The 1120620-nt window shown below is 36.1% G+C and overlaps 3 protein-coding genes and 9 long non-coding RNA genes across 22 annotated transcripts; 6 read left to right on the top strand and 6 right to left on the bottom strand.

The window, feature by feature from the left end:
• Nucleotides 1-17161: 17161 nt before the first annotated feature.
• On the bottom strand, nucleotides 17162-32640 carry LOC126820714 (uncharacterized). Of its 2 annotated transcripts, none has more exons than XR_007680104.2 (3): nucleotides 32135-32640; nucleotides 18130-18238; nucleotides 17162-17300 (listed from the first exon to the last, which is right to left on the bottom strand). It is a non-coding gene; the product is annotated as an uncharacterized LOC126820714 (long non-coding RNA). The 2 variants fall into 2 exon arrangements; XR_007680102.1 differs by lacking the exons at nucleotides 17162-17300; nucleotides 18130-18238 and adding exons at nucleotides 24286-24484; nucleotides 25527-26782.
• Nucleotides 18304-23574, top strand: LOC126820710 (uncharacterized). Its single transcript, XR_007680098.2, has 3 exons — nucleotides 18304-20411; nucleotides 22736-22855; nucleotides 23390-23574. It is a non-coding gene; the product is annotated as an uncharacterized LOC126820710 (long non-coding RNA).
• On the top strand, nucleotides 23603-65654 carry LOC130013053 (uncharacterized). Its single transcript, XR_008788342.1, has 7 exons — nucleotides 23603-23824; nucleotides 28923-29131; nucleotides 48374-48477; nucleotides 55933-56594; nucleotides 57014-57161; nucleotides 57531-57593; nucleotides 58289-65654. It is a non-coding gene; the product is annotated as an uncharacterized LOC130013053 (long non-coding RNA).
• A 2772-nt stretch (nucleotides 65655-68426) lies between these two features.
• LOC126820655 (zinc finger CCCH domain-containing protein 14) lies at nucleotides 68427-424044 on the top strand. 7 transcript variants are annotated; one of them, XR_007680058.2, is made up of 17 exons: nucleotides 68463-68689; nucleotides 75895-75937; nucleotides 113224-113338; nucleotides 115146-115186; nucleotides 133356-133763; nucleotides 160782-161056; nucleotides 161193-161335; nucleotides 193265-193374; nucleotides 214901-215071; nucleotides 216320-216536; nucleotides 241379-241560; nucleotides 249267-249399; nucleotides 280099-280238; nucleotides 300588-300718; nucleotides 303038-303166; nucleotides 330387-330436; nucleotides 422580-424044. XR_007680058.2 is itself a non-coding variant. In XM_050548756.2 (17 exons), the coding sequence occupies exons 1-16, from the start codon at nucleotides 68654-68656 to the stop codon at nucleotides 330403-330405; spliced, it is 2289 nt and encodes a 762-aa protein (XP_050404713.1). In that variant the 5' UTR covers nucleotides 68465-68653; the 3' UTR covers nucleotides 330406-330436; nucleotides 422580-424044. The 7 variants fall into 7 exon arrangements, 4 of the variants coding, with proteins under 4 accessions (XP_050404716.1, XP_050404714.1, XP_050404713.1 ...); XR_007680057.2 differs by lacking the exon at nucleotides 422580-424044 and adding an exon at nucleotides 401873-401940; XM_050548756.2 differs by having other exon boundaries at nucleotides 68465-68689; nucleotides 303038-303162.
• LOC126820696 (uncharacterized) lies at nucleotides 253246-257063 on the bottom strand. Its single transcript, XR_007680083.2, has 3 exons — nucleotides 256970-257063; nucleotides 253718-253810; nucleotides 253246-253297 (listed from the first exon to the last, which is right to left on the bottom strand). It is a non-coding gene; the product is annotated as an uncharacterized LOC126820696 (long non-coding RNA).
• Nucleotides 392099-401940, top strand: LOC126820713 (uncharacterized). Its single transcript, XR_008788344.1, has 2 exons — nucleotides 392099-400177; nucleotides 400315-401940. It is a non-coding gene; the product is annotated as an uncharacterized LOC126820713 (long non-coding RNA).
• A 2824-nt stretch (nucleotides 424045-426868) lies between the features above and the next one.
• On the bottom strand, nucleotides 426869-440447 carry LOC126820721 (uncharacterized). 2 transcript variants are annotated; one of them, XR_007680111.2, is made up of 4 exons: nucleotides 439977-440447; nucleotides 438688-438757; nucleotides 432144-432282; nucleotides 426869-427277 (listed from the first exon to the last, which is right to left on the bottom strand). It is a non-coding gene; the product is annotated as an uncharacterized LOC126820721 (long non-coding RNA). The 2 variants fall into 2 exon arrangements; XR_008788343.1 differs by lacking the exon at nucleotides 432144-432282.
• Nucleotides 440448-474030: 33583 nt separating this feature from the next.
• On the bottom strand, nucleotides 474031-663646 carry LOC126820661 (probable tubulin polyglutamylase ttll-15). Of its 3 annotated transcripts, XM_050548783.1 has the most exons (16): nucleotides 663400-663646; nucleotides 663050-663091; nucleotides 652065-652298; nucleotides 626426-626581; nucleotides 611909-612028; nucleotides 593712-593787; nucleotides 563140-563209; nucleotides 560946-561029; nucleotides 541275-541359; nucleotides 541002-541080; nucleotides 524347-524455; nucleotides 518240-518306; nucleotides 515607-515734; nucleotides 477616-477712; nucleotides 477336-477452; nucleotides 474031-477028 (listed from the first exon to the last, which is right to left on the bottom strand). In XM_050548783.1, the coding sequence occupies exons 2-16, from the start codon at nucleotides 663074-663076 to the stop codon at nucleotides 476897-476899; spliced, it is 1581 nt and encodes a 526-aa protein (XP_050404740.1). In that variant the 5' UTR covers nucleotides 663077-663091; nucleotides 663400-663646; the 3' UTR covers nucleotides 474031-476896. The 3 variants fall into 3 exon arrangements, with proteins under 3 accessions (XP_050404740.1, XP_050404741.1, XP_050404743.1); XM_050548784.2 differs by lacking the exons at nucleotides 474031-477028; nucleotides 477336-477452; nucleotides 477616-477712 and adding an exon at nucleotides 509355-509886; XM_050548786.1 differs by lacking the exons at nucleotides 474031-477028; nucleotides 477336-477452; nucleotides 477616-477712; nucleotides 524347-524455 and having other exon boundaries at nucleotides 515674-515734.
• LOC126820723 (uncharacterized) lies at nucleotides 659101-660666 on the top strand. The gene is made up of 3 exons (XR_007680113.2): nucleotides 659101-659290; nucleotides 659551-659605; nucleotides 660572-660666. It is a non-coding gene; the product is annotated as an uncharacterized LOC126820723 (long non-coding RNA).
• A 5215-nt stretch (nucleotides 663647-668861) lies between the features above and the next one.
• On the top strand, nucleotides 668862-1006877 carry LOC126821486 (AT-rich interactive domain-containing protein 4B). Its single transcript, XM_056101477.1, has 23 exons — nucleotides 668862-668997; nucleotides 689396-689506; nucleotides 705692-705757; nucleotides 716016-716109; nucleotides 721098-721177; nucleotides 729395-729480; nucleotides 746349-746582; nucleotides 767576-767655; nucleotides 781862-781962; nucleotides 787476-787548; nucleotides 793581-793770; nucleotides 834526-834685; nucleotides 852361-852693; nucleotides 860454-860719; nucleotides 873918-874038; nucleotides 886859-886926; nucleotides 898409-898526; nucleotides 909015-909186; nucleotides 913779-913841; nucleotides 941468-943357; nucleotides 967352-967489; nucleotides 986296-986442; nucleotides 1005379-1006877. Exons 1-23 carry the CDS (start codon nucleotides 668995-668997, stop codon nucleotides 1005411-1005413), a joined length of 4629 nt encoding a protein of 1542 aa, XP_055957452.1. The 5' UTR covers nucleotides 668862-668994; the 3' UTR covers nucleotides 1005414-1006877.
• A 40122-nt stretch (nucleotides 1006878-1046999) lies between these two features.
• Nucleotides 1047000-1049343, bottom strand: LOC126820680 (uncharacterized). The gene is made up of 3 exons (XR_007680064.2): nucleotides 1048489-1049343; nucleotides 1047862-1048012; nucleotides 1047000-1047542 (listed from the first exon to the last, which is right to left on the bottom strand). It is a non-coding gene; the product is annotated as an uncharacterized LOC126820680 (long non-coding RNA).
• An 8906-nt stretch (nucleotides 1049344-1058249) lies between these two features.
• Nucleotides 1058250-1060635, bottom strand: LOC130012989 (uncharacterized). The gene is made up of 3 exons (XR_008788252.1): nucleotides 1059794-1060635; nucleotides 1059160-1059310; nucleotides 1058250-1058840 (listed from the first exon to the last, which is right to left on the bottom strand). It is a non-coding gene; the product is annotated as an uncharacterized LOC130012989 (long non-coding RNA).
• Between the last annotated feature and the right edge of the window lie 59985 nt (nucleotides 1060636-1120620).

Here is a 1120620-nt window from a genome sequence, read left to right as displayed (position 1 = left end):
TTGGTGAAAAAGCATTTCAGCTATTTGAACATGAACTTATAGCAAAAGACGTCAGTAAACATGGTCTACGCTACTCAGAGGAATTGAAAAAATTTGCAGTAACTCTACATCTTTACAGCCCCCAAGCATATGAGTTTGTTAGACAGTACCTTCACTCACCCCATTCTGCTACAATTGGGAAATGGAGTTCCAGTTTAAATTGTGAGCCTGGATTCTTAACAGAAGTTGTACTGCACTTGAAACAGATGATAGAGAAGAGGCCAGCATTAAAGTATTGCACGGTCATGTTTGATGGTATGGCGCTGAAGAAAGAGACAGTCTATGACCCAAAGTCTGGAAAATATTCAGGGTTTGTGGACAGTGGGAATTTTCAACCATCCAGTAGCGACAGTTTAGCAACAAAGGCACTTGTTTTTATGGTAGTCGGTTTGTCCGGACACTGGAAATTTCCTGTTGCTTACTTTTTGACTGACCATTTGTCTGGGAACACACAGAAAGAAATACTTAAACAGTTAATAATTATTTGAACAGAAAACGGTTTGGTTGTTAAATCTGTGGTCTGTGATGGTTCCTATGCCAATCAAATGACAGCCAGTCTAATGGGATGTTCACTTCAGACCGAAAACTTACAACACTACTTTCCACATCCATCTGATGCCACTGATAGAAACCATTATATTTTCGATGCCTGTCATTTAATCAAACTTGTGAGAAATAGCTTTGCTTCATCTCGGGTATTCTTTCATGAAAACGAAGAAATTTCCTGGAAATATTTAGAAAGACTTAATGAAATCCAACAGAGAGACAATTTGAACATCGCTAATAAGTTAAAAGCGAAACACATTGAGTGGCATCAGCATAAAATGAACGTAAGATTAGCCGTCCAGACGCTCAGTTCGTCAGTTGCCGATGCTATAGACTTTTTGAGACACGATCTTTGCTTGCCCTATTTTACAGGTAGTGAGAAAACAACAGATTTCATTCGAAAGATGGACATGTTATTTGACTTTATGAATTCCAGATCACCTTGTGGCAAGGGATACAAGCGTCCAATGAATTTGAATAATTTTTCACATCGTAAAACCATGCTTTTAGAAATAACAAGCTACATGGCCAATTTGAAAGATAAAGATGGGCAATATCTGTGCAAAGGGCGAAAAAAAACAGTTTTTGTTGGTTTTATGATCAGTATTCAATCTGTTCTTGATATAACTGAACAACTCCTTAAAATGCCATCACCTTTTAGGTATGTTTTGACTTATAAGATGTCCCAATACCATCTAGAGATGTTTTTTAGTCGGGTGAGAAGAAGAGGAGGGTGGAACAATAATCCAAATTGTCTTCAGTTTAAATGGTCTTTGAGGTCGATTTTAATGAAGAATTCTATCATGCCTTCAAAAAATGCCAATGTTGCGTTTTTAGAACCTACTATGGAGTTATTTGATGACTCTACACCCGCTGCTGTTCACCATACAAATGGGCAAATGTTAAAATTCGCTAATCTTTTGTCGAGTTCTTCGGAGTACCCCGACCAAGTCTTGCATTACATGTCGGGATACATAACTAGAAATGTTATTAAAAACTGTACCTGCCTAGTTTGTTGTGTTATACTTCAAAGTCAAACCGGAACAGTTTCTAAATTTGGATCATTAACAGTACGTAAAGACAGAGGAGGTTCGATTTACGCCCCAGATGATATTTTTACAGTTGTGAAAACAGCAGATAGGATTATTAGGTACAAATTACAATTGATGATATTTTTAATTTTCATTTTATTGCTGTTTTTTCATACTATGGTCGGGCAGTCCTCAATGACTGAATAAATGAATCCGGTGTTCGATCCCCAGAAAATACATCGGGCTTTTCCAGCGGAGATTTCCCTTGTCAGTGGTGCAGACGGAGTGTCTGGCAAGGTACAGTGTCTAGTCGTTCGGATGTGACGAAAAATCGGCATGCACGTAAAAGAGCCTTTAAATTAAGTGGAAATCGCGATATAAAGAGTAGGCCGTACCGCCGCTGTTCGGGCAAAATTTCCCTCATAGTGCACTATGTGGTGTATGCCCGTCTTCATTAGCCCGGTTGGTGCAGAACAGTAGGACGTTAAACCCCATTTCATTTCATAAATATTTTTTTCGTTCTGGAAACATATTTCCTTTATTGTTGTTGTTGTTCTAAAACATTTCTATACAGGCCATTAATTTCTCTTCACTTTTCAGTTCCATAATTTCTCAAAATAAATAAATATAGCATTTTCCGTTTTAATCCAGTTTCTTAATCAATAAATAAATAGATAAATCAATAAATAAACTGTTTTAGGAGAAGTTTACTTGAGTCAACTAATCCTTTGGCAACTAACAACAACATCATAAGACAGATTCAAGCAGAAATATTAACAACAGTCAGAGGGAAACATTTTCTCGATTTTAATGATCACTTTATGGAGACCGATTTCGCTGAAGACGACCATTTTGGCCAGCTTGTTAATAAGCTATCTGGCCTATTCTGCAAAACACTCCTCCATCATCATGGAAGACTTTACACGGAAAGATTTATTCTTGAAAACAAGGGTCAAAAAGGCACAAGCTGACGAAGACCGTCCTGTTTTTAGGACAGTAAGGTAAGATTTCAATTTATATATTTTATTTATTTGTCATATTTACTGTGGAATATACATTCGGGACATAATTTAAAATATCAATAATGGAAATTAAATTGAAAGTGAAAGTAGAGTACGAGATCGCTGACAATGACATGTCACTTTTCATTCCATAATTTTCTAAAACAAATTAACAAATGAATAAATAAAAATACAACATTTTCTGCAGGCTGTTTTTAGTTTCTCTTCCCTTTTCAGTTCCATAAATTTCTAAAAATAATTTACAAATAAATAAATACCGTTAAATAGAAATACAACATTTTACGTTGGCTATTAATTTTTCTTCACTTTTCATTCCCTAATTTCCTAAGATAAAATAATTAACAAATAAATAAAAATACCGCTGCGGGCTATTGATTTCTGTTCACTTTTATTGTTAAAAAAAAAACCCATTCATTTCTCTACACTCTTTATTAATTAGTTCCATAAATTTCTAAAACAATTTAACAAATTTACTGTATAGGAATACATATTGTGGACATTGCACTAATTTAAAAGATCAATATTTTAATAAAAATTAAAAGAAAAAGCGAAGGTAAAGTATTTATTAGTACTGTAGAGACACTGCGGTCGAGATGCCTGACATGTCAAATTAAATTGTTCTATAACCTTTACGTGGAAAGAGGGGCCCGGAGATAAGTCGGTCCATGGATCTTTATTATTATTTTTATCAAACAATAAATATTTGGGTGAGATAATTTAAAAAATTAATATTTGTGCACGTTTTAAAACAGTTTGACACAGATTGATTGATGCGATAACATAGTGAACATCCGGGTATTTACGTTCATACTCCCCGGAACTAACATGGCGGCCGTCGCTCCATTCCGGCACAAACCTTTAACGTTGTAGTCATGGGAGTCACGTGATCAGTGCGGACTCTAGTTTCTATATATAACTCTATGGGTAGAATAATAATACCATAGCCTTATGTACATACACATTAGCCAATCAGATTTCGTGTCTACGTCTTCAGAGTCTAATGACGTAGGCTGGCAGTTTTAGGCGCGATACGACATCTTGAACCAGATTATTAGAAGAGTACTGTACGAATTTACCTGTATAATACGGTGGCTGATAAGGGACATGAAAAATAATATAATTTTGTTTTTTATAATTTTCACCCAAGTCAATTTTAATTTTCACCCAAGTCAATTTTAATATAATTTGTTTTTTTTATAATTTTCACCCAAGTCAATGTTAATATAATTTGTTTTTTATAATTTTCACCCAAGTCAATTTTAATTTTCACCCAAGTCAATTTTAATATAATTTGTTTTTTATAATTTTCACCCAAGTCAATTTTAATGTAATTTGTTTTTTATAATTTTCACCTTAGTCAATTTTAATATAATTTGATTTTTATAATTTTCACCCAAGTCAATTTTAATATAATTTGTTTTTTTTATGATTTCCACCCAAATCAATTTTAATTTTCACCCAAGTCATTTGTAATATAATTTCAATTCTGTTGAATTTCCACCCAGCGCGTGACGTCATCTCAATTAGCCTCGTTTCCAATGTAATGTATTATGTTTTATTTTATATGGTTCTCATACTGCAATTAGCAGATTGCAATGTATTATGTTTTACCTTATATCAAATAGATATTTTATACGCCCATATTTTCATATGGACGTATATTGTCGTCACCCCTGTCCGTCCGGACGTCCATCCATAATTTGTTAGTGGACACTATACAGGTCACAATTCGTATCCGATTTTGACGAGACATGAAATATAGGTTTATCTCCAAAAGATCTAAGTTCCTTTCGATATTGGCATGTATCGGATCGAAACTTCATGAATTATGGCCCCTGATTGTACGAAAAGTCACTTTTTTAGCGTGTGGACACTCTAGAGGTCACAATTATCATCTGGTTTCTTTCGATATTCGCACTTATCGGATCTTAACTTTCTGAATAACGACCCTTGATTGTACAAAAATCTCGTTTTTAGCTTGTGGTCCCTCTAGAGGTCACAATTTGTATCCGATTTAAAAAAAAAAACGTTTGAATATATCACCGATACGCCCTAATGATGAATGAGTTCGAATTTCCTGAAAATCTGATCGAAACTGCCGGACAAAATGGTCGCCCCTCGTATGCAAACTTTGAGAGAGAGAGAGAAATGGGGTTTAACGTTCACTCGACACAAACTAGGTCATTACGGGACTAACATATGATTTAATTTTATTTCAATAATTCGCTTGCGCGTAGGTGTCTTTAGCAGTGGGAGGAAACTGGAGGACCCGGAGAAACCCCACGAGGTTGGACGCAAACTTTGATGAAACTTAAAATATATATCCCAAATATCTCAGTCCATGTCGATATTCGCGCATTTCAGACCATAACTTTAAGGATTATGGCCCCTGATTGTGTGAAAAATAGCTTTTTTTATTGCTTGTTCTCAATCCACCTCTTGCAAAATATGGGCGTATCTTGCCTGGCAACCGCTGGCTCTCATACTGTAATTAGCAGATTGCAATGTATTATGTTTTACCTTATATTAAAGAGATATTTTTCTCATTCTGTAATTACATGTATCAGATTGTAATAGATTATGATTTACCTTATATCAAATATTTATTTTTCTCATACTTTTATTATCAGTTCTTGTTTAAATTATATATGTCACCAGAAAAGCCATTATATGATTTGATGAAACCCAACTGTTATGCGAAATTTCTTGCCTACCGAAGTTAAAATGTCCGAAGTTAAAATGTCCGCTCTGTCAGAAACAGTATGCACAGTCCATCTCACGTGATCATACGTCACTTTCCATATACGGCCTTCATGACCATAATTATATGCTAATGACTTGAGCATGGGAAAAAATGTCTGATACAATCATAGACCGCGTGTTGCGAAGGATGAACATTAATTTTACGCTCAAACGAGAAAAGCAGATGATTATCGACTACATTGTTCAAAAATCGGATGTAATGGGATTTGGCAAATCCTTAAAGGCTCAATACCACTGTTGTTGTAACTGAATAACATGTCCCAATCTTTATTCTGGTCAACAAATTGTACTATTTTACAATATTCCAATTAATTGATGATACAAATTTCATCTTAACACACCTAATTTAAAAAAATTGGAAAAATTCAACTAAATCATTTGAAAAGTCTAACGTAAAGCTTTTCAAATGTGACTTGGATTTAAAAATATTTTCGAACCCTCTATCTAGACAAGTAAAATAGGATTTAATGGATAATTTACACAACAGGTAGGATACTTAAACATCTAATACTAAAAAAGTTACCGAAAAAGTTTTTCTTATATTATAGGCGGTTACAGACAGGATCCAGGATACATATTTTTGATTCTGCAGGCCTTTCTGAGTATTTTTAACGCTATGAAAGTTGCTTTTATACAGCTAGGAATATTTATGCCAGGAGATGGAACATATCGGCCTCTTCGCCCATGTATAAATCATTGGAATTTGTACGTTTAGATTGTTTCATTTTAATGTTTGTTTTACAGATAACTTTCTCTTGCATGCAAACCACTTGTTGTTAAAAGATAGTTAAAAAGTTATATACAGTAGGCATGGATCTTAATTTATGTCTCTTGTCTATTACAGGGCTCGAAACGTGCAAAAATGCCAATGCGCCACGTATGATAATTCTAATTAACGCTGGAGTATGATAATTCTAATTTCTATTGAAAAATAAAAAGCATATCTTAAAAACATATCATTGCCCCCTACTACACGAGTGGAAAATTGATGATAAAATATATCCTGTTTATCTTCAGATTACTGACTTATCCGACGTAGGAGTCGATCTGGTTTGTGTAGGGAAGAATATGGAAGGTAACCAAATAATGTTTGGGCATGGAAAGGTAACCAAATCATGTCCTCGGACTGATCTTGTTTGGCTTATACATTAAACCACTTGGTCTCATAGTAAGACATCCTGAATTATTATTTCATCTACATGTCAGATGATACACAATTGTACATTTTTTTTATTATTATTAATTTATTTATTTTTTTTAATTTCTCATCAATTCCAACATAAATTGAGGGTAGCCCCTTAACATTTCATAATTTTGCAAAATAAAGACCACCCTAATGTTTATAGATTTCACTGTTAACAAAGCAACAAGAAAAGGAGAAACAAAAGGGCCGTCAAATTTTGACTAGGGAAATTTTAAATAAATGCTTGCATGTTAATCTGTTTTATTGCGCATTACTAATTAGAATAAATTGTGTTTCAAAGGACTCTAATGATATGAGATTGTAGTTTCTCTGGCAGAAGCCCACGCAGATTAGTGATAAAAATATCTACAAACGTCATAATAATGTATTTCCAACAAAGAATGGAAAAATGAATCACCTTGTTTCTCTGGCAGAAGCCCACTCAGATTAGTGATAAAAATATCTACAAACGTCATAATAATGTATCTCCAACAAAGAATGGAAAAATGAATCACCTTGTATCTTTAATTTATTAAAGCTAAAGCAATCGGCAAGGAAGGGTCGTTCATGCCCTACAAGAATATTAAAGATGGCACTATACATATCAGTGGACTGCCAGCGAAATAAGATGTTACAGCCATCGTCCCAGTATGGTGCAAAAAAACTCAAACTGATAATGGGGTGGATGCGATTAAAATTGTCAGGTAAATGTGCTCTATTGTTAATTCAAATTACAGTTGGAAACTCCCCCCCCCTCCCTTTTTTTATCAATCGGAACGGCACGCGGGCTTTACTTTAGCTGTCTCTCCCGGCATATGAATCATTAATAATCAAATGAATATGATCCACCTACTGTTGTGTTGAAACATTGAGAAGCATTCTGTTTTAAGTATTTAATCTTAATTTTCACGGTAATTAGTTGTGTCAGTTTCTAATATGTCAAATTTCAAATGAATGATTATCATATTTCCATGGAAAGAGATTACTCTTTAAAACAATTATTAGTCTGGAGCATGTCTTGCAGACTGTTCAAAATATATTTTATAACTTTCTATTTCCAATCAATGTTTTACCTTTGCTTATATATTAATTTCAGTGATTATAACGTACCTGATGAACAAGTTGAAGAAAATCCAGATACAATACAGAGATCGAAGGTACTAATTTCCATATTATTGTTTATGTGTGATGCGTGTATACTTGTGTATCTGTTTTCGCAACCCAGGTCCGTATACATCATATTTAGCCATTTCTAGTACGCTGAATAATTACATATGATATGACAAAAAAGGCGGCGTTTATTGTAGTGGCAGTGTATGGAGCCGAATCGTTGCCATATTAATAGAAAATATCATGATTAAAATTGCAAAATTATCATAGTCAAAATGGTAAAAATGGCCATTTTCGAGATTTTTCACATGTAAAAATCATATAACACTTAATACATTTTAATGGATATTTACCATAAAACAAAATTGCTCGACGAAAGTTAAACTAAAATTTTTAATTTTGTTTTTTCCCTCTCTACTTTTTGCCTTTGCAAATTCACTGTAAATTTTTCATCTTTGCATTTTCAACTATCAGATTTTCTCCATTGCATTTTCGACTATCACAATTTCTCCAATCTAACTGACCATATAAGGAAAGGGGCGTGTTTCCGAGTTCGGCCGAAGATGACGTCATAACTCATCTGTTTTTATCGTCTGGACTAAGATTAATGCTTCCTGATAGGGACTATGGGCACACGACGTCATAAATCTACGTTGATATAAGCGGCTGATGCATTTGGAGTTCTTCGGTTAGCTGAGAGAATAGTAAGAGCAGGAGGACCGCATCACACATAAACAATTATACAATTACACAATACAAACCCGTGGACACGACACACAATATAGGCTACACATATATTTCAAACAATAAGCATGTCAAATCAAGTGAATGGATCCGGCGTAGGCCTACTTGATTTTGACTTACAAAAACACCTGGTGATTAATTAATTATATAAAACAATATTTTACGTAATATGTTATTTGTAGGTAATTGTTTAATTGTAGGTACCATAGAGGTGTACTTTATTTGAAGTACTTGTACGCCAACATCAAATGATGACCTCATATCTGTAATTTTATTGAAGACCACATAAAACTTATTAGGCCTACATACTGGTTACGGATACTTGTTTTAAAAAAAAAATCCGCTTTGCAAAAGTATAAAAGGCTAATGATTAAAATTAAATAACTATTACTAACATGTTACCATCCAACCGTCAATAATATAGGGTTTTGTTTTTTTAACTCTTGAGTCTAGATTGAGAGGTACATATAGGCCTGATTAGGCCCGCCTTGTATTTTAATTAATACAACTTTTGTTTCTAGTTGTATTTTAATTAATATAACTTTTGTTTCTAGTTTCGCATTATTTAACTCCCACATTATCAACTAAATATTGTAACTGTTCTTGTGGAATAAATAACTTTGACGGATTAACTCTTCCTGGCGAAAGATGATACTCTCTACCATGCCCTATTTATCTTGTTTGCAATTTATTACATCGTCTAATAACTGTTAAGCTTTTTTTAAATTGGTTAAGGCAGCCAGGCACCTCTTTTGTAGTTTCACCGTTTTTCAGATATAACGCCAGAAATTCGCTCACATCCATGTCAATGTGCTGTCAAAGATTTATCCGGTCTATTCTATTAAGACAATGGAGCCAACCTAAAGGTTCGATGATATAACTCATTAAACAAAAAGTGGTTCGACATGACAATGAATTTATTTCATTTCTCCCTAAAAATAAAAAAAAAATAAAAAAAAAAAATAAAATCGGACAATTCTTAAGAATAACCCAATGGAGTAGTAATTTTAGCCGAGACGATAAATACTGATGTCTTATGACGTCCACTTCGGCTGCACCCGGAACCACACCCACTGTTCGTTCGATTGGAGAAATTTTAGTGGTGGAAATTACAATGGAGAAATTCCGATAGTTGAAAATGCAGATTAAAAAGTTAGAGTGAATTTGCAAAGGCGAAAAGTAGAAAGTGAAAAAACATAACTAGATTTTTTGGTTTGTTTTGATACTAATATAGTGATTTTGTGTTATGTGATATTAAAAAGTGAAAAATCTCGAAAATAACCATTTTGACTATGATAATTTGTCAATTTTAACTACTATATTTTCTCTTAATATGGCAACGATTCGGCAGAGTTTATTATATTGGCAATTGAACTTGACAATCGAGGCAGCGTTTATTATATTGACAATGGTACTTGACAATCTAGGGATCGTTTAGTATATTGGTAATGATACTTGACAATCGAGACAGTGTTTATTATATTGGCAATGGTACTTGATAATCGAGAATATGGACGGTGCGGGGTTTGCGTCTGGCAGCGATCGGTAATTCATGATGATTGTCATAATGTTTCCTGGTCAAAAGTTGAAAGAGTCATAACTTCGCTCAGAAAATCAATAAAGTAATTTGACTGAAAATTTCAATATATTCATTCATTATATTCAATTAATTACATCTGACCTCGGAAGGGTCCACAACATTGGAACGAAACTTCCAGGATTATGGCCCCCGATTGTACGAAAAATGATTGGAACTGAATTACGTGAAAATCGAACCCAAACTGGTTGACAAAATGGTCGCTTCTCAAAATGACGCTTTAAATCCATGTTTATATCACAAAGATGTCGGAACCTTTCGATATTAATTATTTGCGCATATCGGTTAGTATCTTCCTGGATTATGGCCCCATGATTGTTCGAAAAAATCGCAATTTTAGATTGTAGACCCATTAGAGGACCCGATTTTGATTCAGGTTTAAAAAAAAACCGTTTAAATATATCACAGTGACACCTTAATGATGATTGAATTCAAATTTCGTGAAAGTCCAACCGAAACCGCCCAACAAAATGACCACTCCTTGTACGCAAATAGTGTAGAAGTATGTAATACCAAGGTTGTGGACCCTCAAGAAGTCACAAGTTTTATACGAATTTATAATGAATCTTTGAATGTATGTTTTTGACCGAAAGATCTTTGAATGTATGTTTTTGACCGAAAGATCTTTACAGTTTTTAAAGCGTTTTCTTTTATATTTGATGTCAAAGGATGTCATTGCCCTGTCCTCAAATACACCAGTTTCATCTGAATCGGACCAATACATGTGGCCTCTGGAGGGTCCACGATAATCGTGCATATTTCACAATTATACGTAAAAGTTAGGGGGCCAATGTTGAACCAAGACGCTACAGTTTTTATACGCCCACATTGAAATGTGGTCGTATATTGTTGTCGCCCCCGTCCGTCCGTCCATCCGTCCGTCCGGACGTCGGTCCGGCGTCCACAATTGCTTGTGGACGCTCTATAGGCTAAAGTTAATATTCGATTGACTTTAAATTTCTAGTCAGTGTTTAAGGTCATGAGACGAAGAGGCCTATTGATTTTCAGTGATTTTCGATAATTAATGCCAGAGTTATGGCCCTTGATCACTTCAAAAAATCTTGTGGACGCTCTACAGGTCAAAGTTAATATCCGATTAACTTTAAATTAATACACAGTGTTTAAGGTCACGATACGAAGAATCCTATTGATTTTCAGCAATTTCCGATAATTACTGCCAGAGTTATGGCCCTTGATCACTTCAAAAAATCTTGTGGACGCTCTAGAGGTCAAAGTTAATATCCGATTGCCATTAAATTTATACACAGTGGTTAAGGTCATGAGACGAAGAATCCTATTGATTGTGGACGCTCTATAGGCTAAAGTTAATATTCGATTGACTTTAAATTTCTAGTCAGTGTTTAAGGTCACGAGACGAAGAAGCCTATTGATTTTCAGTGATTTTCGATAATTACTGCCAGAGTTATGGTCCTTGATCACTTTATAAAAACCAAAAAGATTCTAATTGTTTTAATATATAATACATGTATATATAGATTTTAATATATTATAAATGTTTCATTACCGAATAAAGTAAAAATTTACGACAACTCTTGTTGACTGCCCGGACGATATAGCTGCTGTGGGCGTATGTTTCGTTGCCTGGCAACCTATCTTTAAAAGTTATTTCTCTGTTCTTGAACTTTCTCTTACAAAGCAAACGCTTGATTATTCATTTGTTAACTACCATAAGTATTAATAAATTATCTTCAACTTTGTTTTATTTTTATTTTTCAAGGAGCAAGAAAGCGCTAAAAAAACAGTCACTAATAATACCAGAAGGAGACGAAGCTATGACTACTGGTAAGGTTTGTTTATATTTCCGAAAACCTTTGGAATTTTATAGCGGTTACAGTTTTTAAAGTTGTTTTTTTCATATTTGGTGTGAAATATACATATAAAGGTTAGGGAGGAGCAGAATCGAACCTAGAGGTTACAGTTCAATTTTTAAAACAATTTTTTTTTAATATTTGATGTCATTAATTGGGACAATGAAAGGGTAAGTCCCGTCGATTTTCCTTGTTCTTGAACTTTCTCTTACAAAGCAATTATTATCTTATTATCTTCAACTTTGTTTTATTTATTTTTTCAAGGAGCAAGAAAGGGCTAAAGAACAGTCACTAATAATCCCAGAACGAGACGAAGCTATGGCTACTGGTAAGATTTGTTTATATTTCCGAAAACCTTAGGAATTTTATAGAGGCTACAGTTTTTAAAGTTTTTTCTTTTATATTTGGTGTCTTAAATTACCGACATGCTTATTACACCTACGTCACAACCTGACTTTTAGGTGATTTTAGTTGTCTGTACAAAACAAATTGAATTATTTATTGAAATAAACAGAATCTTAAAATTATATTTTTCAGAATACATGTATGAAGTATAGAAAGTTATAAAGAGAAGAAAGAGAAGAGGGAAATACGGTTTTTATTATTATTATTATTATTATTATTATTACAGCATATTTATAGTGCACCCTTTCATATAACATGTTCAGAGGCACTTTACAAAGTGACAATGTAAATCACACATAAACAACAAGATTATGGGCATGTTAACGATTGTATACAGAGTCAGTTAAAAGCCCGATTAAATAAATGTGTTTTAAGTTGTTTTTTAAAAGAATATAGAGATGTACAACATCTTAAACTAAATGGTAGATTATTCCATAAAACAGGTGCTTGATAACTAAAAGAGCGCTGACCATAAGAGACTAGTTGAACAGTTTTGGGCTTTAAAAGTAGTTTATCTGATGTACGTAATGTTCGGCCAGGTGTATAAAGTTCTAAAATATCTGAAGGTAAACAGGAGCTAAATTATTTAAACATTTAAAAGTAAGTAATAAAATCTTAAAATCAATTCGATATTTAACAGGTTACCAGTGTAAATTATATAAAACAGGAGTTATGTGGTCACATTTCTTAGTTAAAGTAACAAGTCTAGCCGCAGTATTCTGTACTTTTTGTAATTTATCTATAAGCTTTAAAGGTAAACCAACTAAAAGTGAATTAAAGTTATCTAATCGAGAAGTGACCAGAGAATTAACAAGTGACTTAGTGGCCTCTACAGTTACACATTTACGTATTTTACCTATATTTCTAATATTAAAATAGCACAATTTACAAATATTATTTACTTGAGCTCCCATAAGCATAAAACTATCAAAGATAGCGCCAATATTACGAGCAGAATAAGATGAAAATATATCACAATTACCAATTACAACAGGGGGGTTATCGTGTGCAGATTTATTTAATTGATGCCTTGAGCCTAATAACAAATATTCGGTTTTATCATCATTCAATTTTAGAAAGTTTTTTGACATCCATTTTCTAATTTCACTAATACAGTTCTCAAGTTGCAATTTTGATAAATTGAAAGAAGATGGACAATTAGGTGTAAATGAAATATATAATTGAGTATCATCGGCATACAAATGAAAGCTGGGACCATATTTTCTGACAATATCTCCTAATGGTGACTTATAGAGGGTAAATAAAATCGGACCAAGAACAGTGTAGACTTTTTAATTAAAGGGGTAACATAAGCTCGTTTGAAAAGGGGAATAGTAGCGGATGATATACAAGAATTAATAATATTGGTAAAAACTGGAATAACTTCGTCTAGACAGTCCTTAAGAACAGAAGTCGGAACAGGGTCTAATGAACAAGATTTAGGAGCAGACGATTTAATTAGCTTTAAAACAAAAGATTCACTAACCAAGTTAAAATTTTCTAAATAAACAGAATCTTCTAACTTATCAAAATCATGAGCGTTAAAGTCAATAGTTTTATTTAAATCATCAAGTTCAGTTCGTATTTTCTGTATTTTTATTTGAAAGAAATCAGAGAATAAATTTGCAAGTTCAGTGTCATTATCATTGTCCGGGAGGATAGTACGCTCAGCATTATGGTCCAAAAGGAAATTCACAACTTTATACAGGTCTTTTTGTCTGTTTTCGCCATTTTCTATTTTATCAGAGTAAAATTTAATTTTAGCATCTTCAATTAGAGGAAAGGATGGGTTTGAGCTGTAAACGTCGCGCTGTTAGATGCACACAATAAATATCTAGAGGAAAGTAGGGATTTGGGCTGTAAACGTCGCGCTGTTAGATACACAAAATAAATATCTAGAGGAAAGGATGGGTTTGAGCTGTAAACGTCGCGCTGTTAGATGCACACAATAAATATGTAGAGGAAAGTATGTATTTGAGCTGTAAACGTCGTGCTGTTAGATACACATAATAAATATTTAGAGGAAAGGATGGGTTTGAGCTGTAAACGTTGCTGTTAGATGTTCACAATAAATATCTAGAGGAAAGGATATGTTTGGGCTGTAAAATTCGCGCTGTTAGATGCACACAATAAATATCTAGAGGAACGGATAGGTTTGAGCTGTAAAGGTCGCGCTAATGAACTGATACAGTAAATGTTTGGTTGGAGGGGGGGATTTGGGCTGTTAAAGTCGCTCTGTTAGATGCACACGATAAATATCTAGAGGAAAGTATGGGTTTGGTCTGTAAACATCGCGCTCTTAGATGTACACACGCTCCTCATTTTATACATGTATATAGGTTTGTAGTTTATGATGGACTAAATAATTTGCATCAATAAATCAAGTTTTTATTATTATCATTATTTTATATTAATACTATTATCATACATTGTTCTAGTACATGATTACATTGCATCTTATATATCTCTAGTATGATTACACTATACATCTTACATAGCTCTAATATATGATTAAAAAATTCTAGTATATGATTACACTATATCTTATAAAATTCTAGTATATGATTACACTATATATCTTAGATAGCTCTAGTATATGATTACACTATTCATCTTATGGAAGTTCTAGTATATGATTACACTATACATCTTAGATAGCTCTAGCTCTAGTATATGATTACACTATTCATCTTATGGAAGTTCTAGTATATGATTACACTATACATCTTAGATAGCTCTAGTATATGATTAAACTATACATCTTACATAGCTCTAGTATATGATTACACTATTCATCTTATGGAAGTTCTAGTATATGATTACACTATACATCTTAGATAGCTCTCGTATATGATTACACTATATAGCTTATGGAAGTTCTAGTATATGATTACACTATACATCTTAGATAGCTCTAGTATATGATTACACTATACATCTTAGATAGCTCTAGTATATGATTACACTATATATCTTATAAAATTCTAGTATATGATTACACTATATCTTATAAAATTCTAGTATATGATTACACTCTATATCTTAGATAGCTCTAGTATCATCTTATGGGAGTTCTAGTATATGATTACACTATACATCTTAGATAGCTCTAGTATAAGATTAAACTATACATCTTACATAGCTCTAGTATAAGATTACACTATTCAGCTTATGGAGGTTCTAGTATATGATTAAACTATACATCTTACACAGCTCTAGTATGATTACACTATACATCTTACATAGCTCTAGTATATGATTACACTATACATCTTACATAGCTCTAGTATATGATTACACTATATATCTTATGGAAGTTCTATTATATGATTACACTAGATCTTATATACTTCTACTCTGAAATCTAATCACACAGTCTTTAATAGTTCTAGTATCTGGTTACACTGTGTTAACGTTGTACATGTAGTACACGATCACATTATATGCACTATATAATCCTTATCATTCAAATCATCATCATCATCATCTGTATACTGACTTCACTATAACTACTTTTTGAGTCATTATTAATGTCAGTCCCCTCCAATATATCAAGCATTTCATGTACTGTCAAGGGAATTTCTACTGGAGAAATACGATTAAATATTAAGGATGATTTCCAACGTTTTTCTAAAATATAATGATGGAAATGCAAATTATGGGACTTTCCTTTACTCGGCCTGCAAGTAAACTGATTAAGACTGTGAATACTATTTAATATCGAATTACTTTGCATCTGAAAGGAAAAATACAATATTTAAAACTTGTATGGAACAATAATTTTTAATGCGAATGAACAAATGTCTGTGTTAAAGTTTAGTAAAGATTAAACAATGAAGGACACCGTATTTTTACCCTGAATTGTGTCTAAGGACACGTTTGTTATATGTTCTGGTGTTACACATCTATATATTGTTATGAGTCCTCATTCATACCTGCATGTTGTGGACCCTTCCGAGGTCATATGTAATTAATTGAATGTAATTTCAACTTTTGACCAGGAAACATTATGACAATCACCATGAATTACCGATCGCTGCCAGACGCAAACTCCGCACGGTCCATATTCTCGATTATCAAGTACCACTGCCAATATAATAAACACTGCCTCGATTGTGAAGTATCATTGCCAATATTGAATATAATAAACGCTCCCTAGATTGTCAAGTACCATTGTCAATATAATAAACGCTGCCTCGATTGTCACGTTAAATTGCCAATATAATAAACTCTGCCTCGATTGTAAAAGACCACTGCCAATATAATAAACGCCGCCTTTTTTTGTCATATCATATGTAATTATTCAGAGTACTAGAAGTGGCTAAATATGACGTATACGGACCTGGATTACGAAAACAGACGCACAAGTATACACGCATTATACACATAAACAATAATATGGAAATTAGTACCTTCGATCCAGTATTGTACCTGGATTTCCTTCAACTTGTTCATCAGTGACGTTATCATCACTGAAATTAATATATAAGCAAAGGTAAAACATTGATTGGAAATAGAAAAGTTATAAAATATATTTTGAACAGTCTGCAAGACATGCTCCAAACTAATAATTGTTTTAGAGAGTAATCTCTTTCCATGGAAATATGATAATTATTCATCTGAAATTTGACATATTAGAAACTGACACAACTAATTACCGTGAAAATTAAGATTAAATACTTAAAACAGAATGCTTCTCAATGTTTCAACACAACAGTAGGTGGATCATATTCATTTGATTATTAATGATTCATATGCCGGGAGAGACAGCTAAAGTAAAGCCCGCGTGCCGTGCCGATTGGTAAAAAGAGGGAGGTGGGGGAGGCGACTGTAATTTGAATATTAACAATAGAGCACATTTACCTGACAATTTTAATCTCATCCACCCCCATTATCAGTTTGAGTTACCTTGCACCATACTGGGAGAATGGCTGTAACATCCTTATTTCGCTGGCAGTCCACTGATATGTATAGTACCATCTTTAATATTCTTGTAGGGCATGAACGACCCTTCCTTGCCGATTGCTTTAGCTTTAATAAATTAAAGATACAAGGTGATTCATATTTCCATGCTTTGCTGGAGATACATTATTATGACGTTTGTAGATATTTTTATCACTAATCTGAGTGGGCTTCTGCCAGAGAAACTACAATCTCATATCATTAGAGTCCTTTGAAACACAATTTATTAAAATTAGTAATGCGCAATAAAACAGATTAACATGCAGGTCAAAATTTAACGGCCCTTTTGTTTCTCCTTTTCTTGTTGCTTTGTTAACAGTGAAATCTATAAACATTAGGGTGGTCCTTATTTTGCAAAATTATGAAATGTTAAGGGGCTACCCTCAATTTATGTTGGAATTGATGAGAAATTAAAAAATAAATTAATTAATAATAATAATAAAAAAATGTACAATTGTGTATCATCTGATATGTAGATGAAATAATAATTCATGATGTCTTACTATGAGACCAAGGGGTTTAATGTATAAGCCAAACAAAATCAATCCGAGGACATGATTTGGTTACCTTTCCATGCCCAAACATGATTTGGTTACCTTCCGCCTATAATATCGTGCTTTGGTTTTGTCTTTTTTACACCCCCCCCCCCCCCACAAATCACAAAGAACTTATATTGTGAACATGAGCGTTCATAAGTTTGACCTTAAACGGGTAGCCTATGGCGATGTAGCTACGCGATTTACTATCGAAGAAAAGGTCAGATATCCGCCAATAACCTGACCACATTAAATGTTGGCGTAAAAAACAGAGAGGTTTAAACTGTTTATAAAGATTAAACCTACTTTAATTTCTAACATGCTTAAGGTTATGAATATTCATAGAAGGTCAAGATTGTTACCTTTGTTTTCGTGTACATACAGATTAAAAGCTGTCATGCCACGAGAGTAGGTTACTTTTCTGGGATATATTCTTCCGCTGACAGTTTTTGGGTAGTTTCCAATCCAGTTCTGAAAAATATAAGAAACATTAAACGACTGATATGTTGTTTTTCTAATCAAATTAACCATTGAAAAGAATCTCTTGTCTAATTTATTATACTCTCTGACAAATTCATGTTAGTTAGAAAATAGTTAGAAAAAAAATAATAATACAAAATTTATAATAATAGCCTATGGTGTTGCCAGTTAACGAAGGTGTGTCTATCAGCCTTTCAGAGAGAAAGGGGACATCGCGCGCACAAATCAAGTGAATGATAACTCCAACCCAGGGTGACGTGCAAATACTATAAATCTATAGTTTGGAGGGGAAGTCCCGTTCGGACAGTTACCTCGTGATGTAGGTGATCTCAACTAAAAATGAAAAAAAATGAAGACAATCCATTAATGATACTGTCAGAAAACACTGTAGGAGATGTGTAATAAACTTATAATGCTTAAATCAAGGAATCGGAATTATTTACACCCGTGAACCATACTCCTGGTTTTGTTTTAAAGAGCCATTTTAAAGAAACTCTCGAAGTATTTAATTTTACAGGGACTCGTTTGAAAGAAAACTATATCTTATATAATTAAACATACATTATGCAAGAGCTAAATCTGCCTATTGCAGGTATTTCTTTAGGCCTGAAATGTTATCTAAATTATTAATTAGACATTAATTAACCTATTCAGACCATAATCAACTCTAGATGGCATCGCTAGCCTGCGATCGTAAGTGGATGTTGAGCCGATTTACTGCATAACCTTCCTTTACGATTTAACGATTAAATGGATAATCGAGACTATGCAGTTTATCGTACTGACTTTAGTAATAATGATAGAGGCTAGGCGGAAATTTCAAATGCTTAGTTCTCGGTTCATAACTTCATAGTGGATCAATTTAAATGAAATTTTCAGAAAATTGCCATTACATTATCTAGTTTTTAACTATTATAGTGAGAACTGCCAACTCGTTATCGAATCTGCCATAATGTATCTTTAAATATTAATTTCAATACCAGTGAGCTGTTGTGTTGAACTGTGAAATGAGAACATTAAAGTGGTAGCCTACCATGTCCGTTCCCTTTTAATTAAAAGTTATTTATAATCTAACCGAATTCGACCGTATTAATAATAGGGACTAAGGGTCAAGGTAGGCCATAATATCTTCGTAGTGAGACCGATATTGCCGCTTCTGTAAAGCAAATAGGCTACTCACGAATAGGCCTATGGAACGTCGGGTGTAAACATCAAGGCCACCTGGAGATTTCGTCATGGTCATGAGATGTAAACACTACGGGTCAGGCAATTCTCTATATAAAACCAATCCAAAGGAATTTGGATATATCTCCTGTAGAAACTCAAGAGGTAAATATCTTTTGACAAAATATTTATTGTTATCAACATGAACATTTGCATGAAAATTTACTCTTTCATTACTACTGCACAACTTACACTTTATGATAAGAATTAGCGGTACGAGTTCATCTTGAAATACAAAAATATGCTTACGTTGACAACCATTTTCTGTAAGTCTAATGGAGAATGCAAAACAGAAGTCTGTTTCGACTGTGGTGAAGACATTCCATTAAGTCGTATGAGAATGCATATGGAAGAGATGCATGAGGTGAAATTTTTAGTTGCAAACCTTTTGTACCAAATGAATGATTCTGATCTTTTCATATCATATTAAACACCTATCTTTAAACCTGTCAGGGGACAGCTGTCTAGTCGTTCGGATGGGACGAAAGACCGAGGTCCCGTGTACACATTGGCGTGCACGTAAAAGATCCTATGGCAGTTGGAATTCGATATAAGAGTAGGCCGTAGCGCCGCTGTCCAAGCAAAATTTCACTCATAGCACACTGTTTGGCGTATGCCCGTCTTCATTAGCCCAGGTTAGGAGCAAAACAGTAGGACGTTAACCCCATTGCATTTTTTCTTTGTGTTTTCCCAATTGTGCAGTTATTATCTTTAGAACACGGATAATGATTCTATTCTATTATCATTTGATTCCTAACTTTGCTGATTATTTTCTGAATTCTAATCGATTAGCAGATTGATGTACATTTAAATTATACGATCAGTAAAATCCCCGAGAGGCATAGAAGTAAAATTCAGTTATGATTTAATTTACTTAGGAAGAACTTCCAGTTATAAAAAAGAAGAAAAGAAACAGTACACCTTTGCATGTCAAATAGAGGTAAGCATTAGTTTGAAATTTGACTAGTAGGGTAACCGTAGGTGCATATTGAAATTGACTTTTCAGTCTGTCTTTAAAGGACAATATTGGTGCCAGTCATTATCACATATGTGATAGAGCTGGTTAAACACATTCCAAATATAATTTTAACACAGAGATCATTCCTACGATAGCTGAGTAATACAGGTTTCCTGAATCGGAAGTGACGAATGCCAAAGGAAAACACGAGTCACCTCTCTATATAACTGACTGATGTGACGAGTGATAACAGATACACGGCCGAATTTCTGCTCACTAATAATTCCTTCGAAGACCAAAAGTTGTTATATGGGACTGTAAGAGGATACCCGAAAATTCAATAAAGTAATTAAATGTCATTAGATAAGAGAACACGAGAAAAATAGAAATAGTCCGTACATTCCCATGTTTATATTCATTCAATACCTTATAAAAACATGGTAATGCACAGACTTTTTCTCTTTTTTTTTTTTCGTGTTCACTTATCTAGTGGCAGTTAATTCTTTTTATGAATTGTCAGATATCGTCTCACAATCTCACACAACAACTTTTGGTCTTCGAAGGAATTATTAATGAGCAGAAATTCGCCCGTATATCCGTTATCACTCGTCACATCAGGCAGTTTTATAGAGAGATGACTCGTGTTTTCCTTTGGCGTTCCTACTGTTGTGTGATACGTTACGATAGAATTGTCCCTATCGGATCCACTGTTGTGTGATACGTTACGATAGAATTTCCCTATCGGATCCACTGCTGTGTGATGCGTTACGATAGAATTGTCCCTATCGGATCCACTGTTGTGCGATGCGTTACGATAGAATTGTCCCTATCGGGTCTTTGATCTGGTACGGGCTGATACGTTCGGATATGTTTCTATACGATCTGACCACAATATATGATAAGACCTGATAGGACCACCACGATTACTCCCGATTTCATTCGTAGCGCGAATCGTGATAGTGGGAACCTAGCATAAGAGATACAATCTACTGCAAAGATTTTATGGAGCTTTTCATCGGGAATCTTGCATTACATTTACAACTATTCACGGACTTTATTCTTTTCAGCATGATCAGGTTATTAAGTTGTAGGCCTACATACGTGTGTGTTGATCTGATACTTATGTTAAAAATGCATTATGTAAGAGCTAAATCTGACTATTACAGGATTTGATTTTGGCTTCAAATGATATATACCCGGTAAATAAATTATTATTTATACATTTATTCACATGACCAGCCTATAAATCAACTCTATAGACCATCTGATTGCACAGATGTAAACAGATTACACCAGCTCTTTATCTAAATATTACATAATACATCTTTAATTATTTTATTAAATGAATCTTGTTCTAATTAAAATTTCATCAAGCTATATATGTGACTTTTTGGTAGGAATCAAAGAAATTAATCGATGATAATAAAGAAATGTAACTAGAAATAGATGTATTCATTTTACAGTTTATGCATTGGCATTTATATATGCTCACATTATATTGATAATATTTTATATTTTATTGTTTAATATTTATTATCATATTATTAAAGATACATTATGCAAGAGCTAAATCTGCCTATTGCAGGTCTTTATTTTGGCTTCAAATGTTATATAAACGATTATTTGAATATTTATTAACATAGCAAGCATCTTTTACTTGGTAACAATTTGTTATCTAGTTGAATGCTATTTATTCATTTGATATATTTTTTGCTCTACTAATTTTTAACTAACATTTAGTCACAGTGGTATGATCAGTGGGGCTGATGAGGTAAAAAGTGACTAGTCCTTTGACTCCTTTGGATTGACACAATAAACCAAGGTCCCATGTGCACAGTTGCAGTGCACTTTAATGTTCTTGATGAAAACATCAATATCAGCATGTGGATATGCCACTGCCCAAGTAAAATTCCCCATATTGCATAACTTACCATAGAATAAAATAACTTGTGTTTGTCTTGATACATTTCTAATTTAAAGGAACGTTAAGAATTATAAAAATGCTCAAAATGAACAGATATGTTGTTTGTAGACAGTACGGCAGCATTTCAGTGAGGAGTGGGATATAAGATAACTATTAAAAATGGTGCAAGAGATAAAAGAAGTATATATAAAAATTATTAAAACAATCAAATGATATGTACCATAGCATAAAACAATGAAAGGATGAATGTCAGTTCATAGATATAATGCGATCGTCGGACAGAAAGATATACCATTTGGGGATAATCACACTACGATAATATTCAGAAATTCAATTATCAGAAAAAGATTGTGTATTGCGATTTTCAATTTGTGTATTTCAGGTGTAAGTTGGAAGAGTGTCCTATTTGTTTCTGCTCTTTTCCACTGGATAAGATATCTGTCCATTCTTCAGAATGTAGTGTTGTGTGTGATGAAATAACCACTGAGCAAATTCATCCAAGGTAGGATTTATATACAATATTCAATGGGACCAGACTCAGACTATTATCAATGTAGAGCTATAAAGCAATAATTTTCTGCATTAGAAAACCTGCTTTGTGCCAAGAATAGTCAGAAATACTAGTAGTTGTTTTTATACGTCCACATTTTCATGTGGACGTATATTGTCGTCGCCCATGTCCGTCCATCCGTCCACAATAGAGGTCACAATTTTCATCTGATTTTGATGAAACTTGAAATACATGTTTTTAGCTTGTGGTCCCTCTAGATGTCACAATTATTATTCGATTTAAAAAAAACGTTCGACTGTATCACCGAAAAACACGGTGAGGTTGGTGGGGTTCACATTTCGTGAAATTCGGACCAAAACTGCTCGCCCCTCGTACGCAAACTGTGTAAAAATATGGTATATCAAGGCTGTTGTTTTTAAATACATATTAGTATGCATGACTTGAAATATTTGCCTGTCTAGTTAGCGCCGATAAATTCCAGAAAATTTAATTTTAGAAATGCTAATTAATTCAAATATTTTTCAGATTTGAAACATTAAAAGATGAAATGGAAAATAAAAGAAATCAATTAATGTCAGAAGATATGTGGGTTATTTCGGTCTTAAGAAAATCTTTCAAAGAAACCTCATCTGATCAGATGCAAGAAGCTTCAGAAAAAGAATGGGAAAGATCGTTAAAAGCAAAATTCATTGGAGAAGAAGGTGTCGATTCTGGAGGACTATCAAGACTACACCTGTCTTCAACAATAGTTCCTTTAATTTTAATTCAACGTTACTGGAGGGAAAAGATTATGACCTTGTAGGTAGAATGGTGTCTAAAGCTATACTATCTGGACATCCAGGACCAGGTTGTCTTAATAGTATTGTTACAGATTATATATTGTATGGAAATATTCCACAATTTAGTGATGTAGAAACAGACATGGTAAAAAGAGCTGATGCAGTAGCAGCAATTAAGTCCGTAAGTAGATCTACAGTTAGAGGGTATATATTGTTCTTTGTAGGACTGGGTGATGTACAGGTAATAAGATATATACTAAGTACCAGTACATGATTGAATACTGTAAGTTATACGGTCTCAAAAAGAATTACTGGAATATTTCAATTCTATTTTTTGAAATATTTTAGAATCTACTATATTATGTGATTTTATACACAAGGTCCATTTAAATTAGCCAAGATTACAATATTGTGATATTCCAAGAGCTCAATACTGCCAATCTCTATTTTCTTGTTCTAAGGAATACATAAGGTAATTCTCTAATAAAGAAGATCTGTAAGATTTTAGGATCCAAAATGAAGATGTTACAGATATTCTGATTATGTCAGGATTTCTTAAACAGCTAACAATGGAGAATAAAACAGAAGCCATTACAGCAATTAAAGCCTTTTTTATATTCTATCAAGTGATGCCTTGCATCTTACAATTTATGGAAGGTATTTGCCTTTGAAGGTTTGACAGACGTGTGCAATAATTTCAACCACCGTACTGGTTGATCGAAGCTAAGTCTCGGTCCTCCATATTTGATTAAATCAAAGTATCGCTGAACCATTCTAATCCTGGTACATCACTGTCAGTCAACAAACCTTCCTGGCATACTCCATACAACTGAATATCTGACTGAAACAGAAATTATCAGTAAAAAATAATAATAATGAAACATGCATAATTTGGCTATTAAATTATTAAAGTCACCTTCAATTATAAGGAGTTGTCTGGGGGTTTTATATTTTATTTTGAGTTTAATTTTGAAGGCGCTTCATGGCAGAAAAATAAGGTTGTCTTTTTAATTTCTATGAAAAATGTTTTTTATTTATATAATCATAAAGTAATGGGTAATGGTAATTAATTACTTTCAATGTAATGGGTAATGGTAATTAATTACATTGCTAAAAATGAGAAAGTAATTGTAATGATTACATTTAAAAAGTAATGGTAATGTAATTAATAATGGCCCCAGCCCTGGAACCCCCTAAGAGGACTTGATTTTTATCCAAATTTTGACGAAACTTTAAATATCTATATTTAGATATCAAAGATCTTAGATGAGTTCGATTTTGGCACTGTAACTTCCTGGATAATTTTCCCTGATTGTACGAAAAATTGTGTTTTTTGCTTGTAGACCCTCCATAGGTCATAATTTTCATTTTATTTTAATAACCATACAGCTATATCTGCCTTATCTCTTAATCGTGGATGACTTCGAATTTCATGAAAGTTGGACCAAAACTTCTTGTACAAAGGGCCCCTCCCCTTTACACAAATAGCCACAAAGCATACAAGAAATATACCAATCTTGTCAACCCTCTAGAGGTCACATTTTTTGTCCCATTTAGATGAAACTTTAAATATTTTTCCAGTTCTCTTGCAAAATGTGGGTGTATCATGCATGGCAACGGATTGTAATGATTACTATTTGGATTTGTTTAATTTTATATTTTAATTAGTAAAAATAATAAATGAATAGAGGTATTTTATATTCATCATATTACTAGATTCACACTAAAAAGCAGTTGGGGAATTAAACTACAACTTCTACTCTTTTTTTTATTAGAGACTAGAATTTAATCTGTTCAGAATATTAATCACGTTTTTGAATTTAATTTTGTTCATGATGAAGACATTATCAAAGCATTTAACATCTCAAATTTATGGTTCTTACATTCTTTATGAAGCATTGTGGTCATGAGAGGATGAACACTATCAATATTCCTTATCAGTTTTGGTCAACACCCAAGTTTTCTTTTGAATAAGCTGCTGTTGAGACATGGCTGCTGTGTGGTTGTCCATGTCCATGCTTTGCATGGCTAACTTTTGGTTATATGCTAGATACTGGCATGCTTTCGTTTGATGTAAGGAAGAAATGTATACAACGATAAGATCACTATATAATATAGATTTACTGACAATTTACATGCATTGATATTTTTGTCTACCTATGAATTAATCTCCTCATGCACCTTGGGTTTTATTCACAGGTTTCATAACTGCAGGAGAGAAATTCTAAGTTGTACTTAATTTAAGATTCATATAAAAAAGGTTTAGAATCGTGATAACTAAACAGTAAAAAATGTTACATGTGTGAATTAAAAGCAATATCAAATGTTCCTGGAAGAGTCAACATACTCTGCCTTGCCATAACTACGTGTACACTTTCTAATTATTTAAATATACATTATGTAAGATTTAGATAAAGAACTAGCCATTCTTGCTATAATAGTTCGAAAGTAGATGATGTAAAATGACTAATTTGAAAATTTCATTCAAATTACTCTATTGCAAGCGAAGATATTAGCCTTTGAAGGTTTGACAGACGTGTGCAATAATTTCAACCACCGTACTGGTTGATCGAAGCTAAGTCTCGGTCCTCCATATTTGATTAAATCAAAGTATCGCTGAACCATTCTAATCTATCTAATATCGGAGAAATCTGATGCCATCGAGAGTTGATTAAGGCCTGTATCAGTTAATTAATGTCTAATAAATACATTAGAAAACATTTCAGGCCTAAAGAAAGACCTGCAATAGGCAGATTTAGCTCTTGCATAATGCATGTTTAAAGACATGAGAAAAGCTATATCACAATCTATTCAATAGGATAAAAAAAACTTGAAGGGTCACTTTAAGACTACCTTAAAGCTCTATAATATGAACAAATACATGTATGAACAATAACACTTTAAAATGAAATAGTTAATCTGATTGAAATTATACAAGGCTTTCCATAAGGAAATTCAGAGTTGACACGAATAAATCAATTCCATGATTATTGGTATGTGACAAAGGATTTACTGTTGTTATTAAATCTCTTCTCTTTTCATCAGTTAAAGATGTTGAAGTTACACATACATCTACTCCTGGTACATCACTGTCAGTCAACAAACCTTCCTGGCATACTCCATACAACTGAATATCTGACTGAAACAGAAATTATCAGTAAAAAATAATAATAATGAAACATGCATAATTTGGCTATTAAATTATTAAAGTCACCTTCTTCGGGATTGTTAATATGAATAAAAAACCTCAGTTTATTGTCTCAATTATAAGGAGTTGTCTGGGGGTTTTATATTTTATTTTACCTCAACAGCCCAACTTGGTATACCACTGACCAAGTGGGGCATAACTAGATTTACCTCAGACACTAAACTTTCAACTGGGTCAAGAATCTGTCCCTCTATCCACATCTGTAATGGAGTTCTCTGATTAGCTGTTCCCAATGGTCTTCGTATAAATGCCCCCCCTAAATTCATCAATATGATGTTGTATTCTAGGTATAGATACATAGTGTAAAGCCTATAAATGGACTTCATCAGTAGGCTGAAGTACATTTTCTGCTTCCATATAACAAAATAATTTGTAGAAAAATGATATACATCCTGTCCACAAATCACACCAGAATCTTTCTATCCTAAAAAAAAAAAAAAATAGGTTGCCAGGCATACAGCAGCAAAATCACACGAGTCATCTACAAGCAAGAGAGAGAGAAATGGGGTTTGACTCCACTTGACACAAACTAGAAAACCACAAGGTTAGACAGGCGATACAACCCCTTGTCACATACAAGTGTGGGATCGTAACCACAAAACTTAAGTCAATGACAGACCTTATGTATGATGCATAGTGCACAAGTTAGATCATTCAGCCACCCAACCCCTCTAGATCATTTTTATACGCCCACATGGAAATGTGGTCGTATATTGCCGTCGCCCGTCCGTCGTCCACAATTTCTTGTGAACACTCTGCAGACTACATTTATCAACCGATTGTTTTGAAATTGATATATGTTGTTTGCATTAGCAGTCGGAGGAAACCGAAGGACCCGGAAAACCCCCCAAAAGGTTGGACAGACGACGCTACAACTTGTCATGTACAACCGGGGAATCAAAACCACCCAACCCCCCAGTTTATCTGATTTTAATGAAACTTGAAATGCATGTTTATAACCCAAAAATCTTGGTTTCTTTTGATATTCACACATATGGGATTGTAACTTCAAGAATTATGGTCCTTGATTATACGAAAAAAACATGTTATTATAGCTTGTGGTCTGTACTCTAGCGGTCGCAATTTTTATTCAATTCAAAAAAACATCCTAAAGATTGTCGAGTTCGAAATTAGTGAAAATCGGATCCAAAATGCCGGACTAAATGGCCGCCCCTCCTATGCATATAGTGTAAAAATATGGTATATCAAGGTTGTGGACCCTCTGGAGGTCATAATTTTGATCCTATTTTGATGAAACTATAAATTTATGTTTTTATCGCAAAGATCTTGATCCCTCTCAATAATCGCGCATATCCGAACGTAATTTCCTGGATTAAGGCCCCTGATTGTTTGATAAATCGCATTTTTATACGCCCCCATTTTCATGTGGACGTATATTGTCGTCGCCCCTGTCCGTTGTTTGTGAACAGTCTACAGGTCACAATTTTTATCCGATTTCAATGAAACTTGAAATATAGGGTTATCACCCTAAGATCTCGGTTTCTTTCGATATTGGCATGTATCGGACTGTAACTTCCTGAATTATGGCCCCTGATTGTACGAAAAATCGCATTTTTAGTTTGTGGACCCTATAGTGGTCATAATTTTTATCCGATTTAAAAAAACGTTTTTGTATATCACCGTTACACCCTAAGAATTGGTCAAGACTTTCGAACATAACAATTGAGGTAGTAGAATGTTTAAACTTGATGTAGATGTTGATTAGCATTTCGAGCTAAGGCTAAACAGAGGTAAGCAATTTCATTGGTCGATGCTTTGGAACAAGATAACTTTGATTCTATCTGATAGAGAGTGATGAAATTTAGTGTATAGTTGATAAACAGTTTGATTGCTTGATACTTTTGATTAATGTGTCATCTATTTATTTGGCGATTTCGGCGGGGGACATCAGCCTCACTGTTGGCTTGTTTCAAATTAAATGTGAAGCATTTGGACAATGAGAGGATGAACCCTATTGATTTCTCTGTTCTCTGTCCATCTCTAGCAAAATGTGAGCTTATCTGGAAATGTGCAAAGTCTTCATTTATATTTTTTTTTTTTTTTTTTCTAGTGTGTGTCAACAATGGAATCAACTTTAATGATGATCAGTCACTGGAAGTTTTAGAGATGTTCTTCTCTGGTTTTCCTCAAATGATTGGTTTAAATCATTTTCCAAACTTACAAAGTCTAACAATTATAGGGCAGTCCATACAGCGAATTGAAGGCTTGACTATTCTCCAAAATTTGCAACAGCTGTGGTTGTGTGAGTGTGAAATCACGGTAAGTTAAACTAATGCTGTTAATAGTGTTATCATTCAAGAAATTTCCGTCCATTGGACGCCAATGTTAGTCAAGAATGTTTCCTTTTTACACCCATTCTACAGTAGATATCGCTTCTGACTTCTGTGATAACTTTCATAATCTACTGAGCTATCACTTTACATGAAATAAAATCTATACTAAAGAATTTTATTTATTGTGCGGGTAAGAAAGGCAAAGTCTTGTACTCTTAGTCTTATACATCATCGACTTTGTTGAAACTTGAAATGTAAGTTTATAACCCAAAGATCTGGGTTCCTTTCGATATTCTTGCATATCGGACCGTAACTTTCTGAATTATGGCCCCTGATTTATCTGATTTAAAAAAACGTATTATTATATCACCGTTACACCCTAAGGACGGCTCAGTTTGAATTTCGTGAAAATCGGCCCAAAATTGAAAGACAAAATGGCCACCGTTCGGTCTCAAATTGGCGTAAAAATATGGTATATCAAGGTTGTAGACCCTATAGAGGTCACAATTTCTATCCGATTTTGTGGAAACTTGAAATGAAAGTTTATAACCCAAAGATCTTGGTTCCTTTCGATATTCGCACATATCAAATTGTAATTTCCTGAATTATGGCCATTGATTGTAGGAAAAATCACTTTCTTCTTAGCTTGTTCTCTATCCATCTCTCGAAAATGTGGGCGTATCCTGCCTGGCAGCCGCTGGTTAATAATAATATCTGGGTTCGTCTTGAAATGAACAATGGCTTCCCTTTCTTCATAGGAAAGATTGTTTCTCTGGAAATTTATAATCACTGTGTTGAAGATTTCTAAGTTTAAGTTTGCCCCTGGGTTGGGGGTCCAAGTGCTTCTTGGTGCGAATCCTGTCAAATTATTCTTCATACTTAAAGACTTGGAGCATAATCAAATATCAAATTAATTATTGCGACTGCATGGTAAAATAGGACGACATTATACCATTAGGCCTACCTAGTACAATCCTAGTCTAGGTCGAGATTTTGGTTTTCCAATTCCTGACCTATTTCATTAATTATTCATACTTACTTGTGAAAACTAACGCCCTGTGCTTTCGTCGAAGGATTCATGTTGATAAAACGAATATTGAGCACCAGGTAGAGTTGACTGATAACACAAGACTACAAGAATAAGGGAGACCACTCGCAATCAGTTACGAATCATAGCTGGATAACCGCGGCACAATATGGCAACTCTCGTAACGTGAACAATTCTTTTGTTTGTTTTTTTTAATTTTTTTAGAAAATAAAAAAAGAATATTTTTTTTAGAAAATAATAATAAAAAAAAAATAGAAAATAAATTGTACATGAAATAAAAAACAAAATTATAACGATAAAAAATATACGGTGGCTGATTTAGGACACGCAAAAAAAATATCTCGAGCGCTCAAGATTTCCAGATCTCTTGAAAAGTACCATTATAATTTTATATTTGGAATGACGAAAAGCAATCTGATTAAAATACAGATGTATATTTCGTTTCATTTTTTTTATACTTTCGATGGCCTACCCTACATGAAGGTCTGGCCAATTGTACTGGAAGGTCGCGTCAGTGGTCATACGGGCAGCTTTTGACCCTATGTTATCATACATTGATTAATCAATCAGTGATGACGTTTCTAGGGATTTACCCAGTTCCGTGCAGAGCATGCCAAGAATTCGCCTTAACAGACCATTTCATTGGCTAATTCCTCACATCAACTAGACGGTCTGATGATCGAGAAAACACTTTTCAGGTCTATTTTAAACCAGTTGGTTTCTGTACCCAAAATTACATTTTGCCCGCCGCCCCATATAATGAGAATCTTAAACACATATTTAGAGATGTGCAGCGGAATTAAAGAGTAATGTTTTTGCCAAGCTCTAAGAAAATCATTTAAACATACATTATGCAAGAACTAAATCTGCCTATTGCAGGTCTTTCTTTAAGCCTGAAATGTTATATAAACTATTAATTAGACATTTATTAACAAAACAAGACCATAATCGGAAGATTTTAACCAGATTAAAACGGTTCGCCATTTAAAAATTTAATTTACAAATGGTAAAGCGAGGCTAAGTCACGATTATACAAGTGCCTTGGTTACCACTATGCTCACATCTTGTCAAAACTACAAACAATGATAACTTGGCTGAGAATGAAGTAATTTGAATGGAATTTTCAATTTCCAGCTCTTTATTAAACTCTTAACTAATGTATCTTTAAATCAACGTGAACTCATTACCCGCCAATTTAGCCCCCCCCCCCCCCACACACACACATACACACTTCCACACGCACACCTGCTACCCTCACCCTACCTCCCCACAAATCAAAACAGTTGTCCAGGGGCATCATATACACTTCTTTAGAGATGGACAGTCCTAGAAATTTATGTTATCAATACATAACATGAACATCATTTACGTCAAAAAACTGGTCTCATAAATTCACAGCTCAGGTGGCGATTTCCCCCCCCCCCCTTCAGCCACCGAACTATAAGACTAATATGAAATCCACACTCATCATCGATATCCATGGTATGCATTGCTTTGTTCATATCTATCTCAGACATAACCTGTACAAAAATAATTTTTATCGTTGTATGCCTAATTCGTATTTACTTTTAGCAGAAGAATAAAACTGTTTACGGTCACTAAATTTTATACGGGCTTTATCTGCGAAATATGCATTATCATTATGATATATGTATGGCCCATTGATCAGTCAAAATAGTTAAAAATAACTTCCCATAGCTACATATAATACGACGAGTCTCGACGACCGACATTTTAGGGGCTAGCTCACCAAACTAGGCGTTGATAAAGAATGTTCCTCGGAATTCTTTTTCGAGTCACATTTTCCCTTTATAGTGGTGCATATTATAGCTAACGGTTCACAAGTAACAGCGTCTAATCTTGATGAATAGGATTGGTACATTATAACATTTTGCGGTCGTTATAAATAACCCCACAATATATATATTATTCGATGCTTACCTTTCGTCTTTTGGAGACTGGTGAGGTACTAATAAAGGCTGTATTGAGATCCGATTCATATTCTTCAATAATGGTAAGGGTTGAATATCTATCCGGCAAATTGTAGGAATGGAACCTGGAAAAAGTTTTTTTTATCTGTTTGCGTGTTACGAAAACTTCAATTAAGTTAGGCCGCAGCCCATAGCAATCGTTTGCAAAATGTTCACTGCATATCACTGTTGTGACTGTAGGTTGCCAATCAGGATTTGATTTGTTTACAAACGCAATCCACTCTTTCCATAAGATTTCTGAATTTCATCCTTGGGAAATTTATGAAACGCCAGTACATTATGCCCCCTTTTTTGCTTTAATTTCCACAACTCTCAATAACACAACGATAATGAGGCATCTTAAAATACACTTCGAAATATTCTAGTCCCAAATATCTAATCTATTACAATTCAAGACGAGAAAGGTCGGCTTTTGTTGTTGTTGTTAGTTAGTTGTATTTTACGTCCGCTTCCACCGAGGTGATATCGCTTTTGAAAATGCTTTGACTTAGTTATATAGTGATATTACGAGTTAATTGGCCTGACAAATACACACTTGTCAACTGGTGGTGTGTTTATACAGTGATATATTATACAAAAAGAGATATATATTGTATAGATAATGTATATACTATGTGTAGTGCCTGTGACATCACCAGCCAATCAACCGGATTAAGGTCGTTAATGAAAATTAGAAAACCGTTTTTGGCTGTCGGATACTTAAACGTTAATAGCTGAATTAATTTAAATCAGATTGCCGTAAAATGGATGTAGTAATCATTGGCTACATCGTCCACAATTTCTTGTGAACACTCTACAGACTACATTTATCAACCGATTGTTTTGAAATTGATATATGTTGTTTGCATTAGTGAGATGAAGAATCCTATTTAATTTCAATAACTTCCGTTAATTTCTTCTGGAGTTATGGCCCTTGTTTCACTTTGCTGCACCGTGTGAATGCTCTAACGACAAAAGTTATCAACCGATCTGTATGAAATTTATATGCATCATTTAAATTAGTAAAACAAAGAAGCCTATTGAATTTCAGCAATTTCCGTTAATTACATCTAGGGTTATGGCCCTTGTTTCACTTTGTTGAATGTTGTGAACGCTCTTATGACAACAGTTATCATCCGATCTGTTTGAAATTGATATGCATCATTTAAATTAGTGAAATGAAGAAGCCTATTGAATTTCAGCAATTTCCGTTAATTACGCCCTGAGTTATGGCCCTTGTTTCACTTTGTTGTACCTTGTAAATGCTCTAACGACAAAAGTTATTATCCGATCTGTATGAAATTTATATGTATCATTTAAATTAGTAAAACGAACAAGCCTGTTGAGTTTCAGTTATCACCTAAATTAGCGAAATGAAGACGAACAAGCCTATTGAATGTCGGCAATTTCCGTCAATTACGTCTAGAGTTATGGCCCTTGATTTACTTTGGTGAACTTTCGAACAACAAAAGTTATCATTCGATCTGTATGAAATTTATATGCATTATTTAAATTTAAATTTCAGCAATTTCCGTTAATTACGCCCTGAGTTATGGCCCTTGTTTCACTTTGTTGTACCTTGTAAATGCTCTAACGACAAAAGTAATTATCCGATCTGTATGAAATTTATATGTATCATTTAAATTAGTAAAACGAACAAGCCTGTTGAGTTTCAGTTATCACCTAAATTAGCGAAATGAAGACGAACAAGCCTATTGAATGTCGGCAATTTCCGTCAATTACGTCTAGAGTTATGGCCCTTGATTTACTTTGGTGAACTTTCGAACAACAAAAGTTATCATTCGATCTGTATGAAATTTATATGCATTATTTAAATTTAAATTTCAGCAATTTCCGTTAATTACGCCCTGAGTTATGGCCCTTGTTTCACTTTGTTGTACCTTGTAAATGCTCTAACGACAAAAGTAATAATCCGATCTGTATGAAATTTATATGTATCATTTAAATTAGTAAAACGAACAAGCCTGTTGAGTTTCAGTTATCACCTAAATTAGCGAAATGAAGACGAACAAGCCTATTGAATGTCGGCAATTTCCGTCAATTACGTCTAGAGTTATGGCCCTTGATTTACTTTGGTGAACTTTCGAACAACAAAAGTTATCATTCGATCTGTATGAAATTTATATGCATTATTTAAATTCGTAAAACGAAAAAAGCCTGTCGAATTTGAACAATTTCTGAGGATTGCTTCCAGAGTTAAGGCCCTTGTTTTAGCTTTTAGAACCTTGTGAACCTTCAAACAACGAAAATTATAATGTCATCTGTATGAAATTGTCTATTAAATTCCCCTAATTACCTACAAAAGAATAAATATGTGACAACCCTTGTCGACTGCACGGACGATTTAGCTGCTGTAGGCATTTGTTTTGTTGCCTGGCAACCTATCTTAAACTTTAGTGGTGTCCATGCACAGGTCATATTTTTAGCTAGTTCCTACCTCTGATTGTGAACGCTTCTACACTGTATATCCATGTCCTCTGTTTGCTATCATATATTCAGCCACTTTGATGTTCTCTCCACCTTTATCTGATCGAACTCTCTGTGGTAACCCGTAGTTACTGACAGCTTCTGTGGAAGCTTCCAAGACTGTCTCTGATCTGTTGTTGCTGCTGATCTTAAGATATGTTGGTAATCTTGAGTATCCATCTATACCACCATGGACTACTAAACGCCAACTGAAAATAAAATACCAGTAACATTAATTAATTGAACACTTAAATTTCTAGTATTTATATTACATGTACTAAGTGTATTGATGTACAGTAAAACAGAATGTGTATATTTCTAAAAAATGTAATCTTAAAAGTTAAAAAAATATAGACAACAGCTGACGATTTGAATGAAACAATCATCAAAAGGTAGACAAGTGGTGTAAGTGGTCACTTTTGCATGGGCACACAGTTCGGTATACATGTAGGGTACCAAACAGTTTCACAGTGATAATGTGAAAGCCTTTTTCATTGGTGGCCAAGCAAATATTTACTGCTGATCAGTTTACTAGAGTACCAGTACAGGAATCAATGAGAAGAGCTGACATTGAAAGAGTGTTTATTTTTAATAAAAAGAAATTGTTTTCGAATCAAGTGTGCAGAATTTAAATACGGTCTGTATTTAAATATTTCCCATAATATTCGAAATTAAAAACACAATTTATAATTCAATGTTGATCAATTTCAATCAATATTGATGTTGTTATCTTGCTGCGAAACTATAGTATAGGATCCTAATATCCAATATTTAGGACACAATAAACATTTTATAATCATTTACATGGTTTCGGGTGTTATTTTGTAATAAACAAATAAAAACATATCGTACAACACTATGTAGAACTAGAAGTAATTAGTAAAGGCTGATTCACAAACGACAAAATATAATAATTTAAAAAACGTGTAAAATGCACTAAGCAGGCGTAAACGACTGCCGTTCAATTTGAACTGTTCACATACGTCACCGGAATTACAATATTTTTTTTCAGAAATTGAATATAAATCACTTTACAATTTACATACATTCATATTACATTTATGTGCTTTAATTTTGCGTTAAAAGAAGAAACACGTCTTGTACAAACCTGATGAGTTTATGGTATCCATCAATGTGCCAAAGTCAATTTGGTGCACGTACACAATACTTTCGTCTGCGCACTGGATTCAAATACAGTCTTCTGTATAACACTCCTTCAATGTCAACTCTTCTCATCGATTCCTGTACCCTATAAAACTGTACTTTATGGCCTCTCATACTTCTATATCCAATATTTGGATAATTATGTAGTATATTTTGAACTGTAACATCCAACTCATCATCAGTCACCTGACTATAATTAGCTGTGAGAGAAATGTCATATTCTGATAGTCTTCTGCAAATTGTCCTTTTGCTTACATTAAACAGATTAGCTATATTTTGAATCTTGAAATCATTGCTTACTAAATATTCTAATTGCTCTTGGGGGATGATGAAATATGGTCTACCTGTACAACCTCGAACATGTAGCAGGATCGATGGACGACGGACTATCCACCTTTCCAGGTCGCGGGTTGAACCAAAAGAGACAAAACAGGAACAATTTATTTACAATACACACACGAACAAAACAGGAAATTATTTACAATAGAGCAAGTAGAAGAACCTTGAAATAACAAAATGAATAAATTAGCAAATATATATAAAGGATATAGCTTCTAATAACCAGTTATATAATATAGAGATATATTGCCTATTACAGGTAATAAGAATGGAGCATTTAGAATTATTATACATAAATAACATATAATAGCAAAATGAGAAACTAACTTAAACTAGAAACATACCCTGATAAAGGTGTTCTTAAGAAATGAAGAATTATAGAGCTAATAGACGGAGAGAAATAAAAAACTACCGAGAACAAATTGCAAAAGAATTTCTTTCACTGGAATCTAGTAAAGGGGTGTCTAAAGGACTCCCAACTCAAAATTGTCCGCTGAAACCCTGTAGCGTTTTTCATAATTAGCATAAATCCAAGATGGCCGCCAATTGGACTTTCTGGCCTCCATATCTTGGAAACGGCCCGTTTTAGAGCAATAAATGTATTATCATTAGATACAAAAGTGATATCAACGAATCGGAAAATAAAATTATCACAACGCCAGCAGGTCATAGTGTGACTTGCCATGTTTTAATTTGCAAAATTCAAATATTTTTCATATATATTTAGCCAGGTGTGCCGCTATTTTTTCATGTGTTCCAAGGTGTGCCGTTGGCAAAAAAAGGTTGAGAACCATTGTGTTAAGCTCTGGTGATTGACTTGCAATCCAGTCTGGGTTTTCCCCAGATATTTGAAACTTTTTTTGCTAATTTTGTGAAAAGTGCCGTATTTCGCCATGGATACGTGCATAATTTGCGACAATAACCGAAATAATGGTGGGGATGCTGTCAAGCTCACCACCGAGGGATCGAATGTAATCAATCAGGCTGCTCAGCTTTACCGGTTGGACATTTCGGTTACCCCTCCTAATGCTCATGTGCATGTACAGTGCAGATAGAATTTCACTCACCAGATTGAATTCCAGTCCAGTCAGTAAACAAACTAGTTCTCGGCCCGCTTTTTCTTAGTTCTCCAAGACACCAGAACTCACGTCAAACCCGCTTATTCGGTATCAGAAAGCATTTTGTCCGGTCGTCAAATCTCAATATTTCGAGTGAATCTGGAAATTGTCTATAAAGTTTTTTTTAGGATTGATTTTAGTAGCCTATGGTGTCCTCTTTCAGAATCCGCCGGGTGAACTCCGGTCACCCTTGAGCGTTTTGCGAAATTCAAGATGGCTGTCAAATAATCCCCCATAACTCACATAGTATTTATTCTAGGACGATAATTTTTGGGTTTAAACCTATGTTACTCGGGTCAAGGAATACACTGAAATCATTCATTATGTTGTGGGGTGATTAGATGATAGTAAAATCCAAAATGTCAGACAAATTGGGCCATCATTATTTCACCAAACCAAACTATATCTAGAGACAAACTACATATTTCTGGATAAAGGGGGCACAAGCTGTTTTGTGAACATTTAAACAAATAAATTCTACCCACAAAACACGAAAATAACCCCCCACAAAACTAGGCAATATCCAGTTTAATCCTTTGGTCGTATTTCTGGCTGCAACCTAAGACAATACAAGCACAAAATACTGTATATTCTAAGCCATCCGTAGTGCATCTACAAGCAAGCATTCTTGTATCCACATCTGATGTGACACATGGCAGACCCCGGAGCAAGTTGGCCGGTTGTAGTGTTATCAATTTAGTATCCTTCACCCAGCAATAGCTTGTTGATGAGCTCTTTTTACGTTCCCTGTAAATGCATCAGTCATTGAGCAAGACTACCATGTTTGAGTGGGGATGACGACTTTTAGATGTCCATACCCACCAACGTGATTCTTGTCAACTTGCAAATCGACGCCTGAAACACGCTGGATGGTTTCGGCATCCGAAACTGAAAATATATCGTCATCATCCACATTTAAACCATGTAGTCTTGCTCCAACGAATGATGCATTCGTATGGAAAGTAAAACGATGTCACCACCATGCTATTGTGTGGCTTTCATTGGAAGATAGCAATCCACCTGAACTTGATCCGGAACTGTATTGCTGGGTTAAGGAGACTAAATTGAGAAAATTACAATCCGTCAAATTGCTCCTGTGGCTCATCAAATGCGGATGCACGAGTGACGCTCCAAATAGTACGCTTGCTTGTAGCTGCACTAGGGGTGGCTTAGAATGTATAGTATTTTGCACCTGTGAAGTCGCAGGTTGCAACCAGACAGAACCAGACACACGACTAAAGGATTAAACTGAATATTACCTAGTTTTGTGGGGGTATTTTCGTTTTTTGCGGGTAGAATTTGCATTTTAAATGATCAAAACACAGATTGTGCCCTTCTTTTCAGGACCGTCCCATGTGGCCCTGGACCCCCTGTTAGGCATGTATGTAGTGTTATCGTATCAATCATATGCTTCTATGTCCATAAATATATAGTTTGGTTCGGTGAAATAATTATTGTCCAAACCGCCGCTATCGAGTTAATGGGCCATATTGTCTGGCATTTTGCATTTTACTATGATCTAATCACCGCACAACATAATGGATGATTTCAGTGTATTTCTTGGCCCCAAAAACATACGGTTAGACACCAAAATTATCATCCTAGACAAAATAGTATGGGGGTTACAGGTGATTATTTAAAATGACGGCCATCTTGGACGCCATCTTGAATTTCTCAAAACTCTCAAGGGTGACTCAGGTCCAATCGGCAGATTCTTAAAGAGGCACCATAGGCTACTAAAATCAATCATAAAAAAGTCTTTGTGTACAACTTCCAGGTTCAGCCATAGTTCTGCCGGACTAAGTGTTTTGGCGTCAACATAACGTCACAATGCCGTCATGACGTCACACCATGACCTGCTGGCGTCGTGATAACCTTTTTTTCCGATTCGTTGATATCACTTTTGTATGTAATGATAATACATTTATTGCTCTAAAACGAGCCGTTTCCAAGATATGGAGGCCAGAAAGTCCAATTGGCGGCCATCTTGGATTTATGAAAAACGCTACAGGGTTTCAGCGGACAATTTTGAGTTGGGAGTCCTTAAGACAACCCTTTACTAGATTCCAGTGGAAGAAATTCTTTTGCAATTTGTTCTCGGTACTTGACAAACAGAAATTATATCTCTCCGTCTATAATGTATGATGAAAACCATATATACATGTACAAAAGAACGAAACACTAAAAGATAAAACAAACACCAAATTAGACATACATTTTAAAATATAAGGTTTTACTTATTTAGATTGAATATACATGTATTATTTTATTTTAACTTATATCAGAATAAAACAGTATTTAAATTAGAAAGGAATTGTCTTCTATTATATTGTCAAGTCAGGTTAAACAAATATAAACCTACCTGAGTTAATGAAATCAGTGCTGTAGAAGAAATTGATGTATTCAAGATGGAGATATAAGAAAAAGTGACTAAAGGTGAAACAGGATGTTAGGATAGTATCTAAGTTACCGATTACTACTCACTCCAAATAAGGTGGAAACTACAGATGACATAGAAAAGCAAGACTACAAGCTATATGAAGTGTCTAGTTGAACAGGACTATTAAAGAACTGAGTTAACTAACTACATAAACTAAAACCATACACAGGATGAAAGAGGCTACTTCTTAATACTAAATATATAACAACTGACAACCAAATATACACTACTACACTATCCCCCCAGCACAAGAAGTGGCGTCCCGACACGAACAACCCTAAACACCATAATAAAAACAACAGTATACATAATTATACAAAAATAATGAACCAATCCACATAACCAAAATCATAATCCATAAACAAAACCAAGTCGTCATCAAGTAAAACTGTAAGCAACTGATAATGGAATTTATAATCTAACTAATAATGCAGAAATTAAAAAAAATCGTTATTAAAATACCAGTAGATACAACTAATATAAATCAAAGCCAAACAGTATTCTCTAAAACCCAAGCATCAGATTTCATCCAAGAAGGTGGTTTTAGAGCGGGAGCCCAGGGGGTTAACCTAGCTGAAAAGTGTACCAATTTTCTCCTATATGGTATCAATGCATGTATATCAGGTATCATCAGAATGTAAGTCTGCCGGGTTTCTGGTGGTGGGTGTGGTATTCCACGCCCAAAATGTCATGCCCCCCAACTAGACTAGATTAGCTCAAAAGTGTACCACATGGAAATCGTACAGCAGTGTACAGTACATCTTCAGGTGTTACAAAAACACTCTAACAGACATTTCTAGTGGCGGGATACCTCTGACAGAGCTATGTAATTGTCAGACGTTAAATTTTGTAGTGGTAGAGTATCCCTGACAAGAGTTTTCTAATTTCTAGACCACAGCTAGGCTAAGATTAGTTGAAATCTGTACCACCTAAAACAGCTTTGGAGTTGTTCAGTACCACTACAGGAATCATGAATGACCACTGCCTGACAGTTTGTGTGGTGGGTTAGCCATAACAAACACGACCAAAATGCCCCCCCCCCCCCACTACGATAGATTAACCGGCACTGTTCACGTGGTCAAAAAAATTAAAAATTGTGCCAGGATGCGTAAAATACTAATACCTAGCACGTATGGAAGGGGTGATACTCTGCGTTTTCAGAAACAATTTTTTTTTTCAAAAACGCATTTTTAGCCCCGTAAAACGTTTTATGCCCAAAAATCAATTTCTTGTAACCGCAGTTTATCGCATCTTCCATACGTGCTAGATATTAGTATTCTACGCATCCTGGCTAAAAATTTAATATTTTAGAACACGGGAACAGTACCCGCTAATCTAGTCTAGTTGGGGGCGTGGCATTTTGGGGATAACCCATCGCACAAACTGTCTGGCAGTGGTCATTCATGATTCCTGTGGTGGTACTGTACAACCCCAAAGCTGTTTTAGGTGGTACAGATTTCAGCTAATCTAGCCTAGCTGTGGACTGGAAATTAGATAACTCTTGTCAGGGATACTCTACCACTACAAATGTCTGACAATAACATAGCTCTGTCAGAGGTAACCCACCACTAGAAATGTCTGTTAGAGTGTTTTTGTAACACCCGAAGATGTACGGTACACTGCTGTACGATTTTCATGTGGTACACTTTTGAGCTAATCTAGCCTAGTTGGGGTGCATGACATTTTTGGCGTGGAATACCACACCCACCACCGGAAACCCGGTAGACTTACATTCTGATGATACCAGATATACATGCATTGATAACATATAGGAAAAAATTGGTACATTTTTCAGCTAGACTGGCCCTTTGGGCTCCCGGTCTATTTACGTTGTCGTTTAGGAGCTAGAACTGGTTGTGAAATATCATCAGAGGAAATATCAGGATCAGGTGGAGAAATTGAATCATCTGAATTATCAGTAACAGTAATATTAGGAACGGTCTTATCAGGAATATCTGGAACAGTAATATGAGGAATAGTAATATCCGGAACAGAAATATCAGGTAACACGTTGGTAACACAAACAGAAGAATCGGATGAAATATTAACATTTGAATTATTATCCTTCGTGTGAGGTTGAGAAATGGGAAAATCAGGAATACTAACATCAGGTGAAGAACGAACACGTGGAAGTGGAACATTTAATCGTGGGGCAGGAATAGGTCGACCAGAAGAACATATCGGAAGTAGAAGATTTCTGTGTAGAGTACGTCTTAATGAAGTGTCAGCCTTCTGAACTACAAAAACTGAAATTTTAACATCTGGTTGTGAAATAACTGTATAACAATCATTCTCCCATTTATCTGTAAGTTTATTTTTACCTCTGATCTGTACATTACGAACTAACACAACATCACCAACATGTAGATTAGCACCTCGGGTTTACACATAATAATAAAGGTTTCTGCTTCTTCTGCGCTTTCTGAATATTTTCTGTGGCAATACTGTTCACGGCTTTAAATTTATCTTGAAGTTCAGAAGCAAACTGTTTATAAGAACTACGTACATCAGTAGCAGAAGTATCTCCAAAAATTATATCAACAGGTAACTTAGGATTTCTACAAAACATCAAAAGATAGGTTGCCAGGCAACGAAACATACGCCCAAAGCAACTAAATCGTCCGGGCAGTCAACAAGGGTTGTCGTATAGTTTTCCTTTTTTCAGTAATGAAACATTTATAATACACTAAAATCTGATTAAGAGCAACAACTCACGAAGTAATTATCAGAAAACTATTAGAATTTGTTTGATTTTTATAAAGTTCTGCCCCATGCTAACGTTTTGTATGCAAAGCTTTTAATATCATGGATTTAACTGTTCAAGTCATAAAAATTCATTGAAAATCAATATACTTGTTCGTCTCAAGATCTTAAACTCTGTGTATCAATCTGAAGTCAATCGGATGGTAACTTTAGCCTTTAGAGCGTCACAAGATTTTGCAAAGTGATCAAAGGCCATAACTTTGGCAGAAATTATCGGAAATCGTTGAAAATCAATAGGCTTCTTCGTCTCAAGACCTTAAACACTGTGTATAAATTTAAAGTCAATCATGTCTAGTGGAATTATAAATAAAAACTAAATAAGGAACATGATCTTTCCATCTACCTTTCTGTTCTTCAGTAAGAGTACCTAGCATATTTGAAAGTGTTCTGTTGTGATGCAGGACGGATGGCCTGACAAGTACAGCTGTCTAGTCGTTCGGATTGGACGAAAAACCAAGGTCCCTGACATCTTCCCTTGACAGTTGGAATTCGATGTAAGAGTAGGCCGTAGTGCCGCTGTCCGGGCAAAATTTCCCTCATGGCACACTGTATGGCGTATGCCCGTCTTCATTAGACCAGTTCGGAGCAGAACAGTAGGACGTTAAACCCAATTTCATTTCATTTCAATTTATGTGAATAGTTCACTTGCGCTCACAGGGGTCTTTAGCAGTGGGAGCAAACCGGAGGACCCAGAGAAAACTCACAAGGTTGGACAGGCGACCCTACTCCTTGTCACGTACGAATTGGGAATCGAAACCACGGCAGTTGACTGAACCCCCTATACAGATTACACGAATCTGTCATTATAACTAATATAGCAATGCTAAATACGACACAGTATTTCAAGCATTTATATTTTGTCAAACATAGAGATTAACATAGTTAATAATTCTACTGATTTTGGAAAAGTACAGTTCTTGTTAACTTTTGTCTTACACATTGTCCCTGTAGTGCTAAATTAGTTAATCTCACCACATGAAATCTTCTTAACTTTATGAACTGACTACAAATTAATTTCAACAAATTATAATAATGCGTGTCTATTCCTTTACATGTTTCTGTGAAATGATCATTCGGATGAGAGAATAAAGTAGAAGGTAAATTCATCATAACTTTAGATACAACAACATTTTCCCATTCATTTGGTTTAACATATTTGATATTGACAAAAGATCTGAGTATAACTTCACATTGTCGAACAATCTGGATAACATCATTTGATGGAATGCATAGTCCTCCATTGTTTGTTATATTTAGAAGCCCATATTTGGTATCAGTTTTAGGTTTTACTAAGGCATGGGCACAGGGCACACACTGAACTTTAGACATCAATATTCTAACAACCCAGCCAGCTATATTTTCAAGGAAACCCTCTACAAATGAACTGATACCTCTGCCATTGATGGGATAATCATGGTCTGCAAAAGCATTTTCAAAGGTAATTATTTCTGTGTTGTTGACTTCCAAGATAGAGGTTATGTCTTGTGGTACACATGAGGTGTTGCAATCGATTGTTCCGCTTACACCAACATGACCTAGTAGAGATCTATATGCATTCGAAAATTGTACTGCAGATGGATTGTTGTTCTATCCCCCATATCTCCTAATGGCAGAAAAAAGTAGCTCAAGGTGATCTTGTGACAATTTTTAAGTCAACAAGTATTTCAGTGCTGTGGATTTGATAAAATCATCTCTCTTGCAAGACCAAGACGGCTTTGATTGTTACACAAGAAACCAATGATACATATCTTTCTTTTTCCATGGCAGACTTTCTGACCAGTCATGTCTTTTAAGTTTAATAGTACAGAACTGGTGGATAACAAAAAGGATTCAAAAGACTAAAAAAAAATTGCATTAATGGGATGCTTAAAACCTTTTGCAGCTGGCGTTCTACTGTTGAAAATATCGAACATTCGATCAACCATGGCAACAAGATTGATTGTTCTTTGACAATTTCCTAAATCTTCACAGACTGAAGAAGCAAATTCTAGGGATTAGCAACCGAACTACTTAAAACTTGTATACTGCTAATTTAACATTCATTTTTTGATTGGTAAATTCTATGTGCTTCTTTGTTAGCCTATAGCTGCTCTTAAGCCTTCATTTCGTTGTAATTCCTCAAGTCTTTTTATGTCTGACCACTTTGCTGTACCAAAAGTTTCTTCCTGCAGTTTTTGAAGAGAATGGAGAGCTCCACGGAAGTTTTTGAGAAGATGACAAGCATCAAAGAATATATATATATATGTTTAATTATGGATTAGATGGATCTTGGAAAGTACTTCTGATGTTGTCAGGGTTTAAATTGCCTCCTAAAATGTTTGCCATTCTTTGGTTGGTTGGATGCCCATCCATCACAATAGATGTTACTCTAATACAAATTTGGTAAAGTGATGATATTGCTGTCAAAAGAAGCTGGCTTTGTATCTCTGCTGATATTCCATCAACAAGGAAATAACCTAGTGGTACTTTCCAGTGACCTTGTAAACCAACAGCTAGTATCACTATGACTTCACGTGCCTCAACTGCATCATTTTCAACTGGTCCAGAACCTAAATTAACAAAACCAACCATTTGACCGTTATTTGCATCCCAATCAATGTGTTTTCTTATGGACATGCCATCAATCATCAGACTGCGGTGTTTGTAGGTCCATTCATCACTTTGAACTTTTTGCTGAAGCATGTTTATAACTTGACTAGAGAGACCTGGTTTATGTTACTCAGCCACCTACAAGTATACAGAATAGAGAAATATATGAATATGATGAATGAAGCGTGCTATAAATGACTTGTAACATTGGCACCTGCTGATCATGCTCGTTGTTATTGCACAGAAAACCCACCCCACTTCTCAATATGATTTCTACTAAAATTAGCATAAATCAGCAAAAGTGTGCAATAATAATGAAGATGTCTAGTATTGCACGGTTAAGCCCCACCAATTAGTTCCTTATCTATGATAAAATAATAAAGAAATAACAAGCTCTTATTGTTCTATAGCTTGTGTGATTTTAAATTCTGTTACAACAAATACTTTAAAATATCACCATAAGACTCAGTTATTCTAAAAAGGTACACGCAATGTGTATATGTAAAGTCAAACCTTTATATCAATCAATCATTTGTTGAGCCTTTTCTGATAATTTCTTTTCATCATGTAACAACACTACCAATTACCATTTATGCACGTTTTTCTCTGCGTTTGGTTAAGGCAAGTTGGTGGACTGTACGTGTTTTCCAGTCTATTGGTGGCATCTTCTAATTTTTCTTTCATAGTATTTAAATCATGATGGTAATTGTGTTCAATGGATGGTAACTATGATGGAGATGATCTTTCTTCTATAACTCTTGAGGGCTCTACATCTACTCTGGCCCTTTTGCTTGAAGAGGTTTGTCTTGAAACAATCTATAAATAAATGAAAAGGGTAAATGAGACTACACTCGGGTGGACGATGTACCTTTTCAATCCAAATTGCAAAATGACCATCTGAAATGAAATGAAATGAGGTTTAACGTCCTACTGTTCTGCTCCTATGCTGGGCTACCTCCGAATTACTTCCCTTGTTTTCCTATTCCCCAGCATGGAATAGCTATCTTCAAACGTTTGAATTTGAAGTTGAAAATGATATTTTTGCCAATTTCTCAACTGGCAATAGTGAAGTATAGGATTATTCTTTAACAAGGTAGGACTGTTTATAGATACCATCTATTTTAGGGCTTTATTTTAATACATTTTAAAAATATAACTTAAAAATATGAAATTGTAACTTTAAGGCAAGTTGGTGGACTGTACGTGTTTTCCAGTCTATTGGTGGCATCTTCTAATTTTTCTTTCATGGTATTTAAATCATGATGGTAATTGTGTTCAATGGATGGTAACTATGATGGAGATGATCTTTCTTCTATAACTCTTGAGGGCTCTACATCTACTCTGTCCCTTTTGCTTGAAGAGGTTTGTCTTGAAACAATCTATAAATAAAAGAAAAGGGTAAATGAGACTACACTCGGGTGGACGATGTACCTTTTCAATCCAAATTGCAAAATAACCATCTGAAATGAAATGAAATGAGGTTTAACGTCCTACTGTTCTGCTCCTATGCTGGGCTACCTCCCAATTACTTCCCTTGTTTTCCTATCCCCCAGCATGGAATAGCTATCTTCAAACGTTTGAATTTGAAGTTGAAAATGATATTTTTGCCAATTTCTCAACTGGCAATAGTGAATTATAGGATTATTCTTTAACAAGGTAGGACTGTTTATAGATGCCATCTATTTTAGGGCTTTATTTTAATACATTTTAAAAATATAACTTAAAAATATGAAATTGTAACTTTAAGGCAAGTTGGTGGACTGTACGTGTTTTCCAGCCTATTGGTGGCATCTTCTAATTTTTCTTTCATGGTATTTAAATCATGATGGTAATTGTGTTCAATCCTCAAACTACTCAACATTTGTCTGAGGAGGAATGACTTCGCTTTTAACGACCAAGTATACCTTCAGTCTTCCGGAACTGCGATGGGAAAACGATTTGCCCCGAGTTATGCAAATCTCTTCATGGCGGAGTGGGAAAGGGAAGTTCTGCCACTCTGTCCATTAAAACCAGATTTCTATGGGCGGTTTTTAGATGACGTTTTCATAGTCTGGACCTACACACTAGACGAATTTTGGACGTTTTTCAACATTCTGAACAATCATCATCCATCTGTCAAATTAACCGCAAATGTAAGCCATAACAGCATAGATTTCCTTGATACTACCGTTTTTAAAAGTAACAACACCAAAATCACAGGCCAATTGGAAACTAAAGTATTTTTCAAAGAAACCGACACACATCAATTATTGTTCAAAAGCTCCTTTCACCCAAAACATACATTCTCTGGCATCATAAAATCTCAGATTCTCCGTTTTCATAGGATATGTACTCAGAAGACCGACTTTGAGTCAGCATGTACATTGGTATTTAGCAAACTAAGGGAAAGGGGATACTCCAAACGCTATCTACGACGTATAAAAAACAACACTCTAGCTGAGCTTGCCGCCAAAGAAACAAATAATATACAATCAGTACATAAAACCAAAATTTGTGGCCATCCAAGATGTCAAACATGCAAAATCTTAAACATATTCGACCATTTCCATAACAAAACATCTGGCACAAAATTCCCAATATTAGACCAACTTTCATGCAGTAGTTCAAACATAATTTATCTAATCTCATGCAGAAAATGTGACAAGCAATACGTAGGGGAGACTCAAAATGCACTTAGGGAAAGAATTAACGGTCACCGGTCTGACATAGTCACCAAAAAAGACAAACCTGTCTCAATTCATTTCAACCAGCCAAATCATGACATTTCTGATCTCATTGTAACGCCAATAGAAAAGACCAAGAGCGACTTTGAAACTTCAGAAGAAATTAAAACGTTTAGGCTAACAAGAGAAAAATTCTGGATTGACAAATTGAAAACAACAGCCCCCCTAGGTTTGAATATTCATACGGCTAGCGCAATAGCTCCTTTTGTAGTTCCATTTAGCGCAACAGCAGCAAGTGCGTCCAAAATCATCAGAAAACACTATACTGATCTCCAAGAAAATCACCCGAAAATATTCACACAGAAACTTATAATTGCATATTCTAAAAATAAAAATCTGAACGACATCCTAGTGCACAGTAAATTAGATTAAATAAGACCAGTCTCCACCCTGACCCAAAACAAACCATATATCAAATCCTATGCCTAACCGTTAGTAATTAAAATCAATTAGATATAAGAATCCCTAGCCGTAACCCGGTGATGTGGAACAAACACGATTTTTTTTAGAAAATCCAATCCGTTGTAGGAAACACACTAATGTGGCTCTCTCCCGAGAGCCTCAAATTTATTTTCTTTTTTCTTCAGAAACAATAATACCAGAATACCAGAAGCACCACCCAAGGAAGACCATCAGCACCACCAACACCAATAAACAGTGAAATCGCCTTTGTATATAAATCTAAAGTATTGTATGTATTTTAATAAAACTAGGAAATATCACGAATTAATTTTTCATCATCCTAGGTCAGTGCTTATGTGGAGACTTAACCTCTCCCCCCAAATTCTTAAACCTAACACCTTTAAAATACAATAATATGCCATTCCAAAATAAATAACCCTATCACCCTATCTGCATATTTCACTTCAATAATTCACTTGCGCGTAGGGGTCTTTAGCAGTGGGAGGAAACCGGAGGACATGGAGAAAACGCACGAGGTTGGATCCTCACTAATGACAATGATAAAAGCAAATGAAATGAAAAGGGGTTTAATAAATATTGAGAATATTTTTTTTTTTAGAAATATTTTTAATGAATCAATTTGATTTGAAGGGCAAAAGAATGAAAAATGTGTATATAATCCTTATATCACAACTTTGGGTTTAAGGACCCCCCCCCCACACACACACACACACACACACACACACACATAAATAAAATATGTTCATAACTTAAAAGTAGTTTTGGGGTTTGTTTTTTTTTTAAAGAAAATCTGTCTTAAAGACCTTTATATAAAAAAAATACTGATTTAAAAAATACAGTCTTTGTGTGTTTAAAAACTTCATATATTTCAGATGGTTGTCACAAAATTTCCAGTAGCTTTCTCAAGTACAACTATCAGGAAAAAAAATAATAAAAAATATATTATGTACCAACATTTATTACTTTAAAAAAATGGGCGTGGCACTTTCATAGTAAAATTTTAAAAAGAAAAATGTGAACACTAAAGTTTCCAATTAAGCCATTTTTATGAACCGTAGAATGCACTATTTTAGAGCGTTAGCTTTAAAGCATTGGAAATCTTATTGGAATTACTATTATTAAGTATTATACTAACTAAACTATATTACTAAATTACTATTAGTGTAACCGGGTCTAATTCAAGCAAAAGACGAGGCTGTTTAAATCTTTATTAAAAACCCTGTAAAAATATACATACATAGCATTAACAGCACCAACATTTAATTTATAATACATATAATACACTTTAAAACACATCAAACATTACACTGTATTATAATTATACTATATATTTAATTCTATACTCATATCTTTACAGTAATAATTTCTATAATTATTAGATAATACCTATATAAAATAACATACCCTAGAAGGGGTTTTAAAGATCTTTGTGTTGAAACAACACAACCATGTAACACTCTAGCAGCTAGAAGGTATCCTATATAAACAAATGATTCTATGATTATTCTATGCTAAAACTAAACTTAAACTAAACCTAATTACTAAATGTTAATACTTATCGCTTAAGAGCTGTTGAATATGTATAAATGTATTTTACTGTGTATGTAAAGAATAATATATGAAATAACTAATTTACACATCTTACAGACAATACCAATCATATTCAAATACACATACCTTAATTCGATGAATGAAGACTTGACCAAAAGAATCTTCAGTAACTGGAACAACTTATAAAACTTTGAGCACAAATACAAATTTAAGATTTAGAAGATAATCTTATACATCTGACACATTTAAAATCCTAAGTTAAACTGATTTCAATTGTTACCACTGTAACCCAGGAAGTTGGGTTTGTTAGGAAAAGTATCCAAGGAGATGATGAGGTGATAGTCACTGATGTTGTTACAAAGACCTGTCCAGAAGCTGAACATCCAGTGACTATGAATATAAGGGTTCAAAGATCAGATGAAAGTGAAAGTTTGTTATTGTTTATTAAGCTGTTGTCAGTGTAGTGCAGTGTAGACTAAAACCTATTATATAATTAAAAAAATCAAAATTCCACACTATCACATTCTCCCCTCCTAAAAGTAATGTCGTCCCGACAATTAAAACAACTAAAACCAAAATATCAAACTACATTAAAACTAGCATATTTAACTAAAACCCACATATTGTCCTTATAGCTTCGCACACAATTCTTCTTCGTTCAGGTGGTAAATTAACGAAATCATCTAAAGTCAGGTACCCAAACAGGTTTTCTGGACTCATGACCACTGAAGGCGTAATGTTCATGATGTAGTCCCCACCTTGGTATTTCTGTGGTAGTTGCCTGTTCCTTGTTGATCATCGTGGAGGTTCTGGGGAGTCATCTTCTGAACTAGGTAAATGATCAGACTGGAATTCCACATTACTTTCATGAGTTCCTTCCACATCCTCACTCACCTCATGTTGTCTCGTGGGGCTAGCTGGCGGCGAAGGAAGTCTTCCCCGATCCACAATCACAACATCATCCTCATCTTCACTCGACTCTACCTCCGGCTCTTGAATGACAGCCGTCTTCCTCCTGGGTTTAGGTACTGGTGCAGCACAATCAGGTAAATCGAAAGGAATGGAACCAATTGGAAGAAGGTTATTCCGATGAAGCATCCGAACTCTTCCAACACCATCTTCTCGTTTCACCTCATAGACTGGTATATCGGGATTGGGTTGTTGTATCACCGTGTAGACCTGTTCTTCAAATTTATCTGCGATCTTGTGGCGTCCATCTTTAAAAACTAACTTCTTTACTAATACCCCATCACTTTCTTCTAGTATTGATTCTGTTGCTCTTCTATCATAGTTCTTCTTTTGTTGTTCTTGAGATCTTCCGATGATTTCTGAAGCTAATTGGTAGTAATATTCTAGTCTCTTTTTCAGGTCTTTCATATAAGTTCTGTATGATGTTATTTCCGATTCGTTGACAATGCCAAGTAAAACATCCACAGCGAGAAATGGCTTCCTCCCAAACATAAGTTGAAACGGTGAAAAATGGGTGCTGTCATGCTCTGTGCAGTTGTAGGCATGTACCAGGGAAGGCAGATACTGTTTCCAGTTTAATTTCTGTTCTACTTCCAAAGTTCCCAGCATTTTTAATAACGTCCGGTTGAAACGTTCACACATTCCATTTCCACTTGGGTGATATGGTGTAGTTCTGGTCTTGCGCATACCTGTTAATTTGCAGAGTTCTTGGATGATGCGGTACTCAAAACTTCCACCTCGATCACTGTGTATCCTTTTTGGAAAGCCGTAATGGACAATGAAATTGTCGAAAAGGATCCTTGCTGTTGTTTTGGCATCCTGGCTTCTTGTTGCAATTGCCTGAGCATACCTGGTAAAATGATCAGTGATGACTAAAATGTTTGAATATTTCCCTTTATATTCCTCTAAACACAAATAATCCATACAGAGAATCTCTATAGGCTGTGATGATCTAATATTCACTAGAGGCACTCGAGAATTGGTAGAGGACTTGCGCATGAGGCATCTCTTGCCATGATGATGTAGGTCACCTGGGTCGTGACAGAACTCTAACACTTCTGAAAGAACGAGTATTTTGGCCACGGATGTCTGCAGATGTCGATGGATATTTGAAGTCTTGCAAGAGATGCATCATGCGCAAGTCCTCTACCAATTTTCGAGTGCCTCTAGTGAATATTACATCATCACAGCCTATGGAGATTCTCTGTATGGATTATTTGTGTTTAGAGGAGTGTAAAGGGAAATATTCAAACATTTTAGTCATCACTGATCATTTAACCAGGTATGCTCAGGCAATTGCAACAAGAAGCTAGGATGCCAAAACAACAGCAAGGATCCTTTTCGACAATTTCATTTTCCATTACGGCTTTCCAAAAAGGATACACAGTGATCGAGGTGGAACTTTTGAGTGCCGCATCATCCAAGAACTCTGCAAATTTACAGGTATGCGCAAGACCAGAACTACACCATATCACCCAAGTGGAAATGGAATGTGTGAACGTTTCAACCGGACGTTATTAAAAATGCTGGGAACTTTGGAAGTAGAACAGAAATTAAATTGGAAACGGTATCTGCCTTCCTTGGTACATGCCTACATCTGCACAGGGCATGACAGCACCCATTTTTCACCGTTTCAACTTATGTTTGGGAGGAAGCCATTTCTCGCTGTGGATGTTTTACTTGGCATTGTCAACGAATCGGAAATAACATCATACAGAACTTATATGAAAGACCTGAAAAAGAGACTAGAATATTCCTACCAATTAGCTTCAGAAATCATCGGAAGATCTCAAGAACAACAAAAGAAGAACTATGATAGAAGAGCAACAGAATCAATACTAGAAGAAAGTGATAGGGTATTAGTAAAGAAGTTAGTTTTTAAAGATGGACGCCACAAGATCGCAGATAAATTTTAAGAACAGGTCTACACGGTGATACAACAACCCAATCCCGATATACCAGTCTATGAGGTGAAACGAGAAGATGGTGTTGGAAGAGTTCGGATGCTTCATCGGAATAACCTTCTTCCAATTGGTTCCATTCCTTTCGATTTACCTGATTGTGCTGCACCAGTACCTAAACCCAGGAGGAAGACTGCTGCCATTCAAGAGCCGGAGGTAGAGTCGAGTGAAGATGAGGATGATGTTGTGATTGTGGATCGGGGAAGACTTCCTTCGCCGCCAGCTAGCCCCACGAGACAACATGAGGTGAGTGAGGATGTGGAAGGAACTCATAAAAGTAATGTGGAATTCCAGTCTGATCATTTACCTAGTTCAGAAGATGACTCCCCAGAACCTCCACGAAGAACAACAAGGAACAGGCAACTACCGCAGAAATATCAAGGTGGGGACTACATCATGAACATTACGCCTTCCGTGGTCATGAGTTCAGAAAACCTGTTTGGGTACCTGACTTCAGATGATTTCGTTAATTTACCACCTGAACGAAGAAGAATTGTGTGCGAAGCTATAAGAACAATATGTTGGTTTTAGTTAAATATGCTAGTTTTAATGTAGTTTGATATTTTGGTTTTAGTTGTATTAATTGTCGGAACGACATTACTTTTAGGAGGGGAGAATGTGATAGTGTGGAATTTTGGTGTTTTAATTATATAATAGGTTTTAGTCTACACTGCACTACACTGACAGTAGCTTAATAAACAATAACAAACTTTCACTTTCATCTGATCTTTGAACCCTTATATTCATAGTCTCTGGATGTTCAGCTTCTGGACAGGTCTTTGTAACAACATCAGTGACTATCACCTCATCATCTCCTTGGATACTTTTCCTAACAAACCCAACTTCCTGGGTTACAGGGGTAACAATTGAAATCAGTTTAACTTAGGATTTTAAATGTGTCAGATGTATAAGATTATCTTCTAAATCTTAAATTTGTATTTGCGCTCAAAGTTTTATAAGTTGTTCCAGTTACTGAAGATTCTTTTGGTCAAGTCTTCATTCATCGAATTAAGGTATGTGTATTTGAATATCATTGGTATTGTCTGTAAGATGTGTAAATTAGTTATTTCATATATTATTCTTTACATACACAGTAAAATACATTTATACATATTCAACAGCTCTTTAGCGATAAGTATTAACATTTAGTAATTAGGTTTAGTTTAAGTTTAGTTTTAGCATAGAATAATCATAGAATCATTTGTTTATATAGGATACCTTCTAGCTGCTAGAGTGTTACATGGTTGTGTTGTTTCAACACAAAGATCTTTAAAACCCCTTCTAGGGTATGTTATTTCATATAGGTATTATCTAATAATTAGAGATATTATAGAAATTATTACTGTAAAGATATGAGTATAGAATTAAATATATAGTATAATTATAATACAGTGTAATGTTTGATGTGTTTTAAAGTGTATTATATGTATTATATATTAAATGTTGGTGATGTTAATTCTATGTATGTATATTTTTACAGGGTTTTTAATAAAGATTTAAACAGCCTCGTCTTTTGCTTGAATTAGACCCGGTTACACTTATAGTAATTTAGTAATATAGTTTAGTTAGTATAATACTTAATAATAGTAATTCCAATAAGAATTCCAATGCTTTAAAGCTAACGCTCTAAAATAGTGCATTCTACGGTTCATAGTGTTTACTATGAAAGTGCCACGCCCATTTTTTTTAAGTAATAAATGTTGGTACATAATATATTTTGTTATTTTTTTTCCTGATAGTTGTACTTGAGAAAGCTACTGGAAATTTTGTGACAACCATCTGAAATATATGAAGTTTTTAAACACACAAAGACTGTATTTTTTAAATCAGTATTTTTTTTTATATAAAGGTCTTTAAGACCCCAAAACTACTTTTAAGTTATGAACATATTTTATTTGTGTGTGTGTGTTGGGGGGGGGGGGTCCTTAAACCCAAAGTTGTGATATAAGGATTATATACACATTTTTCATTCTTTTGCCCTTCAAACCAAATTGATTCATTAAAAATATTTCTAAAAAAAAAAAATCTCAATATTTATTAAACATTGGACAGAATTAACCCATCCTAATACCTCATTAAATGTAAGAAACAATTTTTTTATATCTGTTGATCGTATTGGTTCATTCTATATGTTGATTAGCATCAAATATAATTTTATACAAATAATAACATTCTTTTAAAGAAATTATTTGTTTTGAAGGCTAAAAATACAGTTTTTGCCAAAATTAAGTTACTTCCTGTTGTTATAAGGAAAATGTTAAATTGGTTTTATAAAATCAAAGATGACATTAGGCATCAAATTGCAAACATTTTATGAAAATTGAATAATAATTGGCACATGTAAGGAAAAAAACCTTGAAACGTCACTTGTGGAAAATCTTCTATTTCTCCGCAAATGTACACATACTATTTTGTGATGATAAACGTCAAAATTGTCAAAAAGGTCAGTTTTGGACAATATAGTGTCACTTCTGATAAAAAATTTCAATTGTAACCAACCAGGAGGTTCGAGGTTCGATCCTGGTTTGGCTGAGATAGTTCAGCATTTTCCTGTATGGTTCCATCTTATCAGTGGTGTTGGGCGGAGAGTCTGTCTAATCGGTGTGCAGATTGCATTTAGTCAGTGATGCAGGCCGGACAAGGACAGCTATCTAGTCATTCGGATGGGATGAAAAACCAAGGTCGCGTGTACACATTGGTGTGCACGTAAAAGATCCCTTAGCAGTTGGAATTCGATATAAGAGTAGGCCGTAGCCGCTGTCCGGGTAAAATTTCTATCATAGCACACTGTAAGGCGTATGCCCGTCTTCATTAGTCCATCGAGCAGAACAGTAGGACGTTAAAAAACCCTTTTCATTTCATTTGCTTTTATCATTGTCATTAGTGAGGATCCAACCTCGTGGGTTTTCTCCAGGTCCTCCGGTTTCCTCCCACTGCTAAAGACCCCTACGCGCAAGTGAATTATTGAAGTGAAATATGCAGATAGGGTGATAGGGTTATTTATTTTGGAATGGCATATTATTGTATTTTAAAGGTGTTAGGGTTAGGGTTGCCCGGGCAAAATTTCCCTCACACCTCACAGTATGGCGTATGCCCGTCTTCATTAGCCCAGCATAGGAGCAGAACAGTAGGACGTTAAACCTCATTTCATTTCATTTCAGATGGTTATTTTGCAATTTGGATTGAAAAGGTACATCGTCCACCCGAGTGTAGTCTCATTTACCCTTTTCTTTTATTTATAGATTGTTTCAAGACAAACCTCTTCAAGCAAAAGGGCCAGAGTAGATGTAGAGCCCTCAAGAGTTATAGAAGAAAGATCATCTCCATCATAGTTACCATCCATTGAACACAATTACCATCATGATTTAAATACCATGAAAGAAAAATGAGAAGATGCCACCAATAGACTGGAAAACACGCACAGTCCACCAACTTGCCTTAAAGTTACAATTTCATATTTTTAAGTTATATTTTTAAAATGTATTAAAATAAAGCCCTAAAATAGATGGTATCTATAAACAGTCCTACCTTGTTAAAGAATAATCCTATAATTCACTATTGCCAGTTGAGAAATTGGTAAAAATATCATTTTCAACTTCAAATTCAAACGTTTGAAGATAGCTATTCCATGCTGGGGAATAGGAAAACAAGGGAAGTAATTGGGAGATAATTGTGTTATTATTTCCGGTGTGAAGATTTTTAGGTGTGAGAAAGATAACCTATGATCGTATAATAGTGAGTTGACAACCTATTGAGCAAAAGACATAGAAATAATTATGTTTTGAATTTCTTAGAAAATATGAAATTGTAACTTTAACCAAACGCAGAGAAAAACGTGCAAAAATGGTAATTGATGAAAAGAAATTATCAGAAAAGGCTCAACAAATGATTGATTCATATAAAGGTTTGACTTTACATATACGCATTGCGTGTACCTTTTTAGAATAACTGAGTCTTATGGTGATATTTTAAAGTATTTGTTGTAACAGAATTTAAAATCACACAAGCTATAGAACAATAGTGCCGTGAAAAAATACCATTCATATTTTTTAAAGGAATATTTCCTTCAGTACACATTTTATATGTTTATTACATGCATGCTAAAATAAATTGCTCTAAAAATTTAGAATCAAAAATATATTTTCTATCCAACATACCCTGGATGTTGCATGGTACATAACAGGCATGTCCCTTTATAAAACCTGTGGTCATTTGTATTCATAAATGCCTCCAATACAACTATTAAATTGCTGTTGAAATGGTTCAGAATTAGAAATAAATTAATAATAAACAACTGAATTATGATATTTGTGACAATTTTAGATATTCCTGTTGACCTGTTCACTAAACCTGCTTCTGAATACTCTGAAGACCAAAAGAAGTTTTCAACCACTCTGTATTTTTATGGACCGAAAGCCTACAACTATTTAAGAAGCAAGGTCAACTTACCACACCAATCCACGATTAGAAGGTAATTACTTTTTCTCCATTCATATCTTACAAATTGTGGGTGTATCTTGCATGGGAACTGGTTGTTTTTATTGCTTCTATATTTGTCAGTATTTTATTTTACATTTTGTACTTGGAATATTGCCATTTATTGTCAGAATATTATTATGAAATGTGAAAATAATGAAATTTATAATTTGCTGGGAAAGTCTGTATGATCAAGGACTCTATTTTGAATTGATCATTGGCAAAATTTCACAATAATAACAAGTATTATAGATTTATATTTTTCTCAGTTTTTAGAATTAAGGATTTATTGTTTTTGTTTTACTAAAAAAAATCTTTGTATCTTTTAATGGTTGTTTCTTTATGACTAATTTTACTTTTACAGTTTATTCCAGACTACACCAAACTAAAGTTTATTTATTATTCCATTTGTTTGAATGATACTGTTGTACGTTAATATTTTTTTGTTTTATTACTTTTAAAAAAAATAATTAAATAATGGATCAAATATTACTTTAAATTGACTCTTTGAAATTGATGTTCCATTTTCATTAAATGTGCATATATGAAATGCTTCATCGAGCACATACATGTATAATAATAATATGTACAGTATTTATGATTGCACTTGCATATAATGTCATGCATAGTTTTGTGTTATCTACCTAGTGAAGGAAAAGGTACACAGTTCTTAGGATTGAGGCATTGACAGCGAACGTAAAAGATCATAAGAGTAGATGGATTCGCCACTGCCCAGCCCAGGCAAAATTTTCCCACATTTCGCAGCTCAATATAGAATGAAAACAAAACATGCCGTTGTCCCATTATAAACAACACCAAATGATGACATAAAAATAATTGTAACATGGATGGGAAATCTTTCTTTGTTCTTTTCGTTGAATAAGCAGATTGTTTTCCCTGTAGTAGATTGGGTGGGTCTTAACCGTGCAATACTAGACATCTTCATTATTATTGCACACTTTTGCTGGTTTATGCTAGTTTTAGCAGAAATCATATAGAGAAGTGGGGTGGGTTTTCTGTGCAATAACAACGAGCATGATCAGCAGGTGCCAATGTTACAAGTCATTTATAGCACGCTTCATTCATCATATTCATATATTTCTCTATTCTGTATACTTGTAGGTGGCTGAGTAACATAAACCAGGTCTCTCTAGTCAAGTTATAAACATGCTTCAGCAAAAAGTTCAAAGTGATGAATGGACCTACAAACACCGCAGTCTGATGATTGATGGCATGTCCATAAAAAAACACATTGATTGGGATGCAAATAACGGTCAAATGGTTGGTTTTGTTAATTTAGGTTCTGGACCAGTTGAAAATGATGCAGTTGAGGCACGTGAAGTCATAGTGATACTAGCTGTTGGTTTACAAGGTCACTGGAAAGTACCACTAGGTTATTTCCTTGTTGATGGAATATCAGCAGAGATACACAGCCAGCTTCTTTTGACAGCAATATCATCACTTTACCAAATTTGTATTAGAGTAACATCTATTGTGATGGATGGGCATCCAACCAACCAAAGAATGGCAAACATTTTCGGAGGCAATTTAAACCCTGACAACATCAGAAGTACTTTCCAACATCCATCTAATCCAGAATTAAACATATATATATTCTTTGATGCTTGTCATCTTCTCAAAAACTTCCGTGGAGCTCTCCATTCTCTTCAACAACTGCAGGAAGAAACTTTTGGTACAGCAAAGTGGTCAGACATAAAAAGACTTGAAGAATTACAACGAAATGAAGGCTTAAGAGCAGCTATAGGCTAACAAAGAAGCACATAGAATTTACCAATCAAAAAATGAATGTTAAATTAGCAGTACAAGTTTTAAGTAGTTCGGTTGCTAAATCCCTAGAATTTGCTTCTTCAGTCTGTGAAGATTTAGGAAATTGTCAAGGAACAATCAATCTTGTTGCCATGGTGGATCGAATGTTCGATATTTTCAACAGTAGAACGCCAGCTGCAAAAGGTTTTAAGCATCCCATTAATGCAAATTTTTTTTAGTCTTTTGAATCCTTTTTGTTATCCACCAGTTCTGTACTATTAAACTTAAAAGACATGACTGGTCAGAAAGTCTGCCATGGAAAAAGAAAGATATGTATCATTGGTTTCTTGTGTAACATTCAAAGCCGTCTTGGTCTTGCAAGAGAGATGATTTTATCAAATCCACCAGCACTGAAATACTTGTTGACTTAAAAATTGTCACAAGATCACCTTGAGCTCCTTTTTTTCTGCCATTAGGAGATATGGGGGATAGAACAACAATCCATCTGCAGTACAATTTTCGAATGCATATAGATCTCTACTAGGTCATGTTGGTGTAAGCGGAACAATCGATTGCAACACCTCATGTGTACCACAAGACATAACCTCTATCTTGGAAGTCAACAACACAGAAATAATTACCTTTGAAAATGCTCTTGCAGACCAGGATTATCCCATCAATGGCAGAGGTATCAGTTCATTTGTAGAGGGTTTCCTTGAAAATATAGCTGGCTGGGTTGTTAGAACATTGATGTCTAAAGTTCAGTGTGTGCCCTGTGCCCATGCCTTAGTAAAACCTAAAACTGATACCAAATATGGGCTTCTAAATATAACAAACAATGGAGGACTATGCATTCCATCAAATGATGTTATCCAGATTGTTCGACAATGTGAAGTTATACTCAGTTCTTTTGTCAATATCAAATATGTTAAACCAAATGAATAGGAAAATGTTGTTGTATCTAAAGTTATGATGAATTTACCTTCTACTTTATTCTCTCATCCGAATGATCATTTCACAGAAACATGTAAAGGAATAGACACGCATTATTATAATTTGTTGAAATTAGTTTGTAGTCAGTTCATAAAGTTAAGAAGATTTCATGTGGTGAGATTAACTAATTTAGCACTACAGGGACAATGTGTAAGACAAAAGTTAACAAGAACTGTACTTTTCCAACATCAGTAGAATTATTAACTATCTTAATCTCTATGTTTGACAAAATATAAATGCTTGAAATACTGTGTCGTATTTAGCATTGCTATATTAGTTATAATGACAGATTCGTGTAATCTGTATAGGGGGTTGAGTCAACTGCCGTGGTTTCGATTCCCCATTCGTACGTGACAAGGAGTAGGGTCGCCTGTCCAACTTTGTGAGTTTTCTCTGGGTCCTCCGGTTTGCTCCCACTGCTAAAGACCCCTGTGAGCGCAAGTGAACTGTTCACATAAATTGAAATGAAATGAAATGGAGTTTAATGTCCTACTGTTCTGCTCCGAACTGGTCTAATGAAGACGGACATACGCCATACAGTGTGCTATGAGGGAAATTTTGCCCGGACAGCGGCACTACGGCCCACTCTTACATCGAATTCCAACTGTCAAGGGAAGATGTACACGGGACCTTGGTTTTTCGTCCAATCCGAACGACTAGACAGCTGTACTTGTCAGGCCATCCGTCCTGCATCACTGACAAGAGGGGGACCACTCTGGAAAATCTGGATGAACTTTCTCTGCCAATGCAGGGATCGAAAACCTGACCTCCAGGCTAGCGAGCCAGCGTCTTACCAAATAAATTGAACCATGTGTTAGTCCCAAAATGACCTAGTGTGTGTCGAGTAGACATTAAACCCCATTTCTCTCTCTCTCTGTAACCTGTATAATTCAAATATATATTTGTTTGGTTATTTGTAAAGGTACTCCCAAACTCCAAAATGCATAGACATGAAAGAACTAAGATGTGAAAATATTACATGTATAAGTAAAATATTCAACCTTTTACACAAGTCGCAATTAATCAGTTAATATATATATGCATTTGGTTGTGGCACAATTTACCCAAATCCGCATAAATCAAATGCGATTTCCAAGAAAATTTTGAAATTGTAAGCAAATCCATCATTATTCTAACTCATATCACAATAATTTATATCGATATTTGATAATATACAGCTCTTTATGCTAAATTGTCATTTTGAAATTAAAATCGTAACGGTCTTGTAGTAGTAGTTAGTTGTATTTTACGTCCGCTTCCACCGAGGTGATATCGTAGACAATAACATGTTATGTATACAAGGTGCAATAATTTACAATGTGATTAGTGAGAAAAATAGGATAATTAGGTTTTTCATATATATGTACATAGGACAATAGACAACAGTAGGATAACATGTGCAAAGGACGATAAAAGTGCCAGTAGAGGTTCACAGACATACGAATTGACGGAACAGACATGGACAATGATGGACATTTTCACAGACATGAACATGTTATGTACATATATATATTTATTGGGTCGTTTGGGTTGGTCTGGTCGTTCTGTTCGGTAGAATGGCAGGGCGGTGCAACTCTTCCTTGGGGCTTTGTTGGTGAGTCTGAGTCCTGGTCCATTCTTCCTTCCATTTGGGTTTGTTGTCCGGTATGGTGGCGTTGTTACATCTTTATTTCTGTTATTCATTCCTTTTATTGTTGGTTCTCTGAAGGAAGAATCCAGCACCTGAAAAAGAAAGCTAGAGAAAAGAGAGTATCTGGTCTTACTGCGGTTTTGTGGTTATTTCGTCTAGTAAGGCTTCGGGAGGGGGGGGGGGGGGCGGGGATCATTATAAACTAATAATAAGAATAATAAGTGGAATAAAAGAAAATAGATTGTTAAATGAATTGCAGATAAATAATAAGAATAATAAGTTACTCATGAATTATATTAGTGGTAAATTAATGGTAAATATATTGTTGCTTGACATAGATTTAAAAGATACTGGTTGATTCTTGATTTATTAATTTTATCGGAGGTTTATTGGTAGTGTAGGGCGGTTTACGCTTCCTTCTAGAGGCCATTTTTATGTTCCGTCCTACTGTTAATTTAGTAATTTTATTAATTGATTTATTAATTTTATCTGAGGTTTATTAGTGGTGTAGGGCGGTTTACGCTTCCTTCTAGAGGACATTTTTACGTTCCACCCAACTGTTAATTGATTAATTTTATTAATTAGTTTATTAATTTTATCGGAGTTTTGTTAGTAGTGTAGAGCGGTTTACGCTTCCTTCTAGAGGACATTTTTACGTTCCACCCAACTGTTAATTGATTAATTTTATTAGGGTTTCACACTGCGTAGCCACTATTGTTTTTGTTCGGATTATTATTCTTCTTATTATTATTATTATTATTTTTCCATTTGAGCATATCTCAGAAACTACTTGTCGGATCGATTCGATGTCTTCGGTTTTACTGGGAAAGTGGGTTTGACTTAAATTTTAAAGCTTTTTCCAACGTTCTGCGACAATGCGAAATGTCCGAAATCACCGAAGTTGTCGTTTTTCGATATTTTGCCGTAATGTTATCAATTATTGTCGGATTGTAATATTTGATACATTTTGACATAGCCAGAGACAAGGGACATAGCTACAGTTTTTTGGATTTTTTATTTTCGACGAATCTTAGGGGATATTAGGTGCCAAATTTTGAAAATTTAAATTTTTACAAAAAACTTCTTTATTAATGAATATTTTTATGTGGTAATTTACTTAGGGTTAAAGAGTTATCTGATTTGACCAAAAATGGCAACATTTTTTGTCACCGTATTTTTCCTTGGCCCCCATTGGCTAATTCAGTTTTTCAGTCCTGGATTAATTATTTATTGTTCGATTTGTATAAAACAAAGTTCATATGCTCCGTGGTCCAAAATGTCATTTTTTTTTGTTACCGGTACATTTTCCTTTCGATAGCGGAAGTGACGTAAATTTAGCAAAAACTGCAAATTTGAGAGTTCGGTACCACTTTTTGAAAGCAAATATTATTTTTTTCAAATCTGGTATGACTGAAAGGGTGTGCCCTGTTAAGGCGTAAAAATCATCGCGCTCAGTTTTTTTAATTTTTATTTCGTTTTCGGATCATTTCGATTTAAAGGCGAAAAAAGGTGAAAAAATGAGCTATTCAAAACCCATTCAGGCTTTTCATATTTTAATATATTTTTTCGAAACTTTCATAAACTAGTAGCAATAATCCATACGAAGAGAATGTATGTGAAAATTAGTTTGTAATATGAGAAGTTGCCGAGAAATGGGCAATTTTGCATGAGTCACACTTTACGCTAGTTTGCCTGTGAAAGAGTCAATTATTATTCGATTTTCAAAAAAATGACACCATTTGATGCGTTATGTCAATTTTAACAAGGTCAAACCAATTTAACATTTCCAATGTTACCGGAAATGACGTAATTTGGGCAAAAATTGTATTTATAGCCTTCAAAACCAGTATTTTATTCAAATGAGTCGTATTTGTTATGTGTTTAAAATTTTGATATTTGATCCCAATCAACCAATAGAATGAACCCATACAATCATATAGGTATCACAAAATGGTTTCTAACTTGTTCAGTTGCGAAGAAATAGACGATTTTCAACAGGTAACTTTTCAAGGTTTTTGGTCCATAAACGTGTTAATTATTATTCGATTTTCATAAAATGTTCACCGTGTGGTACCTAATGCCATTTACGATTTCATACAAGTAATTTAACACTTTTACTGTCACCGGAAGTATGTCATTTTGGCAAAAACTGTATTTTTAGCCTTCAAAACAGATATTTTATTCAAATGAGTCTAATTTGTAATGTTTTTAAAGTTATGATATTTGATTCCAATCAACAAATAGATTCAACCCACACGATCATACAGATACCAAAAAATGGTTTCTAACTTGTACGGTTGTAGAGAAATAGACGATTTTCTACAAGTCCCTTTTCAAGGTTTTCGGTCTATAAAAGTGGCAATTATTATTCGATTTACATAAAATGTTCTCCACGTGATGCCTTATGCCATTTCTGATTTCATAAAACTAATTTAACATTTTCATTATAACCGGAAGTAATGTAATTTTGTCAGTATCACTTACATGTAACAAAATGTATACAATGAATTGATATTGCTGGATTTGGTTGATTCTGCGTACATTTTATTTGATGTGTGCAATGCTTATATGGAAACCTGTTTAATGGTTTCATCGGTACCGGAAGTGACATATGTTCAAGGGTAACGGGGCACCGGTGAAGCCCGTCATTACTGCGTCGCAGTTTTAGTTATTTTATGTATTTGGTCATGCCTGTATTTATTAGTAGTGTAGGGCGGTTTACGCTTCCTTCTAGAGGATATTTTTACGTTCCGCCCTACTGTTTGATTAATTTTATTATTTTATATATTTGGTCATCCCTATATTCTCAATAAAATCCCAGAGAAGTTAGAATGTCCAGTATCTATCGTCAGGTCGTGGAGAAAGGAGAGATTTGAGACAGAGAGTTTTTCCCCTCTCTGCTAGATTCTTAATTACGGATTGACGTTCTTTATTTAATTGATTACAGTTGATTAGCAGGTGTGACGTGGTCGCAATTTGTCCACATGGGCATTTAATTGGTGTATAGGTGAAGTCTTTTATTACGTTTATCGTTTTAAGCCTCGTGATGAGTTTGCATATTTTGATTGATGTAAACCTTGTCTACAAGATTGCTATCAATTTGATAGCGATGAGTATTCTCTTGTTTTAGACGGGTCTTCCATGCATTTTTAATTTTATCTTTAGCTATGCTTGTGAATTCCTGACTGCTGTATTCTAAATTTTCTATATCATTTAATGACAACCCTTCCTTGGCTAGCTTGTCAGCCTGTTCATTGCCGAAGATATTGATGTGGGAGGGGATCCATGCAAGGACTACCTCTCTTCCGTTGTTTTTGATTGTTTGATTAATATCCCTAATTTGGTGGATTATGCCCTGTCTGCTTTTGGAATAGTCTATTCGATGGATTTGATGCTACTTAGGGAGTCTGACAAGATAACGGCTTTTTGGTGTGTTTGGGTGGCTAGCCATTCTATTGCAGTTTTAATGGCCATCAATTCTGCGGTGTACACAGAACAATGTTCTGGTATCCTTTTCCTGATGTTTAGCTTTGCTTTGGGTTTGAAAATGCCGTACCCTGTTAATCCCTGTGTATTATTTTTCGACCCATCTGTATAGATTTTGAGATAGTCTGTCCATTTGGTGTCTATTAGTTCTAATGTTAGTGCTCTAGCCTCTATAAGCGTGTTTGTTTGTAACGTTAATTAGGTGCGTGTTGATGTGTCAAAATTCCCCCTAAATACGCAATTTCCCAGTAAGTTTGGAAGTTGTAACCAAGGGACATAACTTGTGTATTTCACGAAATCACTTGCTTGTTTGTAAATTGCATTTTGCGGTACAGTTTTGAAACAAATTTTACGATTTTAAATTGAAAATGTCAATTTGACATAAAGAAGGGTATATTATCAAATACATGTAGATATAAAATATTATAATCAGAGTTGAAATAATGTTGGATTTGGGTACCGGTACATGTGAATTTGGGTAAATATGTGCTATCGTGCATTTGGCACATATGGCTGTCATTGAGCAATGAAATGTAAAACCTGTGCTAAAAATAAGATGAAAAAAATTATTCATGTAATGGTGTATTTGTAATTAAATCTAATATTTGTTCATATTTGTATTCTTTGTGTTTTCCAAAAATCCATTTTCGGTCAAGAAAAATTAACTCTTTTTATTGGAACAAATTCTTCCAACACACTTATATTTATTTACTTATTTAAACCCCCGAGCCCTTTACACTGACCGTTTCCAAACATATTTCGGTGTTTACAATTAGTTCGAATGGTATTATTTCCAGCATCTTACTCAGTAATTATAAAGTAAAGATGATTAAGAATGCAAGTATCCATGTAGGTTATTGTCAAGTTTTATACTCGCAGATAAAACAAAACAAAGGAGAAGTTTTATACTCGCAGATAAAACAAAACGACAGTTGGGATTATTTATTTGTGAGATATATGGTAACAGCTGTCTTAGTTGTCTTTCGTTTTATTTACTAGTTGATCGGCGATTGTTGAGACCGCGATTAACACTGCTAGTTCTCCTTTGTTTTGTTTTATCCACGAGTATAAAACTTGACAATAATATATTGTTGAAAATTTGTGTTTTTCTTTTATCAAATAGTAAACGAGCTTGATTGACCGACCACTGATAATGTTTTTTCGTGAAACGGTATAACTGCAATCAACACACGGCCGCCATTCTCGATGATTGACAACTCACGTTTTTCCTCATCCACCAAAGAACCGTTAGGTTTTTTTGAACATACTGTAATAACATTGGGATTATCAGTTAATCAGCTTTAATTATCCCGCTTTGATCGTTGCCATTTCTTATATTTTCCACAAAAAAACTTTGCCTTGTACGAACTAATTTATCGATTGGTATTGCCATCTACGACAAGCATGTCAACGTGCAGCTCACGGATTATCGTTAACAATTTCTAGGGGCTTGTAAAAAAAGATTGCATGTCGTGTAAATATTTATTTTGTTTTTTGTGTAGGTCATTTTCAAATAAATTCATCAGCATATTATTCGTTTTAAATAAATTTATAACTTTTATGAGAAACGATGATTATTAAAGAACCGTAAGTGCAACTAATGTTTTATTGATTTAAACAATATTTTATTCAAATAAGATAAGTGTTGTATACATCTACAATTCTGAAGGTAAGGATTCAAAAACAAGCCAAGGCTTATATTAATTCGTCTCCTTATATATTAAGTATACTACAAATACAACTGTGATATATACACTTCTCATACAAATACATTTAACGGTACAATATTTAATATTCACACTAATCGTGCATGCAAGTAATTTAACAGTTAGTGTCACTTACATTGCCTTACTATTTCATAATACGCTTGCCTTGCATCATGTTTTGTGGACGTCAGATGTATATTAACCGAAAAGTAATTAATTTAGATGGTATTTTACGATGGTTATTGTAGTCTTTTAGATAAATGTATAAATGTGTGGACTGTATTGAAAATGTGCGTATTTATTTGTAAGGTATTATTGCTATCACCATTGGTTAACGTTTGTAAGTTAATAAAAATATTTGGTAATGTATTTATAGTTTGGAATCTAACATTGGTAAATTTTGGACAATATAATAAATAATGTTCCGTATCCTCTATGTAGTGGCCACATGAACATGCTGGGTTGTCCGTTAAGTGCATGACGAATTTATGGTAGTTTAAGTTACTTTTATTGTGACGCAGTTTTGTATGGATTATTTGAGAAGAACGCTTTCCGGTGTAAAAATATTTAGGTACTAATTTATCATCATTGGTTAACTGTGCTTTAAAAAGTTTTATACTAGGGCATGCTTTCATATGCTCGGGTAAATTATTCCAGTCTTTTATTACGGACGGTAAAAAGGAGTTTTTATAAAATGTAGTATTAGCAAGAATATTTCTATATAGTTGTGAATTCCGCGTTTCGTAAGGGTTTACGTCCGAAGATTTGTGAGGAACTAGAATAGACAAGTAACCTGGAGTTATTTTATTCACCATTTTGTAAAATAAAATTAGTTTATGACGATATCGTCTAGTTTCAAGCGAAGTGAATCCGGATTCTTTATACAATAGATAATGAGATGTACCTCTCACTAATCCAGTAATTGTTCTAAGTGCATCAAGGTTTAAGTTTTCAAGTACAGTACTTTCGTGTTTAGTACAGTTATTCCAGATTACGTCACCGTAATCGAATAACGGTAGTATAAATGCTTTATATATTGTCTCAAGAGACCTTCTGTTTAAACGATATTTTAAACTTCTGAAACAATCTATAAATTTACTCACTTTAGTCACAATATAATTAATATGAGCAGTCCAATTACAATTACTACTTAAATAAACTCCCAGATGCTTGTGGTCTTTGATATCAGTTAGTGCTGTTCCATCAAAGTAAAGATCAATACGGGTAGGGTTTTGTTTTCTCGAGAATGTAATAGTTTTTGTTTTCTGCGGATTAAAGTTAATTTTCCAACTTTTCGACCAGTTACTTAGTTTCTTAAGTCTTCATTTAGAAGGGATTGACATCCTATTGGATCATCGATTACCATGTAATGTTTTATCGTTTGGTTGAGCCTTTTACTAACCACGTCTTTCATGTTAATAAATATTTTCTTTCGTGTTTTGAATTGGCCTATTTCTAATAAATTATCCCGAGTCCCAAACGTCGTAAACCCGAGTCCCAAACGACGTATACCCGAGTCCCAAATGTCGTGGTCATATTTTTTTGAGTCCCAAATGACGCGAGTCCCAAATGACGTGAGTCCTAAATGACATGTAATCCGATTGGTCATGGCGGCCAATGAACATTTAGTAGTCTGCGCGGTCTATCTATATATAGATTACGTCACTGATTGCCGCCATCATCGCCATTGAAGTATATAGCGACTGGTCCAAGATCCAGTATTCTGCCTATTTTTACGGAGTGGTAGACCAACATTTTCCCGATGCGCATGCGCGACGGGAAGTGCCGTAAAAATAGCCTCCCTGCGCACATTGGATTACGGATCCGTAAAACTAGCCACTTTGTTTTATTGAAACACTACAAAATCGTATTATTCTGCAGCAAGAAAGTGACTTAAAGATAAGCATGGAGATAGGCACTGAAATTAGCCATAAAATTAGGGTAATTGCTAATGGAATTTTCATCATGTACTAATCATGGCCGAGTTGCAAAGTACAATTGCGCAGAAGAGAAGTGCGCATCACGTGGCTGGATGTGTCTATTTATATATTATTATATCGTCTGTTCTATTAATAAGATTATAATGAAATGAAATGAAATGAAATGGAGTTTAACATCCTACTGTTCTGCTCCTAACCTGGACTAATGAAGACGGGCATACGCCATACAGTGTGCTATGAGGGAAATTTTGCCCGGACAGCGGCACTACGGCCTACTCTTATATCGAATTCCAACTGCCAAGGGATCTTTTACGTGCACGCCAATGTGTACATGGGACCTCGGTTTTTCGTCCCATCCGAACGACTAGACAGCTTTCCTTGTCAGCCCCTCCGTCCTGCATCACTGACAAGGGAGAACCACGCTGGAAAATCTGGATGAACTAAGATTATAATGTTATCAATGGATCGCCTGTTGTCTTTTATATCTATTAAAATAGGTTCGTCCGTCTGTCCTTCTGTTCGTCACACTTTTTGGGACACAATAACTCTCTTTCTAATTGACTCTAATTGAGCTAGAATGTTCAAACTTGGTGTAGGTGTTTGTTAGTCCAATGCCTGGATGAAGTTCGAAGATGAGCATTTTCTGCTTAGGGTAAGCAGAGATAAGAAATTTCATTGGTTGATGCTTTGGGACATGATAACTTCAATTCTAATTAAGTGAGAGTGATGAAACTTGGTGTATTAACATTTCGAGCTGACGCTAAGCAGAACTATTCGATTTCATTTGTCGATGGTTTGGGACAAGATAATCTTGATTCTATCTGATAGAGAGTGATGAAACTTAGTGTATGGTTTGATTCCTCGATACTTTTGAAAAAAATAAATGTGCGATTAATTAATATGTGTCATCTATTTATTTTGGGATTTCGGCGGGGGACATCAGCCTAACTGTTGGCTTGTTTATATTGTAACGGTTTGTCTATCCTATCCTCTAGTAGGCTATTATAAAGTTGGCAGTGGTGCCAATGACGATCCTATAATTCATCACAAAATGAAATTATGAAATCCAATTGATTTTCAGCGTGCCATATTTTGCTTCCTGATCATTGTATTCATATAAATTGGGTATCATATGCCAGTCCAATTCTCATGCCACCCAACAATACATGTACCTTAATTTGTTTAATCAGTTGTTATTGTATTTTCCCAAAAAGATCAATTTTTTGTGTTATTTTCAAAATTCAAACATTATTTCGACTACTTCCGGTTTACAGATGCTTGTCGACATAGCTTTCTCAGTTGGATTGGGCGTATGGCTTCATGTTCCAGAAGTTTCAGAAACCACCATTTGTCCGTAAAAACAAACTGAAGCTTACAAAATGGACAGAAAATTCGAAAAAAAATCGAAAAATAAAGGGTGATAACTCTGAATGAAACTTATATTACTGTGATCAGATTCACTCCAGCTATCCAAAAATGTAGGTTAAATTTGAAAATTTTGAAAAATAAGAAAAATTGTCTCGTAAACAATGTTTTTTCAATATTGAACGATAGAAATCAACAACGAAGTTACGAAATTGCAACATGTGAAATTACTATGGGAAAAGGTTCAGGGCTTCCGAAAATGTTTTTTGCTTGAAAATAGGTAAAGAATTGACAAAACTACAGCCGATTTTCAATTTTGAGGCACCGTACAAATTCAACTACATGTACTTCTGGTCTGCACAGAAGTTTCAAAATTTTTTATCAAGTAGCCACCACCCAGTTTCCCAACAGAAAACTAGGTCCCAGATCGATATCTGTTCTCGATCATGGAGAAATAGGCTCCCGCGGGAAATAATAATAATAAATAATAATTTTAGTAATAACAATATAGGCTAATTCCAGCGTGACAGATGGGACAGAATAGGTGACCATGTAAAATGTCAAGCCCATTCTCTATATGATACTAAGGATAGAAGGGAATTTAAACATGGTATTTCCTAGCAGAGAACATATAGTATCATATAAAATATGAAACTTAACTCAGTAAAACAATCTCTAGATGTCATCACCTAAACCATGACTGTGACAGACGGGGCATTAATTTGCATCCAGTTTTCAAAGGATTTATTAAAAACAAAAATTCTATCTCAATTGAAAATTAAACTACATTGTTATAATGATGTCAGGTATCCCATAAATTAAGCATCATATCTGGGGCAAGGATGAGAGCAATATCTTAAAAATATACTTTTAGGGGTGAGTTTTTATGCGTGACAGACGGGACAAAGTCATTGTGACAGACAGGACAAATTTGGACAAGAGAGAATGCAAACTTATTTGAAATGATAAAGAAATTGGGAGTAAATGATGAGTGATGAAAACTTGTTTTGGATGTTTGAAATCCATTTCATGCTTCTAATGGAGATGTTTAACCATTATGTCTCATTGACTATGACAGACGGGACATTAATTTGCATCCATATTTCAATGGATTTATTCAAAACAAATTTTCTTTCTCAAATCAAAATTAAACTACATTGTTATAATGATGTCAAGTTTCCCATAAATTAAGCATCATATCTGTGGCAAAGATGAGAGCAATCATGTTAAAAATATACTTTTAGGTGAGAGTTTGTATGTGTGACAAATGGGACAAATTTGGATAAGAGAACTTATTTGAAATGATTAAGTAATGATGAGGGATGAAAACATGTCTTCTGATGTTTGAAATCCATTCTATGATTCTAAACTGTTATCTCTCAGTTTTTGGAACCATTTCGTATCATTCAGAACTTGTTTAAATTCATTTATTTTTTAAAACAAACTACATATATATATGACAAATATAATATAATACTGATTAGACAATTCATAATAGAACAAAGATTGCTGTTTAAAAATTATTTCGCATGATAAAAAAAAATAATCTGGAACATGTACTTTAAAGAAAAATCAGAATAAATTTATAATAACAATTAAAGATGGTTAATCTTGAAGTAATTTGTCATGCCCTGAACGAATATAAATATTTTAAATTTGGTATATTTGGATATGAGGGCTTCAGATACCTAATCTTCAATTCTAAATCAACATTTTAAAAATTCAAAAATTTCAATTTGGAGCAACTATGACTGGGGTTTCCCAACGTTTTTGGAAGAATTAGTTTGTTGATAATTACAACTGAACTATCAAATAATAAAAAGAGTTCAATGACAAATGATCTATTAAAATTCAACAATGTTATTACAAGCTTCTTGAACTATTTGAAGGTAAAAAAAAGCAGATTAAAGCAGGAAATCAGCATTATAAACTTGTGTGACAGACGGGACACATTTAAAATACAATTTTCACTCTGTTGATTCATATTAGATCTAATTAGTTATATGTTCTGAATCGGCCATATAAAGAAGGAGATAGCTATTATTGTTAAACTTTTAAATATTACCTAGTTCTGTTAATACAGAAACTTTTCAGTGTATTCTGTGACAGACCGGACAATAATTTATTGTTACGATTTTCAGCTTGAAAGATACTTTAACTTACCCTTAAAGAAATTATATACACTGCACAGTTTATTACTAGTTCATATGATACAAATATGCCACTATCATCATTTTCTACCCCTGTTTTATTACAACAGAGCAAATTAAATTTAGGCTGCTAAATCATAACTTTTTTTTAAAAAATGACCAACAACTTTGACGCCTGGTATTTTGGGGATAACGTAAGACAGATAAAATATCAACCCAATTTAAATAACTTCAACATAATTATATTGAAAAGAAATTGCATTGAACTTCCTCCTTATCATTTTATTTTTGTTCAAGTGTGGAACATTGGCCTGAAAGCCTAATAACTAGATCTGCCAGGCAGATATGAAATCTTTCATATTAACGGTCACTTCCTGTCATGTCATGGGTTGTATAAAGAATCACAGCAAGAAAAAATAATCATTAAAATCAGTCGAGTTCATGCGATTTTTCACTCTTAAACTCCTTTGTTGGCACGAAAAACATCAAAGGCAAAATTCAAAATTGTTACATTTTCAAATATCAAAAATTTTACCCTGATCCCGGCTATCTAGATATGTATTCATTTTGATTATAGGAGACCTATTCTTCAAACTACAGCCTATTGTGTTCATTTTCACGTCCGTTAATGTGGATGTTTCACTTTTTTCCATAAACAATTAAAAATGTTGACCATAAATTGACCGAAATCAAAATTCTGCTCTGACGTTTTTTAGGCATTCCTTCAAGGATTCAGAAAATGTAACTCCCATGTCTGTAAGTAAAATATTGCAAAAGCCTTAGGGATTTTTCCATTTCAAGATGGTGGCACTTCCGGTTCGATTGAATGACTTCATATTTTGTGTACTCATCAGTAATGTCTTAGCTAGTACAGAAAAAAAAAAAAATTAAAGTCAATCTGACCTATATTTTGTCGATTTTTTTTTAAAACTTTGATCCTTTATTTCTCCAAGGGGAGATAAGTTAGAAAAATTCTAATAATATTTTTCAAGTTGCATCAGTAAGATCTACTTTCATTCCAAAGTTCATGAAAATCGTGCAAATATTAAAGAAGTTGTCAAGTTGGTCTCAACTTCCAGGGCGAAATCACAGAGACGAATTTTCGAAATTCGAAAATCTGAAATTGCAGATGAAAATGAATTTTGTCAAGGTACTCAAAGAAAAAATAATTAATAAAATAGGTAAAAAATCCACAAAGCTACGACTATGCATCGTCAGTTGATTCGTTTGTAAATTTCGGTGATTTCGAATTCGTAAAACTTTTCGAAAATATATTTATGCAAAAGCCACCACCCATTTTTTTTTTGGGGGGGGGGGGGGTGTAGGTCATAGTTTCAGGAAGATCCCATGGTTAGATTCTGAGAAATCCGATTTGTTGACAAAACACAAAAAAAAAATAATAATAATAATAATCTTAACAGAAACAATAAGCTTTCATATGTAATATGAAAGTTTAAAAATTATAATCCGAACAAAATCAATAGTGTTTCACACAAGGTACGCAGTGTAAAACCCTAAATAGAAGATTTTCGAAATTACACCCTCTAAAATTCATTCGCCAAAGCTCTCGCCAGTACCACTGGTTCCTAGTGGCACCAATCCTATCTAATGGTTGATTTTAGATTGCATGTACATGTGGTGATGTAACATGCTTAGCATTAACCAATTTATCATCAGGTTCTCAAAAATCATATTGATTTAAAGTCAAATCTGTAGGAGGTTGATGTGTCAAAATTTCAAAGCAGGAAGTTTGTAATTTGATATTCCATTTTATGACTGTACCTCAAGTCATCAATTCACAGATAGCTTGTTTATCTTTTAATGTCTCTGTGCATTATTTACAATACATGTACATGTATAATAAAAATATCAAGTTTTCCTCTAAAATGTCCTCAAATCCTATCTTATGGTTGATTTTAAATTGCATGGACATGTGGTGATGTAACATGCTTAGCATTAACCAATTTATCATCAGGTTCTCAAAAATCATATTGATTTAAAGTCAAATCTGTAGGGGGTTGATGTGTCAAAATTTCAAAGCAGGAAGTTTGTAATTTGATATTCCATTTTATGACTGTACCTCAAGTCATCAATCCACAGATAGCTTGTTTATCTTTTAATGTCTCTGTGCATTATTTACAATGCATGTACATGTATAATAAAAATATCAAGTTTTCCTCTAAAATGTTCTCAAATCCTATCTTATGGTTGATTTTAGATTGCATGGACATGTGGTGATGTAACATGCTTATCATTAACCAATTTATCATCAGGTTCTCAAAAATCATATTGATTTAAAGTCAAATCTGTAGGGGGTTGATGTGTCAAAATTTCAAAGCAGGAAGTTTGTAATTTGATATTCCATTTTATGACTGTACCTCAAGTCATCAATCCAAAGATAGCTTGTTTATCTTTTAATGTCTCTGTGCATTATATACAATACATGTACATGTATAATAAAAATATCAACTTTTCCTCTAAAATGTCCTCAAATTGATTTAATTCATTATAGCTTTGTAAATACTGAACAGAATTGAACCATTTTGGACTGTAGATTGCAAGTGATTTCCAACTCCTTCAATAATTTCATAGATTTCTTTGATAGGCATTTAGTAATTGAACATATTAACACAAAGTACAATTTTATGGATACACAATTACTGAGTTTAATATTATGCATCATTTCGGCGAGGATACTCTCGTCTTTATCAAATAAATGATACAAATATGTGAATAGTAGATAAATACCGGGTGACACAAAAAAAGCCTTCATCACCTAAACTTGAATAATGGAGAGGGGTTGTCAGGGACCTCCAGTGGTTCCAGCAGGATGGTGCCACCCCCCACACCTCAAACGAATCATTGGCATGGCTACAGCAGCGTTTCCCTGACCGACTGATCAGCCGCAGGTGTGACTCGGAGTGGTCGCCGTATTCACTGGACTTGAACGCCCCAGATTTTTATCTGTGGGGATACCTTAAGGACAGGGTGTATAGCAACAACCCCCAGACTATCCCTGATCTGAAGGCAGCAATCACAGCAGCAGTAAAAGCGATCCCAAGGAAAGAATGTGGGAGTGTCATCGAGAACTTTGCGCGCCGGATCCAAATGTGCTTGCAGCACCGGGGAGCTCATTTAGAGCACATTTCTTGAGCGCCAGTTAAACAAAGAGTTTTTGTGGTACAGACTTGAAACTTTGGAGATGTCTGCTACATAGACTTAACCTAATGTAGCTATTTTTGCGTTAATCTAAATAAAATTTTGGAAGTTATTCGATTTTTATTGATGAAGGTTTTTTTGTGTCACCCTGTATTTACAGCATATGCAACAAAAATAGTATTATAAACTCGGTAATTGTGTATCCATAAAATTTTTACCTTGTGACAACGTTCATATACTTTAAGTATGTTAAATATCTAAGCTTACACTAGTTATATCTTATAATCCTAATCACAGACAAAGTGTTGAATGTTCATTCCAGAATTATCTGGTTGAGTGGATGTTCATGCATGCATATTTATTTTAAACCTTCCTCTATAATTGTGCTCATTTCATTGAGCCATATTGAAAATAATTTGATTTGTTCATATTGATTTAAGATTTTGAGTAGACTCAGCATTTCTGATTTCCCTATTTTGAATTATTAAAGTTTTCTCAAATCTGTTCACTTTTCATCATTTTTTTTTTTCAGTCTGCAATAAAGGCAAAGTTAGTAGAACTTGGAGCCTATGTGGGTGAGTTTTAATATAGATCTGTTTTCTCTTCTTGGCACATACTATTGTAGCAGGGTAAATCTTTGATAATAACTAAAGACTGGAACTATCCATGAGACTATTTATTACCGGAAAATATTTAACATATATGGAGAACAGCACGTCCAACAAGCAGAGTAACTGTCCTGGAAACGGGATGAAACCTAGAATGCTATATAAATGTACAAATCAGTATTTATAATAAAATAGTATCTAAGGAATTAACAATATACCCCAACTATACTAATAACAATTAAAGAGAAAAGATTAAAATATAAAAGACATTGCAATAAAATAAAACAATAAGGTAATAATTAAACTCATTGTGTCAGCTGTCAACTGTCTGTCAATAGATTAGTAGCTTAACGTCTTATTAAAACGAGGGATTAAAGCTACAAAAAAAGACATGGGCAGTGGATAATCCAGAAATTTAATTAGACGCCGATATTTGTAATAAATGATCAGCGATTAAAGACAACATCGTCTTGTGTATGCAATGAATTCTCCTCCGACTTCGCTTGCGTTGCTAGGTACTGAGAGAGGTAAGTCATGTGACACAAACATTACCTCTTTTGATCGATTTTTTATAGCCAAGGTATTCCCCGACAATTGCAATGTTTTAAGAAGGATTTGAAGCAAAATTAATTAGTTGAATATGTTTTTAGTCCAAGTATATCATCAAATCACCCAGTTTGTACCCGGGAATGTATCTTTAACAGAAATATAAGAATAATAGAAAGTTTAATTGAATAAATGAAAAATGAACGGAAGTCGAAGGAATTATTGAAAGAATAAAATAGAAACAGTTCATAAATTTATCACCATTATACTATCACACAACCTATTCAATGTATTTGTGCCTAGAAGAAATACATGTTCATTTTTACTTCATTGCCATGTACACAGACTTTATGTAATGTAAGCTTACGAGAGCCTATAGGGCTCAAGATAGTTATAACAAATTTTAAGAAAAAATTCTGAAAGATCATCTGTGACATACATTCGTACCTACAATGACGGGTGCCAAGGACCATCTTATGTCTTTGACACTTTTTAAACGTACAATGGTCTTTTTATGTATTTGTCCAGATCTTTAGCCAAACTGTGTCTCCAAAATTCAACAAAGTCTAAAGTAATCTTACCCTGCAGGCACAAAAAAAAAAAATTAAATTCATTCATAAAAAGAGAACCTCTAGTGGTAGTTCTGAAAGACCAGAGTCCCAACATGTTTAAACATGCCAGTGGTCAGGGTTGCAAAAATCCATTAGCCCGACTCCCGGGGCTACCAAAAATAACTTAGCTGTACTAGTCCCTTATATTGGTTTGTGAATTAATCTAGTGATATGTATAGGATATTAACCTACCCAAGGTTGATATGGCAGAGAACACAAGGGTGAAGCCCAAGTGTTCTCTACCATATCAATCCGAGGGAGAGTAGGTTTATATCCTACATATACAACGCCATTTCACCCTAAGATTGAATGGGTTCTTCCATTCAAAGTCAACAATGATTGGATAACTGTTAGTAGTTTCCGTCAAATAAGGAAAATTACCGAATTAATCACGTGCAATTACTTTCATGTTTTTGTTTATACGTCAACATTTTGGAGAATTGAACGCAAAACAAAATTGATAGTAATACGAAGTCAGATGAATAATCAATCCTTTTAAGCCAACATATTGACGATGGAATAGATGTGAATGAAAATATCGATGAGAATCTATCCAAAGCCTGAAGAAAATTTGGATTAAAAGGCATTCTTTTCCGATAATTCTGACAGTGAACCCATATTGAAGGTTTTCGGTATGTTCAGAGAAGGATTTGACCAACTGTTTTAAAATACTTTATAAAGGAACTCTTGAGCGATAAATAATTTCAAGTCTAGGAGGGTGTGGACGGAAAGAAAATTCTGAAAGATATCTTAGACATGGAGTATGGATAACCGATTTAAATATGCCGATAAGTACGCCGTCTATTACGGCCCAGAATGTTACAAACTGTACCATAACAATTTTTAATTGTCAAAAGAATAAAAAAAAAAACTTCTGTGTTTTTTGTTTTATTTCGATCATCTATGTCATCAGCGGTTGATATGAGCTGAATATATCGACCTAAGATGACGTCATTAGCGGTTGATATGAAATATCAACCTGTCATGACGTCATCAGCGGTTGATATGAACGAATATATCAACCTATGATGACGTCATGACAGGTTGTTATGAGATATAACTGCTATGGACATCAAAGAAAAAACTACCGCCAGTTGTATATAGATAAATAAACTGTAAGACATCCCACATTTATTTCTCCAATTCCACAGAAAACTCAATCATAACAATAGATTTTCTGTATAAAACTTAGAGCAGTATAGACATTTTTAGTACCTCCTCGATTCATTCATTCTTGACATTTTTCTCCACCTTGCACGCTTTGACAAGTCATGTATTCACCAGTTGAAATCAGGTTGATTTTTAAAAAAAAAGCCTACATAATATTTGAAAGCATGCCATTGGATTTTCAAATACAAAATAATTTTGATTATTTAACATGTCCGGTATTTCCAAAGAATTTATGACCTGTGTTTGTTACACACGCCATGCTGAATGGTACCAGTGACCCGTGTGTCGTCAACTTTGACCTTATCAACACACAGCATGGTGCTAATATAAACAATTTTACTATCCTGTCTATTTTAATATCATATCAGCACATCAAACTGATTTGTTTTCCTTTTTAGACAGTTTATATAGTGACCAGAATAATAAATACTGTAAAAAAAATTAATTTGTCAATCAGTCGAGGCTGTCCCATGCTTTACAGTGAGTGCTAATAATAACCTAACGCACTGTATACAAAACTTCGAGTGGGAAAGGACAATATTGGTGCCAGTCATTGTCACGTATGTGATAGAACTGGTTAAACACGTTCCAAGTATTATTTTATCACAGTGATCATTGCTACGATAGATGCGTAATCAATGTTTCAACAATTGGAAGTGACGAACGCAAACGGAAAACACGAGTTATCCCTCTATATAACTGACTGAATTGACGGGTGATAAAAGATACATGGGCGAATTTCTGCTCACTAATAATTCCTTCAAAGACCAAAAGTTGTTATGTGAGACTGTGAAAGGATATCTGACAATTCATAAAAAAAAAATTGACTATCACTAGATAAGAGAACATGAAAGAAAAATAGAAAAAGTCTGTGCATTACCATGTTTTTATAAGTATAGAATGAATAAACACACGTGAATGTACGGACTGTTTCTATTTTTCTCGTGTTCTCTTATCTGTGTGTCTGTCGGTCCGTCCATCCGTGCATTGTCCACAATTTCTTGTGAACGCTCTAACGCCAAAAGTTATCATCCAATTGTTTTAAAATTGATATATGTTGTTTACATTAGTGAGACGAAGAAGCCTATTTAATTTCAATAATTTCAGTTTATTACGTCTAGAGTTATGGCCCTTGTTTCACTTTGTTGCACCTTTGTGAACGCTCTAACGACAAAAGTTATCAACCGATCTGTATGAAATTTATATGCATCATTTAAATTAGTAAAACAAAGAAGCCTATTGAATTTCAGCAATTTCCGTTAATTACATCTAGAGTTACGGCCCTTGTTTCACTTTGTTGAATCTTGTGAATGCTCTAATGACAACAGTTATCACTTAATCTGTATGAAATTTATATGCATCATTTGAATTAGTGAAATGAAGAATCCTATTGAATGTCAGCAATTTCCATCAATTACTTCTAGAGTTATGGACCATGTTTTACTTTGTTGAACCTTGTGAACGTTCGAACGACAAAAGTTATCATCCGATCTGTATGAAATTTATATGCATTATTTGAATTAGTAAAACGAAAAAGCCTGTCGAATTTCAACAATTTCTGTAGTTTACTTCCAGAGTTACGGCCCTTGTTTCAGTTTTTCAAACGATGAAAATTATAATGTCATCTGTATGAAATTGTCTATTAAATTCCCCTAATTACCTACAGAAGAAAAAACATGCGACAACCCTTGTTGACTGCTTGGACGATTTAGCTGCTGTGGGCGTATGTTTTGTTGCCTGGCAACCTATCTTTTGAATTGTCAGATATAATCTTACAGTCTCATATAACAACTTTTGGTCTTCGAAAGAATTATTAGTGAGCAGAAATTCGCCCATGTGTCTGTTATCACTCGTCACTAAAGTCAGTTATATAAAGGGATAACTCGTGTTTTCCTTTTGCGTTCGTCACTTCCGATTGTTCAAGCATTGATTACGCATCTATCGTAGCAATGATCTCTGTGATAAAATAATATTTGGAACTGTTTAACCAGTTCTATCGCACATGTGATAATGACTGGCACCAATATTGTCCTTTAAAGACGTTAATTTCCCATGATATATTACAAATGACAAGTGCTATATGGAGTTTTTATGTGGTCTTTAGTGAAAGAAAACATTGTTATGGGTACAAATCCTGGTTTTGAAGGTCAGATATGATATGAAAACGAATATCGGTTTGTATATTGTCGTCGCCGCCGTCCGTCCGTCAGTCCGCTCTAGAGGCTAAAGTTAACATCCAATTGACTTTAAATTTATACACAGTGTTTAATGTCTTGAGACGAAGACGAAGAGGCCTATTGATTTTCAGCGATTTCGGATAATTACTGCCTGAGTTATGACCCTTGATCACTTCAAAAAATCTTGTGGACGCTCTAGAGACTAAAGTTAATATCCGATTGACTTTAAATTTATACACAGTGTTTAAGGTCATGCGACGAAGAAGCCTATTCATTTTCAGCGATTTTGGATAATTACTGCCATACTTTAAATTTATATGCAGTGTTTGAGGTCATGAGACGAAGAATCCTATTGATTTTCAACGATTTCGGATAATTACTGCCAAAGTTATGGCCCTTGATCACTTAACAAAACAGACGCCCAAATATTGAAGATCAAAGCTTGTACCGTGTCCAACTACGGACTAGTGGAAATTAATGCTGGGCTAGTGTCGGACAGTAGACTACTAGCCCTGGGCTAGTGGATTCAAAAAAATTTTTACGCCCCTGCCACGGTTGTAAAAATCCACTAGCCCGACGCCCCGGGCTACCAAAAATAACTTGCGGGCTAGTGATCTATTTAGCGGTACTAGTCCTGGACTAGCGTCCTTTCACTGGTTTGTGAATTAAACTAGTGACGATATAAACTGCAAAACGTCCCACATTTATTTCTCAAATTCCAAGGAAAACTCAATCATAACAGTAGATTTTCTGTGGTAAAACTTAGAGCCGTATGGACATATTTCGTTCCTCTTCTATTCATTCATTCTTGACATTTCATTTTTCCACTTGCATGCTTTGACAGTTCACGTATAAACCAGTCGAAATCAGGTTAAAAACAAAAGACTCCCTTATACTTTATATTAGATTAGTTCTGAAATAAATATTTGAAAGCATACCTTTGTATTTTTAAATACAAGATAATTTTGATTATTTAACATGTAATTGTCAGGTATTTCCAAATAATTTACTGCACGTGTTCGTGTTCATGTCATCAACTTTGACCCTATCGGCACACAGCATGGCACTCGAGTGATAATATAAACAATTTTACTATCCTGTCTATTTTAATATTATATCAACACATCAAACTGATTTGTTTCCTTTGGAGACTGATTATAGAGTGACCAGGTTAATAAATGTGGTAAAACAATTAATTTGTCAGACAGTCGAGGCAATCTCATGCTTTGCAGTAAGCGTTAATAATAACGGAATGTATATAAATCTTTGACCGGGAATTAAAGGACGTTAATTTATCGTGATACATTACAAATGACATGTGCTATACAAAGTATTTATGTGGTCTTTAGTTGAAAAAAAAACATTGTTGTGGCTACCATTCCTGGTTTTGAAGATCAGATATATGAAAACAAATATCGGTTTGTAATTGTTTGAACCGTTTCACCAGTGCAACCGAACCATGACCGGTTAACCGAGTAGCCGTATACATCCTTCAAGATACATTATGGGAGATTCGATAACGAGTTGGTAGTTCTCACTATAATAGTTAAAAACTAAATAATGTAAAGGCAATTTGCTGAAAATTTCATTCAAATTGATCCATTATGAACCGAGAACTAAACGGTTGAAATTTCTGGCTAGCCTTGTTCATCATTACTAAAATCAGTACAATAAACAGCATAGTCTCTATAATCCATTTCATCGTTAAATTGTGAAGGAAAGTTATGCAGTAAATCGGCTCACAATCCACTGAAGATCGCAGGCTAGCGATGCCATCTAGAGATGATTATGGTCCGGATAGGTTAATTAATGTCTAATTAATAATTTAGATAAAATTTCAGACCTAAAGAAAGACCTGCAAAAGACAGATTTAGCTCTTGCATAATGTATGTTTAATTATTAGGCAATCAAGTCTATGATCTTTATTAAAAAAGATAGGTTGGCAGGCAACAAAACATAAGCCCAAATGTTGAAGATTAAATCTTGTACCTTGTCGAACTATGGACTAGTGGATATTAATGCCGGGCTAGTGCCTGATAATAGACTACTAGCCCTGGCCTAGTGTATTCAAAAAATTTGTTTACGCCCCTGCCATATTTACAGTATTACCTATACCATACTTATAGGGTGTCAGGTTTCTTTCAATAAAAAGTTTTTTTTTATTTTCAAATCTTCGAAAATACAAATAGACGATCTCCATTATTATTACCGTCAACATTTATTTGGTCCAATATGACTAAATCAGCTATTCAGTATTCCCACCCACAATGCAAAAATTTAATCTGAAAATTTCCCTAGTATAAATGCCAATTTGCATGCATATTTGAACCCAAAGTTACAAGGAGTATTTCTTACCATTGTCCTTTATTGTCCCCCGCCTTTCGAAGAAAGCAGGGGACTATTAAAATGAGTTTGTCTGTCTGTAAGCAGACCGATAAGCAATTTGATTGGTCGAGACTTTGGAACACAATAACTCTCATTCTAATTGAGCTAGGATGTTCACACTTGGCGTAGGTGTTTATTAGGTGAATGCCTTGATGGTGTTCGAAGATGAGAATTGTCTGCTTAGGGTAAGCAGAGATAAGCAATTTGATTTGTTGATGCTTTAGGACACGATAATTTAAAGTTCTAATACAGTGAGAGTGAGTAGTTTTATCAATGATAAACATTGTCTGCTTACGGTAAGCATAGATAAGCAATCTGATTGGTTGATGCTTTTGGGCACGATAACTTTGGTTTTAATTAAGTGAGGGTGATGAAACTCTGAGTATAGCGTCATTATATAATTACCTTGACTAAGTTCGATGATGAGAATTTTCTGCCTAGGAGCGATAAGCAATTTGATTGTTCAAGACTTAGGATAACAACTCTGCTTTTAATTGAGATAGAATGTTTATTAGGTGAATGTGTTGACGGAGTTCAATGATTAACATTTCGAGCTAAAGCTAAGCAGAGCTAAGCAATTTCATTGGTCAATGCTTTGGGACAAGATAACTTTTATTCTATTTGATAGAGAGTGATTGTAGGCACTCCTTTTTGTCTTTTGGTTGGAAGAATATCATGAGCTTGTAACTGGAAAACCTGGACTGAGCACATGGGTTTTTAGCAGCCATATTTAGGGTGACCCGTGCACTCTACAGAAAGTTGGTCTCGACACGGCTAAATGTGCACGCTTCAGTTGCGTGTCTCGAACTGATTTCTGACTACCCCGCACTCTCTTTGAGTCGATAAATAGCCATGGCACGTGCAATTCTCTACAAATATATCAACTATTACAGCCGTAAAAAATCTATTGTTGACGATTTTGAATAGCAGTAAAATTTAGCTTCTTGGTTATTACAGCAGCTTTAGAAATCACGATTGTTTTATTTTTTAAATTGCTTTATCATTAACTGTACCGTTAAGAGCGGCTTCTTTTGGTTTAGTACAAATAATATCTCTGAAACACTCAGGTTAGACAGGGACATGATACTAGCAGTAGTTTAATTTTACTTTTACAAGTTTCTTAAAACAATTGTTGAGTTGTCTAAAGTGCTAATTTCTAAATTCAATTTCTTGTTCTAGCTTTCTGTTATGTTTCGTAAAAAAGTAGTCTTGATTATCCCGACCTGTCAATCAGACGTAGAATGGTCGATAGACTGGTTAAGCGAGACTAATTTCAAAACAAGGGCACGTAACCTATCTTTTACTCAAAAGTGTCGGGATGTTATGGACGACACTTGGAACCAGTTTTCAGTCTATTATTTATAGATGATTAATGGTCATAGCTTATTAAGTACAACATGATCGTTTAATTAGTGACTATAATTATGTGAAACTGATTTGAGGCTTGGCATATATATAAATATTGTGGCGTAATTGTCGAGATATTTGGAGATATTTATTTATGGTGGGTCCACAATTGTTTGTGAACAGTCTACAGGTCACAATTTTTATCCGATTTCAACGAAACTTGAAATATAGGTTTATCACCCTAAGATCTTGGTTCCTTTCGATATTGGCATGTATCGGACTGTAACTTCATGGATTATGGCCCCTGATTGTACGAAAAATCACGTTTTTAGTTTGTGAACACTGTAGAGGTCGCAATTTTTATCCGATTTGGTTTAAACTTGAAATGTATGCTTATAACCCAAAGATCTCGGTTACTGTCGATATTCGCGCATATCGGACCGTAACTTCTTGAATTATGGCCCCTGATTGTACGAAAAATTGTGTTTTTAGCTTGTGAACCCTATAGAGGTCATAATTTTTATCCGATTTAAAAAACTGTATTATCATATCACCGTTACACCCTAAGGACGACTGAGTTAGAATTTCGTGAAAATCGGGCCAAAACTTACAGACAAAATGGCCGCCGTTCGTTCTCATATAGCGTAAAAATATGGTATATCAAGGTGGACCCTATAGAGGTCACAATTTTTATCCGATTTTGTTCAAACTTGAAATGTAAGTTTATAACACAAAGATCTCGGTTCCTTTCGTTATTCGCGCATATCGGACCGTAACTTCCTGAATTATGGCCCCTGATTGTATGAAAAATCACGTTTTTAGCTTGTGGACCCTATAGAGGTCATAATATTTATCCGATTTAAAAAATGGTATTATTATATCACCGTTACACCCTAAGGACGGCTGAGTTCGAATTTAGTGAAAATCGGCCCAAACTGACAGATAAAATGGCCGTCCTTCGTTCTCAAATAGCGTAAAAAATATGGTATATCAAGGTTGTGAACCCTATAGAGGTCACAATTTTAATCCTATTTTGATGAAACTTGACATGTAAGTTTATAACCCAAAGATCTTGATATTTGCGCATATCGAATTGTAATTTCCTGAATTATGGCCCTTGATTGTAGGAAAAATCACTTTAGTTTTAGCTTGTTTTCTATCCATCTCTCGAAAATGTGGGCGTATCCTGCCTGGGAGCCGCTGGTTATATTTTGGAATAGTTTCTAGTTTTGTTACTATAATGGACAGGAAAACCTGTTGATATGGACAATTTATGTTTTTGTCCTGCTATAATCTAATGGCCTTAATGCGTATATTTTTATACAGCTGGTCTCCTTAAGGTGGAAACCTATATTCCACAGAACAATGAGTGATGAAGTAGATAATTGATGGGTTTCATTATTAAAAAGATAATGTTTTTTGTAACAAATTTCGGTCAAGTGGGATGACGTGTATATTTGTAAGTACTAGTTTTTGCGCATTTGAGGGGCACGATTCAATCTTCTATATCGCTGCATTTGTTACAATATAGCGATTTTTTTTTTTAGGGTTTCACACTGCGTTTTTGTTCAGATTATTATTCTTCTTCTTATTATTATTATTATTAGGCTTTCAATGGTGAAAGGCTATTGTTATTACTAAGATTAATATTATTTTTTTTTTTTTTCATTTCGCCTATTTCTCAGCAGCTATAAGAGATAGAGGTCTGAAGTTTGATTTTTTCTCGGGAAACTGGGTGGTAGTTAGTGCTTAAATGTAAAACAAAATTTGTGCGCATAGCGGAAATGCGTCAAATCTTTAATGTGCACGCAAATTGAAAATCGGCCATAATTGTGTTAATTCTTAACCGATTTTTCAGACATTTACATTTTTGGATAGCTGGAGACATTTCTGAGCAGATAGCAGTTCAAAAACGTAGAGTTTAGAAACTTTGTCGCTCTCATTTTTGCGGTGAAAATTGGAAAATTTTCTAAATTTTCTAAAATTGTTATTTTTTGGAATTTTGAAATTCGACTTACATTTTTGGATAGCTGTCATCAATCTGATTCGAGCAATATAAGTTTTGTTCTGAAATGTTAACTTTGATTTTTCACTTTTTTTTCGCATTTTGGTCAAATCATAGAGTTCTTATTTTTTTAAAACAATTTTTCTGAAACTTCAGGAATATAAAGTCGAAGGACCAAACCAGTCCATGAACTATAAATGAAAATCCTCTAATCACCGGAAGTAGTCAAGAAAGGTATCCAAAGTTTGACAAAATTCAGAAAAATGGGTGCCTGTGCGGAAATTATTTATTGTTCGATTTGTATAAAACAAAGTTCATATGCTCTGTTGTCTCAATTGTCATTTTTTTTTGTTACCGATAGTGTTATCTGTCGGCACCGGAAGTGGCATAATTTTACCAAAAACTACAATTTTGACAGTTAGGTACCATTTTTCAAAAGCAAATATTATTTTTTTTTTTAAACTGATATAACTAAAAGAGTGTGCCCTTTAAAGGCGCAAAAAACGCTGAGCTTAGTTTTTTTAATTTCGATTTCATTTTCGAGCAAATTCGATTTAGAGGTGAAAAAAAATCTAAAATTAACCTCTTTACAACCCATTCAGGCTTTTCAAATTTTAAAATATATCTACGTAACTTTTATAACCTTGTAGCTATAATCCATACGAAGAAAATGTATGTTAAAATTAGTTTGTAATATAAGCAGTTGCCTAGAAATGGGCAATTTTGTATAAGTCCCCGTTTTCGTTATTTTGCCTGTAAATAGTCAATTATTATTGGATTTTTATAAAAAAGACATAAAGGATTTTTCTGAAACTTCAGAAATATGAAGTCGAAGGATGAAACCAGTCATTAAAGTAAAAATGAAAATTTTCTATTCACCGGAAGTGGTAAAAAAGTGCCCAAACTTGGACAAAATTCAGAAAAATAGGTGCCTGTGCGGAAAATGTGACGTATTCAATGTGTTTTTGCAAATTAAATAATGTTTTATATCATTTAATAGCCAATTGAATTGTCTATCAGATGCTACTACAGCGACAAGTTTCTATCAAAAATTGAAAAAGTTATAGGACTTTGAAAAATAAGTTTTTTTACGATTTCGAGCAATTTTAAACGCATGTTTCTCGGAAACGCCGCCAACAATTTTATTAAAAATTTCTCAGTCGAGACTCTAATGGGTGGTGTATTGTGTCATGAGTAGTCGAAAAACGAGATTGAAAATCAAAAACATATTTTTACGATTTGGAGCATTTTTAGAGATATTTTTCTCGAAAAGTTCAGAAAATATTTTTTGGGAACTTCTGCTACAGAGAGTCTTATCGGCAGTGTTATTTATACAACCACTGTACAACAGTTCCAAATATCAGGAGTAGGAGAACAAAGGGGTCGAAAATTGAAAACAGCATCTTTCATTGTTAAGGAACTCATATCTGTAGGTATAACCAACGTATAACCAACGTATAGAGCATATTCGAGAGTGCTTTTTCTTTCACAGTGACGATATTTTGAACTAAAATTATTTCAACCTAGAGTGTTTACTTCTATCCAAAATATGGTTTAGTAACCCTGTAACAGAAATAGTTGATTGCTGTGTGTAATAATTAGTCTTCGATTTAATATTGTTGCTTCTTTGTAAACATTATCTCATAACCGTAATCATCGCGACAGAAATCGACGGCTGGCGCTGTTTATAAACAAGTCCAATTTGTTAAGTGGTTGCAGTAGTATCGTGCAGTAGTACAAATATTGCACTTGTGATATAATGCGTGACGTTGTTTGAGCATGGACTCTTAACTGTAATTAATATTAAATTTTTATATGTTAGTGACGTCAAATCTTGAAACCAGAAAATCGGCGATATTTCACTGATTATTCAATCAATTTTTGAACCAGTTACATATTTGAGTCACTGACATGAACGCGATTCCGAAGTCCCGTGTACACATTGGTGTGACTGTAAAAGATCCCTTGGCAGTTGGAATTGTATATACGAGTTGACTAGCGCCGCTGTACGGGCAAAACAGAACAGTTAGACGTTAAACCCTATTTCATTGCATTTGATATTAATATCTATTGCGATTTCAGTTTTTACCATAACTTAGGTGTGGACTAAGACATTGCTTTTCGTCCATTTCGCGAAACTGTTCTTTTTCCATTTCGCGTAGATCTGAGAAACTGTAAGAAGTGATAGAGAGCGAGAGAGAAATGGGGTTTAACGTCCACTCGACACAAACTAGGTCATTTCGTGACTAACATATGGTTTAATTTTATTTCAATAATTCGCTTGCGCGTAGCGGTCTTTAGACTTTAGCAATGGGAGGAAACCAGAGGACCTGTTAACAGCCGAATTAAGCTACCATGTCGTTCTCATTTTTTCTTGAAAATTTACTAAAATTGTTATTTCTTGGAATGTTGAGTTTTCGATTACATATTTGAATTGCCGGCGTCTGTCCGATTCTACCAATCTAAGATTATCATGTTGTGAATTGTTCAACTATATTTTTCACTTTCCTTCTATCTTAATGCGCATGCAAAGAACATGTCAATATCTGAGTTATGCAAATGTGTGTTTTTATTTGGGGGGAGTGGTTGGGATAGTCTTTGTCATGCATCTGGCGACCGTGTGATGCCTTTTCTAACGGTGAAAGCCTTCAGTCTTGCCAGCAAGTCTAGTTATTATTATTATTTTTCCATTTGAGCATATCTCAGAAACTACTTGTTGGATCGATTCGATGTCTTCGGTTTTACTGGGAAAGTGGGTTTGACTTAAATTTTAAAGCTATTTCCAACGTTCTGCGACAATGCGAAATGTCCAAAATCACCGAAGTTGTCGTTTTTCGATATTTTGCCTTAATGTTATCAATAATTGTCGGATTGTAATATTTGATACATTTTGACATAGCCAGAGACAAGGCACATAGCTACAGTTCTTTGGATTTTTTATTTTCGACGAATCTTAGGAGATATTAGGTGCCAAATTTTTAAAATTTAAATCTTTACAAAAAACTTTTTTATTAATGAATATTTTTATGTGGTAATTTACTTAGGGTTAAAGAGTCATCTGATTTGACCAAAAATGGCAACATTTTTTGCCACCGTATTTTTCCTTGGCCCCCATTGGCTAATTCAGTTTTTCATTCCTGGATTAATTATTTATTGTTCGATTTGTATAAAACAAAGTTCATATGCTCCGTGGTCCAAAATGTCATTTTTTTGGTTACCGGTAAAATTGCCTTTCGGCAACGGAAGTGACATAAATTTAGCAAAAACTACAATTTTGAGAGTTCGGTACCACTTTTTGAAAGCGAATGTTATTTTTTTCAAATCTGGTATGACTGAAAGGGTGTGCCCTGTAAGGCCGCAGAAAACATCGGACTCACTTTTTTAAATTTCGATTTCGTTTTCGGGTAATTTCGATTTAAAGGTGAAAAAGGGTGAAAAAATGAGCTATTTACAACCCATTCAGGCTTTTCATATTTTAATATATTTTTTCGCAACTTTCATAAACTAGTAGCAATAATCCATACGAAGAGAATGTATGTGAAAATTAGTTTGTAACATAAGCAGTTGCCGAGAAATGGGCAATTTTGCATGAGTCCCTTTTTACGCTAGTTTGCCTGTAAAAGTGTCAATTATTCGATTTTCATAAAAGTGACACCATTTGATGTGTAATGTCAATTTTAACTAGGTCAAACCAATTTAACATTTTCAATGTCACCGGAAATGACGGAATTTGGGCAAAAAATGTATTTATAGCCTTCAAACCAGTAATTTATTCAAATGAGTCGTATTTGTTATTTGTTTAAAATTTTGATATTTGATTCCAATAACTAATAGAATGAACCCATACAATCATATAGATATCACAAAATGGTTTCTAACTTGTTCAGTTGCGAAGAAATAGACGATTTTCAACAGGTAACTTTTCAAGGTTTTTGGTCCATAAAAGCGTCAATTATTATTCGATTTTCATAAAATTTCCAGTGTGTGATACCTAATGCCATTTACGATTTCATACAAGTAATTTAACACTTTTTCTGTCACCGGAAGTAACAGCATTTTGACAAAAACTGTATTTTTAGCCTTCAAAACAGATATTTTATTCAAATGAGTCTGATTTGTATTGTTTTTAAAATTATGATATTTGATTCCAATCATCAAATAGATTAAACCCACACGATCATACAGATACCAAAATATGGTTTCTAACTTGTACGGTTGCAGAGAAATAGACGATTTTCTAGAGGTCACTTTTCAAGGTTTTTGTTCTATAAAAGTGGCAATTATTATTCGATTTACATAAAAATTTTCACCATGTGATGCCTTATGCCATTTATGATTTCATAAAACTAATTTAGAATTTTCATTATCACCGAAAGTAATGTAATTTTGTCAGTATCACTTACATGTAACAAATGTATACAATGAATTGATATTGCCGGATTTGATTGATTCTGCGTACATTTTATTTGAAGTGTGAAATGCTTACATGGAAACATGTTTAATAGTTTCATCGGTACCGAAAGTGACATATGTTCAAGGGTAACGGGGCGCTGGTGAAACCCGTCATTACTGCGTCGCAGTTCTAGTTATTTATTTTTTTTTTCCACTTGAGCATATCTCAGAAACTATTTGTCGGATCAACTCGATGGCTTCGGTTTTACTGGGAAAGTGGGTGTGACTTAGAGATTAAAGCTATTTCGAACTTTCTGTGACAATGCGAAATGTCCGAAATCACCAAAGTTGTCGTTTTTTGAAATATTGCCGTATTATTAACAATAATTGTCGGATTTTAACATTTGATACATTTTGACATAGCCTAAGACATGGCAAATAGCTACGATTGTTTAGATTTTTGATTTTCGATTACTCTTCGAAGATATTAGGCCCCAAATTTTGAAAATTTAAATTTTGACAAAAAACTTTTTTATTTATTAATATTTTTTTTATGGCGCTTTACCTATAATTAAAGGGTCATGTAATTTGAGCAAAAATATGAAAAAATTTTGTATCGATAATTCACCTTGGCCGCTATTGGCTAATTCAGTTTATGGGTTCTAGGTTAATTATTTATTGCTCGATTTGTATAAAACAAAGTTCTTATGCTCAATGGTGCAAAGTCTTAACTATTTTATTACCGATAAAGCTTTCTATCAGCAGCGGAAATGACCTAATTTTGACCAAAACTACAATTTTGGCGGTTAGGAACGTCTTTTCGAAAGCAAATATTATTTTTTTAAAATAAGTAAAAAGTAAGAAGTTGCGCCATGTAAAGGCGCAAAAAAAGTCGGAAGCGTTTTTTTTAATTTCGATTTCATTTTTGCGCCATTTCGATTTAAAGGTGAAAAACGGTGTAAAATTGAGCTATTTACAACCCATTCAGGCGTTTCATATTTTAAAATATTTCTTTGTGACTTTCATAAACTTGTAGCATTAATTCATACGAAGAGAATCTATCTCAAAATTAATTTGTAATATGAGCAGTTGCCGAGAAATGGTCAATTTTGCAAGTGTCACATTTTACGCTATTTTGCCTGTAAAAGAGTCAATTATTATTGGATTATCATAAAAGTGATACCATTTGATGCATAATGTCAATTGTGACTAGGTCAAACCAATTTAACATTTTCAATATCATCGGAAATGACGTAATTTGGGCAAAAACTATATTTATAGCTTTCGTAACAAATAATTTATTCAGGTGAGTAGTATTTGTTATTTATTTAAAATTTGGATATTTGATTCCAATCAACTAATAGAATGAACCCATGGGATCATATAGATATCATAAAATGGTTTCTTACTTGCCCGTCTTCAATTAGCCCTACAGAAGAGTAGGACGTTAAACCCTATTTCATTTCATTTCTAACTTGTTCAGATGCGGAGAAATAGGCGATTTTCAACAGGTCCATTTTCAAGGTTTTTGGTCCATAAAAGTGTCAATTATTATTTGATTTTCATAAAATTTTCACTGTGTGATACCTAATGCCATTTACGATTTCATACAAGTAATTTAAGATTTTCATTATCACCGGAAGTAATGTCATTTTGGCAAAAACTGTATTTTAAGCCTTCAAAACAGATATTTCATTCAAATGAGTCTGATTTGTAATGTTCTTAAAATTATGATATTTGATTCCAATTAACAAATAGATTGAACCCATACGATCATACAGATACCAGAAAATGGTTTCTAACTTGTACGGTTGCAGAGAAATAGACGGTTTTCTACAAGTCACTTTTCAAGGTTTTTGGTCTATAAAAATGGCAATTATTATTCGATTTACATAAAATTTTCACCATGTGATGCCTTATGCCATTTCTGATTTCATAAAACTAATTGAACATTTTCATTATCACCGGGAGTACTGTACACTTACATGTAACAAATGTATAAAATTAATTGATATTGCTGGATTTGGTTGATTCGGCGTCCATTTTATTTGATGTGTGCAATGCTTATGTGGAAACCTGTTTAATGGTTTTATTGGTACCGGAAGTGACATATGTTAAGGGTAACGTGGCACTGGTGAAACCCGTCATTACTGCTTCGCAGTTCTAGTTTAGTTTTCAGTTTATCTCAGTTTTCAGCTCGGAAGTTCGGAAAAAAATCATTTTTTTTGTAACAAATTTCGACCGAGGTGTTATGACGTGTATATTTGTAAGTACTATGTTTAGCGCATTAGGGAGAGCCGATTTAATCTACAGTATCGGCCCTAAATTTCTGAAAAAAAAATCATCTTTTTCGTAACAAATTTCTGCTGAGCTGTTATGACGTGAATATTTGTAAGTACTATTTTTAGCGTATTAGGGAGACCCGATTTATTCTACTGTATCCCTGAAATTTTTACAATTTAGTGATTTTTTTAAAATTCAATGGGTTGCTCGCAATTTCTGAAAACATCGATATATGAAAAAAATCGATTTTTCTGCCCGATGAGTATTGATCTCGCACTTCGCCGTGTAAATTGCAAGAAGCTTTAATGACGCTGGTTCGATATGACGTCATTGTGGTGAAGTTGTCGAAAATATCCTTTAGCTTTCAAGTTAACAAAATAAAATGCCCGAAATCCCATTACTGTTTGGTATTTTTCAACGTGCGACAGTTGATCAGTGTAATAAATGTGCTTGATCACTTTTCTGTGAATGCAACTGGTTCAGTCTTTATGGGCATTCGGTGGAATTTATTTTGCAAAAACAGGTTGCTGTATTCTCGCAACAGGTCGATTGTGCGCTTTGCGACTTCTGGTGATCCTATGCAATCTAATTGGGAATTTTATCGTTTCATTTCTGTTTCTTCTGCAGCAAAATCTTAAATTCGCGTGTACACATCAAAATGTGATGTCGGTTCCGAAAGCACAAAACTACTGCTATATTTTGGAATATTTCCTAGATGTTGTTAATGTAACAGACAGAAAAACGTGCTTATATGGACGTTTTATATTTAATACTTAACGGGGATTTGGTGGCCAAATAGTGAACACGTGCGCGCTGTATCATTAGGTCTGTCATTTAGTCAACTGGTGTGGTTTCGATTTCCCGGTTCTAGATGATAAGAAGTAGGGTCGCTTGTCCAACCTCGGAGGTTTTCTCTGGGTCCTCCGGTTTCCTCCCACAGCTAAAGACACCTACGCGCAAGCTGGTCTCCTTAAGGTGGAAACATATATTCCAGAGCTGCCAACCTAAAATGATTTCAATGAGTGAGATTTAACCAAGCGGAGCCCCCTAGCCGAAAACGGATTTAGCACTTTTAAAACACTTTTGGAGACCGGAGAATAGAGATAAAATTATTCACAAAAGAGATACATTTTAAAAGTTTTAATGCACATCATATAAACACAAAATTCATTATTGTTCAATTTTTGGAATGATATCTGTTGTAGTCCATTGTTGCCCCTTTTGCTGCTTTCATTAGATCTTTCGGGGGCTCCCGCCTGTGACATGGTGTTGATTCTGGGTTGGCCAGTTTCACAGTTAGGAGCGACATGAGAGTACCATCAACTGATAGACTATTTCGGAAGTCGTTCTTGTTTTTCCTGACCATACTGAATACTCTCTCTTCACCAGCATTTGAATGGGGTATTACCAATACAAGTTTGGCTACAGCCGACAATTTAGCAAATCTCAATCTTCCTCCAGCATGGACCATATGCCCAAGAAAACCCCAGATGACATCCATGCGAATGTATTCTTCCTGCCTTCCTTCTTTCACAGTAGCCTTGTCCCATACAGAGGCAGGAATATCTGTGTCATCCAGAAGCTGATAATCTGTGAACTATTCCTGCAGGGCAGCACTTTCTTGTGGGGTGGTGTAGGGTAACAGATGGCTGTATCTTCTCTGGAAAAAAAACAACATCTTCAAAAAAGGCTGCTTCTCTAGCCACCACATTAACAAATCGGGCATGCTTAAGCAGGTCATGTTCATCTTGCCAGGGAAGCTTCTGTACAGCTTCACTGGCTGCCTTGGTGTAAAATGCCCTTACACCCTTGAAGAAGGCTTTCCTCTGATCAGGGGAGATGTCTCCTTCGTCCTCCAGCTTAGAAAGTGTCTCCCAAGTCTGGCATCCAATGAAGACATTCTCATCTTCTTACTGATTGTCGATGGGAAGGAAGTCGACATCAGTCAGAACAGATAGATTCGTTTTGATGACATCTATTCTTACAAATTTCCCTAGCAGCTTTTTTAGAAATGATGTCATCTGGGGATAAACAGCATGAATACATGGGTCCTCTCTTTGCTAAAACTTAGTGAATGTTGTGAAGACTGGCAGCACAGACTGGTAAAACAGAAGATACACCTCTGTCATTTGATCTTGAAATATGTTACGCAATCGCTTGAATCTTGCTTGACTCTCCTTAGTAGATTTAAAGTAGCTCTTTGTCCCTTCAAATAGATCAAGATTCCTAGCAACAGCCCGCTCAAGACTAAGCCATCTTGTGTTGACATGTTTTATAACTTGCTTGTATTTGGTGTCACAAAAGTTACAAAACTCAGCTAAAATTGACTTCCTCTTTGTAGACTTATCGAACCAATAGTAGATATCCACACAAAAGTCTTCAACATCAAAGCCAACTTTACTTTGAAATGTATCTGATGCCCGGCAAGCCAGGTTATGCACTAAGTGGCAGGGACATCCAACGAAGTAGCACGATTCAGTCTCCTGTGTTACCCTAGTCTTTATGCTATTTCTTTTGCCTAAGTTTACACTGGTGTTGTCAACACCAAAGGCAACACAATTCTCCCAAGGAATGTCATGCAGGTCAATTTTTTCCTTAATCTTGCTAAAAATCCCTTCAGCTGTGGCTGATCCTCTGCCAGACGTGCAGCACATATCCTGAAGATCGAACTTGACCATGCTGGTGTTCACATCATATATCCTGACAGTGAGAGGGTTCATCTTCTCCAAGCCTGTGTCATTTGATCCATCAACAGCCAGCGAGTATGGATGAGTCTTCATCTGGTCAACAAGCATTGCTGAAAGTATAATAAAGTGAATCAGTAAGAATAGAGAATCCCTTTAAAACTAAATATCATCTAGACAAATAGAACACTTTAACATGAATTAAGTAAATGATAAAGACTTCAATAGAATTGTAACATTGAAATTATTATGGAGAACCCCTATGCCAAATGGTCTCCATAACTTTGAATTACTAAACATTGGTCTTAAAAGATTAAAGAGATATTATAAGTATTTAGAAAATGTTTAACATTGTTATAGTTTGAGAAAATAAAATATGACAGTTGACTGATTTAAGATGTGTAGATAATAACTTTTAATATTAATGTCAGAACACAAGTGGTCATAAACAATGCAACCACATTTAATACAGTATTCTTACATCGAAAGTGAGGTGCAATGGCACCATTCAGGATACAGGTTGTCTTGGTCCGAGCAGATGCATAGTTCTTGGCAATCTGAGAATCTGGGAAAATGTCGGCAAAGATAGGGCTGAGATGGTCAGTGGAAGCAATCGGCAGGTTATGTTGAGCTACAAGATGTGCAGTCTTCACTTCAGCACGAGTTACCTAAAATAAATACAGTTAATTATTTTTAATATGCTGTAAAAACATTCTAAGTTACAAAAAAAAGATCCGGAAAAAGTGATCGAATTCAATTAAAACAAACATACCAAGCAACTCATGAACATCAATACACATGCCTTCTGAAAAAAAAGGAAAATTTGTCATGCTTTTAGTTATAAAAATAAATAAAACTGGTTAAAAGTGTGAACATGCTTTCAATTTTTTTATTATTTTGTTTTGCATTTTTAGATATTTTAGATTTACAGGACTATGCATGATTTAATATGCAATTTGAATTATGAATTCAAAATGTTCCAAATTCTTACTTATTTATTTACATTAAATTATATTGAATTTTATTTTTTGCTTCTTTGACTTGCGTACCTTGTCGCTGATGTTGTTCGGTGTTGAAAATGCAGATAGAGTCGATCTCGAAGAAAACTTGATTTTTTCTAGTTCCTTGTGTGATTTTCCCATGACATGTCGCTCAACATCCCGTAGGCCTCGATGTTTACAGCTGATACTACGATCACAAACCGAACACCGAAAATAGTGTTTGTTGTTTGATCGATCGGCGACGATACAAGGAAACTTGTTTGTCCAGGCGGAATTAAACTTTGTATCGTACTTAGCTGCACCAGTAAATTTTGTTTTTTTTAACTTGAGAAGGCTTACAATCTGAATCGTTGTCAGTGTCACTCATCTTGCAGGTTTTTCTCTCACTGAAACGCGTGGGAAGGATATTCCAGTTTCTGAACAATGGTAATGAAACAAATAATTTCATTGGCTGATCTAACTTATCCAGCCAATCAGTGGTGTCGTACTTAAAACAAACCGGAAAAGAGCGACTCGACATTCGGAATACATCGGGTTTGACTAATTGCATCTGATCAATGTGCATCCGAATGTAACTCGTACGTGGAAATCCTTTTTATTTTAATTTTGTACTATAGTTTTGAAAATGTGTGAGATTTCACTATGTGCTTGTGAGAGCGTGATTTTGATTAAAAATGCGTGATTCTTACGCCAAATGCGTGACAGTTGGCAGGTATGATATTCCATAGAACAATGAGTGATAAAGTAGATAATTCATTGGTTTCATTTTTTACAAAAATAAATTTTGATCTTAACAAATTTTTGTCTAAAAGTGTGATGACGTGTATATTTGTAAGTACTATTTTTTGCGGATTAGCGCGACCCGATTTAATCTACTGTACTGTACTGCTGCAATTTTTATAATATAGTGTTTTATTTTGATTTTTCAATGGGTTGTTTTTAAGGTTATCTCGGTTTTCAGTCTGAAATTTTGGAAAAAATCAATAAATTAAACAAATCGATTTTTCTGCTCGATGAGTTCTGATCTCGCACTTCGCCGAGTAGTTGCAAATAGCTTTATGGTGAAGTTATCAAAAATATCCTTTTGCCTTCACTTCAACAAAATAAAATGTCCAAAATCCCATGACTTTTTGGCCTTTCCAACCAGTCTTCAAACATCGATCTTTATTCAATCTTTTTTTCGGGAATTGAAATACGTGTAGCTTTAAATTGGGGGTATGGATAAAATAAGATCACTGTAAAAATGTATGTGAATGCAGCTGGTTCATTCGTTATGCGCATTGGGTTGAATTTAGGTTGCAAAAACAGGTTGCTGTATTCACGCACGCAATTAGCACCGGGTCGATCATGTGAAAATTAATCGGAAATTTTATCGTTCGATCATTTCTGTTTCGTCTTGCCCAAAATCTCGAATTCGGGTGTACACATCAAAGTGTGATGTAAGTTCCAATAGCAGAAAAAATACTGTTATATTTTGGAATAGTGTCTAGTTTTGTTACTATAATGAATGGGACAGGAAATTGTGTTTGTATCCACATTTTATGTTTAATACTTAAATTTTTGTCCTGCTATAATCTAATGGGGGCCTTAATGCGTATATTTTTATACAGCTGGTCTCCTTAAGGTGGAAACCTATAATCCACAGAACAATGAGTGATGAGGTAGATAGTTCATGAGTTTCATTATTACCCAGCGGCTACCAGGCAGGATACGCCCACATTTTCGAGAGATAGAGAACAAGCTAAAAAGAAAGTGATTTTTCCTACAATCAAGGGCCATAATTCAGGAAATTACAATTCGATATGCGCAAATATCGAAAGGAATCAAGATCTTTGGGTTATGAACTTACATTTCACGTTTCAACAAAATCAGACTGAGCCGTCCTTAGGGTGTAACGGTGATATAATAATACTTTTTTATACGCCCACATTTTCATGTGGACGTATTATGCCGTCGCCCCCGTCCATCCGGACGTCTGTCTGTCTGTCTGTCTGTCAGGACGACTGAGTTTGAATTTCGTGAAAATCGGCCCAAAATTGACAGACAAAATGGCCGCCGTTCGTTCTCAAATAGCGTAAAAATATGGTATATCAAGGTTGTGGACCCTATAGAGGTCACAATTTTTATCCGATTTTGTTGAAACTTGAAATGTAACCCAAAGATCTCGGTTCCTTTAGATATTTGCGCATATCGGACCGTAACTTCCTGAATTATGGCCCCTGATTGTACGAAAAATCGCGTTTTTAGCTTGTGGACTCTATAGAGGTCATAATTTTTATCCGATTTAAAAAAATGTATTATTATATCACGGTTACACCCCAAGGACGACTGAGTTCGAATTTCATAAAAATCGGACCGAAAATGACAGACAAAATGGCCGCCCTTCGTTCTCAAATAGCGTAAAAATATGGTATATCAAGGTTGTGGACCATATAGAGGTCACAATTTTTATCCGATTTTGTTGAAACTTGAAATGTAAGTTTATAACACAAAGATCTCAGTTCCTGTTGACATTTGCGCATATCGGACCATAACTTCCAGAATTATGCCCCCTGATTGTACGAAAAATCGCGATTTTAGCTTGTGGACCCTATAGAGGTCATAATTTTTATCTGATTTAAAAAAACCGTATTATTATATCACCGTTAAACCCTAAGAACGGCTGAGTTCGAATTTTGAGAAAATCGGCCCAAAACTGACAGACAAAATGGCCGCCGTTCATTCTCAAATAGCGTAAAAATATGGTATATCAAGGTTGTGGACACAATAGAGGTCACAATTTTTATCCGATTTTGTTGAAACTTGAAATGTAAGTTTATAACCCAAAGATCTCAGTTCCTTTCGATATTCGCGCATATAGGACCGTAACTTCCTGAATTATGGCCCCTGATTGTACGGAAAATCACGTTTTTAGCTTGTGGACCCTATAGAGGTCATAATTTTTATCCGATTTAAAAAATCGTATTATTATATCACCGTTACACCCTAAGGACGGCTGAGTTCGAATTTTGTGAAATTCAGCCCAAAATTGACAGACAAAATGGCCGCCCTTCATTCTCAAATAGCGTCAAAATATGGTATATCAAGGATGTAGACCATATAGAGGTCACAGTTTTTATCTGATTTTGTTGAAACTTGAAATATAAGTTTATAACCCAAAGATTTTGATTCCTTTCGAAATTCGCGCATATTGGACTGTAACTTCCTGAATTATGGCCCCTGATTGTACGAAAAATCGCGTTTTTAGCTTGTTGACCCTATAGAGGTCATAATTTTTATCCGATTTAAAAAAACGTATTATTATATCACCGTTACACCCTAAGGACGGCTAACTTCGAATTTCGTGAAAATCGGCCCTAAACTAACAGCCAAAATGGCCGCCCCTCGTTCTCAAATAGCTTAAAAATATGGTATAACAAGGTTGTAGACCCTATAGAGGTCACAATTTTTATCCGATTTTGTTAAAACTTGAAATGTAAGTTTATAACCCAAAGATTTCGGTTCCTTTCGATATTTGCGCATATCGAATTGTAATTTCCTGAATTATGGCCCTTGATTGTAGGAAAAATCACTTTCTTTTTATGTTCCAAAAGCAAAAAAAATATTTTGGAATAGTTTCTAGTTTTGTTACTATAATGGACAGGAAAACGTGTTTATATGGACATTTTATGTTTAATACTTAAATTTTTGTCCTGCTATCATCTAATGGGGGCCTTAATACGTATATTTTTTATACAGCTGGTCTCCTTAAGGTGGAAACCTATATTCCACAGAACAATGAGTGATGAAGTAGATAATTGATGAGTTTTATTATTAAAAAGATTATTTTTTTTGTAACAAATTTCGGCTCAAGTGGGATGACGTGTATATTTGTAACTACTAGTTTTTGCGCATTTGGGGGACACGATTCAATCTTCTACACCGCTGCAATTGTTACAATATAGCGATTTTTTTTTAGGTTTTCAGTTTATCTCGGTTTTCAGCCCGAAATTTCGGAAGAAATCATGTTTTTGGTAAAACATTTCGGCTGAGATGTTATGACGTGTATATTTGTAAGTACTATTTTTAGCGCATTAGGGAGACCCGATTTAATCTACAGTATCAACCCGAAATTTCTGAAAAAAAATCATCTTTTTCGTGACAAATTTCGGCTGAGGTGTTATGATGTGAATATTTGTAAGTAATATTTTTTAGCGCATTAGGGAGACCTTATTTAATGTACTGTATCCCTGATATTTTTACAATATAGTGATTTTTTAAAATTTCAATGGGTTGCTCTTAAGGTTATCTTGGTTTTCAGCCCGAAATTTCTGAAAAAATCGATATATGAAAAAAATCGATTTTTGTGTCTGATGGGTATTGAACTCACACTTCGCCGTGTAAATTGCAAGAAGCTTTAATGACGTATTCTCGCAACAGGTCAATTGTGCGCTTTACGACTTTTGGCCATCCTAGGCAATCTAATTGGGAATTTTATTGTTTCATTCTGTTTCTTCTTCCGCAAAATCTCAAATTCGCGTGTACACATCAAAATGTGATGTCGGTTCCGAAAGCACAAAACTACTGCTATATTTTGGAATAGTTTCTAGATGTTGTTAATAAATCAGACAGGAAAGTGTGTTTATATAGTCCGGTAGCTGAAGGGGGGGAATCGCCACCTGAGCGGTGAATTTATGAGACCAAGTCTTTCTAGACCAGTTTTTTGCGTAGATTCCGAATCTGGGTGGTGATCAGGCGTTTGAGGGGGCGTTTTCGAGATATAGGGGGTGAAATGTCTACAATGGGGGTGGGGGTTTGATGTCATTTTGTTGGTATAATATATTAATAAAACATAAATTTCTAGGACTGCCCATCTATAAATAAGTGTTTATGATGCCCCTGCCCAATTGTTTTGATTTATGGGGAGGTGGGGTGGGGGTAGCAGGTGTGCACCTGTGGAGGGGTGGGGTGGGGATAAAATTGACGGGGAAATGAGAGAGAGAGAGAGAGAGAGAGAGAGAGGAATGGGGTTTAACGTCCACTCGACACAAACCAGGTCATTTCGGGACTAACATATGGTTTAATTTTATTTCAATAATTCTCTTGCGCGTAGGAGTCTTTAGCAGTGGGATGAAACCGGAGGACCCGGAGAAAACCCCCGAGGTTGGACAGGCGACCCAACTCCTTGCCACGTACAACTGGGGATTCGAAACCGACGGGGAAATGAGTTCATGTTGATTTAAATGATTTTTTTCTTAGATCTTGATGAAACATCTAAATATGTTTATAAGATTCCTATTGTATGGGGGTGGACACCGGGGTGAGTGCCATTGGGGGGGGGGGCGATGCGGGTGATGGCTGGTGGCAACATGTATTTTTGTGGACAGAAATCATATCGTTCATAATTGAGCTTAAAGTGGTATCTCGTTGGCGTTTTCGTTCGAAATATTAAATTTTAATGGTACTTTTCAAGAGATCTGGAAATGTAAATCAAAAACACATTAACTCAGAGATATGTTTAGTTGTTAGTTTATTCTTAGTCTTCATCAGAAGATTCAAAATCAAAAGTTCATATGAGCGAGATAAATATTTTCTTGGGTGCTCGCATATCCTTTGAATATGCTTCAGAAACCAATTCACATTGTAAATCTTCATTCCAGCCATGTAGCAAAAGACCACGTGTACGACAAGGTGGTAATAAAGAAAGGTCTGTTATTTTTTCACCCAGCAAATCTTATTTCTAGCGTCATCTACTGATGCAAGTCGTCTTTCGCGATATTTTCTATCATTGCCCGTCTCATTATCGATCAAAATTTGTATATTTGGTTCATCGTTTGCGAAGAGATTGATTGGGATGTCTAATTTGCCCGAGCAAGAACGCAAAATACAATTTGTTTCAGCACCTCCATTAATTTGCAATGCGAAGAGGAGTAGGTAAGATATTTTGGTGTCCTCGTGGTTGGTTGTCAGTTTTAGGATATTCTCGACACTTTCAATACTAGTCTTGATATTTTTTGATCCAATCAAGATTAGTATTGGAAGTGTCGAGAATATCTCGGCCTACGGTACATGCTTTCGGTGGTAATGACTATCTGTCCTTCTTTTTCAAGATAATCCCAACTTTCTAACAATTTTTAAAGAGCTGAGAAAGACAAATGATGCTTCTAATGACGTAATTGCTGGTTTAGAAAAAATTGTTTGTACATGTACTAAATGTACCTTGTACGGCGACAACCGACTTACATCAGTAGATGACACTAGAAGAAAGATCTTCTGGAGGAATTTTAATTGTGATGAAAAATAACAAAACTTTCTTTATTACCATCTTGCCTGAGTAGTCTTTTGCTGCACATTAAACGCAATAATTATGTTGCAGCAATATGGAGACAGGTTGCAAAATTAATGATCAAACAAGGTAACTCGGCGAAACAAGGCTGGAATGAAGTTTACAATGTGAATGGGTATCTGAAGCATATCCAAAGGATATACACAGGCTGTTGATCAGCCATCAAGAAGATATCTTTCCCGCACATATTATAAGAATAAACTAATATCTAAATCTGTGTTTTTTATGTACATTTCCAGATCTCTCGAAAAGTACTATTATAATTTAATATTTTGAATGACGGTATTGGCACTGAACAAAATTCTCGAGAAAACACTTTTCAGGTCAATTTTGAACCAAGTGGTTTTTGTCCCCCAAAATACATTTACCCTCCCCCCATACAATGGTAATCGTATACACATATTTAGAGAATTAAAAAGTAATGTTTTTACCAAGCTCTAAGAAAATCATCAACGTGAACTCACTTCCCGCCAATTGTACCCCCTCCCCCAGCTCTTCTATACACACACACCTGCTACCCACACCCCACCTCCCCACAAAATAAAACAGCAGTTCAGGAGCATCATTAACACTTATTTAAAGATTGGCAGTCCTAGAAATGTATGTTTTATTAATATATTATGTCAACATAATGACCCCCCCCCCCCCACACACACACACACACACCTGCTATCCCCACTTATGAACTTTTGATTTTGAATCTTCTGATGATGACTAAGAATAAACTAACAACTAAACATATCTCTGAGTTAATGTGTCTTTGATTTACATTTCCAGATCTCTTGAAAAGTACCATATTAATTTAATATTTCGAACGAAAACGCTAAAGAGATACCACTTTAAGCTCAATTATGAACGAAATGATTTCTGTCCACAAAAATACATGTTGCCACCCGCCATCAGCCGCATCAACACCCCCACCCCCCGCCCCGCCCCACGGGCACTCACCCCGGCGTCCACCCCCATACAATAGGAATCTTATAAACATATTTAGAGATGTTTCATCAAGCTCTTGGAAAATCATTTAAATCAACGTGAACTCATTTCCCCGCCAATTTTATCCCAATCCCACCCCTCCACACCTGATACCCCTACCGCACCTCCCCATAAATCAAAACAGTTGCCTCATAAACACTTAATTATAGATGGGCAGTCCTATAAATTTATGTTTTATTAATATATTATGCCAACATAATGACATCACCCCCCGCCCCCCATTGTAGACATTTCACCCCCTATATCTCGAAAAAACGCCCCCTCAAACGCCTGATCACCACCCAGATTCGGAATCTACGCAAAAAACTGTTCTAGAAAGACTTGGTCTCATAAATTCACAGCTCGGGTGGCGATTCCCCCCTTCAGCCACCGGACTAATATGGACGTTTAATGTTTAATACTTAAAGTAGCTAAGTCTCTAACTCAATATTATCCAAAACCTTCGACAATGAAAATACGAATTATTGGTCAAGTTTAATCAACATTTGTGTTGTGATCTTACTGGGAAAAGATGGGCTTCTGATATCCAATATTTATGGCAAAATAAACATTTTACGATTGGTACACAAACCGTGTACCATGATGCATTTCAGCGCAATTTGTAACAAGCGACTCGGAAGAACGAGGTTAGACATATTCCACAAGTCATGTCAAACGGTGACCCCATATTCTTATCTGGAGAGCATGTGCAATAAATACTATCAGTGTAGACTGGAATAACCAGACGCTAGAGATTGCCATTCGATTGAGACTTCTGGCGTATTTCGCTGAACATAACTGCTTTGAAATTAGAGTAAAAACGGAAACTATTGAATGTAGATAAGTTTATTTACATTCATATTACATTATTATATGGGTTGCGACCCATTTGTGTCAATTTGGGAAATTTATCGCTTCATTTCTGTTTCTTCTTCCACAAAATTTCAAATTCGCGTGTACACATCAAAATGTGATGTCGGTTCCGAAAGCACAAAACTACTGGTATATTTTGGAATAGTTTGTAGATGTTGTTAATATAACAGACAGGAAAGCGTGTTTATATGGACGTTTAATTTTTAATATTTAACTGGGATCTGGTGGCCAAAAAGTGAACACGTGCACGCTGTATCATTAGGTCTGTCATTTAGTCAACTGGCGTGGTTTCGATTTCCCGGTTGTAAGTGACAAGAAGTAGGGTCGCTTGTCCAACGTCGGAGGTTCTCTGGGTCCTCAGGTTTCCTCCCACAGCTAAAGACACCTACGCGCAAGCTGGTCTCCTTAAGGTGGAAACATATATTCCATAGTACAATGAGTGATAAAGTAGATAATTCGTTGGATTCATTATTTGCAAAAATAAATTTTTTTCTTAACAAATTTTTGTCTAAAAGTGTGATGACGTGTATATTTGTAAGTACTATTTTTTGGGCATTAGCGCGACCCGATTTAATCTACTGTACCGCTGCAATTTTTATAATATGGTGATTTATTTTGATTTTTCAATGGGTTGCTTTGAAGGTTATCTCGGTTTTCAGTCTGAAATTTTGGAAAAAATCGGTAAATTAAAAAAATCGATTTTTCTGCCCGATTAGTTCTGATCTCGCACTTCGCGGAGTAGTTGCAAATAGCTCTAAAGACGTGAGGCCGACATTACGTCATTTTAGTGAAGTTATCGAAAATATCCTTTTGCCTTCAATTCAACAAAATAAAATGTCTGAAATCCTATGACTTTTTGGCCTTTCCCACCAGTCTTCAAACATCGATCATTATAAATATTCAATCTTTTTTTCGGGAATTGAAATAGCTTTAAATTGAGAGTAAGGATAAAATAAGATCACTGTAAAAATTTATGTGAATGTAGCTGGTTCACTCTTTATGCGCATTGGGTTGAATTTAGTTTGCAAAAAACAGGTTGCTGTATTCACTCACTGAATTAGCACCGGGTGGATTGTGCGCTTTGCGACTTCTGGCGATCATGTGAAAATTAATCGGAAATTTTATCGTTCGATCATTTCTGTTTCATCTTGCCTAAAATCTTGAATTCGGGTTTACACATCAAAGTGTGATGTAGGTTCCAAAAAGCAGAAAAAATACTGTTATATTTTGGAATAGTTTCTAGTTTTGTTTCTATAATGGACAGGAAAACGTGTTTATATGGACATTTTATGTTTAATACTTAAATTTTTGTCCTGCTATAATCTAATGGGGGCCTTAATATATATATTTTTTATACAGCTAGTCTCCTTAAGGTGGAAACCTATATTCCACAGAACAATGAGTGATGAAGTAGATAATTCATGAGTTTCATTATTAAAAAGATAATGTTTTTTGTAACAAATTTCGGCTCAAGTGGGATGACGTGTATATTTGTAAGTACTAGTTTTTGCGCATTTGAGGGGCACGATTCAATCTTCTATACCGCTGCAATTGTTACAATATAGCGATTTTTTTTTTAGTTTTCAGTTTATCTCGGTTTTCAGCTCGAAATTTCGGAGAAAAAAAATCATGTTTTTCGTAACAAATTTCGGCTGAGATGTTATGACGTGTATATTTGTAAGTACTATTTTTAGCGCATTAGGGAGACCCGATTTAATCTACTGTATCAGCCCGAAATTTCTGAGAAAAAAAATCATCTTTTTCTAACAAATTTCGGCTGAGGTGTTATGACGTGAATATTTGTAAGTACTATTTTTGGTGCATTAAGGAGACCCGATTTATAATATAATGATCTTTTTATTTTTCTTATAATTGCTTTTAAGGTTACGTCGGTTTTCAACCCGAAATTTCAGAAAAAAATCGATAAATAAAAAAAAAAGATTTTTCTGTCCATTAAGTTCTGATCTCACACTTCGCCGAGTAGTTGCTAGAAGCATTAATGACGTTGGGCCGACATGGCGTCATTTTGGTGAAGTTGTCAAAAATATCCCTTTGCCTTCAAGTTTTCATGTGGACGCATATTGTCGTCGCCCGCAAATCTGTCCATCCGCCCCTCCACAGTAGTTTTTGAACACTCTATAGTTCACAATTTTTATCTGATATCATGAAACTTGAAATATAGGTTTATCTCCCTAAGATCTCGCTTCCTGTCGATATTGGCATGTATCAGACCGTAACTTCATGGGTTGTAGCCACTGATTTGTAAGAAAAAACACGTTTTTAGCCTGTGAACACTGTAGAGGTCACAATTTTTATCCGATTTTGTTTAAACTTATAATCTAGGTTTGTAACCCACAAATCTTGTTTCCCTTTCGATATTCTTGCATCTTTGACGATAACTTCCTTAATTATTTCCCCTGATTGTACGAAAAAGCGCGTGTTAAGCTTGTGGTCCCTCTAGAGGTCACAATTATTATCCGATTTAGAAAAAAAAAAAGAAAAAAAAGCAGTTTCAATATATCACCGTTACACTCTAAGTTCGTTCGAATTTTGTGAAAATCGAACCAAAACTGCCGGACAAAATGGCCGCCACTCATACGCAAATAGTGTAAAAATATGGTATATCAATGTTGTGGACCCTTTGGAGGCCACATTTTTGAACTGATTTTGATACAACTTCATCTTTATATCACAAAGATCTTGGTTCCTATCAATATTCGCCCATATTAGATTGTAACTTCCTGAATTATGGCCCTTGATTTTACGAAAAATTGCGTTTTTAGCTTGTGGTCCCTCTAGAGGTCGCAATTTTTAGCCTATTTAAAAAAAAACTTTGAATATATCACCATTACACCCTTATCATTGGTGAGTGTGGATTTCGTAAAAATTGGACCCAAACTGCCAGACAAAATGGCCGTCCTGCCTGTGCAGCAAATGGTATATCAAGGTTGTTAACCCTCTAGAGGCCACAATTGTTATCCGATTTTAATGAAACTTTCTTTAAATTTACTTTTACATCACAAAGATCTTGGCTCCTTTCAATATTTGCGCATATCAGATCGTAACTTTCTGTATTATGGCTCTTAATTATACGAAACATCACGTTTTTAGCTTGTGGTCGTTTAGAGGTCATAATTTTTATCCGATTTAAAAACAAACCGTTTGAATATATCACTGTTACACCCTAAACATTGTTGAGTTTGAATTAATTGAAAATCGTACCAAAACTGCCAGACAGAATGGCCGCCCCTCCTGCGCATATGTAAAAGTATGGTATATCAAGGTTGTGGGCCCTCTAGAGGCCACAATTTTGAACCAATTTTGCTGAAACTTTAAATTTATCTTTATATCACTAAGATTTTGGCTCCTTTCGATAACCGCGTATATCCGAACTTAACTTCCTGGATTATGGACCCTGATTGTTCGAAATATCAATGTTTTTAGCTTGTGGTCCCACTAGAAGTCACAATTTGTATTCCATTTTAAAAAAAAGTTTTTAAAACATTGTTACGTTTACACATCAATGAAGGTTGAGTTCGAATTTCGTAAAAATCTGATCAAAACTGTTGGACAAAATGGCCGCCCTTTAACTGATTTTTATGAAACTTAAAATATGTTTATATCCCGAAGATCTAGGTTCCTGTAGATATTCACACATATCGGACTGTAACGTCCTGGATTATGGCCACTGATTATACGAAAAATCGCTTCTTTTTAATTTTAGCTTGCTCTCTATCTATGTCTTGCCAAATTTGGGCTCATCTTGCATGGCAACCACTTGTTTGAATTGTGTATGTAAAGTTTATCATTCTAAGCGACCAATTTTTAGCTGAAATTTTTATTTTGACGCGCCACAGGAAAGTAATTAGACGAGCCAAATACAAATTTTCAAGACCTTTCTTCTGAAGTCTTTAAGTTGTGTGAAACAACAGAAGAGATGGGTATGTTATATATCAGTGCTTTCCTTATGTTTACACTATTATGTTATACAATTTATTAAGATTTTCGTGACTGAATATGATTTCGTAAATTGATAAAAGTTATCTTTATTTTTACCGATTGGTGTAATTCCGTCTCGCTAAGTATGATATTTATTTTTCTAAAAATGTTAATTTTGGTCATATCTCTATAAAAACTCATTTCCTATGTGGAAACGCATTCCAGTATTGAAGTATGTTCTAAAAATTTTCTCATCACAAATATAATTCCCAAATTTATGCGTGACAGAATTACATGTTTCTTTCGTGACGGAATTACAATTTTTTTTTCGAAATTCAAGCATTTAGTAAGTATGGAATTTTATTGCATTATATAGTTTCATATATTCTTTGAGTTATAGCCACACCTACAGCATAGAGACAGCAAATACGAAAAGAAAAATTTAAATCAGCTGTAAATCAGGTGGATTATGATAATGTTGATAGGGAACGGACCAGAAATCTGAGAAGTCCATATAAAATGAAGAAACCTGAGAGGAATGTTTGCTCCAAATGGATTTTGCAGAAAATTTCACATATATATAGCTAGGCGAGATCCAATCCACACATTGGAAGCTATGTCGAGTGATGATCCTATATCAATATTTTCCCTTGCTTCGTCTGTACCGCAATATTAGATTTTGCGCATGTTACAAAATATAAAAAAAAATATACATAAAGACGCTTTAATGCGTATATTATGCAAAAATATACAAAAAGTCGCCTTAATGCGCATATTATGCAAAAATATACATATGTCGCCTTAATGCATCTATTATGCAAAAATATATATAAAGTCGCCTTAATGCGTACATTATGCAAAAATATACATATGTCGCCTTAATGCGTATATTATGCAAAAATATACATATGTCGCCTTAATAAGCCGGGCTACCGCGATCACCAACGGCAGGAATCGAGAATCCATCGTGTGAAAGAATTAGACATCCATATAAATGCGTTTTCCCGTCCGCTAGTAACAGCTACTATATACATTGATCTTATTTTATCTATTTGTCAATTCAAAGTTTTTTCAATTCCCGAAAAAATAATTAAAAAGATAATGATCTATGCCAAAAATCTGTCACACATTGGTTTATTGGTTCAAACTATAAGTCATTGAATTTCGGGCATTTTATTTTTTGACTAGAAGGCAAAAGGATTTTTCCCCCAAAATAAAATATTTCTTTTTTTATTTTCATAATTTCTTTCTACTAAAAGCTGGTCGGCTCATCGTCAAAAGAATTTTTGACTAGAAAGCAAGAGGATTTTTTCCCAATAAAATAAAATAATTCTTTTTTTATTTTCATAATTTCTTTCTACTAAAAGCGGGTCGGCTTATCGTCAAAAGAATTAGAAAGACACTGTTTTGGGTTAACCAATGTGATGTCGATGACTTTACCAAAATGACGTCATGCCGCTTCCACGTCATTAAATAAGCTACTTGCAATTACTCTACGAAGTGTGGGCACAAAACAGTGTACTCATTCCATTCTACTCCACTATTCCCTGGGTTAATTCATAGGGTTTCCACGATTTCAAATTATCTGCCCTGGCCTAGAATGTAGCTACAGTCTACGAACCAATCAGAAAGCAGTTTACAAACCAATCGTTTCGCCTTCGTTTTTATAAGGGTAGATAACCATATTCATGTCCATTTACTGAATGATTTATGTAAATAATGTATATATTTATAATCTATTTATATTTAATTTTATTATCAAAATCTGTTGTATGTGTTGTTGAACGATTCTAATTAAAACTAATGACCCTACATTATTATATGAACGTCTGGTCTTCATTAACATAATATATAATTGGTTGTTAATAATTACGCATTTAGAAGAGGCCAACTCCTAACATTGTCCAATGAGTTAATTACCTTGCCAACTTCCTTTTCAAATAACAATTTATAGGATTGGTCGATAAAAATAGCACGATCATCAAGAGCGGATAACTTGAAAACGTGTCTCCCGCATAGATTAACCCAGGAAATAGTGGAGTAGAATGGAATGAGTACACTGGGTAACCGAGGATGTGTGAGAGGATATTATTCATTTTTTCGGATCCTCTTAAAATATTCATATTTCCTCTAATCTTATTTTTTACTGACGGATTGTTTGGGTTCTGAGTGATAATAAGTGGGAGGACTTTTTCTGGCGATTGATCATTTACCTGGCGCAATTCCGTTATTTCAATATCCTTGGCTCTCTTTATTCCATTGTAGGGGCGGATCTAGGAATTTTGAAAAGGGGGGGGGGCGCCGCAAAATGAGGGCACTGACCACGGAGACGGGGCACGCTGCATCTGTAGCCATTCCAAGAGCTATTTGGCTGATATTTTCGTCTAAGTAAACGTTCGGAAATCATTGAAAAGAGCCTTAAAATCGAGCAAAAAAGCCAGTTGAACATGCGGCTCGAAAATTGTCCAGGGCGAGCGAGGCATTATGATGGGGAAAAAGACGAATCTATTCCCTAGCCACTTCACTATTTAAGCCTTGTAACTTGTACTTTGTACTGTCCACACATGAAACAATGCTACATCAAGTTGCACTCATGCGCATCGATGATGCATCGATGTATACGTCGCCAATTCCACAAGATGTCTGTCTATAGTCACTCTATAGGATTAGGGTACCGTCAGCTAAACAACAAGAATTCGTTTGAAAGTGGAAGCATTAATTAGACCAGACTGGTGTGTTTGAATCAATGGTTTGAGTCATTTGGGATCCCTGCAACGGGTTGGGAACGGACATATTTGGGTCTGAGAAAAGGCACTTTCAGCAGTAAAAAAGGGCACTGTCGAAAATTAGGGGGGGTGCGTGCCCCTCGCACCCCCCCCCCCCTTAAATCCTCCTCTGCATTGTTAATCAAGTGATTTGGATATTGTTGTTTTAAGCAGAAATGATGTAACTCTGTAAGGTTAATGTCTTAGGTTAATGTATTTCATAATTGTGCATATTCTTCGAGCTAGGTTGAACGGAATACTCTTTTTTGTGTGTTTGGGGTGGCATGAGTAAAAATTGTCAAAAAATCATTTGAAATTTTGTTTGAGTATATTTGTTTCTTCGCTTGAGTATTTCTATCTGAATAGTTCATATAATTTTTGTTCTAGGTATCCCATGACTAGCGTTGCGTAGGTCTGGGCCTTTTTTGTTGGTAATCTACGTCATCAAATTTAAAGGTATTCTCTTTGAGGATGATTTCTATAGCATCTAGAATAAATGAGTTGGAAATCATCTCCCTGTTGCCTCTGATTCGTTTAGCCAGAATGAAATTGCTTCTTTTCCTAGATCATGTGGAATACTAGTGTATAGACTGACGACATCAAAGGATGCGAGTATTATATCTTCTTTCACTTTTTCTGGTAGATTATTCAATATATATATATATATATATATATATCCAAAATTATTAGCACAACCACAAATATATATATATAATTGAAATTAAAGATGGCAAAATAAGACTACATTTTTATGCTAACATTTTCACCGCTATGGCGGCTCTTCAGGCATATTATTCAAGTGTGTGATTTGAACGTAACTTAATTTCCAGCACGACTTGCTTAACCAGGCTGATATTTAAATCTTGACAAAATAGCTGAAAGTAAAAAAGTTATTTTGCTCATGGACTTATTTATTCATTTAAAGGAATATCAGTCTATTGTTCTGAAATTATTATTTTGATAACGAATTGTGATACGGCCATTGATTGTACATGTCGTGCATCATGGATTTTTAAATCGTCGTAGTTCACCGATTCATCGATGAATCATTGCAGTCTTAGAGTATAATTCTGTACTTTGTCCTAAAAAGAGTTAAAGGATATTAATAATAATAATAAGTCTGAAAGCCTAATAATCACAATAGAAGAATAATAATCTTAACAAATACTAGTGTTTCAGACAAGCTACGCAGTGTGAAACCCTAATAATCTTAACAAAAACAATAGTGGTCCACACAAGCTTACAAGCTACTATTGTGTATTCAATAATGATAGGAGTTATAATTATTCATGCTTTTACACCAGTAGTGACATCTTCTACAGCTAGTTACATACCTAGTAATTAATAACAACTGTATAATTTCTAACCACTTTCTATACATACTAAAAACATTAGTTTATAATATTCTTTGAGAGGCATTTAGTAACTGGAAAGGGCAATAACATTTAAGAAATAAGTTATATTTCTACACCTGCAAATATCCAAACTACTGTATGTCAGAAATACGCTATATTGAAGTAAGCATAAGCATTACTTAATACTGTTTTAAAGAGTTTGAATTATGTTGTGCATTCCACTCTGTATGTGACATGTAAATACATTATCAGGGTTAGTCCTGTTATGTCAAGCCCATAAAATGGGTAATTGTGTTTCAGGCAAAAATAGCTTCCCTGGTACAAAGTTTTACTTTATTCTCCTTTATAAGTACTTTCAGTTAACTTTTACAGTAGCAAGTAATCATATACATGTATGATTAATTCTTTTTTAACTTGCAGATGAAGAATTACCAGATTATATCATGGTGATGGTGGCCAATAAAAAATCCCCCAAACAAATGACAGATGATTTGGAACTATTTCTTGGTTCAAAAACGGAAGTCTTTACAACATGGTAAGATTTTATTTGCCACCACTTCATCATTTGATTACAATCTAATTTTATAATGATCTCTATAAGATAAAAAGTAAAGTTTTAGAAATGTACATACACAACACTCTGGGCCTATTGAACTTCTATAAATCATTGTGATTTGCTGATTCCCCCAACTAATATTCACATTGACATCATCGCAAATTGGTAGTGTCCGGGTATCGATAGTGAATTGCTAGCATGCTGACAGGATAAATTACTTCTATATACGCCCACATTTCGAAGGAAGCAGGGGACTATTAAAAATTGGTTCGTCCGTCTGTCTGTCTTCCACTCACACTTTTTTGGACACAATAACTCTCTTTCTAATTGAGCTAGAATGTTCAAACTTGTTGTAGGTGTTTATTAGGGTAAGCAGATATAAGCAATTTGATTGGTATACGATAACTTTAATTCTAATTAAGTGAGAGTGAGGACACTTGGTGTATAGCTTTATTACATCAATACCTTGACTAAGTTCGATAATGAACATTTTCTGCTGAGGGTAAGCAGAGCGATAAGTAGTGTTGAAACTACTATTCGGATATCCATTAACGAATAAAAATAATAGTTATCCGAATTATTTTACTATCCTTTACAGTCTTCTGACATTCCGTATGCTCTATATTTAGCCATTTTTACATCTGATTACTTTGAAATTTTCCCCAATGCTATTGATCACATACGCATCTTTGAACATAAATGTTAATATCACGCGTATTATTTAGCGATAGTAACTAATAAAAATATTAATGCAGTGCAACGAAAACAGTAGTCTAAATAAAAAAATATTCATTCATTCCTCGCGCTGGTTTACGCTAGATAGAAGCTACTTCTTGGGTTTACCGGATACAAGTTAACACTGTGTTTAGACTTCCCGCAATGAAATTTATTCATAATGACCTAGGTCACGTTTATTCTCACTTACTGATTGGTTGAATAGCAGTAGATTATCAGAATGAGGCAAATGACCATGGCAGAATAAATGTTAGATGTTTTTATTTTACTTTTTTCATTCGTGTTGATTGAGCAAAAATGTTAAGTGGGAGGGCCGCAGATTACAGGAGTAGTTATACACAAATTTATTCACCTCATTGATTTTTTTGGATATCATGGATAGTCTTAATAATTGCAGTTAAAGGTAGGCACGTTTTTTTCTTCGCGACTCAAACAATTTGCAAATCGAAAGTAAGATTTCATACTCGGCATACACAGACACTCATAAACATTGAAATAAGTAAGAAATTATGAGTATATGAACTTTTGATGTGATTTTGTTCAAGAATTTCACGTTTCCGAATTATCCGAATAGTATTCGGATAGCAAACGAAAGTATTCGGATCACAAATCTTGATCCGATTCTCAACACTATACTAGCTATAAGCAATTTGATTGGTCGAGACTTTGGAACACAATATCTCTCCTTGTAATTGAGGTAGAATGTTCAAATTTGGTGTAGGCATTCATTAAGTGAATGCCTTGATGGAGTTCAACGATGAACATTGTCTGCTTTGGGGCACAATAACTTTGGTCGATGTTTTGGGACAAGATAATCTTGATTCTATCTGATAGAGAGTGATGAAACTTAGTGTATAGTTTGATTGCTCGATACTTTTGAAAAAAATAAATGAGCGATTAATTAATATGTGTCATCTATTTATTTGGGGATTTCGGCGGGGGGGGGGGGTCAGATATTGTCGTCACCCCTGTCCATCCGTTATGGGGAAGAAACAAACAGATAATGAGGATGTTTATACATGAGACTTATATGTGGATTTTGTTGTTATAGGCTACATGAATTACTAAAGAAACTGCAATCTATAGGTGGAGGTGAGATATATTTTGTTTGTTTTTATACGCCTACATTGAAATGTGGTCGTATATTGTTGTCGCCTCCGTCCGACCGGCGTCCACAATTGCTTGTGGACACTCTAGAAGCTAAAGTTAATATCCGATTGACTTTAGATATATACAAAGTGTTTAAGGTCATGAGACAAAGAAGCCTATTGATTTTTTGAGTGATTTTCGATAATTACTGCCAGAGTTATGGCCCTTGATCACTTCAAAAAATCTTGTGGACGCTCTAGAGGCTAAAGTTAATATCCGATTGACTGAACAATGGTTTCTTTGGGTTGTATTCCTGATTGTTTTCAAATTTGAGTGAAGTCTGTGTCACTACAGACCCGGGACTGTACAGCGCAGTGGACGCTTACGGCAAGCCCCCGGATCCATTCACTTTTTTTGAATTGTCTGTTTGATTGTGTTTTCCTGAGTATGATGTCTTGTCCGTGTATTTGTTTTTGTGTAAATTTTGTGTGGTGCAGTCCCCCCACAGTTTCTATTTAAATTTATACACAGTGTTTAAAGGGGAAGACCAACGATTTTCAACAAGGTTTCCATAAATCTTAAATATATATTGATAAAAAATCTCCTGTGTAACATTTATAGATCTGTATCTAGAATATTTTTATGGATTATACATCTTATATTTTGAGATCTTTTTGACTTGGTTTATTACTGTCTCGTGAAAAGTTAGTGAAGCGAAACATGGCGTTCAAACTGTGTGCAACCCTTGGAACAAATGTCAAGCTGTGGTTGTTTCAAACTTTAATGACTGGATTAAATGTTTATTTTATAGATTTTTAGCATAAAAAATAATGTTAAATTTTTGTTAAAATGTCTGTATTTGTGACCCGTGCTGGCAAAATGAGTCTGAATGCTAATAATGAGCTACAGACAAAACAAGTGAAAATATTGATTTTGATCGAAATTGAGATTTTCACAAAAATGAGTCGATATACTATCTATATGAGATTTACATGTGTCATTTAAATTAGTCAAGAGAAGAATCCTATTGAATTTCAGCAATTTCCGTTTTTTACTTCTAGAGTTATGGCCCTTGTTTTACTTTGTAAACGCTCTTACCTCTAAAGTTAACTGGCGATCTGTATGAAATTTATGTGCCATTTAAGTTAGTAAAAAGAACAATCCTATTGAATTTCAGCTATTTCCGTTCATTACGTCTTGAATTATGGCTCTTTTCACTTTATTGAAACTTGTGAACGCTCTAATTCCAAAAGTTATCATTGGATCTTTGTGAAATTTATATACATTATTTAAACCAACGAAGTCTATTGAATTTCAGCAATTTACAAAAATTACTTCTAGAGTTATGGTGATTTGCGAACCTTGTGAACGTTTGAATGACAAAGGTGATCATGTGATCTGTATGAAATTTATATGCATTATTTAAATTAGTAAAACGAAAAAGCCTGTCAAATTTCAACAATTTCTGTAGATTACTTCCAGAGTTTATAATCTGATATGTATGGAACTGTCTTGTAAAGGCCCCCAATTACCTACAAAGGAATAAATATGCAACAACCCTTGTCGACCGCTCGGACGATTAAGCTGCTGTGGGCGTATGTTTCGTTGCCTGGCAACCTATCTTCTCAGCGAAACTAGTTATTTTTGAATGCACGCAGCAGAACGACCGGTCAATCTCCTTATGTAATATACTAAGCAGCAAAAGAAACATCAGGTTGGTATGTTACTCTGAATAGACGCTTTGCATAAAACTTGCCAAATTTTTTTATTGTATATTTGTGACCACATCTCCAACTTGCTTGAATCATTCACACTACAACGTCGGCAGCATGCCACGACTCACGATCGCTCAGAGGAACTAGGTGCTTGGAAGACTCGACGCTGGCCACACTGCCCAAGCCGTTGCGAATCACTTCCAGGTCAATGTTCGGACCAACTACAGGCTTCAGCAACGCTTTCAGGCCACGAACACCATGGATGATCGCCCCCGAACTGGTGGACCAAGGGTTACAACAAGGCGACAAGACCGCCATGTTTTGCGGCAGCACATGCAGAATCCCTTCACACAGGCACCTGAGAACACATGAAAGACCCATCAGTACCAATACAGTGCGACAACATCTTACCAGAGAGAACATCATTTGCCATAGACCTTATGGATCGATCCTCACCCCTCACCATCGATGTGAACGTCGTTTGCCCAACAACCCCAGAACTGGCGACACAGGCAATGGAGAACTGTTCTGTTCACAGATGAGAGTCTGTATTGCGTATCAACTGCAGATGGCAGGGTCAGAATATGGCGTCGATTTGGCCAGCGTTATTCTACCCAATGTGTCATGGAATGAGACTAATGGGGAGGTCGAATGCATAATGGTTTGGGGTGGAATCGGCCTGAACCAGAGAGTGGGTCCTGTGGTGTTCGAAAATCTTGGTCCAGGGAGAGGAGGCGGCAGTGCGCTACATTGATCAAGCTCTCTCAGACCCCACGTCGTACCACATTTCGCACATCATCAAAACAACGAAGTCAATGTTATGACTTAAACCCAATCAAACTTGGTGTAGGCTTTCATTAGGTGAATGCATTGATGGAGTTCGATGATGAACATTGTATGCTTACGGTAAGCAGAGATAAGCAATCTGATTGGTTGATAACTTTAGTTATAATAAAGTGAGAGCAATGAAACTCCGAATATAGATTCATTATATCATTACCTTGACTAAGTTCGATGGTGAAAATTTTCTGCTTAGGCTAAGGACCAATAAGCAGTCAAGACTTTGGAACATAACAACTCTGCTTTTAATTGAGGTAGAATATTTAAACTTGATGTAGATGCTCATTAGGTGAATACCTTAACTGAGTTCAGTGATTAACATTTCGAGCTGAAGCTAAGCTTTGGGACAAGATAATCTTGATTCTATTTGATATAGAGTGATAAAACTTAGTGTATAGCTTGATACTTTTGAAAAAAATAAATGTGCTATTAATTAATATGTGTCATCTATTTATTTTGTTGGCTTGTTTATATATATGGCCTAAGTATTACCGTTAATCCCATCTTTAACGAATACAAACGAGTTTTAAAACTGATACAATACATAAATATACTCGTTCAGACACCCGGCACGGTGCACTGTGGTATCATGGCTGTGTTCAGGGCACACACTCTCAGGTCGCAATTTGCAATAAAAAAAAAATGTAAGTAGTGATAAGAATTTGATTTTGGCGTTAATGTTTTGAGGTATTTCCGATTCTTCCTTCGCCTGTCCAACCTTGTGGGTTTTCTCCGGGTCCTCCGGTTTCCTCCCACTGCTAAAGACCCCTACGCGCAAGCAAATTATTGAAATAAAATTAAACCATGTTAGTCCCGAAATGACCTAGTTTGTGTCAAGTGGACGTTAAACCCCATTTCTCTCTCTCTCTCTCCAATTCTTTCTGTTAAGTGGCAAAAAAAATCTTAAAATTCTAATTGTACCGGTGTATTAATATTGCTAGAATTTTTGCTCTTATAATTAATGATAGCATTATATTGTATTAATTAATATCTTAGTTGATTCACATATTTGTACTTAAATCAAGTGAGCGAATGAGTGACAGATGATTACATATAAAAGAGTTATAATGTGGTAAACATTCAATTCTAGGTTGATAACAGATATCTTATGGGAAGTTTCTCCAGTAAATTTCCATTACCATATAAGGGTGGGTTTCGACGTTATTTGGCTGAATTAACCAATCTCTCTAATTTTTTACATCATATTTGACCAATTAGATTTAGATAATTGAAGGTCCAAAATCCAAGCTACAAAACTATCATATTTGTGAGCAGACAGCAGACATGTTCTGGAAGGGAAAAGATGTAGCAGTTTCTATCAGCAGACCCGCCCAGCGAGCCTGACTGGCTAGTGTTTGAGAATGACTTTATTCTATTATGCATTGTACCATATGTAAGCAGCTGTGATATATAAAATGTAAAAATGAACTGTTGCATTGTTATTCCTGGAATACATACATCTTAAGAAAACAGTAAGAAGTAAATGCACAACGTGAAGAGGAAGCAAAAACAGCTAGAGACAAATTCTAGGCGATCACAAGGCTACTAAAATATGTAGTAAGAAAAGATGCATAGGTCATACGTAGGATGTGGCAACCGGTTTGATCAATGCCCCTCTCCACGTCTGACAGAAGACCCATGGGGCTACATATTTGACTTGGTGCACGTGACTACGAGATCGAGTACCCTGGATGAAATTTGGAAGAAGAATACATATTTGATTTGGTGCACGTGACTAAAACATTGAGTACCCCGGAAGAAGAAAAGGAAAACAAATTGGTGGAAAAAAAATCTGGTGGAAGAACAATTTTTTGGGGTTAAATCTAGGGATGTAGGTATAGTTTTTCCTGGGAAAACTAAAATTAACGGCGCATTAAATTGTGAGATTATCGCACAGTCATTAATACAAGTTTAATACGTGGTTAAGGTAAGAATAAGACACTTTTTATACGCCCACTTGGAAATGTCGTATAATGCCGTCGCCTTCCTGGGAAAACTAAAATTAACGCCGCATTAAATTGTGAGATTATCGCAAAGTCATTAATACGAGTTTAATACGTGGTTAAGGTAAGAATAAGACACTTTTTATACGCCCACTTGGAAATGTCGTATAATGCCGTCGCCTCGGTCCGTCGTCCACAATTTCTTGTGAACACTCTACAGACTACATTTATCATCTGATTGTTTTGAAATTTGCATTAGTAAGATGAAGAAGCCTATTTAATTTCAAGAACTTCTGTTAATTTCTTCTGGAGTTATGGCCCTTGTTTCTTTTTGTTGCACCTTGTGAACGCTCTAAACGACAACAGTTATCAACCGATCTGTATAAAATTCATAGGCATCAATTAAATTAGTAAAGCAAAGAAGCCTATTGAATTTCAGCAATTTCCGTTAATTACATCTAGAGTTATGGCCCTTGTTTTACTTTGTTAAATCTTGTGAACGCTCTACTAATGGCAACAGTTATTAACTGATCTATATGAAATTGATATGCATCAATTATATTAGTGAAACAAAGAAGCCTACTGAATGTCGGCAATTTCGGTTAATTATGTCGTGAGTTAATGCCCTTGTTTCACTTTGTTGTACCTTGTGAATGCTCTAACAACAAAAATTATTATCTGCTCTGTATGAAATTTATACGCATCATTTAAATTAGTAAAACAAAGAAGCCTATTGAATTTCAGCAATTTCCGTTAATTACATCTAGAGTTATGGTCCTTGTTTCACTTTGTTGAATCTTTTGAACGCTCTAATAACAACAGTTATCATCCGATCTATTTGAAATTGATATGCATCATTTAAATTAGTGAAAAGAAGAAGCCTATTGAATTTCAGCAATTTCCATTTATTATGCCATGAGTTATGTCCCTTGTTTCACTTTGTTGTACCTTGTGAATGCTCAAACGACAAAAGTTATTATCCGATCTGTATGAAAATTATATGTATCATTTAAATTAGTAAAACGAACAAGCCTATTGAGTTTCAGGAAATTTCTGTTTATTACATCTAGAGTTATAGCCCTTGTTTCACTTTGTTGAAACTTGTGAACGCTTGAACGACAAAAGTTGTCACCAAATCTGTATGAAATTCATATGCATCATTTAAATTAGTGAAATAAAGAAGCCTAATGAATGTCAGCAATTTTCGTCAATTACTTCTAGAGTTATGGCCCTTGTTTTACTTTGTTGAACCTTGTGAAGGTTCGAACGACAAAAGTTATCCGATCTGTATGAAATTTATATGCATTATTTGAATTAGTAAAACGAAAAAGCCTGTCGAATTTCAACAATTTATGTACATAAATTCCAGAGTTACGGCCCTTGTTTCAGTTTTTAGAACCTTGTGAACCCTCAAATGACGAAAATTATAATGTCATCTGTATGAAATTGTCTATTAAATTCCCCCAATTACCTACAAAAGAATAAATATTCGACAACATTTGTCAACCGCTCGGACGATTTAGCTGCTGTGGGCGTATGTTTTATTGCCTGGCAACTAAGGATGTAAACAGTCACTCGGTTAACCGGTCACGGTTCGTTTGCACTGTTGAACCGGTTCAAAAAATTACTAATCGGTATTTGTTTTCATATGATACCTGACTTTCAAACCCAGGAATGATGGCCACAACATTGTTTTCTTTCACTAAGACCACATAAATATTTCAAATAGCACTTGTCATTTGTAATAAGTCTCGAGAAGTTAATGACTCTAAATTCCCCAGCTCAAAGTTTTGACATTTGTATACGATATTAGCACTGGCTGCCAACCATTAAAGGACAATATTGGTGTCAGCCATAATTACATATGTGATAGAACTGGTTAAATACATTCCAAATATAATTTTAACACAGAGATCATTGCTACGGGAGATGTGTAACAAGCACGTGAAGAAACGGGAAGTGACGCCAAACATGACAAACACGAGTTATCCTTCTATGTATCAGACTGATGCAACAAGCGATAACAGACAAACGATCAAATTTCATTTCACTGATAATTCCGTTGAGGTTGAAAAGTTATTATATGGGATGGTGAGAGGGTATCTCACAATTCGAAAATAGAATTGGCTGTCACTAGATAAGCGAAAACGAGAAAAATAGAAAAATCCTGTGCATCCCCCCGTTTTTATTCATTCTGTTCTTAATAAAAACATGGTAATGCACGGACTTTTTCTAATTTAAAATATTTAAAAATATATTATCAAGTCTTATTTTGGCACACCAAATATTTTGATAGAAAATTTTTATGGGTTAACCGGTTACGGTTGGGTTTTTAACGACCAGTTAACCGGTTCAAGAATTTTTGAACCGTTACATCCTTACTGGCAACCTATCTTTAGATAAGTGGGAGATTATACAGTAAATTGTATCCGTATATAATTTTATTTAATTAAATTTTGCTTTAGAAACGTAATATAAACATTAAATATATATTTGCTAAATGCTATTTTGTGTCATTTATTAAATTTTGCTTTAAATTGTTCATGCGAGGTGATTAAGAATGTGTAATTTGACATGATCTCTGGTTATTATAAACAATAGTTTTCACATTGTGTTAAATTTGACGTGTGAAAGTCACGTGATTTCACTGGTGCGTTGAATGAAACTATTTGGCTTGAGCTGTGCACTATGATGGAATGGGTAACGCGCGGCCTGTTTCATGTATTGGTGTATTAGGTCAAAAAGGTCACATAACTGTGACGGGGAAATATAAAATAATAATGTAATTCTTTGGCGGAATTCTAAAACACAGACAGAAATTATAAAATTATAAAATTGTAGATTACTAAGTTAAGGTCAAGAGGTCAAAGTTAGTTTGGAGATTTATAATTAAAGAGACACATCAGAGTTTAATTAATAATTAAATAAAGTTTAACTTTAATTAAAAGTAAGAGTTAATAATAGTTAGTTTGGAGATTTATAATTAAAGAGACACATCAGAGTTTAATTAATAATTAAATAAAGTTTAACTTTAATTAAAAGTAAGAGTTAATAATAAAATTAGGCATAGTTAGTTCTTAGTCTGATGGCAATGACATGTTTGATTGACGGATAAAATTTGAATTTTGTCTCAAATTAGAAGAAAAAAAAAGACAGTTTCAACTTGACACTATGGTAGCTGAAACAGACCAATAGAAATCCAAGAAGAGGAAAAGGTATACCAATTTACCAAATTGAGATTTCCAGTGACAGAATTTAAAGTGAAACCTGAACTTTATAAATTAGAAGTGAAATTAGGACACCTGAAGATTTAAAAAAGACAAATTGTGTTTTCTGTGTTTAGGCTTAGTGAATTTTCATAGGATTTTGCAGTACAGTGATGAACTTTTGCAGATCTTTTGCATGCGATTTTTTATTTTTATACATCTCCATTTCAACGTATATTGCCGTCCGCCCGTCGTCCATAATTTCTTGTGAACGCTCTAACACCAAAAGTTATGATCCGATTGTTTTAAAATTGATAAATCTTGTTCACATTGGTGAGATGAAGAAGCTCTAATGCCAAAAGTTATCATTCGATCTTTGTGTAATTTATATGCATTATATAAATTCGTGAAACGAAGAATCCTATTGAATTTCAGCAATTTCCGTTTATTACATCTAGAGTTATGACCCTTGTTTCACTTTATTGAACCTTGTGAACGCTCTGTCGAAAGTTATCATTCAATCTGTCTGAAATTTATATGCATTATTTAAAATAGTGAAACCACGAAGCCTATTGAATTTCAACAATTTACAATAATTACTTCTAGAATTATGGCCCTTGTTTCACTTTGTTCAACCTTGCTAATGCTCGAATGATGAAAGTTATCATCCAATATGTATGAAATTTATATGCATCATTAAAATTTTACGAAACAGAGGTCTATTGAATTTCAGCAATTTCCGTCATTTATTTCTAGAGTTATGGCCCTTGTTTTACTTTGTGAACCCTGTGAATGTTTGAATGACAAAAGTGATCATCCGATCTGTATGATATTTATGTGCATTATTTAAATTAGTAAAACGAAAAAGCCTGTCAAATTTCAACAATTTCTGTAAGCTACTTTCAAAGTTGAGGCCCTTGTTTCAGTTTGTAAAACCTTGTGGACCCTCAATGCTTAGTTTAGCTTATCTCTTCCCTTCAAAATTATGAAATATTCTATGCACACAAGTAGAGTATTTTTGATCTCTTTGAAGTAATCTATATCGAACCAGGCTTCCAAATCATCGGGAGCCACGATGTCTCGGTGAGTAAATCACTGGCTCGGTAACCAGGAGGGCTCAGGTTCGCTCCCGGAGTTGGAAGAGAAAGTTCCTCGGGTTTTCCGGCGTGCTTTCCACCTGTCATTTGTGGAACAGTCTTAATGGGATGAAAACCCAATGGCATGCACCAAGAGTAGGGCATAGCGCACCTGTCCATACATAATCCACTGGCATTGCACACAGCAGGGCGTTAAACTTTATTTCAGTTCCAAATCACTGGTTTTGTGTTAGGAAGTAGGAGGACTCTTTGGGGATTTGGCGAACGATTCATCGCCCTTATTGATCTCATTCTATAATTTGGTGCACAAACTGGGCGGTTTTTGATGAATCTATTAACTGAATATGTGTATTAGATTATAGATGGTAAGCTCAGTTTCTTTCCTTTTGATGGCAATCTATTAACTGAATATGTGTATTAGATTATAGATGGTAAGCTCAGTTTCTTTCCTTTTTTCATCATCAAATCTGAATGATACCGGGTCCTTAGTGCAGGTTACCACACATTTCATGTGGCACGACTACAGACCGCAATTATCAACCGATTTCAATGAAACTTGCAGATTATAATGACATTAATAATATCTCAGAGTAGGCAAAATTTCGACCACTTCCGGTTAGCGGTTTTGGAGATATCAGGTTACCACAGATTTCATGTGGCACGGCTACAGACCGCAATTAACAACTGATTTCAATGAAATTTGCAGATTATAATTACGTTAATAATGAAATGTGTGGTAACCTTATATCTCCGAAACCGCTAACCGGAAGTGGTCAAAATTTTGCCTACTCTGAGATATTATTAATGTAATTTTAATCTGCAATTTTTGATTGAAATCGTTTTGTATTTGCAGTCTGTAGCCGTGCCACATGAAATGTGTGGTAACCTGATATCTCGGAAACCGCTAACCGGAAGTGGTCGAAATTTTGGCTACTCTGTGATATTATTTATGTTATTATAATCTGCAAGTTTCATTGAAATTGGTTGGTAATTGTGCTATGTAGCCGTGCCACATGAAATGTGTGGTAACCTGATATCTCCGAAACTGCTAATAGGAAGTGGTCGAAATTTTGGCTACTCTGAGATATTATTAATGTTATCATATTCTGTACGTTTCATGGAAATCGGTTGATAATTGTGGTCTGTAGCCGTGCCACATGAAATGTGTGGTAACCTGATATCTCGGAAACCGCTAACTGGAGGTGGTTGAAATTTTGGCTACTGTGAGATATTATTAATGTACTATAATCTGCAAGTTTCATTGAAATCCGTTGGTAATTGTGGTCTGTAGCCGTGCCACATGAAATGTGTGCTAACCTGATATCTCCGAAACCGCTAACTGGAAGTGGTCGAAATTTTGGCTACTCTGAGATATTATTAAAATAATTATAATCTGTAAGTTTCATTGAAATCGGTTGATTATTGTGGTCTGTAGCCGTGCCACATGAAATGTGTGGTAACCTCTGATATCTCGAAAACTGCTAACCGGAAGTGGTCGAAATTTTGGCTACTCTGAGATATTATTAAAATAATTATAATCTGCAAGTTTCATTGAAATCAGTTGATAATTGTGGTCTGTAGCTGTGCCACATGAAATGTGTGGTAACCTGATATATCGAAAACCGTTAACTGGAAGTGGTCGAAATTTTGGCTACTCGGAGATATTATTAAAGTAATTATAATCTGCAAGTTTCATTGAAATCGGTTGATAATTGTGGTCTGTAGCTGTGCCACATGAAATGTGTGGTAACCTGATATCTCGAAAACCGCTAACCGGAAGTGGTCGAAATTTTGCCTACACTGAGATATTATTAATGTAACTATAATCTGCAAGTTTCATTGAAATCGCTAGGTAATTGCGGTCTGTAGCCGTGCCACATGAAATGCGTGGTAACCTGATATCTCGGAAACTACGAACCGGAAGTGGTTGAAATTTTGGCTACTCTGAGATATTATTAATGTTCTGTAAGTTTCATGGATATCGATTGATAATTGTGGTCTGTAGCTGTGCTCAGTGATGGGATTTCGCCCGTATATTCCGAACTTGTCCGAATCTTTTTTCCAAACGCCCAAAATTGTCCGACCGGGAATATGCCCAATGGGACATCAAGACATGGTGAATAATATTCAAAATTCCGAAATTAATATAGTTTACTGAGTGTATAACTACCACTCAACCAGATTATCGTTGTTAATACGCTGGATTGATTAGGTAATTAAGTGATCAACGTATTTATCGTGTTATACGGTCTATAAACCTACCTTGATTAACTACTTAATCTGCCTTGATTGACTGACTTAATCCTTTGTCGGACAATTCATTAATCTAATCTTAAACAGAAGCCATTGTTTCCCCTTTGTCGGACTATTCATCAATCCATTATAATTTTAATCTTCGTGTTAACCTCGTGGTTTCTGCATTGTAGGACATTTTAATCGCATTGATGTGAGCCGACAATATGTATAAACTAGTCATCGAAGTCACATATTGTAAGAGTATATATAACGCCCAGATCAATAGACAGTCATTATAATTCATCTGCGATATCACTTCGGTGCAAGCGAGCGTTAAATAAAGCTATTTCACGCACACGCATATCCGAAAAATACTAGATATTGCTAGCACGCGGTTACAGCACTCAGGGAAACCTCGGCAGATTCTGTTACTCTACATCTAGCTTCGGCTGTATGACGGTAAGTGATATGTACCTACGAACTTGCCGGTTTTAGAAGGAAGTTATCAAAATTGCATTGTTCGAAGTGTGTTTAGAATTTTCAGAGCAAAGTTGTCCTTGTTTGAAAGAAATCTGATTAAACTTAAAAGAAAAAAAGCTTCCGGCAGTTAAAGTACGATAACTGTTTTTGTGTGTGGTCTAAAAATTGCCATCTTAAACAGCGATAAGAGTTATGTCCCTTTATTTTCGGTAAAAATGTCCGACAAGAAAATTTTTGAAATCCCATCACTAGCTGTGCCACATGAAATGTGTGGTAACCTGATATCTCCGAAACCGCTAACTGGAAGTGGTCGAAATTTTACCTACTCTGAGATGTTATTAATGTTATTGTTATCTGTAAGTTTCATTGAAATCGGTTGATAATTGTGGTACGGAGACTTGCCACATGTGGCAAATAGTCTCTGGATTGTCTTACCACATGAGGCAAATATCCCCAGCCAACTTAAAATGTATGTGTATATGATAAATATCTCGAATAGCCTAAATTTTCTTTCAGAATTGTCGAGAATGATTTACTTTTGTACCTATGTTTGAAAGAAAAAATGTCGTGTTTTGGGGTTATATAAAAAAGGCACAATTTCACATGTCCTCAAGGGGCCACCATATAGTAAACAGCGCCACCTGTTACCATAATGAGAGTTAGAATTATGACTTATCGCAACAGGTTAAAAGGGAGTCATAATTGCAACGCTCATTATGCTAACAGATGGCGCTGTTTACTATATGGTGGTTCATTTGGGACATGTAAAATCCCACCCTTTTCATAATCCGTCAGACATAACAAAATTTTTCTGTCAAAACTAATAAAATATTTTACGTACAAAAGCAAATTATTCTAGATGTTTCAGATGAATAAATAGGCTACTCTGTCGTGCATTTGCCCTAATACGACCATACCGATTGATTTAGCATCTTTTTTTGTAATATTCGTTCTCGATATTTTTGAGAGAAGTAATAGGCCATTTTTTTCTCTAAAGATATATAAAATGTTTTACGTACAACAGTAAATTATTCTGATAATATTTGAGTAATATAGAAATACACCAGTTAACAGAGTTTCTTTGTTTTCTGTTTGTATTGGTTTATAAACAATATCTTATTTTATTTGAGATTGGATTGAGAAACAGGAAATGATAATTCAGATCTTAACTTACAGCAAAAGCCGCCCGCCACCCCCACCGTCCCGTCCCCAACCCAACGCACACACACACACACACACGCTGTGAATTCCCTAAGCAAGCTTCTTCCTAATCTGTGCAAGAAATGGACGAATAACAGTGAAAATCGATAGAGCCCCCCTCCCCCCCCCTTGTCCCAAATGCTTCACATCGAAGATGAAAAATATCTTTTTAATAAACTGCAGCTTCCATAGAGTTTACACGGATTTTCCGCAAAGGGAGGTTGCAGAATGCTGAATATCGATAGAAAACTAAAATAATATCAAAAATAATTTACTTGTGTGCGTAAATTATTTCATAATTTTGAGGGGAAAAGATAAGCTAAACTAATCATTACCTATCTATATTTATTTATTCACTCTATTGCATGAAGTTAAGAGTTATTACTAAATATTTTATTGTTCTTTTAGAAACAAAATAGGCCAAATCAATCAATATAGCAGTATTAGGGAAAATGCACTACAAGGAAGCCTATTTATTGATTTAAAAAATATCTAGAATAGTTTGCTTTTGTACACATAAAATATTTTATGATTTTTATACGCCCACATTGAAATGTTGTCGTATATTGCCGTCACCCCTGTCAGTCCGTCCGTCCATGCTTCCATCGTCCACAATTTCTTGTGAACACTCTACAGACTACATTTATCATCTGATTGTTTTGAAATTGATATATGTTATTTGCATTAGTGAGATGAAGAAGCCTATTTAATTTCAAAAACTTCTGTTAATTTCTTCTGGAGTGCTGGAGACTGCTAATAAGTCTGGGGAGTCTGAGATTGAGGAGATTGTGCCCCCCACTCCGCAACCGATTGGTGGAGATCCACCCAAAAATGCTAACAATGAACGTTCTGGTAAGGGCGTTCCTAAAAATTCAAAACTTAATACCTACCGTAGTAGGAAAGGTGACGAGGATCCTGTCGGAACATATAACAGGTTCGGGATACAGGACAATCAAATGGATGTTTTTATACGCCCAAATTGAAATGTGGACGTATATTTTGTCGTCGCCCTCGTCCGTCCGTCGATCGTCCACAATTTCTTGTGAACGCTCTAACGCCAAAAGTTATCATCCAATTGTTTTAAAATTGATATATGTTGTTTACATTAGTGAGACGAAGAAGCCGATCTGTTATCAACCGATCTGTATGAAATTTATATGCATCATTTAAATTAGTAAAACAAAGAAGCCTATTGAATTTCAGCAATTTCCGTTAATTACATCTAGAGTTACGGCCCTTGTTTCACTTTGTTGAATCTTGTCAATGCTCTAATGACAACAGTTATCATCCGATCTGTTTGAAATTGAATTGATATGCATCATTTAAATTAGTGAAACAAAAAAGCCTATTGAATTTCAGCAATTTCCGTTAATTACGCCGTGAGTTATGGCTCTTGTTTCACTTTGTTGTACCTTGTGAATGCTCTAACGACAAAAGTTATTATCTGATCTGTATCCTATTGAATTTCAGCAATTTCTGTTTATTAATTCTAGAGTTATTGCCCTTGTTTCACTTTGTCCAACCTTGTTAATGCTCGATTGATGAAAGTTATCATCCGATATGTATGAAATTTATATGCATCATTTAAATTTGTGAAACGGAAGTCTATTGAATTTCAGCAATTTCCGTCAATAACTTCTAGAGTTATGGCGGTTGTGAACCTTGTGAACGTTTGAATGACAAAAGTGGTCATCTGATGTGTATGAAATTTATATGCATTATTTAAATTAGAAAACGAAAAAGCCAGTCAAATTTCAACAATTTCTGTAGATTATTTCCAGAGTTGAGACCCTTGTTTCAGTTAATAGAACCTTCTGATCCCGGACGATTTAGCTGCTGTAGGCGTATGTTTCGTTGCCTGGCAACCTATCTTTATCTGTCGGGTTATAAAAAGGGGAGATTTTCCATGTCCCCACTCAGCCTCCATACAATTGTAAACAGCGCCATCTGTTACCAAACTGAGCTTAGAATTATGACACCTTTATCACGTAACATTTGTGAAATGTCATAATGTTAACGAAACAAACCAGGCTACAGTAAATTAAAAGTAATAATGGTAGGGTGACCCGTGCACTCTACAGAAAGTTGGTCTCGACACGGCTAAATGTGCACGCTTCAGTTGCGTGTCTCGAACTGATTTCTGACTACCCCGCACTCTCTTTGAGTCGATAAATAGCCATGGCACGTGCAATTCTCTACAAATATATCAACTATTACAGCCGTAAAAAATCTATTGTTGACGATTTTGAATAGCAGTAAAATTTAGCTTCTTGGTTATTACAGCAGCTTTAGAAAATATGTTTGTTTTATTTTTTAAATTGCTTTATCATTAACTGTACCGTTAAGAGCGGCTTCTTTTGGTTTAGTACAAATACTATCTCTGAATCACTTTCTTTAGCAGGAACATGATACTAGCAGTAGTTTCATTTTACTTTTACAAGTTTCTTAAAACAATTGTTGAGTTGTCTAAAGTGCTTATTTCTAAATTCAATTTCTTGTTCTAGCTTTTTGTTATGTTTCGTAAAAAAGTAGTCTTGATTATCCCGACCTGTCAATCAGACGTAGAATGGTCGATAGACTGGTTAAGCGAGGCTAATTTCAAAACAAGGGCACGTAACCTATCTTTTACTCAAAAGTGTCTGGATGTTATGGACGACACTTGGAACCAGTTTTCAGTCTATTATTTATAGATGATTAATGGTCATAGCTTATTAAGTAGAACATGATCATTTATTTAGTGACTATAATTGTGTGAAACTGATTTGAGGCTTGGCATATATATAAATATTGTGGCGTAATTGTCGAGATATTTGGAGATATTCATTTATGGTGGGTCACCCTAATAATGGAAATAAAACAAAATACAAATTCTAACTGCAATATTTAAAAGCTATGTCATATAATATAATATTTCTACATGTGTAAATAGCCAATTTAACATGCGTTAATAAGAAGTTACATGCATAGAAGTAAGCACATTAGCATACGCATTACTAGGTTAGGAGTTAGAATTATGGGGGAAATTCCGCTCCATACCCGAGCACTAACACAAAGGTGCTAATTAATCGGTGAGATTAACAGAAGTTATTCCCGCAAAAGTTATGATATACTAAACCTAGATTACTAATTTATGGACTATTCTCTTTTGTTCTAAATTATAAAATGAAATGAAATGAAATGGGGTTTAACGTCCTACTGTTCTGCTCCTATACTGGGCTAATGAAGACGGTCTAAATTATAACACTGAGAGTAATATTAAACGAAAATATAACAAAAATATGGCGTGGTTGCTATGTAATTTTGTTTTAGAACATACCAACATCTTTAACTTGCTTTTTCTCAAAACTACCTTTTCTGACTTGGGCAACTTAAAACAGATATAGCTCAGCCAATTTGGCCCGGTTCATACCAACTATACATCATTTTGAAGGTATTGAGGTGGAGACTGTAAAGATAAGAATAACTAAAATTTTAAAATTTCCTCATTGCGACTGAATTTGCCACCACGGGTCACATTTTTATATGCCCACATTGAAATGTGGACGTATATTGCCGTCGCCCCCGCCCGTCGGACCGTCGTCCACAATTTCTCGTGAACGCTCGAACGCCAAAAGTTATCATCCAATTGTTTTAAAATTGATATATGTTGTTTACATTAGTGAGATGAAGAAGCCTATTTAATTTCAATAATTTCCGTTTATTAGGTCTAGAGTTATGGCCCCTGTTTCACTTTGTTGAACCTTGTGAACGCTCTAATGCCAAAAGTTAACATACGATCTTTGTGAAATTTATATGCAATATTTAAGTTATTGAAACGAAAAAGCCTATTGAATTTCAACAATTTCTGTTTATTATGTCTAGAGTTATGGCCCTTGTTTCACTTTATTGAAGCTTGTGAACGCTCTAACTCAAAAAGTTATCATCCGATCTTTCTGAAATTTATATGCATTATTTACATTAGTGAAACGAAGAAGCCTACTGAATTTCAGCAATTTCTGTTTACTACATCTAGAGTTATGGCCCTTGTTTCACTTGACTGCACCTTGTGAACGCGGTTAAGGCCATAAGTTAGCACCCAATCGTTTATATGCATGATTTAAATTAGTGAAACGAAGAGGCCTATTGAATTTCAGCAATTTCCGATTATTACGTCAAGAGTTATGGCCCTTGTTTCACTTTAATGAACCTTGTGAACGCTCTAACGTCAAAAGTTATCATTCAATCTCTCTGAAAATTATATGCCTTATTTAAATTAGTGAGACGAAGAAACCTATTGAATTTCAGCAATTTCCGTTTATTACATCTAGAGTTATGGCCCTTGTTTCACTTTATTGAACCTTGTAAACGCTCCAACACCAAAAGTTATCACCCAATCTTTGTGAAATTTATATGCATTATTAAGATTAGTGAAACGAAGAAGCCTATTGAATTTCAGCAATTTCCGTTTATTATGTCTAGAATTATGGCCCTTGATTCACTTTATTGATCCTTGTGAACGCCCTAACGCCAAAAGTTATGACCCGATCTTTGTAAAATTTATATGCATGATTTAAATTAGTGAAACGAAAAAGCCTATTGAATTTCAGCAATTTACAATAATTACTTCTACAGTTATTGCCTTTGTTTCACTTTGTTAAACCTTGTTAATGCTCGATTGATGAAAGTTATCATCCGATGTGTATGAAATTTTTATGCATCATTTAAATTTGTGAAACAGGTCTATTGAATTTCAGCAATTTCCGTCAATAATTTCTAGAGTTATGGCGGTTGTGAACCTTGTGAACGTTTGAATGACAAAAGTGGTCATCTGATGTGTATGAAATATATATGGCGATTGTGAACGTTTGAATGACAAAAGTGATCATGTGATCTGTATGAAATTTATATGCATTATTTAAATTAGTAAAATGAAAAAGCCTGTCAAATTTCAACAATTTCTGTAGATTACTTCCAGAGTTGAGACCCTTGTTTCAGTTTGTAGAACCTTGTAAACCCTCAAACGACAAAATTTATAATCTGATCTGATTAAATATTACCTACAAAGGAATAAATATGCGACAACCCTTGTCGACCGCTCGGACGATTTAGCTGCTGTGGGCGTATATTTTGTTGCCTGGCAACCTATCTTATAAAATATATGTCCATACACAAATTATGTAAAAAAGGTCTTTGTTATGAGGTAGCGGAGGGAAATTTGAGTATGTCCACTTGTTTAATACTTTTTAAACTTCAATAAATTGTTTTGTAGGTAATTTGAGCCTCTCGAGTCTCAATAACTTCATCAATTACTCATGAATTTATAAAATTTGGACAGGGGCTTTTTTGTGGTCCAAAGACTATGCGTATTCCCAAAGGATGTGAAAATATAGGGAATTTAGTAGATTTTTTGAGTATTCATATTTAATTAATATCTTTAAAAACCCAAATTTTAAATTTTATTTGTTTATAACCATCAGATCCAAAAACAGATATAAAACCTGAAGGCCAGCAAATGGACTCATCTTCTAGTCATAAAAGGAGTAAACATGAAGGAAAAGACAAGAAGACCAAGGAAAAGAAAGGAAAGTGTGAGAAATCTACAGATCATGGAATTGTTATTAATGTTAAAAATGAACCTGGAGAAATATCTGATAGTGAAGACATCTTGACCATAGAAGAAAAAGATGATGTTACTGTAGAGGTAGATGATACTCCTATTCGACAAACAGCTGATGAATCAGTAGTACAAACATATGATGTACCAGTACTACAGATATCTCAAACAGCAGATGAATCATTGAAGAAGACACTGGAACCAATAGAAATAACACCTGAACATGTGGTAGATGATGTAGAACCTGAATTATTAGTTAGAGCTGACACAGGTAAAATATTGAACGGATTACCAGACAAGAGATATTGAAATTATTACTTACTAAATTAGTAATATTGAAATTATTACTTACTAAATTAGTAATATTGAAATAATTACTAAACTACTGTATACAAAACACAGTGTATTATGTCTTCACCCAAATTTGGTGTAAAGCATAAGGGTCATAAGTGGACGAACTGTATCGAAATGGAAATGTGGTCTGTCTACTGACCGTCTGTCATCAACAGATCACTCTACAGATCTTTTTAGAATTTATGTATGTTGTGGATTGAAGCCCCCCTCAGACCCAGTCCCAAATTACATATTATCTGAATTTTTTTCGCACCTACGGCGCTAAAAGCTCAGTTACCTAAATATTATACCTAGCTGTCCGAAATTTTTGTCCGCCTTTGGCGCTTGATTCCTTTTTATACACCCACATAGAAATGTGGATGTATATATATTGCTGTCGCCCCCATCCGTCGTCCACAATTTCTTGTGAATTTCTTGTGCAGGCACAATCAAACTTCATCACATAAAGCCTCTCTTAGGAGACTGGCCAAGCTCCTATAGCACTAACAGGAGGGATGAGGTTGTTTTGTGTCGCTCTCGCATAGGTCATACATTTTTAACCCACATTTTCATCTTGAAGCAAGAGCCTCTACCAGAATGTGAATAATGTCATATTCCTTTGACAGTTAAGCACATTCTTATTGAGTGCAAGCATCTCAAGGATATTTGTTTTTATTTACATATATAATTACAATTTTGTGATATTTCCTTAATTTGTCTTATTAAATTCATCATGTGTTTGGCGCAATATAGCCCAGTTGGAGCTGACGTGCCATTAAACTCCATTTCATTCATTAATTCAATTCTATCTCCAAAAGTTATTATCCGATTGTTTTAGAACCTTGTGAACGCTATTACTCCAAAAGTTATCATTCAATATTTGTGAAATTTTTATGACACAAGCCACGATAAGGTGTAGAACTTCAGATGAAAAGGCAGTTAAATTTAAATTAATTTTTTCCAATTCTTTGGGGGTCAAAAACTTGTATTAATAATTCATCTTTCAAATTTTGTAATGGAAAAGATAACTTGTCGTCTGTTTTTGTTTTTGTGCAAATACATATTTTGCAGACCAAGCGAGCTTGTAACAGACGTGACATGTCCAATTAATATTTGCCCCAAATTTGCTAATAAATACTGGCCGAGTTTATTTGTAGTGTGATAATATCAAAACTGATAACTCTTCTACACTCTTTCTTGGGCATGATTTCATTGTTATTCTCAGCCGATATGTTACAATATTTGATGAATGATTATTTTATTATTAAACTTTACTGCTCTGTACTGTTTTATCAATATTGTACAAAATATTTGTAACGGACATGACTCCCTACTATGTAACGTATGTGACCTTTTGTAACAGACGTTACTATTGACCCAATTAATAGGGTGAGGTGTATCTGAGTACAATGTCGGTGTTTTAACTGTTTAACAATCTTTTCCATTTTTAGTTTAAGGACATTTAAAAAGAAGACAATCTATGTAATTTAATAAAGACTCATCAATTTCTTTAGGTTATCTTAGCTTCTTGTAACGGTAGTGATGTTTGACATTATCAATTTCATCCACCATCACATCCGTTACACGTATAACCGAAGGTCAAACTGTTATTAAATTTGGGTGAGTCTTTCATTTTTTTTCGATCACCCAAATGTGTGGAGCGGCTCTTGATTTTGAGCGCAAAACAGGTGGCTTTGGCATCTCTAATGTCCTCAATTTTTGCCAAATTCTTGTAATAATATAACGGACATGATTTTGGCATAACGGACGTGCCGACAACAAAAGTTTATGGACGGAATTTACATATCGGGTCCCCGCGTCGGCTGTTCTTAACCCTTTCCATGCTAGACCCTTTTTTAAGGAAAAAAAGGGGGTTGGAAATGAATGCCAAACAGTACTTATGGAAGCTTTTATGAAAAATCTTTTTGTCTGTTGGGATGGGCATAAGGTTGGGCTAAGTGGATAAAAAAATAGAATTTTGGAAATTTGCATAATAATGTAGTCACGTGACGTCATGGCGGCCATTTTGGATTACTCATTTCTCACTAAAGCTAACACGAATACGAATTTTTCTTCATGAAATACTTATGAGATATTGTTTTTTTCACTGGATTTTGATAAAGATATATAAAATGAACAAAAATATCAATAGCAGCCATGAGCAATGCCACCACGAACACGCGCATCACGTCTCCCGCTGCCATGACCACGTGCGGATTGCAATACCTTGTTTTCACTTTCACTTTCACTTTCATCCCCAAGTCCAATATCATGATATCATTATCAATATAGTCAGTCAATAGATCTACACGTTCGGGACTCAGGAATTGCCTATGCTCTTTACGATCCAGCAGGTCAGCATTATTATCAACATCAGAATTATTGTCAGAATCTACGGCAGACACAGGGCTATCGTGTTCACATTGGGCTTGTTCATCATGCACGGGAGACATAGCCACACGTACTTCATAATACCAATCACAGTCCTCACTACTATCATTATCAAGTAACTGGAAACAAATTATGTGTATCACCCACCTTGAAATTGTCCACGTGTTGGTCTGCAAGACGTCATTCACGACTTCGTCGAGAGTGCATCGTCTACGTTGTCACTATGCACTTCGCCATTTTACGGTTTGCCGCTTTGAAACACGTGGAAATATGTTCTAATGTATAGAAAATACGGGCTATACTATATACCGGAAAACCAACGGAAAACACCATGTTATACTGAATACCGGAAAAACACTAAATACCGGAAAACACACTAAATACCGGAAAACACCCTAAATAGGTAACCCAGAGAAGGGCTATACTATAAACCGGAAACTAACCCTAACCCTAACCCAGGCACACGGAGGACCAGGCTCCTGGTTACCTATTTAGGGTGCCAGTCTCCAGGTTACCTATTTAGGGTATTCTCCGGTATTTAGTGTGTTTTCCGGTATTTAGTGTTTTTCCGGTATTCAGTATAAAATGGTGTTTTCCGGTTGTTTTCCGGTATATAGTATTGCCGGAAAATACAATAGATGGCACTTGCAGTTACGGTACTAATTTTAGCGAGGGCTTTACTGAGTACACGGTAATACCGGGTACGCATATTTTAACGACATTTTATAATACCTGGTACTACCGGGTAGACGCAATGAAAGGGTTAATTACCCGCAAAATCGTGAGGTATACGAACAGTGTGTAGGACAAGGGAGCTAATAACTGCGGGAGTGACATAGATTTAAAACAGGACAGGAAATATCGAACATCATAAATGGAAATAATGGGTGTGATTCTTTGACAGAATCTCAAATGGACGATCGAAAATCTGAAAAGTTTCTTCTCAAACGTCTCTAGATCAACAGAAATTCTTACATCATATCACTCAAGTATGCCTCTTCATTTGTAACATAAACATAAATATAGATACAGGTGGTGAGCCACTCTTTCAATAAAATAAAACATCAGGTTTTTTGGCTGGAATTTATAACGTTAGTTACACACTTTTTTAAACAATTTTTTTATTGAAAAATATTAAGATTGTTGGAATTTGACACTTCTGGTGGATAGAAACATCCCTTACTTCATTTTAAGATACAATTTTGAGATTTCAACTCATCTCTTCAGTATCAAAATACTTTCCTTTTTTCAACACCATCAAGTGGGACAAATTGAGACCCCAAAAAGGGGGGTATTTTTTTTTTTGGCACAGTTCCTGCATAAGATTTACTGTTTGCTTTAGTGTGTTACGTTTAATTTGATCAGGAGACGTGTTCGTCAACGTCAACCGATAACACTACAAGAATTGGCCCTGGCACTGCAAGAGGAGTAGGTCAGATTGCCCCAAATCGTGATTGGATGGTTGATTAGGAGCATGCCACGATGAATTGCTGATTGGTGGAGCAATTACTCATTATTAAGACAAAAATCAAAATATTTTCACTTTTGACGGTGTATCTCTTTGCGAGTGAAATGGGGCAGTCAGATAAGCTGCCCATATGAACTGTTTATGTTCATGTGTAGGCAATTGGCCTGTTATTAACATACACTGGTTACCTCTAATAAAAACAGCAGTGCATTTCCGCAGTTTTGTATTGTTTCTGAATATCCCCGACTTTTTTGGAAGCGTATATTTATTATACGCCCACATTTTCATGTGGAAGTATATTGTCGTCACCCCTGTTTGTCCGTCCGTCCAGACGTCCGGCCACAATTTGTTTGTGGACACTCTACAGGTCACAATTTTTATCCGATTTCAACGAAACTTGAAATATAGCTTTATCTCCATAAGATCTCGGATCCTTTCGATATTGGCATGTATCGGACCATAACTTCATGAATTATGGTCCCTGATAGTACAAAAATCACGTTTTTAGCTTGTGGACAATCTAGAGGTCACAATTTTGATCCGATTTTGATGAAACTTAAAATGCATGTTTATAACTCAAAGATCTTGGTTCCTTTCGATATTCACGCATATCGGATCGTAACTTCCTGAATTATGTCCCCTGATTATACGAAAAATCGCGTTTTTAGCTTGTGGACCCTTTTGAGGTCATAATTTTTATCTGATTTAAAAAACCGTATTATTATATCACCGTTACACCCTAAAGACGGCTGAGTTTGAATTTCGTGAAAATTGGCCTAAAACTGACAGACAAAATGGCCGTCGTTCATTCTCAAATAGCATAGAAATATGGTATATCAAGGTTGTGGACCCTTTTGAGGTCACAATTTTAATCCTATTTTTATACGCCCACATTTTCATGTGGACGTATATTGTCGTCGCCCCTGTCCGTCCGGACGTCCATCCACAATTGTTTGTGGACTCTCTACAGGTCACAATTCTTATCCGATTTTGACGAAACTTTAAATATAGGTTTATCCCCAAAAAATCTCGGCTGCTTTCGATATTGGCATGTATCGGATTAAAACTTCATGGATTATGGCCCCTGTTTGTACGAAAAATCACGTTTTTAGCTTGTGGACCCTATAGAGGTCACAATTTTTAACCGATTTTGTTGAAACTTGAAATGTAAATTTATAACACAAAGATCTCGGTTCCTTTCGATATTCGCCCATATAGGACCGTAACTTCCTGAATTATGGCCCTTGATTGTACGAAAAATCACGTTTTTAGCTTGTGGACCCTATAGAGGTCATAATTTTTATCCGATTTAAATTACGTTTTAGTAAATCGCCATTATACCCTAAGGACCACTGAGTTCAAATTTCGTGAAAATAGGCCCAAAACTGACAGACAAAATGGCCACCCCTTGTTCTCAAATAGCGTAAAAATATTGTATATCAAGGTTGTGGACCCTATAGAGGTCACAATTTTTATCAGATTTTGTTGAAACTTGAAATGTAAATTTATAACCCAAAGATCTTGGTTCCTGTCAATGGTTGCGCATATCGGACCATAACTTCCTGAATTATGGCCATTGATTGTATGAAAAATCATGTTTTTAGCTTGTGGACCCTATAGAGGTCATAATTTTTATCTGATTTAAAAAAACGTTCGAATATATCACCATTACACCCTTGAATTTGAATTTCGTAAATATCGTACCAAAGCTGACAGACAAAATGGCTGCCCCTCGTACTCAAATAGTGTAAAAATATGGTATATCAATGTTGTGGACCCTCTGGAGGTCACAATTTTCTTTTGATTTTTATGAAACTTGAAATGTAAGTTAATAACCCAAAGATATTGGTTCCTTTCGATATTCCTGAATTATGGCCCTTGATTGTATGAAAAATCACGTTTTTAGCTTGTGGTCCTTGTAGAGGTCACAATTTTTATCTGATTTAAAAAAAATGTGTAAATATATGACCATTACACACTAAGATCATGGATCCTTTTGATGATCGCGGATACCCGAGCTTAACTTCCTAGATTATGGCCCCTGATTGTTCGAAAAATGGCATTTTTAGCTTGCGGATTCTCTAGGGATCACAATTTTTTTGTCAGATTTTAAATATTTCACCATATTCCACCATAATGAAGGTTGAATTCGAATTTTGGGGAAAATCGAAATGAAACTGCCCAACAAAATGGCCGCTCTTTGTTCGCAAATTGTGTAAAAGTATGCAATACGAAGGTTGTCTACCCTCTTGGGGTCACAATTTTTGTCCGATTCTTTATATCTTTATATCCCAAAGATCTCAGTCCCTTTTGATATTTGCGCATTTCAGACCATAACTTTCTGGATTATTGCCCCTGAAAGTACAAAAAATCTGGTTTGTTTTTAGCTTGTTCACTTTGAAATATCTTGTGAACGCTCTAGAGGCTAAAGTTAATATCCGATTGCAGTATTAGCATATATTATCACAAAATATGAATTATTATAATCATACAGTATCACAGAAATGGGAATCACAGAATCGGTAAATAATCATAAAGTATCACAGAATCAGTATATAATCATACAGTATCACAGTAATAAGAATCACAGAATCAGTACATGTATATGATCAAATTATTATAATCATACAGTATCACAGAAATGGGAATCACAGAATCGGTAAATAATCATAAAGTATCACAGAATCAGTATATAATCATACAGTATCACAGTAACAAGAATCACAGAATCAGTACATGTATATGATCAAATGTACACTATCACAGAATCAGCATATGCTCATGTAGTATCAAAGTAATCAGAATCACAAAATCTGTATACAGTCATACAGTATCACAGAATCAGTATATAATTCATGCAGTATCAAAGAATCGGTATATAATTATAACTCATCCCTAGTATCATTTGTATTTTTTACGGTAACTCTCTGTAATTATAAAACAAAATAAGGCAAGTTAGCTTTGGCATGAAATGTCTATACAAATACATGTATGCAGTAAATTAATGAGTGGATGATAGCACATGCCATGATTGTGATTAGTAAATGCTAATTTTGTTTGTCCAAAATACTAATCAACCCTGAAATATCACATCAAAACTATTCTGACATGTTTACAACCAGTGTCTCAACTGGCACTGCATTGAAGAAAGTAGTTGTAGCACATGCAAGAATAGATACATGTAGCAGTGGGCAAATTTTGAAATCTATATTTATAATAATAATTTTTGAAATGATACCTAAATAAAGCTTTGCATTATATTGCAAATTCAACAGGTAGACATTATTTAATCACAATTTCCCAAAATGGTAATCAAAACCGGAAATTGATAATCAATTGCCTAACTTAACCTCTTTTAATTGGCAGTTCTGCAAATTATGTTCGAAAAAATATCAAGAACCCTGGCCGCAATAACATTAGAATATGTGTTATGATTCCTGATAAATGTATGACCTAAAAGTTTTAGTGGGGGGTCTCAAACATCAAATAAATATACACACTTTAGATACTGCTCTGCTTAGATTTTTGCAAGTCTATTTAGATCTCATCATAGATAAGAGAAATCTTTTGACTGCAGTCACACTTAAGTTTTGGACTTGTGATTTTCTCTGGCCCGATGAAGTTTCACAATTACTGGCAGACTGATGGACTGACTTTCATGGCAACAATATTCTTTCAAATTGAAAATATAAAAAAAAGGTTGATTACCTCAGCATATTTGAGGGTATCCCCAATGGAATCATTGATCTCTTTAATAGTACTGTTTATATGTAATTTTTTACAGGCTTCTAAAATCAAATTTAGGATTAGTTAAACATGTGTTAGGGTGCATTTGAAACCAATATTTCAAAGAACAGCTTTTCCACTTCAACAGCTTTAATTTTTATATGTCCATATTTTCATGTGGACGTATATTGTCGTCGCCCCTGTCCGTCCGGATGTCCGTCCGTCCGTCCACAATTGTTTGTGGAAACTCTACAGGTTACAATTTCTAATCCGATTTTGACGAAACTTGAAATATAGGTTTATGTCCAAAAGATCTCGGCTGCTTTCAATATTGGCATGTATCGGATCGATACTTCATGGATTATGGCCCCTGTTTGTACGAAAAATCACGTTTTTATACGCCCACATTGAAATGTGGTCGTATATTGTTGTCGCCCCCGTCCGGCGTCCACAAGCAATTGTGGATGCTCTATAGACTAAAGTTAATATCCGATGTGGATGCTCTATAGACTAAAGTTAATATCCGATTGACTTGAAATTTATACACAGTGTTTAGGGTCAGAAGATGAAGAAGCCTATTGATTTTCAGCGATTTTCGATAATTACTGTCAGAGTTATGGCCCTTGATCACTTTGAAAAATCTTGTGGATGATCTATAGGCTAAAGTTATATCCGATTGACTTTAAATGTATACACAGTGTTTAAGGTCATGAGACGAAAAAGCCAATTGATTTTCAGCGATTTCCGATAATTACTGCCAGAAAATTCTTGTGGACGCTCTAGAGGCTAAAGTTAAGATCCGATTGGCTTTAAATTGATACACGGTGTTTAAGGTCATGAGACGAAGAAGCCTATTGAGTTATGGCCCTTGATCACTTTGAAAATTCTTGTGGACGCTCTAGAGTCTAAAGTTAATATCCGATTGACTTTAAATTTATATACAGTGTTGAAGGTCATAGGACGAAGAAGCCTATTGATTTTCAGCGATTTCTGATCATTTTTGCCAGAGTTGAAGACCATGAGACGAAGAAGCCTAGTGATTTTCAGCGATTTCCGATAATAAGAGTTATGGCCCTTGATCACTTTGAAAAATCTTGTGTAAGCTCTGGAGGCTAAAGTTAATATCAGATTGACTTTAAATTTATCCACAATGTTTAAGATCTTGAGACGAACAAGTATATTGATTTTCAAGAATCTTCATGACTTGAACAGCTAAATCCATGACGTTAAAAGTTTTGTATACTAAACGTTAGCATGGGGCAGAACTTTATAAAAACCAAACAAATTTTAATGGTTTTCTGATAATTACTTTATGAGTTGTTTCTACTCTTAATCAGATTTTAATGTATTATAAATGTTTCATTACCGAAAAAAGTAAAAATATGTGACAACACTTGTTGACTGCCCGGACAATATAGCTGCTGTGGGCGTATGTTTCGTTGCTTGGCAACCTATCTTTAGCTTTTGGACCCTATAGAGGTCACAATTTTCCTTTCGATATTCGCGCATATCAGACCATAACTTCCTGAATTATGTCCCCTGATTGTACGAAAAATCACGTTTTTAGCTTGTGGACCCTATAGAGGTCATAATTTTTATCAGATTTAAAAAAACGTATTATTATTTCACCGTTACACCCTAAGGATGACTGAGTTTGTATTTCGTGAAAATCGGCCCAAAATTGACAGACAAAATGGCCGCCGTTCGTTATCAAATAGCGTAAAAATATGGTATATCAAGGTTGTGGACCCTATAGAGGTCACAATTTTTATCCGATTTTGTTCCTTTCGAAATTCGCGCATATCGAATTGTAATTTCCTGAGTTATGGCCCTTGATTGTAGGAAAAATCACTTTCTTGTTAGCTTGTTCTCTATCCATCTCTAGAAAATGTGGGCGTATACTGCCTGGCAGCCGCTGGTTTCATTACTTACAGAAAAGACAATACATGTACATTATTTTTAATTAACTTTTACTAAAACTTTTAAGTACATATCTAGTTAACAATCAAACAATCACTATACAATACCGTAGACTCTACCCTTCAATATGTATGAATTAAATTCAATTGGCTGACAGTTTTAGTTATCAAGGGCAATAACCTTGGCAGTAATTATCTATGGAAGGATAACGTTGCCAATATTATTTCAATGCTCACAGTGCAAAATGCAAGTCAGCAATTCAAAATACGTATTTTAGTTTTACAATTTGAAATTTCCATTGCTCCATAATACCAATGTCACTGTGTTAAAATACAGAATACATTTTTCAATAATACAAAATACAATATAATTGTTATTTTGCACATTACACTTCTTCATTTTGCATAATAGACATGGGGGATCACGTGACTAAGTGGGTAAGACGCTAGCCTGGAGGTCGGGTGTTCGATCCCTGCATTGGCTGAGAAAGTCCATCCAGATTTTCTGGCGTGGTTCCCCCTTGTCAGTGATGCAGGACAGAGGGCCTGACAAGGACAGCTGTCTAGTCCTTCGGATGAGACGAAAACCGAGGTCCCGTGTATACATTGGAATGCACGTAAAAGATCCCTTGGCAGTTGGAATTCGATATAAGAGTAGGCGATAGTGCCGCTGCCCGGGCAAAATTTCCCTCATAGCACACTGTATGGCGTATGCCCGTCTTCATTAGCCCAGGTAAGGAGCATTCCTACCACTAATTGCTTCATGCCACAAAGGAGTTACTTTGGTTTTGGTTTGCCCCAACAATGCAAACGTTTCGTTAAATGCTACAATTCGACGAGTAAAGGCGCACGTTTTAACACCAGGCATACGAGGTAGCATTATAACTTTTTGAAGATCTGCTGAACCATAAAAATATGTCTCGTCCAACGAACTCTTTTCAACATCAGATTTATATGCTATCCTCGTTTCATCTCTACGCTTGATGTGATGATCATGATTTAAACACTGCTCACAATCCTTTATATCGCTTCCATCTACATGCGTTTTCTTGTGTTCCTGGAATTTCTTACACTCTTCACATTCTTCCGAACCCAGCACAGTAAAACTTATATTCTTGGCCACAACGCACTTTCTGTAACTTTCAATGCTAATTTTCTCAATATTTTGGACATAATGCTCGTGCATATCTTTAATTGTAATTTCTGAAGGTAAATATAACCGGTTTGGGGCGTGTTCTCTTCTATAATGGTGAACAGACGGGTTGTATCGAAATATATGAGCGAATATTTTAATCTGGTCTAATTTATTGTTAGGAACATGTTTACCTCTTTGATCAGAATTCGGATTGAGTGAATCAGATGGGGCACTTTGCAGGCATCTCATAATAGCGCTATCACTTTTTTGGTCGTATCCTAAAGTACTAAGAAAAAATGGTTTACACACATCATGAAGTCCACCAGCAGATTCTTCAGCTCTCTGAAAACGGTATGAGTAAGTATATCGTCTTCTTGAAGTCGCACGTTCAGTAGTGACTCGTTTAATGTTGGACTGCTGAACATTATTCCACACCCACTTTCTTCAATCATAAAAATTCATTGACCAAAATTGTTTGTGAATCTGATTACGATCATCACTTCCAAAGACTTTTGTGCACCCCTTTTTACATGAATCTTTGCAGGGTGGCCTTATAGGATGTGCCAGCTTGTCTCTCCATTCTTTCACTCTCTAAACGCAGTCTTTTCCTTTTGGCTACAATTTCTTCTTCTGGTTTTTTGTCATCTGGTATATTTAATTGATCTGGTTCTGGTTCCTGATCAGTCACTAAAACTTCGATCTCAACACTTTCTTGGGTATCAAAGATGTACATCTCAGCTTTTTTATAAATCCCTTTCAGAATATTAACTACATCTTGGTACACTTCTGCGGCGCGTGCGTCCTCCGCTGGTGGTGCTGGTGCCTCCTCCTCTGGTGGTGCTGGTGCCCCCTTCGACTAGCTACAGGACTATCCGGCTCTTCTGAACTGTCACTTTCATCATTGGGCAAATACTCGTCTTCACTGTCTACTAAATCGTCAGAGTCATCATTCATTAAAATATTTAATACTTCAGAAGTATTTATTTGTCTCTTCGCCATGTTGACGTTTAGAAACAAACCCCCACAGGCTTCAAAAACCGCGGGACAATATGACGTAAGATACTGAAGTCATTTCCGGGAAAGTCAAGGCCAACATTTGGTCAAGGGCAAAACGACGTAACCAACAATACGGCGTTTTTCCGTTGTCTGCCGTTGGCATTATACAATTTACGTCGGTATGTTGCTTGGAGATTTACATGAAAGAGAAACGATACGTTAATCTACCTTTGTCAGATGTTAGAAAACTGTCCGCGCAAAAAATAAAGTATACGAAAATTATATTAATTTTTATGAACTGCAGTGTTAGGCAGCTAGTGCAGTATGTCGGTTTCTGTCTTAGTGTCTTGTTATTCGAGTCTAAATAGTAAACAAAGCAAATGGCGTCAAAGGGATGAAGTTCTCTCTCGTTAGAAATTAAAAGGTCGGTAAAATAAAAAGTTATTGATCGATTCGGCTGAAATTTGGTGTGTGGTCATTGCTAGTCCCCCTTAACATCCTCTAAAAATTTCAAGTGCCTACGACCACGGGAACTGGTAGAGGTACGAAAGTGCAATAGCGCCGACAGCTATGTTTACTATAGATACCCCCACCCACGTCATTTAATAGAGGTTCGTACCACCGACTTTGTCAGTGATGCAGGACGGAGGGTCTGACAAGGGAAACTGTCTAATCGTTCGGATGGAACGCAAACACGAGGTCCCGTGTACACATTAGCGTAGTTGAAATTCGATACAAGAGTAGGCCGTTTATAGCGCTGCTGTCTGGCAGGGCTGTCCGTAATTTTTCACAGATCAGTTTTGCTTATAAAATATAATTGATATTTTATACACGTTGAAAGTGTTGAGAAATGTGGATAAATCTTCGTGTCAATATCCAAAATGACAGGCATATTAATGATTAATAATAATTTTTGATTACCAACGGACACAATATGTATCGCAAATTGCGCTGGGAAACTGGTTGTCGGCAGAGTCAAAGTTAAATTTTGGACTAAAATAATTTAGCTTGAACATTTGCTTTTAGGGAAAAATCTTTAATTTGATGACTTTAAGGCCCCGGCTACCTCAACTTAATCGTCAACGGTAAACCAGAAAATCGCCTTCTATTTTACCTCAGAGGTCAAAGTCATATCAAACTTGTTAAAAAATGGAAATTAATAATGAATTTTCCTCGACCTTACTGTGAAACCTGTGGTAAAGTCAGGTAAATGGACCTTTGATATGTTAAAGCCCATGTAGTTGCCTACCGAGAAGTGACCTTGAACTTGAAAAAAGCCCAGAAGGTCATACCACGACAGGCCAATTTGCATTTGACCTAATATCCAGATTAAGATGCAACTTTTGGCCAAGTTCAAGTTCATGGGCCAAAAGAACATAAAATGACCATCAAATCTGCTGAGTGAAAAAAGAGTCAGAAATAAAATTTCTTTTTCAAGGTAAATGTTTGACCCTTTGGTTTTGACCTATGGTATATATAATGACATTTCGTAAATGACCTTGAACTTGACCTTACCTCCCACATTTACTAAGCTATAACTCAAAACGGAAAGGCCCTTGTAGAAACATGTCCCAGAGGTCAAGGCCATGGTGTTGGTTACGTAGAGAATTGTCATTGTTTCAGCATAGTTATTTTTTTTTTCGTTAAATTTCAAAATTGTTAGATTAGGAAACAGAACGTTTTAAAAAACAAAATCCAATATAACCAATATTACGTTACAAACAAATATATTAATAACGTTCAAACAATCATAAGTTAAAACGCTACAAAAGTTACGTTAAAAAACGTAGCTTATTGACGTTTACAGGTTGTCTGACCAGGCTTGGGAAATAATGTTGAATCAGATGGTTCATTTAAACATTTCTAAAAGAAAATGTCACTAGAACGATATTAATTAATGTTTAGTAACGTCTTACAGTATCAACGATGTAACGTAAAAAAACGGGGTTGAAACATTAATCTAATGTTTTAATGCAACGTTTGCCAATGAACATTAAAATAACATCCAAAATAACATCAGGTCATTGTTAAAGTACAGGAAAAAGATGCAATATGGAAATTGTTTTACAAACTTTATTGGAAGTTATTTTTTTGTATTTTTTGTCTTAATTTCAGCTTTTTTAGAATGTTTTAAAAACTATATATAATATAATCAATATAACGTCACAAGCAAATATATTAATAATGTTCAAAGAATCATAAGTTAAAAAGCTACGAAAGTTACGTTCGAAGAACATAGTTTACTGACGTTTACAGGTTGTCTGACCAGTCTTATGAAATAACGTTGAATCAGGTGGTTCATTTGACGTTCTTGGAACAACTAATCTGAACGTTTCTAAAATAACGTGAATAGAACGGTATTAATGAATGTTTCGTAACGTCTCACAGTGTCAAGGATGTAACGCCAAAAGAAACGTTGTTGAAACATTCCTCTAATGTTTTAATACATTTGTCAATGAACATTAAAACATCCTAAATAACGATAGGTCACTAGAACGATATTAATTAATGTTTAGTAACGTCTCACAGTATCAACGATATAACGCCCAAAAAAACGGAGTTGAAACATTAATCTAATGTTTTAATGCACAGTTTGCCAATGATGTAAAATGTAAAAAAAGAAGTAAAATGGAAATACGTTTTGAGAACTTTATTGGAAGTTTTTTTTGTTTTGGTCTGATTTCAACGTTTTTACATTAGGAAAACAGAACGTTTTAAAAACAAAATTCCAATATAATCAATAAAACGTCACAAACAAATATATTAATAACGTTCAAAGAATCATAAGCTAAAACGCTACAAAAGTTACGTTAAAAAAAACATAGCTTACAGACGTTTACAGGTTGTCTGACCAGGCTTTGGAAATAACGTTGAATCAGATGGTTCATTTGACGTTCTCGGAACAACTAATCTGAATGTTTCTAAAGTAAACGTCAGTAGAACGATATTAATTAATGTTTAGTAACGTCTCACACTATCAATGATATAACCTTATAAAAAAGGGAGTATAAACCTTCATCTAATGTTTTAATGCAACGTTTGCCGATGAAACATTATAAAAACATTCAAAATAACGTTCGGTCATTGTTGAATAAAGGTAAAAATAAAACGTCAAAAGACAACATTCTGGTGATGTTTCTGGAACCTTTATAAAAAGTACAGTCTATCTCTGAACCCTTTTTGAACGTTTGAAGAACGTGCATAAACAAACATTCTGAACGCAACCATATAAGGACCAATTACGAATGTTACCAAAACATTTTGTGTTTGCTGGGTAGGCATCAAATGGTAAAACAAAATTGAAAATCGAATGATAATTAACTTTTTTTACAGGCAAAATAACGTGAAAAGTGATGCATGCAGAAATGCTTATTTCTCGACAACTGCTAATATACTAAACAGCAAAAAAAAAACGTCGGTATGATTTCAAAATCAGAGAGGCACTTTAATCAAATCATTCTAGATAACGACTTACTAAATGGATCCAAGCAATTTTTGGTGAACAGTATGTTGACACCTTAGTGATTAATTCATCACAATTCCAAGACATTACGAGAAGGTTTACACTATACGACTGGTACCGTGGAATCTCGGGTAAATAGCGTTATTATCTAATCTATGTAGAATTATTCATCAATATCATTGAATTTGGCCTAATAGCATTCAATTTGTCCTGGTATACAAATTAAATCTCAACGTGCAATTTTGATAACAAAGCGTTAATTAACTAGTGTTTAGTTTGTCGACACGTGTGTAATTATAAACATCCAATTTCACATGCGTTGTTCAGATTTTAACGAAATGTTTATATTGAAGGAGTTGTAATATAGTAATGCTGCCGTGAAAACGTGTACATGTACATGTATAATGTACAGGCCGGTTTGAATAACAACAAAATGAGTTCGGTAATCTCGGGAAAACATTTACCGGCATTCTGGATCGGTTAGGATTTTTTCTAACGCACTGTACATGCATATAACGTCAGCCAAAATGTATGCAACAATGAACTTATTCAATATCCGCTTCCACCGAAATGAATTGGGCGACATTTAAAGTAGATGTATATTGTCACAGCGGAGATTTGTCGCCGATTAACATAGACAGACTAAGAATATAGTCCCAAAAATGGCGCGTTTCTGACCACGTGACTTACCGTTAAGCGCCCCGTGGAGTCGATCGAGTGCTCTATGAATGATTGATTTAGATTAACTGAAGCTGCTAGCTCATCGTATGACGTATATAATAATTGATGGATTACATCTAAGTTATAGACGAAGATCTAATGATATGTTGTAAAAAAATTGTAAGTTGTTCATTGTTGCATACATTTTGGCTGACGTTATATGCATGTACAGTGCGTTAGAAACAAATCCTAACCGATACAGAATGCCGGTAAATGGTTTCCCGAGATTACCGAACTCATTTTGTTGTTATTCAAACCGGCCTGTACATTATACATGTACACGTTTTCACGGCAGCATTACTATATTACAACTCCTTCAATATAAACATTTCGTTAAAATCTGAACAACGCATGTGAAATTGGATGTTCGGCAACAGAATTGAATACCTTGCGTAATTGGACACCTTGACTAATTTTAATCACAACTCGGGAAATTGAACGGTCCAACTTATTATTGAACAGTCGTGAAAATTAAGCGGGACGCTTATAATTACACACGTGTCGACAAACTTAACACTAGTTAATTAACGCTTGGTAATCAAAATTTCACGTTGAGATTTAAGTTGTATACAAGGACAAATTGAATGCTATTAGGCCAAATTCAATGATATTTATGAATAATTCTACATAGATTAGATAATAACGCTATTTACCCGAGATTCCACGGTACCAGTCGTATATTGTTAGAGTCTGTACACAGTCTATACATCACCATTTGGTGTGTCCACCACGGGTGTCAATAAAAGCAATGCAGTGTCTGTACATGGAGTGGACCAGACGATTGATGAACACCATTGGCACCTGGAACCACACTCTCAGAAAAGCCTGGCACAATCCATCGGCTGTGTTTGGTCTTGGTACGACGTTATTAAGTCTCCTCTGAATTTCACCCCAAAGATGTTTAATTGGGTTTGCGAAATGTGGCATGACAAGGGGTCTTAAAGCTTGATCAATGTAGCGCACGGCTGTGATGCCGCCTCCTCTCCCTGGACCAAGATTTTGGAACACCACAGGACCCACTCTCTGGTTCAGGCCGATTCCACCCCAAACCATTATGCTTGGACCTCCCAATGAGACTCGTTCCATGACACATTGGTCAAAATAACGCTGGCCATGTCAACGCCATATTCTGGTCCTGCCATCAGCGGTTGATTCGCAATACCAACTCTCATCTGTGAACAGAATAGTTTTCCATTGCCTGTGTCGCCAGTTCTGGTGTTGTTGGGCAAATTGTAGATGTTCATGTCGATGGCGAGGGGTGAGGATCAGTCCACGGTAAGGTCTACGGCATGGTGAGATGTCGGCACACTGTATCGGTACTGATGGGTCTTCCGTGTGTTCTGCTGTCTGATGAGCTGTCTCAGATACCTGTGTGAAGGGATTCTGCACATGCTGTCGCACAACATGGCGGTCTTGTCGCCTTGTGGTAACCCTTGGTCTACCAGTTCGGGGGCGATCATTCGTGGTGTTGGTGGCTCGAAAGCGTTGCTGAAGCATGTAGATAGTCCAAACATTGACCTGAAAGTGATTGGCAACGGCTTGGGGAGTGTGGCCAGCATCGAGTCTTCCAAGCGCCTGGTTCCTGTGGGCTGTCGTGGCATGCTGCTGACGTTGTAGTGTGAATGAATCAACCAGGTATGGGTGTGCATTTTATAGGGCTGGTTCCGGTGAACAGCATGAGGTACATGAAAATCATGGAGAACACATTACCATCCCAGAAGTCAGGTTGCATTTTGAGAACATTTCCTGGGTTCGATTCTGTGTTTGGATCGTCAAAGACACATGTCAAGGATTTTTGCCCATACAAGTGTCAATTATTATTCAATTTTCATTCAATTCTTTACCATGTTCATTGCCATCATTTTGGCAAAAACTGTATTTTTAGCCTTCAAAAGAAATATACATGTAGTATTCAAATGAGTCTTAAGTGTCAATTATTATTTGATTTTCGTTCAATTTTCATTCAATTCTTTTTAGCCTTCAAAAGAAATATAATATTCAAATGACTCTTAAGTGTCAATTATTATTCGATTTCCATCATTTTGGCAAAAACTGTATTTTTAGCCTTCAAAAGAAATATAGTATTTAAATGAGTCTTAAGCGTCAATTTTTATTCGATTTTCATTCAATTTTCATTCAATTCTACACCATTTTCATTGCCATCATTTTGGCAAAAACTGTATTTTTAGCCTTCAAAACAAATATAGTATTCAAATGAGTCTTAAAGATGGGTTCCCGCGTACAAACTGGATGATTTAATGGTATATATGAACTAAAAACATATTCAAACTAATTAATTTGTCATAATTTTGCTTCAAATCCTTCTCAAACATTGTAATTGCGAAGGAATGTCCTGCTATAAAAATTCGATCAAACCAGGTCACGTTTACATCACTTGACTTACCTCTCTTGGACGTCGGAGGAGAATTCATTGCATACATAAGACGATGTTGTCTTTAATCGCTTACTATTAATTACAAATATCAAATCCTAATTAAATTCTCGGATTACCCACTACCCGCGTCTTTTTCTGTCATTTTTATCTCAGAAAGTGTTGTACGTCTAACTCTTCATTTAGTTTATCAACTTGTACATCAAGCGCTCAATGTTCGCGTGTGACCTTTGACATCCCGCGTGTAGAAATTCCTAATTGTCGGGCTGTTGATTAGGGGAACCCTTACATTTTTGTCCTGTATACGTTCCATGAGTGTTTTTCGGGGAATCCAGTATTTTTCTAGTAAGATTGGATATCTCTACTTTCCATATATACCAAAATTACCATACTTTTATTGAAAATAACCACCCAATGACATCCCGCGTGCAGAAATTCCTAATTGTCGGGCTGTTGATTAGGGGAACCCTTACATTTTTGTCCTGTATACGTTCCATGAGTGTTTTTCGGGGAATCCAGTATTTTTCTAGTAAGATTGGATATCTCTACTTTCCATATATACCAAAATTACCATACTTTTATTGGAAATAACCATCCGATAAATACTTTTCTGGGAACCCATCTTTAAGTGTCAATTATTATTCGATTTTCATTCAATTTTCATTCAATTCTTCACCATTTTCATTGCCATCATTTTGGCAAAAACTGTATTTTTAGCCTTCGAAACAAATATAGTATTCAAATGAGTCTTAAAGATGGGTTTCCAGCGTACAAACTGGATGATTTAATGGTATATATCAACTAAAAACATATTCAAACGAATTAATTTGTCATAATTTTGCTTCAAATCCTTCTCAAACATTGTAATTGCGAAGGAATGTCCTGCTATAAAAATTCGATCAAACCAGGTCACGTTTACATCACTTGACTTACCTTACATGACTTGACTTACCTCTCTTGGACATCAGAGGAGAATTCATTGCATACATAAGACGATGTTGTCTTTAATCGCTTACTATTTATTACAAATATCGAATCCTAATTAAATTCTCGGATTATCCACTACCCGCGTCTTTTTCTGTCATTTTTATCTCAGAAAGTGTTGTACGTCTAACTCTTTGTTTAGTTTATCAACTTGTACATCAAGCGCTCAATGTTCGCGTGTGACCTTTGACATCCCGCGTGCAGAAATTCCTAATTGTCGGGCTGTTGATTAGGGGAACCCTTACATTTTTGTCCTGTATACGTTCCATGAGTGTTTTTCGGGGAATCCAGTATTTTTCTAGTAAGATTGGATATCTCTACTTTCCATATATACCAAAATTACCATACTTTTATTGGAAATAACCACCCGATAAATACTTTTCTGGGAACCCATCTTTAAGTTTCAATTATTATTCGATTTTCATTCAATTTTCATTCAATTCTTGACCATTTCATTGCCATCATTTTGGCAAAAACTGTATTTTTAGCCTTCAAAACAAATATAGTATTCAAATGAGTCTTAAGTGTCAATTAGTATTTGATTTTCATTCAATTTTCATTCAATTCTTGACCATTTCATTGCCATCATTTTGGCAAAAACTGTATTTTTAGCCTTCGTAGTCCGATTCGGTTTGTTACATAATTCCCATCCATCAGCTTTTCCGGTAGAAATTGTGGAATAAGCTTTATGTATGTTTTGATGTTTAATGACAAAAAAATAATGTTGACATTCCGATCAAAGTTGCACCGCATAACTCGCTTAATTCTTCAAAATGTGTTATACGGTCTCTTTATTTAGAAGGCAGCTGCGAGGAAGAGATATATGCTTAAAAATCTCGCCTCACAAGGTGTTACATACATTAAACGTAGTTCCATCAGACGTAATGGTAATATTATCCAAACAAACACCTATAAACCAGATCTTCCTAGGGTGATCAAAACTGATTTTCTTGCCATTCCAGTTACCCCTTACATCCCAAATCCATTGCGTTGCTTTCATTATCAACGCTTTGGACACAGTAAAAACGTATGTAAGGGGAAAGCAAACACCTGCTGAATTTCCAGCTGCTACAGAATCCTCGTCAAAGAAGAAACCTCCCAATTCCCCAAAACCTGTAAATGTTTCTCTCAGCACCCAGACTGCTAATAAGTCTGGGGAGTCTTAGATTGAGGAGATTATGCCCCCCACTCCGCAACCGATTGGTGGAGATCCACCCAAAAATGCTAACAATGAACGTTCTGGTAAGGGCGTTCCTAAAAATTCAAAACTTAATACCTTCCGTAGTAGGAAAGGTGACGAGGATCCTGTCGGAACATATAACAGGTTCGGGATACAGGACAATCAAATGGATGTTTTTATACGCCCACATTGAAATGTGGACGTATATTGCCGTCGCCCCCGTCCGTCCGTCGATCGTCCACAGTTTCTTGTGAACGCTCTAACGCCAAAAGTTATCATCCAATTGTTTTAAAATTGATATATGTTTTTTACATTAGTGAGACGAAGAAGCCTATTTAATTTCAATAATTTCAGTTTATTACGTCTAGAGTTATGGCCCTTGTTTCACTTTGTTGAACCTTGTGAACGCTCTAATGCCAAAAGTTAACATACGATCTTTGTGAAATTTATATGCAATATTTAAGTTAGTGAAACGAAGAAGCCTATTCAATTTCAACAATTTCTGTTTATTACGTCTAGAGTTATGGCCCTTGTTTCACTTGTGAATGCTCTAACATCAAAAGTTATCATCCGATCTTTCTGAAATTTACATGCATTATTTAAATTCGTGATATACGAAAAAGCCTATTGAATTTCAGCAATTTCCATTTATTACATCTAGAGTTATGGCCCTTGTTTCACTTTATTGATCCTTGTCAAAAGTTATCATTCGATCTCTCTGAAAATTATATGCATTATTTAAATTAGTGAGACGAAGAATCCTATTGAATTTCAGCAATTTCCGTTTATTACGTCTAGAGTTATGGCCCTTGTTTCACTTTATTGATCCTTGTGAACACTCTAACGCCAAAAGTTATCACCCGATCTTTGTGAAATTTATATGTATGATTTAAATTAGTGAAATGAAAAAGCTTATTGGATTTCAGCAATTTACAATAATTACTTCTAGAGTTATTGCTCTTGTTTCACTTTGTTAAACCTTGTTAATGCTCGATTGATGATAGTTATCATCCGATATGTATGAAATTTATATGCATCATTTAAATTTGTGAAACAGGTCTATTGAATTTCAGCAATTTCCGTCAATAATTTCTAGAGTTATGGCGATTGTGAATGTTTGAATGACAAAAGTCATCATGTGATCTGTATGAAATTTATATGCATTATTTAAATTAGTAAAACTAAAAAGCCGGTCAAATTTCAACAATTTCTATAGATTACTTCCAGAGTTGAGACCCTTGTTTTAGTTTGTAGAACCTTGTAAACACTCAAACCTCAAAATTTATAATCTGATCTGTATGGAACTGTCTTGTAAAGGCCCCCAATTACCTACAAAGGAATAAATATGCGACAACCCTTGACGACCGCTCGGACGATTTAGCTGCTGTGGGCGTATGTTTTGTTGCCTGGCAACCTATCTTTGTTGAAATACATGACCCCAAACAATATCATAGAAGTCCTGTAAACCCCCCTGATCATGGCTAATTCCATTATGCAATGAAATTGTCGTGAAGTTAAATCTTAATTCAAAAATTTACTCACTTAGCTATTTGTTTACAAGAAACTTTTTTTTAAAGAATTCAGATGTCTTATCTCTCAGACATTTTGTTGCCTATCATCATTTTGCTAATAATTATGGTAGAGCACACAGTGCTGTTTCCATTTTCCTTAATGGAAATATTCTGCAGAGTAAAGTCGCCCTTAACTCGCCTTTACATACAGTTGAGGTTAGGGTGACTCTACATATTCCTATCACAATTTGCTCTGTATATTTACCACCAAGTTTGCATCTGAACCCCACAGATCTTGATGACCTTGTTGCACAACTTCCTCTCCCATTTATTATTACGGGAGATTTCAATGCTCATCATTCACTCTGGGGTATTCCAGACGATAACAACAGAGATAAACAAATAGCGGACTTAATTAACATTAATAATTTGTGTTTGTTAAATAATGATTCGCCTACTGCCACAGCTTCTTTTTCTTCCCTCGATCTTACCATTTGCTCTCTGTTTCATGGTTTTACCTGGAGAGTAAATGAAGATCTGTGTGGCAGTGATCATTTTCCGATCTTGATAGAAAATAATGGACCCTCTCTTGTTGAACGACCGCAGAGGTGGAAGTTGCATAAGGCTGATTGGGCTCTTTTTGAATCTTTGTGTCTCTTCTCTTTTGACTCAAAGGAGCTAGAAGATGCAGATGAGCCCATGGCCGTATTCACTTCAATTCTGCAAGATGTAGCTGAGCAGGCTTTTCCAAAGACCATGACTCAGCCCAAACGTTTCAATAAACCATGGTATAATAAAGATTGCAAATCCGCTCTGAAAGAGCGTGATCGTATTTTAAGACGCATTGAGAATCAAACTTCCATGAAGAATCTTGCAGCATACCAAATGGTCCAGGCGAAGGCCGGTAGAACCATATGCCAGGCAAAGAAGTCTTCATGACAGGGTTGTGTCTCTAGGATAAATTCCCGTACGACACCCAAATCGGTATGGGATAGGATTAAAGGTAAAAGTAGTGCATTATCAGTTAACCATCTAAATGTTGATAATACCACCTTAACAACATTTCCTGATATTGCTAATTCTCTGGCCAGTACATTTTCATTCAATTCATCATCCAATTTCTCCTCTGATGACTTTCGGTGCATTAAAAATCAGCAGGAGAAAAGGCGACTAAACTTCAAGTTCCACAATGATGAATGTTATAATGATCAATTTTCTATTGCTAAACTCCGCAATTCACTTAAACGAATTCGGGATACTGCAACTGGTCCAGATGAAATTCACTACCAGATTTTAAAACATCTACCTTTTTCTACACTTTTAATATTATTAGATCTTTATAACCGGATTTGGGTTGATGGGGTTTTCCCTCCTTCGTGGCATGAAGCCACAATAATTCCCATCCCTAAACCGGGTAAAGATCATACGAATCTTACCAACTATCGTCCGATTGCTTTAACTAGCTATATTTGCAAAAACCGTGGAGAGATTGATCAATCGAAGGTTTGTTTGGTACCTTGAGTCCAACAACCTTATTACTGACCTCCAATGTAAATTTTGGTTCCAGAGGAGCACTCTTGATCATCTCGTTAGATTTGAAACGTTTGTCAGGCATGCTTTCATCCAGAAACAACATTTAGTTGCTATATTTTTATACGTCCACATTTTCATGTGGACGTATATTGTCGTCACCCCTGTCCATTCGTCCACAATTTGTTTGTGGACACTCTACAGGTCACAATTCTTATTCGATTTTGACGAAACTTGAAATATAGGTTTATCTCCAAAAGATCTCGGTTCCTTTCGATATCAGCATGTATCGGATCGAAATTTCATGGATTATGGCCCCTGTTTGTACAAAAAATCACGTTTTTAGCTTGTGGACCCTATAGAGGTCACAATTTTTATCCGATTTTGTTGAAACTTGAAATGTAAGTTTATAACCCAAAGATCTCGGTTCCTTACGATATTCGCGCATATCGGACCGTAACTTCCTGAATTATCGCCCCTGATTGTACGAAAAATCGCGTTTATATCACCGTTACACCCTAAGGATGGCTGAATTCGTGAAAATCGGCCCAAAATTGACAGACATAATGGCTGCCGTTCGTTTTCAAATAGCGTAAAAATATGGTATATCAAGGTTGTGGACCCTATAGAGGTCACAATTTTTATACGCCCACATTTTCATGTGGACGTATATTGTCGTCGCCCCTGTTTGTCCGTGCGGACGTCTGTCCACAATTTGTTTGTGGACACTCTACAGGTCACAATTTTTATCCGATTTCAAGGAAACTTGCAATATAGCTTTATCTCCCTAAGATCTCGGTTCCTTTCAATATTGGCATGTATCGGATCTAAACTTCATGTATTATGGCCCCTGTTTTTAGCTTGTGGACACTCTAGAGGTCACAATTTTGATGAAACTTGAAATGCATGTTTATAACCCAACGATCTTGATTCCTTTTGTAATTCGCGCATATCGGATCGTATCTTCCTGAATTATGGTCCCTGATTGTACGAAAAATCACGTTTTTGGCTTGTGGTCCCTCCAGAGGTCACATATTTATCCAATTTAAAAAAACGTTTTAGTATATCACCGTTACACCGTAATAAAGGTTGAGATCGAATTTCGTGAAAATCGGACCAAAACTGACAGACAAAATGGCCGCCGTTCATTCTCAAATAGCGTAAAAATATGGTATATCAAGGTTGTGGACCCTATAGAGGTCACAATTTTTATCCGATTTTGTTGAAACTTGAAATATAATCTAAAGATCTCGGTTCCTTTCGATATTCGCGCATATCGGACCATAACTTCCCAAATTATAGCCCCTGATTGTACGAAAAATCGCATTTTTAGCTTGTAGACCCAATAGAGATCATAATTTTTATCCGATTTAAAAGAACGTATTATTATATCACTGTTACACCCTAAGCACGGCTGAGTTCGAATTTCGGGAATATCGGCTCAAAACTGACCAACAAAACGGCCGCCCTTTGTTCACAAATAGCGTAAAAATATGGTATATCAAGGTTGTGGACCCTATAGAGGTCATAATTTTTTATCCGATTTTGTTGAAACTTGAAATGTAAGTTTATAACCCAAAGATCTCTGTTCCTTTCGATATTCGCCCATATCGGATCGTAATTTCCTGATTTATGGCCCCTGATTGTACGAAAAATCATGTTTTCAGCTTGTGGACCCATTAGAGGTCATAATTTTTATCTGATTTAAAAAACCGTATTGTTATATTACCGTTCCACCCTAAGGACAGTTGAGTTTGAATTTTGTGAAAATCGCCCCAAAATTGACAGACAAAATGGCCGCCGTTCGTTCTCAATTAGCTTAAAAATATTTTATATCAAGGTTGTGGACCCTATAGAGGTCACAATTTTTATCCGATTTTGTTGAAACTTAAAATGTAAGTTTATAATCCAAAGATCTCGGTTCCGTTCGATATTTGCGCTTAACGGATCGTAACTTCCTGGATTATGGTTCCTGATTGGTCGAAAAAAAAATTTTTCGATTTTAAAAACCGTTTAGATCACTATTCCACCATAATGAATGTTGAATTGAAATTTTGGAAAAATCGAAATGAAACTGCTGACAAAATGGCCGCTCTTTGTATGCAAATTGTAAGTATGTAATTCAAAGGTTATGGACCCTCTAGAGGTCACAATTTTGATCCAAAAATCTTAGTCCCTTTTGATATTTGTGCATTTCAGACCATAACTTTCTGGATTATGGCCCCTGATCGTACAAAAAATCGTTTTTGTTTTTAGCTTGTTCTCTATCCATCTAGCTTGCAAAACGTGGGCGTATCCTGCCTGGCAGCCGCTGGTTTCTTTTATCGTTAATCCCTTATTAATAATTTAGACTACAACTACAATCAAATAATTTGTTTCTGAGGCCTTTCTATCACATTCTAAGACAAAAGTATTAAAATCTACACCACCGATAAAATCTGAAACACTGTTATTTTAGCTTGTTCTCTATCCATCTCTTGCAAAATGTGGGCGTATCCTGCCTGGCAGCCTCTGGTTTCTTTTATCGTGAATCCCATATTAATAATTTAGACTACAACTACAAAAAAATAATTTGTTTCTGAGGCCTTTCTATCACATTCTAAGACATAAGTATTAAAATCTACACCACCGATAAAATCTGAAACACTGTCATTTAATATGGACGGTAAATACATCATTTGCTGAAAATTTTAATTTAGAAATATCACTGTTTTACCAAAAAATTTTAAGAAGAAACAGTACAATTTTTAACTGTCAAAACATTGAACAGGATGGAAACAAATGATTGAAAGTCGTCTGTTTATAAGAGAAGGAACTCTCATTAAGCTAGTAAAGCTGCATTAAGCTAACCGAAAGGTCGACAGTTGTCAGCATGGGTCCTTAAAGTAGTTAAGTCTCTAACTCAATATCATCCAAAGTCTTCATCATTGAAATAAGAAATATTAGTCAATTTAAATTAAAATTGATGTTGTGATCTTACTAGGAAAAAATGGGCTTCTGATATCCAATATTTAAGACAAAATATACATTTTAACATTGGTACACGAATCTTGTAACATAATGTGTTTCAGCACCATTTGTAACAAGGGACTTGAAGAACGAGGCTAAACATATTCCACATGTCATGTCAAACAGTGACACCACGTTCTTGTCTGGAGAGCATGCACAGTAAATACTATCTGTGTAGACGCTAGAGATTGCCATTCGATTGAGACTTCTGGCGAATTTTGCCGAACAAAACTGATTTGAAATTAGAGTAAAAACTGAAACTATTGAATGTAAATCAGTTTATATACATTCATATTACAATATTATATGCGTTGCAACCCATTTGTGTCAATTTCTAGGTCCCAAATATTAGCGATATAGCTCCTTTAACGGTAATGTTATAAGTGTCGATAAGAGTCGACATGGGACAGTTAAGACTAGCGTTAAAAAGGGCAAAATGTAAGAAGGGCCTGCATGAGGCCTAATGTTTTAACCTTTGATTTCTATTGATGGAGTGGTAAAATACTGCATTAAATTCTCTCTCTATATGTAGATGAATTTACAGAAGAATTGCATATAGAAGAAGAAAAAAATGCAGTCGTGAAAGCTGAAATTCAGTCTACTTCATCTTCTTCTAAATCTTGTTTATCTCGAACTAAATGTGAATCAAGTAGAACAGCTAAGATAAAGAAGACAACATTAATATCTACACGAGAAATTATAGATTCTAAATGTGAGAAGAGATCATATATAACATCAAGACTAGGTGTAAAACTGGACACTAGACCACAAGCTGTAGCTTCTCCTATTAAACAACCTACTTCTGGAGTAAGTAAACAAACATTATATTTACAGTGTTAATAACACTGTTATATTTCTGTATTAACAGATTTGTTTAAGAAAATTGAATTGAGGAAATAAAATAGATAACTATTAATATTATTAATAATATGGATTATTACAGCAAATAGCTATCAGTAGTAAAAGACAAGGACCAACATCAGTAGTGGGAAATGTTATAGATAATAATGATGATGAGGAAGAATATGATCCATTGAATCCAGCTGTTGGTAGTGTAGCTAGTGTAGTTAAAGTGACATCCAGAAAGTAAGTTGATTATTTATCCCCCACCAAACCAAGTTAGGGAGGATTTTTATTGAATACTAGGATTGGGAAACATTCAAAGCCTATTTTATCCCTCTCTCCAAATTTTACATGTGTACAGAAATAAGACAAAATGAAAATTATGTACACTATTTACAAAATATAAATTTCCTGGATTCTGATTGGTCCTCTTACTTTCCTGGTGCGACTCACTGCAAACGAATATTTCCTAGGAACTACAATGCCTTTGCAGTGGGAAATTTTTTTACACCTTAAAACTTTATTCCACTTAAATTTTTCATTACAGGCTTCTATTGATTTAAATGGGATCAAATGAACAATACAGACCTCTAAATTCTAAATAGGAGGTGTTTATCTCCTAAACACATACATATAACTTCATTCAATTTCCCATCCATTCACTGTAACATTTTTATACGCCTCCGTCCGTCTGGCTTGTGGATGCTTTAGAGGCTAAAGTTAATATCTGATTGACTTTAAATTTATACACAGTGTTTAAATTCATGAGAGGAAGAATCCTATTGATTTTCAATGATTTCTGATAATTACTACCAGAGTTATGCCCCTTGATCACTTTGAAAAATCTTGTAGACTCTCCATAGGCTAAAGTTAATATCTGATTGACTTTAAATTTATACACATTATTTAAGGTCATGAGACGAAGAATCCTATTGATTTTCAACAATTTCTGATAACAACTACCAGAGTTATGACCTTTAATCACTTCGAAATATCTTGTGGATGCTCTGGAGGCAAAAGTTAAAATCCGATTGACTTTAAGTTGATACAGTGTTTAAGGTCATCAGATGAAGAATCCTATTGATTTACAACAATTTTCGATAATTACTGCCAGAGTTATGGCCCTCAACCAATTTCAAATATCTAGTGGATGCTCTGGAGGCAAAAGTTAATATCTGATTGACTTTAAGTTTATGAACAGAAGGTCATGAGGTGGAGAATCCTATTGATTTTCAAGGATTTCCGATAAGGTCATAAGATGAAGAATCCTATTGATTTTCAACAATTTACAATAATTACTGCAGAGCACGAACTAAGCTTCACTGATCACCAATTTGGAACAACGTTGTCCTAGATGTTATATAGCAACTGCTAATAGCGAGACTTTATTAGGGGCAATAAATTTGATCAACAATTTCATTGTGACTAAACCAACTTAGAATTTATCAGAAAGAACAGTAATATTATTCCCAATACATTCACTGTCATGACTGTAGATTAATAACGATGTGTTGTGTATCCTTATTTAAAAATTGTTATTTGTCAGCCACACAAATGCCTCTATGAATTATGTACATTAGCTATATTTTAATTACATCAAAGTTGTATTAGAAATTACTGTTGTCCTGAAATATTTTTTTTTTTTTTTTAAAATCATTACATGGGACTCAAATAACCAGAAATATTTAAAATTAAGCTATGTAAGTTTAAAACTATGACTTTAAAATATAGTGAAAATGTCAAAATCAATCACTTCAGTAATAAATTGTTGTTGCTGAAAAAGGTCCCTATAAAGACTGTAGCCCAAACCTTTTAACACAATTTTACATATCCGATGCATTGAAGAATAGCTAATGTCTTATTTAACTTTGAATGGTGTGAATATAAAAACATAACAAATATAGGAATATTTACTGAAATACGCAACAAACCATCTATAATCCTTATAAGACATATAGAAATAGATTTCACTAAAAATTAAAACACATGATTATGGATGTACTACTTCTGAAATTTATTATCATATCATGATAATAAAATTCAGAAGTAGTACATCCATGTAAGTGTTCTAATTTTTTGACAAACCATCTGTCTCTTTATACAAAAACTTTGTTGTGGGTCAGTATTTTTGTCCCCCACCTTTCAAAGAAAGCAGGGGACTATTAAAATGGGTTCGTCCATCCGTTCTTACGAAATAGGGGTTATGGGACGAATTGTTCGCCCAACAGCACATTATGTATTATGTGACTGTCACATAATAAATTGGTAGATATCGTCAAAAATCACTTCAGCAAAGGTCACGTGACCCCCACACAAAACTGCAACATAATCATATGGTTAGTTTTTGTCTGTTTTATTGGACGTCCGTAGCTCCTTTAATAGAGTTATCTCCCTTAACTCGGGTGACGCTTTGTGCTCCATATTAATATTTACAACAGTGGCGCAACAGGAAGTAGACCACCCACCATCTTCCACTACCCCACATGACGGCATTGTTCAACGAGTAACTGATTATGGCAAGTCGATTTGCAGATCCCATTCAATCACGTTTATGGCAAAAATTATCCTATTTGTTTTCACGTAACCGCCGTATTTACCACAACGATTTACCAAATCGATTGTGAAAATCTTCCAATTTGCTTGCCTGCCTGCCCGATTGACGATTCAATTTCCAAGATGACGTCCCCGTCAAGACCCGACGTTAGGCCTAGTTGATTTTATTTTGAATTTCACGTTAAAATACATATTACGGACATTCCTAATACGAATACGGGGCATTTGGGCACAGTCAACTGATTCAACTTGTCATTTTTATACGCCCACATTTTCATGTGGACGTATTATGCCGTCGCCCCTGTCCGTCCGGACGTCCGTCCACAATTGTTTGTGGACCCTCTATAGGTCACAATTCTTATCCGATTTTGGCGAAACTTGAAATATAGGTTTATCTCCAAAAGATCTCGGCTGCTTTCGATATATCGGATCGAAAATTCATGGATTATGGCCCCTGTTTGTACGAAAAATCACGTTTTTAGCTTGTGGACCCTATAGAGGTCACAATTGTTATCCAATTTTGTTGAAACTTGAAATATAAGTTTATAACCCAAAGATCTCGGTTCCTTTCGATATACGTGCATATCGGACCGTAACTTCCTGAATTATGGCCCCTGATTGTACGAAAAATCACGTTTTTATCTTGTTGACCCTATAGAGGTCATAATTTTTATCCAATTTAAAAAACCGTATTATTATATCACTGTTATACCCTAAGGACGACTGAGTTCGAATTCCGTGAAATAGCGTAAAAATATGGTATATCAAGGTTGTGGACCCTATGGAGGTCACAATTTTAATTCGATTTTGTTGAAACTTGAAATGTAAGTTTATAACCCAAACATCTTGGTTCCTTTTGATATTCGCGCATATCGAACCGTAACTTCCTGAATTATGCCTCCTGATTGTACGAAAAATCGCGTTTTTAGCTTGTGTACCCAATAGAGGTCATAATTTTTATCCGATTTTAAAAACCGTATTATTATATCACCGTTACACCCTAAGGAGGGCTAAGTTCGAATTTCGTGAAAATCAGCCAAAAATTAACAGACAAAATGGCTGCCGTTCGTTCTCAAATAGCGTAAAAATACGTTATATCAAGGTTGTGGACCCTATAGAGGTCACAATTTTTATCCGATTTTGTTAAAACTTGAAATGTAAGTTTATAACCCAAAGATCTCGGATCCTTTCGATATTCGCACATATCAGACCATAACTTCCTGAATTATGGCCCCTGATTGTACGAAAAATCGCGTTTTTAGGTCATAATTTTTATCCGATTTAAAAAAACGTATTATTATATCACCGTTACGCCATAAGGACGGCTGGGTTCGAATTTCGTGACGATTGGCCCAAAACTGACAGACAAAATGGCCGCCCTTCGTTCTCAAATAGCGTAAAGATATGGTATATCAAGGTTGTGAACCTTAATCCTATTTTGATAAAACTTGAAATGTAAGTTTATAACCCAAAGATCACTAGCTGGCACTAAGGTGCTAATTAATTGATGAGATTAACTGAGTTAAGTTAATCTCACTAAAGTTATATTATACACAACAGACTACTAATGTATAGATTGTTCTTCATTATAACACTATCATGTGAATATTATGCCGTATGTGTTGTGGATGTTTCGTTACGAAAGGAGTGCATTTTCGTCGTCAGCACCCTTGAAATCCTAAATAAAAAACATATTAAACGACAAAATATAGCAAATAAATTGCGGAAATAGTTGGATCAAATTTTTACTGCGATTTTCGTCTTCAGCACCACTGAAAACCCATGGAAAGATATATTCAACGATAAAACAGCAGATAAATGGCCTTGTTGCTATGGGATTTTGATTTGGAACATACCAAATTTTTGACTTGCTTTTTCTCACAACTTACTTTTGTGAGTTGGGTAGCTTCTAATGGACACAGCTCAGTCAATTTTTGCCCAATTCAAACAAACTACACATCAAATTGAAGGTAATGAGTTGGAGAATGTGAAAATAACAATAACTCAATTTTCAAAATTTCCTCATTGTGACTCAGTATGCTGTGGGGGTCACATATGTTGTTTACATTAGTGAGATGAAGAAGCCTATTTAATTTCAATAATTTCCGTTTATAACGTCTAGAGTTATGGCCCTTGTTTCACTTTGTTGAACCTTATGAATGCTTTAATGCCAAAAGTTAACATCCGATCTTTGTGAAATTTATATGCAGGGGACTATTAAAATGGGTTCGTCCGTCTGTCTGTCCGTCTGTCTGTCCGTCACACTTTTTGGGACACAATAACTCTCTTCCTAATTGAGCTAGAATGTTCAAACTTGGTGTATGTGTTTATTAGGTCAATGCCTTGATGGAGTTCGAAGATGAGCATTTTCCGCTTAGGGTAAGCAGAGATAAGCAATTTGATTGGTTGATGCTTTGGGACACGATAACTCTCTTCCTAATTGGGCTAGAATGTTCAAACTTGGTGTATGTGTTGATTAGGTCAATGCCTTGATGGAGTTCGAAGATGAGCATTTTCCGCTTAGGGTAAGCAGAGATAAGCAATTTGATTGGTTGATGCTTTGGGACACGATAACTTTTAATTGAGCTAGAATGTTCAAACTTGGTGTATGTGTTTATTAGGTCAATGCCTTGATGGAGTTCGAAGATGAGCATTTTCCGCTTAGGGTAAGCAGAGATAAGCAATTTGATTGGTTGATACTTTGGGGCACGATAACTCTCTTCCTAATTGAGCTAGAATGTTCAAACTTGGTGTATGTGTTGATTAGGTCAATACCTTGATGGAGTTCGAAGATGAGCATTTTCCGCTTAGGGTAAGCAGAGATAAGCAATTTGATTGGTTGATGCTTTGGGACACGATAACTTTAGTTCTAATTAAGTGAGATTGATGAAACTTGGTGTATAGTTTCATTACAGTAATACCTTGACTAAGTTTGATAATGAGCATTTTCTGCTCAGGGTAAGCAGAGCGATACGCAATTTGATTTTTATATGTGTCCTCTAATTATTTTCCTATTTCGGCGGGGGACATCAGCCTCACTGTTGGCTTGTTTAAATTAGTGAAACGAAAAAGCCTATTTAATTTCAATAATTTCCGTTTATAATTAGATATATATATTTACAGACGAATAATAATTGTCCATGTAGATATGGTGTTTTTTCGCAGGTAAGGGACGGATGAGATCAAGGACAACTTGTTCACTTTTATTAAAACTATCAGTAGTAGGTCCTTATTTTCCAGTATAACAAAAACCAGTATGAGACTGAGAGTCACACATAACATAGAATTTCAAGCCCTACTTATGAGGTTTATTCGGGATATATTGTCATTAAAATACACGTCCTTTGAAGGGACACAAACTTTCGTCAATACTAAGTTTTTGGTCTGCCTCAAAATGTGTGAGAGATGTTGGAACAATTTTATCCATCATTGCGTCATAGGCCTCACTTTATATAAGGGATCATAGTTAACACTTGTTCTCTCTAGTTGATCGGAATTATTGTTATAATGAATCATGCCTGGAAATTACTGGTCGGACAATGTCTTGTCGAATTCTGTGACTTGTCAGGTGAAACTTCCAAACGGTCTGTCATTTTGTCTGAGGAAAAATTTATCGGCAGATTTTCGCCATTTTCGGAAAATAAAAGTACGGTAGACTGCTACCTTTCGTGAATTTCTAACTTTACTTGTTATCGTACATGTAGCTCTACATTCTATAACTTGCATGTCACAATCTACAGTTGGAAAATGCACATAAGTCTATTAATCCAAAGTATTGCTTTTTTATCTGAAAAATGTCACAGTCTAGTCAATCAACCACGTGGGCTTGCTTCTGGCAATACTGTATACCGGAAAACACCGGAAAACTACCAGAAAACACCCATGTTATACTGAATACCGGAAAACCACTAAACACACTGAATACCGGAAAACACACTTAATAGGTAACAAAGAGCCTGGTCCTCTGTTTGCAGAGAGTTAGGTTAAGAATTTGGGGGAGAAGTTAAGTCTCCAATTAAGCACTGACCTAGGATGATGAAAAATTAGTTTGTGATATTTCCTAGTTTTATTAAAAATACATACAATACATTAGATTTATATACAAAGGCGATTTCACTGTTTATTGGTGGCGCTGATGGTCTTCCTTACATGGTACTTCTGGTATAGGGCCGATAGGTAAATCCCGCAAAATTGCGAGATTTCACGAGAAATTGAACTTCCGGTGACATGTGCCAATATCACGCGATTTTGTTAGCCTGATAATGTTGAAAGCAAGCGAGTGAAGGGGGTTAAATATTTATTCATTTGTGCCTTACTTCAAACAAAGTTGTGATCTTCGCTCACCAGTTACTATTTATATGAAAAACAATGTCATAAATTATGCAAGCCGGAGAGTTGTGGAGATTTATTACACTATACCACTGGTACCGTGGAATCTCGGGTAAATAGCTTTATTATCTAATCTGTGTAGAATTATTCATAAATATCATTGAATTTGGCAAAATAGCATTCAATTTGTGCTTGTATACAACTTAAATCTCAACGTGCAATTTTGATTACCAAGCGTTAATTAACTAGTGTTTAGTTTGTCGACACGTGTGTAATTATAAGCGTCCCGCTTAATTTTCACGACTGTTCAATAATTAGTTGGACCGTTCAATTTCCCGAGTTATGATTAAAATTAGTCAAGGTGTCCAATTACGCCAGGTATTCAGTTCTGTTGCCGAACATCCAATTTCACATGCGTTGTTCAGATTTTAACGAAATGTTTATATTGAAGGAGTTGTAATATAGTAATGCTGCCATGAAAGCGTGTACATGTATAATGTACAGGCCGGTTCGAATAACAACAAAATGAGTTCGGTAATCTCGGGAAAACATTTACCGGCATTCTGTATCGGTTAGGATTTTTATATGCCCACATTTTCATGTGGACGTATTATGCCGTCGCCCCCGTCCGTCCGTCCGTCAGTCATGGATTATGGCCCCTGTTTGTACGAAAAATCACGTTTTTAGCTTGTGGACCCTATAGAGGTCACAATTTTTATCCGATTTTGTTGAAACTTGAAATGTAAGTTTATTACCCAAAGATCTCAGTTCCTTTCAATATTTGCGCGTATCGGACAGTAACTTCCAGAATTATGGCCCCTGATTGTACGAAAAATCACGTTTTTAGCTTGTGGACCCTATAGAAGTCATAATTTTTATCCGATTTAAAAAAACGTTCTATTATATCACTGTTACACCCTAAGGATGAATGAGTACGAATTTCGTGAAAATCGGCCCAAAATTGACAGACAAAATGGCCGCCGTTCGTTCCCAAATAGCGTAAGAATATGGTATATCAAGGTTGTGGACCCTATAGAGGTCACAATTTTTATCCGATTTTGTTGAAACTTGAAATGTAAGTTTATAACCCAAATATCTCGGTTCCTTTCGATATTCGCACATATCGGACCGTAACTTCCTGAATTATGGCCCCTGATTGTACGAAAAATCACGTTTTTAGCTTGTGGACCCTATAGAAGTCATAATTTTTATCCGATTTAAAAAAACGTTCTATTATATCACCGTTACACCCTAAGGATGACTGGGTTTGAATTTCGTGAACATCGGCCCAAAATTGACAGACAAAATGGCCGCCATTCGTTCCCAAATAGCGTAAGAATATGGTATATCAAGGTTGTGGACCCTATAGAGGTCACAATTTTTATCCGATTTTGTTTAAACTTGAAATGTAAGTTTATAACCCAAAGATCTCGGTTCCTTTCAATATTCGTGCATATCGGACCGTAACCTCCTGAATTATGGCCCCTGATTGTTCGAAAAATCACGTTTTTAGCTTGTGGACCCTATAGAAGTCATAATTTTTATCCGATTTAAAAATCCGTTCTATTATATCACCGTTACACCCTAAGGATGACTGAGTTCAAATTTCGTGAAAATCGGCCTAAAATTGACAGACAAAATGGCCGCCATTCGTTCCCAAATAGCGTAAGAATATGGTATATCAAGGTTGTTGACCCTATAGGGGTCACAATTTTTATACGCCCATCTCGGTTCCTTTCGATATTCGCGCATATCGGAACGTAACTTTCTGAATTATGGCCCCTGATTGTACGAAAAATCGCGTTTTTAGCTTGTGGACCATATAGAGGTCATAATTTTTATCCGATTTAAAAAACCGTATAATTATATCACCATTACACCCTAAGGACGGCTGAGTTCGAATTTCGTGAAAATCGGCCCAAAATTGACAGACAAAATGGCCGCCGTTCGCCCCAAATAGCGTAAAAATATGGTATATCAAGGTTGTGGACCCTTTAGAGGTCACAATTTTTATCCGATTTTGTTGAAACTTGAAATGTTTCCATATTCGCGCATATCAGACTGTAACTTCCTGAATTATGGCCCCTGATTGTACGAAAAATCACGGTTTTAGCTTGTGGACCCTATAGAGGTCATAATTTTTATCCGATTTAAAAAAACATATTATTATATCACCGTTACACCCTAGGGACGGCTGAGTTCGAATTTCGTGAAAATCAGCCCAAAACTGACAAACAAAATGGCTGCCGTTCGTTCCCAAATAGCGTAAAAATATGGTATATCAAGGTTGTGGACCCTTTAGAGGTCACAATTTTTATCCGATTTTGTTGAAACTTGAAATGTAAGTTTATAACTCAAAAATCTTGGTTCCTTTCCATATTCGCGCATATCAGACTGTAACTTCCTGAATTATGGCCTCTGATTGTACGAAAAATCACGGTTTTAGCTTGTGGACCCTATAGAGGTCATAATTTTTATCAGATTTAAAAAAACATATTATTATATCACCGTTACACCCTAGGGACGGCTGAGTTCGAATTTCGTGAAAATCGGCCCAAAATTGACAGACAAAATGGCCGCCGTTCGTTCTCAAATAGCATAAAAATTGGTATATCAAGGTTGTGGACCCTATAGAGGTCACAATTTTTATCCGATTTTGTTGAAACTTGAAATGTAAGTTTATAACCCAAAGATCTTGGTTCCTTTTGATATTCGCGCATGTCAGACTGTAACTTCCTGAATTATGGCCCCTGAATGTACGAAAAATCACGTTTTTAGCTTGTGGACCCTATAGAGGTCATAATTTTTATCCGATTTAAAAAAACGTATTATTATATCACCATTAAACCCTAAGGACGGTTGAGTTTGAATTTCGTGAAAATCGGCCCAAAACTGACAGACAAAATGGCCGCCGTTCGTTCTCAAATAACATAAAAATATGGTATATCAAGGTTGTGGACCATATAGAGGTCACAATTTTTATCCGATTTCGTTGAAACTTGAAATGTAAGTTTATAACACAAAGATCTCGGTTACTTTCGATATTCGAGCATATCGGACCATAACTTCCTGAATTATGGCCCCTGATTGTACGAAAAATCATGTTTTTAGCTTGTTGACCCTATAGAGGTCATAATTTTTATCAGATTTAAAAAAACGTATTATTGTATCACCATTACACCCTAAGGACGGCTGAGTTCGAATTTCGTGAAAATCAGCCCAAAACTGACAAACAAAATGGCTGCCGTTCGTTCCCAAATAGCGTAAAAATATGGTATATCAAGGTTGTGGACCCTATAGAGGTCATAATTTTTATCCGATTTTGTTGAAACTTGAAATGTGAGTTTATAACCCAAAGATCTCGGTTCTTTTCGATATTCGCGCATATCGGAACGTAACTTCCTGAATTATGGCCCCTGATTGTACGAAAAATCCAAGTTTTTATCAGATTTAAAAAAACATATTATTATATCACCGTTACACCCTAGGGACGGCTGAGTTCGAATTTCGTGAAAATCGGCCCAAAATTGACAGACAAAATGGCCGCCGTTCGTTCTCAAATAGCATAAAAATTGGTATATCAAGGTTGTGGACCTTATAGACGTCACAATTTTAATCCTATTTTGATAAAACTTGAAATGTAAGTTTATAACCCAAAGATCTCGGTTCCTTTCGATATTCGCGCATATCTTAACGTAACTTCCTGAATTATGGCCCCTGATTGTACGAAAAATCACGTTTTTAGCTTGTGGACCCTATAGAGGTCATAATTTTTATCTGATTTAAAAAAACATATTATTTTATCACTGTTACACCCTACGGACGACTGAGATCGAATTTCGGGAAAATCGGCCCAAAATTGACAGGCAAAATTTCAAGGTTGCGGATATTGAATAAAGCCATTTCACACACGTGTACATTACATGCGGATGTCATATATTTATACAATGTCCACAAGTGTGTTAGGCCTACATGTAATTCTCGCCTTCACTCCGTTATAATTTTCTTATTTTGAGTACAATTTCTGAATGATTCCATTCTTTTGTACGTCCAACTTCCCAAATTCCTACTGCATATACATGTACCCTGTGTAACTGCAATCTATAAGTTTATACATACATGTATATGTTTACGTTTAAAATCTAGATATCAGAAGCTCGAAAGTTATACTAGACGGTGAACACGCAAGTTTCTTGATTGAATCTGCATTTGCTTTTGTAATTATAACTGTATGTAAATCGTGATTATATACTATTCAAAAAAAGTAGGGGATATTTGATTTTGGGGGCATAATACTAAAATATGCAAATGACTACGAAAAAAAGTCACTATAGAACCTAACAGAAGAAACATTTCCAGTTACGCCCAAACGCACCAATAGCTACCGCATGGAATGCAGGTGATGCTTGGGATCATCATGGGGGTCCAACCCAAGATTTGCACGACTCTGACTTTGAATGTTACAGTCATTGTGGCATTGAATTCCAGGGTGGAAACATCAGTTTAATTGTTTTAGTGACCAGAAAACAAATCGTGTCATCACAGCAAATCAGATCAGCGCTCGTCTTCAAACAGACACTGGTGTGAGAGTGAGTGGCCAGACGATTCGGAATCGACTGCATAGGGGTCACCTTCGCGCCCGACGTCCTCGCGTGATCCCTTGTTTGAGAGATCATCACATTCAGGCAAGACGTCGTTGGTGTAGGGATCGTCAACACTGGGATAATCGACGCTGGAGCAATGTGATGTTTTCAGATGAGTCAAGGTTCACTGTTGATTTTTTGGACAGACGTAGGAGGGTGTGGCGTCGTCGAAACGAGCGCTTCCAAGACGTTAACGTCATCAGACATGATCGATTTGGGGGTGGTTCTGTTATGGTGTGGGGAGGCATCACTGTTGCTGGAAGAACGGCTTTACATGTTGTTGCAGGGCGTGTTACAGGCCAGTACTACCGGGACAACATCTTGGCAGTCCATGTTGTGCCGTTCGCACGACGTCATGGCCGCCGTTTCATCTTCCAGGATGACAACACAAGATGTCACAGGGCCAGGATAGTTACAGGTTACCTCCAACAACAGAACATCACCACATTACCTTGGCCAGCACTGAGTCCCGACCTCTCCCCCATCGAGCATGTCTGGGACATGCTTGGACAGAGGTTACGTCAACGTCAACAACGTCCTGCCAATGTCCAAGAACTTGCTGCTGCGTTGCAACAGGAATGGGACAATCTGGACCAAAATGACCTTAGACGTCTCATTAGGAGTATGCCACGTCGGATCAATGCTTGTTTGGCAAACAGAGGAGGATTTACCCGTTACTGACTTGGTTGTGATGCTGTGATAACTTTGCTGTTTGACCCCGGGTATCATTTTACCCTTATAATGGTCAGTCTGTGCCTTACTTAGTCTAACGATCATTTGGAATAAATCGATGAATGTGAACTTCATTTCATTTTGTCATTTGTTTCTTCGTCAGTTTCATTAGGTGACTTTAATAACACTTAAAAATCAAATATCCCCTACTTTTTTTGAATAGTATAATTATAAACAATGCATTTATATAACTGTACGGCTTGTTTTCAGATCCCATAATTGAATATTGTATCTTTATAATATGTAAATATTGAATAAATATTGTTAGAAAAAAAAGGAGAAAAAAAAAACAAACCTGCATCTATATTGCATAATATCGGACGCATATTTATCCTTGCTATTTGGACCAACCCAAAGGACCACACGGACTTATTCATTTTAAAAATATAATACAGACAATATGTTATTAATGATTTTAATCATTAATAACATATTGTATCATAATACAAAGAGGCGAACAATTTATAGGTGAGTATATACATAACTTTAGAATATCCGCTGCCGGTAAGTACATATTAGCAAATATATATCTTTATTACATCAACAATTTAATTGTTTTTCTTTGATGTGCTTCATGATGAAACAATGCGACGGGTAAGTACATAACACTTTATTATTTCAAAGAAAACATATGCATACTAAAACAAACACTATTATCAATTATTAAAACAACACTTTATTATTGATTCGAGTAGTCATATTAATACAAACACAAATATAAACGTATTAAAACAACACTTTATTATTGGTCCGAGTGGTCCTTTTGTATGGTCCGAGTAGTCTTTTTTGTTTCGTCCGAGTGGTCTATTAGTTGGTCCAAGTGGTCATGCATTCGTACAAAAGAATGGAATCATTCAGAAAGTGTAGGCTACTCAAAATAAGGGAGTGAAGGCGACAATTACATGTAACACATCGTGGACATTGTATAAATATATGACATGCGCATGTAATGTACACGTGTGTGAAATGGCTTTATTTAATATCCGCTTCCACCGAAATGAATTGGGCGACATTTAAAGTAGATGTATATTGTCACAGCGGAGATTTGTCGCCAATTAACACAGACTAAGAATATAGTCCCAAAAATGGCACGTTTCTGACCACGTGACTTACCGTTAAGCGCCCTGTGGAGTGGATCGAGTGCTCTATGAATGATTGATTTAGATTAACTGAAGCTGCAAGCTCATCGTATGACGTATATAATTTAAAGTTTGGATTTTATAGCAGCCAATAATTGATGGATTACATCTAAGTTTTAGACGAAGATGTAATGATACGTTGTAAAAAAATTGTAAGTTGTTCATTGTTGCATACATTTTGGTCGACATTATATGCATGGACAGTGCGTTAGAAAAAAATCCTAACCGATACAGAATGCCTTAAAATGTTTTCCCGAGATTACCGAACTCATTTTGTTTTTATTCAAACTGGCCTGTACATTATACATGTACACGTTTTCACGGCAGCATTACTATATTACAACTCTTTCAATATAAACATTTTGTTAAAATCTGAACAACGCATGTGAAATTGGATGTTCGGCCACAGAATTGAATACCTGGCGTAATTGGACACCTTGACTAATTTTAATCACAACTTGGGGAAATTGAACGGTCCAACTAATTATTGAACAGTCGTGAAAATTAAGCGGGACCAGAGGTCGCAGTCACGCAAAAATCCGCGTATTTCACGCATTTTTTTAAAAAAAAACCCAAATATTGACGGATGCTGCGTAATTTACACGCAGAAAATTTCCCTGACGTGAGAATAGTTAGATTATTCTATGTCGTAGTTTGTACAATTTATGTGCATCACCCGGCATTTACACACCTCTACTGTACGTAGTCTCCGTAGTTTTTTTAAAATTTCCTCTTATTTCATTCATAAGTTCATGGCAGTAAGCTTACGTAGCTATCCTATTGGAAGCAATAAAGCGCATTTCATACAAGACATGGATTGGCTAGAACAAGATATACTGTTTACATTCAGCCAATCAAATGTTGGCTTTCATAGCAATAGTTTTCTCTTTACGTCCTGTCGAAGTGAAAGATTGAAATGACTGCCGTCAACTATAGACATGTCGTTAACCTCCAGTCGTCATTAGACTAAATACAGTAGGCATATCAATGAAATAAGGACGCTTAAAATAGGGTTGTTCACAAAACCACTTTACATGCTTCTATACTGAGTATTTTGAGAGGCTCTTCACGCAGATGTGGAGGGCAAAAACGCAAAATTTTGGAATGTCTGCGTATTTTTACGCAACTCGAAATTGATCTACTGCGACCTCTGAGCGGGACGCTTATAATTACACGCGTCTCGACAAACACTAGTTAATTAACGCTTGGTAATCAAAATTGCACGTTGAGATTTAAGTTGTATACAAGAACAAATTGAAGGCTATTAGGCCAAATTCAATGATATTTATGAATAATTCTACATAGATTAGATAATAACGCTATTTACCCGAGATTCCACGGTACCAGTCGTATAGTGTTAGCTCTAAAAATGACGAAGTGACGATCGACTGACTGCCGTCTGCCAGTACGATAAAACTCTGTCGAGTCCTTAAGCAGGTATGTTGAAAATCCATTATCATTAGTTAGGCCTATAATTTGTACAATCTAGGGCCTAGTCATCGTTCCATTTATTTGAGAAAATATAAATCAAGCGATTGAAAAATAATAATTTAGTGACTGTTCATTAATACCGGGGACCCAGAAAAACAGTGCTGGGCTTGGGCTGTCACATTGACTCAGCTACGGAAATACCAAACACTATTGTTTACTGTATTCATACACGTATAATATATTACAGATTATCTTTTGACTTGGAATAGACATACACACATTCACCCACTTCCCGGGGGATCACGTGGCTAAGTAGGTAAGACGCTATCTCGCTAGTCGTATAGTGTTAGCTCTAAAAATGACGAAGCGACGATCGACTGACTGCCGTCTGCCAGTACGATAAAACTCTGTCGAGTCCTTAAGCAGGTATGTTGAAAATCCATTATCATTAGTTAGGCCTATAATTTGTACAATCTAGGGCCTAGTCATCGTTCCATTTATTTGAGAAAATATAAATCAAGCGATTGAAAAATAATAATTTAGTGACTGTTCATTAATACCGGGGACCCAGAAAAACAGTGCTGGGCTTGGGCTGTCACATTGACTCAGCTACGGAAATACCAAACACTATTGTTTACTGTATTCATACACGTATAATATATTACGGATTATCTTTTGACTTGGAATAGACATACACACATTCACCCACTTCCCGGGGGATCACGTGGCTAAGTGGGTAAGACGCTAGATTTTCCGGCGTGGTTCTCCCTTGTCAGTGATGTAGGACGGAGGGGCTGACAAGGAAAGCTGTCTAGTCGTTCGGATGGGACGAAAAACCGAGGTCCCGTGTACACATTGGCGTGCACGTAAAAGATCCCTTGGCAGTTGGAATTCGATATAAGAGTAGGCCGTAGTGCCAATGTCCGGGCAAAATTTCCCTCATAGCACACTGTATGGCGTATGCCCGTCTTCATTAGCCCAGGTTAGGAGCAGAAAAGTAGGACGTTAAACTCCATTTCATTTCATTTCACCCACTTCCCAAACCACTGAACTTCAAAAAGTAATAATATATTTAAGTGAGTGCCCTTTATACTTCTTATTTTACAAAGTTTTGGAATCAATAAAAATTAAAAAGGAAAAAAAAATGAGATGTAGATCTAGCTGAATACTATCCAATTGGAGAATAATGTGCAGCTAAAATTAAGCAGAAGATCAGTCGAATTTGGCATAGTATTAGTATTTCTTTGTGAGAAGAATCACATTATAATCATGAAGATATGAATATCAGATTTGTACATAAATGAGGGCCTTTTGGGAAAATTAAAAGATGCTGGTTGAAGCCTAAAGAGAGAGAGAGAGAGAAATGGGGTTTAACGTCCACTTGACACAAACTAGGTCATTTGGGGACTAACACATGGTTTAATTTTATTTCAATAATTCGCTTGCGCGTAGGGTCTTTAGCAGTGGGAGGAAACGGGAGGACCCGGAGAAAACCCACAAGGCTGGACAGGCGACCCTACTCCTTGTCATGTACCACCGGGGATTCAAAACCATGCCAGTTGACTCAATGACAGACCTTGTGATACAGCAAGCATGTGCTAACCATTCGGCCATCCAACCCCCCCCCCCTTTGAAGCCTAAAGGAACTCTTTAAAAACCCTTTTCAAAGTCTTGTGCAAATTCCAACTACCTGAACTCAATGGTACATGTACTTCCTTGGCACCGAGTTTGATTTGATTATAAACCCACATCTGTAAAGTTGTAGCCAGTGAAATCTGAGAACTGCCTTTTAATTTAGGCATAACTTGTAACAAAAACTGCATTTTTATTAATTCATGTGTAAAAATTATTTGTGGACACTGAAATCGCCTGAAGAAATATTATGTTCTAACATACTAATATGTATTTTTTTTTTTTCAGCCCACCAATATAGAAGCCTCTGACTTACTTTTATGAAAAATTTTCATTTGATGACCACAGGGATTGTTAAACTGATAAATTTCAAACATGGAAGGACAATGTAAATATAATGCTTAAATAACCACCGACTGAGTGATTGATTCATCCATAAATCCTAATTTTAAAACAGTTGTTTGCATTGAACATATGCAGGCTTGTTATTTGAGTGCCTGAAAGACTTTGAAATGCATATTTCTTGTAAAGAAATCGTGTAAAGAATTGGAATACATTTAACTCTCAACTGTACATTAGCCACTTTTAGTTACACTTTTTTTTGTTTTGAAATAATTTCAATAAATATATTAAATGAAATCCTTCGATTATTGTGAAATATTTCTATCTAACTGAATATAGGTAGAATGTACTAGGTATAGAGACTATCTACTCATGAGATTATGAATTTTCCTCACTCAATGAAATGAACCTGATATTTGTATAAAAGTCAATTTCTATTATACATAGCCCTCATGTGTACATGTATTCAGTAAACTGAAAAAATTAACAATTTTTAATTGAATTTGACTCGCACCCCCCTTTATGTTGGCATAAAACCATTTATTGTAACTTTTATACACAGATCACTATTTCCAAAATATTTTTGGGGATTTATTCATATAAGATATTTTCACATTTCGCCACATTTATCAATATGTTCATGAAATATTAAAGTGGAATTCCATAAATAGGTTACATAATCCCTTTCAATTGGCAAAATGTATTGAGCTGAAACTTTCCGACAAGTTATGTGGGCTATTTCTTTAATTTGTCTATCAACAGGTATCCTGTGAACTCTCAGAATTTTCCTTTAATTTAAAGAACATTTATTTTTGCCTTTAAATGTAGGTAAGACTTGCATGTACGTACATGTAAATCGAACATTTTACAATGCAACTCTATTGAATTTATGTGTATGTAGCATTATGTCCCTTTTAATTTTAAACGTACACTAACAAATGTATGATATTACTACCATACTGTTATAAGAAACGTAGTGGGCTACATAAATGCATTGTTAAGTTAAATTTATCCAACCATTGGCAATGAAATCTAAACATGTAGCCTACACAGTGAATGTAAATATGTCATACTTTATTTTCGACATGTAATTGGTAAAGTTTCTCTTTAATCATGTAAATTATTAAATGTGTGCAACATTTCTTGCCATATAAATCTATACAAATTTAAGGTGCAATGTGAATGCAACTATGGTATATTTTCTTAAGCAAATTTTCGAAGTCACAAAAAGTTTAGCTTTTACACAGTTTGAACTATAAGGATAAGGATAGATCAGCATAGTAATGTCTTTGGATTTTGTGGGTCTATTATATTGCAAATGTAAATACACATATAAGCTTCCAAATCCACAACTATTCACATTTCCAATTTATTATGTCCACTAAAAAACAATTAATTATTTCGTTATGATTCGCAGACCGACAAATGTTCTTGGTAGTCTATGAGAAATAGTCTTGATATCTAATTCACTCTCTATTTTAAAATAGGCTTCTTTTCAAATATCAGTTTGCTTGTAGGTTCCATAATATTTACAATGCTACCTGAAATGTAGAAAATTGAAATGAAATAAAATTAAGAATATTTGACTGAACAGCAACTCCACAGCCTACACTTTATCGAATGCAAAATGTCATTGGTTCTTTTACGTGCATGCCAACAGACCCATGATTTTTCATCCCATCAGAATGACTAGACATTGTTCCTAGCCGGACGCGCCGTCCTGCACCACTGACAAATGGTGAAGCCAGGAAATTTTCTCGAAAACCGGAATCGAACTCAAAATTTCCTTGTTAGTGAGCGAAATGAAATGAGGTTTACGTCCTACTGTTCTGCTCCGAACTGGGCTAATGAAGACGGGCATATGCCATACAGTATGCTATGAGGGAAATTTTTCCCGGAGAGCCACAGTACGGCGTACTCTTATATTGAATTCCAAAGGTCAAGGGATCTTTTACTTGCATGCCAATGTTAGACGGGACCCCATCAAAATGACTATACAGCTGTCCTTGTCAGGCCCTCCGTACTGCATCACTGACAAGGGGGAACCACGACGGAAAATCTGGATGAACTCTCGGCCAAATGCAGGAATCAAACACCCGACCGCCAGGCTAGCGAGCCAGCATCTTACCCACCGTGACCCATTACTGCGCGAACATCTTACTCACTATAAATATGAATTAGTGTAAAACATGAAATTTTGCATCAATTGTTGATTGGGAAGCATCAGCAGTGGAAATGAATGTGTTCTGAATTAAATGAAAACCATAGGGAATCATGATGAAATAGGGTTAACGTCCTATTCCGACTGGGCTAATGAAGACAGGCTTACACCATACAGTGTGCTATGAGGAAAATTTTGTTACAGCCTACTCTGTCGGGAATCATGATGAAATGGGGTTAACGTCCTATTCCGACTGGGCTAATGAAGACAGGCTTACACCATACAGTGTGCTATGAGGAAAATTTTGTTACAGCCTACTCTTCTATCGAATTCTAACTGCCAAAGGAATCTTTTACGTATTCGCCAATGAGTAGACTAGACCTCAGTTTTTCGTCCCATCCAAATGACTAGAGAGCTGTCCTTATCAGGCCCTCCGTCCTGCACCACTGACAAGGGGAAACCTTACTGGAAAATGTCGAACTTTCTCGGCCAACACTGGGATTGAACCCATGACCTCCCGGCTAGCAAGTCAGTGTCTTACTCACTTAGCCACAATGGTTCCCCAATCATGTTAGATAATTATTACATGATGGTACTGTTATATAGGGAAAGGAATCATGTTAGAGGTATTCCTTTCCCTATATAAAAGTGCCATCATGTTATCATTGCTAAGGTAAATGGATGTTGCTAAGTATGCCTAACATGTGTAAGAATTCTGTCACAATTAGAACCGTATATATGCCTACCTTTAACAGAACAGTCACCAAGTTCTATTTATACTGGTATAGCCTGTCACAAACATTTTTCCCTTTTCATTCACCTGAGGAAATAAATGTAATAGTAATAAAAATCAGACAAGTGTGCTGTCATATAATTTAAGATCTTGCATATCATGTGTCCTTATTTATTTTCTTTGATAGTTGATTACTGTTTTTTTAGAAATAGGTTGGCCTATATCATGAGGACTAGTATTATCTTAATTTTACAAATCTTCACAAACTGATGTGAGGCATCCTGCCTGCATATTGTGAGATCGGTCTGTCAAGTAAAACCAGAAAATGGAAAAAGGTACTAAATTATGAGCCCTAGGCCTAGAGTAGATCATGAGGTCTAATATTTAAACTTAAGAAATCTTAACAAAATGAAAAATCTTCATGAGGCCTAGTAGTAGTACAATTTTATTTTTACAAATCTTCGGAAAATGCTGTGAGATCGGTCTGTCAAGTAAAACCATAAAATGCAAAAGGGTACTAAATTATACTGAATATAGGCCTAAGTAAATTTAAATATTTTAACATTCATCCATATTTTTTATTTGACAAATTACCTACTTGTACTTCTTGAATCAGAACACCTTCCACGTGTGCTACGGCCATTTTTCGCCCATCCTCTCTGCGCTAAAAACTTGAATATTTCCCCACCGTCATAATTATTATAATCCATCAATCTGGTGAAATAAAACACATCGTAAACTTGTAAAGTTTTTAACTTGTCGAAAAATTCAAGGGAGATCGTGATACGCTAGCATACATAGTCAAGTTTTTTATTTTTTATTTTAAAACAACAGTGGGCCTACTACTAACATTAGGTCTATCTAGGCCTATAGCATATTTTCCATTTGGCATTGTTGGTACTTGGGATTATAACCCATGTGAATAATTCTTAAATTTATATAACCATTAAGACATTAAAATGTAAATTTCACGCAGCACTAAATGTGCAGGCGGAGGAATAATGTACCGGTAATGGGGTTTGTTTGTAAACAAATCTAAGCCAGATCACTATCTGTCGCAAAAGGCTAAAACTGTGAAACCAAGGCTTGGGCTCCTATTTCGAGATTAATATGAAACATTTTATTAACATATAATGTTTAAATAATTGATTTACATACCTTGATAAACAAACTAAAATATCTGTTATTTTTCTTTTGTAAAATGATAGTAATTGGTGCCGAGAATGCTTCATTGATTCCCACTCAATGTCTTGCAAAGCATCGTATTTTCCGCCATTGCTCGGTACATGTCACCGGAAGTAGATTACCGACGAAATCGTCGTGAGACTTAGCGGCCCTATTCTAGTATTTTTGTTTCTGAAGAAAAAAGAAAATAAATTTGAGGCTCTCGGGGGAGAGCCACATTAGTGTGTTCCCTACTACAGATTGGATTTTCTCAAAAATCGTGTTTGTTCCACATCACCAGGTTAGGGCTAGGGATTCTTATATCTAGTTGATTTTATTTACTTACGGTTAGGGATAGGATTTGATATATGGGTTGTTTTGGGTTAGGGTGGAGACTGGTCTTATTTAATCTAATTTACTGAGCACTAGGATGTCATCCAGATTTTTATTTTTAGAATATGCAATTATAAGTTTCTGTGTGAATATTTTCGGGTGATTTTCTTGGAGATCAATATAGTGTTTTCTGATGATTTTGGATGCACTTGCTGCTGTTGTGCTAAATGGAACTACAACGGGGCTATTGTGCTAGCCGTATGAATATTCAAACCTAGGGGGGCTGTTGTTTTCAATTTGTCAATCCAGAATTTTTCTCTTGTTAGTATGACCAGGTAGAATTAGAGCATAGTTAATTTGAGGCCCCAGCCATTATAGATTAGCCTGAAGCCTAATCAAAGTCAATTCTGTAATTATATTAGAGAGACATTGTTTCATAAATTATTATCTATTGTCCAGTTAATCCAGTATAAATTAAGGTATTAAGGATTATAAAGTTAGGGTTACTAAGAAACAATGCTAAGGTGTAAAAGTCCTGAAAATTGTATATTAGGATAGAAGGCGAGAACCACACAGGCAGGCAAGGGACATACTGAAGGGCAGGTCTCTGATAAGTTATTTCTTAGATGCTGTTCCTTATTAAGTTACTTAGCCTGTGGGTCAGTATTATGTATATATATTATCATTGTTAAATATTGTTACAGAATATAAGATTATACTAAGAGAAGTGAGTTATTGAATTATTGTATGTTCAATCGTACACCCCCAACTAGATTGAACATACAACCCATCGTCGAAGGTTGGACCATAAGCAGGTCCATAAACCCCGGATGATATATGGTGAGATAGCCAAGTCGATCTGTGAGTATCTCTCAAGTCGTGCAAGTGGTTTTTTTTTAGTCTTACACCCCCATCAAGACAAAAGAAGATAATTGCATCTCCTAGATGGAGCGTCAGATGATTTACAATATAATGTTTGAAGGCGTCCAATTGGATTTTACTAGAGATGAAGGACATGAAAATCCAACGAAATGGCTACAGAAGTTTGAATTTGCATGTGAAATATTAAATGTAGCAGAGGACAGCAAGGTTGAATTCTTTTCTTCAAAAATAACAAACAGAGCGTCAGTGTGGTTTTAGTCAGTTCCTACAATGATAAAAATGGATTTTAAAGAATTGGAAACTGCCTTTAAAGATGAATATGGTCATGAAGTTATTGTTGATTATAGACGAGAACTATGTAGAAGGAAACAGCAATGCGGAGAAACAGTAGCAGAATATATTTATGAGATGAAGAAACTGGAAAGCTGCTTGGATTCGCCATTACCTGATAAGGTTCTGATGAATGTAACACGGGCAGGAATGTTACCGCTGCTACAAGATCAAATGGGAAGGACACGCACAAAAAACATGCAAGAATTAGAAAAACTGGCCCATTTTGCTGAAAAATATTTTATAATATCTGATTGGATGGATCATATGCTCATGGACAAAAATGCAACTACAAAGCCTACTAATGTAGAGGCATCAACAAGATTAACCAGTGGCAATACTGATGAAAACAATGAAATTGGTAACATGTTGTTGAAAATGCTAGAGCATGATGATGTCAGTGTAGAACCAGAAGAAGTGCCTGACTGTGGTACTGCTAGTATATTAATGGAAGACAGAAATGAAGAAACCGTGAAAGAAATTAAAAACAGAGAAAAAACTTGTCAAGAAATTTTAACTAATGAAGAAGTCAATACCATGCCAACAATAGTTGAAGACATTAACAACGGTGATGCATTACAAATGGAGAATAGTTTTATAGAAAAGGGTACTACGAGTACAGATACTGAAGACAGCAACGAAGTGATATTAGATTTAAAATTAGATGAAAACATTCAAAATAGAAAAGTTATCAAATCTGAAAAAATTACAAGTTCTGTGTTGAAAATATCACCTAAAGAGATATGTGAACAAAACTCTAAAGATTTTCTGACAAGGTCTCAACCTACTTATTTGGAGAGCAAAGTGTTACCGGAAATTCAACCAAACAAGAAAGTTAGGTGCAGAAAACACATGAAAAATCAGACTAAAAGCAATTTTTGCAAGGTGAAAAATCGAACAAAGGGAAACCATCTGATTTCTAACCGATGCACAGGCTTTAAAAATGCACACAAGGCATTTCATAAACCTGTGATTGACTTCAAAATGTCAGAATTAAGCAGAATTGATAAATTGGATAAATTAAGATCAATTGTACATGTTAAGTTAAAATGCATAAATTAGATTCAACTTAAGAGAGTGTTTCATTGGCCTTGAAAGACATTGGAATAAAGGCTGCTCACCTTTAATTCGATGTCTTTAGACCATTTTAACTAGCCTGAGCAACTAGATAAAATGAATCTTAATAAAATTATTTAATATCATCTCTCATCTATTCAATATATATCAAGAAATCAATTTAATATGAAGTACAATCTTTTCTCAACATGATTAATTAGATAGAGAAACAGAATAAATTTTTCTACGCCCACATTTTCATGTGGACGTATTATGCCGTCGCCCCTGTCCGTCCGTCCGTCCACAATTGTTTGTGGACTCTCTACAGGTCACAATTCTTATCCGATTTCGACGAAACTTGAAATATAGGTTTATCCCCAAAAGATCTCAGCTGCTTTCGATATTGGCATGTATCGGATCGAAACTTCATGGATTATGGCCCCTGTTTGTACGAAAAATCACGTTTTTAGCTTGTGGACCTTATAGAGGTCACAATTTTTATCCGATTTTGTTGAAACTTGAAATGTAAGTTTATAACCCAAAGATCTCAGTTCCTTTCGATATTTGCGCATATCGGACAGTAACTTCCTGAATTATGGCCCCTGATTGTACGAAAAATCACGTTTTTAGCTTGTGGACCCTATAGAAGTCATAATTTTTATCCGATTTAAAAAAACGTTCTATTATATCACCGTTACACCCTAAGGATGATTGAGTTCCAATTTCATGAAAATCGGCCCAAAATTGACAGACAAAATGGCCGCCATTCGTTCCCAAATAGCGTAAGAATATGGTATATCAAGGTTGTGGACCCTATAGGGGTCACAATTTTTATCCGATTTTGTTGAAACTTGAAATGTAAGTTTATAACCCAAAGATCTCGGTTCCTTTCAATATTCGTGCATATCGGACCGTAACTTCCTGAATTATGACCCCTGATTGTACGAAAAATCACGTTTTTAGCTTGTGGACCCCATAGAAGTCATAATTTTTACCCGATTTAAACAAATTTATTCTTATATCACCGTTACACCCTAGGGACAACTGAATTGGAATTTCGTGAAAATCGGCCCAAAATTGACAGACAAAATGGCCGCCGTTCGTTCTCAAATAGCGTAAGAAAATGGTATATCAAGGTTGTGGACCCTATAGAGGTCACAATTTTAATCCGATTTTGTTGAAACTTGAAATGTAAGTCTATAACCCAAAGATCTCGGTTCCTATTGATATTCGCGCATATCGGACGGTAATTTTCTGAATTATGGCCCCTGGTTGTACGAAAAATCGCGTTTTTAGCTTGTGGACCCTATAGAGGTCATAATTTTTATCCGATTTAAAAAAACGTATTATTATATCACCGTTACACCCTAAGGACGACTGAGTTTGAATTTCATGAAAATCGGCCCAAAATTGACAGACAAAATGGCCGCCGTTATTTCTCAAATAGCGTAAAAATATGGTATATCAAGGTTGTGGACCCTATAGAGGTCACAATTTTTATCCGATTTTGTTGAAACTTGAAATATAAGTTTATAACCCAAAGATCTCGGTTCCTTTCTATATTTGCCCATATCGGACTGTAACTTCCTGAATTATGGCCCCTGATTGTACGAAAAATCATGTTTTTAGCTTGTGGACCCATTAGAGGTCATAATTTTTATCCGATTTAAAAAAACGTATTATTGACAGTTGAGTATGAATTTTGTGAAAATCGCCCCTTCGTTCTCAAATAGCGTAAAAATATGGTATATCAAGGTTGTATCAAGATAATTTTTATCCGATTTAAAAAACCGTATTATTATATTACCGTTCCACCCTAAGGACAGTTGAGTATGAATTTTGTGAAAATCGCCCATTCATTCTCAAATAGCGTAAAAATATGGTATATCAAGGTTGTGGACCCTATAGAGGTCACAATTTTTATCCGATTTTGTTGAAACTTGAAATGTAAGTTTATAACACAAAGATCTCACTTCCTTTCGATATATGCGCATATCGAATTGTAATTTCCTGAATTATGGCCCTTGATTGTAGGAAAAATCACTTTCTTGTTAGCTTGTTCTCTATCCATCTCTCGAAAATGTGGGCGTATCCTGCCTGGCAGCCGCTGGTTCAGTATTGTATAATAATTATAATGTGAGTTAAATGTTTATATATGAGTAGGTATTGTAACAAGGGTCATACCAGAATTAGATGTACATGTATTGCCAAATAGATGTTATTTAGTGTAAAGTTATTTACATTGTTGAGACTTAGTATATATGAAAATTTATTTTTATTATGGATAGTTAGCAACTTTTATGATCAAATTTTTACTTTGATTAAAATGCACTTTGTTTAGGCTAGATATAATCTTATAATTATATGGATTTATTAGTTAATGTGAGATTTACAAGTAGGTAGGATACATTGTCTTATTGATAATTATTTTAATGTACAGTAAGCATGTAAGCGTATAGTTAAACCAGTAAGAAGTAAATTTTATTTATGTACATGTATCAGTACAGTGTCTTATTTAAGTTATTTCAATGGACATTAATTAAGCTTATCTAATCAGTTGAAGTTAAACTTTATTTTATGTTTTTGTATTAGGAATTTTAGGTATTGAGAATATGGATGTATTGAGAATTTACCTCTTATATCAAGTACACTACTGGTATTTCATATGATTACACGTACAAATAGCAGATGTCTTTTAATTTAGAGCTGAGTTCAGCTCTAGCGGGAAGGTGACCATATATGACCAGGTAGAATTAGAGCATAGTTAATTTGAGGCCCCAGCCATTATAGATTAGCCTGAAGCCTAATCAAAGTCAACTCTGTAATTATATTAGAGAGACATTGTTTCATAAATTATTATCTATTGTCCAGTTAATCCAGTATAAATTAAGGTATTAAGGATTATAAAGTTAGGGTTACTAAGAAACAATGCTAAGGTATAAAAATCCTGAAAATTGTATATTAGGATAGAAGGCGAGAACCACACAGGCAGGCAAGGGACATACTGAAGGGCAGGTCTCTGATAAGTTATTTCTTAGATGCTGTTCCTTATTAAGTTACTTAGCCTGTGGGTCAGTATTATGTATATATATTATCATTGTTAAATATTGTTACAGAATATAAGATTATACTAAGAGAAGTGAGTTATTGAATTATTGTATGTTCAATCGTACACCCCTAACTAGATTGAACATACAACCCATCGTCGAAGGTTGGACCATAAGCAGGTCCATAAACCCCGGATGATATTAGCCTAAACGTTTTAATTTCTTCTGTAGTTTCAAATTCGCTCATTAATCATGTAGTTCAATTCTTCAAAAGACATCAGACAGATCAGGGATAATTGAAAGGGATTGGGATTCTATAGTGAACAAGCCAGTGAGTCAGTACATTCTGGCTTTGGAGCTCGGTGAATAATTAGAGTGGTTCATATGGAATCTGCGTATCCTTTTTTTTAGTTTATTTTTTCACGAATTTGGGGCTCGTCCACAAAAGGGGTCTATAGAAAATTTTCATTCAGTCGTTTTTTGGTATATCCACATGTGATCATTAATTCTTTTTCATTTTTTCGACCCTGCAGACATTTCAACATACCATAGATAAAAATAGATAACATTCAAGTAGGAAATTCTTTGATCAAACTCTCCAGTAAAGTAAAAAATCTTTGAGGTTATTTAGGTAGTAACAACAGCATATGAACCATCTTACTAAAACATGCTACTATCATATCAAGAAGATTAGTAGTATTCGTCATCTTCTCACAACTGAAGCCACATCTACACTCGCTCGCTCGCTAATTTTGTCACGATTAAACTATTGTAACAGTCTCCTCCTCAGCGTCTCAAAAGAATTATTACAAAGGCTGCAAAAAATTCAAAATTCAGCGGCTCAACTAGTCAAAAAAATTCCTGTTAGATCCAGTATAACCCCTGCATTAAAATCACTTCATTGGCTCCCTATCGCTGAAAGAATTGACTTTAAAATTCTATCTATTGTGTATCGTTGTTTAAATAGAACTGGTCCTACATACTTGAATGATATTTTCAGACTTTACAAACCACCAAGAAATCTTAGATCTCAGTATCAACTTAACTTAGTTGTGCCTACATGGAAATGGAAATCATTTGGATTCAAGTCCTTAGAAGTTGCAGCTGTAATTAGGTGGAATTCTCTACCTGTATCTCTCAAATCTGCCCCGTCACTAACTACATTTTAAATCCTGTTTAAAGACCTATCTGTTTGACAGTTCATACAGATGAACTACCTGTATCTGTCAAATCTGCCCCGTCACTAACAACATTTAAATCCTGTTTAAAGACCTATCTGTTTGACAGTTCATACAGATGAACTACCTGTATCTCTCAAATCTGCCCCGGTCACTAACTACATTTTAAATCCTGCTCAAAGACCTATCTGTTTGACAGTTCATACAGATGAACTACCTGTATCTGTCAAACAGATGAACTACCTGTATCTGTCAAATCTGCCCCGTCACTAACAACATTTAAATCCTGTTTAAAGACCTATCTGTTTGACAGTTCATACAGATGAACTACCTGTATCTCTCAAATCTGCCCCGTCACTAACTACATTTTAAATCCTGTTCAAAGACCTATCTGTTTGACAGTTCATACAGATGAACTTTTACTTTTGTTAGCGCTTTGAGCAGACACTTTGTTCTGGAGTTTAGCGCAATATAAGAATCCTTATTAATTATTTATTACGCATGCTCTCCAGATAAGAATATGATGGTCACCGTTTGGCATGACTGGTGGAATATGTCTAGCCTCGTTCTTCAAGTCCCTTGTTACAAATGGCACTAAAATGCACTATGGTACACGATTCGTGTACCAATAGTAAAATGTTTATTTTATCTTAGATATTTGATATCAGAGCCCCATCTTTTCCCGGTAAGATCACAACATCAATGTTGATTTAAATTGACAAATAATTCGTGTTTTCAATGTCGAAGACTTGGATGATATTGAGCTAGAGACTTGACTACTTAAAGCAGAAATTGCAAATTTTCTAAGAAAGTCAAAACGTAATTATTTCTATGTCTTTTGCTCAATAGGTTGTCAACTCACAATTATACGATCATAGGTGTCATTCTCACACTAAAAACTCATTACACAGGAAATAATAACACAATTACCTCCCAATTACCTCCCTTGTTTTCTATTCTCCACCATGGAGTAGCTTTTTTCAAACGTTTGAAAATGAAGAGAAAAATGATATTTTTGCCAATTTCTCAGCTGGCAATAGTGAATTATAGGATTAATAGGATTATTCTTTAACAAGGTAGGACTGATTATGGATACCATCTATTTTCAGGCTTTATTTTAATAAATTTTAAAAAAAATATAACTTAAAAATTTGCAATTTCCGCTTTAAACTTTACCCTCCACAACGTCCACAAGATTTTTTTTTTAGAGTGATCAAGTGCCATAACTCTGTCATTAATTATCGGAAATCGTTGGAAATCAATAGGCATCTTCGTCGCATGACCTTAAACCATGTGTATAAATTTAAAGTAAATCGGATATTAACTTTAGTTTATAGAGCATCAACCAGCAATTGTGGATGCCGGACCGACGACAATATACGACCACATTTCAGTGGGGGCGTATAAAAATTGTATTTTAAAATTTCTTTAATCATAAATCATCAATTGACCGCAGGCACTAAACAAGGCAGTTACACTATGCAATTGGGGGGGGGGGGCATCACTGAAATGTTTGCCCTGGGGCGCCACATAGGCTTGGGAGGGCCCAGTATGAACATAGGAGAAGATCGCTGCGACCATTAATAACACCAGTGCTACAGGTGGGATGTTGTTATTGGCATTACACTGGCTGAACACTTCTTCATGAACCGGAGATAAGTTATTTACTGTCAGTGCGGGGGGTTGGATGCCCGAATGGTTAGCACATGCACGCTGTATCATAAGGTCTGTCATTGAGTCAACTGGCATGGTTTGAAATCCCCGATTGTACATGACAAGGAGTAGGGTCGCCTGTCCAACCTCATGGGTTTTCTCCGGGTCCTCCGGTTTCCTCCCACTGCTAATTAAAGACCCCTATGAGCAAGCAAATTATTTAAATAAAAGTAAACCATATGTTAGTCCCAAAATGACCTAGTTTTTGAAATGGACGTTAAACCCCATTTCTCTCACTCTACTCTCAGTTAATATCCGATTGACTTTAAATTTATACACAGTGTTTAAGGTCATGAAACGAAGAAGCCTATTGATTTTCAGTGATTTCCGATAATTACTTCCAGAGTTATGGCCCTTGATCAATTCAAATAATTTGTGGTCACTCTAGAGGTCAAAGTTAATATCCGATTGACTTTAAATTTATACACAGTGTTTAAGGTCATGAGATGAAGAAGCCTATTGATTTTCAGCGTTTTCAGATAATCACTACCAGAGTCATGGCCCTTGTTTACTTCAAAAAAATCTTGAGGACGCCCTAGAGACTAAAGTTAATATCCGATTGACTTTAAATTTATACACAGTGTTTAAGGTCATGAGACGAAAAAGTCTATTCATTTTCAGCAATTTTAGATAATTACTGCCAGAGTTCTGGCCCTTGATCACTTTGGAAAATCTTGTGACGCTCTAGAGGCTAAAGTTATCATCCGATTGACATCAGATTGATACACAGAGTTTAAGATCTTGAGACGAACAAGTATATTGATTTTCAATGAATTTTTATGACTTGAACTGCTAAATCCATGATGTTAAAAGTTTTGTATACTAAACATTAGCCTTGGGCAGAACTTTATAAAAACCAAACAAATTCTAATGGTTTTCTGATAATAACTTAATGAGTTGTTACTCTTAATCAGATTTTAATGTATTATAAATGTTTCATTACCGAAAAAAGTAAAAATATGGGACAACTCTTGTTGACTGCCCGGGCGATTTAGCTGCTGTGGGCGTATGTTTCGTTGCCTGGCAACTTATCTTTATCATGGGTTTTAATGGCTTAACACTCATTAAAGATACATTATGGGAGATTCGATAACGAGTTGGCAGTTCTCACTATGCTAGTTAAAAACTTGGTAATGTAAAGGCAATTTGCTGAAAATTTCATTCAAATTGATCCACATTGAACCGATATCAACATTACTAAAGTCGGTACGATAAACAGCATAGTCTCGATTTAATTGTTAAATCGTGAAGGAAAGTTATGCAGTAATCCACTAAAGATCGCAGGCTAGCGATGCCATCAAGAGTTGATTATGATCTGGATAGGTTAATTAAAGATACATTATGGGAGATAAGATAAAGAGATGACAGTTCTCGCTATAATAGTTAAAAACTAGATAGTGTAAAGGTAATTTGCTGAAAATTTCAGTCAAATTGATCCACTATGAGCCGAGAAAGAAGCGGGTGAAATTTTTGCATAGTCTCGTTCATCATTACTAAAATCATTAATATAAACAGCATAGTCTCGATTATCCACTTTTTCTGATTTAGTTATCAGTGGCCGTTAGCAGCATATAGGAATCTAATCAAGCCAACATCGAAGGCTAGCCTTGACATCAAGAGTTTATTATGGTCTGGATAAGTTAATTAATGTCTAATTGATAATTTAGATAACATTTCAGGCCTAAAGAAAGACTTGTAATAAGCAGATTTTGCTCTTGCATAATGCATGTTTAATGTCTAATTAAAAATTTAGATAACATTTCAGGCCTAAAGAAAGACCTGCAAGGCTGACCTTAAAAATATCTTTGTTTCGCCTAACGCGACCGACTAACTAAAACCACCCCCGACTTAAATTATTTTATTGCACTTTTCCACGATCTTTTTATTTTATTTTGTGTGTCAACCTGAAATATATCATGAGAGTTATTTCCCTATACTATGGCTATGGTTTGATTCATTATTGAACCTGGTTGATCAAGACGAAAGCGTCATAGGTGTCGCTTCTCAACAAAATGGTTGCAGACGAATACACGTCCATTCCCACGAAATAATTCTGCCTCTATGTCTGTGGTGCGTAGTTTTAAACATGACGACGATATTTTCAATATCCGTTTTCGAGAAAAATGAAAGCACAACGCGCACTATCGTTAAAAACGTGTTGAAGGAGTTTCACACTTCAAGTTCGTGGCTAATCGTATGCGAGTCGGGCATCACGAAAAATCCCGATGTCATTGATTTGTTTGCCAATAAAGAAGACGAATGTTTCCACCCGGAAAATTATTAAGCTGTCAAATTAGCTCTTAAGTTTAATAAAAACTTTCAGTTCGTTACTTTTTACGTCAGACCCCAAATTCATTAAACAAAATTAATGAATCTGTAGTATACAGCTAATAAGTTTTCTGTATTGATTTCTCTGACTTTAAAAAAAAATCTGAAAAAAAAACCGACCTACCGACCCTTCTCCTCGATTGTGGGTCGGGTTTGGTGAAACAAAGATATTTTTAAGGTCAGCCCAATAGACAGATTTAGCTCTTGCATAATTTATGTTTAATCAGTGTTGCATCTTTCTAAACAAAACATCCCTGTTTCCATGCTGATAGATCAGATGACCCTTCTTAAATCAACACTATTGTTCACTATACCATAACCTATCATCATGGCAAATTTGATGCTTTTACCATAAAATGCACAATTATTTCACTGTTTGGATAAAATAACATTTAGAAATTAAATTGATTGTTTTTGTTAAAAACCACAAAAATTCATAATTTCAGGTCAAGTGTACCTAGATTGTTACAAGCAAATAAATCTTTATTATTGAGAGCTGTAACAGAAGCAGAGAAATCAATAACAGTGAAAAGAGCTGTTAGTAAACCATTTAAAGGTAAGTAAAAATTTGTTGAATGATTTTGATTTTGTTGATTTGAATATTTTATTAGCTAAAAATGTAACAGTTTATTTTAACCATTTAAACATAAGTAAAAATTTGTCGAATGATTTTGATTTTGTTGATTTAAATATTTTTATTAGCTACTAAATATAATGTAACAGTTATATGTATAAGGAGTTAGTGTGGTATGACAGTCATCAAAACAGCTCCCGTAGGATTTGTATGCTAAAATTGATTATTTTGTTGTTTTGAGTTTATTAGGGCCCAAGCTATCCATAAATGTCAGGGTTCAAATTTTCAGACCCTTGGACCCCTCTGGGAGAGGATTTTTAAATCGGGACCCCTTTGAACGAGATTATAGGTATTTCTCCTCCAAAAAAATGGTTGGATTTTCATGATCTGAAGTTCATTCTGGTGGTGTTTTTCATCGTGCCGATCCCATCTATGATACACTTAATGCGATCGGAAGTAGTTTTCAAAAGAAATCCTAACAAGCCAGAAGTCGCCAAAAACGAAATCAACGAAATTCCTATCATCCTCGTCCCCTTGCACATCCCTTATCATACTGGTACGCTCCCTATCAAAACCCTTGCACAGAGATGTACATGGCTATCGCCTCCCAAAAAATGGCTGGATTTTCATGATCTGAAGTTCATTCATTCAGAGGGACCCCTTTGAACGAGGACATGGCTATCTCCTCCAAAAAAATGGTTGGATTTTCATGATCTGAAGTTCATTCTGGTGGTGTTTTTCATCGTGCCGATCCCATCTATGATACACTTAATGCGATCAGAAGTAGTTTTCAAAAGAAATCATAAGCTAGGAAGTCACCAGAAACGAAATCAACGAAATTCCTATCATCCTCCTCCCCTTGCACATCCCTTATCATACTGGTACGCTCCCTATCAAAACCCTTGCACAGAGATGTACAAGGTCAACCATTATTCCGGAAACTGCACCACTGCTTATGGAAGTTCTAGTAAATAATATTTGTAAATTGTGCTATTTTAATATCAGAAATATAGGTAAAATACGTAAATTTGAAACTGTAGAGGCCACTATAAGTCACTTGTTAATTCTCTGGTCACTTCTCGATTAGATAACTTTAATTCACGTTTAGTTGGTTTACCTTTAAAGCTTATAGATAAATTACAAAAAGTACAGAATACTGCGGCTAGACTTGTTACTTTAACTAAGAAATGTGACCACATAACTCCTGTTTTATATAATTTACACTGGTTACCTGTTAAATATCGAATTGATTTTAAGATTTTATTACTAGGGTGACCCGTGCACTCTACAGAAAGTTGGTCTCGACACGGCTAAATGTGCACACTTAAGTTGTGTGTCTCGAACTGATTTCTGACTACCCCGCACTCCCTTTGAGTCGATAAATAGCCATGGCACGTGCAATTCTCTACAAATATATCAACTATTACAGCCGTAAAAAATCTATTGTTGACGATTTTGAATAGCAATAAAATTTAGCTTCTTGGTTATTACAGCAGCTTTAGAAATTATGTTTGTTTTATTTTTGTCCCCCGCCTTTCGAAGAAAGCAGGGGACTATTAAAATGGGTCTGTCTGTCTGTCTGTCTGTCTGTCTGTCTGTCTGTCTGTCTGTCTGTCTGTCTGTCTGTCTGTCTGTCTGTCTGTCTGTCTGTCTGTCTGTCCGTCCGTCCGTCCGTCCGTCCGTCCGTCCGTCCGTCCGTCCGTCCGTCCGTCCGTGGTCCGTCCGTCCGTCACACTTTTTGGGACACAATAACTCTCCTTCTAATTGACCTAGAATGTTCAAACTTGGTGTAGGTGTTTATTAGGTCAATGCCTTGATGGAGTTCGAAGATGAGCATTTTCGGCTTCGGGTAAGCAGAGATAAGCAATTTGATTGGTTGATGCTTTGGGACACGATAACTTTAGTTCTAATTAAGTGAGAGAGATGAAACTTGGTGTATAGTTTCATTACATCAATACCTTGACTAAGTTCGATAATGAGCATTTTCTGCTCAGGGTAAGCAGAGTGATAAGCAATTTGATTGGCCAAGACTTTGGAACACAATAACCCTCCTTCTAATTGAGCTAGAATGTTCAAACTTGGTGTAGGTGTTTAGTAGGTCAATGCCTTGATGGAGTGTGAAGATAAGCATTTTCTGCTGAGGGTAAGCAAAGATAAGCAATTTGATTGGTTGATGATTTGGGACGCGATAACTTTAGTTCCAATTAAGTGAGAGTGATGAAACTTGGTGTATAGTTTCATTACATCAATACCTTGACTAAGTTCGATGATGAGCATTTTCTGCTCAGGGTAAGCAGAGCGATAAGCAATTTGATTGGCCGAGACTTTGGAACACAATAACCCTCCTTCTAATTGAGCTAGAATGTTCAAACTTGGTGTAGTTGTTTATTAGGTCAATGCCTTGATGGAGTGTGAAGATAAGCATTTTCTGCTTAGGATAAGCAGAGATAAGCCATTTGATTGGTTGATGCTTTGGGACACGATAACTTTAGTTCCAATTAAGTGAGAGTGATGAAACTTAGTGTATAGTTTCATTACATCAATATCTTGACTAAGTTCGATTATGAGCATTTTCTGCTCAGGGTAAGCAGAGTGATAAGCAATTTGATTGGCCGAGACTTTGGAACACAATAACTCTCCTTCTAATTAACTTGGTGTAGGTGTTTATGAGGTCAATGCCTTGATGGAGTGCGAAGATCCGCATTTTCGGCTTAGGGTAAGCAGAGATAAGCAATTTGATTGGTTGATGCTTTGGAACACGATAACTTTAGTTCTAATTAAGTGAGAGTGATGAAACTTGGTGTATAGTTTCATTACATCAATACCTTGACTAAGTTCGATGATGAAAATTTTCTGCTTAGGCTAACGAGCAATAAGCATTTTGATTGGTCAAGACTTTGGAACATAACAACTCTTCTCTAATTGAGGTAGAATGTTTAAACTTGATGTAGATGTTCGTCTTGACTGAGTTCAATGATTAACATATCGAGCTAAAGCTAAGCAGCGATAAGCAATTTCCTGCTTTGGGACAAGATAACTTTGATTCTATCTTATAGAGAGTGATGAAACTTAGTGTTTAGTTGATAATCAGTTTGATTTCTGGATACTTTGGAAAAAAACAGATGTGCGATTAATTAATATGTGTCATCTATTTATTTGGGGATTTCGGCGGGGGACATCAGCCTCACTGTTGGCTTGTTTAAATTGCTTTATCATTAACTGTACCGTTAAGAGCCGCATTGTTCTAGCTTTCTGTTATGTTTTGTAAAAAAGTAGTCCTGATTATCCCAACCTGTCAATTAGACGTAGAATGGTCGATAGACTGGTTAAGCGAGACTAATTTCAAAACAAGGGCATGTAACCTATCTTTTACTCAAAAGTGTCTGGATGTTATGGACGACACTTGGAACCAGTTTTCAGTCTATTATTTATAGATGATTAATGGTCATAGCTTATTAAGTACAACATGATCGTTTATTTAGTGACTATAATTGTGTGAAACTGATTTGAGGCTTGGCATATATATAAATATTGTGGCGTAATTGTCGAGATATTTCGAGATATTTATTTATGGTGGGTCACCCTATTATTACTTACTTTTAAATGTTTAAATAATTTAGCTCCTGTTTACCTCTCAGATCTTTTAGAACTTTATACACCTGGTCGAACATTACGTACATCAGATAAACTACTTTTAAAGCCCAAAACTGTTCAACTAGTCTCTTATGGTCAGCGCTCTTTAAGTTATCAAGCACCTGTTTTATGGAATAATCTACCATTTAGTTTAAGATGTTGTACATCTCTATATTCTTTTAAAAAACAACTTAAAACACATTTATTTAAATAGGCTTTTAACTGACTCTGTATACAATCGTTAACATGTCCATAATCTTGTTGTTTATGTGTGATTTACATGGTCACTTTGTAAAGTGCCCCTGAACATGTTATATGAAAGGGTGCACTATAAATATGCTGTAATAATAATAATAATAATAATAATAATATAACCAATTTCTGTGAGTTCAGTTAAAACACAAGGGTCAGACAGAGTAAGATTCTGCACAGGAACATACATGCCTTTGTCCAACTGCCAGCCAGTTTGTTCAATGGCAGGAAGGTTCAGGGATCTGGTCACGTACGACTTGACGCGCCCGGCGGTGCAATTCACAGATTCACTAATTATCACGCCTTCGAAAAGTTCTTAAAACAGTTGATTACAGAGTCGTCACCATCAAGCTTAAGTTATGCACAAACCCATATTTTTATACGCCCACCTGTCCGTCCGTCCACAATTTGTTTGTGGACACTCTACAGGTCACAATTTTTATCAGATTTCAACGAAATCTCGGTTCCTTTCAATATTGGCATGTATTTGACCGTAACTTCATGGATTATGGCCCCTGATTGTATGAAAAATCACGTTTTTAGCTTGTGGACCCTATAGAGGAAACAATTTTTATCCGATTTTGTTGAAATGTAAGTTTATAACCCAAAGATCTCGGTTCTTTTCGATATACGCGCATATCGGACCGTAACTTCCTGAATTATGGCCCCTGATTGTACGAAAAAATCTCGTTTTTAGCTTGTGGACCCTATAGAGGTCATAATTTTTATCCGATTTAAAAAAAACATTTTAGTATATCACCGTTACACCCTAAGGATGGCTGAGGTCGAATTTCGTGAAAATCGGACCAAAACTGACTAACAAAATGGCTGCCCATCGTTCTCAAATAGCGTAAAAATATGGTATATCAAGGTTGTGGACCATATAGAGGTCACAATTTTTATCTGATTTTCTTGAAACTTGAAATGAAGTTTATAACCCAAAGATCTCAGTTCCTTTCGATATTAGTGCATATCGGAACGGAACTTCCTGATTTATGGCCCCTCATTGTACGAAAAATCGTGTTTTTATACACCCACATTTTCATATGGACATATTATGCAGTCGCCCCTGTCCGTCCGGACGTCCACAATTTGTTTGTGGACACTCTACAGGTCACAATTCATATCCGATTTTGACGAAACTTGAAATATAGGTTTATCTCCAAAAGATCTTGGCTGCTTTCGATATTGGCATGTATCAGATCTAAACTTCATGTATTATGGCCCCTGTTTGTACAAAAAATCACGTATTTAGCTTGTGGACCCTATAGAGGTCATAATTTTTATTCGATTTATGAAAACGTATTATTATATCACCGCTGCACCCTAAGGACGACTGAGTTCAAATTTCGTGAAAATCGGCTCAAAATTGACAGACAAAATGGCTGCCGTTCGTTCTCAAATGGCGTAAAATAATGGTATATCAAGGTTGTGGACCCTATAGAGATCACAATTTTTATCCGATTTTATTGAAACTTGGTATGTAAGTTTATAACCCAAAGATCTTGGTTCTTTTCGATATTCGCGCATATCGGACCGTAACTTTCTGAATTATGGCCCCTGATTTTACTAGAAATCGCATTTTTAGCTTGTGGACCCTATAGAGGTCATAATTTTTATCCGATTCAAAAAAAGGTATTATTATATCACTTTTACACCCTAAGGATGGCTGAGTTCGAATTTCGTGAAAATCGGCCCTAAACTGACAGACAAAATGGCCGCCCTTCGTTCTCAAATAGCGTAAAAATTGGTATATCAAGGTTGTGTATCCTATAGAGGTCACAATTTTAATCCGATTTTGTTGAAACTTGAAATGTAAGTTTATAGCCCAAAGATCTCGATTGCTTTCGATATTCGCGCATATCGGACCGTAACTTCCTGAATTATGGCCTCTGATTGTACGAAAAATCTCGTTTTTAGCTTGTGGAACCTATAGAGGTCATAATTTTTATCCAATTTAAAAAAACGTATTATTATATCACTGTAGCATTACCAAATGACGTGACGCCAAATTCAATGACAACGTTATTTTGGCAAAAAGTTGTCTAAAGACACTGCCTAAAGCTACCTCAAATAATAATGAAATCATTTAAATTTTGCATACTGTATTAACAATAGAATTAACTTTTTAATGATACCGAACATGTAAACTTTGTTTTTATTGATGACACGGAATACTCTTGGGAAGTTGACCCATTTTGTTTAGTGAAAATACCACGTCAAAATGCGTACCGTCTTTCCGTTGAGCAGTCACCTAAAAATAGCTTGAGTTTTCTTATTTTACGTCAGAATGAGATCATATTTGGCAGCCAAGCAGACGAAGATTCCCGCAAGACAACGCAACTTCCCTACGGAAATTGATTCTATAGCAGACGACACATTGAAGAGTCAAAGATTGCGAAGCGAAATTTTACACAGTTTTGGTGCTGCGGCTCGTAATTTTTTTGAAGAGGTATGTATTTTATAATATCTTCTTAAGTTATATACACTGAATTAGTTTATTAAAAACCATATTAGTCAGTATAAAACGCGATCTAAATAGACCGATGAGCGTCAAAACGGTACTAGTTCTATGCGGCCATTTCAAGTGTGTTTTGTCACGTGACGCGCTGGCAATAGTTTTATTTAGCAGCCCACTATTCTTCCGAGTTTTAGATACAAAACGCAATTTATACCCATCATGAAATACATCATTAAAACGACAATTAAATTATCTATAAGTATAAATTGGTAAAGTTTTATAAAATTGTTGATGGTTGTAGAATGAACGAGTTGAAGATGTGTTTACGGCAAAAGAAATAACATCAATTCGATAACGTCAAATGCATTGTTGTTACGTATGTTGTTATTGAACTTTTTGTTTGTTTTCATTTTTTTTGCTTTCATTTTCTGCAAATATTTGTAACTGTAACCAATATTGTAACTTAAATAAAACATTGATGATCATGGAAGAAGGAATTTTAAAAAATTATATTATCAAAAACTTGCAAATGTAGTTTATTATGTACGCGACCTTAGGCCACTTGGACTTAGGCCTACCTTATAAAAATAATTTTTTATACGCCCACATTTTCATGTGGACGTATTATGCCGTCGCCCCTGTCCGTCCGGACGTCTGTCCGTCCTTCCACAATTGTTTGTGGACTCTCTACAGGTTACAATTCTTATCCGATTTTTTTGAAACTTGAAATGTAAGTTTATAACCCAAAGATCTCGGTTCCTGTCGATCTTCGCGCATATCGAACCGTAACTTCCTGAATTATGGCCCCTGATTGTATGAAAAATCGCGTTTTTAGCTTGTGGACCCTATAGAGGTCATAATTTTTATCCGATTTAAAAAAACGTATTATTATATCACCGTTACACCCTAAGGAAGGTTGAGTTCGAATTTCGTGAAAATCGGCCCAAAATTTACAGACAAAATAGCCGCCGTTCGTTCTCAAATAGCGTAAAAATATGGTATATCAAGGTTGTGGACCCTATAGAGGTCACAATTTTTATCCGATTTTGTTGAAACTTGAAATGTAAGTTTATAACACAAAGATCTCAGTTCCTGTCGATATTTGCGCATATTGAATTGTAATTTCCTGAATTATGGCCCTTGATAGTAGGAAAAATCACTTTCTTGTTAGCTTGTTCTCTATCCATCTCTCGAAAATGTGGGCGTATCCTGCCTGGCAGCCGCTGGTTAAATTTTTTCTTGCGAACTTGGCCTAGCCTTCATTTAACAGAAAATTATCTTACTAGTTAGATAATAAATTCTACTAAAAAATATAATTATTTAACTAAGTTAAACAATATTTTTCCTCTTCTTTACACAGATGGTGAAATTAAAAAGGAAAAAACCCAAAGATTACATAGGAAGTTTTGCTGATGCTGTTGGCATTACTTTAATAAATTTAGAAATTTGTGAGTTTCCTGCAGTTCTGGGCCCTTATTCATGAAAACTTAAATTAAGATACAATCGAAATTTTAAGAAATACTGCAATTCGATTGGCTGACCAATATGCAAATTGGATATATGCAAATTGATTTTATTGGTCAGCCAATCGAATTGCAGTATTTCTTAAAATTTCGATTGTATCTTAGTTTAAGTTTTCGTGAATAAGGGCCCGGGATCTAACTAAAGGTGTGGTTTTAGACCTCTATAGAGGAGTTTGTGAGAAGGAAAGGATAAAAAAATCATACAACTTATAACTTTGGACAGGTTGGATAAAAAAGTTAACCAACATACCCAACAATGTACACCCAAGTGAAATTCAGAAGTTTATTGAAGATCTGCACAGTAAGCGAGATAATTTGAGATGTAGACGAAAAGATGCAGAAAGGATCAACTTAGATATCTCTAAATTTTGTTTCTCTTCACTAAATTTGGTAACTGAAGATATCGGTACTGGTGCAGAGGAAAGTACTTTTTCTATAGTCAATAATTTAGATAGTGAAATTACAAAAAAGAAGAAATACATATCAAGACTTAATAACAAATCTGCAAAATTGAAGAAATCTTTTATCGACCTAAAAATCAAGTATAGACCAAGAAATGTAAATGATAGGGAAGAAAGAAAAAATGACAAACTCAAGTAACTCAAAAAACAAGTATTGAATTTACAAAAAGAAATAAGATCTTTACAAGTAAATAACAGAAAATTACAAACCAAATGCGTATTTTGGAAGAGAAAATACAAAAGAGTTCTATCAAACGAAAGTCAAGAGAAGAGGTTAAACAAGCTTGAACAAGAAATCACATCAATCAACACCCGTTATGCTTTGGAGGAGAGTGAAGTACATGTACCTCCATGTACGTTGACTGAACAGGGGATATTTTCAGATGATTCCCAACGATGCATTAATGAGCTCTTGTCGTACAAAGTGGCTACAGATAAAATTCCCGGAGTTATTGAAAGTGTCCTGAAACATATCGTCCACAGATCAATAGAAAAAAGTAAGACAAACTGTTCTTTATGTTTCTGATGAAGGCCAGTACTTGGTGAAAAAGATGTATGCTGATTTAATAAATTCATCTGAACATTTTGGTATTCACAAAGATGGAACATCGAGAAAAAAAGAAGAAGATTTTGGGAAACTCACTTACACTGTCAAATTCAGATGTGCTGCCCCTTGGCTTTCGACATGTTGCCACTGAAACTGCTCGAATTATAACAAGCACCACTCAAACAGGATTATCGGAAGTTGCATCATGTGGACAGACTGCTGTTGTGACGGATATTGTAAGAAAGCTCTCTTACAGGGCTGCCAATGAAAAGTTGTCTAATCACCAAATTACAGAGTGGAAAAATGACTTGTTAAAAGAGTATGATGCTGAGGAAGACAGGAGTACAATCTACTCATTTTATTGCATGGTTCATGTTCTTCTGGGCTACCATTTCTATGCAGTGAAACATCTAAACCGTATTCAGAAAGAATTAGAAGATAAGGGAATTAAACTTGGAAGAGACCAGACAGTTTTATACAGACAAGAAATCGCAGGAGTGTGGACTGTTCGATTTATTTCCAATTTATTGGGGCCTGTTCCTGATGAGAAGAATGGTTTAAGAGAACGATGGTTAGCATACTGTAGAATCCACAACATCAAGTCTTTAATTGGAAGTTATAAAGACAACAGATTTAATTGTCTCTTTGAAACATCTGCCCATGTGCTATTCCACAGGAAAGACATACTTAACTTCTTCAGTGATCTTCAAACTTCAAACTTGAAGGTAAAGTCAGCAAATCTCGAACTGATGGATGGTAAAATAGTTGCCATAATAACTTCGTTGGCTTCAGTTTATTTCAAGATCAGTGGTCCATACTGGGATGCTATGACTAGTGGAAACTGCAACTACCCAGTGCTTCACGTTTGAAAAAAATAGAGGAGCCATAAAAAGCTCTTCTAAACTTACAACAGCTGAAAATCGCTCCTGCAAAAATAGCACTTCTCAACTCAAAATAGAGGAGCAATCCATTATTTAGAAGGACCATTCATGTATTTCATGCTATACTTTGACCATAGATGAAGCCATTTATTGACCATTAATACTTAGAAAATAAAGATATGTGTTTTGATATTTATTAGAATAAATAAAAAGAAAAATGAAATTTCAATATCAATCTTTCTCTCCTATACTGACTTGATGCAGTCTGGTTAAAACACAGATCCTATTTCGTTTTTATAGTTCAAAATTTCGTTTTACTTGTCTTTACTACACTTGGATCTGGAAGACTTGTTATTTAACTCATGTTCTGCTTGAAATGAGGGGTCAGCTAATCGAATGGTCTGTCGAATCGAGTGTTTGACCTTTTTTGCCCGGAACTGTGGGTAATCCACTAGTAACATCAATGCTGATTGGTTAATCAAATGTCTGACGTCATAGTTCAAGTGACCTATCGCTATAACTTGTCAGATCTTCATGTAGTGTAGGCCATCGAAAGTATAAAAAAACGAAACGAAATATAGATCTGTATTTTAATCAGATTGGACTTGATGAAAACCATAAACAAGAGTCACAGAAAAAATCTTAAGTTTAACTTTGACGCCCTGATAATCTTGGCACAAAGTCTGCACCATAACAATTCGATGTTTCCCGTTTTGTCTCCAATGAAAATATAACCATTGAAAAAATTCAGAACAATGTTCGCAAATAAAGTATATGTATAATTACTATAATTTACAGGACAATTTGAGAAAATTAAACAATTTGGTCAAAAGAGTATTTTATACCATCCTCGGTTACCCAGTGTACTCATTCCATTCTACTCCACTATACCCTGGGTTAATCTATGGGGGAGACACGTTTTCAAGTTGTCCGCCCTTGGTGATTGTTCTATTTTTATCGACCAATCCCATAAATTCTTATTTGAAAAGGAAGTTAGCAAAGGTAAGTAACTCTCATCGGACAATGTTAGGAGTTGGCCTATTCTAAATGTGTAATTATTAACAACCAATTATATATTATGTTAATGAAGACCAGACGTTCTTATAATAATGTAGGGTCATTAGTTTTATTTAGAATCGTTCGTTCACAGAATTTAATGTCTACGTGATATCGTACACAAGTTATTGTGAATGTGTGTGTGTATGTTTGTTGTATTTTACGTCCGCTTCCAAGTATAGGTTCAATAATAATAAACACTAGCAGGATACCCGGCTTCGCTCGGGGGTCATAACTCCAAAACTGGAAGTGGTAGACTAACGCCACCTGTCCTATGTTACTGCCCGGTCCGAGCTACCCCTATTCCCCAAATTTCAGACTCGGGGCAGACCTAGTGTAGCCGCCAACCCCGAACAGACAAACAGACAGACTCGGGGTAGATGTAGCCGCCAACCCCAAACAGACAAACAGACAGACAGACAAACGACAGTCACAAATATTAGTATAGATAACAGAATGACATATTTCAGACAAAGAACGAATAGTAATAATAATAACAAAAGTCAAACATATAGATGTTATACATATTTGAAATCAATCACACATACTACAGATTTTGATAATAGAATCAAATATAAATAAATTCTAAATATATACATTGTTTACATAAATCATTCAGTAGATGGACATGAATATGGTTATCTACCCTTATCAAAACGAAGGCGAAACGATTGGTTTGTAAACTGTTTTCTGATTGGTTCGTAGACTGTAGCTACATTCTAGGCCAGGGCAGATAATTTGAAATCGTGGAAACCCTATGGATTAACCCAGGGTATAGTGGAGTAGAACGGAATGAGTACACTGGGTAACCCAGGATGATTTTATACATACATGTATATAATTTTTAGCGTAAATAAGTCGGAATGTGAGAAATGAATTCCAGGGGGCGCGATAAATTGTCCTCTGCACGTGATTAATAATAGTATAGTGTCATGTACAGGTGCAACGACGTGTTTGATATTCCATTTTATACCGATATTTTAGAATCCGAATTCTACATATTTCTCTACGGCAGGGTCATAGACCTCTAATTTAAACTTAAAACATGATTTGAGACGCATGTTTTATTAAGCGGAATCCACATCAAGACTTACAGCTAGTGTGGCAATTCGCGCAAATTTTTAGTCCTGCCGATGTCGAAGAAATTAATTACGATATTCACATGGATCAAAATAAGAATCAAAACCATTTAATCGTGTTTGTGTGCATGGATAATGTGTGATGTGGAAAATTATAAATGACAGGTCAGTTAGTAATGTAGTGGACACATTAGCCGAATCAATCGGCGCCGAATTTTATTCGGCCGAATGGGTGGACACACTAGCCGAATGCTTCACCCTATTCAACCTGTCGATTGCATCACCTTTCACGTCACATGATTAAACCTAGCGGCGTCTATGTCTTCAATCTATCACGTGACTTCTCGATATGAGTAGTGATTGGCTAATGAATTCTATATTCGACCGAATGCTTCGGCGAAGCGGACACACCAGGCGAATATAATTCGGCCGAATATATCAAACCTGTTTGATTCGGGCGAACGAGGCGAATTTCGACGCCGATTGATTCGGCTGAATCATTCGGCTAGTGTGTCCACCGCTTTAAGGGACATTTCAAGGCCTGTCTGATTAAACTCAATATTTATTTCTATTTATGTAAATTATTTTCTTTTTTGAAAACCATTAAAAAACACCCACCCACACTTAGGCCTATAGGCTACTTATTATAGAACATCGCGTGAGAAGCTCGAATCGTCGATGCAACTGCGTATGTGATCAATTGAACATTTGGAAAACTGTTCTGACTGTATCTATTTTCTTTCTTTTCTGTACGTATTTATTTTAAGGTTCAATAATTATTCTCTGATTCGACATAATCATTGTTTTTTTGGTCATATTCAACCAAGAGGAAATTTCAAAACAATGGCTGAATGTTCACTACACAACTATTTTTTTCATTGGTTAGAGGGGTCTAACCGCGGGAAAATTTACTGTTACTATTGGCTGACAGCATGCATGCACGAATCAAACAATCTTATTTGCATATTGCATGCTTTATAGTATAATGGCTGGATCGGTAACCTCAACGACCAACATGTATTACCTTTTATTAGTGTGGTACTGAGTTTGCCATTATATACAATAAAAATAAGGAATATTTTCACGTTAAAAAAAATATTTACTTGACGCATCGTAGGTTTCCACTAATTTTCAGCACCCAGAATCAAATTTAGCGATATTTTCCTGTGGGCCAGAAACACAATTCCCATTAGACAATTATTCGAGGATTAGTTAAATGGGCTTTATTTGCAGTTTGGGGTTCGCTTTTTGACAAATGTAAAATATGACGAGAGCGATTTTATCCTCGGAGGAGAGCGATAAAAAGCTCTTCTATTTTGACGATTGCGCGAGGCAAGAAGAGCGAGAGCGATCGCTCGCGTCAAACGTGAAGCACTGAACTACCTCTCATTACATGAGTATGTTCAACCAATGTACCAGAAAATAATGTTATGGGTGAAAGATCCACTGAGCATCTTGAATGTAAATGATGATCCTTTGTTTGAAGATTTTCCTGACAAAAGAAAGTCTGTCATGTTCCTGACATCAATGCAACAGCCATCCGAAATAGAATTTTTCCTCAAGTGTACAAGTGGTATTTGTGAAGGTATGCTTGAATGTTGCAACAACCAGCTTTCAGATTTCCTATCTGGTCGTATGAGTAGACCTGTCGAGAAGAAAAAGGAACAGTTAGTATCGGGAGCACCGCTGCATAATTTGATTTGTGAAACTCTCCACTACCACACAAGTTTATTACTGTTTAAATCAAACAGTAAGCGTCTGAGTGACTGGCTAGATAAGAAGACTGCTGATTAAAGAAGGGTGCTCTTCAGAGAAGCAAGATGCGAGGGTTTGAAACTTCGTAAAACTCATAAAAAATTTGAAACTGAAATAAAAAGAATTTATGTTTTTGCTGGACTGCTTCTTTCTCCAGTACCAACAAGTGGTGGTCGACTGTTTTCACTACCTCAAACTGAAGCTGTTGAATTATCATACACAAAGTTCAAAGCAAAGTAAGTAAATTATTTTATTACTAAAAACAAAAACGTAAATTTTAAATATCTGTATTAAAAACTAAATAGCAAAAGAGGATCTTTAGGTGGTGAACTGAAAGATAAAGAAAAGTACATAGTAAATTCAAAACATGTTACATATAAATTATTTTCTTGAAATATTATTAAGAAAAGTGCATAGTATTTAGTATTAGTAAATTTCAAAAAATGTTAAATATAAATTATATTCTTGTTTTTCATTTTCAGGCACTGGTGAAGTTGAAACGTCTAACTGTCAACTCCTTGTTATTTTACTCCAGAAATGTATTTATTTCATTATTTTTTGATTGATCCTGTCTGATGAATATTTTAGAAACTTATAATAAGACTGGTCAGTTGCACATATACTATTCAAAAAAAGTAGGGGATATTTGATTTTGGGGGCATAATACTAAAATATGCAAATGACTACGAAAAAAGTCACTATAGAACCTAACAGAAGAAACATTTCCAGTTACATGTGACGCCCAAAAAATATGCAAATGACTACGAAAAAAGTCACTATAGAACCTAACAGAAGAAACATTTCCAGTTACATGTGACGCCCAAACGCACCAAAATCTACCGCATGGAATGCAGGTGATGCTTGGGATCATCATGGGGGTCCAACCCAAGATTTGCACGACTCTGACTTTGAATGTTACAGTCATTGTGGCATTGAATTCCAGGGTGGAAACATCAGTTTAATTGTTTTAGTGACCAGAAAACAAATTTTGATATGCGTCGGCTTACCCAAAATGAAAGGTTACGTGCCCATGGCATGCTACAGATCGGCACAACACAGGCGGTTGTGGCGCGGACGATGAATGTTTCTCAGTCTGTCATAAGCAGGCTATGGTCCAGATACCGTGATACACAATCTGTACAGGACAGACCACGCTCAGGTCGACCAAGGGCGACAACTCAAGCCGTGGATCGATTTATCCGTACCTTGGCCTTGAGAAATCGTGTCATCACAGCAAATCAGATCAGCGCTCGTCTTCAAACAGACACTGGTGTGAGAGTGAGTGGCCCGACGATTCGGAATTGACGGCATAGGGGTCACCTTCGCGCCCGACGTCCTCGCGTGATCCCTTGTTTGAGAGATCATCACATTCAGGCAAGACGTCGTTGGTGTAGGGATCGTCAACACTGGGATAATCGACGCTGGAGCAATGTGATGTTTTCAGATGAGTCAAGGTTCACTGTTGATATTTTGGACAGACGTAGGAGGGTGTGGCGTCGTCGAAACGAGCGCTTCCAAGACGTTAACGTCATCAGACATGATCGATTTGGGGGTGGTTCTGTTATGGTGTGGGGAGGCATCACTGTTGCTGGAAGAACGGCTTTACATGTTGTTGCAGGGCGTGTTACAGGCCAGTACTACCGGGACAACATCTTGGCAGTCCATGTTGTGCTGTTCGCACGACGTCATGGCCGCCGTTTCATCTTCCAGGATGACAACGCAAGATGTCACAGGGCCAGGATCGTTACAGGTCACCTCCAACAACAGAACATCACCACATTACCTTGGCCAGCACTGAGTCCCGACCTCTCCCCCATTGAGCATGTCTGGGACATGCTTGGACAGAGGTTACGTCAACGTCAACAACGTCCTGCCAATGTCCAAGAACTTGCTGCTGCGTTGCAACAGGAATGGGACAATCTGGACCAAAATGACCTTAGACGTCTCATTAGGAGTATGCCACGTCGGATCAATGCTTGTTTGGCAAACAGAGGAGGATTTACCCGTTACTGACTTGGTTGTGATGCTGTGGTAACTTTGCTGTTTGACCCCGGGTATCATTTTACCCTTATAATGGTCAGTCTGTGCCTTACTTAGTCTAACGATCATTTGGAATAAATCGATGAATGTGAACTTCATTTCATTTTGTCATTTGTTTCTTCGTCAGTTTCATTAGGTGACTTTAATAACACTTAAAAATCAAATATCCCCTACTTTTTTTGAATAGTATATTATATAATTTGACTGCCAATCATCCAGATTACGTTATCTTAAAAACAAAGACGGCCGCCACGTGCCACCCCCTTTTTATACGCCCACATTTTCATGTGGATGTATATTGCTGTCGCCCTTGTCCGTCCACAATTGTTTGTGGACACTCTACAGGTCACAATTCTTATCCGATTTTGACGTTGGCATGTATCGGATCGAAACTTCATGGATTATGGCCCTTGTTTGTACAAAAAAATCACGTTTTTAGCTTGTGGACCCTATAGAGGTCACAATTTTTATCAGATTTTATTGAAACTTGAAATGTAAGTTTATAACCCAAAGATCTCGGTTCCTTTCGATATTTGCGCATATCGGACCATAACTTCTTGAATTATGGCCCCTGATTGTACGAAAAATCGCGTTTTTAGCTTGTGGACCCTATCAGACGTGTCAACCCCCAGGTATGAAAAAACAGGAGAATCCAGGAGGTTTTTTTTTCATCCAATAACTTCATTTTTATTAATCATAGGCTAATACTTTAGTACATTTTACACTAGCTGTGCACTCGTTTTTGCTGCATACAACAATGAACAAATGAAAATTCCTTTTGTGTTTCGGGTCAATAATTTAAATGACAGAAATTTTTTTTTTTTTAAATGTTTTGTGAAAATATACATAAAATGTTACCCAAAAGACTTTAATAGTATACGGTAGTCCAAAATGTGTTTTCAGTCATATCAATTATCATAATAAATAAGTAATTTACAACTGAAATCCGCAAATAATAGCCAGTTAAAAATTATGAAAATCGTAATAATTTGAATGATAATATTTAAAATATTTATAATCTTAATACAGTAGAATCTGCATTAAGCAGCCACCCAAGGGAATTTTCACAACTGACCGCTTAAGGGGAGTGGCCTCTTAATAAAATCTTGTTGCTTTTTGTGCCGACATAAATTAAATATTACGCTTGGATGCATTGGAAGCGGTAAATTTGGCCGTCGCTGAATCTTGCGCCGAACGAAAATTCTTTACTCAAATCTCGGACATAACTTAACGGGAGTGGCCTCTTAATAAAATCTCGTTGCTTTTTGTGCCGACATAAATTAAATATTACGCTTGGATGCATTGGAAGCGGTAAATTTGGCCGTCGCTGAATCTTGCGCCGGACGAAAATTCTTTACTCAAATCTCGGACATAACTTCTGTAAACTTGTCATTTTGTACCAACCTTCGATACTACTGTCTACCATTGTGATGCATTCGATAATATTTATCCATTTTTGTGAAGAAAATCGATGAATTCATTTTATTTTATCAAAAAAGCACATGAACAAAAAACATCGCTAATTTTATCTCCTATTTACAGGGGGTGTAACTCTGTATGTAATATTATAGGAGGCGCTAAGAGAGATACTAGATGATCGTGACAAAACTCGGTACTTTTATTTTATTCAATCAGTATCAAATAATGTGTCGTTACGCGTGAAAACAATGATCAGGTTAGTCGTTTAATAAAACAAAAGATTAATTAACAGATAATCCCGGGTTGATTGTTATGTTTACATTTCTTTTTACCTGATCAGTGGGGGTCCAGTTAATTAACTACTACTCACGGGATTAGCGGGGGTGTTACAAAGAACGACAAGATGGTATCATTCAACAATGGCCGTTGAATGGGCGATGTTTTGTTGAATTTATTAGTAAAATAGTGACCGCTGGCCGCGTTAGAGGAGTGACCGTTGAATAAAGAGATGAAACAACAGAATTTCTACGGGGGGAATTTATCGTGACCGCTTACAAGGAGATGTCGCTGAATAGGAGTGGCTGCTCATACAGATTCTACTGTATACTATTAAAAAAAAGTAGGGGATATTTGATTTTGGGGGCATAATACTAAAATATGCAAATGACTTCGAAAAAAGTCACTATAGAACCTAACAGAAGAAACATTTCCAGTTACATGTGACGCCCAAACGCACCAATAGCTACCGCATGGAATGCAGGTGATGCTTGGGATCATCATGGGGGTCCAACCCAAGATTTGCACGACTCTGACTTTGAATGTTACAGTCATTGTGGCATTGAATTCCAGGGTGGAAACATCAGTTTAATTGTTTTAGTGACCAGAAAACAAATTTTGATATGCGTCGGCTTACCCAAAATGAAAGGTTACGTGCCCTTGGCATGCTACAGATCGGCACAACACAGGCGGTTGTGGCGCGGACGATGAATGTTTCTCAGTCTGTCATAAGCAGGCTATGGTCCAGATACCGTGATACACAGTCTGTACAGGACAGACCACGCTCAGGTCGACCAAGGGCGACAACTCAAGCCCAGGATCGATTTATCCGTACCTTGGCCTTGAGAAATCGTGTCATCACAGCAAATCAGATCAGCGCTCGTCTTCAAACAGACACTGGTGTGAGAGTGAGTGGCCAGACGTCCTCGCGTGATCCCTTGTTTGAGAGATCATCACATTCAGGCAAGACGTCGTTGGTGTAGGGATCGTCAACACTGGGATAATCGACGCTGGAGCAATGTGATGTTTTCAGATGAGTCAAGTTTCACTGTTGATATTTTGGACAGACGTAGGAGGGTGTGGCGTCGTCGAAACGAGCGCTTCCAAGACGTTAACGTCATCAGACATGATCTATTTGGGGGTGGTTCTGTTATGGTGTGGGGAGGCATCACTGTTGGTGGAAGAACGGCTTTACATGTTGTTGCAGGGCGTGTTACAGGCCAGTACTACCGGGACAACATCTTGGCAGTCCATGTTGTGCCGTTCGCACGACGTCATGGCCGTCGTTTCATCTTCGAGGAAGACAACGCAAGATGTCACAGGGCCAGGATCGTTACAGGTCACCTCCAACAACAGAACATCACCACATTACCTTGGCCAGCACTGAGTCCCGACCTCTCCCCCATCGAGCATGTCTGGGACATGCTTGGACAGAGGTTACGTCAACGTCAACAACGTCCTGCCAATGTCCAAGAACTTACTGCTGCGTTGCAACAGGAATGGGACAATCTGGACCAAAATGACCTTAGACGTCTCATTAGGAGTATGCCACGTCGGATCAATGATCGTTTGGCAAACAGAGGAGGATTTACCCGTTACTGACTTGGTTGTGATGCTGTGGTAACTTTGCTGTTTGACCCCGGGTATCATTTTACCCTTATAATGGTCAGTCTGTGCCTTACTTAGTCTAACGATCATTTGGAATAAATCGATGAATGTGAACTTCATTTCATTTTGTCATTTGTTTCTTCGTCAGTTTCATTAGGTGACTTTAATAACACTTAAAAATCAAATATCCCCTACTTTTTTTGAATAGCATAATATCAGATAAAAAGCAGGCTACATTTAGTCGAAAGTAGCAAATTTCAATCTGTAAAACCGATAAATCCTGTTTTCTATGGCTACCATCGCGTTAATGGAAATCCCCAGAAACGTGCCGTCAGAGTGGTATTTTCCTGCAAGTGTCTCCCGTACATAAATGGTAGTTGCGCTTATATTTCGATAACTTTTGAGTCAGATTATTTGTATATATTGTGATTGATATCAAAGTATTATAATACAATTGCTAGTAATATATTTAACTGTAAATGTAATCCAAAATCGCAGATTAAAAGTTGGCTAAATTTCAGTCAATAATGGCTTCCGATTTCACGCTAAAGTCACGTGGCATGAAATGTTTACTCATACTCATTGCCGGAGAATTGTCAAAATCGCATAGATAGACGTTTACTAGCCATGGGGTAGAATGATGGTTATGGAAAGAACCTTGTACAGGTCTCTTATTTTATTTGGTTCGCTCATGTACTCTATATCATTTACGTTATTTACTCCAAACAATTCACAAACACACGTTGGGCTGTCAAGCGTACGTATTACCGGAATTATAAGTTTCCGGTCAAATTCAGCCAATCATGAGGTCGATTTATGAAACGGATGTAAGGGAGTTACCTCCCTTTGAAAAAGTAAAACTAGAATCGGCAATATGGCAATTTTCCGTGAGAAAATTCCTCCCGCACAGGAGATCGGGAGAAAGGTCCCGAATCCGTGAGTCTCACGGAAAAAAACAGGTTAGTTGACACATCTGGACCCTATAGAGAAGTCATAATTTTTATCCGATTTAAAAAACTGTATTATTATATCACTGATACACCCTAAGGCCGACTGAGTTCGATTTTCGTGAAAATCGGCCCAAAATTGACAGACAAAATGGCCGCCTTTCATTCTCAATTAGCGTCAAAATATGGTATATCAAGGTTGTTGACCCTATAGAGCTCACAATTTTTATCCGATTTTGTTGAAACTTGAAATGTAAGTTTATAACCTAAAGATCATGGTTCCTGTCGATATTTGCACATATCGGATAGTAACTTCCTGAATTATGGCCCCTGATTGTACGCAAAATCGCCTTTTTTAACTTTCGGTCCCTCTGGAGGTCACAATTATTATCAGATTTAAAAAACCATTTGATTATATCCCCGTTACACCGTAATGAAGGTTGAGTTTGAATTTCGTGAAAATCAGACAAAATTGCTGCCGCTTGTATGCGAATAGTGTAAAAATAGGGTATATCAAAGTTGTGACCCTGTAGAGGTCGCAATTTTAATTTGATTTTGATGAAACTTGAAATGCAGGGTTATAACCTAAAGATCTTGGTTCCTTTCGATATTGTCGCATATTGAATCGTAACATCCTGAATTATGGCCCCTGATTATACGAAAAAATCGCCTTTTTTTAGCTGGTGGTCCCTCTGAAGGTCACAGTTATTAACTTGAAAGGCTACACCACACAAAATACAGAGATCTAGACATAGATGTTATCGAGCGAGTGTGTGTCATTGGAAGTCATAAGTCTCAAGATCTGATTGGACTTTGCAGCTTCTCTGGTGCTGACTGGAGAGGTAAATTTGTGGGCATCACAAAGAAACATGGGTTAGACCAAAATGAGGCTTGATAGGGATGACCCTGTTATCATCTATTTCAAGGAGCTTGTAGAATGTATCATCTCAACTGAGCTGGTGAATGGTGACTTGCCTTGGCAGGTCAAGGAATTGGAGAGATTTGTCTGCCAAGTCGACTCTTCATCTATTCCATTAAACCTACCAGCACTTAGATGGCAATTGTTCAGTTCAGAAAACTTGGTGGGAGAAATGCTTTCACTGACTTGTGCTGCATTGTTGCCCCATATCCCAGGAACAAAGTACACCGTGATACGCGACAAGTCGTACCTGACTAGATCCCTGAACCTTCCTGCCATTTGGCTGGCAGTTGGACAAAGGCAATTATGTTCCTGTGCTGAATCTTGATCTGCCTGCCCCTCGTGAAGCAATTGAACTCACAAAATGTGATTGTAAAACAGGCTGCACAGGGCGATGCAGTTGCCACAAAAATTTGAACCCCAACATTTTTGGATAGCTTGGTCCAACAACAACCCAAAACAACAAAAAAATCAATTTTAGCATACAAATGCTACAGGGTGACATGTCATACCACACTAAGTGTAAATTGTTTATTTTAACCAAACATAAGTAAAAATTTATTGAATGTTTTTGATTTTGTTGATTTGAATATTTTTATTAGCTACAAATGTAACAGTACATTTATAAGGAGTGTAAATTGTTTACTTTAGCTGCTACTAGTCAAATGGTAGTACGACCATTAAGAAGGGATGAACCTGTGGTCAAACAACCAAAACTACAATTAACAACTAAATCACGCCAACAAGATATATATCGTAGTATGAAATATACTATAGATAATGAAAATGATCAACCTAAATACGTAATTAGAAAAGAAGAAGGTAGAGTATTAACTTACAAATACTGGTAGAGCACGGGTATCGCGACAGGAACATGGCATATGCACAGAGGAACATTGTAGAGCGGATTCCATTCGGTAGTGGCTCTATCATGATATGGGCATGCCCGTCATATGACTGCAAGCTTCCACTTTTACAATCATTCTCTTCTCACATGGCCAATCTTCATAGACAACAATGCAAGACCATACCGAGTGCGTGCCCTTTTTATATGCCCGCATGGAAATGTGGTCGTATATTGCCGTCGCTCCCGTCCGCTCGTCTGAAAGCCTATTGAATTTCAGCAATTTCCGTTAATTACGCCGTGAGTTATGGCCCTTGTCTCACTTTGTTGTACCTTGTGAATGCTCTGACGACAAAAGTTATTATCCTATCTGTATGAAATTTATATGTATAGTTTAAATTAGTAAAACAAAGAAGCCTTTAGAATTTCAGCAATTTCGTTCATTACATCTAGAATTATGGCCCTTGTTTCACTTTGTTGAATCTTGTGAACGCTGTAATGACACCTGTTATCATCCGATCTGTTTGAAATTGATATGGATCATTTAGATTAGTGCAACGAAGAATCCTATTGAATTTAAGCAATTTTCGTCAATTAATTCTAGAGTTATGGCCCTTGTTTTACTTTGTTGAACCTTGTGAACGTTCAAACGACAAAAGTTATCCGATCTGTACGAAATTAATATGTATTATTTGAATTAGTAAAACGAAAAAGCCTGTCGAATTTCAACAATTTCTGTAGATTACTTCCAGAGTTACGGCCTTTGTTTAATTTTTAGAACCTTGTGAATCCTCAAACGACAAAAATTATAATGTCCTCTGTATGAAATTGTCTATTAAATGCCCCTGATTACCTACAAAAGAATAAATATGCGACAACCCTTGTCGACGGCCCGGACGATTTAGCTGCTGTGGGCGTAAGTTTTGTTGCCTGGCAACCTATCTTTGATTTTCTGCATCAGGGGGCCGTTGCAGAAGCCCTGACCTGAATCCTATTGAGCATCTCTGGGACATTTTTAACCATTTTCAAGTTGGTGTGAAATTTATATATAATGTTTATTCATAGTTACTTTTTGGGTTAATACGCTGAACTTTCCTGTGAGCCCGCTAGAGACTAAATTCATACACACTGGTCATATATGTCATTTGATCGTCTCTAAATTTATACAAAGTGTTAGGGTGACAAGATTGATTCAAAATGTGGTGATCATATTTTTCATTTATTAGTATTTCAGCCCGGGTTTATAACTAAACCAATAGATAATCGTGTTGTAGAATATATACCACAAACAATTACTATAAAAGAAGAAGCAGTCGATTCTAGTGAAGATGATGTTATAGAAGTTATACCACTAGCAGAGCCACCACAAGCACCTATATTGTTAGAAGATATAGATGAAGAATTTGAAGCTGAAGTACCACCAACAAGCCTTAATCAAGACAAGTAACAAGCTTTTGTTTCCAGAGCAGAAATTAATTTAATACAGTCTATAACAAAAGTTTAGGGTCATCTTGTGAATAACCTCAATTTTGACAATTTTGATTCGATCGAAGAATTGTAAGAGCTTGTTTTGTCCTAGTGGAATGAAACTTTGTATATGCGATCTAGAATATATGCGCCGACAACTGACGTTGACGTTTCATACGACGACGTCGCGGTTGATAACGACACAGCACAATCATGACGTCATCGACCAACCTGCATAATTTGGCCAATTTGAGTGAATTCGTTCACTGTTTGTAGGAAGACACGAACGGATGAGAAAGATATATGATAAGTTGTGGATACAACATGCAAGTGACATTATGCTTGGATATGTCTGTGTCACATTATGACGTCAAAGGGTCGATTGTGAAGTCATCAAAAATGCTTGCGTTGCAACTATTTTTAGATGAACCACAGTGTTTCTAAAGGCCTACTCTTGACCAGACTCTTTTCCCACTATGACGTCACAAATAATTTTGTTGTCACAATTGGTTTTGTTGTCACAATTGGTTTTGTTAGCAAACGGCGTTCACGTCCATTTTCACATCGCAAATCATTCAAAAATTGTTGAATTTCGCCGTTGAGTTTGCCTTTCCTTGCGTAATAGGACGTAAATCGTCACTGACGGATGTCCAGCGAGCACATTTTTGATGACTTCACAATCGATCCTTTGACGTCATAATGTGACGCTGACATAATCCCAGCATACTGTCACTCAAATTGGCCAAATTATGTAGGTTTGTCGATGACGTCATGATCGTGCTGTGATGTCATCAACCACGACAGCATTGTATGGAGGTCAACGTCAGTTGGCGGCGGACGACGCATATATTCTAGACCGCATGTACGAAGTTTCATTCCACTAGGACAAACAAGCTCTTAGTATTCTTCAATCGAATCAAAATTGTGAAAATTGAGGCAATTTCACAAGGTGTCCCTAAACTTTAAAGAATTAGTCACGTTTTTGCCTATTTCTCCCTCACATGGATTACAAAACTATTTTACCATTTCTTACCACTTTCAAGCATTCGTCAAATAAAACAACAGTTAATGCAAGCTCCTAGATCAAAAGTGAATACTATTTATTTAACAGTGTTGGTTACTATTAGATGTTTTGATGGCCTAGCCTATGACTAGCATTACTAAATGACTTGACGTCATTGTGTATGACGTTAATTTTGACAAAACAAAAAGTTGTCTTAAGACAATTGCCTGAAGCTACCTCAACTAATAATGAAATTATCTCAATTTTACATATACTTTATTAACAATAAAATCAACTTTTTAATGATAAACCGTTTTATCTAGTGAAAAAAATGGGACGTCAAAATACATTATGTTTTAGTGATGAGCGGTCGTCTAAAAATAGCAAATATTTTCTCATTTTAAGTCACAATGAGATCATATTTGGCAGCCAATCAGACGAGGATTACCACAAGACAACACAACTTCTCTTCCGGAAATTGATTCTGCAGCAGATGACACATTAAAGGATCGAAAATTTTGAATTGAAATTTTACAAGGTTTTGGTCCTGCGGCTTGTAGTTTTTTGAAGAGGTATGTATTTTATAATGTCTACTTAATGTATTTCCACTGAATTAATCAATATAAAACTTTTGAGTCAGTAAAAAATGCCATCTAAATAGACCGGTGAACTTTAAAATAGTACCAATTCTAGCGGCCATGTCTTTTGTCACATGACACGCTGCCAGTGTTTTTATTGAGTAACCCGCTATTGTTCCAAGTTTTAAATACAAAACGCAATTTATATCCGTAATGAAATACATCATAAAACGACAATTAAATTATCTATAAGCAGAAATTGATATAGTTTTATAAAATTGATGGTTGTAGAGAGAAATGCGCTTTCATTTTCTGCAAATATTTGTTACTGTAATTAATATTATAACTTTAGTATAACATGGATGATCTTGGAACTAAGAATTTTAAAAAAATTATCATCAAAAAGTGGCAAATTTAATTTCAAATTTTTATCAAATATACGCGACCGTATTTGTTTGACTGACCTGATGAAATAAATAATTTTTAAAAATTTCCTCACAAACTTGCCTATATTTAACAGAAAATGACCTTTCTCTCAGTTTCTTAGATATTTACATACATGCCATTGTGAAATTGGTACAATAAAATAATTATATATACTGTATCATTACAAATATTTATTTAAAATCTATCAGGTGCAATCACCCAATTGTAATTCCTTGATGCACCATGACCAACTAATGTACAATGTCTCTGTCATTTAAAATGGTTCAGATTGTAGCAAGTAAACAGCTATATTTATCAAATAGATTTCTATGAAAAGATTAACATAGATCAAAAACACTATTAAAATATAATCATTTAACTATTTTAATCAATAATTTTCTTTATAGATGGTGAAATTAAAAAGGAAGAAACAAAAAGGTTTTATAGGAAATTTGGCTGATGCTGTTGGTATAGAAAGTTGTGAGTTTCCTGCAGTTCCTGATCTAACTAATGGCGTGGTTTTACTTTTAGACCTCTATAAGAGAAGTTTGTGAGAATGAAAGGATAAAAAAATCATACAACCTACAAGTTTGGACTGATTGGATAAAGACGTTCGCCAACATACCCAACAATGTGCACTTAATTGAAATTAGAAGTTTATTGAAGATCTGCACTGTAAGCGAGATAATTTGAGACACATGCAAAAAGATGCAGAAAGGATCAGCATATAGATTTCACTTGATTAAATTTAATAACTTAAGATATTGTTACCGGTACAGATGAAAATACTTCCATGGTCAAGAATTGCTTAAATTGTGAAATTACAAGAAAGAAGAAATACATATCAACATAATAATTTTGCAACTGTCCTGAAAATATTGTCCACAGATCAGTAGAAAAAAATCATTTACATCAAAGACAAACAGCTCTTAATGTTTCTGATGATGGTATTCACAAAGATAGAACTACGAGAAAAAAAAAGAAGATTCAGGGAAACTCACTTACCGTGTCAAATTCAAATGTGCTGCCCATTGGCTTTCAAAATGTTTCCACAGAAACTGCAGAAGTAATAACGAGCACCACTCAAACAGAATTATCAGAAATTGCATCGTGTGGAAAGACTGTTGTGATGGATATTGTAAGAAAGCTGTCTTATGTCATGTCTGACAGGGCTGCCTATGAAAAATTGTCTAATCAGCAAATTACAGCAAGGAAAGATGACTTTTTAAAAGAGTATGGTGGTGAGGAAGACGGGAGTACAATCTGCTCATTTTATTGTATGGTTCATGTTGTTCTGGGCTACCATTCGTGTTTTATGTAATAAATATCTATCTATGCAGTGATATATCTAAACCATATTCAAAAAGAATCAGAGGATAAGGGTATTAAGCTTAGAAGATTTCCGATTTATTGGGGCCTGATCCTGATTAGAAAACGGTTTAAGAGAAGATTGGTTAGCATACTATAGCATCCACAACACTAAGTCTTTAAATGGAAGTTATAAAAACAACAAATTTAATTGTCTCTTTGAAATATCTGCCCAAGTGCTATTCCACAGGAAAGACATACTTAACTTCTTCAGTGGTCTTCAAACTACAAACTTGGAGGTAAAGTCAGCAAATCTCGATCGAATGGATGGTAAAATATTTGCTATAATATATAACTTCATTGGCTTCAGTTTATTTCAAGATTTGTGGTCCATACTGGTGATCTTGCGAAAAAAGTGATTACTATGTAAGATTTCAAAACAACTAAAGTGTCATTGGATAGCCCCAACAATGGACGATCATATGACATCTAAATGGTAAAAATTCGCTGGTTAGGCAATATATAATGGGACGCTGAAAATCTAGTATTTTCATTTTTGGGGGCTATTCAGATGCTTTCATCCCGAAAACTTCTCTTTTTTCCTTTCTTAAACTTCTGTTACTTAGAGTCCTAACGGTGGTCTAGGGTGTGAATCCAAATTTAAAAGCCTCAATATAGTATAAATGGTCCAAAAAGAGCCACAATGTTTGAAAAAAGTTGAAAAATTGTTATATCTTCTTCTAATGGTATAAGGGGGATCACGTGGCTAAGTGGGTAAGACGCTAGCTCGCTAGCCTGGAGGTCGGGTGTTCGATCCCTGCATTGGCCGAGAAAGTTCATCCAGATTTTCCGGCATGGTTCTCCCTTGTCAGTGATGCAGGACGGAGGGGCTGACAAGGAAAGCTGTCTAGTCGTTCGGATGGGACGAAAAACCGAGGTCCCGTGTACACATTGGCGTGCACGTAAAAGATCCCTTGGCAGTTGGAATTCGATATAAGGGTAGGCCGTAGTGCCGCTGTCCGGGCAAAATTTCCCTCATAGCACACTGTATGGCGTATGCCCGTCTTCATTAGCCCAGGTTAGGAGCAGAACAGTAGGACGTTAAACCCCATTTCATTTCATTTCATTTCGAAGGGTATAAGGGAGATAAAACATTAGTATCAGACTACTTTGCTAAATATTGTTAAATATCTTCTAATTTTCCTTTCATTTAAAAACTGTCCAATGGATCTTTCTGAAACTTCTGGTACAGGAAGTTAAGTTCCCATACAACGTGTTAAATCTATCCCGACAGTGATCCGTAAACCATATGTTAGTCCCGAAATGACCTAGTTTGTGTCGAGTGGACGTTAAACCCCATTTCTCTCTCTCTCTCTCTGTTGTTTTTGGTTTATGCCCGACCCCCAGTGGTTGTGCCATGTCCATTTCTTGTATTCATTGTTTGTCGTCTACAGGCCGCAATTCTTAACAGATCATTTTGAAACTTTGCATACCTATTCCTTATACCCTAAGGATGCCCCCTATTTGTTCTTTGTGTCACTGTGAGTTGCCTACAGGCCACGATTCCTAATGGATTATCTTTGAACTTTGCATATTTATTCCTTATACCGTAAAGACAGCAACTATTTATTTTGGTGCTTGCCCCAACCTCCTGTGGAAGTGTCACACCCACTTTTTTGTTAGTATTTTGTCTGTAAATTTGGCAAAATAAACCCAATGCCTAGCCTTCTTTGCTTCTTATCATGTTACAGCCATTTCATATTTCATTCTCTTCATTTTAAAAAGTACCACATCAATCAATGCTGGAATGTGGACGTATATTGCAGCGTTAGCGATGCTCTTGTTTTTTTTTTTGTGTATTTTTTGCAAATCGGATTTCTCAGAATCTAACCATAGGATCTTTCTGAAACTTTGACCTACCCTCCCAAAAATGGGTGGCGGCTTGTGATTAAATATATTTTCAAAACATTTTACGAATTCGAAATCACTGAAATTTACGAACGAAAAAATTGACAATGCATAGTTGTAACTGTGTGGATTATTGGCCTTTTTTAATAATTCTTTTTTCTTTGAGTACCTTGAAAAAAATCATTTTCATCTGCAATTTCCGATTTTCGAATTTTGAAAAATTCGTCGCTGTGATTTCGACCCGGAATTTGAGAACAACTTGACAACTTCTTTAATATTTGCACGATTTTGTTGAATTTTGGAATATAAGTGGATCTTACTGATGCGATGTGAAAGATGTCATTAGACATTTGCTAACTTATCTCCCCTTGGAGAAATGATCAAATTTTTGAAAAAATCGATGAAATATAGGTCAGATTACCTTGAATTATTTTTTCTATACTAGCTACGACACCACTGATTCGTACACAAAAAATGGACTTTGTAGCTCAATCCGGAAGTGCCACAATCTTGAAATGTGAAATATCCGTAAGGCCTTTTTGATATTTTACTTACAGACAAGGGAATTATATTTTCCGAATCCTTGAAGGAATGCGCATAAAATGTAGCGCTTCGAATTTTGATTTCTGGCAAATGATGGACGCCATTTTGAATTGAAAATGAAAAATAGTGAAAAATCCACATTAATGGGCTTTGAAAGCATACACTATAGGTCGTGGTTTAGGGAATCCGTCTTCTATTATCAAAATTATTACATTTCTAGATAGCCTGGCTCAGACACAAATTTTTGGTATTTCAAAATTTCCAATTTCCACTTTTGACGTTTTTCGTGCCGACAAAGTTGTTTACAGGACAATTTTTTTCTTAAGATTCTGTCAAGCTTATATATCTGAAATCACCAAATGTTAATGACGAAAGAATTAACCTACATAGCTGTAACTTTGGGAATGTTTGACCTATTTTACATATTCATATTTCTTTGGGTACTTTGAAACATTTACTTTCAATCTGCTATTTTCAAAATTCAAAAATTACGTCATTGACATATTACTTCGGAAGTAAATACGAATATAACAACTTCTTTAATATTAGCATGATTTTCAAGAAATTTGGAATAAAAGTATACCTGATTCATTTAACTTAAACGATGTCTTTAGAAATTTTCTCACCTTGGAGAAATGAGGGATCAAAGCACGATTTTCTTGATATTAGGAATGAAACTTGAAAGATTGATTCATTTAACTCGACAACGGCTTGGAAATACTTGGAATAAGCTGCCGTTTCGTGAATTGGTTTCCTATTTCCGAAGGTTGATTGCACAGCATTTTTTTTAATGTTAATTTTTCAAACTTACAAACTTGATCTAAATATTCGAATAGCTGAGATCAATCCGATTCCAAAAATATAAGATTCATTACAAGTTATCTCAGTTTATTGTTCTATATTTTCTCAGCATTTTTCCAACCATTTTTTGCTCATTTTCTGATCCTTCTGGGTTTAAAAGACTTGATCTATTTTTGAGAAAATTTTGCAACGGAAAGTAAATCCGATTCCAGCAATACGATCTCAACAATATCTTTTTATTTTTAGATTACCTTTTGGCCAGGGGGAATGGTTCTCGTTATATTTTAGCAGTCAATTAATTGACTCGACTTCACTCTTCAGCCTGTTTCAATACAGATATCCAGATCATAAAGCCATCACCGTTAATTATATCGATAATTCACCTTTTAACCTAATTCAAGTGGTCTGGGGATATTAGACTGAACCTCATAAGTGTCGTAATCTGGTGGGGAAAAAGTAAATCTCCGACATAAGACCAATTCAGTAGATTATATTTGAACAGTTTCTGACATTTTGGGGGTTTCATGTTTGCGCAATTTTGTCCATAGCATGTTTTTGATTTTGTCTGATATATGGAAACACCTGATGTCCCAGCCAGGTGACTTTATTCTAGCTCTTTGAACTATAAAAATATCTTTCAAGTTTTAAAATAAAAAAATAAAATGATCCGTATTTTAAACTTCTGGAACGGGGGAGTCAATTTGATTACAGCAATACAAGTAATAGTTATATACCTTGTTTTCTCGGTGTATGGGTTGATACACCATCTCTTTTTTGAGTGGGAAGATCTCCACTCAAAAAAGAGACGGTGTATCAACCCATACACCGAGAAAACAAGGTATATAACTGACTTGTACTAAATACTTTTTCGAGAAATAGAGATTTTTTCTATTTTTCCCAATTTCAAAAGCATTTTTCATTTCACAAATTTATCAAAGTTTCCCATTCAGAGCCCCCCAATTATCTCATCGCAAACGCTTATTTCTACTCGGGTAAATGATGTCAGTACACCACACGTGCATTTCACGGTTTAAATCAGGTCAGGGAAAATGTTCATAACAGTGATATTGATTGGTTGAGAAAAGCAAACGTCATCCAATCATTTTGTACAAAAGCCATTTAATGTTGTTTTGCCAACATCCTGGCTGCGTCGATTGTAGGGGATGGCAGAAATGAATGCGGGAATTCGTCGAAGAATCCTACTTTATAATGTCACAGATATATATTTCTAAGACCGAGAATATCAGCTCTGCAAGAGATGTCAATGATAGCGAAGATTTAGAAGCCCGATCCTTCACAGAACAAGAAATTAAAGCCATACAGATGAGTCGAATTCCGCCAAACAAGAGGAAAAATACCAATTGCATAGGAATATGGTGACACTTCGAGATCAGTACAAAAGATTGGGTTTTTATACGCCCACATTGAAATGTGGTCGTATATTGTTGTCGCCCCCGTCCTATAGGCTAAAGTTAATATCCGATTGACTTTAAATTGATACACAGTGTTTAAGGTCATGAGACGAAGAAGCCTATTGATTTTCATCGATTTTCGATAATTACTGTCAGAGTTATGGCCCTTGATCACTTCAAAAAATCTTGTGGACGCTCTAGAGGTCAAAGTTAATATCCGATTAACTTTAAATTTATACACAGTGTTTAAGGTAATGATTTTCAACGATTTTCGATAATTACTGCCATAGTTATGGCCCATGATCACTTCAAAAAATCTTGTGGACGCTCTAGAGGTCAAAGTTAATATCCGATCGACTTTAAATTTATACACAGTGTATAAGGTCATGAGACGAAGAAGCCTATTGATTTTCAGCGATTTCCGATAATTATTGCCAGAGTTATGGCCCTTGATCACTTTGAAAATTCTTGTGGACGCTCTAGAGGCTAAAGTTAATATCCGATTGACTTTAAATTTATATACAGTGTTGAAGACCATGAGCCGAAGAAGCCTATTGATTTTCAGTTCTAGAGGCTAAAGTTAATATCCGATTGACTTTAAATTTATACACAGTGTTTAAGGTCTTGAGACGAACAAGTATATTGATTTTCAATGAATCTTTATGACTTGAACAGCTAAATCCATGATGTTAAAAGTTTTGTATACTAAACGTTAGCATGGGGCAAATTCTTATGGTTTTCTGATAATTACTTAATGAGTTGTTACTCTTAATCAGATTTTAATGTATTATAAATGTTTCATTACCGAAAAAGGTAAAAATATGTGACAACTCTTGTTGACTGCCCGGACGATATGGCTGCTGTGGGCGTATGTTTCGTTGCCTGGCAACCTATCTTTAACTTTTTTGATAAGGAAGGTACATTTGCTAATTTCCGCACAGATCAATTCATTAACTTCGCGAGGTATTGACATCCGCTGACAGACAAAAACAAGAACAGCCATTAAATGAAGACGAGTTGGAATTGTAGAGTTCTCAAGTTTGTAGTGTAGAAAATGCCAATGGATTAATTTATACTAGTAATATATTTGGATTACGTGCTGCGGATGAGCATAAAACGCGACAAAATGTGAAAGTATTTAGTGTTGAAAATGCCAAGAGATTAATTTATAATAGTAAAATATTTGGATTATGTGCTGCGGATGAGCATAAGCTGCGACAAAATGTGAAAGTGCGACTAGATATCAAAATGTAAAAAAATATGAGACAAAATGTAAGAATATAACTGAGAGTGACGCACATTCGAAAAGTGATGAGACAGTTGAAAATGATGACTCTTTTACCATAACATGTTCAAAACGGGTTGTAGATGTTCAAATAAATATGTAAATCATGATTTTGTTATTTTTGTCCCTTTTCAACTGATACATGGCCACTTTTCAACCGATACACTTTTCAAAAGTGGCCTTCAAAAGTGACTCTGTATCGGTGTATACCCTCCAATTTTCATCAAAGATTCGAGAAAAAGTATGGGTATAAGTCTCAGTTATTTCCCTTTATTTTCCAATTTTATTTTTTACACCGGGTGCAATGTTACTCACTATATATACGCATAAATATCAGCATTTTCCAGCGTTGTTACGCCTTGTCAGTAGTACAGAACGGAGGCCCTGACAAGAATAGCTATTTAATCGTTCTGATGGGTCGATCAACTGAGGACCCGTCTATAAATTGGTGTCCATGTTAAAGATCCCTTGGCAGTTGGAATTCGATATAAGAGTAGGCCAAAGTGCCACTGCTCGGGCAAAATTTCCCTCATAGCATTCTGTATAGCGTATGCCTGTCTTATTTAGCCCAGTAGAAGCAGAACAGCAGGACGTTAAAGCCTATTTAATTTCATATTATTAACCGTGCAGTTTTTTTTGTTTTGTTTTTTTTGTGTTTTCTGCAAATCGGATTTCTCAAAATCTAACCATAGGATGTTTTTGAAACTTTGACCTACCCCCTCAAAAATGGGTGGTGAGTATTGTTTAAATATATTTTCAAAATGTTTTAAGAATTCAAAATCACCGAACAATGCATAGTCGTAACTTTGTTGTTTATTCACCTATTTTACTAATTTTTTTTCTTTTAGTACCTTGACGAAAGTCATTTTCACCTGCAATTTCAGATTTTCGAATTTTGAAAATTCGTCGCTGTAATTTTGTTCCGGAAGTTAAGACCAATTTAACAACTTATTTAATAGTTGCACGATTTTCATGAAACTTGAAAGATGTCATTAGAAACTTTCTAACTTATCTCCCCTTGGAGAAATTAAGGATCAAAGTTTTCAAACAAAATCGACGAAATATAGGTCAGATCACCTTGAATTATTTTTTCTCGACTAGCTACGACACAAAAAATGGAGTTTGTAGCTTAATCCAGAAGTGCCACCATCTGGAAATGTGAAATATCCCTAAGGCTTTTTAATACGTCCGTCCGTCCGTCCATCCACAATTTATTTGTGGACACTCTACAGGTCACAATTCTTATCCGATTTTGACGAAACTTGAAATATAGGTTTATCTCCAAAAGATCTCGGCTGCTTTCGATATTGGCATGTATCGGATCAAAACTTCATGGATTATGGCCCCTGTTAGTAAGAAAAATCAATTTTTTAGCTTGTGGACCCTATAGAGGTCACAATTTTTATCCGCTTTAAAAAAACGTATTATTATATCACCGTTACACCCTAAGGACAGCTGAGTTTGAATTTCGTAAAAATTGACAATCAAAATGGCCGTCCTTCTTTCTCAAATAGCAAAAAAATTTGGTATATCAAGGTTGTGGACCCTATAGAGGTCACAATTTTTATCCGATTTTGTTGAAACTTGAAATGTAAGTTTATAACACAAAGATCTTGGTTCCTTTCGATATTTGCGCATATCGAATTGTAATTTTCTGAATTATGGCCCTTGATTGTAGGAAAAATCACTTTCTTTTTAATTTGTTCTTTATCTATCTCTCAAAAATGTGGGCGTATCCTGCCTGGCAGCCGCTGGTTGATATTTTACTTACACACACGGGACTCATTTTTTCTGAATCCCAAAAAACGTTCAGAGCAGAATTTTAATTTAGGTCAACTGATAGGCACCATTTTGAATTGAATTTGAAAAATAGTGAAATATCTACATTAACAGGCTTGTAAATAAACAGAATAGACCGTAGTTTGTTGAAATCGTTACCTATTTCTGAAATTAATACATTGGTTTAAATCAAAATTTAACCAATAGCATATTCTTTGTACGGGATGAAAGCATCGGGTGTTTTCACCAATATTTAATTGTATGTCATCTTCACAATTATTAGTTTAAATATAGCATTTACTTGACAATTATTACAATTTTCATCTGGCCCTAAATCGAGTTAGTGCAGACTTTTTGCTTGGAACTCTCTGGATTTGTGTTCCTGGTGTTATAAGCTTTCCAAAAATGTATAGTTTGTTTATTTGGGAGGACCATGTAGCGGAATTGTGTTTCTAATCAAGCTATAAATGTCGCATTTTTGGTATTTGAATATTCGAAAAAATTTGATTTTCGCCCATGACGTTTTCCGTGCCGACAAAGTTCTTTAGGGGTGAAAAATTCCCATTAACGGCTTGAAAATAATCGAAATAATCTGGCGTTTCGTGAATTGATGCGTACATAAAATATGAAGTCTATCAATCAAACCGCAAGTGCCACCATCTTGAAACATGAAAAATCCCTAAGGCTTTTGCGATATTATACTTACAGACATGGGACTTACATTTTCTGAATCCTTGAAGGAATGCCTAAAAAACGTTCAAAGCAGAAATTTGATTTCGGTCAACTAATGGTTCGCATTTTGAATTGAATGTGAAAAATAGTGAAAAATCTACATTAACGGGCTTGTAAATAAAGTTAATAGACCGTAGTATGTTCAATGCGTCTCCAATTTCTGAAATTAATACATTACAGGAAAGCCTGGTGTTTCCTGAATTCGTCTCCTATTTCTGGAATTAATACATTTCTGGTTAGCCTCCTTCCAAGAATGGGTGGTGGCCTTGAAGTCAATATATTTTCAAAACATTTTATGAATCCGAAATCACCAAAATTTACTGTTGAAAAAATTGACCTACACAGCTGTAACTTTGTGATTAAGTGATCTATTTTACTAATCCTTTTTTTATTTGAGTACCTTAAAACATTTACTTTAAATCTTCTATTTCCGATTTTCGAAATTCGAATATTATGTCATTGACAGCTCATCCTGGAAGTAAAACCAACATTATAACTTCCTGAATATTAGTTCGATTTTCATAAAATTAAGAATGTAAAAGTAGACCTTGTTGATCCAACTTCAACGAAGTCATTAGAAATTCTAAGTTACCTCCCCTATGAGAAAATAGGGATCAAATTTTTTTTAAAAATCGACAAAATATAGGTCAGATTGCCCTGGAATTTTTTTTCTATACTAGATAAGAAATTACTGATGCGTACACAAAATATGAAGTCTATCAATCGAACTGGAAGTGCCACCATCTTGAAACGCGAAAAATCCCTGAGGCTTTTGCGACATTATACTTACAGACATGGGAGTTACATTTTCTGAATCCTTAAAGGAATGCCTAAAATACGTTCAGAATCAGAACAGAATTTTTATTTTGGTCAACTGATGGTCACCATTTTGAATTGAATGTGAAAAATCTACATTAACGGGCTTATAAATAAACTCAATAGACCGTAGTATGTTCAATGCGTCTCCTATTTCTGAAATTTATACATTTCAGGATAGCCCGGGATCAACGTTGAATTTTTGGTGTTTGAAAATTTCAAAATTTCACCTTTGACCTTTTATGTGCCGACAAAGTTGTTTGCAGGACAATTTATGTCTTTAATTTTCAAAATTTACAAATTTAACCTAAATATTCGAACAGCTGAGGTCAATCTGATTAAAAAAATATTAGTTCCGTTCAAAGTTATCTCATTTATTTTTTCGATATTTTCCTGGCTTTTTTAGTTCTTTCCCGTCATTTTTTTTGTTACCAATAGAGTTTCCTGTCGGCACCGGAAGTGAGGTAATCTTACCAAAAACTACAATTTTGACAGTTTGGTACCACTTTTTGAAAGCACATATATTATTTTTTCCAAATCTGATATAACTAAAAGGGTGTGCCCTGTAAAGGTGCATAGATTCTTGAGCTCAGACTTTTTAATTTTTTTAAATGTTGTCGTATATTGTCGTCGCCCCTGTCCGTCGGTGGGTCCGGCGTCCACAATTGCTTGTGGACGCTCTAGAGAGGCTAAAGTTAATATCCTATTGATTTTTAGCGATTTCTGATAATTACTGCCAGAGTTAAGGCCCTTGATCACTTCAAAAAATCTTGTGGACGCTCTAGAGGTCAAAGTTAATATCCAATTTACTTTAAATTTATACACAGTGTTTGGTTTAAACAGTTTGTAAAGATGATGTAGTGCTCGCAAATAATTTCAATAATTTCTTCATTAATAAGATTGATACCATTCGCAACAGTCTCAGAACATCGTCTCCTGTAGCATCACAAGAATACAGTGGCACGAAAATATCAAAATTCAGGGTCGTTACCGAAATTGAAATTCAAAATATTATTCGTGAATCTAAGTCTACGTCCTGTGAGCTTGATCCATTACCTGCCAATTTATTTTTGCAACTTTTGCCTATCTTATCTCCGATTATCACTGATATTATAAATTTGAGTCTGTCAACAGGAAGAGTTCCAAGATGTTTTAAACAAGCGGTTGTAAAACCTCTCCTGAAAAAACCCTCACTTGATGCAAATACCCTTCAAAACTACCGTCCTGTTTCCAATCTGTCATTCTTTCAAAAGTCCTTGAAAAGGTGATTAAATGTCAACTGTTACAGCATTTAAACTCACATAACCTTTTGCACAAGTACCAGTCTGCTTACTGACCAAAACACAGTACAGAAACTGCTCTGATTCGTGTTCTTAGTGATATTCGATGGGCAGTTGATAACGGTGACATATCTCTGTTGCTACTGTTAGACCTCTCTCCGCTGCGTTTGACACAATTGATCACAAACTGCTCTTAAATCGCCTCGCCCGCAACTTTGGTGTTGAAAGTACAGTTCTCTCATGGTTCGCCTCTTATTTAACTGACCGATATCAATCAGTTGTTATCCGTGCATCTCACTCCTCAGAAGCTGAATTAACATGTGGTGTACCACAGGGTTCCGTCCTTGGTCCCATTCTGTTTACTCTGTATACTACTCAGTTAGGCAACCTCTTAAGTAATGAACAATGAAACACCATCTGTACGCTGACGATACCCAGTTATTATATAGTTTTCCACCCAATAAATCTACATTCAACCTAACACTATCTCAACTGGAAGAGTGTTCCCACAAGATCAAGACTTGGATGAATTCAAATATGCTCAAGCTAAATGAAAACAAGACTGAGGCCGTAACATTTGGAACAACAACAAAATTGTCTAATTACAATACCAGCCCCATTAAAATTGATAACTCCAGCATCTGTATTTCATCCTCAGTGAAAAATCTGGGAGTGATTCTTGATCCAGCTTTGTCTATGAATAAACAGATTGACGACGTTCGTTCAAAATGTGTGTTCCATCTCCGCAATATTGGTTCCATCCGAAATCTAATTACTCCTTCTGCCACGGCAACACTAGTCCGTTCTCTTGTATTTTCCCATTTGGACTATTGCAATAGTTTACTTGCCGGAATTAATAAAACGTCAATTTATAAACTGCAGCGCATACAAAACAAGGCAGCGCGGATCGTAACACAAACTCCATTGAGAGACCGCATCACCCCTGCACTTAGGTCACTTCACTGGCTTCCAGTGCAAGCAAGAATTGACTTTAAATTGATATCTCTCACATATCAATGCATATACTGTGAAATGCCATCTTATCTGAAAGAACTGGTGGTACCTTATGTGCCATCAAAAAATCTAAGATCAAGTACTAAGAACAACCTTGTCGTCCCAAAATATAAACTAAGCTCCTTTGGAGCTCGCTCATTTAGTGTTGTTGCTGCCAATATGTGGAACTCGCTACCTGAAAATCTTCGATCCAGTCCATCATTAGACTCCTTTAAATCCAGATTGAAAACATACTTATTTGAAAAATATTTGCAAGAGTGATTATGTGTTTTTTGTAGCGCTATGAGCAAGACTATATATGGAATTAGCGCGATATAAATGGACTTATTATTATTATTATAATTAAACATATTTTATTACCACAAAGTAAATGGATCGGACAAAAGTTACATAAACTTTCAAAAAGTACATGAAATTATTCAAGATAACAAGGGGTGCAAAATATGAAGAGAATTGCTGGGGAATAAATCTCAAGATTGACGAAGATGATCATAAGAAAACCATCTGAGAATTATTCCAGTGAGTGCAAGGATCTTGAAATTATAACCCCATTTGCAACTATCTTACAGGAGAAAATATCGAAGGGTTGCAAGAGCTGTTGGTACAAGGTTATTTCAAGCTTAAAGGTGTATTTCCAAATAGTAACTTAGGATAAGAAGTCCTTATTAAGGACCACTCTTAAACCATTGGTGAATGTTCGTTTACACCTCACTATAGAATCTATATGGTATTGGAAGTACCATACAGTGTTTAAGGTCATGAGACGAAGAAGCCTATTGATTTTCAGCGATTTCTGATAATTACTCCCAGAGTTATGGCTCTTGATCACTTCAAAAAATCTTGTGGATGCTCTAGAGGTCAAAGTTAATATCCGATTGACTTTAAATTTATACACTGTGTTTAAGTTCATGAGACGAAGAAGCCTATTGATTTTCAGGGATTTCCAGTAATTAATGCTAGAGTTATGGATCTTGACCACTTCAAAGTTAATATCCGATTGACTTTAAATTTATACACAGTGATTAAGGTCATGAGACGAAGAATCCTATAGATTTTCAGCGATTTCCGATAATTACTGCCAGAGTTATGGCCCTTGATCACTTTAAATAAATCTTGTCGACGCTCTAGAGGTCAAAGTTAATGTCAGATTGACTTTAAATTTATACACAGTGTTTAAGGTCATGAGACGAAGAATCCTATTGATTTTCAGCGATTTCCGATAATTACTGCCAGAGTTATGGCCCTTGATCACTTCAAAAAATCTTGTGGACGTTCTAGGGGTCAAAGTTAATATCCGATTAACTTTGAATTTATAAACAGTGTTTAAGGTCATGAGACGAAGAAGCCTATTGATTTTCAACGATTTCCGATAATTACTGCCAAAGTTATGGCCCTTGATCACTTCGAAAAATTTTGTGACGTTCTAGAGGCTAAAGATATCATCAGATTGACTTTAGATGATAATTACTTAATGAATTGTTACTCTTAATCAGATTTTAGTGTATTATAAATGTTTCATTATCCAAAAAAGTAAAAATATGCGACAACACTTGTTGACTGCCCGGACGATATAGCTGCTGTAGGCGTATGTTTCGTTGCCTGGCAACCTATCTTACCATTTGATGCCCAATGCCAATCTTGACTAGGTCAAACCAATTTAACATTTTTACTATCACCGAAAATGACGTCATTTCGGGAAAAACTGTATTTTTAGCCTTTAAAATACATATTTTATTCATTTATTTAAAATTTTCACCATATGATGTCTTATGCCATTTATGATTTCACAGAACTAATTTAACATTTTCAGTATTACCGGAAGTAATGTCGTTTTGGCAAAAACTGTATTTTTAGCCTTCAAAACAAATATTTTATTCAAATGAATCTGATTTGTAATGTTTTTAAAATTATGACATTTGATTCCAATCAGCTAATAGAATGAACCCATACGATCATACAGATACCACAAAATAGTTTCTAACTTGTACGGTTGCAGAGAAATAGACGATTTTCTACAAGTCACTTTTCAAGGTTTTTGGTCTATAAAAGTGGCAATTATTATTCGATTTACATAAACGTTTCACAATGTGATGATGCTATTTCTGATTTCATAAAACTTATTTAACATTTTCATTATCACTGTAAGTAATGTAATTTTGTCAGGATCACAAATACATGTAACAAATGTATAAAATGAATTGATTGCTGGATTTGGTTGATTCTGCGTCCATTTTATTTCATGTGTGCAATGCTGTGGAAACCTGTTAAACGGTTTCATTGGTACCGGAAGTGACATTAAGTTCAAGGGTAACTTGGCCCCGGAAGTGACATAAGTTTAAGGGTAACGTGGCACCAGTGAAACCTGTCATTACTGCATCTCAGTTCTAGTATCCTCTGAATAATGTTGTTATTTACATCAAAGCCAAAATGCACGAAAGTGAACATAAGCATTTCTTGACTATGAAATTGATATTTCTATAGGGACTCATATTTTGATAATGTCACAGTACCTGAAAATAATAATAGACCTATCGTACACGCAAAATCTTATTTTAATTCACATGTTAAATGAACACGCGTACAGCTGTGGCGACTTTTTTGATGATTATCCAATCAACAATCTTAATCTCCTGACCACTAGCTGGCACTAAGGTGCTAATTAGTTGATGAGATTAACTTATAATATACATGTGCACAACAGACTACTAATGTATAGATTGTTCTTCGGTATAACACTATCATGTGATATTATGCTGTATGTCTTGTGGATGTTTCGTTACGAAAGGAGTGCATTTACTACGATTTTCGTCGCCAGCACCCTTGAAATCCTAAATAAAAAACATTAAACGACAAAATAGCAAATAAATTGCGGAAATCGTCAGATCAAATTTTTACGATTTTCGTCTTCAAGCACCCCTGAAAACCCATGGAAAGATATATTTAACGACAAAACAGCAAATAGATGGCCTGGTTGCTATGGGATTTTGTTTTGGAACATACCAAATCTTTGACTTGCTTTTTCTCAAAACTTACTATTGTGAGTTGGGTAGTTTCTAATGGACACAGCTCAGTCAATTTTTGACCAATTTAAACAAACTATACATCAAATTGAGGGTAATGAGTTGGAGAATGTGAAAATAACAATAACTCAATTTTCAAAATTTCCTCATTGCGACTCAGTATGCTATGGGGAGGGGGGGGGGGGAGTGTATCACATATACCTTATCGTTAATTTTGTGAGAATGACTCGTAAGATCCAAATAACACGCTTACAAGCCTGGATGTCATTTTTTATAATATAATGATACAATTTATGTAGAAATGACCAAGTTACACCTCTGTACCGTTCAGCTAATAAATTCTGTCAAATGTACAAACCCGATTCCTGATAAAAAAAACCCCCAATATAATTCAAACGTCAACCCGTAGTCCGTGTAGAGCACAGAGTCGGCAATCTCGATCAAAGGAACAATTCCTTTTATACATTACAAGCATGCACAAGCTTATTCAGAGTTCATATTGGACAACTTTTGGTGTCAAGGCGTGCAGTTCGGTTGCTTTATTCAAAAAGATAACGGATATTAAACTGTAAAACTGACCAAGCTATATCCGTTTGAGGTCGCACAAGTCAGAAAGATAGTTTAGAGAAAAGGCAAGTTAAAGATATCATTATGTTCTAACACTAAATCACAGAGCAACCACACCATATATTTGTTCATTTTTGTTTAATATTTCTCTTGGTGTTATAATTTAGAACCAAAGAGAATAGTCCATACATTAGTAATGTAGGTCTTGTATATAAAATCTTTTATGGGAATAAATTCTGTTAATCTCACCACTTAATTAGCAACTTTGTGTTATAGTGCTCAAGAGATTAAGAATGTTGATTGGGTCAGTAGAGCGTAAAACTATATAAATTTCTGGTAAGTTTATTGATAAACTGTATCATTAAAAGAAAATTTGTTATCGGTGTAACTATTGTAGAAGAACTCAAACGAAAATTTCGGATATGTAACTGGCCAACTTTAAGACATAAAAATAAAAATGCTCTATTTGTTGAAAATATTTTAACAAAAGTTTCGCTATAGTGTTCGTAATTTCTTGAAATTTATCGTGTTTTGAATTGTCTCAGTTTTGAATATGTAATATAGTGATGGAGGACGGAGGGCCTGACAAGGACAGCTGCCTAGTCCTTCGGGTGAGACGAAAAACCAACGTCCCGTGTATACATTGGAATGCTCGTAAAAGTTCCCTTGGCAGTTGGAATTCGATATAAGAGTAGGCGATAGTGCCGCTGCCCGGGCAAAATTTCCCTCATAGCACACTGTATAGCGTATGCCCGTCTTCATTAGCCCAGGTTAGAAGCAGAACAGTAGGACTTTAAACCTCATTTTATAAATGTGTGTTGTTGGTTTTTTTTGATAATTTTCAATGTGTTTTTATACGTATTTCTATCAGCCTTAGTTTTAATAAAAAAAATTAATCGTACGGGATATCTACATGACTTTCGAATTTCGCACAAGAGAGATATCCCAAGATCAAAAGTTGTACATGGTTTTACTATTTCACCGTTGCATGCTATGTATCGGTTATATTTCGTCGGTGTCATTCTAAAACCTCGTAAGTCTGATCAACAAAATTTTACAGGAGGAACAAATAACTTCATAACTTATCAGATACTTGGCGGAGTGGCTTAACATTTTCTTTTTGTACCTTTGAAAATAACCCCTATTAGATGTTCTGTCAAATATAAGCAGACGTTTGTTCATTTTTATGATTTTGGACTTACGAGGTTTTCACCCCAAAATCTGTTTTTTTCTTACGACATACGAGGTTTCTGAACGTTTTTGTACCAGGACTGTATGATTTACGAGCTTTTGTATTCGCGTTGCTAGAGATAAATTGGGCATAAAAATGAAGGGAAATCATAAGTATTTTATTATGCCATTCTCTTTTCGGGTATTGACAGTGGGTAGGTAGGGGCGGCAAGTTACGTGCGAATTTCGGCAACAGTTAGATGCAAAGTAGACCCAAAACCTCGATACCTTAAATTGAGGTCTAGGTGTTCAGGAGGATAAGTTAATTGAGGGATATTGCATGCAGCTAGTTATATACATTGTATGTTTAGTGGGGTAAGTGGCGTGAGGGATATGGCCCACAGGTAGGTCTAGATGCTCAGTGGGGTAAGCTGTCTGGGGCGTATTGCCCACAAGTATGTCTAGATGCTCAGTAGGGTAAGGTACTTGAGGAGTATTGCCCACAGGTGGTCTAGATGCTCAGTAGGGTACGCTATTGATATGTATTGCCCACAGGTAAGTCTAGATGCTCAGTGGGGTACGGTATTGATGGTTATTGCCCACAGGTACATCTAGATGCTCAAAAGGGTAAGCCTAGGTGCTCATGGTGCCATTTACTGGAAGGGTATTGCCTACCGGTAGGTAAAAATGTTCAGATGGCTAAGTTACCTGAGAGATATCACCTATAGGTAGGTCTATATGCCCACTGGGATAAGTTACTTGATGAGTTTTGCCGACAGGTATATCTAGATGCCTAGTCGGGTACGTTACTTGGGGGTTATTGCCCACAGGTAGGTCTAGACGCTCAGTCTGGTAAGTTATTTGAGGAGGGTTATTGCCCACAGGTAAGTCTAGATTCCTAGCGGGGTAAGTCACTTGAGAGATATTGCCCACAGGTAGCTTACTGTGGGGTAAGTTACTAGAGAGAGATTGACCACAAGTATCTTACTTAAGAGGTCCTGCCCACAGTTAAGTAAGTTACTTAAGGGCTATTATACCCACAGGTAGGTCTAGATGCTCAGTAGGGTAAGCCTAGATGCTCAGTGGGGTAATTTACTGGAAGGGTATTGCCTACCAGTAGGTAAAAATGTTCAGACGGGTAACTTACCTGAGAGATATCACGTATAGGTAGGTCTATATGCCCACTGGGATAGGTTACTTGATGAGTATTGCCCGCAGGTATGTCCAGATGCCCAGTCGGGTATGTTACTTGAGGGTTATTGCTCACAGGTAGGTCTAGATGCTCAGTCTGGTAAGTTACTTGAGGAGGGTTATTGCCCACAGGTAAGTCTAGATTCCTAGCGGGGTAAGTCACTTGAGAGATATTGCCCACAGGTAGCTTACTTAAGGGATACTGCCCACAGTTGATTAAGTTACTTAAGGGTTATTACCCACAGGTAGGTCTTTTGTAGTGGCTTTTGTATTTTCAATATAGAAGCGTAAAACTGACAAACATGGGCACTAAATAAGATTTATTTGACGTAGCCTGGCAGTAATGACTTGGTATTGCCTTTACCTTATTTTGTTACTAAAAAGAGATAATCTCCACCTTAAAAACAATACAAGCAATGATATTATTTACTCCCTATAAATTATGTCTACTATGACACATCTTATTACAACAATTATCCTGCGAAATTTTGTCATATATTATACCGCTTTAAGGCCTTTGACACCGTCATCGATAACACGTTGCCGAGATACGAGCATTTAGAAAAGAACAAAATCAGGCCAATCGTGATACAAGGTTTGGTCACACGCTAATAAAATGAAAAGTATTTATCGCAGAACTCTGATTTTTTTATATAGCATGTATTTTATGTTAATAAATTAAATTATGCAAAAAAGTGATTTTTGAAAAAATGCCGACTTACGAGGTTTTGGAATGACACCGATGATTTATCGTGTACTACATAAAACAATTTCTAAAATATTAATGGACACTTCCGTGCTCATAATTTCGGTTTACTTGTATGTATGAAATTCCTTCTTTTTTTTGTAACGTACGATCACATTGTATATCGTGCCTTATTATTGCATCGTTATATATATATTGTTTAATAGTTACTATTTCACAAATGTAAATAGATATTCACACAATTCTTCAGTGCTCAGAATTTCAGCTTGTATATATGCATGTGTATGAAATTCAATATTATCTGCTATCATATTATCTGTTTCAATAAAATTAGTGAAAACAGATTGGTGTTGATGATCTTTTTTTAATCATTAGTTGTCATCCCAAATTTAATAATCCAAATTTACTACTATTTTCGTCTCCAGCACCCCTGAAAACCCATGGAAAGATATATTCAACGACAAAACAGCAGATAAATGGCCTGGTTGCTATGTGATTTTGTTTTGGAACATACCAAATCTTTGACTTGCTTTTTCTTAAAACTTACTTTTGTGAGTTGGGTAGCTTCTAATGGACACAGCTCAGACAATTTTTGGCCAATTCAAAAAAACTATACATCAAATTGAAGGTAATGAGTTGGAGAATGTGAAAATAACAATAACTCAATTTTCAAAATTTCCTAATTGTGACTCAGTATGCTTTGGGGGGTCACATTTAACAAATAAATCATGCTATAACACTATTCTAAACCTGTATCCATGATTAAAGATCAGGGCCCTTATTCACGAAAACTTAAACTAAGATACAATTGAAATTTTAAGAAATACTGCAATTCGATTGGCTGACCAGTAAAATCAATTTGCATATATCCAATGAAGTTGCAGTATTTCTTAAAATTTCGGTTGTAACTTAGTTTAAGTTTTCGTGAATAAGGGCCCTGTTTTTCGTCAAATATTAAGATTTCGAAATGTTCACAATTAAACAGAATTGACAATAAAAACAAAATGACAATTTACTACGGCATATTATGAAAATCTTTTCAAAAATAAAGCCACTGAAATTACAAAAGAAATTTTAAAGTCGTTTTAGACTGCAAACTGTTTTCCAAAGGTGATTGCATGCTTTTATAAATAGAACAAGTTGGCGACACATGGAGCCTGTGCTCTCGATCTATCATCACGTATATAAATTACATAATAAAAATTGGATCCACTTGACCCGTAGTTCATTATTACCGGGAGAAAAATGATAAACTATTTCATACAATCGTAAACAATAGAAATATTAACACGTGTTTAAATTTAGCTCTTCTTATAAAGCCCCTATTTCCATATTAAATCTAAAGTCTGTATTTTGCATGCAAAGACAATTTTGTGACATAACGTTTGATCGAACGCGCATCAAAAATATTAGGTCATACATAGTTCGACAATGGGCAATATCAACGCGGGAGCATGTCCCTATTTGCATTAGTGTTATTCGATGTGTGAATTATCATTTGTTATACATGTGAACAAATTAAACCCACAAAAAAGACAAATATATAAATAACTGCAGCTCGACTATGGTACGAAGTATAAAACACGTAGTATTCATCAAGTAAGGGAATATGTATAAGAACGCACATATGTCACTACAGCACGTATAAATCCATGTATAAAGACCTACACTTAACAAAGATCGATCTGCATGAAACATGGTCGAACAAGAAATCGCACGGTAAATTGGATTTAACACATACACGTCAGATTAAGCCTGCTAGTCCTTGATAAAACACCTTTGGTACAATTATAACACGCTTTCGAGAAAACTCACCAAACAAAGACTACACACCGTGTCAGTCGTTTTTAACCCGTCCGTTAATTAACACAGTACAGAAAACGCACCGTCGCAGAGATTTTCACCCCTAGCGATAATTAAATCACCTTTCAGTCAATTTCTCACCCCTGTTAATTAACACACCATATTTACATATGTTAGCCTCTTCGTATTAGATTTGTTGTGATAATTAGAATTTTACCGATATTCATACAAATTTACCAAAATGAGTTGATATCTATACCCTAAACGTACAAATAACACTATTACTACTTCTCAGTGTGATCACCATATAGTGATAGATTTGAATCTTAAACAAGCCATATCTATATTAAGTTTATGGAGATCAACATGCATATTTCTCCAGGCTCTCTTGTAAATTTCGCAAAAAGAAATTGTATGTAGTTTCATTGTTAAAGCCGCATAAACATTTTGGATCTGGAATCAGATTTGCATTATACAAATCAGATTTAAGAGTACTAGATTTGTTGCTTAATCTACTATGTAGAATATCAAATTGTCTTGTGCCTTCTAAATAATGCTTAGGGGGACAACCAGAACTAAAACGAAACTTTTTAAGTTTTCGTTTGAGTATTGTTTAATGGTCGAGAGCGAGACATTAAGTAATATATTGTAACAACAAGAGGACCGTCAGGTCCGAGTGTTTTTACAATATATTACGCAATGTCTCAGCTCGAGACCATTAAACATCTTAAAATACAGACACTCCGCACGTGCATTTACAGTGAAATACGTCACTCGAGTCTAATATTTGACAAGGTACGATTGGCAAGTTGCCCGTACGATTATTTGAAATAATGGTACGCCAACATCAAAGGGTGACGTCACATCTGTATTTTAAATACTGATATTGCTGTTATTTCTATTAGGTTAACTTCTATGTGGCAGGTGATGTCAATTAGCCAATCAAATTAAAAGAAAACACACACTTGCCAATGACATCATTTCCATGCTTCCCCAGCCTCACTGTTCCAACTAGATTTACTATGCATTTTAACACTGAACAAACATTATGAATATTTATGACTAAACTGATTCTACATGTATAATAAAAAAATAAATATACTCTTATTTCTAAACTCATTACAATATATCTCCTTTGCAGGTCTTGGGGGGTTGGATGGTTGGATGGCTGAATGGTTAGCGTGCGCGCGCTGTATCATACAGTCTGTCATTGAGTCGACTGGCGTGGTTTCGAATCCCCGGTTGTACGTGGCAAGGAGTAGGGTCGCCTGTCCAACCTCGTGGGTTTTCTCCGGGTCCTCCGGTTTCCTCCCACTGCTAAAGATCCCTACGCGCAAGCAAATTATGTAAATAAAATTAAACCATGTTAGTCCCGAAATGACCTAGTTTGTGTCGAGTGGACGTTAAACCCCATTTCTCTCTCTCTCTCCTTTGCAGGTCTAATAATAATAATGTTTATTTTATTTTATTTTTCAGGCGAACATTTAATCCTAAATTTGTTGTGACATTGGATGGTGTTGATCCTGATGCATTTACTGGCGATACAAGAAATGAGTCTGATATAGCTATGAGTAATATAGTACAATCTGAAATTACTGCAAATAAAGTTAACCCACCTAAAGTTAAACCGTTTAATATTAATCTTAAAGACTCAGATGGTAAATTGTTTTCTATTGAATGTATTTGAGAGGCCTCTTTTATGGATCACAAAATGAAATTTTGCTTAACTGCCTTAAAACAACAAATCCGACATTCAAACTTTTTGTCCTGCCTGTCGAAGAAAGCAGGGGACTATTAAAATGGGTTTGTCCGTCTGTCAGTCTGTCTGTCTGTCTATCTGTCTGTCTATCCGTTACACCTTTTGGGACAATAACTTTCCTTCTAATTGAGCTAGAATGTTAAAACTTGGTATAGGTATTTATTAGGTCAATGCCTTGATGGAGTTCGAAGATGAGCATTTTCTGCTTAGGGTAAGCAGAGATATTCAATTTGATTGGTTGATGCTTTGGGACACGATAACTTTAGTTCTAATTAATTGAGAGTGATGAAATTTGCTGTATCGTTTCATAACATCAATACCTTGACTAACTTGAACAGCTAAATCCATGATATTAAATGTTTCGTATACTAAACGTTAGCATGGGGCAAAACTTTATAAAACCAAACAAATTCTAATGATTTTCTGATAATTACTTAAAGATACATTATGGGAAATTTGATAACGAGCTGGCAGTTCTCACTATAATAATTAAAAACTAGATAACGTAAAGCAGTGATGGGATTTTACCCATATATTCCGGACTTGTCCGAATCTTTTTTCGAAACGCCCAAAATTGTCCGACCGGGAATATGCCCAATCAGACATCAAGACATGGTGAATAATATTCAAATTCCAAAATTAATATAGTGTACTGAGTGTATAACTACCGTGCAACCCGATTATCGTTGATAATAGGCTGTTTGATTAGGTAATTAAGTGATCGACTATTTATCGTGTTATATCGTCTTACACACCTACCTTGATTAACTACTATTCTGCCTTGATTGGCTGAACTAATTCTTTATCGGACAATTCATCAAATCAATCCTGAACAGAAGTCATTGCTTCTCCTTTGTCGGACGATATATCAATCCAATAAGAGTGATTAGAAATTTAATCTGATTAACCCGTGATTTCTCCATTGACCATTGTCTGACGTTTTAATCTCCTTTGTGTCGGACAATAACACGTAGAAATTAGTCATATATGTCACATATCCTGATAGTATATAACACCTCAAATCAACATACATTGTATCCGATAACTTGTCTGTGATATATTTTCGGTGGAAGCCGAAGTTAAATAAAGATATTTCACACACATGGCGCTTATAGAGTTCAGTAATTAAAATGAAAGTACAAATCTCGCGAGACACGTGAAATTAAGAGATGTATACGTGCTGAATCCAATACGCCTGATGTTCGAGAAAAGATTCAATTTTGATAGCATATTGTCGGATTTATGATCATATTTTGAAGGGGGTTATGTCTTTAAATAAATAAATAAACACGCTAAGAAATGTTGACGAATATTTCGATTGGAATGATGTAAGTGGTTAATTGTTTTAGACGATAGCGCGTGCATGACCACCTCCTCCACTGTTTGTTGATATTTTGTCTGTAAATGATATTAATATGCAATTATTAACAGATTTTGATCCAATTCGGAATGATCCAGCATAGGGTTGTACCTATATATATTGGTCCATGTCCAGCCCCCCAGGGGCAGAGCCACACCCAATTTTTTTGTCTACAGATCATTTTGGAACTTTTATTTATTCCTTATACTGTAAGGATAGCAACTATTTATTTTGGTGCATGTCCCGACCCCCAGGGGTATGGTACTACATCCACTTTTTTGTTAGTTTTTATCGGTAAATACTCTACAGGTTGCCATAATTAACAACGAGTGGGACGATTTACCCAATACTATCCAATACCATCCCAATACCACCACATACTACCCAATACTACAACATAAGGATGCAAAATAGACACATCATTTGATTTTTTTCAAAAATAGAGAGTTATATCGAGGGAAATGTACTTCAAATGTGAAACCAATGTATGGCTGTTCCATTTGCCTCCCTATACCACCCCAAACAAGTCAATAATAACCCAATAATACCAAATACTCATCGAATACTACCCAATATGATCAAATATAACAACCTAATATTGTCAAATAACAAACTAATATTGTCTAATAACAGCACATTAGTATAATTACTGCAACGAATATTTGATATTTTGCAGAAAATTGAAATGTTTACCCAGTTATCTCCCTTTACGATCAGTAAATAGATTTCGATTGCTACTCGGTTTAATCATCTTCTTTGGCTTTGCAGTTGGTTTCCAAGATGACAAACTTAAAATAAGAAAAACAAGTATGACGATATACCATATTTTATTCTCAAAATGACCCATCTGTCTCTTACTACTTGATAGGGTCGTCTTGTTAAACAAGGTGGGTTTTCTTGGGTTCCCCGGTTTCATCTCACTGCTAAACACCCCTTCGCGCAAGCAAGTTAATGAAATAATATTGAACTATATGTTAGTCCCGAAATTACCTAGTTAGTGTCGATTGTTTGTATTTATTTTAAAATTAATGCTTTAATAAAACATTTGCATCATGTTTATATTCATTTTTTCTTGTCAACTATTGCGTATTTACTTACTGCAATAACTTAATCGTTTACATGAAAAAATAAATATAAACATATGCATATGTGGGAGGAAACTGGTGACCGTGTCTATTCATTTAGGTGGTAATGACATCGCTGCGACATCGTCACCTGTGGATATATACCGTAGAATACTTAGAATTTATTCAATAGTGACAATATTCAAAGAATCCGTGAAATTTTGACAAGAAGGAGTTTGTCAAAGGTATCTGGTTTCGAACCGGAATCATTTAAAAGACAAAGGATACGTGTTAATAACTCATTAAAAGACAGATATAAAGATAAATTTGTGTGCTTTCCTGACATATTATACCCAAATGATTTTTTACAGGACCGCATGCACTTGTAGACAGCGTGTCATCATACTAAAGTCACAAGGATGAAGAAATAATTATAGTATAAGAAGACTTTTGGAGTTGGCCACGAGACCGTTAAATGAACATTTTATTTAGATGGTTGGCTGTTTATTTTATAAACTGATTTTATTTTAATTCATTTTCAAATCTTTGTTAACTTCTTTTAAAACTCTTTTTATTTTATGTTATGTTTTATATTGATATGCGTTTAACCTGTAATATTGTATGAATACACTATAGCGGAGGCATCTATAATAACCTGTTTTCTTCCTTATTTTAACTTCGTCGTCTTGGAAACAAACTGCAAAGCCCAACAAGATGATTAATCTGAGCAGCAATCTAAAATCTAAAAGTATTTGGTAGTATTGGGTTATTATTTGCTTGATTTGGGTGATATAGGGAGGCAAATGGAACAGCAAGACATCGGTAATCACATTTGAAGTACATTTCCCACGATATATCTCACCATTTTTGAAAAAAGTCAAGCAATATGCTCATTTGGCACCATTTTGTTGTAGTATTGGTAGTATTGGTAGTATTGGGTAAATCGTCCCGCCGATAATTAACAGATTTTGTTCAAATTCAGCATTTCAATAAGAGGGTCATGATTGTGGTCATGACAGGAAAATCCTATCGATATTCAGTGTTCCGTGACTTTTCGTTCCCAAGTTATGCCCCTCTTTCTGAAAACCTTGTGAACGTGATAGAGGCTATAATTTTTAACAGATTGTTTTCAAATTTGGTATTGAGCATTGTGGTCAAAACATATTCAGTGTACCATGACTTTCTGTTTCGGAGTTATCCAACAATAGTGACAGCAATAGATTTTGTAGTTTTGAACGGATGTTTTTCAAATTTGGTGGAGAGCATGAGGTCATGAGAGGAAGAACCCAATTGATATTCAGCCTTCTGTGATTTTTTTGTTGTAGGGTTATCCCTCTTTTCCAAAAACATTGTGAATGGATAGAGGCTAGTTTTTAACAGATTTCTTTCAAATTTGGTGGGAAACATTGGGGTCATGAAAGGATGAACCAAGGTTCTTAATCCATTTTGAAATGAACCAGCGAGAATTAGGTCAAATGAAGTCCCGGTAGGAAATAGGGTAATTATCAGCTTCCATTCCCTTTAATATAACCAGAATTACCACAAAAATAAGGACATAGGCCTATAGCAGGGACGTACAATATAAAAACATTTATATTTTCACAAAATTTTGTCATTTCTCATAAAATTATCATAAAATGGAAAAATATCATAAAAAATATAAATTTTCTCTATTTCTCATAGAGTTATCATAAAATGAGACAAAACCTTTTTCAAAATATAGAATTATTAATAAATTTCTATACTGATAAATCCGGATGTGAATAAGAAAATCATCAAGCCATTTTATGCCCCCCAGCTTGCTGCTCTTTCATTTTATATTTGGCAAGTGTTCAGTCAATGTTATGTGGGTATATGAACAAAGGAGAAGATGACTGCGACCATTAATGCCACCAATGTTACTGATAGAAAGAGCCACGGTGGTTAAATGTGTAAGAGGCTGGCCAAGAAAGTGCATCACAATTTTCCATCGTTTCCTGTTGTCAGTGGTACCGGCTGGAGGGCCTGACAAGGACAGCTGTCTAGTCATTTGGATCGTACGAAAAAACCGAGGTCCCATGTACACATTGGCATGCACATAAAAGATCCATTGTCAGTTGGAATTTGATATAAGAGTAGGCCTTGGCTCCGCTGTCCGGGCAAAATTTCCCTCAAGGCATACTGTATGGCGTATGCCCATCTTCATAGCCCAGTCGGAGCAGAACAGTAGGTCGTTAAACCCCATTTCATTTCATTTCAGTTTTTATCCGCATAACACTGGCTGAACACTACTTCATAGATAGGAGATACTTTATTTACTGTCAGTGCAGTTTTATAAAAAAAAATCATAATATTTGATAATGATAAAAACAGAAAAAGAAGCTTTCATAAAAATATAAATTTTTGACAGAATCTGTGTACGGTCCCTGGGATTATCAAAATTACCGTTAAATGTGCTAATTACTCGGATTATGAACTATGAACCATGTGACCGATTCTCACTAAGGTATGACTCTTATTGTACCCGTCAAGAAAGTTGATTGACTTCTTAATCAACAGGGGGGGTGGATGGCTGAATGGTTACCGTGCGCGCGCTGTATCATAAAGTCTGTCATTGAGTCGACTGGCGTGGTTTCGAATCCCCGGTTGTGGGTTTTCTCTGGGTCCTCCGGGTTTCCTCCCACTGCTAAAGACCCCCTATGCGCAAGCGAATTATGTAAATAAAATTAAACCATATGTTAGTCCCGAAATGACCTAGTTTGTGTCGAGTGGACGTTAAACCCCATTTCTCTCTCTCTTAATCAACAAATAATAATTAACCCATTGTAATTTAACAGAAAGTAGATTGATTTATGATACTATAGTGACCAGTTCATTGTTTTACCAGTCGGCATGATTGAACATCAAGCAGCTAAGGCTGACAAAAAACAGCCAATTAAAATCCTTGGGATGAACACTATCTATATTAAGCTTTCTGTGACTTTTCATTTTAGAGTTATCCCCCCCTTGTGAACATGATATAATATAGTATTTAACTGATTTTAGTAAAATATGGTGTGAAGCATTGGGTTCATGAGAGGATGAACCCTATTGATATTCAGCATTCTGCAACTTTCCGTTCCGGAGTTATGTCCTCTTTTCTGAAAAACCTTGTGAACTTGATAAGGGCTATAGTTTTTAGGGAATGGGAGCCGTGGTGGCTCAGTAAGATGTTGGCTCGCTAACCTAGAGGTCCCCTGTTCGATCTCAGTGCTGGCCGAGAGAGTTCATCAGGATTTTCAGGCGGCGTTCACCCTTGTCAGTGGTGCAGGACAGAGGGCCTGGCAAGGAACAACGTATGGTCATTCAGATGGGATGAAAAACTTGGGTCCCGTGAACACATTAGCGTGCACATAAAAGATCCCTAGGCAGTTTGAATTCGATGTCAGAGTAGGTCGTAGCATCTCGTTGTTACCCCAGTCGAAGCATAACAGTAGGACGTTAAACCCCATTTCATTTTTTATACACCCGCATATTGGATCGTAACTTCCTGAATTATGGCCCTTGATTGTATGAAAAATCCTGTTTTTAGCTTGTGGTCACCCTAGAGGTAACAATTTTTGTCCGATTTAAAAAAATGTTTGAATATATTATCATTACACCCTAATGATGACTAAAAATCAGACCAAAAGTGCCAGACAAAATGGCCGCCCCTCGTACACAAATAGTGTAAATATATGGTACAGTATATCAAGGTTGTGGACCCTCTAGAGGCCACAATTTTGATCCGATTTTGATGAAACTTAAAATACATATTTATAACCAAAAGATCTTGGTTCCTTTAGATATTTGCGCATATCGGATCATAACTTCCTGAATTATGACCCTTGATTGTACGAAAAAATTGCCACCCCATATGCAAATAGTGTATATATGGTATATCAAGGTTGTGGACCCTATAGAAGTCACAATTTTTATCCGATTTTGTTGAAACTTGAAATGTAAGTTTATAACCCAAAGATCTTGGTTCCTTTCGATATTCGGGCATATCGGACCGTAACTTACTGAATTATGGCCCTTGATTGTACGAAAAATCGCGTTTTTAGCTTGTGGACCCTATAGAAGTCATAATTTTAATCCGATTTAAAAAAACGTATTATTATATCACCATTACACCCTAAGGATGATTGAATTCGAATTTTGTGAAAATGGCCCAAAACTGACAGACAATATGGCCGCCCCTCGTTCTCAAATTGCATAAAAATATGGTATATCAAGGTTGTGGACCCTATAGAGGTCACAATTTTTATCCGATTTTGTTGAAACTTGAAATGTAAGTTTATAACTCAAAGATCTTGGTTCCTTTCAATATTTGCGCATATCGAATTGTAATTTCCTGAATTATGGCCCTTGATTGTAGGAAAAATCACTTTCGTTTTAGCTTGTTTTCTATCCATCTCTCGAAAATGTGGATGTATCCTGCCTGGCAGCCGCTGGTTGTTTAGTTTGTTCTCTATCCAGCTCTTGCAAAATGTGAGTGTATTCTGCCTGGCAGCCACTGGTTTATATTTGGCTTGAAGCATTTGGGTCATCGATCAATATCCACAGCCTTCCGTTCTGGAGTTTTCCCCCTTTGGCGAATACCGTGTGAACGTGATAGAGGATAGGTTTTAACAGATTTATTTTCCTATGATTTTGGAAGCAATGGGGTCATAAGAGGCTTTGCTCATGCAACATCCAAGTTTTCCTTTTGGATAACCTGCATTTGAGACAAAGCTGCTGTGTGGCTATCTTTTAAAAATGAGATTGAAAATAATGCATTTTTAAAAAAAAGTAAAGTGAATTAAGTTAATAAATTTTCCAAAACAAACAAAATTTTCCAAAAATGTGTAGCATATATGGCCATAACAGCATCCCACCTTATTAACCTGTCTATTGGTTGTCTTTAATTTCCATCCTATGGAAAAGTAGAATCCTAAATTTTGATATAATTAACTTTCATAGTATTTCACCTTTGTCATGAAATTTGTTAGCACCTAGTGCATGTAATTAATTATGTTCTAATCTTTTTGGAAATTTTATGACTGAGCTGCTGTTAGGCGCATGTTTCATTGCCTGGCAAGCTATGTTTTATAATGTACACCACGCAATTAAAAACATTCTACACTAACAAATCAATTACATTTGTTTAGTAGACCTACTTTATAATGTAATTTTTTTAAGATGAAGGTGATGGAGATTGTGATGTAGAAATGACACCATTAAAACAAGCTAAAGCAGCAGAAAGATGCAAATTTTGGCCAGCATGTGTCAATGGCAATTCTTGTCAATATCATCACCCTACTTTACCTTGCAAGTGAGTTTATTTATAATTTATTCTGAATCAATGTATTATATTCCATTGAAGACACACATAAGGATTTAAACCTATTTGCGGACATGGCCCGAACCGAGGATGACCTCGATCAGAACTGGCTATCCAGGCATACTCAGAAGCCCCAAAATAGATATACCTGTAAAAATCACTTGATTATAATTCATACCTCGATAAAGCGGTTCTGTATCGTCGGGGTGTATCGGTGTGTTTAGCGTTTTTTATACGCCCACATTTTCATGTGGACGTATTATGCCGTCGCCCCTGTCCGTCCGTCCGTCCGTCCACAATTGTTTGTGGACTCTCTACAGGTCACAATTCTTGAAATATAGGTTTATCCCCAAAAGATCTCGGCTGCTTTCGATATTGGCATGTATCGGATCGAAACTTCATGGATTATGGCCCCTGATTGTACGAAAAATCACGTTTTTAGCTTGTGGACCCTATAGAGGTCACAATTTTTATTCGATCTTCTGAAACTTGAAATATAAGTTTATAACCCAAAGATCTTGGTTCCTTTCGATATTCGTGCATATCGGACTGTAACTTCCTGAATTATGGCCCCTGATTTTACGAAACCCTATAGAGGTCATAATTTTTATCCGATTTAATAAACCCTATTATTATATCACCGTTACACCCTAAGGAAGGTTGAGTTCGAATTTCGTGAAATTTGGCCCAAAATTGACAGACAAAATGGCCGCCGTTCGTTCTCCAATAGCGTAAAAATATGGTATATCAAGGTTGTGGACCCTATAGAGGTCACAATTTTTATACGATTTTGTTGAAACTTGAAATGTAAGTTTATAACACAAAGATCTCAGTTCCTTTCGATATTCGCGCATATTGAATTGTAATTTCCTGAATTATGGCCCTTGATAGTAGGAAAAATCACTTTCTTGTTAGCTTGTTCTCTATCCATCTCTCGAAAATGTGGGCGTATCCTGCCTGGCAGCCGCTGGTTATCAAGAAAAATTGTCATGTGTATCGGCTAAATTTAAGATGTCCTTCTTTATGCCAATTAATACAAGGTCCTTGGTTAATGGTTACACAACACACACACACACCCATACAGGCAGATTATGGTTTTGCGGGACCATGACATTTTACATTGTTTTGGGGACCATGGTAACCCCTACTGCAATTAAGCCATAAATAGACTCAGTTACCTTTAAGGCGGTAGTGTACCTCCCCGAGCCTATGCTAAAGTCGATATCTTTAGTGGTATGCTAGATATGTGATATTGATAAATTGGTGGCGCAAGAGGACCATTCTAAAAATAGAAACTGTGTATCAAGAAGTAAAGTTGAGAGGGGGGATATGGGGACCAACATAACACCCACTTGCATATTAAAAGTATTACAACAAAAAGAGGACCTAAGGAACACACTCACACCAGTAAATATTAGTAAAATCTGAGGACCTTTATTTTCACACGTTCAGTTTTTTCACTGGATTCAGAGACCAGTTGAGTGTTTCAAGTTCAGTAGAAACTTATTAGATCTGAGGACCTTCCATTACACATGTTCAATATTTTAAAGTGTTCAGAGACCACTTGGCTGTTTCAAGTAAATAGTAGATCTGAGGACCACCAAACACTCATAATAATTAAGTACTTTAAATAGATAAAAAAAAAACACTTGTTTAATTACAGGAAAGAGAGAACAAGGCATTGGTTGTCCCCCCTTAGACCACAAAACTCAGTTTTATCAAGAAATAAAGTTGAGAGGGGGGATGTAGGGATCAAAATAACACCCACTTGCATATTAAAAGTATTACAACAAAAAGAGGACCAAAGGAACACACTTACACCAGTAAATATTAGTAAAATCTGAGGACCTTTATTTTCACACACGTTCAGTTTTTTCACTGGATTCAGAGACCAGTTGAGTGTGTCAAGTTCAGTAGAAACTTATTAGATCTAAGGACCTTCCATTACACATGTTCAATATTTTAAAGTGTTCTGAGACCACTTGGGTGTTTCAAGTAAATATAAGTAGATCTGAGGACCACCAAACACTCATAATAATTAAGTTCTTTAAATAGATAAAAAAAACCCACTTGTTTAATTACAGGAAAGAGAGAACAAGGCATTGGTTGTCCCCCCTTAGACCACAAAACTCAGTTTTTCCAAAAATAAGTGTTTCAAGTAAATGTTTAGTAGATCTGAAGACCACCAAACACCAATAACTATTCCTTTCATTAAATAAAATGTTACTTGTTAGGCCCCCATATGCATGTTTTTCCCTCCACAACTACAACTTTCAATTGTTTTTGCAAAAATGCACATACCACTAATAGTTAAAAGGGCAAATTTCCCTCATAGCACCCGGCTTGGTGTATTGCCCCATCTTCATTACCGGGTACGGTGCAGAAAAGTAGGATGTTAAAACCCTGTTTCGTTTCATTTATACTAGGCAGGAGAGGTGGGGTGGTACCCTCCATTATATATATCTTTGCCTTTGTTTTATTTAAAATAATATAAATCCAATCTCTCACTGGCTCTCATTACGTGATCTCTTATCCGACCTACTCTCAGGAGTTTTGAGCAAAGGTAGATACCTTACTTGAATGAACATCAATTCTAATGAGGACGGGATGTAAAGACCAGCATTTGACTGTTACATACTGAGAATACCATAACAAAAGGTATCACACATGCGTCTCACAACAAGGTAAATCTCGCAGAAGGTCAGGAATGGGACAACATTCAGTTGCGTATTGAGGGGTCGGGGAGTGGGATGGGTCGGGGAGTGGGATGGCCCTGTGGTCTAGACTGTCAATCTAGCTGGTTGGTCATCTCCGGCTTGCAGTTGTGGGTTCGATCCCTGGTGTGAGTAAATAGAGATAGGGGTGCCGCCTTGGGTTCACTCTGGGTAGTCAAGTTTCCTCCCACAGCAAAGACATGTGCACATGAGTTAAATTTGATAACGACCCAGTTGGTGTTGAGTGGGCATAAAACCCCATTTCATTTCAATTCAGTTGCATATTGAAAATATTAAAACAAACAGGAGGACTAACTTCTGAATATCTAACTGTATTTTATTAAAGATTTAATCCATAATTGAAGCTATTTTACAAATACGAAAATGATTGAATTTTCCTGATCATATAGGCAGATAATGACAAAATAGAAGTGTACAATATGGTTTATCTACTTAAAGAAACCCAACTTTCTAGTAACCCAACAAACATTTTTCAAGAATTAACAGTAACCATGAAGATGAAATCAAAGATTTGAATAACAAAGAAAACAGCACTCCTGGTGTACATTTGAACCAAACATATGAATAATTTGCATTCATATTATGCTAAACTAAATGGCAACAAATAGAAATTAATTCCTCTAATAGAAGCCTTTCTAAACCTTTTTTTTTTTAGGGGGGTTGGATGGCCGAATGGTTAGCACGCGCGTGCTGTATCATAAAGCCTGTCATTGAGTCAACTGGCGAGGTTTCGAATCCCCGGTTGTATGTGACAAGGAGTAGGGTTGCCTGTCCAACCTTGTGGGTTTTCTCCGAGTCCTCCGGTTTCCTCCCACTGCTAAAGACCCCTACGCACAAGCGAATTATTGAAATAAAATTAAACCATATGTTAGTCCCAAAATGACCTAGTTTGTGTTGAGTGGACGTTAAACCCCATTTCTCTCTCTCTCTCTAAACTTTTTTTTTTTCTCTATTAGGTTCTTAACTTGGCTTTTTACATGTACCCAGTTACAAGAGCATAAAATACCATGACTAGACTTAATCGCTTCTTCGCATTTCTTTTTACCAACACCTGATAACTGTAATTTGCTTATATTATCACTGAAGAATTTTTCAATGGTAACTCTTTTCAGCTTGGGACCATGACTTATGTGGACATTTCTTCCCACCACCACCTGTAAATATTAAATAGTTAACATAAGACTAAAATCTTTCCATCCACATCTTAATTTTAATCCATTGTGTAAAACATCATAACAAAAATTCTCGATAAGAATGACAATGCTCTGAAAGAACTAAAACAAGAAACCCCAAGGAAACCATGGGCGTAAAATTGGTGTGTAACATCTAATCCTCTATTTTGAAGTAGCGATGGGCTTATGTCAAAACAATTCCTTGTACTGATTAAGATGGGTTACATGTAAGCCATGTTAATTCTGTACACAGTAAGAGCAATACAATATTGATGCCATAACACAATTTACACATTGCGTCATTTTACATTGCGTCGCAAGCACATTATCCACTGAGCCACCACTGACCTCCAAGGGAACAATGGAAGCAGTTAAAGATACGAACGAACTTCAGCAAATTACCTGGGTTTCTTTTTTCTTTCAAACTGGTATTTGTTGTTTTAGGAATCCCTCTATCCACTGTTAAACAACTTGGCACCTGAGAGGTATGGTTAACTGAAATAATAAATACAATTGCCATAAATATACGATATTTCATTATTTCTCAATCTGAGTCAGATTAAAAATTTACATGACAAGAGGCCTGTTCTTGGCAAAAATTCTTCATATCTATTACCCAACTTATATGTTGATTTATATTTCTATACTCTTGAATACCGTCGTTACTCAAACAATTACTGCATAGTAATTTCAACGCTACGTAAACAAAATCTTGAACATAAACATGCTGGGGGTGGGGGTGTGAAATGAAATGAAATGTGGGTTTATGTCCAATCAACACCAACGGGGTCATTTTGGGACAATTCTATGATACCTTTATTTTATTCAAATCAGCACATGTGCAGGGCCTTTGTGGGAGGAATTTGGAGTACCTGGAGTAAACCCATTGGGTCGAGAAGGTGCCCCAATTTCCAAACCACATACACTCGCACCAGTGATCAAACCCACAACCACAAGCCAGAGGTGACTAGCAAGCTAGAGGTTGAAGCGCAACACTCTACACCACCAGGTCATCCTATCCCCCCGGTTGGGGTAGGAGCATAATTTGCAAGGTGAAAGGCTTGTTGTGGGAGGAGCCACAGGCGTGACACTGGGTTGGTCTTGTGATACCTTGTGTTCATTGGGTAAAAGCTGAACTGTTGCTTTAAATAAAAGAGGTACAAAATAAATATTAAAGATGGGTTCCTGCGTACAAACTGGGTGATTTAATGGTATATATATTTTTATGATAATCAAATAATAATTGACACTTTTACAGACCAAAACCTATATCTCTGCAACCGAACAAATTAGAAACCATTTTGTGATATCTGTATGGTCATATGGGTTTTTGCCCAAATGTCGTCATTTTCAGTGACAGTGAAAATGTTAAATTGGATTGACCTAGTCAAAGGTGGCATGAGGCATCACGTGGTAACAAAAATTGAAAATCGAACGATAATTGACTCTTTTACATGCAAAACAACGTGAAAAGTGACGCATGCAAAATTGCCTATTTCTTTGCAACTGCGCATATTACAATCTAATTTTGACATACATTGTCCTCGTATGGATTAATGCTACAAAATTATGAAAGTTGCGTAGAAATAATCTAAAATATGAAGACGATGAATGGGTTGTAAATAGCTGATTTTTACTACTTTTTTCAACCTTAAATCCAAATGCTGCAAATACAAAACTGATATAAAAAAAAACCCAAAAAAAACTAAGCCCGACATATTTTGCGCCTGCAGTAGGAGGATTCATCTTCATTGATAAGATTTGTAGAAATCAAGATTTTTCCTTAGGAAAAGACCTCCTGGCCCGCCAAAATTTAAATTTTAGGCAAAATTACGTCACTTCCGGTGCCGACAGAAAACTTTATAGGTAGAAACAAGTTGAGAATTTGCACCAAGGAGTATATGAGCTTTTGTTTTATACAAATCAGGCAATAAATAATTAATTTAGAACCCATAAACTGTAATAAAAATGCGAAAAGTCTTGATCCTGACGAAATTGGTTATTTCTTTGCAAAAGAAGATGTTAGAAGCTAATTTTTTGACATATTTATGATCGTATTGATCCAATCTATATTTCCATTGAAATGAAATATCATAATGGTAAACGAATACTAAATATAACTCACTTCAAAAAAATATTTGTTTTGAAGGCTAAAAATACAGTTTTTGCTAAAATGACATTACTTCCGGTGTGAATGAAAATGTTAAATTAGTTTTAGGAAATCAGAAATGGCATAAAGCATCACATGGTGAAAATTTTATGAAAATCGAATAATATTTGACACTGTTATAGACCAAAAACCTTGAAACGTGACTAGTAGAAAATCGTCTATTTCTCTGAAACCTTACAAGTTAGAACCCATTTTGTGGTATCTATATGGTCGTATGGGTTCATTCTATTTGTTGATTGAAATTAAATATCATACTTTTAAACAAATAACATACATGTATATGACTCATTTGAAAAAATATCTGTTTTGAAGGCTAAAATTCAGTTTTTGCCCAAATGACCTCACTTCCGGTGACAGTAAATGTGTTAAAATGATTTAATCTAGTCAAATGTGGCATTCGGCATCAAATGGTGAAAGAAAAATTGAAAATTGAATAATAATTGATTCTTGTACAGGCAAAATAGCACGAAATGTGACTCATGCAAAATTGCCTATTTCTCGAAAACTGCTGATATTACAAACTAATTTTGACATACATTCTCTTTGTATGGGTTATTGCTACGAGGTTATGAAAGTTACGATGAAATATGAAGACGGTGGATGGGTTGTAAATAGCTTAATTTTACACCTTTTTTCACCTTTTAATCGAAATAGCCGGAAAACGAAATCGAAATTTAAAAAACTGAGTCCGATGATTTGTGCGCCTTTGCATGGCGTATACTTTTGGTAATATCAAATTTTGAAAAAATAAGATTTGCTTTCAAAAAGTTGTACCGAACTGTCAAAATCTGTCAAAATTGTAGTTTTTGCTGATTTTACTTCACTTCCGGTGCCGACACGAATCTTGACCGGTAACCAAAAAAATTTTGGACCATGCAGCATATGAACTTTCTTTTGTACAAATCGAATAATAAAGAATTAATCTAGGACTGAAAAACTGAATTAGCCAATTGCGGCCAAGGAAAATTACGGACACAAAAAATGTTGACATTTTTAGTCAAATCGGATAACTCTTCAACCCTGGTTAAAATGCCATATAAAAATATTCATAAATAAAAAAGTTTTTTGTAAAATTTTAAATTTTCGAAATTTGGCGCTTAATATCTACGAAGATTTGTCGACAATCAAAAATAAAAAGTAGCACAGCTATGTGCCTGGTCTCCGGCTATGTCAAAATGCATCATATGTTAAAATTCAATGATTATTGTTAATACTACGGCATTCTTTTACAAAACGACAACTTCGGTGATTTCGGACATTTCGCGTTGTCACAGAATGCCTAAAATAGCTTTAATCTCTAAGTCACACCCACTTTTCCCAATAAAACCGAAGAAATCGTATCGATCCAAAATGTAGTTTCTGAGATACAATCAAATTGGAAAAAAAAAAATAATAATAAGAAGAAGAATAATTTTAACAAAAACAATAGTGTTTCACACAAGCTACGCAGTGTGAAACTCTAATTAATGCTTAAGTTGACTTACATTGCATCATCAGAATTACAATTAACATCCACAAAGTTGTCCCCAAATCTCTGTTTAAGTTGGACTGGCCATACCCCTTGACATCCAGGCCCACATGTTTATTTTGTCATAAATATTGGATATCAGAAGCCCACCTTTTTCTGTTAAGATCACAACACCATTCGTGTTTTCATTGTCGAAGGTTTTGGATGATATTGAGTTAGAGATTTAACTACTTTAAATATAGCGATAATTGCATTTTTTTAAGTCATATGTTTAAAATATGTTTAAATAAAGACTTAAAATACATGGCTTCTATATACACACAGTCCTACCTTGTTAAAGAATAATCCTAAAAATGGCATCATTATCCCTGTCTGTTTAACCGCGGACCTTGACAATCGAGACAATTTCCCCTTCCGTTGTGTAGACATAGTTTTCCAGTGAAAAGAAATGATACAATTTCCCATTCGGCAAACCTCGACAGACTCGCTGATATTCTACATCTAGCGCAGAAAAATACCGTAGTGTTCCGCGTGACAATTTCTAAATACCGTCCGCGAATAGAAATTATTTCAAATTTTATGTGAATGTTTTTTTAATTGCTAGAATGATTCCTATGATTGTGTACGTAGTAGATATAGAAATAATTATGTTTTGACTTTCTTAGAAAATATGCAATTATCGCTTTACTTTGGGAAATACAATGACAATGTAGAAATGGTTCCACTACTGATGTACGTCTTCCGCCTTACCGATACATACATAATTGTAGCTAAATGACAATGGTGCACTTTTAATTCTATCTATGTCATGAAATAGAAATATTCTATTTCTGAAATAACGATTTTAGTTCAGAAATAGGGAAAACATGGGTCAATTTCGATTGCCCATTGGCGCAAGACAAACCTCCGAGACATTTTTAATTTATTTCAACATCACAAGATTTCGTTCTACTGAACACCAGAATATTAGAATATGTTCACCATTCATACAAATACATATATATAGGCCTAGACTCAATCAGTCAATGACTGAATCAATGATACTAGACCCAAATGATCAGATGATAACTTAAATTAAATGACAAGTTATTGATAGTCTACTACGTTGCATATTATGTCGAAAAAGTCGATCCCAATTTTTGTACATGACACCAAGCATAACAGTTAATATGACCAGAACAACAAAAGTGGAAAATGGTCAGCAAAAAAATAACATGAATATTTCTAACTCGACTAAACATGGTGCCTTACCGTGATTGTTGTTGTTTGTTAGTTATATTTTACGTCCACTTCCACCGAGGTGATTTAAGCTATTATTAATATGGCGGAGATACGCTTACAGTATGCGCATGCGTGATAAATGACGTAACTGAGCTGTGTGAATATGAACTGACATGGGAGGTAATCAGGCTGGAAAACACACCCTTTCACCCAAAGGGTTGGTATTTTACGGTTAACCGTGCACTACCGAGATATTCTAAAAATAAACTCGACAGGGGGTGGAAAGTAGATTACACCGGTTTCTAAATTCGAGGACCGATTTTGGTCCTCGAAAACCCAATGGTCCAGCAATTGTTGGTGTGCAAGCATACAAGTGTCCCCCAATTCAATGATCTGCCCACTCACACACACACACACCCACCCACCCACACACACACACACAAATGGTCATGTGACTGTCAATTCGCAGAGTGACGAACGTCACTTCGAATAGTATGTGATAACGAATACTACATAATATTCGTGGTATGTGGTGTCTTGCAATCACCAACACATATGTTTTGGTTAATGCTGTGTCTTACAATTATAAGAGATAAGGTGGCTATGAAGACCTGGTTATCCCGAATGTCAGTGACTAGTTTCGTTCGTATTGAACTCTTCAGACTGATTGGACTCACGTATTGGGCGTTTTTATTTATACTATACCGAAACCCCAGTGGGGTTTCTATGGTTACTAATTGGCGGGGTTACTGGGGTTGACCCCTTGGCGGGGTTTGCGAATGTGTTACCGGGGTCGGTAGCTCGCTTACCGGGGTTGTACAGAGGTTTGACAAATTGGCGGGGTGCCGAATTTGTTACCGGGGTCGCTAGCTCGCTTACCGGGGTTGTACTAATCGTTTAGATTGAAGTGCTAGTGTCCATAATTTTGCTAACTAGGGTGCCTTGGGTTGGTTTGTAACATTGTTACTTGTCATAAACCGGTCCAGAGCCGATCGTGTTGATAAGACTCTGCTTATTTGACATTGACATATAACCGAAGGTGAATAGGCCTACTCATCCAGTTAACACAACGGACAATCTCACATCGGTCCACATAAGAGAGACACATGTCAGTCGCCTCCAACTTCTGATTTCCAAGGCATTATAGTCTAAACCTTGACTCTCATACCAATAAACCATTTGGTACTATTTCGTACCTATTTTATATTAAAGCCCTTGGGCGCCATGTTGAATCACACAGTATTTAACGTTCTAAAACCTAAACACTTCATGGAATCAACGACAAATCTAAACTTGGGCACTCAAACTATTTTTATTTTTGTATCACGCTGTGTCTTACAGTCAGTAACAGGTACATGAGGTGATTTAAACATTATACATGCTGTGTTTAACAGATAAACATGTTGTCTTACTAAAACGATGTGGGTTTTAGTAATAGATGTGTCAGTCAGTAACAGATAAACGGAGTAACATATACATGTCGTGTATCACAGTCAGCAACAGCTGCCAACAGAATCTTAGAATTCATAACTGTTAGATGTCATGTGACAGTTACAGTCAGTAGCAGAAGCATGTACATGTTGTGTTGCATGGATAGTAACGAATATAAGTACACAGGTGTCTTACAACCATAACTCGGGTAAAATCATACAACCAGTAGTAACAGGTGCATGCCGTGTCCTACGGTCAGTAACAAGTATACAATGTGTAACAGGCTCACGGGGTGTCTTATCAATACATACACACTTTGTCTTACAGTCAGTAACACACGGTCTATTACAGTAACAGATGCACCCGGAATCTTTAATCAGTAATTTATGCACATCATGTATAGATATGTCAGTAACAGATACACAGGATATCTTTAATCAGTAAAAGATAACAGATACACCAAGGATCTTTATTAATCAGTAATAGATACTCCTCGTGTATAGATAGCTGTCAGTTACAGATAAATAGGGCATCTTTGATCAGTAATAGATACATGTACACCTTCTGTATAGCTACTAGTAATAGATAGACATCGTCTATAATGGGTCAATCACAGATACACAGGGTATTTTACATTCAGTAATAGGTACATGTTTTGGGTTTTAGTAATAGAAGGATACCATGTCTTAAAGTCTGTCACGCCACTCTTCAGACACAATAAATAAAACCAGCGGCTGCCAGGCAGGATACGCCCACATTTTTCGAGAGATGGATAGAGAACAAGCTAAAAAGAAAGCGATTTTTCGTACAATCAGTGGCCATAATTCAGGAAGTTGTGGTCCGATATGCACGAATATCGAAAGGAACCAAGATCTTTGGATTATAAACTTACATTTCAAGTTTCAACAAAATCGGATAAAAATTGTGACCTCTATAGGGTCCACAACCTTGATATACCATATTTTTACGCTAATTGAGAACGAACAGCGGCCATTTTGTCTGTCAATTTTGGGCCGATTTTCACAAAATTAAAACTAAACTGTCCTTAGGGTGGAACGGTAATATAATAATACGGTTTTTAAATCGGATAAAAATTATGACCTCTAATGGGTCCACAAGCTAAAAACATGATTTTCCGTACAATCAGGGGCCATAATTCAGGAAGTTATGGTCCGATATGGGCAAATATCGACAGGAACCGAGATCTTTGGGTTATAAACTTACATTTCAAGTTTCAACAAAATCGGATAAAAATTGTGACCTCTATAGGGTTCACAACCTTGATATACCATATTTTTACGCTATTTGAGAACGAACGGCAGCCATTTTCTCTGTCAATTTTGGGCCGATTTTCACGAAATTCGAACTCGGCCATCCTTAGGGTGTAACGGTGATATAATAATACGTTTTTTTAAATCGGATAAAAATTATGACCTCTATAGGGTCCACAAGCTGAAAACGTGATTTTTTGTACAATCAGGGGCCATAATTCAGGAAGTTACGGTCCGATATGCGCGAATATCGTAAGGAACAGAGATCTTTGGGTTATCAACTTACATTTCAAGTTTCAACAAAATCGGATAAAGATTGTGACCTCTATAGTGTCCACAAGCTAAAAACCTGATTTTTCGTACAAACAGGGGCCATAATCCACAAAGTTTCGATCCGATACATGCCAATATTTCAAGTTTCGTCAAAATCGGATAAGAATTGTGACCTGTAGAGAGTCCACAAACAATTGTGGACGGACGGACGTCCGGACGGACAGGGGCGACGGCATAATACGTCCACATGAAAATGTGGGCGTATAAAAAGTCATTTAATTCACCAGACCTTGTTTTATTCATCCCTTTACACCGGGCTACTTAAATTTACACATAACTACAATGATAAGTTCAAAACAACAATTGGCTAACTGCCTATAAACTTCTACTATATGGCTTACTGCCAAAAAACCTCTTCACTCAATTCCTGCCATGCCATGTGCTTTTTTCTCTCACTCACTACTTACTTCAATTATGCTCTTGTCTCTGTTTTCCAGACATGGAAGTGTACATTATCATTACTGAATAACTAGTGAAGGGGGATAACTCCAAATAACATCTTACTAAACTTGGACTCAGAGCACAACACAGGGGCCTGACATTCCCCCAAGTTTGGACCAAATGACACCCTCGTCATTTCAAAAGTTATGATCTAAACTACATTCATTCTTATATAAACTACAAATTATTTTCTATTTTCCGTACGCACAAACGTTACTGACAAAGTTTTCTAATTACAGGACTCAAATATACATGTAAAACTGTATCATAGTTATAACAAGGTCAATTAATTGCAACTTAATATACATTGAAGGTACATGTACACAAAGTTAATCTTCTAATCTAACTAGATAATGTTGACCTACGTAACTCGGCCGAACCGGTTTGTATACGCATATCTTGGGACTCCCTTTCACCGATTACAGACGTATTATCTTCAAATTTCAGAGTTTCATGCTCAGAAATATATGTACCAGTATAGGAATCATCTATGTCATTTGCATCTATACTCGAACCGCAATTATAATCAGATTCAAGATTAACAAATCCTATTAACTTGTCTTCACTTTCTGAGTCACTAGCCCCTACACGTACTTGAGGCTTTGTATTTTTAGGACAATTCGATCTGTTGCTTTGATGTCGTTTAACTACTTCATCACTATTATTAGACACAAGTTTGCGTACTTCTAACTTTTTCAATTTATTATGGTGTAATAACTGCTTAACACTATCTTCACGTTCAATAATATATACCACAGGATTGTCACAAAGATTTCTTATGACCCGACCTTTCATTTTCCATTTCAATGTAACAGGATCTTTGATAAGAACGCTATCACCTGGCTTTAACGGCTGAAAGTGCAGATGTTTTTGTTGATTATTTTTATTTCGCTCATGGGTTATGACCAATTGTTACTTGGCAGTTTGAATAGCTTTTAACAAGGTTTTCTCAAATGTCCGTGCATAATCGCCAGCACTTTGTACATCATGTTTAGCTTCTCCACTGGGAAATAACATATCCTCTGGTAACCGAGCTTCACAACCTCTGTGCAAGAAATTAAGTGTAAATCCCGTTGAAGAATGAACTGTTGAATTATATGCTAAAGACAAAAAGGGTAGCATTTCAACCCACTTACTATAGGTGTCACTATATGTTTTTATCATTGTTTTTAATGTACAGTTCCATCGTTCCATTGCTCTATTACTCGAAGGCGAATATGGCAAGGTTGTAACTCCTTTAATTTGTAACAATGTTAAAACTTCGCGAAAAAGTTCACTAGTAAAATTGCTTCCTCTGTCTGACAGAATAGTGACAGGTAACACACTCTGTTTACAAAAGTATTCATTTACCAATACTCCGGCAGTTTCTCTCGCAGTCATTGTTCGCAAAGGAAATGCTTGTGAGAACTTTGTGAAATCATCCATAATGCAAAGCGCATATTTATTTCCTTCCTTCGACATTGGAAGTGGTCCTATACAGTCTATGCACAATTTTTCATCCGGACCAGATGGTCTACTTGGGTCCTGTAAAGGTGGGACTTGTATACTCATTTTACAGGCAACACAAGCTTGACATGATTTTATCCAGTTTATGCAGTCATGCTTCATACCTATCCAAAAGAATTTTCGTTTAAGTCTACTTAAAGTGTTACTAACACCACGATGTCTGGCTAAAATGTGATCATGGGTGAGTTCTAAGATTTTGAACCTATACTTTCCAGGCACTACAAGTCTAAATGTGTTTTCTTCAGGATGAACATATGGACGCAATTGTTTCTTTGTGTCACTTTCATGAAGATCATCTATTGAACACTTTTCACCACACTTGACCCACTTAATAACTTCACTAAGCACTGTATCTTTCATTTGCGCAAAAGTCATCTATTCCTTTGCGCAAAAGTCATCTATTCCTTTGACACACAAGACAGCCACAACAAATCGTTCATGAAAACACTATTTACTGATGCTTCTTTCTGAATGCAGTCCTTACAGTTCTCATAAGGTGGATATCTCGATAGTGCATCTGTAACACGATTCGAAACACCAGGTCGATGTTGAATTTCAAAATTAAAACTTGATAAAACTTCAATATATCTTACTAGAATAGCTGATTGCTTGGAGGTAGTTGACATCAACTAAGTAAGAGCTTGACGATCGGTACGCAGTATCAATTTCGTTCCTAACAGAAAATGCTTGAATTTTTTTAACAAAATAGACCATCGATAGAGCTTCTTGTCGATGAGCACTATAATTTTTCTCGGGACCATGAAGTTGTCTGGAACCGAAAGCTATTGGTCGATCCATTCCATTTATTTCCTGTGATAATACTGCTCCTAAGGCAAAACCTGACGCATCAGTCGTCAAAGTAAACGATTCATCAAAATTGGGGTGAGCTAGCACTGGAGGTGAAAGTAACGCTTGCTTTAATTTATTAAAGGCAATGTCTCTTTTCTCAGTCCAATTCCAGAGAACTTTATCTCTGGTGAGTTCAGTTAATGGAGTGGAAATGGCTGCAAAATTCTTGATAAATTTCCTGTAATACTGAAGCATCCCCATAAACTTCCGTACATCTTTCACATTCCTGGGACTTGGCCAATCTTTAATAAGTTGTATGCGATCAGTATCCATTTCTATTCCTCGGCTTGAAATTCTGTAGCCAACGAAATTGGTTTCTCTTTTAAACCATTCACATTTTGTGGGTTTTATCTTCAGATTATGTTCGCGAAGTCTGTCTAATACAAGTCTAATGGCATCAATATGAGACTGTTTATCAATGGAGGCAATGATAATATCATCTATGTAAATATGGCATACTTTCCCAACTAGGTCACCTAAAACGGCCTTCATCATTCGGCAAGAGCTACCAGAACTTCGGTTCAGGCCAAAAGGTGTTCTTCTGAATTGGAATGTTCCTTCCTGGCAAAGAAACATTGTGATCCGTCAGTTTTCCGACTCCAGTGTTTGTTAGTGGAAACCAGACTGCAAGTCTAATATTGTAAAGTACTGCATACAGGGGCGTAAAAAAATTTTTGAATCCACTAGCCCAGGGCTAGTAGTCTACTGTCAGGCACTAGCCCAGCATTAATATCCACTAGTCCATAGTTTGACAAGGTACAAGATTTAATCTTCAATATTTTGGCATGTTTTGTTGCCTGCCAACCTATTGTTTTTAATAAAGATCATAGACTTGATTGCCTAATAATTAAGGATGTATATGCTATTCGGTTAACCAGTCACGGTTCGGTTGCACTGGTGAAACGGTTAAAAAAACTACAATCCGATATTCGTTTTCATATCATATCTGACCTTCAAAACCAGGAATGGTAGCCACAACAATGTTTTCTTTTACTAAAGACCATATAAACACTTCATATAGCACATGTCATTTATAATTTATCACGGTAAATTAACGTCCTTTAATTCCCGCTGGAAGATTTGTATATGTTACGTTATTATTAGCACTTACTGCAAAGCACAAGATAGCCTTGACTGATTGACAAATTAATTGTTTTACCTGGTCACTCTATAAAGAGTCTCAAAATGAAACAAATCAGTTTGATGTGCTGATATAATATTCAAATAGACAGGATAGTAAAATTGTTTATATAATCACTCGAGTGCCATGCTGCGTGCCGATAGGGTCAAAGTTGACGACACACGGGTCACTGGAACCATTCATCATGGCTGTGTCTAATGAACACATGTAGTAAATTCTTTGGAAATACCTGACATGTTAAATAATCAAAATTATCTTGTATTTAAAAATACAAAGGTATGCTTTCAAATATTTATGTCAGAACTAATCTAATATAAAGTATAAGTGAGTCTTTAGTTTTTAAATCAACCCGATTTCAACTGGTTTGTACATGACCTGTCAAAGCGTGCAAGATGGAGAAATGAAATGTCAAGAATGAATGAATAGATGGGGTACAAAAAATGTCCATTCGGCTCTAAGTTTTACTACAGAAAATCTATTGTTATGATTGAGTTTTCCTTGGAATTTGAGAAATAAATGTGGGATGTTTTACAGCTTATTTATCTATATCGTCACTATAGTTTAATTCACAAACCGGTGAAAGGGCACTAGCCCAGGACGAGTACGGCTAAATAGATCACTAGCCCGTAAGTTATTTTTGGTAGCCCCGGGCGTCGGGCTAGTGGATTTTTACAATCCTGACTGCATATCATTAAACTGGCTAAGAATATCTTCAATGTTTGTGATGGAAAAAGTCTCATTATAAATCCTTATTCCGCCATCTTTCTTTTGGACTACTACTAGGGGACTTGACCAAACACTATGGCTCTCTTCAATGATACCTGCTTCTAACATGGTTTTAAGTTCTTGTTTTAACAGGGGGGTTGGATGGCCAAATGGTTAGCACGTGCGTGCGCTGTATCATAAGGCCTGTCATTGAGTCAACTGGCGTGGTTTCGAATCCCCGGTTGTTCGTGACAAGGAGTAGGGTCTCCTGTCCAACCTTGTGGGTTTTCTCCTGGTCCTCCGGTTTCCTCCCACTGCTAAAGACCCCTACGCGCAAGCGAATTATTGAAATAAAATTAAACCACATGTTAGTCCCGAAATGACCTAGTTTGTGTCGAGTGGACGTTAAACCCCATTTCTCTCTCTCTCTCTCTTGTTTTAACAGATCTTTCAAATGATATGGCACTCATCTAAGCAAAGATTGAACAACCTGGGCATCTTGCTTTAACTGGATTTTATGAGGCACTATAGCACATTCACCCAGGTCCCATTTGTTTTCAGGGAACACATCATTATATTCCTGTAGTAATGTTACTAATTTGTTTTTATACGCCCACATTTTCATGTGGACGCATATTGTCGTCGCCCCTGTCCGTCCGTCCGTCCACAATTGTTTGTGAACAGTCTACAGGTTACAATTTTTATCCGATTTCAATGAAACTTGAAATATAGGTTTATCACCCTAAGATCTCGGTTCCTTTCGATATTGGCATCTATCGGACCGTAACTTCATGGATTATGGCCCCTGATTGTATGAAAAATCACGTTTTTGGCTTGTGAACACTGTAGAGGTCACAATTTTTATCCGATTTTGTTGAAACTTGAAATGTAAGTTTATAACCCAAAGATCTCGGTTCCTGTCGATATTCGCGCATATCGGACAATAACTTCCTGAATTATGGCCCCTGATTGTACGTAAAAACACGTTTTTTTACTTGTGGACCCTATAGAGGTCATAATTTTTATCCGATTTAAAAAAACATATTATTATATCACCGTTAAACCCTAAGGACGGTTGAGTTCGAATTTCGTGAAAATCGGCCCAAAACTGACAGACAAAGTGGCCGCCGTTCGTTCTCAAATAGCTTAAAAATATGGTATATCAAGGTTGTGGACCCTATAGAGGTCACAATTTTTATCCGATTTTGTTGAAACTTGAAATGTAAGCTTATAACACAAAGATCTTGGTTCCTTTCAATATTCGCACATATCGGACTGTAACTTCATGAATTATGGCCCCTGATTATACTCAAAAACGCGTTTTTTGGCTTGTGGACCCTATAGAGGTCATAATTTTTATCCGATTTAAAAAACTGTGTTAATATATCACCGTTACACCCTAAGGACGGCTGAGTTCGAATTTCGTGAAAATCGGCCCAAAACTGACTGACAAAATGGCCGCCCTTCGGTCTCAAATAGCGTAAAAATATGGTATATCAAGGTTGTGAACCCTATAGAGGTCACAATTTTTATCCAATTTTGTTGAAACTTGAAATGTAAGTTTATAACACAAAGATCTCGGTTCCTTACGATATTCCCGCATATCGGACCGTAACTTCCTGAATTATGGCCCCTTATTGTATGACAAATCGCGTTTTTAGCTAGTGGACCCTATAGAGGTCATAATTTTTATCCGATTTAAAAAAACGTGTTAATATATCACCGTTACACCCTAAGGACGATTGAGTTCGAATTTCGTGAAAATCGTCCTAAAACTGACAGACAAAATGGCCGCCCCTCGTTCTCAAATTGCGTAAAAATATGGTATATCAAGGTTGTGGACCCTATAGAGGTCACAATTTTTATCCGATTTTGTTGAAACTTGAAATGTAAGTTTATAACTCAAAGATCTTGGTTCCTTTCGATATTTGCTCATATCGAATTGTAATTTCCTGAATTATGGCCCTTGATTGTAGGACAAATCACTTTCGTTTTAGCTTGTTTTCTATCCATCTCTCGAAAATGTGGGCGTATCCTGCCTGGCAGCCGTTGGTTATTTTCAGGTGTAACATCCATATGTTTCCAGGCAACTATATTCTCCATGTTTTCATTCTCAGTGTTCACAGAATTAACAATATTTGGTTGTTCCATCATAATGCGATTAACCATTCTAAGGGAAACTTCATCTAAATTAACATGGTCATGATAGAATGCTTCAACTTCTTCAATTTTACCGATATTTTTACCTCTCTTTATTGAAATATTCTGACCCGTGGGATTGCTTACACTCACATTCACTACATTATTTTCTGGTTTAACAAAAGCGTCTGTAACTGCTAGGCCAAGCTCATCACTTAAAAAATCATTTGTCGTCACAGTATATTGTCATAATCTCATAATAACATTTTTTTTTCGGAATAGGTTTAAGTGCTTTCAGTGGCACACCATCTGATGAAACTAATTTAACAGTTTCATCTAAAACAACTAGAATGTTTTTATTCAGTAATAGTAATTACTACCATAAACGAACCCACAACAGGAAGTGTTTCTTTAGAAGCAACAGACAATGTCATTTTTGTCGGAGTTAATTCAATGTTCGGTAAGTGGCTGCGGAACCACTCTAATGAAACAATACACACATCTGCACCTGTATCCAACAGTGAAGACGTCAGGAAACCGCATATTTTCAGGTTTGCAAAAATTCCTTTTCCTACTGCAAAACTCGACAAAACACCAACATTATCCTCTAACTTCTCTTCTTTTGTCTTTCTGTAATTTATGTCCTTCCATACCATTTCCAGTTTTATTTCAGGATCAGATTGCTGCAGCTTTTCTCCAGGTGATTTATATTCATGCCGGTCTGAGTTTCTATTTGGATTACCAGTAATACTAGTTTGCTCAACTTTTCCAGGGGGGTTGAATGGCCGAATGGTTAGCACATGCGTGCTGTATCATAAGGCCTGTCATTGAGTCAACTGGCGTGGTTTCGAATCCCTGGTTGTACGTGGCAAGGAGTAGGGTCTCCTGTCCAACCTCGTGGGTTTTCCCCGGGTCCTCCGGTTTCCTCCCACTGCTAAAGACCCTTACGCGCAAGCGAATTATTGAAATAAAATTAAACCATGTTAGTCCCGAAATGATCTAGTTTGTGTCGAGCGGACGCTAAACCCCATTTCTCTCTCTCTCTTTCAACTTTTCCAGAATCTGTTGGGAGTCTTTGAAAATGTTCATTTCGTGGATATAGACCTGCACGATCTTGGCTCCGTACACTCGGGCATTCACCTTTATAATGACCCCAACCATAACATTGAACATTCTTATTCCGATCAAACTGTTGCGATTGATTCCTGTTAAACTGATTATCGTCAATTCTGGGTCTCCAATTATTAACTTCTGGATTTTAAACCTTGTCATGTTGGTGCATTTCATAATTCTGGAAACGATTTCTGCTATACCTGAAGTTCCTGTTTTGTTCTGAACCTATATTATTTAGTCTTGGTTTTCTTGGATAACTTTGATTCCTCTCCTGTTGACGATATAGATTTGTATTTCCGGAATTCTGCGAATCTGGCAGGAATACTTCAGCTTGATCCATAAATCGTGCAACATAATCTGGATCTTTTTTCACAGAAGGCTCTCTATTTAATTCACCTAGAACACTCTTCAATATTCTGTCTTTTATGCACTGAAGAAATTTATCTGTTATTCTACTGTTCATTTCAGGGCTTACTGAAATTGAAATATTTCCATCATCATCAAAATCTATTTCATCACAGTGTGCTTAATAGTCCAAACTTCTAATCCTGTCCATCAAGATCCAATACTTTTCATCATTTTTCTTCTCAATAACTGCTAAGGCTCTTGCAGCATGTGATTTGTCTGACTCGGTACAAAAAAGATCCATTAATTCCTTCCGGAAGGTAGGCCACACATCCCAATCCTTGACAGCAGACCCTAATAGAGATCTGGCTGATTCTATGCATTGCAAGATAAACAAATTTGCTTTTATATTTTGAGAAATTATCCGTATTCTGCATTCCTCCTCGAACACCTTTGAGAAATGTACAAGAGTATAACCTTCACGTTCAAATGAACCAGAAAATTGACACTGTGGCAGAATACACTGTAGTCTGGGTTGATCGAAGGCTCAATAAACGGGCCCTGTGTGTGAACTTTGACTTAAAGGCGAACTTGGGGAAGGCTTTTGTTAGGTAGGACTAGCAGAACTATCACCATTGATGGGAAATGCAAGAATGAGTCAAATAGCGACGATTATCAAGTGAGAAGGTGGTCCACCATTTGCTACATATTATGATATTACCAGCGTCAAAATGCTCTAAAGTGATCGATGAGTATAATTGTAAGCATATCTTACAAATAATATCAAAATTGAGTATAATTGTAAGCATATCTTACATATAATATCAAAATTTATATCCTGTCTGGGATTTGATTCCGATACCTTCACGGTACCTGAAAACAACAAGAGGGATTATAAGATTTAAATACAATGAAATACTAACTATTACATTATTATCATGTCGTACTGAAGTTAGAGGACTAAGTTATTTTTCTACAGTATATTTCAAAACAAGAAAAATGTCGTATTCGAAATACATGTATGCGAAAATTTGATGCCTTTGGTTGTTCTTCTTCTTCTTGAATTTGTTAAATTATTAAACGTATTACAACACAAACTGCCATCAGAGCAGGAAGTACGCTTCGCTGAACTTCAACTTGGATCACCGTTGACCTAGATGTTATATAACAACTGTTAATTGCCAGACTTTATTAGGGGTAATAAATTGATCATCGCTGCAGATCAACAATTTTAGTGAATGTGTATTAAAAACCTGGGGTCTTTTTCACGATTATATCTTTAGTTAATATTTTGAGAAACAGGGCCCAGGTACACTTAATTTATCAGAACACAACAATAGTTTTCTTAAATGAACCTTGATTTATTAAAATTCAAAATATGACTCTGTAAATTAATATAGATGTGTTGTGTATCCTATTTCAAAACCGTAGTTTGTCAAACGAACAATTAATTACATCAAAGGTGTATTAGAAATTATTGTTCTGAAATAGTTTTCTTTATCAAATTTATTAATTAAGCTGTTAAAATGTCAAATTCTGGACATAATGCACGTTTCTAAAAGTTGAAGACTTTTATGACGTGGGACTCAATTTAGCATAATATATGGCCGGAAATATTACAAATGAAGCTATTTAAGTTTAAAACTATGACTTTAGAATACATGTATAGTGAAAATGTTGAAATTGATCACAACAGCAAAAAATTGTTTTTGCAGAATTAACAGATCTTTAACAAATAAATCCGTACCCACGATTAAATATTAAATATTTAGATTTCGAAATGTTCACAATTAAATAGAATTAACAATAAAAACATAACCACAAATTACTACGGCATTTCATTTCATTTTCAAATAAAGCGACCGAAATAACAAAAGAGATTTTAAAGTCGTTTTAGACTGGAAACTAACTGATTCCCAAAGGTGATTGCATGCTTTTATAAATAGACACATGGAGCCTGTGCTCTCGATCTGTCATCACATTGATAAATTACATAATAAAAATTGGATCCACTCGACCCGTAGTTTATTAGTACCAGGAGAAAAATAATAAAGCTATTTCATACAATCGTAAACAAGAGAAATATTAACACATGTTTAAATTTAGCTGTTCTTATAAACCCCCTATTTCCATATTAAAGGACAATATTGGTGCCAGTCATTATCACATATGTGATAGAGCTGGTTAAACACATTCCAAATATAACGTGCATTTATACTTCAGTGGTACGCACGATGATATATAAACAAATTAAACCCACAAAAAAGACAAATATATAAATAATTGCAGCCCGACTATGGTACGAAGTATAAAACACGTAGTATTCATCAAGAAATGAAATAGGTATAAGAACGAACATAAGTAACTACAGCACGTATAAATCCATGTATAAAGACCTACACTTAACAAAGACCGATATGCGTAAAACACACGGTCGAACAAGAAATCGCACAGTAAATTGGATTTAACACTTACGCGTCAGATTAAGCCTGCTAGTCCTTGATAAAACACCTTTGGTGCAGTTATAACACGCTTTCGAGAAAACTCACCAAACAAAGAATACACACCGTGTCAGTTGTTTTTAACCCGTTCGTTAATTAACGCACCCAGTACAGAAAAAACACCGTCGCAGAGATTTTCACCCCTAGCGATAATTAAATCACCTTTCAGTCAATTTATCACCCGTGTTAATTTACAAGGTGTGTCTACAGATTTTAGCCTCTTCGTATTAGATTTGTTGCGATAATTAGAATTTTACCGATATTCTTACAAATTTACCAAAATCGGTAGATATGTATGCCCTAAACATACAAATAACACTATTACTACTTCTCAGTGTACATAAACATTAGATGCCTTGTGTCAAAGCCAGTAACAGATACATGTGGTGTCTTACAGGAACATATACACATAGTTTCCTATAGGAACATAATATACATGTGGTGGCATCTTATTTGACAAGTTCCTACATTTAAATTTATAACATTCCAATATAATTTGTAAACAAAAAGAGAAGATTCTGTGGTCTAAGGGGAGACAACGCCTTGTTGCACTCTATTAGAATGTACAGTACCAACACCAATAACTTAAGCAAAAATTTTAAATAATACACATCACGACCCCCTTTTACAAAATACAATCTATTATTAGAAGTGTGTTTTTAGTCCTTGGTCCATAGGTTCATGCTTATGTGACCAAACACACTTGCATCAAGTGTCGATCCGCATAATTGTTGGCAGTTAATGTAAAGTATGTGCCACGTTCCATTCTAATAGTAAGTGCAGGGGGACTGCACCACACAAAATTTACACAAAAACAAATACACGGACAGGACATCATACTCAGGAAAACACAAACATACAGACAATTCAAAAAAAGTGAATGGATATTGTCATTAAGAAACATTTCTGTTTATGTTATAATCAGCGCTTTTAAATTATGTACCTAAATTCAAGGGTCCTTGTTAATGGGGACCTACAACAAATGCATGTGTGTGACGAAACCTGTCAATCGAGGTCCATTGACACACACGTAAGTTTAATGACAGGCATTTGAAAGCATTTGTTAATGTTCGTCATATTTCATATTAACAGATATCTAATACATTTATTTATTTACTTCTTTCTTTGTCCACCACTTTTTGAGGTAAAGCTCCCTTCATGTGTCCAAAATACAATATATTAATAGACGTGTGTTCGAGTCCTTGGTTTGTAGATTCATGCATATCAGGTTATGCATATTCCTCCATAATTGATGACATTTGAATTTAGGTAAATTATGTCACGTACCAATATACTTGATTGATACAGTTTCTTATGGTCAGTAACAAATAACTATAAGTACTTCTCGGTTTTTGAAACAGTAGGTAGAACAAAATCAGTTATCGTAAATTATATGTAAGAGTTTAAAATCAAATGTCCTCGATGATGGGGGCCGACAACTAATGTACGTGTGTGATCATAGTCTGTCTAGTAGATGTTAACCTATCAGTCAAGGTCAATTATCACACACATATGTTAAATGATAGACATTTAGGATCAATTGTGGTGTCCTACAGGAACAGATACATAGGGTGTCTTACAAGAACAGATACCCATGGTGTCTTACAAAAAGATGTACACATGGTTTTCTACAGGAACAGATACCCGTGGTGTCTTGCAGGAACAGATACACAATGGTGTCTTACAGGAACATATACACATGGTTTCTTACAGGAACATATACTCGTGGCGTCAAACATGACCTTACAGAAACATACATATGTTGTGTCTTGCAGAAACATGAAGTTACACATGGTGTCTTACAGAGATAGAAATTACGTACGTAATCAAATTTGTGTTGATGCAATGAGGTTACACCTACGGGCATTTGACCAACATTCCAGTCCGTGGGAATCTCAACTTCCGGTGAATACATTTCTGGGAATTTTCTCAAGCAGTGAGCTACTGTTGAAGTGTTTTTTGTAACGTAGTATTATCTAAAGAGTTACTGTGTTGCACATTTGCGGTGCTTAGATTTTTACTGTGGCTTATCTGTTTTTTGTAAGTTGTTCGTGTGTTTCGATTTCTAATCAATATACTTTTCTTTGTTTGCCATGGCACTCGGATTATGTTTTGTTTTGTCACAATGATCGGGTGCCAAAAAATGGCGGCGGACAATGTCACAATAGGCTAGTGCTCTCAACGCGAACACTTGAGATAGAAAAAATTGTACTGTCAGACAGGCTTGTCTGTGTTGTTTTTTTTATTGTGAGCGTGTGCTCCGAGTTATGAACAAATTCCTGGCAAATTTCTTTCCTTTGTTTGCCAGTGGAACTTGGAATTTTTGTTCTCTTGATGACGCGGGTGCCAAAATGGCGGCAGACGACACTGGCAATTCTCGCGCTCGCGACGACAAACGAGAACACTTAAGATACCGAGTAGGAATAATTTTACAGTCAGACTTGTCTGGTTTTTGTGTTTTGCTTTTGTGTTCCGAGTTGCCAGAGGAACTTTGATTCAATTCCTCACAATGAAGCGTGGGCCAAATTAACGGCGGACAACAACACCGCTCGCGACCCGAATCGGAAGATTTCTCGACTTCCGCTTGTGTCAGGTTTTGCTACAAAGAAAACTGTAAGCTACTTGTAATGGTGGATCCCCATCATAGATTAGAATATTTAATTGTCCATGGTTGGCTGCTATTTAATTGTCCATGTTTGGCTGCTATTTAATTGTCCATGTTTGGCTGTTATTTATTTTTGTCCAGGTTTTGGCGACCATTTATTTGTCCAGGTTTTGTTGCTATTTCATTGTCCAGGTTTCGCTGCTAATAAATTGTCCATGTTTGGCTGAACTGTTTAGTCCATGTTTGACTGAATTTCAATTGTCTATGTTTGGCTGAGCTTTAATGGTCCTGTTGGCTCGGCCTTTATATTGCCATATTTGGCTGACTTCTTTGTTTACCCTTTACAGTTGTTTTCAGATTCAAGATGTCTAAGATAGCAGGCGGTAAGAGAGCAGGTGGTACCTGTACTGATGAGAGAGGTGGCAGTGATAGTTCGCCAGATGAGGATGCCGTCCTGCTTCTGCCAAGCTACCCGGAAATAGAAGGGATAGTGTGGGTGGTCCCATGATGACAACAGCAGACCGCTTGTCAGAAATAATAATCCAAAAGATGGTCGATCAGGGTTTGGTGATACCCACCTCCAGTATATGTACATCTGTTTTACACACCACCAGATCTACCCCAGTCACGGAGGCCCACCCTACCAGTGTCTTGGCATCTCAACCAACACCTGCCAGTGTATTGTCATCTCAACCAACGCCAATAGTCGCTGCTGATCCGCGAAGTTCCACAGTCACAACAGAGGCTGGCAGATCCCTGACTTCAAGCTCAGTTTTTACTGTAAACGCTGCCGCCCGGTTCCAGCAGCAAGCTGATGCTACGGGAAAAACGGGAAAAAATTAAATGTGACTTGTGGCAGAGGACGAGCCAGTTCTTAGAATATCATCAGCTCCAAAACCCAAATCCCTTAGTTTTGCTCAATGGCAGCGAGCTTTCGCAATTTTGATGGACATTTTGCTGCAGAAGGATCCTGGCTCAGCCTCGGCTCTCCTTAGTTATTAGGCGCTTATGACTGAGTTGGCGCAGACTTATGGCATGTGGCATGGAATTTTTATGATACACAATTCCGCTGCTTACGCCAGTCGAGGCCACATTTGTCATGGGGTCAAATCAATGCCGATTTGTGGCTTAAAGCTACGACTCTGCATGGTGCACAACTGGGAAAAAAGTTGGGCACGACATCACTTGTGATGTGTCTGGCCTGTTTTAGTCTGAATTAAGCCCAACTGTTGTTGAGCAAGGAACATGATGTCAGGGTAACTATTAATTGTTGCCAATTGGATTAGTCATGTTTCAGTCATTTAATATAAGAAATTGACATTTTACACCACCAACTTGAGTCTCTTTTTATACGCCCACATTTAAATGTGGTCGTATATTGTCGTCGCCCCCGGCCGGCCGGCAGTCGGGCGTCCACAATTGCTTGTGGACGCTCTAGAGGCTAAAGTTAATATCCGATTGACTTTAAATTTATACACAGTGTTTAAGGTCTTGAGACGAAGAAGCCTATTGATTTTCACCGATTCCCGATAATTACTGCCAGAGTTATGGCCCTTGATCACTTCCAAAAATCTTGTGGACGCTCTAGAGGCCAAAGTTAATATCCGATTGATCTTAAATTTATACACAGTGTTTAAGGTCATGAGACGAAGAAGCCTATTGATTTTTAGCAATTTCCAATAATTACTGCCAGAGTTATGGTACTTGATCACTTTAAAAAATCTTGTGGACACCCTAGAGGCCAAAGTTAATATCCGATTGACTTTAAATTTAGACACAGTGTTTAAGGTCATGAGACGAAAAAGCCTATTGATTTACTGCCAGAGTTATGGCCCTTCAAAAGATCTTGTGAACGCTCTAGAGGCCAAAGTTAATATCCGATTGACTTTAGATTCATACACAGTGTTTAAGGTCATGCGACGAAGAAGCCTATTGATTTTAAGCAATTTCAGATAATTACTGCCAGAGTTATGGCCCTTGATCACTTCAAAAAAATCTTGTAGACGCTCTAGAGGCCAAAGTTAATATCTGATTGGCTTTAAATTCATACACAGTGTTTAAGGTCATGAGACGAAGAAGCCTATTGATTTTTAGCAATTTCCGATAATTACTGCCTGAGTTATCGCGCTTGATCACTTTGAAAAATCTTGTGGACGCTCTAAAGGCCAAAGTTAATATCCGATTGACTTTAAATTTATACACAGTGTTTAAGGTCATGAGACGAAGAAGCCTATTGATTTTCAGCGATTTCCAATAATTACTGCCAGAGTTATGGCCCTTAATCACTTTGAAAAATCTTGTGGACACTGTAGAGGTCAAAGTTAATATCCGATTGACTTTAAATTTATACACAGTGTTTAAGGTCATGAGACGAAGAAGCCTTTTGATTTTCAGCGATTTCCAATAATTACTGCTAGAGTTATGGGCCTTGATCACTTTGAAAAATCTTGTGGACACCCTAGAGGCCAAAGTTAATATCCGATTGACTTTAAATTTATACACAGTGTTTCAGGTCATGAGACGAAAAAGCCTATTGATTTACTGCCAGAGTTATGGCTCTTGATCACTTCAAAAAAATCTTGTAGACGCTCTAGAGGCCAAAATTAATATCCGATTGGCTTTAAATTCATACACAGTGTTTAAGGTCATGAGACGAAGAAGCCTATTGATTTTTAGCAATTTCCGATAATTACTGCCTGAGTTATGGCGCTTGATCACTTTGAAAAATCTTGTGGACGCTCTAAAGGCCAAAGTTAATATCCGATTGACTTTAAATTTATACACAGTGTTTAAGGTCATGAGACGAAGAAGCCTATTGATTTTCAGCGATTTCCAATAATTACTACCAGAGTTATGGCCCTTAATCACTTTGAAAAATCTTGTGGACACTGTAGAGGTCAAAGTTAATATCCGATTGACTTTAAATTTATACACAGTGTTTAAGGTCATGAGACGAAGAAGCCTTTTGATTTTCAGCGATTTCCAATAATTACTGCTAGAGTTATGGGCCTTGATCACTTTGAAAAATCTTGTGGACGCTCAAGAGGTCAAAGTTAATATCCGATTGACTTTAGATTTATAATCAGATTTTAGTGTATTATAAATGTTTCATTACCGAAAATTAAAAATATGTGACAACTCTTGTTGACTGCCCGGACGATTTAGCTGCTGTGGGCGTATGTCTCGTTGCCTATCTTTGTACAAGCTGGGGGCGATGTTGTAAGGGGCTGAAAATACAAACATATACATGTGGTGACCTACAGGAACATATACATGTGGTGTCTTCAGTGATGGGATTTCAAAATTTTTCTTGTTGGACATTTTTTCTCGAAAATAAAGGGGCATAACTCTTATCGTTATTTAAGCAGGCATTTTCAAACCACAATTAAGAATCATATGTCAACAAAATATTCAAATTCATACGTAATAAAAAATAGGTACACCTTGTTATATTTCATGTTTATTTCCCATACAATATTCCAATTTATATCAATAATATTCCTACAAAATTATGTGACATCGTAATAGAATGGAAGTGTGTCGATTACTACCTATTTCAAATTCCTCCAAAATTGCCGTATTTTTCAGGTCATAAGTCGATACATTTTACAGCATTTTTCATACATCTTATACTCCATTTAGACTTACATACGGAAGGCAAAAAAATGGCATCCCGAAATTTATTGGACAGTAACCAGTGACACCAACTGCAAAATAATCGCATTCAACTCTAGCATGCGCTATTGTCTAAAACAATTAACTATTTACATTATTCCAATCGAAATATTCGTCAACATTTCTTAGCGTGTTTATTTATTTTTTTTATAAAGATAAACCCCATTCAAGATATGATCATAAATCCGAGAATATGCAATCAAAATAGAATCTTTTCTCCGGCATCAGACGTATGAGATTTGGCACGCTTACATCTCGTAATTTCACGTGTCTTGCGAGATTTTTACTTTCATTTCATTTATTGTACTATAACCGCCATGCATGTGTGTGAAATGGCTTTATTTAACTTCGGCTTCCACTAAAGCACCGAAGAAATATCACAGACAAGTTATCGGATACAGTGTATATTGATTTGGGGTATTATATACTATTAGGATATGTGACATATGTCTAATTCCTAGATGTTGTCGGGGGATCATGTGGCTAAGTGGGTAAGATGCTGGCTCACTAGCCTGGAGGTCGGGTGTTCGATCCCTGCATTGGCCGAGAAAGTTCATCTAGATTTTCTGGCGTGGTTTCCCCTTGTCAGTGATGCAGGACGGAGGGCCTGACAAGGACAGCTGTCTTGTCGTTCGGATGGGACGAAAAACCGAGGTCCCGTGTACTACTACTTATTGGCAGTTGGAATTTGATATAAGAGTAGGCCATAGCGCTGCTGCCCGGGCAAAATTTCCCTCATAGCACACTGTATGGCGTATGCCCATCTTCATTAGCCCAGTTTAGGAGCAGAATGGTAGGACGTTAAACCCCATTTCATTTAATTACATGTTGTCGGCCAACATCAAGAAGATTGAAACGTCCAACAATGGAGAAATCACGGGTTAATCGCGTAGATTAAGTTTATAATCGCTCTTATCGGATTGATTTATAGTTCAACAAAGGAGAAGCAATGACTTTTGTTCAGGATTGGATTGATGAAATGTCCGCCAAAGGATTAAGTCAGCCAATCAATGCAGATTAAGTAGTTAATCAAGGTAGGTGTATAGACGGTATAACACCAATACATTGATTACTTAATTACCTAATCAATCCAGCCTATTATCAAGGATAATCGGGTTGAGTGGTAGTTATACACTCAGTACACTACATTAATTTTGGAATTCTGAATATTATTCACCATTTTTTGATGTCAGATTGGACATATATTCCTGGTCGGACAATTTAGGACGTTTGAAATATAGCGTTGGACATGTCCGGAATATACAGGCGAAATCCCATCATATTTAGTCATTCAATACATTTACTAGAATACTAAAAATACTTGAAATTTATCAGTCTGTTCGATTAGTCAGTAAAAGATACAAATCGTATCTTACAGTTAGAAATGTATGTTACATTCTACAGCCAGTAAAACACTAGCCATGTCCAAGAGTCAGTAAAATGTGACGTGTCATAAATGACACACATTTCATGTCTTACCTTTAGTAATAGATACATGTTGTGTCGTACCTTTAGTAATATAAGCATGTTGTTTCGTACATTTATTGATGTATACATTTTGTGTCTTACATTTAATAATACATGTCAGGTAGGAACTGCAATAATTTCCAGAGTTATTTCCCTTTAAGAAATCTATATTAGCACCTTAAAGAGGCTTCAATTATGATCGGATCTTTCTAAAATTGATATGATGATTAAGTTGTTAAGTTTATAACTGCTGGAGTGACTTAGCTGCTAAGGTGCATATGCTTGGCAACCACTATATCAATGGTTTTAGGATTATTATTAAGAAAATTGTGATGTTAACTTATGGAATGCTTGTGGATTTCTTGGCAGCTGATAATAATCTTGTTACTATCTTTATTTCAGAACATTTCCACATTGTAAATTTGCTGACAAATGTTTGTATATACATCCAAATTGTAAATATGATGCCAAGTGTTCACGGCTAGACTGTCCTTATACACATGCGACCAGGCGTTCTACAGGTCCACCTGTTGTACCACAAGGTAAACCAAACTATTTAATTGATAGATCATTTGATGTTTTTATACACCCAGATTTTCATGTATACATTCTACAGGTCACAATTTTTATCCGATTTTGACGAAAATTGAAATATAAGTCCATCTCCCAAAGATCTTGGTTCCTTTCTATAATATATTGGCATATATCGGACCATGAATTCATGGATTATGGCCCCTGATTATACGAAAAATGACGTTTCGCTTGTGGACACTTAGAGGTCACAATTTTGATCCGATTTTGATGAAACTTGAAATGCATGTTTATAACCTAAAGATCTTGGTTCCTTTTTATACGCCCACATTGAAATGTGGACTTATATTGCCGTTGCCCCCGTCCGTCCGTCGGTCCGTCCGTCCATCGTCCACAATTTCTTGTGAACGCTCAAACGCCAAAAGTTATCATCCAATTGTTTTAAAATTGATATATGTTGTTTACATTAGTGAGATGAAGAATCCTATTTGATTTCAATAATTTCCGTTTATTAGGTCTAGAGTTATGGCCCCTGTTTCACTTTGTTGAACCATGTGAACGCTCTAATGCCAAAAGTTAACATACGATCTTTGTGAAATTTATATGCAATATTTAAGTAAGTGAAACAAAGAAGCCTATTGAATTTCAACAATTTCTGTTTATTATGTCGAGTGTTATGGCCCTTGTTTCACTTTATTGAACCTTGTGAACGCTCTAACTCCAAAAGTTATCATCCGATCTTGTGAACGCGGTTAACGCCATAAGTTAGCACCCAATCTTTGTGAAATTTATATGCATAATTTAAATTAGTGACACGAAGAATCCTATTGAATTTCAGCAATTTCTGTTTACTACATCTAGAGTTATGGCCCTTGTTTCACTTGACTGCACCTTGTGAACGCGGTAAACGCCATAAGTTAGCACCCAATCTTTGTGAAATTTATATGCATGATTTAAATTAGTAGACGAAGAAGTCTAGTGAATTTCAGCAATTTCCGTTTATTATGTCTAGAGTTATGCCCCTTGTTTCACATTATTGAACCTTGTGAACACTCTAACGCCAAAAGTTATCATCCGATCTTTCTGAAACTTATATGCATTATTTAGATTACTGAAACGAAGAAGCCTATTGAATTTCAGCAATTTCTGTTTATTATGTCTAGAGTTATGCCCCTTGTTTCACTTTATTGATCCTTGTGAACGCTCTAACGTCAAAAGTTATCATCCGATCTTTCTGTAATTTTTATTCATTATTTAGATTACTGAAACGATGAGCCTATTAAATTTCAGCAATTTCTGTTTATTACGTCTAGAGTTATGACCTTGTGAAAACTCTAACGTCAAAAGTTATCATTCGATCTCTCTGAAAATTATATGCATTATTTAAATTAGTGAGACGAAGAAACCTATTGAATTTCAGCAATTTCCGTTTATTACATCTAGAGTTATGGCCCTTGTTTCACTTTATTGAACCCAATCTTTGTGAAATTTATATGCATTATTAAGATTAGTGAAACGAAGAAGCCTATTGAATTTCAGCAATATCCGTTTATTACGTCTAGAGTTATGGCCCTTGTTTCACTTTATTGTCCCCCGCCTTTCGAAGAAAGCAGGGGACTATTAAAATGGGTTCGTCCGTCTGTCTGTCCGTCTGTCTGTCCGTCTGTCCGTCCGTCTGTCTGTCCGTCACACTTTTTGGGACACAATAACTCTCTTCCTAATTGAGCTAGAATGTTCAAACTTGGTGTATGTGTTTATTAGGTCAATGCCTTGATGGAGTTCGAAGATGAGCATTTTCCGCTTAGGGTAAGCAGAGATAAGCAATTTGATTGGTTGATGCTTTGGGACACGATAACTCTCTTCCTAATTGGGCTAGAATGTTCAAACTTGGTGTATGTGTTGATTAGGTCAATGCCTTGATGGAGTTCGAAGATGAGCATTTTCCGCTTAGGGTAAGCAGAGATAAGCAATTTGATTGGTTGATGCTTTGGGACACGATAACTTTTAATTGAGCTAGAATGTTCAAACTTGGTGTATGTGTTTATTAGGTCAATGCCTTGATGGAGTTCGAAGATGAGCATTTTCCGCTTAGGGTAAGCAGAGATAAGCAATTTGATTGGTTGATACTTTGGGGCACGATAACTCTCTTCCTAATTGAGCTAGAATGTTCAAACTTGGTGTATGTGTTGATTAGGTCAATGCCTTGATGGAGTTCGAAGATGAGCATTTTCCGCTTAGGGTAAGCAGAGATAAGCAATTTGATTGGTTGATGCTTTGGGACACGATAACTTTAGTTCTAATTAAGTGAGATTGATGAAACTTGGTGTATAGTTTCATTACAGTAATACCTTGACTAAGTTTGATAATGAGCATTTTCTGCTCAGGGTAAGCAGAGCGATACGCAATTTGATTGGTCGAGACTTTGGAAAACAATAACTCTCCTACTTTGATTGTTAGACTATAAGTAAAGATATACTGTTTGATTGTTCAATACTTTGTAAAAGATAATTTGTGATAAATTTATATGTGTCCTCTAATTATTTTCCCATTTCGGCGGGGGACATCAGCCTCACTGTTGGCTTGTTGATCCTTGTGAACGCATTAACGCCAAAAGTTATGACCCGATCTTTGTGAAATTTATATGCATGATTTAAATTAGTGAAATGAAAAAGCCTATTGAATTTCAGCAATTTACAATAATTACTTCTAGAGTTATTGCCCTTGTTTCACTTTGTTAAACCTTGTTAATGCTCGATTGATGAAAGATATCGTCCGATATGTATGAAATTTTTATGCATCATTTAAATTTGTGAAACGGGTCTTTTGAATTTCAACAATTTCCGTCAATAATTTTTAGAGTTATGGCGATTGTGAACGTTTGAATGACAAAAGTGATAATGTGATCTGTATGAAATTTATATACATTATTTAAATTAGTAAAACAAAAAAGCCTGTCAAATTTCAACAATTTCTGTAGATTACTTCCAGAGTTGAGACCCTTGTTTCAGTTTGTAGAACCTTGTAAACCCTCAAACGACAAAATTTATAATCTGATCTGATTATTACCTACAAAGGAATAAATATGCGACAACCCTTGTCGACCGCTTGGATGATTTAGCTGCTGTGGGCGTATGTTTTGTTGCCTGGCAACCTATCTTTAGAACCTTGTGAACCCTCAAACAACGAAAATTATAATGTCATCTGTATGAAATTGTCTATTAAATTCCCTTAATTACCTACAAAAGAATAAATATGTGACAACCCTTGTCGACTGCTCGGACGATTTTGGTTTACACCATGCTGACAAAGTGGTATAGACACGTGAATTCACAATACCCTACCATGAATAAAAAACATGAAATATGAATTTACTTTGAAAAGTTTTCTCGGGTTATCAAAAATGACCGGCAGTGAAAATTTTGAAGTGGAAGTATCCTATTTAAAAACTGCAATTTGTCAGCGATACAAACGCCACAATGGATTATGTACATTTGCTAAAGATATTTTAATTACATCAATGGTGTATTAGAAATTACTGTTGTTCTGAAATAATTTCATTACGGTTGAATTATTCTTTGATCAGGAATTTCTTTATTACATGACTTTGATTTCCATTCACAATAAGCCGCACGCCGATATCTCTTTTTCGGGACTGAGAGTTAGATTTCTTTATGTTTGACTAATTGTCCAAGAAGGGTCACTTTTGAAAGAAGGGAACCAAACATACCCTAATGAGAATATATCAGGAAGACATGTAAATCGGCAAAGAGCAGTTTTGTGTGAAAATATGATTACAATATAATGGCAGCTTTGAAAACAGATATGTTAATCTGATATCAGTGGAGATTAGAATATATCGGATAATCAAATTGCTTTGATTATCCAACGATACTGCGTGTGATCAATTTTAAGATATGTGCATTTATAGTTCAGTGGTACGCACGATAATATTTAAACAAATTAAACCCACAAAAAAGACAAATATATAAATAACTAAAGCCGGAATTGGTACGAATGAAATAAGTATAAGAGCACATATATGTAACTACAACACGTATAAATCCAGATTAAGCCTGCTAGTCCTTGATAAGACACCGACTTACGCCACCTGTCGACTACCTAATGTCTAGTCACTTTTTCTAACGACGACTGTTGTCAGCCTCTTTGATGTAAAGTTTTATTGATCAAGAAAGTTATCAAAAAAGGCCAATTGGCTTCCAAAAAGTAGTTATCCAATAAATATATAGTTTGAACTAATTACTAGAATCATAAAATTTGTAGGTCACATCAAAGGTTTAGGGGTTATAAAGGTCGTAAACTCGTGAGACAATTTGCCCATCAACGGCTTCTGTCAGCCTTTTTGATGTATTGTTTTATTGATCAATAAAGTTATAAAAAAAGACGATTGGCTTTCCAAAAGTAGTTATCCAATAAGCATATAGTTTGAACTAACGATTGAAGTCATAAAACATATTCCTCACATCAATGGTTTCGGGGTTATAAGGTTGTGAACTCTCGAGAAAATTTGTGTCATAGGGCGCCATTTTGTATACGCAAGTTTAATATTTTCACGCTCGTTCATCTAATAATTTCTTTGCTATGGAAAGTGATCCTGATTCAGAATTTGAAGGAATTTTATCAAAGGATATTTATTTACATGTGAATATTAATCTCAGTAATGACAAATGTTCCGGGGAAAGTGATTTTTCCGAGATATGAAACAGAGAAGAAGATATATGTGATATACGGCGTACCAAAATGGCAGCCACTCATCTTCGTCGAATTGCAATATCCCAGTGCTCACTCTTTTAATAATTTCTTTGCTATGGAAAGTGATTCCGAATCAGAATTTGTAGGATTTTTATCAAAGGGTATTCTAGATGTGAATATTAATCTCAATAGTGTTCGGGAAATTGTTTTTACCGCGAATATAAACGAAGAAGAAGATGACCCAGATACGACTTACTACGAAAAAAAATTAAAATGTCAGCCCGTGGTCGGCGAATACAATACCGACTTTGTTCAGCAAACTAAGTTAAATCCAGTGATTTTTTCAACATTTTTAGGACATTTAAATGAGGATAAAAATAGTTTGATTTTTTAATTTGCTCATTGTAGTAAATCTTGCACACATGGGCGTACATAACGATTTTGTTTGGGGGGGGGGGGGGGTAGCCAAAATGTGACCGACTGATGCACATACCCCCAGTATGAGTGACGCAATCAGGAGCCGCGCACCACAGGTGCGAGTTTTCTAGGGGCCATGTGCAGAGCGGGTCTAGAAGCTGGGAATAGGGGGTGAGGTAGGGGTGGTTCCAAATCTAGGGTGCCATCCACAATCCCACCCCACAATGAATGCCAACAAAATACTGGCTATAACATTAAGCGTCCTAGTAGAACATAGACAGTATAATTATATAGTTGTTCGCCGATCGTTGTCTCGCCAGAAAGCAGTTTTATTTAAGTTGACATAAAGTTTATGTCATATATGATGATTGTGCCTAGACTGAGCAACCTGAGAAAATTTTGGAAAAATTGAGTCCGTATCCTAGCACTTTAGGTCATTGCTGGGAGAAAGTCTTATGGACGAGAGGACCAGAAATGTGAGTCAATGGGACATAATCTCGAGATCTGCCCGTCAATTCCGCCTGTTTTGCAAGAGTTGACATAACATTTGTATAGTCTGACGCCCCACGACCCACGCACCAGTATAACTGGGCAGTTCACTATAACCGTGAATATGATAGTGCTGAGACAGTATAAGAAAACAGAGGAATAGAAGAATGATGTTATAATGGAATCGAGCGCCGCAGACGCGAAAAAATTTCAGATATGTAACCAAGCTTTTAATTTTTCAGGACTGGGCCTGGAAATTTTAGTCATTGTCATGGCAAATGGAACCAAATTCTCGCTAACGAGAGGATAAGAAATGAGACAGAATCTTGTGGCCTATCTGTCAATTTCGCCTGTTTTGTAATTGGTTGTTTACCTCATTAATTCATTTAGTCTGAGACCGACTGCGGTTTGTACTTTTTTTGAGACCGACTATTTTTTTGCCATTGGGGAAAAACATTTCATAGAACAACATACTCACAACAGAATAAGAGTGACAAACATTTTTTCAAACATGACAAGCAGACATGGTTATTTTATACTATAGTTTTGTGTGACGTATGCAATTTAGGCTCACGGATCTATTCTGGCATTGTTTGTTTACCTCATTAATTCATTGAGTCGCCGATGCATAATTTTGAGACCGACTGCAGTGACTGCACTTATTTTGAGACCGACTATTTTTCTCTCTGGGGGAAATTTTGTCCATAGACCAACATACTCACAACAGAATAAGAATGAAACACAACATTTTTTCAAACATGATAAGTTGACAAGGTTATTTTATACTAAAGTTTTGCGTGAGTAGCGTGACGTATGCAGTGAGCACTTATTTTGATACCGACAGCTCTTATTTTGCTACCGACTGCACTGATTTTGCGACCGACTATTTTTCTTCCTGGGGGGGGTGTACCCCCCCCCACACCCCCCACATTTACGCCCCTGCTTGCACATTTTGATCGTCAATTAGATGAATGCCTACGGAAGCATGCTATGGCCTGTTGTACAATGTGCGTGTGCTAAACATTGTTGAATTTAAATAAAGAATAACTTTGTTGTTACTTTGTATTAGTGCTTACTTTGTATTAGTGCTTAAAAGTTTGACCATTTTGATGCCCAATTATAGATCTTCATTTGAATATATGAAAATTTTTTGACTGGAATAACAGTTTGTGTGTTATATTGTGTTCTCTGCAATATATTGGATTAATGGATAATCCTTTAATTATTGTCTAGTTAATTGGCTTAGGGAGAGACAGTAGTAGATAATTAAGTCTAGGGGGTCAATGAGTTAACACACCGTATCTACAGATGTTAGCCTCTTCGTATTAGATTTCACTGAGAACTGCTAAAGGGTGAATCTGTGCACAGCCACCCTATAATTCACAATCATCGTTGTTATTTGTACGTGTATCGAAAGAAAATTAATTTTCCAACTATTACTCAGTATTACCGCGTTAAAACTGTAAATAAGGTGTGTCAATTAACAAGGGTGAAAAATTGTCTGAGAGGTGAGTTAATTAACGCTAGGGGTGAAAAACTGTGCCACAGTGTGTTTTCAGTAGAGGTGTGTTAATTAAGCGACCGGTAAAAAATGAATGTCAATGTTGTGTATTGTTTAATTGGCGTGTTTTCTCGCTAGTTGCGATAACTGCATCAAAAGGAGTATAATCAAGGACCAACAGGCTTTATCTGACACGTACGTGTTACATCAAAATTTACATCATTCGACCGTGTGTTTTACGCAAGTCTTTGTATAATTAAAGGCAGGTCTTTTGACAGGCGTGTGTGCTCGCTATGATCTACGTTTCTCTTATGTGTCTTTTGTATTGTGTACCATATATATAAAGTAGAATTTAATGAAATAAAAATACGGATCTATCGTATACGGAAAGGCGAATGTAATGTTGTCATTTATAAATACCCAGCAGTCAGCGCCCAATTTGAATATCCATGGGAATATAGAGAGAAAATCCAGCAAAAACAACATAAATATATTTCTGCTTACTAGTCTCTATCATCCAGACAAATCCCGTACGTTGAAGACTAGGGGGTTCTGGGTGACCGAGACTATTTTTGAACAGGAAACGACATTTGGTAGACTTCGTTTTTTTCCGAATACCGTGCATATGACCCAACCGTCACATTACTTGGCCTATAACATTATTTTTATACGCCCACATTGAAATGTGGTCGTATATTGTCGTCACCCCCGTCCGTCCGTCCGTCGGTCCGGCCGGCAGTCCACAATTCTCTAGAGGCTAAAGTTAATATCCGATTGACTTTAAATTTATATACAGTGTTTAAGGCCATGAAACGAAGAAGCCTATTGATTTTCAGCGATTTCCGATAATTACTGCCAGAGTTATGGCCTTTGATCACTTCAAAAAATCTTGTGGACGCTCTAGGGGCTAAAGTTAATATCCGATTAACTTTAAATTCCGCCAAACACGAGGAAAAATACCAATTGCATAGGAATATTGTGACACTTCGAGATCAGTACAAAAGATTTGGTTTTTATACGCCCACATTGAAATGTGGTCGTATATTGTTGTCGCCCCCGTCCTATAGGCTAAAGTTAATATCCGATTGACTTTAAATTGATACACAGTGTTTAAGGTCATGAGGCGAAGAAGCCTATTAATTTTCATCGATTTTCGATAATTACTGTCAGAGTTATGGCCCTTGATCACTTCAAAAAATCTTGTGGACGCTCTTGAGGCCAAAGTAAATATCCGGTTGACTTTAAATTTATACACAGTGTTTAAGGTCATGAGACAAAGAAGTCTATTCATTTTCAGTGATTTTCGATAATTACTGTCACAGTTATGGCCCTTGATCACTTTGAAAAATCTTGTGACGCTCTAGAGGCTAAAGTTATCATCCGATTGACTTCAGATTGATACACAGAGTTTAAGAGCTTGAGACGAACAAGTATATTGATTTTCAATGAATTTTTATGACTTGAACAGCTAAATCCATGATATTAAAAACCAAACAAATTCTAATGGTTTTCTGATAATTACTTCATGAGTGTATTATAAATGTTTCATTAGCGAAAGAAGTAAAAATATGCGACAACACTTGTTGACTGCCCGGACGATTTAGCTGCTGTGGGCGTATGTTTCATTGCCTGGCAACCTATCTTTTACATTCCGGTGATCTTAATCTCTATACCTACAAAGAGCCCATTTGTGGATATAGTTTTACGATGAACTCGATGACCTTAAACAATTTTTTTCTTTAACAAAGTTTGGTAAAAGAATTAAAAAAAGTAAAATAATTTAGAGAGAAAACTGAATAATATTTGCTTTTTAAAAAAAAAAAAAAAAAAAAAAAAAAAGATCATTTATTTGAGACCTTAAAGATTGGATGTTTGGCCAAGTTCAAGGTCGTGGTTCAAAAAAACATTAAATTCCTTTCAAACCATCTGAACTGTCTCAAGGTCCTAGGCCAAGGGCAAATAGGTGAAACTGGCTTTGAAATAAAACTTCTAAGGTTAATTTTCCATTCTCCGCCTTGACCTATAAATAACCTTCCATAAATGATCTTGAACTTGGCTTTACGTCCCATATTTATTTAGCTATATCTCAAAACACAAAGGCCCTTGGTAGATGCATGTCCCAGATGTCAAGGAAAGGCCATGGAGTTGGTTTAGTAGATAATTGTCAGTGTTTGAACACACAAAAAATAACGGCCACAGATGCAACACCGAGGTACAAAAGCCCAAGATACCTATTACAAATGGCCTTTGAAAAATATGCGTCAATCAAAGAGCAATCATTTTGAAAAAAAAGATGGTAGCCCTAATTAAGGCCCAAACTAGTTTGCGGCACATCTATCCGGGCTACTTCGGTAAATTATGTCCGGAGAAGCAATGAAATGAAATGAAATGGAGTTTAAAGTCCTACTGTTCTGCTCCTAACCTGGGCTAATGAAGACGGGCATACGCCATACAGTGTGCTATGAGGGAAATTTTGCCCGGGCAGCGGCGCTACAGCCTACTCTTATATCGAATTCCAACAGCCAAGGGATCTTTTACATGCACGCCAATGTGTACACGGGACTTCGGTTTTTCGTCCCATCCGAACGACTAGACAGCTGTCCTTGTCAGGTCCTGCATCACTGACAAGGGAAACCACAAATTACAAATGGCCTTTAACAAATATGAGTCAATCGAAGAGCAATCATTTTGAAAAAAAAGATGGTAGCCCTAATTAAGGCCCAAACTAGTTTGCGGCACATCTATCCGGACTACTTCGGTAAATTATGTCCGGAGAAGCCTACCCACGGTATAAGAGTCCGACCTTATACCATAAACATCTCCTGGTGTGTGAAATCCAGATTAAGATGGGACTTTTGGCCAAGTTCAAGTTCATGGGTCAAAAAGAACATTAAAGGACCATCAAATCTACTGAGTAGACTCTGAGTATGACTCCGAAATAAGATTTCTTTTTCATGGTAAATGTTCGAAGCTTTGGCTTTGACCTATTGTATATATAATGAACTTTCATAAATGACCTTGAAGTTGACCTTACCTCTCACATTTACTTACCTATATCTCACAACGGAAAGGCCCTTGTAGAAACATGCCACAGAGATCAAGATCATAATGTCGGTTACGTAGAGAATTGTCAGTGTTTCAGCATACTAAAAACTGATGGCCACCCAAGGAACAGTGAAGTACAAAATACCAAGATTCCTATTAAAAATGACCTTTAATGAATTTGGTCCAGCTAAAGAGCAGCCAATTTGAAAAAAAAGATAGCAGTCCGAATTAAGGCCATAATCAGTTGATGTCTGAATATTTGGAACATTTACTGGTTAGATTTGGTTCTGTTATGTTGAAAATATGTTGTGCTCGTCTATGGCAGCCATTTTAGGTCATAAACTTTATGCAGTGACCCACCCTTTGTCAACTTTCATCGATTGATTATGACGGTGTGGGTAGTGCAAAAAGTAAGGGTCTACGTCAAAATTTAACTTTTGCAAAATGTTTGGACTTTTCGTATGACTTCTGATGACCTTGATTATTTTTTTTATCAATGTTGAGGATTTTAAAAATGTACATGTAATAGATTTTTGTCGTACTTTGCCAAAATTTTATATAGGGAATAATGTCGATGTAGAATTTTCGAATTACCTCCGATCACCTTGAAAATTTATATTCTTAAAAAAAAATTTGTGTACTGTTTGTAATACGAATTGAAGTCGCATTTCAGGATTGGTCAAAGAAGTATCAGATGGTTCATCCGGAGTTCAAATCTGAACGTTTTAAAAGTTTACAAATGTCACTAGATCGATATTAATTAATGTTTAGTAACGTTTCATAGTAGCAACGATGAAACTTCAAATAAAACATTAAACATTAAGATTTTTCGACTGTTTCGTTTAATTTAACTTTTTTAGATTATGAAAACGCAACGTTTAAAAAACTAAGATCCAATAGAATCAATATAAAGGCATGAATACATATATTAATAACGTTCAAAGAATTATAAGTTAAAATGTTACATACTTTATTTTATAAGAAATAGTTTATTAATGTGTACAAAAGGTCTGGTTAGGCTTAGGAAATAACTTTGTATCAGATGGTTCATTTGATGTTCTTGAAATAGCTTATTTGAACGTTAGTAAAGTAAACGTGAATAGATCAATACCAATTAATGTTTTGTAACTTCTCACAGTTTCAACGACAAAACATCAAATAAAATGCGCTTGAAACATTAATCGTAAGTCTAAATGCAGTTTGTGTCAGTAAAATATTTAAAAAAAACATCTAAATATAAAATGTTTTATGAACATTTTTGGACGGTTATTTTTGTTCGTTTAATTTAAAGGTTTATTCTATTAGGAAGATGGAACGTCTTTAAAAACTAAAATCCAATATAACGTCGCGAACAAATATATTTATAATGTTCAAAGAGCCATAAGTTAAAACGGTACAAATATACACTAGAAAAACATAGTGTACTAACGTTTGCAGGTTGTCTGACCAGGCTTGAGATATACCGTTGAATCAGATAGTTCATTTGACGTTGTTGGAACAAGTAATCTGAACGTTTCTAAAGTAAACGTCACTAGAAGGATATTAATTAATGTTTAGTAACGTCTCGCATTAATCTAAAGTCTTCATGCAACGATTGTTTAACGAAACATCAAAAAAGCACTGGAGGGTTATTTTTGTTCATTTAATTTAAACTTTTTAGAAGAGGAACACGGAACGTTTAAATGTAAGTATAAAATCTAATATCAATATTACGTCTAGGATATTACGTTTTATCAGATGGCACATCCGAAGTTCTTTAGAACATCAAATCTTAACGTTTTAAAAGTAAACTTAACTAGATATACATTAATTAATGTTTAGTAACGTTTTACAGTGTAACGTCAAAGAGAACGCGATTCAAAGTAAAGGCACATATCTAGTAAAACATTCAGAAAAACATTTTTTCCATTAAGATGTAACACGAAAATACAACGTTTTCAGTCCGACTTTCATTGTTTGTTTAATTAACATATTTTAGATAAATAAGACGGAATATTTAAAAAATACTAAAATCCAGTTAAAATCAATATAACATCTTTAATAAATAATTTAATAACGTCCAAGGAATTATAAGTTAAACCATTACATAAGCCACGCCACGTTAGAAGAAAATAGTGTACTAACGTTTACAGGCTAACCATGCTTAGGAAATAACGTTCTATCAGACTGTTCGACGTTCTTGGAACAACTAATCTGAATGTTGCAAAAGTAAACGTTACTAGAACGATATTAATTACCGTTTAGTAACATCTCACAGTCTCAACGATGTAGCATCTAATAAAACGTGTTTGAAACATTATTCTAATTTTTAAATGCGAATTGCGGGGGGGGGGGGGGGGTATTTGTTTAGTTAAACGGTTTTAGATTAGGAAAACAGAACGTTTTAAAAACTAAGATCCAATATAATTTTTATAATTCGGAAATAATTTGGGATTATAAGTTAAATTTTATCTACATTAGAAGAAACTAGTTTACTAACGTTTACAGACTGTCCGAACAGACTTTGGAAATAGGGCCGTATCTGATGGTTCCTTTGATGTACTTGACATAACTAATCTGAACATTTCTAATGTAAACGTTCATAGAACAAATTTAATTAATGTAAAGTAATGCCCCAAAGTATAACCGATGTAGCGCCAAATAAAACAAGTCTGAAACATAAATTTAATGTTTCAATGGAACGTTTGTCAATGAAACATTGCAAAAACGTCTAAAATAACGTTAGGTCATTGTTAAATTACAGGAGAAAGATGTAAAATAAAAATAGAACGTTTTACGAACTTTATTAAGCTTTCATATGTAATACATATGAAAGCTTATTGTTTCTGTTAAGATTATTATTATTATTATTATTATTATTTTTTTTTTTTTTTGTGTTTTTCCTGCAAATCTTATATCTCAGAATCTAACCGTGGGATCTTTCTGAAACGTTGACCTACCCCCCCAAGAATGGGTGGTGGCTTTGGAATAGGTATGTTTTTAAAACGTTTTACACATCCGAAATCACCGAATTTTACGAACAAATGCATTTGACCTACTTTGTGACTTTTTGACCTATTTTACTAAAAAAAAATTCCTTGAATCATTTACTTCAAATCTGCTATTTCGGATTTTCGAATTTCAAAAATTCGTCGCTGTGATTTCGAACCGGAAGTTAAAATCAACTTGACAATTTCTTTAATAGTTGCACGATTCTCATGAAATTCAGTATATAAGTAGATCTTACCGATACAACTTGAAAAATGTCATTAGAAATTTTCTGTATTATCTCCCCTTGATGAAATTAAGGATCAAAGTTTTTAAAAAAATCGACGAAATATAGGTCCGATTGCCTTGAAATTGTATTTCTTTACTAGTTACGACACTACTGATTCGTACACAAAAAATGGAGTTTGTAGCCCAAACCGGAAGTGCCACCATCTTGAAATGTGAAATATCGCTAAGGCTTTTTTGATATTTTACTTACAGACAAGGGGATTATATTTTCCAAATCCTTGAAGGAAAGCCCATAAAATGTAGGCAGTAGAATTTTGATTTAGGTCAACTGATGGACGCCATTTTGAATTGAAAATGAAAAATAGTGAAAAATCCACATTAATGGGCTTGAAAACATACACAATTGGTCGTGACTTAGAGAATGTGTCTCCTATTACCGAAATTATTACATTTCAGGATAGCCTGGATCATGGTCGAATGTTTGGTATTTGAATATTTCAAAAATTCGAATTTCTCCTTTGATGTTTTCCGTGCCGACAAGGTTGTTTTCGAGTTTAGATGGTTTTGATTTCGTGCATGCGCTACACAGGAACCAACGGACCATGAGTACTAAATTCCGGCGAGCAACTTTTCACGTTGGTACCTAGGTACCCTGAAAATTTCAAGGTGATACCTGCATTCGTTCAAGTCGTTTGTTCTTGTCACCTGCCTTTCGTCGGTTTTTTTCTAAGTCAATTTACGGCTTCCATCAGGGTATAAAAGTGGAATTTCGCCGTGACACCGGCACCGATTGTCCGAAAAATCATGAAATTTGGACACAATACGCCCATTACCACCCCGGACTCTGTGCTTTACCCCCATTTTGATCCCATTAAAAAAAAAGAGTTTTAGCAAAAAAACGATTTTCGGAATTTAATATTGGTTTTAACCCTGTAATACCCAGACATGATATACATATTATTATAATCCCTATGAAATATTTTAATTATTTACTGCTATAATATGAATTATCACTTATTCCCCGTTAAATAAATATTGGTCACCGGGTGCAGCTGTACAACTTCAAGGACCCTGACCTCAAGTCAATTTACGGCTTCCATAAGGGGAAAAAAGTGGAATTTCGCCGTGACACCGGCACCGATTGTCCGAAAACCATGAAATTTTGACACAATACGCCCATTACCACCCTGGACTCCGTGCTTTACCCTCATTTTGATCACATTTAAAAAAAAAGAGTTTTAGCAAAAAAATGATTTTCAGAATTTAATATTAGTTTTAATTAATTTTGAAATTGCAAATGCAAAGAGATGTTATCGCCTCTTCCGTATGTGATAGGTATTAGTACTATACACATTATCCTTAAAAGACAATTTTTTAAAATGACCGCAACGATGTTTCGACACTAGAAACCGAAATCGCCTATTTTGACCTATTTTGACTGCTGGGGCATCTTTCCGTACGTGAAAAGGAGTAGGTCGCCCGTCCAACCTGTGTGTTTTTTCAGGATTACCCGGTTTCCTCCCACTGCTAGACCCCTACGCGCAAGCGAATTATTGAAATAAAATTGAACCATACGTTAGTCCCGAAATGACCTAGTTTGTGTCGAGTGGTCGATCAACCCCATTTCGCTCTCTCAATTTTAGCACTCCTAACTCTAAAACTAAATGCAAGGAACGGGCCTATTTACAGAGGTCACAATTTTAACCCTGTAATACCCAGCATATCAGATATGCACACCTACATGATATACATATTATTATAATTCCTATGGGATATTTTAATTATTTACTGTTATAATATGAATTATCACTTATTCCCCGTTAAATAAATATCGGTCACCGGGTGCAGCTGTACAACTTCAAGGACCCTGGCTTCAAGTGCATGGGACCAACTCTACATTTTCTGAAATGTCAATAAAAGCCCTGGAATGATTTCATTTAAAAAAAATAATCAGAAAGTAAATCTATTTTTATTTATATGCTATTTTTTGTCATGTAACATGGAAATATAACGTTTTTACGAACTTTATTGAGGGGTTATTTTTATCGTTTAATTTCAACGTATTTTGATTAGGAAACAGAACGTTTTAAAAACCAAAATCCACTTTTTAGGGCAAGTCTAACATATCCCGGCACTGTGATCTTTATGTCAGGTATGTTGATAATACCCCACTTACTCTTCAATTCCTTTCCCACGGCCATAAGTTTGGCTCCTTGGAAGGACTTACCTTCCAGTGGCCTCACAAGTACGACGTGGGTCTGTTCTTCTCTCCTTTTTGTCGCAGGAAAGAACTTTGGTGCAGGGCTGCTTTTAAAAGCGTCAGCCATTGACATGGGTGACTAGCCTCTGTCGCCATCGTTCTTATGCTGCCGAAAAGTAAAATTGAAAACAAAAGGAGTGACTGAACAGTGTTGGTTAAGGATGTATTCTGTCGTTAATTAATGACGTAAGCTGATATAACTGTTGTTACCCCTTTCCACAAAGAAACGCTAGTCAATCAGTGTAATTAATACTAATTAACTATGGGTTCCTATTGCTTGTATGGGTGTACTTAACAATTATCAGGCTTATTAGCTATAGAAATAAATTAGCTTGTTATTGTTTTAAGAAGCTTGTGACGAGTTCAATCAGTTGATTGGCTTGTACACTGAGCTTCTTTGTTAGTAGATGATAGAAAGAAAAGTGAAATGATTAAATAGATACAGAATAGAGAAAAATAGAAATAATTAAATAAATAAATAAAGATAGGAAGGTGGTATATAGAGTTGAAAAAAGGGGCAAAAAGAAGAAGTAACAAAAAAATAGATTAGATTAGGAGTGGAGAAATATGAAATAGAAGGAAAATTTAAGAAAATTAGCTTATATCTAATATATAGAAATAAGGTAAAAATAATATCCTAACAATATCCTAATAATAAAGCACTGAGGAAGGAGGTATGGAAAAGAAAATAAAGTAAATTAAAGAAAATAAAGTAAAATAAAATAAGATAAATTAAGAATGCAAAATATAAAGAAAATAAACCTTATACCTTGTGAAGGAATAAAAACAAAGACAACCTTAAATCTATTTTTGGACTAGATGATCTTTGTAGTATCTAGTGGTCTTTCTGGGTTTGAGAAGTCTTTTTGGAGTCTTAGCTAGGCTACTTTATCTGAGATAAATTTAGGTGATAGCTTTGGAGCTCTGGTGCATTAGGTGTTATCTGTAAGAGTACTAATTGATTAAAAAAAAAAAAAAAAAAAAAAAAATTGTTAATCTTGGTTAATCCCCTGTTTCATCTTTTAATTGTACAATAAGCCAACTCTAATATATACGATTATGCACCTTTGTTACATCAATAGCTTATTATAGCTAATCATGCTCACTCACCTTGCATTCCATTGGATAGTTTGCACTGATGTTTGTATTTATATTCATATCTTTCTCATTTTTTATCTATTTGTGTATATGCTTGATAACGACTTGTGAAACCTTGTTGAAACGTGGGGATCACGTGGCTAAGTGGGTAAGACGCTAGCTCGCTAGCCTGGAGGTCGAGTGTTCGATCCCTGCATTGGCCGAGAAAGTTCATCCAGATTTTCCGGCGTGGTTCTCCCTTGTCAGAGATGCAGGACGGAGGGGCTGACAAGGAAAGCTGTCTAGTCGTTCAGATGGGACGAAAAACCGAGGTCCCGTGTACACATTGGCATGCACGTAAAAGATCCCTTGGCAGTTGGAATTCGATATAAGAGTAGGCCGCAGTGCCGCTGTCCGGGCAAAATTTCCTTCATAGCACACTGTATGGCGTATGCCCGTCTTCATTAGCCCAGGTTAGGAGCAGAACAGTAGGACGTTAAACCCCATTTAATTTCATTTTGTTGAAACGTCGCAGTGAAATAAACCATAGTAATTGTTATCCATAAAAGTGTGTTTTTGATTATGTTCCAATTACTAAATGCCATTCAAAGAATATGCTCCCACAAGATGGCAGGCTTTGTTTTAGACCAATACGGAATATAAATTTGACAAAGTTCCATGGAACCTGACTAAATGATTCTAATAAGAATGTAATTTTAAATATTATGTGCTGTACTCCATATTTCTAATATTACTTTATTGAAAATGATATTTCATAACCCTTGACATTGTAAGTAATGACTAATGTAATTTGTTAGTTATGTTTCATAAAAATGTTTTGCCTTTCACCAGTTTAGGCTTCGGTTTTGTTTTAAAACTTGAAAGTTTGCCCACCACTGGTTTGCGTGATACCATGTATTGTGAACAAGTACTTTATATATTTCTTAACAACCAACGTGAACACTCACAGCCTAGAAAAAATTTAAATACTAAGACTAAGAAAATAATAATAATAAAATAACTAATAATAACATACAAGCATACCTTCGAGTTCGAACACATCTCGATACGTGATTGCAATGTTTTTTAATTTTTTCTTCTCCATCCAAAGTCTGCCACTGTTTTGAATATTCCACACAATGCCTCCAGGTGTTGTCGTTAAAAACCAGTAACTTGCAGGGCTGTGTTGCATTCTGATGAATAAGGCACTTCATTTTTCTGGTCAGAATGCCAGAAAAATGTGTCCTTGTTGACTATATACGCCATGATTGAAGGATCGGGGCTAGAAGTTTTCTTTATTTTGATTGGCCAAAATGGCACTCGGCATTGACCATAGTGTGTATTCCTACGCGTGTAATGTTTATTTTTTAGGTGATTAGGTTAAAAAGAATTCCATTTTTAAAAAATAATTATTAAACACTGGCACATGCTGAATGTGTGGAGATCTGTTTTTTTAAATTAGTACAAAGAGACGTGTAATTTAAAAAATTAAAATCTCCCACAGAGGTTGTTGCAACGAACTTGAACAATAAATTTCTTCGGTCTTTCGCCTATATGTATCAGTCACTGTTTTATAATAAGCCTAGCTTATTGTTAGGTGTTATCAAACATTTTTAGCAGATAAAATATTCCAGTTGGCGGAAAAAAATATGAACATTTTTTTTATATAAAAATTATCATCAATTTTGGCGGAAAAAAAATTGAAAGCCGGTGTGAGCCCTGAATACCAAGGTTGTGGACCCTCTAGATGTCATAGTATTTTTTATCTGATATTGATGAAATATAGATTTATCTCTCAAAGGTCTTGGTTCCTTTTGAAATTAGCATGTACCAGACCGTAACTTCATGGGTTATGGCCCCAGATTGTATGAAAAATTGCCGCTACACCCTAATGATGGTAATCGAAAATCAGACTGAAACAAAATGGCTGCTACTCATACGCAAATAGTGTAAAAGTATGTAAAACCATTTTTGTGGACCCTCTAGAAGTCACAATTTCTATCCAATCTTGATGTAACTTAAAATATATGTTTATATCGAAAAGATCTTGGTTCCTTTTGATAACCGTGCATATCGGACCGTTACTTCTCCTGCATTATGGCCCCTGATTATACAAAAAATCACATTTTAGTTTGCCCTCTGTCCATCTCTTGCAAAATGTGGGCATATCTTGCATGGCAACTGATGGTTAAACTAATATAGCGAGAACTGTATTCTCTTATCTAAATCTTACATAATGCATCTTTAAACTATTTGGCTGCTTTTGGACTTTGGGGAGGGCTCACACTGACTTTCAATTTTTTTCTGCCAAAATTGATGATAATTTTTATATAAAAAAAATGTTCATATTTTTTCCCGCCAACTGGAATATTTTATCTGCCAAAAATGTGTGATAAAAAAGACAACATCTAACAATGTTATGTCTCCGCTAGATTTATAAAAAAAAATTACCGATATACAATACAATATACAACAATTTTAAAAATCTGTCTTTACATAATAGTTTGGCAAAGTTTAGATTTAATATAATCAGATTTTATTTTTGGTGACTTTAGTCTATTTGAGCACCGTACTGCACAATATGTTTTCAGTATTTACACGTCAAATCTCATCCAGAGATTGCCAATTAATTTTCTATAAATTTATGTGTTACTGTACAATGGGGCAAATTTTTATTTTCAGGTACCGTAGAGGTATCAGAATCTGAATCCCTGATAGAAGGATATAAATTTCAATTATATTTGTAAAAGGTGCTTACAAATATACCTGTCGTTAACTTTCAGAGCATTTTGGCGATGGTAATATGATACAAATGGCGAACTGTTTTCTCGCTCAAGAATCGTCACTATTCAATTCGTTCTTACGTTTTCAACCAGTGGTAATAATATAATTTGAAATAATGATATCCAATATGCATACTTGTATATTTTACATGCCATATATGAAACCACTGTAAACGGAATTCAAATATCAAAATAATTAATTCTCTTCAAAAGGAACTGTCGGCCATTTTGATTAAATGTATTACCATTCTTTTTAAGACGAAACGAAACATCAAATAATCGCCGCTTGGATTAATCATTAGGAGTAAATGGTAACTTGAGATATTCTTTATATATATCATTGGCAATTATCAATCAATTAATCATTAATCCAAACCAACTGATTAGTATTACTCATTGACGCGATCCGGATTATCAGCTAGTTGATTAATTTAAAGTATCCCGCCATGGGATTGCCACTTAATAATGGTTAGTCCAGGATAAATACGATTAGAATTTGAAGATTTTTTTTCGCCAGTTCTCAAAAAGAATCGCCAGTAATTTCGAAACATTATCACCAAAATTATCGCCAAAATCAAATTTTAATCGCCACTTACATATTTTTATCACAAATTGCGACTTTGGCGACCGACAGTGTGAGCCCTGACTTTAGGACATATTGACCTTTAACAATATGCAAATTATGTTGACCACTAGCATTTGACTACTTTTGTCGACACCCAAACAATTAGGCCGTTGTAAGTGGACTCATGTTATAATGAACAAATGTTATTTAAATTTTTATTGAAATTTTATTGGTAGCATGGACAGATTTGGTTTAAGAAATGTATTAATGAAGTAATGTTATAATTGCTTTTTTCAGTTGTAGCAATACCTCATCATCAAGTTCTAGTAGCAGCACCTTCTACCTTCCCACCAGAGTCTTCTACTACCAAACAATGTATATATTATCCTAATTGTTCTAATATGACCTGTTCATTTTATCATCCAACTGTAAGTACATTTCATGTTACAATACCATTGGTCCTACTGATGAGTATTCATACTCTCATCAATAATCTTTTGTCTGAAAACAATGAGCAGATGAGTCTGATCAATTTTCCCCTGTTCGGCATGCATCTCTTACATGGCAACCGCTGGTATTTAATTTTATTTAAAATAATATGTTTTATGTCGCTCTCGCATTGGTCATACCTGCTTTACTCACATTTTCATTTTGAAGCGCGAGACTCAACCAGAATGTGTTCGAGTACAATCATCTCAAGTCTAAATATTACCGCTACCAGTCAGTACGTCAGCTATTTGTTCAACCAGAGGTATATGATAAGGTGCTAACATTTTTATACGCCCACATTTTAAAGTGGACGTATATTGTCGTCGTTATATGTCTGAACGTATAGGTTGAAATATAGGTTTATCCCAAAGATCTCGGCTGCTTTCGATATTGGCATGTAAAGGATTGAAACTTCATGAATTATGTCCCCTGATAGTATGAAAAATCCCCTTTTTAGCTTGTGGACAACTCTAGAGGTCACAATTTTGATCCGATTTTGATGAAACTTAAAATGGATGTTTATAACCCATGTGGGCGTATATTGTCGTCGCCCCTGTCCGTCCGTCCGGACATCCGTCCACAATTGTTTGTGAACAGTCTACAGGTCACAATTTTTATCCGATTTCAATGAAACTTGAAATAAAGGGTTTATTGTCGTCGCCCCTATCCGTCCATCCATATAGGTTTATCACCATAAGATCTCGGTTCCTTTCGATATTGGCATGTATCAGACTGTAACTTCATGGATTATGGCCCCTGATTGTACGAAAAATCACGTTTTTATCTTGTGAACACTGTAGAGGTCACAATTTTTATCCGATTTAGTTTAAACTTGAAATGTATGATTATAACCCAAAGATCTCGATTCCTTTCGATATTCGTGCATATCGGAACGTAACTTCCTGAATTATGACCCCTGATTGTACGAAAAATCGCGTTTTTAGCTTGTGGACCCTATAGAGGTCATAATTTTTATCCGATTTAAAAAAACATATTATTATATCACCGTTAAACCCTAAGGACGGCTGAGTTCGAATTTCGTAAATATCGACCCAAAACTGACAGACAAAATGGCCGCCATTCGTTCTCAAATAGCGTAAAAATATGGTAAATGAAGGTTGTGGATCCTATAGAGGTCACAATTTTTATCCGATTTTGTTGAAACTTGAAATGTAAGTTTATAACCCAAAGATCTTGCTTCCTTTCGATATTCGCGCATATCGGAACGTAACTTCCTGAATTATGGCCCCTGATTGTACGAAAAATTGTGATTTTAGCTTGTGGACCCAATAGAGGTCATAGATTTTATCCGATTGAGAAAAACTTATTATTATATCACAGTTAAACCCTAAGGATGACTGAGTTCGAATTTCGTGAAAATCGGCCCAAAACTGACAGACAAAATGGCCGCCCTTCGTTCTCAAATAGCGTAAAAATATGGTCTATCACAATTTTTATCCGATTGTGATGAAACTTGAAATGTAAGTTTATAACCCAAAGATCTCAGTTCCTTTCCATACTCATGCATATCGGACAGTAACTTCCTGAATTATGGCCCCTGATTGTACGAAAAATCACTTTCTTTTTAGCTTGTTCTCTATCCATCTCTCGAAAATGTGGGCGTATCCTGCCTGGCAGCCGCTGTTTTTTTTCGATTTTAAAAACCGTTTAGATAACTATTCCACCATAATGAATGTTGAATTGAAATTTTAGGAAAATCGAAATGAAACTGCCGACAAAATGGCCGCTCTTTGTATGCAAATTGTATAAGTATGTAATTCTAAGGTTATGGACCCTCTAGAGGTCACAATTTTTATCCAATTTTGATGAAACTTAAAACATATCTTTATATTCCAAAAATCTCAGTCCCTTTTGATATTTGCGCATTTCAGACCATAACTTTCTTGATTATGGCCCTTGATTGAACAAAAATCGTTTTTGTTTTTAGCTTGTTCCCTATCCATCTCTTGCAAAAAGTGGGCATATCCTGCCTGGCAGCCGCTGGTTAAAAGAGACAAACTTTTATTCTTAATTATATTTTCTGTGATATTTTTTTTATTTACATATATGAATACATCTCTGTGATATTATTTTAATTTGTCTTGTTAAATTCACCATATGTTTGGTGCAATATAACCCGGTTGGAGCTGACGTGCCATTAAACAACATTTCATTCATTCATTATTGACAGACCGATTAACAAAATGCCAGAAGTTAAAATTACAATTATGATATTTAAAGGACATGTTTATTTACAGCCTTGCAGATTTGGATTGGCCTGTAGAAATAAATTTTGTACATATTATCATCCCAGTCTTCCTACTAAGGATAAATTAAAATGGTCATCCCAAAAGAGAATCAGCACTACAGCAGAAGTAAAACAGTAGGTATATTTATCTTTTAAGATAATATATTTAGTGAGGATCAAGTCCAATTAAACAATAAAAGCATCACTGAAACCCAGGTACCGTTTACCTAGCCTTTAAAACCAATTTAAATTTGGTCAAAATTTGTAGATATTTATATATTATTTTATTGCGTGTGTGTACAATTTGTTATGTGTCTAAGCTCTGTTACCACAAAAATATATTTAATTTAGTCCTTATAGTAGATTTTATCACACGTTTGAAAGTTTCCAACAAATATACATGTTGTAGTTTGACCTAGATAAATATAAGACTGGGAAAGTAAATATTAAAAAAATTCCGACATCTTAAAAGTAGATACCTCTTTTCGCAATGGAAATATTATTTTAAAAATCGGGATTATTTAATTTGATACAACTACAACTGAATAAAATGGCTGTAGTCGATCTATTTCAACAAAGATCAACAAAATGAGTTTGCCTACTGCATCCTTCGTGATCCGAATAAAGCTGTACATATGTATATAATGTGCATGCTTAGAAAAGGGCCTCTGAATCATATAATAATTTCTTCAATTTTACTATTCATAGGCCTAAAATATTACGTAGTTGAAGTGCGTAGGCCTAGACTCCTTTGTTATAAGAAATCTAGGTATGTGCCGCCATTTTCATCATGATTTTTCTGGCGATGTCCACCCTTGGCAGTGGTGTAGGACGGAGAGCCTGGCAAGAGACAACATATAATCGTTCGGATGGAATAAAAATAACCGAGGTCCCATGTCTGGAAACTAAATGAAGTGGGGGGCTACTGTGGCTCCGTGAGTAGGACGTTTGCTCTCTTACTTCAGTGGTGTAGGAGGAAAGCCCTTGCAAGGGACCACGTCTAGTCGTTCGGATGGCATAAAAAAAAAACCGAGGTCTCGTGTCCGGAATCGAAATGAAGTGGGAGTTAGGGTGGCTCAGTGAGTAGGACGTTTGCTCTCTAACATCATTGAAGTTTGGAGCCACGGTGGCTAAGTGGGTAAGACGCTGGCTTACTAAACTGGAGGTCACATGTTTGATCCCTGTATTGGCCGAGAAAGTTCATCGGTACAGGGCGGAGGGCTTAGCAAGGACAGCTGTCTAGTTGTTCGGATGGGACGAAAAACCGAGGCTATCAATTGGCTTGCACGTAATTGGCAGTTTGAATTCGATAGAAGCAGAGGCCTTGGGCACAATTGTCCTCATAGCACACTGTATGGCGTATGTCCGTCTTCATTAGCCCAATCGGAGCAGAACCGTAGGATGTTAAACCCTATTTTATTTCATTTCATCGAAGTTCATTGGACATTTTCTGGCGAGGTACCCCCTTGTCAGTGGTGTAGGACAGAAGGCATAGGGGCAACATGTCGTTCGGATGGTATAAAAAAACGAGGTCCCGTGTACACATTGGCGTGGTGGTGGTGTGTGTGTGTGTGTGGGGGGAACTCTGTTTCGATCCCCCGCTTATATGTGACATGGAGTAGGGTCGTCTGTCCAACCTTGTAGGTTTTCTTCAGGGCCCCCCCCCCCCTAAAAAAATGGTAAATTAATTGATTTGTCGAGTGGACGTTCAACCCCATTCCCCCCCCCCCCTCTCATTTCATTTTCATTTCGAACGTCAACAAAAACCGATAATAATTGTTTCCTTTGAATTAGAAAATAACGTTTTTAAACACATTAATACATAATATAAGTACTAGACCAAAAATAACCACATTAAGTCATTACTGTACACACATTAAAATGTCGCACACTAGACTAAGTGAGCACGCAGAAAAGGGTACCTGCATCAAAAAGTATTCAAACCAGCTTTGGTGGCAGCATGCTTAATATTTTACAGAATAAACTACTAAACTGCAAAATTTATTTTAGGCTCACTGCGCACATAATAACTTCTTAAACATACATTATGCAAGAGCTAAATCTGATTATTGCAAGTCTTTATTTAGGCTTCAGATGTCATAGAAATTATAAATTAGATCTTTATTTACACAAGCACAAAATCAACTCTGTAGACCCACGGATGGCTTGGATTCGGCTTGGATTTAAACAGGATTTCATTGATTGATTAAATTTTTAATGGCGTCATAAGCGGAGATTAACCGTTACGTTGACGTCATACTCCCGGAAATTTTAGATCAAGGCTAAATGATAGAGTGTACGAAGCGAGGCCGCTGTTGAGCGAGGCCGCATGTCAGTCAATTTGATTGAAAGTTCGATATATACAGCCTTGATATTATGTGTAGTTATGGTTAAAATGAGAGTTTGGATGTCGGTATTATACGCTCTTTTGTCATTTGCGTTTACAGAAAAATTATGGAAATTGATAAACATCGCAGCTAACATCGCAGCCCCATTGGATCACTGTTTCCCATTTGTCTGCTCCGGGAGTTATGTAGGCCTACCAGTTACAGTACAAGAGTACACGCAGGCTAATAAGAAGTCGGCTATATTTATGCCTCATTGATTTGGTCCATTCCTTTCAAACTTTCCCTTCTTATCTATATATTAAAAGTCTTATTTTTAATTTGTAGTAAAAATAAATGTGATACGAATTGAATTGCAACCCCGTCTCAAACCGAATAGGCTAACGGTACCACAGCCATTGAAAAAGTTTCTTGATAATCGAGATTATGTAGGTGGTGTCAATCAAACGATCAGCCATTTTCAGAGACATTGAAGAGAGAGTTGACTCCTATTTCTAGTCAAAAATGTTCAGAATAAAGTAATTTGACTGAAATTTTTAATATATTCTTCTTTTATCATCTATTTTTGAACTGTTATAGCAAGAATGGCCAACTCTCTATTAAAATCTCCCATAATGTATCTTTAACTAGCTTTGGTGGCTCCAAGAATATGTTTTCAAATTAAAAGAAGGAATAAGTTATGAACATACCACTGTTCATTACCTTTCTATGATGCATTATCAAATTACTCGTAGGATACCCAGCTCTACACAGGCCCAAATTCGCCCGGGGATCAAATTTGCTCTTGGTCCAAGTTCGCCTGTAGCCCAAATTTGCCAGGGGCCCATAATTTGATACGAGATATGTGGGGGTGGAGCGCGGCGACGAAGCATAATTCGCCTGGGGCGCGAATTCAATGGCCAAAAACATTCGTGTTGTGATGCTGGTTAATTTAATACCACATAATAATGTGTGGGTAGAGTGTGGCGACGAAGCGTGATGGGCGAAAATACATACAAAGATACATACCCACACCCATACACACTTAGATTTTATTTATATAGATATCACCGCAAAGTTCTCATGGCCACGAAGCATGATGGGCGAACATCCATACATGCATACATACCTACATACATATATACACAACTTGATTTTATTTATATAGATATCACCGCAAAGTTCTCATGACCCGTATTCGGGACAAACTTTTGGGGTTTATTAATCAAAGGGTACGTCCAGGCTGCATCAAAACCACCTAAATGAGCCTTGGTGGCAAAATGTTATATATTTCACAGAATCAACTACCAGACTGCACACTTTCAGGACCCGGACACGTACAAGCGGGGAATCGATACCCCGCCAGTTGATTCAATGACAGTCCTTATGATCAAATGCGAACGCGTTAACCATTCGGTTACCAAAACCTATTCTTCTCCAACTGAGCTAATGAAAGCGAATATACGTCATGCAGTATGCTACGAGGGCCTACTCTTAATTCGAATTCTAACGGTAAATGGTTTTTGTACGTGGACACCAATGAGTGTGAAAGAGAGAGAGATAGACTCGACACAAACCAGGTCATTCCGGGACTAACAATTTTATTTCAATAATTTGCTTGCGTTTAGGGGTCTTTAGTAGTGGGGAGAACCCGGGGAAAACCCACACGATTGGACAGACGATCCTAATCATTGTCACGTTCAAGCGGCGAATCGAAACCGAGCCACTTGAATCAATGACAGAAGCCAATGTGTACACAGGACCCCGTTTTTTTTTTCCCATCTGAACTACTACACGTTATCCGTTGCCAGGCCCCCTGTCCTCCATCCTACACAACTGACAAGGGAGGACATCTCCAGAACAATCCCGATGCACTTTGATGAAGTTAGAGAGTAAACGTCCTACTCACTGAGCCACCGTAGTCCCCACTTCATTTAGATTCTGGACACAGGATCTTGGTTATTTGTATTCCATCCGAACGACTATACATTGTCCCTTGTCAGGCTCTACATCCTACAGCACTGACAAGTCCACGCATCAAAAAACCCGATGAAGGTAATTGAAGATAGAGAGCAAAGATAGATTTGACTGAAGACTTAAAATCAATTACAGAATACAATACTATCTGTGCGAAGAGATCAAAATTGTTTAGGACTATTAAATTTTCTAGAACTTTAAACATTTCCGTTTATTATAATCCATGTCCAAATAGAAATGCCAATACGGTAGTCAGTGGACATGCGTATAAACTGCACTACCGAGGCGAGAAATCGAGATTGTGACGAAGTGAGAAGATGAGAAGTCAAGGTTTTTCAAATGCGAGAAGTCGAGGGCGAGAGTGCGAGAACACAAGGTTTTTGCAAAGGCGAGGGAGCGAGAAGACGAGGGAGCGAGAAGTCGAGGTGAAAGTAATCTCGTGTTCTCGGGGCGAGATCCTCGTATTTTCGCCCTATTTCCTCGTCTTCTCGTGTTCTCACCCTCGTCTTCTCGTGTTCTCGCGCGAGAAGTCGAGATTCTGAAATGGCGGCAATAGGCTTCCATACAAATGAATAACTACATTGATAGATTATTAAATGTAATTTCTATTAACGGATTTCAATGTTAGGTGGTCTATGTTTGTTGTCTTTTTCAGTATATTGTCCACATTGATTAAACTATCATTATTAAAATCATTTTGATTTTTTTATATTTGTACGTACTTTTTCACAACTCTGAACCTGGAAGCGAGGTATTCTGGGAATGTTATTTCAAAGATGGCGCGCGTATTGGATTTTATTTGTGGAGTGCATGAGAAATGTTCAATATACAGCTACTTGGATTACACAAACAGAGAAACAGAGAAAGATAGATTATACCAGTTAAATTGAGAGGTTTTATTTGAAAGTAAGTTCTTTCTTATATCCCCAACTGCTGATATACACGTATACTGAGACTAGAAATTCAGCTATATGAAAAGAACTTACAATACAATATAATAGTAATAATACTAATAAATACTATTCACACAGATGTAAAACTATTTCTATGTCCTTATTTTCTAATTTTTCACCGTAATTCTTATTTCTGTAAGAGGCCAGGTTATGAAACAGCTTGCTTTTGTGAAAATAAAACAAATTACTATCAGTTTATTACTGTACACATTTTCCTTTGCACTTTTTGTAGAATTAATAATTAGACCTTTTGGACTCATGACATTTTTACTTTCATAGCATTGGCAACACTTTAATCTCAATCTTCTCTGATTCTAAATAGCAGAAATATAGCAAATTCTTCTGTAACACTGTAATCAACCAGAACGTAATTCCAAACTTGACGTCTCCCCCTTGGACCCCGGCTGCTATTGCTTTTCATCAAAAATCTACCTGCATAACTAAAGTTGACTTTTGAGCATGACAGAGAGTCTGGCAAGGGCCAACGCCCAGTCTGCAGAGTATGTCCGATTTTGGTGAGATCTCGTGCGTGCAATGAAAATCTTTACTAATTTCCGGCGTGCAACCTAACACTTCAAGCGTGAAGGAGATAAATCCATGAGTGATAAATTAAGCTATTTCTGTCTGGCGTGTAATTTTAAAAAAGTACCATTGAAATTAAAAATTATTGCAACCACTGCACACGTACATTAGCCACATATGGCAACTCGATTGGGTCAATTTGACTCGCATACTGAGTCACTTCACTGCTTACCGTTATAGTAGTTGTCTCCCCTGCATGTCGGGTAACATCGTTATTATCGAATGCGGATGAACAACGAATTACCATATACGGAAAAAAGTCCTTGCGTGCAAGGTAAAATTGTCATTACAAACTGGCGTGCAAATCTAAAGAAAATTCGCGTGCACCGATCTCTGAAAAAAATTACTTATGCGTGCACCAGACATACTCTGCAGGCTGGGGCCAACGTTCAGTCTTTCGAATGGGACGAAAAACCAAGGTATTTTGTACACATTGGTGTAGGATGTTAAACCTAATTTCATTTTTATTTTGGAGTATAAAAGTTGCTTTTATTGTATTTTTTTTTTTTTTTTTTTTTTTTAACAGATCCTATATTTGAGCACCATTGGTGGCAGTCATGTCGAGGAAGTTATAAAAAGGTTGATAAGGGCTTTGTATATGGAAGCTAGATGACACTACTACTTATCATACACAACTATTTTTCACATACTGACTTGGGATTGAAACCATGCCACTGAACTCAATAACACTCATCTATGAAACCACCCAGATGGCAAAGAAATAAAGACTTTTTAATTATGTACCAAACTCATATATGTATCTATGGTAGCACAAAATTTACCAGAATGTAGGCCAAAGCTTTACTTTACACCAGTAGGCCTAAAATATTTTCCGTCTGATCTTGTAAGAGTCAATTGTTTATGAATAGTTTGCCTCAACCAGATATCCTGTCACTGTGTCACAGTATCATATAACTGAGTTGTATCAGTGAGTTGAAAATCTACTGCAGTCAGTATACAGGAACCTTTTTAATCCCTTACAAATTCTTCAGATTTTTGTGATAGATCAATCATAGCAAAGATCTGTGTTAAAATTATATTTTTAATGTGTTTAACAAATTCTATCACACATGTAATATTGGTGTAATTAAGTATATACCTTATTTTCAATGTTGGGGTATTATATCGTTGCCCTGACTGTTTGTTTGTCCAAATTAGTTTGTGATTGTGAAGGTGATAGTTTTTTATACGCTGTGAAGGTGATAGTTTTTTATACGCTAACATTTTCATGTGGACGTATATTGTTGTCGCCCCTGTCCGTCTGAACGTCCATCAGTCCATCCACAATTGTTTGTGGACACTCTACAGGTCACAATTCTTATCTGATTTTGACGAAACTTGAAATATAGGTTTATCTCAAAACGATCTTGGTTGCTTTTGATATTGGCATGTATCTGACCGTAACTTCTTGAATTATGGTCCCTGATTGTACGAAAAATCGTGTTTTTAGCGTAAAAATATGGTATATCAAGGTTGTGGACCCTATAGAGGTCACAATTTTTATCCGATTTTGTTGAAACTTGAAATGTAAGTTTATAACTCAAAGATCTCAGTTCCTTTCGATATTCTGCATATCGGACCGTCACTTCCTGAATTATGGCCCTTGATTGTACGAAAAATTGCGTTTTTAGCTTGTGGACACCATAGAGGTAATAATTTTTATCTGATTTAAAAAAATGTGTGAATATATCACTGTTACACCCTAAGGATGGTTGAGATCGAATTTGACCACCACTCGTACTCAAATAGTGTAAAAAAAATGGTATATCAAGGTTGTGGACCCTCTAGAGGTCAAAATATTTTCTTCTGATTTTTATGAAACTTGAAATGTAAGTTTATAACCCAAAGATCTTGGTTCCTGTCAATATTCGCACATATTTGATCGTAATTTCCTGAATTATGGCCCCTGATTGTATGAAAAATCACGTTTTTAGCTTGAGGTCCCTCAAGAGGTCACAATTATTATCCGATTTAAAAAAAAGTTCAAATATATCACCGTTACACCGTAATTTTGGTTGAGTTTGAATTTGGAGAAAATTGGACGAAAATTGCAGGACAAAATGGTCGGCCTTCGTACACAATTAGTCTAAACATCTGGTATATCCTGTCGAGGCCACAATTTTGATCTGAATTTGTTGAAACTTGAATGCATGTTTATAACCCAAAGATCTTGGATCCTGTTGATATTCGGGCATATCGGATGGTAGCTTCCTGAATTGTATGAAAATTCATGTATTTAGCTTGTGTTCCCTCTAGAGGTCACAATTATTATCTGATTTAAAAACAACATTCCAATATATCACCGTTACACCATAATGTTTATTGCCCAAATTGTCGGACAAAATGGCCGACCCTCGTAGGCAAATTGTGTATAACATCTGGTATATCACGGTTGTGCTTTTGATATTGGCATGTATAAGACCGAAACTTCATGGATTATGGCCCCTGATTGTACGAAAAATCACGTTTTTAGCTTGTGGACCCTATAGAGGTCACAATTTTTATACGGCCACATTTTCATGTGGACGTATATTGTCGTAGCCCCTGTCCGTCCGGACGTCCATCCGTTTTTAGCTAGTGGTCCCTATAGAGGTCACAATTTTTATACGGCCACATTTTCATGTGGACGTATATTTTCGTAGCCCCTGTCTGTCCAGACGTCCATCCGTTTTTAGCTTGTGGTCCCTGTAGAGGTCACAATTTTTATCCGATTTAAAAAAAAAAACATGTGAATATATAACCATTACACACTAAGATCTTGGTTTATTTTGATAATCACGCATATGCGAACGTAACTTCCTCGATTATGGCTCCTGATTGTTCGAAAAATCGCATAATGAATGGCCGCTCTTTGTACGCAAATTGTGTAAAAGTATGCAATATGAAGGCATTGGATACTCAAGATTTTAACTCGATTAGAATGGCCTGCCATTTAAAAATTTAATTAAAAAATGGGAAAGTGAGGCCAAGTCTCGAATATACCTGTGCCCTCATTACCACAATGCACACATCGTGTCGAAACTACAAACTGTGATAACTTGGCTCAGAATGAAGTAATTTGAATGAAATTTTCATTTTATATTATTTATTTTTGAACTATCATAGCAAGAATAGTCAGCTCTTTATCTAAATCTTACAGAATGTATCGTTAATGTATCTTTTTCAAATTTTACCCCCTCCCGATTGGCTGCAAAACCTGTGAACACTGCCCTATAATTTTTTCGCATTTGTTTCAAAGTTGGTGTGAAGCATAGATATTCAGTGTTCCACAAATTTCTTTCCAGTATTATCCCACCTAGTTCGAAAACCTTTCGCAAACATGATAGAGGCCGTAGGTTCTTTTTTTTTTTTTTTATCAAATTTGGTCAACGTCTCAGTTTTCCTTTCTGATATACTGCTGAATGTGTGGGCGTATTTCCACATTTTCAAAGTTTTTCTCGAAGACCGTTTCCTAAATTGTCACCAACTTAATGCTGTGGATAAACTGTTACAATTTAAATGTATACTTTTGTATTTTATTACATTATATATACGTATTTTTTGAATAAAGTATAGATACTTGTAGTATATTTTGTTTAATAATTATGTAAGTTGTGCTGGTTTTTCGGCGTTTGGTTGCAATTACATTTAGAATTCAGAATGGTTATTGTTAAATACATGTGTGGAATCGAAACCATGCTACTTAATTCAATGAGGGGGTGTGGAAATGAAATGAAATGGGGTTTAACATCCTACTGTTCTGCTCCTATACTGGGCTAATGAAGACGGAAGGGGGGGTGGATGGTTGAATGGTTAGCGTGTGCACGCTGTATCATAAAGTCTGTCATTGAGTCAACTAGCGTGGTTTCGAATCCCCGGTTGTATGTGACAAGGAGTAGGGTCGCCTGTCCAACCTCGTGGGTTTTCTCCGGGTCCTCCGGTTTCCTCCCACTGCTAAAGACCCCTTCGAGCAAGCAAATTATTGAAATAAAATTAAACCATATGTTAGTCCCGAAATGACCTAGTTTGTGTTGAGTGGACGCTAAACCCCATTTCTCTCTATACATGTATTTATCAATAACCATTCAGAATTCTAACAGACAAAATGGCCGCCCTTCGTTCTCAAATAGCGTAAAAATATGGTATATCAAGGTTGTGGACCCTATAGAGGTCATAATTTTTATCTGATTAAAAAAAACATTTTAGTGTATCACCGTTACACCCTAAGGACAACTAAGTTCGAATTTTGTGAAAATCAGCCCAAAACTGACAGGTAAAATGGCCGCCCCTCGTTCTCAAATAGCGTAAAAATATGGTGTATCAAGGTTGTGGACCCTAAAGAGGTCACCATTTTTATCCGAATTTGTTGAAACTTGAAATGTAAGTTTATAACCCAAAGATCTCGGTTCCTTTCGATATTTGGGCATATCGAATTGTAATTTCCTGAATTATGGCCCTTGATTGTAGGAAAAATCACTTTCTTTTATCTTGTTCTCTATTCATCTCTTGAAAATGTGGGCGTATCCTGCCTGGCATCCGCTGGTTTAGCTTGTGGTTCCCCTGGAGGTCACAATGGACGCGAATATGATATAAAAATATGATATATCAATGTTGTGGACCCTGTATAGGTCACAATTTTAATTCAATTTTGATGAAACTTGAAATGCATGTTTATAACCTAAAGATCTTGGTTCCTTTCGATATTGTCGCATATCAGACCGTAACTTCATGAATTATGGCCCCTGATTGTACGCAAAATCGCCTATTTTAGCCTGTGGTCCCTCTGGAGGTCACAATTATTATCCGATTTAAAAAAACATTAGTATTTGTATTTCATGAAAATCGGACCAAAACTTCGGACGCATTGGCCTTCCCTTGTACGCGAATAGTGTAAAAATATGGTATATCAAGGTTGTGAACCCTGTATAGATCACATGCATATTTATAGCTCAAAGATCTTGGTTTCTTTCGATATTTGCGCATATTGAATCATAACTTCTTGAATTATGGCCCCTGATTGTACGAAAAATTGCCTTTTTATACGCCCACATTGAAATGTGGTCGTATATTGTCGTCGCCCCCGTCCTGCGTCCACAATTGACCTTAAATTTACACATAGTGTTTAAGGTCATGAGACGAAGAAGCCTTTTGATTTTCAGCGATTTCCAATAATTACTGCTAGAGTTATGGCCCTTGATCACTATGAAAAATCTTGTGGACGCTCTAGAGACCAAAGTTAATATACGATTGACTTTAAATTTATACATGGTGTTTAAGGTCATGAGACGAAGAAGCCTATTAATTTTCAGCAATTTCTGATAATTACTGCCAGAGTTATGGCCCTTGATCACTTCAAAAAATCTTGGGGACGCTCTAGAGGCCAAAGTTAATACCCGATTGACCTTAAATTTATACACAGTGTTTAAGGTCATGAAACGAAGAAGCCTATTGGTTTTCTGCGATTTCCGATAATTACTGCCAGAGTTATGGCCCTTGATTTTCAACGATTTCCACTCTAAAGTCTAAACTTATCATCCGAGCGACTTCAGATTGATACACAGAGTTTAAGATCTTGAGACGAAGAAGTATATTGATTTTCAATGAATTTTTATGACTTGAACAAATCCATGATATTAAAAGTTTTGTATACAGAACGTTAGCATGGGGCAGAACTTTATAAAAACCAAACAAATTCTAATGGTTTTCTGATAATTACTTCATGAGTTGTTGGTCTTAATCAGATTTTAGTGTATTATAAATGTTTCATTACCGAAAAAAGTAAGAATATGCGACGACTCTTGTTGACTGCCCAAGCGATTTGGCTGCTGTGGGTGTATGTTTCGTTGCCTGGCAACCTATCTTTTAGCTTGTGGTTCTTCTGGAGGTCACAATTATTATCCGGTTTATAAAAAATGTTTGATTATATCACCGTTACACCGTAATAAAGGTTGAGTTCGAATTTCCAGAAAATCAAACCAAAACTGCCGGACAAAATGGCCGCCGCTTGTACGCGAATGGTGTAAAAATATGGTATATCAAGGTTGTGGACCCTGTAGAGGTCACAATTTTAATCCGATTTTGATGAAACTTGAAATGCATGTTTATAACCCAAAGATCTTGGTCCCTTTTGATATTTGCGCATATCGCATTGTAACTTCATGAATTATTGCCCTTGATTGTAGGAAAAATCACTTTCTTTTTAGCTTGTTCTCTATCCATCTCTCGAAAATGTGGCGTATCCTGCCTGGCAGCCACTGGTTATTGAATAGGGTAAACTCCTAGCTGATAAAATATAAGATGTTTACCGCAATAAAAACGATCAGTTCGGGAAAAAACTGAAGAATTCCGAATGTCTGACGAAGATGTCACAAAACGCCGGTTATAGACGTTTTGCAAGGAATGAAAATAATCAATAGAATTTCTGTTTTTTGTCCCTCGCCTTTCGAAGAAAGCAGGCCCGACTTTCGAAGAAAGCAGGAGACTATTAAAATGGGTCTGTCTGCTTAGGGTAAGCAGAGATAACCAATTTGATTGGTTGATGTTTTGGGACATGATAACTTTAGTTCTAATTAAGTGAGAGTGATGAAACTTGGTATATAGTTTCATTACATCATAACCTTGACTAAGTTCAATAATGAACATTTTCTGCTCAGGTTAAGCAGAGCGATAAGCAATTTGATCGGTCGAGACTTTGGAACACAATAACTCTCATTCTAATTGAGCTAGAATGAGAATTTTCTGCTTACGGTAAGCAGAGATAATCAATTTGATTGGTTGATGCTTTGGGACATGATAACTTTAGTTCTAATTAAGTGAGAGTGATGAAACTTGGTGTATACTTTCATTACATCAATACCTTGACTAATTGACCTAGACCATTCAAACTTGGTGTAGGTGTTTATTAGACGAATGCCTTGATGGAGTTCGAAGATGAGCATTTTCTGCTTATTGTAAGCAGAGATAAGCAATCTGATTGGTTGATACTTTGGGGGCCAATAACTTTGATTTTAATTTTAATTAAGTGTGAGTGATGAAACTCCGAGTATAGATTTATTATATCATTACTTTGACTAAGTTTGATGATGAGAAATTTCTGCTAAGGCTTAGGATCGATAAGCAATTTGATTGGTCAAGACTTTGGAACATAACAACTCTGCTTTTAATTGAGGTAGAATGTTTAAACTTGATGTTGATGTTCATTAGGTGAATGTCTTGACTGAGTTCATTGATTAACATTTCGATCTAAAGCTAAACAGAGCTAAGCAATTTTATTGGTCGATGCTTTGGGACAAGATAACTTTGATTCTATTTGATAGAGAGTGATGTAACTTAGTGTATAGTTGATAATCAGTTTGATTGCTTGATACTTTTGAAAAAAAAAAATGTGCGATTAATTAATATGTGTCATCTATTTATTTGGGGATTTCGGCGGGGGACATCAGCCTCACTATTGGCTTGTTGTCATAATTATGGTCTTGATTTTGTGAAAAGAAGAAATCATGTTATTCAGTAGCAATAAGCGAAAAAATGTTACACGCATTTTTTTTCGTGTGACATATTTTGTAACATGCATTCTACAAAATCAACACGCATTTTGCGTTTTTGCGTCCGTCAAATTCGATCCCTGTTGAAATGCATGTTTATAACCCAAAGATCTTGGTTCCTTCGATATTCGCGCATATAGTTATATCAAGGTTGTATACCCTCTAAAGGCCACAGTTTTTATACGATTTGGATGAAACTCTAAATATATGATTATATCATAAAGATCTTGGCTACTGTTGATAATCACACATAATTCCGAACGTAACTTCCAGGATTATGGCCCCTGATTGGTCGAAAAATCGCATTTATAGACGCCCACATTTTCATGTGACGTATTATGCCGTTGCCCCTGTTTGTACGTTCGAACGGCCGTCCACAATTTGTTTGTGAACACTCTACAGGTCACAATTTTTATCCGATTTCAACGAAACTTGAAATATAGGTTTATCTCCCAAAGATCTCATTTCCTTTCAATATTGGCATGTATCAGACCGTAACTTCATGGATTATGGCTCCTGATTTTACCAAAAATCCATCTTTAACTTGTGGACCCTATAGAGGTCACAGTTTTCATCTGATTTTGATGAAACTTGAAATGAAAGTTTATAACCCAAAGATCACAGTACCTTTCGATATTTGCTCATAACGGAACCGTAACTTCCTAAATTATGGCCCCTGATTGTACGAAAAATCGCGTGTTTAGCTTGTGGACCCTATAACAGTCATAATTTTTATCCGATTTTAAAAAAGTTTTAATATTTCACTGTTACACCCTAAGGATGGTTGCGTTCAAATTTCGTGAAATCAGAACAAAACTGACAGACAAAATGGCTGCCCCTCGTACTCGAAGAGCGTAAAAAATATGGTATATCAATGTTGTGGACCCTCTAGAGGTCACAGTTTTCTTCTGATTTTGATGAAACTTCAAATGTAAGTTTATAACCCAAAGATGTTGCTTCCTTTCGATATATTTCACATCAGATAGTAACTGCCTGAATTATGGCCCCTGATTGCACGAAAAATTGCGTTTTTAGCTTGAGGTCCCTCTAGAGGTCACAATTATTATCTGATTTAAAAAAAACGTTCAAATATATCACTGTTACACTGTAATGTATATTTAGTTTGAATTTCGTGAAAATCAGGCCAAAACTGCCGGACAAAATGGCTGCCTCTCGTACGCAAATAGTGTATAACAAGGTTAGGAACCCTGTAAAGGTCACAATTTTGATCCAATTTTGATGAAACTTGAAATACATGTTTATAACCCAAAGATCTTGGTTGCTGTCAATATTTGCGCATATCGGATCGTAACTTCCTGAATTATGGCCCCTGGTACTACGAAAAATCACGTTTTTAGCTTGAGGTCACAATTATTATCCGATTTTAAAAAAAAAAACGTTCGAATATATTACCGTTTCACTTTGATGTTTGTTGGTTGCTGTCAATATTTGCGCATATCGGATCGTAACTTCCTGAATTATGGCCCCTGGTACTACGAAAAATCACGTTTTTAGCTTGAGGTCACAATTATTATCCGATTTAAAAAAAAAAAACGTTCGAATATATTACCGTTTCACTTTGATGTTTGTTGAGCCCGAAGTTCATGGAAATTGGGCCAAAACTGCCAGACAAAATGGCTGCCCCTCGTACTCAATAGTGTATAGGATAGGGTGGGACGATTTACCCAATACTACCCAATACCACCTCAATATCACCACATACTACCCAATACTACAACATAATGATGCAAAATAGACATATAATTTGATTTTTTTTCAAAAATAGAGCGTTCCATCGCGGGAAATGTACTTCAAATGTGATACCGATATCTGGCTGTTCCATTTGCCTCCCTCTACCACCCCAAAAAAGCCAATAATAACCCAATACTACCAAATACTCATCAAATACTACCCAATATGATCAAATAACAACCCAATATTGTCAAATAACAGCACATTAGTATAATTACTGCTATGAATATTCGATATTTTGCAGAAAATTGAATTTTTTACACAGTTATCTCCCTTTACAACCAGTAAATAGATTTTAGATTGCTACTCTGATTAATCATCTTCTTTGCCTTTGCAATTGGTTTCCAAGACGACAAACTTAAAATAAGAAAAACAGGTATGACGATATACCATATTTTATTCCCAAAATGACCCATCTGTCTCTGTCAAACAAGGTGGGTTATCTCGGGTCCCCTGGTTTCATCTCACTGTTAAACATCCCTTCGCGCAAGCGAGTTAATGAAATAATATTGAACTATATGTTAGTCTCGAAATTACCCAGTTAGTGTCGATTGTTTGTATTTATTTTAAAATTAATGCTTTAACAATTGCATAATGTTTATATTCATTTTTTCATGTCAACTATTAAGTTATTGCATGATGTTTTATTTTAAATTCTCGACGCGACACATCTCAGTTCATCAAAACTAGCATTTGCGGCAAGTTACAGCTCTGTCGGTTTCTGTTGATAATATAAATAAAACAGAACTTGATTACCCAATCAAAAATCTTAACCCCGTTGATTAATTGTTAAGTCAGGTTGAATGTATATACGAGTAGAGCATTACACATTGTGGGAGGAAACTGGAGACCATATCTATTTTTTAAGGTGATAATGACATCGCCGCGACATCGTCACCTGTGGGTATATTGAATACTTAGAATTCGTTCAATAGTGACAATATTCGAAGAATCGGTGAAATTTTGACAAGAGGGTTTTTATCCGCCCACATTTTCATGTGGACGTATATTGTCGTCGCCCCTGTCCGTCCGTCCACAATTTGTTTGTGGACACTCTACAGGTCACAATTCTTATCCTATTCTGACGAAACTTAAAATATAGGTTTATCTCCAAAAGATCTCGGCTGCTTTCGATATTGGCATGTATCGGACTGTAACTTCATGGATTATGGCCCCTGATTGTACGAAGTTTTTAGCTTGTGAACACTGTAGAGGTCACAATTTTTATCCGATTTTGTTGAAACTTGAAATGTAAGTTTTAACCCAAAGATCTTGGTTCCTTTCGATATTCACGCATATCATACCGTAACTTCCTGAATTATGGCCCCTGATTGTACGAGAAAATGCGTTTTTAGCTTGTGGGCCCTATCACTGAGAAATAGGTAAAGGTTAAAACGTACGTTTGCCGCATTAAAAACTCGCAAAACGGTCAATACCTACGTATCTCGATAAAAAAATAAAATTCGGATTATAACTCCTCATTATGGCTAAAAATCTCTAGATAAGGTGTGTTAATTAACAAGGGTGAAAAATGGACTGAAAGGCAAGTTAATTTCGCTAGGTGTGAACAACTCTGGGACGGTGCGTTTTCTGTACTGAGTATGTTAATTAACCGACGGGTTAAAAACGAATGACACGGTGTGTATTGTTTAATTGGTGTGTTTTCTCGATAGTTGTTATAACTGCACCAAAAGGGTATAATCAAAGACCAACCGACTTTATCTGACGCGTGAGTGTTAAATGGAAACTTGGGAAGGAAAATTGTTTTTACTGTGCGATTTTTCATTCGCCGGTGTGTTTTTCGCAAATAGGACTTTGTATAAAGACAGGTCTTTATATGTCGAAGTTGTACGGGGCTGTTTCTTCTATGCGTCTTTTGTATTTGTTGATGAACACAAGACGCAGTACGTGTTTTATAGTCACGCCACTTATAAAGTTGCATAATAAAATATAAATATGGACCCTTATAATCTGTCGTAAAAAGGTGAAAACAATGTCGTCATTTATAAGTATCCAGCAGTCAGGCCCCAATTTGAATATATCCGGGTATATAGCGATAAGCTAAATTTACCGTATGTCTATATATATTCTTTTGTTCTGACAATTTATTGTTTTGCGGGTTGAAATGAGTACCGCGCAACCCGTAGCTCATAGCCAGTTTATTGTTTTGCGTGTTGAAATTGGTACAATGTAATTAACCCGTACTTGTTTCGTTGCAACTTTTAATAGATAACCATTTTGCAATGATATTTATATTATAAACAAAAAAATGTTAGCTGTTCAATAATAATTGTTATATAGCCAGCGTATTTAACAATCATCACATAGATGGTTTCCTATACCGTGAGGGTTTGAACAGTGTTTCATTAATAATTAATTAGACCTAGCAAAACTTATTTAACAATCGTCACATATAGATGGTTTCCATAGCGGTCAGATTAATGTACATAGTTGAGTATTGGTGGGAGGACATGAAATTTCATATATTGTATAAATCCCATGTAATTTCGTCAAATCACTTCGTTGTGGAAGCGGGCGCTACATTAAGTTATTTGAGACACACTCTTCTATAATTAAACTAATTTTCTTTACGATGTCGGTTCGATATCAGTGTTGGTGTACGCGTTGTGATGGAAGTGAAGAATATAATCGTCGAACTGTCGAGGAACACATCGTAGCCGAAAGAGACAGAGGGATTATTAAAAGATGTATTGCATAATGGTGTTTATTTTGCCATCCGGTTTAACAGTTCGCCGGATAATGAAATGTTCTTAGAAATAGTCAGGACCCACATAATGCGCACAATAATAAATTTTCTGAAATAATAATAATTCAAACAAGTCAAATGATTTATTGATTCCAAGTATATATCATGGCATGTCAGTACAGACTACTACAATAAGAGTTATTTTCTTTATTACAAATAATCTTAAATAACCAAATCAAAATAAGACAATAATCGTCATAAATTTATTCACATTTTCGATATTTTCAATGATACCATTATTGATCATGAAAGCTAATTAATAGCTGAGAGACTAATCTTGTCGGCTCATAATCTTAATTGGTTAATTAACACGTCAGTGTTATAAACTCTACCAAATGTTGACTCATCTGATTGTGTATTGGTCTGTTTATAAAGTTTAACACTGATATGTTTATTACCCGAGATTATGAGCCGATTATAAGAATAGCCAACATATGATTTTACCATAATATATTAACATGGAGTTTTAAATTTATAAAAGAGAAACCAACATATTTTTGAAAATCAATATTAATTTCATTTTCAGAGAACGTCTATTGGAAAATTGCTAGCTGATCCAACAGATTCCCCATTTTCCACATTGCAAAACAGATCAACATGTCAAATCGATTCAGTTACTGGTATAAGGTTTTAAAATATCATGTCTTAAATAGCCCCTTCGTCCCTTTAAATATATATTTTTTTATACTTTAACTTATAAATGCAAGACACAAACTGCTTACCGTATTTATACAATAGACGATAAATATCCCAAAGAATAACCCGGTTCAGTTTCTTTCCAATAATTATCACAAAAACAAATCATTAAATTTCATTTTTCCAGTTAACATATCGAAGAAGCTTTCAGTAAAACACCTAACAACCAGATCTTATGAATGGAATCTTGTCAGGACAGAACTTAGATTAATAGTAACTGATGCGACAATTACATCAAAGAGTCCACATCAAAAGAGTACAAAGGAAATTGCCTAACAAAAAAGCGTGTATTAGTTAAAGGGGCATGGTGCGATATAAGGGATGATTTTTGTGCCAAATTACAAAAATTATCACCACCGGTTAAGGAATGATTTTATTGACAGGAGTATGTCAACTGCGAATATGATGATTAAGTATTCTTTTCACACGCTGCATGCGCCAACCTTCAAGTCTATACCGATTCAAAAATTTAATTATCTCTCATATCCACAATTTTTAAAGCCTGAGTTTTATCGTAATTAAAATTAATAGAATCCGTTGTAACCTACTGGTAATACATGATGTAAATTGCAGGAGATGGGGTGTGCTATTCATCGTAGCCCGTTCGTAATTTAGCCATGACAACGGCACATATTCTGTGTGAAAATCCAGATTGGTCGCGTCCCAATGATTTCTTACTACAAGGACGTAACTAGCTCAGAGAAACGATGGGGTGGGGAGTGTTCTCAAGGGGTGCTGTAAAATTGACGGACAATGTATATCTATTGTTTTTATGGACGACAATTTTTTCAAAGGCGAGGGGGCAAATTTTTGCGGGGGTGGGGGGCTTTGCCCCACCTGCCCCTTAGTTACGGGCCTGACTTACTGACAATACAGAATATAAGTATTGTCTACAAGACTACGGCATGGTAGCAATTTGTTGTTAAAGGGGCTCTATTTTAGTCAATTATCGATTCCTATTGATAGCACGTGTGAATTCACGTAATTTGGAAACTTGACTGGCAGCATGTATTGACTCAGACTTTTTGGTGGCGAAATGAAAAGGTCATCAAGGTATTATCCGACTGATAACGTGTTAATGTGCATGTGTTCAGCAAGGTTGACAGTGACTTCTGACGATGTGTGCTTAAAAACAGGAGATGAAGGCATTTAATTCATTTGTGATTTAAACCCGAAGATATATATGTATATATCATCTCATATTGACTTAAATTATAAATTTAAATTATAAATTATCTATTGCATTGTTAATATAATTATGCATAACTGAATGTAATTATATGAATTTTAAGAAAAAAGAAAAAAAAAAAAATTAAAGAAAGAAGAGAAAAAAGAAAAAAAAAAAAAAAAAAAAATATTACTTCAGATGTGATTTATCAATTTAAAATGCATTGTGTAACTTATTTGTCAGAATGGAAATGGCTATTTCAATGGACAAAATAGACCAGCATCTATGTGTGTAAATTTTGAAATTTCGTAATTTTAATGAATTTGAAATAGTCGATCGATGCAAGTATTAAAATGTCGAACATATTGATGAAGTAATGTATCGGTACAACCATAATTCTGTTTATTTTATTATATAAATGCCTGCCAATGTTTGATATTTGTTATATTTTCAATATAAGCCCGTAAAATCTGCGTGTCTAACCGTGTTAAATTAATAATCTTTTTTTGCATGCCGTATTAGCTGATATTCGACTACGATATCACTGCCGTGGAATCGCACGATAAATACATAAACCTATTTCAAACCAGCTATGGATGTGCTGACTGTACATGCGTGAAAGGCAGACTTTTTAAAATTCGCCGTGGATGGCGGTTTAAAATAATCACGGAGGTCGGCAGTTTACTCAAATTCGCGAAGGAAATTTAGAGCGGAATTTTGAGCTTGGGCCAGAGCAGATTGATTAACTGACGTCGTCGATTTTTACATTTATATTTTATTATGCAACTTTATAAGTGGCGTGACTATAAAACACGTAACTGCGTCTTATGTTCATCAACAAATACAAAAGACGCATAGAAGAAACAGCCCGTACAACTTCCACATATAAAGACCTGTCCTTATACAAAGTCCTATTTGCGAAAAACACACCGGCGAATGAAAAATCGCACGGTAAAAACAATTTTCCTTCCCAAGATTCCATTTAACACTCACGCGTCAGATAAAGTCGGTTGGTCCTTGATTATACCCTTTTGGTGCAGTTATAACAACTATCGAGAAAACACACCAATTAAACAATACACACCGTGTCATTCGTTTTTAACCCGTCGGTTAATTAACATACTCAGTACAGAAAACGCACCGTTGTTCACACCTAGCGATAATTAACTCGCCTTTCAGTCCATTTTTCACCCTGGTTAATTAACACACCTTATCTAGAGATTTTAAGCCATAATGAGGAGTTATAATCCGAATTTTATTTTTTTATCGAGATACGTAGGTATTGACCGTTTTGCGAGTTTTTAATGCGGCAAACGTACGTTTTAACCGTTACCTATTTCTCAGTGTATAGAGGTCATAATTTTTATCCGATTTCCAAAACGCTATTATTATATCACCGTTACACCCTAAAGACGGCTGACAAAATGGCTGCCGTTCATTCTCAAATAGCGTAAAAATATTGTATATCAAGGTTGTGGACCCTATAGAGGTCACAATTTTTATCCGATTTTGTTGAAACTTGAAATGTAAGTTTATAACCCAAAGATCTCGGTTCCTTTCGATATTCGCGCATATGGGAAGGTAACTTCCTGAATTATGGCCCCTGATTGTACGAAAAATCGTGTTTTTAGCTTGTGGACCCTATAGAGGTCATAATTTTTATCCGATTTTAAAAACGCTATTATTATATCACCGATACACCCTAAGGACGGCTGAGTTCGAATTTCGTGAAAATCGGCCCAAAACTGACAGATAAAATGGCCGCCCTTCGTTCTCAAATAGCGTAAAAATATGGTATATCAAGGTTGTGGATCCTATGAAGGTCACAATTTTTATCCGATTTTATTGAAACTTGAAATGTAAGTTTATAACCAAAGATCTCGGTTCCTTTCGATATTTGCGCATATCAAATTGTAATTTCCTGAATTATTGTAGGAAAAATCACTTTCTTTTTAACTTGTTCTCTATCCATCTCTCGAAAATGTGGGCGTATCCTGCCTGGCAGCCGCTGGTTTTCAAAGGCGCCTAATATGGAACCGGAATCATTTAAAAGACAAAGAAGACGAGTTAATAAGTCATTAAAAGACAGATATAAAGATAAATTTGTGTGCTTTCCTGACACATTATACCAAAATGATAAATGTTTTTTTACAGGACTGAGTGCACTTGTAGACAGCTTGTTATCATACTAAAATCAACAGGATGAAGAAATAATTATAGTACAAGAAGACTTTTGAAAAGATCACGAGACCGTTAAATGAACATTTTTAAATCAACCTCTAAAATACTCTTTTATTTGGATGTTTGGCTGTTTATTTTATAACACTATAGCGGAGGCATCTATAATAACCTGTTTTCCTTATTTTAACTTCGTCGTCTTGGAAACAAACTGCAAAGCCCAACAAGATGATTAATTTGAGTAGCAATCTAAAATCTATTTGTCAGTTGTAAAGGGAGATAACTGCGTAAATATTTCCATTTTCTGTAAATTATCGAATATTCGATGCAATTATTATACTGATGTGCTGCTAATTGACGATATTAGGTTTGTATTTTATAATATTAGGTAGTATTTGATAAATATTTGGTAGTATTGGGTTATTATTTGCTTAGGGAGGCAAATGGAACAGCCAGACATCGGTAATCACATTTGAAGTACATTTCCCACGATATATCTCACTATTTTTTAAAAAAATCAAGTAATATGCTAATTTGGCACCATTATGTTGTAGTATTGGGTAGTATGTGGTGATATTGGAGTGGTATTGGGTAGTATTGGGTAAATCGTCCCGCCGTATAGGATCTGGTATATCAAGGTTGTGGACCCTCTAGAGGTCACAATTTTGATCCGATTTTGACGAAACTTGAAATACATGTTTATAACCCAAAGATCTTGGTTCCTTTCTATATTCGGGCGTATCGGATTGTATCTTTCTGAATTATGGCCCTTGAATGTAGAAAAAATCACGCATTTAGCTTGTAGGGTCCATGTAGAGGTCACAATTTTTATCTGATTTAAAAAAAACTTGTGAATAAATCACCCATTAAACACTAAGATCTTGGTTCCTTTTGATAATCGCATACATCCGAACATAACTTCTTGGATTATGGCTCCTGATTGTCCGAAAAATTGCATTTTTAGCTTGAAGATTCTTTATAGGTCACAACTTTTTTTTTTCGATTTTAAAAACTGTTTAGATATTTCACCATTTCACCATAATGAAGGTTCAATTTGAATTTTGGGAAAATCGAAATGAAATTGCCCGACAAAATGGCCGCTCTTTTACGTAAATTGTGTAAAAGTATGCTACAAAGGTTGTGGACCCTCTAGAGGTCACAATTTTTATCCGATTTTGATGAAACTTAAACATATCTCTATATCCCAAAGATTTCAGTCCCTTTTGATATTTGTGCATTTCAAATTATAATTTTCTGGATTCTTGCCCCTTATTGTACAAAAAATCCTGTTTGTTGCAAAATATGGGCGTATCCGGCCTAGCAGCCGCTGATTAGCTTGTGGATTCTCTAGAGGTCACAACTTTTTTTTCCGATTTTAAAAACTGTTTAGATATATCACGATTTCACCATTATGAAGGTTGAATTTGAATTTCGGAAAAATCAAAATGAAACTGCCCGACAAAATGGCCACTCTTTGTACGTAAATTGTGTAAAAGTATGCTACGAAGGTTGTGGACCCTCTAGAGGTCACAATTTTTATCCGATTTTCATGAAACTTAAAACATATCTTTATATCCCAAAGTTCTCAGTCCCTTTTGATATTTGCACATTTCAGACCATAACTTTCTGGATGATTGCCCTTGATTGTACAAAAAATCCAGTTTGTTTTTAGCTTGTTCTCTATCCATCTCTTGCAAAATGTGGGCGTATCCTGCCTGGCAGCCGCTTTAGAGGTCACAATTTTTTGTTGCATTTTAAAAACCGTTCAGATATATCATCATTACACCATAATGAAGGTTGAATTGGAATTTCGGGAAAATCGAAATGAAACTGGCAGACAAAATGGCCACGCTTTGTACGCAAATTGTGTATAAGTATGTAATACAAAGGTTCTGGACCCTTTTATCCAATTTTGATGATATTTAAAATATATCTTTATATTCCAAAAATCTCAGTCCCTTTTGATATTTGCTCATTTACGGTAAGACCATAACTTGGTGTAGACCATAACTTTGTGGATTATGGCCCCTGATTGTGCAAAAAATCTTTTTATATGCCCACATTGAAATGTGGTCGTATATTGTTGTCGCCTCGGTCGGGCGTTCACAATTGCTTGTGGACGCTCTATAGGCTAAAGTTAATATCCGATTGACTTTAAATTTATACACAGTATTTACGGTCATGAGACGAAGAAGCCTATTGATTTTCAGCGATTTTCGATAATTACTGCCAGAGTTATGGCCCTTGATCACTTCAAAAAATCTTGTGGACGCTCTAGAGGCCAAAGTAAATATCCGGTTGACTTTAAATTTATACACAGTGTTTAAGGTCATGAGACAAAGAAGTCTATTCATTTTCAGTGATTTTCGATAATTACTGTCACAGTTATGGCCCTTGATCACTTTGAAAAATCTTGTGACGCTCTAGAGGCTAAAGTTATCATCCGATTGACTTCAGATTGATACACATAATTTAAGGTCTTGAGACGAACAAGTATATTGATTATCAATGAATCTTTATGACTTGAACAGCTAAATCCATGATATTAAAAGTTTTGTATACTAAGCGTTAGCATGGGGCAGAACTTTATAAAAACCGAACAAATTCTAATGGTTTTCTGATAATTACTTAATGAGTTGTTACTCTTAATCAGATTTTAATGTATTATAAATGTTTCATTACCGAAAAAAGTAAAATTAGGGACAACTCTTGTTGACTGCCCGGACGATATAACTGCTGTGGGTGTATGTTTCGTTGCCTGGTAACCTATCTTTTTGTTTTTAGCTTGTTCGCTATCCATCTCTTGCAAAATGTGGGCGTATCCTGCCTGAAAGCCGCTGGTTTCATCTTTAAATCGGAATGGCGCTAGTACAAAACCGAAATTAAAAAAACAGAGCCCAAGATATTTTGCATTTTCATCTGATCTATCAGATTTGTAAAAATGAATATTTGCTTTTGAAAAGACGTTCCAACCCGTCAAAATTGTCTGTTCGTCCGTCCATCCGTTACACTTTTTGGGACACAATAACTCTCTAATTAAGCTAGAATGTTCAAGCTTGGTGTAGGTGTTTATTAGGTCAATGCCTTGATGGAGTTTGTAGATGAGCATTTTCTGCTTAGGGTAAGCAATTTGATTGGCTGATGCTTTGGGACACAATAACTTTAGTTCTAATTAAGTGAGAGTGATGAAACTTGGTGTATTGTTTCATTATATCAATACGTTGACTAAGTTCGATAATGAGCATTTTCTGCTCAGGGTAAGCAGAGCGATAAGCAATTTGATTGGCCGAGACTTTGGAACACAATAACTCTCCTTCTAATTGAGCTGGGGGGTTGGATGGCTGAATGGTTAGCACGTGTGCGCTGTATCATAAAGTCTGTCATTGAGTCAACTGACGTGGTTTAGATTCCCTGGTTGTACGTAACAAGGAGTATGGTCGCCTGTACAACCTCATGGGTTTTCTCCGGGTCCTCCGGTTTCCTCCCACTGCTAAATACCCCTACGTGCAAGCGAATTATTGAAATAAAATTGAACCATATTTTAGTCCCGAAATGACCTAGTTTGTGTCGAGTGCACGTTAAACCCATTTCTCTCTCTCTCTCTCTCTCTCTAATTGAGCTATAAAGTGTAGGTGTAGGTGTTTGGATGGCCGAATGGTTAGCACGTGCGCGCTGTATCATAAAGCCTGTCATTGAGTCAACTGGCGTGGTTTCGAATCCCCGGTTGTAGGTGACAAGGAGTAGGGTTGCCTGTCCAACCTGGTGAGTTTTCTCTGGGTACTCCGGTTTCCTCCCACTGCTAAAGACCCCTACGCGCAAGCGAATTATTGAAATAAAATTAAACCATATGTTAGTCCCGAAATGACCTAGTTTGTGTCGAGTGGATGTTAAACCCAATTTCTCTCTCGGTGTTTGATTGGTTGATGCTTTGGGGCACAATAACTTTGGTTTTAATTAACCTTGAGAGTGGTGAAACTCAGAGTATAGATTCATTATATCATTACTTTGACTAAGTTCGATAATGAGCATTTTCTGCTTAGGCTAAGGAGCAATAAGCAACAAGACTTTGGAACATAACAACTCTGCTTTTAATTAAGGTAGAATGTTTAAACTTGATGTAGATGTTCATTAGGTGAATGTCTTGACTGAGTTCAATGATTAACATTTCGAGCTAAAGCTAAGCAGAGCTAAGAAATTTCATTGGTCGATGCTTTGGGACAAGATAACTTTGATTCTATCTGATAGAGAGTGATGAAACTTAGTGTATAGATGATAATCAGTTTGATTGCTTGATGCTTTTGAAAAAAATAAATGTGCGATTAATAAGTATGTGTCATCTATTTATTTGGGGGTTTCGGCAGGGGACATCAGCCTCACTGTTGGCCTGTGTTATACAAATTGGGCAATAAATAATTAACCTAAGAACCCATAAACCGAATTACCCAATGGCGGCAGCTAAGGAAAATTATTAACACAAAACAGACATGATAATACACCGAAGTTGGCTATGCCTTTTTACGAGTGATTAAACTACGAATGTAATTTTAAATCATTTCAACTCATATGGCCATAACTTTTCATTATGCAGTGTGGGGAGGTGAAATTATCAAGACACCGGAAATCTTCTATTAGTATTTTTGGCATGATTTGGTTGTTTTTTTTGGATAAAATATAAATAATTCATAGATTATTTTTTACAAAAATGGGTAAATATTATCGAATACATATGAAAGGTAGGCTGACACATTCAAGGAATTCATATCAGAGATTTGATAATTATTTTATGTCTTTATTTGGTCTCAATCACAGCCAGATTATATTAAATGTCACTAAACAAACTCAATAGTACATGCTTAATACTAGCTACGACAATGTAGCTAAAAACATTGAGATATACATGTATCTTCTTATCTAGCTTGATACATGTTTTATTAAAATAGATAATCTACACATGAGAAATTTAAAGCTAGGGTCTTTGCTCATACAATTAAAATCTGGGATTATGCTTTCCAAATCCCTAAATAATTTGGTTCTTACTGTACCCCTGATTTAATCCTGCATCGTTCCCCCCTACCCCCAAACCAAATGAAGTATGAAAATATAAGTACACAGATATACTGTATCTTTATTATTACTGTTCATCTAACGTTTTAACTATGTTAATGATTAAAATATATGAGATAAGTTCATTATGGCTGGCAATTTGACCTGTGACCTTTATGCAAATCATTTGATTAATCCTCTACCTATTTGGCCAAGAATTTCCCCAAATGTCCCTGATATATTTATATAACTTTGGTGAAAAAATGAGTTTGTTAGTCTCAGAATTAAAGGTTATGGGCCCTTAGAATCACCTGACTGTAGTTGACTAAACCAGAATAAACTCTTGATGCATATGACAACTGGTTTTACTAATATTTTTTTAATTTCTAATTTTAGAGAGTTCCAATCTAAATAACAGTTGACTAAGAGGCTAAGAAGTAGGAAAGGTGAGATTTGTATGTTGGAGGCATAGATTTCTAAGTCAACAGGTGAATTTGTACAAATATCAGTAAAATTCTAATAAACGCAACAAATCTAATATGCAGAGGTTAAAATCTGTAGATACGGTGTGTAAATTAACAGGGATGGGAAATTGTCTGAAAGGTGAATTTATTATAGCTAGGGGTGAAAAACTCTGCGACAGTGCATTTCCTGTACTGGGTGTGTTAATTAATGGACAGGTTAAAAACGAATGACACAGTGTGTATTGTTTGTTTGGTGAGTTTTCTTGAAAGCGTGTTATAACTGCAGATCAGTCTTTGTTAAAGGAGCTAAATCGCTAATATTTTTGACCTAGAAATTGACACAAAGGGTTGCAATTGCATATAATGATGTATAAACTGATTTACATTAAATCGTTTCCGTTTTTACTCTAATTTCAAATCTTTTATATTCGGCGAGATACGCCAGAAGTCTCAATTGAATGGCAATCTCGAGCGTCTCGTTATTCCAGTCTAAACCAATAGTATTTATTGCGCATACTCTCCCGATATGAATATGCCGTCACCGTTTCACATGACTTGTTGAATGTCTAGCCTCGTTCTTCGAGTCCCTTGTTCGAATGGGCCTGAAACGCATTATGGTACACGATTCGTGTACCAATGGTAAATTGTTTATTTTGTCTTAAATATTGGATATCAGAAGCCAATTTTTCCCCCGTAAGATCACAATATTGCTGATATAGAGTTAGAGACTTAGCTACTTTAAGTGTAGGTTTTTATACATTACACGTGCTGTAGTTACATAATTCGTTGCGTTTCTGGCGAACCGACGAATCTGATATATTTAATTATTGAGAATTATGTGTTTGTGTTGTTATATCTGTGGACATCAAATAATAACATTTATTGGTGATTTAAACATTCACATGTTATTATTTGATGGCTACAGAGATAACAAAAGAACGCAAATTTCAAACGCGATGATATGTGCATTCTTGTACGTATTTCATTTCTTGATGAATACTAACGTGTTTTATACTTTGTACCATAGTCGGGTTGCAGTTATTTATATATATGTCTTTTTTGTGGGTTTCATTTGTTTACATATTATCGCGCGTACCACTGAACTATAAATGCACATATCTTAAAATTGATCGCACGCAGTAGCGTTATTTACCAATATCTGGTCCATCCTCAATTTGATTATCCGATATATTCTATCTACATAGATATCAGATTAACAAATCTGTTTCAAAAGCACATTTATAAATATAAATTCGCACAATTATTGAAAACCTATAAGTATTGTTTCTTACCTGGTTGTAAATAGGACTATCCAAGAAAAAAGTAATTCCTACACTGTATATAACAAATGATAATTCACACATTCAATAACAATGATGCATATAGGGTCATGCCTCCACTTACACTCACAGTTATATCTTCGATTGTCAAACATCTGCTGATTCTATCTTTGTGTGACAAGCTTGTCTTTGCATGCAAAATACTGACCTATGACCTAATAATACCTACTAAATACATTTCATGCTTATATGTAACGCATAACAGGCCTCGGTGTAATTTTACATGCAAAATTAACGGTATGTATTTGTCATAAACAATCGATGTCAAAACGATATACTGCCACGATGTTATGAATGTTGAATATTTTCGCTAATATTACGGACACGTTAGTCCACGTTGTGTAGTGAGAACACACGTGTTCACATATTCTGCACAATATATATGTGGTTATATTTCCAACCAATCATGTAAAGCTGCATGTCTAGAACATTTTAAAGGACACGTATGCGTAAGACTATACATGTATTACACAATTTAGATATTTATGCTGTGTTCAAATTGTTTTGTATATTTACTGTATTAAGAGTGTATAGTTAATAATTACTCTTGAATTATGGCAAAGGTAGACTTTTAAATTGCAAACTATAAAGGTATTTTGGTTATCGGTCTTACAAATAGAAATAAGACATAAATAGCTTGTACTTACCGTAAAAATGAACTGAACGCAACACAAGTCTCCGATGGAAGAGAATATTAGTTAATTAATAACCGCTTATCCAATCCACACAAACGTCATTCCTTAAATAGCCCCACGCCCCTTTAACAACTTATAAAGCATGATTTTTCTGTTGGGCAATTTATACTACACTCTTTGATGTGCTTAATAACTATTGAAGAGGCCCGAACTCCTAAGATCTGGTTATTAGATGTGTTTACTCTGTGTGTTGATGGATAAAACAATCAAAATTAATATTTGTGTCTGTCATAATTATTGGAAACGGAACGTTTTTTTTAATTAGGATATTAGTGTCTATGGCATGAATACGGTAAGCAGTTTGTATTTGCAATTTACAAGTTAAACGGGTTAACACGGTTAAGGTAATACTTGACTCGTATATAAATTGATTGGAATAAATCAGTTTTACTCATTGGTTGTTTATATTGTTTTATTTACCTAATAATCAACTAGCTTGGCTCGCCATCACGACAGAGATTAGTTCACCGATGTTTTTGTAATAAAGAACAATAGTATTGTTTGTTGATTAGCGTTGTGATTTTAGACAAAATGATAATTTCACCAATGTTTTTGTAATAAAGTAGACCCGTATTGTTTGTTGATTGACTTTATCCCATGATTTAAAAAAATTGGCGATGGTTAATATTGGGTCAAAAATAATTCCTTAAAGTGCGTTAATTTTGCATGTAAAATTATACCGAGGCCTGTATTTATGATATCCCCATTCTTTATCAAAAACTTAAATATATGATACAATTCCTTTTAAATTGGCTTTCTCTGAAACAAAGTTTGGCAAAGTTATGCGTTACATATAAGCATGAAATGTATTTAGTAGATTTTATTTGATCTTCAGCGAAAAAGGGTTGTTCTATAGTAATAAAAAGAAATAAAGAGTTCGAATTATTAGTTTATTTTCACGTTTTGTCTGACACAATAGACATATTGTTAGCTTCTGACACATGTGTATTAATTCTACAAGCCTTCTGTGTTTATTGCCCGAGATAATCGCACTACCCTTCAACCCAAAATGCTTCCTATAGTTCCCATATTATGTAATATATGATTGGTGCAATACCCATGCTGTTAGTCTTAATTGCGAAGACATTTAAACAAAAGGATTTAATCAGGGTAGGGAGTCGACGTGTACACATGTAAATCAGATGCGTGAGATTTATCATTCGTGGATGTGTTGTCAGTGTGGGAAATACTGTTTTAAATGGATATATAAATACACGTTTTATGATTGTGGACGAAACGGTATGTGCATCTCAAGAAAGCTTTGCTTCGGAACCGTCCCGTCGCCGTTAAAAATCCAACATCTGTTTCACCGTAGTGATCTTCAAAAATATTCCCCGGATAATGACAGGCATTACAGATACCTGCCGTCGGATGAATCCTTAAGAATAATATTTCACCGTATCGCAACAGGTCAGTACTAAAACTAACACTTATTACAGTCTTTCAACATTGTGCTGCAAAACTGAACGATGACCAACAAGTAAACACATCATATTATCGAACATCGCACGTGAAATTAGATGTTTGACAACAAAATTTAACACCTTGCGTAATTGGACACCTTGACTGATTTTAATCACGGCTCGGGAAATTGAACGGTCCAGCTAATTATTGAACAGTTGTGCTAATAAGACGGGATGCTTATAATTCAACACGTGTCTAGAAACTAAACACTAGTTAATTAGACGCTTGGTAATCAAAATTAAAAAGTGAGATTGAAATTCGATAGAAGTTCAAAATTGAGCACTATTCGCCGAAATTCAACAATATTTATGAATAATTGGACACAGAGTAGAAATTAACGTTATTTACACTAGATTAAACGGTACCAATGTTACAGTGTTAATATATAGGGGTTAATACATAGTTTTACACACTTATTTATGATTAAGAATTGCTATTGTACGGATAGATTTGAATAACTGTGAAGGAATTGTATTGTGTTCATAGATAAGTAGAACTTTCATAATTATTAGATATACTATTCAAAAAAAGTAGGGGATATTTGATTTTCGGGGCATAATACTAAAATATGCAAATGACTACGAAAAAAGTCACTATAGAACCTAACAGAAGAAACATTTCCAGTTACATGTGACGCCCAAACGCACCAATAGCTACCGTATGGAATGCAGGTGATGCTTGGGATCATCATGGGGGTCCAACCCAAGATTTGCACGACTCTGACTTTGAATGTTACAGTCATTGTGGCATTGAATTCCAGGGTGGAAACATCAGTTTAATTGTTTTAGTGACCAGAAAACAAATTTTGATATGCGTCGGCTTACCCAAAATGAAAGGTTACGTGCCCTTGGCATGCTACAGATCGGCACAACACAGGCGGTTGTGGCGCGGACGATGAATGTTTCTCAGTCTGTCATAAGCAGGCTATGGTTCAGATACCGTGATACACAATCTGTACAAGACAGACCACGCTCAGGTCGACCAAGGGCGACAACTCAAGCCCAGGATCGATTTATCCGTACCTTGGCCTTGAGAAATCGTGTCATCACAGCAAATCAGATCAGCGCTCGTCTTCAAACAGACACTGGTGTGAGAGTGAGTGGCCAGACGATTCGGAATCGACTGCATAGGGGTCACCTTCGCGCCCGACGTCCTCGCGTGATCCCTTGTTTGAGAGATCATCACATTCAGGCAAGACGTCGTTGGTGTAGGGATCGTCAACACTGGGATAATCGACGCTGGAGCAATGTGATGTTTTCAGATGAGTCAAGGTTCACTGTTGATTTTTTGGACAGACGTAGGAGGGTGTGGCGTCGTCGAAACGAGCGCTTCCAAGACGTTAACGTCATCAGACATGATCGATTTGGGGGTGGTTCTGTTATGGTGTGGGGAGGCATCACTGTTGCTGGAAGAACGGCTTTACATGTTGTTGCAGGGCGTGTTACAGGCCAGTACTACCGGGACAACATCTTGGCAGTCCATGTTGTGCCGTTCGCACGACGTCATGGCCGCCGTTTCATCTTCCAGGATGACAACGCAAGATGTCACAGGGCCAGGATCGTTACAGGTTACATCCAACAACAGAACATCACCACATTACCTTGGCCAGCACTGAGTCCCGACCTCTCCCCCATCGAGCATGTCTGGGACATGCTTGGACAGAGGTTACGTCAACGTCAACAACGTCCTGCCAATGTTCAAGAACTTGCTGCTGCGTTGCAACAGGAATGGGACAATCTGGACCAAAATGACCTTAGAGTATGCCACGTCGGATCAATGCTTGTTTGGCAAACAGAGGAGGATTTACCCGTTACTGACTTGGTTGTGATGCTGTGGTAACTTTGCTGTTTGACCCCGGGTATCATTTTACCCTTATAATGGTCAGTCTGTGCCTTACTTAGTCTAACGATCATTTGGAATAAATCGATGAATGTGAACTTCATTTCATTTTGTCATTTGTTTCTTCGTCAGTTTCATTAGGTGACTTTAATAACACTTAAAAATCAAATATCCCCTACTTTTTTTGAATAGTATATTATCAGGTTGAAATTATTAGGTAAGTTTTTATACGCCCACATGGAAATTTTCATGTGGGCGTATATTGCCGTCGCCAATGTCCGTCTGTCCGTCGTCCACTATTTCTTTTGAACGATTTAACTCCAAAAGTTATTATTTGATTGTTTTCAAATTGATATATGATGTTTACATTAGTGAGATGAAGAAGCCTCTTGAATTTCAGCAATTTCCATTTATTATGTCTGGAGTTATGGCCCTTGTTTCACTTTATTGAACCTTGTGACTTGTGAACGCCGAAAGTTATCATCCTATCTTTGTGAAATTTATATACATTTTTTAAATTAGTGAAACCAGGAAGCCTATTGAATTTCATCAATTTCCGTCAATAATATCTAGAGTTATGGCGATTGTGAACGTTTGAATGACAAAAGTTATCATCCGATCTGTATGAAATTTATATGCATCATTTAAATTTGTGAAACAGAGGTCTATTGAATTTCAGCAATTTCCGTCAATAATTTCTAGAGTTATGGCGATTGTGAACGTTTGAATGACAAAAGTGATCATCCGATCTGTATGAAATTATATGCATTATTTAAATTAGTAAAACGAAAAAGCCTGTCAAATTTCAACAATTTCTGTAAATTACTTCCAGAGTTGAGACACTTGTTTCAGTTTGTAGAACCTTGTGAACCATCAAATGGCAAAAACTATAATCTGATCTGTCAATTATCTACAAAGGAATAAATATGTGGCAGCCCTTGGCGACCGCTCGGATAATTTAGCTGCTGTGGGCGTATGTTTCATTGCCTGGCAACCTGTCTTTAACAATTTCCATTAATTATTTCAAAACTTGTTGCCCTTGTTTCACTTTGCAAAATCCTGTGAACTCACTAATCTGTATTAGATTTATATGCATTAGTTAAATTGGTAAAATGAAGAAACCTATCGAATTCAATTGTTTTCGTTAATTACTTCAAGAGTTATTTTCTTGTTTTACTTAGTAGAATCCTATGTGACTAACGTTATCATCCGATATGTATTAAAAGTTATAAGCATCATTGAAATTGGTAAAATGAAGAATCCTATTGAGTTTTAAAAATTTCTGTGCCTGATTGTGATCAAAGGGTTCTGCAAGGTTTATTGGTTTTGAGAAGGTATTGAGGTGAAGAATCCTCATTTAGAGCAGAATACGTAATAGACAGTATTTTAAAATTAATATGTTGACAGACTGGAAGCCAATGGAGATCTGTCAGAATTGGTGGCATATGTTCATTTTTTATACGGTAACTTCCTGAATTATGGCCCCTGATTGTTCGAAAAATCGTGTTTTTAGCTTGTGGACCCTATAGAGGTCATAATTTTTATCCGATTTTAAAAACCGTATTATTATATCACAGCTACACCCAAAGGACGGCCGTTCGTTCTTAAATAGCGTAAAAATATGGTATATCAAGGTTGTGGACCCTATAGAGGTCACAATTTTAATCCTATTTTGATGAAACTTGAAATGTAAGTTTAAAACCCAAGGATCTCGGTTCCTTTCAATATTTGCACATATCGAATTGTAATTTCATGAATTATGGCCCTTGATTGTAGAAAAAATCACTTTCTTTTTAGCTTGTTCTCTATCCATCTCTCGAAAATGTGGGCGTATCCTGCCTGGCAGCCGCTGGTTTCACCTCCTAATCGAATTTGCTAAAAAATATGAGCTCACACTTTTTTGCGCCTTTAAAGGGCACACTCTTATAGTTATATCAGTTTTAAAAAAATTAATATTTGCTTTCGAAAAGTGATACCTAAAAATTGTAGTTTTTGGTAAAATTATGCTACTTCCGGTGCCGACAGATAACTCTATCGGTAACAAAAAAATGACAATTGCGACAACGGAGCATATGAACTTTGTTTTATTCAAATCGAACAATAAATAATTAATCTAGGACTGAAAAACTGAATTAGGCAATGGCAGCTAAGGAAAATTACTGAGACAAAAAAAAATCACATTTTTGCAGAATTCATAAATAAAAAAGTTTTTTGTACAAATTTAAATTTTCTAAATTTGGCGCCTAATATCTGCGAAGATCGGCCGAAAATAAAAAGTAGTATAGCTATGTGCTCTGTCTCCGGCATTGAACTTATGTCACTTCCAGTGCCACGTTACCCTTGTCACTTCCGGTACCAATGAAACCATTAAACAGGTTTCCACATAAGCATTGCACACATCAAATAAAATGGACGAAGAATCAACCAAATCAAAAATATATTTATATTTGTTATTATTTTGTTATTGTTCCTTATTGATGTATGGGATGTGAGACAGAAAATACAATATAAAATACCTGCATGTAAATTACATATTATTTTGTCTCAAAAAGCAATTGGAAACCCTCATAAATTTGATGGAGCCAAACTCCTGAAAAATAGTACCTATTGGATAAGGCTTCAGACTTCCAGCAAAAATTTAGTGTATGTTTAAATTATCTTTATAAAATTATTTAATAATAATTAAGTGTTGAATTAGGACAACATCACGGTCTCTAGCCACTGTAAAAATAACAATATCTTTCCTTCAGTTTTCTCATATTTTTTTCACATTTTCTATCCGAGACGACAACGTAACCCTCGACATTTTGTAAAGTGTCTAAGCGTTGATATTTTACAATAAGTGCACTTACATTGGTAAAATTTGGTAGAATTAGGCATAAAGTATGTCTTATACCAATCTATTCTGTATTTGGGAATCATTTTCATGTTATTTTTGCACTAAAAGTGACGTACAGTTCATTCCATCCGCAAACACATAACGTTGACTTCGAATGAAATGCATTCCAAATTTTTTCGTCTGATTTTGATGAAACTTGAAATGCATGTTTATAACCCACAGATCTTGGTTTCTTTCGATATTCATGCATAACGGACCATAACGTTGATAATATCGGATGATAACGTCACATTTTTGATAACGTTATTTTCTATCCATTACATTTTTGATAATGTTATTTTCCATCCAGTTATTGATAAGGTTACTACATTTCCATCCAGTATAACAAACAAAATCCAGCATTTATTTTGATGAAAGCTTGGCAACAGATTATTTTGTTATTTGTTTGTTTAATACCAGGGCTCAAACTAGGGACAAATTTTAGGAGAAGTGACTTCTCCCTACAGACAGAATAGGGAGACTTGAAGGAGAGGTCATATTTCATGCATTGCTGCAACCAATCTTAACCAAGTCGTTACACAGTCAATATGCTAAATAAATAAACAAACATTGTTTAGCTGCACACATTATTTCAGTATGTCATCATAATCTTTATACTGGTATCAAAATTACTGTGATAATAAATTACATATACTAGTACTAAGACAGACTTGACTTTAGCAATACAAATAAGATTTGTGATATCCCTCTATCAAATACATCAATATTTATACCCTTTCGTGCCTAAATACATTTAATTACTAGTCCTGCCTGGGTCTATTGTGTGATTGTTTTAGCACCTTTCACAATAGGATAGTCATATTGTTACGTAGTACGACAATGTCAATGTATGAAATTATTGTTTTGACACACCACTCACTTACCTTCTTTGTTTTACGTTTGTGTGTTTAGATTAGTGGAACTAATAATATTGACGTAGATTTAATTATCAACCCGATGTTATACCTATCAACACATTCTAAATACATGTTGTAATCATTCTGATAACAATTGTTTTAATATCTCCATCCGTCGAAATGTAGGCCAACGCTATTTTCACTCGTCACACGTGTTGTTCTTTATTGACTGTACCATGTTGACACATGTTTTATTATTAAATTATTTCAAAGAAAGAGGACCAATTCAGTACTTTGTCTATTCTTAGACAGAAATACATGAAAAATATTGTATCCGCCGCCATATTGGCCATCTCAGCTTTTGATTGGCTGTTATTTCTGGATGAAGCCAGCGGTTGTAACGGAGATTTATGATTCGATTCCTTCACTTTATTTTAAAGAATTATATTTCCTGTTGACATCAAATACAATGATTATCATTGAAACTATTAAACATTGTCACAGCCAACACAGAGAAAGTCGAAAAACAAAATATTAATACATGTTTTGCTTTTCACAACTTGTTTAATTTTCAATTTTCCTTTCGAAGCTCACAATTCGAACACGTGTTGTGTTGTTTTGAAAATGCTTTGTTTACCGTTGATATCGATGCCTGTTACCTACTTCGCCCTTGCACAAATGTACGGCGAAGTGAGGGCGACTTCAACTTCGCCCTATTGCTTTTTAGGGCGAAGTCATCAATGGGTTAGGCGACTATTTCGCCCACATCGCCCGCTAATTCGAGCCCTGTTTAATACATAATTCATGGATTGAATAAAAATTATTGTAAATAATTAAATCAAGAAATTAAATGTTGTAGAGATATAAGTGATGGATAATGGCCGAAGATTGTCCATTATGTAAATATAAAGAACAACTGAGGGGCGTTAGCCCCGAAGTTTTTCTTTGTATTTACATAATGGACAGTCTGAGGCTATTATCAAACTTAAAACATAGCACCATAGAGATACAAATAATGGATAAGCCATAAAATAATGGATATATTCTTAAAACAACATGCACATGCTCATGAATGCATGTGACAAAACACTCCAGTCATACAAAGCAAGCATACACAGACAGTCCAAAATATTCTAAATGGAGACGACATGTTTACAACACAGTCGAAAACAAATATTAATAATGAGAATATATTATGTGATAAACATTTGGATACCGATTACATTGGTAATGTACTCGATATGGAAGATAATAGCCGTAAAAAGGCTGCTCAGAGAATGATTTAGATATTGATAATTTTCTTAATACTGTAGTTAATATGGAGGGTACTAGCCGTCCCAATTTTGATTTAAAATTTAATATATACTCTGATATAAGTGACAGGACACAGGATCAAAGGCTCAAACCAATTCACGAAATTCAACCTAAACTGTCATTATGGTGTAATTGTGATATATTTAAACGTTTTTATAATCGGATAAAAATTGTGACCTGCATAGGTTCCACAGGCTCAAAACACGTTTTTTTTTGTTCAATCCGGGGCCATAATCCAGGAAGTTACGGTCCGATGCGCCAATATCACAAGGAATCGATATCTTTGGATTATAAACACACATGTTCAGTTTCACCTTAATGGGCTAACAATTGTGACCTCTAGTGTGTAAAGTCAGGGGCCGTAATCCACGAAGTTACGGTCCCATACAAGCCAATATCGAAAGGAACCGAGATCTTTGGGATATATACATATATTTCAAGTTATGACCTGTAGAGTGTCCACAAAGAAGATGTGAAAATGTGGGCGTATAAAAACGTATCATCGATCTAGTGCCGAACGTACAATTAAACGGATATGTCTTTATGTAGACAAACACGTGAAATCAACATTCGGTCATGTGACATTTCGGTAACTATGAGGTTTTAAAGTAATTTCATGTTCTGTAATTTAATTTGTTCAGAGAATAAATTATCCCAAAATACATGTTCATTTTTCAGATACGTGTCTATTATTGGTATTTTCTTAAACAATCGTCTATTATTTATAAAACTGTCCATTATTTATAAAACTTCCATTATTTATTGAAAATAATGGACAGTTTTATAAATAATAGACGACTGTTTAAGAAAAGCGTACATTCTCCTATGTAATGGTTAAAAACATCAAAGGGTGACGTCATAACTGTTAAGTTGTTATTTTCCATCCGAGTTATGCCAATTGATAATTCATCTATAATTTTAAAAGTAATGGGAATAAACAGTCCATTCAAAGTTATTATAAGGTGGAAATAACATACTATTAACTTAAAAAGGTCGAACAGTCATTTCTAAACCTCAAATGGTCATTATTTATCATGCAATATCTGTGGTTCTTTTTTGCTATCTCTGGGTACTGTTACGTAAACACTCATATGAAGGAGCAAACCCGCTAAGCTATCCCAATGTATGAATTTTAAATTTATAAAATGGTCCCTTTGTATGAATCAAAATAGATAAATGACCTATTATTACATTTCTTTTAATCTTCCTGTTGGGAGTAATATGTCCCATTACTGTGCAAATAGCCATATGTCAAAAAAGTGATCCTGACAAAATTTGTTACAGTTCTACCGCTAAATTAGCTGACTTTCTAATGGGAAATTAAAATGCAAAATAAAACTTAAAAGTGATCCTGACAAAATTTGTTATTTCTCGACAAGGGAAGATGCTAGAAGCAATTTTTGGACATCTATATGATCGTATTGATTCAATCTATATGTCCATTGGAGTCAAATATAATGTTAAACGAATGATAAATATAACTCACTGCAAAAAAAAAGTTTGTTTTGGAGGCTAAAACTACAGTTTTTGCCAAAATGACATTACTTCCGGGGACAATGAAAATGTTAAATTAATTCTATGAAATCATACATGGCATAAGGCATCACATGGTGAAAATTTTATGAAAATCGAATAATATTTGCCACTTTTATAGACCAAAAACCTTGAAAAGTGACTTGTAGAAAATCGTCTGTTTCTCTGCAAGCGTACAAGTTAGGAACCATTTTTATACGCCCACATTTTCATGTTGACATATATTGTCATCGCCCCTGTCCGTCCGTCCACAATTGTTTGTGAACACTCTACAGGTCACAATTTTTTATCCGATTTCAATGACACTTGAAATATAGGTTTATCACCCTAAGATCTCAGTTCCTTTCTTTATCGGACTGTAACTTCATGGATTATGGCCCCTGATTGTACAAAAAATCACGTTTTTAGCTTGTGAACACTGTAGAGGTCACAATTTTTATCTGATTTGGTTTAAACTTGAAATGTATGTTTATAACCCACAGATCGCGGTTCCTTTCGATATTCGCGCATATCGGACCATAACTTCCTGAATTATGGCCCCTGATTGTACGAAAAATTGCGTTTTATACGCCCACATTGAAATGTGGATGTATATTGCCGCCGCCCCAGTCCGTCCGTCCGTCCATCAGTCCACAATTGTTTGTGAACAGTCTACAGGTCACAATGTTATCCGATTTCAATGAAACTTGAAATATAGGTTTACCACAGTAGAGGTCACAATTTTTATCCGATTTGGTTTAAACTTGAAATGAATGCTTATAACCCAAAGATCTCGGTTCCTTTCGATTTTCGCGCATCGGAACGTAACTTCCTGAATTATGGCTCCTGATTGTACAGAAAATCGCGTTTTTAGCTTGTGAACCCTATACTGGTCATAATATTTTATCCGATTTAAAAAAACATTATTATATCACCGTTACACCCTAAGGATGACTGAGTTCGAATTACGTGAAAATCGGCCCAAAACTGCCAGACAAAATGGCCGCCGTTCTTTCTCAAATAGCGTAAAAATATGGTATATCAAGGTTGTGGACCCTATAGAGGTCACAATTTTTATCCGCCCAAAGCATGTAATCTTGCTCAAGGAATGATACATTTGCAGAAAACGTAAAAAGAGCTCATCAACAAGCTATTGTGTGGCGTTCACTTGATCTGGAACAGTATTGTTGGGAGAAAGATACCAAATTGAAAACATTACAACAGGTAAACTTGCTCCGGAGTCTGCCATGTGGCTCATCAGATGTGGATGCAGTAGTGACAGCTCATATAGTACGTGTGCTTGTAGCTGCACTAGGGATGGCTTAGAATATACAATATTTTGCGCTTGTGCTGTCACAGGTTGCAGCCAGAAACACAACTAAAGTATTAAACTGGATATTACCTAGTTTTGTGGAAGTTATGTTCCTGTTTTGCGGTTAGAAATAGTTTTTTTTAAATGTTCAACAATCAGCTTGTGAGTCCATTTACAGGACCAACCCATGTGGCCCCAGAACCCCTGATAGGACTGTATTTGGTGTTATCCTATCACTCATACACTCCTATGTCCAGAAATTTATAGTTTGTCTCTAGATTTAGTTTGGTTCGGTGAAATAATTGCCCCCAACCGCCGATAACGAGTTAAAGGGTCATATTGTCTGGCATGTTTGATTTTAATATCAGCTAATCACCCTACAACATAATAAATGATTTCAGTGTATTCCTTGACCCCAGAAACATAAGGTTAGACACCAAAATTATCATCCTAGAATAAATACTATGGGAGCTATAGTGGATTATTTGATGTGGCGGCCGTCTTCGAATAAATACTATGGGAGCTATAGTGGATTATTTGATGTGGCGGCCGTCTTGGATGCCATCTTGAATTTCTCAAAACGCTCAAGGGTGACCGAGGTTCACCCGGCAGATTCTGAAAGATGACACCATAGGCTACTAAAATCAATCATAAAAAAAACTTTGTATACAATTTCCAGGTTCAGACTATAAGGACGGCTGAGTTCGAATTTCGTGAAAATCGGCCCAAAACTGACAGATGAAATGGCCGCCCTTCGTTCTCAAATAGCGTAAAAATATGGTATATCAAGGTTGTGGACCCTATAGAGGTCACAATTTTTATTTGATTTTGTTGAAACTTGAAATGTAAGTTTATAACCCAAAGATCTTAGTTCCTTTCGATTTTCGCGCATATTTCGAATTGTAATTTCCAGAATTATGGCCCTTGATTGTAGGAAAAATCACTTTCGTTTTAGCTTGTTCTCTATCCATCTCTCGAAAATGTGGGCATATCCTGCCTGGCAGCCGCTGGTTAGCTTGTGGACCCCATAGAGGTCACAATTTTTATCTGATTTAAAAATACGTTTGAATGTATCACCAGCACACCCTAAGGGTGGTTGACTTTGAATTTCATAAAAATTGAACCGAAACTGATGGACAAAATGGCCGCCCCTCGTTCACAAATAGGATCACAATATTGTGTATCAAGGTTGGGGACCCTCTGGAGGTCACAATTTTCATCGTGAATATCGGGCCAAAACTGCCGGACAAAATGGCCACCCCTCGTACACAAATAGTGTTATCATCTGGTAAATCAAGGTTGTGGACCCTCTAGAGGTCACAATATTGATCTGATTTCGATGAAACTTGAAATACATGTTTATAACCCAAAGATATTGGTTTCTTTCGATATTTGCGCATATCGGATCGTAACTTCCTGAATTATGGCCCTTGATTTAACCAAAAATCATGTTTTTAGCTTGTAGGGTCACAATTTTTTATCCGATTTAAAAAAAAAAAACGTGTGAATATATCACCATTACAAACTAAGATCTTGGTTCCTTTTGATAATCGTGGATACCCGAACTTAACTTCCTGGATTATGGCCCCTGATTGTACGAAAAATCGAATTTTTAGCTTGCAGATTCTGTAGTGGTCACAAATTTTTTCCGATTTTAAAAACCGTTTAAATACATCGCCGTTCCATAATGAAGGTTGATTTCGGGAAAACCAAAATAAAACTGCTCGACAAAATGGATGCTCTTTGTACGCAAATTGTGTAGAAGTGTGTAATACGAAGGTTGTGGACCCTCTAGGTCACAATTTTTATCTGATTTTGATGAAACTTAAACCATATCTTTGGACATAATTTGCGGTTTTAGTAGGAGCATTCATCTTGATCTATTAGATTTGTAAACATTAATATTTGCTTTTTAAAACACCTTTAGACATGTCAAAATTCAAGTTTTGTGCAAAATCACGTCACTTCCGGTGCCGACAAATTTTCATTGAGAGAAGAAAGTTAAGAATTTGCACCACGGAGCATATGGGGATTTCTTTTACACAAATCAGGCAATAAATAATTAACTTAGAACCCATAAACTGAAATTAAAACTAGAACTGCGACGTAGTAATGACGGGTTTCATCGGTGCCACGTTACCCTTGAACTTATGTCACTTCCTATGCCACGTTACTTTTGAATGTATGTCACTTCTGGTACCAATGGAACCGAGAAACAGATTTCTACATAAACATTGCAGACGTGTTATAAAAAGGACGCAGAATCAATCACGCCCAGCAATATCAATTCCATTTATACATTTGTTACCAAGTGTTACATATGTCAAAAAAGTGATCCTGACAAAATTTGTTACTGACTTACCGCAAAGTTAGCTGACTTTCTAATGGGGAAATTAAAATGCGAAAAAATCTTAAAAATTGGTTATTTCTTGACAAGGCAAGATGCTAGAAGCAACTTTTGCACATCCGTATGTTTGTATCGATTCAATCTTTATGTCCATTGAAGTCAAATATCACAATGTTAAACCAATAATAAATTTAACTCACTTGAAAAAAAAATGTTTGGTTTGAAGGCTAAATATACTGTTTTTGCCAAAATGACATTACTTCCGTTGATAATGAAAATGTTGAATTAATTCCATGAAATCATGGTGAAAATTTTATGAAAATCGAATAATAATTGCCAGTTTTTTAGACCAAGAACCTTGAAAAGTGACTTATGCTAGTAACCAAGCTGGCTGCACATGTAATGGCTCTCTGAGTTTTTGGATAATATATCATAAAGTGGATTAATTTGTGGATTAATACTCGGCATACTGTTGTATTACACTATAGAGCTTTGTTTGTGTCTATTCCCATGAAATTTGGATATATAATTTTGCATATATTTAAAGATTTATGTCTTACATAAGAAATTTATTGTGAATTTTACTTTCTGTGTTATTTTCCTGAACCTTACTCAGAACTCTACTCATTATAGTGACTACAACTTGCAAATTAATCACTGGCCAGACTCATTTAATCACACCTTGACTGAACATTTAATGATCTCTTACTCACCTGCTGATCTGCTGACTTACAAGGACATATCAAAAAGTGTTAAACTATCCAGTGCACTGTTTTCTCACCTGAAATCTTTAGATATTTTAAGGCATTTTCGTGGAAAACGTGGTGGCTCAAAAAATAAAACAAATGTAAAACCTGTACCCTACGATCATGAGGAAAAGGACTTACATGCCAAGAAAGAAACCAAGTTTAAACCAAAACTACATGTTGCCCTTCTAAATACACGATCTTGTCGCAATAAGGTTTATGACATTGCTGATTTAATTATTGATGACAAAATAGATGTTTTGTTTTTGACAGAGACATGGCTAAAAGCCGAAGGTGCCGACTCCAGAATATCTGAACTTACACCTACCGGATATTCCTTTATTAATGCACATAGATCAACTGGTACCGGTGGCGGTATCGGAGTTCTATTTCAATCTTCTCTTTGCATTGAAAGACTACCTAATTACCAAACTTTTAAAACTTTCGAAAGCCTTAACCTAACAATCAGCTCTTACAACACATGCGTTCATGCGATTTGTTTGTATCGCCCACCCTCATCTAGTAAAAACAGATACAAAATATCTGACTTTGAAGAAGAATTATCTGTTCTTTTATCAACAACATCAAAAACCAATTCTGTTAGTTTAGGTGACTTTAATATCCACTATGACAAACCAGATTGAGCTAGCAGTGGGAGGATAGTCAAGCTTTTAGCCTCGCACAACTATAGTCAACACATTCAGCATACCACACACAAATCGGGTCACATTCTTGACTTGATTCTGACCCCAGAGCCATGTACCCTCATTCAAAGTGCATCAGTTACTGATATTCAAATATCAGATCACTATCTCGTTTCAACCCTATGGAATTTTGAAAAACTGAAGTTGCAGCCAGTTACCATTTCATTTAGGAAGATTAAATCATTAGACAGGGAAGCTTTCAGCAACGACCTTAAGTCCTCAGATCTCCTGTCAAATACACCTATAGAGCTTAACGAACTGTGCAGTAAATTTAATAGCACTTTACTTGCCCTACTTGATAAGCATGCCCCTTTTGTGACTAAGAAGGTATATCTCCGGCCTGGCAGGTCTTGGTACAATAAAGATGTTCTCATAGCAAAAGAAGAACGTCGTAAAGCGGAACGAAAATATCGCCTTTCTCTGCTAGAAGTCCATCGTCAAATCTACCAAAAAGCAAGAGGTGCATACTCGAAGACAAAGATACAAAATCCGCATACTGCGTCCAAAAGCTAACGGATGAATTTAAGTCTCCCAATCAGTGTCATAATTTTATGAAATCACTACTTGGTACTACAACTGAGATAATTCTACCAAAATCTGACGATGATGACAATCTTGCAAACTCTTTCTGTCAATTCTTTTCATCCAAGATAAATCAAATATGTGAACAATTAGATCACTCCAGTGAAAATGAAGACGCCGAAGGCATTACACCTTTTTCAGCCACATGTGGAGATTATCTAACATATTTTGAGTTATTCTCTAACGATGAAATTGAAAAACTTATCAAATCATCTAAGAAGACAACTTGTCTACTCAATCCTCTTCCAACAAATATCCTTGTTGAATATCTTGATCTGCTTCTTCCAGTCATTACTCAGATTGTGAGCACAAGTCTTAGTACAGGAGTATTTCCTTTAATATATAAAGATGCCGTTGTAAGACCCCTTATTAAAACTTCTCTTGACCGGAATGTGCTTAAGAATTACAGACCCGTCTCAAATTTGTCATTCCTCTCCAAAATCACTGAAAACAATCGACTACAGTCCTTCGTAGTTTCTCTTAATCTTTTAGACCAATTTCAATCTGCTTACAGACCACATCATAGCACTGAGACAACTATCCTTTGTGTGCTAAATGATCTGCTGCCCTCCGTAGATAGTGGTAAACTTGTGTCTTTGACCCTGTTAGATTTGTCTGCCGCATTCGATACTGTCGATCATGAAATTCTCTTAAGAAGACTTTATCGAACTTTTCACATAACTGGTACGGCCTTACAATGGATTAAATCTTACTGACAGAAGACAGAAGATCATTATAAACAAATCTCATTCCGAGTTTGCAAACCTTAATTGCGGAGTGCCTCAAGGATCTTGGACCGGTATTGTTTATACTGTACACAGGATGTCTTGGGGATGTTATAGACCAGTTTGATATAAGCCATTTCTCCTACACTGATGATACACAGTTAATCAGTAAGTTTAAACAAGACAATGCTCATGATTCCTTTGAAAATACCACTCGCTGCTCCAAAGCTGTTAATTCCTGGATGAATAATAATAAATTGAAGTTAAACGATGAAAAAACAGAAGCAATACTTATTGGAACACCACAGCGTCTCGCATCAACTCCTGATTCTCGTCTTGTAATTTGCGACTCTAATATTAAATTTGCAACAAGGGTTAAAAATCTAGGTGTAAGTATAGGAAACATTCGTCATCTATTGACTACTGCTGCTTGTCATCTTTTGGTGCGGTCTCTAATTTTTTCAAGATTGGACTATTGTAATAGTGCCCTGGCTGGAATATCTCAACATTTACTAAAGCGACTTCAAATAATTCAGAACAACTGTGCCAGAATCATCACAAGAACAGCAAAACGTCAACATATAACATCTGACCTTAAATCGCTTCACTGGTTACCAATAGAGGCTCGTATAAACTTTAAAATCTTAACACTGGTCTACAAGTCTCGGCATGATTCAGCTCCATCCTATAACACAGATCTTATGCAGCCTTATGTACCAAACCGACCACTCTGTTCACAGAATAATCTATCACTTGTTGTACCTTCAACTAAATTAAAATCTTTTGGTGATAAAGCCTTCAGTGTATATGGTCCACGACTATGGAATGACTTACCTGACAAAATAAAGTGTTCAGAAACAGTTGCTCAATTTCGATCTAGACTTAAGACGCATATGTTCACGATGTATTATCCACAGAAGCTATTAACTTATAGCACTTAGAGCATGCTCATGGATGGATTAAACGCTATATAAATGTACATTATTATTATTAGAAAAACGTCTATTTCTCTGCAACAGTACAAGTTAGAAACCATTTTGTAGTATCTGTATGATCGTATGGGTTCATTCTATTTGTTGATTGGAATTAAATATCATAATCTTAAAAACATTACAAATCAGACTCATTTGAATAAAATATCTGTTTAGAAGGCTAAAAATACAGTTTTTATCCAAATAACGTCATTTCCGGTGACATTGTACATGTTAAAATGGTTTGACCTAGTCCAAATTGGCATTAGGCATAAAATGGTAAAAAAAATTGATAATTGACTCTTTCACGGGCTAAATAACATGAAAAGTGACGCATGCAAAATTGCCTATTTCTCGGCAACTGCGCATATTACAAATTAAATTTCACATACATTCTCTTCGTATGTATTAATGCTACAGGTTCATGAAAGTTGTCAAAAAATATTTTAAGATATGAAAAACCTAATTGTATTGTAAATAGCTAATTTTTACACCCTTTTTCACCGTTAAATCAAAATGGACATATTTTGCGTCATTAGAAGGAGCATTCATCTTGATCTGTTAGATTTGTAAACATTAATATTTGCTTTTTAAAGGACCTTTAGACACGTCAAAATTCAATTTTTGGGCAAAATTACGTCACTTCCGGTGCCAACAGAAATTTTTATCGGTAGAAGAAAGTAGAGAATTTGCACCACACAGCATATGGGCTTTCCTTTTACACAAATCGGGCAATAAATAATTACCCCAGAACCCATAAACTGAAATTAAAATGAGAAAAATCTTAAAAAGTAATCCTGACAAAATTGGTTATTTCTCTGCAAGGGAAGATGGTAGAAACAATTTTGTCATATCAATATTATCGTATTGATTAATACTATTTGTCCATAGGAATCAAATATCATAATTTTATACGAATAATGAATATCGCTTACTTCAAACAAGTATTTGTTTCAGAGGCTAAAATTACAGCTTTTGCCAAAATGACGGTACTTGCTGTGATAATGAAAATCTTAAATTACTTGTATGAAATTGTAAATGGCATTAGGTATCACACAGTGAAAATTTTATGAAAATCGAATAATAATTGACACTTTTATGGACCAAAAACCTTGAAAAGTGACCTGTTGAAAATCGCATATTTCTCCGCAACTGAACCAGTGAGGAAGCAATTTGTGTTATCTATATGATCATATGCGTTCATTCTATTAGTTGACTGGAATCAAATATCAAAATTTTAAACAAATAACAAATGTTGGTAATTGATCATAAAAACGGTGTTGATACTCCCAAATGTTAGTTGTACGCGTTAAAACAGACTCAGAAATAGCCCAACACAAAAGAAGAGGCATTCCATCGATAAATAAAATAAACACAAAGGTTCCAAATCAAATAAATCTGGAAATTTCAAATACGGAAGTTTTACGTTTCAGCTACCCAAATTGATCCAATAACAATCCCGAAAGCTGGCAAAGCATGAACATATTCGTCGTTGATATTGGAAACTGTAGTAATGGTGGAATTAATTTTGAAATTGTCTGTCCCCCATCGGAAACTTGGAGACATAGAAGACAATACAGAAGCAACAAAAAACTTTTGGGTCCAAAGAGGGTTACCCCCTGTACACTCCTCCTGAAGATACTGCACCCTGATTTTCAATAGTGTTTCTAGATTTTATCAGTTTTTTTCGTTAAAAGACGTCGTAAGTACACCAATTCGTTCTGTTTTGGGGTCGTGTAGTTCATTTCTGGTGTGAAAATTTACGTAGCTATATTCAAAATGGCGGCCAAAACTCCAAGATGGTGGATAAAATTTTACACAAAACCCGAACGTGGGTCGTGGAGTTCACAGTCACAAGGTGGTCTTCTGACTTCATCTAGTTTTCAGATACACGTATTAAGCAACACATACATAGAATCTCACTGAAATTCATGTCAGATCCCCGTATATCTAACATCGCATTATGCAAGTAACCATCGCGAAGGAAACATACATCATTATCAAACATTAATATAAATGCAAATATTCCATGATAAGAACAGTCAGTGTAGAAATTTTCAAACCATAATCATCAAGATTTTCCGAGTATGTTCTACGCGATCGATTGCTCAATGAATGTAGTTGTTTGAAATCCACCATTGCAGCCTACTTCACTAGTAGGCCTGTTGCACTTATTCTGACGTATGAAATAATTATCCAACACGCTGGCATACGCTGAAGCTGAATTTAAAAATCAAGAGGGCGCTCTTTTTGGACGCATATATAACGTAATTCTTACGTGCTCAAAAAATATATAACCTATGTTTAACGTACGAGTAACTTATTCATAACATATCCCCATCGTAAACATAACTTATACATGCATATGACAGCGTGTGCCCAGCGAATTTTTAGCGTTCTTGACATATGCGGGACTCATGCACAACGTTAGTCTAACTTATGCCTAACTTATGCATAGCGTGTTGGAGCGTACTTCGATGACCATGTGACGTCAGATATAAAAGCGGAGGCTCTCTAGAACCACAACTGTCTATGATATCACCTATAGTGGAAGTGGAAGTAAAACTCGAGTACAGACACAAAACCACGAGTCATTATTGTGACGTCGATCGATCAACATGCCTCCAAAAAAATCAAGAAAAGTTGCAGGAAGGGGCCAACCTAAGCAATCTTCATCCTTACCACCTCCACGCCCATCCTGTCCCAGTCTTCATAACTCACCACCACTCTGACGATGATAGCCAATATCGCCATCGTGCAGGATCCAATGCCTCCTCAGAAGTATCTGCGGCGGCATCTAAGGCCTTGACGTCGTCTGAAGCCCTTAACGACAACCAGGCCTCGACTTCGTCTCAAGTCCCACGCTCCAAACAGAAGTAAATTGCCTATAGGTTAGAAAAAAGTTAAGCGTACGCTGCTCAATTACCCGGCTGGTAGCCGATGTGTATGTCAATTTATGAGTAACTTGCAATTACATGTAATGTGCATGAACGTGTGCATAACTTACCTGTCGCGAACTTCTAACTTACTCCTAACATCGGCATATGCTGAAAATTTTATGAATGGACAAAATTTTGGGCCGCGTTTGGTGTACAACAACTTATACCATCGTATTTCAGCGTGCTCGTAACTTGTTAAACATGTACCGATAACGTATTCAACGTATACCAGTGTGTTTTCTAAATTTCTCATACGTCGGCATACACTGATGCTATACGTCAACCTGTGACAGCCGCATTAGACACACCTTTACATAAGTATTCAGCGGTAGAGTTTTGTAGTCTTTTTTTATACGAATAAAATCACTCGTCTTAGGAATCGACAGTGATGTGTCTCTAGCATACCTAACCTCAAGGTAGAGTCTACAGTTTTTGACATTTTCTTCTATGTTTGGGTTTGCGATGTAGTCATCTACTTCAGTAACCGACGTGATTGGACCCCTATGATTTTTAGTTTATCCAATTTACTGGTTTGCTGTTTGTCCACACTTAAATTTGACACTTCTCAGCAAGGGCCATGATTTCGGGTATTTTCACTGTTACTATCTCTCTATAGTCTTTGAATGACCCAGATGGGTGGGCCTCGATTAGATCACTCGCTTTCGCCTTTATTTGAGCCGAGGACGCAGCACTGAGCCCTTTTGCACCTCGTCTTTTTAATTCATAGTTTACGAAACCATCACTTCTCTCAGCGTCTAGACTGTGTATCGTGGCCCTTTCCAGTTTCTGAGTGTCCATTTTTGAAAGTGCATGTTCTGAATCCTCGTATCCTCTGAATTCAAAAATGTCACATTTTGTTTTTATACGCCCACATTTTCATGTGGACGTATTATGACGTCTCCCCTGTCCGTCCGGACGGACGTCCGTCCGTCCACAATTGTTTGTGGACTCTCTCTACAGGTCACAATTCTTATCCGATTAAGGATGTAACGAGTCAAAAAAAATTGAACCGGTTAACCGATGGGCAAAAAACCGACCGTGACGGGTCAACCGATTCACTTTTTAGTTGCGGAGTTATTAATCGCCGGACCGTACGCAGGATTAAAGTTTACTTTTTTACACTGTTTAACTTCGTTTTGAATATAAACTATTAGACCCTAAGTCCTAAGAAGAGTTTATTTATTGCAGCTTATTTTGTTTTTCATTCAAATTTCTCGGAAGGAAACATTGCGTCGTCTAACAGTCAAAAAGGTCATGGTTTCACGTGGTCGTCACTCGCCCAGTAGCACATGCCGTTGTGTGACAGATCGGAAAATTGATACAATATTATTAGTGTTCGACCCGTTATAAATATAGGAATATTCTATGGCCCCACCTACCTCCATCTCAATGTGCAATGTTATAATGTAATCCATTAATAAAATATTTAATTCGACGTCTTTATTCGCGCGCACAGCATTACTTTCATTTTCATATGCATTTAATAGTCAACCTGTAGTCAAGATTACCCAGCCCGAAGATACAACGCAATAAGTCGCTCTTTTCTGGAGAGTCTTAGATCACAGTCAAAACATTATTATAACTGTAGGCTTATAGTCCACGCCATTTTCTTAAATTTATATTTATAAATATTGCCGTATTAAAAGCTAATACTATAAAATTTGTATGTTTACCACACGTGACTGAACATGTGACCCCATCGAGCCAATGAAACGACGAAAAGATTATACCATTTGGCCACGTGCCAGAGGGACGAAAGATACTTTGTTTACGGCATAATTTTTCTACTACGTTTTCGAGCAGCGAATACGACCGTTTTATTACAGGGAAAGTTTTGTATCAACGTGTAATATGAACAAGAGAGCCTGGGCTAATGCTAGTTTACTACTAGGTCGATATACACTGACATTTTTATATAGAACGAATAACGGTCACGGGAATATCGAACCGGTCAGGTTGCAGAACCGAACCGTAACCGGTCAACCGAGTAACCGTTTACATCCTTATATCCGATTTTGACGAAACTTGAAATATAGGTTTATCCCCAAAAGATATCGGCTGCTTTCGATATTGGCATTTATCGGATTGAAACTTCATGGATTATGGCCCCTGATTGTACGAAAAATCACGTTTTAAGCTTGTGGACCCTATAGGTCAAAATTTTTATCCGATTTTTTTTAAACTTGAAATGTAAGTTTATAACCCAAAGATCTCAATTCCTTTCGATATTCGTGCATATCGGACAGTAACTTCCTGAATTATGGCCCCTGAATTATGTACGAAAAATCGCGTTTTTAACTTGTGGACCCTAAAAAGGTCATAATTTTTATCCGATTTAAAAAAACGTACTATTATATCACCGTTACACCCTAAGGAAGGTTGAGTTTGAATTTCGTGAAAATCGGCCCAAAATTGACCGACAAAATGGCCGCCGTTCTTTCTCAAATAGTGTAAAAATATGGTATATCAAGGTTGTGGACCCTATAGAGGTCACAATTTGTTGAAAATTGAAATGTAAGTTTATAACCCAAAGATCTCGGTTCCTTTCGATATTCGCACATATCAGACTGTAACTTCCTGAATTATGGCCCACATTTTCGAGAGATGGATAGAGAACAAGCTAACAAGAAAGTGATTTTTCCTAGAATCAAGGGCCATAATTCAGGAAATTACAATTCGATATGCGCAAATATCGAAAGGAACTGAGATCTTTGTGTTATAAACTTACATTTCAAGTTTCAACAATATCGGATAAAAATTGTGACCTCTATAGGGTCCACAACCTTGATATACCATGGTTTTACGCTATTTGAGAACGAACGGCGGCCATTTTGTCTGCCAATTTTGGGCCGATTTTCACGAAATTCGAACTCAGTCGTCCTTAGGGTGTAACGGTGATATAATAATACGTTTTTTTTAAATCGGATAAAAATTATGACCGCTTTAGGGTCCACAAGCTAAAAACGTGATTTTTCGTACAATCAGGGGCCATAATTCAGAAAGTTACGGTCTGATATGCAAAAATATCGAAAGGAACCGAGATCTTTAGGTTACAAACTTACATTTCAAGTTTCAACAAAATCGGATAAAAATTGTGACCTCTATTGGGTCCACAACCTTAATATACCATATTTTTTACACTTTTTGAGAACGAAGGGCGGCCATTTTGTCTGTCAGTTTTGGGCTGAATTTCACGAAATTCAAACTCAGCCGTCCTTAGGGTGTAACGGTGATATAATAATACGATTTTTTAAATCGGATAAAAATTATGACCTCTATAGGGTCCACAAGCTAAAAACGCGATTTTCCGTACAATCAGGGGCCATAATTCAGGAAGTTACAGTCCCATATGCGCGAATATCGAAAGGAACTGAGATCTTTGGGTTATAAACTTACATTTCAATTTTCAACAAAATCGGATAAAAATTGTGACCTCTATAGGGTCCACAACCTTGATATACCATATTTTTACGCTATTTGAGAACGAACGGCGGCCATTTTGTCTGTCAATTTTGGGCCGATTTTCACGAAATTCAAACTCAACCTCAACCTTCCTTAGGGTGTAACGGTGATATAATAATACGTTTTTTTAAATCGGATAAAAAAATTATGACCTCTATAGGGTCCACAAGCTAAAAACGCGATTTTTCGTACAATCGGGCCATAATTCAGGAAGTTACGGTCTGATATGCGCGAAGATCGAAAGGAACCGAGATCTTTGGGTTATAAACTTACATTTCAAGTTTTAAAAAAATCGGATAAAAATTGTGACCTCTATAGGGTCCACAAGCTAAAAACGTGATTTTTCGTACAATCAGGGGCCATAATCCATGAAGTTTCGATCCGATACATGCCAATATCGAAAGCAGCTGAGATCTTTTGTGGATAAACCTATATTTCATGTTTCGTCAAAATCGAATAAGAATTGTGACCTGTAGAGAGTCCACAAACAATTGTGGACGGATGGACAGGGGGACGGCATAATACGTCCACATGAAAATGTGGGCGTATAAAAATTGTAGTAAAAATTTGATCCGATGATTTCCGCCATGCACTCTTTTCGTAACAAAACATCCACAATGCACTCTTTTCGTAACAAAACATCCACAACACATACGGCATATTCACATGATAGTGTTATACTGAAGAATAATCTATACATTAGTAGTCTATGTTTTGTATATTATAACTTTGGTGAGATTAACTCATGAATTAGCTAGTGGTCGGGGGATTAAGGTTGTTGATTGGTTAATCATCAAAGAAGCTGTACGCGTGTTCTTTTAACACGTGAATTAAAATAAGGTTTTGTGTGTACGATAGGTCTATTATTATTTTCAGGTACCGTAACTGTATCAAAATATGAATCCCTATAGAAATGTCAATTTCATTGGCAAGGAATGCTTACGTTCATTTACGTGCATTTTGGCTTTGATGTAATTAAACATTGTAAGACTGTTTTTCCCACTCGAGAATACTGTAAAACATGAAATTATTGCGACATGAAATTATTGCGAGTTGGGGTGGTGAAACATAATTGTGACATGAAATTATTGCGAATTTCTATAGTGGGAAAAAAATTATTGCGACATGAAATTATTGCGAATTGAAATAATTTTTTTTAGTAAAATTTTTGTCTATAAAATGTGGTAGATTGTTAATTTTGAGGTGACAGTCGGCTCTTCAAAACATTGATTGATTGGTGATCATTAGTAACAGTAAATAAACAACTATTGAAGATTATGGCTTTGAGGTGACAGTCGGCTCTTCAAAACATCGGTTAATTGGTGATCATTAGTAACAGTAAATAAACAACTATTTAGGATTATGGCTTTGAGTCTGTATTCAACAGATCAAAGAAAATTAAATACCTGTTATCAAACTCAATTTTTATACGCCCACATTGAAATGTGGTCGTATATTGTCGTCGCCCCCGTCCGGCGGTCCGGCGTCCACAATTGCTTGTGGACACTCTAGAGGCTAAAGTTAATATCTGATTGACTTTAAATTTATACACAGTGTTTAAGGTCTTGAGACGAAGAAGCCTATTGATTTTCAGCGATTTCCGATAATTACTGCCAGAGTTATGGCCCTTGATCACTTTGAAAAATCTTGTGGACGCTCTAGAGACCAAAGTTAATATTCAATTGACCTTAAATTTATACAAAGTGTTTCAGGTCATGAGACGAAGAAGCCTATTGATTTTCAACGATTTCCGATTATTACTGCCAGAGTTATGGCCCTTGATCACTTAAAAAAATCTTGTGGACGCTCTGAAGGCCAAAGTTAATATCCTATTGACTTTAAATTTATACACAGTGTTTAAGGTCATGAGACGAAGAATCCTATTGATTTTCAGCAATTTTCGATAATTACTGCCAGAGTTATGACCCTTGATCACTTCAAAAAATCTTGTGGATGCTCTAATGGCCAAAGTTAACATCCGATTGACTTTAAATTTATACGCAATGTTTAAGGTCATGAGACGAAGAAACCTATCAATTTTCAAGTTATGGCTGCCTTCACTTCTCTCTAAGAAAAAGTGAATTTTTACCCTGTTAATTTAAGTTTTAAGTGTCAAAAGTTATACCAAGATCTTTTCGAAGAAGTGAAGATTTCATATGTGTGACTTGGATGGTAAAATTTTGTGTATTTTGGAAGATATTTGATGTTTTAAATTTTCTAAGCAGTTATTAGTGATTAATGAAGCATGAAATCATTGCTTTTGAGCAGGCTGTCACTGGAGTTAAAATTTCTATGGTGTTTACTACTCATGATGTTAACTCACATAACCTACAAAAGGGATCAACTTTTATCTAAATGTTACAGCAATATTTTAAGTAAAGCAGATTGTGATACCCTTAAAAATCTAACATGTGATATTACAAAACGTAAGAAAACTTTAAGGGGCTGTTCTTCAGGTAGAAATCGTAGGAGAAAAATCAAGACAGTGACTTCTATTAGATCTGATGATTGTTTCAGGACCAAGAGTAGTACAGTAAATTTTACAAACTTTTCTTATCTCACGCAAGTTAATGACTCGCCTCCAAGGATATTTCTGAATTCCACGGTCTCCTTGTTAAATGCTAGGTCGGTAAAAAACAAAACTATCGAACTGAATGATTTCATATGTGAACATGACCTTGATATTTTGGCTGTCACTGAAACATGGCTAGGTGCTAATGATGATGCCGTTTTATGCTCGTTGGTACCCGATGCCTACTTTATGCAGCATAAACCAAGACTTTCTCGAAATGGTGGAGGGATAGCCCTCATCTACAAAAACTCATTCAAGCTTCAGACCCAAAAACAGACATCATATTCGTCATTTGAATATCTTGACTGTGTTGTCGGCTCTTTAAGTTCAGCGTTTCGTATTGTTGTTCTATACAGACCCCCTGACAATGGATCTAAGTCCATTCTCTCATCACCTCTCGTCTAGATCAATGTAACTCTTTACTGATTGGTACTCCTTTACGCATCACTAACAAATTACAAAAAGTTCAAAATTCAGCAGCAAGGCTCATCACCGGAAGTAATTATAATGACCATATTACTCCTATTTTACAGAAACTCCATTGGTTACCGATTATTTTTAGAATTGAATTTAAAATCCTCCTTTTAACATTTAAATGTATGAATGATAATATGTCACCTTCTTATTTATCTTCACTTTTAGAAATGTACACACCGAGTCGCACTTTGCGCTCTTCATCTGATCATTTTTTACTTGTAAATAAATCAGCAAGACTTTTATCTTTTGGAGATCGATCTTTTACCGTCCAGACACCGAAATTATGGAATTCTTTACCTTTTAATATAAGATGCTGCACAAATTTAATCTCTTTTAAGTCACTTCTTAAAACATTTTGGTTTAAGAAAGCTTTTAACTTATAATTCTTTTAAAACCTATTTGTGATATCAGATTTTATTCTGCGCTACCATGTTATGTTTTACTTCTATAGATTTATTTAGTTTTCCTATATGTATATTTATATTTATTACATATTTTATTGAATTGTATTGTACAGCGCATCTGAACACGTTTTGTGGAAGATAGTGCTCTATAAATGTTAATAATAATAATAAAAATAATAAGATGATGAAGCCTATTGGTTTTCAGCGATTTCTGATAATTACTGCCAGAGTTATGGCTCGTGATCACTCTGAAAAATCTTGTGGATGCTCTAGAAGCAAAAGTTAATATTCGATTGACTTTAAATTTATACACAGTGTTTAAGGTCATGAGACGAAGAAGCCTATTGATTTTCAGCGATTTCCAGTATTTGCTGCCAGAGTTATGGCCCTTGATCACTTTGAAAAATCTTGTGGATGCTCTAGAGGCCAAAGTTAATATCCGATTGACTTTCAATTTATACACAGTGTTTAAGGTCATGAGACGAAGAAGTCGATTGATTTTCAGCGATTTCCGATAATTACTGCCAGAGTTATGGCCCTTGATCACTTCAAAAAATCTTGTGGATGCTCTAGAGGCTAAAGTTAATATCCAATTGAGTTTAAATTTATACACAGTGTTTGAGGTCATGAGACGAAGATTCCTGTTGATTTTCAACGATTTCCGATAATTACTGCCAAAGTCATGGCCCTTAACACTATACGACTGGTACCGTGGAATCTCGGGTAAATAGCGTTATTATCTAATCTATGTAGTATTCATAAATATCATTGAATTTGGCCTAATAGCATTCAATTTGTCCTTGTATACAACTTAAATTTCAACGTGCAATTTTGATTACCAAGCGTTAATTAACTAGTGTTTAGTTTGTCGACACGTGTGTAATTATAAGCGTCCTGCTTAATTTTCACAACTGTTCAATAATTAGTTGGACCGTTCAATTTCCCGAGTTGTGATTAAAATTAGTCAAGGTGTCCAATTACGCCAGGTATTCAATTCTGTTGCTGAACATCCAATTTCACATGCGTTGTTCAGATTTTAACGAAATGTTTATATTGAAGGAGTTGTAATATAGTAATGCTGCCGTGAAAACGTGTACATGTATAATGTACAGGCCGGTTTGAATAACAACAAAATGAGTTCGGTAATCTCGGGAAAACATTTACCGGCATTCTGTATCGGTTAGGATTTTTTTCAAACGCACCGTACATGCATATAACGTCGGCCAAAATGTATGCAACAATGAACAACTTACAATTTTTTTACAATGTATCATTACATCTTCGTCTATAACTTAGAAGTAATCCATCAATTGTTGGCTGATATAAAATCCAAACTTTAAATTATATACGTCATACGATGAGCTTGCAGCTTAAGTTAATCTAAATCAATCATTCATAGAGCACTCGATCCACTCCACGGGGCACTTAACGGTACGTCACGTGGTCAGAAACGCGCCAATATTGGGACTATATTCTTAGTCTGTCTGTCTTAATCGGCGACAAATCTCCGCTGTGACAATATACATCTACTTTAAATGTCACCCAATTCATTTCGGTGGAAGTGGATATTGAATAAAGCCATTTCACACACGTGTACATTACATGCGCATGTCAGATATTTATACAATGTCCACGATGTGTTACATGTAATTGTCGCCTTCACTCCTTTATTTTGAGTAGCCTACACTTTCTGAATGATTCCATTCTTTTGTACGAATGCATGACCACTTGGACCAACTAATAGACCACTCGGACGAAACAAAAAAGACTACTCGGACCATACAAAAGGACCAATAATAAAGTGTTGTTTTAATACGTTTATATTTGTGTTTGTATTAATATGACTACTCGAATCAATAATAAAGTGTTGTTTTAATTGTTGTTTTAATAATTGATAATAGTGTTTGTTTTAGTATGCACATGGCCGCAGATCTTTTTAAATTATAGGGGGGGACGGAGCCCAACACACGACTCGCGTCACAGGCGCGAACCATTCTGAAAGCAGGATGCCTGAAAACGCTATCTGAGACCATTTCTGAGCATTCTGTAGTGATGAATAAATTGTCGTTTTTAAGCGAGAATAATCAATAACTACACAAATAAGGGATGAGGAATATTCTTTATTTCATCATAATGAATAATTTCAGCCGACGGGTCGTCATCAAATACCAACATATTATAATATAATTATCAATAAAATATGTAGTTTAAACTTGTTGAGTGTAATTCTAAAAATATTGAATTTCCATAATCATTCGTTTCAATTTAAACCATATCATTTCAAAGTTCAAACATAAATCCAATTTGAATAATTGAATCGGTGTATAGGCTACCTAGGTACATCTAAATTCTGATTTATAATTCGTTTGTACCTCATATTGAACGGAAGTCCATCAGTAGACATGACTCGATGAGTCATGATATCAGGCACCATCATTAGTTATTGTATTGTCATTGACACCCGCTGAGACTTGACGGCTATCTATTTCTGATTAAAGTTGCCAAACACCTTGCGGCGAGTGTTAGGGTTCCTCAAGACAAATTTTTCGGCAATTGTCTTTGGATCACTATCCTTCAGCAGATCCGCATGCACTGCACATATCATAAGTGAGTTTAATCGCTCCTGTCCCATCGTATTCCGCAACCATGTTCTACACAAGGGAACATCCGACGTACATCGAGAGACATTTCGATGAATGTTTTGTGTATCTCCTGTATGTCCACCGCTGGAAATCTTCGCTTGAAGAAGCTCAGTTTGTCCTTCAGTTTGGATGACAATTCTGGATATTGAGTAACTATTTCATCGTCGACCTGTCCCGTAGGTCAGCATGTTGCACAATTTACCATGTGCGACGAGGTCGATTGAGGTAAAATACATGTCCAGATTGCTGATGAGCGAATCAATCACTGCGAAAAAGTCAGGGCGGTAGATCTCTGCGATCGTGTTCCCGTCGTTTGTAACGCTGCCTCCTCCCAGCCGCTGAGAAACCTTCCGTTTCCGAGGCAGGACAAAATCATTCAGCGTGAATTTGTCTATATCTTCTTGAACCTGTTCTATAATCGAATCGAAAAAGTCAACAGTTCTGTAGCTCAGCAGTTCCTCTTTCACTAATTTGGCAGCTTGTAGCATGCCGGGCACCGTCTGCTGCTTACCCTGGAGAGATCTGTTGAAGCTCTCCAGGCATTGGAGTACTGGTAGTGACGCGCGAAGTCCCAGGATACACTTGGCGTTTGAAAAATTGGACAATAGTCCACTCGATGCCTCGTCTAAACTGTCCAATATTTCTCCGAAATTGGCGATCACAGAATCCACGGCAGGCTTACGAGTGAGCCAGCGAGTTGGGCAAATCGGTTTGATCGCCGATGGACTTATGGAATTGATGTCCTCCGAATGTACGCTGAGATATACATTTTTGAATTTACCAGATTGTTTATACAGCTTTCCTAGTTCATTAACACAGTCGAGGGAGTCACGTATGAACTGGGCACTTGCCAACGAATGCGACGTCACGAGATGAGATACATGTGCACCACAATGAGTGTAGAAGGCTAAGGGTTGACATGATTTTATTTCAGCCTGACAGCCCTTGAATTCCCCAGCAACATTGCTGGCCCCATCATAGGTCTGAGCCCCCAAATTTTGTATATTCAGCTGTACCAAACTAAAAGTTACTCGTCTAATTGAACGCTCGAAAAATGATTTTTATGTAAATAAAATCGAGAATAGTGAAAATAACCAAATAGAGCTGTATAAAGTGGTAAATACCCTGTTAGATAATAACCATGGTGTGAAGATTTTACCTACAGTTGACAATGATGATCTACCAACGCGTTTCTCGGACTACTTCGTATCTAAAATTATTAAAATCAGAAATAGCATGGTGACTAACCCGAATTACACGAACCTTGTTAGTAATGACTACACATCTTGTGTCTTGGACTGTTTTAAACCCCTTCCTGTTTCTGAAATAACCACAGTAATACGTACTATGGCAACTAAATCATGTTCACTGGATGTTATTCCAACATGGCTTCTCAAAAAACACTTGACTGAATTACTACCAGCAATCTGTGACATTATTAATACCTCAATTACTACTGGGTGTTTTCCACATATTTATATGCATGCCCTTGTTACCCCCCTCATAAAGAAATCTACCCTTGATCCGAATATAGACAAAAATTATAGACCTGTTTCTAATTTAAGTTTCATCTCAAAAGTTCTCGAGAAATGTATAGCAACTCAACTTATCGACTATATATCTGTTAATAATCTTTTAAGCACTTATCAAAGCGCATATCGTAAATACCACAGCACAGAAACAGCACTACTTAAAGTTCAAAACGATATTTTAATGTCTATTGATCAACAAAATTGTATTCTTTTAATACTTCACGACCTGTCTGCCGCATTTGATACTATCGACCACACTGTTTTATTTAACCTTCTATCCACTGATTTTAAAATTACTCGCATATTTCGCTGCCCGTATAGTTGGTTTTTTGGCGCAGCCACTTCGTCAGGTCGGGATCATCCTCAGCTCTTAGTTGCAGGAGATTTTTTAACTTTCCTGACCCCTGGTCATCTCCGCGTAATCCAATCCCTTTTGTAGCAAGGAAACGCAATGTACTGACAATTTTTGTCAGTGCATTCCTGGCGAAATACTTATTCTTCTCCGACTGTTCATCCAACTGCACTGAGATGCTTTTCTGCCTTGAGTTCATCAGCTTTTCTTGTGCGTCGAGATGCATCTGGAACATCTGGTGAGTGGTCAATTTTTCAATAGCCTTTTTCCAGTTGCAGAAATCGTCTTTAGTAAAAGTACCTGACTCTTTGTAATTTTCACATCGTATCAAATTTTTATTCACCACCGTCAAACATTCGTAACATAGTACTTTCCCTAATTCAACTTCGCAGTGTATCCATGCGAAACGCTGATACCATTCGATATTAAATCGTAATGTTCGCGTATTCAATGTCTGTGCCACCATAAATTCGACATTCTGGGGTTGATTCTTGGCATCGGTAGTCGTTTGAGGGCGCTGGATCTCGGACGAATGTTGGATGGCATTTCCAAGATTAGCATCTCCCCCGCCCGTAGGTGATGTTTTTACCACTGTCGGCTCTTTCGACTTCGAGAAGAATTCGGACAAACGTCTTTGAGAAAACATGATAAGGGAGAACTTAAGTCTGAGCAGTTGATCGCGTCTCCACTGTACAACGCGCGGTCTTTTATGACGTGACGTCAATGACCTAATTATGACATCAATGACCTAATTATGACATCAATGACCTAATTATCATAGGCGTTTTTACGAGAAACCGATTATGGGTAAACGATTTGAAAATCGCATTTACGGCGAAGATTAGGGTAATCGGTTTCACCTAACCATCGTATTAACAAAGATGTTTTGGTAAATCGATTATGCAAATCTTGCTTTCCTGCCAGATTGGCGATTCGATTTCCAAGATGGCGGCCTCCATGAGTGACATGACGAGCCTGGCCTAAGTTCATTTTCTTTTGAATTTCAGTTAAAATATAAATATTTTGGACATTTCTAATACGAATATGGTAAAAAGTAGTTATGAGGGCTTAGAGTGCAGGCGGACTGGTTATATTACAAAAATTAAAAATATTTATTATTAAACTTTAAAAATATAAACAGTAAACCACAGATGATATGGACTGATTAATCAAAGAAGTTCTCGCAATATAGGGATATAGGTAGGCTACTAAATTGCCGGTCACGGATGAAAGTGTGATGAATAATTTCTCAAGTGGCCAGCTCTGCGCATAAGCTACTGAGGTCATGAAGAGATCATTCTCAGATCTGGGTTACATCAAAGACCGGGCATTTTTGAACCAAGGGGAAATATCCTCAGCCTGAAAATAGGACTCAAGTTTTGGGAGACGCTGACAGAGTACGGAGGGCGAAGGCATACGCCACGTGCGCTGTCTCAAGCCATTTCTGGGCATTGTACATCGGCATGTTCGAAAATATAGGCTACATTTCCCGGGCTGAAAATAAGACTTTTGAAATTTTATCAATGCATTTTTCTGTTTTATATTTTTAAAATGAATAAGTCAAGCCTTATAATGTAATTTAATTGGTCTGTGTGGTCCTTTGGGTTGGTCCGAATAGCAAGGATAAATATGGGTCCGATATTATGCAATATAGATGCAGGTTTGTTTTTTATTTTCTCTTTTTTTTTCTAACAATATTTATTCAATATTTACATATTATAAAGATACAATGTTCAATTATGGGATCTGAAAACAAGCTGTACAGTTATATAAATGCATTGTTTATAATTATAATCACGATTTACATACAGTTAAAATTACAAAAGCAAATGCAGGTTCAATCATGTAACTTGCGTGTCCACCGTCTAGTATAATTGTACTCAAAATAAGAAAATTATAACAGAGTGAAGGCGAGAATTACATGTAGGCCTAACACACTCGTGGACATTGTATAAATATATGACATGCGCATGTAATGTACACGTGTGTGAAATGGCTTAATTCAATATCTGCTTCCACCGAAATGAATTGGGCGACATTTAAAGTAGATGTATATTGTCACAGCGGAGATTTGTCGCCGATTAACAGAGACAGACTAAGAATATAGTCCCAATATTGGCGGGTTTATGACCACGTGAAGTGGATCGAGTGCTCTATGAATGATTGATTTAGATTAACTGAAGCTGCAAGCTCATCGTATGACGTATATAATTTAAAGTTTGGATTTTATAGCAGCCAATAATTGATGGATTACATCTAAGTTATAGACGAAGATGTAATGATACGTTGTAAAAAAATTGTAAGTTGTTCATTGTTGTATACATTTTGGCCGACGTTATATGCATGTAAAGTGCTTTAGAAAAAAATCCTAATCGATACAGAATGCCGGTAAATGTTTTCCCGAGATTACCGAACTCATTTTGTTGTTATTCAAACTGGCCTGTACATTATACATGTACACGTTTTCACGGCAGCATTACTATATTACAACTCCTTCAATATAAACATTTCGTTAAAATCTGAACAACGCATGTGAAATTGGATGTTCGGCAACAGAATTGAATACCTGGCGTAATTGGACACCTTGACTAATTTTAATCACAACTCGGGAAATTGAACGGTCCAACTAATTATTGAACAGTCGTGAAAATTAAGCGGGACGCTTATAATTACACATGTGTCAACAAACTAAACACTAGTTAATTAACGCTTGGTAATCAAAATTGCACGTTGAAATTTAAGTTGTATACAAGGACAAATTGAATGCTATTAGGCCAAATTCAATGATATTTATGAATAATTCTACATAGATTAGATAATAACGCTATTTACCCGAGATTCCACGGTACCAGTCGTATAGTGTAAGTTATCATCCGATTGATTTCAGATTGATACACAGAGTTTAAGATCTTGAGACGAACAAGTATATTGATTTTCAATGAATTTTTATGATTTGAACAGTTAAATCCATGATATTAAAAGCTTTGCATACAAAAGGTTAGCATGGGGCAAAACTTTATAAAAACCAAACAAATTCTAATAGCTTTCTGATAATTACTTCGTGAGTTGTTGCTCTTAATCAAATTTTAGTGTATTATAAATGTTTCATTACCGAAAAAAGTAAAAATATGCGACAACCCTTGTTGACTGCCCGGACGATTTAGTTGCTGTGGGCGTATGTTTCGTTGCCTGGCAACCTATCTTTAAATAATTATTGTTAAATTAAATACCTTGATTAAACGAAATGTGAATTGTTTTACTGAGGAAATTCTCGGCTTGCCAAATCCTGATAATGCAAGCACTGTTAACTCCGACTAAATCATCGAAAGATTCAATAACTAAACGCGGTGTTAAACGGAAGGCGGAAAACAATATGTATACACCTGAATTGCGGGCAAAAATTGCAATATATGCGACAGAATATGGAAATTCCAAGGCCGCAAGAAAGTTTTCTCAAGATTTAAATCTAAATTTAGGGGAAAGTACAGTTCGGGCAATGAAACGAAAATATCTAGCTGCAGTTCGAATGACCAACAGAGAAACATCCATTATTGAAAATGAGAAACGTGGTAGGCCCCTCCTTCTTGGAGATTTAGATAACGAAGTGTCGAAACATATCAAGTTGATTAGAAAAGCTGGGGGTATTGTGAATAGTGCAATTGTAATCGCGACGGCAAGGGGAATAGTGAAAAGAAAGAATAAATGGAATTTAGCTGAAAACGGTGGAAGTTTGAAAATTAATAAGTCATGGGCTCAGTCATTTTTACAACGGATAGATTTCGTGAAACGCAAAGGAACGAAGGCAGCTCAAAAATTACCTCACGATTTTGATTCTCATAAAGATAACTTTTTACGGATTGTAACGGAAATAAAAGAACAGCATAACATTCCGAATGAACTTATTTTTAACTTCGATCAGACTGGATTGAAAGTGGTTCCTGTGTCAAACTGGACATTAGATGCCCAAGGGTCACGACAGGTTTCAATAATTGGATTGGAAGATAAAAGAGAAATAACGGCTCTACTTGGATGCTCCGCCAGTGGCTGCTTACTTCCACCAGAGTTAATATACAAAGGAAAAACAAGTGCCTGCCACCCAAAAATAGAGTTTCCCGCTGTATGGAATATTACGCACACAGAAAACCATTAGAGTAACGAAGAGAGCATGCTGGAATACATTGAAAAGGTGCTAATTCCTTCAATAGATGAAATAATGGATTTACCTGTCAGACAAAGGGCGTTAGTTATATGTGATGTATTTCGTGCTCATAGGTGTGAATCGGTGATTGACGCGCTTACCAATGCCCGAATAGAGCATGTGTTTGTGCCTGCTGGGTGCCCTGGAGAACTTCAGCATATGGATTTAAGTGTTAACGGTGATTTTAAAACAATAATGAAGGACCAGTTTACAGAGTGGTATGCAGACCAAATTGCCAAGAATAATACGAAGACTGTAGACCTAAAGCTGTCAACAATGAAGCCTGTTCACGCCAGGTGGACTATTCAAGCCTTTGATAAAATTAAAGAAAGAAAAGTCACAGTTTTACTTGGCTGGAAAAAAGCGGGATTGTTGGACATTCTTATCAAATAAACTTGACGTGTGATGATAATTGTTATTGTTATTGATGGTATATACATTATAAAATATAATAAACACATGATACTGGTATTAAAATCTTTATTTTTATTTCCTTTACGCCCCAGGTTAATATTGGTACTTATTAGGACTCTTTCTTGTGAAGAGTAATGAAGGGGGGATAATTCAATATGGCCGACATTTTAACGAATTTTCACGAAATTATTGCGAACATGAAATTATTGCGAGAGGGCATCGCTCGCAATTTTCGCAATAATTTCATGCTCGCAATAATTTCATGTTTTACAGTATGCATTCCTTACTTATTGCATGCCGTATTCAGCTATCAGTAAAACTCTCTTCGAAAAGAACATTTTTTGCCATTTTGTTTATTTCCATTTAAGGCCTATAATTTATTTTTTTTTAAAGATGAAACGAGATATCAAATAATCACCGCTTGGATTAATTATTTGGAGTAAATAATGAGTTGTCAAAGGCTTTATCATTGATCCGTGACAGTTGATTAGTGTTACTCATGATGACACACCCGCTTGTTGTTTAATTAACCGTATTCCGCGACGTGGTTTTGATTAACACTCAACGGCAATCTGTAGGATTAATTTTTTCTGCCACTTATCAGTGTGAATCGGATGTAATTACCCAAAAATATTACCGCCAAAACCAAATAACTATCGTCCGCTCGATCCAGCCACATTACCATAATGCTTTGCCACTTTTTCTGCCACTTATCAGTGTGAATTGGATGTAATTACCCAAAAATATTACCGCCAAAACCAAATAACTATCGTCCGCTCGATCCAGCCACGTTACCATAATGCTTTGCACACGGTTTCTAGGCCAATCAGCAAACAAGCTGTGTAGACAAAATGAAATGGGGTTTAACGTCCTACTGTTCTGCTCCAAACCTGGGCTAATGAAGACGGGCATTCGCCATACAGTGTGCTATGAGGGAAATTTTGCCCGGGCAGCGCCACTATCGCCTACTCTTATATCGAATTCCAACTGCCAAGGGATCTTTTACGTACACGCCAATGTGTACACGGGACCTCGGTTTTTCGTCCTGTCCGAACGACTAGACAGCTGTCCTTGTCAGGCCCTCCGTCCTGCATCACTGACAGGGGGAAACCACGCCGGAAAATCTGGATGAACTTTCTCGGCCAATCAAGGCTCTACACAGCATTTTGAACTTACTTGTGCAAACATAAGTAAATTTTCAAAACCACTAGCCAAAGTCTCGGTCACCCAAAACCTCCAAGTCTTCAACGTAGGGAGGGTCTGGGATCATTGTCAATATTTGACGAAAAGTCCATTGCCCATGCATAACTGGGAGTTTGGTTTTTAACGTGGTTGATTATCCAGTATCTTCTGGCCAAGTCAAATAAGAGTTGTGCCCCTTACTGCAATAAACCCCATAATTCTTGCATTAATATAAACCAGGCCAGTAGCTAGTGGGTGGGTGGGGGGGGGGCCCTCCCGACGTGTAAAAACTTGGCGCCCTTTGCCTATTGGGGAAAAAATCAGCTCCCAATACGCAAAGTTTAAAGAACGCTAATATGTAACTACAGCACGTATAAATCCATGTATAAAGACCTACACTTAACAAAGACCAATCTGTGTAAAACACACTGTCGAACAAGAAATCGCATGGTAAATTAGATTTAACACCTACGCGTCAGATAAAGCCTACTGGTCTTTGATAAAAAACTTTTGATGCAGTTATAACAAGCTTACGAGAAAACTCACCAAACAAAGAATTAACACTGTGTCATTCGTCTTTAACCTGTCTGTTAATTAACACATCCAACACATCCAACACACTATCGCTGATATCAAGTAAAATTTAACCCATCAATGCATCGGACACAAACATCGATTCTCGTATCGATGCATCAGGAATTTTTTGCCGCCATTTTGTTAATCAAAAATTACAGAAATAACATTAGTATTTCTGATAGAAACATAAATTTCCCTAACATTATCATTAGGCCTATTATAGAAATGCCGATTTATTTCCACAATATTTATTATGACATTAATATCGTCCGATTCACTTCAATTGACACTAGTAAGCCATTGTTCAAATTTGTTGTGAAGGCGTGAGGGGTGAGTGTGTGAGGTGATTACAAGAGACAGCGTTTGCATTATTTATACGGATCGTATCAAAGCCTGTCTATAGGGGTTTATGAAGTACATTCTCTATTGCCCGTGGCAGAAAATAAGACAGAATCGTTTTAAAACTAGTGTTAAAAACCGGCAGCGAAATATTATCCTTCTGATCATTTAAATGAACCGTGAAATTGACCTTGGGGTTAAAGGACCAGGGGACGTAACCAGCAACCGCAGTCTTTGTAGTCACTGGAAAATGGAGACAAACATAACGGAAGCGTAGGGTAAACAGGTCAAGCCTAATAATTCGTGCGGATTCATTGAATTGTTCCGTTACATATATATTGTTTTATTTTGAATTATAAAAAACACGCAGAAAAACATATTGAAAATGTGTTTTTTATTCTAGTGGACGAACTTGTGAACTCCTGAGTCCTCGGACCAATTAGCTAATTATTAGTATTTTTAGCTGATGCATCGATAATACAAAAAACGACCCAGAATCGAATTGGCGTCAGCTGAATCGATGCATCGGCAATGCATCGATACTTGATATCAGCACTAACGCAGATTTCTTCACCCATAGCGATAATTATCCATCTTTCAGTGAATTTCTCACCCGTGTTAATTAACACACCGGTACCATATCTACAGATTTTAGCCTCCTTGTATTAGATTTGTTGCATTAATTAGAATTTTACTGATATTCGTACAAATTCACCTGTTGACTTATAAATCTATGCCTGAAACGTACAAATCCCACCCTTTCCATAAAAATAATTGACAATATTGGGTGTTGTATTTTGTTATTCAATCAAAAGAATTTGTGTTTGTTATAACAGGAAAATTGCAAATGGCTGTCATGACCTATGACTTTTTATCAAATTCCATCTTTCCATCTGTTTTTATACGCCCAAATGGAAATGTGGACGTCCGTGGCCCCCATCTGTCAGTCCATCCGTCCGTCGTCCACAATTTCTTGTGAACGCGATATCTGTTGGTAACATTAGTGAGATGAAGAACCCTATTTAATTTCGATAATTTCTGTTTATTATGTCTAGAGTTATGGCCCTAGGTTTCACTTTATTAAACCTTGTGAACACTTTAACACCAAAAGTTATTATCCGATAATTGTGAAATTTATATGCATTATTTGAATTAGTGAAATGAAAAAGCCTATTGAATTTCAGCAATTTCCCTTAATTACTTCTAGAGTTATGGCCCTTGTTTCACTTTGTTGCACCTTGTGAATGCCTTAACATCTAAATTTATATGCGTCATTTAAATTAGTAAAAAGAAGAATCCTATTGAATTTCAGCTATTTCCGTTTATTACTTCTAGAGTTATGGCCCCTGTTTCATTTTGTTGCATCTTGTGAATGCTCTAACATCAAAAGTTATCTGCTGATCTGTATGAAATTTATATGCGTCATTTAGATTAGTGAAACCACAAAGCCTTATTGAATTTCAGCAATTTACAATAATTACTTCTAGAGTTATGGCCCTTGTTTCACTTTGTTCAACATTGTTAATGCTTGATTGATGAAAGTTATCATCCGATATGTATGAAATTTATATGCATCATTTAAATTTGTGAAACAGAGGCCTGTTGAATTTCAGCAATTTCCGTCAATTATTTTTAGAGATATGGCCCTTGTTTTACTTTGTGAACCTTGTGAACATTCGAATGACAAACGTTATCATCCGATCTGTATGAAATTTATATGCATTATTTAAATTAGTAAAACGAAAAAGCCTGTCAAATTTCAAAATTTCCTGTAAATTACTTCCAGAGTTAAGGCCCTTGTTTCAGTTTGTAGAACCTTGTGAACCCTCAAATGACAAAAATTATAATCTGATCTGTATGAAATTGTCTTGTAAATGCTCCCAATTACCTACAAAAGAATAAATATGTGTCAACCCTTGTCGACTGCTTGGACGATTTAGCTGCTGTGGGTGTATGTTTCGTTGCCTGCCAACCTATCTTATAAACACCACAGCACTGTAATTTTGAAAACTAGTTTTTATACGCCCACATGGAAATGTGGTCGTATATTGCTGTCGCCCCCGTCCGTCCGTCTGTCTGTTCGTCGTCCACAATTTCTTGTGAACACTCTACAGACTACATTTATCATCTGATTGTTTTGAAATTGATATATGTTGTTGTTTGAGATGAAGAAGCCTATTTAATTTCAAAAACTTCCGTTAATTTCTTCTAGAGTTATTGCCCTTGTTACACATTGTTGCACCTTGTGAATGCTCTAACAACAAAAGTTATCAACCGATCTGTATGAAATTTATATGCATCATTTAAATTAGTAAAACAAAGAAGCCTATTTAATTTCAGCAATTTCTGTTAATTACATCTAGAGTTATGGCCCTTGTTTCACTTTGTTGAATCTTGTGAACGCTCTAATGACAACAGTTATCATCCGATCTGTTTGAAATTAATATGCATCATTTAAAATAGTGCAACGAAGATGCCTATTGAATTTCAGCAATTTCTGTAAATTACACCTTAAGTTATGGCCCTTGTTTCACTTTGTTGTACCTTGTGAATGCTCTAACAACAAAAGTTATTATCCGATCTGTATGAAATTTATATGTATCATTTAAATTAGTAAAACGAACAAGCCTATTGAGTTTCGGCAAATTTTCCTTAATTACACCTAGAGTTATGGCACTTGTTTCACTTTGTTAAATCTTGTGAATGCTTGAATGACAAAAGTTATCATCCGATCTGTATGGAATTTATATGCATCATTTGAATTAGTGAAATGAAAAAGCCTAGCAAATTTCAGCAATTTCTGTTAATTACGTCTAGAGTTATGGGCGCTTGTTGAACCTTGTGAACGCTCCAACGATAATCTGTATGAAATCTATATGCATCTTTTAAATTAGTGAAACGTAAAAGCCTGTTGAATTTCAATAATTTTCATCAATTACTTCTAGAGCTATGGCACTGGTTTCACTTTGTTGAACCGTGTGAATGCTCCAACGACAAAAGTTATCATCCGATCTGTATCGAATTTATATGCATCATTTGAATTAGTGAATTTTTGTTAATTAAGTCTAGAGTTATGGCCCTTGTTAGGGTTTCACACTGTGTCGCTTGTGTGAAACACTATTGTTTTTGTTAAGATTATTATAAGGGTTTTTTTTTTCCCAATTTGATTGTATCTCAGAAACTACATGTCGGATCGATACGATTTCTTCGGTTTTATTAGGAAAGTGGGTGTGGTGTGACTTAGAGATTAAATCTATTTTCGGCATTCTGTGACAATCTGAAATCACCGAAGTTGTCGTTTTTTAAAAAAATGCCGTAGTATTAACAATAATCATCGAATTTTAACATATGATGCATTTTGACATAGCCGGAGACCAGGCACATAGCTGTGCTACTTTTTATTTTGATTGTCGACGAATCTTCGTAGATATTAAGCGCCAAATTTCGAAAATTTAAAATTTTACAAAAAACTTTTTTATTTATGAATATTTTGATGTCATTTTAACCAGGGTTGAAGAGTTATCCGATTTGACTAAAAATGTCAACATTTTTTGTGTCCGTAATTTTCCTTTGCCGCCATTGGCGAATTCAGTTTTTCAGTCCTGGATTAATTATTTATTATTCGATTTGTACAAAAGAAAGTTCATATGCTGCGTGGTCCAAAATGTCATTTTTTTTGTTACCGGTAAAGATTCATGTCGGCACCGAAAGTGAAGTAAAATCAGCAAAAACTACAATTTTGACAGTTTGGTACAACTTTTTGAAAGAAAATATTATTTTTTCAAAATTTGATATTACCAAAAGTATACGCCACGCAAAGGCGCACAAATCATCGGACTCAGTTTTTTTAATTTCGATTTCGTTTTCGGGCTATTTCGATAAAAAGGTGTAAAATTAAGCTATTTACAACCCATCCACCATCTTCATATTTCAAAATATTTCATTGTAACTTTCATAACCTCGTAGCAATAACCCATACAAAGAGAATGTATGTCAAAATTAGTTTGTAATATCAGCAGTTGTCGAGAAATAGGAAATTTTGCAGGAGTCACATTTCGTGCTATTTTGCCTGTACAAGAATCAATTATTATTGTCCCCCGCCTTTCGAAGAAAGCAGGGGACTATTAAAATGGGTTCGTCCGTCTGTCTGTCTGTCCGTCTGTCTGTCCGTCACACTTTTTGGGACACAATAACTCTCTTCCTAATTGAGCTAGAATGTTCAAACTTGGTGTATGTGTTTATTAGGTCAATGCCTTGATGGAGTTCGAAGATGAGCATTTTCCGCTTAGGGTAAGCAGAGATAAGCAATTTGATTGGTTGATGCTTTGGGACACGATAACTCTCTTCCTAATTGGGCTAGAATGTTCAAACTTGGTGTATGTGTTGATTAGGTCAATGCCTTGATGGAGTTCGAAGATGAGCATTTTCCGCTTAGGGTAAGCAGAGATAAGCAATTTGATTGGTTGATGCTTTGGGACACGATAACTTTTAATTGAGCTAGAATGTTCAAACTTGGTATATGTGTTTATTAGGTCAATGCCTTGATGGAGTTCGAAGATGAGCATTTTCCGCTTAGGGTAAGCAGAGATAAGCAATTTGATTGGTTGATACTTTGGGGCACGATAACTCTCTTCCTAATTGAGCTAGAATGTTCAAACTTGGTGTATGTGTTGATTAGGTCAATGCCTTGATGGAGTTCGAAGATGAGCATTTTCCGCTTAGGGTAAGCAGAGATAAGCAATTTGATTGGTTGATGCTTTGGGACACGATAACTTTAGTTCTAATTAAGTGAGATTGATGAAACTTGGTGTATAGTTTCATTACAGTAATACCTTGTTATCTAAATTATCCCCCTTTGGTGATACAGTTTTTAGCATATAAACTAGATAATAATTATTCGGTTGACACACAATCAACGGCATAGAATACACGATGGCACAAGCTATAATAATTATTGATATAAAATATTATTTTATCGCAATTTAGCTGATATATAACTGGATAGCCCTCATAAATAAGTAGTGGAAGGAGGGAATCGATTTTCATATTCCGTTTTCCTGCAAATGTTATTTAACTTCTTTATTATATAATATTTGTATTTTTGTCCCCCGCCTTTCGAAGAAAGCAGGGGACTATTAAAATCGGTGTGTCTGTCCGTCCGTCACACTTTTTGGGACACAATAACTCTCTCTAACTGAGCCAGAATGTTCAAACTTGGTGTAGGTGTTTATTAGGTCAATGCCTTGATGGAGTTCAAAGATGAGCATTTTCTGCTTAGTGTAAGCAGAGATAAGCAATTTGATTGGTTGATGCTTTGGGACACGATAACTTTAGTTCTAATTAAGTGAGAGTGATGAAACTTGGTGTATAGCTTCATTACATCAATACCTTGACTAAGTTCGATAATGAGCATTTTCTGCTTAGGGTAAGCAGAGCGATAAGCAATTTGATTGGCCGAGACTTTGGAACACAATAACTCCCCTTCTAATTGAGGTAGAATGTTCAAACTTGGTGTAGGTGTTAATTAGGTCAATGTCTTGATGGAGTTCGAACATGAGCATTTTGTGCTTAGGTTAAGCAGAGATAAGCAATTTGATTGGTCAAGATTTTGGAACACAATAACTCTCATTCTAGTTGAGTTAGAATGTTCACACTTGGCGTAGGTGTCTGATAGGTGAATGCCTTGATGGAGATTGAAGATGAGAATTTTCTGCTTAGGGTAAGCAGGGATAAGCAATTTGATTGGTTGATGCTCTGGGACACGATAACTTTAGTTCGAATTAAGTGAGAGTGAGGACACTTGGTGTATAGCTTTATTACATCAATACCTTGACTTAGTTCGATAATGAATATTCTCTGCTGTCATGTCATGGCTGAGTTCAATGATTTACATTAGTCGATGCTTTGGGACAAGATAACTTTGATTCTATCTGATGGAGAGTGCTGAAACTTAGTGTATAGTTTGATTGCTCGATACTTTTGAAAAAAATAAATGTGCGATTAATAAATATGTGTCATCTATTTATTTTTGGATTTCGGCGGGGGACATCAGCCTCACTGTTGGCTTGTTCAATTTTCTTTCACCATTTGATGCTGAATGCCACGTTTGACTAGATTAAACCATTTTAACACCTTTACTGTCATTGGAAGTGACATCATTTGGGCAAAAACTGAATTTTAGCCTTCAAAACCGATATTTTTTTCAAATGAGTCGTATATGTTATTTGTTTAAAAGTATGATATTTAATTTCAATCAACAAATGTGACCCCCCACAGCATACTGAGTCACAATGAGGAAATTTTAAAAATTGAGTTATTTTTATTTTTACATTCTCCAACTCATTACCTTCAATTTGATGTATAGTTTGTTTGAATTGGGTAAAAATTGACTGAGCTGTGTCCATTAGAAGCTACCCAACTCACAAAAGTAAGTTTTGAGAAAAAGCAAGTCAAAGATTTGGTATGTTCCAAAACAAAATCCCATAGCAACAAGGCCATTTATCTGCTGTTTTTTCGTTGAATATATCTTTCCATGGGTTTTCAGGGGTGCTGAAGACGAAAATCGTAGTAAAAATATGATCCGACTATTTCCGCAATTTATTTGCTATATTTTGTCGTTTAATACGTTTTTTATTTAGGATTTCAAGGGTGCTGACAACAAAAATCGTAATAAATGCACTCCGTTCGTAACGAAACATCCACAACACATATGGCATAGTATTCACATGATAGTGTTATACTGAAGAACAATCTATACATTAGTAGTCTGTTGTGTATAATATCACTTTAGTGAGATTAATCTCATCAATGAATTAGCACCTTATTGCCATCTAGTGGTCAGGAGATTAAGATTGTTGATTGGATAATCATCAAAGAAGCCGAAACAGCTGTACGCGTGTTCATTTAACACGTGAATTAAAATAAGATTTTGCGTGTACGATAAGTCTATTATTATTTTCAGGTACCGTGACGTTATCAAAATATGAGTCCCTATAGAAATGTCAATTTCATAGTCAATGCTTATGTTCACTTTAGTGCATTTTGGCTTTGATGTAAATATCAATATTATTCAGACAATACTCAATGGCAGACTCGAGAATCGTCGCATTTCGGCTCGTTGGTCGTTCTCATTTTTTCGACCCATTGTGATAAGAGAATTTTAAACAATAATATCCCAAATGCATTCCTTACTTTGCATGCCGTATGAAGAAGCGACGTTAAATGGAATTCAGCTATCAATTAAATTCTCTTCGAAAAGAACATTATTGGCCATTTTTGTTTATTTCCATTTAAGGCCTATAGATTATTTTTTTTAAAGATGATATGAGATATTGTAAAAGCTAAAATTCTCTGGTTATAAGTCTTAAAATGAAACAAACACTGTATTAGATGTATAGCAAGTTTATATATTATATCTAATTCATAATCATATTTATACGAGACAATTAAACATATAATTACATAATATAAAGTATTAATAATATATATATATATATTTACATAGGTTTGGGGGTAGGTGTAAGAGCTTTCGTACTCGCTGGAGTGTAGAGGCACTATTTCGTCTATAGGACGCCTATCTTTAAGTTATAAAACTACACACTTTGGACAGAGTGCATCGATAGTTTTAAAACAAATAATATACAAAATATGCGCTTACCTTAAAATGAAACAAACACTGTATTAGATGTATAGCAAGTTTATGAGGACTCTAGTTAGTTAGTGTTAGTTGTATTTTACGTCCGCTTCCACCGAGGTGATATCGCAGACAACGTGATGAGGACTCTACTAGATGTCTTCCTTATATAGCTACATAAGGCATTCCTAGCAATTAGTTTATAACAACCAATTTAGTTAAACACTAATTAAAGTTTATTGTTTGTAACCTAAGACGCTGCCCTCACAATACTTGCTAATACAATACAGCTTATACCAGAATTCATCTAATTAAGGTAGCATTTAGAATAATCTTTAAAACAACAAGAGGGATTATAAGATTTAAAATATACAATAAAATACTAACTATTACATTACTCCCTCTGCTCCTTTAGCTTTGTGTCCTCACAAGCTTTAAACTATAAACTGATCATAAATGTGAAAGATATATATAAAATGAAGGATAATTAATACGCAATCATAACTAATATTCATAAATTCAAATAAAAAAATATATAGATATATATACATACAAGTATCTTGGTAAACCCAAGTATCCTGGATAAATGTCATCATAAAAGAAAACATAATAATCAAACATGAATATAATATGTACAATAATTCACATTTTCACGAAGGAATGCCTCAAGTTATAATTCATTATATATTGATTCGGATTTCATTGCCAAATTTGACAGTGGATATAAAAATCTTTGGTGTTGTACCAAAATATACGTGTTAAAGGGTTGTTTTAGAATATATCGTAATTTTAAAACTTGAAACCATGAAATATTGATTTTATTTGTTACTGAAGTTGTTTGTTCGTTCAGTTTATTTATTATTTGAAAGTTTGGCCAAGATATTAATAAAATAGGGAAAATCCGAATCGATAGGTGTAAATCCTTAATGATGGATGGGTGTATAATGTGGGGGGCATAATGGAAGTGAAACAATGGGAATAGTGACACAATGTTTACCAGATGTAACTTCTAGTAAAACGGAAGTTGTGTTCTTCCTTGATTTAGAAATAAATTTGTATATCAGAAAAAATAGTATAAGGATACACAAAACAGCAACACTCAAATTCCAATAATCAAAACTAATAATAGTATCGTCTGATAAGGGCAATTTAGGTTGGTAATGAAAGGATGGTAGTTTTGAATTTGGTAAAGTCGAAGACTGAACCTTTTTAGCCAATACTAATGCTGCGGTGATGGTACGTAATTTGCAAAAGAGATATAAACATGCAACGAATGAAAGGAATGAAACAATCAATGATAAATATAATAGGAGTGATTTTGTGTCATAATATGATGACTGAAATTTTACATTATCATCCAAGACTGATTCTGATAAAGTCTTGAAAATTATTTTGTGCTCTTTTGCACTTTTTACCATCCTATCAAGACTTAAATGATCTTGCTTATCATTTGCGACAATTTCCGTAAACTTATGATTGTATAGTTTGAAGGAAGGTACATTCGTGATATTCGGGGGCTGTGGGAATACTGTATCACCCGCTACAGATGATATTTCATCTTCACTAACAAAGTGCTGAAGCAAAGCTAAATTAATTGGGTGGAGCTTAGTTATTTGTGTATCATTGAATTTCGAACATGAGTCAAAATTTTGGGCCAAAAACAATCCTTGAGTTGAAACTGAACATTGGCAAGGAACCTTAATAATACAAAATTTGCAGCCTTGCAACATTCTTTGAATGGAATTACAATTTAAAGTTAACATGTGTGTATTATATACAATAATAGAAGAGGGTGGTAATTCGAATATGGAACTCGAAAGTGCGTTAAACTTGAATCTAAAATTACAAAAACGTTTGATATTGGTTCTATCATCAAGAAAAAGAGATAATTCACAAGATGAAATTGTTCCTGATCTCAACGCAATTTTGTTCGTACAATACAAGTGCTTATCACCAAAACATTTATGAATTAAATTATAGTTAAATGTTAGATAGTGTTGGTAATCCCTTGAAACTGCGAAATATTGTGGTAAATTTAAAGGTTGTGTAGCATGGTTTGATGTAGAATTAAAGGGAACTGGTATAGAAATAATATTAAACAAGTCAAGATGATTAGTATTACTAATTATTGGTATAGTTAGAGAAATAAAAATATTGTTACTTTTACGAAAAAGGGAGAATTTGGAAGTGGAATAGTAATACTGAGTATTTGTTTCAAGTACCTTAAAATTTGGGTACTTCTTATGTAGTAGTTTCTGAATCCCATGAATAGTTTTTGTTAATAGTTCTGGAGAAACTATAAGCGGAGATAATCGTTTTTGAATTAAACTTTGAAGGCCAAATTTAAGATTTTCCAACTGCGCTTCAATCAAGCTTGATTGCATCATTTGATCAGTGAGCAAATGTGACATCGCTAAAAAGGCTTTTTCCGCACTTTGGTATGTTTCGTCCATATGTTTTGTGGCGAATAATATGGCGTTATGGTTTTCCTTTATTCCCTCCATAGCGTTGTCAAGTCTCCTGTTTGTTGTCGTCATATATGAAGAGAAGTGGTCAGCATGGTGCGTAAGATCATTAGCCATCAATTTGTTTTGTTTTTCTAATGCATAAATGTGTTTCTTCAACAAGTCCACATCTTCCTCGGTCGCTGTGCCGAATAAGGATTTTGAAATGCCCCCTATGAATCCCAAGATAGCTTTTCTTCGGAATCTACTTGGAGGTTCTGTAAATTCTGACACTAGCTTTTTCACATGATCATTAGTATTGTTTACTGATGTAGCAGTCCTTATTTTTATATGATTAATTTCATTTAAGAGTTTGTTGATGAATCCACAAGTTGAATTAGCTTTTCGACACTGAACACTCGCGGGAAATTTTGGCACTTCTGGTAAGGAAAATTGAAATGTTTGGACCCAGTTATTAACTCCAAATGTAACTGTTTCAACAGGCGTAGCTGGCTTAAATACATTCCGTAATTAATTCTATTTATCACCTTGGAAGAATGAGTTGCATGGAAGCAGAGTAAAATTAGTAATGGTAGTAATCATTTTGGCTGTCATAGAAAGAAAAAAATAAAGATGAGGGTTTAGAAAGATGAATTGTGAGTTAAACCGGTTTGGAGAAAGTTGGGTACCTACAACTGACTCTCTGCACTATATAACATGGAAAGATTATCCACAAGTTTGGTAAACTCACAGGAAAAAAAAAGGAAAGTAGGTGATAAAAGTATAGATTGTGTTTTTATTATGGAATGTGCCTGGAGAACAACCTGGATCGAGTTGAACGCTTTCGTCTTTTTTTCTGTTAAAGTATTCTTTTTATGAAATTCCTCTCAAATTTGTGGATCAATTTTCTCTTCCGAATACCAAACTCTACCTAACTGGTTCATTAATTTTACTTCGTACTGTCGTTTTTGATGATGGTAACGGCAGCTGAAAATTTTTACAATATCTAAGTATTTTTGAAGATTATTGTCTGGTTGTGTGGCATGAAAGTAAGCTGGGTCATCATGTTGGGTCGTTGTCGGGTTGTCATCGTTCTGATTCATATTGTATGCATTTATGATTACGTTGTCATCGTCTTGAGTAGATCTGGTCGCTGTGGTCTTTCTGTTTTTGTGCTGAATTTTCACTCTTGTTCCTCACTCTATTTCAAAGGAAAGTCTCCTGAATGTTAGTAACTGAATATTTAACGAACCCGCCATTATCACTTGGGGTGGTACGGAAGCAATCTCGGTATTTGTTGACGTGTGTGACAGTGGTTTGTTTTGCTGAACAGCCTTTGCTTGTCACGTTGGGTATTTGTAGTTTTCTGGCGTTACTCCTTTAGACATACGGGAATCTTTTTAACATCTCCCCAATTGTAAAAGCTAAAATTCTCTGGTTATAAGTCTTAAAATGAAACAAACACTGTATTAGATGTATAGCTAGTTTATATATTATATCTAATTCATAATCATATTGATACGAGACAATTAAACATATAATTACATAATATAAAGTATTAATAATATATATATATATTTACATAGGTTTGGGGGTAGGTGTAAGAGCTTTCGTACTCGCTGGAGTGTAGAGGCACTATTTCGTCTATAGGACGCCTATCTTTAAGTTATAAAACTACACACTTTGGACAGAGTGCATCGATAGTTTTAAAACAAATAATATACAAAATATGTGCTTACCTTAAAATGAAACAAACACTGTATTAGATGTATAGCAAGTTTATGAGGACTCTATTCGTTTGTTCGTTCGTTTCTGGAGTTTTACGTCCACTTCCACCTAAGGTGATATCGTAGACAACGTGAGGACTCTACTAGATGTCTTCCTTATATAGCTACATAAGGCATTCCTAGCAATTAGTTTATAGCAACCAATTTAGTTAAACACTAATTAAAGTTTATTGTTTGTAACCTAAGACGCTGCCCTCACAATACTTGCTAATACACAAATACAGCTTATACCAGAATTCATCTAATTAAGGTAGCGTTTAGAATAATCTTTAAAACAACAAGAGGGATTATAAGATTTAAAATATACAATAAAATACTAACTATTACAATATCAAACAATCACCACTTGGATTAATTATTCGGAGTAAATAATGAGTTGTCGACGGCTTTATCATTGACCCGTGACAGTTGATTAGTAATAGTATTACTCAATGACACACACCCACTTGTCGATTAATTTACATCATCAGCCACGTGGTTTCGATTAACACTCAACGGCAATCTATACGATCAGAATTAATTTTTTTTTCTGCCACTTATCAGAGTGAATCGCATGTAGGTACCCAAAAACATTGCCAAAACCAATAATTAATCGATAATGTCTTGCACGCGGTGTCCGGGCCAATCAGCAAAGGAGTTGTGTGGACAGCATGGCAACAGGCGGAGTTTATTTATATTTTTAGTGGGGTTTAAAACTGATTGTATCCATTCAAAATCAATTCATCGACAATATTTTGATCATATTTATAAACTAGAGATGCTCCGCTTTACAACGATGCCAATTGTTATGCAAGAGGAATGACTGGTCAACCCACTGTGAGCGAAGAAAAATAACTAATTTCGCCGAGAATTTTGAGAAATAGGACAGATTTAAGAATACGGTACTCTTACAAAACGTTCAAATACAGGTGTTTTAAAATGTTTTATTGCTATTTTGATCGTCTGTGTCGATAGATAGTATATTTATAGACTCATTTTTGTGAAAATCTCAATTTCGTTCAAAATCAATATTTTCACTTATTTTGTCTTTATCTCATTATTGATTCTCCCGCATTCCGACTCATTTAGATGCGGCCGGTCACAAATAGAATGAACCCATGCAACCATATAGATACCACAAAATGGGTTCTAACTTGTAAGGTTGCAGAGAAATAGACGATTTTCTACTAGTCACTTTTCAAGGTTTTTGGTCTATAACAGTGTCAAATATTATTCGATTTTCATAAAATTTTCACCATGTGATGCCTTATGCCATTTCTGATTTCATAAAACTAATTTAACATTTTCATTCTCACCGGAAGTAATGTCATTTTAGCAAAAACTGTATTTTTAGCCTTCAAAACAAATATTTTTTTGAAGTGAGTTATATTTAGTATCCGTTTACCATTATGATATTTCATTCCAATGGAAATAGAGATTGGATCAATACGATAATAAATATGTCAAAAAATAGCTTCTAGCATCTTCTCTTGCAAAGAAATAACCAATTTCGTCAGGATCACTTTTTAAGACTTTTCGCATTTTTATTACAGTTTATGGGTTCTAAATTAATTATTTATTACCTGATTTGTATAAAACAAAAGTTCATATACTCCTTGGTGCAAATTCTCAACTTGTTTCTACCTATAAAGTTTTCTGTCGGCACCGGAAGTGACGTAATTTTGCCTAAAACTTAAATTTTGATGGGTCGGGAGGTCTTTTCCTAAGGAAAAATCTTAATTTCTACAAATCTTATCAATGAAGATGAATGCTCCTACTACAGACGGAAAATATGTCGGAATAGGTTTTTGGGCTTTTTTTATATCGGTTTTGTATTTGCGCCATTTTGATTTAAGGTTGAAAAAAAGGAGTAAAAATCAGCTATTTACAACCCTTTCATCGTCTTCATATTTTGAGTTATTTCTACGCAACTTTCACAATTTTGTAGCATTAATCCATACGAGGACAATGTATGTCAAAATTAGATTGTAATAGCGCAGTTGCCAAGAAATAGGCAATTTTGCATGCGTCACTTTTCATGTTATTTTTCATATAAAAGAGTCGATTATCGTTCAATTTTCAATTTTTGTTACCGTGTGATGCCTCATGCCACCTTTAACGAATTTTACGAACGAATGCATTTGACCTACAATGCTGTAACTTTGTGACTATTTGACCTATTTTATAAAATCTTTTTTCTTTGAGTACCTTGAGACAATTACTTTAAATCTGCAGATTCAGATTTTCGAATTTCGAAAGTTTGTCGCTGTGATTTGGAACCGGTATTTATGACCAATTTGACAACTTCTTTAATAGTTGTACGATTTTCATGAAATTTAGCATGTGATATTGCACTTACAGACATGGGAGTTATATTTTCTGAATCCCTCAAGGAATGCCTAAAAAAAGTTCAGAGCAGAATTTTGATTTAGGTCAACTGATGGCCGCCATTTTGAAGTGAATATGAAAAATAGCGAAAAATCGACATTTACGGTCTTCAAAACAAACACAATAAGGCATAGTATGTTCAATACGTCTCCTATTTCTGAAATTAATACATTTCAGGATAGCCGGGATACGGGTCGAATGAACAGTGAAAAATCCACTTGAACAGACGTGAAAATAAACACAATAGGCCGTAATATGTTCTTATTTCTGAAATTAATGCATTTCAGGATAACTCGGGATCAAGATCGATTTTTTGGTGTTTGAAAATTTTCAAAATTTCGTATTTCGCCTTTGACCTTTTACGTGCCGACAAAGTTGTTTGCAGGACAATTTATGCCTTTAATTTTCAAAATTTACAAATTTAACCTAAATATTCGAAAAGCTAAGGTCAATCTGATTCAAAAAATATTAGTTCCGTTCAAAGTTATTTCATTTATTTTTTTGATATTTTCCTGCCACTTTTTAGTTCTTTCCCGCCCTTTTCGTTTCATGTTCTCATCCGTCTTCTTTTTAAACGACTTGATCCATTTTTCTGGAATGGAAAGTCATTCCGATTACAGAAATCCAAGTCTCAGTTATTTCCCTTTAGTTTTCAGATTATTTTGTTGCCCGGGTGCAATGTTTCTCATTATATTTAGACTTGTAACTTCGCGACTTTTTCACCGATTTTGATAATTATTTTTTGTTGTTCTTTTTTCTTTTAAGATACCTGATATAATCCATGTCACGTGACGATGAATATGAAAGCTTTCATATCTGCATGGGACAGTAGCAGATCTAGTTAGGGTTTCACACTGCGTAGCTTGTGTGAAACACTATTGTTTTTGTTAAGATTATTATTCTTTTTATTAGGCTTTCAGACTTTGTCTGAAAGACTATTGTTTTTACTAAAATTATTAGGCTTTCAGACTTTTGTCTGAAAGACTATTGTTTTTACTAAAATTATTATTATTATTATTATTAGATTCGTCTGAAAGACTATTGTTTTTACTAAAATTATTATTATTATTATTTTTTTTTTCTGCGGGAGCCTATTTCTCCATGATGGAAAACAGATATCGATCTGGAACCAAATTTTCTATCGGGAAACCAGGTGGTGGCTACTTGATAAAACAATTTTGAAACTTCTGCGCAGACCGGAAGTGGCTGAATTTCGTGCGGTGCATAAAAATTAAAAAACGGCCGTAGCTTCGTCAATTCTGTACCCATTTTTATACAAATGACATTTTCAGAAACCCTGAGTCTTTTCTTGGACGATAGCAGTTGAAAATTTTGAAATTTCGAAACTTCGTCGCTGACTTTTAGCGTTCGAAAAATGAAAAATGTTGTTTAAGAGACAATTTTTGTTATTTTTCAAAATTTTCAAATTTGACCTACATTTTTGGATACCTGAAGACCTTCCGATTCCAGAAATATAAGTTTCATTCCGAGTTATCGCCCTTTATTTTTCGATCTTTTTCGAATTTTCTGCCCATTTCCCAACCCTTATATTTTTTGGAAAGGATGAATCGATAGTTCTGAAAGTCCTGGAACATAAAGCTATATAGTCAGACCGCTGCATAAAGCAATTTCAAAAACGATCCGGAAACCGGAAGTAGTCGAAATAATGATAGATATTTCGAAAAAAAAGCAAAAAATGGGTGTTTTGGGGAAAAAATTGATTTCACCGTCCAGTATCAATGGATTAAACGAATTAAGCTTTCGTTGAGTGGCCCGAGGAATGGACTGTCGAATGATGCCCAATTTATACGGATACTATGACCAAGCAGCAAAATATGACAAGCTGAAAATCAAGTATTTTCTGATTTGGAGCGTTTTTGGTCGCCTTTATCTCAAAAACTTAACCTACAATTTTTTTTAACTTTCTCTATCGAGAGTCCTTTCGGTAGTCTTGTGCATGAAAACATCCAATAAGTCTTTAAATGTCTGGAATGGGATAAAAAAGGGACTGAAAATCGAAAAAAGTCGAAAAATCGTTAAATTTTGGAAAATGCTATATTATTTTATTATTTAATCAGATTTTTACGAAAAGGTTACACATTCAGATAGCTGACCTAATTACGATTCTAACGATGTATAATATGTATTGAGTTATTGAAATTTAATTTTCGATATTTTGACATTTTTGATTTTTTTGCACTTTTGAACATAGGATTTCTCAGGGCCATTTTATCTGATCAGATAATGTAATATATCATTACTGAGCCCTGTGGCTATCTAATTGCCCAAATTGGTTATTAAAACTATTCCGACAATAATCTCCATACCGGACGTATTCAAAAAATGAAGAAAAAGGTTAAAAAAAAATTAGCGCTCGTGCCAAAAACTTGATTTCCTCACCAGATCTTAGTGGACCAAAAGAACTAAAGTGTCGCTGGATAGCCCCATTAATGGACTATCATATGACATCTGAATGATACGATTTAGATGGCTAGAAAATAAATTATGTTACGCCGAAAATCTAGTATTTTCCGTTTTGGAGCATTTTGAGAGGTCTTTTTCTCAAACACAACAACTACGTTTTTTCTTAAACTTTTTTTACTCAGAGTCCTATGGGTGGACTATGGCGTGAGTCCAAAAATAAAAGCATTGAAATAACATAAGTTGTCCAAAAAGAGTCTCAATCTTGGAAAAAAGTTGAAAAATCCTCAAATTACTGAAAATGCTCTTCTATTAGCTCAATGGGTGTTTCTGAAACTTCTGGTACAGAAAGTTAACTATCCAAACAACATGTTAAAACTATCCCGACAATGATCCAAAAACCGGAAGTAGTCGAAAAAATATCCGATATTTTGAAGAAAAAAAACTTGAAAAGTAAAAAATGGTGATCTTGCGAAAAAAGTGATTACAACGCCATATTTCAACGAATCAAAACAACTAAAGTGTCATTGGATAGCCCGAACAATGGACAATCTTATGACATCTCAATGGTAAAAAATCGCCGGTTAGGTAATATATTATGAGATGCTGAAAATCTAGTATTTTCCTCTTTGGAGCCTATTCAGACACTTTTATCTCAAAAATTACTCTTATTTCCTTTCTTAAACTTCTGTTACTTAGAGTCCTAACGCTGATCTGGGGTGTGAATCCAAATTTAAAAGCCTCAATATAGTATATATTGAAAAAGTCGAAAAATTGTTATATCTGTAAATCTGCTTCTAATGGTATAAGGGAGGTAAAAGTGTCCAATGGATCTTTCTGAAACTTCTGGTACAGGAAGTTAAGTTCCCATACCACTTGTTAAATCTATCCCGATAATGATCCGTAAACAGGAAGTAGTCAAAAAAATATTCGATATTTAAAAAAAAAAAAAGACAGTAAAAAAATCGGTGCTCTTGCAACAATCGGGATTTCACCGTCGGGTGTGACCGGATCCAAACATCTAAAGTATCGTTTGGTAGCTCGATAAATGGGCTATTGTAAGACACACTTCCTGTCTGATTCCTGAGACTAATGGGTACTCTGTTGTGTGAAACCACTGTATCATTTTTTGAAATGTCAGGGGTAGCCGAAAAAAGAGATCGAAAATCAGAGATCGAAAATCGAAAACGTCGTATTTTTGCGATTTGGAGCATTTTTAGAGGTCTGTTTCTCGAAAAGTCAACATAATATTTTTTGGGAACTTCTTCTACAGAGAGGCCTATCAGTAGTGTTTTATATAAAACCTTTGTACAACAGTTCCAAATTTCAGGAGTAGCAGAACAAAGGGATCGAAAATTGAACACGGCACCTTTCATTGTTAAGCGAAACATAAGGGGAGATACAATCTGTACCTTTTTTTCAACGTATAGAGCCTATTCAAGAGTGCTTTTATCAGTGATGATATTTGAACTGAAATTATTTCAACTATGAGTGTTTTCTTCTATCCAAAATATGGGTTTGGTGACCCTGTAACAGAAATAGTTGATTGCTGTGTGTAATAATTAGTCTTTGAATTAATATTGTTGCTTCTTTGTCAAAATTATCTTATACCGTATAATCATCTGGACAGAAATTGACGGCTCACGCTGTTTATAAGAAAATCCAATTTGTTAAACGGTTGCAGTACTATCGTACAGTAGTATCGAATATTGCCCCAATGATAAAAGGCATGATGTTGTTTGAGTATGGTCTCTATCTGTAATTAATATTAAATTTTTATTAGAGACGTCAAATCTTTAACGTGCACGAAACCAGAAAATTGGCGATATTTGATTGAATATTCAATCAATTTTTGAACCAGTTACATATTTGAGTAGCTGACATGAACGCGATTCCGAAGTCCCGTGTACACATTGGTGTGACCGTAAAAGATCCCTTGGCGGTTGGAATTCTATATAAAAGAGAGAGAGAGAGAGTTTAACGTCCACTCGACACAAACTAGGTCATGATGTTGTTTGAGTATGGTCTCTATCTGTAATTAATATTAAATTTTTATTAGAGACGTCAAATCTTTAACGTGCACGAAACCAGAAAATTGGCGATATTTGATTGAATATTCAATCAATTTTTGAACCAGTTACATATTTGAGTAGCTGACATGAACGCGATTCCGAAGTCCCGTAGGGGTCTTTAGTAGTGGGAGGAAACCGGAGGACCCGGAGAAAACCCACGAGGTTGGACAGGCGACCCTACTCATTGTCACGTACAAGTGGCTAATGACAGTTGACTCAATGACAGACCATATGATACAGAGCAGTCCCAAAGGCTAGCCTACCCAACGCAAATTTCAGCCAGCATAATGTATCTATATAAGAGACATTTATTCCTACTGGCGATTTACAAATATTGCATGAGGCTGACCTTAAAAATATCTTTGTTTCACCAAACCCGACCCACAATCGAGGAGAAGGGTCGGTAGGTCGGGTTTTTTTCAGATTTTTTTTTTTAAGAGCTAATTTGACAGCTTGATAATTTTCCGGGTGCAAACATTCGTCTTATTTTATTGGCAAACAAATCAATGACATGGGGATTTTTCTTGATGCACGATTCGCACACAAATTGCGACAAACTCACGTTTGAAACTCCCTCAACACGTTTTTAACGATCGTGCGGGTTGTGCCTTCATTTTTCTCGAAAACAGATATTGAAAATATCGTCGTCATGTTTAAAACGACGCCCCACAGACATAGAGGCAGAATCATTTCGTGGGAATGGACGTGCATTCGTCTGCAACCATTTCGTCTTGATCAACCAGTTTCAATAATGAATCAAACCATAGCCATAGTAAAGGGAAATAACTCTCGTGATATATTTCAGGTTGACACACAAAATAAAATAAAAAGATCGCGGAAAAGTGCAATAAAATAATTTAAGTCGGGGGTGGTTTTAGTTAGTCGGTCGCGTTAGGCGAAACAAAGATATTTTTAAGGTCAGCCTGAAGAAATCCAAATCATAACACGACTAATACACAGTATCATATTGATTATAAAAGTACAATGTATATATTGGTTACACTATATATGTCACAAAACAACAATCATCAGATAATAATAATTATTTACTAATTATATAAATCATTTTAAGAGGTAGGAGTTATCCGTTGTTTAATTTAACAGTTATATAAATTACCCTGGTTAGAAAGGTACGAACACCTACGACACCTACGATATTTCTGAAACATCGGGACGATGAAGTCAACGGACCAAACCAGTCCATGAACTATAAATGAAAATCCTCTAATCACCGGAAGTGGTCAAGAAAGGTATTCAAAATTTGACAAAATTCTGAAAAATGGGTGCCTGTGCGCCAAATGCGATGTATCAATTATGTCGTATGATAGCCACGTGAATTATCTACGAGATGGTGCTATAGCAACAAGATTTTATTGCCAAATAAAAAATTTATGGGACTTTGAAAAGTATGGTTATTTACGATTTCGATCAAGTTTAAACCCATGTTTCTCGGAAAAGCCGCCAATGATTTTTTTCAAACTTGCTCAATCGAGATTCTACTGGGTAGTGTATTGTGTGAAACCCTTGTACAATTTTTCTAATTGTCATGGGTAGCCGAAAAGAGAGATCGAAAATTGAAAACAGTGTATTATTACGAGTTGGAGCATGTTTAGGGGTCAATCTCTGAGTTATGCTAGAGTGTGGGTTTTTTTGGTGGGTGGGGGGAGTGGTGGGGATAGTCTTTTGTCATATATCTGGTGATCATGTGACGCCTTGGCGACAGTGAAAGCCTTCAGCATTGCGCGCAATTCTAGTTATTATTATTATTATTATTTACCGGGGGAGCCTATTTCTCCATGATCTGAAACAGATATCGATCTGGAACAAAATTTTCTAACGGGAAACCATGTGGTGGTTACTTGATAAAGTATTTTTAAAACTTCTGCGCAGACCGGAAGTGGCCGAATTTTGAATGGTAGCAATAAATCAAAAAGCCGCAGTGGTTTCGCCAGTTCTTTACCTATTTTGAAACAATTCACATTTTTGGAAACCCTGAATCTTTTCCGAGACAATTGCTATCTCACATTTTTGAATTTCGAACATTCATCTATGGCTTTTGTCATTCGAAATTTGAAAATTTAAATTTTTACAAAAAACTTTTTTTTTTATGAATATTTTTTAGTCGTGTTTTACACAAAATTAACGAGTCATCTGACTTGGGCAAAAATGTGAAATTTTTTTGTCTCAGTAATTTTCCTTGTCCGCCATTGGCTAATTCAGTTTTTCAGTCCTAGATTAATTATTTATTGCTCGATTTGTATAAAACAAAGTTCATATACTCCGTTGTCTCTATTGTCATTTTTTTTGTTACCGATAGAGATATCTGTCGGCACCGGAAGTGGCTTAATTTTCCCAAAAACTACAATTTTGACAGTTAGGTACCATTTTTCGAATGCAAATATTATTTTTTTAAAAAACTGATATAACTAAAAGAGTGTGCCCTTTAAAGGCGCACAAAATTTTCGGATCGTTTTTTTTAATTTCGATTTCATTTTCGAGCAAATTTGATTAAGAGGTGAAAAAAGGTGTAAAATTGACCTATTTACAACCCATTCAGTCTTTTCAGATTTTAAAATATTTCTACGTAACTTTTATAAACTTGTAGCTATAATCCATACAAAGAAAATGTATGTTAAAATTAGTTCGTAATATAAGCAGTTACCTAGAAATGGGCAATTTTGCATAAGTCACTGTTTTCGTTATTTTGCCTGTAAAATAGTCAATTATTATTGGATTTTCAGAAAAGTGACACCATTTGATTCAAAAAGCAAGTATGCGTCATATCAAATTGATTACAATTTAAAATTGACACCGGAAGTGACGCCATTTTGTCAAAAAATGCATTTTTATACGCCCACATTTTCATGTGGACGTATATTGTTGTCGCCCCTGTCCGTCCGTCCGTCCGTCCGTCCACAATTGTTTGTGAACAGTCTACAGGTCACAATTTTTATCTGATTTCAATGAAACTTGAAATATAGGTTTATCACCCTAAGATCTCGGTTCCTTTCGATATTGGCATCTATCGGACCGTAACTTCATGGATTATGGCCCCTGATTGTACGAAAAATCACGTTTTTGGCTTGTGAACACTGTAGAGGTCACAATTTTTATCCGATTTTGTTGAAACTTAAAATGTAAGTTTATAACCCAAAGATCTTGGTTCCTTTCGATATTCACGCATATCGGACCGTAACTTCCTGAATTATGGACCCTGATTGTACGTAAAAACATGTTTTTTGGCTTGTGGACCCTATAGAGGTCATAATTTTTATCCTATTTAAAAAAACGTATTATTATATCACCGTTAAACCCTAAGGACGGTTGAGTTCGAATTTCGTGAAAATCGGCCCAAAACTGACAGACAAAAGGGCCGCCCTTCGTTATCAAATAGCGTAAAAAATATGGTATATCAAGGTTGTGGACCCTATAGAGGTCACAATTTTTATCCGATTTTGTTAAAACTTGAAATTTTAGTTTATAACCCAAAGATCTCGGTTCCGTTCAATATTCGCACATATCGGACCGTAACTTCCTGAATTATGGCCCCTGATTGTATGAAAAATCACGTTTTTAGCTTGTGGACCCTATAGAGGTCATAATTTTTATCCGATTTAAAAAAACGTGTTAATATATCACCGTTACACCCTAAGGACGGCTGAGTTCGAATTTTGTAAAAATCGGCCCAAAACTGACAGACAAAATGGCCGCCGTTCGTTCTCAAATAGCGTAAAAATATGGTATATCAAGTTTGTTGACACTATAGAGGTCACAATTTTTATCCGATTTTGTTGAAACTTGAAATGTAAGTTTATAACACAAAGATCTTGGTTCCTTTCGATATTCACGCATATCGGATCGTAACTTCATGAATTATGGCCCCTGATTGTACGCAAAAACGCGTTTTTTGGCTTGTAGACCCTATAGAGGTCATAATTTTTATCCGATTTAAAAAAACGTGTTAATATATCACCGTTACACCATAAGGACAGCTGAGTTTGAATTTCGTGAAAATCGGCCCAAAACTGACAGACAAAATGGCTGCCGTTCGTTCTCAAATAGCGTAAAAATATCAAGGTGTATCAAGGTTGTGGACCCTATAGAGGTCACAATTTTTATCCCATTTTGTTGAAACTTGAAATGTAAGTTTATAACCCAAAGATCTCGGTTCCTTTTGATATTCGCGCATATGGGACCGTAACTTCCTGAATTATGGCCCCTGATTGTACGAAAAATGACATTTTTAGCTTGTGGATCCTATAGAGGTCATAATTATTATCCGATTTAAAAAATCATATTATTATATCACCGTCACACCCTAAGGACGACTGAGTTCGAATTTCGTGAAAATCGGCCAAAAACTGACAGATAAAATGGCCGCCCTTCGTTCTCAAATAGCGTAAAAATATGGTATATCAGAGGTTACAATTTTTTTATCCGATTTTGTTGAAACTTGAAATGTAAGTTTATAACCCAAAGATCTTGCTTCCTTTCGATATTCGCGCATTTCGGACCGTAACTTACTGAATTATGGCCCCTGATTGTATGAAAAAACGCGTTGTTAGCTTGTGGACCCTATTTTTATCCGATGGTTTCATTGGTACCGGAAGTGACATATGTTTAGGGTAATGTGGCACCGGTGAAACCGTAGTCATAAAAATCGGTGCTCTTGCAAACATCGTGATTCCACGGTTGGGTGTGACCGGATGAAAACACCTAAAGTATCGTTTGGTAGCTCGATGAATGAGCTATTGTATGACACACTTCCTGTCTGATTCCTGAAAGCCGGTTCAGTGCTGCTTTTGCAGGTCTAGTTATTATTATTATTTATCCCGGGAGCCTATTTCTCCATGATCGAAAACAGATATCGATCTGGAACCAAATATTCTATTGGGAAACCAGGTGGTGGCTACTCCTTAAAACAATTTTGAAACTTCTGCGCATACCGGAAGTGACCATAATTTTTATCCGATGGTTTCATTGGTACCGGAAGTGACATATGTTTAGGGTAATGTGGCACCGGTGAAACCGTAGTCATAAAAATATTCGAAATTAAAAAAAACAACAGTAAAAATCGGTGCTCTTGCAAACATCGTGATTCCACGGTTGGGTGTGACCGGATGAAAACACCTAAAGTATCGTTTGGTAGCTCGATGAATGAGCTATTGTATGACACACTTCCTGTCTGATTCCTGAAAGCCGGTTCAGTGCTGCTTGCAGGTCTAGTTATTATTATTATTTATCCCGGGAGCCTATTTCTCCATGATCGAAAACAGATATCGATCTGGAACCAAATATTCTATTGGGAAACCAGGTGGTGGCTACTCCTTAAAACAATTTTGAAACTTCTGCGCATACCGGAAGTGACCAAACTTTGTACTTTTTCGCGATATTGAAAATTGGCCGTGGTTTCATCAACTCTTTACCTATTTTCAAACAAATGACATTTTCAGAGACCCTGATTCTTTTCCGGGACAATGGCTATCTCACATTTTTTAATTTCGAAAATTCAGCCTGGACTTTTGTCGTTCGAAAATTGAAAAAACGTAGTTTACGAGACATTTTTGCTATTTTTCAAAATTTTCAAATTTGACCTACATTTTGGGATACCTGAAGACCATCCAATTCCAGAAATATAAGTTTCATTCCGAGTTATCGCCTTTTTTATTACACAGTTTTGACCACAATGTGTTTCGATTCGCATTTTGGTATTCTAAATTGATGCTTATACGGAATTCTTATATTTAGTTCCATTTTGTGTGCGGAAATTAAATCAACGATAAGTTTTAAAATTAATTATGATGCCGAAATAATATCAATCCAATTGTATTTTGGCGAGTCATTAAGTTGTCAATATGTAATTGTAAAATACCTTTTTTTTATCCATCTAATAATTTATATTCAGATTTCATATCAAGTCAATTAAATGTTGTCTAAACATTAAAATCATAACAGCAATTAACAAATAATACGAGTATACTTTATTACAAAAACATCAGTGAAGTATTCTAAAAATCTAAAATCATAAGGGCAATTAAATAACAATACGAATATACTTCACTACAAAACCATGTGTCTGGATTAGGGGATTAATTAAACAATAGGCATAGGCGTACGGGGAAATTTTTGACTGAGGGGTGGGGGGCGGTGGTGTTTGGTGCCCAAAAAATGTAGTTAGGTTCTTAGTATGTTACATAATAGTAATAAATTCGCTGTTAAATTGGACACACTCAAGAATACAATATTTTTTTTTTATACAAATTTTACAAAGTACAATTGTGTAAACAATATGTGGATTAGGTTTTAGACTTGGATGTGAGGTATCCCGAATGTTAGTGTGTAAACTGATAAGTGTTTTATGTGCAATATATGTGCATATAGTTTGTAGAGGAACTTTCCATGTATTTGGATATTAAATATTTTAATGACCCTGCTTGTTTTGCTTTTGTTTTTGGTTAGAAATACTCGATTTTATTGTGACAAGACTAATTATAAACTGGATACGATTTGCGGTCCTTGCCCGTTTCAATGGGGGGAAACTGTACCTACCTATTTTTATCCGATGGTTTCATTGGTACCGGAAGTGACATATGTTTAGGGTAATGTGGCACCGGTGAAACCGTAGTCATAAAAATCGGTGCTCTTGCAAACATCGTGATTCCACGGTTGGGTGTGACCGGATGAAAACACCTAAAGTATCGTTTGGTAGCTCGATGAATGAGCTATTGTATGACACACTTCCTGTCTGATTCCTGAAAGCCGGTTCAGTGCTGCTTTTGCAGGTCTAGTTATTATTATTATTTATCCCGGGAGCCTATTTCTCCATGATCGAAAACAGATATCGATCTGGAACCAAATATTCTATTGGGAAACCAGGTGGTGGCTACTCCTTAAAACAATTTTGAAACTTCTGCGCATACCGGAAGTGACCATAATTTTTATCCGATGGTTTCATTGGTACCGGAAGTGACATATGTTTAGGGTAATGTGGCACCGGTGAAACCGTAGTCATAAAAATATTCGAAATTAAAAAAAACAACAGTAAAAATCGGTGCTCTTGCAAACATCGTGATTCCACGGTTGGGTGTGACCGGATGAAAACACCTAAAGTATCGTTTGGTAGCTCGATGAATGAGCTATTGTATGACACACTTCCTGTCTGATTCCTGAAAGCCGGTTCAGTGCTGCTTGCAGGTCTAGTTATTATTATTATTTATCCCGGGAGCCTATTTCTCCATGATCGAAAACAGATATCGATCTGGAACCAAATATTCTATTGGGAAACCAGGTGGTGGCTACTCCTTAAAACAATTTTGAAACTTCTGCGCATACCGGAAGTGACCAAACTTTGTACTTTTTCGCGATATTGAAAATTGGCCGTGGTTTCATCAACTCTTTACCTATTTTCAAACAAATGACATTTTCAGAGACCCTGATTCTTTTCCGGGACAATGGCTATCTCACATTTTTTAATTTCGAAAATTCAGCCTGGACTTTTGTCGTTCGAAAATTGAAAAAACGTAGTTTACGAGACATTTTTGCTATTTTTCAAAATTTTCAAATTTGACCTACATTTTGGGATACCTGAAGACCATCCAATTCCAGAAATATAAGTTTCATTCCGAGTTATCGCCTTTTTTATTACACAGTTTTGACCACAATGTGTTTCGATTCGCATTTTGGTATTCTAAATTGATGCTTATACGGAATTCTTATATTTAGTTCCATTTTGTGTGCGGAAATTAAATCAACGATAAGTTTTAAAATTAATTATGATGCCGAAATAATATCAATCCAATTGTATTTTGGCGAGTCATTAAGTTGTCAATATGTAATTGTAAAATACCTTTTTTTTATCCATCTAATAATTTATATTCAGATTTCATATCAAGTCAATTAAATGTTGTCTAAACATTAAAATCATAACAGCAATTAACAAACAATACGAGTATACTTTATTACAAAAACATCAGTGAAGTATTCTAAAAATCTAAAATCATAAGGGCAATTAAATAACAATACGAATATACTTCACTACAAAACCATGTGTCTGGATTAGGGGATTAATTAAACAATAGGCATAGGCGTACGGGGAAATTTTTGACTGAGGGGTGGGGGGCGGTGGTGTTTGGTGCCCAAAAAATGTAGTTAGGTTCTTAGTATGTTACATAATAGTAATAAATTCGCTGTTAAATTGGACACACTCAAGAATACAATATTTTTTTTTTATACAAATTTTACAAAGTACAATTGTGTAAACAATATGTGGATTAGGTTTTAGACTTGGATGTGAGGTATCCCGAATGTTAGTGTGTAAACTGATAAGTGTTTTATGTGCAATATATGTGCATATAGTTTGTAGAGGAACTTTCCATGTATTTGGATATTAAATATTTTAATGACCCTGCTTGTTTTGCTTTTGTTTTTGGTTAGAAATACTCGATTTTATTGTGACAAGACTAATTATAAACTGGATACGATTTGCGGTCCTTGCCCGTTTCAATGGGGGGAAACTGTACCTACAGTTGTTAACAATTCCCCTCCTTCGGTATTTCTTCAACATTCCCAAGGGGTGGGAATACAAAAATAAATGTTGGCGAAAATAGTCCCCCAAAGACGTCTAGATAAATGGTAAACTGATAAGTGTTTTATGTGCAATATATGTGCATATAGTTTGTAGAGGAACTTTCCATGTATTTGGATATTAAATATTTTAATGACCCTGCTTGTTTTGCTTTTGTTTTTGGTTAGAAATACTCGATTTTATTGTGACAAGACTAATTATAAACTGGATACGATTTGCGGTCCTTGCCCGTTTCAATGGGGGGAAACTGTACCTACAGTTGTTAACAATTCCCCTCCTTCGGTATTTCTTCAACATTCCCAAGGGGTGGGAATACAAAAATAAATGTTGGCGAAAATAGTCCCCCAAAGACGTCTAGATAAATGGCAAAATAGACGTTTCATTTGTGGCCGAAACGAGAACTGCACGCAATAATTTGTAAATTCACAAATACATTTGTTATTAATTGCGGAAGCAGGTAAATAACCCAGAAAGCAAGATTATAAGTAACAAGATATACGTCCATTGTTTTGTTATTTTCTAATAAATAAAATGTGAGTTTTATCTACGCTGGGGAAATTGTCAAATCATTGTAAATCGACTTCCCAATGGATGTCGGCAATACCGAAGAATGGACGATATTCAACAAATATGCAATTCATTCAAAAATTTTAGACACAATACTCAGATTCTAAATCTGACCATAGTTTCAAAAATTGGGAGACAGAACTTAAATATTTCACACAAAAACAAACGCCTCAAGTTTTCTAGATGACACTGGGCAAACTAATTACAACACATGAAAAGTAAACGGCATTGCATTACTACTCACCCGTAAGTTACTAGACGGCTCTCGGTAAAGTGGTAATTTGACGTAAAATCTAAAGGCTTTAAATAATTAAACACTCTGTTCATTTCTTGACAACGTCCGGGAAAATAAATGCCTTGTCTATAAACTAAACCCCTTTCAAATCTAAATGGTAGTGTTCATTTCTAAAAAACATCCCGAGAAACTGGACGGTCGTAAAGCAGACGATCGTTTTCAAAAGTAAACGGTGTTTACCACCCTAAGATCTTGGTTCCTTTCGATATTGGCATGTATCAGACTGTAACTTCATGGATTATGGCCCCTGATTGTACGAAAAATCACGTTTTTAGCTTGTGAACACTGTAGAGGTCACAATTTTTATCCGATTTAGTTTCAACTTGAAATGTACGATTATAACCTAAAGATCTCGGATCCTTTCGATATTCGCGCATATCGGAACGTAACTTCCTGAATTATGGCCCCTGATTGTACGAAAAATCGCGTTTTTAGCTTGTGGACCATATAGAGGTCATAATTTTTATCTGATTTAAAAAAACGTATAATTCTTTCACCGTTACACCCCAAGGACGGCTGAGTTCGAATTTCGTGAAAATCGGCCCAAAACTGACAGGCAAAATTTCAAGGTTGTGGACCCTAAAGAGGTCAGAATTTTTTATCCGATTTTGTTGAAACTTGAAATATAAGTTTATAACCCAAAGATCTTGGTTCCTTTCGATGTTCGCGCATATCGGACTGTAACTTCCTGAATTATGGCCCCTGATTGTACGAAAAATCACTTTCTTTTTAGCTTGTTCTCTATCCATCTCTCGAAAATGTGGGCGTATCCTGCCTGGCAGCCGCTGGTTATCTGATTTTGTTGAAACTTGAAATGTAAGTTTATAACACAAAGATCTCGGTTCCTTTCGATATTTGCGCATATCGGACCGTAACTTCATGAATTATGGCCCCTTATTGTGGACCCTATAGAGGTCATAATTTTTATCCGATTTAAAAAAACGTTTTATTATATCACCGTTACATCCTAAGGACGGTTGAGTTCGAATTTCATGAAAATCGGCCCAAAACTGACAGACAAAATGGCTGCCCTTCATCTCAAATAGCGTAAAAATATGGTATATCAAGGTTGTGGACCCTATAGAGGTCACAATTTTTATCCGATTTTGTTGAAACTTGAAATGTAAGTTTATAACACAAAGATCTCGGTTTCTTTCGATATTCGCGCATATCAGACCGTAACTTCATGAATTATGGCCCTTGATTGTAGGAAAAATCACTTCCGTTTTAGCTTGTTTTCTATCCATCTCTCGAAAATGTGGGCGTATCCTGCCTGGCAGCCGCTGGTTCGTAAAATCTGGACTTACCTCTAAAGTTATCTGTCGATCTGTATTAAATTTTATATTTGCCATTGAAGTTAGTAAAAAAAAGAATCCTATTGAATTTCAGCAATTTTTGTTTATTACGTCTAGAATTATGGTTCTTTTCACTTTATTGAACCTTGTGAAAAGTCCACGCCGAAAGTTATCGTCTGATCTTTGTGAAATTTATATGCATTATTTAAATTAGTGAAACCACAAAGCCTGTTGAATTTCAGCAATTTACAATAATTACTTCTAGAGTTATGGCCCTTGTTTCACTTTGTTGGACTTTGTGAACGTTCTAACCTCTAAAGTTATCTGCCGATCTGTATGAAATTTATATGTGCCATTGAAGTTAGTAAAAAAAAGAATCCTACTGAATTTCAGCAATTTCTGTTTATTACGTCTAGAATTATGGTTCTTTTCACTTTATTGAACCTTGTGAACACTCCAACGCCAAAAGTTATCATCCGATCTTTGTGAAATTTGTGAAATTTATATGCATTATTTAAATTAGTAAAACCACAAAGCCTGTTGAATTTCAGCAATTTACAATAATTACTTCTAGAGTTATGGCCCTTGTTTCACATTGTTCAACCTTGTTAATGCTCGATTGATGAAAGTTATCTTCCGATATGTATGAAATTTATATGTATCATTTAAATTTGTGAAACAGAGGTCTATTGAAGTTCAGCAATTTCTGTCAATAATTTCTAGAGTTATGGCCCTTGTTTTACTTTGTGAACGTTTGAATAACAAAAGTGATCATCCAATCTGTATGAAATTTATATGCATTATTTAAATTAGTAAAACGAAAAAGCCCTGTCAAATTGCCACAATTTCTGTAAACTACTTCCAGAGTTGAGGCCCTTGTTTCAGTTTGTAGAACCTTGTGAACCCTCAAACGACAAAAATTATAATCTGATCTGTATGGAACTGTCTTGTAAAGGCCCCCAATTACCTACAAAGCAATAAATATGTGACAACCCTTGTCGACCACTCAGACGATTTAACTGCTGTTGGCGTATGTTTTGTTGCCTGGCAACCTATCATCTATTTTATGAAGAAAACATGTCATTTTCGATCTGAAAAAGCAAGTTTTTTTATGCAAAATAAGCCGTTCCGTGGGACTATTGCATTGAAAATGAGAGCAATTTCAGTTTTCCTACAACAGAAGTAACTAGTTCCAAATCTTTAATATTGATGCTAGGAGTTTAAGATTGTTACAACCGTCCTACACATATAATGTAGTCATTGTTAAACTTTGAGGCCTTTAGCTTCAATATCAATACGACCATTTTTATTTGCCAAATTTCTTTCCATTGTCGGATGACGGCTTGATACAAAAGGTATATATGGGCTGGGATCTTTAATATTAATGCTAGGAGCCTCCAATTGTCACATCTCTTTCATAATATATATAGGATGAATGTCTGAAAATGCCAGCTTCCTCGATTCAGGAAAAATTGAAATATACAGAAATGAAATTGGAAAAAGGTGATTTCTCGACAGTAGCCTAATGAATATGACACTGAATTGAATTTTTATTACTATTAATTTCTAATTTTACAGAGTTGCAATGTTAATAGCAGTTGATCAAGATGTCCAGGAAGAGTTTGCAATAAAACAGTTGATCCAATTATGTGTTGTATTTGTTTATTCAACCAAAATCTGCTCATGACTGAGAAAATGCCAAAAACCAATATGGTGCTGTGACCTTTATGCAATGCATTTGATTAATGCTGCAGCTATTGGGCCAAGAATTTCCCCCAAATGTACCCATTTTTGGTGGACCCCAAACATCGCCCCCCCCCCCCCTAAAATTTGGGTAGACTAATCACCGGAATTCATTTACAATCACCGGAATTCATTTACAATCACCGGAATTCATTTACATTACAATCACTGGAATTCACTTCGAAAATCTCCGATTCCTCCCACAAAACTAATTTATTTTAAATGTATAATACATTATAATATACTCTTCAAAAAAAGTAGGGGATATTGAAATGCAAATACCAACATGTATGCAGGTTATGGTATGATAAAAAGTCATGGACACTTGACATGCTTTGAGAGTATGTTCACAGATGAAGAACTTATCACCCAAACAGAAGCACTGAGCTGCATGTGCGACACGCAATAGCACCATACACGTGGGAGGGGTTCATTGTCAAATTTGACACTTCAAGGAAGGGTTGATGAAAACTGCCACGTGCTGGTTTATCTATCCATGTTAGCATTCCTATCGGTTCTTGCATAAGATTTACTGTTTAGTGTATCTTTGCTTTAGTGTGTTACGTTTAATTTGATCGGGAGACATGTTCGTCGACGTCAACGTCAACACTGCAAGAATTGCATGTCACGACGAATTGCTGAATGTCTGAGGATTGGTGGAGCAATTACTCATTATTAAGACTAAAATCAAAAACGTTCATTTTCACTTTTGACGGTGTATCTCTTTGCAAGTGAAATGGGGGCCGTCAGATAAGCCACCCATATGAACTGTTCATGTGTAGGCAATTGGCCTGTTATTAACATACACTGGTTACCTCTAATACAAACAGCAGTGCATTTCCGCAGTTTTGTGTTGTTTCTGAATATCCCCTACTTTTTTTATACGCCCACATAGAAATGTGGATGTATATTGCTGTCGCCCCCGTCCATCGTCCACAATTTCTTGTGAACGCTTTAACACCAAAAGTTATCATCCAGTTGTTTTAAAATTGATATATGTTGTTTGCATTAGTGAGATGAAGAATCCTATTTAATTTCAATAATTTCCATTTATTACGTCTAGAGTTATGGCCCCTGTTTCACTTTGTTGAATCTTGTGAACGCTCTAATGACAACAGTTATCATCCGATCTGTTTGAAATTGATATGCATCATTTAAATTAGTGAAACGAAAAAACCTATTGAATTTCAGCAATTTACAATGGAGTTATGGCCCTTGTTTCACTTTGTTGAACCTTGTGAACGCTCTAATGCCAAAAGTTAACATCTGATCTTTGTAAAATTTATATGCAATAATTAAATTAGAGAAACGTAGAAGCCTATTGAATTTCAGCAATTTCCCTTTATTACTTCTAGAGTTATGGCCCTTGTTTCACTTTGTTTAACCTTGTGAACGCTCTAACGCCAAAAGTTATCATCCTATCTTTCTGAAATTTATATGCATTATTTAAATTCGTGAAATGAAGAAGCCTATTAAATTTCAGCAATTTCTGTTTATTACGTCTAGCGTAATAGGCCCTTGTTTCAATTTATTGAACATTGTGACTGCTGTTAGTGCTGTAACGCCAAAAGTTATCATCCGATCTTTCTGAAATTTATATGCATTATTTAAATTAGTGAAACGAAGAAGCCTATTGAATTTCAGCAATTTCTGTTTATTTGGTCTAGAGTTATGGCTCTTGTTTCACTTTATTGAACCTTGTGAACGCTCTAACATCAAAAGTTATCTGCCGATCTGTATGAAATTTGCATGCATCATTTAAATTAGTAAAGAGAAGAATCCTATTGAATTTCAGCAATTTCCGTTTATTACTTCTAGAGATATGGCCCTTGTTTCACTTTGTTCAACCTTGTTAATGCTCGATTGATGAAAGTTATCATCCAGTATGTAGGAAATTTATATGCATCATTTAAATCTGTGAAACAGAGGTCTATTGAATTTCAGCAATTTCCGTCAATAATTTCTAGAATTTTGGTGGTTGTGACAAAAGTGATCATCTAATCTGTATGAAATTAATATGCATTATTTAAATTAGTAAAACAAAAAAGCCTGTCAAATTTCAACAATTTCTGAAGATTACTTCCAGAGTAGAGACCCTTGTTTCAGTTTGTAGAACCCTCAAACGGCAAACATTATAATCTGATCTGTATGGAACTGTCTTGTAAAGGCCCCCAATTACCTACAAAGGAATAAATATGCAACAAACCTTGTTGACCGCTTGGACGAATTAGCTGCTGTGGGCTTATGTTTCGTTGCCTGGCAACCTATCTTTGAAGAGTATATATGCATCATGATTATGATAACGTAGGGCGCGTCAGGGTAAGTCAAATTACCCAATATGCCTAACTCCAAAATAACAATTTTGAGTCGAATTACCCAATAACTCCAAAATAACACCCAATTACTCCAAAAATGTTGACTGTGGAAACACAAAATAACAATTTAGTTGAATTCACGGGAGATAACTCGTGTATGTGAGTTTTGTTGACAAAAAATAAATTCATACTTATTGCAATGTATTGTAATTAGAGATTGATTTATAGTTTATTAAAACAGTAATTATATGCATGAAACATATTATGACATATATAGTGCAAATTAATTATTAAAATAACTACTAAACACGTCAGTGTTGATTTAAGGAATAATCAGTAAGGATTAAGCCGAAATTGTGTGACCCCTGTGTTTTTGCGTCTCGTTAGTGGCACAAGACAACTCACAATTACACTTACACTTTATTTAATCTGGACTGCTTCAGGCTAGAACGGATTATCTGTGAAAACATCCAAACCATTATTGATAGACTTTATTTGATTGGCTTATTATTACCAAGCTAAATTTCGAATAAACTTGGGGTGTGGCAGTGGTCTAGAGTGCCGCATTTCGACCTCTAGCTGGTCAGTCACCTCTGGGTTGCGGCTGTGGTTTCGATTCCTGGTGTGAGCGTATGTGGCTTGGAGATAGGAGCGCCTTCTCAACCTCGTGGGTTTACTCCGGTTTCCTCCCACAGGAAAGATCCTGCACGTGCGCCAAGATAATAATAAAAAAAAAAAAAATAAGACTTGTCTGCGAAATATCACCTTCAGACTTGTACCTTCGGTGGAAGCGGACGTTAAACACTAAGAACGAATAAACTTAGCTCATCTACACTGAGAAAGTTTTGCTCCACATTCAAGAAGTTAGGTTTGACATTTTACATGGATTACTGCTGTGTTCTTATCATATTGTGTTTCCCTGAGTTGACCATCTGGAAATATCATTTTACAGCAGATACATTCTAGTTTAATATTAATGCAAAAAAAAGTAAATACAATTCCGATTTTCTCAAAGTGATTTCCGGTGTTTTAAAGTAATTTATTATTAATGTAAAATATTTGTAAATGCGAAGGTCTTAAATTCAGATATTTTGTAAGTGAATTCCGGTGTTTTAAATTAATTTATTATTAGTGTAAAATATTTGTAAGTACGAAGGTCTGAAGTGTGAATTCCGATATTTTGAAAGTGAATTCCGGTGTTTATGTTTTCAATGTGAATTCTGGTCATTGCGGTGGTTTAAAGTAATTTATTATTAATGTAAAATATTAGTAAATACGAAGGTCTTAAGTGTGAATTCCGATATGTTGATATGTTTTCAAAGTGAATTCCGGTGTTTATATGTTTTCAATGTCCGATTTTCTCAAAGTGAATTCCGGTGGTTTAAAGTAATTTATTATTAATGTAAAATATTAGTAAATACGAAGGTCTTAAGTACGATTTCCGATATGTTGAACGTGAATTCCGATGTTTATATGTTTTCAAAGTGAATCCCAGTGATTTAAAGTAATTTATTATTAATGTAAAATATTAGTAAATACGAAGGTCTCTAAATTTCGAATTCCGATATGTTAAAAGTGAATTCCGGTGTTTATATGTTTTCAATGTGAATTCTGGTGATTTTATGTGTTTTAAAATAATTGAATATTAATGGAAAATATAAGTAAATAGGAAGATTTTATGGGCGAATTCTGATATCTTCAAAGTGAATTCCGGTGATCGTAAGTGAATTCCGGTGATTGTAAATAAATTCCGGTGTATGGATTTGGTCAAATAATATTGTAAGTTAAAATTAGGACTGAAATACTGATAAAAGAAGCTTTTTGATGAATTACAAAAGGTTTTACACATAAACTGTTTTAAAACATCTCAAATTTGACGAGTTACAAGATTTTCTCCACATATGTCGAGTAATCTCCCTTTAATGATCAAAATATCAGATTTACGGATCATATTAAATTTAAATATTGTCATAATTGTAAAAGGTGACAAATCAGATACAATCACAACACAAACTATCATAACATGAGAGTACTCTGAGCAGAGACAAATAATTGTCAGCGATACTTAATTATTTAAATTCGATTTCATTTATTTATTTCAAAACAAGTTATGATGTCAATGACCGAAAGTGACAATCGACACAATTTGCATTTATAAATAAATAAATATAGCTATAATAATGAATTGTTTATTGCACTATATATACCATAATATGTTTCATGCATATAATTACTGTTTTAATAAACTAGTAATCAATCACTAATTACAATACATTACTACAAATTGCAACGAAAGTATACATAGTTTCTTGTCAACAAAAATCACATAAACGAGTTATCTCTCGTGAACCTCCGGTTTGGGCCCAAATCAGTGAGGCTTCTTAAACTCAACTAATAAATTGTTATTTTGTGTTTCCACAGTCAACATTTTTGGAGTTATGATGCATATACACTCAGCCAAATTAAAAACTTGACACTGATGAATTTCAACAAATTTTTTTTTCTGGTAAGTCAAATAAATTTTAAAGTGTTTCTAACGATAGTATGTAGTAAGAAGCCTTTAATTTCATAAAATTGTAAAGTCACGCGGATCACGTGACTTTTGAGCATATAAAGATGAAAAACACGTGCAAACACAAACTCGTGAGGTCAATGGATGCAAGTTTGCTTAAACTGAACACGCACACGTAACTTGAACTGGAAAAACAAATTAAAATTGTTATTTTCATCTTTTTTAGAAAATGCTGCGCCTTTCAAATGTAGAACGTCGACGTGCTATAGGTAGACTCTATGCTGGTCAGTCTGTGGTCACTGTTGCAAGAGCCTTTAATTGTTCACGCCAGACAATAATTAATCTTAGAATGAGAGTGCTTCAAACTGGAACTATTGCCGACCGCCCAAGGGCGGGAGCGCCATGTGTGACGTCACTCCAGATCAAGCAATACGATTACGTCATCTTAGAAACAGAATTGTCACTGCAACCTCCACAAGTAGAGAGATGTTTGGTGGAAGGGTAATTGCACAAAATGTTCGAAATCGCTTGCAGGCTGCTGGTCTTCGAGCTCGGAGACCCTATAATGGACCAATATTGACACCTCTTCATCGCCGTAACCGTCTTGTGTGGGCCACAAGACACATAAGATTTACTCAAAGACAGTGGAATTCGGTTGTCTTTAGTGATGAATCTCGATTCACTTTGAGATTTGCCGATGGCAGGGTCCGAGTGTACCGCAGACGAGGTGAACGTTATTCTCAAGTATGCGTCAAAGAAGTTGACTGATTTGGTGGCGGCAGCGTCATGGTTTGGGGTTATTTTTGTGCACATGGACGTTCTCCTCTTGTTGTTGTCCAAGGGAACTTAAATGCTGTCTAGTACAGGGTGTGATAGTTTGAGTTGACTCCTGGTGTGTGTTTTCTCCTGGGCACTTGCGCATGTCCGAAACTGATGTTTGCCTTAACAACGAAACTATATCTACTTCCTGCGGTGCGAGTTGGTTCCTGGTCAGTACAGGAAAAAGTACATCATGTACTTGATTAGAGTTTTGTCATTAATAAACATACTTGTTATCGTGATTAGCTGTTGTTTTAGTGATGAGTAGTTATACGATCAACAGATCTAAGTTGATTGGCTTGAAATTGATACTTCTATCGTTCGTGATATGTTGCCGTTGTTTTTTTTTTTAGTGATTAGTCGTTCTTCACACGTAGGATCAGTGGAGGGTGGTACTTTTTACCGCCAACCAATACTTTTACCGCCGACCGTCGTGAAATTACCGCCGACCAATACTTTTTACCGCCGACCGCACTGTAATGACTTTCAATCGTAATATAATTACCGCCGACCAAATACTTGTTACCGCCGACCAAATGCTTAATGATTCCTTGTTACCGCCGACTATATAAAATTAATTAAATTATTAGTGACAAAAAAATAGATTTGGCCAAATACACAGAGTTTGATAAAAATATAGATTTTATTATATATAAATATGGTCGACAACCCTAACCCTAACCCTCGCACTAATAGAAGATAGGCCTAAAATGTTATTTTTTTATAACCAGTAGCTGAAACAATCTTGATATATTTGCCCTTCAATATCTAAATTGTAGTTTTGTCCTTCCATATTCTTTAAAATATATATGAATGTTTTTCGACAGTTGTACGTGATTACACCTCAAATAAAAAATAACATTCTTGTTAAGCTTTCATATGTATTACATATGAAAGCTTATTGTTTCTGTTAAGATTATTATTCTTATTAAGCTTTCATATTACATATGAAAGCTTATTGTTTCTGTTAAGATTATTAAGCTTTCATATTACATATGAAAGTTTATTGTTTCTGTTAAGATTATTATTGTTATTTTTTTTGTGTGTTTTGTCCACAAATCGGATTTCTCAGAATCTAACCATAGGATCGTTCTGAAACTTTTACCTATCCCCCCAAAAATTGGTGGTGGCTGTTGATTAAATATATTTTCAAAACGTTTTACGAATCCGAAATCACCGAATTTTACGAAGGAATGCATTTGAACTACAATGCTGTAACTCTGTGACTATTTGACCTATTTTACTAATTCTTTTTTCTTTGAGTATCTTGAAACATTTACTTCAAATCTGCAATTTCGGATTTTTTCATTTCGAAAATTCGTCGCTGTCATTTCGAACCGGAAGTTATTACCAATTTGACAACTTCTTTAATAGTTGTGCGATTTTCGTGAAATTTAGAATGTTAGTAGATCTTGCCAATGCGACTTCAATGATGTCCTTGGAAATTTTCTAAATTATCTCCCCTTGGTGAAATTAAGGATCAAAGTTTTCAAAAAAATCGTCGAAATATAGGTCAGAATGACCTAAAAAAAAAATTTGATACTAGACAAGTAATTACTGATTCGTACACAAAATATGGAGTTTGTCGATCGAACCGGAAGTGCCACCATCTTTAAACGTGAAAAATCAAAAAGGCTTTTTTGCTATTTTACTTACAGACTCGGGCGTCATATTTTCGGAATCCTGGAAGGAATACCTAAAAATCTATCGGATCAGAATTTTGATTTCGGTCACGTGATGGTCACCATTTTGAATTGAAAATGAAAAATAGAAGCAATTTGAAGGGCCGGGACTTTGGAACACAAGAACTCTCCTTCTAATTAAGCTAGAATGTTCAAACTTGGTGTAGGCGTTCACTAGGTCAATGTCATGATTGAGTTCAAAGATGAGCATTTTTTGCCTAGGGTAAGCAGAGATAAGCAAGCTGATTTGTTGATTCTTTAGGGCACGATGACATTGGTTATAATGAATGGAGGGCGATGAAACTCTTGTCAATCGAGAGGCTAATAGCTGGCCTGTTGTGTGAAATCATTGTATCATTTTTTATTCGAATTTCTCCTTTGATGTTTTCCGTGCCGACAAGGTTGTTTTCGAGTTTAGCTGGATTTGACTTCGCGCATGCGCTACGCTGGAACCAAAGGTACCATGAGTACTAAATTCCGGCGAGCAACTTTTCACGTTGGTACCTAGGTACCCTGAAAATTTCAAGGTGATACCTGCATTCGTTCAAGTCGTTTGTTCTTGTCACCTGCCTTTCGTCGTTTTTTTTCTAAGTCAATTTACGGCTTCCATGAGGGGAAAAAAGTGGAATTTCGCCGTGACACCGGCACCGATTGTCCGAAAACCATGAAATTTGGACACAATACGTCCATTACCACCCCGGACTCTGTGCCTTACCCCCATTTTGATCCCATTAAAAAAAAAGAGTTTTAGCAAAAAAACGATTTTCGGAATTTAATATTGGTTTTAACCCTGTACCCAGACAAGATATAGATATTATTATAATCCCTATGAAATATTTTAATTATTTACTGCTATAATATGAATTATCACTTATTCCCCGTTAAATAAATATCGGTCACCGGGTGCAGCTGTACAACTTCAAGGACCCTGGCTTCAAGTCAATTTACGGCTTCCATGAGGGGAAAAAAGTGGAATTTCGCCGTGACACCGGCACCGATTGTCCGAAAACCATGAAATTTGGACACAATACGCCCATTACCACCCCGGACTCTGTGCCTTACTCCCATTTTGATCCGATTAAAAAAAAAAAAGTTTTAGCAAAAAAACGATTTTCGGAATTTAATATTGGTTTTAATTAATTTTGAAATTGCAAATGCAAAGAGATTTTATCGCCTCTTCCGTATGTGATAGGTACTGGTACTATACACATTATCCTTAAAAGACAATTTTTTAAAATGACCGTAACGATGTATCGACACTAGAAACCGAAATCGCCTATTTTGACCTTTTTTGACTGCTGAGGCATCATTCCGGTGGTCCAAATCTCTGGAATTTCTAGCGGTTGGCTGCGCCGCGATGATATTTATCACATACTAAATTGAGAAAAATCCTCAGATATCAAGAACAATAAAAATTCGATAAAATACGGCAATTTTTTAAGCAAAAAACCTTTGATTGTTGGGGGCGGGTTTTGAATTTATTTTGAACGTTCTCGGAATCCAACACTCTTCTATTTTTAATATGTGATAGCTAGAATCCCAAGGTACATTCTGTGCATATTTGAAGGCAATCGGAGCACAGGAACGTTGCCTGGGCAGAGCAAATCAAAGGCTTCTTCGTCTTATGACCTTAAACACTGCGTATAAATTTAAAGTCAATCGGATATTAACAGTAAAAGGGGGGCGACGACAATATACGACCACATTTCAATGATTGAAGTTTATATGAAAGCTTTGATATCTGCTATGCAGATCTAGTTATTATTATTTTTTTTTTTTGTGTACTTTCTGCAAATCGGATTTCTCAGAATCTAACCATAGGATCTTTCTGAAACTTTGACCTACCCCCCCAAAATTGGGTGGCAGCTTTTGCTTAAATATATTTTCAAAACGTTTTACGAATCCGAAATCACAGAATTTTACAAACGAATACATTTGACCTACAATGCTGTAACTTTGTGACTATTTGACCTATTTTACTAAATCTTTTTTCTTTGAGTACTTTGAGACAATTACTTCAAATCTGCAGATTCAGATTTTCGAATTTTGAAAATTCGTTGCTGGAAGTTGAAACCAACTTGACAATTTCTTTAATAGTTCTACGAATTTCATGAAATTTAGCATGTAAGTAGATCTTACCAATGCGACTTCAAAAATATGATTAGAAATTTGCTAAATTATCTCCCCTTAATGAAATTAAGGATCACAATTTTCAAAAAAATCATCGAAATATTGGTCAGAATGACCTAATTTTTTTTTTCGACAATTACTGATTCATATACAAAATATGGAGTTTGTTGATCGAACCGGAAATGCCACCATCTTGAAACGTGAAAAATTACTTTGCTTTTGTGATATTTTACTTACAGACATGGGAGTTACATTTTCTGAATCCTTAAAGGAATGCCTAAAAAACGTTCAGAGCAGAATTTTTATTTAGGCCAAATGATGGTCACCATTTTGAATTGAATATGAAAAATAGTGAAATATCCACATTAATGGGCTTGAAAACATACACAATTGGTCGTGGCTTAAAGAATATGTCTCCTATTACCGAAATTAATACATTTCAGGATAGCCTGGCTCATGGTCGAATGTTTGGTATTTGAATATTCCAAAAATTCGAATTTCGCCTTTGATGTTTTCCGTGCCGACAAGGTTGCTTTGAGTTTAGCTGGTTTTGACTTCACGCATGCGCTACGCTGGAACCAAACGTACTATGAGTACCAAATTCCGGCGAGGAACTTTTAACGCTGGTACCTAGGTACCCTGAAATTTTCAAGGTGATACCTGCATTCGTGCAAGTCGTTTGTTCCTGGCACGGCTCCAGGTCGTTTTTTTTTTTATGTCAATTTACGGCTTCCATAAGGGGAAAAAAGTGGAATTTCGCCGTGAAATCGGCACCGATTGTCCGAAAACCATGAAGTTTGGACACAATACGCCCATTACCACCCCGGAGTCTGTGCTTTACTCCCATTTTGATCCAATTAAAAAAAAAAACGAATTTTAGCAAAAAAACGATTTTCGGAATTTAATATTGGTTTTAATTAATTTTGAAATTGCAAATGCAAAGAGATTTTATCGCCTCTCCCGTATGTGATAGGTATTAGTACAATACACATTATCCTTAAAAGACATTTTTTTAAAATGACCGCAACGATGTATCGACACTAGAAACCGAAATCGCATTGACCTTTTTTGCCTGCTGAGGCATCCTTCCAGTGGTCCAAATCTCTGGAATTTCTAGCGGTTGGCTGCGCCGCGATGATATTTATCACATATTAAAAGGAGTAAATTCTCAGATATCAAGAACAATAAAATACGGCAATTTTTTAAGCAAAAAAACTTTGATCGGTGGGGGTGGGTTTCGAATTTATTTTCAACGTTCTGGGAATTCCAGACTCTTCTATTTTTAATATGTGATAGCTTGAATCCCAAGGTACATCCCGTGCAAATTTGAAGGCAATCGGCCCAACGGAACGTTGCCTGGGCAGAGCAAATCAACCCCAGTAGCGAAAATTTGCTCATTCTTCAACGCTTATTATAATAGATAAATCCAGGTCCCCGATCCACCGTCACATACCAAACCACTCCGAAATATACCCAAAATCCCCAAATCGACCGTAATTTCTTTTGACTTCGCGCATGCGCCACGATGGAACCAAAGGTACGATGACTACCAAATTCCGGCCAGGAACTTTTCACGCTGGTACCTAGGTGCCCTGGGAAATTCAAGGCGATACCTGTATTCGTTCAGGTCGTTTGTTCTTCACACGGTTCCTTTCGTTCGGCTTTGTCCGCCATTTATGGCTTCAGTAAGTGCGAAAAAAGTGGAATATCGCCACGACACCGGCACCGATTGTCCGAAACCCATGAAATTTGGACACAATACGCCCATTGCCACCCCGGACTTTGTGCCTTACTCCCATTTTGATCCGATTAAAAAAAGAGTTTTAGCAAAAAAAAAGAAAGATATTCATTCAACTGATGGTCTCCATATGGAATTGAATATGAAGAACAATGAAAAATCCACTTGAACAGACGTGGAAATGAACCACAATAGGCTGTAATATGTTCAATGCGTCTCTTATTTCTGAAATTAATGCATTTCAGGATAGCTCGAGATCAAGATCGATTTTTTGGTGTTTGAAAATTTTCAAAATTTCGTATTTGGCCTTTGACCTTTTACGTGCCGACAAAGTTGTTAACAGGACAATTTATGCCTTTAGTTTTCAAAATTTACAAATTTAACCTAAATATTCGAACAGCTAAGGTCAATCTGATTCAAACAATGTTAGTTCCGTTCAAAGTTATTTCATTTATTTATTTGATATTTTCCTGCCCCTTTTTAGTTCTTTCCCGCCATTTTCGTTTCATGTTCTCATCCGTCCCGTTTTTAAACGGCTTGATCCATTTTTCTGAAACTTCTGGAACGGAAAGTCATTCCGATTACAGCAATCCATCTCTCAGTTATTTCCCTATGTTTCTCACTATATTTAGACTTGTAACTTCGCGACTTTTTCACCGATTTTGATAATTATTTTTTGTTGTTCTTTTTTCTTTTAAGATACTTGATATAATCCATGTCACGTGACAATGAATATGAAAGCTTTCATATCTGCATAGGACAGTAGCAGATCTAGTTGTATTCTTTTTTATAAAAAAAAAAAAACAACCGTAAAATAGTCGGCGGTAACAAGGAATCATTAAGCATTTGGTCGGGGGTAACAAGTATTTGGTCGGTGGTAATTATATTACGGTCGAAAGTCATTACAATGCAGTCGGCGGTAAAAAGTATTTGGTCGGCGGTAATTACACGACGGTCGGCGGTAAAAAGCATTAAGTCTGCGGTGGTTGGCGGTAAAAAGTACCACCAATCAGTGGAAACCATACAAATTGATGATTGGCTTGAAATTATCAATTAATTCACCTCCAAAGGAAGATTAAGGCCTTTGATATTTCGTGGCTTCATTTATCACATATATAAAAGTATGGAATTTCTTATTCCGATTTCTTTAACATAAATATAAATTTATTATACCATCCCATACATTCAAACATGCATGTAGACAGCCCAAATACAAGAGAAAATGTTCGCATTGTGGACGGGTATATATACTAAATAATAATAATAAAGATCGTCAATTTGCATCCTCTCGTGGTGGTAATACTGTAAATATCGGTACATAATAGTCTATATATTGATTTGACCGTAAGAAAATCTTAGGGGAAATCCTATCACGAGGAGTCAATGCACACCGCGACTGTAACGGTGTGAGTTGACTCCTACAACTGCGCATGCGCCAAACGGTAATCACACACCAGGAACCATCCGACACTGCCACACAGGGATCAGATTTTGCAACCTGTTCTTCTTCCGTTTATGCAGAGACATGGGCCTGGACTAATGTTTCAACAAGACAATGCTCGACCCAATACAGCAATTGCTACCCAGAATTTTTTAAGAAATGCCGGTGTCCAAGTCCTGGATTGGCCGTCGCTTAGTCCTATTGAACACATCTGGGACGAACTGGGTCGACGTGTTCGCCAGCATGTGAATCCACCACTGACGTTGCAGGACCTTCAACATGCTCTTGCTGAGCAGTGGCGACGTCTTCCTCGGGTAGTGTTTACTAATGTTCCGAGATCCATGAGAAGACGGTGTGTGGCAGTACGAGACGCTAGAGGAGGCCACAACCGTTACTAAACACTTTATTCCGATTGTTCTCCAAGTCTGTGAATTTCATTTTGGGGGGTACTGTGACATCACGAACGTTATGAATGTCAAGGACTTTCGGCGAGAGTATTCTTGCTTTCTGTTGATGTCAAGGTCGTCTGTGCAAAACATAACACTAAAATAGTTGCCTTAAACCAAATATTAAAAATCTAGTCCCAAAAATCCTGAGTGTCCAGTTTTTAATTTGGCTGAGTATATTTGAAATGAATTCCGGTAGTCTTTCAAATAAATACACCTACAGCACCTTCATCTGGCCTGTAGAGAGATCAAAATAGTTATTCGTTATATTATAATGTATTATGCATTGAAAATAAATTAGTTTTGTGGGAGGAATTAGGGGTTTTTGAAGTGAATTTCGGTGATTGTAAATGAATTCCGGTGATTAGTCGCCCCCCCCCCCCCCAATTCCGTTGACCTATAGTGCATAGAAGCCGAGTTCTGCTCTTTTTCTAGGGGGTACTTAAACGTCAAAAATGACTTGCAATTTCTCCTAGATTGATTAAGGCTCGGTTTGGTCCATTCTATGAGAGAGAAAAATGGGGTTTAACGTCCACTCGACACAAACTAGGTCATTTCAGGACTAACATATGTTTTTTTAAATTTTATTTCAATAATTAGCTTGCGCGTAGGGGTCTATAGCAGTGGGAGGAAACCGGAGGACCCGGCGAAAACCCACGAGATTGGACAGGCGACCCTACTCCTTGTCACGTACAACCGGGGATTCAAAACCACGCCAGTTGACTCAATGACAGGCTTTATGATACAACACGCACGTGCTAACCATTCGGCCATTCTATAAGAGCAGGGGCGCAGATCGCCAAAAATAAGTGGTGGGGACAGTCCATGGTAAAGAGGGAGGTTCTGGGGTCTTCCCCCGAAATTTTTTTGCAAACTAGACGCTCTAAAACGCACTCTGTGGGTATTTTCAGCATCATTTTCTGGCAAACAATTCTAATCCCTGAGGAAGCAAATGATACGAAATCTAATCTAAAGACAAACCTTCAAGCCACCGTTCACGATTTATTCTCTCCTGTACACAAGAACTAGAAATATTTACACTACTGAGATATCAGCTGCGACTCCATTCCCAGTAGTGTTCGATCCTAATAATAATTTAAAGAATATTTTCTTTAGAAATTTATAAGTGTTCATTCAGAGTCGGGCCCTTAGGCTGGAAGCAAGGTGGGCGTAAGCTGCTAGAGGTTTGGGGGGGGGGGGAGCTTTTACATTCTCAGCGATTCTGAGGAGGTTTTACCGATAACAAAATACTTCAGAGAGCATTTTTTTTAATCGAAGGAAACATTCAATAAAGTGTTTAATATATTTAAAACTAAAGAACACTACACTTATATCCACTATGCCTGTTTCTTTCCCCTTTGTCTTCTTTCGGGACGGCCCATGACAAGTTTTAAAAAATGTCTTTTCCGATAAATGTTTAAACCATCTTCAAAACAGCAACAAAATTCCACTTACTTGTAATAATAAATACACGATTCTTGGCTCAGCTTAAATTTTAGATATACAAACTAAATCCTTTAGTTAGGTGATTTATCATCCAGTATACCAGATAAAAACAAAATCTCAGTTATTCCTTAACCGTTTAATTTCCAGCGTATCAGATATACACACCTACATGATATACATATTATTATAATCCCTATGGAATATTTTAATTTTTTGCTGTTATAATATGAATTATCACCTATTCCCTGTTAAATAACCAGGATACGCCCATATTTTCGAAAGATGGATAGAGAACAAGCTAAAAAGAAAGTGATTTTTCCTACAATCAAGGGCCATAATTCAGGAAATTACAATTCGATATGCGCAAATATCGAAAGGAACCGAGATCTTTGGGTTATAAACTTATATTTCAAGTTTCATCAAAATAGGATTAAAATTGTGACCTCTATAGGGTCCACGACCTTGATATACCATATTTTTACGCTATTTAAGAACGAAGGGCGGCCATTTTGTCTGTCAGTTTTGGGCCGATTTTCACGAAATTCGAACTTAGCCGTTCTTAGGGTGTAACGGTGATATAATACTACGTTTGTTTAAATCAGATAAAAATTATGACCTCTATAGGGTCCACAAGCTAAAAACGCGATTTTTCGTACAATCAGGGGCCATAATTCAGGAAGTTACGGTCCGATATGCGCGAATATCGAAAGTAATCAAGATCTTTGGGTAATAAACTTACATTTCAAGTTTCAACAAAATCGGATAAAAATTGTGACCTCTTTAGAGTCCACAACCTTGATATACCATATTTTTACGCTATTTGAGAATGAAGGGCGGCCATTTTGTCTGTCAGTTTTGGGCCGATTTTCATGAAATTCAAACTCAGCTGTCGTTAGGGTGTAACGGTGATATAATAATACGATTTTTATAAATCGGATAAAAATTATGACCACAAGCTAAAAACGCGATTTTTCGTACAATCAGGGGCCATAATTCAGGAAGTTACGGTCTGATGCGTGAATATCGAAAGGAACCGAGATCTTTGGGTTATAAACTTACATTTCAAGTTTCAACAAAATCGGATAAAAATTGTGACCTCTATAGGGTCCACAGCCTTGATATAGCATATTTTTACGCTATTTGACAACGAACGGCGGCCATTTTGTCTGTCAGTTTTGGGCTGATTTTCACGAAATTCGAACTCAGCCGTCCTTAGGGTTTAACGGTGATATAATAATACGGTTTTTTAAATCAGATAAAAATTATGACCTCTATAGGGTCCACAAGCTAAAAACGCGATTTTTCGTACAATCAGGGGCCATAATTCATGAAGTTACGGTCCGATATGCGCGAATATCGAAAGGAACCGAGATCTTTGGGTTATAAGCATACATTTCAAGTTTAAACCAAATCGGATAAAAAATTGTGACCTCTACAGTGTTCACAAGCTAAAAATGTGATTTTTCGTACAATCAGGGGCCATAATCCATGAAGTTAAAGTCCGATACATGCCAATATCGAAACTAGCCGAGATCTTAGGGTGATAAACCTATATTTCAAGTTTCGTTGAAATCGGATAAAAATTGTGACCTGTAGAATGTTCACAAACAATTGTGGACGGACGGACAGAGGCGACGACAATATACGTCCACATGAAAATGTGGGCGTATAAAAATCGGTCACCGGAAGTAGCTGTACTTTCTGAAAAATGTCAATAAAAGCTCTGGAATGATTTCAATTTCAAAATAATAAACAGTAAGCAAAACATCGGAAATAGGTGGTGGGGACACAGTATACCATGTCCCCACCACTAAAAATATTGGTGGGGACGCGTCCCGGTGTCCCCACCGGGATCTGCACCCATGTATATGAGCAATTGACACCGAATTCAAGGGGCAGGTACCGCGGCCCATGACCCATTCATTATCCAAGTTTCTACCTCCTCGGGCACATATGGACTGAGTATGGCCACTTTCCAAGAGCGGAAATCCCTCTAAAAAGGCCAAAAATTGAAATACTGGTGCTCTGAATGGAACACCATACCTACATTTCTGAGGACCAGCATCAAACTCGCTGGTTTCCTACCCTAGGATCCCCTGCAGTATTTCATAAAATAGACTTCCGGTTCCAATCCATAACACCTGAGCCGCGAACAATTTCCAGGGGGAACACAAATTTATATATTGTGGACGGAAGGACGTCCGGACGGACAGGGGTCTGCGGCATAATACGTCCACATGAAAATGTGGGCGTATAAAAAACAATGTTCTGACCAGGGCTTCCACTTCAAAATTTTTACTGCCGGTCATTTTTATACGCCCACATTTAAATGTGGTCGTATATTGTCGTGGCCCCCATCTGTCCGTCGGTCCGTCGTCCACAATTGCTTATGGACGCTCTAGAGACTAAAGTTAATGTCCGATTGACTTTAAATTTATACACAGTGTTTAAGGTCATGAGACGAAGAAGCCTATTGATTTTCAACGATTTCCGATAATTACTGCCAGAGTTATGGCCCTTGATTACTTTAAAAAATCTTGTGGACGCTCTAGAGGCCAAAGTTAATATCCAATTGACTTAAAATTTATACACAGTGTTTAAGGTCATGAGACGAAGAAGCCTATTGATTTTCAACGATTTCCGATAATTACTGCCAGAGTTATGGCCCTTGATCACTTTGAAAAATCTTGTGGACGCTCTAGAGGCCAAAGTTAATATCCGATTGATCTTAAATTTATACACAGTGTTTAAGGTCATGAGACGAAAAAGCCTATTGATTTTCAGCGATTTCCGATAATTACTACCAGAGTTATGGCCCTTGATCACTTCAAAAAATCTTGTGGACGCTCTAGAGGCAAAAGTTAATATCCGATTGACTGTAAATTTATACACATTGTTTAGGATCATGAGACGAAGAATCCTATTGATTTTCATTGATTTCCGATAATTACTGCCAAAGTTATGGCCCTTGATCACTTTGCAAAATCTTGTGACGCTCTAAAGCCTAAAGTTATCATCCGATTGACTTCAGATTGATACACAGAGTTTAAGATTTTGAGAGGAACAAGTATATTGATTTTCAATGAATTTTTATGACTTGGAACAGGTAAATCCATGATATTAAAAGTTTTGTATACAAAACGTTACCATGGGGTAGAACTTTATAAAAACCAAACAAATTCTAATGGTTTTCTCAGTTGTTGCTCTTAATCAGATTTTAGTGTATTATAAATGTTTCATTCCCGAAAAAAGTAAAAATATGCGACAACTCTTGTTGACTGCCCGGACGATTTAGCTGCTGTGGGCGTATGTTTCGTTGTCTGGCAACCTATCTTTGATAACCCGAGAAAACTTTTCAAAGTAAATTCATATTTCATGTTTTTTATTCATGGTAGGGTATTGTGAATTCACTTCGTCAGCATGGGGTACACAAAAAAATATATATTGGACATTAACACGAAATATCGTTTTTGATTGTTTACCGTTCCAATTTAAAAAAGTTTAAAATTTTGGACTTTTCTTCTTCAAAATCGGTATGTATCAGCAACTGTAAAAAAAAATGCAAACAGCAACTGGGGGGTGGGTTGGGTCTGCCAGCCGAAAAAAGTGCAAGAAAAAGTGCATTTCCGGGTAAGAAAATTGGGTGGTCTAACTGAGTTCTGCAAGAAAAAAAGCATTTCCGGGTAAGAAAATTGGGTGGTCTAACAGAGTTCTTAAAGAAAAAAAGCCTTTCGGGGTAAGAAAATTGGGTGGTCTAACAGAGTTCTGAAAGAAAAAAAGCATTTCTGGGTAAGAAAATTGGGTGGTCTTAGGGGTCCCTGCAAGAAAATTGCATGAAACGAGAAACGAAGTGTTTCAGTTCATATCAATAACAACTCCATCAAAATAGAATCGTATTTTAGACCGTATCTAAAATTATAGTTTACGTACATATACGTCTACAAAAAATAGGGATATAAAATTGAAAGCTATATCCTACTTTTTTCCTCAGTAATTACAATAAATGCGCTGTTTTGAGCTCCAAATGAGTTGACGTTAGGTCATTTGGGTATTATACAACTAGATATCATGTCGGCCAAATGCAACCAAATCTGAATTCTATAGAATTGATATGTAATAACAACGGCAGTTCTAAAAACTACGGCTCTACTCTTTCAATTTTGACAGAAGAAAACGCTGTGACATGCTGCCCTTTTACCGAGGTGTGTCGAATTAGTGGTCGAATCCAAGCGAAGATAAATTCAATTTTAAAATGCTTGATATAAATTATGAAAGAAAATGCTATTCGAATATTTCAAATAAAATATTTTTAACGTTTGAAGATTTTTAAAAAGATTAGTAAATTAGCCTTAGTGTGGCCTTTTTGCCCGGTAGTGCCAGTCGTGAATGAATTAGTTACGGCCTGTTAACCGAGACTACACAGGGATAACTCTTGGCAACAACCAGCAACAATGATGGCCACAGATCACTAAATATTTGCCCATTGACTTTAATGTTAATTCTCGTCTCTTAGACCGGCTCTAACTTTTTCCCAAATTTTCGTTGGGTAGAACACTTTCTACCACAGATGGAGCAACATGTGGCAACCTCTTGCCCAAAAGCACGTATGGGGTTCACCATGGAAAACTTGAGATACACAAGCTGGAAGTAGAGACAAGAAAACATGCAATTTTGGACCCTACATTTCAACCTAACCAACCTCTCAACTCTTGTATCCTTCCGCCTCAAAATCATGAATATTCACCAAAACCTGGTAGAAAATGTATTTTCGAACCTTTTTCTTCGCCATGCAAAAGGGGGGAAAGGGAGAGAAAGACTAAAAATAACTTTCGCCCTACATTCGTGGGTGACTGCGTAGAAATATTTGCTGAGCTGTGTCCTATATAGGGGTGAAACTTCAGGTATCACCAAAAAGTCTTTTTTATATGCTTCCCATATGTTCTGGTAACATACCGGTGAAAGGAAATCAAAATCATGAATATTCACCAAAACCTGGTAGAAAATGTATTTTCAAACCTTTTTCTTCGATTCTACACCAAAAAGTCAACAAAAATCGACATGCAAAAGGGGGGAAAGGGAGAGAAAGACTAAAAATAACTTTCGCCCTACATTCGTGGGTGACGGGCGTAGAAATATTTGCTGAGCTGTGTCCTATATAGGGGTATCACCAAAAAGTCTTTTTTATATGCTTCCCATATGTTCTGGTAACATACCGGTGAAAGGAAATCAAAATCAAAGAATAACTGCAAAAATGATGGCCCTTTAAGTATACATGCTGCTTTATGTACAGTAGTGCATCTCAGGTCCATGGGCCTTTTGTGCTAAAATTTAAAAATCTTTCTTATTAAAGGCAGTATTTGAGTTCTGTGAAAAAATTAGACAAGTTACAGACAAATTACACAGAAAACACTCATAAGCTGGATTTTTTTTCAAAAATATAATTTTTTACTGCCATGTCATGAAAAATGTATAAAATTTACATGTAGCATCTTTAAAAACCCTCAATTATTTTCGAAGTTTTTTTTTGATAACTTTAACATGGGTGAGTTTTTAGCCTTTATTATTTTATTTGCAGACTGTCAACACAATTTTATTGCTAGTTCTTGTTCAGAGAAGAGAAGTTCTTGCATACACCCCTCAGAATACCCTAAAACTATGTGATGCCTAGGATTCAAGTGGTTGCTATGTATATCGTTCTGACGTGTTGTCAATCATTGTCATTGTCAATTTTAGCATAATTTCCCGTTATCCTAGGCCCAAATCAGCTGTTATTTCACCTCCCCTAGTGACTATATTTTCAAACAATTTCTTGAGATTAATGACTCATTATCAGGCGGATCATGTTCTTCAGAATTTGGGCAAACTTTGATTTAAATTGTCCACTTTAAAGTAAACACTGCAGAGACTACCAGAGTGCAAAAAAAAAATAAAAAAAAAATGGCCACACTGCTTAGTTACGATTTATTTATGATGCCTGTTTATGACTGATTTTCTTCTGTTTTATATATTTCAGAGATGTGTTTGGATGAAGTTTGAAAATAGTGTGATGGTCATTTTTGAGCAGAATTTCTTGAAGATATTTGTCAATAAAGATTTGGGTTGAGCACAAAATGAAAAAAAAGTACACTGTAATATTTATATATGCAGTTATTCGCCTTGCTAAAACAGAAGGGAGTTATATATTGTCCAATCGACTCGCCTGTCCAACCTCGTGGGTTTTCTCCCGGTCCTCCGGTTTCCTCCCACTTGTTTAAGGGTATATATTTCTAATTGCACATGCTACCTATGTTTTTATTGTTGTTAACTGTGTCTGCGGACTGTATTTTCAAGCAAGAACTTTACTATGTATTTATATGTATTTTCACTTAGTTTGTTATAATATTAAGCGGGCAGAATTCGTAAGTAAACATTTTTGATGGGAACTTATATGTATCTGGTAGATAAATTATCTAGCTATCCGTGCCTATCCTTAGTTTTGTGGTGCCTACTTAGTGTCAAAAGTTCTGCATATTTTTTGGATAGTACCCGTGTCTGGATTTTAGATTCCATGCCAACTTTTCCAATGGAGATAATATTAGCTTCTTGTTTATCAAGAATTTATTAATTAGTAGGCATGTTTAATTTAAGACTTATTTAGTATATTTTATCCTTTCAAATTATTATTTATGCATGTTGTAAGCCATATGTGTCATGTTGGTTTAGTTGAGGCATGGGTTCTTTTATTTATTTTGTGTCTGTTAGTTTAGGATTTCACCCCACCTTTTATTACTAGGTGGATGAATAAGTTGAGTCTCATTGCCTCCATGCATTAGCCTTTTGTCTTCTAGACTGGATATTATTATCCTGGCTCAAGAAGTGTTTTAAGAAAGTGTAATTAACGAAGTGTTTTATTTAGCCTTTTGTCTTCTAGACTGGATATTATCATCCTGGCTCAAGAAGTGTTTTAAGAAAGTGTTTTCAACAACGTTTGTGTTTTACGTATATTTAGCCTTTTCGTCTTGAAAACTGGATATTATTATCCTGGCTCCAGGAAGTGTTTTGACAGCGTTTGAACACAGTGTTTTATTTATATTTAGTCTTTGTAGTAGAAAGTGTTTTTAGAAGTGTTTTGTAAGTAATTATTAATATTACATGGTTAGAGACGACCACAAATCGTCCCGAAGCCACGTAATTTCGGATACCGGAATTTAACCTTGCTATCCCCAACCGAAAATTATATGTATCATATATGTTTCTAATTTTTATTAAAACCATTATATGTTCCTGTTGTTTCAGTGTCGATTAATTTATTAGACTAACAGTGTGCGGGTAACACATAGACATCGTGAACCATGAACTCTGTGAACTGTGAATTCCGTGACTCGTGAACTCTAATTATTGAATTAGAACTGTCAACAAAGAAAGCTGTCAACTTGTTTATGTTTGTACTGTAACTCCTGTTTCTTGTATATGTTTATTTATATAAATATTCATTAATATTTCAAAGCCTTATCATTTCATTCAAGTGTTATCCCGTGATTTGATCGACTGTTGTCCTGTCAATTTGGTTTGCCAGCCCACTCCGAATAAACACGTCGTGTGGAGAGGGTTAACATCTTTTTTACCTATAACACTGCAGCATGCCGAGATGAGATTTGGGTAATCTTTTACTTCTTCACACTCTGGTCAAAATTGGTCAACCTGTGATCAGTAGATTTGAGTGGATATGGGAAAGCACAATAAATGAATAGGTACAAGCCTAAGTTCATATATTTTAGCCCGTCTCTGCATATGGGCAGTTTTAGACTATCTTTGCTTATAATTCAGACTCAGAATTTTGTCGAACATCAACTCAATATAAATACTGTATTTATAACATATCGTCTTGTCATTTGTTCTATTGCTCAGCCTTTAGTAGTTAGGTAAATGCACATACTTTTGGGTGGTCTAAAATGAGATATTTCAAGAAACACATTTTCTTGCACAAGATTTTAGGGTGGTCTAATAAGCAACTGTGAGGAACACATTTTCTTGCACATGATTTTTGGGTGGTGAATTAAGCAACTGTGAAGAACACATTTTATTGCGCAAGATTTTAGGGTGGTCTTTCTTAAAAATGATGGTGCATATTTTTTTACGCAAGATTTTAATGATGGTGCATATTTTTTTACGCAAGATTTTAATGGGTGGGTGGTCTACCCAGGTCCAGTGCATATTTTTCGACTTGACGTATGATGTTTTTTTTACTATTGCCCCCCGTATGTATGCTTCGTCGGTAGCCGTAAGAAAGGAACATAACTCTTGTGTGTACTTACAGTCCCCAGTATACAATTTTAGTCTCCATTTACTTCTATTTATTCAATAAAATAGATAAACAGAGATAAGATACAGCAGGAGATTTCGGGGTCTAATAACAAGTGGGAACTTATATAAATTCATCTTCCATCTGTAAGAAATTTATTTACAAAAAATATAAATTCATCTTCCATCTGTAAGAAATTTATTTACAAAAATATTAAATGCATGAATAATAGGTTTATATTTTAAAGAAAAATAAATCTACGCAATGATGCAGTTAATCGAAAAGTTATCTCGGACAGATCATAATTTAGATAAAAAAAAAAGGTTCTATATACAAAAGGGAGTGTATGGTTAGCAATTTAAAATAGTCCGATGATGCTGATAGGAACACTAGGGTATGCAAACGTCAAGTTGTAGATTTACTTCAGTGCTATATCCCCGGTTGTACGTGGCAAGGAGTAGGGTCGCCTGTCCAACCTCGTGGGTTTTCTCCGGGGCCTCCGGTTTCCTCCCACTGCTAAAGACCCCTACGCGCAAGCGAATTATGTAAATAAAATTAAACCATATGTTAGTCCCGAAATGACCTAGTTTGTGTCGAGTGGACGTTAAACCCCATTTCTCTCTCTCTCTCGCTATCAGAACGTGTAGAACACTTTCATATTTACAGCACCTTTGATTCGTATTATTATTAATCCCCCATAAAATGCTCAATATAAAAAGAAAACTTTTAGAACTTGGAATGTGATTTAAACTAGTGGTTTTCAGTCATTTTACACTTACATGTACACAATATAATTTCTCCCGATGCACAAACAAGCATAAGCATATGTAATAGCCAGTATTTTGTTGACATTCATTGTGGGGTGGGATTGTAGCTGGGGTGGGGCCCTAGATTTCCCCCCACCCCCTCCACTACCCCTATCTAGATCCGCTACTGCACATGGCCCCTACAAAACTCGCACCTGTGGTACTCGGCTCCTGTCTGCATCACTCGTACTAGGGGTATGGGCATCAGTCGGTCGCATTTTGGCTAAACACCCTTCCAAACAAAATCGTTATGTACGCCCCTGATTCGCATCTTACTATATGAAGACAGCAGATCTGACAAATCAGCTAATGAAAATATTCACCGGCATTTTCCTTTGAGGAAAAAGGACGAAACGTAGTCGTTTCCAGTGAAGGCGTGGAATCCCAGGAGTGCTCTGCGCTTCAAGTCTGACAACCAAGATGGCCGACTAAGGCAGACGTGTCGAGGACTAGAGTTAATCTCCTTCAGTTTTAGCAATGTTTTACTTTAGATGATCTATCAAGATTTTGTATGTAAACTGAGTATGTACTAAAGTAACTTTTAATGAGTTAATTGTGACTAAAATATGCAAAAAGAGTGATATTTCGATGAAATATAACATCATCTATAGTATTTAGGACTACAGTTCACCCGAGTTCACTCAAGCATTTTACACAAGGTTAGTCTACTGTACAAACTTTTAACTAAATCCAAATGCCGAAATCAAGACAGCCAAAACGTTCCAGAAGAGAGATGGCTTCAAATTCAAATCAAAATGACTCCAATAGTATAAATGATTTCCTTGGTAATGTTTTAAAGGATGATGGATCGTTACGATCATTTATTGGTGAACTGTTTAAACGTGAAGTAATAATGACCCAAATTGTTCACCTGATTCAACCGAAATTAACTCAAGATCTAGTTAGCCGCATCGACCTCTTAGAAAATAGAATTGATGAACTTGAAAAATATTCAAGAAGAACATGTCTTAAATTCAGTGGTATTAGTGAGAGGGCTGGTGAAAATACTGATAATCTCATACTTGATATTATAAATAACCATGTTTTAAATGATCGAGATGCCCGTCTAACAATTAATCAAATAGGTCGTACTCATAGAGTTAGATCTCGCAATAAAGATTACCACAGAGATATAATTGTTAGATTTATCAGCTACAGGGATCGTGCTGCAGTATATGGCAACAAAAAGAGGCTAAAACAATTCAACATAGCAAATAAAACAAAAATCTTTATTAATGAAGCCTTGACACATAGAAAATCTCAGCTGTATAAAAAGACACACGAACTCTTCAAACTGAATAAAATCAAAAACTGCTGGACATATGACGGTCGAATATTTGTCAGAAATCTAAATGATGACAAAAATATATTAATCAATTGTGAAGATGACATCAATCAGTTTTATGATACGCCAATTGTTGAACAGCAAATGAACACTGATCAGCCCGATCACCTGACATTGAATAGTGCATCAGCCATGTTAAACCAACAAACAGCTAGATCAACTTCATCTGTATCCACAGCTCAACCCGTTAATATAGCTGAATTAAATCAAACAAGCCCCTTGTTACGACAACAGTCCTTGTTAGATTTAGGTTTATTTACTTCTACGCCCAATCCAAAACTGAATGAAAATGTTAAATAAGGTTGATTATAAAGGATCATACAAGTAAATACTAACACTAACATGTTAACATGTTATGTGCGCCACCGAACTTCCAAATGTATTTCAAATAACAAAAATGCATGCTGCTTACATTATACCACTAACTTTAGTCGTTTCTAACTTGATTACTATACTATTCAAAAAAAGTAGGGGATATTTGATTTTGGGGGCATAATACTAAAATATGCAAATGACTACGAAAAAAGTCACTATAGTACCTAACAGAAGAAACATTTCCAGTTACATGTGACGCCCAAACGCACCAATAGCTACCGCATGGAATGCAGGTGATGCTTGGGATCATCATGGGGGTCCAACCCAAGATTTGCACAACTCTGACTTTGAATGTTACAGTCATTGTGGCATTGAATTCCAGGGTGGAAACATCAGTTTAATTGTTTTAGTGACCAGAAAACAAATTTTGATATGCGTCGGCTTACCCAAAATGAAAGATTACGTGCCCTTGGCATGCTACAGATCGGCACAACACAGGCGGTTGTGGCACGGACGATGAATGTTTCTCAGTCTGTCATAAGCAGGCTATGGTCCAGATACCGTGATACACAATCTGTACAGGACAGACCACGCTCAGGTCGACCAAGGGCGACAACTCAAGCCCAGGATCGATTTATAAGTACCTTGGCCTTAAGAAATCGTGTCATCACAGCAAATCAGATCAGCGCTCGTCTTCAAACAGACACTGGTGTGAGAGTGAGTGGCCAGACGATTCGGAATCGACTGCATAGTGGTCACCTTCGCGCCCGACGTCCTCGCGTGATCCCTTGTTTGAGAGATCATCACATTCAGGCAAGACGTCGTTGGTGTAGGGATCGTCAACACTGGGATAATCGACGCTGGAGCAATGTGATGTTTTCAGATGAGTCAAGGTTCACTGTTGATTTTTTGGACAGACGTAGGAGGGTGTGGCGTCGTCGAAACGAGCGCTTCCAAGACGTTAACGTCATCAGACATGATCGATTTGGGGGTGGTTCTGTTATGGTGTGGGGAGGCATCACTGTTGCTGGAAGAACGGCTTTACATGTTGTTGCAGGGCGTGTTACAGGCCAGTACTACCGGGACAACATCTTGGCAGTCCATGTTGTGCCGTTCGCACGACGTCATGGCCGCCGTTTCATCTTCCAGGATGACAACGCAAGATGTCACAGGGCCAGGATCGTTACAGGTTACCTCCAACAACAGAACATCACCACATTACCTTGGCCAGCACTGAGTCCCGACCTCTCCCCCATCGAGCATGTCTGGGACATGCTTGGACAGAGGTTACGTCAACGTCAACAACATCCTGCCAATGTCCAAGAACTTGCTGCTGTGTTGCAACAGGAATGGGACAATCTGGACCAAAATGACCTTAGACGTCTCATTAGGAGTATGCCACGTCGGATCAATGCTTGTTTGGCAAACAGAGGAGGATTTACCCGTTACTGACTTGGTTGTGATGCTGTGGTAACTTTGCTGTTTGACCCCGGGTATCATTTTACCCTTATAATGGTCAGTCTGTGCCTTACTTAGTCTAACGATCATTTGGAATAAATCGATGAATGTGAACTTCATTTCATTTTGTCATTTGTTTCTTCGTCAGTTTCATTAGGTGACTTTAATAACACTTAAAAATCAAATATCCCCTACTTTTTTTGAATAGTATATATATAAAAATATTGATTGATTTACCAAAATGACATAGCATTATACAAAGAGTTAATAATTACCCAGCACTAACAAAATGAAAGTAGTGTTGAATGAAAGATGATATATCAAATAATACTATATCCTAATGAAAGTTCACTAACTTAAATTATTGAAGTTAAACACAAAAAAAAACCCAACAACCTTATTTGTACTAATACAAAGATAATATTGTAGTTATTGACACAACCTATTATAGGTATATTGAATATCTTTTTACGAACTAGAATCAATTAAATTATACAGAAATCTTGTACTCAACAGTATTCTACATAGAAAAGTACTCTGACATTGAAAATATTTTGAGATATTGATCGAATAGCACACTTTCATCCAAATGTCCTTGTTACTGTAGATGTAATATTAAAGATCATTTAGATCACTATCAACGAACTTTACCTACTTGGATCTTGCATATATGATTAGCCCCCCCCCCCCATACACTAATATTACTCGACTCCAAAACTTGAAATACAATTTAAGTACAATGTAAGTAATTTAACTGTTGGAAATGTAAACTCATACCTCGATATAAGTATGAATTTGTTTGTAATTGTGATTGTAAATACTGTTCTGATGTTTTCTTTATTGTCATGTAGTATATTGTATATTTGTTTGTCTCATTTTCGTTATTCCATGTATCTAACTTCTAGGAGTGTAAAATGTATTAACTACATATTTAAAGAAATCTCTAATATGAAGCCATATCTCATTATGCATACGTACCTAAATATATATAAATATATTTCTGATTGTTCCGATCTTACACGTGAACGTAAAATATTACTTAATGACAGCCACGATTAAAACTAATACTATTTGGCCTCTCAAACGGAACGATCAACATGCCTTATATGTGATCTTACATCCTATCTCGTGTTATGGTATAAATATGCATCTATTGCTGGTAATTAAAACTTTTGTTAATTGTCGGTTGCATAGAACAAAACCCTGGTCCGTTTAACCCTTTCAATGCTAGACGTAAATCCACTGCCTGTGCTAGACCCTTTTTTGAGGAAAAAAGGGAGGTTGGAACTGAATGCCAAGCAGTACTTATGGAAGCTTTTATGAAAAATCTTTTTGTCTGTTGGGATGGGCATGAGGTTGGGCTAAGAGGAAAAAATAGAATTTTGGAAATTTGCATAATAATGTAGTCACGTGACGTCATGGCGGCCATTTTGGATTTCTTATTTCTCACTAAAGCTAACACGAAAACGAATTTTTCTCCATGAAATACTTAAAAGATATTGTTTTTTTCACTGGATTTTGATAAAGATATATAAAATGAACAAAAATATCAATAGCAGCCATGAGCAATGCCGCCACGAACACGCGCATCACGTCTCCCGCTGCCATGACCACGTGCGGATTGCAATACCTTGTTTTTACTTTCACTTTCACTTTCATCCCCAAGTCCTATATCATTATCAATATAGTCAGTCAATAGATCTACACGTTCGGGACTCAGGAATTGCCTACGTCTTTTACAATCCAGCAGGTCAGCATTTTTATCAACATCAGAATTATTGTCAGAATCTACTGCAGACACAGGGCTATCGTGTTCACATTGGGCTTGTTCATCATGCACGGGAGACATAGCTAGCCATGGGCGGAACGTCGCACAACAAATCACACACTTCATAATACCAATCACTGTCCTCACTACTATCATTATCAAGTAACTGGAAACGAATTATGTGTATCACCCGCCTCGAAATTGTCCACGTGTTGGTGAGCAAGACGTCATTCACGACTTCGTCGAGAGTGCATCGTCAACATTGTCACTATGCACTCCGCCATTTTACTGTTTGCCGCTTTGAAACACGTGGAAATATGTTCTAGTGTATAGAAAATACAATAGATGGCACTTGCAGTTACGGTACTAATTTTAGCGAGGGCTTTACTGAGTACACGGTAATACCGGGTACGTGCATTTTACTGACATTTTATAATACCCGGTACTACCGGGTATACGCAGTGAAAGGGTTAATACATTAAATACAGGGAACATTTCCATTGTCTACAATAATGTATGTAGTTTATTGCCATAACTAGATATAATTGAAGCTGAATTCTCCAACTATGATATAATATGTATTACTGAATCTCATTTAGACAACACTATTAATGATTCAATGATTTTACTGCCCGGTTATAGAAGTCCAGTTAGATTAGATAGAAACAGGCATGGGGGTGCAGGGGTTGTTTATATAAAAAAATAATCTACACTTTCAGATTAGGCATGATCTCATAAACTCTGATATTGAATTAATTTTTATAGACATATTTACTGATTACACCAAATTCCTACTCGGGGTAATATATAGACCCCCAAATACAAAGGTTGCCTTTTGGGACATATTTTACGATACATTATCTAATGCATTAGATAGTGGTTCCTCTTTTATCCTAACGGGGGATTTTAATATCAACATTTTAAGTAATTCAAGTAATTGTGCTAAATTTAAAAAACTATTACAAAGATTAAATCTTGAAAATCTGATAAAAGAACCGACTAATTTCACAACGCTCCCAGGTTCATGCATTGATCTTTTTATTACCAATAGGAAATCCCTTATATCAGATACTAATGTTAATGCTCCTATATGCAGTACACATTCACCAATAACCTTATCTTTAAATATAAAAACATACAAACAATTAACATACAAAAGAACTATTAGAAATTATAAACTTGCAGATTATGAAGGTTTAAATAACGAATTATTAACTGTCGATTGGTGAAAAAATGTTTTTAAAAATGATATTAATAAAATTTATCAAAGCTTTTTAGATGTTTTAAATAAAGCATTAGTACAATATATCCCAACAAAAGTAGTAACTATAAGACCAAATGATAAACCATTTATGAATAACGCCTTACGTATAAAAATTCGAAAACGAAATAGAGCACACAGACGCGCCAAAAAAAACAAATAGTCCTAATCATTGGCTATTATTTAGAAAAATAAGAAATGAAGTAATAACATTAATTAGGGAAGCTAAAAATAGTTTTAAAGAGAAATTAGAACAACAAATAAATAATAAAAACTTGCAACCAAATAAATGGTGGAAAATAGCTAAATCTATTACAAATTATGATAATGTAAAGGTACAAACCTCCCCATTATTATTTGAAAACTGTGTTTACACACACCCACTTGATAAGGCAAACATCCTAAACTCTTATTTTGCTTCGATTTCAAAATTAAATGATGTACCTGACCTTCCATACTTTGCTTGTCGCAGTAACAACGAACTACAAAATTTTATTGTAAGTGAGCAAGAAGTGAAAGACCAGTTACTAATTCTTAACTGTTCAAAACCTTCTGGTCCCGATAATATCAGTCCAGATGTATTGAAAAAAGATAACTCCATCAATCACAAGTATGGTGGCTGATAGTGGCCATGTTAAATCTCGCCCTTTTCATAACGCGACAACACGACATCATGACAGTATTGGCGCAATCATACGACACTTAACTCTGTCGTATCATCGTGTTATTTTTATCCTAACGTCGAGATGTCGACTTATTGGCATAGTCTCTTTCTACAAGTCACAAAAATACAGCTGTACTCATTACACTCATTACATCAGATTAGATACAATAACACTCGTCAAAAGAGATAATAGGAAAGTGTTGATTAATTATTCGTTTTCTCAAAATAATGAAACATTTTGCACCCAAAATTGAATTATTGGTATTATATTCAAAAAATCTAGAATTATAATAGCAGGACAAAAGTGAGTCAGCTATGTTAATTCCTTGAATAAGAAGTGGTGTCGGTAGGTATCGAACAAGCATGCATTGCCTCGTGTACGACACCCACCAATACTTATAGATTACTGAAGCGATAGTTTAGAAGCGATTTCAGAAGATTTCCAATTTATTTTATTAGAGTGGGAAGGGGATTATATAAAACCTCAAATCAGATCACAGAAAATCACTGCATTGGTGTAGCACGCCATCCCAATCAGTGCAGGGGAGGTTTTTTTATGAGGTGAAGAAAGCGATTTGCAGCTGTTATTGACCTTATCGCGTATTCATCCGTTTGACATCACTAATGGGATTGGGGCCTAGATGATTAAAAATAGGCCCAGTATTGCCTTCAGCTATGAACACACTCCGAAAGTCCCCTACGCACTCCCCCCCTCTTATTTTGTTTAACAAATAATTTCGGAATCAATAAAATGGCAGGTCCCTATCAATGATGTTTGATACGACTGGAAATTAATGTGTCTAAAATTGATTAAACAACATAGGGTAGTAAATATTACATTTCGAATCCGTATCAATGATACATTTACTCAAAATGTTCCTTCTAATGGATCACCATTTAACTTGAAAACAAGGGAAGCAGCCGATCGAAGAAAAAAAGATTTTAAAAAACAAGTTTCAATATGACAGTCGTGGTTCGGTCATGCATTTACATCCGTGGGTGTCATCCTTTCTTTGAAAGTAATGATTGTGCCAAATTTGAACAAAGTCCATCTAGATTCGCGGCCTGTAGGTAAAGTGTTGACAGATAAAACGAAAAAAAAAACAGACCTATAAAAATATATTTTATAAAACTATTTTAATTTTGAAATTATATTATTTTCACCTTTGCCAAGTGTTTTAGCGAATAGTTATAGAAAGGGTCTTGTCGATTAAGACTATAGCGCATGTGCAATTTTAAACTTCCGAGACGATAAGTCGATGATACGACCGCACGACAAAATTGGGTCGATGACACGACAAAATCACGCGATCTTACGACAGTTTGTTCTGTCGTAAGATCGCATGATTTTGTCGTAAGATCGTGTGATTTTGTCGTGTCGTCGTATCATCGACTTACAGTGGCGATAAGTCGATGATACGACGGCACGACAAAATCACACGATCTTACGATAAAATCGGGCGATCTTACAACAGAACAAACTGTCGTAAGATCGTCTGATTTTGTCGTATCATCGACCTTATTTTGTCGTGCTGTCGTATCATCGACTTATCGCCACGACAAGTCGACGGTACGACAAAACACTAAACTGTCGTATCATCGACTTGTCGACTTGTCGTCTCGGAAGTTTAAAACTGCACATGCGCTATAGTCTTTATCTACAAGACCCTTCTATAAATAAAAAAACAAAACTGACACAGTTATATGGGACAACAATCACTGTTTTATTATACACAAGCACAACGTTTCGATAAGTATTTTAATTTTGAAATTATATTATTTTCACATTTGCCAAGTGTTTTAGCGAATAGTTATAGAAAGGGTCTTGTCGATTAAGACTATAGCGCATGTGCAATTTTAAACTTCTGAGACGATAAGTCGATGATACGACCGCACGACAAAATTGGGTCGATGACACGACAAAATCACGCGATCTTACGACAGTTTGTTCTGTCGTAAGATCGCATGATTTTGTCGTAAGATTGTGTGATTTTGTCGTGTCGTCGTATCATCGACTTACAGTGGCGATAAGTCGATGATACGACGGCACGACAAAATCACACGATCTTACGATAAAATCGGGCGATCTTACAACAGAACAAACTGTCGTAAGATCGTCTGATTTCGTCGTATCATCGACCTTATTTTGTCGTGCTGTCGTATCATCGACTTATCGCCACGACAAGTCGACGGTACGACAAAACACTAAACTGTCGTATCATCGACTTGTCGACTTGTCGTCTCGGAAGTTTAAAACTGCACATGCGCTATAGTCTTTATCTACAAGACCCTTCTATAAATAAAAAAACAAAACTGACACAGTTATATGGGACAACAATCACTGTTTTATTATACACAAGCACAACGTTTCGATAAGTATTCTCTTATCTTTATCATTGTGCTTGATAACGATAAGAGTATATTTATCGAAACGTTGTGCTTGTGTATAATAAAACAGTGATTGTTGTCCCATATAACTGTGTCAGTTTTGTTATGTTTCCAATTGCTAAATGCCACTAAAGGATTATATTACCTTCTATAAATATTCGCTAAAACACTTAGCACATGTGAAAACAATATAATTTCAAAATTAAAAGAGTTTAAGAAAATATATTTTTATAGGTCTGGGGTTTTGGGGGTTTTTTTTTGTTTTTTTTTTACATTTGATCTGTCAACACTCTACCTACAGGCCGCGAATCTAGATGGAATTTGTTCAAATTTGGCACAATCATTACTTTCAAAGAAAGGGTTGCACTCTCGGAGGTAAATGCATGACCGAAGCACTACTGTCACATTGAAACCTGTTTTTTTTTTAAAATCTGTTTTCTTCGATCGACTGTTTCCCTTGTTTCAAGTTAAATGATGATCTATTGGAAAGAACGTATTGAGTAAATCTACGCTATCACTAATACGGATTCAATATGTAATATTTCTCATTACTACCTATGTTGTTTAATCAATGTTATACATGTTATTTTTCAGTCGTATCAAACATCATTGATATCATTTTATTGATTCTGAAATTATTTGTAAAACAAAATAAGAGACGTGGGGAGGGGGGGGCGTATGAGGCTTTCATAGTGTGTAATCATCTAGGCCTCGATCCATTGTTTTTGGTGCTTGATATTTTGCGGGGGAGTCACAGTGTCTATGCAGGTAAGACGTTGGTTCGGTAACCCGAAAGCTGGGTGTTCGATCCCTTCATTGGACGAGAAAGTTCATCCAGATTTTCCGACGAGGTCTTGTCAGTTGTGCTGGACAGAGGGCCTGGCACGTAAAATATCCCTTGGTAGTTGGAATTCGATATAATGGTAGGCTATAGTGCGCTGTCCTGGCAAAATTTCGCTCATAGTATGGCGTATGCCCGTCTTCAATATGACAGTAGTGGTTCGGTCATGTATTTACACCCGAGAGTATCATCCTTTCAGAGGATCGCGTGGCTACGTGGGAAAGACGCTGGCTAGCTAGCCTGGAGGTCGGGTGTTCGATCCCACACTGATCAGAAGTGAATATTCGCTAGGCCTCTGATAAGAATGACATCGATGCGACTTAATGAGTCCCCAATATTAACATTATTCCTCCGACAAATTTAATTCTAAAAATTTTTTTTTTATGTATTAGAAAAATAAATAAAGACATTTGAAGTATTTGTAGGTAAAAAATATTTCCTATGTAGCGTAAATGGGTATTAAAATGAGTAAAAGGCATCATTCTACCCGAAGCAGTTACGTCTTATATAAACAATGCACGCGCCATTGGTCCAATGATTGACACCGCGTGACATGATTGCATGTGTTGAAAACAGTCATCTTTTACAGAGATATTAGACGACTTTTTTCACAGATTGGTTCGATCCCTGCATTGGCCGACAAAATTCATCAAGATTTACCGGTGTGGTTCCCCCTTGTCAGTGATGCAGGACGGAGGGCCTGACAATGACAGCTGTCTAGTCGTTCGGATGGGACGAAACACCGAGGACCCGTGTACACATTGGCGTGCACGTAAAAGATCCCTTGGCAGTTGGATTTCGATATAAGAGCGGGCCGTAGCGCCGCTTCCCGGGCAAAATTCCCTAATAGCACACTGTATGGCATATGCCCGTCGTCTTTAGCCCAGCTTAGGAGAGAACAGTAGGACGTTAAACCCCATTTCATTTCATTTCATGCCATCCTGTCTTTGAAAGTAATGATTATGCCAAATTTGAACATCTAGTTCCGCAGTCTGTAGTTATACCAGAGGGTTGACAGATAACACCTTAAAAAAAACAGATCTATGAAAATATATTTTCTAAACCTTTTTTAATTTTGAAATTATATTGTTTTCACGTGTGATAAGTGTTTTAGCGAATAGTTGTAGAAAGGGTCTTGTAGATTAAGACTATAGCGCATGTGCAGTTTCAAACTTCCGAGACGACAAGTCGACAAGTCGATGATACGACAGTTTGGTTTTGTCGTATCATCGACTTGTCGACTTGTCGTCTCGGAAGTTTGAAACTGCACATGCACTATAGTCTTAATCTACAAGACCCTTTCTGTAACTACATGTATTCGCTGAAACACTTAGCACACGCGAAAACAATATTATTTCAAAATTAAAAGAGTTTTAGAAATATATTTTTATAGGTCTGGTTTTTTCTTTGTTTTTTTTTACGTTTGATCTGTCAACACTCTACCTATAGGCCGCGAATGTAAACTGACTTTGTTCAAATTTGGCACAATCATTACTTTCAAAGAAAGCATGACACTCTCGAATGTAAATGCATGACCAAATCACTACTGTCATATTGAAATGTGTGTGTTTTTAAATCTTTTTCTTCGATCGCTGCTTTCCTTGTTTCATGTTAAATGATGATCCATTGGAAGGAACATATTGAGTAAATGTACGTTATCACTGATACGGATTCAATATGTCATAATATTTCTCATGTTTAATCAATTTTTGACATATTATTTTCCAGTTGTATCAAACATCATTGATACCATTTTATTGATTCTGGAATTATTTGTAAAACTAAATAAGAGACGTGGGGTGGGGGGGTGGGGGGTTAGAGGCTTTTAGAGTGTATTCATAGTTGAAGATATTACTGGGCCTATTTTTACTCATCTAGGCCCCAATCCCATCAGTGATGTCAAACGGATGCAAGCCTATATGCGATAAGGTCAATAACGGCTGCGAATCGTTTTCTCCACCTCATAAAAAAACTCCTGCATCTATTTGGTGACGTGGGGGGGGGGGGGGGTATGAGGCTTTTAGAGTGTGTTCATAGTTGAAGATATTACTGGGCCTATTTTTACTCATCTAGGCCTCAATCCCATTAGTGATGTCAAATGGGAGAGAGAGAGAGAGAGAGAGAGAGAGAGAGAGGGGGTTTAACCTCCACTCGACACAAATTAGGTCATTTCGGGACTAACATATGGTTTAATTTTATTTCAATAAATCGTTTGCGCGTAGGGGTCTTTAGCAGTGGGAGGAAACCGGAGGACCCGGAGAAAACCCACGCAGTTTGACAGGCGACCCTACACCTTGTCACGTACAACCGGGGATTCAAAACCACGCCAGTTGACTCAATGACAGGCTGCGAATCGTTTTCTCCACCTCATTCAAAAAAACTCCTGCAACTATTGGGGTGACGTGCTGCACTATGATAATGCTGTGATTTTAAAGAATGTGACCCGATTTGGTTTTTTTACAATCCCCTTCCCACCCTGTCTTCTGAAATCATTTTTAAACTATTGCTCCAGTCATCTATAAATATTGGTGGGTGTCGTACACATGGCAATGAATGCTTACTTGTTCGATACCTCCCGACACCACTTTTTCTTCAAGGAATTAACTTAGCTAACTCACTTTGGTCCTGCTATTGTAATTCTAGATTTTTTAAATATAATACCAAATATAATTCACTTGTGGACACAAAATGTTTCATTATTTTGAGAAAACAAATAATTAATCAACGTTTTCCTACTATCTCTTTTATATTTATCAAATCTACTACTTAGGCCTATATATGATGTAATGAGTACAGCTGTATTTTTGTGACTTGTAGAAAGAGACTAGTTACGATAAAAATAACACGATGATACCACAGAATAAAGTCAATACTGTCGTGATGTCGTGTTGTCGCGTTATGAAAAGGGCGAGATTTAACATGGCCACTATCAGCCACCATACACAAGCCCTCTCACTAAACTTTTTAATCTTTCATTAGAACTCCAATTATTACCTGATATCTGGAGGACTTCACATATCATTGCAGTGTATAAAGGAAAGGGTGATCTGCAGTTCCCTGAAAACTATAGACCAATTTCATTAACATGCTCATTATGTAAAATACTAGAGAAAATCTTATTCAAAAATCTTTATAATTTTGCAAAAGAAAATAACCTGCCATATAAGTATTAGTCTGGTTTTCAACCTAACGATTCTACAATAAACCAACTTTTAGAAATTTATGATGTTATAATTAGTAATCTTGATAAAGGAAAGCAAATTCGATTTATATTTTGTGATGTATCAAAAGCGTTTGACAAAGTTTGGCATATAAGCTTATTGTCTAAATTAAACAATATGGAGTTAATGAAATATTATGTAAATGGATTGAACACTATTTAAGTAATAGACAACAATGCGTAGTTTTAGAAGGTTTCAAATCAAACTATTTGTATACTGATTCTGGAGTCCCCCAGGGAAGTGTGCTGGGTCCTTTCCTATTTTTAATTTATTTAAATGATATCTCCGATAATATTACTAACAACATAAGGCTATTCGCCGATGATACTTCACTTTTTACCATTATTCATAATGATCCTCTAAGTAGCGCGAACTCTATGACTGAAGATCTGAATATTATCTCATCGTGGGCTAAACAATGGTGTGTAACTTTTAACCCCAATAAAACTAAAGATATTATTTTTACTAGGAAAAATACAATCCATCCAGACTTTTTTGAAAATACAAAAGTTGAAAACGTAACTATTCATTGTCATTTGGGAATAACATTTCAGTCTAATGCATTATGGTCAAAACACATTTCAAATATATACCAGAAAGCTTGTGGTCGACTAAATATTTTGCGTATACTGAAATACAAAATTAACAGAATTTCACTTAACAAAATATATCTTGCTTTTGTTCGTCCGATTTTAGAATATGCCGATATTGTATAGGATAACTGTTCAAAGAAGGATTCTGATCTATTAGAAAGTGTTCAAACTGAAGCAGGTAGAATAATAACTGGCCTTAGAAGAAATTCATCTAAAAACAATTTATACAAAGAGCTTGGCTGGGAATCATTGTCTAATCGCAGAATAAAACACAAATTAATTTACTTATACAAAATAAAGAATAACCTAAGTCCCACTCATCTATCTGAAGCCTTTAAAAAATTTGAACCGCCTGTATCAAATTATAACCTTCGAAATGAAAATCTGAACCTCAATCTACCATTTTGTAAAACGAGTTCATATTCTAATAGTTTCTTTCCCTGCACAATTAAACTTTGGAACAACTTACCTGAAAATATTAAAACTTCACAAACGTTAAGTACATTCAAATTGGGCCTTTCACGCGTGTATCCTTTAATTAGACCACTACTATATTATAATTCTGGAAATAGGAAAGAGAATATTATCCATTGCCAATTAAGAAATAAAGCTAGTAACTTAAATAAACACTTATTCTACCATTTTATTAGTGACACAAAAGTGTGCTCTAGGTGTAATTCTGCAGACGAAGATAATTACCATTATTATTTCATATGTCCAGCCTACTCTGCCCCAAGAAAAATTCTAAAAAATAATCTACACCACCTTAATCAAAATGTTACAATTGACCTGATCCTATATGGCAACCCCTCTCTTTCAGATAATACCAATTCCAACATATTTGAAATAGTGCAAAAATACATAAAAGACAGCAAGAGATTTTAAAACTTTAACATTTAAAACTTAAAATTACACTTCAAAATGTATATATGTTTGTTACTCACTGTACATATGTCACCACTGTATTGTAAACATAAGATTTAACTATTTTATATGTTTAGAGAGAACTTATATAGGCCTTTGCCTGTTGTTCAATCCAATTCAGTTTATTGAATAAAATATTGTTTAAACTAAGTCTGACAACGAGCAATCATGGAAACGACTACGTTTTGTCCTTCTTCCGCAAAGGAAAAATACCATTGTGAAAATAGACGAAGAGGCTCTGGCTACGTTCGGAACTTTAGGAGTTGAACCTGTGTTGGGGGAACGCACGTTCATACCTTGAGTAATTTTTTTTGCGTGTTCTACGGCCAGCCTCGCCTTACGAATGTAGATCAGGCTCGATACAATATTTTCTGGGCAAATTATAAGAAAGGACGCATCGTAGACCTGACCTTGCTTCCACCCTGTGCCAAGTCCCTCAAGCTTCATTGTTGTCAAGCCAACTATGTGGCGAGATGTGGCGATCTGCGTCTTCGCCAAGGCTTGAACTGGAGTCACCAACCCTACATGGTTGGAACGAGGATTTCTCCCTGAAATGGGTAGAGGAAGCGTACCCCAAAAACATCGCTGATTTGTTGGTTCATGACGATGGAGAAATTTCCCACGTTTTCAACAAAATTAATGTCGATACTAATGACGTTGATGACGATAATGAATCGGATGGGGAGTCATATGCACTCATGGACGTGAATATCGAGTAATGTCCATCACAATCCACAATCGGTAAACCCGGAAGTGGTAACGAATAATACTTCCAGTTTGTGAAATGTTCGCGATTATATACTTATAGATTATATACTTATGGTGTGACATATCACTCGTTTAACATAATCGTTAATTTTGGATGAAATTACTTCGCCAGACCATGCAGAATTGTACTGCATATTGAAAATAACATTAGTTTTGGCCCTAATCTCAGTGCATCCTTATTTCTTGCTTATTTGACCTCGGTGACCTTTTCAATTACGTCATAATTTGATTAATTGGTTTCACAAATTATCCCTCGTCACTTATTCAATGATTCAGCTGCGTTCCAACAAGAAATCTGCGACAGACAGCATCAGAAGTGGCTAAATTCATAAGCCAGCCTCCTTTGACCTCTGGTGACCTTTTGACCTCGATAACCCCAGAACGCTCCCTCGGATTCCTGAGGAAAAATGCTTCTAGAAAAGTCAACTCTCGCTTTTTGCCCACCTTTCGGATAATACCCCCCTTCTCCCCTGGTCTATATCTAATTTCCAGACCCGGCTAGGCTAGATTAGCTGAAATCTGTACCACCTAAAACAGCTTTGGAGTTGTTCAGTACCACTACAGGAATCATGAATGACCACTGCCAGACAGTTTGTGCGTTGGGATACCCCTAACAGACACGCCCAAAATGCCCCCCCCCCCACTACGATAGATTAACCGGCACTGTTCCCGTGGTCCAAAAAATTAAAAATTGTGCCAGGATGCGTAGAATACTAATGCCTAGCACGTATGGAAGAGGCGATACTCTGCGGTTTCAGGAACAATTTTTTTTTTCAAAAACGCATTTTTAGCCCCATTAAACGTTCTATGCCCAAAAATCAATTTCTTGTAACCGCAGTTTTCCACCTCTTCCATACGTGCTTGGTATTAGTATTCAACGTATCCTGGCTAAAAATTTAATTTTTTGGAACACAGGAACAGTGTCCGCTAATCTAGCCTAGTTGGGGGCTTTGGAACACAATAACTCTCCTTCTAATTGAGCTAGCATTTTCTGCTTAGGGTAAGCCGAGATAAGCAATTTGATTGTTTGATGTTTTGGGACACAATAACTTTAGTTCTAATTAAGTGAGAGTGATGAAACTTGGTGTATAGTTTCATTACATCAATACCTTGACCAAGTTCGATAATGAGCATTTTCTGCTCAGGGTAAGCAGAGCGATAAGCAATTTGATTGGCCGAGACTTTGGAACACAATAACTCTCCTTCTAATTGAGCTAGAATGTACAAACTTGGTATAGGTGTTTATGAGGTCAATGACTTGATGGAGTTCGAAGATCAGCATTTTCTGCTTAGGGTAAGCAGAGATAAGCAATTTGATTGGTTGATGTTTTGGGAAACAATAACTTTAGTTCTAATTAAGTGAGAGTGATGAAACTTGGTGTATAGTTTCATTACATCAATACCTTGACTAAGTTCGATAATGAGCACTTTCTGCTCAGGGTAAGCAGAGCGATAAGCAATTTGATTGGCCAAGACTTTGGAACACAATAACTCTCCTTCTAATTGAGCTAGAATGTACAAACTTGGTGTAGGTGTTTATAAGGTCAATGAATTGATGGGGTGCAAAACGGAGGGCCTGACAAGGACAGCTGTCTGGTCCTTCGGATGAGACGAAAAACCGAGGTCCCGTGTATATATTGGAATGCACGTAAAAGATCCCCTGGCAGTTGGAATTCGATATAAGAGTAGGCGATAGTGCCGCTGCCCGGGCAAAATTTCCCTCATAGTACACTGTATGGCGTATGCCCGTCTTCATTAGCCCAGTATAGGAGCAGAACAGTAGGACGTTAAACCCCATTTCATTTCATTTCTAATTGAGCTACAAACTTGGTGTAGGTGTTTATGAGGTCAATGACTTGATGGAGTGCGAAGATGAGCATTTTCTGCTTAGGGTAAGCAGAGATAAGCAATTTGATTGGTTGGTGCTTTGAGACACGATAACTTTAGTTCTAATTAAGTGAGAGTGATGAAACTTGGTGTATAGTTTCATTACATCAATACCTTGACTAAGTTTGATGATGAGAATTTTCTGCTTAGGCTAAGAATTTTAATTGGTCAAGACTTTGGAACATAACAACTCTGCTTCTAATTGAGGTAGTATGTTTAAACTTGATGTAGATGTTTGTCTTGACGGAGTTCAATGATTAACATATCAAGCTTAAGCAGAGATAAGCAATTTCCTTGGTCGATGCTCTGGGACAAGATAACTTTGATTTTATCTGATAGAGAGTGATGAAACTTAGTGTATAGTTGATAATCAGTTTGATTGCTGGATACTTTTGAAAAAAATAGATGTGCGATTAATGAATATGTGTCATCTATTTATTTGAGCATTTCGGGACATCAGCCTCACTGTTGGCTTGTTTTTATTTATCTATTTGTCTATGTAAATATGTAAGCTATACTTTTGAAATTTGTACATATTACTATTTGTATTGAAATGTATAAATTACATGGAGATGAATTTATATAGGCTTCGGCTTGTTTTCAAATCCATTACATCAGTATTGTATACTCATGTCATTCTCAAAATAAAATATTGTTTAAACCAATATATCCACCACCCACATATCGGTTACAGGTTGCGCTAGCCGCCTACGATTTTGTGAAATGAATCTAAACTAAGCAGTCGAGTATCGACCCTTTCCTGGTCCTGATGCTAGCTAACACTTGATTATATTCTTTCTGTAATCTTATTAAATATGTAATTGAACACTCAATATACATGTATATTGATCATAATATTTGTTTATATCATTGATGTATCTTGCATTTGGTAAGCCGATTTATATAAGTCATTTGCTTGTTTCGGTATCCTGTGAATAAAATATTGTTTAAATAAAAAAGAAACTGTGTTTATGAACTATTTTGTATGGTGGCTGTTAGCGGCCATTCAAATAACATCTATGAAGAAGGCGACAAATCAACCCGAAAACACAACAAAATAACCCGACAATCGTCGCCTTCATTTTGTCGACTTGCCGGATCAATTCTGTTGACTTGTTATTATTCACAACACGACAAGCCAACAAAATACAATTATTTCGACTTGTCGCGTCCAAATTATCCAATCTATGGTGATCTATTCAAGTATGAAAGCGCAGGTGGGTCACTACTTTTCTCAACATATCGAACTAATATATGCCAACTTCATATATACTCAGCCAAATTAAAAACTTGAATTTCTGGTAAGTCAAATAAATTTTAATGTGTTTCTAACGATAGTAAGTAGTAAGAAGCCTTTAATTTCATAAAATTGTAAAGTCACGTGGATCACGTGACTTTTGAGCATATAAAGATGAAAAACCTGAAAAACACGTGCAAACAGAAACTCGTGAGGTCAATCGATGCAAGTTTTCTTAAACTGAACACGCACAGGTAACTTGAACTGGAAAAACAAATTAAAATTGTTATTTTCATCTTTGTATCAAATGTAGAACGTCTACGTGCTATAGGTAGGCTCTATGCTGATCAGTCTGTGGTCACTGTTGCAAGAGTCTTTAATTGTTCACGCCAGACAATAATTAATCTTAGAATGAGAGTGCTTCAAACTGGAACTATTGCCGACCGCCCAAGGGCGGGAGCGCCACGTGTGACGTCACTCCAGGAAGATCAAGCAATACGATTACGTCATCTTAGAAACAGATTTGTCACTGCAACCTCCACAAGTAGAGAGATGTTTGGTGGAAGGGTAACTGCACAAACTGTTCGAAATCGCTTGCAGGCTGCTGGTCTTCGAGCTCGGAGGCCCTATAATGGACCAATATTGACACCTCTTCATCGCCGTAACCGACTTGTGTGGGCCACAAGACACATACGATTTACTCAAAGACAATGGAATTCGGTTGTCTTTAGTGACGAATCTCGATTCAATTTGAGATTTGCCGATGGCAGGGCCCGAGTGTACCGCAGACGAGGTGAACGTTACGCTCAAGTATGCGTCAGAGAAGTTGACCAATTTGGTGGCGGCAGCGTCATGGTTTGGGGTTATTTTTGTGCACATGGACGTTCTCCTCTTGTTGTTGTCCAAGGGAACTTAAATGCTGTCCAGTACAGGGATCAGATTTTGCAACCTGTTCTTCTTCCGTTTATGCAGAGACATGGGCCTGGACTAACGTTTCAACAAGACAATGCTCGACCCCATTCAGCAATTGCTACCCAGAATTTTTTAAGAAATGCTGGTGTCCAAGTCCTGGATTGGCCGTCGCTTAGCCCCGACCTTAATCCTATTGAACACATCTGGGACGACGTGTTCGTCAGCAAGTGAATCCACCACTGACGTTGCAGGACCTTCAACATGCTCTTGCTGAGCAGTGGCGACGTCTTCCTCGGGTAGTGTTTACTAATGTTCTGAGATCCATGAGAAGACATTGTGTGGCTGTACGAGACGCTAGAGGAGGCCACAACCGTTACTAAACACTTTATTCCGATTGTTCTCCAAGTCTGTGAATTTCGTTTTGGGGGGTACTGTGACATCACGAACGTTATCAATGTCAAGGACTTTCGGCGAGACGTATTCTTGCTTTCTGTTGATGTCAAGGTCGTCTGTGCACAACATAACACTAAAATAGTTGCCTTAAACCAAATATTAAAAATCTAGTCCCAAAAATCCTGAGTGTCAAGTTTTTAATTTGGCTGAGTATAGATAGTGTCATATAGAAATAGTGTCATAGTGTCATCGATTTGAGTTCTATATGACACTATCAAAAACTTGCATGTATATAAATGATTTCTTCGCATGGATTTCCTATTTGTCTGCGATATCACTTTGGTGGAAGCAGGCATTAAATAAAGCTATTTCACACACACGAATCTCCCACTTTCATTTTGGATCATTATCGGATTTTATACCTATCATATAAATTTTCACGATGGCGCCTATATTTGCTTGTGGATTTTGTAAATCCAGGTGTTCAACAAATTGCGTTCATTGTTTTTCATGCAAAAGATGGTTCCATGCAACTTGTCAAAGTGTTATATTAGTAAATTGAAATATATTATATTAGTAAATTAAAACATATGTTATATTAGTAAATTAAAACATATGTTATATTAGTAAATTAAAACATATGTTATATTAGTAAATTAAATAAAATGTTATATTGTTAATGTTATATTAGTAAATTAAATAAATGTTATATTAATAAATTAAATAAATGTTATATTAGTAAATTAAAATATATATACATGTATATTAGTAAATTAAAATATATGTTATATTAGTAAATTAAAATAAATATGTTATATTAGTAATTTAAGAGTCATTCCATGAGAAAACCATGCAAAATCATGCAAAATTGGGAAGGTGGGGGGTCGGCAGATCGAGTTCATCTCAGGGGGGGTTTTATGGACTCCCCCTGACTACTTCACAGCCAGAAGGGCCGATCTAAAAATTTAACCGTTTTTGAGATACAGCTTGTGGGTGATTTTTGGCCAATTTTGCCCTTTTTCGGGTCATTTTTGGTCAATTTTCAGTCACCTATTGTGGCGAGTGTAGGGTTTTGTTGAAAATGGTGGTGATTGGGGATGTTAGTGGGGGTCTTCCTGTGCCCCAGTATGAATACCATAAAGTCGCATCTATTCTCTGGGTGTAATGGTCAGCAAAATTGTAACATATGGCGAAAAAAACGGAAAATATACACCTGCGAAGATTCGCTTTATTTTTTATGATGCGGGGTAGGTCAAAATATCGAAATGGTTTTATGCACAGCTTGATACCCTCTATCGATATAAGAAATAAAATCTCTGTCACCTCTCTTCATTCAGTGCGAAATCATAAGTCAAAGTTGGTGAATTTTCCCTATTGTAAATCGCTGATTCTCTATATCTGACAATTCAAACAAGCAATTGCATGTCATTAGATAAGAGAACACAAGAAAAATAGAATTAGTCCGTACATTCACGGGTGTTTATTCATTCTATACTTATAAAAACATGGTAATGCACGGACTTTTTCTATTTTTCTTTCATGTTCTTTTTCTTTCATGTTCTCTTATGTAGTGAGAGTCAGTTTTGTTTATGAATTGTCAGATATCCTTTCACAGTCCCATACAACAACTTTTGGTCTTCGAAGGAATTATTAGTGATCAGAAATTCGCCCATGTATCTGTTATCACCCGTCACTTCATTCAGTTATATAAAGGGATAACTCCTGTTTTCCTTTTGCGTTCGTCACTTCCTACTGTTGAAACATTGATTACTCATCTATCGTAGCAATGATGTCTGTGATAAAATAATATTTGGAACCTGTTTAACCAGTTTTATCACATATGTGATAACGACTGGCACCAATATTGTCCTTTAAAGATAAGCTGTAAACCCGCCTAGCAAAACTAGTCTGTTTGATTAGGCTTAGTTTCCAATCAAAGATGGCCGCACCCGAGACCACAGAACATTGCGTTTTTTCGTCATTTTTGGCCATAAAATGTGGTACATATCCCGGATATGACCACGAAAATGACTTATACGAGTGAAAAGGTGTACTAAGGACACTAAGGCCCACCTTTTAGCACATCACATAGCAATAAATGACGTGAGAACTGAATGGCAGCTGTTTCTTTACGGTGTGGTATTTTTGATCTAGATTGATATGTGTTACACATCGCTACCGCCTGGGTCTCACCAAAAGGATGTAAACATCCAATGCATGGTGCCACATCTAAGGGGAAGCCTTACAAAGACCGTGCTGTGTCGCTGAAAATGAGCAGAGAAGCTTTTGTCACTTGGAATCAGCTTATTCCTATTGGATCGGGTAAGTGAAATAAAATACTAGTGAAAAAAAAGGGGAAAAAATGTGTTTTTGAAATAGTGATGAAAACCTTGTGTGTGCTCGACCACAACCAATTTAGCAAAAAAGAGTTGTGCGGTATACTCGAATTCTCGACCACCATCAAATTAACAGAAAATAGTTGTGTGGTGATACTCGAGTTGACTGAATTAAGCCATAGAATTCAGAAGTCCTCACACTAGCTGCATTGAATCTGATATAGCTGTAATACCTTTACAGGGATCCAGCCCTCTGCTTTTTCTTTAATTTTGGTAGCATTAAAAAATTCTTGTTAATTTTATAATTTTTTCTTTCATTCTAGGTATATGTAGGAAATGTTATGCAGCCCATAATGAAGAAATGGAACGTCAAAAGAGCCAGGCTGCTACACTGCCTCAGGTTAGTTCTTCAAATAAATGATATGGCATAGGGTCAAAAATTCAACTTCATCCTATGATCATTATCAGAGCCCAAAATGGATCTTGCCAGGCCCTTTAAAACTATATTTGTACGTGAAGGATATTTCGATCAGGGCCAATCTCTCAGAATATTCATAATATCAACCCCAACATGTATGGGACATTGACAATTTTCTAGTATCGAGCCTCGGAATGATGGACTGGCCGGTAACAGGTCAGTCGATCAATGTGAGACTTTATTTCAGAAATTTTTTAAAATATTACCCTCCTGCAAATACTTTTATGTATTTTTTAAAAATAAGTTTAATAATTATTGATGTGGAATAAGTTTAGAAAATTATTTTGTGGTTTGTGGTTTTAGGTTACTGTGGGAACTGATGACACCCCTCCCACTGCTACATCATCTGCAGCTACTGCCTCTTACATCCATCATCAATCTACTGCTAGTACGTCATCTGTAGCTATGGGTAGTGGAACTGGCATACTGCCTCCTCCTCCAGCAACAGCTACTGGTAGCGACACCAGTGACAGTAATAACTTAGAACTACCTACTAGAGTCATTGAGCAGGTAATGATAATTACATGTGAATTTTGAATTAATCCCAGCATAATAAGTCTGAATTGTTTTGATGTCGGGTATCGGCGAATTCTTAGCAACTTTCCAGAAGCTATTTGCTCTAGTGCTAGTTCATGTCTGATGATTGTACCAATTACATTACAATATACGTAAATGAACATATATTGGTGCTGTCCCACACCACTACAGAAGGGTGATGGGTCAGAAATCCTGTTGACTAGTATGCTCCCATTGTCGTTCATTATTTGTTTTCCTAGTGATACTAAATTTATGAAATTTGTTTTCAGACACACCACTTTTCTGAATCAGAGGAGTCCCCTTTTGAGATGGATATGTCCTATTCGCCAACACCTGCTCCCAGAAATTTAACATTACAAAATCTGAATGACTTTCTCAAAAGAGGGAACGTAACAGAGGTCAGGGGACAGTTGTTGTCTCCACTGAATGAGATGGCATCTAACATGAGGAATTATTATAAGAGAAAAGCTATAGAGGGCATAGGACTTGTCTTGCATTGTTTAGCACCTGGTCAGGAGGATGATCTTATGGAGACTGTACTGAAGCCAACAGTAGATGTATCTGAATCTGAAGGCAGTGTAGTACAATCGCTAGTAAAATGTTATCTTGATGCGACTTCAAGTTATACGAAGAGACAGATCCTATCGATATTGGCGACTGATCGCACAAAGACTGACTTACAGGTAACTACAATGTTTATCACATGATTGTGATCGAACAAAAGTCTGCTCGATAAGAATGTAGTATCCGCTGGAGCTTGTCAATAAAACAACTCATCTATCTATCTATCTATCTATCTATATATTTGTGACTGTCGTTTGTCTGTCTGTCTGTTCGGGGTTGGCGGCTACACTAGGTCTGCCCCGAATCTGAAATTTGGGGTATAGGGGTAGCTCGGACCGGGGAGTCTCATGGACCAGGTAGCTTTAGTCTACCACTTCCGGTTTCGGAGTTATGAACCCCCGAGCGAAACCGGTCTGTTCGGGTTGGCGGCTACACTAGGTCCGCCCCGAGTCTGAAATTTGGTGTATAGGGGTAGCTCGGACCGGGGAGTAACATAGGCCAGGTTTCGTTAATCTACCACTTCCGATTTCGGAGTTATGACCCCCGAGCGAAGCCATGTATCTGTCTGTTTGTTCGGGGTTGGCGGCTACACTAGGTCTGCCCCGAGTCTGAAATTTGGGGTATAGGGGTAGCTCGGACCGCGGAGTAACATAGGCCAGGTGGCGTTAGTCTACCACTTCCGGTTTCGGAGTTATGACCCCCGAGCGAAGCCGGGTATCCTGCTAGTCCACTAATATAAATCACAGTCTTGTAGTCCATCACATTTTTCCGTACTATTTTTCTTGAAGAAACTTATACCTGGCTTATCTGTATACCGAATTGATAAGGCAAGAGATCACACCAAGACAGCTGGGAAAGGATTGACAGTTGAAATGGACAAGATTCAAAGAAACCGACTAGACGATTTCAAAATCGATCACTTTATAGACTTCGTATCAAGGCCTGAATTTCTTCATGACGTTGCTTACGGAACAAAGAAAATCAAACTCAGCCACGGAGAGAAGTTGGAGATTCCTAATGTTGTAAGAACTGTAGTTGTTTCACGGCTGATAGATATATATCTTGCCTACTGCAAAGAAACAAACTTCATACCATTAGGGAAAAGTACGCTCTTCTCCCTTATTCAGGTAGGTTTCTAATCTTTTCTAGTCTTCCTAATCGTCTCAAGTCTTCCTAATTTTTTCTAGTCTTATACATATATCCCATAATTGTCCAGCGTGGTGGCTCTTGGTAACTCAATACACTGTATCTATCGTCGGAACTGTCTAAATCTGTCTTGTTTCTGATAGTAGAAACGTGCATGAATTGTTTGCAGAATTGAAAATTTATTCATTGATGGTAGGTGACAAGTGGTAGATTTGTAAAGCTATCTGTCTCTTTTTTCTAGGTTTGTGCAGCTTCTCAAAAGCAGTCATTAGCAGGACTAGATAATATAGCTGCTGAAGGGTCGGTAGCCTTCAACACGTTGTTCGGTTTGGTGGATACACTCGGGGAACTTGGTAAGTATAGTTTTTGTACAACAAAGGATACTGAGGGGTTTGTGTTATTCTAAATACATTGATAGATTTTGTTGCTGTGTGTATATTGTGCGCCCCGTCCCTAAATTGCTTTTGTTCTTAATTTGCTTCCCATTCGATCAAATCCTTTCTCACTAGGTACGTTTTTCTTTATCACAGGTATGTCTCAGTCCTGGGTTGCTAATACAAAGATGCGTCTACAGAATGCCAAGCATTATTTGAAAACAGACTATAAGCTGAATGTTACAACAAGTCACTGTGCTGACCACTGCGCTACTTTCGCACTCAGTGAGAAACACATTTGCTCACATGAACATGATATGCTGTGCATGCAGTGTGAAGAAATTCGTTTGACTTTCGTAAGGATCGAGGATGCTCTCAAGAAGGACACGATAGCTTATAGGTACGTAGATTATTGGTGATACATTATGTACTATCGTTTGGAAAATAAACTATTATGATGCACTACCTGATTCCATATCTACCGTTAGGTACTTTTGCGACGTGGTGATTTTAAATGACCTTAGATCAGTTATTTCCTAATTATTTAGTTGGGGGAAAATATAATTTATAGTAGAACTGCTATTCACTCGAAAGTTCAGAGATTTTTTTTATGAAGAACTAGTATTCTTCTCTGAACTCGACGTAAGTGGCGTTCATATCAGCCGCGGCAAAATCTCAAAAAATGAATATATTGTGATCTTTGTCTTTGACCTACGGAACACGATTCGTGTTTCGTAAGCGCTGCGTAATCTTTCAAATATTACGTGCGTTCTGCTTTCAGATACGACAGACAAAAAGAGGAAATCAACTACGACTTTGATAACGCAAAAGAGGCTATAACTAAACTGAAGTCGCATTTGCTACGAACCAAAAACCAAGAGAGAGCGAAGAATGACATCCTCAGCGCTCTCTTACCTAACCAGGCACACATCACCATGGACTGGGCCATGAAGTTTCTTCCACAAAGGTTTCGTTAGCCCCAACAAGACTGGTTCGGTAAAAAAGGGTGTCTCATGGCATATCACTGCAGTCGTGACGAAGAATGATGACGGTGATTTTTAGGTTTGTTTATTCATGTTCTTCGCATAGTGTAATGTGAGCCCCTCACATCAAACACATATGCTCGATTTGGTTAGATCAATCAAATCAATGCAGTCTGCTCATTGATAGTAACAGGAGAGAAGCAGTGTACCTCTTATTGGCCATCTTTATTAGTGTTATGCAGTATTACACTCCTTATTGATTCCTGGTCAAACCTCATACGTATTTATTTTTCATTATTTTCATACCACGGGTTGTTGCTTATTTGAACTTCTGTAGATAATGATATAATGTGAACCTAGTTTATTAATAAATTGATGCAATATTACACTTGTTTTCTATTCCTAGTCAATTATGTGTTGTAATTCTATGTTTTCATCCCGTGGGTTTTGACTCATTTGAACGTGTTTAGACTTTGTTAAATTGGATGCATTAACTTGATTCGATTCCATTTCATTGCACACCATTGTTACACCAGGACCGGAGCATGGTTAGCTCCAAAACTTGTGTAGAACGGTTTAGTGGGCTATTTTCACCTTCCATATTTATCTTCAAAAAAAGGGAAAAAGTGTCAACTTTAACAATATTTTTCTTGGACAACTGAGTCAGGTGACAAAGATTTTATTTCTTATATTGATAGAGGGGGTCGAGCTTTGTACAAAACCATTTTGATATTTTGACCCACCCCCGCATCATAGAAAATCTAGCTAATCTTCGTAGGAGTATATTTTCTGTTTTATCCGAGATATGTTACAATTTTAGTGATCATTACTCCCAAAGAATAGATGCGACTTTATGGTATTCACACTGGGGCACAGAAAGACCCCAACTAACATTACCAATCACCGTCAATTTCATCCAATCCCTAGACTCGCCAAAAATGACCTGAAAATGGGCAAAATTGGCCAAAAATCACCCCCTGGATGCTGTATCTCAGTAACGGTGAATTTCTGAGATCAGCCCTTCTTGCTGTGAAGTAGTCTGGAAGAGTCCATAAAATCCCCCTGAGATGAACTTGATCTGCCGACCCCCACCTTCCCACCTTCTGCATGGTTTTCTCATGGAATGACTCTTAAAATACATGTTATATTAGCAAATTAAATAAATGTTATATTAGTAAATTAAAATATATGTTATATTGGTAAATTAAAATATATGTTATATATTAGTAAATTAAATAAAATGTTATATTGTTAAATGTTATTAAATAAAATTACATAGGGACATAAATACATGTGATATCAGTAACCCTATAGATTTTATTCGTCTTGCTATTCATTTTTTGAAATTTATATATTTTAATTTTATTACAATTTTAGGCTGCCAAGTCAAAAAGTATAGAAAGTATGCGAAAAGCTGCTAAACGAGAACAACTAGTCAACGCAGAGTTTCCAAGGATTTGTCTGCTAGAGTTTTGTTACATAGATACCTGCCGCTAAAAACATCAGGTGATTAAAATTGCCTATTCAACGCTGTTTCCCTACTTTTACAAGGCGACAAAAGATAGGCCTACTTGTCATGTCTTACATTAATTGAAAACGAACAGTTCTATAAGAAACATATAGAATTTTCAAAGCTGCATAGTCTGTCACCAACCTTTTCAACTGCCGTATTTGATTGTGCCAATATAGGACATTTTTCCTCTGCGTGGACAATTATCGCTTTATGTAACCTGGTATCCAGACCAATTAAAATAATTTATCCACCATATAATGGACCTCATGATTTTTCGCACAAGCATTTAAATTGCACTTTTCGGCCAATTTGTCAGGTAGAAGAAGTTCAGAACTAACTATATTGTGGTGTAGGATGGTGGCCCGACTAATCACCGGAATTCATTTACAATCACCGGAATTCACATATAAACGATTACTGCTGTGTTTTTATTGTGTTTCCCCGAGTTGACCATCTGGAAATATCATTTTACAGCAGATATATTCTAGTATTAATATTATTGCAAAATATAAGTAAATACAATTGTCTTGGGGCGGATTCAGATTTTCTCAAAGTGAATTCCGGTGTTTTAAAGTAATTTTTTATTAATGTAAAATATTAGTAAATACGAAGGTCCAAAGTGCGAATTCAGATATTTTGTAATTTATTATTATTGTAAAATATATATGATCGAGTATGAAGGTCTGAAGTGTGAATTCCGATATTTGAAAGTGAATTCCGGTGATTTTCGGTGTTTAAAAGTAATTTATTATTAATGTAAAATATTAGTAAATACGAAGGTCTTAAGTGCTATTTCCGATATGTTGAAAGTAAATTCCGATGTTTATATGTTTTCAAAGTGAATCCCGGTGATTTAAAGTAATTTATTATTAATGTAAAATATTAGTAAATACGAAGGTCTTCAGTGAGAATTAGGATATGTTGAAAGTGAATTCCTGTGTTATGTGTTTTCAATGTGAATTCCGGTGATTTTATGTGTTTTAAAGTAATTCAATTTTAATATTAATGGAAAATATTAGTAAATAGGAAGATTGTACGGGCGAATTCTGATATCTCCAAAGTGAATTCCGGTGTATGGATTTGGTCAAATAATATTGTAAGTTAAAATTAGGACTGAAATGCTGATGTTTCATGCATATTATTACTGTTTTAATAAACTATTAATCAATCTCTTATTACAATACATTACAACAAATTGCAACGAAAGTATACATAAGTTTCTTGTCAACAAAAATCACATGACGTCATCAATTGTATCATAGGAAACCGTAGTAAATTCTTCGGAAATATGGGCGTTAATCGAATTACCGTGAGGGAACGATAAATCGTGAATTAGCCTAAAAGCACCCTTCTCATGTTTTGGAACCACACCTAAGGGGGAACATATGAGATTTGAAAAGGGGGGAGACAGAAAGGGACCCATGACTCGGTTATTAGCTAGCTCATGATTTATTTTCTGGTATAAAATGTCATAATTATCGAAGCAGGAAGAGTGATTTTTGGTTACAGACAGTTGTCTAGTGCCTGTATAGGGAATACAAAAGCCATTCGTAAAAAGAACCTGTCCTGGGGATCGTAGCCCTCTAATGCAACATTAAGATTAACGGGATTGACCGGAGTTGGCTTTCTTGCTGAAGGAAAGACCACTTCTACGAAAGGAATAGGGTGATTCTTCCAAAAGTGGGAACACCAGTGTCCTTCCAAGAAACTGGCAATTTATAGATATAATACATTCATAGGCGTACGGGCTCGATGACAGCTAGGGGGGGGGGCAGAACGCGATATGCCCGAAAAAAAAAATTCGGGTTTACAGAGAGCGTCTGTCTTCCTTGAGAGGCGAAGAGAGAGGAGCTTACCTTGCCCCCCCCCCCCACCCTCAGGTGGCTGACTCGAATTCCAATCAATCGTTTACAGTCCACGAAGACGGGGCCGTTGGGAGAAAATTTTGAAAATTTAACTGCCACAAACACGTTTTCCTGCTATTCCAGCCTGTGAATACAGCAACTTCAATTTGGTCCAATATAGCCTACCTGGCTGACCGGAATTCCCGAAAAATGTCGCACAGAGTAGAGTGACTCCAGGCAACATTTTTTAATCCATAGTCAACTCTGTACAAATTCGTGTCATTCAATTAAAAGAAAAGTAAAATTAGTGTTATATTAGGGCTAAAGTAAGGGAAGCAAAACTAGAAATGCCCGAAAAAATTTCGAGTTTACAGACAGCGGCGCCGGTTTTCCTTGAGAGGCGAAGAAGCGGAACTGACCTTGTATGGACCCCGCAAGAAAATTTTGGAATATTTGACAGCCGCAAACGCGTTTTCCTGCCATTCCAGTCCGTAAAATTAGTGTTTTATTAGATTTCGGGCACTTTATTTTGCCAAGTAGATGAAATAAATTTTTGTTTTCACTTTACCCGTCTGCCCGAAAAGTCAGCTTGCCCGAAAGTTAGGGGGGCAGCTGCCCCCCTGCCTCGTACGCCTATGAATACATTAATATTATAAATGGTTTTTTTTTTCAGAAGTTGACTTTGATATATCTTAAACATAATTTTAATAAAATTTCCAACATTCATTATATTTTTTCTCCAGTTCTATAACAACGGCAGCACCTAGATACCCACATTTCCAATGTCACTTTTCCAACTCTGAAAATTCAAGACCATCCAATGCGTTGATTAAAACATATTATTTTGCAATTACACGTGTTATCTAGAAAATGTAGTATTATAGTGTTATATATACATGGAATATTAACATGTTCTTGTAATTCCCTGACAAAATATTAAATTTAATTATGTCCCCCAAATTTGTGTCAACATCGTGAATTTCACTTCGAGATCACTCTGTTTTTAATTTCCCGCCATTTTATTTTTCTACGTTAACGTCTTTCATTGAATAACGGTAAGATTTCATTTTTCAATCATTACTATCGTTTAAAACAAATAGATTCCAAAATTCCCAAGCGAGGAAATTCGTTGTCAACTTTGCGCTGTAATTTTGAAGTGGAAACAGCTTCATGGGCATATAGGATACGCTTTATCATACGCCCAAGAAGGCCATTGATGTCTTCGTGCGGGATGTATCGGGTCATGTTGAAATCATGTGACGTGATTCTAAATGAAATCATTGGATGTCAACTTAGCGACAGTCAATTTCGCGATCGTTATAATTCAGCGATGTGGACCAACCATTCGCGAAGTTGACGTTTTATGAGTTAATGTTGCCAATTTTAATAACTACTTAGTGCAATAAGCTTTACTCAAGAGAATTTATTCCTTTTATAACATCATATATGAAAATATGATATTTATATTAATTGGAAATAGTAATTAACTCTAAAATCACTATTTACGCGAAACTGACTAATTAATCGCGAAACTGACCGGTTTATTCCTTTATATTCCAGATTATAACCTATATACGCCTAACACTAATGGGGAAACCAAAACTAGTATCTGCTAAAGATCGAGATTATCGTCTGAAATTGAAGGAAGATCCAGTTCGGTATGCTGCGTATTTACAGAAAGCAAGAGAGCGATATCATAAACGAAAAGAAAAGAAAGAAATCAAATTAGTGGCTGACATGACAGAGCGAGAACACAGAAAGAAGAAACACTATTGGAGAGCTACACAGAGACAATATAGACAGAATAAGAAACAAATGGCAGTGGCTATATTTGCCACATGTGGTAAGCAAGAATTTCAAAATAGCCTTACGACTACAGACCGCAATTGTTACCAGATTTTAATGAAACTTACAGATTATGATAACATTGATAACATCTCTGAGTAGCCACTTCCGGTTGGCGGTTTCCGAGATATGGAGGTTACCACACATTTTATGTGGCACGGCTACAGACCGCAATTATGAACCGATATCCATGAAACTTACAGAATATGATAAAATTAATAATATCTCAGAGTAGCCAAAATTTCGACCACTTCCGGTTAGCAGTTTCAGAGATATCAGGTTACCACACATTTCATGTGGCACGGCTACAGACTGTAAATACCAACCGATTTCAATGAAAATTGCAGATTATAATAACATTAATAATATCTCAGAGTAGCCGAAATTTCGACTACTTCTGGTTAGCGGTTTCCGAGATATCAGGTTACCAAACATTTCATGTGGCACGGCTACAGACCACAATTATCAACCGATTTCAATGAAACTTGCAGATTATAATTACTTTAATAATATCTCAGAGTAGCCAAAATTTCGGCCACTTCCGGTTAGCGGTTTCCGAGATATCCGGTTACCACACATTTCATGTGGCACAGCTTAAGACCACAATTATCAACCGATTTCCATGAAACTTACAGAAAATGTTAACATTAACAATATCCCAGAGTAGCCAAAATTTCGACCACTTCCGGTTAGCGGTTTCCGAGATATCAGGTTACCAAACATTTCATGTGGCACGGCTACAGACCACAATTATCAACCGATTTCAATGAAACTTGCAGATTATAATTACTTTAATAATATCTCAGAGTAGCCAAAATTTCGGCCACTTCCGGTTAGCGGTTTCCGAGATATCCAGTTACCACACATTTCATGTGGCACGGCTTAAGACCACAATTATCAACCGATTTCCATGAAACTTACAGAATATGTTAACATTAACAATATCCCAGAGTAGCCAAAATTTCGACCACTTCCGGTTAGCGGTTTCCGAGATATCAGGTTACCATACATTTCATGTGGCACGGCTATCGACCACAATTATCAACCGATTTCAATGAAACTTGCAGATTATATTTACTTCAATAATATCTCAGAGTATCTAAAATTTCGACCACTTCCGGTTAGCGGTTTCCGAGATATCAGGTTACCACACATTTCATATGGCACGGCTACAGACCACAATTATCAACCGATTTTAATGAAACTGGCAGATTATAATAATTGTAATAATATCTCAGAGTAGGCAAAATTACGACCACTTCCGGTTAGCGTATTCCGAGATATCAGGTTACCTCACATTTCGTGTGGCACGGCTACAGACCACAATTATCAACCGATTTCAATGAAACTTGCAGATTATAATTACCTTAATAGTATCTGAGTAGGCAAAATTTCGGCCACTTCCGGTTAGCGGTTTCCGAGATATCAGGTTACCACACATTTCATGTGGCACGGCTACAGACCACAATTATCAACCGATTTCAATGAAACTTGCAGATTATAATACTTTAATAATATCTCAAAGTAGCCAAAATTTCAGCCACTTCCGGTTAGCGGTTTCCTATATATATCAGGTTACCACACATTTCATGTGTCAGGGCTACACACCACAATTATCAACCGATTTCCATGAAACTTCCAGAATATAATAACATTTCAATGTGGGCGTATAAAAATGGATTCATTGTTTGGCATGAATCGTAGCAGTTCAAGTACCATATTCTCTAAAACTGTCAGCTACATGTATAAACATTACAGAGCGAGGCGTATTTGACAGTTTGCGCATGCGCTACAACGGGATTCCCCCTTTTCCGCTTTGTAGACTGTTTTTACCAGTCTCTCATAGTGAAATTGGTGAGAACACCATCCACCCAACATAATTTTTCCATTTTTTTTCAAATACTGTAGATAAGATCATGCATATACCACTTATGAATTGGGATATTGTATAATAGTACAATTTGTGGACCAGAATGAAGATTTGGACATATTATTCAGTTACAGCAAGAGTGTTATTGTCCCTTTTTAATCTTCAGTAAAGGTATCCTGTAACGTATAAAAACGTTAACATTACGACAACAAAACTTTCCTGGGTCACGTGCCACAAACATTCACAACGAACGTTAAATAACGAAAAAATAATGTTTTGAAAACGTTCGGAAAACTAAATTTTGTTAGCCGGTTAAATACAGTTTTTACTCACACCACCTCATTTCCGGTGACATTTAAAATGTTAAATTGGTTTGACCTAGTCAAAATTGACATTACACATCAAATGGTGTCACTTCTATCGTAAGCATTTATCGTCTAAATTTAGTATTAAAATCAATGACTAAGTCATCAAAACTGTTTCCAGGTTCAAACTTCTGCGAATTATTTTAGACCACCATTTACAATGGACTGACCATGATGTACATTATGTAATCAAAATTGTGAATCAAAAGATTTTCCAATTTCGCAAAATCAAGCAGCTACTACCAATTCAATATCGGTCTCTATGCTACAAAGCATATATATAAACCTATCTAGATTATTGTTCACCAGTTTGGGACAATGGTGACGACTGCTTTGAGTACACTAACTCGTCAACAAAACAAATCCTTTAAATTGATTCTAGGTTTAGAAAATTTAAACGATTTAGCTCCAGGCCTTGTCCAAATAAAAAGCATAACTTAGTGAATAAATATACATTTATTTACAAAATTATTAATCACCAATGCCCTTCACATTTAACCAACATCATAGGCTACTACAATACTCCATACTCTAGTATCAATAACAAAATTGTCATTCTTCAGCCTAATCTCTCCGTTGTTAAAAATAGTATTAGATTCACTGGTGCCCATTCATATTATTCATTTCGTAGGCGATTTTTTAAATTTGTAACTATGCAAGAGACCTAGTTTAGTCTTCTTTGTAGTAGTACATGTCATACATTGGGTGGGGTCAGAAGAAATATATTAAACTTTAAAATTGACATTTATGGTCATTTTCATTAAGTAGTTTGTTCTATTTACATGTACCTTAAGTACATTATTAGAGGATAATTATATGATTCATGTGTGACAACTTTATTATATTGGGATTGTAATTTTATTATATTCAATTATGATTTTGTTAATATTTTTTTGTTAATATTTCTCTACTATATTCAAATTTATTGTTAACTTAACATCAGTTATAAAGAGCAAAATGTAAGACAGGCCTCCTGGCTTAATTTTCAACCCTTTGAAAATAAAGTTATTATTATTTTCGTTGGACCAATCATGGCACTGTTTATCAACAATGATCATGTGACTAGTCACATGGTACGATCCAACGATTTCCATTAGTCAATTACTTAACCGCATAGTAATGATCTAAGCCATGTAATCTTGCCAGGTCCACAGCTTAAAAGTTATAATGTCCAATAAACTTATAAAATAGACAGGACCAGTGATGGGATTTTGAAATTTTTCTTGTCGGACATTTGTTCCCAAAAATAAATAGGCATAACTCTTATCATTATTTAAGCAGGCCCTTCAGACCACCATTAAAAATCATGTGTCAACAAAATATTCAAATTCATATGTAATAAAAATAAAATAAAAATAAAAATAATGAAGATTAAATAAATTAGATCATACATAATAGTAAGTGCAGGGGGACCGGACTACATGTAAAACAAAACCGACAAACATCAAATCAAATCAAGGGATAAATAGTTACTGAAAAGACATTGCACATCTTGCTTTTTTTTGGTAGTCAATATCAACACATAGGTCTTGTTCAACAATGGCATGAAGACAGGGGGGCTTATATCTGGGAGCCGGTCAGAAATAATGTTATTGTAAAGATGGAAAAAATACAAAAATATATAAAAAGTACAGTGTGGTTTGAATTGTCTATAGGTAAATATGTTGTAAATTTATAAACATTACTGTTACTACATATAAATAATCATGTTAAACAAGCCAACAGTGAGGCTGATGTCCCCCGCCGAAATCTCAAAATAAATAGACGACACATATTAATTAATCGCACATTTATTTTTTTCAAAAGTATCGAGCAATCAAACTATACAATAAGTTTCATCACTCTCTACCAGATAGAATCAAGATTATCTTGTCCCAAAGCATCGACCAATGAAATTGATTAGCTCTGCTTAGCTTTAGGTCGAAATGTTAATCATGAACTCAGTCAAGACATTCACCTAACGAACATCTACATCAAGTTTAAACATTCTACCTCAATTAAAAGCAGAGTTGTTATGTTCCAAAGTCTTGACCAATCAAATTGCTTATCGCTCCTTAGCCTAAGCAGAAAATTCTCACCATCGAACTTAGTCAGGGTATACCGGTCACAATTCTATGGAATACGTACAATTACTGCTTATTACTGGGTGATGTTTCGACTGGGCTTCACTAGTCATTACAAAGCAATGATAAAATATGAAAATATGAAAAGACTGCAATATATACCATGTACACAACAATACTTAATTATGTGTACCTAAAGGGAATCTAATTTAATTAAGGATTATAAAGTTTAATGCTAATAACAACATTCAATAAGACCAATTTACCTGAAAATCAACACAAATTGATTGATTGATTAATGGGTAACTTGTTATGGAGTATATACAATGAAAGATGAAATTTGTTAAAATGTTATCCACGACCACTTTATCTGAAATAAACACAAATGATTATTGAATAGCTTGTTGTGGAGTATTTACAATGACTTGAGTAGGTTTTAATAATGACAACACCCTAAAAAGATGAGATTTGATTGGTATTATGACGAAAAATGTTGATATATGCATGTAGATGTAAGTAATTCCACTAATATACGAAAAACCCTTAGAACAATGACTACACAAATGATCAATGGTCCCCTGAAGGCCGACTATTTTACTTAGTGAGTAGTATTTTCACTGTATGCTATAGTGATTTAGAAAGGCAGGATTTAAACTATTAAGTGCATTGCATTTCGATAACAGCAGCCCTGAAAATCAAAAATAGTAGCCAATTATTAATTATCATTTTTTTTACAAATTATAGTAATTATTACAAACTTAGATTATTACTAAAATATTGTTAAGTATTAAATGTGATTAAATAAAAATTATTATGCTTAGTCTCCCCCACGTATTTGCTTCCACAATAGATGTAACTTTCGCAAAAAATAAAGATATACTAAGAGCCAATGGTAAACTAAATCCAACTCAACCACCGCAACCCAAGGGATGTGTTTATCAAATAGAGTGCAATTGTAGAAGCACATACGTGGGTGAGACAAAACGGCCATTAAATAAAAGGATAGATGACCACAAGTCGAAAACAGCAACCAACAACTCAGCTGTAGCTGAACACTTGAACTCCAAATCCCTGCCACAGAGTCTAATTAGTAGAGTCAAAGTAACGAAAAAAATGGGCGAAGCTCAAAATAATTGGTTGTTTCATGTAGTATATGGTCCAGACAACAACATATCAAAAGTTGTCTGAAATTGGGCTACTGCAAAGGGTCTAAATATGACGTCAAACAAAATGGCTGCCATTTGACCAAAATCCCATTTTTTCTGCTCATATTCTATCAATACTGTTGTTTTAAAAGGCTTGGGTGTAAAATGATACTATTATAGCCATTATCTGAGTAATACATCACTCTGTGAGTGTTGTGCAGTGTTTGAGTGTTGTGCAGTGTTTCCAAGTGACGTCATTAAGGACGCCATGACGAAAATGTTTTCTTTTTGATGGTTTTGTAGCCATTTCATTTCAGATTGTAAATGGTTGGAGACTTCACTTGTCCAGTTTTGTAACAAAGCTTAATCTCATTTCCATGCCCTGAAAATGAATGAGGTGTGTGTTTTCATGCGACAGGACATGTAAACTGTAGTATTGACAGCTACGATGATGCTGTATGTCACCTCTCTTGTAGTAGCTGTCAATACTACAGTTTACATGTCCTGTCGCATGAATTACATACACAATAAGAATATTGAGAGATATAATAAAGCAAAGTTGAATCCTGCTCCAGTTGTGAAAATAAGTGCATGTGCTTCTACAGGCCCCTATGACATGATAGTAAAAGAGGCTGATTATTCTGTGGAAACAAAGTTATGATGAGCAAGAAGAGTCCTGATTATGATGACTACAGCTTTGTTAGTACAGACAACTTTGCCGACAAGATGCTTGAAATTAGTAAATCTCGAAATAATGATTAGGCATTTACAGTTTGTGGCATGTTGAGTACTTCGATGGAAACCTTCATGCAGCAGACTGTTTATATGTAATGTAAATTTTCGCACATTCTGTGATATTCCTACACAGCATAGACTAAGAATTTCGAGCAATAAGCGAAGAAAGGTTGGGCTGCCATCCAATGATTATCAAGACCAAGCTTTCCAGAAGGTGTCTGCCTATTTCGAAGCCAAAATATGTATAAATAGGCTGACTAGATGGATATTTATTATTAACTTGAAAACGTGACCTGTATGTGTTACGAAACGTCGTTATTAAATAATAGAGAAGTAGTTATATCCATATATACCTTGTGTTGTGTTTTGTTATGAATAGTTAAACCATGCTTTTAGATGTCATTTAAAGAATTGCTACGTCATCACTATGGAGATGTGACACTAAAATTGATAAATGAAATCAAGTCAGCCCAATCTAAATTTAGTAAAGCTAGCTCTAATTTAATTTTTCTTCTAAGATGCCGAGATAAAGATGTGATACCAAAAGGATTCAAAATAAAATCACCAGTGCAATCGGCTAGGGCACATAAAATCGTACGTCAAACTAGTAAAAGACTTATAATTGAACGAATAGGACATTTATAGGAAGATTAAATACACGCTGTCATCTACGATTGCGGTGAAACTAAAAACCCTGCAGGATACTCTAGAGACCAGCCACTACCAGTCTTATATGACAATCAACCAGAAGGCTTTAGATAAACTCAAAACAGAAACTACGGTAAGACAGATTAAAAAGCTTAATAAACTAATCAGTGAAAAGAAGAAAACAGAAGAATCAGAACCAATAGATATCAAGAACAAGAAAGATGAATTCCTGTCTAGAACAGTGGTTAATCTGTCATCTACCAATCTTACAGACCACCAGATCTCTCTCCTATCCAGAGGCCTAAAGTTCATCACAACCAATAGTACTATACCAAAAGAGACATTTATAACAGGGATAGAAGAAGGACTACAGAAATTAGCACCAGGGGGCAACATAGAATTTATCAGACATCAAGTAAAACAGTTAATTGAGAAGGCACCAAAACCTAAACCAAACCAAAGCCATAAAAAAACTCAAAGAGAACACCAACATATCCATAGTGCCGGCCGATAAGGGAAAATCAGCAGTAGTGATTAATACAGACCAATTAGATGAACTAGTTAGAAATGTACTTTCTGATAAATCCACATATAAGAAACTAACGAAAGATAATACTAACAAATTGAATAAAGAATTCAAGGAAAAACTAGCCAACCTGGAAAAAGAAAACCAAATTGACAAGAACCTACATGAATGCCTCAAGAACACATATCCGACAGCCCCATATGCTAAGGCCCAGATTAAGAAACATAAGAATCCTGTGAAAGTTCGCCTGCTGGTCTGCTCAAGAGGTTCTGTGTATTACGGTATAGCCAAACATCTTAGACGCCTATTAGCCCCACTAGGTAAAACAGCTGATTCGTATATAATGGACTCAGATTTCTGCAGAAAGATCAAAGAAAACCAGACCAATGGTAAATTAGTAAGTTACGATGTTGTCGACCTCTTTACCAATATACCAATCCCAGAAGCATTAGATGTTACCATGACCAAAATCCAAGAAATAATACCACAACTTAAAACCAAACTCAGCCTAGAAAACATTATTGACCTTCTTAAAGACTGCTTAACATCCACCTATTTTACTTGGAAGAACGAATTCTTCGAGCAAATACATGGCCTACCTATGGGATCACCAATCAGTCCTCTGATAATAGAAATCTAGTTGACTTCATTTGAAGAAACTTCATTAAGAACTTCACCATTTCAACCGATCTCCTGGTACAGAAAGGTCGACGACACGTTCGTAGTCATAGAGGAACACCAAGACAAAATACAGCTATTAGACCATCTGAACTCCATCCACCCTAGAATCCAATTCACAGTTGAAACCGAGAACCAACAAAAACAGCTACCTTTTTTAGATGTAAATATTGATCGATCAACGGGACAACTAACCACAACAGTGTACAGGAAACCGACACACACAGACCAGTACATCAACGTTAACTCCAATCACCCTATCAAGATCAAAACTGGGATTATATCAACACTGACCAAAAAAGCCAAATCTATGTGTGACCCGGACAAACTGGAAAAAGAAATTGACCATCTATGATTTAGCTTTCAGCACTTGAATAACTATCCAGCCAACATAATTAGGAAAGCAATAGACAAGGCCCTAGGAGAGAAAGTTGTAAAACCTGCTAGAGAACAAGAACCGGTATTAGTTTATATTCCATTTATTGGCAACCTAAGCTACAAGAAAGGAGATAGATCAGCAATAGCCCAGCATATTATGGACAACCCTAGCCATACAATAAAATGGCGAGACAAACAGATCCTAGCCAGAAACATCAAGTCCAGCAAACAGCTATTGAAATCCGTAGACACAACCCGACCATTAATAGAGACACTGGTCTATATATATCCAATGCTTGGGATGACTTGATAGTTTAAGTCTGCGTTTTATGTGTTGTGAGAACTGTGAACGTCATTACGGTTACATGCTAGTTATACATTAACAATTTAGTAGTTACTTTTAACGCTTAATGTGCATAGTATATTTTAATAATATGGTAGTGTTTGTTGACGTGCTTATATTCTCGCTCTCCTGATGTAATTAATAGATATTAGTTATATACATTAAAGTATAGGATTCAATCAAGTTAAAGCAGTGTGGCCAGTTGTCTGATTAAATGCTTATAACTCTTATTTTATTTTGTATAACCCCATTAGTTGGCATGTTGGGTTGAAGGTGTTGTCTCTATTATTTGAAACATATCATATTTTCGGAATTACTGCCTAATTCTAAGTTAACAATTTTAAGTTGTGATTATTAATGTTGGTCTGATTAAGATGTTATATGGTGAAACTCTATTAAGGCTGACCTTTGTTCTCTAGCACTGATTATCTGTTAATTTCTTACTATAGGGTCAATCATCATTATTATTGTTTGTATTAGTTATTGTGATTGTAGGGCTTCTAATTATTTTAGTTCTAAATTAACAATTATTAAGTTGTGATTATTTATGTTGGTCGTATTAAGATGTTATATGGTGAAACCCTATTAAGGCTGATCTTTGATCTCGAGCACGGATTATCTGTAATCAATAATATTGTTTGTATTAGTTATTGTTATTGTAGGGCTTCTAATTATTTTAATGGTTTCGTCTGATTATTAATTAAGTTGGGGTAAGCCAAAATATGTATAAATAGGCTGACTAGATGGATATTAATTTGGCTACGATATCACCTTAGGTAGAAGTGGATGTAAAACCCCAGAAGAAGAAGAAGGATATTTATTATTAACTTGAAAACGTGATCTGTATGTGTTACGAAACGTTGTTATTAAATAATAGAGAAGTAGTTATATCCATATATACCTTGTGTTGTGTTTTGTTATGAATATTACAGACCTTTCCAATAAGATGAACAAGTACTTGCAAGAGAGTGATTCTGGTGCATACGGCAAACAGTATTTAAAATCGAAATTACTAGCGCACTACAGGGATTCTATATTCATAGCTCAGGATGATGGACTACATGATGTTGTGACATTTCGGGAAAGAACAAGTAAAATTCTACGGGACTTTTTTAAGCTGCAAGACAAAGACGACGAGGAAGTCCAGAAGAGAGCAATAATAGAAACTGCAGCAAAACTTATCAAAAGTGATATCAAGACAGTTATAACACCTATTATGAGTGAGTATCCGAAAGTAACTGATCTGAAACTGGAGTCCACTCTTGAGTATGTTCCTAATAGCTTGCGTTGCATGCTACAGCATCTTATTGTTGGAAAGGACACATGCAGGAGAGAAGCGAGCATAGGCCAGTTGATCATTCAGGCAGTTCGCCCAAGGACGATTATAGTGCCGCTACAGCTAGAACTTGCAGCACAAATGCACCACCACTTCCGATCTAGATTCCCGATAGACACTCTTTCTGCAATGGGTTATTGCTCATCATATTCGGAACTACAAAGATTCGAAGAAAACACAGCATCTTCAGTTGCACCAGATATTTAATGTGGTCAAACAGCAATAAACGATATGATGCTACTATTCGCTGCAGATAATGTGGATCACAACATTGTGACGCTTGATGGGAAGGGTACATTCCATAGAATGGGAATGATTGCAGCTGCAAATTGTGTGAATTGAACGTCATGGAGCAGGCAAAAGTCCCTATCAAAGAATATCACAAATTACACTTGATGCAAGATTAAATTTAAACCTTTGCCGTTAATGAAATACGATGATCGCAAGATCAATCTGCTGTGGGAGATGTCCTTTAGATTCCATGTACCAACGCCAAATTGGCAAGGAATAATGCACACACTGACCAATGAGCCGTGTTCAGCCATGACAATCGTCGGTGCTGTTCCTGCCAATGATTGACATGTACCCTGGAGACAGGACTTGTATCCTTTCCATACCTGAGTTCATAGCCAAGATTACATCGAGGCACAACATCTCACCTGTAGTTACTTTGCGATCAACCTCTCTTTTGGAAAGCTTCTGAGATAGTGAACGAAGTGGAAGATGACAGCCCGGTTAAAGACGTTGTGCTGCTACTTGGAAGCTTCCACACAATAATGAACCTTCTAGGTGCTATCGGGAGTTTGATGGACGGCGGTGGACTTAAAGATTTGCTTGAGGGCATCTATGGGGAAAACACTGTCATCCATATGATGAGTGGAAAGGCAGTGTGCCGCTGTGGACATCTGTTAGTTGACCAGTGTCTGACAAACCAAATTATCTCCAAGATCATTGAACATGAACTAGGATTTGAAAGCTTCATAGCTGAAGTTGAGCAGTTGTACTGTCAAGCAGAGGGAGGCGGTATAGATGTCACCTAAGTGATTACATCTGATTGTATGGACAAGTTTGTCAATACAATAACCTCAAGGAAGGCTGAATTATCCGACAATTCCAAAACGAGCAAACTATGGTTGAACTATATGCGAATATTGGGAGTTGTGTGCGAGCTTATCGAGGCTGATCGTACAGGATCATGGGAGATGCACCTTCATGCTGTATCAAATTGTTTGCCAGTATTTGCTGCTGCGGGTAATCCTAATTATCTGAAATCTGCTTATCTGTATCTTCAGAAGATGAGAGCCTTAGAGACTGAAAACCCTGAAAATTCATGCGTGGCTACCATGTCATCCGACAAAGCAACAGCTTCTGGGCTGGTCTTGGATGTGACTTGGTCATTGAACAAACACTAATGAGGTCACTAAAAAGTACATGAGGTTTAACTGGAGGAAGTGGAATATCAGAATACCAATGGGCCATCTGGACGATGTCTTCTCCTGCATCATCCACCTACAATTACGCCATGCAAGAATTTTTGTGAAATGCAATATACAACTAGAGAACAGCACAAAGAAGCAACTGCTGCAAGAATTGACTGGGATAAAGAAGACCTGATCAAGCTTGACACAATGCTCGGACTTTATACTCCGTTCTCAGATGAAACATCATTTCGTAACATTACAACAGGGATAAACGCTGATGATGACGTGAATGTGCATAACCTTTTTACTGTTGGCAGGGATACAGTAACAAAAATGGAAAGTCAACTGATATTTTCTTATTCACAGAAACGAAATGAAATGGGGTTTTACGTCCTACTGTTTTGCTCCGAACTGGGCTAATGAAGACGGGCATACACCATACAGTGTGCTAAGAGGGAAATTTTGCCCAGACAGCGGTACTACGGCCTACTCTTATATCGAATTCCAACTGTCAAGGGATCTTTAACGTGCACGCCAATGTGTACACGGGACCTCGGTTTTTCGTCCCATCCGAACGACTAGACAGCTGTCCTTGTCAGCCCCTCCGTCCTGCATCACTGACAAGGGAGAACCACGGCGGAAAATCTGGATGAACTTTCTCGGCCAATGCAGTGATCGAACACCCGACCTCCAGACTAGCGAGCAAGCGCCTTACCCACTTAGCCACCGTGATCCCCACACAGAAACGAAACACTAAAGTGAAGACCATGGCTTCATCAAGGGCTCTCATGCAAGGTTGCTGAAGACAGAACAATTGACCCAGCTTTGTTATTTCAGAGGTTCCTGGAGAGCTAAACTTAGATGAGGGGGTGAAACACGAACTCTCTACATATCCACCCTCCTTGTTTGAATGCAAACATCCACTACCAAAGCCAGACAAACCTGCATTTCTTGAAGCCATACAGAACTATGCTTCTTCTGTTGATGATGTTGTCATTCAATCTATTCCCAATACCGAGCACTACGTCTTGGACGGAGGTTCAATCCTACATCGCCTGAAATGGACTGAAAGAAGCACCTACAGTTCAATTGCAGACGCTTAAGCCTCTTTTACAACTGACCTGTATGGCAAACCAACCATAGTTTTCGACGGATATGGTGGACCAAGTAGTACCAAGGACACCACACCCCAGCGAAGAAAAACAACATCTGTAAAAAACACTGTCAACATAACAGATACAACTAAATTTGTTGGTAAGAAAGCGGACTTGCTTTCTAATGAAAACAATAAGAAGTCCCTCATTGACATGATTACCGTGCACTTGAGGCAAAGCAACTGTCATGTGGTGCAGGCAAAGGGAGATGCAGATTTGAACATAGTGAAAGCAGATGTCACTATGTCCACCACAAAATCAACCACCCTAATCGGAGCGGATACAGATCTTCTGATATTACTCCTGTATCATGAGAGAGTTGACAGTAAGGAACTCTACTTTCGATCAGACAAAGGGAAGCCAAATGTGTATAGCATCAAAGTTTTAAAGAATCTTCCCGGGGATAATGTTTGTACCGATCTGTTGTTTGCCCATGCATTTACTGGTTGTGATACTACCTCAAGAATCTTTGCTGTTGGGAAAAAAAATCAGTGTTTCAAAAGTTTATCAAAGGCGATTCTGTCATACGTACCTGTTCAAGGATTTTCTGTGCTCAGGATTCGGGTCAAGAAGCTGTTGAAAGTGCTGGGTGTAAGGCAGTGGTGGATTTGTTGAACGGGACAAATTCTGAATCCCTGTCATCATTTCGATACAGTTACCTCTGCAAAAAAGTGGCAACTGCAAAGACATTTGTAACACCTGAACGACTGCCCCCCACAACCTCAGCTACAAAGTATCATGCACAACAAAGCTACCTTCAAGTCATGCAATGGATTGGCAATATTGACAACATGGACCCGGCAAATAGGGGCTGGAATGTTCAAGGAGACAAATTCACACCAGTAATGATGGACAATAACCCAGCTCCTAACATTCTATTAAAAATGATTCACTGCAACTGTTCTGCTCAATGTAATACACTAAGATGTAGCTGTAAGAAGTACGGACTTGAGTGCACAGGGGCTTGTGGATCTTGTTAAGAGCGTGTCCACGAGAGCACCATGCAGAAATTGAAAAAAACGATAACCCGGGGGGTCAGCAAATTTCAACCATACTTGGTCTATGGGGACCCCTAGGCGACAGAAGTCACATGATGAAGTAAAAAAATTTTGAATGGACAACTTCCGGTATAACTGGAAATTGTTGTTTTGGGGCAAAAATTGACATATTTCGACCAATTTGTTACCCTAAATTCAAAACGCTCCAACCCGAAATGTTGTGTCTCTAAATTTTTGATATTGGTCAGGTATGATAGGCCTAGTAGTCGTCTTAAAATCCTGCAGTCGTTTGGGAATGAATCAATCGTGTGGAATTTTCTGTTAGTGATCATAAAGTGGTCATTTTACATATGTTTAAAACTATGCTATCCTAAAACGCATGTAGCTGTTTCTTTGCAGGTCTGACATAGAATTGCTTGGTGTGGTTGTGAAGGGCATTTCTCAAAGTAAATGTCAAAAGAAAAAAACTGACCGGAACGCAACCCACTAGAGTGCTGTAATATTCTGAAAATGTGTAAAAATGGTATTTTCCACAATTCTTTTTTTTACTGATGACCGACTACTATTTTCAAGAGTTCAAATGACCGTTGATTATGAACATAAGTACTATTTTTTGTTACTTGAACGTTCCTTGTGCCAAATATACTATCTTGGTTAAAATCATGAAGTTTTTGTGACAAAATCGGACGTTCACGGTCATCGTAGGAAAGGGGCTTAACTGGTGTATAATTTTGCAGGATCAGGCAACGATTATTCTCATCTGTATTCAGTAGTTAGTAGCACGGAAGTGCATAAATGTAAGGACTGGCATAGCAAGCTTTTATATTAGCACAATTTAACCAAAGCAGCACCTTTTCAGCAATGACCAACGATTATCTTCAAATGACTACTGATCATCACCATTACTTGTAATTCTTCGTAATTTTGCAGGGATCAGACCACTGTTATTAAGATCTGTATTCATGAGCAGGGCCCAATTCCTAGAAAATTCTTAAGCACGTTCTTGTGCTTAGATTTAAGTAGACTTTGCATTTAAGTAAACTTACCTTATTTTGTGTTCCCAGAAAATTCTTAAGAATGTTCTTGTGCTTAGATTTTAAGTAGACTTCATTGTAAGCACAAGAACGTTAATATGCGTTCCAAGAAAAAACTTAAGCACAACTTCGTTCTTAAACATAGTCAATCTAAGCACAAGTCCCAAGCAAGGTATACGGCTTGCTTACCAACCTTAAGTCTGTTTCTGCTTCAAAAAGATGGCTGACCGTAGAGTTATTCGACGGCATTGCCAACACCTTATGATACCAAAGAGACAAAGAAAATCCTTCTCCAGAAGAAATTTCAAATTAAGAATGCTATAGAAAATTTTGCTTCTAGGCCTACCCTGAAACCATTTTATTTATTTGCCAATTAGTAAACAATAGGCTGCAAACACACAGACTACTTTAAGATCAGGCACTCTCACAATTATTCAGTTAGTTTGTATGTGTCTGCGGTTTTTTTTTATCTTGTGGCACATTATATATGTGTATAGGGGACATGTCAAATGCATCTAAATCAACCATATATATATATAACGTCAATGAAGCAGACGACAAATTTATGACGTTTTGCATACCAAAGTTGTTTTTATGACGTTAAAGAGCATCGTAGTCTCAGTTTATGGTAAACTTTACCAGTCACAATGTGCTTAGACTTATACTTGACTTGTGCTTACGTAAGAATGGTCTTGAGAATTTTCTAGGGACGGTATTTTTATAAGTTTCTTACGTAAGAAAAAGTGAAGCATGACATTGTGCTTACTTTAAGAATTTTCTAGGAACCGAGCCCTGATCATCATATAAACATGACTATCATAAACTTGATATCTATTAATTTGTACACCTGCTCATGTAAAGGAGAACCATAAGAAGAAACATTCAGAAGTGTTCATGTAGGGACATTTAATGTCTGGTATTGAAATCTCTGAAGGGAAAGATAGATCACAACAGGATTTATGGCACTCCAGGATAATGTTGACCGCATGTGCCAAACTCCTACATATACCTACGTTCGAGCAGAAGTGCTCACTTACTTAGATTCCTACGTTCCAGTGTAAATGCTCTCTGACCTACCTTCAAGGTTTTTGGACCACAGAGTACTGTTTTATTTTGTAGTACTGTTTTTGACCTCTTCTCCTTCAGGGATTTCAATATGGAATTATCATAGCCTCCCGATCTGTAATGCCTCTCCATGAAAACGTCCAAATGTTTCTATACAATGATCGGCTCCTAAATACAGATGGGAATAAGCTGGTCTGATTCCTAAAATATGTTTGACCAAAATAACCTATTTGGCACAAGGAACTTTGGTAGAAAAGGTGTTGTATAGTCGTCTTGCTGATTGTGTGACTATGACTTACTGTCACTGGATCATCTACAATCCCCTCGTCCTTAAAACCTGTTACAAGAGCGAACATGTACATCCCTCAGAAACACTTCTTTTACCCAAGAGCTAAAATATGCTTACACTGAATCGTGTATCATATTTCACCTTTCATTATATCATATTTATAGAAGACGATTTGTTCTGTTTAAATTGCATTGGACATTCATGAAACTTGTCCCTGGTCTAACACATAGACTTTAGATCCTAAGGTCTGTCATTGAGTTAAGTGGTGGTGTGACAGCATGCCGGTGACATGGTGTGGTGTTGTTTGTCCAACCTCAGGGATATTCTCTTTTCCCACAAGTGTATTATTGAAGTAAAATTGTACCATATGTTAGTCCCAAAATGACCTAGTTTGTGTTGGGTGGACCTTAAACCCCATTTCTCTCTCTTAAGTCAAAATCACCCTTGCTAACGAATATATTAACTTTGTGATGATGTCCATAGATACAGTATGCATCACCATATTATGCTAGTCCCAAAATGACCTAGTTTGTGTCCAGTGGACTTTAAATCTCATTTTACTTTGTTCCTCTCATGTCTAAATCATCCTTGCTAACGACTAAATGGAATATATTAAATTTGTAAAGATGTCCATACATATACTTCATCTGGGGTATTGATAGACGGGATATTTTATCCTAATTTTTGGTGTTTTTAATATATTTCTCCTGTTTTTATTATGACTGTTCCGGTCATTTTTATTTTTTATTTTGTTAGTAGGAAGGTTGCTAGTTGTGGGTAACATTCAACTTTGGTCCTAGTCCCTGCAAAGAACGAGCTATAGCCTCTTAAACATTGGTTTTCATTAAATTCAATTTTCAGAGAGAGTTGGGTATCCGGCCAGTACCAAGGTATCATTAGCAGTAGAAACTTCAAACTCAGTGTGAAGGAGAAACCTGAATGGTCCTACTAATACCCAAAGTTTTGTCTATCCAAATCAATTATTGTCCGAATAGCAGGTCATTCAAATTTGGATCCAAAATTGCCTATTTTTGGCTTATTTTTCGATTAAAAAATACTTTTCCAATTTTCCAGGTCGGTATCAACTGAATCAATCTAATATTTTGTGGGGATGTATCTGGGTACTAACCCATGTCACAGAAAAAATTTGGTTCAAATCCCTGACCCAAGGGTTATCACCCCCTGCATGGTGCTCTCGCGGACACGCTGGGAATTGTGAAAATATGAATAATGCCAATTTTGAAAAATAGTTTGTCAAATTTGATGTTGTTTTTGCATATTCTGAATATAATAATGGTTTTGCTATCAGCATCATGACTTCACTGCCTTTAACCAGTAGCTACTTGCTAACACGTGTATTTTTCAGGTCAAAAACTATTTCATGTGCACCGCCCGCTGTTTCGTAAATATGAATTCTCCATTAATAGGTACTCATTTTCTGTCATTGATGACGTCATGCAATATCCCATACGTCGCGACACTCTTTTCAACAGCAAGACAATAATGTTTTAAGATGGTCTATATTTTTAAAACTGGTTTAATACAGCTTATTTCAAATTATATGTGTAAAGATTGGTGATTTTGGTCAAATGGCAGCCATTTTGTTTTACGTCATAATTTGACCCCTTGTGGTGGCTCAATTTCGGACAACTTTTGATATATATTGTTCTCTGGACCAAATACTATAGGAAAATGCAATAAAATGTTTTCTTGCAAATTTTGGGGGGTTATTCGGTATTTTGACTCTACTAAATGTTAAACCACTATGCAAGAATATAAGCAACAAGAGGGCGCGCCGATTGCATGAAGCCATTCAAATACGAAGACACAAGCCAACAATAAACAGAGATCAAGGATTGTTCCTCCTCAGGGCGTATGATACTCTTATTACATAATCATAGACTAAGCATAATAATTTTTATTTAATCACATTTAATACTCAACAATATTCTAGTAATAATCTAAGTTTGTAATAATTACTATAATTTTAAAAAAAAATGATAATTAATAATTGGCTACTATTTTTGCTTTTCAGGGCTGCTGTTTTCAAAATTCAATGCACTTAATAGTTCAAATCCTGCCTTTCTAATTCACTATAGTATACAGTGAAAATATTACTCACTATAAGTAAAATAGTCGGCCTTCTGAGGACCATTGATCATTTGTGTAGTGATTGTTCTAAGGGTTTTTCGTATATTAGTAGAATCACTTACATCTACATGCATAATATATCAACATTTTTTGTCATAATACCAATCAAATCACATCTTTTAAGGGTGTTGTCATTATTAAAACCTACTCAAATCATTGTAAATACTCCACAACAAGCTATTCATTAATTATTTGTGTTTATTTCAGATAAAGTGGTCGCGGAATACATTTTATCAAATTTCATCTTCTTTGATCGTTTGTCATTATTAAAACCTAATAAATCATTGAATATACTCCATTAATCGATTAATCAATTTGTGTTAATTTTCAGGTAAATTGGTCATATTGAATGTTGTTATTAGCATTAAACGTTATAATCCTTAATTAAATTAGACTCCCTTTAGGTACACGTAATTAAGGGGTATCTCTGGTTGGTCAGAATTAACTAAGTATTGTTGTCTACATGGTATATATTGTCTTGTCATATTTTATCATTGCTTGATAATGACTAGAGAAGCCCAGTCGAAACGTCGCTCAGTAATAAGCAGTAATTGTATTCCACAGAATTGTGACCTGTATACTCCAGTTCAATTACAAAATGCCATTGAAACAATTTAGTCAAGGTAATGATATAATGAATCTTTATTCGGAGTTTTATCGCTCTCACTTCATTATAACCAAAGTTATCGTGAACCAAAACATCAACCAATCAGATTGCTTATCTCTGCTTACCGTAAGCAGACAATGTTCATCATCGAACTCCATCAAGACATTCACCTAATGAACACCTACACCAAGTTTGAACATTCTACCTCAATTAGAAGGAGACTTATTGTGAGTCTTGATCAAATTGCTTATCGCTCTGCTTACCCTTAGCAGTAAATATTCATTATCGAACTTAGTCAAGGTATTGATGTAAAAAAAGCTATACACCAAGTGTCCTCTCTCTCACTTAATTAGAACTAAAGTTATCATGATACAAAGAATCAACCAATCAAATTGCTTATCCTTAGCAGAAAATTCTCATCTTTGAACTCCATCAAGACACCTACACCAAGTGTGAACATTCTAACTCAATTAGAATGAGAGTTAATGTGTTCTAAAGTCACGACCAATCAAATTGCTTATAGCTCTGCTTATCCTGAGCAGAAAATACTCATTATCGAACTTAGTCAAGGTATTGATGTAATGAAACTATACAGCAAGTTTCATCACTCTCACTTAATTAGAACTAAAGTTATCATGTCCCAAAGCATCAACCAATCAAATTGCTTATCTCTGCTTACCCTAAGCAGCAAATGCTCATCTTTGAACTCCATCAAGGCATTGACCGATAATAAATACCTACACCAAGTTTGAACATTTTAGCTCAATTAGAAAGAGAGTTATTGTGTCGGACAGACAGACGGACGAAAGACGGGGGACAATTACACATATTAAAACCAATATTCAAATACAAAATGAGGCATCTAGACGACATTTGCCAATGAACCAGATTTGCATTATTTGATTTTTTTGTCGTATATTCTGGAATGTTTGATCTGCTTTTTCTATTGTCCACTTAAGTGCTTGGTGTTGATTCTGAAACAGAAAATCTGATAAATCATTTTTGAATTAAGAGCTTAATTTATTGTCAGTAATATTAGTAAAAATCTTTATTGCACACATACACTGGGACCTGTCGTTGAAAACAGAAAGTATACTTTGAGAATTTTGAGAAGTATTTACCAACATTCTGCTTCCATAAGACTGAAAATGTTTATTTTGTCTTTGTGTCCATAAATCATGTTACAAGGTTTAGTACCGCATTACAAAATAGAATACTAATTATTGAAAATGGTGGCCACAGAATTTGCATAAAGATATCAAATATTAAATTCATATATACCATTATTGGTGGCGGGAAAACTCTTCTACAGCTACCTCTATTCACATGCTCAACATATGCTGTTTTTAAACTTTGTTTTAAATCAACTGTAAGACACTTGTGACAAACTTTACATTCCTATATATAAAAAAACCCATTTATTGTACATAGGGTAATGATGTTTTGTTTATCTTTTTAAAAAAAATATGTGATTCTTATTTCCATTTCACATGGTATAGTGACCTCTACATTTATAAACATGGCAATTGCTTGTGTGGTGGAAATAATGATGAAAACTTACTATTTGAAAACATGATTGTGAACAGGGACCACTGCAGATTTCTGGAAAAACTGCTATATCTTTATCTGACACCTGCATATTAATCATGTCATCTGAACTAAAAATAGCATAGCATATTGTAAATATATAGGTTAGAAAGACCTGAATAAGTGGTGTGACCATACAACATTTTGGTAGCTGAAAGTTGCCAGCAACCCAGCACAACAAGAAAAACCTGTGACAATCAGCTGGTCTTCGACCTGTGACTTGCAAAGTACGGGTAAGACAGTACGACGAAAATATGTGCTTTGTGTCAAGTCTCATTTTGGAAGTTGAAAATTAATTACATGCAATGGCTTCTTTCATATTTTACTTATTGTCAGAATGGAGGAGATTTGGAATGAGTTGGGGCTTTCAAGATATCATAAATTTTCAGTGACAATAAAGGTAATTAAAAGTAAAATTTATTAGTGTTATAGAAAAAAAGGTAGGCAGCCAGGCAACAAAACATACGCCCACAGAAACTAAATTGTTTGAATTAAACATATTCGATATATTTGCCTTGTGTCTGCTCACTGAAGCATTTGCCCGAATGTAGAAATCATTAGTTAATCAACACTCATCATCCACTCATATCGAGAAGTTACGTGACTTTTTGAAGACATGGTAGCCACCATGTTTAATCATGTGACATGAAAGGTGATGCAATCCACCCATTCGGCGGGGAACGATTTGGCTAATGTGTCCACCACTATCAAAATGGAAGATAAACACTGCTAAACAATCATGCTCAGTGTTCTGATAAATAACAATGAGCAGACATTAATCTACCAAAAAACTTAAATTGAAACTGACTTAATCATTGGCATCTTATTGGAACTATTAATTCTGGAGTAGCGTAATGAAGCTCCAAGGATAGAATATTATGCAGAACATAATTATGTAGTACAATCCTTAGAAGACTTTAAATCACACTTTTGTTTAACCAAAGTAACATTTTTGATAACTTTCTTAACGAGCTCTATGGCTTACCAGAATTGCAGTTAGGAGAGCAAGGCTATGGGCACACACCAGTTACCATTCCAAAACAAGCAATGGTGTTTCTGTGGCATATTGCTACCCCAGATCCACTTTGCTCACTATCCAATAGTGAGCATTCCCCATCGCTCACCTTTGATAGCTTCACGCAAATGTCTCAATAGGTCAGCATATCCTCCATTGATAGTCTGTCCTTTTCGAAGATAGTCAATCGGCAGAATACTCTTGGAATCATAAAAGACTGAAGCCATCACCTTTCCAGAAGAAGGAACCGACTTGACTTGGCTTTTTTGGTGGCTGACGACTCTGGATCCAATTCTCATCCATGGTTACAAATCTGGCCAAAAACTGATCAAAACGGCACCAATTGTAACGGGGCGTCAGGAATCTGACACGTTTCTGATCCGCAGTCAAGAGCTTTGGTACTCATCTTGCAGAAACTTTTGTCATCCCTAACTTGTTGGCGATTATGTGCTCAACCCTTTCAAAAGGTACCCACAACACTTGTCGATCAGCCTTCACAATGTCATGTACCCGGGTAATGTTTTCTTGAATGGTTGCTATTAATGGCCTTCCAGGAGGTCGGTCATCATCAAGGCTCTCTCTCTCTGCCATGCTTAAACTCCGCAGCCCACATTTTATACGCCCACATTTTCATGTGGATGTCTTTTGTTGTCGCCCCTGTCCGTCCACAATTTGTTTGTAAACACTTACAGGTCACAATTTTTATCTGATTTTGACAAAAACTTGAAATATAGGTTTATCACCAAAGATCTCAGTTCCTTTCAATATTGGCATGTTATCGGATTGTAACTTTATGGATTATGGCCCCTGATCAGGGATGGGATTTCGCCTGTATATTCCGGACTTGTCCGACACTATTTTCCAAACGCCCAAAACTGTCTGACCGGAATATGCCCAATCGGATATCAAGACATGGTGAATAATATTCAAAATTCCAAAATTAATATAGTGTACTGAGTGTATAACTACCACTCAACCCGATTATCGTTGATAATAGCCTGGATTGATTAGGTAATTAAGTGATCAACGTATATATTGTGTTATATCCTGTATACACCTACCTTGATCAACTACTTAATCTGCCATGATTGACTGACTTAATCCTTTGTCAGACAATTCATCAATATAATCTTAAACAGAAGTCATTGCTTCCCCTTTGTCGGACTATTCATTAATCCAATAAAAGTGATTATAATTTTAATCCACGTGTTTACCTTGTGGTTTCTCCATTGTCGGACACATTAATCACATTAAGATGTGAGCGGACAGCATCTATAAACTAGTCATAGATGTCACATATCGTAAGAGTACATGTATATAACACCGTAAATCAATGGACAGTCATTTTGTCTGCAATATCTTTTACGTCTTTTAAGACTCCATATATAAATTCTCATCCACAGTGGCACTTTCCAGTAATCTCAAGCAGTGCTTACTATGAAGCTGAAATTAGCTATGTGATTTAACTATCAATGTAATTTTAAAATACTGACTGATGAAGAAGGGAATGGAGTTTTGACATCACCACAAGTATTATTATTTGGAACGCCGTTCTTTCATTTGCTGCCGTATAAACCAAGACATGTGATTTTGGAGGAATATTACTGGCTAGCAGGTACGGATCGGCAAACTTTCATTCTATCGTATTATGAAAACACGTAATTTTGTAGGAATATTTCTGACATACATTTGAATACCATAACCATACTGAATTAAATATGAAAAATAGTGAGGTGTTCCTATTTCTATTACGCACGGATTTGAATATTTTGTTGACATTTTATAAAGAAACCAGCGGCTGCCAGGCAGGATACGCCCACATTTTCGAGAGATGGATAGAGAACAAGCTAACAAGAAAGTGATTTTTCCTACTATCAAGGGCCATAATTCAGGAAATTACAATTCAATATGCGCGAATATCGAAAGGAACTGAGATCTTTGTGTTATAAACTTACATTTCAAGTTTCAACAAAATCGGATAAAAATTGTGACCTCTATAGGGTCCACAACCTTGATATACCATATTTTTACGCTATTTGAGAACGAACGGCGGCCATTTTGTCTGTCAATTTTGGGCCGATTTTCACGAAATTCGAACTCAACCTTCCTTAGGGTGTAACAGTGATATAATAATACGTTTTTTTAAATCGGATAAAAATTATGACCTCTATAGGGTCCACAAGCTAAAAACGCGATTTTTTGTACAATCAGGGGCCATAATTCAGGAAGTTACGGTCCGATATGTGCGAAAATCGAAAGGAACCGAGATCTTTGGGTTATAAACTTACATTTCAAGTTTCAAAGAAATCGGATAAAAATTGTGACCTCTATAGGGTCCACAACCTTGATATACCATATTTTTACGCTATTTGAGAACGAACGGCGGCCATTTTGTCTGTCAATTTTGGGCCGATTTACACGAAATTCGAACTCAGCCTTCCTTAGGGAGTAACGGTGATAAAATAATACGTTTTTTTAAATCGGATAAAAATTATGACCTCTATAGGGTCCACAAGCTAAAAACGCGATTTTTCGTACAATCAGGGTCCATAATTCAGGAAGTTACGGTCGGATATGCGCGAAGATCGAAAGGAACCGAGATCTTTGGGTTATAAACTTACATTTCAAGTTTCAAAAAAATCGGATAAAAATTATGACCTCTATAGGGTCCACAAGCTAAAAACGTGATTTTTCGTACAATGTAATACAGTATCATTTGGGATCTAAATTTCAATATTGTATTCTTAATTCATATTTTATTTGTAACTCAATTTTAGACATATATTAAGTGACAGATTAATTGTAAGATTTAATCTATATATCAGGTGTAGGTTGTTGAAATAGTATTATGTAAGATTTAATGGATTGTACAAACATGTATACTCGGAGTGTCTATATGATATAAGATTCAGGCTTAACACGTATTGACACCTTTTGTCTTGAGGTAAGATGTGTGAATCTTAATAATTACTTTTCATTGTCCTGATTACTAATGGTATTAACTATGGCGTGCCTTAACCGATATAAAAAGCCTAGTTTACAAGCAGGCAGGGAAAAATACAAAGGAGGGACAAGAGAGACCCGTAGAGGCGGAGAGGTCTCCCGGACCTCGGGAGAGGGTCTGCCCTCGACACCGGGCAGAGGGGTCCTGTGAGGCCGTGATTCATGAATATGTGGTTATATCACAACAATCAGGGGCCATAATCCATGAAGTTTCGATCCGATACATGCCAGTATCGAAAGCAGCCGAGATCTTTTGGGGATAAACCTATATTTCAAGCTTCGTCAAAATTGGATAAGAATTGTGACCTGTAGAGAGTCCACAAACAATTGTGGACGGAAGGACGTCCGGACGGACAGGGGTCGACGGCATAATACGTCCACATGAAAATGTGGACGTTTAAAAAACAATGTTCTGACCAGGGCTTCCACTTCAAAATTTTCACTGCCGGTCATTTTTGATAACCCGAGAAAACTTTTCAAAGTAAATTCATGTTTTATATTCATGGTAGGGTATTGTGAATTCACTTCGTCAGCATGGGGTACACAAAAAAATATATATTGGACATTAACACGAAATATTAGTAAGGCTTATGATAATTATTTATTAATTAAAGATACATTATGGCAGGGGGCAACTGTAAAAAAAAAATGCAAACAGCAACTGGGGGGTGGGTTGGGTCTGCCAGCCGAAAAAAGTGCAAGAAAAAGTGCATTTCCGGGTAAGAAAATTGGGTGGTCTAACTGAGTTCTGCAAGATATCATGTCGGCCAAATGCAACAAAATCTGAATTCTATAGAATTGATATGTAATAACAACGGCAGTTCTAGAAACTACGGCTCTACTCTGTGGCCTTTTCGCCCGGTAGTGCCAGTCGTGAATGAATTAGTTACAGCCTGTTAACCAAGACTACACAGGGATAACTCTTGGCAACAACCAGCAACAATGATGGCTACACTTTCGAAGTTTTTTTTGATAACTTTAACATGGGTGAGTTTTTAGCCTTTATTATTTTATTTGCAGACTGTCAACACAATTTTATTGCTAGTTCTTGTTCAGAGAAGAGCAGTTCTTGCATACACCACTCAGAATACCCTAAAACTATGTGATGCCTAGGATTCAAGTGGTTGCTATGTATATCGGTCTGACATGTTGTCAATCATTGTCATTGTCAATTTTAGCATAATTTCCCGTTATCCTAGGCCCAAATCAGCTGCTATTTCACCTCCCCTAGTGACTATATTTTCAAACAATTTCTTGAGACTAATGACTCATTATCAGGCGGATCATGTTATTCAGAATTTGGGCAAACTTTGATTTAAATTGTCCACTTTAAAGAAAACACTGCAGAGTGCAAAAAAACAAAACAAAATTGTCCACACAGCTTAGTTACAAATAATTTATGATGCCTGTTTATGACTGATTTTCTTCTGTTTTATATATTTCAGAGATGTGTTTGGATGAAGTTTGAAAATAGTGTGACGGTCATTTGAGCAGAACTTCTTCAAGATATTTGTCAATAAAGATTTGAGTTGAGGAAGATGGCTGAGCACAAAATGAAAAAAAAGTACACTGTAATATTTATATACGCAGTTATTCGCCTTGCTAAAACAGAGGGGTGTTATATATTGTCCAATCGACAGTGTCTAATCCACCAATCAAAACGCAAGATTCACCCTTAAGCATGTGACACTGCCGTGTCGATACTGTTTTTTTCCCTGTCTCGGAGGTGGTGTTTGGTAACTATGTTTTTAGGACAATTGTGATACTTAAGTGAATGGTGAAATTTGTGTCGTAAGGTGACGACTGTGATTAACTTTAACCGTGAACTTTAATTTCGTGAAAACCCATGCTTTCTAACATGGCGGATCTCCACAGACATTGTGAACTCTGTGAACCATGAACTCTGTGTACTGTGAATTCCGTGACTCATAAACTCTAATTATTGAATTAGAATTGTCAACAAAGAAAACTGTTAACTTGTTTATGTTTGTACTGTAACTCCTGTTTCTTGTATATGTTTATTTACATAAATATTCATTAATATTTCAAAGCTTTATCATTTCATTCAATTGTTATCCCTGGATTTGATCGACTGTTGTCCTGTCAATTTGGTTTGCCAGCCCACTCCGAATAAACACGTTGTGTGGAGAGGGTACAAGCCTATGTTCATATATTTTAGCCTGTCTCTGCATATGGGCAGTCTTAGACTATCTTTGCTAATAATTCAGAATCAGAATTTTGTCGAACATCAACTCAATATAAATACTGTATTTATAACATATCGTCTTGTCATTTGTTCTATTGCTCAGCGTTTTAGTAGTTAGGTATTGCACATACTTTTGGGTGGTCTAAAATGAGATATTTCAAGAAACACATTTTCTTGCACAAGATTTTAGGGTGGTCTAATAAGCAACTGCCCCCCGATTATGGGAGATTTTAATAGAGAGTGGGCCATTCTTGCTATAACAGTTCAAAAATAAATGATAAAAGAAGAATATATTGAAAATTTCAGTCAAATTACTTTATTCTGAACAAAGTTATCACCGTTGTAATTTTTGACTAGAAATAGGAGTCAAATCCCTCTTCACCGTCTACGAGAATGCAGGCCGTTTGATTGACAGGTGTTAACTCCACCTACATAATCTCGATTATCAAGTAACGTTTTCAATTCGTATCACATTTATTTTTACTACAAATTAAAAATAGGACTTTTATTATACAGATAAGAAGCGAAAGTTTTAAAGGAATAGACCAAATCAATGAGGCATAATCTTGTTAGCCTGAGTGTACTCCCGAAGCAGACAAATTGAAATAGGAAACACTGTATTGATCAAATGGGGCTGCATGGGCTGCAATTCAACTGGGGTGATGTTAGCTGCGATGTTTATCAATTTCCATAATTTTTCTGTAAACGCAAATGACAAAAGAGCGTATAATACCGACATCCAAACTCTCATTTTAACCACAAATAAACATAATATCAAGGCCGTATATATCGAACTTTCAATCAAATTGACCGACATATGCGGCCTCGCTTCGTGCACTCTATCATTCAGCCTCGATCTAAAATTTCCCGGAGTATGACGTCATCGAAACGGTTAATCTCAGCTTACGACGCCATTTAAAAATTTAATCAATCAATGAAATCCTGTTTAAATCCAAGCCATCCGTGGGTCTACAGAGTTGATTTTGTGCTTGTTGTGTAAATAAAGATCTAATTTATAATTTCTATGACATCTGAAGCCTAAATAAAGACTTGCAATAATCAGATTTAGCTCTTGGCTACTTCAATAACGAAATAGCTGAATTGGCTGTAGAAAAACCATTTCAGTAGTTCACATGTAATTACCACGTGCTCTATAGAAAACACACTGACCTGGATAATTTTGAGTTGTAATACAAAACTTTGAAATGAAGATACATATAGAGAATCTTCTACCAGTCTTTTTTGATATCAAAAAATATCAACACAAGTTGATAAAGTAACAAATAACGAGGCTCTGTCGAGTTTTTTTTTAATTTATCAACAGGTGTTGATATTTTTTGATATCATAAAAGACGAGTAGGAGATTTTATTTATCACACATTCCCTTCTTACATGCACAAATAGACAAATATAATTCTTTGCTGTAGATTTCACTTTTACTGAACATTACGGCGTAGTGATACATCATTTTTTGACAGCAATTCAACCATTGCAAAGTCTTTTACATTGACTCACTGTTTCCATCGAAGTCAATTGAATAAAAATAATTCATTTTTAATAAAAAAAGAAGTTACTTTTAATGAAAAATGAACTGTTCTTTGAACATGCAAAATGACCGTTGGGTCAGCTCTAGTTACGGTCATTTTCCATAGCCCTAGGTCCTGACCGGCATAAACGGCCGACGTGGAACCCATATGGTTCTGACATCACAAACTATTCTTATTTCGGAAGTTCTACATTTATTTGCTGCCGTATAAACAAAGACACGTAATTTTTAAGGAATATTACGGTTGTGAATATGATGCCGAAGCAGGATCGGCAAGCTTTCATTCAATGTATTACGAAAAATGCTTAATTTTGTAGGAAAGTTACTGACATAAATGTGAAAGCCGTACGGGAATTAAATGTGAAAAATAGCGAGGTTCACCAATTTTTATTACGTACCGGGAATCCTCGTATTTAAGCCCTGTCAAATTTCGAATTTAAGCCCATGGGCTTAAATTGAAAATTTATTTTAGAGTGGTCTCCCTTTCAAATTTTCAAACCACATACTAGTAAAAGCTAGCAGTGAGATCTGATTTGTTCAAAGAGCTTTGAAATTTAAAGTTTATAGATAGTTTCTCTTTGTATTTCAGAACATTTATGTGACGGTGTATCACAAATGTGTTTTAAGCCCATGGATTAAATCCGAGAATTCCCGGTACGGGATTTGAATATTTTGTTGACATGTGATTTTTAATTGTGGTATGAATTGAATATCGTACGGGAAATAAATATGAAACATAGCGAGTTTCACCTATGTTTATTACGGGATTTGAATATTTTGTCTTTCCTAAAGTTTCTCTCTATGTTGATCTGATGTTTGGGTAGGTGAAATCTTCAAGTTGTTTTGCTTTACTGGTAATTAGGGTTACACACTGCGTAGCTTGTGTGAAACACTATTGTTTTTGTTAAGATTATTCTTATTATTATTATTTTTTTTTTTTTCCAATTTGATTGTATTTCAGAAACTACATGTCGGATCGATACGATTTCTTCGGTTTGATAGGGAAAGTGGGTGTGACTTAGCGATTAAAGCTACTTTGGGCATTCTGTGACAATGCGAAATGTCCAAAATCACCGAAGTTGTCGTTTTTTAAAAAAATGCCGTAGTATTAACAATAATCATCGAATTTTAACATATGATGCATTTTGACATAGCCGGAGACCAGGCACATAGCTGTGCTACTTTTGATTTTTGATTGTCGACGAATCTTCGTAGATATTAAGAGCCAAATTTCGAAAATTTAAAATTTTACAAAAAACTTTTTTATTTATGAATATTTTTATATGGCATTTTAACCAGGGTTGAAGAGTTATCCGATTTGACTAAAAATGTCAACATTTTTTGTGTCTGTAATTTTCCTTGGCCGCCATTGGCTAATTCAGTTTTTTAGTCCTAGATTAATTATTTATTATTCGATTTGTACAAAAGAAAGTTCATATGCTGCGTGGTCCAAAATGTCATTTTTTTGGTTACTGGTAAAGATTCGTGTCGGCACCGGAAATGAAGTAAAATCAGCAAAAACCACAATTTTGACAGATTTTGACAGTTCGGTACATCTTTTTGAAAGCAAATATTATTTTTTCAAAATTTGATATTACCAAAAGTATACGCTATGCAAAGGCGCACAAATCATCGGACTCAGTTTTTTTAATTTCGATTTTGTTTTCGGGCTTTTTCGATTAAAAGGTGAAAAAAGGTGCAAAATTAAGCTATTTACAACCCATCCACCGTCTTCATATTTCAAAATATTTCATAATACCTTTCATAACCTCGTAGCAATAACCCATACAAAGAGAATGTATATCAAAATTAGTTGGTAATATCAGCAGTTGTCGAGAAATAGGCAATTTTGCATGAGTCACATTTCGTGCTATTTTGCCTGTACAAGAATAAATTATTATTCAATTTTCAATTTTCTTTCACCATTTGATGCCGAATGCCACGTTTGACTAGATTAAACCATTTTAACACCTTTACTGTCACCGGAAGTGTCGTCATTTGGGCAAAAACTGAATTTTAGCCTTCAAAACCGATATTTTTTTCAAATGAGTCGTATATGTTATTTGTTTAAAGGTATGATATTTAATTTCATTCAACAAATAGAATGAACCCATACGACCATATAGATACCACAAAATGGGTTCTAACTTGTAAGGTTGCAGAGAAATAGACGATTTTCTACTAGTCACATTTCAAGGTTTTTGGTCTATAACAGTGTCAAATATTATTCGATTTTCATAAAATTTTCACCATGTGATGCCTTATGCCATTTCTGATTTCATAAAATTAATTTAACATTTTCATTATCACCGGAAGTAATATCATTTTAGCAAAAACTGTATTTTTAGCCTTCAAAACAAATATTTTTTTGAAGTGAGTTATATTTAGTATTCGTTTACCATTATGATATTTCATTCCAATGGAAATATAGATTGGATCAATACGATCATAAATATGTCAAAAAATAGCTTCTAGCTTCTTCTCTTGCAAAAAAATAACCAATTTCGTCAGGATCATTTTTTTTTTAAGACTTTTCGCATTTTTATTACAGTTTATGGGTTCTAAATTAATTATTTATTGCCTGATTTGTATAAAACAAAAGCGCATATACTCCTTGGTGCAAATTCTCAACTTGTTTCTACCTATAAAGTTTTCTGTCGGCACTGGAAGTGACGTAATTTTGACTAAAATTTAAATTTTGACGGGTCGGGAGGTCTTTTCCTAAGGAAAAATCTTAATTTTTACAAATCTTATCAATGAAATGAAATGAAATGGAGTTTAACGTCCTACTGTTCTGCTCCTAACCTGGGCTAATGAAGACGGATTATCAATGAAGATGAATGCTCCTACTACAGGCGCAAAATATGTCGGGCTTAGTTTTTTGGTTTTTTTTTTTATATCAGTTTTGTATTTGCGCCATTTGGATTTAAGGTTGAAAAAAGGAGTAAAAATCAGCTATTTACAACCCATTCATCGTCTTCATATTTTAAATTATTTCTACGCAACTTTCATAATTTTGTAGCATTAATCCATACGAGGACAATGTATGTCAAAATTAGATTGTAATATGCGCAGTTGCAAAGAAATAGGCAATTTTGCATGCGTCACTTTTCACGTTATTTTCATGTAAAAGAGTCAATTATCGTTCGATTTTCAATTTTTGTTACTATGTGATGCCTCATGCCACCTTTGACTAGGTCAATCCAATTTAACATGTTCACTGTCACTGAAAATGACGACATCTGGGCAAAAACCCATACGACCATACAGATATCACTAAATGGTTTCTAATTTGTTCGGTTGCAGAGATATAGGTTTTTGTCTATAAAAGTGTCAATTATTATTCGATTATCATAAAATTTTCACCATGTGAGGCCTTATGCCATTTATATTTTCATAGAATTAATGTAAAAAAATTTATTATCACCGAAATTAATGTAATTTTGTCAAAAACTGTATTATTAGCCTTCAAATTGTTTTGAAGTGGGTTATATTTATCATTCATTTAACATTATGATATTTGATTCCAATGGACATATAGATTGGATCAATACAATCATATAGATGTCCAAAAATTGCTTCTAGCATTTTCTCTTGTCGAGAAATTTCCCATTAAATAGTCAGTTAACTTAGCGGTAAGTTAGTAACAAATTTTGTAAGGATCACTTTTTTGACATATGTAACACATGGTAACAAATGTATAAATGAAATTAATATTGCTGGGTAACTGGCACCAGAAGTGACATAAGTTTAAGGGTAATGTGGCACCGGTGAAACCCGTCATTACTGCGGTGTTCAGAAGCGCTTTACAAAATAATGAGTACAATCATATATCAGTAAAATAAAAAAATAAAAACAAATAAAAGACTACAAAAAGATGCAATATAATAAAATAATATATATCTAAGTAAAAGCTTTTTTGAATAAGTAAGTTTTAAGAGCACATTTTAAAAGATTGTACCGAGGGGCAGGAACGAATATCAGTATCAGTACCAGATGGTTTTAAATCATTCCACAGGTTTGGGGCTAAAAATGACAAGCCAACAGTGAGGCTGATGTCCCCCGCCGAAATCCCGGAAAAAAATCGATGACACATGTTGATTAATTGCACATTTATTTTTTTCAGAAGTTTTGAGCAATCAAACTCACTATCAACTATAAACTAAGTTTCATCACTCTTTATCAGATAGAATCAAAGTCAAAGAAATTGCTTAGCTCTGCTTAGCTTTAGCGAGAAATGTTAATCATTGAACTCAGTCAAGACATTCACTTATAATTATAATGAACATCTACATCAAGTTTAAACATTCTACATCAATAAAAACAGAGTTATGTTACAAATTCTTGACCAATCAAATTGCTTATCACTCCTTAGCCTAAGCAGAAAATTCTCATCATCGAACTTAGTCAAGGTAATGATATAATGAATCTAAAAAGAAAATGCTCATCTTCGAACTGCATTAAAGCATTGACCTAATAAAAGCATTGACCTAATAAACACCTAGACCAAGTTTGAACATTCTAGCTCAATTAGGTTTTAGTGTCCACAAGGCATTGACCTAATAAACACATACACCAAGTTTGAACATTCTAGCTCAATTAAAAGTTATCGTGTCCCAAAGCATCAACCAATCAAATTGCTTATCTCTGCTTACCCTAAGCGGAAAATGCTCATCTTCGAACTCCATCAAGGCATTGACCTAATCAACACATACACCAAGTTTGAACATTCTAGCCCAATTAGGAAGAGAGTTATCGTGTCCCAAAGCATCAACCAATCAAATTGCTTATCTCTGCTTACCCTAAGCGGAAAATGCTCATCTTCGAACTCCATCAAGGCATTGACCTAATAAACACATACACCAAGTTTGAACATTCTAGCTCAATTAGGAAGAGAGTTATTGTGTCCCAAAAAGTGTGACGGACAGACAGACGGACGGACGGACGGACAGACAGACGGACAGACAGACGGACGAACCCATTTTAATAGTCCCCTGCTTTCTTCGAAAGGCGGGGGACAAAAAGGATCTTTCACCATGTGTAACCATTCTAGCAGATCTTGGCTTGAGACGATAAATGTCATTTGAACTACGGAGACTACAAGCATTTGTTTGTTTTTCAATTAAATGACATAAATAAGATGAGGCTAAGCCACGAAACCATTTATAAACAGTTAAAAGAATCTTAAATTGAATACGATATGGAATGGGTAGCCAGTGAAGTTGTTTAAGTATGGGAGTAATATGATCATGCCTTTTTGTGAGGGTAATAAGTCGTGCAGCGGTGTTTTGAACTTTTTGTAATTTGTATATTAATTTATTAGGTAAGCCGGATAAAAGTGAGTTAAAAGTATCAAGTCTTGAAGTAATAAAAGCATGAACAAGAGTTTTAGTTGAATCAGAGGAAAGGAATTTGCGAATTTTGCCAATATTACAGATATGAAAGTAGCAGGATTTACAAATATTTTTCACGTGATTAGACATGGTCATTTTACTATCAAAATATGCACCAATATTGCGAACAGAGTTAATAGGAGTAATTTCATTTCCATCAATATTCATCAAAGTTGATTCAGTTATAGTATTGAGGTTATGATTAGATCCAAGCAAAATAAATTCAGTTTTATCACCATTTAAGCATAGAAAATTTACAGACATCCATAATTTAATATTAGATTTGCTCAAAGCATGCTCATTCGCATTTAAAGGATTAAAACTTAAAGGACAATTTTGGTGTCAGTCATTATTACATATGTGATAGAACTAGTTAAATACATTCCAAATATAATTTTAACACAGAGATCATTGCTAAGGGAGACTTGTAACAAGCACGTGAAGAAGCGGGAAGTGACGCCAAACATGACAAACACGAGTTGTCCTTCTATATAACAGACTGAAGTAATGAGCGGTAACAGAATTGTCAGATATCCTCTCATCGTCTCATATAACAACTTTTCACCTTCAACGGAATTATCAGTGAAATGAAATTCGATCGTTTGCCTGTTAACGCTCATTACTTCAGTCAGTTATATAGAAGGACAACTCATGTTTGACGTCACTTCCCATTTCTTCGCGTGCTTGTCACAAGTCTCCCGTAGCAATAATCTCTGTGTTAAAATTATATTTGGGATGTATTTAACGAGCTCTACCACATATTTTATAACAGGTGGAGAGATTTGTTAAGGTTCGATATCAAACAATCAAGGCACTCAAAAGAGTTGAATACCCCATTAGACTGCAAAGATATTTTTAAAGTTGATTTGTAGACAAGGCCAACGCCACCACCCCTAGACGCACATGGAATGTGTAGAAAACTGTAGCCTTCTGAAGTATAGCCGAAATGGTCACTGAATCTGTGTTCTGGCTAAGTCATGTTTCAGTAATCGAGCACAGATCTAATTCCTCATCCACAATAAAATCATTTATGTCGCTGGTTTTATTCCTAACAGATCTAACATTAAATATTTGCTAGTTTGATATGAACTGAAGATCTGGATATTGGAACTTTAATTAGGTTGTTCAGTCCAAGTTGACCTCTTGGCTGGCTGCTCTGTCTGTCAGAGATAAGTACAGGAATACTGTAGACATTCTTTTGTCTGTTAGGTTTCTGCCTTAAAATTTGGGGAACGGATTGTTTAATATTCCTATATATTTGTCTCTTTAATTTAATTGGAATTGTCTCTTTAATTTGATATGGGTCAGATTTAGTGTATTTTAAAATGTTCTCACCAGTCACCAACATGGTCAGTGTTGAGAGTTAATCCAATTAATGTTCACTGCACAGTCTATTTTTATTCTGAGTTCTTTTCACAGTTACCTTTAAATTTTATATTATTGACAAATACACAAAAGTAAAATGTTAATTCATCATAAAAACTACCTTAAAAGATGCACCATAAAGTAGGGGTTTCAGGCCAAAGTTTCAAATGACAGAAAAAAAAAAAAAAAAATATTTTGTGAAAATATACATAAAATGCTACCCAAATTTGTTTATTTCATCAAAATATTCTAATTAGATCCAAAGTTATTGAATTTTAAAATCCGAGATGGACGTCAATAATGTTATCAAAATGCTCTATACCAGTCAATGCGTGGCATGGCACCAAAGTGAGTGCTTTTCAGTCATATTTGAGTGACGTCATAAGCGGTATTTTCCCTTCAGAATCGCTAGTACCAATTTTAAAACTGAAATCCGCACGTAATTGTCAGCTAAAATTTATTAAAATCGTAATAATTTGTATGATAATATGTCAAATATTTATAATCTGGATGATACCTCAAGAAAGTTTTTTTATATTTAGTCGAAATTTAGCAATTTTCAGTCATCAAAACAGATAAATCCCATTTTCTCCGGGTCTAATTGTCCGACCACGTGGTATCAACAAGCATAATAATCACAAAAATGTTATCTATCGTTTGATTGGTTCTATATCAAAATCCCCTGGTAACTAAGGTGCGGATTCACCAATGAAGTGAGTCGTAGCAATGGAAAATCTCAGGCCGTGTGACGTCAGAGCGGTATTTTCCCGCGAGCGTCTCATGTAAACAAACGGCAATTTCGCTTACATTTCGATAATTTTTTAGCCTGAATCTTTGCAGATATTGAGATTGATATTAAACTATTGCAATACAATTGCTAGTAATGCATTTACATAAAGTAGTAATTCAGAATCGTAGATTGAAGTGGGGTATATTTCAGCCTCTGGCTGTCCGATTTCACGCTAAAGTCACATGACCTGAAACCCCTACATAAAGTTCCAAACGTTTTAATACTAAAATTAATCCAATTAAAATCCTTAAAACAACACTAAATATCAAAAACTTGTAGAGATCTGAGGAGCTGTATACACACTCGAACTTAACTCAATGTTGTACGGAATTGTCTGCCTGATAACAATTCAGCTGGAGACGGTATGTCTTTAGATAAAGGCGATGATCTGTAATTCAGCAAGGTTAGATTAGCATCTTGACCAGATTCTAGAGCTTTAATGAGAAGTTTCTTAATTATACCAATACTTCTCTTGGCTTGACTATTACTGGCAGGATATCTGGGACTACTTGTATAATGTTGTATGTTGTAATACTGATTGATGTGCCCTAAGGATACATTTATCAATACCTAAATGACCTTGGTGAAGTATTGATAACATTTTGTCCCTTGCTGATGAAGGCATTACTAGTCAATCACATTTGTAGATTAAGCCATCTTCTACTGATAGATCTTCACAGATATTCCAGTATTCTAATATGTCTGGAGGACATTCACTTCTGTGATCAGGCCACCCATCTATAATAGTTTCCTCAAGTGTTTGAAGAGTGTTCTGAGTTGATCTATCTTTGTGGGGGATGCATTTAATGAGCTGGTTATCTTATTTATATGTAGTTCTAGGTAGGAGTCTTTGAAGTCGTGGACTTTCTTTGGAGATTTGTTTTTTTAAAAATTGCTTCCAACAGTTTGTGATCTGTCTGAATTAATACAGGTTTTGCATAGATATAATAGATAAATTTCTCCAGGCTCCAAACTACAGCTAACAACTCTCTCGATATTACTATACCTCTGTTCAACTTCTGTGAGCGAACTAGATTTATAACAAATAGGCTTGTTATCTTGAAGTAATGTTGCTCCAAGTCCTCGAGTACTAGCATCACATTGGATTACATTTTTCTTCTTAGGATTGTAATATGTTAAGGTTGATAAATTGGCTATTTCTTGCTTGACAGCTTCAAACGATGTTTGATGTTCTGGATACCATTTGAAAATAACATTCTTTTTGATGAGATATCTCATGGGTGCTGATAGTGTTGCTAACACAGTACTGTATCTGTTCAGATAATTGACCATTCCAAAGAATGATTGGAGATCTTCTTTACTAGTAGGACTACTAGGAGCGTGCATGTTGATTATATCACTAACTTTGTTAGGATCTTCTGTTGTCCAAATTTGGCCGAAAAACTTAGTCTCTTTGACCTTGAGTTTAAGTTTATCAGGGTTAAACTTGATACCTTGTTCCTGAGCTCTGTTGAGTAACTGGATTAAATTATGATCATGTTCAGTCTCAGTCTTGCCAAACACGAAAATATCATCCGCTATGCTGGATACACCAGGTAGGTCGTTTAAATATTTCATCCATCTTATGCTGAAATATATCTTGGCTTACGATGAGACCGAAGGGAAGTCTTTCGAATTTGTAGCGGCCAAATGGTGTTGAAAACGTAGTGAGCAGGGAGCTTTCTTCATCAAGCATTAACATCCAGTATCCACTGCGAGCATCAAGAAGTGAAAAGAATTTGACATCTGTGAACTTCGGGATGATGTCCTCAAAAGTTCTAGTGTAATAGTGTTCTCTCTGGATACACTTGTTGAGATCACGAGGATCTAGACAGATACGTAAATCTTTACCATTGTCTTTTTCTACTATGACATAGGAATTAACCCATTCTGTTGGCTTCGTAACTTCAGAAATTACACCAATGCGTTCCATTCGTTGCAATTCACTCTTGAACTTATCTTGCAGATGAATATTGACAGAGCGTGGAGGATTTACCACTAGCTTTGCATCGTTTTTAAGACGAATATGATATGGTTCTCCTGGGAATAAACCAATACCAGTAAATGTTTCTTTATAATCTTCTAATAAAGAGTCTCTGGTGATTTTAGATGTGATTTCTTGCTTATTGACAGCAAAGTTGACTTGAATGAGTTGCATTTTTAAACAACTATGAAGACCTAGAATTGCAGGACCATTACCATCGGTAACGTTGAATATGACTGGATACGCTTTATTCTTATGTTGAATATAGAGAGTACAGGTACCTAAGTTGTTAATTTTTGTTCCACCATATCCTGTCAGGAATGCTGTAGGAGGATCCAATTTGTGGTGTGATGGATATAACTGTCTATAGGTTGATAATGTAATGATATCTGTCTCAGCACCAGTGTCGAGTTGGAATATTACCGATTTATAATGTTGAAATCTTCTTTTAATCGATACAGGAAAATTCTGTAAGACTTTAGAAGGCTTCTTCTGACCCTGGGCCCTGTTTCACAAAAACTTAAACTAAAATCACTAAAATAGATTTTAACTAAAATCAAACTGAAATTTTAAATTTTATGCGTTTCACGAAGATCGATTGTAACTTAAAATGCAATTTTAATAAATTTTAGTTAAAATTGCTTGCGCTCGCGCACTGCACAATTCCGGTGAGGGCACATAGGGTGTGAGCGTACATGCTTTGGAACTGAAAACTGTTGCCAGATTGAACTAACCGTTACAATACCAATGAGGAGGGTTTCATACGTTGTAACAATGTCTGCACATGGTCAGTCAGTCGTAGAGAGATGAAATAAATATGTTTATTGCGTGTTTTTTGTTTTGAAATGTATCGGTTGGTTGGCCTTGAATTGCATGTTGCTTTGGTGACCTTGGCATTTTTTTTACTCGCAGGCTTCAATGGAAATAATGCGTATCGATAAACTAAATCGCTTATATTTCGTAGTTTTATGGTATTTTGGATAACAGAAACTATTGAGATATTGTCACAAACATGTGATATTTCTGACTCAAACGATTAATCTAGACTAAACTATTGTCGATTTTTAAAAGTATTTAAGAACTTTTAAACTAAAACACGAAATAACCAATGTTTGGGCGATGCCTAGATTTGAAATGTCAGTCCCATGGACCCTTTCAAAAATACTTTGAAAATGGTTAAGTGCCACACTTCTTATTGGATAATGCCTATCTATCTTACTAAATTAAAATGATTTTTTCCCAATATAAAATACCCTTGGCTCCTATATAAATCATCATAACCCCAAAGCCATAAATACTTTGCATATGGCGTATCTAGTATTATAGGACTGACAGGGTTTCAATTCCCCAGTTGTACGTAACAGGGAGTAGAGCGTGACAGGGAGTAGAGTCGCTCGTCCAAGCGAATTATTCCAAAAAAATTATCCATGTTTTAGTCAGGAAAAGCCTGCCCCTCTCTCTGTCTCTCTCTCTCTCCCTCTCTCTCTCTCTCTCTCATTTTAAACAATTTTAGGATTTGGTTTTTTTTGGTCTATTATTTATTTGAAAATAGTATAATTTATACTTGAATCATGGTAATATATTATAAAATTGTAACAAAGAGTTTTGTTTACTGGGGTTTTGATTTTTTTTTTGTTCTTGGAGTTTTAATCTAATATTGCTAATATTGCCTTAAAATAAAATAAACGGGTGGGCCGCAGCTATATTTCCCATGCAATGAAAAAAAATTGAATGAAAATTATTTTTGTGAATGATAGTTTGTTTAAATTATACAACCCAGGCCATTGGTAATATTATCATTATTCCGAATATATCCATATGTCGCAATAGATGCCACAACATAGCTCTAATCAATGTTTGTTGTGATTTTAAGTTACGAGAGGGTGACGACTGTCCTAAGTTAAAATTGATTTTAGTTAAAATTGTCCCTAAAATAGCTTTGTGAAACACCACTATTTTAAGTTAAGATACAATTTTAACTTACAATATTATTTTAGTTGATTATATCTTAAATTCTTAAAATCGTTTTGTGAAACGCATCTATCTTAAGTAAGGATGGAATTTTAGTTTAAGACGATTTTAAGGAGATTTAAGTTTTTGTGAAACAGGGCCCGGATCATCCAGAGTGTTGATCCCTATGGTTGACTCTACACTATCAGTAAATAAATTATCGAGTTCTAGTTCTTCAGTACTTTCAACAGTGTACAGGATCTTACTTGAAGTTTGTTGAGATGATTTACAAACTCTGGCGAAGTGACCAAATTTTCTGCATTTTTGGCACTGTTTATTACTAGCTGGACATTTCACTCTGGGATGTGATGATGATTCACCACAAAATTGGCGTGGATGGGATATAGAGTCTTGAATGGGTGATGATAATGGGCGATCACGAAATGATTTCGAACTGGTCCGATGACTTGAAGACTAGTGGTTTTGCGATTTTGAAGAATGGGACTGCTTGTGAACCTTTAACCTTTTTGAGGTTGAATTATAACTAGTGATGTGCGGTTTTTCGGTTTAACCGAATAACCGCGTTTTTTACATATAAACCGAAAAGATAAAACAAAAAATAACCGTGCGTTTCGGTTATTTTTTCCAAATTCCTAAATTTTATTTTACCTGTTTTTCGTTTCGGAAATGTTTGAGAAATTCCAAAATGTTAATGTAGCCACCACTTCCGTTTTTATTTTCGATCAACCAGGCCCCCTATGTATAGAGTGTTTAATAGTTTAATAAGTCTGGACGGCCTAGACTATTTATTTTCTCAATTCGGTTCGGTTTATAATCCAAAATTTTATGCAAGCCTTAGCCGGTTGTCAATAGTTACGCACAATGGCTTCCTCAAGAAGTTAAATGTCTTCGACTTCGAATTAGTCTCTGTCAGTGGCGGCGCCAGCCGTCGGTGATTGGAGGGGCAAAGCTGGGGCAAAGTCCAAGGTTAAGGGGGCAAAGGCACGAGCTTCAACTAGGGGTAGGGGGCCTCCCTCAGAAAATTTTGAAAAACAAGTTGCCGGAAATGCAAAATGTAAAATGTCAAATGAACGGACTTGCGAATGACGACGAAGCCCACTCACGAGCTTCAAAGTAGAGAGTCCTCCCCCAGAAAATTTTGAAAAATAGACTGCTGGAAATGCTGTCTTACAGTATTCTGTCAGGCACCGATCGTCGAGATAAATAGATCTGCCCAGATACCGTTCGTCGCCTGATCACTAGTTTAACCGACTAGAGAACAAAATGTCAAACCAACAGACTTGCGAACCTCAACGAATTCCCCTTGTGAGCCCAAAGTACCGAGTCTATTTTGAAAAATAGACTGTCGGAAATGCTCTACAACATGCAAGTTTATGACTGAGTGGGGATGTGGGATTTATTCACCGTAGAAGGTATTGATTACCGAAACGTATCACAAATACTTTTTTTTATTTTCTAAAATTATTGGGGGGGCAAACAGAGGGCAGACCAGATTAAAGGGGGGCAAATGCCCCCCCTTGACCACCCTGGCGCCGCCACTGGTCTCGGTCACCCAGAACCTCCTAGTCTTCAACATACGGAGGGTCTGGGAAGGTTGTCAATATTTGACGTAAAGTCCATTGCCCATGCGTAACCGGGAGTTTGGTTTTTAATGTGGTTGATTATCCAGTCTCTTTAGCCAAGTCAAGTAAGAGTTATGCCCCTTCCCACAATAAATCCCATAATTCATGCATTAATATAAACAAACATGAATCATGACGACGAATTAGGATTAATTTTAAAAGCATAGATATGGCCCATGAAGAGAGAAATTTTACAATAAAAAATTAAGAGTGTTAGATATTGAACTCGCATGCAATCAAATGGATTTTTTGAAATGACATTCTTAAATTAATTTCATGGGCGTAAACATCTTGTTTTAAGAGGAGTTACCTCCCTTAGACATTGTTTATGATAATGTGAAAGACCGGATTATCTAGCCAATTTTTCTCAAATGTTGACAACCTGTCCAGACTAATATTCGTAGAATATTTTTCTGGATGATAGAGACTAACTTCGAGTCCATCGCTCTCTCACTACGAAAGATTGGATGACAGTACAAATGTAAATGTGAAAAACATATTTCTGCTGCATTCGGAAACACGTCCAACTTGAAGGCGCACCTAAAATACAAGCATGACAAAGAATATTTAACAATTTTGAGTCAGATTGAGAACAACAACACCCGAAGAAAACGGCAATGCGTAAGTTAAGTTTTTAAGTTGATAATCGAGCTAAAAGACCACATGGCAAATTTTACTCACACCCAGTAAGGTGTAAGGACTTTAACATATTCTGCAAGAGACTGCCATTTATTCATAGGTTGGTTAGGGAAATGGAAGTAAGAACTAAGAAAGATTAGAAAATAAAATGGTGGACAGAAATTAAAAATGGCATGGTTTATTCTGACAATTCTGTTTACCAATCTGTCACTCAGTAATTTCAATATGCTTTGAGATTTTCTATAATTTTTCAAGCACAATTATTCAAATCAATCAATAGTGTTTATTTGCATTCTGCATCATCAATTTCTGATTGTTTTTTTTTTTATTTGTTATTCAGGCAAGTAATGATGATCAAGGTAAAAAACAGTTAAAACTGACACAATTTAATAATAATAATGAAAAATGGGAAAAGGATGATCCTAGACGGAAGAATTGTGATAAGAACTTAGCTGAGATGATATGTGTGCATTACCAACCGATTTCTGTAGTGGAAGATAAAGGTTTTGTAAAATTTGTGTCAAACCTTCAGCCATTATATAAACTTCCATCAAGAAGAGACTTAAGCTCAGTTTTACTCCCAAGATTATACGAAGACAAAAAAACTGAATTAACAGAGGCCCTAAAAGATATTAATTTTGTTGGTTTGACAACAGATCATTGGACTTCCAGATCCAATGATGCTTATATGGCACTGACTTGTCATTTTTTAACTATGGAATATAAACTGAAAGATTACTGTTTAAGTGTGTCCCATTCTCCCGAATCTCATACCGGAGAAAACATTCCAAAAGACGTAGTAAGTGAAGTTAAAAAGTGGATGCCAAATATGAATAAAATGAAGATATATGTAGTATCTGATAATGCATCAAATATGAAAGCAGCTGCACGACTTTTGGCAGAAAACTTTTATTATTTAAATTGTTTTGCTCATACTTTGCAATTAGTTATTAATGACAGTATTAAGAAGTTTCCCGGCACACAACACGTCATAGCAAAGTGCAAAAATATAACCAATCACTTCAGTCATAGTAGTCAAGCCACACACAAATTAAAAGAGATGCAGAAAACAATAGGAGTGCCTCAACATAAATTAAAATCTGACTGTGAGACAAGGTGGAACTCAACTTTAATTTTAATGGGAAGACTTGTCGAACAGAAAGAACCATTGTCTGCCATTCTTACATCCATCCCAAAAGTTACCAATTTAAGTGCATATGAATGGAAGACTGCTTCTGAATATGTCGAAGCTCTTAAGCCTCTAGAAAATGCCACAACAATGTTATCCTCCTCAACATACTCTACAATTTCTATGATTATTCTGGTATTGAATACTTTAATTGAACAACTTCAAGTTTGCAAACTAGACAGTTTTGGTGCAGTCATAATCAAAAATATAAAAACAAGATGGCCAAACTTCGAAACTAATAGATTATATCGTTTAACAACATGTATTGATCCTAGGTTGCCGCTGAAAACATGTTAACAGAGGAACTCATTAAGACAACTACTCGGAGTCAGATAGAAAATGAAACGCATGATAATACTGAAACGCATGATCATGAAAACACAGTGACAGAAGATGCACAAAACAATCAGGATTTTTGGGCTTCGTTTAGGAAAAAGGTGTCAACCCAAACAAAAAAAATCAATATTGAAAAGGACATCACTGTCGTCCTAAGACAAGAAGTAAAACCATTTATGGACCAACCTCCAATGTCCTTTTGTTTGGTGGTATGAAAATGGTAAAAACTATCCACATTTGGCAGAATTGGCACGCTCACTTTTATTCATTCCAGGAACGTCTGTACCAAGTGAGAGAATTTTTAGCAAATGTGGTCTAGTGTTAAGTGACAGACGATGCCGACTGAAACCAAACCATGCAGAAATGCTTGTTTTTCTGTACCATAATTTAAGACACTGAGTCACTGACTGTTTCGATTTGTTGGATAAGTTCTTCGGATCTTTTATAAGCTTACAGTAACTTTATTGTTTCTGGACATTGGTATTATGTCGTTATGTTAATTTATTATTGTTATGTTAAAATTATTATTATGATGTTGTGTAACTTGTTTGACAAAGTTTGTCAAATCTTTTTTTTTTACAGTTACTTTGTTTTTACTAGTCATAATTAAAGTCATATAACAGTAAAAAAAACTTGTTGTTTACAATTTACATCAATATGTTTTATATTTTTTCTAGCTTCCAAGTATTCATATAAGATAACCATAAATCAGTACATTCATAATACAGTGTTTAAATGAATAAAAAACCCAAAAACCGAAACTGAAACCGAGGTTTTTTGCCCCAGAAAAAACGAAAACCGAAACCGAAAGAAAATTTAAAGATAGGTTGCCAGGCAACGAAACATACGCCCACACCAGCTAAAACGTCCGGGCAGTCAACAAGAGTTGTCGCATATTTTTACTTTTTTCGGTAATGAAACATTTATAATACACTAAAATCTGATTAAGAGCAACAACTCAGAAAAGCATTAGAATTTGTTTGGTTTTTATAAAGTTCTGCCCCATGCTAACGTTTTGTATACATATAATACTGTATCATGAAATTAGCTGTTCCAAGTCATAAAAATTCATTGAAAATCAATATACTTGTTCGTCTCAAGATCTTAAACTCTGTGTATCAATCTGCAGTCAATCGGATATTAACTTTGGCCTCTAGAGCATCCACAAGATTTTTCAAAGTGAGCAAGGGCCATAACTTTGGCAGTAATTATCCGAAATCTTTGAAAATCAATAGGATTCTTCGCCTCGTGACCTCAAACACTGTGTATAAATTTAAAGTCAATCAGATATTAGATAATGTTGAGTTGAGTTCGAGCGTGTATACAGCTCCTCAGATCTCGACAAGTTTTTTTATATTTAGTGTTGTTTTAAGGATTTGAACTGGATAAATTTTAGTACTATAACGTTTGGGACTTTATGGTGCATCTTTTAAGGTAGTTTTTATGATGAATTAACATTTTACTTTTGTGTATTTGTCAATAATACAAACTTGAAAGGTAACTGTGAAAAGAACTCAGAATAAAAATAGACTGTGCAGTGAACATTAATTGGATTAACTCTCAACACTGACCATGTTGGTGACTGGTGAGAACATTTTAAAATACACTAAATCTGACCTATATGAAATTAAAGAGACAATTCCATTCAAATTAAAGAGACAAATATATAGGAATATTAAACAATCCGTTCCCCAAATTTTAAGGCAGAAACTTAACAGACGAAAGGATGTCTACGGTATTCCTGTACGCATCTCTGACAGACAGAGCAGCCAGCCAACAGGTCAACTTGGACTGAACAACCTAATTAAAGTCCCAATATCCAGATCTTCAGTTTCATATCAAACTAGCAAATATTTAAAAGCAGGATTAATTAATGCTAGATCTGTTAGGAATAAAACCAGCGACATAAATGATTTTATAGTGGATGAGGAATTAGATCTGTGCTCGATTACTGAAACATGGCTTAGCCAGAACACAGATTCAGTGACTATTTCGGCTATACTTCCAGAAGGCTACAGTTTTCTGCACATTCCACGTGCGTCTAGGGGTGGTGGCGTTGGCCTTGTCTACAAATCAACTTTACAAATATCTTTGCAGGTTAATGGGGTATTCAACTCTTTTGAGTGCCTTGATTGTTTGATATCGAACCTTAACAAATCTCTCCACCTGTTAATTGTTTATAGGCCCCCAAATTCCAACAATAACAACTTTTTTGAGGAATTTACATCACTTTTTGAAACAAAATTATTGTCAAAGGGCGACCTGTTGATACTTGGCGACTTTAATATTCACTTCGAAAACAGTTCTGACCCACTGAGTAATCACTTTTGGGAAATACTGCTTACCTACAACCTCCAACAGCATGTCAACAAAAAGACCCATAATAGAGGTCATCTTCTTGACTTTGTCATTACGCGCCAAGATGAGATACATATACATGATGTACTGGTGGAATATACCCTACTATCAGACCATTTCCCTATCTCCTTTAAAATTCAAACCAAGAAGCCGCCTTTAGACAAGAAAACAATAACGTTTCGTAAATTTAAATCTTTAAACAATGATACCTTTAGTGAAACAATTGTTACATCAAATTTTTCTGACATCTGTGAATTGTGTGATCATTGAGAAAGATCATTGCAATCTAGTTCCGTTAACCACTAAAACATTTACTGTTAGACCAGAAAATGAGTGGAGTAACAATCAAATAGCTGAAGCAAAACAAAAACGTAGAAAAGCTGAGAAAAAGTGACGTGAGACCTCCCTTCACATCCATAAAAACCTTTACCGAGAAGAGAAAAACAAAGTCAAATATATAATTGAACAATCAAAAGTTTCCTTCTACAAAGAAAAAATTCAAAATAGTGCCAACAAACAGAAAGAACTATTCTGTGTTGTTAATAAACTGATTGACCATTCCTCTGCGACTGTTGTCCTCCCTGATTGCACCGATAAATGTCTGCTAGCAGAAGAGTTTGCAAACTTCTTTTCCGATAAAATAACTCTTATACGAAAAGAACTTGATAAATTTAACAATTCATGTAATTATTTACCCAAATATGAGACACCAACGGTAGTGTGCATTGAAAATTTCGATTTAGTTAGCGAATCTGTTGTTTCAGATATTATTAAATCGTCAGCCCCTAAAACCTGCCCTCTTGACCCCCTCCCTACATCTTTACTAAAAGAAACCTTAATTTATTCTTACCTGTGATTACTGATATCATAAATTCTTGTATTCAAGAAAGAAAGGTACCCGATTGTTTCAAAGTTGCTAATGTCGTCCCAGTTATTAAAAAATCAAATTTAGATAGAAATGTGCTAAAAAATTACCGTCCTGTATCAAACTTGAGTTTTATCTCCAAAATTTTTGAAAAATGTATAGCCAGACAACTGATTGAACATTTTGACACACACAACCTTCACGATAGTCTACAAAGTGCATATCGTAAGTTTCACAGTGTTGAGACGGCTCTTATCAAAGTGCAAGATGATATATTAAGGTCAATAGACAATAGAAACTGCGTTCTTTTGGTACTTTTAGATTTGTCTGCAGCCTTTGACACCATAGATTCTACTGTATTGTTACAAAGACTTCAGACAGACTTTGGTGTCAAAGGCTCTGCACTCCAGCTACTTGCGAGCTATCTTACTGATAGAAAACAGAGGGTTGTTATCGACAATGTGACGTCAGACTACCATAATAATTTATATGCGGTACCACAAGGGTCGGTCCTTGGGCCCATTTTATTTACTCTTTACACTGCTCCAGTTGGTAAAATTGTTAAAAGACATGGTCTTGACTATCATATTTATGCTGATGATACCCAGCTGTATTTAAGTTTTAATCCTTTAAATGCGAATGAGCATGCTTTGAGCAAATCTAATATTGAGCAGTGTATCAATGAAATTAAACTATGGATGTCTGTAAATTTTCTATGCTTAAATGGTGATAAAACTGAATTTATTTTGCTTGGATCTAATCATAACCTCAATATTATAACTGAATCCACTTCGATTAATATTGATGGAAATGAAATTACTCCTATTAACTCTGTTCGCAATATTGGTGCTTATTTTCATAGTAAAATGACCATGTCTAATCACGTGAACAATATTTCTAAATCCTGCTACTTTCATATTCATAATATTGGCAAAATTCGCAAATTCCTTTCCTCTGATTCAACTAAAACTCTTGTTCATGCTTTTATTACTTCGAGACTTGATACTTTTAACTCACTTTTATCCGGCTTACCTAATAAATTAATATACAAATTACAAAAAGTTCAAAACACCGCTGCGCGACTTATTACCCTCACAAAAAGGCATGATCATATTACTCCCATACTTAAACAACTTCACTGGCTACCCATTCCATATCGTATTCAATTTAAGATTCTTTTAATGGTTTATAAATGTTTATATGGCTTAGCCCCATCTTATTTATGCCATTTAATTGAAAAACAAACAAATGCTCGTAGTCTCCGTAGTTCAAATGACATTTATCGTCTCAAGCCAAGATCTGCTAGAATGGTTACATATGGTGAAAGATCCTTTTCATTTTTAGCCCCAAATCTGTGGAATGATTTAAAACCATCTGGTTCTGATACTGATATTCGTTCCTGCCCTACGGTCCAATCTTTTAAATGTGCTCTTAAAACTTACTTATTCAAAAAAGCTTTTACTTAGATATATATTATTTTATTATATTGCATCTTTTTATAGTCTTTTAGTTGTTTATATTTTTTGTTTTGTTTTACTGGTATATGGTTGTACTCATTTTTTTGTAAAGCGCTTCTGAACACCGTTGGTGAAACTAGCGCTATATAAATGTTTAATAATAATAATAAATAATAATATTAACTTTAGCCTTCAGAGCATCCACAAGGTTTTTTGAAGTGATCAAGGGCCATAACTCTGGCAGTAATTATCGAAAATCACTGAAAATGAATAGACTTCTTCGTCTCATGACCTTAAACACTGTGTATAAATTTAAAGTCAATCGGATATTAACTTTAGCCTCTTGAGCGTCCACAAGATTTTTTGAAGTGATCAAGGGCCATAACTCTGGCTTGTGGACGGACGGACGGACGGGGGCGATGACAATATACGACCACATTTCAATGTGGGCGTATAAAAACCGCACAACACTAATTATAACCTGGGTTCGAAGGTTGGTTTCTATAATAGGTTGCTCTAGGCTGCTGTGTCTTGTATTGAAGAGCATGGATTGATTCAGGATTCAAATTCATCTCTTGAATCTGTTGAGCAGTGCAGTCTTCTGTTCTGGCTATCTTCAATGTTTCTGTGAGGGTAAGATCCATTACCCCTGGCCATACATTTAAAACGTACACGTTCATTGGAAATACCAAAAATAACTGTATCACGTATATGCTCGTCTACCATTTGTTCTGCATAACCACAATCTCTAACTGTTAAGCGAACATCAGTGATGAATTCTTCCAGAGGTCTCGAGGCTTGATTTAGGTATCGTAACTTGTGTCTTGCAACAAGGAAGTTTACTACTGTCTGTTCCAGGTGACACTACGACACGAAAATTGCTTGCCATTTCTTCAATTTTTAATTTAGACGACTAAAACTTAGTGACATACTTGGAATTGTCATCCCATTACTTTCTTACACGTTGAAACCAAATTCAGATCAAGCTTTATAACCTCTCTCTCATGAAAAATCATAGTTTGTTTACATCCCGCTGTTGAACATCAGCCATGTTTGACCTAGTTATCCGGAAGAGTCGAAGAGGGAGGGGGCGTTGGTTTGGCTCAAGTCGTTTCGGTCTACTTGGATGTCAAGGAAGTTGTTTCGGCCCAGTAGTATATAACTTTTATTTTTACGGAGTCCAAGAACACCGCAGTTTGTCCAACTGAGTTGAATATTTAATTGGCCCCGAGGGCTGTAGCGTTTTGATATTCATATAAACTGCGTACAAATTTTATCCTGAACTGCATGTGATGGAAATTTTGAAGGGGGCTATAAGCGTACACAATAACTTGGTCCATAATATGTAAAAGTAATCGCGGATTGCATAGTTAATATAAGTTATTCCCTTGCTTACGACTTTGCCTTTAGACAATATAAAGTTGAATTTAGGCTGGAGCAATGATTAGACTAAATGTATATGTAACCTAATTTCTCGTGAAGCCTACAACAAAAGTAATACGATTTTTATATAATAATTGTGTCTGGCGTATTATCGCCCGGTTCAATCTGATTAAAATACAGATCTATATTTTGTTTCGTTTTTTTTTTAAACTATAAAAACAAAACGAAATAAGATCTGTGTTTTATTATTGACCAGATTGCACCCGGTTGATGCTGGCGTGCCATTAAACATCAATTACATCATTTCATTTCATATCTTCAATCAAGGTTGTGCAACGCAAAACACATATTCCTGAAGCTATTGTCTCGAGAAATCCCTTTCTGGCTATTGCTGGATTGACTTCTGATACTTGAGCTTTTGCTGGAGTGTGTCTATTCTTCCCGTTCAATCAAATCTATCCCAAGTACAGCAACATCACAGCGCTTCGTTTAATCTGGGGTCTTCCCTGAAACTTTGGACAGTGATTTAAGGTATTAAAAACGGTGAAAGTATTATTCTTCCCCAAACAGTATTGTTTATATTGTATCCGTTTTGACAGTCTCGTTTGTCATGCAATAAGTTTTTCTGCAATTTTGGCTATGTACTGGTTAATTGGGCGTAAATTTCTTGAGTAAAGATATTTGGTCCAATTTGGAGCTCTGTTTAAAGCTTAATGAAATCGTTACGCAGTTAGCTTTTGGTTGTTAATCGGACTATTGACCAGTCATAATTTTAGAACAGACATTTGCTTCCATTACAGCAGTGTTAAGTGGGATTATTCAAGGGGTTCTAATTTCGAAGATTCGCTTTTTTGTCTTTTCTAGCTGAATATCTGAAATAAATATGAACTGTTGTCAAATAACAATACTATGAATATCTAAGATCCAGCAGTGAACTGTATTGAAATATTAAAATAACGGTATTTATGTTGCAAAAAGGGGGTTTAGAAAGAGCTCAGAAAATTATGGAAAACTTTAACTGAGATGCAGTCATGACGGGTTTCACCGGTGCTCGTAATCCTTTAACGGACGTCACTTAACATATTCCCATGAGCATGTTACACGTGTTAACTATTTATGCGAAATTGCCATTTATGATAGCATGTTAACGTGTGGAACCCTAACAAAATGACCAATGCTTGGTCGTATATCTACACAATATTACTTAAACGAAATTAGTAAACATCATTATTAAATGGCACTGAATAACACTCTTTAGAAAAAAACATGTTTGCTTTAAGGGTTGAAAATATGTTGTTGTTTTTTTTTTTTCAAAATCACTGTAGATGTGTTTGGGTAAACAACGTAAAAAGAGGTACTTTGGACAATTTCATAAAGTTACAAACTATCTTTTGATATATTCATATGTTCGCAGTGGTTTGTGCTTTTCGATATGTGGAATTAAAGTTTTAAAATTTAATTATGAACAAACAGGTATATTTGAAATTAAAGTTTGTTTAAGAAGGGCTAAAAGTACCAATTTTGCCAAAATGATGCCATTTCTAATGACAAGAATGTTACAATAATGAACAGTTGCAGTATCAAATCGAGCAAATGTCACTAAAATAGAACAATATTTTATTCTTTTGAAAAGTGACTCCCACAAAACTGCCTATTTCTCAGAAATAGCAAAAATTCAAAATGATTCATGGATATTTGGTTGATGTTATATATCAACCCTACATGTAGATAAATGTTTAGAATACAAATATTATAAAATAAAAAAGTTAAATAACATTTGCGGGAAACGGAGTACGAAAATCGATTCCCGCCGTGCTCTGCATATTTACGAGGACTATCCAGATATATATCAGCTAATTTGCAATAAGATAATATTTTGTATTAATTATTATTATAGATAGTGCCAACATGTATAGCATGCCGTTGAGTCTGTGTCAATCGGATAATTATTACTTTTTTTATAGGCTAAAAACTGCAAGGCCAACGGGAAATAATCTGGAGAAATATATTTTGAATATTTAGAATATTTATATACTGCTGATCAGAACCTTGGAAAACTAATAAAGTGTTTATAAAAATGTCATATCTCTAGACCTTACTCCCCAAAACTGAGTGGCTTAATGCGCAGTTTCTGCAAAATAAGCGGGTTAAAACAGAACATAATATTAATCCGACCAAAAACCATGATCCACAGTCTGAAACCTAAGTATTACTGGCGCAAAAGAAACAGGCGAATTTTCCTTCACTATATATTTCTAACCGAATGTACCCGATTAGGAGATACCTGTCTACCCTATACGTGAAATGCAAGTCTCCCATTACGCAGACGCACCCGTAATGTTGATGTTTTGAGAAAGAAACGATGTCGAAATATGTGAAATTTCCAAGAGGAGAGTGGATCTTATCGAACTTTTAGGCGTTAGGGCTCGACGAAGTGAGCAACGGGATGACAATTTCAGGTATGTCACCAATTTTTGGCCGTTTAAATTAAAAACTGAAGAAATGGCAAGGAATTTGAAAGTCAGAGTATCTCTTGGAACAGACAGTAGAGGGTTAACAAATTGAGAAAATCCTTCCCAGTACTTGGCCAATTTCTTTTTATTATCATGAGATAAATTCCACAAGTTAAAGAGATCAAAACCATGATCACCTGACCATTAAGAAGATATTAACATTGTAGTTCTTCGCTTACATCATGAAGTGGGCCTTCAAATATAGTTTTGCATTTCTGCTTCCATAAGCGAAATCTTCCATAGAGTTCTGCTCCTGCTTCCCAGTACGTCTTGGGCCTTCAAATATAGTTTTGCATTTCTGCTTCCATAAGCGAAATCTTCCATAGAGTTCTGCTCCTGCTTCCCAGTCCGTCTTGGGTCCTAATTCTACATTCATTAGATTTGATGTCATAGTTGAAATTCTATATTGACAGCTAACGAAAATATGAGATGACTGGCTTGTGAAGATAAGTGATGTCTGATACCGGTACCTTATTTCGCTGATAGCTAATCAACTGAATTTTGATGAAAACTATCTTTTCATGAACAAACAAACCTTTTGAATGGTTGTAAATGTCCCTTTTGATGATTATCTCACTGATCCCACTTCTGACACAATGTCATCAGCATTCTATAAATAGTAACATAGGATATACCAAGGTATTGAGGTATTTACTGGAACAAAATAGAGAGTGACTTTAGCCAACACTGTGACAAAAACTGTTTAAATATTGTTCTGTTGACAGAATGATTTTTTTGTTTAAAACACTTTGCTGTTGTCACTAGTATGGCCACAGATCACTAAACATTTGCCAATTGACTTTAATGTTAATTCTCGTCTCTTAGACCGACTCTTAACTTTTTCCCAAATTTTTGTTGGGTAGAACGCTTTCTACCACAGATGGAGCAACATGTGGCAACCTCTTGCCCAAAAGCACGTATGAGGTTCACGATGGAAAACTTGAGATACACAAGCTGGAAGTACAGACAAGAAAACATGCAATTTTGGACCCTACATTTCAACCTAACCAACCTCTCAACTCTTGTATCCTTCCGCCTCAAAATCATGAATATTCACCAAAACCTGGTAGAAAATATATTTTCAAACCCTTTTCTTCGATTCTACACCAAAAAGTCAACAAAAATCGCCATGCAAAAGGGGGAAAAAGGGAAAGGGAGAGAAAAAAACTTTCATCCTATATTCGTGGGTGACGACGTAGAAATATTTGGTGAGCTGTGTCCTATATAGGGGTGAAACTTCAGGTATCACCAAAAAGTCTTTTTCATATGCTTCCCATATGTTCTGGTAACATACCGGTGAAAAGAAATCAAAATCAAAGAATAACTGCAAAGATAGGTTCCCGGGCAACGAAACATACGCCCACAGCAGCTAAATCATCTGGGCAGTCAACAAGAGTTGTCGCATATTTTTACTTTTTTCGGTAATGAAACATTTATAATACATTAAAATCTGATTAAGAGTAACAACTCATTAAGTAATTATCAGAAAACCATCAGAATTTGTTTGGTTTTTATAAAGTTCTGCCCCATGCTAACGTTTAGTATACAAAACTTTTAACATCATGCATTTAGCTGTTAAAGTCATAAGATAGGTTGCCAGGCAACAAAACATACGCCCACAGCAGCTAAATCGTCCGAGGGGTTGTCAAGGGTTGTCGCATATTTATTCCTTTGTAGGTAATTGGGGGCCTTTACAAGACAGTCGTTTGAGGGTTTACAAAGTTCTACAAACTGAAACAAGGGTCTCAACTCTGGAAGTAATCTACAGAAATTGTTGAAATTTGACAGGCTTTTTCGTTTTACTAATGCATATAAATTTCATACAGATCACATGATGACTTTTGTCATTCAAACGTTCACAATCGCCATAACTCTAGAAATTATTGACGGAAATTGCTGAAATTCAATAGACCTGTTTCACAAATTTAAATGATGTATATAAATTTCATACATATCGGATGATAACTATCATCAATCGAGCATTAACAAGGTTTAACAAAGTGAAACAAGGGCAATAACTCGCGAAGTAATTATTGTAAATTGCTGAAATTCAATAGGCTTTTTCGTTTCACTAAGTTAAATCATGCATATAAATATCACAAAGATCGGGTGATAACTTTTTGCGTTAGAGCGTTCACAAGGATCAATAAAGTGAAACAAGGGCCATAACTCTAGACGTAATAAACGGAAATTGCTGAAATTCAATAGGCTTCTCTGTTTCACTAATCTAAATAATGCATATAAATTTCACAAAGATCGAATGATAACTTTTAGCGTTGGAGCGTTCACAAGGTTCAATAATGTGAAACAAGGGCCTTAACTCTAGACGTAATAAACGGAAATAGCTGAAATTCAATAGGCTTCTCTGTTTCACTAATCTAAATAATGCATATAAATTTCACAAAGATTGAATGATAACTTTTGGCGTTGAAGCGTTCACAAGGTTCAATAACGTGAAACATGGGCCTTAACTCTAGATGTAATAAACGGATATTGCTGAAATTCAATAGGCTTCTTCGTTTCACCAATTTAAATAATGCATGTAAATTTCAGAAAGATCGGATGGTAACTTTTGGAGTTAGAGCGCGTTCACAAGGTTCAATAAAGTGAAACAAGGGCCATAACTCTAAATGTAATAAACGGAAATTGCTGAAATTCAATAGGCTTCTTCGTTTCAGCAATCTAAATAATGCATATAAATTTCAGAAAGCTTGGATGATAACTTTGACGTGAGAGCGTTCACAAGGGTCAATAAAGTGAAACAAGGGCCATAACTCTAGACGTAATAAACGGAAATTGCCGAAATTCAATAGGCTTCTTTGTTTCAGTAATCTAAATAATGCATATAAATTTCAGAAAGATCGGATGATAACTTTTGGCGTTAGAGCGTTCACAAGGTTCAATAAAGTGAAACAAGGGCCATATAAATTTCAGAAAGATCGGATGATAACTTTGGCGTTAGAGCGTTCACAAGGTTCAATAAAGTGAAACAAGGGCCATAACTCTAGACGTAATAAACGGAAATTGCGGAAATTTAATAGGCTTCTTTGTTTCACTAATTTAAATAATGCATGTAAATTTCAGAAAGATCGGATGATAACTTTTGGACGATGGACGGACGGACCGACAAACGGACGGACGGAGGCGACAGCAATATAAAAAATTCATTGAAAATCAATATACTTGTTCGTCTCAAGACCTTAAACTCTGTGTATGAATCTGAAGTCAATCGGATGATAACTTTAGCCTCTAGAACGTCACAAGTTTTTCCAAAGTGATCAAGGGCCATAACTTTGGCAGTAATTATCGGAAATCGTTGAAAATCAATATGATTCTTTGTCTCATGACCTTAAACACTGTGTATAAATTTAAAGTCAATCAGATATTAACTTTAGCCTCTAGAGCGTCCACAAGATTTTTTGTACAAGCGCTATAGCTTATATATCGATGTTTAATTAGGCGACACTTTTTTGATTTTTCGTTTTACGGACCCGCCGACTGAAGCGTGAACCTCCCGATAAAAAAATAAATATCTAACTTGAGAATTTAATTTTATTTTATTTCCGACCCATACACGAAATAAAATCTTTGTTTGTTGTCATATTTTTTTTATTAATGTTTATCAATTTTCATTTTAATGAACCCTTCATTGGCTTCAATGTATACTGTATTTACTAGGAAACATCGTGTGCTGTGCAGTAAGATCATAGAAATAAGACGACGTGAGCGAGAGCGTTATTTCGCGAGAAATGACGCTATCCCACAAGAACTGTCATTCAAAATGGCCACTCGGCAAACCTCGGCAGATTCCGGTACCCTACATCTAACTGTCTGTGCCTCCACGTGGGGCAAGAAACAGTAATTAATCAAAGATCATTTGTGAAATTAAATTCATCGGACACTATACGCACTTATATGGATATACTACTTCTGAATTTATTAACAAGCTACGTTTCGATACACATACAGGTATCGTTGTCAAGCTAAATGATTTATAACAAAATATGGTACCGGTACAATATATAGAATAACTAAATAAACAAATTAACAATGATTGGAAACCCTAAACCACAATCTTCACTTAATTAATAACAATTAACACTTAAAAAGAAAGAAAACCATTCACTGATTAAAGTTATTAGTGTTCACTGATTGTCTAGTAAATCCACCCAAAGATTTGGAAGATAATGTCCAGAGTCTCTGTTTAATTTTGGCTTATGTTTTTGAATTTCTAAAGCTTCTCGAAGAACTCTGTTTTTCACAGAGACTCAGGACATTAAAATCTTTCATTAATTGTTGTGGCTACAGTAGAAACTATTTTTATAATCTGTCAACACTTAATGCCTCTAATATTAAAGATTTAAATTACTTATTAAGTCAATTAAAATGGCTAGTTTGTGACACCTTATACTGGTTAACAGTGATACATAATATATTGTCACACTCTTATTTTGTTTTGTTAACAATAAACCTGTTAAAGTAAACTTCTAATATTTTGTGGGGGTTTTTTTTAACCGACCTACCCAATCAATATGATAACCCTGTGCTGAAAAAAATATCTAATGTTTAAATTTATTTTTATTTCGACCTACCCAACCTAAAGTGCTGCCAAAACATCCGTAAACCATGAAATTAAAAATGTCTGGCCTTACTTAAACATGCATTATGCAAGAGCAAAATCTGCTTATTACAAGTCTTTCATTAGGCCTGAAATGTTATCTAAATTATCAATTAGACATTAATTATCTTATCCAGACCATAATAAACTCTCAATGTCAAGGCTAGCCTTCGATGTTGGCTGGATTAGATTCCTATATGCCGCTAACGGCCTTTGATAATTAAATCAGAAAAAGTTGATAATCGAGACTAAACTGTTTATATTAATGATTTTTTTAATGATGACCGAGACTATGCCAAAATTTCACCCGCTTCTTTCTCGGCTCATAGTGGATCAATTTGACTGAAATTTTCAGCAAATTACCTTTACACTATTTAGTTTTTAACTATTATAACGAGAACTGCCATCTCGTTATCTTATCTCCCATAATCAATCTTTAAGCTTTATTTACTTTAATTTGAACGAGATTATTACTCAAAAGGATATATACATTATATATTACAGATTTCGAATGGTTAATTTAGTTATATTGGTGTAGTTTATGAATGATGATGAAAATAAATAGTTGTAGTTTCCTAATCAGCAATTGTCATCTTTCTATATGGGTTACCCAAACCAAAAGGCCAAACACACCATACGAAAACCTCTCCTCCACCATTCTTCTACCACAAACAATTGCATTAACCACCCAAATATATCACCTCAGTGAAGGTTGAGTTCATATTTTGTAAAAATCTAGGTCAATTTTATCCTATTTACACCATAATGATGGTTGGGTTTGAATCTGTGAAAATCGTACCAAAACTGCTAGACAAAATGGCCTCTCCTCAAACGTAAATAGTGTAAAAGTATGTTATATCAAGGTTGTGGACCCTCTAGATGTCACAATCTTTATCTGATTTTGATGAAACTCTATGACAAAGGTCTTGGTTCCTTTAGATAATGATAAATGAAATGAAATGAAATGAAATGGGGTTTAACGTCCTACTCCTATACTGGACTAATGAAGACGGGCATACGCCATACAGTGTGCTATGAGGGAAATTTTGCCCGGGCAGCGGCACTATCGCCTACTCTTATATCGAATTCCAACTGCCAGGGAATCTTTTACGTGCATTCCAATATATACACGGGACCTCGGTTTTTCGTCTCATCCGAAGGACTAGACAGCTGTCCTTGTCAGGCCCTCCGTTCTGCACCACTGACAAGGGGAAACCACGTCGGAAAATCCTGATGAACTTTCTCGGCCAATGCAGGGATCGAACACCCGACCTCCAGGCTAGCGAGCCAGCGTCTTAACCAACTAGCCACCGTGGCTCCCTTTTAGATAATGACGCATATCAGAACATAACTCACTGGATTATGGCTTAAACAAAGCGCCACGCCGCTGGATTACCCATTCCCACTGCGCATGTTCAAACATACTTGAGGTTTCTGGTCGAGTAAGCCATGAGTAAGTAATCGAACACGATACATAATAGGTTGATATATGTGTACAAAGTTTCAAGCTATGTTCCGAAAATAGAACGGATAGAGCACATTTCAATATCCTTCCCAAACTCAGATGTTAATAACTGATTCTATATTAATATTTCACTAATAAATAGGAATGTTTTTATATTGCACTAATATGAATTTAAAAAAAAAAAATGTCTTCCTTTTTCTAGTGTAAAGAATGAATTAATTGTTTTATAAATAATTGTAACACTAACCTTTTATAGTGATTAAATATAACAGATCGAGCTAAACCAACCAATCCAAGTAAATTAAATATTACATGTTCATATAGTATCTTATTCTCTTTAAAATGGGATGAAGATAAATTGGGTGACATATTTGCCTGAAAATATCACAAAAATGAGGACTATTCAGTTTATTTGAACATGTATCAATTAATATATTGAAAAAAAAAAATTTATATCAGTGAACCACATCACAACTCTAAAAAGTTATTTCAATATATGAAATTAAACACAGCAATTCCACGGTAATGGACATACCATTTGCACACTTTTCCCTTCCTATGAATAATATTTCTCAAAACTTGCATGATAAAAATGAGTGACAATTGATAGATCTTCAATATGGCCTTGAAATGAGTGCTATTGAAAATCTGATCAATCATCTTGCTTTTTGCAGAAATCATCAAGAAATTTGCAGAAAGTTACTTGAAAATAGCAATTGACAACATTCAAAACCTTATTTTAATTCAGTCTTGTGACGGCTTCTTTGAAACTAAAATGTCCGACAATGCAGAAACCACGAGGTTAACACGAAGATTAAAATTATAATGGATTGATCAATGGTCCGACAAAGAGGAAACAATGGCTTCTGTTTAAGATTAGATTGATGAATTGTCCGACAAAGGATTAAGTCAGTCAATCAAGGCAGATTAAGTTGTTAATCAAGGTAGGGTTATAGACCATATATCACGATAAATATGTTGATCACTTAATTACCTAATCAATCCAGCGTATTATCGACGATAATCTGGTTGAGTGGTAGTTATACACTCAGTAAACTATATTAATTTCGGAATTTTGAATATTATTCACCATGTCTTGATGTCCGATTGGGCATATTCCTGATCGGACAATTTTGGGTGTTTGGAAAAAAGATTTGGACAAGTCCGGAATATGCGGGCAAAATCCCATCACTGCCGAAGAGTGTCCATTATGTAAATAGAAAGAACAAGTCGGTTGCAAGAGTGCTTATGTTGATCATATCAGCAACTGAGGACAACTGGGAGCAACTGAATTCAGAGCGCTTATGTTGACTCAGAACTGATAGCGATCACACTGAACATGTGATCGACAAAATGGCGAATTACTTAGAAAAAGCAACCCAAAGGCATGGTCGGTCTTGCTACAATTCTATTAGTATATTATTGTCGACATCATCAAAACTTGAAAAGTGGGTGTCTTCGTTCGCTTCCATTTGCTTATTTATAAAGTCACATGACATGTGTCTCTTGTCATGTGATGTTATTTCCATGGAAACGAATTGACTCCAGTTGCAAGAACGCTCATGTCGACTGCAACTAGTTGTTGCTAGTTGCAGCCAGTTGCAGAAAGTTGAACATGTGCAACTGACTACAACTAGTTGCTTTGAGTTGTAAGGGGCGCTCAAGTCGACTTTTTTCAGTTGCATTCAGTTGCTTTCAGTTGCTCCCAGTTGCCGAAATGCCAGTTGCTTTCAGTTGGAAGGTTGACATAAGCCCCCCTTAAGCCGGTCCAGACTTGTCAAAGGGCTGAACTTTCTTAGTTGCTCTAAGTTTCTATTTGACCCACGTGCCGAGAAGACACCAGCGAAGGACTGTTTACAAACTACTACTTCAAAGCAGTAGCACCACCGAGAGCAAAGGAGACTTCAACCGAATACTGGTAAAGTTGGACTGAATACATGTACTTTGGCTAATCCTGTACATTGATTCTGATCAACATTGTTATACTCGTACTTATACTCATTTGTCCCAATATCATTTTATCATGTGTATATGTTATTAAATAGATTGTTGTCTAGATTTGTCTAATCAAGATATTTGGTGGAGCATGAATCTGTAAACTACAATTGATATGCAGAGGTTGTAACAGTAACGGACGTCTTACGATATTATCAGATACTAATAATTACATAGTTTTGGTCATCAAATACATGAATGCAATGAAAATGGTACATTATTTGGCAGATCGATTCTAGGCCAACACAATTGGAAAATAGATGTTACATTTTTAATGCTTAAAATATCAAGTTAGAAAAAGGAAGCAGAAATGTGACATTGTTCCCCATGAAATCCTAACCTTGTTTAAGGCATGATACTGTGATACAAGGTAAGTTTCACGAAAAATTGCACTTATCAGTTATGGATAGATAAAATGCCTAGTTAAAGAAAATTGAATATTTTTTTTATTTTTGACTGTTATGTCCCTTTAACCGTGGAATTGCCCAACAATAAGATTCAGATCATGATATTGGTAGGGTTTGTCCTCTCACCAAATTTCAAAAACATCTGTTAAAAACTATTTATAAGGTTTTCAGAAAAGGGGGGTTAACTCGGTTTTGTCCCATTTGAATGATTACATGTCGTCCCTTGCCAGACCCTCTGTCCTGCACTGCTGACAAGGGCAAACCCAGCCTGAAAATCCTGATGATCTTTTTCGACCAACACCGAGATCGAACACAGGACCTCCAGGTCGTGAGCCACCTCTGCTCCCACCTGCTGATGGAGAAAGAAGTACTAACAGAGACAGTTATATTAAGGATAGGGTTAGAGTAGATTTATTATATAAATATATTTAGATAGAAAAGAAACATATACAGCAACCTTCTATTTTGTTAATTTTACCTCCATTAAATAAACTTTTAAATCTTCATCTAACACAAAGTCAAATCGGACCATTTCAAAGAATTGTCTGAAAGAAGACATAAATCTTTTATTTATAAAAGAAGGTATAATTTTATAAGGATGCAACAACGCCTGAACCTGTAATATGATGTGCAGCATCATTCACATGCGAATCATGATACAGCAGAACAAATAATGAGCATCACTATTAGTCTGGTGAAATTATTGAAATTTGACAGGCTTTTTCGTTTCACTAATTTAAATAATGCATATAAATTTCATACAGAATGGATGATAAATTTTGGCATTCAAACACTCACAAGGTTCAAAAAATAAAAAGGGCCATAACTCTAGAAATTATTGGGAGGCAGACCACCATTAATTTCACCATTGACTTCAATGTTAATTCTGGCCTCTTTCCCCACCTCTTCGTTGGGCTGAATGCTTTTCACTACAGACAGAGAAACAAATGGTCATGTCTTTGCACTAAAATATTTGTGAGGTTGACCACCAAAATTTTGAGATACAAAAACTTGAAGAAACATACTAAAAACATGTAACTAGCTGCCGTACATATCACCGTAGCCAACCTGATAACCCCGTTATCCTTCCACTTCAAAATCATGAATATTTACTAAAACCTGGCAGAAAATGTGAATTCAAACCCTCTTCATACATTCTAGACCAAAAAATCAAAGATAGGTTGCCAGGCAACAAAACATACGCCCACAGCAGGTAAATCGTCCGAGCGGTCGACAAGGGTTGTCGCATATTTATTCCTTTGTAGGTCTATTGGGGGCCCTTACAAGACAGTTCCATACAGATCAGATTATAATTTTTGGCCGTTTGAGGGTTCACAAGGTTCTACAAATTGAAACAAGGGTCTCAATTCTGGAAGTAATTATCTACAGAAATTGTTGAAATTTGACAGGCTTTTTCATTTCACAAATTTAAATGATGCATATAAATTTCATACATATCGGATGATAACTTTCATCAATTGAGCATTAACAAGGTTGAACAAAGTGAAACAAGGCCAATAACTCTAGAAGTAATAAACGGAAATTGCTGAAATTCAATAGGCTTCCTTGTTTTCCATAACTCCAGAATAAATTAACGGAAGTCATTGAAATTAAATAGGCTTCTTCAACTCACTAATGCAAACAACATATATGAATTTCAAAACAATCAGATGATAAATGTAGTCTGTAGAGTGTTCACAAGAAATTGTGGATGACGGACGGACTGGGGGGGGGGGGGGAACGGCAATATACGACCACATTTCCATGTGGGCGTATAAAAATGAGACTTCAGTATTACTGATATTCATAGTGAAATTGATTTTAGGGTGCTGTTCGTTGAGGGTTATTAGAAAATTTTGGTATTCTTCCATGGTAGACGAAGAAATGGCCCATATATCATCGATAAATCGAAAGTGTTCATCCGGTCTATCAGGTAAATGATTCCAATATTTTTTTAACCAGTAAGTCGTATAAATATTACTATACGTAACTGTGAACGAGATCCCCATTGCAGTTCCACTGATTTGATGGTAAAATTTTCTATTAAATTCAAATTCATTATTAGTAAGTATAAAATTAGCTAGTACTTTAAGGGCGTCTATTCCTTCTGGTATAGGATATATTTGGATATATAGACTGATAAAATCAAATGTGAGTAGGTAGGTATTATTACTTATATTTAGATTTTGTGGAGTTTTTGAAGAAAATTAGTGGTGTCTTTTACAACTTCGGTGCAGTAGGTTTCTGTAATGGGTTTCAATTTCGTATCAAGCCAATATGATGCTTTAGCTGTGAGAGAATTAGAATTACTGCGCTAATGGGTCTTCCTGGAGGGATTTCACCATTATTCTTAGTCTAAGTGTATTGTGGGGTTCACTGTTTGGTCCATGAATCTTATGTCTGCACTGTGCTTGATAAAATCCCTCAGAACCAAACTCAATATTGCTGAATCACTTTGGATCCACAGATTAAACACTGTATGGCCTAGTGGTTTAAATGAAATGCCTGTAAATTAATTCTACACCCTTTTTTTAAACCATACATTATTTATCTATATTTAACCTATATTATGTCATCAAAGTTATGACGTCTATTTACATTATGACATCACTAGTTATCATGACTAACCTTGTACTTCAAATGTATCATTTGTGTAGTTTTACTCTCTGATTCTATAAAGATGGTTTTGTGATACCCAAGACTTTGTTTTTAACCACTCCTACTACTGGTGTCACCGTATCAAGTTTATTATGACTTGGATCCCATCTAAGTTTATGTTATTCAAATGGTTTTGGATTCCTCTCTCTTTATATTTACATGAAAATGTGGGCGTATAATAAAAATTGTGACCTCTAAAGGGACCACAAGTTAAAAGTATAACTTTTCGTGCAATAAGGGGCCATAATTCAGGAAGTAACGATCCAATATGCGTGAATATAGAAAGGAACCAAGATCTTTGGAATATAAACAAGCATTCCAAGTTTCATCAAAATCGAATGAAAATTGTGACCTCTAGAGGGTCCACAACCTTGATATACCATATTTTGCACTATTTGCATACAAGGGGCGTCCATTTTGTACGGCAGTTTTGGTCTGATTTTCACGAAATTCGAACTCGACCATCATAAGGGTGTAACGGTGATATACTAAAACGTTTTTTTAAAATCGGATAAAAATTGTGACCTCTAGAGAAACAACAAGCTAAAAACGAGATTTTTCGTACAATCAGGGGCCATAATTCAGGAAGTTACGTTCCGATATGCACAAATATCAAAAGGAACCGAGATCTTTGTGTTATAAGCAAACATTTCAAGTTTAAACCAAATCGGATAAAAATTGTGACCTCTACAGTGTTCACAAGCTAAAAACGTGATTTTTTTTTTAGTACAATCAGGGGCCATAATCCATGAACTTACAGTCCGATACATGCCAACATCGAAAGGAACCGAGATCTTAGGGTGATAAACCTATATTTCAAGTTTCATTGAAATCGAATAAAAATTGTGACCTGTAGACTGTTCACAATCAATTGTGGACGGATGTCCGGACAGGGGCGACGACAATATACGTCCACATGAAAATGTGGGTGTATAAAAAATTAATAATAATAAGAATAATTTTAACAAAAACAATCGTGTTTCACACAAGCTACGCAGTGTGAAACCCTAATAAGAATAATTTTAACAAAAACAATAGTGTTTCACACAAGGTAAGCAGTGTGAAACCCTAATAACAAAGAATGGCTGTGCATTCACTTTCAGTGCAAATGACTTCATTTGACCTTTGACCCTGAATATCTCGAAAATGCTGGCAGACTGATTACCACTCAGCAATATATTCTATGCAAAATTTTACTATAGAAAAGTTGGGTGTGGTTTTGTGCCTATTTGATTGCCACCCCCTGATCCCCCCCCCCCACCACTACAACCTCTGAGCCTCTGATCTATATCAACAGGGGCGTAAATGTGGGGTACACCCCCCCAGGAAAAAAAATAGTCGGTCGCAAAATCAGTACAGTCGGTCGCAAAATAAGAGCAGTCGGTATCAAAATAAGTGCTCAATGCACACGTCACGCTACTCACGCAAAACTTCAGTATAAAATAACCTTGTCAACTTATCATGTTTGAAAAAATGATGTGTTTCACTCTTATTCTGTTGTAAGTAGGTAGGTCCAAGAACAAAATTTCCCCCCGGGAGAAAAATAGTCGGTCTCAAAATAAGTGCAGTCACTGCAGTCGGTCTCAAAATTATGCGTCGCCGTCTTAATGAATTAATGAGGTAAACAAATAATGCCAGAATAGATCCCAAATACTAGACGGTCGCAAGATCAGTGTAGTCGGTCGTAAGATATGAGCAGTCGGTATCAAAATAAGTGCTCACTGCACACGTCACTCTACTCATGCACGCAAAACTTTAGTATAAAATAACCTTATACCCATACTTTTTCTTGACTCTTTGATGAAAATGGGAGGGTATACACCGATACACGGCCACTTTTGCCGTGTATCAGTTGAAAAGTGGCCGTGTATCAGTTGAAAAAGGACAAAAATAACAAAATCATGATTTACATATTTATTTGAACATCTACAACCCATCATCATTTTCAACTGTCTCAGCACTTTTCGAATGTGCGTCACTCTCATTCATATTCTTACATTTTGTCTCACATTTCTTTACATTTTGATATCTAGTCGCACTTTCACATTTTGTCGCGGCTTATGCTCATCCGCAGAACATAATCCAAATATTTTACTATTATAAATTAATCTCTTGGCATTTTCAACACTAAAAACTTTCACATTTTGTCGCGGTTCATGCTCATCCACAGCACGTAATCCAAATATATTACTAGTATAAATTAATCCATTGGCACACTCAAAAAGGAGACGGTGTATCAACCCATACACCTTGAAAACAAGGTATATAACTATTACTTGTCGACTTATCATGTTTGAAAAAAATGTTTTTCTCCCCATGGCAAAAAAATAGTTGGTCTCAAAAAAAAGTGGTCACCGCAGTCTGTCCCAGACTAAATGAATTAATGGGGTGTTTTCTGACCATCAGAATTCTGCAAAATCTCTCCCCAAAGTCCAGGACATTTCAGAGACCAAGTAAGCGCCCCATTGAGGTAAAGTGCCCTCAGGCCCAGTCCTCAAAAATTAAAAGCTCAGTTACATATCGGCGCTCAATTCCATTATGCCATCATTCTTCAACTCCTTCTCTGTCTTATACTATCTCATCACTATCATATTCACAGTTACAGTGAATCGCTCAGTTAGTAGTACCACTAGTGAGTGAGTCGTGGGTCAAAAGACTGTAGAATTGTTAGTTCTACTCTCACAAAACAGGCGACATTGACAAATAGGCCTCAAGATTCTGTCCCATTTCTTATCCTCTCGTTAACGAGAATTTGGATCCATTTGCCATGACATTGACTAAAATTGTCCAGCCCAGTCCCAAAAAGTAAAAGCTTGGTTACACATCTGAAATTTTTTCGCGCCTGCGGCGCTCGATTCCATTATAACATCATTCTTCCAATCCTCTGTTGTCTTATACTGTCTCAGCAATATCATATTCACGGTTATACTGAACTGCCTAGTTATGTTAGTTATAGTACCACTGGCACTGGTGTATGGGTAGTGGGGCGTCAGACTATACAAAAGTTCTGTCAACTCTTGCAAAACAGGCGGAATTGACAGGGGCGGATCTCGAGATTTTGTCTAATTGACTCACATTTCTGGTCCTCTCGTCCACAAGAATTTCTCCCAGCAATGACCTCAAATGCCAAGATATTGACTCAATTTTTTCAAAATTTTCTCAGGTTGCTCAGTGTTATAGGCACAATCATATATGACATAAACATTATGTCAACTTAAATAAAACTGCTTTCCAGCGAGACAACGATCGGCAAACAACTATATAATTATACAATACCATCTATGTTCTACCGGGACGCCTAATGTTATAGCCAGTATTTTGTTGACATTCATTGTGGGGTGGGATTGTGGCTGGGGTGGGGCCCTGGATTTGGACCCCCCCCCACTACCCCTATCTAGAGCCACTACTGCACATGGCCCCTACAAAACTCGCACCTGTGGTACTCGGCTCCTGTCTGCATCACTCGTACTAGGGGTATGGGCATCAGTCGGTCGCATTTTGGCTAAACACCCCCCCAAACAAAATCGTTATGTACGCCCCTGTATATCAACATTAAGTTTAAGACACTATCTCAGTGTCAAATCTATTTCAGGTTTCTATTAACTAAAATTAATAATGATAATAATAAAATTAAGCAGTTTGGAAGGGTTCACCAAATGTGTATGCTTCCGAATTATCATTTAGTTTTGTGTGACCTGATAGACACAGTAAAGAAGTTTGTCTCCAACTCTATCAGTCATTGATATTTCTTTGACAGAGTTGCTTAAGACTACACTATTGAGACTAAGAGCCCTCCATAGAGGTTTAAACCTGTTACATTCAGTGAAATATATTTAGGATCTCCTTTAATATAACCATGATGTTGTGCTTAACTTCATTTCAAATAAAATATAATAATGGAAACTGATTTGTTGTATAATCCTTTACCTAGAAGATTTATATTTCCGAGCAGCATCTATTAATTTGGATTCTTTATCTTTATATACGGTTAAAATAGCAAATTTAATATCTGACCAAACTTTGTCAGGATTTTTACCTGTAAAAGACAAAAAAAATCAAATGTTTTAAAAAACATGCAAAACTTAGTCTATAATTATTTTAGAGGGTAAGAGTGGGTGCAATACATGTATTTTATTATTGCTATTATAAGAAATCTGGTAAGAAAAAACATACATAGAAATGCATTAATATTTAAGCCCACCAGTATAATATACTGAGGTGCAATGAAAAAGCATATCATTAAATGGACGAATGTAAATTTCATTTGAGAAATACACTTAAATCTGGCAATTCTAAATGTAACTACATCAGATCACGACAATAAAATGCGAGAGAGTGATGTTTTAACAATCATGTATTCACGATCGAGTAAGCATATCACAGATCAAATCTCTCAAACACAAAATATCTAATTTCACAGAACAGGAACGTTGAATATGGAAATCTTTTGGTGCAAACATGTTGAAGATGCTACAATATGCCAAGGCTTACGCCTGAAAACAGAGAACGTGCTGTTGCATTCAGTCAATAACTTTCAGTAGATTACAATTTTTAAAAGCCCAGACCCAATTTCAATGGCCCAAAAATTCAAAAGTAGTAATACAAATTTTGTTTTAAATTCTTTATTCTCTTGAATACAAATATAATGGATTTTCATGTTTATTTTTCGAATCTCCTTAATGAAGAAGAGCCTGGAAAGAAAGATCCCATGTCATTTTGGAATAAAAATATATTGCCTTGACGTTTTGTACTTGAGCAGGTGACATCTCGGATTCGGGTTGGTGACGTTTCGGACTCAGGAATAAGTTGAAAGGAAAGGTTGAATACAACTGTCACATCAATTTATAATAAGTCAAAAACGATTTTATAAAAATAACATGCGGATAGAATTTACCGACGGCTTCAATTACAGCACGTGGAGTAGTTAATCACGCATCATATAGACCTTATGCAAGAGCTAAATCTGCCTATTGCAGGTCTTTCTTTACGCCTGGAATGTTATCTAAATTATTAAATAGACATTAATTAACATATCCAGACCATAATCAACTCTTGATGTCAACGCTAGCCCGCGATGTTTACTGGATTAAGATACAATTTGCTGCTCCACTTTCATTCTTAATTTAATCAGGAACTGTATATTCGAGTGTATGTTTTTTATTGTACCAACTTTAGTAATGATGATCGCGGCTAGGGCGAAAATTCAATCACTATAATCTTGGTTCAGAGTGGATCAATTGGACTAAAATTTTCAGCAAATTCCATTTACATTGCATGCACGAATCACGAATCCAATTTTGTATGGTGGCGAACAGTTTTTTACCCCATATATTCTCGCGGGAAAGAAATTAACAGTCAGTTTAGGTTGGAAATCGTAATTTACTACGAAACGAGTCGGTTGGTGACTCGGTTGATTGCCCGTCAGTCCGCCCACCGAGGGCCAGACTTCGCACTGCCAAGTGGGGGCAGCACATTCCCCCCCCTTCCCCTTCTGAAAATCCTGGACCCACCCCTGATTATTTAGTTTTTAACTATTATAGTGAGAACTACCAACTCTTTATCTAATCTCCCATAATGTATCTTTAAGGAAAGGCAAAATTTCCAATGTTGAATGTTTATGAAAAGAATGTTTTAGTTCTTTATACACTGTAACATTGGTACCGTTTAATCTAGCGTAAAGAGTGTTAATTTCTACTCTGTGTCCAATTATTCATAAATATTGTTGAATTTCGGCGAATAGTGCTCAATTTGTACTTCTATCGAATTTCAATCTCACTGTTTAATTTTGATTACCAAGCATCTGATTAAAGGATCAATACCACTCTTGTTGTAACAGAATAATATGTCCCAATCTTTATTCTGGTCAACAAATTGTACTATTTTACAGTATTCCAATAAATTGATAATACAAATTTCATCTTAACACACCTAATTTAAAAAATTGGAAAAATTCAACTAAATGATTTGAAAAGCCTAACATAAACCTTTTCAAATGTGACTTGGATTTAAAAATATTTTCGAACCTCTGGACAAGTAAAATAGGATGTAATGGATAATTTACACAACAGGTAGGAAACTTAAACATCTAATACTTAGAATAAGGCTAATATTTATTTACTGGAGCTGTCAAGCGTGTATTATTGTCCCTTTAACTAGTGTTTAGTTTCTCGACACGTGTTGAATTATAAGCGTCCCGTCTAATTACAAGGCCGGCGGAAGTAATTCTTGATTGGGGAGGGGGGGGCTCCCATCCTAGGTCCTTATAGGCCAAATTATTGGGGGGGGGGGCTAATACGGTGAAATATTATTTTTCAGGATTCATACGACGGCAGGTATCTGTAATGCTAGGCATTATCCAGGGATTATTTTTCAAGATCACTACGGTGAAACAGACGTTGGATTTTGAATGGCGACAGGACGGTTCCGAAGCAAAGCTTTCCTGAGATGCACATATCGTTTCGTCCACAATCATAAAACGTGTATTTATATATCCATTTAAAACAGTATTTCCCACACTGACAACCCATCCACAAATGATAAATCTCACGCATCTGATTTACGTGTGTACATGTCAACTCCCTACCCTGATTAAATCCTTTTGTTTAAATGTCTTCGCAATTAAGACTAACAGCAAGGGTATTGCACCAATCATATATTACATAATATGGGATCTATAGAAAGCATTTTGGGTTGAAGGGTAGTGCGATTATCTGGGGGAATAAACACAGAAGGCTTGTAGAATTAATACATATGTGTCAGAAGTTAACAATATGTCTACTGTGTAAGACAAAACGTGAAAATAAACTAATAATTCGAACTCTTTATTTCTTTTTATTATTATAGAACGACAACCTTTTTTCGCTGAAGATCAAATAAAACCTACTAAATACATTTCATGCTTATATGTAACGCATAACTTTGCCAAACTTTATTTCAGACGCCCCTTTAACAACAAACTGTTACCTTGCTGTAGTCGTGTGGACAATATGACTTTTATTGTTAATTGTCAGTAGTAATAATTACAAATTTTGAAAAGAGATGTCGATGTATTTGTGATTTTACATGTAGCTTCAGTCCATTCAATAACCTGTATTTATTACTCAAATGGTTTCTCAATTAGCAGAATGTCAAAATAAAGAAAACACAGTTACACTTACAATATGACTAACTAAGAAGTTATTCGTCGCGATTTGGCCAGCCCCCACTATGGTGGCCCATGGTCGCAATAGCTTTTTTGGGGTTATTTTTTGTATATCATTTAAAATAATAAAAAAATATAAGTAAAAAGAAACAATTATTTTTGTTTTGTTTTACAAAAAAAAAAAAAAAAAAAAAATCTTTTTAAAATATAAAAAAAAAAAAAATTTTAAAATTTAAAATAATAATAAATCTATAAAAAAAATATTAATAAAATATTTAAGGTTAAAAAAATCTATAAAAAAAATAACATTTTAAATAAAAAAACAATAAGTGAAATAGAAAAAATCAAAAAAGAATTCTGCACGTGGCCCATCGCCGTAATAGTGTCTTGATTATCCAGACTCAGTATAAAGTCAGCCTACGACAGCTATCAAGACCCGAGTGACCAAAAATACCTCGTGTGGCCCATTGTTACTATAGTGTCTCGATTATCCTATGTGGCATAACCCGAGCGACAAGAAACGAGTTTGTAGTTATCTCCCCTTCCGGAAAGAAAAACAAGCAGTTGCCATGCAAGATACGCTCACATTTTGCAAGAGATGGACAGAGAACAAGCTCAAAAAAAGAAGTGATTTTTTCGTACAATCAAGGGCCATAATTCAGGAAGTTATGATCCAATATGTGCGAATATCGAAAGGAACCAAGATCTTTGGGTTATAAATATGTATTTCAAGTTTCATCAAAATCGGATCAAAATTGTGACCTCTATAGGGTCCACAACCTTGATATACCATATTTTTACGCTATTTGAGAACGAACGGCGGCCATTTGTCTGTCAATTTTGGGCCAATTTTCACGCAATTCGAACTCCGTTGTCCTTAGGGTGTAACAGTGACATAATAATACGTTTTTTTTAAATCTGATAAAAATTATGACCTATATAGGGTCCACAAGCTAAAAACGCGATTTTTCGTACAATCAGGGACCATAATTCAGAAAGTTAAGGTCCGATATGCGCGAATATCGAAAGGAACCGAGATCTTTGGGTTATAAAATTACATTTCAAGTTTCAACAAAATCGGATAAAAATTGTGAACTCTATAGGGTCCACAAGCTAAAAACGTGATTTTTCGTACAAACAGGGGCCATAATCCATGAAGTTTCGATCCGATACATGCCAATATCGAAAGCAGCCGAGATTTTTTTGGGATAAAGCTATATTTTAAGTTTCGTCAAAATGTGGGCGTATAAAAAGTAAACAGACATCAACATGTGAAACACGATTTTCCACGCATGACAACTATATTGGCGTCATTAATTTTGACAGAATGTTTCACACGCCACGAATTCGAAATGATCAGTGGAAAGAAAATCAGGAATTAAAATCTGATCTTCAAATGTTTCTTGAACAAAATATGAAAAGGGTTGAAGTTATGGACTTTGTCCAAAAGAGGTATCCCATATATGCTTGGAGTATGAGAAGTTTAGACCTTCGGCTCTCCTTTTTTAACATTAAGTATACGGATTATAAAATCGATCTTCATGAAGTCAGAGATGCAGTGCAAGAGGAAGTGAACGAACCAGGACAATTACTTGGATATCGAGCCATGCATAAAAAGGTGAGATTTGTTTCACCTTATTGTTGCAGACGTGAGGTTTTTTTTATAAAGGCCTGCGTTTTGGTCAATGCTTCCCTCTCTCTGACTTAGTTACAAAGTGTAGAATATCTCCACGGATATTGGATATACTATTGACATTGTGCTAAGACTTAGTTATGTTTTGGATTCGCTGTAGTGATTAGATAGCGTTTATTTATATATCTAGCTGCATTATACAGTCTATAACAAAAGTTTAGGAACACCTTTTGAAATTGCCTCAATTTTAACAATTTTCATTCAATCGAAGAATTCTAAGAGCTTGTTTGTCCTAGTGGAATGAAACTTCGTATATGCGATCTAGAAGTAGAATATGCGCCGTCAACGTCACGTCAACTGACAACGTTTCATACGACGATGTCACAGCACGATCATAGGGATTATACCAGCAATATAAGTAATAAATAAACCCTATTTTACAACATTATTTTATGTTTCATTATTGTTGAAAGAATATTACTTGTATCATACTCACACACTCTATACTCTGTGTTTTCGCAAACACAGTTCCAGAGTTAGCTATTGCCCCTAACGTATGATTGTTGATGACGGACATTACAACACAAAAAATTCAATAATAGTCCATTTCATTCAATATTGACGTTATTTTACTGAGAAAATATGGAATAATAATATCCATTATTTAAGACGCAATGTAAATGAACATTTCAAATCAGCACACAGCGCTGTGTACATGTACTGTATTGTTTTGAGCGCTATTTGTAATGAACAAAGTAAATATATTCCACTAGACAATTATGAGGAAGTAATTAAAAATTGCAGATTCACAAAAGACAAGTTAATGACAAATACATGCAGAATTGAGTAAGCATAAGCAAACGACTGCTGTTCATTTTGGACTGTTCACATATTTCACTGAATGTAATTTTTGGGTTCGTCCGGCTCTCTGTCCGTCACACTTTTTGGGACACAATAACTCTTCTTTTAATTGAGCTAGAATGTTGAAATTTGGTGTAGGTGTTTATTAGGTCACTGCCTTGATGGAGTTCGACGATGAGCATTTTCTGCTTAGGGTAAACAGAGATAAGCAATTTGATTGGTTGATGCTTTGGGACACGATAACTTTAGTTCTAATTAAGTGAGAATGTTCAAACTTGGTGTAGGTGTTTATTAGCTCATTGCCTTGATGGAGTTCCACGATGAGAATTTTCTGCTTAGGGTAAACAGAGATAAGCAATTTGATTGATTGATGCTTTGGGACATGATAACTTTAGTTCTAATTAAGTGAGAGTGGTGAAACTTGGTGTAGGTGTTTATTATGTCACTGATGGAGTTCGTTGATGAGCATTTCTGCTCAGGGTAAGTAGAGCGATAAGCAATTTGATTGGCCGAGACTTTGGAAGACAATGTCAATAACTCTCCTTCTAATTGAGGTGGGAGTACATCAGGTGGAGTTGATGGAGTTCAAAGATGAGCATTTTCTGCAGAGATAAGCAATTTGACAAAGATAAATGAGCAATTAATATGTGTCAACTATTTATTTTGGGATTTTGGCGGGGCGACATCAGCCTCACTGTTGGCTTGTTTAATTTAATGGAGGATCATGTGGCTAAGTGGGTAAGACGTTGACTCGCTAGCCTGGAGGTCGGGTGTTCATTCAAACTTTCCGTCGTGGTTCCTCCTTGTCAGTGGTGCAGGACAGTATAGGAGCAGAATACTAGGACGTTAAACCCCATTTTATTTCATTTAACACTTTCGTATAAACACATCTAAATGGCACTAACCAAGAGCAGATATAGTGGGGTGTGCCGTGCCCCCCCCCCTCCATCTTGATCCAGGGGGCACACTTCATTAAAGGATTCTTGTCTCAGATCACAGAAAAGGGCATTTCCAGCCTTTTAATATTTTCCGAGGGAAGCTACTCGTTTATTCTACATCGTGCGCCTTGCACCTTCCATGGTCTCCGATGGGTTTACTTTCACTTGTCATATATTGAATTCAGTCATGGTGACAGATTATGGAACACATTTACACAGATGTTGTTGCTTCTTTGATGAGATATAAACTAAAGTCAATGGAATCGGAAATAACATGCAATATTTAAGACAGATCAGCTAATTAATCACTAGTGTTAAGGTCCAGTACTAGAAGTACATTTTATAACCTACATGGTCAGTTTCAAGGAGTTCAACAGACAATCAGGAAAATAATTGGATATAAGTAGTTTAAGAATGGACAGTGGTAATGGCATAAGTTAATTGAAAGACTAGTCATATAACTTAACCAAGAGAATCGTATAAATATTCCAGAAAGAATTTTCCCACAACCATAGGGTCATTGTCCATATACGTAAAAAATTAATTCGCCCACTAAATGTGTCCTGGCCTCCATAAATGCATAGTGGGAACATCGCTTTCTGAAATCCACACATTTTATCATGTCCATCTATGCTGGGCTAATGAAGACGGGCATACGTCATACAGTGTGCTATGAGGGAAATTTTCCCCGGGCAGCGGCACTATCGCCTACTCTTATATCGAATTCCAACTGCCAAGGGATCTTTTACGTGCATTCCAATGTATACACGGGACCTCGGCTTTCCGTCTCGTCCAAAGGACTAGACAGCTTTCCTTGTCAGGCCCTCCATCCTGCATCACTGACAAGGGGGAACCACGCCGGAAAATCTGGATGAACTTTCTCGGCCAATGCAGGGATCGAACAACGAAGGTGTTAAAAGCTCTGGGGTTCTTAGATGCAAATGTCCATTGACAAAAGCTTGTTGGTGTTTTTTATTTTAAGTAATGAATCGACCCAACAATTCGGTATGATGTTTACAAGTTAAGAAATCTTGTAATGTAAATAGAGAAATATCTTTTAGTGTAAAGATTCATGCCTTTCTGGCATAATATCAAATGTTTTTAATTTTCAATACTGCCTTCAAGAATTCGTGTTGACAATGGTACAGAAACAGGTATTATGTGTACAATGCAAATGTTTCTGACCGATGGAGATGAAATCAACTCAAAATACGATAGAGAGGTGGTGGAGAGAATTATCACATTGTTTGGAAAGGTTTTCAAAAATCAACTGAAGAGTTTAGTTGAAAATGGAGATTATGACTCTACTAATAAAATACACAGGTGAATATCTATGCATATTACAAGTTTTTATACACTCTAATTTAATGTGTGTGAATATTATCGTTACATTGTCAGCTGATGTTATATCTCTTCACTGTTCGCACAGACATTAGGCAATGGCACTTAAGTGCTGATGTTAGGGAGTGTCCTTACAAATGAAATTAATTTTTTATAACACAACCAGTTAGGAAAAAAAATTCTGTAATTTGATGACAAAGCTGCTGGCTGGGAGCAACCTATGGACTGTGCCCTGGGGGTTGGACATGCACCAAAAACAATAGCGGTCATTCTGAGGGTATAAGGAATAAGTATGCACAAATTCAAGACAATCCATTAAGAATTGTGGCTTGTAGGCGACAGACTCTTTGCCCCTAGGGGTTGGGCACGCACCAAAAACAATATGGAACATCCTTAGGGTATAAGGAAAAATTAGTATACATGTACATAGTTTCAAGACGATGCGGTAAGAATTGCGGCCTGTAGTTTTGAGGTGTCTAGTGATAGTGAAACTACATAAGGCTCATTGTACTTCAACTTTCTAAGCAGACAATACACGTTTTCACCCGTTTTTTTAATTTCAAATGGCGATCTCAGCCACTCTAGTAGAGAGGTTAAATTTCGGGTTTCTTAGTTTAAGGCCATATACTATAACATATATTTTTTATAATTTTTTTTGGGAGGAGGTCTTGTTCCCATCATTGGTCCAGTTGATATGGAATGACCCAGGACCCAACAAGAACAGCTGTCTAGTTGTTCGGATGGAACCAGAAAACAGAATTCGATATAATAGTAGGCCGTAACGCAGCTGTCAGGCAAAATTTCCCCCGATTTCATTGTAAAGTATTTGCAATAAAATATGTTTAAACTAAACTAAGGAATAAATATGCAAAGTACAAAAATGTACCAATCCATTCAGAATTCCAGCCAGTTCAACAAAAAAAAACACAATCAATCATATAACAATATAAATGTAAGAATCTACTTAAAATTTTATTTTGCAGGGGATTACTTGCTTACATCTATATTCCTGTTTTACAAAAAGAGCTAGATGTTTTCAGGATCAGTGTATGGAATAATCACCGCGTTCGCAGACAAAAGGATAAAGACTTACCTTGTTGTATTCCAGAACATATATTTAATTTCCCCAGAAAGATATGGCGGTGAAAATTGTGGTAAACATTTAACAGAGGAAATGTTATGTGAGGTGGCAGAATTATCAAAAGTTTTAGAAGTATCCGACTACTTATCAGAGCCTATTTGTTTAGAATGTGAAAACCACCTACCTAATCCTGGAGACTTGAAGCCATATGATGCCGATTCAGCCTATTTATATTTGAAATTACATTTTTATGAAAGCCGAGTTTAATGTGGGAACTTACCTGTCTCCTTATGTACAAGGTTACAAAGACAACTGCTTGTTAACACCGCTTTTTATACGCCCACATTGAAATGTGGTCATATATTATTGTCATGAGACGAAGAAGCCTATTCAATTTCAGCGATTTTCGATAATTACTGCCAGAGTTATGGCCAGTGATACAGTGTTTAATGTCATGAGAGGAAGAAGCCTATTAATTTTCAGCGATTTCTGATACGTACTGCCAGAGTTATGGCCCTTGATCACTTCAAAAAATCTTGTGGATGCTCTAGAGTTTTTAAGGTCATGAGACGAATAAACCTATTGATTTTCAGCGATTTTCGATAATTCCTGCCAGAGTTATGGCCCTTGATCACTTTGAAAAATCTTGTGGACGCTCTAGAGGCTAAAGTTAATATCCCATTGACTTTAAGTTTATGCACAGTGTTTAAGGTCATGAGAAGAAGTCAATTCATTTTCAGCGAATTTCGATAATTACTGCCAGAGTTATGGCCCTTGATCACTTTAAAAAATCTTGTGGACACTCTAGAGGCCAAAGTTAATATCCGATTGACTTTAAATTTATGCACAGTGTTTGAGGTCATGAGACGAAGAATCGTATTGATTTTCAAGATTTCCGATAATTACTGCTAAAGTTATGGCCCTTGATCACTTTGAAATATCTTGCGACGTTCTAGAGGCTAAAGTTATCATCCGATTGACTTCAGATTGATACACAGAGTTTAAGGTCTTGAGACGAACAAGTATATTGATTTTCAATGAATTTTTGTGACTTTAAAAGTTTCGTATACTAAACGTAATGTTTCATTACCGAAAAAAGTAAAAATATGCGAACTTTATAAAAACCAAACAAATTCTAATGGTTTTATGATAATTACTTAATGAGTTGTTACCCTTAATCAGATTTTAATGTATTATAAATGTTTCATTACCGAAAAAAGTAAAAATATGTGACAACTCTTGTTGACTGCCTGGACGATTTAGCTGCTGTTGCCTGGCAACCTATCTATATCAATACACTGCATTCCAAGTCTAGTTTTTTTGTTATTTTATTTTTTCAAGCTTACTGGGCATGAGAGGACATGCTGCAACCTTCTGTTACAGGGTGACCTCCCCTTTAATGAAAACCTTGTTAATACAATAGAGACCACAATTTCAACAATTTATATCGGATTTGGTATGAAGCATTTGGGTACTGAGAGGAGGAACTCATTTGATTTTCTGTATTCCGTGACATTCTGTTCTGATCTAAAGTTACCTTCCCTTTTTTGACTATGATGCTTACCTGGTGATGTTTTCAGATTTTGACTTGGGTTTTTATTTCAAATTTGGTGTGAACCTTTGGCTTCATGAGCGGCAAACTCTGTTGATATTCCAAGTTCCGCAACCTAAACTTCCGTAGCAACCCCTCCTCTTCTGAAACCTTGTTAATGCTATAGAGGCTATAATCATTTTGTTCAATAGGCAGGGGTGGGGGGGGAGGACGGTCGTCTAACACATGCGCTTTAGATCATAAGGTATATCATCGAGTCAAGTGGTTTCAAACTTGCTTGTATGTGACACAGCGTAGCGTTGCCTTCCCCAAAACCTCATGGGTTTACTCAGCATCTTCCCACTTGTAAACACCACTACGCACAAAGAAATTATTAAAACAAAGGTGTTCCTAATTAGTGTTAAGTAGTGTTACGAAACTGGAATTGTAACCGCATTTTACCCTGATTTCTGATAAGTCATGTAAATATAAAATCAGACATCCGAAATTATTAAAAACGATATATATTCGTATTCACAGTTCGAAGGCCTGTGTACTGTCATTTTATTTCACAAGGTGGGAATTTTCACATTGTTTATGACATTACGCATTGTCACACCAAGATATAGCTATCCAAAGAAAGCATTAATTACCACTGGTCCATATATTATTTTATTAAACCAATACTTAGCTCTGTTTATACATAATAGTATTATTAGCCGTAATAATCCGTCAAAGAATGGTGATGTTTACGTTCTCTGCCATGTTAGTTGTCCTACCAAAAATAGATGATTTGAATAGCAGACGTGAGTCTTCCGGTTGTTCCTGTTGAGGTCGCAGAGTGCTAAAGGGAAATCCATCCTGTCATCGGTATGTTTACATTAGGCCTGTTTTAAATGGGCTGTGGTGGTTTGTAGCCTTATTTATTTATTATTTATTATATTGCTGGTAATTGTTTCTCATTTACATTGACAGAGGGCTCATTGGCAGTTTTTAGGCTATCCCATATTTTTCGTAAGTTTTAATGACTTGCGATTGCCGATGTTTATATCTAGGCCTAAGTATATAAACAGGCCTGTTGCATAATACTGCATAATGTGCTTACTCTTTTGAGGGGTTGGTTGGCTGAATGATTAGCATATGCGCGCTGTATCATAAGGCCTGTCATTGAGTCAACCGGGTGGTTTTGAATCCCCGGTTGTACGTGACAAGGAGTAGGGTCACCTGTCCAACCTTGTGGGTTTTCTCCGGGTCCTCCGGTTTCCTCCCACTACTAAAAGATCCTACGCGCAAGCGAATTATTGAAATAAAATTAAACCATGTTAGTCCCAAATGATCTAGTTTGTGTCAAGTGGACATTAAACCCCATTTCTCTCTCGCTTACTCTTTTTGAAACCCGTAAATCTTGAGTGTGAAATTCATATAGTTCACCATTTATATTTTGTTTTTCCCTTTATCTACATGTATCATGGCTCTGACTTCATATGGTTTTGCCAGCTGGAAATTTTATGCTTGTTACAGTCACTGTATGACCTTTTATTAATCTCTCAAATGTAAGAAATAAAACCCGGTTCACAGAAAAAAAAAACACAAACTGGATTCTATATTTATACTTTTTAAAAAAAGTTATCAATTTGAAATGTTTTGGCACGTAAAGTTACGTTTTGGAAAGGTCATTTTCATTTCAAGCAAGGCTGGCAAAATTCACAAAATAAGAGCCTGACTTATTAGAATCGAATTTTGCTTGTTTTTTTATTTTTTTAACTTTATTGTGGTGTGTTTCAAGATGATGGGTTGTTTCAACTTGCTGTCATCCAAATACAGTAGAAACCTTGCCGGTGTATCCACCAGGGCGCTTGTTCATTGCCAATATTTTTGTAAATAACATGGTAAGAAAACTAAAACATCTTTTAATATATATCATTTTAATATTTACTATTAAAGTTCAATAGTTTACAAATCTGTATAATACTGAAAAGAAAATCGTACAAAAAAACAACACTGAAAAGCAAATCATGTTGTACAGTGCACATACTATTAACAAGCATCACTTTCTGTGCAGTCATCGAAATGAAAAGTCTTGTTAGATACATGTAATGCTTTCATTTGAATATAAATTGTGGGCTTAAGTACCAAATAATCTTTTCAGATGTTTATTATTTCATGATGAAATGTTGTGATGAATATTTTGTAACTATCTGTAATGTTAATGTAAAGTTTGAGGAAGTATACTGTATAGTATAATTTTGTTTTTTTGACTGACAATACAGTGTAGCAGTGTATCTAGTTGATTATAAGTGAATGTGCCTCTGTTGGTTTAGTCATTTCAGAATTGGAAAGAAAAGGTGTGATAAAAGTACTGTAACAAGAAAAGCAAACAATTAAACTGTGGTAGAAATTAAACAAGAAGATTACACAATGAAGCATCCGTCTGAAGAGTATAATTAACATATGAAGCAGAAAAACCTTAAATGTGTCAAACTTTCATAACTGAATTACAAAACTTCAAGATGAAGTGAGGCTAAGCATATTACAATATGTATTACATTTGTGATGGTCCAGGAAGTTATTTATGGCTACAGAGGAAAGATTTCCAAGACAGAATAAAACATTTTCACCTTGATCATCAGCTGATGTTGGCTGTGAGCTTGCAATTTCTGGATCATACAATGATAAACCAGAGCCTTGAATATCCAAAACCATTAGATTTTTTTGTGTTATGTTATATGAATAGTGTGCAAAGCATTCAGCCTTAAGGGCACACTGGTTTGGGTTGGAAAAAATAATTGTGCCATTGTTGTTGATGTATTTTATAAATTCCCCTTCAATATAGTTTTCAATTGTTACAAATTCACCAGTATCTGTTTTCCCCAAAAAAACATTGTTATATGTAAAACTTTCTCCGAATTCTGGGGGGCAATGAACACTTAATTTTTGGGCGAGGTGCTGCGCAAGGCTGTGCATTTGCACAGATTTTCTGGTATGCACCTCAAGTGAACCAAATACAGCTGTGATGTCTGGGATTTGACAAGCCAAGGATTTCTTGATCACATATTTTGTATCAGGACTAAGCCCATCTAAAGCTTTAGCCTTATAAGCCTTACGAAACCCTCCCTGTGCAAACAGAGTCTTGCATACAGAAAATCTCATCAGACGGGGATCCAACCATTTCTGATTTTCTATTAGAAACTCCTCTAGTTGAATTGAAATAACCTCTTTGTCATTTTGAGGACGTATAAACCTCCCTAAATTAAGCATTGAAGCCAATGATAGTGATTTGGGGTAACCAGTGTGAGTGGATGCTGAAACTGAAGGAATTGTAATGCTGTGATTGTTGTCATTAGAATCACCCTGAACAAGAGGAAGACGATTTTGAATTGGAATTTCAGACTGAATACACTGATCTTCAAAAAACCTTGCGTGTAATAACTTGAAGTTTTTAATTTGAGAAATATCAGTGTATGATGGTCCCTTTCCCCTGCCATAATATCGCAAGACATTGTTTGTGCAACAGAAAAATGGCGCTTACAGGCTTCCTTTATGGAATTTAATGTCCCATCACCCTCAAATGGGACCAATGTTAAGGGCCCTATTCTCGAATATTTTTGGCATTTGCCTTCAACATTTAAGGAGAGCTGTTGCACTGTTAAATATTCATAATTTATATCCGCCCCTTTTTCTTTTTTTTTTACCCCCAGCCACATGTTTATTTCCCTGTCGTTTCTTCCCAACGGCTGCTTTAAAGGCCTCCCAGTTTTTCTTTTTGTCTGACACTTTACTATGGCAAGCCTTACCGATAAATAAAAAGAGTAATAATGTGCTTAAAAGTCAGAGATACAGTAGATGATAAGAAAATGATGACTCTGCGCTTTTGGTAAGGGGGAGGTAACTTTAAATGCCACTAGGACATAGATTAGGCTTTGTCATAGAGTCGTATATTATATTGACAATATACCCCTATGGGCTTTGTTCATACATGCACGTATATTTTTATATATCATTGTTATCTTTCATTTGTTTTTTGTTGTTTCTCTTTGTTTGATTTGTACCATGTCCCCTTGATTGAATAATAAAGTTATTATTATTAATAAGGTTCTATTTATAACTCTAGGATTTAGACTGGATAGCCCGCTCTTAATAAATAGGTCAGACTCACTTCTTCGTCTTTAACTTGCACATAAAATATATCAATAGACTAGACATTAATTATACATTTCTATGGACTTGGATATATGTATTTATACATATGCAAGTCCATAGAGCGAGAGGGAGAAATGGGGTTTAACGTCCACTCGACACAAACTAGGTCATTTCGGGACTAACATTTTAATCACAGCTCGGGAAATTGAACGGTCCAACTAATTATTGAACAGTCATGCTAATTAGACGGGACGCTTATAATTCAACACGTGTCGAGAAACTAATCACTAATTAATTAGACACTTGGTAATCAAAATTAAACAGTGAGATTGAAATTCAATAGAAGTACAAATTGAGCACTATTCGCCGAAATTCAACAATATTTATGAATAATTGGACACAGAGTAGAAATTAACGTTATTTACCCTAGATTAAACGGTACCAATGTTACAGTGTCTGTGTTCCTCTGTTATACAAACCATTAGAAAGGCCTTTTCTATGTCTCCAGTTAGAGCTACTCGAAATGATCGAAATCCTATCATGATATCCATAATCTTCTGAGTCAATGTAGGCCCGGCATGGACACCCTCATTTAGTGATGGTCCAATAGATTTTGCTGAGGCGTGGTAAACAATTCGTAATCTAGTGGTTGTTTTATCCTGCCGTATAACCGGGTGAAAGGGAATAAAATGTATTTCTTCAAAGTCTGATTGTTGAGATGAATTTTTCGGAACTATTCCCTTATCTAATTGATCCTTTATCACATTGTCGTATTCCTTGAAGATTTCTGGTGTCCGTTGAAGACGTTTAAGTAGATTATGAAGACGTTTTAGGCTAAGTTCAAAGGGTCACAAATAAACGGCACTGCAAAGGCTGTAAGTTTTATATCTGATCTATCTTCCAGTCTTACACAAAACTCAACAACGTCAACTGTTTGCAATATTTCATCTGTAGAACCAAATGTCTTCGCCCTAATAGACTGTTGTCCACATACAGGAAGGTTCATCGCTTCCTTTGCCCTTCTAGTGATGTAAGTCCTTTGACTTCCAGTGTCGAAAAGCATTCTCAGTGGTAATCCTAAGTGTGGTGAGTTTTCTTTGAAGGTATAAGCTCTGAATGTTTGTAGAAGAACTGGAGAGGAAGTTGTATTAGTTGCATGTAAACAGGTAAGTGAAGAATTACTTTCTCTAGGTTCCGATCCATTGAAAAAAGCTCTTGAATCATGTCCTTGCTGGTGAGAAGAATGATAAGCAGATTTCATTGAGGATGTATTCGGGTCCGAACGTTGCGCTCTAGTATCAGTTAATGACGGGCATATCTGACATGATGAAGACCGTTACACTTCAAACTACTCATCCTTGATGGGCAATTTCTTGCTGTGTGATATCTTCTGAGACAAATGAAACAACGGCCATATTTTCGTAAGATATCCTTTCTGGCTTCTATATTCGTTACAGTCTTGCAATCAAAACAATCAGATGATAAATGTAGTCTGTAGAGTGTTCACAAGAAATTGTGGACGATGGACAGACTGACCGACGGACAAACAGGGCGACGGCAATATACGACCACATTTCTATGTGGGCTTATAAAAAGCAATGTGCGACATGCAGGGGACGTCATCTTTGCATTGCATGTCACTTATCAAAAGGGCAACGTACTAAGTGGTTGAAATAGTATCCCATATTATCACATGCAAAAGAGATCTGACAGAAAAAAATCCAAACTCTTTATATTCTTTCTGTTCAAATCTGATGCCACATGTGGTTGCCTTCTTAACAAAACCTGCATTAGTAATAAATTTTGTCAACAAAACCTGCATTAGTAATAAATTTTGTCAGTCTCTCAAAAATTAAATATATCCACATTAAAAGATAGGATTTTGAGGAATTCATAAGAACAATGTTACTATTTACCCGTTTCTCGAACATGATGATTAAAAGTTTCTTTAAAACTGAAGTCCATGTCTTTAAAAGCCTTTTTCAAAGATGGTATCTAGAATAATTGTAAAACATTCATTAATTATACGATCTGTAACAATCATTATCTTTCTGTACATTTATTTATTCCACGTTTCAAATATTGACGTTCTCTTGTCGTCGTCATACATCTACACTCTAAAAAATGTTTTCGAAACAAATATTTTAACGTTTATTCTAATAGTAATTTTTATACATGCTTGAATTTACCTGCCACATAGGAGTATAGTCATCACCAACTACGTACTTAGCACGATCTTTAGGATCAAAAGGATAGTAATTTTTAGGACAAAACCTGCAAATCAAAACAAGTCATGATTCATAAAATCAAATTTGACAGGTAAAAAAGGGGACAACGATTCCAAACAGGATCTTTAATTCAAAACAGATAAAAGCATCTGATATGAATAGAGATTAGAATATATCGAATAATCAAATGGAGGTTTGGCGAGATTAAATAAGGCACAGATGTTACTACAGCACGTATAAATCCATGTATAAAGACCTACACTTAACAAAGAAAGATCTGCGTAAAACACACGGTCGAACAAGAAATCGCACGGTAAATTGGATTTAACACCTACGCGTCAGATAAAGCCTGCTAGTCCTTGATAAAACATCTTTGGTGCAGTTATAACACGCTTTCGAGAAAACTCACCAAACAAAGAATACACACTGTGTCGTTTTTAACCCGTTCGTTAATTAACACACCCAGTACAGAAGACGCACCGTCACAGACATTTTCACCCTTAGCGATAATTAAATCACCTTTCAGTCAATTTCTCACTCCTGTTAATTAACACACCGTATCTACAGATTTTAGCCTCTTCGTATTAGATTTGTTGTGATAATTAGAATTTTACCGATATTCGTACAAATTTACCAAAATCGGTAGATATCTATGCCCTAAACGTACATATAACACTATTACTACTTCTCAGTGTCAGTTTAATATATAAAAAACATTAAATATTGGTTGTTGTTTGATTTCTCCAACCTGGTGATGAGTTTAATATTAGAGTAACAGCTATAGGCAACACGGCCAACCCGGGTAACAAGAAAAAGAACAGAAGATCATACCCAGTGTGCCAGAGCTCCACTGTCCCGCGCTATATCCCAAGTACCAAGGTCCCCAGTCGTAATACCAACCTTGTGGGTTTTCTCCAATCCTCCGGTTTCCTCCCACTGCTAAAGACCCCTACGCGCAAGTGAATTATTGAAATAAAATTGAACCATATGTTAGTCCTGAAATGACCTAGTTTGTGTTGAGCGGAAGTTAAACCCATTTCTCTCTCTCTCTTTAGTTCTGCTCCATGTTAACGTTTAGTATGCGAAACATTTAATATCATGGATTTAGCTGTTCTAATAGTAAGGACAGGAGGACCACACTACGCGTAAAACAAAAATCTACAAGTTATCAAAAATCATTGAAAATCAATATACTTTTTCGTCTCAAGACCTTAATCTCTGTGTATCAATCTAAAGTGAATTGGAGGATAACTTTGGTCTCGAGAGCATCCACAAGATTTTTCAAAGTGATCAAGGGCCACATCTCTGGCAGTAATTATCAGAAATCATTGAAAATCACTAGGCTTTATCGTCGCATGGCCTTAAACACTGTGTATCAATTTAAAGTCAATCGGATATTAACTCTGGCAGTAATTATCAGAAATCGTTGAAAATCAATAGGATTCCTCTTCTCATGACCTTAAACACTCTGTATAAATCTTAATTAAATCAGATATTAACTTTAGCCTCTAGAGTGTCCATAAGATATTTTGAAGTGATCAACGGCCATAACTTTGGCAGTAATTATCGAATATCGTTGGAAATCAATAGGCTTCTTCGTCTCATGAACTTAAACCATGTGTAAAAATTCAAAGTCAATTGGAAACTAACGTTAGCCGCTGGAAGGTCCACAAGCAATTTCAAAGTGAGCAAGGGCCATAACTCGGCAGTAATTATCGGAAATCGTTGAAAATCAATAGGCTTCTTTGTCTCATGACCTTAAACACTGTGTATAAATTTAAAGTCAATCAGATATTAACTTTAGCCTCTAGAGCGTCCACGACAGCGTGCTGACAGTGTTTTTCAACATAAACTGATCAAAATTATGGGCATGTGAGACATATAATATATAGTGCATTTTGGCACATAATGTCGACGTGAACGGCTTTTCCTTTTTTCTTCCATTTCCTCTTTAGAATGGCTGGGCTCGAATGTTTATACGACATTACTATAGACCTATAGAAGAGTTATTTTATATTCCAATACGTTGGTGTCTGACGTTGACATATTTTGGAAGATTATATATTTATTTGAATATATATGTGCCACAAGTCCGTTGAAATAAATAAAAACACTGTCAGCAGACTCAGCACGCACAAAAACATTCAAGCACACGAAATACATGTCACTTGCAAGCTGTCAATCAAACCACGTGATGTAAACAATTAGCCATGTGGCGTGAATTGAGGCACATCGTACTGTTCAGTATGAGTGAACTTGCGCCACGACTTTGTGTACTAAACGTTAAAAAAACATAAATTCATGTTTATAATATCCTAATAAACAACCCATTTGATCAGATATGTGGTCAAAGGACCACGCGTGAACACAATACAGCAGTAAACTTATGCCAAATCTGTATACTTACTATAGAGCCCAGTGAGCGTGTTGAACCAACTGTCACTTCCGGTTTAATAATTGTGACATCTAGAGAGACCTGAAGCTAAAAACGCGATTTTTCGTACAATAAGGGGCCATAATTCAGGAAGTTACTATCCAATATGTGCGAATATCGAAAGGAACCAAGATCTTCGGGTTATAAACATTTTAAGTTTTATTAAAATCAAAAGAAATTCGAACTCAACCATCCTTAGGGTGTAACGGTGATATATTCAAACGTTTTTTTAAATCGCATAAAAATTATGACCGCTATAGGGTCCACAAGCTAAAAACGTGTTTTTTCGTACAATCAGGGGCCATAATTCAGGAAGTTACTATCCGATATGCGCGAATATCGAAAGGAACCAATATCGTTGGGTTATAAACTTACATTTCAAGTTTCATCAAAATCTGAAGAAAATTGTGACCTCTAGAGGGTTCACAACATTGATATACCATATTTTTACGCTATTCGAGTACGAGGGGCGGCCATTTTGTCTGTCAGTTTTGATTCGATTATTACGAAATTCAATCTCAACCTTCCTTAGGGTGTAACGGTGATATATTCAAACGTTTTCTTAAATCGCATAAAAATTATGACTGCTATAGGGTCCACAAGCTAATAACGCGACTTTTCATACAATCAGGGGCGATAATTCAGGAAGTTACAGTCCGATATGCACGAATATTAAAAAGAACTGAGATCTTTGAGTTATAAACTTACATTTCAAGTTTCATCAAAATTAGAAGAAAATTATGACCTCTAGAGGGTCCACAACATTGATATACCAATGCTATTTGAGTACAAGGTGCGGCCATTTTGTCTGTCAGTTTTGGGCCGATTTTTATGAAATTCGAACTCAACCATCCTTAGGGTGTAACAGTGATATATTCAAACGTTTTTTTAAATTGCATAAAAATTATGACCGATATTGGGTCTACAAGCTAAAAACATGATTTTTCGTATAATAAAGGGCCATAATTCAGAAAGTTAATAACTGATATGCGCGAATATCAAAAGGAACCAATATCTTTTGGTTATGAACTTACATTTCAAGTTTCATCAAAATCAGAAGACATTTGTGACTTTTAGAGTGTCCACAACCTTGATATACCATATTTTTACGCCATTTGAGAAGGATGGGCGGCCATTTTGTCTGTCAGTTTTGGGCCGATTTTCACGAAATTTGAACTCAACCATCCTTAGGGTGTAACGGTGATATACTAAAACGTTTTTTTAAATCGGATAACCAGCGGCTGCCAGGCAGGATACGCCCACATTTTGCAAGAGATGGATAGAGAACAAGCTAAAAACAAAAACGAGTTTCTGTACAATCAGGGGTCATAATCCAGAAAGTTATGATCTGAAATGCGCAAATATCAAAAGGGACTGAGATTTTTGAAATATAAAGATATGTTTTAAGTTCCATCAAAATTGAATAAAAATTGTGACCTCTAGAGGGTTCATAACCTTTGAATTACATACTTATATGCAATTTGCATACAAAGAGTATTCATTTGGTCGGCAGTTTCATTTCGATTTTCCCAAAATTCCAATTCAACCTTCATTATGGTGGAATAGTGATCTAAACGGTTTTTAAAATCGAAAAAAACCTTGTGACCTCTAGAGAATCCACAAGCTAACCAGCGGCTGCCAGGCAGGATACGCCCACATTTTCGAGAGATGGATAGAGAACAAGCTAAAAAGAAAGTGGTTTTTCCTACAATCAAGGGCAATAATTCAGGAAATTACAATTCAATATGCGCAAACATCGAATGGAACCGAGATCTTTGTGTTATAAACTTACAAATAAAAATTGTGACCTCTATAGTGTCCACAACCTTGATATACCATATTTTTAGGCTATTTGAGAACGAAGGGCGGCCATTTTGTCTGTCAGTTTGGGCCGATTTTCACGAAATTCGAACTCAGCCGTCCTTAGGGTGCAACGGGGATATAATAATACGTTTTTTTTTTAAATCGGATAAAAATTATGACCTCTATAGGGTCCACAAGCTAAAAACGCGATTTTTCGTACAATCAGGGGCCATAATTCAGGAAGTTACGGTCTGATATGTGCAAATATCGAAAGGAACCGAGATCTTTGGGTTATAAACTTATATTTAAAGTTTCAACAAAATCAGATAAAAACTGTGACCTCTATAGGGTCCACAACCTTGATATACCATATTTTTACGTTATTTGAGAACGAACGGCAGCCATTTTGTCTGTCAATTTTGGGCCGATTTTCATGAAAGTCGAACTCAGCCGGCCTTAGGATGCAACGGTGATATAATAATACGTTTTTTTAAATCGGATAAAAATTATGACCTCTTTAGGGTCCACAAGCTAAAAACGCGATTTTTCGTACAATCAGGGGCCATAATTCAGAAAGTGACGGTCCGATATGCGCGAATATCGGAGGAACCGAGATCTTTGGATTATCAACTTGCATTTCAAGTTTCAACAAAAAAGGGATAAAAATTGTGACCTGTATAGTGTCCACAAGCTAAAAACGCGATTTTTCGTAAAAACAGGGGCCGTAATCCATGAAGTTTCGATCCGATACATGCCAATATCGAAAGGAACTGAGATCTTTTGGAGATAAACCTATATTTCAAGTTTCGTCAAAATCAGATAAGAATTGTGACCTGTAGAGTGTCCACAAACAAATTGTGGCCGGAGGGATCAGGACGGATAGAGGTGACGACAATATACGTCCACATGAAAATGTGGGTGTATAAAAATTGTGACATGTAGAGTGTCCACAAATAAATTGTGGATGGACGTCCGGACGGACAAACAATATACGTCCACATGAAAACGTGGGCGTATAAAAATTATTACCTCTTTAGGGTCTAAAAACGCGATTTTTCGTACAATCAGGGGCCATAATTCAAGAAATTACGATCCAATATGCGCGAACATCGAAAGGAACTCGATTTTTCGTACAATAAGGGGCCATAATTCATGAAGTTACGATCCAATATGCGCGAATATCGAAAGGAACCGAGATCTTTGGGTTATAAACTTACATTTCAAGTTTCAACAAAATCGGATAAAAATTGTGACCTCTATAGGTTCCACAAGCTAAAAACATGATTTTTCGTACAATCAGGGGCCATAATCCATGAAGTTTCGGTCCGATACATGCCAATTTCAAAAGCAACCTATATTTCAAGTATTGTCAATATCGGATAAGAACTGTGACCTGTAGAGTGTCCACAAACAATTGTGGACGGACGAACAGTGGCGATGACAATATACGTCCACATGAAAATGTGGGAGTATAAAAATCAATAGGCTTCCCAGCAAACACAAAACGTTTTGGTAACATTAGTAATTAGTTCTAATATGGTTACGTTCAGAATGTTTGTTTAAGCACGTTCGTTCTCCAAACGTTCGAAAAGGGTACAGAGATAGATTATACTTTTTATAAACGTTCCAGAAACATCGCCAGAATGTTATCTTTTGGCGTTTTAATTTTACTTTCATTCAACAATGACCAAACGTTATTTTGATTGTTTTTATAATGTTTCATCAGCAAACATTGCATTAAAACATTAGATTAAGGTTTTTTTATGACGTTATATCGCTGATACTGTGAGACGTTACTAAACATTAATTAATATCGTTCTAGTGACGTTTACTTAAGAAACGTTCAGATTAGTTGTTCCAAGAACATCAACTGAACCACCTGAATCAACGTTATTTCCCAAGCCTGGTCAGGCAACCTGTAAACGACAGTAAATTATGTTCTTCTAACGTAACTATTGTAGCGTTTTAACTTATGATTCTTTGAACGTTAGTAATATATTTGTTTGTGACGTTATATTGATTTCAGTTTTTAAAACGTTCTGTTTTTCTAATCTAAAAACATTAAAATTAAACGAAAAATAAACCCTTCCAGTAAAGTCGTAAAACGTTAGATTTCTATTTCACATATTCTTTACATCATTAGCAAACGTTGCATTAAAACATTAGATTAAATGCTTGTCCACGAGAAAACCATGCAAAATCGTGCAAAATCGGGAAGGTGATGGGTCAGCCGATTCCATTCATAGGGTTTGGTCATGCCCATGAGACTACTCGATAGCCAAAACAGCCGATCTCAGAAATTGACCCTAGCCGAGATACGGCACACAGGTGTTTTTTGGGCTTTTTTCTCATTTTTTCGTCAATTTTAGGCAATGTTAGCTGCTGTTTTTCAGGTTGTAAATGAGTACTTATAAAACGAATGATGATTCGATATATTAGGCTAGGTAGTAATGTTTCAAAAAAATGAAGAAAGAAAAATCTATCTTTCCACTCAGGGGTGCCATTTGGTTATTCCTGAAGTGTATAAATCAAACCTTAGAAAGAACCCTAACTTTATGCCGTGATATCTCCACAGCTGCGGGATCCCATGAATTCTTTTTGTGGTTGTTAGTAACTGGGTATCAGGTCTCTCGATTAAAAAAATAAAATTTCATATATGTCTATAACTACACTCTCAAAAATAGTGGGTAATTTTGACAAAAATCGGATAAATTCGACAATTTTACAAATGTTTAACCCCAATATTATCAAACTGATATTCAAACAAATGTAGTATAATACAGACGCCTTCACAGCTACTATGTTTTCGCAACATAATGTTCGTATGACAACTCTTACTGCAACTGGAAGTGAAAATTTGCTAAAATTCGCATTATTTCACTCTTAAATCTCTTGATATGTACAGATCTCATTATAAGCTGCAGTTGAGAGAACTGTCATAGCTCACAGTAGTCATTGAATAGTAAAATGTAGGCCTAAATCCTCAAGATTGGAAAATAAATTCTACACTCTAAAAAGTTTCAGGTCAGCACGACTAAAAAGGCAAGATTTTGTCTTTTCTTTCAATTTTCAGGACCGATGTTATCTTTACCTCTACCTGCGACCAACGAGTTAATCATCTATATTTAGACTATACCCTACCTTCAAGTAGTAGTCCTACACTTTTAAAGTACGGTGATCATCATCTTCACAAAAAGCCCCAAAAACAAACAAAAAACTTTTTTTTTTTCAATTGGCTTAATGTAGTATTAGGTGTACGTATATATCAGAATATCGAACAGCAACTATTGGTACTAGTAGTAGAGTAGTTTTATACATGTTGGTCTAACTCATAACATTTTTTTTAACTTGTTGTACGTAAAGCAGAAAGCACAGATTGCTCTCTGAGGTAAGAATATACAATCGCAGATTAAATACTAAATTGGGCAATGCCCGTTATTGACCTGGTGAGTCAATCTTTAATCCTCACAAAATATCAAATATATACAAAATTTACTTTCAGGAGGGAATACTAATCCTTACAAAATATCACATCTAATTACATACATGAACCCTCACAAAAAATCAAATGTAATACAAAAACTACGTTCATAATTTTTCACAATATATCAGAGACATTCAATGAATCCTTTCCTTATAAAATATCAAATACAGTATTATACAAAATTTACATTCACGAACCCTCGCAAAATATATTACAAAATTTACATTCATAAATTTTTACAAAATATCAGTAGGATAAAATAGTGGAAGTAACTCATGAATCTAATCTCCTCAGTGTATATCAGGATCTATCAGCAGGACGGTGTTACTATCATTGACAAATAGTAAATATCATCAGGACGGTGTTATAATCATTGACAAATAGTAAATATCAGCAGAACGGTGTTATAATCATTGACAAATAGTAAATATCATCAGGACGGTGTTATAATCATTGACAAATAGTAAATATCAGCAGAACGGTGTTATAATCATTGACAAATAGTAAATATCAGCGGGACGATGTTACTATCATTGAAAAATAGTAAATATCAGCGGGACGATGTTACCATCATTGAAAAATAGTAAATATGAACAGGACGGTGTCATTGAAAAATAGTAAATATCATCAGGACGGTGTTATAATCATTGACAAATAGTAAATATCAGTAGAACAGTGTTACTATCATTGATAAATATGTAGTAAATATCAGCGGGACGATGTTACTATCATTGAAAAATAGTAAATATCATCAGGACGGTGTTACTATCACTGACAAATAGTCAATATCAGCGGGACGATGTTACTATCATTGAAAAATAGTAAATATCATCAGGACAGTGTTATAATCATTGACAAATAGTAAATATCAGTAGAACGGTGTTACTATCATTGACAAATAGTAAATATCATCAGGACGGTGTTACTATCATTGAAAAATAGTAAATATCAGTAGAACGGTATTACTATCATTGACAAATAGTAAATATCAGCGGGACGCTGTTGCTATCATTGACAAATAGTAAATATGAGCAGCCATTCATAAATTTTTACAAAATATCAGAAGGATAAAATAGTGGAAGTACCTCATGAATCTAATCTCCTCAGTGTATATCAGGATCTATCAGCAGGACGGTGTTATTATCATTGAAAAATAGTAAATATCATCAGAACGGTGTTATAATCATTGACAAATAGTAAATATCAGCAGAACGGTGTTATAATCATTGACAAATAGTAAATATCAGCGGGACGATGTTACTATCATTGAAAAATAGTAAATATCAGCAAGACGATGTTACTATCATTGAAAAATAGTAAATATGAACAGGACGGTGTCATTGAAAAATAGTAAATATCATCAGGACGGTGTTATAATCATTGACAAATAGTAAATATCAGTAGAACGGTGTTACTATCATTGACAAATATGTAGTAAATATCAGTGGGACGATGTTGCTATCATTGAAAAATAGTAAATATCATCAGGACGGTGTTACTATCATTGACAAATAGTAAATATCAGCGGGACGATGTTACTATAATTGAAAAATAGTAAATATCATCAGGACAGTGTTATAATCATTGACAAATAGTAAATATCAGTAGAACGGTGTTACTATCATTGACCAATAGTAAATATCATCATGACAATTACTCAATGGGTTTTTATTCGTAATTATATTTTAGTGTGTTGTAAATGTTTTCCTTACCGACAAGGGGGGTTCGATGGCCGAATGGTTAGCGCGTGTGCGTTGTATCATAAGGTCTGACGTTGAGTCAACTGGCGTGGTTTCGATTCCCCGGTTGTACGTCACAAGGTGTAGGGTAGCCTATCCAACCTCATGGGTTTTCTCCGGGTCCTCCGGTTTCCTCCCACTGCTAAGGACCTATACACGAAAGCAAATTTTTGAAATAAAATTGAACCATGCGAGTCCCGAAATGACCTAGTTTGTGTCGAGTGGATGTTAAACCCCATCTCTCTCTCCCTACCGGCAAAAGAAATAAATATGCGACACCCCTTGTTGACTGCATGGACGACTTAGCTGCTGTGGGCGTATGTTTCGTTGCCTGGCAATCTATCTTTAAAATCCACAACAAGCCAATGAATAATGTAATATCAATTTGGTGTGAATGGGGTATGCTGCATTGACTGGAATACGTTTTACATTCAGGAATTGTCAGCCACAGAACAAACTAACCATGTGCGAACAAAATAGCATGTGCGATGATGTAGGAAAGTTATTTTACCAGATTACAATTATCTAAAACATGATCAAACAGAAATTTCTCCCAGTTCGCTAGGTTTTGTGTATTTGTTCCTTATACTATTGGATGCGTTTTCTAGCTAATGATACTATTTCACAATCTAAATTGAAAAAATATTTATTTATTGTTTTAACTACATGTATTTATCTTTTTTAATTAACACAGTGTTTCTTGTTATTTCTAATACAGTGCACGCACAAAAATGTGTGGTCTGTTTTCACAATCACCGGGTTAGTATGTTGGGGTGTTCATTTATATGAACACCTACCTTTCCTCAAATGATCACCTGTGCACGTGCTAAAACAACAAATTACAGGTTGATCAGTAACTTGAACACCCGAGTCAGAACAAAGGGTCCAGTGTGTAAGTTTGGTTATGACCCCCGATTGTACAAAAAAATAGCTTGTGGTGCCTCTAAGTCACAATTTCGCGAAATTGCTTGTGATGCCTCTAGGTCACAATTTCGTGAAAATCAGACTGAAACTGCCCGACAAAATGACTGCTCCTTGTACACAAATAGTATAAAAGTATGTTACAATTTTTATCTGATTCTGATAAATCTTTATATGTTTCTATACCAATGATCTTGGTTCCTTTAGTTATTAGTGCATATCGGATTGTGACTTCTGGGATTACAGCCCCCTGATTGTACGAAAAATCGCATTTTAGGTTATTGGCCCTCTGAAAGTTACAATTTGTATTTGATTTTGATGAAACTTAAAACGTGTTTATTAAATATCAATATTAGAGCATATCTGACCATAACGTCCTTGATTATGCCTCCTGATTGTACGAAATATCATGTTTTTAATTTGTTAACCCTCTAGAGGTCACAATTTTTATTTGATTGTAAAATATTTCAAATATATCACTGTTACAACCTAATGACATTTGTGTTTGGATTTTGTGAAAATGGTACCGAGACTGCCAGACAAAAAAAGATAGGTTGCCAGGCAACGAAACATACGCCCACAGCAGCTAAATCGTCCGGGCAGTCAACAAGAGTTGTCGCATATTTTTACTTTTTTCGGTAATGAAACATTTATAATACACTAAAATCTGATTAAGAGCAACAACTCAGAAAACCATTAGAATTTGTTTGGTTTTTATAAAGTTCTGCCCCATGCTAACATTTTGTATACAAAACTTTTAATACTGTATCATGGATTTAGCTGTTAAAAGTCATAAAAATTCATTGAAAATCAATATACTTGTTCGTCTCAATATCTTAAACTCTGTGTATCAATCTGAAGTCAATCGGATATTAACTTTGGCCTCTAGAGCGTCCAGAAGATTTTTCAAAGTGATCAAGGGCCATAACTTTGGCAGTAATTATCAGAAATCTTTGAAGATCAATATTATTCTTCGCCTCGTGACCTCAAACACTGTTTATAAATTTAAAGTCAATCAGATATTAACTTTCGCCTCTAGAGTGTCCACAAGATTTTTTGAAGTGATCAAGGGCCATAACTCTGGCAGTAATTATCGGAAATCGCTGAAAATGAATAGACTTCTTCGTCTCGTGACCTTAAACACTGTGTATAAATTTAAAGTCAATTGGATATTAACTTTGGCCTGTAGAGCGTCCAGAAGATTTTTTGAAGTGATCAAGGGCCATAACTCTGGCAGTAATTATCGGAAATCGCTGAAAATCAATAGGCTTCTTCGTCCCATGGCCTTAAACACTGTATATAAATTTAAAGTCAATCGGATATTAACTTTAGCCTCTAGAGCTTGTGGACGCCGGACCGACGGACGAACCGACGACAATATACGACCACATTTCAATGTGGGCATATAAAAATGGCTGCTTCTTGTACATCAATACTGTAAAATTATACCCAAGGTATTGGACCCCCAACATGTATACATGTACATGTATGTCACACTCGTGGTTCCTTTTGGATAATGTCGCATGTCGGACCATATCATCCTGGATTACGACTCCTGATTGTACGAAGCTTGTTCTCTGTCCATGCATATCTTGCATGGCAACCGCTTGTACTTTTTACAATTTTGTATTCCAGAGCATACATGATAAGCTAAAGCTTGTACAAACATAAACCTATTTATTATAGTGGTAGTGCATTTTGCTAATTAGAAGTTTATTGGAAACAAATTTCTCTGTTGAATTATTTTTGTATTTCTACCACAACACCTAGATGAAGAAGGCCTATTGATTGTCAACAAAATCATAATCTGTTTAAGTTATATTTATCATACACACCGCTTAAGCTCATGAGATAAAGAATTCTATTGAGTTTCAATGATTTCCGATAATCACTGCCCAGATTATTGCCCTTGATAACTTTGAACATTTTTGTGTAGGCTAAGGTTTTAACTTGTGACAATTGCTATCGAAACATAAAGCTTTAGTAGAAGTTGAGTAAAACATGTATTGTCTGTTCTGTAAATAATGAAAAAATTAAATCTGTTGAAGTAGAAAAGCTGTTATTTGAAATAATTGTTAAAATACACACTAACACATGTTTAACTAATCTTAAGTTTGATTTCAGAAGCCTGTAGAAAATTACAGTACTATTAAAGAGATCTATGATTTCATTGGAGATACCCTCAAATATGCTCAGGTAATCAACTTTATCATATTTTCAATTTGAGAGAATATTGTTGCCATATAAAAGTCAGTCCATCAGTCTGTAAAATTCCAGTATTTGTGAAACTTCATCGGGCCAGAGAAAATCATAAGTCCAAAACTTAAGTGTGACTCTAGTCCAAAGATTTGTCTTATCTACGATGAGGAGATCTAAACAGACTTGCGAAAATCTTAGCTGAGGAGTATCTAAAGCATTTATCAGGAATCATAACACATATTCAAATGTTATTGCGGCCATGGTTCTCAATATTTTTTCGAACATGATTTGCAGAACTGCCAATCAAATGAGGTAAATTAAGGCAATTGATTAGCAATTTCCGGTTTTGATGAGCAATATTTTGGGAAAATTGTGATTAAATAATGTCTTTAAATTGTAAATTGTTGAATTTACAATATAATGCAAAGTTTTATTTAGGTATAAATATTTCAAAAATTATTATTATAAATATAGATTTCAAACTTTGCCCACTGCTGTCTATACTTGCATGTCTTACAAATACTTTCTTCAAAGCAGTGCCAGTTGAGACATGGTTGTAAACATAACAGAATAGTTTTGATATGATATTTCGTGGATTGATTGGTATTTTGGAAATGACATGAAATGATATGGGGTTTAATGTCGTACTGTTCTGCTCCGAATTGGGCAAATGAAGACGGTTGTATTTTGGACACAAAAAGAACAACCATATTATGTGCTGTCATCCACTCATTAGTTTACTGGATGTTTGTGTAGACATTTCATGCTAAAGCTAACTTGCCTCATTAGGGTTTCACACTGCGAAGCTTGTGTGAAACACTATTGTTTTTGTTAAGATTATTAGGGTTTCACACTGCGTAGCCAGTGTGAAACACTATTGTTTTTGTTCGGATTATTATTCTTCTTATTATTATTATTATTATTATTTTTCCATTTGAGCATATCTCAGAAACTACTTGTCGGATCGATTCGATGTCTTCGGCTTTACTGGGAAAGTGGGTTTGACTTAAATTTTAAAGCTATTTCCAACGTTCTGCGACAATGCGAAATGTCCGAAATCACTGAAGTTGTCGTTTTTCGATATTTTGCCGTAATGTTATCAATAATTGTCGGATTGTAATATTTGATACATTTTGACATAGCCAGAGACAAGGCACATAGCTAAGGTACTTTGGATTTTTTATTTTCGACGAATCTTCGGAGATAGTAGGCGCCAAATTTTGAAAATTTAAATTTTTACGAAAAACTTTTTTATTAATGGATATTTTTATGTGGTATTTTACCAAGGGTTAAAGGGTCATCTGATTTGACAAAAAATGTCAACATTTTTTGTCACCGTATTTTTCCTTGGCCCCCATTGGCTAATTCAGTTTTTCAGTCCTGGATTAATTATTTATTGTTCGAATTGTATAAAACAAAGTTCATATGTTCCGCGGTCCAAAATGTCATTTTTTTTGTTACCGGTACATTTTCCTTTCGGCAACGGAAGTAACATAAATTTAGCAAAAACTGCAATTTTGAGAGTTCGGTACCACTTTTTGAAAGCAAATATTATTTTTTTCAAATCTGGTATGACTGAAAGGGTTTGCCCTGTTAATGCGCAGAAATCATCGCGCTCAGTTTTTTTAATTTTTATTTCGTTTTCGGATCATTTCGATTTAAAGGTGATAAAAGGTGAAAAAATGAGCTATTCACAACCCATTCAGGCTTTTCATATTTTAAAATATTTCTTCGCAACTTTCATAAACTAGTAGCAATAATCCATACGAAGAGAATGTATGTGAAAATTATTTTGTAATATGAACAGTTGCCGAGAAATGGGCAATTTTGTATGAGTCACTTTTTACGCTAGTTTGCCTGTATAAGAGTCAATTATTATTCGATTTTCATAAAAGTGATACCATTTGATGCGTAATGTCAATTTTAACAAGGTCAAACCAATTTAACATTTTCAATGTCACCGGAAATGACGTAATTTGGGCAAAATTGTATTTATAACCTTCAAAACCAGTAATTTATTCAAATGAGTCTTATTTGTTATTTGTTTAAAATTTTGATATTTTATTCCAATCAACTAATAGAATGAACCCAAACGATCATATAGATATCACAAAATGGTTTCTGACTTGTTCAGTTGCGGAGAAATAGACGATTTTCAACAGGTCACTTTTCAAGGTTTTTGGTCCATAAAAGTGTCAATTATTATTTGATTTTCATAAAATTTCCCGTGTGATACCTAATGCCATTTACGATTTCATACCAGTAATTTAACACTTTTACTGTTACCGGAAGTAACGTCATTGTGGCAAAAACTGTATTTTTAGCCTTCAAAACAGATATTTTATTCAAATGAGTCTGATTTGTATTGTTTTTAAAATTATGATATTTGATTCCAATCAACAAATAGATTGAACCCACACGATCATACAAATACCAAAAAATGGTTTCTAACTTGTACGGTTGCAGAGAAATAGACGATTTTCTACAAGTCACTTTTCAAGGATTTTGGTCTATATTATTCGATTTACATAAAATTTTCACCATGTGATGCCTTATGCTATTTCTGATTTCATGAAACTAATTTAACATTTTCATTATCACCGGAAGTAATGTAATGTTGTCAGGATCACTTACATGTAATGAAATGTTGTCAGGATCACTTACATGTAATGAATGTATACAATGAATTGATATTGCCGGATTTGGTTGATTCTGCGTACATTTTATGTGATGTGTGCAATGCTTAAATGGCAACCTGTTAAATGGTTTCATTGGTACCGGAAGTGACAAATGTTCAAGGGTAACGGGGCACCGGTGAAACCCGTCATTACTGCATCGCAGTTCTAGTTTTTATTATTATTATTATTATTTTTTTTTCCAATTTGATTGTATCTCAGAAACTACATGTCGGATCGATACGATTTCTTCGGTTTTATTGGAAAAGTGAGTGTGACTTAGAGATTAAAGCTATTTCGGGCATTCTGTGACAAAGCGAAATGTCCGAAATCACCGAAGTTGTTGTTTTTTAAAAAAATGCCGTAGTATTAACAATAATCATCGAATTTTAACATATGATGCATTTTGACATAGCCGGATACCAGGCACATAGCTGTGCTACTTTTGATTTTTGATTGTCGACGAATCTTCGTAGATATTAAGCGCCAAATTTCGAAAATTTAAAATTTTACAAAAAACTTTTTTATTTATGAATATTTTTACATGGCATTTTAACCAGGGTTAAAGAGTTATCCGATTTGACTAAAAATGTCAACATTATTTGTGTCCGTAATTTTCCTTGGCCGCCATTGGCTAATTCAGTTTTTCAGTCCTAGATTAATCATTTATTATTCGATTTGTACAAAAGAAAGTTCATATGCTGCGTGGTCCAAAATGTCATTTATATTGTTACCGGTAAAGATTTGTGTCGGCACCGGAAGTAAAGTAAAATCAGCAAAAACTACAATTTTTACAGATTTTGACAGTTCGGTACAACTTTTTGAAACCAAATATTATTTTTTCAAAATTTGAAATTACCAAAAGTATACGCCATGCAAAGGCGCACAAATCATCGGACTCAGTTTTTTTAATTTCAATTTCGTTTTCAGGCTATTTCGATTAAAAGGTGAAAAAAGGTGTAAAATTAAGCTATTTACAACCCATCCAGCGTCTTCATATTTCAAAATATTTCATCGTAACTTTCATAACCTCGTAGCAATAACCCATACAAAGAGAATGTATGTCAAAATTAGTTTGTAATATCAGCAGTTGTCGAGATATAGACAATTTTGCATGAGTCACATTTCGTGCTATTTTGCCTGTACAAGAATCAATTATTATTCAATTTTCAATTTTCTTTCACCATTTGATGCCGAGTTTGGCTAGATTAAACCATTTTAACACTTTTACTGTCACCGGAAGTGACGTCATTTGGGCAAAAACTGAATTTTAGCCTTCAAAACCGATATTTTTTTCAAATGAGTAGTATATGTTATTTGTTTAAAAGTATGATATTTAATTTCAATCAACAAATAGAATGAACCCATACGACCATATAGATACCACAAAATGGGTTCTAACTTGTAAGATTTCAGAAAATAGACGATTTTTCTACTAGTCACTTTTCAAGGTTTTTGGTCTATAACAGTGTTAAATATTATTTAATTTTCATAAAATTTTCACCATGTCATGCCTTATGCCATTTCTGATTTCATTAAACTAATTTAACATTTTCATTCTCACCAGAAGTAATGTCGTTTTAGCAAAAACTGTATTTTTAGCCTTCAAAACAAATATTTGTTTGAAGTGAGTTATATTTAGTATTCGTTTGCCATTATGATATTTCATTCCAATGGAAATATAGATTGGATCAATACGATCATAAATATGTCAAAAAATAGCTTCTAGCTTCTTCTCTTGCAAAGAAATAACCAATTTCGTCAGGATCACTTTTTAAGACTTTTCGCATTTTTATTACAGTTCTAAATTGATTATTTATTGCCTGATTTGTATAAAACAAAAGCTCATATACTCCTTGGTGCAAATTCTCAACTTGTTTCTACCTATAAAGTTTTGTCGGCACCGGAAGTGACGTAATCTTGCCTAAAATTTAAATTTTGATGGGTCGGGAGGTCTTTTCCTAAGGAAAAATCTTAATTTCTACAAATCTTATCAATGAAGATGACTGCTCCTACTATAGGCGCAAAATATGTCGGGCTTAGTTTTTTAGGTTTTTTTTTATATCAGTTTTGTATTTGCGCCATTTGGATTTAAGGTTGAAAAAAGGAGTAAAAATCAGCTATTTACAACCCATTCATCGTCTTTATATTTTAAATTATTTCTACGCAACTTTCATAATTTTGTAGCATTAATCCATACGAGGACAATGTATGTCAAAATTAGATTGTAATATGCGCAGTTGCAAAGAAATAGGCAATTTTGCATGCATCACTTTTCACGTTATTTTGCATGTAAAAGAGTCAATTATCGTTCGATTTTCAATTTTTGTTACCATGTGATGCCTCATGCCACCTTTGACTAGGTCAATCCAATTTAACATTTTCACTGTCACTGAAAGTGACGACATTTGGGCAAAAACCCATACGACCATACAGATATCACAAGATGGTTTCTAATTTTATTATCACCGGAAGTAATGTAATTTTGGCAAAAACTGTATTATTAGCCTTCAAATTGTTTTGAAGTGAGTTATATTTATCATTCGTTTAACATTATGATATTTGATTCCAATGAACATATAGATTGGATCAATACAATCATGATGTCCAAAAATTGTTTCTAGCATCTTCCCTTGTTGAGAAATTTCCCATTAAAAAGTCAGCTAACTTAGCGGTAAGTTAGTAACAAATTTTGTAAGGATGACTTTTTGACATATGTAACAAATGTATAAATGAAATTAATATTGCTGGGTAACTGGCACCGGAAGTGACATAAGTTCAAGGGTAATGTGGCACTGGTGAAACCGGGAATATATCGTGATCATCGTATTTATCGTTTTATAGGGTCTATAAACCTACCTTGATTAACTACTTAATCTGCCTTGATTGACTGACTTAATCCTTTGTCGGACAATTCATCAATCTAATCTTAAACAGAAGCTATTGTCTCCCCTTTGTCGGACTATTCATCAATCCATTATAATTTTAATCTTCGTATTAATCTCGTGGTTTCGGACATTTTAATCGCATTGATGTGAGCCAACAATATGTATAAACTAGTCATAGAAGTCACATATTGTGAGAGTATATAACGCCCAGATCAATAGACAGTCATTATAATTCGTCTGCGATATAACTTCGGTGGAAGCAAGCGTTAAATAAAGCTATTTCACACACACACATATCCGAAAAATACTAGACATTGCTAGCACGCGGTTACAGCACTCGGGAAACCTCGACAGATTCCGTTACTCCACATCTAGCTTCGGCTGTATGACGGTAAGTGATATGTACCTACGAACTTGCCAGTTTTAGAAAGAAGTTATCAAAATTGCGTCGTTCGAAGCGTGTTTAGAATTTTCAGAGCAAAGTTGTCCTTGTTTGAAGAAAATCTAATTAAACTTGAAAGAAAAACAGCTTCAGGTATAAATTTGAATACCGTACGGGAATTAAATATGAAAAATAACGAGGTCCACCCATTTTTTTATTACGGACGAATTTGAATATTTTGTTTATGCGTGATTTTTGTGTGTAGTCTAAAAACTGCCATCTTAAATAACGATAAGAGTTATGTCCCTTTATTTTCGGTAAAAATGTCCGACAAGAAAAATTTTGAAATCCCATCACTGGTGATGAGTCATAATTTGGCTAATTCCAGCGTGACAGATGGGACAGAATAGGTGACCATGTAAAATGTCGTTAATGTTACGACAACAAAACTTTCCTGGGTCACGTTCCACAAACATTCACAACGAACGTTAAATAATGAAAAAATAATGTTTTGAAAACGTTCGGAAAACTAAATTTTGTTAGCTGGGTTCTTCGTCTCATGACTTTAAACACTGTGTATAAATTTTAAGTCAATCTGATATTAACTTTAGCCTCTAGAGCATCCACAAGCAATTGTGGACGCTAGCCAGCTGGCCGGAAATGAAAATGAAATCAAATGAAATGGAATTTAACGTCCTACTGTTCTGCTCCTATGCTGCGCTAATGAAGACAGGCATACGCCATACAGTGTGCTATGAGGGAAATTTTGTACTCTTATATCGATTTCCAACTGCCAAAGGACTAGACAGCTGTCCTTGTCAGGCCCTCCGTCCTGCATCACTGACAAGGGGGAACCACGCCGGAAAATCTGGATGAACTTTCTCGGCCAATGCAGGGATCGAACGCCCGACCTCCAGGCTAGCGAGCCAGCGTCTTACCAACATTGCCACGTGATTCCCCCCCCCCCCCGCTGGCTGGACAGGGGCGACGACAATATTCGACTACATTTCAATGTGGGCGTATAAAAACAGATGAATAATATTCCACAGTAATGAAAACAATCAGTTTGCAGAACAGCTTATCCATATTTTGTTTACTTCTACTAACCTGAAGAGAACATCCCCATCAACAGTATACACTCTTAATGGATTGATAGATGTTAATATAGTATATATACCAATATCAAACTTTCTACAAAATAAAACACTACATTTAGTAATAGATTAGCTTATATCATCCAAAAACCAGCGGCTGCCAGGCAGGATACGCCCACATTTTGCAAGAGATGGACAGAGAACAAGCTAAAAACAAATGCGATTTTTTTGTACAATCAGGTGCAATAACCGAGAAAGCTATGGCCTGAAATGTGCAAATATCAAAAGGGACAGAGATCTTTGGTATATAAGGCCGCGGTTAATTAATTGTTTGTTTCTCATGACCCGCCCGCATGTCCGTTTTCATCCATAATAATTACGCACTTCCATAATTATTTGGTCAAATTTAGTGAGGTCCAAAATTTGTCCTTTAAAACTATATTTGTTTGCCTTTAAATATGAACAATGAATTGACACATTAAAATCCACTATTTATCGATGAACATGACACCGTAGGTGATAAGTAAAGTAGGCTATAATGTGAAACGGAGTCCATCCGTAAAACCAGAAGTGATAAAGCCGTATCATATCTGTCATCCATACCGAGGAATGGTAGCTACAACATTCACCAAAGACCACATATATACTCTATCAGGCACTTGTCATTTGTAATAAAATTCATAGAAAGATATAAATGTCTTTTAATTCCTGCTAAATTAATTCCTGCCGCCATGAGATAGCCTCTATCATTAGATACCGACTGGTTGACACTGCTTCACGCCTTTCACAGTATTATATTAACAACACTATATAAACAGTCTAAGAACACAAAGATACAAATAAATGTAAACAGTTTGATTAAGATAGACAAAATAATAAAAGTATTTATATTATCATGATGCTATGTGCCGATGATGGGTTAAAAGTTGAAGCGTAAACATATAAGCTATTGCCATATAAAGCATTGGTACTATCTTCCTTCATGGCTAGAGAAAAGACCACGTGTGTAGTAAATTCTTTAACTGACCTGTTAAATAATCTAACTTATTTTGTATTTAAAAATCCAAGGGTATGCTTTTAATTATTTATGTCAGAACAAATCATCAACCAGTTTGGAACAGGTCATTTCTTAACTTTCAAAGTAAGGACAGATAAAGAAATGAAATGCCAAGAATGAATGAATTAACGAACCGTTAACTTAGAAGCGTATCACTAATAATTTAGACCTATTACATGTATTATGATCAATTCTTCCAATGCCCTGCTATTGTGCAACTGATATTTTAATCTATAAAAATATTCAATAAATGTGAATAAATAGGGGACACTGGTTTTCGTTGGTTTTTCAACGACCAAGTAACTGACATTAGTTATTGTTGAAATAGAAACCGCATTAAGCTAAAAAAATTAAATTTCATCTCAAAAATTAATAATTACTGCATGTAGCATGTATATTTCACAAACTCTGGTCATGAGAAACTGACAATCAATTAACCGCGGTCTAAAGATGTTTTAAGTTTCATCAAAATCGGATAAAAATTGTGACCTCTAGAGGGTCCACAACCTTTGTATTACACATTTCTACACAATTTCCGTACAAAGAGCGGTCATGTTGTCGGGCAATTTCATATCGATTTTCCCGAAATTCGAATACAACCTTCATTATGGTGGAATGGTGATGTATTTAAACGGTTTTTAAAATCGGACAAAAAATGTGACATCTAGAGAATCCGCAAGCTAAAATGTGATTTTTCGAACAATCAGGGGCCATAATCAAGAAAGTTTAGTTTTCAAGGAATTCAAACTCAACAAACAATCAGGGGCCATAATTCAGGAAGTTATGATTCGATATGTACGAAAATGGAAAGGAACCAAGATATTTGGGTTATAAACATGCATTTAAAGTTTCATCAAAATCAGATGAAAATTGGGTTATAAACTTACATTTCAAGTTTCATCAAAATCAGAAGAAAATTGTGACCTCTATAGGTTCCACAAGCTAAAAACATGATTTTTCGTTCAATCAGGGGCCATAATCCATGAAGTTTCGGTCCGATACATGCCAATATCGAAAGCAACCAAGATCTTTTGGAGATAAACCTATATTTCAAGTTTCGTCAAAAACGGATAAGAACAGACGTCCGGACGGACAGAGGTGACGGCAATATACATTGACATGAAAATGTGGGCGTATAAAAATGTCCTACCTGCCATCTATAAGATACGGTTTGGCAACATATTCTTGTATAAAAGTTCCTTCTAAATTCAGATTCAAATCTAAAATAAACAAGTCAACGGTTATGATGTCACCCGCCTCGACCCCAACATCAATAGATGACACATATTAATTAATTGCATATTTAACTTATTGAACTTAGTCAAGGTTTTAATTTAGTGGAACTATATGCCAATTGCCAAGATTCATCACTCTCACTCAATCAGAATCAAAGTTATTACATCCCAAAGCATCAAGCAATCAAATTGTTTATTTCTAATCATTGAACTCACTCATCAAGTCATTCACCTAATGAACATCTAATCAAAGTTTGAACATTCTGGGGGGTGGGATGGCTGAATGGTTAGTGGGTGTGCGCTGTATCATAAAGTCTGTCATTGAGTCAACTGACATGGTTTCGATACCCCAGTTGTATGTGACAAGGAGTAGAGTCGCCTGTCCAACCTTGTGGGTTTTCTCTGAGTCTTCCAATTTCCTCCCACTGCTAAAGACTCCTACGCACAATTGCATTATTGAAATAAAATGGAACTATATGTTAGTCATGAAATGACCTAGTTTGTGTCGAGTGGTACTCTGGATATTGATGGAACTTTGGTATCATTTACTTTTGGGTTTTTAACCTGAGAAACTATAGATATGATTTACTTTCAAATTATCGTTTGATAGTAGTTAAAAACTGTTTATAAACTTAAAAAATCATGTACAATGTTGACAATGTATTTTCCTGAAAGGCGTGTATCAATCAAAGTCCTGTTTATTTATTTACAGCTTCTATTTATTAGATGAACGGTTCCCGAGAGGTGTGTATCAATCAAAGTCCTGTGTATTAATCGTGGAAATCGTTGAAAATCAATAGGCCTCTTCGTCTCGTGAATTTAAACACTGTGTATAAATTTATAGTCATTCGGATATTAACTTTAGCCTAGAGCGTCCACAAAATTTTTCAAAAATGATCAAGGGCCATAACTATGGCAGTACTTATCGGAAATCATTGAACATCACTACGCTTTGTCGTCTCATGAGCTTAAACACTGTGTATAAATTTAATGTCAATCAGATATTAACTTTAGCCTCTAGAGTGTCCACAAAATTTTGTTCAAAAGCACAAGGCTTCTTCGTCTCATGTCTCACAACCTTAAACGCTGTGTATAAATGTAAAGTCAATCGGATATTAACTTTGGCCTCTAGAGCGTCCACAAGATTTTTTTATGTGATCAAGGGCCATAACTCTGGAAGTAATTATCGAAAATCGCTGAAAATGAATAAACTTCTTCGTCTCATGTCCTAAAACACTGTGTATAAATTTAAATTGGATTTTAACTTTAGCCTACAAGATTTTTTGAAGTGATCAAGGGCCATAAGTTTGGCAGTAATTATCGGAAATCGCTGAAAATCAATAGGCTTCTTCGTCTCATGACCTTAAACACTGCGTATAAATTTAAAGTCAAACAGATATTAACCTTAGTCTCTAGAGCGTCCACAAACAATTGTGGATGCCGGACCAACAGACAATATACAACCACATTTTATTATTTCCATATTCTCACACACGCACAGATTACTTTTTAATAATCAATAGATTACCTGCTTCGTTTCAATTAATATTTACGGGGGAGGGCATAGTGTTGTGTTTTCCCCCTTAACGCTATTCGAGCTCGTCTCAGTCTAAGCACATGAATCAAAAGAATAAAAAATTCAATAATAAATTACATAAACTTTATTCAACAAATATTTATAATTAATACTTACATAATACAAATTACAAGGAATAAATATATTAAATAGTCTTTACAATAATGTTCATTTATAGATCATGTATAACTTATATTTATACGATTAATAAAAGTAATTTACTTTAATAAATAAATGTAACGAGCAGGAATTATTCCAATTTGTTCCAAACTCTAGTAATACAAAGGCGTGATTTCCACCCTTCCTTTTAGCAATTAAGGTCGATTGACAAGGACAGATGACTCAATTGGTTTACACACTTGTCACTTTTCAATGATCAATAGAGGACCCGCTTCGTTGCACATAATTTCTAAAGGAGGGGGGGGGGGGGGAGAGAGGGTATATTCCATTGGATGACATTCTCGATTGTCACTAAGTCCCTCATTGACAGGTGTGTATATGTAACCAGAAGAAACACCAATAGTAATTAGTATCTTATTATTTTATCAGGAATCTACAGAGACAACAATCTCCTAAGTAAGGGAATACAGAAGCAACACCAACTACAGTACCAACCATTCAATGGAACCCTCCGATGTTGAAATATGGCGTACCACCCTCGAGCTCTTCAGACCCACTGAATATTAATTAGTTGCGCTTCCCTACTGACAAATGTTCATTGGATAAACTGGTCACATGACACTGTATAGTTCACAATGTGCGAAATTTACATGGACATAATTATAATATAACATACATGTAAACCTGACTAAGTCGTAAAACAACTTTCCTAAATAATTGACTATCCAAAATATGTCACACGTGTATAATAAAATCCAGGGAGTTGAACAATTACTATGGAAGCAGATTGCTATTAGTCCATGTGACAGACCTCGGATTTCGGAGTATCATTACCAATTTGATGAATAAATTCAACCATGATTTTCAGTTAGCCTGGTGCCCGAAGTGTTCAAATTTGGCTGATGGACTTCTGGTTCACTTTGCTAAATGCCATTTTGGTGGCCATCTTTAAAAATGGCCGCCGTTTTTTCATTGCAATTGAGCGCGTCAAGGAAACCTTCATAACTCTTTCACAGATTGACCTATTGATATGGAATATGGCTCAAAATGTTCGCAATAACATTCTACAGCTGCTGTTATATGACACATGTTGGTGAATGAATCATATATTTTCCAAATCAACAGATTATTCTGAAAAAAACAACGTTTTGGCATTTTTTTTCAAGATTTATTTTATAAGTTCACTACCAAATCATGTTCAGGGTAAATTTAGCCAAATTTTGTGTGTGGTCTTCTTAAGTTATTCATTTGGCATAAATAAATACGCCCAGTGACCCATTCTGTACAGCTGCGGTGGTCGGAAACTCAACAAAAGTCTTGAGTAGACTGTCAATTTTAAAATGTTGAGCCTCGGCGAGTTAGGGTACTAACCATGTGAACGTTTATTTAGGGTTGTCGCAACGATATTTGGGGACCGGTTGTTTCTGAAGAAAAATTTGTCACTGAAGACGATTTTGATATTATGTCACTTCTGTGACGTCATTTTCGGTTGAATCCGTCCGATTTCCAAAATGGCCGCCAAAATTTGACGAAAAATGAATTTCTTGTTAGGATGGATGGGTATCACGCAAAGCAAGACTTGTGATATATCATATATAGGGTTTCCGTAGTCATTGTACTTTGAATTGATCTATAAAATTAGTTTCCCAAAATCCAAGATGGCGAAAATTCAAAATGGCAGTCAAAATTTGATCGATGCCTCGGATAATCGTTATTTTACAGTTTGATATGCCCTGTAATATGCCGCTTAGGGGTTTTTCGATGTCACAGACCATAAATACAACCTCTAAAAAAAGGGTTTCCAAAATCCAAGATGGCTAAAATCCAAGATGGCGGCAAGATTTTCCCTAAAATGAATGATTTTTCAGATAATCGTCATTTTTCTGTTTTGTACGGCTTGTAATATGTCCTTTATGGGGTTTTCAGGATCACTAAACTTAAATATTACCTCAAAAATAGATTTTGGATAAGGTAGATGATTGCCCCCAAAATAGATTTTTAATATCGTAGATGATTGCTTAAGAACAAAACGGGACAATTGTCAGTCTTTCTATTGGCTTTGCTTATTATAAAATTGTGTAGTAGTTTTTTAGGGGAGGATGGAATTAATTATACTAGATCTCATAAATCAGAAAACAAGATTTAATATTATTCCAGCAAAGCTGTATGGAATTTTAATATATCTTTGCAAATATATCTAGTTGTTAAGAATTACCTATTCTGTTTGTTCACAAATGGGCCGAAATAGTGGCTCAGTGGGTAAGGCTCAACAAGGTCCGGAATTTGATCCCTGTGTCTGGGCAAATTTGTCCTCATTTCACACTGTATGACAAATAGCCATCTTCATTGACCAAGTTAGAACAGTAGGACGTTAACCCACATTGCATTTTATTTCTGGTCCACAAATCGTAATGTGATAGATTTTTACTTTAAAGAGTCTGGCAGCCTTTTGTGGTATCATCTAGATTCTAGACAGATGGTATCATGGATTCATATTTGTAAATTGTGAAAGTGTAAAGTGTATTTCACAAGTTCTAAGTTTAAAAATGATAATTACAGAGATAATTTGAAATACATTTACGACTAGGTATCCCAAAAGCCATGGCTCACGATTTCCTCTTTGTTAATGTCACAACCATCCACCTCATTGGAATTACTCTGACAATCGCAGCTACTGTTTTTCTTCAGCAATGTACACTAGCCAAAGTACAAGTAGAAACAGGAGATCTCGGCAGCGACAATGATGATATCATTTTAATATACTATTCAAAAAAAGTAGGGGATATTTGATTTTTAAGTGTTATTAAAGTCACCTAATGAAACTGACGAAGAAACAAATGACAAAATGAAATGAAGTTCACATTCATCGATTTATTCCAAATGATCGTTAGACTAAGTAAGGCACAGACTGACCATTATAAGGGTAAAATGATACCCGGGGTCAAACAGCAAAGTTACCACAGCATCACAACCAAGTCAGTAACGGGTAAATCCTCCTCTGTTTGCCAAACAAGCATTGATCCGACGTGGCATACTCCTAATGAGACGTCTAAGGTCATTTTGGTCCAGATTGTCCCATTCCTGTTGCAACGCAGCAGCAAGTTCTTGGACATTGGCAGGATGTTGTTGACGTTGACGTAACCTCTGTCCAAGCATGTCCCAGACATGCTCGATGGGGGAGAGGTCGGGACTCAGTGCTGGCCAAGGTAATGTGGTGATGTTCTGTTGTTGGAGGTAACCTGTAACGATCCTGGCCCTGTGACATCTTGCGTTGTCATCCTGGAAGATGAAACGGCGGCCATGACGTCGTGCGAACGGCACAACATGGACTGCCAAGATGTTGTCCCGGTAGTACTGGCCTGTAACACGCCCTGCAACAACATGTAAAGCCGTTCTTCCAGCAACAGTGATGCCTCCCCACACCATAACAGAACCACCCCCAAATCGATCATGTCTGATGACGTTAACGTCTTGGAAGCGCTCGTTTCGACGACGCCACACCCTCCTACGTCTGTCCAAAAAATCAACAGTGAACCTTGACTCATCTGAAAACATCACATTGCTCCAGCGTCGATTATCCCAGTGTTGACGATCCCTACACCAACGACGTCTTGCCTGAATGTGATGATCTCTCAAACAAGGGATCACGCGAGGACGTCGGGCGCGAAGGTGACCCCTATGCAGTCGATTCCGAATCGTCTGGCCACTCACTCTCACACCAGTGTCTGTTTGAAGACGAGCGCTGATCTGATTTGCTGTGATGACACGATTTCTCAAGGCCAAGGTACGGATAAATCGATCCTGGGCTTGAGTTGTCGCCCTTGGTCGACCTGAGCGTGGTCTGTCCTGTACAGATTGTGTATCACGGTATCTGGACCATAGCCTGCTTATGACAGACTGAGAAACATTCATCGTCCGCGCCACAACCGCCTGTGTTGTGCCGATCTGTAGCATGCCAAGGGCACATAACCTTTCATTTTGGGTAAGCCGACGCATATCAAAATTTGTTTTCTGGTCACTAAAACAATTAAACTGATGTTTCCACCCTGGAATTCAATGCCACAATGACTGTAACATTCAAAATCAGAGTCGTGCAAATCTTGGGTTGGACCCCCATGATGATCCCAAGCATCACCTGCATTCCATGCGGTAGCTATTGGTGCGTTTGGGCGTCACATGTAACTGGAAATGTTTCTTCTGTTAGGTTCTATAGTGACTTTTTTCGTAGTCATTTGCATATTTTAGTATTATGCCCCCAAAATCAAATATCCCCTACTTTTTTTGAATAGTATATCATAGGCCTGCCTAAAGCGAAAGAGGAAATTGGTCGACATTATTTTTGTGATGCCTAGTCGTAAATGCATTTCAAATTATCTTCGCAACGATTCTTTTTAAACTTTCAACTTGTTGTGAAATGGATCTGTCGATACGATATCTAGACTATACCACAAAAGTTGCCAGTCATAGAGTCTTTGATGAAAAACCGGTGCAGTTGTACCATATAACTAAAAAATGCGAAAAGTACCGAGATAAAAATCTGAAAAGTACCGAAAAATGCAGACAAAATACGGAAATAGTGATAAATACCGAAAAAACTTTTTGATACTAATTACCGAAAAAATTCGAAAAACCCAAAATATCGAAAAATCAATAAATAACGAAAAAACAACACTAATTACCGAAAAAAAACCTAAGCCACACATAAAAATTGCTAGGTGGGTCAGACTAGATCGTGCATAAAAATGGGGGGAACTGTAGGTTACGCATTAAAATTATGGACACTCTTAGGTGAGTAATGGGTCAAGCAAGATCAGGCATAAATATAGTGGTACACTTTCAGTCAGGGGCGGATTGGGGCCGGGAACCGACCCGGGCTCCCGTGTCGGAGCTGCCCCTTTTACTGACCGCGGAGCACGGACGGGGGTTCCGGGGGCTCTCCCGCTGGAAAAATTTGAAAAATGAACCCCAAATATGCGATTTTGTGGCATATCTGATTATAATCTTTGTCAAATAATATATCTTATAAATCGATTAATTTAGGCCAAAAGCCCGATCTACAAGCAATTTACAACCATCAACCTGTGAAATTATCATATCGTCATATTATTAATTAACGTATTATCATTGTATCGTCGGAGTCAAGAGAATTTAACTGGTTAAAAATGGGACTAGTTGAAAAAATTTTGACCATTTGATTAACCAGTTAGGAATATTGAATAAGTAAAGTAGGAATATTTTCATTGTAAAATGTCCCATTTTTGTTGCCGGGAGCGCTAGTTGATTCCTCCTATGATGGGATTCGAAATCCTCATTGCATGATTCCGAATTCCGACCCACGCCCAGCACACCCGGCCCAGAAAGTCTATTATACCAGCCCATTCCAGACTCCAGTGATGGCGTGGCGGCCCGTTAAGGCCACCGGCCACATACAACATGATCATCGTCGCTCCATGGCCGGTTTTTTAGACGAATTGGACAAAATTATTTTTTTCATTTTTTGTCCGACCGGCCCTTCGGGCGATCGCATGGCCCAATCAGCGCCTGCATTCAGTTGGCCATTGATCACAATATGTCCCGCATAAGACTAGTTGGGCATTGTAGGTGGGTCATGGGTCAGGCATATAGTAATTGAAGCATAATCAAATAACACACTATTTACGGATAACAATTTCTATAGTTTATTTCACTGCGACGTTTCAACAAGATTTCACAAGTCCTTATCAAGCATATAACATTAAGAAACAAGCCAACAGTGAGGCTGATGTCCCCGTCCAAATCCCTAAATAAATAGATGACCAATATTAATTAATCGCACATTTATTTTTTTCAAAAATATCGAGCAATCAAACTGATTATCAACTATACACCAAGTTTCATCACTCTCTATCAGATAGAATCAAAGTTATCTTGTCTCAAAGCATCGATCAATGAAATTGCTTAGCTCTGCTTAGCTTTAGCCCGAAATGTTAATTACTGAACTGAGTCAAGACATTCACCTAATGAACATTTACATCAAGTTTCAACATTCTACCCCAATTAAAAGCAGAGTTATTGTGTTCCAAAGTCTTCACCAATCAAATTGCTTATCGCTCTTTGGCCTAAGCAGAAAATTCTCACGATCGAACTTAGTCAAGCTAATATCGCCCTGACTTCATTATAACCAAAGTTATCGTGCCCCAAAGCATCAACCAATGAGATAGCTTATCTCTGTTTACCCTAAACAGACAATGTTCGTCATCGAACTCCATCAAGGCATTCACCTAATGAACGCCTACACCCAGTTTGAACATTCTACCTCAATTAGAATGAGAGTTATTGTGTTCTAAAGTCTCGGCCAATCAAATTGCTTATCGTTCTTCTTACCCTGAGCAGAAAATGCTCATTATCGAACTTAGTCAAGGTTTTGATGTAATGAAACTATACACCAAGTTTTATCACTCTCACTTAATTAGAACTAAAGTACTATCGTGTCCCAAAACATCAACCAATCAAATTGCTTATCTCTGCTTACCCTAAGCAAAAAATTCTCATCTTCGAACTCCATCAAGGCATTGGCCTAATAAACACCTACACCAAGTTTGAACATTCTATCTCAATTAGAAAGAGAGTTATTGTGTCGCAAAAAGTGTGACAGACGGACAGACGAACCCATTTTAATAGTCCTCTGCGTTCTTCGAAAGGCGAGGGACAATAAAATGAAAAGAATATGGTGTTATATATATATATATATATATATATATATATATATATACAAGAGCAGTGTGGACCCTCCAATGGGATGCAAAATCAGCTAGTATGGGCAACTGTCCCAAGCCGTTAGATAAACAAATGCACATAGACAGGTATAAACTGTAATTGGTATAGATAAGCACAAGAATAAAAGATCAAACAATTATTTAAGCGGTATAATGAACCACGAGCAATAGGCCATAACAGTAAAAACATGATAACGACTTGTGAAATCTTGTTGAAAGGTCGCAGTGAAATAAACTATAGTAATTGTTATCCATAAATAGTGTGTTATTTGCTTATAAAAGACATATTACAAGCTACATCAAACAGAAAATCGATCATTTTACGGAAATTCTGGCCGCCTTTTTGAATATTCAACACTCTGTGTTTTGGTTCATTTTAAGTTCAGTAATCCCATTCAATTGGATATTACATGTAATATCAAACTGTGAAATAACTATTATCTGACAAATTGGCCATTTGAGCAACTTTTGGCCGCCATTTTGAATTTCTGCCATCTTGGATTTGGGGCACTCATATTAGAGATTATTTTTTATGATCAATGTTTCTGATATCTAGTAAATCACTTTAGTTGACCAAATAGATAATTTGGCTTATATGGGTCTGAACAAGATTTTTTTAAGTAAACTTATGAACAGACATCATGAAAAACCCCCGAAAATATTGCTGTTTTCAGATTAATCTTTTATGTTGAAACCGAAAGCATTGATTAAACAACATGAATCATATACCAGCAGATTTAGAATTGTATTATGAACATTTTGAGCCATATTACATATCCGTAGGTGAACCTGTTGAGGAGTTGTGGAGGTTTCCCTGACTTACACTATTTCAAATTAAAAAATGGCGGCCATTTTTAAAGATGGCCGCCAAACTCATATTTGGCAAAGTGACCCGGATGTCCATCAACCAATTTTGGACACTTTAGACCTAAGGCTAACTGAAAATCATGGTTAAATTTATTCATCAAATTGGTAATGAAAATCTGTCCGTCACATGGACTATATCTTGGTCTATGGAAACACGAATTGGAAACAATGTATCTATTGAGAGGTTACATATACATATGGCATTTTAAACAATTCCACTCTGGAAAATATATTAAATTTGAGGGTCATTTTCCATAATTTGTTTGTACCTCTATTCATTCTAAGTACAATATTATTGGAGAATTATATAATGCATCTGAGACAAGCAGTTTAAACTTTATTTTTTACTTAATTCTTTTACCTCTAAACTTAAAACTGACTCACTGGTATTTGACCTCAACCAAATTTGTAACATTATCTTGACTTTTGATTAAAGTGAATCCAACATCAATAACACATAGAAAAATAAGAAAATTGTCGCAAACTTCTGGATCACATAAAAGCAATACAAGATTCTACAGATACAAAGACCATAAAGTTGCTGCATCATAAATGGCTTAAAATATATCAAGATTTTCAACATGTCCACAACAAATATTACTAACTCTTGTCCAAAGAAGATCTTGAAGAACTCTTTGCATCTAAAATGAACTTACCTCAAGGTAGTCATGAAGTTCCAGTTGTTGAAGAAGGAATACGACCTGTATATCACATAAAACAAAGAAATCACAAAGTGGATCATCTACAATTTCTGCCATTAGAATTAAAACAGCACAATAAAGAGCCGAACAAGAAATTAAGCAGAAGAAACTTAAGGAAAAACAAACTCTTGAAAGACAAAAATCTGAACTGAAACTTATGGAAGAAGAGTTGGAATTGCAAACAGCAATAGATATCGTTAATGCTAAATCAAAGGTCATTGATGATATAATTGAGCGAGGCAGTCAACTAGACTTTCCGAATCCTAATGCTACTCATATCTCTCCGAGGCTGAAGGATGTTGATACTGCTACTCGTCCACCCGTGACTGAACCTACATCTAGAACTCAACTGATTCCAGCTGCAACTATTCTGATACAGAATATCAAGTGACCACCTGTTGACTAAAAGAAATTTGGAGTAGACCCTCTAGAGTATAAAAGTTTCTTCGTCAGTTTGAATCAAAGGTAGTTCTTTACACTACTACTGATGATGAGCGTATCGATTACCTTGAACAATTTACTTACGGTCAACCAAACAAGAGTGTTCCCGTGTTTAGTTTTTTGGATGCTAAAGTTGGCTACAAGGCTGCCTTAAAAGAACTTAAAATTAAGATATGGTGACCCTTATACAATTGCCAATGTCTATTGTGAGAGAGCTCTCAGTTGGCAACCCATCAAGAATTGAATTTCCGAAAGCTCTTGATGACTTTGGTACTTTCCTTACAGAATGTTACAATGCTTATTAAACACGTTGAATCTCTGAAGATATTAGAATATCCAGACAACTTAAGAAAATTACTTCAAGATCGATTTTGAAGTCTTGCCCAATCTAACAAAGATAAAAAGCAAAGATAAAAATTGTGAATGACCAAAATCCTCGAACAAAGGGAACTTACGCTGCAAATGTTACAAATGTAAACAGATCTTCAGATTCAACTAATTCATTGTCAATGTTGCCCGCAGTCCCTTCACCTCTCTTTGGTGGGTCAAGTGCATGTTCCTGAAGCAACGACTGCGAGTTTCACAACATCTGGCCATTGCTTGTTTACTTCACAATTCTCGAACTTATAGCTATGTTATCTACAGACACGTGAGCAGTAGCGTCCAATCAGAGGTTGTGACATCGCGACCTCCACGGAAACCTTGACATTGAATGAACCTTGAACTTTGCCACTTGATTATCACAGGTAGACATTTTAGCTTTAAAGCGCGAGACTTGGTATTCCCAACAATCAAGGAATCTGATAGGCTCACAAGTTGAGCTTGTACCCAATCGAAATTAGTGCCGCAATATGCAGGGTATTAGTGAAGGCCTTGATAAGATGTACGTAGTTAAAGCGAGATCAAGCCTTCTATTGAAGATGGGTCAAGTGATGATCTCTTAGTAAACCTGCGAAGAAATGAATGACAATTTGGTGAATTGGAAAAGTGGGGTTTATTACATAAGGGAAAAGATGGCGACAACACAAATTGTCATACAATATGGTCTTCATATATAACATCATCAATTACTACTAACAATTAAAGTATGTAACTTTTAAAACCTGTAGGAGGTCACGATGGCTGAGTGGGTAAGACAGCTATCTAGTCGTTCGGATGGGATGAAAACCAGAGGTTCCGTGTACACATTGGCGTGCAAGTAAAAGATCCCTTGACTGTTGGAATTCAATATAAGAGTAGGCCACAGTGCCGCTGTCCAGGCAAAAATTCCCTCATAGCACACTGTATGACGTATGCTCGTCTTCATTAGTGCAGTTCAGAGCAGAACAGTAGGACGTTGAACCCCATTTTATTTCATTTTATGACCTGTAGCTTGTTTACAATTGCTGTTTACTAATATTTATGTAAATATTATGACTTGTGGCTTGTTTACAATTGCTATCTAGGTAAATTTCAGTTAGTGTATGAACCAGATGTGTCAAATAACCTGTTTTTTCCGTGAGACTCATGGATTCACGACCGCACGGGAGGAAATTTCTCACGGAAAATGGTCATGTGCCAATGCTACTTTTCTTTCACAAAGGGAGATAACTCCCTTACTTCCGTTTCATAAATCGACCTCATGATTGGCTGAATTTGACCAGAATCTTTTAATTATTATTATGATTATTATTGTTTGGAGTAAATAAAGTATAATGGTACATGAGCATACTGGATAAAATAGAGACCTGTTCAAGGTTCTTCTCGTTACTGTCATTTTTCCCAATGTCTATGCGATTTTGACAATTCTCACACGAAGGAAAACATTTCACGCACGTGACTTTAGCGATTAGCTTGAAATCGGAAGCCTGAAATTTAGCCGATTTTCAGTCTGCGATTTTGGATTACTTTTTCATTGCATTATATTACTAGCGACATTATTATAATACTTTGATATCGATCCCAATATATGCAAATAATCTGACTCAAAAGTTATAGAAACATAAGTGCAATTACCATTTATGTACTGGAGAGACTAGCGAGAAATGCCGCTCTGACGTCACGTTTCTGGGGATTTCCATTCACGCGATTAAGGCCATAGACTGAAATTTGCTAATTTCGACTAAATGTAGCCTGCTTTTTTATCTGATATAAATATTTTATATATTATCATTCAAATTTTTACAATTTTTATAAGTTTTAGCAGGCTAATATTCGCAGATTTCAGTTTTAAAATTGGTACGAACATGGACCATATAATATTTTAAGGTCCATGGTACGAGCGATTCTATACCGCTTATGACGCCACTCAGATATTATGACTGAAAAGCAATTTTTTGGGTAGCATTTTATGTATATTTTCACAAAAGCTTTAAAAAAAAAATTTCTGTCATTAAAAATATTGACCCAAAACCGAAAAAGCATTTCCAGCAAAAATCAATCTAATTAAAATACAGATCTATATTTCATTTCGTTTTTTATACTTTCGATGGCCTACACTACATGTAGATCTAAAAAGTTATAGTGGGAGTTCACGTCAGATGTCAAATAAGCGACATATGACCCTATAACGTCAGTCATTCGATTAACCAATCAGAATCGATGTTGCAAGTGGCTATGCTTTGCTTTGTTTTGATTTCTATCGCTGCTAATGTCTACCCACAGTTCCGCACAAAAAAGGTCAAGCACTCGATTCGACAGACCATTTGATTGGCTGACCCCTCATTTCAAGCAGAACACGAGTTAAATAACAAGTCTTCCAGATCCTAATATAGTACTAGTAAAGACAAGTAAAACGAAATTTTGAACTATAAAAACGAAACGAAATAGGATCTGTGTTTTAATCAGATTGAGCAAAAATGAGTGCGCAGTGTATAAAGTGCTAAAAAATAATGAATGAAAATGGAGGTATTTGATGAAAAAGAAATATCTCCTGGATTCTCCTGTTTTTTCACTGCTGGATAGATAGAGAACAAGCTAAAAAGAAAGTGATTTTTCCTACAATCAGGGGCCATAATTCAGGAAGTTACAGTCCGATATGCACGAATATCGAAAGGAACTGAGATCTTTGGGTTATAAAATTACATTTCAAGTTTTAACACAATCGGATAAAAATTGTGACCTCTATAGGGTCCACAACCTTGATATACCATATTTTTACGCTATTTGAGAACGAACAGCGGCCATTTTGTCTGTCAATTTTGGGCTGATTTTCACGAAATTCAAACTCAGCCGTCCTTAGGGTGTAACGGTGATATAATAATACAGTTTTTTAAATCGGATAAAAATTATGACCTCTATAGAGTCCACAAGCTAAAAACGCAATTTTTCGTACAATCAGGGGCCATAATTCAGGACGTTACGGTCCAATATGCGCGAATATCGAAAGGAACCGAGATCTTTGGGTTATAAACTTACATTTCAAGTTTCATAAAATTCGAACTCAGCCATCCTTAGGGTGTAACGGTGATATAATAAAACATTTTTTTTACATCGGATAAAAATTATGACCTCTATAGGGTTCACAAGCTAAAAACGTGATTTTTCGTACAATCAGGGGCCATAATTCTGGAAGTAACGGTCCGATATGCGCGAATATCGACAGGAACCGAGATCTTTGGGTTATAAACTTACATTTAAAGTTTCAACAAAATCGGATAAAAATTGTGACCTCTGTAGTGTCCACAAGCTAAAAACGTGATTTTTCGTACAAACAGGGGCCATAATCCATGAAGTTTCGATCCGATAGATGCCAATATCGAAACCAGCCAAGATCTTTTGGAGATAAACCTATATTTCAAGTTTCGTCAAAATCCGGTAAGAATTGTGACCTGTAGAGTGTCTACAAACAAATTGTGGACGGACGGGCGACAACAATATACGTATACATGAAAATGTGGGCGTATAAAAATGTGAACAATTTTTGTCTCCGTAATTCGCATTAGCCGCCATTGGCTAATTCAGTTTTTCGGTCCTAGATTAATTATTTATTGTTCGATTTGTATAATATAAAGTTCATAAGGTCTGTTTTCTGAAATGTCATTTTTCATGTTACTAATAAAGTTTCTTGTCGGCAATGGAAGTGACATAATTTTACCAAAAACTACAATTTTGACAGTTCGGTACCACTTTTTGAAAGCAAATATCATTTTTTTCAAATCTGGTATAACTGAAAGGGCGCGCTCTTTAAAGGCGCACAATAGGCAATTTTGCATGCATCACTTTTCACGTTATTTAGCCTGTAAAAGAGTCAATTATCATTCGGTTTTCAAATTTTTATTGCCATGCCAATTTTGACTAGGACAAACCATTTTAACATTTTCATTGTCACCGGAAATTATGCCATTTGGGCAAAAACTGTATTTTTAGGCTTCAAAACAAATATTTCATTCAAATGAGTCTGATTTGTAATGTTTTTAAAATTATGATATTTGATTCCAATCAGCAAATAGATTGAACCCATACGATCATACAGATACCAGTAAATGGTTTTTAACTTGTACGGTTGCAGAGAAATAGACGATTTTCTACAAGTCATTTTTCATGGTTTTTGGTCTATAAAAGTGGCAATTATTATTCGATTTACATAAAATTTTCACCATGTGATGTCTTATGCCATTTCTGATTTCATAAAACTAATTGAACATTTTCATTATCACCGGAAGTACTGTACACTTTCATGTAACAAATGTATAAAAAGAATTGATATTGCTGGATTTGGTTGATTCGGCGTCCATTTTATTTGATGTGTGCAATACTTATGTGGAAACCTGTTTAATGGTTTCATTGGTACCGGAAGTGACATGTTTAGGGTAACGTGGCACCGGTGAAAGCCTATTGAGATTACTAAAATTATTATTATTATTATTATTTACCGCGGAAGCCTATTTCTCCATGATCGGAAACAGATATCGATCTGGAACCAAATATTCTATCGGGAAACCATGTGGTGGTTACTTGATAAAGTATTTTAGAAACTTCTGCGCAGACCGGAAGTGGCCGAATTTTGAACGGTAGCAATAAATCAAAAAGCGGCTGTTGTTTCGCCAATTCTTTACCTATTTTAAAACAATTCACATTTTTGGAAACCCTGAATCTTTTCCGAGACAATGGCTATCTCACATTTTTCAATTTCGAACATTCGTCTATGGCTTTTGTTGTTCGTAAATTGAAAATTTTAATCTTTACAAAAAACTTTTTTATTTATTAATATTTTTTAGTCGTGTTTTACACAAAATTAACGAGTCATCTGACTTGGGCAAAAATGTGAATTTTTTTGTCTCAGTAATTTTCCTTGGCCGCCATTGGCTAATTTAGTTTTTCAGTCCTGGATTAATTATTTATTGCTCGATTTGTATAAAACAAAGTTCATATACTCCGTTGTCTCAATTGTCATTTTTTTTGATACCGATAGAGATATCTGTCGGCACCGGAAGTGGCTTAATTTTACCAAAAACTACAATTTTGACAGTTAGGTACCATTTTTCGAAAGCAAATATTATTTTTTTGAAAAACTGATATAACTAAAAGAGTGTGCCCTTTAAAGGCGCACAAAATGTTGGGCTCGTTTTTTTAAATTTCGATTTCATTTTTGAGCAAATTCGATTAAGAGTTGAAAAAAGGTGTAAAATTGACCTATTTACAACCCATTCAGGCTTTTCAGATTTTAAAATATTTCTACGTAACATTTATAAACTTGTAGCTATAATCCATATGAAGAAAATGTATGTTAAAATTAGTTTGTAATATAAGCAGTTACCTAGAAATGGGCAATTTTGCATAAGTCACTGTTTTCGTTATTTTGCCTGTAAAATAGTCAATTATTATTGGATTTTCACAAAAGTAACTCCATTTGATTCAAAAAGCAAGGATGCGTCGTATCAAATTGATTACAATTTAAAATTGACACCAGAAGTAATGCCATTTTGTCAAAAAATGCATTTTTAACTTTTAAAATCAATATTTTTTTCAACCACGAATTATTTAATATGTATTAATTTTAACTTTTGGTTTACATTTACATATTAATAAAATTCATACGGTCATATAGATTTAACAGAATTGCTTCTAACTTGTTCAGTTGCAGAGAAATAGGCAATTTTCAACAGGTCACTTTTCAAGGCTTTTGGTCCATAAAAGTGTCAATTATTATTCGATTTTCATAAAATTTTCACTGTGTGATACCTAATGCCATTTACAATTTCATACAAGTAATTTAAGATTTTCATTATCACCGGAAGTAACGTCATTTTGGAAAAAAATGTATTTTTATTCAAATGAGTCTGATTTGTAATGTTTTTAAAATTATATTTGATTCCAATCAACAAATAGATTGAACCCATACAATCATACAGATACCAGAAAATGGTTTCTAACTTGTACGGTTGCAGAGAAATAGACAAATTCTACAAGTCACTTTTCAAGGTTTTTGGTCTATAAAAGTGGCAATTATTATTCGATTTACATAAAATTTTCACCATGTGATGCCTTATGCCATTTCTAATTTCATAAAACTAATTGAAGATTTTCATTATCACGGAAAGTATTGTACACTTACATGTAACAAATGTATAAAATGAATTGATATTGCTGGATTTGGTTGATTCGGCGTCCATTTTATTTGATGTGTGCAATGCTTATGTGGAAACCTGTTTAATGGTTTCATTGGTACTGGAAGTGACATTCACCGAATCAAAACAACTAAAGTGTCATTGGATAGCCCGAACAATGGACGATCGTATGACTTCTAAATGGTAAAAATTCGCTGGTTAGGCAATATATAAAGGGACGCTGAAAATCTAGTATTTTCATTTTTGGGGCCTATTCGGATGCTTTCATCCCGAAAACTTCTCTTATTTCCTTTTTTAAACTTCTGTTACTTAAGAGTCCTAACGGTGGTCTAGGGTGTGAATCCAAATTTAAAAGCCTCAATATAGTATAAATGGTCCAAAAAGGGCCACAATCTTTGAAAAAAGTCGAAAAATCCTTATATCTTCTTCTAATGGAATAAGGGAGATAATACATTGGCATCAGACTACTAATTATTTGATAAATATTGTTAAATATCTTCTGATTTTCCTTTCTTTTAAAAACTGTCCCATGGATATTTCTGAAACTTCTGGTACAGGAAATGAAGTTCCCATACAACGTGTTAAATCTATCCCGACAATGATCCGTAAACCGGAAGTAGTCGAAAAAATATTCGATATTTAAAAAAAACCCAGTAAAAATCGGTGCTCTTGCAAAAATTGTGATTTCACCGTTGGGTGTGACCGGATCAAAACACCTAAAGTATCGTTTGGTAGCTCAATGAATGGGCTTTTAATTGAGAGAATTCCTGTCTGATTCCTGAAAGCCGGTTCAGTGCTGCTTGCAGGTCTAGTTATTATTATTATTATTCCAATTTATTTTTGATTAGATCTCAGCAACTGCTTGTCAGATCGTTACGATTTCTTCAGTTTTACTGGGAAAGTGGGTGTGACTTACAGGATAAAGTTATTTTGAACGTTCTGCGACAATGCGAAATGTCTGAAATCACCGAAGCTATCGTTTTTAGAAATATTGCAGTAATTTTAACAATAATTATTGGATTTTAACTTTCGGTACATTTTGGCATAGCCGGAGAGAGGGCACATAGCTACGCTACTTTTGATTTTTGATTTTCAGCAAATCTTTGCAGATATTAGGCGCCAAATTTCGAAAATTTAAATTTTTACAAAAAATTTTTTTATTTATGAATATTGTTTAGTCATGTTTTACACAAAATTAACGAGTCATCTGACTTGAGCAAAAATCTGATATTTTTTGGTCTTATTAATTTTCCTTGGCTGCCATTGGCTAATTCAGTTTTTCAGTCCTAGATTAATTATCTATTTTTCGATTTGTATAAAACAAAGTTCATATGCTCTGTTGTCTCAATTGACATTTTTTTTGTTACCAGTAGAGTAATCTGTCGGCACCAGAAGTGGCGTAATTTTACCAAAAACTACAATTTTGACAGTTAGGTACTACTTTTCGAAAGCAAATATCATTTTTTTCAAATCTGGTATAACTGAAAGGGTGCGCCCTTTAAAGGCGCACAAAATGTTGGGCCCAGTTTTTTTAATTTTGATTCCGTTTTCGGGCTATTTCGATTAAAAGGTGAAAAAAGGTGTAAAATTAAGCTATTTACAACCCATCCAACGTTTTCATATTTTAAAATATTACTTCGTAACTTTCATAAACTCGTAGCAATAATCTATACGGAGAGAATGTATGTGAAAATTAATTTGTAATATGCGCAGTTGCCGAGAAATGGTCAATTTTGCATGAGTCACTCTTAACGCTATTGTGCCTGTAAAAAATCAATTATTTTTGGATTTTCATAAAAGTGAAACCATTTGATGCATAATGTCAATTGTGACTAGTTCAACTCAATTTAACATTTTCAATGTCACCGGAAATGATGATATTTGGACAAAAACTTTATTTATAGCCTTCGAAACAAATAATTTATTCACATGAGTCGTATTTGTTGTTTGTTTAAGATTTTGATATTTGATTCTAATCAACTAAAAGAATGAACCCATACGATCATATAGATATCACAAAATGGTTTCTAACTTGTTCAGTTGCGGAGAAATAGGCAATTTTCAACAGGTCACTTTTCAAGGTTTTTTTGTCCATAAAAGTGTTAATTATTATTCGATTTTCATAAAATTTTCACTGTGTGATACCTAATGCCATTTACGATTTCATACAAGTAATTTAAGATTTTCATTATCACCGAAAGTAATGTCATTTTGGCAAAAACTGTATTTTTAGCCTTCAAAATAGATATTTTATTCAAATGAGTCTGATTTGTAATGTTTTTAAAATTATGATATTTGATTCCAATCAGCAAATAGATTCAACCCATACGATCATACAGATACCAGACCAGCGGCTGCCAGGCAGTATACGCCCACATTTTCGAGAGATGAATAGAAAACAAGCTAAACGAAAGTGATTTTTCCTACAATCAAGGGCCATAATTCAGGAAATTACAATTCGATATGCGCAAATATCAAAAGGAACCAAGATCTTTGAGTTATAAACTTACATTTCAAGTTTCAACAAAATTGGATAAAAATTGTGACCTCTATAAGGTCCACAACCTTGATATACCATATTTTTACGCTATTTGAGAACAAGGGGCGGCCATTTTGTCTGTCAGTTTTGGGCCAATTTTCACGAAATTCAAACTCGGCCATCCTTAGGGTGTAACGGTGATATAATAAAACGTTTTTTTAAATCGGATAAAAATTATGACCTCTATAGGGTCCACAAGCTAAAAACGTGATTTTTTGTACAATCAGGGGCCATAATTCAGGAAGTTACAGACCGATATGCGCGAATATCGAAAGGTACCAAGATCTTTGGGTTATCAACTTACATTTCAAGTTTCAACGAAATCGGATAAAAATTGTGACCTCTATAGTGTCCACAAGCTAAAAACGTGATTTTTCGTACAAACAGGGGCCATAATCCATGAAGTTTCGATCCGATACATGCCAACATCGAAAGCAGTCGAGATTTTGGAGATAAACCTATATTTCAAGTTTCGTCAAAATCAGATAAGAATTGTGCCCTGTAGAGTGTCCACAAACAATTGTGGACGGACGGACATCCAAACGTCCGGACGGACAGGTGCGAAGGCATAATACGTCCACATGAAAATGTGGGCGTATAAAAATTGTGACCTCTATAGGGTCCACAACCGTGATATACCATATTTTTACGCTATTTGAGAACGAAGGGCGGCCATTTTGTCTGTCAGTTTTGGGCCGATTTTCACAAAATTCGAACTCAGCTGTCCTTAGGGTGTAACGGTGATATATTAACACGGTTTTTTAAATCGGATAAAAATTATGACCTCTATAAGGGTCCACAAGCCAAAAAACATGTTTTTGCGTACAATCAGGGGCCATAATTCATGAAGTTACGGTCCCATATACGCAAATATGGAAAGGAACCGAGATCTTTGTGTTATAAACTTACATTTCAAGTTTCAACAAAATCGGATAAAAATTGTGACCTCTACAGTGTTCACAAGCCAAAAACGTGATTTTTCGTACAATCGGGGGCTATAATCCATGAAGTTACGGTCCGATAGATGCTAATATCGAAAGGAACCGAGATCTTAGGGTGATAAACCTATATTTCAAGTTTCATTGAAATCGGATAAAAATTGTGACCTGTAGACTGTTCACAAACAATTGTGGACGGACGGACAGACAAGGCGACGACAATATACGTCCACATGAAAATGTGGGCGTATAAAAATGGTTTCTAACTTGTACGGTTGCAGAGAAATAGACGATTTTCTACAAGTCACTTTTCAAGGTTTTTGGTCTATAAAAGTGGCAATTATTATTCGATTAACATAAAAATTTTCACCATGTGATGCCTTATGCCATTTCTGATTTCATAAAACTAATTGAACATTTTCATTATCACCGGAAGTACTGTACACTTACATGTAACAAATGTATAAAATGAATTCATATTGCTGGATTTAGTTGATTCGGCGTCCATTTTTTTTGATGTGTGCAATGGTTTCATTGGTACCGGAAGTGACATGTTTAGGGTAACGTGGCACCGGTGAAACCCGTCATTACTGCATCGTAGTTCTAGTTTGTAATGTTTTTAAAATTATGATATTTGATTCCAATCAACAAATAGAATGAACCCACCCATATGATCATACAGATACCACATAATGGTTTCTAACTTGTATGGTTGCAGGGAAATACACGATTTTCTACAAGTCACTTTTCAAGGTTTTTTGTCTATAAAAGTGGCCATTATTGTTCGATTTTCATACATTTTCACCATGTGATGCCTTATGCCATTTATGATTTCATGGAAGTAATTCAAAATTTTCATTATCACTGGAAGTAATGTCATTTTGGCAAAAACTGTATTTTTAGCCTTCAAAACAAAAATTATTCGTTTAACATTATTATATTTGACTCCAATGGACATATAGATTGAATCAATACGATCATATGGATGTCCAAAAATTGCTTCTTGCACCTTCCCTTGTCGAGAAATAATCAATTTTGTCAGGAACATTTTTTAAAAAAAATTTTTCGCATTTTTAATTTTCCATTAGAAAGTCATGATCGGCTAACTTAGCGATAAGTTAGTAACAAATTTTGTCAGGATTGATGTATAGTTTGTTTGAATCGGGCAAAAATTGACCGAGCTGTGTCCATTTGAAGCTACCCAACCCACAAAAGTAAGTTTTGAGAAAAAGCAAGTCAAAGATTTGAAGACGAAAATTGTAGTAAATGCACTCTTTTCGTAACGAAACATCCACAACACATGTAGCATATTCACATGATAGTGTTATACTGAAGAACAATCTATACATTAGTAGTCTATGTTTTGTATATTATAACTTTGATGAGATTACATTCATTTAATCTCATCAATTAATTACCACTGGATCCATTCACTTGATTTGATATTTGTTTCTTTTTTGCTATGTCTATTTTCTGTCTTGTCCGCAGGTTTATCTTGTATATTTTTGTTTTGCGTGTAGTGTGGTTCGCCTGCACTTACTATTAGTGCCAGCTAGTGGCCAGGAAATTCAGGTTGTTGATTGGGTAATCATCAAAGAAGCCGCCACAGCTGTATGCGTGTTCATTTAACATGTGAATTAAAATAAGCTTTTGCATGTACGATAGGTCTATTATTATTTTCAGGTACCGTAATGTCATTTTGGCTTTAATGTAATTAAACAATGACAGACTGTTTTTCCCACTTGAGAATCGTCGCATTTCGTGTTGGTCATTCACATTTTTCGACCCATGGGGATAAAAGAATTTTAAACAATAATATCCAATATATATGGGTCATTCTACAGATTGGGTTCCATTCCAGATCCCGTCAGTTATAGCAGATCTGTAGTAAATAGTAAAAAGGTCAAATGAGTTTTTTTGTAATCATATACATCCTACAATACATATAATGCAATAAACAATACATTTATGACATTTTTATATTCTGGGAGGTAATAAGGCATTTTCACATTATAGAGTGTATCTAAATACTCTATGTCCCAGGACCGGATGCTTTTTAAAATAAGATAATACCACCTATCATATTTGGAAACTTACCTTTTTTTTTGGTCTGATTATGTAGATAATATGTACATGTCCAATCCTTTTGTGAGTTTTAGAAGTCAACTTTCGATATTTTAAAAATATACCAAATTTTAACATTTCCCCCAAAAAATGGTCATTTCCGCGAAAGTGGGGGTCGCACCAGTTTATCAAGTGAATTAATTGCTGTCTGGGTAAACCTTTTTTGTAACATAGAGTTACCGACCTTTATTAACCTAGGCAAATGGCGCCGACATCATCAGCAAATTGATAGTAGAGATACCGACACATTTGTAAGTAATTTTTATGAGTATATTTATTGTATGTCAATCTGGCGACGTAGATTTTAGTGTCAAAAATATATCAAAGCTGTTGATTTTTGCATGTATCTTAGAAACCATCTGATTTTCTTTTAAATGGTATCTGATGGTTGGCGCTAAATATTAGACTCGAATCTCCAGGCTATCTATTGTCCAGATTCGTCAATTCCGCGAATGTCATTTTTGCGATATGTTCAATGGCGTGGTAAATGACTGAATATCGCGGTAATGACTACATATACCAAGAAGACGTTTGTTAGCCAATGGTAATAATAATTTTTGCATAGCTTAGGGTTAGAGTTTAGGTTAAATGACTAAATATCGCGGTAATGACTGAATAACCAAGAAGACGTTTGTCAACCAATGGTAATATAATATTTTACCGTAGGGGTAGGGGTTACATTAAGAATACGACTAACATAATAATAAAAATATTCAGCATGTAATCACGCGTTTTAATTTTATTTATTTCAGGCTATAGATGGGTAAACAAAGAAACTTTTCGGAAAAGGACCGAAAATATCGAAATAAAATTAAAGAAGACCCTGTGAGGTATGCCGAATACCTCAAACGTGAGAGGGAGCGCTATCAAAGAAAAAAAGAAAAGAAACAAGTGAAACTGATAAAAGATCTAACAACAAGAGAAAAAAGACAAAAAAGAAAACAGTGGAGGATAGCACAAAGACGCCATAGAAATAAAGTTGGTGAAGATAGGCATACTAACAGTAATTTGATAACACCCCCTACATCACCTATCGATGATCCCGGTCCTGGTCCCAGTGGTGGTATTAATAATGTATTTAATTTTGATCGACCTTCAAGAGGAAGAAAGCGAGTGCGTCGAGATAGGTCAGCATCGTACAGGAAAAAACAGAAGTTAGAAAGCGAGCTGGAAGGGAAGACGCGATTGTTAGAAAGATATAAGAAAAGATATTACCGAACACTATCACGTCAGCAACAAAATAGTACCCCAGCACCCGAAACCCCCAGGAGTAAAACGGCAAGACTGCTCGGCGGAAGACCTGTTTCTAGTAAAGTCAAAAAAACTTTAATTTTTCATTACTGTTTATCATCCGAATTACAAAAGAAGTTGCAGAAAAGGAGGGAAAGCAAAAGTATTGTCCAAATTTTCAAATCAAAAATTATGGGTAGTTATAAAATGAAATCTTTGGTCAAAGAAACATTTGGAATTAAGAAAGGCAACAGAAATAACAAACGTATCATGAAAAGACACTGCTTACAGCAGCTGCAAAATTCAGTAAAAGAATTTTTAGAAAGGGACGATTCTAGTCGACTTAGTGCTGGAAAAAAATCTACTATAACCAAAAATAAGATAAAGAAGCAAAGGAGATATTTAGTTGACACTCTTAAAAATCTCCACCTGAAATTTCTATCTGAAAGTAACTTTGTATGCTCATATTCACTGTTTTGTAGATTTAGACCATTTTGGGTGTTAAAACCGGACTTGAGTCAACGTGACACGTGTATTTGTCAAATTCACGACAATTTAGCGTTTAAGGCTACTGCCCTGAAACATGCCAGAGCAATTCATACCTCTGATATTGATGAGTTAATTTCCAAGATCTGCTGTGATGTTGAAAACAAAGCGTGTATGTATCGAGAATGCGATCGCTGTAAATTATTCGCTATTAAAACCGACATAGACGAAGAAGGTCAGCAGAAATTTATTACCTGGTCCAAATGGTCGAAAATCTCAGAAAAAAGGCAAAAGAGAAATGCAGATGGATCAATGAAAGATTATACAGCCGTATTTACAGCTAAAGTTACCGACGAATCTAGTATGTGGAAGTTATTGGAGGACTTTAATAAAGACCTTCAGAGGGCGTGTAAGCATGTGTTTAACATCAAGCATCAATATAGTCAAATCAGAAACCTTAAATCTAACCTTGGGGAAGAGAACTGCCTCATACACATGGACTTTAGCGAGAATTATGGATGCAAATATCATGCGCAAGTTCAAAGTGCTCATTTCGGCGCTAGTCATCACCAAGCGTCCCTTCACACATGTGTCCTTTATACATCCTCCTCGACTGTTTCCATCTGTACCATATCGGGTTCACCTCGCAAAGATCCAACAGCAATATGGTCTCATCTAAGTCCTGTTTTCGATATAATTAAATCAGATTTTCCTAAAGTAAAGATTGTTAATTTTTTAAGTGACGGTCCAAGCGGTCAGTACAAAAATAAAACCAACATGGCAATGTTTTCGAGGAAAATATACGACTATGGGTTTATTGGTGGAACCTGGAACTTTCTGGAAACAAGCCATGGAAAAGGAGCCCCAGATGGAATTGGTGCGGTAGTTAAACGTACGGCAGACAGATTAATAGCTGAGAAGCACGATATACCGGATTCCAGGACAATGTATCAAGTTTTAAAGGATAAAACTACGGTAAAGTTATTTTATATCGACCCTGAGAGTATTCCAGATGAATCTAGCACGTTTTCACACGTTTCCCCAGTAAAAGGAACCATGGCACTCCATCAAATAATATCTCGATCACCGGGTATAATTTCGATTAGAGATGTTAGCTGTTTTTGCCAGGGATTAATGTGTAGCTGTTTTCAACCACGAATTATTACCATACTACCTAATCAATACACGGAAAAACCGAGCACTCAGGATGTCACCAACCCTCCTGAAACAAGCAATGGTTTTAAGAGTACATCTATCGAAATCGACGAAACTTTGATTAACAAGTGGTGTCTGGTAAATTATACTATTCAAAAAAAGTAGGGGATATTTGATTTTTAAGTGTTATTAAAGTCACCTAATGAAACTGACGAAGAAACAAATGACAAAATGAAATGAAGTTCACATTCATCGATTTATTCCAAATGATCGTTAGACTAAGTAAGGCACAGACTGACCATTATAAGGGTAAAATGATACCCGGGGGCAAACAGCAAAGTTACCACAGCATCACAACCAAGTCAGTAACGGGTAAATCCTCCTCTGTTTGCCAAACAAGCATTGATCCGACGTGGCATACTCCTAATGAGACGTCTAAGGTCATTTTGGTCCAGATTGTCACATTCCTGTTGCAACACAGCAGCAAATTCTTGGACATTGGCAGGACATTGTTGACGTTGACGTAACCGCTGTCCAAGCATGTCCCAGCCATGCTCGATGGGGGAGAGGTCGGGACTCAGTGCTGGCCAAGGTAATGTGGTGATGTTCTGTTGTTGGAGGTAACCTGTAACGATCCTGGCCCGTGACATCTTGCGTTGTCATCCTGGAAGATGAAACGGCGGCCATGACGTCGTGCGAACGGCACAACATGGACTGCCAAGATGTTGTCCCGGTAGTACTGGCCTGTAACACACCCTGCAACAACATGTAAAGCCGTTCTTCCAGCAACAGTGATGCCTCCCCACACCATAACAGAACCACCCCCAAATCGATCATGTCTGATGACGTTTACGTCTTGGAAGCGCTCGTTTCGACGACGCCACACCCTCCTACGTCTGTCCAAAAAATCAACAGTGAACCTTGACTCATCTGAAAACATCACATTGCTCCAGCGTCGATTATCCCAGTGTTGATGATCCCTACACCAACGACGTCTTGCCTGAATGTGATGATCTCTCAAACAAGGGATCACGCGAGGACGTCGGGCGCGAAGGTGACCCCTATGCAGTCGATTCCGAATCGTCTGGCCACTCACTCTCACACTAGTGTCTGTTTGAAGACGAGCGCTGATCTGATTTGCTGTGATGACACGATTTCTCAAGGCCAAGGTACGGATAAATCGATCCTGGGCTTGAGCTGTCGCCCTTGGTCGACCTGAGCGTGGTCTGTCCTGTACAGATTGTGTATCACGGTATCTGGACCATAGCCTGCTTATGACAGACTGAGAAACATTCATCGTCCGCGCCACAACCGCCTGTGTTGTGCCGATCTGTAGCATGCCAAGGGCACGTAACCTTTCATTTTGGGTAAGCCGACGCATATCAAAATTTGTTTTCTGGTCACTAAAACAATTAAACTGATGTTTCCACCCTGGAATTCAATGCCACAATGACTGTAACATTTAAAGTCAGAGTCGTGCAAATCTTGGGTTGGACCCCCATGATGATCCCAAGCATCACCTGCATTCCATGCGGTAGCTATTGGTGCGTTTGGGCGTCACATGTAACTGGAAATGTTTCTTCTGTTAGGTTCTATAGTGACTTTTTTCGTAGTCATTTGCATATTTTAGTATTATGCCCCCAAAATCAAATATCCCCTACTTTTTTTGAATAGTATATTATGGCTACCTATATCCGGGAATAATAAATGATGTCGATGACGAAGAGATTGAGGTCACCGCAATGAGCAGTGCTGGAAGAAACAGATACTTTTGGCCAAGGATGGAAGATAGGATATGGTATAGTCTAGACAAATTTTTAGCCCTTATTCCAGAACCTCAACCAATTACTGGTCGTCATTTCCAAGTAGATCATGAAATCTTTGAAAAGATCGCCCCTAAATTTGAAAAGTTCACAAAATAAAACAATCGTTATTGTTTTACCATTAACAATTATATGTTATAGAAATTACAGTTGTTTCTTTTAATGGACCCGTACCAAATTAACCAGATATATAGGAGCTGTAGTGGGACGTTAGACACAATTTAAATATACAAATCAATCTTAGTCATTACCGCGAGTCATTGCATGTGTTATTTTTTCTTATTGAACAATCATTGTAAATTGAAATTGTATACTGAATTAAAAGTATTAAAACACATAATAATATTACTTCCATGTGAAATTTGTTTATTTTATCCTTTTGGGGTTATCGTAACGAGTGGATTTGTCATCTACACGAGTATAGGTCAACACCGCTCCTGACAGTCATTTACCGCGATTGGGATTTAAATTAAAAAGTACATAAACATACAATATACATGGTCCAACCTTTCATGTCTTTACTTTCTCAACATACATATCCACCATTTAGAACAGTATATGTGACAACCACTGCCGATAGAGCCACGTGACCGAGTATTAATGTCAGCAAAGTTACGAATTTCATTGTGTTAACACTTTAACATTCAATAAAACGACATAGTATTGCAGTATTTTATTCTTGAAAACAAATTACAATCTAAATCATCAAGCGTTTAATTGATTCGACACACAATTAGACCACAATTATAAATTGATATATTATTTTTTCGCTGTTTTGATGCTGTCGCGGAAATGACGAAGTGTACCTGAGACGTCTCCGTAATTTACATACAATTACGAAAGTAAACATTAGGTAAACTGCTCATATACAAAATAACATTAAAAAATGGTTCAACACTTGAAATGTAATTCATTTATGTGAAATCGGGTAACAGTATTTGTGAAAATTTTTAATCTCAAAATGGCACCCAATCTGTAGAATGACCCATATGCATTCCTTACTTTGCATGCCGTATGAAGAAGCGACAGTAAATGGAATTCAGTTATCAATAAAATTCTCTTCGAAAAGAAAATTATTGGCTATTTTGTTTATTTCCATTTAAGGCCTATAAATTATTTTTTTTAAAGATGAAATAAGATATCAAATAATCACCGCTTGGAATAATTATTCGGAGTAAATAATGAGTTGCCGACGACTTTATCATTGATCTGTGACAGTTGATTACTATTACTCAATGACACACCCGCTTGTCGATTAATTTATACGATCAGAATTAATTTTTTTTCTGCCACTTATTTGAGTGCATGTAGGTACCCAAAAACATTATCACCAAAACTAAATATCTATCGTCCGCTCGAACCAGCCGCATAACCATAATGCTTTGCATGTAGTGTCTGGGCCAATCAGCAAAATGAAATGAAATGAAATGGGGTTTAACGTCCTTCTGTTCTGCTCCTATACTGGGCTAATGAAGATGGGCATACGCCATACAGTGTGCTATGAGGGAAATTTTGCCCGGACAGCGGCACTATCGCCTACTCTTTGTCGAATTCCAACTGCCAGGGGATCTTTTACGTGCATTCCAATATACACACGGGACCTTGGTTTTTTGTTTCATCCGAAGGACTAGACAGCTGTCCTTGTCAGGCCCTCCATCCTGCATCACTGACAAGGGGAAACCACACCGGAAAATCTGGATGAACTTTCTCAGTCAATGCAGGGATCGAACACCCGACCTCCAGGCTAGCGAGCCAGCGTCTTACCCACTTAGCCACGTGATCCCCGCCAATCAGCAAACAAGTTGTGTAGACAGTATACTAACAAGCAGAGTTTGTTTACATTTTTTTGGGGTTTTAAAACTCGATTGTATCCGTTCAAAATGAAATCATTGGCAATATTTTGGACATATTTGTAAACTAGAGATTCTCTGCTTTACAACGATGCCAATTATTATGTAAGAGGAATGACCAGTCGTCCTGCTGCAAGCAAAGAAAAATAAATAATTTCGCTGAGAATTTTAAGAAATAGGACAGACTTAAGAATACAGTACTCTTACAAAACGTCCCAATAAAGGTGTTTTAAAATCTTTTATTGCTATTTTGATCTTTTGTGTCGATAGATACTATAGTATATTTATACACTCATTTTTGTGAAAATCTCAATTTCGATCAAAATCAATATTTTCACTTATTTTGTCTCTAGTTCAAAATTAGATAATGCGCATTCCATCTCATTTTGACAATGTGGAAATTACTATTTTAAATGGATTATAATACTACGACCACGTTAAGATGAGCATCTATGGGTGCACATTTTTTTTTAATTAAACGGGTCATCTAATAGATAAATTACTTACCTGGGAATTGATTTTCTATATATTCTGTAACTTATTTGTCAATGTGGAAATTAGTATCTTTAATGGATAATAATACTACGACCATGGTAAGACGAGCATCTATGGGTGCACATTTTTTTATAATTAAACGGTTCATCTAATAGATAAATGCTGTTGCTAAATAAAGACGAGCATCTATGGGTGCGCATTTTTTTATAATTAAACGGTTCATCTAATAGATAAATGCCGTTGCTAAATAAACATTACTTTAACTGATACACGCTTTTCGGGGAAATTATACCATTTATCTAATAAATAAACGCCTTTGATAAATAAACGGTACGTTGATTGATACACGCTTCTTGGAAAATTACACTGTTCATCTAATAAATAAACGCTGTAGATAAATAAACGGGACGTTGATTGATACATGCCTCTCTGGAAAATACCAGCCAACTACACAATAGTGGCAATGACACGATTTTTGGAAGTTATAAATGATTTTTAACTGCTGTCAAACAATGATTTGAAAGTAAACCATATGTATAGTTTCTCAGGTTAAAAACACACAAGTAAACAGTACGCGGGTTCCAGTGTAAAGTTATGTGTCCCAAAGCATCAACCAATAAAATTGCTTGCAGAAAAAAACTCATCAACGAACTGCATCAAGGCATTCACCTAATAAACACCTACACTAAGTTTGAACATTCTAACAGTTATTGTATCCCCAAAACAGAACCCATTTTAAACACGACAGTCCCCTGCTCTTACAGTGTAACTAGTGCTAGATTAAGATGCACAGGGGCCCTGGATATAGATCTACACATTGTATAATTATACCAATTTACCTTTAACTGACTTTATCTGTATACCACGATGATTATTACTTTTCTGTACCCACATGGTATCAACATGTTTTTTTATCTGTTAAACAAATATTATTTTATGAATTATGTATTATTATTATATAATAGTGTTTTATACACATAAAGTTATATAATATCAACATGTTTTTTTATAATAATTAATAGCTATGTTTTACAGAGACACAATGAAAACATACCACTTTTATAAATGGATGAGTGTAAATCTAATTTGAGAGTTAAACTTTAATCTTCTAATTCTGAATGTAACAACATCAGATCCTGACGATATCATGTGAATATGATGTTTTCACAATTGCGTAAAATGTGTCACAGATCAATTCTCTCAAAATATTGAATTTGGAAGAAAGGGAAAGTTAAAAATCACAATTTTATGGTGCAGACATGAGGTATAAAATGTGGCTTTTAAAAAGCTAGGGTCACTACATTTCCTGCTATTCTGTGAAAGACATAACTATATGCCACAGCTGACCCCTGAACACTGAGAACTGGGCATTGTATTAACTGCAGATGGCATCTATACCAGAGACATTGCCCAAAGGTATGTATGTCATCACACCACCATCCTGAGATTGGCCAATTGTTTCCAACCTGTTTACTTGCATATTCAACTGATTTCAACAAAAAATAACACTAATTATGTGTTGAACGATGTTGTGGGGGTTTCATATTTGACAGATTTTGACAACCACGTATTGCAGGCAAAATAACGCCAAAAGTGACGCATGCAAATTTGCCTATTTCTCGGCAACTGCTCATATTACAAACTAATTTCGACATTGATTGTCTTTGTATACATAGATGCTATAAGTTTATCAATATTACATAGAAATATTTTAAAATATGGAAAGCCTGAATGGGTTTTTATCTGTTAAAAAAAAATATTATTTTATGAATTATGTATTATTATTATATAATTGTGTTTAATACACATAAAGTTACATAATATCAACATGTAAGACAGTTGTGACAAATACCCAAGAATACCCATGAATTTTCCCACGCATTATTCACAGTCGTAAAAATATTCCTAGTAATCCTAGCACCTGTTGGAAACATTCGTTGTGCATGCAGATTGAACCTGAATACCTAAGTTTGTTGAAAATCAATAGGATTCTTCGTCTCATGACCTCGAACACTATGTATAAATTCAAAATCAATCGGATATTAACTTTAGCCTCTAGAGTGTCCAGAATTTTTTTTGAAGAGATCAAGGACCATAACCCTGGTAGTAATTATCGGAAATCGTTGAAAATCAATAGGATTCTTTGTCTCATGACCTTAAACACTGTGTATAAATTTAAAGTCAATCGGATATTAACTTTGGCCTCTAGAGCATCTAGGTACAAGATATTTTGAGGTGATCAAGGGCCATAACTCTGGCAGTAATTATCGGAAATCGCTGAAAAACAATCGGATATCAATGCGATTATTTAGCGGATATCATATTCTTACCCTCTGTAGATGAGTCTTAATGGAGTATAAGACGAATCCCGGACTTCTGCTGAAAAATGTAGCGACTTATGACCCGAAAATATGGTAATTTTGGAGGAATTTGAAAAAAGTACAGATCGGCAGCAGTCGGCACGGTTTCATTCTATCGTATTACGAATCAGACATTATTTCGACTACTTCCGGATAGTTGTTTAAGTTGCTTTATCCAATGGTCTGACAATATAGCTTTATGTTCCAGAGCTTTCAGAAACATCGATTGAGACTTTCAAAAAAATATAAGGGTTTGAAAATGGGCAGAAAATCGAAAAAAATCGAAAAATAAAGGGTGATAACTCGGAATGAAACTTATATCACTGGAATCGGATGGACTTCAGGTATCCATAAATGTAGGTCAAATTTGAAAATTTTAAAAAATAACAAAAATTGTTTTAAAAACAATGTGTTTTCAATTTTCGAACGATAGAAGCCAAAGACGAATATTCGAAATTGAAAAATGTGAGATGGCCATTGTCTCTGAAAAGATTCAGGGTTTCTGAAAATGTCATTTGTTTGAAAATAGGTAAAGAATTGGCGAAACTATGGCCGATTTTCAATTCCGAGATAAAGTACAAAGTTTGGTCACTTCCGGTATGCACGGAAGTTTCAAAAATAGTTTACCAAATAGCCACCACATGGTTTGCCCCGAGAGAAAATTTGGTTCCAGATCGATATCTGTTTTCAATCATGGAGAAAAAGGCTCCCGCGAAAAAAAATAATAATAACTAGACATGCAGGGCAGTGCTGAATTGGCTTTCAGGCAACAGACACGAAGGAAGCATAATAAAGTCCATTCACTGGGCTATCGAATGATACTTTAGCTCATTTTATCTGGTTACCTCCCTTATACCATTAGAACCGTATTTAAAAATATAACGATTTTTCGACTTTTTTCAAAGATTCTGGCCCATTTTGGACCATTTATACTATATTTAGGCTTTTAAGTTTGGATTCACACCCTAGAACACCGTTTGAACTCTAAGTAACAGAAGTTTAAGAAATGACATAAGAGTAGTTTTCGAGATAAAAGTGTCTGAATAGGCTCCAAAAAGGAAAATACTAGATTTTCAGCATCCCATAATATATTGACCATTGGGATGTCATAAGATCATCCATTGTTTGGGCTATCCAAAGACACTTTAGTTGTTTTGATTCGGTGAAATCTGGCGTAGTAATCACTTTTTTTCGCAAGATCACCATTTTTTTACTTTTTTTTTTCAAAATATCTGATATTATTTCGACTACTTCCGGGTTTTTTAATCATTGTCGAGATAGTTTTAACAAGTTGTTTGGATACTTAACTTTCTGTACCAGAAGTTTCAGAAACATCCATTAAGCTGTTTACAAAAAAAAGAAAGTAGAAGAGCATTTTCAGTAATTTAACGATTTTTTAACTTTTTTCAAACATTGATGCCCTTTTTCGACCACTTACATTATTTCAATGCTTTTATTTTTGGATTCACACCCTAGACCACCGATAGGACTCTGAATAAAAAAGCTTTAAGAAAAATCGTAGGAATCGTTTTTGAGAAAAAGGGATCTCAAGGGCTCCAAAACGGAAAATACTACATTTTATTTCCTAACCATCGAAATTGTATCATTTAGATGTCGTATGATAGCCCATATCCAACGACACTTTAGTTCTTTTGGTCCGCTAATATCTGACGGAGAAATCAAGTTTTTCGCAAGAGTGCCAATTTTTTAACTTTTTTTTTTTATTTTTTTGAAAACTTCCGGTATGGAGATTATTGTCAGGATAGTTTTAATAACCCGTTTGGGTAACTGAATGATCGCAGGGCTCTATAATGATATATTACATTATCCGATCAGATGAAATCACCATGTTCAAATGTGCCATTAATGCAAAAATGTCAAAATATCGAAAATTAAATTTCAATAACTCAATACATATTATACATCGTTGGAATCGGAATTAGATCAGCTACCGAATGTATAACTTTTTTTTTGAAAATCTGTTAAAATAAAAAAATAGTAGAGCATTTTCCAAAATTTCACAATTTTTCAATTTTCAGTCCCTTTTTTATGCTATTCCAATTATTTAAAAGTCTTATTAGACAGCTTCATGCACAAGACTACTGAAGGGACTCTCAATAGAGAGGTTAAGTTTTTGAGATAAAGGAGTCCAAAAACGCTCCAAATCAGAAAATACTTGATTTTCAGCGTGCCATATTTTGCTTTCTGATCATCGTATCCGTATAAATTGGGTATCATAGGCCAGTCCAATCCTCGTGCCACCCAAAGATACCTTAATTTGTTTAATCGCTTGATATGAGATGGAGAAATCGTGTTTTTCCTAAAAGCATCCATTTTTTGCGTTATTTTTAAAAATCAGACATTATTTTGACTACTTTTGGTTTACGGATCGTTGTTGGAATTGCTTTATGCAACGGTTTGACCATATGGCTGTATGATCCAGGAGTTTCAGAAACATCAATTGAGGCTTTCAAAAAAATATCAGGGTTATAAAATGGGCAGAAAATTTGAAAAATAAAGGACGATAACTCTGAATGAAACTTATATTGGAGTTGAATTGACTTCAGGTATTCATATTTGTAGGTCAAACTTGACAATTTGGATAAATAACAAAAATTGTCTCTAAACAACTTTTTTTTTTTAAACTTCGGACGTAAAATGACAGCGACGAAGTTTTGAAATTTCGAAATATTTAAGTGTTATCTTTCAGGTCAAGAATTGAGGAAACTACATCCGATTTTTGATTTTGGCCATTTCGGCCACTTCCATTCTGCGCAGAAGTTTCAAAAATAGTTTATCAAGTAACCACCACATGGTTTCCCGGTGGAAAATAATACATGATACTACTATACACATGAATAGATTTGTTTTAACTCCTTGGTAGCTTAGAGTGTCTGGTTGGTCGAGTTGCACATACCGTTCTCCATGGCGAACCCAGGCCGCGTGGTAGCAAGGATGCGGAAATCTCACACTACATGGAAACAGGAGAGGAACTCGAAAATCTAAGACTCGACTACTGTACTGCATAGATCAGAGTATCAATAGAGAGATATAAGCTGTCCCCAACTTTTATCGCTTTGTTTGTAGGTGTAACCGCGATTGGGCAAGAATGTGATGAAATTGAAATTTTCGTTTACATGATAACACGATACGATTTTGAAATTTTTGTTTACATGGTAACACGCAGGTATACGATTTAAAAGGGTATTGGCAGTGAAATAGAGTATTGTGAGTAATATAGTTTATTTTGGTCTTTTGTATCCAAGGGCCACTATTCTCTGTTGGAAAATAAGATTTTCGGTCTTGTTGGTGTCAAGACTAGTTTGCAACAATAAAAGAGCATTTTCCAAAATTTCACGATTTTTCGACTTTTTTTCGATTTTCAGTCAGTTTTTTTATGCTATTCCAATTATTTCAAAGTCTTATTGGATGGCTTCATGCATAAGACTCACAATAGAGAATGTTAAAAAAATATCATAGGTTAAATTTTCGAGAAAAGGGCGCCCAAAAACGCTCTAAATCAGAAAATACTTGATTTTCAGCGTGCCATATTTTGCTGCCTGGTCATACATAGTATCCGTATGAATTGGGTATAATACGACTTTCCAATCCTCGTGCCAACCGACGATACCTTAATTTGTTTCATCCGTTGATATCGGACGTAGAAATCGTGTTTTTCCCCAAAGCATCCATTCTTTTGGGTTTTTTTTTTCAAAATATCGGACATTATTTCGACTACATTTGACCATATGGCTTTATGATCCAGGAGTTCCAGAAACATTGATTTAGGCTTTCAAAAAAAATATAAAGGTTTGACCATATGGCTTTATGATCCAGGAGTTTCAGAAACATCGATTTAGCCATTCAAAAAAATATAAGGGTTACAAAATGGGCACAAAATTTGTATGTGGACACTCTACAGGTCACAATTTTTATCTCCAAAAGATCTCTGTTCCTTTTGATATTGGCATGTATCGGAACATAATTTCATGGATTATGGCCCCTGATTGTCAAAAAATCACGTTTTTAGCTTGTGGACTCTGTAGAGGTCACAATTTTGATCCGATTTTGATGAAACTTGAAATAAAATAAAACCAAGTACGAACAATCCAAACCATTAGACAAAATTCGAAGTATAGGCAAAATAGTGTAATCAGCATATGGACTGTTCACCGTGTACAAAATACACGACAAACAGTGGTAACAGGTGTCCGGAAGAGTAAGCTTACCCTGCCTGGCGCCACACCCGCCATAGCTGCATCCAAACTATTAGACGAAATCTGTGCAAAATAGCGTGATTGGCTAATGGACTGTCACAGTCTACACCGGTTGTGTTACCAAAACAAACGGTATAGGCAAAATAGTGTAATCAGGCAAAATAGTGTAATCAGCAAATGGACTGCTCGCCGTGTACAAAATACACGACAAACAGTGGTAACAGGTGTCCGGAAGAGTAAGCTTACCCTGCCTGGCGCCACACCCGCCATAGCTGCATCCAAACTATTAGGTGAAATCTCGGTAAAATAGCGTGATTGGCCAATGAACTATCGGTATGCAAAATGCACGTGATGAACAGTGTTAACGATGTAGTAGACAGTCATTATCAGGCACGGTAACATGCATAGTGTGTAGAACCTATCTCCAAGTATTGAGTAACTGGCCTCTGCGTTAGAATATCCTTCAAAAGAGTAGAAATGATTAATTGTGGTTACTATTCATGGAAACTCATGAGAAATATACGTGTTGTCAGTAGTCGCTTAAACCCGTCAGTATTTGTACCGTACGTCAGTATTCCTATAAATGTTCAGTAATAATCATAAGGTGAGTATTTAAGTCAATTGGTTAGTATTCCTTACTTGTGTCAGTATGTAAAATTAACGTGAGTAATTAAACAAACGTGAGTTAAGACGACCATATCACTAGTCAGGCGCTGGCAGGAGAAATTGACAAAAGCGTGACTAATTAAGAAACCGTCACTATTTGAACCCTGGGTCACTATCAGAGTCAAACCGCCAGTTATCTTTGATGTGCGTCAGTAACTGGACCCGACGCCAGTAGAGCGTGAAATCGTCGCTACATTCTGAATAAATTATTAATTAATTATTTACTAATATTCTCGAATCGGGAAATGGTTTTAAACAATGGATGGCAGTCAATAATGGGAATATTTGTCGGCGATTTCGATTACCGCCGTAGTCTGCAGAATACGACACAATGCGTAGTGTTATTTAATTTACAATTTATATCTATTCTCGTTATATAACATGAGGATTGGCACATGTTTTGGGACTTGCGGCACTTTGATATCTGTATGGATTAAATTTGGAAACACTGTATGGATTAAATTTGGAATCATTGTATGGATTAAATTTGGAATCACAACTAATGGTTAAAAAAAGATCAACACAAATCTGTTTTCACTAATCTTATTGAAACAGATAATATGATAGCAGATAACAGAAATAATGAATTTCACATAAGCTGAAATTCTGATCACTGAACAATCGTGTAAATAGTCGTGTGAATATATATATACACTATTATTGGTATCTTCAGATTTGCAAGATATTACAAACCGATTCCTGTTTTTTTTTAAAAAAAACAACCCATATAATTCAAACGTCAACCTGACCATTTCAAGAATAATTGTCCGTGTCAAGGCGAATGCAGTTCGATTGCTTTATTTAAAAAGATAACTGATATTAAACTATACAACTGACTGAGCTATTCAGGGTTCATATTGGAAATATTTTGGTGTCATGGCAACTGGAGTTCGGTTGTTTTATATTAAACTATAAAATTGACTGAGCTATATCCGTTTGAGGTTGTTTGAGGAAAAGCAAGTTAAAGATATCGTTATGTTCTAAAAAAAAAAATCACACAGCAACCACGCCATTAGTAATGTAGGTCTTGTATATTAAACTTTTATGGAAATAAATTTTTTTAATCTCACCACTTAATTAGCACCTTGGTGTTATATCAGGAGATTAAGAATGTTGATTGAGTAATCGAGTTTAGCTTCTTGAATATCAAAGAAGCCGTCACAGCTAAACGTATATTATGTGACCTTCGTAACATGACTCAATTTAATTAAGGTTTTGTGTGTACGATAGGTCTACTTTTATTTACAGGTACCGGAATGGTGTCAGAATCCGAACCCCAGATAGGGTAATGAATGTAGCCATGATACCATAATGGGCCGCGCCGGGTGTCTGGACCGAACATTTTTACGTATTGTATGGGTTTTAAAACTCGTTTGTATTCTTTAAAATTGGGATTATCGTTAATTCATAAACTAGAGATTCACGGCTTCACAACGATGCCAAGTATTACTTAAGGAGACTGATCGGATGGCCCTCTGCATTATCTATTTTTGAAATATAGTTAGAATGGCCAGCTCTTTATCTAAATCTTAGTATTGAACATGCTTTATGCTTCAATATTCCAGACCCACTGGTTGATGGCTATCTTAAAATTTTGTGGTTTAGTTAAAGGCTCAATACCACTCTTGTTGTAACTGAATAATATGTCCCAATCTTTATTCTGGTCAACAAATTGTACTATTTTACAATATTCCAATTAATTGATGATACAAATTTCATCTTAACACCCCTAATTTAAAAAATTGGAAAAATTCAACTAAATGATTTGAAAAACCTCACGTAAAGCTTTTCAAATATTTTTGAACCCTCTGGACAAGTAAAATAGGATTTAATGGATAATTTACACAACAGGTAGGACACTAACACATCTAGTACTTAGAATAAGGCTATTTTTAATTTTCTGGAGCTGTCAAGCCAGCAAGAGTGTTATTGTCCCTTATAACAGGAATAGAGATGAGAAGAACGAGGCAGAACAGATACAGGTATACGAGGAGATAAAAAAGCTTTTGATAGAGCGCGGCCATTGCTCCGATGATGGTAATCTTTACGAGGAAAAGATTGTCAAAACAATGAAAAGGCAAGAAATGAAATTAGGCTGAATGTCCTGGGCTTATGAAGACTGCCATATGCCATACAGTGTGGTGGTACTATGGCCTACTCTTATATTGAATTCCAACTGCCAATTGACCTTTTATGTGCACGCCAATGTATGCACAGGATCTTGTTTTTTTGTCGCACCCGATCGACAAGACAGCCGTCCTTGTCACGCCCTCCGTCCTTCACCACTGATAAGGGTAAACCACGCCGGAAAATCCAGATGAACTTTCTCGACCTATGCAGGGATCGAACACGCGTCCTCCTTCCTGTCTAGCGAGCCAGCGTCTTTATTTTTCATCTTACCCACTTAGCCACCATGGCTCTCCGAAACATACAGGAGCGAATTTACGAACAAGTGTACGTAGAAGTAAAACGGTGATTTATTTTGTGGAAGAGTTGCAAAATTGATTACAGCTTACAGGAAACTAAAATTTTGTAATGTGGATTTGGTATCGTTTTACTATTATGTAAGAAAAGAAAATGTGAATTCAAAGAACTATATCAACCTTCGTTTTTTATCCGCGCCTCTCTTGCACACGTACCAAGATGATAAATTGTGGAAACCCTCTCTCCCTCTCTGGATAGCCATAACGTGGATGGGTATGCTGTGGCGGTCTTCATTTAATTTTATGAATTGTTTTTATTGAATGAATGATGTTTTCAAAAGGTAATAAAATTAACTACCAAACGACTCGTTATCCCGTCAGGTAGCACATGTTTGTGCGTAGAACGTTTGACAGTTCAATTTATGACTTTTTGTTTTTCAATCTTTAATAATTATTCTTTTAAAGTAAATAAAATAAAGTGCGAAACGAACGATTTGTTACCCAGTCGGGTAGCGCATTATTGCGTAGAACGTTTGGCATTGTATATTATACCATATAATATGTTATTACTATTTTCATCGTTATAATATTTTTAAAAAATTGTTATAAAAGCTAATTTCTCAAAGGTAAAAAGATATTCACATGACTATTCTGTGCTCATAATTTCAGCTTACATATTTGTCTCATTAAAAGCAGTGGAAATATATTTACTTTGTTCTTTCTTAACCATTAGTTGTCATTCCAAATTGAATCCAAACAGTATCAAAACCTAATAATCAAGAGGCTAAACTCAATTACCCAATCAACATTCTTAATCTCCTGATATAACACCAAGGTGCTAATTAAGTGGTGAGATTAACAGAATTTATTCCCATAAAAGTTTAATATACAAGACCTACATTACTAATGTATGGACTATTCTCTTTCGTTCTGAATTATAACACCGAGAGAAATATTAAACAAAAATTAACAAATATATGGCGTGGCTGTTATGTGATTTTAGAACATAACGATATCTTTAACTTGCTTTTCCTCAAACAACCTCAAACGGATATAGCTCAGTCAATTTATAGTTTTAATATTAGTTATCTTTTTAAATAAAGCAACCGAACTCCAGTTGCCGTGACACCAAAATATTTCCAATATGAACCCCCAATAGCTCAGTCAATTGTATAGTTTAATATCAGTTATCTTTTTCAATGAAGCAACCGAACTGCAATCGCCTTGACACGGACAATTCTTGAAATGGTCGGGTTGACGTTTGAATTATATGGGGTTTTTTAATTTTTTTTTTAATATGTTGCAAATCTGAAGATACCAATAATAGTGTATATATATTCACACGATTATTCACACGATTGTTCAGTGATCAGAATTTCAGCTTGTATGTATGCATTGGTTTGTGTATGAAATTCATTATTTCTGTTATTTACTATCAAATTATTTCTCAAAATTAATGTAAATAGATATTCACACGATTCTTCGGTGCTCAGAATTTCAGCTTGTATGTATGTATATGAAATTCATTATTTCTGTTATCTGCTTTCATGTTATCTGTTTCAATAAAATTAGTGAAAACAGATTTGTGTTGATCTTTTTTTAACCATTAGTTGTGATTCCAAATTTAATCCATACAATGATTCCAAATTTAATCCATACAGTGTTTCCAAATTTAATCCATACAGATAAAGTGCCGCAAGTCCCAAAACATGTGCCAATCCGCATGTTATATAACGAGAATAAATATAAATTGTAAATTAAATAACACTACACATTGCGCCGTATTCTGCGGACTACGGCGGTAATCGAAATCGCCGACAAATATTCCTATTGTTGACTGCCATCCATTATTGTTTAAAAACATTTCCTGATTCGAGAATATTAGTAAATAATTAATTAATAATTTATTCAGAATGTAGCGACGATTTCACGCTCTACTGGCGTTGGGTCCAGTTACTGACGCACATCAAAGATAACTGGCGGTTTGACTCTGATAGTGACCCAGGGTTCAAATAGTGACGGTTTCTTAATTAGTCACACTTTTGTCAATTTCTCCCGCAAGCGCCTGACTAGTGATATGGTCGGCTTAACTCACGTTTGTTTAATTACTCACGTTAATTTTACATACTGACACAAGTAAGGAATACTAACCAATTGACTTAAATACTCACCTTATGATTATTACTGACCATTTATAGGAATACTGACGTACGGTACAAATACTGACGGGTTTAAGCGACTACTGACAATACGTATATTTCTCACGAGTTTCCATGAATAGTAACCACAATTAATCATTTCTACTTCATATATAGATATTCTAACACATAGGCCAGTTAGTCAATACTTAGAGATAGGTTCTACACACTATGCACCCAGCAGTGAGGGAGATAGTATACGCGTCAATTAAATATATCTAGAATAATAGCCGAGAGAGACATGTTATATTTACCAATCAATTCAATATGACGGCCATAAAACTTTTTAAAGGTTTTAATAAGTTTAGTTCGCAAGTATCCCTGTAGTTGAAGCTTAGATGACAAATGCCTCGATCTACTTAAAAAATCAGAATAAAATGAACAAGCTCTTGCGTAATGAATTAGTTGAGACACAAACACTCCATAAGCTGGTGATATTGGAATGTTACTACTAATAAATGGAAAGTTAACAATCGGAAAGTCAAAGTCATCACGTTTATCGTACAATTTAACACTAAGTTTATGGCAATTGTCAAAATCGAGACGCAAATCCAAGTAGGAAGCGTAATTGTCACCGTCAGTAGTGTTTTTAATTTCGAGCTCATCAGGATATATGAATTCTACATAATCACTAAATTTTGGATTATTCAGTGATAGAACATCATCGATATATCGATAAGTGAAATTAAAATGTCTGACTAATCGTTTATTTGATTTTACAAGTGCCTGTATGTAATCGGCTTCGTAGGAATAGAGAAACAAATCAGCAAGCAAAGGTGCACAGTTGGTGCCCATGGGGATACCTACAACTTGCTGATAAATTTCCCCTCCAAATTCAACAAAGATATTATCAATTAAAAAATCCAACATCTGAATTATCTTGTTGGCGGTGAATTTATTTTTGGAATCACTATGGTTCTTGACAAAATATGTGGAATTGTAATTAACAACTAAATATTGATATCTAACATTTCCTGATTTAGATGAAAAGACACTGTGAATGTCTTTTAACCAAGCTTTTAATTTACTATGGGGAATTTTAGTGTACAAAGTAGAAAAGTCAAACGTTTGTATAGATGAGATTGAAGCAAGTGATCTAGATTGTAAACCATCAAGTAATTCTTTGGAATTTCTTAATATCCACATTTGATTAAAACCACTACGAGAGTATATTTTGTCGCAGTATTTTTGAATACCCTCTTTCACTGCCGTTAGTATGGATGTCAATACTTTTGAAAGTGGTTTTGTGGAACAACGGGATGAACCTGCTATAAAACGTTGCTTGTAGGGATTTTTGTGTAGTTTAGGTATCCAATATATCAAGGGCAGATCTGTATGGGTATCTCCACATGGAGTACCAAATGAAGTGAGTACAGATCTGTGATTGGATATAATTTCATCCTTACTAAGAGTAGAGGTTTATACGTAGCACTGTCGATTGATTTCCCGAAATTAAGTTCTTTGAACAGGCAGTCATAATAATATCGTTTACATATAAACACTAAGTTATTGGACGCTTTGTCAGCCGGTACAATGACATAATTGTCATGTAAGGCGTTGAGATTTTCAACAATGCTAACATCATTGAAAATAGATTTAGGCTTAGTATCAACTAACAAACGTTGCATATAAATTCTTCGTTTAAGTAAACGACTGATAGACTTAGTCCAATCTGAGAGAGTATCAGAGATAACATCTTCCCTCTTGGCCCATGATCTGGCGTAGTCCTCTACGGCATCCATAATAAGTTTGAAATTTTGATCCTATGAAAATGGTTGCGGTTCCCGGTATTTGGGTCCTTTGGACAAAATCTCACGTAACTTATTATTCTGGACTATGTTTAAATCACCAGTGACTACATGTCCAGCTGGTTGGTAAATGAAGGACGACGTAGAGCAAGAACAGGGTAGAGGGTCATCATATAATTCTTTTGCATTGATGTTAGATAATGCGTTTCTGTAATTAAATATTTTGGATGCAATGGGTTTAGTATACATATAAGAAATCCTAGGAACAGTAACAGTTTTGAAGTAAGGAGGGATGTGTGCTGTGACTTGCTTATGGTGTAATATTTGGCTTAACCCGATAGCATCAATGCCTTTATTAGCAAATTTCAGTTTTAGAAAGGAACTGTTGTTGGTGTTTGACACATCAGGCTCAGTCGCAATGTCCAAACGACGGTGGGCAATGTCAAGATCAGTGCAATTTGAATCCAAACATTCAGATTTAAGTAATTTCAAAATAGTAAGTGGAATCGAATATAATTTAGTACGTATATGGTGTGGCCCTAGTGGTTCTTGGATAATTTCCAAAAGGGCATCAAGTGAAATCGTGCTGAGCTTGGGTGGTGTGTAGCGACGATGTCCATGACTGCGTTTTCGACAAAGAAACTTTGGGAATAACATCATGACATTAACATTGCTACACGCAGGGCTAGACAAATTTCCAATACTAGCTACATTGTCATTGCATCCGTAAGGGGTGGCAGTACCTAATGTACGTATCCAATATTCCTCCCGGCTTCTGCGAAAGTTGGTATGGTGGTAAATTTTCTCTAATATAGACACCCTCAAAGATAGTACAGAGTGGTCAGATTGGTTAAAATGCCTATAAAGAATCTGGTTACTACCCTTATTAATATTGTGACGATGACCGTTAATGCTTAAATGTAAAGGTCCTTTAGTTTCGCCAACATAAACCAGTCCGCAGAGTGTACATTCTATACCGTAGATAATATTGGAGGTTTTACAATTTAGTTTCTCAAACCCTTGTTTATGACTCAAATATCTTTCGATATTCGTGCATATCGGATCGTAATTTCCTGAATTATGGCCCCTGATTGTACGAAAAGTCACGTTTTTAGCTTGTGGTCCCTCTAGAGGTCACAGTTTTTATTCGATTTAAAAAAACGTTTTTGTATATCACCATTACACCCTAATGATGGTTGAGTTGGAATTTCGTGAAAATCGAACTAAACTGACGGACAAAATGGTCGCCCCTTGAACGCAAACAGTGTAAAATATGGTATATCAAGGTTGTGGACACTTTAGGGGTCACAATTTTCATCCGATTTTGATGAAACTTGAAATGCATGTTTATAACCCAAAGATCTTGGTTGCTTTCGATATTCGAGCATATTGGAACGTAACTTCCTGAATTATGGCCCTTGATTGTACGAAAAAACGCATTTTGAGCTTGTGGTCCCTCTCCAGGTCACAATTTTTATCCGATTTAAAAAAAACTTTTTAGTATATCACTGTTACACCCTAATGATGGTTCAGTTAGAATTTCTTGAAAATCGGACCAAACATCTGGTATATCAAGGTTGAGGACCTCCTAGAGGTGACAATTTTGATCCGATTTTGATGACACTGGAAAATAGAGAATCTCCAACCAGTCTTTTTTGATATATCATTATAGAGCCCTGCGACTATTTAATTGCACGAACCGGTTATTAAAACTATCCCGACAATGATCTCCATACCGGAAGTATTCAAAAAATGAAAAAAAGGTTAAAAAGAATTGGCCCTATTGCAAAAAACTTCATTTCTCCGTCGGATATTAGCGGACCAAAAGAACTACTGTTGATATCCACATTAATGAACTATCATAAGACATCTAAAATGATACGATTTCGATGGTTACAAAATAAATTATGGTACGCTGAAAATGTAGTATTTTCCGTTTTAGAGCCTTTTGAGACGCCTTTTCTTACTCAGAATCCTATCGGTGGTCTAGGGTGTGAATCCAAAAATAAAAGCACTGAAATAATATATTTGAAAAAAGTTGGAAAATCGTTAAATTACTGAAAATGCTCTAATATTTTTTTAAAAAACAGCTCAATGGATGTTTCTGAAACATCTGGTACAGACAGTTAAGTATCCAAACAACTTGTTAAAACTATCCCGACAATGATCCAAAAACCAGAAGTAGTCGAAAAAATATCCGATATTTTGAAAAAAAAAGTAAAAAAAATATGGCGATCTTGCCAAAAAGGGATTACTACGCCAGATTTCACTAAATCAAAACAACTAAAGTGTCATTGAATAGCCCGAATAATGGACGATCTTATGACATCCAAATGACACAAATTCGATGCTTAAGCCAATAAATAGATTATGGGACGCTGAAAATCTAGTATCTTCCTTTTTGGAGCCTATTCAGATGCTTTTATCTCGAAAACTATTCTTATTTCTTTTCTTAAACTTCTGTTACATAGAGTCCTATCGGTGGTCTAGGATGTGAATCCAAATTTCAAAGCCTCAATATGGTACAAAGGGTCGCAAAAGGGTCCCAATCATTGAAAAAAGTCGAAAAGTTGTTAAATTACTGGAAATGCTCTTCTAATATTTTTTATTAAACTGCTGAATAGATGTTTCTGCGGAAGTAGTAGGAAAAAATATTTGATTTTTTGAGAAAAAAAAAACAGTAAAAAATAGGTGCTCTTGAGAAAATCGTGATTTCACCGTCGGGTATCACCGGATCAAACAGCCAAAGTATTGTTTGGTAGTTCGTTGAATGGGCTATTGTATCACACTCTTCCTGTCTGATTCCTGAAAGCCGCTTCAGTGCTGCTTGCAGGTGAAACACTATTGTTTTTGTTAAGATGTTTATTAGGGTTTCACACTGGTCCAGTTGACATGGAATGACCCAATTAAAAGCAGAGTTGTTATGTTCCAAAGTCTTGACCAATCAAATTGCTTATCGCTCCTTAGCCTATGCAGAAAATTATCATCATTGAATTTAGTCAAGGTAATGAAATAATGAATCTATACTCGGAGTTTCATCACTCTCACTTAATTAAAACCAAAGTTATCGTGCCCCAAAGCATCAAACAATTAGATTACTTATCTCTGCTTACCGTAAGCAGACAATGTTTATCATCGAACTCCATCAAGGCATTAACCTAATGAACGTCTACACCAAGTTTGAACATTCTCCCTCAATTAGAAGGGGAGTTATTGTGTTCCAAAGTATTGACCAATCAAATTGCTTATCGCTCTGGTTACCCTGAGCAGAAAATGCTCACTATCGAACTTAGTCAAGGTGTTGATGTGATAAAACTATACACCATGTGTCCCCACTCTCACTTAATTAGAACTAATGTTATTTTGGTGTCCCAAAGCATCAACCAATCAATTTGCTTATCTCTGCTTACCCTAAGGAGAAAATGCTCATCTTCAAACTCAATCAAGGCATCAACCTAATAAACACCTACACCAAGTCTGAACTTTATAGCTTAATTAGAAGTAGAGTTATTCAATTGTGTTCTAAAGTCTCGGCCAATCAAATTGCTTAGCGCTCTGCTTACCCTGAGAAGAAAATGCTCATTATCGAACTTAGTCAAGGTATTGATATAATGAAACTATACACCAAGTTTCATCACTCTCACTTAATTAGAATTTAAGTTATTGTGTCCCAAAGCATCAACCAATCAAATTGCTTTCATCAAGGCACTGACCTAATAAACCCCTACACCAAGTTTGAACATTCTAGCTCAATTAGACGGAGAGTTATTGTGTTCCAAATTCTCAGCCAATATAATTGCTTATCGTTCTGCTTATCCTGAGCAGAAAATGCTCATTATCAAACTTAGTCAAGGTAGTGATGTAATGAAACTATACACCAATTTTCATCACTCTCACTTAATTAGAACTAAAGATATTGTGTCCCAAAGTATCAACCAATCAAATTGCTTATCTCTGCTTACCCTTAGCAGAAAATGCTCATCTTCTAACTCCATCAAGGCAATGACCTAATAAACACCTACACCAAGTTTGAAAAATTCTAGCGCAATTAGAAAGATAGTTATTGTGTCCCAAAAATGTGTGACGGACGGACGGACAGACCCATTTTAATAGATAGGTGGCCAGGCAATGAAACATACGCTAACAGCAGCTAAAATATACGAGCAGTCGACAAGGGTTGTCGCATATTTATTCTTTTGTAGGGAATTGGGGGCATTTATAAGACAACTTCATACAGAGCAGATTATAATGGGGTTAAACGTCCACTCCACACAAACTAGGTCATTTCGGGACTAACACATGGTTCAATTTATTTCAATAATTTGCTTGCGTGTAGGGGTATTTAGCAGTGGGAGGAAACCAGAGAAAACCCACGAGGTTGGACAGGCGACCCTACTCCTTGCCACATACAACCGGGGAATCGAAACCACACCAGTTGACTTAATGACAGACCTTATGTTACAGCGCGCACGTGCTAACCATTTGGTCATCTTCCCCCCCTTTGTCATTCGAACGTTCACAAGGTTTACAAAGTAAAACAAGGGCCATAACTCTAGAAATAATTGATGGAAATTGCTGAAATGCAATAGACCTCTGTTTTACAAATTCAAATGGTGCATATAAATTTCATACACATCTGATGATAACTTTCATCAATTCAGCATTAAAAAGGTTGAACAAAGTGAAACAAGGGCCATAACTCTAGAAGTAATTATTGTAAATTGCTGAAATTCAATAGGCTTCGTGGTTTCACTAATCTAAATGATGCATTTAAATTTCATACAGATCGAATGATAACTTTTGCCATTAGAGCGTTCACAGGGTTCAACAAATTGAAACAAGGGCCATAATTCTAGACATAATAAACAGAATTTTGCTGAAATTCAATAGGCTTCTTCGTTTTGCTAATTTAAATAATACGAATAAATTTCACAAAAATCAGATGTTAACTTTTGGCCATAGAGCATTCACAAGGTTCAACAAAGAGAAACAAGAGCCATAGGCTTCTTCATCTCACTAATGTAAACAAAATGTACCAATTTTAAAACGATCGGATCATAACTTTTGGCATTAAGAGTGTTCATACAAGCATTAACATGGTTGAACAATGTGAAACAAGGGCCATAACTCAAGAATTAATTATTGTAAATTGCTGAAATTCAATAGGTTTCTTCGTTTTACTAATTTAAATAATGCATATAAATTTCACAAAGATCAAATGATAACTGTTGCCGTTAAAGCGTTCACAAGGTGCAACAAAGTGAAACAAGGGCCATAACCCCTGAAGTAATCAGCGGAAATTGCTGAAATTCAATATTAATAGGCTTCTTCGTTTCACTAATTTAAAAAATGCATATAAATTTCTAAAAGATCGGATGTTAACTTCTGGCGTATAAAAATGATGAAAACAGCAAATAGACTTACATATTGTGTAAAGTTTCTTTTATCTGTAGGCATTTTAAATGCTGTTGGTATAAAATCCATCTTTGTTGCAGCTAAACTGGCTTTATTTGTGATATAACCAGAACCTGGAAAATGGTTCACCTAAAACAACATCTCTTATTAGTTGAACAAAATATAAGAAGTGTCAGAAGAATAATTGTAGACGTGTTCTATAAAGTCGTTGTTTCCAACTCTTTTCCACTTGTGGGCCCTCCACATCTCCATTTACTCTTTTCAGTCAGATTTGATAAACCCTAAACTGGGCCATCTTACTCTAGAAAGTTGAGTAATGTAACAAACATGCAAGCAACAACATGTATTTTGATAACATCATGCATTCCTTGCGGTTTGATATACACCAAATTCAACCTCGTCCAAGATCTTTTGATCCTTCACATATATGTTAAGTTACATCTAGAGGGTCCACAAACTTCACATTTTGCATAAAAGGCAATACACCTGTGACATTTTGTAACCGAAAGTCAGATTTTTGTTGCTTTTTTTGTAAGAGCAATGCCAAATAGCTCAATTGTAACTCTCTACGACAAAACAAGTCAAATGTGTCAATCTGTGATTTATAGCTCAGCTTAAACAGCATTGAGAAATCTGTTTTTTGATAAAGTAAAACAAGAAAAATCAACATAAATTTGATTGAGCTAAGAACGTACAAAGTTTCCACGACTTTCTGTTCCAGACACATATCTTGTGCCTGGAAAAGCTTGTGAACACGACAGTGTTCAGAATTCTTGAATGCATAAAGTTCATAAAGGACCCTTTTCAATTTTGATCCACATTCAAGTTTTCCTTTTGGATAAAGGTGCTGTCTATGACTTTTTTTTTCGACACATACTCGCTGTGCGGGCATATTTCCACGCTTTGTGTGGCTAGCTATCTACCTGTGGTTCATGGTGTAGAAGGCTGTGAGATTTGTTACCGTATTTTTCAGTGTATTAGGCGTGTGCGTAGATAGGGTGCAGGGATAGTTTGGCAGAGGTGTTTCAGGAAAAAATAAAAGTGCATGGTTTAAGCGCACCCTTCTCCAGCACCTTGTGGAACATGTGCCATACCATATGTGACTCGAATACACCTGCGAACTCCAGTAACTGGGCCAAACTCTACTGTTTACAGTTATAATAATTACCGATATTTAGCCGTATCAAGCTTTATATATATATATTTCTTTATGAAACAAGCCAACAGTTAGGCTGATGTCCCCCGCCAAAATCCGAAAATAAATAGATGACACATATTAATTAATCACACATTTATTTTTTTTTCAAAAACATCGAGTAATCAAACTATACACTAAGTTTCATCACTCTCTATCAGATAGAATCAAGATCATCTTGTCCCAAGGCATCGACCAATGAAATTAATTAGCTCTGCTTAGCTTTAGCTCGAAATGTTAATCATTGAACTCAGTCAAGACATTCACCTAATGAACATCTACATCAAGTTTAACCATTCTACCTCAATTAAAAGCAGAGTTGTCATGTTCCAAAGTCTTGACTAATCAAATTGCTTATCGCTCCTTAGCCTAAGCAGAAAATTCGCACCATCGAACTTAGTCAAGGTAATGATATAACAAATCGATATTCAGAGTTTCATCGCTCTCACTTCATTATAACCAAAGGCTTATCGCTCTGCTTACCCTGAGCATAACATGCACATTATCGAACTTAGACTTAGTCAAGGTAATGATGCAATGAAACTATACACTAAGTTTCATCACTCTCACTTAAACATACATTATGCAAGAGCTAAATCTGCCAATTGTAAGTCTTTATTTAGGCTTCAGATGTGTGACACTATTGGTTCTTTAATCAGGTTTTATTCTTCTTCTAACATATTATGGACAAAACTTAAAACTATGAATTAGCTTGTGTTGAGGGAGCCATGGCCCTAGCTTGGCACGAATGGGCCAACTCCCAACTAACTTACATTACATGGCCGTTGTCCGGTCTTAACTTCAGACCTGCGTGGCCTGTCCTGGCCGGACCTCTGTCAAATTCGTTTGTTCTCTGCCCTTGGCTTATAAACCCTTCCAGACAAAGGAATCTTATTAGACATCTGGCTGATGTATCATGTATCATATCAGGTTTAACATTTGTGACCCCCCATGGCATACTGAGTCGCAATGAGGAAATTTTGAAAATTGAGTTATTGTTATTTTCACATTCTCCGACTCATTACCTTCAATTTGATGTATAGTTTGTTTGAATCGGGCCAAAATTGACTGAGTTGTGACTGCTTAAAGCCACCCAACTCACCAAAGTAAGTTTTGAGAAAAATCAAGTTAAAGATTTGGTATGTTTCAAAACAAAATCACATAGCAACCAAGCCATTTATTTGCTGTTTTGTCGTTGAATATTGTTTTCTAGAGGTTTTCAGGGTTGCTGAAGACGAAAATTGTAGTAACAATTTGATCCGACAATTTCCGCCATCTTTTTTTTCAAAATGGACGCCAAAATGACAACAAATATTTATCATTTTACATATTCGATGATTTTATTGTCACTCATCAGTTATGGTCACACCTTGCAGGCTAGGGTATACCAATGAAACGACGGTATTCAACACCTCATGCTATCAAGTATAAGAAAAGAGAACAGTTTTCAAAAGACAACAGTATGCTAAAAACTCTCATAAATTTAATAAAATAATTATAATAACAAATTGTATTATAATGCATCACAAATTACTAGTATTTTTTTTAATAAAATATAATAACAAATGGAATAATACTCGCACTCGAAATAGGATGATTTGTAAAAGAAAAGTAACTCAAGCACTGGAAATGAGCCAGTTCATTTTGCTACGATACGGTGGGGTGCGGAATCATTTAGCTATTGGGTGTTATATATGATTACTAATTTAATGTTCCGCTGGTGGTGGAACAATATCACTGTTCGTGGTTTGACCGCGATTGACGATTCTAATTAAAAGAGTTGGTACTAGGCCTTATAATCAAAGATACATTATTAACATGGTTTGACTATACACCTTAATTGAAACTAGTTCCATTGTATATACTATGGAGTTTTCGTATGGCACGGTTACGATGCCAGTGTATTGAAAGCTGTAAACAAACGCTATTTACAGTGGATATAATAGCATTACGAGAATTTAATTTATTAATTCATCGGGCATGGGTGACTGTTTAACGTTGGAGAATGGAAAAGGGCGAGCTCTCAGTTGCAAATGCATTGAATGCACTGACATCTGCAGTTTTTAGAAAAAAGCAAGTTAAAGGTGTCGGTATGTTCTAAAACAATATCACACAGCAACCATGCCATTAAATCTTTCGTTATTTTGTCGTTTAATATTAATATTTTCTTCTTTAGATTTTCAAGGGTGCCGATAACGAAAATCGTAGTAAATGCGCTCTTTTCATAGTAAAACATTCACAACACATGCGGCATATTCACAATTCCAATGATAGCGTTATAATTTAGAACAGTGTATACATTAGTAGTCTAAGTATGTATATTATAACTTTGGTGAGATTAACTTCAGTTCAGTTAATCTCATCAATTATTTAGCACCTTGGTGCCAGTGGTCAGAAGATTAAAGTTGTTAATTGGGTAATCAAGTTTAGTAGCCTATCTTAATCATCAAAGAAGCCGCCACAGCAGCATGCCTGAATTAAGATTTTGCGTGTACAATAAGTCTATTGTTATTTTAAGCCTGAGGTACCGTAACGGTATCAAAATATGAGTCCATAATAGAATAGAAATCTCAATTTCATTGGCATGAAATGCTTACGTTCATTTTGGAAGGGGTGTAATTAAACAATGGCAGATTATTTTTCCCACTCGATAATCGTCGCGTTTCGACTCATTGGTCGTCCTCATTTTCCCGACCCATGGTGATAATAGAATTTTAAACAATAATAATATCCAATATGCATTCTTAACTTTGCATGCCGTATGAAGCGATAGTAAACGGAATTCACCTATCAATAAAATTCTCTTCGGAAAGAAAATTATTGGCTATTTTGTTTATTTCCATTTAAGGACAATAAATTATTTTCTAACAGACCAAACGAGACATTAAATCATCGCCGCTTTGATTAGTTATTCGGAGTAAATAATGAATTGTCGGTGGCCTTATCATTGTTAATTATCAATCAACTAATCATTAATCCGTGAGAAGTGATTACAGATTAGTATTACTCAATGATACGAACCGCTTGTTGATTGATTTACAATGTTTTGATTAACACTCAACGGCTATATATATACGATCAGAATTAATTTGTTGGTATCCGAGGAGCTTTTTATTTTGTGTTTTAAACAGTTTTCAAGCGTAAATAATTTAATTAAATCAACCTGTCCATAATATCATATTCATTGTATTGAACGTTAAATCTTTAATAAACAACAACAGTTGTTTTAGTGTATCGCATGTAGATACACCATAACATTGCCCAAATCTAATTTCTATCGTCTGCTTGAGCCTCGATGCGGCCACGGAACCACAATGCTTTGCAGGCGTCGTCTGGGCCAATCAGCAAACGAGTCGTGTTGGAAGCATAGCAACAAGCGGAGTATGTTTACATTTTTAGGAGTTTTAAAACCCTTTTGTATTTCTTCAAAATGAATTCATCGGCAATACTTTGGTCATATTTATAAACTAGAGATTCTCCGCTTTACAACGATGCCAAGCATTTTGCAAGAGGATTGACAGGTCGCCCCGCTGCGAGCAGAGAAAAATATCTAATTCCGCTGAGAATATTCAGAAAATGACAGATTTAAGAATACGGTACTCTTACAAAACGTCCAAATAAAGGCGTTTTAAAATGTTTTATTGCTATTTTGATCTTTTGAGTCGATAGATAGTATATTTATAGACTCATTTTTGTGAAAATCTCAATTTCGATCAAAATCAATATTTTCGCTTATTTTGTCTCTTGTGCAAAATTAATTTTGCCCCATTCCGACTCAATAACATGCGGTGGGTCACATTTGCTTATCATCAAAGAAAGTTTAAATAAGACATGCCAACAAGGTAAGGTTAACTAATCGTTACATAATCACATTGACCAAGAACTCCAGGAATGTCAATAGTGAACAGGTGTCAAGTTGGCAGGAAGCGTCTATAACATCAGATAGAAGTGATTATGTAACATACCTTCCCTTTTTTTTTTGAATAAAGTTATGAATCATATGAAATAACTTTTTAAGACCATTACAAAATTAAATATAAATGGAGTCGATGGTAACTACCCTAATTAAAATATAAACAAAAATACGAAAAATAACAATACACTGATTAACAGTTATATGAACAACAAAAATGTAAATGGCAAAAGAATAAAACACTGGTTGAAAAGTAATAAGACACTGGTTGAAAAGTTCATACATATATACTAAAGTGTTCATACACAATTATGTCGCAGATAATTTTACTGTTCACACACATGCGTTCTTGGAATCGCAAATATAATGAAAAATATTCTAATTTGCACACACGCGAATAACTGAAATCACATCTATATAAATTATTTTCATAACACATGCGAATGTATAATATATATCATTATAATGGTCACACGCGCAATGTAGAAATTATATCCATTTTCTTCTTCCGTACATCGTCGATGTGGTCAACTGTAGGGAGATACAAATTCATTTTTTTCTTCTTCCTTTATTCAGTGTTTTCCAGTAGTCTTATCTTTTCCATACCGTCTGGCCGGAACGGTGTGTGATGACATGTGCTATGAAGAGTATTATAACTGCCACCCATGCGAAAGTTTTATCATCTGTTTATCATATCATGGAGTGAACTTAATTAATAGTTAATCAAATAAGCAAGTGGAACAGACTTAAATTAGCTATCTAACGATATTTACAATATTATTTACATGGATAGAATTTAAATTAGGATGTCATATTGTTTTATCTCGAGATAAAGAATAATGAATGAGCTGCACACATTTCACCAATCTTCAATAAGATATTTTGAAAGAACTTATCAAAATTAAGAACGGTTTATCTCTATAATTTTCGAACAAGACACAAAACAAAACATCACATTCACTTCTAATTTAAGCGCGGGCATATAAAACCACTCAATCTCTCTTGAGGAATTAACTCATTGACCCCTAAAGCTAATTATGTTAACTACTGCTTAATCCACTGAGCCAATTAACCAGACTATAGCCTCTATCCCTAGAGCTAATTAAAGGATTATCCACTATTCTCACATATTTCAGATAACACAACATAAAACAAAAACTATTACTCTGGTCAAAAAATGTTTATATTACCAAATGTAGATATAAAATCAGACTTTACAAAGATTTTATTTTTACAAAAAAATACAAAATAACAACAAAATTATGAAACCGATTATGTAAAAAAAAAAACGTAAAATGAAAGGTTTATGAAATATGTAGTTACATTTTTAAGATCCACGCATCACACAAGCACACATAAATATCCATATATTTATCAGAATAATCACAAGCACTAGTTAATAAATGTTTAAGACTATATGCTCTAAAGCACAGAACACACAAATTATAAAGTTACATTTTAAAGATCCATAGTTAGCACAAATGATTAGTGTAATCCTCAATAAATTTTATATGATTAGCACTGTAGATAAAGTTGTCAATGATACCCTTATATTTATCACAATAATTACAAGCACTAGTTTTATTAAATGTTTTTTTTTATGACTAAGATTCATGGTATGCTCTAAAGCACACAACACACAAATGCACAAAACAATTGTCACACTGAAAGTACGATTCTTCACGTTTTTTTGACTTACAGCACTGTCTACATCTGCCTTTTTTCGCTCCAGCTTCAAAACGTTTTCTTTTTCTTCCATATCTCTCGTTTCCAATCATGTTTTTAAATAAGTTCATTTTAAATTCTAGCAATGATAGCTGAATGACATTACCATTTTTAGTTTGTTTTTGGTGGTTTTTAGATTCCTTATATAGAATAAATGCATTTGAAATATACTATTCAAAAAAAGTAGGGGATATTTGATTTTGGGGGCATAATACTAAAATATGCAAATGACTACGAAAAAAGTCACTATAGAACCTAACAGAAGAAAAATTTCCAGTTACATGTGACGCCCAAACGCACCAATAGCTACCGCATGGAATGCAGGGGATGCTTGGGATCATCATGGGGGTCCAACCCAAGATTTGCACGACTCTGACTTTGAATGTTACAGTCATTGTGGCATTGAATTCCAGGGTGGAAACATCAGTTTAATTGTTTTAGTGACCAGAAAACAAATTTTGATATGCGTCGGCTTACCCAAAATGAAAGGTTACGTGCCCTTGGCATGCTACAGATCGGCACAACACAGGCGGTTGTGGCGCGGACGATGAATGTTTCTCAGTCTGTCATAAGCAGGCTATGGTCCAGATACCGTGATACACAATCTGTACAGGACAGACCACGCTCAGGTCGACCAAGGGCGAAAACTCAAGCCCAGGATCGATTTATCCGTACCTTGGCCTTGAGAAATCGTGTCATCACAGCAAATCAGATCAGCGCTCGTCTTCAAACAGACACTGGTGTGAGAGTGAGTGGCCAGACGATTCGGAATCGACTGCATAGGGGTCACCTTCGCGCCCGACGTCCTCGCGTGATCCCTTGTTTGAGAGATCATCACATTCAGGCAAGACGTCGTTGGTGTAGGGATCGTCAACACTGGGATAATCGACGCTGGAGCAATGTGATGTTTTCAGATGAGTCAAGGTTCACTGTTGATTTTTTGGACAGACGTAGGAGGGTGTGGCGTCGTCGAAACGAGCGCTTCCAAGACGTTAACGTCATCAGACATGATCGATTTGGGGGTGGTTCTGTTATGGTGTGGGGAGGCATCACTGTTGCTGGAAGAACGGCTTTACATGTTGTTGCAGGGCGTGTTACAGGCCAGTACTACCGGGACAACATCTTGGCAGTCCATGTTGTGCCGTTCGCACGACGTCATGGCCGCCGTTTCATCTTCCAGGATGACAACGCAAGATGTCACAGGGCCAGGATCGTTACAGGTTACCTCCAACAACAGAACATCACCACATTACCTTGGCCAGCACTGAGTCCCGACCTCTCCCCCATCGAGCATGTCTGGGACATGCTTGGACAGAGGTTACGTCAACGTCAACAACGTCCTGCCAATGTCCAAGAACTTGCTGCTGCGTTGCAACAGGAATGGGACAATCTGGACCAAAATGACCTTAGACGTCTCATTAGGAGTATGCCACGTCGGATCAATGCTTTTTTGGCAAACAGAGGAGGATTTACCCGTTACTGACTTGGTTGTGATGCTGTGGTAACTTTGCTGTTTGACCCCGGGTATCATTTACCCTTATAATGGTCAGTCTGTGCCTTACTTAGTCTAACGATCATTTGGAATAAATCGATGAATGTGAACTTCATTTCATTTTGTCATTTGTTTCTTCGTCAGTTTCATTAGGTGACTTTAATAACACTTAAAAATCAAATATCCCCTACTTTTTTTGAATAGTATACTAAGGTCAAATAAAAAAACAAACAAATACAATCACCATTTTCTGGACATTCTATAAGTTGGATACTCCATACGCAATTGATCTGATCGATCAACCCCACCCATGTTGGAATTGTACTCTTTTATGGTTACTGGGCACTTAACAGTTTTTATCGAACCATCTTTTTGTTTCCGCTGTACATCTACCGTCTCCAAGGGCGAATCTGCAGTAGACATGAAGTTTACAATTCTTTTATCTTTCCACATCCCTGCCGTTAAATTTCCAGTTTGCACTATCTTGAATTCTCCACTTTGCCACTTTTTTTATGACTTTGGCTTTAGAATTGAGTGCTTTGGGCCAATTTTTAAGATTTGTCCTGCATGTGCCACGGGCCATTATGCCAACCTTTTTAAGTTCAGTGAATAAATGAGCACTGGTATAGTAATTGTCGACATTCACGATCATGTTCTGAAATTGCACTTTCCGTGTTAAGTCCAAAACCACCCGCGAGGTCGGGCCAATTTCTGCAGTCATGTTTTCTTTTCCAGTATAGACTTGAAAGTCATTCACATAACCATTGTTGGGGTCTGCCCTCACCCACACCTTGATACCATATTTCACTGGCTTGGCCGGCATATAGTGTTTGAAGCCGATCCTTCCTCTGAATGCCACCATAGCTTCATCAATGGACGTATTTTGATGAGGGTTGTATCTTGTAGCACAATTGTCCAAAACATGGTTTAAAATGGGCCTAACATAATGCAGTTTATCGTGATTTATTTCACCTTTCGGTGAATACATGTTTGTCCTTGGCTGCGTCGTAATACTCATAAAGATTCTTATGGCTAGAAAATCACGAATTTCTTCAGCGGTAACATCTCCCCAGTTTTTAACGAACTTCTGTCTGTATTTTTCATCGTGGTATTTATTCGTTTTGTCGGCCAACAAGGCGTACAAATTCAATCCAAAAAATAAACTAAAAAAGTCAAATTCGTTTTTCTCATGATCTAAAATCTCCTCTCATCCGAGCGCCCGAAGGGCGCGATGGATGAGAAGGATTATATGAATATATATGGCCATAGGGTTCGAGGATTTATATTGCATATTGCTCATTGATCTAAATAAATATGTATACTAACTCAACATTCAAAGTCTAAAAATAGCACAATTGCACGTGCAGCACTGTGTCAATATACGCCTGACTATAAATAAGAGGTAAGACTCTGCACTAGTTGTCTCTTTAAAGTTTTGTTGGCAACCATATATAGCCCTGGGAGGGCTTAAAGGGAGGGTATATAAATCCTCGAGCCCTCAGGCTATATATATTCATATAATCCTTCTATTGGATGAGGAGATTATATTCCATTATATGCCCTTCGGGCATCATTGAAAGGGTTGTCAACAAAAGAAACCAAATAGTAGTAGGCTGTTAAAATTTATCCATATAATTAAAAAATGCATTATTTTCTGTAGATCTATAGTAGAACTTGTAAAAAAACAAAACCTATCATTGTTCCATGATACTGTTTTAAGATTGTCTGAAATAGAGCATCCAGAATTAAAATATGCAGATCAAGAAGTTGAATTGAATGAGGCTTATATCAGTACCTGCCAGCACAACGGTTTCTCAAACCATCGACCAATGGTAGATGGCGTTACTGCTCTGAGTATAATACATGTATGAGATACAAAAATTTGAGAAGACTTCCCAACATCTGGAGTTAATTTAAGATAATATTGCAGAGTATAGCATGGACAGTATAGCATGGACATAAAGTCTTATCAGTAAACTAATCCAAATTGACTTGGTATAGAGGAGAAGATTGACCAGAAGTTTTTCAAACTTTTACTTCCTCACCTAATAGCATTGCCATAATCTAGAAAGCGATTAATACTAAAAGCTGTTAATGTCTGGCACCTTAGGGCTGTAGCTATAACCACTAAGCTCACTGTTTTATAAGTGAGAACTTCAAAGATATATATCTTCTAAAGCGAATAAAACTTGCAAAAACAAAATAGAATAGAAACACTCCAGGTTGCTACAAAACAAGATTTTGGAGGATCAAGATTAAAAATACCTTCCAAAAAACGATTAATAATGGTATGGTTTCTGAACTGCCTGCTGCCTGAAACATCCAGAGTCTGAACGATTGCTGATCTGTAGGTGTTAACAAAACTATAGGAAAACTAGACAATAAATCACTCAAATAATTTGCAATATTTTCTACAGTGGGATCCAAAGGATCAATTTGTTTCCGGTCTACCTAAAAATTCCATCGTCTCAAGGCCAGATTATACTGTTTGTTAATTCCTGGTCTCCTGGACCTGACAATAGGGTCGGTAGCGTATTGTTAAGGTCCTCTATTAGTGAGGGATTGCTTGATATGAAACAAGGGTTCATGTATAAAATTATGCCTCCCATGGGGTAGCACATCCCATGGTGAACTAAACGCAAGAGGTCCTTCCGTAGGAGCAAATGAATGGGGTTTGAAATTAGCATTGCTAAGAGTCGAGAAAAACCATACCAGTGTTGGCCATCCTGGCCCTATAATTATCGCATGGTCTCTGATTATTTTGTTAAGATACCGGTACTTAGCAACTACACTGAAACTTTCAGTGAGAGGAGGAAAATGTATGGGTGAAAACTGAAAATTAAATCAACTAAACTAAAATACATCATGAGCCAAACAAAATGGATCAGACTGTCAAGATACATACTTTACAACTTGGAAAATAAGCTGTGATGTAAATAGATATATGTCCGGTACAAATAAACGATTACAAGCCCTCTGAAAAATGTGCTTATTTAACTTCAATTCTGTGAAATCAGAAAAATATCTAGATAATGCATCGGCTATGCTATAAGACATAATTGATCTATATTTAGCAGATAAAAATATTTCTAGAAGCACACCAGTACCAAATTTGTTTGTTTTTTTCAAAACAATTTATCTATAGTTCCCCAAAATTATAAATATATGATCAATATAGGATAAAGTGTTATCACATTGAGCAGGTATGCGTATTGGATAAATTGCTGCACAATGACCTCAATCCATTTAAATGCTAATATTATATGTAACCACCAGTTTAACTCAAACGTCATCGAGGGAAAATACCCATATGAATAATTACATTGTGTAAACTTCTGGATTACTCTTTTATCTAGGTAAAGTATATGTAAAGGTGCTAACAGTATTTCTGTTCAAGAAAAGGAACACAGTCCCAAAAAATACACTACTTGTCTGATAGTGAGCTTGTTCGATGTTAATAAAGCTTTGGCCTTGTTTTTGACTTTATCTGTCTTTTGTTGAGTAAGACTAAGAGATCAGTAAATAAATGACAATTAATAGTAAATTATAAAAAAACAATTTCTTTAGACGGTTCTACACAAGATTTTTGTTCATTTAAACAAAAGCCTAGCTCTTGAAAATATCTTACAGCTTTCTGTGTGTAAATACACATTCTTTTGCAGTGTTGTTACTATTGTTAGTGGAAAAGAGAAAATGGAATTGTCTATAAAATATGAACAATGTATACACTGATTGCGAAAGCTTGCAAAATTTGATTTGAAAAACTTTAGAAAGAACTCTTGGAGCTGAGGAAACTCTGAAAGGGAGACATCTAATCTCACCAAATAAAACTTAAATGTTTATGATGATCTGGACGAATAGGAATAGAAAAAAGGCATCTTTAAGATCCATTGATGATAGAAAAACATCTCTATGTATTATACTGATAGAAGCAAAGCATAAAGTTTCCTATGTAAAATGTTCATAACTTATATAAATATTTAAATTTTTCAGGTTTATAACAGGACGATAATCGTCAGTCTTTTTCTGAACTAAAACGATATTAGAAATAAACTGATTGGCATGAAAACCAGGGAAAACCTGGGCATAAAGCCTTCTTACTCAACATTTAATTAATCAACTAACTCCATCTACTCTGAATTATATAGAGGTGGTTAGGCAAGTGAAGTTGAAAGGGTGATTGAAAAAAAAAAAATCAAACCAGTACCCACAAACTGTATTAAGAATCCAGTTATCTTATGTCATGATAGACCAACTGCCTGAAAAATATTTGAAATCTGGCTAGCTACAAAAGTATAACCTACAGGTGTTACTGTAGCTGGGTTGATGCTGCCCTAAAAAAGGACGCTTGTAAATGGATTCCTGAATAGGTATTGATGATAAACGAATGAAATAATAACTGTAGAAATAATTTATCATGATCAGTTACTCACGACTTAAAGGAGCTAAATCACTAATATTTTGGACGTAGAAATTGACCCAAACGGGTCGCAACACATATAATAATGTAATCTGATTGTATATGAACTGATTTACATTCAATTGTTTCTGTTTTGACTCTTTAATTTCAAATCAGTTATGTCCAGTGAAATACGGAATGAGTCTCAACCGTCTGGCAATTTTTAGCGTCTGGTTATTCCAGTCTGTTGTGCATGCTCTCCAGATAAGATATGACGTCACTGATTGACATGAGTTGTGGAATATGTCTAGCCTCATTCTTCCTGGTCACTTGTTACAAATGATGCTGAAACACACTATGGTACACGATTCGTGTACCAATGGTAAAATGTTTATTTTGTCTTAAATATTGGATATCAGAAGCCTACCTTTTCCCGGTAAGATCACTACATCAGTGTTGATTTAAATTGACAAATAATTCGTGTTTTCAATGTGTAAGACTTTGGATGATACTGAGTTAGAGACTTAGCTACTTTAAATCTTGACTACCGGTAAAAGAGAAACAATAATTCTAGTTTAATTATACTATCCAAACAACTGACAATCAAACTATGGTGTCCACTGCCCCGCCAACTACACACGGCATGACAATACCTAGATTGTAGCTATTTAGATCGATCAGAAACAAATTGAGTAGGAATTGGTTGACTATGTCAATGATATACGTCGAGTAGATTTGACGTTTCGACGACAGGTTAGACTGAAGAACTTCAATATATACGATGTCAGTTTAACTGTAATCCCACCCTTAATACCGATGACTTATATTGAGCCAATGAAAATACTTGTATGAATGCATGCCCTGCCCTATTCGTCAACTTGACTTATAACACAACTGACCTTGAACGGGGACGTGTTAGAACTGCTGGTAATGTCAAAGAGTATACAGAATAACAGAAATATGTTGTAGAAATAGCAAGAAATTTTAACGATACATATGCTTTTCTTATATGGTGTTTGCATTGCCGGTTATGACAAACGGTATACCGTACACAGAATAGCAGAAAATGTCAACATCTTTTTTATGCACGAAATAACAGAAATACGGGTGATAATTATTGACATTTTTTAACTGTATCTAAAAGGTTGACAAATACGGACACATTTTAAACATATCTAAAACATTATTGACAAATATAAATGGACACGAAAAGGAACAGTATTGTATTTAATTTGAGTGATAACATATCATAAGCTTTTAAGGTAGCGTCACCTGGTCAACATGTGTTGATTCTAGGGCAGTTATTTCTTGAACTTCCGACTTTGGTGTCGACACGGAAAACGCCTGGATTTGCTTAACGTTATGTATTAGGCGCACCCCTTCTAGAAAATAAAATATTTGGTAAAAAAACTTCATCTTAATACACCGAAAAATATGGTATCTTTTATTACAGGCAGGGTAAGCTCACTCTTCCGGACACCTGTTACCACTGTTTGTCGTGTATTTTGTACACGAGGAGCAGTCCATTTGCCGATTACACTATTTTGCTTGAATACACTATTTTGCCTATAACGTTTTTTAGGACTTCGAATTCTGTCTTATGGTTTGGATTGTTCGTACTTGGTTTTATTTCATTTTCACAGCACAATGCTTTTTTGAAGGGTTTTTTTTGAGAAAACTTTTGGTAATTCTGACACATTTATTGTATTTTGCCGTTTCTGTACTAATTGTGTCTTCCGACAAGTTTTAAGCTTGAGAGTCCCATTTGGGATTTTTTCCAACTCTTTAATAATGTTACTTACCTTCTGGTATGGCTTTAAATCTGATAGATGTTTAGATAAAGATACAAATGGGTAATCATGTGCCCATAAAACTTCCCAATCAGAATTCTCATTGCCGATCACATACCCTATTCTGTCAAAAACATTATACACATGTCTTAAATACCCACTTTCTTTCTGTAATGTAAAATAACAAACAAAACAATTACATTCATTTTAAATACCAAATTATATATGTGATGTAGAATAACAAAAACAACTAGATCTGCATAGCAGATATAAAAGCTTTCATATTTACGGTCACTTCTGTTACAAAGGGTTATATAAAAAATCGGTCAAAAACTTGTGAAGTAACAAGCCTAAATATACCGAGAAACATTTCACCCGGGCGAAAAAATAATCTGTAAAATGAAGGGAAATAACTGATATTTGTATTGCTGTAATCGGATTGACTTCCCATTCCAGAAGTTTCAGAAAAATGTATCAAGCCGTTTAAAAAACAGGATGGGGCAGAAAAAAAAATGAAAATGGCAGGAAAAAATGGAAAAAAATTAAATTAGATAACTTTAAAATAGAACTTACATTTTGGGAATAAGACTGACCTCAGCTATTCGAATATGTAGGACAACTTTTGAAAATTAAGAAAATAAATTGTCCTGTAAAGAACTTTGTCGGCATGATAAACGTCAAAGGCAAAATTCGAAATTTTGTAATTTGCAAATACCAAAAAATCGACCCTGATCTCGGCTATCCAGAAATGTATTCATTTCGGAAATAGGAGACGAGTTCTCCAAACTACGGCAAAATATGTTTATTTTCACTCCCGTTAACGTTGATTTTTAACTATTTTTCATATTGAAATCAAAAATCTGCTCCGATAGATTTTTAGGAATTCCTTCAAGGAATCAGAAAATGTAACTCCCATGTCTGTACGTAAAATATCGCAAAAGTCTTAGGTATTTTTCACTTGGTGGCACTTCGGTTCCATCAACAAACTCCACATTATGCATATGCATCAGCCGTGTTTTACATAGTACAGAAATAAATTTTCAAGGCAATCTGACCTATTTTTTATTTATTTTTTTTTTTTTTTGAAAACTTTGATCCTTTATTTCTCAAAGGGGAGATAATTTAGAAAACTTCTAACAACATCGTTAAAGTTGGAACAGCGAGGCCTACTTACATGCCAAGGTTAATGAAAATCGTGATAATATTAAAGAAGTTGTCAAGTTGGATTTTACTTCCAGGATGAGATGTCAATGACGTAATTTTCAAAATTCGAAAATAGCAGATTTAATGTAAATGTTTTAACGTGCTCAAAGAATAAAGAATTAGTAAAATAGGTCAAATAGTCACAAAGTTACAGCTATGTAGGTCAACAGTTTTTGTCAGTAAACATTGTGATTTCGGATTCGTAGAACGTTTTGAAACAATATATATTCAAAAGCCACTACCCATTCCTGGAAGGAGGCTAACCAGAAATGTACTAATTTCGGAAATAGGAGACGAATTCACGAAACGACAGCCTATTCTGAACATTCCTAAGCCATTAATGCAAATTTTTCACTCATAAACAACTTTGTCTGCACGAAAAATGTCAAAGGCAAAATTCGAAATTGTGAAATTTGCACATACCAAAATTTCAACCCTGATCCCGACTATCCAGAAATGTATTCATTTTGGAAATAGGAGACGTATTCACCAAACTATGGCCTATTGTGTTCATTTTCATGTCCGTTAATGCGGATTTTTCATTTTTTCTCATATTCAGTTCAAAATGGTGACCATCAGTTGACCAAAATAAAAATTCTGATCCATAGGTTTTAAGGTATTCCTTCAATGATTCAGAAAATGTAACTCCCATGTCTGTAAGTAAAATATTGCAAAAGCCTTCAGGATTTTTCACGTTTCAAGATAGTGGCACTTGCGGTTCAATCGACAGACTTCATATTTTGTGTACACATCAGTATTTTCTTAGCCAAGACAGAAACAAAATTTCAAAGCAATCTGATCTATATTTCGTCGATTTTTTTTTAAAAACTTTGATCCTTAATTTCACCAAGGGGAGATAACTTAGAAAATTTCTTTCAAGTCGCATCGGTAAGATCTACTTACGTACTAAATTTCATGAAAATCATGCAACTATTAAAGAAGTTGTAAAGTTGGTCTCAACTTCCGGGTAGAAATCACAGCAATGAATTTTCGAAATTCGAAAATGCGAAATTGCAGATGCTAATGAATTTTTTCAGGGAGCTCAAAGAAGAAAAAATTAGTAAAATCGGTCAAAAAACCACAAAGTTATAGATATGTAGGTTAATTTCTTCGTTCGTAAAATTCAGTGATTTCGGATTCGTAAAACGCTTTGAAAATATATTTAATCAAAATCTACCACCAATTTTTTTTTTAGTGGGGTGTGTGTGTGTGGGTGTGTGTGTGTGTGTGTGTGTGTGTGTGTGTGTAGGTCAAAGTTTCAGAAAGTTCCCATGGTTAGATTCTGAGAAATCCGATTTGAAGGAAATACAAAAAAAAAAGAAATAATAATAATAATAACTAGAACTGCGATGCAGTAATGACGGGTTTAACCGGTGCCACGTTACCCTAAACATATCACTTCCAGTACCAATGAAACCATTAAACAGGTTTCCACATAAGCATTGCACACATCAAATAAAATGGACACCGAATCAACCAAATCCAGCAATATTAATTCATTTGATACATTTGTTACATGTAAGTGTACAGTACTTCCGGTGATAATGAAAATGTTCAATTAGTTTTATGAAATCAGAAATGGCATAAGGCATCACATGGTGAAAATTTTATGTAAATCGAATAATAATTGTCACTTTTATAGACCTAAAACTTTGAAAAGTGACATGTAGAAATCGTCTATTTCTCTGCAACCGTACAAGTCAGAAACCATTTTCTGGTATCTCTATGATCGAATGGGTTCAATCTATTTGCTGATTGGAATCAAATATAATTCTAAAAACATAACAAATCAGACTCATTTGAATAAAATATCTGTTTTGAAGGCTAAAAATACAGTTTTTGCCAAAATGACGTTACTTTCGGTGATAATGAAAATCTTAAATTTCTTGTATGAAATCGTAAATGGCATTAGGTATCACACAGTGAAAATTTCATGAAAATCGAATAATAATTGACACTTTTGTGGACAAAAAACCTTGAAAAGTGACCTGCTGAAAATTGCCTATTTCTCCGCAACTGAACAAGTTAGAAACCATTTTGTGATATCTATATGATCATATGGGTTCATTTTTTTAGTTGATTAGAATCAAATATCAAAATCTTAAACAAACAACAAATACGACTCATTTGAATAAATTATTTGTTTCGAAGGCTATAAATACAGTTTTTGTCCAAATTTCGTCATTTCCGGTGACATTGAAAATGTTAAATTGAGTTGAACTAGTTACAATTGACATTATGCATCAAATGGTTTCACTTTTATGAAAATCCAAAAATAATAGACTCTTTTACAGGCACAATAGCGTAAAGAGTGACTCATGCAAAATTGACCATTTCTCGGCAACTGCGCATATTACAAATTAATTTTCACAAACATTTTCTCCGTATAGATTATTGCTACGAGTTTATGAAAGTTACGAAGTAATATTTTAAAATATGAAAACGCTGGATGGGTTGTAAATAGCTTTATTTTACACCTTTTTCCGTTTTCGAAATAGCCCGAAAACGGAATCGAAATTAAAAAAACTGGGCCCAACATTTTGTGCGCCAAGGCGCACCCTTTCAGTTATACCAGATTTGAAAAAAATAATATTTGCTTTCGAAAAGTGGTACCTAACTATCAAAATTGTAGTTTTGGTAAATCTGCGAAGATTCGCTGAAAATCAAAAATCAAAAGTAGCGTAGCTATGTGCCCTGTCTCCGGCTATGCCAAAATGTATCGAAAGTTAAAATCCAATGATTATTGTTAAAATTACTGCAATATTTCTAAAAACGATAGCTTCGGTGATTTCGGACATTTCGTATTGTCGCAGAACGTTCAAAATAGCTTTATCCTCTAAGTCACACCCACTTTTCCAGTCAAACCGAAGAAATCGTAACGATCCGACAAGCAGTTGCTGAGATCTAATCAAAAATAAATTGGAATAATAATAATAACTAGACCTGCAAGCAGCACTGAACCGGCTTTCAGGAATCAGACAGGAAGTGTGTCATACAATAGCCCATTTATCGAGCTACCAAACGATACTTTAGATGTTCTGATGCGATCACACCCGACGGTGAAATCCCGATTGTTGCAAGAGCACCGATTTTTTTAATGTCTTTTTTTTTTAAATATCGAATATTTTTTTGACTACTTCCTGTTTACGGATCATTATCGGGATAGATTTAACAAGTGGTATGGGAACTTCCTGTACCAGAAGTTTCAGAAAGATCCATAGGACATTATACCATTAGAAGCAGATTTACAGATATAACGATTTTTCGACTTTTTTTCAAAGATTGTGGCCCTTTTGGACCATTTATACTATATTGAGGCTTTTAAATTTAGATTCACGCCATAGACCACCGTTAGGACTCTAAGTGACATAGGTTTAAGAAAGGAAAGAGAGAAGTTTTCGAAATAAAAGCGTCTGAATAGACTCAAAAAAATAGATTTTCAGCGTTCCATTATATATTGCCTAACTCGCGAATTTTTACCACTGAGATGTCATATTATCGTCCATTGTTCGGGCTATCCAATGACACATTAGTTGTTTTGATTCGGTGGAATCTGGCGTAGTAATCACTTTTTTCGCAAGATCGCCACTTTTTTTAGTTTTTACGGTTTTCCAAAACGGAAAATACTAGATTTTCGGCGTACCATAATTTATTTTCTAGCCATCTAAATTGCATCATTCAGATGTCATATGATAGTCCATCAATGGGGCTATCCCGCGATACTTTAGTTCTTTTGATCCGCTAAGATCTGATGGAGAAATCAAGTTTTTCGCAAGAGCGCTAATTTTTTTTAAACCTTTTTCTTCATTTTTTGAATACGTCCGGTGTGGAGATTATTGTCGGGATAGTTTTGATAACCTGATTGGCTTATCAAATAGCCACAGGGCTATGTAATGATATATTACATTGTCTGATCAGATAAAATGCCCCTTGGAAATCCTATGTTCAAAAGTTTCAAAAATTTCAAAATGTCAAAATATCGAAAATTAAATTTCAATAACTCAATACATATTATACATGGTTATAATCGTTATTAGGACAGCTATCTGAATGTATAACCTTTTTTTGAAAATCTGTTAAAATAAAGAAATAATAGAGCATTTTCTAAAATTTGACGATTTTTTAACTTTTTTCGATTTTCAGTACGTTATTTTACCTTTTCCAGAAATTCTAATGTCTTATTGTATGGATTCATGCACAAGACTACCGGAGGGACTCTCGATAGGGAAAGTTTTAAAAAAATCCTTGGAGTAGTTTTCGAGATATAGGCGTCCAAAAACGCTCCAAATCAGAAAATACTTGATTTTCAGCATGTCATATTTTGCTGCCCTCTCATGGGATTCGTGTGAAATTGGTGTCATATGATAGTCACATCCCCGGGCTACCCACCGATACTTTAATTCCTTTAATCCATTGATATCGGGTGGAGAAATCACGTTTTCCCCAAAAGCACCCATTTTTTGCGTTTTCTTCAAAATATCGGACAATTTTTCGACCACTTCCGGTTTAAGGATCCGGTCGAAATAGCTTTATCAGTTGGATTTGGACTATAACTTCCTGTTCCAGAAGTTTCAGAAACGTCGATTCGGCCGTAAAACGAAACTCGGGCTCACAAAATGGGCAGAAAATTCGAAAAAAATCGAAAAATAAAGGGTGATAACTCTGAATGAAAGTTACATTACTGGAATCGGATTGCCTTCAAGTACCCAAAAATGTAGGTCAAATTTGAAAATTTTGAAAAATTACAAAAATTGTCTCCTAAACAACGTATTTTCAAATTTCGAACGACAAATGCCATAGATGAATGTTCGAAATTGAAAAATGTGAGAGCCATTGTCTCGGAAAAGATTCAGGGTTTCCAAAAATGTGAATTGTTTTAAAATAGGTAAAGAATTGGCGAAACCACGGCCGATTTTTGATTTATTGCTACCGTTCAAAATTCAGCCACTTCCGGTCTGCGCAGAAGTTTCAAGAATACTTTATCAAGTAGCCACCACATGGTTTCCGGATAGAAAATTGAACCCCAGATCGATATCTGTTTTCGATCATAGAGAAATAGGCTCCCGCGGTAAATAATAATAATAATAACTAGACCCGCAAGCAGCACTGAGCCGGCTTTCAGGAATCAGACAGGAAGTGTGTCATACAATAGCCCATTTATCGAGCTACCAAACGATACTTTAGATGTTTTGATCCGGTCACACCCGACGGTGAAATCCCGATTGTTGCAAGAGCACTGATTTTTTTTACTGTCTTTTTTTTTTTTTAAATATTGAATATTTATTTGACTACTTCCTGTTTACGGATCATTATCGGGATAGATTTAACAAGTGGTATGGGAACGTAACTTCCTGTACCAGAAGTTTCAGAAAGATCCATTGGACATTATACCATTAGAAGCAGATTTACAGATATAACTATTTTTCGACTTTTGTCAAAGATTGTGGCCCTTTTGGACCATTTATTCTATATTGGGGCTTTTAAATTTGGATTCACGCCATAAACCACCGTTAGGACTCTAAGTAACATAGGTTTAAGACAGGAAATAAGAGAAGTTTTCGAAATAAAAGCGTCTGAATAGGCTCAAAAAAAGAAAATAATAGATTTTCAGCGTTCCATTATATATTGCCTAACCCGCGAATTTTTACCATTTAGATGTCATAAGATCGTCCATTGTTCGAACTATCCAATGACACTTTAGTTGTTTTGATTCGGTGGAATCTGGCGTAGTAATCACTTTTTTCGCAAGATCGCCATTTTTTTTACTTTTTACGGGTTTTTTTTCTCAAAATATCGGAAATTTTTTGACTACTTCCGGTTTTTGGATCATTGTCGGGATAGCTTTAACAAGTTGTTTGGTTACCTTACCTTCTGTACAAGAAGTTTCAGAATAATCCATTCAGCTGTTTTCCAAAGAAAGAAAATTAGAAGATCATTTTCAGTAATTTAAGGATTTTTCAACTATTTTCCAAGATTGAGGTTCTTTTTGGACCACTTATATTATTTCAATGCTTTTATTTTTTGACTCACGCCATAGTCCAACGATAGGACTCTGAGTGAAAAAAGTTGAAGAAAAAAATTATTTTTCATTTTCGAGAAAATGGCGTCTCAAATGCTCCAAAACGGAAAATACTAGATTTTCGGCGTACCATAATTTATTTTCTATCCATCTAAATAGTATCATTCAGATGTCATATGATAGTCCATTAATGGGGCTATCCAGCGATACTTTAGTTCTTTTGGTCCGCTAACATCTGATTGAGAAATCAAGTTTTTTACAAGAGCACCATTATTCTAAACCTTTTTTCTTCATTTTTTGAATACTTTCGGTATGGAGATTATTGTCGGGATAGTTTTAATAACCGGATTGGCTTATCAAATAGCCACAGGGCTATGTAATGATATATTACATTGTCTGATCAGATAAAAATTTCCCTGGGAAATCCTATGTTCAATAGTGCCAAAAATGCAAAAATGTCAATATATCACAAATTAAATTTAAATATTTCAATACATATTATACATCATTAGAATCGTTATTAGGTCAGCTATCTGAATCTGTAACTTTTTTTGTAAAAATTTGTTTAAATAATAAAGTAATAGAGCATTTTCCAAAATTTCACGATTTTTCAACTTTTTTCGATTTTCAGTACATTATTTTACCTATTCCAGACATTTCAATGTCTTATTGGATGGATTCATGCACAAGACTACCGGAGGGACTCTGGATAGGTAAAGTTTAAGAAAAATCCTTGGAGCAGTTTTCGAGATACAGGCGTCCAAAAACGCTCCAAATCAGAAAATACTTGATTTCCAGCATGTCATATGATAGTCAAATCCCCGGGCTACCCACCGATACCTTAATTTCTCTAATCCGTTGATATCGGGTGGAGAAATCACGTTTTTCCCAAAAGCCCCCATTTTTTGCTTTTTCTTCAAAATATTGGACAATTTTTTTTCGACCACTTCCGGTTTAAGGATCCTTGTCGAATTAGCTTTATCAGTTGGATTTGGACAATAACGTCATGTTCCAGAAGTTTCAGAATCGTCGATTCAGCCGTAAAACGAAACTCGGGCTCACAAAATGGGCAGAAAATTCGAAAAAAATCGAAAAATAAAGGGTGATAACTCTGAATGAAAGTTATATTACTGGAATCGGATTTCTTTCAAGTATCCAAAAATGTAGGTCAAATTTGAAAACTTTGAAAAATAACAAAAATTGTCTCTCAAACAACATTTTCCATTTTTCGAATGCTAGAAGTCAGCGACGAAGTTTCGAAATTTTCAACAGCTATCATCCGAGAAAAGACCCAGGGTTTCTGAAAATGTCATTTGTATGAAAATAGGTACAGAATTGACGAAGTTATGGCCGTTTTTTAATTTTTATGCACCGCACGAAATTCGGCCACTTCCGGTCTGCGCAGAAGTTTCGAAAATACTTTATCAAGTAGCCACCACTCAGTTTCCAGAGAGAAAATTGAACCCCAGATCGATATCTGTTTTCGATCATGGAGAAATAGGCTCCCGCGGTAAATAATAATAATAATAACTAGAACTGCGATGCAGTAATGACGGGTTTCACCGGTGCCACGTTACCCTAAACATGTCACTTCCGGTACCAATGAAACCATTAAACAGGTTTCCACATAAGCATTGCACACATCAAATAAAATGGACGCCGAATCAACCAAATCCAGCAATATCAATTCATTTTATACATTTGTTACATGTAAGTGTACAGTACTTCCGGTGATAATGAAAATGTTCAATTAGTTTTATGAAATCAGAAATGGCATAAGGCATCACATGGTGAAAATTTTATGTAAATCGAATAATAATTGCCACTTTTATAGACCAAAAACTTTGAAAAGTGACTTGTAGAAAATCGTCTATTTCTCTGCAACCGTACAAGTTAGAAACCATTTTCTGGTATCTGTATGATAGTATGGGATCAATCTATTTGCTGATTGGTATCAAATATCATAATTTTAAAAACATTACAAATCAGACTCATCTGAATAAAATATCTGTTTTGAAGACTAAAAATACAGTTTTTGCCAAAATGACGTTACTTCCGGTGATAATGAAAATCTTAAATTACTTGTATGAAATCGAAAATGGCATTAGGTATCACACAGTGAAAATTTCATGAAAATTTAATAATAATTGACACTTTTATGGACAAAAAATCTTGAAAAGTGACCTGTTGAAAATTGCCTATTTCTCCGCAACTGAACAAGTTAGAAACCATTTTGTGATATCTATATGATCGTATGGGTTGATTCTTTTAGTTGATTAAAATCAAATATCAAAATCTTAAACAAACAACAAATACGACTCATTTGAATAAATTATTTGTTTCGAAGGCTATAAATACAGTTTTTGTCCAAATTTCGTCATTTCCGGTGACCTAACTGTCAAAATTGTAGTTTTTGGTAAAATTACGCCACTTCCGGTGCCGACAGATAACTCTATCGGTAACAAAAAAAATGGCAATTGAGACAACGGAGCATATGAACTTTGTTTTATACAAATCGAACAATAAATAATTAATCTTGGACTGAAAAACTGAATTAGCCAATAGCGGCCAAGCAAAATAACTGAGACAAAGAAAATCAGATTTTTGCTCAAGTCAGATGACTCGTCAATTTTGTGTAAAACACAACTAAAAAATATTCATAAATAAAAAAGTTTTTTGTAAAAATTTAAATTTTCTAAATTTGGCGCCCAATATCTGCGAAGATTTGCCGAAAATCAAAAAATCAAAAGTAGCGTAGCTATGTGCCCTGTCTCCGGCTATGCCAAAATGTATCGAAAGTTAAAATTCAATGATTATTGTTAAAATTACTGCAATATTTCTAAAAACGATAGCTTCGGTGATTTCGGACATTTCGCATTGTCGCAGAACGTTCAAAATAGCTTTGTCCTCTAAGTCACACCCACTTTCCCAGAAAAACCGAAGAAATCGTAACGATCCGACAAGCAGTTGCTGAGATCTACTCAAAACAAAAGAAGAAGAATAATAATAAGAATACGCAGTGTGAAACTAGACCTGCAAGCAGCACTGAACCGGCTTTCAGTAATCAGACAGGAAGTGTGTCATACAATAGCCCATTTATCAAGTTACCAAACAATACTTTAGATGTTTGGATCCGGTCACACCCGACGGTGAAATCCTGATTGTTGCAAGAGCACCGATTTTTTTACTGTCTTTTTTTTTTTTTTTTTAAAATATCGAATATTTTTTTGACTACTTCCTGTTTACGGATCATTATCGGGATAGATTTAACAAGTTGTATGGGAACTTAACGTCCTGTACCAGAAGTTTCAGAAAGATCCATTGGACAGTTTTACCTCCCTTATACCATTAGAAGCAGATTTACAGATATAACGATTTTTCGACTTTTTCAAAGATTGTGGCCCTTTTGGACCATTTATACTATATTGAGGCTTTTAAATTGGGATTCACACCATAGACCACCGTAAGGACTCTAAGTAACAGAAGTTTAAGAAAGGAAATAAGAGAAGTTTTCGAGATAAAAGCGACTGAATAGGTTCCAAAAAGGAAAATAATAGATTTTCACCGTTTCATTTTATATTGCGTAACCCGCGAATTTTTACCATTTAGATGCCATACGATTGTCCATTGTTCGGGCTCTCCAATGAAACTTAATTTGTTTTGATTCGGTGAAATCTTACATAGTAATAACTTTTTTTCGCAAGATCACCATTTTTTTTACTTTTTATGGTGTTTTTTTCCTCAATATATCGTATATTTTTTCGACTACTTCCGGTTTTTGGATCATTGTCGGGATAGTTTTAACAAGTTGTTTGGTTACCTAAGCTTCTGTACAAAAAGTTTCAGAAAATTCCATTCAGCTGTTTTCCAAAGAAAGAAAAATAGAAGAGCATTTTCAGTAATTTAAGGATTTTTCAACTTTTTTCAAAGATTGAGGCTCTTTTTGGACCACTTATATTATTTCAATGCTTTTATTTTTGGACTCACGCCATAGTCCACCCATAGGACTCTGAGTAAAAGAAGTTTAAGAAAAATCGTAGTTTTCGTTTTCGAGAAAATGGCGTCTCGAAATGCTCCAAAACGGAAAATACTAGATTTTCGGCGTACCATAATTTATTTTCTAGCCATCTAAATCGTATCATTCAGATGTCATATAATAGTCCATTAATGGGGCTATCCAGCGATACTTTAGTTCTTTTGATCCGCTAACATCTGATGGAGAAATCAAGTTTTTCGCAAGAGCGCTATTTTTTTAAATCTTTTTTCTTCATTTTTTGAATACTTCCGATATGGAGATTATTGTCCGGATAGTTTTAATAACCGGATTGGCTTATGAAATAGGCACAGGGCTATGTAATGAAATATTACATTGTCTGATCAGATAAAATGCCCTTGGGAAATTCTATGTTAAAAAGTGTCAAAAATGTCAAAATATCGAAAATTAAATTTCAATAACTCAATACATATTATACATGGTTATAATTGTAATTAGGACAGCTATCTGAATGTATAAATTTTTTTTGAAAATCAGTTAAAATAAAGAAATAATAGAGTATTTTCTAAAATTTGACGATTTTTCAACTTTTTTCGATTTTCAGTACGTTATTTTACCTATTCCAGAAATTTCAATGTCTTATTGGATGGATTCATGCACAAGACTACAGGAGGGACTCTTGATAGGGAAAGTTTAAAAAAAATCCTTGGAGTAGTTTTTGAGATATAGGCGTCCGAAAACGCTCCAAATCAGAAAATACTTGATTTTCAGCATGTCATATTTTGCTGCCCTCTCATAGGATTCGTGTGAAATTGGTATCATACGATAGTCAAATCCCTGGGCTACCCACCGATACCTTAATTTCTTTAATCCGTTGATATCGGGTGGAGAAATCACGTTTTTCCCAAAAGCACCCATTTTTTGCGTTTTCTTCAAAATATCAGACAATATATGTTTACGGATCATTATCGGGATAGATTTAACAAGTGCTACGGGAACTTAACTTCCTGTACCAGAAGTTTCAGAAAGATCCATTGGACAGTTTTACCTCCCTTATACCACTAGAAGCAGATTTACAGATATAACGATTTTTCGACTTTTTTCAAAGATTGTGGCCCTTTTGGACCATTTATACTATATTGGGGCTTTTAAATTTGGATCACATCCCAGATTAGCGTTAGGACTCTAAGTAACAGAAGTTTAAGAAAGGAAATAAGAGTAATTTTCGAGATAAAAGCGTCTGAATTGGCTCCAAAGAGGAAAATACTAGATTTTCAGCATCTCATGATATATTACCTAACCAGCGATTTTTTACCATTGAGATGTCATAAGATCGTCCATTGTTCGGGCTATCTAATGACACTTTAGTTGTTTTTAAATCTTACGTAGTAATCACTTTTTTCGCAAGATCACCTTTTTTTTTTTTTTTTCAAAATATAGGATATTTTTTCGACTACTCCCGGTTTTTGGATCATTGTCGGGATAGTTTTAACATGTTGTTTGGATAGTTAACTTTCTGTACCAGAAGTTTCAGAAACACCCATTGAGCTGTTTTCAAAACAAAGAATAATAGAAGAGCATTTTCAATAATTTGAGGATTTTTCAACTTTTTTCCAAGATTGAGACTCTTTTTGGACAACTTATGTTATTTCAATGCTTTTATTTTTGGACTCACGCCATAGTCCACCCATAGGAGTAAAAAAAAATTAAGAAAAAACGTAGTTGTTGTGTTTGAGAAAAAGACCTCTCAAAATGCTCCAAAACGGAAAATACTAGATTTTCGGCGTAACATAATTTATTTTCTAGCCATCTAAATCGTATCATTCAGATGTCATATGATAGTCCATTAATGGGGCTATTCAGCGACACTTTAGTTCTTTTGGTCCGCTAACATCTGATGGAGAAATCAAGTTTTTCACAAGAGCGCTATTTTTTAAACCTTTTTTTTTTCATTTTTTGCATACTTCCGGTATGGAGATTATTGTCGGGATAGTTTTAATAACCAATTTGGGCAATTAGATAGCCACAGTGCTCTGTAATGATATATTACATTATCTGATCAGATAAAATGGCCCTGATCGTTGTTGAAATTGCTTTATGCAGCGGTCTGACTATATAGCTTTATGTTCCAGGACTTTCAGAAATATCGATTTATCCTTTCCAAAAAATATAAGGGTTGGGAAATGGGCAGAAAATTCGAAACAAAAATCGAAAAATAAAGGGCGATAACTCAGAATGAAACTTATATTTCTGGAATCGGATGGTCTTCAGGTATCCAAAAATTAGGTCAAATTTGAAAATTTTGAAAAATAACAAAAATTGTCTTTTCAACAAAATTTTTCATATTTTCGAATGCTAGAGGTTAGCGACAAAGTCTGAAAGCCTAACTAGACCTGCATGGCAGTACTGAATCGGCTTTCAGGTAACAGACCCGAAGAAAGCATACAAAAGTCCATTCACTGAGCTATCGAACGATACTTTAGCTTTTGATCTTATAATTTCCAACGAAGAAATCGCGTTTTTGGCATCAATCTATATTTTTACGCATTTTTCAAAATATCGGATATCGTATCAACTATTTCCGGTTTACGTATCAATTTCGGGATAGTTTTAAAACGTAGAGTTGGCCTTTAACTTCCTGTACCAGAAGATTCAGAAACATCCATTGAGCAATTTTGAATAAAAAGAAAAATAGAAGAGCATTCTCAGTAATTTAACGATTTTTCAATTTTTTTCAAAGTTTGAGGCTCTTTTTGGACCATTTATATCATTTCAAGTCTTTTACATTTGGATGCACACCCTAGACCACAACTCACTAACCTCTAGATCCAATAGTCAATCCCCATATCAGTCGAGAAATTATCAGATTTTCCAGCTTGGTTCTTCCCTTGTGAAAAGTGTAAGGATGATGGATGGCCTGACAAAGGACAACTTAGTCAGAGGGGATGAGAAACCTAGGTCCTATGTATGCATTTGCTTGTCCAGGCAAAAATCCTTCATACCACAATTTTCTAAATTGATTATCTATTTCTGGTAATGTGCACCACTTTGATTCCATTTTCTACCTAAGCAGCTGTGGGGGTGCCAGTCACATATTTTAAGGAGGGGTGGGGGTGGGGTGACCAAATGGTTAACGCGTCCGTATTCCATCATGAGGTCTATCATTGAATCGATTGGTGTGGATGTGTCATAGATTATACATGACAAGGACTAGTGCCTGTCCAATCTCCTGGGTTTCCTCCCACAGCGAAAGTTTCTGTCACGAAGTCAAAGTGCTGTGGAATCCAGAACCCTGCTGTACGTGACCAGGGCATAGGGTCATCTGGCTTCCCTCCACTGGTAAAGACCCCACTGCAAAAGCATATTATTGAAATGAAGTTTAACCGTAAGTTTTGCCCAAAATGACCTATTTTGTGTCAATAGATGTTAAACCACATTTCTTCATCAGCCAAGTCGGTATAAGAAATATATTTTCACGATTAGCTATTATACACGTGAAATAACAATGGTCTGTCATTGCATCAAGTCCCGTAGTCTCCAACACCCACAACCCCCTAATCTTCAACGTACAGGAGGGGTTTTAGACGGTTGTCAATATTTCACGAAAAGTTCCCTTGCCCATGCCTAACCGGGAGTTGTTTTTTTTAGATGGTTGATTATCCAATATATTTGGAGGCAGACCACTATTAATTTCTCCAATGTTGAATCACTGGTGTTCTACATGCAGTAGCCCATTCCCTAAATTTCGCCGAGAACTTCCCTTTACAGCACAGCTAGTATGACAGTATGGGATCATCAGAGTACTGAATTTGTATAAGGGTTGACCACCAAAATTTAAATTCACTGATATTCATAGCAGACTGGGGACAAAATATCATGACCGTGTTAGTGCAAAAATAAAACAACGCTTCTCGACTTGGTGTATTATTACCCCATAAAAGTCTCAAACCAGGCAGAAAATAGAAATTCAATACCTCTTAATCGATTCTACACCCAAATGTCAATACAGATAGGCAATCAAAACGGACACCAAATCAGGCAGAACATAGATATTCAATACCTCTTCATCAATTCTACACCAAAATGTCAATACAGATAGGCAAACAATATGCCATAAAAGGAGGGAGAAAAATCTACCTAACTGTCAAAATTGTAGTTTTTGGTAAAATTAAGCCACTACTGGTGCCGACAGATATCTCTATCGGTAACCAAAAAAATGACAATTGAGACAACGGAGTATATGAACTTTGTTTTATACAAATCGAGCAATAAATAATTAATCTAGGACTGATAAACTGAATTAGCCAATGGCGGCCAAGGAAAATTACTGAGACAAAAAATATTCACATTTTTGCCCAAGTCAGATGACTCGTTAATTTTTTGTAAAACACGACTAAAAAATATTCATAAATAAAAAAGTTTTTTGTAAAAATTTAAACTTTCAAATTTCGAACGACAAAAGCCATAGATGAATGTTCGAAATTGAAAAATGTGAGATAGCCATTGTCTCGGAAAAGATTCAGGGTTTCCAAAAATGTGAAATGTTTTAAAATAGGTAAAGAATTGGCAAAACCACGGTCGCTTTTTGATTTATTGCTACCGTTCAAAATTCGGCCACTTCCGGTCTGCGCAGAAGTTTCAAAAATACTTTATCAAGTAACCACCACATGGTTTTCCGATAGAAAATTGAACCCCAGATCGATATCTGTTTTCAATCATGGAGAAATAGGCTCCTGCGGTAAATAATAATAATAATAATAACTAGATCTGCTACTGTCCCATGCAGATATGAAAGCTTTCATATTCATCGTCACGTGACATGGATTATATCAAGTATCTTAAAAGAAAAAAGAACAACAAAAAATAATTATCAAAATCAGTGAAAAAGTCACGAAGTTACAAGTCTAAATATAGTGAGAAACATTGCACCCAAGCAACAAAATAATCTGGAAACTAAAGGGAAATAACTGAGACTTGGATTGCTGTAATCGGTTGACCAAAATGAGAATTCTGTTCTGAACGTTTTTAGGCATTCCTTCAAGGATTCAGAAAATATAACTCCCATGTCAGTAAGTATAATATCGCAATTTTTCTCCTTTTAATATATACTATTCAAAAAAAGTAGGGGATATTTGATTTTGGGGGCATAATACTAAAATATGCAAATGACTACGAAAAAAGTCACTATAGAACCTAACAGAAGAAACATTTCCAGTTACATGTGACGCCCAAACGCACCAATAGCTACCGCATGGAATGCAGGTGATGCTTGGGATCATCATGGGGGTCCAACCCAAGATTTGCACGACTCTGACTTTGAATGTTACAGTCATTGTGGCATTGAATTCCAGGGTGGAAACATCAGTTTAATTGTTTTAGTGACCAGAAAACAAATTTTGATATGTGTCGGCTTACCCAAAATGAAAGGTTACGTGCCCTTGGCATGCTACAGATCGGCACAACACAGGCGGTTGTGGCGCGGACGATGAATGTTTCTCAGTCTGTCATAAGCAGGCTATGGTCCAGATACCGTGATACACAATCTGTACAGGACAGACCACGCTCAGGTCGACCAAGGGCGACAACTCAAGCCCAGGATCGATTTATCCGTACCTTGGCCTTGAGAAATCGTGTCATCACAGCAAATCAGATCAGCGCTCGTCTTCAAACAGACACTGGTGTGAGAGTGAGTGGCCAGACGATTCGGAATCGACTGCATAGGGGTCACCTTCGCGCCCGACGTCCTCGCGTGATCCCTTGTTTGAGAGATCATCACATTCAGGCAAGACGTCGTTGGTGTAGGGATCGTCAACACTGGGATAATCGACGCTGGAGCAATGTGATGTTTTCAGATGAGTCAAGGTTCACTGTTGATTTTTTGGACAGACGTAGGAGGGTGTGGCGTCGTCGAAACGAGCGCTTCCAAGACGTTAACGTCATCAGACATGATCGATTTGGGGGTGGTTCTGTTATGGTGTGGGGAGGCATCACTGTTGCTGGAAGAACGGCTTTACATGTTGTTGCAGGGCGTGTTAGAGGCCAGTACTACCGGGACAACATCTTGGCAGTCCATGTTGTGCCGTTCGCACGACGTCATGGCCGCCGTTTCATCTTCCAGGATGACAACGCAAGATGTCACAGGGCCAGGATCGTTACAGGTTACCTCCAACAACAGAACATCACCACATTACCTTGGCCAGCACTGAGTCCCGACCTCTCCCCCATCGAGCATGTCTGGGACATGCTTGGACAGAGGTTACGTCAACGTCAACAACGTCCTGCCAATGTCCAAGAACTTGCTGCTGCGTTGCAACAGGAATGGGACAATCTGGACCAAAATGACCTTAGACGTCTCATTAGGAGTATGCCACGTCGGATCAATGCTTGTTTGGCAAACAGAGGAGGATTTACCCGTTACTGACTTGGTTGTGATGCTGTGGTAACTTTGCTGTTTGACCCCGGGTATCATTTTACCCTTATAATGGTCAGTCTGTGCCTTACTTAGTCTAACGATCATTTGGAATAAATCGATGAATGTGAACTTCATTTCATTTTGTCATTTGTTTTTTCGTCAGTTTCATTAGGTGACTTTAATAACACTTAAAAATCAAATATCCCCTACTTTTTTTGAATAGTATATGATAAATATTATCGCGGCGCAGCCAACCGCTGGAAATTCCAGAGATTTTGACCACCGGAAGGATGCCTCATCAGTCAAAAAAAAGTCAAAATAGGCCATTTAGGTTTTTAGTGTTGCGGTCATTTAAAAAAATTGTCTTGTAATGATAATGTGTATAGTACTAACACCTATCACATACGGAAGAGGCGATAAGATCAATTTACATTTGCAATGTCAAAATTAATTAAAACAAAATTTAAATTCCGAAAATCGTTTTCTTTGCTAAAACTTTTTTTTTTTAAATCGGATCAAAATGGGAGTAAAGCACAGAGTCCGGGGTAGTGGGCGTACTGTGTCCAAATTTCATGGTTTTCGGACAATCGGTGCCGGTGTCGTAGCGACATTCCAATTGTATCCCCTGACAGAATCCGTAAATTGACGAACGGCAGGAACCGTGTCAAGTACAAACGACATGAACGAATGCATGTATCGCCTTGAAATTTTCAGGGCACCTAGGTACCAACGTGAAAAGTTCCTAATCGGAATTTGGTAGTCATGGTACCTTTGGTTCCAGCGTTGCGCAGGCGCGAAGTCAAATGAAGTTGTGGTGGATTTTGGGTGAATTTCGGAGTGGTTTGGTGGAGTCGGGTGGATCCGCGAGGTCAGGTTGACCTAAGATGGCGGTCATAATACATGAACAAGCGTTCATGAATTTTTGCGACCGGGTTTGATTTTCAATGCACAGGCATCGTTCCGGTGGTCCGATTGCCTTCAAACTTGCACAGAATGTACCTTGAATTTCTAGCTATCACATATTAAAAAAAGAAGAGAGTGGAATTTCGAGAACGTTGAAAATAAATTCGAAACCCACCCCCACCCATCAATTTTTTTTTTGCTTAAAACATTTCCGTATTTTATCGATTTTTTATTGTTCTTGATATCTGAGCATTTTCTCCTTTTAATTTGTGATAAATATCATCGCGGCACAGCCAACCGCTAGAAATTCCAGAGATTTGGACCACCGGAAGGATTCCTCAGCAGTCAAAAAAGGTCAAAATAGGCGATTTCGGATTTTAGTGTCGCAAACATCGTTGCGGTCATTTTAAAAAAATTGTCTTTTAAGGATAATGTGTATAGTACTAATACCTATCACATACGGAAGAGGAGATAAAATCCCTTTGCATTTGCAATTTCAAAATTAATTAAAACTAATATTAAATTCCGAAAATCTTTTTTTGTTGCTAAAACTCCTTTTTTTAATCGAATCAAAATGGGAGTAAAGTACAGAATCCAGTGTGGTAATAGGCGTATTGTGTCCAAATTTCATGGTTCTCGGACAATCCGTTCCGGTGTCGGGCGAAATTCCCCCCTTTTCCCCCTACGGAAGCCATATCTGGACTTAGAAAAAATGAGAACGGCACATGACCTGGATCCGTGCCAAGAACAAATGACTTGAAGGAATGCAGGTATCGCCTTGAAATTCTCAGGGCACCTAGGTACCAACGTGAAAAGTTCCTAGCCGGAATTCGGTAGTCATAGTTATTATTGTTAAGAATAATAATCTTAACAAAAACAATAGTGTTTCACACAAGCTATGCAGTGTGAAACCCTAATAATAATAAGAATAATAACCATAACAAAAACAATAGTGTTTCACACAAGCTACGCAGTGTGAAACCCTAATAATAATAAGAAGAATAATAATAACAAAAACAATAGTGTTTCACACAAGCTACGCAGTGTGAAACCCTAATATGAAGAACTAGACCTGCAAGCAGCACTGAACCGGCTTTCAGGAATCAGACAGGAAGTGTGTCATACAATAGCCCATTGAACTTGCTACCAAACGTACTTTAGTTGCTTTGATTCAAATATTTTTTCGGCTACTTCCGGTTTACGGATCATTATCGGAATAAATTTAACAAGTGGTATGGGAACTTAACTTCCTGTACCATAAGTTTCAGAAAGATCTGTTGGACAGTTTTTAAAAGAAAGGAAAATTCAAAGATATTTAACGATAATAAGCAAATAATTGGTAGTCTGATTCCAATGTGTTACCTCCCTTATACCATTAGACGTACATTAGATTTATACAAATATAACGATTTTTGCCTTTTTTTTTATAGATTTTGACCCTTTTTGGACGATTTATACTATATTGAGGCTTTTATATTTGGATTCACACCCTAGACCACCGTTAGGACTCTAAGTACCAGAAGTTTAAGAAAGGAAATAAGAATAGTTTTCGAGATAAAAGCGTCTGAATAGGCTCCAAAAAGAAAAATACTAGATTTCAGCATCTCATGATATATTACCTAACCAGCGAATCTTTACCACTGAGATGTCATATTACCGTCCATTGTTCGGGCTATCCAATGACACTTTAGTTGTTTTGATTCGGTGAAATATGGCGTAGTAATCACTTTTTTTCGCAAGATCACCATTTTTTACTTTTTTACTTTTTTTTTTCAAAATATCGGATATGTTTTTGACTACTTTCGGTTTTTGCATCATTGTCGGGATAGTTTTAACAAGTTGAGGCTCTTTTTGGACCACTTATATTATTTCAATGCTTTTATTTTTGGACTCACGCCATAGTCCACCAATAGGACTCCGAGTAAAAGAAATTTAAGAAAAATTGTAGTTTTCGTTTTCGAGAAAATGGCGTCTTAAAATGCTCCAAAACGGAAAATACTAGATTTTCGTCGTACCATAATTTATTTTCTAGCCATCTAAATCGTATCATTTAGATGTCATATCATAGTCCATTAATGGGGCTATCAAGCGATACTTTAGTTCTTTTGGTCTGCTAACATCTGATGGAGAAATCAAGTTTTTCACAAGAGCGCTATTTTTTAAACCTTTTTTTTTTCATTTTTTGCATACTTCCGGTATGGAGATTATTGTCGGGATAGTTTTAATAACCAATTTGGGCAATTAGATAGCCACAGTGCTCTGTAATGATATATTACATTATCTGATCAGATAAAATGGCCCTGATCGTTGTTGAAATTGCTTTATGCAGCGGTCTGACTATATAGCTTTATGTTCCAGGACTTTCAGAAATATCGATTTATCCTTTCCAAAAAATATAAGGGTTGGGAAATGGGCAGAAAATTCGAAACAAAAATCGAAAAATAAAGGGCGATAACTCAGAATGAAACTTATATTTCTGGAATCGGATGGTCTTCAGGTATCCAAAAATGTAGGTCAAATTTGAAAATTTTGAAAAATAACAAAAATTGTCTCGTAAGCAACGTATTTTCAAAATTCGAACGATAATTATGAATTTCTTTACAGATTTGATATAAAGTCAAATCAGATTGAGTATGAAAACTGAAGAAAATGCTTTGATTAATACAATGGTACAGAGAGAGAATATATCACCGAGAAGTATGAAAGGTGATATTTGTGCAAATAGGGCATAGTTTTCTCCCTTATTTAGTAAATTTCTGCAAATATTGGTAAAATTCTAATTATTGCAACAAATCTAATACTGCATGGCTAAAATCTGTAGATACAGATACAGGGGTGAGAAATTGACTGAAAGTAGTGAAAGGTGATTCAATTATCGCTAGAGGTGCGTTTACTGTACTGTGTGTGTTAATTAATGGACGGGTTAAAAAACGACTGACACAGTGTGTATTCTTTGTTTGGTGAGTTTTCTCGAAAGCGTGTTATAACTGCAGCAAAGGTGTTAAATCAAATTTACCGTGCGATTTCTTGTTCGACCACTTGTTTTATGCAGATCGGTCTTTGTTAAGTGTAGGTCTTTATACATGGATTTATATGTGCTGTAGTTACATTTTAAAGTAGTCTGGCTGTAGTTATTTATATATTTGTCTTTTTTGTGGGTTTAATTGTTTACATATTATCGTGCGTACCACTGAACTATAACTGGACATATCTTAAAATTGATCGCACACAGCATCGTTATTTACCAATATCCGAACCAACCTCAATCAGATTAACGAATCTATTGCGAAAGCAAATTTATAAATATAAAATTGCCTAATTAATGAAAACCTATTAGTTTTGTCACTGATATATTTTTTATTACATGTGGGCGTTTTAATTTATAAATGATTGATTATTACCTGGGTTGTAAATAGGACTATCCAAGCTAAAAGTAATTCCCACATATATGACAACTGATAATTCACATATCAAATAACACTAATGCAAATAGGGACCAGGGCCGATTGTGTAACCAGCTTGTCTTCGCATGCAAAAGACCGACGTCCACTAATATCTTTTACACGTGTTCATTTAGCCGTTTGTCTTAACATCTTGTGATTCGACCAAACATTGTATAACAATGTTGACTTCGCATGCAAAATAGCAAGCTTTGACTTAATATGGAAATAGGGGCTTTATAAGAACAGCTAAATTTAAACACGTGTTAATATTGACATTGTTTACGATTGTATGAATAGCTTTGTTATTTTTCTCCCGGTACTAATAAACTACTGGGTCGAGTGAATCCAACTTTCATTATGTAATTTATACTATCGGCAGCGTGGTGCATGCTTTACTCGCGAAAACTGTTTTTGTTGGTAGACAGAGGCGACAGGTTATTCGGGGATGATTTTGTAATGTGGATGAAAACTGTGGTCTGTTCAATGTTGGTCTTATAATGACATAAATGTCTATTTCCCTTTTTTAGCACCTCATTTAAATAAAGCTTGGTATTTTATTAAATGTAGACATGTATACATATATGGTTTCTGAAACGAAAAATTGTCCCAGCCATTAAGTTATTGTATTGTTGTAGTCATATTTTCACAAGAAACTGCTCTTTGCCGATTTACATGTCTTCTCAATATGTTCGCATTAGGGTATGTTTGGTTCTCTTCCTTCAGAAACTAGGGTACCCTTCTTGGACAATTAGTCAAATGTAAAGAAATCTAACTCTCAGTCCCCCCCAAAAATGGAAGTCGAAGTCATATAATATTCCTGATCAAAAAAATGATTCAACCCCCATGTCATATATTTCAGACTTTATATCACATCCGTTGCATGCATAAATCCATATGTCACCAACCTTGTTCTATTTATAAAAACATGCAATCATCTTTGGAAATCACTCTGGTGTCCACTCTTGGGAGCTGGCCTCCCTAAAACAACTTTGTAATTTCTTTTGTTATTTTGGTCGCTTTATTTGAAACGATTTTCATAATAAGCCGTAGTAATTTGTGAATTTGTTTTTACTGTTAAATCTGCTTAATTGTGAGCGCGTCGAAATCTAAAAATTTGAAAAACAAATCGTTAACAAGAACTGCGATGCAGTAATGACGGGTAATGATGCAACCATACAAGTTAGAAACCATGGGTTTATTTTATTTCTTGATTTGAACAAATATCATAATTTTAAAAACATTACAAATGAGACTCATTTGAATAAAATATCTGTTTTGAAGACTAAAAATACAGTTTTTGTCTAAATGATGTCATTTCCAGTGACAGTGAAAATGTTAAATTGGTTTGAACTAGCTAGTCAGAATTGGCATTAGACATAAAATTGAGAAAGAACAAGCGGTTGCCATGCAATATACGCCCACACTTTGCAAGAGATGGACAGAGAACAAGCTCAAAAAAAGAAGTGATTTTTCGTACAATCAAGGGCCATAATTCAGGAAGTTACAATTTGATATGCATGAATATTGAAAGGAACCATGATCTTTGGGTTATAAATATGTATTTCAAGTTTCATCAAAATCGGATCAAAATTGTGTCCTCTCTCTAGAGGGTCCAAAACCTTGATATACCATATATTTACAATATTTGCGTACGAGGGGCAGCCATTTTGTCCGGCAGTTTTGGTCCGATTTGTACGAAATTCAGACTCAACCATCATAAGGGTGTAACAGTGATATATTCAAACCTTTTTTTAAATCGGATAAAAATTGTGACATCTATAGGGATCACATCCTAAAAACGTGACTTTTCGTAGAATCAAGGGCCATAATTCCGGAAGTTACGATATAATATGCGCGAATATCGAAAGGAACCAAGATCTTTGGGTTATAAAAATGTATTTAAAGTTTCATCAAAATCAGATAAAAATTGTGGATCCACAACCTTGATATACCATATATTTACACTATTTGCGTGCAAAAGGCATCCATTTCGTCCGTCAGTTTAGGTCCGATTTCCACGAAATTCGAACTCAACCATCCTTAGGGTATAATGGTGATATATTCAAACGTTTTTTTAAAATCGGATAAGAATTAAGACCGCTATAGGGTCTACAAGCTAAAAACACGATTTTGCGTACAATCAGGGGCCATAATTCAGGAAGTTACGATTCGATATGCAAGAAACCCAGATCTTTGGGTTATAAACTTACATTTCAAGTTCTATCAAAATCAGAAGGAAATTGTGACCTCTAGAGGGTCCACAACCTTGATATACCATATTTTTACGCTATTCGAGAACGAGGGGCGGCCATTTTGTCTGTCAGTCTTGGGCCGATTTTCACGAAAGTCGAACTCAACCAACCTTAGGGTATAACAGGGATATATTGCAACGTTTTTTTAAATCGGATAACCTCTATAGGGTCCACAAGCTAAAAACGTGATTTTTCGTACAATCAGGGGCCATAATTCAGGAAGTTATAGTCTGATAAGCGCGAATATCTAAAGGAACTGAGATCGTTGGGTTATAAACTTACATTTCAAGTTTCAACAAAATCGGATAAAAATTGTGACCTCTATAAGGTCCACCACAACCTTGACATACCATATTATTATGCTATTTGACTACGAGGCGTGGCCATTTTGTCTGTCAGTTTTGGTTTGATTATTACGAAATTTGAACTCAACCATCCTTAGGGTATAACGGTGACATATTCAAACGGTTTTTTTTAAATCGGATAAGAATTATGACCCCTATAGGGTCCACAAGCTAAAAATGTGATTTTTTGTACAATCAGGGGCCATAATTCAGGAAGTTACGGTCCGATATGCGCGAATATCGAAAGGAACTGAGATATAAACTTACATTTCATGTTTCAACAAAATCAGATAAAAATTGTGACCTCTATAGGGTCCACAACCTTGATATACCATATTTTTACGCTATTTGAGAACGATGGGCAGATATTTTGTCAGTCAGTTTTGGTCCGATTTTCACGAAATTCGAACACAGCCATCCTCAGGGTGTAACGGTGAAATACTAAAACGTTTTTTTTTAAATCGGATAAAAATTATGACCTCTATAGGGTCCACAAGCTACAAACGTGATTTTTCGTACAATCAGGGGCCATAATTCAGGAAGTTACGGTCCGATATGTGCGAATATCTAAAGGAACTGAGATCGTTGGGTTATAAACTTACATTTCAAGTTTCAACAAAATCGGATAAAAATTGTGACCTCTATAGGGTCCACAACCTTGATATACCATATTTTTACGCTACTTGAGAACGATGGGCGTCCATTTTGTCAGTCAGTTTTGGTCCGATTTTCACGAAATCCGTTCTCAGCCATCCTTAGGGTGTAACAGGGATATACTAAAACGTTTTTTTTAAATGTTAAAAATTATGACCTCTATAGGGTCCACAAGCTAAAAACGTGATTTTGCGTACAATCAGGGGCCATAATCCATGAAGTTTCCATCCGATACATGCCAATATCAAAAACAACCGAGATCTCTTTTGAAGATAAACCAATATTTCAAGATTGGATAATTGGATAAGAATTGTGACCTGTAGAGTGGCCACAAACAATTGTGGACGGACGGACGGACTGGGGCTACGACAATATACTTCAACATGAAAATGTGGGCGTATAATAAAAACCAACTGAAAAGTCATACCTTTTTACCGGTTACCCACAAAACAGACATTTTCTTAGCATTGTTTCCCGTTTTACCCTCTATTTCTGGCTCACTAACCCACGAATGATGCATTGAATGATCTTCTTTCATCTTGTGTAATTCATAAATATTCAACAGTGTAAGAATGACTCCGATTACCAAAATGGCAACTATCACATAAATCAACTTAGGTGTTCGTAATCTGTAACGTCTGCCATGTTGGTCGAAATCACCCTTGAAAAAGAAAAAGAAAATTTTACTTAGTAAGAATACTGGACAATAAGAAATATCTTCTGTGCATTTCGCCTTGAACTTTAAGACTGTTTTTATGAATGCTTTAAATCAATAGACTTCTTCGTCTCATGACCTCAAGCACTGTGCATAAATTTAAAGTAAATCGGGTATTAACTTGGGCCTCTAGAGCTTTCACAAGATGTTTCAAGGTGATCAGGGGCCATAACTCTGGCAGTAATTATCGGAAATCGCTGAAAATCAATATATTTGATGTGTATATATTTAAAGTCAATCGAATATTAACTTTAGCCTCTAGAGCGTCCACAAGATTTTTTAAAGTGATCAAGGGCCATAACTCTGGCAGTAATTATCCGAAATCGCTGAAAATCAATAGGATTCTTCATCTCAGGACCTTAAACACTGTGTATAAATCTACAGTCACTTAAACACTGTGTATAAATCTACAGTCAATCTGATATTAAAGGAGCTAAATCGCTAATATTTGGGACCTAGAAATTGACACAAATGGGTTGCAATGCATTTAATAATGTAATGTGAATATATAAACTGATTTACATCCAACCGTTTATGTTTCTACTGTAATTTCTTATCAGTTATGTTCGGCAAAATACGCCAGAAGTCTCAATTGAATTGCAATATTTAGCGTCTGGTTATTCCAATCTACACCGATGATATTTACTGCGCATGCTCTCCAGATAAGAATATAGCATCACCTTTTGACTTGACTTGTGGAATATGTCTAGCCGCGTTCTTTGAGTCCCTTGTTCCAAATGGCGCTGAAACGCATTATGGTACACGATTCGTGTACCAATGGTAAAATGTTTATTGTCTTGAATATTGGATATCAGAAGCCCATCTGAAAATCAATAGACTTCTTCGTCACATGACATTAAACACTGTGCATAAATTTAAAGTCAATTCGATATTAACTTTAGCCTCTACAGCATCCACAAGATTTTTTGAAGTGATCAAGCAAGGGCCATACATTTGTAACTCTGGCAGTAATTATCGAAAATCAATAGGTTTCTTCGCCTCATGACCTTAAAGTGCACATAAGATGGGTCCGAAAACTTTGAGTTAGTATAGCCAATGGTTATTATATCCACTTTAGGGCAAGTTCACACCAATCTGTTTGAAATTAATTCAGCTATCTGCACTCAAAGTCGCAAAAATAGACCTCCCGTAAAAACGACTTGGCCAATTATCGAAAACACTCTTAATCCCCTCCGATGCCAGTGACGTCACAGTGACCGAATGCATATTCAGAATGTTTATTCCTTAATTACCTATATACAGCCAGTGTGTGTATTCAGTAAGGGTGTGAAGATTAGTCGGTTTAGTTGGAGTCGGTTCGGTTTTACCTACAAACCGGTTCAAGTTTCGGGAAATCGATAGTCGTCTAAAAAATACAGCATGATATAAACCAGTCGCCCGAATATTATAACGTTTTTTTTTTAAAAAGATACATGTATTAATGATCGACAATTATGGGGGCGAATAAGCTACATCATTGATAAATGGTCGACAATAATAATAACGAGACAGGATATACTATATTCAGTAATCGGTCGTGGATATTCTCGCGATTACAAGCAAGTGTGTTTTTGCATACCTAATGAAGTTATTTTAAGAATACGTTATTTGATTGGTCCGTCGCTAAGGTCAATGGTTGAAGTGCCCAATCAGAAACAAGCAATCCTCCAGGTTAGGTCAATAGGCATGCGCACTGAGCTGATGCCCAGATACGCTTTCTCGTCGGTTTATCACTAATATTGATCAATACGTCATTGTTTGAAGTTTTTTATATGTTGTATTTATTACTTTTATTAAAAAGGTTAAACAGGAGATTTGAACAAACTACATAGTACAAACAAAACCAATTTTTTTAATGTACTGGACACATAAAACATAGAACTGTATGTATGTCGCCATTACAGTTTTAAGCTCCGTATATAAACTAATAAAGGCCAGTATATTAGCGTATATTCTAGACTATGGAAGACTAATATTTTTCAGTTAGTTTTCATTACCGACTAAACCGAATCGGTTCGGTTTTTTAGCCGCCGACTAACCGGTTCAAGTTTTGCTTAGTCGTCATACCCTTAGTATTCAGTAACGCATGTCTGATTCCTTAATCCCCTAATTAAATAAAACAACTGACTGCGGAATAATTTGTTTTGTAATTTAGAATTTGTTTTATAAAGCTAGTTGCTGTAGTCATATTCTCTTTTTAATCAGAATAAGCCGACGGTAAACCAACAATAATTGGCTTCTGATTGAAACAAGATTGGTGTAAAATTGTAGCCGGCTTATAAGAAACGAAATGGTTTCAAGTAGTAATCATATAAACTTAGATCATCAACATTTGTGTTATTGGTCATTTTATCATTCACCGAGAGAATGGAGGCAGAATATTTAGAGTTATCCTGTAGCAGTAGTTCTTTTAGCTCGGGCAGTGTATCGGATACAGATACATCGCGAGAAATGATTACTATAGCACCATATATGTTTGAGCCGTATTTATCTGACTCTAATTAATTTTAATCAGATTGGTGTGAACTTGCCGTAAAATGGATGTAGTAATCATTGGCTACACGTAGAAAAAAAAAAATTGGCCATCTTATGTGGTCTTTAAACACTGTGTATAAATTTAAAGTCAATCGGATATCAACTTTAGCATCTGGAGCGTCCACAAGCAATTGTGGACTCCGGACAGACGGGGGCGATGGCAATATACAACCACATTTCAATGTAGGAGTATAAAAATTGTGACCTCTATAGGGTCCACAAGCTAAAAAAGTTATTTTTCGTACAATCAGGGGCCATAATCAATGAAGTTACAGTCCGAGATCTTAGGGAGATAAACCTATATTTCAAGTTTCGTTGAAATCGGATAAAAATTGTGACCTTTAGAGTGTATAAATAACAACAATTGTGGACGGACATTCAGACGGACAAGGGCGACGACAATTATACGTCCACATGAAAATGTGGGCATATAAAAATTGTGGCCTGTAGACTGTCCACAAACACATTGTGGATGGACGGACAGGGGGCGATGACAATATATGTCCACATGAAAATAAAATTTAATTGTATATAGAGTTTGGCCTATCATTAACTGAATAATGCATACGATCATAATTTTTACCCAAATCAAAGAGGTTTAAAATTAACTTCTTTAAATTATTTCAGTACCAGGAATGATTAGTTATGTATGGAATTTACTTTTATTTTAGTTTTTAATAATGTATCCTATTTCCCAGAGACATGTCTTTTCTTGTCATGAATAGAAATTCTTTAAGGTCATTCTAAATGTGGTCTTCTTCAAAAGGTCAACAAACATTGGGTTATTTTCAGATCGCTATATATCATAATAACATTAACATTAAACATTTCATTCAAACACTAAATTTCCAGAGTTTGACAGTTGAGAAATAAGAGTATCTAGAACTATGTCCAAAAGATTGGGGATAAGACTTTGTTAACTGGAAAAAAGATAGGTTGTCAGACAATGAAACATACGCCCACAGCAGCTAAATCGTCCGAGCGGTCGACAAGGGTTGTCGCATATTTATTATTTTGTAGGTAATTGGGCCATTTACAAGACAATTTCATACTGATCAGATTATAATTTTCAGTAAAACAAGGGCCATAACTCTAGAAATAATTGACGGAAATTGCTGAAATTCAATAGGCCTCTTTTTTACAAATTTAAATGATGCATATAAATTTCATACATATCGGATGATAACTTTCATCGATCAAGCATAAGAAGGTTGACCAAAGTGAAACAAGGGCCATAACTATAGAAGTAATTATTGTAAATTGATGAAATTAAATAGGCATCTAAATGATGCATATAAATTTCATACAGATCAGATGATAACTCTTGGCATTAGAGCGTTCACATGGTTCAACAGAGTGAAACAAGGCCATAACTCTAGATGTAATAAACGGAAATTGCTGAAATTTACCCCATAAACATTGCCACATGGGAACCATATGGGGGAAAAATGGGCTGTGGGCCCAGGCGATACCACAAGGTCCCCATATAGGACCCATATTATCTTACCACATACAAATGTACGCAAATACACTTTATTTTCATATATATATTAATATCACAGAGACAAGCCAAATGATATAATGGTTACTTCTTTTTTACATTGATAATCTGACCGTATAGTGTATGTATCTGGGGCCAATATGGGATCTATATGGGATTTCCCACATTAACAACTCTGTTTTTGTACACTTGGGGCCAGTATGGTGTCCATATGGGATTACCCGTGTGTGTATCTGGGGATAATATGGTATCTGTATGGGATTACATATAACTTTTGCATATCTGGGGCCAACATGGTATCTATATGAGATTATTATTAGTCTATGTATGAGTTCATTATTGAATCCATACTTTTAGTTGTGTATATATTAATATCAGAGAGATAAGCCAAATGATATAATGGTTACTTCTTTTTTACATTGATAATCTGACCGTATAGTGTGTGTATCTGGGGCCAATATGGGATCTATATGGGATTTCCCACATTAACAACTGTGTTTTGTATAGATGGGGCCAATATGGTGTCCATATGGGATTACCCGTGTGTGTATCTGGGGATAATATGGTATCTGTATGGGATTACATATAACTTTTGTATATCTGGGGCCAACATGGTATCTATATGGGATTACTTATTAGTCTATGTATAAGTTCATTATTGAATCCATACTTTTAGTTGTGCATATATTAATATCACAGAGATAAGCCAAATGATATAATGCTTACTTCTTTCTTACATTGATAATCTGACCTTATAGTGTGTGTATCTTGGGCCAATATGGGGTCTATATGGGATTACCCACATTAACAACTCTGTTTTGTAAACATGGGGCCAATATGGTGTCCATATGGGATTACCCATGTGTGTATCTGGGGATAATATGGTATCTGTATGGGATTACATATAACTTTTGTATATCTGGGGCCAATATGGTATCCATATGGGATTACTTATTTGTATGTATAAGTTCATTATTGAATCCATACTTTTAGTTTTGTGAACCAATCTGTACAGAAAGGATTACGCATATGTGCACCAGAAGCCTGTCTGGTACGGATATGATATAACCACATTCATGTATATTATGTATATGGGTTCAATATGGGATTACCCACATGTGTATCTGGGGCCAATATCTTATGTATATGGCATCTACCACATATAAAATAATCTGGGTCCAATATTTTACCCATATGGGATTAGCCACACCTGTATCGGCTTCAATGTGGAATCATACCCATTGCATTTAGTAGATATTAATAAGTATTCAGAAAATTAAAATCAGAATATCATTAAAGTGTTTATTTGGGATACGTTAAACTTATTGCGCCCTCAACACTTGTATTTACATGACAAGTAAACAGTCGCACATACAGGTGCGATTTACATTAAACCATGTTACAACTACACAGATTTGTTAAAGAGCATAAGCATTTTTACAGGTAAGGTCTTTTTGCAATTTCTTTATTGATCTACTTTCAATTTCCCATTTCTCCTTCATTAAAATTTTATTTTTTTGCTTAATTAAACATAAACATTATGCAAGAGCTAAATCTGACTATTGCAGGTCTTTCTTTAGGTCTGAAATGTTATATAAACTATTAGACATTTATTAAAAAGACCATAATCAATTAATGCCCTCGATGGCATCTTATGGGTCCGATTTTCAATAGATTTGTATCCGATTTTCTGTCCAACGCCCTTGATAAATGGATAATCAAGTCTTCTTTTTATTATCGTAACAGCGGTAAAAATGACAATCGAGGCTACTGTGTATATGAATCAGATTGAAGCAATTTCACTGAAATTTTCGACATTTCCCATTTACATTATAATCCATTTTTTATCTATTATATCTAGAATTGTCAGCTCTTTATTTAATCTTCCATAATGTATGTATACATGCTGATCACGATGTCGGCCATTATCAATAAATTAAAAACAAAAAATGCGTTAAATTGTTGAAATCGTAACTGGTTATATTCATGGTGATGCGACTATGCAAATTATAGGTGAACAAATTCATCACCAACATATCAAACTCAAAATAAACAGCATTTAAAAAAAAACACTTTTGCACTTCTAAAACCAATACAGTAATAACAAATCAGAAAAATATAACTTAAGATTAAATTAATTTTCAAAAAGTATATAATATTATGAAGCCATACTTGCAAAGCTGCTAAAGCCTTTATGCGCAATATAAATAGGTACTCCATAGGTAGATGATTTATTCTACTGCGTACTGAAATTTGTTTTATATTTTGAATAAAATTAAAATCCAAACAATTTGGAGATCTTTTATTAATATTTTAGCTTACTATAGAATTAAGTGGTGAACTAATATACTTTGCAGAGATTAAACAGATTACAACAGAATTCTCCTTATCACAGACTATAATAAGTTTACCATGAATAAAAAATAGAGTTTGTTTATGAATGAAATTGTGATACATATTTTTATTTTAAGAAATATGAACTTCACTCTACCATTCAAAATAAATGCCCGTCTCTGTAGAGCTTTAAAGCAAAAGAATCGTAATACATTTTTCTTTAAAGAAAAAAGTCAAAGAAATCAGGACCGGTTTCTACTAAAATTTATTATGAATACAGCCTGGCTGGTGTATCTTGCTATTGAGATTTTAATGACTATAGCAGATTCTGTACTCAAATTATATAATATCTGACCATACAGCAGAGTTCATCAAGTCAACCGTGAATACCTGTCAACGCAACGCGTCATCCTTAACAACCAATTTAGTCTGTTAAATTGGTCATTGGCTTAATTTTAGATTCTGAAATGCAGAAGTATATGTGTATAGCAGCTAGAAGTTAGTACTAACAAGAAACAGACCAAAGTGGTACACATCTCTGCAATCACTTTACAAAATTTAATCAAAGGTAAATTTGTCCCATCCTTCCTATACTACGTAATATGCTTGATGGTTTTTGGAGTATCACTCAACTTTTCTACAAAATAAATTGAAATGAAAGTTTTTAAAGTTTCTATATTTTGAAAATGTTTGTTTTGACCTATAAAGGCTATATCTGTTACTTAACTGACTTGATAATATATGTATATTGCATCAAAGTACTTATATAAATATAAATGTTTTGTAATAATATCAGGATGGATTTGAATGGATGTTTCTTTTTTTCAGTTATTTTGAAAATATTGGCAAACTCTGATACAAGAAAGATGTCATTTCAAGAAAGGTGACTATTTACATTTTCAACTTATAACACGCATTAATGTGTATCATGGCAAAATATGTTTCTTGCTCTCGCTGGACAAAACGTCGGAAAGTTTTATCAGCTATACAACGAAATACATACAAAGGACATTATAACTGAATTTGGTAAAACTCTAGTTTGGTGCCACCCCTATACACAAAATATGCAGCCTCGATGACAGCCTTGGTGTAACTACCAACCTTAAACAGAATGACAAACAAACGACAGTCATATATATTAGTATGGACTCTATATTATGCCCCCCCCCCCTCCAAAACAAAAAAGTTACGAGTCAAATTTCTTGATATAGGTATGTTAGAACAACACTGACAGATAAATGCTTTTGTCTGGTGCCCTTTTTTCACAAAAAACTGTAACCATTTATATTAATGATCAGGATGATGAAGCTGCTTGGGTGTGCATGTTTTAAGACATGACAACTCGCATTAAAATAAATGTGAATTTATGGAAGAATAGTTTCGTTCGATATGTAATATATAGTGCACTTACTTATTTTTCCGTTTTTTCGTTCTGTTCAAGATAAATCGACTTGGACGATTAGGTGGCAGAGATATCCTGTCCATCGTTAACAACATCATGAAGAATCTCAGTGTCACATATGTACAACGGCGTTACAATTGGACAGGATAAAAAGGCAAGCGTGAATTAGGGGCTACAGCTACCATTGTTTTTAATAAGTAATATTGATGATACGTCATTGTTGGAATTAAATGCAAATCAATAATAGTTCTGGTACGATGGGGTTTATTTTAATGTTTTTACAATCGTTCATCAAAAGTCTTTTTGAACCCTCTGCATATTTCAGGTGCAATTTAGATTTGAATTGTATGTGTTTTGTGGTCTAAGAAGAAATCATATGGAAAGAGTTGTGTTGCTTTGTCAGGTTGCACATCAACAGACCTAATGTGCTTTCCTTTTGAATTACAGATCCAGTCAGAAGAAATCCAATGTTTTGAAACACCACAAACAAGGAAATCAAAGCTGCAGTTAGTCGTTTGAACTGGTTTCCTGACAAATTCAAGGGACGGGATGATGGGAGATCTCAACGAATTTCAATCGTCCTAACTGAGAAAGCATAATAATAAAACATGAAACCAAATATAAATAGTTTTGTACTTATTTGGTACAAGATCCCATATGAGTCCCATATTATGCCCATATTACATTTATTTGCACCCCGTATGAGTACCAGATAGTAACCATATGGCATTTCTTAACATGGCCATATGGGTCCCATGCAAGCCCCATATTACATTTATTTGCACCCCACATGAGTCTCATATAGTACCCATATTACATTTCTTAACATTGCTATACAGGTCCCATGTAAGCCCCATATAACACCCATATTATTTTAAATGACTTACCCATATAGATCCCACACAAACCCCATTTAGTACCCATATGGTTGCCCATATGGATCCCATATGAATGTTGGGTGCAAAAATGTTGGGGTCCCATATGGGCTCCCCATAATGGCCCCATATACATGACACATGGTACCCATATGGTACCCATCAGTGAATGTTATCAGGTACGCTTCTTGGTTTCACTAATTTAAATAATGCATATAAATTTCACAAAGATCTGATGATGACATTTGGCGCTTGAGCATTCACAAGGTTCAACAAAGTGAAACTAGAGCCATAACTCTAGATGTAATAAACGGAAATTGCTGATCAATAGAATTTTTCTTTTTACTAATTTAAATGACGCATATAAATTTCATACAGATCGAATGATGATAACTTTAAATGAAATTTAATAGGCTTCTTCGTTTAACTAATTCAAATAATGCATATAAATTTCATACAGATCGGATGATAACTTTCATCGAAATTCAATAGGCTTCGTAGTTTCACTAATCTAAATGATGCATATAAATTTAATGCAGATCAGATGACAACTTTTGGCATTAGAGCGTTCACAAGCTTCAACAAAGTGAGACAAGGGCCATATAATTCTAGAATAATTAACGGAAATTACTGAAATTCAATAGGATTCTTCTTTTTACTAATTTAAATGATGCATATAAATTTCATACAGATTGGCAGATAACTTTTGATGTTAAAGTGTTCACAAGGTGAAACAGAGTGAGACAAGGGCCATAATTCTAGAAGTAACAAACGGAAATTACTGAAATTCAATATGATTCTTCTTTTTTACTAATTTAAATGATGCATATAAATTTCATACTGATCAGCAGATAACTTTTGATGTTAAAGCGTTCACAAGATGCAATAAAGTGAAACAAGGGCCATAACTCTAGAAGTAATTAACGGAAATTACTGAAATTCAATAGGATTCTTCATTTCACTAATTCAAATAATGCATATAAATTTCACAAAGACTGGATGATAACTTTTGGCGTAAGAGCGTTCACAAGGTTCAATAAAGTGAAACAAGGTTCATAACTCTAGATGTAATTAACGGAAATTGCTGAAATTTAATAGGATTCTTCTTTTTACTAATCTAAATGAAGCTTATAACTTTTGATGTTAGAGTGTTCACAAGGTGCAACAAAGTGAAACAAGGGCCATAACAGAATAACATAAATATATCAAAATCAAAACATTAAAGCGTTCAAAAAAAATTGTGGATGATGGACGGACCGACGGCAATATACATCCACATTTCCATGTGGGCGTATAAAAATCTTTCTAGATAATTGTCATGCACCAGTAATTAAAATTAATAATAGAGTTAATGGTGTAATTTGCCATGTGATTAAAATACAGACCTATATCTAGTTTCGTTTTTTTAAAATTTCGATGACCTACGTACACTACATGAAGATCTCACCGGTTGTATTGGAAGGTCATTTCAGGTGTCATACGAGCGGCTTTTGACCCTTTGAAGTCAGACATTGATTAATCAATCAGCGTTGATGTTTCTAGTGGTTTACCGATAGTTCTTTGCACCGCATGCCAAGAACTGGCCGTAACAGACCGTTTCATTGGCTAATTTAATCCCTCACATCAACCAGAACACAGGTTATATAACAACTCTTCCAGATCCTAGTTTTGTGAAGACAAGTAAAACGAAATTTTGAACTATAAAAAATGAAACAAAAGAGGATCTGTATTTTTAATCTCCACGATTAAAACCAAGATTTCAATCGCAGCACGAATTGTTATAGTTATAGTCGGAACCTAGCATAAGAAAGACACAAGTTCAGGAAGATTTTACATTTCCAGTTACATTCACACAAACTTTCATAGTCAGTTGACAAGATTTTATAAATTATTGAGTAAGGGGATTTAAGTGAACAGTGAGAAAGAGTTTGGTTAGGCTTTAGAAATCTGTCCACCACTCAGAATTATCAGTATATCAGTATAGTGAGGTATAGAAAGAGAGAAATTGGGTTTAACATTCACTCAACATAAAGTAGTTAGGCCTACTTACACGGAGTCCTACAGCAATGTAATCCATTCCAACAGTAATTCACTGTAACATAATATAACTTGCATGTTGAAATATAGCATTGTTTGTTCATATCAGAAAAAAAAACATCAAATAAATCAAACCTCCATTGCATTGATCAAGAACTCCTGGCTATACCGGTCACAGACCACAGAGTAAAAATACATTTTTACTCTGTGATACCGGTACTAATAATATTAGCGTACACCAGTTTAGTACCTAAAATGCCTTCCTCAAATTACTGGATAAATTATTGATAATCCAAAAACTAAACCCTTCGTATTAATTAATCTGTCAAAGACAATCTATATTATATTTATATATAGGCCTACCTGTCTTAGTCTATTCACACGATCAATCTATCTCACTCTGAGAAAGTCTATGGAAACACTCAATCTAATAATGAGATAGCAAAAATTGTTCAACTGAGACGAGGATGTAGCTAGGCTAAAGATATTGATGTGAAATACAGGTTGGTAGTACGTCGATTAGATGTTGCAACTCCGGTAGAAAGGACAATCCGCAAATGCACCAAACATGACGGAGTTGCAAAGTACAATGCGCAAAGACGAGTGCACATTGAGTGGCTGGCTGTATCTATTTATATCGTCTGTTCTATAAGTATCGCCTGCTGTTATTTATATTTATAAAGTATATTTGTAAAGATTAAATCAACATTTTAAAAACGTGTTTGAAATAAAATTAAAATTTTACATGTCTTTGCAGTTTACTGTTAGGAGTATTTCATGAGAAATGAAACGAAATGGAGTTTAACGTCCTACTGTTCTGCTCCTAACCTGGGCTGTATTTCATGAGAACAAAACTTATAAATAGGCTTACGACTACAGACCGCAATTGTTACCCGATTTTAATGAAACTTACAGATTACAGATCACAATTATCAACCGATTTCAATGAAACTGGCAGATTATAATTACTTTAATTATATCTCAGAGTAGCCAAATTTCGACCACTTCCGGTTGATAATTGTGGTCTGTAGCCGTGCCACATGAAATGTGTGGTAACCTGGTATCTCGGAAACCGCTAACCGGAAGTGGTTGAAATTTTGGCTACTCTGAGATATAATTAAAGTAATTATAATCTGCAAGTTTCATTGAAATCGGTTTGTAATTGCGGTCTGTAGCCGTGCCACATGAAATGTGTGGTAACCTGATATCTCGGAAACCGCTAACCGGAAGTGGTTAAAATTTTGGCTACTCTGAGATATTATTAATTTTATCGTATTCTGTAAGTTTCATTGAAATCGGTAGATAATTGTGGTCTGTAGTCGTGCCACATGAAATGTGTGGTAACCTGATATCTCAGAAACCGCTTACCGGAAGTGGTCGAAATTTTGGCTACTCTGAGATATTATTATTGTTATCATATTCTGTAAGTTTCATGGATATCGATTGATAATTGTTGTCTGTAGCCGTGCCACATGAAATGTGTGGTAACCGGATATCTCGTAAATCGCTGACCGGAAGTGGTCGAAATTTTACCTACGCTGAGATATTATTAATGTTATCGTTATCTGTAAGTTTCATTGAAATCGGTTAATAATTTCGGTACGGAGACTTGCCATATGTGGCAAATAGTCTCTGGATTGTCTTACCACATGTGGCAAATAGCCCCAGCCTGTCATTTAATGACATCTTCCTTTAAAGGAGCTAAATCGCTAACATTTGAGACCTAGAAATTGACAAAAGTGGGTCGCAACGCATATAATAATGTAGTATGAATGTATATAAACTGATTTACATTCAATGGTTTCCGTTTTACTCCAATTTCAAATCAGTTATGTTCGGCGAAATAAGCCAACAGTCTTAAACGAGTGCACATTTCTAGCGTCTGGTTATTCCAGTCTACATACGCCGTTCGATTTGGTGCAATGCGTCTAGCCTCGTCCCTCGAGTCTCTTGATACAACTGGGACTGAAGCGCATTATGGATATCAAATATTGGATATCAAAAGCCCATCTTTTTCCGGTAAGATCACAACATGAATGTTGATTTAGTTTGACAAATAATTTGTGTTTTCAATGTTGAAGATTTTGGATGATATTGAGTTAGAGACTTAGCTGCTTTAATTAATAAATGAAAAAATACGACAAATTTTAAAACGTTTTTATTTAACAATGTTTCAGGCACTTTAATTAAGTTTAAGCCTGTCAGGAAATCCAAGATTAATAACACAAAAATAGAAAACAAATGTATATGCCATTCTGCGAATGCCGTACAGACCAAATCATAATGAAATGGGGTTTAACGTCCTACTGTACTGCTCCTACTAGGCTAATGCAGACGGACACATCCATATTGCAGTGTGTTATGAGGGGAATTTTGCCCGGGTAGCGGCACAATGTTCTTCTTTTAAGTCTTACATCGAATTCCTACTGCCAAGGCATTTTTACGTGCACGTCAGTGTATACAGGGGACCCCGGTTTTTGGCCCCATCCGAACGACTAGACAGCTGTACTTGTAAAGCCCCCCCCCCCCCCTGCACCACTGACAAGGGGAAACCACGCCGGAAAATTACGATGAACTTTCCCGGCCAATGTCATACCTATATTAGGCTATTTTGTGATTTGCTTTACCCTCGGGCAGTGATTTTAAACAGAAGTTTGAAAGGATATACGATTTCTCTCCGTTATGTTTAATGCCCATCACATCCCATCCCATATTTAATTTCATCCTGTATAAGGGAATAATGAGAAAATATCTGATAAAGTGCAGTTTACCAAAGTTATCTGCAATATCAAAATAATTTACTCACTTTACACAGGTCAATGACAATAAAATTGTGTAAATATAATTTTTTTCTTATAAATTTGTGGCGTAAAATAAGCCTATATAGTGTCGCATGAATACCGTGTGCCTACTTGCAAACTCAAGTCATACATTCAGTATTTATCAAATCAATAAATTCATTTAAGCAAATGTCCAATCTATATATAGGTTATTTTCTTTTACATTTTATAATTAATATGACTATCTACATGTATTAACATTGGCTATTCTACAGCTAAAAGAAGTTAAAATATAATACTATCGTTTGTCAGGATGATTAACGGTAATTTTAATAATGTACTAGCAGGATACCCGGCTTCGCCCGGGGGTCATAACTCCGAAACCGGAAGTGGTAGACTAACGCCACCTGGCCTATGTTACTCCCCGGTCCGAGCTACCCCTATACCCCAAATTTCAGACTCGGGGCAGACCTAGTGTAGCCGCCAACCCCGAACAGACCGGCTTTGCTCGGGGGTCATAACTCCGAAACCGGAAGTGGTAGACTAACGCCACCTGGCCTATGTTACTCCCCGGTCCGAGCTACCTCTATACCCCAAATTTCAGACTTGGGGCAGACCTAGTGTAGCCGCCAACCCCGAACAGACAGACTTCGCTCGGGGGTCATAACTCCGAAACCGGAAGTGGTAGACTAACGCTACCTGGCCTATGTTACTCCCCGGTCCGAGCTACCCCTATACCCCAAATTTCAGACTCGGGGCAGATGTAGCCGCCAACCCCGAAAAGACAGACTTTGCTCGGGGGTCATAACTCCGAAACCGGAAGTGGTAGACTAACGCCACGTACCTGGCCTATGTTACTCCCCGGTCCGAGCTACCCATATACCCCAAATTTCAGACTCGGGGCAGACCTAGTGTAGCTGCCAACCCCGAACAGACAGACAGACAGACAGACAAACGACAGTCACAAATATATATATAGATGGCACCTTGTTTAGAATATACACAGACTTGCACTGTAACGTGAGCCTATATTTATATCAATATGACTGATAAGTCTCCGGATACCAAAAAGAGTGGACCAAGCCGATGCAAGTTTTGTTGTGGACTCAGCAAAATTGTTGATCAGACGAAAGTGCTTAATATTTATCACTTTCTCTTCTATGCTTTTGAGTGTACTTGACCGAGCGTCACTAGGCGGTGCGGGGAAGTTCTCTCCCCGCGCGCCGTTGGAAACAAATCTTTTTTTTAAAATTTGGTCAAATCGGAAGCTCATTAACTATTAAGTTTTATCTGACAATACTTTTGAGGGTAATTCGATGCATTGTTTCGCCATAGTAAACCCATGCCATCGTTAAATCTGCCTACCAAAAAGTGGAAATGGTCGCATTTCATGCTGGATTTTTGTTAAGTTACTGCCACTGGCAAATAACCGGTTGTCTAAAATCTGCTGAATCATTTTCATTGCGCAAAATTCCACACGACTTCTGTTGTTTATGAATCATATACTACCCCCATCCCTGACCAGCCTGAGATTTTTTAAACTCGTAAAATGCGGCCCACAATATTTTCTTTTCAATTTTATTTAACAAGATTATTTGTGCGAAATAAATAATTAAGATTATAAGAGTTGTGCATGCCATGAGCACGGTTCCGGTACCGTGTACACGCAAACCCACTGTCCCCACCGCACTACGTATAAATCTTTTAATAGAGAGTTGGCCATTCTTGCTATAACAGTTCAAAAATAGATGATGAAAGAAGAATATATTGAAAATTTCAGTCAAATTACTTTATTCTAAACAAAGTTATCACCATTGTAATTTTTGACTAGAAATAGGAGTAAACTCTCTCTTCACCGTCTCCGAGAATGGCCGATCGTTTGATTGACAGGCGTTAACTCCACCTACATAATCTCGATTATCAAGTAACGTTTTCAATGGCTGTGGTACCGTTAGCCTATTCGGTTTGAGACGGGGTTGCAATTCAATTCGTATCACATTTATTTTTACTACAAATTAAAAATAAGACTTTTAATATATAGATAACAAGTGAAAGTTTGAAAGGAATGGACCAAATCAATGAGGCATAATTATAGCCGACTTCTTGTTAGCCTGCGTGTACTCTTGTGGTAGGCCTATGTAACTCCAGAAGCAGACAAATAGGAAACAGTGATCCGATGGGGCTGCAATTCAACTGGGGTGATGTTAGCTGCGATGTTTATCAATTTCCATAATTTTTCTGTAAACGCAAGCGACAAAAGGGCGTATAATACCGACATCAAAACTTTCATTTTAACCACAACTAAACATAATATCAAGGCCGTATATATTGAACTTTCAATCAAATTGACTGACATGCGGCCTCGCTCAACAGCGGCCTCGCTTCGTACACTCTATCATTTAGCCTCGATCTAAAATTTCCGGGAGTATGACGTCAACGTAACGGTTAATCTCCGCTTACGACGCCATTTAAATTTTTTATCAATCAATGAAATCCTGTTTAAATCCAAGCCGAATCCAAGCCATCCGTAGGTCTACAGAGTTGATTTTGTGCTTGTTGTGTAAATAAAGATCTAATAAATTTATAATTTCTTTGACATCTGAAGCCTAAATAAAGATTTGCAATAATCAGATTTAGCTCTTTTATGTTTAACAGCGACCTCAGACGATATAAATAGATACAGCCACCCACTCGATGCGCACTCGTCTTTGCGCATTGTATTTTGCAACTCCGTCATGTTTGATGCATTTGGCCTATCAATCTAGTCTTAATATCTATGGTTTAGTATAATAGGCCTACAGTTCTATGGTTTAGTTAGCCTTAAGTTATGGTAGGCTGCGAGTCTGACGTATTAGAGCAGGTTATCCAGTCTAATCGGCGAGCCTTGTGTGGACAGTACTGGTATTCATGCCCTGCTAGCCATATGATAACGCTGCCCCTTTTTCGTATACTAAAGGACCACCAACATTAACGTAATTGTGCTAGACTATGTTCGATGTAATGTGATTGGCCGTCTTCGATCTTGTAGTGTTTTCCATCTGCGTGGTTGTTATTTCTCGACATCCAGTAAATGTTCTGAACGTTTTATCGGTAGTATTGCAACACAAATATACGCATTGCAGGCGAGTCTGAAAGAATAAGAAGATGGTTATATCTTGATCCATTATACATAATAAAAATGGTAAGTTTTAGGTTGAGACTTTACAAATTGAAGGTTGTTTTTTTTATTAGAAATAGTCTAAATAGAACCGCAGTAACTAATAATTATAACTTATTAAACTTTTAAAGGAGCTAAATCGTTAAAGGAGCTAAATCGCTAATATTTGGGACCTATAAATTGACAAAAATGCCAGTTGCACTTTCGTACCTCTACCAGTTCCCGTGGTCATAGGAACTTGAAATTATTAGAGGATGTTAAGGGGGACTAGCAATGACCACACACCAAATTTCAGCCGAATCGATCAATAACTTTTTATTTTACCGACCTTTTAATTTCTAACGAGAGAGAACTTCATCTGTTTGACGCCATTTGCTTTGTTTACTATTTAGACTCGAATAACAAGACACTAAGACGGAAACCGACACACTGCACTAGCTGCCTATCTCTGCAGTTCATAAAAATTAATATAATTTTCGTATACTTTAATTTTTGCGCGAAGCCACCATGTTCTATAAAATACTATTTGGTGTTGATCAGTGGATTGGCCTTTAGGTGTGAATATTGCCGTGACCTTGATTTTGACCTTGAGTCTTAACTTCCCATCCATATCAGGGCCTTTGCGTTTATGATTGCCGTGGCCTTATTTCTTACTGTATTTTCAAAGTTAATGTTCGAGGTGAAAGCCGAGACGACGTCCTTCAGAAAAGATAATTGGGTCAAAGTCTTTGGTCAAGGTCATGTTACAGAAAACTAAACTCAAACTTTTCAAAGTAATTTTTTGGACATTTGACCTTGACTTACGACCTTGACCCCGTAACCGTTTTCGAAGGCTATCACCTTGGCTTGAATCATGGACGTTTACCTTGGTTCTGTCACACACTGCTCGGTCAGAAAAGGGTCAAACGGAGAGGGGCCCGTGTCCGAAAGGAAGTCAATGGGCGTAGTCAATGTGAAAGGTCGTGGTGACCTCCACTAGTCACCGTTAACCATCCATGACCTTGACCCTGACCTAGTGTCCGAACTTCCCATCCATCTCGGGCCCTTTGCGTTTATGCGTGCCGTGACCTTATTTCTTACTGTATTATCAAAGTTAATGTTCGAGGTGAAAGCAGAGACGGCGTCATTCAGAAAAGATAATTGGGTCAAAGTCGTAGGTCAAGGTCATGTTACAGAAAACTAAACTCAAACTTTTCAAAGTCATTTTTGGGACAGGGCCAGGGTAAACGTCGATGGTTCAAGCCAAGATGATGGGCTTTGAAAATGGTTACGGGTCAAGCTCGTCAGTCAAGGTCAAATGTCCCAAAACTGACCTTGAAAAGTTTGAGTTCAGTTTTCTATAACATGACCTTGACCTACGACTTTGACCCAATTATCTTTTCTGAGGGACTTTGTCTTTGCTTTCACCTCAAGCATTAACTTTGATAATACAGTAAGAAATAGGGTCACGGCAAGCATAAACGAAAAGGGCCCGAGATTGATGGGAAGTTTGGACTCAAGGTCGAAGTCAAGGTCACGGATGGTTAAAGGTGACTAGTGGAGGTCACCACGAACTTTCACATTGACCACGCCCTTTGACTTCCTTTCTGACACGGGCCCCTCTGCGTTTGACCGTTTTCTGACCGAGCAGTGTGCGACAGGGCCAGGGTAAACGTCGATGGTTCAAGCCAAGATTATGGGCTTTGAAAATGGTTATGGGATCAAGGTCGTAAGTCAAGGTCAAATGTCCCAAAACTGACTTTGAAAAGTTTGAGTTCAGTTTTCTGTAACATGACCTTGACCTACGACTTTGACTCATTTATCTTTTCTGAAGGACGTTGTCTCTGCTTTCACCTCAAGCATTAACTTTGATAATACAGTAAGAAATAGGGTTACGGCAAGCATAAACGAAAAGGGCCCGAGATGGATGGGAAGTTTGGACTCAAGGTCGAAGTCGAGGTCACGGATGGTAAAAGGTGACTAGTGGAGGTCACCACGAACTTTCACATTGACCACGCCCATTGACTTCCTTTCGGGCACAGGCCCCTCTGCGTTTGACCGTTTTCTGACCGAGCAGTGTGCGACAGGACCAAGGTAAACGCCCATGATTCAAGCCAAGTTGATAGCCTTCGAAAATGGTTACGGGGTCAAGGTTGTAAGTCAAGGTCAAATGTCCCAAAACTGACTTTGAAACGTTTGAGTTTAGTTTTCTGTAACATGACCTTGACCAACGACTTTGACCTTTTAAACTTTTCTGAAGGACGTTGTCTCTGCTTTCACCTCAAGCATTAACTTTGATAATACAGTAAGAAATAGGGTCACGGCAAGCATAAACGAAAAGGGCCCGAGATGGATGGGAAGTTTGGACTCAAGGTCAAAGTCAAGGTCACGGATGATTAAAGGTGACTAGTGGAGGTCACCACGACCTTTCACATTGACCACGCCCATTGACTTCCTTTCGGACACGGGCCCTTTGCGTTTGACCCTTTTCTGACCAAACAGTGTGCGACAGGACCAAAGTAAACGTCGATGGTTCAAGCCAAGGTGATAGCCTTCGAAAATGGTTACGAGGTCAAGGTCTTAAGTCAAGGTCAAATGTCCCAAAACTGACTTTGAAAAGTCCGAGTTTAGTTTTCTGTAAGATGACCTTGACCTACGACTTTGACCCAATTATCTTTTCTGGTGGACGTCGTCTCTGCTTTCACCTCGAACATTAACTTTGATAATACAGTTAGAAATAAGGCCACGGCAAGCATAAACGCAAAGGGCCCGAGATGGATGGGACGTTTGGACTCAAGGTCAGAGTCAAGGTTACGGATGGTTAACGGTGACTAGTGGATGTCACCACGACCTTTCACATTGACCACGCCCATTGACTTCCTTTCGGACACGGACCCTCTGCGTTTGACCGTTTTCTGACCGAGCAGTGTGCGACAGGACCAAGTTAAACGTTCATGATTCAAGCCAATGTGATAGCCTTCGAAAATGGTTACGGGGTCAAGGTCAAATGTCCCAAAAATGACTTTGAAAAGTTTGAGTTTAGTTTTCTGTAACATGACCTTGACCTACGACTTTGACCCAATTATCTTTTCTGAAGGACGTCATCTCTGCTTTCACCTCGAACATTAACTTTGATAATACAGTAAGAAATAAGGCTACGGCAAGCATAAACGCAAAGGCCCCGATATGGATGGGAAGTTTGGCCTCAAGGTCAAAATCAAGGTCACGGCAATATTTACACCTAAAGGCCAATCCACTAATCAACACCAAATAGTATTTTATAGAAAATGGTGGCTTCGCGCAAAAATTAAAGAATACGAAAATTATATTAATTTTTATGAACTGCAGTGTTAGGCAGCTAGTGCAGTGTGTCGGTTTCCGTCTAAGTGTCTTGTTATTCGAGTCGGTTTCCGTCTTAGTGTCTTGTTATTCAAGTCTCATTAGTAAACAAAGCAAATGGCGTCAAACGGATGAAGTTCTCTCTCGTTAGAAATTAAAAGGTCGGTAAAATAAAAAGTTATTTATCGATTTGGCTGAAATTTGGTGTGTGATCTTACCCGGAAAAGATGGGCTTCTGATATCCAATATTTAAGACAAAATAAACATTTTACCATTGGTACACGAATCGTGTACCATAATGCGCTTCAACCCCAGTTGTATCAAGAGACTTGAGGGACGAGGCTAGACACATTGCACCAAATCAAACAGCGTATGTAGACTGGAATAACCAGACGCTAGAAATTTGCACTCGCTTGAGACTGCTGGCTTATTTCGCCGAACATAACTGATTTGAAATTGGAGTAAAAATGGAAACCATTGAATGTAAATCAGTTTATAAATATACATTCATATTACAGTATTATATGCTTTGTGACCCACTTTTGTCAATTTCTAGGTCCCAAATGTTAGCGATTTAGCTCCTTTAATGTAATATGAATGTATAAACTGATTTACATTCAATCGATTCTGTTTTTACTGTAATTTCTAACCAGTTATGTTCGGCGAAATACGCCAGAAGTCTCAATCTTTAGCGTCTGGTTTTTCCAGTCTACACTGGTATTTATTGCATATGCTCTCCATAATGGCGCTGAAACACATTATGTATGGTACACGATTTCTGTACCAATGGTAAAAAATGTTTATTTTGTCTTGAATACTGGATATCAGAAGCCCATCTTTTCCCTGTAAGATCACAAGACCAATGATGATTTGAATTGACAAATAATTCGTGTTTTCAATGTCGAAGATTTTTGATGATATTGAGTTAGAGACTTAGCTACCGGTACTTTAATATTTGGCCGTTTGGGACCTACAAATTGACACAAATGGGTCGCAACGTATATAATAATGTAATATGAATGTAAAAAAACTGATTTACATTCAATCGTTTCCGTTTTTACTCAAATTTCAAAGCAGTTATGTTCGGCGAAATACACCAGACGTCTCAATCGAATGGCAATCTCTAGCGTCTGGTTATTCCAGTCTACACCGATAGTATTGTTGCGCATGCTCTCCAGAGAAGAATATGGGGTCACCGTTTGACATGACTTGTGGAATATGTCTAACCGCGTTCTTCCGAGTCGCTTGTTACAAATTGCGCTGAAACGCATTATGGTACACAATTCGTGTACCAATCGTAAAATGATTTTTTTGTCTTAAATATTGGATATCAGAAGCCCATCTTTTCCCGGTAAGATCACAACACCAATGTTGATTAAAATTGACAAATAATTCGTGTTTTCATTGTCGATGGTTTTGGATGATATTGAGTTAGAGGCTTAGCTACTTTAAAATAGTCCATATTTGCTGATTACCAGTACACTATTTAGTACGATAATTTTTTTAGGACTTCAAATTTTATCTAATGGTTTGGATTGTTGGTACTTGGTTTTATATTATTTATTGTTCCGTGCAGCGTTTACACGGTGCTATTGAACTTTCGCATCTCTATCACTTTCGGTGGTGTCCTGATTTGAATGCAAGTAACATGTCGTAAGGGTGATTAAAAGCACCCAAATTTCAGACGATTAGATCACTAAATTCTCTTCTACAGACCTTTTACTTATAAATGATAAATTTCTAGTGAAGGTTTCCTAGAAGGTCACCATCTTACTTCAATTTTCTATTTTAGATTCTATTTAGAATTAGATATGCCCTTCCGTCTGAGGGGGATCACGTGGCTAAGTGGGTAAGACGCTGGCTCGCTAGCCTGGAGGTCGGGTGTTCGATCCCTGCATTGGCCGATAAAGTTCATCCAGATTTTCCGGCGTGGTTCCCCCTTGTCAGTGATACAGGACGGAGGGCCTGACAAGAACAGCTGTCTAGTCGTTCGGATGGGACGAAAAACTGAGGTCCCGTGTATATATTGGTGTGCATGTAAAAGATTCCTTGGCAGTTGGAATTCGATACAAGAGTAGGCTGTAGCGCCGATGCCCGGGCAAAATTTCCCTCATAGCACACTGTATGGCGTATGCCCATCTTCATTAACCCAGTTTAGGAGCAGAACAGTTGGACGTTGAACCTCATTTCATTTCATTTCCTTCCGTCTGAAAAAATGCCTGTATCAATGTCACCATATTAGTCCGGGAGCCCAGTGCGATTTAATCAAAATATTGAGTCCAAAGGGTTTGAGGTCTACAATACATATTTTACCCCTAGATCATTTTGGGAAGCCAAGTCTTATGTTTTGTAACCTGTGTATATTCAATGTTCATCCACAATTTTCTTGCAAACGTGTCATACTTAACACTAAGAAACAGAATTCATGACAATGTTGTGCTAATTGATGCTACTTAAGAGCTTAATTAATTAATTAGCACTAATTAGTGATCGTAATTAAGATTTAGCGTCCATAACTGAAACGAAGCCTAAAATCTAGCTAACCAAGTCAGGAAACCAAAAATATCACTTAAGAGCAACAAAAGTTGAACAAACCTTACTTAAAGTTACAATTTCATATTTTCTAAGAAAGTCAAAACATAATTTCTTCTATGTCTTTTGCTCAATAGGTTGTCAACTCACTATTATACGATCATAGGTTATCTTTCTCACACTTAAAAATATTCACACTGGAAATAATAACACAATTACCTCCCTTGTTTTCCTATTCCCCACCATGGAATAGCTATCTTCAAACGTTTGAAATTGAAGTTGAAAATTATATTTTTTAGCAATTTCTCAACTGGCAATAGTGAATTATAGGATTAATAGGATTATTCTTTAACAAGGTAGGGCTGTTTATAGATACCATCTATTTTAGGGCTTTATTTTAATAAATTTTAAGAATATAACTTAAATATGAAATTGTAACTTTAAGAATGGTTCAAAGGTGACAAAGGTCAAAGGTCAAATTTTGGGTCCTATAAAGAAGTTTGAGTGGATTTGATTAAATTGTCCTGTCCGGGATTATTTTTCTTTCTAACAGTAACACCATTTCTATGAGTTTCACTGCACAAAATGACTGCTTAAGAATAAGAGCATGAAATGCTGTATTAATGCTAGAGTCCATAACTGAAATGAAGCCTAAAAGCTAGCTAACCAAGTCAGGAAGCCAAAAATATCACTTTAGAGCGACAAAAGTTGAACAAACTTGGCTTAAAGTCCGAGCTAAATCGTTAACATTTGGGACCTAGAAATTGAGCCAAATGGGTAGCAAAGCATATAATAATGTTATCTGATTGTATATGAACTGATTGACATTCAGAAGTTTCCGTTTTGACTCTAATTTCAAATCAGTTATGTCCAGCGAAATAAGGCACGAGTCTCAACTGAATAGAAATTTCTAGCGTCTGGTTATTTCAGTCTATTGCACATGCTCTCCAGATAAGTTATGGCGTCGCCGTTTGACATGAGTTGTGGTATATGTCTAGCCTCGTTCTTTCTGGTCACTTGTTACAAATGACTCTGAAACGCACTATGGTACACGATTCGTGTACCAATGGTAAAATGTTTATTTTGTCTTAAATATTGGATATCCCACCTTTTCCCGGTAAGATAACAATGTCAGTGTTAATTTGAATTGACAAATAATTCGTGTTTTCAACGTGTAAGACTTTGGCTTTGGATGATATTGAGTAAGAGACTTGGCTACTTTAAGACTGGTGACACCAGTCATCTTGTATTTTGGGGGTTATAGAAATAACGGCCCTAAACCATAACTGCCAAAATAATTTGTCATACAGGCAAAATATATTTGTTCATAACGGCCCAAAAATTTGATCTAACGGCCATACAAATTGGTCGTAACAGCCAAAAAAACCATACCATTTATTAAATGTACGAAATTATATATATACTATTCAAAAAAAGTAGGGGATATTTGATTTTGGGGGCATAATACTAAAATATGCAAATGACTACGAAAAAAGTCACTATAGAACCTAACAGAAGAAACATTTCCAGTTACATGTAACGCCCAAACGCACCAATAGCTACCGCATGGAATGCAGGTGATGCTTGGGATCATCATGGGGGTCCAACCCAAGATTTGCACGACTCTGACTTTGAATGTTACAGTCATTGTGGCATTGAATTCCAGGGTGGAAACATCAGTTTAATTGTTTTAGTGACCAGAAAACAAATTTTGATATGCGTCGGCTTACCCAAAATGAAAGGTTACGTGCCCTTGGCATGCTACAGATCGGCACAACACAGGCGGTTGTGGCGCGGACGATGAATGTTTCTCAGTCTGTCATAAGCAGGCTATGGTCCAGATACCGTGATACACAATCTGTACAGGACAGACCACGCTCAGGTCGACCAAGGGCGACAACTCAAGCCCAGGATCGATTTATCCGTACCTTGGCCTTGAGAAATCGTGTCATCACAGCAAATCAGATCAGCGCTCGTCTTCAAACAGACACTGGTGTGAGAGTGAGTGGCCAGATGATTTGGAATCGACTGCATAGGGGTCACCTTCGCGCCCGACGTCCTCGCGTGATCCCTTGTTTGAGAGATCATCACATTCAGGCAAGACGTCGTTGGTGTAGGGATCGTCAACACTGGGATAATCGACGCTGGAGCAATGTGATGTTTTCAGATGAGTCAAGGTTCACTGTTGATTTTTTGGACAGACGTAGGAGGGTGTGGCGTCGTCGAAACGAGCGCTTCCAAGACGTTAACGTCATCAGACATGAACGATTTGGGGGTGGTTCTGTTATGGTGTGGGGAGGCATCACTGTTGCTGGAAGAACGGCTTTACATGTTGTTGCAGGGCGTGTTACAGGCCAGTACTACCGGGACAACATCTTGGCAGTCCATTTTGTGCCGTTCGCACGACGTCATGGCCACCGTTTCATCTTCCAGGATGACAAAGCAAGATGTCACAGGGCCAGGATCGTTACAGGTTACCTCCAACAACAGAACATCACCACATTACCTTGGCCAGCACTGAGTCCCGACCTCTCCCCCATCGAGCATGTCTGGGACATGCTTGGACAGAGGTTACGTCAACGTCAACAACGTCCTGCCAATGTCCAAGAACTTGCTGCTGCGTTGCAACAGGAATGGGACAATCTGGACCAAAATGACCTTAGACGTCTCATTAGGAGTATGCCACGTCGGATCAATGCTTGTTTGGCAAACAGAGGAGGATTTACCCGTTACTGACTTGGTTGTGATGCTGTGGTAACTTTGCTGTTTGACCCCGGGTATCATTTTACCCTTATAATGGTCAGTCTGTGCCTTACTTAGTCTAACGATCATTTGGAATAAATCGATGAATGTGAACTTCATTTCATTTTGTCATTTGTTTCTTCGTCAGTTTCATTAGGTGACTTTAATAACACTTAAAAATCAAATATCCCCTACTTTTTTTGAATAGTATATTAAACATAAATATTGCATAATACTATACAGCGATTCCATGTGTGTTGTACGGGACATTCACAACGTTGTATTCTAAATTCTAAACTAAATTACTACATATTCAATAATTATGTTTTTGTATAATACTATATTGACAGTTTATCCATGTATAACTATTATCTTATCGGAATTAATGAACATAAAATGTAAGATGACTTAAGATTAAGGAATATGTTATATGTAGTACAGGACCAAAAAAAGACATTCAATTAATATGTGTGTGTACGATTCTACCATTAGTTCATCGTGGGTACTACGCACACGTTCCACCTAGAGTGATGTCTTTGATCTGGCCGGTGTAAAAGAGATAATTACCTAATCAGCATTCTTAATATCACTAACAATGAACAATCACTGCTAACACTGAGATGTAAATTAATTTATGACCCCAAGTCTGTATAACTTTAGTCGGATTGATTAATTAATGACAGAATAAAACGACACTTCTTGCCATATTATTATCAATACACAAAGATAGTTCGATGACCCTTCCCAATCTGTCTGTTATTCCATTTAGATGGTTACCAACAAAATTTATTTGTACTGTTAATTAACTTAATTCTAACGTATATTGAGATAATTTTTTGTATTTCATTTTTACGGTCTGTTTCAGAGCAATGAAGTCAAATCCGCCATACGATGATAACGGATCGTCATTTACAAATCGCTTTTCAATCATGTTTGACTTGTATGATACATTTTGCATGACCACATCTTTTTATTCCTGTACTCCTTTACTCGGGGAAATTAGAACCACAATACTCTTGACGAAAAATGTCGAATCGATTGGACTGCACGCGATGTTAGAGGGTATTAAAATTGCTGTCGTGAGAAACGACAGCAATCGTACATTATGAAACCAATTCTTAATTGGATCTTAAATTAAAATGAATTACAAAACAAATTATTCCGTAGTCAATTATTTTATTTAATTAGGGCTATTAAGGAATCAGTCAGACGTTAATGAATACACACGCCGGCTGTATATAGGTAATTAAGGAATAAACATTCAGAATATGCATTCGGTCACTGTGACGTCACTGGCATCTGAGGGGATATAAGAGTGTTTTCGATAATTGGCAAAGTCGTTTTTACGGGAGGTCTATTTTTACGACTTTGAGTGAAGATAACTGAATTAATTTCAATCAGATTGGTGTGAACTTGCCGTAAAGTTGATATAGTAACCATTGGCTACACGTCAGTGTTTCCGCTAGCTTAAAAAAATTACCGGTACATCGTACCGGTAGAGGTCAAAAATACCGGTCCACTCGTAATTTTACCAGTCTTATGAAAACAAAATTTACCGCTAATCATTCTTGCAAACGTATTCAAATAAATAAACCCTTCATTGAAACATGTTGTGAGAATTTGAACACATTGTGAAAATAAGCCATTCGTATCTCGTCATGGATGGTATTGTGAATCTCGAGAATCGCGCGTCTTTGATTGACGCTCCATATGAATTCCAGGTAGATATTAAAATAATAATTGGATCATAGATGTGATGGTTTTACAGACCAGTTGTTAGTTCAATTTAAATCTTCATTGAATATAATCCACTGATAGAACACCGAATATTCTGAGAAACAGTCATTAATAACATATTTTTCGGATAAAATCTCGGAATACTGATGACACGTGACATCGCTGAAATTAGGTCAATGAATCGGCGAAGTTAGCTTTAGTTTTAAATACTGTTTAACCGTGTTTAACGTCGTGATTATTTACTTTATACTACATGCTGACAGACGCTTTGTTTTGTAAATGTTGTCGATATTATTAAAGGCTATGACATAGTCAAAAAAAAAAAGAAAATGATTTTAAAGAAATTTCAATTGTGGTTGTCACGTGATCATTGTGTCGTTTGTCTATCATCGTCGAATGAATAAAAACTAAAAGGTGATAGACAAAAACTAGGGTGCTATGATAAACGATTACGCAGAGACGTATATTAAATTTTGCCGACGGAGACTCGTTTTTCTCTGCTGGAACTACCAAAGATATAACGATATTTCTTTTGCGTTTGATACATGTATCACCACCTCCGTTAAAGGACGAAAGATTCGTCTACTTTGGCGCCATTTTGTGAAGATCATGCAGACATTGAGCAGCGATCTTCAAGACGGAAGAAACCATCATACCGAAGTTACATGTACTATAAAAAGCACCACTTTTCGACACCCACGGTCAGCACGAGATTTTTGACAAGAGTTATGAATGGAAAGATAAAGTTGCAGTTAATTTTGTTGACGTTTACGATTTTCTGTATCATTGTTTACCGGTCCCATGGACCGCCGGGAAGATAATTTTCCGGTATACGTTACGTATAAAACCGGAAAATACCGGTTATCAGAAACTCTGCTACACGTATCGAAAAGTTCCCAAGCCCATCTTATGTGCACTTTAAAGTACTAACATGTATCACCACCTCCGTTAAAGGACGAAAGATTCGTCTACTTTGGCGCCATTTTGTGAAGTTCATGCAGACATTGAGCAGCGATCTTCAAGACCGAAGAAACCATCATACCGAAGTTACATGTACTATAAAAAGCACCACTTTTCGACACCCACGGTCAGCACGAGATTTTTGACAAGAGTTATGAATGGAAAGATAAAGTTGCAGTTAATTTTGTTGACGTTTACGATTTTCCGTATCATTGTTTACCGGTCCCATGGACCGCCGGGAAGATAATTTTCTGGTACACATTAAAATTTACCGGTATAAAACCGGAAAATACCGGTTATCAGAAACTCTGCTACACGTATCGAAAAGTTCCCAAGCCCATCTTATGTGCACTTTAAAGTACTAAGGGCCACTTCTTAGTTTTTATCTTGAACCTTAATTTATGTAATAACAACAAAAAAGGGCATAGCAATTAATGTGTTGTACGGACAACAATAATATGTTGTACGGACACTTATGAATTTGACACAAAAACACACATAAAACATTAGAAACAATTTATTTTAACAAAATTAAACAAGTTTGAACAAACAAATCAACAAAGATTACCAATTCAATATTTCAATATAAAAATATTCACTGGTATGTACAAACCAAAAAGGGCATGCCAATTACTATTAGTATGTTGTACGGACAACAATAATTATGTTGTACGGACACTTTTGAATTCATAACACAAAATCACAGATAAAACATTGCCATTGGTAACAATTTATTCTGACAACATTTGAACAAAAAAATAAAAAAAGATTACCAATTCAACATTTCAAAATAAAAATATTCCCTGATATGTACATACTATAAGATTATATTAACAACAGATAACCAAGTTAAAGTTTTTATACGCCCACATTTTCATGTGGACGTATATTATTATATTATCGTCGCCCCTGTCCGGACGTCCGTCCGTCAACAAGGTCACAATTCTTATCCGATTTTGACGAAACTTGAAATATAGGTGTATCTCCAAAAGATCTCGGCTGCTTTCGATATTGGCATGTATCGGATCGAAACTTCATGGATTACATGTATGGCCACTGTTTGTACGAAAAATCACGTTTTTAGCTTGTGGACACTATAGAGGTCACAATTTTGTTGAAGCTTGAAATGTAAGTTGATAACCCAAAGATCTCGGTTCCTTTCGATATTCGTGCATATCGGACCGTAACTTCCTGAATTATGTCCCCTGATTGTACGAAAAATCGCGTTTTTAGCTTGTGGACCCTATAGAGGTCATAATTTTTATCCCATTTAAAAAAAACGTATTATCATATCACCGTTACACCCTAAGGATGGCTGAGTTCGAATTTCGTGAAAATCAGCCCAAAATTGACTGCCGTTCGTTCTCAAATAGCATAAAAATATGGTATATCAAGGTTGTGGACCCTATAGAGGTCACAATTTTTATCCAATTTTGTTGAAACTTGAAATGTAAGTTTATAACCCAAAGATCTCGGTTCCTTTCGATATTCGCGCATATTGGATCATAACTTCCTGAATTATGGCCCCTGATTGTACGAAAAATCGCGTTTTTTAGCTTGTGGACCCTATAGTGGTCATAATTTTTATCCGATTTAAAAAACCGTATTATTATATCAAGTTACACACTAAGGACGGCTGAGTTCGAATTTCGTGAAAATCGGCCCAAAATTGACAGACAAAATGGCCGCCGTTCATTCTCAAATAGCATAAAAATATGGTATATCAAGGTTGTGGACCCTATAGAGGTCACAATTTTTATCCGATTTTGTTGAAACTTGAAATGTAGGTTTATAACCCAAAGATCTCGGTTTCTATCGATATTCGCGCATATTGGACCGTAACTTCCTGAATTATGGCCCTTGATTGTACGAAAAATCACGTTTTTAGATTGTGGACCCTATAGAGGTCATAATTTTTATCTGATTTTAAAAAACGTATTATTATATCACCGTTACACCCTAAGGACGGCTGAGGTCGAATTTCGTGAAAATCGATCCAAAACTGACAGACAAAATGGCCGCCCTTCGTTCTCAAATAGTGTAAAAATATGGTATATCAAGGTTGTGGACCCTATAGAGGTCACAATTTTAATCCGATTTTGTTGAAACTTGAAATGTAAGTTTAAAACCCAAAGATCTCGGTTCCTTGCGATATTCGCGCATATCGGACCGTAACTTCCTGAATTATGGCCCCTGATTGTACGAAAAATCGCGTTTTTAGCTTGTGGACCCTATAGAGGTCATAATTTTTATCCGATTTAAAAAAACGGTTTATTATATCACCGTTACACCCTAAAGACAGATGAGTTCAAATTTTGTGAAAATCGGCCCAAAATTGACAAACAAAATGGCCGCCGTTCGTTCTCAAATAGCGTAAAAATATGGTATATCAAGGTTGTGGACCCTATAGAGGTCACAATTTTTATCCGATTTTGTTAAAACTTGAAATGTAAGTTTATAACCCAAAGAATTCGGTTCCTTTCGATATTCGCGCATATCGACCATAACTTCCTGAATTATGGCCCCTGATTGTATGAAAAATCGCATTTTTAGCTTGTGGACCCTATAGTGGTGATAATTTTTATCCGATTTAAAAAAACGTAATATTATATCACCGTTACACCCTAAGGACGGCTGAGTTCGAATTTCTTGAAAATCGGCCCAAAATTGACAGACAAAATGGCCGCCGTTTGTTCTCAAATAGCGTAAAAATATGGTATATCAAGGTTGTGGACCCTATAGAGGTCACAATTTTTATCCGATTTTGTTGAAACTTGAAATGTAAGTTTATAACCCAAAGATCTTGGTTCCTTTCGATATTCGCGCATATCGGACCGTAACTTCCTGAATTATGGCCCCTGATTGTACAAAAAATCGCTTTCTTTTTTAGCTTGTTCTCTATCCATCTCTCGAAAATGTGGGCGTACCCTGCCTGGCAGCCACTGGTTTTATACCAAATGAATAATTAAATATTTGTAAAAGTATGAAACCCTATAAAAATAACAATACAGCTTATATCAGTAGTAGGCTAAATAACAATTAGATCTGATACAGGTACATCAATGAAACTCAAGCTGACATTGACAAGGAATAGGATTGGTGGACCGGTAATCTTCTTTACAACTGATGTTGGTTTGTAAAATATTTCATCTACAATTAAAGGCCACTTTGCCTAGCAAATTACAATAATTTACAATCAAATTCTTTCAGATTTCAAATTTTTTCTCCCAGGATGTAAATTGGTAGCTGACTAGCTAACCGCATGTGGACACTTCGCTTGACACGACATATATTGGAAGTGGGCGTGGTCTGCCTGTGTGTTTGTCCGCCCATATTGAAAACAAGTATGGCGGGCGGTTGTTTTTGGCGTTGCCTATTTATTTATTTCATTATTTCTGTAGTTTTGTAATCAGAGTTCAGCTTTAATCAGGTTTTAGTGTATTATAAATGTTTCATTACCGACAAAAGAAAAATATGCGACAACTCTTAAGAGGACGAACTCAAGCGATATTCAGCATTTCGCGACTCTCCATTCCTGAGTTATGCCTCCTTTTCCGAAAACCTTGAGAATGTGATAGAGGCTATAGTCTTCAATTATGTTATGTTAACATGCATATTCACTGCGCTGTAGTCAATAAACAGAATTTCGGTAATGGTAGACTTAATTTGCATATTCTGAAAAATGCTCAAGGGTGCCCGAAAGGCATCATGCATTTTCTGATTCTACACATCTCCAAAAAAAATTTTATAGGTACATAACTGAAGGGTTTAATCCTTTCATTGCCGGACCATAATGCAATGTTTCCAGGCAAACTGAATTACCCACACAAGCATTAAAAAAGAATAATGTATACAGTATTATCATATTGCAGACCTACCCTTTCCATCAGCTGCAACGGTGTGGTAAAGTTGGTAGATTAAACCTGCTTAGTGCTGGGAAATAGATTTCTTGATTGACAACACGAGACAGGGTTTTAAATAAGTTTATACAATCCACAAATGACACATGATACAGTTAGAACAATGAAATAAAACGCATAGTAGTGTAGTCGATGCTGGTTAATCTACATGTATCTCAATCTCATATAACCATGACCATTAAACACCATTTCTATTGGTATTACACATAACTATAACACAAAATATATTTATGTTTGGCAAGTTGGCCCTGAAAATTTAAAAGTTGTCATTATCCATATATCCTTAACCAATCGTTCTATTGGCTATACATGTACATCCTACAATTTTACCTTACAGTATTTGAATTACATATATAATCATATCAAACACATATGAAACTCAGTTTGCTTTCACAGTCATCTTTTAAAAGAAATTTAAACTAAGTAGCTTACCCATGTGTGGAAAAGAGTCGATGTTGACCTTCGCTATTCTGTAACATGTGGTAATGATGCATGCGTGTAATTTAGTTTTATCCAAGCTAACTTCCGAATAACCAACCAGGACAAAGAATTACAAATCACCTGATAAACAATCTTTTCAGAAAGAGACTACCTCCAGAACTGAAAGATCCCAGCGAGTTATCCTTTCAACTATACCACAAACATTAAAAACCAAACTCATATAAAAAAAACTAAAACATGCTCTATACGGCGAAGTTCAACACGTAATGCATCAAAATTTGTCGATTTATCATATTTGTGAGCAGACAGATCACGTAAGTTTGGTAACAATCCACGCCAAAATACATTCCTAATCTGCATGCCCAATCTGTAACTATTTCAAATGGAGATTGTTTAGCACTGTAAAAGAGTCTGATTAAAGATTCTGCTTGTGCGCATGTACCATTAACACAATTCAAATTGGCCAAAACAGTCTTAACATCAACATGAGGACCTTACCGCATTATAACCTTACCTGCATCTCCTTTAAGGGATCGACGAATAGCCAATAGTATTACATGGTTATCATATACACCTTCTGAAATTAAACAATCTACTTCAATATCTCCAAAGGTTGTAGCTAACTTCACCTTTTCCTGGTTCTCCATAAAACATAGACAATTTCAGCATTGGATTAACTGGCGATCTTAATGGGTTAGATGCTTCTGAATCATCGTCAGAACGTCTTTCATCCACTCAGAAACCTCATCTTCAGTTTTACCTATACGCTTTGGAAAAAGACCTAAATTGTTCTATATTTTGGTATAATGCAATTTGTATTGGATTATGATCTATCAGTAATTACGTAATTTTATGCCCTAACTTACCAATTTATTTATTAATACCGTCAACATCCATACTTACAATCATACATACCACGTTACCAGACACTATTAAAAAAGAAATGAAACAATTAACAATGTAAATTAATCAATAGTTCATAAAATATAAATGTTCAATCTTCACTGCTCCGCGGATCTTATCTTCATACAGAATCTGTCGTAATTTCAGTTCCAGTGGTTTAACACAATCACAAAGTCACAACGAGAAATCAAGCTTGATGATAGATGTGCACATATGGGGGCTCCATATTGCAGACCTACCCTTTCCATCACCTGCAATGGTGTGGTAAAGTTGGTAGATTAAACCTGCTTAGTGCGGGGAAATAGATTTCTTGATTGATAACAAGCGACAGGGTTTTACATGATATGGGCAAGTTGGCCCTGAAAATATAATAGTTGCCATTATCCATATATATCCTTAACCAATAGTTATATTGGCTATACATCCTACAATTTTACCTTACAGTATTTGAATTACATATATAATCATATCAAACACGTATGAAACTCACAGTTCGCTTTCACAGTCATCTTTTATGAGAAAGTTGAACTAAGTAGCTTATCCATGTGTGGAAAAGAGCCGGTGTTGACCTTCGCTATTCTGTAACGTGTGGTAATGATGCATGCATGTAATTTAGTTTTATCCCAGCTACACTACCAAATAACAAAACCAGGACAAAGAATTACAAATCACCTGATAAACAATCTTTTCAGAAAGAGACCACCCCCAAAACTGAAAGATCCCAGTAGTTATCCTTTCAACTAGACCACAAACATTAAAAACCAAACCCATATAAAAACTAAAACATTTCCATTACTAAATTAAAAAAAACATAATCCGGACAATATAATTCCAGACCCATACCATAGAAAATCCACCACCAGAAACATTTACACTAATTGTCCCCCGCCTTTCGAAGAAAGCAGGAGACTATTAAAATGGGTTCGCCCGTCTGTCTGTCTGTCCGTCACACTTTTTGGGACACAATAACTCTCTTTCTAATTGAGGTACAATGTTCAAACTTGGTGTAGGTGTTTACTAGGTCCAATGCCTTGATGGAGTTCGAAGATGAGCATTTTTCAGCTTGGGGTAAGCAGAGATAAGCAATTTGATTGGTTGATGCTTTGGGACACGATAACTTTAGTTTTAATTAAGTGAGAGTGATGAAACTTGATGTATAGTTTCATTACATCAATACCTTGACTAAGTTCGATAATGAGCATTTTCTGCTTAGGGTAAGCAGAGCGATATGCAATGTGATTGGTCGAGACCTTGGAACACAATAACTCTCCTTCTCATTGAGCTAGAATCTTCAAACTTGGTGTAGGTGTTTATTAGATCAATGCCTTGATGGAGTTTGAGGATGAGCATTTTCTGCTTAGGGTAAGCAGAGATAAGCAATTTGATTGGTTGATGCTTTGGGACACGATAACTTTAGTTCTAATTAAGTGAGAGTGATGAAACTTGATGTATAGTTTCATTACATCAATACCTTGACTAAGTTCGATAATGAGCATTTTCTGCTCAGGGTAAGCAGAGCGATATGCAATGTGATTGGTCGTGACCTTGGAACACAATAACTCTCCTTCTCATTGAGCTAGAATCTTCAAACTTGGTGTAGGTGTTTATTAGATCAATTTCTTGATGGAGTTTGAGGATGAGCATTTTCTGCTTAGGGTAAACAGAGATAAGCAATTTGATTGGTTGATGCTTTTGGACACGAATTAAGTGATGGTGATGAAACTTGGTGTATAGTTTCATTACATCAATACCTTGACTAAGTCTGATAATGAGCATTTTTTGCTCAGGGTAAGCAGAGCGATAAGCAATTTGAATGGTCGAGACTTTGGAACACAATAACTCTCATTCTAATTGAGTTAGAATGTTCACACTTGGCATAGGTGTCTATTAGGTGAATGCCTTGATGGTGATCGAAGATGATAATCTTCGGCTTAGGGTAAGCAGAGATAAGCAATTTGATTGATTTATATACATGAGACACAATAACTTTAATTAAGTGAGAGTGAGGACACTTGGAGTATAGCTTTATTACATTAATACCTTGACTAAGTTTGATTATGAATATTTTCTGCTGAGAGTAAGCAGAGCGATAAGCAATTTGATTGGTCAAGATTTTGGAACACAATAACTCTCCTTCTAATTGAGGTAGAATGTTTAAACTTGGTGTAGGCGTTCATTAGGTGAATGCCTTGGTGGAGTTCTATGATGAAGATTGTCTGCTTACGGTAAGCAGAAATAAGCAATCTGATTGGTTGACGCTTTGAGGCACGATAACTTTGGTTATAATGAAGTAAGAGCAGTGATGGGATTTTGCACGTATATTCCGGACTTGTCCGAATCTTTTTTCCAAACACCCAATATTGTCCGACCGGGAATATGCCCAATCGGACATCAAGACATGGTGAATAATATTCAAAATTCCGAAATTAATATAGTTTACTGAGTGTATAACTACCACTCAACCAGATTATTGTCGATAATATGCTGGATTGATTAGATAATTAAGTGATCAACGTATTTATCGTGTTATACGGTCTATAAACCTACCTTGATTAACTACTTAATCTGCATTGATTGACTGACTTAATCCTTTGTCGGACAATTCATCAATCTAATCTTAAACAGAAGCCATTGTTTTCCCTTTGTCGGACTATTCATTAATCCATTATAATTTTAATCTTCGTTTTAACCTCGTGGTTTCTGCATTGTCAGACATTTTAATCGCATTGATGTGAGTCGACAATATGTATAAACTAGTCATAGAAGTCACATATTGTAAGAGTATATAACGCCCAGATCAATAGACAGTCATTATAATTTGTCTGCGACATCACTTCGGTGGAAGCGAGCGTTAAATAAAGCTATTTCACACACACATATATCCGAAAAATATTAGACATTTCTAGCACTCGGGAAACCTCGGCAGATTCCGTTACTCTACATCAAAGCTTCGGCTGCATGACAATAAGTGATATGTACCTACGAACCTGCCGGTTTTAGAAAGAAGTGAGTGCAATAACTCCGAATATAGATTCATTATATCATTACCTTGACTAATTTCGATGGTGAGAATTTTCCGCTTAGGCTAATGAGTGATAAGCAATTTGATTGGTCAAGACTTTGGAACATAACAACTCTGCTTTTCATTGAGGTAGAATGTTTAGACTTGATCATGATGTAGATGTTCATTGGGTGAATGTCTTGACTGAGTTCAATGATTAACATTTCGAGCTGAAGCTAAGCAGAGCTAATCAATTTCATTGGTCAATGCTTTGGGACAAGATAATCTGGATTCTATCTGATAGAGAGTGATGAAACTTAGTGTATAGTTTGATTGCCTGATACTTTTGAAAAAAAAATAAATGTGCGATTAATTAATGTGTGTCATCTATTTATTTTGGGATTTCGGCGGGGGACATCAGCCTCACTGTTGGCTTGTTTATATTAGCTCACAACCAAAACTATAAACTCAGTAATTCAAAACTTCAAATAACAAAGACACTGGCCAGGACATCCATAACCAACATCAATTGACAGAGTCCCAAAACACAACCCTGTTACAATCACTAAAGGTCCACACAATCACAGCAAAATCAACTTCGAGACACACATCATAGGATGTGAAATTGTCATGTTGAGTGGTATCCTTAATCTTCAAAAATCACTTTGATATAGCAGTGTATAGATTTCTCCCTGTAACTTATCTAATGTTGGCATGATTTGCTGCTGGATAGTTATAATATTTCTTGACATTTTATGAGCAAAGTATGTTGCTTCTGTTATCACTACAGTAGCTTTATAAACATTATTGGTTCACAAATTTGTATATGTTTCCCAAGGATGATAGACTTCTAAATTTTCTTTTGTAGGCTGTAAATGAACCACCTTGTCTTACAGTAGGTACAGATGTGAGTGCCAAATATAAAGGTGCATTCTGTGAAGCGAAAGTTAAGAAAGTTAACAAATTATTAAAAGTAAAGGTAGGTAACAATGAAATGAACTTTAATGACTGTGTAGTGAACGAGGGGATAATATATCAACACTGTTACTGTATTAAGTGTACTTGCAAAGCTAAGAAAGGTACCCACTCGTCAGCATTACGAACTGACGGCGACTTTTCAGCAGAACAGTAGATATTGACCGACTGGAACACATTCCCCAAGTATTAGTGGTGTAACCACCACTATACCTGTTTATCATAGAAATGGAAGGTGCAAGTCCCAATCCTTATCTTACTTATTCATTTGTAGAATTATCCTGTTGAAACAGGTTCTGGTTGCTTCCAAAAGATCAAAGAGTGTCTGAAACAAGGTTTAGCTACATTTCGTAAATTGGTCCATCACGACCAGGGCTCACGCTGTCATTTGCCAAAGTTGCAATTTGCGATAAAAATATGAAAGTGGCGATTAAAGTTTGATTTTGGCGATTCTTTTTGAGAACTCGCTGAAAAAAATCTTAAAATTCTAATTGTATTTATCCTGTATTTACCATTAATTGATTGAGTGTCAATCATGTGGCTGAATACTGGCGATTCTTTTTGAGAACTGGCGGAAAAAAATTCTAATTGCATTTATCTTGGATTAACCATTAAATGATCGAGTGTCAATCACGTGGCTGAAAACTATAAATTAATCAACTGGCTGATAATCCGGATTGCGCTAATGACTAATACTAATCAGTTGTCTTGGATTAAAGATTAGTTGATTGATAATTGCCATGATGTATATAAAGCCTATCTCAAGTCATTATTTACTCCTACTGATTAATCTAAGCGGTGATTATTTGATGTTTCGTTTCGTCTTAAAAAAAATGGTAATACATGTAATCAAAATGGCCGACAGATCCTTCATATACGGCAAAAGCATGCCGACCGGATATCATTATTTCAAATTATATCATCACCACTGGTCGAAAACACAAGAAATCATTTCGCCATATGTATCATATTACCGTCGCTAAAATGCTTTAAAGGTGAACGACGGGTATAATTGTAAGCATCGCTTACAAATAAAATCAAAATTTATATCATTCTATGAGGGATTCAGATTATGATACCTTTACGGTACCTGAAAATAACTATAGGCCTATTGTACACGCAACACATAAATTTATAGAAAATTGGCAATCCTTGAATGAGATCTGACATGTAAATACTAAAAAAATATATTGTGCAGTACGGTGTTCAAATAGACTAAAGTCACCAAAATCGTCCGGGCAGTCAACAAGAGTTAGCACATATTTTTACTTTTTTCGGTAATGAAACATTTATAATACATTAAAATCTGATTAAGAGTAACAACTCATTAAGTAATTGTCAGAAAACCATTAGAATTTGTTTGGTTTTTATAAAGTTCTGCCCCATGCTAACGTTTAGTATAGGAAACTTTTAACATCATGGATTTAGCTGTTCAAGTCATAAAAATTCATTGAAAATCAATATACTTGTTCGTCTCGAGAACTTAAACTCTGTGTATGAATCTGAAGTCAATCGGATGATAACTTTAGCGTCTAGAGGGTCACAAGTGATCAAGGGCCATAACTTTAGCAGTAATTATCGGAAATCATTGAAAATCAATAAGATTCTTCGTCTCATGACCTCAGACACTCTGTATCAATTTAAAGTCAATCAGATATTAACTTTAGCCTCTAGAGCATTTAGAAGATTTTTTGAAGTGATCAAGGGCCATAACTCTGGCAATAATTATCGAAAATCGCTGAAAATGAATAAACTTCTTCGTCTCATGACCTTAAACACTGTGTATAAATTTAAACTGAATCGGATATTAACTTTAGCCTCTAGAGCGTCCACAAGATTTTTCAAAGTAATCAAGGGCCATAACTCTGGCAGTAATTATCGGAAATCGCTGAAACTAAATAGGCTTCTTCGTCTCATGACCTTAAACACTGTATATATTTAAAGTCAATCGGATATTAACTTTGCCTTCTAGAGCGTCAACAAGATTTTTATACGCCCACATTTGAAATGTAAGTTTATAACCCAAAGATCTCGGTTCCTTTCGATATTCGTGCATATCGGACCGTAACTTCCTGAATTATGACCCCTGATTCTATGAAAAATCACGTTTTTAGCTTGTGGACCCTATAGAAGTCATAATTTTTACCCGATTTAAAAAAACGTGTTATTATATCACCGTTACACCCTAGGGACGACTGAATTCGAATTTCATGAAAATCGGTCTAAAATTGACAGACAAAATGGCCGCCGTTCGTTCTCAAATAGCGTAAGAAAATGGTATATCAAGGTTGTGGACCCTATAGAGGTCACAATTTTTATCCGATTTTGTTGAAACTTGAAATATAAGTTTATAACCCAAAGATCTCGGTTCCTTTCAATATTTGCCCATATCTCAAATAGCGTAAAAATATGGTATATCAAGGTTGTGGACCCTATAGAGGTCACAATTTTTATCCAATTTTGTTGAAACTTGAAATGTAAGTCTATAACCCAAAGATCTCGGTTCCTTTCGATATTCGCGCATATCGGACCGTAATTTCCTGAATTATGGCCTCTGATTGTACGAAAAATCGCGTTTTTAGCTTGTGGACCCTATAGAGGTCATAATTTTTATCCGATTTAAAAAAACGTATTATTATATCACCGTTACACCCTAAGGACGACTGAGTTTGAATTTCATGAAAATCGGCCCAAAATTGACAGACAAAATGGCCGCCGTTCATTCTCAAATAGTGTAAAAATATGGTATATCAAGGTTGTGGACCCTATAGAGGTCACAATTTTTATCCGATTTTGTTGAAACTTGAAATATAAGTTTATAACCCAAAGATCTCGGTTCCTTTCAATATTTGCCCATATCGGACCGTAACTTCCTGAATTATGGCCCCTGATTGTACGAAAAATTGTTTTTAGCTTGTGGACCCATTAGAGGTCATAATTTTTATCCGATTTAAAAAAACGTATTATTATATTACCGTTCCACCCTAAGGACAGTTGAGTTTGAATTTTGTGAAAATCGCCCCAAAGTTGACAGACAAAATGGCCGCCGTTCGTTCTCAAATAGCGTAAAAATATGGTATATCAAGGTTGTGGACCCTATAGAGGTCACAATTTTTATCCGATTTTGTTGAAACTTGAAATGTAAGTTTATAACACAAAGATCTCAGTTCCTTTCGATATATGCGCATATCGAATTGTAATATCCTGAATTATGGCCCTTGATTGTAGGAAAAATCACTTTCTTGTTAGCTTGTTCTCTATCCATCTCTCGAAAATGTGGGCGTATCTTGCCTGGCAGCCGCTGGTTAGCTTGTGGACCCAATAGAGGTCATAATTTTTATCCGATTAAAAAAACTGTATTATCATATCACTGTTACACCCAAAGGACGACTGAGTTTGAATTTCGTGAAAATCGGCCTAAAACTGACAGACAAAATGGCCGCTCTTCGTTCTCAAATAGCGTAAAAATATGGTATATCAAGGTTGTGGACCCTATAGAGGTCACAATTTTTACCCGATTTTGTTGAAACTTGAAATATAAGTTTATAACCCAAAGATCCCGGTTCATGTCGATATTCGCACATATCGGACCGTAACTTCATGAATTATGGCCCCTGATTGTACGAAAATCGCGTTTTTAGCTTGTGGACCCTATAGAGGCCATAATTTTTATCCAATTTAAAAAAACGTATTATTATATCACCGTTAAACCCTAAGGACGACTGAGTTCGAATTTCGTGAAAATCGTCCCAAAACTGACAGACAAAATTCTAATGGTTTTTTGATAATTACTTCATGAGTTGTTACTCTTAATCAGATTTTAGTGTTTCATTACCAATAAAAGTAAAAATATGCGACAACTATTGTTGACTTCCCGGACAATTTAGGTGCTGTGGGCGTATGTTTGGTTGCCTGGCAACCTATCTTTAAATGATTAAATACACCAGGCAATGAGCCGTGTGCCTTTCCATTCCAGCTACCACTATATTTACTGTGGTGTCGTTACAATAGAACTATTTTAGATGATTTGGGGGGTGCGTTTTAATTTATTTTGATATAATACTTCATAATGCTATAAACTAGTGTCAAGCAGATGAAAACAAGCGTAGATGGTGTGAAATTCATTGTTATAAAATTGTCTACTTCCAAACTATGGCGGTATATTAGATTCAAAATTCTAACATGCTATCGTCTAATTTCTAACTTCTATTCGTGTAATTTCTAACTTCTATTCATTTAATTTCTAAATTAAGACAACATATAATCCAACTTCTTTATTTGTTCCTTGTAAATTTTAATTCTGTTTCATCTTATTTCTATTATGAAGACGAAAAATGTCTACTTTGTTGTCGCTTTACATGTTAAGCATGAAAGTCAAACAAATTTAGAATTTTGATACTTCTATTTAGCAACCATCATTATGACGTTGTTTGGTGTCGCCACCGTGTGCTCAATTTGATACAGACGACTCGATGTTGTTTTCAATTTCAGGATTGGTTCGGTGGTTGTACGTGAAAAGGAGTAGGGTCCTACAGTTTCCTCCCACTGCTAGACCACTACTCGCAAGCGAATTATTGAAATAAAATTGAACCATATGTTAGTCACGAAATGGCATAGTTTGTCTCGAGTGGTCGTCGAACCGCATCTCTTGACAGATGAAATTCGATACAAGAGTAGAGCGTAGTGCCGGTGTCCGGGCAAAATTTCCCTCATAGCACACTGTATGGTGCATCAACATAATGATCCTGACCAGGTGCGCAATCACCAAATGAGCACGCAGTGGCGATACCAAACGACTTCATAATGATGGTTGCTAGGCAGAAGTGTAAAAATTCTAAATTCGTTGATGGCATCAATGAAGAAGACGTTTTTCGTCTAAATAATAGAAATAAGATGAAATTTACACCGAACAAATAAAGAAGTTGGATTATATATTGTCTTAATTTAAAAATTTAAAAATTACACAAATAGAAGTTAGAAATTACATGAATAGAAGTTAAAAATTACATGAACAGAAGTTAGAAATTAGACGATAGCACGTTAGAAATTTGAATCTAATATACCTCCATACCAAACTGGAGGTAACTGTTGCCTACGACAGAGCGAAATGTTAACAGTGTAAATGGCGGCTTTCTCTTGCATTTAGAAACGAATAATTAAATGTATGTGACGTAGATATAAGTCAATTTACTGAACATCAAGTAAAATTTAGTCCACCCGTCGCAAGCGACAGGTAGTTTTAATGGCCACCTGTCAGACGAAAAAATCGTCTGTTGGCGATAAGTAGACAGGCGAACATTTCGAGTCATGTATACTCGGTGTATAGCCGCAGCAGCACCTTAAAGTAGCCCCCAAGGTGCCTAAAATTAGGTTATGTTACATGGCTGATACTGTCTAGGGACAATGGTATCCATAGTCTGAGTAAATATTTCACAAATCTAACCAAAATTTCCAGGGCTTTCCCCAAGTCAGACCACACCCAATATCAGGCCACGGGGCTAATAATATGGTCATCTGTTACATGACTGAAACTTACCAGAAACAAAGATCCAGACTTGGTAAATATAATTTTCAAAATCTAACCAAAAATTTGGTGAATTTTCCCAAGTCAGATCGCTCTAAAGTTTGTCCAACCACACCTTAAAAATGGGGCTTTTTATATGGTCATCAGTTACATAGCTAAATCTTACCAGAAACAAAGATCCATAATTGGAAAATATATTTTTCAAAAATCTAGCCAAAAATGTTGGGGCTTTTCTCAAGTCGTCCTAAAGCCCAGCTGACCAAGCGACAACAATATACATCCACCTGAAAATGATATATCAAGGTTGTGGACCCTCTAGAGACCACAATTTTCACCCAATTTTGGCCCCCATAACACTGGCGCTCCCCCCCCCCCCCCAAGATTTTTTTCAGATTTTTTCCAACAGATAAAATCATGACTTTATGATACAGCGCACAGGTGCTAACCATTCAGCCATCCACCCCCCCCCCCCCCCATAACAAATAAACAATTAACATTAACAATTAAATAACGTGTCTTAGTTTTTTTTATATTACTTGAATGAATGAATGTTGTTTTATGGCATTTCCATGTCGGTACAGTACTCTGGCCAATTTGCGCCAAATATATTTCCTGGAGCTGGGCACTACATTTTATAAGGCACTGTATTTGATTTGGCCTTCTCGGTGTAGAAAAGAACATTTCTACACATTCAGTGGCATTAAATTCTGAAGCTACTGGCCAGTGTACAAACTGGGTGATTTAATGGTATATATGAACTAAAAACATATTCAAACTAATTAATTTGTCATAATTTTGCTTCAAATCCTTCTCAAACATTGTAATTGCCAAGGAATGCGCTGCTATAAAAATTTGATCAAACCAGGTCATGTTTATGTCACATGACTTACCTCTCTCAGAAATCAGAGGAGAATTCATTGCATACATAAGACGATGTTAAACTGTTTCAATGGCATTTAGTAATTGAACTAGAGTATACAGGTCACAATTCTATGGAATACAATTACTGCTTTTTACTGAGCGACGTTTCGACTAGGCTTCTCTAGTCATTATCAAGCTATGATAAAAAATGAAAATATGACAGGACAATATATACATGTACACAACAATGCTCAGTTAATGCTGACAAACCAGGGATCTAACTTAATTACGTGTACCTAATGATAATCTATTCAATTGAACGCTAATAAGTAATAATACCAATTAACCTAAAAATTGACTAATTGATTAATGGATAAGTTGTTGTGGAGTGTACACAATGATTAGTGGGTTTTAATAATACAAACATTGAAAACAATGAAAATTGATGAAATGTTATCAACGACCCCTTTCACTGAAATAAACACAAATGATAAAAGAATAGATTGTTGTGGAGTATTTACAACGATTTGATGAGGTTTTGATAATGACAACATCCCAAGAAGATGAGATTTGATTGGTGTTATAACAAAAATAATTGATATGTGCATGTTGATGCGAGTGATTCTACTGATATACGAAAAACCCTTAGAACAATGACTGCACAATTGATCAATGTCCCTTGAAGGCTGACAATTTAAAATATTGAGTGGTACTTGACTGGATGTTATAGTGATGTAGAAAGGCAGGGTTAGAACTATTGAGTGCATTAAATTACAATAACCGCAGGCCTGAAAAGCAAAAATGCCTGAAAAGCAAAATAGTGGGGAATTATTAGTTATCATTTTTGAAAATTTTGATGGTTATTACAAACTTAAAATTATTACTGGAATATTGATAAGGTTTAAATATGATTAAAAAAGAAAAAAGAAGAATTATGCTTAGCCTTGATTATGTGATAAGAATATCATACACCCTGGGGAGGAACAATCCTTGATCTCTGTTCATCGTTGGTTTGTGTCGTCATTTTTGAATGGCTTCATGCAATCGGCGCGCTCTCTTGTTGCTTATATTCTTGCATAGTGGTTTTACGTTGGACCATTGGACTCTGTGGCGACGGTTGGAGTTCTAATGTTCAGCTACAGCTGAGTTGTTGGTGGTTGCTTTCGACTTGTGGTCATCTATCCTTTTATTTAATGGTCGCTTTGTCTCCCCGATGTATGTAATCCCACAATTGCATACTATTTGATAAACACATCCCTTTGGTTGTGGTGGTTGTGTAGGATTTTGTTTACCATTGGCTCTTAATATATCTTTAGTGCTGTAGCTTTTTGTGAAAGTTACATCTATTTCTGGTTGTTGCATTAGTAGCCGTTTGATTTGGTAGGGGACTTTGCCGTTGAAAGGAAGGAAGATTCTGACTGGGGCAGTCGGGGTTTTGGGTTTAGCTGCACTCGCCAACAGGGTCTTGTTGATGGTGTTTGTCACAAACTTCCCTGGATAGCCGTTGAAATTTGTGAAGACATGTTTGAGATGATCAATTTCCTTGGAGAGGCTCTCAGGATCACATATCTTTTTCGCACGGTTCACCAGAGTTGAAATTGTGGCCGATTTGACGCTATTCGGGTGATTAGATTTGAAGTGAATGTATTGGTCGGTGTGGGTTGGTTTCCTATAGACACTGGTATGGATCGAGTTGTTGGTTTTAGATACACAAACATCGAGGAAGGGTAGTTGGTTATCATTTTCGGTTTCCATTGTGAATTTTATACGTGGGTGTTGCCTGTTGAGCTGTTGTAACAGTGTTTCTGATAATAACAAAGGTATCATCCACTTGCCTAAAGAAGCATGTTGGGGTTACGGTGGATGTTTGAAGCGCCTTCTCCTCTAAATCAGTTAAAAATATTTCTGAAATTAAAGGGGAGAGGGGGCTTCCCATAGGTAATCCATTGGTCTGTTCGTAAAAATCGTCACCCCAGGAGAAATATGTTGAATTGATGCATTGTTTCAACAAGAGTATGATGTTGTCTGTTGATAGGGAAGTCTCTAGTAGGTTGTCTAAACTTTCTATGCCCTTGCGTAGAATCTTCAGGACCTCTTCCCTTGGTACATTTGTAAACAAATCTACAACATCATATGAGACCATCCTCCCGGGGTTTTGAATATTCTGCAGTTTCTCACAGAATTCACCTGAATCTTTGATGAAGGACGATGCAGTTGTGCCAAGTGAGGAAAGTAGTTTTGATAAATATTGGGCTGTGTTGTAGAAGACTGAATCTTGAGAACACACCAGCAGATGGGCTTTCATGGGTTTTTTATGGATTTTTATAGTAGCCCTGGCATAAGGTGGTCAAGGATGGTTTGGTCTGAGCTTGTAATAGAGAGCTTCAGAGATCTGTTTGTCTTCTTTTAGTTTTTTAAGCAAGTTTTCATGGCTGTCCTTGAGCGCGTTTGTTGGGTCTTTGCGGATTCTTCTATATGTTGCTGGATCTCGGAGTAAACCGTTGACCGTTGTGAGGTACTTGTGAGTATTCATGATGACTGTTGCTTTCCCTTGTCGGCGGAAACAATTGTGTTAGATCTGTCGTCTTTTAGGTCATTGAGGGCTTTCCTTTCTTGGCGGAAAACATTAGTCGTCTGCTGCTTGGTGGATGCCTTTGCCAGTATTTCAGTTATTTGGTGCCTTAGGTAATCGACTTTACCACCTGGAGCGAGTTGACGTAATCCTTTCTCAATGTTGACAATATAGGTGTCATGGTTCAGGGACTTTGTGGTTGGTGCAAACTTTAATCCCCTTGATAGAATGGTAATTTCGTCATCGTTTAAGTCTCGATCACTAAGGTTGACTACTGTTTTTGTTAAGTATTCTTCTCTTGATTGTCTGGTACTATTTGAAACTGGACGCTGTGGTAATGAGGATCTGAGGTTGTTGAATTTATCCACCTGCCGCTTTCTGACAGTTCCATCCAACAGGGCATTCGAACTGATTTGTTTTTCTCTCACTGTGTCATAACCTTAGGAGACAGTATGGATTGGAGCTGAATACGCTGTTGTTCAGAAAGAGTGAATAAGCGGTGCTTCTCATTTCTATTGTGCTGGATCCTCTCGCGAACCAAGCATTTGCTTGCTTTGGCGAGTATTTTCGATGCAGCAGGTGAGGTGATTGGTGATTTGATAATTAGGCCCTTGGGTACTATATCGGCATCCCTGCATCGCATCAAGAACGCAAGATTATTACATACATGTACATATTTTCCTTCTGTTCTTCGTATCTGATCAATGAGTTTGACTGCCACATCTACATACTGATGTCTGATAAACTGTTTCAATGGCATTTAGTAATTGAACTAGAGTATACAGGTCACAATTCTATGGAATACAATTACTGCTTTTTACTGAGCAACATTTCAACTAGGCTTCTCTAGTCATTATCAAGCTATGATAAAAAATGAAAATATGACAGGACAATATATACATGTACACAACAATGCTCAGTTAATGCTGACAAACCAGGGATCTAACTTAATTACGTGTACCTAATGGTAATCTATTTAATTGAACGCTAATAAGTAATAATACCAATTAACCTAAAAATTGACTAATTGATTAATGGATAAGTTGTTGTGGAGTATACACAATGATAATTACTGCCAGAGTTATGGCCCTTGATCACTTCAAAAATTCTTGTGGATGCTCTAATGGCCAAAGTTAATATCCGATTGACTTTAAATTTATACGCAATGTTTAAGGTCATGAGACGAAGAAACCTATTGATTTTCAACGATTTCCGATAATTACTGCCAGAGTTATGGCCCTTGATCACTTCAAAAAATCTTGTGGATGCTCTAGAGGCTAAAGTTAACATCCGATTGACATTAAATTTATACACAGTGTTTAAGGTCATAAGATGATGAACCCTATTGGTTTTCAGCGATTTCTGATAATTACTACCAGAGTTATGGCCCTTGATCACTCTGAAAAATCTTGTGGATGCTCTAGAAGCGAAAGTTAATATTCGATTGACTTTAAATTTATACACAGTGTTTAAGGTCATGAGACGAAGAAGCCTATTGATTTTCAGTGATTTCCAATATTTGCTGCCAGAGTTATGGCCCTTGATCACTTTGAAAAATCTTGTGGATGCTCTAGAGGCCAAATTTAATATCCGATTGACTTTCAATTTATAGACAGTGTTTAAGATCATGAGACGAAGAAGCCTATTGATTTTCAGCGATTTCCGATATTTACTGCCAGAGTTATGGCCCTTGATCACTTCAAAAAAACTTGTGGATGCTCTAGAGGCTAAAGTTAATATCCGATTGAGTTTAAATTTATACACAGTCTTTGAGGTCATGAGACGAAGATTCCTATTGATTTTCAACGATTTCCGATAATTACTGCCAAAGTTATGGCCCTTAAGTTATCATCCGATTGACTTCAGATTGATACACAGAGTTTAAGATCTTGAGACGAACAAGTATATTGATTTTCTATGAATTTTTATGACTTGAACAGTTAAATCCATGATATTAAAAGCTTTGCATACAAAACGTTAGCATGCGACAGAACTTTATAAAAACCAAACAAATTCTAATAGTTTTCTGATAATTACTTCGTGAGTTGTTGCTCTTAATCAGATTTTAGTGTATTATAAATGTTTCATTACCGAAAAAAGTAAAAATATGCGACAACCCTTGTTGACTGCCTGGACGATTTAGTTGCTGTGGGGGTATGTTTCGTTGCCTGGCAACCTATCTTTATCTCAGAAAGTGTTGTACGTCTAACTCTTCATAAAGTTGATCAATTTGTACATCAAGTGCTAAATGTTCGCGTGTGACCTTTGACATCACGCGTGCAGAAATTCCTAATCGTCGAGCTGTCGATTAGGGGAACCCTTACATTTTTGTTCTGTATAGCTCCATGAGTGTTTTTTTCGGGGAATCCAGTATTTTTCTAGTAAGATTGGATATCTCTACTTTCCATATAAAAATTGCCATACTTTTATTGGAAATAACCACCCGATAAATACTTTTCTGGGAACCCATCTTTAATTCGCATTAAATTACCGTGGCTAATTTTATTCCATTTGTTTGTCTTTTCGAACTAGCAGACGACGCCATTTTATTTTAGAACGCACTTACGGTAGTCTTAAATAACCAGACCGACAAAACTTTGGTAACTTCTCTTGATTGCATACTGGATAATTTGGACATGTGGGACTATTTTCTCAGTTACCATTAGATCCTTCCTTGCGAGGCCGATTTTGACGATTATGCTGAGCGAGCCCACCTCTTTCTTCTTTTTTTTGGGGGGGGGGGAGTGGATGGCTGAATGGTTAGCGTGCGCGCGCTGTATCATAAAGTCTGTCATTGAGTCGACTGGCGTGGTTTCGAATCCCCGGTTGTACGTGACAAGGAGTAGGGTCGCCTGTCCAACCTCGTGGGTTTTCTCCGGGTCCTCCGGTTTCCTCCCACTGCTAAAGACCCCTATGCGAAAGCGAATTATTGAAATAAAATTAAACCATATGTTAGTCCCGAAATGACCTAGTTTGAGTCGAGTGGACGTTAAACCCCATTTCTCTCTCTCTCTCTCTTTCTTCTTTAAGTCACTCCCATTTTATTTGAAGGTCGAGTTTAGAAAGGACTATTTATTGTTAATGATAAAAGTGGTTTCCGTGGTCCCAGTGTGTGATCATCAATAGTTTGCCTACTAGATAAAAGATAATATTCATAATTTATATTAATTGAGAAAATTTATACAAAATATAAACATAAGAAACGGATGCGAGAAGATTCAAACTCTCAGTTTAACCCCAACTAAACATAATATCAAGGCCGTATATCGAACTGTCAATCAAATTGACTGACATGCGGCCTCGCTCAACAACGGTCTCGCTTAGTAGGCTCTTATCATAGCAACCGGCAGTGATTTACCTTGGATTTACCAGACAGTTTTTCTATATTCAACGCATTATACATGTCCGCCTGGAAAATCGCAAGCAAAACTGACTTTTGATCGCGTCGCGGAATAGACAAATTAATTAACTAAAGTTTAAGTCTGGAAAAACAAGACAAAATGTTGTTTTTTTTACAGGCGGTATTGTTTTCTCCAATTTACTGATTTATTAATTAAATTAGTCGTGATACTTTTATCCAGATGAAGTATTTTCATCCAAAATATAATGAATTGCACTTCACAAGTTTGAAAGCAATTTTTGGCTCATGAATAAAATAATTCTATCGCTTTTACCGCGATTTGAATCGCTTTTTGCAATGCGATACCGCTTAAATTGAACCCTGACTCAAAAAGTGTAAAAATATGGTATATCAAAGTTGTGGATACCGGTAAAAGCGATAAAATTGTTTTAGGTTCCATTCGATATTCGTGCTTATCGGATCGTAACTTGCTGAATTATGGCCCTTGATTGTACGAAAAATCATGTTTTTAGCTTGTGGTCCCTCTAGAGGTCGCAATTTTTATCTGATTTAAAAAAACTTATGTATTTATCACTGTACACCCTGATTACGGTTGAGTTTGAATTTCGTAAAAATTCGACCAAAACTGCCAGACAAAATGGCCGCTCCTCATACGCAAATAATGTAAATATATGGTATTCAAGGTTGTGGACCCTCTAGAGGCCACAATTTTTATCTGATTTTGATGAAACTTAAAATTTATGTTAACATCACAAAAATCTTGATTTCTTTCGTAACATAACTTCCTGGATTGTGGCCCCTGATTGTACGAAAAATCACGTTTTTAGCTTGTGGTCCCTCTAGAAGTCACAATTATTATCTGATTTGAAAAACCGGTCGAATATATCACTGATACACCATAATGTTGGTTCAGTTTGAATTTTGTGAAAATGTGGGCGTATAAAATTCACTTTTGTTTTTAGCTAGTTCTCTATCCATCTCTTGCAAAATGGGGGATCACGGTGGCTAAGTGGGTAGGGCGCTGGCTCGCTAGCCTGGAGGTCGGGTGTTCGATCCCTGCATTGGCCGAGAAAGTTCATCCCGATTTTCCGGCGTGGTTCTCCCTTGTCAGTGATGCAGGGCAGAGGGGCTGACAAGGACAGCTGTCTAGTCGTTCGGATGGGACGAAAAACCGAGGTCCCGTGTACTCATTGGCGTGCACGTAAAAGACCCCTTGACAGTTGGAATTCGATATAAGAGTAGGCCGTAGTGCCGCTGTCCGGGCAAAATTTCCCTCATAGTACACTGTCCGGAGCAAAACAGTAGGACGTTAAACTCCATTTCATTTCATTTCATTTCTTGCAAAATGTGGGCGTATCTTGCCTGGCAGCCGCTGGTTTAGCTCGTGGTCCCTCTAGAGGTCACAATTTTTATCCAATTTATAAACCGTTTGAAAATATATAACCATTACACCCAAAACTGTCGGATAAAATGGCCGCCCCTCGCATGCAAATATTGTAAAAAATTATATATCAAGATTGTGGACCCACTAGAGACAACAATTTTCATCCAATTTTGATGAAACTTGAAAGGTATGTTTATAACCCAAAGATCTTGGTTCCTTTCGATATTTGCACATATCGGACCATATCTTCCTGGATTATGGCATTTGATTGTACAAAAAATCACATTATTTTTTTAGCTTGTTCTCTGTCCATCTCTTGCAAAATGTGGGCGTATCTTGCATGGCAACCGCTTGTTATAAACCCACATTGTAATATTGTCATATATGGTGAGACGAAGAAGCCTACACCGTGTTGAAGGTCATGAGTTGAAGAAGCCTTTTGATTTGTATACGCCCACTTGGAAATGTGTTCGTATATTGCCGTCGCCCCCGTCTGTCCGTCCGTCTGTCCTTCGTCCACAATTTCTTGTGAACACTCTACAGACTATATTTATCATCTAATTGTTTTGACATTGATATGTGTTGTTTGCATTAGTGAGATGAAGAAGCCTATTTAATTTCAATAACTTCTGTTAATTTCTTCTGGAGTTATGTCCCTTGTTTCACTTTGTTGCACCTTGTGAACGCTCTAACGACAAAAGTTATCAACCGATCTGTATGAAATTTATATGCGTTATTTAAATTAGTAAAACAAAGAATCCTATTGAATTTCAGCAATTTCTGTTAATTACATCTAGAGTTATGGCCCTTGTTTCACTTTGTTGAATCTTGTGAACGCTCTAATGACAACAGTTAGCATCCGATCTGTTTGAAATTGATATGCATCATTTAAATTAGTAAAACGAAGAAGCCTATTGAATTTCAGCAATTTCCGTTAATTACACTTTGGTGTACCTTGTGAATGCTTTAACAACAAAAGTTATTATCCGATCTGTATGAAATTTATATGTATCGTTTAAATTAGTAAATTACTTCCAGAGTTACAGCCCTTATTATCTGATCTGTATGAAATTTATAGGTATCGTTTAAATCAGTAAAACGAACAAGCCTATTGAATTTCAGCAATTTCCGTTAATTACGCCGTGAGTTATGGCCCTTGTTTCAATTTGTTGTACCTTGTGAATGCTCTAACGACAAAAGTTATTATCCGATCTGTATGAAATTTATATGCATTATTTAAATTAGTAAAACACATAAGCCGATTGAATTTCAGCAATTTCCGTTAATTACATCTAGAGTTATGGCCCTTGTTTCACTTTGTTGAATCTTGTGAACGCTCTAATGACAACAGTTATCATCCGATCTGTTTGAATTGGTATGCATCATTTAAATTAGTGCAACGAAGATGCCTATTGAATTTCAGCAATTTCCGTTAATTACACGGTGAGTTATGGCCCTTGTCTCACTTTGGTGTACCTTGTGAATGCTTTAACAACAAAAGTTATTATCCGATCTGTATGAAATTTATAGGTATCGTTTAAATTAGTAAAACGAACAAGCCTATTGAGTTTCAGCAAATTTCCGTCAATTACATCTAGAGTTATGGCTCTTGTTTCACATTGTTGAATCTTGTGAACGCTTGAACGACAAAAGTTATCACCCAATCTGTATGACATTCATATGCATCATTTAAATTAGTGAAATGAAGAAGCCTATTAATTGTCAGCAATTTCTGTCAATTACTTGTAGAGTTATGGCCCTTGTTTTACTTTGTTGAACCTTGTGAACGCTCTAATGACAACAGTTAGCATCCGATCTGTTTGAAATTGATATGCATCATTTAAATTAGTAAAACAAAGAAGCCTGTCAAATTTCAACAATTTCTGTAGATTACTTCCAGAGTTATAGCCCTTGTTTTTAGTTTCTAGAACCTTGTGAACCCTCAAACGACGAAAGTTATAATGTCATCTGTATGAAATTGTCTATTAAATGCCCCCTAATTACCTACAAAAGAATAAATATCCGACAACTCTTGTCGACCGCTCAGACGATTTAGCTGCTGTGGGCGTATGTTTTGTAGCCTGGCAACCTATCTTTAATGGTTTCTGACAACGTGGAACAGCCAAATTCATGATATTAAATGTTTTGTATACTAAACGTTAGCATTCGACAGAAGTAGAAGCCATACAAATTCTAATAATTTTTGTTTATTATTTAATGGATTGTTACTCTTAATCAGATGTTAGTGTGTTGTAAATGTTTTTATTAACGACGAAAAAAACTATGCGACAACCCTTGATGACTGCCTGGACGGCTTAGCTGCTGTGGACATTTGATACTTTGCCTGACAACCTATCATTACCTACGAAACAATAAGTTTGTGACAACCCTTGCTGACTGCTCGGATGATATAGCTTCTGTTTGCGTACGTTAACTTGCTTGGCAAGCTATCTTTGATTTGACCAAACTCTATTCTTTTATTTTTAGGTCATATTAAAAGAATGTCATAGTGCATTACTTGTTACAGATGAAAACGTGAATGGACATTTAGTTGTATGTATTGTAGGTTTTTATCCGCCCACATTGAAATGTGGTCGTATATTGTCGTCGCCCCCCGGCCGTCCGGCGTCCACAAATGCTTGTGGATCCTTTAGAGGCTAAAGTTAATATCCGATTGACTTTAAATTTATATACAGTGTTTAAGGCCATGAGACGGAGAATCCTGAAATGTGGTCGTATATTGTCGTCGCCATCCGGCGTCCACAAATGCTTGTGGATCCTTTAGAGGCTAAAGTTAATATCCGATTGACTTTAAATTTATATACAGTGTTTAAGGTCATGAGACGAAGAAGCCTATTTAGTTTCATCGATTTTCGATAATTACTGCCAAAGTTATGGTCCTTGATCACTTCAAAAAATCTTGTGGACGCTCAAGAGACTAAAGTTAATATCCGATTGACTTTAAATTTATACACAGTGTTTAAGGCCATGAGACGAAGAAGCCTATTGATTTTCAGCAAATTACGATTATAACTGCCAGAGTTATGGCCCTTGATCACTTTGAAAAATCTTGTGGACACTCTTAGAGGCTGAAGTTAATATCCGATTGACTTTAAATTTATACACAGTGTTTAAGGTCAGTGATTTTCGATAATTACTGCCAGAGTTATGGCTCTTGATCACTTCAAAAAATCTTGTGAATGCTCTAGAGGCTAAAGTTAATATCCGATTGACTTTAAATTTATACAAAGTGTTTAAGATCATGAGATGAAGAATCCTAATGATTTTCAACCATTATGGCCCTTGATCACTTTGAAAAATCTTGTGACGCTCTAGAGCAGTGGTTCTCAACCTTTATTTGTCAACGGCACACCTTGGAACACATGAAAAAATAGCGGCACACCTGGATATATATATAGAAAAAATATTTTAATTATGCAAAATAAAAAGATGGTAAGTCAGACAGAATACAACCGTAGACAGAGACCAGTCATAGACACATAGAATGACTCAAACTAAGTAAAGAAAAACATAGCTATAAACTTATCAGTAGACATCAGTGAATACTCAATTAGGATCACATGGGTTTTTTTTTTCACATTTTCTTAGTGTGCCGTTCAAAATTTCGCAGCACACTGGTTGAGAACCACTGCTCCAGAGGCTAAAGTTATCATCCGATTGACTTCAGATTGATACACAGAAGAGTTTAAGATCTTGAGATGAACAAGTATATTGATTTTCAATGAATTTCTTTGACTTGAACAGCTTAATTTGATGTATGCCGCCTGTTCGCCACGTGGTTGTGATTGGCATTCAAAGTTCGATGTAATTAATGGTCAAGCAAGGCCATATATACATGTATATGATTAGAATTTTAAGATTTTTTACCGCCATGTACTCCAAAACATTATCGCCATTGCTAATTCTCTGGCCAGTACATTTTCATTTAATTCATCATCCAGTTTCTCCTCCAATGCCTTTCTAGGCATTAAACAACAGCAGGAGAAAAGGCGACTTAATTTCAAGTCCCGTAATGATGAATGCTATAATGATACTTTTTCCATTGCAGAACTTCGGGATTCGCTAAAGCGAGCTCGGGACACTGCAACTGGTCCAGATAAAATACATTACCAAATTCAAAAACATCTTTCTTTTTTCCACTCTCTTAATTTTACTGAATCTTTTTAACCGGATTCGGGTTGATGGGAAATTCCCCCCTTCATGGCATGAAGCCACAAGAATTCCCATCCCTAAACCCGGTAAAGATTATACGAATCCTACCAACTATCGTCCGATCGCTTTAACTAGCTGTATTTGCAAAACCATGGAGAGATCGATCAATCGAAGACTTGTTTGGTACCTTGAGTCCAACAACCTCATTTCAGACCTCCAATGTGGATTTCGGTCCCAAAGGAGCACTCTTGATCATCTTGTTCATTTTGAAACGTTCGTCAGGGACGCTTTCATCCAGAAGCAACATTTGATCTGGAGAAAGCATATGATACCACATGGAAACACGGTATCATGCGCGACCTCCATAACCTCGGCCTATGAGGTTGCTTATCTATCTTCATTAAAAATTTCCTGGAAGATAGGTCATTTAAGGTACGACTGGGATCAATATTCTCTGACCCTTTTCCTCAGGAAATGGGGGTTCCACTGGGAAGTATTTTATCTCCAACTCTTTTTGCGATAAAAATTAATGGTGGCACTTCCGGTTCGCTAGACAAACTTCATATTTTGTGTACGCTTCTGTAGTGTCTTAACTGGTACAGAAAAAAAAAAATCATGGCAATCTGAGCTATTTTTTGTCGATATTTTTGAAAAATTTGATCTCACATAAACAAATTTGTCGCATGAAAAACGTCAAAGTGGAAATTCAAAATTTTCAATTTTTCAAAGCACCCAAATTTGAAGATGGGCCAGGCTATCCAGAAATGTATTTACTAAGGAAATAGGAGACAAATTCTCCAAACCACAATCTATTGTGCTTATTTTCAAGGTGTTGTTTTAATGTAAATTTTTTTACTATTTTTTTACTATTTTTATACGCCCATATTTTCATGTGGACGTATATTGTCGTCGCCCCTGTCCGACCCCAATTTGTTTGTGGACAGTCTACAGGCCACAATTTTTATCCGATTTTGACGAAACTTGAAATATAGGTTTATCTCCCAATGATCTCGGTTCCTTTTGATATTGGCATGTATTGGACCATAACTTCATGAATATATCACCGTTACACTGTAATGTTGCTTGAGTTCGAATTTCGTGAAAATCAGACCAAAACTGTTGGCAAATAGAGTAAATATCTGGTATATCAAGGTTATGGACCCTCTAGAGGTCACAGTTTTGATCCAATTTTGATAAAACTTGAAATACATGCTTATAAGCCACAGATATTTGTGCATATGGGATTGTAACTTCCTGAATTATGGCTCTTGATTGTACAAACTTTAGAAGTCACAATTTTTATCTGATTTAAAAAAAACATGTGTCAATATATCACTGTTACACACTAAGATCTTGGTTCCTTTTGATAATCGCACATATCTGAACGTAACTTCCTGGATTATGGCCCCTGATTGTTAAAAAAATCGCATTTTTGGCTTGCAGATTCTGTAGAGGTCACAATTTTTTTTCCGATTTTAAAAAAACTTCCTGTATTATGGCCCTTGATTGTACAAACTTTAGAGGTCACAATTTTTATCCGATTTAAAAATAAACATGTGTCAATATATCACCGTTACACACTAAGATCTTGGTTCCTTTTGATAATCGCACATATCCGAACGTAACTTCCTGGATTATGGCCCCTGATTGTTCGAAAAACCGCATTTTTAGCTTGCAGATTCTCTAAAGGTCACAATTTTTTTCCGATTTTAAAAACCGTTTAAAGATATCACCATTCCACCATAATGAAGGTTGAATTCAAATTTCGGGAAAATTGAAATGAAAATGCCCAATAAAATGGCCGCTCTTTGTTCAGAAATTGTGTAAAAGTATGTAATATGAAGTTTATGGACCCTCTAGAGTGTAGCAATATAGTCGTGGCGACATTGTTTTTAAATTCATAGACAAAGAATAGAGAAATAAGATGACTTTATATTTATTTCATTAATTAATATATTTGGCAACTTTGGGTATAAATGACATATTGTTATATAAAAAAGAGTTATTTAGCCAAAACATGTGTCTATAAAATACCACAGAGAGCACATGTGCAAGGAAAAGTACTATTGTGTCATTGGGTTTAATTTAACCAATCATTTTGTTAATTACGCAAGTTCAGGGCCATGAACACGCTCTGTTATGCGTGATATACGTGAGTGCTATATAAGATATCTATTTGAAACTTTCAAGCAGACTTCCATTAGATTCCTGAGAGGTTCCATTTGAGTCCCTAGACAGAGAATGACTATAGTTAATATTGTAATATGTACTGTACATTGTACCATCTGTAAGCAGCTATATGATATATAAAATGTAAAAACGAACTGTTGCATTGTTATAACTGAGAAGTAAATACACAACGTGAAGCAGAAGTAAAGACAGCTAGAGACAAATTCTAGACGATCACAAGGCTACTAAGATATGTAGTAAGAAAAGATGCATGGGTCGTACGTAGGATGTGGCGACCGGAGTTGGTTCCCCCGCTCTCCACGTCTGACAGAAGGCCTATGGTGCTACAATAGGTCACAATTTTTATCCGATTTTGATGAAACTTAAAACATATCTTTATATCCCAAAGATCTCAGTCCCTTTTGATTTTCGTGCATTTCAGACCATAACCTTCAGGATTATTGCCCCCGATTGTACAAAAAATCATCTTTGTTTTTAGCTTATTCTCTATCCATCTCCTACAAAATGTGGGCGTATCCTGCCTGGCAGCCACTGGTTCATATTCAAGTCAAAATGGCATCTACCAGCTGACTGAAATCAAAATTTGGCTCTCTACATTTTATAGGCATTCCTTCAAGGATTCAGAAAATGTAATTCCTGTGTCTGCAAGTAAAATATCGTAAAATTGATGTTGACTTTTCACGTTTTAAGACGGTTGCACTTAAGGTTCAATAGACAAGCTTCATATTTTGTGTACGCATCAGTAGTATCTTAGCTAGTACAGAAAGAAAATTTCAAGGTAATCTGACCTCCTTTTTTTTGATTTTTTGGAAAAATTTGATCCTTAATTTATCCAAGGGGAGATATGTTAGGAAATTTCTAAAGGCATTGTTCATGTTGCATCAGTCAGATGTACTTACTTTCCAAATTTCAGAAAAATCGGGCTAATATTAAAGAAGTTGTCAGATTGGTCAATGGACAAAATCACAGCGACGAATTTTCGAAAATCGGAAATTGGAGTTGTTAATGAATTTTTTCAGGGCACTCAAAGAAGAGGGAGTTAGTAAAATAGGTCAAATAGTCACAAAGTTACAGATAAGTAGGTCAATTTTTTTTCGGCAGTAAAATTCAGTGATTTCGGTTTCGAAAAACGTTTGGAAAATACATTCATTCTAAATCCACCATCATTCTACAGGGGAGTAGGTCAAAGTTTCAGAAAGATCCTATTGTTAGATTCTGAGATATAACCTTGGCAGGAAAAACACAAAACAGTAATAATAATAATAATCTTAACAAAACAGGACTATTTGCTGGCGATTTTGAATACCGCCGTAGTGTGCAAAAGAAACTGAAGATGGGCTAGACAGATCAATTCATAAATACCTTCATATTTAAATATGCATTTAAATGCTCAGGGCAAGGTTTGATTCATCACACTATTTTTACCCGTTCCAGGTGGAAGTAAAATCCCAGGAACGAATGAACAAACCTGGAACGGTTGCCTCACTCAAGTCAAGTTGAATACAGCGCAATGTGTATTGTTATTTGATATACAATTTATAGTTATTCTCGTTACATGCGGATTGGCACATGTTTTGGGGCAGGTGGGATTTTATATCTGTATGGATTGAATTTGAAATCACTACTAATGGTTAAAAAAGATCAACAAATCTGTTTTCATTATATTTATGAAACAGATAATATAATAGTAGATAACAGAGATAATGAATTTCATACACATACACATACCAATGCATACATACAAGCTGAAATTCTGAGTACTAAAGAAATGTGTGAATATCTATTTACATTATTATTGGTATCTTCAAATTTGTACCATATAACCCGATTCCTGATGAAAAAAAAACATATAATAATTCAAACATCAACCCGACCATTTCAGATGTCGCTTCTTAGCGTTTCACAAATTGTGCGTGCAGAGCACTTGGTCAGCAATCAAGAAATGCCATCTTGATCAAATTAACAGTTCTATTTATACATGTAAAAGCGTGAACGAGAGAGTTTATTCAGGGTTCATATTGGAAAAATTTTGGTGTCGTGGCGACTGCAGTTCGGTTGCTTTATTTAAAAAGATAACTGATATAAACTATGAAATTGACTGAGTTACATATATCCATTTGAGGTAGCCAAGGTCCGAAAAGGTAGTTCTGAGAAAAAGCAAGTGTTCTCTATCATATCAATAATCCGAGGGAGAATAGGTTTAGCCATTTCACCCTTAATTTTAATGGGCTCTTCTATTAAAAGGCAATAATGATTGGATAATTGCTGATAGTTTCAGCCAAATAGCGAAAATTACCGAAGTAATCACGTGAATATACGTGCATGTTTTAGTTAATACGTCGCCATTTTGGAGTAATTGAATTCAAAGCAAAAACAAAATGGATAGTAATACGAAGTGAGACGAATAATCAATCCTTTTTATTCGCCCACATTTTCATGTGGACATATATTGTCGTCACCCCTGTCCCTCCGTCCACAATTTGTTTGTGGATGCTCTACAGGTCACAATTCTTATCCGATTTTGACGAAACTTGAAATATAGGTTTATCTCAAAAAGATCTTGGTTGCTTTCAATATTGGCATGTATCGGATCGAAACTTCATGGATTATGGCCCCTGTTTGTCCGAAAAATCACGTTTTTAGCTTGTGGACACAATTTTAATCCTATTTTGATGAAACTTGAAATGTAAGTTTATAACCCAAAGACCTCGGTTCCTTTCTATATTTGCGCAGATCGGACTGTAACTTCCTGAATTAGGACCCCTGATTGTACGAAAAATCGCTTTTTTAGCTTGTGGACCCTATAGATGTCATCATTTTTCTTTGATTTAAAAAAAAAAACGTTTTAGTATATCACCGTTACACGCTAAGGACGGCTGAGTTGGCATTTCGTGAAAATCGACCCAAAGCTGACAGACAAAATGGCCGCCCTTCGTTCTCAAATAGCATAAAAATATGGTATATCAAGGTTGTGGACCCTGTAGAGGTCACAATTTCTATCCGATTTTGTTGAAAAATGAAATGTAAGTTTACAACCCAAAGATATCGGTTCCTTTCGATATTCGTGCATATCGGACAGTAACATCCTGAATTATGGCCCATGATTGTACGAAAAATCACGTTCTTAGCTTGTGGACCCTATAGAGGTCATAATTTTTATTTGATTTAAAAAAAAAAAACGTTTTAGTATATCACCATTACACCCTAAGGATGGCTGAGTTCGAATTTCGTGAAAATTGGACCAAAACTGACTGACAAAATGGCCGCCCATCGTTCTAAAATAGCGTAAAAATTTTGATTTTGTTGAAACTTGAAATGTAGGTTTATAACCCAAAGATCTCAGTTCTTTTCTATATTCGCGCATATCGGACCGTAACTCCAAGAATTAATGCCCCTGATTGTACGAAAATCGCTTTTTTAGCTTGTGGACCCTCTAGAGGTCACAATTTTTATCCGATTCTGATGAAACGTAAAATATATCTTTATATCCCAAAGATCTCAGTCCCTTTTGATATTTGCGCATTTCAGACCATAACTTTCTGGATTATTGCCAGGGAATCACGGTGGCTAAGTGGCTAAGACGCTGGCTCGCTAGCCTGGAGGTCGGGTGTTCGATCCCTGCATTGGCCGAGAAAGTTCATCCAGATTTTCTGGCGTGGTTTCCCCTTGTCAGTGATGCAGGACGGAGGGCCTGACAAGGACAGCTGTCTAGTCATTCGGATGAGACGAAAAACCGAGGTCCCGTGTACACATTGGCGTGCACGTAAAAGATCCCCTGACAGTTGGAATTCGATATAAGAGTAGGCCATAGTGCCGCTGTCCAGGCAAAATTTCCCTCATAGCACACTGTGTGGCGTATGCCCGTCTTCATTAGCCCAGTTCGGAGCAAAACAATAGGACGTTAAACCCCATTTCATTTCATTTCATTTCATTTCTGATTGTACGAAGGGGGGTTGGATGGCTGAATGGTTAGTGTGCGCGCGCTGTATCATAAAGTCTGTCATTGAGTCGACTGGCGTGGTTTCGAATCCCCGGTTGTACGTGACAAGGAGTAGGGTCGCCTGTCCAACCTCGTGGGTTTTCTCCGGGTCCTCCGGTTTCCTCCCACTGCTAAAGACCCCTGCGCGCAAGCGAATTATTGAAATAAAATTAAACCATATGTTAGTCCCAAAATGACCTAGTTTGTGTCGAGTGGACGTTAAACCCCATTTCTCTCTCTCTCTCTGATTGTACGAAAAATCGCGTTTTTAGCTTGTGGACCCTATAGAGGTCATCATTTTTCTTCGATTTAAAAAAAAAACGTTTTAGTATATCACCGTTACACGCTAAGGACGGCTGAGTTCGCATTTCGTGAAAATCGACCCAAAGCTGACAGACAAAATGGCCGCCCTTCGTTCTCAAATAGCATAAAAATATGGTATATCAAGGTTGTGGACCCTGTAGAGGTCACAATTTCTATTCGATTTTGTTGAAAAATGAAATGTAAGTTTACAACCCAAAGATATCGGTTCCTTTCGATATTCGTGCATATCGGACAGTAACATCCTGAATTATGGCCCCTGATTGTACGAAAAATCACGTTCTTAGCTTGTGGACCCTATAGAGGTCATAATTTTTATTTGATTTAAAAAAAAAAACGTTTCGGTATATCACCGTTACACCCTAATTGGACCAAAACTGACTGACAAAATGGCCGCCCATCGTTCTAAAATAGCGTAAAAATATGGTATATCAAGGTTGTGGACCCTATTGAAGTCACAATTTTTTTCTGATTTTGTTGAAACTTGAAATGTAGGTTTATAACCCAAAAATCTCAGTTCTTTTCGATATTCGCGCATATCGGACCGTAACTCCAAGAATTAATGCCCCTGATTGTACAAAAATCGCTTTTTTAGCTTGTGGACCCTCTAGAGGTCACAATTTTTATCCGATTCTGATGAAACGTAAAATATATCTTTATATCCCAAAGATCTCGGTCCCTTTTGATATTTGCGCATTTCAGACCATAACTTTCTGGATTATTGCCAGGGAATCACGGTGGCTAAGTGGCTAAGACGCTGGCTCGCTAGCCTGGAGGTCGGGTGTTCGATCCCTGCATTGGCAGAGAAAGTTCATCCAGATTTTCCGGCGTGGTTCTCCCTTGTCAGTGATGCAGGACGGACGGACTGACAAGGAAAGCTGTCTAGTCATTCGGATGGGACGAAAAACCGAGGTCCCGTGTACACATTGGCGTGCACGTAAAAGATCCCTTGACAGTTGGAATTCGATATAAGAGTAGGCTGTAGTGCCGCTGTCCGGGCAAAACTTCCCTCGTAGCACACTGTATGGCATATGCCCGTCTTCATTAGCCCAGTTCGGAGCAAAACAGTAGGACGTTAAACCCTATTTCATTTCATTTGGATTATTGCCCCTGATTGTAAAAAAATCACGTTTGTTTTTAGCTTGTTCTTTATCCATCTCTTGCAAAATGTGGGCGTATCCTGCCTGGCAGCCGCTGGTTAGCCAACATATTGACGATGGAATAGATGTGGATGCAGATATCGATGAGGATCTATCCAAAGCCTGAAGAAAATTAGGATCAAAAGGCAATCTTTTCCGATAATTCTGACAGTGAACTGTGATTGAAGGTTTTCGTTATGTTCAGAAAAGGATTTGACTGACTGTTTTAAGTTGACTATACCCAAAAATACTTTACAAAGGAACACTTGGGCGATAAATACTTTCAAGTCTTGGAGTGTGTGGAGAAATAATCGAAATGTCGACGGAAAGAAAATTCTGAAAGATACGCAACCTATCTTTTGTACCTTGTAAATGCTCTAACGAAAATTTATGAAATTTATATGTATTATTTAAATTAGTGAAACGAACAAGGCTATTGAGTTTCAGCAAATTTCCGTTAATTACATCAAGAGTTATGGCCCTTGATTTACTTTGTTGAACTTAGTGAACGTTCGAACGACAAAAGTTATCATCCGATCTGTATGGAATTTATATGCATTATTTGAATTAGTAAAACGAAAAAGCCTGTCGAATTTGAACAATTTCTGTAGATTACTTCCCGAGTTACGGCCATTGTTTCATCTGTATGAAATTGTCTAAATAAATTCCCCTAAATTACCTACAAAAGAATAAATATGTGACAACCCTTGTCGACTGCTCGGACGATTTAGCTGATGTGGACGTATGTTTTGTTGCCTGGCAACCTATCTTTAGAACCTTGTGAACCCTCAAACGAAAATTATAATGTCATCTGTATGAAATTGTCTATTAAATGCCCCTAATTACCTACAAAAGAATAAATATGCGACAATCCTTGTCGACTGCTCGGATGATTTAAGTGATGGGGGCGTATGTTTTGTTGCCTGGCAAGCTATCTTTTCAGTTGAGATTCTTTATGTAACCCATGATATATGACAGGAAGCTATTATTATTATTGTCTTACCTATAGGTTGGTGGAGGTGTTTCAGTTAAACAGCCTAGCAATGGACAAATGGTTGAAGGTATCATCAATAAGATTACTGATTCAAGCATGTATACTGTTGGTAGGTGATTTTTATATGCCCACATTTTCATGTGGACGTATATTGCCGTTGCCCCTGTCCGTCCGTCCACAATTGTTTGTGGACACTCTACAGGTCATAATTCTTATCTGATTTTGACGAAACTTGAAATATAGATTCATCTCCAAAAGATCTTGGTTGCTTTCGATATTGGCATGTATTGGACCAAAACTTCATGGATTATGGCCCCTGATTGTACGAAAAATCACGTTTTTTAGCTTGTGGACCCTATAGAGGTCACAATTTTTTATCCGATTTTGTTGAAACTTGAAATGTAAGTTTATAACCCAAAGATCTTGGTTCCTTTCAATATTTGCGCATATCGGATTGTAACTTCCTGAATTATGGCCCCTGATTGTACGAAAAATCACATTTTTAGCTTGTGGACCCTATCTATAGAGGTCATAATTTTTATCCGATTTAAAAAAACGTTTTTGTATATCACCGTTACACCCTAAGGATGGTCTTGAGTTCGAATTTCGTAGAAATTGGACCAAAACTGACAGACAGTATGGCCGCCCCTCGTACTCAAATAGCCTAGAAATAAGGTATATGAATGTTGTGGGCCCTCTAGAGGTCACAATTTTCTTCTGATTTTGATGAAACTTGAAATATAAGTTTATAACCCAAAGGTCTTGGTTCCTTTTGATATTCACGCATATCGGATTGTAACCTCCTGAATTATGGCCCCTGATTGTACGAAAAATCATGGTTTTAGCTTGAGGTCCCTCTAGAGGTCACAATTATTATCCAATTTAAAGAAAAACGTTTCAATACATCACCTTTACACCCTAAGGGTGTGTGAGTTCGAATTTCTTGAGAATCGGCCCAAAACTGACAGACAAAATGTCCGTCTCTCGTTCTCAAATAGCGAAAAAATATTGGAATATCAAGGTTGTGGACCCTCTAGAGGTCACAATTTTCTTCTGATTGTGATGAAACTTGAAATGTAAGTTTATTACCCAAAGATCTTGGTACCTTTCGAAAATCGCGCATATCGGATCGTAACTGCCTGAATTATGGCCCCTGATTGTACGAAAAATCACGTTTTTAGCTTGTGGACCCTATAGAGGTCATAATTTTTATTCGATTAAAAAAAATGTTTTAGTATACCGGTATCACCGTCACACCCTAAGGATGGTTGAGTTCGAATTTTGTGAAAATCGGCCCAAAACTGACAGACAAAATGGACGTCCCTCGTTCTCAAATAGCGTAAAAATATGGTATATCAAGGTTTTTTAATTATGGGTGTAATCGCGTGAATGAAAAACAGTTTACTATAATTAGTGCCAGATTTCTGGCCCTTGATCACTTTGGAAAATCTTTTGACGCTCTAAGGGTCAATGTTAATATCCGATTGACTTTTAATTTATACACAGTGTTTAAGGTCATGAGACAAAGAATCCTATTGATTTTCAACGATTTCCGATAATTACTGCAAGATTTATGGCCCTTGATCACTTTGAAAAATCTTGTGGACGCTCTAGAGGCTAAAGTTAATATCCGATTGACTTTAAATTTATACACAGTGTTTAAGGTCATGAGACGAAGAAGCCTATTGATTTTGAGCAATTTCCGATAATTACTACCAGAATTATGGCCCTTGATCACTTAAAAAAAATCTTGTGGACGCTCTAGAGGTCAAAGTTAATATCCGATTGACTTTAAATTTATACACAGTGTTTAAGGTCATGAGACGAAGAAGTCTATTGATTTTCAGCTTTTAAGATTGATACACAGAGTTTAAGATCTTGAGACGAACAAGTATATTGATTTTCAATGAATTTTTATGACTTGAACAGCTAAAAATCAATGATACTAAAAGTTTCGTATACTAAACGTTAGCATGGGGCAGAATTTTATAAAAAACATACAAATTCTAATGGTTTTCTGATAATTTCTTCATGAGTTGTTACTCATAATCAGATTTTCGTGTATTATAAATGTTTCATTACCGAAAAAAGTAAAAGTATGCGACAACACTTGTTGACTGCCCGGATGATTTAGCTGCTGTGGGCGTATGTATCGTTGCCTCGCAACCTATCTTTCTTAAAGAAGCCCTCAATAACCTCTTTAGATCCGAGCAACTTCAAGTCATGTGGTACGTTTTCAAACAACTTCCAATCATCGGTATCACTCTATGTTTGGCCTTGTGTCCTGTTTGCATTATACAGAAGTGCCTGGATAACACGTGACTATGTGCTGCGGGTGCGCAGTGGCATTTCCGTATTACTTTCAGTTTGTTTTGTTTTAGTCTGGTGACAATGGAACTTAGCCGTTTATGGCTCTGTGTTGATTACGATTTATCGTTTTTTATACGCCCACATTTTCATGTGGACGTGTATTGTCGTCGCCCCTGTCCAACCGTCTGTGCACAATTTGTTTTTATCCGTTTTTGACAAAATATAGGCCTATCTCCCAAAGATCTTGGTTCCTTTCGATATTGGCATGTATCGGACCATGGATTATGGCTTGTGGACACTCTAAAGGTCACAATTTTTATACGCCCATATTTTCATATGGACGTATTATGCCGTCGCCCCTGTCCGTCCGTCCACAATTTGTTTGTGGACACTCACAATTCTTATCCGATTTTGACGAAACTTGAAATATAGTTTTATCTCCAAAAGATCTCAGCTGCTTTCGATATTGGCATGTATCTGATCGAAACTTCATGGATTATGGCCCCAGTTTGTACGAAAAATCATGTTTTTAGCTTGTGGACCCTATAGAGGTCACAATTTTTATCCGATTTTGTTGAAACTTGAAATATAAGTTTATAACCCAAAGATCTCGGTTCCGTTCGATATTCGCGCATATAGGACCATAACTTCCTGAATTATGGCCCCTGATTGTACGAAAAATTGCGTTTTTAGCTTGTGGACCCTATAGAAGTCATAATTTTTATCCGATTTAAAAACCCGTATTACTATATCACCGTTACACCCTAAGGACGACTGAATTTGAAATTCGTGAAAAGCGGCCCAAAATTGACAGACAAAATGGCCGCTGTTCGTTCTCAAATAGCGTAAGAATATGGTATATCAAGGTTGTGGACCCTATAGAGGTCACAATTTTTATCCGATTTTGTTGAAACTTGAAATGTAAGTTTATAACCCAAAGATCTCGGTTCCTTTCGATATTCGCGCATATCGGACCATAAGTTCCTGAATTATGGCCCCTGATTGTACGAAAAAAAACAACTTTTTAGCTTGTGGACCCTATAGAGGTCATAATTTTTATCCGATTTAAAAAAAACATATTATATCACCGTTACACCCTAAGGATGGCTGAGTTCGAATTTTGTGAAAATCGGCCCAAAATTGACAGACAAAATGGCCGCCATTCGTTCTCAAATAGCGTAAAAATATGGTATATCAAGGTAGTGGATCCTATAGACGTCACAATTTTTATCCAATTTTTTGAAACTTGAAATGTAAGTTTATAACACAAAGATCTCAGTTCCTTTCAATATTCGTGCATATTGAATTGTAATTTCCTGAATTATGGCCCTTGATAGTAGGAAAAATCACTTTCTTGTTAGCTTGTTCTCCATCTCTCGAAACTGTGGGCGTATCCTGCCTGGCAGCTGCTGGTTAATCAATTTTGATGAAACTTGAAATGCATGTTTATAAGCCAAATATCTTGTTTCCTTTCGATATTCGCGCATATCGGATCGTAACTTCCTGAATTATGGCCCCTGATTGTACGTAACATCACGTTTTTAGCTTGTGGTCCTTCTAGAGGTCACAATTTTTATCCGATTTAAAAAAAACATTTTAGTATATCACTGTTACACCCTAATGATGGTTGAGTTCGAATTTTGTGAAAATTAGACTAAAACTGCTGGACAAATGGCCGCCCCCTGTTCGCAAATAGTGTAAAATATGGTATATTAAAGTTGTAGGCCCTCTAGAGGCCACAGTTTTCATCCGATTTTGATGAAACTTGAAATGCATGTTTATAACCCAAAGATCTCGGTTGCTTTCGATATTCGCGCATATTGGATCGTAACTTGCTGAATGATGGTCCCTGATTGGTCAAAAAATCACATTTTTAACTTATGGATTCTCAAGAGGGAACAATTTTTTTTTTTTATTTTAAAAACCGTTCAGATCACTATTCCACCATAATGAAGGTTGAATTGGAATTTTTGGAAAATCGAAATGAAACTGCCGACAAAATGGCCGCTCTTTTTAATATATCACCGTTACACTGCAATGAAGGTTGAATTCGAATATCGCGAAAATCGGACCAAAACTGCCGGACAAAATGGCCGCCGCTTGTACACGAAGAGTGTAAAAATATGGTATATCAAGGTTGTGGACCCTGTAGAGGTCACAATTTTAATCCGATTTTGATGAAACTTGAAATGCATGTTTATAACCCAAAGATCTTGGTTCCTTTCGATATTTGCGCATATCAGATTGTAACTTCCTGGATCATGGTCCCTGATTTTTAAAAAAATCACATTTTTAACTTATGGATTCTCTAGAGGGAACAATTTTTCTTTTTGATTTTAAAAACCGTTCAGATCAGTATTCCACCATAATGAAGGTTGAATTGGAATTTGGGGAAAATCGAAATGAAACTGCCGACAAAAAGGCCGCTCTTTGTATACAAATTGTATATAAATATGTAATTCAAAGGTTATGGACCCTCTAGAGGTCACAATTTTTATCCAATTTTGATGAAACTTAAAGCATATCTTTATATTCCAAAAATCTCAGTTCCTTTTAATATTTGCGCATTTCAGACCATAACTTTCTGGATTATGACCCCTGATTGTACAAAACATCCTTTTTGTTTTTAGCTTGTTCTCTATCATCTCTTGCAAAATGTGGGCATATCCTGCCTGGCAGCCGCTGGTTTATCTTATTCTCTGTCCATCTCTTGTAAAATGTGGGCAAATCTTGTATGGCAACCGCTTGTTTAGTTTTTTTATTTATTTTTTTTCTGTTCATGTACAGTATTTGATGATGGAGATGAAGCAACACTAAGAAGAAGTCAATTGTGTTTGAAGGGAGATAAACATTTTACTGAGAGCGAAGTAAGTACTGTAAACTTAACAATATTTTTGACAGCACAAAGTGTAGAAATCTGAAAATAGTTCAAAAATAAATAATGAAAAATTCCACTTTCATCTGAGCTTCTGAAGGGCGCGATGGATGAGAAAAATTTTATGTATATACAATGGACTCTGTCAAATCCAACATCATACCAATATGTCGGATTATACAGAGTGTCAGAATACCCAGTTTTCTCAAAACCGGAAATATTGTAACTTCGAAAACCGAAAGTATTATTATAATGTAGTTTTGAATCACCAGAATGTTATTCCCTTTGAAAATGATAAACCTTTCTGTACATTCAAAATTTTATTAAATTAATTTTTATTATACGCCCACATTTTCATGTGGACGTATTATGCCGTCGCCCTTGTCCGTCCGTCCACAATTGTTTGTGGACTCTCTACAGGTCACAATTCTTATCCGATTTCGACGAAACTTGAAATATAGGTTTATCCCCAAAAGATCTCGGCTGCTTTCGATATTGGCATGTATCGGATCGAAACTTCATGGATTATGGCCCCTGTTTGTACATAAAATCACGTTTTTAGCTTGTGGACCCTATAGAGGTCACAATTTTTATCCGATTTTGTTGAAACTTGAAATGTAAGTCTATAACCCAAAGATCTCGGTTCCTTTCGATATTCGCACATATCGGACCATAATTTCCAGAATTATGGCCCCTGATTGTACGAAAAATCACGTTTTTAGCTTGTGGACCCTATAGAGGTCATAATTTTTATCAGATTTAAAAAAACTTATTATTATATCACCGTTACACCCTAAGGACAACTGAGTTTGAATTTCATGAAAATCAGCCCAAAATTGACAGACAAAATGGCCGCCGTTCATTCTCAAATAGCTTAAAAATATGGTATATCAAGGTTGTGGGCCCTATAGAGGTCACAATTTTTATCCGATTTTGTTGAAACTTGAAATATAACCCAAAGATCTCAGTTCCTTTCAATATTTGCGCATATCGGACAGTAACTTCCTGAATTATGGCCCCTGATTGTACGAAAAATCATGTTTTTAGCTTGTGGACCCATTAGAGGTCATAATTTTTATCTGATTTAAAAAACCGTATTATTATATCACCGTTCCACCCTAAGGACAGTTGAGTTTGAATTTTGTGAAAATCTCCCCAAAATTGACAGACAAAATGGCCGCCGTTCATTCTCAAATAGCGTAAAAATATGGTATATCAAGGTTGTGGACCCTATAGAGGTCACAATTTTTATCCGATTTTGTTGAAACTTGAAATGTAAGTTTATAACACAAAGATCTCAGTTCCTTTCGATATATGCGCATATCGAATTGTAATTTCCTGAATTATGGCCCTTGATTGTAGGAAAAATCACTTTCTTGTTAGCTTGTTCTCTATCCATCTCTCGAAAATGTGGGCGTATCCTGCCTGGCAGCCGCTGGTTTCATTTAACATGCCTAGGTATTTTGAATAGGTCAAGTCTGCCATTAATTTATCTTTTTCGCCGTCTTCAGTTGATCGCACTCTTGTCTTTGCAATCACGTGTTCATTGATAATGGGCGTACTCGATTGAACGTTCCGGAATTGAATTCTCTCAATCCCAAAAATAGTGACAATCGAGTGAAAATGGGTACTTCGGGCTACAACACATTCATCGACTGGATATCTCATCCAACCATGCAGCCGAAACCTGTTCGTGGTGTTTAATTACGTCACAATTCTACTCACACCACCTGCATTGTCGGGTGTGACAGGACTGAATTCTGCGTCACTCGATTGCAATTCTGTCAATTCAGGACGTTCCGGACTGTGAATCGAGCATCCCCAGGTCGTCGTCACATGGTTCGAAGAGATCCGTAGGATGACCAAACTTATATGTTATTCAGGTTCAATCGGCATGCGCAACGAATGTTTCCAACAGGCCTAGGAATATTTTTACGACTGTGAATTCGGGGGAATTGCTTGTTAATCTTTTGTGGCTTCATGTCCATCGAGTTTTAATCTCACCGATGATTGGTGAGTGTTTGCTTCACATCTACCGATTGAAGGCCGGATTATACGATGTCGATTCAATGGAAATCATATGACGGGACGGCTGGTTGATGTCGCAATCCGGAATATTCAGATTTTTTGGCTGCAGTAATAAGGAAATAAATCGAGACACTGTAACATTGGTACCGTTTAATCTAGCGTAAATAGCATTAATTTCTACTCTGTGTCCAATTATTCATAAATATTGTTGAATTTTGGCGAATAGTGCTCAATTTGTACTAGTGTTTAGTTTCTCGACACATGTTGAATTATAAGCGTCCCGTCTAATTAAAGGGCCGGCGGAAGCAATTCTTGATTGGGGGGGCTTCCATCCTAGGTCCTTAAAGGCGTGGGTCCAGGGGCCGCAATAACCTGGAGAAAAGAATACTTGCGGCCAAATTATTGGGGGAGCTATAGCCCCCCCACTCCGCCGGGCCTGAATTAGCACGACTGTTCAATAATTAGTTGGATCGGTCAATTTCCCGAGCCGTGATTAAAATCAGTCAAGGTGTCCAATTACGCAAGGTGTTAAATTTTGTTGTCAAACATCTAATTTCACGTGCGATGTTCAGATAATACGATGTGTTTATAGTTGTTGGTCATCGTTCAGTTTTGCAGCACAATTATCACCACGGTTTCGGGGCTATTCTTGGTTTGAATATGCACCCAGGTGAAACATATAGATGAGCTAGGATTGGGGGTGTATAGCTATCAACTTTATTGTTTCAAATATGTTTACAATTTATCTCGTTTAGCTGTACTGGAGTCAAGAGTAGACAATTTTGTTCACTCTGCCCGCTTTCTCCACCATATAACACCGTTCGACTTTCAGGGAATGTAGCTCGTCGACGTGTGTTCTGTAAGTATCAGAAATGAATACAGATTCTTGGAATGGATCTTCAACACTTTATTTCAGGAGCAAATAATTAACAGCAACAATTTAACAACTTATAATTTCATATACAGTTCCTCCCAAATTTTTGGGACCGAAATCGCCGTGACGCGGTGAAAAAAAACTCTCGGAATTCTCTTAGATTTCACGGTGAAATTTCGCTTGAACCCGTGGCGATTTTTCTCTAAGATTCTCTAGGAATTCACCGTGTTTCTCTAGGAATTCACCGTGTTTCGATAAGAATACATCGCGAGCCTACCTTAAGCTAGGGTCGAACTAATATTGTCTATAATAAATTAAAGGAGTTGTAATATAGTAAGGGTCCCGGGAAACGTGTACATGTATAATATACAGGCCGGTTTGAATAACAAATGAGTTAGGTAATCTCGGGAAGACATTTACCGGCATTCTGTATCGGTTAGGATTTTTCCCCAACGCACTTTATACATACATAACGCCGGCCAAAATGTATGCAAACTATGAACAACTTACAATTTTTTAAACATATCAATTCATTTTCGTCTATAACTTAGATGTAATCCGTCAATTTGGGGCTGCTATCAAATCCAAACTTTAAATTATATACGATGAGCTTTTACACATTACTTCATTACTCACAGCTTCGGTTAATCTAAATCAATCATTCATACAGCACGTACAGTAAATCACTCCGCGGGTCGCTTAACGGTATGTTACGTGGTCAGAAACGCGCCAATTGATTGGGACTACATGTATATTCTTACGCTGTTTTACTCGGCGAATAATATCCGCTGTGACAATATACATCTACTTTATGTCACCCAATTCATTTCGGTGGGAGCAGATATTGAATAAAGCCATTTCACACACACATACGTGTACATTACTCGCAGCTTCGGTTAATCTAAATCAGTCATTCATACAGCACGTACAGTAAATCAGTCCGCGGGTCGCTTAACGGTATGTTACGTGGTCAGAAACGCGGCAAAAGATTGGGACTAATAGTATATTCTTACGCTGTTTTACTCGGCAAATAATATCTGCTGTGACAATATACATCTACTTTATGTCACCCAATTCATTTCGGTGGGAGCAGATATTGAATAAAGCCATTTCACACACACATACGTGTACATTACATGCGCCTCATATATTTATAAATAAAATAAAACCAAGTACGAACAATCCAAACCATTCTCGTCTTCACCCCGTTATAATTTACTTATTTTGAGTACACTTTCTGAATGATTCCATTCTTTTGTACGTCCAACTTGTCGATTTCCTACTGCATATACATGTACCCTGTTTAGCTGCAATCTATAAGCTTATACATACATGTATGTTTGCGTTTAAAATCTAGATATATCAGAAGCTTTAAAGTTATACTAGATGGTGAATATGCAAGTTTCATGGTTGAACCCACATCGATATTGCATAATATCGGACCCATATTTATCTTTGCTACTCGGACAAACCCAAAGAACCACTCGGACCAATTAAATTACATTATAAGGCTTGATTTATTCATTTTAAAAATATAATACAGACAATATGTTATTTATGATTAAATCACAATACAAAGAGGCGAATAATTTATAGATGAGTATATTCATAGCTTAAGAATGGCCGCTGCCGGTAAGTACATATTAGCAAATATTTATCTTTATTACATCAACAATTTAATTGTTTTTCATTGATGGGCTTCATGATGAAACAATACCACGGGTAAGTACATAATGCTTTATTATTTCAAAGAAAGCAGATGCATATTAAAACAAACACAATTATCAATTATTAAAACAACAATTAAAACAAATAGTGTATCAGTTGTAGCCGCGATTAAGAATTGAAAAGGGATGTTTTCTTAGGGAGCCAGACTTTGTTTTTGTAAAGAGCCTGCTTAACATTAGTATTGTATCTGATGATTACATTGTATTAACCACCTGAATGGGTCAAATTTAAAGAATGAAATGGCTTCCTGTAGATTTGTCGAAAGCCTTTGTCTGTTAGCTTGGTGGTTGAGAAGTATTAGCGTTTGTTCTCAAAATAAGTAAATTATAACGGGGTGAAGGCGAGAATTAACACACGTGTGGCCATTGTATAAATATATGACATGCGCATGTATTGTACACGTCTGTGTATGTGTGAAATGGCTTTATTTAATATCCGCTTCCACCGAAATGAAATGAGCGGCACACAGATGTATATTGTCACAGTGGATATTTGTCGTAAGAATGTCCCTTGGTTGAATGCATTTAAATGTACAGCCCAATCCATGGGCCATGGCCTAAGGCCGAAAATGGAAAGATTGCAAAATCATATTCTAAAAACAGGAAGCAGCTTCGGCTCTCTTATTTTTTGTCTGCGATATCACATATGTGGAAGCAGACGTTAAACACCAGGATACTACTACTACTATGGATACAGAATTTGTAAAATAACAAATACATGGCGCTGTCACTTTTGTGACTTTGGCAGTGTACCCCCTCCCACCCATATTATTTTAATAGGTCATAATACATTATTATCATATACCGGTGACTGTCAAGATTTGCTAAATACTTTTCGCCAAGTAACACAGCGTAAGAATATATAGTCCCCGTGTCGATCCCAACATCTCATGTTTTCGCGCGTTTCTGACCACGTGACTTACGGTTAACCGCATTGCAGAGTGCTTAACATGTATGGCACTGTGAGTTATGCATGGTTGATTTAGATTAACTGAAGCTGCGAGTAATGAAGTAATGTGTAAAATCTCATAGTATATAATTTAAAGTTTGGATTTGATAGCAGCCAATAAGATGAAATACGTTTAAAAAATTGTAAGTTACATGTAGATTGCAGTTACACAGAGTACATGTACACATGTATATGCAGTAGAAAATCGGGAAGTTGAACGTACAAAGAAATGGAATCATTCAAAAGTGTACTCAAAGTAAATTATAACGGGGTGAAGGCGAGAATTAACACACGTGTGGCCATTGTATAAATATATGACATGTAATGTACACGTCTGTGTGTGTGTGAAATGGCTTTATTTAATATCCGCTTCCACCGAAATGAAATGAGCGGCACACAGTAGATGTATATTGTCAAAGTAGATATTTGTCGTAAGAATATCCCTTGGTTGAATGCATGTAAATGTACAGTATTCTATGGATACGGAATTTGTAAAATAACAAATACATGGCGCTGTCACTTTTGTGACTTTCGCAGTGTACCCCCTCCCACCCATATTATTTTAATACGTCATAATACATTATTATCATATACCTGTGACAGTCAAGATTTGCTAAATACTTTTCGCCAAGTAACACAGCGTAAGAATATATAGTCCCTGTGTCGAACCCAACATCTCATGTTTTCGCGCGTTTCTGACCACGTGACGTACGATTAACCGCATTGCGGAGTGATTTACATGTATGGCACTGTGATTTATGAATTGGTTGATTTGGATTAACTGAAGCTGCGAGTAATGAAGTTATGTGTAAAATCTCATCGAATATAATTTAAAGTTTGGATTTGATAGCAGCCAATAAGATGAAATGATACGTTTAAAAAATTGTAAGTTATTCATTGTTTGCATACACGTACATTGTGGCACCACGTTATACCTGTACAGTGTGTTAGAAATAAAACATACGACCGTAGCTGCCTCGCCAACGGCAACGGTTAACATATCTTGTATTCAACTTAAAATAAATTACATTTTTCGTCAACATGCTTACACCGGGATGATATCGGCACTCAAGCGATTCACCGCGAAACACCATAATTCACCGCGAAACACCCTATTTCGCGGTGATTTGGCTAGCTGCCGTTTCGCTAGCGATTCTCCAAGATTCCACCGTGAAATAGAGTGTTTTTCCGCGGTGTTCGGCGATTATTGTCCCAAACTCCAGCACTGTAGTGTATATCGGACCTCCAACTAGTATGCTCTCCAACTAATGTCATCATCTAACATACATTTGTCTATTTATACAAATCAGTTACTTAGAAAGTGTTGACATAAACATATAATTATTGAAGGATTAAGATTTAAGGCATTTAAAACAATAGTTAGATGAAACTTAACAGATCAACCACTTTAGTTGCCAGCCTGTCATAATTTTACTGACAGGTTAATTGCTGCCTGCCTCTAATGACTAACCAAGCATTAATGAAAATTAAAATATAGAAGTACAAATTGAGCACTATTTGCCGAAATTCAACAATATTTATGAATAATTGGACACAGAGTAGAAATTAATGCTATTTACGCTAGATTAAACGGTACCAATGTTACAGTGGGACATGAAAATGGTGATCAGAGGTCGGATGTGACAGAGTGCACTGTATAGCCAAGGGCTCAAGGATTTATGATTGCATGTTTCTAGCTCGGTTGGCGACAAAGACTGTAACCGCAAACTTAATTCCTATAATGTAAGAAAACAAACTTATCCCACAGATTAAGTAATTTCAAGCTTTATTGATGAGAACTGAAATGGTAGTAGTAATTGTACGGTTCACATGTGACATAAACAGTTTAAAAATACAAGAAGGGTTGCAGGCAGGTTTAAATCTCAAATGAATAGATGTACATCTAAGTAAACAATTTAAATATTTGAACACTATTTACGATAGTTCATTGAGGATGTAAAAACAATGAAGAAATGAATGTTTTTGTCCCCCTCCTTACGAAGAAAGAAAGGAACTATTAAAATGGGTTAGTCCATCTGCCTTCTGTTATGCTTTTTGGGACACAATAACTCTCCTAACTGAGCTAGAATGTTCAAATTTGGTGCTTTGGGGCGCGCTAACTTTGGTTATAATTTAAAAAAATAAACGAAACTTACATTGGTTATGGTGAAGTTAAGATGAAGTCACTTTGTGCGCACCCATGCGTTCTTCAGTCTTTCAAGAAAGATTTTGCACCTCTTAATTGAATAACTAAAGTATAGATGCACATAATTGGTTATAACCGACAGCAAGTTCCATCATTAGTGATCTGTATTTAACAGATGTTGTTCAAATTTGGTGGGAAGCATTGGGGTCATAAGAGGATGAACACTATTGATCTTGAGCAGCGTTATCCCACTTTTCAGATTTAGGCTAGAGTTCTTGAAGGATTTTTTTCAAATTTGGTGCACAGCATTTGCATCTTGGAAGCTATCAGTTCGTCCATCTGTCCACCACTTGGAAATGTGGCTGATCTGTGTTCTCTTGTGATACTACGAAAAAATAAATATTCGACAAAGCTTGTTAACTTCTCAGAAAACTTAGCTGCTGTGGGCATATGTTTTGCTGTCTGACAAACTATCTCTGTTACAGACATTAGACAACTTACCACTGTCTCATCCAGAACATTTTGGAACTCCAGTTCTACAGAAGAAAAAGAAAAAACATTCTTGTTCAGGGTATGTACTTCGTCCCCCATGCAGGGGGCTGTTAACACTGTACATCTGGTACATATTGTGTACTTTCAAAATATCGTTTGATAATGGTTAAAAACCGTTTGGAAACTCCCAAAATAGTGTAGTTTGGAATATATACTCATAAAAAAAAGTAGGGGATATTGAAATGCGAATAGCTATGCAGGTTGTGATATGATAAATAGTCATGGACACTAGACATACTTTGAGAGTATGTTCACAGATGAAGAACTTATCGCCCTAACAGAACCGCTGAGCTGCACGTGCGACACGCAATAGCGCCATACACTTGGGAGGGTTTCATTGTCAAATTTGACACTTCAAGGAAGGGTTGATGAAAACTGCCGCGTGCTGGTTTATCCTATCCATATTTGCTTTCCTATCGGTTCTTGCGTAAGATTTACTGTTTAGCGTATCTACGTGGGAGATGTTCATTGTCAAATTTGACACTTCAAGGAAGGGTTGATGAAAACTGCCACGTGTTGGTTTATCCTATCCATATAAGCTTTTCTATCGGTTCTTGCATAAGATTTACTGTTTAGTGTATCTTTGCTTTAGTGTGGTACGTTTAATTTGCAATGAGATGTCTTCAACATGACGAACGTCTACGTGCTATTGGCATGCTTCAAATGGGTTCAACACAGCAAGCAGTAGCCAACATGCTTAATGTGTCACTACACAAGCAATGGATCGAAACATTCGTATAATCGAGAACAAACGGCCAATCAGCTTTCTGTAAACTTGTACCAAGTTACAGGAATTCGAGTTACACCCCAAACGATTAGAAATCGGCTACATGCAGGCGTGTTGTGCCTCATGTGGATGTATTTTGTCGTCGCCCCTGTCCGTCCACAATTGTTTGTGAACTCTAGAGGTCCCAATTCTTATCCGATTTCAACGAAACTGTATCTCGGTTCCTTTTGATATTGGCATGTATCGGACTGTAACTTCATGGATTATGGCCCTTGATTGTACGAAAAATCACATTTTTAGCTTGTGAAAACAGGGCTGCCGACAACCAGTATCGCAGCGCAATTTGCGATACATATTTTGTCCGTTGCTAACCAAAAATTAAAATCTAATGTTTTTGATTCGCAGTTACTGCGAATCATCAATATGCCTGTCATTTTGGATATTGACACAAGAATAATCCACATTTTGAAGACTAGAAGGCTTACTCAACACTTTCAACGTGTATAAAATGTTGAATAAAATTTTATAAACAAAACTGAATTCTCCGCGTGACATTTTCTTCTTGAACTACCCAAACACGGAACATATCTCTATGAATAGGGACTATTAAACCGGAAATAGGGAATCAAGTAGTACCACTCACATTGCGAGAAATCAAGTAATTATATCATATTCATTTTGAAAGAAATAAATCCAGTGTATCCCCCACGCATTGTAAATAAAATATAAAAAAATAAATACATGTTAACGTATTGTAAAATGATAAATCAAAGTAAAAAATTCCCGTAAAATATTATTGTTTATATCACGTGTGTCTAGTTAATCGAGGTGCGCCCGATTGAACAAAAATAGTAATACTACTAATAGTAATACACAATAAAAAGAAGACAAATTGTTTTCTAACGAAGATTTCTAACGTGACAAAAAATAACAATTAAAATGAATGGGGCTTCGGAAGTCACTGTCAAGAATTGGCTTCAGACATAAGACCTAACTAAATGTCTACATCACATTCACAAACTGTCACAAGTACTTGTGGCAGTGCTAAAAAATCTAAGAATTTAAAGAATAGTCAGAATGGAATCTAATCATATTTGTTATGAATTAAAGTAATATCTTGTTATTTAGGTGTTTTACGTTGAAACTGAAAAACTGCTAATCAATTTTTAAATTTGCTAATCAAATTTGGCAAAATTGGACTTTTTAATCAACTGTGAAAAATTACCGACAGCCCTGTGTGAAAACTGTAGAGGTCACAATTTTTATCCGATTTGGTTTAAAATTGCAATATATGTTTATAACCCAAAGATCTCAGTTCCTTTCGATATTGGCGCATATCGGACCATAACTTCCTGAATTATGGCCCCTGATTGTACGAAAAATCACGTTTTTAGCTTGTGGACCCTATTGAGGTCATAATTTTTATCCGATTTAAAAAAACGTTTTAGTATATCACTGTTATCACCGGCCATCGTTCGCAAATAGCGTAAAAATATGGTATATCAAGGTTGTGGACCCTATAGAGGTCACAATTTTTATACGCCCACATTTTGGACATATATTGTCGTCACCCCTGTCCGTCCGGACGTCCATCCACAATTGTTTGTGGACTCTCTACAGGTCACAATTTTTATCCGATTTTGACGAAACTTGAAATATAGATTTATCCCCAAAAGATCTTGGCTCCTCCTTCGATATTGGCATGTATCCGATTGAATCTTCATGGATTATGGCCCCTGATTGTACGAAAAATCACGTTTTTAGCTTGTGGACCCTATAGAGGTCACAATTTTGAACCGATTTTGATGAAACTTGACATGCATGTTTATAACCCAAAGATCTTGGTTCCTTTCAAGATTTGCGCCCATCGGAACGTAATTTTCTGAATTATGGCCCCTGATTACGAAAAATCGCCTTTTTATACGCCCACATGGAGTTATGGCCCTTGTTTCACTTTGTTGAATCTTGTGAACGCTCTAATGACAACAGTTATCATCCGATCTGTTTGAAATTGATATGCATCATTTAAATTAGTGTAATGAATAAGCCTATTGAATTTCAGCAATTTCCGTTAATTTCTTCTGGAGTTATGGCCCTTGTTTCACTTTGTTGCACCTTGTGAACGCTCTAACGACAAAAGTTATTATCTGATCTGTATGAAATTTATATGTATCATTCAAATGAGTAAAACAAACAAGCCTATTGAGTTTCAGCAAATTTCCGTTAATTACATCTAGAGTTATGGCCCTTGATTTACTTTATTGAACTTTGTGAACGTTCGAACGACAAAAGTTATCATCCGATCTGTATATTATTTGAATTAGTAAAAGGAAAAAGCCTGTCGAATTTGAACGATTTCTGTAGATTACTTCCAGAGTTACAGCCCCTGTTTTAGTTTTTAGAACCTTGTGTACCCTAAAACGACGAAAATTATAATGTCATCTGTATGAAATTGTCTATTAAATTCCCCTAATTACCTACAAAAGAATAAATATGCGACAACCCTTGTTGACTGCTCGGACGATTTAGCGGCTGTGGGCGTATGTTTTGTTGCCTGGCAACCTATCTTTTAGCTTGTGGTTCCTCAAAAGGTCACACGATTATTATCTGATTTAAATAAATGTGTGATTATATCACTGTTACACCGTAATAAAGGTTGAGTTCAAATTTCCTGAAAATCAAACCAAAACTGCCGGACAAAATGGTCGCCAATTGTACACGAATGGTGTAAAAATATGGTATATCAAGGTTGTGGACCCTGTAGAGGTCACAATTTTAATCCTATTTTTATGAAACTTGAAATGTAAGTTTATAACCCAAAGATCTCGGTTCCTTTCGATATTCGTGCTTAACGGACCATAACTTCCTGAATTATGGCCCCTGATTGTACGAAAAATCACGTTTTTATACGACCCTACATTTTCATGTGGACGTACATATATTGTCGTCGCCCCTGTCCGTCCACAATTTGTTTGTGGACTCTCTACAGGTCACAATTCTTGTCCTATTTTAACAAACTTGAAATATAGGTTTATCCCGAAAAGATCTCGGCTTCTTTCGATATTGGCATGTATCGGATCGAAACTTCATGGATTATGGCCACTGTTTGTACAAAAAAATCACGTTTTTAGCTTGTGGACCCTATAGAGGTCGCAATTTTTATAAACCCACATTTTCATGTGGACGTATTATGCCGTCGCCCCTGATTGTACGAAAAATCGCGTTTTTAGCTTGTGGACCCTATAGAAGTCATAATTTTTATCCGATTTAAAAACCCGTATTGCTATATCACCGTTACACCCTAAGGACGACTGAGTTCGAATTTCGTGAAAATCGGCCCAAAATTGACAGACAAAATGGCCGCCGTTCGTTCTCAAATAGCGTAAAAATATGGTATATCAAGGTTGTGGACCCTATAGAGGTCACAATTTTTATCTGATTTTGTTGAAACTTGAAATGTAAGTTTATAACCCAAAGATTTCGGTTCCTTTTGATATTCGCGCATATCGGACCATAACTTCTTGAATTATGGCCCCTGATTGTACGAAAAATCGCGTTTTTAGCTTGTGGACCCTATAGAAGTCATAATTTTTATCCGATTTAAAAAAACGTATTATTATATCACCGTTACACCCTAAGGGCGACTGAGTTCGAATTTCGTGAAAATCGGCCTAAAATTGACAGACAAAATAGCGTAAAAATATGGTATATCAAGGTTGTGGACCCTATAAAGGTCACAATTTTTATCCGATTTTGTTGAAACTTGAAATGTAAGTTTATAACACAAAGATCTCAGTTCCTTTCGATAATCGCGCATATTGAATTGTAATTTCCTGAATTATGGCCCTTGATAGTAGGAAAAATCACTTTCTTGTTAGCTTGTTCTCTATCCATCTCTCGAAAATGTGGGCGTATCCTGTCTGGCAGCCGCTGGTTCAACTTAACGTCATACGATGGCTATTTAATATTTTGTAATAATTTTAAAATATTTTGGAAGCCGATATCCTGTTCTTTTGCTTGGTATAATTTTTATATATGTGTTCATTTTATTAATTTCATAAACGTAAGTTGAAAAACGTCAATTTCCCGTGTTTTGACGTTACGCTGAAAATTTTTGTCACGTTTTGAAATGAGGGTACCCCACTTCAAGGGCTCGGCGGCGGTTCCTATTTTTAATATTATTTTTTATACGCCCATATTGAAATGTGGTCGTATATTGTCGTCGCCCCCGTCCGTCTGTCTGTCCGTCCGTCCGTTGGTCCGGCGTCCACAAGCTAAAGTTAATATCCGATTGACTTTAAATTTACATACAGTTTTTAAGGCCATGAGACGAAGAAGCCTTTTGATTTTCAGCGATTTCCGATAATTACTGCCAGAGTTATGGCCCTTGATCACTTCAAAAAATCTTGTGGACGCTCTAGAGGCCAAAGTTAATATCCGATTGACTTTAAATTTATACACAGTAATTAAGGTCATCAGACGAAGAAGCCTGTTGATTTTCAACGATTTCCGATAATTACTGCAAGATTTATGGCCCTTGATCACTTTGAAAAATCTTGTGGACGCTCTAGAGGCTAAAGTTAATATCCGATTGACTTTAAATTTATACACAGTGTTTAAGGTCATGAGACGAAGAAGCCTATTCATTTTCAGAGATTTCCGATAATTACTGCCAGAGTTATGGCCCTTGATCACTTAAAAAAATCTTGTGGACGCTCTAGAGGCCATAGTTAATATCCGATTGACTTTAAATTTATACACAGTGCTTAAGGTCATGAGACAAAGAATCCTATTGATTTTCAGCAATTTACGATAATTACTGCCAGAGTTATGGCCCTTGATCACTTTGAAAAATCTTGTGGAAGCTCTAGAGTCTAAAGTTAATATCCGATTGACTTTAAATTTATACACAGTGTTTAAGGTCATGAGACGAAGAAGCTATTCATTTTCAGTGATTTTCGATAATTAGTGCCAGAGTTATGGCCCTTGATCACTTCAAAAAACCATGTGGATGCTCTAAAGGCTAAAGTTAATATCAGATTGACTTTAAATTTATAAACAGTGTTTGAGGTCACGAGGCGAAGAATCCTATTGATTTTGAAAGATTTCTGATAATTACTGCCAAAGTTATGGCCCTTGATCACTTTGAAAAATCTTGTGGACGCTCTAGAGGCCAAAGTTAATATCCAATATTTTTATCACTTGGAACAGCTAAATTCATGATACAGTATTAAAAGTTTTGTATACAAAACGTTAGCTTGGTGCAGAACTTTATAAAAACCAAACAAATTCTAATGGTTTTCTGAGTTGTTGCTCTTAATCAGATTTTAGTGTATTATAAATGTTTCATTACCGAAAAAAGTAAAAATATGCGACAACTCTTGTTGACTGCCCGGACGATTTAGCTGCTGTGGACGTATGTTTCGTTGCCTGGCAACCTATCTTTTGATTTTAATATCATTAGAAAGGTAATTGAACGATCTTTCGATCGGTCGGGGGTGCTTTGTCGGCACTTCGAAATACCATGCCTTTTTTGTAAGTTGAACGCTTCAATTCACGTAATCTTTTTGTGAGGCAATTTGCCAATATAGCACCCCCGATCGATCGAAAGTTTGTTTTATTGTCGTTTCAATGCTATTAAAATTAACAAAATCGGAGCATTTTAGAACCGCCGCCGAGCATTTGAAAATTGTATACAATGGGCAATTTTGTCAAAAATAAATCGCGTAGTTTTGCCTTGTGATGACGGCATTTCTACACGAGAAGAAAAACCCATTCCAAGTTCCTGTGACTCATATTCGCCGTAAATTTAGCGCGAAATGCAACTCGATGTTTATTTATGAAGAAATTGTTATGTTATATGAATAAATGACTTGCCTGAAAATAAATAACAATAGTAATTCCATTTTATTCACGCCTTTCGCAGGGCCTACTGTGTTTACATCACGTGACTCATCTTCGCGCACTTTTATAACCATGTGAAAGGATTTAAAAAAATCGAAGGGAAATTTCATCCCAGCGACCACACGTCTCTACTTTTAACACCAAACATTTTTCAAGAATTGAAAAATTCCGTAACATTGACGAATGTTTCAATGCACTGAAATCATAAATTCACTGTTCACTGAATTATTCAAGCCCTATTTTAAAGCATTTCTGTGCACACGAATGGAAATGAAACCAGAAAATATCCACACGGGTCTCGGTACCGACCGCAGACGTGAGGAAGATAGTATAGTACTTCTGATAATTAGTACGTCGATTTCTACCCACTTAAAAAGGGAACTATACTCAAATAAAGTTGGACTAACAAAAGAATTAACGCTAGCTGAAATAGTTTGAAAAATGGCTCAATTTCTGGATTTGCCGTTGGCGATTTACAACATTTCATTTGAGATGATGGAACCGACATAGATTATGATTTTCAATTAGGTCAGTCATGTCGACAATATTACTAATTACTATCACTCAGTATCGATATGGATACCAAATTTTTGCAAAACGTTTTATTAAATAATTTAGCATTATATAACAGTTGTCATACTAATTATTATAATTTTAATTCTTTGTTTTTTTAGGAAACTATATTTAACACCTCGAGTATCACATATTATTTGTTGGCCAGTTAAACAAGTTGAAAGAACCGACAAACGTAAGGCCTTTAGGCCTTGATTTGATATTTATTTACAATACATTGATTAAAATAGGCTACATACCGATTTGAAGGAATAATAGAAATATTCAAAAGTGAAGTAAAAACATAACAATTCTTTGAGTTAAATTGTAGCTTTTAGGCCTAGGCCTTTATAAACATGACTAGGCCTACCATAGCCTATCAGTAACTGAGTAACCTACTTTTACTCTTTACTCTTTAGAGAATAATTTTTTATTGGTCAATATTATCTTCTGAGTAGAAAATAATATGTAAAAACGAATTCTAACAATAATGTAAGCAACAAATGATGAGAACAATGATAATAAAACAACAGTTGTCCGTTTTTTAAAATTATGTGGTTGCTATGACAACCATCCAAAATCCTTAATAATTCACTAAAATTATACAATTCTTAATATTTTATATTGCATGGGCTATAAATATATGCTAAAATGCTTTCTGCTACTATACTTAAAATGTGGTGATCAATTGGTTTGTCAGGGTAAACACCATTGAAAATGGAATAACATTGCCTTTTTTGGGGTGTTTGTTTTCGTTTTGATTGCTATAACAACCAAATATTAAAATACAAGAGTAAAGATAAGTAATTTTAAAAAATTCACAAACATATTTACTTGTAAACAAAATTTCTCTTCAAGATCTTAATTCCTTCATATTTGTCCCCCGCCTTTCGAAGAAAGCAGGGGACTATTAAAATGGGTTCGTCCGTCTGTCTGTCTGTCTGTCTGTCTGTCTGTCTGCCTGCCTGCCTGCCTGCCTGCCTGCCTGCCTGCCTGCCTGCCTGCCTGCCTGCCTGCCTGCCTGTCCGTCCGTCCGTCCGTCCGTCCGTCCGTCCGTCCGTCCGTCCGTCCGTCACACTTTTTGGGACACAATAACTCTCTTCCTAATTGAGCTAGAATGTTCAAACTTGGTGTATGTGTTTATTAGGTCAATGCCTTGATGGAGTTCGAAGATGAGCATTTTCCGCTTAGGGTAAGCAGAGATAAGCAATTTGATTGGTTGATGCTTTGGGACACGATAACTCTCTTCCTAATTGGGCTAGAATGTTCAAACTTGGTGTATGTGTTGATTAGGTCAATGCCTTGATGGAGTTCGAAGATGAGCATTTTCCGCTTAGGGTAAGCAGAGATAAGCAATTTGATTGGTTGATGCTTTGGGACACGATAACTTTTAATTGAGCTAGAATGTTCAAACTTGGTGTATGTGTTTATTAGGTCAATGCCTTGATGGAGTTCGAAGATGAGCATTTTCCGCTTAGGGTAAGCAGAGATAAGCAATTTGATTGGTTGATACTTTGGGGCACGATAACTCTCTTCCTAATTGAGCTAGAATGTTCAAACTTGGTGTATGTGTTGATTAGGTCAATGCCTTGATGGAGTTCGAAGATGAGCATTTTCCGCTTAGGGTAAGCAGAGATAAGCAATTTGATTGGTTGATGCTTTGGGACACGATAACTTTAGTTCTAATTAAGTGAGATTGATGAAACTTGGTGTATAGATTTATTATATGAATACCTTAACTAAGTTCGATAATGAACATTTTTTGCTGAGGGTAAGCAGAGTGATAAGCAATTTGATTGGTAGAAACTTTGGAACACAATAACTCTCCTTCTAATTGAGGTAGAATGTTCAAACTTGGCATAGGTGTCTATTAGGTGAATGTTTAAACTTGATGTATATGTAGATGTTCATTAGGTGAATGTCTTGACTGAGTTCAATAATTAACATTTCGAGCTGAAGCTAAGCAGAGCTAATCGATTTCATTTGTCGATGGTTTGGGACAAGATAATCTTGATTCTATCTGATAGAGAGTGATGAAACTTAGTGAAAAAAATAAATGTGCGATTAATTAATATGTGTCATCTATTTATTTTGCAATTTCGGCGGGGGACATCAGCCTCACTGTTGGCTTGTTTATTTATGTCTTAATAATGTCCAAAATAGACAATTAGCTGCTGCAGAATGTTATAACACAAAGATCTCGATTCCTTTCGAAATTCGCGCATATCGGACCGTAACTTTCTGAATTATGGCCCCTGATTGTACGAAAAATCGCGTTTTTAGGTTGTGGACCCTATAGAGGTCATAATTTTTATCCGATTTAAAAAAACGTATTATTATATCACCGTTACACCCTAAGGAAGGTCGAGTGAAAATCGGCCCAAAATTGACAGACAAAATGGCCGCCGTTCGTTCTCAAATAGCGTAAAAATATGGTATATCAAGGTTGTGGACCCTATAAAGGTCACAATTTTTATCCGATTTTGTTGAAACTTGAAATGTAAGTTTATAACCCAAAGATCTCGGTTCCTTTCGATATTCGCGCATATCGGACCTAAACTTACTGAATTATGGTCCCTGATTGTACGAAAAATTGCGTTTTTAGCTTGTGGACCCTATAGAGGTCATAATTTTTATCCGATTTAAAAAAACATATTATTATATCACCGTTACACCCTAAGGACAACTGAGTTCGAATTTCGTGAAAATCGGCCCAAAACTGACAGACAAAATGGCCGCCCCTCGTTCTCAAATTGCGTAAAAATATGGTATATCAAGGTTGTGGACCCTATAGAGGTCACAATTTTTATCCAATTTTGTTGAAACTTTAAATGTAAGTTTATAACCCAAAGATCTTGGTTCCTTTCGATATTTGCGCATATCGAATTGTAATTTCCTGAATTATGGCCCTTGATTGTAGGAAAAATCACTTCCGTTTTAGCTTGTTTTCTATCCATCTCTCGAAAATGTGGGCGTATCCTGCCTGGCAGCCGCTGGTTATCCTGAATTATAGCCCTTGATTGTACGAAAAATCACTTCTTTTTTTGAGCTTGTTCTCTGTCAATCTCTTGCAAAATGTGGGCGTATCTTGCATGGCAACCGCTTGTATTTCATTAAATGCAACTATATATATATGGTACGCAATACAAAAGACACATAAGAGAAACGTAGATCATAGCGAGCACACAAGCCTAACTAAAGACTGGTCTTTAATTATACAAAGACCTGCGTAAAACACACAGTCGAACGATAAATTGCACGGTAAAACAGTTTCACTTACCAAATTTTGATTTGACACGTACGTGTCAGATAAAGCCTGTTGGTCCTTGATATATACTCCTTTTGGTGCAGTTATCGCAACTAGCGAGAAAACACATCAATTAAACAATACACACAATTGACATTCTGTTTTTACCGGTCGGTTGTTGACCTTGTAGAAGTCACAATTTTTTCGATTTAAAAAAACTTTACAATATATCACTGTTGCACCCTAAGGATGGTTGAGTTCAAAAGTGCAGGACATTTCGAAATGGCCGCCCCTTGTTCACAAATATTGTGTATCAGGGTTGTTGACCCTCTGGAGGTCATAATTTTCATCCGATTTGGTTTAAAGTTGAAATAAATGTTTATAACCCACAGATCTCGGTTCTTTTCGATGATCGCGCATATCGAAACATAACCTCCTGAATTATGGCCCCTGATTGCACGAAAAATCGTGTTTTTAGCTTGTGGACCCCGTAGAGGTCACAATTTTTATCCAATTTAAAAAAACGTTACAATATATCACCGTTGCACCCTAGGGATGGTTGAGTTCGAATTTCATAAAAATCGGACCGAAACTGACAGACAAAATGGCCGCCCCTCGTTCGCAAATAGTGTCAAAATATTGTGTATCAGGGTTGTGGACCCTCTGGAGATCACAATTTTCATCTGATTTTGATGAAACTTGAAATGCATGTTTATAACCAATAGATCTCAGTTCCCTTAAATGTTTGCGCATATCGGACCATAACCTCCTGAATTATGGCCCCTGATTGTACGAAAAATCACGTTTTTAGCTTATGGACTCCATAGAGGTCGCAATTTTTATCCGATTGAAAAAACTGTTTGAATATATCACCATTACACCCTAAGGATGGTTAAGTTCAAATTTCGTAAAAATCGAACCGAAACTGAAGGACAAAATGGACGCCCCTCGTTCGCAAATAGTGTCACAATATTGTGTATCAGGGTTGTGGACCCTTTGGAGGTCACAATTTTCATTTGATTTCGATGAAACTTGAAATGCATGTTTATAACCAACAGATCTCAATTCCCTTAGATGTTTGCGCATATCGGACCATAACCTCCTGAGTTATGGTCCCTGAACGTAAGAAAAATGACGTTTTTAGCTTGTGGATTCCAAAGAGGTCACAATTTTTATCCGATTTAAAAAAGCGTTTGAATATATCACCGTTACACCCTAAGGATGGTTGAGTTTGAATTTCATGAAAATCAGACCAAAACTGCTGGACAAAATGGCCACCCCTCATACGCAAATATTATAAACATCTGGTATATCAAAGTTTTGGACCCTCTTAGAGGCCACAATTTTGATCCGATTTTGATGAAACCGGAAATAAATGTTTATAACCCAAAGATATTGGTTCCTTTTGATATTCGCACATATCGGATCGTTCGCGGATACCCGAACCCCACTTCCTGGATTATGGCCCCTGATTGTTTGAAAAATCGCTTTTTTAGCTTACGGATTCTCTAGAGGTCAAAAAAAATTTCCGATTTTAAAAACTGTTTAAATACAACACAATTGCACCATAATGAAGGTTGAATTCATATTTCGGGGAAATCTAAATGAAACTGCCCAACAAAATGGCCGCTCTTTGTACTTAAAACATATCTTTATATCCCAAAGATCTCTGTCCCTTTTGATATTTGCACATTTCAGGCCATAACTTTCTGGATTATTGCCCCCAATTGTACAAAAAATCACGATTGTTTTTAGCTTGTTCTCTATCCATCACTTGCAAAATATGGGCGTATCCTGCCTGGCAGCCGCTGGTTCTCCCCTAGCGTTAATTAACTCACCTCTCAGACAGTTTCTTACCCTTGTTAATTAACGCACCTTATTTACAATTTTAACGCGGTAATGCTGAATACCGTATTTTTCGGTGTATTAGGCGCACTTTTTTAACCAAATATTTTATTTTCTAGAAGGGGTGCGCCTAATACATAACGTTAAGCGAATCCAGGCTTTTCCCGTGTAGACACCAAAGTCGGGAGTTCAACAAATAACTGCCCTATAATCAACACATGTCGACCGGGTGACGCTACCTCAAAAGTTTATGATAAATTACCACACAAATTAAACACAATACTGTTTCCTTTCGTGTCCATTTATATTTGTCAGTAATATTTTAGATAGTTTAAAATTCGTCAATAATTATCGCCCGTATTTCTGTTATTTCGTGCATAAAAATTAAAAAAGATGTCAACATTTTAGGCTATCCCGTGTACAGTATAGTGTTTGTCATAACTGGCAATGCAAACACCATCGGCTGATAGCCGTTCAACGTTAACGATGTTTTAAAAAATAGCATACGTATCGTTAATATTTCTTGCTAATGCTACATCGTATATTTCTGCTATTCCGTATACTCTTGGCCATTATCGGCAGTCCTCTCACGTCCCCGTTCAAGGTCAGTGGTGCTGTCAGTCAAGTTGACGAATAGGGCGGGATATGCATTCATACAAGCATTTTCATTGGCTCAATATAAGTAAGGGTGGGATTAGAGTTAAACTGACATATATTGAAGTTGTTCTCTTGTCTACGATATCACCCCTGGTGGAAGTGGGCGGCAAACTCCAGAAACGACGACAACGAAGTTGTTCTGTCTAACCTGTTCTCGAAACGGCAAATCTTCACGGCGTCTATGATTGACAGTTAACCCATTCTTTCTCAATGTGTGGATAACATGCGGCGCTCTATCTATTTGCTTTATCTATTACCGCACTCTTTAGCGGTTCGTCTCGTAGTCATTCTGAATAAATTTATTTACTATACATTGCTGTAACTTATATATTTAGCCGTTTCAAGTTACCGATAGTTTTCATGCAACGAAGATTCACTGATTAACCTATTGTTATAATTTACCGGTATCGTTAATTATCTACCGGTGAGTTGTCATCGTATGCTTTATGAAGTTGTTTGTTGTTCACAAAATCATTGTTTCTTTGATTGGTATTAAAAATGCTATTGTCTTATGATACTGATAGATATAAATGGCCTCAATCTAGGTATTGTCATGCTGCGTGTAGTGGGCGAGACAATTGACACAATCGTTTGATTGTCAGTTGTTTGGATAGTATAAAATAAACTAGAATTATTGTTTCTCTTTTTACCGGTAGTCAGGATTTAAGCCGTGAGTAACTGATCATGATAAATTATTTCTACAGTTTTTATTTCATTTGTTTATCATCAATACCTATTCATTTATCACAGCCAATTGCTCGTGAATTTAACAGGATGTAATAGACAGCCATTTGTGTTGTGGGCGGGACTCTAACGACAATTTGACTTCCGTACAAGCGCCAGAATTACCACTTAAGTTATGAAACAATTCAATTGAAAGTTGTAATTAATATAAAGTCTTATGCAATTCAAAAAATGTATATAGAGTTTAATTTCATAAAGAAATATATATAAAGCTTGATACAGCTAAATATCGGTAATTATTATAACTGTAAACAGTAAAGTTTGGCCCAGTTACTGGAGATCGCAGGTGTATTTGAATCACGTATGGTAACTATGGTATGGCACCTATTTCACAAGGCGCTGGAGAAGGGTGTGCCTAAACCATGCATTTTTATTTTTTCCTGAAACACCTCTGCCAAACTCGCCCTGCGCCTTATCTACGCATGCGCCTAATACACCGAAAAATACGGTAATAATTGGGAAATTAATTTTCTTTCGATAGACGTACAGTAGAATCTGTAGGAGCAGCCACTCCATTCAGCAACATCTCCTTGTAAGCGGTCACGATAAATTGTTTGCTCCTAATGCATCTAAGCATAAAATTTACTTGATGTCAGCACCAACAAACACTCAGATTTTATTGAGAGGTCACTCCCGTTAAGCAGCCAGTCATGAAAATTCCCTTGAGTGGCTGCTTAATACAGATTCTACTGTACAAATAACACTACAGACCTAAAAGCTTCATGGTAGGTAAACTTGGAGTTGTCCCTGGTGGTGTGAATAATTTTATATTCCAGCATATCTTCTTACATGATGTTAGCTGAAGTTTATATCCCTGATTTCTTGCGATATCAGTTTTCCACATTTCTTTCCAGACTTATTATCATCGCTTACCATATTAGACACTGCTTACTACGAAACTAGTAAAATCGTTGATTTTGGCATGAAATACATGTAAAATGTCATTTAAGCTAATAACAGACACAATATGTTTTCTATTGCACAAACGAAGGCAGGTAATTATTGAAGAATATTAGTTATTATTACTGACAATGAAGCTGATACAGGAATTAAGTATGAAAATTAGCGAATGCCCACCTATTTTTTTGTACTCATCATAGATAAGTCATATCGTTTCACAAGGTAACAATTGGTTACTAAAGTGGTCCCTATTTTTAGTCCTTAGTTCGGAGGATGTCATCTTGCTGGCTCAGTCTCAGATCTACAAACAAGAAGAAAAAAACTAAGTCCGTCTGTCAAGGTTGAAAAAAACCCAACCTTTTTTAAAATACAGTGAAAATAATTTACACAAATACAAACAGAATACATGTCTGGAAAATAAAGACTACAGGTCTATTTAAAGAAGAGATTTTTTATGGGCTCCATAGATAAAAAAAAAAATGAATTAATATTATCACGTTAATGCCTATTTTTGGCGAATGATTGCCGCTTGCAGCGAATGCACAACCCTGTAACTGAATTGTGATAATTGAGAATTTGTCATTTCAGAAGCAATATGTACGTAGGTTAATTTTATTAGCACACTTATTTGAGGCTGTGGACAACCATACTTAAGAGGATAAACCCTAGAGATTAGATTTCTTCAATATTAAATTATAGACTTGTGACGCACCCCTTATAGAAATTAAAATGTTTACAAAAAGAATTGTGCCTAATCCATCGAATAATTATGGTATTCATTAATGGTCTCACTTTGTGATGAACCTGATAAATTTAGACTATTTTTTTTTTTTAATTAATTCATAGTGACGTTAAGTAATGGTATACATATATAATCATTCATAATAATTATCAAGTTATATAATATTCATTTTGTTTTATTAACCATACATAATAATATGGAGAATCAGATTTTGTAAATTTTGGTATTTTTCATACCATGTATATCTATTTATTTCCATTATTTATATGATTTATCAAGGCTATTTGGAATCAAGCTTATTTGAAAACGGTTAGTATTACTGATCGGCCGCTGCAAGTCAGACCAGTCTGTCTCTTTAGCAGGGTTCCCATGACTGCAAATTAACTGTAGTGCAAGCTTTTATCTATAAAAACATGTACAGTAAAAAGTAATGATCCTCTCTGGGCTTAGAACCCCTTACTTAGTACATTGAACCACATAGCCTACAGCAGTTGAGCTATATCCATATATGCACACCAGGGATCTTAATCAGATCATTATTGTCGGCATCAGCAGCTTGATGTTTGAAAAAGCTGCTTCATAAAACAATTAAGTCAATCAACTTGCTTGTTGGCTACAATAATAGTCATACCTTAGTGAGAATTGCCCATGTGGTTCATAATTAGCAATTATTTTGGTAATTTTGATAATCGGTATGAATTGGATCATACATTTGATGATTTCACTGAATAGTTGTGAGTTAAATTTAAATATTCATGGAATAATCCCCTGATAGAACACCGAATATCCAGAGAAACGGTCATTAATGATATATTTTTCCGACAGAATCTCCAATGCTGAATCCTGATGACAAGTGACATGCATCGGTTGGAATTAGGTCATCAAACCAGTGATGCTAGATTAGGTTTTAAATAGTGTTTACCGTTATGCTTATTTATTTTATACACATGCTGATAGTGGCTTAATTTTTAAAATATTATTATTATTGAAGGCTATGGCACAGTCAACCGAATTTTATTTTATAAAGCAATTTCAATTATGGTTGTCACGTGATCATTGTGTCGTTTGTCTATCATCTTCGAATGAATAACAACTTTGCAAGTAATGTGATAGACAAAAACAACAATTTTATTTTGGCTACTACATTTTCTGATACTGGCTGTAGTTGACTGCTGAACTATATCTATATCTTATTACAAACGTTTCGCTTTATCCATTGAATAAACGAAGACAGTAATTCATTCAGTATGTGAATTAAATATGAAAATTTTTCAGAAAGATGTACCTATTCATTTTGTCATTATTTTTTGTGGTAATCGCATATATTAGTCTTTTCAGAATACAGCATTCTCCATAATAAATTACCAAGAATTATTTTTGTTATTTTTGGTTATATAAAAGGAAACAGGAGCTTATGCAGATAATTACACCATTCCCTACTGAGACCTCATTTGACAGAGAGTTCTGGCCAGTTGGTTTCAAAATAGATTAAGAACGCTGATGAACGCATGCTTGTGGACATATGATGTTACCCAATGTAATATATAAATATACAATTTTTACTTTTAGCAATGAAACCGAATCTGATTTGGATAGTGATACAGATGACAGCATTCCTCGACGTCAGAATTACAGAGGACGACGACAGGATTTAGTTGGAAAGGTCATGTTAATAGAAAACCTAGAGAGAAAAAAGGGTGGTTTGCTTGCTGTGCCTGTACTTGTTGTTCTACCAGATGCTCATGATCTTGATTTACGTACAAAAGAACACATTCTGGTGAAGTCATTTAAAGATAATAAATTGTAAGTAAACATGATAGGGTAGACACGCAGCACAAGAATAATATGGATTATGTTCTATTAGACTATAAACATCTATCAACTATTTAAGCCGTAACAATTTTTTTTGTTTACATTCTGATTAACAGTAATATTTAGCTTTTTATACGCCCATATGGAAATGTGGATGTATATTGCCGTCAGCCTTGTCCGTCCATATGTCAGTCTACCGTCCATCCGTCCGTCGTCCACAATCTCTTGGGAATGCTGTGACGCCAAAAGCTATCATCCGATTGTTTTAAAATTGATATATGTTGTTTACATTAGTGAGATGAAGAAGCTTATTTAATTTGAATAATTTCTAATAATTTCTTCTGGAGTTATGTCCCTTGTTTCACTTTGTTGCACCTTGTCAATGTTAGACCGACAAATGTTATCTTTCTATCTGTATGAAATTTATATGCATCATTTAGATTAGCGAAACAAAGAAGTTTATTTAATTTCAGCAATTTCCTTCAATTACTTCTAGAGTGATGGCTCTTGTTTTACTATGTGATCCTTGTGAACGTTGAAATGACAAAAGTTATCATCTGATCTGTATTAACTTTATATGCATTATGTAGATCTACATATTATTAAAATGAAAAAGCCTGTCAAATTTCAACAATTTCTGTAAATTACCTCCTGAGGTAAGGCACTTGTTTGAGTTTGCCCACCTCCAACTTTTCCCCAAATTTTCGTTGGACTGAATGCTTTTCACTACAGACAGAGGAACAAATGGTCATGTCTTTGCACTAAAATTTGTATGAGGTTGACCACCAAAATTCTCAGATACACAAACTTGAAGAAGCATTCTAAGAAAATGTAACTAGTTGCCGTACATATCACTGTAGGCAACCTGAAAACCCCGTTATCCTTCCGCCTCAAAATCATGAATATTTACCAAAACCTGGCAGAAAATGTAAATTCAAACCCTCTTCGTCCATTCTAGACCAAAGAATCAACAAAAATGGGCATGCAAAAGGGGGAAAAAGAGACAGAGAGAGAATTGCTATAAATAGACGAACTACAATTTGTGGGGTCCAGAGATGGTGAAATTTAATGGTGGTCTGCCTCCAAACAACGAAAATTATAATCTGGGCTGTATGAAATTGTCTTGTAAATGCCCCCAATTACCTACAAAAGAATAAATATGCGACAACCCTTGTCGATGCCCGGACAATTTAGCTGCTGTGGGCGTATGGTTCGTTGCCTGGAAACCTATCTTTGGTATATCATGTCAAGACAAGTGACGCAGTATTGCACGGCACGAAGTCGAAAAGGCAATGCAAAAAGTCAAGATTGATGCAAGGACTCATAATCTAATCAACATGGCTCGAAATGTTCGCTTGTCTACTTGTAGCCGAATTGCGATTTTTTAATCTGACAGGTAGCAAGTAAAACTACCTGTCGCATGCAACAGGTGGACTAAATTTTATTTGATGTTCAGTAAATTGACTTAAGACCACAATACTCGCGTCCACGTCACGTACATTTAATTATTTGTTTCAAAATGCAAGAATTAAGCACAGAAATACTGTGAACAGCCACCATTTGCACTGTTTACATTTCGCTCTGGCGTAGGCTACAGTTACTCACACAGTTTAGAAGTTCAAGTACCGATAGCTAGTTTTATAACAATGAATTTCACACCATCTACACTTGGTTTCATCTGCTTGACACCAGCTTATAGCATTATAAAGTATTATATCTAAATAAATTAAAACGCACCCCCAAGTCATCTGAAATAATTCTACCGTAACGACACAGTAAATATAGTGGTGGCTGGAATTGAAATGCACACGGCTCGTTGCCTGATGTATTTAATCATTTAAAAAGTTTAAAACAATTTCCATAAATAAAGGCTATGAATAATTTATAAGACAATTTGACAAAATCAAATAATTAAGTTGGAAAAATATTTTATATATAAATATAATTTGTACTTAATTTGTAGTATAAATATAGACAGGATGTGAGAAAGGGATTCCAGGGGGCGTTACCCGTCCTTCACATGGGTACATGTAAATACTACGTTGCCATGTACATGTATGATTCGTGTTTTGATATTCAATTTATTACGGATATTATAAAAGCTGAATTCTACACCTCAATGGCAAAATTCAATTTAGCACGAAAGTTTGGTACCGTGATACTTGGCGGAATTCACGTGGATATGGATGATAGAATTGTACGAATTTTTGAGTCGCTGAGCCAAAGCAGATTCGACGACTTTCAAGAATTTTTTGGCTTTACGATGTCGAAGAAATAGAAAGGTTTTATATTACGATATTTATATGGAGCAATGTACGTAAAGACCTAAACAATTTAAGAGTGTGTACCTACAGTTCGGTCGTCGCGAAGGTTTGACGAAACACGACATTACCATGTTTTTTATCATGGAATTCCGTGATTTACCGAGTGAACACCGAGCGAATATCGAGTGACATGATAGCACTGCCTCGGTGTTGAAAACACAGTGTGACTCGGTGTTTTAATTAAACCATGCCTCTGATCGTTTATTTTCGGTGAAGTACGTGTGAAGATTGGTGTAAGCGTTTCTTTGATCTGTTATATCATGGACCGTATATACTGTTATATCATATCACAGGATAATTCTGTTATTTAAACCCGGGCATTGTTATTTTGCCTTTTAAACAGAAATATGCCCATACCCACACATTATTACTTCATTAATATTTGTTAGATATTTGTAAGACTTGCATCGATGGACTATTACAAATTCAATCAAATTACAGAAAAATTATAAAATGCACACCCAGTATATGCTAGTCTTTCTGGGGGCGTAGTGTTATCCATCTAAATAGTAATTCACATACTGACAAATAATTCAAACATGGCATTTAATATCGGTGAATCATACCTCATTTAATATATCTTTTCTGGTTTAAATCACAAATGAATTAAAAGCCTTCGTCTCCTGATATGTAATCACACAATGCCAGAATTCACTGTCAACAAGTTTATAGAACTTTGTTGAATACATGTACATGGACACGTATCAGTCCGATAATACCTTGCTGCCTTTTTCATTTCGGCACCAAAGAGTCTGGTGGATGCATACTGTCAATCAAGATTCCATAATGAGAATTGATACGTGACATCAAAAGAAACGATTGACAGAACATAGACACCCCTTTAACAATAAACTGTTACCTTGTTGTAGTCGTATGGACAGTATGACTTTTATTGTTAATTGTCAGTAATAATTACAAATTTTCAGAAGAGATGTTGATATATTTTTGATTATGCATGTAGCTTAAGTCCTTTCAATAACCTGTATTTATTACTCAAATGGTTTCTCAATTAGCAGAATGTCAAAATAAAGAAAACACAGTTACACTTACAATATGACTAACTAAGAAGTTATTTGTCGCAATTTCACTGAGTTGTTAGGATTTGGCCGGACCCCCCACCCCAGTCCACCCGCTACATGTAATACCAATTTGTAACAAGTAATTGTGATTACTGTGTTAGGTAAAACTGGTGTTTTTAGGAATGTGGATATGTGTTAATAAAATCATTCCTTACACCGGTGGTAATTATTTCATTGTATTGAGCACAAATGTCATTCCTTAAATAGCCCCACACCCCTTTAACAACTTATAAAGCATGCTTTTTTCTGTTAGGCAATTTATTCTACACTCTTTGATGTGCTTTATAACTATTGAAGAGGCTCCAATTCATAAGATCTGGTTGTTAGATGTTTACTCTGTGTGTTGATGGATAAAACAATCAAAATTAATATTTGTGTCTGTGATAATTATTGGAAACGGAACGGTTTTATTAATTAGGATATTTATCGTCTATGGCATGAATACGGTAAGCAGGCAATATGTATTTGGAATTTACAAGTTGAACGGGTGTCAGTAAACCCGTCCACAAGCAAACTCGTACACGGTTAAGGTAATACTTGACTCGTATATAATTTAATTGATTGGAATAAATCAGTTTTACTCATTGGTTGTTTATATTGTTTTATTTACCTAATAATCAACTAGCTTGGCTTGCCATCACGACAGAGATTAGTTCACCGATGTTTTTATACGCCCACATTTTCATGTGGACGTATATTGTCGTCACCCCCGTCCGTCCGTCCACAATTGTTTGTGAACAGTCTACAGGTCACAATTTTTATCCGATTTCAATGAAACTTGAAATATAGGTTTATCACCCTAAGATCTTGATTCCTTTCGATATTGGCATGAATCGGACTGTAACTTCATGGATTATGGCCCCTGATTGTACGAAAAATCACGTTTTTAGCTTGTGAACACCGCAGAGGTCACAATTTTTATCCGATTTGGTTTAAACTTGAAATGTATGCTTATAACCCAAAGATCTCGGTTCCTTTCCATATTCGCACATATCGGAAAGTAACTTCCTGAATTATGGCCCCTGATTGTACGAAAAATCGCGTTTTTAGCTTGTGGACCCTATAGAAGTCATAATTTTTATCCGATTTAAAAAAACGTTTTAGTATATCACCGATAAACCCTGAGGATGGCTGAGTTCGAATTTCGTGAAAATCGGCCCAAAACTGCGAACAAAATGGCCGCCGTTCATTCTCAAGTAGCGTAAAAATATGGTATATCAAGGTTGTGGACCCTATAGAGGTCACAATTTTTATCCGATTTTGTTGAAACTTGAAATGTAAGTTTATAAACCAAAGATCTCGGTTCCTTTCGATATTAGCGCATATCGGACCGTAACTTCCTGAATTATGGCCCCTGATTGTACGAAAAATCGCGTTTTTAGCTTGTGGACCCTATAGAGGTCATAATTTTTATCCGATTTTGTTGAAACTTGAAATATAATTTTATAACCCAAAGATCTCGGTTCCTTTCGATATTCCTGCATATCGGACCGTAACTTCCTGAATTATGGCTCCTGATTGTAGGAAAAATCACTTTCTTTTTAGCTTGTTCTCTATCCATCTCTTGAAAATGTGGGCGTATCTTGCCTGGCAGCTACTGGTTATCTTAAAAAAAAGGTTTATTATATCACCGTTAAACCCTAAGGACGACTGAGTTCGAATTTCGTGATAATCGGCCCAAAACTGACAGACAAAAATGGCCGCCGTTCGTTCTCAAATAGCGTAAAAATATGGTATATCAAGGTTGTGGACCCTATAGAGGTCACAATTTTTATCTGATTTTGTTGAAACTTGACATGTAAGTTTATAACCCAAAGATCTCAGTTCCTTTCAGTATTCGCGCATATCGAATTGTAATTTCCTGAATTATGGCCCTTGATTGCAGGAATAATCACTTTCTTTCCATCTGTCGAAAATGTGGGCGTTCCTGAACGGGGAGGGGGGGGATCACCACCCGAGCTCTGAATTTATGAGACCAAATTTTTCTAGACCAGTTTTTTGCGTAGATTCCGAATCTGGGTGGTGATCATGCATTTGAGGGGGCGTTTTAGAGATATGGGGGTCCAATGTCTACAATTGGGGGAAAATGTGATTATGTTGACATAAATGATGACCATGTTATATAGTAATAAAACTTAAAACATAGATATGACGTCACCCTTTGATGTTTTTAACCAGTATATAGGAGAATGTACCTTTTCTTAAACAATCGTCTATTAATTATTAATAAAACTGTCCATTATGTATTGAAAATAATGGACAGGTTTACCAATAATAGACACTTATCTGACAAATGAACATGTATTTTGGGATAATTTATTCTCTGAATGAATTAAATTACAGTACATGAAATTACTTTAAAACCTCATAGTTACCAAAATGTCACATGACCGAATGTTGATTTCACATGTTTGTCTACATAAAGAATTCCACTTAAATCCGTCCGTTACATCTCACTTGTCCGTTTAATAGTACCGGTATGATCGGCACTAGATCGATGATACGTTTTTATACGCCCAAATTTTCACACCTTTGTGGACACTCTACAGGCCATAACTTGAATAGGTATATATCCCAAAGATCTTGGTTCCTTTCGATATTGGCTTGTATGGGACGTAAATTGTACACACTAGAGGTCACAATTTTTAGCCCATTTTCATGAAACTGAACACGTGTGTTTATAACCTGATTCCTTGCGATATTGGCACATATCAGACCATAACTTCCTGGATTGAACAAAAAAACGTGTTTTGAGTCACAATTTTTATCTAATTTTAAAAATCATTCAAATATATCACCGTTAAACCATAATGACCGTTGAGTACGAATTTCCTGAATTGGTTTGTGCCTTTGATCCTGTGTCCTGTCACTTATGTCAGAGTATATATTAAATTTCAAATCAAAATTTGGACGGCTAGTACCCTCCACAGTACTAAATATTATAATATCTAAATCATTTTCGTGAGCAGCCTTTCCATCACACTTTGACAGCTATTATCCCCCATATCAAGAACATCACAATTTTTACGGCTATTATCATCCATATTGAGTACATTACCAAATGTAATCCGTATCCAAATGCTTATCACATATATTCTCATTATTAATATTTGTTTTCGACTGTGTTGTAAACGTGTCGTCTCCATGTCGTATATTTTGGAATGTCTGTGTATGCTTGCATTGTATGACTGGAGTGTTTTGTCACATGTATTCATGAGCATGTGCATGTTGTTTTAAGAACATATCCATTACTTTGTGACTTTTATTTTAGAAAACTATCCATTATTTGTATCTCTATGGTGCTATGTTTTAAGTTTGATAATAGCCTCGGACTGTCCATTATGTAAATACAAAAAAAAACTTCGGGGCTAATGTCCCTCAGTTGTTCTTTCTATTTACATAATGGACAGTCTTCGTCCATTATCCATCACATAAATTTCTAGGACTGCCCATCTCTAAATAAGTGTTTATGATGCCCCTGGACAACTGTTTTGATTTGTGAAGAGGTGCAGTTTTGCGTGTGTTGGGGGGGGGGGGTAAAATTGGCCGGAAATGAGCTCACATCGATTTAAATGATGATTTTCTTAGAGCTTGATGAAACATCTGTCTATAAGATTCCCATTGTGTGGGGGTGGGCGCCCGAAGGGGATGGGGGCAACACGTGTTTTTGTGGACAGAAATCATTTGGTTCTAAATTGACCTTACAAGTTTAAAAGTGGTTTCTTGTTAGCCTTTTCGTTCAGTACCAATTTCTTCATTCTAAATACTAAATTATAATGGTACTTTTCAAGAGATCTGGAAATGTAAAAACAAAGTAAATCAGAGACATGTTTAGATATTAGTTTATTCTTAGTCCTCATCAGAAGATTCAAAATCAAAGTTCATAATATGAGCGGGATAAATATCTTCTTGGTTGCTGACCAACAGCTCGCATATATCCTTTGGATATATAACAACCGTTAATTGCCAGACTTTATTAGGGGTAATAAATTAATCATCGCCGCAGCTCAACAATTTTAGTGAATGTGTATTATAAACCTGGGGTCTGTTTCACGATTTTATCTTAGTTAAGATTTCGAGAAACAGGGCCATGGTACACTTAATTTATCAGAACACAACAATAATTTTCTTGAATATTGTAAATGAAAGTTTAAAACTAATAATGACTTTAGAATACATGTATAGTGAAAATGTTGAAATTGATCACTACAGCAATAAATTGTTGTTTCAGAATTAACAGATCTTTAACAAATAAATCATGCTATAACACTATTCTAAACCCGTACCCAAGAATAAATATTAAATATTTAGATTTCAAAATGTTCACAATTAAACAGAATTAACAATAAAAACAAAATCACAAATTACTACGGCATATTATGAAAATCTTTTCAAATAAAGCGACCAAAATAACAAAAGAGATTTTAAAGTCGTTTTAGACTGGAAACTAACTGATTCCCAAAGGTGATTGCATGCTTTTATAAATAGACACATGGAGCCCGTGCTCTCGATCTATCATCACGTTGATAAATCAAATAATAAAAATTGGATCCACTCGACCCATAGTTTATTAGCACCGGGAGAAAAATAATAAAGCTATTTCATACAATCGTAAACAATAGAAAAATTAACAAGTGTTTAAATTTAGCTGTTCTTGTAAAGCCTCTATTTCCATATTAAGTCAATGGACAATATCACCGCCGGCACATATCCCTATTTGCATTAGTGTTATTTGATATGTGAATTATCATTTGTTATATATGTGGAAATTAAATTTTTCTTGGATAGTCTTTTTTACAACCCAGGTAAGAAACAATACATTTATGCATTAAAACGCCAATGTGTAGTAAATATAGACATGACGAAACCAATAGTTTTTCATTAATTGCTTTTCGAAACAGATTCGTTAGTCTGATATCAATGGAGGCTGGTCCGGATATCGGTAAATAACGTGCATTTATACTTCAGTGGTACGCACGATAATATATATAAACAAATTAAACCCACAAAAAAGACGAATATATAAATAATTGCAGCCCGACTATGGTACGAAGTATTAAACACGTAGTATTCATCAAGAAATGAAATACGTATAAGAACGAACATATGTAACTACAGCACGTATAAATCCATGTATAAAGACCTACACTTAACAAAGACCGATCTGCGTAAAACACATGGTCGAACAAGAAATCGCACGGTAAATTGGATTTAACACCTACCCGTCAGATAAAGCCTGTTGGTCCTTGATAAAATACCTTTGGTGCAGTTATAACACGCTTTCGAGAAAACTCACCAAACAAAGAATACACACCGTATCAGTAGTTTTTAACCCGTTCGTTAATTAACACACCTGTACAGAAAACACACTGTCGCCAAGATTTTCACCCCTAGCAATAATTATATCACCACTCAGTCAATTTCTCACCCCTGTTAATTAACACACCGTATCTACAGATTTTAGCCTCTTCGTATTAGATTTGTTGCGATAATTCGAGTTTTACCGATATTCATACAAATTTACCAAATCGGGAGATATCTATGCCCTAAATGTACAAATAACACTATTACTACTTCTCAGTGTAAATATGCAGAACAATTGAGACGGGAAAATAACGGAAACAAACTTTTTATTGGTAGTCTTTATTTTCCAGATACTTTTCAATAACTTGGTGTAAATTATTTTCATAATCATAGTATCCTATTTAATTATTCTGTAGCGGGACTAAAATCTAATTACACTCCTTCAAAATCTACAGTTCAAAGAATATCGGTGTATCTTTAAAACATGTTTTGGAAATCTTAAAGTTGGCGAAAAATGCCACCCTTTATACAGACGAAACTACAAAATTTGGCTCTAAATTCGGCACATACGCAATAAACGATCTTCGTGAAATGGCTGATAAATCTGCGCAAACTACATTAATGATATTTACCGAAATTTTGGCAGATCTCGACGAAATTGCTGGACCATTTAGTAAATCCGTTATTTTCGAAATTAAAAATACAATGTCAGACAGAGCCAGCACCAAAAAACTTTTTAATTCTTTATTTACACAATACAGAGGCAGTATTGGCGCTAAATTAGTAGAAAACTGGTCAGATTTATCAGATTCAGAGCGAAATATTAATATGAATATTAATCATTTCTTTTGTGGTCTTCATTTATTAACTGGTTTGGTGGATAAAAGCGTTCTGGAATTGAAAAAATTTGAAGAGCTGTATTTTAAAAGGTTCTCGGCCCAATAGTCCAGGCAATCTAGGGCCAAATTAGGGTTAACCTAGGACAAATTGCAAAAGTAACTAAAGTAGGCTTATTTTGAAGATAAATATATGTACCGTATCATATCCAAAATATAGAAAAATATAATTAGTGGAACATATTGTATTTTACGCTCAAAGACAGGTACCCCCCATCCTATTTTGGACGTATTTTGACCAAATTCGTGAACACACTTTTACGTCGCAACAGGTTTTACATGAATATTTGTTTGTATTTGACCATTAAACCTAGGGAAATAACTGAAGAAAGCTATTTTAAGTTTTAGAACAACATTTGAATTCAATAATTTAATTTTTTTCCTTCTGAAATTACATATTTTTTTCTAAAAATACATATTTTTTTTCTGAAAATACATATTTTTTTTCTGAAAATACATATTTTTGTCTGAAATTACAAATTTATAATTATTATGCAATGCTAGATACACTATTGTTGTCATTCATATCAGATTACAAATTAAAATATTCATTCAGATACACACGGAGACTGTGGTACTTCTCAGCTGCTGAAGTAGGTGGCAATGCATGTGGTTGAACAACAGCACCACTAGATCTTGCCTTCTCGTGAAATTTCTGCAGTCGAAGAACATCAACACTTTCATGTGGTTTTCCATTGTACAGATGTACAACTGCTCTTTCGCCAGCTTTGACAATCTCCTCTTTCGAACTTGTTTGATCCATGAATACACGTGCTTGTTAAATGAGAAAGGCATATTTTCTAGCTTTGGTTAGCACCGCTTGTTTGCCAACACCATACAGCCGAGAAGTAGTGTTACAACCACTTACAGCATGCAGAAACAGGAGATGTTCACACAGTGAAGGGCCAAGCAGAGACCTTGCTGTTGTAATGTCCCAACACTTGGTAGGTTTCAATGACATTTTCTTTGGTTCCGTCGTAAAGAAGACCTTGTTCTTGGCATCCTTTATGTGGTGAAACAATAGGACCAGCAAATCTGTGTCTTCACCTATTAGCACTGTATAATGGTGTTGTGCTGATTCAATGGCTGTTAGAACAATCAGAGCGTCTGCATCTCCACTTACATGGCGAACATGATTTCCATCACTCTTGAGGCAGTTGCCAAGCATGTTAACAAACTGCTGCTTGTTATCTTTGTTTGAGAGAAAGTCTTCCTTTTTCATCTGTAGAGGCATGTTGCTTTTGAAATTGACCTTGGCACCAATACCCTGAGAACTTCTTCTTGCATGTGTACAGTCCTTTGTTGTTGCACCATCAGTGTAACCATCAAACACAACAGTTACCTCAGGATACCTGGTTTTTACATAGTGAGCATACTGTCCACAAATAGAAGACCATGTGTTGCCCTTGGTCCATGGGATTCTATGAAGTAAAGCACCTCCATCAAGAACATACCTGACCTCTTCATTGTTTGGCCTTAAATACTCTGCAGAAAGTGTTGTCCAGAGAGCATTCGCAAGTGATGATTTGTTGGCAAGTCTCATGACAGTTTTCGAATCAAACAGAGCTGTTGGAAATGAACAGAGTTCGTGTTTGAAAACATCGGAGAGATCACACGACCTGTTTCCTGCGGTCACTAGTCGTTGGAACAGTAGGTGGGGATCTACTTGAATCTCTTCTCCTTTCACCTTCACTGTTATCTTCATATCCATTGTCACTGCCTGATTTTTCTTCTGAAATGAGTGAGCAGCCACACATGTACCCTCCATGGACTGAACTATCTTATCACCAAATGACTTCGCATCATAGACATTGACTGTAGGATGAACAACAACGCCGGTGGCAATACTTCTTAGAGTCGAATCTGCTCCAAAGGGATCCATTTCAGTCAGATCTTTCAGAATGATACCGGCATCTTCCATGTCCTTGGTGATTCTGGCATTCATGCATTCTTTATGTTGGTCACTGGTTGTATATACAACTTCAGTCAGTTCTTGCATTGAACGGTTCACCTCGGCACAAGCTGGAGTAGACATGACCCATATGAGTCTCTGTGCTTCTGTGAATCCTCGCCCTCTTGTCAAACCACCAGTTGTTTTGATACTGCGCATGAGACACTGTTCTATAATAAGATCCACAGAGAGACCTGCCCATGCCCTGTCTGATCTTCGAACAACATGTTTTCCACTGCAGAATTGTTGATAGACTGATGGGTGCTCTTCCTCTAATCTTGACATTTTCTGGAGGTAGAGATAGACAGACTTCAAATACAGGTTGTGTCCAGATGACGCAAAGAATGGTAACATGTCGTGAAGACATTGCAGGTGCAGAGACCAATCTCCCATTCTTTCCCCTTCATGAACTTGCGTAGTAAGTCAAGCATTGTGAGATACTGGATCCACAACTTAGGTGTCTTCTGATCTCGGAATGATGTCTTCAACTCTTCAAGTTTAGTATGAAGTTCATTTAGATCTGCATTGTTGTCAAGTTCTTCTGAGGAAATATTGCCAGATAATGTTTGTTCCATAAGGTGAGAAAGCTTTGTGATGTCTGGACTGCATGTGTCCACGAACAGCTCTTGCAACTGCTTTACCTGTCATCATGTGAGTTACTGTATTGGCAGCATACACAAGCTCGAGTAGTTCACGAAGTCCTGATCCTCCCATCAGATGTCCAATGCATCCTAGGAAACTCATGAGAATGTGGAGCCCTCCAAGACGAATAACCATGCCCTTTATGTCAGCACTGCCTCTTTCATTCTCAAGAATCACATTGGCCTTCCACCACAAAGGTTGATCAAACGTTATGACGGGAGTACAGTTGTGCCGTTTTGCATGGGATGTCACAAATACAAGAGTTGAATAGATGCATGACAGGTCATTCAGATCCAAGTCTATCATAGGAAGAAACATGACTGATGATGGTCCTGTGTGGCTTTTTTGATTTACTAGTTGCATAAAGCCAGACCACTGTGGTCTCGATGTTTTCAGCAACAAAGATGTTTTCCAAAGCAGATCAATGTTCCGGTGAGGTTCTTTTGCAGCTGGATACACGAGTGGTCCATAGTACATATCTGACAAAGCATCATTTCTCAGAATGAAAGACTTGATGTTGATCCTACCAATCCTTGTGATTTCTTCAACTGAAATGTCTGCTCTCTTTATTTGTGTGGTCACTTTTGCACTTGGTGTTATTGTAGAGATGATTCCCATACCGTGAAATGTCTTTTCTCCATCAAGGGTTCTGATATTGTGGTCCACATTGTCTGCTGCATACTGAAAAAAGTGTTCAGGTGAATGGTTATGGATTTCAGTCCCTTGTATTACAGGAGCACATCTCTCAAATCTCTTGACTTCTGAATATGAACAGCAGAATCCATGTTCGTTAAGAGAGTCGATTAGGAACTTGGACTGGAAGTGATGATGTAGCTGAACACCCAAGCCTATCTGCATTGGAGCTAGAATACTTTGTGGCAGAGATGCTTGCATGATTGCTTGTCCTACAGAAGCCAACTTCACATTCACATTCTTTCCTTGAAATATAAAATTCAAAAGATGCTTCAGACTGGATGGTAGGAACTCCAAAGCCTTGTCTACGTCTGACAAGTCATGAGCATCAGGATATACATCTCTGTTTCGTTGTACTTGTTTGATGTCATTTTTGATGAAACAAGCTGCAGTCTCCATGATCTGTGACTCCTCATCGATGACACTCCGTTGCTGTTTCTGATGAAATTCTTGCAGAATTGCTGATGCTGACTTTTGAGAGAGACAACGTTGGACTTTCCACGGATCTCTGAAATTATGAGCTTGTCTCCAAAGTGTTGTTTGAGTTCCTTCTTCATATGTTTGAAGCTGTATGGTTCTATATTTTCATCAGAAGTGAAGTCAGACATTTTCTGTATTAGGTCTGTGATGGTGAGTTGTTCATCTTCATTTTGTTCTAGAAACCACTTTGATAAATGCTTTTGATCGTATGGAATCCTTGGGTCTTCCACTCATTTTTCATTTTGGTGGGTTTGGACTATCGCCGGCAGTAAAGATCTTTGGTATCTGTCTACCAGTCCTGAAAGACACATTGCACTGTTGATGGTACACAGCATCAGCTGCTGGCAAATCTCCAACAACAGAGATGCGATCTTGCACAGCCTTTGACCAATCATTGATGACTTCGTTACAGATGTTGCTTATTTTTGCTTGAAAGTCCATTGTCCTCACTGGAATTAGCCGATGCTCCTGTTTCTTACCATCATACACGTCTCTGCAACCACAGAAAACACACATGTTCTTATAGTCAAAGTGGCTTCCATCTGATTTTAGAGCACACCGTGTATTTATCTGCAGTTCTAAATCTTCAAGATATTGCCTCTTCTTTGCTTTTACCAGGTTTGGATTAACAAACTCACGCCTACATTTTGTATGTACATGCTGGCCGGGAACAGTTTGTATGTTAGTTTGCCTCTCTTCGTTTGCTTTGTGTATTCCTTCACATCCTTTGGCTGTTAAGGTAACCGTTGGTTCGTCACCTGACAAGGGATCTTTTGCAAAACGTGCACTCTTCCATCACACCATTCAATCTGAAATTATAAAGAATAAAGGTAAGTACTTGAGTTTAGAAACTAATGACAATAAATTCATCAAAACATTATATGTTTATAGTTTACATAATGATTTCTATATATTGTGGAATTAATAAAATTATAAATATAGCAACACTAACATTTATTTCCAAAGCTATCGGTTATCATCATTATAAAAAGAAAATAATTAATAAAGATATAAGAAAAATATTTTCTAAAATATATACCATGAATAAACCATGTCATACTTTTTCTAAAAGAGTTTTGATGTTTTTTAAAATATGATTTTCGCATGCAAAATGATATGTTATATCTGATAAGAACATATAGTGAACATAGCTATAGTAAAATATTAAATAAAAAATGATACTGTCTCATTTAAAAGCCTAAAGTACACAAGAATCTTCGAAATGCGGCTTTTGTCACATACATTTGTATTTACAATTTTGGCCCGAACGGGTTTTCATACTTTTTTTCACAGAAAAACGGACGTGTACATATTAATGATCTTTTGATGACATTTTGACACATATGTAATATTCTTTTACATAAACAACAATATCATAAAAATTTTCAACTATTTTCAGCTTCTTCCGTGTTTAATAGGTGTAGAATGATGTTATTGCCGTCAGCAGACGTGATTCAAAATGCGTGCGATTACGTATCATGAAATTCGCATGATTTCACTATTTTATCCCAATTGTTTGTTTTCACAGTTACATTAACGCATATTTACGACATAAAACGTATTTGTAGCTACTACTTACCATGTATAAGGGTGCTATTCCGGGAAATCCTCATAACTGTTGTCAGCATTGACGGCATTAAGGCCGATCGCTCTTCAGCGTACGTTGAGTAGTCTCCCTTGATTGGTATGGAGGTCTCCCGGGGCCAGCAGCAAACTCGCATTTTGTTAGTAATTTGAGGCCTATTTTTAACTAACTTCCACTAAATATTTCGATCTACATTTTTAGTATGTTTATTTATGATGTTATTAGAGATAAAAGATCGCAAAATGAAAACTTTTGCAATTATATGTAATATTGCCTGGACTACAAACGATTACAACCGCTACATCATTTTCGCCAAACGAATTGAGGTGTGTTCTATTGGTTCGAACCATCTGTAAGGCCTTTACTCAGGGTGGAGACGAAAAGTCGGGTTGTTATTTTCCTTTCAAGTTATATTTAAATTCCTTAGGGAATTCAAAATTACTGCTAACGCCATTTCATGATAACCGGTTTAATATCATTTTTATACGCCCACATGGAAATGTGGTCGTATATTGCCGTCGCCCCCGTCTGTCAGTCCGTCCGTCTGTCTGTCCATCGCCCACAATTTCTTGTGAACACTCTACAGACTACATTTGTCATATGATTGTTTTGAAATTGATATATGTTGTTTGCATTAGTGAGATGAAGAAGCCTTTTTAATTTCAATAACTTCTGTTAATTTCTTCTGGAGTCATTTAAATTAGTGAAACGAAGAAGCCTGTTGAATTTCAGCAATTTCCGTTAATTACGCTTGAGTTATGGCCCTTGTTTCACTTTGTTGTACCTTGTGAATGCTCTAACGACAAAAGTTATCATCCGATCTGTATGAAACTAGTAAAACAAAAAAGCCTCTCGAATTTCAACAATTGTTGTATATTACTTCCAGAGTTATGGCCCTTGTTTTAGTTTTTAAAACCTTGTGAACCCTCAAACGACGAAAATTATAATGTCATCTGTATGAAATTGTATATTAAATTTCCCCTAATTACCTACAAAAGAATAAATATGCAACAACCCTTGGCCACTGCTCGGACGATTTAGCTGCTGTGGGTGTATGTTTTGTTGCCTGACAACCTATCTTTCACAATGCCGCAATTGTAACTTATATGGCCAACCATATTTAAACTTTTCTTGGTGATTTTGGGGCAGAAAATCGATTGACCCAAACCATTTCATTAGTTGTTAAAATTCCTGTATTCCTTATAGAATGCCAGGCTTTGAGTTTGTAGCATTATAAACAGTTAATATTAAGACATTTAAAGTAGCTAAGTCTCTAACTCAATATCATCCAAAATCTTCGACATTGAAAACACGAATTATTTGTCAATTTAAATCAACATTGATGTTGTGATCTTACCGGGAAAAGATGGGCTTCTGATATCCAATATTTAAGACAAAATAAACATTTTACCATTGGTACATGAATCGTGTACCATAATGCGTTTCAGGCCCATTCTAACAAGGGACTCGAAGAACGAGGCTAGACATTCAATAAGTCCATTCTGAACATCTGAGACACGCTACCTGCGGAGAAGTATCTCAGGCACAGTCAATAGCCATGATATCCATATCACGTGATCTACACATCACAGGTCATGACATTGACGTCAATGGGTCATGAGGTCAACATTGTAAACAATAGGTTTATCTTCAGCATTGTGTCCGTTGCACCCATAAAGACTATATAATTCGTACAATCCCAACATGTTCTCTCTTCTTCCAATGATTTTTCACAAAAATAACATCTACAACTCATAGAATTGACGTTGTCTTCAATGACAGCGTCTGCGAGGGTTGTTCATAGAGGCCGCCATATTGCACTATTTTGTGCGTCGATCGGGTCTATTTCAGATATACACAATCAAATCTGTTGATGTTTTTAGCGTTCTTATTGACAAATAGTTAATGTGTTTCAGTTCTAAAACAAATATTTTAAACTTAAACGCAAATTTAGAAAATAGCCAAATTCTGGCTGAGATTACTGAGCAAAATGGCCATTCACTGTATACTTGCGAAAAAAAAGCTAGCCACCAATTAATTTTCGTACGTTAGTTACATACGTCAACAAGTCATGTCAAACGGTGACGGCATATTCATATCGGGAGAGTATGCGCAATAAATACTATGTAGACTAGAATAACCAGACGCTAGAAATTTTCATTTGATTGAGACTTCAGACATATGTCGCTGAACGGAACTGATTTGAAATTAAGAGTAAAAATGGAAACGATTGAATGTAAATCAGTTTATATATATTCATATTAAATTATTATATGCGTTACGACCCAGTTCTGGGCATTTGTGTCAATTTCTAGGTCCAAAATATTGGCGATTTAGCTCCTTTAAGGCATGGGTATATTGTTAAAACAACTAAGCGTTTGCGCATGCACACACATGTCAAATTCAGTCGTCTCATAGAGTGTATTCCGTTACTTCGCAGTAAGGAAATAAACAATGTTTTCTGACTGCGATAAAGTAATTTCGTTTCAGGGGTATGCGTTTACGTTAGTTTTACGGCGACCAAGGGACATAACTCTTATTCTCACTAAGAGTTATCTGCCTTGATTATGGAAGCCGGGTAGATTTTGAAGCATTTATAACATATTTCCAAATGGTTATATCCTCAAAAATCAAATGTAGTCAGACTTCCATTGTTGATGAATGAAGTTTTTATGATAAGTCTTGTCATATAATGTTAAAATAATCCCGAAATAGTGTCTGTTGTAAAAAAATTGAGCATGAACCACTGTAACAGTGGGAGGGGTTCATTGTCAAATTTGACACTTCAAGGAAGGGTTGATGAAAACTGCCGCACGCTGGTTTATCTATCCATGTTTGCTTTTCTATCGGTTCTTACATAAGATTTACTGTTTAGCGTGTCTTTGATTCGTGTGTTACGTTTAATTGGCCGTGGCACTGCAAGAGGAATAGTTCAGATTGCCCCAAATTGTGATTGGACGGTTGATTAGGAGCATACCACGCTGAATGTCTGAGGATTGGTGGAGCAATTACTCATTATTAAGACAAAAATTCAAAACGTCCATTTTCACTTTTGACCGTGTATCTCTTTGCAAGTGAAATGGAGCGGTCAGATAAGCCACCCATATGAAATGTTTATGTTCATGTGTAGGTAATTGGCCTGTTATTAACATACACTGGTTACCTCTAATAAAAACAGCAGTGCATTTCCGCAGTTTTGTAGTAGTGCATTTCCGCAGTTCTGTATTGTTTCTGAATATCCCCTACTTTTTATACGCCCACGCACATTTTCATGTGGACATTTATTGTCGTCGCCCCTGTTTGTCCGTACGTATGTCCACAGTTTGGCCTTGTGTAAATTTCAAGAAACAAAAGAACTATAGCGGGGACACCTGTAATAACTTTTTGTTATTGCCACCGCTGGACAATATCCATAGAGGGGTTGAAATAGTTATTTGACAGAATAAAAGAAAAGTCATTTAAAATCCGAATGATGGCCATCTTATAAGTATACATTGTAAGAATCATTTGATTTCGCACCAATAAAATGATATTTAATGATTAAAATATTATTCAAAGAACAATTGTCTTTGCCTTATTTCAACTTCATTCATTGCAAATTATCGCAGATACGTTGCAGTAAATATACTGGTATATATGCCACTATTTTATGATACTGGATTATTCGTAATTATACTAATATGCAACTATTTGATATAAGGTTATTCGCTGCAGTAATTATACTGGTATGCAGATATTTAATATTGGGTTATTGGTTGCAGTAATTATACTGATATGCGCAGCTATTTGATATTGGGTTATCATTTGATAATACTGGGTAGTATTTATTGTCATTTTTGTCATAATATATGCAAAATTGTTTTTAAATACTCTCGTCATTCAAATATCATGATCCGAATCAGTCAAGAATCTGGTCTGAATCAGCCAAGAATGTGAAGCACCTTTGATAAAAGAAATATATATATCATAATGTATGCAAAGTGCATATGGTAGAAATCTATTTCTGTTTAATGATTTACTGGTCTGAAGCAAAACACATACCTGTATTACTATTAGACCTATATTCAACAAATGTTGGATTTTACTATATTGTCTATATTTGAACAGAGAATAAACTGCTACTTTGAACAATAAAATATTTATCTGATGGAGGGAACAACAGTTTTCTTGTTGCTTGATTATGGAACAAAAAAAATTCCTAACTGATCGAATCCTCCGATAAAGGATTAGTAATGTCCCTTTATTGTAATGTCCAGAAAAATATAAGTTATGTCAATTGATCGCCATTAACAACAATTGAAAGTGAAAACATATTTATTTGATAGAGAGAACTTTTATTGCTGCTTTGGATATATTTTGGAACGATAATACTAGACTTTATGGTGCAGAAAAGTATTTGGTGTTTCTACTCTGTTGTGCCATTTCACGAAATGAGAAAAAATTGGTTGGTGCTGGTAGGTTTGTTATTGTTTGGGGTAAGGCAGCTTTTCTGTTATTTTTTGGGCAAAAGTATTTTGGTCGACTTATTTTGTCTTATTAGTAAAATAATATGTATCTGATCAGACATAATTGTGTAGCAATACTTTTTTCTGTGAGCTGATAGTGAAAAAACTTCGAACAGTCAGGAGGTAATTGGTAGTTGACTAGCTAACCGGATGAGGACACTTCGCTTGACACGGTACACACTCTAAGTGGGCATGGCCTGCCTGTGTGTTTATCCGCCCAAAGCGAAATTGAAAACAAGTACGGCAGTTCTTTTGGGCGTTACCTTTTTTTATTTAATTATTTCTGTAGTTTTGTAATCGGAGTTCAGCTTTGATGGGAAAGATAGAAGTAAAAATAAAAACTGTATTATTTCAATAAACGAAAAATCATGAAAGATAAAATCTATTATTACACTATAAAACTGGATGAGGGAAACCGTAAATATATTAATTAAATAAACTGAAAATCATGAAAGATGAAACCTATTATTAGACTATAAAAAACTAGGGAAACCGTTAATATATTAATTCAATAAACTGAAAATCAAGAAATGTGAAATATATCATCAGACTATAAAACTGGATAAATTTGGTAAAATTGGACTTTTTGATTAGCAGCACTAATCAACTGTGAAAAATTACTGACAGCCCTGGTCACACAGAGTTCGACAATGGGCAATATCACATTGGGTGAAAGCGGGCGCATGTCCCTATTTGCAATAGTGTTATTTGATATGTGAATTACTGTTTTCTTGGATAGTCCTATTTACAACCCAGCTAAGAAACAATAATACATTTATGAATTAAAACGCCCATGTTTAGTTAATATAGCAGTGACGAAACTAATAGGTTTTCGTTAATTGTGCGATTTTATATTTATAAACTTGCTTTCGAAACAGATTCGTTAATCTGATGTCAATGGAGACCAATCTGCGTAAAACACATGGTTGAACCAGAAATCGCACGGTAAATTTGATTTAACACCTACGCGTCAGATCAAGCCTGCTGGTCCTTGATAAAACACCTTTGGTGCAGTTATAACACGCTTTCGAGAAAACTCACCAAACAAAGAGTACCCACTGTGTCAATCGTTTTTAACCTGTCCGTTAATTAACACACCCAGTACAGAAAACGCACCATTGCAGAGATTTTCACCCCAAGCGATATTTAAATCACTGTTCAGCCAATTGGAATACAATATCAGAAATGAAATTAAGTAGGTTTTAACAATGACTGGGCTACTGAAGATGGGCATATGTCATGCAGTATGCTATAAGAGATATTTTGCCCGTATAGGGCTTTTCAGCCTACTTTTTCTTTAATTCCAACTGACAAGGTTTTTTTTTTACAGGCACAGGACCTCATTTTTCATCATATTCAAACGACTAGAAGTTATTCCTTGTTACGTCCACTATCTTGCAAAAAATATTGGAAAATCCTGAGTAACTTTCTCACTGGGATCGAATCCCAGACTATCTGGTTATCGAGCCACCGCTTTACTCCATGAGCAATTAATATCTATGTTTTCTTTATACCATTTTTTCAGTTCTTCTGTGGTTAGGAAAGAACTCAAAGAATTTAATAGAGATATAGCCCTAAAAAATGAAACCACATCTTTGAAGAATGGTGAGTAACTAAAACAAAATGCCAAATTTCTTGATAAAGGTACTCATTCAGATTGTTCAAATTATGAAATTAAATGAACTTTACCTTAACTGAAATTTAATTGTAATTCTCTTTTATCTGTTGTGGAAGGAATGTATTATTTGAGAGTGAAGGGGTGAGGAATTCAATCCAGAAGAAAAACACAATGCTTGAGACGGAACATAATCCCTGTTCGAAATGGCATTTAGTAATTGAATTATGTGTAAACAATTACTTTTTTTAATCAGAGCTACGTTTCTGCAATGATTCTCTTGTGTTCAAGCACAATACTGATACAGAGAGTGTGTGTGTAAAATAGATTTATTTGATGTCCACTTCTACTGAAGTGATATCGCAGACAATTACATGTTATATATACAGTGAATTATTTACAAGGTCGCGAAAATAATTGAATGAATTAGTAAAATATTTATATATATGTGTACAGAACGAATAAAACAATTAATGATGGGATGTTATACATTTAAACAATTGAACAAGGACATATATACAGTTGTATAACAAGTGCTATAACGAATATACAAATAGAGACAAACATAGACATTTTACAAACGTACTGGACAAAGCGAACATTTCACAAAACAAACATGGATAAAGACAAACATTGGACAAGTAGACATAGAGTGTACATATATATTTATACAAGTCATTTGCGTCCGTCTGGTCATTTTGTCCGATTGAATGGCAGGGCAGCGCAACTCTTCCTGGAGGCTTGTTGGCGAGTGTATGGCCTGGTCCATTCTTTATTCCATTTGATCTTTTTGTCCTGTGTGATTGTTGATTTCATCTTTGTTTCTGTTGTTCGTTCCTTTGTTGTTGGTTCTCTGAAGAAAGAATCCAGCACCTGAAAAGAGAAAGAGAGAAAAGGAGAGTATCTAGGCTTAGAATATTTTATTTCGTCCAATAAGGCTTGCAGGGTGGGGGGGGGCACTAAAGATAAATAATTAAGTGTCATTCCACGAGAAAACCATGCAGGGGGTGATAAGGTGGGGGTCAGCCGATCCGATTCATATTCACAGGGATTAATCAGTCCGACTAGACTACTCGTTGACCAAAAGGGCCGATCTCAAAAATTAACCATTTGGGAGATATGGCCCTATAACGATTTTCAGCCTATTTTCACCGATTTTGAGTCAAAATTTAGGCATATTTAGAGTCATTTTTCCAGGTCAAAATAGGGACTGCGTGATATACTGATGGTAGGTGATGATAGTATATGTCTTCGAGTATTCAAGCATCATGACCAATTTATGTTGCTCCATGTCTCTGAGACATAGTATGGAAACCACTGATAGGTGTCGCCCATCACCTTGAAAGTACCCTATCTTTGAAATTAAATATAGCCGATGGTACGGGTATGGGCAAGATGGGTAAACGGTAATTATGTAGAGGGGTACTAGTGCTACCAAAATCAACAATAAAATTTTTGCCCACTCTTGTCCCATTATCAGAAATAATTTTTAAAGTTACCCCTTTTTCGAAATTTTGACCGATAGTGAATTGGTTGTTCACTATATATGCGCATAGTTTAATCGCCATATCGACCATAAATTTGCTTGAATCTGCTCGAGTGAACTAGAAATGTTTGATAGAATGACTCCTGTATCAGGGGAAACTGTCAATTTTTTTTCAGATATCACTCATTCACCGTTTCTGAAATTTTCGCATATTGACTATAAATCTTCATGATACGATTTCATAGGTTTGGTGACCAAAAGTACCTTTATGCATTATCGAAAATTATTTTGACGGATACCCCCTGTCTCTACCTAGGCCTAAAGCGGCGAAAGCTTTATAATGATCAGACCAATAGACGAAATTTTATCAAAAAAATTAAGTAAGTGAATCAGTAATTATACACGAACGTAACAATTAAGTAAGGGAATCAGTAATTATACACGAACGTAACAATTTACAGTATTGTTTATAGATGGATTGACTCAGCTATTTACAATACAGTGCCCATCTTTTCTAAGCGTCCGGCATTTCTTATAATGTATAATGAATGACTTTAAAATAACATAAAAATGGGTTTCTTGTACAATATAAATATTTTTGCGATATCTATTCTGCGTAGACTCTGGACAAGACATCAATAAATTTATGAAACGTACGATTTATATCAGATAGGCAAATTTAATGTTTGGCCTTCATATGAAGTTACTTCGCAAGATATTATCCTCGAAGAGTTGATCCGATACGATCCTCGAAGAGTTGTGATTCTTATAGTTCAGCTATATGGCGAGTAAGTTCTTCTTGAGTGGTAAAAACTTTTACACAATTTACGTCTGTACAGTTTATATTCGCTGAAGAAGATCCTGCCCTACGAAGTGATCCAGTCTCCACAGCAGGAACACTGTAGGGGCCAGTGACAGGATTAGTTTCTTGCTGTGGTTTTTCGTTTTTCAGTAGAGAGTCCATTGTTACTAGTTTTCCATTACCAATTTTGTAGGCCTTCCAAAAGCGAATATAAACTGTACAGACGTAAATGGTCCTCCGACAAAGTAAAGGACTTTTTGCTACAAAGGTTCATGATAGGGGTCGAGACTGGCAAAAAGGAGGTGCCTTCCAATGTTGTGAAATTAATGAAATCTCAGTTTTCAAAGGAGGACTGGCTCACTACTAAACAAGTGAACAGTTATTTCTCGAGATTGGCTGCCCAGCAAAAGTGCGGTCATCCACTCGGGCAGGTTGAACATGACACAATTGATGAAAAACCTGCCTTAGATCTAGTTTCGAGAAGGAAACTTCGTTCTCGAATTATTGAACAGTGTGAACTATGAGAATCACAACTCTTCAAGGATCGTATCGGATCAACTCTTCGAGGATAATATCTTGCAACAAAACTTCATATGAAGGCCAAACATTAAATTTGCCTATCTGATATAAATCGTAGGTTTCATAAATTTATTGATGTCTTGTCCAGAGTCTACGCAGAATAGATATCGCAAAAATATTTATATTGTACAAGAAACCCATTTTTATGTTATTTTAAAGTCATTCATTATACATTATAAGAAATGCCGGACGCTTAGAAAAGATGGGCACTGTATTGTAAATAGCTGAGTCAATCCATCTATAAACAATACTGTAAATTGTTACGTTCGTGTATAATTACTGATTCACTTACTTAATTTTTTTGATAAAATTTCGTCTATTGGTCTGATCATTATAAAGCTTCCGCCGCTTTAGGCCTAGGTAGAGACAGGGGGTATCCGTCAAAATAATTTTCGATAATGCATAAAGGTACTTTTGGTCACCAAACCTATGAAATCATATCATGAAGATTTATAGTCAATATGCGAAAATTTCAGAAACGGTGAATGAGTGATATCTGAAAAAAATTGACAGTTCCCCCTGATACAGGAGTCATTCTATCAAACATTTCTAGTTCATTCGAGCAGATTCGAGCAAATTTATGGTCGATATGGCGATTAAACTATGCGCATATATAGTGAACAACCAATTCACTATCGGTCAAAATTTCGAAAAAGGGGTAACTTTAAAAATTATTTCTGATAATGGGACAAGAGTGGGCAAAAATTTTATTGTTGATTTTGGTAGCACTAGTACCCCTCTACATAATTACCGTTTACCCATCTTGCCCATACCCATACCATCGGCTATATTTAATTTCAAAGATAGGGTACTTTCAAGGTGATGGGCAACACCTATCAGTGGTTTCCATACTATGTCTCAGAGACATGGAGCAACATAAATTGGTCATGATGCTTGAATAGTCGAAGACATATACTATCATCACCTACCATCAGTATATCACGCAGTCCCTATTTTGGCCTGGAAAAATGACTCTAAATATGCCTAAATTTTGACTCAAAATCGGTGAAAATAGGCTGAAAATCGTTATAGGGCCATATCTCCCGAATGGTTAATTTTTTAGATCGGCCCTTTTGGTCAACGAGTAGTCTAGTCGGACTGAATAATCCCTGTGAATGTGGATCCGAAGTGCCGACCCCCCACCTTATCACTTTTGCAGGATTTTGCATGGTTTTCTCGTGGAGTGACACTTAATAATATAATAAGTAATAATAAAAATAAATAAAGATAGATAATTAATAATATAATAAGTAATAAATAAATAGTGAAAATAATTAAGTTAAAAATAATAATATGGCTGTGTAGAAATTTGATCCTATGATTGATCATATATATACACTTGGTGAATTCAATCTTTATTTTAAGGTTATTTGTAATACAAAATAGTTACATGGGTGTACAATCAATCATAGTTTAAGAATACATATAATAATATAGTATAAGAATAATGCATCTATGGAGCGGGGTGGTTTGGCATTACCCTCTCTTGGGACATTTTACGTTCCACCTTCCTAAGATTGATAATATTATATTGTATTAGTTGTGCAGGATGGATTACGTATCCCTCTTTGGGGACATTTTTACACTTGGCCCAGCTGTGTATTTTTATACGCCCTCATGAAAATATAGTCGTATATTGCCGTACGTACGTCTGTCCATCGTCCACAATTTCTTGTGAACACTCTACAGACTACATTTATCATCTGATTGGTTTGAAATTGATATATACTATTCAAAAAAAGTAGGGGATATTTGATTTTGGGGGCATAATACTAAAATATGCAAATGACTACGAAAAAAGTCACTATAGAACCTAACAGAAGAAACATTTCCAGTTACATGTGACGCCCAAACGCACCAATAGCTACCGCATGGAATGCATGTGATGCTTGGGATCATCATGGGGGTCCAACCCAAGATTTGCACTACTCTGACTTTGAATGTTACAGTCATTGTGGCATTGAATTCCAGGGTGGAAACATCAGTTTAATTGTTTTAGTGACCAGAAAACAAATTTTGATATGCGTCGGCTTACCCAAAATGAAAGGTTACGTGCCCTTGGCATGCTACAGATCGGCACAACACAGGCGGTTGTGGCGCGGACGATGAATGTTTCTCAGTCTGTCATAAGCAGGCTATGGTCCAGATACCGTGATACACAATCTGTACAGGACAGACCACGCTCAGGTCGACCAAGGGCGACAACTCAAGCCCAGGATCGATTTATCCGTACCTTGGCCTTGAGAAATCGTGTCATCACAGCAAATCAGATCAGCGCTCGTCTTCAAACAGACACTGGTGTGAGAGTGCGTGGCCAGACGATTCGGAATCGACTGCATCGGGGTCACTTTCGCGCCCGACGTCCTCGCGTGATCCCTTGTTTGAGAGATCATCACATTCAGGCAAGACGTCGTTGGTGTAGGGATCGTCAACACTGGGATAATCGACGCTGGAGCAATGTGATGTTTTCAGATGAGTCAAGGTTCACTGTTGATTTTTTGGACAGACGTAGGAGGGTGTGGCGTCATCGAAACGAGCGCTTCCAAGACGTTAACGTCATCAGACATGATCGATTTGGGGGTGGTTCTGTTATGGTGTGGGGAGGCATCACTGTTGCTGGAAGAACGGCTTTACATGTTGTTGCAGGGCGTGTTACAGGCCAGTACTACCGGGACAACATCTTGGCAGTCCATGTTGTGCCGTTCGCACGACGTCATGGCCGCCGTTTCATCTTCCAGGATGACAACGCAAGATGTCACAGGGCCAGGATCGTTACAGGTTACCTCCAACAACAGAACATCACCACATTACCTTGGCCAGCACTGAGTCCCGACCTCTCCCCCATCGAGCATGTCTGGGACATGCTTGGACAGAGGTTACGTCAACGTCAACAACGTCCTGCCAATGTCCAAGAACTTGCTGCTGCGTTGCAACAGGAATGGGACAATCTGGACCAAAATGACCTTAGACGTCTCATTAGGAGTATGCCACGTCGGATCAATGCTTGTTTGGCAAACAGAGGAGGATTTACCCGTTACTGACTTGGTTGTGATGCTGTGGTAACTTTGCTGTTTGACCCCGGGTATCATTTTACCCTTATAATGGTCAGTCTGTGCCTTACTTAGTCTAACGATCATTTGGAATAAATCGATGAATATGAACTTCATTTCATTTTGTCATTTGTTTCTTCGTCAGTTTCATTAGGTGACTTTAATAACACTTAAAAATCAAATATCCCCTACTTTTTTTGAATAGTATATGTTATTTGCATTAGTGAAATGAAGAAGCCTATTGAATTTCAGCAATTTCTGTTAATTTCTTCTGGAGTTTTGGCCCTTGTTTCACTTTGTTGAATGTTGTGAATGCTCTAATGACAAAAGTTATCAACCGATCTGTATGAAGTTGATATGCATCATTTAAATTAGTGAAATCAAAACAATGGACGTATATCTTGTTACTTATAATCCTGCTTTCTGGGTTATTATACCTGCTTCCGCAATTAATAACAAATGTATTTGTGAATTTACAAATTAATATGTGCAGTTCTCGTTTCGGCCACAAATGAAACGTCATTTTCGCCATTTATCTAGGCATCTTTGGGTGACTATTTTCGCCAACATTTTTGTATCCCCATCTCTTGGGAATGTTGAAGAAATATCGAAGGAGGGGAATTGTTAACAATTGTATGTACAATTCCCTCCCCCCCCCCCCCTATTGAAACGTGCAAGGACTGCAAATCGTATCTAGTTTAGTCTTGTCACAATAAAATCGAGTATTTCTAATCAAAAATCAAAAGCAAAACAATATATGAAAAGTTCCTCTACAAACTAGATACACATATTGCACACAAAACACTTATCAGTTTACACACTAACATTCGGGATACCTCACATTCAAGTCTAAAACGTAATCTGCGTATTGTTTACAAACTCAAAATATAAAAACATATTTACACAAAAGTTCAAAATTTAATCTCATGTCATTGTCGGCGATATCAGATTATATTCTTTGAATGACCGAGTGCTATTGTTTTATAAATGACAAATGCCAGCCACGCCCTAGCTGTCTCTGTTCCATCCGAAACCATAGCCTATGCCGTTGCATGGAATATACAGTCATAAATGCCTGTCATTACAATTTAGATTATAGTCTTTGAATGACCGCCTGCTCATATCACAAATTCTAGCCACCGGTCTCGGTTCCGTCTAAAACCATATCGCTCACAGACGTGTAATTACACCACCATCGCATGGAATATACAACAGTCATAAATGTCTGTTGTTAGATTCTTTGAATGGCCGCTACCTATTGTATAATTAATCCCCTAATCCAGACACGTTTTTGTAGTGAAGTATATTCGTATTGTTATTTAATTGCCGTTATGATTTTAGAATTTTTAGAATATTTCACCGATGTTCTTGTAATAAAGTATACTCGTATTGTTTGTTAATTGGCGTTATGATTTTAATGTTTAAGACAACATTTAATTGACTTGATATGAAATCTGAATATAAATTATTATCTGAATATAAATTATTAGATGGATAAATAAAAGGTATTTTACAATTACATATTGACAGCTTAATCACTCGCCAAAATAGTAATGGCGAGCCGACAAGACGTGTCGTGGAAGCTCTCCCGCTAGCTAGTGTTTATATAAAGCGTTTAGGGTGCTATAATGAGCATCAAATGTGCTTAATAGATACAACTAGGATATTATTATATTATTGAAACTAGTTTATTATCACATTAGCAGCTTATACCTAAACTATACGAAGAGTGACAAAACATAAAAAATGTTCTGTTGACAGCCTTACTGTCATGGCCGCCATGGCCATGACATGATCATCATGTTTCACTATTGTTTTCGTGTCTAGATGTCCTTCACATCAGTCAAATCATAAACATTAACATTAATAATAATAATAATAATTTAAAAACAAAAAAAAACATGTTATATTACAAGAGTTATTTAAAATAAGCTACCCTAAATCAACAAAGATGACAATAAATCCTGATGGGGATATTAGTGTAACAAACCACCTCAACAGAGACAATACTGTGGAGTTAATACCCGATGAAGACAACTCCTCCTCGAGGAATGCTTCAGTTGATATTCCTTACCTCCTACAGGCAAAGGAGTATAACATATCTTCAGAATGTTGGTAAGGGCAAATTTTGCCTAACCCTCCAGGACATACTTGCGAAGGAGATCTTCCTGGAAACCTTTAAGACCTTCTCAATAAAGGAAAATCATGGAAAGTATTCAGATCCGACGACACAAGCCGGCCTTTAACAGAGATGTAGGAGTCTATCTTCCCCACGCATACGATACAATAATTTTCCAGTAATTCATTTTGTTATCAGGATTGTTGTTACATTCTCACTTATTGTATTCAATATAATTATCATATATCGGATTAGCTACTGATTACTTTTTCATTATTATTATTATTATTATTATTCATAACATTCAGAATCATGCTTATTGATTAGCCCTTAATATTAATCATTACTTTAATATTTAAAGATACATTATGGGAGATTTTTATAGAGAGTTGGCCATTCTTGCTATAACAGTTCAAAAGTAGATGATGAAAGAAGAATATATTGAAAAATTCATTCAAATTACTTTATTCTGAACATAGTTATCATCGTTGTAATATTTGCCTAGAAATGGTAGCGAAATGTGTCTTCACCTTCGGCGATTGTTTGATTGACAGGCGTTAACTCCACCTACATATCTCGATTATCAAGTAAAGTTTTCAATGGCATACGGAAACGCTTTACAGCGGCCTCGCTAAGTACACTCTATCATTTAGCCTTGATCTAACTGACGTATTTTCATCAGGTTACCCCTTATTTGATTTAATCAATTAGTGAAATCCTATTTAAATCCGAGCTGTAGCCGAGCCATCCGTGGGTCTACAGAGTTGATTTTGGTCTTGTTGTTTAAATAAAGATCTAATTTATAATTTCTATAACATCTGAAGCCTAAATTAAGACTTGCAATAATCAGATTTAGCTCTTGCATAATGCATGTTTAAGTATATATATGATCCAGTGCTTCATATACTATCTGACATCCGCCATTATTAAAATTAAACATCAATGTTATTAAAATAATAGTTAATGTGTGTTATTGCACACCTAATGAATGCGTAACACCTGTTTGTATCATTGTAATAACACTGATCATTAATTAGGCTTACTCCTGCTTTATAGATATGTAATTAATTATGGCTTCGGTACATTGTAACCACTTAGGGCTTTATCATCATCGCTTTGATCAGTGCTAGTTATATATAAGGTCTATATTTATGGCTTCTTTTTATACTGTATATAAATACTTGATGTTTTACATATATGTTATCATTTGCTTGATAAAGACGAGAGTATCATCGTCGAAACGTTGCATGTTAATAAACCAGTGATTGTTATTCCATAAATAGTGTTAGTGTGTTACTATTCAATTACTAAATGCCACTTAAAGAAGTTCTGACACATCGATATGGAGATGAGGCAATCAAATTAGTTAACAGTGTGGGTAAAACTGAAGGGAAGTATCATAGAGTTTGTTATAATTTGACAAACAGCTCATACCTAATGGTTTACGTCTTAAGCCTCCAGTTAAGTCGAAAGCAGCCTTGAAGATTTTGGATAAAGCCAGCCACTCACTACTTAGGGAACGGATTCAACATCTTAGGAATGAGAAACAGCGCACCAACATCTTGAAACACCAGCAACTACTTGAATTAGAAAACAAATTACTAGCTGGAAATAAGAAAGATAACCAACCAACCAACCAAAAAGTCAATGAATACATCTCAAAGACAGTCGTGAACCTGAGTGACAAGCAACTCACAGATGACCAGATTACTTTACTTTCAAAGGGTCTGAATTATGCACCAGTACTCCAGCAAAAAAACAGTGACACCTTCATCGCCAACATAGAACGAGGAATACGTCAACTAGCCCCAGGGGGGAGACAGAATACCTGCGCCACCAGATCACTGAGTTACTATCAAAATCCAAACCACAGAAGCCCAACCTGACCAAACCACAGCGAGATGCTATCAATGAACTAAAGACAGATGACACCATCACCATAGTAGGAGCAGATAAAGGCAAGGCCACAGTCATCCTTAACAAGAAAGATTACAATACGATAGTTGACAGCTTACTCCAAGATAAAACCACATACAAGAAACTACGTAAAGACCCCACCAATACTCTATCTAATCAACATTTTAGCCATCTCAAAGAATTGCGAACCTTAAACCAAATAACAGATGAGACCATGTACCAGATGAGAGTGATGCATCCACGCCCACCTTATGCCAGAGCCACAATAAAAATACACAAAGAACCTATTAAAGCCCGCCTATTAGTCTGCTCCAGAGAATCGGTCTTCTATAAAACAGCGCAGTACTTGGTCAAGTTATTATCCCCACTAGGTAAATCTGCTGACTCCTTTATCAAAGATTCGGCAGACTTCTGTGAGAAAATCAAGGGTTCCCAAGATGTAGGTAAATTTATTTCATATGATGTCATCGACCTTTTCACAAACATCGAAATGGAAAATAAATATATCGTCAACAAACTGTTGAACTACTGTGAACTAGTTAAATTTGACAGATCAACCTTTAAATCATTTCCGACAGTGGAAAGTGGTGTATGTATTGCTTATGTTATTTACTTTGTTAAATTGTATATACTGTAGATTATGTAAATATTGTATATATATGTATACTTACTATGAGTTTTATACTCAAAGTAAATAAAGAACTGAATTGAACCAGGCGTGTCAACAAGCCGGATTCATGACCATTCTCCCGATCTCCCGCACGGGAGGAAATTTCACACAGAAAATTGTCATATGCCAAATGCTATTTTTACTTTCAAAGGGAGGTAACTCCATTACTTCCATTTCAAAAATCAACCTCATGATTGGCTGAATTTGACCAGAAACTTCTAATTCCGGTAATACGCTTGACAGTCCAACGTGTGTTTGTGATTAGTATTGTTTGGAGCAGTGATGGGAATTTACCCGTATATTCAGGACTTGTCCAAATCTTTTTTCGAAACGCCCAAAATTGTCCGACCGGGAATATGCCCAATCGGACATCAAGACATGGTGAATAATATTCAAATTCCAAAATTAATATAGTGTACTGAGTGTATAACTACCGTGCAACCCGATTATCGTTGATAATAGGCTGGATTGATTAGGTAATTAAGTGATCGACTATTTATCGTGTTATGTCGTCTACACACCTACCTTGATTAACTACTATTCTGCCTTGATTGGCTGACTTAATCCTTTGTCGGACAATTCATCAAGTCAATCCTGAACAGATGTCATTGCTTCTCCTTTGTCGGACGATATATCAATCCAATAAGAGTGATTATAAACTTAATCTGATTAACCCGTGATTTGTCCATTGTCTCACGTTTTAATCTCCTTTGTGTCGGACAATAACACGTAGAAATTAGACATATGTCACATATCCTGATAATATATAACACCTCAAATCAACATACATTGTATCCGATATCTTGTCTGTGATATATTTTCGGTGGAAGCCGAAGTTAAATAAAGATATTTCACACACACGCATAAGGCGCTATAGTTCAGTAATTAAAATGAAAGTACAAATCTCGTGAGACACGTGAAATTAAGAGGTGTATACGTGCCGAATCCAATACGACTGATGTCCGGGAAAAGATTCTATTTTGATGGCATATTGTCGGATTTATGATCATATTTTGAATGGGGTTTATGTCTTTAAATAAATAAATAAATAAACACGCTAAGAAATGTTGACGAATATTTCGATTGGAATGGCGTAAGTAGTTAATTGTTTTAGACGATAGCGGGTGCTACAGTCGAATGCAATTATTTAGCAGTTGGTGTCACTCGCTCGTTGTATTTGAGCGTCGTTAACTACGGTTTTTGGGGGAGTTTGAAACAGATCGACAGCAGTCGGCACGCTGCCATTCTATAGTATTGATGTCATGTAATTTTGTAGGAATATTATTGACATAAATTTGAATACCGTATGGGTTTTAAACATGAAATATAACGAGGTGCACCTATTTTTTTTTACATATAAATTTGAATATATTTTGTTGACACGTGATTCTTAATTGTGTTTTGAAAACGTCGGCGTAAATTACGATAAGAGTTATGCCCCTTTATTTTCTGGAAAAAATGTCCGACAATAATTTTTTTGAAATCCCATCACTGGTTTGGAGTAAATAAAGTATATTGTAATGGTACTGATTCAGAGTACAGGAGTGTACCAAATAAAATAGAGACCTGTACAAGGTTCTTTCCATAACTATCATTTTACCCCATGGCTAGTAAACGTCTGTATATGCGATTTTGACAATTAACCGGCGAAGAGTAAACATTTCATGCCACAGGACTTTAGCGTGAAATCGGAAGCCATTCACTGAAATTTAGCCGACTTTCAATCTGCGATTTTGGATTACTTTTTCAGTTAAATATATTACTAGCAATTGTATTATAATACTTTGAAATCGATCTCAATATGTGACCCCCCATGGCATAATAAGTCACAATGAGGAAATTTTGAAAATTGAGTTATTGTTATTGGCACATTCTCAAACTCATTTCCTTCAATTTGATGTATAGTTTGTTTGAATCGGACAAAAATTGACTGAGCTGTGTCCATTTGAAGCTACCCAACTCACAAAACTAAGTTTTGAGAAAAAGCAAGTCAAAGATTTGGTATGTTCCAAAACAAAATCCCATAGCAACCAGGTCATTATTTGCTGTTTTGTCGTTGAATGTCCTAGTCTTATACTGTGCCGATGTACGTAAAGAAAATCAATTAATGTAAAATAATTAGTTGCTAAATGCAGGACTTAGCAATCAATCATGACCTCTCGCATTGCAATTTCTTCGTATGATATAGCATATTATCAATATCGGGACATGATAATCATATCGCGATAATTTTGAGTAGTATTATAAGTTTTGTTCTAGATTCATTTGAACCTTTTTTTATTCCAATATCTCCGATAAATACAAAAACAATACATGGTTTCTATTCGCAGGTGACTGACGATCACACTGTGTTACTAATAATAGAATAAAATCAAATAAAAGGCGTCTATTGATTGGACAATAAAAATATAATTACGGGCTTTTAAAGTGGATTTTTTATGATTGGTTGATTTAGTTGGAAACCAAAGTAGAATTTGTGCGAGAAATTATGAGAGATAGATATGTTTCTTGTCGGCAGAAAGATTCTATCTTAATGACATTTTCTAGTCTTTATTGAATGTTGGATATATTTTTTTAAAAAATAATTAAACAAACTATATATATTTAGAAAAACTGACAAGTATTTGTATTGGAATAACAATAGCAAAAATCGGAACAATATGCGTTGACTTTGCTGTGAGGGTGCTATTATTTTGATATTTAGCAAACAATGTCACTCAATATCGTAGGCCTACTTCGTAGGATGACAATTACAGAGAAAAAACATTTTTTGATCTTATTTTTTTTTTGACCTTCATCGATATATAAGTCGATGCAGACTATAAGACGAAGGTCCGACTTCGGCTGCCGAAAAAAGTATCGACATAACTGAGAAATATGTTACTGTCCAACCTTGACCTTGCCAAACAACTGTTCTTCGATTACGAGTCCTTGAATCAATCATGACCTCTCGCATTGCAATTTCTTCGTATGATATAGCATATTATCAATATCGGGACATGATAATCATATCGCGATAATTTTGATTATCACCATATATACCGGTTTTTCGATATTTTTAAATAAGTCTGATATGATAAAATCGTCGAAAAACCGGTATATCGCCCAACCCTGCTATAATTTGGTCGCTTTATTAGAAAAGATTTTGCATTAGTGAAAATTTCAAAATGTACTTCGGATGCAATAAAATATAATTTGTTAAAAGCGTGATCATGGAACCATTCATACTAGTTTTTTTTTGTGTCAAGAGTGATGATAGTTCGGTCGCTTTATTTGAAAAGATACTGATATTAAACTGTACATAAACTTATTATTTATTTAGGGGCAGAGATGTTAGTTTTTAATAAGCCCAGGTCACTCTTAAAAGTGTGATCATTGAGCATTTCTCTTTTCATGATATATAACTTAGTACGAATATCGTATCAACAGATGTTCATTGTTAGAAACTTAATCGTGGAATCTCTACAAATTGTCCCAAACACAAGTGTGCATATCGTGTATGGTTATATTTTGGTTATGATAAAGCTGATGAGAATCAGAATAAAGTTATGTGTCAATTTGTTCTGTTTATAGCGATGGAAAAAGCTTTGAATTATTTTGAGCACAAATCATTGCCAGCTTCATGGAAGAGAGAAGAATTACTTGGTTCAGAAGAGGACATTGAAGAAGATGAGGTATGTGTTTGATTCAAATAAAAGACAGCACTGCGCAAACCTTTGCAAACTTTTTTGACACAGCTTGATAACATCAATTTTCCTAAGATACAGGTTTATGTCCAACTCCAACAGATCTCTGTTCCTTTCAATATTGGCAATTATCGCACCGTAACATCATGGATTATGGCTCCAGATTGTACAAAAAATCACATTCCTTTATTAGCTTATTCCCTGTCCATCTCTTACAAAATGTGGGCATATCTTGCATGGGAACAATTGTTTGTCCGATTTCACCGAAACTTGAAATATAGGTTTTTCACCCTAAGAAGATCTTGGTTCCTTTCGATATTGGCATGTATCGGACTGTAACTTCATGGATTATGGCCCTTGATTGTATGAAAAATCACGTTTTTAGCTTGTGAACACTGTAGAGGTCACAGTTTTTATCCGATTTGGTTTAAACTTGAAATATATGTTTATAACCCAAAGATCTCAGTTCCTTTCGATATTCGCGCATATCAGACCATAACTTCCTGAATTATGGCCCCTGATTGTACGAAAAATCGTGTTTTTAGCTTCTGGACCCTATAGAGGTCACAATTTTTATCCGATTTAAAAAAACGTTTTAGTATATCACCGCTACACCCTAAGGATGGCTGAGTTTGAATTTCGTGAAAATCGGACCAAAACTGACTGACAAAATGGCCGCCCATCGTTCTCAAATAGCGTAAAAAAAATATGGTATATCAAGGTTGTGGAATCTCTAGAGGTCACAATTTTTATCGAATTTTCTTGAAACTTGAAATGTAAGTTTATAACCCAAAGATCTCGGATCCTTTCGATATTCGCGCATATCAGATATTAACTTCCTGAATTATGGCCCCTGATTGTATGAAAAATCGCGTTTTTAGCTTGTGGACCCTATAGAGGTCATAATTTTTATCCGATTTAAAAAAATGTTTTAGTATATCACCTTTACACCCTAAGGATGGCTGAGTTCGAGTTTCGTGAAAATCGGACCAAAACTGACTGACAAAATGGCCGCCCATCTTTCTCAAATAGAGTAAAAATATGGTATATCAAGGTTGTGGACCCTATAGAGGTCACAATTTTTATCCGATTTTGTTGAAACTTGAAATATAAGTTTATAACCCAAAGATCTCAGATCCTTTCGATATTCGCGCATAATGGACGGTAACTTCCTGAATTATGGCCCCTGATTGTATGAAAAATCGCGTTTTTAGCTTGTGGACCCTATAAAGGTCATAATTTTTATCCGATTTAAAAAAAAACATTTTAATATATCACCGTTATACTCTAAGGATGGTTGATTTCGATTTTCATGAAAATCAACCCAAAATTGACAGACAAAATGGCCGCCCCTCGTTCTCAAATAGCGTAAAAATATGGTATATCAAGGTTGTGGAACCTCTAGAGGTCACAATTTTTTTCTGATTTTGATAGAACTTGAAATGTAAGTTTATAACCCAAAGATCTCGGTTCCTTTCGATATTCGTGCATATCGAATGGTAACTTCCTGAATAATGGCTCCTGATTGTACGAAAAATCACGTTTTTAGCTTGTGGACCCTATAGCGGTCATAATTCTTATCCGATTTAAAAAAAACGTTTGAATATATCACCGTTATACCTTAAGGATGGTTGAGTTCGAATTTCGTAAAAATCGAACCAAAACTGACAGACAAAATGGCCACGCCTTGTAGTCAAATAGCGTAAAAATATGGAATATCAATGTTGTTGACCCTGTAGAGGTCACAATTTTAATCCGATTTTGACGAAACTTAAAATGCATGTTTATAACCCAAAGATCTTGGTTCCTTTCAATATTCATGCATATCAGATCGTAACTTCCTGAATTATGGCCCTTGATTGTACGAAAAATCCCTTCTTTTTTTTTAGCTTGTTCTCTGTCCATCTCTTGCAAAATACTGGCGTATCTTGCATGTCAACCGCTTGTGTTCAATTCAGGCCCACAAATTTATATAGTTAACAACCTCACAATTACATGGAAAATCCCGGGGGAACTTTGTTGGTTTACACCAGAGTCAAATCCCGGATCTCCTGGTTAGTGAGCCCGTGCCTTACTTCATCTAATTGAGCTACAATGTTAAGACTTAGTGTTGGTGAATAACTTTAATCCAAAATATCCACAACATATACCTTATCTCAAATATATCTGTTTTAAACCTCCTTGTGTGAGATTATTCAGTACAGAAATGTAAGTAATTGAAGCAGGTCATTTCATTGCAAAACTTTTTCACCCAGGCTGGTTGTTGGATATCTTGCTTGTGACAGAGTTTATCGAATGTCTGTCTACAGAATTGTCACATACCTTAGAAATTGCAAGATTATTCAGTGTAGGGAGTGTCGACTTTGTCTGGCTTTCTTTTGTCCCGATCTGGTTGAGCAGGTACTTTTAGACATTCTGAATACATTTTGATTTTACTCAATCTTTCCTTGATTGAGATGTTATCAAGAATTGTATGATCTAGTATTTGTCACTTCCGACATCACATCTGCTTTAATTTAGCATAGAGTATGTCAAGCAGATTGGCCTCTTTTTTTGGATCTTACAGCAGAGTCTTTTCTATTGACTTTTTCTCCTACCCAATCTGTTCCCAATTTGTTTAAGGGTAAAAGGGTAAAATGGCCAAGTACAACATTGCTGATGTTTTCCCGAGTACTATTATTCATAGAAAACATGGTATAACCTAGAATGACATCAGTGATTAAAACTACTGTGTTGGTGACAATCTGATGATCAGTTATCGTATTGCTTTTACCTTGCATTGGTATCTGTCTGGATGTTCTTCTCGTTACTCTGAACTCAAGTATTTCTTGTCATTGGAGGACCAAACCTCACCTCTTCAGTGTTTAAAAGATTGTGCTGCTGGGGTGTAACCTTGACAACTTTAAAATGAGTAGTAGCTAAAGTTAATATCTGATTGACTTTAAATGTATACACAGTGTTTAAGGTCATGAGATGAAGAAACCTATTGATTTTCAACAATTTCCAATGATTCTGCCAGAGTTATAACCCTTGATCACTTTGATGCTTTAGAAAACTTAGTTATCATCTGATTAATTTTATATACTCTTCAAAAAAAGTAGGCGATATTGAAATGCAAATACCTATACAGGTTGCGATATGATAAATAGTCATGGACATTTGACATGCTTTGAGAGCATGTTCACAGATGAAGAACTTGTCGCCCTAAAAGAACCACTGAGCTGCACATGCGACATACAATAGCGCCATACACGTAGGAGGGGTTCATTGTCAAATTTGACACTTCAAGGAAGGGTTGATGAAAACTGCTGCGTGCTGGTTTATCTATCCATGTTTGTTTTCCTATCGGTTCTTGCATAAGATTTACTGTTTAGCGTATCTCTGCTTTAGTGTTTTACGTTTAATTTGATTGGGAGACGTGTTCGTCAACGTCAACCGACAACACTGCAAGAATTGGCTGTGGCACTGCATGAGGTGTGGGTCAGATTGCCCCAAATCGTGATTGGACGGTTGATTAGGAGCATGCCACAACGAATTGATGAATGTCTGAGGATTGTTGGAGCAATTACTCATTATTAAGGCAAAAATAAAAAAACGTCCATTTTCACTTTTGACGGTGTATCTCTTTGCGAGTGAAATGGAGAGGTCAGATAAACCACCCATATGAAATGTTTATGTTCATGTGTAGGTGATTGGCCTGTTATTAACATACACTGGTTACCTCTAATAAAAACAGCAGTGCATTTCCGCAGTTTTGTATTGTTTCTGAATATCCCCTACTTTTTTTGAAGAGTATATTTATACACTGTGTTCTACGCCTATATATAATTGTTTCAATTGACTTAAAATTGATACTAGGTGGAAAAGATGATTTTGAGATTATGATTATACATTTGATTTTATTAGCTTTTCAAGTAGATCTCATCATTCTTCTCACAAAACTTTTTACAGATTCAAAATCGTATGAATTTTTTTTTTTTTTATGGAGGCTCAAAGTTCCAATTTTTGACCGTTCGCGGAAGAAATATTTTTTTCAACACTTTGAAAAAGTCATTTTTATACGCCCAAATTGAAATATGGTCGTATATTGTCGTCGCCCCCGTCCGTCCGTCGTCCACAATTGCTTGTGGACGCTCTAGAGGCTAAAGTTAATATCTGATTGAATTCAATTTATTCACAGTGTTTAAGGTCTTGAGACGAAGAAGCCTATTGATTTTCAGCGATTTCCGATAATTACTGCCAGAGTTATGGCCCTTGATCACTTTGAAAAATCTTGTGGACGCTCTAGAGGGCAAAGTTAATACACAGTGTTTGAAGTCATGAGACGAAGAAGCCTATTGATTTTCAACGATTTCCGATAATTACTGCCAGAGTTATGGTCCTTGATCACTTTGACAAATCTTGTGGACGCTCTAGAGGGTAAAGTTAATACACAGTGTTTGAGGTCATGAGACAAAGAAGCCTATTGATTTTCAACGATTTCCGATAATTACTGCCAGAGTTATGGCCCTTGATCACTTCAAAAAATCTTGTGGTCGCTCTAGAGGCCAAAATTAATATTTGATTGACTTTAAATTTATACACAGTGTTTAAGGTCATGAGACGAAGAAGCCTTTTGATTACTGCCAGAGTTATGGTCCTTGATCAATTTGACAAATCTTGTGGACGCTCTAGAGGCTAAAGTTATCATCCAATTGACTTCAGATTGATACACAGAGTTTAAGGTCTTGAGACGAACAAGTATATTGATTATCAATGAATCTTTATGACTTGAACAGCTAAATCCATGGAATTAAAAGTTTTGTATACTAAGTATTAGCATGGGGCGAAACTTTATAAAAACCAAACAAATTCTAATGATTTTCTGATAATTACTTAATGAGTTGTTATTCTTAATCAGATTTTAATGTATTATAAATGTTTCATTACCGAAAAAAGTAAAAATATGCGATAACTCTTGTTGACTGCCCGGACGATATAACTGCTGTGGGCGTATGTTTCGTTGCCTGGCAACCTATCTTTTAGCTTGTTCACTGTCCGTCTCTTGCTATATGTGGGCTTATCTTGCATGGCAACTGCTTTTTATGCGTCCACATTGACTTGGCCGTATATTGTCGTCACCCCATCCGTTGGTCCGTCTGGAGACTAAAGTTAATATCTGATTAACTTGTACACAGTGTTTAAGGTCATGAGACAAAGAATCATATTCATTTTCAATGATTTCCAATAATTAACTGCCAGAGTTAAGGCCCTTGATCACTTTGAAAAATCTTGTGGACGCTCTAGAAGCTAAAACTCCATTTCATGAGACAAACAATCAAAATAAATTCTTATGTTTTCTGATAATTACTTCATGGGTTATTACTCGTTATCATATTTTCATGTGTTGTAAATATTCTCATGACTGACAAAAGAAAAAATATGCGACAGCACTTGTTGACTGCCCGGACGACTTAGCTGGCAACCTGTCTTTATACATTACAATCCATTAATATTTTCAGTCATCTGATGACGAACAGAATGAAGAAAAGGACAGATTTGTTGCCCAACTATACAAGTTTATGGATGACAGAGGTAAAAGAAGGATTTCTGTATTAAAATTTTGCACGCCAGAATTGGATCACCAGTAGTTGTTTGTATCCGGAAAAAGTGTCAATTAGTTTCCATTCCCTTTTAACAGGCTTCAACAACTTAGTGAGCCTTTGCGATTCCAAAATAAACCAAATGAACTAGCAAATATAAGGTTACAGTGGTCTTAGACAGTTTTCCAAATGTGATTGGATGAATTGTGCACACTTTTATAAATTTAACTGGTTTTTTTATGCCAGACAATTGTCATCACGCATGTTCACATTTGTTTGTGGACACTTTACAGGTGGCAATTTTTATCCGATTTTGACAAAACTTGAAATATAGGTTGATATCCAAAGATCTTGGTTCCTTTCGATATTGGCATGTATCAGACCGTAACTTCATGGATTATGTCCCCAGATTGTACGAAAATCAGATTTTTAGCTACAGGTCACTGTTTTTATACGTCCACATTGAAATGTGGTCGTATTAGGTGTCACAGCTCCATTGCCCGCATTGGAAGAAAGTTGTTTTTATACGCCGACATTGAAATGCGGTCGTATATTGTTGTCGCCCCCGTCCGTCGGTCCAGCGTCCACAGTTGCTTGTGGACGCTCTATAGCCTAAAGTTAATATCCGATTGACTTTAAATTTATACACAGTGTTTAAGGTCATGAGATGAAGAAGCCTATTGTTTTTCAGCGGATTTCAATAATTACTGCCATAGTCATGCCCCTTGATCACTTCAAAAAATCTTGTGGTCCCTCTAGAGTTCAAAGTTAATATCCGATTGACTTTAAATTTATACACAGTGTTTAAGGTCATGAGACGAAGAAGCCTATTGATTTTCAGCGATTTACGATAATTACTGCCAGAGTTATGGCCCTTGATCACTTTGAAAAATCTTGTGGACACTCTAGAGGCTAAAGTTAATATCCGATTGACTTTAAATTTATACACACAGTGTTTAAGGTCATGAGACGATGAAGCCTATTCATTTTCAGTGATTTTCAGTATTTACAGCCAGAGTTATGGCCCTTGATCACTTTGTAAAAACTTGTCAAAGTTAATATCCGATTGACTTTAAATTTATACACAGTGTTTAAGGTCATGAGACGAAGAATCCTATTGATTTTCAGTGATTTCCAATAATTACTGCTAGAGTTATGGCCCTTGATCACTTTGAAAAATCTTGTAGACACTCTAGAGGCTAATGTTAATATCCGATTGACTTTAAATTTATACAAAGTGTTTAAGGTCATGAGACGAAGAAGCCTATTGATTTTCAGCTATTTCCGCTAATTACTGCCAGAGTTATGGCCCTTGATCACTTGGGGGGTTGGATGGCCGAATAGAAAGCACGTGCGCGCTGTATTATACGGTCTGCCATTGAGTCAACTGACGAGGTTTCGATTCCCCATGGGTTTTCTCTACGGGTCCTCTGGTTTCCTCCCACTGCTAAAGACCCTTAAGCGCAAGCGAATTATTGAAATAAAAAAATTAAACCATATGTTAATCCCGAAATGACCTAGTTTGTGTCGAGTGGACGTTAAACCCCATTTCTCTCTCTCTCCCTTGATCACTTTGAAAAATCTTGTGGACGCTCTAGAGGCCAAAGTTAATATCCGATTGACTTGAAATTTATATACAGTGTTTAAGGCCATGAAACGAAGAAGCCTATTGATTTTCAGCGATTTCCAATAATTACTGCCAGAGTTATGGCCCTTGATCACTTCAAAAAATTTTGTGGACGCTCTAGAGGCTAAAGTTAATATCCGATTGACTTTAAAATTTATACACAGTGTTTAAGGTCATGAGTCGAAGAAGCCTATTGATTTTCAGCGATTTCCAATAATTACTCATGGCCCTTGATCACTTCAAAAAATCTTGTGGACGTTTTATTGATTGGCTGAGACACTGGAACACAATAACTCCTAATTGAGCTAGAACATTCAAACTTGGTGTAGGTGTTTATTAGGTCAATGTCTTGATGGTGTTCGAAGATGAGCGTTTTCTGCTTAGGGTAAGCAGAGATGAGGAATTTGATTGGTTGATGCTTTGGGACACGATATCTTTAGTTCTAATTAAGTGACAGTGAGGACACTTGGTGTATAGTTTTATCACATCAATACCGTGACTGAGTTTGATAATTTATTTTGCAGTAAACATTGCTCTACCACAATAAGCGAGTGACACCATCTGCTAAATAATCGCATTCGTCTAAAGCAATTAATTACTTACACTATTCCGGTCGACATATTCTTTAGTTAAAAACATAAACCCCATTCAAAATATGATCATAAATCCAAGTATATGACATCAAAATAGAATCTTTTCTCCAACATTAGACGTGTGAAATTTGTAAACGTTGCTCTACCACAATAAGCGAGTGACACCATCTGCTAAATAATCGCATTCGTCTAAAGCAATTAATTACTTACACTATTCCGGTCGACATATTCTTTAGTTAAAATCATAAACCCCATTCAAAATATGATCATAAATCCAAGTATATGACATCAAAATAGAATCTTTTCTCCGACATTAGACGTGTGAAATTTGTCACGTATTCACTTCATAATTTCATGCGTCTCGCAAGATTTCTACTTTCGTTTCAGTTATTGTTCTATAACTGCGTGTGATCAGAAACAGAGCTTGCATTGTTTAGTGTTTTTCAGATGTGTGTGTGAAATAGCTTTATGTAACGCTCGCTTCCACTGAAGTGATATCACAGAAAAGTTATCCGATACATTGATTTGGGGTGTTATTATTAGGATATGTGACATATATGACTCATTTCTACGTGTTGTCGGCTGACATCAAAAAGATTAAGAGTGTATCCGCGAGAAGACCATGCAAAAATCGCAAAAAGTGCTAAGATGGGGGGTCGGAAGTTTTTGATTAAACTTATGATATGACACCCCCTAGAGGCAAGAGGTAACATGCTGAAGTGGTTACAGTCTGATGTCGCTCTAAAGGACTGTACAGGAATTATTCATTTTATGGGTAAAATTGCAGTTTTCACATGTGTATTTATCACCTTTTTTAAGCACAGACTGCATTCTATGGTGGAATAGCAACCTTCTAATTTTGACCCTGTCTGATAAAGCGGTGGTCAACTTCTACCCCAGCACTAATTTGAAAAAAAAAATCAGTACATACTAATTTTGTGTGGACTTGTTTTAGGGTACCATATTCACATTGTCCTTATAGTGCAGAAAAAGATACAATGTAACTTTTTTATACGTCCACATTCATAATGTGAACGTATTATGCCGTCGCCCCTGTCTGTGTGTGTGTGTGTGTGTATGTATGTATGTGTGTGTGTGTGTGTGTGTGTGTGTCTGTGGTTCGCCTACAGGGCGCAATTCTTCATGGATTTTCTTCAAACTTGGTATACTTATTCCTTATACCCCAAGGAAGATCCCTATTGTTTTTGGTGCATGCCCGACCCCCCGGGGCAGAGCCACGCCCATTTCTAGTATTTGTTTGTTTGTCGTCTACAGGCCACATTTCTTAACTAATAATCTTGAAACTTTGCATACACATTCTTTGTACCCTAAGGAACATCCCTATCGTTTGGGGTGCATGCCCAACCCCCAGGGGCAGAGCCACGCCCATTTTCTTTTCGTGTGTCTTTGTGTCGCCTACAGGGCGCAATTCTTACTGGATTTTCTTCAAACTTGGTATACTTATTCCTTATACCCCAAGGAAGATCCCTATTGTTTTTGGTGCATGCCCGACCCCCAGGGGCAGAGCCACGCCCATTTCTAGTTATTCTTTAAGTGGCATTTAGCGATCAGGGAACAAATTAACAGAACACAGTTTTTATGGGATACAATCACTAGTTTATTCTAAAAGCACGACGTTTCCACAAGTATTCTCTTATCGTTATCAATCAAGCAAAAAAAAACAAAAAAAAAACGTCATGCTTTTAGAATAAAGACATCGATTGTTTTAAAATAAAAATTGTGTTCTGTTAATGTGAACGAAATGTTATACTGATAGCAGTCCTACAACCCAGTTTTATTTCACAGACCCTCAATGCAAACTGGACCATATCAAACAAAACAGGAATGTGGACGTATATTGCTGCGTTAGCGATGCTCTTGTCTTTCATGGTCGCAAGTAGAATTTCTTTGGATGGTTTTGAAGTGCTAAGCACATAGTATCCACAGCTTATTGAAAAGTGCTAAAAAAAAGCTTTTGTGATACATTTTTTTGCGAATTTAATTAGAGAAATAAAATTTTTGACTTTTATACGTTTTCATCATATCCATAGCCATTATTTGTACCATGTTGTACTCTATATAAGTGTGTATTTGTATTTATTGTATATTTGGTATTGTCGTATTGTCCCTTTAACATATTTGTTGTATTGTCTCTTTAAGATTTCATTTTCAAACAAGTTACCGAAAATGGCTACAAAATGTTTAATTTCAGAGCATGTTTCCACTATTCATTTTGGGACACATCTACTGATTTCTACAATACAAAAATGTGGAAGCTTAAATATTAACGGCAACGAAGCCTAATTGCGTCGAAGTGGGTGACATTGAACAGTGTAGTATGGTAGCTACAGCTCTCGGGCACCGTCAGGGCCGGATTTAGAATAAGAGAGGCCCTAGGTAAACCCCCTGAACAGGGCCCACGACATGGACCTTGGAGCCCTGGGACAAGCAACTCGGTGAGAGGGTGGGTCGGGGGAAGTCATGCGGTTGGTGGTTCGAATCTCACTTTTAGGTGAATTTTTCATTTTTGTTGGATTATTTTATTTAAAATAATGTCTATTTGAGAGTAATGGATATGTTTGTTAAGATTGAGCACGTCGAAACTCCAATGGAAGGTCGTGGACAACTGCTGTTGACGCCAGATGAGCCATGAACGATTACAGGCCTTTGAAAGTATTTTTTTTCAAGATATTTTTATAAAACAGATACTAATGTATTTTAGGGCTGGTAGTAAACACCATATGAATGAAAAGGAAAATAAATTGTTAGTTTTTTTTTTTTATCTACTACGGTTAATTATCTCCAAAATAGGGAAATTACAGGTTAATTTCCTGGGTTATTGTTTCCTTTACCTAGTTTTTGTCAAGTTGATTCCGGTCATTTTTATTTTTTGTATCAAATGTTGGGAGGTTGCTTGTTCACGTGAGCATAAATTTTTTAAACCCACCCCATGAAAGAAGTAGCTATAGGGCGTCAAACTTTGGGTGACGAAAAATGGGGAATTTAGACAGGCTTTGATATCCAGTCCGTATACAGATCTCGTTGCCAGAATCGTCTGAAGTTAATATTGTGGTAACAGCACTGAGTCATCGATAAACTGTGTGAGTTTGGTCTTTCTGCTACGTATAGTAAAGGTGTAAGGACTTGCCAAAGTTGGTATTTGAGAAAAGACAGATTTTGTCAATTTCACCATATGAAAAATGTTTTTTCAATTTTCTCATACAGGAATTGAAAGATTTATCTAATATTGCACATTTATGTGTTTTGGGACTATCCCAACTTATAAACCAAATTTGGTCAAAATCTGTGATTGAAGCCTTAGCACCTTCTGCATGGTTTTCTCGCGGACACGCTCTTAAAACTTCAAGGAAGGGTTGATGAAAACTTGTGCGTGCTGGTTTATCTATCCATGTTTGCTTTCCTATTGGTTCTTGCATAAGATTTACTGTTTAGCATATCTTTGCTTTAGTGTGTTACGTTTAATTTGATCGGGAGAGGTGTTCGTCGACGTCAACCGACAACACTGCAAGAATTGGCCGTGGCACTGCAACAGGAGTGGGTCAGATTGCCCCAAATCGTGATTGGACGGTTGATTAGGAGAATGCCATGACAAATTGCTGAATGTCTGAGGATTGGTGGAGCAATTACTGAATATTTAGACAAAAATCAAAAACGTTCATTTTCACTTTTGACAGTGTATCTCTTTGCGAGTGTGTAGCCGTATTTCCACGTTTTTCATTTGTACGTTAATGGTGGACCAATACCTAAAGGTACATATTATAACATGTTTCCATTTTATTGCAGGCACACCAATTAACAAAGGTCCTTTAGTAGGCATGCATGATCTGAATTTATACAGACTTTTCAAATTAGTACAAAATTTTGGTGGATATAATAAAGTTACTAATTTGGATAAATGGAGAATGGTGTATAATAAAATGGGATTGCCTGCATCAAACCTTGCTGGTAGCCAAATGAGGAATGCATACAAAAAGTAAGCTGATATTTCTTTTAGCTTACACTGGAAAATAGGTAATCTGTATGATATTTACTGCCAGAGTTATGGCCCTTGATCACTTTGAAAAATATTGTGGATGCTCTAGAGGCCAAAGTTAATATCCAATTGACATTAAATTTATACACAGTGTTTAAGGTCATGAGACGAAGAAACCTATTGATTTTCAACGATTTCCGATAATTACTGCCAGAGTTATGGCCCTTGATCACTTCAAAAAATCTTGTGGATGCTCTAAAGGCTAAAGTTAATATCCGATTGACTTTAAATTTATACACAGTGTTTGTGGTCATAAGACAAAGAAGCCTATTGATTTTCAGCAATTTCTGATAATTACTGCCAGAGTTATGGCCCTTGATCACTTTAAAAAAATCTTGTCGACGCTCTATAGGCCAAAGTTAATATTCGATTGACTTTAAATTTATACCCAGTGTTAAAGGTCATGAGACGAAGAAGCCTATTGATTTTCAGCGATTTATGATATTTTCTGCCAGAGTTATGGCCCTTGTTCACTTTGAAAAATCTTGTGGACGCTCTAGAGGCCAAAGTTAATATCCGATTGACTTTAAATTTATACACCGAGTTTAAGATCTTGAGACGAAGAAGCCTATTGATTTTCAATGAATTTTTATGACTTAACAGTTAAATGCATGATATTTAACAGTCCGGTGGCTGAAGGGGGGGGGGGGGATCGCCACCCGAGCTGTGAATAATTTATGGAACCAAGTTTTTCTAGACCATTTTTTTGCGTAGATTCCAAATCTGGGTGGTGATCAGGCGTTTGAGGGGGCGTTTTCCAGATATGGGGGGTCCGATGTCTACAATTGGGGGAAATTTCATTATGTTGATATAAATGACAAAATGTAAGTTTGGGGACAGAAACCATTCGGTTCAAAATTGGCCTGAAAATTGTTTTCTCGTTAGCTTTTTCGTTCAATCTGATTAAAACACACAGGGAATTAGCTAATAAAACGGTCTGTTACGGCGAGTTCTTGGCGTGCTCTGCACGGAACTGTGGAGTAAACCCCTAGAAACGTCAACGCTGATTTGAGTTATCAATGTCTGACGCCATAGTGTCAAAAGCCGCTCGTATAACCCATGTAGTGTAGGCCATCGAAAGTATAAAAACACAAAACGAAATATACATCTGTATTAGATTGCTTTTTCGTTCAGTACCAATTTCATCATTCCAAATAATAATATTAAATTATAATGGTACATAAAATACACAGTAAATTAGAGACATGTTTAGATATTAGTTTATTCTTAGTCTTCATCAGAAGATTCAAAATCAAAGTTCATAATATGAGCGGGATAGATATCTTCTTGATGGCTAATCAACAGCTCGCATATATCCTTTGGATATGCTTCAGATACCCATTCACATTGTAAATCTTCATTCCAGCCTTGTATCCCAGGGTTATCTTGTTGATCATTGGTTTTGCAGCCTGTCTCCATATTGTTTCAACATAATTGTTGCGTTCAATGTGCAGCAAAAGACAACTCAGGCAAGATGGTAATAAAGAAAGAAAGGTTTTTTTGTTTTTTTCATCACAATTTAAATTCCCCCAGAAAATCTTTTTTCCATTGTCATCTACTGTTGTAAGTCACCTTTCACCGTACATAGTACAAACAATTTGTTCTAAACCAGTAATTACGTCATCAGAAACATCATTTGTCTGTCCCAGCTCCTTAAAAATTGTTAGAAAGTTGGAAAAAGAAAGACAGTTAGTCATTGACACTGAAAGCATGTAGGCCAAGATATTCTCGACACTTTCAATACTAATCTTGATTGGATCAAAAAATATATCAAGTTTAGTGTTGAAGTGTCGAGAATATCCTAGAACTGACAACAAATCACAAGGACACCAATATAGCTTACCTACTCCTCTTCGCATTGCAAATTAATGGAAGCGCTGAAACAAATTGCTCGGGCGAAATAGACATCCCAATCATTCTCCTCACAATGATACAAATATACACATTTTGATCGATAATGAGATGGGCAAAGCAAGAAAATATCGCAGAAGGCGACTTAATCAGTAGATGACGCTAGAAGATAGATTTTCTAGGTGAAAAGATAACAGACTTTTCTTTATTACCACCTTGCCATAGTGGTGTTTTGCTGCATAGTTGGAATGAAGATTTGGAGTGTGAATTGTTATCTGAAGCATATCCAAAGGATATATGTGAGCTGCTGGTCAGCAACCAAGAAGATATTTATCCAACTCATATTATGAACTTTGATTTTGAATCTTCTGATGAAGACTAAGAATAAACTAATATCTAAACATGTCTCTGATTTACTGTGTTTTTTTATCTGCATTTCCAGATCTCTTGTAAAGTACCATTATAATTTAATATATTGGATGACGAAATAGGTAATGAATGGAAAAGTTAACGAGAAACCACTTTTAAGGTCAATTTTGAACCAAATGATTTCTGTCCACAAAAACACATGTTACCCCCCCCCCCTCCATAACCCGCCCACCCCCGCGGGCACCCACTCCGGCGTCCATCCCCACACAATGGGAATATTATAAACATATTTAGAGATGTTTCATCAAGCTCTTAAGAAAATCATCATTTAAATCGACGTGAACTCATTTCCCGCCAATTTTACACCCCCCCCCCCCCCATACACACTCGCACACCTGCTACCACCCACCCCACCTTGCCACAAATCAAAACAGTTGCCCAGGGGTATCATAAACACTTATTTAGAGATAGGCAGTCCGGGAAATTTATGTTTTATTAATAATTATATAACATGATCATCATTAATATGTCAACATAACCACATTTTCCCCCAATTGTAGACATTGGACCCCCCATATCTCAAAAACGCCCCCTCAAACGCCTGATCACCACCCAGATTCGGAATCTACGCAAAAAACTGGTCTAGAAAAACTTGGTCTCATAAATTCACAGCTCGGGTGGCGATTCCCCCCCTTCAGCCACCGGACTATAAAGCTTTGAATACAAAACGTTAGCATGGGGCAGAACTTTATAAAAACCAAACAAATTCTAATAGTTTTCTGATAATTACTTCATGAGTTGTTGCTCTTAATCAGATTTTAGTGTATTATAAATGTTTCATTACCGAAAAAAGTAAAAATATGCGACAACTCTTGTTGACTGCCCGGACGATTTAGCTGCTGTGGGCGTATGTTTTGTTGCCTGGCAACCTGTCTTTCTGTGTGTCGCCTACAGGCCACAATTCTTAAGTGATCATCTTGAAACTTTACATACTTATTCCTTATACCCTAAGGAACATTCCTATCGTTGGGGTGCATGCCGGGCAGAGCCATGCCCATTTCTTGTATCTGTTTGTTTGTCATCTACAGGCCGCATTTCTTAACGTATCATCTTGAAACTTTGCACACTTATTCTTTGTACCCTAAGGAACATCCCTATCGTTTGGGGTGTATGCCCAACCCCCAGGGGCAGAGCCACGCCCATTTTCTTTTTGTGTGTCTGTGTATCGCCTACAGGCCACAATTCTTAAGTGATCATCTTGAAACTTTACACACGTATTCCTTATACCCTATGGATGATCCCTGTTGTTTTTGGTGCATGCACGACCCCCAGGGGCACAGCCATGCCCATTTCTTGTATCTGTTTGTTTGTCGTCTACAGGCTTCATTTCTTAACGTATCATCTTGAAACTTTGCATACATATTCTTTGTACACTAAGGAACATCCCTGTAGTTTGAGGTGCATGCCCAAGCCCCAGGGGCAGAGCCACGCCCATTTTCTTTTTGTGTATCTGTGTGCCGCCTACAGGCCACAATTCTTAATCGATCGTCTTGAAAAAATTTTGTATGAATTCCTTGATCCCTATTGTTTTTGGTGCATGCCCGATCCCCAGGGGCAGAGCAACGCCCATTTCTTGTATTTGTTTGTTTGTTTGTTGTCTACAGGCCGCATTTCTTAACGTATCATCTTGAAACTTTGCATACTTATTCTTTGTCTACAGGCCGCAATTCTTAACAAATCATTTTGAAACTTTGCATACCTTTTCCTTATACCCTAAGGATGCCCCTATTGTTTTTTGGTGATTGCCCAACTTGGGATATGTATTCCTTATAGCCTAAGGGCGTCAAGTATTCATTTTGGTGAATGCCCCAACCCCCAGGGGCAGAGCCACGCCCAATTTTTGCCTTTAGTGCCCGAAGGCCACAATTCTGAATGGATTATCTTGGAACTTGGAATACTTATTCCTTATACCCTAAGGACGGCAACTATTGATGTTGTCATTTCAAATAACAGGGTGGTACCCATTTATATTGTTCCATATCCAACCCCAAGGGGCAGAGCCACACCCATTTTTTGTATTTATCGTCTACAGGCTGCAATTCTGAATGGATCATCTTGGAACTTTGCATATTTATTCCTTATACCGTAAAGACAGCAACTATTTATAACAGACAGATTGAGAAGGGTCATCTAACTATCTTTGTGTATTGATAATAATATGGCAAGTGTGGTGTCGTTAATATCTGTCATTAATTAATCAATCAATCTGACTATAAAAGACATGGGTCATAAATTAATTTACACATCGGTGTTAGCAGTGTGTGTTAGTGGGATTAAGAATGCTGAGTGGGATTAAGAATGCTGATTAGGTAATTATCTTTTTTTTACGCTGGCCTGATCAAAGACATCACTCTAGTTGGAACGTGTGCGTAATACCTCATGAACAAACTAATGGTAGAATCGTACACACACACATTAATTGTATAAAATAATTAAGTTTTACTCATCAGTTGTTTATAATTAATATTTACCCAATAATTATTGCTCACCGGTGTTTTTGTAATCTAGTAGCCTCGTATTATTATTTGATTGGCGTTTAAACAACATTTAATTGACTTGATAGAAATCTGAATATAAATTATTCGATGGATAAACGTTTGTGATACGATTCGGTTATAATGTCTAACATCGTTTATTATATGCCCACATGGAAATATGGTCGTATATTGCCGTCGCCCCCGTCCGTCCGTCCGTCGTCCACAATTTCTTGTGAACACTCTACAGACTACATTTATCATCTGATTGTTTTGAAATTGATATATGTTGTTTGCATTAGTGAGATGAAGAAGCCTATTTAATTTCAATAACTTCCGTTAATTTCGTCTGGAGTTATGGCCCTTGTTTCACTTTGTTGCACCTTGTGAACGCTCTAACGACAAAAGTTATCAACCGATCTGTATGAAATTTATATGCATCATTTAAATTAGTAAAGCAAAGAAGCCTTTTGAATTTCAGCAATTTCCGTTATTTACATCTAGAGTTATGGCCCTTGTTTCACTTTGTTGAATCTTGTGAAAACTCTAATGACAACAGTTATCATCCGATCTGTTTGAAATTGATATGCATCATTTAAATATTAGTGAAACGAAGAATCCTATTGAATTTCAGAGTTATGGCCCATGTTTCACTTTGTTGTACCTTGTTTATGCTCTAACGACAAAAGTTATTATCCGATCTGTATGAAATTTATATGCATCATTAAGATTAGTAAAACAAAGAAGCTTATTGAATTTCAGCAATTTCCGTTAATTACATCTAGAGTTATGGTCCTTGTTTCACTTTGAATCTTTTGAACGCTCTAATGACAACAGTTATCATCCGATCTGTTTGAAATTGATATGCATCATTTAAATTAGTACAACAAAGATGCCTATTGAATTTCAACAATTTCCGTTGAATACACCTCGAGTAATGGCCCTTTTTTCACTTTGTTGTACCTTGTGAATGCTTTAACGACAAAAGTTATTATCCGATCTGTATGAAATTTATAGGTATCGTTTAAATTAGTAAAACGAACAAGCCTATTGAGTTTCAGCAAATTTCCGTTAATTATATCTAGAGTTATGGCCCTTGTTTCACATTGTTGAATCTTGTGAACGCTTGAACGACAAAAGTTATCACCCAATCTGTATGAAATTCATATGCATCATTTAAATTAGTGAAATGAAGAAGCCTATTGAATGTCAGCAATTTCTGTCAATTACTTCTAGAGTTATGGCCCTTGTTTTACTTTGTTGAACCTTGTGAATGTTCGAACGACAAAAGGTATCATCTGATCTGTATGAAATTGATATGTATTATTTGAATTAGTAAAACGAAAAAGTCTTTCGAATTTCAACAATTTCTGTAGATTACTTCCAGAGTTACAGCCCTTGTTTTAGTTTTTAGAACCTTGTGAACCCTCAAACGACGAAAATTATAATGTCATCTGTATGAAATTGTCTATTAAATGCCCCCTAATTACCTACAAAAGAACAAATATACGACAACTCTTGTCGACCGCTCGGACGATTTAGCTGCTGTGGGCGTATGTTTAGTTGCCTGGCAACCTATCTTCTTCTTTATAATAAAAGTATTTTACAATTGCATTGACAGTTTAATCACTCACTAAATGGCATCAGGAGCTCCACGTATGATCAGGTGTTTTGGTATTCATGTCCATGAATTCTGTGCAATTTTCACGCAAAAGTTTAATCTTATTTACGACACCCGTAGTACATGGAACCGTACATGGTAATAAGATTCGCAGCGTTGATTGGCTGAGAAATGAGGGCGATCTATTGTTGTGCATAATCATCGGAAAATTCCATATTCGATGTAAATTTCAAATGGAGTTACGATTAAAGTTGTTCTTTATGTATAGAATTAGAAATGGTTACTATTATTATATTGCTAATAATGAATATATCGAGTCGTCTTCATTTGACATGTGGCCTATTTAAACAAAGGCAGCTTAAATGGGTCTACGGCATTTTAAATCACAAATCACAAATGTCTAATCTATAAGAATGTAAGACGATAATTTGGTTATTATGATTAGGCCAGTCACTTGGTAAGTGGACTGTCAATAGACGCTTATCAACTGGTGGTGTGTATGATAGTGCTATATTGTACAGACAGTGAGATATTGTATAGATAATGTATGTCTTATTTGTAGTGCCTGTGACGCCACCAGCCAATCAACCGGATTAAGGTCGTAATTGAAAAATTGAAAAGCGTTTTTGGCGTGTCGGATACTTAAACATTAACAGCCGACTTAATTTTAATCAGATTGATGTGAACTTGCCGTAAAGTTGATATAGTAACCATACATACATGAAATTTAGATTTTTGATCTTACGTGGTCTTTAAGGCTAATTATGTTTCAATTTTCACATTTTTGTAACATTTACACTGATTTCCCCAGCAGCTCCACAATACATAGGTTTTCTCAAAAATTCCATTTTGTCAAAGTGATTTTGATCAATTTTTTCATCAAAAATGGTTTTGACCATGTTATATCTGAAATATTGAACCTGGTTGTTATGCATTTTAAAATCAGTAGCTATCAAGTAAGATTAACAAGAAAAAAAAGAGTAAAAATATATATATGCCGTCTCTCAAGAGCAGGATATATGTTCATTTTTGAACAATTTACAGCGGGAGCAAATTGCCTATTTTTGGGCATTTTCGGGACATTAATAAAATGAGGAATGGAGATACGTAAGTGAAATTATGTTGTGCCTTTGCCCCCTTAACCTTGGACTTTGCCCCAGCTTTGCCCCTCCAATCACCGACGGCTGGTGCCGCCACTGTCCGTCCGTATGTCCGGACATCCGTCCACAATTGTTTGTGGACACTCTACATGTCACAGGTCACGAATCTTGACATATAGCTTTATCTCCCTAAGATCTTGGTTCCTTTCGATATTGGCAGGTATCGTAACTTTATTGATTATGGCCCCTGATTGTAAGAAAAATTGCATTTTTAGCTTGTGGACCCTATAGAAGTCACAGTTTTTATCCGATTTGGTTTAAACTTGAAATGTATGCTTATAACCCAAAGATTTCGGTTCCTTTCGATATTCGTGCATATCGAAACGTAACTGACAGACAAAATGGCCGCCCCTTGTTCTCAAATAGCGTAAAAATATGGTATATCAAAGTTGTGAACACTCTGGAGGTCACAATTTTCTTCTGATTTAATGAAACTTGAAATGTAAGTTTATAACCCATAGATCTTGGTTCCTTTCGACATTTGCCCATATCGGATAGTAACTTCCTGAATTATGGCCCTTGAATGTACAAAAAATCACCATTTTAGCTTGCCGTCCATGTAGAGGTCACAATTTTTATCCGAATGTAACTTCCTGGATTATGGCTCCTGATTGTTTGAAAAATCACATTTTTAGCTTGCGGATTCTCTAGAGGTCACAAATTTTTTTCCGATTTTAAAATGCGTTTAAATATTTCACCATTCCACCGTATTGAAGGTTGAATTCGAATTTCGGGAAAATCGAAATGAAACTGCCCGACAAAATGGCCGCTCTTTGTATGCAAATTGTGTAAAAGTATGCAATACGAAGGTTGTGGACCCTCTAGAGGTCACAATTTTTATCATATTCTGATGAAACTTAAAACATATCTTTATATCCCAAAGATCTAAGTCCCTTTTGATATTTGCGCATTTCAGACCATAACTTTTGAATTGTTGCCCCTGATTGTACAAAAAATCCTGTTTGCTTTTATTTGTTTTTAGCTTGTTCTCTATCCATCTCTTGCAAAAATGTGGGGGTATCCTGCCTAGCAGCCGTTGGTTTTAAAAATAACATAACTGTTGTTTCACTGTCATTATTATTCTCAGAATTCGATGCTTTCATGTAGGCCTACATGTTACAAGAAGAATTCTATTTTGACATATTATTTTCTACTCAGAAGATAACAAAATTGACCAATAAAAAGTTATTTTTGTTGTGCATAATTCTCTAAAAGTAGGCTATTATGGGAAACTACATACATACATTATGTGGTCAAAGATAATGCGATGATTTTGACTGAAAGAATTGTTTTGTTTTTATAGGCCCACATTTTCATGTGGACGTATATTGTCGTCGCCCCTGTCCGTCCGTCCGTCCACAATTGTTTGTGAACAGTCTACAGGTCACAATTTTTACCCGATTTCAATGAAACTTGAAATATAGGTTGATCACCCTAAGATCTCGGTTTCTTTCGATATTGGCATGTATCTGACTGTAACTTCATGGATTATGGCCCCTGATTGTACGAAAAATCGCGTTTTTAGCTTGTGGACTCTATAGAGGTCATAATTTTTATCCGATTTAAAAAAACGTATTATTATATCACCGTCAAGTTTAAACTTGAAATGTATGCTTATAACCCAAAGATCTCGGTTCCTTTCGATATTCGTGCATATCGGAACGTAACTTCCTGAATTATGGTCCCTGATTGTACGAAAAATCGCGTTTTTACCTTGTGGACTCTATAGAGGTCATAATTTTTATCCGATTTAAAAAATCATATTATTATATCACCGTTACACCCTAAGGACGGCTGAGTTCGAATTTCGTGAAATTCAGCCCAAAACTGACAGATCAAATGGCCGCCCTTCATTCTTAAATAGCGTAAAAAATATGGTATATCAAGGTTGTGGACCCAATAGAGGTCACAATTTTTGTCCGATTTTGTTGAAACTTGAAATGTAAGTTTATAACCCAAAGATCTCGGTTCCTTTCGATATTTGCGCATATCGGACCGTAACTTTCTGAATTATGGCCCCTGATTGTACGAAAAATCACGTTTTTAGCTTGTGGACCCAAAAGAGGTCTTAATTTTTATCTGATTTAAAAAAAAACGTATTATTATATTACCGTTACACCCTAAGGATGACTGAGCTCGAATTTTTGTTAAAATCGACCCAAAATTGGCAGACAAAATGGCGGCCGTTCGTTCTCAAATAGCGTAAGAATATGGTATATCAAGGTTGTGGACCCTATATAGGTCACAATTTTTATCCGATTTTGGTGAAACTTGTAATGTAAGTTTATAACCCAAAGATCTCAGATCCTTTCGATATTCACGCATATCGGACCTTAACTTCCTGAATTATGGCCACTGATTGTATGAAAAATCGAGTTTTTAGCTTGTGGACCCTATAGAGGTCATAATTTTTATCCGATTTAAAAAAACTTATTATTATATCACCGTTACACCCTAAGGACGACTGAGTTCGAATTTCGTGAAAATCGGCCCAAAATTGACAGACAAAATGGCTGCTGTTCGTTCTCAAATAGCATGAAAATATGGTATATCAAGGTTGTGGACCCTATAGAGGTCACAATTTTTATCCGATTTTGTTGAAACTTGAAATGTAAGTTTATAACACAAAGATCTCAGTTCCGTTCGATATTTGCGCATATCGAATTGTAATTTCCTGAATTATGGCCCTTGATTGTAGAAAAAATCACTTTCTTGTTAGCTTGTTCTCTATCCAGTTCTCGAAAATGTGGGCGTATCCTGCCTGGCAGCAGCTGGTTACTTCACTTTTGAATTTTCATTATTCATTCAAATCCGTATGACTCTTCTTCCTTTTTATACGCCCACATTGAAATGTGGTCGTATATTCTCGTCGGTGCATCCGTCCGTCCGTCCGTCCGGCGTCCAAAATTGCTTGTGGACGCTCTAGAGGCTAAAGTTAATACCAGATTGACTTTAAATTTATATACAGTTTTTAAGGCCATGAAACGAAGAAGCCTATTGATTTTCAGCGATTTCCGATAATTACTGCCAGAGTTATGGCCCTTGATCACTTCAAAATATTTTGTGGACTCTCCAGAGGCTAAAGTTAATATCCGATTGACTTTAAATTTATACACAGTGTTTAAGGTCATGAAGCGAAGAAGCCTATTGATTTTCAGCGATTTCCGAAAATTACTGCCAGAGTTATGGCCCTTGATCACTTCAAAAAATCTTGTGGACGCTCTAAAAGCCAAAGTTAATATCCGATTGACTTTAAATTTATACACAGTATTTAAGGTCATGAGACGAAGAAGCCTATTGATTTTCAGCGATTTCCAATAATTACTGCCAGAGTTATGGCCCTTGATCACTTCAAAAAATCTTGTGGATGCTCTACAGGCCAAAGTTAATATCCGATTGACTTTAAATTTATACACAGTGTTTAAGGTCATGAGACGATAAATCCTATTGATTTTCAGTGATTTCAGATAATTACTGCCATAGTTATGGCCCTTGATCACTTTGAAAAATCTTGTGGACGCTCTAGAAGCTAAAGTTAATATCCGATTGACTTTAAATTTATACACAGTGTATGAGACAAAGAAGCCTATTGATTTTCAGCGATTTCCGATAATTACTGCCTGAGTTGACTTCAGATTGATACACAGAGTTTAAGAGCTTGAGACGAACAAGTATATTGATTTTCAATGAATTTTTATGACTTGAACAGCTAAATCCATGATATTAAAAGTTTTGTATACAAAACGTTAGCATGGGGCAGAACTTTATAAAAACAAACAAATTCTAATGGTTTTCTGATAATTACTTCATGGGTTGTTGCTCTTAATCAGATTTTAGTGTATTATAAATGTGACCCCCCCCATTTTGAAAATTGAGTTATTGTTATTGTCACATTCTCCAACTCATTACCTTCAATTTGATGTATAGTTTGTTTGAATTGGGCAAAAATTGTCTGAGCTGTGTCCATTAGAAGCTACCCAACTCACAAAAGTAAGTTTTGAGAAAAAGCAAGTCAAAGATTTGGTATGTTCCAAAACAAAATCCCATAGCAACCAGGCCATTTATCTGCTGTTTTGTCATTGAATATATCTTTCCATGGGTTTTCAGGGGTGCTGAAGACGAAAATCGTCGTAAAAATTTGATCTATTTCCGCAATTTATTTGCTATATTTTGTCGTTTATCGAATTTGAGTTTCCTGAATTATGGCCCTTGATTGTAGGAAAAATCACTTTCTTGTTAGCTTGTTCTCTATCCATCTCTCGAAAATGTGGGCGTATCCTGCATGGCAGCCGCTGGTTTATTTAGGATTTCAAGGGTGCTGACGACAAAAATCGTAATAAATGCACTCCTTTCGTAACGAAACATCCACAACACATACGGCATAATATTCACATGATAGTGTTATACCGAAGAACAATCTAGACATTAGTAGTCTGTTGTGTATAATATAACTTTAGTGAGATTAACTCAGGAGATTAAGATTGTTGATTGGATAATCATCAAAGAAGCCACCACAGCTGTACGCGTGTTCATTTAACACGTGAATTAAAATAAGATTTTGCGTGTACGATAAGTCTATTATTATTTTCAGTTACCGTGACGTTATCAAAATATGAGTCCATATAGAAATGTCAATTTCATAGTCAAGAAATGCTTACGTTCACTTTCGTTCTTTTTGGCTTCAAAATGATGTAAATATCAACATTATTCAGAGGATACTCAATGGCAGACTGAGAATCGTCACATTTCGGCTCGTTGGTTGTTCTCATTTTTTCGACCCATTGTAATAAAAAAATTTTAAACAATAATATCCCAGATGCATTCCTTTCTTTGCATGCTGTATGAAGAAGCGACGGTAAACGGAATTCATCTATCAATAAAATGCTCTTCGAAAAGAAAATTATTGGCCATTTTGTTTATTTCCATTTAAGGCCTATAGATTATTTTTTTAAAGATGATATGTGATATCAAATAATTACCACTTGGATTAATTATTCGGAGTAGATAATGAGTTGCCAACGGCTTTATCATTGACCTGTGACAGTTGATTAGTAATAGTATTACTCAATGACACACACCCGCTTGTCGATTAATTTACATCATCAGCCACGTTTTTTTCGATTAACACTCAATGGCAATCTCTACAATCAGAATTTTTTTTTTTTCTGCCACTTATCACATCGCATGTAAGTACCCAAAAACATTATCACCAAAACCAAACATTTATGGATAATGTCTTGCACGCGGTGTCTGGGCCAATCAGCAAAGGAGTTGTGTGGACAGCATGGCAACAGGCGGAGTTTATTTATATTTTTGGAGGGTTTTAAAACTCAATTGTATCCGTTCAAAATCAATTCATGCGAGCGAAGACAAATAACTAATTTCGCTGAGAATTTTAAGAAATAGGACAGATTTAAGAATACGGTACTCTAACAAAACGTTCAAATACAGGTGTTTTATAATGTTTTATTGCTATTTTGATCTTCTGTGTCGATAGATAGTATATTTATAGACTCATTTTTGTGAAAATCTCAATTTCGTTCAAAATCAATATTATCACTTATTTTGTCTTTATCTCATTATTGATTCTCGCGCATTCCGACTCATTTAGATGCGGCCGGTCACAAATGTTTCATTACCGAAAAAAGTAAAAATATGCAACAATTCTTGTTGACTGCCCGGACGATTTAGCTGCTGTGGGCGTATGTTTCGTTGCCTGGCAACCTATCTTTTTAAATATACTATTCAAAAAAAGTAGGGGATATTTGATTTTGGGGGCATAATACTAAAATATGCAAATGACTACGAAAAAAGTCACTATAGAACCTAACAGAAGAAACATTTCCAGTTACATGTGACGCCCAAACGCACCAATAGCTACCGCATGGAATGCAGGTGATGCTTGGTATCATCATGGGGGTCCAACCCAAGATTTGCACGACTCTGACTTTGAATGTTACAGTCATTGTGGCATTGAATTCCAGGGTGGAAACATCAGTTTAATTGTTTTAGTGACCAGAAAAAAAAATTTGATATGCGTCGGCTTACCCAAAATGAAAGGTTACGTGCCCTTGGCATGCTACAGATCGGCACAACACAGGCGGTTGTGGCGCGGACGATGAATGTTTCTCAGTCTGTCATAAGCAGGCTATGGTCCAGATACCGTGATACACAATCTGTACAGGACAGACCACGCTCAGGTCGACCAAGGGCGACAACTCAAGCCCAGGATCGATTTATCCGTACCTTGGCCTTGAGAAATCGTGTCATCACAGCAAATCAGATCAGCGCTCGTCTTCAAACAGACACTGGTGTGAGAGTGAGTGGCCAGACGATTCGGAATCGACTGCATAGGGGTCACCTTCGCGCCCGACGTCCTCGCGTGATCCCTTGTTTGAGAGATCATCACATTCAGGCAAGACGTCGTTGGTGTAGGGATCGTCAACACTGGGATAATCGACGCTGGAGCAATGTGATGTTTTCAGATGAGTCAAGGTTCACTGTTGATTTTTTGGACAGACGTAGGAGGGTGTGGCGTCGTCGAAACGAGCGCTTCCAAGACGTTAACGTCATCAGACATGATCGATTTGGGGGTGGTTCTGTTATGGTGTGGGGAGGCATCACTGTTGCTGGAAGAACGGCTTTACATGTTGTTGCAGGGCGTGTTACAGGCCAGTACTACCGGGACAACATCTTGGCAGTCCATGTTGTGCCGTTCGCACGACGTCATGGCCGCCGTTTCATCTTCCAGGATGACAACGCAAGATGTCACAGGGCCAGGATCGTTACAGGTTACCTCCAACAACAGAACATCACCACATTACCTTGGCCAGCACTGAGTCCCGACCTCTCCCCCATCGAGCATGTCTGGGACATGCTTGGACCGAGGTTACGTCAACGTCAACAACGTCCTGCCAATGTCCAAGAACTTGCTGCTGCGTTGCAACAGGAATGGGACAATCTGGACCAAAATGACCTTAGACGTCTCATTAGGAGTATGCCACGTCGGATCAATGCTTGTTTGGCAAACAGAGGAGGATTTACCCGTTACTGACTTGGTTGTGATGCTGTGGTAACTTTGCTGTTTGACCCCGGGTATCATTTTACCCTTATAATGGTCAGTCTGTGCCTTACTTAGTCTAACGATCATTTGGAATAAATCGATGAATGTGAACTTCATTTCATTTTGTCATTTGTTTCTTCGTCAGTTTCATTAGGTGACTTTAATAACACTTAAAAATCAAATATCCCCTACTTTTTTTGAATAGTATATTGCAGTAATATTAACAATAATCGTTGGATTTTAACATTTGGCACATTTTGACATAGCCAGAGACAAGGCAGATAGCTACGGTTCCTTAGATTTTTGATTTTCAACGAATCTTCAGAGATATTAGGCGCCAAATTTTGAAAATTTAAATTTTAATTTTACCCAGGGTTAAAGGGTCGTCTGATTTGAGCAAAAATGTGAACATTTTTTGTCTCGATAATTTTTTATTGCCGCTATTCTCTAATTCAATTTATCGGTTCTAGGTTAATTATTTATTGCCCGATTTTTATAAAACAAAGTTCATATGCTCCATGGTGCAAATTCTCAATTTTTATACGCCCACATTTTCATGTGGACGTATATTGTCGTCGCCCCTGTCCCTCCGGACGTCCACAATTTGTTTGTGGACACTTTACCTACAGGTCACAATTCTTATCCGATTTTGATGAAACTTGAAATATAGGTTTATCTCCAAAAGATCTCGGCTGCTTTCAATATTGACATGTAATGGATCGAAACTTCATGATTATCATTATGGCCCCTGTTTGTACGAAAAGTCATGTTTTTAGCTTGTGGACACTATAGAGGTCACAATTTTTATCCGATTTAAAAAAATGTATTATTATATCACCGTTAAACCCTAAGGACGGCTGAGTTCGAATTTCTTGAAAATCGGCCCAAAATTGACAGACAAAATGGCCACCGTTCGTTCTCAAATAGCGTAAAAATATTAGGCCGTATTCTCGGGGTGAAAATCTTGTCACCTTCGCTCCCGCTAAACCAGTCTACAAATTCGACTATCAATAATCGTGCAATCAATATGTCAACAAAGTTCTCCAATAAAATCTGCCAATTTAATAGTTCAAGCTCGAAATAGGCTATAAATCGATGAATTATTTCTTTAAAGTGCGAAGCCATATTTGCGTAGATGTGAGTTGGATCCTGCGCATCTATTTAAAATTTGGCCAATCAGCGGTCTCGCTTGCGGGGTTGCGGTCAAAAATTATGGGGTCAAGTGCCAGGTCATAGCATTTGTAAACAAAGCCATGCGAACGATTTACCTTGCAAATCGCTCGCGGTTGGGACGAACAGAGATCAAATGAACCCCAAAAACGTCCCATCCGTTTAGAGAAGTGGTGTATGAGAGCCACAAAAGGTATTTTGATCACACTGACATAAAATGTGGCAGTCAGTCAGGTTTTTTCGACACTGATTAAGGATATTGGACCGGTCTATTTCACTAGAAAAATGCCTTAATATCAAGGGAGATTACAGAGAATGCAACAAGGTCACTGCTTCTATGAATTTCAAACTAATTTTACACTTTCAATGTCACCGAAAATGGCGTCATTTGTGCAAAAACTGTATTTATAGCCTTCAAAAAAGATATTTTATTCAAATGAGTCTGATTTGTAATCTTTTTAAAATTATGACATTTGATTCCAATCAATAAATAGAATGAACCCATACGATCATACAGATACCACAAAATGGTTCCTAACTTTTATGGTTGCAGAGAAATAGACTATTTTCTACAAGCCACTTTTCAAGGTTTTTATACGCCCACTTGAAGACGGTTATTTGGAAAAAATGCTGATTCGCGTGTTGCTACAGATTGAAGTTAATTATAAGTATAGGATATTAACCTACCGTATCAATCCGAGGGAGAGTAGGTTTATATCCGACATATACAACGCCATTTCACCCTTAAATTTAATGGGCTCTTCCATTAAAAGGCAACAACGATTGGATAATTGCTCGATAGTTTCCGCCAAATAGCGAAAATTACCGAAGTAATCACGTGCAATTACGTGCATGTTTTTGTTTATACGTCGCCATTTTGGACTATTGAATTGAAAGCAAAAACAAAAAGGATAGTAATACGAAGTCAGACGAATAATCAATCCTTTTTAGCCAACATATTGACGAGGATCTATCCAAAGCCTGGAGAAAATTTGGACCAAAAGGCATTCTTTTCCAAGAATTCTGACAGTGAACCATGATTGAAGGTTTTCGGTATGTTCAGAGAAGGATTTGACCGACTGTTTTAAGTGGACTGTACCCAAAAATACTTTACAAAGGAACCCTTGGGCGATAAATACTTTCAAGTCTTGTAGTGTGTGGAGAAATAATTGCAATGTGGACGAAAAGAAAATTCTGAAAGATTTCTTAGATATGGATAACCGATCTAAATACATGTATGTTGATAAGTACGCCGTCTATTTCGGTCCTGAATGTTAGAAACTGTACCATAACAAATTTTAATTGTCAAAAGAATAAAAATTTATTTCTGTGTTTTTTTCTATTATTTCGATCATCTACGTCATCAGCGGTTGATATGAGCCAAATATATTGACCTGAGATGATGTCATTAGCGGTTGATATGAAATATCAACCTGTCATGACGTCATCAGCGGTTGATATGAACGAATATATCAACCTATGATGATGTCATGACAGGTTGTTATGAGATATAACTGCTATGGACATCAAAGTAAAAACTACCGCCAGTTGTATATGCACGTCGAGCAGCCTGTAATAAATAGATTTAATGTGGGATTTTTATTATCTTTATATTAATTACTGTATTCACACCACATCGTATTTTACAATATTATAAACTGAATCTTCATATATGTAAAAAAAAGCTAGAAGGTCCAAAGTTTCAACAAATCAGATTGACGTCTTTTCTTGGTCTAAGCAGAAAATGATCATCAAACTTAGTCCAGGTATTGACTTCCTACCCAGGAGCCAAAGTTTAAACTGAATATTTCCGTAGAATACGAAATTAAAACACAAATTAAAACTAGAACTGCGATGCAGTAATGACGGGTTTCACCAGTGCCACGTTACCCTAAACATGTCACTTCCGGTACCAATGAAACCATTAAACAGGTTTCCACATAAGCATTGCACACATCAAATAAAATGGACGCCGAATCAACCAAATCCAACAATATCAATTCATTTTATACATTTGTTACATGTAAGTGTACAGTACTTCCGGTGATAATGAAAATGTTCAATTAGTTTTATGAAATTAGAAATGACATAAGGCATCACATAGTGAAAATTTTATGTAAATCGAATAATAATTGCCACTTTAATAGACCAAAAACCTTGAAAAGTGACTTGTAGAAAATCGTCTATTTCTCTGCAACCGTAGAAGTTAGAAACCATTTTCTGGTATCTGTATGATCGCATGGGTACTATCTATTTGCTGATTGGAATCAAATATCATAATTACAAATCAGACTCATTTGAATCAAATATCTGTTTTGAAGGCTAAAAATACAGTTTTTGCCAAAATGACGTTACTTCCGGTGATAATGAAAATCTTAAATTACTTGTATGAAATCGTAAATGGCATTAGGTATCACACAGTGAAAATTTCATGAAAATCGAATAATAATTGACACTTTTGTGGACAAAAAACCTTGAAAAGTAACCTGCTGTAAATTGCCTATTTCTCCGCAACTGAACAAGTTAGAAACCATTTTGTGATATCTATATGATCGTGTGGGTTCATTCTTTTAGTTGATTAGAATCAAATATCAAAATCTTAAACAAACACTAAATGCGACTCATTTCAATAAATTATTTGTTTCGAAGGCTATAAATACAGTTTTTGACCAAATTTCGTCATTTCCGGTGACATTGAAAATGTTAAATTGAGTTGAACTAGTCACAATTGACATTATGCATCAAATGGTGTCACTTTTATGAAAATCCAATAATAATTGACTCTTTTACAGGCACAATAGCGTAAAGAGTGACTCATGCAAAATTGACCATTTCTCGGCAACTGCGCATATTACAAATTAATTTTTACATACATTCTCTCCGTATAGATTATTGCTACGAGTTTATGAAAGTTACGAAGTAATATTTTAAAATATGAAAACGCTGGATGGGTTGTAAATAGCCTAATTTTACACCTTTTTTATACGCCCACATTTAAATGTGGTCGTATATTGTCGTCGCCCCAGTCCGTCCGGCGGTCCAGCGTCCACAATTGCTTGTGGACGCTCTAGAGGCTAAAGTTAATATCAGATTGACTTTAAATTTATACACAGTGTTTAAGGTCTTGAGACGAAGAAGAAAATTGATTTTCAGCGATTACCGATTATTACAACCAGAGTTATAACCCTTGATCACTTCAAAAAATCGTGTGGACGCTCTAGAGGCCAAAGTTAATATCCGATTGGCTTTAAATTCATACACAGTGTTTAAGGTCATAAGACGAAGACGCCTATTGATTTTTACTGCCAGAGTTATGGTCCTTGATCACTTTGAAAAATCTTGTGGACGCTATAGAGGCCAAAGTTACTATCCGATTGACTTTAAATTTATAAACAGTGTTTAAGGTCATGAGACGAAGAAGCCTATTGATTTTCAGCGATTTCCGATAATTACTGCCAGAGTTATGGCCCTTAATCACTTTGAAAAATCTTGTGGACACTCTAGAGGTCAAAGTTAATATCCGATTGACTTTAAATTTTTTACACAGTGTTTACGGTCATGAGATGAAGAAGCCTTTTGATTTTTAGCGATTTGCGATAATTACTGCCATAGTGATGGCCCTTGATCACTTTGGAAAATCTTGTGGACGCTCTAGAGGCCAAAGTTAATATCCGATTGACTTTAAATTTATAATCAGATTGTAGTGTATTATAAATGTTTCATTACCGAAAATTAAAAATATGCGACAACTCTTGTTGACTGCCCGAACGATTTAGCTGCTGTGGGCGTATGTTTCGTTGCCTGGCAACCTATCTTTCACCTTTTAATCGAAATAGCCCGAAAACGGAATCGAAATTAAAAAAACTGGGCCCAACATTTTGTGCGCCTTTAAAGGGCGCACCCTTTCAGTTATACCAGATTTGAAAAAAATAATATTTGCTTTCGAAAAGTGGTACCTAACTGTCGGTGCCGACAGATAACTCTATCGGTAACAAAAAAAATGGCAATTGAGACAACGGAGCATATGAACTTTGTTTTATACAAATCGAACAATAAATAATTAATCTAGGACTGAAAAACTGAATTAGCTATGTGCCCTGTCTCCGGCTATGCCAAAATGTATCGAAAGTTAAAATCCAATGATTATTGTTAAAGTTACTGCAATATTTCTAAAAACGATAGCTTCGGCGATTTCTGACATTTCGCATTGTCGCAGAACGATCCGACAAGCAGTTGCTGAGATCTAATCAAAAATAATTTGGAATAATAATAATAATAACTAGACCTGCAAGCAGCACTGAACCGGCTTTCAGGAATCAGACAGGAAGTGTGTCATACAATAGCCCATTTATCTAGCTACCAAACGATACTTTTAGATGTTTTGATCCGGTCACACCCGACAATGAAATCCCGATTGTTGCAAGAGCACCGATATTTTTACTGTCTTTTTTTTTTTTTTTTAATTCAGATGTCATATGATAGTCCATTAATGGGGCTATCCAGCGACACTTTAGTTCTTTTGGTCCGCTAAGATCTGATGGAGAAATCAAGTTTTTCGCAAGAGCGCTAATTTCTTTTAACCCTTTTCTTCATTTTTTGAATACGTCCGGTATGGAGATTATTGTCGGGATAGTTTTAATAACCAATTTGAGCAATTAGATAGCCACAGGGCTCTGTAATGATATATTACATTATCTGATCAGATAAAATGCCCCTGGGAAATCCTATGTTCAATAGTGCCAAAAATGCAAAAATGTCAATATATCGAAAATTAAATTAAAATATTTCAATACATATTATACATCGTTAGAATCGTAATTAGGTCAGCTATCTGAATGGTAACTTTTTTGTAAAAATTTGTTTAAATAATAAAGTAATAAAGCATTTTCCAAAATTTCACGATTTTTCAACTTTTTTCGATTTTCAGTACGTTATTTTACCTATTCCAGACATTTCAATGTCTTATTGGATGGATTCATGCACAAGACTACCGGAGGGACTCTCGATAGGGAAAGTTTAAGAAAAATCCTTGGAGCAGTTTTCGAGATACAGGCGTATCTGTATAAATTGGGCATCATACGACAGTCCATTCCCCGGGCCACTCAAAGAAAGCTTCATTTGTTTAATCCATTGATATTGGACACAGAAATCGAGTTTTTCCCCAAAACATCCATTTTTTGCATTTTTTTTCGAAATATCGGACATTATTTCGACTACTTCCGGTTTCCAGACCGTTTTTGAAATTGCTTTATCAGGCGGTCTGACTATATAGCTTTATGTTCCAGGACTTTCAGAAATATCGATTTATCCTTTCCCAAAAATATAAGGGTTGGGAAATGGGCAGAAAATTCGAAAAAAATTGAAAAATAAAGGGCAATAACTCGGAATGAAACTTATATTTCTAGAATCGGATGGTCTTCAGGTATCCAAAAATGTAGGTTAAATTTGAAAATTTTGAAAAATAACAAAAATTGTCTCTTAAACAATATTTTTCATTTTTCGAACGCTAGAAGTCAGCGACGAAGTTTGGAAATATCGAAATTTTCAACTGCTATTGTCCGAGAAAAGACTCAGGGTTTCTGAAAATGTCATTTGTATGAAATTCAGTACAGAATTGTTGAAGCTACGGCCGTTTTCTAATTTTTATGCACCGCACGTAATTCGGCCACTTCCGGTCTGCGCAGAAGTTTCAAAAGTAGTTTATCAAGTAGCCACCACATGGTTTCCAGATAGAAAATTAGGTCCATTATCGGTATCTGTTACAGGTACTGAGAAATAGGCTCCGGCAAAAAAAAAAATAAGAATAATAATTTTAGTAATCTCAATAGGCTTTCAGACAAAAGTCTGAAAGCCTAATAATAATAAGAAGAACTAGAACTGCGAAGCAGTAATGACGAGTTTCACCGGTGCCACGTTACCCTAAACATATGTCACTTCCGGTACCAATGAAACCATTAAACAGGTTTCCACATAAGCATTGCACACATCAAATAAAATGGACGCCGAATCAACCAAATCCAGGAATATCAATTCATTTTATACATTTGTTACATGTAAGTGTACAGTACTTCCGGTGATAATGAAAATGTTCAATTAGATTCATGAAATCAGAAATGACATAAGGCATCACATGGTGAAAATTTTATGTAAATCAAATAATAATTGCCTCTTTTATAAACCAAAAACCAGTCAAATGTCACTCTTGTTACTTTCCTGGTTTGAAATTGGGTCAATCTCATTGTCCTCTGCGAGGAAATTCTCATTGCGCATGCGCTGTATTTATCGGAAGTTTGCGAGACAGCTGACAGCTGACCTATATCGTCTTATTTTACTAGTAAATTAACTTCGTCTCGCAGTGAGTCTCGGTTGGCGAAAAATGATGATAGTCATGCTACTGACGCTACACCACCCAAACAAGCAAAATTACAAGCTTCGCTGACCGCCGTCTTAGTCTCGCAGTGAGTCCCAGTCGGAAAAAAATGTTTAAAACATCTTTTTTTTATTATTATTATAGGACGACGAGTTATGTATGTTCACAATATAATTTAGCTATATCATACGACAAATTATTCTAATCTTCAGACTTGGCAACTGAAAATTTTGTTTGGCTAGTGGTTTTGAAAATTTACTTATGTTTGCACAAGTAAGTTCAAAATGCTGTGTAGAGCCTTGGGTATCTGTATGCTCGTATGGGTTCTATCTATTTGTTGATTGGTATTAAATGTCATAATTTTAAAAACATTACAAATCGGACTCATTTGAATAAAATATCTGTCTTGAAGGCTAAAAATACAGTTTTTGCCAAAATTACTTGTACGAAATCGTAAATGGCATTAGGTATCACACAGTGAAAATTTTATTAAAATCGAATAATAATTGACACTTTTATGGACCAAAAACCTTGAAAAGTGACCTGTTGAAAATCGTCTATTTCTCCACAGCTGAACAAGTTAGACACCATTTTGTGATATCTATATGATTGTATGGGTTCATTCCATTAGTTGATTGGAATCAAATATCAAAATTTTAAAAAAATAACAAATACGACTCATTTGAATAAAATATCTCTTTTAAAAGCTAAACATACATTTTTTGCCCAAATGATGTAATTTCCGCTGACAGTGAAAATGTTAAATTGGTTTGACCTAGTCAAAATTAGCATAAGGCATCAAATGGTAAAAAAAAATGAAAATCGAATAATAATTGACTCCTTTACAGGCAAAATAACATGAAAAGTGACGCAAGCAGAATTTGTCTATTTCTCGGCAACCGCTCATATTACAAACTAATTTTCACATACATTCTCTTCGTATGGATTATTGCTACAAGTTTTTGAAAGTTACGAAGAAATATTTTAAAATATGAAGACGCTGAATGGGTTGTAAATAGCTTAATTTTACACCGTTTTTCACCTTTTAATCGAAATAGCCCGAAAACGAAATCGAAATTAAGAAAACTGAGTCCGATGTTTTGTGCACATTTACATGGCGCATCCCATTGGTAATATCAAATTTTGAAAAAATAATATTTGCTTTCAAAAAGTGGTACCGAACTGTTAAAATTATAGTTTTTATACGCCCACATTTTCATGTGGACGTATTATGCCGTCGCCCCTGTCCGTCCGGACGTACGTCCGTCCACAATTGTTTGTGGACTCTCTACAGGTCACAATTCTTATCCAATTTCGACGAAACTTGAAATATAGGTGTATCCCCAAAAGATCTCGGCTGCTTTCAATATTGGCATGTATCGGATCGAAACTTCATGGATTATGGCCCCTGTTTGTACGAAAAATCACGTTTTTAGCTTGTGGACCCTATAGAGGTCACAATTTTGATCCGATTTTGTTGAAACTTGAAATGTAAGTTTATAACCCAAAGATCTCAGTTCCTTTCGATATTCGCGCATATCGGACAGTAACTTCCTGAATTATGGCCCCTGATTGTACGAAAAATCACGTTTTTAGCTTGTGGACCCTATAGAAGTCATAATTTTTATCCGATTTAAAAAAACGTTCTTTTATGTCACCGTTACACCCTAAGGATGACTGAGTTCGAATTTCGTGAAAATCGGCCCAAAATTGACAGACAAAATGGCCGCCGTTCGTTCCCAAATAGCGTAAGAATATGGTATATCAAGGTTGTGGACCCTATAGAGGTCACAATTTTTATCCGATTTTGTTGAAACTTGAAATGTAAGTTTATAACCCAAAGATCTCGGTTCCTTTCGATATTCGCGCATATCGGACCGTAATTTCCTGAATTATGGCCCCTGATTGTACGGAAAATCGCGTTTTTAGCTTGTGGACCCTATAGAGGTCATAATTTTTATCCGATAAAAAAAAAACCGTATTATTATATCACCGTTACACCCTAAGGACGACTGAGTTTGAATTTCGTGAAAATCGGCCCAAAATTGACAGACAAAATGGCCGCCGTTCGTTCTGGAATAGCATAAGAATATGTTATATCAAGGTTGTGAACCCTATAGAGGTCACAATTTTTATCCGATTTTGTTGAAACTTGAAATATAAGTTTATAACCCAAAGATCTTGGTTCCTTTCGATATTCGCACATATCGGACCGTAACTTCCTGAATTTTGGCCCCTGATTGTACGAAAAATTGCGTTTTTAGCTTGTGGATCCTGTAGAGGTCATAATTTTTATCCGATTTAAAAAAACGTATTATTATATCACCGTTACACCCTGAGGACGACTGAGTTCGAATTTCGTGAAAATCGGCCCAAAATTGACAGACAAATTGGCTGCCGTTCATTCAGTTCCTTTCGATATTTGCGCATATCGAATTGTAATTTCCTGAATTATGGCCCTTGATTGTAGGAAAAATCACTTTCTTGTTAGCTTGTTCTCTATCCATCTCTCGAAAATGTGGGCGTATCCTGCCTGGCAGCCGCTGGTTGTTAAAATTGGTAACATAAAAAATGATATTTTGGAAAAAGAAGCATATGAACTTTGTTTTAAACAAATCGAACAATAAGTAATCAATCTAGGACCGAAAAACTGAATTAGCCAATGGCGGGTAACGCAAATTACTGAGACAAAAATTGTTCACATTTTTCCTCAAATCAGATGACCCTTTAGACCTGGATAAAATACCATAAAGAAATATTCATTAATAAAAAAAAAATTTGTAAAAATTTAAATTTTCAAAATTTGGCGCCTAATATCTCAGAAGATTCATCGAAAATCAAAAATCTAAAGACCCGTAGCTAAGTGCCCTGTCTCTGGCTATGTCAAAATGTATCAAATGTTAAAATCCGGCAATTATTGTTAATATTACGGCTATATTTAGAATAAAAAAAACTTTAGTGATTTCGGACATTTCGCATTGTCGCAGAATGTTCGAAATAGATTTAATCTCTAAGTCATGCCATCTTTCCTTTAAAACCAAAGATATCGGATTGATCCGACAAGTAGTTTCTGAGATATACTCAAGTGGAAAATAAAACGGCCAATGTGTTGGATGATTGTTTTTTTGGTAAAAACAATCATCACTAGAACTGCGAAGCAGTAATGACGGGTTTCAGCGGTGCCACGTTACCCATGAACTTATGTCACTTCCGGTGCCAAGTTACCCTTAAACTCATCACTTCCAGTACCAATGGAACCAATAAACAGATATCCACAAACCTTGCACGCATCAAATAAAATGGAAGCAGAATCAACCAAATCCGGTGATAATGAAAATCTTAAATTTCTTGTATGAAATCGTAAATGGCATTAGTTATCACACACTGAAAATTTTATGAAAATCGAATAATAATAAAAATTTTATGGACCGAAAACCTTGAAAAGTATCCTGTTGAAAATCGTCTATTTCTCTGCAACTGAACAAGTTAGAAACCATTTTGTGATATCTATATGATCATATGGGTTCATTCTATTAGTTGATCGGAATCAAATATCAAAATTTAAAAAAAATAACAAATACGAATCATTTGAATAAAATATCTCTTTTAAAGGCTAAAAATACATTTTTGCCCAAATGATATCATTTCCACTGACAGTGAAAATGTTAAATTGGTTTGACGTGTGACGTCACTCCGGGAAGATCAAGCAATACAATTACGTCATCTTAGAAACAGATTTGTCACTGCAACCTCCACAAGTAGAGAGATGTTTGGTGGAAGGGTAACTGCACAAACTGTTCGAAATCGCTTGCAGACTGGTGGTCTTCGAGCTCGGAGGCCCTATAATGGACCAATATTGACACCTCTTCATCGCCGTAACTGACTTGTGTGGGCCACAAGACACATAATATTTACTCAAAGACAGTGGAATTTGGTCGTCTTTAGTGACGAATCTTGATTCACTTAGAGATTTGCCGATGGCAGGGTCAGAGTGTACCGCAGACGAGGTAAACATTATGCTCAAGTATGCGTCAGAGAAGTTGACCGATTTGGTGGCAGCAGCTTCATGTTTTTTGGTTTTTTTTGTGCACATGGACGTTCTCCTCTTGTTGTTGTCCAAGGGAACTTAAATGCTGTCCAGTACAAGGATCAGATTTTGCAACCTGTTCTTCTTCCGTTTATGCAGAGACATGGGCCTGGACTAACGTTTCAACAAGACAATGCTCGACCCCATACAGCAATTGCTACCCATAATTTTTTAAGAAATGCTTGTGTCCAAGTCCTGGATTGGCTGTCGCTTAGCCCCGACCTTAATCCTATTGAACACATCTGGGACGAACTGGGTCGACGTGTTCGTCAGCAAGTGAATCCACCACTGACGTTGCAGGACCTTCAACATGCTCTTGCTGAGCAGTGGCGACGTCTTCTTCGGGTAGTGTTTACTAATGTTCTGAGATCCACAAGAAGACGTTGTGTGGCAGTACGAGATGCTAGAGGAGGCCACAACCGTTACTAAACACTTTATTCCGATTGTTCTCCAAGTCTGTGAATTTCATTTTGGGGGGTACTGTGACATCACGAACGTTATCAATGTCAAGGACTTTCGGCAAGATTTATTCTTGCTTTCTGTTGATGTCAAGGTCGTCTGTGCACAACATAACACTAAAATAGTTGCCTTACACCAAATATTAAAAATCTAGTCCCAAAAATCCCGAGTGTCAAGTTTTTAATTTGGCCGAGTATATAAACGCAGATTATATACTTTCATCAAAAAATTCAAGTTTAAAAAATGTTCCATTATCAAAACTACAAATGTTAATACTTATACTATCTATATGTTAATACTTATTACTATCTATGTATCTATCTATCGAGCGCTATCTATCTATTTATCTATCTATCCAATAAGTATCTAATCATGAAAACTGAGCTCACAATTACACTTTAAAATTTTCAACATTTTATTAATTCGGCAATATAACCTCATGATCTAGTAGAAGGATGATAAATTTTTGAACAGCAAATCGTAAAAACTAAATAGTGTAGTAGTCATAGATATATCTGTCTATACTTGACAAACGAATCAAGTGATATTTCAAAAAGACAAAAAACAAATTGTATATGACCGTAAGGCCACTATTTTAGCATACTCCCTGCGGTGTTTCGTTTGATTAGACCTAATCCCACTTAACACTGCTGTAATGAAAGCAAATTTCTGTTCCAAATTATGATTGGTCAATAGTCCGATTAACAACCAATACCTACTGTGTAACAATATAATTCTGGTTTAAACAGAGTTTCAAATATGTTAACATAATGTTACGTCATGATTCACGAAATTTATTACGCCCAGTTAACCAGTGCATAGCAGAATATCGCAGAAAAACTAATTGCGTGACACGGCTATCAACACAGCTACAATGTAAACAATATTGTTTGGAGACGAACAATACTTTCACTGTTTTTAATATCTTAAATCACTGTCCAACGTTTTAGGGAAGACCCCAGATTAAACGAAAGTGCAAATCTAATTTCGGCCTGACGAATAATAATAATATTATTAATATGTACATTTATATAGCGCACATACTCCATGTACAGAAGAATGTCCACTGCGCATACAATTAAATTAATTTAATTAATCTTGATAAGTCTTGATGTAAAACAAGAAAGGGTTTGAGATGATTTAATGATCTCTGGAAGATTGTTACGCAGTTTAGGGTAATTCACTGAGCACGATCCGTATACAAATGATATTAATTTCCACCTGATGAATGTGATGAATGTGTGTTTGGCCGGAGGTTACTCGAGGGAACTTGTATGTGCATAAAGTTAGATAAGTATATTTGAGCTAAGTCATTCACACTGATACGTCAAAGGCAGACTTTTGAAGATGATTGGCAGCCAATAGATTGATTTCAGAAAAGGAGTAATATGAGAGTGTTTTGGTGATCTGGTAAGAATTCGAGCTGCAGTATTTTCTACAAGTTGATTTTTTTTTTTAAAATTGGCACTAGATGTTCCTACTAACAAGATGTTACAGTAGTCAATCCTTGAGAATACCAAAGAACATATAAGTGTAGCAGTTGCTTCCTGGCTAATAAAGTGTTTATATGGCCAATGTTCCTGGACCAAAGATAACAGTTTCGACAAATTTCACTAATGTAACTGTCCATGCTCAAATTGGACCCCAAGAGGACACCTAACCTCTTCACAGGGTCTCATGGTACAAATATTACATCTCGAACAACCACATCATTTGAACCTGTATTTTTCAGATGTGTATTTTGACCACATAAAATACATTCTGATTTACTTAATTCAATTAAATTTAATTTCAACATATTTCTTGTCATCCTATCTTTAATGTCATGTGTACACAATTTGATGTCAGAATAATTAGGGAATAAAACAGTTTTTGAAAGGGAATAACTTGCGATCAGCTGTGTATCATCTGCATAAGAATGTCGTCCTAGAAACCACGCTTATCGATTAGTTGTCCCAAATTCTTAGTATACCTTACATAAAGGACAGGTCCAAGGACTGATCCTCGTGGAACTCCCGAATCATCTGTACGGGCCCTACACAGGGTGTTGGAAGGCGATTGCATGGGGCATTATCAGGCCTAATAATCCAAGCAATGCATGATTTTATTGGAAAAATGATGTCAAAAATTTAATAGTCATATATATTGAAGAAGTAGACATGATTATTAATAAAAAATAATTTAAAAAAATAAAAAATTAATAGACAATTTATGGGAAATATTTGAATTTAAGGATTTTTTTAATAAAAAAATGACGTATTTTTAACACTAAAATGGCCATAGCTGGTTCTCCGTAACTACAAGGTTCGTGACCCTCATATTTCATGTGGGGTATACGGGGTACCCAATGACCAAATCTGCAAAGTTTGGTCAAAATCGCCTGACACCGCTTGTGCCGTTTTTTTATACGCCGACATTGAAATGTGGTCGTATATTGTCGTCGCCCCCGTCCGTCCGTCGGTCCGGCGTCCACAATTGATTGTGGACGCTCTAGAGGCTAAAGTTAATATCCGATTGACTTTAAATTTATATACAGTGTTTAAGGCCATGAGACGAAGAAGCCTATTGATTTTCAGCGATTTCCGATAATTACTGCCAGAGTTATGGCCCTTGATCACTTCAAAAAATCTTGTGGACGCTCTAGAGGCCAAAGTTAATATCCGATTGACTTTAAATTTATACACAGTGTTTAAGGTAATGAGACGAAGAAGCCTATTGATTTTCAGCAATTTCCGATAATTACTGCCATAGTTATGGCCCTTGATCACTTCAAAAAATCTTGTGGACGCTCTAAAGGCCAAAGTTAATATCCAATTGATTTTGAATTTATACACAGTGTTTAAGGTCATGAGACGAAGAAGTCTATTGATTTTCAGCGATTTCCGATAATTACTGCCAGAGTTATGACCCTTGATCACTTTGAAAAATCTTGTAGATGCTCTAAAGGCCAAAGTTAATATCCGATTGACTTTAAATTTATACACAGTGTTTAAGGTCATGAGACGAAGAAGCCTATTGATTTTCAGCGATTTCCGATAATTACTGCTAGAGTTATGGCCCTTGATCACTTCAAAAAATCTTGTGGACGCTCTAGAGGCCAAAGTTAATATCCAATTGACTTTAAATTTATACACAGTGTTTAAGGTCATGAGACGAAGAAGCCTATTGATTTTCAGCGATTTCCGATAATTACTGCTAGAGTTATGGCCCTTGATCACTTCAAAAAATCTTGTGGACGCTCTAGAGGCCAAAGTTAATATCCGATTGACTTTAAATTTATACACAGTGTTTAAGGTCATGAGACGAAGAAGCCTATTGATTTTCAGCGATTTCCGATAATTACTGCAGAGTTATGGCCCTTGATCACTTCAAAAAATCTTGTGGACACTCTAGAGGCCAAAGTTAATCTCATTGACTTTAAATTTATACACAGTGTTTGAGGTCACGAGGCGAAGAATCCTATTGATTTTCAAAGATTTCTGATAATTACTGCCAAAGTTATGGCCCTTGATCACTTTGAAAATTCTTGTGGACGCCCTAGAGGCCAAAGTTAATATCTGATTGACTTCAGATTGATACACAGAGTTTAAGATCTTGAGGCGAACAAGTATATTGATTTTCAATGAATTTTTATGACTTGGAACAGCTAAATCCATGATACAGTATTAAAAGTTTTGTATACAAAATGTTAGCATGGGGCAGAACTTTATAAAAACCAAACAAATTCTAATGGTTTTCTGAGTTGTTGCTCTTAATCAGATTTTAGTGTATTATAAATGTTTCATTACCGAAAAAAGTAAAAATATGCGACAACTCTTGTTGACTGCCCGGACGATTTAGCTGCTGTGGGCGTATGTTTCGTTGCCTGGCAACCTATCTTTTAAATTTTGCATGATTCTCTCGCGAACTCATTCTTAATATCATAATTTGTCACCGAGTGATGAAGTTATTTATGGCAGAGCACATGTATTTACGAGCGTCTTCATTGCCGTAATACATCGCTGTTATAAAACCTTTTAACATCCATCTTCTTTGCTAAATTGCTTCATGTATATATATATCAACAATTAGGCGATTTATGATAATTAACCTGAAATATGACTGAAAAGTTATTCAATTATATCGACTTTCGCTTCATAATTCATCGAGGTGTAAACAGGCTGTTCCGTACCCTCCCTCGTTATCATACAATTTCAACCAATCAGCAAGCTCGCTTGCTCAGATTTCATACCGGTATGGCGAAATGGAACAGCCAAAGATTTAAAACATGTAAAAAGTGATGGCGATGATTTTCGGGACAGTGTTCATTAAGTACAAATTATCAATTATTACAACTACCAAAATATCAGGTCGCCACACGGGCTAATTGATTTTGAATTTCATTCACCCGTACTGACTTTTACTTGCCATGGGCGACCTGGGCGAGCATTAGTTTCTATCCCTGGCGACTAACGCAAATTACTGAGACAAAAGTTGTTCACATTTTTGCTCAAATCAGATGACCCTTTAGCCCTGGAGAAAATACCATAAAGAAATATTCATTAATAAAAAAAAAATTTGTAAAAATTTTAATTTTCAAAATTTGGCGCCTAATATCTCCGAAGATTCATCGAAAATAAAAAATCTAAAGACCCGTAGCTATGTGCCTTGTCTCTAGCTATGTCAAAATGTATCAAATGTTAAAATCCGGCAATTATTGTTAATATTCCGACAATATTTAGAAAAAAACCAACTTCGGTGATTTCAAACATTTCGCATTGTCGCAGAATGTTTGAAATAGATTTAATCTCCAAGTCATGCCATCTTTACTGTAAAACCAAAGATATCGGATTGATCGACAAGTAGTTTCTGAGATATACTCAAGTGGAAAATAAAACGGCCAATGTGTTGGATGATTGTTTTTTCGGTAAAATGTAAGTGTACAGTACTTCCGGTGATAATGAAAATGTTCAATTAGTTTTATGAAATCAGAAATGGCATAAGGCATCACATGGTGAAAATTTTATGTAAATCGAACAATAATTGCCACTTTTATAGACCAAAAACCTTGAAAAGTGACTTGTAGAAAATCGTCTATTTCTCTGCAACCCTACAAGTTAGAAACAATTTTTGGGTATCTGTATGATCGTGTAGGTTCAATCTATTTGTTGATTAGAATCAAATATCATAATTTTAAAAACAATATCTGTTTTGAAGGCTAAAAATACATTTTTCCCAAAATGACGTTACTTCCGGTGACAGTAAAAGTGTTAAATTACAGGTATGAAATCGTAAATGGCATTTGGTATCACACACTGGAAATTTTATGAAAATCGAATAATAATTGACACTTTTATGGACCAAAAACCTTAAAAAGTTACCGGTTGAAAATCGTCTATTTCTCCGCAACTGAACAAGGTAGAAACCATTTTGTGATATCTATATGATTGTATGGGTTCATTCTATTAGTTGATTGGAATCAAATATCAAAATTTTAAACAAATAACAAATAAGACTCATTTGAATATATTACTGGTTTTGAAGGTTATAAATACAAATTTTTGCACAAATTACATCATTTCCGGTGACATTGAAAATGTTAAATTGGTTTGACCTTGTTAAAATTGACATTACGCATCAAATTTTGTCACTTTTATGAAAATCGAATAATAATTACAAACTAATTTTCACATACATTCTCTTCAGATGGATTATTGCTACTATTTTATGAAGTTGCGAAGAAATATTCTAAAATATGAAAAGCCTGAATGGGTTGTGAATAGCTCATTTTTTCACCTTTTTTCACCTTTAAATCGAAATGATCCGAAAACGAAATAAAAATTTTAAAAAGTGAGCGCGATGATTTCTGCGCCTCAACAGGGCACACCACTTCAGTCATACCAGATTTGAAAAAAATAATATTTGCTTTCAAAAAGTGGTACCGAACTGTCAAAATTGCAGTTTTTGCTAAATTTACGTCACTTCCGTTGCTTAAAGGAAAATGTACCGGTAACAAAATAAATGACATTTTGGACCACGGAGCATATGAACTTTGTTTTATACAAATCGAACAATAAATAATTAATCCAGGACTGAAAAACTGAATTAGCCAATGGGGGCCAAGGAAAAATACGGTGACAAAAAATGTTGCCATTTTTGGTCAAATCAGATGACTCTTTAACTTTTGGTAAAATACCACATAAAAATATTAATTAATAAAAAAGTTTTTCCTAAAAATTTTAATTTTCAAAATTTGGCGCCTAATATCTCCGAAGATTCGTCGAAAATAAAAAATCTAAAGAACTGTAGCTATGTGCCTTGTCTCCGGCTATGTCAAAATGTATCAAATATTACAATCCGACAATAATATTGCAAAAGATTAAATAACGACTATGTGACCTTAAGTTTAAAAAAGGTGACAAATTGGGAAAAAAACACTTTCTTCCAATGGAGTTGTGACGCCTTGTAGTAAAATAAATGTTTCATTACCGAAAAAAGTAAAAATATGCGACAACTCTTGTTAACTGCCCAGACGATTCAATGCCTGGCAACCTATCTTTTTACTTACCATCCAATTTTAAACTCTTGTTGACTGCCCAGACGATATTCAAAACTTAAAATAGAATTAACTCATCAGATTAATTTTAAATTTGTAGCATTATTTTTTTCTCCAAAGGCCACTTTGGAAACTTTTTCACAGTTCTTTTTTCAGATAGGTTTTGAGCTATAATCATTTCACATATTTTTTCGTCATTTTCATATGCCCAAATTTTCATGTGGGCGTATATTGTCATCGCCCCTGTCAGTCCGGACGTCCGTCCATTAACAATTCTTTGAGGACACTCTACAGGTCACAATTCTTATCCAATATCAACGAAACTTGAAATATAGGTTTATATCCCTAAGATCTCGGTTCCTTTCGATATTGGCATGTATTGGACCGTAACTTCATGGATTATGGCCCCTGATTGTACGAAAAATCGCGTTTTTAGCTTGTGGACTCTATAAAAGTCACAATTTTTATCCGATTTTGTTGAAACTGAAATATTATATATCACCGTTACACTAAAGGATGGTTGAATTCGATTTTCGTAAAAATCGGACCAAAACTGACAGACAAAATGGCCGCCCCATGTACTCAAATAGTGTAAAAATGTGATACATCAAGGTTGTGGGCTCTCTAGAGGTCACAATTTTCTTCTGATTTTGATGAAACTTGAAATGTAAGTTTATAACCAAAGATCTCGGTTCCTTTCGATATTCGCGCATATCGGATCATAACTTCCTGAATTATGGCCCCTGATTGTACGTAAATCGCGTTTTTAGCTTGAGGTCCCTCTAGAGATCACAATTATTATCCGATTTAAAAAAACATTTGAATATATCACCTTTACACCCTAAGGATCGTTGAGTTCGAATTTCGTAAAAATCGGACCCAAACTGACAGACAAAATGGCCACCCCTCGTACTAGGTCCCTCTAGAGATCACAATTATTATCCGATTTAAAAAAAACCATTTGAATATATCACCTTTACACCATAAGGATCGTTGAGTTTGAATTTCGTAAAGATCGGACCCAAACTGACAGACAAAATGGCCACCCCTCGTACTCAAATAGCGTAAAAATATGGTATATCAATGTTTTGGATCCTCTAGAGGTGACAATTTTCTTCTGATTTTGATGAAACTTGAAATGTAAGTTTATAACTCAAAGATCTTGGTTACTTTCCATATTCGCGTATATATCGGATCGTAACTTCCTGAATTATGGCCCCTGATTGTACGAAAAAAAGAGTTATGTTCGATCCTTTCTTACCACTGCCAACAAAGCATACATACCTTTTTATACGCCTGCATTAAAATGTGGTCATATATTGTTGTCTCCCCAGTCCGTCGGTCCGTCCATCGGTCTGGCGTCCACAATTGCTTGTGGACGCACTAGAGGTTAAAGTTAATATCCGATTTATACACATTGTTTAAGGTCATGAGACAAATCAGATTTTAGTGTATTATAAATGTTTCATTACTGAAAAAGTAAAAATATGCGACAACTCTTGTTGACTGCCCGGACGATTTAGCTGCTCTGGGCGTATGTTTTGTTGCTTGGCAACCTATCTTTTGAAAAAATGACAAAAATTTTGGACTAGAAATGACTTTTTGAAATTGAATGGTAAACAATCAAAAATGGAAGAATTTGGGTATATACAAGATGTTATGCTCCTTTCATATGATGACCAAACAAGCAAGAATTGTCGGACTTTGAGGCAAGAAGACTGTTTTTATACTCCCACATTTTCATGTGGACATATATTGTCGTCGCCCCTGTCCGTCCGGACATCCACAATTTGTTTTTGGACACTCTACAGGTCACAATTCTTATCCGATTTTGACGAAACTTTAAATATAGGTTTATCTCCAAAAGATCTTGGTCCCTTACGATATTCACGCATATCGGATCGTAACTTCCTGAATTATGGCCCCTGATTGTAAGAAAAATCACGTTTTTAGCCTGTGGTCCCTGTGAATATATCACTGTTACACACTAAGATCTTGGTTCCTTTTGATAATCGTGCATATCTGAACGTAACTTCCTGATTATGGCCCATGATTATTCGAAAAATCACATTTTTAGTTTGCAGATTCTCTAGAGGTCCCATTTTTTTTTTCCGATTTTAAAAACTGTTTATATATCACCATTCCACTATAATGAAGGTTGATTTTGGATTTCGGGAAAATTGAAATGAAACTGCCCAACAAAGGCCGCTCTTTGTACGCAAATTTTGTAAAAGTTTGTAATACGAAGGTTGTGGACCCTCTAGAGATCACAATTTTTATCTGATTTTGATGAAACTTGAAATGGTGTTCATAACCCAAAGATCTCCTTTTTTTTACGATATTCGCACATATCGAATTGTAATTTCCTGAATTATGGCCCTTGTTTGTAGGAAAAATCACATTATTTTTTTTAGCTCGTTCTGTCCATCTCTTGCAAAATGTGGGCGTATCTTGCATGGCAACTGCTTGTTAAAGTATATGACATATTTAGCTATAGGAATGGTGGTATATTAAAAGACGATATAAATGATTGCGATATATGTGGAAATAGTGGTGGTTTTGAGTAGATTTGTGTATTATATGAGTTGTACGTCCCTTGGTTACGACTTCCAAACTTTCTTGGAAATCGCATTTTAAGGGGCATTTTAACACAAAAATGCTACAATTTTAAATTTAAAACTAGAATTGTGTAAAAACAGTACTGACTTGTTTCGGTACGTCAAGTCACGCCTTGTCACGTCAACAATCAAATTACACGATGAATATGCCAGTAGCTGACATCGAATATCTTGTCACCTTTGCTCCATCAAAAAGCAATTTAATATTTTAGTGAAAGAATGTGTCAATTATAGCATTCTCATTCCCAAATTAAAAGTTCAAGTCTTAGAGAAATACCAAGCAGTGTTGATAAAATCCGCTTTTAAATTTTGCGCTTCATATCGCCGCCCAATGGTCATGTGACGTGATTCAACCAATGAGGCACTTTTGGATACCAACATGTCAGCCCCCAGTACTAAATAATGAAGGTATTATTAACATGGAATCAATTAAGTTGAAGGTTCTCAAGTCTTGAATACATTCAGATAGGACAAATTTAGGACCAGAGTGACTGAAAAAAGACGGAAATGAAAAGGGTATAAAGACCTACACCGATCTGCGTAAAACACACGGTCGAACAAGAAATTGCATGGTAAATTTGATTTAACACCTACGCGTCAGATAAAGCCTGTTGGTCCTTGATAAAACACCTTTGCTGCAGTTATAACACGCTTTCGAGAAAACTCACCAAACAAAGAATACACAGTTAATTAAAACACCCAGTACAGAAAACGCACCGAGATTTTCACCCCTAGCAATAATTAAATCACCTGTCAGTCAATTCTCACCCCTTTTAATTAGTACAGATTTTAGCCTTGGGGTATTAGATTTGTTGCGATAATTAGACTTTTACCGATATCTGAAGAAATTTACTATTTTAGGTAAAAAACTATACCCTATTTGCACAAAACTCACTTTTTATACTTCTCATTTTTAGACCATTGAAAGTATAAAAAAGCAAAACAAAATTTACATCTGTATTTTAATCAGATTGGTATTGGGACAACAGATAATTTTGCAGGAATATTACTGACATAAATTCGAATACCGCACAGGAATTAAATATGAAAAATAACGAGGTGCACCAATTTTTTTATTGCGTACAAATTTGAATGTTTTATCAACAGATGATTTTTAATTGTAGCCTGAATTCGTCTGCTTAAATAACGATAAGAGTTGTGCCCCTTTATTTTTGGTAAAAATGTCTGACAGAAAATGGAACTAAAACTATCAAACATTAGCAGACGTAATTTTTGAATCCTGAAATAAACAGAAATATGCCTATGCCAATACCTTAACATGTTCGACATGTTATATTGTCGTCATCATCGGTCAGTGTTTAAGGTCATGAGTCCCAGAAACCTGTTATTTTCAACAATTTTCCAGAATTGGGCCAGAGTTGTTATGGCCCTTTGAAAAATCTTATTAATGGTCATCCAATTGACTTTATTCAGTGTTTAAAGGTGCTAAAATATGCCTATGCCAATACCTTAACATGTTCGACATGTTATATTGTCGTCATCATCGGTCAGTGTTTAAGGTCATGAGTCCCAGAAACCTGTTATTTTCAACCATTTTCCAGAATTGGGCCCTTTGAAAAATCTTATTAATGGTCATCCAATTGACTTTATTCAGTGTTTAAAGGTGCTAAACCACTAACTCAATATTTCCCATAATATTGGAACTTAAAAACATGAATTAGAATTCAATATTGCTCCATTTCAGTCAATATTGATATTTTTATCTTGCCATGAAAATATGGGATCCTAATATGCAGTATTTTTAAGTAGGATAAGCAATTTGATTGGTCAAGACTGGAACATAAGAACTTTTCACTTTTAATTGAGGTAGAATGTTTAGGCTTAGATGTTCATTAGGTGAATGTCTTGACTGAGTTCAATCATTAACATTTTCCACTAAAGCTAAGCAGAGCTAAGCAATTTCATTGGTCGAGGTAGAATGTTCATACTTGGTGCAGGTGTCTATTAGGTGAATGCCTTGACAGTGTTCAGTCATGCACATTTTCCAGTAAGGCTAAGCAGTGATAAGCAATTTGATTGGTTGAGACTTTGGAACATGATAACTAAGTTTGATGATGAGAAATTTCTGTTTAGCCCGACTACTTTGGAATGTAACTACGGCACATATAAATCCATGTATAAAGAACTACACTTAACATAGACCAATCTGCGTAAAACACGCGGTCGAACAAGAAATTGCACAGTAAATTAGATTTAACACCTACACGTCAGATCAAGCCTGCTGGTCCTTGATAAAACACCTTTGGTGCAATTATAACACGCTTTCGAGAAAACTCACCCAACAAAGAATACACACCGTGTCAGTTGTTTTTAACCCATCCATATATTAACACACCCAGTACAGAAAACGCACAGTCACAGATTTTCACCCCTAGCGATAATTAAATCACCTTTCAGTCAGTTTCTCACCCCTGTTAATGAATACAACGAATCTACAGATTTTGGCCTTGTGGTATTAGATTTGTTGCGATAATTAGAATTTTACCTGTATTTGCAGATATTTACTAAATTAGTAGAAATCTATACCCTATTTGCACAAAAATCACCCTTTGATACTTCTCAGTCGAAATCTGTCCATGAATTTGGCATGCAATATCTTACAGTATTTGCAATAGCTTTTTGTGCCAGAAAATCCATATTTATCAAAATGGCATTACGTCCATTTACATGAATGGTCTATCTACAGTCGTTTTTATACGCCCACATTGAAATGTGGTCGTATATTGTTGTCGCACCCATCCGTCCGGCGTCCACAATTGCTTGTGGACGCTCTATAGGCTAAAGTTAATATCCGATTGACTTTAAATTTATACACAATGTTTAAGGTCATGAGACGAAAAATTCTATTGATTTTCAGCGATTTCCGATAATTACTGCCAGAGTTATGGCCCTTGATCACTTCAAATTATCTTGTGGACGCTCTAGAAGCCAAAGTTAATATCTGATTGACTTCAAATTTATACACAGTGTTTAAGGTCATGAGACAAAGAAGCCTATTGATTTTCAACGATTTTCGATAATTACTGCCAGAGTTATGGCCCTTGATCACTTCAAAAAATCTTGTGGACGCTCTAGAGGTCAAAATTAATATCCGATTGACTTTAATTTGATACACAGTGTTGAAGACCATGAGACGAAGCCTATTTATTTTCAGCGATTTCCGATAATTTTTGCCAGAGATGTGGCCCTTGATCACTTTGAAAAATCTTGTGGACACTCTAGAGGCTAAAGTTAATATCTGATTGACTTTAAATTTATACACAGTGTTTAAGATCTTGAGACGAACAAGTATATTGATTTTCAAGAATCTTTATGACTTGAACAGCTAAATCCATGATGTTAAAAGTTTTGTATACTAAACGTTAGCATGGGGCAGAACTTTATAAAAACCAAACAAATTCTAATGGTTTTCTGATAATTACTTAATGAGTTGTTACTCTTAATCAGATTTTAATGTATTATAAATGTTTCATTACCGAAAAAAGTAAAAATATGTGACAACTCTTGTTGATGGCCCGGACGATATAGCTGCTGTGAGCGTATGTTTTGTTGCCTGGCAACCTATCTTTTAATGAGATGGCATTAGTTAATCAGTTGTCAAGAAATATGTCCTTCAGTTCGATCTGTTCGATCTTCATGCAAATGACATGCAGTTATACTGTTCTTTAAAACTGAAAATAATAATTTTGATTGTTCAAAATGCAACATCTAAATCTAATGCTGTATATTTAAAAAAGAAAACTGTGTTTTGGAGTTGCTGGGAATTCAGAGTAATAGTTGTAGTATGAAATGAAATAGAGCATCACACTGAAAATAATAACTTTGATCGTTCAAAATGCAACATCTAAATCTAATGCTGTATATTTAAAAAAGAAAACTGTGTTTTGTAGTTGCTGGGAATTCGGAGTAATAGTTGTAGTATGAAATGAAATAGAGCATCACAAAAAGAAAATATACAATTTCATCCGATTTTGAATCGGTAAAAAAGTTTTGTAAGAGGAATGGTGAGATCTACTTGAAAAGCTAATAAAATCAAATGTATAATCATTATCTCAAAATCACCTTTTTCACCTATGTCAGTTAAAGAATACATTATAAAGAGTTTAATAATTGTTGGACATTCTTGCTATATGAGATACTTGAAAAGCTAATAAAATCAAATGTATAATCATTATCTCAAAATCACCTTTTTCACCTATGTCAGTTAAAGAATACATTATAAAGAGTTTAATAATTGTTGGACATTCTTGCTATATGAGATAGTAATTCAAAAATAGATAATAAATAAAGAATATATTGAAAAATTCAGTGAAATTACTTTATTCTGAACAGAGTTGTCACTGTTGGAAGTTTGGACTAGAAATAGGCATCAACTGTGTCTGACCTATCTACGATAATTGCTGATCGTTTGATTGACAGACGATAACTCCACCCACATATTCTCGATTATCGAGTAACATCTCAATGGCTATGGTACCCTCACTTGGTATATCACTATCGGAAGTTTCCGGTAGTGACGTTAGTGATTAACGATAAACGTTAGCTTGGTCGGCCATTTATTGATTTAATTTTAAATGGACGACTGTTAAAAATCCAAGCTGTATCCAAGCCATCCGATTGTCTACAGAGTTTGTTTTCAGCTTGTCATTTAAATAAAGGTCTAATTCGTAATTTCTATAACATCTGAAGCTTAAATAAAGACTTACAATAGGCAGATTTATCTCTCGCATAATGTATGTTTAAATTATGTCATTTCTCATCATTTAGGTAAAGCAAATGATCAAACTGTGGCTGATAGTTTTTGTGTTCTGGCAGTGCTATTTTTTTTAATCCTCAGGTACCTACATGCTTTTGAAGACTTCTATCGAAAATTGGGAAGTACAATGGGAACTTTAAGTCGTCCGGGAAGACAAAGAAACCATTCAGGAAGAAACATTCTATCCTTCCGCGGACGTGAAAAAGAAAAGACAAACAATCCCCGACTGAAAATAGTAGAGGTAAAAATAATTTTGGTTAGATTGAATATTTAATGTTAATAAATCCAATATGGTGGTTGTTAGACAGAATGTCCATAACAGGGTTCTTTATCCATTTTGAGATGAACTGGCCAGAATTGGGTCCCGGTAGGAACTGGGTTTTAAAATTTTAAGCTTCCATTCTATTTAATATAACCAGACTTCAACAAAAATAATTCTTGGTAATTTGTTATGCGGAATATAGTATACTACTGTATGTAGTTACCACAAAAATATGACAAACAGGTACACCGTTCGGAAAATTTTGCATATTTAAGTCATGTACAGACTTGAAATTCATGTCAGTAATATTCCTGAATAAATTATTGTATCCGTTTTTTTATACGCCCACATTGAAATGTGGTCGTATATTGTCGTAGCAACCATCTGTCTGTCCGCCAATTGATTTTCTCCAATTTCCGATAATTTCTGCCAGAGTTATGATCCTTGATCACTTTAAAAAAATCTTGTGGATGCTCTTGAGACTAAAGTTAATATCCAACTGACTTTAAATTTATACACATTGTTTAAGGTCATTAGACAAAAAAAGCCTTTTGATTTTCACCAATTTCCGATAATTACTGCCAAAGTTATGGGCCTTGATCACTTTGAAAAATTTTGTGGACACTCTTGAGGCTAAAGTTAATATCAGACTGACTTTAAATTTATACACATTGTTTAAGTTTATGAGATGAAAAAGTCTTTTGATTTTCACCGATTTCTGATAATTACTTCCAAAGTTATTGCCCTTGATTGCTTTGAAATTTTTTTGGAACGCTCTTGAGGCTAAAGGTAATATCCAACTGATTTTAAATTTATACACATTGTTTAAGTTCATGAAAAATTTTGTGGACGATCTTGAGACTAAAGTTAATGTCCGACTTACTTTGAATTTATACACAGTGTTAAAGGTCATGAGACAAAGAAGCCTTTTGATTTTCACCGTTATCCGATAATTACTGCCAGAGTTATGCCCCTTAATCACTTTGAAAAATCTTGTGGACAGTAGGACGTTAAACTCCATTTCATTTCATTTAATATCTCTAGAGGCTAAAGTTAATATCCGACTGGCTTTAAATTTATACACAGTGTTTAAGGTCATCAGACGAAGAAGCTTATTGTTTTTCAACGGTTTCTAATAATTACTGTTAGAGTTAGGGCCCTTGATCACTTCAAAAATCTTGTGGACGCTTTAGAGACCATAGTTATATGGCTGTCAAAAAAAATTGCAATATCGATATATTGCAATATGATCTTCCGTGATACACTGTATCGATACGTTTTTCCGGTATCGATATTTTTCTACTTTCATTTTATATTTGTCGGTTGTCGTAAATCTTATTTAGAATGTTTTTAACGCGACGTTCGTACTTAGAATTCTTATTTATTTTCCTATTTTAGACCAGTGTTTAAAATTTACGTCGGTCCGTCGGCCCAGCGCCGATAAATAACTTGACGGGCCGACATCTTTTTATTTTGAAGATGGTGGGTCGGCCCTGTGAGCCGACTGTTTTTGTCGGGAAAAATATGTGTCATGGATATTTTGTTCATAGTTCTATCAAATTCTCCTTTGAAAATATTTATATTGTCCCTATCCGTAATATATTTCATCCAGATATTTAACTGTATTTCATTATCGGAAATGAAAATAAAATTGTCCACCGAAAGAAATCATGAGTGAGTGAGGTAGTGCTTGCAAATATCAGCACGCTCCCAGAGTTAGGCAGACTATTATTTAACCATTTTGATCAAGTATGGAATAGATGAATGTGTGTTCAGATAGTATGCCTTACTTACTGTCTTATTTGTCTTTATCCGATATTGAATACACATGCATAATCCGGCATATTATATTCCTTCAATTGTGAAATCCAAACGTGTGCTACTAAACTAGGTCAGTCCATCTACTGTACTGTCATGAATCCAATAATAAAAATTCACATGATATAAATTCTTTGTCTTGTAAAAATGAAATTGAAAAAGCAGAGCTGAAAATTCCCTGAAAGCCTAACTACTGTTAACAATACAATTCCAGTGAGGTAAAAACGAGTGGCCTTTCCCGCCATTCTTTCTAAATCTCGTGATTTACTAGCAGACTTGATTATCAAGTCTATTTCTTTAATAACGATTTCACTACTGTAATGGAGACCCAAGTCTTCGAAAACAGGCACGTACAATATGTCATATATAGAAAGAATAACAAAGAGTTTATGGTTTCATAAATATGGACTATCCCAACGTGTGACATCAGGTCAGTTTAATAATGATAAAAAATGATGTGTCGTCAGTCAAACAGCAGTGATAGTTTACTTTCATTTTGAAAGAGGTCACGGTCTTTCATTTCACAGTTCCACACGTCATTATGAATGAAACAAATAAAATGATTGTTGCTACCGGACAGTAAATTTAACATGTTTATTGAAATGTAAGACATTAATCTATGTCTGGAAGGACCTGAAGGCCAGTTTTATTTCATTTCATTTAAATGAACAATATTTTCTGTTAATTTTCGGAGAGTGTAAAGGGCCATTTTAATCCGTAATCTTCAGATTTCTATGTGAATGGAATTTCGAGATATTATCACTGAGAAGTAGTAAAGGTGAGATTTGTACGTTTAGGGCATACATATCTCCCGATTTGGTAAATTTCTATGCATATCGGTAAAATTCTAATTATCGCAACAAATCTAATACGAAGAGGCTAAAATCTGTAGGTACGGTGTGTTAATTAACAGGGGTGAGAAATTGACTGAGTGGTGATATAATTATTGCTAGGGGTGAAAATCTCGGTGACGGTGCGTTTTCTGTACCGGTGTGTTAATTAACGAACGGGTTAAAAACAACTGACACGGTGTGTATTCTTTGTTTGGTGAGTTTTCTCAAAAGCGTGTTATAACTGCACCAAAGGTGTTTTATCAAGGACCAACAGGCTTTATCTGACGCGTAGGTGTTAAATCCAATTTACCGTGCGATTTCTTGTTCGACAGTGTTTTACGCAGATCGGTCTTTGTTAAGTGTAGGTCTTTATACATGGATTTATACGTCCTGTAGTTACATTTGTTCGTTCTTATATATATTTCATTTCTTGGTGAATACTACGTGTTTTATACTTCGTACCATAGTCGGGCTGCAATTATTTATATATTTGTCTTTTTTGTGTGATTAATTTGTTTATATATTATCGTGCGTACCACTGAAGTATAAATGCACGTTATTTACCGATAACCGGACCAGCCTCCATTGATATCAGACTAACGAATCTGTTTCGAAAAGCAAGTTTATAAATATAAAATCAAGCAATTGATGAAAAACTATTGCTTTCGTCATGTCTATATTTACTACACGTGGGCGTTTTAATGCATAAATGTATTTTTTCTTACCTGGGTTGTAAAAAGGACTATCCAAGAAAAATTTAATTTCCACATATATAACAAATGATAATTCACATATCAAATAACACTAATGCAAATAGGGACATGCGCCAGCGGTGATATTGTCCATTGACCTTTGACTTAATATGGAAATAGAGGCTTTACAAGAACAGCTAAATTTAAACACTTGTTAATATTTCTATTGTTTACGATTGTATGAAATAGCTTTATTATTTTTCTCCCGGTACTAATAAACTACGGGTCGAGTGGATCCAATTTTTATTATGTGATTTATCAACGTGATGACAGATCGAGAGTCAGGCTGAAATTATTTATATATTTGTCTTTTTTGTGGGTTTAATTTGTTTATATATTATCGTGCGTACCACTGAAGTATAAATGCCTGTCTTAAAATCAGTCGCATGCAATATCGTTATTACCGATATCCTGCTAAACCTTCATTTGATTATCCGATATATTCTAATCTCTATTGATATCAGATGCTCTAATCTGTTTTGAAAGCACAATTTTAAACGAAAAATCTCGCAATTAATGATAACCTGTAAGTTTCGTCACCGTTATATTTTATAAATGTATTTCTTACCTGGGTCGTAAATAGGGCTATCCAAGGAAACAGAATTCCATCACTATATAACAATAGATAAATCACATACCAAATAACACTAATTATGTCTAATAATAGGAACTCACGTCCGCCTCCAACACATGGAGCTGATCGTCGAACATCTTCTGGTATGCTCTGATTCCATCACACTTTGTGTAACAAGCTTGTCTTTGCATACACAATTCCAACATATGACGTTTGCGACCTATGGAAATATGGGTTTTACGAGAAAAGCTAAATTTAAACACATCACTTAATATTCCCATCGGTTGCGATTGGATAAAGCACAGGTACAGTGGATTCAGTCTCGTAGTAGTAGTTCTTGGTGTTTAACGTCTGCTTCCACATAAGTGATATCGCAGACAATGGATTCAGTCTCATCCTTATTATAGAATTTATACTATCCGGAGAGCACGCTTTTCACACGAAATATTGCCCTTTGATCTCAGACCCCCTTTGATCTCAGACCGAAAGGCGACACTGTTAATGGATTTGCTGAAATAGTTGGATGGAGTGTGACTCTTTTTACCTGTTTCACTTAATTCAAGGATGACATACTGTGGTCTATTCAGTGTTGGTATTATTGCAATGACATAAATGTATGTTTTACTTCTCTATCATCTCATTTGAATAGAGCTTGATATTTTATCAACATGTATACAATTTATTTTGTTTCTCATAGGAAATTTTGGTTATTATCTCAAATGAAAAAAAACCAGCCCAAGCGATTATATTATAATCAGAGAAATGTTCAAACACACAAGTAAAATAGACAAGAAAAAAGTACAAGCAGTACCATTATTTATTATTACATTATTGATATATGCATATGCCTTCATATATTAAACGTTTTAATTAAATTGTGACGTATAAATTATCTGCTGTATTTATTTTTTCTTTAATTGGCAGTTGATATGGGCCGAAGCATTCGCTTCGATGCGTATTAGCTCTGCTCCAATAATGACATTTTGTGTAATATTAGGGCGATTCAAAAGAAACATGGTCAACAAGTGGAATTTAAGAGTGAGCTAGTAGGAAATATTCAAAATGGCCGTCAATTCTTTTCGAAGAGAATCAATTGTTTTGATAGTTAAACCGTGGCTTCATACGGCATGTAAAATATAAAACATGACTAATCGGATATTATTATTTCAAATTGTACTATCACCATTGATGGGAAATGCAAGAATGAATCAAATAGCGACGATTATCGAGTGAGAATAAGGTGGTCCACCATTTGCTACATATTATATTACCAGCACCAAAATTCTCTAAAGTGATCGATGAGTATGAGTATAATTGTAAGCATATCTTACAAATAATATCAAAACTGAGTATAATTGTATGCATATCTTACATATAATATCAAAATTTATATCCTATCTGGGATTTCGATTCCGATACCTTCACGGTACTTGAAAACAACAAGAGGGATTATAAGATTTAAATACAATGAAATACTAACTATTACATTATTATCATGTCGTACTGAAGTTAGAGGACTAAGTTATTTTTCTACAGTATATTTCAAAACAAAAACGTTGTCGTATTGGAAATACATGTATGCGAAAATCTGATGCCTTTGGTTGTTCTTCTTGAATTTGTTAAATTATTAAACGTATTTCCAAGTCACATATTACAACACAAACTGCCATCAGAGCAGGAAGTACGCTTCGCTGAACACCAACTTGGATCACCATTGACCTAGATGTTATATAACAATTGTTAATTGCCAGACTTTATTAGGGGTAATAAATTAATCATTGCCCCAGCTCAACAATTTTAGTGAATGTGTTTTATCTTAGTTAAGATTTCGAGAAACAGGGCCCAGGTACACTTAATTTATCAGAACACAACAATTATTTTCTTGAATGAACCTTGGTTTATTAAAATTCAAAATATGACCTTGTAAATTAATATAGTTGTGTTGTGTATCCTATTTTAAAACAGTAATTTGTCAAACAAACAATTAATTACATCAAAGGTGTATAAGAAATTATTGTTGTTCTGAAATAGTTTTCTTTATCAGATTTAATAATTAAGCTGTTAAAACGTCAAATTCTGGACATAATGTGTGCTATGCACGGTTCTAAAAGTTGAAGACTTTTATGACGTGGGACTCAATTTAGCATAATATATGGCTGGAAATATTGTAAATGAAGCTATTTAAGTTTAAATCTATGACTTTAGAATACATGTATAGTAAAAATGTTGAAAATGATCACTACAGCAATAAATTGTTGTTTCAGAATTAAAAGATTATAAACAATAAATCATGCTATAACACTATTCTAAACCCGTACCCAAGAATAAAATATTAAATATTTAGATTTCGAAATGTTCACAATTAAACAGAATTAACAATAAAAACAAAATCACAAATTACTACGGCATATTATGAAAATCTTTTCAAATAAAGCGACCGAAATAAAAGAGATTTTAAAGTCGTTTTAGACTGGAAGCTAACTCCAAAGGTGATTGCATGCTTTTATAAATAGACACATGGAGCCCGTGCTCTCGATCTGTCATCACGTTGATAAATCACATAATAAAAATTGGATCCACTCGACCCGTAGTTTATTAGTACCGGGAGAAAAATAATAAAGCTATTTCATACAATCGTAAACAATAGAAATATTAACAAGTGTTTAAATTTAGCTGTTCTTGTAAAGCCTCTATTTCCATATTAAGTCAAAGGTCAATGGACAATATCACGGCCGGCGCATGTCCCTATTTGCATTAGTGTTATTTGATATGTGAATTATCATTTGTTATATATGTGGAAATTAAATTTTTCTTGGATAGTCCTTTTTACAACCCAGGTAAGAAAAAATACATTTATGCATTAAAACGCCCACGTGTAGTAAATATAGAACATGACGAAAGCAATAGTTTTTCATCAATTGCTCGATTTTATATTTATAAACTTGCTTTTCGAAACAGATTCGTTAGTCTGATATCAATGGAGGCTGGTCCGGTTATCGGTAAATAACGTGCATTTATACTTCAGTGGTATGCACGATAATATATAAACAAATTAAACACACAAACAAGACAAATATATAAATAATTGCAGCCCGACTATGGTACGAAGTATAAAACACATAGTATTCACCAAGAAATGAAATACGTATAAGAACGAACAAATGTAACTACAGGACGTATAAATCCATGTATAAAGACCTACACTTAACAAAGACCGATCTGCGTAAAACACTGTCGAACAAGAAATCGCACGGTAAATTGGATTTAACACCTACGCGTCAGATAAAGCTTGTTGGTCCTTGATAAAACACCTTTGGTGGAGTTATATTAGCTTTCGAGAAAACTCACCAAACAAAGAATACACACCGTGTCAGTCGTTTTTAACCCGTTCGTTAATTAACACACCGGTACAGAAAACGCACCGTCGCCGAGATTTTCACCCCTAGCGATAATTATATCACCACTCAGTCAATTTCTCACCCCTGTTAATTAACACACCATACCTACAGATTTTAGCCTCTTCGTATTAGATTTGTTGCGATAATTAGAATTTTACCGATATTCATAGAAATTTACCAAATCGGGAGATATCTATGCCCTAAACGTACAATTCTCACCTTTACTACTTCTCATTGTATATTGTCAGTACTAATAGACCTATATATAATCATTAAGATTATTACAACTATAAGTAAATATTTATTACAGAAAAAATAAATATCAAGTCTGGGTAAAAAAGGGGTGGAATGATTTTTATCTTGCAATACACAAAGTATTAACATTAAATCCTTCAAAAAGTTAAAATTGTAATGTGTACAACATATCAATATTGAATACATATTTTAACTTTTAAACCTGTCCCAAATGGCAAGAACTTAGAAATAAAGGCATTTGGGGTGGGGTAGTGTACGTGTGTTTTGTTAATATTTATTGGGCCCACAACTTAATGTTAGGACCTACAACTTTCATGAATGGCATCTACCAGCGAGTCCTATTGGCCTACAACTTTTCTTTACGAATTTTATACACTGTTTTAGACCATAGTCCATCGTTATAGCATTATATTGTCGTTACGTAAATAAAACAAATCTCGGTCAAATTTACGACAACCACTAATTACCTAATTACTAATTATAGCTGTGATGAAAGCCAGCAAAAACGAAGTAAAATTTTGTAAATGTTTTCATAAACAATAAAATGTCAGGGGACGAAATTGTTGTGGTAGATAATGAGGTAAGATAGCAATATATTTTCTTTCTTTGGTTGATATTAGAAGCCAATAAACGCGACAAATCATAAAAAGTTTGTTTTACAAGCAAACTGGAGTTACCTGCACCGTGATGGCAGGGAGCCAAGTCACGTAAATTGCGCCGACTCATATTATGGGTCCATTTGTCATGAAATGTGCCATAGGCTAATAAAATAATAGTTAATATCCTATTCATCAGAATATATTCAAATTTCAAATGGATAGACATTCTGTTTTTATTTTGGTCATGCATTCAATTGATCTAGTCTTGCATCTAAACTTTTCTAGATTACCAGTATTTTAAATTCGTTTTTCTCTTTCTTCAGATGCAACATTCATTAGACCTATTGTCACAAATACAAGCTACTGGCAGTGAGTCGCCATGTTCATCAAAATCGTCGACTAACGAATCACTTTCTGCTACTGCAACCGGAAATTCACAAAACAGCAAAGGAAAGTCCACAATTTGGGGACATTTTGGTTTTCGAGAAACTGACGATGGTGAAATTGATAAAAGTTATGCGATTTGCCGAAAATGTTATGCAAGTGTTAAATACTGTAATAATACAACAAACCTAACACTACACATGAAGAGACATCATCCTAGTGTTCTCAGTTTCCGTCCTGTGGCATTTTCAGAAAAGAAAGAAACCGGTGAGGACAGGGGTATGCATATTGGAGGTGGGGATTGTGAGTCATCAGAGTCACTTCAACCAACTATTCTGGAAGTCTTTGAAAAAAATATGCAGTTGTCACCCAGGTCCAAGAGAGCTACGGCTATCACAAAAGCCATTACCAACTTCATAATAAAGGATTTGCGACCTTTTGTTGTTGTAGAAAATGAAGGCTTTAGAAAATTGATACACGAATTGGAGCCAAGATACAAGATTCCGTCAAGAAGTTACTTCTTAGAAACTCTTATTCCAAACTTATATACAAAATCAAAAAGTTTTGTTTTAGACAAGGTTAAAAAAGCTGCCTCATGAACCAGTCGCTCAACAGAATCCTATGTTACAATTACAGCAACTTTTATTACAGAAGACTGGGAACTTGCTAACTATGTTCTACAGACGAGAAAACTTTGTGAAAGTTATACCAGTGAAAACTTGGCTATTGTATTGAGTGACGCTATAAAGCTTGGTGCAGACGGTCAACTTTTCGTCGCTTGTTGTTGCAATAGGCAACTACTGGCAACTCCGAGCAATTGGCAACTCAAGGTCTCCCGTGTGCGCTGACTGGCAACAGATGAACAATTTCTCGGCGATGAGCGATTCTCTGTTGTCGAATATCAAACATGTTTGATATTTGGCAACGAGAAGCAACTCGGAGCAACAGCAGGCAACTATTGTTGCCTGTTGGCGCAGACGAGCGATTTTTTCTTTCAACGACCAGCGATTTCACTGTTGCCTGAAAGTTGCTCGAAAAAGTTGCCCGTCTGCGCCTGGCTTAAAGGAATGGAACATATCAGATCAACCAAGTCTAGTCACAGATAATGCACGAAATATGGGGATGATGGCAGCACAAGTTCATTTTGGCTGTTTCGCTCATACAATTAACTTGGCAGCTTAGAAGTCATTATTAGTTGAAAGAGTTTCCCGACTACTTGCAAAGATTCGGCGAATTGTTGCTTATTTCCATCGAAGCACAACAGCATGTGCTGTTCTTAAAGAGAAGTTGAAAACACAACACCTGCCAGACCATAAACTCATAATTGATGTGTGTACAAGATGGAATAGTTCTGCCGATATGATTGAAAGATTCCTAGAGTTACAGGCTGGAGTATACGGGGCCTTAACCTCAAAGGACTTAAGGGGTAAAGAGAGGGTTTTGTCAAACCTGACCGATGCTGATACATCTATGATCTTCCCCCTTTATTTTGAATTATTATCATTAATGTCTTATAAAGATGACAATAATGCATGCGTATTCGTGAACTTAAATCTGCTGTTATCACTGATTTGAGCAAACACTATCAGGATCCGGAAGTTTGGATGTTTTTACAAAAAGCTTCACTTCTGGACCCAAGGTTTAAATCTATTCCATTCCTGAAGGATGGTGAAAAACTGGAACTTTATACCCAAGTTACAGTTGAGGCCTCTAATAATGTTGTTGTCCAAAAGTCATCACAAATTAGCAGAAGTAAAGAATTGGTTTTAGTAGATAATGATTCTTTCAATAGTCCTGAGACAGCCACCCAACCAAAGAGATCCATGACTGAATCTGGAATAATATCCATTTTAGGTGATACATACAACAACACCTTAGCCCCATCCCACTCTCCAATGTCTACCATTGAAATTGTGGAACAAGAAATGGCCAAGTATAGAGAAGAAATAGGGATATCTTTAACGACAAATCGCCTTACTTGGTGGTCGGCCCAAAGAAATGAATATCCATATTTATCTAAATTGGCTAAAGTTTATCATTGTGTCCCAGGAACTTCAGTCCCATCAGAAAGGGTATTTAGTACAGCAGGGGACATTGTTTCCGCTCAAAGATCTTGTTTGAAACCAAGTTGTGTTTATATGTTAATATTCCTTAAGAAGAATGTGCATTAAAGTAATGGTAGCCTACCTAAACAAAAGGTGGATTGTGTGTGAACTAGTCAACTAGAGTGTCGTCTGTATAGGGAAAACGTGCTTAGAAATCGATTTTTGTTGCACCCCCCCTGGGTCTAAAAAATGTTGCCATTTTCTTATAATACAAGGTTTCTAGTGATGGAAAATCCATATTCCCACCTTCAGATATTGCCAGTTTTTAAAATATTACCCATTTACCCAGGGTCTCGGTCAATTTATCATGCTTGTCTAACATGATTTTGACGTCGTGATTTTGGATGATAAAATTACTGCAATTGAAATGATTTTTTTCGTGTGTACTGCCAAAATGCATAGCAACATTCGAAGAAAAAATTATGGAAATATCTCAATTTGTATTTGCATAGGACCAATAATAAGCGCCCACAAAGCAGTAATGTTGCACATCGTAGCATGTTTTTGTCTATTTATGAAAATACAGCGTTGTTGTATTGATATTGAATTTAATTTATTATCAGAAATCATACATAAATTTGACAATTGCATAGACATTTGATTTCAACCCAAAAAACAATGCATAAACGTGATATTGAAAAATAGGGGTCCCAGGTAAAAAGGTATAAGGGGAGATAACTCGTGAATGATAAGTCGTGAATGATGTCTTGCTGACTAACACGTGGACAATTTCGAGGCGGGTAATACACATATACTTCGTTTCCAGTTACTTGATAATGATAGTAGTCAGGACAGTGATTGGTATTATGAAGTCTGTGATTTGTTGCGCGACGTTCTGCCCATGGCTAGCTATGTCTCTCGTGCATGATGAACAAGCCCAATGTGAACACGATAGCCCTGTGTCTGCAGTAGATTTTGACAATAATTCTGATGTTGATAATAATGCTGGCCTGCTGGATCGTAAAAGACGTAGGGAATTCCTGAGTCCCGAACGTGTAGATCTATTGACTGACTATTTTGATAATGATATGGGACTTGGGGATGAAAGTGAAAGTAAAAACAAGGTATTGCAATCCGCATGTGGTCATGGCAGCGGGAGACGTGATGCGAGTGTTCGTGGTGGCATTGCTCATGGCTGCTATTGATATTTTTGTTCATTTTATATATCTTTATCAAAATACAGTGAAAGAAACATTATCTCATAAGTATTTCATGGAGAAAAATTTGTTTTCGTGTTAGCTTTAGGGAGAAATGGTAAATCCAAAATGGCCGCCATGACGTCACGTGACTACATTATTATGCAAATTTCCAAAATTCTATTTTTATACGCCCACATTTTCATGTGGACGTATTATGCCGTCGCCCCTGTCTGTCGGACGTCCGTCAGTCCGTCCACAATTTGTTTGTGGACACTCTACAGGACACAATTCTTATCCGATTTTAACGAAACTTGAAATATAGGTGTATCTCCAAAAGATCTCGGCTGCTTTCGATATTGGCATGTATCGGATCGAAACTTCATGGATTATGGCCCCTGTTTGTACGAAAAATCACGTTTTTGGCTTGTGGACCCTATAGAGGTCACAATTTTTATCCGATTTTGTTGAAACTTGAAATGATCTCGGTTCCTTTCGATATTTGCGCATATCGAACCATAACTTTCTGAATTATGGCCCCTGATTGTACGAAAAATCACGTTTTTAGCTTGTGGACCCTATAGAGGTCATAATTTTTATCTGATTTAAAAAATCGTATTATTATATCACCATTACACCCTAAGGACGGCTGAGTTCGAATTTCGTGAAAATCGGACCAAAAATGACAGACAAAATGGTATATCAAGGTTGTGGACCCTATAGAGGTCACAATTTTTATCCGATTTTGTTGAAACTGGAAAAGTAAGTTTATAACACAAAGATCTCAGTTCCTTACGACATTCGCGCATATCGGACCATAACTTCCTGAATTATGCCCCCTGATTGTACGAAAAATCGCGTTTTTAGCTTGTGGACCCTATAGAGGTCATAATTTTTATCTGATTTAAAAAAACGTATTATTATATCACCGTTAAACCCTAAGAAGGGCTGAGTTCGAATTTCGTGAAAATCGGCCCAAAACTGACAGACAAAATGGCCACCGTTCGTTCTCAAATAGCGTAAAAATATGGTATATCAAGGTTGTGGACCCTATAGAGGTCACAATTTTTATCCGATTTTGTTGAAACTTGAAATGTAAGTTTATAACCGAAAGATCTCAGTTCCTTTCGATATTCGCGCATATCGGACCGTAACTTCCTGAATTATGGCCCCTGATTGTACGGAAAATCGCGTTTTTAGCTTGTGGACCCTATAGAGGTCATAATTTTTATCCGATTTAAAAAATCGTATTATTATATCACCGTTACAACATAAGGACGGCTCAGTTCGAATTTCGTGAAATTGAGCCCAAAATTGACAGACAAAATGGCCGCCCTTCGTTCTCAAATAGCGTAAAAACATGGGATATCAAGGTATAACTTCCTGAATTATGCCCCCTGATTGTACGAAAAATCGCGTTTTTAGCTTGTGGACCCTATAGAGGTCATAATTTTTATCTGATTTAAAAAAACGTATTATTATATCACCGTTAAACCCTAAGAAGGGCTGAGTTCGAATTTCGTGAAAATCGGCCCAAAACTGACAGACAAAATGGCCACCGTTCGTTCTCAAATAGCGTAAAAAATATGGTATATCAAGGTTGTGGACCCTATAGAGGTCACAATTTTTATCTGATTTTGTTGAAACTTGAAATATAAGTTTATAACCCAAAGATCTTGGTTCCTTTCGATATTTGCGCATATCGGACCGTAACTTCCTGAATTATGGCCACTGATTGTACGAAAAATCGCGTTTTTAGCTTGTGGACCCTATAGAGGTCATAATTTTTATCCGATTTAAAAAATCGTATTATTATATCACCGTTACAACATAAGGACGGCTCAGTTCGAATTTCGTGAAATTGAGCCCAAAATTGACAGACAAAATGGCCGCCCTTCGTTCTCAAATAGCGTAAAAACATGGTATATCAAGGTATAACTTCCTGAATTATGCCCCCTGATTGTACGAAAAATCGCGTTTTTAGCTTGTGGACCCTATAGAGGTCATAATTTTTATCCGATTTAAAAAATCGTATTATTATATCACCGTTACAACATAAGGACGGCTCAGTTCGAATTTCGTGAAATTGAGCCCAAAATTGACAGACAAAATGGCCGCCCTTCGTTCTCAAATAGCGTAAAAACATGGTATATCAAGGTATAACTTCCTGAATTATGCCCCCTGATTGTACGAAAAATCGCGTTTTTAGCTTGTGGACCCTATAGAGGTCATAATTTTTATCTGATTTAAAAAAACGTATTATTATATCACCGTTAAACCCTAAGAAGGGCTGAGTTCGAATTTCGTGAAAATCGGCCCAAAATTGACAGACAAAATGGCCACCGTTCGTTCTCAAATAGCGTAAAAATATGGTATATCAAGGTTGTGGACCCTATAGAGGTCACAATTTTTATCTGATTTTGTTGAAACTTGAAATATAAGTTTATAACCCAAAGATCTTCGATATTCGCGCATATCGGACCGTAACTTCCTGAATTATGGCCACTGATTGTACGAAAAATCGCGTTTTTAGCTTGTGGACCCTATTGTCACAAAGTGACCTCAAGTTCTTTAACTTAATTTGCCCCCTTTTCCAAATTTCCAACAAACAACACAACTAATTAATTTATTTTAAATATGTATATTGTACAATCAATTTACATATACAATTTAAGAGGTTTTTACAAAATTAAATGCTTTAAAGTTACAGTTCATTCCGGCATTTAGTACTCTGTTGCTTTAATTCAATCAATCCTCCTGGTTAGCATTCAGATTAATTCTCCGTCTTAATTCCACCGTCCCAATCGCGTAAGTTGGTTTTTTAAAACATTTTAAACCCGAACACAAATTCTCGGAAAACACAAAACCTTCACATGTCACAGATCTATATCCCGGATTCACCTAGACTCCCTAATTGTATTAAAACTTCACCAAGATTGAAATGTACTTCACCTAGACTACATGCGTACGATTCACAAAGTTCACCAAGATTAAACTACCATATGATTCACAAGGTTACCCCTGGGTTGAAATATGATTTATATCGGTCACCTAGACATTACCGGTTAAATGTTATTTCATCAAGGAACAGATTCATCACATTTAAATACATCGTATTTCATTACCAGGTTCTAAGCATCTAAAGCCAGTCATTGGTGTTACCGTAGATATTGAAAAACAGTCATGTCTGGTCCTTTAAAATCTCTCTGATCTAAGTAGAGAAAACAGCCATGTCTATCCTGTAACTTATTTTAAACCTCTCTGACAAACTTTTCTAATTCCTACACCAAGAAATTTTTAGTCACTCAAACATCCAATCAGAACTATGCACCACCTGCACATGCATCACAATCCAGACACATTCATTACTTTACACCCTCATTACCTAACTTGCTCAGACATACCAACAATCGTTCTGTAAAAACAACGCATATACATTGAAAATAATTAAACTTTATTAACCAAAACCTGTACAACCCTTAATAGATGTCTTTAAAAGAAATAAATATTCCCTTTAGCCCCGTACCTAATTAATTAGGTACCCTAAATCACAGAAATAAACCATGTCACAATTATACATAGCAAATTAACATACCAATTGTGACATTACCCCCCACCCCAAGGGTAAACTTAAGAGAAATAGTTTATCTGACTAACTAACTAACTAACTAACTAACTGAATGATCGACTCAAATAATCTGCCCCAATATTGTCTCTACCCTTTATTGCCCTGACAATAAATGAAAAATTCTGTATACTTAATGCCCATCTCATAATTCTACTGTTAGCAATTTTGGCCTTGTGTAAATACTGTAACGGTTCATAATCAGTTTCAACCAAAAATTCAACACCATATAGGTATTCCTAATTTCAGCAATTTCCTTTTATTACATGTAGAGTTATGGTCCTTGTTTCACTTTATTGAACCTTGTGAACGCTCTAACCCCAAAAGTTATCACCTATCTTTCTGAAATTTATATGCATTATTTAAATTAGTGAAACAAAGAAGCCTATTTAATTTCAATAATTTCCGTTTATAACGTCTAGAGTTATGGCCCTTGTTTTACTTTGTTGAACCTTGTGAATGTTCTAATGCCAAAAGTTAACATCCAATCTTTCTGAAATTTATATGCATTATTTTATTTAAATAAGTGAAACGAAGAAGCTTATTGAATTTCAGCAATTTTTGTTTATTACGTCTAGAGTTATGGCCCTTGTTTCACTTTATTGAACTTTGTGAATGCTCTAACATCAAAAGTTATCTGCCGATCTGTAAGAAATTTACATGTGTCATTTAAATTAGTAAAGAGAATAATTCTATTGAATTTCAGCAATTTCTGGTTATTACTTCTAGAGTTATGGCCCTTGTTTCACTTTGTTCAACCTTGTTAATGCTCGATTGATGAAAGTTATCATCCGATATGTATGAAATTTATATGCATAATTTAAAATTGTGATACGAAAAAGCCTGTCAAATTTCAACAATTTCTGTAGATTACTTCCAGAGTTGAGACTCTTGTTTCAATTTGTAGAACCTTGTGAACTCTCAAACATCAAAAATCATAATCTGATCTGTATGGAACTGGCTTGTAAAGCCCCCCAATTACCTACATAGGAATAAATATGCGACAACCCTTGTCGACCGCTCGGACGATTTAGCTGCTGTGGGCGTATGTTTCGTTGCCTGGCAACCTATCTTTGATAACTTGAACAGCTAAATCCATGATATTAAATGTTTTGTATACTAAATGTTAGCATGGGGCCCCTGATTGTCTCAAAAATCAAGTTTTTAGCTTGTGAACCCTCTGTAAATACCATGGTTGTTTTTATCCGATTTTAATGAAACATATATTGCCGTCGCCCTAGTCTGTCCACAATTTCTTGTGAATGCTCTAAACGCCAAAAGTTATCATCCGATTATTTTAAGATTGATATATGTTGTTTACATTAGTGAGATGAATAAGGTTATTTAATTTCAATAATTTCCGTAATGTCCCTTGTTTGACTTTGTTGCACCTTGTGAACGCTCTATCATCAAAAGTTATCTGCTGATCTGTATGAAATTTATATGTGTCATTTAAATTAGTAAAAAGAAGAATCCTATTGATTTTCAGCAATTTCTGTTCATTACATCTAGCATTATTGACCTTGTTTCATTTTGATGAACCTTGTGAACACTCTAACATCAAAAGTTATTATCTGATCTTTGCAAAATTTATATGCATCTTTTAGATTAGTGAAACTAAGAAGCCTATTTAATTTCAATAATTTCCGTTAATTACTTCTAGAGTTATGGCCCTTGTTTCACATTGTTGAACCTTGTGAACGCTGTAACACCAAAAGTTATTATGAAATTTATATGCATCATTTAGATTAGTGAAACGAAGACTATTTAATTTCTGCAATTTCAATCAATTACTTCAAGATTTATGTCTCTTGTTTTACTTTGTGAATGTTCCAATGACCGATTTGAATGAAATTTATATGCATTATTTAATTTGTAAAACGATAAAGTCTGTCAAATTTCAACAATTTCTGTAAATTACTTTCAGAGTTAAGGCCCTTGTGTCAGTTTGTTGTACCCTGTGAACCCTCAAACGACAAAAATTATAATCTGTTCTGTATGAAATTGTCTTGTAAATACGCCCAATTACCTACTAAAGAATAAATATACGATAACCCTTTAGCTGCTGTGGGCATGTTTTTTTGCCTGGCAACCTATCTTTTTTGAGTTTGTTCTCTATCCATCTCTTGTAAAATATGGGCATATTTTACATGGAAACCGCTTGTTATTTTTCAGGTTTATGAATCAAATAAAGACAAATCTAAAACTGTCAATTTACATGATGAATCTGACACTGACTCTTTTAGAAATGAATCTGATACAGAGATTTCTAAAAGATCTATTAGTAGGAGAGATAAAGAGAGATTAAATAAGGAAGACAGTAAGGAAGTAAGAGCAGAACGAGATAAAAGAGGAAAACTTGAAGAGGATGAGAAACGCTGTACACGAAGTGACAAGGATGAAGATCATTGCAACTTAAAAGATGAAAAGGTACAGTCCAGAAAAGAAGATAATAAATCGGATGAAAAGAGTAAAGAAGAAAGTATTGAGGATTCAACAAAGAAGAGGGTAAGATGTCTTCCATTTTTATACGCCCACATTTTCATGTGGATGTATATTGTATATTCTTATCCGATTTTGACGAAACTTGAAATATAGGTTTATCTCCAAAAGATCTTGGCTGCTTTCGAAACTTCATGGATTATGGCCCCTGTTTGTACGAAAAATCACATTTTAGCTTGTGGACACTATAGAGGTCACAAATTTTATTCGATTTTGTTGAAACTTGAAATGTAAGTTTATAACCCAAAGATCTTGGTTCCTTTCGACATTCGTGCATATTGGACTGTAACTTCCTGAATTATGGCTCCTGATTGTACGAAAATTCGCGTTTTTAGCTTTTGGACCCTATAGAGGTCATAATTTTTATCCGATTTTAAAAAACGTATTATTATATCACTGTTACACCCTACGGATGGTTGAGTGCGAATTTCGTGAAAATTGGCCCAAAATTGACAGACAAAATGGCCGCTGTTCGATCTCAAATAGCGTAAAAATATGGTATATCAAGGTTGTGGACCCTATAGAGGTCACAATTTTTATCCGATTTTGTTGAAACTTGAAATGTAAGTTTATAACCCAAAGATCTCGGTTCCTTTTGATATTCGCGCATATTGGACTGTAACTTCCTGAATTATGCCCCCTGATTGTACGAACAATCATGTTTTTAGCTTCTGGACCCTATAGAGGTCATAATTTTTATCCGATTTAAAAAAACGTATTATTATATCACCGTTACACCCTAAGGACAGCTGAGTTCGAATTTCGTGATGATCGACCCAAAACTGACAGACAAAATGGTCACCCTTCGTTCTCAAATAGCGTAAAAATATGGTATATCAAGGTTGTGGACCCTATAGAGGTCACAAATTTTATTCGATTTTGTTGAAACTTGAAATGTAAGTTGATAACCCAAAGATCTCGGTTCCTTTCGATATTCGCACATATCGGAACGTAACTTCATGAATTATAGTCCCTGATTGCACGAAAAATCACGATTTTAGCTTGTGGACCCTATCGAGGTCATAATTTTTATCCGATTTAAAAAAACATATCATTATGTCACCGTTACACCCTAAGGAAGTCTGATTTCGAATTTCGTGAAAATCAACCCAAAACTGACAGACAAAATGGCCGCCCTTTGTTCTCAAATAGCGTAAAAATATGGTATATCAAGGTTGTGGATCCTATAGAGGTCACAATTTTTATCCGATTTTGTTGAAACTTGAAATGTAAGTTTATAACCCAAAGATCTCGGTTCCTTTCGATATTCGCATATATCGGACCGTAACTTTCTGAATAATGGCCCCTGATTGCACGAAAAATCGAGTTTTTAGCTTGTGGATCCGATTTTGTTGAAACTTAAAATGTAAGTTTATAACCCACAGATCTCGGTTCCTTTTTCTTTTTAGCTTGTTCTCTATCCATCTCTCGAAAATGTGGGCGTATCCTGCCTGGCAGCTGTTGGTTGTGATAAGTGTTACCACTGAGTCAATATAAGGGGTTATTCAAGATAGTGGTCAGTTTTGGCGGGAAAATTCAAGGATCAAGTTTGGTGTCAAAATATATGTTTTCAAGGTAGCTGAATCTATTTCTATACGCCCACATGGAAATGTGGTCGTATATTGCGGTCGCCCTCGTCCGTCCGTCGGTCCGTCCGTCCGTCCGTCATCGTCCACAATTTCTTGTCACCACTCTACAGGCTACATTTATCATCTGATTGTTTTGTAATTGATATACGTTGTTTGCATTAGTGAGATGAAGAAGCCTATTTAATTTCAATAACTTCCGTTAATTTCTTCTGGAGTTATGGCCCTTGTTTCACTTTATTGCACCTTGTGAACGCTCTAACAACAAAAATTATCAACCGATCTGTATGAAATTTATATGCATCATTAAAATTAGTAAAACGAAGAAGCCTATTGAATTTCAGCAATTTCCGTTAACTACAACTAGAGTTATGGCCCTTGTTTCACTTTGCTGAATCTTGTGAACGCTCTAATGACAACAGTTATCATTCAATCTGTTTGAAATTGATATGCATCATTTAAATTAGTGAAATGAAGAAGCCTATTGAATTTCAGCAATTTCCGTTAATTACGCTGTATGAAATTTATATACATCATTTAAATTAGTAAAACAAAGAAGCCTATTGAATTTCAGCAATTTCCGTTAATTACATCTAGAGTTATGGCCCTTGTTTCAATTTGTTGAATCTTGTGAACGCTCTAATGACAACAGTTATCAACCGATCTGTTTGAAATTGATATCTGGCATTTGAATTAGTGCATCGAAGAAGCCTACTGAATTTCAGCAATTTCGGACGATTTAGCTGCTGTGGGCGTATGTTTTGTTGCCTGGCAACCTATATTTGTACATATTTTAGTGATTGCCTGTGTCAATATAGGATAAATTCCAATTTGGGATTTAGATTTCCGATTAGGGATTGGAGATCAATGATACTCCTACCTTAGACCTAATACAATGACTTTCATCCAGTATCAACTAAATTTCATTTGGAGTGTCTCCCAATTCACTGCGGTAACGGCATAGGTGTATGTCTACTGGGGTCACTCTCGGGTCACTGCGGAAGCTGGTCGTGTCTTTTGAAGCACGTGGCACAAAATGATTCAGATGTTGAGACACAGATGGATACAGTATCGCCTGTTTGTCAGATATGCAGTGAACCATTTAACAATGAACAACCAATAGTTGGTCAATGTTTTAAGGTTAATGAAGTGGAGGAGTCTGTATCAAGGTCTAGAGGGTCCGTGGTGCCAAAATTTATTTTAGCGGACCGTTGTCTTTTACATGGTCTGTAGGAAAGACTAGCAGACGGTGCATTACAACATATATAATCTGTGACCGCTGTTACAACAGTAAACATTAGAACTCGCAATTTCATTTTTTTGGACAAGCCAAGACAGTTCAAATGACGACTTGACATTAATCTAGTTGTATTTAATAAATCAGCATTGCACATCTAACTTATTTATAAAACAGAAATTGTTCTTCACTCTGTGTAACCTAAGCAAAAAATCTAATTGCAGAGGCATGCTGGTCAGGTAGTCAACCGCCTACCCTGCCCTCATAAATGCAAAAACAAAAGAAACTCGAAATGGTTGATAATGCTCGAATCCGATGAGATTTCCTAACAAGGTATATGGGAGGGAGCGGGGGGGGGGGGGGCTATGTGCCCTCTCTTCCGAAAATGTGCCATCGAATATTGTGCCCTCTTTTTCTGCTGCCCTTCCCTTGTTCCAACTAACTCCAGTGATACTACAATGTCTGTTTTTTATTGATGATATAAGGGCCCCATACACGCTAAATCAGACCATGATTTCCACGGATGACTTCCAGAATAGATTTTACAGATGGATTAATATTTCCATAATATTCAGAATCAACTAATTTGTCTTAGTTTTATTTATATATCTAAATGAATTTAGGAAAATTGCAACACGGGCGACGGGAATCATTATTGCCGGTTAGCATACGCAAACCGTCACAACGAATGACATTTAATCTGTCACCAGTAACTTCCTTGGCCTGGCTTAAAGTGTATTTTGATCGTCGTCTCGTTCCTGGGGTTGTCAGTCTACTTTCAATTCTACCTCCCTACCTCTACCCTCATTAGGGAACAGAATCGAATGAAACTTGGCAGGTACCGTCCCTTTGTAAGGAATACCAGTCCCTTTTGATGTTTGTTTTTCTGTACTCAGAGGTCGTTTAGTGCTTGATTGCAGCTAACTATGTTCATGTTCGGATCTTTGTGACTTAATCATAATCCCTTAACCAAGTGTCAATGTATGGTATGTTACGGCATATACGTCAAATCGCTTCTACCATGTGCCACAGAACTCAAATTTTCCCCGATCCTACCCCCCCCTCCTAAAGTGCCCTAACTTTGGTCTGCCTACCCTCGGAGGCCCTAGCACGCCCTTGGCTTATTGTTGAACTTAGTCATGACTTTACACCAAGTTTTATTCTGTCCTAAATTCTCTGCTATTGAAATTGGTATCTCCGCTCATTATTGAACGTAAGCCAGGAATCTTAATCGGCTCATTATTGTCGGCCTCCAATACCCGTTATCTTTCCGTCATTTTGGGAATGACGATAGGCAGTTCACTGCATATCTGACAAACGGGCGATATTGTATCCATCGGTGTATCAACCGTGGAATCATTTTCTGAAATAAATTCGTCACATGCTTCAATAGGTTTGGCCATCTTGGCTCAATTTTCGAGGTTGGTGGTCGAAATCGGACACGCCCACGACACTGCGTCCACAGTGGGCTGAGAGTGACCCCTTTTGTCATGCCTGCTACGCTGCTTCCCTATTGAGCAGTGGTCGACCAGAGCGTCTAAATGAAATTTAGTTGATGCTTGATGAATGCCATCGTATTAGATCTGAGGCGGACTCAACCACTCGTAATCCCCAAATCTCCAATGGGATTTCCCATTATTTTGACCCAGGATTTACCAATATGAAAAAAATGTGTCGAAAATGAGATCAGTAGCCTCCAAAACATATATTTTGACACCAAATGTGGTAATTTTGTAAAATTCGAATTTTCTCGCCAAAACTGGCAGCCATCTGGAATTATTTCCCAATATTGACTCCGCGGTATAACTAATCACCAAAATGTGTATGGGAATGGATCCAGCTACCTCGAAAGGATATATTTTGATACCAAACTCAATCATATTATGCTAAGTGGATAAGAACTTGCATTTTCCAGTCAAAACCAGCGGCCATTTTGGATTTTTGCCAAAATTTGTTTCTGGACACTCTAGAAGTCACAATTCTTATCCACTTTTGATGAAACTTGAAATATAGGTTTATCTCTAAAAGATTTTGGTTTCTTTCGATATTGGCATTTATCGGATCAAAACTTTATGGATTATAGCCCCTGATTGTTTGAAAAATCGCGTTTATAGCTTGTGGACCCTATAGAGGTAATAATTTTTATACACCCACATTGAAATGTGGTCGTATATTGTTGTCGCCCCCGTCCGTACTGTGTCCACAATTGCTTGTGGACGCTCTATAGGCTAAAGTTAATATCCGATTGACTTTAAATTTATACACAGTGTTTAAGGTCATGAGACGAAGAAGCCTATTGATTTTCAATGATTTTCGACAATTACTGCCAGAATTATGGCCCTTGATCACTTCAAAAAATCTTGTGGACGCTCTAGAGGTCAAAGTTTATATCTGATTGACTTTAAATTTATACACAGTGTTTAAGGTCATGAGATGAAGAATCCTATTGATTTTCAACTATTTTCGATAATTACTGCCAGAGTTATGGCCCTTGACTTTAAATTTATACACAGTGTTTAAGGTCATGAGATGAAGAATCCTATTGATTTTCAACTATTTTCGATAATTACTGCCAGAGTTATGGCCCTTGATCACTTCAAAAAATCTTGTGGACGCTCTAGAGGTCAAAGTTAATATCCGATTGACTTTAAATGTATACACAGTGTTTGAGGCCATGAGATGTAGAATCATATTGATTTTCAACGATTTCGGATAATTACTGTCAAAGTTATAGCCCTTGATCCCTTTGAAAAATCTTGTGATGCTCTGGAGGCTAAAGTTATCATCCGATTGATACACAGAGTTTAAGGGCTTGAGACGAACAAGTATATTGATTTTCAATGAATCTTTATGACTTGAACAGCTAAATCCATGATGTTAAAAGTTGCGTATACTGAACGTTAGCATGGGGCAGAACTTTATAAAAACCAAACAAATTCAAATGGTTTTCTGATAATTACTTAATGAGTTGTTATTCTTAATCAGATTTTAATGTATTATAAATGTTTAATTACCGAAAAAAGTAAAAATATGCGACAACTCTTGTTGACTGCCAGAACGATATAGCTGCTGTAGGCGTTTGTTTCTTTGTCTGGCAACCTATCTTTATCTGATTTTGTTGAAACTTGAAATGTAAGTTTATAACCCAAAGATCTCGGTTCCTTTCGATATTCGTGCATATCGGACCGTAACTTTCTGAATTATGGCCCCTGATTGTACGAAAAATCATGTTTTTAGCCTGTTGTAGAGGTCACAATTTTGATCTGATTTTTAAAAAAACAAAACATGTGAATATATCACCTTTACACACTAAGATTTTGGTTCCTTTTGATAATCGCGTATATCCTACGTAACTTCCTGGATTATGGCTCCTGATTGTTCGAAAAATAGCATTTTTAGCTTGCGGAGTCTATAGAGGTAACAATTTTTTTTTCCGATTTTAAAAACCATTTAAATATTTCACCATTCCACCATAATGAAGGCTGAATTCGAATTTCGGGAAAATCAAAATGAAACTGCCCGACAAAATGGCCACTCTTTGTACGCAAATTGTGTAAAAGTATGCAATATGAAGGTTGTGGACCCTCTAGAGGTCTCAATTTTTATCCGATTTTGATGAAACTTAAAACATATCTTTATATCCCAAAGATCTCAGTCCCTTTTGATATTTGCGCATTTCAGACCAAAAATCCTGTTTGTTTTTAGCTTGTTCTCTATCCATCTCTTGGAAATGTGGGCGTATCCTGCCTGCCTGGCAGCCGCTGGTTAGATGAAACTTGAAATGTATGTTTATATCTCAAAGATCTTGATTCCTTTCAATATTCACGCATATTGGTCTGCAACTTCCTGGATTATGGCGAATGATTGTACAAGAAATTGCGTTTTTAGCTTTTGGTCCCCCTACAGGTCACAATTTTGATTCGATTAAAAGAACATTCAAATATATCAACATTACACCATAATGACGATTGAGATCGAATTTCGTGAAAATGGTACCGAAACAGTCGGACAAAATGGCCTCTCTGTGTACACAAATAGTGTAAAAGTATGGTATATCAAGGTTGTGGACCCTATACTGGTCACAATTTTGATCCGATTTTGTTGAAACTTAAAACATATGTTTATGTCCCAAAGATCTTGGTTCCTTTCGATATTCGCGCATGTTGGTATGTAAGTTTCTGGATGTAAAATTGCTTGAAATTTTATGTTTTTATCAAACCAAGAAACTAGCAATCTGATTAAAACACAGACCCTATTTCGTTCTGTTTTTTATAGTTCCAAATTTTATTTTACTTGTCTTTACTACACTACTCACTAGGATCTTGAAGAGTTGTTATATAACCCGCGTTGTGGTTGATGTGAGGGATTAGTCAATGAAACGATCTGTTGCGGCAAGTTGTTGGCGTGTGATGCACAGAACTGTGGGTATCCTACTCGAAACATCAACGTTGGTTGGTTAATCAAATGTTTGATGTCATAGGCTCAAAAGCGGCTCGTATGATGCCTGATGTGACCTCCCACTACAACTGGTCAGATCTTCATATAGTAGAGGCCATCAAAAGTGTAAAAAAAACGAAACGAAATATAGATCTGTATTTTAATCAATTGGGAAACAAGCAGAAACACTGGATGACTCCTATCGATTTTTCATTTTCTCTATCTCTGTGAAAATGTGTACATGATGTGACCTCCCACTACAACTGGTCAGATCTTCAGATAGTAGAGGCCATCAAAAGTGTAAAAAAAAATGAAACGAAATATAGATCTGTATTTTAATCAGATTGAGAAACAAGCAGAAACACTGGATGACTTCTATCGATTTTTCATGTTCTCTATCTCTGTGAAAATGTGTACATGGCAACTGCCTGTTTCACAACTTAGTAGCTGCCTTATTAATGTTTCAATGGTTATATCCTAATTGGCAAACCTGTCATTTTAAATAGATTACTAGACGCAAATCTGGCCGTGGAGAAGAATGTAGGAAAGATGATGAACAGAGTGAAATAGAAGAAAAAGAAGCTAAGAAAAAATTCAAAACTGACAAAGAGAAAGATGAAAAGAAAGATAATGACAAAAAACAAACAAGAAAAGATGCAAAAGAAAAACGATTGGCTATTCAAGATTCATATTTTGAACAAGAAGTTAAAGATGATTATTACTCTGTTAAAGACGAAATATTGCTTGGAGCTAAACGAGAAGAATCTGGAGAGTGAGTTTTAATTTTGAAAAATAATTATTTTCTTTTATTCAGTTTCGAATGTGTTGCTGTTTCCATTCAGAAACAATACAAAACTGCGGAAATGCACTGCTGTTTTTATTAGAGGTAACTAGTGTATCTTAATAGCAGGCCAATTGCCTACACATGAACATAAACAGTTCATATGGGCGGCTTATCTGACGGCCCCATTTCACCCGCAAAGAGATGCACTTTCAAAAGTGAAAATGGACGTTTTGTTTGTTTTTTTTGTCTTAATAATAAGTAATTGCGCTACCAATCCTCAGACATTCAGCAATTCGTCGTGGCATGCGCCTAATCAACCGTCCAATCAAGGTTTGGGGCAATCTGACCCACTCCTCTTGCAGTGCCACGGCCAATTCTTGCCGTGTTGTCGCACTGAGAAGTAGTAATAGTGAGATTTGTACGTTTATGGTATATATTTCTCAATTTTTAGTAAATTTGTATGAATATTGGTAAAATTCTAATTATCGCAACAAATCTAATACGAAGAGGCTAAAATCTGTAGGTACGGTGTGTTAATTAACAGGGATGAGAAATTGACTGAAAGGTGATATAATTATCACTAGGGGTGAAAATCTCCGCGACGGTGCGTTTTCTGTACCGGTGTGTTAATTAACGAATGGGTTAAAAACGACTGACACGGTGTGTATTCTTTGTTTGGTGAGTTTTCTCGAAAGCGTGTTATAACTGCAGCAAAGGTGATTTATCAAGGACCAGCAGGGTTTATCTGATGCCAAAAGTTATCATCCAATTGTTTTAAAATTGATATATGTTGTTAACATTAGTGAGATGAAGAAGTCTATTTAATTTAAATAATTTCCGTTTATTACGTCTAGAGTTATGGGCCTTGTTTCACTTTGTTGAACCTTGTGAACACTCTAATGCCAAAAGTTAACATCTTAACTTTGTAAAATTTATATGCAATATTTAAATTAGGGAAATGAAGAAGCCTATTGAATTTCAGCAATTTTCGTTTTTTACTTCTAGAGTACAAATTGGCGTGCACGTTAAAGATCCCTTGGCAGTTGGAATTCGATATAAGAGTAGGCCGTAGTGCCGCTGACGGGCAAAATTTCCCTCATAGCACACTGTATGGCGTATGCCCGTCTTCATTAGCCCAGTTCGGAGCAAAACAGTAGGACGTTAAACCCCATTTCATTTCATTTCATTTCTTTCTGAAATTCATATGCATTATTTAAATTACTGAAACGAAGAATCCTATTGAATTTCAGCTCTAACGTCAAAAGTTATCATCTGATCTTTCTGAAATTTATATGCATTATTTAGATTACTGAAACGAAGAAACCTATTGAATTTCAGCAATTTCCGTTTATTACGTCTAGAGTTATGGCCCTTGTTTCACTTTATTGATCCTTGTGAACGCTCTAACGCCAAAAGTTATCACCCGATATTTGTGAAATTTATATGCTTGATTTAAATTAGTTAAACGAAAAAACCTATAGAATTTCAGCAATTTACAATAATTACTACTAGAGTTATTTCCCTTGTTTCACTTTGTTAAACCTTGTTAATGCTCGATTGATGAAAGTTATCATCCGATAGGTATGAAATTTATATGCATTTCAGCAATTTCTGTCAATAATTTCTAGAGTTATGGCGATTGTGAACGTTTGAATGGCTAAAGTGATCTTGTGATCTGTATGAAATTTATATGCATTATTTAAATTAGTAAAACGAAAAAGCCTGTCAAATTTCTACAATTTCTGTAGATTACCTATAGAGTTGAGACCCTTGTTTCAATTTGTAGAACCTTGTGAACTCTCAAACGACAAAATTTATAATCTGATCTGTATGGAACTGTCTTGTAAAGGCTCCCAATTAACTACAAAGGAATAAATATGCGACAACCCTTGCTGACCGCTCGAACGATTTAGCTTTTGTGGGCGTATGTTTTGTTGCCTGGCAACCTATTTTTCGGACTATTCAATCCAATAAGAGCTATTATCATTTTAATCTACATGTTTATCTCGTGGTTTCTCCATTGTCGAACATTTTAATCCCATTGATGTGAGCCGACAATATGTATAAACTAATCATAGATGTTACGTCACATATTGTAAGAGTATATAGCACCCCAAATCAATATATTATCCGTTAATTTGTAAATCAATATATCCGTAAATTTGTCTGCGATATCACTTTGGTGGAAGCGGCCGTGACATAAAGCTATTTCACACACACACACACATGGTTATAATACAATAATCGAAAACTAAAGTAGAAATCTCGTGAGATGCGTGAAATTACAAGAGATGTAAACATGACAATTATCACGTTAACTTATAAATCAATATATCCGTTAATTTGTCTGCGATATCACTTCGGTGGAAGCGGACGTTAAAGGAGCTAAATCGCTAATATGTGGGACCTAGATATTGACACAAATGGGTCGCAACTGATTTACATTCAATCATTTCTGTTTTTACTGTAATTTCTAATCAATTTTGTTCGGCGAAATACGCCAGAAGTCTCAATCGAATGACAATCTATAGCGTCTGGTTATTCCAGTCTACACCGATAGTATTTATTGCGCATGCTCTCCAGATTAGAACATGACGTCACCGTTTGACATGACGTGTGGAATATGCCTAGCCTCGTTTTTCGAGTCATTTATTACAAATGGCACTGAAACGCATTATGGTACACGATTCGTGTACCATTTGTAAAATGTTTATTTTGTCTTAAATATTGGATATCAGAAGCCCATCTTTTCCCGATAAGATCACAATATCAATGTTGATTTAAATTGACAAATAATTCGTATTTTCAATGTCGAAGATTTTGGATGATATTGAGTTAGAGACTTAGCTACTTTAAATAAAGCTATTTTACACAAATACCCACACATGGTTATGTATAGGATATTAACCTACCCGAGGTTGATATGGTAGAGAACGCGCGGGCGAAGCCCAAGCGTTCTCTACCATATCAATCCGAGGGAGAGTAGGTTTATATCCGACATATACAACGCCATTTCACCCTTAAATTTAATGAGCTCTTCCATTAAAAGGCAACAACGATTCGATAATTGCTTGATAGTTTCCGCCAAATAGCGAAAATTACCGAAGTAATCACGTGCAATTACGTGCATGTTTTTGTTTATACGTCGCCATTTTGGACTATTGAATTGAAAACAAAATGGATAGTAATACGAAGTCAGACGAATAATCAATCCTTTTTAGCCAACATATTGACGATGGAATAGATGTGAATGCAAATATTGACGAGGATCTATCCAAAGCCTGCAGAAAATTTGGACCAAAAAGCATTCTTTTCCAAGAATTCTGACAGCGAACCATGATTGAAGGTTTTCGGTATGTTCAGAGAAGGATTTGACCGACTGTTTTAAGTGGACTGTAACCAAAAATACTTTACAAAGGAACTCTTGGGCGATAAATACTTTCAAGTCTTGTAGTGTGTGGAGAAATAATCGCAATGTGGACGAAAAGAAAATTCTGAAAGATGTCTTAGACATGGATAACCGATCTAAATACATGTATGTCGATAAGTACGGCGTCTATTTCGGTCCTGAATGTTAGAAACTGTACCATAACAAATTTTAATTGTCAAAAGAATAAAAATTTATTTCTATGTTTTTTTGTATTATTTCGATCATCTACGTCATCAGTGGTTGATATGAGCCGAATATATTGACCTGAGATGACGTCATTAGCGGTTGATATGAAACCTGTCATGACGTCATCAGCTGTTGATATGAACGAATATATCAACCTATGATGATGTCATGACAGGTTGTTATGAGATATAACTGCTATGGACATCAAAGTAAAAACTACCGCCGGTTGTATATAATACAATGATCAAAAACTAAAGTAGAAATCTCACTAGACGCGTGAAACTACAAGAGATGTTATCGTGACAATTATCACGTAGGAAGAAAGATTCTATTTTGATGGCATATTCTCAGGTTTATGATAATATTTTGAATGGGGTTTATGTTTAAAAAAAAGAAAGAAACAAGCTGAGAAATGTCGACAAATATTTCGATTGGAATAGTGTACTGTAAGTAGTTAGTCTTAAAACTCTGGATAATAGAGGACCCTCGAAGAGTCTTTGGAAGATCATTCCACATTTTAGCTTCTCTGATTGAGAAAGCATATTGACCAGAACGTTTATTATATTTAGGAATCCTCAATATGCTACGATCACTTGAAGAACGAAGGTTGGATCGCCGAGGAGTATAGAAATCAAAGAGTTCTTTTAAATAACTGGGTGCAGTGTCAGAATAAATTGATTTAAACACATTCACAAGAGCTATTTGTAGGCTGTTTAAAGCTGTTTCCAGTGCTCCTAATAGAAGAGAATTTGCATAGTCCATATGCGCTGTTACTAATGCTCTAACAATACTCTGGCAAGCATCAGTATTAAGATTAGAGCGTATTCTCGAAATAGCTCTCATTTGATGATGCATTTTCCGTATGATCCATATGATCAGTTAATCTCATCAATTAATTAGCACCTTAGTGCCAGCTAGTGGTCAGGAGATTAAGATTGTATAGAAATCAAAGAGTTCTTTTAAATAACTGGGTGCAGTGTCAGAATAAATTGATTTAAACACATTCACAAGAGCTATTTGTAGGCTGTTTAAAGCTGTTTCCGGTGCTCCTAATAGAAGAGAATTTGCATAGTCCATATGCGTTGTTACTAATGCTCTAACAATACTCTGGCAAGCATCAGTATTAAGATTAGAGCGTATTCTCGAAATAGCTCTCATTTGATGATGCATTTTCCGTATGATCCATATGATCAGTTAATCTCATCAATTAATTAGCACCTTAGTGCCAGCTAGTGGTCAGGAGATTAAGATTGTTGATTGGACAATCATCAAAGAAGCCGCCACAGCTGTACGCGTGTTCATTTAACATGTGAATTAAAATAAGATTTTGCGTGTACGATAGGTCTGTTATTATTTTCAGATACCGTGACGTTATCAAAATATGAGTCCCTATAGAAATGTCAATTTCATAGTCAAGAAATGCTTACGTTCAATTTCGTGCATTTTGGCTTTGATGTAAATATCAATATTATTCAGAATATACTCAATGGCAGACTGAGAATCGTCGCATTTCGGCTCATTGGTCGTTCTCATTTTTTCGACCCATTGTGATAAGAGAATTTTAAACAGTAATATTCCAGATGCATTCCTTACTTTGCATGCCGTATGAAGAAGCGACGGTAAACGGAATTTAGCTATCAATAAAATTCTCTTCGAAAAGAAAATTATTGGCCATTTTGTTTATTTCCATTTAAGGCCTATAGATTATATTTTTAAAGATGATATCATTGATATGAGATATCGTGCATTTTGGCTTTGATGTAAATATCAACATTATTCAGAGGATACTCAATGGAAGACTCGAGAATCGTCGCATTTCGGCTCGTTGGTCGTTCTCATTTTTTCGACCCATTGTGATAAGAGAATTTTAAGCAATAATATCCCAAATGCATTCCTTACTTTGCATGCCGTAAGAAGAAGCGACAGTAAACGGAATTCAGCTATCAATAAAATTTTCTTCGAAAAGAACATTATTGGCCATTTTGTTTATTTCCATTTAAGGCCTATAGATTATTTTTTTGTCCCCCGCCTTTCGAAGAAAGCAGGGGACTATTAAAATGGGTTCGTCCGTCTGTCTGTCCGTCTGTCCGTCTGTCTGTCTGTCCGTCACACTTTTTGGGACACAATAACTCTCTTCCTAATTGAGCTAGAATGTTCAAACTTGGTGTATGTGTTTATTAGGTCAATGCCTTGATGGAGTTCGAAGATGAGCATTTTCCGCTTAGGGTAAGCAGAGATAAGCAATTTGATTGGTTGATGCTTTGGGACACGATAACTCTCTTCCTAATTGGGCTAGAATGTTCAAACTTGGTGTATGTGTTGATTAGGTCAATGCCTTGATGGAGTTCGAAGATGAGCATTTTCCGCTTAGGGTACGCAGAGATAAGCAATTTGATTGGTTGATGCTTTGGGACACGATAACTTTTAATTGAGCTAGAATGTTCAAACTTGGTGTATGTGTTTATTAGGTCAATGCCTTGATGGAGTTCGAAGATGAGCATTTTCCGCTTAGGGTAAGCAGAGATAAGCAATTTGATTGGTTGATACTTTGGGGCACGATAACTCTCTTCCTAATTGAGCTAGAATGTTCAAACTTGGTGTATGTGTTGATTAGGTCAATGCCTTGATGGAGTTCGAAGATGAGCATTTTCCGCTTAGGGTAAGCAGAGATAAGCAATTTGATTGGTTGATGCTTTGGGACACGATAACTTTAGTTCTAATTAAGTGAGATTGATGAAACTTGGTATATAGTTTCATTACAGTAATACCTTGACTAAGTTTGATAATGAGCATTTTCTGCTCAGGGTAAGCAGAGCGATACGCAATTTGATTGGTCGAGACTTTGGAAAACAATAACTCTCCTACTTTGATTGTCCCCCGCCTTTCGAAGAAAGCAGGGAACTATTAAAATGGGTTCGTCCGTCTGTCTGTTTGTCTGTCTGTCCGTTCCGCTTATGGTAAGCAGAGATAAACAATTTGATTGGTTGATCTTCGAATTGAGTAAATGTTCATGCTTATTGTCCCCCGCCTTTCGAAGAAAGCAGGGAACTATTAAAATGGGTTCGTCCGTCTGTCTGTTTGTCTGTCCGTTCCGCTTAGGGTAAGCAGAGATAAACAATTTGATTGGAAGCTCGTTTATATAGTTTATGCTTTAGTTCTTGAAGAAGCTTTCCAATGTATTACCCCTGTAATTCCTCCTCTTTTATCTGTACAATATTTTCGAAAAAAATGAAACGAAATCCACTTATGTATACATTTAGGTTACATTATAGCCTACATGTCCCGACTCAACTTGCCACATTACATGTCATAATATTATAACCAGGTATTGATAAAAGCATCAATTGAGCAATTCCAATACAATCCAATACAATGAATATAGGCAAGGTAAATAAACAAATAAATGGAAAAAACAAATTGAAAAAGAAACTATTATAAATTAATTAAATATGTAGTATGCAATAATGAATTGACATTTAATGACAGAAAGAAAACAGTGAACTTTGCACAACTTGCAGCAAGATGGAAAATAGACCCGTTGATACAACCTAACTCTAGATCTGTAGGCATAGAGCATGTTTTCCCCTTAATATGCTATAATTATTCCATCAAAAACATTGTATGCTTAGACTATAAGTAAAGATATACTGTTTGATTGTTCAATACTTTGTAAAAGATAATTTGTGATAAATTTATATGTGTCCTCTAATTATTTTCCTATTTCGGCGGGGGACATCAGCCTCACTGTTGGCTTGTTTAAAGATGATATAAGATATCAAACAATCACCACTTGGATTAATTATTCGGAGTAAATAATGAGTTGTCAACGGCTTTATCATTGACCCGTGACAGTTGATTAGTAATAGTATTACTCAATGACACACACCTGCATGTCGATTAATTTACATCATCAGCCACATGGTTTCGATTAACACTCAACGGCAATCTCTACGATCAGAATTTTTTTTTTTTCTGCCACTTATCAGAGTGAATCGCATGTAAGTAATCAAAAACATAATCGCCAAAACCAAATATTTATGGATAATGTCTTGCACGCGGTGTCTGGGCCAATCAGCAAAGGAGTTGTGTGGACAGCATGGCAACAGGCGGAGTTTAACTATATTTTTGGAGGGTTTTAAAACTCGATTGTATCCGTTCAAAATCAATTCATCGACAATATTTTGATCATATTTATAAACTAAAGATGCGCCGCTTTACAATGATGCCAATTGTTATGCAAGAGGAATGACCGGTCGTCCCGCTGCGAGCGAAGACAAATAACTAATTTCGCCGAGAATTTTAAGAAATAGGACAGATTTAAGAATATGGTACTCTTACAAAACGTTCAAATACAGGTGTTTTAAACTGTTTTATTGCTATTTTGATCTTCTGTGTCGATAGATAGTATATCTATAGACTCATTTTTGTGAAAATCTCAATTTCGTTCAAAATCAATATTTTCACTTATTTTGTCTTTATCTCATTATTGATTCTCCCGCATTCCAACTCATTTAGATGCGGCCGGTCACAAATAAATCAAAAAAAAAATTTCTGTCATTTAAATTATTGACCCCAAACCCAAAGGGAATTTTCATTTGTTCATTGTTGTACGCAGCAAAAAAGAGTGCACAGTGTAAAAAGTGCTAAAGACATTTAGTATTAGCCTATGATCAATAAAAATAAAGTTATTTGATGAAAAAAAAATCTCCTTGATTCTCTTGTTTTTCATTGCTGGTCTCCTGTTTTTTTCATACCTGGGGGTTGACACGTCTGGCAATTTGATTGGTCACGACTTTGAAACATAACAACTCAGCTTTTAATTGAGGTCAGGTATAGATGTTCATTAGGCGAATGTCTTGACTGAGTTCGATCAAGCACATGGTTGAGACTTTGGAACACGATAACTTTGGTTCTAATCTAATTGGGTGAGAGTGATGAAACTCCAAGTACAGATTCATTATATCAGTACCTTGACAAAGTTTGCTGATGAGAATTTTCTGTTTAGGCTAAGTAGCAATAAGCAATATAATTGGTCAAGACTTTGGAACATAACAACTATGCTTTTAATTGAGGTAGAATGCTCATTAGGTGAATGTCTTGACTGAGTTCAATGATTATCATTTCGAGCTAAAGCTAAGCAGGAGCTAAGGAATTTCATTGGTCGATGCTTTGAGACAAGATAACTTTGATTCTATCTCATAGAGAGTGATGAAACTTATTGTATAGTTGATAATCAATTTGTTGGCATGTTCAGAACGAATCGGAAGTACCCCAAAATATTGCCGACAAAATCAAATTTTTATTGCCATTTTTATTTTTTTATCGCAATTTGTGACCTGACAGTGTGAGCCCTGGACGCAGCCTTGATACCACAATGCACCATGTGGGGTGTCTGGGAGTTTGTTTACGTATTGTATAGGTTTTAAATCTCGTTTGTGTTCTTTGAAAATGAAATTATCAGTAATACTTAGGTCATGTAACTTATAAACTAGATGCCAAGTATTATGTAAGGAGATTGACCGGTCGTCTGCTGTGTGTGGCGAAAAATATCACAGAGAATTTTAAGAATAAAGAAAGATTTAAGAATACAGCACTCTTACAAAACGTCCAAATAATATTGTTTTAAAATGTTTTATTGCTATTAGCCGTAATATAAAAAGTTTTTAAGTATATACTGGTAATGTAAGTGGTCGTTTCAACAGTAGCACACACTTTACATTTAGGTCTATTATATGGTTTGCATCCTCTATAAAAATTACTGTCAACTACAGACACTTCAGGTGTTTTCAGTCTATTCGCTTGCAACATTTGACCAATAGTCTTACACAGTGTTGGTATTTGAAAATTTTTCCTGTCAGACATTTTACTGAAAATAAAGGAGCATAACTCTAATCGTTATTTAAGCAGACGGATTCCGACCACAATTAAAAATTGCTTGTCCACAAAATTTTCAAATTTGTACATAATAAAAAATAGGCACACCTTGTTATTTTTCATATTTAATTCAAATTTATGTCAGTAATCTTCCTACAAAATTACATGAAAGAATTAGAATGAAAGCATGCCGACCCATACCTGTTTCAAATTTACGCACCTAAAAAGTATGTGCACATTGTTATTTTTCATATTTAATTTGTCCGTGCGGTATTCAATTTATTTCAGTAATATTCCTACAAAATTACGTGTTGTTGTAGTGTTTAAAATTTTTTTGCCAGTAACCATCGCTCTATAATGCCAAGCGAGTGACATCATCTGCTAAATAATAGCATTCGACTCTCGCAAGCACCATCGTCTAAAACAATTAACTATCGGATATATTAATTTTGGGTGTTATATACTGTTCCTACATATTGTCAGCCAACATCAAGGAGATTAAAATGTGCAACAATGGAGAAATTACAGGTTAATCACGTAGATTAAGTTTATAATCACTCGTAATGGATTGATACATTATCGTTATTTTTCATATTTAATTTTCATGCTTTATTCAAATTTAACAAATATGTTAGTCCCAAAATGACCTAGTTTGTGTCAAGTGGACACCATTTCTCTCTCTCTCTGTATTCAAATTTATGTCAGTTATATTCCTACAAAATTGCGTCTTGTCGTAATACGATAGAATGACAGCGTGCCGACTACTGCTGACCCGTACCTGTTTCAAATTCACGCACCTAAAAAGTAGGTGCACATCGTTATTTTTCATATTTAATTCCTGTGCGGTATTAAATTTATTTCAGTAATATTCCTACAAAATTACGTGTTGTCGTTACAATAGAATGTCTCTTTGATGTTCAATTGGGCATGTTCATGGTTGAACATTTCGGAAATAGCGTAGTATATGTCCAAAATATACGGGTGAAATAGCATCACTGGGATATCACGATTTTTAAACGCCCACATTTTCATGTGGACATATATTGTCGTCGCCCCTGTCCGTTCGTCCACAATATGTTTGTGCACACTTGACAGGTCACAATATCCTGTAGCTATTCACGCATATCGGATCGTAACTTCCTGAATTATGGCCCCAGATTGTACAAAAAAATCATGTTTTTAGCTTGTGGTCCCTGTAGAGGTCCCAATTTTTATCCAATTTAAAAAACCTTTTTAATATATAACCGTTACACCCAAATGATGGTTGAGTTCAAATTTCTGGAAAATCAGACCAAAATTGCCGGACAAAACGGCTGCCCCTCATAAGAAAATAGTGTAAATATATGGTATATCAAGTCACAATATTGATCTGATTTTGATGAAACTTGAAATATATCTTTATAGCCTAAAGATGTTGTTCCTGTCGATATTCGCGCACATCGGATCGTAACTTCCTGAATTATGGCCCTAGATTGTACGAAAAATTGCTTTTTATACGCTCACATTGAAATGTGATTCGTATATTGTCGTCGCCCCCGTCCGTCAGTCAGTGGACGCTCTAGAGGCTAAAGTTAATATCCGATTGACTTTAAATTTATACACAGTGTTTAAGGTCATGAGACGAAGAAGCCTATTGATTTTGAGCCATTTCCGATAACTACTGCCAGAGTTATGGCCCTTGATAACTAAAAAAAATCTTGCGGACGCTCTAGAGGTCAAAGTTAATATCCGATTGACTTTAAATTTATACACAGTGTTTAAGGTCATGAGACGAAGACGTCTATTCATTTTCAGCGATTTTCAATAATTACTTCCAGAGTTATGGCCCTTGATCACTTCAAAAATCTTGTGGACGCTCTAGAGGCCAAAGTTAATAACTGCCAGAGTTATGGCCCTTGATCACTTCAAAAAATCTTGTGGATGCTCTAGAGGCTAAAGTTAATATCCGTTTGACTTTAAATTTATACACAGTGTTAAAGGTCATGAGACGAAGAAGCCTATTGATTTTCAGCGATTTCTTATAATTACTGGCAGAGTTATGGCCCTTGTTCGCTTTGAAAAATCTTGTGGACGCTCTAGAGGTCAAAGTTAATATCCGATTGACTTAAAATTTATACACAGTGTTTAAGGTCATGAGACGAAAAAGTCTATTCATTTTCAGCAATTTTCAATAATTACTTCCAGAGTTATGGCCCTTGATCACTTCAAAAATCTTGTGGATGCCCTAGAGGCCAAAGTTGATATCCAATTAACTTTAAATTGATACACAGTGTTTAAGGTCATGAGACAAAGAATCCTATTGATTTTCAGCGATTTCCGATTATTACTGCCTGAGTTATGACCCTTGATCACTTTGAAAAATCTTGTGGACGCTCTAGAGGCTAAAGTTAATATCCGATTGACTTTAGATTTATACACAGTGTTTAAGGTCATGAGACGAAGAAGCCTATTGATTTTCGGCGATTTCCTATAATTACTGCCAGAGTTATGGCCCTTGATCGCTTTGAAAAATCTTGTGGACGCTCTAGAGGTCAAAGTTAATATCCGATTGACTTTAAATTTATACACAGTGTTTAAGGTCATGAGGCGAAGAAGTCTATTCATTTTCAGCAATTTTCAATAATTACTTCCAGAGTTATGGCCCTTGATCACTTCAAAAATCTTGTGGATGCCCTAGAGGCCAAAGTTGATATCCGATTGACTTTAAATTTATACGCAGTGTTTACGGTCATAAGACGAAGAAGCGTATTGATTTTCAACAATTTCTGATAATTATTACCCTTGATCACTTCAAAAAATCTTGTGGATGCTCTTGAGGCTAAAGTTAATATCCGATTGACTTTAAATTTATACGCAGTGTTTGAGGTCACGAGACAAAGAAACCTATTGATTTTCAACGATTTCCGATAATTACTGCCAAACTTATGGCCCTTGATCACATGAAAAAAACTTGTGATGCCCTAGAGGCTAAAGTTATCATCCGATTGACTTCAGATTGATAATTACTTCATGAGTTGTTACTCTTAATCAGATTTTAGTGTATTATAAATGTTTCATTACCAAAAAAAAGTAAAAAATATGCAACAACACTTGTTGACTGCCCGGACGATTTAGCTGCTGTGGGCGTATGTTTCGTTGCCTGGCAACCTATCTTTGTTTAGCTTGTTGTCTATCCATCTCTTGCAAACTGTGGGCGTATCCTGCCTGGCAGCCGCTGGTTCATAACTTGAACAGCTATATCCATGATATTACACATTTTGTCTACCAAGTTAAATGTTAGCATGGGGCAGAATTAAAAGCCAAACAAATTCTAATGATTTCTGATAATGACTTCATGAGTTGCTACTCTTAATCAGATTTGAGTGTATTGTAAATGTTTCATTATGACAAAAGAAAAAATATGTGACAACCCTTGTTGACTGTCCGAACGATTTAGCTGCTGTGGGCGTATGTTTCGTTGCCTGGCAACCTATCTTTTTTTTCATTCTGGAGTCATGCTGCCTATCTTTTACTCAGAATGTGAAAGTTCAATTTTAGTGTGCATCAAAAGTCAACTTCTTGTTTATACAGCCTGGGCTGTTAAATCACATTGAATGATTTAGTAAATAAATTATCCTGACTATCCCGGGCATTTACTACAGCTTGAAATTCTAAAGTATTCTTTATTGATATTTGATAATGACTCTTTTATTCTAGAGAAGATTCTGAAGAAAGTGAAAAAACAGATGATGAAGAGAAACGCAAAAGTCTGCCATTTGGCACCAAAGTTAAAGTAAAATATGGCCGTGGAAAAAATATAAAACTTTATGAAGCAAAGGTAATATTATAGTTGATGGGGGCTAGAAAATTTGGTTGACATAGGTAGCAATTTTTTATCCAGATACAGGAGTTTTTATACGTCCACATGTATTGTCGTCGCCTCTGTCCGTCCGTCCACAATTGTTTGTGGACACTCGACAGGTCACAATTCTTATCCAATTTTAATGAAACTTGAAATATAGGTTTATCTCCCTAAGATCTTGGTTCCTTTCGATATTGGCATGTATCGGACCGTAACTTCATGGATTATGGCCCCTGATTGTACGAAAAATTGCGTTTTTATACGCCCATATTTCAGACCCGTCAACCCCTCAGAGCTGAAAAGCAGTAGGGTAATCTAAAAAAAGGCAGTAGAAAGCATGATTTGGCAGTAGATTTCCAAAAACGCGTAAATTCACACTTCCAAGGGTAATTAATTTAGAAACGATACACTGAACTACAGGGCAGTGCAGGCCCAACCAATACAAAAATTGCATTAAATGGGTAATAGATAAAATATAAGCAATGGTAACCATCATATCTAAATGTATTTATGTAATTAAACCAAAATTGAATATGTAGCCTACAGAAAGAAATAATTAGTAACGTAAAAAAAAATAATTAAAATTACCAGTTCAGTAGTACTGGAAGTACCACTTTTCTTTTGTTTTAACTTAGCATGATTTTAAAATATCCTTGTTTGTGACGTGTGTTCCCTATTCCGTGAGGTTTTGTCAATATTGTTTCATGTAAGATAATTGGTGTGCTTATTAGATTCTATAGTATTTCTACATTAGGAATAGAGGAGCGGAGGGGGCGTAAAAAATTAGTTTTGCATGACGACTAACGACAAAATATTGGTATCGATTTAATCATGCCCCCCATGGCGATTATCCTCTCAATGTACGGGATTTTTTCTCCCATGATTCCGTAAAACTGCTTTTACATTTATTCGAGAGAGCGTTCCATGTAAGTCCGAATCGGCGAGACATATTCCCATCTTGAAATTAAAGTTCCAGGTTGTGTTGCATTCGATGTATTGTATTAGATGCTGTACGTACGCGCGCAAACGAAATTGTCAGCCATTGCTGCCGTAAATTGGTCGCTATTTGTTTAGTTTATCGCTACGCATTTAAAGAGTATTTTGAACACGTGTTAATAATTATATCCGCTTTATTAACTCTTAAATAGATTGAAAAGAATTTGAGAACAAATCTCTTAGCTAAATTACACCTTACAATATCCCAAATCGATGTTGATAACCGAAAGTCGCGATCTTTATTGTTTACATGCAAAGAGTTACTTCCCTTAGTTCCATAGTTTGGGCGATAAAATGAAAAAACTCTTTGTTTGAAAATGCGGTAGAAAGCTATTACCGCGCAGTAGAGAAACATGAGGCCTTTTCGCGGCACTTTACCGCGTGATGCGGTAGAGTTGACAGGTCTGCCACATTTTCATGTGGACGTATATTGTCGTCGCCCCTGTCCGTCTGTCCGTCTGCAATTGTTTGTGAACAGTCTACAGGACACAAATTTTTATCTGATTTCAATGAAACTTGAAATATAGGTTTATCACCCTAAGATCTCGGTTCCTTTCGATATTGGCATGTATCGGACTGTAACTTCATGGATTATGGCCCCTGATTGTACGAAAAATCACGTTTTTAGCTTGTGAACACTGTAGAGGTCACAATTTTTATCCGATTTGGTTTAAACTTGAAATATATGCTTATAACCCAAAGATCTCGGATCCTTTCGATATTCGTGCATATCGGAACGTAACTTCCTGAATTATGGACCCTGATGTACGAAAAATCACGATTTTAGCTTGTGGACCCTATAGAGGTGATAATTTTTTTCCAATTTAAAAAAACCTATTATTATATCACTGTTACACCCTAAGGACGACTGAGTTCGAATTTCAGGAAAATCGGCCCAAAACTGACAGACAAAATGGCCGCCGTTCGTTCTCAAATAGCGTAAAAATATGGTATATCAAGGTTGTGGACCCTATAGAGGTCACATTTTTTATCTGATTTTGTTGAAACGTGAAATGTAAGTTTATAACCCACAGATCTCTCTTCCTTTCGATATTCGTGCATATTGGAACGTAACTTCCTGAATTATGGCCCCTGATTGTACGAAAAATCGTGTTTTTAGCTTGTGGACCTTATAGAGGTCATAATTTTTATCTTATTCAAAAAAACGTTTTATTATATCACCAATAACCCTAAGCACGGCTGAGTTCGAATTTCATGAAAATCGGCCAAAAACTGACAGACAAAATGGCGGCCGTTCGTTCTCAAATAGCGTAAAAATAAGGTATATCAAGGTGTGGACCCTATAGAGGTCACAATTTTTATCCGATTTTGTTGAAACTTGACATGTAAGTTTATAACCCAAAGATCTTAGTTCCTTTAGATATTCGCTCATATCGCAATGTAACTTCTTGAATTATGGCCCTTGATTGTACAAAAAATAGCGTTTTTAGCTTGTGGACCCTATAGAGGTCATAATTTGTATCCAATTTAAAAAAACGTATTATTTTTTCACCGCTACACCCTGAGGACGACTAAGTTCGAATTTCTTGAAAATCGGCCCAAAATTGACAGACAAAATGGCCGTCCTTCGTTCTCAAATTGCGTAAAAATATGGTATATCAAGGTTGTGGACCCTATAGAGGTCACTATTTTTATCCGATTTTGATGAAACTTGAAATGTAAGTTTATAACCCAAAGATTTCGGTTCCTTTCAATATTCGCGCATATCAAATTGTAATTTCCTGAATTATGGCCCTTGATTGTAGGAAAAATCACTTTCTTTCCATCTGTCGAAAATGTGGGCGTATCCTGCCTGGCAGCCGCTGGTTAGCTTGTGGACTAAATAGAGGTCACAATTTTTATCCGATTTTGTTGAAACTTGAAATGTAGGTTTATAACCCAAAGATCTCGGTTCATTTTGATATTCTCAATATCGGACCGCAACTTCCTGAATTATGGCCCCTGATTGTACGAAAAATCGCGTTTTTTGCTTATGGACCCTATAGAGGTCATAATTTTTATCCGATTTTGTTGAAACTTGAAATGTAGGTTTATAACCCAAAGATCTCGGTTCATTTTGATATTCTCAATATCGGACCGTAACTTCCTGAATTATGGCCCCTGATTGTACGAAAAATCGCGTTTTTTGCTTATGGACCCTATAGAGGTCATAATTTTTATCCGATTTTGTTGAAACTTGAAATGTAGGTTTATAACCCAAAGTTCTCGGTTCATTTTGATATTCTCAATATCGGACCGTAACTTCCTGAATTATGGCCCCTGATTGTACGAAAAATCACGTTTTTTGCTTATGGACCCTATAGAGGTCATAATTTTTATCCGATTTAAAAATAAGGTTTGAATATATCATCGTTACACCTTAAAGATGGTTGAGTTCGAATTTTGTAAAAATTGGACCAAAACTGACAGACGGAATGGCCGCCCCTCGTACTCAAATAGCGTAAAAATATGATATATCAAGGCTGTGGACTCTCTAGAGGTCACAATTTTCTTCTGATTTTGATGAAACTTGAAATGTAAGTTTATAACCGAAAGACCTCGGTTCCTTTCGATATTCGCACATATCGGACCGTAACTACCTGAATAATGGCCCCTGATTGTACGGAAAATCGCATTTTTAGCTTGTGGGCCCTATATAGAGGTTATAATTTTTATCCGATTTCAACAACCGTTTGAATATATCACCGTTACACCCTAAGGATGGTTGAATTCGAATTTCGTAAAAATCGGACAAAAAGTGACAAAATGGCCGCTCCTCGTACTCAAATAACGTCAAAAAATATGGTATATGAATGTTGTGGACACTCTACAGGTCACAATCTTCTTCTGATTTTGATGAAACTTGAAATATAAGTTTATAACCCAAAGATCTTGGTTCCTTTCGATATTTGCGCATATCGGATGGTAACTTCCTGAATTATGGCCCCTGATGGTATGAAAATCGTGTTTTTAGCTTGAGGTCCCTCTAGAGGTCACAATTATTATCCAATTTAAAAAAAAACGTTTGAAAATATCACCGTTACACAGTAATTTTGGCCGAGTTTGAATTTCGTGAAAATCGGACTAAAACTACCGGACAAAATGGCCATCCCTCGTGTATAACATCTGGTATATCAAAGTTGTGAACCCTCTATAGGTCACAATTTTGATCCAATTTTGATGAAACTTGAAATGCATATTTATAACCCAAAGATATTGGTTCCTTGTTATATTCCCGCGTATCGGATCATAACTTCCTGAATTATGGCCCCTGATTGTAAGAAAAATCTCATTATACGCCCACATTGAAATGTTAATATCCAATTTAAAAAAACGTATTATTATATCACCGCTACACCCTAAGGACGACTAAGTTCGAATTTCTTGAAAATCGGCCCAAAATTGACAAATTAAAAAAAAAACTTTTAGTATTTCACTGTTACACCCAAAGGGTGGCTGAGTTCGAATTTCGGCCCAAAACTGACAGACAAAATGGCCTCCCTTCGTTCTCAAATAGCGTAAAAATATGGTATATCAAAGGTTGTGGACCATGGGTTCCACGTCGGCCGTATATGCCGGTCGAGACCTACGGCTATGGAAAATGACCGTTCCTAGATCTGACCTAACGGTCATTTTGCAAACTGGAAAGAGGGTCTTTTTTTTTAAAAAAAAAAGAAATTTCAAACATGGCTACAATCGACCTTCACTGTGTAACTATACAAGAATGCACGTCGTCTAGAAGCCAATCTCGTGATTGGTGTTATAGAGTTGTATATATAGTCGTCAACAAATTATACTGAGTGTTGTGTTGATAATTAATGATGAGTGTCTGGTAGTAGAACAATAAATGTTAATTGATAAGTGGGAAACTAATCAACGGTGTGAAGCGGCCCATTGTTAATCATTCACGTATTGTCCACGTGTCATAAGAATTTTCAACAACAAAGCCGTTTACCGCTATTACGGTCAGGCACAATGTAAACGAGGTTATTATGATCTTCGAAAAAGGGCAATTGATATGAAGTATTGCTCTTCGAATCCAACCAACTGTCATATAAAATAAAAAAAGCATAGAAATTACGTAAGTTCTCAACAACGTACGTGTTGGGAGAAAAATGCATTTAAAAATGTTTATAGCGGTATTACGGCCTTGTGGAAATTGTTGAAATAAAATCTAGAGATTAGTTAACTTGCTTACCGAACAATTAAGAAAAATACGTATTCCAGTTCTATTGTGCAGCAATATTGATAATTCCATGTGTAGAAGAAATGTCATGTATATACGGTTACTCTTATACACGACCATATTCTAGGGGGCGCTAGTGTCGCTAGCCGTGAAGTTAGTTATCCGTTAGTCATTTAGTTATACATTATTAGGATTTACGTCACAATTCTGCAGCCTGTAATTCCGTAAGAGATGGCCTAAAACCCAAAAAATGTAAGATATATGCCATGGATAATTATATATTTATCTTCATTTCAAAGTTATTGTATTACAACTCAAAATTATCCAGGTCAGTGTGTTTTCTATAGAGCACGTGTTAATTACGTGTGAGCTACTGAAATGGTTTTTCTCCGGCCAATTCAACTATTTCGTTATTTAAGTAGCCAAAACGGAATATTTAATTATTAAATAATTACCATGAGCCTTACTAATATTTCATTTTTAAGTCAAATATATTTTTTTTGTGCACCCCATGGTGACAAAGTGGTATAGACACGTGAATTCACAATACCCTACCATGAGTAAAAAACATGAAATATGAATTTACTTTGAAAAGTTTTCGTGCGTTATCAAAAATGACCGGCAGTGAAAATTTTGAAGTGTAAGCCCTGTTGTGGACCCTATAGTTATAGAGGTCACAATTTTTATCCGATTTTGTTGAAACTTGAAATGTAAGTTTATAACACAAAGGTCTCGGTTCATTTCGATATTTGCGCATATTGAATTGTAATTTCCTGAATTATGGCCCTTGATTGTAGGAAAAATCACTTTCGTTTTAGCTTGTTCTCTATCTCTCGTAAATTTGGGCGTATCCTGCCTGGCAGCCGTTGGTTTTGATTAAGTAGTAGTGTTTGGTGTCAATACATATGTTTTCAGGGGCACAGATTCCATTTCTAATGGTTACAACTGTGTAAAATGATTAGATATTCACCCATTTTGCATATGTCAAAGATGGCGGCCATTTTTGGTGGGAAAATGGGACGGTTTGCTGATATTGATTATGTAGTCGTCTTTGGTGTCAATATATCTGTTTTCAACAGCACAGATTCCATTTCTGCCAGTCACAACTGTGTAAAATGATCACAAGTTTACCTATTTTGCATATCTGAAAGATGGCGGCATTTTTTTGGCGGGAAAATGGGATGATGTGCTGATATTGATTAAGTAGTCGGCTGTGGTATCAGAATATATGTTTTCGGGGTGGAGATTCCATTTGTCGTTTACAATTGTGTAAAATGATCACAATATGTTCACATATTTTGCAGATTCCCAAGATTGCGGCTATTTTTGGCGGCAAAATTGGATGATATTGCTGATATTGATTAAGTAGTCGTTTAAGGTATCAGGATAATATATATGTTTTCGGGGCGCAGATTTCATTTCTGCCTTTTACAATTGTGTAAAACGATCACATGTTAACATATTTAGAATATGGCTGCCATTTGTGGCAGACGTTTCCTAAACACATTACTGAAAAGGTTTCTGAATCCAATTCTGCTATGTATTATCTTGTAGCATGTTCCTGGAAGCCAGTATATACGTATATTATCCAACAATGAAGATTCCTCATCTGAGTTGACCACTAATATCAATATTCCAGGAAAATAGCACACTTGGTCGAGTGTGTTGTAGTAGTTGGACTCAAGTCTGATTTTAAGACTTGGTGGCGCCATCAAGACTTTCAGTTTACGTTGTCTGGCAGTTATAGATACAAAATTAATAAAATAAAAATAGAACAGAAATGTATGATATTAAATATAAAGCAGTATACAAAGAAATAAAAACAAGGACTGCAAATGAAATAGTAATACCTGCTATAAGAAACCTTCGTGGCATAGATTATATTATCAACTGACCCCAAGCTGCTAGTGGAAGAAGTCATCGAGAGGAATGCTGTTGCATTGGAAAACAAACTATATCACGACTTAAATGACAGTCTTACCCGTCATTTATGACATCTCTGCCATCACTATGCTGTTACGACCTTTATGTATATATAAGGAAGATACTGAACATCGTCCATCAACCCCAACTTAGCGTCCAAAGAGGAAACATCAAGAAAACTAAAAATTGTTCTTGATTACTTGACTTTTGATTGTTCTCTGCTTTGAAAGTGAATGAGGACTGGTGAGCATGGCGCAATCATTATAGGTGCGATGAGAGGGCGTCTTAAGCCTGGTAGGCACGTCACGGGAGTGTGGTGAGAGCGTATCCTGATCTGACTGCTAACGGCGAGATCATGGTGGGAACACGTTGCGCGTAGCTAGAGCTTGGCCACAAGGGTAGTAAAAGATCTTGACTGGAGCGCGCTGGGTGTAGTAAGCGCTTGGTGTGGTTGTAGCAGAAGCATGATGGGTGCGTGTCAATTTCTTGCCACGTTTATTGGCGCAAGCCCAATGCTGCCGTTACGCACTCTTTGCCTTCATTGCCAAGAGACCGAGTGAGTAGGCTTTTCTTTCCCAGGAAAATCAATATCAGCTCAGTGGTCATCTCGGATGAGGAATTTTCATCGTTGAATAATATACAAAATGGGTACGACACGGTACCGGCTTTCAGGAATGTGCTACAAGCTAATAGCCTACATAGCAGAAATGGACTTTCAAACCTGTAAATAACAACATGTAATTAAATGATAATAAAGTGTTTAGAAAATGTTCCTCCATCTTGGAAATATGCTAAATTGGTGAACATACGATCATTTTACTCATTTGTATATGGCAGAAATCGAATTTGCGCCGCCGAAAACATATATATTGTTACTAAAGACTACTACTTCATCGAAATCAGCACATCGTCTGATTTTCCCGCCACAAGTGGCGGCAATATTGGAAATATGCTGAATATGTGAACATGTGATCATTTTTCAAGGTTGTAAATGTCAGAAATGGATTCTGCTCCCCCGCAAACATATATATTGACACCAAACACTACTACTTAATCAAAATCTGCACATCTTCTCATTTTCCAACTTAAAATGGCCTCCATCTTGGAAATGTTCTAAATATGTGAACATCTTATCATTTTTCAAGATTGTAAATGTCAGAAATGGATTCTGCGCCCCCGTAAACATATATATTGAGACCAAACACTACTACTTAATCAAAATCTGCAAATCTTCTCATTTTTCCTGTCAAAAATGGCCGCCATCTTGGAAATATGCTAAGTATGTGAACATGTGGTCATCTTACAAAGATGTAAATGTCAGGAATGGAATCTGTGACCCGGAAAACATGTATATTGACACCAAGCACTACTACTTAATGAAAATCAGGACATCGTCCGATTTTCCCGCCAAAAATGGTCGCCATCTTGGAAATATCTTTATGAAGTACTGGAAAAAAATCAGAAATATAGTCATGACCCCTGTCAATACTAATACAGTGTCAAATCACAGTTCATATGTCGTTATAAATAAGTTCAAAACAAAATATAAGTTGGAATATTATCGCAAAATGGCTGCCTTTCAAATAATGGCGTCCCATACTGTGAAGACTTGGTGTAGGTGTTTATTAGGTCAATGCCTTTATGGATTTCGAAGATGAGCATTTTCTGCTTAGGGTAGGTGTTTATTAGGTCAATGCCTTGATGGATTTTGAAGATGAGCATTTTCTGCTCAGGGTAAGCAGATTGATAAGCAATTTGATTGGCCCTGACTTGGTGTAGGTTATTAGGTCAATGCCTTGATGGATATCGAAGATGAGCATTTTCTGCTTAGGGTAGGTGTTTATTATGTCAATGTCTTGATGGATTTCAAAGATGAGCATTTTCTGCTTAAGGAAAGCAGAGATAAGCAATTTGATTGGCTGATGCTTTGGGACATGATAACTTATGTTCTAATTAAGTGAGTTTGATGAAACTTGGTGTATAGTTTCATTACATCAATACCTTGACTAAGTTCTGTGGGTAAACAGAGCGATAAGCAATTTGATTGGTCAAGACATTTGAACACAATAACTCGCATTCTAATTGATGTAGAATGTTCAAACTTGGTGTAGGCTTTCATTAGGTGAATGCCTTGATGGTGTTCGATGATGAACATTGTATGCTTACGGTAGGCAGAGATAAGCAATCTGATTGGTTGATTGGTTTGGGGCATGATAACTTTGGTTATAATGAAGTGAAAGCGATGAAACTCTGAATATAGATTCCTTATATCATTACCATGACTAAGTTTGATGGTGAGAATTTTCTGCTTAGGCTAAGGAGCGATAAGCAATTTGATTGCTTTTAATTTAGGTAGAATGCTTAAACTTGATGTAGATGTCTTGACTGAGTTCAATGATTAACATTTCGAGCTGAAGCTAAGCAGAGCTTATCAGTTTCATAATCTTGATTCTATTTGATAGAAAGTGATGAAACATAGTGTATAGTTTAATTGCTCGATACTTTTTAAAAAAAAATGTGCTATTAATTAATATGTGTCATCTAATTATTTTGGGATTTAGGTGGGGGACATCAGCCTCACTGTTGGCTTGTTCCTTCTATCCTAAGGAACATCCCTATTGTTTGTGGTGAATGCCCAACCCCCAGGGGCAGAGCCTCACCCATTTTTTTGTGTTTCTGTGTGTCACTTACAGCCCCCAATTCTTTATTGATCATCTTGAAAACTTTTTTATACCTATTCCTTATACCCTAAGGCTGACCTCTATACTATTATTATTTTTGGTGCATGCCCGACCCGCTGGGACAGAGCCACGCCCAATGTTTGTGTGTCTTGTGTTTGGCCTACAGGCCACAATTCTTAACAGATACCATTGAAACTTTGCATACCTATTCCTTAAACCCTAAGGATAACCCCTATTGTTTTTTGGGTGATTGACAAGAACAGCTGTCTAGTCCTTCGGATGAGACGAAAAACCGAGGTCCAGTGTATACATTGTAATTCACGTAAAAGATCCCTTGGCAGTTGGAATTCGATATAAGAGTAGGCGATAGTGCCGCTGCCTGGGCAAAATTTCCCTCATAGCACACTGTATGGCGTATGCCTGTCTTCATTAGCCCAGTTTAGGAGCAGAACAGTAGGACATTAAACCCCATTTCATTTCATTTCATTTTTATACGCCCACATTGAATTTCAGCAATTTCCATTTATTACGTCTAGAGTTATGGCCCTTGTTTCACTTTATCATCCGATCTTTCTGAAATTTATATGCATTATTTAGATTACTGAAACGAAGAAGCCTATTGAATTTCGGCAATTTCCGTTTATTACGTCTGGAGTTATGGCCCTTGTTTCACTTTATTGATCCTTGTGAACGCTCTAACACAAAAAGTCACACCCAATCTTTGTGAAATTTATATGCATGATTTAAATTAGTGAAACGAAAAAGCCTATTGAATTTCAGCAATTTACAATAATTACTTCTAGAGTTATTGCCCTTGTTTCACTTTGTTAAACCTTGTTAATGCTCGATTGATGATAGTTATCATCCGATAAGTATGAAATTTATATGCATCATTTAAATTTGTGAAATAGGTCTATTAAATTTCAGCAATTTCTGTCAATAATTTCTAGTTATGGCGATTGTGAACGTTTGAATGACAAAAGTCATCATGTGATCTGTATGAAATTTATATGCATTATTTAAATTAGTAAAATGAAAAAGCCTGTCAAATTTCAACAATTTCTGTAGATTACTTCCAGAGTTGAGACCCTTGTTTCAGTTTGTAGAACCTTGTAAACCCTCAAACGACTGTCTTGTAAAGGCCCCCAATATAAATAAATATGGAACAACCCTTGACGAACGCTCGGACGATTTAGCTGCTGTGGGCGTATGTTTTGTTGCCTGGCAACCTATCTTTTGGTGATTGACCAACCCCCAGGGGCAGAGCCACACCCATTTTTTTCTTTATGTCTCTGTGTGTTGCCTACAGGCCATGATTCTTAATGGGTCATCTTTGAACTTGGGATATGTATTCTATATACTATAGCCTAAGGACGACTACTGCATGTTCCGACCCCCAAGGGCAGAGGCACGCCCAATTTTTGTGTTAATCATTTACAGGCCGCAATTCTGAATGGATCAACTTGGTACTTGGCATATGTATTCCTAATAGCCTAAGGGTGTCAACTATTGATTTTGGTGAATGCCCTGACCCCAAGGGACAGAGCCACGCTCAATTTTTGCTTTTAGTGCCCGAAGGCCACAATTCTGAATGGATTATCTTGGAACTTGGCACACTTATTTCTTATACCCGAAGGACAGCAACTATTGATGTTGGTGCACGACCCCCTCCTCCACCCCCCACCACCTGCCCTTTCGGCGGTGCTACACCCACTTTTTGTTGATATTTTGTCTGTAAATGATAAACAGGTTGCAATTATTAACAGATTTAGATCTAATTTGGAATGATCCAGAATAGGGTTGTACCTATATATATTTCAGCATTAGCGATGCTCTCGTTATAAATGACATTGTATTTCGTACGATAGATTAAGTTCAGTAGGGGGGTTGGAAGGCTGAATGGTTAGCGTGTATCATACTGTATCATAAAGTCTGTCATTGAGTCAACTGGCGTGGTTTCGATTCCCCGGTTGTACGTCACAAGGAGTAGGGTCGCCTGTCCAACCTCGTGGGTTTTCTCCGGGTCCTCTGGTTTCCTCCCACTGCTAAAGACCCCTAAGCGCAAGTGAACTGTTGAAATAGAATTAAAAACCATATGTTAGTCCTGAAATGACCTAGTTTGTGTCGAGTGGACGTTAAACCCCATTTCTCTCTCTCTTAAGTTCAGTACTTATATTTTTTCTCCAGGTCCTCCGGTGTGCTCCCACTGCTAAAGACCCCTACATGCAAGTGAATTATTGAAATCAAATTAAAAACCATATGTTAGTCCTGAAATGACTAAACCCCATTTCTCTCTCTTAAGTTCAGTACTTTTATTTTTTCAATGCAACTTTATCTATAAGTAGTGTGACTATATCGAGGGTTTAGAACATAAATGTGATAAGTCACAATGCTTGATATATTGACTTATCACAATTATGTTCTAAACCCTCGATATGGTATGCAGTATAAACCAATTACAGTGTCTGATAAAAATACAAAAGTTGCATACGAGAACAACGAGCATATAGCGAGAAAACGCACCCATCTAAAGACTGTCCGTAAATTTACAAAGACCTGCGTAAAGTGCACGGTCAAATAATAAATCGCATGGTAAAACAGTTTTACTTCCCAAATTTTGATTTAACACATACATGTCAAAAAAATCCTGCTGGTCCTTCATTATACACCTTTTGGTGCAGTTATCTCAACTATTGAGAAAACACACGAATTAAATAACGCACATTATTTACAATTTTAATGCGGTAATCCGAGTAATAATCAGGAAATTAATTTTCTTTCAATAGACATACAAATAAAACCCCAGAGATTTATATACGTTCCATGCACAGATCAACCCCTTCTTAGTTCTTGGTGTATGTATATCATAGCTTTACTATCTCACAATCTCATGACGCCATATAAATGGATAAACCCAAGGTTCTCTATACCTGTTATCAACCAAGCTTTCTTGTTTGGAGAAATCAAAGTATTTCTTTAAAAATTTGACTGTTAAAAGTTAACATTACAGGTAGTTGAAGCAAGTAAAGATGGCGGACAGAAAACATACCTAGTTCATTATGCAGGATGGAATAATAGGTAATTTATATTCCACATTTAATCAACTTAACCATGTTAGTAGGAGAGCTAGCTGACCGTTGTTCCTAAACTCGCATACAAAATTGGCACTATGCCTAACGGAGGCACCATGATGGCCGATGATCAGAATGGGAATTTAGAAGTTGCACATCCACTGGGTTTAGGCGCTGTACGCCCCTGAAATCACGGAAAAAGTCAATTTAATTCAAATTTTTGCAGACAAAGTTAATCTTCTCTACATATGTTCGCGTTGCTAAGGCAAACTTTAAATGTGCCTTTCAGAACAAATAATCCCCTGGGTTCCTACTCCAGAATGGGTTCCAAGCTGAATACACAACGAAATCCCTTAATAACCTCTAACTTAGCCCCTAGCAACTACCTTAAGCCCTGTTATACGGTTTCAAACAATTTCCAATCGTCGGTATTGCTCTGTGTTTAAAGACTGGCGTCCTGGTTGCATCATAAAAAGTGCCTGGATAACAACACGCGACTATATGCTGAGTATGCGCAGTGGCATTTCCGGGTTACTTCCGTTTCATCGTTTCTATACGCCCACATTGAAATGTGGTCGTATATTTTTGTCAGAGTTATGGCCCTTGATCACTTCAAAAAATCTTGTGGACGCCCTCGAGGTCAAAGTTAATCTCTGATTGATTTTAAATTTATACACAGTGTTAAGGTCATGAGACGAAGAATCCTATTGATTTTCAGCAATTTCAGATAATTACTGAAAGAATTATGACCCTTGATCACTTTGAAATATCTTGTGGAAGCTCTATAGGCTAAAGTTAATATCCGATTGACTTTAAATTTATACACAGTGTTTAAGGTCATGAGACGAAGAAGCCTATTGATTTTCAGCGATTTTCGATAATTACTGTCAGAGTTATGGCCCTTGATAACTTAAAAAAAATCTTGTGGACGCTCTAGAGGTCAAAGTTAATATCCGATTGACTTTAAATTTATACACAGTGTTTAAGGTCATGAGACGAAGAAGCCTTTTGATTTTCAGTTATTTTCGATAATTACTGTCAGAGTTATGGCCCTTGATAACTTAAAAAAATCTTGTGGACGCTCTAGAGGTCAAAGTTAATATCCGATTGACTTTAAATTTATACACAGTGTTTAAGGTCATGAGACGAAGAAGCCTATTGATTTTCAATTATTTTCGATAAGTACTGCCAGAGTTATGGCCCTTGATCACTTCAAAAAATCTTGTGGACGCTCTAGAGGTCAAAGGTAATATCTGATTGACTTTAAATTTATACACAGTGTTTAAGGTCATGAGACGAAGAATCCTATTGATTTTCAGCGATTTCCAATAATTACTGCCAGAGTTATACCCCTTGATCACTTTGAAAAATCTTGTGGACGCTCTAGAGGCTAAAGTTAATATCCGATTGACTTTAAATTGATACACAGTGTTTAAGGTCATGAGACGAAGAAGCCTTTTGATTTTCAGCGATTTCCGATAATTACTGCCAGAGTTATGACCCTTGATCACTTTGAAAAATCTTGTGGACACTCTAGAGGCGGCACTATTGCACTTTCGTACCTCTACCAGTTCCCGTGGTCGTTTCAGAGGATGTTAAGGGCGACTAGCAATGACCACACACCAAATTTCAGCCGAATCGATCAATAACTTTTTATTTTACCGACCTTTTAATTTCTAACAAACTTCATCCGTATGACGCCATTTTCTTTGTTTACTATTTAGACTCGAATAACAAGACACTAAGACAGAAACCGACTCGAATAACAAGACACTAAGACGGAAACCGACACACTGCACTAGCTGCCTAACACTGCAGTTCATAAAAATTAATATAATTTTCGTATACTTTAATTTTTGCACGAAGCCACCATTTTCTATAAAATACTATTTGGTGTTGATCAGTGGATTGGCCTTTAGGTGTGAATATTGCCGTGACCTTGATTTTGACCTTGAGTCCAAACTTCCCATCCATATCGGGGCCTTTGCGTTTATGCTTGCCGTGGCCTTATTTTTCTACTGTATTATCAAAGTTAATGTTCGAGGTGAAAGCAGAGACGACGTCTTTCAGAAAAGATAATTGGGTCAAAGTCGTAGGTCAAGCTCATCTTACAGAAAACTAAACTCAAACTTTTCAAAGTCATTTTTGGGACATTTGACCTTGACCCCGTAACCATTTTAAACGGCCATCATCTGGGCTTCAGCCATCGACGTTTACCATGGTCCTGTCGCACACTGCTCGGTCAGAAAACGGTCAAACGAAGAGGGTCTGTGTTCGAAAGGAAGTCAATGGGCGGGGTCAATGTGAAAGGTCATGGTGACCTCCATTAGTCAGTGCTACCCAACCGTGACTTTGACCTTGAGTCCAAACTTCCGATCCATCTCGGGGCCTTTGCGTTTATGCTTGCCCCTATTTCTTGCTGTATTATCGAGGTTAATGTCCCGGGTGAAAGCAGAGAAGATGCCCTTAAGAAAAGATGATTGGGTCAAAGTCGTAGGTCAAGGTCATGTTACAGAAAATTGAACTCTAAATTTTTAAAGACAGTTTTTGGACACTTGACCTTGACTTACAGTCTTCACTCCATACAAAATTTTAAAGGCCACCACCTTGATCCTTTCACACACTGCTTGGTCAGAAAACGGTGAAACGCAGAGGGCACACATTCGAAAGGAAGTCAATGGACGTGGTCAATATGAAGGTCGTGGTGAGAAAATGCAAGACTAAGCCTAGAGCCAGTCAAATTTGTAATTGATTCATCTGACCTCATGATACGATTGTAGTGCACCTATATACTCCCAAACCCCACACCAGTTGCATGACATTTTGGTTGACATTCTGGTGGGTTTAGAATTACACATCCCGTCAAAATTACGCCACTGCTTCAAGATGCCTTTGACCAGGCGGACAGGTCACAATATTTTTTTAGATGTCTGTGACATGCCGGCGCCTTTGTGTTTAAAAGCATTAAGATCATACAAATGTTACTAGAAAAATGTTAAAGGCCAAGAAATTTCATCGATTTAACATTAAAGTAAAACTGTAGAGAATTACTTGTCTTAACCCTAATATGTTAAACAGTAGTTACTTCCCTTAGTCATAATATGTTAAACACGAGTTACTTCCCTTAAAGATTTAATCTGCTGAATTTCTTTTTCTCTGTACTTTTCTCAAATAAAAATAATATTGCTCAAATTCACATATCACAAGCTATCATGCACACCACCTTCTTTTGTTTGATAAATGGGAACATTTGGGAAAATGGCCAAATATGTTTGGAAAAGATTTATCGCCCTTATTATTCACCTGTCAACTGGCGTTACTCTGTAAATAGGCCCGACGCCTGTGAGTCGTCGTCAGTTCTCGGAAATAGAGCATAGGGTCATTATGGCTGCCGTTAACGCAAATATCCCGAGTCAAGCTGATTTCGATGCGATGAATTTGACTCAGATTGGGAGAAGATTTTTCCAAAATACACCTGCCGCTATTGCCTTCTGCAGGCATAATGACTTCTTGCTGTTCAACATGCCTGTCCAAATTGCCAACTTCAGTGCAATGAAGGGTTATTTGGCAGAGCAGTAGATGGTGTATGTTGGCGTTGTCCAGGGTGCAGGAGGAGATACAGTATAAGGCTAGGGAGCTTTGGGTCAGAGTACACTGTTGTGGATTGGCATCTGTTTTGTCGTGATATATGCGTCACATATTTCACCCTCAACAACTCGGCGGGCCTGGGCAAATAGTGGAAATTGACAAAAGTTTATTTGCCAGGCGAAAGAACCACGTTGGCTGAGTTGTTAGGGAACAGTGGATCTTTGGGGGCTATGATCCAGTACAAAAATATGGGTTTTTGATACCAGTCCCCCAAAGAGACGCAGCAACACTGGTGCCAATTATACAACAGTGGATTCTGCCCGGTTCTATTATCCACTCGGATATGTGGGGGCCTACAAAAACCTGGGTAACTTGGGATATGTCCACAGAACGGTTAACCATACACAGAACTTTGTAGACCCAGTGACCCAAACCACCACTAACCATGTTGAGGCCATGTGGCAGAGGGCCAAGAGTAAGATCAAGGCCATGCATGGTCCAACCAATCGCGATCTCATATCAGAATACATGGCAGAATTTATATGGCATCAGCGCTTAACTGATCATCCGTTCCATGCATTCTGGCATCAGATCGCCACGGATGTATACCCAGTGTAAAATTTCATAGTCTGTTCTTTGTATCTTGACTACTGGTTAGGATCGATTGAGCTTAACGATGTTTTAGTAATGATAGTTCTTTAGATTCAATGTGTTTCAGTTTTTTAAACCTCATTTGTAGCATACTTAGAGGTGTTTCATTTAGAATTGTTAGATGTGTTTCACTTAGGTGGCTTTCATTTAGAATAGTTAGATGTGTTTCATTTAGAATTGCTTATAGACGTGTTCATTTAGAATTGCTTATAGATATGCTTCTAGACGTGTTTTATTTAGAATTGCTTATACATGTAGACGTGTTTCATTTAAAATAGTTAGATGTGTTTCATTTAGAATTGCTTATAGACGAATTTCATTTAGAATAGTTAGATGTGTTTCATTTAAAATAGTTAGATGTGTTTCATTTAAAATAGTTAGGTGTTTCATTTAAAATAGTTAGGTTTCTTTCATTTAGAATAGTTAGGTGTCTTTCATAGTTAAATGTGTTTCATTTAGAATTGCTAGATGTGTTTCATAGAATAGTTAGATGTGTTTCATTTAGAATAGTTTGATTTTTGGAAACATTTCCGAGGTTTAGTGTATTTTTAGAATAATTGGATATGTTTTTATTAAAGAAAAGCTCAATATGTATTATTACAATAGTTATGAGGTGTATACAATCCGATATGGTGAAATAGAATTAATACTATAGTCAACCACAAGACAGTGGGTTGGGGGCAGATTTATACATTTTAAACGATTTTATCCTCAAATTCGTGTAGGCCAGCCAGATGACTAGTAAATGGGAAGGGGTATAATTAACGTTGGTTATAGAATAACGTAATCACTACGATAGAACACAACTGCAGTTTACAACGAGATTGGGGGAGGGGTATAATATTTATTAACGTTGGCTATAGAATATAGTAATATCTGGGTTGGTGGTGTGTGTGTTTGTTGGGGGGGGGGGGGTAATATTTATTTACGTTGGCTATAGAATATAGCAATATCTACTATTGGGTGGTGGTGGCGTGTTTGTGGCAGAGGGTGGGGGGGTATAGTATTTTATATCGTTGGTTATAGTATAACGTATGACTACGATAAAACAAAACAGCGGTGGGCACCTAATGAAGGTTTTGGGTAATAATTGATATTTATTATAAACGCAAATATGCAATATTTATATTATTGTATAGCCATACCACCGAATTGTTAGCGTGTTGTATCATAAAGCCTGTCATTGAGTCAACTGGCGTGGTTTCGATTACACGGTTGTACGTGACAACGCAAAGGCCCTTATATCGATGGGAAGTTTGAAGTCAAGGTCACGGTTGGTTAGCATTGACTAGTGGAGGTCACCATGACCTTTCACATTGACTTCCTTTCGGACACGGGTCCTCTGCGTTTGACCGTTTTCTGACCGAGCAGTGTGCGACAGGGCCAGGGTAAACGTTGATGGTTCAAGCCAAGATGATGGGCTTTGAAAATGGTTACGGGGTCAAGGTCTTAAGTCAAGGTCAAATATCCCAAAACTGACGTTGAAAAGTTTGAGTTCAGTTTTCTGTAACATGACCTTGACCTACGACTCTGACCCAATTATCTTTTCTGAAGGACGTCGTCTCTGCTTTCACCTCGAACATTAACTTTGATAATACAGTAAGAAATAAGGCCACGGCAAGCATAAACGCAAAGGCCCTGATATGGATGGGAAGTTTGGACTCAAGGTCAAAATCAAAGTCACGGAAATATTCACACCTAAAGGCCAATCCACTGATCAACACCAAATAGTATTTTATAGAAAATGGTGGCTTCGCGCAAAAATTAAAGTATACGAAAATTATATTAATTTTTATGAACTGCAGTGTTAGGCAGCTAGTGCAGTGTGTCGGTTTCCGTCTTAGTGTCTTGTTATTCGAGTCTAAATAGTAAACAAAGCAAATGGCGTCAAACGGATGAAGTTCTCTCTCGTTAGAAATTAAAAGGTCGGTAAAATTAAAAGTTATTGATCGATTCGGCTGAAATTTGGTGTGTGGTCATTGCTAGTCCCCCTTAACATCCTCTGAAAATTTCAAGTGCCTACGACCACGGGAACTGGTACAGGTACGAAAGTGCAATAGCGCCAAGCTACAGTTAATATCCGATTGACTTTATATTTATACACAGTGTTTAAGGCAGCGATTTCCGATAATTACTGTCAGATTAATGGCCCTTGTTCACTTTGAAATATCTTGTGGACGCTCTAGAGGCTAAAGTTAATATCCGATTGACTTTAAATTTGTACACAGTGTTTCAGGTTGCAAGACATAGAAGCCCAGTGATTTTCAAAGATTTCCAATAATTACTACAAGCGTTATGGCCCTTGATAACTTTGAAAAATCTTGTGTCCGCTCTAGAGACCAAAGTTATCATCCAATTGACTTTAGAACGATAAACAGAGTTTAAGGTCTTGAGACAAACAAGTATATTGATTTTCAATGACTTTTGATAACTTGAACAGCTAAATTCATGATATTAAATGTTTCGTATACTAAACGTTACCATGGGGCAGAACTGAAAGCCCAAAAAATCTAATGATTTTCTGATAATTACTTAATAAGTTGTTACTCTAAATCAGATTTTAGTGTATTATAAATGTTTCATTATGGACAATAGAAAAAATATGCTACAACTCTTGTTGACTGCTGTCTGAATTGCGGTTGTTAATTTTGTTTATAGATTTATTAATTGACTGTTTTCGCTAACTTAAAAAATCATGCAAAATGAAAATTAAGGTAATTTATGGTTAAAACTTTTATGGCATGTAAATAGAATACACAGAAACGTGTATAGTAAAATTTACTGCAACTAGTAACAAACTATCTCTTGATACATGCGTACCTGTTTTATGGAATAACCTACCATTTACTTTAAGATGTTGTACATATCTATATGCTTTAAAACAAACTATTTAAAACACTGTTATTTAAACAGGCTTTTAATAGACACTACATGTCCATAATCTTGATTTTTTTTTTTTTAATATGATTAAATTGTCACTTTGTAAAGTCTCCCTAAACAATTAAGTTACATGAAAGGGCGCACTATAATAATATTTTTTGTATCAATATCGCCCATGCATCTGTTATCACTTGTCGCTCCAGTCAGTTATATAGAGGTATAAATCGTGTTTTCCTTTTGCGTTCGTCACTTCCGATTGTTGAAACATTGATTACGCATCTATCGTAGCAATGATCTCAGTGATAAAATAATATTTGGAACGTGTTTAACAAGTTCTATCACATATGTGATAATGACTGGCACCAATATTGTCCTTTTATATATGTATAACAGTAACAAAATTTTGATTTAAAGTATTTACAAAAACATCTCTCCGATGATAATAATAAATTTAAATTACTTCTCCGTACCAGTTGGAAACGTAATTGTCTAAGGTCTAAATGAAATGTGAAGTTTAATCAAATGAAATTGGATTGGGGAACAGGGTAATGTATTTTTGCATAAAATTACAATGCTGTTTGTTTCGAATCTGCGTTGGGCTGTTCATCTATACTATTCAAAAAAAGTAGGGGATATTTGATTTTTAAGTGTTATTAAAGTCACCTAATGAAACTGACGAAGAAACAAATGACAAAATGAAATGAAGTTCACATTCATCGATTTATTCCAAATGATCGTTAGACTAAGTAAGGCACAGACTGACCATTATAAGGGTAAAATGATACCCGGGGTCAAACAGCAAAGTTACCACAGCATCACAACCAAGTCAGTAACGGCTAAATCCTCCTCTGTTTGCCAAACAAGCATTGATCCGACGTGGCATACTCCTAATGAGACGTCTAAGGTCATTTTGGTCCAGATTGTCCCATTCCTGTTGCAACGCAGCAGCAAGTTCTTGGACATTGGCAGGACGTTGTTGACGTTGACATAACCTCTGTCCAAGCATGTCCCAGACATGCTCGATGGGGGAGAGGTCGGGACTCAGTGCTGGCCAAGGTAATGTGGTGATGTTCTGTTGTTGGAGGTAACCTGTAACGATCCTGGCCCTGTGACATCTTGCGTTGTCATCCTGGAAGATGAAACGGCGGCCATGACGTCGTGCAAACGGCACAACATGGACTGCCAAGATGTTGTCCCGGTAGTACTGGCCTGTAACACGCCCTGCAACAACATGTAAAGCCGTTCTTCCAGCAACAGTGATGCCTCCCCACACCATAACAGAACCACCCCCAAATCGATCATGTCTGATGACGTTAACGTCTTGGAAGCGCTCGTTTCGACGACGCCACACCCTCCTACGTCTGTCCAAAAAATCAACAGTGAACCTTGACTCATCTGAAAACATCACATTGCTCCAGCGTCGATTATCCCAGTGTTGACGATCCCTACACCAACGACGTCTTGCCTGAATGTGATGATCTCTCAAACAAGGGATCACGCGAGGACGTCGGGCGTGAAGGTGACCCCTATGCAGTCGATTCCGAATCGTCTGGCCACTCACTCTCACACCAGTGTCTGTTTGAAGACGAGCGCTGATCTGATTTGCTGTGATGACACGATTTCTCAAGGCCAAGGTAAAATGGCCGCCCTTCGTTCTCAAGTAGCGTAAAAATATGGTATATCAAGGTTGTGGACCCTATAGAGGTCACAATTTTTATCCGATTTTGTTGAAACTTGAAATGTAAGTTTATAACCCAAAGATCTTGGTTCCTTTCGATATTTGCGCATATTGAATTGTAATTTCCTGAATTATGGCCCTTGATTGTAGGAAAAATCACTTTCGTTTTGGCTTGTTTTCTATCCATCTCTCGAAAATGTGGGTGTATCCTGCCTGGCAGCCGCTGGTTGTATTTATCGTCTACAGGCTGCAATTCTGAATGGATCATCTTGGAACTTTGCATATTTATTCCTTATACCATAAAGACAGCAACTATTTATTTTGATGCTTGCCCCGACCTCCTGGGGCAGTGTCACACCCACTTTTTTGTTAGTATTTTGTCTGTAAATTTGGCAAAACAAACCAAACGCCTAGCCTTCTTTGCCTCTGATCATTTTACAGCCATTTCATATTTCATTCTCTTCATTTTAAAAAGTACCATATCAATCAGAGTTGGAATGTGGACGTATATTGCAGTGTTAGCGATGCTCGTGTATTTTTAAATTAGTCTGTGCAGAAAATTACCCGCAATAAGCCATTCCACAAGCGTAAACAATAACTTGCTCCAGTCCAAAGCCTAGATGGTTATCCTCAGCATCAAATGCATGTGGTAACATTCTTGTGTCAACTTCCTCCTGATAAACTTAACACTGAGACGAAATATATTGAACATATTATTGCATGACATAGGCCTACACTGAGAATATCAGTATAACTTGATGCATTTCTATGATTCTCAAGAATTTGAACAGTTTTCCAAAAATGGTTTGAAACTAAACATTAAATAAAGAAACTCCTGCTATAACAGCACAAATAAATGATACCCACAGAAGGCCTGACAAGGACAGCTGTCTAGTTGCTTGGATGGGACTAAAAACCGAAGCTCTGTGTGCACATTGGCGTACACGTAAAAGATCACTTGACAGTTGGAATTCGATATAAGAGTAAGCCGTATGCCCGTCTTCATTAGCCCAGAGCAGAACAGTAGGTCTTTAAACCCCATTTCATTTCATAAATCATACCCAAGTTGTAGTGTATATCATGTATATTCATTGTGAATTATTTTGTTAATACATTGGAGGTTGGGTGTTCGATCCCTGCATTGGCCGAGAAAGTTCATCCAGATTTTCCGGCGTGTTTTCCCCTTGTCAGTGATGCAGGACAGAGGGCCTGACAAGGACAGCTGTCTAGTCGTTCGGATGGGACGAAAAACCGAGGTCCCATGTACATATTGGCGTGCACCTAAAAGATCCCTTGGCAGTTGTAATTCGATATAAGAGTAGGCGATAGTGCCGCTGCCCAGGCAAAATTTCCCTCAATAGCACACTGTATGGCGTATGCCCGTCTTAATTAGCCCAGTATAGGAGCAGAACAGTAGGACGTTAAACCCCATTTCATTACATAATACATAGTAGACTGGGGAATATTAAGATGTTATAATCAAGATATTAAACAATGTATATTTTTTTTTTATATATGCCCACATGGAAATGTGGTGGTATATTTGCTGTCGCCTCTATCTATCCGTCCATCGTCCAAAATTTCTTCTGAACACTCTATGGACTATATTTTTTATCTGATCATTTTGAAATTTATATGTTTAGATCTATATTTATATGCATCATTTAGATTAGTAAAACGAACAAGCCTATTGATTTTCAGCAGTTTCTGTTAATAACTTCAAAAGTTATGGCCCTTGATTCACTTTGTTGAACCGTGTGAATGCTCTAACAACAAAAGTTATCGTCTGAGGTGTTTGAAATTGACATCGGTGTCATGTAAATGCTCCCATTACCGAGAAAGGAATAAATATGCGACAACCCTTGTCGAAAATTATTGATCTTTGTCCACAATTTGAGCTAGTGCCCGAAAACTACTCTATAGCCCTTGACCAAATTCGATGTGAAGCATTGTGCTAATGAGAGCATGAGTCATATTGATATTCTCTGTTCTGCATTCATCTCTTGCAAAATGTTGGTGTCTCTTGTATGGCAACCGCTTGTTTTAAAAATTGAATATAAATCCCTTTATATACATTCATCAGACATGAATTTTTCCCACTTTAAAGCAGAATTCAGCTCTTTGTCTGGTCACTTTCTTATTTTTGGCGGTTGGTTCTGATTTTTGACAACAGCTTAATTCAAGCTCCCCGTTTCAAAAAAGTAATGAAAAGCACATGCTAATATCATCAAAAATCATTAAATATTTTCTGATGAATTTGTAACTCATTCACCTTGAAATATCTATCCATTACTTTAAAATCTGCTAACCAGATGTTGGCGAAATAAACATTAACTGTATCGTAGATTCACACGTGATTGAACGAGATCGCCATGTCACTGTGTATGTAACATAGTTTCGCTATGGTATTGTAATCGTCTCAAGTTCTTCACACCCCCGCGAATTATTTACAGCTTTTTATTCCAACAGCTAAAATCATGCCTGATTCATATTACCTGAATATTTCCTTGAGACCCATTTTCCTATCTTTTAAGGTTCCAAAGAATAGAGCCATATACACATCCTATAATCCCTTCCACACATATTGTGATGTCTGATATTTTCTGAAAAGTGCAAATGTTGCTCAGAGGCTTTAATTTTCGCCAAGAGTGGTTCCTAACCCTAAAGTTAAAACTGTATCATGTACTTTTAGATATGATGAATGGATAAAACGGGAAAGGATTGTGAGTATAATGGACAGATCTGGTTCTACAAAGAGGTCTTTTAAGAAATCTCCAGATGTTGGCATCTCTCCCAGATGTTTTTTGAAGGCAAGTTGTAATTAGTTGATGGTTGATTGTTTTTTTCCACATGCCAACCAACACTGCAGCTTGTTCGTCCAAGTTGTTTATCAAGGTTCTCAACATTTTTATGTTTCAATGTTTTGAAATTTCACAAGAATACCATAAAGTTGTTTTTTTTAAAAAAAAGAAATCTAAAAAGCTCTGACAAGGTAAATAACTTGAATTTGTAACCAAATAAAGAATACACAGCAAGTTTGAAATAAAAATATTTAAATTTTTGTTCTCTTTTGGACATTAACAGTAAGGTAAGGCCACACCAATTTGATATTTCGTTCATCGGAATTCCTGTGTGGGTATGTTGTCCACTCCACCTGTCCATCAACAATTGGGTTGTGAACGTCATAGAGGCTACAGTTTTTGACAGATGCTTTTCAAATTTGGTGTGAAGCATTATGGTCATTAAAGGACGAACCCTATTGACCTTTACGCGATAGAGACTGCAGTTTTTTTATACGTCCACATTTTCGTGTGGACGTATATTGTCGCCGCCCCTGTCTGTCCGTCCATAATTGTTTGTGGACACTCTACAGGTCACAATTCTTATCTGATTTTGATGAAACTTGGCATGTATCGGATCGAAACTTTATGGATTATGGCCCCTGATTGTACGAAAAATCACATTTTTAGCTTGTAGTCCCTCTAGAGGTCACAATTATTATTCGATTTAAAATACTGTTTGAATATATCAACGTTACACCCAAATGACGGTTGAGTTCGAATTTCGTGAAAATTAGACCAAAACTGCCAGACAAAATGGCTGCCCTTTGTACGCGAATAGTGTAAATAAATGGTATATCAAGGTTGTGGACTCTCCAGAGCAGTGATGGGATTCCAAATTTTTCTTGTCGGACATCCCCCCCCCCCCGGAAAATAAAGGGGCATAACTCTTATTATTTAAACATGCAGTATGCAAGAGCAAAATCTGCTTATTACAAGTCTTTCTTTAGGTCTGAAATGTTATCTAAATTATCAATTAGACATTAATTAACTTATCCAGACCATAATAAACTCTCGATGTCAAGGCTAGCCTTCGATGTTGGCTGGATTAGATTCCTATATGCCGCTTAACGGCCATTGATAATTAAATCAAAACAGTGGATAATCGAGACTATGCTGTTTATATTAATGATTTTAGTAATTATGACCGAGACTATGCAAAAATGTTCTTGGCTCATAGTGGATCAATTTGACTGAAATTTTCAGCAAATTACCTTTACACTATCTAATTTTTAACTATTATAGCGAGAACTGCCATCTCTTTATCTTATCTCCCATAATGTATCTTTAAGCAGGCGTTTTCAAACCACAATTAAGAATCATGTGTCAACAAAATATTCAAATTCATACAAAATTATGTGACATCGTAGTACCATAGAATGGAAGTGTGCCGACTACTGCCGATCCGTACCTGTTTCAAATTCCTCCAAAATTACTGTATTTTTCGGGTCATAAATCGATACATTTTTCAGCAGAAGACCGGCTTTCGTCTTATAATCTGTTTCGACTGATATACGAAAGGTAAAAAAAAAGACATCCCGAAATTTATTTGACAGTAAACGTCGCTCTACCACAATGAGCGAGTGACACCAAGTGCGAAATAATCGTATTCGATCCTAGCATACCCTATCGTCTAAAACAATTAACTACTTACATTATTCCAATCGAAATATTCGTCAACATTCCTTAGCGTGTGTTTTATTTATTTAAAAACATAAACCCCATAGATCCAAGAATATGCAATCAAAATAGAATCTGTTCTCCGTCATCAGACGTATGAGATTCGGCACATTCACATTTCTTAATTTCATGTTTCTCGCAAGATTTCTACTTTCATTTCAGTTATTGTACTATTACTTCGGCTTTCACCTAAGAAATATCACAGACAGGTTATCGGATACAATGTATATTGATTTGGGGTGTTATATGCTATATTAGGCTATGTGTATGTGACTAATTCCATCGAGTTGTCAGCCAACATCAAGGAGATTGAAATGTCCGACAATGGAGAAATCACGGATTAATCACGTAGATTAAGTTTATAATCACTCTTATTGGATTGATACAAGTCCGACAAAGGAGAAGCAATGACTTCTGTTTAGGATTGGATTGATGAATTGTCCGACAAAGGATTAAGTCTGTTAATCATGGCAGATTAAGTAGTTTGGAAAACAGCGTCGGACATGTCCGGAATATATGGGCGAAATCCCATCACTGGTCCAGAGGTCACAATTTTAATCCGATTGAAATATGGTCGTATATTGTCGTTGTGTCCATCTGTCGGTCCGAAGTGCATAATTGCTTGTGGACGCTCTAGAGGCTAAAGTTATAATCCGATTGACTTTAAATTTATACACAGTGTTTAAGGTCATGAGACGAAGAAGCCTATTGATCTCTTTGAAAAATCTTTGTGGACACTCTAGCTAGAGGTCACAACTTTTATCACTGTTACACCCTATGTATGTAATACCAAGGTTGTGGACCCTCTAGAAGTCACAATATTTGTCTGATTTTGATGAAACTTAAAATATATCTTTATTTCCCAAAGATCTCAATCCATTTCAATATTCGCACATTCAGGCCATAACTTCTTGGAATATGGCCCCAGATTGTACAAAAGATCGTGCCTATTTTTTTAGCTTGTTCCCTATCCATCTCGAGCAAAATGTGGGCGTATATATATATTGCCTTCATCCATCTGTCATCCGCAATTTCTTGTGAACGCACTATTATCTAATCTTTTTATACGCCTTCATTTTCATGTGGACAAATATTGTCGTCGCCCTTGTCCAGACGTCCGTCCGCCCACAATTGTTTGTGAACAGTCTACAGGTCACAATTTTTATCCGATTTCAATGAAACTTGAAATATAGGCTTATCACCCTAAGATCTCAGTTCCTTTTGATATTGGCATGTATCTGACTGTAACTTCATGGATTATGGCCCCTGATTGTACAAAAAATCACATTTTTAGCTTGTGAACACTGTAGATGTCACAATTTTTGTCCGATTTGGTTTAAACTTGAAATGTATGCTTATATTCCAAAGATTTTGGTTCCTTTCGATATACGTGCATATGGGAACGTAAATTCCTGAATTATGGCCCCTGATTGTACGAAAAATCGCGTTCTTAGCTTGTGGACAAGGTCATAATTTTTATCCGATTTAAAAAAACGTATTTATTTGCTATTCTGTCGTTTAATATGTTTTTTATTTAAGATTTCAAAAGTGCCTACGACGAATATCGTAATAAATGCACTCCTTTCGTAACGAAACATCCACAACACATACGGCATACTATTCACATGATAGTGTTATACTAAAGAACAATCTATACATTAGTAGTCTGTTGTGTATATTACTACTTTGGTGAGATTAACTCAGTTAATCTCATCAATTAATTAGCACCTTAGTGCCAGCTAGTGGTCAGGAGATTAAGATTGTTGATTGGATAATCATCAAAGAAGCCGCCACAGAAGTATGTGTGTTCATTTAACACGTGAATTAAAATAAGATTTTGCGTGTACGATAGGTCTATTATTATTTTCAAGTACCGTGACGTTATCAAAATATGAGTCCCTATAGAAATGTCAATTTCATAGTCAAGAAATGCTTACGTTCACTTTCGTGCATTTGGCTTTGATGTAAATATCAACATTATTCAGAGGATACTCAATGGCAGACTCGAGAATCGTCGCATTTCGGCTAGTTGGTTGTTCTCATTTTTTCGACCCATGGTTATAAGAGAATTTTAAACAATAATATTCCAGATGCATTCCTTACTTTGCATGCCGTATGAAGAAGCGACAGTAAACGGAATTCAGCTATCAATAAAATTCTCTTCGAAAAGAAAATTATTGGCCATTTTGTTTAAGGCCTATAGATTATTTTTTTAAAGATGATATGAGATATCAAATAATGACCACTTGGATTAATTATTCGGAATAAATAATGAGTTGTCGACGACTATATCATTGACCCGTGACAGTTGATTAGTAATAGTATTACTCAATGACAAACACCTGCTCGTCAATTAATTTACATCATCAGCCACGTGGTTTCGATTAACACTCAACAGCAATCTATGTAAAGTGGGGTAACTTTGACACATCTTTGATCTTACTGAAGATAAAAGTTACAAAATTTTGGTACCTAATACTTCTGATTATTAAATGTATGGAATAGATACCTGTAAACTACTCCCATGCATTTAATCTATTTATTTCACTGCATTAATGAAAAAAAATGTCATTCATCATTTGATGCTTACATGTCAAAGTTACCCCATGGTCGGGGTAACTTTGACAGTTTTTGTTTTAAATGTCAAAATTCAGGGAGTGATCTGTTCTATGACTGGAACAATTAGGAATAATGAATTTCACCCATTTCTGCATCAATGTACATTGGCATTCTTTATTATTGGCTATGACCTTGATAAAATGATACAACAAACTCATATCATCGACTGATTCAGAATCATCCATTATTACAACAATATGATTATCTCTTTTACACCCATCCATCATGCACTTTATTCATTCCTCAACCTTTTTTATTTTATTTTTTAGAGAACTCCATTCTTTGAAAAGCAGAATGTAGAATAAATGCTTTTAAATGCCTAAACCAAATATTTATCGATAATGTCTTGCACACGGTGTCTGGGCCAATCAGCAAACGAGTTGTGTAGACAGCATACAACAGGCGGAGTTTATTTATATTTTTGGGGGGTTTTAAAACTCGAGTGTATCCATTCAAAATCAATTCATCGACAATATTTTGATCATATTTGTAAACTAGAGATGCTCCGCTTTACAACGATGCCAATTATTATGCAAGAGGAATGACCGGTCGTCCCGCTGCGAGCAAAGAAAAATAACTAATTTCGCCGATAATTTTAAGAAATAGGACAGATTTAAGAATATGGTACTCTTACAAAACGTTCAAATACAGGTGTTTTAAAATGTTTTATTGCTATTTTGATCTTTTGTGTTGATAGATAGTATATTTATTAACTCATTTTTTGTGAAAATCTCAATTTCGATCAAAATCAAATATTTTCACTTATTTTGTCTTTATCTCATTATTGATTAACGCACATTCCTACTCATTTAGCTGCGGCCGGTCACATATGTTGTTTACATTAGTGAGATGAAGAAGCCTATTTAATTTCAATAATTTCTGTTTATAACATCTAGAGTTATGGCCCTTATTTCACTTTGTTGAACCTTGTGAACGCTCTAATGTCAAAAGTTAACATCTGATCTTTGTGAAATTTATATGCAATATTTAAATTAGGGAAACAAAGAAGCCTATTGTATTTCAGCAATTTATGTTTATTACTTTTAGGTTTATGGCCCTTGTTTCACTTTGTTTAACCTTGTGAACGCTCTAACCCCAAAAGTTATGATCCTATCTTTCTGAAATTTATATGCATTATTTGAATTAGTGAAATGAAGAAGCCTATTTAATTTCAATAATTTCCGTTTATAACATCTATAGTTATTGTCCTTGTTTCACTTTGTTGAACCTTGTGAACGCTCTAATGCCAAAAGTTAACATCCGATCCTTGTGAAATCTATATGCAATATTTAAATTAGGGAAACGAAGAATCCAGGGCATCATTTCTGTAAAACATGCAGGAGTCACAAAAAGCTCTTGCGCTTAAATTTCCGGGAGCACATAAAAACGCACCCGCAAATTTGCTCGCAAGAGCTTTTTTTTACCATCTTTTAGTCAATATTTCTATTGATTGTATCCAAATTCTAACAGACAAATACGCTCATTGAACATGCCATTGGTTGTCAAGTACTCGATTTACCGGTCTTATGCGTAAAACTGAAAACACTACCTTGGACGTTCGCGTAAATCTCTGGCTCAATGCCAAAGGCAGGAAAGGAATGTATATATATCGTGATTATCCAGACGCTTTCTATATGACCACGACAGAAATTCATAACGTTATATTTATTCAAATTTCACAATCAAAAACTCTTACAATACTAACACTGTAACATGAAAATCATTTACTTTAAAAACGATCAATCGTTTATTACTAATGTAATACTATCAGTCGATCACTAATAAATAATAATGTATCGTGAATGCAAACGTCATGGAGAGACTTGACAACCGAGCTAATAATCTTCAATCCAAATGTCTCGATACCATAAAAAAACTACTCTTCACGATTTTCGGATACAATAATATTTTATTTTACTTTTCAAGCTCGACTTTCTTGATAAAACTGTCGAAATTGTCTGAATTTTTAGCAGGAGCTATAACCTGCGCTTGTGTTTTCAAGATTACAGGCGCAGACGGGCACGAGCGCGCAAACGCCCGTCAAAGATGATGCCCTGAAAAGCCTATTGAATTTCAGCAATTCCCGTTTATTACTTTTAGAGTTATGGCCCTTGTTTCACTTTGTTTAACCTTGTGAACGCTCTAACCCCAAAAGTTATCATCCTATCTTTCTGAAACTTATATGCATTATTTAAATTAGTGAAATGAAGAAGCCTATTTAATTTCAATAATTTCTGTGTATTACATCTAGAGTTATGGCCCTTGTTTCACTTTATTGAACCTTGTGAATGCTCTAATGGCAAAAGTTAACATCCGATCTTTGTGAAATTTATATGCAATATTACTTTTAGAGTTATGGCCCCTGTTTCACTTTGTTTAACCTTTCGAACGTTCGAACCCCAAAAGTTATCATCCTATCTTTCTGAAATTTATATGCATTATTTAAATTAGTGAAATGAAGAAGCCTATTGAATTTCAGCAATTTCTGTGTATTACATCTTGAGTTATGGCCCTTGTTTCACTTTATTGAACCTTGTGAACTCTCTAATGCCAAAAGTTAACATCCGATCTTTGTAAAATTTGTAGAGCGGGCGATTCCAAAAACCATGACTAAACCAAAACTTTTCAATAAACCATAGTATAATGACGATTGCAAATCCGCTCTAAAAGAGCATAATCGTATCATGAGACAATTAAAGAACCATCCTTCCATGGAGAATATTGCGGCATACCAGATTGTCCGGGCGAAGGCCCGTAGAACCATACGTCAAGCAAAGAAGTCTTCATGGCAAGGTAACGTCTCTAGGATCAATTCCCGTACAACATCCAAATCGGTATGGGATAGGATTCGTAGGATTAAAGGTAAAAGTAGTGCATTATCAGTTAACCATCTAAATGTTGATAATACCAGCTTAACAACATTTCCTGATATTGCTAATTCTCTGGCCAGTAGTTTCTCATTCAATTCATCATCCAATTTCTCCTCTGATGCCTTTCGGGGCATTAAAGCACAAAAGGAGAAAAGGCAGCTTAATTTCAAGTCCTGCAATGATGAATGCTGCAATGGAAATTTCTCTGTTGCTGAGCTCCGGGATTCATTAAAGCGAGCTCGTGACACTGCAACTGGTCCCGATGAAATTCATTACCAAATTCTTAAACATTTACCTTTTCCAACTCTCTTAATTTTATTAGATCTTTTTAATGGGTTGATGGGAATTTCCCCCCCTCGTGGCATGAACCTACAATAATTCCCATCCCTAAAATTAAACAACTATTGTCCGATCACTTTAACTAGTAGTATTTGCAAAACCATGGAGAGATTGATCAATCGAAGGCTTGTTTGGTACCTTGAGTTCGACAACCTCATTTACAGACCTCCAATGTGGATTTCGATCCCAAAGGAGCACTCTTGATCATCTCATTCGATTTGAAACGTTCGTCAGGGACGCTTTCATCCAGAAGCAACATTTAGTTGCAATATTTTTCAATCTGGAGAAAGCATGTGGAAATATGGTATCATGCGCGACCTCCATAACCTTGGCCTACGAGGTCGCTTACCTATCTTCATTAAAAATTTCCTGGAAGATAGGTCATTTAAGGTACGCCTGGGATTAATATTCTCTGACCCATTTCCTCAGGAAATGGGAGTTCCTCAGGGAAGCATATTGTCTCCAACACTCTTTGCAATAAAAATTAATACCATCCCAGCGTGCCTTGAACCAGGTACAACCGGCGCTCTATATGTTGATGACTTTCAGATGTGCTATGGTTCTACAGACATGTGGATAATCAAACGCAAGTTGCAGCTTTGTTTGAATTCACAACCAGGGACTTAGAATCCGTTTAGGAGCATTTCGTACATCTCCAGTGGACAGTTTATACGTCGAGGCGCATGAGCCCTCACTGCACAACAGACGCGATAAACTGGCCCTACAGTATGCTACGAAAATAGCATCTTTACCAAATCATATTTCATTTAACACCATATTTAGACCATATCATGAGCATCTATATCTGCTTAAGACTAAAGTTATTCCAGTATTGCGAATACCCCTTTCTTTAGGACTCCACCGTGGGCTATATCTCCCCCAAAGATTGATTTCGATTTTACACAACATAAAAAGAGAGATACTAGCTCCACGATGTTTCAGTCTCTCTTTTAGAGAGCTAAGGTCTAAATATGGTGATTATGCTCCAATATATACAGATGGTTCGAAAGATGGTGATCGGGTAGCTTCGGCTACCGTGCACCATCTGTCCGCCTTCCACCTGCTGCTTCCATCTTTACAGCTGAACTCCAGGCCATTCTTCAGGCTTTGGAGTTCATTCAATCAACATCTGATTTAATCTGATTCTTTGTCTTCACTACAAGCAATAAATAATAAACAGCTTGAACACCCATTAGTAGCAGACATTTATGGTCTGTTACTATCAACGAGTTCATCAGCAAGGACATTGTCCTTTGCTGGCTCCTCAAGTCACATGAATATAAAGGGAATGATCAAGCAGATTTGACTGCCAAGTCTGCCTTAGATCTTCCCTTTTTCGAATTTTTAACGCCATACACGGATTTTAAATCCTGTATAAATAATTTTATTTATGACCGCTGGCAACGGTCTTGGGATCTTGCAGGCACAAACAAACTTCATCACATAAAGCCTCTCCTTGGAGAATGGCCAAGCTCCTACAGGTCTAACAGGAGAGATGAAGTTGTTTTGTGTCGCTCTCCCATTGGTCATACTTTTTTAACGCATATTTTCATTTTAAAGCGAGAGCCTCAACCAGAATGTGAACACTGTCATGTTCCTTTGACAGTTAAGCACATTTTGATTGAGTGCAAGCATCTCAAAGATACAAGATTACGGCATTACCGTTGCCAATCACTTCACAGTTGTTTGCCCAACCGGGTCTATATTGTAATGCGCTAGATTTTTTAAAGGAGACAAAATTTTTATCGGAAATTTTAATTGTATATATCTGATTTTCCCATTCATGTTTTAAATATATATACATAAAGTTTATATTTATTTTTATTTGGTATTTACTGCGATATTTGTTTTTATTTATGTATATATAATATTGTGATTATTTATTTCTAGTTTGTCTCGAGAAACCTCACTATATGTTTGGCGCAATATAGCCTGGTTGAAGCTGACGTGCCATTAAACAACATTTCATTCATTCATTCATTAGCCCAGACGGAGCAAAACTATAGGACATTAAACCCCATTTCATTTCATTTCCAAAGACCATTAAAATTTAATTATATCTCTTGGATTTTGAGAATTTGATTTTCTAAGACCTGATATGGGTGAAAAATAGAGTACGGAAAAATGCAAGTTAAAAGTTTGATGAACGGTTTGGTTGTTGTGGGCAACCGGAATTTGCGAAAGACGAATGACCCTATAATCTTTAAAGGCCCATATCTCAGCTACTAATGGACCAATCACAATGAAATTGGTATCAATGAACCAGGAATTGCCCAGGGATTCCAAAAATGATGACATTGAAGATAAAAATTTGTGGAAAAACAAAAAAAAATTACATCTCCAATTTTTTCACAAGACGAAGAATCCTATTGATTTTCAACAATTGCCGATAATTACTGTCAGAGTTATGACACTTGATCACTTTGAGACCAACATGTTAAAAGTTTCATTTACTAAACGTTAGCATGGGGCAGAACTTTATAAAAACCAAACAAATTCTAATGGTTTTCTGATAATTACTTAATGAGTTGTTACTCTTAATCAGGATCTAGTGTATTATAAATTTTTCATTACTGGAAAAAGTAAAAATATGCGACAACTCTTGTTGACTGCCTGGATGATTTAGCTGCTGTGGGCGTATGTTTTGTTACCTGGCAACCTATCTTTGGAAATTTCGGTTGCATATAGCAACCAAACCGTTCATCAGATTTCGTTAAAATTTGGGAAATCAGGGGTGCCACCCCACATAAACATGTACATAAAATTTCATGAAAATCCTAGGAGGTGGGGTTAAAATTTTAAATTTTGGGGGGTGATCTGACACAGAATGACCCAAGCTCTTGGGGTCAAAGTTAATATCTGATTGACTTTAAACTTGTACTCTGTGTTAATTAAGGTCATGAGACAAGTATTATGTTAGCCTTATAAATTGCTTTTTCGCATATTTCAGCAACAGTTAAATAATCAAATACAAAAAAAAAGGGGACGTCCTACTACAAGTACTGCTATTTCTCAGGAGTTCAGAATTCCACAAGCTAAACCATCAGTTTCTGCAGGTCAAGGTAAAGGTCGCCCAACAAGGTCGAATAGTGTTGAACTGAAGACTGCTGAAATTTTGCCTTGTGAGTATATTAGAGCTGCATAATATAATAGAACTTTCCAAAGCATGATGCTGGATTTGAGTGCTATGAGACGAAGTCTAATCGTGAGACAAAGAATCATACAATTACTTTCAGAGTTATTTCCTGTATTTATTACTTATACGCCCACATTCTGTGTGGGCATATTATGTCGTCACCACCATGTACCTCGTTCTGTCTGTCAACAATTGGAAGGAAAGCTGTCTAGTCGTTTGGATGGAACGAAAAACCGAGGTCCCGTGTACACATTGGCGTGCACGTAAAAGATCCCTTGGCAGTTGGAATTCAATATAAGAGTAGGCCGTAGTGCCGCTGTCCGGGCAAAATTTCCCTCATAGCACACTGTATGGCAAATGCCTGTCTTCATTAGCCCAGGTTAGGTGCAGAACAGTAGGACGTTAAACTCCATTTCATTCATTTCTGTCAACAATTGGCTTGTAAACGTGTGAAGCATACAATGTAACCCCTGTATCGTCTAATAAGGGGTTTATAGCGCTAAAAACTATGCATATAGTTTAATTTCAAAATATCGTTTGATATTGATAAAAATCGTTTGGAAATTACAAAAATCGTTTAATTAGTACTATAGTTTAATTTAATGGTACACCGTTTCATTTCTCTGAGAGGCGTTTAGAAATGGCCGAAGCGTTGACTTATCTAATGCGTTTATTTATTAGACGAGCAGTCCAATTTCCCGAGAAGTGTTTAAAAATCAACACCTGTTAATTTATCTACTATGTTTAACTATTAGATGAATCGTTTATTTTCCCGCGAACCGTTTATCCAATCGGTTCGTTTTTATACGCCCACATTGAAATGTGGTCGTATATTGTCGTCCCCCCCGTCCGTCAGTCCGGCTGGCTCTAGAGACTAAAGTTAATATCCGATTTACTTTAAATTTATATACAGTGTTTAAGGCCATGAGACGAAGAAGCCTATTGCTTTTCAGCGATTTCCGATAATTACTGCCAGAGTTATGGCCCTTGATCACTTCAAAAAATCTTGTGGACGCTCTAGAGGCCAAAGTTAATAGCCGATTGACTTTAGATTTATACACAGTGTTTAAGGTCATGAGTCAAAGAAGCCTATTGATTTTCAGCGATTTCGATAATTACTTCCAGAGTTCTGGCCCTTGATCACTTCAAAAATCTTGTGGACGCTCTAGAGGCCAAAGTTGATATCCAATTAACTTTAAATTTATACACAGTGTTGGTCATGAGACGAAGAATCCTATTGATTTTCAGCAATTTCCGATAATTACTACCAGAGTTATGGCCCTTGATCACTTTGAAAAATCTTGTGCACGCTCTAGAGGCTAAAGTTAATATCCGATTGACTTTAAATTTATACACAATATTTAAGGTCATGAGACGAAGAAGCCTATTGATTTTAAGCGATTTCCTATAATTACTGCCAGAGTTATGGCCCTTGATCACTTTGAAAAATCTTGTGGACACTCTAGAGGTCAAAGTTAATATCCGATTGACTTTAAATTTATACACAGTGTTTAAGGTTATGAGACGAAGATGTCTATTCATTTTCACCGATTTTCAATAATTACTTCCAGAGTTATGGCCCTTGATCACTTCAAAAATCTTGTGGATGCTCTAGAGGCCAAAGTTAATATCCGATTGACTTTAAATTTATACGCAGTGTTTACAGTCATAAGACGGAGAAGCGTATTGATTTTCAGCAATTTCCGATAATTACTGCCCTTGATCACTTTCAAAAATCTTGTAAATGCTCTTGAGGCTAAAGTTAATATCCGATTGACTTTAAATTTATACACAGTGTTTGAGGTCACGAGACAAAGAATCCTATAGATTTTCAACGATTTCCGATAATTACTGCCAAACTTATGGCCCTTGATCACTTTCAAAAAACTTGTGACGCTCTAGAGGCTAAAGTTATCATCCGATTGACTTCAGATTGATAATTACTTCATGAGTTGTTACTCTTAATCAGATTTTAGTGTATTATAAATGTTTCATTACCAAAAAAAGTAAAAAATATGCGACAACATTTGTTGACTGCCCGAACGATTTATGTGTTGTGTGCACAATGGGCCTATTGTTATTTTCAGGTACCGTAAAGGTATCAGAATCTGAATCCCTGATAGAATAGTATAAATATCAATTATATTTGTTAAGAGATACTTACAGTTACAATATACCCGTTATTAACGGTAATATAATACAAATGGCGAACAGTTTTCTTGCTTAAGAATCGTCACTATTCAACTCGTTCTTACGTTTTCGACCAGTGGTGATAATATAATTTGAAATAATGATATCCGATAGGCATGCTAGTATTTTTTACATGCCATATATGAAGTCACTGTAAACAAACTCAGCTATCAAAATATTTAATTCTCTTCACAAGGAACTGTCGGTCATTTTGATTACATGTATATTATCATTTATTTTTTTTAAAGATACATTCCCGGGTACAAACTGTGTGATTTGATGATATTTGGACTAAACACATATTCAAACTAATTAATTTATCATAATTTTGCTTCAAATCCTTTTCAAAACATTGTAATTGCCAAGGAATGCCCTGCTATAAAAATCAATCAGAAGAGGTCATTTTTGTATCACGTGACTTACCTCTTATAGCAACGGCGGCGAAAACGAAGGAGAATTCATTGTGTACACATGACGATGCTGTCTGTAATCGCTGACTATTTATTACAAATATCGGATCCTAATTAAATTCTCTGATTATCCACTGCCCGCGTCTTTTCCCGTGATTTTTATCTCAGAAAGTGTTGTACGTCTTACTCTTCATAAAGTTTATCAACATGTACACAAAGCGCTCAATGTTTGCGTGCAGCATACAATGTCACACATGCAGATATTCCTAATCATCGGGCTGTCGATGAGGGGACCCCTTACATTTTTGTCCTGTATACACTCCATGAGTGTTTTTAAGGTAATCCAGTATTTTTCTAGTAAGATTGGATATCTCTACTTTCCATACATACCAAAATTGCCATACTTTTATAGGCAATAACCACCTGATAAATACTTTTCTGGGAATCTATCTTTAAGTTAAGACGAAACGAAACATAAAATAATCACGGCTTGGATTAATCATTAGGAGTAAATTGTGACTTGACATAGGCTTTATATATATCATTGGCAATTATCAATCAATTAATCACTAAAATAAGACAACTGATTAGTATTACTCATTAACGCGAACCTGATTATCAGCCAGTTGATTAATTTATAGTATCTCGCCACTTTCATATTTTTATCGCAAATTGCGACTTTGGCGACCAACGGTGTGAGCCCTGACCATCACAGAATTAAAAACCGTCAAAAATACTGTCTTCAGAAATATATCGAAAAACCGAAGTCAGCGCTCTTTTAGTTATCAAGCACCTGTTTTATGGAATAATCTACCATTTAGTTTAAGATGTTGTACATCTCTGTATTCTTTTAAAAAACAACTTAAAACACATTTATTTAATCAGGCTTTTAACTGACTCTGTATACAATCGTTAACATGCCCATAATCTTGTTGTTTATGTGTGATTTACATTGTCACTTTGTAAAGTGCCCCTGAACATGTTATATGAAAGGGTGCACTATAAATATGCTGTAATAATAATAATAATAATAATAATATTTAACACAAATATTGAGAAAATGTCTTCCTTTTTACGTTATTTACAATATTTTATTGGTTAATGATGAATAAAATAGCAATACATGCTGATATAATCTCCAGAGTGTTCATTCCACGAAGTTAGCAAATGCCAATAAAGAGCTTTGTTTACGTCGACCCTCCGACCGAATTATTCCTGCTTCCTTTCAATTTCTTGACGAATTGTTTATACAGATGCTTTGATTTTCCAAAGGAATCATTGATTTTCAGATTTCAATAAATTATAATAAAGCAGAAATATAATTAATGCCAACTATATTGAGAGTTCCGGTAGACTGATTATCATTCAGCGGTCCGTGAACCGGAAAAAAAAATATTTGACTAAATCAATGGTCATATTTGGACATAGTACTTATGTTTTATAGTATAATTTAGTATTTTTGCATTGCATAATGCATTTTAAAGTAGGTATGCGCTTGAATGAAAAAAAAAAAAAGAGTTTGTTCGGGTAAATGAATAGCATCCAATCGTAATCATAGTTATAAAAATCATGCACGGCCAAAAGAACACAAGCTTTTTTTTAAAAAAAATTTGTGCCTCCTTCATGTAAATACTCTTAATTTAAATAAAATATCATAATTAATATACTGGAAATCAAAATTGTAATAAACAACATAGACCATTATTTTTAGCAAGTCTTCATGGCTATAATTAGATCATGGACCTTATGATTGGATCTATGTTTGTATTAGCTGATGAAATGATGTTTGTAAATTTGGTACTGTATTTATGTTAAAAACTTTTGATAATATTGACTTGAAAGCGTCAAGTGAATGAATTCCGGTGGTATTTCCAACTTTTTAAAAAAATATCTACTACTCCTATGGCTTAGCTGCTGTGGGCATATGTTTTGTTGCCTAGCAACCTATCTTTATCATTTTATCATAATTACATTTTAGTCAAATTGAGGCAAACCAGAAAAAATTCAGGAACTACAGATAACAGTGATATTCAGTTTAGAGGTACGTTTATGTATTTGGTTTCACTCATTATCAGTGGGTAACTTTTATACCTATCTAGCCACCCATCCATTGTCCACATGTGTTATATTTAACAGATTGTTTTAAAATTTAGTGTACATATGAACAGGGCCGCGGAAGCAATTCTTGATTGGGGGGGCTACCATCCTAGGTCCTTAGGCGAGGCTCAAGGGGCCGCCTAGGCCCCGGAAGCGCTTGGGGATCTAGATCGTCGGAGACACTTTCTAAGCGATTACTGGCTAAAAAAAATACTCAGCAATGAAGTGAAATTTTATTTCATTTTTAACTCCCTTAAGGGGGGTTTATACAGAGCGCGAACGCGGCTTTTCGTCCTGGAATGCTCTAGTCATTTTAAGAGGCCCCGTTCATGCAGAGCGCGAACCCGAACAAATATTGGTGCACGCGAATGACCGCCTTTATTTCTTCCCGAGCGAATTTTTCAGAAGTTCGCGCAAACTTTTTTGCAATGAACCAATCAGCGGGCACTTCCCATGACATCATTTCCACGAATAGAAACCACTAGGCCTGATCGTTCCCACTAGTGTGCAATATTCACAGTCTTCTTGTAAAAGCAGATCCGGTTTCCTCCCACTGCTAAAGACCCCTATATGCGCAAATGAATTATTGAAATAAAATTAAACCATATGTTAGTCCCGAAATGACCTAGTTGTGTCGAGTGGACGTTAAACCCCATTTCTCTCTCTCTCTGTGAATGGAGAGTGAGAGAAATGGGGTTTAACGTCCACTCGACACAGACTAGGTCATTTTGGGACTAATATATGGTTTTAATTTTATTTCAATAATTCGCTTGCGCATAGGGGTCTTTAGCAGTGCCAGTGGGAAGAAACCAGAGGACCCGGAGAAAACCCACGAGGTTGGACAGGCAACCCTACTCCTTGTCACGTACAACTGGGGATTCGAAACCACGCCAGTTGACTCAATGACAGGCCTCATGATACAGCGCGTTCGTGCTGACCATTCGGACATCCCCCCCCCCCCCAAAAAGCAGAATGGACAAGACCGAAGAAATGATCATTGAAATCGAAAGGAATGTGATTCTTCTCTGTAAAATTTCATGCACTGATATTCACCTCTTTCTCTTCCTTCGATGTTTTATGTACAAATACAGTGCCAAGATCATGTCTGTCTGATTCCACCTAAGCCATGATAGCAAATGACAAAATTTATCTCTCACAGCTAGAAAAAGACAAGCCATCACGAAAGCCGATGGACGCATTCGAGTTCACACTCTGTATAAACAGGGCTTTACCATAAAAACACAATCTATGGTGGTTTAATCCTGTGATGCTGAACTTGACAAATATATGCATAATGCATTATGAAATTTACAATGTACATGTATACTGAAAGATCTCCGGTCCTTTCGATATTGGCGTATATAGGTCCGTCACTTCCTGGATTATGGCCCCTGATTTTAGGAACCGTGGACCCAGTAGAAGAAACAGTTTTTATTTGATTGTAAAAAAAACATTCAATTATAGCAGGTCAAAGTTTTTTATTCGAAATTGGCGAAACTTGAAATATAGGTCTATCTCCCAAAGATCTCAGTTTCTTTTGAAATTGGTATGTTTGGTTCCTTTCGCATATTCGCGCATATCTGATTGTAACTTTCTGGATTATAGCCCCTGATTGTACGAAGAATAGCGTTTTTAGCTTGTGGTCCCTCTAGAGGTTACAATTTTTATCCGATTTAAAAGGCATTCGAATATATCACCGTTACACCATAATTACGGTTGAGTTCACATTTCCTGAAAATGAGACCGAACTGCCCGACAAAATGGCCGCTCCCCTAAAAGCATATAATATTGAGTTTAGATCTAAATATTAAGGCCACGTGCAGATTTTGCCAATGTCACGTGATGTTAACACGACTAGCGCAAACCCTAACCAAAGATCTAGCCCTTACCCTAACTCACCTTGCATGGCAACCGCTTGTTTCAACTGGCCATAGAATTATTTGATGGATAAGGGAAAGAGTATAAATAAAACTCTATCCCGTCGTTTTTCTAATTACCTAATATGACACAGATATAACAGACATGAGATGGACTTGAAATAGTTATCTATTCGCGACCCTCGCAACCACGGGTCTCTTAACCCTGGGAACCGTATAGAGCATAGCAGGGGTTCTTCTCCTGAAAGTCTACATTCTAGAAGTCTCACTTCTACCCACTTCTATGTTAAATTCAAGCCTTTTTGTTTTTAATAGAATAGTTACTTGCATGCAACAACCTGGAGAAAAGGGTACTTGCGGCCAAAATATTTGGGAGGCTAAAACCCCCCCTAGCCCCCCTACTCCGCCGGGCCTGATGAAGCATTAGGGTAATGAGAGGACGAACCCTATCGATTTTCAGCTCTTTGTGACCTCTTGTTCTGGAGTTACCTCTCTTTTTTGTGAACATTTTGTTAACGCGATAGAGGGTACAGTTGTCAATAAATTGTGAAATTAAGTGTGAAGCATTCGGGACATGACAGAATAAACCTTATTGATATTCAGCATTCCACTATATTCAGAAGTTTGCAACCTTTCGTTACAGAGCTCCAACCACTTTTCTGCGTAGTACAAAAACATATATGACATGAAAACATATAATGACATTAAAAACATATAATACGAAATAAAAACATATATGACATAAAAAAACATATATGACATAAAAGATATATAATATGACATAAAAACATATAATATATGAAATAAGAACATATATGACATAAAAACAACCCGAGCTGTGAATTTATGAGACCAAGTTTTTCTAGACCAGTTTTTTTGCGTAGATTACGAATCTGGGTGGTGATCAGGTGTTTGAGGGGGCGTTTTCGAGATATGTGGGGTCCAATGTCTACAATTTGGGAGAAATGTCATTATGTTGATATAAATGATGATCATGTTATATATTACTAAAACATAAATTTCTAGGACTGTCCATCTCTAAAGAAGTGTATATGATGCCCCTGGACAACTGTTTTGATTTGTGGGGAGGTGGGGTGGGGTAGCAGGTGTGCGTGTATGGGGGGGGGTAAAATTGGCGGGAAATCAGTTCATATTGATTTAAATGATGATTTTCTTAGAGCTTGGTAAAACATTACTTTGTATAAGCCCACATTGAAATGTGGACGTATATTGCCGTTGCCGCCGTCCGCCCGTCTGTCGCCGTCCGTCCGTCTGTCGCCGGCCGTCCATCGATCACAATTTCTTGTGAACACTCTAACACCAAAAGTTATCATCCAATTGTTTTAAAATTGATATATGTTGTTTACATTAGTGGGATGAAAAGCCTATTTAATTTCAATAATTTCCGTTTATAACTTTGTTGAACCTTGTGAACTCTCTAATGCCAAAAGTTAACATACGATCGTTGTGAAATTTATATGCAATATTTAAATTAGGGAAACAAAGAAGCCTATTGAATTTCAGCAATTTCCGTGTATTACTTTTAGAGTTATGGCCCTTGTGAACTTTTAGAGTTATGGCCCTTGTGAACGCTCTAACGCCAAAAGTTATCATCCGATCTTTCTGAAATTTATATGCATTATTTAGATTACTGAAACGAAGAAGTCTTTTGAATTTCGGCAATTTCCGTTTAATACGTCTAGAGTTATGACCCTTGTTTCACTTTATTCATCTTTGTGAACGCTCTAACGTCAAAAGTTATAATCCGATCTTTCTGAAATTTATATGCATTATTTAGATTGCTGAAACAAAGAAGCCTATTGAATTTCAGCAATTCCTGTTTATTACGTCAAGAGTTATGGCCCTTGTTTCACTTTTATTAGGGTTTCACACTGCGTAGTTTGTGTGAAACACTATTGTTTTTGTTAAGATTATTAAGCTTTCATATTATTATTATTATTATTATTATTATTGTTCGATTTATATAGCGCTCCATTACACATGAGTGTTTCTAAGCGCATTCACAACAAAACAGTTCAAAAACATTTTTGAAATAAGTATGTTTTTAAGTTAGTCTTAAAGCTCTGGATGGAAGAGGACTCTCTAAGAGTTTTTGGAAGATCATTCCACATTTTAGCTGCTCTGACGGAGAAAGCATATTCACCAGAACGCTTATTATATTTGGGGATCCTCAATATGCTACGATCACTTGAAGAACGAAGGTTGGATCGCCGGGGAGTATAGAAATCAAAGAGTTCTTTTAAATAACTGGGTGCGGTGTCAGAATAAATTGATTTAAACACATTCACAAGAGCTTTAAATTGAACCCTCACTCGAACTGGAAGCCAATAGAGTTTCTGGAACTGATATATGATCAAATTTTCGTGTTTTAGTTATAAGACGTGCAGCATTGCTTTGCGCTATTTGTAGTCTGTTTAAAGCTGTTTCTGGTGCTCCTAATAGAAGAGAATTTGCATAGTCCATGTGCGATGTTACTAATGCTCTAAAACACTCTGCCAAGCATCAGTATTAAGATTAGAGCGTATTCTCGAAATAGCTCTCATTTGATGATGCATTTTCCGTATGATACTATTGATTTGGGGAACTGGGGACATAAATTCATCAGTAACATAGCTCAGATTTTTAGCCTGCTTCTTGGGAGATATAGAGCAATCACCGATCTGAATGGAATCCGCTTTAAACAATTTACTGGATTGTGATTTTGATGATATGATAAGAAATTCGGATTTGTCATCGTTAAGTTTTAGCCTATTTCTGGTCATCCATCCTCGAATGTCATTAAGACAAGACTCAAGTCTACTGATAGAATCCTTGGAAGCAAGATAGTTGTTGTGTTGAAAATAGTCATATATTTGGGTGTCATCAGCAAAGCTGTGGTTTTGTACCCCATGTCTTCCTATGATTTGACCAATCGGAAGAATGTATAGAAGAAAAAGTAGAGGTCCCAATACAGATCCTTGTGGAACACCTATCCTAACAGCACAGGGTTGAGACACAGACCTGTTTATTTGTACCTTTTATGTTCTATCTTGAAGATATGACTTTATCCATGACAGTGCGGCACCACAGATCCCAACCGAACATTCCAGCCTTTGAAATAAAATACTATGATCTATAGTATCAAAAGCAGCACTGAGGTCCAAAAGTACTAGGTGTACGGCTAGATTCCTATCCAGTGCCAGATCAATATTGTTTTTATCCGCCCACATGGAAATGTGGTCGTATATTGCCGTCGCCCGTCCGTCCGTCGGTCCATCGTCCCCAATTTCTTGTGAACACTCTACAGACTACACTCTACAGACTGCTCTAATGACAAAAGTTATCAACCGATCTGTATGAAATTGATATGCATCATTTAAATTAGTGAAATGAAGAAGCCTATTGAATTTCAGCAATTTCCGTTAATTACATCTAGAGTTATGGCCCTTGTTTCACTTTGTTGAATCTTGTGAACGCTCTAATGACAACAGTTATCATCCGATCTGTTTGAAATTGATATGCATCATTTAAATTAGTAAATCAAAGAAGCCTATTGAATTTCAGCAATTTCCGTTAATTTCTTCTGGAGTTATGGCCCTTGTTTCACTTTGTTGCACCTTGTGAACGCTCTAACGACAAAAGTTATCCACCGATTGTTTTGAAATTGATATATGTTGTTTGTATAAGTGAGATGAAGAAGCCTATTTAATTTCAATAACTTCTGTTAATTTCTTCTGGAGTTATGGCCCTTGTTTCACCTTGTGAACGCTCTGAAGACAAAAGTTATCAACCGATCTGTATGAAACTTATATGCATCATTTAAATTAGTAAAACAAAGAAGCCTATTGAATTTCAGCAATTAATTACATCTAGAGTTATGGCCCTTGTTTCACTTTGTTGAATCTTGTGAATGCTCTAATGACAAAAGTTATCAACCGATCTGTATGAAATTGATATGCATCATTTAAATTAGTGAAATGAAGAAGCCTTTTGAATTTCAGCAATTTCTGTTAATTTCTTCTGGAGTTATGGCCCTTGTTTCATTTTGTTGCACCTTGTGAACGCTCTAACGATAAAAGTTATCAACTGATCTGTATGAAATTTATATGCATCTTTCAAATTAGTAAAACAAAGAAGCCTATTGAATTTCAGCAATTTCCGTTAATTACATCTAGAGTTATGGCCCTTGTTTCACTTTGTTGAATCTTGTGAACGCTCTCATGACAACAGTTATCATCTGATCTGTTTGAAATTGATATGCATCATTTAAATTAGTGAAATAAATAAGCCTATTGAATTTCAGCAATTTCCGTTACTTCTTCTGGAGTTATGGCCCTTGTTTTACTTTGTTGCACCTTGTGAACGCTCTAATGACAAAAGTTATCAACCGATCTGTATGAAATATATATGCGTCATTAAAATTAGTAAAACAAAGAAGCCTATTGAATTTCAGCAATTTCCGTTAATTACATCTAGAGTTATGGCCCTTGTTTTACTTTGTTGAATATTGTGAACGCTCTAATGACAACAGTTATCATCCGATCTGTTTGAAATTGATATGCATCATTTAAATTATTGAAATGAAGTAGCCTATTGAATTTCAGCAATTTCCAATAATTACGCCGTGAGTTATGGCCCTTGTTTCACTTTGTTGTACCTTGTAAATGCTCTAAGTCTAACGACAAAAGTTATTATCCGATCTGTATGAAATTTATATGTATCATTTAAATTAGTAAAACGAACAAGCCTATCGAGTTTCAGTTATCACCTAAATTAGTGAAATGAAGACGAACAAGCCTATTGAATGTCAGCAATTTCCATCAATTACGTCTAGAGTTATGGCCCTTGATTTACTTTGTTGAACTTTGTGAACTTTCGAACAACAAAAGTTATCATCCGATCTGTATGAAATTCATATGCATTATTTGAATTATTAAAACGAAAAAAGCCTTTCGAATTTGAACAATTTCTGTAGATTGCTTCCAGAGTTACGGCCCTTGTTTTAGATTTTAGAACCTTGTGAACCTTCAAACAACGGAAATTATAATGTCATCTGTATGAAATTGTCTATTAAATTCCCCTAATTACCAACAAAAGAATAAATATGTGTCAACCCTTGTCGACTGCTTGGACGATTTAGCTGCTGTGGGCGTATGTTTTGTTGCCTGGCAACCTATCTTTACTAGTGGTTATAGAATCATTAACAATGCCAGTAATGATTGGAAGCAGAACCTCCAATACTTTCTCCTCTTTCAAAAGCCAGGTTGGAAGAGGATCAGAATTACATGTAGCAGATTTACTCTTAAGTATAATCTTCTTGACCTGTTCTTCAGAAACAGTGGTAAATAAATTTAGATTGCACTCTAACGACGGAAGTGGTTCATCAACCTCCGAATCGGAGTCGACCAGACTATCTAGTCCTTTCCTAATATCAGATACTTTAGTTTGGAAGAAAGAACAAAACCTCTCGGCAAGCCCAAGTTCATCAGTTGATGATGGAAGCCGTCGGGTTGTATCGGATGTAAGTGACTGAACAATTTTAAATAAATCACGTGGTTGTGAAGATGATAATTTATTATTATAGTAACTATTCTTGGCAGATCTGATTATAGATATGACCTTTGCAGACTCTGCTCTGTATATCTGGTTATGAACCTCTAACTTGGTTTTACGCCACACTCTTTCGGTTTTTCTACAAATTTTGCGCTCACTATGAATTGCATCATCGTACCAAGGACAATGGCGATTGGATTTTTGCTTCCAAGTTTTCAGTGGCGCATGACAGTCCAATACACTGATAATGCAGGTATCATAATCCTCAACAGATTTAGTTGGATCTCCAATCAGTGTACTATTGAAACATTCTGACAGATTGCTAGAAAAGTCTGCTAGATTTATGTTTCTAAGTTTTCGCGATGTTACTTGTAAGTTAGTTTCAGCATCTGGCTTTCGACTGATTATTCCATAAACAGGATGGTGGTCAGAAATAATATCGGGCAATACATCCACTGAGTCAATCAGGTGGTCATCATTCCTGGTGATAATTAAATCAAGAATGTGTCCCTTTACATGTGTAGCTTGATTCACATGCTGAACCAGATTATAGGAATAAAGTAAGTCATTGAATTGGGCAACAATAGGATCACTGGGTTTGTCAATGTGCAAATTAAAATCAGTATGGATTCAGGCAGAAGAACAACTTTAGATATAAGCAATTCAAATTCTGATAAAAACTTTCTGTTGGAAGATCTATTAGTTGCAGTAGGTGGGGGTGATAAATCACCAGGACACTCAAATCTGTAGATTTTGTCCAACAATATTCAAAAGACTGTATTTGGGTTAAATCATATAAGATTATTAAAGTTTACAGGAATTGCAGGATAGTCATACGGGTTATAAGGTCTGTTGCCAGTTATAACAGATATAAACTTTTGTTTTTCGACTTCCAGCTCTTTTGCCTCTGGGTTTTTTAAATATATGTAACCGCTTTAAGCAGTCAAAGTCAATTGATGTATGAACATAATTAACTGATTTAAGTTCTGAAAGCTCACTATGTGAGTATTTAATCATTATGGATTAACCTTTAGTGATATAAAGTGATTTGAACAACATCCTTTGTATCCTTTCCTTCACACCTCTCTGTTTACAACAATGAAAGCTTATTGTTTCTGTTAAGATTAATTAGGCTTTCATTATTATTAGGCTTTCAGACTTTCGTCTGAAAGCCTATTGAGATTACTAAAATTATTATTATTATTATTTTTTTCCGCGAAAACAGATATCGATCTGGAACCAAATTTTCTATCGGGAAACCATGTGGTGGCTACTTGATAAACTATTTTTGAAACTTCTGTGCAGACCGGAAGTGGCCGAATTTCGTGCGGTGCCAAAAAATTAAAAAACGGCCGTAGCTTCGGCAATTCTGTACCTATTTTCATACAAATGACATCATCAGAAACCGTGAGTCTTTTGTCGGACGATAGCAGTTGAAAATTTTGAAATTTCGAAACTTCGTCGCTGACTTCTAGCGTTCGAAAAATGAAAAATTTTATTTAAAAGACAATTTTTGTTATTTTTCAAAATTTTCAAATTTGACCTACATTTTTGTATACCTGAAGACCATCCGATTCTAGAAATATAAGTTTCATTCCGAGTTATCGTCCTTTTTTTTTCGATTTTTTTCGAATTTTCTGCCCATTTCCCAACCCTTATATTTTTGGGAAAGGATAAATCGATATTTCTGAAAGTCCTGGAACATAAAGCTATATAGTCAGACCGCTGGATAAAGCAATTTCAACAACGGTCCGGAAACCGGAAGTAGTCAAAATAATGTCCGATATTTCGGAAAAAAATCAAAAAATGGGTGTTTTGGGGAAAAACTCGATTTCTCCGTCCAATATCAATGGATTAAACAAATTAAGCTTTCGTTGAGTGGCCCGAGGAATGGACTGTCGAATGATGCCCAATTTATACGGATACTATGACCAAGCAGCAAAATATGACAAGCTGAAAATCAAGTATTTTCTGATTTGGGGCGTTTTTGGACGCCTGTATCTCGAAATCTTAACCGCAACTTTTTTTTAACTTTCTCTATCGAGAGTCCATTCGATAGTCTTGTGAATTATGCCATCCAATAAGACTTTGAAATGTCTGGAATACGATAAAAAAAGGGACTGAAAATCGAAAAAAGTCGAAAAATCGTGAAATTGTGCAAAATGCTCTATTACTTTATTATATAAACAAATTGTTACAAAAAGATTACAGATTCGGATAGCTGACCTAATTACGATTCTAACGATCTATAATATGTATTGAGTTATTGAAATTTAATTTTCGATATTTTGACATTTTTCATTTTTGGCACCTTTGAACATAGGATTTCTCAGGGTCATTTTATCTGATCAGATAATGTAATATATCATTACAGAGCCCTGCCGCTATTTAATTGCCCAAACTGGTTATTCAAACTATTCCGACAATAATCTCCATACCGGAAGTATTCAAAAAATGAAAAAAAAAGGTTAAAAAATTGTCGATCTTGCGAAAAGCTGGATTTCTCGGTCAGATATTACCGGACCAAAAGAAGTAAAGTGTCCTTGGATAGCCCCATTAATGGACTATTATATGTCATCTCAATGGTACGATTTCGATGGTTAGAAAATAATTTGTGGTACGCCGAAAATCTAGTATTTTCCGTTTTTGGAGCCTTTTTAGACGTCTTTTTCTCGAAAACGACAACTCCGATTTTTCTGAAACTTTTTTAACGCAGAGTCGTATGGGTGGGCTATGGCGTGAGTCCAACAATAAAAGCATTGAAATAACATAAGTTGTCCAAAAAGAGCCTCAGTCTTGGAAAAAAGTTGAAAAATCCTTAGATTACTGAAAATGATCTTCTAATTTTCTTTCTTTGGAAAACAGCTCAATGGATTATTCTGAAACTTCTTGTACAGAAGGTAAGGTAACCAAACAACTTGTTAAAGCTATCCCGACAATGATCAAAAAAACGGAAGTAGTCGAAAAAATTTCGGATATTTTGAGAAAAAAACCTGTAAAAATTAAAAAAATGGAGATCTTGCGAAAAAAAGTGATTACTACGCCAGATTTCACCGAATCAAAACAACTAAAGAGTCATTGGATAGTTCGAACAATGGACAATCTTATGAGATCTAAATGGTAAAAATTTGAGGGTTAGGCAATATATAATGGAACGCTGAAAATCTATTATTTTCCTTTTTGGAGCCTATTCAGACGCTTTTATTTCGAAAACTTCTCTTATTTCTTTTCTTAAACTTCTGTTACTTATAGTCCTAACGGTGGTCTATGGTGTGAATCCAAATTTAAAAGCCTCAATATAGTATAAATGGTCCAAAAGGGCCACAATCTTTGAAAAGAATGTCGAAAAATCGTTATATCTGTAAATCTGCTTCTAATGGTATAAGGGAGGTAAAACTGTCAAATGGATCTTTCTGAAACTTCTGGTACAGGAAATTAAGTTCCCATACCACTTGTTAAATCTATCCCGATGATGATCCGTAAACAGGAAGTAGTCAAATAAGTATTCGATATTTTAAAAAAAAAAAGACAGTAAAAAAAATCGGTGCTCTTGCAACAATCGGGATTTCACCGTCGGGTGTGACCGGATCAAAACATCTAAAGTATCGTGGTAGCTCGATAAATGGGCTATTGTATGACACACTTCCTGTCTGATTCCTGAAAGCCGGTTCAGTGCTGCTTGCAGGTCTAGTTATTATTATTACTATTTACCGCGGGAGCCTATTTCTCCATGATCGAAAACAGATATCGATCTGGGGTTCAATTTTCTCTCGGGAAACCATGTGGTGGTTACTCGATAAAGTATTTTTGAAACTCCAAATTTTGAACGGTAGCAATAAATCAAAAATCGGCCGTGGTTTCGCAAATTCTTTACCTACTTTAAAACAATTCACATTTTTGGAAACCCTGAATCTTTTCCAAGACGATGGCTATCTCAGATTTTTCAATTTCGAACATTCATCTATGGCTTTTGTCGTTCGAAATTTGAAAATTTAAATTTTTACAAAAAACTTTTTTATTAATGAATATTTTTTAGTCGTGTTTTACACAAAATTAACGAGTCATCTGACTTGGGCAAAAATGTGATTTTTTTTTGTCTCAATAATTTTCCTTGGTCGCCATTGGCTAATTCAGTTTTTCAGTCCTAGATTAATTATTTATTGCTCGATTTGTATAAAACAAAGTTCATATAATCCGTTGTCTCAATTGTCATTTTTTTGTTACCAATAGAGTTATCTGTCGGCACCGGAAGTGGCTTAATTTTACCAAAAACTACAATTTTGACAGTTAGGTACCATTTTTCAAAAGCAAATATTATTTTTTAAAAAAACTGATATAACTAAAAGAGTGTGTCCTTTAAAGGCGCACAAAATGTTGGGAACAGTTTTTTTAATTTCGATTTCATTTTCGAGCAAATTCGATTAAGAGGTGAAAAAAGGTGTAAAATTGACCTATTTACAACCCATTCAGGCTTTTCAGATTTTAAAATATTTCTACAGTAACTTTTATAAACTTGTAGCTATAATCCATACGTAGAAAATGTATGTTAAAATTAGTTTGTAATATAAGCAGTTACCTAGAAATGGGCAATTTTGCATAAGTCACTATTTTCGTTATTTTGCCTGTAAAATAGTCAATTATTATTAGATTTTCACAAAAGTGACACCATTTGATTCAAAAAGCAATTATGCGTCGTATCAAATTGATTACAATTTAAAATTGACACCGGCAGTGACGACATTTTGTCAAAAAGTGCATTTTTAACTTTTAAAATCAATATTTTTTTCAAACAAGAATTATTTAATATGTATTAATAATTTTAATTTTTTGTTTACATTCACATATTAATAAAATCCATAAGGTCATATAGATTTCACAAAATTGTTTCTAACTTGTTCAGTTGCGGAGAAATAGGCGATTTTCAACAGGTCACTTTTCAAGGTTTTTGGTCTATAAAAGTGTCAATTATTATTCGATTTTCATAAAATTTTCACTGTGTGATACCTAATGCCATTTACAATGTCATACAAGTAATTTAAGATTTTCATTATCACCGGAAGTAACGTCATTTTGGCAAAAACTGTATTTTTAGCCTTCAAAACAGATATTTTATTCAAATGAGTCTAATTTGTAATGTTTTTAAAATTATGATATTTGATTCCAATCAACAAATAGATTGAACCCATACGATCATACAGATACCAGAAAATGGTTTCTAACTTGTACGGTTGCAGAGAAATAGACGGTTTTATACAAGTCACTTTTCAAGGTTTTTGGTCTATAAAAGTGGCAATTATTATTCAATTCACATAAGATTTTCACCATGTGATGCCTTATGCCATTTCTGATTTCATAAAACTAATTGAACATTTTCATTATCACCGGAAGTACTGTACACTAACAGGTAACAAATGTATAAAATGAATTGATATTGCTGGATTTGGTTGATTCGGCGTCCATTTTCTTTGATGTGTGCAATGCTTATGTGGAAACCTGTTTAATGGTGTCATTGGTACCGGAAGTGACATATGTTTAGGGTAACGTGGCACTGGTGAAACCGTAGTCATATAAATATATTTGATTTTTAAAAAAACCCAGTTAAAATCGGTGCTCTTGCAAAAATCATGATTTCACGGTCGGGTGTGACTGGATTAAAACACGTAAAGTATCGTTTAGTAGCTCGATGAATGGGCTATTGTTTGACACACTTCCTGTCTGATTCCTGAAAGCCGGTTCAGTGCTGCTTGCAGGTCTAGTATTATTATTATTTTTTTTTTTTTGTGTTTTGTCCACAAATCGGATTTCTCAGAATCTAACCATAGGATCTTTCTGAAACTTTTACCTATCCCCCCAAAAATGGGTGGTGGCTGTTGATTAAATATATTTTCAAAACGTTTTACGAATCCGAAATCACCGAATTTTACTAACGAATGCATTTGACCTACAATGCTGTAAATTTGGGACTATTTGACCTATTTTTCTTTGAGTACCTTGAGACAATTACTTAAAATCTGCAGTTTCAGATTTTCGAACCGGTATTTATGACCAATTTGACAACTTCTTTAATAGTTGTACGATTTTCATGAAATTTAGCATGTAAGTAGATCTTACCGATGCGACTTCAAAAATATGATTAGAAATTTTCTAAATTATCTCCCCTTGATGAAATTAAGGATCAAAGTTTTAAAAAAAACCAACGAAATATAGGTCAGATTGCCATGCAATTTTTTTTCTGTACTAGTACTAGCTACGACACTTCTGATTCATTCACAGAAAATTGAGTTTGTAGCCCATTCCGGAAGTGCCACCATCTTGAAATGTGAAATATCGCTATGGCTTTTTTGATATTTTACTTACAGACAAGGGAATTATATTTTCCGAATCCTTGAAAGAAAGCCCATAAATTGTAGGAATTAGAATTTTGATTTCTGGCAAATGATGGACGCCATTTTCATTTGAAAATGAAAAATAGTGAAAAATCCACATTAATGGGCTTGAAAACATACACAATTGGTTGTGGCTTAAAGAATCTGTCTTCTATTACCGAAATTAATACATTTCAGGATAGCCTGGCTCATGGTCGAATGTTTGGTATTTGGATATTTCAAAAATTTGAATTTCGCCTTTGATGTTTTCCGTGCCGACAAAGTTGATTTCGAGTTTACCTGCTTTTGACTTCGCGCGTGCTCTACGCTGGAACCAAAGGTACCATGAGTACCAAATTTCAGGATAGCCTGGATCATGGTCTAATGTTTGGTATTTGAATATTTCAAAAATTCAATTTTCGCTTTTGATGTTTTCCGTGTCGACAAGGTTGTTTTCGAGTTTAGCTGGTTTTGACTTCGCGCATGCGCTACGCTGAAACCAAAGGTACCATGAGTACCAAATTTCAGGATAGCCTGGATCATGGTCGAATGTTTGGTATTTGAATATTTTAAAAATTTGAATTTCGCCTTTGATGTTTTCCGTGCCGACAAGGTTGTTTTCGAGTTAAGCTGGTTTTGATTTCGCGCATGCGCTATACTGGAACCAAAGGTACCATGAATACCAAATTCCGGCGAGGAACTTTTCACGTTGGCACCTAGGTACCCTGAAAATTTCAAGGTGATACCTGCATTTGTTCAAGTCGTTTGTTCTTGGCACGGCTCCAGGTCAACTGCCGTTTGTCTTTTTTTTTTAAAAATTCGAATTTCGCCTTTGATGTTTTCCGTGCCGACAAGTTTTTTTTCGAGTTTAGCTGGTTTTGATTTCGCGCATGCGCTACGCTGGAACCAAAGGTACCATGAATACCAAATTCCGGCGAGGAACTTTTCACGTTGGTACTTACCCTGAAAATTTCAAGGTGATACCTGCATTCATTCAAGTCGTTTGTTCTTGGCAGGGCTCCAGGTCAACTGCGGTTCGTCTTTTTTTTTTAAGTCAATTTACGGCTTCTATAAGGGGAAAAAAGTGGAATTTCGCCGCAACACCGGTACCGATTGTCTGAAAATCATGAAATTTGGACACAATACGCAATAAAATACGCAACACAATAAAATTATTATTAGGGTTTCACACTGCGTAGCTTGTGTGAAACACTATTGTTTTTGTTAAGATTATTAGGGTTTCACACTGCGTAGCTTGTGTGAAACACTATTGTTTTTGTTAAGATTATTCTTTTTATTATTTTTTTATTTTTTTTTTCCAATTTGATTGTATCTCAGAAACTACATGTCGGATCGATACGATTTCTTCGGTTTTATTGGGAAAGTGGGTGTGACTTAGACCATTAGAAGCAGATTTACAGATATAACGATTTTTCGACTTTTTCAAAGATTGTGGCTCTTTTGGACCATTTATACTACATTGAGGCTTTTAAATTTGGATTCACACCATAGACCACCGTTGGGACTCTAAGTAACAGAAGTATAAGAAAGGAAATAAGAGAAGTTTTCGAGATAAAAGCGTCTGAATAGGCTCCAAAAAGGAAAATAATAGATTTTCAGCGTTTCATTATATATTGCCTAACACGCGAATTTTTACCATTTAGATGTCATACGATTGTCCATTGTTCGGGCTCTCCAATAACACTTTAGTAGTTTTGATTCGGTGAAGATATTTGCGCATATTGAATTGTAATTTCCTGAATTATGGCCCTTGATAGTAGGAAAAATCACTTTCTTGTTAGCTTGTTCTCTATCCATCTCTCGAAAATGTGGGCGTATCCTGCCTGGCAGCTACTGGTTCATTTTCAATTAAAAATGGCGTCCATCAGTTGACCTAAATCAAAATTCTACTTCCTACATTTTATGGGCTTTCCTTCAAGGATTTGGAAAATAAAATTCCCTTGTCTGTAAGTAAAATATCAAAAAAGCCTTAGCGATATTTCACATTTCAAGATGGTGACACTTCCGGTTGGGGCTACAAACTCCATTTTTTGTGTACGAATCAGTAGTGTCGTAGCTAGTACAGAAAAAAAAATTCAAGGCAATCTGACCTATATTTCGTCGATTTTTTTGAAAAATTTGATCCCTAATTTCATCAAGGGGAGATAATTTAGAAAATTTCTTTTGACATTTTTCAAGTCACATCGGTAAGATTTACTTGCATACTAAATTTCATGAAAATCGTGCAACTATCAAAGAAGTTGTCAAGTTGGTGTCAACTTCCGGTTCGAAATCACAGCGACGAATTTTCGAAATTCGAAAATCTGAAATTGCAGATGAAAATGATTTTTTTCAAGGTACTCAAAGAAAAAAGAATTAGTAAAATAGGTCTAATAGTCTCATAGATATAGGTATGTAGGTCAATTTCTTTGTTCATAAATTTCGGTGATTTCGGATTCGTAAAACGTTTTGAAAATATATTGAATCCACAGTCGCACCCCATTTTTGGAGGGGTAGGTCAAAGTTTCCGAAAGATCCCATGGTTAGATTCTGAGATATAAGATTTGCAGAAAATACACAAAAAAAAAAAATAATAATCTTAACAGAAACAATAAGCTTTCATATGTAATACATATGAAAGCTTAATAATAAGAATAATCCGAACAAAAACAATAGTGTTTCACACAAGCTACGCAGTGTGAAACCCTAAATAGAATGAACCCATACGACCATACAGATACCACAAAATGGGTTCTAACTTGTAAGGTTGCAGACAAATAGACGATTTTCTACTAGTCACTTTTCAAGGTTTTTGGTCTATAACAGTGTCAATTATTATTCGATTTTCATAAAATTTTCATCATGTGATGCCTTATTATTATTATTATTATTATTATTACAGCATATTTATAGTGCACCCTTTCATATAACATGCTCAGGGGCACTTTAGAAAGTGACAATGTAAATCATACATAAACAACAAGATTATGGACATGTTAACGATTGTATACAGAGTCAGTTAAAAGCCTGATTAAATAAATTTGTTTTAATGTGTTTTTTAAAAGAATATAGAGATGTACAACATCTTAAACTAAGATTATTCCGTAAAACAGGTGCTTGATAACTAAAAGAGCGCTGACCATAAGAGACTAGTTGAACAGTTTTGGGCTTTAAAAGTAGTTTATCTGATGTACGTAATGTTCGACCAGGTGTATCAAGTTCTAAAAGATCTGAGAGGTAAACAGGAGCTAAATTATTTAAACATTTAAAAGTAAGTAATAAAATCTTAAAATCAATTCGATATTTAACAGGTAACCAGTGTAAATTATATAAAACAGGAGTTATGTGGTCACATTTCTTAGTTAAAGTAACAAGTCTAGCCGCAGTATTCTGTACTTTTTGTAATTTATCTATAAGCTTTAAAGGTAAACCAACTAAAAGTGAATTAAATTTATCTAATCGAGAAGTGACCAGAGAATTAACAAGTGACTTAGTGGCCTCTACAGTTACACATTTACGTATTTTACCTATATTTCTGATATTAAAATAGCACAATTTACAAATATTATTTACTTGAGCTCCCATAAGCATAAAACTATCAAAGATTGCGCCAATATTACGAGCAGAATAAGATGAAAATATATCACAATTACCAATTACAACAGTGGGGTTATCATGTGCAGATTTACTTAATTGATGCCTTGAGCCTAATAACAAATATTCGGTTTTATCATCATTCAATTTTAGAAAGTTCTTTGACATCCATTTTCTAATTTCACTAATACAGTTCTCAAGTTGCAATTTTGATAAATTGAAAGAAGATGGACAATCAGGTGTAAATGAAATATATAATTGAGTATCATCGGCATACAAATGAAAGCTGAGACCATATTTTCTGACAATATCGCCTAATGGTGATGTATAGAGGGTAAATAAAATCGGACCAAGTACAGAACCTTGGGGAACCCCAGATGACAAAACAGATTCAGACGACGATTTGCAGTTAACTAAAATACACTGTTTTCTACCCACAAGATAGCTTTCTAAAAGATTTAATGCAGAGCCACAAATACCGAATTTAAATTGAAGTCTACGTAGAAGAATGGAAGGGTCCACCGTGTCGAAAGCAGCAGATAAATCTAATAAAATTAAAAATGTACATTTTCTATTATCAATTTCCATTAAAATATCATTTGAAACCCGGGTTAAAGCTGTTTCGGTACTGTGAAATTGTTTATAAGCACTTTGAAATGGTTCATACAAACAGTTATCATCTAGATGGGCCTTTATCTGAGAAGCAATACATTTCTCCAATATTTTAGAAATAAAACTTAAGTTAGAGACATTTCTGATTTCATAAAACTAATTTAACATTTTCATTCTCACCGGAAGTAATGTCATTTTAGCAAAAACTGTATTTTTAGCCTACAAAACAAATATTTTTTTGAAGTGAGTTATATTTAGTATTCGTTTAACATTATGATATTTCATTCCAATGGAAATATAGATTGGATCAATACGATCATAAATATGTCAAAAATAGCTTCTAGCATCTTTTCTTGCAAAGAAATAACCAATTTCTTTAGGATCACTTTTTAAGACTTTTCGCATTTTTATTACAGTTTATGGATTCTAAATTAATTATTTATTGCCTGATTTGTATAAAACAAAAGCTCATATACTCCTTGGTGCATATACTCAACTTGTTTCTACCTATAATGTTTTCTGTCGACACTGGAAGTGACGTAATTTTGCCTAAAATTTAAATTTTGACGGGTCGGGAGGTCTTTTCCTAAGGAAAAATCTTAATTTCTACAAATCTTATCATTGAAGATGAATGCTCCTACTACAGGCGGAAAATATGTCGGGCCTGTTTTTTGTTGTTTGTTTTAGGAGTAAAAATCAGCTATTTACAACCCATTCATCGTCTTCATATTTTAAATTATTTCTACGCAACTTTCATAATTTTGTAGCATTAATCCATACAAGGAAATTGTCTGTCAAAATTAGATTGTAATATGTGCAGTTGCCGAGAAATAGGCAATTTTGCATGCGTCACTTTTCACGTTATTTTACATGTAAAAGAGTCAATTATCGTTCGATTTTCAATTTTTGTTACCATGTGATTCCTCATGCCACCTTTGACTAGGTCAATCCAATTTAACATTTTCACTGTCACTGAAAATGACGTAATTTGGGCAAAAACTGTATTTTTAGCCCCCAAAACAGATATTTTATTCAAATGAGTCTGATTTGTAATGTTTTTAAAATTATGATATTTGATTCCAATCAACAAATAGAATGAACCCATACGACCATATAGATATCACAAAATGGTTCCTAACATGTTCGGTTGCAGAGAAATAGACGATATTCTACAAGTCACTTTTCAAGGTTTTGGTCTATAAAAGTGTCAATTATTATTCGATTACCATAAAATTTTCACCATGTGATGCCTTATGCCATTTATACTTCATAGAATAAATTTAACATTTTTATTTTCACCGAAAGTAATGTAATTTTGGCAAAGACTGTATTATTAGACTGATATTTGATTCCAATGGACATATAGATTGGATCAATACGATCATATAGATGTCTAAAAATTGCTTCTAGCATCTTCCCTTGTCGAGAAATTTCCCATTAAAATGTCAGCTAACTTACCGGTAAGTTAGTAACAAATTTTGCCAGGATCACTTTTTTGACTTATGTAACACATGGTAATTGATATTGCTGGGTAACTGGCACCGGAAGTGACATAAGTTCAAGGGTAACGTGGCACTGGTGAAACCTGTAATTACTGCATCGCAGTTCTAGTGATGGCCGTTTTATTTTCCACTTGAGCATATCACGAATTATGCCCAAAATAGATGGGTAAGCATCAGGGTTCTTAATCCATTTTGAAACAAACCGGCCAGAATTGGGTCAATTGAGGTCCCGTAAGATATGGGTTAATTATAAGCTCCATTCCCTTTAATATAACTAGACTTCAACAAAAATAATTCTTGGTAATTTGTTGTGGAGAATGTCTTATTTAAATGTATGTGATTACCACAAAAATAAAGACAGGTACACCTTTTGAAAATTTTCCATATTTAATTCACGTACCATCTTGAAGTTCGAGTAATATTCCAGAATAAATTAATTACTGTCTTCGTTTATTCAATGAAACGTTCGCTTTTCATAAGTCGATGATCTAAAATATTAGCATTTTTCAACTATTGCCAGTATCAGAAAATGCCGTACGTACACAAAATAAGATGATACGGCACCATGACATTTCTTCATAACACAGTTTGTAGTCTATGTCTATCAGGTAACTACCAACGTAACTTGGCAAAAGTTTTTATTCATTCATCAATTGATAGACACACATACGGAACAATTGTCACGTGACAACCATACTTGAAATTGCTTTAAAATAAAACTTCCGTACGATTGTGATATAGCCTTCAATAAAAACAATATTTTTTAAATTAAGCCTTTGTCAGAATGTATATAAAATAAAAAAAAAATCATAATGGTAAGCGCTATTTAGAACTGGTTTATTGACCTAATTCGAAGCGATATGTCACGTGTCATTGGAATTCTATCAGGAAAATATATTATTAAATGACTGTTTCTCTGTGTATTCGGATTATATTCAATGAAGATTTAAATTTACCTAACAACTGGTCAGTGAATCCATCAATGTATGATCCAGTTATTATTTTAATATCTACCGGTCTTCTTTCGCCACGTGGGTTTCGTGGTCTTTCTTAACTGAGGAATTTTTTCGGCGATACGGCTATATTACGTATCGATATAAATATCGCTGGAACATATCGATACATATCGGTGTATCGATATATCGACACAGCCCTACTTCCAGATAATCTAACGTAAGTTGCAGCTTTGTTTGAATTCACTTCAACAATGGGCAACCAAATATGGATTTCGTTTTTTGAAATCCAAGACTGTCTGCATGCATTTCTGTCTGAAACGAGGTTTGCATCCTGATCCAGAACTGTTCTTGGATGGCAATCACCTTCCAATTGTGGATGAGACCCAAGTTTCTGGGGCTGATATTTGATAAGAAATTATCATTTATTCCCCACGTTAAAAATCTCAAAAAGTCTTATCAAATACTTATTGGGGAGCAGACCACAAGGTCTTGCTCATATTATATCAGGCACTCGTAAGATCAAAACTCGTTATGGGTGTATTGTGTATGGGTCTGCCCGCAAATCTTATCTAAAGGAGCTCGACACCATATACAACCAAGGACTTAGAATTAGTTTAGGAGCATTTCGTACATCTCCAGTAGACAGTTTATACGTCGAGGCGCACGAGCCCTCATTGCACAACCGATGTGATAAACTGGCCCTGCAGTATGCTACGAAAATAGAATCTTTACAGAATCGTGTTTAATATAACACCATATTCAGGGGTGGATCTAGGAATTTTGAAAAGGGGGGCCCGCCACAAAATGAAGGCACTGACCGCGGAAACCGGGCACGCTGCTGAGAGTTGGGGGTTTTTTTTATCCGTTATTTCCTTGCATCTGTAGCCATTCCAAGAGCTATTTGGCTGATATTTTCGTCTAAGTAAACATTCAGAAATCGTTGAAAAAGAGCCTTAAAATCAAGCAAAAAAGCCAGTTGAACTTGCAACTCGAAAATTGTCAAGGCGAGCGAGGCATTATGATGGGAAAAAAGACGAATCTTATCCCTAGCCATTTCACTATTTAAGCCTTGTTATGTGTACTGTGTACTGTCCAGACATGAAATAATGCTACATCAAGTTGAACTCATGCGCGTCGGTGATAGGCATGAGTGTTTACGCCGCCGATTCCACAAGATGCTATCATTGATGTCCGTCTATAGTCACTCTATAGGATTAGGGCACCGTCGGCTAAACAACTAGATTTTGTATGAAAGTGGAAGCATTAATTAGACCAGACTGGTGTGTTTGTGTCGATGGTTGGGAACGGACATAATAATATTTGGGTCTGAGAAAACGCATTTTCAGCAGTAAAAAGGGCACTGTTGAAAATTAGGGGGGCGCGCGCCCCTCGTGCCCCCCCCTTGGATCCACATCTGATATTTAGACCCTATCACGAGCATCTATATCTGCTCAAAACGAACGTTATTTCATCTTTCGGTATTCGCATACAACCCCTTTTGTCTGAGGCTGGTATCAGCCTAGACAGTATTGCGAATACCCCTTTCTTTAGGACACCACCGTGGGGTTTATCTCCCCCAAAGATCAATTTCGAGCTTTCTCAATATAAAAAGAGAGATATTAGCTTGACGGTGTTCCAATCTCTCTTTAGAGAGTTAAGGTCTAAGTATGGTGATTATGCTCCTATTTACACAGATGGTTCTAAAGATGGTGATCAGGTAACTTAGGCTACTGTGACGCCATCCGAGACCTGCTGCTTTAATATTTACATTCTTCAAGCCTTGGAGTTGATTCAATCCCCTTCATATTTAAACCATATCATATTTACTGATTCTCTTTCCTGGCTTCAGCTTGAACACCCATTAGTAGCAGATGTTTATTGCCTGCTACTATCTTGCAAGTTCAACAGCAAAGATGTCATCTTTTGCTGGCTCCCCAGTCACGTTGATATAAGGGGGAATGATCAAGCAGATTAAGCTACCAAAGCTGCTTTAGATCTTCCCCAACCAAATATTTTAATACCATATAAAGATTTTAAAACATGTATAAATCATTTTATTTATGACCGCTGGCAAAGGTCTTTGGATCTTGCGGGCAAGAACAAACTGCATCACATTAAGCCTCTCTTAGGAGACTGGAGAGATGAAGTTGTCTTCTGTCACTCTCGCATATGTCGTACTTTTTTGTACGGCCACATTTTCATGTGGACGTATAGTGTCGTCGCACCTGTCCATCCAGATGTCCGTCCATAATTTGTTTGTGGACACTCTACAGGTCACAAATTTTATCCGATTTTGAAGAAACTTGAAATATAGGTCTATCTTGGCATATCGGCATGTATCGGACCATAACTTCATGGATTATGGCCCCTTATTGTACGAAAAATCACGTTTTTATACGCCCACATTTTCATGTGGACGTATATTGTCGTCGCTCCTGTCCGTCCGTCCACAATTGTTTGTGGAGACTCTACAGGTCACAATTCTTATCCGATTTCAACGAAACTTGAAATATAGGTTTATCTCCCAAAGATCTTGGTTCCTTTCGATATTGGCATATATCGGACCGTAACTCCCTGCATTATGGCCCCTGATTGTACGAAAAATCGCTTTTTTAGTTTGTGAACCCATTTTTTATCCGATTTTGTTGAAACTTGAAATGTAAGTTTATAACCCAAAGTTCTCGGTTCCTTTCGATATTCGCGCATATCGGACCGTAACTTCCTGAATTATATATATATCACTGTTACATCCTAAGGATGGTTGAGTTCGAATTTCGTAAAAATCGGACCAAAACTGACAGACAAAATGGCCGCCGCTCGTAAAAATAGCGTATATCAAGGTTGTGGACACTCTTTCTACAGGTCACAATTTTTATACGCCCACGTTTTCATGTTGACGTATATTGTCTGTGCCCCTGTCCGTCCCTCTGCAGGTCACAATTTTTATCCAATTTCAATGAAACTTGAAATATAGGTTTATCACCCCAAGATCTTGGTTCCTTTCGATATTGGCATGTATCGGATTGTAACTTCATTGATTATGGCCCTTGATTGTACGAAAAATCATGTTTTTAGCTTGTGAATACTGGAGAGGTCACAATTTTTTTCCGATTTGGTTTAAACTTGAAATGTAAGTTTATAACCCAAAGATCTCGGTTCCTTTCGATATTCGCGCATATCAGACCATAACTTCCGGAATTATGGCCCCTGACTGTACGAAAAATCGTGTTTTTATCTTGTAGACCCCATAGAGGTGACAATTTTTATCCGATTTAAAAATCTGTTACAATATATCACTGTTACACCCTAAGTGTGGTTGAGTTCGAATTTCGTAAATATCGGACAGAAACTAACGGACAAAATGGCCGCCCCATGTTCGCAAATAGTGTCAAAATATTGTGTATCAGGGTTGTGGACCCTCTGGAGGTCACCATTTGTTATCTGATTTTGATGAAACTTGAAATGTATGTTTATAACCCACAGATCTAGATTCATTTCGATATTCTCGCATATCGAATCATAACTTCCTGAAATATGGCCCCTGATTGTACGAAAAATCGCGTTTTCAGCTTGTGGTCCCTGTAGAGGTCACAATTTTAATCAGATTAAAAAATAAAAAAAACGTGGGATAATCCTATTGATAATTGCGAATACCAGAACTTAACTTCCTGGTTCATGGCCTCTGATTGTTCGAAAGATTGCATTTTTGTCCCCCGCCTTTCGAAGAAAGCAGGGGACTATTAAAATGGGTTCGTCCGTCTGTCTGTCTGTCCGTCCGTCTGTCTGTCCGTCACACTTTTTGGGACACAATAACTCTCTTCCTAATTGAGCTAGAATGTTCAAACTTGGTGTATGTGTTTATTAGGTCAATGCCTTGATGGAGTTCGAAGATGAGCATTTTCCGCTTAGGGTAAGCAGAGATAAGCAATTTGATTGGTTGATGCTTTGGGACACGATAACTCTCTTCCTAATTGGGCTAGAATGTTCAAACTTGGTGTAGGTGTTTATTAGGTCAATGCCTTGATGGAGTTCGAAGATGAGCATTTTCTGCTTAGGGTAAGCAGCGATAAGCAATTTGATTGGTTGATGCTTTGGGACACGATAACTTGAGTTCTAATTAAGTGAGAGTGATGAAACTTGGTGTATAGTTTTATTACATCAATACCTTGACTAAGTTCGATAATAAGCATTTTCTGCTTATGGGTAAGCAGAGCGATAAGCAATTTGATTGGGTGAGACTTTGGAACACATTAACTCTCCTTCTAATTGAGCTAGAATGTTCAAACTTGGTGTAGGTGTTTATTAGGTGAATGCCTTGATAGAGTTCGAAGATGAGCATTTTCTGTGTCTGTCTGTCCGTCTGTCTGTCCGTCACACTTTTTGGGACACAATAACTCTCTTCCTAATTGAGCTAGAATGTTCAAACTTGGTGTATGTGTTTATTAGGTCAATGCCTTGATGGAGTTCAAAGATGAGCATTTTCCGCTTAGGGTAAGCAGAGATAAGCGATTTGATTGGTTGATGCTTTGGGACACGATAACTCTATTCCTAATTGGGCTAGAATGTTCAAACTTGGTGTATGTGTTGATTAGGTCAATGCCTTGTTCTAATTGGGCTAGAATGTTCAAACTTGGTGTAGGTGTTTATTAGGTCAATGCCTTGATGGAGTTCGAAGATGAGCATTTTCTGCTTAGGGTAAGCAGCGATAAGCAATTTGATTGGTTGATGCTTTGGGACACGATAACTTGAGTTCTAATTAAGTGAGAGTGATGAAACTTGGTGTATAGTTTTATTACATCAATACCTTGACTAAGTTCGATAATAAGCATTTTCTGCTTATGGGTAAGCAGAGCGATAAGCAATTTGATTGGGTGAGACTTTGGAACACATTAACTCTCCTTCTAATTGAGCTAGAATGTTCAAACTTGGTGTAGGTGTTTATTAGGTGAATGCCTTGATAGAGTTCGAAGATGAGCATTTTCTGCTAAGGGTAAGCAGAGATAAGCAATTTGATTGGTCGATGCTTTGGGACACGATAACTTTAGTTCTAATTAAGTGAGAGTGGGGACACTTAGTGTATAGGTTTATCTCATCAATACCTTGAGTAAGTTCCATAAATAAGCATTTTCTGCTTATGGGTAAGCAGAGCGATAAGCAATTTGATTGGTCGAGACTTTGGAACACAACTCTCCTTCTAATTGAGGAAGAATGTTCATACTTGGTGTAGGCATTCATTAGGTGAATGTCTTGATGGAGTTCGATGATAAAGCTTGTCTGCTTACGGTCAGCAGAGATAAGCAATCTGATTGGTTGATAACTTTGGTTTTAATTAAGTGAGAGTGATGAAACTCTGAGTATAGATTCGTTATATCATTACCTTGACTAAGTTTGTTAATGAGAATTTTCTGCTTAGGCTAAGGATCGATAACTTTGATTCTATATGATAGAGAGTGATCAAACTTAGTGTATAGGTGATAATTTGTTTGATTGCTTGATATTTTTGAAAAAAAAATAAATGTGCGATTAATGAATATGTGTCATCTATTTATTTTGGGATTTCGGCGGGGGACATCAGCCTCACTGTTGGCTTGTTAGCTTGCAGATTGTCTAGAGTTCACAATTTTTTTCCGATTTTAAAAACCGTTTAAATACATCACCATTCCACCATAATGAAGGTTGAATTCGTATTTCGGGAAAATTGAAATGAAACTGCCCGACAAAATGGCCGCTCTTTCCACGCAAATTGTTTAGAAGTGTGTAATACCAAAGATCTCTGTCCCTTTCGATATTTGCACATTTCAGGCCATAACTTTCTGAATTATTGCTCCTGATTGTACAAAAAATCATGTTTGTTTTTAGCTCGTTCTCTATCCATCTCTTGTAAAATGTGGGCGTATCCTGCCTGGCAGCCGCTGGTTGTACACCCTCATGGAAATGTGGTCGTATATTTATGTTGCCTCTGTCCGTCTGTCCGTCGTCCACAATCTCTTGTGAACACTCTACAGTCTACTTTTATCATCCGATCTGTATTAGATTTATATGCATTATTTAAATTGGTCAAATGAAAAAGCCTCAATTTCAGCCATTTCCATTAATTACTTCTAGAGTTATGACCCTTGTTTCACTTTGTAGAACCTTGTGAACTCTCTACAGAGAAAAGTTATCATCTGATCTGTATGAAATTAATATGCATCATTGAAATTAGTAAAGCGAAGAAGGCTATTGAATTTCAGCAATTTCCAATAACTACTAGTGTTCTGGTCCTTTCTTCAATTTGTTGAATCTTGTGAACACTCGAATGATGAAAGTTATCATCTGGTCTGTATCAAATTTATATGCATCATTTAAATTAGTGAAATGATGAATCCTATTGAATTTTAGAAATTTACTTCTAAAGTTATTGTGCAAGTTTTACTTTGATTCAAGAGCTTTGTCGACCGCTTGGACGATTTATCTTCTGCGGGTGTATGTTTCGTTGCCTGGCAACCTATCTTATTCAATTTTTGTATGAAGCATAAGAGGGTCGATAAGCTGCTGTTTGGCTATCTTTATATATGCCAACATAGAATTGTGAACGTATATTGCCGTCACCCCGTCCATCCGTGTGTCTGTTCGTCGGTCTATCAGTCTGTTTTTCACAATTTCTTGTGAGCACTGTACGAACTAGATTTATCATCTGATTGTTTTGAAATTGATATATACTCTTCAAAAAAAGTAGGGGATATTCAGAAACAATACAAAACTGCGGAACTGCATTATGGCCCTTTTTTTCACTTTGTTGAACCTTGTGAACACTCAAAGGACAAAAGTTATCATCCGATCTGTATGAAATTTATATGCATTATTTAAATTAGTAAATGGAAAAAGTCTTGTAGAATTAAAGCCCTTGTTTCAGTTTGTAGAACCTTGTGAACCTTCAGACGACAAATATTACAAACTGATCTGTATGAAATTGTCTTGTAAATGCCCCCCCCCCCCCATTACAAAGAACAAATATGTGACAACTATTGTCGACCGCTCAGATGATTTACCTGATGTGGGCGTATGTTTAGTTGCCTGGCATCCTATCTTTTTCAGTGCTCTAACTTCACAAATATAAAATCTTTTACAGAAAGTGATGAAAGCATTGGTTCAGATGATGAGCCAGAAACAGATGACAAACCTCCATGCTTATCTGAAAGTAAGTCAATGCTTAAAACACTTGAAGGATATATGCCTGAATCAGGACTGGAGACAACCTTAGAAGAAGCTCCTCAATTGGAAGCTGTTATATCGTTTGAAGAATTAATGAAAGAAACACTTTTGCCATTTCATGATAATCCTGAAAATAAATCATTGTATGAATCAGTTATTGAAGAAGACGGTTTAGAAAGCATTGAAGAAAAAGGTTCTTGTGTTCACAACAATGAATATTCAAAGAAAGAAACTGTTAAAGATACCCAAGAGAAGTCAAAAGAAAGCACCAAAGAATCTAATGAGAAAACAAAAGAAGTGGAAATGATGAAAGAAATCAAAGAAGCAAAAGCTAAAGAAGGGAAAGATGTCTTTGGTCTGCTTTATTCTGAAAATAAGTCCATAGAAGTCATCAAAACTGTTTCAATATATGATTTTGTTGAAGATACAGAGTTCGCCAGCAATTTTACTATTGATGAGAAAATGTTGGAGAAGAAAGATACAAGCGATTACGACCTTGATGACATATTAAAAGCAGTACTCTCTCCAGATAACTGTAAAGGTGACAGAGTAGAAGAAATGAAGTCAGAATTGGAAAGGGAAACACAAGAACTAGAAAGAAAGAAAATAGACCTAGAAAAGGGGAAAAATGAGCTGGAAGAATTAATAAAACAAGATGAAAGACTGGATATGAAAAGCATTCAAGAAGCAGAGAAAAAAGTGAAAGGAAAAAAGAAAGATCTTAAAGAAAAGCGTGACATTAAGAGAGGACGTCCTGCTTTAGAACGGCAGCAAGAGGAATCACAAGGAGCTAATAAACAGATGGATTTCATGTCAGTTTGTAGTTCAAGATCTATTTCCTCAGTACACATGGTTAATGAATGTATAGATTCAACAGATCAAATCCATGAAAAGAAGAAAAATGAAATAACAGACTCTAATGTCAAAACAGAAAACAAAAAGGATTTAACAGAAACATGTTCTGTGATTTCCAAGAGAAGCTCAGATATTGAATTAAAAGATGATTTAGACCTGATTGAAAAGAAAAAGCTTAAAAAAAAAATGAAGAAGAAGATTTTTGGTGAAAATTTAAGTGACTCTCCAGAACCCCTTGCATTTAGTGATTTGACAAAGGATAATTCGGATCAGTATAAAGCAGAAGACAAGAAAGAACTTACAGTATTTAAATATGTTCCAAAAGAAAGACTAATTAAACTAACTAAGAAATCAAAAGATCTTGACACAAAAGATAAGAATCCAGAAGTAGCCAGTATAGTAGAAAAAAAAGATAAATATCTCCAGTTTCATTCTGAATGTATGGAAAACAAAATAAAAATTACTAAATTTGGTATATCGGATGATGTTGAAACAATGCTTGGTTCTAGTTCAAAATCATCCTGTAATAGTTCTAGCATAGAAACATCAGAATTGAACAATGCTGATCTGATTAAATCTTGCCCTATGTATTTAGAGGAACCTAAGGTTGCTAATGTTATCAAACAAGAAACACCAGAACAGAGAAAACATAATGATATTACTAATACATGCACCAGAACAGAACTTACTACCAAGCCTCCGGAAGTCATCTTGATGAGTACAGCTGACCAAGCCTCAAACTGTGGTGCAGAATCCCCTGGTACTGGTGGAAAATTAATAGAAGAAACAGAAAGTAGTGTGATACCTAGTTCTGAAAATAGCATTGATATAGAGGTCACATGCATTAAACGGAAGAATGAAACTGATGATCAGTCACCTACAAAAAAATACAAAAGAAGGTCAAGTAATAAGAATACTAAATACAATGAAAAAAAAAAAATGGGATTCACAGGTATGGTTTTGTATTTTATCTTTATTTACACTAATATTAGGCATGTGTTTATCATGGTTGATTATAATCTGCTTTTGAATTGGAATTCTGCTTTTTATATGCATTTTAAAGTTATTATATAATTTATGTTGATCCATTGGTCATTTATCTGCAACATCACAATTTGAATAGTTATGCCCCTTATTCAGAAAATTTTGTGAATCTTATAGTTTTCTTTTCCAATTTGGTGTGAAGCATTTTAGTTATGAGAGGAGGCCAAACCCTATCGATATTCAGTGTTCAGCAGCCTTACACAGGAACGACAAAAGTGATCATCTGATCTGTATGAAATTTACATGCATTATGTAAATTAGTAAAGCAAAGAAGTCTATGGAATTTCAACAATTCTGTTAGTTACTTCTAGATTTATGTCCCTTGTAGACTACCCGGCCGATTTAGCTGCTCTGGGTGTATGTTTTGTTGCTTGACAGCCTATCTTTCCAGAGTTATCCCTATTTAACCCTTTCCGTCCGCTCGTCAACAAATGGCTTATGAACGCGATAGAGGCTATATTTATAACAGATCCTTATCAAATTTGATGTTAAGCATCGTGGTCATGAGATGATGAACCCTATCGATATTCAGTACTCCAACACCTTCAGGGTACGAAATAACATGCGAACGGTTGTTCATGTTACGCATCGGTTACCATGACCAGGAAACACGCGAACAGACTTCCGTTCTTGACCACCGAGCTATAGTTTATAAACTGAAGGTTTCAGTTAAATTATTCCCCCACTCCTACGTTAAAAACATATTACAACTATAAGTAAATAGAGGTCATAATTTTTATCCGATTTTAAAAACGTTACGCCCTAAGGATGGCTGAGTTTGAATTTCGTGAAAATCGGTCTAAAATTGACAGACAAAATGGCCGCTGTTCATTCTCAAATAGCGCAAAAATATGGTATATCAAGGTTCTGGACCTTCTAGAGGTCACAATTTTTATCCTATTTTGACGAAACTTGAAATGTAAGTTTATAACCCAAAGATCTCGGTTCCTTTCGATATTCCCGCATATCGGACCGTAACTTCCTGAATTATGGCCCCTGATTGTACGAAAAATTGCATTTTTAGCTTGTCGAGCCTATAGAGGTCATAATTTTTATCCGATTTAAAAAAACCTTATTATTATATTTCTGTTACACCCTAAGGACAGCTGAGTTCAAATTTCATGAAAATCGGCCCAAAATTGACAGACGAAATGGCTGCTGTTCGTTCTCAAATAGCGTAAAAATATGGTATATCAAAGTTGTGGACCCTATAGAGGTCACAATTTTTATACGCCCACATTTTCATGTGGACGTATTATGCCGTCGCCCATGTCCGTCCGGACGTCCGTCTGTCTGTCTGTCCGTCCGTCCACAATTGTTTGTGGACTCACTACAGGTCACAATTCTTATCCGATTTTGACGAAACTTGAAATATAGGTTTATCCCCAAAAGATCTTGGCTGCTTTCGATATTGCTTTCGATATAACTTCCTGAATTATGGCCCCTGATTGTACGAAAAATCGCGTTTTTAGCTTGTGGTCCCTATAGAGGTCATAATTTTTATCCGATTTTAAAAAACGTATTATTGTATCACCGTTACACCCTAAGGATGGCTGAGTTTGAATTTCGTGAAAATCGGCCCAGATAAAATAGCCGCCCTTCCTTCTCAAATAGCGTAAAAATAGGGTATATCAAAGTTGTGGACCCTATAGAAGTCACAATTTTTATCCGATTTTGTTGAAACTTGAAATGTAGGTTCATAACACAAAGATCTCAGTTCCTTTCGATATTTGCGCATATCGAATTGTAATTTCCTGAATTATGGCCCTTGCTTGTAGGAAAAATCACTTTCTTCTTAGCTTGTTCTCTATCCATCTCTCGAAAATGTGGGCATATCCTGCCTGGCAGCCGCTGGTTATCCTATTGAGTAAGACTAATTTATTACAATCGATTTATATACGAGTCAAGTATTACCTTAACCATATACGAGTCTGCTTCTGAACGGGTTAACTGACACCCGTTCAACTTGTAAATTCCAAATACAAACTGCATACCGTATTCATGCCATAGACACTAATATCCTAATTTAAAAAAACGTTCCGTTTCCAATAATTATCCCAGATCTTGTGAATTCGAGCCTCTTCAATAGTTATAAAGCACATAAAAGAGTTTAGAAGAAATTGCCTAACAGAAAAATCATGCTTTATAAGTTGTTAAAGGGACCATGGGGCTATTTAAGGAATGACATTTGTGCACAATGCAACGAAATAATTACCACCGGTGTAAGGAATTATTTTGACAGAATATGTCAACTGCAAATGTGATGACTAAACATCAGTTTGTTCAGAAGACGCTCTGCATGCACGGACTTTCAAGTCTGTACCGATTAAAAAAAAATAAACAATCCCACATATCCACATTCCTAAGAACAGGAGTTTTACTGTAACACAGTAATCACAATTACTTGTTACAAATTGGTATTACATGCAACGGGTGGAGTGGGGGGCTGGCCAAATCACGACGAATAACTTTTTCATTAGTCATATTGTAAGTGTAACTGTGTTTTCTTTATTTTGACATTCTGCTAATTGAGAAACCATTTGAGTAATAAATAAAGGTTATTGAATGGACATCGACATCTCTTTTCAAAATTTGGAATTATTACTACTGACAATTAACAATAAAAGTCATATTGTCCACACAACTACAGCAAGGTAACAAACAGTTTGTTGTTAAAGGGGCATCTGAAATAAAGTTTGGCAAAGTTATGCGTTACATATAAGCATGAAATGTATTTAGTAGGTTTTTTTTGATCTTCAGCGAAAAAGGGTCGTCGTTGTATAATAATAAAAAGAAATAAAGAGTTTGAATTATTAGTTTATTTTCACGTTTTGTCTTACACAGTAGACATATTGTTAGCTTCTGACACATGTGTATTAATTCTACAAGCCTTCAACCAAAAATGCTTTCAATAGATCTCATATTATGTAATATATGATTGGTGCAATACCCATGCTGTTAGTCTTAATTGCGAAGACATTTAAACAAAAGGATTTAATCAGGGTAGGGAGTCGACGTGTACACACGTAAATCAGATGCGTGAGATTTATCATTTGTGGTTGTGTTGTCAGTGTGAGAAATATTGTTTTAAATGGATATATAAATACACGTTTTATGATTGTGGACGAAACGGTATGTGCATCTCAAGAAAGCTTTGCTTCGGAACAGTCCCGTTGCCATTAAAAATCCAACGTCTGTTTCACCGTAGTGATAATGACAGGCATTACAGATACCTGCCGTCGTATGAATCCTGAAAAATAATATTTCACCTTATCGCAACAGGTCAGTACTAAAACTAAAACTTATTACAGTATTTCAAAATTGTATCACCGAATAGTGATATTAATTTATCACCGAATAGTGATATTAATTTCTTTTTAAATAATGCATAATTTAATTCTTACTTCTATATTCATCAATATGGCTGACTTTATACTATTCATTGATTTAGATTTTAATATTTTGATTTAAACCCCTTAAAGTGATTGCCCTAAGCAAGAATGGTCTTGACTGTTGGTACTTTTGGCACTAGAACTTGAAACATCTTTCATCGCTGCCTCACTGTCAAAATTTATTTGACACATTGTTTCTCTTGTCACCATGAACACAGGGTTATTCCCAACAGCCACATCTTTAGTATCAGGAACATTTTGGACACCCACATCCTTTTTACTGGAGACCACAGAAATCTGTACTTTTTGGGCATCCTTCTTAGCAAACAATTCTGTCGCTATCTATCCCTTTGTCTTTTGGCAAAAGAACGATATTTCTTTTCTGGACTGGGTAATGAATTTTCTGAGAGGCCCTATTTAAAGCTGATTTCTGTAGAACCCCTATCCTGTTTGAGACTCAAGACATTGTAGTTGATTCAGATTTCTTATTGCTGCTACTGCTGCTGAAGGAAGAATAAAGTTGATATCCATCCCTTCTTCTTTCAAATATGTTTACAATTTATCTCGTTTAGCTGTACCGGAATCAAGAGTAGACAATTTTGTTCACTCTACCCGCTTTCTCCAACATATAACACCGTTCGACTTTCAGGGAATGTAGCTCGTCGATGTGTGTTCTCTAAGTATCAGAAATGAATACAGATTCTTGGAATGGATCTTCAACACTTTATTTCAGGAGCAAATAATTAACAGCAACAATTTAACAACTTATAATTTCATATATATCGGACCTCCAACTAGTATGTTCCCTAAGCTGGTCTCTCCAACTAATGTCATCATCTAACATACATGTGTCTATTTATACAAATCAGTTACTTAGAAAGTGTTGACATAAACATATAATTATTGAAGGATTAAGATTTAAGGCATTTAAAACAATAGTTAGATGAAACTTAACAGATCAACCACTTTAGTTGCCAGTCTGTCATAATTTGACTGACAGGTTAATTGCTGCCTGCCTCTAATGACTAACCAAGCATTAATGAAAATTAAAATATAGATTTGAAATTTAAAACAGAATTGAAAAATAATAAAATAACATATGACCTTGGTGATATATCCCCCTTACTTCAATTCAAACAAAAACATTACCCCATGTTTTAAGCATTTAATAAAATCAAAAATCTTTATTTTTCGATTAATCAAAGTAACATAATCTATCCCTTTTTTTCATGATAATAATTTCTATTTCTGTACATAGGATTCCTGTGAGGCATAAAATAATGTTCTTGCAATTTGTACTGGTTAACTTTTTGATCAGGTAAACATAATTTGGGACGTATCGGTATAACGGCATAATGTTTCGGTGGATCAAAAGCATTCTGAGCGATAGAAGGATACAGGTGAATGTTGGCAGATTCCTGAGTGCCGTAAAAACATTAGAAAATGGCACGCCTCAGGGGGCGGTCATCAGTCCCACCCTCTTCAATATCTTGATCAATGACATACAGAAATCGTCCTACCTCGATGCCAGAACTGACTTAGCTAAATTTGCTGATGACAGTACCATATGGAGGAAAGGGAGGAGCTTTTGTGAACTGCAAAAGAACATGCAAAAGGCCTTAGACAAATTCATGACATGGGCAAACGACTGGGGATTTAAAGTCTCAGAGAAGAAAACGGTCGGTATGCTTGTGAGCAGGGATAGTGGGATAAGCAGAATGACTCTGTGTATGAACGGGAAAACCATCGAGTTTAAAGACCAAACAAAGTTCCTTGGCATAATCTTTGACTGAAGGCTGACCAGGAAACCGCACATCGACTTGACTGTAGATAGATGCTCCAAAATCCTAAACTTAATGAGAAAAATAACGGGTAGCACGTGGGGTGCCAATAGAGTTACATTAATGATGGTGTATCGTGCTCTAATACGCTCTGTATTAGACTACGGCTCTTTGGCCTTCGTGAACTGCGCGCCAAAACTCTTAAGTAAGCTTGACACCATCCAATACAAAGCTCTGTGTATTGCGACTGGCTTAGGGCTTGGGACTAGGAGAGAGGCATTACTACAGGAAGCCGGAGAGTTGCCCCTATCCCTAAGAAGAAAAGAACTAGCGACAAGGTATTGGGCCAAGATCTTGCAACTGGGCAAAAGATCCCCTACTTTTGTCAGTCTACAAAAGACAAGATATGTGAAAGATCCTAGAAAGAAAAGCTTCGGCCAGGGTATCAGGGAAACAATCAAGGAACTGCGACTGGGTGAGTTCGTGATAAACGAACACGAACACGGTCAATCTAGATCTACTACAGAAAACCGACAAGAAAAACAACCCCACTGCTGCACGTGCTTTCTCTCTACTAGAACACCTGGAAGACAACTGGCCGTCTGATGACTGGGACCATGTGTACATGGATGGTTCACGCAACCCTGAAAGGGGCACAAGCTCGTTTGGAATATATCTGCCAAACGGGGAACAGGGAATAAGCAGGAAACTGCCCAATAACTGTTCGGTGTACACTGACGCTATATCATGGATCTCCCATCAAAAGACTAGTAAGTTCGTCATTCCAAGCGACTCTCTGAGCAGTCTGATTTCAATCCAAAATGACATCTCGGACTCAAGACCAGAAGTCATTTTGGAAATCAGGCAGCTGTACCAGAGGGTCCTAGAGAAGGGAAGCAAATTAGAGCTCGTGTGGATTCCATCACATGTCAACATTAGAGGAAACGAGGAGGCAGATCGACTCGCCAACGAAGGTCTCAAGGACACAGTACCACTAATCCCACAACGAAGACATCTACCAATCCAGAAGCAGAAGAAAACATCTACCAAACGATATGTTTTTTTTACTAAATAAAGGGAAGAACTTCCCACAAAACCCAATCCATGGCCTAAGGCCGAAAATGGAAAGATTGCAAAATCATATTCTAAAAACAGGAAGCAGCTTCGACTCTCCTATTTCTTGTCTGCGATATCACTTATGTGGAAGCAGACGTAAAACACCAGGATACTACTACTACTACTACTACTACTACTAATTTTTATACGCCCACATTTAAATGTGGTCGTATATTGTCGTCGCCCCCGTCCGTCCGTCGTCCACAATTGCTTGTGGACGCTCTAGAGACTAAAGTTAATATCCGATTGACTTTAAATTTATACACAGTGTTTAAGGTCATAAGATGAAGAAGCCTATTGATTTTCAGCGATTTCCAATAATTACTGCCAGAGTTATGGCCCTTGATCACTTCAAAAAATCTTGTGGACGCTCTAGAGGCCAAAGTTAATATCCGATTGATCTTAAATTTATACACAGTGTTTAAGGTCATGAGACGAAGAAGCCTATTTATTTTCAGCGATTTCCGATAATTACTACCAGAGTTATGGCCCTTGATCACTTCAAAAAATCTTGTGGACGCTCTAGAGGCCAAAGTTAATGTCCCATTGACTTTAGATTTATACACAGTGTTTAAGGTCATGCGACGAAGAAGCCTTTTGATTTTTAGCAATTTCCAATAATTACTGCCAAAGTTATGGCCCTTGATCACTTTGCAAAATCTTGTGACACTCTAAAGGCTAAAGTTATCATCCGATTGACTTCAGATTGATACACAGAGTTTAAGATCTTGAGAGGAACAAGTATATTGATTTTAAATGAATTTTTATGACTTGGAACAGCTAAATCCATGATATTAAAAGTTTTGTATACAAAACGTTAGCATGGGGCAGAACTTTATAAAAACCAAACAAATTCTAATAATTTTCTCAGTTGTTGCTCTTAATCAGATTTTAGTGTATTATAAATGTTTCATTACCGAAAAAAGTAAAAATATGCGACAACTCTTGTTGACTGCCCGGACGATTTAGCTGCTGTGGGCGTATGTTTCGTTGCCTGGCAACCTATCTTGTCTTTTGCAGCCTCTTATTGTTTGTTGGTTTTTCTTACTCATTTGCAGTAAAGTTATCAGGGTCATGTTCAATTGAGCGAGATGTGAATCTATGATACAGATTAATTATGTGTATGGTTGATTTGTGTAGGACCACTTTTTATATGGAACCACGTTGGGGCCAAGTTTAACCATTAGTGTTGTGACAGTATATTTAGGAAACGGAATGCTTGAGTCAGTTCCAGGTTAGGATCTACAGGCCTAAATCTCTCAAATTAGCTGTTCAAACATGTGTGAGGGTGTTGTAGTGCAGAACTATGTTTAGTAGTGTGTATTTGTGTGTGAATAACGCGTTTTCAGGGAATTCCAATGACCCCATCGACACATTGAACTCTGACATTGCTTGTTGATTTTTGTATATATTTGTATTGAAATTATACTATTAATGCCATTTGTGTTCATTATGCTTTTTGAAGACACAACTGGGGATTAGTTTGCACGAGTGGCAATATTCAGATGTTAAATCGTGACACGATTGATAAAAGAATTATTAAAATATAGGGATTTAGTGAAGTGGAACAAATTTTTCTAATGTTTAAATGAGGACACCATGGGATTAAAGTCATAAACAGTTAACCTCAAAATATAATATTAAATATAAACAAGGTTCGCACACTCTTTGAAACTCCTGGAAAATCCTGGAAAAATGAAAATGTGATTTCCAGTACTGGAAAATCCTGGAGAAAAACAATATTACTCCTGGAAACTCCTGGAAAAACGAACGTACATGTAGTCATCGAATGTTTCTGACGAGTTCGTCTCCGTAAATGGACTCGTCTTCGCCGTAAATAGTTTCGTACCAATGACCTAAAACGCGGTTATGTATTCCATGCACAGAGCCCCAAAATACTTTCCACTATCATTTTGCCTCAAATCCGCCTATTTGACACGATGCAATAATAGAATTTTCCCTGTCAACAACGGACAAGATAATTTCATGGGCATTATAATACATGGACTGAATGCATGCTGCACGAAACGGGGAAGTTGGCTGTGTCTTTTTACGAGTGATAAACTGCCAAAGTGATTTTAATAAAATACTGTTTTATAAAGAAGAAAACAATGCTCCAACAATATAATCGGAAGATTCCCTCAAATTCCTCCAGTATAAATTAATTTTAAATCCAGATGTAATTTATTATTGAATTCACAATCAGAATGTGCCGTTACTGTGTACGAGACAACGAATAAAAGAGTTCCTGTCATTACCAGTCAGTAGGATCTTCTATTTGGTAGCATGTCACTTCGGTCCCGCGTCAGTTCGGACTCAACACAAACGTCATTTCGGACTCAGTTTGACGACCTTTCGGACTTACTTGGCGACTTTCGGACTCGGTATGGCAAATTTTCGGACTCGGACTGGCGCATTTCGGACTCAATAACAGATTGAGTCAACGCCAGGAGTCCGGTGTCATTTTATTTACTTAATTGTGAGTTATTTTCAGAGGCAGAAAAGATACCCCTCAACATTACCATGGTGTCGGAGGGCTCGATGAGCCGGCATCAGAGAAGCCGGTATCGGCATATAGAGGGCTGAATATGTTGCCGCCTTTTTAAATAACGCATGTTTTTTATCCCGCGCCGAACGAAGTTAGGGAGGGATATTGAAATGGGGTTCGTCCGTCCGTCCGTCCAATTTCTTTTCCGGAGCATATCTCATAAACCTTTCAAGATATCTTTCTGAAACTTTGCACACATATCAACATATTACAGTAGTTGTGCCTTTTGCTATTTAGGAATTTCTGGGATTTGTATTTTTTTGTGTTTCCATGGAAACAAAAATGACTTAGTTTTTTGTGTACAATTTTGTTTCCGAAGCATATCTCATAAACCGTTCAAGATATCTTTCTGAAACTTTGCACACACATCAACCTATTACAGTAGTTGTGCCTTTTGCTATGTAGGAATTTCTGGGATTTATATTTTTTGTGTTTCCATGGAAACAAATTTGACTTAGTTTTTGGTGTATAATTTTGTTTCCGGAGCATATCTCATAAACCGTTCAAGATATCTTTCTGAAACTTTGCACACACATCAACCTATTACAGTAGTTGTGCCTTTTGCCATTTAGGAATTTCTGAGATTTATATGTTTTGTGTTTCCATGGAAACAAATTTGACTTAGTTTTTGGTGTATAATTTTGTTTCCGGAGCATATCTCATAAACCGTTCAAGATATCTTTCTGAAACTTTGCACACACATCAACCTATTACAGTAGTTGTGCCTTTTGCCATTTAGGAATTTCTGGGATTTAATTTTTTTGTGTTTCCATGGAAACAAATTTGACTTAGTTTTTGGGTGTACAATTTTGTTTCCGGAGCATATCTCATAAACCGTTCAAGATATCTTTCTGAAACTTTGCATACACATCAACCCATTACAGTAGTTGTGCCTTTTGCTATTTAGGAATTTCTGGGATTGATATTTTTTGTGTTTCCATGGAAACAAATTTTACTTAGTTTTTGGTGTACAATTTTGTTCCTGGAGCATATCTCATAAATCGTTCAAGATATCTTCATGGCACTTATTTTGAATTTCTCAGATTTGATGATTTTATGTGTTTCCATGGAAACACATTTGACTGTTCAAGATACCTTTAAAATAATTTTACCCATTATTTTATTTTCTGAAATCCAGCCTTCCGTCCTGATTTTGTTTCTGGAGCATATTTTATTATCTGTTAAAGAAATCTTTTTGAAACTTTGTACAAACATTAACCTGTTATAGTATGTTTATAGTCATTTGTTTTCAGAAATAGAGAGCAATATCTACTAAACAGGGCCACAATATTAGGACCAGTGACACTGTTTGCGAAATCTGATACATTTTTATATTGATTACCAATAGCATAAACAAGTTATTTTTCCTTATTTCTTCCAAATAAGTGCAAGGGCGCGGGATATTGATGACTAATCATCTTGTTTCTATTTGTACCGTCTTCTGCGGCTTCTATTGTTTTTTAGTGTTGGGCTTAACTAATTAGAAAGTGGCCAAATGCTGATTACACATACAAGAAGGATATAAATAACGTACATGGAAGTGGAGAACATAATAAATGAACTAATATATAAAACCAGGGTAGCTGGAAGCGGGCTACCCAAACCCCCTCCGTTGATACGGCCGGGGGAGGTAGGATTTAACCAGAGTGCTAGGACCAGCTGAAAGATGTTTACTCATCCCCCTGGGAAAGAAAGGTACCGAGACCAAATATCACAAGATGACTAATAAACTGATAATGTAAAAGAAACAACATGAAGACAAATTGAGATCAATACAAAGTTATATAAATGTGAAAACAGAATACTTGGCTGGTACAATAGTCGCTTTTAAGGTGGAGAAGGGGAGGTGGTGGGAGAAAAAATTTAATCGACTGAACTCAGTGCTGTCAAGAGATCGAATGATCAATAGACCGGGAAAATTGCATTGCATCGATGCAACTTACGCGGCAACTGCTGCGATTGGACCAGCCAAGTGAACACAATTTATGACGTCACAACACATAATATTCATTTGTGTTAGCTGACTGACAGATCGATATATACGTCCAATTCAACACATGAAAACAAACAACCGTGATGTGTGTGAAATGTCATTTAATTAATGACGGAAAATGGCATTTTATAAATGACAGAATATTTGTTAATCAAATATAAAAGAATACAAAATAATTACCAATAAAATTGTAGAACCCATTTTAGTGTTGGGCTTAACTAATCAGAAAGTGGCCAAACACATCACACCCATTAAGGTGGGATGGCGTGCCCAATACAGGGACAACACACACACATCACTTACAAACAAAAATTTTTTAATCAAATTTAATTTGGGTAGATGGACAATTTTGACACGTATTTTATTGTATAAAAATCCAGGTAAACAGGGACTGACCTACGCCAGTGTATCTAGACTAGATTAGTGTAGTGAATGCAGTTATGAGAATGTGGAGTTATAATATGTAAAGCATGTTGTAAACTAACCTTCATGTGGTAGGGACTGGCCTACACCAGTGTAACACATGAAAATTAATTATAAATGTGATTGGCAAAAAATATTTGCAGAAGTTAGGGATGGAATCCGGATGTAAGCTCTAACAGCCGAAGATTTCCATCGACCCATCATTCGAATAGTGTCTTCGGAATGCCCGTTCAAAAACGCAGTAGTAGCTGCACCGCTACGAAATGAATGTAACTTATAATGAGCTGGATCAAGACCAACAAAAGATACAAGTTTTTGAAGTGCAGAATTTACAAATGAATATGGAACGGGTGACCCATCTGGGAATTGAAAAAGAGTACCAGAAGTATGCGGATTAAATTGTAAGTAAGTAGACAAAGAGCATGGAGCACAGCAACTCGGGCTGGACGAACATGTACAATTGAAGATAAGTCTGGTCGGGGCAGTTGAATCCTTGTGCTTATAATTCATGAGAGTTATTTCAACAGATTGAATAGCCAAACCGTCAAAATTCAATGAGACATTTCCAGTTAAAATGACATTATGATCCAAAAGTTTGGATTTTGACACTAATTCACCCATTCGAAAAAAGCCAGCAAATGCCAAAGTAAAAATATAATTGAGCAAAAGGCGATGGCCATGTAAGGAAATAACTGATGATAAATCATCAATCAATTTAACCAGGATCTGAAATGTTATAGGGACTCGATCGTCACTGGATGGGCGAAGTCTCCTAGCTCCGCGCAGCAAGTTTCTCAGCGAAAACGAATTAATAGTATCAGGGAAATTGAAGGATTTCTGCACGTAGGCTGAAGCATAAGAACTTAAAGTACTAGGGACATAGCCCTGTTCGAACAAATAGGCTATAAAGTTCAAAATGACCGAAGGAGCAAGTGGCAAAGGGGGATTTAGATTGTTAAAAGCACAAAAATACAAAAACCTTGACCATACCTGGCGATAAAAAACCTTCGAGGACGGTGATAAACTCGCGTCAATCAAAGATAAAGCTGAATTACTTAAATATTGATGAGATTCGGGTTGAGTATTTGCGGATGTTCGTCCAACCACGGAGCCATTTGTCGAGCTTCTTTGAACTGAAAACGAGATAATTTATCAGCTAAATAGTTAATTTTGCCTGGAATATGTTTTGCACGCACTAACACGTTATTTGTAAGACAAACCATAACAATATGTCGAATGAGGGTCATAATCTGCGGACAAGTTGAAGTAGCCTTATTGATAGCATGAACAACACCTTTTATAATACGGTTTTGCAATATTGATAGTGAGATCATACAATCTACGCAAAAAAGTACGACCTGGAACCACTACTGCAGTCGCAAAATTCAATAGGCCTAAAAGGGATTGAAGGGAACGTAAAGTAATTTTACTTGATTGCAGAGCATTGGATAAAGCTGTACGAATTTTCAAAACTTTATCGTCTGGCAGGCGATAAAACATTTGGCAAGACTCAACCTCAATGCCGTAAATGGTAATGCAAGAAGTAGGAAGAACAGTTTTTGAATGTTTAAACGGAATGTTTAAATATGAAGCAAGATTGAGAAATGCATCAAGTGAATTTTGACATTTGAGCGAGTTAGGTGGACCAATAAAAAAGAAATCGTCAATAAGATGACTTACAGAACATTGGTATTTAGTTTCCAAAACCCAATGAATGGCAGAGCTAAATCGCTCAAATGTTTGACAACTAATGGAGAGACCAAAGGGCAAACACAATTCTGCAAAATAATATAGGGTATCTTCAAGCTGGATTGTAAAACCAAGCAAATTATAGTCATCAGGATGAATAGGAAGAAGACGGAATGCATTCTCAATATCTGCTTTTGCCATCAAAGAGTTCTTGCCAAAGGTTTTAACTAACACAACAACATTGTCAATATTTTCATACGACACTGTTGTGTATATACTATCTATGCCAGAATTTACTGAATTGTTTAGCGGATATGAGAGGTCATGAATTAGGCGAAAAGAATTGGGTTCATGTTTCGGAACAATACCCAAAGGTGAACAATGCAAGTTAGAGATCGGTTGTGTGAGGGAAGGGCCAAGAATCCTACCAGCCACAAGTTCTGCATTAATTTTATCGACCATTACTTCTGGTCGATCAAAGCATGAACCATGGTTTTTTGGGGTAGAAGAAATACGGTTACCAGAAAATGGAATACGAAAACCAAATGAAAAACCTTCAACTAAAAATTGAGTCTCAGAAGGGCAATATCCTTTTAATACTTTGCATAATCTATCCGGCAGAATTGGGGTTGGTAGGCTTGTTGGCTGACACACCTCGCGAACGAAAGGAATAGCGATGAGTGGGCGGCTGCTGATTATTGTTATTTGGTTTGGGTAAAAGTGGTTGAGGCATAGTGCCGGTTTGAGAATTTGCAATCTGATGTTGAGTAAAATTTTGATTTTGCATATCAAAATTGGCTTGATCCCGAGAATCGTTGTCTCTTTGTGAAAATTTGTTATCCCTTAAGCCGAAACCGCGTCTTTGGTAATTTGAATTGTTAAATTTGCGTTGATTCTGAGCGGAAAAACAATTTATTCGAGAATGGCGATAAATGCCACAGTAGGAACAAACGTGAGAATATTGGCAACCCTGTCGTGTACAACCAGTCAAACTGTTATATTGATAACATACATTAGAGGGAACTGAACCAGGTTTTTTGTCAGTAGCTTTTGGGGCTTGACCATGGAGGGTAAGGGCCTGCAGCCAAAGGTCCGAGTGGATTTGGCCCCAAGGGAAAGGAAATGATTGGCGGAGAGTCCTGAATTGCACGTCGTAAAAGTTAAATGGAGCCTGTCCATAAACCCGAGCTAGTTCAGAGATTAAATTATTGTAAACTAACAAGTGAGAAACCTGGTGGGGATATCTTTGAACATAAATATCAGTGAAGATAGTGAAGGACTTCAGCCATTTATCAATAGTAAGTAGTTTTGACTTTGAAGGGACTGGTTGTACCAAAAGGGGAGCCAAAGCGTTTTGATTGTTAATACTTAATGAGTACTGGGTTTCGGCAGCAGCTCCAGGAAGAAGAGACGAAAATTCAATGTATTTATCACTCCAAATGTCTTGCTTAATTTTGTCTGACACGTGGAATGACAATGAAATGACAGAAGGAAGGTTAGGAAAATTATTAATACCTAATGGTTGGTTTTGGAAGAGTTGAGCAGCTGGAATATTCATGACTGTGAGGGGTGGGACTGGGTTTGTATCAGGACTTGAGCTCTGTAGGTCAGGAGCTGTATGTGATGTTGAGGGTGCTGTATGTGATGTTGAGGGTTCATCATTTGTAGGCCTACATGTACTTGAAGAAGGTGCAGAGGATGAAGAAGCTGTGCATGAAGAAGCTGTGGATGTAGATGCTGTGGATGTAGATACTGTGGTATTGCTGGACTTAGAGCATGAGGGTTGGCTAGCTGCTGTAGCATCCATCTTCCTCGACTTCATGACTAGACCTTTCTTCTGTAACTTATGAAGTAAAATATTCGTCAACCTATCTTCAGTGGTTGACATGGGGATGTCCTCATCCACCTCTGAGTCATCTTCAACTACCTGGCGTTTCTTTGGTGGCATCCTTTAGAACGTAAAAAGTGAGGAGTCACATTAAAAAACAGCCTCAGAGTGGATCAACATAATAAAAAAATATCGATAGCCCACACAAATAACTAACTAGTACTAAGAAATAAGAACCCAAGTATGCCGGGGTAACAGCTCCAAGTACGCCGGAGCAAAATATTCACAAAACCCCAAGTACGCCGGGGGAAAAAACACTGCAAGTACGCCGGAGTCAAATATCAAAATAATACAAAACGCCCCAAGTACGCCGGGGAAAAAACGCTCCAAGTACGCCGGAGCAAAATAACACTAAAAAACACCCCAAGTACGCCGGAGCCTGACTAGAAAATTCCTGAGTACACCAGGGGGACCCCAAGTACGCCGGGGTCAAATTAAATTTACTCTCCAAGTACGCTGGAGCTAAGCAAAAAATACTTAAAAATTACAGACAAAACCTCCTGATCAGACGGAGTATGGCATCACATATACTTTTAAGATAAAGAGGATATCCCTTATCATTCGACAAATGTACACCGTCTGTAGGGTGGAAAAGAGTGTCGCTCTCCACGTCCAGAATGCCAGAGCGATGCTTCCAAAAAACAATTCCATGCTTTTCAAAATCCTTCCTTATTAGGCTATTGAATTGTTTAACTAACAAATTAAACGAATCGCATTCTGCTTTTCTGGGCATTGTTTGGCAAATTGCAATTCCCTTGGGGTTAAATTTAGACTGGAGGTAACAACAGTATTCAATTATTGCCACAGATAGAGCTTCCTTTGGAATGCCGTTGGCCAAATCATTGGAACCAAGTTGCACTATTATGAGGTCGGCTCCCAAGAAGTGAGAAAAGTTGGTTGGTTTTTGAATGTCCATACGGTTATGTTCATCATTAACTACGCAGAGGCCACCGTAACCACGCACTCGTACAGAAACAAGCCTTTGCTCTAGGTTTAAGTTGGCGACATTGTTGGAACTGAGAACCCTATCCAAACGTTTTACATGCGATGTGCCAAGTAAAGCGACCACAAAGGGAGAAGGTGGAATCATTTCAGATTCCTTACACTTCACGGAAAACAAACAAGATCCACCGGACGCCATTTTGATTTTAATAAACTCTCAAAACCAAATTATAGAGACGAGATGAAAGAATTACGTTTATAATAAACTCATAACCTTTGTAATAAATTTATAATAATTTTGTATTTCTTGATAAGAAATTTAATCAATTTAAAAGGCGATTTCAAATGGAAATTTCACACTTCGATGGACTTGTTGAGCGGAGAGATTTAGGTGACCTAAATACCTTAATATTGTGGGCTAACGTATTGTAAACGACGATGCGAAAGCATACTTATCTCTTAAATTATATCAGGAGGAAAGGACCGATCCCTTGAGACAAAAGGAGGAACCTCAAACGAAGAAGAAAAAATTTAATCGACTGAACTCAGTGCTGTCAAGAGATCGAATGATCAATAGACCGGGAAAATTGCATTGCATCGATGCAACTTACGCGGCAACTGCTGCGATTGGACCAGCCAAGTGAACACAATTTATGACGTCACAACACAAATCATATTATGCTGCGCATAATATTCATTTACATTATAGAATTTATACGGCATCCGATTAATCGGCACTTCTTTGAATCAGTTATTATCCGGCTCTTGCAGTTTATTTCTAATCGAGCTAAGATTGAATTTCGGTCTTCGGCTAACTCGGATCTTCGCTTAACTCAGATAAAATTGGTCAGTCCAGACAGTCCACTTAGATTCGACTTATGCGAAGTTTACTGTATTTATATATCTCGCTTGTTTAATTCACAAACTACAAAAAATCAGCATGGAAATCGTAAAAGCCATTTAATAATTTTTGTTGGCCCTGAGCGTCGGGCTAGTGGAGTTTTACACCCCTGTAGTGAGTCCCAGTATAGAATTCTTCATCATAATGTATTTTTTATGCTTGAAGAACATTGTTCGACTGACTCAAAGAAATAAAGGATCTCATCAAAATTAGATTTCAACAGAGTTTATTCATTTTTTACAAGCAAAATGGTATCCATTTGCAGTGTCCAATTTGGACTTCAATTTGGACTACATGGACTTCAGTTTCAGTAGATTTTCATCCAGTTCTGTCTGAACTCGTTGAAGCTCTCCTGTCTTTTTCGGATGCTTGAAGGCTATTTGATTTCGCAACAAATGTTAGATCCCGTTCTTTCTCGGCTCTTACGGAAAAGTCATCCGCTGATTTCTGCAGGGATTCAATGTCCTTCCTCAGACGTTTCTGGTTTTCTTTCAGCTCTGTTGTTTTACCCTCCAGTTTCCGTTTCCTTTCAGTTACATGTTGTTGATCCTTAAGGGATTTCTGTTCGTCCAGGTAAGTCTGATAGCGTCTACGTGCAGCACCAGTAGAAGCCAGCAGTTTTTTGTCCAATATGAAAGAACTCCACCAACAACCTTCAGATGATCACAGATAATTCTCTGTGACGCAATCGATTGATCTCTAAGGTTTTCAACTTCAATTTCCTTGTTCACGGAAAACCCTCTTTCAACTGTAGCCTGCCTATGTGAAAGAAGTAGCAACAGACTAACAACCGCCCATAACTTGTTGAATTCTGGATTACGAGAAATATCTGCATGCCAGAGATGATCCAATCTTTCTTTCTTGGGATCAAAACTGGAATGGGTGGCTGCAGCCTCATCTAGATATCTTCTAGACTGCCTAAGGACTTCATCTCCATAATCTGCAGTAATCCACTTTGCATCGCTCAGAATCGATAAAACCCTTCGCATATACTTCACCACGACTTCTTTCTGATCAAAGTGCCTGGGATCAAGGCAGGCTATACCTCTGGCAAGCGGATACTTAATCAGGCTCTTCTCCAAAAGTTTGGTAACCATTTTCACCATTTGGAAACCCAATAAATCTCTCTCCGAAACTTTGTTTGGCGATTGCCGAACAGCCTCCTTCAGGGCCTTGTCAGCTGACAGACACACATCTAACTTTGTGATGTCCAAAAAATTACTCTGGTTATTAGCATCAAACGATGTCAACGACGCAGCCGTCAGCGATTCTGTTGCGGATGATTTCATGTACCTCTCCAAAAGACCTTTGATTATGTCAAGAAGATCATGGGATATATATGGCAGCATTGGCTCGTCTGTCTGGTTCTTTGTGAGGAAGGGAGATATCTGTTGAACAACTGATAGAAAAAACTTGAGTTTGACCAGAGTGAGTGGGCATGATGTGTATTTCTGCACTGTGGAAAAAGACTCATTTCCTGGATTATCAATTTTCTTCTGTATCACTTCTGACACATATTTTCTGATTCTATCCCATATTTCTATTGCACGTTCTACACACGGCCCATTGTCCAGCCATCTGGTTGCGCAGAATTTCAATGGAACTTTGGCACCATCTGTTACTTTGATATAATCCTCTCTCCTGGCTGGGGAGTCACGAAATAGGGTGTAAAGGGCCCGTAATAATTTTGCAATTCCTAATTCAGACTTTTCTATAGCCGTCTGGAATGCACCATGGACAACATGCAAACCGCAGCTGCCGACATCTAGGAGAGACTTGCCATAATTATTCTCCATTTCAATTGAACGGAACGATGAAAGCTCCAGTTAACACTTGGTCCATCCATACCGAGCTGTAAAAGGTTCTGTGGATTCAGACCTTCCATCACTGAATGTAACTCATTGACCATATCGGCACCAGTGCAATGACCAACAAATTTAGAGTCGAGATATCTTGACCTGACTTCATCGTTTTCCCAATGCCTGATGTAGAAATCCATCTGTTTTTTTCTGGTTTTTCTTGTTTAAGGACTCATCAAATAAGATGACATATTTATTGTCAGCTATACACTGCATCAAAAGGGACTGGAAATGAGGCGCAAGGCCGAACACTGTCAGATATGCTGCTTTTGTTTCAGCTAATTGAAATTCGGATGCTATTGTACTGTCAGGGAACATTTTTTTCAGCAGTGGCCCAACGCCAGAACAAGAATTATATGAATGGTGAGATTCTATCAAGTTTAATGTCCACATTATTTCAGCCTTGACTACATCCTCTCTGGTTGCATAGTCAGGTATGGTGGACTTAGATGTATTATTGCCCAATGTTGCTGGTCAGGGAGTTTGTGTTTCTAATCCAGGTGTTCCTGAAAAAATAAATTTACAAGGGAATGAGAAACTAGTAATACTAATAATAAACGTTTAATACACGACCGTATCAACAGACATTTTTTCCGTGCATTTGTCATAAAAGTTTCTGGCGTTATAAACAATTAATGAGCTTTAGTAAATTTTAGGGGAAAATGTCACCAATTACTACTCCTCAAAAAAACAAAAACAATCTAAATTTGCATGTTTCATGTGTAAAAGTACTAGGCCTTAAGATCGCGTTATAAAGGTAAACAGATCCACATGTATATATTCTAAAATTAGCATAATGACGTGCAGTTCGTATTTACGACCCTTTAACCCCGGAATCTTTCGCGAAAGATTTCCCTGTATATTTGTAAATACTTTATTATATTTTACAATAAGTATGACCCAATTTATATTTTATTATAATAGAAAGAAATATATTATCATTTATTTTGTTTCCATTGGATTGTTTATAATTGTCTATCGATACCAAGAATCTTGGTAGCGTCGTCAAATGAGCCGTTAGCAGAGGTCATTCACGTCTATACTAGTACCGTACAGACCACTGATCTATACAGACGTCATTGGCAGGTGTTGACTGCAAGGGGAGACAACTCTGTTAGGGAGATGGGTTTAGACCAACCAAAAGTAAAATCTCTACCTTCCCACCCTGATTTTTTTTTTTACCTTATCTATTTCACTATGCCTAGATAGACGATTTGCATCGAAATTACAAGAATATATACAAATTAAGATAAGATAGTCACCCGTTTCAGAACAAACAAATTTTGTAATTTGGCCTCAGGTGTTTTGGTCAAGAATCTTGACATGTTTGGCTCCCTTTGTGTGACTCCTCACAGCACTCTCACCCATATTCCCGATATCAAAACTTTTCTGGCATACCGTACACTTCGCCCGATGAGCGGACTCTCGTGCCAACCAATCGCGGTAGTCTGGATGTCCAAGCCACGCTGTATTAAAATAACAAACTTTCGACATTAGGCCTACTTCGTTCTTAACCGAGATCCGTATTTTCGCGCTGTAGTAGACCGATTCCAGCTAAGATGTCCTGTGACTTGAAAAGGGTGTTTACATCACGTGACGTCCTCGCTTAACCATTCAAAAAATAACGTGTTTGCCTTAGTGTTTATTCTTCTTATTACCATTCCCGCATATTTATTAAGTACATATCCACACACCGATGATCACAGAGTCTAGCTAGTCACTCAAATAAATATTTTGGCGAGAATTTAAAGACATGTATATCTTTCCGTGAATTTTATTACAAAAGACAAGTGCCTTATAAAGTATGTATGACGTCTTCGGTGAAAGAAAATGTTGTGCACATCTACCATTCCTTGGTTTGATTGACATATAAGATACAGCTTTTTTCTAACTAACTGTTTCACGTATAGGCTTCGCATAATTTATATTTTCACATTCTAGCCAACTAGACTTTATTTACGGTAACACGTTTATCGATAAACAGTCGATTTTAATGCGTCCATTCATTGTTCATATTTAAAGGCAAACAAATATTACAGGATGAATTTAGTGACCTCACTAAATTTGACCAAATAATTATGGAATTGGAAGTACGTAATTATTACAGATGAAAACAGACGTGTGGGCGGGTCATGGGAAACAAACAAACAGCGGCCTTATTTCCTGAAGTTGATAAACGAGTTCATGCGACCTAATTCTGGACTCTTTTAATCTTCAAATAAATATTTCTGACAGGCACAATAATAGCATCCCCGAATTTAGGGCTGTGTCGATACAATTCATTTTCGATACGATACGTATTGATGATACGGCAAAGTGATACGTATCGCGATATGATGACATCACGAATTATGCCCAAAATAATCTCAAACTACATTCTGTTTCAAGATGTTTGAGATGGGTAAGCATCAGGGTTCTTAATCCATTTTGAAACGAACCGGCCGGATATGGGTTAATTATAAGCTCCATTCCCTTTAATATAACTAGACTTCAACAAAAATAATTCTTGGTAATTTTAATGTACACTGTATGTGATTACTACAAAAATAACGACGGATACACCTTTTGAAAATTTTCCATATTTAATTCACGTAAAATCTTGAAGTTCACGTTTGTAATATTCCAGTATAAATTAATTACTGTCTTCGTTTATTCGATGAAACGTTCGCATTTCATAAGTCGATGATCTTAAATATTAGCATTTTTCATCTATTGCCAGTATCAGAAAATGCCGTAGCTAAAATAAGATGATACGGCACCATGGCATTTCTTCATAACACAATTTGTAGTCTTTGTCTATCAGGTAACTATAGTCACGTAACTTGGCAAAAGTTTTTATTCATTCGTCAATTGATAGACACACAGCACAATTGTCACGTGACAACATACTGAAATTGCTTTAAAATCAAAATTCCACACGATTATGATATAGCCTTCAATAAAAACAACATTTTTAAAATTAAGCCTTTGTCACAATGAGTATAAAATAAAAATAAAAAAACAGTAAGCGCTATTTAGTACTGGTTTATTGACCTAATTCCAAGCGAAATGTCACGTGTCATTGGAATTCTATCAGGAAAATATATTATTAAATGACTGTTTCTCAGTGTATTCAGTGTTTTATCAGAGGATTATTACATTCAATGAAGATTTAAATTTACCTAACAACTGGTCAGTGAATCCATTAATGTATGATCCAGTTTTATTTTAAAGGAGCTAAATCGCTAATATTTTGGACCTAGAAATTGGCACAAATGTGTCGCAACACACATAATAATGTAATATGAATTTATATAAACTGTTTTACATTCAATCGTGTCCGTTTTACTGTGAATTGTCATCAGTTATGTTCGGCGAAATACGCCAGAAGTCTCAACCGCAAATCAGTTTCTAGCGTCTGGTTATTCCAATATTATTTATTGCACATGCTCTCCAAATAAGAATATGATATCACCGTTTGACATGACTTGTGGAATATGTCTAACCTCATTCTTTGAGCACCTTGTTACAAATGGCGCTGAAACGCATTATGGTACACGATTCGTGTACCAATGGTAAAATGTTTATTTTGTATTAAATATTGGATATCAGAAGCCCATCTTTTCCAGGTAAGATCACAACACCAATGCTGATTTAAATTGCAAAAAAAATCGTGTTTTCAATGTCGAAGATTTTGGATGATATTGAGTTACGGACTTAGCTAATTTAATATGTACCTGTACCTGGAATTCACACGGAGTGTGGAAGACGCTCGATTGGCAAACCATGCCGAGATCGTCTTCTTTCGCCACGTGGGTTTCCTTTTCTTTTCGAACTGAAGAATTTTTTCAGCGATACGGCTATATTACGTATCGATATAAATATCGCTGGAACGTATTGATACATATCGGTGTATCGATATATGGACACAGCCCTATCCCCGATGTTCATGTACCGTTGACTATATGTGCAAGGGAATAGAATTTTGTGCCGATTTTAGCATTCCACGTACTCTTCTTTATTTATTCCATTTATCAAGTTTTATTTTACATGCAGACCAATATTAAAGCTTGTACTTTGTCCAAATATGGATTAGTGGAAATCAAAACTGGGCTAGTGTCTGACAGTAGACTACTAACCCTGGGCTGATGGATTCAAATTTGTTTTAACGGCCCTGAACAGAGACTCCTCGAATCTGGTAAATAACACCTGGAAAACACATGGAAAACTCCTGGAATTTTAAGTGTCCTGAGTTGTGCACACCCTGATAAAAGAAAATAAATTAGTCAGGTTATTTCTTTAAAAAAGACATTCACTGCAAGTGGAAATGAATAGTAGCACCATTTAGATCTGGATAAGACATGAAAATTGCTCAACCATTTTATATAACCAATTGGTTACGCAATGGTCATCTGGCGTAACCAAAGAAAATGGTTACGCATACGCCAAAATTTGAAATTTCATGGCCTGCGGTCATTCAAACCAAGGAATGGTTGCTGCAGCATTTTCTTTCACCAAAGACGACATACATACGTCAAAAGGCACTTGTCATTTGTAATAAAATTCACGGAAAGATAAAAGGTCTTTAAATTCCGGCTAAAATATTTTATTTACGTGACTAGTGCTCTGTGACGAACGTTTGGTTCCAAAACTGGTACAATGAGAGAGCCTCGAACATGAGGTACTGACTGATTGACACTACTTCACAGTATTTTATTAACCACAACACTCTATAAACACAGTCTCAAAAGGACACAAAGATAATAAATGTGAATATCTGCTGAAGATAGACAAAATTATAAAAGTATTTATATTATCACGATGCCATGTGCCAATGGGGTCAAAGTTGAAGACAATTAACATACGGGTGTAATAAATTCTTTGGACTGACATGTTAATAATCTGTTGTATCTAAAAATCCAAAGGTATGCTTTTAAATATTTATAACAGAACAAACCATCAACCTGATTGGAACAGGTCATTTCGTAACCTGTCAAAGTAGGGAAAGATCATGAAGAAATGAAATGCCAAGAATGAATGAATTAACGAATGGTTAACTTAGAAGCATATCACTAATAATTTAGACCATCATTTAGACCAGATATTTTAATCTATAAAAATGTATTAAATGTGAATAAATCATGGATGCCGGTTACTGTTGGGGTTTCAATGACAAAGTAACCGATATTAGGTATTTCACAAACACGGGTCATGAGAAACTAACAATTAATTAACCGCGGCCTTACTCTTAATCAGATTTTAGTGTAGTATAGATGTTTCATTACTGACAATAGAAAAAATATGTGACAACTCTTGTTGACTGCTCAGACGACTTAGCTGCTGTGGGCGTATGTTTCGTTGCCTGGCAACCTATCTTAAACTATGTTTCAGGAAGTGACAGTGAAGATGCCATCTTGAATAAACTACCAAGTCCACCACATATTACATGTTGTTCTCCATCAAAACATTCTGATATGCCACATCCTGCACGATTATGTCGCCCATCCAAATATAACTTTATCAATCTTGGTAAGTAAATTTATGTATACTCAGAGAAAAAAATGGCAACACCTCGATTTGGATATAGTGCTAATGTTTGATCAGATATGTTGGCTATTTTATGTTCTGGAAGGTATTCAATCTTCCTAAATTTACCTCAAGACGGTTTGAAGGGATCAATTTTGACTAAGTCATAATGATGTATTTGATATTCAGATAACAGGCTAGTAAAATTAGCTCAAAAAAAAGCCTGTTCTCACACAAGATATCAGATGTGTGCCTTTTTCTATTTGTTAAATGGAGTTAACTCCCTTTTTTGTACTGGATAATAGAGAATAAAACATGTCTATTGAAAATGAAGTTTAATAGGTTTGTTTACAGCAAGTAAGTTGCTGTTTTTCAAGTCAAAGTATTGCCATTGAGGGCAATTAAGTTTCAAGCCCTAAGTTTTAAATACAGTCCTCACTTCAAGTACATTTTGGTCCGACGAGACGGATTTTAAAGCCAGAATTTCAAGTCAAAAGTAAAGTTTAAGTTTGCAATTTTGACAGTTGTCAAAAATGGCTGCCTCTGCAAGTAAAGTTGAATTGACCACTTTCCAGTTTCGCGCCACCTAGCGGCGTTCTGTAACATATAAACAAAGATGGCGTCTGATGGGGTCATGGTAAGCAATGCGTGTTTTTCCGACTGAAATGTTCGTTTGGTGATTTATTTATGGAATGACAGTTATCAATGAACTCGATAATAAATACTATTTTTCACATTTTGCTTCACAATACTCGATAGAAATGTGATGTAAGTAACTTATTAGCACCTTTCCTCGGTGTATCGGTGAATATCAGGACAGTTTTGGTCGGGAGCCGCCTTGGCTGGGCGCCTCAACCAAAACTGTCCTGATATTCACCGATAAACCGAGGAAAGTGTGCTAATAACTACTACATACAGAGGGGCGACTTCCTTATAAATAGTGTGGTTTCGAATCCCGGTTGTACGTGACAAGGAGTAGGGTCGCCTGTCCAACTTCGTGGGTTTTCTCCGGGTCCTCCGGTTTCCTCCCACTGCTAAAGACCCCTATGCGCAAGCGAATTATTGAAATAAAATTAAACCATATGTTAGCCCCGAAATGACCTAGTTTGTGTCGAGTGGACGTTAAACCCCATTTCTCTCTCTCCTTATAAATAGCTGCAGCAGGGAGCTCTATTTTAAATGGTATAAAGAGATGACGTCATGTACACAAAAAAACTGGGATATTAATTTCAGGAGCAACTGTTATTTACTAATATGAAATATTTTCACTCTAGAAGCACCAGTGCCAGATATTGGTTAACAGTAGAACACCCTTAGTTCAAATACCAGTGCCAGATATTGGTTAACAGTAGAACACCCTTAGTTCAAATATTGCCACTTTGAAAAATAGCTCTCTATATTGTACGTATGCAGAACGTTCCGATTGAGACCATTTCGGACTTTTGTCGATATACAGTGCCATTTGTTTGGCCACTCTTGATACTTTTGACCGTTGTACGGTGGTTTCATACGGAGGGGGGGGTGTAACGTGCGCGCGCACACGTGCGCAGTATCATACAATCTGTCATTGAGTCAACTGGCGGGGTTTCGATTCCCCGGTTGTACGTGACAAGGAGTAGGGTCGCCTGTCCAACTTCGTGGGTTTTCTCCGGGTCCTCCGGTTTCCCCCCACTGCTAAAGATCCCTTCGAGCAAGCAAATTATTGAAATAAAAAAAATTAAACGATATGTTAGTCCCGAAATGACCTAGTTTGTGTAGAGTGGACGTTAAACCTAGCGCTGATATCAAGTATCGATGCATCGATTCGGACGCCGCCGATGTGATTCTCGGCCCTTTTTCGTATTATCGATGCATCGGCTAAAAATGTGAATAATTACCTTTATATATCCACTAGAATAAATAACACATTTTCAATACGTTTTTCGGTGTTTTTTTTTTTAATTTAAAATAAAACAATATACATGTAACAAACAAATAAATGAATCCCGCACGTTGTATTTTTAAGCTATCCAGCTTGACCTGTTTACGCTTCCGTTATGTTTGTCTCCATTTCCCAGTGGCCACACAGACTGTCTTGTTAGTTACTTCCCCTGGCTATCATGCCCTTCAAACCCAAGGTCAATTTCACGGTTCACTGCCTCTGTTTGTCAACAAACACACGCGTTGATTATTATATTATCATTAAATAGATTCATCATTATGGTTATAAAGAAGAAGTTTTGGGGCCGCGTGGAAATATTTTAGTTTTGAATGCAATGAAAAGGGAGATTATAAAATATAACAATATGCGACATATGTGAGTTAAAAATGAAATATAGTGGTAATACAACCAACCTCTCCACTCACCTTGACCGTAAACACTATACAATTTGACACAAAAAAACTGGGAATAAAGGCAACAATATACAAACAAATAGCCAAGTTGCAGCTTCTTCTTCTGCTCTGCAGAAATGGATCATCAATTCACCGCGATCGATGATGTCACATGATAGCTCGAAATTTAAATACGTAAGTAGAAAACTCGCGGAGCATATCATTGATGATTTAAGGCCCATAAATTCTGTTGAGTCAGCTTCCTTACGGGAATATTCTAATGCCTTATGTCCCGAATACCCCGTGCCTCATAGAGGCTACTTACTTGAAAAAGTAATTGTACCCATGTATCAGGAAAAAAAGGAGCAGATTATTTCTATTAATAAAGCCTCTGATATCAACCAAACACATGCACTGACCACAGACATGTGGACGTCAAAGTCAGATGATGGGTACATGACTGTCACAAGTCATTTTATTAACGTTCACTGGGAACTGGTGTGCCAAAATCTCGAAACTAGAGTTGTCAACGACCGACACACTGGCGAGGTTATCGCAGAAGAACTTACTGGTGTTGTTGATGACTGGAGCATAGAAAATCCCATTGTTGTGTCAGACAATGGCAGTAATATTGTCAAGGCCGTAAATAAAATTCTCCTTTGGCCACATGTACCTTGTTTGGGTCAGACGTTAAATCTATGTGTAAAAAAAGTACTGGATGCGTCATGTGTGTCTGTCTTCTTGGGTAAGATAAGACATGTGGTAGCGCATTTTAAAAGAAGTGTAGAGAGTAGCCGCATTATAGGTGAAAAACAAGCCCTATTGAATATTCCCCGACATAAACTTGTAATTGACGTCGATACGCGATGGAATTCGACTTTAGATATGTTGGAACGGTTTATTGAACAGGAGCCGGCTGTGTGTGCTACTCTCTTCAGTAGTAGCAACGAACGTGTCCGTTGCCTTATAACATCTATATCTGATTCAACAATGGCACACACACGTGCTATTGTCAAGATTTTACAGCCATTTAAAATGGCGACGGTGCATATGTCCTATGAAAAAAAACCAACGGTTTCAATTTTATTGCCCGTAGTTTGCAAACTAAAATCAGAACTTGGACATGCTGACAATGATGACTCGTTTGTAAAACAGATAAAGTCTATATTATTGAACGATCTGAGTTCAAGATATACCAATGACACTCAAACACTTATGTTCAAAAAAGCCTCCTTTTTAGATCCAAGGACAAAATCACTGTCATTTTTATCTGATAGTGATAAGGCATCTGTGCAAAACACCATCTCTGACGAAATTCGTGGACTTTCTCAATCTGAATCTTCAGATTCAACAAACAATTTAAGTCCTGACGAATCGGCAAATTCTTCTGTGAGTGTTGACACTTTTTCCAGTTGGCTCGGCAATGTAGTTCGTCTGACAGCTGAAAAGGTAACAAAAAATATCAATTATAAAATCAATTATGAGCTGGAGCGCTTTAGATCCGAGGATACTATTAATCTAACAGATGACGCCCTCTTATCCGATTATTCTTAAATTTATACACAGTGTTTAAGGTCATGAGACGAAGAAGCCTATTGATTTTCAGCGATTTCCGATAATTACTGCCAGAGTTATGGCCCTTGATCACTTCAAAAAATCTTGTGTACGCTCTAGAGGCCAAAGTTAATATCCGATTGATCTTAAATTTTATACTCAGTGTTTAAGGTCATGAGACAAAGAAGCCTATAAATTTTCAGCGAATTCCGATAATTACTGCCAGAGTTATGGCCCTTGATCACTTCAAAAAATCTTGTGGACGTTCTGGAGACCAAAGTTAATATCCAATTGACTTTAAATTTATACACAGTGTTTAAGGTCATGAGACGAAGAAGCCTATTGATTTTCAGCGAATTCCGATAATTACTGCCAGAGTTATGGCCCTTGATCACTTCAAAAAATCTTGTGGACGCTCTGGAGGCCAAAGTTAATATCCGATTGACTTTAAATTCATACACAGTGTTTAAGGTCATGCGACGAAGAAGCCTGTTGATTTTTAGCAATTCCCGATAATTACTGCCAGAGTTATGGCCCTTGATCACTTCAAAAAATCTTGTGGACGCTCTGGAGGCCAAAGTTAATATCCGATTGACTTTAAATTCATACACAGTGTTTAAGGTCATGCGATAAAGAAGCCTATTGATTTTTAGCAATTTCCGATAATTACTTCCAGAGTTATGGCCCTTAATCACTTTGAAAAATCTTGTGGACGCTCTAGAGGCCAAAGTTGATATCCGATTGACTTTAAATTTATACACAGTGTTTAAGGTCATGAGACGAAGAAGCCTATTGATTTTCAGCGATTTCCGATAATTACTGCCAGAGTTATGGCCCTTAATCACTTTGAAAAATCTTGTGGACGCTCTAGAGGTCAAAGTTAATATCAGATTGACTTTAAATTTATAATCAGATTTTAGTTTATTATAAATGTTTCATTACCGAAAATTAAAAATATGTGACAACTCTTGTTGACTGCCCAGACGATTTAGCTGCTGTGGGCGTATGTTTCGTTGCCTGGCAACCTATCTTTTATTATTTGATAGAAACTTGTCGCTTTAGTACCATCTGATAGTCAATGGGCTATTAAACGATACAAAACTTTAACTAATCGGCAAAAACACAATTGATACATCGCATTTTCCGCACAGGCACCCATTTTTCAGAATTTTGTTAAACTTTGGATACCTTTCTTGACCACTTCCGGAGATTAGAGGATTTTCATTTAAAGTTCATGGACTGGTTTGGTCCTTCGACTTCATATTCCTGAAGTTTCAGAAAAATCGTTGGAGCCGTTTTAAAAAAATAAGAACTCTACGAATTGACCAAAATGCGAAAAAAAGTGAAAAATCAAGGTTAACATTTCAGATCAAAACTTATATTGTTGGAATCAGATTGATGTCACCTATCCAAAAATATAACTGTAATTTCAAAATTCCCAAAAATAAAAATTTTAGAAAATTTTGAAAATTTTCCATTTTTCACCAAAAAAATGAGAGCGACAAAGTTTCTAATTTCCACAGTTTTGAACTGCTATCTGCTCAGAAATGTCTCCAGCTATCCAAAAATGTAAATATCTAAAGAATCCATTGAGAATTAAGAGAATAATGGCCGATTTTCAATTTTCGTGCACGTTAAAGATTTGACGCATTTCCGCTATGCGCACAAATTTCGAAATAGCTTTAAGCAGTAGCTGCACACCACTTTTCAACAGGGCTGCCGACAACCAGTATCACAGCGCAATTTGCGATACATATTTTGTCCGTTGCTAACCAAAAATTAAAATCTTGACACAAGAATAATCCACATTTTGAAGACTAGAAGGCTTACTCAACACTTTCAACGTGTATAAAATGTTGAATAATATTTTATAAACAAAACTGAATTCTCCGCGTGACATTTTCTCCTCGAACTACCCAGACACAATACTATATAACACAGGGACATAACTCTATGAATAGGGACTATTAAACCGGAAATAGGGAATCAAGTAGTACCACTCACATTGCGAGACATCAAGTAATTATATCATATTCATTTTGAAAGAAATAAATCCAGTGTATCCCCCACGCATTGTAAATAAGATATAAAAAAATAAATACATGTTAACGTATTGTAAAATGATAAATAAATGATAAAATGATAAAGTAAAAATTCCCGTAAAATATTATTGTTTATATCGCGTGTGTCTAGTTAATCGAGGTGCGCCCAATTGAACAAAAATAGTAATACTACTAACAGTAATACATGATAAAAAGAAGACAAATTGTTTTCTAACGAAGATTTCTAACGTGACAAAAAATAACAATTAAAATGAGTGGGGCTTTGGAAGTCACTGTCAAGAATTTGCTTCAGACATAAGACCTAACTAAATGTCTACATCACATTCACAAACTGTCACAAGTACTTGTGGCAGTGCTAAAAAATCTAAGAATTTAAAGAATAGTCAGAATGGAATCTAATCATATTTGTTATGAATTAAACTAATATCCTGTTATTTAGGTGTTTTATGTTGAAACTGAAAAACTGCTAATCAATTTTTAAATTTGCTAATCAAATTTGGCAAAATTGGACTTTTTGATTACCATACCTGATGAAATTACTGTAAGCTCACAAGCTAGTTCAATTGATAGTTTACAAAATATTAGTGCTGATTCCTCTCCAAATAAAGAAATGTTAAATCTTCATTTGTTAAAACTTAGAAATATTGAAAAATTCCACCTCCTTCGTTTTGCCAACTATACTGGATTTCAATCATATATTTCACTCTATAGTTTTTATCAATACCTGTTACCAGAATGCAATTTTTTATATTGTGTTGGCACTGAAAACACATCGGAAGGTGCAACCTATGATTTGATTAATAAGCGAGGTCCCTCTAGGGGTATTTCACCATTAGAGGAATTATTTATAACTTTAGTTAGATTACGGAAAGGTCTCTCTGAAAAGCTTTTATCTGATTTATATGGTTTATCAGAAGGTCATGTCTCTAAACTTTTAAATACATGGATCATTTTCTTGGCTGATCGTTTGAAATATTTGCCTATATGGCCAAGTCAGGAACACGTTAAAAAAACACTTCCACCACTTTTTCATGTTTCATTTTCTAATACTCGCGCCATTGTCGATTGTACAGAATTTTTTATTGAGCAGCCTTCTGCTTCACTGTGCCAAAGAGAGACCTTTTCATCATATAAGCACCACAATACCGCTAAGGCTTTATTAACTATTTCTCCAGCTGGCCAAATAACTTTTTTATCGCAATTGTACGCTGGTCGTTGTTCAGACAAAAAAATTATTCGTCATTGTGGGTTTTTAGATTTATTACAGGAGGGGGATTCAATAATGGTTGATAGGGGGTTTGACATTGCTGGAGATTTGGAGAGCAGGGGAGTAAGTTTATATATACCATCATTTTTACAATCAGACAAATCCAGAAATATTGCTGCTCTAAGGGTACATGTCGAACGGGCTGTTCGAAAAATTAAAGAGTACGCCATTAGAGTGTCGTCTGTATAGGTAAAATGTGCTTAGAAATCGATTTTTGTTGCAACCCCCAAGGGTCTAAAAAATGTTGCCATTTTCTTATAATACAAGGTTTCTAGTGATGGAAAATCCATATTCCCACCTTCAGATATTGCCAGTTTTTAAAATATTACCCATTTACCCAGGGCCTCGGTCAATTTATCATGTTTGTCTAACATGACTTTGACGTCGTGATTTTGGATGATAAAATTACTGCAGGTGAATGATTTTTTTCGTGTGTACTGCCAAAATGCATAGCAACATTTGAAAAAAAAAATTATGGAAATATCTCAATTTGTATTTGCACAGGACCAATAATAAGCGCCAACAACGCAGTCATGTTACACATCGTAGCATGTTTTTGTCTATTTATGAAAATACAGCGTCATTATATTGATATTGAATTTAATTTATTATCAGAAATCATACATAAATTTGATAATTGCATAGACATATTTGATTTCAACCAAAAAAACAATGCATAAACATGATATTTCAAATAGGGGTCCTAGTTAAAAAGGTATAAGGAGAGATAACTCGTATCTATAAATATTGAACAAAGACCAAATTACCCCCTTGGCGACCTACCCTATCACCAAACAAAGAATGAAAACAAATTTAAAACATTAATCTTTTATTTAATGACTAGTATTAAAGGTTTAAATAGATATAAATTAGGCCTGTGTATTGCAATTTACAAAAACATTTCAATATGAATATTTTTTTAAAATACAGAAAACATTTTTTTAATTTTTAATAACTGTTATATCAATAATTTATTTAAATCTTTCTGTAACAGTTGTGCAATAATTAATGCTTAAATAGTTAGAATGTAAAATATAAAAACATATAAAACAAACACCTATTCTACTATCTAACCCTTGTGCACTGGGCTAGCTATCCCTGGTCCACTAAACTCTTGTAGTAGATAATGAGTAGACATTAAGAAATGGAGCTTGGGAGATGGCAAATCTGCCTACTATAAATTCATAAGAAACTGTGTCAGTATCCTGACAAGAAAGGTCAATAATGAAAGGGGTTTAGACCAATACCCCTCCTTTTGAATACAAAATAGGTAATATAACAAACCCCCCAAAAATTGATAACAAACAGGTCTTTACAGTACGAAGGTAGTAAAAAATTAATTCACATAAATCATATCCACTGAATGTTGTTTGTTTGCACGTTGACACTGCTATCTGGTCATTTTGCACCAATCCACTTGCAATGGCAGATAATTCGCCTACATACTAGTAGTACAGTAGGCCAAACCGGAATACCCCTGCATATTCCCACACCTTGTCATTGAGAAGAGGATTCAAACCGTTGAGCCCGTTAATGACAGACCAATTGGCTAAATCGCCCCCACCCCCAAAGGACAAAACCATTGTACACAAATAACAAATTATTACCGGTAGTTTGAAATGTTGACTTGTTCAATGTCCTTTGCCATCTTAATAAACATATTTAATAACTTGGCCAGTCGCAGAATTTCTTTGTTGAAAATAATTTTTTTCTAATCACATCTTCACAAAATATATCAAAGGTTGTCTCATATGCAGACACCTCTGAAGACCTGAAAAATGTAAGTTCATAGTTACTACACGTACAAGGAAATCTCATCCTAGATGCATGAATTCATGTTTGGTGATATTTCCATTTAAGATTTAACGCTCAATCGCATGTATTAGCCGATGGTCGATTAAGAAAAACAAACATATTATTACACTTTAAACTTATCATATCACAAACAAGTCTTGACAGTACAAAAGTGCTAGTAAAAAATGTTCACACATTCTTAGAACGGATGTACTTTGGACAACACAATCTGGTCATTTTGTGCCAATTCACTTGCCATCAAAGATACCAGCACTACTTATACTATAGAGTAAATTGGCTACTCCCACACCTTGTCATTGAGGTAGCTGATAATGGGATTCGAACTCAAGTCCATTGATGACAGACCTTTTTGTAACCATTTGGCTATATAAATCCCTTCCCACCCACTAGTTGCCTATGTAGGCCTATGATATAAAATAGATATAACAACAAGCCACAAGGACACAACAACTACTACAAGTATGAAATAAACTTACCCTGACGACTGAACTGTGGGTTTTCTTGTTAGGAATCAAACATAATCCTTGTAGCATCGTAGATGGTACCTAACTTCAACAGCAACACATTCTTTATCTCTGATGTGCTTGAGAATGGTTTCATGTTCTTTCTTAATTGCTGCTTCTCTAAGTCGCCCTAAAAAGATATGGAAAATTGTAAATATCATGGATATGATAACAGACTGATAGATAACACCTATCGGCCACCCGACCACTCTCCGCAAAAAACGCCTTTTACGACACGCTGAGGAGGGGCGATGGACCTATTCCACTACCTAACACTGGGCATAGCCAGGAAAGGAGGGTGGGGGGGGCAATATTAAATCACAACGGTTGAATAAATAATAAAAACTTACCCCCATCTTTAGTTTCTGCTAAAACCAGCTTATCAGAGACAGTCTTATTCTTACACCTGTAGAACAAAGATACTTTTTTGCAGATAATGCACACAGGAGGCAAGACATGTCCTTGCAGGTGGACAGCTTGGGTGGTTGATAATTTAGTGGCGGCTGATCGCAAACCTTGTCTAGACATGGATTGACTCTCATCACTCGTTTGCTTCTCACCAGACTGTAATGCAACTCTTTTAGTAGCTCGTTCAATCTTTGGTCTATCTGTGAATCTCGAATAACACATGGAATGATAGCCATAAACCAGTAGTGTATCATCTTTATTCCCTATAAATACAAACATACTCCTAATATTATTGCACACATAAACAAAATAAGCAAATTAGAACCTGAGAGAAGAATTTAGGTGCAACAAATATCCATAATAACAATTACTTTTCTTTTATGAAAAACAATAAGACAACCTATCTATGAACTATATAACGAGACTATACAATGTGATTGTCAACAAACATTATTATTATTTATCGTAACTTGCACACAGCAATGACAACAAACAAGAAATATTATATACGGACGTAAGCTCCCATTGCATTGTACCGTCCCGAGCATTTGTGATGAGAACAGGTGTCTATAAAATTTAATCCGCCTATCATTAAGAATTTAATTTAAAATGTAAACAACAAAATATTTTGTGTTTTGCGAAAAAATAAAATGGCGACTCTACTTTCAATTTTAGTTTGATTTAGTTGATAAACTTACCCTAAAATACATCTTTATATTGTTAGCACACTTTTAGCTCGTTTCCATCAAGATTTGTCCATTCTTTAAAACTTAAAACAACCTTATTCCAACTGGTATCTGTACATTTAATCAGCTTTCCACAATCTTTGTCTACGAGGTGAATAAGGCACTTCATCGCCTCAAAGTAAACACGCTAACTCAGACTTGCCTTTTGACCTGTGAACTTGAGGTCAAATTGGCGCGTAATATTATCTAGAGTGTTTTTGATTGGTTGTTTGTTTTAATGATATGCATCAGGTGTAAATAGTGGTTGATAAACTTCATGGCGCAAACAGAAAGTAATTCAAACTTGCGACGACTCATTTATAAAAACTGGCACATTCTAGAAGCGGGAAGGCGGTTTTTTATCCATATAAATTCACATTTTACTAATGTGTGACTTTACAACTAAACCCATTTTATAGAAATTTTTTGAAACGATAGCTATTGACAGATGACACTCTACATTCTCCAAAACACTATTCCAATTTCCCTATGTCCAATGCTAGAAAAGATATGGTTTGTTTGTGGACATCTTGCTAACTTTTCTGGTCCACTCTGTAAAAATCCAAAATGAAAAAAGGAAGTAGTGTTTTAGAGAATGGGTGTTACTGTTAAGGATTTTAGACCAGATTGGCGGCTAGGGTTGTTCTAGATGGAGATGAACTTGTTCACATAGTTTAATATTTCAAAGAGTTTAATATACATGTAATAAACCTACAAGAGTGGCTACATCTCTTAAGTTATTTACGAATAGCAGAACAAGTTCGACTCCGTCTGGAATAACCCTATGGATTCCAATGAGCTTCATCAAGTTGTGGTCATGAACAGGTTGATTTTAATTAAAATTATTTACATATATGAAGCAGGTATTAAAATGGTTAAAACATAAAAATAATAGGATAAAACAGTTCTTGTATGTAAAAATGGCACTGTAAAACACGGTGTTAAAATTTGCTGTTGAGAGAAGAGCGGGCGGGGCATCTTTTCCCTTTGTCGGTAAAATGTTTCTTCGTCAGAATAGAATTGAATTAAACTGGAGGTCCAGATGATTGGTGTTTGGTATCGTCAATGCGGATAGAAAAAACCCGTGGGGAAAAGAATCTGATTGCTTTGTTTTATGTGGAAAAGCGAAGTGCTCGCAGTAAAAACCACATATCTGGACCTGTGAGTTTCCTATAGATTAGGGTAGTCCAGATGATAAAGCAACAGAGGTAAACAAATAGCGGACTTCATTAACATTAATAATTTGTGTTTATTAAATGATGACTCGCCTACTTATCTACATCCTGCCACAGCCTCTTTTTCTTCCCTAGATCTCACCATTTGCTCTCCGGTCCTGTTTCAGGATTTTACATGGAGAGTAAATGAAGATCTATGTGGTAGTGACCACTTTCCTATCTTGATTGATAAAAACGGTCCCTCTCCAGTCGAAAGACCTCAGAGGTGTAAGTTGCATAAGGCTGATTGGGCTCTGTTTGAATCTTTGTGTCTCTTCTCTTTTGATGCAAAAGAGTTAGAAGATGCAGATGAACCCCTGGCCTTATTCACTTCAATTCTTCAAGATGTAGCTGAGCAGGCGATTCCAAAAACCACGACTACACCAAAACGTTTCAATAAACCATGGTATAACGATGATTGCAAATCTGCTCTTAAAGAGCGTGATCGCATCCTGAGACAATTAAAGAACCCCCCTTCCATGGAGAATATTGCGGCATACCAGATGGTCTGGGCGCAGGCTCAAGCAAAGTAATCTTCATGGCAAGGTTACGTCTCAAGGATTAATTCCCATACCACATCTAAGTCGGTATGGGATAGGATTCGTAGGATTAAAGGTAAAAGTAGTGCATTATCAGTTAACCATCTAAATGTTGATAACACCACCTTAACAACATTTCCTGATATTGCTAATTCTCTGGCCAGTACAATTTCATTTAACTCATCATCCAATTTCTCCTCTGATGCATTTCGAGGCATTAAACAACAACAGGAGAAAAGGCGACTTAATTTCAAGTCCCGGTACAAACGGCTCTCTTATGTTAATGACTTTCAGATGTGCTATGGTTCTACAGACATGCGGATAATCGAACGTAAGTTGCAGCTTTGTTTGAATTCACTTCAACAATGGGCAACCGAAAATGGATTTCGTTTTTTCGAAATCCAAGACTGTCTGCATGCATTTCTGTTAGAAACGAGGTTTGCATCCCGATCCAGAACTGTTCTTGGATGGCAATCGCCTTCCAGTTGTGGATGAAACCAAATTTCTGGGGCTGATATTTGATAAGAAATTATCTTTTATCCCCCACATTAAAAGCCTCAAAAAGAAATGGCTGAAAGCCCTCAACATATTGAGAGTCTTATCAAATACTGACTGGAGAGCAGACCGTAAGGTCTTGCTCCGATTATATCGAGCATTAGTTAGATCAAAACTCGATTATGGGTGTATTGTGTATGGGTCTGCCTGCGAGTCTTATCTCAAAGAGCTCGACACCATACACAACCAGGGACTTAGAATCAGTTTAGGAGCATTTCGTACATCTCCAGTGGACAGTTTATACGTCGAGGCGCACAAGCCCTCACTACACAACAGACGTGATAAACTGGCCCTGCAGTATGCTACGAAAATAGCATCTTTACCAAACCATATTTGTCCCCCGCCTTTCGAAGAAAGCAGGGGACTATTAAAATGGGTTCGTCCGTCTGTCTGTCTGTCCGTCTGTCTGTCCGTCACACTTTTTGGGACACAATAACTCTCTTCCTAATTGAGCTAGAATGTTCAAACTTGGTGTATGTGTTTATTAGGTCAATGCCTTGATGGAGTTCGAAGATGAGCATTTTCCGCTTAGGGTAAGCAGAGATAAGCAATTTGATTGGTTGATGCTTTGGGACACGATAACTCTCTTCCTAATTGGGCTAGAATGTTCAAACTTGGTGTATGTGTTGATTAGGTCAATGCCTTGATGGAGTTCGAAGATGAGCATTTTCCGCTTAGGGTAAGCAGAGATAAGCAATTTGATTGGTTGATGCTTTGGGACACGATAACTTTTAATTGAGCTAGAATGTTCAAACTTGGTGTATGTGTTTATTAGGTCAATGCCTTGATGGAGTTCGAAGATGAGCATTTTCCGCTTAGGGTAAGCAGAGATAAGCAATTTGATTGGTTGATACTTTGGGGCACGATAACTCTCTTCCTAATTGAGCTAGAATGTTCAAACTTGGTGTATGTGTTGATTAGGTCAATGCCTTGATGGAGTTCGAAGATGAGCATTTTCCGCTTAGGGTAAGCAGAGATAAGCAATTTGATTGGTTGATGCTTTGGGACACGATAACTTTAGTTCTAATTAAGTGAGATTGATGAAACTTGGTGTATAGTTTCATTACAGTAATACCTTGACTAAGTTTAAGATAAGGAGCATTTTCTGCTCAGGGTAAGCAGAGCGATACGCAATTTGATTGGTCGAGACTTTGGAAAACAATAACTCTCCTACTTTGGTTGTCCCCCGCCTTTCGAAGAAAGCAGGGAACTATTAAAATGGGTTCGTCCGTCTGTCTGTTTGTCTGTCTGTCCGTTCCGCTTATGGTAAGCAGAGATAAACAATTTGATTGGTTGATCTTCGAATTGAGTAAATGTTCATGCTTATTGTCCCCCGCCTTTCGAAGAAAGCAGGGAACTATTAAAATGGGTTCGTCCGTCTGTCTGTTTGTCTGTCCGTTCCGCTTAGGGTAAGCAGAGATAAACAATTTGATTGGTTGATGCTTTGGGACACTATAACTTTAGTTCTAATTAAGTAGATAAACAATTTGATTGGTTGATGCTTTGGGACACTATAACTTTAGTTCTAATTAAGTGAGAGTGATGAAACTTGGTGTATAGTTTCATTACAGTAATACCTTGACTAAGATCGATAATGAGCATTTTCTGCTCAGATTAAGCAGAGCGATAAGCAATTTGATTTGCTGAGACTTTGGAACACAATAACTCTCCTTCGAATTGAGTTAAAATGTTCAAAATTGGTGTGTATGCTTATTGTCCCCCGCCTTTCGAAGAAAGCAGGGGACTATTAAAATGGGTTCGTCCGTCGTCTGTTTGTCTGTCTGTCCGTCACACTCCTTCGAATTGAGTTAAAATGTTCAAAATTGGTTATCATCACCCAGTTGTGCAAACGAAACGTCTTTATACAAACTTTTCCTTTTTATAAGCTCGTTTATATAGTTTATGCTTTAGTTCTTGAAGAAGCTTTCCAATGTATTACCCCTGTAATTCCTCCTCTTTTATCTGTACAATATTTTCGAAAAAAATGAAACGAAATCCACTTATGTATACATTTAGGTTACATTATAGCCTACATGTCCCGACTCAACTTGCCACATTACATGTCATAATATTATAACCAGGTATTGATAAAAGCATCAATTGAGCAATTCCAATACAATCCAATACAATGAATATAGGCAAGGTAAATAAACAAATAAATGGAAAAAACAAATTGAAAAAGAAACTATTATAAATTAATTAAATATGTAGTATGCAATAATGAATTGACATTTAATGACAGAAAGAAAACAGTGAACTTTGCACAACTTGCAGCAAGATGGAAAATAGACCCGTTGATACAACCAAACTCTAGATCTGTAGGCATAGAGCATGTTTTCCCCTTAATATGCTATAATTATTCCATCAAAAACATTGTATGCTTAGACTATAAGTAAAGATATACTGTTTGATTGTTCAATACTTTGTAAAAGATAATTTGTGATAAATTTATATGTGTCCTCTAATTATTTTCCTATTTCGGCAGGGGACATCAGCCTCACTGTTGGCTTGTTCATTTAACTCCATATTTAGACCCTATCATGAGCATTTATATCTGCTCAAGACTAAAGTTATTCCACCATTCTGTATTCGCATACAACCCCTTTTGTCGGAGGCTGGTATCAGCCTTGACAGTATTACGAATACCCCTTTCTTTAGGACTCCACCGTGGGCTATATCGCCCCCAAAGATCGATTTTGATCTTACTCAACATAAGAAGAGAGATACTAGCTTGACGGTTTTTCAGTCTCTCTTTCAAGAGCTAAGGTCTAAAAATGGTGATTATGCTCCAATATATACAGATGGTTCGAAAGATGATGATCGGGTAGCTTTGGCTACAGTGACACCATCTGAAACCATTTCTGTTCGCTTTCCACCTGCTGCTTCCATTTTTACAGCTGAACTCCAGGCCATTCTTCAGGCTTTAGAGTTCATTCAACCATCATCCAATTTAAAATATATTATTTTTACTGATTCTTTGTCATCATTACAAGCAATAAATAACAAACAGCTTGATCACCATTAGTAGCAGATATTTACCATCTGCTACTATCACACGAGTTGAGCAGCAAGGACATTGTCCTTTGCTGGCTCCCCAGTCACATGGATATAAAAGGGAACGATCAAGCAGATTTGGCTGCCAAGTCTGCCTTAGATCTTCCCTTATCCTATTTTTTAATTCCATACACAGATTTTAAATCTTGCATTAATCATTTCATTTATGGCCGCTGGCAATGGTCTTGGGATCTTGCAGGCACAAATAAACTTCATCACATTAAGCCTCTCTTAGGAGACTGGCCCAACTCCTATAGAACCAACAGGAGGGATGAAGTTGTTTTGTGTCGCTCTCGCATTGGTCATACCTTTTTAACACACATTTTCATTTTGAAGCGAGAGCCTCAACCGAAATGTGTTCACTGTCATGTTCCTTTGACTGTGAAGAACATTTTGATTGAGTGCAATCATCTCAGGAACATAAGATCGAAATATTACCGTTGCCAGTCTCTATGTCATTTATTTGCCCAACCGGGCTTATATTGTAACCTACTAGACTTTTTAAAAGAGACATGTTTTTATCATAAATTTTAATTGTATATTTATCATTTCATTTTTGTATTTTAAATATTAATATGCCTAAAAGGTTTATTTTATTTTTAATTCTATTTACTGTGATATTGTTTTATTTATGCATATAATACTTTATCCGTGATATTTATTTAACTTGTCTCACATAAATCACCATATGTTTGGCGCAATATAGCCAGGTGGGTGCTGACGAATATAGTGAAAATCGGCCCAAAACTGACAGACAAAATGGCCGCCCCTCGTTCTCAAATAGCGTAAAAATATGGTATATCAAGGTTGTGGACCTTATAGAGGTCTCAATTCTTCTACGATATTGCTGAAACTTGAAATATAAGTTTATAACCCAAAGATCTTGGTTCCTTTCGATGGTCGCGCATATTGGACCGTAACTTCCTGAATTATGGCCCCTTATTGTACGGAAAATAAAGTTTTTAGCTTGTGGACCCTATAGAGGTCATAATTTTTATCCGATTTAAAAAATCGTTTTAAGTATATCACCATTACACCCTAAGGACGGCTAAGTTTGAATTTCGTGAAAATTGGCCCAAAACTGACAGACAAAATGGCCCCCCTTCGTTCTCAATAGCGTAAAAATATGGTATATCAAGGTTGTGGACCCAATAGAGGTCATAATTTTTATCCGATTTTGTTGAAACTTGAAATGTAAGTTTATAACCCAAAGATCTTGGTTCCTTTCGATATTCGCGCATATCTGACAGTAACTTCCTGAATTATGGCCCCTGATTGTACGAAAAATTGCGTTTTTAGCTTGTGGACCCTATAGAGTTCATAATTTTTATCCGATTTAAAAAAACGTTCGAATATATCACCATTACACCGAAGGGTCGGACCAAAGTTGACAGACAAAATGGCCGTCCCTCGTACTCAAATAGTGTAAAAATATGGTATATCAATGTTGTGGGCCCTCTAGAGGTCACAATTTTCTTTTGATTTTTATGAAACTTGAAATGTAAGTTAATAACCCAAAGATCTTGGTTCCTTTCGATATTCGGCATATCGGATAGTAACTTACTGAATTATGGCCCTTGATTTACGAAAAATCGCATTTTTAGCTTGTGGTCCTTGTAGAGGTCACAATTTTTATCTGATTTAAAAAAAATGTGTGAATATATCACTCTTACACAATAAGATCATGGATCCTTTTGATAATCGCGGATACCTGAACTTAACTTCCTGAATTATGGCAAATTGTGTTAAAGTATGCAATAGGAAGGTTGTGAACCCTCTAGGGGTCACAATTTTTTTTCCGATTCTGATGAAACTTAAATCATATCTTTATATCCCAAAGATCTTAGTCCCTTTTGATATTTGCGCATTTCAGACCATAACTTTCTGGATTATTGCCCCTGATTGTACAATATAGGTTTATCACCCTAAGATCTCGATTCCTTTCGATATTGGCATCTATCGGACCGTAACTTCATGGATTATGGCCCCTGATTGTACGAAAAATCACGTTTTTGGCTTGTGAACACTGTAGAGGTCACAATTTTTATCAGATTTTGTTGAAACTTGAAATGTAAGTTTATAATCCAAAGATCTCGGTTCCTTTCGATATTTGTGCATATCGGACCGTAACTTCCTGAATTATGGCCCCTGATTGTACGAAAAATCGCTTTCTTTTTAGCTTGTTCTCTATCCATCTCTTGCAAAATGTGGGCATATCCTGCCTGGCAGCCGCTGGTTACATTGTGTTGTGATGTCTTTGCAAGTGATGTCTTTGCAAGTGATCAATCAATTGCCAGGGTCAGCCTTTAAAAGAGCTACGACCCTACACGGCCCATTAATTCCCTGGACATTACATTGTCTTTGACAGACATGACATGCGAAATGTAAATTTATATCGTGGTGAGACGTGTGGCTGATGAAAAAAACATATGCTACGATAAGTCGACATGTCAAAACTGGACATTGTCGATATAAAATGAACACTTCATACCAGAATAAATCCAAATATTGAATTGTTGCTCACCTCTATGGCAACTGCATTCTTCCTTTTGTCCCCAACTCTATCACTTGGATGATTTTGCCTGCACTGTATAGGGTTTCGTCCACCTGTTTGCTTTAATATCAGTAAGGTGTTAATTCATCACAGTCTTGGATTTAAAATGATATATTTCATATAAATGTCCATACATCACTGGGACATTTTTGTCTCACTTAAACCATCTTTCTAGCCAATATAGTACGAAAAAAGTAGCTGGTTGGTGTATGTTTTATTCAATGGCAAAGCTTTGTTTTTTATAGGTGAGGGAATTTTATTAGAAGGTGAACAAAAGATAGAATTTATAACTGAGAAAATGAAAGAAATCCGTATGGTATATTTTAAACTAAAAGCAGAAGTAGCATCAATAGACAAACGTAGAAAGCGGGCTAGGCGTAAGGAAAGGGACAGTAAGTATATGTATCTTTAATATCACCCAATAATACATTCTACAGTAGATATCGCTTGTGTGATATATTTCATAATCTTTACATGAATTTGATTAGTCAGTTGAAAAGGAACTACTTTTTTATACGCCCACATTTTCATGTGGACGTATTATGCTGTCGCCCCTGTCCGTCCGTCCACAATTTGTTTGTGGACACTCTACAGGTCACAATTCTTTTCCGATTTTGACGAAACTTGAAATATAGGTTTATCTCCAAAAGATCTCGGTTCCTTTCGATATTGGCATGTATCGGATCGAAACTTCATGGATTATGGCCCCTGTTTGTACGAAAAATCACGTTTTTAGCTTGTGGACACTATAGAGGTCACAATTTTTATCCGATTTTGTTGAAACTTGAAATCTAAGTTGATAATCCAAAGATCTCGGTTCCTGTCGATATTCGCGCATATCGGACCGTAACTTCCTGAATTATGGCCCCTGATTGTACCAAAAATCGTGTTTTTAGCTTGTGGACCCTATAGGTCATAATTTTTATCCGATTTAAAAAACCGTTCAATTATATTACTGATACACCCTAAGGATGGCTGAGTTTGAATTTCGTGAAAATCGGCCCGAAATTGACAGACAAAATGGCCGTCGTTCGTTCTCAAATAGCGTAAAAATATGGTATATCAATGTTGTGGAGAGGTCACAATTTTTATCCGTTTTTCTTGAAACTTGAAATCTAAGTTGATAATCCAAAGATCTCGGTTCCTTTCGATATTTGCGCATATCGGACCGTAACTTCCTGAATTATGGCCCCTGATTGTACCAAAAATCGTGTTTTTAGCTTGTGGACCCTATAGAGGTCATAATTTTTATCCGATTTAAAAAAACGTTCAATTATATCACCGTTACACCCTAAGGTTGGCTGAGTTCGAATTTCGTGAAAATCGGCTCGAAATTGACAGACAAAATGGCCGCCGTTCGTTCTCAAATAGAGTAAAAATATGGTATATCAAGGTTATACCATGGCCGCCGTTTGTTCTCAAATAGAGTAAAAATATGGTATATCAAGGTTGTGGACACTATAGAGGTCACAATTTTTATCCGATTTTGTTGAAACTTGAAATGTAAGTTTATAACCCAAAGATCTCGGTTCCTTTCGATATTCACGCATATCGGACGGTAACTTCCTGAATTATGGCCCCTGATTGTACCAAAAATCGCGTTTTTAGCTTGTGGACCCTATAGAGGTCATAATTTTTATCCGATTTAAAAAAACGTTGTGTTATATCACCGTTACACCCCAAGGACGGTTGAGTTCGAATTTCGTGAAAATCGGCCCAAAATTGACAGACAAAATGGCCGCCGTTCGTTCTCAAATAGCGTAAAAATATGGTATATCAAGGTTGTGGACCCTATAGAGGTCACAATTTTTATCCGATTTTGTTGAAACTTGAAATGTAATTTTATAACCCAAAATTCTCGGTTCCTTTCGATATTCGCTCATATCGGACCGTAACGTCCTGAATTATGGCCCCTGATTGTACGAAAAATCACGTTTTTAGCTTGTGGACCCTATGGAGTTTCGAATTTCGTGAAAATCGACCCAAAACTGACAGACAATATGGCCGCTGTTCGTTCTCAACTAGAGTAAAAATATGGTATATCAAAGTTGTGGACCCTATATAGGTGACAATTTTTATACGCCCACATTTTCATGTGGACGTATTATGCCGTCGCCCCTGTCCGTCCAGATGTCCGTCCGTCCACAATTGTTTGTGGACACTCTACAGGTCACAATTCTTATCCGATTTTGACGAAACTTGAAATATAGGTTTATCTCCAAAATATCTCGGCTGCTTTCGATATTGGCATGTATCGGATCGAAACTTCATGGATTATGTCCCCTGTTTGTACGAAAAATCACGTTTTTAGCTTGTGGACACTATAGAGGTCACAATTTTTATCCGATTGTGTTGAAACTTGAAATGTAAGTTTATAACCCAAAGATCTCGGTTCCTTTCTATCTTCGCGCATATCGGACCGTAACTTCCTGAATTATGGCTCCTGATTGTACGAAAAATCGCGTTTTTAGCTTGTGGACCCTATAGAGGTCATAATTTTTATCCGATTTAAAAAACCGTATTATTATATCACCGTTACACCGTAAGGAAGGTTGAGTTCGAATTTTGTGAAAATCGGCCTAAAATTGACAGACAAAATGGCCGTCGTTCGTTCTCAAATAGCGTAAAAATATGGTATATCAAGGTTGTGGACCCTATAGAGGTCACAATTTTTATCCGATTTTGTTGAAACTTGAAATGTAAGTTTATAACCCAAAATTCTCGGTTCCTTTCGATATTTGCTCATATCGGACCGTAACTTCCTGAATTATGGTCCCTGATTGTACAAAAAATCACGTTTTTAGCTTGTGGACCCTATAGAGTTTCGAATTTCTTGAAAATCGACCCAAAACTGACAGACAATATGGCCGCTGTTCGTTCTCAAATAGCGTAAAAATATGGTATATCAAGGTTGTGGACCCTATAGAGCTCACAATTTTTATACGCCCACATTTTCATCTGGACGTATTATGCCGTCGCCCCTGTCCGTCCGTCCACAATTGTTTGTGGACACTCTACAGGTCACAATTCTTATCCGATTTTGACGAAACTTGAAATATAGGTTTATCTCCAAAATATCTCGGCTGCTTTCAATATTGGCATGTATCGGATCGAAACTTCATGGATTATGGCCCCTGTTTGTACGAAAAATCACGTTTTTAGCTTGTGGACACTATAGAGGTCACAATTTTTATCCGAATTTGTTGAAACTTGAAATGTAAGTTGATAACCCAAAGATCTCGGATCCTTTCGATATTCGCGCATGGCCCCTGATTGTCAAAAAATCACGTTTTTAGCTTGTGGACCCTATAGAGGTCATAATTTTTATCCGATTTAAAAAATCGTTTTATTATATCACCGTTACACCCTAAGGATGGCCGAATTCGAATTTCATGAAAATCGACCCAAAATTGACAGACAAAATGGCCGCCGTTCGTTCTCAAATAGCTTAAAAATATGGTATATCAAGGTTGTGGACCCTATAGAGGTCACAATTTTTATCCGATTTTGTTGAAACTTGAAATGTAAGTTTATAACCCAAATAGTCGAGTAAAAATAGCAGAAAATAGTGATGGACCGAGAATAAATTGCAAGAAATTGTTTTTTGTCATTTTTCGACGCTACAGTACACTTCCCGCTCTAAATTTCCCTTGCGAATTTAAATAAACCGCCGACCTCCACGATTATCTAAAACCACCGCGATATTTTAAAAAGTCGGACTTTCCACGCATGTACAGTAAGCACACCCATAGCTGGTTTGAAATGGGTTTATTTATCGTGCGATTCCACGGCAGTGATATCGTAGTCGAATATCGGCTAATACGGCATGCAAAAAAAAAGATTGTTAATTTAACACGGTTAGACACACAGATTTTACTGGCTTATATTGAAAAGAAACAAATATCAAACAGGCTTTTAAATAATAAAATAAACAGAATTATGGCTGTACCGATACATTACTTCATCAATATGTTCGACATTTTTAAGACTTGCATCGATCGACTATTTCAAATTCATTCAAATTACAAAAATTTCAAAGTTTACACACATAGATGCTGGTCTTACCGTGGGCGAAAGTTTTGTCCATCGAAATAGCCATTTCCATTCTGACAAATAAGTCACACAATGCATTTTAAATTGATAAATCACACCTGAACAAGTAATATATCTTCGGGTTTAAATCACAAATAATTAAATGCCTTCATGTCCTGTTTTTAAGCACACATACATAGCCAGAAGTCACCGTCAAACTTGCTGGACACATGTACAGTCGGATAATACCTTGATGGCCTTTTCATTTCGGCACCAAAGAGTCTGCGTCAATGCATACTGTCAGTCAAGGTTCCTAATTAATTACGTGAATTCACGTGTCATCAAAAGGAATTGATAATTGACTAAAATAGAAGCCCCCATAACAACAAATTGCTGCCATGTCGTATTCTTGTAAACACTACTTTTATTCTGAATTGTCAGTAAGTAATCATTATCCAAAATAGTTGATCTCATTATTAAAGAACAATTACAATTGGGACGCGACCAATCTGGATTTTCACACAAATTAGGTGCCGTTGTCATGGCTAAATTACGAAGGGGCTACGATGAATAGAACACCCCACAATATACATCATGTATTACCAGTAGGTTACAAGTGATTCTATTAATTTTATTTACGATAAAACTCGGGATTTAAAAAATGTGGATATAAGAGATAATTCAACTTTTGAATCGGTACAGACTTAAAGGTTGGCGTATGCACCGTGTGAAAAGAATACTATCATCATATTCGCAGTTGACATATTTGTCCCCCGCCTTTCGAAGAAAGCAGGGGACTATTAAAATGGGTTCGTCCGTCTGTCTGTCCGTCTGTCTGTCCGTCTGTCTGTCCGTCACACTTTTTGGGACACAATAACTCTCTTCCTAATTGAGCTAGAATGTTCAAACTTGGTGTATGTGTTTATTAGGTCAATGCCTTGATGGAGTTCGAAGATGAGCATTTTCCGCTTAGGGTAAGCAGAGATAAGCAATTTGATTGGTTGATGCTTTGGTACACGATAACTCTCTTCCTAATTGGGCTAGAATGTTCAAACTTGGTGTATGTGTTGATTAGGTCAATGCCTTGATGGAGTTCGAAGATGAGCATTTTCCGCTTAGGGTAAGCAGAGATAAGCAAATTGATTGGTTGATGCTTTGGGACACGATAACTTTTAATTGAGCTAGAATGTTCAAACTTGGTGTATGTGTTTATTAGGTCAATGCCTTGATGGAGTTCGAAGATGAGCATTTTCCGCTTAGGGTAAGCAGAGATAAGCAATTTGAGTGGTTGATACTTTGGGGCACGATAACTCTCTTCCTAATTGAGCTAGAATGTTCAAACTTGGTGTATGTGTTGATTAGGTCAATGCCTTGATGGAGTTCGAAGATGAGCATTTTCCGCTTAGGGTAAGCAGAGATAAGCAATTTGATTGGTTGATGCTTTGGGACACGATAACTTTAGTTCTAATTAAGTGAGATTGATGAAACTTGGTGTATAGTTTCATTACAGTAATACCTTGACTAAGTTTGATAATGAGCATTTTCTGCTCAGGGTAAGCAGAGCGATACGCAATTTGATTTTTATATGTGTCCTCTAATTATTTTCCTATTTCGGCGGGGGACATCAGCCTCACTGTTGGCTTGTCTGTTAATAATATCATTCGTTGAACCGGTGGTGATATTTGTTTTTAATTTGGCACAAAAATCATCCCTGATATCGCACCATGCCCCTTTAACTAACTAAAGCATGCGTATGTTGGGCAATTTCCTTTGTACTCTTTGATGTGTGTTGTCTTTGATGTGAGTAATTGTCACCTCAGATACTATTAATAGTCTAAATTCTGTCCAGACAAGATTCCATTCATAAGAACTTGTTAGGTGTTTTATTGAAAACGTCTTCGATATGTTCACGGAAAAAATGAAAATTAATATTTGTTTCTGTGATAATTATTGGAAACCAAACCGGATTATTTTTTTAGGATATTTATCGTTTACCATATAAATACGGTAAGGAGTTTGTGCGTTGCATTTATAAGTTAAAGTATAAAAAAGAAATATATTTAAAGGGGTGAAGGGGCTATTTAAGACATGATATTTTTAAGTCGTTTGCCGTCAACTAAAACGTTTTGACATGTTGATCTGTTTTGCAATGTGGGAAATGGGGAATCTATATCTTAAAGTCAAATACGAAACTGAAATATGTAAACAGTCTTCCAGCTTCTATCCAATACATGACATTTAATTTTGGGGACATAAAATATATATTGAACGTTGGTTGCCGAATCGTCATTTTAATTGAATTACATGTATTGTTAAACTAAATATCGGGGAGAAAATATACCTTACTCGCAAGTTGTGCCAATTCGTTTATTTCTACGAGTATCGTTAAATTCTTGTTCATAATTAAAACTGATAATAAATCAGTATATAAAAATGTTGTTGTTAGTTAGTTGTATTTTACGTAACGTCCGCTTCCACCGAGGTGATATCGCAGACAAGTATATATAAAAAAAATTAAAAAAATAATCTCCAGCATATTTTAAGACATTCACGTGCAAATCGCTACCTTCTAAATATGTTTATTGTCGTCCATTTTCAGACAATGTTATCAGAATTCACGAAACATGGTTTCATTGTCTGCTTGTCAGATTAACTAATGACATCGAAAATTGCTATGTGTATGTGCTTTGTGGTACGATTCACAAATTAAATACCGATGTACATTATAAATGAATCCAGCATTACGGACAGGGGGGTTGGGATGGCCTAGTGGTCTAGAGTGTCACGCTTCGACCTCTAGTTGGCCGGTCACCTCTGGCTTGCGGCTGTGGTTTCGATCCCAGGTGTGAGCGTATGTGGCTTGGAGATAGGGGCGCCTTCTCAACCTCGTGGGTTTACTCCGGGTACTCCGGTTTCCTCCCACAGCAAAGACCCCTCCGCGTGCGCTAAGATCATTAAAATGAACTTGTCTGCGATATCACCTTCGGTAGAAGCGGACGTTAAACGCTAAGAACAACTACGGACATTTTAGGAAATGAATGCAATTCATTGGTACACATTAGTTATTTGTCCAAACGCAATTTGAAAAGAGTATTATGAATATATGAATTACCGGTGAACTAAAACGACTAATATACTCGTGATATTGTTCCATTAAATATGTGTTTCTTTCTAATAACCTTGTGACAATATGGACTAGATTACTCCGACTATTTTGAATCACTGTGGACCATAATCCGCCGCGAATTTTATGTTTCAACCGACTATGATCCTGCGCGAATTTCATATTTTCGCGGACAATAATCCACCGCGAATTTTATATTTTCGCGGAAATTTTTCCTCCCAGATCCTCTCTAATTCCACGGAGTGTATAGGAGAAAAATGCCACGTTTTATGAGCGGAAAAAAACGCTCACAAGGACTAATTTCATACTTCCGCCCGAAGTGTACTGTATGGGACTTGTAAGTCGCAAATATGAAAATCGGCCCTCAGATAAGTGTTCTACAGGGGTCAAAGTTCAAGGTCATGTCAAAATGAGGTAAAAATGAAAGAATTGTCATAAAATCCTTAATATTTGTCATAAAGTATCAAACTTAGTGTCAAACTATGGGTTTTCAGGGGTGCTGAATCCAATGCAACCATTATTTATGTCGCGCGACGGCGCTATGACATCATGAAGTCATTTGGGAATGACGTCATGACTCTTAATTCCGCGATTTATCATCATAATAGGGCCCTAATAGAGTATCGACACTTGACTTTATACATGGGGTTATCGGGGATGGACAATCAAGGAAAGAAAATGCGACAAAACGCATTTTTGAGAGACCATTTCAATAGAATCCGATCTACTAGGTATTTCGTTTCAAGAATTACAACTATAGCTTTCGTTACAAACAATATTTTCTCTTATTACAATTAAAAATATCAATAAAAATGAAGGGCAAATGCAAGACAATTTAATGATTATACATATTCACATAGATTGTAGAATCTAGAAATAATTTCTAAACGAAAAACTTCAATATTATCTTAAGTTTTAATACCTCACCGTGCGACATATGACTGGGTAACTCGGAGTTACCTTGTCCGGAGTTACCCGATCCCGCCGTTTTTCAGATCCTCGAAAATCTCCGATTTTGGAAGCCGACCGAGACTAGAAAAAGAGGAGATATGACCCTCGGTGATACCTTACGGAAGGCTCAGTAGCAACTGCAGTAAAAAGCGCGACTGATATACGACTGACTATATACAAACAATCTTGAAGTTGTTCCACTAAGAAAGTCCAGTAAAAGGCTGATCCTTAGAACAACTTCAAGGATTTATAGTTACATAGCATTTGTCAACAGCAGAGAAACATAAATAAATTACCTTAAACAAAATTATTAAATTGTAAAAATCCCTAAAAAACCATAATAAAAGTATTATAGTTTAATTTAGAATAAATCCAAATCTATATCATCCTCATCTTCATCATTGTCCTGCTCCGTTTCAGGTAGGATACAGTTCGTACAGTGGTCCTGTTGGCATTTTCCGCAGCCAGCGTGGCATGGTAGACCATATTTCCTAAAGGAGCTATTGGTATGCTGACACCCTGTCGTGCAATTACAGTGGATGAGTTTTAGTAGATATTCTGGATAACCCCATGTATAAAGTCAAATGTCGATACTCTATTAGGGCCCTATTATGATGATAAATCTCGGAATTAAGAGTCATGACGTCATAATGTCGCGCGACATAAATAATGGTTGCATTGGATTCATCACCCCTGAAAACCCATAGTTTGACACTAAGTTTGATACTTTATGACAAATATTAAGGATTTTATGACAATTCTTTCATTTTTACCTCATTTTGACATGACCTTGAACTTTGACCCCTGTAGAACACTTATCTGAGGGCCGATTTTGTCCGATTTTTATATTTGTGACTTACAAGTCCCATAGAGTCGAAAAATGACAAAAAACAATTTCTTGCAATTTATTCTAGGTCAAATGTTATTTTTACTCCACTAAAAGATCTCGGTTCCTTTCGATATTCGCGGATATCTGACCCGTAACTTCCTGAATTATGGCCCCTGATTGTACGAAAAATCGCGTTTTTAGCTTGTGGACCCTATAGAGGTCATAATTTTTATCCGATTTAAAAAACTGTATTATTATATCACCGTTACACCCTAAGGGCGAATGAGTTAGAATTTCATGAAAATCGGCCCAAAATTGACAGACAAAATGGCCGCCGTTCGTTTTAAAATATCAAGGTTGTGGACCCTATAGAGGTCACAATTTTTATCCGATTTTGTTGAAACTTGAAATGTAAGTTTATAACCCAAAGATCTCGGTTCCTTTCGATATTCGTGCATATTGGACCGTAACTTCCTGAATTATGGCCCCTGATTGTACGAAAAATCATGTTTTTAGCTTGTGGACCCATTAGAGATTATAATTTTTATCCGATTTAAAAAAACGTATTATTATATTACCGTTCCACCCTAAGGACAGTTGAGTTTGAATTTTGTGAAAATCGCTCCAAAATTGACAGACAAAATGTCCGCCGTTCGTTCTCAATTAGCGTAAAAATATGGTATATCAAGGTTGTGGACCCTATAGAGGTCACAATTTTTATCCGATTTTGTTGAAACTTGAAATGTAAGTTTATAATCCAAAGATCTCGGTTCCTTTCGATATTTGTGCATATCGGACCGTAACTTCCTGAATTATGGCCCCTGATTGTACGAAAAATCGCTTTCTTTTTAGCTTGTTCTCTATCCATCTCTCGAAAATGTGGGCGTATCCTGCCTGGCAGCCGCTGGTTATCCGATTTTGTTGAAACTTGAAATGTAAGTTTATAACACAAAGATCTCGGTTCCTTTTGATATTTGCGCATATGGAATTGTAATTTCCTGAATAATGGCCCTTGATTGTAGGAAAAATAACTTTCTTTTTAGCTTGTTTTCTATCCATCTCTCGAAAATGTGGGCGTATCCTGCCTGGCAGCCGCTGTTTTTTTTTTCCATACATATGGGGTTTACTACTAGCCCTAAAATACATTAGTATCTGTTTTATAAAAATGTCTTAAAAAAAATACTTTAAAAAAGCTGTAATTGTTCATGGTTCACCTGACGCCAAAGAGAATTGACTTCCGCAGTTGTCCAAGACCATCCATTGGATTATCAACGTGCTTAATGAAATGATCTTAACAAAACTTATCCATTACTCTCAAATAGACATTATTTTAAATAAAATAATCCAAAGAAAAATAAAAAATTCACCTAAAAGGGAGATTCGAACCACCAACCGCATAATTGACGGTTAAATTATCGGATGTTTTTGATTATTAGTGTTGAAATATACTACATTTTTTAACAAACCATTTGTTTAGATTAATATAATTTGTAGTCCAAAATGGAAATTTCTTGGATTCTGATTGGTCGAAAAGTGGCGTTGAATGCGTATAACAGTCCTCTAAATTTCCTGGGCGACTCACTGGGAATGAATATTTTCTGGATGCTAGACTATATGTTTGCAGTGGCCAAAAATTCTACACCTCAAATTTTTATCCTTGGAAATCTTCATGAATTTTTTCTTGTATGTCATCAACAATGAAATTCAACCATTGGCTTATTGAAACACACACCTGAAACACACACGAAAACAAAGTTAGTTTGTGTATTTGAAAGATAATAAGTAAATTTCATTTCAAGGCTGGTCTGACAATAATGGTTGCTATGGTCATTCTGTCATCATCAGACTGGTCAAAATCGAAGGTTTTCAACAAAAGAATAAAAATACTGCAATTTATTGAACTCTGTATGGACCGTAAATAACTGATTTGGGATATATTTTTAAAAATATACAAGTCGGGCTGATACTGATATGAATAGGACAGACACTAATTTTCATACACAGGCCAGGTTTTTTTGCGAAGAAAAAAAATCACAAAGTCGAAATGACAACGTAAACCAGCATAGCAACCGCATGCGTACACTACACAGCATATATCTACACGGCCACATGAGTGTATGGACATTTATCAAACATGATATGCAATTTATTTCGAATCTAGTCACTGCTGGAGTTCAAAATCATTTAAAAAGTACATAAAATACACTTATGATTTCAGTTTCGATCTTTAAAATTATCGCAGTGACCTCCCTTTCCAAACAGACACAATTAACCAGTCGCTTGTGAACCAAATAGAATGGTAGACTGGATAACCTGCTCTAATACGTCAGACTCGCTCCTATGTCACTCCTTGTCCGACTTGCATACAGATGACATTATAATTTTCGTCGTTTGAGGGTTCATAAGGTTCTAAAAACTAAAACATGGGCTGTAACTCTGTAAGTAATCTACAGAAATTGTTAAAATTCGACAGGCTTTTTCGTTTTACTAATTCAAATAATGCATATCAATTTCTTACAGATCGGATGATAACTTTTGTGGTTCGTACATTCACAAGGTTCAATAAAGTAAAACAAGGACCATAACTCTAGAAGTAATTGACAGAAATTGCTGACATTTAATGGCTTCTTCATTTCACTAATTTAAATGATGCATATGAATTTCATACAGATTGGGTGATAACTTTTGTCGTTCAAGCGTTCACAAGATTCAACAATGTGAAACAAGAGCCATAACTCTAGGTGTAATTAACGGAAATTTGCTGAAACTCAATAGGCTTGTTCGTTTTACTAATTTCAACGATACCTATAAATTTCATACATATCGGATAATAACTTTTGTCGTTAAAGCATTCACAATGTACAACAAAGTGAAACAAGGTTAACTCACAGTGTAATTAACGGAAATTGCTGAAATTCAATAGGCATCCTCGTTGCACTAATTTAAATGATGCATATCAATTTCAAACAGATTGGATGGTAACTGTTGTCGTTAGAGCATTCACAAGATTCAACAAAGTGAAACAAGGGCCATAACTCTAAATGTAATTAATGGAAATTGTTGAAATTCAATATGTTTTTTTATACGGCCACATTTTCATGTGGACGTATATTGTCGTCGCCCCTGTCCGTCCGTCCGTCCACAATTGTTTGTGAACAGTCTACAGGTCACAATTTTTATCTGATTTCAATGAAACTTGAAATATAGGTTTATCACCCTAAGATCTCGATTCCTTTCGATATTGGCATCTATCGGACCGTAACTTCATGGATTATGGCCCCTGATTGTACGAAAAATCACGTTTTTGGCTTGTGAACACTGTAGAGGTCACAATTTTTATCAGATTTTGTTGAAACTTGAAATGTAAGTTTATAACCCAAAGATCTCGGTTCCTTTCGATATTCGTGCATATCGGACCGTAACTTCCTGAATTATGGCCCCTGATTGTACGTAAAAACGCGTTTTTAGGCTTGTGGACCCTATAGAGGTCATCATTTTTATCCGATTTAAAAAACCGTATTATTATATCACCGTTAAACCCTATGGGCAGTTGAGTTCAAATTTCGTGAAAATCGGCCCAAAACTGACAGACAAAATGGCCGCAGTTCGTTCTCAAATAGCGTAAAAATATGGTATATCAAGGTTGTGGACCCTATAGAGGTCACAATTTTTATCCGATTTTGTTGAAACTTGAAATGTAAGTTTATAACACAAAGATCTCGGTTCCTTTCGATATTCGCGCATATCGGACTGTAACTTCCTGAATTATGGCCCCTGATTGTACGAAAAAACGTCTTTTTTGGCTTGTGGACCCTATAGAGGTCATAATTTTTATCCGATTTAAAAAACCGTATTATTATATCACCGTTAAACCCTATGGGCAGTTGAGTTCAAATTTCGTGAAAATCGGCCCAAAACTGACAGACAAAATGGCCGCAGTTCGTTCTCAAATAGCGTAAAAATATGGTATATCTAGGTTGTGGACCCTATAGAGGTCACAATTGTTATCCGATTTTGTTGAAACTTGAAATGTAAGTTTATAACACAAAGATCTCGGTTCCTTTCGATATTCGCGCATATCGGACTGTAACTTCCTGAATTATGGCCCCTGATTGTACGAAAAAACGTCTTTTTTGGCTTGTGGACCCTATAGAGGTCATAATTTTTATCCGATTTAAAAAAACGTATTATTATATCACCGTTACACCTTAAGGAAGGTTGAGTTCGAATTTCGTGAAAATCGGCCCAAAATTGACAGACAAAATGGCCGCCGTTGGTTCTCAAATAGCGTAAAAATATGGTATATCAAGGTTGTGGACCCTATACATACATGCCAACTATTCCGATTTTGTCGGAATCATTCCAATTTTCTGAGTGTAATTCTGAATTCCGATTTTACTCTTTATAATTCCGTATTTTAAAATTTATTGGAAGAAATTTATTATATTTCATGCCTGACCTTTTTGATTGATAAAATCCCTCTCGTTTTATTTTTACATTGACGACTGTCTCGGCATTCTCGCTGTTTATTGTGAATCTGATGGCGATACTGTTTGTCGTAGTATGAGTCGGTAAAACAACGAAAATAGTCGAGAACATGTGTCATGTTTTCCTTATTATTATTAATATAAAATGGAATAAGCTATTATGTCTGGACTAATCAAGATCAAAATGTCATGTGGTTATCCGTCATTTGCCGTGTCTAATTTGCATAATCCGCGGTAAAACGACGGAAATAGCCGAAAACATGTCTCCAGTTTTCTCGATTATTATTAATATAAAATGGAATAAGCTAATACGTCTGGATTAATCGAGATTAAAATGTCATGTGGTTATTTCGTCATAGGCCGTGCCTAATTTGCATAATTCGCGGATATTATTTGCTACGCGGAGCCATTCTCGCATACACACACTCGGACAGTACATGGCGGGTTTACCGTACGTTAGTTGCCAGTTACGTTATTGCTTCTTCCTTAGCTATATTTCCTTCTGACTTGATAAAAAATGTTTTCAAGCTGTTTTCCATGTGTGAAAAAAAAACCAAATTACAATTATAAATAAAACCCAGTATAAATAATTTACGACTTCTACTTCCGTGTCGGTCGTCAAGACAAACAAAATGGCTTCCAAAACAAATGTCAGACAAACATACCGGGAAACTTACGGCAAAGAATTTCCAGGAACCATTACGTCCTCGCGTAGAGGCGACGAATTCGCATTTTGTTTAGTCTTTCGTATATAAATAGGTAAAAAAAACTCAGATGCATGGACCTAAATCACCAGCTGTTTTTATCCAATAATACAAGGTACTGCTTTGAAAAGGTGCTAATTTCTCCAAATTTTCTTGCCGCCCTTAGGCGGGCCCCAAACCCCACGCCCTTCAAGCCTCCGGCGCCTCATGCACTCACCGTGCTTTGCACCGATTGAACTTGGACCTGCGGTCCTTGCTCTACCCTCAATACAAGGCATTCTGATTTTCAATCTCCTCAGGTTGGCATGTATGCCTATAGAGCTCACAATTTTTATCCGATTTTGTTGAAACTTGAAATGTAAGTTTATAACCCAAAGATCTCGGTTCCTGTCGATATTTGCGCATATCGGACCGTAACTTCCTGAATTATGGCCCCTGATTGTACTAAAAATCGCGTTTTTAGCTTGTGGACCCTATAGAGGTCATAATTTTAATCCGATTTTGTTGAAACTTGAAATGTAAGTTTATAACCCAAAGATCTCGGTTCCTTTCGATATTTGCGCACATCGGACCGTAACTACCTGAATTATGGCCCCTGATTGTACGAAAAATCGCGTTTTTAGCTTGTGGACCCTATAGAGGTCATAATTTTTATCCGATTTAAAAGAACGTATTATTATATAACCGTTAGACGTTAAGGGAGGCTGAGTTCGAATTTCGTGAAAAACGGCCCAAAACTGACAGACAAAATGGCCGCCCTTCGTTCTCAAATAGCGTAAAAATATGGTATATCAAGACTGTGGACCCTATAGAGGTCACAATTTTAATCCGATTTTGTTGAAACTTGAAATGTAAGTTTATAACACAAAGTTCTCGGTCCCCTTCGATATTTGCGCATACTGAATTGTAATTTCCTGAATTATGGCCCTTGATTGTAGGAAAAATCACTTTCTTTTAAGCTTGTTCTCTATCTATCTCTCGAAAATGTGGGCGTATCCTGCCTGGCAGCCGCTGGTTGTTTTACTAATCTAAACGATGCATATAAATTTCATACAGATCGGATAACAACTTTTGTCGTTAGAGCATTCACAAGGTACAACAAAGTGAAACAAGGGCCATAACTCATGGCGTAATTAACGGAAATTGCTGAAATTCAATAGGCTTCTTCGTTTCACTAATTTAAATGATGCATATCAATTTCAAACAGATCGAATGATAACTGTTGTCATTAGAGCGTTCACAAGATTCAACAAAGTGAAACAAGGGCCATAACTCTAGATGTAATTAACGGAATTTGCTGAAATTCAATAGGCTTCTTTGTTTTACTAATTTAAATGATGCATATAAATTTCATACAGATCGGTTGATAACTTTTGTCGTTAGAGCGTTCACAAGGTGCAACAAAGTGAAACAAGGGCCATAACTCTAGATGTAATTAACGGAATTTGCTGAAATTCAATAGGCTTCTTTGTTTTACTAATTTAAATGATGCATATAAATTTCATGCAGATCGGTTGATAATTTTTGTCGTTGGAGCGTTCACAAGGTGCAACAAAGTGAAACAAGGGCCATAACTCCAGAAGAAATTAACGGAAGTTATTGAAATTAAATAGGCTTCTTCATCTCACTAATGCAAACAACATAAATCAATTTCAAAACAATCAGATGATAAATGTAGTCTGTAGAGTGTTCACAAGAAATTGTGGACGACGGACGGACGGGGGCGACGGCAATATACGACCACATTTCAATGTGGGCGTATAAAAATGTTCGAATATATCACCGTTACACCATAATTTTGTCTGAGTTTGAAATTCATGAAAATTGGACCAAAACTGCCGGACAAATAGCCCCGCCATTCCTGCGCAAATAGTGTAAACATCTGGTTTTTCAAAGTTGTGGACCCACTAAAGGCCACAATTTTGATCCCTTTTTAATACGCCCACATTGAAATGTGGTTGTATATTGTCGTCGCCCCCGTCCGTCCGTCGGTCCGGCATCCACAATTCTTGTGGACGCTCTAGAGGCTAAAGTTGATATCTGATTGACTTTAAATTTATACACAGTGTTAAAGGTCTTGAGACGAAGAAGCCTATTGATTTTCAGCGATTTCCGCTAATTACTGCCAGGGTTATGGCCCTTGATCACTTTGAAAAAACTTGTGGACGCTCCAGAGGCCAAAGTTAATATCCAATTGACCTTAAATTTATACACAGTGTTTGAGGTCATGAGACAAAGAAGCCCATTGATTGTCAACGATTTCCGATAATTACTGCCCGAGTTATGGCCCTTGATCCCTTCAAAAAATCTTGTGTATGCTCTAGAGGCTAAAGTTAATATCCGATTGACATTAAATTTATACACAGTGTTTAAGGTCATAAGATGATGAAGCCTGCTGGTTTTCAGTCATTTCTGATAATTACTGCCAGAGTTATGGCCCTTGATCACTTCAAAAAATCTTGTGGATGCTCTAGAAGCCAAAGTTAATATTCGATTGACTTTAAATTTATACATAGTGTTTAAGGTCATGAGAGGAAAAAGCTTATTGATTTTCAATGATTTCCAATATTTGCTGCCAGAGTTATGGCCCTTGATCACTTTGAAAAATCTTTTGGACGCTCTAGAGCCCAAAGTTAATATCCGATTGACTTTTAATTTATACAGTGTTTAAGGTCATGAGACGAAGAAGCCTATTGATTTTCAGCGGTTTCCGATAATTACTGCCAGAGTTATTGCCCTTGATCACTTCAAAAAATCTTGTGGATGCTCTAGAGGCTAAAGTTAATATCCGATTGAGTTTAAATTTATACACAGTGTTTGAGGTCATGAGACGAAGATTCCTATGGATTTTCAATGATTTCCGATAATTACTGCCAAAGTTATGGCCCTTGATCACTTTGCAAAATCTTGTGACGCTCTAAAGGCTAAAGTTATCATCCCTTGTATGCAAATAGTGTAAACATCTTGTAAATCAAGGTTGTGGACCCTCCAGAGGTCACAATTTTGATCCAATTTCGATGAAACTTGAAAAACATGTTTATAACCCAAAGATATTGGTTCCTTTTGATATTCGTGTATATCGGATCGTAACTTCTTGAATTATGGCCCTTGATTGAACAAAAAATCAGGTTTTTAGCTTGTGGTCCCTGTAGAGGTCACACTAACGTGTGAATATATCACCATTACACACTAAGATCTTGGTTTCTATTGATAATCGCGGATACCCGAACTTAACTTCCTGGATTATGGCCCCTGATTGTTCGAAAAATCTCTTGCAAAATGTGGGCGTATCCTGTCTGGCAGTCGCTGGTATTTTTCAAATTAGTGCTGGGGTGAAAGTTGACCACCCGCTTTATCAGTGTCAACATTATAAGGTTGCTATTGCACCATATACAACTGGCGGTAGTTTTTTCTTTGATGTCCATAGCAGTTATATCTCGTAACAACCTGTCATGACGTCATCATAGGTTGATATATTCGTTCATATCAACCGCTGATGACGTCATCTCAGGTCGATATATTCGGCTCATATCAACCACTGATGACGTAGTTGATCAAAAAAATACAAAAAAACGCAGAAATAAATTTTTATTCCTTTGACAATTAAAAATTGTTATGCACAGTTTGTAACATTCAAGACCGAAATAGACGGCGTACTTATCGGCATACTTAAATCGGTTATCCATACTCCATGTCTTAAGATATCTTTCTGAATTTTCTTTCGTCCACACACTCCTAGACTTGAAAGTATTTATTGCCCAAGAGTTCCTTTATAATAAAGTATTTTTGGGTACAGTCCACTTAAAACAGTCAGTCAAATCCTTCTCTGAACATACCGAAACCTTTCAATCAGTGTTCACTGTCAGAATTATCGGAAAAGAATGCCTTTTGATCCAAATTTTCTCCAGGCTTTGGATAGATCCTCATCGATATTTGCATTCGCATCTATTCCATCGTCAATATGTTGGCTAAAACTTTTAGCCAACAAAAGGGATTGATTATTTGTCTGACTTCGTATTGCTATCCATTTTTTTTTTGCTTGCTATTCAATACTCGAAAATGGCGACGTATAAACAAAAACATGCACGTAATTACACGTGATTACTTCAGTAATTTTAGCTATTTGGCGGAAACTATCGAGCAATTATCCAATCATTGTTGCCTTTTAATGGAAGAGCCCATTAAATTTAAGGGTGAAATGGTGTTGTTCATATCCTATATATTAGAATGCAATCTGTGCTTAAAAAGGGTGATAAAATACATACATGAAAACTAAATTTTTACCCATAAAATGACTATTTCCAGTACAGTCGTTTATAGCGACATCAGGTTGGAACCACTTATTACCCCTAGGGGGTGTCATACCATAAGTTTGACCGACACCCCATCTTAGCAGTTTTTGCGATTTTTGCCTGGTCTTCTTGTGGATACACTCTTAATTTCTGACAAAATAAAAAAATATGCGACAACCCTTGTTGACTCCCTGCTGTGGGTGTATGTTTCGTTGCCTGGCAACCTATCTTTTTGAAAAGCAGGAATGTGGATGTATCATACAGCATTAGCATTGCTCTTGTTAAAGGAGCTAAGTCGCTAATATTTTGGACCTAGAAATTGACACAAATGGGTCGCAACGCATACAATAATGCAATATGAATTTATATAACTTGATTTACATTCAATCGTTTCTGTTTTACTGTAATTTCTAATCAGTTAGGTTCGGCGAAATACGCCAGTATTCTCAATCGAATTTCAATCTCTAGCGTCTGGTTTTTCCAGTCTACGCTGATAGTATTTATTGGGCCTGCTCTCCAGATAAGAATATAGCGTCACCGTTTGACATGACTTGTGGAATATGCCTAGGCTCGTTTTTCGAGTCCCTTATTACAAATAGCACTGAAACGCATTATGGTACACGATTCGTGTACCAATTGTAAAATGTTTATTTTGTATTAAATATTGGATATCAGAAGGCCATCTTTTCCCGGTAAGATCACAACATCAATATTAATTTAAAGCGACAAATAAATCGCGTTTACAATGTCGAAGATTTTGGATGATTTTGAGTTAGAGACTTTAATTATACCATCTAAAGATTTGGCCTTGTGGACTGCTCTAACAACTTAGCTGATATAGGCATATGTTTCATTTCCTGGCAACTTGTATTAATTTTTGTATTACCTTTATATGATTTTGATTTTCAGATTCACAGTTGTATTTGGAAAATGAGTGTCTGTGACTGTATATTCTGCACCAATGTGGAGATATTGTTAACTTTATACAGATTTTAGTCATCCTATTCTTAAATTTAATGTGCATTGTTATAGACCTAGGTACTAAAGTTTTTTTTTATACACCCACATTGAAATGTGGTCATATATTGTTGTCACCCTTGTCCTTCTGTCATTTAGAGGCTAAAGTTATTATCTGATTGGCTTTAAATTTATACCTCATGAGACTTAACAAGCTGGTTGATTTTCAAAGATTTCCGATAATTACTACCAGAGTTATGGCTCTTGATCACTTTGAAAAAAGTTTGTGGACGCTCTACTGAATAAAGTTATTATCTAATTGACTTTAAATTTATAGACAGCGTCTATGGTCTCTGATAATTACTACCAGAGTACGGCCCTTGATCACTTAGATCAATCTTGTCGATGCTCTAGAGGCTAAAGTTATTATCCGATTTACTTCAATTTTATACACAAGTGTCTATAGTCACGGGAAAAAAAGCCTATTGTTTTTCAACGATTGCGAAACTTGACCCTTAATTTCTTTGATAAATCTTGTGGACACTGTGGAGGCTAGAGTTATTGTCCATGCTTTCCGATAATTGCTGCCAGAATTATGGCCCTTGACCTCTCTGAAAAATCTTGTGGATGCTCTAGAGACCAAAGTTATCATCCGAATGACTTCAATTTTATACACAAGTGTCTATAGACACGGGACAAAGAAGCCTATTGTTTTTTACCGATTCCGAAACTTGACCCTTAATCACTTTGATAAATCTTGTGGAGGCTAGAGTTATTGTCCATGCTTTCTGATAATTACTGCCAGAGTTTAGCCCTTGATCACTTTGAAAATCTTGTGGACACTCTAGAAGCTAAAGTTAATATCTGATTGACTTTAAATTTATACTAAACGTTTGCATGGGGTAGAACTACAAGCCAAAACAATTCTAATGATTTCTGATAATTACTTAATGGGTTGTTACTCTTAATCAGACTATAGTGTGTTGTAAATGTTTTCATTACCAACAAAAGAAAAAAATATGTGACAACCCTTGTTTAACTGTCCGGACGACTTAGCTGTAATGGGTGTATGTTTTGTTGGCTGGCAACCTATCTCTTAATTTTAAGCAATAATTATAGTTTAATAAACATTCTTTTGGGGCGCAAATCTAATGTCAACTTTTGATGAACAAAGTGATGAAAATATAACCAACCATTTAAACCTTAGAAATAATATACCCTAAAATGGTTATAATTTAGAAAACAGCACATTGGATTGAAATGGGATTGAAATGTGGGTGTAAAAAATAAGATATATATTACTACACGAATATTACATGCATCGGCCTACCAATGATGAATTTTGTGCTACCATAGATACATATAAATTTGTTTTTTTTTTTTTTAAAACCACGTACATGTACATTACAAACAGCTTATTTGTATTGGATTAAAACTATATGAAAACAGTATTTATTCCTTTGCTAGTTTATCTAAAGAATGACAATAGGCTATAAAAGTTTCACTATTAAAGCATATTGCCATTCATATGTTTTGTTCCTGTCAACACACAGATAAGAAGGGTTTTTTTTTCACTAATAAAGCATATTGCCATTCATATTTTCTGTCCCTGTCAACACACAGACAAGAAGTTAATTGCTAAACAAACGGGTTACTTTAAATTAAAAAGGGAAATTATTTTTAAATTCCCACCTTGGAGGGAATTTCTCTTAGTAATTATCCAATCAAAAAGCTAATAAATGACTTCCATAAGAATCATCTCATCTGCAAAAGTATTATAAAAGTCTGATATAAATATCACCTCAGCCACGCAGCCAACTCCCCGCAATGCCCAAGAATACAAGCGACCAAAGCAGCACTACGTCTGCAAAGCAAAGATAAACTTACCTTTAGGGAGGCAACCCAGCAAGTAAAGAACAAGGAGAGAGAAGCAAAAGTAGTCAGAGAACCGGTGGTGGAACCAAAACAAGCTCCAGCACCGACTCTCTCGACGTCCGATGCAACCCCCACCCCTAAAGGTAAAGACAAGAAGAAGAAAGAGAAGAAAACATCTGCCAAACCTGTAGAGGTCAAACAGAAGACAAATCCATCCAAGAAGAAAGAAGAGGAACCGCAAACGAAGATTCACAAAGAACAGTTCATTCCTAAATTTAAAACGGAAAGTGGCTTCATGAACTTCATGATCAAGTTCCTCAGGGTGGCCGTGTCCAATGAGGACCAAACTACCAAGATGGCAAAATAAGGACACACATGGTCAACGCCGATGTCCTGTGTGTCATGATTAATTCAATCAACACGGTAAAAAAAAGATCAAGAGAAGAAGACGACGACGAAGAAACCACAAAAGGCGATCAAACGGCAAACCTCGCACTCCGTAGAAGGATATCTCATGTTCGTCACTACAGCACTGGCGATATGCCCATTTGCTTGCCAGTTTTAACACCAAAGACGAACACTAATGAGGTACCTCCTATGGAATGTGAAATGCCAATTGACCAATAAATAGACAAGACAGAGAGGCATCCATCCGGACAGTCATCATGGCGGGCCAGGTAAAAGTTCTACAACTAAACGTTAATGGATTGGCCCCCAGATGCGCTGAGCTGAGAAAATACATCACCCGCAACCCCAAAGATGTAATATGCCTCCAAGAAACCAAGCTACTACCAACCAAGAACGACATCTACTTGCCCGGATACACTTGTCAGAGAAGGGACAGACCGGACAGCACGACACGTGGCGGCGGTCTTGCCATCTACGTCAGTGATAACTTAAATTATATTTCTGTTTCGCTTGACGTAGAGGACCGTCTAGAAGCAATGGGCATAGCCATCACATTGAGCAATAATACAAAATTGACAATAGTGAATGTCTATGTACCCCCAGATGTCACGAGAAAACCAGTTGACTTCCAGTCACTTCTCGACCAGCTTCCTCAGGACGAATTTGTGTTTTGCGGGGATTTCAATGCAAAACACGTCCTGTGGGGGTCACCGAGGAATGACTGTCGGGGGATTAGCCTATGCTCAATAATAGAAGAGAACGATCTATGCTTAATGAACGAAGAGAGCCCTACTTTTGTCGGAGGAAATGCCCCACCTTCGCACCTAGATCTCACGTTCTGTAGGCTTGGTATGGCAAACCGCTGCGACTGGCAAGTACACGAAGATGAAACACTTGGCAGTGACCATCTACTGATAGAACTCTGCATTTAGGCTGAAGCATCCAGGGAAGTCTATAACGGGAGACCCAATTGGAAAATGAAAGAAGCCGATTGGGCCAACTTCCGTGTAGGCTGCCTTGGTTGGAAGGAAGAAGATATCATCGAAGCCAACATCGGAGTGTACGCTGCCAACATCACGAGTTCTATTATAGGTGCCGCAAACGACTCCATTTCCAAGACTTCTGGTGGAAAACCAAGGATTAGAAAACCTTGGTGGTCACCAGAATGTCAGAAGGCGGTTAACGAAAGAAAGAAGGCACTTCGCCTACGGAAACGCCACTACAATGAAGTCAACCACCAAAACTACCTAAAGTTGAAATACGCTGCAAGAGACACCATCCAGAAGGCACAAAATGGGCACTAGATGACATTCTGTAATATACTATTCAAAAAAAGTAGGGGATATTTGATTTTTAAGTGTTATTAAAGTCACCTAATGAAACTGACGAAGAAACAAATGACAAAATGAAATGAAGTTCACATTCATCGATTTATTCCAAATGATCGTTAGACTAAGTAAGGCACAGACTGACCATTATAAGGGTAAAATGATACCCGGGGTCAAACAGCAAAGTTACCACAGCATCACAACCAAGTCAGTAACGGGTAAATCCTCCTCTGTTTGCCAAACAAGCATTGATCCGACGTGGCATACTCCTAATGAGACGTCTAAGGTCATTTTGGTCCAGATTGTCCTATTCCTGTTGCAACGCAGCAGCAAGTTCTTGGACATTGGCAGGACGTTGTTGACGTTGACGTAACCTCTGTCCAAGCATGTCCCAGACATGCTCGGTGGGGGAGAGGTCGGGACTCAGTGCTGGCCAAGGTAATGTGGTGATGTTCTGTTGTTGGAGGTAACCTGTAACGATCCTGGCCCTGTGACATCTTGCGTTGTCATCCTGGAAGATGAAACGGCGGCCATGACGTCGTGCGAACGGCACAACATGGACTGCCAAGATGTTGTCCCGGTAGTACTGGCCTGTAACACGCCCTGCAACAACATGTAAAGCCGTTCTTCCAGCAACAGTGATGCCTCCCCACACCATAACAGAACCACCCCCAAATCGATCATGTCTGATGACGTTAACGTCTTGGAAGCGCTCGTTTCGACGACGCCACACCCTCCTACGTCTGTCCAAAAAATCAACAGTGAACCTTGACTCATCTGAAAACATCACATTGCTCCAGCGTCGATTATCCCAGTGTTGACGATCCCTACACCAACGACGTCTTGCCTGAATGTGATGATCTCTCAAACAAGGGATCACGCGAGGACGTCGGGCGCGAAGGTGACCCCTATGCAGTCGATTCCGAATCGTCTGGCCACTCACTCTCACACCAGTGTCTGTTTGAAGACGAGCGCTGATCTGATTTGCTGTGATGACACGATTTCTCAAGGCCAAGGTACGGATAAATCGATCCTGGGCTTGAGTTGTCGCCCTTGGTCGACCTGAGCGTAGTCTGTCCTGTACAGATTGTGTATCACGGTATCTGGACCATAGCCTGCTTATGACAGACTGAGAAACATTCATCGTCCGCGCCACAACCTCCTGTGTTGTGCCGATCTGTAGCATGCCAAGGGCACGTAACCTTTCATTTTGGGTAAGCCGACGCATATCAAAATTTGTTTTCTGGTCACTAAAACAATTAAACTGATGTTTCCACCCTGGAATTCAATGCCACAATGACTGTAACATTCAAAGTCAGAGTCGTGCAAATCTTGGGTTGGACCCCCATGATGATCCCAAGCATCACCTGCATTCCATGCGGTAGCTATTGGTGCGTTTGGGCGTCACATGTAACTGGAAATGTTTCTTCTGTTAGGTTCTATAGTGACTTTTTCGTAGTCATTTGCATATTTTAGTATTATGCCCCCAAAATCAAATATCCCCAACTTTTTTTGAATAGTATACGTTGAATAAAAACACGCAAACAGTTGTCGTCTGGAAGAAGCTGAACGCTATGAACGGGAACCGCAGATCATTCAACATACCAAACCTTGAAGATGGAGATCAGTACGTTACCAACGGCAAGGAAAAGGCAGATCTACTCGCTAAAACATTTGCAGACGCAAGCAGAGATGAAAACCAATCACCAGAGTTTCTGAAGAGGAAGGAAATCTTTTACTCGCAGAGGCTGACCCAATCAACATAACCTTCTCTGAGGAAGAGTTAAATAAGTCTCTTTCTCTCAAGAAGGATAGTGCGGCTGGTGAGGACAAAGTAAAGTACTCAATGCTCAAACATCTGCCTAGAAACGCCAAACCGACACTACTAAACTTCTTCAACACATCCTGGCTGTCAGGAGAGGTACCTAAAGAATGGCGGAAAGCAAACGTCATCCCTCTACTGAAACCGGGGAAAGAGAGGACAAAGGCAGAGTCCTATCGACCAGTAAGCTTGACATCCACACCATTCAAAACCTTGGAGACAATGGTTAATACCCGATTACAGTTCTATCTGGAGAGTAACCGACTGATCAACGAAAATCAAAGCGGGTTCAGGAAAGGACGATCAACAATGGACCACTTGGTGAGACTACAGCAAGTTTTGTTGCAGGCACTCCTCTCGGTGTGCCTGTTATGTGCCTTCTTCGTAGATCTGACCAAGGCTTTCGATTTGGTTTGGTTAGACGGGCTGCTCTTTAAGTTGGGACGTATCGGTATAACGGGCATAATGTTTCGGTGTATCAAAAGCTTTCTGAGCGATAGAAGGATACAGGTGAATGTTGGCAGATTCCTGAGTGCCGGGCAAACATTAGAAAATGGCACGCCTCAGGGGGCGGTCATCAGTCCCACCCACTTCAATATCATGATCAATGACATACAGAAATCGTCCTACCTCGATGCCAGAACTGACTTAGCTAAATTTGCTGATGACAGTACCATATGGAGGAAAGGGAGGAGCTTTTGTGAACTGCAAAAGAACATGCAAAAGGCCTTAGACAAATTCATGGGCAAACGACTGGGGATTTAAAGTCTCAGAGAAGAAAACGGTCGGTATGCTCGTGAGCAAGGATAGATGGATAAGCAGAATGACTCTGTGTATGAACGGGAAAACCATCTAGTTTAAAGACCAAATCAAGTTCCTTGGCGTAATCTTTGACCGAAGGCTGACCTGGAAACCGCACATCGACTTGACTGTAGATAGATGCTCCAAAATCCTAAACTTAATGAGAAAAATAATGGGTAGCACATGGGGTGCCAATAGAGTTACATTAATGATGGTGTATCGTGCTCTAATACGCCCTGTATTAGACTACGGCTCTTTGGCCTTCATGAACTGCGTGCCAAAACTCTTAAGTAAGCTTGACACCATCCAGTACAAAGCTCTGTGTATTGCGTAGGGCTTGGGACTAGGAGAGAGGCATTACTACAGGAAGCCGGGGAGTTGCCCCTATCCCTAAGAAGAAAAGAACTAGCGATAAGGTTTTGGGCCAAGATCTCGCAACTGGGCGAAAGGTCCCCTACTTTTATCAGTCTACAAAAGACAAGATATGTGAGAGATCCTAGAAAGAAAAGCTTTGGCCAGGGTATCAGGGAAACAATCGAGGAACTGCGACTGGGGGAGCTCGTTATAAATAAACACGACCCCCCTGCAATCGCCCCTTGGACGCTCCCTATACCGCCGGTCAATCTAGATCTACTACAGAAAACCGACAAGAAAAACAACCCCACTGCTGCCCGTGCTTTCTCTCTAGAACACCTGGAAGACAACTGACCGTCTGATGACTGGGACCATGTGTACACGGATGGCTCACGCAACCCTGAAAGGGGCACAAGCTCGTTTGGAATATATCTGCCAAACGGGGAACAGTGAATAAGCAGGAAACTGCCCAATAACTGTTCGGTGTACACTGCAGAGCTTGTGGCCATTCGTGACGCTATATCATGGATCTCCCATCAAAAGACTAGTAATTTCATCATTCCAAGCAACTCTCTGAGCAGTCTGATTTCAATCCAAAATGACAACTCTGACTCAAGACCAGAAGTCATTTTGGAAATCAGGCAGCTGTACCAGAGGGTCCTAGAGAAGGGAAGCAAATTAGAGCTTGTGTGGATTCCATCACATGTCAACATTAGAGGAAACGAGGAGGCAGATCGACTCGCCAACGAAGGTCTCAAGGACACAGCACTACTCCGCACCATAGACTACAGCACCACGGAAATCTACAGTATGGTTAAAAGACAGGTCAATTCATTCTGGGAATTTAAACTCGTTGAACTTGACACATACAGATTCCGACTGGATGACAAAATCTTCACGAAGACAGCGATCAATCACCCTACAAGAGATATATGCAGACTTATATCGAAACTAAGGGTGAAAGAGCGGATGCGAGACTACAAACACCAAGTCATCGTCTGTGAGTGCGGAGAAGAATGTACCACCAACCACGTCCTGGTAGACTGTGAGATATACAAGGAGGAGAGAAGGGAACTAGTGAGAATGATGGAGACTAACAACATACCATTCAACACTAAGAACTTACTCTTCCCGAGACCAGATCTGAAACGGCAAAATCTTCGAACAAATCCACGCCCTAATGGACACAGTTGGACTAAGTAGAATAGTGAAGTAAGAGGGGGCCACGGTTAGACGGGCTCGGCATCTAAACATTAAACTACATAGGGGATTTATACCAAACTGGCAGGATAGTGGAGTAAGGGAGAGTCACGATCAGACGGACTCGGCATCTAAACACTATTCCGGCAAAAAATAGACATCAAACCTACAGAGTGGGATAGGGGAGTAAGGGGAGGTCAGGATAAGACGGGCCTGGCACCTAAACACAAATCCCACTAAGATGACATCTACCAAACTAGTAGGATAGTGGAGTAAGGGGAGTTACGATCATACGGACTCGGGACCTAAACACTATTCCGAAAAAGAAACGGATACCAAACCCATAGAGTGGGATTGTGGAGTAAGGGGAGGTCCCGATAAGACGGGCCTGGCACCTAAACACTAATCCCAATACGAAGACATCTACCAATCCAGAAGCAAAAGAAAACATCTACCAAACGATATGAGTTTTACTAAATAAAGGGAAGAACTTCCCACAAAACCCAATCCATGGCCTAAGGCCGAAAATGGAAAGATTGCAAAATCATATTCTAAAAAAAGGAAGCAGCTCCGGCTCTCCTATTTCTTGTCTGCGATATCACTTATGTGGAAGCAGACGTAAAACTCCAGGATAATACTACTACTACATATCACCTCAGGGTACTGATAACACCTAATGCACCAGAGCTCCAAAGCTATCGACTAAATTTATCTTAGATAAAGTAGCCTACCTAAGACTCCAAAATGACTTCTCAAATCCAGAAAGACTACTAGATACTACAAAGATCATCTAGTCCAAAAATAGATTTAAGGTTGTCTTTATTTTTATACCTTCACAAGGTATAAGGTTTATTTTCTTTATATTTTGCATTCTTAATCTATCTTATTTTATTTTACTTTATTTTTTTTAATTTACTTTATTTTCTTTTCCTTTCCTTAGGATATTTTTAGGATATTATTTTTACCTTATTTCTATATATTAGATATAAGCTTATTTTCTTAAAGATACATTATGGGAGATTCGATAACGAGTTGGCAGTTCTCACTATAATAGTTAAAAACTAGATAACGTAAAGGCAATTTGCTGAAAATTTCATTCAAATTGATCCACTATGAACCGAAAACTAAGCGAATGAAATTTCTGCCTAGCCTCGGTCATTATTGCTAAAGTCAGTACGACAAACAGCATAGTCTCGATTATCCATTTAATCGTTTAATCGAGAAGGAAAGTTATGCAGTAAATCGGCTCACAATCCACTTAAGATCGTAGGCTAGCGATGCCATTTAGAGTTGATTATGATCTGAATAAGTTAATTGATGTCTAATTAATAATTTAGATAACATTTCAGGCCTAAAGAAAGACCCGCAATAGACAGATTTAGCTCTTGCATAATGTATATTTAAATTCTCCTATTTCATATTTCTCCACTCCTAATCTAATCTATTTTGTTACTTCTTCTTTTTACCCCTTTTTCAACTCTATATACCACTTTCCTATCTTTATTTATTTATTTATTTCTACTTTTCTCTATTCTGAATCTATTTAATCATTTTACTTTTCTTTCTATCATCTACTAACAAAGAAGCTCAGTGTAAAAGCCAATCAACTGATTGAACTCGTCACAAGCTTCTTAAAACAATAACAAGCTAATTTATTTTTATAGCTAATAAGCCTGATAACTGTTAAGTACACTCATACAAGCAACAGGAACCCATAGTTAATTAGTATTAATAACACTGATTGACTTGCGCTTCTTTGTGGAAAGGGGTAACAACAGGTATATCAGCTTACGTCATTAATTAACGACAGAATACATCCTTAATCAATTCTTTAAGTGGCATTTAGCGATCAGGGAACAAATTAACAGAACACAGTTTTTATGGGATACAATCACTAGTTTATTCTAAAAGCAAGACGTTTCGACAAGTATCCTCTTATCGTTATCAAGCACAAATGACAATTTAGTAAACTTGTGGACAATATATATGAAATTAATAAGAAACCATCTGCATGGATTAAGAATAACAGTAATAGAAATAATCAAGGTGTAAAGGATATTTAACAATAATAACAAACATAACAAGGTAATTAGCTACTAATAAGCACTGATACTGCATGATTAGAGGGTTATTAACAGTTATGAAGCCTTTCAAAAGGGTAGCATGTATGGATAGTGGGAAGTTGATAAAGCACAGGTAGTGAGGCCATATGCATGAAGTTAAATAAGATTTGCATTATATAAGTACAACTATAACAATACACAATTTGTACTAAGAAAACAAGAACAAAAATCCTCTAAAAATATAAGGGACAGGTTGGGAGAATCTATAATATCGAAAATTTATTAATGAGATGGGTGGGGGCGGGGATTTTAGTACAACCAAAGATGGCTTAATAGTTAAATTATGTTGTGCATCTTAATTACATCATCATATGCCCTGGGGATGTAGAGCCCTAAGTCCCTATTGAGTTCAGGTGAATGTCTTCTGATATTTATAGCTTCTAGGATCTTCCTGGTTTTCTTGTTCTGTTGGTTGGCGGTTAGTATCTGGACCTCATTCCATTTAACTCTGTGTTGTGGGTGATTCTGGAGATGTTCCGCTATTGGTGAGTTATTAGTGGCGGCTTTGGACTTATGTTCCGTTATCCTTTTGTCAATGTTTCGTTTCCCCGATATATGTAACCTTGCAGGAACAAACCACTTGGTAGACGACTCCTTTGGGTTGGGTGGGGAGAATTGGTTGCAACTTGCCGTTGGCTTTCAATATCTGTTTCAGGGTGGTCGGGACCGAAAATGTGGTGTCAATGTTTGATTTCTTTAGTAGGTTGCTCACTCTGTATGTTAAATTACCATAAAAGGGCAAGGTTATTCTGATGGGGGATTTTTCAGGTTTTTGATAATCTTTACTGGTGGTTTTGATAGTTTCATTGATCTGCTTTTTCACTAGTAACGGGGGATAATTATTCAGGTTACAAAACACGTGGCGTAAATGGTCCAATTCTTCCTGCAGGAATTCGGGTTCACAAATGTTGATTGCTCTGCGTGCTAGGGTGGAAATAAGGGCTCTTTTGATATAATGGGGATGACTGGAGTTGTAATTGATATATTGGTCTGTGTGGGTCGGTTTGCGGTATATTTTAGTTTTCATTTGATTATTGACTTTTATAACTTGTACATCTAAGAATGGTAGGGTATTTTCTTTTTCTGTTTCGATAGTGAATTTAATTCTAGAATGCTGTTTGTTCAGGTGTTCAAGCAGGGACATAGGTTCATCATTTTCATCAAGCACCACAAACGTATCATCGACCTTGCGAAGCCAAATGATTGGAGTGATGGGAGAGGTTCTTAGGGCACAGTTTTCAAATTCAGTCATGAAGATTTCAGAGATTAAGGGTGATAGGGGACTACCCATGGGCAAACCGTTGACTTGCTTGTATATGTCGTCACCCCAGGTGAAGAATTTCGAATCAAGGCACATGGTAACTAACTCAAGGATACTATCGGTTGACAACTTGGTTTCTAGGGGTGCTTCTAATTCATTTAATCGAGTGCGGAGGACTTCAATAGCTTCTTGACGGGGAACGTTGGTAAAAAGATCTGAGATGGATCTGGCGCTGGCTCAGAACGTACTTCTCGGTATGACCGTGACGGTGTCCGAACCGATCACCTTGTCTATTGATAAGGTGGTTGTTCATGGGATACCGGCCGAATATACCGGGGAGGAAATTCTGGAAGATCTAACAGAGAGGGGGTACCAAGCTACCGAGGTATATCGGGTTAATGTGGCCCAGGGGAAGGATCAGGAAAGCGTCGCCCTATCCTTCAAGAAAAGTACCACACCTGAGGCCCTTAAAAACAAGAGAAGACGACGACGAAGAAACCACAAAAGGCGATCAAACGGCAAACCTTGCTCTCCGTAGAAGGATATCTCATGTTCGTCACTACAGCACTGGCGATATGCCCAGTTGCTTGCCGGTTTTAACACCAAAGACGAACACTAATGAGGTTTATCCCTATGGAATGTGAAACGCCAATTGACCAATAAATAGACAAGACAGAGAGGCATCCATCCGGACAGTCATCATGGCGGGCCAGGTAAAAGTTCTACAACTAAACGTTAATGGATTGGCCCCCAGATGTGCTGAGCTGAGAAAATACATCACCCGCAATCCCCAAAGTTGTAATATGCCTCCAAGAAACCAAGCTACTACCAACCAAGAACGACATCTACTTGCCCGGATACACTTTTCCACGCAAAACACGCCCTGTGGGGGTCACCGAGGAATGACTGTCGGGGGATTGGCCTATGCTCAATAATAGAAGAGAACGACCTATGCGTACTGAACGACGAGAGCCCTACTTTTGTCGGAGGAAATGCCCCACCTTCGCACCTAGATCTCACGTCCTGTACGCTTGGTACTGGCAAGTACACGAAGATGAAACACTTGGCAGTGACCATCTACGGATAGAACTCTGCATTCAGACTGAAGCAACCAGGGAAGTCTATAACGGGAGACCCAATTGGAAAATGAAAGAAGCCGATTGGGCCAACTTCCGTGTAGGCTGCCTTGGTTGGAAAGAAGAAGATATCATCGATGCTAACATCGACGTGTACGCTGCCAACATCACAAGTTCTATTATAGGTGCCGCAAACGACTCCATTCCCAAGACTTCTGGTGGAAAACCAAGGATTAGAAAACCTTGGTGGTCACCAGAATGTCAGAAGGCGGTTAACGAAAGAAAGAAGGCACTTCGCCTACGGAAACGCCACTACAATGAAGTCAACCCCCAAAAGTTCTATTATAGGTGCCGCAAACGACTCCATTCCCAAGACTTCTGGTGGAAACGGAAACGCCACTACAATGAAGTCAACCACCAAAACTACCTAAAGTTGAAATACGCTGCAAGAGACACCATCCAGAAGGCAAAAAGTGGGCACTGGATGACATTCTGTAATACGTTGAATAAAAACACGCAAGAAGCTGAACGCCATGAACGGGAACCGCAGATCATTCAACATACCAAACCTTGAAGATGGAGATCAGTACGTTACCAACGGCAAGGAAAAGGCAGATCTACTTGCTAAGACATTTGCAGAGTGTTTCTGAAGAGGAAGGAAATCTTTTACTCGCAGCACCCTTCATCAGTAATTGAATCTAATGAAGAGGCTGACCCAATCAACCTACCCTTCTCTGAAGAAGAGTTAAATAAGGCTCTTTCCCTCAAGAAGGATAGTGCGGCTGGTGAGGACAAAGTAAAGTACTCAATGCTCAAACATCTGCCTAGAAACGCCAAAACGACACTACTAAACTTCTTCAACACATCCTGGCTGTCTGGAGAGGTACCTAAAGAATGGCAGAAAGCAAACGTCATCCCTCGACTGAAACCGGGGAAAGAGAGGACAAAGGCAGAGTCCTATCGACCAGTAAGCTTGACATCCACACAATGCAAAACCCTGGAGACGCTGCTGGAGACAATGGTTAACATCCGATTACAGTTCTATCTGGAGAGTAACCGACTGATCGACGAAAATCAAAGCGGGTTCAGGAAAGGACGATCAACAATGGACCACTTGGTGGGACTACAGCAAGGAGTGCCTGTTATGTGCCGTGTTCGTAGATCTGACCACAGCTTTCGGTTTGGTTTGGTTAGACGGGCTGCTCTTTGAGTTGGGACGTATCGGTATAACGAGCATAATTTTTCGGTGGATCAAAAGCTTTCTGAGCGATAGAAGGATACAGGTGAATGTTGGCAGATTCCTGAGTGCCGAGCAAACATTAGAAAATGGCACGCCTCAGGGGTCGGTCAACAGTCCCACCCTCTTCAATATCATGATCAATGACATACAGAAATCGTCCTACCTCGATGCCAGAACTGACTTAGCTAAATTTGCTGATGACAGTACCATGTGGAGGAAAGGGAGGAGCTTTTGTGAACTGCAAAAGAACATGCAAAAGGCCTTAGACAAATTCATGAATGGGCAAACGACTGGGGATTTAAAGTCTCAGAGAAGAAAACGGTCGGTATGCTCGTGAGCAGGGATAGTGGGATAAGCAGAATGACTCTGTGTATGAACGGGAAAAACATCGAGTTTAAAGACCAAACCAAGTTCCATGGCGTAATCTTTGACCGAAGGCTGACCTGGAAACCGCACATCGACTTGACTGTAGATAGATGCTCCAAAATCCTAAACTTAATGAGAAAAATAACGGGTAGCACGTGGGCCAAGATCTCCTACTTTTGTCAGTCTACAAAAGACAAGATATGTGAGAGATCCTAGAAAGAAAAGCTTCGGCTAGGGTATCAGGGAAACAATCAAGGAACTGCGACTGGGGGAGCTCGTGATAAATGAACACGACCCCCCAGCAATTGCCCCTTGGACGCTCCCTATACCGCCGGTCAATCTAGATCTACTACAGAAAACCGACAAGAAAAACAACCCCACTGCTGCACGTGCCTTCTCTCTAGAACACCTGAAAGACAACTGGCCGTCTGATGACTGGGACCATGTGTACACGGATGGCTCACGCAACCCTGAAAGGGGCACAAGCTCGTTTGGAATATATCTGCCAAACGGGGAACAGGGAATAAGCAGAAAACTGCCCAATAACTGTTCGGTGTACACTGCAGAGCTTGTGGCCATTCGTGGCCCTATATCATGGATTTCCCATCAAAAGACTAGTAAGTTCGTCATTCCAAGCGACTCTCTGAGCAGTCTGATTTCAATCCAAAATGACAACTCGGACTCAAGACCAGAAGTCATTTTGGAAATCAGGCAGCTGAACCAAAGGGTCCTAGAGAAGGGTAGCAAATTAGAGCTCGTGTGGATTCCATCACATGTCAACATTAGAGGAAACGAGGAGGCGGATCGACTCGCCAACGAAGGTCTCAAGGACACAGCACTACTCCGCACCATAGACTACAGCACCACGGAAATCTACAGTATGGTTAAAAGACAGGTCAATTCATTCTGGGAATTAAAACTCGTTGAACTTGACACATACAGATTCCGACTGGGTGACAAAATCTACACGAATACTGCGATCAATCACCCTAGAAGAGATATATGCAGACTTAATCGAAACTAAGGGTGAAAGAGCGGCCGCGAGACTACAAACACCAAGTCATCGTCTGTGAGTGCGGAGAAGAATGTACCACCAACCATGTCCTGGTAGACTGCGAGATATACAAGGAGGAGGGAAGGGAACTAGTGAGAATGATGGAGACTAACAACATACCATTCAACACTAAGAACTTACTCTTCCCGAGACCAGATCTGAAACTGCAAATCTTCGAACAAATCCTTGCCCTAATGGACACAGTTGGACTAAGTAGAATAGTGAAGTAAGAGGGGGCCACGGTTAGACGGGCTCGGCATCTAAACACTAAACTACATAGGGGATTTATAGCAAACTGGCAGGATAGTGGAGTAAGGGATAGTCACGATCAGACGGCTCGGCATCTAAACCCTATTCCGGCAAAAAAAATAGACATCAAACCTACAGAGTGGGATAGGGGAGTAAGGGGAGGTCACGATAAGACGGGTCTGGCACCTAAACACAAATCCCACAAAGATGACATCTACCAAACTAGCAGGATAGTGGAGTAAGGGGAGTTACGGTCAGACGGACTCGGGATCTAAACACTATTCCGCAAAAGAAACAGATACCAAACCCATAGAGTGGGATTGTGGAGTAAGGGGAGGTCACGATAAGACGGGCCTGGCACCTAAACACTAATCCCACAACGAAGACATCTACCAATCCAGAAGCAGAAGAAAACATCTACCAAACGATGTGTTTTTTACTAAATAAAGGGAAGAACTTCCCACAAAACCCAATCCATGGCCTAAGGCCGAAATTGGAAAGATTGCAAAATCATATTCTAAAAACAGGAAGCAGCTTCGGGTCTCCTATTTCTTGTCTACTACTATCACCTCAGTGGAAGCGGACGTTAAATAAAGCTATTTCACACATATCGTTTGTCTGCGATATCACCTCGGTGGAAGCGGACGTTAAATAAAATAGCTATTTCAAACATATCGTTTACTCATTGGATTATTGGATTATCTTATGCTGCAAATGCTGTTACACCTTATTCTCTTCACATCTCTATTTTTTGTTACAAATACGTTATTAAATTCGTCAATTGATCAACTCAAGTCAGTGGGCAGGTTGTTCTTAGTTGCTCAACAAAGTTTATATAGGCTACAGATTTTCGTCTCACTTTCGACTTCCTTTCCCTCTCCATACTTGTTCCATATACTCGTTTTTCTGTTTTTTGTATTTTTTGATTTATCTTTTTTAGTTTTATTTTCTTTTTATCACATCCTTTTACTACATTTATTATTATTATGACAGGAACCTTTGCTTGTGTGTTTCAGCCTACTCACCCAAAAAGCCCCAACCGGCACTTCCAACAAAAGTGGTGCAGGAATATAAATACATTGTATTATGTATCCCCAAAAATGGGAAATCCTTCAAAGGCACAAAGGTGTCAAAAGTAGGAGACGAAATCCGTATGAAATGGGGGACAGCGGCTCTCCCGGACATACGGTGTCCCTTGCTGACGGAAATGCCAGGATAGCCTTTCAGAACATAGAGGATGCCCAATTGGCTACAACTTTCAAAACACTAAATCTCCATGTCGGAGCACAATCAGACGTATAGGGTGATAATATATAACATCCCAAAGGATTATTCCGACGCGGAAATCATGGAAAACCTAAAATTAGGGGGTTATAATCCCCTAGCTCTATACCAATACCCTGTAAGACTGGAAAAGGGCCAGAGAATAGGGCACATAGAGAAAATGTGTAGGAGTGGGGCCGTATGTGGGAAATGTGGGAACTCCCACAACACCAAAGACTGCAGGGCCTCACAATTAAAATGTGTAAAATGTAGGGGTAACCACGGTGCCGACTCACCGAAATGTCCTAAGTATTTAAATACAAAATCAGTGTTAAGCATGCAAGATACTCATGGCATCAGCCACAAAGAGGCAACGGCACACGTTACAAATAAAACCATACCAAACAAAGCACCAGTGTCAGTCACTCCCAGCAGGGATTAAGAACCCAAAAAAAGAATACACCGAGGCAAACAAACTTTTTACTCCCCAGTTCAAGAGCGCGGGAGACTTTGTCCGCTTCTGCCGGGACTTGGCCAAGTTAGGAACGGTTAAGGACGAGGAACGGTTAAGGACGAGGAAGAACGTAACTCGGAGACAGGAAAGACAATATTGTCGTATGTCTCAAATACGACAACAATCATCAAAAATATTCACACACCCCCCCCCCCCCCCCAAAAAAATCGAATCAAGGGAAACCCTCTCAAGCAGAAAGGGCTCCTGAGAAATCAAATCCGCAGCGAAATCAAAAGAAAGCCGCAGAAGCCGGAGTCATTCTAGGCTCTGTCAGTGTAGATGAAGACAATTCACTACGAGATGGAAACAATCCCATGATAACTGACAATGAGATAATCAACCAAGACAATTAAAGCGCAAGTGCAGTGTAAACAACAGCGAAGACGTTTTTTATACGCCCACATTGAAATGTGGTCGTATATTGTCGTCGCCCCCGTCCGTCCGTCCGTTGGTCCGGCGTCCACAATTGCTTGTGGACGCTCTAGAGGCTAAAGTTAATATCCGATTGACTGTAAATTTATATACAGTGTTTAAGGCCATGAAACGAAGAATCCTATTGATTTTCAGCGATTTCCGATAATTACTGCCAGAGTTATGGCCCTTGATCACTTCAAAAAATCTTGTGGAAGCTCTAGAGGTCAAAGTTAATATCCGATTGACTTTAAATTTATACACAGTGTTTAAGGTCATGAGACAAAGAAGCCTATTAATTTTCAGCGATTTTAGATAATTACTGCCAGAGTTATGGCCCTTGATCACTTTGAAAAATCTTGTGGACGCTCTAGAGGCCAAAGTCAATATCCGGTTGACTTTAAATTTATACACAGTGTTTAAGGTCATGAGACAAAGATGTCTATTCATTTTCAGTGATTTTCGATAATTACTGTCACAGTTATGGCCCTTGATCACTTTGAAAAATCTTGTGACTTCAGATTGATACACAGAGTTTAAGAGCTTGAGACAACAAGTATATTGATTTTCAATGAATTTTTATGACTTGAACAGCTAAATCCATGATATTAAAAACCAAACAAATTCTAATGGTTTTCTGATAATTACTTCATGAGTGTATTATAAATGTTTCATTACCGAAAGAAGTAAAAATATGCGACAACACTTGTTGACTGCCCGGACGATTTAGCTGCTGTGGGCGTATGTTTCGTTGCCTGGCAACCTATCTTTAAATCAAGCTAATATACCAAAAAAAACAAATTAACAATTACAATGGCGAAGCCGATGAATATTTTTCAACTCAACGTAAATGGGTTGCGGTCACGTTTGATAGAACTCAAACAATATGTATATCAAAACAACCCAGATATACTGAGGCTAACTCCCATAAACAATGATATCAAATTAGACAGTTATACAATGTCGAGACATAATCGACCAGGTCAATCTAAAGGGGGAGTGCTTGCCATTTATGTCAAAAACAACATCCCCTTCAGTAGATTAAAAATAAGTCAATTAAACAAAGTAGAGTCAATGGCAATCAACATTTTCACAGAAAACAAACAATCTCTGAGCATAGTAAATGTTTACAACCCGCCAGGCACCAAAACAAAAAAATATGACTACAATAGGATCTTCAAACAAATTCCGGGCGACAACCTAGTCATATGTGGGACTTCAACTCCATCACACAGCATGGGGCTCACCTGCGAGCGACACAGATGGAAACGAACTGTACGAGTACACAGAAGGCAGCAGTCTTCTACTATTCAATGAAAATAATATCGAACCAACACTGCCCTTAGCAAAAAGTCCTACAGAATACCAGTGTAGAATTCTATAGAAAATCTATAGATTTTTTTTTTTTTTTTTTTTTGGGGGGGGGGGGGGGGGGGGTCCCATTTTCTTTTGGATAAAATTCTATAATAGTATTCTACAGAATTTTATTGCACCTTCTGTAGGAAATTCTACAGTTATGTATAGGAATGAATACTGTAGTATTCTGTAGTTTGGAAATTGAGCCACTATAGTTTTCTGTAGGAATGGGTAGTATGGGTACTATAGAATTCTATAGACTTTTTTTTTATTAAATCTTATTTTGGGAATAAATATAGTTGGCCCATGATTTCTTCTAAATTGATAAGCTTATTTTTCTCTCATGGATTCTTCTAAATTGATAAGCTTATTTTTTCTCTCATGGATTAATCTGAATTCTGTTGATTCACCAGCCGGAACCATGAAAAGTTGTTTTCTTGGTAAAACTGAAATATAGGGAAAAGAATAGGTAATAATGTTAAATAAATGACAAAATCACATAAATCTTATCTAATTTAAGTATACTTATCTTTCTATCTTTAATCAAATCTGTGAAAAAACAGCACCATTCTCTTCAGTTTCTTGTTAATACTAACATATTAAAAGTTGTTATACACTGAATTTTTGAATTTTAAATTCAGCCAATGGACAAACAGATTTCAAGAGAGTACATTGGCTGTTAATTATAGTTTGTCGACAGGTATGCACGGTTGACCTAGTGGCTTCAACAAATTATATAAGTTGAGTACAGAATCTGCTATAGTCACATTGTCTGCGATATCACCTCGGTGGAAGCGGACGTAAAATACAACTAACCCATCATCATGCTATAGTCATTAAAATCTAAATAGCAGGATCACCCAACAGTCAGACTGTGTTCAAATAAACTTTGGCTTTATTTCATTGACTTATCTGAAGAATAATTTATTATCTGATATTTTTGTTGTGAACATCTACTGGCATTTTTTGGAGGTTGGGGTGGGGAATTCCTTTGACTGTCAACATGTATCACTAGTTCATTCATATTATATACACTATTTTATACTTTATATTTTATTTTTCGTGGAAAGCTTATTTTAGTACGTTTGTCATTTGATATCACAATAAATTAAGGAAAACTGCATCCAGGAAAATTATGTTGGAAAAGTTTACATAATTCACACAAGTGCATCACTAAATTCTATTGTAAACTATGAGTATGAAAAAAAGACATCGCCAATTTATGAAATCTGTAGTATCAACATTGTTTCTACAATATTATGTAGGAAACTATGGTAGGCTATTTGTTAAAATGGTTAAAGTACAGTATACATATAAATTCTACAGAAAACTATAGAAGGCTCATGCATTATCTTTCTCTCCACAAAATCTATAGAATTTTTTTCCCCTTAGTTTTCTACAGAATGTCATATAGGAATATACTACTGACTTGAGACAATAAGTTAGTTCTATAGAAAACTATAGTTTTTACCGCCAAATCTATAGGAATCACAGCTGACATGAGAATACAAGTTAGTTCTATAGCAAACTATAGTCTTTTAGCACAAAGGCTATAGAAAACTGAAGGATTACTCAACTGACTCGAGGATACAAGTTAGTTCTATAGAAAACTATAGCAGCACCAATAGTTTCTCACAGTATTCTATAGAATTCTATAGGAAATTACACTTGGAAAATATTCATCTACCAATCCTACACAAAACTATAGTACATGTTTTTGAATCTACAGTCATGTAAAGAAAAACACAGAATGAATTCGTTTTCCTGTAGCATTCTATAGAATCCCACAAACTTCTATAGAAACCTGTACTTTTTCTATAGGACTTTTTCATAAGGGTGTTTCCCCATTGCAATTGGGGAATAAGAAACGAAACTTTTAGGCACCGATCACGTAGCTATCCATACCGCCATAGCTTCCAATGCCAACACCGAAAACACCAAATGTCAGGCTGGGTGGAAAAAGGAAAAAGCAAACTGGGAATTATATAAAAACTTATGCAATTGCTGGGATTTTGAGTCAATAAGGCATGACAATATTGATACATTTTCGAACAATCTCACTAGGGCAATAATCAGCTCAGCAGAGCAATCTATCCCCCGAACAAAAGAAACAACCAGAAAATCCCCCAAACATTGGTGGTCAGATAAGTTACAAACTCTTGACAACATCCGGAAATCGGCGCTACGAAAATACAAACGTAGGCCGAATGAAGAAACTAGAACTTTTTACCTTGAAGCTAAACTTTCCGCAGGGACAGAAATCCAACAACCAAGACAGAAAACTGGCAAAACTACTGTAGCTCCCTTAATGATCGAACGAATTTAAAAACAGTATCAGGAATCACCGGAAAAAAAGTAAGACAAAATATACATTTATTAACCTATAAAACCGAAACGGCCTTAAATAACACGCACAAGGCAAACTTGTTAGGACAGACTTATGCAGACGACTGTGCAGCCAGCACAATGAAGTTTTCAGGGCAAATAAAAATAAATTCTTAAAAAAACAACGTCAAATAGTGCACGAAGATGCAGATAAGTCAGACCTAAATAGTCCCATTAATATATACTCAGCCAAATTAAAAACCATCCCAAACTTAGGCTGCCTCTCTAAAGCTAGCTCCGTCTGAGAATAGGCCCTAAGCTAATTAACCGACATTTTAATTCCTACATCGACGATTTTAGTCGAAAACACTGAGTATGCTTTTAGAAATTTTTAGAAGTATTTATTTCTCTTCTATTGTCATATTGAATGAAATTAAATATGTTTATTTAGCCGTTGTGTGTATGAAAGATGTCAAACTAATCAGAGCCAAATCACAAAAAAGTTCCCTAATTATTCAATATGGCCGCGCCTATGACAGATAATTTCGCAGAGGCGGTTTTGTTTGCGAAAACAAATTTAGGCGTATCTAACCATGTTTTGAAAGATAAACAGATTGAAACTCTAAAGACAGTTTACAATGGCAAAGAATTTATTGCAATATTACCCATACATATTTTATATCGCTTTTACGCGAGTGTCAGCGACATGGCGTGTTTACATAAAACACACGTGCGTGGGTTATTTTTACTCTGTTGTCTAAACAAAACGGTGTCTCGATAAGTCCCGCCCCAAAATGATCACGTGTGCGTTTAAAATGGAGGCTAACAAGGACATTGTCACATTCTGGGAAGTATGACGTAGATGGGTCGCTGCGTGCAGTATGATTAAAAACTTGACACTCGGGATTTTTGGGACTAGATTTTTAATATTTGGTTTAAGGCAACTATTTTAGTGTTATGTTGTGCACAGACGACCTTGACATCAACAGAAAGCAAGAATACGTCTCGCCGAAAGTCCTTGACATTGATAACGTTCGTGATGTCACAGTACCCCCCAAAATGAAATTCACAGACTTTGAGAACAATCGGAATAAAGTGTTTAGTAACGGTTGTGGCCTAATCTAGCGTCTAGTACTGCCACACAACGTCTTCTCATGGATCTCAGAACATTAGTAAACACTACCCGAGGAAGACGTCGCCACTGCTCAGCAAGAGCATGTTGAAGGTCCTGCAACGTCAGTGGTGGATTCACTTGCTGACGAACACGTAGACCCAGTTCGTCCCAGATGTGTTCAATAGGATTACTGTCGGGGCTAAGCGACCGCCAATCCAGGACTTGGACACCGGCATTTCTTAAAAAATTCTGGGTAGCAATTGCTGTATGAGGTCGAGCATTGTCTTGTTGAAACGTTAGTCAAGGCCCATGTCTCTGCATAAACGGAAGAAGAACAGGTTGCAAAATCTGATCCCTGTACTGGACAGCATTAAAGTTTCCTTGGACAACAACAAGAGGAGAACGCCCATGTGCACAAAAAGAACCCCAAACCATGACGCTGCCGCCACCAAATCAGTCAACTTCTCTGACGCATACTTGAGCGTAACGTTCACCTCGTCTGCGGCACACTCGGGCCCTGCCATCGGCAAATCTCAAAGTGAATCGAGATTCGTCACTAAAGACGACCGAATTCCACTGTCTTTGAGTAAATCTTATGTGTCTTGTGGCCCACACAAGTCGGTAACGGCGACGAAGAGGTGTCAATATTGGTCCATTATAGGGCCTCCGAGCCCAAAGACCAGCAGCCTGCAAGCGATTTCGAACAGTTTACCCTTTACCCTTCCACCAAACATCTCTCTACTTGTGGAGGTTGCAGTGACAAATCTGTTTCTAAGATGACGTAATCGTATTGCTTGATCTTCATGGAGTGACGTCACGCGTGGCGCTCCCGTCCTTGGGCGGTCGGCAATAGTTCCAGTTTGAAGCACTCTCATTCTAAGATTAATTATTGTCTGGCGTGAACAATTAAAGGCTCTTGCAACAATGACCACAGACTGACCAGCATAGAGCCTATCTATAGCACGTATACGTTCTACATTTGAAAGGCGCGACATTTTCTAACAAAGATGAAAATAATTTTAATTTGTTTTTCCAGTTCAAGTTACGTGTGCGTGTTCACATTTTTACCTAAGTCAGATGACTCGTAAATTTTGTGTAAAACACGACTAAAAAATATTCATAAATAAAAAAGTTTTTTGTAAAAATTTAATTTTTCAAATTTCGAACGACAAAAGCCATAGATGAATGTTCGAAATTCAAAAATGTGAGATAACCATTGTCTCGGAAAAGATTCAGGGTTTTCAAAAATGTGAATTGTTTTAAAAGAGGTAAAGAATTGGCGAAACCACGGCCGCTTTTTGATTTATTGCTACCGTTCAAAATTCGGCCACTTCCGGTCTGCGCAGAAGTTTCAAAAATACTTTATCAAGTAACCACCACATGGTTTCCCGATAGAAAATTTGGTTCCAGATCGATATCTGTTTCCGATCATGGAGAAATCGGCTCCCGCGGTAAATAATAATAATAATAATAACTAGATCTGCATAGCAGATATGAAAGCTTTCATATTAACTGCAAAGGGGGTTATTAGAATCTATTGAAACAATAAGTATAAATGTCATCAGGTATCTGAAAAATTACATTTACCTTATGAACAAAATGGGAAAAATACAAAACAAAAATTGTCGACTTGTGGCTACCATCCAAGGCATATTTAGAAAACCGTATATTATATTTATAGAGTACGCAGGACAGGAATTAGTTGTGCTTCAATGTAAACCGGCCCGTTTCTTGCCTTTAGTTTTAGAGTTAGGTGTGATTTTCAAAAGATTCAATCGGAAATCGCTGAAAATCAATTGGCTTCTTCATCTCATGACCTTAAACACTGTATAAATTTAAGGTCAATCGGATATTGAATTTAGCTTCTAGAGCGTCCACAAGATTTTTTAAAGTGATCAAGGGCAATAACTCTCACGGTAATTATCGGAAATGGCAGTAAATATCAGATATCGCTGAAAATCAATACTGTAGGCATCTTCGTGTCATGACCATAAATTTAGAGTCAATCGGATATTAACTTTGGCCTCTAGAGCGTCCACAAGATATTTTGAAGTGATCAGGGGCCACAACACTGCGCATAAATTTAAAGTCAATCGGATATTAACTTTGGCCTCTAGAGCGTCCACAAGATATTTTGAAGTGATCAGGGGCCACAACTCTGGCAGTGAAAATCAATCGCCTACTTCGTCTCATGACCTTAACCACTGTGTATAAATTTAAAGTCAATCGGACATTAACTTTGGCCTCTAGAGCATCCACAAGAATTTTTTTAAGTGATGAAGGGCCATAAATCTGACAGTAATTATCGGAAATCGCTGAAATTCAATTTCAATGTGGGCGTATAAAAATTAACCGATGGCATATAATATTTAATGTATGATAAAGACAAAATAGTCGATTTCGGTTTTTGGTGTTGCGCTCATTTTAAAAAAAATGTCTTTTACGGATAATGTGTATAGTACTAATAGCAATCACATACGGAAGAGGCGATAAGATCCCTTTGCATTTGGAATTTCAAAATTAATTAAAACCAAATTTAAATTCCGAAAATCGGTTGTTTATTTTTTGCTGAAACTCCTTTTTTTAATCTGATCAAAATGGGAGTAAGTCACAGAGTGGTAATTGGCATATTGTGTCCAAATTTCATGGTTTTGGGACAATCGGTGCCGGTTTCGTGGCGAAATTCCACTTTTTTCGCCCTTACAGAAGCCATAAATGGCGGAAAAAAACGAACGGCAGGAACCGTGTCAAGAACAAACGATCTGAACGAATGCAGGTATCGCCTTGAAGTTTTCAGTGCACCTAGGTACCAACGTGAAAAGTTCCTCGCCGGAATTTGGTAGTCAACGTACCTTTGGTTCCAGCGTGGCACATGCGCGAAGCAAAAAGAAATTACGGTCGATTTTGGGATTTTGGCTATATTTCGGAGTGGTTTGGTAGATGACGGTGGATCAGGGACTCAGATTGATCTAAAATGGCGATCATAACACAACATGATAATCACTTTGAAGTATAGGTAAATTTTCGCGACCGGGTTGTTTTGCTCTACCCAGGCAACGTTCCTGTGCTCCGATTGCCTTCAAATTTGCACAGAATGTACCTTGGGATTCTAGCTATCACATATTAAAAATAGAAGAGTGTTGGATTCCGATGGGATTCTAGCTATCACATATTAAAAATAGAAGAGTGTTGGATTCCGAGAACGTTCAAAATAAATTCAAAACCCACCCCCAACAATCAAAGGTTTTTTGCTTAAAAAATTGCTCTTGATATCTGAGGATTTTCTCAATTTAATATGTGATAAATATCATCGCGGCGCACCCAACCGCTAGAAATTCCAGAGATTTGGACCACCGGAAGGGTGCCTCAGCAGTCAAAAAAGGTCAAAATAGGCGATTTCGGTTTCTAGTGTTGATACATCGTTACGGTCATTTTAAAAAATTGTCTTTTAAGGATAATGTGTATAGTACCAATACCTATCACATAAGGAAGAGACGATAAAATCTCTTTGCATTTGCAATTTCAAAATTAATTAAAACCAATATTAAATTCCGAAAATCGGTTTTTTGCTAAAACTCTTTTTTTTTTAATCGGATCAAAATGGGAGTAAGGCACAGAGTCCGGGGTGGTAATGGGCGTATTGTGTCCAAATTTCATGGTTTTCGGACAATCGGTGCCGGTGTCACGGCGAAATTCCACTTTTTTCCCCTCATAGAAGCCGTAAATTGACTTGAAGCCAGGGTCCTTGAAGTTGTACAGCTGCACCCGGTGACCGATATTTATTTAACGGGGAATAAGTGATAATTCATATTATAGCAGTAAATAATTAAAATATTTCATAGGGATTATAATAATATGTATATCTTGTCTGGGTACAGGGTTAAAACCAATATTAAATTCCGAAAATCGTTTTTTTGCTAAAACTCTTTTTTTTTTAATGGGATCGAAATGGGGGTAAGGCACAGAGTCCGGGGTGGTAATGGGCGTATTGTGTCCAAATTTCATTGTTTTCGGACAATCGGTGCCGGTGTCACGGCGAAATTCCACTTTTTTCCCCTCATGAAGGCGTAAAACGACGAAAGGCAGGTGACAAGAACAAACGACTTGAACGAATGCAGGTATCACCTTGAAATTTTCAGGGTACCTAGGTACCAACGTGAAAAGTTGCTCGCCGAAATTTAGTACTCATGGTACCTTTGGTTCTAGCGTAGCGCATGCGCGAAGTCAAATCCAGCTAAACTCGAAAACAACCTTGTCGGCACGGAAAACATCAAAGGAGAAATTCGAATTTTTGAAATATTCAAATACCAAACGTTCGACCATGGTCACGACCAATTGTATATGTTTTCAAGCCCATAAATGTGGATTTTTCACTAATTGTCATTTTCAATTCAAAATGGCGTCCATCATTTGCCGGAAATCAAAATTGTGTTATCTACCGTTTTTCGGCTTTCCTTCAAGGATTCGGAAAATATAATTGCCTTGTCTGTAAGTAAAATATCAAAAAAGCCTTATGTAATTTTCACATTTCAAGATGGTGGCATTTCCGGTTTGAGCTACAAACTCAATTTTTTGTGTACGAATCAGTAGTGTCGTAGCTAGTAAAGAAAAAAAAATCAAGGCAATCTGACCTATATTTCGTCGATTTTTTTGAAAACATTGATCCTTAATTTCATCGAGGGGAGATATTTTTGAAGTCGCATTGATAAGATCTACTTACATTCTAAATTTCATGAAAATCGTGCAACTATTAAAAAAGTTTTCAAATTGATCTCAACTTCCGGTTCAAAATCACAGCGACGAATTTTCGAAATTCGAAATTGCAGATTTTAAGTAAATGTTTCAAGGCACCCCTCAAAAAAAGAATTAGTAAAATAGGTCAAATAGTTACAAAGTTACAGTAATGTAGGTCAAATGAATTTGTTCGTAAAATTCGGTGATTTCGGATTCGAAAAACGATTTGAAAATATATTTAATCAACATTCGCACCCCATTTTTTTTGGGGGGGGGGGGTAGGTCAAAGTTTCAGATTGATCCTATGGTTAGATTCTGAGAAATCCGATTTGTAGAAATGACACAAAAAAAAAAAATAATAATAGGAACAAGTGGTATCAGATGCCTCAGAGAGAATATTCAAATGCTCCTTGTGATACGTTTGTAACACAATTATAACCTAATGTATTACACGGGAGTGGAGTGGGTGGGTCGGGGGGCTTTTCGATTGGCAGGGGACTATTAAAATGGGTAAGCAGAGATAAGCAATTTGATGAAACTTTGTGTATAGTTTCATTACATTAGTACCTTGACCATATTACCTTGACCAAGTTCGACAATGAGCATTCTCTTAGTCAGGATAAGCAAAGCAACTTGATTGGCCGGGACTTTGAATTGGTTGATGCTTTGGGGTATGATAACTTTGGTTATAATGAAGTACTGGAACATAACAACCCAGCTTTTAATTGAGCTAGAATGTTTAAACTTGGTGTAGATGTTCATCAGGTCTTGACTGAACATTTTGAGCTACAGCTTGGCAATTTCATTGGTCGATGCTTTGGGACAAGATAACCTTGATTTCTATCTGACAGAGAGTGATGAAATTTACAGTATAGTTTGATTGCTCGATACTTTTGAAAAAAATATGAAAGTGCGATTAATTAATGTGTCATCTTTTACTTTGGGGTTTTGGCGGGAGACATCAGCCATACTGTTTGCTTGTTTAATATCCCCTATACAATATACGCTCGACCTCATTACCCGAACTGGGGTAGAAAAGTGGGATCTTTGACAATGAGGCAATGAACTTGTACATTCTTTTGCAGCTGCACAAGAGGGAACATCAACGCCGGATTAACCATGGTGGTGGGGAGGGGGGCTGATACCGACCGTGAAGCCCCGCAAGGGGGTCGGGTCAGGGGGTTCTCCCGCTAAGAAATTTTAATTGGAGGCCGAAAACGTGATTTCATGGCATTTCAGGCACTTGTGTCGGAGCCATTTAGAAATACCTCCCCCAGAAAAATAAAATTCTGCCACAAAATTAGCCACAATCCATGCGGGTGCTGTGAAATTTCTAGAGGAGGGAGCTGGAACCCATGAGCCCGTTAAATTCGCCACTGTAAATGAGCAGAGCTACATCAAACCTAATTTTGAGTCCCTCAGTGATAAATAACTTGATTCAAAATCGTATTATAGCCCCAACGACGATTTGATGAATGGAGACCGTAACGTTACGACAAAGTCTAACACTGTAAGTACCAAATAGTCATACGAGATATGTGCATCTCATCAAATTCAGCTTATACCATACCCACAATAATGTTACGGAGTCAGTGAGTTCAAGTTAGACAATACGCTGACCTTCCACTGACCATGCTTATAATATAAAATCTGTCAATGACAGCTGATTCATTGTTTAGTTTTTTATATGATATATTTAATATCAATAATATATGTATATGCATATAAAATCTGTCAATGACAGCTGATTCATTGTTTAGTTTTTTATATGATATATTTAATATCAATAATATATGTATATGCATGCTTTATTTTACTTTACACGACCTCTAAAAATGCCCCAAATCGTAAAAATACGACTTTTTGGATTTCGATCTCCTTTTTTCGGCTACCCCGGACATTTTCAAAAAATGATACAATGATTTCACACAACAGGCCAGCTATTAGCCTCTCGATTGACAAGAGTTTCATCGCCCTCCATTCATTATAACCAATGTCATCGTGCCCTAAAGAATCAACAGATCAGCTTGCTTATCTCTGCTTACCCTAGGCAAAAAATGCTCATCTTTGAACTCAATCATGACATTGACCTAGTGAACGCCTACACCATGTTTGAACATTCTAGCTTAATTAGAAGGAGAGTTCTTGTGTTCCAAAGTCCCGGCCCTTCAAATTGCTTCTATTTTTCATTTTCAATTCAAAATGGTGACCATCACGTGACCGAAATCAAAATTCTGATCCGATAGATTTTTAGGCATTCCTTCCAGGATTCCGAAAATATGACGCCCGAGTCTGTAAGTAAAATAGCAAAAAAGCCTTTTTGATTTTTCACGTTTAAAGATGGTGGCACTTCCGGTTCGATCGACAAACTCCATATTTTGTGTACTAATCAGTAATTACTTGTCTAGTATCAAATATTTTTTTTAGGTCATTCTGACCTATATTTCGACGATTTTTTTGAAAACTTTGATCCTTAATTTCACCAAGGGGAGATAATTTAGAAAATTTCCAAGGACATCATTGAAGCCGCATTGGCAAGATCTACTAACATTCTAAATTTCACGAAAATCGCACAACTATTAAAGAAGTTGTCAAATTGGTAATAACTTCCGGTTCGAAATGACAGCGACGAATTTTCGAAATGCCAAAATCCGAAATTGCAGATTTGAAGTAAATGTTTCAAGATACTCAAAGAAAAAAGAATTAGTAAAATAGGTCAAATAGTCACAAAGTTACAGCATTGTAGGTAAAATGCATTCCTTCGTAAAATTCGGTGATTTCGGATTCGTAAAACGTTTTGAAAATATATTTAATGAACAAAATGGGAAAAATACAAAACAAAAATTGTCGACTTGTGGCTACCATCCAAGGCATATTTAGAAAACCATATATTATATACAGAGTACGCAGGACAGGAATTACTTGTGCTTCAATGTAAACCGGCCCGTTTCTTGCCTTTAGTTTTAGAGTTAGGTGTGATTTTCAAAGGATTCAATCGGAAATCGCTGAAAATCAATTGGCTTCTTACCTTAAACACTGTATAAATATAAAGTCAATCGGATATTGAATTTAGCCTCTAGAGCGTCCACAAGATTTTTTAAAGTGATCAAGGGCAATAACTCTGACGGTAATTATCGGAAATGGCAGTAAATATCAGATATCGCTGAAAATCAATATTGTAGGCATCTTCGTGTCATGACCTTAAACACTGCGCATAAATTTAAAGTCAATCGGATATTAACTTTGGCCTCTAGAGCGTCCACAAGATATTTTGAAGTGATCAGGGGCCACATCTCTGGCAGTAAATATCAGATATCGCTGAAAATCAATCGCCTACTTCGTCTCATGACCTTAACCACTGTGTATAAATTTAAAGCCAATCGGACATTAACTTTGGCCTCTAGAGCATCCACAAGATATTTTTTAAGTGATGAAGGGCCATAACTCTGACAGTAATTATCGGAAATCGCTGAAAATCAATTGGCTTCTTCATCTCATGACCTTAAACACTGTGTATAAATTTAAAGTTCATCAGGTCTTGACTGAACATTTTGAGCTACAGCTTGGCAATTTCATTGGTCGATGCTTTGGGACAAGATAACCTTGATTTCTATCTGACAGAGAGTGATGAAATTTACAGTATAGTTTGATTGCTCGATACTTTTGAAAAAAATATGAAAGTGCGATTAATTAATGTGTCATCTTTTACTTTGGGGTTTTGGCGGGAGACATCAGCCATACTGTTTGCTTGTTTAATATCCCCTATACAATATACGCTCGACCTCATTACCCGAACTGGGGTAGAAAAGTGGGATCTTTGACAATGAGGCAATGAACTTGTACATTCTTTTGCAGCTGCACAAGAGGGAACATCAACGCCGGATTAACCATGGTGGTGGGGAGGGGGGCTGATACCGACCGTGAAGCCCCGCAAGGGGGTCGGGTCAGGGGGTTCTCCCGCTAAGAAATTTTAATTGGAGGCCGAAAACGTGATTTCATGGCATTTCAGGCACTTGTGTCGGAGCCATTTAGAAATACCTCCCCCAGAAAAATAAAATTCTGCCACAATATTTAGCCACAATCCATGCGGGTGCTGTGAAATTTCTAGAGGAGGGAGCTGGAACCCATGAGCCCGTTAAATTCGCCACTGTAAATGAGCAGAGCTACATCAAACCTAATTTTGAGTCCCTCAGTGATAAATAACTTGATTCAAAATCGTATTATAGCCCCAACGACGATTTGATGAATGGAGACCGTAACGTTACGACAAAGTCTAACACTGTAAGTACCAAATAGTCATACGAGATATGTGCATCTCATCAAATTCAGCTTATACCATACCCACAATAATGTTACGGAGTCAGTGAGTTCAAGTTAGACAATACGCTGACCTTCCACTGACCATGCTTATAATATAAAATCTGTCAATGACAGCTGATTCATTGTTTAGTTTTTTATATGATATATTTAATATCAATAATATATGTATATGCATGCTTTATTTTACTTTACACGACCTCTAAAAATGCCCCAAATCGTAAAAATACGACTTTTTGGATTTCGATCTCCTTTTTTCGGCTACCCCGGACATTTTCAAAAAATGATACAATGATTTCACACAACAGGCCAGCTATTAGCCTCTCGATTGACAAGAGTTTCATCGCCCTCCATTCATTATAACCAATGTCATCGTGCCCTAAAGAATCAACAAATCAGCTTGCTTATCTCTGCTTACCCTAGGCAAAAAATGCTCATCTTTGAACTCAATCATGACATTGACCTAGTGAACGCCTACACCAAGTTTGAACATTCTAGCTTAATTAGAAGGAGAGTTCTTGTGTTCCAAAGTCCCGGCCCTTCAAATTGCTTCTATTTTTCATTTTCAATTCAAAATGGTGACCATCACGTGACCGAAATCAAAATTCTGATCCGATAGATTTTTAGGCATTCCTTCCAGGATTGCGAAAATATGACGCCCGAGTCTGTAAGTAAAATAGCAAAAAAGCCTTTTTGATTTTTCACGTTTAAAGATGGTGGCACTTCCGGTTCGATCGACAAACTCCATATTTTGTGTACGAATCAGTAATTACTTGTCTAGTATCGAATTTTTTTTTTAGGTCATTCTGACCTATATTTCGACGATTTTTTTGAAAACTTTGATCCTTAATTTCACCAAGGGGAGATAATTTAGAAAATTTCCAAGGACATCATTGAAGTCGCATTGGCAAGATCTACTAACATTCTAAATTTCACGAAAATCGCACAACTATTAAAGAAGTTGTCAAATTGGTAATAACTTCCGGTTCGGAATGACAGCGACGAATTTTCGAAATGCCAAAATCCGAAATTGCAGATTTGAAGTAAATGTTTCAAGATACTCAAAGAAAAAAGAATTAGTAAAATAGGTCAAATAGTCACAAAGTTACAGCATTGTAGGTCAAATGCATTCCTTCGTAAAATTCGGTGATTTCGGATTCGTAAAACGTTTTGAAAATATATTTAATCAACAGCCACCACCCATTTTTGGGGGGATAGGTAAAAGTTTCAGAACGATCCTATGGTTAGATTCTGAGAAATCCGATTTGTGGACAAAACACAAAAAAAAAATAACAATAATAATCTTAACAGAAACAATAAGCTTTCATATGTAATATGAAAGCTTAACTAGATCTGCTAAGCAGATATTAAAGCTTTCATATTCACAGTCACTGTCACATGTCATAGAAATAATATGAACAGAAAAAAAAAAATCATTATAATGAGTAAAAATTTGGTGAAGTTAATTCGATTTTTCACTGGTAAATAATTAAATAGACAAGTGGCATAACTTGTGACCCGCATCCCATCAGCTATCCTGAAAAATGCTGGAAAAATTAAACAAGTAAATTGTGTTTAGTACTGGGTTAATTAAGACAGGCATATGCCTTTGCTATACAGGATGACATGAGGGAAATTTAGCTTGGGAGGTGTAGGCCTGCAGCCAAAATTTCTAGCTAGCTTAGAAACACAACTCCGCTACACGGTCTTCCATAAAAGAAAAACTATACATTTTTGGAAAGCTTATGATGCCAGGAAGACAAAATCTGGGAGTTCCAAGCAAAATGTTTGCAATTTATTGATTTAGGGCCAGATGAAATTCGTCAAAATTGTCAAATAAATGCTATTTGTGTACTAACAATTCTGAAGTTGACATAAAATTAAATAGTTGGTAAAACACCTCATGCCTTCATCCTTGGCAATGAACAGTTTATTGGACAGATTTTGATGTAAATAAAAATGCTCAAAACACAAATGTCATGGGTGAATAAAGAATTGTGGAAATCCATTAACGGTAAAAAAGAGTTATCTCCCTTTCTGTCAAATGCCTGTAATTGATAGACTATCAGGTCTTGTATGAATCATAAGACCAGGTGTGGGCAAACAAGCCCAATAATTATTTTGTTTGTTGGATCTCAAGGGCCTGTTAGGGTTGGTTGTTGGATGTTTGCTCAGAAATTATCGCTTGTATGGAACATGCTAGAGTCGATTTGTAGCATATTCTAGCCAGGGGATATGTTTGACAGTAGTTGAGTGATATTCTTTTGAAATAATGGAGATCAGTAGCACTCTATAAGCATTGAACCACATGATTTTTTTCCACTAAGATAAACATTCTAAACCCACATACATGTTCCCTTTCAATTAGCCACTACAGTATTTTTACAACTGTACATGTAGCTGTGAACTACTATTTCGGATATGATTAATGGTCAAATTACAAACATATAACTTTGGTTATAATGAAGTACTGGAACATAACAACCCAGCTTTTAATTGAGCTAGAATGTTTAAACTTGGTGTAGATGTTCATCAGGTCTTGACTGAACATTTTGAGCTACAGCTTGGCAATTTCATTGGTCGATGCTTTGGGACAAGATAACCTTGATTTCTATCTGACAGAGAGTGATGAAATTTACAGTATAGTTTGATTGCTCGATACTTTTGAAAAAAATATGAAAGTGCGATTAATTAATGTGTCATCTTTTACTTTGGGGTTTTGGCGGGAGACATCAGCCATACTGTTTGCTTGTTTAATATCCCCTATACAATATACGCTCGACCTCATTACCCGAACTGGGGTAGAAAAGTGGGATCTTTGACAATGAGGCAATGAACTTGTACATTCTTTTGCAGCTGCACAAGAGGGAACATCAACGCCGGATTAACCATGGTGGTGGGGAGGGGGGCTGATACCGACCGTGAAGCCCCGCAAGGGGGTCGGGTCAGGGGGTTCTCCCGCTAAGAAATTTTGATTGGAGGCCGAAAACGTGATTTCATGGCATTTCAGGCACTTTTGTCGGAGCCCTTTAGAAGTACCTCCCCCAGAAAAATAAAATTCTGCCACAAAATTAGCCACAATCCATGCGGGTGCTGTGAAATTTCTAGAGGAGGGAGCTGGAACCCATGAGCCCGTTAAATTCGCCACTGTAAATGAGCAGAGCTACATCAAACCTAATTTTGAGTCCCTCAGTGATAAATAACTTGATTCAAAATCGTATTATAGCCCCAACGACGATTTGATGAATGGAGACCGTAACGTTACGACAAAGTCTAACACTGTAAGTACCAAATAGTCATACGAGATATGTGCATCTCATCAAATTCAGCTTATACCATACCCACAATAATGTTAAGGAGTCAGTGAGTTCAAGTTAGACAATACGCTGACCTTCCACTGACCATGCTTATAATATAAAATCTGTCAATGACAGCTGATTCATTGTTTAGTTTTTTATATGATATATTTAATATCAATAATATATGTATATGCATGCTTTATTTTACTTTACACGACCTCTAAAAATGCCCCAAATCGTAAAAATACGACTTTTTGGATTTCGATCTCCTTTTTTCGGCTACCCCGGACATTTTCAAAAAATGATACAATGATTTCACACAACAGGCCAGCTATTAGCCTCTCGATTGACAAGAGTTTCATTGCCCTCCATTCATTATAACCAATGTCATCGTGCCCTAAAGAATCAACAAATCAGCTTGCTTATCTCTGCTTACCCTAGTGAACGCCTACACCAAGTTTGAACATTCTAGCTTAATTAGAAGGAGAGTTCTTGTGTTCCAAAGTCCCGGCCCTTCAAACTGCTTCTATTTTTCATTTTCAATTCAAAATGGTGACCATCACGTGACCGAAATCAAAATTCTGATCCGATAGATTTTTAGGAATTCCTTCCAGGATTCCGAAAATATGACGCCCGAGTCTGTAAGTAAAATAGCAAAAAAGCCTTTTTGATTTTTCACGTTTAAAGATGGTGGCACTTCCGGTTCGATCGACAAACTCCATATTTTGTGTACGAATCAGTAATTACTTGTCTAGTATCAAATTTTTTTTTTAGGTCATTCTGACCTATATTTCGACGATTTTTTTGAAAACTTTGATCCTTAATTTCACCAAGGGGAGATAATTTAGAAAATTTCCAAGGACATCATTGAAGTCACATTGGCAAGATCTACTAACATTCTAAATTTCACGAAAATCGCACAACTATTAAAGAAGTTGTCAAATTGGTAATAACTTCCGGTTCGAAATGACAGCGACGAATTTTCGAAATGCCAAAATCCGAAATTGCAGATTTGAAGTAAATGTTTCAAGATACTCAAAGAAAAAAGAATTAGTAAAATAGGTCAAATAGTCACAAAGTTACAGCATTGTAGGTCAAATGCATTCCTTCGTAAAATTCGGTGATTTCGGATTCGTAAAACGTTTTGAAAATATATTTAATCAACAGCCACCACCCATTTTTGGGGGGATAGGTAAAAGTTTCAGAACGATCCTATGGTTAGATTCTGAGAAATCCGATTTGTGAACAAAACACAAAAAAAAATAACAATAACTAGATCTGCATAGCAGATATCAAAGCTTTCATATAAACTTCAAAAGGGGTTATTAGAATCTATGAATCAACAACCACTCTGACGGAAGATATTCTCTGGGCTAAAAAATCTTTTTTCTCTCAGCTACGAGAGATACGTAGAATTAATCCGGCCCAGAGCCGACCGTGTTGATACGAAGCCGCTTATTTGACATTGACACATAACTGAAGGTGAATAGGCCTACCCGTCCAGTTAATACAATGGGCAATCTCACATCGGTCCACTAAAGAGAGGCACATGCTAGTCGCCCCCTACTTCCCCAAGACATTTAGTCCAAACCTTGACTCTCATACATATAAACCATTTGGTACTACATGTACATGTATTTCGTACTTATATCATATTAAACCCCTCGGCCGCCATGTTGAATCACACAGTATTTAACGTTCTATATCCTAACATCTTTATGAAATCAACGACAAATCTAAACTTGGGCACTCCAACCATTTTTATTTTTACATCATTCAGTTTTTTTTAAATAAGTAATTCTATCACAAATTATAGTGAAGACTGGACCACTAAACTAGTTACCCATCAGTTTTTCTTTGTGTTAATGCGTTCTACATTTTCAAAGCAATGATTCTTATAATGTGCGAGCCGCCATGGCACCGGCGGATATTATAACTTCGATAGGCGAGAAACTTCAGGTAGCAGTTGGGTTTCATCAAATCATATAATTATGCGGTACGGCTTCACCTTTATTTCAATGGGAATTGGTTTATTATATGTGCAGTGCAGTTTTAGGTCAGTTTATGTGTAAATTAAGGGAGCTATACATAGGCCAGTAACCTTTTTGTAGTCATTTGACTAAAAAAAACTTGCGGAAAGGAACTCCGTAGGACAAGCCACTACTGTGGCAGGAGTAAGGCGGAAGACATCAGTAGTGGAACCATTTCTAAGTTAATCCCGAAGTGCGTTGCTATTGTAAGAATATATAAAATCGGGTTTCCGTTCCGCTTTTTTTTTGCTGTAGTTTGAGTAATGAGTTAGAGCGTATATTTTGTAGTCAAAAAATCATTGCAAATAGAAGACCTCATCCCCACCACCACCAACCTGTAATACACTTGCTAGCTTGTGTATTTCCATATTCCATTTCCGAGAGATAGATAGAGAACACGCGAAATATAAAGTGATTTTTCTTACAATCAGGGACCATAATTCATGAAGTTACGATTCGATATGCGCAAATATCGAAAGGAACCATATCTTTGGGTTATAAACATGCATGTCAAGTTTCATCAAAATCTTTCACTGTGAAAAACCGGGGCTAAGTCATCTGAAATCAAACAAATTTTACAATGTAGGTAGTGAAAACAAAATGTTATGTTAAGCGTTGTTCGAGGGTGGGGTGGGTGCATAAAATTCCAAATGCAAAGGGTTATTTTTCGTGCACGCCAATATGCACACAGGATTTCGATTTTTCGTCCTACCTAAAAAACTGCACGCAAAGTTAGTTGTCGGGCCTTCGGTCAAGAACCACAGACAAAGGGAGAGAACGGGGACCTCTGTTTTGCATACCATCCAAGCGACTAGGCACTAATCCTTGTACCATGGACGATGGGACGGGCGTTTTTCGTCCCATCGAAACGACTAGACACAGATCCTTGCTAGGCCTTCCATACTTCACCACTGCCAACGGGGAACCACTTTGACCTCGGGTTTTCGTACCATCCAAACGACTAGACACTAATCCTTGCAAGGCCTTCCGTTCTGCAGCAAATGAGCCACGCTGGCCTCGTTTTGTCGTAACATACAAACGACTAGACAATGTTTCATAATTTAGTCATGTTCGCGTGGGTGGGTTGGCAGCAGAATTGATATGTACATGATAGTGACACGAGGAGGGGGGGGGGGGGCGGGGTGTACACAAATCACACAAATCAGAGCTTTGTAATACACGCATATACTTGATATACTAAATACACAAATGGCTGAATTTCGAGACATTTCTGGCACTCTTTTATCACATAATGAGAACACTGCATTAATTTCTATATATCAATAAAATATGCCTCAGACCCATTGTTTATTTTTAAATTTGAATTAGACTCGTAACAAAATATATTTTCTGGCAACAAATAGCATATAAATAAAACTAGATTTACTTTCTGATTATTTTTTTTAAATGAAATCATTCCAGGGCTTTTATTGACATTTCAGAAAATGTAGAGTTGGTCCCATGCACTTGAGGCCAAGGTCCTTGAAGTTGTACAGCTGCACCCGGTGACCGATATTTATTTAACGGGGAATAAGTGATAATTCATATTATAACAGTAAATAATTAAAATATCCCATAGGGATTATAATAATATGTATATCATGTAGGTGTGCATGTAGGTTAAAATTGTGACCTCTGTAAATAGGCCCGTTCCTTGCATTTAGTTTTAGAGTTAGGAGTGCTAAAATTGAGAGAGCGAAATGGGGTTGATCGACCACTCGACACAAACTAGGTCATTTCGGGACTAACGTATGGTTCAATTTTATTTCAATAATTCGCTTGCGCGTAGGGGTCTAGCAGTGGGGGGAAACCGGGTGATCCTGAAAAAATACACAGGTTGGACGGGCGACCTACTCCTTGTCACGTACGGAAAGATACCCCAGCAGTCAAAATAGGTCAAAATAGGCGATTTCGGTTTCTAGTGTCGATGCATCGTTACGGTCAGTTTAAAAAATTGTCTTTTAAGGATAATGTGTATAGTACCAATACCTATCACATACGGAAGAGGCGATAAAATCTCTTTGCATTTCCAATTTCAAAATTAATTAAAACCAATATTAAATTCCGAAAACCGTTTTTTTGCTAAAACTCTTTTCTTTTTAATGTGATCAAAATGGGGGTAAAGCACAGAGTCAGGGGTGGTAATGGGCGTATTGTGTCCTAATTTCATGGTTTTCGGACAATCGGTGCCGGTGTCACGGCGAAATTCCACTTTTTTCCCCTCATGGAAGCCGTAAATTGACGCAAGGAGTAGGGTCGCCTGTCCAACCTTGTGGGTTTTCTCCGGGTCCTCCGGTTTCCTCCCACTGCTAAAGACCCCTACGCGCAAGCGAATTATTGAAATAAAATTAAACCATATGTTGGTCCCGAAATGACCTAGTTTGTGTCGAGTGGACGTTAAACCCCATTTCTCTCTCTCTCTCTCTCTCCGTAAATTGACTTGAGGCCAGTGTCCTTTAAGTTGTACAGCGGCACCAGGTGACCGATATTTATTTAACGGGGAATAAGTGATAATTCATATTATAGCAGTAAATAATTAAAATATTTCATAGGGATTATAATAATATATCATGTCTGGGTATTACAGGGTTAAAACAATATTAAATTCCGAAAATCGTTTTTTTGCTAAAACTCTTTTTTTTTAATGGGATCAAATGGGGGTAAAGCACAGAGTCCGGGGTGGTAATGGGCGTATTGTGTCCAAATTTCATGGTTTTCGGACAATCGGTGCCGGTGTCACGGCGAAATTCCACTTTTTTCCCCTCATGGAAGCCGTAAATTGACTTAGAAAAAAAAACGACGAAAGGCAGGTGACAAGAACAAACGACTTGAACGAATGCAGGTATCACCTTGAAATTTTCAGGGTGCCTAGGTACCAACGTGAAAAGTTGTTCGCCGGAATTTAGTACTCATGGTACCGTTGGTTCCTGTGTAGCGCATGCGCGAAATCAAAACCAGCTAAACTCGAAAACAACCTTGTCGGCACGGAAAACATCAAAGGAGAAATTCGAATTTTTGAAATATTCAAATACCAAACATTCGACCATGATCCAGGCTATCCTCAAATGTATTAATTTCGGTAATAGGAGACAGATTCTCTAAGCCACGACCAATTGTGTATGTTTTCAAGCCCATAAATGTGGATTTTTCACTAATTTTCATTTTCATTTCAAAATGGCGTCCATCAGTTGACCTAAATCAAAATTCTAAACCGATAGATTTTTAGGCTTTCCTTCAAGCATTCAGAAAATGTAACTCTTATGTCTTTAAGTAAAATATTGCAAAAGCCGTATGGACTTTTCACATTTTGAGATGGTGGCACTTCCGGTTTGCTCGACAAACTCCATATTTTGTGTACTCATCAGTACTGTCTTAGCTAGTACAGAAAAAAAATTTCAAGGCAATCTGACCTATATTTCGTCGATTTTTTTGAAAACTTTGATCCTTAATTTCACCAAGGGGAGATAATTTAGAAAATTTCCAAGGACATCATTGAAGTCGCATTGGCAAGGTCTACTAACATTCTAAATTTCACGAAAATCGCACAACTATTAAAGAAGTTGTCAAATTGGTAATAACTTCCGGTTCGAAATGACAGCGACGAATTTTCGAAATGCCAAAATCCGAAATTGCAGATTTGAAGTAAATGTTTCAAGATACTCAAAGAAAAAAAAATTAGTAAAATAGGTCAAATAGTTACAGAGTTACAGCATTGTAGGTCAAATGCATTCCTTCGTAAAATTCGGTGATTTCGGATTCGTAAAACGTTTTGAAAATATATTTAATCAACAGCCACCACCCATTTTTGGGGGGATAGGTAAAAGTTTCAGAACGATCCTATGGTTAGATTCTGAGAAATCCGATTTGTGGACAAAACACAAAAAAAAAATAACAATAATAATCTTAACAGAAACAATAAGCTTTCATATGTAATATGAAAGCTTAACTAGATCTGCTAAGCAGATATTAAAGCTTTCATATTCACAGTCACAAGTGGCATAACTTGACCCGCAACCCATCAGCTATCCTGAAAAATGCTGGAAAAATTAAACAAGTAAATTGTGTTTAGTACTGGGTTAATTAAGACAGGCATATGCCTTTGCTATACAGGATGACATGAGGGAAATTTAGCTTGGGAGGTGTAGGCCTGCAGCCAAAATTTCTAGCTAGCTTAGAAACACAACTCCGCTACACGGTCTTCCATAAAAGAAAAACTATACATTTTTGGAAAGCTTATGATGCCAGGAAGACAAAATCTGGGAGTTCCAAGCAAAATGTTTGCAATTTATTGATTGAGGGCCAGATGAAATTCGTCAAAATTGTCAAATAAATGCTATTTGTGTACTAACAATTCTGAAGTTGACATAAAATTAAATAGTTGGTAAAACACCTCATGCCTTCATCCTTGGCAATGAACAGTTTATTGGACAGATTTTGATGTAAATAAAAATGCTCAAAACACAAATGTCATGGGTGAATAAAGAATTGTGGAAATCCATTAACGGCAAAAAAGAATTATCTCCCTTTCTGTCAAATGCCTGTAATTGATAGACTATCAGGTCTTGTATGAATCATAAGACCAGGTGTGGGCAAACAAGCCCAATAATTATTTTGTTTGTTGGATCTCAAGGGCCTGTTAGGGTTGGTTGTTGGATGTTTGCTCAGAAATTATCGCTTGTATGGAACATGCTAGAGTCGATTTGTAGCATATTCTAGCCAGGGGATATGTTTGACAGTAGTTGAGTGATATGCTTTTGAAATAATGGAGATCAGTAGCACTTTATAAGCATTGAACCACATGATTTTTTTCCACTAAGATAAACATTCTAAACCCACATACATGTTCCCTTTCAATTAGCCACTACAGTATTTTTACAACTGTACATGTAGCTGTGAACTACTATTTCGGATATGATTAATGGTCAAATTACAAACATACATGTAGATATAAGTTAAAAAAAATAATTGTGTATCTGGGCTGGAATGAAGGGAAAGGTTAGAAAACAGGATGAACAGTTGTGAAATTATTTATTAAAGTGAAACAATCATTGAAAATCAAAATTAAACAGTTACTCTGCACATCAAATGTCATCAAAGTTAATCTTCATTATCATCATCACTGTCACTAAATGTATTAACATCAAATTCGGTCTCTTTAACAGTTTTTTTTTCATTTTCACATTGACTACACATGCACAGGTCTGTACAAGAAAGGGGGGTTGGGATGGCCTAGAGTGCCGCGCTTCGACCTCTAGCTGGTCGGTCACCTCTGGCTTGTGGCTGTGGCTTTGATCCCAGGTGTGAGCGTATGTGGCATGGAGATAGAGGCGTCTTCTCAACCTCGTGGGTTTCCTCCGGGCACTCCGGTTTCCTCTCACTGCTAAAGACCCATACGCGCAAGCGAATTATTGAAATAAAATTGAAACCGTATGTTAGTCCCAAAATGACCTAGTTTGTGTTGAGTGGACGTTAAACCCCATTTCTCTCTCTCTGTACAAGACAACTTTGCTGGCCATTTATGATTCTTTCTCTTATGACATCTTCACAGAATATATTGTATGTGGTTTAATATTCGACGGAGGGCTAGTCATCTTTGCTGAAAAATATAAATAAACATATACATGTACACAATTAAAACAAAATTCTGGAGCTTGGTTTACTCTCATTAATTTCGTACAACAGAGGAAAAAGACACTTACACAGGGGTTAACATCTTATTTTCATGCAGAAACCAGCTAATGAAGACAGGAAGGCATTAGCAGTACAAGGAGAGATAGAGAGGAGAATTGCGGTTTAACGTCCACTGGACAAAAACATAGTAATTTCAGGACTCACCCATGGTTCAGTTTTATTTGAATAATACCAGTGGCAAGAAGGCGGAGAATACAAATAAAAAAACCATCACAAATATTTACCTTTCTGATAACTGTCTAAGAAATTCAGTACATGTATATTGCCTATAACATTTTTGGTGATATCTGACCTCAATGGCCACACAATCTTGCCCTCTGATATGCCTTAAAATATCTTCATCCTCTTTCAATTCAGCAGCTTTCAACAGTTGGCCTACAAACAAATTTGCAAACAAATTATACACCATATAGCGTTGAATGTTGTTTGTGCTCAAGGGTGGGGGAGGGAATGTCACTTTGAGGCCTACATGTACATGTACCTGGCTGGTCAACTCTGGCATGCGGTTTAGTTCAGATCCTTTGTGTGAGCGGAAATGGTCTAGAGACAGATCGTCTTAGCAAGGCACCTACAAGTGGGCCAAGAAAATAAAAAACAAGTTAACTTCTCTATGTTTCATCCCTTGTGCAAGCAAATGTGCAACACTTTAACCAATGACTGTGCCAAATCAACAAATGGGGCTTTACTGGCTAGCTTCATAACAATTTTACAGTGATTGCAGTAGCACTTCTGATTCCATTTACAACAAAAACAACAACACAATAATTAAAAACTGTAGGATGAATATATTTAATATTTATTAGTAATAATTATAAATTTAGTAAGTAACATAATATTAACATTAGGCCTACCTGAGCCTGTTTGGGTCTGAGTCTGTGTTAATACATCCTTCTTCCTATTTTCTCCAACAGTGACAAATCTGTCACGTTTTTTACATATAATACACCAGTGACCGCCCTAGACTCTTAAAACCTTTAGCCAAATTTTTAGCCAATTCAAAATTTTATTAGCCAATTCAGAAAGTTTTAGCCAAATATTTTATATCATTTTTATTCATATGTTTGTTAATTAAAAATGAAAATAAATGTGTGTGTGTGTTTGTTGTATTTTACGTCCGCTTCCACCGAGGTGATATCGCGGACAAAATAAATGTTTAATATGTACTTTTATTTTATGATCAGTAGTGGAATATCGCGTTTTATCAGTGAAATAAAAGTGTTATTCCACTGGCTAGTTGTTTTTACCTAAAATGATTGTAAAATCATAAAATAAATAGAACATTTGTCGTTTTGTCGTGAATAACATATTTTATTTCATCTCTAAGCAAGAAAACGTTTATGTTTTCACTCATGCTACGCATTCGTGAAAATATAAGTTTTCTTGCTTCTCGATGAAATAAAATATGTTATTCACTCTAAAACGACAAATATCCTCTATATATAGTACACAAGAATATTATTTTATCGGCGCTATTGCACTTTCGTACCTCTACCAGTTCCCGTGGTCGTAGGAACTTGAAATTTTCAGAGGATGTTCAGGGGGACTAGCAATGACCACACACCAAATTTCAGCCGAATTGATCAATAACTTTTTATTTTACCGACCTTTTAATTTCTAACGAGAGAGAGCTTCATCCGTTTGACGCCATTTGCTTTGTTTACTATTTAGACTCGAATAACAAGACACTAAGACGGAAACCGACTCGAATAACAAGACACTTAGACGGAAACCGACACAGTGCACCAGCAGCCTAACACTGCAGTTCATAAAAATTAATATAATTTTCGTATACTTTAATTTTTGCGCGAAGCCACCATTTTCAATAAAATACTATTTGGTGTTGATCAGTGGATTGGCCGTTAGGTGTAAATATTGCCGTGACCTTGATTTTGACCTTGAGGCCAAACTTCCCACCCATATCGGGGCCTTTGCGTTTATGCTTGCCGTGGCCTTATTTCTAACTGTATTATCAAAGTTAATGTTCGAGGTTAAAGCAGAGACGACGTCCTCCAGAAAAGATAATTGGGTCAAAGTCGTAGGTCAAGGTCATCTTACAGAAAACTAAACTCAAACTTTTCAGTTTTGGGACATTTGACCTTGACTAATGGAGGTCACCACGACCTTTCACATTGACCACGCCCATTGACTTCCACGGCAAGCATAAACGCAAAGGGCCCGAGATAGATGGGAAGTTTGGACTCAAGGTCGAAGTCAAGGTCATGGATGGTTACAGGTGACTAGTGGTGGTCACCACGACCTTTCACATTGACCACGCCCATTGACTTTCTTTCGGACACGGGCCCCTCTGCGTTTGACCGTTTTCTGACCGAGCTGTGTGCGACAGGACCAAGGTAAACGTCCATGATTCAAGCCAAGGTGATAGCCTTAAAAAATGGTTACGGGGTCAAGGTCGTAAGTCAAGGTCAAATGTCCCAAAACTGACTTTGAAAAGTTTGAGTTTAGTTTTCTGTAAGATGACCTTGACCTACGACTTTGACCCAATTATCTTTTCTGGGGGACGTCGTCTCTGCTTTAACCTCGAACATTAACTTTGATAATACAGTTAGAAATAAGGCCACGGCAAGCATAAACGAAAAGGGCCCGAGATAGATGGGAAGTTTGGACTCAAGGTCGAAGTCAAGGTCACTGATGGTTACAGGTGACTAGTGGAGGTCACCACGACCTTTCACATTGACCACGCCCATTGACTTCCTTTCGGACACGGGCCCTTTGCGTTTGACCCTTTTCTGACCGAACAGTGTGCGACAGGAACAAAGTAAACGTCGATGGTTCAAGGCAAGGTGATAGCCTTCGAAAATGGTTACGGGGTCAAGGTCGTAAGTCAAGGTCAAATGTCCCAAAACTGACTTTGAAAAGTTTGAGTTTAGTTTTCTGTAACATCACCTTGACCTACACCTTTGACCCAATTATATTTTCTGGAGGACGTCGTCTCTGCTTTCACCTCGAACATTAACTTTGATAATACAGTTATAAATAAGGCCACGGCAAGCATAAACGGAAAGATGGATGGGAAGTTTGGACTCAAGGTCAGAGTCAAGGTCACGGATGGTTAACGGTGACTAGTGGAGGTCACCGCGACCTTTCACATTGACCACGCCCATTAACTTCCTTTCGGACACGGGCCCTCTGCGTTTAACCGTTTTCTGACCGCGCAGTGTGCGGCAGGATCAAGGTAAACGTCCATGATTCAAGCCAAGGTTATAGCCTTAAAAAATGGTTACGGGGTCAAGGTCGTAAGTCAAGGTCAAATGTCCCAAAACTGACTTTGAAAAGTTTGAGTTTAATTTTCTGTAACATGACCTTGACCTACGACTTTGACCCAATTATCTTTTCTGGGGGACGTCGTCTCTGCTTTCACCTCGAACATTAACTTTGATAATACAGTTAGAAATAAGGCCACGGTAAGCATAAACGAAAAGGGCCCGAGATAGATGGGAAGTTTGGACTCAAGGTCGAAGTCAAGGTCACGGATGGTTACAGGTGACTAGTGGAGGTCACCACGACCGTTCACATTGACCACGCCCATTGACTTCCTTTCGGACACGGGCCCCTCTGCGTTTGACCGTTTTCTGACCGAGCAGTGTGCGACAGGACCAAGGTAAACGTCCATGATTCAAGCCAAGGTGATAGCCTTCAAAAATGGTTACGGGGTCAAGGTCGTAAGTCAAGGTCAAATGTCCCTAAAACGACTTTGAAAAGTTTGAGTTTAGTTTTCTGTAAGGTGACCTTGACCTACGACTTTGACCCAATTATCTTTTCTGAAGGACGTCGTCTCTGCTTTCACCTCGAACATTAACTTATACAATACAGAAAGAAATAAGGCCACGGCAAGCATAAACGCAAAGGCCCCGATATGGATGGGAAGTTTGGACTCAAGGTCAAAATCAAGGTCACGGCAATATTCACACCTAAAGGCCAATCCACTGATCAACACCAAATAGTATTTTATAGAAAATGGTGGCTTCGCGCAAAAATTAAAGTATACGAAAATTATATTAATTTTTATGAACTGCAGTGTTAGGCAGCTAGTGCAGTGTGTCTGTTTCCGTCTGAGTGTCTTGTTATTCGAGTCTAAATAGTAAACAAAGCAAATGGCGTCAAACGGATGAAGCTCTCTCTCGTTAGAAATTAAAAGGTCGGTAAAATAAAAAGTTATTGATCAATTCGGCTGAAATTTGGTGTGTGGTCATTGCTAGTCCCCCTGAACATCCTCTGAAAATTTCAAGTTCCTACGACCACGGGAACTGGTAGAGGTACGAAAGTGCAATAGCGCCATTTTATCTCCTTGTTCATGCAAAAGTTCACATTATTGAGAGAATGAATGCAGATAACAAAAAAATGTTTATAGGACGTACTTCACAGTCACATGATTTAATTTACTTCATCGTCATAACAGAAAAGACACGACGATTCTTTTTAAGACACCGCTGATTTGAAATTTATGTCCGGTCCATCCATTTTTATAAGCATGAGGTCATTGAGGGTTAGCTCGACGGTCTCGGTTAAAGGTCTAATTTTTGTCCACATGTTGATGAAGCCAACGAAGGACTTGCGTCCGAGATGACACGCTCACTCACGGAAGTAGATTCTGGACTAACAGTAGTCGTAGGAAGGAAAAAGGAATCTATCCTTATTTTGGGTTTACTAGTATTAGTTGTCATTAATGTGCGTTTTATTTATTTGCTGCGTAAGTAAAGAAAACTTGTAGTGAAGCGAATGTAAACAACGCAGTGCCACACAAAAGGGGCGTAACTGTGTTTTATAGTCTCCATACTCGATCTTTCGGTCGTTTTAATGCGTAATATTGTAACATTGACTGATTTGCGACTTGTAAGATTGAGACTAGAGTAATTAATGTACTAAAAATAGACACTCCATCGAGTCGATCGAAAGAAGCGTTTAACGAGACGATTTCAAGTTTAATATTAGCAGATTTACGAAATAACACTCTCTAAAATTCATTCGCCAAATTTTTCGCCAGTATCATCACTTTATTCGCCAATAAAAATAATTGTCGCCATTGGCGAATTGGCGAATGTCTAGGGCGGTCACTGATACACACTACAGGCAGCACCGATTTACTCTTTCTTTTTGCTTCAGGAGCGTAATTTGTTTGGAGAGCTAGGTCCCAGATCGTCTACACTCCCGCTATTCCCTGGTTGGATTGTAGCCGGGGATTTTAATTTTTCTTTATTTATACGATTACGGGCAGACCCAATTCGGAATTTGTCTGTAAAAGGCCTGTAGCATGTTGGGTGAAATCCAGTATCTTTTGGCGCGTCGATAAATTCCTTGTTTGATTATAATATATCACCCGAAGTCGCCTGTTCAGCTATCCATTTCGCTCGCCCATCAAGTTTTAGCCATTCATGGGCACATTCACGGAATTTATCCCAGCGAGATTTTGTAAATAATTGTTCTCGTTCCTTTCTAAATCCTTGGTAATGAATAATACAGCGTAAATTTGATGAAATATCAGTCGATTCACGTTCTTTCATGGGCGCAGCCATTACACATGTGTGTTGTTGTTTACAACTTTCAAGGTCGGGTCAGCAGTTCACAATACGAGCTCCTGATTGGCCCATGGTGACCAATCACCAGTTATTTCCCTACGCTTTATAACAGCGCGAGTCAAATAAATCCCGTACGAATAAATTTATATCACCCTTAATGGATTTGAAATAAAGAATTATAAAATGTATTTATAAATATACTATGCTTTATTTGAACCTTATGCCTACTACTATTCTTACCTGACTCTATCCAATTTATTTTAATCATATCTTTCATTCTATTTAAGTTATTTTTTTTTTGCCACCATTCCCCCCCCCCCTCCACTGTTCCTTATCTCAGACGAAATAATCCCAGATTAGCTGTAAGACCAGATACTCTTTTTTTCTTTCTTTCTTTTCAGGTGCTGGATTCTTCCTTCAGAGAACGAACAAACAAAAGGAATGAACACAAAAAATGAAGATGAAACAGAACCACCAATTGCTTTGTTCTTATACTTCTACAATCATTCTCATGTTGTTCATTTTGCCATATTTTTGTTTATTCATTCATATGTCTTCTATATAATGATGCATAGTATAGTACACTATGTTAAAAAAATACTAGAAATGTATGTTTCTTTATCACCAAATGATTTATGTAAGTTGTGAAGTAAAACAGTTGAACATTAAATCCCATTTCAATTTATTTGCATGAGGTGAAGAGAAATAATGGTATTGAACAATTGACTATTCATGAAAGATACTAAAGAGAACTTTATTAATTTATACATACTTTTGCTAATTTTATTGTTATATCTTGGTAGTAACATACCAATATAAATAGTAATATTGTTTCTAGATGAAGACTATTATAATTGAAATGAAATGGGATTTCACATCATAATGCTATGCACGGACTGGGCTAATAATGACAAAAAACTACAATGAATACAATAGTATAAAATGTTGCTATGAAATTAAATAAATGTTGTATACAATAATTAACCGGTTTAATACTATATTATACATAAAAGTGAATGAAATTCAATGTTTACAATTTTGCTTTATACATGAATATCACAGGTCAAATTATTGAAATAAATAATGCAAATAGATTATGATTTGAAACATCTTGTATGTCATTGTTCTATTTGTTATATAAGACTACATGATATAAACTTTTTGATAAGCCTCTTTTATCATATTTTGAACCAATGGAATAAAGAGCAAAGACCTAGAATATATTGTAAATATAATCAGGTTTTTGATCAACTGATCAAAGGAAAATATTGCGAATAAATTTGTTGTACTGCTATTGTAAAGAAATCATCATTGTTTTATTTGATATTTAGAATACACATAATCGTGTATATATTTGAAGTTAAGAGCAATTATGATTAGTGATACCTGTATGACCAACTCTCAAAAGATAATCTCATTAAACCAAGTACTTTTTTTCATTTGTATTAGTTGATTTATACTGAATAAAGATAACACAAACAAACAAAAATGAGTTGGCTGTGTGAACACCTCAATGACAAGTGGTATCAGATGCCTCAGAGAGAATATTCAAATGCTCCTTGTGATACGTTTGTAACACAATTATAACCTAATGTATTACACGGGAGTGGAGTGGGTGGGTCGGGGGGCTTTTCGATTGGCAGGGGACTATTTAAATGGGTAAGCAGAGATAAGCAATTTGATGAAACTTTGTGTATAGTTTCATTACATTAGTACCTTGACCATATTACCTTGACCAAGTTCGACAATGAGCATTCTCTTAGTCAGGATAAGCAAAGCAACTTGATTGGCCGGGACTTTGAATTGGTTGATGCTTTGGGGTATGATAACTTTGGTTATAATGAAGTACTGGAACATAACAACCCAGCTTTTAATTGAGCTAGAATGTTTAAACTTGGTGTAGATGTTCATCAGGTCTTGACTGAACATTTTGAGCTACAGCTTGGCAATTTCATTGGTCGATGCTTTGGGACAAGATAACCTTGATTTCTATCTGACAGAGAGTGATGAAATTTATAGTATAGTTTGATTGCTCGATACTTTTGAAAAAAATATGAAAGTGCGATTAATTAATGTATCATCTTTTACTTTGGGGTTTTGGCGGAAGACATCAGCCATACTGTTTGCTTGTTTAATATTCCCTATACAATATACGCTCGACCTCATTACCCGAACTGGGGTAGAAAAGTGGGATCTTTGACAATGAGGCAATGAACTTGTACATTCTTTTGCAGCTGCACAAGAGGGAACATCAACGCCGGATTAACCATGGTGGTGGGGAGGGGGGCTGATACCGACCGTGAAGCCCCGCAAGGGGGTCGGGTCAGGGGGTTCTCCCGCTAAGAAATTTTAATTCGAGGCCGAAAACGTGATTTCATGGCATTTCAGGCACTTGTGTCGGAGCCATTTAGAAGTACCTCCCCCAGAAAAATAAAATTCTGCCACAAAATTAGCCACAATCCATGCGGGTGCTGTGAAATTTCTAGAGGAGGGAGCTGGAACCCATGAGCCCGTTAAATTCGCCACTGTAAATGAGCAGAGCTACATCAAACCTAATTTTGAGTCCCTCAGTGATAAATAACTTGATTCAAAATCGTATTATAGCCCCAACGACGATTTGATGAATGGAGACCGTAACGTTACGACAAAGTCTAACACTGTAAGTACCAAATAGTCATACGAGATATGTGCATCTCATCAAATTCAGCTTATACCATACGCTGACCTTCCACTGACCATGCTTATAATATAAAATCTGTCAATGACAGCTGATTCATTGTTTAGTTTTTTATATGATATATTTAATATCAATAATATATGTATATGCATGCTTTATTTTACTTTACACGACCTCTAAAAATGCCCCAAATCGTAAAAATACGACTTTTTGGATTTCGATCTCCTTTTTTCGGCTACCCCGGACATTTTCAAAAAATGATACAATGATTTCACACAACAGGCCAGCTATTAGCCTCTCGATTGACAAGAGTTTCATCGCCCTCCATTCATTATAACCAATGTCATCGTGCCCTAAAGAATCAACAAATCAGCTTGCTTATCTCTGCTTACCCTAGTGAACGCCTACACCAAGTTTGAACATTCTAGCTTAATTAGAAGGAGAGTTCTTGTGTTCCAAAGTCCCGGCCCTTCAAACTGCTTCTATTTTTCATTTTCAATTCAAAATGGTGACCATCACGTGACCGAAATCAAAATTCTGATCCGATAGATTTTTAGGAATTCCTTCCAGGATTCCGAAAATATGACGCCCGAGTCTGTAAGTAAAATAGCAAAAAAGCCTTTTTGATTTTTCACGTTTAAAGATGGTGGCACTTCCGGTTCGATCGACAAACTCCATATTTTGTGTACGAATCAGTAATTACTTGTCTAGTATCAAATTTTTTTTTTAGGTCATTCTGACCTATATTTCGACGATTTTTTTGAAAACTTTGATCCTTAATTTCACCAAGGGGAGATAATTTAGAAAATTTCCAAGGACATCATTGAAGTCACATTGGCAAGATCTACTAACATTCTAAATTTCACGAAAATCGCACAACTATTAAAGAAGTTGTCAAATTGGTAATAACTTCCGGTTCGAAATGACAGCGACGAATTTTCGAAATGCCAAAATCCGAAATTGCAGATTTGAAGTAAATGTTTCAAGATACTCAAAGAAAAAAGAATTAGTAAAATAGGTCAAATAGTCACAAAGTTACAGCATTGTAGGTCAAATGCATTCCTTCGTAAAATTCGGTGATTTCGGATTCGTAAAACGTTTTGAAAATATATTTAATCAACAGCCACCACCCATTTTTGGGGGGATAGGTAAAAGTTTCAGAACGATCCTATGGTTAGATTCTGAGAAATCCGATTTGTGGACAAAACACAAAAAAAAAATAACAATAACTAGATCTGCTAAGCAGATATTAAAGCTTTCATATTCACAGTCACTGTCACATGTCATAGAAATAATATGAACAGAAAAAAAAAAATCATTATAATGAGTAAAAATTTGGTGAAGTTAATTCGATTTTTAACTGGTAAATAATTAAATAGACAAGTGGCATAACTTGACCCGCATCCCATCAGCTATCCTGAAAAATGCTGGAAAAATGAAACAAGTAAATTGTGTTTAGTACTGGGTTAATTAAGACAGTCATATGCCTTTGCTATACAGGATGACATGAGGGAAATTTAGCTTGGGAGGTGTAGGCCTGCAGCCAAAATTTCTAGCTAGCTTAGAAACACAACTCCGCTACACGGTCTTCCATAAAAGAAAAACTATACATTTTTGGAAAGCTTATGATGCCAGGAAGACAAAATCTGGGAGTTCCAAGCAAAATGTTTGCAATTTATTGATTTAGGGCCAGATGAAATTCGTCAAAATTGTCAAATAAATGCTATTTGTGTACTAACAATTCTGAAGTTGACATAAAATTAAATAGTTGGTAAAACACCTCATGCCTTCATCCTTGGCAATGAACAGTTTATTGGACAGATTTTGATGTAAATAAAAATGCTCAAAACACAAATGTCATGGGTGAATAAAGAATTGTGGAAATCCATTAACGGTAAAAAAGAATTATCTCCCTTTCTGTCAAATGCCTGTAATTGATAGACTATCAGGTCTTGTATGAATCATAAGACCAGGTGTGGGCAAACAAGCCCAATAATTATTTTGTTTGTTGGATCTCAAGGGCCTGTTAGGGTTGGTTGTTGGATGTTTGATCAGAAATTATCGCTTGTATGTAACATGCTAGAGTCGATTTGTAGCATATTCTAGCCAGGGGATATGTTTGACAGTAGTTGAGTGATATGCTTTTGAAATAATGGAGATCAGTAGCACTTTATAAGCATTGAACCACATGATTTTTTTCCACTAAGATAAACATTCTAAACCCACATACATGTTCCCTTTCAATTAGCCACTACAGTATTTTTACAACTGTACATGTAGCTGTGAACTACTATTTCGGATATGATTAATGGTCAAATTACAAACATACATGTAGATATAAGTTAAAAAAAATAATTGTGTATCTGGGCTGGAATGAAGGGAAAGGTTAGAAAACAGGATGAACAGTTGTGAAGTTATTTATTAAAGTGAAACAATCATTGAAAATCAAAATTAAACAGTTACTCTGCACATCAAATGTCATCAAAGTTAATCTTCATTATCATCATCACTGTCACTAAATGTATTAACATCAAATTCGGTCTCTTTAACAGTTTTTTTTTCATTTTCACATTGACTACACATGCACAGGTCTGTACAAGAAAGGGGGGTTGGGATGGCCTAGAGTGCCGCGCTTCGACCTCTAGCTGGTCGGTCACCTCTGGCTTGTGGCTGTGGCTTTGATCCCAGGTGTGAGCGTATGTGGCATGGAGATAGAGGCGTCTTCTCAACCTCGTGGGTTTCCTCCGGGCACTCCGGTTTCCTCTCACTGCTAAAGACCCATACGGGCAAGCGAATTATTGAAATAAAATTGAAACCGTATGTTAGTCCCAAACTGACCTAGTTTGTGTTGAGTGGACGTTAAACCCCATTTCTCTCTCTCTCTCTCTGTACAAGACAACTTTGCAGGCCATTTATGATTTTTTCTAATATGACATCTTCACAGAATATATTGTATGTGGTTTAATATTCGACGGAGGGCTAGTCATCTTTGCTGAAAAATATAAATAAACATATACATGTACACAATTAAAACAAAATTCTGGAGCTTGGTTTACTCTCATTAATTTCGTACAACAGAGGAAAAAGACACTTACACAGGGGTTAACATCTTATTTTCATGCAGAAACCAGCTAATGAAGACAGGAAGGCATTAGCAGTACAAGGAGAGATAGAGAGGAGAATTGCGGTTTAACGTCCACTGGACAAAAACATAGTAATTTCAGGACTCACCCATGGTTCAGTTTTATTTGAATAATACCAGTGGCAAGAAGGCGGAGAATACAAATAAAAAAAACATCACAAATATTTACCTTTCTGATAACTGTCTAAGAAATTCAGTACATGTATATTGCCTATAACATTTTTGGTGATATCTGACCTCAATGGCCACACAATCTTGCCCTCTGATATGCCTTAAAATATCTTCATCCTCTTTCAATTCAGCAGCTTTCAACAGTTGGCCTACAAACAAATTTGCAAACAAATTATACACCATATAGCGTTGAATGTTGTTTGTGCTCAAGGGTGGGGGAGGGAATGTCACTTTGAGGCCTACATGTACATGTACCTGGCTGGTCAACTCTGGCATGCGGTTTAGTTCAGATCCTTTGTGTGAGCGGAAATGGTCTAGAGACAGATCGTCTTAGCAAGGCACCTACAAGTGGGCCAAGAAAATAAAAAACAAGTTAACTTCTCTATGTTTCATCCCTTGTGCAAGCAAATGTGCAACACTTTAACCAATGACTGTGCCAAATCAACAAATGGGGTAAAGGGCTTTACTGGCTAGCTTCATAACAATTTTACAGTGATTGCAGTAGCACTTCTGATTCCATTTACAACAAAAACAACAACACAATAATTAAAAACTGTCGGATGAATATATTTAATATTTATTAGTAATAATTATAAATTTAGTAAGTAACATAATATTAACATTAGGCCTACCTGAGCCTGTTTGGGTCTGAGTCTGTGTTAATACATCCTTCTTCCTATTTTCTCCAACAGTGACAAATCCGTCACGTTGTTTACATATAATACACACAACAGGCAGCACCGATTTACTCTTTCTTTTTGCTTCAGGAGCGTAATTTGTTTGGAGAGCTAGGTCCCAGATCGTCTACACTCCCGCTATTCCCTGGTTGGATTGTAGCCGGGGATTTTAATTTTTCTTTATCTATACGATTACGGGCAGACCCAATTCGGAATTTGTCTGTAAAAGGCCTGTAGCATGTTGGGTGAAATCCAGTATCTTTTGACGCGTCGCCGTCGATAAATTCCTTGTTTGATTATAATTATATCACCCGAAGTCGCCTGTTCAGCTATCCATTTCGCTCGCCCATCAAGTTTTAGCCATTCATGGGCACATTCACGGAATTTATCCCAGCGAGATTTTGTAAATAATTGTTCTCGTTCCTTTCTAAATCCTTGGTAATGAATAATACAGCGTAAATTTGATGAAATATCAGTCGATTCACGTTCTTTCATGGGCGCAGCCATTACACATGTGTGTTGTTGTTTACAACTTTCAAGGTCGGGTCAGCAGTTCACAATACGAGCTCCTGATTGGCCCATGGTGACCAATCACCAGTTATTTCCCTACGCTTTATAACAGCGCGAGTCAAATAAATCCCGTACGAATAAATTTATATCACCCTTAATGGATTTGAAATAAAGAATTATAAAATGTATTTATAAATATACTATGCTTTATTTGAACCTTATGCCTACTACTATTCTTACCTGACTCTATCCAATTTATTTTAATTATATCTTTCATTCTATTTAAGTTATTTTTTTTTGCCACCATTCCCCCCCCCCCCCTCCACTGTTCCTTATCTCAGATGAAATAATCCCAGATTAGCTGTAAGAACAGATACTCTTTTTAAGCTTTCATATTACATATGAAAGCTTATTGTTTCTGTTAAGATTATTATTAAGCTTTCATATTACATATGAAAGCTTATTGTTTCTGTTAAGATTATTATTGTTATTTTTTTTTTGTGTTTTGTCCACAAATCGGATTTCTCAGAATCTAACCATAGGATCGTTCTGAAACTTTTACCTATCCCCCCAAAAATGGGTGGTGGCTGTTGATTAAATATATTTTCAAAACGTTTTACGAATCCGAAATCACCGAATTTTACGAAGGAATGCATTTGACCTACAATGCTGTAACTTTGTGACTATTTGACCTATTTTACTAATTCTTTTTTCTTTGAGTATCTTGAAACATTTACTTCAAATCTGCAATTTCGGATTTTGGCATTTCGAAAATTCGTCGCTGTCATTTCGAACCGGAAGTTATTACCAATTTGACAACTTCTTTAATAGTTGTGCGATTTTCGTGAAATTTAGAATGAAAGTAGATCTTGCCAATGCGACTTCAATGATGTCCTTGGAAATTTTCTAAATTATCTCCCCTTGGTGAAATTAAGGATCAAAGTTTTCAAAAAAATCGTCGAAATATAGGTCAGAATGACCTAAAAAAAAAAATTCGATACTAGACAAGTAATTACTGATTCGTACACAAAATATGGAGTTTGTCGATCGAACCGGAAGTGCCACCATCTTTAAACGTGAAAAATCAAAAAGGCTTTTTTGCTATTTTACTTACAGACTCGGGCGTCATATTTTCGGAATCCTGGAAGGAATGCCTAAAAATCTATCGGATCAGAATTTTGATTTCGGTCACGTGATGGTCACCATTTTGAATTGAAAATGAAAAATAGAAGCAATTTGAAGGGCCGGGACTTTGGAACACAAGAACTCTCCTTCTAATTAAGCTAGAATGTTCAAACTTGGTGTAGGCGTTCACTAGGTCAATGTCATGATTGAGTTCAAAGATGAGCATTTTATGCCTAGGGTAAGCAGAGATAAGCAAGCTGATTTGTTGATTCTTTAGGGCACGATGACATTGGTTATAATGAATGGAGGGCGATGAAACTCTTGTCAATCGAGAGGCTAATAGCTGGCCTGTTGTGTGAAATCATTGTATCATTTTTTGAAAATGTCCGGGGTAGCCGAAAAAAGGAGATCGAAATCCAAAAAGTCGTATTTTTACGATTTGGGGCATTTTTAGAGGTCGTGTAAAGTAAAATAAAGCATGCATATACATATATTATTGATATTAAATATATCATATAAAAAACTAAACAATGAATCAGCTGTCATTGACAGATTTTATATTATAAGCATGGTCAGTGGAAGGTCAGCGTATTGTCTAACTTGAACTCACTGACTCCGTAACATTATTGTGGGTATGGTATAAGCTGAATTTGATGAGATGCACATATCTCGTATGACTATTTGGTACTTACAGTGTTAGACTTTGTCGTAACGTTACGGTCTCCATTCATCAAATCGTCGTTGGGGCTATAATACGATTTTGAATCAAGTTATTTATCACTGAGGGACTCAAAATTAGGTTTGATGTAGCTCTGCTCATTTACAGTGGCGAATTTAACGGGCTCATGGGTTCCAGCTCCCTCCTCTAGAAATTTCACAGCACCCGCATGGATTGTGGCTAATTTTGTGGCAGAATTTTATTTTTCTGGGGGAGGTATTTCTAAATGGCTCCGACACAAGTGCCTGAAATGCCATGAAATCACGTTTTCGGCCTCCAATTAAAATTTCTTAGCGGGAGAACCCCCTGACCCGACCCCCTTGCGGGGCTTCACGGTCGGTATCAGCCCCCCTCCCCACCACCATGGTTAATCCGGCGTTGATGTTCCCTCTTGTGCAGCTGCAAAAGAATGTACAAGTTCATTGCCTCATTGTCAAAGATCCCACTTTTCTACCCCAGTTCGGGTAATGAGGTCGAGCGTATATTGTATAGGGGATATTAAACAAGCAAACAGTATGGCTGATGTCTCCCGCCAAAACCCCAAAGTAAAAGATGACACATTAATTAATCGCACTTTCATATTTTTTTCAAAAGTATCGAGCAATCAAACTATACTGTAAATTTCATCACTCTCTGTCAGATAGAAATCAAGGTTATCTTGTCCCAAAGCATCGACCAATGAAATTGCCAAGCTGTAGCTCAAAATGTTCAGTCAAGACCTGATGAACATCTACACCAAGTTTAAACATTCTAGCTCAATTAAAAGCTGGGTTGTTATGTTCCAGTACTTCATTATAACCAAAGTTATCATACCCCAAAGCATCAACCAATTCAAAGTCCCGGCCAATCAAGTTGCTTTGCTTATCCTGACTAAGAGGATGCTCATTGTCGAACTTGGTCAAGGTAATATGGTCAAGGTACTAATGTAATGAAACTATACACAAAGTTTCATCAAATTGCTTATCTCTGCTTACCCATTTTAATAGTCCCCTGCCAATCGAAAAGCCCCCCGACCCACCCACTCCACTCCCGTGTAATACATTAGGTTATAATTGTGTTACAAACGTATCACAAGGAGCATTTGAATATTCTCTCTGAGGCATCTGATACCACTTGTCATTGAGGTGTTCACACAGCCAACTCATTTTTGTTTGTTTGTGTTATCTTTATTCAGTATAAATCAACTAATACAAATGAAAAAAAGTACTTGGTTTAATGAGATTATCTTTTGAGAGTTGGTCATACAGGTATCACTAATCATAATTGCTCTTAACTTCAAATATATACACGATTATGTGTATTCTAAATATCAAATAAAACAATGATGATTTCTTTACAATAGCAGTACAACAAATTTATTCGCAATATTTTCCTTTGATCAGTTGATCAAAAACCTGATTATATTTACAATATATTCTAGGTCTTTGCTCTCTATTCCATTGGTTCAAAATATGATAAAAGAGGCTTATCAAAAAGTTTATATCATGTAGTCTTATATAACAAATAGAACAATGACATACAAGATGTTTCAAATCATAATCTATTTGCATTATTTATTTCAATAATTTGACCTGTGATATTCATGTATAAAGCAAAATAGTAAACATTGAATTTCATTCACTTTTATGTATAATATAGTATTAAACCGGTTAATTATTGTATACAACATTTATTTAATTTCATAGCAACATTTTATACTATTGTATTCATTGTAGTTTTTTGTCATTATTAGCCCAGTCCGTGCATAGCATTATGATGTGAAATCCCATTTCATTTCAATTATAATAGTCTTCATCTAGAAACAATATTACTATTTATATTGGTATGTTACTACCAAGATATAACAATAAAATTAGCAAAAGTATGTATAAATTAATAAAGTTCTCTTAGTATCTTTCATGAATAGTCAATTGTTCAATACCATTATTTCTCTTCACCTCATGCAAATAAATTGAAATGGGATTTAATGTTCAACTGTTTTACTTCACAACTTACATAAATCATTTGGTGATAAAGAAACATACATTTCTAGTATTTTTTAACATAGTGTACTATACTATGCATCATTATATAGAAGACATATGAATGAATAAACAAAAATATGGCAAAATGAACAACATGAGAATGATTGTAGAAGTATAAGAACAAAGCAATTGTTTAATATTAAAAATATTTGATTTTCTTCTATTTTAAAGTTACATCCTTTACATTTGTATTTATACATTGTATGCAAAACATAATTAGAGAGAAATGGGTTTAACGTCCACTCAACACAAACAAGGTCATTTCGGGACTAACATATGGTTTAATTTTATTTCAATAATTTGCTTGCGCTTAGGGGTCTTTAGCAGTGGGGGGAAACCAGAGTACCCGGAGAAAATCAGGAGTATGGACAGGTGACCCTACTCCTTGCCACGTACAACCAGGGATTCGAGACCACGCCAGTTGACTTAATGGCAGGCCGTATGATACAGCATGCACACACTAACCATGATATAATATGAATTATCACTTATTCCCTGGCTTCAAGTCAATTTACGGCTTCCATGAGGGGAAAAAAGTGGAATGTCGCCGTGACACCGGCACCGATTGTCCGAAAACCATGAAATTTGGACACAATACGCCCATTACCACCCGGGACTCTGTGCCTTACTCCCATTTTGATCCGATTAAAAAAAAAGAGTTTTAGCAAAAAAACGATTTTCGGAATTTAATATTGGTTTTAATTAATTTTGAAATTGCAAATGCAAAGAGATTTTATCGCCTCTTCCTTATGTGATAGGTATTGGTACTATACACATTATCCTTAAAAGACAATTTTTTAAAATGACCGTAACGATGTATCAACACTAGAAACCGAAATCGCCTATTTTGACCTTTTTTGACTGCTGAGGCATCCTTCCGGTGGTCCAAATCTCTGGAATTTCTAGCGGTTGGCTGCGCCGCGATGATATTTATCACATATTAAATTGAGAAAATCCTCAGATATCAAGAACAATAAAAATTCGATAAAATACGGCAATTTTTTAAGCAAAAAACCTTTGATTGTTGGGGGTGGGTTTTGAATTTATTTTGAACGTTCTCGGAATCCAACACTCTTCTATTTTTAATATGTGATAGCTAGAATCCCAAGGTACATTCTGTGCAAATTTGAAGGCAATCGGAGCACAGGAACGTTGCCTGGGCAGAGCAAATCAACCCGGTCGCGGAAATTTGTTCATTCTTTAAAGTTATTATAACCGCCATCTTAGATACACCGTCACCTACCAAACCACTCCGAAATATACCCAAAATCCCAAAATCGACCATAATTTCTTTTGACTTCGCGCATGCGCCGCGCTGGAACCAAAGGTACCATGACTACCAAATTCCGGCGAGGAACTTTTCACGTTGGTACCTAGTTGCCCTGAAAAATTCAAGGCGATACCTGCATTTCTTTCAGGTCGTTTGTTCTTCACATGGTTCCTGCCGTTCGGCTTTTTCCGCGATTTACGGCTTCAGTAAGGGCGAAAAAAGAGGAATTTCGCCACGACACCGGCGCCGATTGTCCGAAAACCATGAAATTTGGAAAGAATACGCCCATTACCACCCCGGACTCTGTGCCTTACTCCAATTTTGATCCGATTAAATAAAAAAGAGTTTTAGCAAAAAACCGATTTTCGGAATTTAATATTGGTTTTAATTAATTTTGAAATTGCAAATGCAAAGAGATTTTATCGCCTCTTCCTTATGTGATAGGTATTGGTACTATACACATTATCCTTAAAAGACAATTTTTTAAAATGACCGTAACGATGTATCGACACTAGAAACCGAAATCGCCTATTTTGACCTTTTTTGACTGCTGAGGCATCCTTCCAGTGGTCCAAATCTCTGGAATTTCTAGCGGTTGGCTGCGCCGCGATGATATTTATCACATATTAAATTGAGAAAATCCTCATTTATCAAGAACAATAAAAATTCGATAAAACCTTTGATCGGTGGGGATGGGTTTTGAATTTATTTTGAACGTTCTCGGAATCCAAAACTCTTCTATTTTTAATATGTGATAGCTAGAATCCTAAGGTACATTCTGTGCAAATTTGAAGGCAATGGGGTACATTTGCTCATTCTTCAAAGTGATTATCATAATGTGTTATGATCGGCATGTTAGATCAATCCGAGTCAAATCGACCGTAATTTCTTTTTACTTCGCGCATGCGCCACGCTGGAACCAAAGGTACGTTGACTACCAAATTCCGGCGAGGAACTTTTCACGTTGGTACCTAGGTGCACTGAAAACTTCAAGGCGATACCTGCATTCGTTCAGGTCGTTTGTTCTTGACACGGTTCCTGTCGTTCGTTTTTTTCCGCCATTTACGGCTTCTGTAAGGGCGAAAAGAGTGGAATTTCGCCACGACACCGGCACCGATTGTCCCAAAACTATGAAATTTGGACACAATACGCCCATTACCACTCTGTGACTTACTCCCATTTTGATCAGCAAAAAATAAACAACCGATTTTCGGAATTTAAATTTGGTTTTAATTAATTTTGAAATTCCAAATGCAAAGGGATCTTATCGCCTCTTCCGTATGTGATTACTATTAGTACTATACACATTATCCGTAAAAGACATTTTTTTTAAAATGAACGCAACACCAAAAACCGAAATCGACTAAATTTATACAGAGTGTTTAAGGTCATGAGACGAAGAAGCCTATTGATTTTCAGCGATTTCCGATAATTACTGTCAGAATTATGGTCCTTGACCACTTCAAAAAATCTTGTGCACGCTCTAGAGGCTAAATTCAATATCGGATTGACTTTAAATTTATACACAGTGTTTAAGGTCATGAGATGAAGAAGCCAATTGATTTTCAGCGATTTCCGATAATTACTGTCAGAGTTATGGCCCTTCATCACTTGTGGGTGCTCTAGAGGCCAAAGTTAATGTCCGATTGACTTTAAATTTATACAGTGGTTAAGGTCATGAGTCGAAGTAGGCGATTGATTTTCAGCGATATCTGATATTTACTGCCAGAGTTGTGGCCCCTGATCACTTCAAAATATCTTGTGGACGCTCTAGAGGCCAAAGTTAATATCCGATTGACTTTAAATTTATGCGCAGTGTTTAAGGTCATGACACGAAGATGCCTACAGTATTGATTTTCAGCGATATCTGATATTTACTGCCATTTCCGATAATTACCGTCAGAGTTATTGCCCTTGATCACTTTAAAAAATCTTGTGGACGCTCTAGAGGCTAAATTCAATATCCGATTGACTTTAAATTTATACAGTGTTTAAGGTCATGAGATGAAGAAGCCAATTGATTTTCACCGATTTCCGATTGAATCCTTTGAAAATCACACCTAACTCTAAAACTAAAGGCAAGAAACGGGCCGGTTTACATTGAAGCACAACTAATTCCTGTCCTGCGTATTCTGTATATAATATACGGTTTTCTAAATATGCCTTGGATGGTAGCCACAAGTCGACAATTTTTGTTTTGTATTTTTGCCATTTTGTTCATAAGGTAAATGTAATTTTTCAGATACCTGATGACATTTATACTTATTGTTTCAATAGATTCTAATAACCCCCTTTGCAGTTAATATGAAAGCTTTCATATCTGCTATGCAGATCTAGTTGTTATTTTTTTTGTGTGTTTTGTCCACAAATCGGATTTCTCAGAATCTAACCATAGGATCGTTCTGAAACTTTTACCTATCCCCCCAAAAATGGGTGGTGGCTGTTGATTAAATATATTTTCAAAACGTTTTACGAATCCGAAATCACCTAATTTTACGAAGGAATGCATTTGACCTACAATGCTGTAACTTTGTGACTATTTGACCTATTTTACTAATTCTTTTTTCTTTGAGTATCTTGAAACATTTACTTCAAATCTGCAATTTCGGATTTTGGCATTTCGAAAATTCGTCGCTGTCATTTCGAACCGGAAGTTATTACCAATTTGACAACTTCTTTAATAGTTGTGCGATTTTCGTGAAATTTAGAATGTTAGTAGATCTTGCCAATGCAACTTCAATGATGTCCTTGGAAATTTTCTAAATTATCTCCCCTTGGTGAAATTAAGGATCAAAGTTTTCAAAAAATTCGTCGAAATATAGGTCAGAATGACCTAAAAAAAATATTCGATACTAGACAAGTAATTACTGATTCGTACACAAAATATGGAGTTTGTCGATCGAACCGGAAGTGCCACCATCTTTAAACGTGAAAAATCAAAAAGGCTTTTTTGCTATTTTACTTACAGACTTGGGCGTCATATTTTCGGAATCCTGGAAGGAATGCCTAAAAATCTATCGGATCAGAATTTTGATTTCGGTCACGTGATGGTCACCATTTTGAATTGAAAATGAAAAATAGAAGCAATTTGTAGGGCCGGGACTTTGGAACACAATAACTCTCCTTCTAATTAAGCTAGAATGTTCAAACTTGGTGTAGGCGTTCACTAGGTCAATGTCATGATTGAGTTCAAAGATGAGCATTTTTTGCCTAGGGTAAGCAGAGATAAGCAAGCTGATTTGTTGATTCTTTAGGGCACGATGACATTGGTTATAATGAATGGAGGGCGATGAAACTCTTGTCAATCGAGAGGCTAATAGCTGGCCTGTTGTGTGAAATCATTGTATCATTTTTTGAAAATGTCCGGGGTAGCCGAAAAAAGGAGATCGAAATCCAAAAAGTCGTATTTTTACGATTTGGGGCATTTTTAGAGGTCGTGTAAAGTAAAATAAAGCATGCATATACATATATTATTGATATTAAATATATCATATAAAAAACTAAACAATGAATCAGCTGTCATTGACAGATTTTATATTATAAGCATGGTCAGTGGAAGGTCAGCGTATTGTCTAACTTGAACTCACTGACTCCGTAACATTATTGTGGGTATGGTATAAGCTGAATTTGATGAGATGCACATATCTCGTTCCTAAATATTCGGAATTTAATATTGGTTTTAATTAATTTTGAAATTGCAAATGCAAAGAGATTTTATCGCCTCTTCCGTATGTGATAGGTATTGGTACTATACACATTATCCTTAAAAGACAATTTTTTAAAATGACCGTAACGATGTATCGACACTAGAAACCGAAATCGCCTATTTTGACCTTTTTTGACTGCTGAGGCATCCTTCCGGTGGTCCAAATCTCTGGAATTTCTAGCGGTTGGCTGCGCCGCGATGATATTTATCACATATTAAATTGAGAAAATCCTCAGATATCAAAAACAATAAAAATTCGATAAAATACGGCAATTTTTTAAGCAAAAAACCGTTGATTGTTGGGGGTGGGTTTTGAATTTATTTTGAACGTTCTCGGAATCCAATATGTGATAGCTAGAATCCCAAGGTACATTCTGTGCAAATTTGAAGGCAATCGGAGCACAGGAACGTTGCTTGGGCAGAGCAAATCAACCCGGTCGCGGAAATTTGTTCATTCTTTAAAGTTATTATAATATTGTGTTATGACCGCCATCTTAGATACACCGTCACTTACCAAACCACTCCGAAATATAGCCAAAATCCCAAAATCGACCGTAATTTCTTTTTACTTCGCGCATGCGCCACGCTGGAACCAAAGGTACGTTGACTACCAAATTCCGGCGAGGAACTTTTCACGTTGGTACCTAGGTGCACTGAAAACTTCAAGGCGATACCTGCATTCGTTCAGGTCGTTTGTTCTTGACACGGTTCCTGCCGTTCGTTTTTTTCCGCCATTTACGGCTTCTGTAAGGGCGAAAAAAGTGGAATTTCGCCACGACACCGGCACCGATTGTCCGAAAACCATGAAATTTGGACACAATACGCCCATTACCACTCTGTGACTTACTCCCATTTTGATCAGATTAAAAAAAGGAGTTTCAGCAAAAAATAAACAACCGATTTTCGGAATTTAAATTTGGTTTTAATTAATTTTGAAATTCCAAATGCAAAGGGATCTTATCGCCTCTTCCGTATGTGATTGCTATTAGTACTATACACATTATCCGTAAAAGACATTTTTTTTAAAATGAGCGCAACACCAAAAACCGAAATCGACTATTTTGACTTTATCATACATTAAATATTATATGCCATCGGTTAATTTTTATACGCCCACATTGAAATGTGGTCGTATATTGTCGTCCCCGCCGTCCGGACGGCTAAAGTTAATATCCGATTACTTTAAATTTATACACAGTGTTTAAGGTCATGAGACGAAGAAGCCTATTGATTTTCAGCGATTTCCGATAATTACTGTCAGAATTATGGTCCTTGACCACTTCAAAAAATCTTGTGCACGCTCTAGAGGTTAAATTCAATATCCGATTGACTTTAAATTTATACACAGTGTTTAAGGTCATGAGATGAAGAAGCCAATTGATTTTCACCGATTTCCGATAATTACTGTCAGAGTTATGGCCCTTCATCACTTAAAAAAAATCTTGTGGATGCTCTAGAGGCCAAAGTTAATGTCCGATTGACTTTAAATTTATACACAGTGGTTAAGTTCATGAGACGAAGTAGGCGATTGATTTTCAGCGATATCTGATATTTACTGCCAGAGATGTGGCCCCTGATCACTTCAAAATATCTTGTGGACGCTCTAGAGGCCAAAGTTAATATCCGATTGACTTTAAATTTATGCGCAGTGTTTAAGGTCATGACACGAAGATGCCCACAGTATTGATTTTCAGCGATATCTGATATTTACTGCCATTTCCGATAATTACCGTCAGAGTTATTGCCCTTGATCACTTTAAAAAATCTTGTGGACGCTCTAGAGACTAAATTCAATATCCGATTGACTTTAAATTTATACAGTGTTTAAGGTAAGAAGCCAATTGATTTTCAGCGGTTTACATTGAAGCACAACTAATTCCTGTCCTGCGTACTCTGTATATAATATACGGTTTTCTAAATATGCCTTGGATGGTAGCCACAAGTCGACAATTTTTGTTTTGTATTTTTCCCATTTTGTTCATAAGGTAAATGTAATTTTTCAGATACCTGATGACATTTATACTTATTGTTTCAATAGATTCTAATAACCCCCTTTGCAGTTAATATGAAAGCTTTCATATCTGCTATGCAGATCTAGTTTTCTTTCTTTCTTTTCAGGTGCTGGATTCTTCCTTCAGAGAACCAACAAACAAAAGGAATGAACACAAAAAATGAAGATGAAACAGAACCACCATACCGGACAACAAAAACCAAATGGAAGGAAGAATGGATCAGGCCTATCACTCACCGACAAGCCCCAAGGAAGAGTAGCACCGCCCTGCCATTCTACCGGACAGAACGACCAGACCGACAAAATGACCAAAATATATATATATGTACATATCATGTCTCTGTATTTAAATGTTCCTGTCTGTTCGTAATTGTCCATTTTGTCTATATGTTCGTCCATGTTTATGTATGTCTTGCACTGTGCTCGTCTGTCTATGTCTGTGATCGTCTCAAATAGCACTTTGTTACTTTGCACCAGTTAGTCAATGTTTCTGTACATATATATATTCAATTATCTATTTTCCATTAATCACTTTGTAAATATTCTCACCATACACAAATAACATGTTATTGTCTGCGATATCACCTCGGTGGAAGCGGACGTTAAATAAAGCTATTTCACACACAAATTGCGCGGCCGAAGCTTGGAACACTAGTAAATTTTCTTTAAAACATCATCATCTACTTTATAATGGTCGCAGATTATTTTATGGTGGACTGTGTAGCGGAGTTGCACGGTAGAAATTTTGGCTGCCGGCCTAGTGGCATTTAGGTCACTAATATATTGCTGTTTTATTGGCAAGGGATGTTTTACGTGCATTACAATTTATAGAAGGGTCCTTGGTAGATCGGACCATACTAGACTTTTTTGTCAGGGTTTGCTGATGAACTCTGTTGACAATGCTGGGATTGAATATGTGATATACAGGGTAGCTAGCCTTTGAGAGTATAATAAAATGTAACGTATTGTGTGATATAATATTATTTATAACAAGATTGCAATACAATCAGAAAAGAGGAAATTGTTTTATCACTAACTGTGATTCATATAATAAATATAAAATACATATAAACAATAAATATATAACATTTAAGGACATATATAAAAATAAGGTATCTAATTGTCATTTACTGTTATTCATAAAATAAATATATGTACTCTGGTTTCCCCCCCACTGCTAAAGACCCCTACGCGCAAGCAAATTATTGAAATAAAATTAAACCATATGTTAGTCCCGAAATGACCTTGTTTGTGTTGAGTGGACGTTAAACCCATTTCTCTCTAATTATGTTTTGCATACAATGTATAAATACAAATGTAAAGGATGTAACTTTAAAATAGAAGAAAATCAAATATTTTTAATATTAAACAATTGCTTTGTTCTTATACTTCTACAATCATTCTCATGTTGTTCATTTTGCCATATTTTTGTTTATTCATTCATATGTCTTCTATATAATGATGCATAGTATAGTACACTATGTTAAAAAAATACTAGAAATGTATGTTTCTTTATCACCAAATGATTTATGGTAAGTTGTGAAGTAAAACAGTTGAACATTAAATCCCATTTCAATTTATTTGCATGAGGTGAAGAGAAATAATGGTATTGAACAACTGACTATTCATGAAAGATACTAAAGAGAACTTTATTAATTTATACATACTTTTGCTAATTTTATTGTTATATCTTGGTAGTAACATACCAATATAAATAGTAATATTGTTTCTAGATGAAGACTATTATAATTGAAATGAAATGGGATTTCACATCATAATGCTATGCACGGACTGGGCTAATAATGACAAAAAACTACAATGAATACAATAGTATAAAATGTTGCTATGAAATTAAATAAATGTTGTATACAATAATTAACCGGTTTAATACTATATTATACATAAAAGTGAATGAAATTCAATGTTTACTATTTTGCTTTATACATGAATATCACAGGTCAAATTATTGAAATAAATAATGCAAATAGATTATGATTTGAAACATCTTGTATGTCATTGTTCTATTTGTTATATAAGACTACATGATATAAACTTTTTGATTAGCCTCTTTTATCATATTTTGAACCAATAGAATAAAGAGCAAAGACCTAGAATATATTGTAAATATAATCAGGTTTTTGATCAACTGATCAAAGGAAAATATTGCGAATAAATTTGTTGTACTGCTATTGTAAAGAAATCATCATTGTTTTATTTGATATTTAGAATACACCTAATCGTGTATATATTTGAAGTTAAGAGCAATTATGATTAGTGATACCTGTATGACCAACTCTCAAAAGATAATCTCATTAAACCAAGTACTTTTTTTCATTTGTATTAGTTGATTTATACTGAATAAAGATAACACAAACAAACAAAAATGAGTTGGCTGTGTGAACACCTCAATGACAAGTGGTATCAGATGCCTCAGAGAGAATATTCAAATGCTCCTTGTGATACGTTTGTAACACAATTATAACCTAATGTATTACACGGGAGTGGAGTGGGTGGGTCGGGGGGCTTTTCGATTGGCAGGGGACTATTAAAATGGGTAAGCAGAGATAAGCAATTTGATGAAACTTTGTGTATAGTTTCATTACATTAGTACCTTGACCATATTACCATGACCAAGTTCGACAATGAGCATTCTCTTAGTCAGGATAAGCAAAGCAACTTGATTGGCCGGGACTTTGAATTGGTTGATGCTTTGGGGTATGATAACTTTGGTTATAATGAAGTACTGGAACATAACAACCCAGCTTTTAATTGAGCTAGAATGTTTAAACTTGGTGTAGATGTTCATCAGGTCTTGACTGAACATTTTGAGCTACAGCTTGGCAATTTCATTGGTCGATGCTTTGGGACAAGATAACCTTGATTTCTATCTGACAGAGAGTGATGAAATTTACAGTATAGTTTGATTGCTCGATACTTTTGAAAAAAATATGAAAGTGCGATTAATTAATGTGTCATCTTTTACTTTGGGGTTTTGGCGGGAGACATCAGCCATACTGTTTGCTTGTTTAATATCCCCTATACAATATACGCTCGACCTCATTACCCGAACTGGGGTAGAAAAGTGGGATCTTTGACAATGAGGCAATGAACTTGTACATTCTTTTGCAGCTGCACAAGAGGGAACATCAACGCCGGATTAACCATGGTGGTGGGGAGGGGGGCTGATACCGACCGTGAAGCCCCGCAAGGGGGTCGGGTCAGGGGGTTCTCCCGCTAAGAAATTTTAATTGGAGGCCGAAAACGTGATTTCATGGCATTTCAGGCACTTGTGTCGGAGCCATTTAGAAGTACCTCCCCCAGAAAAATAAAATTCTGCCACAAAATTAGCCACAATCCATGCGGGTGCTGTGAAATTTCTAGAGGAGAGAGCTGGAACCCATGAGCCCGTTAAATTCGCCACTGTAAATGAGCAGAGCTACATCAAACCTAATTTTGAGTCCCTCAGTGATAAATAACTTGATTCAAAATCGTATTATAGCCCCAACGACGATTTGATGAATGGAGACCGTAACGTTACGACAAAGTCTAACACTGTAAGTACCAAATAGTCATACGAGATATGTGCATCTCATCAAATTCAGCTTATACCATACCCACAATAATGTTACGGAGTCAGTGAGTTCAAGTTAGACAATACGCTGACCTTCCACTGACCATGCTTATAATATAAAATCTGTCAATGACAGCTGATTCATTGTTTAGTTTTTTATATGATATATTTAATATCAATAATATATGTATATGCATGCTTTATTTTACTTTACACGACCTCTAAAAATGCCCCAAATCGTAAAAATACGACTTTTTGGATTTCGATCTCCTTTTTTCGGCTACCCCGGACATTTTCAAAAAATGATACAATGATTTCACACAACAGGCCAGCTATTAGCCTCTCGATTGACAAGAGTTTCATCGCCCTCCATTCATTATAACCAATGTCATCGTGCCCTAAAGAATCAACAAATCAGCTTGCTTATCTCTGCTTACCCTAGGCAAAAAATGCTCATCTTTGAACTCAATCATGACATTGACCTAGTGAACGCCTACACCAAGTTTGAACATTCTAGCTTAATTAGAAGGAGAGTTCTTGTGTTCCAAAGTCCCGGCCCTTCAAACTGCTTCTATTTTTCATTTTCAATTCAAAATGGTGACCATCACGTGACCGAAATCAAAATTCTGATCCGATAGATTTTTAGGAATTCCTTCCAGGATTCCGAAAATATGACGCCCGAGTCTGTAAGTAAAATAGCAAAAAAGCCTTTTTGATTTTTCACGTTTAAAGATGGTGGCACTTCCGGTTCGATCGACAAACTCCATATTTTGTGTACGAATCAGTAATTACTTGTCTAGTATCGAATTTTTTTTTTAGGTCATTCTGACCTATATTTCGACGATTTTTTTGAAAACTTTGATCCTTAATTTCACCAAGGGGAGATAATTTAGAGAATTTCCAAGGACATCATTGAAGTCGCATTGGCAAGATCTACTAACATTCTAAATTTCACGAAAATCGCACAACTATTAAAGAAGTTGTCAAATTGGTAATAACTTCCGGTTCGAAATGACAGCGACGAATTTTCGAAATGCCAAAATCCGAAATTGCAGATTTGAAGTAAATGTTTCAAGATACTCAAAGAAAAAAGAATTAGTAAAATAGGTCAAATAGTCACAAAGTTACAGCATTGTAGGTCAAATGCATTCCATCGTAAAATTCGGTGATTTCGGATTCGTAAAACGTTTTGAAAATATATTTAATCAACAGCCACCACCCATTTTTTGGGGGATAGGTAAAAGTTTCAGAACGATCCTATGGTTAGATTCTGAGAAATCCGATTTGTGGACAAAACACAAAAAAAAATAACAATAACTAGATCTGCATAGCAGATATCAAAGCTTTCATATAAACTTCAAAAGGGGTTATTAGAATCTATGAATCATCAACCACTCTGACGGATGTAGAAAGGAATATATTGTTACTAAATCTGTTGTACTGTTTCTTGTTATGGTAAAGAAAACATGAATACAACTATGAGATTTGTATAGAATTGGCATTAATCAATATATTTATTGTTTAATACTACATGTATATTATAGATACAAAGTGAATTAAATGAACCCAATTACATGTACTTTATATAAGCAATGTTTTTTTATTCATCGTTACTTTGAAATCACATTATTTTCATTGATGATAAAAAGGTTGTATTTGTACCGAATCCAAAAAGTATGTTGTATGACATTGCATTATCTGTACCAATTATTTATTTGCAAACCAATATACAATGTTTATTTCTACTCCAATATATTTGTTTCAACCCATGATAGTTTATTCACTCTTCTCACTTAAATACAAGAATAACACACGATTAAATTACTGAAACAAGTAATGCTGGTAGATTATAATTTGATATTGTATACCATTTACTCTCTGTTAGATAAGGCGACGTGGTAATCTGTTAGATAAACATACATGGAAGTATATGTTAGATAACTACAATTTATGATATATTTTAAACCAAGGAAGTGGCCTTTCTAAAAATAAAAAAAAATAAAGGAAAATATATTTCATACAATTGTTATACTGTTACTGTTATCGTGAAGAAACATGATTGTTTATTTAATGTTGTTTATGACAAACATGTAATCATGTACATTTTTTAAATAAGAACAATTATGCTACATGTATGAATAACTCTCAAAAATTATGTTTTCATCAATCCAAGTATTTTTTTATTTGTATTACTTGATTTATACTGAATAAAGATTACACAAACATACAAAATGGTGTTGGCTGTGTGACTGAATTCCTCGTTGAGAAGTGGTATCGGGTGTCCCATAGAGAAGAAGCAAACCCTCCTTGTGATACACTTGTGAACATTTTAAAAGACCCATTTCGCTGTGTTCCAGAAAAATCCCCATTATAGCTAGTGCATTACATGGTTGTTGTTGGGGGAAAGGTGGGTCTTTTCTATTGGCAATGATTTACTTTTTATAGGCCCACATTGAAATGTGGTCGTATATTGTCGTCGCCCCCCTTTTGCTGTTAATATCCGATTGACTTTAAATTTATACGCAGTGTTTAAGGTCATAAGACGAAGAAGCCTTTGATTTGCTCTGCCCAGGCAACGTTCCTGTGCTCCGATTGCCTTCAAATATGCACAGAATGTACCTTGGGATTCTAGCTATCACATATTAAAAATAGAAGAGTGTTGGATTCCGAGAACGTTCAAAATAAATTCAAAACCCGCTAGAAATTCCAGAGATTTGGATGCCTCAGCAGTCAAAAAAGGTCAAAATAGGCGATTTCGGTTTCTAGTGTCGATACATCGTTACGGTCATTTTAAAAAATTGTCTTTTAAGGATAATGTGTATAGTACCAGTACCTATCACATACGGAAGAGGCGATAAAATCTCTTTGCATTTGCAATTTCAAAATTAATTAAAACCAATATTAAATTCCGAAAATCGTTTTTTTGCTAAAACTTTTTTTTTTTTAATCGGATCAAAATGGGAGTAAGGCACAGAGTCCGGGGTGGTAATGGGCGTATTGTGTCCAAATTTCATGGTTTTCGGACAATCGGTGCCGGTGTCACGGCGAAATTCCACTTTTTTCCCCTCATGGAAGCCGTAAATTGACTTGAAGCCAGGGTCCTTGAAGTTGTACAGCTGCACCCGGTGACCGATATTTATTTAACGGGGAATAATTGATAATTCATATTATAGCAGTAAATAATTAAAATATTTCATAGGGATTATAATAATATCTATATCTTGTCTGGGTACAGGGTTAAAACCAATATTAAATTCCGAAAATCGTTTTTTTGCTAAAACTCTTTTTTTTTAATGGGATCAAAATGGGGGTAAGGCACAGAGTCCGGGGTGGTAATGGACGTATTGTGTCCAAATTTCATGGTTTTCGGACAATCGGTGCCGGTGTCACGGCGAAATTCCACTTTTTTCCCCTCATGGAAGCCGTAAATTGACTTTGAAAAAAAACGACGAAAGGCAGGTGACAAGAACAAACGACATGAACGAATGCAGGTATCACCTTGAAATTTTCAGGGTACCTAGGTACCAACGTGAAAAGTTGCTCGCCGGAATTTAGTACTCATGGTACCTTTGGTTCCAGCGTAGCGCATGCGCGAAGTCAAATCCAGCTAAACTCGAAAACAACCTTGTCGGCACGGAAAACATCAAAGGAGAAATTCGAATAAAAAATGATACAATGATTTCACACAACAGGCCAGCTATTAGCCTCTCGATTGACAAGAGTTTCATCGCCCTCCATTCATTATAACCAATGTCATCGTGCCCTAAAGAATCAACAAATCAGCTTGCTTATCTCTGCTTACCCTAGGCAAAAAATGCTCATCTTTGAACTCAATCATGACATTGACCTAGTGAACGCCTACACCAAGTTTGAACATTCTAGCTTAATTAGAAGGAGAGTTCTTGTGTTCCAAAGTCCCGGCCCTTCAAATTGCTTCTATTTTTCATTTTCAATTCAAAATGGTGACCATCACGTGACGGAAATCAAAATTCTGATCCGATAGATTTTTAGGTATTCCTTCCAGGATTCCGAAAATATGACGCCCGAGTCTGTAAGTAAAATAGCAAAAAAGCCTTTTTGATTTTTCACGTTTAAAGATGGTGGCACTTCCGGTTCGATCGACAAACTCCATATTTTGTGTACGAATCAGTAATTACTTGTCTAGTATCGAATTTTTTTTTTAGGTCATTCTGACCTATATTTCGACGATTTTTTTGAAAACTTTGATCCTTAATTTCACCAAGGGGAGATAATTTAGAAAATTTCCAAGGACATCATTGAAGTCGCATTGACAAGATCTACTAACATTCTAAATTTCACGAAAATCGCACAACTATTAAAGAAGTTGTCAAATTGGTAATAACTTCCGGTTCGAAATGACAGCGACGAATTTTCGAAATGCCAAAATCCGAAATTGCAGATTTGAAGTAAATGTTTCAAGATACTCAAAGAAAAAAGAATTAGTAAAATAGGTCAAATAGTCACAGAGTTACAGCATTGTAGGTCAAATGCATTCCTTCGTAAAATTCGGTGATTTCGGATTCGTAAAACGTTTTGAAAATATATTTAATCAACAGCCACCACCAATTTTTGGGGGGATAGGTAAAAGTTTCAGAACGATCCTATGGTTAGATTCTGAGAAATCCGATTTGTGGACAAAACACAAAAAAAAAATAACAATAATAATCTTAACAGAAACAATAAGCTTTCATATGTAATATGAAAGCTTAACTAGATCTGCATAGCAGATATGAAAGCTTTCATATTAACTGCAAAGGGGGTTATTAGAATCTATTGAAACAATAAGTATAAATGTCATCAGGTATCTGAAATATTACATTTACCTTATGAACAAAATGGGAAAAATACAAGGCATATTTAGAAAACCATATATTATATACAGAGTACGCAGGACAGGAATTACTTGTGCTTCAATGTAAACCGGCCCGTTTCTTGCCTTTAGTTTTAGAGTTAGGTGTGATTTTCAAAGGATTCAATCGGAAATCGCTGAAAATCAATTGGCTTCTTACCTTAAACACTGTATAAATATAAAGTCAATCGGATATTGAATTTAGCCTCTAGAGCGTCCACAAGATTTTTTAAAGTGATCAAGGGCAATAACTCTGACGGTAATTATCGGAAATGGCAGTAAATATCAGATATCGCTGAAAATCAATATTGTAGGCATCTTCGTGTCATGACCTTAAACACTGCGCATATATTTAAAGTCAATCGGATATTAACTTTGGCCTCTAGAGCGTCCACAAGATATTTTGAAGTGATCAGGGGCCACATCTCTGGCAGTAAATATCAGATATCGCTGAAAATCAATCGCCTACTTCGTCTCATGACCTTAACCACTGTGTATAAATTTAAAGCCAATCGGACATTAACTTTGGCCTCTAGAGCATCCACAAGATTTTTTTTAAGTGATGAAGGGCCATAACTCTGATAGTAATTATCGGAAATCGCTGAAAATCAATTGGCTTCTTCATCTCATGACCTTAAACACTGTGTATAAATTTAAAGTTCATCAGGTCTTGACTGAACATTTTGAGCTACAGCTTGGCAATTTCATTGGTCGATGCTTTGGGACAAGATAACCTTGATTTCTATCTGACAGAGAGTGATGAAATTTACAGTATAGTTTGATTGCTCGATACTTTTGAAAAAAATATGAAAGTGCGATTAATTAATGTGTCATCTTTTACTTTGGGGTTTTGGCGGGAGACATCAGCCATACTGTTTGCTTGTTTAATATCCCCTATACAATATACGCTCGACCTCATTACCCGAACTGGGGTAGAAAAGTGGGATCTTTGACAATGAGGCAATGAACTTGTACATTCTTTTGCAGCTGCACAAGAGGGAACATCAACGCCGGATTAACCATGGTGGTGGGGAGGGGGCTGATACCGACCGTGAAGCCCCGCAAGGGGGTCGGGTCAGGGGGTTCTCCCGCTAAGAAATTTTAATTGGAGGCCGAAAACGTGATTTCATGGCATTTCAGGCACTTGTGTCGGAGCCATTTAGAAATACCTCCCCCAGAAAAATAAAATTCTGCCACAAAATTAGCCACAATCCATGCGGGTGCTGTGAAATTTCTAGAGGAGGGAGCTGGAACCCATGAGCCCGTTAAATTCGCCACTGTAAATGAGCAGAGCTACATCAAACCTAATTTTGAGTCCCTCAGTGATAAATAACTTGATTCAAAATCGTATTATAGCCCCAACGACGATTTGATGAATGGAGACCGTAACGTTACGACAAAGTCTAACACTGTAAGTACCAAATAGTCATACGAGATATGTGCATCTCATCAAATTCAGCTTATACCATACCCACAATAATGTTACGGAGTCAGTGAGTTCAAGTTAGACAATACGCTGACCTTCCACTGACCATGCTTATAATATAAAATCTGTCAATGACAGCTGATTCATTGTTTAGTTTTTTATATGATATATTTAATATCAATAATATATGTATATGCATGCTTTATTTTACTTTACACGACCTCTAAAAATGCCCCAAATCGTAAAAATACGACTTTTTGGATTTCGATCTCCTTTTTTCGGCTACCCCGGACATTTTCAAAAAATGATACAATGATTTCACACAACAGGCCAGCTATTAGCCTCTCGATTGACAAGAGTTTCATCGCCCTCCATTCATTATAACCAATGTCATCGTGCCCTAAAGAATCAACAAATCAGCTTGCTTATCTCTGCTTACCCTAGGCAAAAAATGCTCATCTTTGAACTCAATCATGACATTGACCTAGTGAACGCCTACACCAAGTTTGAACATTCTAGCTTAATTAGAAGGAGAGTTCTTGTGTTCCAAAGTCCCGGCCCTTCAAATTGCTTCTATTTTTCATTTTCAATTCAAAATGGTGACCATCACGTGACCGAAATCAAAATTCTGATCCGATAGATTTTTAGGCATTCCTTCCAGGATTCCGAAAATATGACGCCCGAGTCTGTAAGTAAAATAGCAAAAAAGCCTTTTTGATTTTTCACGTTTAAAGATGGTGGCACTTCCGGTTCGATCGACAAACTCCATATTTTGTGTACGAATCAGTAATTACTTGTCTAGTATCGAATTTTTTTTTAGTTCATTCTGACCTATATTTCGACGATTTTTTTGAAAACTTTGATCCTTAATTTCACCAAGGGGAGATAATTTAGAAAATTTCCAAGGACATCATTGAAATCGCATTGGCAAGATCTACTAACATTCTAAATTTCACGAAAATCGCACAACTATTAAAGAAGTTGTCAAATTGGTAATAACTTCCGGTTCGAAATGACAGCGACGAATTTTCGAAATGCCAAAATCCGAAATTGCAGATTTGAAGTAAATGTTTCAAGATACTCAAAGAAAAAAGAATTAGTAAAATAGGTCAAATAGTCACAAAGTTACAGCATTGTAGGTCAAATGCATTCCTTCGTAAAATTCGGTGATTTCGGATTCGTAAAACGTTTTGAAAATATATTTAATCAACAGCCACCATCCATTTTTGGGGGGATAGGTAAAAGTTTCAGAACGATCCTATGGTTAGATTCTGATAAATCCGATTTGTGGACAAAACACAAAAAAAAAATAACAATAATAATCTTAACAGAAACAATAAGCTTTCATATGTAATATGAAAGCTTAATAATAGGAAAAATGAGCAGAGCTACATCAAACCTAATTTTGAGTCCCTCAGTGATAAATAACTTGATTCAAAATCGTATTATAGCCCCAACGACGATTTGATGAATGGAGACCGTAACGTTACGACAAAGTCTAACACTGTAAGTACCAAATAGTCATACGAGATATGTGCATCTCATCAAATTCAGCTTATACCATACCCACAATAATGTTACGGAGTCAGTGAGTTCAAGTTAGACAATACGCTGACCTTCCACTGACCATGCTTATAATATAAAATCTGTCAATGACAGCTGATTCATTGTTTAGTTTTTTATATGATATATTTAATATCAATAATATATGTATATGCATGCTTTATTTTACTTTACACGACCTCTAAAAATGCCCCAAATCGTAAAAATACGACTTTTTGGATTTCGATCTCCTTTTTTCGGCTACCCCGGACATTTTCAAAAAATGATACAATGATTTCACACAACAGGCCAGCTATTAGCCTCTCGATTGACAAGAGTTTCATCGCCCTCCATTCATTATAACCAATGTCATCGTGCCCTAAAGAATCAACAAATCAGCTTGCTTATCTCTGCTTACCCTAGGCAAAAAATGCTCATCTTTGAACTCAATCATGACATTGACCTAGTGAACGCCTACACCAAGTTTGAACATTCTAGCTTAATTAGAAGGAGAGTTCTTGTGTTCCAAAGTCCCGGCCCTTCAAATTGCTTCTATTTTTCATTTTCAATTCAAAATGGTGACCATCACGTGACCGAAATCAAAATTCTGATCCGATAGATTTTTAGGCATTCCTTCCAGGATTCCGAAAATATGACGCCCGAGTCTGTAAGTAAAATAGCAAAAAAGCCTTTTTGATTTTTCACGTTTAAAGATGGTGGCACTTCCGGTTCGATCGACAAACTCCATATTTTGTGTACGAATCAGTAATTACTTGTCTAGTATCGAATTTATTTTTTAGGTCATTCTGACCTATATTTCGACGATTTTTTTGAAAACTTTGATCCTTAATTTCACCAAGGGGAGATAATTTAGAAAATTTCCAAGGACATCATTGAAGTCGCATTGGCAAGATCTACTAACATTCTAAATTTCACGAAAATCGCACAACTATTAAAGAAGTTGTCAAATTGGTAATAACTTCCGGTTCAAAATGACAGCGACGAATTTTCGAAATGCCAAAATCCGAAATTGCAGATTTGAAGTAAATGTTTCAAGATACTCAAAGAAAAAAGAATTAGTAAAATAGGTCAAATAGTCACAAAGTTACAGCATTGTAGGTCAAATGCATTCCTTTGTAAAATTCGGTGATTTCGGATTCGTAAAACGTTTTGAAAATATATTTAATCAACAGCCACCACCCATTTTTGGGGGGATAGGTAAAAGTTTCAGAACGATCCTATGGTTAGATTCTGAGAAATCCGATTTGTGGACAAAACACAAAAAAAAAATAACAATAACTAGATCTGCATAGCAGATATCAAAGCTTTCATATAAACTTCAAAAGGGGTTATTAGAATCTATGAATCATCAACCACTCTGACGGATGTAGAAAGGAATATATTGTTACTAAATCTGTTGTACTGTTTCTTGTTATGGTAAAGAAAACATGAATACAACTATGAGATTTGTATAGAATTGGCATTAATCAATATATTTATTGTTTAATACTACATGTATATTATAGATACAAAGTGAATTAAATGAACCCAATTACATGTACTTTATATAAGCAATGTTTTTTTATTCATCGTTACTTTGAAATCACATTATTTTCATTGATGATAAAAAGGTTGTATTTGTACCGAATCCAAAAAGTATGTTGTATGACATTGCATTATCTGTACCAATTATTTATTTGCAAACCAATATACAATGTTTATTTCTACTCCAATATATTTGTTTCAACCCATGATAGTTTATTCACTCTTCTCACTTAAATACAAGAATAACACACGATTAAATTACTGAAACAAGTAATGCTGGTAGATTATAATTTGATATTGTATACCATTTACTCTCTGTTAGATAAGGCGACGTGGTAATCTGTTAGATAAACATACATGGAAGTATATGTTAGATAACTACAATTTATGATATATTTTAAACCAAGGAAGTGGCCTTTCTAAAAATAAAAAAAAACTAGATCTGCATAGCAGATATCAAAGCTTTCATATAAACTTCAAAAGGGGTCATTAGAATCTATGAATCATCAACCACTCTGACGGATGTAGAAAGGAATATATTGTTACTAAATCTGTTGTACTGTTTCTTGTTATGGTAAAGAAAACATGAATACAACTATGAGATTTGTATAGAATTGGCATTAATCAATATATTTATTGTTTAATACTACATGTATATTATAGATACAAAGTGAATTAAATGAACCCAATTACATGTACTTTATATAAGCAATGTTTTTTTATTCATCGTTACTTTGAAATCACATTATTTTCATTGATGATAAAAAGGTTGTATTTGTACCGAATCCAAAAAGTATGTTGTATGACATTGCATTATCTGTACCAATTATTTATTTGCAAACCAATATACAATGTTTATTTCTACTCCAATATATTTGTTTCAACCCATGATAGTTTATTCACTCTTCTCACTTAAATACAAGAATAACACACGATTAAATTACTGAAACAAGTAATGCTGGTAGATTATAATTTGATATTGTATACCATTTACTCTCTGTTAGATAAGGCGACGTGGTAATCTGTTAGATAAACATACATGGAAGTATATGTTAGATAACTACAATTTATGATATATTTTAAACCAAGGAAGTGGCCTTTCTAAAAATAAAAAAAAATAAAGGAAAATATATTTCATACAATTGTTATACTGTTACTGTTATCGTGAAGAAACATGATTGTTTATTTAATGTTGTTTATGACAAACATGTAATCATGTACATTTTTTAAATAAGAACAATTATGCTACATGTATGAATAACTCTCAAAAATTATGTTTTCATCAATCCAAGTATTTTTTTTATTTGTATTACTTGATTTATACTGAATAAAGATTACACAAACATACAAAATGGTGTTGGCTGTGTGACTGAATTCCTCGTTGAGAAGTGGTATCGGGTGTCCCATAGAGAAGAAGCAAACCCTCCTTGTGATACACTTGTGAACATTTTAAAAGACCCATTTCGCTGTGTTCCAGAAAAATCCCCATTATAGCTAGTGCATTACATGGTTGTTGTTGGGGGAAAGGTGGGTCTTTTCTATTGGCAATGATTTACTTTTTATAGGCCCACATTGAAATGTGGTCGTATATTGTCGTCGCCCCCCTTTTGCTGTTAATATCCGATTGACTTTAAATTTATACGCAGTGTTTAAGGTCATAAGACGAAGAAGCCTTTGATTTGCTCTGCCCAGGCAACGTTCCTGTGCTCCGATTGCCTTCAAATATGCACAGAATGTACCTTGGGATTCTAGCTATCACATATTAAAAATAGAAGAGTGTTGGATTCCGAGAACGTTCAAAATAAATTCAAAACCCGCCCCCAACAATCAAAGGTTTTTTGCTTAAAAAATTGCCGTATTTTATCGAATTTTTATTGTTCTTGATATCTGAGGATTTTTCTCAATTTAGTATGTGATAAATATCATCGCGGCGCAGCCAACCGCTAGAAATTCCAGAGATTTGGACCACCGGAATGATGCCTCAGCAGTCAAAAAAGGTCAAAATAGGCGATTTCGGTTTCTAGTGTCGATACATCGTTACGGTCATTTTAAAAAATTGTCTTTTAAGGATAATGTGTATAGTACCAGTACCTATCACATACGGAAGAGGCGATAAAATCTCTTTGCATTTGCAATTTCAAAATTAATTAAAACCAATATTAAATTCCGAAAATCGTTTTTTTGCTAAAACTTTTTTTTTTTTAATCGGATCAAAATGGGAGTAAGGCACAGAGTCCGGGGTGGTAATGGGCGTATTGTGTCCAAATTTCATGGTTTTCGGACAATCGGTGCCGGTGTCACGGCGAAATTCCCCTCATGGAAGCCGTAAATTGACTTGAAGCCAGGGTCCTTGAAGTTGTACAGCTGCACCCGGTGACCGATATTTAATTAACGGGGAATAAGTGATAATTCATATTATAGCAGTAAATAATTAAAATATTTCATAGGGATTATAATAATATCTATATCTTGTCTGGGTACAGGGTTAAAACCAATATTAAATTCCGAAAATCGTTTTTTTGCTAAAACTCTTTTTTTTTAATGGGATCAAAATGGGGGTAAGGCACAGAGTCCGGGGTGGTAATGGACGTATTGTGTCCAAATTTCATGGTTTTCGGACAATCGGTGCCGGTGTCACGGCGAAATTCCACTTTTTTCCCCTCATGGAAGCCGTAAATTGACTTAGAAAAAAAAACGACGAAAGGCAGGTGACAAGAACAAACGACTTGAACGAATGCAGGTATCACCTTGAAATTTTCAGGGTACCTAGGTACCAACGTGAAAAGTTGCTCGCCGGAATTTAGTACTCATGGTACTTTTGGTTCCAGCGTAGCGCATGCGCGAAGTCAAATCCAGCTAAACTCGAAAACAACCTTGTCGGCACGGAAAACATCAAAGGAGAAATTCGAATAAAAAATGATACAATGATTTCACACAACAGGCCAGCTATTAGCCTCTCGATTGACAAGAGTTTCATCGCCCTCCATTCATTATAACCAATGTCATCGTGCCCTAAAGAATCAACAAATCAGCTTGCTTATCTCTGCTTACCCTAGGCAAAAAATGCTCATCTTTGAACTCAATCATGACATTGGCCTAGTGAACGCCTACACCAAGTTTGAACATTCTAGCTTAATTAGAAGGAGAGTTCTTGTGTTCCAAAGTCCCGGCCCTTCAAATTGCTTCTATTTTTCATTTTCAATTCAAAATGGTGACCATCACGTGACCGAAATCAAAATTCTGATCCGATAGATCTTTAGGTATTCCTTCCAGGATTCCAAAAATATGACGACCGAGTCTGTAAGTAAAATAGCAAAAAAGCCTTTTTGATTTTTCACGTTTAAAGATGGTGGCACTTCCGGTTCGATCGACAAACTCCATATTTTGTGTACGAATCAGTAATTACTTGTCTAGTATCGAATGTTTTTTTTAGGTCATTCTGACCTATATTTCGACGATTTTTTTGAAAACTTTGATCCTTAATTTCACCAAGGGGAGATAATTTAGAAAATTTCCAAGGACATCATTGAAGTCGCATTGGCAAGATCTACTAACATTCTAAATTTCACAAAAATCGCACAACTATTAAAGAAGTTGTCAAATTGGTAATAACTTCCGGTTCGAAATGACAGCGACGAATTTTCGAAATGCCAAAATCCGAAATTGCAGATTTGAAGTAAATGTTTCAAGATACTCAAAGAAAAAAGAATTAGTAAAATAGGTCAAATAGTCACAGAGTTACAGCATTGTAGGTCAAATGCATTCCTTCGTAAAATTCGGTGATTTCGGATTCGTAAAACGTTTTGAAAATATATTTAATCAACAGCCACCACCCATTTTTGGGGGGATAGGTAAAAGTTTCAGAACGATCCTATGGTTAGATTCTGAGAAATCCGATTTGTGGACAAAACACAAAAAAAAAATAACAATAATAATCTTAACAGAAACAATAAGCTTTCATATGTAATATGAAAGCTTAATAAAGGAAAATATATTTCATACAATTGTTATACTGTTACTGTTATCGTGAAGAAACATGATTGTTTATTTAATGTTGTTTATGACAAACATGTAATCATGTACATTTTTTAAATAAGAACAATTATGCTACATGTATGAATAACTCTCAAAAATTATGTTTTCATCAATCCAAGTATTTTTTTATTTGTATTACTTGATTTATACTGAATAAAGATTACACAAACATACAAAATGGTGTTGGCTGTGTGACGGAATTCCTCGTTGAGAAGTGGTATCGGGTGTCCCATAGAGAAGAAGCAAACCCTCCTTGTGATACACTTGTGAACATTTTAAAAGACCCATTTCGCTGTGTTCCAGAAAAATCCCCATTATAGCTAGTGCATTACATGGTTGTTGTTGGGGGAAAGGTGGGTCTTTTCTATTGGCAATGATTTACTTTTTATAGGCCCACATTGAAATGTGGTCGTATATTGTCGTCGCCTCCCTTTTACTGTTAATATCCGATTGACTTTAAATTTATACGCAGTGTTTAAGGTCATAAGACGAAGAAGCCTTTGATTTGCTCTGCCCAGGCAACGTTCCTGTGCTCCGATTGCCTTCAAATATGCACAGAATGTACCTTGGGATTCTAGCTATCACATATTAAAAATAGAAGAGTGTTGGATTCCGAGAACGTTTAAAATAAATTCAAAACCCGCCCCCAACAATCAAAGGTTTTTTGCTTAAAAAATTGCCGTATTTTATCGAATTTTTATTGTTCTTGATATCTGAGGATTTTTCTCAATTTAGTATGTGATAAATATCATCGCGGCGCAGCCAACCGCTAGAAATTCCAGAGATTTGGACCACCGGAATGATGCCTCAGCAGTCAAAAAAGGTCAAAATAGGCGATTTCGGTTTCTAGTGTCGATACATCGTTACGGTCATTTTAAAAAATTGTCTTTTAAGGATAATGTGTATAGTACCAGTACCTATCACATACGGAAGAGGCGATAAAATCTCTTTGCATTTGCAATTTCAAAATTAATTAAAACCAATATTAAATTCCGAAAATCGTTTTTTTGCTAAAACTTTTTTTTTTTCAATCGGATCAAAATGGGAGTAGGGCACAGAGTCCGGGGTGGTAATGGGCGTATTGTGTCCAAATTTCATGGTTTTCGGATAATCGGTGCCGGTGTCACGGCGAAATTCCACTTTTTTCCCCTCATGGAAGCCGTAAATTGACTTAGAAAAAAAACGACGAAAGGCAGGTGACAAGAACAAACGACTTGAACGAATGCAGGTATCACCTTGAAATTTTCAGGGTACCTAGGTACCAACGTGAAAAGTTGCTCGCCGGAATTTAGTACTCATGGTACCTTTGGTTCCAGCGTAGCGCATGCGCGAAGTCAAATCCAGCTAAACTCGAAAACAACCTTGTCGGCACCGAAAACATCAAAGGAGAAATTCGAATAAAAAATGATACAATGATTTCACACAACAGGCCAGCTATTAGCCTCTCGATTGACAAGAGTTTCATCGCCCTCCATTCATTATAACCAATGTCATCGTGCCCTAAAGAATCAACAAATCAGCTTGCTTATCTCTGCTTACCCTAGGCAAAAAATGCTCATCTTTGAACTCAATCATGACATTGACCTAGTGAACGCCTACACCAAGTTTGAACATTCTAGCTTAATTAGAAGGAGAGTTCTTGTGTTCCAAAGTCCCGGCCCTTCAAATTGCTTCTATTTTTCATTTTCAATTCAAAATGGTGACCATCACGTGACCGAAATCAAAATTCTGATCCGATAGATTTTTAGGTATTCCTTCCAGGATTCCGAAAATATGACGCCCGAGTCTGTAAGTAAAATAGCAAAAAAGCCTTTTTGATTTTTCACGTTTAAAGATGGTGGCACTTCCGGTTCGATCGACAAACTCCATATTTTGTGTACGAATCAGTAATTACTTGTCTAGTATCAAATTTTTTTTTTAGGTCATTCTGACCTATATTTCGACGATTTTTTTGAAAACTTTGATCCTTAATTTCACCAAGGGGAGATAATTTAGAAAATTTCCAAGGACATCATTGAAGTCGCATTGGCAAGATCTACTAACATTCTAAATTTCACAAAAATCGCACAACTATTAAAGAAGTTGTCAAATTGGTAATAACTTCCGGTTCGAAATGACAGCGACGAATTTTCGAAATGAAAAAATCCGAAATTGCAGATTTGAAGTAAATGTAGGTCAAATGCATTCCTTCGTAAAATTCGGTGATTTCGGATTCGTAAAACGTTTTGAAAATATATTTAATCAACAGCCACCACCAATTTTTGGGGGGATAGGTAAAAGTTTCAGAACGATCCTATGGTTAGATTCTGAGAAATCCGATTTGTGGACAAAACACAAAAAAAAAATAACAATAATAATCTTAACAGAAACAATAAGCTTTCATATGTAATATGAAAGCTTAATAATCTTAACAGAAACAATAAGCTTTCATATGTAATATGAAAGCTTAATAATCTTAACAGAAACAATAAGCTTTCATATGTAATATGAAACCTTAATAATCTTAACAGAAACAATAAGCTTTCATATGTAATATGAAAGCTTAACTAGATCTGCATAGCAGATATCAAAGCTTTCATATAAACTTCAAAAGGGGTTATTAGAATCTATGAATCAACAACCACTCTGACGGAAGATATTCTCTGGGCTAAAAAATCTTTTTTCTCTCAGCTACGAGAGATACGTAGAATTAAACCGGCCCAGAGCCGACCGTGTTGATACGAAGCCGCTTATTTGACATTGACACATAACTGAAGGTGAATAGGCCTACCCGTCCAGTTAATACAATGGGCAATCTCACATCGGTCCACTAAAGAGAGGCACATGCTAGTCGCCCCCTACTTCCCCAAGACATTTAGTCCAAACCTTGACTCTCATACATATAAACCATTTGGTACTACATGTACATGTATTTCGTACTTATATCATATTAAACCCCTCGGCCGCCATGTTGAATCACACAGTATTTAACGTTCTATATCCTAACATCTTTATGAAATCAACGACAAATCTAAACTTGGGCACTCCAACCATTTTTATTTTTACATCATTCAGTTTTTTTTAAAACAGTAATTCTATCACAAATTATAGTGAAGACTGGACCACTAAACTAGTTACCCATCATATTTTCTTTGTGTTAATGCGTTCTACATTTTCAAAGCAATGATTCTTATAATGTGCGAGCCGCCATGACACCGGCGGATATTATAACTTCGATAGGCGAGAAACTTCAGGTAGCAGTTGGGTTTCATCAAATCATATAATTATGCGGTACGGCTTCACCTTTATTTCAATGGGAATTGGTTTATTATATGTGCAGTGCAGTTTTAGGTCAGTTTATGTGTAAATTAAGGGAGCTATACATAGGCCAGTAACCTTTTTGTAGTCATTTGACTAAAAAAAACTTGCGGAAAGGAACTCCGTAGGACAAGCCACTACTGTGGCAGGAGTAAGGCGGAAGACATCAGTAGTGGAACCATTTCTAAGTTAATCCCGAAGTGCGTTGCTATTGTAAGAATGTTTCCGATCCGCTTTTTTTTTGCTGTAGTTTGAGTAATGAGTTAGAGCGTATATTTTGTAGTCAAAAAATCATTGCAAATAGAAGACCTCATCCCCACCACCACCAACCTGTAATACACTAGCTAGCTTGTGTATTTCCATATTCCATTTCCGAGAGATAGATAGAGAACACGCGAAATATAAAGTGATTTTTCTTACAATCAGGGACCATAATTCATGAAGTTACGATTCGATATGCGCAAATATCGAAAGGAACCATATCTTTGGGTTATAAACATGCATGTCAAGTTTCATCAAAATCTTTCACTGTGAAAAACCGGGGCTAAGTCATCTGAAATCAAACAAATTTTACAATGTAGGTAGTGAAAACAAAATGTTATGTTAAGCGTTGTTCGAGGGTGGGGTGGGTGCATAAAATTCCAAATGCAAAGGGTTATTTTTCGTGCACGCCAATATGCACACAGGATTTCGATTTTTCGTCCTACCTAAAAAACTGCACGCAAAGTTAGTTGTCGGGCCTTCGGTCAAGAACCACAGACAAAGGGAGAGAACGGGGACCTCTGTTTTGCATATCATCCAAGCGACTAGGCACTAATCCTTGTACCATGGACGAGGGGACGGGCGTTTTTCGTCCCATCGAAACGACTAGACACAGATCCTTGCTAGGCCTTCCATACTTCACCACTGCCAACGGGGAACCACTTTGACCTCGGGTTTTCGTACCATCCAAACGACTAGACACTAATCCTTGCAAGGCCTTCCGTTCTGCAGCAAATGAGCCACGCTGGCCTCGTTTTGTCGTAACATACAAACGACTAGACAATGTTTCATAATTTAGTCTTGTTCGCGTGGGTGGGTTGGCAGCAGAATTGATATGTACATGATAGTGACACGAGGGGGGGGGGGGGGAGCGGGGTGTACACAAATCACACAAATCAGAGCTTTGTAATACACGCATATACTTGATATACTAAATACACAAATGGCTGAATTTCGAGACATTTCTGGCACTCTTTTATCACATAATGAGAACACTGCATTAATTTCTATATATCAATAAAATATGCCTCAGACCCATTGTTTATTTTTAAATTTGAATTAGACTCGTAACAAAATATATTTTCTGGCAACAAATAGCATATAAATAAAACTAGATTTACTTTCTGATTATTTTTTTTAAATGAAATCATTCCAGGGCTTTTATTGACATTTCAGAAAATGTAGAGTTGGTCCCATGCACTTGAGGCCAAGGTCCTTGAAGTTGTACAGCTGCACCCGGTGACCGATATTTATTTAACGGGGAATAAGTGATAATTCATATTATAACAGTAAATAATTAAAATATCCCATAGGGATTATAATAATATGTATATCATGTAGGTGTGCATGTAGGTTAAAATTGTGACCTCTGTTAATAGGCCCGTTCCTTGCATTTAGTTTTAGAGTTAGGAGTGCTAAAATTGAGAGAGCGAAATGGGGTTGATCGACCACTCGACACAAACTAGGTCATTTCGGGACTAACGTATGGTTCAATTTTATTTCAATAATTCGCTTGCGCGTAGGGGTCTAGCAGTGGGGGGAAACCGGGTGATCCTGAAAAAATACACAGGTTGGACGGGCGACCTACTCCTTGTCACGTACGGAAAGATACCCCAGCAGTCAAAATAGGTCAAAATAGGCGATTTCGGTTTCTAGTGTCGATGCATCGTTACGGTCAGTTTAAAAAATTGTCTTTTAAGGATAATGTGTATAGTACCAATACCTATCACATACGGAAGAGGCGATAAAATCTCTTTGCATTTCCAATTTCAAAATTAATTAAAACCAATATTAAATTCCGAAAATCGTTTTTTTGCTAAAACTCTTTTCTTTTTAATGTGATCAAAATGGGGGTAAAGCACAGAGTCAGGGGTGGTAATGGGCGTATTGTGTCCTAATTTCATGGTTTTCGGACAATCGGTGCCGGTGTCACGGCGAAATTCCACTTTTTTCCCCTCATGGAAGCCGTAAATTGACGCAAGGAGTAGGGTCGCCTGTCCAACCTTGTGGGTTTTCTCCGGGTCCTCCGGTTTCCTCCCACTGCTAAAGACCCCTACGCGCAAGCGAATTATTGAAATAAAATTAAACCATATGTTGGTCCCGAAATGACCTAGTTTGTGTCGAGTGGACGTTAAACCCCATTTCTCTCTCTCTCTCTCCGTAAATTGACTTGAGGCCAGTGTCCTTTAAGTTGTACAGCGGCACCAGGTGACCGATATTTATTTAACGGGGAATAAGTGATAATTTATATTATAGCAGTAAATAATTAAAATATTTCATAGGGATTATAATAATATATCATGTCTGGGTATTACAGGGTTAAAACCAATATTAAATTCCGAAAATCGTTTTTTTGCTAAAACTCTTTTTTTTTAATGGGATCAAAATGGGGGTAAAGCACAGAGTCCGGGGTGGTAATGGGCGTATTGTGTCCAAATTTCATGGTTTTCGGACAATCGGTGCCGGTGTCACGGCGAAATTCCACTTTTTCCCCCTCATGGAAGCCGTGAATTGACTTAAAAAAAAAAACGACGAAAGGCAGGTGACAAGAACAAACGACTAGAACGAATGCAGGTATCACCTTGAAATTTTCAGGGTGCCTAGGTACCAACGTGAAAAGTTGCTCGCCGGAATTTAGTACTCATGGTACCGTTGGTTCCTGTGTAGCGCATGCGCGAAATCAAAACCAGCTAAACTCGAAAACAACCTTGTCGGCACGGAAAACATCAAAGGAGAAATTCGAATTTTTGAAATATTCAAATACCAAACATTCGACCATGATCCAGGCTATCCTCAAATGTATTAATTTCGGTAATAGGAGACAGATTCTCTAAGCCACGACCAATTGTGTATGTTTTCAAGCCCATAAATGTGGATTTTTCACTAATTTTCATTTTCATTTCAAAATGGCGTCCATCAGTTGACCTAAATCAAAATTCTAAACCGATAGATTTTTAGGCTTTCCTTCAAGCATTCAGAAAATGTAACTCTTATGTCTTTAAGTAAAATATTGCAAAAGCCGTATGGACTTTTCACATTTTGAGATGGTGGCACTTCCGGTTTGCTCGACAAACTCCATATTTTGTGTACTCATCAGAACTGTCTTAGCTAGTACAGAAAAAAAATTTCAAGGCAATCTGACCTATATTTCGTCGATTTTTTTGAAAACTTTGATCCTTAATTTCACCAAGGGGAGATAATTTAGAAAATTTCCAAGGACATCATTGAAGTCGCATTGGCAAGATCTACTAACATTCTAAATTTCACGAAAATCGCACAACTATTAAAGAAGTTGTCAAATTGGTAATAACTTCCGGTTCGAAATGACAGCGACGAATTTTCGAAATGCCAAAATCCGAAATTGCAGATTTGAAGTAAATGTTTCAAGATACTCAAAGAAAAAAGAATTAGTAAAATAGGTCAAATAGTCACAGAGTTACAGCATTGTAGGTCAAATGCATTCCTTCGTAAAATTCGGTGATTTCGGATTCGTAAAACGTTTTGAAAATATATTTAATCAACAGCCACTACCCATTTTTGGGGGGATAGGTAAAAGTTTCAGAACGATCCTATGGTTAGATTCTGAGAAATCCGATTTGTGGACAAAACACAAAAAAAAAATAACAATAACTAGATCTGCATAGCAGATATCAAAGCTTTCATATAAACTTCAAAAGGGGTTATTAGAATCTATGAATCATCAACCACTCTGACGGATGTAGAAAGGAATATATTGTTACTAAATCTGTTGTACTGTTTCTTGTTATGGTAAAGAAAACATGAATACAACTATGAGATTTGTATAGAATTGGCATTAATCAATATATTTATTGTTTAATACTACATGTATATTATAGATACAAAGTGAATTAAATGAACCCAATTACATGTACTTTATATAAGCAATGTTTTTTTATTCATCGTTACTTTGAAATCACATTATTTTCATTGATGATAAAAAGGTTGTATTTGTACCGAATCCAAAAAGTATGTTGTATGACATTGCATTATCTGTACCAATTATTTATTTACAAACCAATATACAATGTTTATTTCTACTCCAATATATTTGTTTCAACCCATGATAGTTTATTCACTCTTCTCACTTAAATACAAGAATAACACACGATTAAATTACTGAAACAAGTAATGCTGGTAGATTATAATTTGATATTGTATACCATTTACTCTCTGTTAGATAAGACGACGTGGTAATCTGTTAGATAAACATACATGGAAGTATATGTTAGATAACTACAATTTATGATATATTTTAAACCAAGGAAGTGGCCTTTCTAAAAATAAAAAAAAATAAAGGAAAATATATTTCATACAATTGTTATACTGTTACTGTTATCGTGAAGAAACATGATTGTTTATTTAATGTTGTTTATGACAAACATGTAATCATGTACATTTTTTAAATAAGAACAATTATGCTACATGTATGAATAACTCTCAAAAATTATGTTTTCATCAATCCAAGTATTTTTTTATTTGTATTACTTGATTTATACTGAATAAAGATTACACAAACATACAAAATGGTGTTGGCTGTGTGACTGAATTCCTCGTTGAGAAGTGGTATCGGGTGTCCCATAGAGAAGAAGCAAACCCTCCTTGTGATACACTTGTGAACATTTTAAAAGACCCATTTCGCTGTGTTCCAGAAAAATCCCCATTATAGCTAGTGCATTACATGGTTGTTGTTGGGGGAAAGGGTCTTTTCTATTGGCAATGATTTACTTTTTATAGGCCCACATTGAAATGTGGTCGTATATTGTCGTCGCCCCCCTTTTGCTGTTAATATCCGATTGACTTTAAATTTATACGCAGTGTTTAAGGTCATAAGACGAAGAAGCCTTTGATTTGCTCTGCCCAGGCAACGTTCCTGTGCTCCGATTGCCTTCAAATATGCACAGAATGTACCTTGGGATTCTAGCTATCACATATTAAAAATAGAAGAGTGTTGGATTCCGAGAACGTTCAAAATAAATTCAAAACCCGCCCCCAACAATCAAAGGTTTTTTGCTTAAAAAATTGCCGTATTTTATCGAATTTGTATTGTTCTTGATATCTGAGGATTTTTCTCAATTTAGTATGTGATAAATATCATCGCGGCGCTGCCAACCGCTAGAAATTCCAGAGATTTGGACCACCGGAATGATGCCTCAGCAGTCAAAAAAGGTCAAAATAGGCGATTTCGGTTTCTAGTGTCGATACATCGTTACGGTCATTTTAAAAAATTGTCTTTTAAGGATAATGTGTATAGTACCAGTACCTATCACATACGGAAGAGGCGATAAAATCTCTTTGCATTTGCAATTTCAAAATTAATTAAAACCAATATTAAATTCCGAAAATCGTTTTTTTGCTAAAACGTTTTTTTTTTTAATCGGATCAAAATGGGAGTAAAGCAAAGAGTCCGGGGTGGTAATGGGCGTATTGTGTCCAAATGTCATGGTTTTCGGACAATCGGTGCCGGTGTCACGGCGAAATTCCACTTTTTTCCCCTCATGGAAGCCGTAAATTGACTTGAAGCCAGGGTCCTTGAAGTTGTACAGCTGCACCCGGTGACCGATATTTATTTAACGGGGAATAAGTGATAATTCATATTATAGCAGTAAATAATTAAAATATTTCATAGGGATTATAATAATATCTATATCTTGTCTGGGTACAGGGTTAAAACCAATATTAAATTCCGAAAATCGTTTTTTTGCTAAAACTCTTTTTTTTTAATGGGATCAAAATGGGGGAAAGGCACAGAGTCCGGGGTGGTAATGGACGTATTGTGTCCAAATTTCATGGTTTTCGGACAATCGGTGCCGGTGTCACGGCGAAATTCCACTTTTTTCCCCTCATGGAAGCCGTAAATTGACTTAGAAAAAAAACGACAAAAGGCAGGTGACAAGAACAAACGACTTGAACGAATGCAGGTATCACCTTGAAATTTTCAGGGTACCTAGGTACCAACGTGAAAAGTTGCTCGCCGGAATTTAGTACTCATGGTACCTTTGGTTCCAGCGTAGCGCATGCGCGAAGTCAAATCCAGCTAAACTCGAAAACAACCTTGTCGGCACGGAAAACATCAAAGGAGAAATTCGAATAAAAAATGATACAATGATTTCACACAACAGGCCAGCTATTAGCCTCTCGATTGACAAGAGTTTCATCGCCCTCCATTCATTATAACCAATGTCATCGTGCCCTAAAGAATCAACAAATCAGCTTGCTTATCTCTGTTTACCCTAGGCAAAAAATGCTCATCTTTGAACTCAATCATGACATTGACCTAGTAAACGCCTACACCAAGTTTGAACATTCTAGCTTAATTAGAAGGAGAGTTCTTGTGTTCCAAAGTCCCGGCCCTTCAAATTGCTTCTATTTTTCATTTTCAATTCAAAATGGTGACCATCACGTGACCGAAATCAAAATTCTGATCCGATAGATTTTTAGGCATTCCTTCCAGGATTCCGAAAATATGACGCCCGAGTCTGTAAGTAAAATAGCAAAAAAGCCTTTTTGATTTTTCACGTTTAGAGATGGTGGCACTTCCGGTTCGATCGACAAACTCCATATTTTGTGTACGAATCAGTAATTACTTGTCTAGTATCGAATTTTTTTTTTAGGTCATTCTGACCTATATTTCGACGATTTTTTTGAAAACTTTGATCCTTAATTTCACCAAGGGGAGATAATTTAGAAAATTTCCAAGGACATCATTGAAGTCGCATTGGCAAGATCTACTAACATTCTAAATTTCACGAAAATCGCACAACTATTAAAGAAGTTGTCAAATTGGTAATAACTTCCGGTTCGAAATGACAGCGACGAATTTTCGAAATGCCAAAATCCGAAATTGCAGATTTGAAGTAAATGTTTCAAGATACTCAAAGAAAAAAGAATTAGTAAAATAGGTCAAATAGTCACAAAGTTACAGCATTGTAGGTCAAATGCATTCCTTCGTAAAATTCGGTGATTTCAGATTCGTAAAACGTTTTGAAAATATATTTAATCAACAGCCACCACCCATTTTTGGGGGGATAGGTAAAAGTTTCAGAACGATCCTATGGTTAGATTCTGAGAAATCCGATTTGTGGACAAAACACAAAAAAAAAATAACAATAACTAGATCTGCATAGCAGATATGAAAGCTTTCATATTAACTGCAAAGGGGGTTATTAGAATCTATTGAAACAATAAGTATAAATGTCATCAGGTATCTGAAAAATTACATTTACCTTATGAACAAAATGGGAAAAATACAAAACAAAAATTGTCGACTTGTGGCTACCATCCAAGGCATATTTAGAAAACCGTATATTATATTTATAGAGTACGCAGGACAGGAATTAGTTGTGCTTCAATGTAAACCGGCCCGTTTCTTGCCTTTAGTTTTAGAGTTAGGTGTGATTTTCAAAAGATTCAATCGGAAATCGCTGAAAATCAATTGGCTTCTTCATCTCATGACCTTAAACACTGTATAAATTTAAGGTCAATCGGATATTGAATTTAGCTTCAAGAGCGTCCACAAGATTTTTTAAAGTGATCAAGGGCAATAACTCTCACGGTAATTATCGGAAATGGCAGTAAATATCAGATATCGCTGAAAATCAATACTGTAGGCATCTTCGTGTCATGACCATAAATTTAGAGTCAATCGGATATTAACTTTGGCCTCTAGAGCGTCCACAAGATATTTTGAAGTGATCAGGGGCCACAACACTGCGCATAAATTTAAAGTCAATCGGATATTAACTTTGGCCTCTAGAGCGTCCACAAGATATTTTGAAGTGATCAGGGGCCACAACTCTGGCAGTAAATATCAGATATCGCTGAAAATCAATCGCCTACTTCGTCTCATGACCTTAACCACTGTGTATAAATTTAAAGTCAATCGGACATTAACTTTGGCCTCTAGAGCATCCACAAGAATTTTTTTAAGTGATGAAGGGCCATAACTCTGACAGTAATTATCGGAAATCGCTGAAATTCAATTTCAATGTGGGCGTATAAAAATTAACCGATGGCATATAATATTTAATGTATGATAAAGACAAAATAGTCTATTTCGGTTTTTGGTGTTGCGCTCATTTTAAAAAAAAATGTCTTTTACGGATAATGTGTATAGTACTAATAGCAATCACATACGGAAGAGGCGATAAGATCCCTTTGCATTTGGAATTTCAAAATTAATTAAAACCAAATTTAAATTCCGAAAATCGGTTGTTTATTTTTTGCTGAAACTCCTTTTTTTAATCTGTTAAAATGGGAGTAAGTCACAGAGTGGTAATTGGCATATTGTGTCCAAATTTCATGGTTTTGGGACAATCGGTGCCGGTTTCGTGGCGAAATTCCACTTTTTTCGCCCTTACAGAAGCCGTAAATGGCGGAAAAAAACGAACGGCAGGAACCGTGTCAAGAACAAACGATCTGAACGAATGCAGGTATCGCCTTGAAGTTTTCAGTGCACCTAGGTACCAACGTGAAACGTTCCTCGCCGGAATTTGGTAGTCAACGTACCTTTGGTTCCAGCGTGGCACATGCGCGAAGCAAAAAGAAATTACGGTCGATTTTGGGATTTTGGCTATATTTCGGAGTGGTTTGGTAGATGACGGTGGATCAGGGACTCAGATTGATCTAAAATGGCGATCATAACACAACATGATAATCACTTTGAAGTATAGGTAAATTTTCGCGACCGGGTTGTTTTGCTCTACCCAGGCAACGTTCCTGTGCTCCGATTGCCTTCAAATTTGCACAGAATGTACCTTGGGATTCTAGCTATCACATATTAAAAATAGAAGAGTGTTGGATTCCGATGGGATTCTAGCTATCACATATTAAAAATAGAAGAGTGTTGGATTCCGAGAACGTTCAAAATAAATTCAAAACCCACCCCCAACAATCAAAGGTTTTTTGCTTAAAAAATTGCCGTATTTTATCGAATTTTTATTGTTCTTGATATCTGAGGATTTTCTCAATTTAATATGTGATAAATATCATCGCGGCGCAGCCAACCGCTAGAAATTCCAGAGATTTGGACCACCGGAAGGATGCCTCAGCAGTCAAAAAAGGTCAAAATAGGCGATTTCGGTTTCTAGTGTTGATACATCGTTACGGTCATTTTAAAAAATTGTCTTTTAAGGATAATGTGTATAGTACCAATACCTATCACATAAGGAAGAGGCGATAAAATCTCTTTGCATTTGCAATTTCAAAATTAATTAAAACCAATATTAAATTCCGAAAATCGGTTTTTTGCTAAAACTCTTTTTTTTTAATCGGATCAAAATGGGAGTAAGGCACAGAGTCCGGGGTGGTAATGGGCGTATTGTGTCCAAATTTCATGGTTTTCGGACAATCGGTGCCGGTGTCACGGCGAAATTCCACTTTTTTCCCCTCATGGAAGCCGTAAATTGACTTGAAGCCAGGGTCCTTGAAGTTGTACAGCTGCACCCGGTGACCGATATTTATTTAACGGGGAATAAGTGATAATTCATATTATAGCAGTAAATAATTAAAATATTTCATAGGGATTATAATAATATGTATATCTTGTCTGGGTACAGGGTTAAAACCAATATTAAATTCCGAAGATCGTTTTTTTGCTAAAACTCTTTTTTTTTTAATGGGATCGAAATGGGGGTAAGGCACAGAGTCCGGGGTGGTAATGGGCGTATTGTGTCCAAATTTCATGGTTTTCGGACAATCGGTGCCGGTGTCACGGCGAAATTCCACTTTTTTCCCCTCATGGAAGCCGTAAATTGACTTAGAAAAAAAACGACGAAAGGCAGGTGACAAGAACAAACGACTTGAACGAATGCAGGTATCACCTTGAAATTTTCAGGGTACCTAGGTACCATCGTGAAAAGTTGCTCGCCGGAATTTAGTACTCATGGTACGTTTGGTTCTAGCGTAGCGCATGCGCGAAGTCAAATCCAGCTAAACTCGAAAACAACCTTGTCGGCACGGAAAACATCAAAGGAGAAATTCGAATTTTTGAAATATTCAAATACCAAACGTTCGACCATGATCCAGGCTATACGAATCAATAGTGTCGTAGCTAGTAAAGAAAAAAAAATCAAGGCAATCTGACCTATATTTCGTCGATTTTTTTGAAAACTTTGATCCTTAATTTCATCAAGGGGAGATAATTTAGAAAATTTCTAATGATATTTTTGAAGTCGCATTGATAAGATCTACTTACATTCTAAATTTCATGAAAATCGTGCAACTATTAAAAAAGTTTTCAAATTGATCTCAACTTCCGGTTCAAAATCACAGCGACGAATTTTCGAAATTCGAAAATTCGAAATTGCAGATTTTAAGTAAATGTTTCAAGGCACCCCTCAAAAAAAGAATTAGTAAAATAGGTCAAATAGTTACAAAGTTACAGTAATGTAGGTCAAATGAATTTGTTCGTAAAATTCGGTGATTTCGGATTCGAAAAACGATTTGAAAATATATTTAATCAACATTCGCACCCCATTTTTGGCGGGGTAGGTCAAAGTTTCAGATTGATCCTATGGTTAGATTCTGAGAAATCCGATTTGTAGAAATGACACCAAAAAAAAAAAATAATAATAGGAACAAGTGGTATCAGATGCCTCAGAGAGAATATTCAAATGCTCCTTGTGATACGTTTGTAACACAATTATAACCTAATGTATTACACGGGAGTGGAGTGGGTGGGTCGGGGGGCTTTTCGATTGGCAGGGGACTATTAAAATGGGTAAGCAGAGATAAGCAATTTGATGAAACTTTGTGTATAGTTTCATTACATTAGTACCTTGACCATATTACCATGACCAAGTTCGACAATGAGCATTCTCTTAGTCAGGATAAGCAAAGCAACTTGATTGGCCGGGACTTTGAATTGGTTGATGCTTTGGGGTATGATAACTTTGGTTATAATGAAGTACTGGAACATAACAACCCAGCTTTTAATTGAGCTAGAATGTTTAAACTTGGTGTAGATGTTCATCAGGTCTTGACTGAACATTTTGAGCTACAGCTTGGCAATTTCATTGGTCGATGCTTTGGGACAAGATAACCTTGATTTCTATCTGACAGAGAGTGATGAAATTTACAGTATAGTTTGATTGCTCGATACTTTTGAAAAAAATATGAAAGTGCGATTAATTAATGTGTCATCTTTTACTTTGGGGTTTTGGCGGGAGACATCAGCCATACTGTTTGCTTGTTTAATATCCCCTATACAATATACGCTCGACCTCATTACCCGAACTGGGGTAGAAAAGTGGGATCTTTGACAATGAGGCAATGAACTTGTACATTCTTTTGCAGCTGCACAAGAGGGAACATCAACGCCGGATTAACCATGGTGGTGGGGAGGGGGGCTGATACCGACCGTGAAGCCCCGCAAGGGGGTCGGGTCAGGGGGTTCTCCCGCTAAGAAATTTTAATTGGAGGCCGAAAACGTGATTTAATGGCATTTCAGGCACTTGTGTCGGAGCCATTTAGAAATACCTCCCCCAGAAAAATAAAATTCTGCCACAAAATTAGCCACAATCCATGCGGGTGCTGTGAAATTTCTAGAGGAGGGAGCTGGAACCCATGAGCCCATTAAATTCGCCACTGTAAATGAGCAGAGCTACATCAAACCTAATTTTGAGTCCCTCAGTGATAAATAACTTGATTCAAAATCGTATTTTAGCCCCAACGACGATTTGATGAATGGAGACCGTAACGTTACGACAAAGTCTAACACTGTAAGTACCAAATAGTCATACGAGATATGTGCATCTCATCAAATTCAGCTTATACCATACCCACAATAATGTTACGGAGTCAGTGAGTTCAAGTTAGACAATACGCTGACCTTCCACTGACCATGCTTATAATATAAAATCTGTCAATGACAGCTGATTCATTGTTTAGTTTTTTATATGATATATTTAATATCAATAATATATGTATATGCATGCTTTATTTTACTTTACACGACCTCTAAAAATGCCCCAAATCGTAAAAATACGACTTTTTGGATTTCGATCTCCTTTTTTCGGCTACCCCGGACATTTTCAAAAAATGATACAATGATTTCACACAACAGGCCAGCTATTAGCCTCTCGATTGACAAGAGTTTCATCGCCCTCCATTCATTATAACCAATGTCATCGTGCCCTAAAGAATCAACAAATCAGCTTGCTTATCTCTGCTTACCTTAGGCAAAAAATGCTCATCTTTGAACTCAATCATGACATTGACCTAGTGAACGCCTACACCAAGTTTGAACATTCTAGCTTAATTAGAAGGAGAGTTCTTGTGTTCCAAAGTCCCGGCCCTTCAAATTGCTTCTATTTTTCATTTTCAATTCAAAATGGTGACGATCACGTGACCGAAATCAAAATTCTGATCCGATAGATTTTTAGGCATTCCTTCCAGGATTCCGAAAATATGACGCCCGAGTCTGTAAGTAAAATAGCAAAAAAGCCTTTTTGATTTTTCACGTTTAAAGATGGTGGCACTTCCGGTTCGATCGACAAACTCCATATTTTGTGTACTAATCAGTAATTACTTGTCTAGTATCGAATTTTTTTTTTAGGTCATTCTGACCTATATTTCGACGATTTTTTTGAAAACTTTGATCCTTAATTTCACCAAGGGGAGATAATTTAGAAAATTTCCAAGGACATCATTGAAGTCGCATTGGCAAGATCTACTAACATTCTAAATTTCACGAAAATCGCACAACTATTAAAGAAGTTGTCAAATTGGTAATAACTTCCGGTTCGAAATGACAGCGACGAATTTTCGAAATGCCAAAATCAGAAATTGCAGATTTGAAGTAAATGTTTCAAGATACTCAAAGAAAAAAGAATTAGTAAAATAGGTCAAATAGTCACAAAGTTACAGCATTGTAGGTCAAATGCATTCCTTCGTAAAATTCGGTGATTTCGGATTCGTAAAACGTTTTGAAAATATATTTAATCAACAGCCACCACCCATTTTTGGGGGGATAGGTAAAAGTTTCAGAACGATCCTATGGTTAGATTCTGAGAAATCCGATTTGTGGACAAAACACAAAAAAAAAATAACAATAACTAGATCTGCTAAGCAGATATTAAAGCTTTCATATTCACAGTCACTGTCACATGTCATAGAAATAATATGAACAGAAAAAAAAAATCATTATAATGAGTAAAAATTTGGTGAAGTTAATTCGATTTTTCACTGGTAAATAATTAAATAGACAAGTGGCATAACTTGACCCGCATCCCATCAGCTATCCTGAAAAATGCTGGAAAAATTAAACAAGTAAATTTTGTTTAGTACTGGGTTAATTAAGACAGGCATATGCCTTTGCTATACAGGATGACATGAGGGAAATTTAGCTTGGGAGGTGTAGGCCTGCAGCCAAAATTTCTAGCTAGCTTAGGATGACATGAGGGAAATTTAGCTTGGGAGGTGTAGGCCTGCAGCCAAAATTTCTAGCTAGCTTAGAAACACAACTCCGCTACACACGGTCTTCCATAAAAGAAAAACTATACATTTTTGGAAAGCTTATGATGCCAGGAAGACAAAATCTGGGAGTTCCAAGCAAAATGTTTGCAATTTATTGATTTAGGGCCAGATGAAATTCGTCAAAATTGTCAAATAAATGCTATTTGTGTACTAACAATTCTGAAGTTGACATAAAATTAAATAGTTGGTAAAACACCTCATGCCTTCATCCTTGGTAATGAACAGTTTATTGGACAGATTTTGATGTAAATAAAAATGCTCAAAACACAAATGTCATGGGTGAATAAAGAATTGTGGAAATCCATTAACGGTAAAAAAGAATTATCTCCCTTTCTGTCAAATGCCTGTAATTGATCGACTATCAGGTCTTGTATGAATCATAAGACCAGGTGTGGGCAAACAAGCCCAATAATTATTTTGTTTGTTGGATCTCAAGGGCCTGTTAGGGTTGGTTGTTGGATGTTTGCTCAGAAATTATCGCTTGTATGGAACATGCTAGAGTCGATTTGTAGCATATTCTAGCCAGGGGATATGTTTGACAGTAGTTGAGTGATATGCTTTTGAAATAATGGAGATCAGTAGCACTTTATAAGCATTGAACCACATGATTTTTTTCCACTAAGATAAACATTCTAAACCCACATACATGTTCCCTTTCAATTAGCCACTACAGTATTTTTACAACTGTACATGTAGCTGTGAACTACTATTTCGGATATGATTAATGGTCAAATTACAAACATACATGTAGATATAAGTTAAAAAAAATAATTGTGTATCTGGGCTGGAATGAAGGGAAAGGTTAGAAAACAGGATGAACAGTTGTGAAATTATTAATTAAAGTGAAACAATCATTGAAAATCAAAATTAAACAGTTACTCTGCACATCAAATGTCATCAAAGTTAATCTTCATTATCATCATCACTGTCACTAAATGTATTAACATCAAATTCGGTCTCTTTAACAGTTTTTTTTTTCATTTTCACATTGACTACACATGCACAGGTCTGTACAAGAAAGGGGGGTTGGGATGGCCTAGAGTGCCGCGCTTCGACCTCTAGCTGGTCGGTCACCTCTGGCTTGTGGCTGTGGCTTTGATCCCAGGTGTGAGCGTATGTGGCATGGAGATAGAGGCGTCTTCTCAACCTCGTGGGTTTCCTCCGGGCACTCCGGTTTCCTCTCACTTTTAAAGACCCATACGCGCTCCCGCTAAGAAATTTTAATTGGAGGCCGAAAACGTGATTTCATGGCATTTCAGGCACTTGTGTCGGAGCCATTTAGAAGTACCTCCCCCAGAAAAATAAAATTCTGCCACAAAATTAGCCACAATCCATGCTGGTGCTGTGAAATTTCTAGAGGAGGGAGCTGGAACCCATGAGCCCGTTAAATTCGCCACTGTAAATGAGCAGAGCTACATCAAACCTAATTTTGAGTCCCTCAGTGATAAATAACTTGATTCAAAATCGTATTATAGCCCCAACGACGATTTGATGAATGGAGACCGTAACGTTACGACAAAGTCTAACACTGTAAGTACCAAATAGTCATACGAGATATGTGCATCTCATCAAATTCAGCTTATACCATACCCACAATAATGTTACGGAGTCAGTGAGTTCAAGTTAGACAATACGCTGACCTTCCACTGACCATGCTTATAATATAAAATCTGTCAATGACAGCTGATTCATTGTTTAGTTTTTTATATGATATATTTAATATCAATAATATATGTATATGCATGCTTTATTTTACTTTACACGACCTCTAAAAATGCCCCAAATCGTAAAAATACAACTTTTTGGATTTCAATCTCCTTTTTTCGGCTACCCCGGACATTTTCAAAAAATGATACAATGATTTCACACAACAGGCCAGGTATTAGCCTCTCGATTGACAAGAGTTTCATCGCCCTCCATTCATTATAACCAATGTCATCGTGCCCTAAAGAATCAACAAATCAGCTTGCTTATCTCTGCTTACCCTAGGCAAAAAATGCTCATCTTTGAACTCAATCATGACATTGACCTAGTGAACGCCTACACCAAGTTTGAACATTCTAGCTTAATTAGAAGGAGAGTTCTTGTGTTCCAAAGTCCCGGCCCTTCAAATTGCTTCTATTTTTCATTTTCAATTCAAAATGGTGACCATCACGTGACCGAAATCAAAATTCTGATCCGATAGATTTTTAGGTATTCCTTCCAGGATTCCGAAAATATGACGCCCGAGTCTGTAAGTAAAATAGCAAAAAAGCCTTTTTGATTTTTCACGTTTAAAGATGGTGGCACTTCCGGTTCGATCGACAAACTCCATATTCTGTGTACGAATCAGTAATTACTTGTCTAATATCGAATTTTTTTTTTAGGTCATTCTGACCTATATTTCGACGATTTTTTTGAAAACTTTGATCCTTAATTTCACCAAGGGGAGATAATTTAGAAAATTTCCAAGGACATCATTGAAGTCGCATTGGCAAGATCTACTAACATTCTAAATTTCACGAAAATCGCACAACTATTAAAGAAGTTGTCAAATTGGTAATAACTTCCGGTTCGAAATGACAGCGACGAATTTTCGAAATGCCAAAATCCGAAATTGCAGATTTGAAGTAAATGTTTCAAGATACTCAAAGAAAAAAGAATTAGTAAAATAGGTCAAATAGTCACAAAGTTACAGCATTGTAGGTCAAATGCATTCCTTCGTAAAATTCGGTGATTTCGGATTCGTAAAACGTTTTGAAAATATATTTAATCAACAGCCACCACCCATTTTTGGGGGGATAGATAAAAGTTTCAGAACGATCCTATGGTTAGATTCTGAGAAATCCGATTTGTGGACAAAACACAAAAAAAAAATAACAATAATAATCTTAACAGAAACAATAAGCTTTCATATGTAATATGAAAGCTTAATAATCTTAACAGAAACAATAAGCTTTCATATGTAATATGAAAGCTTAACTAGATCTGCATAGCAGATATGAAAGCTTTCATATTAACTGCAAAGGGGGTTATTAGAATCTATTGAAACAATAAGTATAAATGTCATCAGGTATCTGAAAAATTACATTTACCTTATGAACAAAATGGGAAAAATACAAAACAAAAATTGTCGACTTGTGGCTACCATCCAAGGCATATTTAGAAAACCGTATATTATATTTATAGAGTACGCAGGACAGGAATTAGTTGTGCTTCAATGTAAACCGGCCCGTTTCTTGCCTTTAGTTTTAGAGTTAGGTGTGATTTTCAAAAGTTTCAATCGGAAATCGCTGAAAATCAATTGGCTTCTTCATCTCATGACCTTAAACACTGTATAAATTTAAGGTCAATCGGATATTGAATTTAGCTTCTAGAGCGTCCACAAGATTTTTTAAAGTGATCAAGGGCAATAACTCTCATGGTAATTATCGGAAATGGCAGTAAATATCAGATATCGCTGAAAATCAATACTGTAGGCATCTTCGTGTCATGACCATAAATTTAGAGTCAATCGGATATTAACTTTGGCCTCTAGAGCGTCCACAAGATATTTTGAAGTGATCAGGGGCCACAACACTGCGCATAAATATAAAGTCAATCGGATATTAACTTTGGCCTCTAGAGCGTCCACAAGATATTTTGAAGTGATCAGGGGCCACAACTCTGGCAGTAAATATCAGATATCGCTGAAAATCAATCGCCTACTTCGTCTCATGACCTTAACCACTGTGTATAAATTTAAAGTCAATCGGACATTAACTTTGGCCTCTAGAGCATCCACAAGAATTTTTTTAAGTGATGAAGGGCCATAACTCTGACAGTAATTATCGGAAATCGCTGAAATTCAATTTCAATGTGGGCGTATAAAAATTAACCGATGGCATATAATATTTAATGTATGATAAAGACAAAATAGTCGATTTCGGTTTTTGGTGTTGCGCTCATTTTAAAAAAAAATGTCTTTTACGGATAATGTGTATAGTACTAATAGCAATCACATACGGAAGAGGCGATAAGATCCCTTTGCATTTGGAATTTCAAAATTAATTAAAACCAAATTTAAATTCCGAAAATCGGTTGTTTATTTTTTGCTGAAACTCCTTTTTTTAATCTGATCAAAATGGGAGTAAGTCACAGAGTGGTAATTGGCATATTGTGTCCAAATTTCATGGTTTTGGGACAATCGGTGTCGGTTTCGTGGCGAAATTCCACTTTTTTCGCCCTTACAGAAGCCGTAAATGGCGGAAAAAAACGAACGGCAGGAACCGTGTCAAGAACAAACGATCTGAACGAATGCAGGTATCGCCTTGAAGTTTTCAGTGCACCTAGGTACCAACGTGAAAAGTTCCTCGCCGGAATTTGGTAGTCAACGTACCTTTGGTTCCAGCGTGGCACATGCGCGAAGCAAAAAGAAATTACGGTCGATTTTGGGATTTTGGCTATATTTCGGAGTGGTTTGGTAGATGACGGTGGATCAGGGACTCAGATTGATCTAAAATGGCGATCATAACACAACATGATAATCACTTTGAAGTATAGGTAAATTTTCGCGACCGGGTTGTTTTGCTCTACCCAGGCAACGTTCCTGTGCTCCGATTGCCTTCAAATTTGCACAGAATGTACCTTGGGATTCTAGCTATCACATATTAAAAATAGAAGAGTGTTGGATTCCGATGGGATTCTAGCTATCACATATTAAAAATAGAAGAGTGTTGGATTCCGAGAACGTTCAAAATAAATTCAAAACCCACCCCCAACAATCAAAGGTTTTTTGCTTAAAAAATTGCCGTATTTTATCGAATTTTTATTGTTCTTGATATCTGAGGATTTTCTCAATTTAATATGTGATAAATATCATCGCGGCGCAGCCAACCGCTAGAAATTCCAGAGATTTGGACCACCGGAAGGATGCCTCAGCAGTCAAAAAAGGTCAAAATAGGTGATTTCGGTTTCTAGTGTTGATACATCGTTACGGTCATTTTAAAAAATTGTCTTTTAAGGATAATGTGTATAGTACCAATACCTATCACATAAGGAAGAGGCGATAAAATCTCTTTGCATTTGCAATTTCAAAATTAATTAAAACCAATATTAAATTCCGAAAATCGGTTTTTTGCTAAAACTCTTTTTTTTAATCGGATCAAAATGGGAGTAAGGCACAGAGTCCGGGGTGGTAATGGGCGTATTGTGTCCAAATTTCATGGTTTTCGGACAATCGGTGCCGGTGTCACGGCGAAATTCCACTTTTTTCCCCTCATGGAAGCCGTAAATTGACTTGAAGCCAGGGTCCTTGAAGTTGTACAGCTGCACCCGGTGACCGATATTTATTTAACGGGGAATAAGTGATAATTCATATTATAGCAGTAAATAATTAAAATATTTCATAGGGATTATAATAATATGTATATCTTGTCTGGGTACAGGGTTAAAACCAATATTAAATTCCGAAAATCGTTTTTTTGCTAAAACTATTTTTTTTTTTTAATGGGATCGAAATGGGGGTAAGGCACAGAGTCCGGGGTGGTAATGGGCGTATTGTGTCCAAATTTCATGGTTTTCGGACAATCGGTGCCGGTGTCACGGCGAAATTCCACTTTTTTCCCCTCATGGAAGCCGTAAATTGACTTGGAAAAAAAAAACGACGAAAGGCAGGTGACAAGAACAAACGACTTGAACGAATGCAGGTATCACCTTGAAATTTTCAGGGTACCTAGGTACCAACGTGAAAAGTTGCTCGCCGGAATTTAGTACTATGGTACCTTTGGTTCTAGCGTAGCGCATGCGCGAAGTCAAATCCAGCTAAACTCGAAAACAACCTTGTCGGCACGGAAAACATCAAAGGAGAAATTCGAATTTTTGAAATATTCAAATACCAAACGTTCGACCATGATCCAGGCTATCCTGGAGACATATTCTCTAGGTCACGACCAATTGTATATGTTTTCAAGCCCATAAATGTGGATTTTTCACTAATTGTCATTTTCAATTCAAAATGGCGTCCATCATTTGCCGGAAATCAAAATTGTGTTATCTACCGTTTTTCGGCTTTCCTTCAAGGATTCGGAAAATATAATTGCCTTGTCTGTAAGTAAAATATCAAAAAAGCCTTATGTAATTTTCACATTTCAAGATGGTGGCATTTCCGGTTTGAGCTACAAACTCAATTTTTTGTGTACGAATCAGTAGTGTCGTAGCTAGTAAAGAAAAAAAAATCAAGGCAATCTGACCTATATTTCGTCGATTTTTTTGAAAACTTTGATCCTTAATTACATCAAGGGGAGATAATTTAGAAAATTTCTAATAATATTTTTGAAGTCGCATTGATAAGATCTACTCACATTCTAAATTTCATGAAAATCGTGCAACTATTAAAAAAGTTTTCAAATTGATCTCAACTTCCGGTTCAAAATCACAGCGACGAATTTTCGAAATTCGAAATTGCAGATTTTAAGTAAATGTTTCAAGGCACCCCTCAAAAAAAGAATTAGTAAAATAGGTCAAATAGTTACAAAGTTACAGTAATGTAGGTCAAATGAATTTGTTCGTAAAATTCGGTGATTTCGGATTCGAAAAACGATTTGAAAATATATTTAATCAACATTCGCACCCCATTTTTTTTTGGGGGGGGGGGTAGGTCAAAGTTTCAGATTGATTCTATGGTTAGATTCTGAGAAATCCGATTTGTAGAAATGACACAAAAAAAAAAAAATAATAATAGGAACAAGTGGTATCAGATGCCTCAGAGAGAATATTCAAATGCTCCTTGTGATACGTTTGTAACACAATTATAACCTAATGTATTACACGGGAGTGGAGTGGGTGGGTCGGGGGGCTTTTCGATTGGCAGGGGACTATTAAAATGGGTAAGCAGAGATAAGCAATTTGATGAAACTTTGTGTATAGTTTCATTACATTAGTACCTTGACCAAGTTCGACAATGAGCATTCTCTTAGTCAGGATAAGCAAAGCAACTTGATTGGCCGGGACTTTGAATTGGTTGATGCTTTGGGGTATGATAACTTTGGTTATAATGAAGTACTGGAACATAACAACCCAGCTTTTAATTGAGCTAGAATGTTTAAACTTGGTGTAGATGTTCATCAGGTCTTGACTGAACATTTTGAGCTACAGCTTGGCAATTTCATTGGTCGATGCTTTGGGACAAGATAACCTTGATTTCTATCTGACAGAGAGGGATGAAATTTACAGTATAGTTTGATTGCTCGATACTTTTGAAAAAAATATGAAAGTGCGATTAATTAATGTGTCATCTTTTACTTTGGGGTTTTGGCGGGAGACATCAGCCATACTGTTTGCTTGTTTAATATCCCCTATACAATATACGCTCGACCTCATTACCCGAACTGGGGTAGAAAAGTGGGATCTTTGACAATGAGGCAATGAGCTTGTACATTCTTTTGCAGCTGCACAAGAGGGAACATCAACGCCGGATTAACCATGGTGGTGGGGAGGGGGGCTGATACCGACCGTGAAGCCCCGCAAGGGGGTCGGGTCAGGGGGTTCTCCCGCTAAGAAATTTTAATTGGAGGCCGAAAACGTGATTTCATGGCATTTCAGGCACTTGTGTCGGAGCCATTTAGAAGTACCTCCCCCAGAAAAATAAAATTCTGCCACAAAATTAGCCACAATCCATGCGGGTGCTGTGAAATTTCTAGAGTAGGGAGCTGGAACCCATGAGCCCGTTAAATTCGCCACTGTAAATGAGCAGAGCTACATCAAACCTAATTTTGAGTCCCTCAGTGATAAATAACTTGATTCAAAATCGTATTATAGCCCCAACGACGATTTGATGAATGGAGACCGTAACGTTACGACAAAGTCTAACACTGTAAGTACCAAATAGTCATACGAGATATGTGCATCTCATCAAATTCAGCTTATACCATACCCACAATAATGTTACGGAGTCAGTGAGTTCAAGTTAGACAATACGCTGACCTTCCACTGACCATGCTTATAATATAAAATCTGTCAATGACAGCTGATTCATTGTTTAGTTTTTTATATGATATATTTAATATCAATAATATATGTATATGCATGCTTTATTTTACTTTACACGACCTCTAAAAATGCCCCAAATCGTAAAAATACGACTTTTTGGATTTCGATCTCCTTTTTTCGGCTACCCCGGACATTTTCAAAAAATGATACAATGATTTCACACAACAGGCCAGGTATTAGCCTCTCGATTGACAAGAGTTTCATCGCCCTCCATTCATTATAACCAATGTCATCGTGCCCTAAAGAATCCACAAATCAGCTTGCTTATCTCTGCTTACCCTAGGCAAAAAATGCTCATCTTTGAACTCAATCATGACATTGACCTAGTGAACGCCTACACCAAGTTTGAACATTCTAGCTTAATTAGAAGGAGAGTTCTTGTGTTCCAAAGTCCCGGCCCTTCAAATTGCTTCTATTTTTCATTTTCAATTCAAAATGGTGACCATCACGTGACCGAAATCAAAATTCTGATCCGATAGATTTTTAGGCATTCCTTCCAGGATTCCGAAAATATGACGCCCGAGTCTGTAAGTAAAATAGCAAAAAAGCCTTTTTGATTTTTCACGTTTAAAGATGGTGGCACTTCCGGTTCGATCGACAAACTCCATATTTTGTGTACGAATCAGTAATTACTTGTTTAGTATCGAATTTTTTTTTAGGTCATTCTGACCTATATTTCGACGATTTTTTTGAAAACTTTGATCCTTAATTTCACCAAGGGGAGATAATTTAGAAAATTTCCAAGGACATCATTGAAGTCGCATTGGCAAGATCTACTAACATTCTAAATTTCACGAAAATCGCACAACTATTAAAGAAGTTGTCAAATTGGTAATAACTTCCGGTTCAAAATGACAGCGACGAATTTTCGAAATGCCAAAATCCGAAATTGCAGATTTGAAGTAAATGTTTCAAGATACTCAAAGAAAAAATAATTAGTAAAATAGGTCAAATAGTCACAAAGTTACAGCATTGTAGGTCAAATGCATTCCCTCGTAAAATTCGGTGATTTCGGATTCGTAAAACGTTTTGAAAATATATTTAATCAACAGCCACCACCCATTTTTGGGGGGATAGGTAAAAGTTTCAGAACGATCCTATGGTTAGATTCTGAGAAATCCGATTTGTGGACAAAACACAAAAAAAAAACTAGATCTGCATAGCAGATATGAAAGCTTTCATATTAACTGCAAAGGTGGTTATTAGAATCTATTGAAACAATAAGTATAAATGTCATCAGGTATCTGAAAAATTACATTTACCTTATGAACAAAATGGGAAAAATACAAAACAAAAATTGTCGACTTGTGGCTACCATCCAAGGCATATTTAGAAAACCGTATATTATATTTATAGAGTACGCAGGACAGGAATTAGTTGTGCTTCAATGTAAACCGGCCCGTTTCTTGCCTTTAGTTTTAGAGTTAGGTGTGATTTTCAAAAGATTCAATCGGAAATCGCTGAAAATCAATTGGCTTCTTCATCTCATGACCTTAAACACTGTATAAATTTAAGGTCAATCGGATATTGAATTAAGCTTCTAGAGCGTCCACAAGATTTTTTAAAGTGATCAAGGGCAATAACTCTCACGGTAATTATCGGAAATGGCAGTAAATATCAGATATCGCTGAAAATCAATACTGTAGGCATCTTCGTGTCATGACCATAAATTTAGAGTCAATCGGATATTAACTTTGGCCTCTAGAGCGTCCACAAGATATTTTGAAGTGATCAGGGGCAACAACACTGCGCATAAATTTAAAGTCAATCGGATATTAACTTTGGCCTCTAGAGCGTCCACAAGATATTTTGAAGTGACCAGGGGCCACAACTCTGGCAGTAAATATCAGATATCGCTGAAAATCAATCGCCTACTTCGTCTCATGACCTTAACCACTGTGTATAAATTTAAAGTCAATCGGACATTAACTTTGGCCTCTAGAGCATCCACAAGAATTTTTTTAAGTGATGAAGGGCCATAACTCTGACAGTAATTATCGGAAATCGCTGAAATTCAATTTCAATGTGGGCGTATAAAAATTAACCGATGGCATATAATATTTAATGTATGATAAAGACAAAATAGTCGATTTCGGTTTTTGGTGTTGCGCTCATTTTAAAAAAAAATGTCTTTTACGGATAATGTGTATAGTACTAATAGCAATCACATACGGAAGAGGCGATAAGATCCCTTTGCATTTGGAATTTCAAAATTAATTAAAACCAAATTTAAATTCCGAAAATCGATTGTTTATTTTTTGCTGAAACTCCTTTTTTTAATCTGATCAAAATGGGAGTAAGTCACAGAGTTTTAATTGGCATATTGTGTCCAAATTTCATGGTTTTGGGACAATCGGTGCCGGTTTCGTGGCGAAATTCCACTTTTTTCGCCCTTACAGAAGCCGTAAATGGCGGAAAAAAACGAACGGCAGGAACCGTGTCAAGAACAAACGATCTGAACGAATGCAGGTATCGCCTTGAAGTTTTCAATGCACCTAGGTACCAACGTGAAAAGTTCCTCGCCGGAATTTGGTAGTCAACGTACCTTTGGTTCCAGCGTGGCACATGCGCGAAGTCAAAAGAAATTAAGGTCGATTTTGGGTATATTTCGGAGTGGTTTGGTAGATGACGGTGGATCAGGGACTCAGATTGATCTAAAATGGCGATCATAACACAACATGATAATCACTTTGAAGTATAGGTAAATTTTCGCGACCGGGTTGTTTTGCTCTACCCAGGCAACGTTCCTGTGCTCCGATTGCCTTCAAATTTGCACAGAATGTACCTTGGGATTCTAGCTATCACATATTAAAAATAGAAGAGTGTTGGATTCCGATGGGATTCTAGCTATCACATATTAAAAATAGAAGAGTGTTGGATTCCGAAAACGTTCAAAATAAATTCAAAACCCACCCCCAACAATCAAAGGTTTTTTGCTTAAAAAATTGCCGTATTTTATCGAATTTTTATTGTTCTTGATATCTGAGGATTTTCTCAATTTAATATGTGATAAATATCATCGCGGCGCAGCCAACCGCTAGAAATTCCAGAGATTTGGACCACCGGAAGGATGCCTCAGCAGTCAAAAAAGGTCAAAATAGGCGATTTCGGTTTCTAGTGTTGATACATCGTTACGGTCATTTTAAAAAATTGTCTTTTAAGGATAATGTGTATAGTACCAATACCTATCACATAAGGAAGAGGCGATAAAATCTCTTTGCATTTGCAATTTCAAAATTAATTAAAACCAATATTAAATTCCGAAAATCGGTTTTTTGCTAAAACTCTTTTTTTTTAATCGGATCAAAATGGGAGTAAGGCACAGAGTCCGGGGTGGTAATGGGCGTATTGTGTCCAAATTTCATGGTTTTCGGACAATCGATGCCGGTGTCACGGCGAAATTCCACTTTTTTCCCCTCATGGAAGCCGTAAATTGACTTGAAGCCAGGGTCCTTGAAGTTGTACAGCTGCACCCGGTGACCGATATTTATTTAACGGGGAATAAGTGATAATTCATATTATAGCAGTAAATAATTAAAATATTTCATAGGGATTATAATAATATGTATATCTTGTCTGGGTACAGGGTTAAAACCAATATTAAATTCCGAAAATCGTTTTTTTGCTAAAACTCTTTTTTTTAATGGGATCGAAATGGGGGTAAGGCACAGAGTCCGGGGTGGTAATGGGCGTATTGTGTCCACATTTCATGGTTTTCGGACAATCGGTGACGGTGTCACGGCGAAATTCCACTTTTTTCCCCTCATGGAAGCCGTAAATTGACTTGAAGCCAGGGTCCTTGAAGTTGTACAGCTGCACCCGGTGACCGATAATTATTTAACGGGGAATAAGTGATAATTCATATTATAGCAGTAAATAATTAAAATATTTCATAGGGATTATAATAATATGTATATCATGTCTGGTTATTACAGGGTTAAAACCAATATTAAATTCCGAAAATCGTTTTTTTGCTAAAACTCTTTTTTTTTTAATGGGATCGAAATGGGGGTAAAGCACAGAGTCCGGGGTGGTAATGGGCGTATTGTGTCCAAATTTCATGGTTTTCGGACAATCGGTGCCGGTGTCACGGCGAAATTCCACTTTTTTCCCCTCATGGAAGCCGTAAATTGACTTAAAAAAAAAACGACGAAAGGCAGGTGACAAGAACAAACGACTTGAACGAATGCAGGTATCACCTTGAAATTTTCAGGGTACCTAGGTACCAACGTGAAAAGTTGCTCGCCGGAATTTAGTACTCATGGTACCTTTGGTTCTAGCGTAGCGCATGCGCGAAGTCAAATCCAGCTAAACTCGAAAACAACCTTGTCGGCACGGAAAACATCAAAGGAGAAATTCGAATTTTTGAAATATTCAAATACCAAACGTTCGACCATGATCCAGGCTATCCTGGAGACATATTCTCTAGGTCACGACCAATTGTATATGTTTTCAAGGACATAAATGTGGATTTTTCACTAATTGTCATTTTCAATTCAAAATGGCGTCCATCATTTGCCGGAAATCAAAATTGTGTTATCTACCGTTTTTCGGCTTTCCTTCAAGGATTCGGAAAATATAATTGCCTTGTCTGTAAGTAAAATATCAAAAAAGCCTTATGTAATTTTCACATTTCTAGATGGTGGCATTTCCGGTTTGAGCTACAAACTCAATTTTTTGTGTACGAATCAGTAGTGTCGTAGCTAGTAAAGAAAAAAAAATCAAGGCAATCTGACCTATATTTCGTCGATTTTTTTGAAAACTTTGATCCTTAATTTCATCAAGGGGAGATAATTTAGAAAATTTCTAATGATATTTTTGAAGTCGCATTGATAAGATCTACTTACATTCTAAATTTCATGAAAATCGTGCAACTATTAAAAAAGTTTTCAAATTGATCTCAACTTCCGGTTCAAAATCACAGCGACGAATTTTCGAAATTCGAAAATTCGAAATTGCAGATTTTAAGTAAATGTTTCAAGGCACACCTCAAAAAAAGAATTAGTAAAATAGGTCAAATAGTTATAAAAGTTATAGTAATGTAGGTCAAATGAATTTGTTCGTAAAATTCGGTGATTTCGGATTCGAAAAACGATTTGAAAATATATTTAATCAACATTCGCACCCCATTTTTGAGGGGGGTAGGTCAAAGTTTCAGATTGATCCTATGGTTAGATTCTGAGAAATCCGATTTGTAGAAATGACACAAAAAAAAAAAAATAATAATAGGAACAAGTGGTATCAGATGCCTCAGAGAGAATATTCAAATGCTCCTTGTGATACGTTTGTAACACAATTATAACCTAATGTATTACACGGGAGTGGAGTGGGTGGGTCGGGGGGCTTTTCGATTGGCAGGGGACTATTAAAATGGGTAAGCAGAGATAAGCAATTTGATGAAACTTTGTGTATAGTTTCATTACATTAGTACCTTGACCATATTACCTTGACCAAGTTCGACAATGAGCATTCTCTTAGTCAGGATAAGCAAAGCAACTTGATTGGCCGGGACTTTGAATTGGTTGATGCTTTGGGGTATGATAACTTTGGTTATAATGAAGTACTGGAACATAACAACCCAGCTTTTAATTGAGCTAGAATGTTTAAACTTGGTGTAGATGTTCATCAGGTCTTGACTGAACATTTTGAGCTACAGCTTGGCAATTTCATTGGTCGATGCTTTGGGACAAGATAACCTTGATTTCTATCTGACAGAGAGTGATGAAATTTACAGTATAGTTTGATTGCTCGATACTTTTGAAAAAAATATGAAAGTGCGATTAATTAATGTGTCATCTTTTACTTTGGGGTTTTGGCGGGAGACATCAGCCATACTGTTTGCTTGTTTAATATCCCCTATACAATATACGCTCGACCTCATTACCCGAACTGGGGTAGAAAAGTGGGATCTTTGACAATGAGGCAATGAACTTGTACATTCTTTTGCAGCTGCACAAGAGGGAACATCAACGCCGGATTAACCATGGTGGTGGGGAGGGGGGCTGATACCGACCGTGAAGCCCCGCAAGGGGGTCGGGTCAGGGGGTTCTCCCGCTAAGAAATTTTAATTGGAGGCCGAAAACGTGATTTCATGGCATTTCAGGCACTTGTATCGGAGCCATTTAGAAGTACCTCCCCCAGAAAAATAAAATTCTGCCACAAAATTAGCCACAATCCATGCGGGTGCTGTGAAATTTCTAGAGGAGGGAGCTGGAACCCATGAGCCACTGTAAATGAGCAGAGCTACATCAAACCTAATTTTGAGTCCCTCAGTGATAAATAACTTGATTCAAAATCGTATTATAGCCCCAACGACGATTTGATGAATGGAGACCGTAACGTTACGACAAAGTCTAACACTGTAAGTACCAAATAGTCATACGAGATATGTGCATCTCATCAAATTCAGCTTATACCATACCCACAATAATGTTACGGAGTCAGTGAGTTCAAGTTAGACAATACGCTGACCTTCCACTGACCATGCTTATAATATAAAATCTGTCAATGACAGCTGATTCATTGTTTAGTTTTTTATATGATATATTTAATATCAATAATATATGTATATGCATGCTTTATTTTACTTTACACGACCTCTAAAAATGCCCCAAATCGTAAAAATACGACTTTTTGGATTTCGATCTCCTTTTTTCCGCTTCCCCGGACATTTTCAAAAAATGATACAATGATTTCACACAACAGACCAGCTATTAGCCTCTCGATTGACAAGAGTTTCATCGCCCTCCATTCATTATAACCAATGTCATCGTGCCCTAAAGAATCAACAAATCAGCTTGCTTATCTCTGCTTATCCTAGGCAAAAAATGCTCATCTTTGAACTCAATCATGACATTGACCTAGTGAACGCCTACACCAAGTTTGAACATTCTAGCTTAATTAGAAGGAGAGTTCTTGTGTTCCAAAGTCCCCGTCCTTCAAATTGCTTCTATTTTTCATTTTCAATTCAAAATGGTGACCATCACGTGACCGAAATCAAAATTCTGATCCGATAGATTTTTAGGCATTCCTTCCAGGATTCCGAAAATATGACGCCCGAGTCTGTAAGTACAATAGCAAAAAAGCCTTTTTGATTTTTCACGTTTAAAGATGGTGGCACTTCCGGTTCGATCGACAAACTCCATATTTTGTGTACGAATCAGTAATTACTTGTCTAGTATCGAATTTTTTTTTTAGGTCATTCTGACCTATATTTCGACGATTTTTTTGAAAACTTTGATCCTTAATTTCACCAAGGGGAGATAATTTAGAAAATTTCCAAGGACATCATTGAAGTCGCATTGGCAAGATCTACTAACATTCTAAATTTCACGAAAATCGCACAACTATTAAAGAAGTTGTCAAATTGG

This window comes from Patella vulgata, chromosome 5 (genome assembly GCF_932274485.2).
Source record: "Patella vulgata chromosome 5, xgPatVulg1.2, whole genome shotgun sequence".
NCBI classification, from domain to species: domain Eukaryota; kingdom Metazoa; phylum Mollusca; class Gastropoda; family Patellidae; genus Patella; species Patella vulgata.
This window is presented reverse-complemented; position numbering and strand designations above follow the sequence as displayed.

Coding starts and splice junctions, on each gene's coding strand:
- LOC126820655 (XM_050548756.2), top strand. CDS start 68,654: ATGGAGATAGGCACTGAAATTAGCCATAAAATTAGG. Junction 68,690..75,894: donor AAATTAGCCATAAAATTAGG/GTAATTGCTAAT, acceptor TTTTTTTTTCAG/TCTGCAATAAAGGCAAAGTT. Junction 280,239..300,587: donor TCCACCTGTTGTACCACAAG/GTAAACCAAACT, acceptor TGCTTTTTTCAG/TTGTAGCAATACCTCATCAT.
- LOC126820661 (XM_050548783.1), bottom strand. CDS start 663,076: ATGGATTACATTGCTGTAGGACTCCGT. Junction 626,582..652,064: donor TGTGGGTAACCGGTAAAAAG/GTATGACTTTTC, acceptor TTTACATTACAG/AAAGAAAGTGGGTATTTAAG. Junction 477,713..515,606: donor ATATTTAATCACTATAAAAG/GTTAGTGTTACA, acceptor TGCTATTTTTAG/TTCAGATGACATGATTAATA.
- LOC126821486 (XM_056101477.1), top strand. Junction 913,842..941,467: donor CAGTGATATTCAGTTTAGAG/GTACGTTTATGT, acceptor AATCTTTTACAG/AAAGTGATGAAAGCATTGGT. Junction 967,490..986,295: donor ATATAACTTTATCAATCTTG/GTAAGTAAATTT, acceptor TGTTTTTTATAG/GTGAGGGAATTTTATTAGAA.